The sequence below is a fragment of the Saimiri boliviensis genome, chromosome 8 (genome assembly GCF_048565385.1).
Source record: "Saimiri boliviensis isolate mSaiBol1 chromosome 8, mSaiBol1.pri, whole genome shotgun sequence".
NCBI classification, from domain to species: domain Eukaryota; kingdom Metazoa; phylum Chordata; class Mammalia; order Primates; family Cebidae; genus Saimiri; species Saimiri boliviensis.
Window position 1 is genome coordinate 97,815,727 of NC_133456.1, and position 1,138,008 is coordinate 98,953,734.

The 1,138,008-nt window shown below is 40.4% G+C and overlaps 3 protein-coding genes and 3 pseudogenes across 16 annotated transcripts; 2 read left to right on the plus strand and 4 right to left on the minus strand.

Moving 5' to 3' along the window:
• Nucleotides 1–4,521: 4,521 nt before the first annotated feature.
• KIAA1217 (KIAA1217 ortholog) lies at nt 4,522–825,211 on the minus strand. Of its 14 annotated transcripts, none has more exons than XM_074404916.1 (23): nt 504,211–504,607; nt 333,972–334,255; nt 183,728–183,808; nt 169,407–169,605; nt 119,662–119,860; nt 114,512–114,605; nt 78,615–79,447; nt 58,512–58,616; nt 57,924–57,973; nt 51,671–51,837; nt 40,068–40,243; nt 35,270–35,400; nt 33,775–33,922; nt 28,588–29,029; nt 24,782–24,965; nt 20,087–20,250; nt 18,839–19,006; nt 14,914–15,033; nt 9,825–9,860; nt 9,597–9,674; nt 7,886–9,484; nt 7,266–7,388; nt 4,522–6,537 (listed from the first exon to the last, which is right to left on the minus strand). In XM_074404916.1, the coding sequence occupies exons 1-23, from the start codon at nt 504,419–504,421 to the stop codon at nt 6,040–6,042; spliced, it is 6,090 nt and encodes a 2,029-aa protein (XP_074261017.1). In that variant the 5' UTR covers nt 504,422–504,607; the 3' UTR covers nt 4,522–6,039. The 14 variants fall into 14 exon arrangements, with proteins under 14 accessions (XP_074261017.1, XP_074261019.1, XP_074261018.1 ...); XM_074404918.1 differs by lacking the exon at nt 504,211–504,607 and adding an exon at nt 344,748–345,191; XM_074404917.1 differs by lacking the exon at nt 183,728–183,808 and having other exon boundaries at nt 504,211–504,605.
• LOC141585439 (nucleoporin NUP35 pseudogene) lies at nt 397,639–403,926 on the minus strand (annotated as a pseudogene).
• Nucleotides 825,212–841,219: 16,008 nt separating the features above from the next.
• Nucleotides 841,220–842,177, plus strand: LOC101030433 (RNA-binding motif protein, X-linked 2 pseudogene; annotated as a pseudogene).
• Nucleotides 842,178–1,040,875: 198,698 nt separating this feature from the next.
• Nucleotides 1,040,876–1,051,389, minus strand: OTUD1 (OTU deubiquitinase 1). The gene has a single exon (XM_074404925.1). It carries the CDS (start codon nt 1,050,905–1,050,907, stop codon nt 1,049,465–1,049,467), a length of 1,443 nt encoding a protein of 480 aa, XP_074261026.1. The 5' UTR covers nt 1,050,908–1,051,389; the 3' UTR covers nt 1,040,876–1,049,464.
• A 29,403-nt stretch (nt 1,051,390–1,080,792) lies between these two features.
• Nucleotides 1,080,793–1,082,334, minus strand: LOC101029899 (RNA guanine-N7 methyltransferase-activating subunit-like protein). The gene has a single exon (XM_039478829.2). It carries the CDS (start codon nt 1,082,113–1,082,115, stop codon nt 1,081,759–1,081,761), a length of 357 nt encoding a protein of 118 aa, XP_039334763.1. The 5' UTR covers nt 1,082,116–1,082,334; the 3' UTR covers nt 1,080,793–1,081,758.
• Nucleotides 1,082,335–1,083,749: 1,415 nt separating this feature from the next.
• LOC120367678 (small nucleolar RNA U13) lies at nt 1,083,750–1,083,819 on the plus strand (annotated as a pseudogene).
• Nucleotides 1,083,820–1,138,008: the final 54,189 nt, after the last annotated feature.

A 1,138,008-nucleotide genomic window follows, 5' to 3' on the forward strand; every position in this document is an offset into this window, starting at 1 on the left:
CCTGCTGAGAAGCCCAACTTTGAGAAAACCCTTTTAGGAGGCTCTTGGGGGCGGCTTACTCCGGTTTCCAGCTGCTCAAGCTCCCCAAGGCACCAGTGGGAGGGGCATGGTGAGGCCTCGAGGGGTGTGGCCAGAGGGGGTGTGTGGCTTAGCTGAGACAGCAGGAAGAGGCATTGTCTGGAGGGGCGTGGCAAGGCCGGGAGGAGGCGGCGGGGCCTGATATGGGTAGGACCCGGGCTGGTCTTGGCCTGTCTTTGGTTGGCCTTACTAGCAGGTGAAGCCATTTTTCTGCAGTCCCAGCCCAGGGCTCTAGAGTTGTAGTTAACCACCTGGTGCTTAGGGGAAGAGGAGTCACGATCCCAGGTTCCGATCCAGATTCACCTTCTTTCCAACGGTAATACTAGATGAGAACGTTAGCCCTTTGAGTGGAGGGTGCCTCTACCTATGCGTCTTTTAAAAGTGAGGCAACCAAAATTTGTAATCTAATAATTCTATAAATGGATAATTTTCTGCATTGTGCTTGTTTGATCCAAGAATGAACCCTCCACCCCCACCCCCACTGCCCTAATGCCACCTTCTTCAAAGGGGCAACCTGAGCAGCCCCCGAGGCTAGCAGAGTGGCAGAGCGCCCAGAGGTGCATCCTGCACTTGTTCTTAGCATTCTACAGTGAAGCGGGGTGGGAAAAATGACAGGAACTTTTTCAGTCTTTGCGAGGATTAAAAGGCAATAGATGCAAAACACCTTAGCATTGTATGTAGCCTATAATAGGCCACAGATGTCAGTTATTGCTGATGTGTTCACAGACAAAGATTAAGGACCACCCCATAAGTTGGGCAATTAAAACAGTAAGCATTTTGTGCAAATCGAAGGCACGCAGTGTGAGCTCTCCTGCCTTCTGGGCAGGGAGTGGTGAGCCTAATTTAACCTTTCCGGTTCCATCAGGGTGAACATTTGCTTCTAAGGTGGGCACCTGACTTGGAGCTAGATGGGAATGCACCCTGGGAGGGTCTGGAATTCTCTTCTCAGAGGTGCTTTTGGGGTCCCTTTATTCATTTGGGCATTACCTCCTTAGGAGCATAGATCAAGGAATGAGTGGTTGCCTGGTGCCAGGGGTATGTTTCCCTGGACAGTGTCACCTGGCTATTTTTGCAGAATTACCTTTTGAATTTTCAGGTGAAGCAGTTATCATTCTGCTACTTCCTCCAAAAAATTTCGAAATGCCTTAGTTATTGAGCCTTGGCGTGGGAGGATGTTAGCTGGAGTTACAAGGTCGGGGATTCGGGAAGAGGCCACGGTTACCTTTGAATCTGGCCTGGGTCGGGGAGGGAAGTGGCCAGGCCTGCTCTCAGCCCTCAGCACCCAGTGGATGTGTCCTCCTTACCCGTGGGTCTTGCTCCTGGCACTCAAGCCCAGGAATGAGCATCAGCTGGGGAATCTGGGTTGGGGTGACCTGGAAGCACATTCTCCCAAGACTGCAAATGTAACTTCACAAAAGGAACCACAATTCTGAGCCAAGATTCCCAGAGCCTGGGCTTTTCCCCATCTGTGTAAATGTCTATTTTACTTCAGAAAAAAATCTAGCCACAAGTATCATTAAAAGAAAACCAGCTTCTTTAAAAATGCTGTAACACTGTTAGAAGTTCTGTATTACACCCGTCAGCCCCAGGGGCCACCACCTCTGTGAAGCCCCAGCCAAGCCGGCTGCTCTGCACCTTTGTAGCCGACTGCCTGGATGGCTCGCTGTCCCATGCCTGCATCAACTGTGACTTGATCTCCCTGCAGTCATGCTTTCCACAACGAGACTGGTGCAGAACAGTGTCCCATTGGTCACTGCAGCAGTAATCATCATCATCCTCATTAACTTTTTGTTTTTGAGATGGAGTCTCACTTGTCGCCCAGGCTGGAGTGCAGCAGCACAATCTCAGCTCACTGCAACCTCCATCTCCCAGGTTCAAGCAATCCTCCTGTCTCAGCTTCCTGGGTTAGCTGGGATTACAGGTGTGCACCACCATGTTTGTCTACTTTTTTAAATATTATTAGTAGAGACGAGTTCCACCATGTTGGCCAGGCTGGTCTCCGACTCCTGACCTCAGGTGATCCACCCGCCTTGGCCTCCCAAAGTGCTGGGATTACAGGCATGAGCAACCACGCTCGGCCCTCGTTAACTTTTGAGTGCTCCATATGTTAGGCTGTCTTCAGAATTCTGTAAACATCGTATTTAATCCGTCCAATGATCTTTTTAGCAGGTTCTGTTATTATTCTCTGTGAACAGGTGGAGAAGCCAAAACATGCCCAAGGTGGCACCACCAGAAAGCAGCCCTAATGCCATGGCCACATGCCCTCCCCATCCCACCCTATGTGCAGAAGATGCTCAGTGAGGGCTGGATGCATGGACTCATAGATTACTGAATGAACCTAAGAGGCTGTATGGTTTTTTTCTAAGAATCTTTTGAGATGAAGAGATGAACTGAATGGTGAACTTAAAAGATAGGTGGGTGTAATGGTGCATGCTTATCATCCCAGAAACTCCAGAGGCCGAGGCAAGAGGATAGCTTTAGCCCCGGAGTTTGAGGCTGCAGTGAGGTGTGGTTGTACCACTGCACCCCAGCCTGGGGGACAGAGCAAGACCTTTTGTCTTCAAAGTGGGGAGGTGGGGAAGAGAGAGAGAGGCTATCTTGAGAGTGTTTGTTAAATGTAGTTAAACAAAATCTTAAAACCCAAGCGCTCAGCTCATCCTACCTAACATCATCCGCTGTAGATATTAAAAGAACCAAGGTGCTTTTGGGATTTTTGTTTCAGTTTCTAATTTGGTCTTGAGGTTTCCCTGTCGACAGTGGCCATGAGCTGAGATAGCCCCTCTTTAGGGAAGCGCTGAAGGGGTGGGGTGTAGTTGGCTTGTATGTGTTGCTCGGGTAAGGCACAGCGAGGAGATGAAACCAAAATGCATGAAACAGAAGAAATGTCTTACTTACAGATTCCGGAGAAGGTGGCGGGGGCGCGGAGGGGGGGCTGTAGGAGCCATGGAAGGTCTGGAGGTAGCAGAGCTCAACCAGCAGGTGGGGAGCTAGTGAGAGCCAGCGTGCTTCTCGGGCTATGCTTTTATCAGCGTCTAGGGGCGTCACCCCTTAGGCTTTCCCATGGGGGTTGTGGATTGGTTAGTTTCAAGAAAACTCGTGAGCAGGGGAAACTATTAACACGATTCTGGTGTTAGTCATCAAGTTTTACCGCGAGCCCGCAGCTGTGGGACATGGGTTTTCGGTCGGTGAGATGAGGAAGGAGCCTGGGCTGTTTTTTTCAAACAACCACACAGGGAGGGGAGGTTTTAATGAGGCCAGAGAGAACGGGGTACCGCAGGGTTTCAAACAACTTAGGTCAGGCCTAAACATGGGGACGGAGGCAGCACTATATTGCACTAATTTAGATAGGCACCTTCTGGGTCTGTGCTGTGATAGGAGGTCTTTGCACACCTGACTTTGGTTTCTCCAATCCTGCTAGTTTCTCCTCCAGTTTCCTGAAGAGCACTCAGCGCTGTGCCAGATCTTAGGGCAGTGGATGGATCTGTGTGGAGTTTTCTCTTACCTGGTGAAATGTTCCATCCTTCAGGACATTGGCTGAAATTACCATCACCTCTGGGACCTTGCCAGAGCTCTGGGAAGTCGCAAGCTGCACTGAAAAAGTGAGCCCACTATCTGCTCTTTTGCTGCTTATAAAGAATGTTCAGCTTGTCAATAAACAGAAGCAAGTAAATTGGCACGAAGTAGCTAGCTATGAGTTATATTTATAGATAAACAAATATAATGTCATGAAGATGATTATAGGACATGATTGAAATGTTGGACCCTCAATATGTTTCTAAGTGCTATCTGAAACACGTGACTGCCATTAACATAATGAGCAGAGATATGAATATTTCTGGTGAAGGCATCCTGAAATAACTAAGCCTGAAACTCAGGAACACTGAACCATTGAGTTCCAAGAATATTTGCTTTTTACATCAAATCACCAAATGAAACATTTTGGAGGTGAAAAATGCTAGTAGTTTCCTAAGCTTGTTCCTGTGGTTAATTCATAATCCTGGTGTTATTTTCACTAAGTTTCCTTTTTTTTTTTTTTTTTTTGAGACAGGGTCTTGGTCTGTCACCCAGGCTGGAGTGCAGTGGTGTGATCATAGCTCACTGCAGCCTCTACCTCCCAGGCCCAAGCCATCCTCCCGCCTCAGCCTCCTGAGTAACTGGGACTACAGGGACACACCACCATGCCTACCTAATTTTAATTTTTTTTTTTTTTTTGGTAGAGATGGGGTCTCACTATATCGCCCTGGCTGGTCTGGAACTCCTGGCCTCAAAAGTGATCCTCCTGCCTCAGCTCTCCAAAGTGCTAAGATTATACACATGAGACACTGTGCCTTGCTTCTTCCCATTTTAAAAAATGAAAATATATGGTGTAATGTTAGCATATTTCCCTCTAGGCCAACAATATATTTTTAGGTTAAGGACGCAAAAAAAAAAAAAAAAAAAAAAGCCAAGTGATAAAGACATTTTATTTCCACTTTAATTCTACTGGATGTTTTTTAAAAAAGAGACAGAAAATATTAAGAGCCCCTCCAGGAACTGAGGGTGGAAACTCTGTATCCAGGTTTGCTTTCATTAATCCATACCTTGATAAGCCACAGAGAAGAGAGAGAGAGAGCCAACAGGTCACATCCAAGGCACCACACTTGCAATTAGTTTATTAGGAACTCATCATTAGTCACCCCAGAGCTTGCAGAAAAGTAGTGTCCTCTGAGTGGATGTGCTTACATCCCTCAAAGCGCAAAAACATTTAAGTCGATAACAGTAACATTTTGTTCTCTGACTAGGAAGTAGTTATAGCGACAAGGTACAAAAAATAAGCATGCAGCCCTTTATTTAGTTTTGCAAAGTCTCTGCTTATAGTTCTGTATATTACATGACTGTGTTATACAAATACATTTATTTACAAAAACACTCTAGCTGTGCAAACTTGTTGCTTTTTAAAAATGTATGGATACGTCCATTTCTGCCCGTCCCAATATATACTTTTAAAGCATGCATAAAAATTAACTTTGGTGTGGGAAAACTACTCTATGTGCTGTCACATACAGTATTTTAATGTCTATTTATATATTTACAAAAGTTTTTCGGTTTACAGAACCGTACAGAAGTGTACATTTTAAAATCCACAATGCAATAGTGTGGCTTACCAGGACTCAGAAAACAAAAGAAGGGGTTAGATACTGCAAAGAAAACTACTAGAGAATCTCAACATGTTAACAAAGAAAGAAAAAAGAAAGAAAGGAAGGAAGAAAGAAAGAAAAGAAGCAAGCAAAGAAAACGAGCTTGCTTGGGCTAGCAAATCATTATACAAACTTTTCATGGCAGTGCGATAGGTTTGATAAATTGCCTTCTACACGCGCCTGTCTGTACGGGTTGTGTAGAAGTTCATTGGTTTTATAGTCTAGCACGCTACTTTCAAATGTACAATGCTACAGTATCAAAATGTTTTGGCAAAAAAGATCTTGAAAGGAACCATGAAGTTTTGACAAAAATAGAAATCTGTAATAAAGCTAAATAACACTAAAATAAAAGGAAATATTATAGTATCTGTTTTACAATTTGTATAGTCACACTTGTGTAGTTCTCTGTTCACTTCTAGTCTCCGTAATGAAAAATAGTTTTATACAAAACATACTAAAATTCTGGAATCATACATGTTTTATATGCTTAAGACAATGCTTCTGTCTCACACGCACCTTTCTCTTCCACCACGACCTCTTTTTGTAACACATGCTTACCGCATTTTATAGGTATTGAGTATAGACAGTAAACACTATAGCGACTAGGTAAGAACAAAACAAACGAGCTTTGCTGAAATCTATTTATCCAGTATTTAGCACATACTTAGCAGTAAGCCTCAAACGATACAGCAATATGTTACATTCTCTTGTGAAAACAGTTGTTGACGACTGTTATTTTATTTTTTTAATGTAACTCCGCCTTGTGCCTAATAGGATTTGACCTTTAAGAGGTTTCTTTTGCTGTGGATGGGGTGGCTTTGCTTGCACTTCCGTTCTGTGCCTTGTAGCTGGTGAGGCTGGGAGCATGGATGGTCCTGGTGCCCTTGGCACCTTGAGTCAGTGAGACGGAGGAGGCGGGGGAAGGAGGGGAGGAGGAGAATGACAAAGGAGGGGGTGCTCGGCCATTCTGACTCTGCAGTGAGAATGAAAGATGGTGACCTTTACCTGTGTGAGTGAGGCTCTGAAACTTCAAAGAGCCATTAGAGACAGAAGGGATGAGGGAGGCTGAGTGAGCAGGTGGTCCTGTTTGGGGGCTGAGAGGGTTAGAAGCAATCGATGGTTTAGTAGCAGGCGGATTAGGGAGGTTAGAGCTGTCACCACTAGAAGAGGGCAGAGAACTGCTTTTCCCAGAGCTGGGAGAAAGGGCTGGAATCTTAGAAGCAGGTAAGGAGGGGGAAGTAGGCTTAAAGTCCCCACCAGATTTCTTAGCACTTCCATTAGCCTGCAAATAAAGATGGCGGGAGACATTTTGTCAGAAAGGTGGTCACATGATCAACGCACAGGGCCTGGCAACACAGCCCTTCTGAGAACAATTCAATCAAAGAAAACCAACCAAACACAGTTCAAGGCCTGAGCTAAGTCTCGTTGTGCTATACTGGACCTGGTAGAAACCCCCCACGTACATAGCAAAGGATGGACAGGAAAGGAGGAAAGGAAGAACGCATTTGTGAGAGGAGTCCCATCATTCCAGTGCTACCATGTCCCATGTGCCAGGTGGGCCATGCGTCTGGATAATTACTGGGGCGGGGGGCGGGCCTTGTGACGGAGCGTTAATGTGCTTCTAACGCAATACAGTCAACACAGACGTTAGTAGTGGTGACGTTAAGGGCAGTTCAACCACAGGTTGGTTTGTCTCTGCTTCCCGAGGTGTTCTGATGAAACACTACATTCACCAAAGAAAAGCCACCTGGTCTGGCACCGTGTGTTAACAGTTACAATTTTGGAGTTTGGAGTCACAAAGTAAAAGATGTTTTATTGCAAAGCATGCAAAAGCGTGGTGAAAAAGTTTAACAAAGGCTTTTTTAGACTTTCTTCATGCCCCCAGATCCAGGATGTCTACGTAAACCGTTATCTTACAAAGAAAGCACAATATTTGGTATAAACTAAGTCAGTGACTTGCTTCTTAACTGAAACAGCGTCCATCCAAAATTGGGTTTAAGGTAAAACTACCTGACGATATTGGCGGGGATCCTGCAGTTTGGACTGCTTGCCGGGTTTGTCCAGGGTTCCAGGTCTGCTCTTGGCACTCATGGGGACGGGCATCCTGCTCGTCTGCGGGGCCCCGCTGGAGCCCTGTGGGAAGGACCAGCAAGAGGGGGAAGAGAAGGAGAAGTGTGTGAGTAGGTCATCCGTGAGGCTGCCCCACTATGTGCAGAGAAGCTCAAGGTGAGAAGCCACAGCCCTACATGCAGGACAGATCTAGGAGACACCAACTGGGGTTAATCAGAAGAATCAAACAGAATCAACTGCTCACTACTGATCAAATGGATTTTAATGTGAGTATCAGAGCAATCATTTCAACAGCACATGGCTGACCCAGCAGCCTCGTGTTTACCCAACACCAGTCAGCAACAGAGGCAAAAACAGAATCGATTAGCTGTTAGACACCTAGTTGTTGTTGTTTTGAAGGTGAGGGAGAAAGTATGAAAGAAGGGTTTCATGGTGAACAGACAAAAAAAAAAGCCACCTGAAAGAAAGCAATTAAGTCACAAGACACCTTTTGCTAATGGTGATTATGGCAGATTTAAGAAAGCAGCTGGGTCTTTTCATTTTCCAGCAGACCAAGATACCTTACGTGAAGCTGAAGGTATCGACGTAGGGGGCTCTAGGGCAGTGGGGACTTCATCTGGAACTAGCAAGGGTCGGGGAGAGGCCTCTTGGGCTATGTGGGATGAACTTGCAACAGAATCTCTGTTGGAAGAACATGAGGTGTCAACGAGGGCTTTGGGGCTCATTTCGCTTATTGTATTTTCGAGCTGTTTAATGGTCTGCTCCAGGCTGTCCAGCGTTCTGTAGGTATTTTTTCTAATTTCATCAGTTCTTGAAATCTGAGATGTGCTCTCAATGCTGGGCTGCTCTGGCCTCCTCACCATGTTTTCAGGGGCGTCCTCAGGTTGAGAACGAGTGATTTCGAAGCGCTTGGCTTCTTTGTGCTGTTTCAGGGTACCGTCCTCTTCCTCTTCTTCATAGACCACCACTTGCAAAGTCTTCTTCCCTGTTTTTGTTCCCGTGCGAATGGCTTGAGTGAGAGCGGCGAGTTGCTTCTTAGGGAATTTGAATTTAAACTTTTTCTTGGAGCTTTCAAACTGGTCGTCAGTCACGTCGTCACCCTTGCATTCTGAATTTGGAGAATCCGCATAGCTGAACTTGTGCAGCTCAGTTCTGCTCATATCCCGTCCTCCTGGGATTCTGGTCTCTGTCGCCAGGGAGCATGGCTGTGACTTCGTGTCCACCTGCTGTCCTGTTCTAAGATCGCCTAGGCCAACCTTCTTAGGAGACATCTGGGAACTCTTATCATTCTGGACTACAGGATCTCCATTTTCCTCCTCTTCCTCCTCCTCTATCTTTTCCTCCATCATCATTCTCTCTAATTCCTCATCACATTCCTCAAAGATAGTTGAAAGTCTCTTATATGCAGACCGGATGTCCATGGGCTCGTCAAAAATGATGATTACTGGTTTCTTGTCCAGGCACACCACTGGTTCCTCACTGTCAGTCCCTTCGTGTGGGGGCGTCATCTCTTTTCTGGCATCGATATTAACCGTCTGTACGTCTTCTCCCTTTTGGCTGACAATATCATGCACCTCCCCACTGGACAGAACCTGAACCGTGGTTTTGGTGATCATGAAGGCGATGTTGTCGGTGGCTGCATTTTCTGCAGTGGGAGAACTTGGACTTGGTTCTCCGTCCTCGTGAGGGCTCAGGTTAGCATGCCTTGGCCCCTTGAGTCTTAGAACAGCTTGGCCAAAATCTGTCACGACAACTTCTTGATCTTCTGTTTTAAAATCACGCCCACCCAATTCTGTTAATCTAGTGGGAAAGGAAGTGTGACAGGCATCTGTGGATTGCTTTTCCACCTCCTTTGTCTTTCCATAATTCGGCTTCTGGTTCTCGGTGTCAGGTATAGAGTACTGCAGTCCTGAGACTTTAGACCCTTTGTTTATTTCATCTTCTAATGAACTAATGCCAGGGAAACTGAAATTGACCTTAGGCACGCTTTTCTGGGAACAGTTTCCACTGTCTCTGAGTAAACTTGTATTGGATATGGAATTTTCCTTCATTATGATCTCAGTTTTATATTCTGATGTTCTTGATGCATCAGAAATACTATTCTCCATTCCTCTTTCCCAGTTAGGAGGGTCACTAGGTCTTAGAGCCCCTGTGGTAACCTGAGAGGGAGAATGGAGGAGGGAAACCACACACATTAATCAGTAATGGATCTGCAGAGGCAGGTAATTAATGTGCATGGTATCGGTTGGAACACAGATCTGCTGAACTCACCTTTCGGAATTCCATTTGGGGGCCATTTTCATATTCAACATCAGATTTCCGTACATCTTCATGGAAAAATTCCAAATTCTGGTAGAATAGTGTAGGACATGTTACTCCACAAAACCACATCCCCCCCAAAAGTTGGACTATAACTAAATCGTTCCTTTAATTACATTTCCAAGACATGCGGGCCACGCATATTTGTTACACACCAATCCAAAACCTAGAGCTGTTTACCTTGGACTGCTTTGTTCTCCAGCTGCCAAAAATGCCCTGTGTTTGCACAAGATGAAAATCTCAATTAGCAAAATATTTCAAGCATTTAAAATTTTGTGGGGGAGCAGCGAAGAGAATAAAGGGACAGAGTCACTACTGACATGTCCTCTTTTCAACCTCAGATTGTCAGCTTAGCAGAATCTAAAACCTGAAGGATTATGAAAAGCGCAATGTAGGGGCTGGCAGAAAGTTTCGATTCTAAGCCAGATCTGCCACTAAACTGTGTTACTTTAGATAAGTCACTGTACTTCTCCGGCCTCAGTGCTTTTGCCTGTAAACTTAGGAACCAGCCCAGGAGAAGTTTAGTTTCTCTTACAGCTAGTCCTCTCTCTGCTTCCGTCATGAAGATTGTCCTATAAAGACATCTCCTTTGGTTGGGTTTGGCATTTTGGGATGAAAAACATCATTTTCCCCTGAACAAATGACATACTGAAATATCCTCGTAGTTTGCACTGCAGGTGTCAAAGTATCAAAATCACTTTCACACTCCTCATGGCCAAGATGACCAAGTCCAAATTCATATTGATCATGCTGTTACAACATAACCTAAATTCATATTGATCATGCTGTTACAATATAACCTAAACATTCACAAAGCAGTTATTTGGGGTTAAATTGGTGACGGTGACATCAAGACTCAGCTTTCATTCTCTGTATTTTCCACTGTAGAGTGAAGAGACATTTCTCAGGGTCTCACCAAGATTCAGAACTGAAAGACCCAGTGGTGAGGACCCAGGTATTCAAAGTGCTTCATTTGGAAGCCTGGCCTTTCCCAGGGTGTATCAGTAGCTTCGACCCTGACATAACACTAACACTAGTGATACCTTGTCCGTTCCAAGGCACTGCTGCCCTTTCTTCTTGCTGAAGTGGTTGTTTATATAGCAGGATGGAGCACAATTCCCATTAAGGTTGTTTGGTTAAAGCAATGTCAACACAAAGCAGGAATACCTGGACCCAGCCAAAGTCAACCCAGAGCAACCCTATGACCTTGGTTAAGAATGGAAAGACTGTTCATACACACCCAAGGAATGACACACAAACAACGCAGTCAGTATTAATCACTCAGAAATATTGTGCAAAATACAAGGTATAGGAGCCACCAGATACCGCCTGTTTTACTTCTGCTTGCTCCCCAGGAAGGCCCCAGACAAGTGCAATGATTCAGCTGCTACAGTGGAACCACATGACTTCTTTTGTGGGATTTTAAATTTAAAATATGATACAATGACTATGTCAAGTGAAAGGTCTTAAAGAAGAAAAATAAATGAGCTTCCTGTAATCCCAGCTACTGGGGAGGCTGAGGTAGGAGGATTGCTTGAGTCCAGGAGTTCGAGACCTGCCTGGGCAACACAGCAAAGACTCTATCACATACACATAAAAATAAAAAATAAAAATAGGCTGTGTGCAGTGGCTCATGCCTGTAATTCCAGCACTTTGGGAGGCCAAGGTGGGTGGATCACTTGAGGTCAGAAATTCGGGACCAGCCTGGTCAACATGGTGAAACCCCATCTGTACTGAAAATACAAAAGTTAGCTGGGCATGGTGGTGGGCACCTCTAATCCCAGCTATGTGGGAGGCTGAGGCAGGAGAATCGCTTTAACATGGGAGGCAGAAGTTGCAGTGAGCTGAGATGGTGCCACTGCCCTTCAGCCTCCAGGGCGACAGAACAAGAGCAAGACTCTATCTAAAAATATATATGAGTAAAAAGAAAAAAAATTAAAAATAAGGTTTCAGCCTAAGGTTGCAACTCCAAATATGGAGTCAGCATATAATGCTAGGACCCGAATGAGAACTTGCCCACTAAATCATGGATGGAATTGGCTTGTGATCTAAAGACACATGCATGGCTGATGTTCTGGGGGTCCATTTACTAGGGTTTAGGGCTGGTGTCTGTTCTGGTTGGTCATGGCCCGTGCCATTCCCATCATTAAATATTTTAAGCCAAGTGTGGTGGCTGATGCCTGTAATCCCAGCACTTTGGGAGGCCAAGGCAGGAGTATCACGAGGTCAGGAGTTTGAGACCAGCCTGACCAACATGGTGAAATCCCATCTCTACCAGCCACTCAGGAGGCTGATGCAGGAGAATCACCTGAACTCGGGAGGCAGAGGTTGCAGTGAGTTGAGATCGTACCACTGCACTCCAGCCTGAGTGACAGAGCGAGACTCGGTCTCAAAAAAAATTGTTTTTCAAAAGTTCCCTCTGTAATATATGTATTTTAAAACTGAGTAGTAGCACAAATGCTCCAATAGAAAGTCACTAGGATAAAAATGTGAAGTTTGGGTTTCACACGACCTATACTTTTTATCACTGGGCTAGAAAAAACTGAACGTATTAAAGCAAGTGCATGACCTTGGTCATAATTGTCATGTAAACTCTCAATGATTTCTTAGTCTTAGATGGTCAAGACTCTGTGCGAAAGGTAATCACATCTCTTTAACATGTATGTACAGGCCCTGAGGTTTGGATTACAAGGACAATCGGAAAAGCACTCAGTAGGCATATGAACAATACACCAAAACGAGAGACAGGGTTACAGGAAAACGGCATACAAGTGAAGAACTAGGCTGGAGTTTCAGTGATGACAGGAGAAAAATGCTTCAGAAAACATCTGATTTATGGAAAGGTAAACACATAGCCTTGGAAGAGGTTAATAACGACCAAAAATTGGGGATAAGAGAAGTCTGGTACTCGTGGTCATTCTGAAGCAGCAGGTTCATCTACTGAGATTAATTATGCAGAATAAGCACCTGTGACTAAACCCAGTGTTGGGCACTCAATAAAGACCTGCTTATTAGCCAGTGGAGCCTCGATTGAGATAAATGAAACCAATGGGATATGAATATCTAATTATGGGGCAAGAAATCTCACGCTACTTTTTAGCCAATTAGAAATGTGCGATGGCTCATGCTTGTAATCTCAGCAGTTTGCGAGGCCGAGGCCGGCAATCGCCTGAGGTCAGGAGTTTAAGACCAGCCTGGCTAACAAGGTGAAACCCCATTTCTACTAAAAATACACAAAAAAATTAGCCAGATGTGGTGGCACACGCCTGTAGTCCCAGCTACTCAGGAGGCTAAGGCATGAGAACCGCCTGATCTTGGGAGGTGGAGGTTGCAGTGAACTGAGATCATACCACTGCACTCCAGCCTGGGTGACAGAGACTCAGTCTCAATTAAAAAAATAAAGAAAAATTCTACAATGAGACAGTAACGGTCTCCAGAGGGATCTTTGAGAAATTCCAAGTTCTCAGTAAGTGTTCTAGACAGAAATGGTCACATTAGCCCAAGTATAACATGCTACACTGGGTCTTCCATGAGTTGGTTTCAATAAGCCCAATAAAAGAAATTCAACAACTGAAAAATAGAATATATTTCCAACATGGTTTCATGGGTTCAGTTCAAAGTAGTAGGTTTTCTTTCTTTCATTTTTAAAATAGAGACAGTTCTCACTATATTGTCCAGGCTGGTCTTCAACTCCTGGCCTCAAGTGATCTTCCCATCTTGGCCTCTCGAAGTGCTAGGATTACAGGTGTGAGCCACCACGCCTAGCCAGGTTTTCTTCATGAGAAAGATTTATCAACAATAACCCCCCTTGGTATAGAGTGAGATTCTCTTCTCCCTATTAATAGTGTCATATGTCAGTTTATGTGGCAGAGAGTTTATACAAGGATGCCACGGTGGCTATGAGCCAGGGTTGGCCTCTTTGGCAAGACCTCTCGGCTGTGAGCCGTGAGCTCTGAGCCCAAAACTGTGGCCCTTGAATGGTTGTGTTAGAATAGCCTTTCACTTTTGTGATGCTACATCTACCTCCTTGAGCTGTCATATGTGGACCGAGGTACCCATCTGGAGTAGCTATTCTGGGCTATCTTGCATATGATTTGTTAAACTTTATTTAAGAGAAGCTAGAATCTTTGAATTCTGAAAGATAAGTCCCTGGAGAAAAATGTTAGGACTTAAATTGGTCATTGCAAGCTTTTTATCCTGAAATTGAGATGGAGGCTTAATTCAAATAAGATGTCTCTATATCTAAAAATCATAAATGCTCTAGATGCAACTTCAAGTTTCACTTCAAACATTCAGGCTAGGGCCACTTCCCAGAGTACTTACACAACATCAGCAGACTTTTTTTCAGAGCCTGGACATCTGTTTTGAAGCCACACATATATTTTAACACTAAAACTATACTGAACTTACTATTTTGGAAGGTACACTTTAAAAATGGATAATACTTAGCAAAATTTCTGTTTGGCATCCTTGGACATTTGTGCAAATACGCATTTGTATGTTTCCATGAGGTTACACCTGTGCATGGTGGCAGACACTTTCTACGATGCATTTGCTTCCCCAAATCAAAGGTTTTCACCAATATATATATTTTTTGACACAGAGTTTCTCTTTCATTGCCCAGGCTGGAGTGCAGTAGTGTGATCTCGGCTCGCTGCAACCTCCGCCTCGTGGGTTCAAGTGATTCTCCTGCCTCAGCCTCCCAAGTAATGGACCACCACACGAGGATAGGCTAATTTTTTGTACTTAAAGTAGAGAGGGGGGTTTCACCATGTTGGCCAGGCTGGTCTTGAACTCCTGACCTCAGGTTATCCACCTGCCTGGACCTCCCAAAATGCTGGGATTACAGGGGTAAGCCACCACATTCGGCCGGTTTTTGCCTATTTTTAACATAGATAGTTGTTTTCCTTTTTTGCCCAAAGCAAGTTACGAATTAGAAAAACTCCTAAATACTTGGTTGCTGTTTCCATATATTTCTGTCTAGAGTTGTCCTAGACAGTACTGAAAGGTATATACTTCTTAATTTGGAAAGACAGTGTCTAAATTCTGTATATGCTATTGTATGCTGTGGGCTGGCACACAGTGTTTGCTCTGAAAACCTGAGCAAGATAACTCTGATTGTAACCTATGCCTGTGTCTCCAGTAGGTAAAGATAGAGAGAGAAAAAAGACAAGAGGGGACAAAGATCGAGTACAAGAGCCGTGTTAGTGTCAGAGCAAGGAAGGAAGGAGTGACCAACAGTGTGGCAAAAGTGCAGTTGCCACGTTACCTTCTTCTCCTTGGGTGGCACTGTGGAGCCCGACCTAGCGTCTTTAACATGACTGTCAGCCCGGGATGGCTCAGCATGACTGTTTGAATTTACATCCATAAAGGAACACTTCTGGAATGCCTAAGGAATTAAAATACTGAGGTTAACAGTGATCCAAGTGTGCTAAGAGAATGGAAGAAAACAGGCAGGGAACAACCAGAGGCATGGGACTCTAGCCCGGGTCCTGCACGCAGGTTTAGGCCAGGGAGGCTGCACCCTGAAATCCTGCTCTCCATGGGCTCTCATGTCAGCAAAGCTGGCTTGGAGGCTGAGCCCAGGGCAAAGACTGCCTTCCTTCCCTCCTTTCTTTCTTTCTTTTTTTATTTTTAAACAGAGTCTCACTCTGTCACCAGACTGGAGAGCAGTGGTGCAATCTTGGCTCACTGCAACCTCTGCCTCCTGGGTTCAAGTGATTCTCCTGCCTCAGCCTCCCAAGTAGCTGGGACTACAGGCACCCGCCACCATGCCTGGCTAATTTTTTGTATTTTCAGTAGAGTCGGGGTTTCACCATGTTAGCAGGATGCTCTAGATCTCCTGACCTTATGATTCGCCCGCCTTGGCCTCCCAAAGCGCTGGGATTATAGGCGTTAGCCACTGCACGCGGCCGGCTGCCTTCCTTTCTTAGGGAATGCCAAGGTGAAACAGACACCACTACCTTTTCTGCCTATCTGCGGTGAACCTAAGTAGTAATTAGTAGGGCTTCCTGCTATGACCTTTTAAAAATGCTCAGTATGTAAATAAAACAAAAATCTCTTTCTTTTTTCTTCCTCATTTTAAAAATGATCTTTATTGACATTATAGGAAAAAAGCTCACAAGACTTTTTGAACCTTTGAGTCTTAAAATAAAAGTACTCCTTACCAATCCACTCTCTGAAACAGTAACAGGTACTACTGTGCCCCGAGGTGTTCTGAGGCTCATCTAGAATAAAGTGATGCTTTTAAGCAACAATGTCATTCCCAGTGGCCTAGGAGCTGCCTGAACCCTAGAGATTTGACTCTGAAAACTAATTATAAGAGCCAACAGTTGGCTCTTGTGAACGTAAGTCAGGGAGGCCAGTTGTCAGACAAAGGGAGAAAATATAGACACAGCCTGTGTCTTTGGGGCTAAAAAGGAAGCAGGCATGCCGGCAATGCCCAGATGACATAATCATGAGAGAAGGAGAGGCGGGCAACTCAGGGACCCGAGCCTATGGACGTGAGTGGTTCTCAACCAGGCTGTAGATCACCCAGGTTAAAAAAAATACTGCTGTTCAGACCCCACTCAGAGAATACACACATCAGAATCTCTGAGATGTAGGAATTTTTTTTTTTCCTAACTCCCAAAGTAAATCTAATGTGCAGGTAGGATTAAAAACCGCTTGCTTGCTTGCTTGCTTGCTTATTTATTTATTTATTTATTTATTTGAGGCAGAGTCTTGCCCTGTCACCCAGGCAGGAGTGCGGTGGTGAGATCTCAGCTCACTGCAAGCTCTGCTTCCTGGGTTCAAGAAATTCTCCTGCCTCAGCCTCCTGGGTATCTGAGATGACAGGCGCCTACCACCACACCTGGCTGACTTTTAGTTTTTTGTATTTTTAGTAGAGACGGGGTTTCACCATGCTGGCCAGGCTGGTCTCAAACTGCTGACCTCAAGTGATCCTCCCGCCTAGGCCTCCCAAAGTGCTGAGATTGCAGGTGTGAGCCACTGCACCTGGGCAAAGACCACATATTTAAATGAATCATCCTAAATAATTGCCTAGTGTTTTCTTTATGTCAAATGTCATTTGGAGAGATCTCTGTAGGCAGAAAGAATGATGCACGTGCTCCTTCAGTAAACATTCCAGCACTGGGCCTAAAATCTGAAGGTGGCTGATGAGGGGCTTTCTCTGGCCTTTCTTTCCATGGCGGCTTGCTCCCATGTCTCTGCTGCACCTGGCCTCCTTGCTGTTCCTTAGTCACTCCAGTCCTGGCTTGGCCTGGATGTGTTTGGTTTATCCACTTACTTAGAGCGCTGCTTACAAATGCCAATTGCCATTTTCTCTAGGATATTAGGCCTTCTGTTTCAGAGCCTGTGTTTTCTTCTGATGCCTGGCGATGTGGAACACAGGAAGTGGTTCTACAACTGTCCTTAGAAGAGCCACAGCTGCTCCTTGGCCTGCTTTGAGAAGGTGCAGAAACAGGGGAATCACTTGTGGCCACTGGCCACTGACCGACTTGCTGATGTAGCAGGCTGGGTTTTTTTTTTTTTTTTTTTTTTTTTTTTTTTTTTTTTTTTGAGAGTTCTGCTCTTGTTGCCCAGGCTGGAGTGTAGCAGCACGATCTCAGCTCACTGCAACCTCTGCCTCTTGGGTTCAAGCGATTCTCCTCTCTCAGCTTCCTGAGTAGCTGGGATTATAGGCACCCACCATCATATCTGGCTAATTTTTGTATTTTTAGTAGAGATGAGGTTTCACCATGTTGGCCAGGCTGATCTCAAACTCCTGACCTCAGGTGATCTACCCGCCTCAGCCTCTCATAGTGCTGGGATTACAGGCATGGGCCACTGTGCCAGGTTACCACTATTATTATCTAATCGCCAAGAATATGGCAAGAAGCTAGATATGCCAATGTTTGTAAAGTGGTCAAAGAGAGCATCAGGTATTTAGGCTTCAATGGAGAAAAGTGTCCCTCAGTGGTGAGCTGTAAGTGGCTGCAACACATTTAGTATTTGTCTTAGAGAGGTGTAAACATTTCTCCACAAGCCTAAAAGATACCAGTTTTATAAATCTGTGGTTCCTATGAAGAAGATTATCCAAGCCTTCTAAAAACCTGCAAGTAGCCTGATTGGCTGTGGGGATGTCCCAGGCTAGTCTGAGTTTGAGTGAGGCGCGAAAGGGCTCACACATGTCGCTAATCAACCAGCAGTTCTGTTTTCCCTGCAAAATCCAGGCAGCTTAATTCTGGCAGTTATTACCATGGAAACCAGAGTAGAACAAGTACAGTAAAAATAACGTGGATTGGAAGTTCTCCCTATTCCAAAGAAAAAAGGAAAATTTACAGATTGGCACAAAGCCGTTGGTACGTTGGTAAAAAGGTAACATGTTTTCCAGCCACAAGGTGCTGGTGTTCTATTTGATCTACAGAAAAAAATCCTATAAGATGCATGAGTCAAATAAAACAGTCTCCACAAAGTTTGTTCTAGGAATTGTGTCCATGTCTCTGATGAGACAAGGTCTCAGGACACAGCCCTGGGGTAGAGTCACATTCATCATGGGAATATGGGATCAGTTTTGGGCACGGCCTTGGTACCCCATTCTTCATCCTATGACTGGAATATGTCATAGTTAAAAACATAAATATCTAAAACCAATACAGTATCATTTCTCAAATAGACCAAGGAAAATGGAAAGCAAATTAATTCAGCTTTTCAGAACATCTGAAAAGATGACATTGATCTTGAACAGGACCTGGTATGGATCACAGGAGGCCAGTCATTGGCCTTGAGTCCATGATCCAAGGTCAGTGGTTCTAAGTGGTAAAGCTAAGGAACGAAACCCACCCAAAATATGCTTCAGTCTGTCCTTATCCACACCGGACAATGGCTGGTATTTCTAATCCCTATCTTACTTGCTTTTGAAATGAAGCAGACTCTCTTAAGATGAAAAGAAAGGAAAGTCAATCCTACCAGCCAGGGTTAGGAAAGCGTGAGTTGTTTTGTGAAATGGTCATTCCTTGCACATCTTACAGGCATCCTGAGAGCCTTGTTCAGCGCCATCTTGGGAAAGCAGAGGCCAAGGCCAGAAGACACAGCTTCTGTGGTCCCAGTCCATGCACTTCCCTGGCCCTGTCACTAACAAATCTGAGAGTGCCGTGGCTGGAGAGACCCAGGCAGAAGGCAGGGAGCCAGCGTCAACCACCTCATCCACATACCTGGAGTTCTGCCATTATTTTGTCTCCTTCTTCTTCTTCCTCCTCCTCATCCTTTGAGGAGGAGGTAGTGACAGGGGGTGGGGATGAGGTCCAGGCTGACGCGGGTTCCTCTGCTGGACATTTTGTGGCTCTGGTCTGTGGGCTCGGTCCCGCATCTTCACTGCTTGCCTATGGGAGATTGAAACCGCATATATTGGCTTAATATCACCTAAGTGCTAGCAAAAAAGCGACAGATCGCATGGTCCCTCACTGCCTCCAACACTGGCTTCCTAGATCTTAGCTGAAAAAATAGCTGAAAGGCTCTTTTATTCCTTTTCTTTTAGTTTGGGTTTTTATTTGCATAAGTTGTCATTTTGGTGAATGAATTAAATAATTATTGTGACTCCTCAACATCCGTTGTCTTTGATACGGTTTGGCTGTGACCCCACCCAAATCTCATCTTGAATTGTAGCTCCCATAATTCCCACATGTCATTGCAGGAAGCAGGTGGAAGGTAATTGAATCATAGGGGCAGGCCCTTCCCATGCTGTTCTAGTGGTAGTGAATAAGTCTCAGGAAATCTGATGGTTTTATAAAGTGGAGTTCCCTGGCACACACGCTCTCTTGCCCACTGCCATGTAAGAAATCCCTCTGGTCTTCCTTCATCTTCCGCCATGATTGTGAGGCCACCCCAGCCGTGTGGAACTAAGTGTGAGTCAGTTAAACCTCTTTTCTTTATAAACTACCTGGTCTCAGGCATATCTTTATTAGTACCATGAGAACAGACTAATAGCGTCCTCATGAAGGGCCCGCCCATACTCCATCACCTTGGAAATCGCGTTTTGCATTTCACATAAAACCTAACACTTGGCTCGTTAAGTGGAATCGAAAGCTCACTGAGCGTCTTTCTGTAGAGACTCCCGCAGCGGTGTCGGCTCGCTGCAGTTACCTTTGGAAGACAATCTTTCCTTTGCTTCTCCCTTCTACCCCCATTTCCAATCTTAGGATACCCACATGGGAAATAGCTTGTGATTTCCATTTCACTTTGTTGCAGGTAAAAGTCAAATTAGGATAAAATTCCTCCATGGTCTGGGTCTAGTCCAATCACTCTGGCTGCCATTTTCCCACCTGTGGTCCTTCCTGGGGATCTGGTATGGCCGAGTTGCTACTTTTCTGCCTCACTACTTTTTATGTTCTAACAGAGAGAACCTTGTCTAAGGGTATCATCGGAACCCAGAGGCCAGTTGACCAGGGCTTGGCCTATCAGACCTTAGCGGTGATGTTCTCCTTTCTGCCGGTGTAGACCACATCGCCTGACCTCGTGGTGGTGAGCCCCGATCCTGGCAGGTAACTTCGCCGAGGAGGTGGGGGAGGAGGAGGGGGCGACTTTCCCCCCAGCTTTTCCAAGTCCCGTTCTGAATTTGGAGAATCTTCTGGAAAACAGCGCACCATCGCAAGAATAATCTTTTTTCAGGAAAACATCTAGAAAGTCTGGTATATTGCTACAAACCTAATGCAATCTGATTTAAAAATTTTCTCTTCTCTCCATAGAGCAAGGATTAAGTGTATAAATGTATAAACCCCAAAGACTGACCAGATTTAAATCCCAGAAAGACCCTACACAAGTTACTAAATCTCTCTCAATCTCAGTTTCTCATCTCTTAAATATGCATTACATATCTTTTCCTGTAGGGTGTCAAGAGGATTGAATGACTTAGATGGTGAGCTTGGCTTCGTGTAAATGCTATGTAAAGTATTACCTATTATTAATATTATTAAATAACATTCTTGTTATGCAAAAAAGTTGAGTATTACTTGGAGAGATTAAAAAAAAATTGGAGCCCGAAGGCAAATCCATAGCCCCCTGCTGGGCCTCCAAAGCCTTCATCCCTCAGTCTGAAAAAATAGTATCAGAAAGAGGGGTTTCTGCTGAAGGTCAATATTAGAGTAGAATCTGGCCTAGGGAGAGCCAGAGAAAAAACGAGATGCAGATGAGAACAAAGAACAAAGTTGGAGAGGAAGTGGATTTGATTTTTTTAATTAAAATTTTAAAAATTTTTAATTTTTTAGGTAGGGTCTCACTGTCAGCCACTCTGGAGTACACTGGTGTGATCACAGCTCACTGAAGCCTCAACCTCCTGGGCTCAGGTGATCCTCCCCCCTTAGCCTCCTTAGTACCTGGCACTACAGGTATACACCACAAAACCTAGCTAATTTTGTTGTTGTTGTTGTTGTTGTTGTTTTGTAGAGATGAAGTTTTGCCATGTTGCACAGGCTAGTCTTGAACTCCTGGGATCAAGCAATCTGTCTGCTTCGGCCTCCCAAAGTGTTGGGATTATAGGTGTGGGCCACTGTACCCGGCCTTTTTTTGTTTTGTTTTGAGACAGGGTATTGCTCTTTCATTCAGGCTAAAGTGCAGTGGCGCCATCACAGCTCACCTCAGCCTCAAACCCTGGGCACAAGCGATCTTCCTGCCTCAGCTCGGAGTAGCTGAAACTGAAGGCGTGCACCACCATGCCCTGGTGATTCGTTAACTTTTATTTATTTATTTATTTATTTTAATTTATTTATTATTTTTTTTTTGGAGGGCTGATAGGCTGTGCCTAAACAGCAAATTTTATTTTTCAAAGGCCAGGAATAAATACACTTTCTTGGCTCTGGTTTACGTCATAGTAAGAGGAATGATTCGTTAACTTTTAAAAGATGGGGTCTCACAAATGAGCCTGGGCTGCTCTCGAAGTTCTGGCCTCAAGTGATTCCTCCTGTGTTGGCCTCCCAAAGCCCTGGGATTACAGGTGTGAGCCACCAGGCCCAGCCTTTGTCAATTTTTGATGGTTATCCATCTTCCTCCATTATCCAAGCACTCAGAAAATTCACACAAGAGGAAATAAAAATGGTATTTAAAACTCTATGCTTAGAAGTTTGCCTCATTAATAAACAAAAATACATTAAAAATGATAATTCTATGACCAATTAAAATGACAGAAACTAATGTTTACAAGTCACGGATGCTACCCATACACATTTCTGGTAGCCTATCCATCACTGGACTCTTTCTGAGACCAAGTCAGAGATGCGTTAAAAAACAAAGAAACAGGCCGGGCATGGCTCATGCCTGTAATCCCAGCACTTTGGGAGGCTGAAGCGGATGGATCACCTGAGGTCAGGAGTTCGAGACCAACCTGAACAACATGGAGAAACTCTGTTTCTACTAAAAATGCAAAATTAGCTGAGCATGGTGGCGCATGCCTATAATCCCAGCTACTCAGGAGGCTGAGGCAAGAGAGTCACTTGAACCTAGGAGGCAGAGGTTTCAGTGAGCTGAGATCGCACCATTGCACTGCAGCTTGGGCAACAAGAGCAAAACTCCATCTCAAAAAAAAAAAAAAAAAAAAAAGGAAAAAGAAAAGGAAGAAAAAACAAGAACATTTTCACTAAGTAAAAATATCTTGGGGAGGCCGGGCGCGGTGGCTCAAGCCTGTAATCCCAGCACTTTGGGAGGCCGAGGCAGGTGGATCACGAGGTCAAGAGATCGAGACCATCCTGGTCAACACGGTGAAACCCCGTCTCTACTAAAAATACTAAAAAGTAGCTGGGCATGGTGGCGCGTGCCTGTAATCCCAGCTACTCAGGAGGCTGAGGCAGGAGAATTGCCTGAACCCAGGAGGCGGAGGTTGCGGTGAGCCGAGATCGCGCCATTGCACTCCAGCCTGGGTAACAAGAGCGAGAACTCTGTCTCAAAAAAAAAAAAAAAAAAAAATCTTGGGGAGTAATTTTAAAAATAATTTATGCAAATTTTAAAAATCGGATAGGATCAAGAGCCAAATGAGGTAAGTGAACAGAATATAATATGTTTTTGTTGTTCAATCATGAGAATTTTGTTGTTCAACATATGAGACCCATCTAAAACATCAAAGGACTCTATAACAAAATTAATAACGGGGCACAGAGAGAGCAGAATTAGGCAACATATAAATGTGATGAGCTAGTGGGGAGTGGTGACTCACGCCTGTAATCCCAGCACTTTGAGAGGCCAAGGCGGGTGGATCACCTGAGGTCAGGAGTTCGAGACCAGCTGGCCAATATGGTGAAACCCTGTCTCTGCTAAAAATACAAAAATTAGCTAGGCAAGGTGGTGGCACCTGTTAATGCTAGCTACTTGGGAGGCTGAGGCAGGAGAATTCCTTGAACTCAGGAGGCGGAGGTTGCAGTGAGCTGAGATCATGCCATTGAACTCCAGCCTGGGTGACAGCGCAAGATTCAGTCTCAAAATAAATAAATAAATAAAAAATGTGATGAGCTAGGGCATTTTCTCCATCAGAGAAAAGTCTCCATGGGGACTGTGGGAGAAAAGTCACCTTTGTGTGAGAAGAGCCGTCCCAGTCCCAGCCAGGGCCCTAGACAGACCTGACACAGCTGGCAGGTGGGGAAAGGCGTAAGAAAAGCTCTTAGTACAGACTGAGGGGGAGGGCTGCAGTGAGTGGAGCGTTAGGCGATGAAATGGACGAGAACCAGGGAGGAGACAAGTGGAGTTGGTCCTCTGCATCTGTGGGTTCCACATCTGTAGATTCAAACAACTGCAGATGGAAAATATTAAAAAAAAATTCCCTCCACATTCCAAAAAGTAAAACTTGAATTTGCCTTGAGCCAAGTATGATGTTGAATCCACACAAATGAAGTAATGTGTAGGTACTGTATTAGGTATCATAAGTAATGCAGAGATAATTTAAAGTAGATGGAGGCAGACAGCAGAGTCACACAGCGGAAGCACGCTGGTCCGATAAAGTATATGGGAGCATGTGAGTGGGTTACATGCAAATACTGTGCCACTTCATACCAGGAACTGGAACATCCTCAGATATTGGTATCCAAGGGGAGAACTGGAACCAGTCTCCCACAGATATCAAGGAATCAAGGAATGACTTTACAGTGGTTATAAATGGAATCTACTTTCATCTTTCTTGACATGCAAGCCAAGATGGGGATTCCTTTTCAAATTAATTTCAGTTGCCAGATAAGGCACTGTGGAATGTGACGCTGCTGAGACTTTAGGCTGCAAGTAAAATAACGCCCTGGGCCGTAATTTTAAGATCAGAATAAGATGCATGGCTTGTAACACATGGGATATTTAATAGGTTGAGATTCTTAGAGGTTATATTATGATTGACATATTGACATTTAACTTCCATACTTGAATTGGTTAAATACATATTCTAATAATTTCGATTAAAAATGCAATTTTGCCTTATGATCTAGTATCCCCTGGGAGCTATAAAAGCTACCATTTTCTTTCTGCAAGCATACAAAAAGCTCTTGTCTTAAATGCAGGCCAAATATTTTCCCGGCGTACGCTGTGAAATATCACAAATGCATAGAAAATGCAAATGCTAGGAATTTAAATTTTCCTTTATTGGCCATTATTCTAGAATCCTATCACAGAACTCTGCTTCTCTACTGTGGCTAGGGTAAAGATGCACCAGTGGAATCAGGTGTGGCTCAAGCCTGTAATCCTAGCTACTCTGGAAGCTGAGGCAGGAGGATCTCTTGAGGCGGGAAGTTTGAGAACAGTCAGGGCAACATAGTGAGAGACCTGTCTCCAAAAAAATTTTAAAACAATTAGACATGTGCAGTGGTGTGCACATCTATAGCCCGAGCTACTTCTTGGGAGGCTGAGGTGGGAGGGTTGCTTGAGCCCAGTAGCTGGAGGTTATAGTGAGCTATGATCATACCACTACACTCCAGCCTGGGTGGCACAGCAAGACCCTGTTTCAAAAAAAAGAGAGAGAGATAATAGTAAAGATCTAAAGAGCACCAGAGGATTTGCTCTTCCAAGTTTTACATTTTGCATGATTTATAAGAACCGAGACACTGGTTCCGTTGATGAGCACATGCTATGGTGGACGGCGCCATGTTTGTCCTAGGCCATGTACCTCCATATGTACCTGCTGTGGGACTGGACCTTACCTGAAAGTTCCAGCTTGTCCACTGGGGCATCTCCTCTTGGCAGTGGGCCCGTGGCTGGCGGCATCTCCAGATTTGGTATTGACTTCATGATATTGGCCTGAGCTTCTTCTAGGAGCTTCTCAAACTCTTTCCCATTATAGTGGTCCAGATTTTGCCTTTTTTCCTCCCATTTCTTTTCTGCTTTCTGGAGGAAGATAGCAGGCAAAGAAAATTACATGGACGCAGAGAGGGGAACAACACACACTGGGGCCTCTCAGAGGGTGGATGGTGGGAGGAGGGAGAGGATCAAGGAAAGTAACTAATGGGTACTGGGCTTAATATCTGGGTGATAAAATAATCCTCACAACAACCCCACATGACACAAGTTTACTTACATAGCGAGCCTGTACTTGTGCCCTTGAACTTAAAAGTTTTTTAAAAAAGAGGGAAAAGCTAATGAATAGTTCAGAGATTTCATGTTGGGGTGAGGAAGGGACATGGAATAATTCAAGTATTGGTGCAATGATGTTGTAGTTTCTGTGCTACAGGACATTTTTCACATCAGACAAATTTTGCCAAGTCCAGGCCACCCAACCTTCTGCTGTCCACTACACCATCTATACTTAGGCGGGCTGCCACTTAAGGCCACGCGCGATTCACTCGCAGAGAAGCAAGCTTGGATACTCAAATTCATTCATTAAATTATTACTAAGCACTGATTATATACTTCTTACCAACATTAAACAAAAAGGGATACGGAAGATGCCTTTGAAAGTATTTTTTCTACCTCCAAGATTTCTTTCTTTTGGAGGAAGGGTCTCAACCTGCCATCCAAGCTGCAGGGCAGTGGCATCATCATAACTCACTGCAGCCTCTAACACCTGGGCTCTAGCAATCCTCCTGCCTCAGCCTCCTGAGTAACTAGAACTACATGTGTGAGCCACCAAACCTGGCTAATTTTTTTTTTTTTTTTTAAAGTAGCAATGGGGTCTGTTATGGTTGCCCAGGCTGGTCTTGAACAATTTGTCTCATGTAATCCTTCTGCCTGAGTCTCACTCAATTAAAAAAGAAAATTTAGGCTGGACAAGGTGGCTCATGCATGTAATCGAAAGTGCAGGGATTATGGGCATGAACCACCGTGCCCAGCCTAAACTATTTTTTTTTTTAAATTGAGTTTTCATTGTAGAAGAGATGCTCAAGCAAGCAAACAAAACCCACAACAGTAAGAACAAAAATCCTGTGTCTTAGTACCACGTCTATCAAAGAATTGCTATATGCCCTTCTGGGTCACACTGTCTTACTTATGACGGAGGAGGTATTTTTTAAATGACCTATAAGCTCCTTGAAGTTCCACAACAGAGAGATACACATAAAATGCATTTTACAACATCTGTACACTTTTTAAAAGAACATTTTTCCTGTGCTTTTTGAGCTAGCACATTAATAATTCCAAGAGGGTAGAGTGGAAATTTACACCAAGATGAGTGGAACCCTGTAACGTAAGAATTGGCAAAGATCACTGAATCAACATTTGGTAACTTTGAGGTCCAGTGAGATGAAGATTTAATTTGCCCAAGTTTCGTTATGTATAAATAACAGCCACCACCTCCACCATCCTAACCCTCCTTTATTTTTATTTCCTAAAATAAAAATAAATTTATTTTTTATTTATTACCATTGATTACCACCTGGTATATGCTTTTTTCTGTCTCTTCTTGCAAGTAGGTAAGTTTCTTAGGGCAGAGACTTTGCCTCTTCTGTTTACCACCTTTCCCCTGAGCCTATGAGGGCCTGGTACATAGGGGGCTTAGTAATCTCTGTTGAATGAATAAAGCTCATCCCATTCGTCTGTGGCAGAACTCGCAGAAAAACCCAAGCCTCTATACCTGTGGATCAGGGCATTTCAGATAACTCACGTCTCCTCTCAAAGCGTAAAATACACACATCACAATGATAACCACGCCCACTAGATTCTCAACAGAGATTTAAGTAAGAGTGCCATCATACTGACATCCTTTCAATACTGAGATGTCTAAAGTGGCAAGACCTCTTAAGTGACAGACCTGCCAGTTCTCAGGAGGAAACATCTTTTCCTCCCCTGCCCTACCAGACACTGGGAATAGAATCACACTCCATCAATCACATTTCCATACCCGTGTGATAAGCATTTTTTAAATAGCTAACTCTGATGAGGGGCATAGCCAGGAACGCTAGGACAGAGAGAAACCACCTGGGCCAGGCGCGGTGGCTCACGCCTGTAATCCTAGCACTTTGGGAGGCCGAGGTGGGTGGATCGCCTGAGATCAGGAGTTCAAGACCAGCCTGGCCATCATTGTGAAACCCCATCTTAAAAAAAAAAAAAAAAAGAAAAACCACCTGGTGTTCAGAGCCCCTGAGGCTGTGACCATGGCCATGGCAGTTTTGCCAGGTGGTCTCTATATACCCAACCTGAGCTCTCCACTGATGACTTTCAGTAGAGGCAGGAGGGTTAGGAGAAGGTTGCTGGGGATAAAGCAAATGAGTGGAGGAAAAGTTACGAGGCAAGAAGAAAGAGAGAAGTAGAAAAGCAAAATGTGTCATCTGAGCACTGGTACCAGCCCTTGATAAAAAGAATATTTAAAAACATAGTATGTCATTTGATCTTTTTTTATTATTATTATTTTTTTAAAGACAGGGTCGCACTCTGTCTCCCAGGCTAGAGTGCAGTGGTGAGATCTTAGCTCACTGAAGGCTTGACCTTCCCAGGCTCGGGTGATCCACTTACCTCAACCCCCCCGAGTAGCTGAGGCTACAGGTATGCGCCACCACGCCCAGCTAATTTTTGTATATTTTTTGGGATAGCTGGGATTTTTCCATGTGGCCCAGGCTAGTCTTGAACTCCTGCTCAAGTGATCCATCTGCCTCGGCCTCCCAAAGTGCCGGGATTACAGGTGTGAGCCACCAAACATGGCCTCATGTCATTTGATCTTAAGACCTAGTTTTCTCTGTTCCTTCTGACTGCTCTACTGTTCATTCTTAGATGACTATAATAACTGCTCAACTAGCTCTCTTAATCCTGGGCCCCCCATCTCAATCAATTCTGTGTGTTGTTTCTAGATTAATTTCCATAAGATGCCATTTGGATCTTGGATTAAAACATCATGGATTAAAGCTGCAGCATTTCTCTGATATCTACCAAATAAAGTCCAAATCGTGGACTGGTTTCCAAGCTCTCAGGTCAGTTTCCAGCCCATTTCTCCAGGCTTAGGTCCTCTTTCTTGTTCCACTTAAACAGGCTTTCCAGACTTTGAGCCAGCATTTTTTGTATCCTAAGATGCCCTCACCACCTTCCCCTGCTCATCAGGTTCCACTTAGGGTCTTGATGAGTGGCAAACCCTCCCCGGGCTGCCTTCACCACAGTGGAGTGCTCGAAGCCGGCTTGTGCTGGCCCCGGAGAGCTGATGGTCACATTTCTTCCCAACTTCAGTAGTAGCGGTGTCATGTCATAACTTGAAATCAGCCATGGTTGTGATATTTACACCATGGAAATTGGCAAATGCCACGAATAGAGCCACCCCCACCACAACCACTAATCTACCAGAGAGCTGGTTGTTAAACATTTACCAGCACACTCCTCCCTTACTTCCCTACAGGCTGAGTGTCTCACCTTTCTCTGAAACCAGATGACCTATCTCTTAACTTGGCCACTGAATCCCACTTCCACTTCCAAAAATCTGTCTCTGATCCATACACGATTATGTCATCATCTGGCCTATAAACGCTTTGAGGGAAAGGCCCCTGTCTCAGACTCCTTTATGGGGTTATGAGAAATGGAAATAGGACCGTACCTCGATAGACACTGCCCTGTTCTTGGCACTCGCGCTGTGGATTTCTTCAATGAACAAGCTCTGCATGGCAGACCCATTCATGGGTGTCTGTGGGGACTGCGGAGCCTGTGACGTCTGCAGAGTGGAGGTTGCTTCTGCGGGGACAGCTGGGGGGCTGGCCGCGTGAGGCAAGTTCTGGGCAGGGTTCAGCAGGGCCACGGAGTGCTGGGAGGGCTGGATGACCACCGGGGAGCTCTGTGCGTGGTGAACTGTCGTGCCGGACAAGGGCACCACTTCCGACTTTGCATCACCAAGGGCTGCTGAGCTGTGGAGGGGCTGGCCAGAGGTGTGGGCTGGCTCCTCCTGGCTCTTCAGGACTTCTGCGGCTGTGGCCTTTTCCATAGCCATGTACTGTGCGGCTTGGGCTGCGTCCGTGCCTTTCAGGAGCACGTCAGTGACATGTCTAGGAGAAACCATGCACAGCAGCATTAACCCTCATGCCACTTTATCACTGTGTTACGCTTGCAGGCTATGCTATCCCAAAGACAGGTGAGAGCCACACATCCCAGTGCCCGGAGTAGCAGCCTAGGGACATCGATGAAAATATCCCTTTCCGAGGGTACTGTTGTGCTGAGACCCTTGCAACTCCATCAGTGTTTGGGGGGTGGGTAGAAGAAGACGAACATGAGTCTGCCAGCACCCTCTCTAACTCCTCCACCCGATTCTGGCCTATGCAGCCCTTAAATATGCTTAGTTCTAAGCCAAACGTTTCCTTAATCCCTCCTCCCGTCACTGCCAAGCATCTTGGGCGGGCAGCCCGCATTCTAATTCCTTCTGTTTGCTCTTCTGTATCTCAACCTGTTGCTAACTGGCTTCCCCACCTGGATTCAACCAAGTCTTGCTGCTAAGTCAACAGTGACTCCACATCTAACAGTTGTGTTTACTCCTCAACATCCTCTGGTTTTGGGAGACATGTGAAGCCATATGTTCTTCCCCACCCATGATGTAGTGGAAAAGATAGGGTGTTCGGTGTCAGATCTGTGTTTGATGATCAGTTTTTTCATGTTTTATATACTGTTGAGAACATCACCTCTTTAAACCTCAGATATTTTGCATAGCATGCAATGATGAAGATGGGGATGATGATGATGATGATGATGATGATGATGATGATGATGATAATGACTTCCTCAGGGCCTGTTGTTTTAGGGTTAACATTAACATTGTACAGTTTGGTGTGAGAATGGCAAACATGGTACTTGACCTCTAATTTTTAGTTACTCCCTCATCTCCTTTTTATTATATTGATTTTTTTTATTTGAAAAAAGACACTGCATTCTATAACTCTTCTGCTACTCACTTCTTTTTTTTTTTTTTTTTGCTGTTTATTTTTCTACCCCAACTCCTTAGATTCTTAAAGATCCCCAAGGATTTGTTCTCTCCTTTCCCCATCATTCTACATTAACCATCTCTTCCATTTTCCTTTCTTTTAAGAGACTGGGCCTCGCTCTATTGTCCAGGCTAGAGTACAGTGGCTGTCATAGCCCACTGTAGCCTCAAACTCTTAGGCTCAAGAAATCTGCCTGCCTTGGCATCCCAAGTAGCTGGGACTACAGGTGCACACCACCCTTCCTGGCTAATTTTTAAAATAATTTGCTATCGAGATGGGGTCTTGCTCTGTCAGTCAGGCTGGAGTACAGTGGTGTGATCATAGCTCACTGCAGCCTTGAACTCCTGGGCTCAAGTGATCCTCCCATCTCAGCCTCCTGAGTAGCTGGGATTGCAAGCATGTGCCACTGTACCCAGTGATCCTTCCCATTTTCAATACTCATCTCCATTAAGGTGACTTCCAGTTCTAAATAAATCTTTCCTTCCTCCCTCCACATATGCAGAGAGCCTCTCTGACTCTGTCTCATAAACTCTTGTCCACTATTCTAAGTTCCGAGTGGGCATCTGTGTTTGGGTGCCCTTCCAACACCTCACATGAAACATGTAACACATACTTCCATATCTTTCCAAGCTCCTAAGTCTGCTCCGATCTGACTGTGGCTGTGACCTGCTTTACGTTTCCTGCCTAGACATGAGGATATACGCATGTCCCTGAGGCATGTATAATGATGACCTTCTTCCGTGTGTCTTCCACAGTGACAAGTACAGCACATTACGAAAAAAAGATACTAAGACAAAATTAATTATATTAAGGCTTGTGATGGGTAGCCTAATGGTGCTAAACTTCTTTTTTTTTTATGTTTTATTTATTATTTATTTTTTGAGATGGAGTCTCAATCTGTTGCCCAGGCTGGAGTACAGTGAGGCAATCTCAGCTCAGTACAACCTCTGCCTCCCGGGTTCAAGTGTTTCTCCTGCCTCAGCTCCCAAGTAGCTGGGATTACAGGCACCCACCACTGTGCTCGGCTAATTTTTGTATTTTTAGTAGAGATGGGGTTTCACCATGTTGGCCATGCTGGTCTCAAACTCCTGATCTCAGGTGATTTGCCTACCTTGGCCTCCTAAAGTGCTGGGATTACAGGCATAAGCCACCATGCCTGGTCTATTTTTTATTTTTAAAGTTGCTTTACTAGCTTTATGTATCACTCTCACCACTATTTATGGAACAAAAAGTCATGTAACATTTTCAAAACACACAATCTAATCTTCTTTTAGCGCTTGCACTCACTGCAGACAAGACATATGCTGGTCTTCATCACTCTATGCTGGCTGTAAAAATATTAATACCTTTTCATTGTTTTTCAGGGAAGAGAAAGAAGAATGGGGCAGTTACACCTGCCTGTTCACTACTATTCTTGCTTACCACAAATAGATTGTGTGTTTTTAGGTAAGAACTCAATGAAGAATTCTTTTTATCCTACTGGAAGAAGGCATCCATTTTGGCAACTTAAAATGTGTGAACCCATGAGAAAATGTAATACCAGTACAATTTCTTCCTGAACACAGCTAGATATGGACTCTGCATGAGGAGGCATTTAAAAAAAGTCAGAATTCCTCTGGCATCCTGGAACTTATGGAAGTGACTATATAGCTGCTTTGGAATGTTATCATCTTAAAAGGGGCTGTTTCTTGACGGTATTCACTACTAGAAAAATCTAGCTTGCTCCTTATGGTTAATAATTTGTCTTGAAGTTAAGTGCACACGAGAGATTTCTTTTATACATCTGATCCAATAATTACAGTTAGCAATTAAAATCTCACGAGCAAGTATTTTGTAGGTGACTTCGGTTTGTGACCTGCTCTCAAATCTGGTCCAAGATCTGAAGGATAAACTCCTTGCAATTTCCTAGTTCCTTTAAAGAACTGAAGACTCAGGGCTGCCACTGTTGGGAAGTGGTTTATTTTTGGTCATTGTCTAGTGTCTGTTTCCCAAGCAAGACAGCAAGTTACAGAAGGCAGGGGACCCGTCTGTCTGGTTTATTACGGTACTCCGAATACACAGCACCAGGGCTGGCACAGAGAGGATGTCTAAATATTACCAACTGCCTGGCTTTGGGACAAGCACCAATAAAAACTCTGGAGTCAAACTGTCAGTTCATATCCCAGCTCCACCTCTGACATGTAATGAATATCCTAAAACCTCAGATTCTACCTATAAAATATGAAAAACAGGTCTGCCCTATAGGGCTTTCTGTGAAGTCTGAAGGAGCAAATAAATGCAGAGTGTTTAGTTCAGTGCCAGACACACAGCAAAAGTTCACAGGGGAAGTTATTGTTACCATCATGTTTAGTAGAAAGACATCTAACTGTAACCCAAATACAGAGCTTATAATAGTATGAGATGCTATTTACAAAGGGACTTTCTTTCTTTCTTTATTTTTTTTTTTTTGAGACAAAGTCTCACTCTGTCTCCCAGGCTGGAGTGCAGTGGTACAACCCCAGCTCACTGCAGCCTCCACCTCCTGGGTTCAAGTGATTCTCCTGCCTCAGCTTCCCAAGTAGCTGGGATTACAGGTGCGCCACTGCCTGTAATTCCTATGGGAATTCACTATGTTGGCCAGGCTGGTTCTTGAACTCCTGACCTCAAGTGATCCACCTGCATCGGCCTCCCACAGTGCTGGGATTACAGGCATGAGCCACTACGCCAGGCCCATGAAGGTGCTTTTGACAACACAAATTTTGCATGCATCTGTGTTTTCAGTTGAGTGTGGAGTTCTGGAATTTTCTTTTCAATGAAAGTCCTGGATTTCTTTTGTTTTTTCCTCTACTGTGACCTCTTTGATGAGCAGGTTTATCCTTAGTAAGGGAGCCTAGCCCAGGCCACTCATAAGCTTTGTTTCTCTTTTCTAGGTGGGACCAACCATCTCACAGAAACTCCTTCAGGAGTTCATTTAAGAAAGACTGTTTATTTCTATTCAATTTCTTTGAACTGAAGCCATCTATGCCCCTGAAGTGAAGGAGGCTAATAAACTATTTCTATCCATTTTTTAACTTCAAAATGTTATTTCAAAAAATCCACCTTCAAATGATTTTTTTGTTGTTGTTTTTTGAGATGACGTCTTGCTCTGTTACCCAGGCTGGAGTGCAGTGGCATGATCTTGGCTCACCGCAACCTCACCGCCTTCCAGGTTCAAGCAATTTTCCTGGCTTAGCCTCCTGAGTAGCTGGGATTACAGGTGCATGCCACTGCACCTGGCTACATTTTTTGTATTTTTAGTAGAGATGGGGTTTCACCATGTTGGTCAGGCTGGTCTTGAACTCGACCTCAGGTAATCTGCCCGCCTCGGCCTGCCAAAGTGCTAGGATTACGCCACTGTGCCCAGTTGACTTTTTTTTAAAAAAAAGAATGGAGTCTTTCTCTTTTGCCCAGGCTGGAGTGTAGTGGCTCAATTATAGCTCACTGCAGCCTCATACTCCTGGGCTCAAGGAATCTTCCTGCCTCTACCTCCTGAGTGGCCACCATTCCTAGCCTTTCAGATGATTTTAAAGCAATGCTTACTGTGTCTATTAATTTTAAACCCTAGGATGAGCTCCACCTAGCCAGCCTGTGTTGAAGAATCAGAACGTCAAGCCATATTGCAATAAAAGTTCCAGGGTGAGGAGGACTTGTGGCTTATCCTCAGGACACTGGAGACAGTGTCACAGCAAGGAGGACAGGTCCCGGGAGTGTGGTGGAAGCCTGAAGCCCAAACCCTCCACTCTGGCTTTCCCAGCGCACCCCTCTGCAGGCCACCCCCAGCACAATAAGGGCCCAGTCACCTCCGCAGCATGGTCAGGACGTCTGTCATGCTGCGCACACGCTTCAGGAGACTGTCCAGCTTGTGAGGCTCCTCCTTCAGAAACCGCACGGCCTCCACTTCTATGCGCAGGATGGCTCGCATCTTGTTTTGCAAGGTTGGAAATTCTCCTGCAGGCCCAAACCAGCAGGTGAATTGGAGGAGAAAAAGCCGGAACCACCACCCTCTTCCCACACTCCGATGCTGGACAGAGATGCCAAGTTCACAAGCCACAGGGCGGCTCACATGTCTCCAGGTGGCAGTGGCTTAAGAGCACAGAAGAACACTGGACAAAGTCACCTTGGTTAAGGGCAAAGGCTCCTCTAGGCCTGTTTCCTGTCAATGTATTTGGAATAAAGCCAATTGACCCTTAGGGTTATTATTACTTTTTCATTTGACAGATTGATGAGGTCTTACTCTGTCATTCAGGCTGGAGTGCGGTGGCGTGATCAGAGCTCTCTGGAGCCTCAAACACCTGGGCTCAAGCGATCCTCCTGCCCCAGCCTCTGGGATAGCTGGGACGATTTAGGTGCTGCACTCCACCATGCCCAGCTAATTAATTTTTTTTTTTTTTTGAGATGGAGTCTTGCTCTGTTACCGAGGCTGGAGTGCAGTGGCACAATCCTAGCTTACTGTAACCTCTGTCTCCTGGGTTTAAGAAATTCTCCTGCCTCAGCCTTCTGAATAGCTGGGACTGCAGGTGTGCACTACCATGCCCTGCTAATTTTTGTGGCATTAAAGGCATAAGCCACTGCACCTGGCAAAAAAAATCTTTTTTTCTTTTTTTAGGGATGGGGTCTTGTTATGTTGCCTGGGCTGGTCTTGAACTCCTGGTCTCAGGCAATTCTCCTGGCTTGGCCTCCCAAAGTGCTGGGACTGCAGGTGTGAGCCACCATGCCTGGCTATAGGTTTTTTGTTTTACTTTTTGGTTCTTTTTTTTTTTGGAGACACAGTCTCACTCTGTCACCTAGGTAGGCTGCCAGGCCAGAGTGCAGTGGTGCAATAATGGCTCACCCCAGCTTTGCTCTCCCAGGCTCAAGAGATCCTACCACTTCAGTCTCCTGAGTAGCTGGGACCACAGGCATACACCACTATGCCCAGCTAACTTTTCTATTTTTCTTTTGTAGAGTTGGGGGTCTCTCTACATTGCCTAGGCTGGTCTTGAACTCCTGGGCTCAAGTGATCCTCCCTCCTCGTGTTTCTGATGAGTTCGGTGCACTGTAAGAGCCTCGCAAATAGAAACTGTTACTAGAATCATTCAGTGTGAAATCTTATAACACACAATATCTTATCAGCTCCAAGAAGATGGAGATGTTTGCCTACTTTGTGCTGTGGGATATCCCAAGTGCCCAGAACAATACCTGGCATGTGAAGGTGTTTAGTAAATACTTACATGAATGAATCCTTCTCTATGTGACACACTTTTAAACACCCCAGGAAAGGCAGTTCAGGCTCCTCGCCCCCAGCAGAAAGCTTACCTTTCAGGGTAGCTACAGCCTCTCCCACTTGACGCAGGAGGAAAGCCCCATCTTCCACGTCTTTCAGAGTAACTGCTCGGCTGGCTGATGTGGAGTCCTTCTTCAAGTCTTCAACAAAGTCTTCCAACTCACTGCAGGGAGCAAGGACACCAGCATGTAAAGGTGAACATGAGGCCTCACAGAGGAAGTGCAGGGGCCAAGTGCTCATCTCAGCCTCTGATTCTGTACAGTGCCCCAGCCCCTCCCCTGCCTTTCACGTGGGTCGGGGGAGCAGGTGCTCATCTTGGTGCAGTAGCTTGGAACATTTTGCAGTGGTGTGCGGTAGGTACAAGGAGGATTTTCCAGGGAATCTTCCACGTTGGCCCAAGGGATGATTGTGCGTGGCTAACAGAGGACTCAGTCTATATTTAGTGGATGGATACGTGGGGTGGGGGAAAGAGAGAGGGAGGGAGGGAGGGGGAGAGAGAGAGAGAGAGAGAGAGAGAGAGAAAGAGAGAGAGAGATGCCGACCTGCGGTGCAGCAAAATGAACAGCCCACACTGGTTAATATCAGGCTTCTCGACTTTGGCATTTGACATTCTGGGGCTGTGTAGTTCTTTGTCGGGGTGTGGGAACCTGTGCATGGTAAGATCTTTAGCAGCACCCTTGGCTTTCATCAACTAGATGCCAGTAGCAACCTTACCTACCCCAACTTGTGACAAAGCAGAATGTCTCCAGAGCCAGACACTGTCCAATGTCCCTGGGGAAAGGGGATCAAAACTGCCCTGAATGAGAACCTCTGGTTTACACTGACTATCCCATCAACAAGGATGAACTTTCTTCTCCAAGCTTCCAAGAAAAGAATGACTGCAGAAAATAAAAATGATGACAGATGTGGTGTCTGTGGATAGAGGGGGATGCTAGCTCTGAGAGAGGAGCTCGAGGCCTCACCCTTGAGAAAACAACCATCTCCTTGGGCTCATTATTAACCCCATCGTAAACACCTATAAATCTACAAAGAGAAAATCTCTCAAAGAAACAAGGAAAAAGAACTTTCGGGAATACACACCACTAGGGGGCAGTAACTGAACAGCGATTCCACCTCCTGGAGCCTGGAGTGCGCAGCCAGCAGCGGCAAGAGAAAAAGAAACGCATGGTGTCATCTGCAAACAGATGGCCCTCAAAGTCCCCTTCCACTTAGGTGGGCAAGTGGATGGAGCTCTGGATCATATGGCAGCTGCGGGAGGGGTTCAGGCAGGATGCCACATGTGTTCAACAGGATCCCAGGGAAGATGACAGATTCCTCCCCTGCAAGAAGTGGGATGGAGTTTTTGGTGCTGTCTTTCATTCTGTTATGAAAAATCAACCAAAATTGCTTGTGTCCATTTCAGATGAAATGATGCTACTTTAGGACCAGAGGGGGAAAAGCCTCATCTGCCCACTGTTCACACCTGTGAACTATGGAAAGGGGTCCAGTGTTCCGTGAGCACACCCATCGGAAAGTTCCTACAGCTTATGCATTCTTGACATGAAGAGATTGTGCCCACGGAAGGGCTCTAAATATGGTAACTTCACGTGGAAAAGTTTTTTTCCATTGCATAACCAAACAGAATGACTTCCCTGACTGGACATAGTGTCCAGTCCTGCAAAGCTTTGCTGGAAGAGCTAAGACCCAAATATTATCCTGGTTCCATTAACAACCAACATGTCTGTCAGTGTGTAATTAATACTTTGAGAAGCTGCCATCTGACTCAAAGTCAGTCTACCTAGAATTCTGTTGTAATCTCTTCTATACGATATGCATCTTGGATTTCATAACCCTGCACACAGAGACTCTTAAATGTCACAGCTTTATGGAATATACAGAAACGTATATTGATATGACTGTATACAACCATGCCACCTCTATGCAAATGTTTATGATACCTACCTTAGACAAAATATTACAAATAAAATTTGTTAATTCAAACATGTAAAAGAGACATGGGGCTAAAATGAATGCCAGAAATACATTTTTAACATGGTAATCAATAAGACTTTTGAAATATCAACTACACTCCACAGAATGTCAAATAGTCACAGATAACAGTTTATAGTATCCTATTTGTTTAAATTGCTTTTCATCCTAAACACAGTTGGTTGGAATATATTTCCCCTGACTATTAGTAGAAGACCAATTATTATTTTCATGTAGAAATTATCTAGACCCAATTTCTTTTCACAGTTTTATTTTTTGTAGACAGTCTCCCTCTGTCACCTAGGCTGGAGTGCAGTGGCCTGATCTTAGCTCACTGCAACCTCCATCTCCCGGGATCAAGTGATTCTCTTGCCTCAGCTTCCTGAGTAGTTGGGATTATAGGCGCCCACCACCATGCCTGGCCAATTTTTGTATTTTCAGTAGAGATGAGGTTCTGCCATGTTGGCCAGGCTGGTCTCGAACTTCTGACCTCAAGTGATCCACCCACCTCAGCCTCCCACAATGTTGAGATTACAGGCATGAACCACTGTGCCTATAATCTCGGCCCATCTCTTCATAGCTTTAGATCCAAATTTCATCTCTCTGTCTTCTGAGTGGCTCACCAGTAATTCAACCTAACATGCTCCACAAGAAGACTTATATTCTAGTGCCTGGAAGAAGAAGAAGGAGAAGGAGGAGGAGGAAAAGAAGAAGGAGGAGGGAGAGAGGAAGGAGAGAGAGATGTCGCTGTTCTGATATTCCAGAGTTGAAATTTCTGGCTTTCTAAAAATAAGCTCTTTTTAAATATCAATACACAACAGATGTGAATTTTGGGGTACCTGCGATAATTTAGTACATATAATTTGTACAGATCAAATCAGCGTACTTGGGATATCGGTCACCTTAAATATTTGTCTTTTCTTCATGCTGGAAACATTCTAGTTCTTCTCTTCTAGCTATTTCCAGCTGTCTTTTATAATCTGCTCTCTTGCCATTCAGATCTATCTATCCCATCAGTTTACCTACTTTATATCTTATAGAAGGAAAATTTACACTACTATGATTAAAAGGGTAATGCACATAGATATGTTTAACCTTTTTTAAGGAAGGGTTTTGCTCTGTGACCCAGGCTGAGGTGCAGTGTTGCAATCATGCAGCCTTCACCTGTCAGGCTGAAGCCATCCCCCTACCTCAGCCTCCCAAGTAGCTGGGACCACAGGTGTGTGCCACCATGCCTGGCTAGGGTTTATTTTTATTTTTAATTTTTATTTTGTAGACATGAGGTCTCCCTATGTTTCTATGTTGCCCAGGCTGGTCTTGAATTCCTGGGTTCAAGCAATCTTCCCACCGCAGCCTCTCGAAGTACTGGGGTTATAGGCATGAGCCACTGTACCTAGCCAAAAGGATATATATATTTCAAAAGGTGTTTTAAAGAAGATTACTGGCACACATCACCATGGCCAGCTAAGCTTTTTGTATTTTTAAAAGAGACAGGGTTTTGCCATGTTGGCCAGGCTAGTCTCAAACTCCTGACCTCAGGTGATCCGCCCACCTCGGCCTTCCAAAGTGCTGGGATTACAGGTGTGAGCCACTGGTGCCCGGCCAGGATATGTATTTTAAAGAAGTTTTAAGGAAGAATCTGGAGACCTAGTTTTAGATAATTGGGCTGTCACGAAAATACTTCAGACAAATAACAGCCTTACCCACTCATGGTGGGTGATTAGCTCTGTCTATACACGAGTAAACTAAGTCAAATTTTGGAAGCTATTTTGAGATGTGGATGAACAGCGGCCTAATTTAATTTATTCGGAAAAGAATAACTCAAATTGATGTTTTTTCCCTCTAGACTGCTGAGAGGGACACTCTAATTTTAATCAAACACACTGAGTTGGCATCCAGGACGATACGAGCCACAGCTCCAACAGGAGAGAGGTGATAGAACACATCATGGAAGCCTCTGCTCATTATGGCCATGAGAAGAGTTCACAAACCACTCCCTTATAATCCCAATCTGAGAGATTTAAGTTTTCCAAGAAACAAGAGAATTATCAACACTGGAGAAAGCCCTCAAAATTGCTATTCATTATACTAAAAGGTGAGAGAGTTCTATGATAAATCTTCATTGCATCACAAAACATACAATTACCATAAAAGATGTGGCTGCCTGGTGATGGGGGAGTAATACAACTCTGCTCATTTCAATAGTGGGACTTGATAGATGCTTTCAATAAGAACCTTAAATAACAGTCATAAGAGCCAAGGAAGCATCTTTCATTCTGGGTCAGATACACTTTACATTTAAATTCTTCTTTTGCGATTTTAACTACAGTTGATTAATAGGAAGATAATTTTAGTGCTGTAATATTTTGGCCATTACTTTTAATTTATTGAGATAAAATATAGGCTTCCCATTTTTCACTGGGTGTTGCCATTTGCTCCTTTTAATTTTGTGTGTTGCTGAGCCCTGGAGGAGAGTATAAAGCTGCAACTCCCTCTCCTTCTATTTTTTTAAGAGACAGGCTCTCACTTTGTTACCTAGACTGGTCTCAAACTCCTGGACTCACGCAATCCTCCCGCCTCAGCCTCCCGAGTAACTGGGACTACAGGTGTAAATGACCATGACCAGCAATGCTGCAACGTTTAAAGAAACTCAGTCACCTGAGGACCCCTGAACTTCCTGGGCCTCCATGGACAAGTGCTGAAGTGTCCACGTGTACCAGCATCAACAGAACTCTGACTTTATACACAGTAGGTGCTTAATAATGAGAGGGCAAGACCACCAACAGGGACCACCTCCTTCTCAGCAAGGATAGTTTTCCTTTGCAGGTGAAACACCTCAATATGCAAGTGGCTGGCACTCACCGCAATTTCTTGACGATCTTCTCTTCCTCGTGAAGATATTTCTGTCTCTCTTGCTCCACGAGAACGCGCTGTCGCTGCACGGGATCCTCCAGTCTCTTCATCGTTTCCATGACTTTGCCACTGATTTCCAGCTCAGCCTTCTTCATCATCGCCCTCAGCAGCTCCTGGTTCTGCAGCTGTGAACAGAAAAAAATCAACATCAGTGGGCTCTGCCTGCCTGACACAGAGGTGGCTGAATGCCTTGAAGTCTTCAGAGCGCTTTGGGTAGACAGTCCTGCAGCCGAATCTTTACTTATTTCAATGAGAAAGGAAAGGGAGCAAAGATTGTACATAATATTGCTTCTTCAGCAACATCTGAGTTTTAGCAGCCAACTGACAGCCAGACTTTGCCTGCAAGACAAAGGATCCTTTTTCTACTCTGGTCAATGCATCATGGACAACGGGTATAAGCTCTCATTGACATATCTTTACAGGGAGCAGCACAGGGCACCTGCTTTGGACCCCAGACGACTTTGGGTCAAATCCCGTACTCTCTCCCTGGCCCACTGTGAGACTTTGGGCCCATTATATAGACTCCCTTGGTCTTCGTTTTCTTATTTCTAAGGATGGGGAATCTACTTTCCTTGGCCATTCTTGAGGGTTACATGAAATATCACTTAGTATAGAATGGGAACTCAACACGTGGTGATTTGGCTATGAAATACATCAGTATCAGTTCATAGAGGGTCCATGTCCTTCTCATTCATATGGTTTCATGTACCAAGTACCACGAAATCACAGACCCTTAAAACACAGGACTTTGATGTTGGCAATGATAATGATTCTATGAGCCCAGGCCTCTTGGCAATTCATGAATTTCTCTAGATTGGCGGTAGGCTACCTGTATAGAGAAGCTTGCAATTTCCGTACCGTTTCCAGAACATTCTTGTTTCTCATCCCAGAGAATATAGGACGTGGGAGCTTTATTCAGTCTTCACAGGAGTCTAGTCGAATACTTGAGTCCCTGGAGCTGGACAGTTTTCTAACAGCAAATCCATCAAGTGAATTCACTCAATCAGCCTTCATAACACTAATTATATTATAACTAGTGTATTATCCCTAAAGTTCCCTTGAAATACCATTTAACAAATGTCAGTGGTTTCCTTTGTTTTCTGGCTTCATGGACTGGTTTACAACAAACATAAATCATCTCATGGGAGTGATGATGTCTTTGTCAACTGTCCATTATCCATGTAAATTGAGGGGAAATGCAATCTGACCATGTCACTACCTGCTTAAAACCACATCATGCCTTCTGTTTTCCCTGAATGAAGATAAAACATTTCAACACAGGCCACAAGCAGAACCACCATTAAGTCCTAACATGAGCACTGCATGGTGATGGACTGGCCTGCGGGGAGAGACTGCCTGGGTTCCATTTCCAGTTTCACCACTTAATAAATGTGTGACCATGGGCATGTCTATATAAAAACCTCTGTGTCTCTCCAAAAAAGGGGTAGTAATATCTCACAGCTCGTAGGTTGGTCATGGAGACTCAGTGAGACAATAACATCAAGTGTCTGGCACCAATCTAGACCTCAGTATATACCAGCCATTGCGATCAGGCAGCATGAACTAGCGGGTGGAGCCCGCGATTTTGTCTGGAAGGAAACCACATAGAAATGTGCCACCTTTGGTTACTTCCTCTGCAGGACTTAGTATCATGCTCTCACGCCACTTTGCTAATGTCTTTTTATTGTAGTCTTAAAAACCGCAGTCACTATTTCGCTACAAGGTACCATTTTTTTTTTTTTTTTTTTTTTTTTTTGAGAAGGAGTTTCGCTCTTGTTGCCCAGGCTGGAGTGCAATGGCGTGATCTTGGCTCACCGCAAGCTCCGCCTCTTGGGTTCAAGCAATTCTCCCACCTCAGCCTCACATTTACAGGCATGTGCTACCATGCCTGGCTAATTTTGTATTTTTAGTGGAGACGGGGTTTCTCCATGTTGGTCAGGCTGGTCTGGAACTCCCGATCTCAGGTGATCTGCCTGCCTCTGCCTTCCAAAATGCTGGGATTACAGGCATGAACCACCGCGCCCGGCCAAAAAGCACCATGTTTTGAGACAGTGCGCAGGGAACAACATCCTCCCAAGTTCTCTCTGGTGACAGCCTATCCTCCACGCCCTGGGCAACCTGATCCCTTCCCTTGTGGCTAATTTCCCTTCCTGCATGTACCTGGCACTCTGCTCCAGCCATACAACACCATTTCAGTTCTTCTTAGGAACCAGGGGACCAGGGACCAAGCTCTCTCTCGTTTTTTTTGAGACAGAGTCTCATTCTGTCACTCAGGCTGGAGTGCAGTGGCGCGATCGCTGCTCACTGCAACCTCCGCCAGACTCCTTTTTGGCAGGTCTTTGTACCTGCTATTCCCACCTCCCAGAATGCTCTTCCCTCCACCTGGTTAATTTCTGCATTCTACAGAGTCTCTGGGACAGTATGTCTGGCATTAGCAGAAAACTCAAAATACAGCTATTGAATGAACGAACTGAATGAATCAGTAACATAGAACAGGCAACAGTGAAGAATTTAAAATTCTTCTCTAAATGGTTGAAATCTGCTGTGACCCATAGGCTCAGATACACGTTAGGGTCAGCTCTCCCCGTGCCTTGTCTTGCTCTTACTGCAGGGATATGTCAAGGGCTACAGGTCAGTACTGTTCACATAGGTCAATTAACCACATGCAGCAGCAGTACATGCTATCAAGATGGTACGCTCAACTTCAGTCCTTGTGTCCAGTCCCACAGAGCTCCTGCCTTTAAAGGGGAGGGGAAATGAGTGATGACAGGTATGTGAAGGAAAATGAGTAGATAATTAAATGGGTCTAAGAGTTACCAATGTCTGGGTCCCAACTGAGAGATTCTCATTTCACTGGTGTGAGGTACTGTCTGGTTGCTAGAAGTTTTTTAAACTCCTCAAATGATTCTGATTGGCCACCAAGGATGATTTCATGGACTAAGAAAAGGACTTTTGGATAGACAGATGATGTCACTATGCCATGGGCTACAGGGCACCTAACCCTCCCGCCCAAATCCTAAAACAAGCTTACATAAAGCTGGGATCTGATTAGATAGTGGAGATTAACAATGGATATCATGCTAGAAATCATTGCTGGAATATTTAAAATGCATAAAATTGAAAGGTGGGAAAAGTGATGCTCTGAGAAGTCAAAGGACATGCTCAGGGTCTGCTTCGCAATTTAAGGGCACAGTTAGGATTCGAACCAGGTCTTCTGAATTCAACTCATCAATTGTCACACCACCCCAGGTTGTTCTTCTATCAACGCTGGGAGCATGCCATTTTGTTCACAGCTATAAGCACAGTTTCTGGCACATGGTAGGTACCCAACATATACAGTTGACACTGAACAACACAGGTTAGAACTGCATGCATGGGCCCACTTCTATGTAGATTTCCTCCCTCTTCTGCCACCACTGAGACAGCAAGACCAACCTCTTCTCTTTCTCAATCTATTCAGTGAGAAGATGATGAGGATGAAGAAAGACCTTTATGATGATCCACTTCCACTTAATGAATAGTAAATATATTTTCCCTTCTTTATGATTTTTTAATAACATGTTCTTCAATTTACTTTACTGTTGCAATACAGTGTATATCTGACATAGCACACATGTGAAAAAAATAAATACAGTATAAAATATATACAACATACAAAATATTGTTAATCAACTGTTTATATTATTGGTAAGGCTTCCACTCAACAGTAGGCTATTAGTAGCTAAGTTTTGGGGAACCAAAAGTTACGAATTTTTGACTGTATGAGGGATCAGCTGTATTTGCTGACTGCAATGTTGTTCAAGGGGCATTGTATTTGCTCTACGAATAAATTGAAATATAACATTTCTTAGAAGGAAAAGAACATATTGGAAGAATACAACGGGGCATAATATTTAAGTGCAACTAGACTTATTCCGCTAGAAGAGAGGGAGAGGGAAAGGCTCTGTTTCAATTCTACGCTTTCTTAGCCTCCTCTCTAGAAAGAGGGGCTTTACAGGATCCTGCTGAGGGTACTTCCCTCTTCCACTAAAGAGGGAAGCAGTCAGAGCTCACCGGCTGGCACGTGAGCAGTGAGGAGTGAGTCATGAATGAGCGAGGTTCTCCGTCCACTTTCCCAGCTCCTCCACCCTCCCTGCCTGCTGTTCCTGCCACTGTCTCCAGGCTGCAGGACAGTTCCTGCTTATCTGAGCACAGTGTAAAAAAAAGTGCTAAAGATAGGATGTGGATCAACATCTTTCTCGAAATGCTTGGAGCAAATTAGTTATTGGAAGCTCAAATTATTAAGTTGTTTTTTGCTTAAGAGGCGATATCTGCATTTGATAGTTAAAATCAGCTGTCTTGAGGCACAGTTTACAAACAATAAAACATATTCACCTTAAATGCAGAGCTCAATGAGTTTTCACAAATGTATGCACTGACGTAACCACTGTCAAAAAAACAGTTAAATATTTTATCACCCTAAAAAATTCCTTTGAGACCTTTTGCAATCAATCCCTACCCCTCAGCCCAAAGAAACCACCTGTCTGCTGTCATTATAGATGAGCTGTGTTCGAGAACGTTATAAAAATGGAGTTAAACAATATGTGCTCCTTTGTGTCCAGCTTCTTTTGTTCAGAATACTGTTTTCTGATATCCAGCCCTGTTGCTAAGTTTTCCAGTGATTCATCCTTTTTATTGCCAAGTGGTATTTCATTGTACAAATGGATATGCCAAAATTTTCCTATTTGTGTACATTGACTTGATTCTTGTGATCTTGCTCAAGTCACTTATTTCTAGTAGCATGTTTTGCAGATTCCATTTAATGTTACACATATACAATCATGTCATTTGTGAGTAAAGCCAACTAGATATTTTACTTTTCCATTTGCATGTCTCTGTTTCTGAGCTTGCTGGGATCTTCAGTAGTGTTAAACAGACAAGAGAGTAGGTTTCTTGGCCTTGTTCCTGCTTGTATAGGGAGTGTGTTTAGTGTTTCACCATTAACTATGTTTTCTGTAGGTCATTCACAAACGCCGTTTATCGGGTAAGGAAGATTCCTTCTACTTCTAGAGTGCTGTTTTTATCACTGATGTTTAATTTTGTCACGTTTTTTTCTGCATTTACTGAAATGATATGATTTCTTTTCTGTTCACAAGGTCAAATACATTGATTTTTTTCGTATTAAAACAATCTTGCATTCCTGGAATAAAACCCCAGGAAAACGTATTATCCTTTTAATATATTGCTGGATTCAGTTACTAATGTTTTGTTAAGGATTTGTTACATGTATTTTCATGAGGGATATTGGTTTGTGGTTTTCTTTTCTTATAATATCTTTGTCTGGTTTTGCTCTTAGGCTAATGCTGGCTTCATAAAATAAGTTAGGAAATACTCTCTGTTTTCTAAAAGAGTTTCTTCCTTTCGATACTTTAAAAATGTCATTTCGTTGTCTTCTGAATTGCCTTTTATTTCTGATGAGAAGTTGGAATTAATTCTTTATTATTATTCCCTGTATGTAGGGGTTTCTCTCCAACCCCAGCTGCTTTGAAAATTTTTCCAGTTATCCCCAGTTTTCAGCAATTTGATTACCATGTGCTTTGGCATAGTTTCCATTGTGCTTCCCATTCTAGGGGTTCATTGAGCTTTTTTGGTCTGTGAATTTACAGCTCTCATCAATTTAGAAAAACTTCTGTCATTATCTTTTTGAATATATTTCTCTTTCTACTTGATCTTTTATTAACACTGTCTCACTGGTCACTACATTTTATTCATTTGCTTTAGTTTCTTGTACTTCAATTTGGACAGTTTCATGGCTTTTTTCAGGTTGACTGACATTTTGTTTGGGCAGTGATTAATCTTCTGTTAAGCACATTCAGATACTTCTTTACAGCTCTTGAAAGCTCCACTTGGATATTTTTTATATCTTCCATTTCTTGCCTCATTATGTTTACGTTTTCCTTTTAATCCTTGACAATAATTATAATAGCTGTTTTGAAGTCCTTGCTACTGATTTCATTATCGCTGCCATTTCCGGTTGGTTTCTCTTGAGAAATTTTTCTTAAGGTTATAGATCACAGTTTTCAGCATCATCACGTCTAGTAATTTTTGAGCGGATGTTGGGCATGGAGCTTTGAATTTTGTTGTTTTCCTTTGCAGATTTTGGCTTTTCCCTGGCAGATAGTCCAGTTACTCATGGATCAACTTCGTCCTTTAAAGGCTTATTTATAAGCTCTTAGGTTGAATCTAGAGTAGTCTCTACTCTGGGGCTAATTTAGTCCTAAGACTGAGGCATAGTCTTTTTCCCATCTCTACTAAATGCCCAGGTACTCAACAAGGTCTCTTTACTTTTCCTTTTCAAAACCTGCACATCTCCCAGGCCTGTGTGAACTTCAGAAACTTTCTGACTTACAGCCCCCCTCACTTGCTTTTGCCTGGCTTAGTGGTTGCTTTCGTACTGTACATGCTTGGCTTAAGATTCAATAACAGACCCATTTGGTGATGTAGTTCTTTCTCTGCAGAGCTTTCTTGCATTTGGTACTCCGGTCCACCAATTCCAGCTGCGTCAGCTCTCTAAACTTTGGTCTTATCTCCTCAACTCACTGTCGGTGCCATGCTTGGGTTTTTCCTTCCCGTACCAAGATCTGAAAAGTGCCTCTAGGCAGAAAACTGGATCAATTGTAGATTTGTTTCCATTCTTCTAAGGATCATGGTCTTGTGTTATCTAATTTCTGAAGATACTTGTTTCATACATTTGCTTATTTTTCAGTTTTCTAGTTGTCAACAGTAGGAGAGCAAGTAGAGTTGTAGTTATTCCTCATAGCTGGAAACATAATTTATCGAAAATGCCTTGACATTTTTAAAAGCACTCTTAGACAGAAATAATGCTGTTTGTCATTAAAATTTTAATTGGACCAAATAAGTTATCCAAATCACTTCATGGAGAAGCTAGAAAATATCCTAAACCTGATTCTACCCACATGAAAACAGACCTATGTCTCACATACTCAATTTTGATTTCTTAGGTAAAATCTAAGACTATCAGTCTTGTCAACAATGACTAACGTAATTGGACCGATTTTGCTGTGTAGCAGTGACATGGAGCAGTGGTTATAGCACAAATCAGGAAGTTTCAGGAGGAAAGCCAGACCTCAGAATGACTCCTGATCCTACCTGGATGCATTCCTTAAGGCTTCAGGGAAAAAGACAAGGGATGCCTGGTCACAGCTATATAACCCATGTTATTGGGGTCCTGTCTCCCCACATTAGACAGCCTCTTGTTGTCTGAAGATCTGACTGGAGCTTGGTACATTGTAAGCAGCCTAAATGTCAAGCCCTGTACTAGTTCTGTTTATTATTTCTGCTTGGCAGGGGAAACGGGTCTGTTGCACATGGGAGACTCCAACGTGCTTTTCTCAGGGACACGCATTCCCATGACCATTGCTATGTATGTCAGAAGATAAATGAGACTCTGGAACATTTCCACGAGGCACTATCTTATAAAAAGACACATTAAGGAAACTGTGTTGAATTTTATCATTTTAAATACAAGGGCTCTAGGCACTGCTATGTTTATTTTTTTATGTTGATATTTTACCTCCTCCTTCTCCTGGGAAGAGACTGTAAATCCTCAGGAGTCTTAAAATTTTAACACTAAGTTCAGAACAATCCAATTTTTTTATTTATCAGGAAGAAGAATAAAGAGATTGGGTCCTAGGAAAAAATTGTGGGGATTAAAGAAGTAGGAGGTCTCCATCCTCTCTTTAGGCCAAATCTTATCCGGCCTCCACAGAACCCGTACCATCTCTTCCAGAAGCTTTTCTCTCTTCTCTGCCACCCAAAGGCACGGGCAGAAGTGCAGCCACTTCTGTAGACACAGAATGACTTTGGTAAAATCCAAGTACTGTGGCATTTTGAGAAAAAGATGTTCATTATTTAGAAAAAGTGGGCTTCCCCCATCCCCCCTAAAAAAAATCACGCCAGGAAAGGTAACAGGCAAACATAATCATCATTGGAGGAAAACATCTGTTAGGTACAAAACCTTGACAAAACTCTTTCCCATTGTTGCTAGCTAATAACAGACCCAACTGTGATTTGAGAATAGGAATATCACAGTATAAAGGTTCCATATAGCTCTTGTACAAATTGTAGCTAGCAGAGAACATATCAGATTAGCCACTGGGAATGAGGTGTATTGTTTGAAGTCGGGGCTTTATGTCATTTGCAATGCTTGGCTATCTCAACATTTCCAGGAGGTGTCTTCATGGACTAAGCATTCATATTACCCAAGAGCAGTCATTTTTGCCCTGGAATGTTCTAGAGTCACCAGTGTCTAGCCTCCAGTCCATGCCGGTGAAGTCAGATCCTGGTAGTGAGCCTGGGCCTGGGTATTTTTGTTAAGGGTTTCAGGTTATTCTAATGCGTAGCCAGGATTGAGAGCCACTCTTGGACTGATAACTCTTGTGAAATTGGAGAGCAGAAGATAACTCGAACAGGCTTTTAGTGGTTTCCTTGATCTTCTGCTTAGATTCCCTTTGTCCCATTGAAATCTACCCATCCCACTGTGTCTGCAACAAATTTCTATTCCTGAGAATAATCCATCAATTTTGAAAATGAAATGCTCAAATAGGATATGCTCTACAGTCTAGGATTTTCCAATGATTTAATTATCTAATTACTGGAGCTGGCTGCCAAGCACAAATGGTTTTATTCAGTTTCACTATTTTATAACACAGTTCAAAGAACATTTGAATTTCTAATTCAATTTTTGTTCTTTTGAGACTAGTCTGGTGTTTCGCATATCTCTAATGATAGCTCCATTATTGGACTTATAACCGCTCTGGGGTTGCAGTTCATTTTTGGTATATAATAATGCATATGTTGAAGGAGAATTGATGCCGAGATAGCTTAATTATTCTAAACTGTTTTTGTCTTAAATAGACTCCCCTGACTGAGAAGATAGAAATATGAGGGGGAGGAAAGCTGAATGGGATCTTTACAAAGACAGAGGCAGAAACAATAAGAGCCAGGTTAGGAAACACCGTGCTGTATTTTTCCCTGCGAATCTGCACTTTAGAACTACACAGCCTCCTAGGCTCAAAAGCACATTTGCTCGCTGTTCCTTATTCCCAGAAAGCCAGAAAAGCTGAGTAGTTCTGGAACAATAAAGAAACTTGTGTGGTTAACACAGCATTCCTAGACCTTGACCGAAGACCTTCTTTGTTTCAGAAAACCACTCTTTTTCACAAAGCTGCATAGTTTCAAGGGTTGCAAGGACAGACACGTTGTGGGAGATCCTTCCCAGCCGGCTAGAGGACTAAACTACGCCAGCCACTGACGGGGTAACGCTACAGCTCTAAACATCATGGCCTTGGCATGAGAGTCACCTCTAATGCCTGTGAAATTCCCAGGGGAAGTGGCATTTATGCTAAAGCAATTCCATCCCCGTCCCCAAGCCAACAAATGCTCACTTTTGAGAGCAGTTAGCTACTTCCATACAAATGATATGTATGTTTTTCTTACAGGGGTGCAATGAGGAGTTGACAATTTCCAAATGGCCAGCAGATGGTGCCAAAAGGCAGGAGCAGTGGGAGGAGGGGGCTTAACCTCCAGGAGTCCCCAGCTAAGAAGGAACATGGGAGCGACAGGCCCCCTCTGAACTGCATCTGTGTCCTTTGGCCTGGAGTGTACTCAATAATTGGTTTTTAATAACTTTCCAACATTTTAAAATAGCAGAATTCATATAAAACCTGTATCTGCAAATTCACTTGAAATGCTGACACCTCTAGAAACAATAGAGACTAATTCTATCAAGTTAAGAGCCAGTTGGAACTGAGTGGCAACTATCCTTTAAAGGGGCCAATTTACTATGGTCTCTCCTCCGCTTCGCTTGCTGTTACTGCCTGGACACTGAAGACATGTGACTCTGTCACCCCCTGCCACAACCCAGCCCAACCTGTACCCTTCACTTCATTGCATTGTGTCTTTAAAATTGCAAAGCCAGGAAAAGCGAATGCAAAGGACGGGTCCATCACGGATGATGCAATTCGAGAGGAGATTCAAATGAATTTGCATTGGATGTCCAACGTGTCTGGGATGTTGCCTAAGAGACAGAGTAGCCCTTGGAGATCTGAGCACTCGCTATTCTAGCAACACTCAAAATCCATGCTGGGGCCTCGGGTCTCTCAAACCAGCTGCCTTTCTGTGTGTTCTCTGGTAGGCAGAGGGCAAGGGGAAATTGTTTTCTTAGCCTTCATTAGGTGGTTAAACAACAGGGGGCTGGTGTTATCGCCCTGCTGAGGAACTTTGACTGGAAGCCTTTTTCCTATTAGAGGAAAGGGCTCAGGAGGTTGCATCCCGTGGCTGCTCCAAGATTCTGGATATATTTTTCTTCCTCTTTTCTCTTCTCTCTGCTCCTCTTCCTTTTTCTTCTTCTTCTTCTTCTTTTTTTTTTTTTTTTTTTTTGACATAGTCTCAGTCTATTTCCCAGGCTGGAGTGCAGCAGTGCTATCTCGGCTCACTGCAACCTCCGCCTCCTATGTTCAAGTGATTCTGGTGTCTCAGCCTTCTCAGTAGCTGGGACTACAGGTGCACACTACCATGCCTGGCTAATTTTTGTATTTTTAGTACAAATGGGGTTTCACCATGTTGACCAGGCTGGTCTCAAAGTCCTGACCTCAAATGATCCACCTGCCTCGGCCTCCCAAAGTGCTGAGATTACAGGCGTGAGCCACAGCACCTGGCCCTATCTTCTAGCAATATTTGGATTATGAGCTTCTAGAAGTCAGGGAGGACGCCTGCATAGAGCCCCGGCCAGTGCCATATCCTCCATGCCCAACCTACCATCCAGGGCAGGGAGGTGGGAAGAGGTGCACAGAGCAAATGAGTGGTCTCACGCAGGGATGCCCACCTCTACCTCCTTATTATCCAGGACCAGGAGACAGCTTACATTGCTTTGGCAGATGTATGGGATTTATCGACCAAGATTCGTGACCTGAAGGGTCATTTACACTGATTCCCATAGAGTTCATATATTCCTTAACAATGGAACAGAGCAAGGAAAGGATGGCCACAGTATCCGAATGAAATGCAGATGTTTCTCTTAACAAATCACCACGGTGGCTTTTTTTTCCTTATGAATTCATCTTCTATTCTAAACTCATAGTTCTAAATACATCACAGATCCTTGCAAAAAAAAAAAAGAAAAGAAAAGAAAAGGCTTGGCTGACTATCCACCTTTGTGGCTGTTCAGTGTGGAGGAGGCTGGAGCCCACAAGCTGTCAGAAGGCAGCCTTCGCTGGCTGTCGGTGCGCTCCCCGGGGCCCCTCTCCTTTCGGCTCTTCTCCAAAAGGAGATGCCCAAGAGTCTCTTCCTGCGTAATAGCACGCCCAGCTTCAAGAAGTGGTTACGGATTGACTGTAGTTGCAGCAGAAGGCTCTAGACCTGGACTGTGTGTGTGAGAGGAAGCTATGCTCTTACAGTTCTACATTTTCTAGGTCTTCGTGGAGCCCCTAGGAAAAGGAAGGTAGGAAGAGCCCAGGGCAACCGAGACAGAGGCCGCCATGCATGAGGAATACCTGGAGCTGCCGCATCTGCTGGAGCTGGAGCCTGAGTTCCGCCACGCTCCGCCTCATCTCAAGCAGGCTCATGTGGATGGCCGAGGTGCCCACAGGTGGAGGCTGGCTGGGAGGCACCGTGGACTCCAGAGCACTGAGCGTCTTCCCACCAGACACATGGGGAGTTCCTATGAGAAGAGTGCAGCACAGAACTCAGAGGCCGCAAAGGAAAGTCTAAGCTATACGTCCCATCCCAATACAGATAGCTGGTGACTCTAAAAAGGCCCATTTCTCTCATTACAAAAAGTATGCATATATATATATATATATATATATATATATATATATATATAACCAATCATGTAGTGTTACAGTCTGCAGTGTACAAAAATCACATTCCAGAAGTTTAGGAAGAAAGTGCCATAGGAAGGCAGGCCGCAGAGCTGCCTATGCTCCTATCTATCTATCGATGGATTGATCTATCAATTGATCAATCTCGTTTATGGTTTTTTAAAATCTTTTTTATTTTCTTAACCTCTGGAAGAAGAGCTTGTTTAAACACACAGCTGTGCACAGAGAAAAGCTGAGAAGTGTATAAAACGAAAGTGTTAAAAGTATCTCCTCCTGTGGTATCCCAATATAAGGGTTTATTTTAAACTATTTTTTATTTATTTACTTATTTATTTATTTTTTTTGAGAATAAGGTTTCACTGTATTACCCAGGCAGGTCTCGAACTCCTGGGCTCAAGATATCCACCTGCCTCTGCCTCCCTAAGAGCTAGGATTATAGGCGTGAGCCACTGCACTCGGCCACTTTTTTGGATTTTTAAAATCTGCATATTGAATATCTGCAATATTATAATAGAAGAAAATAATTTTAAAATTCTGAGACCTAATATAGAGTGCTTTGTGACTATTTCCTGCGTGGCAAACGTAACCTAAGGACATGCAACTTATTTCTGGGCAGAGATTCGGCCAATCACAAAGGGGAAACTAGCAAGAACTGGGTACTGTCCCGAATTCCTTCAGATTTCCAAAATCCAAAGAAGGAGGGCGTCCGCACACAACTCCTTTGGTAAGAAAAAAAAGGTTCTAGACAGGAGAATGCGATTCTAGGGAGCAGGTTCCCAGAGGAAAGCCTGGATGTATGTTACTAATAAACTCTCCCACCCCAGTTCCCTTTCCTGTAAATAGTCAAGTGGAAGCTTTGTCACAGGCCAAGCTGGCCTTGCAGGACAGAGCACTGCTGGCCACTTGCAGACCCTGGAGTGGTTAGAGCGCAGTGCTTGCCTGTTTTTCTATCCTGCCTCAGCCATTTCAGGAACTTTTCCCTTGCCAGCACACACAACTCAGCCAGGTCTCAGTGGAGCTCAGAGGGGTGTGCTCATGAGCCGGGGAGTTCCCTGCAACTGTCCTCGTTCTTGCGTGGCCTTGGCAACACTGATGCTGCTGGTGCCGCGCGCTCTTCGTCCTTGAGTGACCATCCGAACAGGGCCAGCCTCTAGCCCCTCTCATGGTCCCATTGGGGAGGCAGCAGAGCAGCAGGCCAGAGGCATTTTAAAGGGCTGACAATGGAGCTCCAGGAGACTGACTGCAAGCTTTCTGTTTTCTTTCCTTCCTTCCTTCCCTTTCACTCCATCCCTTCTTCCCTTCCCTCCCCTCCCTTTCTTTCGATGGAGTCTCATTCTTTCTCTCCTAGGCTGGAGTGCAGTGGTACTATCTTGGCCACAGATTCTCCTGTCTCAGCCTCCCTAGTAGCTGGGACTACAGGTGTGCACCACCACACCCAGCTAATTTTGTATTTGTAGTAGAGACGGGGTTTCACCACGTTGGCCAGGCTGGTCTCGAACTCCTGACCTCAGGTGATCCTCCCACCTTGGCCTCCCAAAGTGCTGGGATTATAGGCGTGAGCCACAGTCCCTGGCCATGTTATGTTTCTAAGCATAAATGGTCACTGATATCATCACCAGTCATGGCTCTGACCAACTTTTGGCAGTTCCTCCACCCCTCAAATCAAAATCATTCTCAAAAGAGCAAGGTTTGCCATCTCTGCCATTGTTCAAAAGGATTTTCTCCAACTGTGAAAGTACCAAGCGAAACATGCAAAACAAGTCTGGTAACATTTCCAGTGACAGCTGCATGTTAGAATTAACAGTGCCTTCCAATGTCAGTGACTCTCACCACACTCCGTGGGAAGTTTCCTTACAGAATCAGTCAAATTACTTTATCATCACTCCCTATACAGAGAGGCATAGGCACATGTGGGTGTGTGTGCAAACACGTGTGCATGCACACGCACAACATGCCACATCGTTTCTGATAACAAGGTATTTCTCCAACAAAGATGACAATGTGCTACCTTCTGTTTGCTCCTAAGAACTATTCTGCTGATTCCTCCGCCAAAGGAAGTCACGCATTCTTACTTTACCTCCTTCTCCTGAGAGCACCAATGTCCCTCCTTCCCCTCAGTCTTTTATTCCATGGAGGGAAGGCTGAAGACTGGGTACCAGTTGTTTTTGAATTCTGATAACTGGTTTGAGAAAATATCTTTCACAACCCAATTTTAATTTTTTTTTTTTTTTTTTTTGAGACACAGTTTCACTCTGTCATTCAGGCTTGAGTGCAGTGGTGCAATCCTCTGAGCCTCAATCTCCCTGGGTTCTGGTGATCCTCCTAGCTCAGCCTCCCAAAGCTGGGACTATGGGCACGTGCCACCATGCCTGGCTAATTTTTTTGTAGAGACAGGGTTTTGCCATGTTTCCCAGGCTAGCCTTGAACTCGTGGCCTCAAGCGATCCTCCTGCCTCGGCCTCCCAAAGTTCTGGGATTACAGGCATAGGCCACCATGTCCAGCCGACAACCAAATTGGCTTATGGAATCTACACTCATTTAAACAATATCTTCACATGCACATCCTCTTAATCCACTATATTTAGTTCAGGTGATAGCTCCATCATTCCCTGAAATGACTCTTTATGTTCATTTCAGCGATCTTCTAGTTGTCAGCCGTGTGGACTCTCTCCTGGGCTGACATGACTTTTCTTCAATGTGAAACTGAGCTTTGTCAGCCACTTCTTTTCTTTTCAGTCACTTTGAAACTTTCCATCATCTTCTTCCTTCTCTGCTGCTCCGTCTTGGTCACTCCTTTCTAACTCCTTCCTCTGCTAACCTTTTAAGCCCTGCTGTGTTGTGTCCCTGGGTCTGCTTCTCTTCTTGGTGGACATGGGGAGGTCACTTCTGCTACCACCACCTGCCAAAATCTCCCACATCCTCTTCTTCAGCACACAATTATCTTCAGATCCACATGCCAGTGCCTTCACCTCACTACTGAACTTCTCCGTCAGCAAGTCAAATTCATTACTTCTGCTTGTCTTCCCCAAAAAACCTTTCTGTCTCTATGGGCCTAATTTTATTTTATATATATATATATATATATATATATATATATATATATATATATATATTATTTCAACAGCTTTTGAGGTACAAGTAGTTTTTGGTTACATGGATGAATTGTAGAGTGGTGAAGTCTGAGATCTTACTGCACCCATCACCCGAGTAGTGTACCTTGTACCCCATTTGTAGTTTTCTATCCCTCACCCCCTCCTGCCCTGCCTGCTTCTGAGTCTCCAATGTGCATTATAATATGGGCCTAATTTTAGCCAATGACATCAGCATCTACTCAAGTATCAGCCAGTCAGGCTGTCTTTGTTTTGTTTTGTTTTGTTTTTTTGAGACAAAGTCTTGCTCTGTCACTCAGGCTGGAGTGCAGTAATCTCGGCTCACTGCAGCCTTGAATTCTCACGCTCAAGCAATCCTCCCACCTCAGCCTTCCAAGTACGTGGACCTACAAACATGGATCACCACGCCCATTTTTTGTAGAGACGGGGTCTTGCAATGTTGTCAGGGCTGGTCTCAAACTCCTGGCCTCAAGCAACCCTCCCACCTCAGCCTTCCAAAGTCCTGGGATTATAAGCATGAGCCACCATGCCTGGCCTGGCTGTCACTCTTACTAGCTGCGTAGCTTTGGATAACTAATCTAACCTCCCTGAGTTTCTGTTTCCTTTCAAGTAAAATATAGGTAAAATGTGGGTAATGACATCTTCCTTACAGGGTTTTTTGTGTTAAATGATCTAATGCACAGTATAAAACCCATGGCATGCCTTTGAGATGGGAGGTTTCTTCTGTTCTCTTTCCACAGTAAACTACACATTCCTAAAGTAACCAGAAAGTCTGGGTTTTCCTTTACCCTCGGCCAAATGAGTTCCTTGACTTCTATATAATTCCGTTTACTTGTCTACAGAACAGGGATAATACTTGTCTTGTAGCTTACTTCCTAGGATTCTGGAAGAATTATTATATTTTGTGCACTCTACAAGGCTGCCATGGCAACGAAGCCCCTGTGGACAGTATCTCGTCCTGATACGTTAGAGTAAGAAAGTCCAAGCCTAGAAGAGACGTGGGGACTGAGTCCACGGGCATGTTGCCAGCAGCGCTGCAAATCAGCCCAGCCATTCAGAAGACGAAACCAGCAGCATGTCACTGATGCCACTGAACTGTCCCTTTGAACTCACTGATTCCACTTTGGGAAACGTATCTGAGGAAATGACACTGGCTCCTTTCTCCACATTTCAAAAGAAATTGACAAGATTTTTTAGAACAAAGAAACGAAACAACCTATATGTCTTTAAAGGGACTGGGGCATCTTAACATACAAGAAGCAGTTAAAATGACGGGATTGTGGACTATGATGATGCGTGTCACGTGTATTGGCCTGTGTTCAGTTTACTCCTCTGGGACGTGAGGATAAAAATTGTACCTTTCCCTGGATGCTGGCGGTAAGGGGTTCATGAGTGAATGTGTGAAAAGTACACAGGAAGCAGTCACTACAATTTATTGTTATTCTCTAAAAAGCAAGAAGAAAAAAAAGGGAAAAAAGAGCACATACATATTGATTAGAGCAGTGCGCTCCCCTATGAATCATTTCTAGAAGGGATTCCAGAAGGATGGGAGGTTTTAGTATTTAGTAGTTTCCTTTTTTCTCCCTAAGTTTACAACACATTTTTAAAAAATGAATGAATTAAGTATCTCCAAAACAAACTGGCAATCGCGCTGAAGACAAGTTTAGCAATTTCCGTGAAATAATTCTCTGGCTTCGGCCAAGGTCACTGATTGACTTCTAAGCAAAACAACAAACCCTGTCAGAATCAGGAATGCTGGCAGGGCGGCCCTGTTGGCCGTGTAGCTAAACTGTGCTCAGCCAGAGGAGAACCACGACCAACAGCGCCCTAAACTGAAGTCCCCAATTCCGTCTACTCCACCATGCTGCACAAAACCAGTACACGTGGTTTCCCTAAATTTGGGGTTTCACCCAACTTGCCATATGCTTTCTGTGTAATTTAGTATCTGAATGTGTTCCTGCTAAGGATTTCTATTTCTAACCCGATGGGAGGGAAGACCTCATCTTCTTGCAGAGGCCTGGCTTGAGTCAGCAGGATGAAACTTTCATTGCAAAGACCTGGATACTAGTGAATGCCACTACTAATGGAACTGAGTTCTCTTTTTGGGGAATGCTGGCATTTAAAAAGCAGGCCTGGTCATCCGTCACGAGGTGAACAAGATAAAATAAAAAGCAGGCCGTCGACCAAGCAGTTCTTCTCCCACCTGGACACGGGTCATTCCTTATTGCTACTGTCCCTTCTCACCCAACCCCATGTTGCAGCTGGGCTGATGTCCTTCCCCAGTGTACAACCTTCCGAGGGCTGCACTTTGCACTTAGAACAATTTTAAATTCCCTTGACTGGCCACTCCTTTCCCCTGAGTCCTCTTCACACTTCAGGGCTTAGTTTGTGTCACTTCCTCCAGGGAATGTCCTCAGTATACGCTAGTCCTATTGGTGAAATATTTATCCTGCAATTTTAAACACTCAACACGCATAAATCTACTTGTCCCATTTCCCTCTTCCCCATTGAATTTTAAGTTCTAGGTAGGCCACTGTGTGTCTGCAAGATGCCCATTGTATGGCCATGTCAATGAGCAAATGAGTAAGTGAGTGAATGAATGAAAACTGAAGGGAGAGACAGTGCCCCCTGAAGTAATGAATAAATCTGGAATTTCGGCATTAGCAGGAAAGGTGTAGGCATGCCAGGAATTATCCAGGAATCCTCTGACATCATACCAAGCAAGTGACTTCGGGAAATGTTAAACATTTCTGAGACCAGCCAGGGCTCATCCCAGGCAGCCCACAGGCCTCCTACAGCTCCCAAAACACTTACCTGCACTATCTGTGTGGTTCCTGTTGGCTGTGGTTTTCATCATTTTCTCACTGAATAAAAGAAAAAGAGAGTCAGCTATACAGTTTCCAAAATGCCTTTTTTTTAAAAAAGCCCATTCGGTTCACTATTTGAAGCATTGGCAGTGATGGGATTAAGCAATGAAGGTCTTTTAGCATCAGCATCACAATTGGCCAGGATGGAAAAGGCTTCCCAGGTGTGCACCTGACACTGAGGGTGGAATGCAGCCAGGCTCACTCGTGACTTTTAGATGATGGCGACGTGGACACGCAAGGCTGGTGGTTGCAGGCACTGCATGGTGAGTGGTCCATGAAGCCACATGCACTGGGAAGCCCCTTTACCTTCTTGGGCCAAAGTGTTACCTTCGACCAAGAATTACCAGAAGGAGGAAAAACAAAACAAAACAAAACAAAACAAAACAAAAATAATAATGCCCATGATTCATAGAGATGTGAACATTTTCAGCCTTGAAATGATTACAAGGAAACAGATTTGAATGAATGAATTATCTTAATGATTAAAAGAGAAACAGATTGAATTATTTTTCTCATTGGCTTTCTTCTTTTTTACCTAGATGCATCTTTGCTATAACTTGTAATGGGCCCTTTAAAAAGCGCAGACTGAACAAGGCCAGTTAAACTGGCAATCTGTTTCTCCATGGCTTGCATCCTCTCTCTGTAAGACAAGAGAATTGTTTGTTAAAGCTCTATTGACTTTCAGACCGGTTTGTCCAGGTGAATGAACCACCTGAGGGTTATAAAAGGTGCCATCTAGAAGGCCACGGAAGTTCACCCAACCTGGCTCAGGAACACGAAGAAGCTGCACGTCCCCAGCTGAGCTCCAGACTCGTGATCACTGTTCTGTATCAAGCCAGTGACTTCCCTAAAAAGACACGGCATGGACCAACAGGGGCCTCTGGGAACCATGAAAACCCCATCTCCCTCGGCAGCACTCCTGTTTGCGCATCCTACGCTTCTGAGTCTTTCTGTCCCACTTTCTTTATTTCACCTTGCACAACAGAGCTGTTCCCTAGCACTGGTGGTGTCTCAGGCCAGGTCTTGCCTAGCTGCACACAATTTCTATGCCATATACCGCAGCTGGAAGGCCGCTGAGTGGTTTTGGTGTAAATGGTGGAGATGTTTGCTGTGTGGATAGTAACACTTGTGTCACAGCTGAAGGGCAACACAAACATCTCTCTTCTTTAGACCATGGAGAAATACGACTGAAACCTGGCTGGGTGTGGGGGTTCACCCTGCGATCTCAGCATTTTGGGAAGCCGAGGTGGGTGGATCACCTGAGGTCAGGAGTTTGAGGTCAGCATGGCCAACATGGTAAAACTCTCTCTACTACCAAGATCATGCCACTGAACGGTAGACTGGGTAACAGAGTGAGACTCTGTCTAAAAAAAAAAAACAAAACCAACCAACAAACAAAAAAAGAAACACATGTATTTGAAGGTAGATGATGTTGGATATAGGACTTTGGCCTGGAGGCTTTCACAGAATCACACGGGAAAATGAATATCCCTAACAGCTTGGTCGTCTGAAGATGTGAATGGAAGATTTCCCAATGATTTCCTACATACAGATACCGTTCCTCTCTCTTCAGGGTTCTCTGATGCTTCTTTACAGTTTAACTGGCATTCGAAAAAGGCTCACATTTCTAGACCTCAGACAATAGACGTTTCACTGAACTATTGCCATTGTTTTCAACACATTGTTAAAAACAACAATACAATTAAGTGAAGGGAGGAGTCCTATGTCACCTGAGTGAATTCAGTCATGCGTACTTGTAGTTTAAATCAGGAAAAGGAGAGAGGGAAGAATTTAAATGGCACGGGCATCACCTGTGCTGATATCCCTCATGAGTGAGCATCCTTGCAGGAGCCTGAGATAAGAGAGGGGACCTCACTCCTCACTGTGGGTCTCAGTCTCACAGGCCTCTGGGCATGTGAGCGATGGGGATTCCTGTGCTGCAAACAGAATATTCTTACACTATTAAATGCAAGCTGGCAAATTTATCTGATACTTATTTAAAAAAAAAATAATGGTGGTCTGCCTGGCTGGGCATGGTGGCTCATGCCTGTAATCTTAGCACTTTGGGAGGCCGAGGTAGGTGGATTACCCGAGGTCAGGAGTTCAAGATCAGCCTGGCCATCATGATGAAACCCCATCTCTACTAAAAATACAAAAATTAGCTGTGTACAGTGGCACATGCCTGTAATCCCAGCTACTTGGGAGGCTGAGGGAGGAGAATCACCAGAACCTAGGAGGCGGAGGCTGCAGTGAGCCAAGATTGTGCCACCAAACTCTAGCCTGGGTGACAACATGAGACTTGGTCTCAAAAAAAAAAAAAAAAAAAAGGGAATGACAGCCTGTTCTTTCACTGTAAAAAGCCAACTGATTTAGTTGGGCTCTTTTTGAGAGATGGTGCATCTGTATCCTGAACTTTATGACAATCAAGATGACATTCAAGGGTAATTTTGTCCAACTCGGGCATTGCAGCCTTGAGTTGCAGCCTTGAGTTTTGCCTTTGGAATATAACTCTCAGCGCTGTATGTAACACTGATCTTAATTTTGTAATTGCAAGCTTCTGATGTCAGGACTCCATGCATTTTCTTTAGTTTAAAACTGATGGTCTGTCATGATACCGAGTTTCTTGTAAGTAAGTCATGCAGTCTGGATAGTTAAAAGTTGCAAATCCACCAAAGAGGAAAAAAAAAAAAAAACCAAAACAATTTAAGTATTTATAGTATGATCTCTCTGCTGTAATAGAGTGGATAGAAGAGATCTCAAATTGTGAGAAAGAAATGGAAGAGATCTCAAATCTCAAATGTAAACGTATCTCCACGGAGTGATTTGCAAGTGTTTCCAGGTACACCAGTTGATGCTAAACCTCTCAGCCATACAGCATTTCAGTCACACCTTGGTGTCCTTTTGCCATAAAACAGTCCACATATCAAAGAAAAAAACTGTAAGAAATTCAAATAAGGAAAGCAGGTTAGTAAATATCCATTGGAAATCTCAGCCTGATTGGCCCAAGTCACAATGGTATGGCAGAAAAAATGGGGGTGGTGATTGCTCACTCTTCCTGCCACATGGGAGACACAGACTTGCAAATTCATATCTTGAGATATGAATGATTTCCTCAGGAGAATGCTCAGTCCCAAGTGAAAGTTGCCCAGTGCACTCATCCATCCCACAGGGACTCTATCCACAGTGGTGCTGGAATAAAATGAATGGCCCTAAGAACAGAGTTGCATTCAGAGCTACCTTGAGATGCACTAGTTTACCACTCTTCTTCAATCCCAGGCAAATGCCAAGGATATTTCTTTAAGAATAAAAAAGGTAACATGGCATTTTTAGAGTCTAGACAGCTTTGGTAAGGAAGTGGCTTAAAGGGTTCTGTACAGCTGGAGTGTGGGATAGGAAGGCATGATGACAACCTTAGTACATGCAGAAGACAGTAATATTAAGAGATGCAAGAAATAGGTAGGCCTTTTTTTTTTTTTTTTTTTTTTTTTTTAGATGGAGTCTCACTCTCTTGCCCAAGCTGGAGCGCAGTGGCACAATCCCAGCTCACTGCAACTTCCACCTACTGGGCTCAAGCTATTCTGTCTGAGCCTCCTAAGTGGCTGGGACTATAGGCACGCGCCACCATGCCCAGCTAATTTTTGTATTTTTAGTAGAGATGAGATTTCACCATGTTGTCCAGGATGGTCTTGATCTCTTGACCTCGTGATCCACCTGCCTCAGCCTCCCAAAGTGCTGGGATTACAGGTATGAGCCACCACGCCCCGCTGGTAGGTCTAATTTATGTAGAGACTAAATGGGACTCTGATAAGAGAGAAACGGCAGAGGGGAGCCCTGGGCTTCCATTGCTGGCCACAAGAACAATGCTGGTTAGAGCTAGGTCAGCCTTCTTTTGCCTCCCAGGCTGGTCAACAGATTCCATTATGTTGTCCAACAAAGGAGAGCAACAGCATTAAAAATCAAAACAAGTTTGGGTGCATGACTCACATTCATAATTGGAGCAATTTGGGAGGCCAAGGTAGTAGATCACTTGGGTCAGGAGTTCAAGACCAGCCTGGCCAACATGGTGAAACCCCATCCCTGCTAAAAATACAAAAATTAGCTGGGTGTGGTAGCAGGCACCCGTAATCCCAGCTACTCAGGAGGCTGAGGCAGGAGAATCACTTGAACCGGGAAGGCAGAAGTTGCAGTGAGCGGAGGTTGCCCCACTGCACTCCAGCATGGGCAACAGTAAAACTTTGTCTCAAAAAAAAAAAAAAAAAAAGGAAACAGAGCACCTGAATCATTCTGGATAAAGAAAAGAACATTGGTCCTCCACTGATTCATCCTCAAGGTTAGAACTGTAGAATGTTACAACACAGACCACGTCATCTGCACGTGGGAGTCCATGGGGCTGCAGACACGCCTTTGGCATATTCCTTGGCTCAGTGAGTATTCAGCTTCTACCCTGGGTTCCCACCAGATAACACTTTTAGGATGTAGAGAGAGACAACCCCCGAACCACATCCTATTCTTCTTTAGGGCTGATATTGACAGAGTTGCAGAACTGCCTGGGGTAAGAGTTTGGATGCTTTTAGAACAAAAGGGCTATATTCACTCCAGCTACCCACATGCTTGGTTCTCCAGTTTTTATCTGTGAGGAAGGGAGCGAAAGCTCCCTTAGTGGCCTCTTTCAGGGGATGTCACCTGCAAGACCACCTGGAAAAAGACAATGCATCGGAGATACTGAGTCAGGTGGCTTCTCATCTGATATCCCCCCTGGAGAGTTCAGATGCTTGACAGTAGAGGAGGGCAGTTCTCTCCACGGTGGGAGCAGGCAGTACACAGAGCACTGAATACATGTGTATGCTCTATTGTCTTGGCCAAAGCTACTTTACAAAAATGCAATTCTTTTGACACATGGTAATGAGAAAACATTTTCCCTCCTATTTAATCGTCAAAGTGTGTCGGGTTTCAGGATTCATTTTTGGGACATTATCTGATTTATAAATTTATAAATGAGATTGTCTTTCTATTTTATGGTTGGTAATCTGGAAACAGTTTTATGGTTTAACTAAATTACAGCAACTGGAAACTTATGTAGCCTTCTCCCATGATGAAATGTTAGGAAGTGTGTTTTAATGTTGAAAGGGAGGAACACAAAGTGCCATGAAAGAAGGGAAATGAACACAACCCTGTCATTTTACTGCAGTGGCAATTTTGCATGATGATCATCAGAATATTAAAGACCCTCAGTATCATTCTTGCCAATATCACTTGGTTTAAAGTATGACAGGACTGATACAATTACTGTTGAAAAGATGGCTTAAAAATAATTTCATAAACCATTTTATATCATTCCACAAACCATGGTTATGTGATTAGTGTATATGGTTAACTAGTCATTTAATGTCTTAAGTCAGCCTGGCTGAATGAGTCTTCTTGTGATCCAAACATAACATTAATAAAAAAACGCCAGTCAAATTCAGGGAAGTGCTGTTTCCAGTGTTAAAAGTCCAACTACTCTAAACAACTGTACTGCAAGCTCCACGTCTGTCTGTGAAGCTGAAGTAAAAGTCATACTGTGTTGGTCTGTTCTGCCTTTGGAACACAGGGAAGGCAATAAAATTCTGTGTTTAGGGGATGATTTTTAGCCAATGACTCCATTTATAGAACTTTTTTTTTTTTTAGACAGGGTCTCATTCTGTTTCCAGGCTGGAGTACAGTGGCACGATCATAGCTCACGACAGCCTCAACTCACCAAGCTCAAGAGATTATTTTGCCTCAGCCCCCTCAAGTAGCTGGGATCACAGACATGCACCACCAAACCTGGCTAGTTCTTTTATATTTTTAGTAGAGATGGGGTTTTGCCATGTTGTCCAGGCTGGTCTTAATCTCCTGGACTCAAGCGATCAGCCTTCCTCGGTCTCCCAAAGTACTGGAATTACAGGTGTAAGTCACCATGCCTGATCCATTTATATAACTTTTTGATTCAAGTTTCACCTTCAATTTTTTTTTTCTTTTTTTGACTAGGGACTCTGTACTGACTGAGGCTTCACTAAGCCTGAATTAAATCCTTATTGTCTACCTAAGTAAATGAACGGCTATTAAGAAACAAGTCAATAGCATAACATGCATGAGGCTGGCAATTTCCCTATTAAGAATCCCAAAGAATTTGTTCTTAAATATCCAGAAGACATATAAGAGGAGGTGGCTGAAACCGGCTAGCTGAGCTGATGTGATCAGCCCCTAGTCTGAAGCATTAACCTTCCTAACCAGTTAGGGGACGGTTTTTAGCCAGTGACTCCATTTATAGAACTTCTTTTCTTTTTAGACAGGGTCTCACTCTGCTCCCAGGCTGGAGTACAGTGAGCATGATCATAGCTCACTGTGGCCTCAACCCACTATAGTCAGCAACAATGACAGTATTCTGGCCTTCTGAGAGTCCCTCCTAGGTGGTTCCTCCATTTGCTTCTAATTCTAAATTTTCCATTTTTTTTTCTTTGTATTCCTGCTCATTCCCTCTCATCTCTCTCTCCCCACAAAGTGTAGCATGGTCAGTGAGTCAATTGACAAACATTTTTGAGCCTTTAATATGTGCTAGGTAACATGCAAGCCCCCGTGGGCTCAGCAGAGACACAGCATCACCTTTCCCAGCCAGTGCCTTTTTTCCCACAATGTCAATTTCTTTTTTTTCTGGGAGAAATCTATCTGAACTAAACTCCTTAGTCTTGGCAGTGCTGAAGGCATTTTCCAGAATGCAATAGTGAACAGGTTTAAAGCGAGGCTATGCCCTTGTTTGTTCATGCCCTGACTCTTTGGTATGAGGAAAAAAAAACCCAAAGTAATTAAAGATTCTATTTGCAGATGAGTTCAACAAAACAATGGAATTCAAATTGTCTGAATTTGTGGTAAAGCTTCAAATGTGACTCTTAGCAATGAACTTTCTATTTCTGCCTGATGTTAACCTATTGGTGGAAAAGCTGTGTAACTAAAGACATTGTCCTCCAAACTCCCAATACATTTAATTTCTCATTGAGGCCTTTAGATCTATTGGAGAGACATTGGTGTAGCTGGTGGTCAGCGATGCCATTTCTTCTCCTTGGGTCTTATGCTCATGGCATAAGCAAGAAGACTGGGTATGTTCTGTCTCCCCTAAAACGCACTTCAATCTTGTGTTCTAATGTCTCAGCATCTCCTCTGCTTTGGAATTACTATTTTTTTTTTTGAGACAGGGTCTCACTCTGTCACCCAGGCTGGAGTGCAGTGGCGCAACCTCGGCTCACTGCAATCTCTGCTTCTTGGGTTCAAGCGATTCTCCTGCCTCAGCCTCTTGAGTAGCTAGGACTACAGGCACCTGCCACCACCCCTGGTTAATATTTTGCATTTTTAGTAGAGATGGGGTCTCACGTCTTAGCCAGGATGGTCTTGATCTCCTGACCTTGTGATCCATCTGCCTCAGCTTCCCAAACTGCTGGGATTACAGGCATGAGCCATGGCACCCGGCTGGAATTCTTGACTATCTCATCCCTAAATTCCCTACCATTATCCAGGAAATCCCCTCCCCTCCCTGGATGACTCCAGCATGGAACTGTATTCCCATCTACCACACCCCAGTTGCCATCCTTCATAGCTTCAACATCTATACTTACAAACCCTACAGAAATTTGGCACTACAGAGCCTCAAAATCTTCACAGCCAGCCTCTGACCTTGAATTCTAACTCCAAATGGTGTAATCATGAAACTCCAAGACTCCCTCTAAGTATAGCAATGTTTCATTGTCTTCAGTTCTCTGATTCGTACAAACCATTTCTTTATCTGCAGTCTGACCTTACTCTCTCCACCTTTGATGCTGTCTGGAGAGTCTCTGGTCATTTCTCCGGCTTCTTACCCAGGTTGGACCCCAAATATTTTCAACATTATCCCGACTGGACCCCATTGCATCTGGGCTCTTTATCAGCCTTGCTATTCCCATGCTACATGGACATTGCTTTCTGAATGACAGACGAGGGCAATAAAGGAGAAGAAAAGGCTCCCTGTGCCCCTTTGATTTCTTCCTATGTCCTCTCCTGGTGATCTTCAAGGAGACAGAGTTGGGAGAGATTTTCTTATTAGGCATTTTTCCCAAGTCAGGAAAGAGACTGAAACCCAACAAGAGGGGCTCATCTAAATGTTCTGTATTTAACTTACGATGCATGAAGACAGACAATTTAAGAATACCTGTAAAAATACCGGCAAAAATTCCTCCATTTACAAGGATCTGGAGGAAAAAGCTATTTCTCATCTTTCTTCATAAATTCACTGAAGTGTTAAGAGAATGAAAATTGACAATGAGATGTGAAGAGGGAATGCTGTGGAGATGGTGATATTCTCTCTAATAAATAGTTCTTCACATACTCCTAGGGATGTTGTTTATTTTCTTCAAGGCCTCAGGAGACGATTGATTATCATGGCAATTTCAGTTCACTTCCACCATCACTTTGTGTGTGAGCACCATTATGGGCACTGAGGGTCAGTGATGCCAATGCCTTTCTTCCTGATCCCAGGCTTCTGATGATTTGGCTTGGGTGGGCACGGTGGCTACAGCCCAGCCAGGATTCTGTGCGGTTCCCCTGTGCTCAATGCTATCAATAAGGTGCCCTGGATGATGGAGACAGAGCAATAGGCTGGGGAAGAACAAGTCCTCACTATGTCAGAGTGGCAGAGGGTTGACCTGGCCAGGGCTTCAGGGGTAGAAAATAGCATCATTTATCCTCCACACAAGGACACTTCAGAAAATGGACAGGGGAGTCACTGGTCATTGCAAGTATTGTATAAGGACAACAGGGAGACCCTGGAGCTGTCCTGGTCCAGCTCAGAATGGCATTCTCCCTACTCATGCATCATCTTAGGAACTCTTGCTTTGACTCTGAGTGTGGTGGGAGCCACGGGGAGGTCTGAGCTGAGGTTGGACATGAAAGGTCTCATGCTTTAATAGGGTCCTTCTGGCCCCTCTACTGAGAACAGACTGAAGATGAGCAGGGACTGAGTGGGGAGACTTCTTGGGAGGCCAGTGCAGCAAGTCAGGTAAGAGATGGAGGTGGCTTGCCTCAGCAGGTAGCTGTTTCTTGGCTGGAGCCAAGAAACCTCCGAATACAGATCTAACTGTTCTCTGGGTCTGGGTGTCCAAATGCAGAGTTGGGGAGATAGGAATCAAGATGACACCCAGGCTTTTGACCTGAGCAAATAAAGCTGTCATTACCTGATAGGAAGAAGATAGGACTTTATTTTGGGCATGCTGCATTCAAGTTCATTAACAGACATCCATGGGAGATACAAATCTCTACTCAGAAGTCACTTAACATCTCTCTCTGAGTCTCTCTGCTTCCTTAACCATCAAACTGGGCAAACAACTGGCTTCCCTGTCCCAAAGACTATCATCCTACAGAGACACTGAAATGAGGGGAATGAGAAAAATGTGCAGGGAAGCACATTATAACCTGTAAACCACTGTGGATGTGTAAGCCTTCATGATATCCCTTTAAATTCATTCATTCAACAAATATTTCTTGGGTCAGCACAGTTCAAGATGCTGGGGATATAGTGGTAAAAGCACAGGGCCTGCCCTCAGGGAACTTACATTTGGGGCATGGGAGACTGCAGGGGAGTATTGCAACTTCAAGTGTCATGGCCGGGAAAGGCATCCCTGAGTTGGCAAAACCTTGAGGTTGGAGAGGAGCCAGTCAGGTAGACATTTGGTGGAAGAATGCACGAGGCAGAAGAAAGCAAAGGCGAATTCTCCAAGGTCAGAAAGTCCCAGACAAGGTCAATGACAGGAAGTGAGGGAACATGGAGTTGAGTTCTCGGCAGGCCACGGAAAAGGCTGAACAAACTCTTACTCTTCAGAGGAAACAGTCTCAGAATGCTCCTATCCCTTGTTTAGCAGGGGTACCCATTCTCTCACACTCACTACCCACAGAAATCCAGCCTCACTTAGAATTCTGGAATTATATAAGTTTCTGGTTGGAAGGGATTTATGTAAATCCCATAGTTCTTTCCATTCTGAGTCTGTGATCTTGACTGAAACAATAAAAAAAAAAAAAAAAATGGCTGGCAGATCCAACTAGGAGGGCCAGCCTCAGTCCTGCCCAAGCCTGGTGTTCTCCACATGCACAATTGGTTTCTGAGGTTCCAGCCGCGCTCTGCCCAGCACAGCAAACGCGCCTGGGGAAAGCTCCAGGCAGCCTTTCATCTATTTCACAATTCACTCTCTGTGTAGGCCATTCTGGTTGGAACCAGGAAACAGTCCCATGTCAGGAATAAGGACAGAACCACCCTCAGATCCGAAGGGCAGGCACAACTACATGGCTTCACGGTTTTATGTCAATGAGACATTTATTCATAGAAAACTTGCCAGTACACAAAGTGATCTAATACTGATTTTCATTAAATTGCATAGAACTTAGCCCTTTGCCAGGCACAGTGGCTCACACTTGTAATCTCCAACTTTTGGGAGGCCGAGGTGGGAGGCTTGCTTAAACTCAGGAGATTGAGGCTACAGTGAGCTATGATTGCACCCCTGCACTCCAGCCTTGGTGACAGAGCAAGACCCTGTCTCTAAAGTAATAATACATTAAAAAATAAAAATAGGCCGGGAGCAGTGGCTCACACCTGTAATCCTAGCACTTTGGGAGGCCGAGGAGGGAGGATCACTTGAGGACGGGAGTTTGAAACCAGCCTGGCCAACATGGTGAAACCCTGTCTCTACTGAAAAAAAAAAAAAAAAATTAGCTGAGCATGGTGGTGGCCACTGGTAGTCCCAGCTACTTGGGAGGCTAAGGCCCGAGAATTGCCTGAACCAGGGATGTGGGGGTTACAGTGAGCTGATTATTACGCCACTACACTCTAGCCTGGGCAACTGAGTGAGACTCTATCTCAAATATATTATATATATATATATAATTGCATGAAACTGCTGAGTAGATTATCATCCCCTTACAAAAGACACTGAGGCTTAGCCAGGCGGGGCCTTTCCTAGGGAAACAGAGCAAATTAGCCTGCAGGCCTCTCGGATCCAGGGCTCTCTGTGGCACTGAGCTGCCTCCCTTAGTGACTCACATCTGGGGTGAGGCACTTCACTTCCTGCTGGGTCTCTGCTGGGTGACTAGAACGGCCACTCCCTAGGACAAGCCTCCACCCTGCTCTATGAAATCACCTGGTTTGCATTTTCTTTCTCTTCCCTGAGGGTAATCTGGAACAATTATGTTCTGGACGTGACATCTCATTTTTTTGCACAGGTATAAACGGGTAGGAATAGCAGTTGGTTCATGTTACGGGCTACCTGAACATGGCTGGCTAATTTACCTTCAAATGAGATGGTGTCAGAAGCTGTGGAGAGATGGTCTCCTGAATGGATCTCACGGTGACTGTGGAAATAACACCCCCCCCCCCTCACAATCCTGCCTGCTTAGGGCTGTAAATCTTAGGGTGTACACAAAGGAAATAAAATAATGACTCTTAGGGAAAAGAAGGAAAACATTTGCTATATTTGGTCTCTCTAGTGGATTTCTTTTTTGTTTTGTCTTCTTAGTTATTTGTATTTACAAAGACAAAATGTGAGGGGAGTCCTAGGGAGACCTGAGCTGAGGCTGGACATGAAAGGTCTCACGTTTTAACAGGGTCACTCTGGCCTCCCCACTGAGAACAGGCCAAAGGTGGGCAGGGACTGAGTGGGGAGACCTCCTGGGAGACCACTGTGGCAAATCAGGTGACACATGGAGGTGGCTTGGCCCACTGGTGGCTGTGAGGTCGAGAGCAATGGCTGGAGCCACCATCATGGCAGCATGATAGCAAAATGTCATGTACCTAGACTAGCTCCAGTCCTTGGACCCTCAGGAAGTCTCCTTGCTGTTACCCCTTCTGTAAAGCCAGGTATTAGGACACAGTATTCTCTAAGATCTTTTTAGCTTTGAGGATGGACAAGGAACAAGTTGGCCCTACATGAGTATAATGGGCAACACAGACTTTTCTTTTTCTTTTTTTTTTTAGAGACAAACTCTCGCTCTGTTACCCAGGCTAGAGTAGTCATGCAATCATAGCTCACTGCAGCCTCCAACTCCTGGGCTCAAGTAATCCTTCCACCTCAGCCTCCCTAGCTCCTGGGACTACAGGCAGACTACCATACCTGGATAATTAAAAAAAATTTTTTTTTTTTAGAGATGGGATCTCACTATGTTGCCCAGGCTGGTCTCGAACGCCTGGGCTCAAGTGACCCTCCCATCTCAGCCTCCTAACGTGCTGGAATTACAGGCATGAGCTACTGTACTCGTTTCAATACAGCCTCTTTAAGATCTGGGACTTTTGAAAGTTCTAATTCATGCTTAGACCCATCTATATTTTTTGAATCACTTCGTTCATGAAAAATGAAGTCCAGACTTCAAATAAGGACAAGTATAATCTTCATGGGTTTCCGCTAGACAGAAGGACAACTAAATCCCAGGAGAGGCTACACTGTGTGGCCTGTGCGTCAACAGAGTCTAGGATTATGAGCTCCTGGGCTATTTTGACGACTCCATCTTTAGGTTGGGTGGAAACCCCATGACTCTATATTAAGTAGATTTTGTCATCTTTTAATGAGGCTGACTCTGAACCTAAGCGATTCCACTTCTCTTTGAAGTTCTAGTTGGCAAAGGAAGGAGTTATCCGAATCTCACAGTATTTAGGTTTTTCTGGCTTAGTTTCTGGTTTCAGACTTAAGGCTTCTGATTGGCAGCACACCGTGAATATTCAAAGGAGATACAGAAGCACATTTTAATTTGATCTAATTAGTGACAGATGATGGCTTTTCCTTTTGAGAGACTGGTTTGTTTAAAGTAGCACACAGACCTTGTGGCTGCCATTCCGCTGGTATTTTTGATAGACTATCCCTGGTGTAAGCATAGAGCTAGCTTCATAAATTTGTTAGTTGGTCAAGTATGTTTATTAAACAACTGTTGCCTGAACTCAGCAGTCTAAGGAATAATGAGCAAATATCACTTAACCACGAAATTCGATTCCTGCAAATGAAATAACAATTCAATTGATCAGCACTTGATTTCTGACACCAGCAAAACATCGTATCAAGATGTCATTTCTATAGGTGCCATGATGGTAAAAGTATAGCAGATGTTGGATAAAGACTAGTTGGCCTTTCCCAAATGACATCTTTTCAATTGATTATATACATGCCCTCAATTCTAGACCATCTCAATGTTCTTGTGAAGGCTCTCAGACCCACACAACTATGGGAAAATGTTCCCTTTTCTGAATTCATAGCAATTACAGTCTGTATCGCTTCTTTGGAATTAATTATGTACAAGCAGACCCCAAATTATGGCAGGCTTGTCACTGAAAAGTTTACTTGTACTTTCATTGTTTAGAACTTGGAATAAATGGTGGTTGGATTTCCAGCTGGCCCATGGAGGCCTCTTTCACCTACAATGTATTATTAGTCCTATCGTCGTTTCTCATTGTTTGCAAGGAAAACGTGTCCTGACTTCCAAGCTGGACTTTGGGAAGCTGGGAAGAGCTCTTTCTCTGGAGCTCAAGCCTCTGAGGGAGGTATGTGACTTGGCATGTCCCCGTCCCCGCGCCCACCCCTCCAACTCACAAGGAGATGTTGTCACTCTCAGGAAGACAAGAAGAGCATCCCTGGGCATTACCAAAGCCAAAAGAATGATCAAGAGTGAAATCCTATGGTTGTGTTTGTGTCTCAAAAACAGGTATTCAGCAGGCATCTGTAACTCAGAAGCTTCCTGTACTTAACTGTGACAAAGCTGATATGTTTATATTAAGCTTTTAATATTTTATGGCTGTCTTCATGGTTGATGTTCCTGGTGCATGGGAACCACATCTAAGTTTCTCTATGTGCAGCAAATCATCCCGTCCACAGCTAAGCATGTAAGAGCGGCTCAATAAACATTTATTGATCCATAATTACAGCTACATGAAAAAGCAATTCAGACAAGAGCTGAATCAGTCAGGCACTGTTAGGCATCAAGACGGACAACCTAATGATTTGAAGCATACCTGGTTTAGGTGCCTTTATCTCCAGTCTTATAGCTCAGAGGCAGTTTTAAAAGGATGCCCTGAACCCAGCTTGTCTTTTTGCCCCTGAACCTAAGCAGATATGCAACCCTAACTCCTTTCCTGAAATGAACTTAAAAGCAGCTTTGATACTCTAAACATTCTGATTTGGATCTGTAAGCCCAGCTAATTCTACTCTGTGTTCACATTTAGTTGAATTTTCTCACCCTCACTCCCTTTATGTGTTTTCTGATATTATATTCAAAAATGTCTCTCCCTGCTTCTTCCTCATCCTAGCCAACTCTGTATTTACATGCCTGTTTAGCAGCACTTAGAGGGCTTTGCTTCAACTAGAAACTCTCGACCACTTGATATATCCCTGGTATAACACACTGACCTGTAACAAGTCATTGCATCCCATGAGGTAGACACTATTATGATCTCTATGTCACAGAGGAGCAAATGGAGGCAGTGCAAGATTCAATAGTTTGTCAAAGGTCCCAGTTGCTACCAAGTGTTAGAACCGGGATTTGAACCCAGGTAGTCTGGCTTGGAAGTCCACTACAAGTTACTGCCTTTGAACAATTGGTTGGTGAGCAGACTGACTGACCCGAAGGTAGTCACAGCAAGTTCTATCAATAATGAGTTGCTTTACCAAGAGGAAGAGGGCGGACTGGAGGTAATAACTGTCCTGATCCTTGCCTTACTAATGCTACAATTTACATTGCTTGAACATGGGGTATTCTTTCATTTCTCTATTTTATTAAAAGTAGAAAAAGTTCAAATTTCTTTTAGAGCAACGTTTCTAATCTGGGACATTTTGCCTCCCTGGGCAGGCCATTTCAATATTTAGAGATGTCTTTGCTGACTCTGGCTAGGGCAGGACTGGTGGTGGGTATTTGCTACTGGCATCTGGTGGGTAGAGGCTAGAGATGCTGCTAAACATCTGCTCTGGTTTGGATATGGTTTGTTTGTCCCCACTAAAACTCATGTTGAAATGTGATACCCCATGTGGCAATGTTGGGACGTGGGGTCTAGTGGAAGGTGTTTGGGTTATGGGGGCAGATTCCTCAAGAAGGGCCTCACGCTGTTCTCCAGTGAGTGATTTCTCACTCTCGCTCTTGAGAGACTGGATTCATTCTCGCAGTAATGAGTTCGTTCCCCCGAGAATGGGTTGTTATGAAACCAGACCCCCCTCAGGTTTCTCCCTCTTTGCATGGGCCCACTTTTTCCTTGACGTTCTCTGCCATGCTGTGATGCAGCACAAAAGCCCTTGCCAGAAGCTAGGGCCATGCCCTAGAACTTCTCAGTCTCTAGAACCATGAGCTAAATAAGCCTCTTCTCTTTACAAAGTAACCAGTCTGAGGTATTTTTTCTAGCAACACAGGATGGTCTAAGACAATATCCTACAATGCACAGAACAGCCCCTACAGCAAATTATCAGGCCCAAAATGTTAACAGTGCAGAGGTTAAGAAACCCTGCTTTACCGAGATGCTAAGTCTAACTACTTAGGATATCTCTGATGTGGCTCACTTTTTCCTACACCAGCAAGAAAGGAAAACAATTAATCCTTTTCCCATCATTCAAACTGACTGTCCTCTAGGAGGATAAAACGTGATTTAGAAAATCTTCAAAGATCTTCCAGTCACAGTGAACATTTTTCAATGACATAAATCTGAATTTAGACTTTCATTCGATCAACTGTTTAACTAAGGATTCATCTCATCCCTAAATGTTACCAACATGGTAACACTGAATCCTAATTAAGATGAGAAAGTGATGTGAAATGATTCAAAGCAGACACAAGCTGCCAGTTGCCATGCGGGCTTCCTCCAGTACACAGAAATTTCTGCCCTCTAAGTCTACTAAGCCTCAAACATCACAACAAAACTCAAGTTGCTTGTTTTTTCTGTATATATAGGTGCCCAGCTGGAGCAAAATTTTTCTTCCTAGTGTAACTCTATACTAATTTGTTGCATTTAGCTGCTCTACCTATAGAATAGTGTAAAAATACAATCTAATTTCAAGTTTACTGTGGCCTGAAAAGTCAATTTGGAGGAACCTGCTATACATTTTGAAGGCAAGTTAGTCACTTTGCAATGAGCACTCATGAATTCTGAGTGTTATTTCACCCAAGATATTTTACATTACGATATACGATCCAAACTACAAATAGAAAATAGCAAAACATAAATATCCGAGAATTTTACAATTCTTAAGGGCTGTTTTATGTGCCATGAATAGAAATAATGATGCTGTTTAATGAAGTAATTTTACAACCTAGAGAAGATAGAGCCTCAGACACTAAGCCATTTGTCACACATGAGCTCCTTGGGCAGTCTCTCCTAGTCACTAGGAATATTCTCTACTAGCAGTCCTAGCTGAATGGAAGTTACTTGGGTAAAGTCACTTTATTACTCAAGATTGCTTTCTTTTCTAGAAGCTCAGACACTAGTATGGTTGTTCTGAAAGTCAAAGCAGCTAGTCAAAGCATCTGTCACTGTACCCCAAAGTCCCTGGTATTCCTAGGTGGAGACCTCTACCATCATGTGAATGCTATACCATAGACATTGTGTTCTCCAGATAGTCTAGATGCAATTTATTATTACTAGATGCTCATTGAAGCATCTTTAAAAAGAAAGAGATGCCAAATGCATAGCACAAGGTACGTGACTATATATAAGACTCGACTCAATTACTTAGTCTTGAGCGAGCTACTTTCAAGTCAACAGAGTTGTTACAAAATCATATTCCTTCAAAAAAGCTACCATTGGATGTCTTCTAAGTATGAATGTGGAAGGAAGAATTTTTCCCTCTGATTTCTGACGTCCCGCAGTTATTTGGGCTATTACACTGAAGTGCTCTTCAGAACAACATAGGAACCCAGCGGTGCCAACAGAAAGCACAGCCACTGATATCTCAGCTTCCCTCCTGTGTTTCTGCAGCTTCACATCTTCAATGTAAAATGTCATTTGAGAGTCTCATATAAAAAACACTCTCAGATTTATTTGCTTTTTAATATTATGGAATTGCAACAGAAATTGGATTGGTTCTTTACAGGACCCTGTGCTCATGAAGTTAAGCATTAAAGCTTAACTTGAAAACTCTTTAACAATACTTACACAGATTAAGTATTTCTAAATAACATCATGGTATTGATGAGACAATGGACTATAATTTTGTGCTTCAGTAATTGTTTCTGATGTTCCTGTTTTTAACATTTTTCTTTGACATAGTACTCAGATGCATTAAAAAGAAAAATCTGTCAAGAATATTGTCCTCTTTCTTCCCTATTTCTGCATAATTGTGCTAATATACTAGCTAGGGCAGTTATATTTAAAATGGCATGTATATATTTAGCAGTATAATTATGCAAATTCTACTGTGTTTATGATTGTAAATATCCTTTAGGAGCAGTTACTTAGCATCCAGTCTTGAAACAATTTTTGAAGAATTCTGGTTAAAATGTTCAGAATTCACTCCTGAATTAACCACTCTGCTGTATGAAAGTGTGGCTCATAATTCTTATTTGCAAGGCAGAACAGTGCACAGTGGTAAACAGTATGGAATATTTAGGATTCGTTAATAGACCTAGACATTTTATGCCACTTACTGGCTTTGTGGTCTCAGGTAACTTACTTAACCTCTCTGAGCCTCCATCTGTAAAATGGAGATGATGACAGTACTTGCCTCACTGGGTTGTCATAATGATCACATCTTATAATATATAGAGATCACTTCACATGGTGCTTGGCTCATAAAAGGCTCTCAGTGAATGATAGGTGCCATTCACCTCCTTGGTATACACTCCCCAGGAATACTACACGTCAGCCTAATTACCAAGATATCTAAAAGAGTTCAGGGCCAGCTTCTGAGCTGTCTTTGGAGAAGGAAGTATGGCATGAGCTCCACCCTTGTCACTTTGTCCCATGTAAGAAACAATGGGGGAAGCATATGGGAGTGCTAAGGGCGAAAGTTCCAGACTCAAGTTCTTTTGACTGGAGAATTATTCTTTACCTTTGACATGCACCTGGGTGGAGTTAGTGGGGAGTGTTTATGTCTTTCCACAATACTGATTCTAAATGTAGACAGAGTGAGTGTGCGTACGTGTCTGCATGGGGGTATGTGTAGGTGTGTCTGTCTCGTGTGTGGCATGTGTGTCTCTGTGTGTGTCTCTTTGTGTGTCTAAGAGAGTCTAAGCAGCCCACATACACCCAAGCACTCCAATTCCACCCTCTGGAGATAAGCTGATTAACAGGTGAGGAGTCACCTTGGCAAGTTGTATGAAATAAAATTCTTCCTCTGCTATTTCACATTATGGGGAATGAAAAATGTGAACATGTAAAATTACATTCATAATTATAATCATATGTCAGAATACAGTGGTGATAATGACAGTGTATTTTAGGTGAACATTCATCTATTTAGTCAGTTTTTCTTATATTTATTAATCTGGAGATACAATAATTTGTATTTTCTAAAAAGGTTTTCTAATATGTAAAACTGAAATCCAAATAATTTTCTGAAATTTTATAAAATACAAGTCTCTGAGGTTGGCAGATATTTTTTTAAAAAAAGGAGTGGAGTCCCTAAAAGAATAGCTATAGTACCAAAAGCTAAAATCCTTCAAGACTTTGAGCCCATACAGAGAAGATGCCACAGGTCAGCAGAGGGTTTCTTTGTTTTACTCTCTCCATAACTAAATCTCTTGATAAGTGAGGCTCAAGGATGTACATTAAGTTGTGTATGTGTGGTAATTACATGGGTGACACTGAGCTAGGTTTTGGGAAGAAGGCGGACACCATCATTGGCCAAAAATTTTGCTAATTTCAGCACTACTCCCCAAATAATATTAAATTTAAACTATTCTGTTTTCATGCAAATTCAGGTTTTTATCATCCAAGAATTAGGGTGGAAACAGTTCGCTATAAGCATGGCAAAATCAAACTCCTGATCCTCTTCTAAGACTGGTCAGTGTGGGAGGCAGGGGGATGATGGGGAGGCTGGATTCTGGCTCTCAACATTATATGCAGGAGATGGGTTATTTTTGTTGTTTCCTGAACTAAATTCTTATTCCCCTAAGTCCCATCCCCTCGGTGACACACCATTTCCCAACCAGCACCTCACAGCCCACCACAGGGGACAGGTGTGCTATCCTTTTATCCTTTCTGTGAGGTACACAGCACAGGCTTCCAAGCCTTATGACACATCGTGGTAGATTCCCCTCCAGTTGTCACATTGGTGTGTTCCAATGAACCACTATGAGTGTTTATCCTATACAACTTAGCTGTCTGTGGTGATGGGAAGAGTCCCTTTCTTTGATGCTTAGAATTTCACTTCATGAGGACTTTGGAAGGAGAGAATGAATACAAATTTCCAATCCCTGTTTTTTCTCAGTCCTGCATCATCAGACCAGTCATTGTTGTTGTTATTGTAGCTATATAAGAGAGTTAGAACTTGTTGTTTCATTAATGATCCCAAACTTTCATGTTCATTCTCTTTCCACCTCCTGAAATCTTTCTGCTATGATAGTCCCTGTAACTGAACAAATAAGAAGGGATAGCTCTTTCATAATAAAACTGTGCTAAAGAGGAGTTCAGGGCCTTCTGACTTGCGTGTGAAAACAGTAAGGTAGACAGGTCACATTCCATTCACAACTTTGGCCTTCTTTTTACATGGTATGTAACAGTAAACAATATTAATATATTTTTAGTGAGAAGCAGTGGTTCTAATAAGGTATTGAATAACTGAATATCTGGACAGCTTATTTTTCATACCCCTTGATTCATAGATAGCAACATGCTTAACCTCTTTTGGACTCAATTTCTTTGGTCAGATTTTTATGATTATTATGTTGATTTCTTTCAACCAATTCAGGCTAGAGAAATTCTCTTTATCAAAATTAGCTTTTCTATTACTATATGAACTTTGGTTTTTCAAGATAGAGTAGGAAGCTTCTGAATTGGTAAATTATAAAACATATCTATTTAAAAAGAAATAATTCAAATCCCCAGAGTCTTTCACTAGAAAAATTTTGCTGATTTCAGCACCACTTCTACATGCATATTAAATCTAAGCCATTCTATTTTCATGCAAATTCAGATGTTATCATCCTAGAAAACAGACACATTCTTTCCACTTCCCACAACCAGATGAGAAAACAAAATTGTATTCCACAAGGAAAAACACAATCTGCCATTTCCAACAGTGAAAACTGAAACCACTCACTGTTTATTTTTAGCAGTAGCAGATCAATTATTATGACCTCTTGATCTTTTCATCTGGCTTCTGCTAATGACAATTTTCTTCCAAATTATTCAGATTTATATAAATGACAATGCTGTTAGATCCATGCTCCAGAGGCACAAGGGACTGATTACTATTGTTGGTGCACCTGTCTTCTTGAACATGGCTTAATGGCTGTAACACCCCGCCAATTCAGAAACTCTACAGACAACGGTGACTTTGACACCACTCTGTGACTCCTGCAGCAGTCACAGGGCATGCTGCAGAAATGGGTGCTCAGACATTTATTCTGTTGGATTGACCCCTGTAGAGCAGACCACAGTGACACATGGGCCCAGGTACCACCCTCAGTCACCCTCATTGCACCTTACCTGGTCTCTCTGTCTTTGGGTATTGTTGCTGTGCTGTAAGCAAAAACTTGCTTCTCTACTAGAGGAGGGCCGAGGTCCACAAGGCTGGATAATCCTGGAGCGCTCCGTGGCTTTTCTATATACACCAAGGTGCCTGGTTCCTTTTTAAAGGCCTGGCGGCTCGGGGAGACCCGGTCTGGCTGCATGGTGTGAGAGGGCCCGTGGGCGTTATAGTGAGCATGCATGTCGATCATCCTCAGGTCACTGACTCTGTGAGGAGAAGCAGGGGGTGTTTTGGAGCCCAGTGTAGGCAAATGGCTATCTGGATATTTCCTTGATTTCTGTCTGTACAGTGATTGCTCCATATGCATTTCCGCTTGCATTGAGGGGTTACAATAAGCACTTGCTGACCGGATGGCGGTGCGGTGATATGCAATGATGTGGTCAGGAACATCCAGTGGGTGTCCACCATGGGACGAGGCTATGCTCATCCGTCCCTCGTGATAAAGGTAAGGATCAGCATAGAAACCCTCATTTCTGTACATTGCAATGTTTTTGCCACTCATGTCTTCATCCGGCTTGACATCTCTTCTTTCTAAAATGGCGCTTGGGCTTGGAGAGATGGGTCTGGAGACTGGCAGGCTGGAGATTCTGTCCCTGGGGATGGTGGCATTGCCAGGAACAACTATGGAGCGGGTGCCCCCATAAGGAATTCTAGATGGGGAGGGGGGCATGGAATGGGGCACTGGAGTAGACGGTGGGGAATTTGGAATTGCATGGGGCGGATGAGCAGTAGATCCAGGACGAGAGGCCCCAGGGCCATCTCCTCTTGCATAAACAAATTCTCTCTGCATCTGAAAAGAAAACAAGGGATTAGAAAGTTTACTTTGATATTCATGGTTTAAGAGAAGTCTCAGTGTGTAACCGTGTGACTTCCCTGCAAAATGTCTACACCCTCATTCTGGAACCTGTGAATGTTTCCTTACATGGCAAAAGAGACTTTGCAGATGGGGTAAAGTTAAGGATGGTGAGATGGGAGATCTTTATCCTGGTGGACTCAAGGCAATCACAAGAGTCTTTATACGTGGAGGAGGGAGGCAGGGGAATTAGCTCGAGGGGAGAACCATAATGACAGAAGTAGAGTTAGAAGAGTTTGGAAGGTGCTATGAGGAGGGACCATGAGCCAAGGAATGCAGGCAGCTGCTAGAAGCTGGAAAAAGTGAGGCAATGGATCCCTCTCTGGAGCCTCCAGAGGGAGAGTGACCCTGCGGACACATTGATACTGATGTGCAAAATCTACTTGGGACTTCTGATCTCCATAAAGGTAAGATGATACACCTATGGTGTTTAAAAAGCATATGGTGTTTTAAGCCACCAAATGTACAGTACCATGTTACAGCAAGCACAAAGAATAAATACACATGATGAAGAGTGCAATTTTGTGGGGTTTCAGGAAAAAATAGTGTGGTGATTTAAATTTTAACGTCACAGCCTGTTAGAGACGCTGCTTAATAAATTCAGGTCTAGTGTTTCAATAGTGCTAACACTGTGTTTTCTAAAACTTGTCCTAAGCCCATTTTCCCACTGTTAGCCCTGAAAAATAGTAACCATGTTACCCATCTTTCCAAGTGGATACAGTCTAGGGAGATGAGCAGGGGAAAGGAGACCCATGCAGGAAACACTAGAAGGGAAGTTTTCGTTCATTCACCAACTCCTCCTTTGAGCCTATGAGAAATCAGCACGGAGAGACTGGAAAGAAATAATTAAGCAAAGAGGAGTGCAATGACAATGGAACCTTGAAGAACATGGCTTTAAACTGTGTGGGTTGACTTATACATAGATCTCCTTCCTCCTCTGCCACTTCTGAGAGAGAAAGGCCACAACTCCTTCTCTTCTCCCTCCTTACCTATTCAACATGAAGTTGACAAGGTTGAAGACCCTTATGATGATCCACTTCTACTTAATAAATAGGAAACAGAATTTTTCTTTCTTATGGTTTACTTAAGAACATTTGGTATTTTCCAGCTAACTTTATTGTATGACTACAGTAGATGTTATATATAACATACAAACTATGTGTTAATCAACTATTCATATCATCTGTAAGTGTTATGGTCCACAGTAGGCTGTGAGAAGTTTGTGGGGAGGTAAAAGTTCTGCACAGATGATGATGATGATGATGATGATGATGATGATGATGATGATGATTTTTGAGATGGAGTCTCGCTCTGTCTCCCAGGCTTGGAGTGCAGTGGCTTGATCTTGGCTCGCTGCAATCTCTGCCTCCTGGGTTCAAGTGATTCTCCTACTTCAGTCTCTCGAGTAGCTGGGATTAAAGACATGTGCCACCATGCCCAGCTAATTTTTGTATTTTTAGTAGAGATGGGGTTTCATCATGTTGGCCAGGCTAGTCTCGAACTCCTGCGTTCAGGTAATCTGAAGATCTTATCCTCCCACCCTGCAGGGATTACAGGTGTGAGGCGCTGCGCTGACCCCTACACAGATTTTTTTTTTTTACTGCGTGTGTGTGTGTGGTGGTGGGGAGGGGGCGGGGCTGGGGGTTAGCATCCCTAACTCCCAATTTGTTCAACAGTCAATGGTAATTCACAACTACCATACTGTGTTTAGCAAGGGAGTAGAATAAAAAATACAAGCTAATTCAAGATATGCTGATCTGATGCATTTTTGCTTTGGTCAAGGTGTAAGAGGGAAATAAATGCTCACTGAGATTCTCCAAATAACTGAGGGAAGGACCACAGGCCCCACCCATTCTTCGAGTTCCATTGGTGAGGTCACAGGAGCCCACAATCCCTATCCTGTCTTCCAGGAGATGTGACAAACAAGAAGAGTATAAATGGTTGGAGGGTGGGTGAGGTAGGGACCTGAGGAAGGAGGTGGGGGCTCGAATGGCAAGAACCAAGATGAGCAGCCAAGAGACGCTATGATGTGGGTGATGCAGAAGAGAGTAGGGATAGTAGAGGCGCCAGGAGAAGGCTGAAAGTGAAACAGAGCCTAACACACAGGATACAAACTCACTGCTTCTTGATCATAAAAATTCACTGCATGTAGTCAACAGTATTTACCGAGCACTTGCTGAGTGCCTGGCATTATTCTAGGGTACACTTCTAAACAAGCTCCCAAGTTCCATGGAAAACCCCAAGCGTCATGAAGAGGGCACCTGCTTTCTTATACCTAGATATCATAAATGAGAATGCAGGAACAACCAGCAGACTCCCACGGCTTCCTTATCTTGTATCTGGACTGATTCAGCAGTGTAGAACCCCTGCCCTGTGAGTTTTACATAGACAGGTGGATTTCATAATTAATGTAAGCAATGAGGAGTGCAAATAAGGTGCAAACACGTAGCAACCAAGTGGAGCCCTTTTTGAATATATGACCTGGACACAGCTGCATTGGCCTCTTGGCTCCTATGGGGGCTGATGATTTCTGGGGCCCCTGTTGTATGCAGGCTTCTCCCTCATAATTCTGATTTTATCTCCATTCTTTCCCCACAAACAGAGCTCTCACCATGATAGGCGAATCTGTTCTCCCTTCTCTAAACCTAACTTGGGATATCCTGATGCTGTCCTCATGCCAGGGTCTCTCTCCCCATGTCCTAGTTGTTGTGGATCCATACCTAGGTTCGAGGTCAGGCTCCAGGTACCTCTGCTCTGCATGGCCCTTGCCCTGACGCTCCAGCCCATGATGTCCTCCCTGCTCACTGGACACCCTCATGACTCAGGTACTCAGTGCCTTAGACCAGAAGGGCCAGTCCCAAGGTCACTCTGTGATAATACACTTGACTGATGCTCATTCCAGGGAGGCAGGGGCAACCATGTGACACAGGTTTTCCAGGAGAGCAACAAGGATCATCTGTAAACACCTCTTCCACTCTGCCTTCACAATGCAGGGCCCAATAAAAAAGTGTGGCTCAGCAGGAAGCAGCACAGGCCTTCACAGGTCATAAAATACAGGAGGGACTGGCTCAGAGAGCAGCGGATATCTGAGCAAATTCCCCACATAATCAGATCACACAGTGCAGTAATCAACCAAAACAAACATCGAGATAAATTCATCACACTGACTCAAACATGCCACTGTGTATAAAGCATTATACAGTGTCCATGGCTAATCACATACAACAAATGGTAGGTACTGCTGTCATTACTGTTATTAACTCCAGAAAAATATTTAAAATATTTAGAACTGTCTGGGCACAGTGGCTCAGGCCTGTAATCCCAGCACTTTGGGAGGGCAACGCAGGCAGATCACTTGAGGTCAGGAGTTCTAAACCAGCCTGGCAAATATGGCAAAACCCCATCTCTACTAAAAATACAAAAATTAGCTGGACGTGGTGATGTGCACCTGTAATCCCAGCTACTCAGGAGGCTGAGGCAGGAGAATTGTTTGAACTCGGAAGGTAGAGATTGCAGTGAGCCAAGATCATACTACTGCACTCCAGCCTGGGTGACAAAGTGAGACTCCATCTCAATCAGTTAATCAATCTAGTATCTAGAACCCTCTTGGTGTGAACAATAGTCCTAACTAGGTCAGTCACTACTCCCTGTTCTCGTTTCCTTCCTTAGCCACCTTCAGAATACATCTTGATTTGGGGATCTGTGACCCCAATTAACCAGCAGAAACTTTCCTCTTTTTGGCAAGAGTGTAAAAAGGGACATTAAGATTCTAGGGGCTGGGTATAGTGGCCCACGCCTATAATCCTAACACTTTTGGAGGCTGAGGTGGGCAGATCATTTGAGGCCAGGAGTTCAAGGCCAGCCTGGGCAACTTGGCAAAACCCCATCCCTATAAAACATACAAAAATTAGCCAGGTGTGGTGCATGCACCTGTGGTCCCAGCTACCCAGGAGGCTGACACACAAGAATCACTTGAGCCTGGGAGGCGGAGCTTGCAGTGAGCCAAGATTGCACCACTATACTCCAACCCAGGTGACACAGCAAGACTCTTTGTCTAATATAAAACAAAACAAAACAAAATAAAATATTCTAGGGAGTACAGAACTGTCTAGAAAAATAAAGAATATAAGTAAAAAGAAAATGTAAAATTTATTTAAATTCATAGTGTTGAGCACACTTCTTTGAAAACAGCAAAGGTATTTACATAGGTATTTTAAACATGCTTGGTGACATGCAAAAAAATGGTTAGGAGATAGATAACCTTTAAAATGAAACATTTAGAAATCTAGTTAGAAAAAAAATCTCATTAGATTTTCTAGTGGTATGTGTAGATGAGATTAGAAAGAAATATAACAATTAACTTAAAATTATTCTGATACATTGTATTGGGCATTCACGTGGGAAATGCCAGTGATGGTCATAATATTTGACAGCTAAATCCAGTATGGCATGGACACCAACCAACCAGAATGCTACCTCAGCTAGTGAGGATGGATGCCTGCCATGAACTCAGCATCCTGGATCTGGAGCGAATCCTGTGTATCTTCTCTGCCCTGTCCACTTCAAAACAATCTTGCCGTCATCCAAAAGAGTCACCGAAAGAATCACTGTCAACCTGAGTTATCCACAGTGGCGCTGCATACAAGTATGCAGTTATGACAGAATTGGTAATCTGAGGTTGAATGTCTCTATCAATACAGGTGACTTACACATCGGAAGCCTTGGCAGAATTCTTATGTTGGTTTGCCAAGCTATGACTGACTTTCCAAGACTGAGTTTTAAAAAGAACCAGGATCTTTTGTAAAGTATCTCTTCATATCCTTTGCCCATTTTTGAATGGGCTTGTTTGTTTTTTTCTTGTAGATCTGCTTTAGTTCTTTGTAAATTCTGGATATCAGCCCCTTGTCAGATGGGTAGGCTGCAAAAATTTTTTCCCATTCTGTTGGTTGCCGATTCACTCTACTGACTGTTTCTTTTGCCGTGCAGAAGACATACAGGAGGCCAACAAACATATGAAAAAATGCTCATCATCACTGGTCATCAGAGAAATGCAAATCAAAACCACATTGAGATACCATCTCACACCAGTTAGAATGGCGATCATTAAAAAATCGGGAAACAACAGATGCTGGAGAGGATGTGGAGAAATAGGAACACTTTTACACTGTTGGTGGGAATGTAAATTAATTCAACCATTGTGGAAGACAGTGTGGCGATTCCTCAAGGACCTAAAAATAGAAATCCCATTTGACCCAGCAATCCCATTACTGGGTATATATCCAAAGGATTATAAATCATTCTACTACAAGGACACGTGCACACGAATGTTCATTGCAGCACTGTTTACAATAGCAAAGACCTGGAACCAACCCAAATGCCCAACGATGATAGACTGGATAGGGAAAATGTACATATACACCATGGAATATTACGCAGCCATCAAAAACGATGAGTTCACGTCCTTTGTAGGGACATGGATGAACCTGGAAACCATCATTCTCAACAAACTGACACAAGAGCAGAAAATCAAACACCGTATATTCTCACTCATAGGCGGGTGTTGAACAATGAGAACACATGGACACAGGGAGGGGAGCACTACACACTGGGGTCCGTTGGGGGGAAATGGGGGAGGGGCGGGGGGGTTGGGGGGTGGGAAGAGATAGCATGGGGAGAAATGACAGATACAGGTGAGGGGACGGAAGGCAGCAAACCACACTGCCATGTGTGTACCTATGCAACAATCTTGCATGTTCATCACATGTACCCCAAAACCTAAAATGCAATAAAAAAAAAAAGTTAAAAAAAAAAAAAAAGAACCAGGATCACGTACTTCATCGTTGGCTCTAAATAGAACCCAAGAAGAAAAATGACACGATGATCCCAATACACAGTGAGAAAATTTGTTTTAAAACCACAAATAGAATGAACGCTTAAGATCAGACAATTTGAGAATTCTACAATAGAAGACAGGGACCAACCAAAGGCAACTCGCTCTTAGGATGTGGTGGAAGGTAAGAGGACATCACCAGAAGGATGTTTTCAAGTCTTCAGCGTGATCTCCCAAGGTCACACTTGCAATAAAAAGTAGAATTTAGAGACTCCAGAATCTGATAGTCTGAAGCAGCATGATGGTTAAGATTGCGCAATCCACCCAGCCTTTGATGCGGGCGTTCTTTCTAAGGAGAGATCTTTCTAGAACCTGTCACCCACACAGATTTATTTTGTTTTGGTTTTTAACTGTTATTTGGCTAATGAGAAAAGATATGGCATTAAATAGTTACCGGGTTTCTCCTGCACGGGTACTCAAAGTCAGACCTTGTAGGAGAAAATTATACTAAACTTACAAAGGAAATAAATAAGCAACATACACAGAAACGAGTTGCCATTCACATTGATATATCCCAATCCCTTTTTCTACCACCAATCTCTCTCATTCTAATAATCTTATCATCTCTTTTCTCTTAAAATAACTAGCTATGTTGTATCATTGATGCTTTTTTCCCCAGAGAATTTCAACACTAATGTGGTAATATAAGCTGTAAACAATTTCATTTTGTAGCAAGAAAGAGATGACTGACACACAAAAATAAACGTTCTTCTAACACCTTATCTGAATACAACTCAGATACCTATTTGCCCGCACCTAAGCCCACACACAGAGTATGTTCATTCACTGCACTGGATATAACGGCAATGTAAGAACAAGACTGTTCTACTTCATTCATCTACTTGGTTAGGCATTGTCTTTTCTTCTTTCTGTTACTGCCCAAATCTCTATTGTCTCTGGGTGATTTGAGTCCTTCCAGTCTTAGAAACAGGGTAGTTTCTCCAAGAGCCTCATCATGATAGCCCAGGCTGAGAGGCTGGTGTCCCTGTCCACACACTGCACATGGATCAAAATGCTATTCACCCCGTACTTCTGAAACATCAGAAAATACCTGGGGCCGTTTCAAATTAAGATCTGAAGTCTGAATTAGAAATCCTTACATGGAGCTATATTTTATTTCCCAAAAGTACCGTAAGTCAAATCGAATATCACTCATTCAGAAGTTTCTTGAAAGTAAGATAAGGAAAAAAAATCTTAAAATTATTTCCAGAAAAAAAAAACCCTCCCACAAAAAATATTTGTTTAAAATCATCTTGGGAAACTGCCTCATGTAATTATGTCTCTCTGTGGAGCATATATATATATATTGCTTGCGGAAAAGCAGTATTATGTACAGTTTATTGTATCTGAAACCCCACCCTTCCAAGTCTAGAATTTGTAAACATACCACTCAATCTGACCGCACAATGAAGTAAGCAGAGAAAACTGAAAAGGAATTTTATGAGACTCTTTCATCCTCAAAGAATTAAAGCCACTTACTTTTTCTTAAGGAAATCACCTGTATAACTAACGCCGTGAATAAGCACATTCGCTCAGATCCCGATTACGTGATTCCTTTGTTTGCTGGCTTCATCTAAATCCTTCGTTCCACACTTGAATATTTTAGACAACTTCCTCTTCAGAGACAAAATCATCACAAAAGACACCGAGATCCTAAAATGTTTCTCAGCTCGATTGTTCACAACCAACAAAGACCATTTAGCATTACTCAGTTTTCGGAGAGAAGCTGACAGTCGCATGGATAAAAAGTAACCCTCCCTGTGATAAGTCAATTTCTCCTCCCCTTGGAAATTAGTCACTGAATAACCTCAGCCCACATCCAACCACAGGCTACTGCACGGGTGACTCAGTCCTTCAACAATTGCTTACAGGGAAGACACCAATGAAGAAACTCTAAGCGGCCTAGGCAAATGGGTTAACAGCAAAGGAAATATTACAAAATATATTTCACCTAAGGCAAGCAGGATCATTAAGAAGGGCAAACAGCCAGCCACCGAGAAATGAAACTATCAGAAAACCCAACACGCTCACTAATCCAGAGGAACCAGCTTTCAGATTGGTTTTCTGTTGATTTAAAGGTGCTACTACAAAAACCGAGACCAGCACCCAACATCCATTCTGTTGCCAGACTTCTGAAGTCTGGGGATTGGCAGCTGAAGGAAACATGAGCCTCTTCCCCTAGTTTATAATACCGGAGGGAAAACATGTGGGCGATAGGAGGCTGTCTACTCATTAACCAGCTCAGTTTTACCAAGCTGAACTTTGGGTAGCAGCCATTAATCAGTCCTACGTAGCGCCGGGCAAGCAACTGCAATCACTCTGGAAAATACATGTGAAATGAGAAGAAAAGATACAGAGGGTAAACCACAGCTGTGCAGAGGGGAATCCGGAAAGGAAACCAGAGCGCTTCTGCCCCACCCTAAACAAGATGAAGGACAAGAAGGGTAGGGGATCCCCAGAGACCTCCTTGTACAACTGCTGTCAGCACAGCTGGTCTCTTCCAGGGAAACAGGTACAAGAAGGTGCGTGTCCACAACACGAAGCGACTTGTGCAGCTCTCAGCGGAGGACAGGCATTCGTGCATTGCTAGCAAAAGGTGAGGGAGAAAGAAGCATCTCCTTCACTCGCAGGCAGGCTCTGATCACCATCATGCTTACTGAGCCCTTGGGGACTGAGTGGAACCAAAAGCAATCCAAGCGGGAATACAGTGACAAGGAACTCCACACGCTGGGCTGGAAGCCCCACTGGCTTCACGCCATACCCGACTACCACGCTCTGGGCAGCCTGTGCATTTTTAAAACATTTTCAGGCTTTTAGAGGTTGTTCTTGCTGACCAAAAGAATTCCATGACGTCTTTCAAGTTCAAATCCAGTCCTCTGCAGGCTTTCTAAAAAAACCCTTTACTGCCATCAAATCACTTTGTGGTTATTAAAGAAGGGGGCAAATGGAGCACGTGACACTGCCACCCTCCTAAGATGTCTTACTAGAAACAATATTTAGATGAAGTGGTTGTAACAGATGCCACCTAAGAGGTCGGAAAACAGTAGAAGGAACGTGGAAGCTCTTGTTTTGATTTTTAACCTGATCAGCAAGGGTTTGTTATTTCTCACCAGAGTATGGGAGGCACACACTATTAGCTTCTGATGAATCTGGTATACATTAGGCAGGTTTTGTGACTTTGGCCAAACACATACTTTCCAGGAAGGGGGATGGAGGGGTGGTCTCCCTTGTCTGATTAGGCTACGCTGCTGCCCCATCACATCCCCCAAAGACCCTGTTAGCATGTGGTGTGCTAACAGACATGGTTCTTAAAATTCTTCTTTACCTGCTTATTATGTGCCAGGTTGCTTGTTCCAGTGACTGTATGTGAAAGGTCTGGAGCCAGGCTGTCCCCCAGGAAACAGCAGTGAACTTTCTCTGTCTCTCTGCTGCTTGGCTAGGCAAAGCATGCCATGTTCAATGTGTTATCCCATATCCGCTATGGGCCAGGTGCTGTGGCTCATGCCTGTAATCCTAGCACTTTGGGAGGTGGAAGCAGGAAGATCCCCTGGGCCCAGGAATTTGAGACAATCTTGGGCAACATAGGGAGGCCCTGTCTGTAAAAAAAAAAAAATTAAAACTTAGCTGGGCATGGTGGTGCATGCCTGTGTTCCCGGCTACCTAGGAGGCTGAGTTGGGTGGATCACTTGAGCCCGGAAGGCTGAGAGGCTTTAATGAGCCAAGATCACACTGCCACACTCCAGCCTGGGTGACAGAGTGAGATTCTGTCTCAAAAAAAAAAAAAAAAGAAAAGAAAAAGCAACAAAACAAAAAAACCCCACAAGACACCATACCTGTTACACTAGAGAGAGGTAGCTTCTGTTGACCCTGTTACAGTGAGAGTCGGTGGGTTCAATTTGAGAAGAGATCTGGTTTACCTCTCCCTTCCTCTCCTTCCTGCCAGGTTCACAGCAATTTCCTTTCACTTTCAAAATGCTCCAGGGCACTGTCTGTGCATGCACGGATGGATTTGTCATTACCAGAACAGTAATTCACTGTCAGGAGTTTGAAAGCCAGCCCAATCCTGCGGTGAATCAGGATGAGTTAAATGCTCTCTAGCAAGCACAGAGCTCACCCAAGAGAGAGGAGGAGTTCAATCTCCAAAGGCTCCAGAGTACCCGGTAATGAACCAGACAAGCAAATTTCCTAAACAATATCCTGGTGCCATATAGGACCCAGTGGCTTCATCTCAGTGGAAGGCACACTCTCCAGAGAAGGGCTCCTTCAGGGTAACTCACCACAAGAGTTTGGTTTCGTATGAGTGTGTGCAACCACTAACATCCCCACACTCTGATCTGATTACTTCACCAGATCCCTCTCCGCCTGCTCTACCTTGGGACATTACAGCCATCCCTACATTTCCCAGCAGCGTATAAAGTGTCTCTTCATTTTTCCCTCTTCCTTTCATTAACTAGGCCTATAAGCAAAGTGGAAGCAGCCAGGCGCAGTGGTTCACACCTGTATTCCCAGCACTTTGGGAGGCTGAGGTGGGCGGATCACGAGGTCAAGAGATCGAGACCATCCTGGCCAACATGATGAAACTCTTTCTCTACTGAAAATTTAAAAATTAGCTGGGCTTGGTGGTGTACTCCTGTAGTCTCACCTACTTGGGAGGCTGAGGCAAGAGAATCTCTTGAACCCGAGAGGTGGAGGTTGCAGTGAGCCGAGATTGCACCACTGTCCTCCAGCCTGGCGACAGAGTGAGACTCAGTCTAAAAAAAATAAATAAAATTGGAAGCAATGTATTCTTTCTGAGTCAGTGTTAAGAATGGACATGCTAGGAAATATTCAGCATTACCTCAACAGGAAATAATTTTTATGCTCTGATAAGGCCAATAGTATTGTGACATATATTCTTATTTTCCCTTTCATATTCATTTCTTCATTGGCTTTTAAAAAATTACATTTGGTCAAAGAAAATCTAAACTGTGCCTATAGATATGAAGATGATATTAGGAAGGGAAAGGATTATTACATTGAAAAAATTTCAAATTCATCTTGTTTGGATTGGTAAAATTGGAAAGATTGTCACTTGTAAGATTTTAGTTAGCCTGTTGTTTCATTTGATTGTAAACAGAATGTCTCCCAGACATAAGGCAGACAGACTGCTGCCAAAATTATTTAATTCCCAGGAAAGAGATGGTCCAGTCAGTGGTGAGCTTATGGCTATATTTAAGATGAGAGCTATTTCTATAAATCTTTTGACACAGGAACTCTACTGAGCCCTCCAGTGGCCAGACCTGGCTGACCAGTCCTGGCCCCAACAGTGATTAAAGATCTCAATCTAGAACACAATAAAGAAGTAATGTTAAATAAATCATTTCGCTTCCAAGCCACAATCAATAACTGTGCAGAACTGTAGGATGGATAAAAGAAAAATGTCCTTCTCACTGACACTCAATCTTCTGCTGGGCTACTCCTGTGTTCTCAAGGCCAAGGACAACCTCCTTTTGTACCTAAAATAGTTACAGTTTATAAAATGATATCATCTTTATACCACTTGCAACAGATGGTACAAATAACTCCTTCTCTCGACTTATCTCCATCTCTGCACGTCCACCCATTTCCTGGACGGACCTTGTTCTTTTATGCACAACTCCCTTTCTGTGTTTTCTAGATTTGATGCCAGTAAGTTATCTGTGCCACTCAACTACAATGCTTTAGTGCCTTTATTTTTCTCTTTATGACAGTTCTTGAAACTCCTATTTAACTTGTCAACCCCATGTTGCCATATAGGATATATTGCTTTATTTGCTTGTAACATTTCATATTCTAACAAGGGATTTTAAATCCTTGTGCTCACCTTACACAAATACTCCAATAATCACACAGCAGTTTGCAGTTTACAAAGGGCTCTCAATTGTGACATTTCACGGGCTCCAGAACTCAGTGAAAGATATAGTACAGGTGTTCCTATCCCCTTGTGAATGGCTGGCAAACACAAGTACAGGGAGTTAAGAACCTCACCCAGCTTCCCATAGCTGCTAAACAATGAGGCAGCAAGAACCCCAGCTCCCTTGCTTGTTTGAGTGTGACCTGCTGTGCACTCCAGGACACTGCGAGCTACTGTGTAAGGAACAATGGTCTTCATGGCTTCCCACGCAGGATCACTGAGGGATTCCTTATTCAATTTCTGGCCTTGGTGTGAAACACGAACAAGTCTGTCTGAGAAGTACCTCACTCACTTCATTCACAGGTCCAGATTTTCACAGCAAAGGAGAAGAATCACTGGGCCTCTCACTGGGCGATCTAGATCTAATGATCTAGAGCTTCTCTTGAGCCTCTAATTGTAAGAGCCTCTCTTATAATTAGGTTTTATCTATTTGCTTCAAAATGAGTAAGTTATATAATTAGTTATATGTTAGTTATATTTAACCAATAGACATATCAGTAAATATGCTTATGTATATTATACTTATATATACCTATCTGTATATCACTCAGCACTATATAGATACCACCATATCATATCAATTACATATATGTATGCACAGACACATGCACAAAGTCATCATCAGTCACAGGCACCAGATTACTTATAAAATAAAATATCTGAGTCTCATCTGATTTAAATCTCTTATCATTATAACTCTAAGTCCATTATGGGGTGACATTTCCAGGACCATGCCCCTCAGAGATGCATGCACTGCCCACAGAGGCACAGAGTCTCTGTCACTGCGCTCTATGCCTTTCATTGGAGAAACTGACCAAATTGATTATATTGTGAACAAAAACAGCTAGGTAGAGCATTATATAACTTTAGGACGATTGCGACAATGTGAGAATTAAAACGTATATATATTTTAGTTTGATGATATGACATACCTAAATTTACACAATGAGGTGATGTTGATCTATGCAGAATTTTAGGCTTTATGGCCAGGTGCCGTGGCTCATGCCTGTAATGCCAGCATGTTGGGAGGCCGAGGTGGGCAAATCACCTGAGGCCAGGAGTTCAAGACCAGCCTGGCCAATATGGTGAAACCCCATTTCTACTAAAAATACAAATATTAGCTGGGCATGTTGGCATGCACCTGTAATCCCAGCTACTCAGGAGGCTAAGGCAGGAGAATTGCTTGAATCCAGGAGGCAGAGGCTGCAGTGAGCCAAGATCACAACACTGCACTCTAGCCTGGGCAACAGAGCAAGACCCCATCTCAAAAAAAAAAAAAAAAAGAATTTTATGCTATACAACTGCAGTTTAAATGATAGATACAAAAACAGCTAGGTAGAGCATTATATGACTTTGGGATGATTATAACAATGTGTGAATTAAAATGTATGTATATTTTGTTTGATGATATGATATACCTAAACATAAACAATGAGTCGATGTTGATCTATGTAGAATTGCATGCTATACAACTGCAGTTTAAAGGAGAGATGGTTTTCAGAGCCCATGAGAGAAAATGGTGGTAAACACATTGGGGAATGGCAGATGCCAACCATATGGTCAATGTCTACTCACAATGGAGCTACTCAAATACCAGGATGTCTGTTTTTATAATAACTCCTTTCCTATGGCCTCACCTGGTCTCAGCTTCTTACTACCAATTGCTCCCTAGTAGGTTTAACCCCTTCAGGCCTGCCTCAGGTCTCCCTTCACCACCCCGCCTTCTTTGATCACAGCTTTTCCGAAACCAATTCTGTGCACCTGGGTCACTGTCTTAGCTCTTCTACAGGAAGCACATTCCATGGCTCGCACTCTGCTGTTTTCACATTGATCTCAGTAGGATATGAGTTATATTACTAAGCAAAAGAAAAAACATACAGCACAAGATGAGCTATGTCTGTGGAGCCAATTTTAAAGGGAATGTTATGGATGACTTCTGATGAAAGGTGTTTTAGTTGTGCCATTATTTTGATCCTCAGCTGAACAACATCAGCCCACGTGTCAAGAGAAGAAAGGATCATGTGAGGGAATAGTCTCAGAGGATAACACCAAAAGACAATAATTCACAAATCTGCCAGGTTCAATTTTGCTTCCACATAAACATGAAAAAAACAATGATGGCGACCCAGATCAAAACAGCCCTCGTGCCAATTCTTTCTGGGTTCAGAGGAGCTGCCTGCTCCACTGTGAATGGTAACTTTCAAAAATAAAATACGTTCCATGGGTATCCTAGGTATCCTGAGTGTACGAGCTGGGGAAATTCTCACGTGTAAGATGAGTTGATGCCATTTGTTACATAATTTTATGGGCTTATGAATGAAAAATTTATACTTTACCAGTTTTCATTAGTTACGAAAAAAAAATTGAAGAGGTTCCAGGTTTATAAATTAAATGAGTATACCTTTAAAAAACCCATCTGCTCCAGCCTGGGTAACAAGAGCGAAACTCCGTCTCAAAACAAACAAACAAACAAACAAACAAAAAAACCCATCTGCTTTCCTTAAGTTTAGTTGGAGACTGTGGCCAAGAACACGATAGCACCTGCTAGTTTTGGGGCCAGGCCAGTGGCTCTAAAAGCCCCCAGGTGTGTTTCTCCACAGTCTGAGCAGCAGGGTGATGGGGGAAGAACACTAAATAGGGAATCCTGGAACTTGCATTCTGGTCCAGGCATTAACATTGTTTTCTTTCTTTCTTTCTTTTTCCTTTGAAAGAAACAAGGTCTTAATCTGTTGCTCAATTTGTAGTGCAGTGGTGTGATCACAGCTCACTGCAGCCTTGAACTCCTAGGTTCAAGTGATCCTCCCATCTCAGCCTCTTGAATAGGTAGGATTACAGGTGCACATTACCATGCCCAGCTAATTAAAAAAATATTTTTTTGTAGAGATAAGATCTCACTACATTTCCCAGGCTGGCCTCAAACTCCTAGCCTCAAGCAACCTTCCTGCCTAGGCCTCTTAGAATGCTAGGATTATAGGCATTAACCGTCACACCTGGCCAACATCTCTTTCTTTATGTGTAAATAAGAAGTCTCATGTAGACTTTCTCTAAGGCCCATTCCAATGATGAGATTCTGTGGATCCATATATTTACTGAGTAGCTACCTAGAGACAAACCCCAGGGTTAAGGCCGATGAAGGAAAAGGAATCTGTAAGACACGATTTCTACCTTTGAAGAACTTACATTCTAGTAGAAAAAATAAGGCATGTACCTGAACATTAAAATATGACAAAGCAAGAATAACTTTGCCAAGTGTCAGATGAGTACAACAGACAAATACTTTGGTAGTTCCTGGAAGAATGAGAGTCTTATGATGGGGGTGGCTGAGGAACACTTTTCTGAAGAGATGAGAATGGGTTCATGAATGATGAGTAGAATTTCAGCAAGTAAGAAAGAGGTCTCTTTCTTAGGTATTCCAGGCAGGAACTAAGGCATGGTCAAGGACAAGGGGTATGAAAGTCTGGGGGTCCTGGAGGAATGGCTAGACTACTGACCCAACCAGTGAGTTACTCTCAGATCGTGGTTCTCCAACTTTTAGACGGTGGGCATCAGAATCACCTGGAGAGTTTGTTAAATCATATTACTGGGTCTCACACCCACTGTGTCTGATTCAGAAGGTCTGGGGTGGTGCTGAGGAATCTGTATTTCTAACAAGTCCCCAGGTGATGCTGACCTGCTGGTCCAGGATGTACTACTCTTTGATCTCTATTCTATTGTGAGCTTGGTTAAGTCCTTTGGGTAGCAATCATAATTATCTAGAATTTCTCTATTATAAATATTGTCAACTAAATCTGCCAGGAGTTGAAAATCGGGAAATCGGGAAGGAAATGATTATTTTGGGAGACCTCCTATTTACTAATGCTTTCCAAAACTACCTCATTTAATTCTCATCTCATTCCCATCAGATACGTTATAATTCCCATTTCACAGATGAACAAACTGGGGCTTAGACACTTCAATAACAGGGCCAGGATCTATGAAGTGCTAGAATAATCTTGCATTTTAGTGTTAAGAAATGAGCGTGGAGTTCTGACCTTTGAATCCTCTTCAAAGGGGGGTGGTGGTTCACGAACCTCTGAAAATGAGTATTATTTTTGTCCAAAATCAGATCCCTCTCTATTGAGTGTTGCAAAAGTCACAAGAGAAGGGTAAAATAGACCAAGCCATGTTCATGTTATCTACAAATGTGGGGAGCGAAAAAACCTTCCTCCAAATAATGACTCTGGGGTACCCACGAGCCCCCACAAGACAGCTCAATTTCAAGGAAATACCTTTGTGTTTTCAGTTCAAATAGCAAGTCAGCCAGCCAGCCAGCCAGGGAACATGGCTTGGAAATCTGAGATGGTCAGCAAAACCACTGCTTCTCCTTATTTGGATAAATAACAGCCTCAGTGACAACCAGTTTGGGAACTGTGCATGCCCTGAGGCCGGGCTTGGCAGCCATCTCGGCCCACGCCCTGCCATGCCTTTAGCTGCACCAACAGCTGAAGGAGTTTAGCCAAATATTGACCAATCTCTTGTTCCCCACCAGGTTCTGATACTGACATGCACCTCCTCTTCAGAGTCACAATCTGCTTCCCTGTGTCCCAACAACAAACTGCCAGGTGGGCCTTTGAGCACCCCTACGTTTAAGCCAAGCCTTGTACTCCTGACACTGAGTAGCTCATGAGAGAGAGTGGACAGCAAGTCATTAAGTCATGCTCCATATAACGAAGTGCCCACATAGGGTAAGGGGTACACGCTGTCCAGCTGCTCTTCTTACCCATTGCCTCCAGGAATAAAAGACTTCTCTGCCACACAAAATGTAAGGCAAGTGAGGAAAATGCTTTGTAATCTATGGAGCACTTTTCAAAGTTCATGATTAGGGCTGAGCACAGAGTGGCTCACACCTGTAGACCTAGCACTTTGGGAAGCCAAGGAGGCGGGAGGATGGCTTGAAGCCAGGAGTTTGAGACCAGCCTGAGCAATAGAGCAAAGCCCTGTCTCTGCAAAAATAAAAATTGAAAAATTAGCCAGGCATGGTGGCGCATGCTGGTACCCTGGGTATTCAAAAGGCTGAGGTGGGAGGATGGCTTGAGGCCAGGAGTTCAAGGCTGCAGTGAGCTATGATTACACCACTGTGCTCCAGCCTGGAGAACAGAGTAAGATTCTGTGTCAAAAACAAAACAAAAGTTCCTGATTAGCACCAACAGCTTTCAACTCACTTCAAAGAGAAACAAGCTCCAAGTTGAACCAAAGGTAGCTTATCTTCCCCCAATGTCCATCCCAACCTTCCCCAGCTCTCTCTCTCTCTCTTTTTTTTATCTTTACTTTTCTGAATAGCAACGTTAGTGCAACATTTCTCCGAGAGAGGACAGTAAGATAAGTGACAATAAATGGAACGGATTTCTTAAAATTAGGGCAGCAAGACACTGGTACCATTTTAATGACTTCTCTTCCAATGCACTGAAGTACACAAATTAGTTTCCAATTTTTTTTTTTTTTTTTTTTTTTTTGGTGGCTCAAGCCTATAATCTCAGCACTTCTGGAGGCCCAGGCTGGTGGATCACTTGAGGAATTTGAGACCAGCCTGGTCAACATGGCGAAACCTCATGTCTACAAAAATACAAAAATTAGCTGGGTTTGGTAGGGGGCCGCCTGTAATCCCAGCTCCTCAGGAGACTGAGGCAGGAGAATCACTTGAACCTGGGAGGCAGAGGTTGGAGTGAGCTGAGGTGGCACCATTGCACTCCAGCCTGGGTGACAGAGCAAGACTCTGTCTCAGAAAAAAGGGTTTAATCCTCCTCATCAATCAGTACTCATCCACACCCACACCATCATCTCGAGGAATGCAGTGGGGTGTGGTGGAGCGAGCACCGGACTATGACTCCAAAGGCCTGGTTTCTCCCCACTGGAAGTCTCTTCTTGGCTCTGGTCTCATAACCATGACTGAAGTCTTGACACTGAAGTTCTCTGAGCCTTTGATTCGGCTACCTAGTTGGTTCAGGACAACCTTCTTGCACTTTCTCTTCTAGTGCTGTGACTACCTAATGAGTTCCATCACTGTTGTATCACTATGCACGCATGATTACTAATATCATCAGCAAACATTCAGGGGCTCACTCAGTGAGCTGTGAGGCAGAAGAAAACGAATAAAACAAAAAAATACTCATTTGAATATATTCACAGGAGGATGAAAAGAATGACGCATTCTTTTCTGAGGTACAAGAACTGGCAAAATAATGAAGACTCTGGATGTAGCCAATGTAAGAAAATTCTACTGTATTATATTCCAAAGATACCATCTTTGAGAATAATGGTCCAGGCTGGACATGATGGCTTATGCCTGTAGTCCCAGCACTTTGGGAGGCCAAGGCTGGTGGATTGCTTGAGCTCAGTAGTTCTTGACCAACCTGAGCAACATGGTAAAACCCCACCTCTACAAAAAATACAAAATTTAGCCTGGTGGGATGGCATATACCCTTAGTCCCAGCAACTTGGGAAACTAAGGTGGGAGGATCACTTGTGCCCAGGAGGCAGAGGTTGCAGTGAGCCAAGACTGCACCACTGTACTCCAGCCTGGGTGACAGACAGAGGGAGACTCGTCACAAAAAAAAAAAAAAAAAAAAAAAAAAAAAAGTACTTTTCCTCATTCCCATTTCCAAATTAATTGATCATTCTGAACCCAAATCAGGTTACATAAAAGACTCCTGATTCATTTAATAGTGGTACAACAACAAATAGACTCACATTTCAATTATTTATGATCATTGTGAGATGGGTGATTACCCGCATCTCAGCACTGGATCATTCCCATCTTACCACCTGGGGAACATTTCTTTTGTGAATGAAAAGAGAATCTGTGTCATTACTTGTCTATGGCCAGGATGCAAGTTTTGGTTGGTGAAGAAGAAGCTGAACTAATCAGCTCAAGATGCGTGTTTAGAGGCTCTCAGGATTTCGACTACATTATCTTTTCTAGTCCCCACATTTATATTAAAAATAGGGATCTGGGTGCTTTAGCATGGTTCTTGATAGAAAAAACATTTATCTTGTAATAATGCTTAAAATTAATTTTTGGCACAGCAAAAATTGGGAATTTAATGCAAATGTAGAGATGTTTTGTTATTGCACGTATCTGCCGAGACAGCTTTGCACATATACTCACTGTATCTATATTTAAAATTATATTTGGGTAGTTTTTATATTAAGATACTCCATGTATATGAGTATGTATCTGTCGATAAAAATTCTGTGCCAAAATTAAAAATATCAAAATTCCACATCTGACTCATTTTTATGTTCTAGTCTCAAAGTGATACTGAATAGAAACTTATTAGCATTTTAGTAAATTTCTTCAGATCATTGTTACGAATAATAAAAACACAGAAACATTTTAAAACAACATATTTCAGTCTTAAAATGGTCAGATTAACATAATTATAGCTGGAGGTTGCCAACAGTGCCACATTTCTCATTTTCATGAAAATGCAGAGGTTCTCTCAGATTGCAAGCTAATAGGCTCCTTGGTCTAAATATATACAGTAAAATCCGCAGCAAATTTCTGAAGCATTAAGGTCTGAACCCTGCAGATATCTGGTGAGTAAATTGTGTTGCAGTGGAGCAGATTTTTTTTTTTTTGCAGTTACACAGCTGCTAGAAAATATATTTTTAGATTTGCTTTTAAAGGCAAGGAAAAATGGTATATACTTTGCAGATATCCATCCATGATGTACCCATCATGATCCCCCAGTCCCTACTGCAAGCAGTCAGCTATCTACAGAACGCTCTATTCTGGTCCTCCTTCCTTGCAAGTGAGTGCAAGGACTGGCACTAGATGCTCATTCTAGATGAAGCTATCAGACCCTGACCACCAATCCTATGCATCAGAGGTGCTACATTTCATGAACATCACGCATCGAAGTTTAAGCACCCTATAGATCAGGCCCCTGCAATTTCTGAATTGCCCTCTTGTTGGCATTGGTATGATTGCTTATTGTTGTGTTTTTCTTTGATGACTCTTCCCACTCTATCAAGGGTATATGAAAAGAAACTGGTTCAAAGAGTGAAATCAGAACAAGGCAAAGCATGACCTTTGATGTCACAAGAAAAGAAAAAAAGGAAAGAAATCAATTACATGTGTTGATCAACCAACCGAGTCAAACACGCTTTCTGTGTTTCAGGAATATGGAGTGAGTTAGGGTCACCTGCACAATGGAAAGAGGTCCTTGAGCTTAAATGACAAGCTGGGTAGTCACACCTTTTATCTGGAGAGACTTTAAATAAGTAAATCTGCTAAAAAAATAATTTAATGAGTAGCTCTTCTTTTGTGCCAAATAGTAAGATGCTGATGGTCTTGAGAACTCTTAGAGAAGAATTAGATTTCATCTGGACATCAAAATGGTTCATTTTTTGCCAATTGCATGCTTTTAAATGAAGTTTTACCCTGTCCCTTCCTTGAAACCTCAATTTGTGCTTCACGTTAAAGCCTTGGTTTTTAAACTTCAAGCATTAACAAGATACCATCATTACTTTAGCTATATGTTTATACTTTCTGTACTAGTAATTATTTAATAATTACCTTTAAGTCAATTTTAAATTGACTTTTTTCCTCTTAGTTGTGACTAAGAATTATAATTGTGACTTAAGGAGTTAATGAATATTAACTCTGAAGTTCTTTGTGCTACCTGTCTTTCCAACATTCATTCAAAACAACATCATATAATTATTACCATTTACAAACTGTTTTTCTAGGTGCCAACTAAAATCACTGGTTCCAAGTAATGAACAACTTCGAAAGTAATGTGAGGAGTCATACATTAACATTTCACACAGCATAACTACAGGAGCTATTTGCCACAGCAAAGAGGCTGTTTTTTAAAATAATGCCATAATACTGTACAACCTTCTTGAGCCAATATTGCTTTATTCCAAGTATCTCATAATTTGAAGCAGCTGCTATTTTGCAGTTGACAAGATGGCCTATTCTCCTTCCATAAAAAATACTGGGTAATCTAAATCTGGTTAGTTTAAAATCCATTTATTTTTAGCCCAGCCTCATGTATTTCCAATTAATCAGCTCTGGCCTTACTACAGGATTTCTGATTCTCTTTCAGTAAGATAATCCGGAAGAGAGAGAGAGAGTTGTCCTGCTTTCTAGAAGATAAGTGAAAGCTGGCTAGACTCAGCTACCACAAAAGATGGCTAAGAGAAGTCACATAGACAGTGTTTTCCTAAATCAGTCAAGACGACAGACCTCATAAGATCCAGATCAGGTGATAACAAAAGCAGAAGACAGGCTAAATGGCACTGCATATAGACAAGGGTCTGGTCTTGGGGATGGTGACTTGAAATCCAGCCCTATTTTTGTCACTGCTTTATTTTGTGATCTTGACCCCATCACTCCAACCACCCCGGGCCTCCTGAGTCTCAAGTTTCAGGGAAATGGGTTACAAAAGATGATGCCTACGACCCTCTTTCTATTTCTAAAACCTTATGACTTCAAATAAGTCAGGTGTCTTTCTTTTCTTTCATTTTTGTTCTGATATAGCAGGTGTATATATTTATGGGTTACATGAGATATTTTGATACCAGCATGCACTGTGTAACAATCACATCAGGATAAATGGGGTGTCCATCACCTCATGCATTTATCCTTTATGTTGCAAAGATTCCAATTACACTTTTAGTTATTTTAAAATGACAAATTATTTTTCACTATAGTTACTCTGTTGTGCTAGCAAATATCAAGCCTCATCCATTCTTTCTAAATGATTTTTCTGTACCCATTAACTATCTTTAAAAAAATTATTATTAATTTCAGGGCTGTTTCTGAGGGAGCACCAGTGAGGCAGGCCAGGGTTGTTTTCTCAGTTAAAAATCTGCAGTAGCCAGCTCTAGTTCCTTAAAAGTGGACAGAGTATCTATGAGTCCTGCAAATCACATGCAAGCAGAGATCACCTACCCCACAAGAAAAAGTAGGACAGAGAGAAAATGTGCTAACAGTAGCCAAAATGTATCTTGAAAACACTTAAAAAAAAAAAAAAAGATTAGCATGTTCTTCTGCCTACCCCAAATTTATATAAAAGTAACACATGCTCATTGGAGAAATTTTGGAAAAAGCACCAAGAGAAGAATGATCCCCTGGAAGCCTTCTGTGGGGTAGGATCTCGGACCTAGGGAGCTTAGACTGATGCGGTAGAGAACAGCCTAGTATGGTTTGGGATGCCTTGCTGGGGAGCCACAAAGAACACAGAAAAGCAAAACCCCAGCAAGTGAACATGTAGGTACAAGGGGTGCAACTTGAAAATGCACATATACCCCCAGTCAAAGGCCATTTCTGCCAACATCTATTCTTTTTTTTTTTTTTTTTTTTTTTTTTTGTTTTGTTTTGTTTTTTTTTTTTTTGAGACGGAGTTTCGCTCTTGTTACCCAGGCTGGAGTGCAATGGCGCGATCTCGGCTCACCGCAACCTCCGCCTCCTGGGTTCAGGCAATTCTCCTGCCTCAGCCTCCTGAGTAGCTGGAATTACAGGCACGAGCCACCATGCCCAGCTAATTTTTTTGTATTTTTAGTAGAGACGGGGTTTCACCATGTTGACCAGGATGGTCTCGATCTCTCGACCTCGTGATCCACCCGCCTCGGCCTCCCAAAGTGCTGGGATTACAGGCTTGAGCCACCGCGCCCGGCCTTAACATCTATTCTTATAAGAGCGAAGAAAAGGGATGCGGCTTGGATATCAAAGGGCAGAAGGATGTGGCAAAAACCACTCAAGTGCGCTCCACGCAGCAGCGGCTCAGGACTCTTCGGGAGCTCACCCTAGTACCTGCTGGGGAGAAGGACGGTTCTGCTCCAATCAACTTTGAGTTGTGTTGGTTGTGTCGCCAATCCTGGATTTTATGCTGAACTGGAGCTGGAAGCCTTGATCCTGAAGCCTGTGTAGCGAGCAGCTGCATCCCCTGTTGATGCTGTTAGCAGTAATTACTTTGCATCACAAATCACCAGGATATTTTTGCTGCTGTGTTGATGTCTCAATCTTCAGGAGGAGGTGGGAAGAGCAATGTTGAAGGTGAAGTTCAGGCTCTCAGGCAGCTGAGCCAGCTGCCCTAACTTTAGAACCCTCCACCTTCAGCCTTAACATTCTTCCCATTCCCCTTCCTGAGAGCTCTGCCACAGCTTGAAGGGGCAGTGGGCAGGCAGTTAGCCAGTCTCCATTCAAAGATACTTTCTGGCTTCCAAATCAAGCTCACAAACAAGCTCCCTGCTCTGTCCTATGGAAACATTTTTTTTAACGACCACACAGCCTATGTAGCAAAGAAGAAAGCAGGAAAGGTCTGTGTAGTAAAGAGGAAAGAGTCGTTTATCCAAAGTGCTTTTCTCTATCTCTACACTATCTTTTCACTGTTTTCATTTCACTCTGAGTAAGTTGTAACCAGGTCCCTGGATAAACAACCGGTGTGATACTAGGTTTTGGATGCCACAGATCTAAAACAAAAGAAGATTCCAGAAAAGTACAAAATAGTTTATCTTGAAGCCACATAAACATGACTTATTTATTATTATTTTCTAGATAAGTCATCTATATTTGATTACAGACCTGAAGCTCTCAGCTACTAGGGAGGCTGTGCTGTCCAGGACTTAAAAAGGAAGACGGGCAGCCTGGATTTAAATCCCAGCTCTGCTACTTACTAGTGTGTGATCTTCTTCTCTGAGCCTTGGTTTTCCAATCTTAAAATGGGTATAATAGTACCTATTCCATAGGGTTATTATGACGATGAAATAAAGTAATAGATATTATGTAAACCACATTGGATAACTTCTTATGTATATTAACTCATCTATAAACTGGGATAAAGATATCCACAGGAATATGAATAAGCAAATTCATGAACACATGTATTTTTGAAAGGAAACAGACTGACTTAAAAGAACATTGCCCTTATTAACTTCCTTTAAAAGGAATCAATGCAAAACAGTGTGACTGAACTATTGCAAGAGTTGACAGAATAGTTATCTCAAGTAAACATGATTTCTGTCAAAGACTTTTTCGGGCCATCATTAAACCTGATATAACAGGCTTGTTATATTAAGCTTGCTAGTTAGAAACTGTAGAAGTTCTTAATGTGATTCATACAGATTAAATTGCTATTTCTTTAAAATTTTTTCAAGACCAGGATAAAGGCTATTTTTATTTTAAAATTTAAAGTGATTTTCAAATGATAAAACCACTGAATAATTTTTCCCTGGAATGTTAAAGGACACATATGATTTTCCCTCCTCATCTGTACTATGCCTTCAAATTATCGACTTTGCCTCGGAAACTGAATGCAAGTCAACATCCTCGTGAAAACACTGAAAACTGTCACAGAGCACATAAATCAGCAAGACCAGTAAAAGCAAACTATGTTGGCACTTTAAATCCTTTTCCAAATTATAAGGTTAACCAGAAACTAGACCACAAGATTTATAGATTGAAGACAGCTCAGTTTAATTTAAGTGGATTTTACGAAAATAGAATGATGTCAATGACAAAGAGAGGTTTTCTTCTAAGCAATGTGCAAGAAGTTAAAATAAAACCTAAAATTGCATTTCTTTATTGCAGTGAACTTGAATACAGAAGACAAGTTAATGAAAGATAAATGTGCCAGAGCATGACAAAAAAATTCTAAAGAAAATGTCTTATAAAGGCACAGTCCTTACCTTACATTTTCGGTGAGCTTTTCTCTTCTAGAAGAAACTTTCTAGACTTGCAGAGACCTCGGAACCACCCCTCTCTCCAATGCTTTCAGCCTTGCCTGTCTTCATGGTGACTAAATGCAAGGCTTGGGTTTTTTACAGAAGGAAGCTTTTAGTCAAAATATGTGGTTTAAAGGAGCAGTATCCACTCTTGTTAAAACTATTTCACGGACATTCAGAGGTTTTGTTTCTACTCTATGAAAGTTAATTCTGAGTAGGAAGGCATTTTTCCTGTCCCGGAAATCAGCATAACTAAAACCAATGCTGAGCTAACGAGAAATGTTTCTTCCATGTGTTCTGTCTGGCAGAAACTGCAAGCCATATCAAGGAAACACGTGATGTTTATAAATACAATATGGCTCATGTTGTCATAACCTCTCAATGACAAAAAATAAAAAAAATAGTACAAGGAAAAGCAAGCAGCCACGCAGCAGGAAAGATGAGATTTGTATCACTTGGAAGCTGCATATCAGATGTGCATATATTACCTTTTCTTGCTTCTTAAAAAATAAGACTTTATAACTGGAAGCAGAGAGGGAACAAGAAAATATCTACCATGTTCTGGATAGCCACTGCATTCAAATGTGTTTGCCTGGCTAATCATTTCTATAAGAGTCCTTCCTTATCAATCATAACAGACATCTTTTTGCCTTCCAGAAAAAACACAATATAAAAAATAGATCATTAGGTATATCACTCATAAATGAGTTTCACAGTGTTAACTCCATGAATTATAGAACACAGGCAAGGATATCACCCAACCTGAACTAATGTGAAAAGTTTTAGATGTCTATATCATTATTGATGATTGAGTTAATTGATTATTGTCTGTATCGTTACTGCTTTTTGCCAACGTATCTCTTGCATGAGAACGGAGACCAGATGAAGGCTCTGACTCACAATGGCTGAGTGAGTGACTCAGTAAACAGTTACAGTAATGAAGTTAACTGTTCTAAATTCATCACCCTCACATTATAAGTTTGGAGATATTTGAAATACTGACTATCAACTCAATCTAAAAGCAAGGGGCCAGGCACAGTGGCTCATGCCTATAATCTCAACACTTTGGAAGTTCATGGAGAAAGGATCACCAGAGCCTAGGAATTCAAAGCCAGCCTGGGCAACATAGGGAGACCCTATCTCTACAAGGAATTTAGAAAATAAGCCAAGTATGGTGGTGTGTGCCTGTAGTTCCAGCTAATCGGGAGCTGAGGCAGAAGGCTCACCTGAGCCAGGGAGGTCGAGGCTGCAGTGAGCTATGATTATGCCACTGCACTCCAGTCTGGGTGACAGAGCAAGACCCTGTCTTCAAAATAAGATAAAAATAAAGTAAAATAAAATAAAAGCAAGATTTGTTCTAGTGAATTATAAACACAGCAAAACCAGATCTATCTTATTTAGATTTGTTATCTAGAGATTTAGCTTACTTTCTCCCACAGGTGGATTTAACTCCTGAAAAGTCCACTCCCGCCAACACACACACAAAAGGTTAGGTAAGTGTGTGTTTCTGATGAATGCTTATTTTAATCAGACAAAGCAGATTTGTTTCTTTATTGTCATTCTTAAACTTCAGGGTTATTAACTTCTATTAAATTATATTGATGGACTGAGGAAAGGCAGGCATTCTTTTTTTTGTTTTGAGACAGAGTCTCACTCTGTCACCAGGCTGGAGTGCAGTGGCATGATCTCGGCTCACTGCAACCTCCTCCTCCCAAGTTCAAGTGATTCTCCTACCTCAGCCTCCCAAGTAGTTGGGACTACAGGCGTGCGCTACCACACCCAGTTATTTTTCGCATTTTAAGTAAAGACAGAGTTTTACCATATTGGTCAGGATGGTCTTGATCTCTTGACCTCATGATCCACCTGCCTCAGCCTCTGAGAATGCTGGGATTACAGGCATGAGCAAGGCAAACATTTTCGTTTCTCATTTGGGTCAGTGGCCAATACTGGGATAAATCAGGGAATGTGCTATAAACCTCAAACATGTACATTTACAAATCATTGTATTGATCTTAGTAGATAAGGCACTAACTGAAAGTTTGTGATAGAAAAGGGTTGAAGTAAGTATCATTTTCTACCTAGGCATTTAATGAGAATCTACTCAGGGCAGGGCATTGTCCGTGAGCGCCACAGGGAGCATAAAGATGAATGAAATGGATACCCTGTCCCGGAGAAGCTTAGCGCTGAAAAAGACACTTAAGATGTGTGCATCTATAACTTAATGCAGGCGGGAAAAGGGGAGTGCACAAAGAGAGCCGGGCAGGGTGGTGACGTTCTATGGAAGTTTCGAGAAGGGGCAGTGAGTGGGGAGGTTTAGAAAGAGAAGAGTGAGAGAGGCTTGATGAAAAGAGTAGTTTCTGGGTTAGGTCTTCAGAAATGTGTGGCCCCTGGACATGTGGAGATGACTCACGGACACGTTGATGAAGACAGTGGTGGGAAAGCATGGGAGTGACCACAGGCGTGATTACAAAGGCCAACTCTAGAGTTGGCCTGCCTGGCTCTAAATTCAGCTCCACTTCTCTTTAGCTGGGTGGCTTTGAGCAAGTTCACTGACCTCTCTAAGCCTCAGCTTCCAGCTCTGAAACAGGAGGACAGTAAGAATCCCTCTCACCTTGCATAGCTGTGAAAATCAAATAAAGTAAATACAAGCAAACTGCTCAGTATGGTGAAAGTACCTCAGAAGTGTTCCTACTGTAACCACTGTCATTGCATGAGAGAAAGGGATATTACTTCTGGGTCAAGAACTCCAAACAGATAAAGGAAGTCACCTAAGAGTGTTTTCTGAAACTTCCATTTTTGTGGGATCCTTTTGTTTCAGTGGGATGACTTGATACTTCCTGAATCCCAAAACTTCTTCTCAACTAGAACACTGCCTGGTAAAAAAAAAAGTGCTCTGAGTTCGGTGGCCACTGCAGACACAGGTACTAAACAGGCAATTCACTCCTTTTTCTTTTCTTCTTCTTCTTTTTTTTTTTTAATGGGTATCTTTTCAGTGTGCTCAGAAGAGGAGAGAATGAAGCAAAATTAAATATAAAAAGATACCATGAAATAGATGCGTAATGAAATTAAATGCAAAATGAAACAAATGTTAATAAAGGATATTTTACGTGTTCTAAAGTCTTAGTAGGAACATCATTTCAAAACTTGAAAAACTTAAATGGAAATATCAAGGAAGGGAGGCTGCAAGCTGTGTATAAAGAAGCAGAAAGAAGTAAGTTCAAATCCAGTGTCTGACACTGATCAGATGTGTGGCTTGGGAAAGACCTTTTTGGCTTCAGTTTTAGCACCTGTGAAAATGAAGCCAACATATCCCCTTTGCAGAGTTACTGACTAATTTAAATAATATGTAAAGTACTTAACACATTGCCTACTCTGCAGACACAAAAAGGTTTGCTATCTTCTATCTAGAACAACCATGGTAGAGAATGAATACTATTTATATCCCGATAGATTGCACAAAGAAATTAATAGAGTTCCCATACATTTTTACGGTTTTGCAGCAAAAAGAAGTCAAAGTGGAATGTGTAACAAAAGGAAGATGAAAGTAGGAAAATTAAAAAGAGAGTCCAGGAATGAAGCCAACACACAAAACACACGCCACAAATGCCTGCACTCTTGCTGTGGGTGGGCCACAAATTTAATTCTAAGCTTTAGAGTAGCAACACAAAGAGGGAAAATGATCACTTACAAGATTCAAAGTGTCCATATGATAAAAATAAACCAGGAGAAGCAGAACTATTTCTGCTGAGGAGAACAGAGAGATATTTTTACAGTGGGTCCTCATTAATGATAGAAAATGAATAACATAGCATTTGTGGAACCATCAGTAGGGGACTCAGTAAATTCTGTTTAACAATTGTTTACTCTGCACTCACCAAGAGTTAAGATGCCATGACTGGCTTTTGGAGGGATGTGAAGATGACCCAGCACATAATATGACTTTTGCCTCTGAATAATGTACAGTCTTTTGTATGAGATGGACACACAGCTAAATGACTATAACACAAAACGAATATGCCACATGCCCTTAAAAGGGAAAGATGAATTCTGACACAGCATTAGTGAAAGGTTTCCTGGAGTAGGTAGTCTTTTATTTGGAATCTAAAAGCAAGTTTTTATTATTTTGTAAAAGATTTTATTATGGGCCAAGCATGGTGGCTCCTATGTGTAACCCCAGCACTTTAGGGGGCCAAGGTGGGCAGATCACCTGAGGTCAGGAGTTTGAGACCAGCCTGGCCAACATGGCAAAACCCCATCTCTACTAAAAAATGCCAAAATCAGCCAGGAGTGGTGGTGCGCTCCTGTAATCCCAGCTACTTGGGAGGCTGAAGAGGGAGAATTGCTTGAACCCGGGAGGCAAAGGTTACAGTGAGCTGAGATCGCACCACTGCACTCCAACCTGGGCAACAGAGTGAGACTCTGTCTCAAAAAAAAAAAAAAAAGGAAAGTAAAGAAACATTTTATTATGGAAATTTTGAAACAAAAAAAAGTAGAGAAGACAATAAAACGTACCTCCATCATGCAGCTGACTTTTTTCTACGTTTTACCTATTTTGGTTCTTGGTTTGCTGCAGTATTTTAAAGCAAGACCCATTTGCTATATCATTTAACCTGTAAATACTTTAGTATGTTCCATCTTTTAAAACATAACCACCAACCTATCATTATGCCAGCTATCCCTTAATATCTTCTGATTCATAACATGTGTTCAAATTTCCCAAATTGTTTTAAAGATGTCTTTTACAGTTGCTTTGTTCTAATCAAAATTGGAACATGGTGTGCAGGCCACATTTTGTTATTATAGTACAGTAGGCCCCGAGAAACCTAACCACGCTCCCTCCCACATTTTCTCAGGCCAGCAATTTGCTGAAGAAATTAGACAATTGTCCTGGAATATGTTAGATGGGTAGAATTTTTGAAAGGCAGATATGGGGCCGGGTGTTGTGGCTCACGCCTGTAATCCCAGCACTTTGGGAGGCTGAGGCAGGAGGATCACAAGGTCAGGAGATCAAGACCATCTTAGTTAAAACAGTGAAACCCTGTAGTCCCAGCTACTCAGGAGGCTGAGGCAGGAGAATTGCTTGAACCTGGGAGGCGGAGGTTGCAGTGAGCCAAATTTGCGCCACTGCACTACAGCCTGGGTGACAGAGCAAGACTCTGTCTCAAAAAAAAAAAAAAAAGGCAGATATGTAGAGAAGGAGAGTGAAATTGAGACGCTTGGAAAAAGGGAACAGGAGAATGAGCTGTGGGAAGTAAAAACTGTTAGGTGGCTCAGTAGAGAAATAATGAAGGCTTTAATTTCAGTAGCCATGCTGTCTTGGCTTAAATCTCAGCTCTGCTACTCTCTGGCTGTGTGGCCTTGGAAAAACTCTTAACATAAGGAGCTATTGCATCATCTGTAAATAGGGGGGCTTATAGCAAGACCTGCCTTAAAATATTATCTTGAGGATTAAATAATTAAAATTACTGGCTGGGTGTGGTGGCCCATGCCTTTAACCCCAGCATTTTGGGAGGCTCAGACAGGTGGATCACTTGAGGTCAGGAGTTCAAGACAAGCCTGGCCAACATGGTGAAACTTCATTTCTACTAAAAATACAAAAATTAGCCAGGTGTAGTGCGCATGCCTGTAATCCCAGCTACTCAGGAAGCTGAGGTGAGAGAATGGCTTGAATCCAGGAGACAGAGGTTGCAATGAGCTGAGGTTGTGCCACTGCACTCCAGGCTGGGTGATAGAGACTCCCTCCCCTGGCCCCCCAAAATCCCACAAAAGTGCTTAATAAGTGCTCAAATAAGTTAGCTATTGTAAGAATAGTGGTACAGGCAGTGGCAGGAAGGTCACCTGTAAGAGGCCTTGCAGAGTGGAGTGGATAAGTTCTGGTGACCAGCTGGACGCATGGAAAAACAAGGGTCAGGCAGGAGAAGAATCACTGATAACTCAACGTTACATTCCTCCTCCCGCATTCTCCAAAATATGCATGGCACACACACAGGCCCACGTGCTTGTGCACACACACACACACACATGCCGTCATAGCCCCTCCATTCTTCAAAAGGTAATCAAGAAAGATAAATAAAGCAGAAGAAAGATTAGGAATTCTTTTTTCAACAGAATGCATTGGAAACTGTGGAAATAATCTTCATGTGAAGACACTTAGAAGCTGAACATTGGAGTCTTGAATTCTAGAGATGGCAGAGCTCAGGATATGGTTTCAGTGGTCACATTGATGTAATAGTCAAACAAGTGTTAAGAATCTCAAGTGCAAAGGTTCAGATAAAAAAGAGCATATTTAACAAAACAAAACAAATAAAACCAAAACTAGAGAAGCCTGCTTGAACACAGGCAAGAGGAAGAAGAATCAGGGAACGAAGGAGGCTGAGGTGTCTGTGAACGCAGACAAGGAATTGAGACACAGCAGCGCCGTGGAGACCACTGATTTCTAAGGAGACTGTGCATTGGTGTCAAACACAAAGCTCAGTAGAAGAGGTCTGGGAGGCAGCGACTACTTTGGGTTTTAGGGAATAATTTAAGAGGCAGGGCCAATCTGGCAATTGTCCATATACAAGTAAAAATCAAAGATAGGCAAGAGAAATCAAAGGAGGCAGAGAAGAGGGAGAGTGTTAAATGATGTGAGCTGAGAATCTTGGAAAGCTGTCTTGCAGCACAGAAGAAGGTGGAGAAGCCCCCACACTGTGAAAAAGCCACCAGTTTTGGTGAATAGCAAGTCACCCTGAAAGCAGGACAATTGTCCAATTCCTTCCATGAACTGCTGGTATGGAAAAAAGTGTACTTTTTGAGAGTCATGAAATGGAATGGTTCCATCTTCGAGTTGTACATTTGTGAATTTAAAACGCTGTGAGTACATATATAAATTTTGCAAAAGGGCCTGTTCCATATGGTAAGCTCAGTCCCTTGGGAACTGAATTATCAAAGCTCCTATGTGATGTAAGGAAACAAAAGCCATGTAGTGAAAATAGATCAGGGTGGTGGGTAGAGAAACAGGAGCCAGGTGTGCTGAGTTCCACCCAAGAACCACGAGTCTCCTTAGACAGATCAGCCTCAAAAATGCTCAGCTAGATGCTAGATGAAAATCTAGATACATATTTTCCCCACCACGCGTTCATTCCACGCACACCCTGAGGCCTAGTCTAGCACGCTTTCTAAGTAGCACATTTCCAATCATAAAACCGCTCTGGGAAGACTGATTGTTTTAGATGGAGAGTTTTACCTTGTCTTTTCTTTCAAAGGCAAGCTATTACATTCATTGCTTAAGGAAAGTCTCAGACGCCCCTGAGAAGTTCCTGTGTGACTGCTGCTGTCCCTCTGTTCGTTCCAGCTGATGTTTTTCATGACATGCATGTTGACTGGTCATAAGCAGGCAGCTGGGAGGTCTGTCCCAGGCTGTCTCCAGAGGCTGGTGAGTGAGGTCTGATGACATCAGGGGCAGGACTGCAGTGACTGACTCATGTGAGTGAGTAGTTAGCGTCGAATTCCTTCATGGCCACGCTCCCATTGCAAACATATGGGAGGATGGAGCTTCCTAACTCCACCCTGCAGCGTGGTTTAGTCTACAACAATTGATCCTTGCTCTGTTCTCTATTTCTGCTCTCCACCATCGGCAGCAGGTTGTGCAGCTGGGCTCCAGAGGCAGGGCTCAGCAAAGCGTCCTGCTCTTTCATGGCAATGCAACCACATTCATCAAGGAAGGAAAAAGAATTCCAACCTGCAGAGCCAAAAGGTGAGGGCAGCTGAATTCCATGCCTTTTAGCGTCTGCAATCTGTGAACAAGAACCACTCCGCCAACTGCAGGCATGATCACACCTTGCTGGGTTTGAAATCGCTTTCCACTTCTCATTTCTAAGTAATCGGGATCGCAATATGAAAGCTTTTCTGTTGGTTAAAAGGTAAACATTTATTGTCCTCTCATTTGGGGACAACGGTTGAGTTTCTGACACACACAAAACGAGTGTTTAAAGTAGGTTCTGGGTAACCCAGAAAAAAGGATCAGCAGGGTTTCATCTTCAAGTAAAAACAGAAGCAGTCTGCAGAAACCCATAGCACATGTTCTGCTTTCTGATCAGCTTTGCTCATGTGGTCAATATTTGATTCTCTCAGTCCTCACTGCTGGTCCTTACGTAGGAACCAGAGCTGCTGGAGGGTTAAAACAGGGGCCCTTCCAGCCACAAACAAGATTCTCAGAGGCGATTGTGGGGAACCTGTGTGGAAATGGCTCTATGTGACAGGAACAGAACTCTCAGCACCATGGAACTCCAGTGTGAAGACTAGACATAGCAAAAACAGATATTCAAGGAGCAAAGACATTGATGAATGTCTCCGCAAAAGAGAATAAGAAAGTAATAAAAGGCAAATGGTGCTGTAATATTTAGTCCATGCTTCACGATTGGCATGACTCATTCTGTCTCCATGTGGCTCTGGTTTACATATAAAGTGTAACTGGCGAAAGAAACCTCAAAATCCTAGAATTTCTGAAGTAGTGACACAGCTTTCAATTCAAGTCACACATCATTTCTGACATAAAAACAACAGCAGTTGAGTACGTGAGCAGCCTTTCCCTCCAGAAGTGCAGGCTCTGATCCCACAATGTCATCACTCATATTCCAGTCCAGAATGACACAGACCTTCTCCCAGCACTTCCAGCTAGATCTCCTGGCCTCTTTTATGGTTCTAAATTTACCCCATATAGAAAGCAGAATGATGGTCCCCTAAAGATATCTGCATCCTAGCCCCCCAAACCTACATCAAGTTACATGGAAAAGGGAGAGTAAAGGTTGCTGAGCAGCTGAACCTGAAAGATTTTTCTGGAGTATCGGGTAGGCTCAAAGTCCTTAAAATGTCTTTAAAAGTTGGCTAGGTGTGGTGGCTCACGGCTACAATCCCAGCAGTTTGGGAGGCCGAGGCAGGCAGATGAGATCAAGAGATTGAAACCATCTTGGCCAACATGGTAAAACCCCGTCTTTACTAAAAATTCGAAAGTTAGCTAGGTGTGATGGTGCGCATGTCTAGTCCCAGATACTTGGGAGACAGAGGCAGGAGAATCCTCGAACCCAGGAAGCGGAGGTTGCAGTGAGTAGAGATTGTGCCACTGCACTCCAGCCTGGTGACAGAGCGAGACTGTCTCAAAACAAACAAACTGAAAAACAGTGGATGCAGGAGGGTTAGAGATATGACCACGGAAGCAGGGGCAGAGGGAAGCTATCTTGCTGGGTTTGAGGATGGAGGAAGAGGACAGCAAACCAAGAAATGTCGGTGGCCTCTAGAAGCTGAGGGGAAAAAAAAAAATTCTCTCTAGGGCCTCCAGAAAAGAATGTACACTTGCTGGCAACCCCTTATGTCAGATCAGCGAGACTTATGTCAGTCCACAGACTCTAGAACTGTAAGAGAGGAAACCTGTGTTCTTTTAAGCCACTGAATTTGTCATAATTTATTACAACAGCAACAGGAAACTAATATATGCTATCAGGAGCAGGGACAGCCTCACTCAGAAGCAAAACTGCAACTCCAGGACAGAACAGTGTCTGGGTTTCTTTAGCAATAAAAGGTAATCATTTATTTTTTCCTAGTTAAACTTAAGCATCCAGCCAAGTGCAAATCTGTAGAAAAAAAATGGCACAGTGTCTTCTAAGAGAGAGAGAGAAAGAGAGAGAGAAAGAGAGATAGTTGTGTGTATGTGTGTAGGGGGTGTACAGCTGAGAAGCTAATCTTCTTTTTACCTCCCATTTTTGTTACAGAGGAATGTAACATTATTTTTAGAAACTCAATCCCTTTCTAGTGGACCAGCATTAATGTGATCTTAAATCTGCTTTTTCAGTTTCTCCTTTTCCTTCAAAACATCCCTGCATGCTTTGAATGTTCAGATAATCTCCTGAGACAATCTAAATCTAGAGAATTTTAGTTCCCAAATCATGCAGATTTTTGTATTATGCCCTCTACATGGTTCAGAGAAGATCTGATAATATTTAAGACAGCACAACAACAAAATTCTTCCAGGGTAGCCCCTGAATTAGAAGGTGAGAAATTGAACTAGAATGTTAGGACTTGGAAGAGCTTATGTAAGAAAAAGAATAGATTTTCCATGCAATTGTGCACCTCGTTTGCCTGACCGTATGTTAGGTTTGGTTTATTGGAAGAAAAAAATGCAAGAGATCTGAGCCGGTTAATGTATTATGGACCAGGAACCCTTTTACAGGAAGATTTTCAGAATTTTAAAGTGAGGACATAACTCCATGCTTAAAGATCAATTAGGATGTGTCAAGCCTTATTTTAATCCCTTTTGCCCTAAATAACCAGGGAATCTTCTCTACCAAGAACAAATAACGATCCCCTAGGTGAGATGAGTGTGGAGCACCCCCCCAACACTTGGTTGTAGAGTATGATTACATTAGGAGTACAAGCAAGAGGAAGAAGGCATTGACTCACTGAATAAAATTCCAAACAGGTCAGAAACACTTACCCTCATGTCTCCGTTCATCGTTTTTGGTGTGTGATTAAACGCATGTGCGGGATCCTTGTTGTACACTTTGAGGAGTGATCTGTCTTGAATGTTCCTGGAATCAAAAACATCAATAACTATGGCAGATGAAAGAAGCCTGACTTTGGCCATTTCCTGAGGCTGCCCTTAAAGATCAGGTAAATAACATGGACAGACAATCCAAAGGCGATCGACCATGCTCCAGTCAAAAGTTATGGGACCATAAAATAGGCAATTATAAATAAGGAAAAGAAGAAGAAAAATGACTTCAGCTTTTCTCTCCTTTCCTCCTTCCTGAGGAAAGTGTTATTCCTCTAGTACAGCTCCCCACCCATAAATATCGGGGAGCATGAACTTTCTTTCAAGATTCCGAACATGAAAAGCTAACACTTAAACAAAAAATAAAGTTCCAATATTTACAATACATTCAAAGAGATTTGGTTAATATTTAAATATTTAATTGTTTACTTTTCCCAAACACCTGGTTTGCTTCTTATCTAATGAATACACATGAAAGCATTTTTTTTTTTTTTTTTTTTTTTGCCTTCAAACGCTTTCGGTAAGGGAAAGAAAAGGTATCTTCAGTCCAGAAAAAAAAGAAAAAGCAGTACCACAAAGATCTAAACTAATATCTTTACCATGCCTTTTTTCCTTCCACAGTGGATTAGAAAGCAGTTTTTCTATATACAAATTGAATTGCTGGATGTGAAGAAACAGCAGCAGATAATTTCTTTTTTCTCTGACCCCGGCTCTTAAAGCCAAAAGATACCATAGCAAAAGACAGGGTCAGAGCCTACCGTAAAATTATTGAAGACCACATGAATGTCTACGGAGTCCTTCTCTCTCCATGTTCAGCTTTCATCACCAGAAGGGCCACCCAAGGCCCTGTTGGCTCTGTCTACACTGCGATTCCTTCCAATGCCAGCTCGGCTAGCTCAGAGAAATGTGTGCAGGAGGATGAATTCCTCTCCTCCAGGTGCAGCCTCATTTAGTGGGCTGACCCAATCACTGGAATTACTGGCTCGTGTTTTTGTTTTAACTGAAGTGGAGGATTCTTGAACTACTCTTGTTTCTCTCCTTTAAATACCCGCCAGTAATTGCTTTGAAGCAATGACTAGCCCAAGCTTGCACAGTTGCTCCAGTAGCTTGTTAGAAGTCAGCTTCAGGGGGAGCCAGCAGCCCCTGTCATTAAAGGGGGCTGGGTTAACATGAAGGGGAGACTCACAGAGGTAAGGATGTGGGGATTTGCTAAAGCAGCTCACCATTGGGCGAGAGGAAGAAGTCACAGGTGAGGATTTGAAAAAAGAGAAAACCTCATGGGAGCCAGGGAAAAGGCTAACTGTGATTCTGGAGGTATTTAAAATGCGTGAAGCTGGTTTATCATGACTTTAGAAACATACGCATTCGAGATGAATCAACAGTAAAGGCCTGGATTGGATTTACTGTGGCAACATTTACAACGCAATATTCTGACCTGAACTCTCTGTAGCATTTCCTTAAGGAAAATATGAGGAACCTAACGCAATGATGAAACAGGCAACTTTAGCAAACATGCTCGCATTTCAGAAACACTGAAGGATGTGCAATGAAATTTGTCTCTGAATTTAGAAGATTAAAGTCATTGTCGTCAGTTGAAATCTACATGATACTTTTTTTTTTTGTCTTATATAATGCTGGTGGTGAAAATTTCTTCTGCCATTCAAATAAAATATAATTGAGGCATTTGATGCATAAAATCAAAGAAATAGAATAATTCTTTGGAAATGACATGCATGTCCTCACATAGCATAAACATTATTGTCATCACCAAATAAAAACATTGACTTCATTTGAACATTTTTAAGTTCATTTTTTATAATTAAATCAAAGTAACTGAAAAGTGAAATTACAGACAAATTATGAATCAGTGATTTTTCCACTTAAATATGATAAATGAGAGTTTTTAAAAACCATTAGGCTATCAGGCTGGGTGCAGTGGTTCACGCTTGTAACCCCAGCACTCTGGGAGGACAAGGCGGGCAGATTACTTGAGGTTAGGAGTTCAAGACCAGCCTGGCCAACACAGTGAAACCCCACCTCTGCTAAAAATATAAAAATTAGCCAGGCATGGTGGTGCACACCTGTATTCCTACTCAGAAGGCTGAGGCATAAGAATTGTTTGAACCCAGGTGGTATGACTGCAGTGAGCTGAGATCACGCCACTGTCCTCCAACCTGGGTGACAGAGGGAGATTTTGTCTCAAAGAAAAACAAAAAAAAGATCAGGCTAACAGTACTACAACTTGTGGATCAACAAGATCACAATTTTCACAAATATCAACATATTGACTGAGAATTATTAGTGTTTAAAGTGATCATCTCTTCTCTCAAGTGCTGGTTTCATTTTTTCTATCAACTGGATTTCCATTAAGGATGATCACGACCTTTTCTTCCTAGTCTTCCCTTTCATTTCTCTTATTTTGTGACTACTTCTCGACTTTCCCCAATAATGCAAAAAAGAAGTCAAAGTAGCCATACTTTGAAGCTTGGGAAAGGCCCTAGAAAACGGTGACTCATTGTAATATAAAAATCCTTGCATAGGCTGCAAGACAGCAAGGCCCAATTATTCATAATAACCTCGTCAGCCTTGAGCTCCATAATCAACTGTGGCTTCCCTAAGTTGCATGTTTACTTGCTATTACTGTGTCCTTCAATTCCTCTAATTGCAAATGCAGAAATATAAGATGGTTGTTGTAACTGGCAGCTCCGTGTAAAAACACTACATGGGATTATATTACTACAAACATAGTCTTTAACTATAATGTGATTATTTCATGTTTCAAGTTTACACTTTGTGAATGTAAAAAATTTCTTTTGCTGACAGCTTGATTAATAATTTAGTTCAAAAACAAACATGAATTTTCAGATACCTATGAATATTTAAACGCATCTTTAAAAAGCTGTAAGGTTGTGCAACAGATGTAGCATCTACACCTTGGGGCATGTGTCAAGCTTTGAAAGCTCTAAATTACTCATACACCTGGGCATATGCCTAAATATGTCATTTGTGATCACTGGTAGATAAAGATCGATTTACATTTATTATGCACTAGAGGCATATTTTTAAAAAGTGGTACCCATTAATTCCATGATGAAGAAACAGGGAAACTTGCCATCCCCCCAGGGTGAGGATCCAGAAACCCCAAGTCCTGCCCCCAGTGATTTGGTGAGGAAATATTCGAAGGGATCCAGAAGTTCTTGACCAAGAAATGTGAACAGCCACGTTTGGCAAAGCCATGTTTGGGGCAGAGCTTGGTACTTAGGTGGTTGTGTGCTCTTGAATAAGTCCCTCAGCTTTTATGCATCTGAGTTTCTGGTTCTATAAAATGAAATGGCTGGATTAGTCACCAAGTAATCTGTGGAGTTCTAAAATGATTAGAGGCCATACTAGCAACTGCTTGCTTGTGTTGATCTAAGTCCTGTTTTCTAGGTTGTTTGGTTGGGACAGATCAAATGAGTTCTTTCTGCTGTATACATGACACCAAAATGACAATAAAGATGCTTTTGAGTGGGGTGTGTTGTGTCATGCTGTAATCCCAACCATTTCAGAATCAGAGACTATAGGATTGCTTGAACTCAGGAGTTCTAGACCAGCCTGGGCAACGTAGGGGGCTTGTGTCTCTACAAAAGATTAAAAAATTAGCCAGATGTGGTGGCATATGCTGGTAGTCCCAGCTACTCAGAAGGCAAAGTTGGGAGGATCATTTGAGCCCAGAAGGTTGAAGCTGCACTGAGCCATGATCATGCCACTAAGGTCCAGCCTGAGTGACAGAGCAAAACCCTGTCTTCAAAAAAAAGAGAGATGAGGCCAGGCATGGTGGCTCATGCCTGTAATCCCAGCACTTTGGGAGGCCAAGGTGGGTGGATCACCTGAGGTCAGGAGTTTGAGACCAGCCTGACTGACATGGGGAAACTCCTTCTCTACTAAAAATACAGAAAAAAAAAATAGCTGGGTATAGTGGTAGGTGCCTGTAATCCCAGCTACTTGGGAGGCTGAGGCAGGAGAATTGCTTGAACCTGGGAGGTGGAGGTTGCAGTGAGCTGAGATTGCAACATTGCACTCCAGCCTGGGTGACCAAAAAAAAAAAAAAATAGAGAAAGAGAGCTGCTTTTGCTCCTAACCTATGCCCAATACCATTAATAGCAGGAGTCTATTTAGCTTAATTTTGGAGGATATTCAACTGTGACCCCCGGAGAAAGCCCACTTGGAAAGTAATATCTTCGGGTAAAGGATAACTATTTAAGAAATGAATGGAAAATGAGGATGCTTCTCAGTCTTTTTTCTTGTGGAAAATAATACACAATCCACTGTTTTTATTCTAACTTGTTATGTGTAAATAATGACCCAGTGGGATCACTACCTAAAACAGGTGTCCCCAAACTACGGCCCATGGGCCGCATGCGGCCCCCTGAGGCCATTTATCCGGCCCCCCGCTGCACTTCAGGAAGGCGCACCTCTTTCATTGGTGGTCAGTGAGAGGAGCACAGTATGTGGCAGCCCTCCAACGGTCTGAGGGACAGTTAACTGGCCCCCTGTGTAAAAAGTTTGGGGACGCCTGACCTAAAATATCCAGAGCATCTGTCTATGGAGGAAAGAACACTTGAGAGGGAATTGGGAAAGCTCTAATAGAAGTATTTCCTTCAACTCTTATGACCTTGATCAGGTCTCTCCATCACCTTTTTGGGCCTTAGTTTCCCTAACTCTTAGATAAAATGGTGGACAGAATCATTTCTAATGTTCTTTTCAGATGTAGCATTCAAAAATCTGTGGGGGAGGAGTTTGTCCTCATGTTTATGTAACGAGATCCCATTACTATACCTTGTAAATGAATTGTAGAAAACCAAATAGTGAAATCATCTGACTGGGTGAAATAAGCCTACCAATCAGGATAATGAATCTGCTTTCCTCACTACAATATAGAGAAATTAGAATTTTGTACAAACTCTGTGAAAGTGATATAATGGGGAAAAAAAAAACCCACTCTAAATGCAATATAGTGGGTAAAAAAGCCAAACAAACCCAAAAACAAAGAAACAAACAAACAAAAAATCTCTAATGCAACATGGCAGGCAAAAAATGATGTCACAACTTACCTTACATCATTTAATTCATAATAGACATTTCTGCTTTCATCTTTGATGTAAATGGCGACACTGGGCGACTCCAGCATTTTCATGGTGAGCTGCTGTGGAAAGGCACTTACAAAGAGAGCACGGATTGTGTCTGCACTTGTGATTTCATTCGGCATCCTGAGCTGCTTGGTTTCATCTCCATACTGGAGATAGAGAACCCCTGCACACAAAGGAAACAGTTGCTAGTCATAGGTCAGGACTTATGGGACACACAGCACAAGCTGAGCCACTTCTTCCCTGCTGCACTTAGGAATGTTCAGGACAAGTTTGGCAAGCATGAAACAAGAGATCTTGGTTTGGAATTTCTAAGGAATGTACTATCTGGTTATTGCGTAAGTACCCAATTTCATTCTTTGAAGTCTAAGCAGGTGTTAAACAGCCTAATTTTCAATTATTTTAAATTCAAGGGCTGGGTGCAATGGCTCATGCCTGTAATCCTAGTGCTTTGGGAGGCCATGGTAAGAGGATCACTTGAGACCAAGGGTTCAAGACTGGCTTGGGCAATATAACGAGATCCCACCTCTTTGAAAACTTTTCTTAAAAAAATTAGTTGGGTGTGGTGGCACATGCCTGTAGTCCCAGCTACTCAGGAGGTTGAGGTGGGAAGAACACTTGAGCCTAGGAGTTAGAGGCTGCAATGAGCTATGATTGCACCACTGCACACCTGCCTGAGTAACAGAGTGAGACCATGACTCAAACAAACAAACGAAGAAAAATTCAAGAAGCTAATCTCTGGTAGCCTAAAGCAAAAGACAATACTTTGCCAGGTGTGGTCACTCATGCCTGTAATCCCAGCACTTTGGGAGACTGAGGCAGGCAGATCATATAAGATAAAAAATTAGCCAGGTGTGGTGGTGGGTGCCTGTAATCCCAGCTTCTTGGGAGGCTGAGGCAAGAGAATTGCTTGAACCTGGAAGGCAGAGGTTGCAGTGAGCCAAGATTATGCCACTGCACTCCAGCCTGTCTCAAAAAAAAAAAAAAGACAATACTTAATTCCCTGGAAAGGTATATTTAGAAATCTGACCTCACAGAGTAATTTTTTTTTCATTAACTAGGAATACAATCATTATAGTCCTGGGTAAGCTATACAGCTTAAATCTTTCTAGTCCATTCAGAAACAGTTTCAGTGGAAATGCGACAAGATTTCTGTGGTTCTAATACATATTTATTGAATGTTTATATCATGCTAAACAATCTATAAGAAAAGAATCCGGCACCTCGGGGAGGGGTGTGTGTGTCAGGGGGTGGCTTATACCAGAGTCTGGGATTCATCCCGTCATTTCTTTCAATAAATAATTATCAGATTAAAAAAAAAAAAGAATCTGGCACCTCAATGTTTCAGAAATAAAACGGAAGAAGAACAGGATCCCAGAGTTCCCAGGGGGTATGCGGCCCCCAGAGCACCCTACCTCCTAGCCCTCATTCTCCTGTGGAGAGCAGTGCCGTCCCACATTGATTCTGGGCTTGGCTGTGTGACTTGCTTTGACTAATGGGATATTAGTAAGTGTGATGCAAAAGGAAAGCTTGATATGTTTTTATATCCTGGAGTTTGTCCTCTTGGTGAGGTTGGTCATGGGATGTTCCCTTTTAGAGCTCAGCTTCTGAGGAGTCCAACCTCGCCACACGGGAAGGTCACCTGCTGAGGAACCAACCCATCTAAGGGCCCATTCTACAGCTGGAACCACTGAGGTTATGTGGATGAGCCATCTTGGGAGTGGACTCCCCAGCCCCAGGTGAGCTACCCCAACTGATGAACAGAAATGAGATGCTCCCTCCAAGCAGTGTCTAAATTGCAGAATCATAAGCAAACAAATGACTGCCACGTGAAGTCACTACACTTAGGGTGATTAGTTACTCAGAAACGGATAACTGAAACAGGGTATCTGCAATCCTGACACTGGATTTCAGTCTTGCTTTTTGTGAGACTCTGCTGGTATGAACTATTACCGCTGGAGTAAGCTTTGGCAAGAGAAACCCAAACGAGACAAGAGCGACTTCCGGTTCAACATGGCAGCTCACGTAAAACATGTGTCTCCGCTTCCTCCAGAAATGCCATGACAGTGACAAGAAGGGAGAACAAAGCATAGGTCAAAGAAGTGAGGGAATGAGGGAGGAAGCAGACAACAGCAAGCCGATACCTAAACCTTCAAGAGAATAACTCAACGTACGACACGCAGGGCCAGGGCAGCTCAGGAGATGGGGCTCCTGACCCTTCTGAAGGTGGAAATGCAGAGTGACTTGGACGCATGGTGCCTGATGGAACTTGATTTTAAAATGGTGTAGCACAGGGCTCCCTAGCCTTCAGGCCACAGACCAGTACCTGTCCTTGCCTTGTTGGGAACCAGGCCACCCAACAGGAGGCGAGTGATGGGTGAGCGAGGGAGTCTTCATCTGTATTTACAGCTGCTCCCCACTGCCTGAGCGCCGCCTCCAGTCAGATCAGCGGCAGCCTGAAGACTCTCACAGGGATGTGACCCCTACTGTGAACTGTGCATGTGCGGGATCCAGGTTGCGTGCTCTTCCTGAGAATCCCACGCCTGGCGATCTGTCAGTGTCACGCATCACCTGCAGAGGGAACTGACTGGCTGCAGGAAAACAAGCTCAGGGATCCCACCGCTTCTACATTATGGTGAGTTGTATAATTATGTCATTATATATTACAAAGCAGTCATAGTAGAAATAAAGTACATGCTGAATCTAATGTGTTTGAATCATCATAAAACCATCTCCCTGCAACCCTGTACATGAAAAAATTGTCTTCCACAAAACCGGTCCCTGGTGTCAAAAAGGCTGGGGACCAGTGAGGTAGCAAATGTCCATCTCTTTTCCCAACCCCACTCAGCCAAGTAGCCACACATCACATCCACAGAAGATAGAGGAGCCCACACCAGACACACTGGATTCCGGCTGATCAGGTGTAGAGGAGGGGCCTGATGTGCCCTCCAAGCGAATGCTGGAAAAGGGGCTAGCACCTTAGTCAGGATACTGGAGGGACCCCTCTAGGAATGCTGACCGACCCATGAGAAGAGACAGACTTTTGTGTGTATGTGAAAGACAGGGTCTTGCTCTGTCGCCTAGGCTGGAGTGCAGTGACATGATCAGGGCTCACTGCAGCCTCAACCTCATGGATTCAAGTGATCCTCTCGCCCCAGACCCCCGAGTAGCTGGGGCCATAGGAGTGCACTACCATACCCAGCTAACTTTTTTGTATTTTGTTTTAGAGATGGGGTTTTGTCATGTTGCCTAGTCTGGTCTTGAATTCCTAGCTCAAGCAATCTAACCACCTTGGACTTCCAAAGTGCTGGGATGACAGGCATGAGCCACAGCACCTGCCCTGACAGAGTTTTGAAGGTCATATTCAGCTTCTGTTTGGTCACGCCATAGTGAAGCAGCCGGACCCATGTATAAAACTTCCCGATATTACAACTCATGCATTAGCAGACTCCCAAGATTTTGCATACATTTTTATAAAATCTTCTAACACAAATGAAAACACTCAAAGAAACAGGAAGAAGAAACTCAGAAGAGACCAAACAGCCCAGTAAAAGGGGGAGTGTTTGGAGGATAAGACTTGACACTGGGAACCATGAAAGCAGAATTTAAAAATTCAGTGAAGAAGAAAAAGTTGATGCAATCTCAGAAAGTGGAGCCAAACAAACAAACAAACCACAAAAACAAACAAACAAAAAGGACTGAGAGATGGGAAAAGAGAGAAGAGCAATTTGAAAAATATAATGATGTCAGAGCAACAAGATCTCCAGTAATGAAGATTTGGGTAAAACAGATCAGAAAAAAACAGAGTTTTCCAAAACAAAATTATAAGAATGTTCTTTTTTCCCTGTAAACTGAAGGACATGAGATTGCAGACTATAAAACTTCATGAAATGCTCAACACACAGATTTGTCACTGAGACATTCCAGAAGACAGGAGGAAAACAGAAAATCCTAAAAGCTCTCAGAGCAGGTAAAACATCACATAGGAAGGATCAGTTACCAGAAAGCCATTAGCTTTCTCAGCAGCAACTTCAGAAACCAAGAGATAATGGAGCAGTGCCTTTGAAAACCTAGAGATAAATTTTTTTGATCTAGGTCTAAACCTATCCAAACCATCAGTCAGGTCTCTATTAAAGTTCGTTTCTCAGTGAAGTATTCCATGGCCCCCTTGGCTAGAATTTTAGTATTCATTCACCCTACTATTTCATACTCTCATTTTTGCTTTATGTCTGTTTCTTAGCATTTTCTACTATATGTTATAATTCATATTTTAATTCATGATATTGCTTATGCTTATGATCAGTTTCTTTTGCTAACATGTAAGTTTCATGAGCTCAAAGATTTTATTTTTATTTTTATTTTTAAAGAGATGGGGTCTTGCTCCGTCACCCAGGCTGGAGTGCAGTGGTGTGATCATAGCTCACTGCAGTCTCAAACTCCTGGCCTTAAGCAATCTTCCTAAGTAGCTGGGGCTAAGGGATTTTTTTTTTTTTAAGTTTTTTGTTGTTTGCAACTGTATCCTTAGTACCTATTAGACTACAAGTTATAAAGTAGTTTCTCAATAAATATTTGTTGAATGAATGAATGACTTATTAGTCATTGAAAAGGAATGTCTCATTTGTGGGTCTTTTGCTAGATGTTGTAACCAGCCTACTAACCTTGCCCCTGGTGTGTGTCCACAGTAGAAATACATTCTGAAGTGGCTGTTTCCTTGACTAGAGCAGTCCTTTCATGTCAGGCCTAAGAGCTCCATGTTCCCTCTCCACCTGTGTTGACCCTCAGCTTTTTCAGGGAACTAGTTTTCCAGAATCTCCATGCTGTTACACATTTCTCAGAATGCAGAGAATACCTTTTCAGCCTGTCTGATCACAGATCATGCAATGTTTTGGCCCCAAGTGGGAGGTGTGGTGATCGTCCCATGTGATTGCTATGCTATATCAAAAGCCAAAACCACTCTTGAGGTCCATGACCCAGCCATGCCTGGGCAAGGTCACTGCAGAAAGGCCACTAATGGCCTCCCTACAGTTAAATGTCACAGCTTGGCTCCCCCAGATGGTCTGGTTTTCATCCCCACATCTGCATCCTGTACATACGTGTGCTTGAAATAGAATCTGCAGGCTCTGGAGTAGGAAAAAAGTGGGTTTAAACTATAGTTACCTCAGGGTCTGGCTGGTGCAGCTGCCAGCTGGGTGCACGAGTCCAGTCACAGAACGTGACAAGCCAGAGAGGATGGGAAAGATAGCTCTGCCAACAGGATGGTCTTTTCACGCTTGACTTTTACACAGTTTACTTTCTCAGTCCAGGAAAGGTATTTAGAAATGCTTAGACTCAGAAGGAATTCTCTTAATATCCAATGGCGTTTTATTGGCATGGTGATGAAGAAAACCCACATGGTTTCTAGAGATTCCGCGTGCTTTGGCACAGCTTCCCTCACTCCAAGTTAGTGCTGGCTGCTTCGGATTTCCAGAGGTTGTCCCAGGGACTCTGCATCCCAAACTCCCTTTTGCAGAAGGGATGAGTGAGGACGAGAAAAATGCATTTATAGATACCTGCTGTATATCAGAAACAGTGTGTATGTATTTCATCTCATCAGCATAGTATCTCTTGTCAGATGGATACTATGACCCCATTTCACAGATAAGGAAATAAAAGCTCAGAAGGTCCAAGCAAGCTGCCTAAAAGTTACAACTCATCACTAAACTGTATATCCACTTCTGCCAAATTCATAGACGCCATGCTCTCTCTCTTGAAGCATCGCTCCCGAAATCCTGCATTTAGCTCTGTCCATCTCCTACAAACATCCTCTCAGGGCGACCTGAGCTGTTGTCACACTTTTAGACTGACCATCTGCTTGAAGATGTTGATGCATGCTGGGTGCCACTCAGAAAAAAGATTCCTGTCTTTACCTTAACTGAAGGGAATGCCATCACGGGGTTAGAATCCATCCACATGCTGGGTGGGGGTGTGGGGAGGGAGGGGGAGGCGCTGAGCTCTGAAAGCTGCGCCAGAGAGTGTCAACATGAACCTTGCAATGCTCAGTATCCTCCTGAGAAACCTGAACACTGAAGCGTTCTTTCACCTCCATAGCTTTGCAAAGGCAACGTGGATTTTAACCAAGATCTCTTACTCACATTTTACAAAAAGCAGGGTGCCGTTGGCAGGTCACACTTGTGCCCACACATCTTCATTATCTTTTTTGTCTCAGAATCAGTTCCAGAATGTGGGACATCTTCTAAAATATCTTTATCTTAACATGGTATCCAAGGATATTCACCATGTGACCTCAACTCCTCTTCTTGCCTTATTTTTCCAAAGCGTCCCACTTTGCTAGGGCACCAGAGGGAGCCTGGACTTCTTACGGTGCACATTCATCCCACGTGCCATGCCACGGGCTTCTCACCACCTCTTTGCTTCACATGCACATCAAGTCCTCTGAACAATCTTCCTCCATTGCTACTCCATCATTTCTTCATTAAGAATGAAAGAATTAATTTACCTCGCCTATGTGCTCATATTGTGTTTAGTTGACATTCCAAGTATGGCTTTTTTTTTTGAGATGGAGTCTTGCTCTGTTACCCAGGCTGTAGTGCAATGGCATGATCTCGGCTTACTGCAACCTCATGCCTCCTGGGTTCAAGCAGTTCTCCTGCCTCAGACCCCTGAGTAGCTGGGACTGAAAGTATGTGCCACCATGCCCAGCTGATTTTTGTATTTTTTTTAGTAAAGATGGGGTTTTGCTATGTTCGAGACTGGTCTTGAACCCCTGACCTCAGGTGATCCACCTGCCTCAGCCTCCAAAAGTGCTGGGATTACAGGTGTGAGTCACCATGCCAGGCTGCAAGCATGGCTTTTAATCCTCCACTATGGTTCATTGTATACAGTTTTCCTCATCAGATGGTAAGATACAGTACAGAGTCAGGTACCTAGTAGACACTCAGATACCTTTGGTTGAAACACATTAAATTATCCCTGTATTCTGGCCAACTTAATATGATGTATGCTTGCCTTCTGGAATAGCAGTATCATTTTCTCTGAAGGGCATCTTCTGCAGGCAGGAGATGGTGACAATTCCAAATAAACTAAATGCCTCAGTTTCTCCAAATCCATGTTAGGATTATGCAGATCACCATCTGCAAGACCAATGGCAAATGGCTAATGCCTTAAGTATGTAAATGACTCTTACAGCATTTTGTGATAGGAAATAAGTTTTCACCTTAAGAAAAACATTAAAATTAAAATAACAAGGTAAATTTTTACACTCATGACATTGGCAAAGGTTGATACAATAAATGGTGCTGCCAAGGGATGGGAAAATGGGTACTCCCGCGTATCACTGTTGGGAAAGCAAGCTGATACCGTTTCTCTGAAAGGCGATTTGTCCATGTGTCAAAAGCCCCCAAGATGCACACATGGTTTGAGGTAGTAATTCAACTTTCACGCATTTAGGCACAATGACATCCTTACCAAGATGCTCCATGATGTATCCTTTGTGGAAATAACATAGGTCAAGGGAGAATGTCCAAAAATAGGGGATTAATTTAATAAGTAGCTCATTTAATAAATCTATTCACTGGAACACTCAACAGTTACTAAAAGGAATGATAAGAGAATATGGCAATGAGAAAACAGCTATATTTTATTAAGTGACAAAGCATTTTATAAAACAGAAAGGAAGTAGGTTTATGGAAATCAATTAATCACCTTGAGGACAGTGATGGACTCCATGTTTTGTGAGGCCTGAAGCTTACACAATTTTGAGGAGCTTCTTTAAGAATAAGAACACAACATTTGAAACATAAACTTAGGCATGAAAGTAGATATTTATACTTAGAGGGGCCTGGATCTTGGTTTCATGAGGTTCATGGTGAGCCTACCTACCTACCTGATGACTATACACCAGAATGTTTAGAGTGGTAAGTTCATTCAGATTTCCTTAAGATTTTCCATATCTCCTTTCTAAAATAAGGATGTTTTGATTTGATAATCTTCAAAGGCAACTTCCACACTAAAATCTAAAACTTCCGTCTACAAAATAGCTAAACAGACTGGCCAGTTAGGAATCCTACTCAGTTAACTGGGTAATTTTTGAAGCCAGAGGAGATAAGCCAAGGGCTGCTCAAATAAAACTTTCAGTGTAGTTGGCAGAATGTACATTGGCATCTGAAATGGGGAAGACATTGATATTTAAGGTAGGCAAAAGATTCCAGTACAGTTAACATAATAGTGTATCCTTAAGAGACTGTATTCGAGACTCTTATGATTTAAAACTCAAAAGAGGTCAGGCGTGGTGGCTCACCCCTGTAATACCAACATTGCAGGAGGCTGAGGGAGGCAGATCATAAGGTCAGGAGATGGAGACCATCCTGGCCAACATGGTGAAACCCTGTCTCTACTAAAAATATAGAAATTAGCTGGGTGTCGTGGTACATGCCTGTAATCCCAGCTACTTGGGAGGCTGAGGCACAAGAATTGCTTGAACCCAGGAGGCGGACGTTGCAGTGAGCTGAGATCGTGCCACTACACTCCAACCTGATGACAGAGTGATACTCTTTCTCAAAAAATAAAAACAAAAACACAAAGAACCCACCACCACCAGCACCAACAACAAAACAAAAACAGAAAGAATATAATGTACTTAAAGGTACCCTAGAGGCACATGTAGAAATGACTTCATTCATTCATTCACTAGACAAGTTCCCATCTTATGCCAGGTCTATGCCAGGAACTGGCGGGTACAAAAGCAATCAAAAGAGTCTCAATCTCTTTCTTCTTGGAGGTGTTTTCTGGTTTCCCTCTGTGTTCTAACCCCTGCAGTGCTTCCATAAATGGCACTATTCTTCAGAAGTTAGCAAAGCATGCCTGACACCAGCTGACATTTTGTCTCAAACACAGCAGCGGTTTGAACAAGGGTGTGTGTGTTCCTCAAATGGCTCTAGGATACCTTCTGATATCAGTAACTTCTCAAATCCCAGATAGAACACTCCCGCTGCTAAGTCCCTTCCTATAGGATAGCTTTTCAAATAGGTGACAAAGCAGAATGATGACAGCTGCCTCGTGAGGAACAAAAAGATAATAGAGAATTCATTCTCTGCAGAAAGCCTGGATTAAAAAAAAATTTTTTTTGGAATAACTTTACTCTTAGATTTCACTGTTTTTATCTTGAATTGGGTAAACACCAAATTTTTGCTGCATTCAAGAAGGATCTATCAGTCATTTTCTTATTTCACTTAGTGACCTGATACTTGAAGAAAATGTTAAGACTTTGCCAGTCTCTAAATGAATCTTTATGAAGGACTGAGAAATTCCAGGTAATAGTAATGTTAAGCTAAATCCTAATTTTGAATGTGCTTTAGGCCAAGTGCAGTGGCTCATGCCTGTAATCCCAGCATTTTTGGAGACCAAGGTGGGTGGATCACTTGAGGTTAGAAATTTGAGACTAGCCTGGGCAACATGGTGAAACCCTGTCTCTACTAAAAATACAAAAATTATCTGGGCATAGTGGTGTGTGCTGGTAATCCCAGATACTTAGGAAGCTGAGGCAGGAGAATCACTTGAACCTGGGAGGCAGCAGCTGCAGTGAGCTGAGATCATGCCACTGCGCTTCAACCTGGGTGACAAACTAAGACTCTAACTTAAAAAAAAGTGCTTTAAAGACTCGTAAATGTGGGCAACCTACATTAGCACCCTGAAAGAACATGTTAAAAGGCAGATCAATGGGGAGTAATATGTGATAGAGCCTTGTCCCCCTAACCACCTGACAGATGGCAGTCACTGGGCAGAATTCTGGTAGGAGGCACTCATTCTCAACAGAAAGCCTTGGGGCTTACCCCTTTAACTTTGTTTTGTTTTAGACAAATTGGTGCAATTGGAATTCAAGTGAAATGATATCATTGAAATAAGCATCCCAAGGCATTTATCTTGAAAATGGCTAGAAGAATTTGATGGATGACTTCTGGAATTCAGACTGTATGAAAGATGCTGATTTCCAGTGCTATGACCCTGATCATCCCAAATAGGTCTTCTTGTCCCTTTGCATGAATATTTAGAAACTTGTCCACGAAGAAGCTATAATGCAAAGTTACAACAGAACTTGTAGCCACATCAGTTGAGTCCTCATTTTCATCTCAAAGGTCACTCAACAATTAAAGGAGAAAATATTATAAGAAAATGCTGTGAAGATGATTCTAATTATGACTATGCTACAACTGTAACTGAATTCTCTCTTACACTTAAAGGGAGCTGTGGTTTAGATCAAATATTGTAATATCAATTCATGTTATAAGGCTAGTATGAACCTGGATATTAGACAAATAGAATTACATGTTTTTGCTGTGTCCCCACCCAAATCTCATCTTGAATTGTAGCTCCCCTAATTCCCATGTGTTATGGGAGGGACCTGGTGGGAGGTAATGAATCATGGGGAGTCTTTACTACGCTGTTCTCGTGATAGTGAAAAAGTCTCATGAGATGGTTTTATAAAAGAGAGTTCCCCTACACAAGCTCTCTCTTTGCCTGCCACCATGTAAGACGTAACTTTGCTCCTCATTTGCCATCCACCATAATTGTGAGGCCTCCCCAGCCATGTGGAACTGTGAGTCCATTAAGCCTCTTTTCTTTCTAAATTATCCCATCTAGGATATGTCTTTATTAACAGCATGAGAACAGACAAATATATAGAATAAGAAGGGATTTTACATTCAAGTGCAAAGCCCTAAATAATTAGTAAAGCAAATATAGCAATATATGAACAAATACATCATGATCCAAAATAATTTATCTCAGGAATGTAAGGATGGTTTAACATTAGACAGTCTAGCCCTAATATCTTCTGCAATAAAAATAAATAAAAGAACTATACCCTTATCTTAACAGAGTCAGCTAAGTGTTGAGAAAAATCCAACACATATTCATAATTTTTTTAAAAACCAGTAATTTAAGAATTAAAAAGAATGTTCCTAACTGCTCAGCAAAAACCTCAAACAAGTAGCATGCTTAATGATGAAATGTTAGAAGCATTGTTTTAAAATTTGGAATTTCTGCTGTTACTGTATCTGAAGAACTTGCTAGCACAGTTAACATAAGAAAAAGAAATAAAAGCATATGTATTAAAAAGAGATAACTGAAATGGTACTTGTTTACAGATGATACAATAATGTAAGAAAACCTGTAAATACACTATTAGAACTATTCAGTATCAATAGGATCAATACCTAGGATCGACAGCAACCTGAAATAATGGAAAAAATAGAGAATACAGTTTAATAAAAATATACCACTATGTCCAGGTGCAGTGCCTCACATCTATAATCCCAGTACTCTGGGAGGCCGAAGTGGGTGGATCACCTGAGGTCAGGAGTTTGAGAGCAGCCTAATCAACATGGTGAAACTCCATCTCTCCCCTAAAAATACAAAAAGTAGCCAGGTGTGGTGGCACATGCCTATAGTCCCAGCTACTTGAGAGGCTGAGGCAGGAAAACTGCTTGAACCCAGAAAGCGTGAAGTTGCAGTGAGCTGAGATCACACCATTGCACTCCAGTCTGGGTAACAGAGCAAGACGGTCTTAAAAAAAAAACCAAACCAAACAAAAACAAAAACAACAAAAGAACCCCACAATAATGAGAGGGAGTACTAGCTCTGACAGATGTCAGCACTATTAATACAGTGTGGCTTGGCACAGGGATAGGACAAATAGGACTACACAGCGAAACAGAGAGCCTAGACAAAGATGCAGGCTTTGTGAGAGCCTGATACATGACGGAAGTGGTCACACAAACCCAGGGAAATGACTATTCAATAAATAATGTCAGGAAAATTGGTTTTCCATATGGAAAAAGTAAAAAATACATCCCTTTCTTACACCATAAGTAAAATCAATTCCTGATGGACCAAAGACATACATGTGAGACGCTCAACTCTGAAATTTCACATAAACAAAAAGCTGAAAACGCCACATGGTAGTGTCTCCCAGCGTATTGGTACAGGGAAGGATTTTAAAAAGAAACAAAAATCATAAACTATACTGGAAAATATTGCCTGATTAGACTCTAATGAGATGGGTATTTTGACTACAAAAGGTATTGTAAACAAAGTAATGAAGACAAACCATAGTCAGAGAGAAGATGTTTACAACTCACACGCTCTACCAAGGTTAGCATTCGGAATAATTAAGGAACCCTTATAAAGCAATAAGAAAGTGGACAATAACGAATATCCAAAAATGGATATAAATAGGCAATTCAATGAGAAGGAAACTCCAGTGGCCAATACATTAGTAATTATGGACATAAAAATGAAAAAAACTGACATAGTATTTTATCCCCATCATAAAGGCAAAAGTCAGAAAATCTAATAGCCCCAAGTACTGGTGAGGACGTGAGAAAATAGAGCCTGTTATTCATTGCTGGTGAGGGTGTAAATTTGCATAATCACTACAAAACACCTGATAAAGTTGAAGAGGTGTCTCCCATACCTAGCTATGTCTTTTAAGCTGACCATCACGGAGAAGCCCACTATGTGGGCACTTATTCCACGGTGCTCATTGTAGCACCATTTGTCATCTGCGTGTTCTCAGTGGTTTATTTGTACAATGGAACAGTAAACAGCAGTAACAAATTATGAACTAGAACTATCTATATCAACATTGATAAATCTCAAAAAACATGCTGAGCGAACACAGAAACTTACAAAAGGATATGTGCAGTATGATCCTATTTATGTAAAGCTTTATAACACACAAAACAATAATACACATTGTGAGTTACAGCAGAAGCCCAAAATTTGAATGGCCGTTACCCCTGCAACTCCAGCACATGGTTAGTTCTGGGAAGGGATGGGGAAAGAAAGTACATGGGGTTTTACCATATTTTACTTTAAAAGTGTAAAAGCACTCAAGCAATTATAAAAACATGTTTTTCTTTTTAAAATGTGACAAAGGTGACTCCTCAAGGATCTAGAAATAGAAATTCCATTTCAGCCAGCAATCCCATTACTGGGTATACAGGGTATATACCCAAAGGATTATAAATCCTTCTGTTATAAAGACACATGCACACATATGTTCACTGCAGCACTGTTTACAATAGCAAAGACCTGGAACCAACCCAAATGCCCATCCATGATAGACTGGACAAGGAAAATGTGGCACATATACACCGTGGAATACTATGCAGCTATAAAAAACGATGAGTTCATGTCCTTTGTAGGGACATGGATGAATCTGGAAACCATCATTCTCAGCAAACTGACACAAGAGCAGAAAATCAAACACTGCATGTTCTCACGCATAGGCGGGTGTTAAACAATGAGAACACATGGACACAGGGAGGGGAGCATCACACACTGGGGTCTGTTGAGGGGGTAGAAGAGGGACAGCAGGGGGTGGGGAGGTTAAGGAGGGATAACATGGAAAGAAATGCCAGATGCAGGTGACGGGGGTAAGGAGGCAGCAAACCACCTTGCCATGTATGTACCTATGCAACAATCCTGCATGATCTGCACATGTACCCCAGAACCTACAATACAAAAAAATAAAAAAATAAAAAGAACAGTAATACAACAAAAGAAAAAACAAACAAAAAAATCTGACAAAAACCTATGTAGCACTTGCTGTGTGCCAACCACTGATCCAAACTCCTCCACATATTAATTCATTTAACCTTTTCTATGAGGTCATTACTATTATCCCCATTTCACAGATGAGGAACACTGAGGCAAAGAGATGTAAGTTGTGGGACTTACCTAGCTAATCATCTTCACCACTATGTCATTCTGCCTCTCAGACATTCAACAGACACTAACATCTGCTTATTGTATTATGTTTTCTGCATTTTTTCCATTCAAAAAAATAAAGAAAAATCACTATGAAAGTGACAAAAGAGACCTGTCTTAATAGTTCCTCTTCCACAGAGCTCTCAGATCTGACTCAGGAGGCCAAATCTGGATGTAGTTATGGGACTTTGGAAGTTTCCCTTAGCTTATGATGAGTGGTTGTAGAAATTTTATTGCAAAGCAAAGAACAAAGGCCATAAAGAACAGGATAGAGATTTTCTTTCTTTCTTTTTTTTTTTTTTTTGAGATGTATCTCACTCTGTTGCCACCCAGGCTGGCGTGCGGTGGTGTGATCTTGGCTCACTGCAACCTCCACCTCCTAGGTTCAAGCAATTATCCCACCTCAGCCTCCCAAGTAGCTGGGATTACAGGCATGCACCACCACACCCAGCAAATTTTTGTATTTTCAGTAGAGATGGGGTTTCAGCATGTTGGCCAGGCTGGTCTCAAACTCTTGACCTTAGGTGATCCACCTGCCTCAGCCTCCCAAAGTGCTGGGATTACAGGGGTGAGCCACCATGTCCAGCAGAGATTTTCTTAAAGATAAGAACAAAAATGTAAAAGTTCAATAATTGTGGCCCCAGGGGGGAAAAATGGCCTTTTAGGGATATTAAACAGTTTTCAATGCATGTTTTCAAACTATCATCAAAAAGACTCCAAATGTAATTTCTTTAAAAAAAAAAAAAAAGAAAGAAAGAAAAAAAGGTTATAAACACTGCCCCCTAGGAGACTTATATTCCCTGCATTTTCTTCAATCACAGTGATTAGCAGATTTAGGCACAGAGACTATGGACTTTAGTGAGAAACTGCCTGAGTGAATCTAAAATTTTTCTTGTGTGCTAAAGTATTAGTATTTTACATAATGATAACCAGTAGTTATTACAGAGGAGTGAATATATCTTTAGAAAAGTTTTCAGCATGAAATGCTAATTTTTATATAATTTGCAAGTTGATTACGAAAGCATCAATGTGAAGTAAATAAATTTTATTGTTCAACATTTATTTTCTACTATTAGGAAAAACATATTCTGCTTGAAAAGGTACCACCTGTTTGGTCCTCAAGTAGGAGGAGAAAGATACTGGAGATGTATCAGCTTGATTAGCTTTTCCACTCTGGTAAACCAAAGTCAGGATCCCGGGAATTTCCAGGGGAAACTACTTTTTAAGTGAAAAGAACAGTGTTGGCTGGGCGAGGTGGCTCACACCAGTATTCCCAGAACTTTGGGAGGCTGAGTAGGGAGAAGGATCCTTTGAAGCAAGAAGTTTAAGACAGGCCTGAATAATATGGTGAGATCGTCTCTACTAAAAGTAAAAAAAAAAAAATCAGCCTGGTGTGGTGGCAGACACCTGTAGTCCCAGCTACTAGGGAGGCTGCAGTGAGCTATGATTGTACCACTGCACTACAGCCTGGGTGACAGCAACTCTGTGTATCAGAAAAGAAAAAAGAAAAGAAAGGAAAGGAAAAGAAAAAAACAAACAAAAAAACATGGGGCTCCTTTAGACTTTTACTCCGTTTATGTTAATTACAAAAGAAAAAATCAAGCCATTCTTTGACAACAAATGTAAACAAGTGTTAGCAGACCTGTGCCTGTGGGATTCCATTTCATAGGATGAACACCCTATTTTTCAAGCTCATTTTTAAAATAGTAAATGTGGGATGCTTAGATTCCATAAAGTCTTATCCTTGGGTACCACTTCTTCCCACCTCTTCCCTTTTCTCACTCCCATTCGTAGACTTCACACCACCGTCTCCTGCCTCTGCACTGTGTCTCAATGCCCAGCCCTCCGCGGGGGTTCCCTGTCCCAGCAATTCTAGTCTGCATCAGTCTACGTTCTCAGGGTAATATTTTAGGGGAACAATTCCCATCAGTCTGTGAATGACTGGTCTTTGTGTGTGCCTGAGCCTCCTTGCAAAGTGGAAGAGAGCTGGAGGGAAGATGGAGAGGAGGGAAGGTGGCTTGCTGTAGGCTTGGAAGGTTGGGGGGACCCTTCCTGATCCAGCCCACAACTGTGAGTCCTCAGAGTTAAGGGTGCATTCATTCATGTGGCCTTCAAGTATGAGTGCCTCAATCAGAAGGCAACACTGGTGACGGGCAGCTATGGAGAGAGATTCGGAAACACTCAAATTTCACTCCTTGCTTTTTCGTTCCCCCAATCTATTGAAGGAGTCAACAGAGTTGGAAATATGGCCAGCCAGGGAGGGTGAGGCAGACTCTTAGCAGCTGTTCCTCTTCTGGGCAGATTTTTCTCAGCTTCTTAGATATCTGAGGGGGAGGCTCAGATGTTTTTTCCCCAGAGGATGGGGAGAAAGACTGTGTGGGCAGTTTGAGGAAATTCATATCACGCTGGCCTTCATTTTAGAGATCTTAAAAAAAAAAAGACTTGCTGTATCTCTTACATGACCTGAAAACATAAAGGAACCTAATTCATCCATTGCCAGCTCTTTTAGGAATGATCAGCTTCCCTAAATCCTTGTGATTTGATTTGATGGAAGTACAGGGATTAGGGGTGTTAAGTCCAGAACGAATAAGAGTCGAACTGTGGACTGGAGGGGGAGTCTGGGAAGGAAGTCCCTGTGCCCCTATCCTTGCCCGACATTGGCGTATGCACCCCTTATACTGAGGGGTGACCAAATAACTCTGTTTGCAGGACACGTGGAGGGAACCTGCCTGTGCAGTTTAGGAAAATCACTCCCGTGGGCCTGAGCCTCCTTGCAAGGTAGAAGGGAGATGGAGAGAGATTGAGGAGGAGAGAAGGCAGCTTGCTGCAGGCTGGGATAGGGGGACCCTTCCTGATCACATGATCCAGCCCACAACTGTGAGGGCTCAGAGAAGTCTAAAATCAAATCTGGTGTCCTCAGTCATCATGAAGGTATATTTGTCAATGTATGAGGATAGAACACATTTTATCTTAACAGTTTGTTAGCTTAATTTACACCTTTAACAATATTTAGACATGGGGTATACAAGCCTCTAGATTGTTGCCCCAGGCAGGCTTGTGTGCAATGCAGAAAGACAAGGGGTGTTTCCCAAGCGTCAGCATCAAAGCCAGGAACAGAACCTTCTCTGACTGTTGGCACTCACGTTGTTGCGCTGTCCACTCTATCCACAGGTTATGTTATTTTTATTTCTTAAGTCATGCTATGGAGGTGGATACCTGAATACCCTCTACTTCTGCAGGGATTTGACAGCTTTATTTTTGTTTTTTTGTTAGTAACAAAAACTGAGTCACGCTGAGTTGCTTATACATTGGTGAACAACGTTTGTTACCATTTAAGCTCTAAGGTTTTCCTGTTACTGTCCTGTGCTAATTATGTCGTTATTTGTTCACTCTCTGGTTCACTACTGAAAGTTTTCATTAGGCTTTCCTAGGGCTGTTAGAAAAGTTCCTTCCCCTATGACAGGGACAGCTGCCCTGGGGACACTCTCAGGCAAATCCAGCCTGACTGTAGCCTGAAGCTAGCAGCGAGCTGGATCATCCCTTCCCTCTGAGGCTGGTCCCTGGCTCTCCGCCCACTCCCCTCCCTGGTCTCCCTGCTGTTCCCAGCACAGCTCCTCCCATGTCCTCAGGCCCACGCCAGAGGGTGCGGATCTGCTGGCAGCCTTGTCTGTGTCTTCTGCCTTTATACGCCCTGCCCCTGTGGGAGAACTGGAATGTCCTTCTCTCGGCCCTGGCCAGAGCAACAAAGGGGCTCCTGAGGGAGCTACTGCTTCTGAGGGTCCAGAGAGATGGCAGTGAAAACAGCTCAGTTCTCTAAGGCCAGGGACGGACTCTCAGATCACAGTCTTGTGTGCGAGTGTGCAAGAGCGTGTGAGTGTCAAAGACAGAAGCGGGTTGAGACGATCTGCTGGCCTTGTGTTTGGATCTGGGTCATTTGGTGGCATGTGTTCCGATAGGGAAGAGGGTTTTTACAAAGTATTTGCAAGGCTCATCTAATGTTGGAAGGTGTATCTTTTTATGCTTTTTTTTTTTTTTTTGGCCCCAAGAGCAAGTGGGAGAGAAGAGTCACTGCTGGTGGAAGTGCAGGTGCATAGAGGGTAATAAGAGATCAGGTGGCCAGGCATGGGGCCTCACACAAGCACTTTGGGAGACCGAGGTAGGCAGATCACCTGAGGTCAGGAGTTCGAGACCAGCCCGGCCAACATGGTAAAACCCCATCTCTACTAAAACTACAAAAATTAGCTGGGGTGTGGTGGTGGGTGCCTATAATCCCAACTACTCAGGAGGCTGAGGTAGGAGAATCACTTGGACCCGGGAGGTGGCGGTTTTATTAGCCAAGATTGCACAACTGCACTCCAGCCTGGGCAACAACAGCGAGACTCTGACTGAGAAAACAGAGATTAGGCTACCACGTTGTCCCAAACTGCCTGGCCTCCAACCATGCAGGGACTTTAAGAGGGGCCGTTTCTGGGAGCACTTGTTCCCATGACTTAAATCTCCAAGGCTGGCCTTCACAAACCTAACTTTCCATCTGACCCTTTAAAAACCCCAGAAGACTTTTTGGTTGTGCCTTTACCTTTTGTTCTCCTCTGATACGTTCCAAAGAGGCATTTAAGAGACATCACACCTGCCTACTTCCTCCTCGCCGTTTTCGTTTGAAGTTCTGGCGCTGGCCTTTTACGAGTCGCTTCTGTTCTCAACCACATGATCACACAATAAAGAACAAATGTCTGAGGGTGGCAAAAGCATGCAGGGTCCGTTTGAACAGCTCTGAGAGTGGTGGGTGGGGCAAGACCGCAAAGACAAGGTACCTGTCCTTGGACGGATCCATGTCCCCGATCTTTCCATCACTGCCTGTAAAATAGAAGTCCTCCTTCCAGATTCACCACCAATCAGCTTTCTCTCTTCATTAGTACAGAGGTAGAAGTCCCCCAAATGCCTCATTACCAAAACAACAATTGTTGGCATTCCAACTTAACTTAAAGCACTGGGAAAAAAGCAATCAACCCTGTAGGTACCCCCGCTCCCAATCTGTTTTGTTACCTAAGGAACTTATCAAGTAAAGTCATCTGGACTGGGCTACCCACAATCATAACATGCATTGAACAAGCTGAGCACCTACCCCAGGTGGAAGAAATCTGCTTCCCTTAGAGGCATCTGTGCTTTCTGTCAGCTTCACCTTCTATAATAGCAATTCAGCTCAAATATAAACATTATGCTTATATAACAAGCATAACAAAAGGAAGAATAATAATCTGTGTCCCTTTTCCACAGGACAAGACAATTCAACCCACGCGGCATGCTTATGCAAGGAAGAACTAAAGCAAAGCAGACTGAACTATTATCTTCATCCTTAAATAAGTCCTTTAGGAATAGAGAGCTGTTGATGAAACTTAGGACTGTTTTAGATTTACAGAGCAACAGTATTGCCTTAAACTTAACACTTAAACAAAATGGGTATGGTGAAAGATGGATTTCCTTTACTCCAGAAATCTTTATTTAGTATCACGATGTACCACAGTCCTCTAAAACAGGGGATACAATGGGAAGCTCAACAATCATAGCTTCTATTGATGTAGATAGAAAATAAACTCATAAACAAGAAAGGGTAGAGTGTGCCAGGTAAAGGACAAAACAGGGCGTGGGGAATAGAGAGCAGCGGGGTGGAAGTGGGCGGATTGCTATTTTATTCATAGTAGTTGCACATCCTGCTGATGCGAAGCTACTTGGAAGAAGTGTGGAAGCAAGACTTGTAGATATCTGGGGGAAGGAGACAAAGGGAAAAGCAAGTTTTCTTGAGATGAAAGCATGCTGGATGTGTTCCAGAAACAGCAGAGAGCTACTGCGTTTGGAGGGAAATGAGTGAGATGAGAACCGGAATGAGATGAGGTTAGAAAGGTGGCAAGTGGTCAGATGGCGGAGACCCTTGTTCTCTTGATTGAGCTGGAAGTCAATAGAGGATTTTGAGCAGAGGCATGACAAGATGAGATCAATGGCTAGGACTGCTCTGTTAAGAATTAACTACGGGGCTGGGCACGGTGGCTCACACCTGTAATCCCAGCACTTCGGGAGGCCAAGGCAGGTGGATCACCTGAGGTCAGGAGTTTGAGAGCAGCCTGATCAATATGGTGAAACCTCATCTCTACTAAAAATACAACAATTAGCCAGGCCCATATCCCCAGCTACTTGGGAGGCTGAGACAGGAGAATTACTTGAACCTGGGATGCAGAGGGTACAGTGAGCTAAGATCATGCCACTGCACTCTAGTCTGGGTGACAGAACGAGACTCTATCTCAAAAAGAATTTACTACGAGGGACAAGGACTAAAATCAAGAGACTACAGGAAGTTAAGGCAATAATTCAGGAAAGTGATTGTGGTGGGTTGGACCTGAGTGCAGGGTCAGATAGAGATGGTGAGAAGTGGCTGTATTTGTACGAAAGAAGAGTGAATGAGACTTCCGATCAGATTAGATATGAAATGAGATCAAAAGATGAGTAAAGATACAAAGGGTGTTGTTGTGAGTAACTGGCACAACAGGGTTAAAATTCACTGAGATGGGGAAGACTCTGGGAGGGGACAGTTTTATTGGAGGAAATAAGAAGTTCATTTTTGGACTTGTTGACGTGGAGAAGTCATCAAGGGCAGGGGTCATCATCCTATAGCTGACATTTGGTACCATGGGGCTAGATCCATGCACACTGATGGCATGAATTGGAGAAGCAATGAGGTCTAGGGCAGAAGCCAATGTCTATAGGTGAGAAAATGAGATGCAACCAGCAAAAGAGACCCAGGAGGACCAGCCAGTGAGGTCATAAGAAAGCTGAGAGGAAGAGGTGTCCAGGAAGCCAAGAGAGGCTGTGTCTTAAGGATGGGAAGTGGTCTAGCATGTGACATGTTGGCAGTCAAGAGAAACAAGCACTGGTTAACCTATGGAGTCATCTGTGACCTGGACCCGAGTTCTGTGGCGTGCTGGGATTGAAAGCATCAGTGGATGGGTCCAAGAGAAATGATAGGTCAAGAACTGGAAACAGTGCAGTTAGATAATCCCTTTCTAGTCATCTTGTCAACATAGGCCAGTAGCTGGAGGGGGATTGAGTAAAATATGTGGCATTAAAGCTGAAATATCAGGTCATTCAGTCTCGAAATAGTCCCAAATGATCGCTGAAGATTGACAAGCAAGTCAGAGGAGACATGGCTCAAATGCCACCAGTAATAATAGAAATATTTTTAGAAGATTCAGATTTCTTTTCTTTTTTGAACCAAACATTTTTGTAGTACTCTTACAATCTTAATGGAAAATTATAACAAATATAAAAATTGCACAGGATCTTTCTTTTAGAATTCTGCAAACACAAGCAACTTTTGGTTTCAGCGATGAGTCTGGCAGCACATCTAGGGCTGTTCCTCTGCAGACGTTACTAACCCACTCTCAGCAATGATTGCTCTAGTTTTATAAGGCATGTTTTGTGTACAAGTTGGATATTACCTCTGTGACCTCTGCGGTATGCTTGGTTGGAATAAAAAGCATCAATTTCCATTAGCGATTTCCTACTGATCGTATCCTATTCTTGAAAATCCAAAGAAAAACCTAAAGTTTTCAATGTTTACAACAAGACCCAAGGAAACATACTTGTGTTATGAGAGGCATAACACAAATGAAAAAAAGAAAAATGTCATGTTGGAGTTTTAATTTTCCATTGTTTTCTTTCTCTCTGCCAGAAGAGGCGTGCCTCAGATTTCTTAGTGATACTTACAAATGTAATAGTAAAAGGTGTCTCAATTTAAGAAAATGTATATATCTATGTGTATATGTATGTCTATGTACACATACACATGCATACACAAACACACACTTTCTCATAATAAACCAGAGAGTAATATTAATATATGAAAGAATTCACCAAGTATATCCTGTAAATAGCAATTAGTATGAAAATGCATTTAAAATTGCAATTGTAAATTAATCAACCAAAAATCTTGGGAATGTAAGTCCAATAGAAGGGTCAAACCAATAAATGTAAAGCTGAAGTATAGAGATTCATTAATCATTTTTTTTAAAACCTCAAATCTCAAGTATTGCAAAATTAGTATACCTTCCCTGCAATTGCAAAACAGTCGTATATCTGTTCTATTCTGTCTGCTTGAGAGCTAGCCTGACTTCTCTCTGAATCCTTGTGTGTCAATGAGTATTAAGCAGAGACTCTGTCACACACAGCAGTAAACTTAAAAAAAAATTGTCCATCTGGATGGTAAAATACTGATCAAGTGAAGAGCAATTGCACTGTCAGGATCAAATTTATTAATTAAAATGAGTCCCCGTTTAAACGCTATAGTTGGAATTTCAGCCCTAATCTGACATGCACAGTACATTCTGATATCTTTGCTGACTGCAGTTCCATGGATGTTGTTTTTAATAGGTGGTACCTGTCTTACATGGTGAATTGAGGGGAAAAAAAGAATATAACACTGAGTCCTGTGTGTGCCAGGAGGCATTTAGTACGCCTTATTCACAAGCGGGAGAAAGAAGACATGCACCAAGGACTGTGAGAAACAGATTATTTTAGGTACTTTGGGGGAAAAAATGAGTTACCATTTGCCCATAAAGAATGGAGAGGATAGAAATGTAGCTTTTATGCTGAAAAACAAAATGCAAGGGTGATCCAGTTTCTAATTCCTGTGCCCCAGCTGCTGTTCCTGATGACCTCGGTCAAATCACTTAATTCTCTCAATTTGTTCATATAAAAGTGCTATTAACCTGCACTTCCCCAAATACTATCCAATCAATGCTGGCTACTTGATTTTCACTAAATTTGAGGCATAGAGTCTTATAAAACTGGTAGAGGACACCTCCAAACTGTAAAATCAAAGTTCTCCTTTCAGCACAGAGCGATACATAAGTGAATGTTATTGTAAATGGGTATCATTACTGGGAAAACCCCGAGCCTCATTACCCACCTGGTGAGCAACACAGGAAGCAGGACACACCAGGAACCCACAGACATGGGGTGTAGTCAAGATTTGCAGAAGAATGTGTGTGACCTTGGGCAAAGTATCTCTTTTTTTTCAGAACACTTTTATTGAGCAAAATAATGTACATCAAATTGCAAAAATGCCCGTCAATCAAGGCGTGAATAAAGAAATTGTGGTATAGGCTGGGCATGGTGGCTCATGCTTGTAATCCCAGCACTTTGGGAGGTGGAGGCGGGCGGATCACCTCAGGTCAGGAGTTTGAGACCAGCCTGGCCAACATGGTGAAACCCTATCTCTACAAAATGCAAAATTAGCTGGACATTGTGGCAGGCGCCTGTAATCCCATCTACTCGGGAGAGTGAGGCAGGAGAATCGCTTGAACCTGGGAGGCAGAGTTTATGATGAGCCAAGATCACACCACTGCACTCTAGCCTGGGTGACAGAATGGGACCCTGTCTCAAAAAAAATTTTTTTTCTTTTTTACTCTATTTATTATTTAATTAATTTTTATTTATTATAATTATTTTTAACTTATTATTTATTGTATATCTGATGGACTATGAGTCAGTCATAAAAAAAAAAACAAATTAATGGCATTTGCTGCAAGCTGGGTTGCATTAGATACTATTATTTTAAGTGAAAACCACATATTGTATTCTCTCACTCGTTAGTGGGAGCTGAGCTATGAGGAACACAAAGGCATACAATGGACTTTGGAGACTCAGGGGAAAGGGTGGGAGGAGGCAAAGGAACAAAAGACTATAAATTGGGTTCAGTGTAAACTGCTCAGGTAATGGGGGCACCAAAATCTCACAAGTCACTACTAAAGAACATACTCATGTAACCAAATACCACTTGTTCTCCCAAAACCTATGAGAATAAAAATTTTTTGAAGACTGCATAATCTAACATATACAATTTGATAAGTTTTGATATATGGATATACTTACAACGTGATCACCAAAACAAACATAATGAACATCTGTATCACCCTAAAATGTTCCTGTGGGCCATTTGTAATCCCACCATCCAGCCCCCGAGCAACTACTGATATGCTTTCTGTCATTATAAATTAATTTGCATTTCCTAGAATTTTGAAGAAATGAAATCCTAAGTGTGAAATCATAAGTATCTACTCTTTTGGTCGGGCTTCTTTCATTCTGCATCATTATCTTGAGATACATCCACACAGTTGCTTATCTCAAGAGTACATTAAATGATGCAATGTAAACTCAATCAAATAAAATAGTAATACTTAACATAAGTATGAAAGTAAAGTGGTGTCAGGGTGCTTGGTTCTAGAAAAAGTAGAAGCCCCTTTGGAATCTGAGCCAATCTTTATAGGCGTAGGAGCAAGAAAAAAACCTCCCCCTGTGATTCTTACTTCCAAGGATTACATAAGATTGTGTATGTAAAAGTGCTTTGAAACTCCAATATAAATGACCCTATGATCCACTCCAGTTCATTAACTAATGCAACACATATTTATTGAGCATCTGCTATGTGCAGGCAACATACTAGGGGCTTACAGAACAGCAGTGAACAAAACAAGGTAACTTCTCTCATGGACCTCCAATGCTGGTTAGCCAGAGACAGGCCATATGTTAATTTAAAAATGAGTATATACTACGTCAGGTGGCGATATAGACTTCTATAGGGAAAAAAGGCAGGTTAGGGATAAAGCTAACAGGGAAGGAAAGGATATTTCAGAGATCATGGCCAGAGAGCCCTTCTTCAGATAAGATGGAGTTTGAATAAAGATTGAACTAAGGAGAAGCCACTCTCCCACAGACGTCTAGGAGAAGAAAATATCAGGCAAAAAAGAACGGAAAACATAGAGGCCTTGAGGTTGTTTGCAATCAACTAGGCTCTTAAAGGAGCTGCCAAAGTATCAGGAATTGGAGCAGAGAGGTGAAGGGAGGGTAGGGGGCGGTAGATGAGCTTGTACCTCTTATTCTGAATGAAATAATGGGCCATGCAGGATATTGAATGGAAGAAAGCTGTGATGTGATTTAGGAGTTAGTTGGGACAACTACTTTGGTTGCCCTGTGGAGACTGCTGGTACTTGATTTTCACTGAATCAAGAGGTGAACCAGTTAGGTGGCTGCTGTACAAGTACTAGCAAGAGGTGGTGGTAGATTCGGAGTAGAGGGTGTAAGAAGTGGTCAGGTTCTACACACATTCGGAGGTGGGCTGATAGCTCATGATTTATTTTCCCACACTGGTTTTATGAAATGCTTAACAACCACAATACCCCCAATTTATGAAGTGTGTACTGAACAATTAACTGATTTACTCCTCACAATTCTCTGAAGTAGGCTCTATTTTTACATCCATCTACTGATGAGGAAATTGAGGCATAGAGTAGTTGGCTGATTTGACCAGCATCATACAATGGCAGGTGACGGGCTGGGACATGATCCCAGGCAGTCTGGCTTGAGTTTATACTGTTAACCACAGGCTATATGACCTCTCAAAATTAACATACAAATAATATTTCGCTCAAGGCAAACCTAGGCCAATAAAAAAATGAGAAATATGTTTTAATGGCCATTCATTTAAAACTTAAGGTCTTAAACAAATTCAGAAAGCTTTTTTTTTTTTTTTTTTTTTTTTTTGGTTAAGAACATGATAAACCATTATACCAGTGAAGCCACTTTTCATGGGTCCACCTGGATAAGGTGGGGCTACTGGGCCATTCTTTATGACTATAGTCATGAAGTAATGGTCATAGTAATGGTGACTGCTGCTAAGAACTGCCATCAAGGTAACTCTTTGGAAAACACTTACTCTAAAATAGAATTGGATCTGAACACTTTAGAGTATTATGGCCATATCAGCCTTCCTTCAAGGTCACTCTGGAAAACACTGACTCTAAAATAGAATTGGACATGAACGCTTAAGAGTATTATGGCCATGTCTGCCTTCCTTTTGATGAGTTCCTCTTGATACTTTCCTTTTGGTTTCGCTTTGGTAAAAGAATAGCAATTGGCTGGGTGTGGTCTAATGCCCTATAATTCTAAGATTTTAGGAGGCTGAGGTGGTGGGGGGATCACTTGAATCCAGGAGTTTGAAACCAGCCTAGGCAACAAAGGGAGAACCCGTCTCCACAAAAAATAGAAATAAAAAAATTAGCTGGCCTTGGTGGTGTGTCTGCGGTCCCAGCTTCTTGGGAGGCTGAGGCAGGAGGATTGCTCAAGTCCAGGAGTTTGAAGCTTCAGTGAGCTATGACTCTACTATTGTACTCTATCTAGCCTGGGCAACAGAGTGAGACCTCATCTCTCTCTCTCTCTCTCTCTCTCTCTCTCTCTCTCTCTCACACACACACACACACACACACACACACACACACAAAACAATAGCTATCTTCACTTTATCAAGGGCACAAAATAAATAGTCTCATGTTTTATGATCACTGATGATAAAATATTACCAGGAGACATATTGCTGTTCAGAACGTTTCTATTCAGCCAATCTTCCTCTCAAACTTCTTAGGAAACGTGTCAGGATTTTACCAATGAGAAAATTGAGGTCTAGAAAGGATAAGCGATTTGCCAAGGGTCTCTGGCTTATTCCATGACAGAGCTGCGATGGTAGTTCTGGGATCAGAATGTTCCTGATGTTTTTATAGAAGGCTGTGAGCTCACCCAGTGACAGGTGCTTTTGTTGTTTCATGAGATGAAACTTTTATGAAAGCGCTGGGCAAAATAATTCTGAAGTCTCGACACAAAGGAGTGGCAATTGTACATGTTTTTAGAGTTTGAGGCAACATTTTGCTTAATGCTCTTTTTGGGTTTACTTCAATACTCCCTGCCAATGCTGAAATCTGTACACATTAAGGAAAATAGGATTGTTCAATAAAACACCTGATTATAATTCTAACTTCAGAAGGCAACACATTTCAAATCTTTTTTTCTGTTATATTCTCTATAGTCACCTTAAGTACAACAGATGAGGCATAAAATCTTTTATGAGTTAGTAAATAGAAGCTTTTTCTGCACAATGTTTCAGGTAAGATAAAAGTACTCCCTCTTTTCAATTGTATAAGCTGGAGAGCTTTAGCTAAAATAAGGAGAAAAAGACTGATAGACCAGAGGGGAATGTTCAGGTTTCTCTTATTCAAACCTGTCAACACACAGGTGTGACAAAGCCCTAGCATCTTTTTCTAGGACCCATTAGCAATGTGTGTGTCCATCCTGCATGGTTTGTGTGTGTGTGTGTGTGTGTGTGTGTGTGTGTGAATGTACCTTTGCATATTTAGAATTCAACATCATTTTAGCATCAGGAGAAACAGAAACAAGATTTACATATGGGATATCAACAGAGTTGTGGATTTCTTTGATCTTCAAAATATAACTTTTTATTTTCTCACCCATGCAGAACAATATCAAAAATCTCATTTCTATGCTCACAGATTAAGAAAACACCAAATCTGAATGCAAATTAATGCTCATATTCTTCCAGGTAGCACAACTCGTTGAATGATGGGCTCCCGGGACACGTGGCTTCACAGTGACTTTTTGGAGCTGATGTGAAAGGAAAGGGCAGATGGAAACACTTTCTATTTTGCAATCAGTTTTGCCCATAGTTCAGTCAATGAAATCAAAAGGGAAGATATGAAAGCTTTCTGTTGTGTCATAGTTTGGAGATGATTTTATATTTCATTCTATATGAGGTAAAACTACTTCACCTTCGAAACACTGCAGCATTCTTTTCAGAAAATGCATTTATTTCTGTATTCATTATGCCCAGGAGGGTCAGTGAGGTTAAAAGAACATCTGCTTGGGAGTTAGAGAGCCCTGGGTTCAAATGCTGACTTTATCACTTACTGCTCTAACCTGTACATTATTCATACCCTGTTTGACCTTTGCTTTTCATCAATAGAGAAGAAAGCTACTTCCTTTCAGAATTATAACAGAGACTGTGATGTTAGCAGGTTTCCAGGCGCAGGGGAGATGCTCAGTAAATGATGCCTCATATTGAAATAGCATCAGTAGGTTTAGATGCCATTCTACCTTTCAATCACAGAAATATTTCAAGTGTATGGGTATCAGTCTCCTAGAAAACAGGAGGAGGACTTTTAGGATACTTTCATTTTGACCACCCTATCTGGTCTTTTATTGTTTCTGCTTGGTATTTTTATTTTGTCTTACTTTTAACCTCTTTACATGATTTATGCTTATTTAGGTTTTCAAAAAACATGTTTACTAATTTATTTTCTCATCATTACTTCTCACATTTCGCTTTTTCCTTCTAGGTTTATTGTCCTTCTTAGTGAAGTATACGTATTTTTAACTTTTTAGTTTGAAAAAAATTACAATAAGAAAGTTGCAAAGAAGTGTATAGGGAGGTCACAGACACTCCTTGTCCTCCCTCCCCCGATGATGTAACTATAGGGCAATAACAAAACCGGGTCACTGGGATTGCGGCAACCCACAGAGCTTACTCAGGTTGATACACGTACACGTGTATTTGTATGTATGTGTGAATGTTAGTGAGTTAATTTTATGTTGCTCTACACAATTTTATCACATGTATAACTGTATGTTACCACCACAAGTAAGATAATTGTACCATCATAACTAGGCCCCCAAGTGCCACCCTCTGTATTCAAACTCCTCTCTCCCGCCTATATCCCCAGTTCCTGGCATCCACTAATCTGTTCCCCGTCTCTATAATTCTATCTCAACAGTGTTTTGTATCAATGGAATGGTATAGTATGTAACCTTTAGAGACTGGCTTTTGTTTCCTCACACTGAACATAAATCCTTTGAGGTACATCGAAGTCATTGTGTACGGACAGTTGGTCCCTTGTTGAGAAGTAGTATTCCATGGTATGGATGTATTGTAATTTATTTACCCAACAAAGGACAGACATTTGGGTAGTTTCTAACTTTTGACTCTTAAAAACAAAGCTGCTAGGCATATTCATGTACAAGTTTCTGGGTAAATATAGTTTTCATTTGTCTGAGATAAATGCAAAGACTTCAGGTGCTGGGTCCTATGGCAAGTCCATTTTTAGTCTTAAAAGGAACTGTAGGGTTGGGCGCAGGGGACCATGCCTGTAATCTCAGTACTTTGGGAGGCCGAGGAGGGAGAATCCTTGCTTGAGCCAGGGTTCGAGACCAGCCTGGGCAAAAGGGTAAAACCCTGTCTCTACAATAAATACAAAAAATTAGCTGGGCGTGGTGGCATGTGCCTTTAGTCTCAGCTAGTCAGGAAGCTGAGGTGGGAGGATCACATGAGCCTGGGAGATCAAGGCTGCAGTGGAGCTGTGATTATGTCACTGCACTCCAACCAGGGCAATAGGGTGAGTGAGATCCTGTCTCAAAAAATAAAAAAAGTAATAAAAGGAACTGTAAAATTACTTTTTAGAGTGACTGTGTCATTTTACATTCCCACCAGCAATGTATAAGTGATCCAGTTTCTCTGAATCTCTGCCTACGTTGGGTGTTATCTCTATTTTTTAATTTTAACTATACTGATATGTGTGTAGTGTAGTAATACCTCATTGTGGTTTTAATTATTTTTCTTTTTTAAATTTTTTTCTTTGACATAAAGTTTCACTCTTGCTGCCCAGGCTGGAGTGCAATGGCACTATCTTGGTTCACCACAACCTCTGCCTCCCAAGATCAAGTCATTCTCCTGCCTGAGCCTCCAAGTAGCTGGGATTACAGGCATGTGCCACCACACCTAGATAATTTTATATTTTTAGTAGAGATGGGGTTTCTCCATGTTGGTCAGGCTGGTCTCAAACTCCCGACCTCAAGTGATCCATCAGCCTCAGCTTCCCAAAGTGCTGGGATTACAGGTGTGAGCCACCACCCCTGCCTTAATCTCATTTTTCTAAAGGCTAATGATGTTGATCATCTTTTCATGTGCTTATTTACCATCTGTAGACCCTCTTTAGTGAAATGTCCTTCTGTAATTTGTCCAATTTCTAATTGGATTGTTTGATATTTTTACTATTGAGTTTTAATGGTTCTTTATATATTCTAGATACTGGTCCTTCATCAGATGTGGTTTGCAAATATTTCTTCTCAGTCTGTGGCTTGTCTTTTCATTCTCTTAAGAAAGCCATTTTAAAATGAGATCCAGGCTTGGTGCAGTGGCTAACACCTGTAATGCCAGCCCTTTTGGAGGCCAAGGCAGGCAGATCACCTGAGGTCAGGAGTTTGAGACCAGCCTGGCCAAATGGTGAAACCCCATCTCTACTAAAAATACAAAAATTAGTCAGGCGTGGTGGCAAATGTCTGTAATCCCAGCTACTTGGGAGGCTGAGACAGGAGAATTGCTTGAACCTGGGAGGCGGAGGTTGCAGTGAACTGAGATTGTGCCACTGCACTCTAGCTTGGGCAACAGAGTGAAACCCTGTCTCAAAATAATAATTATAAAATAAAATAAGATCAGATTACCAACTTTTCCTTTTATAGGTCATGTTTCTTCTGCCATGTCTAAGAAATCTTCTCAATGCCCCAGTTCCTGAATAATACCTTCTGAGTTTTTTTATCTAAAAGTTTTATAGTTTTCCATTTTACATTTAAGTTCATGATCTATTTTGAGTTTTTTTTTTTTTAATTAAGTGTGAGACTCAGGTTGAAGTTTTTTTGGGGGGCTACGCATATCCCATTGCTTCAGTACCATATGCTAAAAAGGCTATCTTTCCTCCACTGAATTGCTTTTGAAGTTCTGTAATAGATCATGTGGGTGTATTAGGGTAGGTCTATTTCTGGGTTATTTTTTCTATTTCATTGACCTATATGTCTGCCTACACTACACAGTCCTGATTACAGGACTTCTTGTAGCTCTACAAGAAGCCTAAAAATCAGGTGGACTAATTCTTCCCACTTCACTTTTCTTTGTCAAAATAGTTTTAGCTATTCAAGCTCATTTGCCTTTTTATATACATTTTAGAATAAGCTTCTTTATGTTTACAAATAAACTTGCTGTGGTTTTTACAGAAATATTTTTAAACCTATAGACTTTTTGGGGGAGAACTGACATCTTTATTTGGCTGAATCTTCCTATCTATGAACATAGTATGTCTCTTCAGTTATTAGGTCTTTGACTTCTTTCATCAGCATATTATAATTTTCAACATACAGATCATATACATGTTTTATTCATACCTAAGTATTTCATTTTCTCTGGAGCAACTGTAAATGGTACTGTTTTTTATTTTGACTTCCATTTGCTCATTGTTAGTATATAGAAATGCAATAGATTTTGTATGTTGGTTTCGAGTCCTGTGACCCTGCTGAACTCACTTATTACTTCTAGGAGAGTTTTGTTTTGGTACATTCATTGGGATTTCCTATGTAGATAATGCCATCTACAAACAGAGACCATTTTATTTCTTATTTTCCAAACTACATGCCTTTTATTTCTTTTTCCTGCCGACTGCAGTGGCTAGCATGTCCAGAATTACGTTGAGTGGTAAGGTTAGCCGCTGTTTGTTCCTAGTCTGAGAGGGAAAGTATGATGTTAGCTGCAGGTTTCTGGTAGATGCTCTTTATGAAGTGAGAAAGTTTACCTCTATTCCTAGTTGGCTGAGAGTTTTGTGTTTTTTAATCATGAATTGTTGTTAGATTTTATTGACTGTTTTTTAACTGTCAGTTGACATAATCATATGAATTTCCTTCTTCAGCCCGCTGATATGCTGGATTACTTTATAAATTCTCAAACACTGAGCCAGCCGTGCATACCTGGAATACATCACACTTGGTTGTAATGTATTATTGCTTTCACACATTGATGAATCTGATTTGCTTATAGTGTATTAAGGATTTTTGTGTGAAATACATATAGTACTAGTACATTCACTGAGTTCTTGAATGGTAAGTGCTCCTAATCTTATTTATCTGAAAATGGCCTCTTTTTGCCCTCAAATAAATAATTTTGCTGGATTAAAAAAAAAAAAAACATTGGTTGGTGGTAACTTTTTCGCTTTGGATTTTGAAGATAGTACTCTTGCTTTTTGACTTCTTGGCTTATAAAAACATGCTGTTGTTTTCTTTTCTTTGTAAGTAACCTGTCATTTCTCTCCAGCTGCTTTTAAAATTTTTCTTTTGATCTTTGATGTTTTGTAGTTTCTCCAGAGTGGGCCTCTGTGTGTGTGTGTGTGTGTGTGTGTGTTTGTGTGTGTGTGAGTGTGTGTATATGTGTTTCTTGCTTGGAATTTTGTGTTATTTTTAAATCTTGAGCCTCAGGTTTGTCTTCAATTCTAGAAGAAATTTCATCTATTCTCTCATCCTTTATTGTCTTTCCCCAGTTCTTTTTCTAGACTTGGCTTCCAGAATTCCTCTTGGACACAGTGGCCGTGGTTGCTTTATCATGTCTCTAAATTGCCCTTTCATGTTTTCTCTCCTCAGATTGTGAGATTTCCTCATATTTATATTCTAGTTGAGTATTCTCTCTTCAGCTAAATACTCTGGACCAGGGAGTTCAATGATCCTGATTATTTTTATGTTAATGTATAGGCTTGTATTGTTCACAAATATTTTAGGTCCATAGTTGGATTGCACTTCCTTATCCCCTTTGGAGGTAAGCATGCCTCTGTGACTTCTTTTAACCAAAGCATCACTTTTTTGCAGGAACTTTAAGAGCCAAGATTTGTATGCTCCCTTTGTCCTGCTTCTGTGACATGTTGAGATGGGGCCCATCAGCATGGGACCCTGGGTGGCTATGACAGGCAGGAGCTCTTGCCAAGCTGCACTGTGCAAGCAACTTAAGCAAGAAATAAACAATGGTTTTGATAAGTGCCACTGAGATGTGGGAATTGTTATGGCAGCTTTACATAGCCTATCCTGACTGATACACTGTTGGAAGTCCCCAAAATGCAGGTAGTATGAGTATAGGCTTCAGACCTGCACACAGTTCCCGTCTAGGGTTTTTCTTTCTCCCAGTTAATTTTTTTTCAATTTTTTTTCTGCCCCAAATCTTGTGTCAGAGGCAAACTTCTTTGCTGCTTTCCTTAGAGTTCTGTCTACTCATTTTAAAAAAAATAAATGATCAGCTATTTGAACTTTTAGGCTGTTTATGCAGGGGTGATTAGTCCATCTTTTTGTTCATTTTCCTGTTGCTATGAAAGTAGCAAAGTCCTAGCTCAAAGGTTTGTTACCCACCTCTGAAATATCCATGTTCATAGTTATTTCCACTTTGATATTCTTCTTTACTTCTGGAATCTGAGATTTCCTTTCCTTTCTTTCAAACTTGTCACATTTTATTGTTTTTTTCTTTTTTTTTTTGTTATTATTATATTTCATCCTGGGTCTCTGTGTTTGTGGTAACAAAGCGTACAGTTAGCATCTAAGATCCCTCATGCTGCTACATTGCTAGAAACCTTCTCATAATCATTCTTCCCTATTAACATAATTTCTGTATTTTTTGGACTCTTTCTGAAGCATTATCCACATTCAACCTCATATTAACTCTCTCCATGCTGGAATATCTCAGTCACATCCTTAGATCTGATGGACCCAGGAATTGAAAGACAGAATTGAAAAGGACAGTGCAACACAGAGTGGCCATTAGAATTTAGAGATGGTGCCTAAGATAACCTAAAATGTAAATCAATGACATGTTACCAATGAGAATAAAGACTACCAGAATTCAGCCGACCAATCTAATATGCTAATTATTATAAAATAACTTATAAACTTAGCAAATGAAACATGATGTGAAAGGACAATGATAGAGCATTTTTCTGAATTGGGAAAGAGGTTTGAGTCAACATCATCCGTAAAAAGAGTAAGTTAAAATGACTACATCACAAATGAGAAATGTCTTGATTTTAAGCATTATGGTGTAAATATTTCTAAATGAAATTCGTAATGTCCTGTCTTAGAATGTAATAGACATTAAAAAAAAAAAATCCTCAGGTCATCACTATGACCATCGGCTAATTTACATAGTACTAACTCTATACCAGGCAGTGTATCAAAGACATGACCTGTATGATTTCACTTGCTATGTACAACTACAGTTGACCCTTGAACGATACGGTTTGAGCTGTGTGGATTCACCTGTACTGTTACAGTAGGCAGCTAGCCAGGCATGAGCAGGGCAGGAGAGGGCTCCCTCCAATCCCACCGGAAATGTCGGGCAACCATCAGGTGATGGTCAGGTGGTTGCTAACGGTCTCTCCAAAATAATAATTGGTCGCAGCCAGTGCCAGGGAAAGGCAGTTTCCCTATTAATGAAAACACTTAAAATTGGTAATGCAGCTCAGGAATTGGGCCAGAAGACCTGGGCAAGCACATTTAGAGAGCAAACGGTGGAACACGACTTTTTGGGGGCCTGCCACTGGAAAAGGGAAGAATGCCTCAGGTGAGCGTGCTTACAACTCCGGTAAACACACTGCGCATGCTCAACGCTTAGGTGTTAGCAGATCACCGTGCATGTGAGTCGCCCACCCAGAGGAAAGAATCATGGAAGAAGGGACACAAGACCCCAGAAGTATGCCAACATATAAAACCCCAAATCCAGAGGTCAAATGCCGCACTTGACCTCCAAGGTTCCTGCTTGGGCCTCTTCCAAGTATACTTTCCTTTCTTTCCTGCGCTAAAGCTTTTTTGGCAAACTTCCACTCCTGCTCTGAAACTTGCCTTAGTTTCTTGTTCTGCCTTAGGCCCCTCAGTCAAATTGTTTCTTCTGAGGAGGCAAGAATTAAGACTGCTGCAGAAGCATACAAATTTGCTACCCGTAAGTCAGATATTCTCCATTCTTAATAATATGTGGATTTTCTTTTGCTTCTGCTACCCGTGAGACGGCAAGGCCAACCCCTCCTCCTCTTCTTCAGCTTTATTCAGTGTGAAGATGATGGGGATGAAGACCTTTATCATGACTCACTTCCACTAAATAAATAGTAAATAAAGTTTCTCTTATGATTGTCTTAGTATCATTTTCCTTTCTGTAGCTTACTTTATAGTAAGAATACAGTGTAGAACACATAGAACATATGAAATACGTGTTCCTTGACTACTTCTGTTACTGGCAAGCCTTCTGCTCAATAGTAGGCTATTAGTAGTTAAGTTTTTGGGGGGTCAGAAGCTATATGTTAACTTCCAGCTGCATAGGGGTTCAGGGCCCCTAATCCCTGTGTTGTTCAAGGGTCAACTGTACTCTGTGAGGCAGGTATTTAGAGAAGGGGCTTCGAGATTGATTAACTTGCCCAATGTCACAAACAAGGTAAATAATGAACCCAGATGAGGTGACCCTGGTTACTGGCTGCTTCTGGGTATACTCAGTGCCTCAGCTATCGCTGCAGGTATGAATGGCATGAGATAGGGTGGAATAACCATTGTAGAGAGAAATGCAACCCTGCGGCTCCAGCTCCACTGCAGAAAAGTTCAAGGGATCACTACATGGTTATTAGCAGAAGCGTATTATTATAGTTCCTGCCCTCACAAGAGATCTTCTCCCTTTTCAAACTGTCCATTTCTAGTCATCCCTCCAAACTCAAATCAATTGCTACTTTTTATTAAAAATTCTCCAAGTTATCCAAATAGGAATTTCTTTCTCTTTTTTACTTTTTCATACGTTGTAGTGGTTAAGTGTGTAGGTTCTACAGACAGGTTGCTTGGGTTCCAATCTTGACTTTGCTGGTTGGTGTATTAGATACCGCTTAGCATAGAGTGAGTGCTTATCAAACGTTAGCTACTATGGTGATGTTTGCATCATACCCTGAGTTAAGAGTATTTTACATCTTTGCCTTCTCCATTAGAACACAAGCTCCTGAAACCAACCATACTCTGTTTCAAAGCATCTACAGAAATCAGACTCTTTTCCCTACTCACTCTGCGAACACTCCCATATTCCTGGATTATTGCAAGACTCCTAACTGGTCTCCCAGCTCCTGTCCACACTGCCTTTAGTCTGTTCCAAACCAGTAGCCAGAATAGTCTAAATCTGAAGAGGCACCACTGATCCTAACTGTGCAATATAGTATGCATTCTCTTTCCAATGTGGCCAGTAGAGCCAGAGTCTTTGTTTTGGAAAAGCCACACAATATTTGGCCCATTACCTTTCTGACCAATCACAGTAGCCTTTTTGCTGTTCCTTGAATGCTCCAGGCATGTTCTTTCTCAGAGTTTTTGCACTGACTTTTCCTCTGCCTGGAACTCTTTTCCCCCAGATACCTGCATGGCTTACATCTTCACATGCTCCAGGTCATGGTTCGAAGGCTCCCTTCTCAGTGAGCCTCCCCCTGTCCAGCCTTCATAAAAATTACCACTCTCCCATCTTCATGTCTTTAGCACTCCCCATATCCCTTCTCCTGCTTTATTTTTCTCCATAGCACTTATACAATCAACTATATATTTTATTTCTTTATTGGCTGCCTCCTCCAACAGAACAAAAGCTCCAGAAGATCAGAGGTTTGTGGTTCTTTTAGGAACTTAAGAGCGCCTGGTAGGTACTTGGAGAACATTTCTTAAAAGAATGATTTTCTTTCTTCTCAGCTAATAAAGCACCATATACGTTGCTGGCATTAGTATGTATTTTTAATTGAACTTTTGCTCTTAAGTCGGCTCCTATTGGCTGGGTGTGGTAGCGACTCATGCCTGTAATTCTAGAAGTTTTGGAGGCTGAGGTAGACGACCACTTGAGGCCAGGAGTTTGAGACCAGCCTGGGCTACATAGTGAAATTTTAAAAAAATTTCTCCAAATTTTTTTTTAAAAAAATAGCCAAGTGTGATTGATAGTGCATACCTGTGCACCAGCTACTTGAGAGGCTGAAGTGGGAGGATCGCTTGAGCCCAGGAGTTTGAGGCTGCAGAACTATGACTGCACCACTGCACTCCAGCCTGGGTGACAGGGCAAGACCCTGTCTCTTAAAACAAGGCTCCTACACGATGGGGTTCCTTTTATTAAGGCAAATGAAAGCGCAAGAACATGCCTAGCCCCAGAATCAAGAAAGGCCAGTTACTGAATCAAAGCATAGAGCATTTTGCCCCAGGGGAACTTTCTTTTCCAAGGACGTCATCAGGTGCACTGGCCTTAAGCATTGGTCCTCTGCCTTATTCACATCATGAACAATATCAACATCTGGTTGCTAAACTGACCACAGCTGGAGCCAGAGTGTCCCTGGCGCAGGACAAGGGCAGGACATTGGTGTGGGAAATCCTTGAATGAAGTTGCCTGGTATATATGTGCAGAGTGGCATGAAGTCATAAGAAACGATCACTATCCAAGATCCGAGCACCAGGGCAGAGGTCAGGTGTTGAGTCTCTGCACATTTCTAAGGGTGTCCAGCTGGGGGATGAGGTGGCAGATGAAGTGATTCAGAGATGAAGTAGGCATCAAAAGTAGGAATGGCAAAGAAGAGAGGGAGAGAGAGACCTGGATCAGGAGGAAGGCTCCAAAGCGCCTGTGAGGTGCAGGCTAGTCGCCTGTGCTGGGATTCAATCCTCTAGTTTTACAACATGATCCAGGCAATGCCTCGGCATTTCCTGCCTGCAGGGGTTTCTATCTTTTCCTGCCAAAGTAAAATGGTAACTTCCTCTTCCCCACTGGGGACTGATTCACATACCCTTATGTGGTGACGGTGGTCATTGAAATAACAGTCTCATGCTTTCCGAGGGCATGTCTCACCCTCGATCAGTGGTCCCTTGACCTGCAGCATCTCTGTCACCTGGAACTTGTGAGAGAAGCAAATTCTGAGGTCCCACCCTAGATCTACTGAATCAGAAACGCAGGAGGCAGGGCTGGAAACCTGCCCTTAAACAAGTCTGCTTCTCAAGTTTGAGCATCACCGTTCTATTAAAGAAGTGTGGGAAACTAGAATGCAGCAGGTGAGGAGACAGACTGGTTGCAGGGGTGCTATTAATATTTTCCCCAGCAGAGGGCTCTCTGATGGGCAGAAATCTAGATGTGGGTATGGGAAACCGGGGTTTCCGGGGTGAATCCAGGCAGAGAGCAGCAAAGACATAGGTTCTGGGGAGAGACTGCTGGAACAGCCAGGAGTCCGGGGTGGCTGGGTGTAACCAGAGCTTCATCTGGAAGTCTTTGATTTATGGATATTTTAAAGTCAGTCCTTACATAGTTACCATGTGTCTTTAGTTATACTGAAAATTCCTTAAACACAAGAACCAGATTTTATATATTTTAAAAATAACTCATCATGGCACCTTTAGCAGTGCCAGAAACAGAATCAATTCCTAATACAAACATGAATGGAAGAAAAAGAAAACGGAGAGCGGGCAAAACTTGGGGCAGAAAGAGAGGGAAAACAAATAATTTATTTTCATCATGTTTCACTTTCTGTTACAAGGGGATGCTTAGCCAGAGATGTCTGAAAGCCAATTAACACCTTAGCAAATTCTGCAAATGAAAAGTTGGTGGGAATATCATTTTTAATGACATTAATCAACTTTTGAGAAGCCAAACTCAGCAGGCTGAAAATAGAAGCTTTGGTTGATAGGATGCAGTGAAATCAGTTAGATGTCAAACAACTTCCATTCGCTCAATTTGAGGATAGGGCCTGAGACTTGCCAAAAGTGGCCATGCAAACGGAGTCTATAGGCAAATATGCAAAAAGGTTTTAAACTTTCCCCTTGCGATGCTAAGTAACCCAGTTGATGTGCTGAAATAGGGAATGGAAAGCTTGAAAAACGTAATTTTAATGTCTTGAAGAAAGACACACAATATGTTTGTGACAACTTGCATAAGTCTGACATTCCCCGCAGAGGGGACAGGAAGTGAGAAGAGGATGACAGGAGGCCCTGCACTCATTTGTTCAGGCTGCCATAATTAAGTTCCATGGGGCTGTGCTAGGGGCGTAAACAGCAGAGCCTGATTTTGATCTAGGTGTCAGCTGTGAGGGTTCGCTCTGAAGCCTCTCTCCCTGGCTCTTTTTCTCACGTCTTCACATGGTCTTCTCTCTGTATATGTCTGTATCCAAATCTGTTCTTGTATGAACACCAGTCATATCATATTAAGACCTACCCTTATGACCTCATTTTAACATAACCAGCTTTCTAAAGATCCCACCTCCAAATAGTCACATGCGGAAGTATGAGGAGTTAGGACTTCAACACATGAATCTGGGAGAGGGTAGGTACAATTACTCCCATAACAGCCCCTGAAAGAGTGGCTCAAACTCACAAGACACCAAGCGCCCAGGGGCTCTCGCCTGCTGTCGTGCTTGAAAGGAGCTTTCCTGGTTGGAAAGTCCGGCTCCTCCCTGCTCCAGACAGAACCTCATCTCCAGACAGGGGCCTGCTCAGTCTCAAATCCATACCACAGAGCTAACTTGCAAAATCTGGATGGCAACAGACCAGGACCTTTCACCAACTGCTTTGCCTAAGAAGACATAATCTACCCTCCAGCCATGCAGAACGTGTGCCTTCCCGTGTTCTTCTACTGAGCTGGAAATATGAGAAACTGCCCCAAATCTCGGTTTCTGGACATCAGCAGGCAGCCTTCTGGAGGCCACTCCTAGGCTGAGAACACCAAGAATGAAGTTCTACTTGGGTGTGTGCCATAAAACTGGCTTGCACCTTAATTTTATTTCTAACCTTTCATAGACTGTTCTTTAAAAGTTGATGCTAAAAATGTGGGGGAACTCGTATTGAGTTAAAAAAAAAACCCTAAAGGATCATATTGGAAAATTAGCTTTTAAAAAACAAATTAACTCAGCCAGAAACTTTTAATTAAAAAAAAATATGTGTAATAAATTTTGCATTTACCTAAACAACATGGCGTGGTGAACAGATTTTAGACAGAGTTCTCAGGGCAAACGAAAACAAAAGAGCCTGAGAAACAAAATCTTTTCCCTCATACATAGTTCAGGCAACATTTCCTAATGTCTCATCTCTTGTTTCAACCAAAGCATTGCAGAACATCTAAAAGTACAGCATCTGAATCCGTGAACTCCCAATCTGATCCTCAGGGAAAGGATAGAGTAGTAGCTGGTATTATTGGAACATATTAAAAACTGTGGAATTTTGTCACTGTGGGAGAAATGACGTTTCCAGCTTTTGCCATTCAAGTTTTCAACATGACCTGCCCTCAAGTATTCCTCTTCAGCTGAAGTTACCCACTCTGCTAACACAACTGATAGCCAAGGACCAACCACCTGAGGGCTAATTATCAAGACTATATCAACTTTTGCAAATTAGATCCCTGGAAATCTATAGATTCCAAGTTATGGCCTTCTTACTGCAGGACTTACTAGTCTGTTGTTGGATTTTGAAGTTTTATGGTAAAGATACAGCCATATGAAAAACCATTCAGAAAACAACTGTGAAATAGAACTGCTTACTAGATAATCAGATGCCAAGAACAGTAAGATATAAGAGTTGTTGGGAGGCCGAGGCGGGTGGATCACAAGGTCAAGAGATCGAGACCATCCTGGTCAACATGGTGAAACCCCGTCTCTACTAAAAATACAAAAAATTAGCTGGGCATGGTGGCGCGTGCCTGTAATCCCAGCTACTCAGGAGGCTGAGGCAGGAGAATTGCCTGAACCCAGGAGGCGGAGGTTGCGGTGAGCAGAGATCGCACCATTGCACTCCAGCCTGGGTAACGAGCGAAACTCCATCTCAAAAAAAAAAAAAAAAAAAAAAAAGAAAAAGAGTTGTTGGATAATGCCTTAAACCTTTTTTTTCCTAATGAGCTGGTATAAGCCTTGTTTTAAATAATGCAATCCACTTAACTCCTTGTATTTCTTCTTTTGCCTTATTTTCTAATATTAACTGGAATTACAGCAATTACCTTTATCTTAATTTTTCTGGAACACATATTGTACCCAACTGCTACTTGTTTTAATCCTTATTTTAATAGTTCTTTAATATTTTTACTGGTTTTGATAAAGCCAGATCAAATCCAGTTTGGATTTAGAAAGCTATAAATAATAGACAAAACTTGTCTATTTTCTTCTTTGTTGTCTTTGAAACTTGATGGAGGGTTCTTTTTTGAATCAGAATATTTTTTTACATCAGGAAAGAAAGGTTAGCTAGGTGTCTGGGTTAGGATGGGGTATCAGAGTTAGAGCAGAGAGAGAATGGAAGAATTGATTCTAACTTCTAAGACTGATTTTCTGAAATGGTTTTGGAAATGTCATCTTTGCAGTTACCTAGCCCTATAGCTCCATCTCCAGCATTGAAAAGTCTTAGGTTAACTTTATAAAAAGGTAATCTATACTTCAGGTTGAGCAACAGCCTGGCTGCAAAGGAAGAAACAGACACAGGAGAACGTAGGTCGTGCGCAATGGTTTACGCCTGTAATCCCAGCTGGGAGGTCAAGGTGGCTAGATCACCCACGGTCAGGAGTTCGAGATCAGCCTGGTGAACGTGGTGAAACCTCATCTCTATTAAAAATACAAAAATTAGCCGGGTGGTGGTGAGCGCCTGTAATCCCAGCTACTTGGGAGGCTGAGGCACAAGAATCACTTGAATCCCTGAGGCGGAGGTTGCAGTGAGCCGAGACGGCACCACTGCAGTCCACCTTGAGTGACAAGAGTGAAACTCTGTCTCAAAACAAACAACAACAAAAAAACAGTAAGAACCTAAATCTTCTCTAAGACCCCTCTCACTGCTGAGATTATCTCCTCATAGTACGTGATCACTGAAAGACCCTGTAAAATAATGGTGCTTCACTGAGTGTTCATACCCTTGGCATTCAGTGTATCTTCTCGTCACCCAGTCCATGCTTTCCCGACCCATGCCCCATCTGCAAGATAATCCCAGAAGATTTTTATTTTTATTTTTATTTTGGTAAAGGACATAGAATCTCTCAGGTCCATATTAACTAAATTACTCCAAAGTTTGAGAAATCTAGAGTTTTAACCCAGGAATTTTAATCGTAAGACATTCCTAAAGATATCTGACTGTTTTTTACAGTAAGCACAAATGGCATCACGAATCCACATGATCTTTTACAAGAACATTCTTTCTTATGGGTGAATTGGGAGCCGAGTGAGTAACTTGGACAAATGCTGCTTTTTTTCAGCGAACCTCATAGATGAAAATCCCAGTCATTAAAGGACAAATTAGGGAAGGGCTTGTATCGCAAACGCATGTTTCACTACACTGAAGACATTTTTGACATATTCCTTATGATGGTTTATTCTCAGCCCCAAATCCATGTTTTATTTAAAGACTGATTCAGTTTTGAAAAAATTACTTCTCGGGACATTCATTACTTTAAGTGTGAGAAAACTAAGAGACAATGTTTTGGCAAATTAAGGTACATAAAGACTCCTGCTGAGTGTAAAGGACATTTCCTCACCACCCTCCCTCCCTCCCTCCCTCCCTCCCTCCCTCCCTCCCTCCCTCCCTTCTTTCCCTCCCTCCCTCCCTTTTTTCCTTCCCTCCTTCCTTCCCTCCCCTTCTTTCCTCCCTTCCTTCCCCCTTCCTTTCTCTTCCCTTCCCTTTCCTCCCTTCCCCTTCTCCCTCCCTCACTCCTTCCTGCCTTTCCTCTCTCCCTCCCTTTTTTCCCTCCCTCCTTCCTTCCTTCCCTCTCCCTTCTTTCCTCTCTTCCTTCTCCCTTCCCTTCTTTTTCCTTCCCTTCCCTTTCCTCCCTTGCCCTTCTCCCTCCCTCGCTCCTTCCTTCCTTTCTTCTCTCTCCCTCTTTTTCCTTTGAAATTTCCCCATGGCCTTCCCTCCCTCCCTTCCTTCCTTCTTTCCCTTCCTCCTTCCCTCCCTCCTTTCTCTTTTTTCCATACTACTGGCCTATTTAATCTTTATTATGTGTATGGGCTTTATTTTATTGTATTTTTTAGCAGTTTAGTATCAACTCATTTTTGAAATAAAATCTTACATGAAATTGCAATATTTATAATACGGAACCTCAATGTTCTCTAGAACATAGTTTGAAAACCACACTTCCAGCTCACTGCCAAGCCTCTAGAAGTCATCAACCTATACCCGCCAGCTCTTGTCCTATTTCCTGAAACATACGGAACAGGCAGCATGACAGTATCTACAAAGGTAGTAAGTTGGGCCCCTGTGCAGTCAGAGGTCAGTTGCAGAGAACTGAACTGGTTCAGCCAGTTTAGAAAATGGATTTACTAAATGTCTTGCAGAATCACTGGGCTGACTCTTCACAGTACAACTGGGTGACTACAGCCCTGCCTTGATAAAGAGGAAGCTTCTTTAAACTCTGCTCAGATGTGATTCCAAAGCCATGCTGCCTCAACTGGAAGCTGCAAGCGCTGCTGCAGAGCTGGGCCTCGCTGCACTTCAGTGCTAGGGAGACGGATGCCTGCCCCAGCAGGCTCAACCTGATTGAGCCCTAAGACCTTAGCAAACGCTGCTGAAAACCAGCAACAACAACAAACCCAAGCCTCCACAACTGCCTTACTTCTCACCTTCCAGAACCCAGCACGTGAGATATTCCAGAAAGATGCTACTCTCCAGCCTCAGCATTAGCAGAAGCTGCCCTAGGAAGAGGCTGGTATAGGTGATTCCAGCCAGATGCCCTATCCACCCACTCCCAGCGATTAACGCCAGGGCGCTGGTTCTGATGCTAGACAAAATGCTCTGGCATATTCCATGCTAGCAGCCTAAGGACCTGACCACGAACCTATTGACCTGCTATGAAACTCTCTTCCGCAAAGGTTTGTTTTTATAGTATGACCTTTCGATCACTACAAGGTCTTCAAAAAACACATTTCATAAATGTTTTACTTACTCTACAGAGCAATATTTATTTTCATTTGTTTAAAATTTATTTATCTTTTGGGCCAGGTGCAGTGGCCCAGGCTTGTAATCCCAGAATTTTAGGAGGCCAGTGTGAGAGGATCACTGGAGGCCAGGAATTTGAGACCAGCCTGGACAACACAGTGAGACCCCATTTCTAAAATAAATTAAAAATAGAAAGATTATCTGGGCATGTTGGCATGGACCTGTAGTCCCAGCTACTCAGGAGGACAAGGTAGGAGGATCGCTTGAGTCAGGGAATTCAAGGCTACAGTAAGCTATGTTTGTGCCACTGTACTCCAGCCTGGTCAACAGAGCAAGACCCTGTCTCTAAATAAACAAACAAACAAATTAAATCGATTTATTTTTGAATATTGAAGAAATAACTGTTCACATTCAGACAATCTCACATTAGTCTTACAGGTGTTGCCCCCTCTTTGTTTTCATCTTTAGAAATAGACAATTCCTCAATTCCTTTGCCCTGACCTCCTACTCAACCTGGCATGTACACAGGATGGAAGATTCTGGCAATTATCGACCATCTTTTCCTTAAATCCCCATAGGGAATGAATGATAAGCATCCAAGTTAATCAAGTTGAAATAAAAGAACAGCCACACTGATACTCAATAATTCACCCCCCTGGGGAACTTCTCCCCCTAACCAGTCTAAACTCCTCCTATGGCATGTAAGGTCATTTTCACTTTTTAAGTCTGAGTGTTTAAGAGGCTGTTTGTTATGGAAATGGGAACACCGCTGGCTGCTGGGCTGGACAGTGAGGTCTCTTTTCTAAAGCTATGCATTCAGAATATGGTCAACAAAGGAATCTATCTGCATCAAGAAGTTGCTGTTGTTCTTCCTGTTTTCACATGAGTTTTATTTTCAAATTCCTGAGGGCTCGAAGCAGAGTGGGAATGTCTTGTGGCTACCCTTTCCCCGAAGGCCGAAGGCCGACTACACAGCGGCCAGACACCAGCCCCCGCCCACGGTCACATGCCAGATCATTTCTAAGACAGCACCATGATTAAAAGGAAACCACTCCATCATCAAGACTCCAGACCCAACATCAGCAGGACAATTTTTCATGGAAATTATTTCTACAACCAAATTCTACTGGAAGGTGGTTTTCACTTTATTTTTTAGGCTTCCTTTCTCCTGGTCTTCTCCATTTTCACTGAAGAAAGAATAAAGGAGAAGTGGCATCAACTCCACTGAAGAGAATTGGAGGGGGTTCTGGACGAGAGGAAAGCCTGGGGAAATCTTTACTCTGGGGAAGTAAAGATTTAGACACATAGGTTGTTGGAATCAGGTGATAGGATAAGTCAGAGCTGCTGAATCCATCAAATTTCTTTCTTTACCATTCTGCTTTATAAATCTCTAGGCTCTCAGCCTCAGAAAGGATTTGTGTGTTGCTGTCATTGGCTCTGCCTGAAGTCAAAATGCTTCTCCCGAATGAGAAATAGACACCTTGCATCCAGCACAGCACCCAAGGGAGACCATCACACAGACACCAGTGATGTGTAAGATGGTCCAAAACACAGCTACTGTCCCCCATTCTCTCTCTGGCATGTTTGCTAACTGCATCTGTGAAATGCACCATGCTCAGCCTTCCTGCATTTCTCCCAGTTTCCAAATAGACTGAAGCAACAGAAACGAGGAATTATTCGAGTGGAGAAAATAAGAGGCAGGCAGATTTATCTCCAGGCACAGGCAGCCTGAAGTGAGGGAAGGCTTCCTCTCACCTCAGGAGCCGGAGTGGTGTGAGGATTCCATCACGTCCTGGCTCCACCCTCAAGGTGCCCAGGCATCCCCTTTCTGTCTTGCCTGAGCTGGGGAAGGACTCCAGTGACAAATGGTGGCACCATGTAGAGTGCAGGCAGGGGGAGTTGGGCTTTCCTCAGTCTCCATACTCCAGGCTCTGTGGCAGGGGGCCGGCAGTAACAGTACCTGATGCTCCTGGGGTGACATGAGGGGCTGGCACTGGCGTGAGGTCAGCAAGGCACATACTTTCAGTGCAAAATTTGAGGGTTTCCCAAGAGCTCAGTGAACATGATAAAGTTTTTGTGCAATATTTTTAAAAAATCAAAATGAATACAATAACCCATGACAAAACAAAACAGAGACTTCCCATGTAATCCAGCAGTCACGTTCCTCAGTATCTTCCCAGAGGAACTGCAACGTATGTTCACACAGACACCTGCATGTGAATGGTTATAGAGCATTATTTATAATTGCCAAGACCTGGAAGCAACTACAATATCCTTCAGAAGGTGAATAGACAAACTGTAGTAAATCCGGACTATAGAATATTATTCAGGCTGGGCATGGTAGCTCACACCCGTAATTCCAGCACTTTGGGAGGCTGAGGTGGGCAGACTGCTTGAGCCCAGGTGTTTGAGACTAACCTGGGCAATAAGATCAAACCCTGTAGGTACAAAAAATTAGCCAGGCATGGTGGTGCAGGTCTGTAGTCCCAGCTATTCAGGAAGCTGAGGTGGGAGAATCACCTATGCTTGAAATTGAGGCTGTAGTGAGTCGTGACTGCACCACTGCACTCCAGCCTGGGTGACAGAATGAGACCCTGTCTCCAAACATAATACAACGCAATGCAATAAAACAACAACGAAACCCTCAGATTATTTAGATGTGAAAAAGAAACGAGCTATCCAACCATAAAAAGATACGGAGAAAATGTTAAATGCATATTATTAAGTGAAATAAGTCAATCTGAAAAGGCTACATGCTATGGGATTCCAACTATAAGACATTCTGTAAAAGGCAAAACTATGGAGACAGTGAAAAGATGAGTGGCTGGCGAGAGGTTAGCCAGGAGGAAGAGATGAATAGGCCGAGCACAGATTTTTAGGGCCAGTGAAACCATTCTGTATAATACCATAATGGTGGCTGCATGTCCTGACCTTTGTCCAAATCCATAGAATGTACAACACCAAGGGTGAACCCCAGTGTAAACTATGGACTCTGGGTGATATCAGTGTGTCGGTCTCATTTCATTGATCGTAACACATGTACCACTCTAGTGGGGGATGCTGGTCACAGGGGAGGCTGAGCATACATGGAAGTCAAGGTGTGTGTGGACCGTCTGTACTTTCTGCTCAACCTTGTTACAAATCTAAAAACTTGCACTTAAAAAATAAAATGATTTTTAAAAAAACCCATGATTAACAAACCATCAACATTTTAAATAAAGGCAAGATCAACAGGGCTTCATGGGAGAACTTAAAACTCTGTGGATTGAGATATGGTGACAATGTACAGATCCCAGAAGACACCCAGGGCTTCCAGATGGCATCAACAGCAAGTTTTCAGGGCGTCACAGCTCAGAGTATCCAGTCTGCATCTCTGAGTTGCAGCTGTGCTTCTGGGCCACCCAGGTGCTGGGAGACACCCCTGCACATGGCCGGGGCTCTCTGGGGAACACTGTTTATCCCAGGAGCCTGTGCATCTGTGTGTTAAATAAGGCCAGGCAGGCGGGAGTTTCCCAAAGACTAACGCGGAGCAAAGCCCCTGGGAGGGAGACTGTATTTGCACTTGCTGTGACTCATATTTTCCTCTTTATTTCCCATCCAGGCTCAACTGGATTACGCCATCAGGGCCAGGTGCGGCTGGAGGGACATTCCCCAATCGGCCACAAAGAGGCGGTCAAGGGCAACATCAGCCCAGCTGGCCCAGTGCCAGCCTCATTTTCTGGAACCAGAGCTTCCCTTCGCTTTGGCAAGAAACTTCTCATTTCTCTCCTCTCCTCTTACCGTGCTCCTTTGTTTCTATCCAGGAGTAGTGAAAAATCGCAGGCCCCAAAGCCCCTCACAGGGAGGGCAGAATAAACAGGTCAGATGCATTTCTCAGCCTGCTGTGACAGCACACGGGCACTCTACAGCAAAGGATGCCGAGTAAAACGGGGCGATTTGCAGAAGACGGCCACCCCCGTGTGAAAACACCGCCACCCTCAGCCATTCTTTGGGCAAGCCGGCCCCAGTTCCCGCAGCCTCTCTGCCCCGAGGCTTGGTTCCTGAACCCAGCAAGTCTCAGCCTGCACTGACAACCATTCTTGGCTGCAAAGGAAATTCCTGCCTTTAAGACAAAAGATCCATTATCCAACAGAATCAAAGTTTCCCAGGTATGGGGAAAGGTGGATAGGCATCTATTCTTATCTTCCTTTTGGATTGCAGGGCAGAGGTTATCTTTACAGAGACCGGAGCTTCACTCATTTCCTCCAAAGCACAAAGGAGAAATTCCACTCCTTGTCTGGCTCCTGACTCAGTGTAAGCAGAGTTAAGAAAACACAAGTTTCAGGCCAGACATGCTGGCTCATGCCTATAATCCCAGCATTTTGTGAGGTCAAGGTGGGAGGATTACTTGAGTCCAGGAGTTCCAGACCAGCCTGGGCAACATAGTGAGACCCATCTCTACAAAAAATAAAAAATTAGCTAGGCATTGGGGTGCATGCCTGTAATCCCATCTACTCGGAAGGCTGAGTTGGGAGGATCGCTTGGACCTGGGAAGTCCAGGCTGTAGTAAGTTCTGATCACGCCACTGCACTTCAGCCTGGGTGACAGAGCAAAACTCTTATCTCAAAAAGAAAAGAAACCACAAATTTCTTGAATCCAGATAGAAAGCCCCAGCCTGGTGATGGTGTGGAAGGCTGTGTCATCTTAACGCTGACTTGGCCCACAACGCTCCTTGATGTGTCCCTTCCCTGCGTGTCCTTGTGCCTTCATTTGTAAGATGATGTTCATGGGAAGTGGAGCCCTGGACTTCCCACTGCTGCCATTTAATTAACTGTGTGAGCTCAAACAAGCAAACACACGCATCAACAAAAAGCACATTGTCTGTGGTCTCCTCTCATTTATAAAATGAGGATTCTAGATTACCAACCTAAGGTCAAGTACACAAAATTTAATGTTAGCTATTAATATTGATAATTCAAATAATAACACAGTTGTGGTTTTTGTTGAGGACAGCCAGGACAGTGTCTAAATCTAGTCTGCTTGGGTCATCATCTGCAGCGAAGGAAATAAAATCAGGGTCCCTTCTCCCGCAGCTATCTTCTTTCTTCTTCCAACAAGCCATTCGCTCAGTTTTACATGGCAGAGTTCAGCTGTCTCTCGCACGTGCCAGATTCTGAAGGCTTTTGCATGTCGACCCTTTTCCTGTCCCCTCTTAGCCCCAAGCCCATCTGTCTACAGACACAAGCACCCAAATCAGAACCTGAACTTGGCAGTGAAGCACAAGCAATATCTGCCCAGTTGACACAGAGGTCTAAATCCTCATGACTTGTCCATTTCATTAAACGGCCAAAAAAAAAAAAAAAAAGAAATTAAAAAAGTAAAGCAAGATAGAAAGTGAAATTTCAGTACAAAAGAAGGGGAGTGATACGTTGAAAAAGCATAAAAAGAATCCTTCTGCCTTTCAGAAAAGCTGTGCAACCCACACACCAAGCCCCTCTGTCCTTTCACGCAGTAGTGGGAACAGCCTCGGGTTTGTGGTTCTTATGAACAGTTATAGAGGTGTTGGCCACATTGTCCCTTTTTGTCCTGGGGCCACTTAATCTCCTCCACTAGACTGCCAGACAGGTGGAGCGGGGCTGGTGGAAACCCACATCACTGGGTAGAAATGCCAACTGCCCCGGCTTCTGGGATCGGAGAGGAGGTTTGCAAGGTGAGAAGAGGATCATTCTGCAGCCAGTTCTTTGCGATTTCCTATAGAGCAGTGGCCCCCGACGTTTTTTGACACCAGGGACCAGTTTTTCCACAGATGGCAGGTAGGGGGAGGGCTTCAGGATGAAACTGTTCCATCTCGAATTATCAGGCATTAATTAGATTCTCATAAGGGGCATGCAACCTAGATCTGTCGCACATGCAGTTCACGATAGAGTTCAGCTCCTCTGAGAAGCTGATGCCACAGCTGATCTGACAGGAGGCAGAGCTTGGGTGGTAATGCTCGCTCACCCTCCACTCACCTCCTCCTGTACAGTCCAGTTCCTAACAGGCCACCAATTGGTACGGGTTCATGGCCTGGGGACTGGGGACTCCTGCTGTATAGCAGGAGGAATATAGGTAAAATACTATCAGCCTCTTGAATTGCTAATCCCAACCACTTCTGAACGTGCCCAGCCTCAAAGCCAGCTTGCACCTGACCCGATTACCCAGCAGGCAAATCCTCAATGCTTGATATTGAACCAATGAAGTTTCCCAGAACTAGGGTATTTGCCAATCAAGAGCAAATTCATGTTGAGATCAAGGGTGTAGGCTCAGACGTATAACAAGACACACATTCAGTAAGAAAGGGGCATCAGAAACTGCTTTCTAAAGCTTACCCAGAGAGCGTTCTTTTGTCTGGTTGGTTGACCTCACCACGGGAAGGCTGGCACGAGTCCGGCTGCCCCTGGAAAAAGGAGTCGGAGCATCCCCCTCAGACATGGCTTCCAAAGAATCAGCAGACGTCTCTGATAAATGCTCGACGGGGTCACCCAGACTGGGTGGTTGAGGACTGTGAGACAGTTTGGGGCTCCTTGTCTGCAAAAGACATTTTAAAGAAAGCGGGAAAATAGACTATTATTAATTGTGTTAAAATATGTCCAATGTCCTCTATTAATCTGAAAAAATAACATGGCTGGGGGAAAAGACCCTGTGGGTCAAAGCATCGGTTGTGAAAATTATCCCACAAAAATAGTACATATTGCCCTTAAGTTTTCCTATTTAATTAATTAATTAAGACAGAGTCTTACTCTGTCCTGCAGGCTGGAGTGCAGTGTTGTGATTTGACTCATTGCAACCTCTGCCTCCCAGAGGTGATTCTCCTCTCAAGTGATTCTCCTGCCTCAGCCTCCCAAGTAGCTGGGATTATAGTTGCGTGCCACCACACCCAGCTAACTTTTATTTTTTTAGTAGAGATGGGGTTTCACCACCTTGGCCAGGCTGGTCTTAAATTCCTAACCTCAGGTGATCTGCCTGCCTCTGCCTCCCAAAGTGCTGGGATTACAGGCCTGAGCCACTCGGCCTGGCTACAAAGGAGGTATTTATATCACTATTGAATTTTTATTTGAGGCAGAAATCCCATAAGTAAGATTATGTCTAACTTTTGTTTTGACTTACCTTGCCAATCAGCAGAAAGCATCTATAATAACTTAAATCTATACAAAACATATAATTGAATTTCTCTCTTAGCTATGTATACTGTAATGGCAGAGATTGAATGTGTAAAATGCCCAAAATCTATTAGTCAATAATATTCCTTGAACAGGTTGAACACTGTGGGAGATTCAGAAAAGCAGAAAATATGTTGGCTGATGTCACAGTTTCTAGACTAGTTGGTGAAATTAATGAAGTCCAAGAAATTACAAAATGTTGTAAAGAAAAAGAATACAAACAAAAGATACATATTAAACAAAATGTATTGATTACGTCTGTGTGAATAAATTATGAAATTTAAAAGATAGTTTATAATTAAGTGTAAACTACAAACGGTGGGTCATCCATTTATCTTTCGCCAAACACCTATTGAGCACCTACTGTCTTCCAGGCACTACACTAGGCACAGAGAATAGAACGATGTACAAAACGGACGCAACTCCTGCCTTCATGGTGCTTACAATCTAGAAGGGGAATGGACATGAAAGACAAATTAGAGGTGCAATAAGAGTATGCAACCTAGATCAGAGGTGAAGAGGGTATATACGTGTGGAGAGTCAAAAGTACATAAACTTTGATCTCAAGGAAAAGAAAAGCTGGGGGTTTGGGGGTGGGGTAACCCAGCGGGTAGGTATGAAGAGAAAGAAAGACATTCCAGGTGCAGGGAACAGCCTGAGCGAAGTCCTCTGGGTGGAACAAAGTGTATGCACTGGAAGCCTGTTCAGGCAGAGACCAGAGCGCACGCAGTCTTGGAGTCATAGTGGGAATTCTCAGTTTGATTCTAAGGTAATGAGACACAGGGACAGGGGAGGGAAATGGAGGCAGGATCCGATACATGGTTTAGAAGATCACTCAGGCTGTGTGGAGACTGAAGATCATACGTGTGGAAGGGCAGAGAACAAGAGCAGTAGAACCAGGAGATCAGGCCGAATGAATGCATTATCTCAACCTTCGCATCCTCCACCCTGACTTGCATGTCACAATTCCCGGCACCTTCTGGGAGGCAAACAGACCTGAATCGATCAGGCAGATGAGTAATCAATTACTCTGATGTCTCACCTGCCAAAAGGCTGGCATGGGATACAGGCATTCCCTATATCCCAAGAGCTGAGTTTTTTTTTGGTTTGTTTGCATTGCTTAATTTCCTTTAAATCTTCCTAAGGCTGCAGATGCATTCTGAAGTTAAGCACCAGGCACTCATCTCTCAAGGTAAGGCCAGCTTCCTGGGGGTATGACCTGTGCAGTCATGCAGTGTACCATGCTTGAAAGGGGTTGTGCTTGGTTTCATGCTCTGCTGTGGCTGTCCTGAATTCTTAATTATTATTATTTTTGAGATGAAGTCTGCCTCTGTCACCCATGCTGGAGTGCAGTGATGTGCTCTTGGCTCACTGCAACCTCTGCCTCCCGAGTTCAAGCAATTCTGCCTCAGCCTCCTGAGTAGCTGGGATTACAAGCACCTGCCAACACTCCCAGCTAATTTTTATATTTTTAGTAGAGATGCGGTTTCACCATGTTGACCAGGCTGGTCTCAAACTCCTGACTTCAAGTGATCCACCTGCCTTGGCCTCCCAAAGTCCTAGGATTACAAAGTGTGAGCCACTGCACCCGGCCTTCTTAATGATTTTGGAACAAGGTACCCTGACAATTCTGCAGCCAGTCTTGCCTCCAGGTTTGGGCTATAGATTTCTTTCAGGGATGCCCGAAGTATGCCTGATACTCTAGCAGTACCTTTTGAGGATGGGAAGAGCAGCTTCTCACTAAAAGTAAAAGAAGATCCCTCTGAAAAGCACCACTGCATTACCCAGACAATCACACCTTCCTATATGCATCTCAGGACATTCCCACAGAGGAAAACAGAGATTAGGTCAGTACCTTCCATCCCATGTTTCTTAAGGGATGTGTCTTCAAGGAGATTACTGGGTGTTCCACAGAAAACTCAGCTCACATCACATGCCAATATCATGACCAGAACAGCCAAATTGTCTCCTTTGCTTAGTTTTTCCGTGCAAGTCTCCAAAGTGGTGTATTCCCAGATTTATTTTTTACAAAGTCTGCTTCTGTTATGGGGATCTGGCTTTGATATACATTACAAGTATTTGACCAGAAAAATTATACCTAAATCACTGCCCCGTTCACCAAAATTTAGACAAATTCATGTGGTCCTCAGTGAAGGAGCTTCCTCCTTACTGTGCTCAACAGAGTATCAAGGTATGATGTCCTCCTCCCTGACTCTCTCTCTTTTCTTTTTCTTTCTTTCCTTTCCTTTCTCTTTCTTTTCTTCTTTTTCTTTCTTTTTCTTTCTCTCTCTCTTTCTTTCTTTCTTTTCTTTCTTTCTTTCGAAGATATATTCAGTTTAGCAAGTCTGGCCAAGAAATAATATTGCTTTAAGCAACACAGCTACATTTACAACCTCTGCTGTTTGGTCATCTTTGTAGCTCACGGCAGGAACAATACATTTGATGAGTTGTCGTTTTCCATTGCAGAAGACAATAATCCTTGAAGAAAATCAAAATCAAATCTCTATTTCTTGTTCAGAGTCATCGTGGTGGTAGATAAATAGAAAAATCAGAGATGTAGGGCTATATGTCCCCCCCCTTCCTCTACATAGCTATTTAGTTCCGAATGTAAACTTTTTTTTTGTTATTCACGTTCTCACTGCAAACGACTGCTGCATATTAGCAATCTCCTCACATGCAGTAGTCTCCCCTCTGATGCCAGTTTGCTGCTGAGACATCATTTAGTTCAAAGAAAAGACTATGGAAATTGTTGACACTTGTGCCAAATATCCTGTGATCTGATATATTGAAAAAAAAATACAAAGTCAAAATAGCATTTTGGAACAGGATCTCTGTACTCAGCACAGTGCTAGGCACCAGGAGTAAAAGTGCACCGGGGATAAAAGTTGTTGAGCTCATCAAGCATATATGGTCTATATGGGGGGCAAAAGATAAGATATATGCAGCAGATGAACAGGAAGAAGGAAGAGGCGCATCACCCTCAGTGCAGAAGGGGTTTGGGACAGTAACTGCCGAGTTTAAAGGGGCATTGGGGGAGGAGGAAGAGTGTAGGTGAGGGAGGTGCAAGGGCTGCTCTGAACTGAGCAATAAAGTGTAGGGCCACCCACTCCCAGCCTGGTCTTTCCTGATTGGATTAAGCAGTAGTCACCTAATCTTAGCTGGATCAATCAAATTCTTGCCCCTGGAAATGTCTTTCCTGATTGGATCAAGAAATAGCCACCTGATCTTAGCTGGTCCAATTAAATTCTCTCCCCTGTAAATTTAGATCTGGGACAGGGGATCTATTAGTCAATGTCTCTGGAGGACTTGAAACAACTTAATTTTCAACTTGAAGCTGTGGCTAAAATGGGCAGGGAAAGTGAAACAGAGAAAAAAATGCAGAGAAAAAAAAATAAAGTGGATCTATATTAAAAAAAAAAACAGAGATGTGGGTTGGGTACAGTGGCTCACCTCAGGTGATCTCCCTGCCTTGGCCTCCCAAAGTACAGTGGCTCACACCTGTAATACCAGCACTTTGGGAGGCAGAGGCAGGCAGATAACCTGAGGTTGGGAGTTCCAGAGCAGCCTGACCAGTGTGAAGAAACCCCATCGCTACTAAAAATACAAAATTAGCCAGGCGTGGTGGCCTGTAATCCCAGCTACTCGGGAGGCTGAAGCAGGAGAATCACTTGAACCCAAGAGATGGGGGTTGCGGTGAGCCAAGATCGTGTCATTGCACTTCCAACCTGGGCAACAAGAGGGAAACTCAGCCTCAAAAAAAAAAATAAAAAAAAAAAAAGGAAAGAAAGAAGTAAAAAAAATGTGTGACCCCCATGATATTTAATGGGAAAGCACAAAGGATGAAATAGCAGCCATCTGGGTCTCCTGGGCTTCCCACTTTCTGTTTCCAGTACACTGTGGGCCCCTTCCAATGAATTTCTTCGATTAATTCAACTTTATTCTTGCATTAGTTTTGGATAACTCTGTGCCTTGCAAGCAAACCATCACTGACCAACACCAATTCTAAGGGTTCCTCCTGGTTAAGCTGCTATGATGCTCTCATATTCATGTTAGTAAGAACCATGGAGAAAGCTAAACTCTCTGGAGCTTATTTCCATGATAATAGTTCCCATTATCTTATTGATTAAAATTTCTAAAAAAAAAAATTCCCCCAGATTTATGAGGGGTAACAATACACGGATGTCGATTTTATTTTGCAAAGTAAGAGGCATTAAATAAATCTTACTCTCTGTGGTGTGATTTTTTTTACCATAAGAAAGATACTTTAATACCAAAAAAAAAGGAAGCGGTATACTCATAGAATTTCAGGTTCGATCTAATGAAAAAGTATTTACGTTGGAGCTATTGTTCTCATTTTGCCTCCGGTGAAAACTTTTCTCAGTCATGCACAGCCTACAGCTTGGTGTTTAAAGCTGCTACCCTAAGATGCTGAGTGGAGAGCTACCCCTAACTGAGGAGGAAGCAGGAGATGGTGGGAATGCTCTCTGAGCCACTTGAGCAGGACTCAACGGCCTGGATTTTCCTCCTTACTCCATGGAGATCCATGACACCAATCTCCATCTGTTTCCATCACAACCTTGTAAAGATTTCCCCAAATCATTAGGCAACCCCAAACCTGAAAACCCAAATGGTAAGCCCTTTTGGGTCATTCAGGAAGGGGGTGGTCTGTATAATCAAGCTACCTGAATTCCACTGGTCCTTTCTATTCTTCTCTTCTTCAAAGGGGACTCTTTATCACCAAGCCACATGCTGGTGTAACCAGCTCAATGAAGCTTTCTCCTCTTCTGCATCTGTGATTGACTCTAGAAATATTCTCTTCCTAATGAAAGGATAAGGGGAGAAATAAAGGACCCAACAAAGCAGATAACTTTCTGCTCTCAACCAGGTAACTGTCATGTGGTAATCTTATTTAGCCTTCTCTGTAACCTCATACTACTGTCTACCACTGAGAAAAGAGACTAAGTAACTTGCCCTGAAATTCTACCAAATGAATAGGGCTGAGATTACATGTGGCGCATTCCAGAGTTGACACCAGTGGTAAGATTGTTTAGTTGGTCATTCATTCATTCAGTCAGACTTAGACAGGGTCTCTGTTGCCCAGGTTGGAGTGCAGTGGTGAGATCATGGCTCACTGCAGCCTCGATCTCCTAGGCTCAAGCAATCCTTCCACCTCAGCCTCCTGAGTAGCTGGGACTACAAGTGTTTGCCATCATGCCCAGCTAATTTTTAAAATTTTTTGTCGACAAGGTCTCACTATGTTGCCCAGGCTGGTCTCAAACTCCTAAGCTTAAGTGATCCTTTCACCTTAGCCTCACAAAGTGGTAGGATTATAGGTTTGAGCCACTGCACCCCACCTAAAATATTTATTTAACCAGGAGTCTGGGAATGCTAGTTCTAGTTCAGTTTCTTCCAAAAACCGGTCAACGTATAACCTCCTTGAATCACAGCTCTCTCATCTGTGAAGCCAGAGGTTGAGCTAGTTGGTGTCTCAGATCCCTTTTGGGACCAAAACTTTTTAACTCTAAGTACAGATCACACAAGAAGAAAAGACCATGTCACCCAGAAAAAAAAGTTTACTGAGATTTCCTTCAAATTATTTATCCTATAGCATCTGCTCCATAGAAATACATAGCTAGGTAGTGTTAAGATCTGGTTTTCCGCATTTATGTCAAGTGTATGCAGCATAGTTGAACAGCATTAATTTTTAAAGAATTGCCATGATTTCATTTTAGCATCCTGAACAAATATTTGCAGAAATGTTCACCAAGTGCACTGTTTTGTGAGGGGGATCAGATTTATTCGTAGCCTTTTGCAATGCTATTGCATTTGGAGATAACACCAAAGAGAAAAGGCAGTTAGAACTAGAGGCATTGATGATGTATTTTTCATTCCCATTTTCAGGCCCCTTAAACCCTAAATTGAAATTCGAGGTTCAGAAAATGAACCTGCAGATGTAGCTTTACATAATATGTTAATTGCCAGGAACACTGGGGTGTCTGGTTAGCCAAGGTATTCACTTGGCTTCAGATTACATTCTATTATGAAAAGAAAAAAATCAACATTGCCTTGAAGAAGTTTTCCTTCATCCTAATTAATGCCCAATTTGCCACAGGGAATCTGAAAATACAATGAAGTTTTCCACATGCAAATGTACTTGGAATGACTCATTCCTAGCACTCATTAAATGACGTGGTTAATTTAATCATGACATTCAGACACTTTAGCCCCATTTCTTTCACTCGTGAAACCTTCAACTCAAACCTTGTCAAAATTCTGATTTCAGTTGAAGAGAACATTCTAATTGCTAGGTACTCTTATTAAAAATTCAAGGAACAAAACATTAAGTTAACAAATAAATCATCCATGGGCTTTAGGTGTTCTCTACCATTCCTGTTCCACAGTATTCCAAAGGAAAATTAACAAACTGTCACTATGGAAGCTCTACGCTTGTAAATTTCCTGACATAGACCTTTCTACAAGCCACAGCGCAGTCACCCTTTCCCCATTCTAGTTTCCAGTCGTTACTGTCCAGGCTGAGTTGGGGACTAAGGGTGGGAAGGAAGACAGGGAGCTCCATCAGGTACACCTGGCTTCCCTCTTACCTCCCATCCTTACATAAACCCATCCCTGGTGGCAGCCTCAGCTGAGGTCCTCTTCCTTCAAGTGGCCACCTGCCGTTCTTTGGGGAGTCCTGTGACCAACAACCAGGTGTATATTTAGAACAGTGAGCCCTGGGATCAGGTGCAGTGGCTCACAACTGTAATCCCAGTGCTTTGGGAGGCCCAGGTAGGTGGATTGCCTGAGCCTAGGAGTTCAAGACCAGCATGGGCAACATAGTGAGACTCTGTCTTTACAAAAAATAAAATAAAATAAAAAAATAGCCAGGTGTGGTGGTGCACACCTCTAGTTCCAGCTACTGGGGAGGCTGAGGCAGGAGGATGGCTTGAGCACAGGAGGCTGAGGCTGTAGTGAGCTATGATGACACCAGCGGACATCAGTCTGAAAGAAAGAATAAGACTTCTGTCTCTAAAAAATAATAGAAGAATATAAAATTTAAAAAAATAATAGCAAGCCTTGGCTATGCATGGCTTCTTGACAACTTCCCACAGCTTCTGTGGCTTATGGACAGAAAAGCAAAATCTGAGTCAGTATCTCCCCAGTACCGTTCTTGCAATGATGATCACTCTGGGGAATAGACGGAGACACCCATGATTCTAAAATATGACAGGTGGATGTGAGAACTACAACACAAGCAGAGAAGAGAACTGTAGTTAGTTTTATTATGATCTTGTAATTTTGGGGTGGACCTGGCATTAAAGACTCAGAGAAATGGTGGCAGAGGAGAATAAATCAGCTGCTTTTGCTTTTTAACAGAAACCCTGGGTGCAGGCAGTAGAGGGTCCTGCTGTTAATGTACAGCACAATATATACACATACAAAATCAAGTATTTAGTGGACACCTGGATACTGCCTATGAGCAGTCTGTGGATTCGTGCCAGGCTTACTAGTAACCGGGAACTTCTGGCCTTACAATAAGATAGATCGATATGCACTAACCCCGTTTTAATGCCAACTTCCGGCTGTGCATATCTGAGATTCTCATGTCTCTCCTACTTTAAGTTGAACTCTGAAAATTAGTATTTCTCTTCCCCGACTTGGACAAAGGGGAAGCATTTCTCTAGGATTTATTCTGATGAATTATCCCTGATACACTCAGTTTATATCCTGTTTCTTCAAGGCTAATATTTCAACACTTTTCTCCCTTTTCCATCCAAAGCATACCCAGACATCATTCATGATTTTCACCTGTGAAAACAGAATGGCATTTGTTCTGGATGGAAATCAGATGATTCAGCAGTTGGGCAAAGTACAACTGTACCTTTTGTTTCCACATTTTCCTTCTCTGTGTGTATTATTTCATTATCAGATTGGAAAGATGAAAGGGCAGTGATGCCCAGTACCCACTGCCCATGGGCAGCTCATCTAGAGCCAGCCACAGTCATCCCTGCACTGAAGCATCCACTGCATGGAGCAAAGTGAGCCAGGCAGGACCCCTCTGCCAACCCACTGTCACCCTGCAAACAAATAAATGACAAGGACACCTCTGTGCAGAAAAGGATGCTTCCTTATTGTTTAAAGAAGCACCACACTATGCAAGTACTCTCCATAGTGTATTATGTGTGTCAGACTCATCTCCTAAGGTATCGTTAATTTACCTTGTCCATGTGGTTGTCAGAAACAGACAAAAAAATGTATGAAACTTCTGCTCCTAGCCATCACCTCCTGGGAAACTGTCAAGCCTTTGAGTTCTAAGGTCTTCCCACAGAGAAGGGTTGTTAATGGTATCTCCACACTACAGAGGCCACTCTGAAGACTCTCTCCCTAAATTGGTGTTAAAAGGTAAAGGTATTTGGAAAAGGAATCTGGACTTGCCTCCAGAAGGGGAAGGGAGCGAGTTTCCAACCGGGCGGGAAGAGGGGAGTGGACGACTTCCCAGAACCAAGAAGAGGGTGGCAGTTTTGTTGTCAGGGGTGGTGCTGGTGCTCTTGAAATTGGGAAGACCTGTATTCGATTTGCAAGAAGTAACCCACAACTGGGAGGACGGATGTGTGACATGCTTAGAGTGGCTGAAACCAGCTGCTCACACTTAGGATACTTGGCAAAGGTCCCCATAAACCTGGCTGCAAGCAGGCTGCATGGAAGGCAATTCACTATGAGTCCTAGGAGACTCAGAGGCCTTGGCCTGGTTTCACTGGACTGGACAAGCTCCCCATGATTTCCTTATGACTCCAAGTGAGGGAATGATGCTTCCTCTTAATAAGATAGAATGAATTTATCAATAATTGCTGGACAGATTAGTTTGATTTGGGAAAATTAAGAGAAGTGGTAGTTTAGTTCTTGTACTGGAGTGTCAGGAAGCAAATCCATACATACCACATCTTTAATAGAATAAATAAATCAAGAAACAATTTGGAAAGCTGGTTAACAAATTACAATGTATGTGTACTCTAGACTGCTTCTACATTCATAATAAAGGTGTTTTAAAGGAATTTTGGGGTATAATTTGGTAAATGAACACAATGTAGCCAAATATCAGCACTAGTTTTCTTTTGATGGTGGCATTACGAGTAGCATACTTTCTTTTCTTAATAATTTCACCTTTTGTTTTAGACTTAGATTTAGATTTATTTTAGTGTGCAAGTTTGTTACATGGGTATCATGCAAAATGCTGAGGTTTAGGGGACAATTGATCCTGTCCCTGAGGTAGCAAGTATGACATTGATTCCACAGTCCCATCGATCGTTCTTCTCTTGTGTATTCTGTATGACTGGATTCTAGGTTTGAGAATTTGTCCTTAGAGATGGCCCCCAAAATGAGAACACAAATGCACAGGGAAAACGTGGGAAGGGAAATAGATTTTCATTTTCATGCCATGCAATATTTGGCAAGAATCCAGAATCGCAAGAACTTCCAAATCTACAAAAAGATACAGTTAAGAAAGAAGCACCAAAGCCATTAAGTCAGTTTCAGACATGCAGATTGCACTCCACCTTTTAAAGAGACAGACTTCGAAATCTGTAGTTCTGATACCATTCCAGTAATTTAATCTAAAGGCTCTTACAATTTGATTCCAGGTAAATTTGTAATTTTAGCAATTTTCTATGATCCTCCAGATATTTTCTACCTTTCATCCTCTTCATAGTTTGTAGATGATACAGTATGCTTTTTTTTCCCTTGAAAGGTTTGGTTCTGCCTAGAAAAGCCACTAAATCTGTTGCCTTGCAGAGGAGACAGTAATTCTTATCAGATCAGAGGCAGGGTGGCCTTCTCAACTCCAGGATTAGACATCAACCTGCCATGTGCCTGCCTCCTGGCTTACCTGTAACATGATATGGGCTCTATTAAAATACCACCTCGAATTGGCTGCTCTGACTCCTCCCCAAAGCCGGAATGAGATAACAGCTATTTAAAGAAAATAAAGCCTAGCTCTGCCATAGTCTCCATTTAGCATCCTTCTACCCAGTTAGAAAATTAGATCATCAAAAGTTCCAAGTCTGACCTTCACCCCTTTCAAGAAATACATTCATGCATATTTTTATTTAGTGATATGTTCCTCTTTTCATTTTGCCAATATAAAATTAAAAACCTTGGCTAGGTGTAGTGGCTTACATCTGTACTCCCACTTTGAGAGACTGAGGAAGGAAGATAAATGAGGCCAGGAGTTTGAGACCAGCCTAGACAGCGTAGTGAGATCCCATCTCTATAAAAAAGACATGAAAATTGGCCAGGAGTAGCGGCGTACACCTGTAGTGGGAGGATCACTTTAATCTGGCAGTTTGAAGCTGCAGTGAGCTGTGATCACGGCACTGTACTCCAGCCTGAGTAACACAGGGAGATCCTGTCTCTAAAGAAAACAAAAGCCAGATGAAGAATACTGCTGTTTAATTGTTAGTCCTGCCTACTATGCTGATCAACATATCTCTTATAAAGGCATGAATGACGTTTCCTTTAGAATTTAAAACAAAGAAAATAATTTTGCTTCCTGAAGGATTAGTATTACCTTGTCATATAACGAGAATTATGTGATGTATATACATCAGGAAGCTTGAAACTAAGTTTAATATCCAAGCTAATCATAGTACCTACATCTGAAAATTTGCTTCCTCTTCTTACAGGATTTTGCCTTTTGATTTTCAGTATATCTACCTTAGTGTAGATGTCTTTTTTATTGCAAGTTGCCTTGAATAAAGCAGTTAACTTATTCTTTCTCTCCTTTCTCTCTGAAACAAGAAAAGTAATGCCTTATAAATAAGCAAAAAGTTGGACAGGCTTTGGCTCCGAAAGTCCTCATTGGTTGAGTTCTGAGCAAGGCTGCAGATGCTTTTGTAATTCAGAGAGTCAGGAATTCACTTTAAAAGGCTATAGGATAAAAGGTGTCTGTGTGGGGATTGCTGTTATTATACTGATAAAAAGAAAATAACCTGCCTGTAGCCTTTGAAATTTCGAGTAAAATACAACCAGCACAACATGGTGCTAGGTACATACCTTAGAAGGCCTCCTTCACAAAAGCCATTCTTAAGCTCATCTCTGCAACCTAGGCTTCAGTGCTTTATGGAGAGGATGTGGGATCCCAAGCCACAGGATGGTGCCCCTAAAGCTTAACTGCATTGCTGCCAAACCAAAGCGGCTTTCCTTGATAGCAAAGGCCCTCACCCTCAGTGAGGGTTTGGGCTGTGCCACGGGAGATCTTATGATGTCCTCACCACCCCACACTGGAGAGGGCCACAGGGAGCTAGACCAGAGGAACTCTTGTGGGTTCCTGGGGTCACCAAGGCTGAGCTTATGTACACAGGTCCTTAGATCCTCCCCATACATCCTGGGAACAGAGTTCCCTGTTAATTTCAAACATATTCCCCATCCCCACAGCCCAAAACAACCGCCACCACCACCTGCCCAATTTCACTGGAATGATTTTGAAATGAAATAAACAAACACCTTGTGAAAGTTCTAACTAGCTTTCCGTGCCATAGATTCTGATCTTCCAGTCCTGCCATAGGAAAGAATATCAGTGTTTGAAGAGCCAGACAGAAGACAAAATTGATCATAAAAGGACTTGCTGTTTTTATCACGTTATTTTATGAAAAGCAGACTCCCATCCTGCCATGAATTCAGATGCAATGCCGTATGAAACCTTTCTGAACCTCAGTTCTCTCTTTCATAAAATAATCAGAATACCTATTTGACAAAGTAAGGAGTGATTGGAAAAACGTTACATGGGGCAGCAATTGGTAAATCATAAAAGATGCCAAGCATTTAGCTATCCTTAGGCAGTAAGCTGGTATTACCCTAAGCAGAGTGATTCTAGATGGCTCAGCTCCCAACTGTACTCAGGAAGTCCCACAGCCTGTGGGATCCTTTGTGAGAGGAGAAGGGTACAAACAACCCTCTAAGGGACCCACCATGCCTTTCTTGGGCTTGTGAGATACGTAAATAGTTACATCCAATTTCAAAACAGAACTTGACATCTGCACAGGATCTGAGAGTTACTCATTTACTAAAGGGGAAGAAAAACATCTTCAATTTTCAACCTTAATCTTCATCCTATTCCATCTCCGCAAAACAGCATTATAATTTAACTTGCTTATAAATGCCCAAAAAAAGCACTTCAAGAAAATGCCCAGATATTCAATTATTTGCTGATATGAAAAAAAAAGAAAGAAAAGGAGTCAGTCCTGAAGATTTATTTGTTTAAAGCAGTATTAAAAAAGAAGAGCGGGAGGGAATCCCAAACTCTGTACTACTTATGATGGGAAAATCACACTGGGGTATGTTAAATCTATATCCTGAAAGTAGGAAGAATGGTTAATGGCAGGGTGTGAAGTCATAGGGAACAGCTCACTATGCCCTTCTTCTCCCTTTCTGCATTTTTATTTAGCACAGAATACATGTGCAAGGAAATCACAAAGATGCCTCTACTTTGCATGAATTATAGGAATGTGAAAATGACTCATATTTTTATAAAAAAAAAAATTAAGGATAAATGCCCATTAGAATTGGGATGATATGGGATATGACAGTTCTCTTTAGTGTCTAAACTTGAACTTTTATGTTTATTTGCTTGGGTAGCAACTTTCTAGATTCAGCTTGCTACACTAAAAAGAGATCACTGAGACTGATTAAGAAGGGGAAGGTAAAGAGATAAGCATGATCACTGATGACAGACCAAAGGGAAGGAGATCACCTTTGTACAAAAGCCAGATGGGTAAACATTTCCTAAGCATAGCCATTAATTAGCTGTGTGACCTTGGGCAAGTTACTTAACTTCTCTGGGCCTCAATCACCTCATCTGTAAAATGAGGATCATAGTATACCTACCCCACAGGGTTGCTGTGAGAAGTTAATGCCTGTAAGGCACTTAGAACAGTGCCTGGTGCATATAAGTTCCATAGAAACGTGTTTATGTGCATTGCGATCATTATTAAAATGTCTATAAGTAAAATGATCTGGACCCAACGTGGAATACATTGGAACTGGGCAAAGCAGGGTGACAGCGTTTTGGGATTGTCTGAATGATGCAGGCTTCTGTTTTATTGCCATGAGCATTCTGCCTGAGCAAGCTGGCAAGGATGGGACCTCTGCACAGAGACGCTCGCTTTTCAAACAAGTATTCAAAGATCCCCAGCTTGCTGTTGCATTACTGCTGATTCCACAATCCAATCTGTGGAGAGCAAATTAAATATTTCAAAGCAAGCATGCAATTAGTGTTCAGTTTAATACTGACTCTCATACTTTTTAGAAATGCACATATTTCAGAATGCTGCAAGCAGTTGGCTCCGAGAGTTTTGAATCAGGGATTGGGGTAAAGAGCAAAAAGGGCAGGCATCTGGTTTAGTCACTGACACTGATTAGAAGGCCACTCGCAGGTGAGAAAAAAAGGTGCAGGATGAGGGTGCAACTCAATGCAGAAAAAGAACAGGTAGAGTACTAACTCGCTGAGACGATTCAATTTTCATCAAGTACCTTTGAATGTCAAGTTCTGCCTGAAGAGAGATCAGCATGCCCTTCAAAGCCTGTGGACCAGGAGAAAACAAGAAAAAAATAGAGAAGAAAAGGAGTGAAAACGTGGAAGAGAAAAAGAATAGGTTGACCAAATGGACCACCTATTTATTCATGACGAAAATGTAGCACAAAGAAAGAAAAATGATTACAGTTGTATTTGACATCCTTTTATTTTATAAAGACGTGTTGAAGGCTTAACTAGCAATGGGTTTGCCCCCAAAATATCTGCCATAGGTACTTCTGAATTCACCTTGTATAATTGGAGAATGTGTTATGTTGACGCCCTGTCCCTAAGGTTGTCCCAGAGCTGCAGAGGACTTACTAGAGCCTGTCCAACCCAAATGAAATACCTTTCTTAGCCAGAATGCAGTCTAGTGGCGATGACCCAGGCTGCCATCTTGATTGTCACTGGCCCCCGGATCACTGGCCACTGGGTTGTGCTACAAGAGCAGGTCCGTGTGTGCAGTGCTGTCTGCCCAGGCTTTGCCATGCAGGATGACACACCCAAGGTGAATACATACAGGAACAGAAGATCGGCACTGTTTAATTCAGGGCAAGAATTCTAATATTCAAACCTGGTGGATTGTGGAGTGTACCGTCAGTTTACAACGCTTGCTTACTATGCCAGTATTTAAATATTTTAATTCTCATTGATTCCACTGACTTTTTTTTTGTTTTTGTTTTTGTTTTTGGAGACATCTCACTCTGTCCCCCAAGCTGGAGTGCAGTGGCACAATCTTGGCTCACTGCACGCTCTGCTTCCTAAGTTAAAGTGATTCTTCTGCCTCAGCCTCCCGAGTAGGTGGGATTACAGGTGTCTACCACCACACCTGGCTAATTTTTGTATATTTAGTAGAGATGGGGTTTCACCATGTTGGCCAGGCTGATCTCCAACTCCTGACCTCAAGTGATTTGCCTGCTTCTGCCTCCCAAAGTGTTGGAATTACAGCTGTGAGCCACTGCACCTGACTTATTTATGAGCAACTTAACTTAAAACAAAACAAAACAAACAAACCAACAAAAAACCATGTCAGTGAAATATTTCTTATGCCTCAAAAAATGAAAATTTCTATAATCCTCATGCAAAGAGAGTGACTTCCTGTTGTACCCAAAATCAGCCAATGGGGTGTCATAGCTGCATATCTTACTGCATATGCATAGAGATATATCCATATGGACTATTAACATATAGGAGCCTCTAAATACCACCATAATTAAATTATATAATATCCATGATCCATATCACCATTATGTATAGATTACATATATGTGTGTACATTATTTAGAACTCAGTCTCACCCATATCAGACATAAACATCACTAGAAGAAAAAGAACATTTGAACACCGATGGCTATACTCAAAAGCCAAAAAGCCAAATGACAGGTTTCCAGACAAAAACTCAAGATGCACATAGGGGTTAAAAGTAAAGGTAAAAGAACTTGAAGAGGTCTTTAAGAGAAAAAGGGAGTGACACCATTAGAAAAACGATTAGCTGAAGTGACCTCATAAAAAGCCTTTTGTAGGTGAATACAGTCTCACTGTAAAGGTGAGGGTAGCTTAGGGCCCTCTGATTCTCTGCTCTGAAGTTTATAGCCTTCATCAACTGTGAAAGAAATACCCTGAAGTAGACCATAAATAATAAAGTCCTGCAGGTGCATGGTAAATAAAAGTGTGAGATAAAAACAGGATGATAGATTTGAAGAGCTGCTTGCACAGAAAAAAGGTAAAAAGAAAGCACAGAAAATCACAGAGCATTTCCATTATAAGATAATGGGTAACACGGGCTGGGGACAGAGGACCAGGACAGCCACAGCCCTGTGGAGAAATGAAAGGGGGTCCTGGAAGAGACCAGAGACCCAGTGAGGCTTCCAGGAAGAATAAAAAGACCTCAGTCACCCTCTGCTAGGTGACCCTCATTAGAGGAACTTAGAACAAAGAAAACCAAATACCTGGAGAAAGGGGGCAAGGAAAGTCACTACAGCCATTGCTTTAGGCAAATGTCCGAAAGTCAAGAATGTAGGGGAGGCCAGGTGAGGTGGCTCACTCCTGTAAGCCCAGCACTTTGGGAGGTTGAGACAGGAGGATTGCTTGAGGCCAGCAGTTCGAGACCAGCCTGGGCAACATAGGGAGACCCTCACTACCACAAAAAAGTGAAAGAAGAAAACTAGCTAGGCATGGTGGCAAGCCCTTGTAGTCCCAGCTACTCAGGAGGCTGAGGTGGGAGGATCACTTGAGCTCAGGAGGTCAAGACTGTGGTGAGTAGAGTGAGTTATGATCATACCACTGAACTCCAGCCTGGGCAACAGAGAGAAATCCTGTCTTGAAAAAAAAGCAAGAAAGAAAGTAGGGGCAAGAGAAACACACAATTGCTCAAACCCTCCAAACTTTGGAGCAAATCCCAACTCTACTTGTTGTATTTTTTTTTCCTGCCTTTGCTAACTGAGGTCACAGAAACCTAGAAGCTGGAAGACTTTCCCAATCTCAGAGCAGGAAAGGCCCCGGCTGGTGGAGAGCAGGAAGACCCTCTCAGAAGATGCAATGGAAGAAGCACACGGACTTGAGGCAGCAGAATCCTATGATCACAGATACGTTTCCTCAGGATTACAAAATGGAGCTCACTGAGCACCGTTTTTCACTTCTTAGTAGGTTCCATCTGTGTGGAAAAGGTTTTGAGCCCTGCAAGTTTTGAGCCCAACAATAAGAGAAATAAAAATGAAAGCTGGTTTTTATTAGGCCTCTCACATATACCTGCTAAACCAAGTGTACAGAATTTAGAAGCTTGATTTATGGCTTTGACTATACAATAGAAAATTGTTCTTAAAAAATAAGAGTGGGTGGCCAGGCATGGTGGCTCACACCTGTAATCCCAGCACTTTGGGGAGGCCGAGGCAGGTGAATTGCCTGGGCTCAGGAGCTCAAGACCAGCCTGGCCAACAAGGTGAAACTCTGTCTCTACTAAAAATACAAAAATTAGCTGGACACAGTGGTGGGCACCTGTAATTCCAGCTACTCGGGAGGCTGAAGAAGCAGACTTGCTTGAATCCAGGAGGTGGAGGTTGCAGGGAGCTGAGACCGTACCACTGCACTCCAGCCTAGGCAACAAGAGCAAAACTGTCAAAAAAAAGAGTGAGTGAGACCTGAGATGACTGTTTTCATTTTTTAATGATAATCGGTAGTTTATCACATATAAAGAGGTTAGATCAAGATTAAAAGAATCGGCCAGGTGCAGTGGTCCATTCCTGTCATCCTAGCAGATTGCTTGAGGTGGCCAGATTGCTTGAAGTCAGGAGAGCAAGACCAGCTTGGGCAACACAGTGAGATCCCATCTCTACAAAAAATACAAAAATTAGCTGGGCATAGTGGCACGTGTCTGAAGTCTTAGCAACCTGGGAGGCTAAGGTGGGAGGATTGCTTGAGCCCGGGATGTGACGGTTGCAGTGAACTGAGATTGTGCCACTGCACTCCAGCCTGGGCAACAGAGTGAGACTCTACTTCCAAGAAAAAAACAAATTATTAAAGGAATGTTACTGAGGAAACGGGAAGACTCAACTAGCTCAAGGAATGGCAAAAATAATAATACTGTAAAAATTAAGCAGAAGAGCATTTATTGTCTCAAAAACTCCTAATAAATTCATTGGCTGTCATAAGAAAATGGCAAAAATAAACTTCAGACATTGCTGTTATACTGAATGGCACTTGAGATCTCTTTGAAAGGTTGAAAGTGGCAGGAAGGGAAAGGGGTTCAGAGTTTCTTTCCTCATGCTGATGAGTCTCAGGAGAGTTGCTCAAGAATAATAAATATTAGGTAAACAGCCAAGGTACAGATGTAGCAGAGAGAGCCAAAAATGAGCAATACACGTACAGTACTTACAACGGTCTGAATGGCAAGTGATATTTCTTTTCTTCTTCTTCTTTTTTTTTTTTTGCTATATCTATTTCAGTTTTCTATAATAAATATAATTCTATAACAAGGCAGAAAGAAAAGTATCAGTAAAGGTGGGAAAAAGTGAAATGCTGATCTCTAGGGAGCAATAAAGGTAGACGGCAGGGCACTCTGGAGGCTGTTATTTAAGCCCTCACCCAAAGTTCCACTTTTATTCACAAATTAAAGATTTTCTTTTTTCTTTTTTTGTTTTTAATTTGAGATAGAGTTTCACTCTGTTGCCCAGGCTAGAGTGCAGTGGCATGATCTCAGCTCATTGTAACCTTTGCCTGGCTAATTTTTATATTTTTAGTAGAGACAGGGTTTTGCCATGTTGGCCAGGCTGGTGTCGAACTCCTGGCCTCAAGTGATCTGCCCACCTTGGCATCTCAAAGTGCTGGGATTATAGGCATAAGCCACCATGCCCAGCCCAGAAATTAAAGACTTTCTGATGTCACTCTACATAGAGTCAACTTTTGACTCTCTGGAAGCAATTTAACCAGTTAGGAGACTAACCGTGGTAAATGAAAATATATTCATAAAAAATGTAAGATCTCATGAAAAGATCTCTGTATTACAAGCTGTCTAGAGTTTGTAATTACACAGCAACCACTGAGTCATCCAATACATCTTCCAACATGAACATCTAATCACCAAAGCCTTAGCTTAGGTTGTTATTCATGTTTCTAAATCTATGGATGCATATTTCCTTTTCTTCTTCTTTTCTTTTACTGTTAATATCCTTATTCTCTATTTTACCAGTGGAGAATGTTCAGTATTAATTTCCACTTAGTTCAAGAGTCAAGCAATGAAAAGTGCTATTTTTATCAAATTTCTGAAAGCCTGCTGTCTCCCTGCTTTGGAAGTCCTATAACAGCTATTTAATTTCCTTAAGCCCCACTTTCCTAGTCAGTAGATCATAATAGGTTGCTAGGAGGATGAAGTGACTTACAGGGATGTAAGACACTGTACAGAATTCCTAACAGACTAAGGATGCAAACGTTAGGAACCTGAAGATTAGAAAACAAATTGCATTCTCAAAAAGATGCTCTATTTAAATAAAGGAACGACAATACAATTTTGCATATCCTTTTGATTCAGCTGTTCTATTTCTAATAATGTACCCTAAGGAAATAATCTACAATAATTCATAAGGAGGCCCTGCATGGTACAGTATTTGCATGTACACAGTGGAACTAACAAAACTAAGAAACCACATGCAATGAAGTAGCTATCTTGTAACAGGAGGGAAAGAAGTTCATACTTATAATTAAATGGATAAAACTGTATTAGAAAAAAATGGGCCGGGCGCTGTGGCTCATACCTGTAATCTCAGCAATTTGGGAGGTCAAGGTGGGAGGATCGCTTCAGCCCAAGAGTTCAAGACTAGCCTGGGCAACATGGTGCAACCTCATCTTCACAAATAATACAAAAATTAGCTGGGCATGGTGGTGTCTGCTGATAGTACCAACTACTTTGGAGGCTGAGGTGGGAGGATTACCTGAGTCTGCAGAGGTTGAGGCTCAGTGACCTATCATTAAGCCACTACACTCTAGCCCTGTGACAGTGTGAGACCCTGTCTAAAAAATAAAATAAGATAAATAAGAACAAAAATGGCATGTGCTTGTGGCATGTGGTTTCTTTTCTTTGAGTCTATATATCTAGAAAAATGTAGAAGGATATACACCAAAATATTAACACAGGTATTCTATGTGGGTCATGAGATTGTAAATAATTCTTCTACTCTTAATCTGTTTCTAACATTTCTAGAGTATCCATGATTAATTTTGCAATAAAAATCTCTTAAACTCACCTAAGATTTAGCATTAAATTATTTGTGCTTGCTTTTCTGATTTGTTTCTACCCGCAAAAAAACCGCTTAGCATTGAATATGATATAAATAACTACTGATGAATTTGAAACAACAGGAGAAAAACTGATTTGATTTGCGAATTTTTAAAATGCGAAGAACAATAAAATCATATCTACATGCGTGTTCCTCATCTGGCCATCATTTTGTTTCCTCACGTTGATTACATATCAGTTGCACCACAAGGGGGTGCCCTGAACCTAGCAAGTACCATACAGTCTACAGCGTAATCAAAGGAGGCAGCTGAAATCCCAAATTCAGGAGGAAACAAGACACAGGTCAACCGATTGCTTTTGGTGAATCTTCCTCCTCTCCAAATGCCTCCCAGAGCCCCTGGCTCAAACTCACTTGGGCTGAATATAACCAGTCTGTGAAAAAACTGTAACAGGCTGACTGCTTGCATAGTTAAAGCCCATGATAGAAGGAAAAGAATTGATTGCTGCAAGTCTAGTAGATTTCATAAAGTTACCACTGAAGGATAAAAGGTTAGTAGCCCCTATGACAAAAAACTAAAGAATACAACAAGACCTTTGGTTGGGTCTTAGGGAAATATCCCAAGTTAAGGAAATAGTCTTAAAAGTTAATTCTGTCCTGGCCGAGCACAGTGGTTCACACCTGTAATCCCAGTACTTTGGAAGGCCAATGTGGGGCCAGGAGTTCAAGACCAGCCTGGCCAACATGGTGAAACCCCATCTCTACCAAAAATATAAAAAATTAGCCGGGTGTCATGGCATGTGCCTGTAATCCCAGCTCCTTGGGAAGCTGAGGCACAAGAATCATTTGAACTTGGGAGACAGAGGTTGCAGTGAACCCAGATGGTGCCACTGCATGCTAGCCTGGGCGACAGTAACACTTCATCTAAAAAAAAAAAGTAATTGTATCCTAAAGATACACAGTCTATCAGTAACCAGGGGAGCAAGATAATTTCTCATTATTTGGGGTTAAAAAATAGTTACTCAATTTAGAAATCTAATTGTAATATAATTCCTTTTCTAACTGTTTAAGATATTTAAAGACAGAATAAAATTATGTAGCCTTGTGAGACTTTGTAAGTCACGCTAAGACTTATAGTTGATATAACAATAATAAAATATAAGGTCTCCGAGACTTTAAAGGGTAAATTAAAAAGCAGCAACATTTAACAAAAAAGAATTCAGGGAAGATATCTCAAGAGCTTCTAATTCTAAGAATTTCTAATTTCCTAAGAAATCCTAGGATCGTAAGTAATCCTATAGTGAATATAGGATACTGGTTGAGATTATAACTTCCAGAAAGAAAGAACTGGGCTTAAGCCTTATTTTCATCACTTTCTATCTGTGAGACTTTGGGCATATTACCTTAAGCATGTTTCATGTAGTTTTCTCATTCATGACATAGTAATAACAATGTTTACATTACACTTTGTTGTATGAAATAACTTGAGGAAAATGCTAAAGCCAACATCTGACACACAGTAAAACAGATTTATGAGCATTTTGAAATAATTAATATTCTCTTGTAAATGAAAGATAAACCAGGCTTCACGCCTGTAATCCCAGCAATCTTGGAGGCTGAGGCAGGCAGATCACTTAAGGTCAGGAGTTGGAGACCAGCCTGGCCAATATGATGAGACCTTGTCTTTACTAAAAACACACAAAAAATGTGTTGGGCATTGTAGTGCACACCGATAGTCCCAGTTATTCAGTAGGCTGGGGTACGAGAATCACCTGAACTCAGGAGGTGGAGGGTGCAGTGAGCCAAGAGCACACCACTGCACTCTGGCCTAGGAGACAGAGAGATGCTATCTCAAAAAAAAAAAAAAAAAAAGAAAGAAAGAAAGAAAGAAAGAAAGAAAGAAAGAAAGAAAGAAAGACAAAGTATTAGAATGAACAAACACATTGGCTATTTACCGAATGACTATGAACTTGTTCACAGATCTCAGGTACTATGTGGCCAATGGATATGTCTAAACTCCTGTGTGCTCCTGTTCTCATGGGTCAAAGTAAGGAGACTGATTTATAAAAAACAAAACAAGTATACTTTGTGTGTATATGTGTATATATACATGTATATATACACACTCCACATGTATGTGTGCGTATATATATATGCACACATACACAATGGAGTATAATATACATATATGTATATATTCTATATATACATACAATGGAGCATGTGTGTGTATATGTGTATGTATGTGTGTGTGTATATATGTATGTATATATATATATATATATATATATATATATATATATCTACGCACACACACACATGCATACAATGGACTGCTGGCTTTCAAAGTAGTGAGTTTGAAGGGTGACAAGATTATTTGTATGACCTTGCCATTGCATATAAAAAACAACAACAACAAAAAATACAAGTTGCACAGCAAATCTGTCATATACAAGGTGAATATTCAGCCAGTTTTCACCAGGACCAGCCACTGTGTACAGCCACTGTCCTGATTGGACAAGCCACGCCACAGCACAGTCATTCATCTTCAATTCTGTGTCTCAGGATCCACCCTTCCTACTTTGATATGAGACTAAAATGATGCAATAGATTCATGAGAACTTTGAAATAGTTAATATTCTCATACAAATGCAACACTGTAAGATGAACACACATATTGGTTAACTATAGGAGGACTGGTATCTCATTCACAGACCTCAGAGTTCTTTCCCAAGCCTCTGCATTCCTAGATAACAAAGAGTGAAATGGAAGTATCCCTGCCCAGTGTTCTACAAAGCACCTGTTAAGAGTTAACTCAGCTCATCTCTGCAAGGGTGACAGATATTCTCAGAACTGCGCCAACCAAGTGCAGCCCACGGACATTAGGATGACCAGTTCCTCGAGAACTCTGCTTATTTTTGCCTCCATAACGTTTAAAACCCCTTCACACCCTAGATGCTTTACTCATTTGCTCACTTCTCATCTGTCTCCATCCCCTTGCACACACACATTGAAATGTAATGATGACAAAGGCATGAATATCTTCATCCACATCCATGCTGAGAATCACAAAGGCATGAATAACCTCGTATCCACATCCATCACTTACAGAATGAACGAATGAAAGGCTTGAAGAAGGCATTGGTTCTAGGGAGTCTTGGCTTTGTGCAGCTTGCGTGATTTGGGGGCTTACCCCCTGACAGTAGAAGTTTAGGTGCATGGTCCAGGCAGAGGTGCCTATAGCCTCCAGCAAGGCTGTACACTCCACAGGCCCGGATCAGGCCCAGTGCTCACAGGAGCCTCAGCAACCAACCTGCTGGGACTCATTTCCAGACACTAATCACACTCCTGCCAAGAGCATTCCAATCTCTCACCCCGACCCCCTGTGCGTTATTGCTTCTTGGCTGCTCTCACACCTTGAAAGGAGGAATATACTCATCCTATATGGAATTTCTGTTTGGCAGAGTTTCCTTTCACAATTTTCACTAAAACGCCCCTTCCTTGGAACACGAAACTAAAGTTAAACAAAAATACTCAGAACCCCCCAAGAAAAAAAAAACAGCTCCCAAACCTCTGGTTTCTATTTCCCTCTCATTATTACAAAGGCTTTGTATTGTAAGACATTCCATCCTGGCTTCAATAGCTGCCTGCGGGTGTGCTGCTGCGGGGGAATTAAGCTTTGTGCTAGGATGGCAGGTGCCAGTGAAGCCTTGCCCAGGCCCTAGCCTAAAGGGGCCTTGCTTTAGGAGTGGTCTTCTCGAGCTTGGGCCTGGCCAAAGGTAAGAATTTTAATAGGGAGAAGAGATGGGATAAGATGTAGGATGATTTAGTGAAGCTAGTCCACAGCGCACTTCTGATCCCCCTTTTCTTCCAGAGAAAACAGGCCCAGAGTGTAGAAACTTGCAGATTCTGACCAGCCTGCCTCTGAAGCAGGGTGATTCGTACCACTCCAGGCACAGGTGGTAACTGAGGGATGCTTCCGAGTGTCTTGTCTTCCTCTACCTACAGTGGGCAGGGGCTGGCCTTCACACAATGTCTACCCTGAAAGTTTCCATAATGGCTGGCAGTGGTACCTATGGGGCATCTTATCTTGCTACACTATGAAGGAGAGGTAAGGCTCAATGATCTGGAGAGCACTGGGCTGAGAGTCTGAGACCAAGTTCTAGCCCAGGCCCTGCCTCAAATTCAGTGTAACTTAGGTATTTATCTCAATTTCCTTATGCATTAAAATGAAGACATGGATTAAACCTTTACGGCAAGTCTTAGCTTTAAGTTGCTTTACACACAGATGGCCTCTGTTTCAGTCCGTATTGTATTGCCCTAACAGAATACCACAGCCTGGGTAACATAAAGAAAAGAAATTCATTCCTCATGGCTCTAGATGCTGGAAGTCCAATATCAAGCTGTCAGCATCTGGCGAGGGCCTTCTTGCTGTGCCATCCCATGGTTGATGGTGGAATGGCAAGGCAGCATGTGTGTGAGTGAGAGAGGAGGGGCCTAAACTAATTCTTTTCTTAGGAACCCACTTCCAAGAAACAGAATTAATTCACTCCTGTGGGTTGTGCCTCACAGTCTAGTCATCTCTTGAAGTCCCATCTCTCAACACTCTTGCATTGGGGATTAAGTTTCCAACTCATGAACTTTGGGGGTCACATTCAAACCACAGCAACCTCCTAACATTCTTGGCCACACTAGAGGTCTCCCCAACAAGGTTATTATCAAGGAAGACCTAGACTAATGGGCAAGAGCTCTAAGTGCTTTTTGCAAAGCTCTAAATGCCCATGGGAAGGACCTACAGTCAGAAGGACCTGAGTTCAAGATGTAGGTTCAGCACTCATTACACTTTGACTTTGAATAAATTACTTACCCCCAGCATCAGGCTTTTTACTGGGGCGATTAAACCATGAACGCTCACTTTCTGCATCTGCAGAATGGCAATAATCATCCCACCTACTTCACCATGGTCACCAGGAAGCACAAATGAAGTAAACTGGTTGAAAGCACTGTTAACTATAAAGCTCTAAAATAATAAAACGATGCTGTTATTATTAAAGATAAGAAACTTAAGTTGTGCACAAAAGAAAGAGACCCTAAAATGTTTTGCTGCCAAAGAATGAGGACTTGCTATGCCTATCTCAGGCTGATCAGCTGTGGGGACAGAAGACCTACAACACTTGGCTTGAGTTCACAAGTGCCATGGACTGAATGTTAGTACCCCCAACCCCAAATTTACACGGTAAAGCCATAATCTCCAATGTGATGGTGTTTGGAAGTGGGGCCTTTGGGGTGTGATTTGATCACTAGAGTGGAGCCCTTGTGATGGGATTAGTGTCCTTTTTTGTGTGTGCATGAGAGACAGTCTCGCTCTGTAGCCCAGGCTGGAGTACAGTGGCACAATCTTGGCTCACTGCAACCTCCGTCTCCTGGGTCCCAGTTCAAGCAATTCTCTTGCCTCAGCCTCCCAAGTAGCTGGGATTACAGGTGCATGACACCATGCCCAGCTAATTTTTTTATTTTTTATTTTGAGTAAAAATGGGGTTTCACCATGTTGGCCAGGCTGGTCTTGAACTCCTGACCTCATGATTCACCTGCCGTGGCTTCCCAAAGTGTTGGGATTACAGCCGTGAGCCACCGCACCCAGGCTAATGTCCTTTTTAACAGTCATGAGACAGATGTCTTCTCTCTGCCATGTGAGGATACAGTAAGAAGACAGTGGTCTACAAACTAGGAAGAGGGTTGTCACCAGAATCTGATCATCCTGGAACCCTGCTCTTGGATATCTAGGCTCCAGAACTATGAGAAATAAATTTCTGTCATTTAAGCCCCCAAGTCTATTGTATTTGTTGCAGCAGCTGAAACTAACATAATAAACCACCGAAGACAATGTGGCAGATGTTAGCATCTGTATCCCCAGCTGGGGACCTGGCTGTGAGACTTGCTATCCTGAGGTGCTGAGGCCCACCTGATTACAGAGCTGCCACTTCCTCCGACCATAAGCTCCAGGAACTGAGCTCAGCCAACCTGCCTGCCCTCACCAGTCTATGTCACCTGAGACAGCTCAATGCTGAACTCTGGCCTCATCTTCAAGCTTCTGACCTATTAACCTCTGGAGACAGCCCAAAATAAGTTAGGGGCTAAAAATTATTCTGTTTAAACTGATGAGCTTTATTGAGAGAAAAATGCTTTCTTGTACAAATGATATGGACAGGAGGCAGGGAAATACTGGGTAGAAGAGAGCGGTTCCCTGGCAAAAGCCTCACCCTTAAGTCTGGAAACCCATGGCCCTAAATGGGAACAAGCATTTCTGTGTCTGTGCCCAAATGTTGTCTTTTTTGGTCTGCCACGCCTCCCTATCCTGTACCCATATAAACCCCAAACCTCAGGCTCCACAAGCAGAAGAGTGGTGCAGCAGAGGAGAGAAGAGAAGGAACATCTGAACATTGAGAGGAGTTTGGCTAGGAATGGTCAGAAAGGAGACTGGTTCCAGGATGGCTGAACTCCAGGGGAAGATCATCTTCCCACTCCATCCCCTTTCCAGCTCCCCATCCGTCCTTCTGAGAGTCACCTTGATCTGCCAATAAAATCCCCCACATTTACCATCCTTCAATTTGTCTGTGTGACCTGATTCTTCCTGGATGCAGGACAAGGATCCAGATACCAAGAGGGCACTGAGCTGGTTAGCACTTAAGCTGTCTGTGGATGGCAGAGCTAACAGAGCATGGTAACACAGTCACTGCAGCTTTGGGAGTTGCAGGCACCCAACCCTAGATGCTACCGTGGGGCCAGAGTCCAAAAGCACTCACCTGCATTCCTACACCTGACCATCTGCGTGCTTCCCTTCCTGCAAAAGGTTTGAGCGCTTGGCAGCCAGACAGACAAGCCACACCCCTGTCTCATGTCCTGTGAGGGAGGTCAGGGAACTCTGCCATTTCACAAACACTTTTCTTGACAGTTCCGTTTCAGGGCTAGTAGCTATCAAATAAGGGAGTGCTACCTACCATTTCTTAAATTTGAAGATGAGTTGATGTTGCTTAAACAGACCAGGAGTATGGGCCATCATCAATCGGCAGCTCATATGTTCAATCATTATCATAATAAACACAACCAAACTGAAGACAAATTATTACTTTTAACATTGCATTTGAGAAAGACAATCTGTTGAGAAACAATCAGAAAACCCAGCCACAGCTCTGCAGCATGATTTTGAAGTCACTGGAGCAGAGTTCATACACTCTGCCAGCTGGAGGAACAGTACTGATTGCCATTTTTCATATCCAGTCACATTTTTTTGTTCATAAAATAAGACTGTGATCTTTGGAAATCAGAAGATTGACTTCTAGGAGTTCTTAAAGAAGTGTAATGCTCATCCCTCTAATTACAATGAATTAAAAATAGAATGTATGCTCATAACAATTCAACTCTAAACAGACTTTGCTGATTGCCTGGAAAAATCAAGAGCAAAAGTTGAAAACTTAGTCTCTGAGTACACAAACAGCCTCTGGCCCTACCCTGAAAAACTGAGCCGCATTGAGAGAGGGAGAGAAAATAGCCCCTCAGCAAAATTAAAAATCTTACAGCTCCTTTTTATCATCATAAATATGGAACTTTTGGATCTGGTGTACAATTGTAGTTCATGAATGATCAGCAGGGCACTGAGTGGAGTCATTAAAAGGCTTTCAAAAAACATTTAAGAAGATTACCAAGTGCTCCGCCAGGAGAAGGGCAAAAAAAAAAAAAAAAAAAAAAGTTATTGTGGAGCTTCCTGGAACCCCCCCTCCTTTTGGATCATCAAAGAAATAAGATGAAAATATGCAATGGAATAAATCTAATGAGAAATATGTTTGAAAGACAAAGAAAAACAGAGATTGTAACAAACAAAATACAGTGCTGTGGTAAAGGTGGTTTTTGCAATAATGAGGTCCAAATGGATATTAGGGCGACACTGTTATTTCACAGCCATTTTCATCTGGGACACCTGCCTAAGTGGCTCTATCTCCTGTCCTTTGCAAAAGAGAAAATCGCACCACCTATATGAATGCCCCTGGCTTGTCTGAGCATATCCAGGACAGAACATCTCTATCTCAGCTTTCACCTAGAAGTCCCAGGAGGCTGCTGTGGGTCTGGAGCGGATGTAGAGGGATGTGGGGTCATTCTAGGGTTCTTGGGAGGCCTCAGCACTCCTTTTTCTCTCTAGTACTGCCTTGGGAAGCCCCTGAGGAATCGACCTAACACCCTCCCCAACAACTACCTGCAAACCCCTATGAAGCCAGATTCCCTCTGTTGCCTTGCGCTTTAAGGCATGGAGGTTTAGGATAAAGTTGAGAAGGTCACTCATATTTTCAGATTATTTTCTTCATGGTAGTTCAACTCTTAGGGACATCTGGCAAGGAATCCCTTTCTTTCTGACACCACTTTCCCCAGCTCCTCTCATAATTTACCAAGTATTATGATGTATCACGATGCCCTCCCACTTCCTTCACAAAGCTAATAAATCCCACTTGCATATCATCAAGAAGCAGTGCCTTTGCCTCTGGGAACAGTAACTCATTCTTTCAAGGCAAGATTGCTGAGCAAGAATAACCTTGGCTGAGTTGTTCTAAAATCCAGAGCAGAGAGCGGAGTCTAAACAGATGGAACATTTGATTGGTTGACATAAAAAAAGATTATTCTTTTTAAGGGAAGGTTGGTGCTTTGGCCACCATAATCTATAATAGGCAGATCAGCAAGCCCATTTATGAGAAGGGCAAAGCAAGGTTTTTAAGCTTCCACCTAAAGTATACATAAAGACCTTGCAATTAGTTGCACATTAATGCAAATATATTATGTGATTCACGACTATTCCATATGAAACACCTGAAAGAAGATTGGCTTCCAATGAACCCTTTAAAAGATTAGCTCAGAGAGCCAACCCACCTCCCCATTCACAATGCAGTTCTTGAGTCAGCTGAAAAGACTAACACGGAAAACTTAGTCTGATGCTTAGCGTTATTGTGAGTTCATTTGCTAACCTCTTTTCCACCCTAGCAGAGCCTGCAACGTGGCAGAGGGGAAAGGCAAGCTTCACTTGGGAGTGAAGAGTGCCACACTGATGGCCAAACTCACTGTTGAAAGATGAGGAAAAACAGCCCGGCCAGAAAAGTGATCCTGTGTGAGGTGTCTCTGGTGGGTCCCCTGTTGTGTTACTAGACACTGGCATATGTGGAGCCCTGCCCTGCCCATCAACCATAGGACAGACCTGTGAACAGGCAGGGCAGTGGCTTCTGGATAGACTATGGAGGGTGAAGAGTGACATTAGGGGAACCAGGACCCATCTCATTCCAGAAACCTGCTGGCGAAACCCTGCAAATCCACAGTTGCTTGGTAAGCTACGCAGGGACTGTGGACTTCATTATTAAAAGTTCAAACATGGCTCAGAGAAACCCAATAGCTGCTCCATCAGATAGGTCAATTTACTCCTACTAAGTCTGGAACCCTTTCTGAGGAGAAATTTTGCTAAGACACAGGAAATGGGGCCCATAAATGAAAAAACGGGTACAAAAGGAAATTATTTCTTGATTCAGTGTTTTTCATGAGTTCTGCCTCAACCCAAGGTGAATAAAGGTCCTGTATTCTCCTTGGCTCTCCAGCTCTCCTTCTTCTACAAGACACTGACCCCTCCACTGCACAGTGGGTAGCAGGATTCAGCAAGTCACACAGCTAAATCCGCCCACACTGGGGAATGACTAAAGGAGGAGATGCATGAACAATGACTTTGGATGTGCCATAAAGTGCATGGTCATGACCACTCCCAGGATCTCTAGAAAAGAAAAAAGCCCAGGGCAGGGAAGAAGATACAGACTCTTAGAGGGGAAGAGAGAAAGCCAGATAGAAATTTTGGAAAAGTTAGACTCCAAAAATTGATTTACAAGATGCATAATCACTGGCCAGGCATGGTGACTCATGCCTGTAATCCCAAAACTTTGGGAGGCCGAGGTGGGCAGATCACTTGAGGTCAGGAGTTTGAGACCAACCTGGCCAACATGCAGAAACTCCATCTCTACTAAAAATAAAAAAATTAGCTGGGCGCATGGTCGTACACCTGTAACTCTAGCTACTTGGGAGGCTGAGGCATGAGAATTGCTTGAACACAGGAGGCGGAGGTTGCAGTGAGCTGAGATTGCACCACTGCACTCCAGCCTGGGTGACAGAATGAGACTCTGTCTCAGAAAAAAAAAAAGAAAAGAAAAAAAAGATGCATAATGACTTTTTCAAAAAACCACAGTTGAAATACATGACCCATTAGGTATGATCCACCATGAACATGACCCTTGCAATCAAGATCTTATCAGTTAGCTGTTTTTTCTCACCCACCACTTCCTCACACTGTATATTTCTTGTCAGATCACTCCCATGAATGGAAGCGGGAAGTTTAGGATCAATCTGTTTCATGAAGTTTCTCTTGAGACTTACTTGTAGACTCCAGATGATAGACATATCCTATTTCAAAGTCAATTACTAATGGGTAAAAAGAGTTTACTTTATTCCTTTAGATATGTTAAAAATTAAATAACAGAAGCAGAATCTTCTTAATTCTTCTCCAAAGGGAGAGTTTTTCTTAATTACTGATGTTCTGTGGCTTGGGTAGTCTGAACGGATCATGAAAACACATCAAAAGCAAGTCATCAACACAAGGACCTTTCAAAATGCACACAGGCAAAGAGGTTATCTACGATGCTGTCTTAGAACTAGAACCCAATAAAAATTATCTTAACATGCAATCAAAGTCATGTCAAGTAACTTTTCTTTGAGTAGTTCATGATCTAAACCAGACTGCCTCCCTTCCTCCTAATTTTGTAAAAGCTACCCCATGTCTGCTCCTGGAATTACACGAATCACAAGAATGTTCTCCTTCAATGTTGATGCTGTAATTGTTTGGGAGCCAGGTCACTGTTTTAAAACCAGGAAGCATCTGCAGCATATAAAAATATAACATTGCTTTCAGCTTCTGAGGCTTCTATGCCTAGAGTTGAAAGGTAATGATTTCCCTCGAAAAAATTTTATTCTCCTTCTTTAAAAAAAATGATTTGGGGGACAGGGGGCAAAACAAAAGCAATTTCTACCACCTTACCCAGGGTGAAGGGTAACCATGCATCATGGCTGCTTTTAATGGTCTCATTTTCTTCTACCTGTCTTTCCCTCTTGGACCAGGATTCTATTCCTGCCCCAACTCCACCTCCAACCAACATCATTCCTCCAAAGGCCTACTCTTCGGCTCACTGGGTTAAAGGCATTCTAAGTACACAAGCTTTTCATTACTGCTTCTATTTCTTTTCTGCTGACCATGATTATACGAACTTGCCAACAATCTCTACTCCAGAGAGATATTCCTTTCTTTTTAAGAAGAAAAATCGTTTCTATACTTTGTTTCTCCACAAAGCTCTCATAATCTAATGCATCCAGAAAGTGACTCATTTTCCTTAATGGCTTTCAGTTTTTGGCACGCACTTTCTAATGTTTACAATCCCACCAGCACCCCGCAGCCTCCAGTTATAGGAGGCTCCACCAGACTGGCCAGGCAAAGGAAGGTGTTTTGTGAAGGGCACAGGCTTGGAAACAGGCTGTTCTAGATGTACTGTCTGCCAAATAACTTAGCCTGAGTGAACCTCAGTCCTCTTGCCTGTAAGATGGGAAAACCACCCTGTAGCGTATACAGAGCTGTGGTCAGGAATAAATGAAATAACTTCAGTGTCTGTTGTATAGTTGGTGCCCAACAAATACCTTCACTTTGCTCATTCTCACTCAAAAATCTTGCCAGAGGACACACAGATGTTAGGGGATCAAAGCCAGAGGGATTGTCTCTATATTACACGTTGGTTCATTCTGGTAGTCATTTTTTTGTTTTCTTTCAAATGACTGAGTTGCATGTTCTTCACAAACAAAATCAGTAAGTTAACACGCATCCATTAACATTCAACTCAATGTAACCTTCTACAAAAAAATGCGAGATCTTAGATCTCTCTCTCTCTCTCTCTCTTTTTTTTTTTTTTTTTTTTTTTTGAGACACAGCCTTATTCTGTTGCCCCGGCTGGGGGTCAGTGGCAGAACATGATCATGGCTTACTGCAGCCTTGAATTCCTGGGCTTAAGTGATCCCATTTCAGCCTCCCAAATAACTGAAACTATAGACAAATTTTTTAAACGTTTTGTAGAAAAATGGGAATCTCACTATGTTGCCCAGGCTGATCTTAAACTCCTGGTCTCAAATGATCTTCCTACCTTGGCCTCCCAAAACTCTGGGATTATAGTTAGGATCCACTGTGCCTAGCCCCCAGTTCTTTTTGAATGCTTGAGTCTACCCTGGGGAGTAGTAACTTGCTCACAACGCTACCCAATCTTTGCTGGGGCCCTAAATGTCTCTGAAAGAAAATCCCCAGAGATTCACCTACTTGGGGGATGGGTGTGAAAATTTAGCCTGCTTATTTTTGAGCTCCATTATCTGTAAGATTCTACGGAACATGCAATGGTGGGCTTGCCTGATATGTGTACATTTCTTCTTTTTCCCCAAGATTTTATTAACTTTACATTTTTAAACAAATTTAAAATCTTCCCTTTATCGTTAAATTTTACAAAAATCACAAAATAATTTTTAGAATTAAATTTAGAATTCTATTTTCTAATGGATTACATATTAGTATTTATTTTCATTTATAATTTATCTGCGATGAATTTTTCACCATTTAATATATAGTTGTAAAATTAGTAGAGTCTATAATGTGAGTATTGGAATGAACTAGAATAACATCTATTTTGAAAGTAAATTTACTGGTAACCCTTGTAGGATAAGAAATTTATTTTTATTTATTTATTTATTTATTTATTTATTTTTGTGGGAGGGTCTCACTCTGTTACCCAGGCTAGAGTACAGTGGTGGGATCTTGGCTCACAGCAACCTCTGTCTCCCAGGTTCAAGTGATTCTCCTGTCTCAGCCTCCCGAGTAACTGGGGTTACAGCTTCGTGCCACCATGCCTAGCTAATTTTGTATTTTCAGTAATGGGATTTCACCCACTTGGCCAGGCTGGTCTTGAACTCCTGCTCTCAAGTGATCTACCCAGTTCAGCCTCCCAAAGTGCTGGGATTACAGGTGTGAGCCACTGTGCCTGGCCAGATAAGAATAATTGTATCTTAAGTTCATATGATTAGTACTCATCTTTCACTTATATAGCAATTTTCTTAAGTCAAGGAATATATGCAAATAACATGCATCTGAATATGCATACAAATGACCTGAATTCCATTAATTCACCTTAAAACTCAAAGGATGGTAACCATGCGTGGTGATGGATGGACTTATTAATTTGACTGTGGTAACCATTTCACACTGTATTTGTATATAAAATTGTCATGTCCTACACCTTAAATACGTGAAGTTTTTGTCAATTATACTCAACAAAGATTGGGGGGAGAAAAACCTCAAAGCATTTCTTCACGAAACTGACATGGAATTTGTTGTATCTTTTAACATATGCTTGCATTGCTTTTGTGGTTTTAATTAGTACTCCCTCTTTTATCCTAGTATATTTTTTCATTCTCTCTCCCTGTCATGGGAGACAGTCATACTCTCATGCCAACAGAGTAATCCCCAGCTATGAAAACAAAATATTAAAAAAATAAAAATTGTGATGTAAGCCTTCTGGCTTTTTCCATGGGCATAATCCCAACAATTAATCTCCCACTCACCTAGAGCCAAGCGTCGTCAAAGCTGGCACGTATGTATACACAAATAATCAAGCTTCCATTTTTTCTTTTTCTCTGAGAAACGTGAGGAAAGTGTGGGGGCAGGAAAGTACTCCAGCACAAGAGGATGTTAAAGAAATCTCAATGGCTCCCTCCAGTCCCACTTTCCAGACCTCTGAGTGTTTATCTAGTGGAGGGTTTGAGAGAGTTTGGTGAGAAAGATCATGCACGGCATCCTTCAGAACATAAACTCACCCCTCAAGCTTTGAGGCCTGAAAACATCCATTAAAAAACACACTTTTCATGGTGCTGGGCAGAGGGCTATCATTTCAAGAAAGCAAACATCCCTCACCAAGTGGTTGTGACCTTTATCTTTTGGCTTTTTTTCATGACCCCTGCACCTGTCTAAACTTGAGGTGAGGAAGCTATGAGGTATCAAGACTAGCGAGTGATTAATCACTGTCATTTATTTCAATGTCATTTGTGTGGACTGCTCTTCTATGCCTTAACAATGGCTAAGCCAACATTTGCTTGTTAACATTAGTAACAATTTAACTAGGAAGTATCTCAGATTCTAAAATGGCTTTATTGAGACATCATCAGATGGACAAAAGTAGTATTTGCATTATCTTGATTAAAACCAATAAAACCTGGCCCGGTTGTGGTGGCTCATGCCTGTAGTCCCAACACTTTAGGAGGCTGAGGTGGGAGGATCATTTGAGGCCAGGAGTTCAAGACCAGCCTAGCCAACATGGCAAAAACCCCTCTCTAATAAAATGTAAAAATTGCCGGGCGCGGTGGCTCAAGCCTGTAATCCCAGCACTTTGGGAGGCCGAGGCGGGTGGATCACGAGGTCGAGAGATCGAGACCATCCTGGTCAACATGGTGAAACCCCGTCTCTACTAAAAGTGCAAAAAATTAGCTGGGCATGGTGGCGTGTGCCTGTAATCCCAGCTACTCAGGAGGCTGAGGCAGGAGAATTGCCTGAGCCCAGGAGGCGGAGGTTGCGGTGAGCCGAGATCGTGCCATTGCACTCCAGCCTGGGTAACAAGAGCGAAACTCCGTCTCAAAAAAAAAAAAAAAAAAAAAAAAAAATTAGCTGGGTGTGGTGGTGCATGCCTGTGGACACAGATACTTCGGAGGCTATGGCATGAGAATTGCTTGAACACAGGAGGCAGAGGTTTCAGTGAGCTGAGATTGTGCCACTGCACTTCAGCCTGGATGACAGAGCAAGACTCTGTCTCAAAAAAAAAAAAAAAAAAGCCAATAGTAAAGTGGCCGTGGTGGTCATCCCATAATCCCAGCACTTTGGGAGGCCGAGGCAGGCAAATCACCTGAGGTTGGTGAACCTGGGAGCCAGAAGATGCCATGAGCCGAGATCGTGCCATTGCACTCCAGCCTGGGCAACAAGTGAAACTGTCTCCACAAAAAAAAAAAAAAAAAAAAAAAAAAAGCTAATGAAACCCAAATGTCCATTGACAGATGAATAAATAAAATGTATAGACAGACAATGAAATATTATTCAGCCTTAAAAAGGAAGAAAATTCTGAAACATGCTACAACATACATGAACCTTGAGGATGCTGTGCTAAATGAAGTAATCCAGCCACGGAAAAATCCAAACACTTTTAGTAGGTATATGATTTTAACTATATGAGTTGTCTAGAACAGTCAAACTCACAGAGACAGAAAGTAGAATGCTGGTTGCTAGGGGCTGGGGGCCCTGGGGACTGTGGGGCTGGGAAGATGGAAAGCTGTTGGTGAATGGATACTGAGTTTCAGTTTTACAAGATGAAAACGTTCTGAAGATTGGCTGCATATCAATGCGAATATACTTAATGCCATTGAACTATATGCTTTAAAATGGTTAAGATGGTAATCTTATAGTATGTGTATTTTACTACAATTTAAAAAATTGTAAAATTGCTGATAGTCAAATAAAGAAAATGAGAGGGGAAAAAAATCAACCACCCCCACCCACCGCCCCCCGCCCCGCAAAAAAAACACCACCAACTACCAGCCTAGGTTTCTCTACAAAATATCTAAGTATATAAGAAAAGCTCAAATGGCAAATTATTCTTAGCCTCCCATTTGTGTTGCAGAGGCCATTCCTTGTCATTTTAGTCACAGTTAAGTCTTATCGTAACAACTCTCTCCAAAGGGTACTGGATCTGCACTCAATCAAGTCTCACTGAAGATCTTAGGTTCATTCATTTATCCTAATGGTCCTTTTAGTGTTTCCATAATGTTTTGATTCCTTGAGATCTTAAACCATGCTCTTACCTCAAATGTTGGGCTATGTATGGATACCCTTTGGATAGGTTCACAGAAGTAGGCTACAATCTCTTTCTGTTACCCTTTTTATTTGAAAAGACTCCTACGCGTAGATAAATATCGCCATATTCCTATGAAGTGGGCAGCTCTGTGCTTCATGCGGAGGGGAACTCAGGCCAAGCACTACAGCTGTCCCTAAGTGCCATCTGCCATGGCTTCTACCAGCCCCTCTTTGTGTGTGAGGAGGAAAATGAAGTTCATTTTCAATGCTGACTGTCGGTGAAGAAATCACTATGCTTGGTGTCTTGAATGAGTTGGATTGAAGAAAGCTTTTTCATATTTGAAGCCAAGACAACAGAATATATATCCCTTTTGTCACAGACCTATATTGCTTCTCTGACTGGGTTGTGGAACTAATGAGTGCCTATGCCTGTCTGTTCAAATGAACAGAAACAACCAAATTGCCCATTCAGCTGATGATGGATTAACCACCTGGATGGTGATATTGGATTCTCTGAGATAGTCTGCAGAGTTAATTCTGAGATAAGAACAGTTCTTAATTGTATCAACTAACTGAATCCACAGTCTGTTTTAACTCAACATCCAAGACACATTCCTACCATTAAACATATGGAAGACAGATAGAAAGCAAGCTCATTTATTTTCTCTCCGTATAAATAGGAAGGTCTCTCTCTTGAACGATAACATGTACAAATAAGGAGATTTTTGAGCAGGGGCCATTCTCTGACTATGTTTAAGTACAGATCTGTTTAAAATTAAAACTTACATTCCTGTTATTAAAAGCTCATCCTCTTTTAGAAAATACCCAATCAGTTCAGGGGGGAAAAAATCCTTCACCGTGCACATTATTAACTCATGGAAAGCTTTAGGTTTCCACATTCCCCAATAATAAGGTCAGAACTGACTCTTGGAATCTACCCCAAAACCTCAACTTCCTGGTCTGCAAGATTTACCTCGGAGAATGAATAGGTCTCAACTGTTGCCAAAGCAAAGACATTTATATGAAATCAGTTAGATCAGGGCAACTCGTAACTCTATTTGATGTGCCACATTCTAAAAAACAAAGCGCATGAAATACTAACAGTTTTCTGTCTGATTGTCTACAAATGTGTGTGTGAGTAGGTACAGTAGATTGTGGAATGCTGTCCCAGAAGTGAGATTTCCAGATAAGACATTTAAAAATAACCTTCTAGATACTATTTTTTAACATTATCTTATTTATTTTAAATTTTGTTTATATTCAATCTTCTTAAGCTTATTGTAATGGCAACATTAATTCTTTTTGGATGGTACAATGTCATCTCGAACATTAATTCTGGTGTTAATGGAGTAAATGGAAACAAAGAGGCTCCTTCATTCAGTAGCCTCAAAACAGTGAACTGAGCAGCCAATTTTGCAAATCTTTCCCCTGTATGACTTATAACTAAAAATATAGTCACTCAAACACAGTAGAATTGGAGAAGGAAAAACAGCTCAATGGAATGAAACACAGAGTTCAGAAACAGACCCAAACACATGCAGACATTTGGATCTCACAGAATGGCATTTCAAATCGACAAGGGAAAGTTTAATTATTCAGTTTGTGGTAGTGGTACTGTTGTTTAGCCACTTGGAAAAAGAAAGCAAGCTAGATCTCTATCCAACTCTTTGACTCAAAATGAACTTTAGAAGGATCAAATATTACAGCCTAAGGAAGCTAAACTCTGACAGCACTCCTATAAAACACAAAGAATGTTTAATAGGAAACATTAGGACAGGGAGGGGTCCTTCTAAAAATACAATTCCAAAGGCAGAAATAGGAAAGGAAGGATTTCTGAATTTGATTGTATGAAAAATTTAAATTTCTAGGGGAAAAATACATGCAAACAAACTTTAAAAACTGGAGAAATGCTTGCATCAAGTGTGCTAGAAAGTTAATTCCTTAATTTATGAAGTGGTCTTGCAAATCAATACCCTAAAAAACCTCATCATCCAATTAAAAATGGGTAAAACCTCAAACTGGAACTTTTTACACACACACAAAATTGACTAATATAGGAAAATATACTGTAACATCAATGGTTATAAAAATATAAATCAAAACAATGAGCTTTTTTTTTTTTACTAATTGGGTTAGTAAAACATTAAAAAAGGTTAATATACAGGATAGTAACTATCATCTAGCATTCTTATATGCTACAGAGTATTATATACATATCCAAACGTGTCTAACTTTTCTGGTAAGATTTGTAAACATTATCAGCAATCAATTGCATTTTTAGAAATTTACCATGTGGAAAAAAATGCCCAGATATAGGAACAGACCATCCAGTGGACTTTGCCTTCCTAAGAAATTGGATAAAGATGGAAATGGAAGAGTTGCAGATAGAGAAAGATGGAAACTAGGAAAAATTATCATTTAAATTAGCATAGAGGACTGATTTAATAAATTATCATTCATATGATGGTAAACAATGTAATTAAAAACTGAGTCAGCTGGATGCGCTGGCTGATGCCTGTAATCCTAGCACTTTGGGAGGCCAAGGCCAGTGGATCACCTGAGGTCAGGAGTTCGAGACCAGCCTGGCCAACATGGTGAAATTCCATGTCTACTAAAAATACAAAATTAGCCAGGTGTGGTGGCATGCACCCATAATTGCAGCTACTGGGGAGGCTGAGGCAGGAGAATGACTCGAACCTGGGAAGTGGAGGTTGCAGTGAGCTGAAATAGTGCCACTGCTGGGCGACAGAGTGAGACTCCCATCTTAAAAAAAAAAAACAAAACTAAAACTAAAACAAAGAAACAAAAAACTGAGTTGTATCTGCAGGAGCTAATGGATCTCACAGAGTGGCATTTCAAATCGACAAGGGAAAAGGTTAATTATTCAGTTTATGGTAGTGGTACTGCTGAGCTAATGTGGAGTATCTTGAAGATGCATCACTAAGTGGAAATGCAATGTACAGAGTAACTGCACATTATTATAACTTACAGAAAAGTTCACATAAGCCATGCATCTATCTACTGGGATATGCGTGTGCCATTTTAGGAAAGGATCTAGCAAAAAGTAAGTAACAATGGTGAATTTTACAAAGCAAGATTGAGAATTGAAGGTAGAAGCTTTTAACTTTGCGATCGTGTACACAGCTTAATGTATGACTTGAAGACTTTCCCACGTACATAGATTACATTTAATTTTGAATTTTTAATTAAAAAATTAGTCCTGTTTCTGTCAGCTGCCATTTTCTCTGTTGTCAGAGTCTTCTACTCAGTTGGACAAATATGTAAGGTATGTCTCTTAGATTTAAAAGCTTAGGCTTAAATGGCAATGCTTTGTTTCTCAACTATCTTGTTCCCACATCTGAATTGATGCTTGTGGCTGCTGCTTTCTGACCACAGCCCTGTGTGTATTTATACACAGAGCTCCCCAGCTACTAGGATGTCTACAGTGTACTGTGCTTCTAAAACAAGCTGACTGGATGCAGAGGCCACAATGCTATGCCTTCAAGCATAAATTCATGCTAGCAAGAACAGTCTGGGAGAATTCCTTGAGGTTTAATTGTTTGTCCAAGATCCATACATCAGCTCTCTTTTCAAACAACCTCGATTATTATAAAGGATGATACTTTAGGAACACATGATGATATTCCAAGTCTATGCGATTATCTTTTTTTCAGAGTTCCAGAATTTGGAATCCGAAAGGAATCTTCGAAACCACCCAGTTCAACTCCTATATTTAAGAGATTGGAACTAATAAAAGTTCAATGGCTTGTCTAAGGCTATCAGTTAGCAATTGGCAAAGCCAGTGGGAAATTCTAGATCTCCTTAATACCAGTTTCATGCTCTGTGCTCTAAAAGCTATACTGAAGAAATTTAAATTACAACCTTGGTTCATTAAAATAAGTAGTAAAGGAGTCTTTGGCTATGATGCAGAGTATAAAAAGAAATATACTTTATTTCCCTGAATCAACTTCATAAAATTTTCCAAGCAATGTTGGACTCAGATAGAGGAGATACTATACTTAGCTACAAGTGGAAGTGATGAAATGAACACCAAATCTCCACTGAAAATAAAAGCAAAAGGAGAATTCAACTCCAGACAGAGATGCACAAAGCATCCAATTTAAATAAAAACAATTTATGAGGTCTTTTCTTTTCTTTCTTTCTTTCTTTTTTAAAGACCAGAAGAGAAGGAATCATCTTGGCTTGATAGTCTTCTAACTGACCTCCTGATTTCCACTCCAATATAGGGTTTAATACAGACTTTGCCTATATGTGGAAGACATGAAAAGGGGAACTCTATTTTATACCACTGTGGAATGCTTCTAGAAAGAGAGAATATTACAAGAGTTCACTCGCAAGCTGGACATTGAGTTCAGTGTCAGCCCAAGGAGAATGCATTTCTTGGTTTTCCTTTTATACTGTGGTGGTTATTTTGACAGGAGAAGTAAAGGATAAGAAGCAGATCTAATCCATATGGACCTGGCAGCCTACCGAGCACAGCACGGTGTCTATAGGGAAGGAAAGCAAAGCAATCAGAGAGAAAGAATTCGCATTTCTCAGGATTACATGACAGAGAACTATCTGCACATAACATGTGTCAGACACATTTACAAGCATGCACGTGCTCACACACATTTAAAGAATATTCCCACCCACTAGAAAGCTGGATCAAGTGCTGAGGCATTTCTGCTTACTTGAAAATAATTTCCAAGTGAACTTTATGATGCCTTATGAGGTTGGTAACTCAGAAGAAAAGAGCGTTCTAGTAAATGCAGGGCAGTCAACTACGCGCAGTAAGTGTTTAGATGATTCTTTTTGTGGCAGTTTAAAGCAGAAGAAAACTCTCAGAGTAAATTTCACAATGAATTGCTCTGCTTGGGCCTGGGGAGCCTTGTCTGGCTTTAGTCCTGTGATGAATGCTGCAGAGGAGGGAGGGTAGAGATGCTGGTGGAGGGAACTGTAGGAAAATTAATCGGCTGAATTAGTCTGTTTTCACCCTGCTGATAAAGACATATCCAAGACTGGGTAATTTATAAAGAAAAAGAGGTTTAACAGACTCAGTTCCACATGGCTGGGGAGGCCTCACCATCATGATGGAGGGTGAAAGCCAGGTTCTACATGGCAGTGGGGAAGAGAGAATGAGAGCCAAGTGAAAGGGTTAACCCCTTGTCAATCATCAGATCTTATGAGACTTATTCACTACCACGAGGACTGTATGAGAGAAACTGCCCTCACGATTCAATTATCTCACACTGGGTTCTTCCCACAACACATGGGAATTGTGGGAGCCACAATTCAAGATGAGATTTGGGTGGGGACACAGCCAAACCGTATCACACTGACGGAAGGCAGAAATTGCGGCAGTATCAGATTCACACCCCTCCAAAGGAAAAGGGCCAAATCAGAGAGCTTTCAGTCCAGCCGTTCTCCTACCCAATCCCAGATGGCCAGGAGATCAAGCCAGTGGATGGTTAGACGCCCTTTTCCTTCCCAATAACCAGGTGGAAGGTTAGATGCCCTTTTCCTTCCCAATAACCAGGTGGATGGTTAGACACCCTTTTCCTTCCCAATAACCAGGTGGATGGTTAGATGCCCCTTTCCTTCCCCATGGAACCACACAGCCTGCAGCACATCTTCCTTCCTGACATCACAACACTCTAATCTTTGGAATTCGTTGTATTTGCTAACCCACTATCAATAATGAACTTGTTATTCTGACCAGCAAGGAAGAAGGGGAGAGAAGACAGAGTCAAAGGAAAGGGGAGGATCTGTTTTGGGAGATAGACTAACATTGGCTTTGGGGAGATACTAAAGTTCTTCATTGTAACACATGTCTCCCCATGATCATGGTCCCTAAGTGCAATTAAATGGTGGAAAATACTAAAAATCTCAGAGAGGCCTGGGTGCAACACTGGCCCAGAGCTTTCTTAATGTGCTATCCTCATTGACTTAACCAACCTCTGCAGCCCTTAATTTCCTCTCTTGTAAAACAGTGATAATGATCCCTAATCACGAGCTGTGAAATTAAATGTGGAAACATGTCCAGCACCTGCCCTAGTTCCTGGCTCACAGGAGATATTCAACAAACACCAAGTTCTGACTATCACCTCACCTGTGGGGTTACTGGTTTGTGAACCTAGTAATCCAATAGGTCCATGTAATATTGAGGCTGAGTTTCAAACATGCTACTTTGATACTAAGAAAATAAATTCTTTACAAGAGGTGACATGGGATTTCCTTCCACTCAGAAGTATAATTTTATTTATATTAAGTAATAAATAATGAACCATTAATAAAGAGCTAATGAATGGCCCAAAACTGGGTGACGATGCCTAAAAGGGAAATACATGTATATAGTCAATCACTGAATTGTAATGATTACAACCCAATAGAAACATATTTTCTATGCTACTAAAGAGATATCCAAAAAGCGATGTGTTAAAAAAAAAAAAGAGGTTAATTAGAGACAAGGAAGATAGTGTGAAGGGGGAGATCATTTGTGGGGGAGCTGCTATGTACACCAGATACCTATCAGGTTCTTACATGTACTATTTTATTCAATCCACATATTAACACCGAGAACTTTAGTTTTACAGATCAGGAAACCAAGCTTCAAAAACTTGCTTTAAAAAGCTGGTTCATGCATAAACCAGGATTTCATTGTAAGTCACTTTGACTAGAAATTTTCCTTCTCCATGTAAATGGAATTTATTTCTGAAATGAATCTTAGTTTATATTTTTCTACATAACCTTCTATAAGATAGTTTTAACATGATTCTGTTAAGGTGAAATTATTCTTTCTTAAGAGTTATCCATATGAGAATCAATTCTGCCTAGATTTCCTGGCCACAAGAGAAGAACTAAAGGAGATAAACTTAAAATGTCTCAAATTTACAGTATTTTAAATGGAACATGTATTGCTTCTAGAATGAGGCAAACGCAAGTAAGTTTATAGTATGTGGAAAGAAAACCTATTTCAAACAAGTTTTAGGTCAGACACAGAAATTTCTTGAGCATCAAGGTCAAAATTGTAAAATATGCTCAACTTCTTAAAAAGTTGACAGCTGTCTCTCTTCGAAGGATTAAATTCAGTCCAGGTTCAATGCATGAATACTTTTATCGGGTGCTTTCTGACATGTGCCCATGCTATAGGACTTAGAGAGTACCTGTAAGTCCCTCAGAAGCAAGGGGCAGCCAATGTCATTTTTTTTTCAGGCCACTTGCATATCCACCTCCAGGATTGGGGGTTTAGAGTTAAGAGGGTCGCTTAAAATTCTGATCCCCAAAATGAGATGTTAGGAAGCTGCACTTCAGACACCAGATAACGCACATGCATAGATATAGGTATGGGTTCAACCTTAAGACTCAAAAAAGGATAACTGTCTCAGGCCTCTTTAGGATGACCTGAATAACCTAGAATAAACCTCTGCATTGGCAGAACCTAGAAATCCATCCACACCAGTACATAAACTACTCAGAACTTCTGGTGACAAAAAGATTCAAGGGGAATTGAGTGAGGGCGGTGGGACGCTGAGACTCACGCTGCATTGTTATTTGTTGGTTGCTTTCTAGCTTACAGATTCAAGTTAAATTTAGAAAACATTTTGAGAGATTACAATGCCCCATGTACTGCTGAAACTGGCAAAACGACTATGAAAAAGGCAAATATAAAAACGTTTAAGTCTGCAGATTAAGAAAATGCTATCTGTCACGTTCTCATGAAGGGCGATGTGCATGGGCAGACCAACATGATGAGTCGTAGCTCACAGAAGATAGAATGTAGGCACCGCGTCAATTTCCCAGACCCCTTTCAGAGCTTTAATAAGACACGACTTCATACTCATATGGAGGGGGTGTGATATGTATGTAATCGTAGTTTTGATCTGCATTTCCCTAACGGCTAGTGATGCTGACCATCTTTTCATGTGCTTAATGGATATTTGTACATCTTTGGAGAAATGTCTATTCAAGCCCTAGATTTATTTTTAAATTGGGTTTTAAAACTCGTTCTAGTTAATTACAGGAGTTTTAAAAATATCTTCTGAATACAAACCCCTTATCAGGTATATGATTTACAAACATTTAATCTCACATTGTGAGTTGCCTTTTCACACCATTGATAGTGTCCTTTGATGCATAAAAGTTTTAAATCTTGATGAGGTCCAATTCATCTATTTTTTCTTTTGTCACCTGTGTTTCTTTGTAATATCTATAAAATCACTGGCAAATTCAATGTGATGAGACTCTTCCCCTGCATTTTCTTCCAAGCATTTTATAGTTTTAGCTCTTATATTTAGATGTTTGATCCATTTTGAATTATTTTTTGTATACGGCATAAGGTAAGCATCCAGCTTCATTTGTTTTGGAATGCGGATATCCAGTTTTCCCAGTATCATTTGTTAAAAAGATTTTTCTTTCCCAGTGGAATGATCTTGGCACTGTTGTTGAAAATCATTTGAGTTTTAATTTTTTAAAAACCATATTCTAAGCAGACAACTCTGTTAAGCTTATATTAGAGTCTGCACTCCTTCTTGAAAAACAAATCTCCCCAGGCCATTATATCATTTATATTAAAGAATAGATAGCTCAGGAAATATCTGTGGTCCTTCTACCATGGGTTCTGGGATAATAAACACAGACACGATGCTTAACAGGATGGAATCACAGTGTTCAGGTTCATGTTGTGAAGGGCAAGACACACGCAGACATCCACACTTCACAGCTAACATACTGAGTGCAAGATGAGGAGTTTGCACACCTTCTAAGGAAAACATCAACACTCTACAGTGCTTGTGTGGTAGAAAAGGTATTTCTCTAGTGTGACTGTTAAGCAGTTAGCAAAAGGCAAAATTAAAAAGTAGGAAAAACTGAATTTGTGTCATCTGCCATACATGTCCTTTGTGCTCTTTTTCTTGCTAGAGAAATCTCCTTTATGATGGATGCCCCCATAAATGCACCCATTTATTTATTTATTTATTTATTTATTTATTTTTGAGACGGAGTTTCAAGTTTCACTCTTTTCACCCAGGCTGGAGTGCAATGGCCCGGCCTCAGATCATGCAACCTCCGCCTCCTGGGTTCAAGAGATACTGCTGCCTCACCCTGCCAAGTAGCTGGGATTACAGGCACCTGCCACCATGCCTGGTTAGTTTTTCACATTTTTAATAGAGACGGGGTTTCACCATGATGGCTAGGCTGGTCTCAAACTCCTGACTTCAAGTGCTTTGCCTGCCTTGGCCTCCCAAAGGGCTGGGATTACAGGCGTGAGCCACTGCACCCAGCCTAAGCCACTGCACACCCAGCCCAAGCCACTGTGCTCAGCCAAAATGCACCCATTTAGAGTGCACAGTTTGCGGTGGCTCATGTCTATAATCCCAACACCTTAGATGGGAGGACTGCTTGAGTCCAGAGTTTGAGATCAGCCTGGGCAACATTAGGAGACTTCTTATCTCTACAAACAATTTTAAAAGTAGCTGGGTGTGCTGGCACATACCTGTAGTCCCAGCTACTTGGGAGGCTGAAGCTGGAGGATTTCCGGAGCCCAGGAGTCAGAGGTTGCAGTGAGCTATAATTTTGCCACTGTACTCCAGCCTGGGTAACAGAGCAGGACCCTGTCTTTAAAACATAAAGTACACAATCTATTGATTTTTAGCATATTCACAGGCTTGTACCATCATGGCAGATCATTTTAGAATATTTTTATCATTCCATAATAAAACTCCATATCCATTAGCCAAAGGTGGTGGTGCCCACCTGTAATCCCAGCTGCTAGGGAGGCTGAGGCAGGAGAACTGCTTGAACCCACGAGGCAGAAGTTGCACTGAGGTGAGATCACACCACTGCTCTCCCAGCCTGGGCAACAGAGTGAGACTACATCCCCAAAAGCCAACCAACCAACCAACCAACCAACCAACCAACCAACCAACCAAAGTTACATACCCATCAGCAGTTATTTCCCATCTCCTCCTAACCTCTCCAGCTGTAGGCAACTGCCAGTATAGTTTCTGTATCTTTATGGATTTGCTTACTTGGGACATTTCATATAAACGGAATCATATAACAGGTGGTCCTCTGGCTGGCTTCTTTCCCATAGCATAATATTTTTTAGGATTACTGATGTTGTAGCATGCATTAGTTTCCTTGTTTGGATAGATCACATTGTGTGTATCAGTTTGTCAATTGACGGACATTTGGGTTGTTTCCACTTTTTGGCAATTATAAAGGGTGATGTTCTAAACATTCATGCATGAGTTTTTGTGTGGATTCCACTTGCATTTAAAAAGAGGATGCTTGCAGAGGAAGTTCTTTGATTCAAATGACACATATTTCCAGCAGTACAACTTCAACAATATGAAAAAGATTGGGAAATACATCTTAGTGATATTCCAGCCTCCACAAATCATTCTATAAATGTCAGCCTTCTAAGCCTGCAACCTTCTGTGCCATAATTCTTTCAACATCCATCATTCATTCTATGGATATTATGACTATGTGCCAAGCTCTGTTGGAAGTAGAGTTAACGATGGTGAGTGAGCAGGGTAGACATGGTCCAGTCACAGAGCTGAGAGGCAGCGAGAAGACTGTTAGGCGAGCAAATACAGAAAGAATTTACAAACACTACTGTAAAGGACTTACATGTAAGGATTTCTAGGTCCTTATGATAAGGACTTAGATGGTAGTTAGAAGACAGCTGAAGGCATAGTTGTGGTAGGAAGAAGAAAATGCCAGTTAAAATTTCTTCTTTCCTTCCTTCTTTTCTTTTCTTCCTCCCTCCGTCTTTCCTTCCTTCATCTTTTTTTCTTAAGACACAGGGTCTCACTATGTTGCCCAAGTTAGATCTGAACCCCTGGGCTTAAGCGATCCTCCTGCCTTGTCCTTCCAAGGAGCTGGGATTATAGGCATGCTCCACCATGCCCAACTCCCTGGGAAAACTTTCTTGCAAAAGACTAAGTCCTTCAAAAACAAATGCAAATCTTGATGCATAGTTGAAAGAGACAAAGGGGGTCATCTTCATTTTCTACTTTGAGTTCAAACTCAAATATTCTATAAATGCCTAACATGTATTTATTCTTCAACCACAATTGCTCATAGATTTAAAGATCTCTTAGGAGGAGACACACACCCTCCCCCACTAACTTATCTCCATATTTAGTAATAGTCATACTATCTTCTTTTAAATCTATTCCAAATTGATGCAAGGCAAATCCTTCATTCAGTTAAGACTTTATCCTCTTAGTTTATCAGCAAACGAAATATAGAACAGCTGACATCCATGTGCTTTCAGAGAGTCTTTGCATACTTAACACTAATAACTTATCTCTCAACATTTTTCCACACTGAATTCGACTTTTGTTTGGCCTGGAAGCCTTATTTTCCCCACCTTTTAACCATCTTTAAGGCTTTTTCAATGTCTCTAATCATTCTTTTACTTGCATTGCTCAGATCAGATCCCTGCTCCACTAAGCCTAAGACCCTGGACTTGAAACAACGTGCTTTGTTAATTCATCTTGTAGGTTGGCCTATTGATTTTTAGCTTTGTACTTATAAGATATTCTCTTAATTCTACTTAAAGGGTAGTTGGTCAAGAAAGAACCAATTTACAGGGCTCAGAAAGAGACTCATTTGATACTGTGTTTAGCTCACTGCTAACCAAACATTGGCATCATGTGATGTACCCAGGTAACAAACCTGCACATGTACCCGCTGAATCTCACATACAAATTGAAATTATGAAAAAGATACACTTTTGGGAATAAATGCCACTCCCAGATAAACTCAGCATGTAGGCCTTCTAGGCATGCATTCATCATCATATTCCTTACCCATAAAACAGTAAGTATCCTGTAATGACTCACGCCTGTAATCCCAACACTTTGGGAGGCTGAGGTGGGCAGATCACTTGAGATCAGGAGTTCGAGACCAGCCTGGCCAACCAGGTGAGACCTCGTCTATACTAAAAATTCAAAAATTAGCCGGGTGTGGTGGTACTTGTAATCCCAGCTACTAGGGAGGAGGCTGAGGCAGGAGAATTGCTTGAACCTGGGAGGTGGAGGTTGCAGTGAGCCAAGATTGTGGCACTGCACTCTAGCCTGGGTGACAGAGTAAGACTCCCTCTCAAAAAAAAAAAAAAAAAAAAAAAAAAAACCACACACACACACAAAAACCCAGTATGTCCTCTCTGCCCTGCCCTTCTGCCTTTCACATTACCTTCTACTACATTATTTCTGACTGTGCCTCTAAATATAATCATAATCATTTTGACCTCTAATCCTAAATTCTTCCTTCCCTCCGACCCCTGCCACCAATCTGGCCATTTTCTGAGTTTCCTGCCATCTTGCAGATTATGGAACATGTTGAATGAGCACTGGGTATATTACTGGTCACTATAGAACATTTCTTAACATGACCCTCTTTACCCAGTCTACTATAATCATTTAATTCCTAATTAAACACACTTTACATGTGTTCTAATGAGGTAGGCCCTCCAAGAGCTGAATAGTAAAAAAGTATTTCTTTGTGGTCCCGCAGATGTGACTTATGGATACGCATTAGCAACCTTCCTAAAATCAATCTAGGTCACATCTTTCACTTTTCCTCCATCCACTCTGTCACCAAGAGAAAATGCATTAGTCTGACAGGAGTTGCTCTTTTTAAAACCACATTGCTAATACCTGCTACCTTCTGGCTTGTAACGCATTTCCAAATTGATGTGATGATACCTCCTACCCCCACCCATCCCAAATTTTCTTCCAGGTCATAAAAGCTTTCAGATTTGTCATTTCAAGGCTATTCTTCAGCCCCTGTTACATACAAATGACATCTCGCTCTTTTTCTAGTTCTATATTCTCTCTACGCTGGTGTTCCATGAGGCAATTATTCTAAAGAAATATTTCAGTACCCCTGATAGACAGGGCATGGAAGTCTACAGACTGCCTTGGCCTCCTAAAGTGCTGGGATTTACAGGCGTGAGCCACTGCACCCAGCCGTTTCTACTTATTCTTAAGCAGTCACACTTCTGAATCCATAGGTAAATTATGCATTAGAGAAGTTAAGCAAGTTGTAAGTCAAGAACAGAGATTTTCTTGCTCTAATTTTCCCTTATTTCCTATATTGTAGGCAACCCCAGAAGACAGTGGTGGCTTTGTGTATTTTCCTAGCCTCTTTCCATTATGATTTCTTTGCTAATGGCCACTTCTCCAAACCTGCTCAAGTTTCCAGTGGCAGTCTACTAAGAACCAATGATACTTATTCTTTATTTAGTGCCTAAATTAGGAGGCAGGGAGGCAGAGTGCGAAGCATATTACATGATCATATTTCAATGTGAGTAAACCTGATAAGATGGGTATTTTTATTCCAAACACATAGGAACATCTAGTTTCAGAGTAGTTAAATAACTTCTGATTTACTAAATGCAGGGCTATTCACACTCAACTTCCCATTGACATGCTCCATCAGAGGGTACACTGTGTGTCACTGTCCATTAGGTCTGTAAAGTATGGATCACGCAATGAGTGACGCCCTTATATTTGAAGACAATTTATTTTTCTCCTTTGGCTCTGAAGAAAGGGGAATTTATACATGGTTTTACTAGAAAATACTTTGTATTACTTATGTGTGAGCAAATAATTATTATTTTCCACTGAGCAGCAAGTATATTGCATATATTTATACTATTATAATATAGTATACATATTTATACTTCTATTTAAAAATATATTTATAAACATATTTGTACTATTTATATACTATGTATATAAATAGCATGTTTATACTATTTATATACCATGTATACTATTTATATACTATGTATGTATACTACTTATATACTATCTATAAATATATACTATTATATACTATGTATATAGTATATACTATGTACTATTTATATAATATGTATATAAATGGTATATATTTATACTATATGTAATATAGTGTAAATGTAATATGGTATAAATCATAACAATGCTACTAGTGAACCCTATAAAGTTATATCATCGGTTATGAAAACTGGGAAGACACATGCAGAAGGACATGGATTCCATATCTTGTGTTGCAAATTCACTTCGCAAAACTGGGATCCCAGCATAATGGTAATATGCCCGGGTTCAGCTCAGTGCATAGAATCAAGCTAAGACAAGCTATGGACACAAAAGTAAGTGTATCTCAAAAAGTAAGAGATAAAATTTATATTAATTATGTGGTTTGTGAGGATATTTTGTGGTTATAAAAAAGAAAGGAGGAAAAGTACCCAGTCTTGAAAACTTGAAAATACATCAACAATATATCAATTATTTATTCCTAGTAAATAAAAAATAAATACTTCATCACCTCTGTTAATAAAGTTGTTTTTAGGTCATCATCTATGTTAACAAAGTTGTTTGTAGGTTGGGGGCTAGGAGAAGGATAGCAGGGAGTGGGGAACAGGGGAGTGACAGCATTAGGAGAAATACCTAATGTAGATGATGGCGTGAGAGATGCAGTAAACCACCATGGCACATGTATACCTATGTGACAAACCTGCACGTTCTGCACATGTACCCCAGAACTTAAATTTAAAAAAAAACTTGGACACACACAGAAAAATTAAAAAAAAAAATTCTGCAAACCTCCAGAAAAAAAAAAAAAAAAAGGTATTTTTAAACTGATTTTCCCAGTCTTAAAACTTGAGATGGTTACATTTGTCTTATCTGAGTTCTCTCCTCAGGAAACCAACCATTAGGCCTCCAGATAGCACCAAGAAACTGAAACTTACCAGATCACTGCATCTGAACAGGATGTCAGATCCATCACCCATCATGATACCTCACTGATTCCCTGCTTCCTGTTGACCAACTCCTCTTCCTTACTTCTCCCTGATTTCTGTTTTCCCATGCATAGTTACATTTCTTCCCTGCTACATAAACCCCTAATTTTAGTCAGACAGGGAGATGGATTTGAGACTTATCTCCCATCACCTTGGCTACAGCACCTGGATAGCCTTCTTCCCTGGCAATACTTGCTTTCTCAGTGATTAGCTTTCTGTGCAGTGAGCAGCAGGAGCTAGGCCAAATCCCTGATATTTCATAACAGTTTCACTGATGAGTAGTTTAGTCTGGGTCCCAATCAGGAAGTTACAAGGTCAGACCCAGAGATGACATGAACATTTAGCCTCTGGAATAGGGTGCAGCAGAACTGCATGTAGGAGGTGAAGAACGTCAGAACCAGAATCCTGGGCACAAAGAAAATGGGTTAATGATTACTTCTATTTCTCTAGAACTAGAGTTTGAATCCTGGCTCTGTCGTTTCTTAGCTGTGATCACAGGCAGGCTACTTAAATCCTCTGTGCCTCCATTTTCTTGTCAGTAAAATGGAAATAAAGATAAAACTAGTGGCTCATACCTCTAATCTCAGCACTTTGGGAGGCCAAGGTGAGAGGATCCCTTGGGTCCAGAGGTTTGAGACCAGCTGGGGTAACATGGGGAGACCCCATATCTACAAAAATACAAAAATTAGCCAGGCATGGTGTTGTGTAGCTGTAGTCTCACCCACTTGGGAGGCTTAGGTGGGAGAATCACTTCAGCCCAGGAGTTTGAGGCTGTAGTGAGCTATGATTGTTCCACTGCAGTCTAGCCTGGGCAACAGAACTAGGGCCTGTCTCAAAAACAAACAAAAAACCACATATCTTGGAGGGTACTAAAGAGACATTAATACATGTTGGGCACATAGGACTCAATGAGAAATTACGTAAATTTACACTTCCAGGGGACTTTACATCAACTAATAAAACAGTAAAAACATACTAAAGTCAAATAGGTAGCCATGTTTTAGGAGACATTCTTAAACATTTTACTTAGATAATATAATTGGTCTGAGTATCACAGTGATGGTAGCTCACTGAACCTATATTTCAGAAACATCTGTCTTTGGCACCTCACCTTGTTTCTGAAGGCAGTACTTATGAAATGGCTTTCCAAAACACTGACAATACCCAAACTATCTCTCAACAAAGGCTAAGGCTAAGTGATACCAATTTAGAAGACTGCAGCCAGCTGGAATCCATTCTTTTTTTTTTTTTTTTTTTTTTGAGACTGAGTTTGTCTCTTGTTACCCAGGCTGGAGTACAATGGCGCGGTCTCGGCTCACTGCAACCTCCGCCTCCTGGGTTCAGGCGATTCTCCTGCCTCAGCCTCCTAAGTAGCTGGGATTACAGGCATGCACAACCATGCCCAGCTAATTTTTTGTATTTTTTTTAGCAGAGACGGGGTTTCACCATATTGACTGGGATGGTCTTGATCTCTTGACCTCGCGATCCACCTGCCTCGGCCTCCCAAAGTGCTGGGATTACAGGCATGAGCCACCGCACCTGGTGAATCCATTCTAATATAAATCTAATGAGCTTGCACTTTACATCTTGTCTTTCGAAAACAAACTCAAATGTTTTATGCTGTCTTTTGGAAACACTAAGAAGCAATAACTAAACAAAAGGAAAACCAAAAGGTATGCATAAAACACTCCCAACATAGACAAAAATTTACCACCTTTCTGTGCTCAAATTATTAAGCATCATTTACAAATCATAAGTAATTTCATATCCTTTTTTCCCTAATTATCATTACAATGCCACTCTATTTCCAGCTGTAGCTTTCCTATATGTAAGAGTTTTGAGGGCCAGTATTAATTTATATAATTGTGAAAATATCCAAAAGCAATTGAGGTTTCCATTGTTCACTGGAAAAACAAGAATACCACACACTTTTGTGGATAGTCCAGTTGAGAAAGTGAAAAAAAAAAAAAGAATAGAAAATTCATTTTATTTCTCAGATAATACATGACTGTCAAAATGAAAGGCATGGCATTTAATAGCAGCACTATTCGCATCTATTTGTTTTGGATAACCATGCCTTTCACACCTTTAGAGTCACGAAATGTTAAAGCACGCTGGAAAAAAATGAATTATATAACTACAACAGCTATTTTATAAAAGTGCTTTTGTCATTTATTCGCCAACTAGGCCACCACAAATATTTGTTTCATGAGCTAAAACAAATATTCTTCCATTAACGTTTTTTTAAAAAATAGCAAGATTTTTTTTTTCATTCTTCCAGGGTGGGGGGGTCAAGGAAGCAAATGGAATTTTTATGATTTAAGTGGTTTTTTCTTTTCTATAAGGTGTTAATTTCAACATCCTGGGTGAAATGAGCGACCCTAGGAGAAATGATTAAAATGGTAGCCTATGCGAACTTTACAATTTATCTAACAGTGTCAATAGAGGTACTTTCTCTAAAAAATGCCAAAGACAGATGTTTCAGAAAGTAATAATGCAAGAGCTTGATTAAAAACACAGCAAAGTAAAAACTGGATATGAAGTAAAGTTCCTTTACTTTCCCAAATATTCAAGGCCTTTATAGTGGTGCTTTCTTCCTGGAGGATGCTGAAATGGAAACATCACTGTAACCCAGCCTTAGCAGGGCAGGTCTCGTTAACTGGCATACCTAAAACATGCTGGGGCTCACTTCAGTGTTATTCACAGTACTATAAATAATTTAACTCTCTAAATTACTTAATTTTCCTTACAAAGTCGTCGAAGTATTCATTTAGAGAGAGGAGCTTCCCGCTGAGTTATGAAATTGAACTTAGGAGAGAAAATGGGAAATGACGTCTTCATTTTCTTCCCCTTACCGTCCCTCTGAGATGTATGGACATTTCATACATGTCCATACAGATTACCTACCATTCTGTTTTTCCACACTCTGCATTAAGAGCATAATTTTCTCCAATCTCATTGCCAGACGAGACAAATCAGTGAATTATAGGATCAACTGGCCACTTGTAATTAGTCTTGTCTGAGAGGTTTAAGACCATCTATCCAGATGGCGGTGCAAAAGGCAGCTGAAAAGGGGCTGGTGGAAGAGCTGGTTTAACTATCTTGAGACCTTGCTTGCAAGCTCTGTGCTCTCTCTGGACCCCTCAGTGCAGAGTCATATGATAATTCTACTTTTATTTTTTTCTGAGGAACTGCCTTACTGTTTTCCATGGCAGCTATCCCCTTTCTCTGCAGCTTTTAAGATGTTCTTAGTTGAATAATGAGAATGAGAAAATGGAGAATTTTCCATCTTCCTGCCATGAAATCAATTAATGGCAACTGCTATTGAGTTGAAGGGCTGGGACGGAGATGACCTTCTCACTCTCGTTCTTAAATGCGCACTCAGGGGCCATACACATCCTTTTTTCTCACTGCATCTTGCTTCCACAATTCTCCTTAAAAATTCTGAATTTCAGCCGGGCATAGTGGCTTAAGCCTGTAATCCCAGCAGTTTGGGAGGCTGAGGCAGGTGGATCATGAGGTCAGGAGATCAAGACCAACCTGGCCAACATGGTGAAATGCCATCTCTACGAAAAATACAGAAAAATTATATAGGCATAGTGGGGCATGCCTGTAGTCCCAGGTACTCAGGAGGCAGAGGCAGGATAATTGCTTGAATCCAGGAAGTGAAGATTGCAGTGAGCCAAGTTGGTGCCATTGAACTCCAGACTGGGCAACAGTGCGAGACTGTCACAAAAAAAAAAAAAAGAAAAAAAAAAAAGAATTTCTCCATAATGCCAGGAACTGACGCCTGCAGAGCACTGAGCTGGCACAGCCTGCTTGAGTTTCCCTCCTTGAAATCAAAGAGCTGAGTTCCAAACCCAAAGGAGAGAAGAACATCCCCAATATAAACCACCACCGTCAAAGAACTTTCAAATCACTGTCCCACACTTCTATAACTAGGAAACGTTGAAGGAATGAAGACGCAGAAACCCAAGCTTCCAGGTAAATACAGCCCGTGTTTCTTGGTGGCTATGGATTGTTCTTTGAGAAGTGGAAGTGAGAGTTTCTAGGATTATTGCAAGTAGAGAAGGTGGCAACTGACCAGCACTTTGAGAGTCACCTGCTTACAGCTTTTTCAACTCCTTTTTCTACTCAAGCTCTTCACTGCCAGTCTCTAAGAGGTCAAGTTCATGGGCAACCCAAGAAGGCCAGGCTTGTCTAAACAGTCACTGAATAGGAGCAAGTTTGAGCATTGTTAGGGAAACATGATAATCTCAGGCTCCTATCCAAGACATTAGCACAACAGCAGTACAAGTTTGCAAGACTTAACATGACCAGCCCGCAGACAAGTTATTAACATCACCTTTTTTTAAACAAAACAAAACAGGGTCTAAGAGATAATACAAAGATTGCTGAAAGAACAAGACTACAAAATAACTAATAAACCATAGTCTAGGGAGAAAAATCCAAGTCCTTACTAACACTCTCACCCTGGGTCAATTTATCCATACTTTCTTTGTTGCTGTGTTTTGTTTGTTTGTTTGTTTGTCTGAGAGGAGACTTGCTCTATTGCCAAGGCTGGAGTGCAGTGACATCATCTTCTCTCACTGCAACCTCAGAATTCTGGGTTCAAGCAATTCTCCTGCCTTAGCCTCCCCAGTAGCTAGGATTATAGGCACGAGCCACCACATCTGGCTAATTTGTATATTATTAGCACAGATGGGGTTTCACCTTGTTGGCCCGGCTGGTCTGGAACTCCTGACCTAAACAGATCTGCCCACCTTGGCCTCCCAAAGGGCTGGGATTATAGGTGTGAGCCACAGCACCCAGCCTGTTGCTGTTTTTGTTTTTGTTTTTGTTTTTTTTTTTTTGACAGGGTCTCACTCTGTTGTCCAGGCTGGAGTACAGTGGTGTGATCATGGCTCAATGCAGTCTCGACCTCCTGGGCTCAAGCAATCCTCCTGTCTCAGCCTTCCTGGTAGCACTACAGGCACATGCTACCCTGTTTAACTAATTCAAACTTTTTTTTTTTTTTTTTTTGTAGAGACCAGGTTTTGGTATCTTGCCCAGGCTGTCTCAAACTTGTAGCCTCAAGCAATCCTCCCACCTTGGCCATCCAAAGTGTTGGGATTACAGGTGTATTTACAGTGGTTCCTTAGCCTAAGATCTTATGCTTAACTTTATAACATTTTATTATTATAATTATTATTCTTCCTTTGATTTTTAGAAACATCCCATTATTAATTAACTAGGGTACATTAACTCTCAGGTACTAAGAAGAAATATGAAGAAAACACCGTAAGTTAGTCAAACGCACACACGCAAAGGAAAACACGGCCACTGTAATTCCATCTGAATCTGGGGCAATCTTACTGGTATACAAATTTTTCTTCCAGTGAAAAACATTCAGCCAATACCTTTTCTTCTTCCTACCCAGCTGGTTTTTACAATGACATTACAAGGCAGATAGAATGCTAGTAACCAGAAGCCAGAGGGTTGATTAGACTGTTTGCAAACTGCATTTCACAAATAAAGAACTATTACTGAGAAGTAAAGATCACTCAAAATGAATTGTATTCAATAAAGAACATGAGTAGGAAAACCAGGCCTTGCTACTGATTCCTAGAAAAATCTCTGGAAAAGGAGAATGGATCCCTGTCAGGGATGCCTCATGGCATGGGAGGACTTACTGAAACAAACTCTAGTTTGCCTGATTTGCTTAGCCACTGACACATGCAAAAATCTCCCGTGCATACACATAAATTAAACAGATGCATAGGTCATCAGTGTTTAACAACATACTCCTGGGCCAGGAGAAGTCCAGGCCCTTGAAGAAACAAAAGGGCTGAAGTCAGGTATGCAAATAAAAAGAAAGAAGACTGGGAGGTTGAAGTGAGAGAATCACTTCAGGCCAGGAGTTCCAGCCCATCCTGGGCAACACAGCAAGACCCATCTCTACAAAAACTGTTTTTTTAATTAGCTGGACATGGTGGTTCATGCCTATAGTGGGTTGTGTCCACCCTTTGCCTATTTTTTTTTTTTTTTTGAAATGAAGTCTTGCTCTCTATTGCCTAGGCTGGAGTGCAGTGGTATGGTCTTGGCTCACAGAGGCACTGAGGGATATTTTGGATGTGTACCACCATGCCTCAGCCTCCTGAGTAGCTGGGATTACAGAAATGCACCACCACGCCCAGCTAATTTTTGTATTTTTAGTAGAGATGTGGTTTCGCCATGTTGGCCAAACTGGTCTCAAACTCCTGACCTCAAGTGATCCACCCACCTCAGCCTCCCATGGGGCTGGGATTACAGTGTGAGCCGCTGCATCCAGCCTATCCCTTGGCTATGGTGAATACCGCTGCTATGAACATGGATGCACAAATACCTCAATTCTTTTGGGTACAGACTGACAAGTGGGCGTGCAGGGTCATATGATAATTCTATTTTTATTTTTTTTTCTGAAGAACCGCCCCACTGTTTTCCATGGCAGCTGTCCTCTTTCTCTGCAGCTTTTAAGATGTTCTTAGGTGACTAATGAGAATGAGAAAATGGAGAATTTTCCATCATCCTGCCATGAAATCAATGAATGGCAACCACTACTGTAAGCTGTTCTGTTTTTACACAGTAAAAATGGTAGTGTAAATGTAAAACGTAAACGGATGGGTGCTGTGGTGCTATGAGCACTACCCCAAGGCAATATTTATAGTTTGAAATGGGGCCTCCTGAAGATAATACTCTAACCAAAAAGGAATAGAGAGTGCACACCAGGATTAGGAGAAATTTAAATGAACTTTATGTTTTTGAGTCACACTTAAAAAACAGCATTCCCAGCCCAACATCTAAATTCTTAATTGTTCACAACAGACTGCAGAGAAAGTCAGCACCGAGCACACAAATCATATTTGTGATTAGCCATTCCATGCCTGATTTGTGGCTTTTGGGTGGATGGGTACCAATTTATTTTTCCTCTACAGATCTCCATGCATGAAGTGTAATTAGATCTTTGTTTGCATTTTCTGTGGTATAGGATTAAAAACATAACCTTGGAGACTTGGAATAGCATGCTTTCCTTGTCCTTTACTTTTACTTCAAAATAAAAATTTAATAGACGCCAAATAGCATTTCATGTCATACATATAATTCCACTGATTCCATCCACAAGGTTCGTTTTTAGTATCACTGCTTTTACGTGCTGAAACAACCAGTTATGAGATGACAGTAACTGCAAAAAAAATTCGGGAGTTTTATATGCTTTATTAAGCCACCTTTGGGTTTTTGTCACAGTATTGTATTATTAATATGGGTTTTAGTTATTTCACAGAGACATTTTACCCAAAATGTGCGGTTAACAAAGGTGAATACACGAACTTTCTTGCAGGTAAATTAATTCCAATAAACGTTAAAAGATTTAAAGTGCTTTGGCAAAGATGTATGGATTTAATGTTGGCTTGTTAAAACTACAGCTCTGAATTCAAGCAGGGCCGCATACCACCAGGGAAAGCTTCTTTTAAGGGCTAGTTGTTGGGGTCTTGCATAAATGCATTGCTAACACGCACCCCTGGAATGATCTTTAAGGCTTCAGCCAGCTGTGCAATTCTTATATTATCCACCAGGGTGCGCTCTAGCCCCCAGGCCTCTTCGACCTCTTGCTGCGCTTGAATGTGGCCTTGGCCTCTCCTAACTCCCCCAACCATGCAAGCTCTATAGATTCTTTTTCTTCCTTCTCGCCTATGCCAAATTCATTTCTTAGGTGTAATCATATTTTCCTTGCTGGTCACAGACAGTACATGAATTTCTTCCTGTGTCTCTAGTCTCCCTTTAGAGTAGACTCTCCTTTCCAAAGCCCCCAACCCCACTTTTTTTTTTTTTGAGACCGGGTCTCGCCCTCTTACCCAGGCTGGAGTGCAGTGGCATGATTTGAGCTTACTGCAACCTCTGCTTCCTGGGTTCAAGGGATTCTCATTCCTCAGTTTCCCGAGTAGCTGGGATTGGACATGAACCACCACGCCCAGCTAATTTTTGTATTTTTAGTACAGAAGGGGTTTCACCATGTTGGCCAGGCTGGTCTTGAACTCCTGACCTCAGGTGATCCATCTGCCTTGGCCTTCCAAAGTGTTGGGACTACAGGCATGAGCTACTGCGCCTGGCCCCAAAGCTCTTCTACAGCTTCCCCTCCTAGATGTTCTCTGGGAAGCTCTTCTCTGCTGTCTCTACCTCCTGTGCTGTCCCCTGAGCTCGTCTACTCCCATGACTACTGCTGCTCCTCTACCTGTGGTTCCCAAACTGTGCACCCAGGTGTCCTGGGTGGGACGCCATAGCAAACTCACAGAGGCACTGAGGGATATTTTAACTTTTTTGGGGGAAACACAGCAATACTTGTTAAACATGGTGCAAACTACTTGCTTCAGGTAGTTCACAGTTTCAACATTAGATCATCTGCATTCTTCTTGATGATGTCATCTTTGCAAAGTGAGGTATTCAGAGGCAGCTGAGAATAAAATGCGAGTACTGCAGAAAAATCAAAGTGGAACAGGAAATGGTGTCCAATCAGGTTCCAAAGTCTGGGGAGTTGTGCTGTGCCCAACAGGTGCACACATCCCACTGGTAAGTGTAGAAGGCAGAGTTCTCCAGAGAGGAGAGGAAGAGGTGTGTGTATACATCAGAGAAAAAAAACAGAGAGAGTGATTGATTTTAAGGAATTGGTTCATGTGATTGTGGGGGCTGGCAAATCCACAATCTGCTGTGAAGGTCAGTAAGATGGAGACCCCAAGGCAGAGTTGATGCTGCAACTCAAGTTCAAGGACGGTCTAGACGCAGAATTCCCTCACCCTCGTGGAAACCTCAGTCTGTTTTCTCTTGCGGCCTTTAACTAATTGAATGAGGCCTGTCACAGTATGGAAGACAATCTGCTTTACTCAAAGTCAGTCAGTCAGTCTATCTATCTAACTATCCATCCACCCATCCATCCATCCATCCATCCATCATCTGTCTATCCATGTATCTACTTTATATTTATCATCCATTTATCCATCTATCCATATAACTATCTCTCTCTCCATCTATTATCTATCTATTTATCTATTAACTATCATCTATATATCTATCCATTCATCTATTGTCAATCAATCAATCAATCAATCATCTATGAACCTACCTACCTATCTAATCTATCTCTCGATCTAATTATTTAGAGACAAGTTTTACTATGTTGCCCAGGCTGGTCTCAAACTCCTGGCCTCAAGTGATCCTCTTGCCTTTACCTCCCAAAGTGCTGGGATTGCAGACATGGGCCAACCACACCCAACTAAAGTTTACCGACTTAAATGTTAATTTCATCCAACAAACAAACCTTTAGAACAATATCCAATCTGACCAACTATCTAGGCACCATGCCCTACACAAGTTGATGCATAAAACCAGTCATCACCTAAAAATGAATAAATATATCTTTTCTTTTGAATTGATGTGATTCTATTTTCCATCGACCTCTAAATTGTTAGATCATAAATACTTACTAAGTTCTTTGGACTTTACTACTTAATATATTGAGCTGTTAGATGTTTCTTTTGGTCTACAGGAATGCCTTGGACAGAGAAAGCCTAAGAACCTTTAACACGTACACTGATGGCTGCAGCCCAGATTGTAGTCTGGAGTTTCAGACATGCATATTCTACTTACATGCCAATATACATGTATATTCTAAAGACGAGAATTCCCAGTTTCTCTGCCTCAGAGGTTCCAAACTAAATTTCTTAGATCTTCCACTAAACTTATTATCAACCTGATTTCTAGCAATGTATTGTCCTCACCACCCCATATCATCATTGCCAACCCCATCATGACACTTCCTTGAAGGTCTGGGTAATGGCTTTCACCTATGTCATATCTGGCTATAAAAATAAAATTAAGCTAGGTGTGGTGGTGCACACCTGCAGTCCCAGCTACTCAGGAGGCTGAGATGGAGGGATTGCTTGAGCCCAGGAATTTGATACCAGCCTGGGCAACATAGCAAGACCTTTAACTTCTATCACATCTTCCTATCTAGAGAAAGCAGCTGTGATGGGGGGAGGGTATCCAGCCTGGTAAAAAATGAGGATTTGTGGCCAGGCATGGTGGCTCATTCCTGTAATCTCAGCACTTTGGGAGACTGAGGTGGATGGATCACCTGAGGTCAGAAGTTTGAGATCAGCCTGATTAAAATGGTGAAACCCTGTCTCTACTAAAAATACAAAAATCAGCTGGGTGTGGTGGCAGGCACCTGTAATCCCAGCTACTAAGAAGGCTCAGACAGGAGAATTGTTTGAACCTGGGAGGCAGAAATTGTAGTGACCTGAGATCATGCTACTGTACTCCAGCAACAGGGCAAGACTGCATCTCAAAAAAAAAAAAAAAAAAAAAAAAGGATTTGTAAAGGATATTCCCTTTGATTTAGAAGAAGCACCCATTAACATGGCCTCTGGGGGGTGGGGAGTTGGGGAGAGATAGCATGGGGAAGAAATGCCAGATATAGGTGAAGGAGAGGAAGGCAGCACATCACACTGCCATGTGTGTACCTATGCAACAATCTTGCATGTTCTTCACATGTACCCCAAAACCTAAAATGCAATTAAAAAAATCTAAAAAAAAACACCAAAAAACAAAAAACAAACAAACAAAAAACTCTTGGCCTCTAATGAGACATTTCATAGACAGAGATTTTATTAAAATGGGCTTTGAGATGTCTACACCCTCTGCAATAATAAACTTGTACCAGCCTTTGTCCCAGGGACGAGCCCAGCCTCACCCACACAGCTGAGTCTGTGGGTGGCCTAAAACACAAATGTAATGTGTGACCTTATAGAGCAAAAGCCAAAGGCAGAAACATTAGGGAAAAATGTTCCATCATATCTGTTTTCCCCTGAGAGCATATACACAAGATCTGAGGCTGAGGTAGGTGGATCACCTGAGGTCAGGAGTTTGAGACCAGCCTGACCAACATGGTGAAACCCTGTCTCTACTAAAAAGAAAAAATTTAGCCCGATATGGTGGTAGGTGCTTGTAATCACAGTTACTCGGGAGGCTGAGGCAGGAGAATCACTTGAACCCAGAAGGCGGAGGTTGCATTGAGCTAAGATTGTGCCACTGCACTCTAACTTGGGCAACAAGAGTGAAACTCCATCTCAAAAAAAAAAAAAGTCTAAAAATAAATGATGGCTCAGAGAACACTGATAAAATATTTGGTTAATACTAAAAACTAGGAAGTATTACAACTTCAATGTATTCATCTAAGGGAAAAACAAATTCATGCTAGGATTTAGAATAAAGACACAAAAACAAATGAACACAAAATTGGACAAGGAATCTGGTATAGAAACACATTCAGCAAAAGAATAGCACAGTCCAGTGTATTTCTAGATTTCTGTGAAAGTGCTTTTTCTTGGTTTCTTGTCTTCACCCAATGTACACATTTTTGGACATGAAACTGGGTGAAAAATCTATAGGCTGATATACATTGCAGTATTTTTTGGTATATGAATTTCCCCACCTGGCCAACGTTTATAATAATTTATAATTCCGGCCTTTTCTAGACTACGCAATCTCACCAGCGCCCCCAGACACTTAGTGTAAACATAACCTGATTTTTTTCCAACACTTTTACTAGAAATAAAAAGACCACACACGGAGCATCTCTCAGTATCCTCACAACCATCTGAGCAGGCAGTTTCCTTTAAATTCGTTCCATTCAAAGCCTTCAGAAAATTAGCCTTTCCCCATAGACGACCACAAAACACTGGAGCCGGAAGAGATGTGCAGCTTCTAATCTCTGGCTCCGGAATATATTATTATTTTAAATTTTAGCTGCAAAGCCTCCCTCCTGATAGATACAAACGGTGACACCTTGGATGAAGGACAGGGGAGAGAAACAGGTGGGGTATCCTGTAGTCTCAGCCCCCATTCAGCTAGAACACAGAGTCACCAAAGTGTCTGTATCTGTGGACGAGGACAATAAAACACATTCTACAACCATTTTCCTGTTCCTAGTAGGGGTGTGTCAGGAACTGATCGAGTCCACTCAGCGTGGACATGGATTACTGGGGAACAAGTCTACTCTATGAAGCAGAATAAATCCAGGGGCATTCAGAATGCCAACAATGTAATATTTTGAAATGGTGAGGTTTATGGCCAAATCCATTGCCCCCAAGAGGTTGACAAGTCATCCTAGTTTGTCCAGGACTTTCCCAGTTTTAAAACTGAAAGTCTCATATCAAAGGAACTCCTTCGATGCCTGCAAACTGGGACAGGACAGTTAGATAACACCATCCCTCTGCCCTTAAACACACATATAATACTATAAAATAGTTCTTCCTGCCAATGATCTCACTTTGAAGGGACTCAATCACAGTAATTTAACAACTGGCGAACAGCTCGGAATACAGAATACCTGTTGGAGTACACAAGTTACCTGACACAGGTGACAGGAACCTGGTGTTTCACATATCATCAGGATACATATTGAACACATTAAAGACCAGTGGCCTGTGCTCTAGACTGGTCTCCAGAATGCATCTCTTGGGTAGAAATGGATGCCTAAAGTGTTTGAAGTAGCATTTTTAGCCTAGCAGGGAATGACCCTTTATAACCAATTATATCGGCTGTCTTTGAAAAGCTCCTTGGATTCCCCCACTATTAGATAAAAAGATAAACTTTCATCCAGTCACTGATAAAATGATCCAAAGTTAAAGTCATCACAGAAAACCAAAATGTAGGAAGTTTAAACTGATACTTACTCCGCTGTTCATGTTTTAAAAATATTTAATTCCTGTTCTGGCAACAAATAGGGTATGATGGATATTGCATGTGTTGTTTTTCTCTTGTTTTGTTTTGAAACAAGGTCTTGCTTTCTCACCCAGACTGGCATGCAGTGGCGCGACCACAGCTCATGGCAGCCTGGACTTCAATCCTTCTGCCTCAAGACATCCTCCTGCCTCAGCCTCCCAAAGTCATGGCCTAGATACTGCATTTGAAAGCACCCTAAAGCTCAGAATGTGGCAGCAGGAGCTCTGGTTGATGGGCTATGTCAACAAGTAACCTCCTAAAGGAGGCTTCGTGGCCACAGGACCGAGTCTTTGCACTGCGAAAACACAAAATTTCTGTTTGTGCCATCAGTCAGAGCCCTGCTTCCTTCCTTGCAAACAGTGCCAATGATCGGTAGGCAGGGAAAAAGTGTACAGTGTCCTTAGAGAGGTTCTCCTTCTGAAGGAGGAGATCTGGCAAAGGCAGGGCAAAATTCTTACATACAGTGCTGTTCTGTGAAATCTGGGATCCTTTTTACCTCTGAAAAAATTCACTCTAGGCACCCAGCTCCAGCTTCCTTTTCTTTTGGATATAGCAGAATTGACTTTCTGCAGTTATTTTGAACATCAGAAGCTGAGACAACTGAATGTGTTTCTGTGCCATCCTGTATCCACTTCTCTTTTTATTACTTCCTATTTATTACTCCACATCTTTTCCATGCTCTGTCCTCTGCTTCAACCTTCCAGGGATGGTCCTGGGTATCAGTGAGTCCCACGGAAGACTGTCTGCACCAAGACGAGACAGAAAGCCACCCGAAAGACATGAGTAGGTTCTTGGGTGAACAATGGGTTTATCTTGTGGATCACAGACACCATTAGATTTCACAGCTGAACCTCCATCAATAACCATGGAAATCAGTTAAAGCTGTAGGGGAACTTATAGAAACATAGGGCAAATCACAGCCTCCCCCCACCAAGCCCTGGCCTGTTTTCTGGAGACATAACATGCGTGAGCACACGCACACACGTGTGCACACACAGACACCATGCATACATACGTGCATGAATACCCTCCCTCATTTACGAAACTGCTGAAGTGCTGCCTTGGATACATTACACAGCTTAGCTGAGCTGAGGCGTTGCTTTTCTGATAAATGACCCTTCCCTGCCCCTATCTAAGTCTTTTGCGTGCTGTCAAGATGCTTACATTTTAGGCAGAAATCTTACTATGGACTAACAGGGCTGGTCCTTCAAAGACATGTAATTGGTTCTACTTATTTTATAATATGTAAACACAGATATAGTAGGCATTGGATAGGAGTTAACAAGGCAATAGGATTTATTTTTTAATGAAGGTACAGAATAACAGGTGTTTTTGAAACTCTCTTGTTAAGGATTAAGTCATCTTTCAAGGGTAAGTAAGGTTGACTTCATCATTCAAGAAGAATGTTCATCAAAACCATGCAGTCCTACAAACCAAGAGTCAGCTCTAAGATCTAATCACGGCCTGTAATTTTTTGGTGTTGGATGGAAAAAACATTCATTTAAAGGATCACCTCTCTCAAGGTGGTTTCACCAGCTAACTTTCTGCAATCTATCAACAGTCAAAATAAACACATTTCTGCAGGTGGTATCCCAAAAAAGCAAAACAGTCATTATCTAAAACCACCCTCCTCTGCAGGAGGGCATCCTTCGTGAAAATACACAAGAATTTCCTACAAACTTTATACAGAAAAGCTCCATCTGGTGCTAACCCCGGGCAGCTTTACTAACACAGCCCATTAATATTTCCGTAGTCACATCCCTTTGCTCTTAATTAGACTGTTGATGGGTCCTGTGCTCTGCTAATGGGCCCTTCTGAACACAGCCAAGCTGCTCACTTGAAATAAGAACATTTAATCACCAGGCTGCTCTCCTCAAGCCTACAGTAAGAGCACTTTGTCATGTGTTCACGTCAGGGCTTGTGAACAAATACAAATACAACTTCACTCTTATCTCTGTTGGCAATGAGGGTTCCTGTCACTGTCCTCAAAGAGACAGAGATGAAGGTACCCACCCAGGCTCCCTACAAATCAATAACTGAACTGCAGTATACATCCCGCTCCACACGGCTCATTTGCATTCACCAGTTAACTGGAAGAGATTGCAGGGAGAAGAGAGAACGATGCGGTCAAATTTCCCCTCATGTCTTATTAAATAAAGTATCTCTCATGAACTTCCATACCTGAGATGCTTAATGGTAGTATATTCTTACACATCTATTATTTATTTATTGTTGAGACAGAGAATTGCTCATTGAGTCCTATGTGCTTGTCATGTATGAATGCCTCTCCAATAACTCTTCAGATATGTAGGGTTTTGTTTGTTTGAGACAAGGACTTGCTCTGTCACCTAGGCTGGAGTGCAGTGGTACAATCAAGGCTCCCTCCAGCCTAGACCCCCTCAGGCTCAAGTGATCCTCCCACCTCAGCCTCCCAAGTAGCTGGGACCACACCCAGCTAATTTTTAAATTTTTCTGTAGAGATGGGGTTCCACTATATTGCCCAGGCTGGTCTTGAAATTCTGGACTCAAGCAATCCTCTCTCTCATCCTCCCAGAATGTTGGGATTGCAGGCATGAGCCGCCATGCCCAGCCTTTGTTTTTTGTGGTTTTTTTTGAGACACAGTCTTCTCTGCTGCCCCGGCTGGAGCGAAGTGGTACAATCCCCGCAGACTGCAACCTTCGCCTTCCGAGTTCAAGCAATTCTCCTGCCTCAGCCTCCTGAGCAGCTGGGATTACAGACATGCACCACCATGCCTAGCTAATTTTTATATATATTTTTTTTAGTAGAGAAGGGGTTTTACCATCTTGGCAAAGCTCGTCTCAAACTCCTGACCTCAGGTGATTCTCCTGCCGTGGTGCTGGGATTACAGGCATGAGCCACTGGGTCCAGCCCTAGTCTTCTTTTTTTTTTCTTAAGTCTATGACATAAACTTCCACTTTAACCTTCCTACGGTGGAAAAACACATGCAGGCTTCCGGCCATGTCTGTGCATATCTGTTTTTCCTGAATGACTTTGGGCTGGCCCCCCTTGGCTGGGTTCTTCTCCTTCCTGCCCTTGTGCTGAAAGGCTCCGGGACAGAGCAGGCATCTCAGGCGTGAGTGCTACCTCCTCTGGAGAAGGAAGCCCAGATCCTGCAAATAAACTGTGATGACATCATCTGCTTCTCCTCGGGTCACCTTATGTATCCAGAGAATCTAACGCCGGCACAGGGAGGAAAATAAATTTCCACCACAAGGAAAGTCCCCCTTGTAGGGCAGAGAGCAACTCATCCATGAGCCATAGGGTTTGTGAATCTTGCGAAAAAGCCAGCTGCACTGCTGCGCTCTCAGTCCTGCGAACAAAGCCCAGGTGCCACCTGCCAAGTCTTTCTCTTTTCAAGCCTACAAGAAGCCCCTTCCTGTTCTAACGGCACTTCTTTTTCACCCCTAGAGGATACAAAGGAGACTTTTTTTTCCCTGAAACTTCCCCCGACACATGACGAAAAGTTCCCATAGGGCCCTGACCCTCGTGGGATACAAGAGGTGCCAGCTCAAGTGTAGAGGCCACTGCAGTGCTGCCCCGCATGGGACCCGTTCTCAGGGTTGGAATGTAATTACCTCCAAAAATAAGTAGAAAAGTTGCATAGAACTGCAACTATCGGCTAAGAAAAAGCAATGTGATCACATCATTGATTCGCTCAGAAAGAGGCTCAGTCATGACTCCTTGATCTTCTTCCTCCCTGATTACCATATCCCTAGCAAATATTCGAGAGCACACAACGGGTAGCCACGCATCGCTGATTCCTTCAACCAACTCTTACTGCTTGACTCCTGTGACCAGTCAAGATGCGCAGCTCAGAGACAAGCCCAGCGAGGACCCATTCACCGCCCTCAAGATACTTAGACCCCAGCAGAGTCGCTGGCAAAAGAAAGGTCCTTTGCTTAACCCTCCAAATATCAACCAGTCTCAACTGTTCTCCCAGGTGTCACAGGGACACAGGCTGGGACCTCACACGTGGCCGATCCTGAGGTTGCATCCCATATGCAGAACACAAAGCCTCCTAGGGCCTGGGGTCCACTGTTAGGAGTTCCGGCATTAGAAAAAACAGCAGCTTTTGACTTCAAGGAGACCCCTGGAGGACATTTAAATTAACAGTAACTGACATGTAAAATATTTGGCAAGTTTTTTTTATGAGACAGGGTCTCACTGTGTTGCCCAGGCTGAAGGGCAATGGTGCAATCTTGCATCACTGCAGTCTCAGTCTCTTCAGGCTCAGGTGATCCTCCAACCTCAGCCTCCCAAGTAGCTAGGACTACAGCTGTATACCACCACACCTGGCTAATTGTTGCATTTTTTTGTAGAGATGGGTTTTCACCAAGTTGCGTAGGCTGGTCTCTTAACTCCTGGGCTCAAGCGATTCTCCTGCCTCAGCTTCCTAAAGTGCAGGGATTAACAGGCATGAGCTATCATGCTCAGCCTATATTCAATTATATGTGCCCTGCCTTAGAAAAGGGACTCAGTTTTGTGGGCACACCTGGAACAAGGTCCCTGAACTCCGTGGAAATCCACTGGGTTCTGTTGATCTTGCTTAAAAATACAGAGGCTAGAGATGGGGGAGTGAGGCCTAATTTGTGATTTCAAACTTTATATAACTTTTGTTTCCTGAAAACTGAGAAAGTTTTACTAAAACTTGGCAAGAAAATGAAAACTCTGGGATTCTACCCTAGGTGGCTGTCCCATTTTTAACTCATCTTTGTTCATAGGGCGTTAGTCACGTAGTGTCACGGTCATTCATCTTCCCCTAGCAGGGTGGTTTTAGGCATGTTACTCCACCAGCTTGGGTTTCCTTCTCTGCAAACTGCAGATAACAGCACTCACCTCATCGGGTTGTTGTGAAGATGAAATGAATTACACACATAAAGAGTTTACAGCGCTACCTGGTGCCTGGTAAAAGCAAAATGAATGTTGGTGGCTGTTCCTGTTTCAGGGAGCTGTTGGACAGCCATTTGTTTGGTAGATTAATAAAACACATTTCCAGGATATTAAAAACACTTCTCCTGTTTAGTATCCAATTTAGAAGGACTAGGGGGAAGTCAAGAAAAAAGCAGAGAAATAACATTGCCAAAACTTAAGAGGTGATAGCACCAACACATGCGAAACTACTTAGAACGTGAGCTCTTTGCCATACTTTTCCTTTGGGAAAGTGTTTAAAAAAGAAAGACCAGTTATTCACATTTTACAGGTGCAAATAACAATTGTTGCACTGCTCGTAAAGTTTAAGGACAATAGATTATATCCTAAGAAGCCCCTCTTTGTGGGTAGCAGAGTGATACAGAGAAGTTCCATGCATCAGGGTAGAAATTAACCAGAGAAGAGCCACCCTGTGCTGAGCGCACACAAGATAGTTTACCTGCATTATCCGCTTTCATTCTCTCCTTTTAGGAGATAGCCATTATCCTCATCTTGTAGATGAAGCAGGAAACCAGAGGTTACTTAATTTGACTAAGGATCACATACTATGTAGTAAATCTTGATTCACACTCAGGTCAGCTGGACTCAAGACTACAATGATTTTCTAAATTTATACCAATGTTGAAGAAACTGTGTTCAGTGGATGCTGGGATGTAAAGGGGTATAATGCAGAGGGTTCCACAGTCAATATGATAGGGGAACGCTGAGTAAAAATAAAGGTTAACTGGGTTTTCTTCATTGCTGGTCTTTTCAGAAACTTCAGCATATAAACGTAAACTGTGATCCCACAGTAGATATAGTGTGCAACATTCATCAGAACATGAAAGTTCGTGTGTGTGTGTGTGTGTGTGTGTGAGAGAGAGAGAGAGAGAGAGAGAGAGAGAGAGAGAGCCTATTTATCACAGTCTACTGGTCTAAAGAAAACAGTTTGGAAAACCGCATCCTCATATCATATCACACCCCCCATCACACTGATAGCATACTCTTTACCCTCGAACTGGATTTCATTGTTTTTCTTCACTCACTCACACTTTCCCTGTTTTGTTTAGGTTTTTTTTTTTTAATACTTTGTTGCCCAGGCTGCAGTGTAGTGGTGTGATCTCAGCTCACCACGACCTCCGCCTCCTGGGTTCAAGCGATCCTTTGGCCTCAGCCACTTGAGTAGCTGGGATTACAGGCATAAGCCACCATGCCTAGCTAGTTTTTGTATTTTTAGTAGAGACAGTGTTTCACCATGTTGGCCAGGCTGATCTCAAGTTCCTGATCTCAATTGATCTACCCTCTGACTCCCAAAGTGCTGGGATTATAGGCATGAGCCATGGTGTCTAGCCACTACTGCCATTCATTCATTCATTCATTTATTCCAACAAATAGGTTACGCCAGACATTGTGTCAAGTGTAAGGGACACAGTAAATGAAGGGGTCATGGACATCAGCTGACACTTATCAGATGCAACCAAGAACTTATTTCAGAGCCGTGCTTTTTAGCGAGAATAACAAGGGAGATTAAAGAAGATTTTGTGGACGTTTATGATGAATATGCACAGGCTTTTCTGGCTGAATTCAACGGCCTTTGTTCCTTTCAAGAGAACAAAAGACAAAGCTCAGGGCCCATATTTGAATTAAACCCTAAGAAATCTGATGACCTTGTCTTGTTCTCCATTCAGGGGACCTTGCCTTGTTCTAAAGGGCAGGGGGGATTGCCTGCAATTTTGAACCTGGCCTTCGTCCAGTTGTCCAGACCACCCTATGACTGTTTAACTGCCGTCCATTATATTACCTCCAGTTCCTTTGATTCCTTTCCAATCCAAATTCCCCCTTCCTAGGGTAACTGTTGACGCTCCAGCCAGCATATTATCTAACAGCATATGGAATTTGGAATGGTATATCCTTACGAGGGCTGCACACATTCCTTTTCCAGGTTCCACTCTTAAACACATGTGCTATCAGTTAGCACAGGAGACTGAAAAGGGACGAAGCTAAGGAAATGATGGGAAGAGCTGAAAGCAAGGCTCCTTCCATGGCTTAGCAATGAAGTGGGTACCAGGGTACCTACTCAAGAATTTTTACGTGTAAGAACAAATAAGATAAAATTGGTTTACTGTACTCAATTATCGTAGGCTATATTTTATAATATTAAACATAATCAGTCCATTCAATGTGGCTCCAGAAATCAAAAGCTTTCTATGGCTCAAGCAGAGACCCCATGACTCACGCAGTGACCTAGCATTCCTCTGTTTCTATCACGAGGCACTCAGCAGTTATTTTAGCAGCTATGCGGGAGTTTTGCCTCCACATGAACAGCATGCCTGCTCTAGCAAACTGGGTGGAGATGTACACCATTCCTTTTCCTTTATTATTGTTATTATTTTTGAGACAAGGTCTCACTCTGTCACCAAGACTGGAGCACGGTGGCACAATCACAGCTTACTGCAACCTCGACTTCTTATGCTCAAGCAATCCTTCAGCCTCAGCCTCCCAAGTAGCTGGGACTACAGGCATGTGCCACTATGCCTGGCTCTTTTTTTTTTTTTTTTTTGGTAGAAATGGGGTCTTATTATGTTGCCCAGGCTGGTTTCAAACACCTGGATTCAAATGATCCTCCCACCTTGGCCTCTGGGCCAAGTGCTGGGATTATAAGCATAAGCCACCATGCCTAGCCAATCATTATGTCTTGATGGGAAGAAGGAGGTGAAGGGACAAGCCGCATGCACATAAAGGCTCTTCCCACAGCACCAAAGCACTTAGCCAGGTCTGCCGGTGGGAAGCTTGACACAGGAAACAACCCCAGTGACAGCCACATCTTTCAATGATTAATGCTCTATCAGTATCAGTCCTTTTCTGCCCATGAATATAAGCTTTATAACACAAGAGCTCTTAAGAGAGTGCTCAACTCAGAGCTAAGAGAGAAGGAGAAGTCACATTCGCAAGTCAGTCAAGATATCGAAACAGAGACTTGCCAAGAACTTTCAAAAATCTAAAAGCTGATTCAGTATTTTGGAAGAAATACATTTATTTTCAGAAGGCAGGGCCTGAAGGAACCTTCTGTGATAGAGATATAAAGCAAAAAGTAAACTAAGACCTTTAGGAGAAATACTGGCATGAAAGTTGTTGCGCACTAATTAGATAGCTACAGTCTAAAAACTGGGAGAACAATAGAAATCAGAGTATAAGCAACTTTGCTAAGTCGTGCCTGGCAGATAGCTTTCAATTTCTTGCCGATGAATGAGTAACAGTTAAGAAGATTGCAAACTGCAAGTGATCAAGAGGTGAGGACTCTCCAAACACATGACAAGAGGAAGAGCAGACAGATACTGAGACAGTGACATCAGCGAGAACAGAAACATCACATTCCAAATGGTGGAAGACACAATGTCCCTTTGAAGGATACCAACAGAGAACAGGCAGTGAAAGGAGACAAGGAGACACTTGGCTTCAGGGCTACTGACTAAAGCTGAGTTATTTTTGTCACTTGGAAGATGCTGCTGCTGTTGAAAGTATTAAGTCTCATGCACATACGTGATGTGCATCCACCCTTCCCTAACACTTCCTATGGTTTCAGAGAATAACTCCTGCTCGAGACAGATAGCTGCCTGCAAGTCACTCAGACTTACCAAGCGGCCAGGGAGTCAGCTTTAAAAGCCTTGCTCAAGCACCTGGAGCTGTAAAGAGAATTCCCAAGTGCAGGACTTCCCACTGTTCTGTGGTATTGCTCAGGAACTCTTATTGCTGGTAAGAGTAGCCTGTTGGGCTTCTTATAGTGGTGTCTAGGTTTGGTGCAAAACAATGAACTACTTAAATTCCTAAAGATTCTCCAAGTGTCCAGTGCCACAGAGTGTTGTATAATATTAGAAACAGAACACGTCCAGAACCATGTACAAAGATGTGAATTGTTGGTGATATGGGAAAGCCAGATCCTGCAGTTATCTTCTATGATGACTGATTTCCAAGTTGGTTGCTGTGGGTATTAACAGTAGAAAGGACATTTTGTTAAAATGTTCTCCTTGACACCGTTTGTTAATGCCTGAAGAGTGATCAAATAGCATGTATATTTTTTGATAAAACAAAATATATATATTTTTTTCTTGGACATTTACCAGTGGTAAGAAAATGTTAATAAGAGACTAAATCAACCAGAATTTGAATAGAACTCTCTCTTCTTTTTTAACTCTGACATCAATGGTAAGACCATTGGTACCACAGAGACTCAATCCCAGCACGGTTTCCTTCTTTGGCCATTTTCTCTCCTTGCTCTATTTCCTCTTGTGGGTGATCTCTTTCTCTTTATTAATGAGATGTTGAAGACTTCTAAACATGTTCTTCCAGGCCAAGGTCTCTGCTGAGCCCCAGAACTGTATTTCCAGCTGCTTAATGGATGACCCCCCAAGCTCCACAAAGATGACATGCCCACACAGAACTATGGTCCCATTTAACTTCCACTTAACCCCACCTGCTCCTCATGCTAGAAGGACATCACCATTCATCCAAGTAGATGTTGTAATGTAATACTACGTGTAAGATATAACAGTTACAGAAACCTAACATAGCTAACTAACTCCATCTTGCTTCTAACGGCTCAAGCTGACTGCCTTTCCTCATTCCCATACATAAGCCAAGCTAACCATGGGAGGAATGTAGTTTACAGTTTAAAGCAAGGATGATAATAGTCTCTTCCCCAAACTAACCAGTGAGGAAATAAAAAGGGTATAGACACAAGGAACAATGTCATATTCAAGATTTAAAGGAGCACTGTGCCCTGACCAAGGATAGAGAAGTTATGTAAACCTCTTGGACTCCTGCTAGTGCTCAGATGTCCGTGGTCACCTGTCACCTCAACCCTCTCCTTGTTCCCCCTTCCCAAACATAAAAAGAGATTCACGTCTTTTAAGATGGTTCTTTAGGACATCACTTCACCATCTTCTTGGTTTGCTGGCTTTACAAATAAAGTCATTTTCCTTAACCCAACTCCTTGTCTCTTGCCTTATTGGCTGTTGTGCAGTGGGCAGTACGAGCTTTCAGCTTGGCTACAGTATCTCCCCAATTTTGTGCTCTTCTCTCCATCACCAATTTTTCTGCTTTCATATTTAATTTTATGTTATAAACACGTCACACTAAATGCGTTCCAGTTGAGGCTCAAAGAACTTTATAATAGCTTCATCATCTTTTGGCCTGCATCATCAAGGACCTTCTAGCCAGGCTCCCTCACCTCCCATCTGTTCTGCACGTGGCAGTCAAAGTAGCTTTGTCAAAAAATGTAATCTTGGGACTGGACACGGTGGCTCATGCCTGTAATCCCAGCACTTTGGGAGGCCGAGGCGGGTGGATCATCTGAGGTCGGGAGTTCTAGACCAGCCTGACCAACATGGAGAAACCCTGTCTCTACTAAAAATACAAAAAAAATTAACTGGGCATGGTGGCAGGAGCCTGTAATCCCAGCTACTCAGGAGGCTGAGGCAGGAGAATTACTTGAACCCAAGAGATGGAGGTTGCAATGAGCCGAGATCGCACCATTGCACTCCAGTCTAGGCAACAAGAGTGACACTCTGTCTCAAAAAAAAAAAAAAAAAAAAAAAATTGCAATCTCATCACAGTACACCTGGACTCTAAAGTCTGGATACTCCCCATGTTTCCTACTCCTTAGCATAACCCGTAAGGACATTCATTTTTGGCCAGTCATCTGCCCTTTGTGACTCAGCTCTCTTTCCAGGTCCTGTGCAGCCACCCTAAATTATGTATCTGCCCTTGGAGAGGCGATAAAGCTTTGCACTTACTTTTCTTTCTGCCTAGGAAGTCTTTCTCCACCTTTTAGCCATCATCAACCAGGAATAAAAAAGTTGTTTTTACAGAAGCCTTCCCCAAGCCTCCAAGAAGAACTGTCTGGAGGGCCTCAAAGGCAAATAATAAAACCCCAGATCAGGTGTGGTGGTTCGTGCCTGAAATCCCAGTACTTAAAGGTGGAAAGACAACTTGAGGCCTGGAGTTCAAGACCAGCCTCGGCAATATAACAAGACCCTGTACCTACAAAAAAAATTTTTATAAAATTAATTGGATGGGGTGGTACATGCTGTTAGTCTTAGTTACTTGGGAGCCTGAGACAGGAAGATTGCTTGAGCCCAGGAGCTATGAATGCCCCATGCAGTCCAAACTAGGTAATAATGAGATACTGTCTCTATTTAAAATTTTTTTAAGTAAAAAAAAGTTTAAAAAATTTAAATAAAGACCCAAGTGGATCTAAAACAAAATGCCAAAACATATTATGCAGTTGGTTCAACAGAATGAAGGACAGTTGCAAGACTTTCTTAACTACTATGGTCAGGCAAAAAAAAAAAAAAAAAAAGACAACCTAATATGGAATTAGAAATGATGAAGCAATGACAAACTGAAACACTTTTCCATGCCCAAACAAAAAATGTGGAGGAATCACACAGCTGTAGTCTTAGCAGCTGTTGAGTCAACCAACTCGGGTAAGTAGGCGTGGAAATCAGAGAATGCTGATTTATGCTAATTTACTTATATTTGGTCTGAATACTCGCTATTTTTCACTTCTAAAACTCCTGTCAGCATCATTTCTGGTTCTACCCATTTTCAGAAAGTTTCATAAAGCATTTCTTTCCAATGGTCTTTTCTCTGCTTTTTCAGATTGTGATGAAAAAGAATATGAAGATGCAACTGAAACTGTAGGCCACGTTCAGAAAACCCCACATGTGCAAATTTGAATCCCATTAAGTGAAACCCAAGTGTTAGATGTTCTAACACAAAGACGGCCAACACACGACCTTGAATTCAAGGACTCAGGGATTTGGAAGGCAGACTCACAGCCAGCAGCCTTCGATGTCCGACAGGAACTTCAAATGTAGCCTGTCCAAACCCAACTTGAGTTTGTTCCTCAAGCTTAATCCCACCTCAGAACCCCTCCCCGATCTCAGCAAATGACATCAGGAATCCTCCAGTTGCTGAGGACGCAAACCGTGTTTCTAATCATCCTTGCTCCCTGCTTTTCTTCACAGTCCTTCCCAATCAGACTGGTAGCAAATCCCACCAACTCTATAAACTGGGATCTGATTACTTCTCACCTCTCACGGCCACTACCCTAGTCATGGCCCGTTTTCACTAGGTTATGCAGGAGCCTCCTCACGGGTCTGCCCACTTCCCGGCTTGCCCCATCCCCCTGCAGACTGTTTTAACCAAGTATGTAAGTCTTTAAAACCCTCCAATAGAGGCCAGGTGCAATGGCTCATGCTTGTAATCCTAGCACTTTGGGAGGTCAAGGCAGGAGGATTGCTTGAGGCCAGGAGATGGAGACCAGCCTGAGCAACACAGTGAGATCCTGTCTAAAAAAACTTAAAAATTAACTGGGCTTGGTGGTGTGCACCTGTAGTCCCGGTTACTATGAAGGCTGAGATGGGAGGGTCTCTGGAGCCCAGGAGCTTGAGGCTGCAGTGAGCTGTGGTTGAGCCACTGCACTCCAGCCTGGGTGACAGAGCAAGACCCCATTTCCAGAAAAATAAAAAGCCAATAATTTACCCTCTTACTCCAAGTAAAAATTCAAGTCTTCACCACAGCCTATAAGACCCTATATAACCTTGACCTTGACTATGTCCCATCCCCAGTTCACCCCCACACGGTCCCTCAGTCCCAACTAGCCATCCTACCTCCCCACCACAGGCCTTGGTCTTAACTGTCTCACTTGCCTTATTTCCTCGGCCTTCTGGGCTCTACCACCAGACAGACATCCACGTGGCCAACTCCTCCCTCACTGCTCCCTGGTGTCCGCTCAAATTGTCCTTTCATCTGGAAGGCCTTCTCTTTATGGCATCCCATGTCAATTTCCCTTACACTGTCTTATTTTTTTATAATGCTTATACCCCATGTCATGTCATTATTTATTTGTCTTGTCACCTGCCTCTTTTCCCTGAAATGCTGACACTAAGAAGGCAGGTACTTTCTTTGTTTCCTGTTCTTCCAGACCTCTACAGCAGTGCTTAATGTGCCCTTACGAAATATAAATAAAAGAGGAGCACAACATGGACATAGAAACGTAAGGTCAAATTAAAGGTAATTCACTCATAAAAGAGCAACACATTAGGGAGTGTATAGAGATGCACCTGACAGCAGTAACTTAACCTAGGCATGCCCTGAGAATGGCTCCATGGGCAAGAAGAATGTTCGCTCAGAGTTCTGAGCTAAGGAATCCAGTAGTGGCCGACCCAGGAATTCACTCCCTATCCATGAAGGACATCCCAACTCTTGGCCTGTCTCTTGAAACGCAGGTCATACAGGGGATCAAGGCCTTTTGTTTTGGGTTAAATGGAGTTTTCTAGGTGTAGGGTGCTAAGTGAAAATGCTATATATGCTGCATGCTTTTTACAAACGGCAGTGGTTTTCCTGTGCAACCTACTACATCATCTCTGTATGTAAGCTCTCCTGATAAACCCTATGTCTCGTTTGCTGTCTCTGGGTCTTTTCTTTGGTCTTTTCTCACAGACCCAGTGCCATCCCTACTGGAGTCAGTAGGGGTCCAGCACTATAGGTAGTGACTCTTCATGCTACAAAATAATCATTTGTCTTCCTTAAAAGTGTCTATTAAACAATAAGTTTTTCCCTCATAGGAGTCTGTTCTAAAAAGTCAATTCTCCTGCAACTGTAAGAACAGTGAGTGCAGTAAGTGATACATCTCTGCTTATTCATCCAACAGACATGACACAGTGACCTGGGGACACAGCAAGGACCGGCTCAGCCTCGCCTGCCCTCAAGGAGCCTACTGTATTACGTTCAGGAAGATAAAGGATGACTCTGAAACGTTGAATATGGATATTGTATGATTCCACCTATACAGGACTCTGGAAAAGGCAATTGCCAGGGATTGTGGGGAAGGGAGGGAAGAACAGGTAAAGCACAGAAGATTTTCAGGGTGAATCACTCTGTATGATACAGTAATGGCAGAGACATGCCAATATGCAGTCTTACAGATCCATAGAATAGCCAACACCAAGAGTGAAGCCTAATGTCAACTATTGACTTTGGGTGAAAATGACGTGCTAATGTGGGATTTTTTTATTGTAACAGTGATCTGAAAGGCCAAAATAGATGCCCCTTTATCAACTAAGATGTACCTTAAAGTTACAGAACCAAATTACCTGCAGGGTGAGGTAATTCATGGCCTAGCTGGCACGATACATTTCTAAATTCCTCTGGCTAAACCTCCTAACAATAAGACCTATCAACTCTGATTTTCAACCCATACTACCATAACTCTAATTGGACAGAGGACTGGCCTTACAAATACTCTTTTCTCCTGAGTAACTGTGGACAGTAACTCAGTTTCAGCAGCTTACAGAGGCTGCACACAAACCATCTTTGTCTCCCACAGTTCACCTTTAAACATAAATAGCCAAATTCCACCTAATTTAAATGCTAAAACCTTGTCCCAAAGTGCACATGGGATGTTTGTTACATATACATTCATCCATTAAATATGTGCATGACTCCCTTCATAAATGTGTGTAGCTCTTCTCCCAAACCTGCTGAGTGTGTTGCTACTGACCCTGTAAGGCATAAAACTCAACCTGTCCTTCCCCTCTTTGAAGAGAGAACACCTGTGGCCCACACTGGAGATTTTCTCTTCCTGGCTTGCAAACAGATATCACCAACAAAGCATCCTTTCTAGTATTTAGCCATCCTGGTGGTCTTTTGGATGACATAACAAATGCACCACTATGGTCAGGGATGTTAACAGTGGGGGAGGCTTGCATGTTGAGCAGAAGGAGTAAATGGGAATTATCCGTACCTTCCACTTAATTTTGCAATGAGCCTAAATCTACTTTGTTTTGTTTCTGAGATGGAGTTGTGCTCTGTCACCCAAGCTGGAGCGCAGTGGTGTGATCTTGGCTCACTGCAAATCTGTCTTCCAGGTTCAAACAATTCTCCTCCCTCAGCCTCCCGGGTAGCTGGGACTACGGCGCACACCATCATGCCTAGCTAATTTTTGTATTTTTATTAGAGATGGGGTTTCACCATGATCATCAGGCTGGTCTTGAACTCCTGACCTCAGGTAATCCACCTGCCTCAGCATCCCAAAGTGCTGGGACTGCAGGCGTGAGCCACTGCACCTGGCCAACCTGTTCTAAAAAGTAAAGTCTACTTTTAAGAAAAGATTAATTGTGGAACTTCTGTTGCCTTTTTAAATAAAACTAAAAATAAAAATAAATATTTTTGTAAAGTCCTTCTTGGAATTCAGAAAAGGGAAAACCACTCTCAGCTGGAGTGATCTGGGGACAAAGGTACAGGGTCAGCAGGTGGAGACAGTTGTGTTTGGGGAATGGTGAAGAGAGAAGACCTGTTTGGGAATGGAAGTTAGAAGGTGTGTGGGGCACTGAGCACGATGCTGCACGTGGCACTGTGGTGACACGGAGAAGGTTGCAAGTAAATTTTGATTTTCCAGATATTCAAAACTTTCGGCTTGAAGTCACTGCTTTATAGTCAACTTATATTTGAAAAGAGATGTGAAAGGTTATCATCCTTAATAGCAAATGCTTTGGATAATGTTCCAAGCACTTTAAGGTCTTTTTTTGGTGCTCTCAACACCTCAGTATTTAGTGCATGACGAAGTGTCACGGATATAGAAATAATGACCTGGGTCTAACCTGAACATGCCAAGACCAAAGAGAAATGTCGGAGCACAGGACACTTATCCACCTCAGCTGCACTGAATTTTACTATCTGAGATTGCCAGGCTGAAAAGTAGCATTAGAAATGCAGATGCAGGAGGAGGACCAAGATAGCTGAAAGGGAGCTTCCCTGGAGTGTAGCTCCCACTGAGTGAGACACAGAACAAGAGCGATATCCATGTCTCCAAGCGAAGTACTGGGTTTGTTCCAAAGGGACTGACAGAACAGTGAGATTAACCCAAAAACAGGCAGCGAAAGCAGCCCAAAGGGGGCAAGCTGAGGCAAGGCAGGGCACTGCCCCACCTGGAAAGTGCATCTGGCAAGGAGGATGGGGGGAGTCACCTCCTTGGTACTCTGAATCAGATACAGCGCTTCACTCTGGGACTTTGGCAGCACACAGCCCAGGAAAACGCCGCCTGGCTGAGAACTGCCCCAAGTTGCAGACCTGGGAAATAGCCCAGGCCAGCAGCCCCAGCCAGACCGGTGCCTTGTCAGAGCAGACCAGGGCAGAGACTTGGTCTTATACCAAGAAAGCTTTGGAGAAGGAACTGCCCATCCCACAGAAGGGAGAGTTGAAAGCGGGGAGGGGGATATGTCCAGACAGGCCCCAAGCCCAGAAGATCAAGCAACCGGAATCCCTCTCCTGGGAGATTTTCACAGTTAACACATCAGACGGAGCTCCATACAGGAGCAGTGGGCGTGACAGAGGGAAAGAAGCCTGCCATTGGGAAAGTGGGTTTAATCCCACCGGCATATGTGGAAACCAGGTGAAGAATAAACAGCAGTGTGGCCCAGACAGAGGCAGCCCAGCAGTGCCTACACAGGCAGACAACGGACTATCTCAAGTGGCACACTGACACCTGAGTTAAAAATAAAAGCCTCATACAGGAGAAATATCCCCAACTTTAACAGAAAGGACGTCACCAGAGATGTCACCCAAAATCACCAACTTCAAAGATCAAAGGTAGATAAAGGCAAGAAGATGGGAAGAAACCAGTGCAAAACGGACAAAAACATCAAAGTCCAGAATGCCTCTCCTCCCCAGAAAGATCACGACTCACCAGCAACGGAACTAAACAGGTCAAAAAATGATTTTGAGAAGCTGATAGAAGCAGGGTTCAGAAGATGGGTAATAACAAACTTCTGTGAGCTAAAAGAACATGTTCTAACCCAATGAAAGAAACTAAGAACCTTGAAAAAAGATGAGATGAAATGCTAACTAGAATAACCAGCCTAGAGAAGAACACAAACGACTTGATGGAGCTGAAAAACAGCATGAGAACTTTGTGAAGCATACACAAGTTTCAATAGTTGAATGGGTCAAGCAGAAGAAAGGATGTCAGAGATTGAAGACCAACTCAACGAAATAAAAAGAAAAGGCAAGAAAAGAGAAAAGAGTGAAAAGAACAAAGCTGCCAAGAAATATGGGATTATGTGAAAAGAGCTAATCTATGCTTGATTGGTGTACCTGAATGCGATGGGGAAAATGAATCTAAGCTGGAAACTTCAGGATATTATCCAGGAGAACTTTGCCAACCTAGCAAAGCAGGCCAACATTCAAATACCGGAAATACAGAGAACCCCACACAGATACTCCTCAAGAAGAGCAACCCCAAGGCACATAATTGTCAGATTCACCAGGGTTGAAATGAAGGAAAAAATGCTAAGGGCAGCCAGAGACAAAGTTCGAGTCACACAAAGGGAAGCACATCAGATTCACAGTGAATCTCTTGGCAGAAACCCTACAAGCCAGAAGAGAGTGGGGGCCAATATTCAACATCCTTAAAGAAAAGAACTTTCAACCCAGAATCTCATATCCAGCCAAACTAAGCTTCCTAAGTGAAGGAGTAATAAAATCCTTCATGGACAAGCAATTACTGAGAGATTTTCTTGCCACCAGACTTGACTTACAAGAGCTCCTGAAGGAAGCACTAAACACATTAAAAAAATCCAGTACCAGCCACTGCCAAAACGACCCAAATGGTAAAGACCAACAATGCAGTAAGGAAACTGCACTGACCATCGGGCAAAACAAACAACCAGTAACAAAAGGGCAGGATCAAATCCACACATAACAATATTAAAGATAAATGTAAATGGCCTGAATGCCCCAATCAAAACACATACTGGCAAACTGGGTGAAAAGTCAAGACCCATTGGTGTGCTATATTCAAGAGACCCATCTCACATGCAAAGACACACACAGACTCAAAATGAAGGGATGGAAGAAGATCTACCAAGCAAATGGAGAGCAAAAATAAAAAGCAAGGGTTGCAATTCTAGTCTCTGATAAAATAGACTTTAAACCAACAAAGATCAAAAGAGACAAAGAAGTGCATTACATAATGATGAAAGGATCAATACAGCAAGAAGAGCTAACTATCCTAAATACATATCCACCCAATACAGGAGCACCCAGATATATAAAGCAAGTTCTTAATGACCTACAAAGAGACTTAGACTCCTGCACAATAACAGTGGGAGACTTTAACACTCCACTGTCAATATTAGACAGATCAATGAGACAGAAAATCAACAAGAATATCCAGAACTTGAATGCAGAACTGGAACAAGTGGACCTAATAGACTCTACAGAACTCTCCACCTCAAAGCCACAGAATATATATTCTTCTCAGCAGCACATTGCACTTACTCTAAAATTGACCACATAATTGGAAGAAAATCACTCCTCAGCAAATGCAAAAGAATGGAAATCATAACAGTCTCTCAGACCACAGTGCAATCAAATCAGATCTCAGGATTAAGAAACTAACTGAAAACCGCAAAACCTCATGGAAACTGAACAACTGGCTCCTGAATGTCGACTGGATAAACAATGAAATGAAGGCAGAAATAAAGATGTTCTTCAAAGCCAATGAGAACAAGGACACAACATACCAGAATCTCTGGGACACATTCAAAGCAATGTCTAGAGGGAAATTTATAGCAATAAATGCCCACATGAGAAGCAAGGAAAGATCTAAAATAGACACCCTATCATCAAAATTGAAAGAGCTAGAGAAGCAAGATCAAAAAAACTCAAAAGTTAGCAGAAGACAAGAAATAAGTAAGATTAGAGCGGAAATGAAGGAGATAGAGACACAAAAACCTCTTCAAAAAAATCAATAAATCCAGGAGCTGGTTTTTTGAAAAGATCAACAAAATAGACAGACTGCTAGCCAGATTAATAAAAAAGAAAAGAGAGAAGATTCAAATAGATGCAATAAAAAACGTTAAAGGGGATATCATCACCAATTCCACAGAAATACAAACCACCATCAGAGATTACTACAAACAACTCTATGAACATAAACTAGTAGACCTGGAAGAAACAGATAAATTCCTGGACACTTTCACCCTCCCAAGACTAAACCAGGAAGAAGTTGAAACCTTGAATAGACCAATAACAAGGGATGAAGTTGAGGCTGCAATTAATAGCCTACCAATCAAAAAAAGTCCAGGTCCAGATAGGTTCATAGCTGAATTCTACCAGACATACAAAGAGGAACTGGTACTATTCCTCCTGACACTATTCCAAACAGTACAAAAAGAGGAAAGCCTCCCCAACTCATTTTGTGAGACCAACATCATTCTGATATCAAAACCCGGTAGATATTCAACAAAAAAAGAAAACTTCAGGCCAATATCCATGATGAACATAGATGCAAAGATATTCAATAAAATACTGGCAAAACAGATTGCAACAGCACCTCAAAAAGCTTATCCATCACGATCAAGTAGGCTTCATCCCAGGGATGCAAGGCTGGTTCAACATATGCGAGTCTATAAACGTAATCCACCACATAAATAGAACCAAAGACAAAAACCACGATTATTTCAATAGATGCAGAGAAGGCCTTTGACAAAATTCAACAACCCTTTATGCTAAAAACTCTCAATAAACCAGGTATCAATGGAACTTCTCACAAATAATAAAAGCTATTTACGACAAACCCACTGCCAATATCATACTGAATGGGTCCAAACTGGAAGCATTCTCTTTGAAATCTGGCACTAGACAAGGATGCCCTCTCTCACTACTCTTATTCAATATAATATTGGAAGTTTTAGCCAGAGCAATCAGGCAAGAAAAAGAAATAAAGGGTATTCGATTAGAAAAGGAAGAAGTCAAATTTGTCTCTATTTGTAGACGATATGATTGTATATTTAGAAGACCCCATTGTCTCAGCCCAAAGTCTCCTGAAACTGATAAGCAACTTCAGCAAAGTCTCAGGATACAAAATCAATGTGCAGAAATCGCAAGCCTTCCTATACACCAATAACAGACAAACAGAGAGCCAAATGAAGAACGAACTCCCATTCACAATTGCTATAGGAGAATAAAATACCTAGGAATACAACTAACAAGGGATGTAAAGGACCTCCTCAAGGAGAACTGCAAACCACCGCTCAAGAAAATAAGAGAGGACACAATCGGATGGAAAAAAATTCCATGCTCATGGTTAGGAAGAATCAATATCATGAAAGTGGCCATAGTGCCCAAAGTAACTTATAGATTTAATGCTATCCCCACCCAACTACTAATGCCCTTCTTCACAGAACTAGAAAAAACCACTTTAAACTTCATATGGAACCAAAAAAGAGCCTCCATAGCCAAGACAATCCTAAGCAAAAATAACAAAGCTGGCAGCAACACATTGTCAGATTTCAAGTGATACTACAGGGCAATGGTAATCAAAACAGCATGGTACTGGTATCAAAACAGAGACATAGACCAATGGAACAGAACAGAGGCCTCCAGAGCAACACCACACATCTACAACCATCAAATCGTTGACAAACATGACAAAAATAAGCAATGGGGAAAGGATTCCCTGTTTAATAAATGCTGTTGGGAAAATTGCTTACAGTGTGCAGAAAGCAGAAACTGGAACCCTTCCTGACACCTTACACTAAAATTAACTCCAGATGGATTAAGGACTTAAATATAATACCTAACACTATAAAAACCCTAGAAGAAAACCTAGGCAAAACCATCCAGGACATAGGCATAGGCAAGACCTTCATGACTAAAACACCAAAAGTAATGGCAATAAAGGCCAAAATAGACAAATTGGATCTAATTAAACTTCAGAGCTTCTGTGCAGCAAAAGAAACAATCGTTAGAGTGAACCAGCAACCAACAGAATGGGAAAAAATTTTTGCAATCTACCCATCTGACAAATGGCTAATATCCAGAATCTACGAAGAACTAAAACAGATTTACAAGAAACAAACAAACCCATCCAAAAGTGGGTGAAGGATATGAATAGACACTTTTCAAAAGAAGACACTTTATGAGGCCAACAAACATATGAAAAAATGCTCATCATCACTGGTCATTAGCGAAATGAAAATCAAAATCACATTGAGATACCAACTCATGCCAGTTGGAATGGTGATCATTAAAAAATCTGGAGACAACAGATGCTGGAGAGGATGTGGAGAAATAGGAACATTTTTACACTTTTGGTGGGAGTATAAATTCTCATTTTCCCAGCAGTGGAAGACAGTGTGGCAATTCCTCAAGGATCTAGAAATAGCAATTACATTTGACCCAGCAATCCCATTACTGGGTATATACCCAAAGGACTACAAATCATTGTATTATAAAGACACATGCACACACATGTTCACTGCAGCACTGTTAACAATAGCAAAGACCTGGAACCAACCCAAATGCCCATCCATGATAGACTGGACAAAGAAAACGTGGCACACAGACACCATGGAATACTATGCAGCCATAAATAAATGATGAGTTCGTGTCCTTTGTAGGGACATGGATGACCTGGAAACCACCATTCTCAGCAAACTGACACAAGAACAGAAAATCAAACACCACATGTTCTCACTCATAGGCAGGTGTTGAACAATGATAATATGTGGACACCGAGAGGGGAGTATCACACACCAGGGTCCATTGGGGGAGGCTAGGGGAGGGGAGAGAGAAGTTTGCGTGTGAGGGAGGTACCATATGAGTTAAATTGCATGAGTTCACAGGGCAGGTTGAACCCACAGAGGAAGCACCAGGGCTGTAGGTGTCACTCCAGCACCCACAGGCTTGATAAAATTGTAGTTCACTCACAAGGGTAAAAGTGACTATTGAAAAGGAAAAAGCTAGGCTGCGTGCAGTGGCTCATGCCTATAATCCTGGTACTTTGGGAGGCCGAGGTGAGATCGCTTGAACTCAGGAGTTTGAGACCAGCCTGAGCAACACAGGGAGATTGTGGCTCTACAAAAAAATTTAAAAATTAGCCAGGTGTGGTGGCACATGCCTATAGTCTCATATGCTTGGGAGGCTGAGATGAGAGGATTGTTTGAGCCAGGGAGGTCAAGCCTGCAGTGAACTGCAATCATAGCCTGGGCAACAGAGCAAGACCCTGTTTCCAGAAAAAAAGGAAAAAAACTCACATGTCAAAGGCACTTATGTTGCCATAAGAAAGCCACAGGAGTGTGTGATATTTGGTGTAATTTGATGGACGGGTTCTGTATGGACAAAGCAAGAGGTGAGGGAATTTTAGAGAGAGAATGATTCAAGTCAGGTCAAGCCTACAGTTGGGCGTTAGGCTCAAAATAATCTAAAGAACCTGGATTTTAGAGCCTGGCCCCAAAATCCAGCCATGAGCAATCGTAGAAACTCGGTCAACTTCTCTAAAAGCCAGTAACATGGCTTCATCATTTTCCATTTTGAAGAGTCAGACGGCATTAGCGTTATTATGTATATTATTTACAATTTATAACATTTTTGCAACTCTGTGCTAGGTGTTTTAAGGTCATTATCTCCAATATTCATTCTGACCCTGCTGGGACCCCTAGAAGCCAGAATTCAGGACAGTTACCAAGGCCATACAGTAGAAAGTTGCAGAGAAGAGTAGAAACTCAGTGATATTTGGTGTAATTTGATGGACAGGTTCTGTATGGACAAAGCAAGGGTGAATTAATACCAAACTCAGTGCATTAATTCCTGAGCCCAAGCTCTGTCCATTCTGACAAGTTGCCCAATACATGAATTCCCTCCCTGATCTTCTCCCGGCTTCTTTTCCTGTGGGATATGCTCTTACTGTTTCTTTTCTTTCTTCTTTTGAGATGGAGTCTTCCTCCGTTGCCCAGGCTGGAGTGCAGCCATGCGATCTTGGCTCACTGCAGACTCTGCCTTCTGGATTCAAGTGATTCTCTTGCCTCAGGTCCCTCAGTAGCTGGGACTACAGGCATGCACCACCATGCCTGGCTGACTTTTAGATATCTAGTAGAGACGGAGTTTTGCCGTGTTGGCCAGGCTGGTCTCAGACTCCCAACCTCAGGTGATCCACCCACCATGGCCTCCAAAAGTGCTGGGATTACAGATGTGAGCCCCCGTGCCTCGTGGGCTCTTCCTATTTCTAACACTCTGATTAAGTCTGAGCCTTTAATGTTTATTATCCTCTGTCTTAAGACAAGAACTAATGAGGCTGTCCATGCCAGCAATTCTTGAACCCATCAGACCCAAGGCCTCTTTTTACATCCTGAGATATAATTAATTAAAAACTTGCCTAGTCACACACATTTTTAAAAAATCAATACAATGTCCTATTATATGAAGGAGAAAAATGGAAAAATTTCTAAACAAATAAGGTATGTATCAATATACAAATGCTCAGGTATAATGACAGCAGACAATACCTCTAAGTAGAATCAGTGTGAATTCGTTATATATGCAGACTGATATAAGCGGAGACATTACAGTATAGTAAGGTTCTAAACAAAACAAAGAACAATTTCCTCTCAACTGAAAAGGTAAATTGCATTCCTGAAAAAGTTAGCATATATTTAAGGTGCTTTATGTTTATATATAAAATATTTTCAGAGTCTAGTAATATAAACACTTTTTCACCCCCAAAATGTCAGGCTGATGTTCTAAAGTCATGACCTCAATAACAATTCTTCACAGCATGAGACTATCCTATGCCTTGCAAAGTATCTAGCAACCCTGGCCTTTGTCCTATTTCATGTACATTTCACTCTTTTCCCCTACTAGCTTCTCTCCCTTAAGATTCTCGATAGGAGTGCCTACTCAGACATCTGCTTCTTTTAACAGGCAGCATTTAAAGACTCCAGTTTCTTTTTCCCTTTCCCTTTCCCTTTCCTGTTCCCTTTCTTTCTTTCTTTCTTTCTTTTTCTTTTTTTTTTTTTTTTTTTTTGACACAGTCCTGCTCTGTTACCCAGGCTGTAATGCAGTGGCACAATCTCAGCTCACTGTAACCTCCACCTCCAAGAATCAAGCAATTCTCCTGCCTCAGCCTCCTGAGTAGCTGGAATTACAGGCACGCACCACTACGCCTAGCTAATATTTGTATTTTTAGTAGAGACAGAGTTTTACCATCTTGCCCTGGCTGATCTCGAACTCCTGACCTCAAGTGATCCACCTGCCTTGGCCTCCCAAAGTGCTGGGATTATAGGCATGAGACACCAGGCCCAGCCTAAAGATTTCAGTTTTCATTATGATCACTGAGATGGGGACTGAGCAACTGTACTTTCCCTGTCTGTCCATCAAAGGGCATCTGTTTGATGTGTGTTGATGCTATGTCCATTAGGCAAATGAATGATAGTTACTTATGTCACACTGAGGAGAAAACAGATCACTGAGTATGCATTCAGTCAACACAAACGTAGTCAGTGCATCTGTTTCCTTAACAGAACATGGCCCTGCTGCACTGTACACTTCCACCAACTGCTCCAGTTATTGTAACAAACAAAAGTAGCGCCATAAATTTTCACAACATGCAGTAGTGGGTGGTCCATTTGCCTGGTTTCAGCTGTAGACAGACAGTCTTCCTTACTTTAAATGTTTCTGCCCACTCTTGTTTTATTCCTAGACAGCTAACAACACTTTAATATCAAATTCTTTAGCATTTTGAAAATCCCAGTGTATCGTCTCATGTCCTTCTATGATTGGTATCAAGTGAGTGAGAGTTGGAACAGTCAGCATTTGACATCCTCCTAACCTGTAGCTGCCACTTACTTGGTCCTAAAGATCACAGCTGATAAGATTATAAAACTATACACACTTAGAGTGCTTATTTTTAGATGGTAGCAATTTCTTTTTTTGCAAATAATCTGTATTTAGACCCAATTAGCAAGATTTCTCTCTCTCTCCTTCTTCAAGAAGGCCAAACACCACCCAGTGAGGGTATACAAAAAATGAAAGAAACCAAAACTACCATAGGTGACCTGAAGTAACAAATCTAAGATTTTAAAACAAGAAAAGGGTCTCCATGTTTTTAAGACTCAAAATGGTCATAGGAAAATGAAATATGTTGGGTTACATTTTCTATGTTTGAGTAATTACAAGACAGCCTCCCTCTAAGTCATTGAGAAGAATCTCAGCTTTTAATGTAATTTATTCATTAGTTGCTCAATAGGTATCTAGGGAGTCTCTGCTTTATACAAGGTTCTGTGCATTGTGCAATGCCAGAACTCCCAACTGAGGTGCACTGGAATCACCTGGAGGCCCCCTTGTTAAAATGTGCATACTGGATGGGCATAGTGATTCAGTCCTGTAATCCCAGCTCTTTGGGAGGCCTAGGTGGGAGGACTGCTTGAGACCAGAAGTTTGAGACCAGCCTGGACAACACAGAGAGACCTCTCTACAAAAAACTTAGAAATTAACTAGGCATGATGGTGGGTGCCTGTAAGGCCAACTACTCAAGAGGCTGAGGGGAGAGGATCGTTTGAGCCTAGGACGTCAAGGCTGTAATAAGCAACGATTATGCCACTGCACGCCTGGGCAACAGAGCGAGCCCCTGTCTCCCAAAAGAAAAAAGAAAAAAACCCTGAATTCTGATCCCACAGATCTGAGATGGAGGGTGACAGCCTGCTTTGTGAGCAAGCTCCCAGGTGATGCTGGCCAGCAGAGGACATTTTGAGTACTACAGCACACTAAGGCATAAAATAATTAAACATGGACCCTCCCTTCAAAGAACTTAAAATTTGTCTAAGGCGTTACATTTTTCCCAAATCAGACAGAAGAGCTATGTGCTATAAGAGTGATATGACGGATCAAAGAATTAATTACTCTGAGCTCGGGAGTGGTTGCATGTCTGGGATGAAGAAGGTGGCATTTAGGTTGATTTCTTAGTGAAGGAAAGATTGGTAGCAATAGGGAGGTGCAGAAGGAACGGGATGCCTGGCAGAGGGACCAGTGTCAGCAAAGATCCATTACCCTCAGGTGAAGAGGGAGAAGTTCCACCGGGAGGGAATGCTTATTGGAAGCGTGAATAAAATGTTGAAACAGGAAGCTGAGAAACTGGTCTCAGAAGAGCTGGGAAGCACCCAGACACAAGTCAAGAAGCCTAGAAGTGAGCTCTATGACAACTGTCCTCAGAGCAGTGGGAGAAATAAATGAAAAGGCGGAGGGAAAGAAATAGAGGCTGAAAGACCAGTGAAGAGGCTCCTGAAATAGTCTAGAAGAAATAAATCCTAAAATAGACACAGTCATAAATCTTTGATAAGAAACGGAAATGCTCAACTATTTATATCTGAGTTTCCTATATTGGATCTTACTTGAATAATGACCCATCTTTTCTTCATTGGACAAGCAGTTACAAGCATTTCTTTAAGGGTTAGAGAAAAATGGAGATATTAATTAAAAGTTATAAGATGATGTTCTTGGAATGCTTACTCCTGGATTATGTTAGAAATAACTAAGAGATTCTGTAATTATTTTAAGAGACTTAAGATGTAAGTTCTCTATTAACAAATAGTGTCCCACCTAACACAAAATACTCAGTCATTTTTCAGTCTCAGAAGATGAGGTCTTAGCTTCACTGACCATATGTCCTCTTACTTCAATGCTCAGTGCTATGTTGGTTTTACGTCAGCCCAGAAGATATACATTTCCAGTATTTCCGGAGAAAAGTATCTGGTTTTGAAATGTAGTGAGAGGGGCTGCCTCCAAAATAGTAGTTTACAGACTGGGAGAAGGCAAGGTGTTCCACAGTAGAAAATACTGTAATTTTAAATTCTCCAATTTCCAGATTTGCAGGCAGAGTATGTGTGATGTGATACCCTGGCAATGTGAACAGTGTCCAAATTGCACTTGTCTTTCAGGTCTTAAGACTTTCAGACTGCTGACTCCTTTCCTGTCCCCGTAGGAGACATCAGAAGTCCCTGAAGTATACGGAAGACTAAACAGAGATCTTAAAGTTTCCATGTTCCTTTCTAATCCTAATTAAATAAAAACTCTTCTAAGGAATAAGCCTGCTCTGAAGTGGTCGGTCGAAGTGTACAGTGCAGCAGAACCATGTTCTGTTAAGCAAACAGATCCACTGACTACATTTGTGTGTACTAAATGCATACACGGTGGTCTGTTTCCTCCCCAGTGTGAATGCAGGTAACTGCCATTAACTTGCCTAACGGAGGTGGCATCCACACAAATCAAACACATGCCCCTTGATGGACAGACAGGGAGGGTGCCAGTTGTTCAATCCCTGTCTTGATTATCATAAAGAAACTGGAGTCTTTAAACCGTTGCCTGTTAAAAGAAGTAGATGTCTGAGTAGGCGATCACATCAAGAATTTAAACTGTGGGAAGCTAGTAGGGGAAAAGAGTGAAATGCACATGAAATGGGACAAAAGTGCCTGAACCAAGCAGGCAAAAGTGGAGCCCCAAGGTGGCCAGTCTACTCCATGTGGAAAGGAACTATTTCAAAGACATCGGTGGAAGCTCTTCATGCCAGGGCACCAGCAAGCTGGCAAAACAGATCTTGCAAGGGTTTCTGCACTCCAGGTGTGAGCTTCCATTAACGGGCACTCAGAGCTGAGAAACCTCATGTCAGCTGTGGCAGGTGAACAGCCAGAAGAGAGAAGCTATTACTTTAAGACACTGTGGATAATGCAGTCTGTCTTAAGAACAGGCAACAAGGGGCTTCAGATGCTAAAGCACAGACACAAGACATCCTGGAACTCCAAGTCCAAAGGGGCATGCTCAGGGCAGAGACCAACAATGAAAGCTTTTAAGCTGAGTCACTCTCAGCCTGATGGCTGCCAAGCCCAATAGCCATCCCTGGTTACAAGCTAGAGGAAAAGCCCCTGAGCATATCTGTTGTTCTGGGTGTAGAAAGAAAAATGCTAAATGCCAGGTGCTTTCCTCTAGAGTGGAAGGGACAGGGGCGGGGCAGTGCCTGCAGAGGCAGCAAGGTCAAGAGAGTTCATTTGGTTATTGCCACTAAAATCCACTCCCTGGCCAGGCACAGTAGCTCACACCTGTAATCCCAGCACTTTGGGAGGCCGAGGCTGGCGGATCACTTGAGGTCAGGAGTTCAAGAACAGCCTGGCCAACATGGTGAAATCCTGTCTCTACTAAAAAAAAAATTAGCCGGGCGTAGTGGTGTGTGCCTATAATCCCAGCTACTCGGGAGGGTGAGGCAAGAGAACTGCTTGAACTTGGGAGGCTGAGGTTGCAGTGAGCCAAGATCATCCAGTGTGCTCCAGCCTGTGTGACAGAGGAAAACTCTGTCTCAAAACCAAAACCAAAACAAAAAAAATCTTCCTGAGTATGCATTTTGGGTGCATTTTGAAGCACAGCTTGCAGCAAGTAGAAGTTGCGCTTCCGGTTCACAGAGTGCTGCAACTAAAGTAGCAGACGTCTGTAAATTTCTAGATATACTCAGCTCATATTGCTGACCACCTTTCTTTTTTTTTTTTTCCTAATCCAAGCATGTGCTCAGTATTCCCTCTCCACTCACCATGAAGAACTTCAAAAAGCAGCTACACTTTGCAGTGCCTCCCACTCAGACTGCAATATCCTGTGTTCACCTTCACTCACTGGGAACTTTTTTATTTTTATTTTTGAGACGAAGTCTCGCTCTGTCACCCAGGCTGGAGTGCAACAGTGCAATCCTGGCCCATTGCAACCTCTGCCTCCCAGGTTCAAGCGATTCCCCTACCTTAGCCTCCAGAGTAGCTGGGATTACAGGGGCATGCCACTATGCCCGGCTAATTTATTTTTTCATTTTTTATTTTTAGTAGAGATGGGGTTCCACCATGTTGGTCAGGAAGGATGGTCTCAACCTCCTGACCTCGCAATTTGCCCACCTTGGCCTCCCAAAGTGCTAGGATTACAGGCGTAAGCCACTGTGGCCAGCCCACTGGGAACTCTTGAAACAGCCCACTTCAACCATGACTCAGCAGTTTTTCCTTATCACGAAAACAACAGAGCAATGGGTTTCTCCATTTTAGAGCTAATACGTTAGCTCTCAGTGTAATTCCATAGTAGATATGAAGTGCAACAAAAAAGTGTGGGGCAAATTCGGCCACATTTTTCAGAGGGTAACAGGAGATGCTTAACTCATGATGAAACGTAAGAACCCTCATGGCCTCCCCACCCTTCTCTTTAACCTGTTCATGGTTATGCAGAATAAACCCCTAATACTTCTGATGAGTGAGGCAAATGGCCTTCCTGTGGAGGCAGAATCATGAGTTTTTAAGGAAGTTTGTATGAGCAGCCTGAGTTTCCAGGGAAGAAGAATGGGTATATGCACTAGAAAAATACAGTGGTTAATTCTGGGCTCCAAGTTTATTGGTCCAAATTGGTCTGTTTCAGTTCCTGGGTCGATCGTTTGGAGTTTTCCATCAGTTAAACAATGTCCACAGTAAACTGCCATGACCACTTAACCTGACTCCAAACTACAACCACTTAATCCTTTGGGGTCCCTTTTTATTCATAATAATCCAGAAAAATTTTGTATTGTCTGTTTTATTTCCTCAATCCTATCTCCTTTAATTCTCCAATGAGTCTTTCCTGATTAGAAAAGCCAAAAAACTCATCCAAGTATGTCTGTTGAAGACCTGGACAAAGTATTTCAAGTATTATTGAATTTTTAAGTCACTAAACAAAAATCCTCCAATGTTGTTTCATTTTATTTCAGGGTATAGATTTTCTATGCAACTGCAAGGATAGGGGCCACCTATTTATTATGCTTTATTTACAGACCCATGTATATATGGGAGAATTTAACATATACAAAATGAACCCAAACTTTTTAGTGTTAGACTTTCAGGATTCCCTGTATTTAAATAATACCTGTTGATATAAAAAATCTACCAGAGAAATGCAATCCTTAGTAGGATTTTTTTTCCTCCAACTTGGAGTAGCAAAACAAGATGAAATGGGTGAATGCTGTTTGTCAACCCTATGGTAGTATGGAGAAATGGTGCAGTGTGACCAAAAGCATACTTCTGATAAAAGCCCTCTATCCAACAGGACACAAGCTAAAAGTTTCTGTCCCCATAGACCACCTTACAGGTGTTCTCACACTCCAAAGAGGAGTGGGAGAGGTCAAAGTGAAATGACTGAATGAAGTTTTTTTTTGAGATGGAGTTTCACTCTTGTTGCCCAGGCTGGAGTGCAACGGCACGATCTCGGCTCACTACAACCTCCACCTCCCCAGTTCAAGTGATTCTCCCGCCTCAGCTTCCCGAGTAGCTGGGATTATAGGCACCCACTACTACACTTGGCTAATTTTTTGTATTTTTAGTAGAGACACGGTTTTGCCATGTTGGCCAGGCTGGTCTTGAACTCCTGATCTCAGGTGATCCACCTGACTCAGCCTCCCAAAGTTCTGGGATTACAGGCATGAACCACTGCACCCGGCTAATTGAGTGAAATTTTCTGAGATAATAGTTGATCATATCCCAGAGGGGACTGGACTCTAGGACGGCCCATGTGTATGTGGGAAGAAAAGGTATTTCGGGTCTTCTTGTCCACAAGACAACCTCAGGGATCTCTTTCTATCCCAACAACCTCTGCCTATTTCAACACCATTGTGGTCAACAAGGAGGAAGCATTCTAAAACTTGCTTACACCGAACAATTCAAAAATAGATGATGGATGGAAAACAACCTTTGAAAAGAGGGCACAATTCCCACTGGATTTATTTTAATCTCCCCCACCCCCAACAATAAAGGGTCTTAAAAGAGATGTCATGGCTAGGTGCAGTGGCTCATGTCTGTAATCCCAGCCCTTTGGGAGGCCGAGGTGGGTGGATCACCTGAGGTCAGGAGTTTGAGCAACCCAGCCAACATGGTGAAACTCTGTCTCTACTAAAAATACAAAAATTAGCTGGGCGTGGTGGTAGGTGTCTGGAATCTCACCTACTCAGGAGGCTGAGGCAGGAGAATCGCCTGAACCTGGGGTTGGACGTTGCAGTGAGATCACACCACTGCACTACAGCCTGGGCAACAGAGTGAGACTCCGTAAGAGAGATATCTGTTTATATTATGCTTTGTTGAAACTCTCTTCCTGTTACATTATTGTGATAAGGTGAAAGTGAGCAAAAAAGAAAGAACTTTTTTTTGAACTTTCACAACCTCATTTGAGAGAGAAATGACGGGTAATGTTCACAGGTACAATTTTCAGTGTACTTTGGGGTACTTGTGGCCTTTTCCAAATCCCTAAAATCCATTGACAGAAATTGTGTTAAAATCAGATTTTAAGAGTTCCTCTTAATATTTGTGATGTAAGTAAGAAGCTTTTTCTGAGGGAGCACATTTCCCATTAATCCTCACTCTTAAGCAGATAATGAGCCTACTGCTCATTGATGATTTGGGAGTTCTACTCCCGCTCTCTCTTTCCTCCAATTTCTGCCTCCACCCTGGGGGTTTCAAGGCCCTTAGGACAAGGCTTGGCACCTCTGCCTCCAGGTTCCTTGGCCTCCTTGTCTCCCAGGACTGTCGCCTGCCTTCTGTACATGAACTGCCATCCCTTGGAGCTGGTATCACTCAGAACCATTGCTGTACATCTGAAATCTTCAACTCTATTCTCTTTGCTTTTGCTCAAAACCTGTTGGTTCCAACAATCCCCGAATATTTGACCATCCATATGTTCTTTCAGCCTACTTCTAAAGAGACTTGGCGCCATAATCTAGCACTTGCCCATATTTTTTCAAAGACTTCGGCTCCTCTGACTACTTACCCTCCCTCCTACTACCCCCGCAAGGCCCAATCTCAATTGCAGGGGGTCCCAGCCTCCTTTCCTGTTCCCACACTGGGCTGCTGGTCATTGCTGAGACTACCTACCAGAGGTCCCTATCATTGGCAGGCCCTCGTGACAATCCTTCTCAACATTCCCTCTCCTTCCCACACGGAAACTCCCTCAGGCCTGTCCCTTCTCTTCCAGTCTCCTTCCTCATCAACTTCTCCCATTTTCAGTGAATGATCTTTGTTGGAAAAACCGAAGGCAAGCAGTAAACCTTCTCCAACTTCCCCCTTCTCCTCCACCCCCACTGAAGACAATTCAGCCCCAACTCCTGTCTTCCATCATTGGCGGTGGAAAAAATATTTCCATCCATCCCTCCTCCTCCACCTTCTCCTCCTCTTTCCCCTGTTAAAAGCAAATCTACCCACCAACTTTTTCCATGCCTTCAGGGCCCTCCTCTCAGGCCCCGTTAGGGCCCACACATCTTACGACTTTCACTGGTTAACTCCTTCCTTTCACAGTCCAGCATGCAGAAGAAGCATCTGCATTCCACTTCCCCTTCCTCACCTCTCAATCAGTCACCACCCCAGTGCCCAGGCCCTCCACTGAACCAGCTCTTTCCAAGGGTTCAGAGTCTCCTGGTTGCTGAATACAACAGCAATGCAATATCTTCATCTTAATAGCTTTGTGTTTTTATTTATTTACATTAAATGGAAACATGTTTATAAACTAGGCACAGGTTGAGGCAGGTGAGAGCCAGGAGAGAAAAAAGGGTAAAAAGTATAGAAAAAGTACATGGGCATGCCCAGGCACAGGTAGGGAAGTAATATATGGCAGCTGTATAAATTACAGGGCATCGAGAAGCAGCTTTTCATAAGATGGAACTCAAACCCTTCTCATTGGACTTGCCTGAAGTACAAATTTGGTCATGTCGCCTCCATAATTGCCTTATTAGTTGCTTTCCAGTGTCTACATGATTAAGTCCAAACTTCTTAACCAGGTACTGCATTGATTCGGCCCCAGCTGTCTCATGTCTAAGCATGGCGCCTACACATGCTGTGCTCATTAAACTCTGCACAGGATACACCATGATCTGTTTGCTTCCAAGGGACTCTTCTGTGTCTGGCAAACTCTCATTCTTCAAGCCTCAGCCCTCCCTGATCTAAATTGCCTCTTACCCATTTGTTCCCTCCAGTGTTCCCATGCCCCGTCTCTCGGGTCCCCTGCATGCTCTGTCCCTTGAATGAGCTTTCACATCCTATATCACAATTCCGTGCCATCTCTCCCACTAAGGCTTGAGGACAAGTTAATGGAACTGACCACACTTGCAGTTCTATTGCCCGGCATGTGGGTGATCTCCAATAAGTATTTGCTGAAGGAATGGTAAACAAGAGCAGGATTTGGATAAAATGTTCTATAATACAGCTAGCCTTGTATAAACTGCACTAAAGAGCAGAAGAGAAAGCTTCCTGGAGATCTAGCCCTGGAAGCTGAATTTACCAAAATCATATAACTCAGTTTACCAAGCTGTAAAATAGGAAAATACTTGGTGAGATACTCTGACATTTCCAAATGAAAATGATACACAGGAAGAAAAGCAATAATAATATACATAATCCAACTTCCATCACAATAACTTTCAAATAAACAAGTCATCTTGGCAAATGACTAACTAGAAAAAAGCATCATGGAGTAGGCTTCTAAGTAGAGTGTCTACCATGTCATTAAAAACAATCCTGTAGTACTTTACTGATGAAAATAATTTCCAAGGCTGGCTATATTTCAACTGGCAGGATTATATTCTGCCAGCTCAGTTCTTCTGCAGGCTTTTAGTTGACCTGAGATGCCCTTTCAAACTTACGTGTCTCCCTCGTGGCTACTAAAGGCCAGAGTGAACAATTTGAAAAGAAAAACAAAAAACCCTCATGTTATTAAGAGAGATATGTCTCACACATTTGAATTCTAAGCAGTTTGGAGAATTGAATGGTTTTATTTCATCGGTTCTCAGCTAGTACAATTTGAAGCAGTTCATAGGTCCCAAAAAAGAGGTAATGAATTTGATAGACAGCAGAGGTCAGTTGTCTCATTCAGTTAAATTATGAGCAAAACAAATATTCTTTACAAACGTTAAGCCACTGCTACTAACAGGCTAAAAAAAATCCTATTAATTAATTTCTTTGATTTCAACAAAATTCATTTTCATACTCATAGCAGGAAGTGATAGAATTGAGACTATAAGTATGAAAGAACATAGTATTTTTCATAATGAGCTTGGGGGAAAAACATAAAAGACAAACAAGCTTCTCTCTGAGAAAAATGCCTTTAATTGCATCTCCAGTAGTTTGTGATTATTTCCTGTAATTAAAAACTTGGTTTGCCGGCCTAAGTTTTTTCAAAGATGAATGTGGCTGTTTTTGACTCACACAGGCTCTCACTGACCTAGGCATCCTGATTCAAAACAGGTGAGATGGCTGGGCACCGTGGCTCAAGGCTAGAACCCTAGCACTTTGGGAGGCTAAGGTGGGTGGATCACTTGAGGTCAGGAGTTCAAAACCAGCCTGAGCAATATGGTGAAATCCCGTGTCTACTAGAAATACAAAAAGTTAGCCAGGCATGTGGCATGTGCCTGTAATCCAAGTTACTTGGGAGACTGAGGCAGGAGAACTGCTTGAACCAGGGAGGTGGAGGTTGCAATGATCTAAGATCATACCGCTGCATTGCAGCCTGGGCAACAGAGCTAGACTTTCTCAAAACGAAACAAAAAACAAGGGAGGACAGCTTCTGAGAGATAAAGGCAAGATGCTATGGAGTCCAATTCCATAAGCATGAACTGAGGAATTCTGTATTATTTGGTTAAATCAAACATAATTAGAATCCCCCATCTCATGACTGAAAGTGAAATAAATAGGCTGACCAGGCAGCCTTTCCAATTAGCACCAGTAGAAAAGGCAAGAGGGCATGAGGGTTTTGGTTTGTCAGTTGTTTGACTTCCTGTAGGGGACGGAATGCTTTGGTGAGAAACTACAGAATAGAATCTTAGCACCAAGAGTTTGGAGTAAAACAAAGCTACCCAAAATTGGGATTTTTACCATTCTTTCAGAAAATGCATAAATATCTCTGGAAGACTTCTGAAATCTTTTACAGCCAGAATCAGCAAAGGGTGAAGTGACTATTAAGGGGATAACGTCCTTGAAACTTTCTGCTTCATTTCCCATCAAATTAAATCTGTAATAATACCTCCCATTGAATTTTCCTTCCTAAGTTGGAATTTCTCAAAGTAAAGTCCTGGTCTTGCACATTAAGGAGTGATTCTTTATATATATATATGTATGTGTATATATATATACATATATATATATATATATATATGTATATATATATATGTATATATATATTTATATATGTATATATATTTTTATATATATATATTTGTAGAAACTAAACAAATAAATATCTTAACCTGTATTAATGAAGAAGGGTAAGTTTTATTCTGAATTAATTTTTAAAATCTATGAAGTTAAGAAGTTGATGATTACATTTAAGATCCCTTAAAATACATGGAATATTTTGGTTGTGAAAAATAAAGTTATACAAATAACTCTTAAAATTCAATTTTTAAAAAACCAATTTAAAAAATGGGCAAAAGATCTGAACAACCGCCTCACCAAGGAACACAAACAGATGTATATAAGCATATGAAAACATAGGCAATTCTACACCTAGAAAAACCTACCCTCTGCCAAAAAGCTCCTAGACCTGATAAACAACTTCAGTAAGTTTCAGAACATGAAATCAACATACAAAAATCTGTAGCATTTCTATATACCATAACATTCAAGCTGAGAGCCAAATGAAGAATGCAGTTTCATTTACAATAGCCACATACACACAAAATAATAAAAAGGCCAGAAATATTAAGACATATGACCAAGGAGGTGAAAGATCTCTGTAAGGAGAACTATAAAACACTGCTCAAAGAAATTATAGACAACACAAGCACACAGAAAAACATTTCATGCTCATGGATTGGAAGAATCAATATTATTAAAATGTCCACACTATCCAAAGCAATCTGCAGATTTAATGCTATTCCTATCAAATTGTCAATATCATTTTTCATAGAATTAGAAAAAACTATTGTAAAATTCATACAGAACTACAAAAGAGCCCACATAGCCAAAGTAATCTTAAACAAAAAGAACAAACATATTACCTGACTTCAAACTGTACTACAAGGCTACGGTAACCAAAACAGCATGGCGCTGGTACGAAAATAGACACATAGACCAATGCAACAGAATAAGAAATAAACCCAGAAATAAAGCCACACACCACACAGCTACAACCAACTGATCTTCAACAAAGTCAACAAAAATAAGCCATAGGGAAAGGACTCCCTTTTGGGGAAACAGGCTAGCCATATGCAGAGAAATGAAACTGGACCTACAGAGGTCCTATCACCATATACAAAAATTACCTCAAGATGGATTAAAGACTTAAACATAAGCCCTCACACTACAAAAATCCTGGAAGAAAACCTAGGAAATGCCCCTTTGGACATTGGCCTAGGCAAAGAATTTATGACGAAGTCTTCAAAAGCAATTACAGCAATGACAAAAATTGACAAGTAGGACCTAATTAAAGTGAAGAGCTTCTGCACAGCAAAAGAAACTATCAACAGGCTAAAGAGACAACCTACGGAATGAGAGAAAATATTTGCAAACTATGCATCTGACAAGGACTGGTATCCAGCATCTGAAAGCAACTTAATTCAACAGGAATAAAACCACCCCATTAAAAAAGTAGGCAAAGGATGTCAACAGACACTTCTCAAAAGAAGACCTACAGATGGTCAACAAGCATATGAAAAAAAGCTAATCATCACTGATCATTAAGTGCAAATCGAAACCACAATGAGAAACCATCTCACGCCAGTCAGAATGGTTATTACTAAAAAGCCAAAAAGTAACATGTTGGCGAAGTGGTGGAAACAAGGGAACCTCATACACTGTTGGTAGGATTGCAAATTAGTTCAGTCCCTGTGGAAAGCCGTTTGGAGATTTCACAAAGAACGAAAAACGGAATTACCATTTGACCCAGCAATCTCATTATTGGGTATATAACCGAAAGTAAATAAATCTTTCTACCAAAACACATCTGCACTTGTAAGTTTACTGCAACACTATCCACAAAGACATAGAATTCAGCAAAGACACGGAAGCAACATAGGAGCCCATCAGTGGTGGACTGGCTAGAGAAGATGGGTTACATGTACACCATGGAATACTATGCAATCATTTTCTAAAAAGCAAAATTGTGTCCTTTACAGCAACATGGATGCAACTGGAGGCCATTATCCTAAGTGAATTAACACAGAAATAAAACCAAGTATCATATGTTATCACTTATAAGTAGGGGCTAATAAACACATGGACATAACTATGGGAACAACAGACCCTGAGGACTCCAAAAGGGGGAAGAGTGGGAGGGAGGGGAACAAGGACTGAAAAACTTCCCGTTGAGGGCTGTGTTCACTATCGGGGTGACAGGTTTTACAGAAGCTCAAACCTCAACATCCACAGTAGACCCTTGTAACAAATGTACATGTACCCCATGAAACTCGAATTAAAATTTTTTTTTTTTTAAAAAAGACAAGATGCTCAGCCAGGCACAGTGGCTCGTACCTGTAATCCCAGCACTTTGGGAGGCCAAGGAGGCAGCTCTCCAGGTCAAGAGATCGAGACCAACCTGGCCAACATGCTGAAACCTTGTCCCTACCAAAAATACAAAATTTAGCTGAGTGTGGTGGCACTTGCCTGTAATCCCAGCTACTCAGGAGGCTGAGGCAGGATAATATCTACATTGTACACCCTGGTGATCAAAGTTGATATTTATAGCAATAAATCATGTTGATTATTAGTATTCTTTTTTGAAAAACAAAAATTTTTGTAGAGGTGAGGTCTCACTATGTTGCCCAGGCTGGTCTTGAACCCTTGGCCTCAAGAGATCCTTCTGCCTCAGCCTCCCAAATTACTGGGATCATAGGCATGAGCCACCGTGCTTGGCCAGGTTACTGGTACTCTTGATGTGATATCATGACATAATGAGAATGGCTTTTTATTTCTGTGATCTTCCTCCTGAAAACATATTAACCCTAGTCTACTCATGATAAAAACACCAGACAAGTCTCAATTGAGGGAGAGTCTATAAGACAACCTCACCAGTACTCTTCCAAATTGTCAAGGTCATTAAAAACAAGGAGACTCTGAGAAACTGTCATAGCCAAGAAGAGCCTAAGGAACCGATCTCACCAAGCAATCTAACTGTATCACAAATGCCTGAGACAATCTCACTGAGGGTGAGTGTATGTGGAAGGGTGGTGGGGAGAAGATGCTGACCTAATTAATGTTGGAAACAAATGATGTCTGTAAGACAAAAGATACAAGAAACCATCCAAAACACCACACTCTAGTTGATAAAGTTCTTTCTCACAGGGCACGGGTTAACAATTCTGAGGCTATTGTTCATATATACTGAAATGGAATGATTACTTACTTTGCAGATAGGTAAAAACCATGGCAATAAAAATAAATATAAACTTTAGATAAGAACAACATGTCAATATTGGTTCATTAATCCTAACAAACGTATCAGACTGGTGTAAGACGTTAATGCTAGGGCAAACTGCAGACACTGTATGTGCGAGCTCTGTGCTATCTTTATGATTTTTCTGTATATCTCAAATTGTTCTAAAATAAAAACTTTATTTTAAATACACATCAAAGTATAGAAAATTACATTATTTTCTACCATATATTGCCTATCAGCAGTCTAACAAAACACACTGATTTGAAATTAACTATTATTCACATACTCATCTATGGAATAATGAACTTCACACGTGCTGTTATTGTGCTATTTGAATATAAACCCCAACTTTCTCTAGAGTATCTGATACCTTTGTTTTCTTAAGTAGAGAAATGTCAATCTTAAGTTGAAGAAGTTTAATTAGGTTTATTCTTTTATGGGAACATTTTATTTACCTGTGGGGGAAAAGGTCATTTTCAACCTAGAATCTAGGCGTATTCAAATTAGTGGTGAAATTCAGCAGCTTTTCATCCCACATTATGGCACCCTTTCACCTTCCTTCACTTATATAATTCACCTGTCTGTGCTCCAGATTATTTCCGAACTCTTAGAAAAGCAAAAATGTTTGTTACAGATTTGCAAACAGGTTTCTAGCCTTTTGTCCTTAAAATATGGACCCCTATTCGTTGCCAACTCTGGTGAGTCAAGGTCTTCATCCCATTTAGAATTCATTAGCATGAATGACATGACACTGCAGATATTTGACTGTTTTTGATACATATAATCGCCAATATCCTATGGTTCCACCTAAAAGACAACATTTCTTTTCTAGAGAGGTATCAATGATTAATCTAGGGATAAAGGAGGAACATCAGCCTCTACCAAACCGATCTTCATGGGCCTAAGTACACCATCCCATTAAAAAGGAGAAAGGGCCTGCATGTTCATTTTATTTCAGAGAGTTATTTCTTCAGCAAGATGAGCCTTCACTGAGTCCTGCGCACCATGAATTTTCAAATGTTTTTAAGAAAAATCAAACATTAAACTTAGAGAACCCCTTTAGAACATCTTAGTTGCAACTATCAGATCAACTTGTGCCCTCTTAATGACTCTATTTTTTCTGTCTACTTGCAATGTTATTTTGACTTTTTTTTAAAACCATAATAACATATCTAGGATGTATATTTCTCCTGTCACTGCAATAAGAAGCAAAAAGCTTTAGCTCAAGTTAATTGGTAAATCTGTTTTTCTGTTTTGAATGTAATACCTTTTGGTTATATAAGTTTCCATATAAATCCCAGATCCCTAATGAGAAACTCTAATTTCATTATACTTTTTAATTGAAATAAAATAAGTATTTAATAGCCATTTATATTTCATATGCACAATTCATAACCCTTTGGTTTATAATATCATTCTCATAGACTCTTCTGCAAAAAACCCTTCAATACCTTTCACAAACACTTCATTTTCTAGGGAAAATTTTCCACAATCTTATTAATTAGTAATACCTCCCAGTTACATGATAGTATCTTTACTTGAGCAATACTGTAGATTTTATAATGATATATTAAAGACAGTTATGACTGAGTCAGATACCATCAATGCTAACAGACTTTGAAGTCAAGGATGCTACTGGACTCTTGGATTATACAAAGAAAACAATAGGCTCTGCAAATCTTTAAAAAAAAAAAAAAAAAAAGAAAAAGAAAAAGTAAAACAGATACAAGCAACCCAAAGAAGAAAGCAAAAGAATGGAGAATACCTGCCCGGTTTCATCCTCAATCATCCCCATTAATCTGAGTAATCTGTGGCGATACATGCCTGTAATCCAAGCACTTTGGGAGGTCAAGGCGGATGGATCACCTGAGGTCAGGAGTTCGAGACCATCCTGGACAACTCCGTCTCTACTGAAAATACAAAAATTAGCCAGGCGTGGTGGTCCGTGACGGTAATCCCAGCTACTCGGGAGGCTGAGGCATGAGAATTCCTTGAGCCTGGGAGATGGAGGTTGCAGTGAGCTGAGACAGAGCCACTGCACTCCAGCCTGGGCAATGGAGTGAGACTCCATTCCAAAACAAACAAACAGCAACAAAAAGAGTAATCTGAGTACATCAACAGCAAATTCAAATTACTCAGTCTTCACAACTAGCAACTTTAACTCATTTCTTATTTAAAACAAGGAAGTGGGTGGCCATTGGAAGGAGGTAAATTTCTCTCTAGCATGACACTGTAGAGCATGCTAGTGGTAACACCCAATTCGTTCTACAAGGGGTATCTGGCTGTTGGAATTAGCAGACCCCAAAACCATTGTGCTTTTGTTCAATGCTGGTTTTCTAGAACATACCTCATGGCTTGAGCTAGCATCAGTGATTTACATTAGCCGACCGCCATCTATGTGTGATGCAGCTAAGAGCAATTTTGACTCCTGATGTGCCAGACCATGTATTTGAGAGAGAAAACAAAAACAAAAACAAAAACACTTTATTTACCTGCGGTGGTAAATTCTTGAAGGTAGGGATTAAGCAGTGTAGTTTTTCTGTTGATCGTGGTATACTTTGTAAATTATATGCTTGGTTAATGCTTCTTGATGGAGATGGTGTCAGTTATGACATGCTAAATATCCAATTGGGACTTCCTATAACTGGATGAGATAAATAATAGATTCCAGTTGCCCATCTCATATTTAAATTGACATCTCTGATATAAGTGAGATAGAAGAATTACAATTATTCCCAAAGGTGTTATGACAAGGCAGTATTACATTTACTGCTTGAAGACAGCCTCTCAGTTTGCAGTTTGCTGAACAGTTGCAAAGGGATCAGACAGTTGAAGTGGGATGAATTTTCAGTTTTTAGAGGATACGAAAGAAATTAAAAAGTTCTATTACTTGATGACTTGAAAACAAGCTCATGAAATGTTGACAAATTTAGGAGGTCAGAGTGTTTCAAAACATCCTATTTTTGTCTAAAAATATCCATGCATCGATAAAACACTGAACATTATAAACAAAAGTGGTAACAGGGATTGCTTCTTGGGAATGAGACTCTGAAGGGCTATTTGTCCTACTTTTCCAACATTTAAAATCCAGAATAAATAAAACGTTAAAAACTTGCATTGATGCCACTTCGCAAAACCCAATGATATGTACCCTAACAATAATGAATCTTGGGATTTAGAACAATTACCTTTGAAATTTCAGTATTCTGCCCAAGCAGACATAACACAGGAATTGCTTCCATTTATGGTGTAAAATGACAAAGTCAGCATAGATTTCTTGGAGAAGGCCAAGCAGCTGCTGAAACAACTTACATTTCCATGCAAGGAAGGCTGAAGATGTCTATAACTCAAGAAAGAGTTTGCATGTTCCTCTTAGTGATCAGAAACTCAAATGCAAATGAGGTCTTGGACCTGCTTATTAATCTCTAATTACATAACTGAAACACTCACTATTACTTTGCAAGATTTTAAATCCCTTTATGCTATGATGCCATTAACTTGTAACTTGAGGCACAGTTGGGGACTTTGGCTGAGAGTACTGGCAGGCCCTTGTAGCCTGAGTCACCTTGCTAAGAACTTAAAATGTGTGCAGGACACAGCACTCATTGTGTATTCTTAGCTTTCCGTAAGATCTAGATCATTAACGCTGTGCCAATTTCCTCTGCAGACACTAGTTTAAATAAAGTGTCTCAAATAGAAATGCAATTTAGAGATAATAAGATGGGAGTAAGTTTTACAAAGAAAGAATATAGGTTTCCCAATGTGCATTTTAGATCATTTTGTGTGGCTTTTCTTGATCCATGGACAGTGGCATAGACTTTTAAAAATTTGGTTCAACTAGACACCAGTGAATGCTAAGAAGTCCTCTTTCTTAATGCACACAGAGAATCTGTCCCCCCCTGCTACCGTACAGGAAGTCCTAACAAGACAAACAGTTGAACACAAATACCAAGTATACCAAATGTTAATTTTGATTGCTACATGCTTTCTGCTTACTTATAGAACTTCAGAGGTTTAAATGACAATGTCTTTCATGTTATTCAAGCTAACAGTTCCAAGTTTGTCCATCCAACTTGCAGCCCACAGGCCACATGTGGCCCAGGACAGTTTGAATGCAGTCCAACACAAATTTGTAAACTTTCTTAAAACATTTTAAAATTTTCGGCCAGGCGTGGTGACTCATGCCTGCAATCCCAGCACTTTGGGAGGCCAAGGTGGGCCTGAGGCCAGGAGTTCCAGACCAGCCTGGCCAATATGGTGAAATCCCATCTCTACTAAAAAAAATACCAAAACTAGCCAGGCACTGTGGCATGTGCCTATAATCTCAGCTACTTGAGAGGCTGAGGCAGCAGAATTGCTTGAACCCAGAGGTGAAGTTTGCAGTGAGCTGAGATCACAGCACTCCCAGCCTGGGCAACAGAGCGAGGCTCATCTCAAACAAAAAAAAAAAAATTACAAGACTTTTTTGCGATTTTTTTTTTTAGTTCGTCAGCTATCCTGAGTGTTATGCATTTTATATGGGGCCCAAGACAATTATTCTTCTTCCAATGTGGCTCAAGGAAGCCAAAAGATGGGACACCCCTGAGTTACACACTTAAAAACAACTGCATATTACCTGCAGAATAAAACTCTATTTTATTTTACTTGCAAAATAAGAGGTGCAAGTGATGTATGTCTAGAAAGGCTTAAACTGGACATCCTGAGAGATACATTTCATAATCCTCTAAAGAATATCATTTAATTGTAAGCGTCTTGATCTATGTAAATAACTTCTCTCATGAATGCCTCACTTTCTTAGAATACTCTGTCTCTCTAAATTCCTTCTCGCCACTTCCCTAAACTTGTTAAAATGTGCTGTGTAAAAATACTTTTGTTCTTGCTATTACCCAGCGGAAAAATGTAGGCAATTATCTGGCCTTCCTGTTTACTCTACTTGCTGATGGATATAACTAATCAAACCTGGTAAAATGCAAAGAGATCTCTAAGAACAAACTTGGCATTCTGGTCCTGCACCACTGTGGACGAGGTTGCCCTATGCCCCCATCTTCTTGTCTGCCCATTCCTCTTGGTCATCTCATCTACTCTTTGGTTTCAAATAAGCTACATGCATGTGAGTCTCAAGTCACTCCCTCTAGCTTCCTTCTCTCTCCTAGACCTTAACCTATGTTGTTCAACTGCCTCATGACAGTCAAGTGTCCTATATAACCCCAAGCACAGCAGCCAACACCAAACTCTTCATTTCCACCTCTCAAACTGCTCACTCATCTTGTGAAAGACATTGTCATCTACCCTGATGTCTTTGCTAGCAACTGAAGAATCACCTCCCCTTTCTCCTTCTTCCTCCTCTTCCATTCACCAAGTCCCGTTGGTTCCAGGACTGGGAATCCTGAACACACCTTGAGCCCATCTTCTTCTCTCCATCCTCCTTGTCCCTCTCTTTATCCTAACCAGGCTCTCTTAATCGCTCACAGATTAATCTTCTACCAATTGTCCCTGCCGGCTCTCTTACCACTGTCTCCCCAACCTCATATTCCCATCCCATCTCCACCCTGCAGACAGCAGCCTTTCTAAAAGCAAGTCTGGTTATGTTGCTCTGCATCACCACCCCTTCCTGTTTCCCTTAACATAAACTCTAGGCTCTGATGTGGCCACCTGATTCTGCTCACCTTCTCTCCACTCCCTTCCAACCACACCCTGAAGTCTGACACATCCTGTTACACCTGTGCTCAGGTACCATTACTTTGCTGATGTCCACTAAAGATCCCTATGCTGCTTTCTCCCCCGAGGCCTTTGCATATGTTCCTCTGTGTGCCTGGAAACCCAGTCCTTGCCTACTTCCTTGTCTATCTAACTCATCTTTCAAGGATCTATGTAGATATTTCTTCCTCATGGAAAAGTTTTCTGAACCTACAAGTGTGGGTTAAGAGGTACTTCTATGTATTCTCTTGTCACCAGCTTCTTCTTTTATCACAGAACTCATCACAGGCTATTTTATTGAACCACCTATTTATTTGCAGTCCCCACCAGACAGCATACATCAGGTTGCCTGTCTCTTTCATTCCTTCTGTCTTCCCAGTGACTAACATCATGCCCATAACAGCAGAGTTGGCATCCAAACATTCTCTGACTAGATGAATGAGACTCAATACAAGGGACCTGCCACCTACCTAGTGCCCACATTGTGCATGCCACTGGCCAGATGCTTTGAATAGATTATCCCTTATCCACACAACTCTGCAAGTTCTGTATTATTTTTGGACACTTCACAGATGAAGGTCAGTAGGACTACATAGCCTTCTCTAAGTCACACAGCTCATGAGTGAATTCAAAACCGGGTCTGTGTAACTTCAAAATTCCTGCTTATCTCACTCCAAACATTGCCTCTCCCTGGTCTGCACACAATGGTCCGAGTTCTAGATTTCCGGCCTCACAGAGTAACTCGCATCCATCTTCCACCTGACAGTCTTTCAGAAATGAAGACTTTCCAGAAGCCGGTGGTCAGCCTGACCCTTTACATCCCCACTGTGGCTGGAACGTTCTTCTCCATGGCCTGCTCCAAAGTGGGTCATACAGGTCCTGCCACTCCTCACTACTTTTCACACACAACCTAAGAGGTGGCGTCACCATGCTCCACAGCATCTCACCCATGACCGCGTCCTCAAGCTGCACAGACTGTGCATCCATCCTTAAAGGACAAAAGGCATAACGACCTGCTGTCCAAAAGCATCACAAAGAGAAGCCAGCAAGCACTGCTTTCTATCACAGGGGAGAAGCCCCCTGGCTGATGGCTGGCAGTACTGACACTGTCTTTTGGCTGTCAGAGGGTGAGTCAGGGATAGGACTCAGGAACACCTACTGTATTAGTCCATTCTCACACTGCCATAAGGACATACCTGAGACTGGGTAATTTATAAAGGAAAGGCGTGTAATTGACTTGCAGTTCCGCAGGGCTGGGGAGGCCTCAGGAAACTTACAATCATGGCTGAAGGGAAAGCAAACATGTCCTCCTTCATGTTGCGGCAGCAAGGAGAAGAATGAGTGCCCAGTGAAAGGGAAAGCCCCTTATAAAACCATCAGCTCTCATGAGAACTCACTCACTATTATGAAAACAGCATGGGGAAAACCGCCCCGATGATTCAATTACCTCCCACCAGGTCCCTCCCATGACACATGGGGATTATGGGAACTACAAGATGAGACTTGGGTGGGGACACAGCCAAACCATATCACCTGCATAGCAGGTGGCCTTCTGTCTCCCCATTCCTGGGCTATCCCAGGGCAGCATGTCCCCCACTCCACTCACAAGGCTTCCTTCTAGGAAGCCTCTAAGGAGACCTGCTACCCACCTACTTGCTCCACTTTGAGTGGGAACCACACCAGGATCAACCACAGAAACATCTGAAAAGTTGGAAGTAAATTCAGCAATCTAGTAAAAGCAGTCCTCTGCAAATGGGGAATCCAGGTTTGGCACTGCCATGACCCTACATTTAAAAAGCTGCCACCTTCCAATCAGGCCAGAGTTAAAGCATAATTTCAACAAAGCAAGAATTTCCAAGATACAAAATTAGGGATATGATTCTAAGAGGATAAAATATTTTAAAATTAGTTTAAAAGCTTTTGAAAAATTTGAGGTCAGGCATAGCAGCTCATATCTATAATCATAGAGGTTTGGAAGGCCGAGGTGGGAGGATCATTTGAGGTCAGGAACTTGAGAAGAGCTTGGGCAACATAGGGAGATCCCTTCTCTACAATTTTTTTTTTTTTTAATTAGCTGGACTTGGTGGCATGTGCCAGCAGTTACAGCTACTTGGGAGGCTGAGGTGGGAGGATCACTTGAACCTAGGACTTAAAGGTTACAGAGGCTATGATTATGCCACTGCACTCCAGCCTGGATGACAGAGCAAAAAATTCTCTCTTAAAAAAATTTTTTTTAAATTAAAACCCAGATTTCCTCAGGATTCTTATTAGCAGCTATCTAAAGAATAGCAAGAGATGCTCTCAAACCAGGCAGAACAAGATGGAATTATAAGTCATTTCATATTTTGCATTTCTGAAAAGACTTTCATTTTTCAAAGGACATCAAAGCTGAAATGCCTTATAAATCTCTTTGTGTTTCTACATTCTGTTCTATGGCATCAGTAAGATGGATGATCAGCAAATGGCATCAAACTCCATTTGTACCCTTATTAGAATAATAACATGTAAAATGATATGAAATCAGCACTGATTCCAGGGACCTTGTGGCCCAATTCAATTACTATTTCGCTAAATAATGACAAAAAAGATTTGAAGCTGATGAATTTATGAATTAAGTTCAACTTCTCTTCTACATTCTGAGGACTGAGGAGAAAGAGAAATGGTCAGTGAGAACTGGGGAGGAGTTTGCTTCCCTTTGCTATTCCTTGTAACATCGCTACATGTCCACTGGAGGGAGGGTTACGGAAAGACAGTTTAGAAAGGAATATCAAAGAAGCCCAGAAGGGAGAAGGGATGGCCAGGGCCCTTGCTATAGTTTTCTCCTGCAGATGAGACACTGCTTTGGAACATTTTATCATTAACCAAACTGCACTGTTGCTAAAGTCAATACAGCCAAGTATTAGGTTGGAGCTAAAGCAGCTGCAGTGTGCGCCATTACTTTTAAACGGCAAGCATCGCAATTACTTTTGCACCAACCTAATAGCATCAGTCTTGCCGCATCTTAAGCAAAGGCTTAATGAGTAAAAAGTATACTTGAAACTACTAAATTATTATACAGTCATCTTCATTACTAGTAGATGCTGTATTTGTAAATATGCCCGTTGCCTAAAATCTGTTTGTGACCCTGAAATTAATACTCCCAGACGTTTACAGTCATCATGGACATGGCAGAACAGTGGACAATTGGAGTTGCCCAAGAAGCAGGTTCCCAGGTGGAGTCTAAGTAAACAACACTCTGTCTTCTATAGTGTAAAGAAGTGCCCTTTCCACAGTCTTTATAGTGCCCTAAGTTTTGCATTTTCACGTCTTTGTGCATGTGTGCACCTGCGTGCATGTGTGTGAGAGTGTGTGTGAATGATTTCACTATTTAAAATGGCCCCAGCCAGGTGCAGTGGCTCATGCCTATAATCCCAGGATTTGGGGAGTCGAAGGCAAGATAATTTTGGGGGGCCAGGAGTTCAAGACCAGCATGGGATATACTACTCATGTTCATTGGAGAATGAAGACCTCAAAAACGTAGTGAGATCCTGAGTCTACAAAAAAAATAAATAAAATTTAAAAATTAGCTGGGCATGGTGGTGTGTGCCTGTGGTCCCAGATACTTGGGAGGCTGAGACGGGAAGATCACTTGAGCCCAGGTGTGTGAGGCTGCAGTGAGCTGTGACTGTGTCGCTGCACTCCAGCCTGGGCAAGAGAGTGAGACCCTGCATCTAAGTTTTTTTTCTTTAAATAAAAAATTAAAATATATTTTAAAAAGAAATAAAATAGCCCTTAGGTATGGTGCGGAAGTACTGTCTGGCATTCCTAAGCTCAATGATGTGCCTTACAAAAAAAAAAAAAAAAGCATTAGATAAGCTTAATTCAATGCTAGGGAATCAATAATATATATTTTAAAAGGTGTCTTCAAACAAAAATACACATAAAACAAAGATTTGTGTTGACTGGTTGATAAAAATGCAATCAAAGGCTCACAGGAAGCTAACCCTGTACTTCACCTAAAAAATTCAGTATTCACTAATAAGTTCAGGACTCACTAAGGCAGTATTTAGGACAACTTTATAGAACATAAATACTCTGAATAACAAGAACTGATTGTATTTTCAAACTGCAGTAAAAATGCCATAAGGACATAAAAAAGGACTTGTAGTAAAAACAACAAAGTATACTTAGTTGTAGCAGGTTCATCTTTTTTACTTTTTTACAGATGTGAGAACTTGACAATTTCTGACCACTGGACTTAGAATGGAGAACACAGCCAGCTAGTACTCCCATCAGGGAGTTAAGACCTCAAATTTAGTCTTACCTATTACTCTGCAAGTGAAGACTTGTACATGCCTCCAATGCAAAGCTCATCTTTACCTAAAGCAATATGAAATGGTAGCCACTGCTTTAACTCAGGGATAATGCAGCGATTCTGTCTAAGGCACATTGCCAATGCTCTCCAAGGCCTGTTTTAAATGTTTTTTTTAACAGAAAGCTAAATTTCAACAGCCAAATTGTTAGAATAAAAAGGAACAGAGCCTTTTAAATATAGAAAAGCAAAAGTTATTTAACACGGGGTGTACACCTTTATAATGTTTTACTCTCATTTCATTTGGGAACTACTTTGTTAAATCAATTTTCAAGTTTTAAAAGTAAGCAATGATTTTATTTATTTATTTATTTATTTATAGACAGAGTCTCACTCTGTTGCCCAGGCTGGAGTACAGTGGTGCAACCTCAGTTCACTGCAAACTCCACCTCCTGGGTTCAAGCAATTCTCATGCCGCAGCTTCCTGAGTAGTTAGGATTACAGGCACGTGCCACCACACCTGGTTAATTTTTGTATTTTTAGAAGAGACATGATTTCAGCACGTTGGCCCCGCTCGTCTTGAACTCCTGACATCAAGTGATCTGCCCACCTCGGTCTCCCAAAGTACCGGGATTACAGGTGTGAGCCATCATACCCGGCCAGCAATGGTATTACCTTCTTACTAATGACTCTCAGAAAGCATTCATTATTCTCTATAATTATCCAATAATTTTGGACCCCTTTGAAAATAAGCATCAGTCACTTTTCAGTTCATAACATATGTGCTGTTTGTCATTACTCTGGTAATATGTGAAATGTAAATCATTGCCTTATTATTTACTGGATAGGGGTGTTTTTTGGTTTGAAGTATGTGTCTAATTCATTGATACTATATCAGAAAATTCCCTGCACCAAACATCTGCTCCGGTTGGACTAAGATCCTACATTTTTAAATTTGGGACTATTGCTCTCAACTTGAGAGAGGCAAGATGGCCCAATCCTCCAATCTGTGCAACAATAACTTGGACTTTTTTTTTTTTTTTTTTTGAGATGGAGTCTTGCTCTGTTGCCCAGGCTGGAGTGCAGTGGCACAATCTTGGCTCACTGCAACCTCTGTGATTCTCCAGCCTCAGCCTCCCAAATATCTGGAATACAGGCACGTGCCACCACACCGGCTGATTTTTGCATTTTTAGAAGAAATGGAGTTTTACCATGTTGGCCAGAATGGTCTTGAACTCCTGACCTCAGGTGATCCATCCACCTCAGCCTCCCAAAGTTCTGGGATTACAGGCGCGAGCCACTGTGCCTGCCAATAACTTGGATTTCTAATTAAAGATGTAATGTGGGCCAGTTGTGCACAGAGGGAAGCAAAGGGCTTCTTACGTGACACCTTCACTGGACTGGGACAGATTCTGCCATGTCATTTACGTTGAGTATTCCAAAAGGAAGAACATAAAAATAATAATGCAATGAAAGCAGCAAGGGTATATTTAACCTCAAAGAAGGTCATTAATACTCAGTGTGAACTCTCTGAGAATATGTCTAGAGAAAAGGGAATAAAGGAAAGAGGAGTACTTAATCTATGTTTATTGTTCAAACATGCTTCTCTGTTCACACTTCGCAAATGTTAATGAGAGTCTGATCTCTTGATAGTAACTACAGGGAAATTTATCAGCCTCTAAATATAATTCTTCCCTTTTTTCTCTCCTGAGTCTCCAATAAGTTGGGCAAAATGAAGAGGCATCTCATTCATTCAGAAAATGCCATCTTTTTTCTCTCTCATATATGTAGTGTTGCTGAAATAACTCATAGAGAATTAACTAGTCTTCAATTTTCTTCTTCTTAAAGGCTTCTGTCCATAAGTAGTCAACGGACCAACTGTCCAAGGGGCAGAAGGGCATAGATTTTACGCAATGGGAGTCCCCTGACATTCTGCTAGCTGTCTAAGACTTCTTTCTCAGAGTGCAGGGACCAGAGAAAGAACTGGGGTGGATGCTATTCCACCTTTGCTCTTTTCATTAAGACTTTTCAAAGAAGACTTTATTCTAACATGCATTTAGAAGAAAAAGAAATGAAGAATTCTTCCTTCAGGCGAATAACTCTTAAGGGGAAAACACCCTTCAATAAGATTTATTTCACAGGGATCATTGAGGAGGGCGTGAAAACTGAACTCTGTTGAAATTCCAAGACACTTGTTAATGCCACCTTGAAAGAACTAAGTAAAGAATTTTGAAGACAGTTATTAAATAAATCCATGACTATTTGAACAGCTATCTCAATTTGGCTGGAATGTGGCTAGAATGTGATTTATGTTCATTCAGTTTGAGTAGAATGTGGCTTTGACAATGAGTCAACCTTAGTATTTTATTCCCAACAATGACGGAGTGGCTTGGTGACTGTAAAGCTCCCTAGAGTAGCTTTTGGAACTCGTACTCTCTTTTCAATAACAGATTGCTCAGTTGAGAAATTTTAGAATTGAATGAAAACTCAGGCATTATTTAGTTATTTTTGCAACTTGAATACTTTTTCCAAATAAGATGATCAAGGCCAAAAAAATTCAGTGGAAAAAAAAGTCACACATCAAGTTAGAAAGTTGAGCGAGGCTAGACCCAAGCCCTCCTGGCACTGGTCTGGAGTTCTTATTACTAACCTGGATCTGCAGTGAGTGTCACTGACATCCCCAACTGAGTAGTGACTTCCCTAGTAATCCCCCTTATCTAATTTTACTGCCTACACACATTGCCATTTGCTACAGGAATGGAAACCTAATCATGTAGAGAGAGGGAAAAGGAAGCATGAGGAACCTCTTAATATCATTGCTAGGCTTCAAGTAGAGAGATGGCAGGTTCTCTCCCGAGTCCACCCTTTCCACTCAACTTCCCACTCTCATGAGTGTCCCCATGGGCTTTGGTCTCTCTGTGTCTCTTGTAACCAACCTAAAATGGAGATGCGTAAACACAGCAATGAGGGCTATCTTATCTTGCATAAGGCTAGGTCATACTTTTGAATAAAACAATTTTTATTTGAAGAGGCTGGGGTCAAGAAACAAAGAGTTAGAATGGGTGTGTACAAAGTGAAAGTTTGTGAGAAGGCCTGTGTTTGTACAATTTCATTATTCTTACTATTTTTTTAGACAGGGTCTTACTCTGTCACCCAGGCTGGAGTGCAGTGGCACAATCTCAGCTCACTGCAGCCTCAACCTCCCAAGGCTCAGGTGATCCTTCCACCTCAGCCTCCCCAGTACCTGAGACTACAAGTGCATGCCACCACACCTGGCTAATTGTTATATTTTTCGTAGAGATGGGGTTTTCCCATATTTCTCAGGCTGGTCTTGAACTCCTGGGCTCAAGCAGTCCACCTGCCTCGGCCTCCTAAAGTGCTAGAATTATAGGTGTGAGCCACCATGCCCAGCCTATTCCCACTCTTTATTCCTTTAGTAAAGAATACATATTAACTAATGAATTGGTTATAGTCTGAACTGAAATTAGTACTTATGATCTGGAATCTCAATCAAGATTTAGATAGCATGTTGGTTATATTGTGAGGTTTTTTCAGTATCTATAACCATGAAATTTCATGCCTAGGGAGGTGATTACTAAGCTCAATATTACTGAGTTTCTTACTCAAAAACTGTGTTGATATTTTTTCTTTCATAATGACATATTTTATGTCAATCAACATAGAAAATAAGCCCCAAATTGAATGACATTTAGAAAAATAACTTTGATGCCAAATTGGAAAAGAAAGCTTCAGAAGCACTTTGAAAATGGAGCCAAACTACCAATTAAAGGAAAAATTATAGACAAATTAAGAATATCCTTTTTCCAATGACACTGAACCTCAGTCATTTTCTCCATAATGATTTGAAAACCCTGTAATTCTCATAGAATTCTGGCAGTCTCACCCATTTCCCCTCAGCAGAATAAATAGTGAAATATATAGTATGTTTTGTAGTTTAAAAAATATTGCTTTACGATGGAGGTGGGAGGGGGCACATGCCAGGGTTACTCCCAAGTATCATCAAAAGAAAGAAATCGGCTGGGTGCAGTGGCTCATACCTATAATCCTAGTTCTTTGGGAGGCCAAGGGGGATGGATCACTTAAGGTGAGGTGTTCAAGACCAGGCTGGGCATCATGGTGAAACCCCTTCTACTAAAAAAATACTCAAATCAGCTGGGTATAGTGGCAGGTGCTTGTAATCCCAGTTACTCAGGAGGCGGAGGAAGGTGAATCTCTTTAATCTGAGAGGCAGAGGTTGCATTGAGCTGATATCATCCCACTGCACTCCAGCCTGGGTAACAGGGAGGAAGAAAAAAAGAGAAAGAAAGAGAGAGAGGGAGGGAGGAAAAGGAAGGAAGAAAGGAAGGAAGGAAAGAAGGAAGCAATAAAAAGAATCTAAGCTACTCTTCCCAATACAATAGCTTAATCCATTACCTTTATTTTTCAAGCTTGCTAAGTTTCAACAGATGGAAGTAAGAAAGACGGATGTATTCATGTGATTTAGTGACAGTGGATCTTATGCATATAAATCGCTTTGATGATGATGGAATGATGGGTTGTAAATATTTTATCTAACAGACCGTGAGAGCAGCTTTATGGAAACCCAGTAAGTGGGGGAACATTCGCCACCTATGACCAAGCTCATGTGAGGGTCCCAGAACTCGAAGAGACAGTGCTGAGGGACCAGACTGACTCTTCACATCAACCACAATCTTGAGTTTGAGTCTAGAATAATTGTGCAGAATGCGAAAGGTTTACTAAGATAGATGATTAAAAACAACTATTCTCCTTTGAAAAATCAAAGAATGTATTAAGGATTTTTAATTTCTAACACCTTCCTTCTACAGTTGGGGAAATAGACCAGCCTTGGGTGGACTGAGAGCCAGAACTCAGCAATCTGAGCTCTAACACTTACCGCCTGCTCTGTGGCAGGGGGCGACCCTTCCATACCTGTGTTGATCTGGGTGTAGGGCTGCTGCAGACGATGGTAGTGGGAAGAGACTGGAGGCCTTCTTGTGGTCTTTTTCACTCACAGAATTGGAACTTTAATACTGTATATAGTATGGGGCCCTGATCTTTAGAGGGGTTGCCACTAGATGCCAATTTGATTTCTTGACACCCTGCCACTCCTAAAAATGGCCTCGATAAATATCTGCATTGTTTGAACATTTCCTAGAACTTCTTGAGGTAACCAAACCTGTTTGATGATGAAGGGTTGCAAGAACAAAAACCAGTGACTCACTGTCTCAGAACCACATGTTTTGAGGAGAAAAACCAACCCCACTCATTTTGCCTTCAGTGTGATAAGCCCAGAGGGAGCGGGTGCTCGGATTCAAATTTTAGCCTTTATGTTTCTGCCAAAGTGTAATTGGCTCTATGTTTTTAGATGAATATTTAAAGCGAAAGCAATCATCTTTTTGTTTTTTAAGTCAGTGAATCACTCTGTTGCCCAGGCTGGAGGACAGTGGCATGGTCACAGCTCACTGCAGCCTCAAACTCCTGGGCTCAAGCCATTCTTCTACCTCAGCCTCCTCGGTAGCTGGGACTACAAGTGTGGGCCAACAGGCCGCCTCACATTTTTCACTTTTTTGTAGAGAAGAGGTCTTGCTCTGTTGCCAGGGTGGTCTCAAACTCCAGGCCACCAGTGATCCTCTCACCTTGGTCTCCCAAAGTGTTGAGATTACAGGCGTGAGCCACCACACCGGGACACAATTCTTTTAAAAATAGACAAATCTTGGCAGGAGCTTAGCAAGTCAATTAATTGGCAGGGAGAAAATATCATAGAGTTTTACACCATTCACCCCCAATTTAAAAGGATTTCAAATATAACAGGTAATTGACATATTGCTCATGAAAACTACTAGTTTGCCTAGTTTTCGTGAAAGGTCAAAATAAGCAACTTGACCTTTGTAGCCAAATGAACTAGAGAATAATGGCTTGCTCCAACTCCTTTCCCATTCACCGACAGCTTTCTGTGTACATTTTTTAAATAGCGCCTGCCCATGTGCTGTTAGTTTATGCGTACAGATGATGAACTAACTGTTGGAGACGGGAGCTTCAGGGCAGGGAAACAGAGTTAAAGGGCCAGTTATCACTGCCAATGTACAAGGTAATCAGAAGGCACACCATCTCTTTAATTAAATGTAAAATAACGCGAAACGAAAATTTATTTATGAAAATTCAACCCACACCCAAATTTCAACATTCCATTTGTTGAGCACTCTTAGGCAAGCCATGCAGCAGTGTGAGTAGAATGTGAAGTCATCTCTAGGCCAACTCACAGCAACTACCATGCCTAGGTGAAAAGAACAGGCTTGTTTTGCCTGGTGCTTTCTCTTTCTGAAGCATAATCATAATCACTCGTATTAAGCATTAACTGCAAAATACAAAATTAACTGGACTCTCTAAAAAAGTCTATTTTGCTTTATCAGCAGTCTGTCATTTTTAGGATCGACTCAAATATCCCTTCTTGGGGCCATGCACGGTGGCTCTTGCCTGTAATCCCAGCTCTTTGGGAGGCTGAGAAGGGAAAATCACTGGAGGCCAGGAGCTCAGGACCAGCTTGGGCAACATATCAAGATCCTACCTCTATAGATGTAGATGTAGATGTAGATGTAGATATAGATACAGATACAGATAGATAACTCTGTTTGTACCTTTTTCTAGGTTCCCTTACCCTGGGGAAACTCTTTCCTCTTCTCAGTTTCTATAAGACCTTACCCATATTCCCAATAGAATATTTATTCCATTTGTTTTATCTATGCTAGTCTCTGCCAACAGACTCCTTGAGAGACCACAAGTGGTCTTTATTAATCTTCATGTTCCCAGCAGCTATGTGAATTCCTGGCTCTTAGGAATAGATGCCTAATAAAATTAATTATACTGATGGAGAAGAGGAAAGTCACAAATTTGTGAATAATTCAACCTTATTATTATAAAAACAGACAAACTTCTACTCCAAACTCCTCACTTCCAATTATGCCTGGCAACATGATCACCATACCATCCTGGCAGGTGTTTGTGGATGCCTGCCTTCTAGCTGTAGGGGAAGACATGGGTGGTTGGCACCGTGGTTGAATGCAATGGTATCAGAGAAGGAGAAATGAAGTATTTGGACAACTGATAAAAAATGATCAGTCTTTAGTCTGGGCGCAGTGGCTCATACCTGTAATCCAAGCACTTTGGGAGCCCAGGGCAAGCGGATCACCTGAGGTCAGGAGTTCAAGACCAGCCTGGTCAACATGGTGAAACCCTGTCTCTACTAAAAATATAAAATTAGCCAGTCATGGTGGTGGATGTCTGTAGTCCCAGTTACTTGGGAGGCTGAGGCAGGAGAATGCTTAAACTCAGGAAGCGAAGGTTGCAGAGAACCGAGATCATGCCACTGCAATCCAGCCTGGGCAACAGACCAGGTCTCCGTCTCCAAAAACAAACAAACAGAAAAGATCAGCCTTTGCAGATATACAAACTTGGGGTTGATTACACAGTGGCCATCAGTGTTCCGTATAAAACAAAGCATGTTTCTGCCCTTTTCTCTTTGGAATTTTATTTATTTCCCCTTCCTTTCCACTAAAGGGAAATCTAGAGTGTAGTTCTTTCATTTCTCCCTGAATTTACTTACTCAGGCTTCGCCAACTCCTCATTCCATCTCTCCCCTTTGTCAGGCCCCCTTGCTAAACATCCCTTATCTTTTCTTACAACTCTTGCAACTATTTCTTTTAATGTTTGATTCCCTCCAAGCTTAAATATACATGAAGATGAAACCTTGCCCGTCTCGCTGACCCTTGCACATCTACCATCTAGCATAATGACTACATCAAAACAGATATTCTGTTTTTTCATTGGCGGAGGGTGGGGGAGGGGAGAAGAAGAAGAGAGAAACTGTCCACATGAAGATGGGAGAGACAAAGACATTAAGAGAGGAAAAAGACAGCTGTGGCCGGCTGCTTAGTGCCCCTTCACCCTTGACTCTTCCAACTCTAAATTGTACCAAGAATTTGTTCAGATATTGTCTGGGGATACAGAAAAAGCTAAGAAAGCAAGCCGAGAGGAAGGAGGAATATTTCTGTACGGGGCAGTACATTTTGTTGTGGGATTAAGGCACATGAATAAAGATGAGGATGAAAGTCACAGTGGTGTCGGTTATAAATGATGTTAAAATATTCTCCAAAGGACTACATGCCTGCATGGTGGCATTATGAAGATGATTGTTATTTGACCCAAATGAAATGTTTGTGGATCTGAAGCCACGTGATAGACCCATTTAAGCATCATCTATGGTCGAAAGTATGAAGCTCTCAAGTCCAGATAAACATGAAGGCCATGGTTAAAGTCTTTAAAATACCCAAGCTGGGCAGAGTGCCTCATGCCTGTCAGCTCAGCACTCATCACTTTGGGTGGCCAAGGTGGGCGATTGCTTGAGCTCAGGAGTTTGAGACCAGCCTGGGTAACATGGTAAAACCTGGTCTTCTTAAAACACCACCACCACCTCCAAAAACGACAGCAACAATTTAGCCAGGTGTGGTGGGTGGGGGCACCCACTTGTAGTCCCACTACTCAGGAGGTTGAGGAGGGAGGATCATCTGAGACTGGGAAGTCAAGGCTGCAGTGAGCTGCGATTGTGCCAGTGCACTCTAGCCAGGGCAGCAGAGTGAGATCCTGTCTTAAAAAAGAAAAAGAAAGCAAAGCAAAGCAAGGAAGAAAGAAAGGAAAAGAAGCAAAGGAAAGAGAGGAAAGGAAAGGAGAGGAAGGAAAGGGAGAGAGAGAGAAAGAAAAAAGAAAGAAAGAAAAGAAACCACCACAAAAGTTCAAGAAAGAAAGAAGAAAGAAAGAAGAAAGAAAGAAAGAAAGAAAGAAACCACCACAAAAGTTCAAGAAAGAAAGAAGAAAGAAAGAAAGAAAGAAAGAAAGAAACCACCACAAAAGTTCAAGAAAGAAAGAAGAAAGAAAGAAGAAAGAAAGAAAGAAAGAAACCACCACAAAAGTTCAAGAAAGAAAGAAGAAAGAAAGAAAGAAAGAAAGAAAGAAAGAAAGAAAGAAAGAAAGAAAGAAAGAAAGAAAGAAAGAGACCACCACAAAAGTAAGTTCAAGTTAAATTAATTTAAGAAAAACAGTGGTGGTAATAAATGCCCTGTCAGACCATTCTGATTCTTTACAAATCCCTTTCATTGCTTTTTCAGCACCAGTTCTTATCCCAGCTATCTTCTAAAACAAATCTTTGAAGGAAAAGAAGGCAACATGTTGTCACTCAGAGTTCAATGGTTTCCTGGAATGTTCTGGGCAGCTCTGTGTGTGTGTGTGTGTGTGTTTTCTTTACTTTTTCCTCTTCTTCTTTTTTTTTTTTTAAACCCTAAAGCTGGTCTTACTAGTCTGACACATTATCACAGACTTCCCCTTTCATCTGCTTACACAACCGTGTCGACCTGACAAAATCTGAGCCCGTCTGCTTTGGTTTCATCTTGTCCATCCCCTTCCCAAATTATCATTTTGGTATGTGTTCCCTGGCAGCTCCTTCTTAAATGCATCTTTTTGTCTGTCCCTCAGCATGTTTCAAACATATAGCAAAAACATGAAAAGACTGAACTTCCAGCACTCTCAACACTGTTTTGACCTTCATTTAATAATATTTCTACCAACTTGCTTGCCCCAGAACACAGAAAGAAAAATCCCACTGTACTCATTGCATGGACTGAGAGTGTGTGATTGGGCTGGGCGTGTCGCTCACACCTGTAATCCCAGCACTTTGGGAGGCCGAGGTAGGCGGATCACCTGAGGTCAGGAATTTGATACCAGCCTGGCCAACATGGTGAAACTCCTTCTCTACTAAAAATACAAAAATTAGCTTGTTGTAGTGGCATGCACCTGTAATCCTAGCTACTCGGGAGGCTGAGGTAAGAAAATCACTTGAACCCGGGAGGCAGGGGTTGCAGTGAGCCAAGATTGCACCACTGCTCTCCAGCCTTGGTGACAGAGTGAGATTCTGTCTCAAAAAAACAAAACCATGTATGATCGATAGAGTATCTATAATTATCCTGTGAAACTTAGATACCCCTCTGAAATCTTTTCAATCTACAAAAACAATTATATTCATAATAAAAATGTTAGAGGCATCTCATAATGTGAAATAGAGACACAACTCCACTCAACTGGGTAAAGTTAGTCAGAAACAATGCTGGTCTTAGAAGGAAACAGACCCTCACACCTAAAAAACAAAATGCTTAGTGGTTAATCTCCCAGAATGCATATGGGAGACAAGCAGCTAATAAATCTTTGGCTGGAAAACAGGGCGATGAGAAGTTAAAATGTCCTTTGGAGAGTCAAAATGAGACAGAGATGGCAGACACTCAAGAACCCAGTGTTCCTTCTGTGAAACACTAAAGACACCATTCATGCCATTCTGTCCTGGGGATGAAACCCAGGCAGATGATAACACAAGAATGTGGTGTTGCAAGTGTTTCCTGCAAGATCTAAGCACAAGGGAATGACCCAAGCCTTTATTTCCAAGCCTTCCCTCAGCCCCCATGAAACAGCACAGAATTCTGCACATTTTCAATTCTAAGCCACCTCCATACAGATGCTTCCCTCAGCTACCAACAAAGACTAGCAGTAATCATTATTAAGGAAGGGAGTATAGCTGGAAAGTGCATGCATAGTTGCTAATCTTCTGTGTGTATTTAAATACACAGAGAAGGGAGAGGATGAACGCCTGCAGGCAATGCACACTCTCAGATATCAGCCCAAGTCTGGAACAGAAAAGCAGAAAACTGGAATGAACAACCTCAGAGACAGCATAAAGTGGTGTATGAGACACACGGAAGTCTTCCTCTGAGGGGCGTTTTTATAAGTGAGTGGACTTTGGCCCTGTTTTTGATACTAAAATGACTTATAATACTTTTTTTTTTTTAAGACAGGGCTCACTCTGTCACCCAAACTGGAGTGCAGTGCTGTGATTGGGCTCACTGCAGCCTTCACCTCCCAGGTTCACATGATCCTCCCACCTCAGCCTCCCAAGTACTTGGCATTCCAGGTGTGAGCCACCACCATGCCCAGCTAGTATTTTTTGTATTTTTAGTAGAGAAGAGGTTTTGTCATGTGGACCAGGTTGACTTACAATATTTTTATAAGGCATTTTATCTTTAAAGAAACCTCAGATAGGAACTTCTAACTTACGTAGCCCCTTAAATTGGGACTCCCACAAATATCGACTCTTAAAGACAATGTCTTAAAGACCGACAATCATCAAGCCTCTAAAACACCAATAGCCTCTCTACTTAATTGGTAACACGTGCCAATGTTTGATTGTTTAGACTCCTAGGACTTGATCGGCCACTATTTCACCTTGAAGTCCTTGTGTGGTCTATGGACACATGGATGACACCTGAACACAACCCTTCACAGACTTCCAGGCCTCAGATAAATCCCCTTTAGCTTTCTCTTCCATAACAACCCAATTCTTTTCTATTCCTTTTATCATTTTTGTTGGCTTTTCCTTTCTGATTCCTTGGGGTAACTAAGCTGTGATATGGATCTGATACATTACAATGATTCCTGCAGGTCTAACTTTCTTTTCATACACACATAGGCATTGAGAAGGGTTTTCTGTGAAATTGAGTCCTTGTATGTATAATACTGGATTCTGAAAGGTCAAACCATTCTGTCTACTGTGTCTTGGCTCAGTTGCTGTGAAGAACTCAGGTATCTAAATTTAGATTTTTCTCATGGCTTAGCTCAGGCAAATGTCCTTCCCGTGCGAAATGGATGGTGGCAGGACCTCCAACTCTTTGCAGTCATCAGCGACCCTGGACCTGTCCTCAGAGTCCTGGTTTTAGCAGCCCACTCCCCAGTCACCCACCCTCTTTCTTCCCTGCCCCAGAGGATCCCCCAGATCCCTCATGGAGGGTTCCAGTGTCAAAACCATCGAAGCCTGGGAGAGAAGCAATCACCAAGTCTCAAATACAGAATTAGAACTCAGAACCCATTTCCAATCTAAACATTGGAAAAATTAGAGTACAAGAGGTCATCTCAGTACCAGATTAAATGCACTTTTTTTTTTGGGTGGGGGGGACAGAGTCTTGCTCTATCACCCAGGCTGGAGTGCAGTGGTGCAATCTTGGCTCACTGCAACATCCACCTCCCAGGTTCGAGCAATTCTACTGCCCCAGCTTCCAGAGTAGCTGGGATTACAGGAGCCCACCACGATGCCTGACTACTTTTTGTACTTTTAGTAGAGATGGGGTTTTACCATGTTGGCCAGGCTGCTCTCAAACTCCTGACCCCAAATAATCCAGCTGCCTCAGCCTCCCACAGTACTGGGATTATAGGCATGAGCCACTGCACCTGGCCTGAATGCACTTCTATAAGACAATTTGGAAGGTAGGGGTGTAATTCCACACAACCAGCTTAGCTTAGAAGACAAACTTTTACAGCAACAAACCATCATTTGGAGAAGGACATATGTCTAATGGCAAAGAGGTATTAATATATGAGGTACCTGTGACATTGAGAATCATCACCTAGAACTGACATTGAATATTTACTTCACATAGCTCTGTACCTGGGTCTCTCTTGTAAACTGGCATTTTGCTCCCCTCTTCCAATACTATGAACCCATTATTATGTAACCTTTCCTCATGACGGTCCTATAAACTAGATAAAGAACAAACATCTCTACATACAGACAGAACAGGGGAAATAAGATTAAAAATATAACTTTCTAGTATTTAACAAATTGTGTCAAGTCTAGACGAAAGGTATGCAGTCTAGATGAAGCTGTTAGTGGGCTATTTTGTATCTCAAAATTGTCTTTCTCCTTTTTTATTTTTTTAAAAAGAGATGGTCTCACTCTGTTGTGCAGGCTGGAGTGCAGTGGTGCAATTACAGCTTACGGCAGCCTTGAACTCCTGGGCTCAAGTGATCCTCCCGCCTCAGCCTCCCAAGTAGCTGGGATGTGCCAGCACACCTGGCTTTTAATTTTTATTTGTTTTTATTTGTTGTAGAGATGAGGTCTCACTATGTTGCCCAGGCTGGTCTCAAACTCCTGGACTCAATTGATCCTCCTGTCTCGGTCTCCCAAAGTGTCAGGATCACAGGCATGAGCCACCATGCCTGGCCTCAAAATTCTTATTAAATAGCCTGTGCTTTTCATAGTAACTACTGTACAATTCAAATGTTGATTATGGCATGTTTGATCATAACTGACACATGCTTTGCGTCCCTCCTAGCCCAGAAGCTTCCTAAACCACTTTTACAGAGCCTTTTTAAGGAACACACATTAAAACATGCTTCCTGAAGCAGAGCTGCTCGCTCCGGGGTCCCCTTCCTCATCCTCCAGAGCTCTGACTCTCAACTTGGTTTTTTGAGCTAGCACAACACACAGAAAATCCAAGCTCACGACTCTACAATAAGAGTGCTTCGATTTAAATAATCTTTCCTTCCTCATTTAGGCCCTCACAGTGAAAAAACTTATACCTTTATGTTTTCTTTACAGAGCAGGAAAAACAGGCACAAGGAAAGCCCCTCCATTTCCTACTAGGGACAGGTCTGCAGGACTGAATTTTAAGCCATGGGGAAATTGCAAAGGGAAACACCTGAGCTCTTTTGAGCAATTGAGCCAAAACACAGCAGAGGGAATGGTTTGGTCTTGCAGAATTCAGTTTCACAGGAGAAAGAAGAATCTCAACTCTGGCAGCGGGGAGGAAGAAAGTACAGGGTTTTTGGCTTTGCTTTCACATCCATCCCTTTATGAGGTAGAGAACAGCTGGGAGGAGTGGAGTGATCCCTACAGGACACAGGCTCCCAGAGAAAAGGTACAGGGGAATCATGGAGTTCAGTTCCAGGCTCCCGGAGTTTCCAGAAGAGACAGCTGAACGGGACTAGCTTTCCGTGTCAATTTTTTTTTTTTTTTTTTTTTTTTTTTTTTTTTTTTTTTTTTTTAGACACAGGGTTTTGGTCTGTTGCCCTGGCTAGAGTCCAATGTTGCAATCATAGCTGATTGCAGCCACAACCTCCAGGGCTTAAGCAATCCTCCCACCTTAGCCTCCGGAGTAGTGGAAACCACAGGCATACACCACCACAGCCAGTTAATTTTGTTGTTGTTTTTGTAAAGACAGGGTCTCACTATGTTGCTCAGGCTGGTCTTGCACTCCTGGTCCCAAGCAACCCTCCCATCTTGGCCTCCCAAAGCGCTGAAATTTCAGGTGTGAACCACCACATCTGGCCAGCAAGGAGTATTCTGACAAAGCACATATTCGGGTAATTCCAAGTAATCTCTGGCAAATGTGGTTTCAGTTAGGAAATACCGCAAGAAACCGCCCACGCCTATTTTGTAAAAATCTGGTTTGGAAATAATGAAATTTTCAAAGACAGCTAGCTAAAGAAAAATTCAGAATGTATTTATTAATGTTTTGTAATTGATTGGATCAATGCAGTATGTAGGGTATGATTCTGTCTCTAGTTTCAGGTATATATGTAGACTAGAGTGAAATAAAATGTAATGATTACCAAAAAAAAAAATCACACTACTGTAACATGATTTTACATAAAGACTATACATATTGTAACAATATAAATAATGATTTACTCGGGGTGGGGGGGAATCTGTACCCTCCTTTCCTATTTGAGTAAACACGCTCACAAATAGACACAAAGGCAGACCTCTCCCTCTAGTTTTTCTAACATACCAGAGCCCCCTGCAAACAGAAAGGCCCTCGATGCTGATTTTGGCTGGAATCTCATCACAGTTGAACAGGGCAGAAGCAGCTTAACCTCTCTCCATGTGCCTCTCTGGAACCAGACAGTGGCTCATCTTCCAAGAGCTGTCCCTGAGTCCTGGGCTTTGAAGGACAAATAGCTTGCTGGAAAAAGTGACCACGTTCGTGATGACACCAGGTCAACAGGCAGCTGTGGGCTAAGATGTAAGCCCCTGAGTGACAGGGACTGCTTCGGTGTGCTGTCTGCATGCACATGGGTTTGCTCTAGTATAAAGGCTTAGGCTGGTAGTAAGGCTTAGGTGCAATAGATTCTACTTTTCATTTATGAGCCCTGATTCTCAGGGTGTACCTGTTACAAATTTGCTTTCTCACGTTCACCTCTCACTTCCTCCAACTACTAGCCTCAGATTTTCAAAGCCAGTGAGGATTTCAAGTACCCTGTCCCATTCGTGGGTGTGTGCGTATTTGGGGTTCAGAGAACATAGTCATCAAGTGTAATACTCTCTTACCTACAATCACTTTCCCTTCGCCATCCAGAATCTGGCATATAACGCTTGCAATATCGTCCTCATCAGAGTGGGGTTTTTTGAGGGGACAGGGTCTCATTCTGTCACCCAGGCTGGAGTACAGTGAGTGGTATAATCATGGTTCACTGCAACCTCGACCTCTTGGGCTCAAGTGATTCTCCCACCTCAGCCTCCCAAGTAGCTGGGATTACAGGTATGCGCCACCACGCCTGACTAAAGAGTTTTTAAAAGAGCAATGTACAAGCACTACACATATGTACCTGGGAGAAACCCGTCTCTGCTTCTATGTGCCTCCTTTGTGGCTCAATGAAGGAAGAGAAAGGAGTTAGGAGGCAGAACCTAAGTCAGGTTTGGGTTTATCAGAAAATAAAACACTGGGGCCTAGGGGAAGCTTCAGGATGGGTGCCCAAGTTGCTGGGACCGCTATGTTATTGTACCTTCTCACTGTCCCTCTGCACTTTCTCAAGCTGGGTCATGCACTCCAGGCAGGAATCTGTTCTCAGGAAGCCTCAATCCCAGTTACGGATCTTTGGCTAAGTACTTGCACACACCTGGGTCAGTCACCTGAGCTTCCCGGTCTCAGTGTCCTCATCTGCCATCTAGGGAAGGCTGGATACATCTTTCAGCTTCTGTTCTTTGATTCCCTGAGGTTGACTTTGATCTGAGTTTGTTCCAATTCTGAAATCAAGACTCAAAAGACTGCACTGGGTGGTAATGCAACTAGAAAAAGGTCTTGGGATAAGGTGAGGGAATCAGGAACCCATTTTGATCAAGGATCTAAGAGGAGGAAAGAAAGACAATGAGAAAGGGAAAGGGCCCCACATCTGACCTGGGCTCCCCGTAGATGTCTAGTGAGCATGTGTGGACCTCAGGGGAACTCAGAGTGCGGTTCCGACCCTCCCTCCACCCCCGTGCCACTCCATGCTTTCTCAAGAATAACCTTAGCTTTCTTGCCAGCCACTTCTCTAGTAAATACCTTTCTTTCCATTCCCTCAATACAATGAAGTTTTTTTAAAGACATTAGAAAACCAGGTAGAAACTGAAGAGCACCTCTGAACAGAATATGCTTCAGCAATATGAAGGGCAGAACTAAAGTCTCCATGTAGAAGTCATTACACTGACTTTTCCCGTTAGGCCAGCAATACCATGGCCATGGGTTTGCTTACCTCACTCTATTCATGCTACCTTTGAAAACTATTGTTTTACTATCTTGTTCCATATATTTATGTGTCCCCAAACCCCTTTGCTCCGCTCAGTCCAAAATACCTTCATGGTCTTTCCAATCCCCTGGGCAATCTTCTCTCCTCCATATAAACGGCTAGCATCTGTTTTCACTGACCTATGACCTTATGATGCGTCTCACTCTGGTGTTATTCTCCATTGACCAAATGTTCCATATCTTGGCCTGCGTTTCTTTGGCTGCTGGCTCAGTATCACCTCAACACAAAGACGTCTGAATGAAACACGCTGGGTCACAAAATCAACCTCCAAGACTGAGCTAGCAGTGGTATGGTCGAAACCAAAACAAGGCAAAGCAGACAGACAGACTCACACACACACACACACACACACACACACACACACACACACACAAAGCAAATCCCGCTACCGCAAATAGTTTCACTAAAATGTAAAATCAGAGTTGGTTCTTTTCCTTCAGGAAACTCACGTTTCCCCTCCGTTCTATTTCTACTTCAAATGTGGGGGCTGTGCTCTTCTTTCCTAAGGTTTCTTTTCAGGACATCTTAATTCAGGCAGTGGGAAGCCAGAGACATGGAAGGAGACATCAGCTACAAAGCCTTGTCACCTGCACTCATTCCAGGGCTAGGGATTTTCATTCTCGAGGGTTTTATTTTCTGCGGGTTTCAGTGAAGTCTCTTCTCTGCTTCCATAGTCCCAAAACGTTTTCCTCACGGGAGAGACAGCTGGTTAACTTCTCAAGCACTAGGAAGAGCTGAGGTCTCTACTGTCTACACTCCAAGGACTGCCACTGTGGGCTCCAAGCCAGATCAACAATGCCTGTGTGCAGAGTTGTAGTCAGGCAGGAACAAGACGGGACACGCCAGACCTCGTCTGCACTTTGCAAAGGGATACACACCAGCCCCTCAGGTAACTGCACATGCTTTAAGAAACTCCTAAGCAATGTACCGAGACAGAATCGGAAGGAGAAGTGAGGAGAAAAGCAGCTTTTTCTTTCTTTCTTTTTTTTTCTTTTTTTTTTGTCATCTGAGCTTGAGTGATTCGGCAGCACGTGGCTTTCTAACCTTTGTGGCATTTCCAAGTCTGATCCCACACCCTCATTATTTCAGAGTCCGGCGAGGTAAGATGAACTGATTACACCATACCTAGAAACCTTCTGTGGAATCAAAGAAAAATGCTTCCTGCCTTTGTACAGAAAATTAAGAGATTTTTCAAAGTGAAGAAAAGCATTTTAATTATCATTAAACAAGGTTTAACTGCTGCAGGCGATCATTCTCTGCTTAAGAAGCATAATTTCACTTAAAAGAAACCAGGTTGGCCCCCGGCCCTCTCTGGCTTATACTCAGCAAGAAACGGCTGGGAACAGCTCACTCTTGGGTGAGCTGTCCATGTAGTTAGAAACATACCACACAGAAGTTTAGGGACCCCAGGGAGGGCAGGGAACCCCCAGGATCAGGCCACTCCTGTACCTCGCTCCTGTCTGCTGCTCGGAAGGGCCCCCCACAGCAGAAACACGTGATGCCTCCTTTCTTCCTCCGTCCTTCTACAGGAGGGCAGACGTGGGTCTTCATGTCCAGATGTAACATGGAACGTCTGCCAGACTGTTAATGTTCTGAGAGCAGTTGAGCGCTGAGCCCACGGGTGGCGGGACCCGCCCACTCCATGACCAGCTCGCACCTTCTCCCAGCAAGCAGGCCTGAGGTACCTCTGACAGACAGCCACTCAGGATTTGAAGTGTGATTCACAGCTAGAAAATACCGGTTTTTCATTACTATGCAAATGCAACCTGGGTGGGGTTTAGGTGAATCCGGATGTGGACACCAAAAATGAGCGAAAGAATGGGTCTCTTTTCCATAGATCTCACTGCGCCAAATGGGTTCCACCCACATGGCAGTCATGAAAGAAAATTAAAGGCCAGGTGCGGTGGCTCATGCCTGTAATCCCAGCACTTTGGGAGGCCAAGGTGGGAGGATCACTTGAGGTCACGAGTTCGAGACCAGCCTGGCCAACACAGTAAAACCCCAGCTCTACTAAAAAACACAAAAATTAGCTGGGTGTGGTGGTGGGCTCCTGTAATTCCAGCTATTTGGGAAGCTGAGGAAGGAGAATCACTGGAATGTGGGAGGCAGAGGTTGCTGTGAGCCTGGAATGTGGGAGGCAGAGGTTGCTGTGAGCCAAGAATGTGCCATTGCAAGCCAGCCTGAGTGACAGAGTGAGACTCTGTCTAAAAAAAAAAAAAAAAAAAATGAGAGTTGAATAGAGTAGGATGGAGGCATTGATAGTTACCCAGTATCCACTGGGCAGTTAATGTTCACATACAGCCTAAGATTAGAGACAGGGCTTTACTTAATTTAGATCAAAATATATTTATCATGTCATTCCCCCCATGTGGCAAAGCACAAATTGCCAATGATCTCAACACCACTGTTTGGTCAAACTGCTTCATCCAGAAAGGCAGTGCAGTCATGTGAATATGCTTCATTTGTGGCCATATCAACCTTAAAAGTATACCAGGTTGCAGTTTCTAGAACAACAGCATAAAGAAAGGCGAGGCTGTAACATCCAAGTGCTTAGGACCCACCCTGAGGACATCCCCCCCATTTCCTGATGGTATGGCCTACAGCTCCCTCCCTGCCTGGCTGTTCTCAACACAGGGCCTCCGAAGAATGTGTCCTGCTGGGCAAGAGTCACTGCAAGTCAGAAACTTGTATTCTATGCTGACTCTGGCACTCACAAGCTATGAGACCAACCCACATCCCAGCACCTCTCTGAGGCTGTTTTCTCACCTGTAAAGTGAGAACATGGCATTCCCATCATTTTCACAAATGACCCCAAGTTGAACAATGCCCAGTGTTAAGGGCATCAGTGAGACTCACAACATCTCCACGTCTTTGTTCAGCTAATTTTTTGCTGGATGCATTCTGAGTGACTGACCTGAGCCAGGAGAGGGGAGAAGCTTATAGGTCAGCATCTTGCGGTATAATCAACGATTTCTTTTTTTTCAATTGAGAGCAGATGAAAAAGCAAAGATTATGTAAATGGTCATGTAATTGAGGTAACCCAAACTCAGGATGACACATGCATCCTGTTTCACATGATTGCAGAGACATATATCCTTTTCTTATGGTCAAGAGGAAACATTTTATTTCATTTCTATTTTTGAGACGGAGTCTTGCTCTGTCCCCCAGGCTGGAGTGCAGTGGTGTGATCACGGCTTACAGAGCTTCAACCTCCTGGGCTCAGGTTATCCTCTCATATCAACCTCGTGAGCAGCTGGGACTACAGGTGAGTGCCACCATGCCCGGATAATTTTTTTTGAGACAGAGTCGCACTCTGTTGCCCAAGCTGGAGTGCAGTGGTGCAATCTCAGCTGACTTCAACCTCCACCTCCAGAGTAGCTGGGATTAAGGCACGTGCCCACACACCAGGCTAAGGAGGAAATGTTTTAGTAACCAAGTGGACACTTAATATGCTGAAATCTAGTAAACAAACAATCAAGCAAGAACGGAAATACCAGCATTTGGCTTTTGAGTTAATGACAAGAACACTAGGCATAGGACCCTGGGTGAGCAAATCACAGGTCTTCAAGCTTCTAGAAGTGGCTTGGATTGGGGGTCTCTGCGGTGAGCTACATGGAGTCCTGGGATTCCATAGTGCTCCTCTGAGACAGCCACAGAGATAGGAGGACAGCTTAGTTAGGAGTCCCCATTAACCCACTGAAAGGGGGCTTCCATGAAAAATAGTGCTTGCACAAAAGCTAAATCTCTTCTATCACTCTTCTGCTTAAAATCCTCAGCACTATATTAAGATTAAAATCCTGATTGCAGTTTACTAAGCCTCTGGTCACCTCTCCCACAGCACCTGGGTCCTTCAGCAGACAAGCCTCTTCCTTCCTCTGGGTCTCAGCATTTGCTGTGTGCACCTCCTCCCAAAAAATTCTTGCCCACTCTTTGCCTGGCTGTTTGCAAGAATGGCTCTTTCTCATGTAATACTATTTCTTTTTTTAAAAAAATTATTTGTAGAGATGGGGGTCTCACTGTGTTACCCAGGCTGGTCTTGAACTCCTGGACTCAAGCAATTTTCCTGCTTCAGCCTCCCAACGTGCTGGGATTACAAGCATGAGCCACCAAACCTGGCCATCCCCTTAACTTCCTTCATGGCCAGTATCTCCACCTAAAATTATCAGTATATCTGTTTTCTCCTCTCCCTTACCCCCATTACATTCTGAGCTCTATGCAGGCAGTGAGTTTTGCCTCTCACTGTCATTCCAGAGACTAGGGCAAGACCTGTTCAAACTAGACTCAATCTGCCGAGTGAATGAATGAATGGATGCTGGTTGTTTCTTATTTCCAAATCTGTTGATCACATGTAGCTGTCCCATCTTTGTGCTAATCAGAATTATCTTTTTTTGTTTTTTTTTGGACACAGCATCTTGCTGTTGCCCAGCTTGTGGTGCAATGGCCCAATCTGAGCTCTTTGCAGGCTCAGCCTCCCGGGCTCAAGCAATCCTTTGACCTCAGCCTCTAGAGTAGCTAGGACCACAGGTGTGTGCCAGCATGCCTGGCTAATTTTTTAAAAAATTTTCTGTAGAGACAGGCTATCATAACGTTGCCCAGGTTGGTCTTGCACTCCTGGGCTCAAGCGATCCTCCCTCATGGGCCTCCCAAAGTGCTGGAATTCCATGTGTGAGCCACTTCACCAGCTCAAAATGATCTGATTCTTACACTTAATCAAATAGCACACTTTCATCTACTTAATCATCAAAACTACCATCTGAGGCCTTTTTGTGGGTTGGTGAATAGCCACTGGCTATGAACCTGTTTGCCTTTAACTAAGTAATCTTGAACCAGACAATTCCTCCAGCTTCAGATTCCTTCTCCATAAAACTAGGATGATTCTTAGAGCAGCTCCCACCATGAACAACCTAGGAAAGTTTAAGGCATTCACTAGATAGAAACTGATCCTTTCTCACAAAATGTTTTGTGAGATATCTCCATTATTGTTGCCACCATGTCCTGAATATCTACTACATGCCAGGTGCTGGGTTAAGTATTTCTTACACACTGTCTCTGATCTGTAAAACACCAGGAATTCTTAGGCCTGCCACCCTCCCCTTTTTTTATAGATGTTTGTAGATATAGAAACTTACTTGGACCAAGTGACTTACCCAAGACCACACAAACAGTAAGTGGTAGAACCAGTTCTCAAACCTAAGTCTGTCCAACAACAAAATTCCTCCTACCTCCCCACAGTGCCCCTAGGAAAGGGACTACAGAAAGATTAGATTAGGGTCCCTGTTTACAACAGGAGTTAGGCAGGTAAGGGAGGCAGGTCTGGGATGGAGAGTGGGAGCCCCATCTTAACAGAGCAGCTGTTACTTAGCTCTAGTGGAAGTTGTAACAAAGGAATCAGAACTCTGTGTTTCCTGATCATCTGATTTCAAAAATCAGGATGTAACACATTTTTTACATGAAAATTCCATTGTCCAGGCCTTTCTGGAAAACCTGGCCAAAGGCCAGGCACTCTGATTGGGTTTTTGTTTGTGTGTGTGAGACAGGTTTCTTTCTATCTCCTAGGCTAGAGTGCAGTGGCACAGTCACAGCTTACCACAGCCTTGACCTCCCAAGCTCAGGCGATCCTTCCATCTTAGCCTCCCGCAGAGCTGGGACTATAGGCATGTGCCACCACATCAGGCTATTTTATTTTATTTTACTGAGACAGAGTCTCACTCTGTTGCCCAGGCAGGAGTGTAGTGGTGCGATCTTGGCTCACTGCAGCCTCCACCTCCTGGGTTCAAGTGATTCTCGTGCCTCAGTTCCTCAAGTAGCTCGGATTACAAGGGTGCACCACCATATCCAGATAATTTTTGTATTTTTACTAGAGACGAGTTTCATTATGTTGCCCAGGCTGGTCTTGAACCCCCAACCTCAGGTGATTCACCCACCTCAGCCTTTCAAAATGCTGCAATTACAGGTGTGAGCCATAGCACCTGGCCTACTTTTTTTTTTTTTTGGGGGGGGGAGGGGAGAGACAGGGTTTGTCTATGTTGCTCAGGCTGGTCTCAGATTCCTGTTCTTAAGCAATCGGCCCTCCTAGCCTCTTTAAGTGCTGAGATTACAGGTATGAGCCACTGCACCCGACCTATCTATTCTTTTTCTGGCCTGTATCAATCATTGACCAATGAAAGTTGCCAAATGTGGCCGGGCGCAGTGGCCGGCACTTTCAGAGGCCGAGGCAGGCAGATCATGAGGTCAGGAGTTCAAGACCAGACTGACTCTACTAAAAATACCAAAAACAAACAGAAAAACAACCGGGTGTGTTGGCTGGCACCTGTAGTCCCACCTACTTGGGAGGCTGAGGCAGGAGAATCGCTTGAACCCAGGAGGTGGAGGTTGCAGTGAGCCAAGATTGCCCCACTGCACTCCAGCCTGGGTGACAGAGCGAGACTCCATAAAAAAAAGAAAAAAAGAAAGAAAGAAAGAAAGAAAAAAGAAAGAAAGAAAGTTGCCCAATGTGTCCCTGTCCCTTCAACTCCAGTAGGCACTTTTGCAAACAGACGTAAAATTGTTGCCAATGCACGTTGTGTGTGTTTGGGGGTCACTGTGCAAAATGCGTGGGCAGCACCCTTTTATGAACCAAGTTCTATGAACCACACCAAGTATTCTTTCTCTGGGCTGAATTCCAAGGGTCTGTTCACAGAGCACAGGTTTGTGAAGGAAGGGATTTGATCTGTGTATGCAGCTTTCTTCTTATAATGCCAGGAAGAAGGTTGCTTAACAAATGCTTTTGACATTCCTGACAAGTAATCTCCAGGCTTGACTTTAGGGGTGAGCTAAACCTCTCCCTCCTCACGCCTTTGAGAGAGTATTGCTAACAAGCAGCAAAACTAACGTTTCTGTAGTACTTGGAAATCCAACCGGTAAAATGAGCCACCGTTTTCACAGCGCACACCTTAGGGATCGCGGAAACATGCCGTAGGCTTGCTTGAGTCAGAATAGCTGGGTTCAAATCTCCACTCGTGTTGCCTGAAGAATCAACTGTCTAGACTGGTCTCAGCCTTGGCTTTTTTTTTTTTTTTTTTTTTTGGAAGAACTATATTTGAAATAAGTTTTGTAAAAGTTTCTGACATACAGTAACTAATAACACTTGTGGGGATTCTAAGGCTTCTTTGCAGTGATTTGAGTACATACAGGAAATATTTTTATTGTATTGTCTTGGCATGCACAAAGACATTTGAGATTTGGATGTATATGTTGTAAAAAGCCAGTAGTCTTTTATATTTGCAGGAAGAAAATGTTGTATTTACCCTGTAATGCAGGAAACTTGGCCCATTTTTCTAATGATATAGAAAAAGCTCAATTAGGCTTCAACAGGACCTAGCACCACCCCAAGGCTACAGTAATTATATTCTCTTTAATAAAAATTGCATAAATTATAACTTTCTCTTGATTTGCCCAGTACAGCCTCAATTCTACCCTCTTTCCTCTAAGTAGAGTTGTTTCTTATTATTTTTCAGGTTAACCAACTAATGTCAGACATATGTTTCTTCACCAAACACCGCATTATAAGACATTTATTTTACATTTGTTTCCTTTTGCAAATATTCAGCTAGTTGCAGAACTGAGCTATTTTATGAAGTAAAGAAAATACATCCAGGGAAAACATAAGGTTTCAAGAATAGCTTTTGAGAAGGCAAAAGGAAGAAAAGCCTAATTACAGTGAAGATAGGTACTGATTTGTGCTAAAAGAATGTATACATCAGACCCACTCCATTTGTGGTTTTAATACATTCTGTGCATCTGAATTAAACAGGAGTTAGAGTTTGAAATAATGTCTAAAGCTTTCTTCAGTGACTTGGGAGTATAAAAAGCGGTGTTTCATTTTTTTTCAAAAAACATCCCTCCGGCAGTATGCCTTCTATTCTTGCCTTGCCATATATATGTATATAAAAGCTCTCATAGTCTTTTCAAATCTAAATAGTCTGTACATTAAAACACTTTTTTTCATATAGGAAACTGAATCATAGCTATACAGTTACAAACAATATGAAAACCTAAACACCTTTTATCCAAAGTGAACCATCAGCAAATTAGAAAGAGGTAAGGTTTAGGTATAAAGGACATTTTTGTATAATGTGAATGTTTTACACAATGAGTCAAAAGATGCCCTGACCTACAATGAATTTACTTCTTTTGTTGATAGTTCCAGGCAACTTAAAAATATTTAAACCAAACACCTGATGCTTACGACCCAAAACAGCATTTGTTTAGAAAGGTGAGGTCCTGACTGGGCACGGTGGCTCATGCCTGTAATCCCAGCATGTTGGGAGGCTGAAGTGGATGGATCACAAGGTCAGGAGTTCCAGACCAGCCTGGCCAAGATGATGAAACCCAATCTCTACTAAAAACACAAAAATTAGCCAGGTGTGGTGGCGGGTACCTGTAATCCCAGCTATTCAGGAGCCCGAGGCAGAGAATTGCTTGAACCCAAGAGGCAGAGGTTGCAGTGAGCCGAGATCATGCCAGTGCACTCCAGCCTAGGCAAGAGAGACTCTGCCTCAAAAAAAAAAAAAAAAAAAAAAAAAAAAGGTGAGGTCCTATCTGGGATTCCTCTTGCCTAGGGAAGATGCCGCTGGAAATGAGACTATTAACGCCCCCCAGAAGTGACTGATCTTTTAAAGGAGAAGGAAGAAAAAAACTGCTTTCTTCTTCAAGGGTAAACCACATCAATGCACAAATGCGTTCCTGCGTGGGTGAGTGAGGTGAAGGGTCCACCTCAGCCTATGCAGAAACTGCTGGCCTCTCTTGAAAGGAGCACAGGCCACATTCCAGGGCAACCAGATCTGTTTTAAACTAATTTTCAAATGTTAAAGTATTATATGCATATAATGAAAATATAAATGGTAGTGAGGTACAGACGTTAAGAATAAAAGCCTCTGTCCTCACTGGCCTTCTAGTCTCTCCCTCTGATTTACTGGACATCATTCTAGAAATTTTTAACGTCTAGACAAGTACACAGAAAATACACATGACTTTTTATACAAATAGGATTCACCCTTTTAAAAACAAATGGTGGGCTGAGGGCAGTGGCTCACACCTGTAATCCCAACACGCGGGGAGGCCGAGGTGAGAGGATTGCTTGAAACCAGGAGTCTGAGACCAGCAACGCAGTGAGACCCCACCTCTATAAAGAAGTTTAAAAAATTAAAATGAAAATAAAATAATACCTGGGCAATGAAGTAATCTGTACAACAAACTCCCATGACACAAGTTTACCTATGTAACAAACCCTGCACATATATCCTTGAACTTAAAATAAAAGTTAAAAAAAGTTTCACAATGAAAGGAGCATTTGAAAAAGAAAAAGAAAAGAAAGTAAGGACCAGAGAGGCTACGAGACTAAGCCAAAAGCCATTTAACTGTTGGTTAAACAAGCATGATCATGCATTTAATGAATAATACATGGTGTGTGTGTGTGTGTGTGTGTGTGTGTGTGTGTGTGTGTGTGTTTGAGATAGAGTCTCTGTCACCTAGCCTGGAGTGCAGTGGTGTGATTTCTGTTCACTGCAGCCTCCGCCTTCTGGATTCAAGCGATTCTCCTGCCTCAGCCTCCTAAGTAGCTGGAATTACAGATGTACACCACCATGTACAGTTAATTTTTGTATTTTTAGTAGAGACGAGGTTTCACCATGTTGGCCAGGCTGGTCTCGAACTCCTGGCCTCAAGTGATCCACCCACCTCAGCTTCCAAGGCGGGATTACAGACATGTAATCTGGGCTTACAGATGTGAGGCACCAAGTCCAACATTAGTTTTAAATAGTTATATGTTTATGGTTAACAGTTTGAAAAAGCAAGAACCAAAATAATCACTAGTAATTGTTAAAAAGTAATATAAATGGGATCACAGCAACTGTACTGCTCTGCAGCTTGTTTAGCAAATACAACTTGGTCACGTGTCCCTACCCACATGCCAAGTACATTTCACACACTGGTGTCGCTGTCGTATTATCTGAATGTACCATAATATCCCCTGCAACGTTCATATTGACAGAATCGACTGAGTCTTTTGAGAAAAAAAATGGGCAATACCTTCCAAAACGAGCCACCCAATTTGAGGTCTAGAAATTAGTCCTTCAGATGCTTTGCCACATGCACAGATACAAAGATGGTGACTGCAGGACTGTTCACAAGAGGGAGAGAAAAGAAGCAATCTAAACAGCAATTAAATGGGGTCACGTTCATCTATGATGGGGCCACATTATAACGGCCCTGAGGAGGGAATAGTTTTAAATCAGAGTCTGTGTTCTTCTGACCATCATAAACACACACACACTCCACAAGGGAGAAACGGAAAACTGGCCTTTGTGAGGCGCTTAGCTGGAGCTGCTTTCTTCAGTAGTCTTAAAACTTATTATGAAAAAGGATACAAATAATAATACAGTTAAAGATGAAGGGAGCCCATGCAACCCTTCTTTGTGCAAAATTCAAAGATACAATAAAAAACAAAATGGCCCCTCCAAAACACAGGCCAAAGGATGGCTGCAGCACATTGATCGGCCTTACCACCAATGACTGCTATGAAAATGAGATCTGGGCCGGGCGCGGTGGCTCAAGCTTGTAATCCCAGCACTTTGGGAGGCCGAGGCGGGTGGATCACGAGGTCGAGAGATCGAGACCATCCTGGTCAACATAGTGAAACCCCGTCTCTACTAAAAATACAAAAATTGGCTGGGCATGGTGGCACGTGCCTGTAATCCCAGCTACTCAGGAGGCTGAGGCAGGAGAATTGCCTGAACCCAGGAGGCGGAGGTTGCGGTGAGCCGAGATCGCGCCATTGCACTCCAGCCTGGGTAACAAGAGCGAAACTCCGTCTCAAAAAAAAAAGAAAATGAGATCTGGCCAGGCGCAGTGGCTGACACCTTTAGTCTAACCTTTTGGGGAGGCTAAAGTGGGAGAAGCGCCAGAGCCCAGGAGCTTGAGACTACCCTGGGCAACAAAGTGAGACCCTGACTCTATTTAAAGTTCAAAAAATAAAAAATTTGCTGATGTGGTGATACACACCTGTAGTCCCAGTTACTTGGGAGGCTCAGGCAGGAGGACTGCTTGAGGTTGAGGCTGCAGTGGGCCATGATTGCACCACTGCACTCCAGCCTAAGTGATAAAAAGAGAACCTATCTCAAAAAAGAAAGAGAGAGAGAGAAAGGAAAGAAGAGGGAAGGGAAAGAGGGAGGGAGGGAGGGAAGGAAGGAAAGAAAGATGGATGGAAGGAAGGAAGGAGGAAGGGAGGGAGAATCGCTTGAACTCGGGAGGCAGAGGTTGTAGTGAGCCAAGATTGCCGCACTGCACTCCAGCCTGGGTGACAGAGTGAGACTCCATCTCAAAGCAAAAACAAAAACGAAAACAAAAGAGAATAAAAGAAAAGAGGGGAGCCCAGTTAATGGCCAAGGATGAAAATACCCTTTCTATTCTAGCTGCTGATCCCTTCTGTGGCCAGACATCTGAAGAGAAAAAGCAAAGCAAGGTTATCCGGGATTACACCATTTTTCAGGATGACTTTCTCTGAAATCAAGAGATTTTAGAGACTACACCTTTAAAACTGGATTGCTTCTAATCAAGCCAAATTAATACATAGTGAAGAAAAGGGCCTCCACTGTAAAGAGCTTCTAGAAATCCCTCCCACCCAGGAAAACCATCCGCTCTCTGTCTCCCCAGGAGCCAGCTAAGAACTTCTAGTTACATTTTCTGAACTGGGAGATTCCAGTGGCTTTCTTTCTGAAGAAATCATTATTGTGAAAATGCCAAAAATGTCATTAAGAGAGAATAATATAATACTTAAAGATAACTAATTCCTTTACTAAGAGGTGTTGGAAATTGAGATGTTTCATTTTGTTTGGAATAGGAACAGAACTTCATATGCTTTTCAGCGGAAAGCCTGTGCTAGGGGCAAATAATGAAGGCAGGATCCGAATCCAGGCAGTGGACTTCTTCAGGCACTGCCCACAGCCTCCGTGACTTAACAAGCCTTTGCTAAAACCCACTAGGTGCAAAGCTCTGCTCAATGCAATCAATACTTATTGATAAAAGATAATCTCTGAACACTATAACAATTACATGTAATAAAAAGCCTCATTGGCCTTCTAAAACAGGATCTATCTATATATGTACATCTACACACACACATATAAATTCATTCATATATATTCATATATATGAATATTCTACACATTCATAGGGGTGTGTGTGTATATATACATATATATGTATATATTCCTGTATATATGTGATATATGTGAATAGTCTACTCAGCCATAAAAAAAAAAATGTATCTTTTGTAGCAACATAGTTGGAGCTGGAGTCCATTATCCTAAGTGAAGCAGCTCAGAAAAAAAAAAAAAAAACCCAAATACTCCATATTCTCGTTTATTAAGTGGGAGTTAAACAAGTGGTATATATGAACATAAAGATGGAAATAACAGACTCTTGGGAACTCCAAAAGAAGGGAGGGTGGGAAGAGGGTGAGGGTTGAAAAATTACCTATGAGGTACGATGTTCACTATTTGAATAATGGGTAACTAGAAGCCCAATCCCCAGCAGTCGGCGGTATACCCTGTAACAAACATGCATGTGTACCCTCTAAATCTAAAGTTAAATAAAATACAATTTAGGAAAAACTTCATCAGTGACTCAAAACCTATTTGGAATTTTGGTACCATGTCTGAGTTCACAACTCTTTTCTAGCCTAAAATTGCAGCTCTGTGATTCATATTTGGAACTAAAACTTTGAATGAAATAAATATTTGCTTCCAAATGCAACAATAAAAAAATTGTCAAGTGGGACCTAATTAAACTGAAGAGCTTCTGCGCACCAGAAGAAACCATCAACAGGGCAAACAACCTACAGAATGGGAGGAAACATTCACAGAGAATGCATCCAACAAAGGTCTCATATCCAGAATCGGAAAGGACTTTAAATCAACAAGCAAAAAACCACCCCATTAAAAAGTGGACAGAAGGCATAAACAGACACTTCTGAAGACATACGAGAAGCCAGCAAACATGAAAAGAATGCTCAACATCAGTAATCATCAGAGATATGCAAATCAAAACCACAATGAGATACCATCTCACACCGGTCAGAATGGCTATTATTAAAAAGTCAACAAATAACATGCTGGGGAGGCTGTGGAGAAAAGGTTGTGCTTATACATTGCTGGAGGGAGTAAAATTAGTTCAGCCACTGTGGAAAGCAGTGTGGCAATTTCTCGAAGAACTTAAAACAGAACTACCATGTGACTCAGTGATGCGGTTATTGGGTATATACCCAAAGGAATAAGATACTCGCAGTTATATGTTCATCACCGTGCTATCCACAAAGACATGGAATCAACCTAGGTGCCCATCAGTGGTGGCCTGGATAAAGAAAGGGAGGCACATATACACCACGGAATTCTATAAAGTCATGAAAAAGAATGAAATCATTTCTTTTGCAGCAACATGGATGGTGCTGAAGACCATGTTCTCACTTATAAGTGTGGCATTTGACTTTCTATATCTGCATTAATTTGCCTACGAAATTAGGGGCTAAACGTAAAGCACACATGGATGGAAACATGGGAACAATATACACTGGGGACTACTACAGTGGGGACGGAGGGGGTGCGTGGGTTGAAAAACTACCTATTGGGTACTTTGCTCATTATCTGGGTCCAGTATACCCATGCAACAATCCTGTACGTGTACCTCCTATATCTGAAAACAAAAGCAGAAATTTAAAATAAATAACTAAATATTTGCTTTTCTCCTTATAGATCTACCCTTGGGATATGATAACCCAGCCTTTTCCCAGTGTCCCCAGAAAGTGCTTGGAATGAGAGTCTTCAATGCAGCCTAATTCATGGGACCACTGACATCATCTGTCACAGAATGAGTTCAGCCTCAGCAGCTCAGATGCCAAAACCCCTCCAGAATCCCCCTGGATGAGCCTACTCAATACTCCACTAAGAGCCTTCTCCCAGGAGGGTGGACGCTGAATAGTCTGACATGGAAAAATGGGAAAAGTTGTTAGGAAAACCCTGGAACGAAAAGAGTATTTTCCCTGGCTAGAAACACTGTGGCTAAAAATAGCACAATGAAAAACGTATTTGTCTTTTACATACAATGGATGTAGAAGATAATTATGGGCTGTGTTTCGGTCTGGGACAGAGGCAAGGGAGGAGGTGCCAATGTCTAGAATACAGAAGGGATAAAGGACAGTGTCTTCAACTCCTAGGTTCCTTCTGTGCCCTGTAGCGACCACAGCCCCTTGGTGACTTGGGTTCTCACTCAGAAAATACTCGTAATATCAAACTCTGACTCTACTTGTATGGCCAAGAAAAATTTCAGGCAGGTAAAATATAAAATTTTGAGTCTGTGCAGTACTTGAGCTCCTATCAGTAGGTACCAGTAAAAAGGAAATTAATATCACTTCTAGAGCCTGTCTAGAAAAAAGTGGCAAAAGCATAATTAATGTAAAAATATAAATATCTGACTCCTTTGACATACTTAACATTTTGTATTTTAATTAATTTACAGAATAATTGCTACTGCTGGGAGTTATTTCAATAACACATTCATTTTTCTTTTTATGTCTCCTAAAGTGAGAAAAAGTGCAGGCAGTATAGGACAGTTGATTATGTTATATGTTCCAGTATCTCTCTGAGCCACAGTTTCTTCATCTGTAAAGTGGAAATAAAGATTGCTAGCCGAGGCCAGGCACAGCGGCTCCCGCCTGTAATCCCAGCACTTTGGGAGGCCAAGGTGGGTGGATCACTGGAGCCCAGGAGTTTGACACCAGCCTGGGCATCATGGTGAAACCCCATCTCTACCAAAAGTACAAAAAATTAGCCAGGCATGGTGGCATGTGCCAGCAGTCGGGAGGCTGAGGTAGGAGGATTGCTTGAGCTGGGGAGGCGGAGGTTGCAATGAGCTAAGATCATGCCACCGCACTTCAGCTTAGGTGACAGAGACCCCGTCTCAAAAAAAAAAAAAAAAAAGACTGCCATTCTTGACTTCTAGTCATTACTTGTAATGATAAGATAAAGTAAAGAATATAAAAACACTTTTTTTTTTTTTAAGACAGTATCGTTCCTGTCATCCAAACTGGAGTTCCAGATGGAGTCTCCCTCTTGTTGCCCAGGCTGGAGTGCAATGGCGTGATCTTGGTTCACTGCAACCTCCGCCTCCTGGGTTCAAGAGATTCTCCTGCCTCAGCCTCCTGAGTAGCTGGGATTACCAGCATGCTCCACCATGCCTGGCTAATTTTATACTTTTAGTATAGATGGGGTTTCTCCATGTTGGTCAGACTGGTGATGGAACTCCCAGCCTCAGGTGATCCACCTGCCTTGGCCTCCCAAAGTGCTTGGATTACAGGCATGAGCCACCTGTCCATAAAAACACTTCATAAACATCCAATGCCATTTCAATGGCAAGTAAAAACAATCCCTAACATTTAGAACATGAATGCTTAGAACTGTGCTACTATGTTTTGTAATTTAATCGGCACAACACAGCTGCTGGCATCCCATTTTATGGACATGATGACTGAGGCCTAAGGACATGAATTTACTTTCCCCAGGTATTTATACAGCCACTAATAGGTGAAGCCAGAACTCAAACGCTCAGGCCTTCTGATGTTGGAGACACAGTTCTTTGTCACTCACTGTTTTGCAATAACTATGGTAACAATTTAATATGAATGTGAGCTCTGGCATTAATCCACATTATCTAACTGCAAAATTTCAGGAGGTCTCGTTCTCACACACGAGGCAGTTTTTAAAACATTTGGAAAGCCTATCCACTTGCTCCTAAGGAGTTTTACTTTCAAAAGTCCAAATTCCCATTTCACAGGTATCTTTCAGTGATTCTGAAGTCTGTGTTCTAACCTCACGCACTGCCAGGCACTATGTGGAAGAAACAATAAGCTTTCTTTGTGTTCTTTTTAAGCTTGGTAGACCTAACTACTCACAGGGCAACTGATACCTCTGAACAAAGCCCTTTCAGCTAATCCGCAGATCCATGGCCACATCCAATGATTGCTATCACCTCCAAATGGCTGGCAAGGCTGTTTACTTATCCTCGCTAGCAGCTGAAGCAAACAAACAAACAAACAAAAAACCTCGTACTCTCAGGTGACCAGGATTTTCTTTTAAACCATGCTTTAAAAACTACCTTTATCACCCACACCCCACCTTCCCCCAAGAAGTCTTTATCTGTCTTCTTGGAATTTAGAAGTCAAGCTTCCCTAAAACCTAAAAACTGTAATGTCTGTAACAGGATTTTTTTTTTTTTTCTCGTCTCGGAAGAATGCCTCAGTGAGAAAAACATACAGATACATACTTTTTAAAAAGTGTAATGTCTATAAACCTGATTCAACGATGATTTCTGCAATATTCCATGGATTTTATTTTTGGCATTTTCACAATGTGAAAATACAAAAGTCCCAATTTCAGATCTGTCTTAAGAGTAAAACACACACACACACAACATCTGGGAATAAATAACAAATACATAGAGCACCTCAATTTTCAGATTGCCCATCTAACCCTTATCTGCAGAATTTTTATAGCCGTATTCACAGGGCACAATCAGCAGAATGCACAATGCATCACTTGTTTTCAGCTCTATTCAAAAATCTCAGTTCATTCAATTAAAAAAAAAAAAAAAAACCCCTAAAAACAGCCCTTAAGCACGAACATTGCTATGGGAAAGCTGGGCTTATTGATTCAGTTCTTCCTGCCAAGAGAACAATGCCGAGAAACAGAGCGAAATGTTTCCAAGTAATTTTTGGCAAAAACTTGGAAGAAGAAAACCCTGCATATTTACCTGTACCCAGAGCTCCACAGGTGAGGCGGCAGTTAAAGCAGAAAATCTAATTCTTCTGGAAGTTTTTGTCTCCAAGAGACTCCAGGGTCTCCCTTCTGAGCTGTCAGGTAAAACCCCCTTCCATGTCTGTGCTGTTTTCTTTTGCAGTTTTTCCCAGTGAAACTCTCGTCATTTGCATAAAACCTACTCGTAGCCTATAGGACTTTTTGAGTAGCTACTTGTTAAATCGGCTGTCTTGACATGCTCTTTCAAGCATGACATCATAAATCTCCATGGAAACCCTAACCCCACCTGCCGACATGCCAACATTACCTGTCAGGCCGAGACTTAAACAATCGTCTGAAATTGTTCATTAATGAAACCTTTCTAGGGGCTTTGGATCTCTGCACAGTGTAATTTGTGCTGTTGGCAGAAACTTAGCCGGGAACGATGGCTTCATTTTCAAAGCCTGAGCTGTTTTGCAGAAAACAATGATCAAAATTACAGGCATTCGTTAATCTGCCCCTCCCTGTCTAACAATGCACTTAATTGGTGGAAGAAAAACCTACAGCAGCCATGTGTATCTCTCTCTGCAGGATAAAGTTACCTTGAAAACTCAGGTCTTGAAAAACCTTCAACTGATACTTCTAAGGCTTTTCCACTCTGCACTCCACCAGCCCCCTTCCTACTTTTTACCAGCAAAACTTGCAAAACAGGTTCCCTGCCAGAGCATGTATGTGTGTATGTGCATTTCTCCTTGGCTTCTATGGCTGCAGAGGTGGTAGGAAAAGGTGTGGGGAAGTTTTTAACTCTTTCCTAATACGTCCACTTATTTTGCATGTCTATCCTAGTGTATGTAAATTACCAGAATTACACTGAAATCTAGTCTCGGCTTTGGGAAATGGCGTAGGCTCTAAGATACTCAATATCTGAGTCCAGCCCTCTTTCTTCTCACCTCTAAATTCACTGCAGACACATTTCTCACTCCCCAAGTCTAAGACTGCTGACCGCCAGGCACCAGAAAATTTGAATAGGACTCAGTTCAAACCCATAGGAGTTTATCATAATGTTATCAAGTCGTTGTCATATGCTACAGTACAAAGTTCTTCACTGGGACTGGGCAGGGAGCTCAATGCACTCAGAATAAGCTGAGGATCACTTTAAAGCAGCCTCGAGTGAGTTTTGGAAACAGCAGTAGCTGAATGAGCAGTCTTCTCCCACTGCAAACTGCAACAAGTTCAGTGCATCTGTCTTCAAAGGTCAGAGGGCAAACATTAACCTCTATACCTTGCTGGGTGCACCCAGGTATTTACAAAACGAGCAATCATAGGTTAAAAAAAAAAACCACAAGAACCTCAGAATGACTCTTTGCATAACAGGGAATTGTAAATGCTTTGGATTCTCTCCTCCAATGATTCTGCAAGCTTTGCATTGCCATAGTTCAGTCAACAGATGGGACATTACCTTTGAAGGGAACCAAGAACTACCCTGGTTTAATTTTGCAGCCAGAGTTGGAGCACTCCTCGGAGGCAAGACTACTGTCAGAGATTCAATTAATGCCTCTATGAGATAAAAATGCATTCAGATGAAGCCCGTGCTTGGGCTTTACCCAGTGGGACACAAACACAACGTGAAACAAACAAAATCCAGATATAACCAGATCTAGGCTTGATTCACTCAAATCTGAAGATGGGACGGAGGCACTGTTCAATTACAGTTATTCCTCAAATTTCCATTAGAGAGAAGAGCAGTGCAAGTTGATTCAGCAGTCAGAGTGGTTGTAAATTATGCCAGGTCTTCCCTTTGGGTTATTTAGGAAATTACAGTATCTCAGCTTTTGCTTATTGAATTCAGGCTTAGAAAAGAGAGAAGAGTCAGATTGTAAAGGCAAATGGAGATAGTCACAGAAATATTTCAGATGAAAGCAACTCCATGAACAGTGTCATCAGTGGGCAGGCAGAGGTAAACACAAGAGAAGAACTGATAACCAGCAATGACATTATGATGATGATGCAGAGGTCTTGAACACCTTAGAGCTGGGAAACTGTCTGGCAACACGGATCTCAGCAATAAGGACAACACATGAGGGCTGAGCAGAAATGCCAAGGCTTGATTAGAAGTGACCAGTCCAGTGATGATTTTTCCTACCATCCCCAAATGAGAAAAATATCTTGCTAAGCCTTAATGACATTGTGATTTGCCCGATGTCAACTTTAGGATCACATTAATCAAGTCAGAGCCCAATAAATGAATGTAGATGAGTTATTTTTATTTCTAAATTTAGCAACATCATAGGTACCTATGATTGACTTGGAGAGCAAATAAGATTCTCTGTCTTGAATTCATGTCAACAAATCTGTTTTATAACAGAGGTATAAAAAGGGCCAGGAGCAGTAACTCATGCCTGTAATTCTAGCACTTTGGGAGGCTGAGATGGGAGAATCATTTGAGCCCAGGAGTTCGAGACCAGCCTGGGTAAAATAGCAGTACCCCATCTCTACAAACAATGCAAAAATTAGCCTGGCATGCTGCTGTGTGCCTCTAGTCCCAGCTACTCAGATGGCTGAGGTGGGAGGAATGCCTGAGACCAGAAGTTTGAGGCTACAGTGAGCCATGTTTGCACTACTGCATTTATGGCTTGAATTTTTGTTTCTTAAGAAACATGAGCCAGGTGCGGTGGTTCACACCTGTAATCCCGGCACTTTGCCACGCCAAGGCGGATGGATCACCTGAGGTCAGGAGTTCAAAAACAGACTGACCAACATGGTGAAACTCCCATCTCTACTAAATACCAAAAAAATTAGCTGGGCGTGGTGGCACGTGCCTGTAATCTCAGCTACTTGGGAGGCTGAGGAAGGAGAATTGCTTGAACCTGGGAGGCAGAGGTTCCAGTGAGCCAAGATTGCACCACTGCACTCCAGCCTGCTCAAGAGCAAAACTCTGTCTCAAAAACAAAAACAAAAACAAAAAACAAACAAAACAAAAAAAAAAAAAAGGAAGAAAAGAAACATGAATTCCAAGTTGTCAGGTAAAAGAGGAATACTTGCTCTGAAGAGAAATATCAAATTTTTTTTTTTACCATTCAAATAACCAACCGTTATCTCATTGAAGCCTCACAGCAATAGTATGATGTAAGAACACTCATTATTCCCATTTTACAAATGGAGATATTGAGCCTTAGAGAGGTTAGGTAATTCCAGTAAGTTTACCAGGCTACTAAGTGTTGGAGTAGAGATTTGAACTCAGGCTGACCCAAGATTTAAACCCAAAACACCTGTGCTTAACTACCAGGCACTGATACTCCTGGTTTAATAAAATTGCTTATGATTGGGATACTAAGATCCTAAGTAAATGAAGCCAAGCTGAAAGGATTTATTTAGTAGTTGAGTCTGAAAGTGCATACTGGATTGTAAAGGGTCAATGCAGACCTTCTGCAGATCCTCCGGGATACCAGGTTAACAGATGGTACTGGGGTCTCGGGTAGTTCAGACAGAAACATCAGACTACCGGCCGCCTTGGAGAAGGAGTAAGTATTTAGCTGCAGGCTGTTTTTAGTCCCAGTAGAACTGCACAGAACAGAGTTAATGCATTGCAACTCAGGGCTTAGCCCTCAAAACCCCAGGGCAAACAGATCTTTAGGATGTAGATAAAGCTAATGAAATCGCGACTCTTAAGAAGTATCTGCAATCTGAACTTCTGGTCTAAAGAAAAACTGTCAAACATAAAAAAGATCGAAAAACCCAGATACACATTTTTTTAAGTCAAGACCACACTGTAAGTTCCACCGGAAGATAAGAATGCTTGGATCCTTTAATGAAACAATGGCCCCCAACTGTGGTAATTCTCTAATGCTAAACCCTTGATCTTTGGCTCTGTGTTTGATCACAGTTGTTACCTGTTTTTAGAAATTATCCATTCACATTTTGGCAACTGTTGCTATGATGCAGAGGGGGGTGGTTAATTTCATGTTTCAACTTGTCCAGGTTATGGTGCCCAGTTGTTGGGTCAAACACAAGTCTAGATGTTGCCGTAAAGGTATTTTTAAGATGTGATTAGCATTTAAATCAGTAGACTTTGAGTAAGGCAGACTGCCTACCATAATGTGAGTAGACCTCATTTAACCAGTTGAAGACCGTAAGGGCAAAGACTGAGGTCCTCCAAAGAAAAAGGAATCTGCTACTGGTTCTGATATTCTGAAGAACTGCGATTAATACAGCTGATACCTCCAACACGTACTGTCCAGTCTTGTTTTCTGGCATAGAGTCCAGTCCTATTCTATCTCCAACTGTTTAACAGTCATTTTCACTTGGAGTTAATCACTGTCATTTCAGATACAGCTGTCAAGTCCTAAACTAAAGCAATTGTTTAGTATTTACATAGCATGAGACATATTTAAGAGAGAAGAATAGACATACAGTACTTGCTGTCAAATTAAGATGGAGGAATAAAGTCCATCAGTTGTTATACTAAATGTTAATGGATGGACTTTCCCATTAAAAAGAGATTAATGAATTTGGCTAAAAAAGAAAAACCAAATTATTAATATGTCATTTCTTTTTCTTTCTTTCTTTCCTCTTTTTTTTTTTTTTTTGAAACAGAGTCTTGCTCTGTCACTCAGGCTGGAGTACAGTGGCATAATCTCGACTCACTGCAACCTCTGCCTCCTGGGTTCAAGCAATTCTCCTGCCTCAGCCTCTGAGTAGCTGTAATTACTGGCATGTGCCACCAGCTAATTTTTGTATTTTTAATAGAGACAGGGTTTCACCATGTTGGCTAGGCTGATCTGGAACTCCTGACCTCAGGTGATCCACCTGCCTCAATCTATCAGATTGCTGGGATTGCAGGTGTGTGGCACTGTGCCCAGCCAATATGTGTGTAGTTTCTAATAAACATCCTCATTACAGGTTGAGTATCTGTTATCCAAAATGCTTGGAATAACAGATTTCAGGTTTCACATTTGTTTGAATTTTAGAATATTTGCATTATATACTTAGCAGTTGAGCATCCCTAATCCAAAAATCCAAAATCCAAGATGCTTCCATGAGCACCACCTTTGAGTGTCATGTTGGTGCTCAAAAAGTTTCAGATTTGGAAACATTTCATTTTGGATTTTCAGTTTAGGGATACTCAACCTCTATTAATACAGAAATGTTTAAAATAAATGATAAGATATACCTGACAGATGCAAACAAATGTAAATCCAGAGTGATAATATTAAAAAAAAGAAAGTTAACAGACACCAGACAGAATGAAGAGGTCATCTGATAATGCTAAAGACATAATTTCTAAGGAAGGTAGGATCATCGTACCTAAGAACCTGTGAAGAAGAAATTCTTAGGAATGCAGGGAGATCAAGATAAAAATACAATTAAATGCGAGACTTCATTATACTTTGCTTAGCAGTGAACAACCTTAAAAATAAAGACTGAGAAGAAATGAATAATACAATCAACAAACCCAACATATATATGTGTATATGTATATGCATATGCATAGAATACAGAATAAATAATTGTCCAGGAATATCTATGCAATGCTTATAAACACTGATTGTGTATTGTATTCTAAGAAAAACGTTTTAAACTAGTTTTTAAGCTAAATTTAAAATAAGAATTTTACAAACTGCATTCTCTGACCACATCTAACAAAATTCTAAATGAATAACGATAACCTCAGCTACTTGGAAATCAAATATTCCTGGGTAACCCCACACTCAGATCACACCCAAAAGTTGGTACTCTTTCCACTAAAGAGACATCTCCTTGACAGTGCATGCTATGATTTGGATACTTGTCCCCTCCAAATCTCATGTTGAAATTTATGCCCAAAGTTGGAGGGGCCTAACGGGAGGTGTTTGAGTTATGGTGGCTTCTCATGAATGTCATGAATGTCATGAATGGCATGAATGCTCTCCCTGGGGGGTGAGGGAGTTCCCACTTTATTAGTTGCCATGAGAGTTGGCTGTTAAAAGAGCATGGCACCTCCTCAACACTCCTGCATCCTCACATACAATGTGATCTCTGCAAACACAGGTTCCCCTTTTGGTCGTGAGTGGAAGCATCCTGAGGCCCTCACCAGATGCAGATGCCCAATGTTGAACTTTCCATCCCTCAGAATCATAAGCCAAATAAACCTTTCTTCTTTATAAATCACCCAGCCTCGGGTATTTTTAACAGCAACATAAGTGGACTAACGGAGGGCAGATGTTGTGTTTGGTATTTTTGATTGTTACTTATTTTATTGAGATAGGGTCTTGCTCTGTCACCCAGGCTGGAGTTGGTGGGACGATCATGATTCACTGCAGCCTTGACTCCCCAGGCTCAAATGATCCTTCCATCCATCTCAGTCTCCTAAGTATTTAGGACTATAGGTGTATACACTATGCCTGGCTAATTTAAATACATGAGTTTTTTTGTAAAGACAAGGTTTTGCCATGTTGCCCAGGCTGGTCTCGAACTCCTGAGCTCAAGCAATCCACCTGTCTCAGCCTCCTAAAGTGCTGGGATTACAGGGATGAGCCACAATGCCTGGCCTTGTACTTTTTATAGAATGCTCAATGTCAATCTCAAAATGTAGATCCATAATAAATAAGCATTTGAATGAATTAATCCAACATACCTGCCGGAAGAATGAATAAATGGCAAAGACTCAAGTTTGATAAGAAAAGATAGGAAGGACAATTTGAAAATTTGCAATACGAGTTCTCCATCTATGCACTGGACTTTATCACACTGATCTGTTTTAGATCCCTCAACACTGAAAATTTCCATCTAATGTGGCAGCAATTTCCTCTAGCTTTTGTTGAGTATCCCTTTCCAGGTGTCTCCTGACACTGCCTAGCTAGACTTCGGTTCTTGCCTTTCCATACTTCCCCACCTACCCCCGGGCACTCCTTAGCAGGTTTTCTAGTAGAATCGTATTTTGATTTCTTGTAGAGCTTTTCTTAATATAGCACTGTTCTCAAGATATGTTCTCTTGCTCTTCCACATCACTAATTAAAATGAAAGCTAATGCTGAGGTTGGTGGTACCCAATTAAACATGGATCAAAAGTGATGTGTTATGAATGATCCCTATTTAGGATGCTCTTTTTCTGCATCCTGGGTGATTAATGTCAACTGTAAATCAATTTTGCAAGTAAAACTATAACCCCTGAATTTAGTTTTTTCAATTATTCAGTCTCTGCTGCAAGATGTCCTACTATGTAATGGTCCAAATCTTCTGAGATGTACTTCAATGACCTTTGAGTCACAATTCAAAATATCAGTCCTTGGCTGGGTACAGTGGCTCATGCCTGTAATCCTAGCACTTTGGGGGACCAGGGCAGGTGAATTCACTTGAAGTCAGGAGTTCGAGACCAACCTGGCCAACATGGTGAATGAAACCCCATCTCTACTAAAAATATAAAAATTAGCCAGGCATGGCGGCATGTGCCTGTAGTCCCCGCTACTCGGGAAGCTGAGGCAGAGGAATCACTTAAACCCTGGAGGCGGAGGATGCAGTGAGCCAAAATTGCACTCCAGCCTGGGTGACAAAGTGAGACGCCATCTCAAAAATAAATAAATAAATAAAAAGTAAAATATAAATCAGTCCTCCAGGAATCACATTCAGGCTAGCGCCTTCATCTCATCCCTTGAGGAACATCATCTGTCTTAGATATTAGGTTCTTCTTTCTGTTCATTTTTTTAAAACTTTGGTTTTTCATTACACCCAAATTTAAATGATGATTATCTCTGGTCACTGACCACATCCTGATTTTCCTTAGACATATCTAAGATTATCTGGAATTTCTCTGAGGAGAAGAGTTTTTTTGTTGTTTGTTTGTTTGTTTGTTTGTTTTTTGAGAAGTCTCACTCTGTCACCTAAACTGGAGTGCAGTGGTGTGATCTTGGCTCACTACGACCTCCACCTACTTGGTTCAAGCAATTCTCCTGCTTCAGCCTTCCCAGTAGCTGAAACTATAGGCACACACCACCATGCCCTGCTAATTTTTCTATTTTTAGTAGAGAAGGGGTTTCACCACGTTGACCAGGCTGGTCTTGAACTCCTGACCTTGTGATCTGTCCACCTCAGCCTCCCAAAGTGCTCGGATTATAGGCCACCATGCCTGGCCAAGAGATGTTTTTATACTGATTCAGCCTTGTCATATTCTTTGCTCAAGGGCCTCTAGTATTCCATTAAACACACACTCATACATGCAATAATATAAATTCTCCAGATATGACTTGTGATTCTCTCATGAACACCATACTTCTTTCACGTGCAGTGGTTGCTCTGAAAATGTTTAACATCTTCTCAACTTTCACTTGCTGCATACTTACCACTATATATGCAACTGCTTCTTTATTTTTCTTTCTTTCTTTCTTTATGAGATTGAGTCTTGCTCTGTTACCCAGGCTGGAGTGCAGAGGCGCAATCACTGCTCAGCTCACTGCAGCCTTGACCTCCCGGGCTTGGATGATCCTCCCAACTCAGCCTCCTGAGTAGCTGGGACTATAGGCATGTGTACCACTGCTTCTTTAGTGCCAAAATCCGTTTCTTCTTCAAATTGTTAAAGGCAGATTCAACCAGGACGCTGGCACTTCTTCCATTCTAGGATGAGCACTAAATCTCATTCACACCTACTGACACTAGGCAGACTGGTCTCCAGCCCAGTCCTTCTTCTCCTTAGCATTTCAGAACATCTTTCTGTTCCATCCCCCATCAGAGAGGTGGTCTCACCTAGAAGTTAAGAGCAAGGCCCCCACAGAAAGATAATTGGATTTAAATACCGGTGCTGCCACTTACTGGCTGGGTCCTCTCGGACAAGTCCGAACTGCTTTATGCCTCCGTTTTCCATTCTGTTAACTACAGTTAATAGTAGTGCCTACCCCACACCTGTAATCCCAGCACTTTGGGAGGACAAAGTGGGTGGATCATTTGAGGCCAGGAGTTCAAGACCAGCCCGGGCAACATGGTGAAACCTCATCTCTACTAAAAATAAAAAAGTTATCCAAGCGTGGTTCAGGCACCTGTAATCCCAGCTACTTGAGAGGCTGAGGCAAGAGAATTGCTTGAATCCAGGAGGCGGAGACCACAGTGAGCCAAGATCACGCCACTGGACTCCAGCCTGGATGGCAGAGCAAAACTCTGCCTCCAAAAAAACAAAAAACAAAACAAATAACAGTGCCTACTCCACAGAGCTGCAGAGGGGGATGGACTGTACTGCAGGTTCGGCATCCCTAATCTGAAAATTCAAAATCTGAGCAGCTCCAAATCTGAGACTTTGAGTACCACCGTGACACTCAAAGGTCATGTTCATTGGAGCATTTCGGATTTCAGATTTTCAAATTAGAGATACTCAACCAGTAAGTACGTAATGCAGATATTTCAAAATCCACCCCCAAAATTTGAAATCTGAAATATGTCTGGTCCTGGGCATTTCAGATAAAGAATACTCAACCTGTAATATGAGTAAAGAGAAACAACAGCTGATGGCAATAATATGTTCTCCTTATGGTCCTTTCCAGTTTTTCACCATTATTAACAGTTGTTGAAAAAATGGTGCTAAAAAAATACTGCGCGTGTTACCGGCTTTCTTTGTGTTCTTGATAGTTTGGGTAAGGGTGTTTCTTCCCTCTTCCTATTGTGGCTTATTTATTTATTTGTTTTTATGTACATATGTTTTTGGGGAATAGGTGGTATTTGGTTACATGAGTAAGTTCTTTAGCAGTGATTTGTGAGACTTTGGTGCTATTATTATCTGCTCTGCATACAGTATATTAGATTTCTTAATTGTTAAAAAAGAATTATGTCCTTTTTCCCTAAAAGTTTAGGTAAGAAACTGCTCTGAGGCCAGGTGCTGTGGTTCATGCCTGTAATCCCAATACTTTGGGAGGCTGAGGCAGGCGGATCACGAGATCAGGTGTTTGAGACCAGCCTGGCCAACATGGTGAAACCTCGTCTCTACTACAAAAATTAGCTAGGCGTGGTGGTGTGTGACTGTAATGCTAGCTACTCGGGGGGCCAAGGCAGGAGAATCGCTTGAACCCGGGAGGTGGAAGTTGCAGTGAGCCAAGATAGCGCCATTACACTCCAGCCTAGGTGACGGTGTGAGACTCCATCTCAAAAAAATAATAATAATAATTAAAAAATAAAAAATAAATAAACTTCTCTGTAAACACATATTCAGTCATCAGTTCACACAACTAACTAGCTGCTGCTAGTAAATATGGCTATCCTCCCAACATCTCACCATTGGATTAGAATAAGTTAATAGCTCTGAAGAGGAAGTTCTTAGCTACGTCTTGTTCCTTTACTACAGTTTCTAAACTTTTTACTTACCTGTTTATTTATTTACAAAATATGCCTTGTTTTTCAAAACCTACACTTTCTATAGCATTAGTCTTTTATCCAGACCTTCACCATGGCTGAAGGCTGCCATTTACTGAACAGTGTATAATATTCATGTACCTTTAGTTTCAATTAGCCTAACTTGTCACCCTTCGCTGGCAGGTACCTTCGTAAACATAGATGCACGTATGTAAATTTTGAATAGACAGATATAGATCAGAGCCAAGACAAATATGACAGATGAATATCTAATGAATTTGGAGTTCTTCACACATAACAGAGGGTAATACGTTTATTCCCCAAGGCACAAACGGATTCCCTGAGATCTACAGCCTGCAGCTGTAGGTGGAGTTCTGCTATGATACAATTAAATTCATCAAAAATGCGCCACAAAGACATAGATGCCATTACTTATAGAACTATCTGTTATTATGCTTATATTCTGTATAAACGCCAGACGTCATTGTATAGATAAAGTGCTAGTTATAACAAAATTGATAATCAATTACATTAGGAGAGCTGATGAAAGAAACTGAGGCAGGAGGATTTTAGTCTTAAGCTAGATTCCACAGCCAAAACCTGAATACAACAAACATCTCAGTAGGTACTAGAACCAAAAAGCTACTATGAAGTGCAGTGGCACATGCCACTTCCATGCCAATATATTTAAGAGTGTGCATACAGCCCATCAGTTCTGTCTCTTTGTCATGGTGACCTGGAATCCATGTGTTGAGACGTCATGATCTCAAAAGGGAAGTAGCCAGAATTCCTAAGTCATTGTGAGAATAAGCTTTGCCTGTGTGAGACATAAAATGTTTCTGTGTCATACCAGAAAATACCACAAATATTAATAAACCACAGGGTAGATTTGTGAAGTAGCATAATCTATTAGGTTAGTGCAAAAGTAATGGCAAAATATAGTTACTTTTGCACTAATTTCATAGACTATCCTGATTGTCATCTTGAAGACATACTTCTGTTTGCAGCTTTCTTGTGATAACTTGTATTTGATTTGTTGCTGTTGTGGTTTTGAGAAGGGGTCTCATTTTGCTGCCCAGGATGAAGTGCGGTGGTGCCATCATGGCTCACTGCAGCCTCTACCTCCCGGGCTCAACTGATCCCCTCACCTTAGCCCCCCAACAGGCACATGTCATCATGCCTGTCTAACTTTTTGTATTTTTGGTAGAGTAGGGGCTTTGTCATGTTGCCCAGGCTGGTCTCAAACTCCTATACTCAAGTGATCCTTCCACCTGAGCCTCCGTAGGTGTTGGGATTACAGGTGTGAGCCACCTTGCCTGGTCTCCAGAGCAGTTTCTATACAAACACATTCAAAGGAGAGGATGGTTGAGGAGGGGACCCTAAGAAGGCCTGAGGAACACTCAGACAGCAACAAAGCTGGTCTGATGGGAGAAGCCAGAAAAAATGACCTCCTGGCCTCACTCACCCTATTTCATCATATTGCTGTTCATTTTCTTATCTCCTTCTTTTTGCTTTCTGTAATGTTCATGTTAAAGAATAATCCCAGGGCCGGGCACAGTGGCTCAAGCCTGTAATCCCAGCACTTTGGGAGGCCGAGGCGGGTGGATCACGAGGTCGAGAGATCGAGACCATCCTGGTCAACATGGTGAAACCCCGTCTCTACTAAAGATACAAAAAATTAGCTGGGCATGGTGGTGCGTGCCTGTAATCCCAGCTACTCAGGAGGCTGAGGCAGGAGAATTGCCTGAGCCCAGGAGGCGGAGGTTGCGGTGAGCCGAGATCGCGCCATTGCACTCCAGCCTGGGTAACAAGAGCGAAACTCCGTCTCAAAAAAAAAAAAAAAAAAAAAAGAATAATCCCAGTCGGGTGCAGAGACTCACACCTATAATCCCAGCACTTTGGGAGGCTGAGGCAGGCAGATCATTGAGGTCAGGAGTTCGAGACCAGCCTGGCCAACATGGTATAACCCTGTCTCTACTAAAAGTACAAAAAATTAGCTGAGCATGGTGGTAGGCCTCTGTAATCCCATATGCTTGGGAGGCTGAGGTAGGAGAATTCCTGGAACCCGGGAGGGAGAGGTTGCAGTGAGCCAAGATCGTGCCATTACACTCCAGCCTGGGCGACAGAGCGAGACTCTGTCTAAAAAAAAGAGAGAGAGACAGAAAAAAGAATAATATCATCTTTACATCTCTCTTACTCTTTGTTGGACATGTCAGATTTTTAGGTTAAAATGCATTACTAGTCTCTCTTACAGTCTGACCACATCAGATAAAAGAATCCACATAGACTAACTGACACTGCAAAGTAGATTCTATATACTAAGTAAGTTAAGTAGAAGTTGTGTGAGTAACCGGGAATAAAAATTGAAAAATTAATTTCAGAATAGTTTCTGAGACTAGGAGTAGAAAGTTAGTTTCTGCAGGTGAGAAGCCGTCAGACAGCTATTTATTACTGAATACATAAAAAAATGGCATTTCCAAATTGTGAAGTTACACTGTGATCACAACCGTGAGGGATTGCTGGACTACACATCTTTCTGAACTCAGAGCTATTGTAAAGAAGCAACTTTCTTTCTATATAAAATACACAGAGGAATCTATTATCTATGATTATTTAATATGCCCTGGAATGGAGTAAGATTTGCCTTTTTAAAGAAATGGCCATGGAAGTCATGTCTATGGTTCTATTGCTTGACCCAATGTGAAATACACAATGCCAAAAAACTTTGGAAAAATTCGAGGGGGGAGAAAACCTTGAAAAAAATCAAGATCCATAGGTCCACAATGAATGAAAAGACCATAAAGTGGAAATTCTTTTTTTGTTCTTTTTTCTGTAGATTTCCTCTGAGGACAGGAAATTCTGGCCCTGGTTCAAATGTTGGCTTCTGGACTTGGGGAAAATTACTTAGCCATTGTTAACTTCTTAGTTAAGAAATCTCTTCTGACTGCTCAAACAACAATTAATCATTTAATTCTGTGGCTCTCTACCCCTGCATCTGTATCACCTATCACATTCTATTAGAAATAGTGCTCTATTAGAAATATCGTGTTTGGTATCAGAAATTCTAATACTAAATACTATATTTAGCATTTGAAATAGTGGCTCATTCCTTCATACAACAAATATTTTTGATCTAGCCTAATATAGGTTGTGTATTCCCTTAAATGCTGAGTTTACAGAGGCAAAAGAGGAAACGGTGGTAAGAAAAGGTCCCTACCTCCAGAAGCTTATTATAGGTGAGAATAAGAAATGTAAAAAAAAAAAAAAAAAAAAAAAATTTAATGCAACCAGATTAGATGCTACAATGTAAATACTACAATACCGGAAGATGTTATGACCATCTCAGAAGGTGTGAGATCTGGGCTGGATCTCACAAGACTACTCTTTATATGTGAATGCCTATTTCTTTTACTGAAATGAAGACAGGGTTAAGTCTAATATTTTGTATTCTTCATAATACCTTTATTCTGGTAAGTGCCAAATAAATATAAATGGGATGAATAAATGAAAGAAATATAAATACTAACCTCTGAATGAAAGAAAAATACCAGTTTCAGAAATATAATAAAGTTATTCTTTAATCAATGGAAAAGATTAACCTCTTCAGGTATTCAAATATTTGTCGATAAAAAAGTTAAAGGAGGCCAGGTGTGGTGGCTCATACCTATCATCCCAGCACTTTGGGAGGCTGAGGTGAGAGGATCACTTGAGGCCTAAAGTTGGAGACCACCCTTGGCATCACAGCAAGACCCTTTCCCTTACAAATAATTTTAAAAATTGGCAGAAGTCATGGTGTTTGCCTATAGTTGCTACTCAGGAGGTTGAGGTGCAAGGATCATTTGAGCCCAGCAGTTCAAGGTTGCAATGAGCTGTGATCATGCCACTACATTCTTAGCTGGGTGAGAGAGCAAGATCTTGTCTCAAAAAAATAAAAGTCAAACGATTTTAAATACTAATTTTAAAATAAGAGCCTCTAAGACTCTTCTTTGGGACACTATAAACCAAAATATTATCACGCTAACATCTGCCAGTGAAACAGTAAATGGTTCCATCAATGTATTTTTCAATGTTCCATGATGTAGAGACTATTGTCCTTTAACAAAGGAGGAAACTGAGACAGAAAGATTGAGCCATTACGGTTGGGTGTAGTGGCTCACACCTGTAATCCCAACACTTTGGGAGGCTGAGGCGGGCAAATCACTTGAGTTTGAGACCAGCCTGGCCAATATGGCGAAACTCCGTCTCTACTAAAAATACAAAAATTAGCTGGGCATGGTGGTGCACACCTGTAATCCCTGCTACTCGGGAGGCTTGAGGGACAAGCCTTGAGCTTGAATCCAGGAGGCAGAGGTTGCAGTGAGCCAAGACTGCACCACTGCACTCCAGTCTGGGTGACTGACAGTGAGATTCTGTCTCAAAAAGAGAGAAAGATTAAGTTATTAGCCCAAATCATACAATTATGCAGTTAGCATATTGTGAAGGCTGTATCCTGATCCTGGTTCCCGTCTGCCTCCACAACCAAGCCCTTAGCCACCAGGCAATGGGGCTGTACAGCCTGATTGCCCTGCACAACTAAAAAGACCTAGGTTATGCTGAGAAGAGTCCTTAACAATAACAGCTACTATTATATAGATCAGCACAGATCAGCACTATGTTGCACTAATGGCCACCTGCATTGTTTTGAAGACTGTAAAGGGGTGTTAACGTGACCTCTTAGCCTTTCAATAAAAATGTCTAAAGAAAACTAAATGCCTAAAGAAAACTCTTGACCAACATTTTTTTTTTTTTTTTTTTTTTGAGACGGAGTTTTGCTCTTGTTACCCAGGCTGGAGTGCAATGGCGCGATCTCGGCTCACCGCAACCTCCGCCTCCTGGGTTCAGGCAATTCTCCTGCCTCAGCCTCCTGAGTAGTTGGGATTACAGGCACACACCACCACGCCCAGCTAATTTTTTGTATTTTTAGTAGAGACGGGGTTTCACCATGTTGACCAGGATGGTCTCGATCTCTTGACCTCGTGATCCACCCACCTTAGCCTCCCAAAGTGCTGGGATTACAGGCTTGAGCCACCGCGCCCGGCGACCAACATATTTTTTAAAGACAAATAGAAGTTTTGCAACCGTGAATCTTCTAGTATTTGAAATTAGATTTTGAAACATATGGCATGCTTTCATTCTTCTTATGTTTCATAGCAAGCAATTAGAACCTAGATTTTCAGCCATGTATGGTGGTGTACTCCTGTAGTCCCAGCTCTCTGGGGGCGGGGGTTAGACGGGAGGATTGCTTGAGCCTGGGAGGTCAGGGCTGCAGTAAGCCATGATCATGCCACTGCTCTAGCCTGGGAAACAGAGCAAGACCCTGTCTTAAAAAAAAAAAAAAAAAAAAAAGAATGTAGATTTTAAGAGATTTCATGTTAGATGCCAGATACATCATTTTCTTTCTTTTTTTTTTTTTTTTTTGAGACGGAGTTTCGCTCTTGTTACCCAGGCTGGAGTGCAATGGCGCGATCTCGGCTCACCTCAACCTCCGTCTCCTGGGTTCAGGCAATTCTCCTGCCTCAGCCTCCTGAGTAGCTGGGATTACAGGCACGTGCCACCATGCCCAGCTAATTTTTTGTATTTTTAGTAGAGACAGGGTTTCACCATGTTGACCAGGATGGTCTCGATCTCTCGACCTCGTGATCCACCCGCCTCGGCCTCCCAAAGTGCTGGGATTACAAGCTTGAGCCACCGCGCCGGGCCTCAGATACATCATTTTCAACATCTTATTCTCTATCTTGCTCATTGGCTCTTTTCTTATCAAGGATACTTCTCTGAGAGGAAGCCAGAAAACCAGCCACCAGAAGAGCATCTGGTATTAAGAACCTCAGTATCTGGAAAACAGCATCAGATGTGTGTTATCTGACTTCCTTCTTACAGCTGGCTGTGTAATCTTCCTGCAAAGGAAGCCTGGGATAGTCCGCGCTCAGAAGGTCTGGGAGGAACAAATGGCACTGCAGAGAGGAGGACAGGAAAGAGGAAATGGGTGGTAGGAGAAAAAGAGTGGAAAAGACGGGAGGCAAGATCATGTCTGTAGCAATTCTGTAGGCCATGTCTATACCGATCTCCAGCGTTTACGACGCTGGCTGGGGTTTGCTTGCACAAGCGCGGTGACAGCGTTAGGGGCGTTTGAACCAGAGCAACTCCATCTTAAATAGGAGCTAGGTAAAATGAGGCTGAGACCTACTGGGCTGCATTCCCAGATGGTTAAGACATTCTAAGTCACAGGGTGAGATAGGAGGTCAGCACAAGATACAGATCATAAAGACCTTGCTGATATAACAGGTCACAGTAAAGACGCCGGCCAAAACCTACCAAAACCAACGTGACCATAAGAGTGACCTCAGGCCATCCTCACTGCTACACTCCCACCAGTGCCCAGACAGTCTACAAACGCCATGCAACATCAGGAAATTATCCTCTGTGGTCTAAAAACTGGAGGCAGGAATATTCCATCCCTTGTTTAGCATATCATCAAGAAATAATCATAAAATTGGGCAACCCGCTGCCCTTGGGGCTGCTCTATGGAGTAACCATTCTTTTATTTCTTTACTTTCATAATAAACTTGTTTTTGCTGAGCACGGTGGCTCACACCTGTAATCCCAGCACTTTGGGAGGCCGAGGCAGTTGGATTACCTGAGGTCGGGAGTTTGAGACCAGCCTGGCCAACATGGAGAAACCCTGTCTCTACTAAAAATACAAAAAATTAGCCAGGCGTAGTGGCACCTGCCTGTAATCCCAGCTACTAGGGAGGCTGAGGCAGGAGAATCGCTTGAACCTGGGAGGCAGAGGTTGTGATGAGCCAAGATAGCGCCACTGTACTCCAGCCTGGGCACCAAAAGTGAAACTTTGCCTTTAAAAAAAAAAAAAAACCTGCTTTCACTTTATGGACTCGCCCTGAATTCTTTCTTGTGGGAGATTTAAGAACCCTCTCTTGGGGTTTGGATCAGGATCCCTTTCCTGTTAACAGCAGAATGAAAATGTGTACATAGATTCATGCATTAAAATGTCTCCCCTTTTGGAGGGTCGGCTTGGAATATGAAAGAAGCAGAAAGACAAGTGTGACTTGTTCATTCCGTATTACCCAGAGAAGGGAAAGCTGGCCAGCCAGGGCAGAATTAGCAGTATATAACAGCAGATCAGAGCTTGGGGGCACCAAAATGCATTCATTACTCCTTTCAACCTTCATTACAGTTAGGATCCCCTTGTAATTGTTTTAACCAAAGCCACCATTATTATAGCAATAGCAATAATTATGACACCACAAAATAAGAAGAGTAACAATAATCACCGACATATTTTTGACAGGCCAATTTCTATATTTCTCAGCAAAATTAATCCTTTTTTTTTTTTTTTTTTTTTTTAGAGACAGGGTCTCATTCTTGGATTTCAGTGATCTCCTACCTCAGCCTCCTGAGTAGCTGGGACTACAGGTGTATGCCACCACACCCAGCTAATTTTTTAAAATTTTTTTGTAGAGATGGGGTCTCACTGTTACCCAGGCTAGTCTCAAGCTCCTGGCTTCAAGCGATCCTCTTGCCTCAGCCTCCCAAAGTGCTGGGATTACAGGCATGAGCCACTGTGCCCAGCTCCTTTTTAAAATTATCAAAGAATTAATCATTAGCCCATTTTACAGCAACCAGGATTCTTGTTCTTTTCTCCTCTTCTGGGTTTATTGACTGTTGGAATTGTGAACAAAAAGCAAACATGAAGTCCATAAAGCACGTTTTATATTTTAAGCCACTCAGATAATGATTCCCTAAAAGAGAAGGTTGGATGTAGGAAAGAATATGAGATTGAGAATAAACTATAGATTTCAATTATTCAGGCCGATGCCAATGTCCATTTCCATGCGTAATCAAAAGCTGAGTGAGTTAGACATAATTTTTACACCTAACTGGGAAGATAGGAGACTTCAAACACTGCGCTTGTCTCCTTTGTGTGGAAATCAGTATCAGCCTGTCTCCCTTCCCGCCCCCACCCATCACACAGATGGCTAAATGCTTTCTGCTTCCTTCCCTACATTCTCCATACTCAAAGGTCAACCTGATAACACGCCACTGAGGTCGGTAGAGGAGGCCTCATATCTCCTGTGACCCCAAGCCTGCTCTATCTGCTAAAAAGTAATTGCACACAGCCAAGACACAAAAACATCCCTAGCTACAGTTGGGTGACGTCTATGTGGCTGTCAAAATAACCAGAGGAAACAAGTAAGCGAAGACAGAAAGCTAGCACAAAGCAAGGCGTGTAGAAGGAGCACATCTGTGATTACAAAGAAAAAAAATGCCAGGCACAGTGGTTCATGCCTATGATTACAATAGTTTGGGAGGCAGAGGTAGGAGGATTACTTGAGGCCAGGAATTCAAGATCAGCCTGGTCCATAAAGCGAGACCCCATCTCTACCAAAAATAAAAAAAATTTGCCAGGCATGGTGGTGCATGTCTGTAGTCCCAGCTACTCAAGAGGCTGAGTTGAGAGGATCTGGAGTGCAGGAATTCTACGCTGCAGTGAGCTATGATCCCGCTACTGCACTCTGGCCTGGGAAATAAAGGAAGAACCCATCTGAAAAAAAAAAAAGAACAGAAACAAAATCCTAATATCAACTTTTTAAAGAAAAGGAGTTACCACAAGTCATCTATGTCTCCAAGACCTATTTTACCCTGAAAATAAATGTATGTATTTGTATATGCATTCATTCACTCACAGTGCTAAGCACTCTGTGCTTTCAGGGTACACAGTAGCTGGTGCCATGCTTTCCTCAGTAAAGTAATACCCTTTCATTGCCTGTACTTCAGATGTGTTTGTGGTTGAACATGGGAATACTCTTTTGGGGAACTGCATACTCTCTAGGCCCTTCCTCTCTGGCCTGGCCTCCTGTTTTCTTGCTGTATTGGCAAAGAAGACTGAGCTTGCAGGCAGAAGTTTTCTACACCCAGCGCCCTCCACCCAAGTCCCCAAAGAGATCCAGAACAACTAAATAGTATGCATGGTCCATTAAACTATCCTTTGCCTTTTAAACTGAAAGTCAATTTGCTTTCCTTGATGTTCATTAAAGAATGAGCTACACAAAGAGAAATGAGATCATATTTGTACCTGGTCTCTCAGCCTCTCTTGGTGACCCATGATTGCGGAGGCGTGATGGGGGTATTTCTGCTTCAGATGTTCTAGGAACGCTTCTCTCTTCCGATCCATCTCAGATGTTTGCATTCCCAGTATTTCCTTGGAACTTCGGGCCCCCCCTAGGGTATGTCTCCTTGGGATATTGCGGGAAGACTTGAAAACTGATCCACGACTGTTTCCATTAGAAAGGCGTTCCTTGGTCCTGCGGCATTCTGCATCTTCTAGCGATGTTACATGCAGATTGCCTTTGCCTTGTTCTGAAAGACAAAAAAATTCAGTTCACAATTAATGGTTTCACACTAGAAATCTCATTTGCAGAATACTATGAGGGTTTGCGGCAGTTGTTAATGTATGAATGTTAACTTTGCAAATCTTTTTTCTTTTTCTACTTTGCAGCAGGAAGGGGAGAAAATCCACAATTAAAGAAATATGAAAAATCATACTTTGGAAATAAAAATGTTCGCTGGGCATTGTGGCTCCTGCCTGTAATCCCAGCACTTTGGGAGACTAAGGCAGGAGGATCCCTTGAGCCCAGGAGTTCTAGACCAGCCTGGGTAACATGGTGGATCCCTATCTCTACAAAAAATTAAAATTAGCCAGGTGTAGTGGTGCATGCCTGTGGTCCCAGCTTCTCAGGAGGCTGAAGAAAGATGACTGTTTAAGCCTAGGAGGTCGAGGCTGTAGTGAGTGATGATAGTACCACTGCATTCCAGCCTGAGTAGGTGACAATTGTGAGACCCTGTCTCAAAACATAATAACAAGAAAACCCGGGCCGGGCGCGGTGGCTCAAGCCTGTAATCCCAGCACTTTGGGAGGCCGAGGCGGGTGGATCACGAGGTCGAGAGATCGAGACCATCCTGGTCAACATGGTGAAACCCCGTCTCTACTAAAAATACAAAAATTTAGCTGGGCATGGTGGTGCGTGCCTGTAATCCCAGCTACTCAGGAGGCTGAGGCAGGAGAACTGCCTGAACCCAGGAGGTGGAGGTTGTGGTGAGCCGAGATCGTGCCATTGCACTCCAGCCTGGGTAACAAGAGCGAAACTCCGTCTCAAAAAAAAAAAAAAAAGAAAACCCACAAGAACACTTGCTTAGGCTACTTGCACGCAGGCAATTGGGTTACTCCTTACCCTTGTCTGTAATTATAGAAAGAGTTAACTCCAGTGACTCTGATTATTTCTGTATTTTTAATAACAGTTTCATTCTGGTAACAGGATTGTTATGTAAGCTCAATAGGGTTTCTGAAACATTTGCTTCATCACCAAGAACAAAAATAGCTATCACCCTGTACATAAGTAATCATTGACACATGTGAACCATTTGGAAATTCTGTTTTCTTATATTGGCATAAATCAAGCAAGCGTAAGAATATCATCAGAAGTAACAATCGAGGGCATATAAAGTAAAGGCGTAGATGAATTTCACTTAAGTGGACTTTACCTAAAACTCACAGTGAAAAGGAAGAGCAATGGTACATCCTAACAGCCTGGACCTTAGACATCCCGCCTTCTGAGCTGGCTTTTAAGGGACAAGTTGGTTTCTGCTCAGAACAGATCAACTAAGTCATGCAATGTCAATCCTGAGAGTGAGTAGCATGTATAGGGAACTTCCATTCATCCTCAACGGTTGGGAGATGGGGTAACAGGTTTGAATATTCCAGCTAGCTGAGAAAAGAGAGTTACTTTTTAAAACAACAAACAGATTAGGGAGAAAAAGTAAAACATTCAGAAGCGCTTCAGGAGTTAGGCTCTCTTCATGAAGTCAAGCTCTTCACGGAGAACAGTTCTTATCATACAGTATTGCTGATAGAAGCAGAATAATGTTTCCCTGTCATTAAATTCCCTGGAAAAAGTACTAGGCTGGATCTCAGGAATTTTGGCTTTTCTCCGACATTTAGAACAAACAATGTGACCTCTCTCAGTCTCATTTTCTTCATGAATAAAATGAAGATGACTGAACTCACATTAGGTAGGCAAAGAGCCATCTACCTCTAAATCTTTTTAAACTATTCTAATTGTTTTTTAAACAAATTTCCAATAACAGTGCATTTGTCAATTGTTTATCTTTACAAATTAAGTGCAGAAAAATAGAGATTCAATATTTGAGAGTTCTGCTCATTTGAATCCTAGATAAACAGAGAACCAAACCTTCACGCTAGTTTTGCAAAGCAACAGGTGTTGAGAGTTTAGGCATAAACCAGTTTCCTGAAAGCAATGCCAACACTCTTTCCCTTGTCTTTGCCTAGACAAATCTGGGTAGAGAACTGTAGTTATAGATGCCACTTGGTTGGGCAGAGAAAATATTTTAATCTCAGGCTGGTTTTCCTGTTCCAGTCTTCTAACGCTCGATGTGTGTTCTGGGAGTAATTCTTCTTGTTTACCCTTCAATTCTCATTACATTGCTAATTATAGCATCTCCATCAGACACTGATGGGGAATGGGAGGAAAAGCAAAGCCAAATTAGTCAATTTTTCTACTTTTCATTAGTTTCAGCAGTAAGTTTAAAAGGAGAAGAAGATGGAGCTGTTGGTTTCAAAGATACTGGGGGCGAAACTGTCACTTCATTTATTTAGGCTACCTTTCTAACATTCAGACTCACATCATGGCTACCTTTTAAATGATCTCTTCCTTGATAATATAGAAACAACAGGATCTGCTGAGCAAAGCTAGATGCAGAAAATGCTATCTCAAGTTGATAAGTACCTGTGCAATCTGAAGAGGTTTAGCTTTATCTTTTGAGTGTGTTTCATATCAGCCAAAATTGTTATATACTTGATATAACACTCATGCCTTTTTTTTTTTTTTTTTTTTTTTTTTTGAGACAGGGTCTTGCTTTGTCACCCAGGCTGGAGTACAGTAGCATGACCATGGCTCACTGCAGCCTTGACCTCTTAGGCCCAAGCAATCCTCTTGCCTCAGCCTCCTGACTAGTTGGAACCACAGATGAGTGCCACCATGCCTGGCTAATTTATTTTATCTTTATTTATTTTATTTTTTACCTTTTCTTTTTTGACACAGAGTCTCACTCCATCACTCAGGTTGGAGTGCAGTGGCGTAATCTCAGCTCACTACAACCTCCACCTCCCGAGTTCAAGTGATTCTTGTGCCTCAGCCTCCCTAGTAGCTGGAATTACAGGCAAGTGCCACCACGCCTGGCTAATTTTTGTATTTTTAGGGGAGATGGAGTTTTACCATGTTGGCCAGGCTGGTCTCGAACTCCTGGCCTCAAATGATTCACCTGCCTCAGCCTCCCAAAGTGCCGGGATTACAAGCATGAGCCATCACACCCGGGAACACTATTGACTTTTAAGTGGAGTTTGAAGATTAGTTTTGACATTATCAAGGAACCATATTTTAAGTTATCCAAGACAGGTAGATTAATTAACAGGATTGAACCTCTGAAAAGATGGTTTCTTATGCAGGCGTAGCACACATCCATCCACATACACATATACAGCAATAGTGACAAATGTCCATGCATGTTCAACCCCAGCAACAGGGAAGAAAGTCGTATTCTGCCTTACTACGCCACATAGGCTCATAGGATCTATTGTTTCATCCAAAGATCATCGGAAGAGGTCTAGACAGCCAGGACGCTAAACCCTCAGAGATGTTACTTTCTTTTTTGAAATGAGATGGGAAGGGACCTGGAAGGGGAGAGTTTTGGGGGTCAGAGCCAATCTTCTGTCCACATTAATCTTTGAGCAGCCCTGATTTACTGGACTAAACTCAACAAAGCCCCATTTTTTTCCCAGCACTTTTCGCTGGGAAGGTCACATCAACCTCATACTACGTGTCCGTTTTTTCTCTTTCTTGCGGATTTTTCTAAAATGTCTCCAGTTGCTTAACAAGGATTGATGTGATTTGGCGGAAAGGTACAAACAGCATCAACCGTTAGCGAGGCTGGAAGGCTCAGTGGAGCCACTTGGCAAACATTGGATTGCCTTCGGAGCTCTTACCTTCCTCTCGTCTTCATTTCCTGCCTCGTGCCTTCCACCCAATGCCCAATGCTCTAGCATCCTGCCTGCCTCCCCTCCTACCTCGAGGCACGTGCTCCACTGTCACCAGCACTCAGAGCCACCCAATGCCACTTTCCACACAAAGCCACTTTACCCCATCCGTCATCTGAGCCTTTTCCTCCTCAAGGCTCAGCTCTCAGAAGCTGTCAGGTCCCACACCTGAGGGAAAAGCAACAACTCTACCATTCCAGCAATTTAGGGAGAAAGTGGTCTTTTCAGTGGAGAAAAACTAAAAAGGATTACAAACAAGAGAGGGAGCAGGCGGAGGACATTTAGTCACAATTCCACAGCCGTGTTGTCAGAGAGCTGAGCCTGGCCAACTCCTCATTATCCACATGAATAGAGAAAAGCTCAAGTGTGGATTATCCAAGCCATCAAAACAGAAATACAATTCGATTTCTTGTTTGGAATGCGCTTTGGTGTTAACATTTAAATTTGGGTGTGTCTAGCTGTTCGCTATTCTGGGAATCCTTGTCAAACAAAATAATGAAGCTGTAGCGTGAAGGCAAGGCTTGGGCTTGCTGAAAAGCAGCCCTGTTTCCCCTTCCTGCCCCTCCCAGCCTCTGCAGAGCCCAGGGCAACTCCTCCTGGGAGCTCATTTCAAGCAGGGCAAAGAGCAACATAAGAGCTTAAAGCCAAGAAAACTCCTGGAACATTCCCTGGAGAAGTGAAGACAAGGCAGGCAGAAGTGCTCCAGGGACACTCTTCAGGGATCCATGGAGCCCCCAGGCTAGGATTTGGCATTCTGGAATGAGAACGTGGGAAGTAGGGGCCGGAGCAGACACCAAACACGCAGAGGCTCATGGACGACAGGAGAAAGCCACACTGCATGTTCCGCAGGCAGGCAACGGCAGGTGCTGCCACAGCCAGCTTCTTCGCCTCAACTCCAGTTACTCCGGCTGGGTCAGCTGACCTGCAGCCAGGGACTTGCGACCTTGCATCACCCAGCCATTCCACACCTGCTCCAGAGCCAGCAGCAATGCTGACAGCTTCCCTGAGATTGTATTCCTGGGTCAAGATTAGGCAGGCCGCAGACTCCTTCGGGAAGGTGTCCCTCTCTTCTTTCTAGCGGCTTCTGGTTTGTTGTCTCCCTCTGGATTGTGCTGGGAAGCTCTCTTGTCACAGGGAACATCATGGGAAGTGGCTGTTTGGTCTGGTTATATCCTGGCAGAGACAGCCCTATGTGTTCAGCCAGAACCCTCTCCTGCTACACACAGGAAGCCTGCGTTTTCCATCCAGTTCCATCTCACTGGGGCCTTGTACTCATTCCAGGTAATTCTGCACTGTGGGCAGAAGTCACATGGGCCGCCTTCGGTGGTGGCCCCTGGACACCCTGAATAACCTTCCATGTTCTCTCTTTACTCTTTGTCCAGTTGAATACAAAGGATCCAGCAGAGCTGTCAAAGGCCCTGGGGGATGGTATAGTGACAGGGCAGGGGGAGCTCCAGCAGCCACCCCGGAAATCCACCTGGCCACGGAAATCACTCTGGTGTGTATGAGTGAGCAATTAACCTTGATCATGCAAAGCCACCAAGATTAGAGGGTGGTTACAATAATTGGCCTATCAGATTAATACACATAATCGGTTAGTGGGCCGCAGGCTCCTACAGCATCCCTCAGTTTTCCAGCTCCCTTGTTTTTTTTTCTTTTCTTTTTTAGAAACAGGGTCTTGCTCTGTCACCTAGGCTGGAATGCAGTAATGTGATCATGGCGGACTGCAGCCTTGAACTCCTGGGCTCAAGTGATCCTCCTGCCTCAGAACCTGGAGTGGCTGGGACTACAAGTTCACGCCACCATGCACGGCTACTTAAAAATAATTTTTTTTTTTTAGAGATGGGGTCTTACTATGTTGCCCAGGCTGGTCTAGAACTCCTGACCTCAAGTGATCCACCTGCCTCAGCATCCCAAAGTGATGGGGGTTAGCTATCTTGGGACTTTTATCAAGATAATCACCATATACACAAATCAGCACAGAAATTACAGCTGAAAACATGTCATTCTATTCCTCCATAGTACCTTAAAATTTCTTCAGTGATGAAGAGGGTATCTGGCATAGATCTTAGATAAAATAGAGACAGGACCTTCTTTTCCCAGAAAAGCATTCTGTGTCAAGCGTTGATTGATTGATTCATTCATTCATACAAATATTTATTGACTGCCTGCTTCTATACCAAAAGGAGTTAGGAAATAGAGTGGTGAAATAGATCAAGACAGACTTAATTCCCTCATAAAGGAGTCCACATTTGAAATAGAGGGGCTGACCACAAACAAATAATACATATTCTAAATGTCACGTAGTGATAAGTGCTTTGAGGAATGAAATGGGATCAGTGTACAGAGACCAAGGGGGCTGCTTTGGAGGAGGCTTCCGAATATCTGTGATTCCCCAGGCTTGTACTAGATGGGAGGCTGCCAGAGGGTGAGGAAGGCAAGCAGGTGGGCGGATAACACTTCACTTGCATAGAGGTTTCAAGACCTTGGCAACCAGAGCAAAAGCACACGTCAGGACTGCTGTGGACAGAGTCATCCAAGGATTTCCTACCCTCCAGGGTCACACCGAAGAGCCCATGGCCTTCAAAGGGAATATGATACAGTTAGATTCCGGTTCCACCAATAATTATTGAGGCCTACTCTGCAAAGCACGCCGTGCGCTACACTTTCCCATTGTTATTTACCTAGTAGCCGGGCTATTCAGCCATGGAAGCTTCATTGATTAGAACTATTCTTAGGTGGATCACATGCCCCACCTTTGCCAAAACAGCTCTGCATTACAAATGGCGTCCCAGTAAAATTATTTGCAGTGTTCCCTTTCACTCTCAAAAGGATCTCATTTGGACAATAAGTTACATGATCACCCCAGGGAGCCTTATCTATAGTAGGATAATAAACTCAAAGTCCCAGAGTGGTATAATTAGCCTTCCATTCAACGAATGTTTATTGAGTGCCTTCTACGGTGCCTGGTGCTCTGCTAGGGGCTGGAAATGCAAACTGTGAATAAATAAGACATAGTCCTTGCTGTGGAATATCACATTGTAATCAGGTAAAGCAGATACACAGGCAGACACAAGAGAGACTGCAATGATAGAAATGGACGTTATGGGTGATGTTAGCGTCAGAGATGCTGCTCTCCCTTGCGGCACTGGTGCTCACCGGGAGAATTAAAAATGAAGCCATGCTTCTCTCCAGCATCATATTCACCCAGGACTGAACAGGATTTAAAAAATCTAACTTGGATTTGTATTCCACATTTGCCATTTTTCCAGCCCTTCCTTCCCATCTCCCTGATCTGTAGATGCTGGAGTGCCCCCGGGTGGTGGTGGTGGGGGGGCATCCTTTGGACTTTTTCTTCTGCACAGATTCAATCCTAGGGGATCTATCAATTATCAGTCTTCCTTCAGCTCTAGTCATCAATATCCAAATTGCAATCAACATCTCCACTTGGATGCCTGGTAAATTTCTCAATCTTAACCTAGCAAAAGATTGTCTGCTCCTCAGACCCCCAAACTATAAACACCCTCTCATCTATTCTTCGTAAATGCTCCTCTACTTAGGCAAATGGCAACTCCATTCTCCCAGCTTCTCACACCAAAATTTTGGAAGTCATCTCTGACTCCTCTTTTTCTCTTACACCCCACATTGAATCCTTTAGCAATTGCTTTTGTCTTGTCTCTTTTCTCTGTCTTTTCTTCCTCGCTCCCTCCCTCCCTTCCTTCCTTCTTTCTTTCTTCCCTCCCTCCCTCTCTCCTTTCCTCTTTCTCTCTTTCTTCTTTTCTCTCTTTCTTTCAGAACGTTATACTGTTACCCAAGCTGGAGTGCAGTGGTGCCATCATGGTTAACTGCAGTTTCAACTTCCTGGCTCAAGTGATCCTCCTGCCTCAGCCCCCCAAGCAGCTGGGACTTCAGGCATGTGCCACTATGCCTGGCTAATTTTTTAAATTTTTTTCTAGAGATGGGGGTCTCACTATGCTGCTCAGGCTACAGCAAATGCTTTTGGTGTTACCTTCAATATGCATTTAGATTCTGCTTCCTTATTGCCACCTGCTAATCACCACCTGGTCCAAGCTGGCCCTGGTTCTTCCCTCCTTGATAGCAGAAGCCTCCTAAAGGTCTCCCTGCCCTTCTCCCAACCCCACTTGGGTTGTGCTCAATACAGCACCCAGTATTACGCCTTTAAAAAGACAAATTCCTATTTGTCTTTTTACAGGCTGCAGTGAGCTATGATTACATCACTGTACTCACAGTCTGGGTGACAAGTGAAAACCTATCTCTAAAAAAAAAAAAAAAAGACCAGTCCCACCTGCCAGGAGATTCCCACCTCCTTCAAAACAAAAGCTGTAGTCCTTAGATGGTTTCATCCGCCCTAGGTGATCTGGCCTGGGATTACTTTTCAACCTGTTTTCCTCTCATTCTTCTCCCATGTTCTCGATGTTCTTTGAATACATTATATATTATTGCTATTACCTATATCGTCTTTGCTCAAATATCACCTCAGTGAAGCTCTTTCTAATCATCCTATTTACAGTTTCACCCCCACCCCCCATTTCCTATTCCTTTTCCTGATTTATTTTTCCCCACAACCTTATTTCCTCAAATAGGGTTGCCAGATAAAGTACAGGATTGCCCAGTTAAATTTGCATTTCACATAAATAATAGAGAAGTATTTTTAGCATAAGTATATCCCAAATATGGCATGAAATATACTTATACTGAAAAAAAATTCACTGTTTACTGGAAATTCAAATTTAGCTGGGCATCCTGTATTTTCATTTGCTAAATCCAGCAACCCTGCCATCTAACATGCTATAGATTTTATTTATTTGTTCTTTGTCTGTCTCTACCATCCCCCAAGCCCCTGAAACTTGGTCCTTAGACTGTAAGTTCAATGAAGGCAAGTATTTTTAGTCTGCTTTGTTCACTGCTGGATGTCCAGCAGCTAAAGCAGCAATGTCTACATAACAGATTCTCAACATTCGCTGAGTGAATGTGAATGAATGAGCAAACAAGCACATTGTCTCAGACTGACCATCCTAGCCTCTGAAGCCTCTGAATTGCTGTGATTGTTGGAAAGTCTTTTCTTTCGTTTCCTCCTTCCCTCCTTCCCTCCTTCCCTCCTTCCCTCCTTCCCTCCTTCCTTCCTTCCTTCCTTCTGATAGAGTCCCCCTCTGTCACCCAGGCTGCAGTGCAATGGCACGATCTTGGCTCACTGCAACCTCCACCTCCCAGGTTCAAGCAATTCTCCTGCCTCAACCTCTGGAGTAGCTGGGACTACAGGAACGTGCCACTATGCCAGGCTAATTTTATGTACTTTTAGTAGAGATGGGGTTTCACCATGTTAGCCAGGATGGTCTGGATCTCCTGACCTCGTGATATGCCCACCTCCGCCTCCCAAAGTGCTGGGATTACAGCTGTGAGCCACCATACCCGGCTAGAAAGTCATTTCTTAAATGGATCCCTTTCTAACGGCCCCTCTAGAACCTGGGTCATTTCTTATGGGACAGGCCCAGGGGTTGAATTCCTGCAGTAGGATCCTGTAGTTGCAAATGTGGGGGCTTGCGGGGGTTGGGGTGGGGATGAGGTCGCCTGATCTCCCACTGGATGCCAGTGACCCTGGCAGCCTCAAGGAGAGTGCGGTGCTTTGGAAGCAGGAACGCAGACACCTCAAGAGATGACCGTTCCGACTCAGGAATTCTCCAGCCATTACCAAACTTCAAGTTTTCCGCATTTCACTGGGGGATTTCTATCTCTTGTCATTGTCTGTTCTCCTGTCTGGCTCAGTTTTGCATTTTCAGCGTGGATGAGTCATGTGTTACTTCCCTTTCACATTTTCATAAAACACACACCTTTTCCCCTGTGCATAATCCCCACTCCCACGCGCGGCCCTGCACCCCCACACGTCTTTTGGTTGTGTGCTGGCCCCTGCATGAACCTGAGGAAGGGCGGGGCGGGCGGTCCAGGGCTGTGCGTTTATGAACATGCTGCCTATAGGATCCCACAGGCTCGGCTCCTGGCATCACAGGCGTCAGATACCAGAGAGCAGGGACCTCCTCTGGCCACCCAATTACTCTTTGAAATTTCTTTGGAACAACATAAGCTTCTGGAAATTCCCTACGGAAAAGACAAGTCTATTATAAACATAATTAAAAGGAAACCGCCTGGAGAAAATTGACCAGAATTGTCCGACAACTCCCAAGTTTTGAATTAAAACATAAAAGAAGATCTAGAGTTCTGTCTATCACCCAGCTGCTCAAGCCCTCCCCAGCTGCTCGGATCTGTAAAATAAAACATGCCTGGTTTCTGCGATTTAACTCTAAAACTTTGCAGCCAACATGCATCTGCCACATGGAATCCCCCAACCAATGAATGGAAGCTGCCGTCCTAGAGACAGTTTCACAAAAACAGCTCGTTTCTCCCTGGCTGGAGCCCGGGGGAAATGATTAAAAGCTGCTTAGTGATTTATTTGTCATTGCTTAGAGATACAGCGCATACGGATGGCTCACTGTGCTACAAATGTGACATCACCCCACCACCTCTCTTGCTGTTTAAGAAAATCATGCCAGAGATAAAGTCAAGCCTAAGAAATCACAGTTCTCTATTCTCGACTCGCCACCCCGAGAAATCGCCTTTTTTTTTTTTTTCCTTTGCCGGGTCCCAGGGCTGCAGTTTATAAAAAGCAGCAAGCTGCAAGGGGCACGCGTCCCCGTAACTCCATCTTTGAATGGGTCTGTTACTTACTCTGTATCTGTCTGCTGTCTGCTGAGTAAGGAAGGCAGGGCTCACATTTCTGGCTTTCATTTTCTTCCATTGTCTCTGCCTGCCGCACAAGCTCCTCGCTCTCTGGAAACTTCAGAGCGCAGTTCTAAAAGCTCCCAGAAAGCGCCTGGGAGGGGGGCCGGGGCTGGGGAGGAGGGGACGGTGCAAAACCCCACCCCAAACTATTTTCCACTCCGGTGCAAAGTCTCCCTCGCCCGAGAAAACTGCATTCCAGCGCCGGGCCTCCTGGATCTCCCCCTGGCCCTGGCCCTTGGTCCCTAGGTCTGTCGGTCTGTCCGTCCGCAGGCGCACTCCCTGGGGACTGGGGGCAGGGCTCTGCCGGGCAGGGCCCCGCGTTGCGATGCGGGGGGGAGAGGCCCCAACAGGTGATGGCCTCTCCTACCCGCGACTCAGCCTGCCTGGTTCCACCGCTGCAAATCACCCAGGCTCTGCAGCCGAGGAAGGAAAACATTTCACACATGATTAAGACCGGGAGCCTTTGCTGGGAGCCACTGCCCTGGTCTCTTTAATCTCCGAGGGAGAATGAACCTCCCAAATGGGGTGATCCACATATTAAGAAACAGCAACCTGTTGAACCTCCCAAATTTTGGTGAACTCCCTTCAAAACAAACATCCCAAACAATTTGAAAGCGAATATATGCTGAGTGTGGTAAGCAAGTACTTTCTGGCACTAACATTTTAGGGTCCGATTAACTTCTATGAAGAGGTAGAGTGTCATTTCCACACAGTCAATTTCAATCACTTAATCTAGACTTATAAAAAAACAGTTTCTACTTACTTGCCTCACTTTCTCAGACTCCTCCCTCCCCCAAAACACACACACACACACACACACACACACACACACAGACACACACACACACACACTCTCTCTCTCTCTCTCTCTCTCTCTCTTTTTGTCACCCCTGGATTACAAATCTCAAAGGTAAACTAGTAAAGTCAACCTTCTGAAGCTTTCCCGGTGAACGACTTCAAAACAGTGAAGAAAGACAGTGAAAATTTATTTCCTCGGATAGGCGGAGTTACAGCCAACATACTTCTCCTTTTGAACCACCTACAAATATTTATTTTGTTCTTTACCCAGTCCTTGAAAAACTAGCAGATTTCCCAGAGAGTGAAAATAGTAGGCATGATGTCCGCAAAACAAAACAAAACAAAACAAAACAAAAACCAAGATGGGAAAATAATCTAGGCAGCATTAGCTCGGCGATGTCAGATACCTCAGAGGAACACTGCAGCTCAGAGGAAGAGTGCCATATTGTAACCTGTAGTAGCCCCATCACTGCAGGGGTGAAAGAAGGATAATGGGTAGTCTGGTGACCATACCCTGCCCCAGTTTACAGGGCATTCCAGCAAGGTTTGAGATTGATTTAGATCAAGAATGTGTGCAGAACAATGGCCGGCCTATGTTCCAGATTATGACCTGGCGTGACCTGTGTGTTTTGGCAGTGGGGTGACGTATTTTGGCTATTTAAGACATAAGGAGGTAGAAGCACCTAGCAGACAAAGGATGTGGACCAAAAGGAAAGGAGACAGACCAGGAAGTGAGTTATGCTCTCGTCAGAGGGGAAGAAGAGAGCCTCCTCAATTCCCAACTGGATTTTTCTTGAAATCCAAGATGCAGTGAATCTCCTTGGCAGCCTGAATAGAGCCAGTGAGGTTTGCAAGGCAGAAAACTGAAGGTCTCTAGGACTTTGCAGCAGAATTACCTGGCAATCTTGCTTTAAGAAGGAACCAATCTTACACAGTTTCTGTCCCGATGACCCCTGGGCAAAGGCCAGATGAATCTAGTTTTAACCTTACTATTTCTTTAGGTGCAAAATGTTCATGAAGGAGAGCCCCGCTGTGTTCAGCGTTTCAGCTCCCAATCATCCTCATTCTTGTCTACTGTTGTGTGTTTGCCTTTAAAGTACTAAGGCCAGGAAGAGTGGAGAGGAGGGCAGGAGAAAGATGAGAGAGAGAAAGAGAAAGAGAGAAAGAGAGAAAGGGGGGGGGGAGAGAGAGAGAGAGAGAGAGAGAGAGATTGAGAGAGAGAAAAAACACTGTAGCAGCAGAGGCAGCAGCCCAAATCAGTTGTCCCTCAGCCTTGAGTTCTGACCCCAACCCACTTGCTTTGGTGTGCAGAGAGCCCACCCTTAGCAGCCCCTATGTGTCATCTGATGTAGGGCACAGAGGCAAAAACCCCAGGATGAAGGAGGCAGCACAGGGCTGCCATGGGAGTTGGCAGCCCCAAACAGCACGCTGCCCCCTGGCTCTCCCTGCTCGCTCAACCCAGGCAGGAAAGATCCATTGGCAGATACTGATTATGATTTCCTGGGGGCTGTTTGGAAAGTGTCAGAGCAGTCTTTCAGGCCTCTGTTGACCCCTAGATGGACAAAAATAGGGGAATGTCTCCCACCAGGTCTAAACGACCATTTTCCAGGCAGCCCAAGGAAACCCCTTGGTCATCTGCTGACCTTGCGCTCCGGCTGCCAAGACCCTCCCCGATATGGGCCAAGCCAGCTGCTGTCTCTGCTGATATTCCAGGAAGCAAAAGTCTCTGTGACATGCACAAGAGAAAAAGGCATTAGGGGAAAGAGAATTAACAAAAATGATTAAGGACCATGAAATCCAGACATGTATTTACAGTAAAATATGTTCTTTTGAATGATCAAACTTTCTGACTATTCTCCAGGGAAAGACTTCTATTTGATTATGTACTGGCCTTTCCTTCCTCCTTAACAAGAGGACTGAAAACAATTTGAGAAGGCACTATTTGCTCTTGCACCGACTACTCCATATCTTTCTCCAAAGCACAGAGCCTCTCCTAACAAGTTAGCACTGATTGTCAGTTTCTCTGGAAAACAGTAGCTGTATTCTGCAGTCTGATAAACTTGCTAATTCTAATCTTCATGAAAATATTCTTATTGTCACTGCTGTTACTGTGGAGATGTTATTCTTTCTGGAAGAAACACTATTTGAACTAGAAGTAGATGTATTTCTTTCTGGCTTAATTTAATTTCTGGGCTTAAAAATTGCTATTACAATGTGATCTGCCTACTGCTAAACTTTGAAATTTGCTGTGAAAGGCATAAGGGAAGTAGGAAGAACTTGAAATCTGATTTTCCTCCAGTCATACAGAGAACTAGAATAATAATACCAGGAGGCTAAGTTTTCAACTCAATTTCTGCTAACAGGGAAAGATGCAAGATCATTTCTTGGTTAGTGTTTCCACATGTTGCAATTCATGACTCGAAATGAGCTACCACATCAAACAAGTGTCATTTAAAAGGAAAGACAAGTGATGAGATGAAAGAGTGCTATATGTAAAGACAAATGGTGATCTGCAGTCATAGCTAACTTGTTACACAACTGGACCATTATTGATGTTGATAACGCAACATAAATGGCATCCACCATGAAGAGAATTAATCACAAACATTGTAAACAATTGCATATGATTTCTCAGCAGGCCAATTTAATTACAGGGTTGTGGAAAGCATGTCAACTTCCTTTATGTAAGTTTTTCTCTCCTTTTTTTTTTTTTTTTTTTTTTGAGACCAAGTTTTGCTCTTGTCACCCAGGCTGGAGCTCAATGGTGCAATCTTGGCTCACTGCACTCTCCGCCTCCGGGGTTCTCCTGCTTCAGCCTCCCGAGTAGCTGGGATTACAGGCACCCACCACCATGCCTGGCTCATTTTTTTTTTTTTTTTTGTATTTTTAATAGAGTCGGAATTTCATCACATTGGCCAGGCTGATCTCAAACTCCTGACCTGAAGTGATCTGCCTGCCTCGGCCACCCAAAGTGCCAGGATTATAGGTGTGAGCTACCGTGCCCGGCCTATGTAAGTTTTTCAAGGGCAAAATCATCACAAGAACCAAGAGTAAGTGGAATTACCCTGATACATATTTAATTTTTTTTCATTTTAAATGCTATTAAGAATGAGATAGTTGCAAATGACTTGACATCAGGACACAAAAGAAATAATTAATGCTTGCTGAAGTCCTTAAAATGTACTTTTCAAAGGCATTCATAACTGTGAGAGCCAAACAAAACAAAATAAAGTAAAAAACAAAGAACTCAACAAAAGTGTTTCAACCAGGGGCCTCATGTTTGATGTGTTTCACATTAACTGTTTCTAAAAGACAGGCTGCTATGCTGTGGTGCCCTGTAAGCCAGAAATAAAGGATTTTTAACAACTGGGATGACATTTGCTTAAGTGGATGATCTGGCGTATGTGAAATGCAGGATCTCCAATCCTAGTTTTGACAGCAACGTGTCAGGTGGTTAGGGTGACTTTATACTTAAGGATAAAACAGACATTTGTGAGAGGGAAAGGAGACTCTATTAATAATTACAACTGGACAATAAGAAACCACGACTGTCCCTGGCAAACCAGCACAGATGGCCACCTATGTGTGATCCCAAGATAAGCCCTCTGGGCGTCTTAGGTTTCCAAATGTGAACGGAATATAATAATGCTGTTTGAGTTTCCCAAAAAAGACCCCATAAAAGAATCTTAACAATAATTAATCTTAAACAATAATTAAAGATGTGAGCCTGACAAGAACTGTATTACAAGCCTCATTCACAATTTCACAAATTTCACATTAGAAACATTTCTACATGACTCTTTTTTTTTTTGAGACGGAGTTTCGCTCTTGTTACCCAGGCTGGAGTGCAGTGGCGCGGTCTCGGCTCACTGCAACCTCCGCCTCCTGGGTTCAGGCAATTCTCCTGCCTCAGCCTCCTGAGTAGCTGGGATTACAGACACGCGCCACCATGCCCAGCTAATTTTCTGTATTTTTAGTAGAGATGGGGTTTCACCATGTTGACCAGGATGGTCTCGATCTCTGACCTCGTGATCCACCCACCTCGGCCTCCCAAAGTGCTGGGATTACAAGAGTGAGCCACCACGCCTGGCTTCTACGTGACTCTTAGATCAAAACAGAATTTCCCCTTCTGTGTTAAGAGCAACCATTTCACCAGGTAACCATTCACATCTCCAGCATGCTCTCCAGAGGGTAACCAATCTTCCCTTCTTTAAAGTCCTTAACATTCCTGTGGCTCCAAGGAGATCCTGTTAGACAATAAGTGAGGTGTCCAGGGCCCCTCCCCACCCCCGCCACTCAAGTCTCCCTATCAGATGTCTTAGAACTCTCCTCCTGCTCCTCCACACAAATTCCTCATGTGGTCATATAATGTGAAACTGCACATAGATCCAGTGTGCTAATACTTTAAGCATATTTGTTTTCTTTTTAAGAGAATCCATTGATGTTGGTTTTTATCAGGGTTTCTTTTATCTATTTTCAGTTGGAAAATCGATGCTGGGCAGGCAGCAAAGACCCCGTCCGCACACCACTGTGGCCAGAGCTACCATCTGTATATCATCTTGAAAGCCCCACTTAGCTCTGCCCTCTGGTCACTGCAGACAAAGTCTGGATTCCAGGTGGCAATTTGTAAGTGAAAATTGTAACGTGTATCTGCTCACCCCTTTTATCCCAGAGGGGGCTAAACCGTGGCACATTTCACAGAGTTCCTGAAGCTCCAGGGTGGAATCCGTGAGAATATGAGAGCTTGCAGATACAAACACCTGGTTTGCTACCTCGCTTTACCCACAGCGCCCCATGATCAACCCTTTCAATAGAGTATTTGTTGGAAAGAGACTCTCCGGGCTTATTTTCTGCCCTTGAACTTCTCCCCCTGCCCTTGTTTCAAAACTGCAGTGACCTGTGGTGGTGGGGAAGGGGAGCCAATCAAATCCCCAAAACTGGAACCATGTAGTATGCTTCTCCCTGCCACTCCCACCAACATCCCCCCGCCTTGCTGATGAGCAAACTGACTCCTGGAGTGTTTGAATGTCCAGGTCTCATCTCTCCCATCTCTCTCGTCTCCAGGGTTCAGCCTTTGCTCTGTTATTCTTGATGAATACCTTAGGATCTTGTATCCTCTTTTTTCACTACTAAAGTTCAAGACAATTGTCCTAGGTGACCCTCAATCATTATTATTATTATTTTGCTAGATAAAAATGAAGAATGAAATGAGAATTGGAAAGAAGAGATGTGTGTGTGTGTGTGTGTGTGTGTGTGTGTGTGTGTGTGTAATTTTTTTTTTTTTTTTTTTTGAGACAGAGTTTTGCTCTTGTTACCCAGGCTGGAGTGCAATGGTCTTGGCTCACCGCAACCTCCGCCTCCTGGGTTCAGGCAATTCTCCGGCCCCAGCCTCCTGAGTAGCTGGGATTACAGGCACGTGCCACCACGCCCAGCTAATTTTTTGTAGTTTTAGTAGAGGTGGGGTTTCACCATGTTGACCAGGATGGTCTCAATCTCTTGACCTCGTGATCCACCCGCCTTGGCCTCCCAAATATATATAATTTTTATTTATTATTTACTTTGAGACAAGGTCTCACTCTACCACCCAGGCTGGATTGTAGTGGTATGATCATGGCTCACTGCTTCAACCGCTTGGACTCAATCAATCCTCTAGCCTCAGCCTCCCAAGTAACTGGGACTACAGGCACACTCTACCATACCTGTTTAATTTTATATTTTTTGTAGATACCAGATCTCACTATGTTGCCCAGGCTGGTCTTGAACTCCTGGGCTCAAACAATCCTCCTATACTGGTTTCTCAAAGTGCTGAGATTACTATCCTGAGCCACTGCACCCTGCCTGGTATGCTTATTTTCTAAAATTCCTCTTCTTTCAACTAGAAAATTGGGTGTGATATTATTTGTGGGGCATTGCTGTAAGAGCCCTAAGGCATCATGCAGTTCCGCCATAGATATTTATCAAAGTCTCCCTGGAGCTGAGTGCCTGCTCTAGTCACTGAGACCTCAAGTTTGTATGCTAAGACTGTGATGCCAGGGACCTCCCTGGAGGGCAGGGCTTCCCGGAGGAGGAGGCCAAAGCTGGAAACTACCCTCAGAGCTGGTACAGAGGAGGTGTGGAGCCGCTAGATAGGGGAACACACCTGTGAGGGGAGCTTGGGTGCAAGGGTCCACCGGGAGCACAGCCTTTGGGCAAGGGTGCCCATGAAGGCTTCAGGGCAGTGGTGCAGCCCGGGGTGGAGGCAGGGTGGAGGCTCAGAGAGCAGCACCCTGGAGGCTAACCTGATGCAGGAGAAGGAGAAGTCTGTGACTGGTGCCTTGGAGTCCTGGCGGGTATTGTCCGCGCCCAGGGAGTTTCCTGACCCTCTCTCCCCGGAGCTTTGCTCTCCTCTGCCCCCACCTTTGGAATTCAGAGCTCCTCACCTTCCCTCCCAGGGCCAGTGAAACAAGTGAATTGCCTTGATCGCTTTGATCACCTCTACTAGCTTCTCTGCCAAATAAACACTGAAATTGACTTGGTTTCAACAATGCCAACCAGTTTTCTTTTTTTTTTTGCTCCCCTTTTTCATCAGTTCTCAGCCTCTGGTTGAGTGATGGCCACAGGCTTTAAGAAAAACAGACACAGATGCCACAGAATGAAAGGCACAGTGCAAATGCATTCTTCTTTCCACGTCACCTGGGGAAGCTGAGGGTCCTGCAGTCACACCTGGAGCTGAGGGGGGTTACCCAGCACTCGGGGCTGTGCTGCCTGTGGGCAGACTGCGCTCCCTCTGGGGTCTCAGAACATCAGAAAAAGTTGGGAATGGGGTGGTGGCTGAAAGGATCAAAGGATTGGGGGTGGCCAGGAGGTTGGGGGCGCTCAGGAGAGGTGTCTGGAGACTCAGGGGGCTCCAAGTAGCCCCCTCCCCACCCCCTCGCCCTGAGCAACACATCCAACTTCTTCAACTGCCTCACCCTTGAGTCTATAGAATTCTTGAAAGCCGGTCATGTGCTTTAGCAGTTAAGTATTTTTACAGTGATTTTATTTTTCTTTCCCCACCCCAGTCCACAGAATTTAAGGCGGGGTGGAAGCGGAGGCGGGGTAGGGTGGGGTGGGGACTTCTGCTCCTTGCAGATGGGAAAAGCAGTTTTAATACAGAAGGACTGATTTCTGGAGCCAAGTGGTAGAGGCGAGGCGGCACTGGAATGCGGGAGGTGAGAGGAAGCCCTCCAGGATTTACAAAGCATTGATGGCTCAGCTTCTCTGCCCTAAGGCCAAGTGGATTTGGTATATGTCCCCAGGGCTGCTAGAGCTTAACATTCTTCATTTCCCAGATGACCTTGTTTTGCTTTGTAAACACCCCCTTTGCAAACTTTACAATCTCTGAACTGAACAATATGGAGTGGGATAAAATATTTAATGACGGGTTGGGCCAGGGGTTCTATAACTGTATTAGGAAACTAATTTGTGTAATGCTTGAGTTCATGAAAGTAAAAAGGGTGCAATGATTTTTTTCTGAGATGGAGTTTTGCTCTGTCACCCAGAATGGAGTGCAGTCAGGGGATCTTGGCTCACTTCAACTTCCATCTCCTGGGTTCAAGCAATCCCCCTGCCTCAGCCTCCTGAGTAGCTGGGACTACAGGCACGTGCCACCATATTTGACTGATTTTTGTATTTTGGTAGAGATGGGGTTTCGCCATGTTGGCCAGGCTGGTCTTGAACTCCTAACCTCAGGTGATCCACTCTCCTTGGCCTCCCAAAGTGCTGGGATTACAGGTGTGAGCCATGGCACCGAGCTGGTACAATGACTTTTAAAATCATTTTTGCCTGCTCCCACTGCCACCTCTCATCGCACACACCTTCATGTGACATGCTCAGCACCAGGACAGAGCGTGGGCCACAGGACCTAATGATATTCTCAGGCCTGCTCTGCTCACAGGCCCCTTCTGTGAAAGGCAGCTGGGAATGCTTCCTTTTGTCACCCGCAAGCCTGCCTGGTATAGTCAGGAGGCTCAGCTGGAAGAGCTCAGAGGTTCCCTGGGCTCGACAATGGACTAAGAGATCCAGTCAGATTTCCCCTCTTCTCCTTTACAGAATTTAAATATGAAATGTATACAAAGGGATACAGGTGGCGTGACCAACCATCCCAGTTTGCCCAGGACTTTGGGTGTTGCCCAGTTGTGGAAATTTTGGTGCTAAAACTGGAAAAGTCCCAGGAAAACTGAGTTGAGTCGATCACCCCAGATGCAGGCAGTAGGTCAGGCCAAAGCTGAGATGCACAGACAGCAAGCATAGCCAGGTGGTGCAGTGGCACAGTGGCTCAGTGGCACGTGCCTGTAGTCTTAGCTACTCAGAGGCTGAGGAGGAGGATCACCTTAGCCCAAAAATTTGAGACCAGCCCAGGCAACATAGCGAGACCTCATCTTTATAAAAAAAAATTCTGAAAATTAGCCGGAAGCCCAGGAGTTTGAGAGTGCAGTGAGCTATGACAGCTCCACTGCGCTCTAGCCTAGGAAACAGAGTGAGGCCTCATCTCTTCAAAAAAACAATAATAATTTTAAAATAATTTTAAAAAGTCACAGCAAGCAAACCCCATGAGGCAGCACAAACCAAAGAGAGAGAAAAAAGGAGAAAGAGAGAGATCAGAAGAGCAGGCTGTGTAGCGGCAGGAGGTAGAAAAGGCAGCAGGAATGGGGACGCTAAAGGCTGGGCAGGGCTGTGTGGCGGGAAGGACAGACTCCCGTGGATTTCCTAGAGTTGCTGTCAGCCTGATGCCGCTACTGCTACATCCGAAAGGTTATCCTAAAAATATATATATAAATATAACCGGCCAAGCGCGGTGGCTCACACCTGCAATTCCAGCACTTCTGGAGGTTAAGGCAGGCGGATCACGGAGTCAGGGAATAGAGACCATTCTGGCCAGCATGCTGAAACCTCATCTCTACTAAAATACAAAAAATTGGCCAGGTGTGGTGGCACTCGCCTGTAGTCCCAGCTACTCAGGAGGCTAAGGCAGGAATCACTTGAACCCAGGCGGTGGACGTTGCAATAAGCCAAGATTGCACCACACTCCAGAATGGCGACAGAGCAAGACTCTGTCTCATATAAAATGTGTGTGTGTGTGTATAAAAATTATTCTAAGTGTTGCTTTGGAGGCTTGGGAAAGCCATTTCCTATTTTTCCTTTCTTCTAAATATAAATAATAAAGCAAGGTGATTAGGTTATTAGTAGGTCTATTTCTTGTCACCTGGGCCGGTCATAATCTATGAAAATCAGGACATTCAAGTGGACAGTTTACAGAATCACTTATGGAGTAAAATAAATAATAAACATAGTTTGGTTCACTTTAAAAACAGACACATACATACATAGCCTTGTCTTATCTTTTCAAAGGTTTCAATTCCATAGTTAAAAATTGCCATTGGTCGCACATGAAACAGTGAACCACAGGCTGAATTTGGGAAAGAATGAAACCTGAAGAAAAGGAAACAGTAAAAATTACGTCGTTTCCCCAACTTCAACAATTTCTCTTCAGCCGTAGCTTGAATGTCTGTCCCCACTACAATTCATGTTTGAAACTTAATCCCTAATGTGTGGCAGTGTGGAAAGGGGGGGGTTCTTCAATAGGTGACTGGGCCAAATTGTTACCATTTATATTAGTATTAACTTTATACTGGCTTGCTTAAAATATTAAGCTTTTTCCCCATCTATATTAGTGTTAACTGGGTTTGATAAAACAGTTATATATTTTCTTACATCCTGTATAGTAAATATATAACTGTTAGAAATGTAAAATGTTTTATTTCATTCTTTTCTGTTTTGAGAAAGGATCTTGCTCTGTCACTCAGGCTGCGGTGCGGTGGTGCAACTGTAGCTCATTGCAGCTCCAGACTCCTGGGCGACTACAGGTGCAGGTGCACATCACCATGGCTGGCTCATCTACAGTTTTTTTTTTTTTTTTTTTTTTTTGTAGAAACAGGGTCTCACTACATTGCCCAAGCTAGTCTTGAATTCCTGGTCTCGACTGATCTTTCCACCTCAGCCTCCTACAGTGCTAGGATGGCAGGCATGAGCCAGCATACCTGGCTTGTTCATGTAATACTGAAGATTGCTTCCTAAGACCTAGTGGTTTAGAGAATACTGCTTTAGGACAAAGATGATCAATTCATGCATCTCCTCATTCACTCACACCTTCATTTGTTCAAAAAGTTACCAAGCCCTAATTTGCCAGTGGCGGAGGCCAAAGATGCTGAAATTAATGAGAGAAGCCAGAGATTTGTGAACATTTATTGCACTTTCTTTGCTAACATGTGAGCCTCTCTCATAAGATTCATGAGGTCGCCAAGGAGGAAGGCTAGCTTTATTGCCTCTGAATCCCCAGTTCCTATCCAGCCCTAGGCACAAATGGATGCTAAGTAAATGCTTTTTTTTTTTTTTTCTTTTGAGATGGAGTTTTGCTCTGTCACCCAGGCTGGAGTACAGTGGCATAATCTCTGCTCACTGCAACCTCTGCCTCCCGGGTTCAAGCGATTCTCCAGCCTCAGCCTCCTGCATAGCTGGGATTACAGGCATGCACCACCGCACCTGGCTAATTTTTGTATTTTTAGTACAGACGGGGTTTCGCCATGTTGGCCAGGGTGGTCTCAAACTCCTGACCTCAGGTGATCCACACACCTTGGCCTCCCAAAGTTCTGGGATTACTGGAGCGACCCACTGCGCCCAGAGTGTATCCCGAACATTTCCATTCTATGTCGAGGTCAGAATTCAATTAATGAAACCCTGAACACCCAAAGAGAATTAGCTGAAGAATCCTCTGCCGTTGAGAAGTGGGGAAGAGAAGGGCAGGAAGCCTCAGGAATCTGATAGAAATATTACCCACTGATAGTGGGACTCTTTCAAACAATGCAGATTCATAACATGTTTTGAATAATGGGATTTTGTCATGTAGGGGTTACCTGGTTTACCAAGGGGAACACTCATAAACAACACAGCACAAAGGTAGATGCATAAGTTTGGATATTCACTCAACAGGCTCACAGACCAATTCAGAGCACCTGCAGGACCCCAGCAGGGATGAGATAGGAAAGATGATGGAATGATGGTGGACGTGGCCAGACAAGTATCCATCTCATGCACTCAGTGCACCAGGACAGGCGCCAGGTCTGCGCATTTCATGCACAGAAAGCTTGAACTGTGTCCGGTAAGCACCATGGAGTTATGAACAAGATAAAAGTAGACTAGTGACATGATCAGATTTGCGTTTCAGATAAATCTGCATGGAGAACGGATTTGAGAGAAGCAGGAAAAGAGATTACAATAAAGTTTCTGTTATAGTAATTCAGGAAAAGAGATATGAGATTTGAAACTGTGGTAATTATAAAGATAAAGAGAAAGCAAAGATTTGAGAAATACTCAGGAAGTGAAACTGGCCAGAGATAGAAATTAACTGAATGTAGGGTAGTAGAAATTGGGAGATGGCCTTCAGACTGTGGACAAAATCAGGTTACGTTTCAACATTAGGCCTCAGTAATTTTCACCTACTGAGTTTGGTTGGTACCACCACAAATAGGCCCAACCCAACTATTTCCAAAACAAGTTCACTGCTTTAATACGTTTCTGTTAGTAGATTCTTTCAATGTCAGCAAGTCAGCATTGCACGTTCTAGAAAAAATTCAACATTCTGCCAACACCGTCTTTTTTTTATAAGTCAGAAATGGCTCCAGGCATATCACATGACATTAATTTTGTACTATATGCAATTCTGATTGATTACTGGGTGCCGAATTATACATAGTTGTCAAAAAGTCCAATGACCATTGATCAAAAAAGATGCTGAAACCCTGTGCATATAAGTTATAAGGGAAAAAGGTGGCAGGGATATTAGTTTAACGAAAAGGGCATTGGATATACAGGTCCCCTCACAGTTCTAAAATTTCTGCCTGTGCCCAGCACAAAGGTAGATGCATAAGTTTGGATATTCACTCAACAGGCTCACAGACCAATTCAGAGCACCTGCAGGAACGTGTTCAGTTTGCTTTGGGTACAATTTCTAGAACTCTGTGCAAACTCTTCGGTTTAACTCCAAATCATAGTGAAGGATGTCAGGTGTTATGCTTAGCAGCTGGCACAGTGCCTGGCATATAGTAGGCACTCCAGAAATATTTGTTGGGTAAATGAGTGTAAATGAAGGCAACCAGCTCTGGGTAGATTCACTCTCCAGGGCCTGAAGCCAGATTTTCCCCTATTAGCCCAGGAGCCCCATAAAATAGCTGCAGGCTACAGAGGAGCAGCAAAGCATCTGCACCTCAGCCCTGTCTCTATGCACCACTCAGGCTAGCTTTGGGGCTTAGACACGCCTGGACCTTCACCTTTCTATATATTTTGTTATGACTTCACTTACTACAAGAGTTAGTGCAATGGAGAAGTCCAAGGAGATGTAACCAGTCTCCAGTAGAAACGCAAGCCCCTCTTTAGCCATTTGGCCACTAGAGGGCGAGAGAGTCAAGAGGCTGCATCTGAACGTCAGCCTTGCCCTCATCAAGGTGGAAACTTTTTCCTGAATTTCCAATGAAAGCATCCTCGGATTTCTTCTCGCTAATCATCCCGGATACTTGGTTCAGCAAGAATCATGAATCATGGTAAGATTTTACCCCCAAGCGATTGGAAACATCCACCTTTGGTAATACTTTTTTTTTCCCTAATAAAAGTTTAAAAATGAAACCAGGAATCAGGAAAATTTCCCAAGATTAATGACCGCTTTGAGCTTCCTCCTGTGCAATTGGCTGGAAGCTGCGAGGCTCCAGTGTGCTCCTTCAGCAGCCGGACAATGTGACCAGAGGCACTGCGCGGTGGGGGGGATTGCCAGGGAAAGTACAGGATGCCTAATTAATTCAAATCTCAGGTAACAATGAAGTCTTTAAGTATTCTCTAACTTTCGAGGGCAATGTGTATGTGTGTGTGTGTGTGTGTGTGTGTGTGTGTGTGTGTGTGGTGTGTGTGTTCTGAGACGGGGTCTCATTGTGTCACCCTAGCTGGAATGCAGTGGTAGAATCATACCTTGCTGCAGCTTTGAACTCCTGGGCTCAAGCCATCCTCCGGTCTCAGCCTCCCAGTAGCTGGAACTACAGTGCACACCACCATGGCTGGCTAATTATTAAAATAAAAAAAATCTGTAGATATGGAATCTTGCTGTGCTGCCCAGAATAGTCTCAAACTCCTGGCCTCAAGCGATACTCCTGCCTCAGCCTCCCAACATGCTGGGATTACAGGAGTGAGCCACTCTGCCTGGGTCAATACATACCTTTATTTTTCTTTTTTGAGAGGAGTCTTGCTCGGTCACCCAGGCTGCTGTGCAGTGACCCCATCTCGGCTCACTCCACCTCCCGGGTTAAAACAATTCTCCTGCTTCAGCCTCCTAAGTAGCTGGGATGACAGGCATACACCACCTAATTTTTGTATATTTAGTAGTGGAGGTGTTTTGCTATGTTGGCCAGGCTGGTGTCGAATGCCTGACCTCAGGTGGTCTGCCCGCCTCAGCCTCCCACAGTGCTGGGATTACAGGCGTGAGCCACCGCACCCAGTCAATACAATACATATTTTTTAAATGATATAATCAGCAAAACCCTAGTTCTTTGTAAAAACCAACAAAAACCAAAGCGAAACCTTTCCTAAGTTCCCATCCTTAGCACATGTCATCTTCGTGGTTTTCCCCTGGGCCACTTCCTTTCCTGCCTGATTAAGAACAATTCTCATTCAGTGACTCACTGTCGTCAGATTTTTTCCATTTTCTGACTTTCCTGGAGCACTTTCACGCATCATCTTAGTGGCTCTGTTGCCCTTTGAGTCCAACCTCCCTCTGTTCTTTTCTGGAGGTAGAAGTCCTAAAACAGAAACGTTTATCCGCAATGCCAATAGTTAATGCCCAAAGAACCTTTGAGACAGGGCAGTTGAATGGCTGCCTCGTCCACAAAAGCCATGTTTCCTGGGTTCCTTGTCTTGGGCAACCTGCAGAGTCAGTGCCATCATTGAAGGATGATTTGGGCTTCATTTCGCCGGATCAAGGCTAAATATTCCTGAGCCATCTGCCTAATGGTTTGCTCAGGCAGGGTCTGGAGCAGGTGTCCCCAAACTACAGCCCGCGGGCTGCATGCGGCCCCCTGAGGCCATTTATCCGGCCCCCCGCCGCACTTCAGGAAGGGGCATCTCTTTCATGGGTGGTCAGTGAGATGAGTACAGTATGTGGCGGCCCTCCAACGGTCTGAGGGACAGTGAACTGGCCCCGTGTGTAAAAAGTTTGGGGACGCCTGGTCTGGAGTAAGAAGACATGACATCTTGAAGCTGGAAATACAGGGAGCTTAATAAAGGGCACTGCAGTATTACCATGGGAATGGACAGGGCTTTGAACATACTTCCAGGGATGCTGCATGCCAGGGACTCTTGCATCTCCTAGGCCTGAAGGAGCAAGAGGAGAAAGCATCTTCCCCAGTCTAGAGAGAGAGTCAAGGGGAAGGCTGCCTGGAGGAGTCTGCCTTCCCTGGAGGAACACAGCCCACCCTGGTAGGGAGGGGACCAGGCCAGGAGGAAGACAGCCTCATTCTCCTCTTGGTCTCCAGCACACAGAAGGATCATGGAGGGATAAGACTGGGGACTTGCTATCCACATACAGAGGAAGAGCAGTCATACAGAATAGAAATAAAGACAGGCAAAATAAATAAATAAATAAATAAATAAATAAATAAAGACAGGCGGGACACGGTGGCTCATGCCTGTAATCCCAGCACTCTGGGAGGCCAAGGATAGAGGATCATCTGAGGTCAGGAGCTTGAGACCAGCCTGGGTAACATACTGAGACTCTCTTCCTTACAACAACAACAACAAGAACAAATTAGCTGGGTGTGATGGTGCATGCCTATAGTCCCAGCTACTGGGGAGGCTGAGGCAGGAGGATTGCTTGAGCCTGGCTGAGATGGGAAGATCATGGCTATAATGATCTGTGATTATGTCATTGCACTTCAGTCTGGGTGACACATCAAGACTGTGTAACCACGGAAAAAAAAAAAACAAAAAAAAAACCCAAACAAGGAAATCAGGCTGTCTGTGCTAAGGACAAAGTAAGCTGTAGACACACTTGGTTTGGGAGTTCAGCAGAATTAAAATAAAGACCAGAGATCACGTGTTGTGGCAAGTGTCTGTAGTCCGAGCGACTTGGGAGGCTAAGACAGGAGGATCGCTTGAGGCCAGGAGTTTGAGGCCAGTCTGGGCAACATACTAAGGGAAGGAAGGAGAGAAGGAAGGAAGGGAGAAAAGGAAGAAGGGAGAAAGGGAGGGAGAGAAAGAAGAAGGGAGGGAATCGAAATGAAGGCCAAGATTGGTGGGAAAGGTTTCACAGACAGTTTGGCAAATTATTTTTAGGCTCCTTAGAGATGATTTTTTTTTCTTTTAAGATAGTCTCACTCTGTCGCCTAGGCTGGAGTGCAGAGGTGCAATCTTGGCTCACTGCAACCTCCACCTCCTTAGTTCAAGCGATTCTCGTGCCTCAGCCTCCTGAGTAGCTTGGATTACAGGTGTGCGCCACCATACCCGGCTAATTTTTGTATTTTTAGTAAAGATGGGGTTTCATCATATTGGCCAGGCTGGTCTCAAACTCCTGACCACAGGTGATCTACCCACCTGGGCCTTCCAAAGTGCTGGGATTACAAGTGTGAGCCACCACGCCTGGCCTATTTTAAATTATTTCCACCTGAAGAAACCAAAGTACACGTACATACACGTTACTGCCTGTGTGTGTGTGTGTGTGTGTGTGTGTGTGTGTGTGTGTTGGGGGGCGGGTGTGGGTGTAGAAGAAAAAGCTGAAGATGAAGATCATAACAACAAAAAAAAATCTTTGAGTACTGTGATCTACTCTAACACGTCAAATGTTTAGAATTGAAGACTTTCCTCATCTACTGTTGGCACAGATGGAGTTATCTGGATTCGCACAGTGCTGCATGGGACAGCTCATTTATTTCCTCAAGAAGAAACAATTTAGACCATCGTTCATGTTCAGGTTAGATAGCAACAATTTAGAGTTCTCCCCTGCAGATAAAGGAAGACAAGTATTATCTGACCTGACTGTGGGGAAGACGAGGAAACATCTAACACTGTGTTTATAACTGAGCAGGACAGATGGCCAGAGATAGGACAGCAAAGACCCCATTGTCTACAGGGGCTACATTTGGATCAGGGAGGAACGCTTTGCCAAGTAGCTATTGAAATTGAATATATAATATCTGGTATAATATCTTATATCAGACTGTCGTTTTATAGCAGATTTTCTCTCCAGATAAGTCAGGAGGACTCCTATAAGACGAGAGTTATAAGATTTGTTTGAGACAGGTGAAAAGTTACTTAAGGGAATTTTAAGAAGCCAGAGCTTTTAGCCACTAATAATGTAAGCTTAGGTTAGGTGTGGTGGCTCATGCCTGTAATCCCAGCACTTTAGAAGGGGGACACCGAGGTGGGAAGATCGCTTAAGCCCAGGAGTTTAAGGCCAGCCTGGACAACATAGCAAGACCCCGTCTCTCCAAAAAAAAATTTAAAATTAACTGGGTATGGTGGCACATGCCTGTAGTCCCAGTTACTCAGGAGGCTGAGACAGGAAGACTGCTTGAGCCCAGGAGTTTAAGACTAGCCTGGGCAACACAGCAAGACTTCGTTTCTACAAAAAAAATTTAGAAATTAACTGGCCATGGTGGCACATGCCTGTAGTCCCAGTTACTCAGAAGCTGAGGCAAGAAGATCGCTTGAGCCCAGGAGTTCAAGGCAGCAGTGAGCTATGATTGCACCACTGCATTCCAGCCTGGGTGACAGAGCAAGATCCTGTCTCAAAATACGAAATAAAAACACACAAAATAACATAAACTTCCCAAGGTCTTGCTGTAAATATCACCCCAGCCATTGCAAATGTCACTGCTGGTCACATATGCAGAGTGAATTAACTGGGTCCTGTGTGTTTCTCCAGCCTTTGAGGAACCTCAAGAGTCCTGGTCTGGGCATGACCTCTAACTGAAGTTGGAGGGCCATCTCCTGGCCCCATGCCATTTGTCCCAAATGTGCTTCTCTTAGAAGCCTGGACCATGAACAAGTGGGATGTGAAGCACTTAACCGGGTGGTGATGGCATTGGAAGGGTCACAATGATTGCTTTTATGGGGTCCAGAGAAAACCACCCCCAAACATGATACCTTGGCATTGAGAAAACAGCAGAAGCAGGAAGGTCTCTTTCACCTTCCCCTTCCATTTCCCTTCCCCACTGAAGCAGGTGGCAAGACCCTCATGTGAGAGGTGTCCTCCCTATACGTGGAAGAATGGAGCATCCTTGTCTCTGAAGACACAGGGACAGAGAGAAAAATCTGAACCAACAGGCCTCACTGAGTCCTCAAGTTCATTACCATTAGAACACTTCCTTTCATCTTCTAATCATACTTATGCATGGCTGTCCTGCTCTTCCTAAGATTTATGCATAAACATACACACATTCACTTTTCTTTGGGTCTTCCTTTCTGAAGGCTCTTGTGTCAATCCAAACTTACATTAACTAAATTTGTGGCTGGGAGCAGCAGCTCATGCCTGTAATCCTAACACTTTGGGAGGCCAAGGAGGGTGGATCACTTGAGATCAGGAGTTGCAGACCAACACGGCAAAAAACCCCGTCTCTACTAAAAATATAAAAATTAGCTGGCATGGTGGTGGGTGCCTATAATCCCAGCTACTAGAGAGGCTGAGGCATGAGAATTGCTTGAACCTGGGAGGTGGAGTTTGCAGTGAGTTGAGATTACACTACTGCACTCCAGCCTGGGAAACAAAGCAAGACTCTACATCAAAAAAAAAAAAAAAAAAAAAAAAAAAAAAAGTAAATTTTTGTGCTTTTCTCTTGCTAATAAGTCCTTTGTTACACATGTCTCAACCATGAAGCTAGTAATGAATCTTTTCCCCATTACAGTTTCAGTGCCTCCCTGCTTGATCCTCTTCTGGCTTGCTTTTGCAAAAATTTTTATTTTTTAAATTTTAAATGTTTAACTTTGGGGGGTACAGAATAGGTATATATATTTCTGCGGTACATGAGATGTTTTGATACAGGCATGCCATGCGAAATAATCACATCATGGAGAAGGGGGCATTCGTCTGCTCAAGCATTTCTCTTCTGTATTACAAACAGTCCCGTTACACAAATGTACAATCAAGTCATTGTTGACTTTCATCACCCTATTGTACTATCAAATAGTATGTCTGATTTCTGCAGGAATTTCAAAACCTTATATCAACCTCCTGAATGGGGAACCTTCCTACCGTGCCTGTTAAATGTTTCTTATTCCTGACTAGCTTAATAGTCAGGAATGCGGGTCTTTAAATTACATTAAATAGAGTAAAACTACATTATGAAAAAATTAGACTTTGTGGTACAAGGTGCCTGATTTATATTTTTGAGACAGAACCCAAGAGGCAGAGGTTGCAGTGAGCTGAGATTGTGCCATTGCACTCCAGCCTGGGCAACAGAGTGAGACTCTTGTCTCCAAAAAAAAAAAAAAAAAAAGGAAATTTCCATACTTTTTTTTTTTTTGATCTCAAACTAAGCATATTTTATTAATTTTTTTAAACAAATCATACTAACGATAGACTGGATAGGGAAAATATGGTACATATACATCATGGACTATTATGCAGCCATCAAAAACGATGAGTTTGCGTCCTTTGTAGGGACATGGGTGAACCTGGAAACCATCATTCTCAGCAAACTAACACAAAAGCAGAAAATCAAACACCGTATATTCTCACTTATAGGCGGGTGTTGAACAATGAGAACACATGGACACAGGGAGGGGGAGGGGAGCACTACACGCTGGGGTCCGTTAGCGGGAAATGGGGGAGGGACGGGGAGGTGGGGAGGTGGGAAGAGGTAGCATGGGGAGAAATGACAGATACAGGTGAGGGGAAGGAAGGCAGCAAACCACACTGCCATGTGTGTACCTATGCAACAATCTTGCATGTTCTTCACATGTACCCCCAAACCTAAAATGCAACTTAAAAAAAAAAAAGATGCATACTTTTCTCTTGCTAATAAGTCCTTGGTTACACATGCCTCAACCATGAAGCTGGCAATGAAATCTTTTCCCCCCGCTACAGCGGGGAAAAGAACAGAACATTTCTCACTGTATCACCCAGGATGGAGTGCAGTGCCGCAATCTCAGTTCCCGGCAGCCTTCACCTTCTGGGCTCAAGCCATCCTCCTACCTTAGCCTCCCAAGTAGCCGGTACCATAGGTGCATGCCACCTTGCCCAGCTCATTTCTGTATTTTGTATAGAGATGGGGTTGCACCATGGTGCCCAGGCTGGTCTTGGAACTCCTGGGCTTAAACGATCTGCCAACCTCGGCCTCCCAAAGCGCTGAGATTACAAGCGTGAGTCACTGTGCCCAGCCTCTGATCATTTTTTAAGCATGACAAACCCATGTCCTGGTTATCCCTTTATCCTCATGGAATCATCTGCTCTTCGGAGCATGTAACTGATATGGATTACACATTTTCTTCTTATAGATTCTATCCATATGGTAGCTAATTGCAGAGTTCTGGCTGGCATTTCCTGGAGTAGATGCCAAAGGATGGAAAGGTGTTAAGAAAATAACTGGTCAGCAGACTGCTTCCCTTAAACAGGATATCCTCCGTGGCTTGTTCTAATTCTGGAATTCCTAGATAGCACTGGGTTCTCCCAGGACATATGGGGGAATCTGTGGGTGGGAGAAATTTTTGGACTCCTTGTGTTTGTCAACTGGGGCAATCCTGGAAAGCTCTAACTTCTGAAGCCCGCGGGAGTTAAGGCTGCTGACCATTCGACCATGAGGCAATCTCTGAGTCAGGGAAGGCTCCGGTTCAGTCCCTAATACACGGTAAGCTGCTTGGGGAAGTTGAGGCTTTTGAAGTAAGGATGAGAAATGGTTACTGCTTAGGACCTGTATGTAAAATCTCCTCCTGCGTGCTGTTTTACTATTTCCGGGCATTGGGGTGCAAAACATGTTCCCCCAAACTATGGTACCTTGCAGGTCACTAGCTTTGACTTTCCCTAGTCTTTCTGTTTAAGATCCAGCCATAAAGGAATTCTCCAACTGACCTCTCCTGAAAATAGCCCATAAGATCCCTAAGTGTCAAGCATCTTGCCTTATACCCAGAGGAGAGGAACGCCACAAAGAGAGGTCAAGAAGAATCGGAACAAACAGGCCTTGCTAAGTTCCCCCCAGTTTCGTACCATTAGATCATGCCCTTTGTGTCCAATCATACTTTTTTTTTTTTTTAACTAGAGACAGAGTCTCACTCTGTCACCCAGGCTGGAGCGCAGTGGTATGATCATAGATCATGGCAGCCCTGAACCCCTGGGCTCAATCAATCTCCCTGTAACAGCTTCCTTAGTATCTCAGACTATAGTCACGCACCACTATATCCAGCGAATTTTAAAACTTTATTTTGCAGAGATGGGATCTCACTAGGCTGTCCAGGCTGGCCTCAAACTCCTGGCCTCAAGCAATCCTTTCACTTTGGCCTCCCAAAGTGTTCGCATTACAGGAGTGAGCCACTGCATCCAGTCTCCAATCATACTTATACAAGACTGTACCTGGCTGTGATCCTCTACCCCTGAGAATTCCCAGGGACATGACAGAGAGTATGAAAAACTCATTAGTATTATGGCTTCATTTTTTGAGGCTTCACTTTTACTTGCGGTTTGGAGGTGGGATAAAGGAGTTAATTAATTCAAGACATAAGTCACTTAAAACACTACAAATAAACATATTTAAAACAAACACAGATATTATGGTGTTGGATGAAATTATTGCCTTCTTTTCTTTTCTTTTTTTCAAGACAGAGTCTCTCTCTGTTGCCCAGGCTGAACTGCAGTGGTAAAATCCCAGCTCACTGCAACCTCCACCTACCGGGCTTCAGCGATTCTCCTGCTTCAGCCTCCTACTCAGCTGGGATTACAGGCTGCCACCATGCCCAGCTAATTTTTGTATTTTTTGTAGAGATGGGGTTTTGTCATGTTGGCCAGGCTGGTCTTGAACTCCTGACCTCAAGTGATCTGCCCACCTTGGCCTCCCAAAGTGCTGGTATTATAGGCATCACCCATCGTGCCCAGCCCATTGCTCTATTTTCTAAGATAAAATACTGGAGTTCAAAGAAATGGCATGCGGAGTCCCACCCACTCAGGACTGCAAGCTGCATCTCCAAGGGCACCGCTTCTCTTTTCTCTGCTGACAGTTATGATGTTTTATAGCCAAGTGGAAACGAATTAAAAGTACAGAACATATTAATGAGTAAAGAGGGAAAGAGAAGCATAGAGCAGTGACTTTTTTTGGAAGCCGGACTCTCTGGACTGAGAAACGAAATAAATGACTTGGGAGACAGTGAAGAGGGAGAAATTCTGAGCAGATTAATTGCCATTAGCTCAGTCAGCCACAAAGGTCATGTGAGCAAATACAAAAGAGAAAAGGATGAGAAAAAGGGAGGCAGCAGACCCAGGATGTCGTGACAAGTGACATGACAGGAAGCTCGTGTTAGGAAAAATGGAGTCAAAGACGGGGTCTATAACCAGGGTCTATAATCGGGATTTTCTGCGATTGTTTATGAACAGATCCGAGGGACAATGGTCAGGATGGCAGACCAGGGCTGCGTGGAGGGTCTCAAAGGCAGATCAATAAAACCACCGTAAAAATGGGGCACGATTGGAGGAGGATTCAAGCAGAAGAGATGATGCTAAAAAGCATAGCCTGAGTCACAGAGTGTACATACGAGGAAACTGAATAAAATAAACTGTGGGGGAAGGGAGTGAAAAACATTATTATTATTACTGAGATGAAGTCTCACTCCATCACTCAGGTTGGAGTGCAGTGGCATCATCTCAGCTCCCTACAGCCTCTGCTTCCAGGGTTCAAGAGATTCTCATGCCTCAGCCTCTGGGGCAGTTGGGGATTACAGGCACCTGCAACCATGCCCAGCTAATTTTCGTATTTTTAGGAGAAATGGGGTTTCACCATGTTGGCCAGGCTGGTCTTGAACTCCTGACCTAAGGAGATCCGCCTGCCTCAGCCTCCCAAAGTGCTGGGATTATAGGCATGAACCACTGTATCCGGCCAGATTAAACATGTATAGATGGGAGACATAACAAAGGTCCACCTGCTAAGTAATAGGTGTCACTGAAGAAAACCAAGTAATTGGAAGAGGAAAAGGTATAATTATATCCGAAGATAATTCAAGAAGCTTTACTGCAGTGAAAGACATGTATTTAATTACACTGAAATACAGGCTAAGAAAAAAAATGGGTACCGGTCAAATTGTAAGTGAGAAAAAGTCAATTCTGGAAGGCAGTGGATAATAGACACAAAGTCTTTAGAGCTGTAAAGTATGACTCAAGAATTTTATGCTTAGCACTGTCATCCAAGTATAAAGCCAGAGGATTTTCAAATTTAAATGCTCAGGAAAATAGTTCCCACGAGCCCTTTCGAGGAAATATGGAAGAGCAAACCCTAGTCATTCAACAGAAAATTGAAAAAGGGCAAAAGGGCTGCTGTGAGGACTGAACCCACTTAGTACTAAAACTAAACATAAGGCAACCATAGGAATGTTGATTTCAGAAGTTAAGTTTTAAGAGCAATGACCATTTAAAAATAATACTGCTAACATGAGTTGGGAATGGAAGGGAAGGGAAAACAGAAATTAGAGTAAATATGTTGATTTTCCTCATTTTTCAAATGGAGAGTCTTTTTTTTTTTTTTTTTTTTTTTTAATAGTCTTGCTCTGTCTCCAGGCTGAAATGCAGTAGTGGTGGGATCTCCACTCACTGCAACCTCTGCCTCCCAGGTTCAAGTGATTCTCCTGTCTCAGCCTCAGCATAGCTGAGATTGCAGGTGCCTGCCACCATATTTGGTGAATTTTGGCATTTTTAGTAGAGATGGGTTTTCATCATGTTGGCCAGGCTGGTCTCACCAATGATTCATCTCCCACGGCCTCCCAAAGTGCTGGGATTATAGGCATAAACCACCATACCTGGCCAAGAGTAGATTCTTTAAAGCTGGTGAATCAGGTAATAGGAGAATGATTTAGTAGGCTTTAATTTTAAAAATCATGAGTACAGATTAATTCAAATAAGTTAAAGGTAATAAAATAACAGACAGTTACAACAAAGGAAGAGTTTGAGGACTTGCAAGGAGATGCTGAAGCAAACGCCTTAAAAGAGATTCTCATTAAGCCCTGAGCACCCGAACTGCAGAACTGAGTGGTGTCCTTGGATGTACTTGTAACTTACCCCAACTGGAATTCCTTATCCTGCAGGTTACCTGTGGGTTTTACTACGTAGGTAGTGGAAGTGCAAAGACTTCCACAAGAGCGACAGTTGGGTAACTGGTGATTCTGAGAGTTCTCCCTTTAGAAAAGAATTTCCCCTTCTAGCTGAGAGATAAGAGGAGAACAGAGACTAATAAGAGGAGTCTCTTCTTAAGGGTGTCCTGTTTCATTTCAGATAGAACTTTTGTTGATTAAAATTAATTCAGCCGGACTGGGCACGGTGGCTCAAGCCTGTAATCCCAGCACTTTGGGAGGCCGAGGCGGGTATATCACGAAGTCAAGAGATCGAGACCAACCTGGTCAACATGGTGAAACCCCGTCTCTACTAAAAATACAAAACATTAGCTGGGCATGGTGGCGCGTGCCTGTAATCCCAGCTACTCAGGAGGCTGAGGCAGGAGAATTGCCTGAACCCAGGAGGCGGAGGTTGCGGTGAGCCGAAATCACGCCATTGCACTCCAGCCTGGGTAACAAGAGCGAAACCCCGTCTCAAAAAAAAAAAAAACAAAAAAAACAAAAAAACGAATTCAGCCTATGCCTCTCTCTTTTTGCTTATGAAACATATAGTTTATAAATGTCTACATTAGATACTATATGTAATGATAAATATATATATATACACACATATATATCTTTTTCTGAGATAATGTAGTTTTCTGTCCCTGTACCAACCAAGAGTAGAATTCTCCAGCATGCCTGTGACTTCCAAGTATAAAAACCTTGTCTGGTTTGAACGACCACCTATGGGGCCAGATCCAAAAGGAAAACTAGAAAAAGGGACAATCCTGTGCTCCTGGTTTGGAATTGAACACTGCCAGTCTTGCAGCCAGCTTTCCTGCTTCTCCTAGCCCTGCTCTGTTGACCAGTGGTCTCCCCATGGGCTGGAATCCTGCTGCTGGACAGCAGTCAGTGCATTGAAAGTTTCCAGAGGCAAAAATGGGGCTCAGGCTTCATGGGAAATCCTCCATAACATATACTTGAGGACTGTGTGCTGTGCAGATGCTTAGTCTGTGTGGGTGAGAGTCTGAAGGTGCTCCACAAATGATAGCTTATTTGCATTAGAAAAAAGTTTTGGGCTTTCATAAACATCTCTTTATGAAAAGGATTTGCTGGGTATATTTTAAAAAAAGATACCATCTAAAATGAACATCTGTTACAACAGCTGTTCTTAAAAGCAGATTAAGGTACAACTGCCACATAAAAAGTGAAAAAGGGGAAATATCTTCCCATTTTACTCTGATGAAATTTAAAACCCCTCCTGTTTATTACCCAACGATTCCACTGGGATTCAGCCCATTTCAAGTCCCACAAATGAAAAACCACTTCTGTTAGAAACCATACCTACATATTCCACCCACCCTGGAAAGCCTGAGCTTTAAAAAAAAACACACGTAAGTCTGCACTCACTGGCTCTGTTGAAAGCTAAAGTGTTTGTCATTAAAAGTAAACACAAGAATAACCAAGAGGCAGCTATCCTACTATAGATGGTGCTGTCCAAAGTGTGAGTGTCACTCAGAAAGGGGTGATTGTCCTTTGGGAGCGCCCAGGGGAGATATGCTTTTGTAACGATGGTGAAGAATGCAGACTCTGTGTTCTATAAGAAATATATTTGAGGGAATTGGGGATATTTAGTTTGCAGAAGAGAAGACTTGAAGAGACATGTCAGTTGTCTTAATATATTCGAAAGGCTGTCATGAAGTATATGGAATAGATTCCTTCTGCGTTGCTATGAGGTACAGAACCACTCCACAAGGTAGACTAATTTTGATTCACTTTTAGGAAAGATTCAGTCTAATCAGATTTAGTGGGGAAAAAAATGGTTGATTCCTAAAATAGAGAGGGAGTTCCCCGCTGCTAAGAATAACCACGCAGAGGCTAGTTGAGGATTGCTCAGGAATGGTGTGAAAGAATTTCTCATGCTGGAATGCATGAGGACAAGCAAAGGATCCACTTTTACGTTCTGTTATTCATGTTTAGTTATAAAGTCTTTTGTGTAATTTTCAAAATGCAGTGAATAATGATTTGGGGGAATTATTTTTAGGACACAGAGTAATTTAGCCCTACTGTCTTTTTTTTCATTATTCTCTTTTCTGAAGGTGAATGAGAAGCTGATGACTAACAGAAAGAAGGGAAGGACAATCAGAGGAAAGGGGGTAGAAGGAGAATCTGTAGCTTCCCATTATTTCCTCTTTCTTGGAAATTTGGCTATATTTGAATAGTTCTATGAAAAGTGTCTTAATCCATTTTGTGTTGCTATGAAAGAATACCTGAAACTGTGTAATTTATAGAGAAAAGAGGTTCATTTAGCTCATCATTCTGCAGGCTGGGAAGTTCAAGGGTATGACCCTGACTTCTGGCGAGGATTTTTGTGCTGCATCATACACGGTAGAGAAGGTCAAAGGTGAAGCAGACGTGTGTAAAGAGAGAACCTGAGGGATGTCCCAGCTTTATAGCAACCCACTCTTGTGGGCACTAATTCAGTCCTTTCAGAACAAGAATTCATTCAGTACCACAGGAATGGCACTAAGCCTTTCATGAGGGTTCCCACATCTATGACTTAAACACTTCTCACTATGTCCCATCTCGTAACACAACCATATTGGGGATCAAATTTTAACATCCATTTTGGTGGGGACAAATAAATCATGTCCAAACCATAGCCCCTTGCATAACTAGAGTGTATTTTCATCAAAGACAAACTCATTCTTGCAAATCATCTACTAAAATCCCTCTCCAAACATGTTTACCAGCAATGCTACAATTTTAGTACAAAATTATATAGTTCTGCCTTTACTTATTCTATTCTCTTCATGGAAGTTCTCTCATATCCTCAAGTATGTCTGAACTTACCCATAACTGATTAATACACTACATTAAGAAAAATATAAGTCGTGTTTATATATTAACTTTAAAGAACATATATTCTTACTCTTAGCTCACTCCCAACAAAAGGACCAAACATAAATACAATCCATGCAAAGAGCCTCATTGACAAATCACTTTATAACAAAACAAAATGAAAACAAACAAACAAAGCCATCATAATATTCTTGGAGAACACAGTCAGTTTTCCCTTCCTTCCTTCCTTCCTTTTTTTTTTTTTTTTTTTGAGACGGAGTCTTGCTCTGTTGCCCAGGCTGGAGTACAGAGGTGCGATCTGGGCTTGCTGCAGCCTTTGCCCTGGGTTCAAGTGATACTCCTGCCTCAGCCTCCCAAGAAGCTGGAATTACAGGTGAATGCCACCATGCTGGGCTAATTTTTGTATTTTTAGGAGAGGTGGGGTTTCTATTGGCCAGGCTGGTCTCAACCTCCTGGCCTCAAGTGATCTGCCAGCCTCGACCTCCCAAAGTTCTGGAATTACAGGTGTGAGCCACTGCACCCAGCCAACACAGTCATTGTTGAAGATGGATTAAAAAATATAGAACTATGAATTCAATGCATCACTAAGCATCGAATAAGAAAAAAGATACAAGGATCCTTTGATGGAAAAGCACATTTGTGGTCCTTTTACTGGATCCCACTGGTGCTCATCTAAATTCTGCAATTCTCCCAAAGCCCACTTAAAATTCCCCCTTCCATGGGAAATATGAAAAGGTACATGCATGCTCCATCTGAATGCTCTGTAACTACTCCAAAACCTGAGTACCCAGAACTGAACTTCTGTCCTTAAAACCTGATCTTCAGTGTTATGTGGTTTCACAAAATGTTATTAAAACAAAAATCAAAGACATCCTTGACACTTCACTTTCTATCTCTGAAAAAGGAATTATAAAAAGAATTATAAAAGAAAAATTTCATCTAATCTATCTCCTAAGTACCATTTGAATCCATCCTATTACCACCAACCTGGACAAAACTAACATCTCCTTTCTTCTGGAAAATTACATTGTATCCCTTAATTATTTTTGCAGGTACATTCTTGTTCCCTTCTAGAACTGAAATAATCTGAATGACAAAACTGATCAAGCTATTCTCCTTTAACTGCTTCCTACTACCCTTAGGAAGTTCCAAACTCCTTATCATGGCCTCAAAGCCTGGCATCATCTAGTCATGCATTACCTCCCTAGCTCTTCTGCCTATCACTTTTCTCCCTTGACCTGGAGACTCAAGTCAGGTTGATGTTGTCTCCTGTCTCTCCAAAGAAGAAGGCATGCTCTTTCCAACCTCAGAAACTTTTTATAGGTGATTCCTTTTGCCCTTCATCCTCCCCTCTCTCACTTCATCTAGCCAGGTCCTACTTTTCTCTAGGTCTCAACTCCATATCCTCTAGGAAGTGTCCCAGTACCTGTACCTGCCAGATTAGATTGCTCTCTGAGATATTTCCACAGCTCTTTACATCTCTCTTTTGTAATCCACATTATATCTTAAGTCTATTTTCCAAACTAAATGAGAAATTCCAAGATAGCAGGGGTCATGTCTGCCTGACTCACTACTGTATCCCAGGTACCTAGTACCTAACGTGTGTTCACATAGTTGTTGCATGAATAAATGAATAACATTTGCTGTCTATATCATGGATTCATAAACTTTACTATGTATAGGAATCATTTGGGAAGCCAATTTAGCCGATTCATGATCAGTATCCAGACTCTACCTTTTCAACAACAATAGGGGATGAATTTTGACTCAGACTGTTCTTGACTCACACTTTGGAAAGCAATACTCCAGGATACACAGAGCAAGGGAGAGAAGCACAACTGAGGTTAAAGAGACAAAAGGGAGCAAAATGTGGTAAGTTAAACAACAATAGAAGACTTACATAACTGTTAAAACAACACAACTACAAAAAATCTGGAGGACTAAATAACAGATTGTCAAATTAATTCCTCAGACAATGATACATATCTTCAAAATATTTGGAAGGAAAAGCCACTTGATATAGCTGGAGGTCTGGGGAGTCACTGAAATAGGAAAATAAGTTTAAACTTGAGTTGAAGGATGGGTAAGGTTGGGAAGTAGAAGAGGAAAGGAAATGCTATTACAGAGAGATGAGTATGAGTATATGAGTTCAGAGGAGGGAAAGTGTAGAGCAAGAAATACAGCATTTTGCCAATATGGTAAAAGCCAGTCTCTACTAAAAATACAAAAATTAGCCAGGTATGGTGGTATGCACCTGTAATCCCAGCTATTCAGGAGGCTGAGGCAGGAGAATGGCTTGAACTTAGGAGCAGGAGTTTGCAGTAAGCCAAGATTGCTCCACCGCATTCCAGCCTGGGTGACAGAGTGAGACCCCGTCTCTGAAAAACAATCAATCAAAAAGATTCAGAAGTTAAAATGTTGGGGATATAGCTGAAAAGATAGGGAAGGACCTGACTGTAGCGGTCCTCAAAGTTAATGAAGGTAAGCAGAATAAACCACCTTAAAAGAGGCCACTTTGGCATAAGCATTATTCTGAGTTGAAGGCAATTGAGAAACAGAAGATACAGAAGGAACTCTGTTACCTCTATTTCTGCCTAAAAGCAAGGGATAAATTTCAGATCAGGAAGAGAAGATAACTCTTACCACTGAAGATTGTAATAACTTAAGTCTGCATAATAAAACAAATTAAATAATCCATATCTTCCATTAGTTTCCTCCATATACTTACTTTCCTACAATTTGTTGCACTTAGAAGCTGTGTTAGTCTGTTCTTGCACTACCATAAAAAATCCCTGGCCGGGCGCGGTGGCTCAAGCCTGTAATCCCAGCACTTTGGGAGGCCGAGGCAGGCAGATCACGAGGTTGAGAGATCGAGACCATCCTGGTCAACATGGTGAAACCCCGTCTCTACTAAAAATACAAAAAATTAGCTGGGCATGGTGGTGCGTGCCTGTAATCCCAGCTACTCATGAGGCTGAGGCAGGAGAATTGCCTGAACCCAGGAGGTGGAGGTTGCGGTGAGCCGAGCTCGTGCCATTGCACTCCAGCCTGGGCAACAAGAGCGAAACTCAGTCTCAAAAAAAAAAAAAAAAAAAAAAAAAAAAAAAAAAAAAATCCCTGGGCCAGTCATGATGGCTTATGCCTGTAATCCCAGAACTTTGGGAGGCCAAGGTGGGTGGATCACCTGAAGTCAGGAGTTCAAGACCAGCCTGGCCAACATGGTAAAACCCTATCTCTACTGAAAATACAAAAAATTAGCCAGATGTGGTGGCATACGCCTGTAGTCCCAGCTACCTGGGAGGCTAAGGCCTAGGAATCACTTGAACCTGGGAGGCGGAGGTTGCAGTGAGCCAAGAACACTCCACTGCACTCTGGCCTGGGCAACAGAGTGAGACCCCATCTCAACAAAACAAAACAAAACAAAACAAAACAAACAGACAAAAAAAAAAAAAGAGAGAAATTAATTCCTGAGACTGGCAGTTTAAATAGAAACGAGGTTTCATTGTTTCATGGTTTTGCAGGCTATACAGGAAGCATGGCTGGGGAGGCCTCAGGAAACTTACAATCATAGCAGAAGGCAGAGGGGAAGCAGGCACATCTTCACATAGCCAGGGCAGGAGGAAGATGGGGGGAGGTGCCACACACTTTTAAGTAACCAGATCTCATAAGAAGTCTATCATGAGACAGCACTGTGAGGGGACAGTGCTAAATCATTAAAAACCACCCCCATGATCCAATCACCTCCCAGCAGACTCTGCCTCCAATATTAGGGATTAAAACTGAACATGAGATTTTGTTGGAGACACAGATCCAAACCATATCAGAAGCCCAAACGCCTTTTATTTTGTCTTGTCGCTTATCCACAATTTATTGCCCTTTGTTAAAATGGTACATAAACATCAATGCCTAAGTACTTTATGAAGGTTTTTACTTTTTTTTATGTGAGGCCCTCTGCATACATGGGAGATAAACACTTTCTCATGTTAATTGTCTTCTATCAGTTTAATTCACAGACCCCAGCCACTGAATCTAAAAGGGTAAAGAAGAAGTGATTTTTTTCCTCCCCTATATTAAGCGAATGAATGATAGGAAGAAATGCCCAAAAGCGACATCTGACTTATGATTTAAATAAATAACTGAACTTTGGGATACTTAAAAGAAAATACTCTGTTTTTCCTAGTATGTCCCATTTCCTGAAACATTAAAAAAAATTCTCCATAACATAGTCTTCCTGTATGTTGTAAAAGTATCGAACAAAAAGACTCAGGCTAAAGAGAAAGGTGAAATGCATATCATATCACAGAGCCACTTAGTTCTAAGATCATGGGTTCTGAGAAACTTCAAAGGAAATGAAACAACTGAAATGTAATTTTAACTTTGAACTCAGTTAACATAAGAGTCCCTTTTCCCCCTTTACTTATTTTATGTCTGCTTTGATGCACAATGAAAAGGAATCTACTGGCTAAAATTAAAATGGTACAATCTAATACACGGTGGCTGGCTGTTATCAAAGGTGGTGGAGAACAGGTGCAAGAAGTTACAAAGGAAAATTCCAGAATTTCACCCTGAGCAAACCCCACCACACTACCTCAGAAGACCTGACTTTATGTCCTGGTTTCACCATGTTTAAGCCAGATGGATGTATCCCAACTCAACTGTAGATTCTTCATCATGAAACGGGGATAGGATTCCTTGCCATCTTTACAAGGTTGTGAGAATTTGATGTGAAAGCATTTATAAACTGTAAGTCACTTTATACAAATAAAGCACTATTAAATTCCATCAACAGATAAAACAATAAACAGCTCTAAAAAAGATTTTTTTTGTTTTCTTTTTCCTAAATCCCTATGCAAGTGAGATTCAAGTAAACATTCATTGTTGTACATGATGTCAGAGATAATGGTAAAACAATGCTAAATGACATACTCTCATATGCACACTTATCTTTTTGTCTGGCCTTACTTCATTTGCACTCCTCAGAATAAACATCTTCAACTCTAGCTGTACATCGGTGTTACTCTCTAAAGGCTAAATACTACAGGAATTTATATCTGGTATTTAGGAAAAGCACCAGACCTGGTGCTATCTGTACACACATTAGATAAAGGATCCAGCAAACAGATGCTCCTTCTTGCAATCAGCCAAGAACTTCTAATATTCTGACAACTTGTTAATCAACCAACATATGGTATCACTTTAGTAAACACAACACTCGGATTTTGCTTTTTACAGGGCATTTTCTGAGAGATGTAATGGTCCTGACTCATCAGCACTATTCACTGGAAATCAAGTGAAGCTAGCCTCCCCCACCACCTTCAATTTGTCTAATTACTTGGGGAAAAATAAATATAGGCATTGATTGGAATTTTGTGTACTTTTTTCTGAGTTGAGATTTTTAAACTGCCATCTTGGTAGGCATTTTTAAAATTAGTAGAATATCTTTATTATACACATTTACACACATCACAGGTCAAAAAGTGTCTGTAGTTTTACCATTTGATCCAGCAATCCCACTACTGGGCATCTACCCAGAGGAAAACAAATTATTATATGAAAAAGATGCCTGCATGTGCATGTTCATAGCAACACAGTTCGCAATTGCAAAACTATAGAACCAGCCCAAATGTCCACTGATCAATGAGTAGATAAAGAAATTTACAAGCACACACACACACACACACCATGGAATACTATTCTGCCACAAAAAGGAATGAAATAATAGCATTCACAGCTACCTGGCTGGAATTGGAGACCATTATTCTAAGTGAAGTAACTCAGGAATGGAAAATCAAACCTAAGCTAAGCTATAAGGGTGCAAAGGCATAAGAATGAAACAATAGACTTTGGGGACTCAAGGAAAGTGGGAGAAGGATAAGACTACACATTGGGCTGGGGGTGTGGCTCACACCTGTAATCCTAGCACTTTGGGAGGCTGAGATAGGCAGATCACCTGAGGTCAGGGGTTTGAGACCAGGCTGGCCAACATGGTGAGACTGTCTCTACTAAAAATACACACAGAAAAAAAATTCAGCCAGGTGTGGTGGTGCACACCTGTAATCCCAGCTACTCGGAAGGCTGAGGCAGGAGAATCACTTGAGTCAAGATCACACCACTGCACTCCAGCCTAGGCAACAGAATGAGACTCTAACTCAATTAAAAAAAGAAAAGACTACATATTGGGCACACTGTACACTGTTCCAATAATGAGTACACCAAAATCTCACAAATCACCTCTGAAGAACTTGATTCATACCACCTGCTCCCCCAAAACCTATTGAAATAAATAAAATTTAAAAAACAGTCTGTAGTTCTTCAATTACAGGTATCGATTGACTTATGACCTATGCAACTTACAACAATTTGACTTTATGACCACAATCGCTAGACACGACTGCTTCGCATCTGGCAGCGCAAACGTTGCCCAGCTGGGTGTACCACAGTGCGGACCAGCTTCCAGCGGCACTACCATCTCCGCATGCACCATTTCAACTGTTATCCCAGACTCAGTACAGCAATTTGTGTTTTGTACATGTTTATATATTTTGATATGTTTTGCAATTGGGAAAATGTTTCCAATGGTATTTTTTACACCTGTATTTTGCATTTTTGTATGCACCTGTATTTTGTAATTTTGTATGTTTTGCAAATATTAAACCAGTTGTACTGGTAATGCAGCGTTTTACTTAAACCTGACGAATGTAAAAATAAGAAACAAAATGGTGTAGAGATGATACAAATGGCATAAAATGAACAAAGAAAATTATGATATACAACAATAATGAAAGAAAATTATGATAAAATATGACTTAAAGATTTTTATAACATCATTTCACAGTACTGTACATATAGCCTACTCAACTTGTGACCAAATCGTGTTACAACCGGTCTGTCGTAACCAATCGTGTTCGTAAGTCGAGCACTACCTGCAGTTTCCTAAGGGCTGCCATAACAAAGTAATGCAAATGGAGTGGCTTAACACAAGAGACATTTATTTTCGTATAGATCTGGAGGCTAGAAGTTTGAAAGGAAGTTGTTTGGGAGGGTCATGCTCCCTTCGAAGCCTCTAGGTGGGGATCCTTCCTCGTCACTTTCAGTTTTTGGTAGCCCAAGCCTTCTAGGTTAACAGCAGTACAACTCCAATCTCTACCTCATTTCCACATGGCCGTCTTTCCTCCGTGTTTGTCCGTGTCTAAGTTTTCCTCTTATCATAAGAACACCAGTCACATTAGAGTGGGGCCCACCATACTCTAATATGACTTCATCTTAACCTGATTATACCTACTTCCAAAGAGGGTCACATTCACAGGTAGCAGAGTTTAGGACTTCAATATACCCATCTGAGGGACTCAATACAACCTATAAACATTCTAGACAGCACACATTTGATCCTATGGGATAATCTTATAAGACGTCAATGAACCTTTTCTCCAATGCTATTATTTATTTTCTTTTTCTTTTTTGTTACTTTTAGAGATGGGGTCTTGCTGTGTTGTCCAGGCTAGTCTCAAACTCCTGGGCTCAAGCAATCCTCCCAACTTGACCTCCCAAAATGCTGGGATTACAGGCATGAGCCACTGTGCCTGGCCTCTCCAATACTATTACTACAGGTAATTGTCTTTCTGGGCCCAGCTGGTCACTGCAAACATAAAAACCCTTCTTTATACATCTTCCTTCCTTCTCTGAAATCTTTTCTCGGCTGAGCACGGCGGCTCATGCTTGCAATCCCCAGCACTTTGGGAGGCTGAGGCATGCAGATCTCCTGAGCTTAGAAGTTTGAGACCAGACTTGACAACATGGCAGGACTCCATCTCTACAAAAATTAGCTAAGTGTAGTGGTGCGAATCTCTGGCCCCAGCTACTGAGGAGGCTGACGTAGAAGGACCACCTGAGTCCAGGAAGTTGAGGCTTCAGTGAGCCACAATCATGCCACTTCACTACAGGCTGGTTGACTAAGGGAGGCTTTGTCTCAAAAAAGGAAATATTTTTTCACCATCTCCCATTTTGTTCTTTTATTTTCTGAATATTCTCTTCTCCTAGGTCCCCTTTTGATTTCACACTTTGGCTCCTGATTCTTTCTTCTATATTATGCCTTAAATATGTCTCAACTTTTACCCTCTGGCTCCACCTGACTAGGCAGCAGCTCGGCTTGCCAGCTAGTCCCCAGACAGGGGATTCTCAGCTCCACTGCCAATGCACCAAGTTGTGCCAGCTCCTCTAAGGGGTGTAAAATCCAGCTACTTCCTAGGAAGGGTGAGTCGGCCAGGCAGTTATCAGCTGATGGACAGGGAGAGAAGAGGGCAAGGCACAGGTCAGGTGGCTCCCCCACAATCTGACACCTTGGGGGGTTAATCTCATGGTGGCTTGACTAACAGCATCCTCATAATCATTCAAACTCTTCTCCTAAATTTTAGCAATGATGTTCACACCTGACATTTCCAAAAAAATCCTATATTTCCTGTGCTTTTATAGCTGCAAAAGTGTCTTTTACAACATGTGAAAAGTTATGTCTACTGGTGAGGAAAATGTTTCCCTCAAAATGTTATGCCTAAATTAAAGACAAAGACTATGAAATAAACGAAGAGTTGGTGTGAATTCACAATTCTGACGTACAGTCTGAGCCTGTTGGGAAAATGTCACTAAGATGACCCCATGAGTCCCTTTACATGGTAGGTGTGCAGTCTCTCTCCCTTGGGCTTTCATCCTTGTGCCCCACTCCACTGAAACCCCTTTGGTCAAGGTAGGACTATTCTCCTCTTGACAAATCCTGTAATAGTCAACTCTTAGTCCTGATTCGACATGACCTTTCTCAGCAGTGTGGACCACTGAACACTTTATTCCTCCCGAAGCACTTTCTGCACTTGGTTTCTGGGGCACTGACTCCTCCCGGTTCTCCTTCTTATCATTCAGTGTCCTTTGCTCAATCCTCCACCTCTCCTTTGAGCTCCAGACTGGCCCACCTGTCTCTGTGACATTTCCACTTCAGTCTCCAACAGGCTTCTCAAATTTAACATGCCCAGAATCAAACTCCTAACTGACCCCTTCCACCTCCTCCCCTTTCAACTCTGCTCTTCTTCCACTGTGCCCTACCTTGGTACCATGGCACTCCCATTCACAAGATTGCCTAGGCCCTAAATAACATTTTTTTCCCCTTATACTCCCATATCCAGTTTAGACAGTAAGACCTTTTGACTCTACCTTAAAAATATACCCCAAATCTCTCTCCTCTCCATCTCTACTGCTCCCACTTTGTTAGAGTCACCATCTCCTCACATCTAAACTTAGAATAGTCTGCTAGCCCATCTCCCTGTGAAGTTTATAGAGACTTTTTTTCTAGAGATTATGACAAATCATTAGTATCCTCACTCTAATTTACTCATTCATGTATGTACGTGTGTATGTGTGTGTTTGAGTGGGTATACACTTGTCTTTTCTACAGGAATCCCCTGAGACTGTATGCCCTCTCACCTTTAAAAATTAAATTTAGTTAATTTAACTGTGTACAGGTTCTACGACTGGAGACTTGGATTTAACCTTGGGTTCAGAGAATGGGTTTTTTAATCCTAGAAATATAAACAAGGGAAAGATGAAAATCTGCCAAAATGATGCCTGAATTCAGATAGTTGACTGAGATATCCAGGGGTCTGACTATGTAAATTGAATATTTTAGCAGAGCTAGCTGGGACTGGGAACAAGATATTCTAATGGAAATTGTTTCTTTGGGGACCACGAGGCAAGACCACCCACCTCTCCTGTTATGAGGATGCTGCTCCTATAAGAAGAAAATAGAATTCTCACTTTTCAATCTCCTGGAAGAATCCTCTTCTGTGATAGGAAATGTGGTTTTAAGGCACAGCTTTAGACTTGTTCGTGTTTGTGTGTGTGTGTGTGTGTGTGTGTGTGTGTGTGTGTGTGTTCACAGCATGCACATATTTGCACATAGTTTGAATGAGAGGGATGGCCTCCTCTCCCCTAGGGTCTAGTGTGGTTGGTATAGATGTGGAGATGTGCAGAGATACCTGGGACACACCTTTTGGTGAAGGACAAGATGCCCAGGTGACAAGGCAGCAAGCCAAGAGCTAGATAGACATAGAAGGGCCTGCATTTGTGGCCTCTGAGACATTTTGAGCAGGGGTAGTAATGATAACTCATACTCCATGTCCTATTATTGTTCCATACAACTTCCAGAAAACCTTGTCTCCATGCACAGTGAAGCCCTGGTCTTATCCCTGCTGAGACCTGAGCCCCTTCTCCAGAAGTCCAGAGGCAGTAGTCTTGACAGTGTCATTACAGAGATCAACTGGAATTAGAGATGGTGCATTTCCATGATGGAGGAGAACATGGCAGGTGCCACAAGGCACATGTTCCTGACGGTACAAGACAGCCCCATGGGATATTCAGAAATGCCTGAAGGGCACATGGAAATTGAAAAACTTATGGCAAAGAGATGCAGCTTGAACTTTGCAATTTAGACATTTAAAAGTCAACTGACTTTTTTTTTGAAGTCGCAGGCTTGGGAGGAAAAAGATTTGGGTTACTTAAACTAATACTAATACTCTTATTAAAAAGATAGTTGATAATTGTTAAGCATTTCCTATGGTCTTATTTTAAGCCTTTGAAATTCTAGAATTATCTGGGAACAATTCCAGTTTTAGAATCAGTTTCTACTTCATCTATCAAATATTTTAATGCATAAACTTGAACAGTCTTTTAGGTAGAGGATTGAACCAGATGATCTCTTTAGAAGTGGAAGTCTTAGATTCTGTAACTACTACGATATCACCTAAGTAGTCTTGGTAACTTTAGAGCAGAGGTCCCCAATCTTTTTCGCACCAGGGACCAGTTTTGTGGGAGAGAATTTTTTTATGACAAGGGTCAGGAGGTGGTTTTTTGGATGTTTCAAGTGCATTACATTTATTGTACATTTTATTTCTATTATTATTACATTGAAATATATAATGAAAGATTATACAACTCACCATCATGTAGAATCAGTAGGAGCCCTGAGCTTGTTTTACTGAAACTAGATGGTCCCATTTGGGGGTGAAGAGAGAAAGTGACAGATCATCAGCCATTAGATTTTCATAAGAGGCACGCAACCTAGATCCCTCGCATGCACAGTTAACAATAGGCCTCATGCTCCTATGAGAATCTAATGCCACCACTGATCCGACAGGAGGCGGAGGTCAGGAGGTAATTAGAGTGATGGGGAGCAGCTGTCAATACAGATGAAGCTTCACTCACTGGCCTGCCATCCACCCCTGCTGTGCAGCCTGATTCCTAACAGGCCATGACTAGTACCAGTCCATGGCCAGGGGGTTGGGGACCCCTGCTTTAGAGTATTCTGCTTCTGGGAATTGTCTTGCTAATAACTTCATGGAAACATAATTCTGGGTACGAAACAAGGGAACAATTCACAGTTCACTTAAGAATGAGCCAGAGGGGCAAGAGCAGATCTGAAGTGTCAAATCAAAGGGAGAAAACAGACGTGAAAAGTAGATCCCAAACACCTGTTAAAATAAAATATATCGAGTGCCTGAGTCTGACCTTGTGCACAGGGAGGGAACTGTGAACAATGCTGGTGTCTTTGGTCAACTGCATCCTTCAGACCTTTAATAGGTTATTTCAAGGTTGGTACTAATGATAGCCAATATCTGTATAGTCTTACTATGTGCTAAGCATGTGTAACCACTGGACAAATGTTAACTCATTTAATCTCACAGTGGATCAGTAAAATAGGCGCTATTGTCTCAATTCTGCAGTTAGAAAAGGGAGGCATAGAGAGGCTAAGCAACTTTTCCAAGGTAACTTAGCTAGGACGCACTGGGGTCAGGACCTGAACCCAGAGAATTTGGCTCTGGTTTTTGTGCTCTTAGGCACTACACAAACTGGTTTTCAAAACTGTTACTGAGATGTTTTCTCCCTTCAGAAACCCAGAGCAGCCTATCTTGTCTCTGTGAATTTGGACATGAAAGAATATCCTTTCGGCATAGTGGTCACAGGAAAATGGTTCCTCCAGGAGTGACAAATTATTTGACAGCATTTCCTGTAAATCTCTTCTCCTTTCCCACCACTATGGGGCAAGACAGAACAAGCCCATAGCTCCCATTTAAATGGTTACTGTCTCAACAGAAACCAAGAATTTCAAGTCTATTCTCTTCTTTTCTGTACTACCCTGTGTGAATTATACTCTCTGTATAATAGCCAACAGTTTCATCACATATCAGCTGTATGATCTCTGTCAAGCCATTTACCAGGTCTAAGCCTCAGTTTCCTCTTTGTTTAAATGGTGATAATAATAGTTCCAGCCTCAGAGGATGTTATGGGGATGACATTGACACAATGCATGTAAACTCCTCTCTACAGTTGCTAGCTTCCAGAAAGGTTTCAATAACTTCTAGCTTTTGGCTACGATTTTGATTATGGTGGTCAATCATCATTATTGGAGGAAAAACAATATTAAATTTAAAAAAACATTTGTTGTAATTTGGAAATTGAACATTTTCCACTTTTTAAATTTTAGGTGTTTCCAATGGTTTTTATTAGAATCATTTACTTTAAAAATTTCATGAAGACTTTGTAAGTATCTGGACTAGCAGAGTCCCTTCTAGGCATGCTGTATTCCCTATTTATGAGAGCTTTTCAATAAAAATGTTTCCTGTTGCTTTTCTTACCAGAGCCATATATGTTGCTATTATATATTCACTGTAAACTAATGATGAAAATGATAATGATCATGATGACAATGTCGGCACAAACCCATTTGCTTTGAGCACTCGCATTCCAAGAGTACCTAATTTGGCTGAAGGTAATTCTGATTACATCTCCGAGTCAATGAAGTACTTGATGTTTTCTTTGCTCTTGGCAGATCGATCTGACCAATCTAAGCTTTTAGCTGTCCCCAGTGGGTTGGTACAGCTCAGTTTACTGATGCCATTCAGAGAAAAGAGAGTGTTTAGGAAACAACATTGGAACTTGCTTTTTCACTCAGCGTTACTGGGCAGAACAATTCCCTGAACAGAACAGGCCCACCTGGGCATGTGTTCAATGGGATGTCACAGCCAGAGCATCCATAGGATGTGGGTCCCCTTCACCCATAAGGCAGTTCCAGGGAGGATATCTCACAGCTACACACAGTACGATTTTGTGGGTTTCTAACTTTCAATGCGTGAATAATTTTCTTCGAGTTTATAGGGCACTTATTTAGATTTGGAAACCTCTAGTCATGTCAAAATGGAAATGAATGGCAGCAACTTAAATCTTTTGCTCTATAAGGAGAGGTAGTGGAGATATAAAGAGAGTCAGAAGTAGTGAGGGGCTTTTGACCATCCTGTCCATTCACTACTGCCTCTGTCCTCTCCATATCACTGACTTTGGATTGACTTACTGTGCACCCATCCTCAGCCTTGGTACAGGGAAAGTTGTCAAAGAGCCTCCCCTGGGAATGTCTCTAGACACTGCATTCCTGCAAAACCCACTGACTCAGTATTTCACAGCCAGGAAAATAATGAAGTTCCCAAAGGAGGCAAATTTCACACAATGAGTCTGGAAACAGATTGGAGAGTGTCTCTGTTTCCTTTAAAACACCAAACAACAGAGATACTTGAAAAAGACTCATTCATCAAACACAAAGGCCAGCTTCCCCTGGGAGTCCCACCTTCTTCTCCTTTCAGGAACGAGTCTATTTATTTCCCTGTTCTGAAGTCCCAACTTGCCACCCGGCAAAGAGCAACCAATGCTACAAAATATTGAATGTAGAATAAAGTCTTTTCAACACTGCTGTATTTAGGAGAGAAACAAACCAACATTGGAAAATGTTACTCTTAATTTAATTTAGGTTAGGTTTTTGTATAAAGCACGGATGTATGTAGATAATCACAACCAATAGTCTCTTTACTAGCATAAAATCTACATTTTCCATGGTTAGCAGAAAGCTGCACGTGTATAACACATTCAACTATTGTTATAAGATATAGCCTGTTTATGAAAAAATGTCCCTTCAAGCTTTTTGAATACTAATAAATTATCTTCCAAAATAGTAATTTAGAGAGCTTAGGTGTTTTATGTTTTTGTTGTTGTTGTTGTTTACTGTTTTATGAGTGTGGAATATTTTATATCCCATAAATTGCTCTGGGTCAGAGGCACTTTATATGGGTTGCCATGGAAACCAGATGATGACCCAGACTGGAAGAGGAGCTCATGTTTGTCTAAGGGAAGATCCCTTTTCCCTGGAAGGGTCCTGGCAACCTAGGATACCTGAGGGCTGTGCAGACCCTAGCACAGCAAACCCAGGGCAAGTTAAATACTTCAGAAAATTTGATGGACTTCCTGATTGAATACAACCATGTTTTCCAGATCTACACTTCATTCATTCATTCATCATGGATTTTTAATTTATTGCGTAACTATTAGGTATTCCGTTATGTCAGGGAACAAAACGAATTCCCCATCCTCACTGAGTTAGGCTTCTGCTGGTGCAGACAATGTTAAACAATGAGTGGTCGATTCAGTGAGGGAAGATACAGCAGAATATATGCTAGAGACTGATGGCAGTGTTATTCAGGGGGCTGCAGGGGAGGGTGACTGGGGGTTAGAAAGCTGCGAAGACTAGAGTGGAGGGAATGAGAGCTGAGTGATGGAGCATGAGTCAGGAAGAATAGGCACGGGCCAAACCACTGAGGCCTCATAAACTTTAATGCCAAATGTGATGAGAAGCAATGTACATTTACTGATATCCTTAAAGTTCTGTGCTTTCACACTCTGGGCACTTTAAAGATAGTAGATAAATAATAAATGAAGATCAACATTGGGTACAGTGCAAAAATTTGACACATAGAAGACTTTTGAAAATGTTGCTGTATCTCATGTTTCTGAAGGGTTAACTATGCTCATTATATCAACTGGGCTTCCTGCCTGATTCTCCAGGCCCCACTGGCTGGCAGCTGGAGTCCTGTGAATTATGCACTTGAATGACCCCGTGCTCTGCCAGAACCTAGATGGTGTTCTTGGCAAACACACCTGAGAGTGGACTTAAACACACCTTCAGAGCCACTGCTTGATGATCCAGATGAAAAACGGCCTCTTTAGATCATGGAGTTTCCTTTGCTTAATAAGAGAAAAATAATTTCTCTAGGCAGTAAGAGGCGAGGTGCTCTGTTATGCAGGACAGCCTTTGAGGCTAATGTGTGTGAACACTGATAATGTCAGACAGTGGCCGGAGAGAATCAAGGCTGGCTTCAGTGAGCAGAGGAAACAGGGACAGCCTGTCTTCTGCTTTTGGGGAGTGTCGGGAAATCCTTTGATATATTGGCCAGTCTGCTCTTTCTTTCTACCTCACTTTATCATACAGAAAAGGACCCAATTTTTAAATAATCAGCCATTCATCTGGTCACATTTCTTTTAAGAAAAATGTAGGTGTCCCAAGTAGGGAGAGAATGGTCCACAACCCCACTGTTTAACAAAAGGCCTCCATAGCACAGAGGAAATGTCCTGCCATATTTCAGCTTCTGCTTAAGAGTTTTCTTTGGAAAGAGGCCATGCTGTAGTCAGACAAACTCAGGACTGAATCCCAATTCATCTATCTTCTAGTTGTGCATGCTTGGGCAAGTTATTACTTTCATGCAGCCTAAGTTTTCTTGACTGAAAAAAAAATTCCCTCCTTATAAGTAAGCTTTAGGATTAAAAATTATATACCTATACCTCTAATGACCTGACATCTAGTAGGCACTTAACTGACGGTCATAATTTTTATCATTGTGATTAATAATTCAAAACTTAAAATTTTTAGGTCCTTGTGTCACATACCCTTAGCAATCTTCAGGATTCAAGTTCAATAATGTCTGTAGAGTGAAGAATCTGCCAGAATTAGAATCCTTGTGCTCCATACATTAACAGAGGTCATGGTTCATATGTTGGAACCTTAACCCCCAATGTCAGTAGTGTTGGGTGATGGAGCCTAGTGGGAGATGTTTTCAGGAGGGCTCTCCTCTCCTGGATTGCTTAATGTTTTCTCAGATTGGGTTTGTTATAAAAGTGACTTTGACCCCCATCTTGAGCTTTCTTGGGCTCACTTGCTCCTTCCATCATTGGATGATACAATACAAAGGTCCTCACCAGATGCCAACCCCTTGATCTTGAACTTCCCATCCTCCAGAATCATGAGCCAATAAATTTCTCCGTGGAATACTGTTACAGGAGCACAAAAACAGGCTAAGACATGCATACATTGTTCTAAATGATCACTAGAAAACACTGGGTTTGTGTGAGGGAGATGGCAGTGTCAGTGAGGACAGAGTTTTGTTGATAACTATAAACAGAATAATGGAAGGCTGGTGAGATCTTCACAGTTGTCCAAGTTGGGCAAAGATAAAAAAAAAAAAATACTCAGCTCTCAGAAGTGAGAGGGCCTGGGTCTGTCCCTCTACAAGATAATTGCCCCTTGACTGACACAGAGAGACAGGAGGCCTTTTCATCTTGGGCTCAATTTTGCACACATTGTAGAGAACCACAGGAAAAATGATGACATCCTGAGTTTGGGCTTTTACCAACAAATGATTTCATCAATGCCGTAACACTACTGAATCCTACAATATCCTGAAAGGACAAATATAGGGCATCGCTTTGTTTCATATTTTTGTAACACGTAAAGTAACACATACACACACACACACACACACACACACACATATGTGCACACACACCAAATCTAATATTTCTAAGTGTTATTTTGTTATTCAGTGCCTTTTATCAGGAAGATGAAAGGAATTTGTAAAAGCAAAGACATCCGAAAACAAAGAATAGAGAAGTCTAGCAGAAAGGAATCTTACCAGTTGACTGTCATTCAATATCTTTTTTAAAAAAGTAAATGTGTTTTCTGTTTTTTAATCATTTAAGAAATGCATTTTCCTTTTAAAAAGATTATGTGAAACCCAAAGCGATATGATTAACTTTTAACTTATTCACTATCATCCCTTTCCAAAATAGCTTTCTTCTCCGGCTTTCAGAACCTGAAATGTGTTTCTTTTAATCCAAATTATTCTTTTATTAAAAAAATTAATGTACTTTTTGTCAATACCTAATATCTGTACATAGTTTTGTAGTACATGTGACAATCTGATACATTCATATAATCAAATCAGGGTAACTGGGATGTCTATCACTTGAAATATTTATGTTTTCTACATGCTAGGAACATCTCAATTATTCCCTTCTACGTTTTTTTTTTTTTTTTTAAACTGAGTCAGGCTGGAATTGCAGTGGTGTGATCTCAGCTCACTGCAACCTCTGCTTCCCAGGCTCAAGTGATTCTTGTACCTCAGCTTTCCAAGTAGCTGGGATTACAGGTGTGCACCATCACACCTCGCTAATTTCTGTGTTTTTATTTTTTATTTATTTTATTTTTTTAATTGCATTTTAGGTTTTGGGGCACATGTGAAGAACATGTAAGATTGTTGCGTAGGTACACACATGGCAGTGTGATTTAGTAGAGATAGGGTTTCACCTTGTTGGCCAGGCTTGTCTCGGACTCCTGACCTCAGTTGATCTGCCTGCTTTGGCTTCCCAAAGTGCTGGGATTACAGGAGTGAGCCACAGTGCCTGGCCCCTAATTTGAAATATACAATTGATTAATGTTGACTATAGTCACTCTGCTGATCTATTGAACACCAGATCTTATTTTTTTTAATCTAAGTGTATATTTGTATCCATTAACAACCAAAGTTATTCTTAACGTAAATTTCAATACATTTCTTTTTAAACTAGTTTTCCTCAGCCACAGGAAATGGCTTCCTAGGTTGTGCACCCACTCAGAAATAATCTCACAGGTGATTTCTTTACCAAGGTGATTCCTTTATCAAGGAAGGAGGAAATGAGGGTGGTGGTTTTCTTTTTAAACTAACCACTCAGTTTTGTTAAAAAGTATCCTTGAAATTTTACAAATGATTTGTCCAAATGTCTAAAAAGGCCTTTGAAGCTGCAGAAAAATGACTTTCAAAAAATACGTTTTTAATCCTTTCCTCTCTGACTCATAAAATCAGAGTCGGGAGGAGGACGGCGCGTGGAAGAAGAAAGGCAACTGAGCCTGCAGGACCAACGGTGTGTCTTAAGTCTTGCATTTTATACACTGTCTTGCCACCTCGACCTCTGACAAAAGCCAGCAATAGTTCACCCAAAGATAAAACAAATGCCTGAAGAACTCTCTTGCTAAGAGTTCAGCAAACTGCCTTTTTTCCTGCTGTAACTAGGAGACTGGATAGTTTGAACTCAGTGTTGAAAACATGAGGTGGTTTCATTTATTTAATTTTTTCAGCTATGGCCTTCAACCATGCTCTGTTAAATACCATTTTCCTGTTCCTTAATGATACCTGAACAAGATCCTATAAACTTCTGATCACTTGCAGTTACAAAAAGTCTAGGCCAGTTTAAAACTCAAATTTCATATCCAACTTAAATCTTATCTCTTTCTTTTCTCTGGTGCAGGCTGGGCGATGACTCAAGTGATACCTTATGGGTACAGAAAATGTTCTGCTTCTGGGTACCTCCACCTCCACCTCCATCCAAAATCTTGCTCCTTGGTGGGTTTGGGTCAGTGAGGAGGGATTAGGTGAATTCTTTCTGGGGGTTTAGGTTTTCTGATTTTTGTATCTTGTACTAACACTGATACATTCTTAGCATTTCTTGTGTGACAGGCATCCAAATGTGGATCTTGGGTGCCAGGCCAGGGTGTGCACAGTTCCTGGAGGTGAGAGGTCAGGCTCCTCTTCAACTTCTCCCATTCCCAGCAGTACTCTTCCACCCTTATACATACCAGTGGATCCTCTGAGAAACTTGGGAGCCTTATTGGCTGGTGGAGAACTCTCAAGACAGCACCAGCCTGTCTGTGGTCTATGTGGGAATCACTGCCATCCTTGCCGTTCTCTGCAGTGTAAGTACAGCAGCCACTTCTCTCTGCTTTCCTCTGCCATTTTTCTTTTCTTCCCTTTTTCCCAGGTGAACAAAGCCCAGGAAGTGAACTGTTGGTTTGCTCCTTAAGTAGACATCCACCCAGCCAAAGAGGTACCAGTCTTCCACTCTTGCCAGCTCTCACTCTTATCTTCAATGCAACATTCTCTTGGCTTCGAGAACGGGAAGGCACCCTTCCCGCCCCCAGGGGAGAGTATTCCCTGTCCCAATGAGTATGGCATCCATTGAGTGGTCCCAAATAGTCCAGAAATATTATTCTCTCTTCTTTTCCTCCTGGGGCACAAGTGGGTCTGACAGCACGGCCTTTCCCCCTAGAAACCCTGAGGGAGGTGTCTGCTCCCAATTGTTGGGGTCATCTTAATTATGTGGGATACATAAACCTCTGTGTTCCCACATTTCACCCCTACTTGCCCATTCCAAGGAACAGAAAGCAGGTCCATTTAATATTCTTTTCTACTGCTGTCCAAATGTCTCCTGAAACTCACATCCATCCAACCACAAGCTTTTTCAGACTGACCAACACATTCATTCATTGAACAAATATTTATTGAGTGCCCATTCTACACCAAGAACTATTCCAGGCACTAGAGATGTGGCAGTAACCAGGATAGATGGGGTTACCTCTTTCAGACAGCTTACACTCTATCGGAGGTGAACTCTTGAAACAGGTGCGTCAGTAAGATGATTTTAGATTGGGCTACCAAGATGGCAAAATACGGTGTGGTAGAGGATGCTTGTAGGAGAGAGGAAGTCACTTAAGATTGGTGGCTGGAGAAGGCTTATCTGAAAGTGTGATCCTTGAACTGAACCTAAGTGATTCCCAGGCAGGGCAAGTACAAAGGCCCTGGGATGGGTGCCTGTTCATCTTGTTCAAGGAATTGAAAGATAAGCAACTGGGTGGTTTTCCTATTCTCATCTTAGAAGTTCAGTCTCCCAAGATGTTGCCCCTGTCCTTAACTTGCTCTAGGCCTGTACAGGAGATGAAGAGTTCTACTGCGCATTCCAATGCCAGTCCACTCTACATATGGTAGCCATTGCAGCTGTCCCTTTAGACTTAGAGATTTATTTTTTATTTAATTAAACTAAGTAATTAATTTTAGAGGCAAAGTCTCACTATGTTGCCCCAGCTGTACTTGAACTTCTGGACAACATAGTGATTCTTCGACCTCAGGCTCCCAAGCAGCTGAGTCTACAGGTATATGTCACTGTGCTTTAATTAGACTTAGAAATTTTAGACAGGAGGGAGCCCTTTTCACCATCTATTTGGGTCATGTGCCTGGGAGGGTCTTTATTAGAAGGCTATTGTAGTTCTCTTAGAAGGCTATTGTAGTTCTCGCCAAATTGCCGCCATGTAAACATCGGCCACCAGGCAATAGAAGAATGAAGCTGGAAGGCTTTCCATGCCTGATACCTTCCTGATGCAGTTTACAGATGAATTCACTTGTATATATAAAATATGTGTACTACACTTTAAAGCACTACACAAGTAACAGTATGTTATTGTAAGGCTTACTTACAAAAGTATGGATAATGAATGGAAAAGAAATAAACTTCAAGAAATTTCTAGGTTGCCCTTTCTCCAGTTGGTTTATTACTTTAAAATAAGGGAAACTCATTGGAAAATTGTCTGTTTTGTAAAATAAAATCACCTTCATAACTTTCATACCTGAAATGGCATATTCCTTAATGGTAATTAAGAAATATGAATGAAGAGATGGAATTTGAGAGTTGAGAGACTTCTTGAGACCATTAATGACAATATTCTCTCTTACAGATGAGACAACAGATGTGCAAAAAGGTTAAGCAGCATTCCAAAGGCACAGAACATTTGTAATTGTCAGAACTGAACTGGAATCCAAATCTCTTTACTAGCAGTCTACTAGACTTGCCACTACATTGCAGTACCTCTAAAAAGTGTTACTTGATACACATTATGTCAAAGGCCAGTGCCAACTGTGTTCTCAGCACAGTTAGATGAGAGGTATGGTAGGCATCCTCCAAGAGGGTCCCTAGTGATCCCTGCTTCCTGACATTCCCCTTCTATGCTGTTCCAGAGTTGGTCTGTATGACCAATAGAATATAACAGAAGTGATTGTTTTTATGTCATTTCCAATATGGGTTGTAAAAGACTGTGGCTGCCATATTGGTGTTTTTCTCTTGGATCATGTCCTCAGGGGAAAGCCAGCTGCTTTGTCATGAGATTGCTCAGGCAGCCTTTGGAAAGGCCCACATGAAAAGGAAGTGAGACACTCAAGCAACAGCCAGCAAGAAACTGAGTCTTGCCCACAATCACATAAAAGAGCTTGGAAGCAGATCTTTTAGCCTCACACACCTATAGCCCTAGCCAAGAGCTTGACTGCAATTTCACAAGAGATCCTGAGCTTGAACCACCAGCGAGGCTGCTCCCAGATTCCTAACATCCAGAAACTGTGCGATAATAAAAATTTACGATTCATGTTGCTATTCGGGAGGGCAACTGTTTGTGCAGAACAGATAACTAATATAGGCATTGCGCTTTAATTCCTTGAAATCATGCTAGGTACCATGTGATGGGCTGCATTACCTGGTGACAATGCTATCTTCTCACTCCTTGCACACGGGAGAGACAGGCACCTGCTTGCTCTGGGACCTGCCTGAGCTCAGGCTCTGTCACAGGGATGAAGAAGTTGGAGAATGTTTCTGCCAAATGCTAACAATGCCTCCCCAAGGACAATTCATGGAGGGTGTTAGCCTGTGCTCAATTTCCCTTGGCAAAACTGCAACAAAGGCATGGCAGCAGTTTGATGTTCACAGAGAAGGGTGAATACAAAGCAGGGCTTTAGGCAGACATCCTTTAAAAACTTCCTGCTGCTGTCTTACGGGTTTGGAGGACTGGAAATTTCCAGAGGCTGCTCTTTCCCTGCCCTGTTACAAGTTTATTCTGGAGTCTGTAGAAAGAATTCTTGAAAGAGACAACAGATAAAATTCAGAGGGAAGGGTCATGACTTTAGATGGGGAAAAATTACATTCTTATCTTCACTTTTTTATTTTTTCGAGATGGAGTCTCGCACTGTTGTCCAGGCTGGAGTACAGTGGCACTATCTTGGATCACTGCAACCTCAACCTCCTGAATTTGAGCGATTCTCCTGCCTCAGCCTCCCAAGTAGCCAGGATTGCAGGCAACCACCACCATGCCCAGCTAATTTTTGTATCTTTTTTTTTTTTTTTTTTTTTTTTGAGACAGAGTTTCGCTCTTGTTACCCAGGCTGGAATGCAATGGTGCGATCTCGGCTCACCGCAACCTCCGCCTCCTGGGTTCAGGCAATTCTCCTGCCTCAGCCTCCTGAGTAGCTGGGATTACAGGCACGTGCCACCATGCCCAGCTAATTTTTTGTATTTTTAGTAGAGACGGGGTTTCACCATGTTGACCAGGATGGTCTCAATCTCTCGACCTCGTGATCCACCCGCCTCGGCCTCCCAAAGTGCTGGGATTACAGGCTTGAGCCACCGCGCCCGGCCTAATTTTTGTATCTTTATTAGAGATAAGGTTTCACCATGTTGACCAGGTTGGTCTCGAACTCCTGACCTCAGGTGATCCTCCTGCCTTAGCCTCACAAAGACCTGGGATTACAGATGTGAGCCACCGTGCCTGGCCTCTAACTTTTAACTGAAATTTAGCTTTTCCTTCTTTTATGAATTTAGCCAGTAGGCCATAGTAATATTATCAGAGCCTTTCACTTTGTCACTGAAAGAATCTCAGATATTTCATAGCATATTACAGTTGTTTCAGATGACTTGAAATATTGAATGTACTCATCAGTACTTCAAAATTGTGGTAGCTATTACACCTGCTATATTTAATGTGTTAATAAAGAGAAGTGTGCATGTGTGTGTGTAGACAGAATATGTAGATATATATATATCTTGCTAATATTATTGTTAGTATTTTAGGAACTGTATTTCAATATAATATATTTTCTTCCTAAGAGAAACAAAGAAAGAATTCTTCAACATACCTTTGAACTCAAATTAGATATTTTCTTAACCAGTTCCAGTGCTGTGGACACTTTAAAATACTTGCAGTTTAGGGAGTGGGATTTATTTGTGCTTCCATACTTTAGGTCTAAAAAGCATCATTGAGTACCTCAGATATACCTCCTTTGTTTTTCTGCTAGAATGCATCTATTTCCTTCTTCATTGTTACGTTTGAGTGCATCAAATTTATAAAGCTTTTCTAAAGTGATTCTATCTACCATGTATCATTTGTTAACCATCTACTTTGAGCCATTATGCTTCATTCAGGAGAGGAGCTGGGCTTGGTTCTACATTGCTCTTGTCTCTATGGGTGTGTTTCCTAGCTCCCAACATTGATTCTTAAAAAGAAGGGAAATTCAAGGCTTTAACAGTGGGGGCTTAATCAATGTCACCAAATAACACCACTTTCTGAGAGGCAGGGGTGGTAAGGGAGGGGTTGAATAATGGTAATAATGTCAACTCAACCTGGACTTGAACTTCTTTACTGTGACTTTGAGTATTGTATTCTATCTTCTCAACTTTCCTGTGTGGAAAGTAAAACAAAACAAAACAAAAATCCATGATCCATTGTCATAGAGCTGGAGACACAGGACAGAAAACTCTTGTGTGTGTTAATAGTGTATTTCAGGAGGTAGAGCCCAGTGTTCACAAAGTCAGAGGTGAAGATTGGACCATATCACTCAGAAGGCATGACTAACGATGAGATTGCAGGGGATACTGAAAGGCTCTCTAGATGTTCTGTCTCTCCTTCCCACAACGCCTGAAACCCACCATTACCACGAATGCCTGTGCCTTAGAGTTACTGTCTTTTGAAATGTGCATGGTCTTAGAAGCATAAACTTGCTCTCTGTTCTTAACATTTTATGGTGAAGGAGTTTATCAGGACATGTTTCCTCAAGGCTGTGAGAGCGTAAGAGTTCAATGGAACAGAAGGAGGTAAGACCAAGCTAAATTTAAACCACGAGACTTCTCCTGAATATAGCTATTTCTTTAGGGAGGTAGGGCCGCTCACTCACTCCTTACAAGGACTTGATGTCTGAAGTGAGGTTATTTGCTTTTTGGAAGTTTTACAGGTAGAAAACTAAAAGTTAAGCATTCCCAGAAAATACAAATAGAAAAGCTGAATTTTCAAATAAGAATTTATAGACTTGTAGGAGCCTAGTCATTAATGCTATTAAATTCAAACGCTTTGGGGAATACCACTTTGGTATTTCAATTTTAGCCATAGCAAAGTCAGGAAGTGCAAAAGTTGAACTTCTCAGGGCAAGAGTAATTCATCCCTGTTACACATTTTTGACAGAATCCTTACAAGTCCTAGAAATTTGTATCTCTAATAGACTCAATTTATTTAGCTGCTTTTGCAAAAGAGCACGGCAGAGTTAGCTCCTTCTGGGTGATATGGTCACATTTTCAGCCTCATTATAGGACTCTTGGCATTTAGTTTGAAAGGCTGAGAGGAAAATCCATTTGTAGAACTTCTTTAGAGAGATAGGAGCCAAAACAGAACAGGGAAACTATTGTTTTACTGTTCTCTATGGAAACGCAGCATTCAAGTTTGAAGTAACAAGGTTGTTTTCCAATTGAATATTGAAATTAAGAAAAGAATACCATTTATATAGCATCCCAAACTTGAAATACTTACGGATAAATTTCACAAAAGATGTGTACTATGTGTATATCAACAGTATCAAAGATGGCTTAAAAAAGTTAAAGAATAAATGAAGAGATATATGCCATATTTTTAAGTATCAAAGATATATGCCATATTTTAAGTATCAAAGATGGCTTAAAAAAGTTAAAGAATAAACAAATGAAGAGATATATGCCATATTTTTAAGTTGAAAAAAATATTGCTAAGATATCATTTTTGCCTACATTGGTGTATGCCTATAAACATTCCAGAAGGCTTTTTTATTTAGTAGAAATTGACAAGACATTATTAAGTGCTTGTTAAATGATATTAAAATGCTTTTTAGATGGGGAGAACCTAGAATAGCCAAAACTATTGAAAACATTTTGAAAAAGAAGAGCAAAGTTAGAAAACAAACACTAACTGATGTCATGCCTTATACATTTATAGTAATCCAGACAGTATGAAATTAATAGAGAAAAAATGGACAAATAGATCAATGGGACAAACTGGAAAACCCAGAAACATACCTACATTAATATTATGTGGACAACCAATTTTTGACAAATGTACAAATGCAATTCCATGGGGAAAAATAAGCTTTTCAACAAGTGGTTCTGGAACAACTAAATATCAAAGAAGGAAACAAACTTCATTGGCTATCCTGCACCAGATAAAAATTCTAACACTATATACATCATAGGCCTAAATGTAAGACCTAAAACTACAAAACTATTAGAACAAATTCCAGGTGTATTTCCATGCACTTGTTTTTCTTGAGTGAATCCTAAGAGTGGAATTGCTGGATCATATGTGTTTCAGTTTTTAAGAAACTACCAAACCGTTGTGCAATGTATCCTGTTTTATATATATTTTTAAATAATTGACAATCGTGATTATCAAGAAACTTTAGTAGTATAGTAGGTTTTTGTTTTGCTTTGTTGTTTGTTTGTTTGTTTGTTTCTTGAGACAGACACTCACTCTTCTTGCCCAGGCTAGAGTGCAGTGGCAAGATCTCCACTCACTGCAGCGTCTGCCTCCTGGATTCGAGCGATTCTGCTGCCTCAGCAGCTGGGATTACAGGTGGCTGCCACTACACTTGGCCAATTTTTGTATTTTAGTAGAGATGGGGTTTCACCATGTTGGTCAGGCTGGTCTCAAACTCCTGACCTCAGGTGATCTGCCCACCTTGGCCTCCCAAAGTGCTGGGATTACAGGTGTGAGACACCGCACTTGGCTCTAGTAGGTTTTTTAAAAGAATGTTGGTTTTAGAATACACTAAGAGGTTACTCTGTGACAGGACACATACAAATAAGGATAATGAAAATATTAAATACTGTCTCAGTTAAAACACCATAATTGAAATTGCTAATTATAATATTTGTGTCTTGGTAGACATAACTATAGTTCCCCTTCATGAAATTCACCCCCACCTTCTCATGAAGACTATGAAGTTTCACCACAATTTCAGTTATTTAATTTACAATAATCAACACTGAGTTTTCTGTGCTGAAGCATGCAGTTACAGAAAGCACAAAATCCTATTTACAGGGATTTATAGTTTTCTTTAAAATGTATCTCAAGCATCTTTTAAAGTGCAGCTACAAAAAGGCTGTATCCTTAATGAAAAAGTTTTCTTTGTGAAAAAAGTATGAGGTAGCTATCCAATACTGCAGGAAAGATTACATAACTAACTGAAGGAACCAGTAGCACTCTGCTAACTCTGCTTTAGTGTAGAAACCTCCTCACTGGTCCTCTACTACCAGCCAAACATATACTCCATTGCTTTGGATACAAGACTTTTATCTTTTTTTGGCATTTGTCAGAAATAACCTGATAATCACTAGTAGAAGCTCTGCATGCTGTAGCAAGAGGTCTCATGGTAGAAATTCTAGGAGTACTTCCAGGTTGTGCTGGTGTACCTAGAGTTCTGATTGTTGGTGTAAAGGCTAAAGATGGAGATGGTAAAGCACATCTGTCACTGCTTTCCATAACACTTTTGTCAACACATGGTTTTATACCAGTCATGATGGATTCTCCAAAAATTCTCCCATCTTTGCTTAAGGCTTTCCAAGCCTGCAGTTTAGATTGATAATGGATATGCACCCAATTTCCTGTGTTGGAAACATGTTAGACATCACATCTTTTAAGATATTCCTGTACTGTGCAAACTGTAATAATATGTAGGAAGCAGATACTCGAGGAAACCCAAACACATTCACCAAAGTGTCAACGAGGTGTCTTCTGAAGTCAAAGAATCTCCCTGAGTATAAAAAGGATCCAACTGGGCAGGAGACAATGCTGTCTTTTGTGGCTGACTGATATTTACTGGACTAAACATACTTTGCCATGTTCTAGGACTAGATATAACTCCAGCAAGAAGACTCTGCATTACTGAAATGTTTGTCTGTCTTCTTGAAGTTAAAGGTGTTGATCCAAGTCCTGGGCTAGAAATGTCATCATAAATACTTCTAACTGGTGGAGTGCCACTTTTACCTCTATGAGCTGGTACAACTGGTTGTGGTGCTAACCCACCTGCCAGTAAAGGTGAACTTATTTCCATTACTCCTATTGAAGGGCCACTAATTGATCATGGTTGTGGAGTCACTGGAGCTGGCAAATCTTCTATTAAAAATCCAGGTAAGAACTGGGCACTAACTCCTGACTTTGGAGATGTGGGTGAGCCTAGCACCATTGGTTCAGACCCTAACGTGGGTGCCTGGGGTTCCACGGCAAAGGCTGCCATTGTGTCAGTGACTCCTACTCAGCAACGGCATAGGAGAGTACCAGTTGCTCTTCTTCCTCACCAACACTTGGTATAGTTATGATCTCATTAATTTGCATTTCCTTAATAAACAATTTTGCTGAACATTTTTTGTATGCTAATTTGTCATCCTTGTATTTTTGTTCAGATATATCTGTACAAATCCCTGGTGTACTAGAAGAAAGCAGGAGGGAAAATCTTTGTGACCTTTGGGTCACATTTCCTAGACATAATACCCAAACCGAAATCCATAAAAGAACAAATTGATTTCATCAAAATGTAAAACGTTTGCTCTCCAAAAGACACTGTTAAGAGAAAAAGAAGACAAGCCAGAGACTGGGGAAAAATCTTTGTAAAACACACATCTGATAAAGGACTTGTATCCAGAATGTAAAATGAACTTTAAAATTTCAACAGTAAGAAAACAACCCAATAAAGAAGTATACAAAGGATTTGTATGGATACATCTGAGAGAAGATAAAAGAATGGCAAATTAACACACAAAAATGTTCAACATAATTCTTCATTAAGGGCATGCAAATTAATGAGACTGTAGCTCTTAGAATGGCTAAAATTAAAAAGACTAATCATAGCAAAAGTTGGTGAGGAAGTGGAACAACTGGCACTTTCATATACTATTGCTAAGAATATGAAATGGACAAGCACTTTGGACAATAGTTTGATAGTTTCTTAAAACCTTAGATATATAGTTACCATATGATGCCACTCCTAGCTTTTACTCAAGAAAAATGAGTGTTTAAAAGTATACTTGATATGTGCTTTAATCCGGTATGGTAAGACATGCAGACACAGAAACCACTGTTGTAAAGGAAGTTGTTTTACTCACAGTTCGCTAGAAGTGGGAGGCATTGCACACAAATAGGCCACATAAGTAAGCACTAGGTCAGTCCTGAGTAAAGAGAGCCAGGGAAAACATGGGCCTTTACCTGGTTTCTGCAGGAAGGAATGTGTGAGGCAGGATAAGGAGGCTAAATAAGTTTAGGACTGCTGGTTTGAAGAGTTTCAGCTGGCTCCAGGGTGTAGAGATTGCCCCTAGTTGTCAGGTACTCAACCCTGGGGTGATTAGGACAGATGGATAGTGGTCCAGAGTGTAAGAGGAAGTGGGAGATTCTGGGCTCTGGAGATTAGCTAGTTTACATAGAAAAGTGATGCTGGCAGGTGAGTCTTGTTACCTTTAGGAACTGACTGACCCTGGGAGAGGTAATGTCTCTAAGATCAGCAAGGTTTCAAATGTCGAAATATCAGAAACACATGGTTAATACAGAATCCTATCTCCACATAAAAACTTCATGAGAATGTTCATATTGGCTTTATCTGCAATAGCCCCAAACTAGAAACAACCCAAATATATGTCAACAGTTAAATGGATAAACAGATCACGGCATAGCCAAACAACAGGCTACTACTCAACAAGAAAAAGAAATGACTTACTGATACATGCAAAAGTGTAGATGAATCTGAAAACAATTATACCGGTTGAAAGTGGGAGACAAAACCAGAGTATGTACGATACTGTTTATTCTAGAAAAGCAAGCTTATTTCTAGTGACAGAACAGAGATCAGTGATGGCTTGATGATGAGGTATGATGGAGAAATACATTAAAAATGGGTGATGGATATGTCATTATTTTGATTGTGGTAATAGTTTCATGGTATATACATATGTCATCTTGTCAAATAGGACAATTCAAATGTGTACAGTTACTAAAGGTATAAATGTGTGCATTTATACCTCAAATAAGCTATTTCGAACAATTGCTTTTCAAGGGAATATTTTACATCCCAGTCTCTGAAGTTATCTAATCAGAATAGAGAAAACTCTTAGCTCAACTTCAGGTCACGGAGTGGCCCAAATGATCCCCAGAGATAGTTGCAAACTTGCAAACCCAACTTTTTTTTTTTTTTTTTTTTTTTTTTTTTTTTTTTTCCTGAGACAGAATCTTGGTGTGTTGCCCAGACTAGAAGTAGTGCAATCTCGGTCACTGCAACTTCTGCCTCCCAGGTTTAAGCAATTCCATCTGCCTCGGCCTCCCGAATAGCTGGGATTACAGGCACCCAACACAAAGCCTGGCTAATTTTTGTATTTTTTAGTAGAGATGGGGTTTCACCACGTTGGCCAAGCTGGTCTTGAACTCCTGACCTCAGGTGGTCCACTTACCTTGGCCTCCCAAAGTTCTGGGATTATAGGCATGAGTCACTGTGCCCAGCCCCTAACATCTTTTGAGAAGCAAATTGGACTCAAAATTAGTAATCTTGGGTCTTGGTTCCAGCTCTGCCATTGATTTGCTGTGTCAATTTAGGCAAATCATTCAATTCCTCCAGACCTCGGTTTTCTTGTGTATAATATGAATATGTGGAACTTAGATGTCTGAAAGTACTTGTCATTTCTGAACTGTGGATCCAGCACCTGTAACTAGGCATCTGTGGATCTACCCAAGGTGCCAAGCTCAGAGTTTCAGATAACCCCAATCCTATCTCCAATTACTGACAGCCACTTGTCAAGGGCAAAAAGGAAGACTAGGGAAGGAGGAAGGAGCAGGTTAACGGGAGTTGTTTGGGAGTGCACTAAGCGTTTTAAAAAAATTATTGTATGGAGTTTTGTTCTTGTTGCCCAGGCTGTGCAATGGTGCAATCTCAGCTCACCACAACCTCTGCCTCCCAGGTTCAAGTGATTCTCCTGCCTCAGACTCCTGAGTAGGTGGGATTACAGGCATGAGCCATCATGCTCAGCTAATTTTGTATTTTTAGTAGAGATGGGGTCTCTCCATGTTAGTCAGGCTGGTCTCAAACTCCTGATCTCAGGTGATCCGCCTGCTTCAGCCTCACAAAGTGCTGGGATTACAGGCATGAGCCACCGTACCTAGCCACCATCTCAGTCATTTTTAAGTGTACAAAGTACTTTCACATTGATCTGCAACTATGGCCATCACCCATCTCCAGAACTCTTTTTATCTTGCAACACTGGAACTCTGTATGCATTAAACACTAACTCCCCATTTCCTTTTCCCCAGACCCCTAGCTACCACCCCTCTACTTGCTTTGTTTTATTTTTGAGACGGAATCTCACACTGTTGCCCAGGCTGGACTGCAGTGGCGGAATCTCAGCTCACTGCAACATCTGCCTCCCAGGTTAAAGCAATTCTACTGCCTCAGCCTCCTGAGTAGTTGGGACTACAGTCACACAGAACCACACCCAGCTAATTTTTGTATTTTTAGTAGAGACGGGATTTCACTATGTTGGCCTGGATGGTCTTGAACTCCTGACCTCAGGTGATCCCCTTCCCTCGGCCTCCCAAAGTGCTGTGATTAGAGGCGTGAGTCACTGCGCCCGGCCTCACCCCTCTGCTTTCTATCTCTATAAATTTGACTACTCCAAGTACTTCATGTAAGCAACACCACACAATGTACTAAGTGCTTTTATATTATCTTATTTGATCCTTCCAATAAGTCAGGAAGTAGGAATTATCCTCTTCATTTTTCTTTTCTTTTAGACAGAGTCTCACCCTGTCAGCCAGGCTGGAGTGTAGTAGCATGATCATAGCTCACTGCAGCCTCAAAATCCTACGCTCAAGCAATCGTCATACCTCACAGGTGCTCTTTTGTATTTTTTGTAGAGACAAAGTCTTACTATGTTGCCAGGTTGGTCTTGAGCTCCTGAGTTCAAGTGACCCTCCTGCCTCAGCCTTCCAAAGTGCTGAGATTACACACATAAGTCTGGGGGGAATCATCTTTTTAAATAACGCCAAAAAGAGGAACAACTAAGGCTTTGTGGGAAGCTGTGTATCATACAACTAAGAAGTAACTGGTCCAGCAGTGACGCATAGGTCAGCTGCTTCCAAAGCCCTGAAACTTCCATTACTGTAATTCATTAACAATGCATTTAATGAGAAGGTAGTGATCTAGTCAATAGATAACAGAGTTTGCGAACAATATACAGGTCAGTGGAATTCATTCCGCTCTCAGCCTTGACTGGATTATAACACACTACTTAAAACCTTAGTGGCTCACTCTCCTGCTCTCTATAAATTATGTGTATGTGTACATTATTAAGAATGAAGTTACACAAGGTACCTTCTCAAAACCAAGGTGAAATAAAAATGAGTTAGATCAAATGTGTAAAGCTCCAAGTGTCTTCTCAAAGACATATGGTACCATGTAACCACAGAACATGTTTTTATTACATCCAATGTTTAGAGTTAAATGTCTCTCGAAAACACAGAGTAAGATTCCAGACAGACATAACCACAAGTGGTGTTCTTACCCTCAGAAGTATAAACTAACCCTTCCCGGCTGCTGTCTCAGCTGTTGGTGAATCCTAGGGTGTAGGAATTTGCGACCCTTAATGTTATATGAAGTGATGTTTGCTTCCAAGACCAGCTGTAGCCAATCAACCCAGGGGCAAAACAGACAGCCCCATAGTCACACTTCACGCTAAAAAGGATAGAAGTCCTGGGATGGGCAAACCAACCTAAGGCACGAATTTGACAGCAGGCTCTAAAGTTGGAGAACAGGGATTTGCACCCAGTGGGCACCAGTCTGAATAGGTTCTTGTAGATATTCTAGGAATTTGTTGCATACGTGGCTGTTATTACGTTTATTCTTAATTTCGGAATGAGTGGATGTTGTTGATTTTCTAGTCATTTGAGACTTAACGTATTCCTTATTAAAGCAAGCATTCCATAATATCTAGGAGCAGACTGTTTTTAGTAAGAAAAAAAATTCAACCTTAGACTTTTTCCTTTACAGTGAAATATTTAGTGTTGCATTTAAAATAAATAAGCACAATCTTTCTTTACAAAGAATTTTATGAAAATAGAAAGTACAAGATAGTAAAGTTTATTTAAGTGTTAGACAATGGATAGAAAAGATGTAATATGTTCTGCCTTATTTAGTCCAAAGAGAGAATTACTGGATATAAAGGGGGATTTAGAAATCTCACAGAAGTAACATTATCTCTGCTTTGCCAAGACCATCATCACTTAAAGCCACCGCCTCTTTCTGTGTACTTCATGCATAAAGACAGAAAAATGCTATTTCACAAAATAAGAATATTTTGTAATTCATTAACTTTCAGTTTGGACACATAAATATTTTACAAGCTGATTCGCATGGAAAGGTTTTTAAAAGGCTAAGTACTTAGCCAGTAAATGAGAAGGAAAGGAAATGGAGATGAAACAGGCGCTCATTCTGTATCTGTGGATATTTACTACAATAAGAACATTTTATTTTTATAGCACATCGCTACCATTTGCAATCTGAGCATTTACAGCAAATGTAGACTAGTCAAACCAGAGTTTAAAATACATAAAACCACATCAGGAAAAAATCATACGCTCGTTGCATGAATACTAAATGCTGAGCAAGAGAAAAAGAGAGGTTATTGCCCATATATAAGAACCAACGTATTCCTAAGATAGCAGAGGCTAAAAAGAAGGAGAGTCATGGAGAGATGGTGGAAGGGAGGAGGGGAAGAAGAAAGGAAGGGAGACGGGGGGAAGGGAAGAAGGAAACTAGAATGTTAGGTCTGACCTATGGTCACAAAACTTAACTACTCTGGTTAACAGCAAGGAACTTACCTTTGGTTATTCAAACATGAAACTTAAATGATTGGGAAGAGTATGGATAGAGCATAGACAGGATTTGGAATTAGATGAGATTTATATCATAGATTTACCACTAACCAGCTGTGTGATCTTGGGTAAATCACTCATCCCGTCTGGCCCTCAGTTCTCTAACCTGCATAATGAGGGGATTGGTTAAATCCTCCTAAGTCTTTGTAGCTGTAAAAGGCTGTGATTCTCTAATAAAGTAACACAAAGAGCCACTGGTGCATCTAGCAAGGGACCTTCCACGTTAACACTCAGCAAAATTCAGGGAGAGATTTCAGCAGGGAAGAAGGCGGACAGACAGCATTCTCTCTCCAGAGACCTCAAGTCCTTCTGAATTCTCATGAATCAACTCGGAAGCACACACACCTAACCTCCATTAATTCCTACAGTACTGTGTACCTCCCTCCATGCTGGGGCTGGAACATCTTTCTTTCAGTGCCTGTCATAGAACCTTGAACCATGCCCAATGCATGTTGGATGCTCAATGAATAAACTCCAGAAAAACCTCTCTTCTGGTCAGAGTCTATGTTTGCCCAGCTTAAGTGCACACGGGTTAGTTTCTTAGTCTCATAGTGCCTCAGTCTCCTTATCCTTAATTGTGGCAGTTGCTAACTCTAAATTTTTAAAATAAAGATTCAGTGAGATAAAATACGTGAAATTCAGTCCAAGCAGCCCAAACTACGAAATGAAGTACGCTTTAATAAGCGCTTCCCCAACCCTCTACAACCAAAGAGTAAATGAACAGTAGGAGAAGCGCACATTCCTGTACTTAATTGGCAGCAATTGGCTCAGATGCGACTCCCGCCTCTGACTCTACTATCCCTCCCTGCTCAGCTCCTGGCACACCTGGCCTTGGTTCCTCCAGCTTTGTCTCCCAGGACAGGAGTCAGATTTCAGCTTCTCTAGCTCCCTAGATCTCACTCTCAGGTGTAGCTTACCCCTGGCCACCTTGGATAACATGCCCTTCCATTTCAGGTGTGAACTGGAATTTTCAAAGATGACAGCCAGGAGCATGTTGCCTCAGTACCCCCTGAGGAAGGATAACTAACCCTCTTCAGTTCCGGTGATCAAGGCTGTCATAAGAAAATGATGCTCTTTAATGAACTTCAGCTCTATCAGATTATTCAGCTGCTGAGAATAAAGGCAAACAGAGCTAGAGATGGCGGGAGGAGGGGAGATTCCTAATGAAGACTTCTGGGATCCAGGATGCAGCCATACCTGACCCTGAGGTGTCCCTGGCGATTTTACTGCATATCCAATTGATTATCTTTAACCTCCAACCCAAGCTAATTTGTTTTTGTTTCTGGCCTGATGACTGAGATCTCTAATACTTAAACTCTAACAGGACAATTGAAAGAATAGAAGAAGGGAAGGAGGGAATGATAGGCTTGGCAATCAGCACGCCTCCAGAACGGCTTCAAAACAAACCCTTCTGCTCCTGCAGAACTTCTCTGGTCTGGCTTACACAGTGAGACAGAATCAGGCCAGTGTCTGGAGGTATGAAGGTAAGATAATCACTCTCTTAAACAGATTTTCAATGATGGCTCTCTTTTCTAATATGAACACGTTGGTTGACAAGGTCTTACTACCTTCTAACAAGCTGTGTGCAGTGGCTCATTCCTGTAATCCCAACACTTTGAGAGGCCAAGGTGGGCAGATCATGAGGTCAGGAGTTAGAGACCAGGCCAACATGATGAAACACCATCTCCACTAAAAATACAAAATTAGTCAGGCGTGGTGGTGGGCACCTGTAATCCCAGCTATTTGGGAGGCTGAGGCAGGAGAATCACTTGAACCCAGGAGGCAGAGGTTGCAGTGAGCCAAGATCACAGCATTGCACTCCAGCCTGGGCAATAAAAGTTAAGCTCTGTCTCAAAAAAGAAAAGGAAAGAAAAGAAAAATACAGAATATCTTTTAGTTCTGTTTTAAGCTTTATGGTTTTTCCTTTCACATCTGGTACAATATTATATCATTTTATTGTCTTCTGGTTCTTATTGCTTGTTTTTTTTTTTTTTTTTAATTTGATATGTAACAGTTGTACATATTTTGGGGGTATTGTGATATTTTGATATATATACAATGTGTGATGACTAAATTAGGGTAACTAGGATATGCATCAGCTCAAATATTTACCTTTTTTTGTGTTGGGAACATCACAAATATTTCTTCTAGCTATTTTGAAATATAAATTATTTACTATAATTTGTCTTCTGTTCTATTGAGTACTAGACCATACCCCTTCTAGCCAACTGTATTTGTGTACCCCTTAACTACTCTTCATCCTTCTCCCATTTTTAGTTTTATTTAAAATAAAAATTTGTCTACAGTTTTTCTTACCTCTAGAAAATTCAGATGCACACACATAACATCCAGTGCCTATTTATAAACAAGCTGCTTCTAATTTCTGACATGGAAAAAAATAGGGCCGGGCATGGTGGCTCATGCCTGTAATCCCAACACTTTGGGAGGCTGAGGCAGGTGAGATCCCCTGACTCCCTTGAGGTCAGGAGTTCAAGACCAGCCTTGTCAACATGAGTGAACCCTATCTCTACTAAAAGTACAAAAAAATTAGCTGGGCATGGTGGCAAACACCTGTAATTCTAGCTACTAGGGAGGCTGAGGCAGGAGAATCACTAAATCTAGGAGGCAGAGGTTGCAGTGAGAAGAGATTGTAACACTGCACTCCAGCCTGGGTGACAGAATAAGACTCTGCCTTAAAAAAAAAATACTGTTCTTGAGGAGGAATAAAATTGTTGTTAATATTATACTCTTTAATAAACTGTCAGTTCTATCATTCATATCGTATTTCTGTAAAATTCAGAAAACTTTATGTTTCCATAGTGAATGAAATGGCAGGCAGTAAGCAGAGGTCAGGCCAACCCCAAGATTCTCACCTCAACACAGAACAAGGTAATCTGTTGTCAACAAAAAGTAAAAACTCAAAGAATTTTCCGTATCATTTAAAGATATGTAACATGGATTAAGATCTGAGGGTCAGGAATGAATATTTTATAGAAATAGAAACATACATTCAGGTTGAAAAATAATATACATCTATCTTTCCCCAAAACAATTAAAGATGTGTGTCAGTCCATTTTGCATTGCTATCAAAGAGTACCTGAGTCTGGGTAATTTGTAAAAAACAGAGGGCTTATTTGGGTCGCAGTTCTGCAAGCTATACAAGCATGGTGGGGTGCAGCTTCTGGTGGGGCCTCAGGGAGCTTACGATCATGGCAGAAGGCACAGGGGAAGCTGGCATATCACATGACAAGGCAGGGAGCAAGAGGAGAGTGAGGAGGCAGTGCCAGGCTCCCCAAACAACCACATCTCACAGGAACTTACAGCAAGAACCCAACTCACTCATTACCATGGGGATAGTGCCAAACCATTCATGGGGGATCTGCCCCCGTGACCCAAACACCTCTCACCAGGCCCCACCTCCAACATTGGGGATTACATTTCAACATGAAATTTGGAGGGGACCAACATTCAAGCCATATCAACAAATAAATGGAAAAAACCACTAAGCTCGACTTTAGCATTTTGTTCCTTTTTAGCCTTACAAAACTGTATCTTTCTATTTACACGTAAAAAAACATTAGAAGTAGCAATTCTTCTACATAATACTACATAAGTGTTCTATAAAACTCAGTTCAATTTGTGCAAGAAAAATTTTAAACCCATTCATAGTAATGAATGCTGTAGTTAAGAATGCAAAATAGTTTCAGTAATTTAAAACCAAGAAAGAAAAAAAAAGTCTCTTTTAGGGATAAATATCCATATATGGCTTTCATTCAAAGGCAACTTCTTTTTAGAAAACAGGAGAAAAAAAAAGCCTTTTGCCTCTGTTGGATTTACATGCTCAAAAATGACCATACTCAAAACAATTTCTAACCTTATATTTTAAAAAGCAGTGGTTTGGTAATGCATGCACTAAGTGTAATAATAGCTTTCATTTTGAATCTTCCTTTTTTTATTTTTATTTTTTGAGATAGAGTCTCACTCTGTTGCCCAGGCTGGAGTGCAATGGTGCGATCTCGGCTCACTGCAACCTCTGCATCCCAGGTTGAAGCATTTCTCCTGCCTCAGCCTCCCAAGTAGCTGGGACTACAGGTGTGCACTACCATACCCAGCTAATTTTTTGTATTTTTAGTAGAGACAAGGTTTCACCGTGTTAGCCAGGATGGTCTCTATCTCCTGACCTTGTGATCTACCCACTTCAGTCTCCCAAAGTGCTGAGATTATAGGCGTGAGCCACCAGGAATCCTCTCAAGTACATAATTGAAAATGTGAATATAGGTATAGAGTAGAAAGTTCATTTTTCTTTTTTCTTTTTCCTTTTTTTTTTGTTTTGAGACAGAGTCTCACTTTGTTGCCCAGGCTAGAGTGCAGTGGTGCAATCTTGGCTCACTGCAACCTCTGCCTCCCAGATTCAAGCGATTCTCCTGCCTCAGCCTCCCAAGTAGCTGGTATTACAGATGCCTACCAACAGGCCCTGTATTTTGTATTTTTAGTAGAGACTGAGTTTGATCACGTTGGCCAGGCTGGTCTCAAACTCCTGACCTCAGATGATCCACATGCCCTGGCCCTGCAAAATGCTGGGATTATAGGCATGAGCCACCATGCCTGGCCAAAAGTTCATTTTTCAAATGACTATATAATTTTATTCAGCATGCATTTCTGACATTGTGGCTATTTTACCACCATTTAGAAACAGCACATCTGTTGGACAATCTACTCTCTAAAACTCAGATGTATTAACTGGCCTCTTCAAAGAATTCTCAGAGTGGTGCTTTCAAGGTTAGGAGAGGCTCTACAAGCATTGACAATATAGATCACTTTAAAGAGTTTTCCTTTTTCTGCGAAACAAAATGTGTTTAGGGAAATAAAGACAATCTACTCTTCACTCTCCCTCATCCCCACTGAACTGCAAAAATAAAAATATTACATTTTCAAACTGTCAAAAGAAAATAAGGACTTCTTAGATGTCTGCAAAGAAAACATGGTAGAAAAGAGCAATGTGTTCTGTTTCTATCAACCAGCAGAAGCGGTTACCCAAACCATCTCAGAATCAGAGAGAAAGGGTAACTAAAACTGCAAATCCTGGGGCCTCACCAAATCATTCGAATTTTGAATTGGAATCAGAATCTCTGAGAACTTTTTTTTTTTTAAACGTGTTCCCTAAATGATTCTTAGGAACACTGAAATGTGCAAGTCACAGAGCATGATGTTGAAGATAGCAGCAATGCTCAAATCTCTCCGGAAGCACTAAATACTTTCCAAGACACTTTCTCTTTGACTTTCTCTTTCTCTCCTGTTCTATGACTGCTTTCTCTCTCCGTTTTTGGGAGGTGGGGCATTTTTGGGAGAGGGGCATTTGGGAGGTGGAAAAGTGGATTGTCCTCGCCTATCTCCTTCCATCAGCACAGGAGACGAAGGTTGAGCCTATTGTACTCTCTTCGGACAATTTTTTTTTCGAGACAGCGTCTCTCTCTGTTGCCTGGGCTGGTGTGTAGTGGTGTGATCACTCCTCGCCGCAGTCCTGACCTTCTGGGCTCAAGTAGTCAAAGTCCTCCCACCTCTGTGTCCTGAGTAGCTGAGACCACAAGTACGTTCTACCATACCTAGCTAACGTTTGTATTTTTTGTAGAGCTGGGGTTTCATCATGCTGCCCAGGCTGGCTTGTTGGACATTTCCATCAGGGTCTTAATAAATGCTTGATGATAATTAGATTGTGTCCAATTAAAGACTCAGTTTCTCTACAGATCAAGTTGACAGCTCTGGTGTGCCTGAATTCTCTTCTAGGTAACAAAGAGTAAAAAGAACTTTATCAAGGGAATAGTTCTGTATATACTTCATATAACTTAAAAACTTAGAATTGGCAACTTCTGAAGTTTCTTCAGGTGACCAAATGCTTTGAGGGAAGCTAAAATATACAAAGAAAAGCATGCAGAGAGATTATTATGTAACCCTTTTGTATGTTTCCTGAGCAAATATGATAAATTTAGTATGAAACGGTTGATCCTTACTGCGAGTAGGCTCTTTCTTCCCTTTTATCAGGTACATGTGAAATTTCTTACAAAGCCAAAAATGAATTTATTTGGCTGGTTACTCAATGTGATGGTTAATATTGAGTGTCAACTTGATTGGATTGAAGGATGCAAAGTATCGTTCTTGGGTTTGTCTGAGAGGGTGTTGCCAAAGGAGATTAACATTTGAGTCAGAGGACTTGGGAGAGGCAGACCCAGCTCAGTCTGGGTGGACACCATCTAATCAGCCGGCAGCGTGGCTAGAATAAAGCAGGCAGAAGAAGGACTTGACTGTGGAGTCTTCCAGTCTTCATCTTCTTCTCTCGTGCTGGATGCTTCCTGCCCTCAAACTTCAGACTCCAAGTTCTTCAGCTTTTGGACTCTTGGACTTAACATCAGTGGTTTGCCAGGGGCTCTCGGGCCTTCAGCCACAGACTGAAGGCTGCACTGTCGGCCTCCCTACTTTGGGGGTTTTGAGACTGGGACTGGCTCTCCTGCTCCTCAGCTTGCAGACGGCCTATTGTGGGACTTCACCCTGTGATCGTGTGAGTCAATACTCCTTCATGAACTCCCCTTCATATATACTTCTATCCTGTCAGTTCTGTCCCTCTAGAGAACCTTGATACACTCAGTAAACACTTATTTTCTGGCTTTGCCTTTCTTGAAGTTTGGTTTATATGATTCTTTGATAACAATTAACTGCCAGACTAGCTCGTGTACGAGGTCCATACACACAGGTGCACACAATGCTTAGTTATAATTTAAGCTTCTGGCTAATCTCCAATAATCAACACCTGGATGTGTTTGTGAGCAAAGCCTCAAGGTCAGAGTGAAACAGACAATAAGGAACATAACAAGTTGTCCTTGACCAGATTGCTTAAAATTGTTATCCTGATTTTTGAGCAATTCAAGACCTGTTTGTGTGACCGTGGGAAATGGGTCAGAGGCATAATAAGTATAAACCACAGAGGAGTCTTAGAATAAAAGCCAGCCCCTTTCAAGGAAGACTTTGTTTGCAATCTTCTCTCTGTGCAACTCTAAAACAGGACCTGTAAGAATTTCAATCTCATACTAAATCAAATTCCAAACTGTTCTTTGATCTACAGTGAAAACCCAAATAAGATGATAATCATTAACTCAAATAAATGCACTGTTTACAAAACCAGTGTGACCATTTGGCAGTTGTAAATAACCCTTTGTCTAGGATTGGAAAACTGGGCAGAGAAGCAGGATATATAAATTATCACAAATGTGAGGGGAAGGAGAAAGGTGGGGCTAACAAGAGAAAAGCAGAGATACTGAGTAACTTGGAGAACAATAAAAGGCAGGCTAGGGGGAACGTAAGGACAAAGCCGGCATAAAACACCTAAGAATAGCAGGACCACAGGAAATTGTCCTAAAGATATTAGATCTGTCATTGTACTCCAGATCCTGCCATTTCAAGTTTAGATCTATAAAAAGGCATGTTTTAAAAATGCATCATCTCCTTCCTATCTGTTCAGCAAAGGTACTGATTGCGCATCCTGCTTCAAGCCGGTGGTCCTTAAGGCAAGATACTCTATTTTCTTACTTTAAAAAATCAGTCCCATGTTAGATTGCTTTCCTTCTGGGAATTTGCGGGAATCACAAAATTAAGTCAATAATAGTTACCCCTCCTGCCTTTGCAATCAACCATGAAAGCATGAGGGCAAAGCAGATGTGTGTGCCTTATAAACACGTTTTTAAAACATGCATCCCCTTCTTCTCTTAGCAGAGTTCACTCTACATTAATTTTTGCTCAGTATCTGCTCTTCTATTTCCCTCTGCCCTTTGCTCTGTAAGATATCTTAATATTCTTTCGCTTAGTTTCTAAATGTTAATCAGCGAAAAGCTTCTGAATTGCTAATGTGTCTTAGATAATTTCAAATGAGAAACTTTGAAAAGGTGGCACCTCATTGAATATTGAAAAATGCTTTTAAGATTGGAATGCATGTATGAATAAACACGAAATCCTTCTTGTAATAAAACTTTTTGATCAACTTAATTATATTTATCCTATTTATTACTGGGGTTCTTTTTCCTCTCACTTTTCTATCTAAATTATATAGATTTAAGTCTAGTCTAGTACTGCAGATAATAAACATGCACATTAATTTTTACAGAGATGAGTTACAGACTTGACCCTAAATCTGCTGAGAAGTCCATGATTCACTGAGTGTCTGCCATGCCCACAGCTCCCTTCTGATCAAACTGATGGTTTCTCTAGGTCAGATGCCTGGCACCATATGATCCTGCTGTCCTGGTCAGAACTGTTTGTTTTTTTTTGTTTTGTTTTTTTTTTTTTGTTTTTTTTGTTTTTACCAGGAATGAGCTCCCAATCAAAATGTTTGCTGCTAGCATAGAGGGAGGCCAGATATGTTAATAAGGCTGCCCTGTCTCAGTGGTGACCAGTAAAACGAATCACGCCCTCGTTCTTAGTGTGACCGAATATGGAATACACTGGGAAAATTAGCTGTTTAGTAAGTTACAGCAGCACAAATAAGTAGAAGTAGAAACAGAATGTTGCTTAGCCCCAAAATGGTGGGACACAGGTTTAGAAGAAATGGATACTAGGCCAGGCATGGCGGCTCATTCCTGTAATCCCGGCACTTTGGGAGGCTGCTGAGGTCAGAGAATCACCTGAGGTCAAGAGTTCAAGACCAGCCCAGCCAACATGGTGAAACCCCGTCTCTACTAGAAACACAAAAATTAGCTGGGGGTGGTGGCACATGCATGAAATTCCAGCTACTCAGGAGGCTGAGGCAGGAGAATCACTTGATCCTGAAAGGTGGAAGTTGCAGTGAGCCCAGATCATGCCACTGCACTTCAGCCTGGGCAACAGAGCGAGACTCTGTCTCAAAAAAGAAGAAATGGATACTGCTTGCTGAGGGCATAACAACTTGAGTGGATCACTGCAGCTGTGGTGTCCAGAGGATCTCTGGAAGTACAGCTGTATCCTGAGTGGCTTTCCTGTTCCACGATATTTCTATGCAGAAACGGAGCTATGTCCTTCCATTTTTCTCTATTTAAACTTTCTTCAACTAAGGTAAACTTCACATCTCTCTGCTCCTGGTAACCTTAAAGAATCTACCTGAGAGAACCAGTAAATTGCTCACTGCTATTTGTCCTCTCTGCCCTTCTGTTTTTAAGGGCATAACAAAACAATTTCAGCATGGTATGGATTAATGTTTTTTCCCCCTGCTGTGGATTATTGCAGTCTTGGTCTCTGACACTGGTAATAAATTCCTTTCCTCTTCCTGATATATCTTCCTGTCTTTTAGTATCAAGAATAGTACTCAGATTTTGTCTTTCAGTCACTTTTTGTATTAAACCTACAGGGACAACAGTGATGTTTCTCTTGGTCACATGACACCAAGGGAGGACAGGCGGGTTTATCTTTCTCAAATTCTCAACAGTGTTCAAGGTTGACAGCAACTCTCTTTCCTCTTATTTGTCTTTCTAAAAATAGTTCTTAGCATCTTCTATCTTTATCCTTTTTTAAATTAAAAGTTCATTTTTTTTATCAATTCAAGGGGTGTAAGTACAGTTTTGTTACATGGATGTATTGCATAGTGGTGAAGTCTGAAATGTTAGTGCACTCATCACTCGAATAGTGTGCATTGGACCAAATAGGTCCATCTTCCTTCTTTCTCCAGCTATTCTGCATCCAACTGGTTTCTCTTCTCGTCTTTCTGGACACAGGGAAACCATCCTATCTACATCGTGACACTGCCTTGGCACTATCTTACCTGTAGTAAGATCATGCTTAAGAACGGTGAATCATATAATTTAACAAAAAGTAGAGCCACCAATGGTTAGACCAGGAACACATCATGTAGGCCCCTCAATTTATAAACTTAAATTGATACTTGATCCACTGATGGAAAACTTTTAGGCATATTTGGATCAACCTGAGTATGCAAATCCACTTTTTTCAATTGTAGGTTTTATGAAATCCAAATACACATCAGGTATTTTTGATGAAAATCTAATGCCTGAGTTGAACTGTGCTGTTAAGTATAAAACGCACACTGGAATTTGAAAACCTAATTGAAAGAAAATAATAAAAAATCTCATTAACATTTAAAAATATTGATTATATGCTAAACTAATATTTTGGATATATTGCTGTCTTTCTCTATTTGGGCTGCTATAATGAAATTCCATAGACTGGGTAGCTTATAAACAACAAACATTTACAATGTGGTAATATACTGAGGCTGAAAAATAAAATTTAAAACACAAAACAAACCAAAAGCACTAAAATAAACCCAATAGAAATATATGTCTCACAGTTCTGGAGGTTGGGAAGTCCAGGATCAAGGTGCTAGTAGGTGTTCACATATGACCTGGTTGGTTTCAGGCTGCCAGTTCTGACCAGCCTTATCTATGGGTTGTGATTCCAATGTGAATTTAATTGTTTATGATTTCAAAGCCTTTGCAGTGCTGTTTATGTCTGCCCTGCATGTGTACTTTCTGTGTCCAGTGTGGCCCTTCTCCAGTGGCCATTTCCATAGTTCAGTTCTCAAGGACTGACACATGCTGCTCAGGGTCAGAACTATGTACATGCAATTTGGGGATGGGCCCAGGACTTCATACACAACTTTAAGTGATTGCCTTCCTAAGCTCCTCCTTTTCTGCAATACTTCTGCAGCATGGTCCTTTTTCATTCCCCGAGGCTTTCAAAGAATCTGAGACTTTATTTATTCTGCTGCTGTGGCGTGCTTCTTGTGATTACCACTGGGTCCAAATTGTAGAAAAACAGAGAAAGAGAAAGAAAATGAAACCATCAGGTACTTGCCCCAGATTCTCGGAAGCACAGTTCCTTTGACAGAAGGATTGGAGAGAAAAGTTCTCTTTCTTCAAAGAACAGACAAAAGGAAAGAAGAGAGAAACAGGGGTTTTCTAGTTTTTCTCTGAGCACCAAGAGATGCCTTTTTGCTCTTTGAGCCAAAAATAAGGGGATTCTCCTTAGGGTGTCTCTGTTGGCACCAATGCCCTTTTGAGCTTAGTCTGGGAGACACTGGAGGAAACAAAGTAAACTCACTGTCATTTCGATGGTAGTTTGAATTCTATTCTTCTACCCCAGAAGACTTTTCAGTCTTCAAAAAGTTGTTTCAAACATTCTGTCCAGGTTTTTCAGTTGCATTCAATGGGAGAGACATGGTGACTTTAGTCTTATCCAAAACATGACGTGTACCATTATCATTATTTAATATTATTTTAGACATTGTGGACAATGTAATAAGACATGACACAGAAATAAGATATAATGATTGGAAAGGAGACAGTAAGATCACTATTTGCAAATTATAATAAGAGTGAACGTTCAGCAACTACTAAAGTTGTGTGAAGTAAGACCTTTAGATAATTTAGATACAGCAGCCCCTCTTATGTGCAATTTTGCTTTCCAACATTTTAAGTAACCTCAGTTCAAAAATATTAAATGGGAAATTCCAGAAATAAACAATTCCTAAGTTTTAAAGTGCATGCCATTCTGAGCGGTGTGATGAAATCTCATGCAGTCCTGCTTTATTCACCCAGAACAAGAATCATCCCTTTGTCCAGAGGATCTACACTGTCTAAGCTACCCACCCACAGTCATTTAGGAGCCATCTGGGTTATCATATTGACTGTCATGGTATGGGTATCATAGTCCTTGGGTTCAAGTAATCCTTACTTTACTTCATACCCGCCCCAAAGGACAAGAAAGGTGATGCTGACAATTTGGATATGCCAACTTCATACCCGCCCCAAAGGACAAGAAAGGTGATGCTGACAATTTGGATATGCCAAAAAGAAGCCATAAAGTGATTATTTTAGGTGAGAAGGTGAAAGTTCTCAATGTGATAAGGAAAAAAAAAATGTATGCTGAGGTTGCCAAGATCTATGGGAAGAATAAATTTATTCACAAAATTGTGAACAGTATATTGTTATATTTGCTTGATTAATGACCAGTTATTATTATTAATTACTAACTGTGCCAAATTTAAAAATTAAACTTTATCATAACCATAAAAACATAATATAGGAAAAAACAGTATATATAGGGCTTGTTACTGTCTGTGGTTTCAGGCATTCACTGGGGGTCTTAGAATGTATTCCCCATGGATAAGTGGGGACTACTGTGTCCATTGACTCAGATGATCTTCACAGTAAACCTATAAGATGAAAATTATTATGATCATCTCCATTTTGCAGATAGGAAAAAATTATGGCTAAAATAAATTATGCACGTTGTTCAAGATCACATAGTCAATTCATGGAAGATCCAGTATATTAGACTAGTGCCCTTACTCAAAGATGACCAATTGAAAAAATTATTGAAAAGAGTAAGAATGAAGCAGGCAAACCCTAACAAATCTTGAGATATAATAGAAAGATATAATAATTAGAGTATTTTGGCACTGATACAGAAAGATGTGTAGATGATTGAGACAACACAGATAATTTTAAAACAGAATCTATATATGAGAAATCAATATATACTCAAAAAAAATACCACATACCAATATGGAAAAAAGTAAATAGTTTTGGAATAATTATTTAGCTAGTTATAAAAGAGTATGTATAGTTACATGGTATAGCATATACCTAAACTAAATTCCAAATATATATATTAAAAAATGGGAACATTAAAAAAACTAGACAAGTAGAAGTATTATTGTATCTCTAAAAGATTTCCTAAGCTTAAAAGTGATAACAGCAATCAATATATTTTGTTGTTTAAAAAAATACAAATAATTATACAGAAAACTAAAATAAAATGAAAAAGCCAGAACTTTCTGGAAAAAATGTTCACACAAATATGACAAAGGTTTACTGTTATTAATACAGTGATCACATCAATTTTAAGAAAACATTCAGACCCTAAAGGACATAAATATATTTCTTTCCTTATTAAAAATGAGATATAAAAAAATCTCACATTTTAAAGAGCACATTGAAGCTACATCATGATGACACATATTAGCTTTAACAAGTGGTAAAATCTCATGACACTAAAGCCATTTGATATAAACCTGTAAAATGGTTAAGAAACAAAACAAAAAAGTTTTAGACACTGCATTCAGGATGTGTGTAAAGATTCTTAAAAATGTAATTACAATTTTTATCAGTAACATTTCTGAGATTGTATCTGAAAACATTAATTCCGGATATGGGGAAGTGGCTCATTGGAATATGGGGAAGTGGCTCATTGGAGTGTTTTTTTTTTCCTTTGGTTAATAAATGAAAGAAAACTAAATTTAAAACCACAGGAAATTAGCTAAGTCAATTATGGAATATCTGTTTTATGGAAAACTGTATCATCAATACAATTTGTCTATAAATAGCTTACAATAGCATAAAAACATTTAATCTAACGAAAAAAGTCTAATCATATACATAATAATTACAAGTACATGAAAAAAATATACAGGCAGCCCAGTGGCTCGCACCTATAATCACAGCATTTTGAGAGGCTGAAACAGTAGATGATTTGAAGACAACCAGTCATTTCACTGTGTTCTGGTGTATCACTCTCTCTCTCTCTTTTTTTTTTTTTTTTTTAAAGCAGTCTTTATATTTTATAGTCCCATTATCACAGTAAGAATAGTGTGACTTATAAAAGATAAGCATCAAATAAATAAATGTTCACTTAATGAAAATTTATCCTCTCAAAAATCCCTAGTTTTACAAATTTTATAATCTTGACCAGAACTTTAAAAATTCCACCCTCCTCCCCTGCCTCTTTAGAAATCAAGATTTCTGAACATTTGTCCATTTCTTGATGACTCAGAAGTATCTTTGCAAGCATCAATTACTCATTATGTTTGAAGATTCCAGAAACTATAGCACAAATATGCATAGACCTCCAGAGCATACAGAGATGTGTATATTCTTATTCCCTATGTGGAATGGATCCATATTGCTATTTTGGAAATAATCCCTTTGCTTTCTTTTATCTCCTCCTTAGAGTGGGCCCTTCACTCCGGCTTATTCCTATTCACATGCCTGAAACTCATACTCTAATACCCCTCTTCATATGCAAAATATTCACTTCTCTGGGAAGAATAATTAGAATGTCAAATATGTTGAAATTGTCTCCAAACTATCTAAAACAAATAGCTATTGAAGAAGAAGCTGGAGAGAAGTCCTGTTTCCCGTTTTCAGCATGAAAGTTGTAAACATGCCTACACGGAATGCCCAGAGACCGTTTTTACTTACTGTTTATGTCTGTCTAAATTTTGGATACACGAGATTTCAAACTGCAGCCTCTAAGGACGTGAGGTGTTACTTAGAACCTATTTGATACATGGAGAAACCACAGCTCAGAAAACTTCACAGCAGAGCTGGGACTACAGTCCCTGTCTCCTGCTTCTTGCCAGTCCTTTCTGCCCTCAGGCCTAGATCGTGCTGTTTCCTCTATCTTGAATGTCCTGCCCTTTGCTCACCTTGCCATCTCCTCTCCTCGCTGCATGGAAGGATATGTGAGGTGTCAGCTCTCTCCTCTCCTCTAGCTCTGTCCTCCTTAAAAGCCTGTGATCAAACTGGAATAACATTCAAGCCCTTTTGGCTGGCATGTCTCCTCCCCATTATCCATTTTATTTCTGCGTCCCTGAGCACTTTAGACAGAGAGGACTTGGAACCTGCAAACCCAGCCCCGCCCAGTCCCCACGCCAATCCCACCCGAGGCAAGCAGAGGCAGAACTGGCAGAGGGTGAGTGATTCTTGCTGAAAGCTTGATATTTACAAGAGCTAAAATTCACTGGCTTAAAGTCTTCCCCCAACTTCCACTCGTTTTGTTCATGAAACAGAACATCTGCCTCATCTTCCTGATTTTTCCTCCAGATCCCTCGCTGAGCCGGGGACCATCACTTGCATGGTAGCCTGCTGCTGAGAATCTCCATCCTCCTCCTCTTGGAGGAAAGAGAAGGGAATGTGTGGATTGTTTTATTGTCTGTTATTATTACCACTTTACAGATGAAGAAACAGGGGTTTGGAGAAGTTAAATTACTTATTGGCGGTCACAGAATGTAGGAGCTGCTTGTCAGAAAAGGAACTTTTCCTATCTATAGAAATTTGACTACCAAACTTACTCCAAGCTTAAGGTACTATCTTCAAGCACAACTTACTGAATTCGTCATCCCACTACCTACACTTCCTTGTTTTCAAACCTATCACATTTGCCCGCTTGGATATCAACTTGGTCTAGATAAAAATTCATGCCTCAGCTGAGCATGGTGGCTCACGCCTGTAATCCCAGCATTTTGGGAGGCTGAAGCCAGAGGATTGCTTGAAGTTAGGAGTTTGAGATCAGCTTGGGCAACACAGTGAGACCCTATCTCTACAAAATGTTTTAAAAAGTTAGCTAGGTGTGGTGGCTTGTGCCAATAGTCCCAGCTACTTGGGAGGCTGAGGGAGGAGGACTGCTTGAGCCCAGGGGTTTGAGGCTACAGTGAGCTCTGACCATGCTACTGCACTCCAGCTTGGACAACAGAGTGACATTTTGACTCTAAAAAATAAATTAATGCCCAATACTTCCATGGACACTATGGATACAGTAAAGTAGACATCTGACTACCTGCTGTGAAGGTCAGCCCAAGTACAGGGTTCTCCTTTTGCCCTCATTACCTAGCACCAGATACCTTGCCTTTTGTGCGGACAGCCTGCTGAGGTTTCAAGCATATCTTATGCTTTTGCCCAAGCTGGAAGCCAGCACTTTCTACCTTAATTTTAATTATTGTCCTATGCTTGGCTTCAGCCAAATGGAACTAATTGCTCTTCTACCTGCATCTGCTATGTTTTTCTGTTTCCTTGCCTTTTTATGTTTGCTCTGCTAAAATGCCCTTAGCAATGCACCAACAGCCACTTCTCCTCCCCTAGCCCATCCCAAATCTCCGCACATGTAACTCCCTTTATCTTTAAGGTCTTGTGCATATACCTTCATCTCCATGAAGCCCTTCCTTAAACATATTTCTCTTCCAGCTAGAAGCAAGTGATGTCTATTTCACCTCCCAGAGTACTTTATTTGTACTTCTCCTGGGGCACTTCCCCAGAATTCAAAGGCGAACATCATATTGTACAAATCAGCTGTGTCAGCAAGAGTCATAAAAGAATGTTGTTTTTGCCTGTCATTGTTCTTCTAAGCCTGATCCAAGGGGTTGGTTAGTTCCTTCTCCTGCCCCTGATGAAAAACACTATTTTCTGATCACGCCTAGTTAAGAAAAAGTTCTATTTTCACAGGAGATTACAAAATGCTGTCTGAATTCAGAAATTAGGATGTCCAGCCCAATATTCATTAGCATGTGAATCATCACTCAAAGCTAACACATCATTTTACAGACACGGCTGCCCACAGGCAAACTGATGTCTTCAATATAATGAAAATGTTTGGCTGTCTCAGATCCATTCTCCTTCAGTCACTAACTGCTGTTCTGATCAACTTCCATCCCCAGAGCTGAAGTAAGAAAGAGAGATAAGTCTATCATCGTTGGGCATTTGGGTTGGTTCCAGGTCTTTGCTATTGTAAACAGTGCTGCAATGAACATTCATGTGCACATGTTCTTATAGTAGAACGATTTATACTCCTTTGGATATATACCCAGTAATGAGATTGCTGGGTCAAATGGAATTTCTATTTCTAGGTCCTTGAGTAATTGCCACACTGTCTCCACAATGGTTGAACTAATTTACACTCCCACCAACAGTGTAAAAGTGTTCCTATTTCTCCACATCCTCTCCAGCATCTGTTGTCTACGGATTTTTTAATGATCGCCATTCTGACTGGCATGAGATGGTATCTCAATGTAGTTTTGATTTGCATTTCTCTGAGATAGACTGGACAGGGAAAATGTGGTACATATACACCATGGAATACTATGCAGCCATCAAAAACGATGAGTTCACGTCCTTTGTAGGGACATGGATGAACCTGGAAACCATCACTCTCAGCAAACTGACACAAGAGCAGAAAATCAAACACCGCATGTTCTCACTCACAGACGGGTATTGAACAATGAGAACACATGGACACAGGGAGGGGAGCACTACACACTGGGGTCCGTTGAGGGGAAATAAGGGAGGGACAGCAGGGGGTGGGGAGTTGGGGAGAGATAGCATGGGGAGAAATGCCAGATATAGGTGAGGGGGAGGAAGGCAGCAAACCACACTGCCACGAGTGTATCTGTGCAACAATCTTGCATGTTCTTCACATGTACCCCAAAACCTAAAATGCAATAAAAAATAAAATAAAATAAAATAAATAAAAAGAAAGTGACATAAGAGAAACAGTCACAACTTTTTTTTTTTTTTTTTTTTTTTTTTGAGACAGAGTCTTGCTGTCTTCCAGGCTGGAGTGCAGTAGTGCAGTCTTGGCTCACTGCAACCTCTGCCTCCCAGGCTCAAGCAGTTCTCCTGCCTCACCCTTCCCAATACCTGGGATTACAGGTGCACTCAACCATGCTTGGCTAATTTTTGTATTTGTAATAGAGACGGGGTTTCACGTTGTCCAGGCTGGTCTTGAACTCTCGACCTCAAGTGATCTGCCGACCTCGGCCTCCCAAAATGCTAGGATTACAGCATGAGCCACTGTGCCTGGCCAAGATCTTTTTTGACTAATAAAGTCATGACAGCTTAACCAATATTTAACATTGATCCTTTCTCTAAGATTACTTTTATGGGGTCTTCAGAGATTCTCCTACTCCTTTATTTCTTGTTAACTCAAGACAAGCAATCTGAATTCAGCTGGTTGTTTCTTTCTCAGCTCCTAGAGATCTAGGCTCCACTTTAAGTTTTTCTCTCCTAAGGTTCCATTTTTTTTTTCTCTCAGTGGCCGTATTAGATGCATCCTCATTCTTCTAAGAAATAAGCTCCTGCTGGCTGATTTCAACCCAGCAACAACTTTCCTTTGCTCTTGCCATCTGAATAACTAGCCAGTTAGGGTGTAACTTCCTCCAGATTTCTCAGGTTTGAGTCATGAATCCACATCTACCCTCTTCCAGCTCCAGGAGGTATGTGTCAAGTTCTCAAAACGGTACTGTTGAAGTCAGTCTTCCTAGCATTTAGGTAAGGTGGCAGACATCCCCCCAGCCTCATCCGGTGTCTTTTTAAAAACAGAAATTCTCCTCATGAAATCCTCTGTTAACCTTCACTCTTGGGGGCCACATATCCTCTTTATGTATGCTGAGAAATGTTTCACTATAGAACCCATTCTTGATATTCTGTTGGAAACTGGCACCTTGATCTTGTACCTCACTTTGGAATTTCATATCTATCAGAACTGGGAGCCTCAGTAGGAACTCCAATTTAACAATTAGTGCACAGCTAGAAAACAGTTTACAGAGAACCTGCTCCTTTAGAAGACTGGGTACTGCCTGAGGACAGAGACATTGCTCAATTCATCTTATATTCCTCGTAGCCTCTAAAATTGAGCATGTTCCCTCATAGGCAATACGTAGCTATGGCTCTCTGAAACAGACACACTTGGTCTTTTGTTTTTTTATAGAAACTAACATTCAGGACCAACCACAGGGCTATTTTTACATACCTTATTAACTCCAACTCAAAATTATTAGGATGCGACAGACTGCTCTGTATTCATCAAATCCTGTTTTCTTTTCGTCTTTCAGCCATCTGGGTTACATTTTCCAGCCTCCCTTTCAGTTAGGTGGGATTGTCTGAGTTCCAGCCAAGGGGATGAAGGCAGAAGTGAAGTACATCACTGTCAGGTCTGGACCCAGAAGACCTCCTGGGCAGTCCTCTGTGATTTTCTACCATTGGTGGACTGCAGGCAGAGAAGGTGGGGCCCTAGAAATAGCAAAGCTGCACGTTCTAATTAGCTTGGGACCCTGAAAAAGTACACGAAGCAGAGCCTCACACTGTATTCATCTGCCCATCATTGAACTATGCTGTGAGTAATAACCATACTTTTATGTGAGAAGCCACTGAAATGGGCAGCTTGTTTACCATGGTTATGCCCACTAACACAGAAGGCTAGATTCTAACAATATGCTTCTAAAGTCAAGCTAAGGAAATTCTTTGAGGAACTTTTTATTAACTCCCTGCAGAACATGCTCAAAGTGTATTTCCTCAGCTTCCAGGTACACGATCTATTTCTTTCTAAGACAGTTCCCATGCCCCCACTTAAAATGCATTTCATTATTATTTTTAGGATAAATGATTTCGTTTTTAGTTCAAAGAAACATAAAACAATTATTTCCTTCTTTTCATCATGTTCTCAGGCCTGTAGGCAAAGAATTCATTTTTAATTAGAAAATTGTTACGGGGTATAAAGGTGTACAGCAGGCATAATTATAGAATGCTAACTTACAGATTTGATCTCTTTTCCAAAGGGTTGCAGTTTAGGATGTGGAAGGCTGTATTTTTGGAGTAGGAGAAAGACAAGTTCATTCAACCATGCATATTAAATTATAAGACTTGGAATCACTATTTTTGTGAAAATGTGTTCTCCATACTGTGTTCGTTCTGACATTCTTTTCAGATTTTCACCATAACAGTTCCATTTGGCCTTTAAATAAGACAGGATGGGTAAATGTTGTTGGTGAAAGATCTGAAGCTCCAAGGTTGAATTTGAACATCTTTGCTTCAGTGTTTCCAGGTTAAAAATACCGCAAAAGAAGCACCATGTAATTGAAGAACAGCAGAGTTATTATGGATGAATGTAAGAGTTTAAAATGGTCTTCAAATCCACCTTGGATCTCAGTATGTTAACGCTATTTTTTAATAAAGTATAAGGAAAGTGGTTCCATATCTTCAACAACAATGTTTCAATATTCAATAACACTGAGCTGTAATAATTATTTAACTAAAGCATTCATGTAGTAATCTAAAGATATGTATTTTTATTCTTCTGTGAGGAAGAACTGTAATTACTATCTCACCAAACTTGGCAATCTTTACATTTTTATCTTTTCAGTATATCAAGGAAAGATAGAGGCTTGTGGTCATAGATTAAAAGGCATCAGTTTAAAGTCATGTCTACCAACTGGCCTTTGCAATCTAGAGGTAACCGTAAGATAGCCAGAGATTTTATACAGAAGTTGATGAAAAAGTTAATGATGGTGATGAATTATATGGTACTGAACACATATTCCAATCACTGTGAATTTAATATTTGTGGAGAACTTACTATATGGTAGTCACAAGGTGCAAGAAAAGGTAATTGCAATTGGCATTATTCTGATTTTTATGAGCAGATGAATGATACATCTATTTGGGATAGTTCCTGGGTATTTATTTCTTGACATTTTTCAATTCTTAAAGAAGAATGCAGGAACTCCATAGTACTCTATCAATTCCATATTCCAGGCACACATTTGCTAGAAGTTCATTTTACACTTGGAGTTGGATACTACCATCATCATTAACTGCTCTGATGTGGATTATGCAAAGTAAGGATTTATTGATGCACACAAGATGCTACAGGACACGAAACTTCATAACTGCCTTAAAATAGCCTATAATCTAATTCCAGGAAAATAATAAAACATGGCTATCCCAAAGCACACCAGTTACGCATGTGTTTATGTAGGAAGTCAGTGATGCTCAAGGTATAGAATATATTTGAAGTAGTAGCATTTCAAATAACCCAATAGCTCAAAAGTTTGATGTTGCAGTGAGCTATGACTGCACCACTGCACACCAGCCTGGGAGACAGAGTGAGAGCCTGTCTCTAAATTAATAATAATAATAATAATAATAATAATAATAATAATTAACCCAATAGCCTAATCTAGGAAGTTTTCATTGAAAGGTTGAGTTATAACTTGTACACTGAAGGGGGAAGGGATGTGAATAAAAATGTTTTTCTGTGAGAGATGGCAGAAACAAATGGTCAGCAAGTTTCTGAAGAATCTGGAGATACTAAGGATGGAGGGCCTTAACAGGAAAGGTGGAAGGGAGCACAGGAAGTCAAAGGTAATATGGGACAGGATGTTGGCAGAGACACATGGAGCCTGTGATCATGAATCTGGCCCTTGATCATGAGATACACATGAAACCTAAGATCATAATTTTTTTTTTTTTTTGATGGAGTCTTACTCTGTTGCCAGGCTGGAGTGCAGTGGCTCGATCTTGGCTCACCGCAACCTCCAACTCCCTGGTTCAAATGATTCTCCTACCTCAGCCTCCCGAGTAGCTGGGACTACAGGCATGCACCACCATGCCCAGCTAATTTTTGTATCTTTAGTAGAGACAGGGTTTTACCATATTGGCCGGAATGGTCTCAATCTCTTGACCTTATGATCTTCCTGCCTCAGCCTCCCGAAGTGCTGGGATTACAGGCATGAGCCACTGTGCTTGGCAAGATCACAAATCTTAATCAAAACAATAATAAGCCAATGGAATGGCATAAAAAGAGTAAAGAAAAACTGAAAAACTGAGAACTGGATGGTCCATCTGGGCAGGAGAAAAGGGAATTCAAATCAAGTTTCTAGGGATGGGTAAGAGGAAATTATAAAGTAACTGAAATAGATTAGTTGAAATGATCAGATACAGAGATATAGAACAAGAGATAACAGTCATATGGTAGGGAGGTGTCATAAGTAGTAGAGTCACATGATAGGCTGTTTAAAATCAAGAACAACCATGAGAGTGGCAAGAGTCCTATCGATTATGAAGTATAACAGTTCTAGAGTTAAACATGAATGATTATATCCTTTAAAGACATTTGAATTATTTATTGAATATGTTTTCCTACTCACTTATGCCACTTAGAAATATGAAGTCTACAATACACCAGTGACCAAATGAGACCCACAAGTGCCCTTTCAAACATTAATGCTAAAATCTCAGGGAGTAAGCGTAACTCCTACCCCTGATTTCAACAATTTACTAATTCTAATGATGTTATTTATTTGACACCCTTGAGCAGATATAATAAATAACAGGTAATGACTATAAGTATTTCATCCTGGCTCTCCTCTAATCCACATAATGACTCTATCACACTTGCAGAAAGGCACATAATTGAAAGTATGAATTAAAAGACAAAGATAACAAAAACCTTCGGGCAGAACTATCTGCATCAGCATTTTCTGTACATAGTAGGAGATAGTACCCTTCTCCCTAGCTTGATATGGCCCACCTCCAGCATTTACTTCATCCCATGTGACTTCAGGGGAGCAGGGACTGCTACAAAGAGGGAAAATATTCAAAGGGGGAAATAAACAAAGAGGGAAAACAGTTCTTTGTTAGAGAAATGCACTCCGACTAAACTTTAGCTGAAGTAGGGTTAATTCCGATTCTCTTGAAAAGAGGTAAGCAGCCTTTAACAGGGCCACTAAAGGCCTTGGCTATGAGATCTTAGGTAATAACACTAAAAGTGCAATGTACTTTAGCTAAGAATTATTAATGCCAGTTTATGAAGGTAGAAAATGAAACTATTCATTCTTATTTATCTCAGGTCTTTGGTTCTGCCTGCTCTCGGTTCAAGCTTGATAAACTCTGAACTTGGAGCTCATCTTAATGGGTGGTAGAAGACTGTGCTCCATTTCTCCTGGGACTTCATGCTCATTAGTCACAGACACCAATTAAAAGCTTTGTTAGAGAACCAGAGGAATGTGCCGCAGCACATGTAGAGGCCCGGAAGCCCCTTTCACTTCTAACATGGATGAATGAGTCCCCATGGCATGCGAAGCTGCACATCAATAGGTCGTGTGCATCAGCAGACAGGATCAACAAAGGCAGCGCAAAAATGTTGAAGTCAGCACTTTCTGGAGCCAGCCCTATTCAATCCAACTGATAAGGATTTAAACATTTTCATTAGCTTTGCTGATCCCAGTCATTTAAAATGACAAACACGTTATCATTATTTTTAAAGCAAGTTACATAATCTAGGGTGCAACCCAGGCTGGATAATTTTCTAGAAATGGTTATTGACCCTTGCATCCTCCTCCTGCAACCATGAGGGGTCAAGTCGAGGTCAATGTTCAGGCAAACCCCTTAGGATCCAGACTAACAACTGTTTTGGAAGAGATTATTGCCATTGTAAACCACAGAGGGCCTGAGATGATAATTCTTAATTAAGAAAATAAAAAGATTCAGTGTCTCAGCTCTCGTCATGCAGCTAAGATAGATTCCACTTCAATCCAAACAGACAGTAAAATTCAGCAAGTAATGGATTTTTAAAAATAATTTGTTTTAGATACTTAATCTAAAATAATTTGGCGAGGCTTTAGAAATAACTTTGGGTATCAAATGTGAAAAGAATATTTGCAATATGTTTGTGTTTTTTTTGGATGCGTGTGAATTCTTTGTTTTTATTTTAACTGTGTCGTACTGCTGACTTATTACTAACTTGTTGCTTCTAAAGAGAATTTTAGAGCAAAATATTTCAAAATTACAGGATGCCCAAGGGAAGTAATTAAAGCTTCCAATAGTGGGTATTGTGAAATATGTCATGTTTAGATAATATTTGATAACTTACATTCTTTTTAACTATTTTATTTGCTAATGTACTCTTTGACATGTCATAAAATTATGTGGACAATGAGCTGTGAGAAATATCAATAGCAGAGAAAAAGTTCAATAGAGTCCCCTTCATATTTGTAAAGCTGCTGGGGTCCTATGGTGAGTGGTAGAAAGAAAGAACTGGAGCGGACTGTGGAAAGCTTGGAATACTCTGATACTCAGAATTTGATTATAAAGCTGTACACAGGCTATAAAAAAGATTTGTTAGGAACATGTCTCAAGTCAGTAGAAAAATCATAGGTTTCCATGGATAGAAAGGGCTTTGGTATTTTTATTATAACCTTTAAAAAGTCTCTTCTAGTCTCTCAATAAGGAAAAGCAAAAGACGTTTGCATAATTTCAGAAAACATTCTGTGTTTCTCTGCAATATACTCCCTGAAATTTTTTTCCAGGTAGGATATAAACCCTCCCTAACCCATCCCATCTTTTCTTAACACACCAGGCTATGGCTGTATTTATTGCAGAAGTTCAAAGGAACACAACTCCCCAAAGATTTTATAGTAAGACACTCAGGGTTACATTAGTTTAATAATTTTCAAGCTGGTTTTTGGACGGTCTACATTTGGACAGAAGCTAGCAGGAAACTTCTGCATGGAGAATATGATTAGTTTTAGGTCAAAAGGTCAAAATAGAACTTCTTGTTCTGCCTTTTTTTTTTTTTCTTAAAAAACCTGAGAACTTTCCTACACTTAGAAATAACTGACAAAAAGACATTTTTTTTTCAAGTGCTTTATTGGGCTTGCAAAAAGAGAGAGAAAGAGCAAAAAAGTGCCTTTTCAAGTGCTTTATTGGGCTTGCAGAAAGAGAGACTAAGGCGTAAGGTACAGAGATTTAAGAGTAGTGTGGTAAGATACAAACTGATGTTGATCTTCATTAAGGGGACTTAATGGGTCTCAGTGACCTAGAAGCTTGGGTTTAGATTCTTATGTAGTGGACATAAGGGGATAGTGAAAGTGTCCAAATAAATGGGCATAATAATGATGCCTGTCTGTTTCTATCTAAAGGCCAAATCAAGGAAAGAGATAGTATCACTCAGAATTTATAACCAGGGCTATGTGGGTGGTTCAGGAATAAATGAAATAAGAAATTAGCCTAAGGATTCACTTAGGACATGAATCAAAAACAAATGCAAAATGTCTCTGAAGGGCTAGCTATATCCACTCTGGGTACATATTTGTACACAGTATTCACTGAAGATGAGCTCATAATCCCAAATTACAAATTACATGAAGAAACACTCTACCATGAGAAGAACTGCATCACCAGAAACAATACATATGGGACTCTGGATCCTAAGGACTTTGGATAAATAAAGAAAAGAACAGATTATTTAACATGTTTTAAGTGACTAAGATTAAAGAGCATATATACTATATGAAAAGAAAAATATGGTATTAAAATAATATAACATCTAGAAATAAAAACTATAGCAACTGAATGAAAAACTCAATGAACAGGTGAACCAGCTGTTCAGACAAAGTTGAAAACATAATCAATGGTCTGAAAGACAGGTATAAGGAAACAATTTAGAATGCAATTGCATAAGAGGATAATTATAAAGTTAAGAAATAAAGAGGATGAAATAAAGAAAAAATTCAACATGTTTAATATAAATTTCTGAAGGAGAACAGAATTGTGAATTGACAATGTTTAATGATACATGCCTGTACATTCCCTAGAATTCATTAAATATATGATTACTCTGGGATAAGGAGAAATAAAGATTACCACAATGATCTACATTGTAGCAGAAACTGCAGAACACAGAGACAAAAGAGATCTTAAAAGCAGACAGAGAAAAAAGTTAGCCACCAAGAGATAACAAGTAGACAAGAGTAGACTCCTCAGAAACAAAAATAAATGATAGTATATCAGCGAAATATCTCCAAAAGGATGAGGGAAAATAACTACCAATCTGGAAGAATATGTCCAACTAAATTAATGTCTGACTATGGAGGATATTTGTCATTCATATTCTTGAAAACCAAAAACTGTTTTTTTGGAAAAAATAAACCTAATGGACTAAATTCTCATAAGACTGATTTAAAGAGAGAGAACGGGAAATCAGAAATGACTATTTGTATTAGTATGAAAAAAATGACATGATCACAGAGAAGGTTGAGATTTTTAAAAGAAAACATCAAAAACAACTTTGCATCAATACATTTGAAGATCTAGCCAAAATTATCAATTCATTATTAATGTAGCTTACAATTACTCGAGAAGCAATACAAAGTCTGAATTAACCAATAATAAGAGGAAGTGAATCAAGTCAAAGTCTATTCATACATACACACAAATTCAAATGGCATAGGATTCTTTTAGACAAATCTTTACCAACTTTCTTTCTTTTTTTTTTTTTTTTTTGTTTTTGAGACAGAGTCTTGCTCTGTCACCCAGGCTGGAATGCAGTGGCACAATCTCAGCTCTCTGCAACCTCCACCTCCTGGGTTCAAGTGGTTCTCCTGCCTCAGCCTCCCAAGTAGCTGGGATTACAAATACGTGCCACCACTGCTGGATAATTTTTGTATTTTTAGTAGAATGGGGTTTCACCATATTGGCCAGGCTTGTCTCGAACTCCTGACTTCATGATCTGCCTACTGTGGCCTCCCAAAGTATTGGGATTACAGGCATGAGCCACTGCACACAGCCAACAAATCTTTACCAACTTTCTAAGGAGAAGTAAATCTAATGTTGTTAAAACTGTCCCATAGAATAGAATAAACCAGATAATCTTTCCCAACTCATGTTATAAGGTAGGTTAAAGTTAACATAAAACGTGTAAGAAAAATCATAGGTCAGTCTCATTTATGTACATAAAAATTCTAAGAAAATATTGCAAAGTAAATTTAGAATGGATATTTAAAAAACTGTGATCAAGTAGTTTTTTCCCAGAATAGAAGAATGATTTAATTTTAGAAAATTTATTAATATAATTTACCAGTTAATGCATTAAAAGATAAAAAACAAATTCATCTCAATAAATACAGAAAATATTTGATAACATTAGAAACACTTCTTTTGATAAGAACTTTGAGCAAACAAGGAATAGGGGGAAGCTATTTAAGATAGCATATGCTAAAATCCCAAGAGAATACCATACTTAATGGCTCAAGTCAGAGGTGTTTCATATTAAATCTGGGACAAGACAGGATGCCTGTTACCAACATTTCTATTGAACACTGGATAAGACGTCCTACTCATAATATCAAGAAGAGAAAAATAAATAATAAAAATATATAAATATTACTAAAGGATGAACATAAATGACATTATTTGCATGTAATGATTAAAATAAAAAATAATTTACAAACTTGTAAAACAAGTAAGCTGTCCAACATAGTTGGAAACATGATAAACTAATAAATGGTACTGGGGCAATTGCTTATTCATACCAAAAGAGATAAAAATCAGGACAATACATGCCATCATACAGAATTATAAATCCTAGATAAAGATCTCATTTAGAGAAAGTAAAACTTTTAAAAGTATAGAAAAATAACTATTATATCATGTGGAGAAATGTTTCTTAAGATTCTCCAAAGTACAAAGTATTTTTTATCCACAATATAAAATATTGATAGATTTAATTATAATAAAACTTTTAACTTCTGTATAATAAAATATAGCATAAATAAAGTGGGGGAAAAGTCATTGACTGGGGGGCAGACATTTGCAAATCATATATTTCCCCCTTCAAAATTACTTCCCAGAATACTAATATATAATGTAGTTCTCAATGGAAGGCTCAATAACATTATACAAATATAGTCAGCTTCACCAGTAATCAGAAAGTCCTTCATCCAAGAGATTAGCAGGAAAGAATGTCTGATAATTCCAAGTACTGGAAAAGATATGGGGAAATAAATGAGAAACCAGTGGATCTTAACCCTAATTGTGTGTTAGATTCACCTGAAGAGCTTTACACAAACGCCATTTTCGAGTCTCCAGAGATTCTGATTTAATTGGTCTGAGGTAAGGTAATTTTAAAAGGCTCCTTGGGTGATTGTCATCTGCAACTACAATTCAGAACTACTGCTCAATAATCAAGTAAACCAGTACAGTCTGTAGATCAATGTAATAATATCTAGTAAAGCAAAGATATGTTCTCCTATGATCAACTTCTAGAAAATTTCCCTCAAGAAATCCTAGCACATGAGTAAAAGATATGTACAAGGAACACTGCAGCATGGTTGTAATGGCAAAACTGCAGGGACAACCCACATTTCCGTCAGTAGAAAAATGGATAAATCAACCTTGGATTATTTATACAACATGATACTATCCTGCGATTACAATAAGTGGACCTGTGTCTCAATTTAAATACATGCCCAAAATAGTGTTGAATGTAAACAAAGTTACATAAGAATTTAGAAACAGTAGTATAACCACAAATAGATACAACCACATACAGACATGAATATGCCTGTTATAACACACAGCGTGCACCCACATACACACACACACACACACACATAGACACGCATGCACACACAGTAAAAATGCCAAGATACCAAAATGCATGTGGGAAAGTTATATGGCAATTTTAGGACAATAATTATCTTGAAAGGAGGGGGAAGAGAAAAGAATAGTACTTTCACTGTATTTATAATAAGCTTCCTTTTATTTTACAAGTTATCTGAACTCATATATGCAAATAAATTTTTGGTGGTGAGTTTGCAGAGGACTATTATTTTTTGTATGTTTGAGATAATTTACATTAAAATATTTAAAAATCAAAAGAGCAATGCAATTGCTTCATTATTTTTTAATTATTATAAAAATATTTTTAAAATATAAAAATGGAAAAGTAAACATAAAGAGCATTAGATCTGGAGGCTAGAAGCCAGAATTCTCATTCTAGCACTGCAGCTAATTAGCAATGTTTTGTACATAATTTTGTTACATTGGCTTCAGTTTTCTTGTCTGTAAAGAGGAGTCAGATAGGATGATCCCAAATCCATTCTAGTTTCAATGTGTGTGAATCTAACATTGTGAGAGGATAGTATTTCTGAATTTGGTTTTTCTCTCTTGTTGGACACCACCTTCAAAGCATATAACCACCTGGTACCAGTACATTTGTTCTCCAATGTAATCATGGACTATTCCTGATATAGTTAGTATTAGAACACATCATCACAGCACTATTCATAGTAGCAAGGACATGGAATCAACCTAGGTGCCCATTAATGGTGGATTGAATAAAGAAAATGTGGTACATATAATATGCAGCCATAAAAAAGAATGAAAGCATGTCCTCTGTAGCAACATGCATGCAGCTGGAGGCCATTATCCTAAGCAAATTAATGCTGAAACAGAAAACCAAATGTCACATGTTCTCACTTGCAAGTGGGAGCTAAATCTTGTGTACACATGGACGTAAAGACAGGAACAAGGGACACTAAGGACTCCATAAGAATGGGGGGAAGGGCTGAAGAACTTCCTGTTGGCCATTATGGTCACACCTCAGTGACAGGATCAACAGAAGTACAAACCTCAGCACCACATAATATACCCATGTAACAAATCTGCACATTTACCCTATGAATCTAAAATAAAAATTGAAATTAAAATATAATTTTAAAAATTGAACACAAAGCAACAAGATAATCACATTATATAGTTATATGTATGTCTGTGTCTAACACACCCATCCCCATACCTCTTAGTGATGCCCCAAGAGAGATTCACTAAATAATCATTGAGTATGTAAGAAATGTGGCAAATTAGCCTAAAAATGTTCCCAATAACCAAGGTTAGAAACAATATAAAAACAAAGAAATGTGTTACTAACCCCAACTGACTTCCCTTCCCCTATTTACAAACTTATTTCTTTATTCACTTGTTGATTATTTAAGATGCCTTTCATGCTGAAAAGTCATCTACAAATCAGCTAATCTCCATTTGTTGTATATGATAAAATTTTCATCACAGTAGATGTTATAGTAAATTGACTTAAAACATGTTTTATGACAGCAAAAAATCTAACATTTCCCTCCTCCTTTCTGGCAATTTGAAAGACTTCCTTCTATCTTCTAAGTGTCTTATTTGCTCTCAGTGAAAATCTAGTTCAACACAAACAACTAAAACACATTTGTTCACTAAGGTGCTATTTTCTCCCAAGAATATCAATGCTTTAACCTAAAAAGGCTTAATTATCCCCATAACCCTGCAGAAACTGAAGCCCAGAAAAGCATGGCATGGGTGACGTTCTACATTACACAGAGGTTAACACAGAGGAGAGACCACTGAAATCAGTTTCCAACACATGTAGCAAAAACTCACTGCTGAAGTCCCAATGTCTATTTCCACTCCACCCCCACCCCAGGCTTCTACCTATGCTAGGCTACCTGCTTTCTCCTAGAAATGCTATCCATGAATGAAGGTAATACAGAAGGGTAGTCTGGCCAACTCACAGCCTTGGGAGCTAGACAGCTGAATGAAAGAAACAACAGAAAGAAAAAGAATACAGGATACCAGTGGATAGAATCATTCTTGGATCTTTTTCGTCCCTTATCCATTAGAATATGTGAATGAGCTCCCTCTATTACCTGCATTACACAGGTAAAGTAAGGAGGATCTAATGTGATAAGTGTCACAGAATATTTAGCATCACACCTAGCAAAGGATGGCAGTCAATACTTGTTAGATGTCATCATCATTTTCCTCATCATCACCTCCTTGTACCCCACGACATGGAAATTCAGATATGACCAGAATACAGGTTTATAAAAAAGCCACTCAGTGCAAACCATTCTCTTTACACATGGCAGCTGCCTTAGGGTTGCAGAGATGACCTGATGCCTTTTGAAATTCAATGATAAAATTTCCATTGGGGGAAAAGAAGTCATAAAGCACATTCTCACTTAGCAGGTGGAAAACAGGCCAGTTAAAGAAGGCAAAGTCTACTGAGCATTTTCTTAACTGGTCAAGGAGGAATGTGCCAGGTAGGACATTCCTACCTGAAAACAGAGTTTTCATGGCTCCCTTTTTAAGTGTGGAGTGCCAAGATCACCATAGCTGATGGGTAGCTAGCCAGCACCCATAAAAGGGGCTGTAAGCACAACATTATGCCCCATAGCAAGAAGCATGAATCCTTAATCATAGCTACACCAGAAAGCAAGTAATCCCTTTGAAAGCAACAACTGTTCTGTATGGCAGAAACCAGGCTCTCATTTTATTTCACTTTTCAGCGTTCTCAGATTCCCCTCCCCGTCTCCCAGGGGTGGGTTTGTGGCCATCTAAGATTATAGCCTTGCCACAGATGCTCTCAAAAGTGGGACACCGATTCCCGTTGTTCACAGTGGGACTATACCCTTGGACTACATCTAGTTACTACACAACATGTAGGGGAAATTTAAAGGACATCTATAGATCTGAAATAATACACTCTCCTAAGTGAAAATAACAGATGGCCTGGTAGATAATGATCTTTAACTGAAGGGCTAAACAGTAACAAGGCCGGTTCCAGGAGCACTTGGCGACGGCAACTGATGATGAATTGGAATCATGTTTCTTGGAGGATGAGGCAGACAGCATCTAAAGCAGGCGTCCCCAAACTTTTTACACAGGGGGCCAGTTCACTGTCCCTCAGACCGTTGGAGGGCCGCCACATACTGTGCTCCTCTCACTGACCACCAATGAAAGAGGTGCCCTTTCCTGAAGCTCGGCGGGGGGGCTGGATAAATGGTCTCAGGGAGCCGCATGCGGCCCACGGGCCGTAGTTTGGGGACGGGGACGCCTGATCTAAAGAATTGTGGAAGCTGGAGGAAGACTGCAACACTCTACTTCATTTTACTCACCCTACTTCCACTCCATGGAAGTGGGTTTCACCCGCTGTCTTTCTCCTACGGACCTGCTGGTCTGTAGAGAGTCTTGGCACAGGTGACGGCTTGGTGACATAGGAGACGACCTGGGATGTGTAGGAAGCACAGGTCACTTTTATGTTCATTCTTGCCCAGATGCTGGCCGGACAGCACACTGAAGCAGCCATCTCTTCCCTAAAGCGACTGCTGGGAGAGGTAGCATGACCTCTCCAATAGCAAACTATACGGATTTACAGCTACTACATAAGGACGACAGAGTGGAGGGATGGGTGGTAGATGTTAGGAGCTCCACAGGGAGCAGGACATTCTGGCCCCTTCTAGAAAACCTCTCTGGTTACTTGTATACCCTTTACCCGTATGCACCTAAATCACTCCCACAGCTCTGGATTCCTGGAGTTCTGAGGAGGCTTTGGCACACACACAGCTGTAGTTCAGCTTAATATTGCGACCAAAGATATTAGCAGTTTGATGTATTTTTATGTTTCAATGCCCTTTTGCTACAGAGTTGTTTTTTTTTTTTTTAAACACATTTGCAATGTGAGTTTATGGCAGTTTCAAAAGGGGTTCACAAGAGTTATCTATTTAGCCAAGTTTACTCTCTAGATTTACAGATCCTTCAGCAAATCTACCTGGATGTTCCAGAGAAGTCAACAGAAGTTGAAATCAAATGGTTTGCTTACTAGGGCAACAATGCTCTTCCAAAGAGACTTTTCCTTGTTCATTTTCCAATTTAAAGTATAGTTTATATTACTGGAGGAAACGAGGCAAAAGATATTCACGTGAAATGTTAATGAAATCAAATGATTCTCAACATAAAAACATAAACATTACTGTAAATACTGCCTGCTACCTGCTAGTGCTGAACAATGCTCAGAGCAGAAAACTCAGTATCTCATCTTGTAAGTAATCCATGGGTTGGCAAATCAGTTTACTCATATTTATAGTCCAACTGATAACTTCACTGAGATTATAATATGCAAAAAAAGCTGATTAGGGGATTAGGAAGGAAGAAAAGAGAAAAAAACAAAGACAAAGTACTTACTTGCAGTGATATTTTAAAAGCAATCCTGAATTTCAAATTAGGCTTTTTTGCTCAAAAAGAAAGACTGATACAGCTCTAATCCCTGGGTCCTCAGGGTATGCTCCGTTACTCAACAGGACAAATCTCTGAGAAATCTTCCTTTTATATTTATTTCTTCAAATGTCCACGCTTTACAAGAAGTAGTAAAAAGCAAAGCTGCCCTTACAACAAAAAAGAAAAAAAGCAAATCCAGGACGTAAGTAACAAAAGAAAAATAAATCCTGTCCAAAGCTAACTCTAATTCAGAGTGTAACTGTCTCTGCTATCTCCGTTTGAAGGCGTTCTCTGTATTCCTGGTGACATTTCTCATCACTCAGCCCAGTGCTGTTTTACAGCAATGTGAGGATGTTTGAAGAGAAATGAACTCATTCTCTGAAGTCCCTTGTAGTAAAGGAAAACAGATGGAGGGTTTCCTGCTGAGGACTCCCTACCGAGCACAAATTCGAGGGGGTGTAGAATTGACTTGTTAAGGCGCTCAGTTTTCTAGGCTCAGCAGAATCCGCTCAGCAATGAGCCCACATGCGCTGCCTCTGTGCTACAGAGAACTGTCATCCTGCGATCACAGCAGCAAGAGGAGGTGGCAGCTCCACAACATTTTAGGGCCCTGTTTGTCATCATCCTACTTCAACCACATCTTACCTCCAGGACCAGAGAAACGGACGTCAGGACGTTTTGCTAGATTCAGTCTTGTTTCCTACGGATTTCTTTCTTTCTTCTTTTTTTTTTTTTTTTTAACTTTTATTTAAGGCTCAGGGGTACATGTGCAGGTTTGTTATAGAGGTAAATTCCCGTCAGAGTTTGGTACACAGATTATTTTGTCACCTGGATTCTAAGCACAGTACCTGACAGTTATTTTTCTTTCTCTCCTTTCACCCACCCTCCTCCCCTTTCCTGGCTTTTCACATTCATTTCCCAGGTTTCTTATCTGATACAAGAAGTTTCCAGTTCTATGCATTTTGTGAGTGCATTCCGAAAGATTAATTTAAACTGTTTTCAGCATTTTCTTTCTCCTACCACTCCTTTTCCATATGAAAGTACACTTTTGAGGGCAGCACATTTCCAAATGCATTATGAAGACATTGCTTTGCGCAGGAATATTAAATTACACATATGAAGAAAGAAGGACTCTGTATAAGCTGCTCACAGCGGCAGATTGAGACCCTTTAGTTTAAAAACAAAACTAGAAATAGTGAGTAGCCCAAAACTCACTTTTTTATTTTTATTTTTGAGACATGATCTCACTCTGTTGCCCAGTGGCATAATCTCAGCTCACTGCAGCCTCAACCTCCTGGGCTCAAGTGATCTTCCCACCTCAGCCTCCTGAGTAGCTGGGACTACAGGCACACACCACCACATCCAGCTAATTTTTGTGGTTTTTGTAGAGATGGGGCATCACCTCCTGGGCTCAAGTGATCCTCCCATGTTGGCCCTCCAAAGTGGTGGGATTACAGGCATGAGCTACTGTGCTCAGCCCCAAAATTCACCTTTAAAAGCACAATTTGGGCTGGGCATGGCGGCTCATGCCTATAATCACAGCACTTTGGGAGGCCAAGGTGAGTGGACCACCTGAGGTTGGGAGTTCAAAACCAGCCTGACCAACATGGAGAAACCCTGTCTCTACTAAAAATACAAAATTAGCTGGGCATGGTGGCACATGCCTGTAATCCCAGCTACTTGGGAGGTTGAGGCAGGAGAATCTCTTGAACCTGGGAGGTGGAGGTTGCAGTGAGCCAAGATCACACCGCTGCACTCTAGCCTGGGCAACAAGAGCAAAACTCCATCTCAAAAAATAAAAATAAAAAAGCATGATTTGGAGTTATTTCCATCTGTATCACCAAGAATAAGGATACTCGTGCTCATCAGAGGAGGTTTTGTCCTGTAATCTAACAAAGCAGTAACCATGTATTAATTTCAGTTATCCTCACAGTTCACTTTAACTCCATCACTATCTTTCATATTACAAATGTGTGTTAAACATTCTTCTAGAAAAAGTACCACACACTCTTTCTCTCCATGTGTGTTGGTGCAAGAATTAAATTTTGTGGAGTAAAAGTTTCCATAAGCCCAGGTGAGTGACAGAGTGAGAAATTAAGAGAGGTAGAGTTATTCGGAAAAAGATGCATAAAGTGTGTGTGCGGAGCTGCGGCCAGTCTATATGGGTGGTAAGGATGAAAAAGATTTTTATAAACTTCGTAAAAAAGTTTAAAAGTCATCTAGATGGATGTTCTACATCAAGAATCCACAAACTATGGCCCATGGGCCAAATTAGGCCCATTGCTTATATCTGTAAGTAAAATTTTATTGGAACAGGCAAAGGGGCAGATAGCAAATATTTTAGGCTTTTCAGACCATGCAGTCTCTGTTGCCATATCATCTCTAGCTGCTTTCCTGACACAGCAGCAGAGCTGCACACTTATGAGAGACTGCATGAGCTGTACAGCCCAAAATATTTGCTATCTGTCCATTTACAGAGAAAGTTTTCAGACTTCTTCTCTGTATGATAGAGAGTCACTAGATAACTCCTGAATTTTTTGGCCTTTTTTTCTGAGCTGTGCAGTCACAGGTGTATCACTCTAATTGTACTCATAGATAACTCTGATCACTCAATGTCCTCCCACTACTCCTGGGGCAAGTGTGATAAGAGAGCTTCTTGCGGGCCTGGGATGGGGGTAGAACTCCCAAGATCCCAGGGGGCAAGATGGATCAGACGATGCAGGAGTGTTGTAGGATAACACAGTCAGAGAAGGAATCCAGACGCTGTCAAGGAGGGAAGTCAGAGAAGCAGGGCTGAGAGTGAGGACTGGGAAGCACAGTGGAGCCATAAGGGGAGGGTGAAATAACAGAGATTGGTCACAAGTTAGTAAATGGAGTATGACATGGGCTGAAGCAGGCTGGTAGGACTAAGACCCTGAGCAAAAATCAGAATAAGGCCACCTTCTTTCTAGTGTCCCAGTAGAAAGATGACTGTATCCTGATTTGTTTCCTGAACGGTTCCAGTTTTGAAACTGAAGGCCCTGCCTCCAGGGACTGCCCCAATTTCAAGGAATTGAGATGCTCAGCCATCTTACCTGGTGGCACCATGCAAGAAGCATGGAAGTCAAGCTTTCCTCAGAGAGTACTTAGCACCTTCCATCCTTAGAGAACGTAAATGAGAAGCAGGAAGCTCTTCTTGGAGCTACAAGGGGTACTGGGGGCCACTGTAGAAAGATGGGGGTCTCTTCTCTCAGTAAGTGATCTTACTGTGAGAACTCACAATATGGGAACAGGAAGTGAACGGCCTCACAATAACCCATAAACAAGTGTGAGATCCTGTGTATTACTGGACAGGTTTTTGTCTGGCCTTCTTACCCCAACACCAGCCTGCATTTTTTTCCTGAATAGCTGACCTGTGTTATTTGGTGACTTCCAGTTGCCTTGAACTCTCTGCTTTAATTTTCCCAAACTCCATGGCCATCCCAAATGATGCTTTATTTTTTGGTTCAATTTCTTTTATCTAAATAATGAATGCAGATCCAACTTTCCATGAATGTAGCTAATTTTTTAAATGCACCTCTCTGCCGGTAACTCAGCTCATCAACAAATATTTCTTGAGCTCCTGCTGTATGTAGGTGCTGTGCTGGGATTTGGGTAAAGCACTGAGCCAGGTAGGCAAGGCCTCTAACCTCATGGGTAGGAAAGAGAAACACACAAACTTATACACAGGCTAAATTCAGATTGTGATAAGTGTTTGGGAAAAAATAAGCAAAGTGCTATGATGTAGAAAAACTGGGCTGAGGTGGGGATTCTCTCTTAAGTAGGATGATCAGAGAGAACCTTCCTGAAAAGGTGGCATTTTAGCCGCATGCTGGGAGCTGAGAAGGAACCAGCTGTGCAGTGAGCTAGGAAAGCTCAAAATCAGACAGAGGTAGGCAGGAATCTGGTATGTTCTGAAAAGGACACTGGTGTGGCATAGTGAGCAAGTGGGGAAGCGTCAGAGATAGGCAAACACCAGATGGTGTGAGGTTCTTGTCAAGATTGATGAGGAGGTCTGGATTTTTTCCAAGGGCAAGGCAAAACGATGGAAATAATCTAAGCAGGGAAATGTGTATGAACTGACTTGTGTTTTTCAAAGGATTTCTCCAGACCTGCTGTTGAGAATGGACTGGTGGGAAGAAAGAGTAGGAATGAGTGAGAAGGTTCACTTGTTAATTTCTCGTGTCTGTTCACTTGAGGGAAATTAGAGGGCAAGAACCTCATTTTCCTGGGTCAGCACTGTATCCCCATCTTCCAGCACACATCTGGTGTAGAGAAATATGCACATGATTCTGTCAGCTGTCTGTTGAGTGCTGTGTACAGAAAGTACTCAGCTGGCTGCAGCAGGGTGGGTCCGTAAGTGAGAAGAGAACCAATTGCTCTGCAAAAAGTTATCACTTGGTTAGACACAGTAGATAGACTCGGTCAGCAATTTTTTGCAGCTCCTTCTGGAGTGCTTCCTTCATGGTAGAGCCTGGACAGCTAAAAAGGACATTCTTCAGACCCCCTTCCAGCAAGGCCCTGCCTTCCAGTCTTCCGGAATCTCACAAACATAAACTTTGTGCTGATTCAAGTGAGGAAGAGTGATAGTACAGAATGCATCCATGTTGATCCCTTTCGCAGGTGCAGATTATCAGGGCACCATGGCTTTGAAGCCAACAGGTGGGGCCAGCTTCATGGGCAGTGACCAGAGCAGTCACACAGGACTCCATGATTAGAAGGGACCCATGCTTGGTTTAATGCTCTGTTGCTGCTGACCTGGGTCTTAATAGTTTTTTATTAATGCATGGGGTCTGCATTTTCATTTTGCACTGGCCACATGAATACGTAGCTGGTCCTGCTGACAGTTCTGGTATCAACTTCTTTATTTTGGAGAGAGTGAAGTGATGTGTTCCCAAAAGCCAGGAGGCATGGCAGTAGCTTCCAGTTCCCTGGATAATGCATCAGGTGGTGAGATACAAGAGTCAACAGCTCGGATGGCTTCCTGGTCCTCGTCTTCCTGGTCACGACAGAGGGCACAGTCCCCCAGCAGTGAGCTCTGCTCAGTGATGTCATTTTAGGAAGCCACTTTTGGAATCACAGCCTAGATCCTGATTTTCTAGCCTTTCCAGCGATTTTGTGAGCAAAATTCCTTTTCTGTTTAAAATAGAGTGGATGCTGTCATCTTCTACAACAGTCATCCCTAATTAAAGACACTCTTGCAGGGACAAACTGGCTTCCTTAGAAAGCTTTTCTACTGCTTTGTCATCAGATTTGGTGGTGTTGAGGTGGTAGAATTTAGCAGCACTTTTGAGACTCCATGTTCTGGACATGCTTCTTACTAAGTAAAGAGCCTGAGCTGATGCTTACCAGGGATGGACTCGGGCATGTTAGTTATAACCTTAAACTGTAAAGATCCTTTTTTTAAAAAACAGGTAAACTGACTGTAATCTTATCCTTTAACATTGACAAATACAGATTTGCATTCATTCTTATTATTGGTTAGCAGATATTAAGTATTGATTGTCTTCTATATACCAGATATTGTGCTAGAGTTTGGAGACACAATAGTAAACATAAAAGACAAAAACAGGGATGATCCAAGATGACCAAATAGGAACAGCTCCAGAGTGCAGTTCCCAGCAAGAACACAGAGGGTGAGTGATTACCACATTTCCAAACAATTTTTTACTGCCCACAGACCAGGAGATTCCCGGGCGGAAAAGCACCACGAGTCTCCAGCACGGCTGTTTCAGCTGGTGCAGCAGGTCTCTGCACAAAAGCTCACACAAATCTGGGCAGCCATTTCTAAGGGCACCTGGAATGCCTGGGAGACACAGTCGCCCATTCAACTGAGAAAAAGGGGGCTGAAACAGGGAGCCAAGTGATCTGGCTCAGCAGATCCCACCCCCACAAAGACCAGTAATCTGAAATGCTCTGGACTGAAAGTTTCACAGCAAGCACAGCTGGATCCATGATGGTCCAGCTCTGTGGAGGGAAGGGTGTCCACCACTACTGAGGCAATCCACTATTACCGAGGCAGTCTGCCATTACAGAGACAGTCTGCCATTACTGAGGCAGATTGCCATTACTGAGGCAGTTCTAACTATACCTCTATAAATGAAACTGCAAGGAAATTCACACAGCAGCTGGGCAGAGCCCATGGTAGCTCAGCAACACCTCTGCTGGCAGACTGCAATGAGGCTACCTCTTCACTAGGCAGGGCATCTCTGAAAAAAGGCAGCAGCATGACAGAAACTTATAAATAAAACTCCACCTTCCCAGGACAGAGCACCAGAGAGAAAAAGGCAGTTATGAGTTCTGCTGCTGCAGACTTAAACGTACCTACCTGCCCAGCAGCTTTTAACAGAACAACCAAGCTCACAGCTCAGCACTTGAACTCCTATAAGGGACAGACTGGCTACTTAAGCAGCTCCCTGACCCCTGTATATCCAAAGAGACACCTCATAAAGGAGAGCTCAGGCTGACATCTGGCGGGTATCCTTCTAGGACAAATATAACAAAAGAAGAAACTGGCAGCAGCCCTTACTGTTGTGCAGCCACCACAGGTGATCCCAGGCAAGCAGGGTCTGGAGTGGACTTCCAGCAGTCCTACAGCAGAGGGGCCTGACTGTTAGAAGGAAAATTAAGAAACAGAAAGAAATAACTTCGTCATCAATAAAAAGGACATCCACTCAGAGACCCGATCTGAAAGTCACCAACTACAAAGACCACAGGTAGATAAATCCACAAATATAGGAAGAAATCAGCGCAAAAAGGATGAAAACACCCAAAACCAGATGCCTCTCCTCCTCCAAAGGATCACAACTCCTCACCAGCAAGAAAACAAGGCTAGATTGAATGAGTCTGATGAATTGACAGAAACAGGCTTCAGAAAGTGGGTATAACAAACTTCTCTGAGTTAAAAGAACATAGTCTAATCCAATACAAATAAATTAAGAACGTTGAAAAATGGCTTGATGAAATGCTAATGAGAATAAACAGCTTAGAAAGAATATAAATGAAGTGCTGGAGCTGAAACTCGAGAACTTCACAAAGCATACACAAGTTTCAATAGCCAAATTGACCAAGCAGAAGAAAGGATATCAGAGACAGAAGATCAACTCAATGAAATAAAATGAGAAGGCAAGATTAGAGAAAAAAGTGAAAATAAATGAACAGAGCCTCCAAGAAATATGGGATTATGTGAAAAGACCTAATCTACATTTGACAGGTGTACCTGAATGTGACGGAGAGAATGAATCCAAGCTGGAAAACACTCTTCAGGATATTATTCAGGAGAACTTCCCCAACCTAGCGAGGCAGGCCAATATTCAAGTCCAGGAAATGCAGAGAAAACCACAAAGATATTCGTCAAGAAGAGCAACCCCAAGGCACATAATCGCCAGATTTACCAGGTTGAAATGAAGGAAAAAATGCTAAGGTGCAGCCAGAAAGAAAGGTTGAGTCACCCACAAAAGGAAGCCCATCAGACTCACAGCAGATCTCTCGGCAGAAACCCTACAAGCTAGAAGTGAGTGGGGGCCAAAATTCAACATCCTTAAAGAAAAGAACTTTCAACTCTGAATTTCATATCCAGCCAAACTAAGCTTCATAAGCAAAGAAGAAATAAAATCCTTTACAAAAGAGCAATTGCTTAGAGATTTTGTCACCACCAGGCCTGCCTTACAAGAGCTGCTGAAAGAAGCACTAAACATAGAAAGGAACAACCAGTACCAGCCACTCCAAAATGTACCAAATGATAAACAGCATAGACACAATGCAGAAACTGTGTCAACAAATGGGCAAAACAACCAGCTAGCATCAAAATGGCAGGATCAAATTCACACATAACAATATTAACCTCAAATGTAAATGGGCTAAATCCCCCAATCAAAAGACACAGACTGGCAAACTGGATAAAAAGTCAAGACCCATCAGTGTGCTGTATCCAGGAAACCCATCTCACGTGGAAGGACATGCATAGCCTCAAAATAAAGGGATGAAGGAAGATTTACCAAGCAAATGGAGAGCAAAAACAAGCAAGAGCTGCAAACCTAGTCTCTGATAAAATAGACTTTAAACCAACAAAGATCAAAAGAGACAAAAAGGGCATTATGTAATGGTTAAATGATCAATGCAACAAGAAGAGCTAATGATCCTAAATATATATGCACCCAATATAGGAGCACCCAGACACATAAAGCAAGTACTTAATGACCTACAAAGAGATTTAGACTCCCACACAATAATAGTGGGAGACTTTAATATTCCACTGTCAATGACAGACAGATCAAGGAGACAGAAAATTAACAAGGATAACCAGGACTTGAACTCAGATCTGGACCAAGCAAACCTAATAGACATTTACAGAACTCTCCACCCCAAATCCATACAATATGCATTCTTCTCTGCACCACATCACACCTACTGTAAAATTGACCACATAATTGGAAGCAAACCATTCCTCAGCAAATGCAAACGAATGGAAATCATAACAAACAGTCTCTCAGACCACAATGCAATCAAATCAGAACTCAGGATTAAGAAACTAACTCAGAACTGCACAGCTTCATGGAAACTGAACAACTGCCTCTTCAATGTTGACTGGATAAACAATGAAATGATGGCAGAAATAAAGATGTTCTTCAACACCAACGAGAATGAAGACACAATATACCCAAATCGCTGGGACATTTAAAGCAGTGTTTAGAAAAAAATTTATAGCAATAATTGACCACATGAGAAGCAAGGAAAGATCTAAAATTGGCACCCTATCATCAAAATTGAAAGAGCTAGAGGAGCATGATAAAAAAAACTCAAAACCTAGCAGAAGAAAAGAAATAACTAAGATCAGAGCAGCACTGAAGGAGATAGAGACACAAAAAAACCTTCAAAAAATTAATTAATCCAGGAGCTGATCTTTCGAAAAGATCAACAAAATAGACCACTAGCCAGATTAATAAAAATGAAAAGAGAGAAGAATCAAATAGATGCAATAAAAAATGATAAAGGGGATATCACCATAGATTCCACAGAAATACAAACTACCATCAGAGATTACTACAAACAACTCTATGCACATAAACCAGTAAACCTGGAAGAAATGGATAAATTTCTGGACACTTGCAGCCTCCCAAGACTAAATCAAGAAGAAGCTGAAACCCTGAATAGACCAAAAACAAGGGCTGAAGTTGAGACAGCAATTAATAGACTACGAACCAAAAAAAGCCCAGGTTCAGATGGGTTCACAGCTGAATTCTACCAGACATAAAAAGAGGAGCTGGTACCATTCCTTCTGAAACTATTCCAAACAATCCAAAAAGAAGGAATCCTTTCCAAATCATTTTGTGAGACCAACATCATCCTGATACCAAAATCCGGCAGAGACTCAACAAGAAAAGAAAACTTCAGGCCAATATCCATGATGAACATAGATGCAAAAATGTTAAATAAAATATCAGCAAACCGATTGCAATAGCACATCAAAAAGCTTATCCACCATGATCAAGTAGGCTTTATCCCAGGGATGCAAGGTTGGTTCAAAACACACAAGTCTATAAACATAATTCACCACATAATCAGAACCAAAGACAAAAACCACATGATTATCTCAATTGATGCAGAGGTCTTTGACAAAATTCAACAGCTCTTTATGCTAAAAACCCTCAATAAAGTAGGTATTGATGGAACATGTCTCAAAATAATAAAAGCTATTTACGACAAACCTACAGCCAATATCATACAGAATGGGCAAAAACTAGAAGCATACCCTTTGAAACCTGGCACTAGACAAGGATGCCCTCTTTCACCACTCCTATTCAATATACTATTGGAAGTTCTAGCCAGAGCAATCAGGCAAGAAAAAAATAAAGGGCATTCAATTAGGAAAGGAGGAAGTCAAACTGTCTCTGTTTGCAGATGACATGATTGTATATTTAGAAGACCCCATCATCTCAGCCCAAAATCTCCTGAAACTGATAAGTAACTTCAGCAAATTCTCAGGATACAAAATCAACGTGGAGAAATCACGAGCATTCCTATACACCAGTAACAGACTTAAAGAGAGCCAAATCAAGAACAAACTGCCATTCACAATTGCTACAAAGAGAATAAAATACCTAGGAATACAACTACCAAAGGATGTAAAGGACCTCTTCAAAGAGAACTATAAACCACTGCTCAAAGAAGTAAGAGAGGACACAAATAGATGGGAAAACATTCCATCCTCATGGTTAGGAAGAATCAGTATCATGAAAATGGCCATACTGTCCAAAGTAATTTATAGATTCAATGTTATCCCCATCAAGCTACCTATGACCCTCTTCACAGAACTGGAAAAAAACCACCTTAAACTTCTTATGGAACCAAAGAGAGCCCACATAGCCAAGTCAATTCTAAGCAAAAAGAACAAAGCTGAAGGCATTACGCTACCTGACTTCATGCTACAAGGCTACAGTAATCAAAATAGCATGGTACTGGTATCAAAACAGACATACAGACCAATGGAACAGAACACAGGCCTTGGAGGCAACACCACACATCTACAACCATCTGATCTTTGACAAACCTGACAAAAACAAGCAATGGGGAAAAGAGTCACTGTTCAATAAATGCTATGGGAAAACTGGCTAGCCATGTGCAGAAAGCAGAAACTGGATCCCTTCCTGACACCTTACACTAAAATTAACTCCAGTTGGATTAAAGACTTAAACATAAGACCTAACACTATAAAAATCCTAGAAGAAAACCTAGGCAAAACCATTCAGGACATAGGCATAGGCAAGGACTTCATAACCAAAACACCAAAAGCAATGGCAACAAAAGCCAAAATAGACAAATGGGATCTAATTAAACTCCAGAGCTTCTGTACAGCAAAACAAACAGTCATTAGAGTGAACTGGCAACCAACAGAATGGGAAAAATTTTTTGCAATCTACCCATCTGACAAAGGGCTAATATCCAGAATCTACAAAGAACTAAAACACATTTACAAGAAAAAACAAACCCAGTCAAAAGTGGGTGAAGGATATGAATAGACACTTTTCAAATGAAGACATATATGATGCCAATAAACATATGAAAAAAGTGCTTACCATCACATTAGATGAAATGCATATTAAAACCACATTGAGATACCATCTCATGCCAGTTAGAATGGTGATCATTAAAAAATCTGGAGACAACAGATGCTGGAGAGGTTGTGGAGAAATAGGAACACTTTTACACTGTTGGTGGGAGTGTAAATTAGTTCATCCATTGTGGAAGACAGTGTGGCAATTCCTCAAGGACGTAGAAATAGAAATTCAATTTGACCCAGCAATCCAATTACTGGGTATATATCCAAAAGATTATAAATCATTCTATTATAAAGAAACATGCACATGTATGTTCATCAAGGCACTGTTTACAATAGCAAAGACCTGGAACCAACCCAAATGCCCATCGATGATAGACTGGACAAGGGAAATGTGGCACATATACACCATGGAATACTATGCAGTCATAAAAAACGATGAGTTCGTGTCCTCTGTAGGGACATGGACGAATCTGGAAACCATCATTCTCAGCAAACTGACACAAGAACAGAAAATAGAACACCACGTGTTCTCCCTCATAGGCAGGTGTCAATCAATGAGAGCACATGGACACAGGGAGGGGAGCACTACACACTGGGGTCTGTGTGGGGGGGTGGGTTAGGGGAGGGACAGCAGTGGGTAGGGAGTTGGGGAGGGATAACATGGGGAGAAATGCCAGATACAGGTGACAGGGATGGAGGCAGCAGACTACATTGCCATGTATGTACCTATGCAACAATCCTGCATGTTCTGCATATGTATCCCAGAACCTAAAGTACAAGAAAATAAATAAAAAAACAATAGGTAAACTGTTATTTCCCACTGGTGGATCTAGATGTCTGCAGTCTCAGTTGAATGTCTGTGCAACAGGTAGAATGTGTCAAGCTGTGTGTCCAGGTCTAGAAGATATCCCTGGCTACTGTAACAGGTTGTCACAAACTGGGTGCCTTAAAACAGTAGGAATTTGCTCTCTCGCAGTTCTGGAGGTCACAAGTCTGGAATCAGGGTGTGGCATGGTAGATTCCTCCTGGAGGCTGGAGAGAGAATCTGTTCTGTGCTCCTCTCTTGCTTCTGGGGGTTACCAGCAGGCCTTGGCTTTTCTCACCCCAATCCCTGCCTCCTCTGTTTTCACATAGCATTATCGTGTCTCTGTGTGACTCCTCTTCTTATAAGAACACCAGTTATTGAAGTTAAGGCCAACCCTAATTTAATATGATATTATTTTAACTTAATTATATCTGTAAGGCTCAATTTCCAAATAAGGTCGCATTATGAACTCCTGGATGGACATAAATTTTTCAGGACGCTATTCAATCCACTACACCAGGCTATACATTTGAACCTATGGGACAAAACAAAGCCATCCTGTTCATACAGAAATAAAACATCTTGGCCTCATGACTGTCTGTCCCAGGTTGTTGAACCAACTCACTACAGATGTGTGACATTAGAAAGACTGAGAGGTAACCTTAATTTTGTGGAAGAAAATAAAGCTAGTTGCAGTTTCTTTCATCTTTAAACATGCCCTACTATTCATGATACCCCTACATATGTAGTGATGTTTTACTTTATTCCAATGCTTTTGTTTGCAGAAAATCTTAAAGTTACAGGAAAATGTCTGTAATTAACTCAAATTAAAGCATCTTGATAGGGCATCGTGTCTCACACACGTTATCTCAGTACTTTGGGAGTCCAAGGCAGGAGGATCGGGTGAGCCCAGGAGTTAGAAACCAGCCTGGCCAACATAGTGAGATCTCATCACTATAAAGAATTTTAAAAAGTAGCTGAGTACGTGCCTGTGGTGCCAGCTACAGGAGAGGCTGAATAAGGAGGATCTCTGAAGTCCAGGAGGTTGAGGCTGCAGCTACAGTGAACTGTGTTCATACCACTGCACTCCAACCTGACAGACAAGATCCTGTCTCAAAACACACACACACAAAATCTAAAAAACTAAGCCACCTACAAATCCCCCATCTAAATTTTTGCTGCAGAAATACACCCCTCTGATTTTTTTCTGCCTGCAGACATGTCAATAGGACCATCCCCAAAGGACAAGCATTTATGCAGAGGAGAAAAAGGTCAGTCAAGTTGTTCAAATGAAGGTGGCTTCACTTCTCCACAGTGAGAAATTTTTCTATTTCACAAATCAAAAACCAATTTAAGCTATTTTAGTTTTTTTTCTAGTTCAATGAGATCTAATTCCTTAAAGCTGAATAAGCAAGAATTTTTCCCCCAAAATGAATACCTAGAATGCCACTACAAAATACAGCCTTAGGATGGATATATCTTCTTTTATGGGCACAGAAGATAAGATTGCATTATTCAACTTGACAAAAAGCCATTCTATCAGAATTCTTTTGTCATGTTTCAGTGTACATATCTTGCCATGGGAGAATTACCTTTATTAGGCAGCACTGAAGCTATTTATTTCCTTTTTATTCCATTAATTAAACTATAACACAATCAGTTGGGTTACCCATAGCCAATCGTTGGAAGATTAATACAGGATATTATTCTTTTGCTTATATTTGGCTTCTGCATGGTAATGAGACAGCAATAAAGTTTATGTTCCCATAACGTGTAAGAATTGTATTTTGTATCAAATCGCTAACATCAGATATAACTGTGGTATAAACAAACCACACAACACAATCATTCTTGGCATACATTAATGTATCACTGAAAATATTAATACAATGCCCACTGTAGCTAAAATATGAGTATTTAAGTTATAAGAATGCATAAAGAAAACAATTACTAAAAATGTCATGTCTGAAAAATAACTTAAAAATAGATTTTGGTGGTTGGCTATCAAATTATCTCAGTTTTAATACACACTTTGAAGAAACTAAAATTTGCTTTGCTCTAACCTGACTGTTTTTTCTTCACATAACTTAAAATCCAAATTTACAATGCAGAAACATTATTGGCATAGTGAGCACTTAAAACTTATGCTGTTTTGCCATTGGGGAATATTTCACATTTATTAATGAGTTATTTCTCGGAGGGCTGTTCAACAAAGCTTTCTAATCCATTTGCTTTAGGTAGAGAAATTAAGACAAATAAATTTTGAGTTTTATTTTTTTTAAGGCCCACAGAAGGAATCAGAGCCGGGAAGACAGGAAAGAAATTATTGGGCAGGATTTTGCATAAATGTGCCTTAATCTAAATATATTTTTCTTCTGTAGTCACATAACTGTAACATTTCATTTCACCATTCGAGGGATGCCAAATATGTTATTTATTTTTATTGTTTAATCATAACAATCACTAATAGTGTACACAGGCTCCTTTGAAAAATGAATCTGCATTTTGTCAACTATTTTTGGCTTCCCACAAGCACTGAATAAAGTGACAGAATGCACTAATATGCACTAATTTTAATAATACTTCTCTCATAGGGATAAGAGAGAACGCTTAAGATCTGTGCTGATACTTTTGCTGTAATTTATACACATATACAATTAGTCGGTCCTCAGATGAAGACAGAGATGAACTAATTTACCAGCATGAAAAGTGAATTAGGAACCAAAATTTTCTTACACAAACTCAAGTAACTGTGATGGTTTCAAGGTCTAATTCTCATCTATAGTTATAACAGAGCCACTTTGCACTTGATGGGTTTGTAAACAATTATTAATAAAAAACAACGTCAGCTAGGTGTAATGGTTTGCCTTTATTGGGCAGGATTTTGCATAAATGTGCCTTAATCTAAATATATTTTTCTTCTGTAGCCACATAACTGTGACATTTCATTTCACCATTCAAGGGATGCCAAATACGTTATATATTTTTATTGTTGAATCATAACAATCACTAATAGTGTACACAGGCTTTAGGTAGTCCCAGGTACTCAGGAACCTGAGGCAGGAGAAACCCTTGTACCCAAGAGGTAAAAGCTGCAGTTAGCAGGGATCGTGCCACTGCACTTCTGCTTGGGCAACAGAGAGAGAGAGAGAGAGAGAGAGAAAGAGAGAGAGAGAGAGAGAGAGAGAGGACTCAAACAACAACAAACAAACCATGATATCAACAACAATCTAATAGAATTTTTATTTCTGTTTTGATGGATTCCAAATGCATCTCAAATCAAATCCTTTATGATTGTCTTGGATCATGTTGACAGCTACTGGGTTCTTCCTATATTTTTTATATCCCCCAAATACTGACTTCTTATTTCTGGTTATTTTTCTATTTATTCCTGGACTTAATTTTTGTTTGACCATTCTTCCTTTTACTTTCAAGCATTTTTCCCTCTTTTTCAACACTTTTCAATTTCACTTGAATGTCCATCTGGATTTCTGCTGATTTCAGATCCCCATGAACTTACTTCTTACCTCACCCTCCAGTTTCCATCTGTTCATTTTTCTCTTGGTTTTCTCCAGTGCAGTTAATACATACAGAGAATTACTAACAGAAGGTAGGAGCCATACAAAGATCATAAAGCTGTGGCTCAATGTAAACATTGCTCAGTAATCTATCTCGCAAACATGTTAATCAAAAAAGGAGACCAGAGTTCAACTGAAAAGTTAATAACTCAATTAACTATAATAAAACAAGATAGTTATCCCAATTGAAAAAAAAGGCAACTGGGAACACAGACAAAAGAGTTAGTGTCTTTCCATCTGCGACATTAAATAATGTAAGCACCCGTAATGGCACTGTTTGTTTTGTTGTTACTCATAGTGCTGATCCATTTCTCTGATCATTAGTGAAAGGAGTGACAAATAAAGTGAAATTCAAACATATCTGGTTTTGGCCAGGCACAGTAGCTCACACCTGTAATCCCAACACTTTAGGTGACCGAGGCAGTGGATCACTTGAGATCAGGAGTTTGAGACCAGCCTGGCCAACACGGGGAAATCCTATCTCTACTAAAAATACAAAATTAGCTGGGTGTGGTGGAGCATGCCTGTAATTCCAGCTACTTGGCAGGTTGAGGCAGGAAAACTGCTTGAACTCGGGAGGTGGAGGTTGCAGTGAGCTGATATCATGCCACTGCACTCCAGCCTTGGCAACAGGGTGAGACATCGTCTCAAAAAAAAAAAAAAAAAAAAAAAAAAAAAACCCAAAAAACAAAAAACCCAGTTTTGAGAGCATGTTGATTCCTCCTGTCTCCCCCATCATTTATTAATGATTATGTTGACTAGATTTCCATCTACCTTCCAATCGAGGGGACATATTTAGATCTTGGCATGTTCGAATCAACTTATCAAGTATTATTTGGTGACATAATAATAATAGCTACTTCTTGAAACTTCAGATATATTACATCAATTGCATTCTCTTCATCTATTCATTTTATTATTCTATGAAAAAGCCATTGAATTAGTAAAAGATGACTCCTGATCTTCATTCTTCTAATCTTTAGTTGACTTAAAGGTTTCTTTTCTCCTGCTATTCATTTAACTATTTCACAAAGGACTCAAGCCACACTTTCTGGACAGTAAATTCCCACATGTGTTTTCTGAATATGTTTTAAAACTGCAAGTACCACATTGAACAATTTTCCCTCCAGCTGTTATTTACTATCCAGCCTCCTTATGTCTTTTCAATCTTAAGAAACCCTCAGTCATTGAATTCGAGTTAATAACATGATCATCAGGCATTCTTATCTGTTTTTGCTACCAAAATATTTTTGGCTATGAAGTAATCCTAGCGTTTCTGCCTCTGCCTCAGGAGAGGTTAGCATTTTTCTGAAAATGTGTGATTTTCTTCTGTTATAACCAATTCCTGTGGTTACACAGTTGCTCGCACCTAGTAGATAAAATAAAATAGCCTTCCTTAGAATAAGAGGTCAAATCTAACAAGCCTTCTGGAACTTTCTTGGCTACTTCTTCCCTCATCCCTGCTTTGACCTCTGCTGCCTGTTGTGTGCTTGTAGACCCTCTTCCAGATGAACCCCTAGACCTACCTTTACCCAGGCAACCCCTTCCCACCACCAACTATGTCACAGAGTAATATGATCAACCATTAATATTTCATTTATTTTTTTTCTGCTTCACTTTCTAGTTCTATAACTATGAAAGTGACTTAAAGGTGATAACCCAAACACTACTTTGTTAGTACTGTTCTTCCCCTTTGCAGCACTAAGCAACACTTTCATCCCTTGTGTGAGTACAAAGGTCTGTTAAAAGATTCTTACAGTGTTGTTAAAAATTTTTAGAAGATATGACGTAGCCAGACATTCACTTCTAAGATGGATAATTGAAGACTTGATGATGTTCTCAAACCAAGACATACGTGTGACCAACAAGCATATGAAGAAAATGCTCAAAATCACTAATCATTAGAGAAATGCAAATCAAAATCACAATGAGATACCATCTCACACCAGTCAGAATGGCTATGATTAAAAAGTCAAAAAGTAACAGCTGCTAGTAAGGTTGCCAAGAAAAGGGAAGTCTTAAACGCTGCAGATGGGGATGTAAATTAATTTAGCTACTGTAGAAAGCAGTTTTCAGATTTCTTAAAGAATTCAAAACAGATCTACCATTTGAGCTGGCAGCCCCATTACTGGGTATATACTCAAAGGAGTATAAATCATTCTACCATATACATGCACACCTATGTTCATCACAGCACTATTCACAACAGCAAAGACATGGAATCAATCTAAATGCTCATCAGGACTGGATGAAGAAATGTAGTACGTATACCCCATGGAATACTATGCAGCCATAAAAAATGAGATAATGGGCCGGGCGCGGTGGCTCAAGCCTGTAATCCCAGCACTTTGGGAGGCCGAGGTGGGTGGATCACAAGGTCAAGAGATTGAGACCATCCTGGTCAACATGGTGAAACCCCGTCTCTACTAAAAATACAAAAAGTTAGCTGGGCGTGGTGGTGCATGCCTGTAATCCCAGCTACTCAGGAGGCTGAGGCAGGAGAATTGCCTGAACCCAGGAGGCGGAGGTTGCGGTGAGCCGAGTTCGTGCCATTGCACTCCAGGCTGGGTAACAAGAGCGAAACTCCGTCTCAAAAAAAAAAAAAAAAAAAAAAAAGAGATAATGTTGTTTGCAGCAACATGGATTCAACTAGAGGTAATTATCCTAAGTGAATTAATGCAGGCACAGAAAACCAAATACCACATGTTCTCACTTACAAGTGGGAGCCAAACACTGAGTGTACATGGACAAAAACAAGGGAATAACAGACATCAGCACCTACTTGAGGGTGGAGGCTGGGAGGAAGGTGAGGACTGAAAAACTACTTATGGGATACCATGCTCATTACCTGGATGACAAAATAGTCTGCACACCAAACCCCCATGATATGCAATTTAGCCGTGTTACAAACCTGCATATGTACCCTGAACCTAAAAATTGGAAAGAAAAAACAAAACCAACCAATCAAACAACAACATCAGCAAAAGAATTGGTGATGAAATAGCTGGTGGGGATTTTCCAAAGGACAGGCATTTAGTCCTGTCCTTTATATTTAGGCAGCAAAATTATGTAAATAGATGAGACAGCTGAGATTCATTCTGCTGAACATCTAGTATAGAATACATGACAATAGTAAGGTGGGATAAGCTGGGATACTCAATGACCTCCTGATTCCTGGTGTATCATTTAGCTGCAGGTAACTGAGATTCTAACTCCCATCTTTGACGCATAAACACACAAGGGTTTTATACTGTCAAGTAAATAAAGTCAACTCAGGCAGTTAGAGCTTGAACAGGAAATTCATACAATTAGGGACCAAGTCACCAATAAGCTTTATAATCTAGTAACCTAGAGCTGGCTTCCAGCCTCCACGTTGCCTTATGGTTCAAAATGGCTACTGGAGCACCATCCGTTTACTCTACATTCGAGGCAGGAGGAAGGAGAACAGGAAGAAGATGTTCTTACTCCCTCCTCTGAAAGATATTTTTCCTGAAGTCCTGTAGAAATGATCACTTACGTCTCATTGGTTAGTCTATAGATAGTCACATGGTGGCACCTAATTGCCAGAGAGGTTGAGAAATGCAATCCTTATCTAGATGCCATTGTCCCAGCCAAGCATCAGGGTCCTGTTACCAAGGAGGCAATGATAGACAACTAACTACCTCTTCCACCCTTGTATACTGGAAGTGGTTACACAGAGCATGCCACATACACTGCCACCATCTGATATGTGGTGGGGTATTGTCAAAACAGCTACTCAAATTGCCATTCCATCACAAGAATACCTGTGCTTAGGACATAAATTCCTATTCCATCACGAGATTTCCTGTCCCCAATTTCCTAGTAACTTCTACTTTACACAAAACAGCTACACAAATTCCCATTCCATCACCAGATTCCCTCTCTCCAACTTCCTAATAACTTCTACTCTTCTTTTAGACCTCACTGCCTTACCACTCCCTGGGAAGGCATTCCCTGCCTTGATCAAGGCGCTCTTTCCACGTTGCATAGCCCAAGTGCCTTTTCTCCCCCAGGGCTCCAGCCAGGGGGAAGTTTCCACATGCTTGCATGACTTGTGTGGATTGATGGTTGCCATGGCTTCCATTCTAGGCTGAAAGCCCCATGAAGGCAGGAACCTGGTCTTTTCATTTGTTTCTTCACCATTGCATCCTAGAAGACTACCTGGAACATACTAGGTATTTAATAAAAATTTGCTGAGAAATGAATGCAACTATTCTACTCAGAAGCAATGCAACCTCGCAGAGGACCCGCTAAGCTCTAAGGGAGACAGCAGAACTGCAGCCCCTGCAGACCATGGAGATCAGTGGGCCTGGAATAAGAAGAATCTCAGTTCTAGATGAGAACAGATACCACCCGTTTCCTGGGCAGGAGAAATTAGAAGCTTATTTATGCCTGGCCCAGCTCACTGCTGTTAGGGGTATTTCACCCTAGCCTATGAGATGGGCTGAAGGAGAGACATGGAATAGCTGCTACCTTTGATACATGAATTATCTCCCAGTGCAACCTGGGCTCTACCTGCCCTTTCTCTCTTGCACCCACGTGTCTGGCTGAACCTCATGGTTGAGTCTTTGTATTTTTGCTGTCTACCAGACTTCCAGACTTGTGATCTTTGCAACTTGATGCTTTGTGCTGTTCAAGTGTTCCCTGAATCAATTTTTCCAGGATGCTTGAGTTTTCTCCTTACTTTTATGCCTCTGTGAGCCACTAGTATTTCAATCTGGACCCAAACCTAGGACGTCATAGGTGTATTCTTGAGTTGGCATGCATCTCTACGTTTATGTAACTATAAAATATGTATCACCATCATCTTGCAGTACGATGTTTCATCATTTTCAACATTTTCTTTGGTATCTTCACCAAATTCCAAGTAGAAAATTATTCAGAATCTAAACAGAGAGGAATGTGTTTGAAGGAAACCACCTTGATTATTCCATGTAAAACCAGATGAACAGCAACCTTCATAAAATGTTGCTTTGCCAACTTTTAAAAAACATCCTTCATCATTTTTTCTGAGTACAGATAATATTTTTAAATCATACTTTATTTTTTAGTTTTAGGTTCATAGCAAAAATGAGCAGAAGATCCAGAAAGTCACCATCTACTTTCTGTCCCTACATTTGCACAGACTCCTCTACTTTCAGTATCTGGATCATGGTGAGTATATTTCTTACAATCAACAAGCTGACATTGGCACATCATTTTTACCCAAAGTCCATAGGGTGCTCTCTTGGCATTGTACATACTATAAGTTTTGACAAATGTATGATTACCTGTACCCCCAATTATGGTATCATGCAAAGTATTTTCACTGCCCTGAAAATCCTCTGTGCTCCACCTATTCATCCCTCCTACCTCCCAGCACCTGACAACCACTGATCTTTTTCAACTATCTCCCCAGTTGCCTTTTCAAGAATGTCGTATAGAGATATATATGATATATTTGAATCAAATTGGCTTCTTTCTCTTAGTAATATGCATTTAAGATTCTTTCATATCTTGAAAAAGATTTCAAGGCTTGATAGCTCATGTGTTTTTAGTGCTGAGTGATGGTTCACTGTCTGGATATACCATGGTTTATTTCTCTATTCACTTACTGGAGGTCATCGTTGTTGCTTCCAAGTTTTGACAATCATGAATAAAACTTCTATAAACAACTGTGTACAGGTTTTTATGTGGACAGAAGTTTTCAACTTCTTTGGGTAAATACCAAGAAGCATGATTGTTGAATCACATGGTAAGAGTCTGCTTAGTTTTGTAAGAAACTGCCAACTGGCTTTCAAAGCTGATATACCATTTTGCATTCCCACCAGCAATGAATGAATCCCCACAATGTGTGGGGATTATGGGAACTACAAGTCAAGACAAGATTTGGGTGGGGAAACAGTCGAATGTATCACCCATTGTATTGCCTTTCTTCCTTTCTCAAAGATCAGTTGAATATGTTTGTGTTGGTCTATTTTGGGGGGGCAGAGAATTTATTCCTTTGGCAGACCTATTTATCTATTAAATCACTAATACCACATTATCCTGATTACTGTTGCTTTAAAATAAGTCTTGAAGTTGGGGAATGTCAGTCCTTTGTCTTTGTTCTTCTCCTTCAATATGGTGTTGGCTATTCCATATCCTTGTCAGCATTTGGTGCTGTCAGTGTTCTGGGTTTTGGCCATTCTAATGGGTGTGTAGTGGTATCTCATCATTTTAATTTGCAATTATGTAATGAAATGTAAAGCATCTTTTCAAATGCTTATTTGCTATCTGTATATATTCTTCGGGGACATATCTGTCAAGTTATCTGGCCCATTTTTAAGTTGGGTTGTTTTATTGTTGTTGAGTTTTAAGAGTTCTTTGCATATTTTATGTAATAGTCCTTTTTCAGATGTGTCTTTTACAAATGTTTTCTCCCAGTTTTTGGCTTGTCTTCTCATTCTCTTGACATTGTCTTTCAGAGAGCAGAAATTTTTGATGTAGGCTGGCTTATAAATTCTTTCTTTCATGGATTGTGGCTTTTTTTGTTGTATCTAATAAGTCATTACCATACCCAAGATCATCTAAATTTTATTCTGTGTCATCTTTTGGAAGTTTTATTGTTTTGCATTTATATTTAGGTCTACAATCATCCATTTTGAGTTAGTTTTTATGAAGGGTGTGAGTGTGTGTCTAGATTCTTTTTCTTTTCTTTCTTTCTTTTTTTTTTTTTTTTTTTTTTGTATGTGTTGTCTTGTTCCAGTACCCTATTTTTGAAAAGACTTTCTTTCTCATTTTATTAGTGTGTTCTCACGTTGCTAATAAAGACATACTCAAGACTGGGTAATTTATAAAGGAAAGAGGATTAACTGATTCACAGTTTCACATGGCTGGGGAGACCTCACAATAATGGCAGAAGGTGAATGAGGAGCAATGTTACTTCTCACATAGCAGCAGGCAAGAGAGCTTGTGCAGGGGAACTTCTATTTATGAAACCATCAGATCTCAGACTTAATCACTGCCCCGAGTACAGTATAGAAAAAACCCACCCCCATAATACAATTACCATGTGTTGTGGGGCTCTCCCACAACACATGGGAATTATCGGAACTACAATTCAAGATGAGATTTGGGTGGGGACACAGCCAAACATATCATCTATTGTATTGCTTTTGCTCCTTCCTCAAAGATGAATTGAATGTTTGTGTTGGTCTATTTTTGGAGGGCATGGAATTTATTCTTTTGGCTCAACTATTTATTCATTCACCAATACTATATTCTCTTGATTACTATTGCTTTAAAGAAAGTCTTGAAGTTGAGGAATGTCAGTCCTCTGACTTTGTTCTTCTTCAATATGATGTTGGCTATTCTGGGTCATTTGCCTCTTCATATAAATGTTAGAATCAGTTTGTTGATATTCATGAAATAACTTGCAGGGATTTTTATTAGGATTTCATTGAATCTATAGATCAAGTTGGGAAGAACTAACATTGTAACAATATTCAATCTTTCTATCCATGAACATATAACATATAAATATAGTTCTTTGATTTCTTTCATCAGAATCTCGAGTTTTCTTCATGTAGATCTTGTATATATTTTGTTAGTTTTATACTTAAATACTTAAATATTTTAATTTTTTGTGCTAATGAAAATGGTGTGGTGTTTTTAATGTAAATTCTCAATTGTTTGTTGCTGGTATATAGGAAAGCAACTGACTTTTGTATATTAACATTTTATCCTACAACCTTGCTATAATTGCTTCTTCATTCCAGGCCTTTTTTTTTTTTTTTTTTTTTTTTTTTGGTTGTTTCAGATTTTCTACATAGATAATCATGTAATCTGTGACCAAAAACAGTTTTGTCAGGTCTCCATATGTAAGCCTGGAGCCTAAAAGTCTGAAGTCCTGCTTGCCGGGCTAATGTCTCCCACCTCCCACCTACGTTCACCATTGTCCCTGATCCCCTGGTGGCCTACCTTCCCCGGACAAGCCCCTCAGCCAACCCTGCCATCTTAATGTTCTTATGATAATGTAAATACCTCTAACACAACCCTGCCATTGTAACTGAACTTCTGGTCATGTATACTCCCTTTCCCCTAGCCCCTACCACTGAAACTCAACTTACTCTGCAACAACCCCTCCCTGCAAAAAAATACCCAAACCTGTAAAAGCAACTCCTATCCCACTGCCCTTTGCTAATGCCCTTTTCAACCTTAGCCCACCTGCACCCACGTGAATAAACAGCCATGTTATTCACACAAAGCTTGTTTGGAAGGTTTCTTCATTCAAAGTGCAGCATTTTTCAACAAGTTTTATTTTTTCCTTCCCAATTTTTACACCTTGAAATATTTTTTAAAATTGAGATATAATTCACATAACATAAAGCTGAGCCTTTAAAAAATGTACAATTTAGTGGTTTTTAGTGTAGTCACAGAATTGTGCAATTATCACCACTATGTAATTCTGGACTATTTTCATAACCTCCCAAAGAAATGCCATATTAATTAATTATTATTAATTCCCCACTCACTGGATATGTCACCTTTTACACCAAAAATCCAACAACCAAGATAAATAAACTGCTGTTATAAAATTTAAAAATGTGAAAAGCAAAAACAGAACCAAAACACATGAAAAACATAAGATGACTAATTTCCAAGTGAAAATACTAGGCTAAACATAATGAAATTATTCTTTTACAGGCAAAATGACCTAATGATTTCAATTTCATACAGCCCAATCTAACATTTGCATCAGTACATTTAAATCACTTAATTTCTTCAGAATACCTTGATGAGAAGAGCTTTCAATCTGATTATTTCCTCCCAAGTACAGCAATAATAATGTGCAAACAAAATATGAATAAATGAAAATTGCAAACATTAAAAAATCACATTCAAATCCTTGATGTAAGCATCTACCAGGGCTGTCATATCTTCCCAGGAAAGAATGTCCTTACTGCTTCCTAAGCGTGCCCAGAAAGGGAATTCAAATACTTAAAAATAAATTTTACCACTTTTTTACATTATTTAAATGTCTTAGATAATTTTATGAATAATTTAGAATCATCAAACTCCACTAATAACCATTAGAGAAAAACATGGAACTTGTGCCAATATCATGTACCCACTGTTCACAATCCTCTCAGATGTCCCATCAGCTGGGTTTCTGCAATAATATATGCTGTTAACACAGGGGTGGTTTTTTTTTTTTTTTTTAAATCAAGTGGTGACTATATTTTGACCTTGACCGTTGTGATTTGACTGCAAAAATTGCAGTTTGTTTTTTTTAGTTCTTTTTAGCAATAGTAATACGAATTTTTTTTTTTTTTTTTTTTTTTTTTTTTTTTTTTTTAAGAAAAAGAAGCACCATAAAAAGCAACTTAAAGGCTGTTTGTTAGCAGAGCCACAAAGTAGCCACAACATTTCTGATGCAAAACATTTATTTCAGGTTCCTTGGACATATTTTTCCTATTTATTTTTAGGGCATATTTTTAGGACAAATTATTTCTATTCATTTTTTAAATACAATTTTTCTATTTATTTTACTTCTATTGATTTTTATTTCTATTTATTTTCCAATATAAAAATAGTAGTATATAGCAGAATTTTTATTTTCCTCGCTCATTGTCTGAGGAAAATGTAAAACAGACAAAAAAATCCCATTTCTCTAAAGCTGACATGAAAAGGAAGAAACTAGAGAAGCAAAATACCTGAGATAATTAAGATCTAAATAATAAGACCTGCAGTCGTACTAGAAATATATTCTATAGTATGAGAATTGATTTCCTTGCAAAATAGTTTGAAAGGGAAAAGTTAATAATATTTCTTGCCTGAAGGCAACTCTCTAAACTGGGCCAGGACACAAACTAAATGACAGCCTTGCTAAAAGCAATATTCACTTTATGTATGAAGTGCTTGTCTTACATAAGATGCAGAGTGAGAAAGCACTCCATTTACAAGGAACCTTGCAGATCAGCAGATAGACTGGAGAAGGGGCATGTTATGATAGGGTGATGGTTAGTTATGTTGATTTTACTGTCACTCTTTAGTGATAATTTTCATGCCCAAAGTAACGAATGTATTTAAATGTATATTACAAGTGCATTATTGTAGTCTCCTGGGCTTTGCACCAAGTCACAGAGCATCCTCTTTGGGAACTGTGACACCCAATGGGTCACTGTCTGCAGGGAAGCCTGTTATTCTTAATAAAACAGATGTGCAACGGCTGGGCTCAGACTTTACTGACCAAGTAGAGCAACATCTTCAAGCTTGTTACCAACCTAACTGACTAACATAATAGCAGCCTCAGACCCTTGTTTCTAGGGGAGTGATGAGAAAAAAAATAGAAACAAAAAACCCTGAAAGATTTGTTTTGCTATAGTGAAGACCGAAGAGGGAAGGGAGGAAGAGGGTAAATAAAGGAAAGGGCTGTCCTAGGAATGCAACTTATCAGGTAGAATATTATTGCCAGGCAGATAAAAGATGAGGAAATCACATCAAGTCTCCCTTTCAAGGCAGGTAAAATGAGGCAGCATTTCAGGTGGGAATCATCTCCACAGTGGCAGAACTAGTATACTACCCACCCCTGCAGCGTATATGAAAAGGGCCTTCCCATCTTCCTCCTGGGAGTGGGGAAGTAGATTTGCCGGAACAAGGGTGGGATTCCTGACAAGATTAGAGAGGGAGCCTGAAGGCTTTTCTTGCTGCTGTTTTTTCTACAGTGGTTGAGTAAGCCGACTGAAGTAGGTGCAGTCTGATCTTAAACTGGAACCCTTCTAAGATGGACATGGGCAAATTTAAGTCCTCCAATAGGCATTCTTTCTCTGTGTCTCTGTCTCTGCCTCTGTCTCTCTCTCTTTCTCTCTCTCTCTCTCTCTCTCTCTCACACACACACACACACACACACACACACACTCAGAGAGGAAGGTCACAGGCTACTCTCTTTGAGACAATCAAATAGTCTGGGGTCTGAGCACACTGAGAGCCTATGAAATTTACCTTAAATCCATTCCCCATCTTCCCCCAGAGCTCAGAAATTCTAGTCCCAGAGCTACCAGAAAGTGGCTTGCATGAATCCTGCCCCACAGAGTGTACTGAGGCCACAGCTTCTGGCCTCTGGTCTCCAGATACAGCTGGATAGACCCGTCTCCACTCACAGAACAGAGCAATCCATTCAGAGCCTCAGCAGGCTTTTAGTCTCCCGGAAGTCCTGGTTTCTTCTCTATTTGGGGTTTTTGCAAGCTTGAGTTCCGTATTCAGACACTGCTTTCTCTGTACTTTGTATTCTAAAGCCCCTCTTTGTTTTTCCTCTAAGTTTAGGTTGGGCAAAACAGTTGCATCCCCTCCACAGTTAGGTGTGAATCTCAGCTCACACCTAACTGTGTACCCAGCAGGTGTCTGGAATTTCTCCTGGAGTCCCACACTTCCTAGGGCCCTCTCAGCTTCTCTGTTTTCATAAGATCCCCCGTGCTCCTCCTTTGCCTCAGAAAACCAAAGTTTACCAGGTCCATAACTCACATGCTCATAAGCACTGCTTTATGTGGATTAACTGGCCTATTTCTGGGTCACCTCTGCCAAAGATCAGTGGCAGCTCCAGGGCATGCAAGCAGAAGAGGAGGCGTGTTGCTCCAGAATACCAAGATCTGCGGTCTGTAGTTCCAGGAAGTTTCCCTAGAGGAATGCAGGTACCTCCCCAATGGTGCTATGGCTGTTCCTGCCTAAGAAAAGTGGCCTGGCCTTGGCACAGTTCCGCCTGAAGAAAAGGAGACCACCTGCTGAGAAAATTATCTGCATAAATAACAATTTCACTTGAGCTTTCCTTGCAGACGGTCCTGATTTGGAAGAGGTATGCAGACAGTCTTTGAAATATGACTTCTGTTTTTTAGGCCACTTGGAATTCTTCACAAGTCTCCTCATCACTGTGACAATTTATTGCCCTGAAATCATTAGCTGCCTCTGAAACTCAGTTCTTTTTTGCTTAATTTATTATTTAAAAAATGACCAGACTCTTCTTTTCTTTTCTTTACCCCCTCCTCTCTCGCTTTCTTTCCAGAGATGGGGTCTCATCCTGTTGCCCAGGCTGGAATGCAGTGGTGTGACTACAGTCTCGACCTCCTAGGCTCAAGCGATCCTCCCTCCTCAGCCTCCTGAGTAGCTGGGACTACAGGCATGCACCACCACACTTGGCTAAGGGTTTTTGTGTTTTTAGAGACATGGTCTCACTATGCTGTTTAGATTAGCCTTAAACCCCCAGCCTCAAGGGATCCTCCTGCCTCAGCCTGCTGAGTAACTGGGATTACAGGCATAAACCACTGAGTCCGGCCAGGATGCTAATCTCTAAATCTATTTGTTCCTTTATCCCTTTGAAAGATAACTAGTCATCAGATCCTGCAATTTTTCCTCCTGCTATTGTCACCATTCTAATCTAGGTTATATTACTCCGTGACTGGCCTATTACATTATAATAGCGTTCTTGGTTTCCCCAATCTTTCTTGCATATGATTGCCATGTTAATGCCTTTAACACAATCCCCACTGTCTTTCCATGCACAAATGCCTTCAACGGCCCACTGCTGCCTGTATACAATGTAGCATACTGTGGGTTACTCAGCTGATTACCTTAATTTTTATTTCTGTCCAATGGATATTTATTGAGCACCTGCAGGTATTTATTGAGTACATACATCATCCTTGGCTCTAGAAAGCAAAGAATAAGCCCAACCCATTCCCTTCTTGCCTTTTAGAGAAGAGGGGTTGATAGGAAGAAGAAGTGCTCAGAAAGAGAAACTATGAAAGCATGTCATGAGAGAAGCAAATCTCCAGTCTCTGGAGTCATGGGAGGCAGAAGTGACATTTTAGCTGAGGCCTGAGGGTGAATGACGATGAATTACTGAAGGGCAGGTGAGGGACACAGCACTTGCAAAGGGCCTGTGGTGCAAAAGAGTTTGCTGCACGTATGGAGGGAGACAGAGGGAGGTGGGGAAGCACACAGGGGCTAAAGGTGGAGAAGTCAGCAGAGGCCAGACCCTGCAGAGCCTGGTAAGGTGTGCTCAGGAATTTGACTTTATTACAAAAGCAATGGGAAACCATAGCAGGTCTGAAGCAGAGGAATGCAACCATTTATTGTGTTTCATAAAGTTCATCCTAGCTGCAGCATGAAGGAGGTTTGCACAAGAGGCTACTGGGTGACCAAATAGAAGGAGGAGTGCTGATAAGAGGTGGTGGCACCCTGGACCAGGGTAGCACCACTGAAGTCAGCAGAAAAGGATACGTGGATTCAAGAGAGAATGAGAGTGATCCGTCGTGGGGGATCAGCACTGGAGGGAAGTGACCAAGAGGGAGATTAAGGATAATGTCTAAGTTTTTAGCACAAACAATGAAGGACCGTGATCATCTTTAAGGAGTCAGGAACTCAGAGAAGCAGGCATGGATGTGGACATTGATGCTGAGTTCAGATTAGTTTAGTTTCATTTTGTTTTCAAGACAGAATCTTACTCTGTCACCCAGGCTGGAGTACAGTGGTGCAATCACAGCTCACTGCAGCCTTAAACTCCTGGTCTCCAGCAAGCTTCCTGTCTCCACCTCTCAAGTAGCTAGAACTACAGGTGCACACCACCATGCCCATGCCTAGCTAATTAACTTTTTTTTTTTTTTTTTTTTTTTTTTTTTTTTTTTTTTTGTAGAGACAGGGTCTCATTATGTTGCCCAGATGGGTCTCAAACTCTTGACCTTGAGCAGTCCTACCACCTTGGTCTCCCAAAGTGCTGGACTAATTATTGGCATGAACTACCATGCCAGGTACAAGTTTAGTTTCAGACATTCTAATCAAGACTGGATACCTCTAAGGTATAATAGTAACATAGGTCAGTCTGGAGTTCAGAAGAGGGGCCAATGTGAGAGGGAAATTTGAGAGTCATGGCACATATGGCAGTTGAGATCATAGGAGTAATAGAGTTTGTCTAGGGAGAACTTGTAGAAAGAGAAGAGTGGTCTGGGCCTGAGACTCAAGGAACAGCATCGTGGAAAGGTTGAGTAGAGAAGAAAGAACTTGAGTCTGAGAAAATAAAGCCAGTGTAGGGGGAGGAAGGCTGGAGAGGGTGGTTTCTGGAAATTCAATTCACAGTATTGAATGTAGTAAGCTATGGACTATCAAGTCCTTATGAAGGTATAGAGGTCATTAAAACCATTAAAAAAATTCTTAGTTCAGGGCCAAGTGCAGTGGCTCACACATGTAATCCCAGCACTTTGGGAGGCTGAGGTGAGGGGATGGCAGCAGAACAGGAGTCTGAGACCAGCCTGGGTAACACAGTGAGACCCTGACTCTATAAAAAAAAAAAAACCAAAAAACTGGGCATGGTGACACATGCCTGTAGTCCCAGCTACTTGGGAGGCTGAGGTGGGAGGATGACTTGTGTAAGGCCAGTTGCCTCACCGGGAGGTCGGACACACCCACCCCTGCACTCAGCACCTGACTCTACACCTGGCACCTAGCTCTGCTGCATGGCTCCCTTGGAAGGCTCTGGCTAATGCAATCCTGGCCAGCTCTTGCACTGGGAAACTCGCCCAATAACCCAGCAACCAATAGCGGCCTGCCCCGTCTCAATCCTGCTCCCCTGAACCCAATCAGAGCACCCAGCTGTTGCTCATTCCTCCCAACCATAAAAACCCCAAAGCCCCAGGAAGTCAGCAGGACTTCTCTGGCCCCTTTCCCCAGACGATAGAACCTCACCCAGGAGCTGAATAAATTGGCATTTAATTTTCTTATACTGACCTCAGTTTCCTAATTTTAAACCGGCAATAACCCTTACAACTTGAGCCTGGGAAGTTGAGGCTGCAGTGAGCCGATAGCATGCTACTGCATTCCAGCCTGGGCATCAGAGGGAGACCTTGTCTAAAAAAAAGTCTTAGCTCATATTTCATTTCATTTTGGGGTGCCTCTACATCCTGATTAATTTTAACACACACACACACACACACTCTCTCTCTCTCACACACACACACTCTCTCTTTCTCTCTCTCTCTCTCTCTCTCACACACACACACACACACACACACATACACATATACAGGTAATATACATACACAGTAAAATTCACGTTGTCCTATATAGTTCTATGGATTCTGACATATACAAAGAGTTGGATATCTACCATAACAGTCATGATACAAAACAGTTCCATCACCCCCCCAGTTTACCATGCTATCCCATAGTAGTTCAGTCTACTGTCCCCACTTCTGAAAACCAATGATTTGTTTTCCATTCTAGGGGTTTTTTTTCCCCCATAATGTCATAAATGAAATCATATGGTATATAATAGTCTTTTAAGCCAGGTTTCTGTCACTTAGCAAAATACATTTAAGAATCATTCAAGCTGCCGGGCGCGGTGGCTCAAGCCTGTAATCCCAGCACTTTGGGAGGCCGAGGCGGGTGGATCACGAGGTCGAGAGATCGAGACCATCCTGGTCAACATGGTGAAACCCCATCTCTACTAAAAATACAAAAAAACTAGCTGGGCGTGGTGGCGCATGCCTGTAATCCCAGCTACTCAGGAGGCTGAGGCAGGAGAATTGCCTGAGCCCAGGAGGCGGAGGTTGCGGTGAGCCGAGATCGCGCCATTGCACTCCAGCCTGGGTAACAAGGGCAAAACTCCGTCTCAAAAAAAAAAAAAAAGAATCATTCAAGTTATCGCATGAGTCAACAGTTCATTGCTTTCTATCCTTGAGTAGTATTTCATGGTGTAAACAGACTGTAATTGTGCGCTCATTTATAGATTGAGGGACAGGTTAGTTGTTTTCAGTTTTTGTTGATTACAAATAGAGCTACTAGAAACATTTGCATGCAGGTTTTGTCTGAACATGAGGCTATTTCTCTCGGCAGTGGGATTGCTCGGTTATAAGGCATGGCTATGTTTAGCTTTATAATCCTTAGTATCTTGATAAAGACAGTAGTTTGGTGAGGCAGTAGGGTCAAAACAGGAATGGAGAGGGTTAAGAAGAAAGAGGGAAGTGAGGAGGTATATACAGTGAGTGAAAGAAATGCTTTAATTTCAGCTGATAGGGAGAATTTCAGCTGACACAGGGAAGCAGGGATGTGGTTGGAGGTGGCATGAGGTTTCGGGAGGGAAGGGCTGTCAGGGATAAAAGATACTTGAGCGTGTTTAATGATGAAGGGAAGGAGGAAGCAGACAGAGAGGTTGGAGATAAGGGAAAGAGAAGCACACGGGGAGGAAGGACATAGTGAGGTTTCTGGTAGGGTGGGAGGAACTGGCTTTTGATAAAAAGGTAGCTCTTCCATGTTAATGAGAGGGCATAAATGCAGTGAGCCTTTCCAAGCCCTAGTCTGACCTTCACATGATCTCTTAGCGGTTGGCAGAAGACAAGTTCAGCCCTTTCAAACTACGTGCCTGCAAACACTCTTGGCCCCAGCCAGACTGTCTCATGATGACACCATGTTCATACTGTTATTTAAGAGCCAGTGGATGTTTGGGGTTTTGAGGGTGTCAGTAGAGTCCCTTTGTCTGCCCGGCAGTGGTGAAGCATTTGCTAAGGAAAAGAAGCAAAGCTCCAAGGTCAGTAGATTGTTACTGTTTATCCTCAGAGTTATGTTTCATCCTAGTTTCTGCAAAAACCCTCTTATGATATTCACAATTGGATCCCAATATCACAGTTAGCACCCAGATCACCAGGACCTGGGTAGGTACAGGAAGTGGGGACAAGTGCCATGGTCACGAAAGTTCCCTCACTGTGTACAGTTTGGCAATTTGTTAACTTTCTTGATAACATAAACACATTTCCTTGCTAGAGATCTTGACATTGACCCCTGATAATTAGAAGCAGTGGGGACTTTTCCTCTGACTCATTAATGAGTAAAACAGGCTAGAATTTTTCTCCCTATATTCCATCTCTTAAAAAGAAAATGGCATCCACCATAATGCCAGAATAAGCAAAACAGCAGTTGTATTAGCCAAAATGATGAGGATGCCAGTCAGTGGGTACATTTTAAGACCTTCAAAGAAATAACTGAAATGACTTCAGCTGATCACTCAGATTCCGTAAAACCTCTTTTTGTTACGTAGGAGAGCAATTTGTGAGGCAGGACTGATAATAACACAGTTGCTGGATATCAGATTTAACACTTTAAAAACTTATAGGAAACAATAAATGTTTTGTGGAATAGTTCTATATAGAAGTACTTATTGTGGTATTCTCATCTTAATAGATCTCAAAATGCTACAGGTTTTAAGTCAGAAAACATACTTTCTTATCTTTGGAAAAGGCTTTGAGACCCTCATAAGTGTAATATACTTAGGGAAGAATTTTGCAGACAGTGAGTCGGGCTGTGAATCCACACATAGTCTACATAGGTGACTGGTGTTTCAATGACATTGGCTATTGTCTTCCTTTTCTCAGGCACAATGTTATTTATTGGAAGGCTGCCATATTATAAATAAGATTGCTGTCCTTTTGAGAAATTCATTCTAGACTATTTAGCACCATTGATACCAGAGTTAAGGTTGTGAAGTTGTTGCTTGATTTTGACTCACTTGCAGACTTTTACAGAGAAGTTGGTCTAGGCTGGGGAATGGGGATCCACTGTGGATTAAAGATCATTTCTCTTCTTCAAAATGCTCACAGTCCCTCCCCACAAATGCTCTTTGAGAAAAACTGGAAAGCAGAGACTATAATCCACTGTAATTTGTGTCCTTGGGAGCACAGAAAGGAAAGATTAGCTCTGATTGGAAAGTCTAGAGAAGGAGTGTTTAAGAAAGCTTTGGCTGGGTTTGATGGCTCATGCTTATAATCCCAGCACTTTGGGAGCCTGAGGTGGGAGGACTGCTTGAGACTCGGAGTTTGAGACCAGCCTGGGTAATATAGCAAGACCCTATCTCATTAAAAAAAAAAAAAAATTCAGCAGGATATGGGGATGCTTGTCTGTAGTCCAAGCTAGTGGGGAGGCTGAGGCAGAAGGATTGTGTGAATCCAGGAGTTCAAGGCTGCAGTGAGCCATGATCATGCCACTGCACTCCAGCCTGGGCAACAGAGTGAGACCCTGTCTCAAAAGAAAAAAACAAATAGAAAGAAAGCTTCTGTGACTACTAAATTCCAGCAAATGAGCAGGATCTCCTGGATTTAGAAGGCAGAGGAGAGCAAGACAATTAGAATGGTCAAGATGTGTTAAAACACAGAGCCTGGGAGGACACCGGTTTGAGAATGTTCCTTGAGCCTGGGCAGAGAAGAGCCCTGTGTCTCCAGGCATCTCTGACTTCCCAAAGTCATTAGATTCTTCTGAATGGAAAAAAAAAATCATTCTCTACCTAACCCTTAGAGTTTACTGTATGTAATAGAGTTGTAAGACCACTGTGAGATGTGGAATGGGAATGGCCCAGCAAGCCTAGAGAAAGGACAACTTCATTTGGGCTACCTTATCTGCAACGGTTGGTCCATTAACTTGGTTTGGGAAGCTGGTAGATGCCCTGCTCTATTTACTTTTCATCATGGAAAGCCCTGGGAGGCCAAAACAGCTCTGATCTGGCATAAAGAGAAAATCCATGACACACTCTTTCTAAATCCATGACACACTCCTTCTAACACCGCTGCAGGCAGGAAGCATACACAGTCCCCAACTCTTTGACTGGAATGTGTTAATGTGAAAAGCGTGCTGAAGTCTGTCACCGTGAGCAAGAAGACTGCCATGATGGAAGAAGCCCCACGTCACATTGCAGTCATATGCTTTGCTTCATGGCCTGGACTGTACACATGGCCTTCGCAAATGGCACAGAATAGATGTTCAGCATCCAGGGATTATGTCTTCGCACATAGAATAAAGTGAGGCTGACGATGAGGGTTGAGTCTGTGGCCTTTTACCATTCATTTATTTATCAGTTCACTGGAGCATTTATTATGTTGGCCAAGCACTATGTGAGCAGAGAAAAAACCTGGGACAAAAGATAGGAAAACCACAATAATAAACCCTAATGTATTTGGGCCTCTCCAGTTAAGAATTTTTAAACATAAAATTTATCATTAAAATCATTTCTTAGTAAACCAATGACACCATAAATATAGTTGCAGAAGAAAGCTTTAATTATGTCAAGCAGTTTTTATGAACTTTCACCTCAGAAGCACCTTCAGAAGAACGCAAAGACAATACCTTAAAAACAGACCATTCTTAAAGATGTGTCAAAGTAGTTTCTGGGAAAAAAAAATTGCCATTAGGCCAGGATTTAACTTGATCCTAGTCAATGTAAATCTTTCCAAGTAATAAAACTACTGTCTTAAAATTTTTTCTGAGTCCAACTAAATCACACTATTTTTTTTCTTCCATTCTGAGTCATAGTTGGGTTAGAGATTTTCCTACTAAGCAGGTTTCATTTAAGGATTAGTAGACTTGTTGAATTTGGATACCATAAATATCACACATGCGTCTTCTGCCCAGAGCCTTACTGGACAATGGGAGAATCAGGATGACCTAAGGCCATGCCATCTGCAGAACTGTTACAACCTCCCTGTACCAGCTGGAAATCTGTGTTACTTAATCAATGAGTATCACAGTTCCCCCAGAACAAATGGAAGAAACAGGCAGGCAATGGTGGAACTGCTGGGTCAAGGTTACCCATGAGTCCCTCACAGGAAACCAGGAGCAAAGATCAGACTGTGTCTACTTTTTTTTTTTTTTTTTTTTTTGAGATGGAGTCTTGCTCTGTTGCCTAGGCTGGAGTGCAGTGGCGCCATCTCAGCTCACTGCAACCTCCACCTCCCGAGTTCAAGTGATTCTCCTGCCTCAGCCTCCCCAGTAGCTGGATTACAGGCATGAGCCACCACACCTGGTTAATTTTGTATTTTTAGTAGAGATGGGGTTTCTGCATGTTGATCAGGCTCGTCTCGAACTCCCAACCTCAGGTGATCTGCCCGCCTCAGTCTCCCAAAGTGCTGGGATTTCAGGCATGAGCCACTGTGCCTGGCCCAGACTATGTCTATTTTAATGCTTATAATGATTTCCCTCCCACTGCTGGTGATAAGAAACTTCTCTTTTTGTTGCTAATTTTGATGTTTTCAAGCTTGAGATGGCATTTCTCCATCATTCTCTCCTCTTTCCTTCATTAACATTTGGCAAATCTATTACATTTAAAAAAGCATACTCTCCAAGTTATGACATTTATGGAACATTAGCCAGAAAATATGAAACTAAAGCTTTCTTCCAAGTTCACTTAGACTGCACCCTTGATAAGATTCAGAATTCTTACAATAATAACAACAACAAAATCAACCTGGAAGAATTCCTTATTTAAAGTCTTATACACATGGAAACCTTCAGAGGGGATGTAGGAAATAATTAGGCCAACAATCATTCACATGTCTTTGTTGACATTAAAATATTCTGGCTAATGTCAATCTGATAATGAATGAGTGCCTGTACTCTCAAAACATGAGGGAGGCTGCTCCAGTTTGAAATATTGTCAAAAGCAAAAGGAATGCTTCATTTGCTCAACTGCCGGAGGCAGAGCTGACCCTAGATAAAAGTCTCCCTTTGTTGAGGTTCCTTTTCAAAGTCACTTCCACCCTATTTTTAATAATCTCCTTTAAAAAACCTTCCTCTATTTACAATCAAAACCAGGCACCATGTCACATAGAATCTCACCTGCTCATGTGTGGTGCTCCAATTTCTAAATAGGAGACTGAGGGGCATCAACCAGGGGTTTGTGTGGGGGTGATGGTGGATGTATAGTGGGGCAGGGAGGAACAGTCAGGAGATTTGTCTTAAAGTGACTAACAGACACATTTTTTGTTTTTTGAAACAGGGTTTTCCTCTGTTGCCCAGACTGGAGTGCAGTGGCATAATCTTGGCTCGCTGCAGCCTCAACCTCCTGAGCTTGAGTGATCTTCCCACCTCAGCCTCCCAAGTAGCTTAGACAACAGGCACATGCAATCACGCCCAGCTAATTTTTGTATTGTTCGTAGAGATGCGATTTTGCCATGTTGTGTAGGCTGGTTTCAAACTCCTGGGCTCAAGTGATCTGCCTGCCTTGGACTCCCAATGTGCTGGGACTATAAGTGTGAGCTACCATGCCTCCCAGCCAGCAAACACTTTTTTTTTTTAAACTGAAATTGTAGGTATGTATCTGTGGAATAGGGTGAAGAGGCTGATGGAGATTCATGGTCAAGGATGCTAAAGACTTTCCAGGCTCCTCCTAGTCACCATGATTAACAGAGAGGCAGGGCAGACACAGTGCCTACAGTGGGGCCCATTGTTGGTGGCCGTGGCTAGACGTCTTATCCTATCAATAGGACTTTTGACTTGCACTGAAGACCAGAAGGCAAGACAAACCATCTTGACTGGGTTTCACGTCTCCCGAACAATTCTCAATTTATTCCTTTTGCCAGGTTGTCCCTAACGAATTGAGTGGAATGATTCAGAGGACTGTCAAGTTGGCCTATTATTTCAGTGACCCTTTCTTCCCCCCTCAAATGTTAGCAGTTCATGAAATTCCAAAGTCTGAGAACCACTGAACTGGTTCTTGCTTAAAAGTAAACTCTGCCATTTACATCTTTGCAATACTCTCTGTCAGAGGAGATAGTAGTAAAAATAGTCCTACCTATTTTGGTGAGAGGCTTGTCGGCAGTGAATCTGAGTCAGATGCAGCAAAGGAAGGCAGAGGGGCTTTGCTTGCACGTCTCTCTCAATTGCTTTTTGCTCCTTACCTAGTCTGACACCTTGGATCACTTCCTCCCTTTGGAAATGTTCCCTCGGTTCATTGCCATAGCACCACAGCAGCCTGATTTTCCTCCTTTTATCTGCATGGCTTTTTGGGGCTTCCTATGTAGGGTCTATTTCCCTTGCCAGTATCTTTTAAAAAATGCTATTCTTTAGGTTTCTGTACTCAGTCTTCTTCTCTTTTTCATTAAATACTCTCGCTGCAAATCTCATTCATTTTCATGGCTCTCATTACTATCTATATACCCACTACTTACTTCACTTAAATGAGATAATACATAAAAAGCACTTCCTGTCAGGCACATAGGAAGGGCACATTATTTAATTCAACAAGTATTTCTTGCGTGCTTATAAGTACCAGGCACCATTCTGGATGCCAGGATATGGATGTAAACAAAATTCATAAAAATTCCTGCCCACATAGAGCTTACATTCTAATAGGTGGAACATCGTGAACAATATAAGTGAAAGTAAGTAACATATACAGTAGATTAGATAATGCAACTTGTACTCTGTCGAAATATAACAAAGAGAAGGTAGAGAGGAAGAGCTTGGGTAGAAAGCATTTTTCATTTATAATTGGGTGGCCAAGGAGAGTCTTACTGCAAAGATGATGTTTTGAGCAAAGACCTTGAAGGATACGGGGAGTGAAATGTGCAGGTATCTGGAGAAACAGTGTTACAGACTGGAGAAGGAGCAAGTGCAAAGACCTCAACAGCTCTCTATAACATTATCTTAGCTCTTAGGTTTCTCTCCTGAAGTCTAGCTCCTCATTAGACATCTTCAGATGTTCCAGGATGCCTGAAATGCAACAGGCCATCAAATGAACTGATCACTTACCTGCTTCACCTGCTATTCCCTGACGGTCCCTGGCTTGGTCAATTGCATCATCATGCATGCAATTATTACACAAGGCAGAAATCCAGGAGGCACCCTCAATTCCTCCTTCTCCCTCTCCCCTCTAACTAGTTAATTGCAAGTTCTTAATGTAATAATTTTAGATTTTCATTTTACTTTCAATTTCACTCAATCCTTTCACCTATTAGGTCACCATAATCTAATTAACATTCAATGGAATATTCAGAGATGTGTGTCAAAGTACTCCAAAATGTAAAGTGCTATTTCTCTATTGCAAAGAAGTACCAGATAAGAATGTGGAGATTAATTGTTTGCCAGGATATATGTATGTGTATATATGAAGACCCACAGGTTACCCTAAACCTTAAGCCACAAGGCTAGCCAGCAATTATTGAGTACTTCCTCTTATTTTATTTAATTGCATTTTTTTGTGAAACCAATACTTTTACCAAGAGATGAAATAAATTGCTGGAGGTTATGCAAATAGTGAACAGTAGGGTCTGGATTTGAACTCAGTGACACCCATGCACCAGCAATGTCCTCTGGGCCATGGTGCCCACATTGACCAATAACCCACTATTAGAAAGAGGCACCATGATAGTCATCTGTGACACCAAAGACAGCAGCAGCAGAGTGTCCCCGAGAAGGCCCTTGGTTACTCCTTGTTTCCCATCCTTCTCTAAAAAAACTTGATTTCAGTACCTCACCTGTGTCTCAAATTCATATAAGATGAAAAATTACAAAAAGGCAGCAAAGATGCCAAATAGCAAACACTTTAAAAATGTTGATTCCCAAAGGATATGAACAACCACTTCTCAAAAAAAGACATGTGTGTGGCAACAAACATATGAAAACATGCTCAATGTCAGTGATGAATGCGAATCAAAACAACGAGATACCATCTCACACCAGTCTAAATGGCCATTATTAAAAAGTCAAGAAACAACAGATGCTGGCGAGGTTGCAGAGAAATAGGAGTGCTTTTGCACTGTGGGTGGGAATACAAATTAGTTCAACTATTGTGGAAGACAGTGTGGTGATTGCCCAAAGATTTAGAAATGGAAATATCATTTGACCCAGCAATCCCATTACTGGGTATATACCCAGAGAAATATAAATCATCTTATTATAAAGATACATGCACACATATGTTCACTGCAGTACTATTCACAATAGCAAAGATGTAGAATCAACCCAAATACCCATCGATGATAGACTGGATAAAGAAAATGTGGTCCATATGCATTATGGAATACTATGCAGCCATAAAAAGGAAGAAGAGCATGTCCTTTGCAGGGATATGGATGAAGCTGGAAGCCATTATTCTCTGCAAACTAACCCAGGAAGAGAAAAATCACACACTACATGTTCTTACTTATTAGTAGAAGCTGAATATGAGAACACATGAACACAGGGAGAGGAACATTACATACTGGGGCCTGTTGGGGTGGGAGGTGGAGGAAGAGCATTAGTGAAAATAGCTAGTGGGTGCTGGGCTTAATACCTAGGTGATGAGTTGATGGGTATGGCAAACCACCATGGCACGTGCTTACCTATGTAACAAACCTGCACATCGTGCACATGTACCCTGGAATACTAAAAACAAATAAAAAATGAAAAAAGGAAGAAAAACAAATGATGTCCAAAAAGAATGAGAATGTAGGCCCAGCTGGCATCCTGGGGCAGAGGCACAATGAATTCCTCTGGAGTGAAGTTACCTGCAGCCATCAGTCATTACTAACCAGAGGCTGAATGACCAGAGGGGACAAAGCACTATTGCCTTCAGCAGCAGAAAGCTGCTTTTTGTCTTCCTTTACAATCTCCAGCAACGTGAATGCCACATCGAGTCCCATCTGAACTGGCTAGCAGATCTGCCAATATCATGCTTCTAGCAGACCTGATCCTGTGAGGTCAAAGCAGCACTTCTGAGGCCAGGTGGGCAAGGTTGCAGCTTCCACAAGAAGTGACACTAGAATTAACTAGCTTCCAACTCATTGTAAAAACCTGCCTTTGTTTTCACGCTCTGTCCTTTTAGACCAAACTTGTCCAACCTCGGTCCGTAGGCTATATGTGGCCCAGGATGGCTTTGAATGCAGCCCAACGCAAATTCATAAATTTTCTTCAAACATTATGAGATATCTTTTGCTGTTTTTCTGTCCCCCGCTTCAACGAGCTATCATTAGTGTTGGTGTATTTTATGTCTGGCCCAAGACAATTCTTTTCCCGTGTCGCCCAGGGAAGCCAAAAGATTAAACATTTCTGTTTTAGACTGTGGAGACCGTTTTAGGGGCCCAGGTTAAAAGCAAGGCAGGAAGCTGAAAGCAGCCAATGTAACAGGAAGAGGAAGAAATGAGTAGGAAGAGGCTCCATTAGGAGATGAATGGCTGGCGTGAGTCAGGCTCTCTTGGGATCCCAGCAGGCACTATCCCAGGGTCAGGTCAAATGTCCATGCCCACCTGTCTCATCCAGCATTCATCCATATCCCCCGCAGAAAAAACAGAAACTCTGCCTTGGTAGCCCAATGCAGCTGCCCCATCGGGTGTCCTGATGAGACATTCCTGCAGGCTTGACATTAGCATAGCTGTTTAAGACATCTCTATTCACAAAATCAGTCTTGGCTTCCTGGCGTAGTTTCCTCAGGCTTTATAAACAGCAAGTTAACAATCAGAAGAAATGATTTGCAGCACCAAATATCCTATTGGAGGTTTATTTGTTTGTACCCTTGTCTCTCTGTAAATTGAAATCATGGTGTAAAAATCACAGGACTGTCAAACATGCCGGAGAAAAGATTTTCAGCTCATCTACAACACAGTCCTTCCACCACACTCAAATAAATCGGCTTCATTTTCAGCTACAATGTAAAACCTCAGAAATAGGTAGAAAGCTTCACAACAGGTTTGCATGAGATGCTAACTCACATCATTCATTCCCCTAAACATTGTCATATTGCTTCAAAAATGTAATAAACTCGGTAATTCTGGCCCTACTTGTTTAACAATAATTTTGATAAGTGTTAAGATTAAGTTAATCATTGTGTTTTCAATGTGAAAAAAACAATTGCTCAACTATTAATATCGTACGAGTATAAGTAGAATGCTTGAAAGAACAAGCTGTTTCTTAAAGACACTTTACATACCCAAATGCATATATTAAGTTGATGTGCTGTTTAGAAATAATTTTTATTTACACAATAAGTCAAATATACTTATTAGTGTAATTTAAATCAATATGCAAAGTTGGAAGAAATTAAAATGTTGCTTCTTTTAGAGTCTTAAAATGGAGACAGGCTTTTCTTCCTATTATGGTTAATTAGTGAGGCTTTATTGTAATAATAAATCACAGGGGAAGTTTCTAGTTTCATGGGTGGTTGATGCTGATTCTCATCAGGATTGGTGACTGCTTGAGAAAAGATTGGCTGTTTCCGGAAGGATCCATTAATGACTTAAGAAAACAGATGTGACACTGAACAATGCTAGTTATGCCAAGGACAGAGTGTCCCTTTTTCTTGTTCTATCCTCTTAAATAAAACCAAGGACAAACACTGACCCGGGAATGCTGTGTAAACAACCAAGCAGCTTACAGTCGGTATTGTCAGGCTTTGAAAGGTCCTGCTCAGCCAGCAGCCATCTCTGATAGAAGGGACGTGATTTCATCCCCCACCATGCTAAGATGTCACCATATCCAACACAACTATGAGAAACCTTAAACAGAAACGAGAAAGGAAAGGAAGGTCTTGGAAATCAGGGTGTTTTAATGAGGGATTCTTTGGTTGTAAGAACTCACTAATGCTGGTTTAAACAGCATGAGGATTGAAGGATGCGGGCGTATTGCCCATAGGACACAGGTAGGAAGAACAGAAGGGCCACAGAAGGCCTGGATTCAGTCTTTCATTTGTCTCTGTTTCTCTCATCTGTTTCTCTGTGTCTCTTTATTTCTCCCTGTAAGCCATCTTTCTCTGATTATGCACTGGGCCAGTCTTGGATGTGCCAGGATATTGTGGTTTAAGGGCCAACAACAACTCCCAGTGTCTCTCAGATCTAATTCTAAATTTTCAGAAGAAACTGTTACACCAGTATTTTAATTCAGTCGTGCACGGCCTTGGGGATGCAAATTTTGCTTCAGTGCCGTGTCTGTGAGTGACAGGGATACAGACGTGTGCTTTGCCATCCTCTCAAAAATTATCACAACCATCATCAGGGGTGGCCCTCCCTTTTGCAAATGAGCCATTTTCTGAGAACAGAAAACATTGCATTATGGAATGTATAATGTCTTATGCAAGATCCACCATAGAACTTTCACAGGAAGCATGTTTCAGAATTTCAAAGAAACGGGACTATCAGATACCTTACTCATATTTAAATTGGACAATCATATTTCCTTTTTATGGCAATACAATACCATTCACAGGTGGATGGCATTATCCCATTTATTTTCTAAGGGAAATGGAGACTTTCATTCTGCTTATAGAGAGACAGTGTACCAGGAGAGTTTACTGGCATGGACAGAAAGTACCTAACTCTAACTCTGGCACTCAGAATTGGCTCATGGCCCTCCATGGGGGCATAGGTGACCACTGTTCTTTCATTTCCCTGATACTGAGCCTCTACTGTAAACCTCAGTTACACATCAAAGAATATCTCCACCGCTCTCTATTTTATCGTTTGTTTTGTTTATTCATGCATCTTTCATAGTTGTCTTTTCCCATAACTCCTGCACATTGTGGATACTTGATGAAGCTTTTTGTGAATCAATCTAGTCATGGAGGGGTGAAGTGCGTTAACGCAGGCCTCCCACGCGCTCCACGTGCAAGAACCTGAAATGCCGCAGCACCGATCACTATCTCACGGAACAAGAATGCTGCCAAAAGAAATTCAGAAATCAGTGAGCTGTGGCGCCCCTTCATTGTATAAGAGAAGTTCAGAGAGAGATGAATGGTCACACAGCTGCTTGGAGGAATGCCCACACATCAGCATTCCTGGTGAACACACAATGGGATAATAATTTTCACTCAAGAGAAAAGAGTGCCGTATAAAGCTAGTGGATTTGGCCTTTGCTGGGAAGAAATCCTGGAAAGCTGCCTGTCTACACTGGGGATATAAAGTGAAAACAACTCCCCTCTCAGTTGCATGTCCCTCCTCCAGGCGCCTGACCCCTCAGGGTCCCAGGGCACTGCTCCACAGGGGATTTATGCTCTGTAATCCTGGCCAGTCTTCCAAACGCCAAGGCCCAGTTCAAATCCTTGGGTGAAATCCCTCCCTGAATAATGATTCTTCTCTTAACTTCTATAGTACTTTACACCTGACTCTCCTTTAAATAGTGTTTTTGTTACTAGTTTTAAAATAGTAGTTTTACAGATGACTTACAGAATGGGAGAAAAATTTTGCAATCTACCCATCTGACAGAGGTCTAATATCCAGCATCTATAAGAAACTTAAATAAATTTACAAGAAAAAACAACTCCATTAAAAAGCGGACAAAGGACATGAACAGACATTTCTCAAAAGAAGACATACATGCAGCAAACAAAGATATGAAAAAAGCTCATCATCACTGCTCATTAGAGAAATGCAAATCAAAACCACAGTGAGATACCATCTCACACCAATTAGAATGGCTATTACTAAAAAGTCGAGAAACAAGAGATGCTGGCGAGGTTGTGGAGAAAAAGGAACACTTTTACTACTGTTGGTGGGAGTATAAATTAGTTCAAACATTTTGGAAGATGATATGACAATTCCTCAAAACCCTAAGAGGCAGAAATATTATTTAATCAAGCAATCCCATTACTAATTACATATCCAGAGGAATATAAATAATTCTGTCACAAAGATACATGCATGTTTATGTTCATTGCCACACTATTCACAACAGCAAAGACATAAAATCAACCCAAATGCCCATCAGTGATAGACTGGATAAAGAAAATATGGTATGTATACACCATAGAATACTATGTAGCCATAAAAAGGAATGATATCATGTCCTTTGCAAGGACACAGATGGAGCCCCAGAAACTACTAACCTCAGCAAACTAACACAGGAACAAAAAATAAAATACCACAAGTTCTCACTTATAAGTGGTAGCTGAATGATGAGAACCCATGGTAGGTAACGACACATACTGGGGCCTGTTAGAGGGTGGGGAGTGGGCGGAGGGAGAGCATCAGGAAGAATAGCTAATGTGTGTGGGACTTAATACCTGGGTGATGTGATGATCTGTGCAGCTAATCACCATGGCATACTTTTTCCTAGGAAACAAACCTGCATATCCTGAACATGCACCCCTGAACTTAAAATAAAAGTTGGAAACAGGCCTGACACAGTGGCTCACGCCTGTAATCTCAGCACTTTGGGAGGGTGAGGCAAGTGGATTACCTGAGGTCAGGAGTTCAAGACCAGCCTGACTAACATGGTGAAACCCCATTTTTACTGAAAATACAAAAAACAGCCAGGAGTGGTAGGTAGTACGTGCCTGTAATCCCAGCTACTTGTGAGTCTGAGGCAGGAGAAGCCCTTGCACCCAGGAGGTGGAGTTGCAGAGAGCCAAGATCATGCCATTGTACTCCAGCCTAGGTAATAGAGTGAGACTCCATCTCAAAAAAAAAAAAAAAAAAAAAGTTGAGAATAAAAAAATTAGTAGTTTTAGCTTCTTAGATCTGAAAGTATAACAGCCTCTTTTTCTTTTAAAAATCTCTGAACTCATAAGAATATATGCCTCTGTACTCTTTTTCTAGAATTCTTTTAGCATAAAAAAGAGAACAGTCTTTTATTTTTATTGGATTGGTTAGGACAGAGTAAAGCATGAACTTTGGAGACAGGGAATCTTGACTGTGGGTTGCAACTCTGGCAGTTTTGAGACCTTGAGGTAAGGCCTTACCTTTTCCAAGCTGTGGTTTCCTCATCATAAATGGGTTGTTGTGCAATTGAAAGAGAATCTGTGAGCATGAAAGTGAATGCGATTCCTAGAATCAAAGAGAGACAGGAGCAGGGCAACTTCCTGCTCCTTATGAGAGCAGAAGAGAGGGTTCATTTACCACCATCCCGATGTTCTCAGACTCTACATGCCAGAAACAAAAGGATTAGACAGCTGTACTCCAGGGAAAGGCAGAGACCACAAACGCCGAGGATAGACATCTTTTCTTCATGGCCACAATGCAAAGATGTCTGTTTATGTCCCAAAAAAACACACTGCCAGGTTATGGGGCCCTGTGCCTCTCTCTACTCTGTTTGATACCAGTGAGTTTTCCAAGCAGTAGACACTGAGCATCCGGTATTAAACATGGCAAAAAGGCTCTGTATCAATTTTTAGATCAGCCAGCAGGAAAACAACCCCATGGCCTGGTGTGACTTATGGGTTGGCCGTCCTAGTTTGTGAGTGACTGAAAGCAGCCCAGTATCTGTCTTGAGTCTCAACGAAACCAATATACAGATGAGGTCCCACTGCCTGTTCATCAGGCCTTCAGAGTCTCTACTTCCCACAAGTGATTCCTCTTGCAAAATGGCTCCAGATGCCTAGAATAACAGAAGAATTTTGAGGCTTCTGCTACAGGTTAGATTATCTTCAGTAACGATTTCTCAGAATTTGAAAAAAAAATTAAACTTCGTTGATAAGCACACTAATAAAAATAGATCAAGGCTGGGCGCTGTGCCTTACACCTGTAATCCTAGCACTTTGGGGGTGCCAAGGTGGGTGGATTGCTTGAGGTCATGAGTTCCCCATTCTATCTTCAATGCTCACTTTATTTTTCTTCTATTTTCTAACGAGGGGCAATAATGCCTCTTCGGGGTCATTGCTGCAGTCACAGTTCATGTTTTTTTGTCATCTGGTAACTGATGACATTTAGTTAAGCATTCAACACAGTGCAAATATACTCTTCATCTGGGTGAATCCATACGGGGCTGGACGTAACCTTTTACTCACTGCTTGGCATCACAGACCACTGAAGCAGAAATGTGACTTCCCAAATCACATACTTCAAAATGACAAATCATTAAACATAGTGTCTACTTAATAAAATATTAAGTTGTAAAGAAAGATTAAAAAAACATTATCCCTATTCTCTTCTTTCTTTTGATTTCAATAAGCAATTAAGGCTGATATCTGGAAACATGTTGAGATTACTTTAGAACAAATGGAAAGAGGAAAGCTAACATTAGAATGTCCAAAGTGAAGTGCATTAATTTCAGCTGGATAAAGTTGTAAATGTATAAATGAGACACTAAGTACAAAGGTACTTTTCAAACCATATTTTTTCCAATGAAGTTTTCATAAACAAACAAAACTTGCAATAATTTGTTCACTTCAAAAGTACTCATAGAGGAGAGGATTACATAATTATCTGTACAGTTTTTAGAATTTCCAGCTGTTTAGATGGATAATTCAAAAAGAAGCAAGCTTCATATTATCTTCAGTAATTGGGAATTATCTATTAAGGGAAGTTCTCATTCCCTTGATAATATCACAATGTCCCCTTTAATTGGTCTCATTAGGTATGCCAACAGATAGAGTAATTTGTTTAGTAGATACACTATCCACTTTTGTAAATATTCAAAAACTGATAATTGTGGAAATATCCTTAAAAATATTAACAAGGTTGCAATGTCACCCAACCAAGCTGAATACTCATTGTATCCTACAGAGACAAGCTTTCCGTGATCTATAAACATGTTCTGAATATAAAACAATGATCACCTAGAATTCTATTTTCTACTGTCAATTTGCATATTATTCTCTAGTTTTCCCCTTTTTTACAACCTTTCCTTTGACTGATAATGTGCAAGTGAAAGTGAATTGAAAGCACTTTTAGCAAAAACTGAACAAATTAACATTAACATTTCTTCTTTCACCTCCTCACAATGGGAAAATATAACTATGAGATTTGACCTTGATATTTTTAACTTTTGGATTTTTTCAAGAAACAAGATATGGTTATAAAACACACTTCCCTCAAATGTATTTGGCTTAATTATAATAGAGTTTGAAACTGATTATATATTAATGAATTATCCAAAGATATGTCCACAGAGAACACATGTTATTAAAATTGATGAACTATTGTATACCAACCTACTAACTACTGTTTGATCATAAACCTCCAAACAGATATAAAATTAAATCATTAGTTTTTACTGTTTTATGTCTTAGTGTAGGGTTTTATTGTTTTACTCATTTTTTTAATCAATGTATTTTTTGGGAATTGATGAAATTCTTGGCTTTGGATATTAATATCTTTTTAAAATATCAATTCTGATATAGTCTCAGTCATTATCTTTTATATATGCCTCTTTCTTGGTTTCTGTATGGTCTCCTTCTGGACATCCACTTAGACCTCTGTCGGACCTCTCACCTATTGCTTATTTCCTTTCATCCCTCTTTTTTACTTCTCAGTTTGTCTCTAAATGCTACATTGTAAGAAATCTAACTGGGAGGCCGTGGTAGAAGAATTGCTTGAGGCCAGGAGTTTGAGACAAGTTTGGCCAACATAGTGAGACACTATCTCTACAAACAAACTTAAAAGTTAGCCATTTGTGGTAGCATGCACCCATAGTCCTAGCTACTCAGGAAGTTGAAACAGGAGAATTTCTTGAGCCCAGGAGTTCAAAGCTACAGTGAGCTATGATTGCACCACTGCATTCCAGCCTGAGAAACAGACTGAGACCCTGTCTTGCAAAAAGATGAGAGAGAGAGAGAGAGAGAGAGAGAGAGAAAGGAGAGAGAGAAAGAGAAAATAACTTTTTTTTGGAGCGATATAAGCAAGATGACAGTATAAGCAGCTCTGGACTTTTCTTAGCCTCATGGATACATTGATTCAACAGCAATAAATGAATTAATTCCCTTTGTAAAAAATCCAGGAACTAGTTTATAGGCTCCTGCACCTTTTGGAAGTGTACACTAGCCAAATTGGAGGCACCCCTCTTATTATAACCCCTACCCCAGAATGGCACTATCTGAGAGGTAACTCCTAGCTCAAAGCTTCCTCAGGAGGAGGGGAAGATTTGAACCACACATCCAATGTTTCAACTTTTCTGGGTGTTGCTCAAGGGAATGGCTTCTATTTAACTTGTCCAGACACCTGGGGCTACAGAGCACAAAGGTAGCAGTTTGAACCAGTAAGCAGGCAATCACTACAGCTCCCCGGCCTGGTTCAGCATAGACTAAGTGGATAAAACGAAAATGAAAAGCTTCTCCCTGGAGAGAAGAGTTGAATCATATATGGAACATCACGATCTCTACAGTGCTACCTAAAGGACTGGCTTTTGTCTCAAATGTATTGCAGTATTGTTGGCATCCAGCAAATGCTCAGCCTTTGGGGACTCCTGAGAAAAGAGGCAGTGGTTTGAGTTAGCCCATGGGCACTTGCCATAGCTCCTCCCCCTGGCTCAATGCAGAGCAGGTGGGCAAAAAACTGTAGCTTCTAGTTTTTCCCTGTGGCGGGAAAGAGCTGGATTTTGTTTCAAATGTTCTGACTTTTCTGAGGGTTGCCTAAGGAACTGGCTGCTGTCTCACCTGTCTCAGAATGCTGATGGGATCCAGACATATTCTACATGCCTGGGGGCTACTGAGAACAAAGGAGATGGTTGAAACTAGTATGAACTTTCCACAGCCCCTTCTCCTAGCCCAGCACAGAATCTGCAGAAAAAATTCCAGCTCCCACCTCTTTGAGGAAGGAAGGAGTTGGAGTGCATAGTCAACTTCCGACCTCTCTGGGTGCCATCTGAGCGACTGGCTTCTACGTCACCTGTCTTGAGGCACTAATGAGATCTGGTATACTCTGGACACCTGTGGGCCACTAAGAACAAAGATGGCAATTTGGAGTATCACAAAGGTTTGAGAGGCCAACAGAAGCTTTAGCTGGGTTGATGTCATGCTAGGGTCTTCTCCTCTAACAGTCTTGTCCATGAAGACTGGGTGAAGTGGTAGTTTTTTCCACTTTATAGATACCAACACAGAGTCAAGGAAAATGAAGATACAGAAACATGATAGATTTCAGAAACCAATTCTAATGAAACAGAGATTTATTAATTACCTGACAGAGAATTCAAAATAACTGTCAACAGAATGCTGAGTGAGCTCAGTAGAACAGTGCATAAACAAAGTGAGAATTTCAATAATGATATAAAACATTAAAGAAAAAAAAAACTGAACAGAAATCTTGGAGTTGAAAAGCACAATAACTGAACTAAAAAATTCATTAGGTTAGTATTTGACAGCAGAGAAGAGTAAGCGGAAAAATCAGTAAACTCAAAGGCAAGTCATCTCAAATTATCCAGTCAAGTACACTATGTACATTATGGAGGTTCCAGATAAAGATGAAGGAGAAAGGACCAGAAGACTTATTCAAATGAATAATGGTTGAAAGCTTCTCAAATGTGAGGAAGTAAATGGCATCCAGATCCAGGAAATCCAAAGGACTCCCAATAAGATAAACCCAAACAAATATACACAAAGGCACATTATAATCAAATGGTCAAAAGTCAAAGAAAAAGAATTTTGAAAGCAGCAAGATAAAAGAAACTTGTCACATACAAGGGAGCTTTGAGAAGATTTTCAATGCATTTTCAGCAAAATACTTGCAATTCAGAAGGAAGTGCGATGATATATTCAAAGTGCTGAAAAAATGCAGCCAACTAAGATTAATTTGGCCAAACTGTTCTTCAAAAATGTAGAAGAAATAAAGACTTTTTAGGACATACAAAAGCTGAGGGAGTTTATCACCACTTACCTGCCTTACAAGAAATACTAGAGTTCTCCAAACCCCACAAAGGACACTAAACAGCAACACACTATCATAAGAAAGTATAAAAATCACTGGTAAAGGTAAATATATAGTCAAATACAGAATACTGTATTACTGTAACATTGGTGGTTAAATCATTTTATTTGAAATATTAAAGTTAAAATACAAAAAGTATAAAAATTACTATAACTAAAAATATGTTAATGAATATACAATATAAATAGATATAAATTGTGATATCAATAACACAAGTTGTGAGGGGAGAAGAAGTAGAGCTCTAATGTATGATTGAAGTAAGGTTGCTATCAGCTTAAAACAGACTGTTAGAATTTTAAATATTTTATGTAAACCTCATGGTAACCACAAAGAAAGACCTATGGAAATTGCACACAAGAAAAATATGAACCAAAACACATCAATTTTGAAAAAATCAACAAAACACAAGAAAGACAGTAACAGAGGAAAAGAGGGACAAAGAAACCATAAGAAAAACAGAAAATGATTGCCGAAATGGCAATAGTAACAGAACAACCAGACAGAAAATCTACAAAGATACAGCAACATTATACAGCAAGCGGACCAAACACTATGCAGAACAATAGCAGTGGAATATGCATGCTTCTCTAGTACAAATAAAATATTCTCCAAGAGAGATCACGTTAGATCACAAAACTAAGGTCAATATATTTGTTTTTTTTAAAACAAATATAAATATAAGGTCAATATATATATATTTTTTAAAACACGGTTTCACTCTGCCACCAAGGCTGTGACAAGGCTGTGACATCCTTGTGAAACCAAAGATGGGGCATGCCATCATAGTTCACTATAAACTTAAACTCCTGGGTTCAAATAATCCTCCTGCCTCAGCCTCCCAAGTAGCTAGGACTACAGGCTTGCATCACCATGCCCACCTTATTAATTATTATTATTATTATTTTTGTAGAAACAAGGTCTTGTTATGTTGCCCAGGCTAGTATTGAACTACTGGCCTCAAGTAATCCTTCCATCTTGGCCACCCAAGGCAGTAGGAATCCAGGTATGATCCACTGTGTTTTGTCAAGTCTTAATAAATTTAGGAAGACTGAAACCATGTCAAGTGTCTTTTCCAAACATAATGAAATGAAACTAGAAATCAACAGCAGAAGAACAAATTTTAAATTCACAAATATGTAGAAATTAAACTACACATTTTGAACAACCAGTGAGTCAAAGAAAAAACCAGAAGGGAAATCGGAAAATATCTTGCAAACAACAAAAATGAAAATGCAGGCCGGGCGTGGTGGCTCAAGCCTGTAATCCCAGCACTTTGGGAGGCCGATCCACCACTTTTGGGTGGATCACGAGGTTGAGAGATCGAGACCATCCTGGTCAACATGGTGAAACCCCGTCTCTACTAAAAATACAAAAAATTAGCTGGGCATGGTGGCGCATGCCTGCAATCCCAGCTACTCAGGAGGCTGAGGCAGGAGAATTGCCTGAACCCAGGAGGCGGAGGTTGCGGTGAGCCGAGATCGCACCATTGCACTCCAGCCTGGGTAACAAGAGCGAAACTCTGTCTCAAAAAAAAAAAAAAAAAAAGAAAATGCAATACACCAAAACAAGGGAATGCAGCAAAGGCAGTGCTAAGAGAGAAGTTTGTAGAGATAAATGCCTACATTAGGAAAGAAGAAACTAAATCTAAAGTTAGCAGAAGGAAGAAAATAAAGATTAGAGCAGAAATAAATAGAATAGAAAACAGCAAAACAATAGAAAAAATTAATAAAATTGTTAGCTTTTCAAAACAAACAAACAAACAAACAAAAACTAACACACCTTTATCTAGACTAGGAGAAAAAGAAGACTCAAATGAAGACAATCAGAAATAAAAAGAAGAGACATTACTTACACCTAATGCCATGTCACAGGATAAAGGGATCATAAGAGACCACTATGAACAGATTATAAGAGACTACTGTATGAGGAAAAAATTGGATAACCTAGATGAAATGGATACATTCCTAGTAACATACAACTTACCAAGACTAGTCATGAAGAAATACAAAACTGGAATAGACATAACTAGTAAAGGAACTGAATTAGCAATCAAAAGCCTCCTAACAAAAACTCAGGACCAGATGGCTTCACTGGTGAATTCAACCAAACATTTAAAAAACAATTAATTCCAACCCCCTCAAACACTTGCAAAAAACTGAAGAAGTGGGAACATTTCCAAACTCATTTTATGAGACCAGCATTATATTCATACCAAAGCCAGATAAGAACACTACAAGAAAAAAAAAAATTGCAGGCCCATATTACTGATTAACATAGATAAACAACCCCCAACAAAATACTAGCAAACTGAATTCAGCACCACACTAAAGGATCACATACCATGACCAAGTAAAATTTATCCCTAGGGTGCAAGGATGATGGAGCATATAAAAATAGAGTAATGTAATACACCACATTAACAGAATGAAAGCTGAAAAGCACATGCTCATCTCAATATACGCAGAAAATGTAATTTTAAAATTCAAACCTTCATGATGAAAACTCTCAGCAAACTAGAAACAGAGGGAAATTACCTTAACATAATAAAGACTATATTTGACAAGTTCATGGCTAACATCATACTCAATTGTGAAAATCAGCAAACTTTTCTTCTAAGATCAGGAAACAGACAAGAATAATCCACTTTTACTACTTCTATTCAATAAAGATCTAGCTAGAGCAATTAGGCAAGAAAAAAAGGCATCTAGATTAAAAAAAAAAAAACGCAAAATTATCCTCATCTGCAGATGACCTGACCTTATTTTCATCTGCAAATGACATGAACTATATTTTTAGAAAAAAAGAACAAAGCTGGAGGCATCACACTTCCTGATTTCAAAATATATTATAAATCTACAGCAATTAAAACAGAATGGTGTTGGCATAAAGACAGACATATAGACCAGTGGTACAGAACTGAGAGCCCAGGAATGAACCCATGCATACACAATCAGCTGATCTTCAACAAAGGCGTTACCAAGATACACAATGGGGAAGGGACCATCTATCTCTTCAATGAATGGTGTTAGCAAAATTAGATAGCCATATGCAAAAGAATGAAATTGGACCTTTAACTTACACTGTACGATAATATCAACTCAAATGAATTAAGAATTTAAACATAAGACCTGAAACCATAAATTTCCTAAAAGAAAACAGTGGGAAATCTTCATGACATTGGCCTCAGCAATGATTTCATGGAAATGACAACAAAAGCACAAGTAATAAAAATGAAAATAGACAAGTGAGACTGCGTCAAAATAAAAGGCTCTGAACAGCAAAGGAGGCTATGAACAGAGTGAAAGGTAACCTGTGCAATGGGAGAAAATATTTGTGAACCCTGTACAGCTGCTAAGGGGTTAATTTCCAAAACCTGCAAGGAACTCCTACAGTTTAACAGAAAACAAAACAACAACAACTAAAAAACCTAATATTCTGATTTAAAATGGGCTAAGAATTGGAATGGACATGACTTTGAAGAAGACATACAAATGTCCAATAGGTATATTAAAATATTAAAAGATGACCACCATCACCAATCATCAGGGACATTCCAATCAAAACCAGAATGAGATATCACCTGTAATGTGCCATGACACGGATGGCACATTATGGAGGACATTACGCTAAGTGAAATAAGGCAGTCACAGAAAGAAGAATACCATATGATTTCACTTACATGAGATTTCTAAAATAGTCAAACTCGTAAAAACAGAGAGTAAAATTGTGGCTGCTTGGGATTGAGGAGAGAGAGAAATGGTGAGTTACTACACAATGAGTGTAACATTTCAGTTACGCAAGATGAATGGTTTAGAGGTCTGCTGTACATGTTCTGTCTATAGTTAATAAATTGTATTATACACTTCACAATCTGTTAAGAGGCTAGATCACATGTTACACTGCCATAATACATTTTATTTATTTTTATTTTTATGACACAGAATCTTGCTCTGTCACCCAGGCTGGAGTACAGTGGCAAGGTAACAGCTCACTGCAGCCTCCACCTCTTGGACTCAAGCAAGCAATCCTCTCACCTTAGTTTCCCGAGTAGCTGAGACTATAGGTGTCTGCCATGATGCTTAGCTAACTTTCAATATTTTTGTAGAGATGGGGTCTTTCTATGTTGCCCTAGCTGGTATTCTGTTGGGATGACAGGTGTGAGCCACCATGCCCAGCCAAAATTGTTCTTTAAAGTATACCTTCTATTTTATAAGTTTTCTCTTCATTCTGTTTACTCTGACATTTTAAAAATCGAATTCTACCTTTAATTATTATATTTTTCATTTCTAAAAGATGTATTTTTAAAATATCACAGTTCAATATTTCTAGAATCTGTTCTTTCAAAATATAACACATGTATTTTTTATTCTATATCTGATAGTTCTAATATTGGGAGTTGATGTAGATCAGATTCAGTGGGGTTCTTTTCCCTTGGTCATTTGTTTCCTTATGTATTCAGTGAAATATTTATTGGGAACTCATGTTTTTGGACCTTCACCTGTAGGAATTCTTATATGCCTGAATATAAAGTGCCTTTTTTTTTCCAACAGAACTTTCATTTCCTCCCTCCAGGTGGCTGTGTACATGGTCAAACTGGAACCAATAAATAACATTTTTGGATTTTGGCTCCCCCCACCCCCAACCATCCTATGATAATATAATGCTAGACCTTAGGTTAGACATTCTTAATATAGTTCTTTCTTTTTTTCTTCTCCACCTAGAGCAGAGGGTGAGTCAAGACATTTTTTTTCCAAGGTCTCCCTCTGAAAGGCAGGTACATGTTTTCTCAATCTGATGGTGTCACTACTGGTTTTGTTTGTTTCTTTGTTTTATTGAGATGAGACCTCACTCTGTCACCCAGGCTGAAGTGCAGTGGCATGATCTTGGCTCACTGCAACCTCCATCTCCCAGGTTCAAGAGATCCTCCCATCTCAGACTCCCAAGTAGCTGGGACTACAAGTACATGCCACCATACTCAACTAATTGTGTTACCACTATTCTTTGGACTGAGGATTTTCTTATTGTCAGGGAATGTGTCTTTTAAATTTCTCTAGGCAACAGAGGATTGAGAGAGACCACTAAAGCAAATGGTGGCTCCCACTTTCACTTAGTCCTTTGCATTGAAGATTTTTTTGTTGTTCTTGCCTCAGAGGAATTTCTTTACTTTCTGCCAGAGCAACCAGGCATGACAAAAGACATTTGGGTATTTTTTTTTTTAATGCAGTGTTTTTAGCTTTAGCCTTCTGCAAGGACATTCTCTGAACATCTATTTCATATAGCTCCTGTTATTATTTGTTGATGATTCTTCTATTTATAGCTATTCAAAATATTTTGTGAAATAACTTTAATAAGTAGGGCACAAATAGAATAGATTTTAGATTTTCCCCGTGTGTTGCATTTAAATATTCAGGATGCTTCTTCACAAATCTCTAAGAATGTAAATAGAAGTTTTATCAGAAAAAAAATGACTTTACATTGTGCCAGAAATTGAAGTGGCAAATAAGCCCTCACCTTCTTAGAAAGAAGTTCATCGTCAAAACCAGAAAATTCCACTCTCAAGGAGAGAGGAAGGACAGACACACAAATACTAACAAACCATATAAAATAATTATGTGATGCGAATCTGAAATTACAAGTAAGAATGGAAGGACATTGAATGCCTCTAAATGGCTCCCCATAGCTGAATCTTTCTTCTTAAGGTGGAGTAGGGGTCCCCTCAGCAATCTGTGAGAGATATTTGTGAATACTTGAAGCTATAAATTAAACATGGTAGGAAACATTTTGTTTCTGATGGTAATTCAGTTAAACATAGTCTAATATTAAATTAAACAAGATATTATAGGCTAGATTATAAGACTTCCATCATTTTAAATATAAAACATTTCTAAGAAAATTATTTCTTTTTATTTTTTTGAGACAGGGTCTCACTCTGTTGCCCAGGCTGAAGTACAATGGCACAATCTCAGCTCACTGCAGCCTCGACTTCCTGGAATCAAGCGATCCTCCCACCTTGGCTTCCTGAGTAGCTGAGAGTACAAGTGCATGCCACCATGCCTGGCACTTTTTTTTTCTTTTTTATAGAGACAGGGTTCTGTCATGTTCCCCAGGATGGTCTCGAACTCCTGAGCTTAAGCAATCTGCTTTTGGCTTCCCAAAATGCTAGGATTACAGGCATGAGCCACCATGCCCAGCCTCTAAAAATATTAATCTTTGGAGTATAGTCATATGCTGTATAACAAAATTTTAGTTAAGAATATTTCACATATACAATGGAAGTCCTATTAGATTATAATACTGTATTTTTCCTGTACCTTGTCTATATTTAGATGCACAGATAAGTACACAGGTAAGTACAGTCTATGATGTTTGCATGACGATAAAATTGCCTAATGACGTTTTTCATAACATATGCTCGTCATTAAGCAATGTATGACTGTACTTCTTCGCAACTACAGAATGGCCATGCATGTATTTGCTTTTGTTGGGAGGAAATGCTTAGAATACCCTGGCCTGGAGTTTTAAAAGAAAGATCTCAAGTTAGTGCACACGAGCCTTAATACTCTGGTCTTAGGTTTGCTCCTACTTTGAACCTTGAATCTTGGAATACCCCAGGGTCCTGGGCTATTTTCTCTCCTCAGAGATGGGACACATTTTCTTTTCTATCCTCCTCCATCTCCTAAGTGTTCATCCAATCCCATGGCTTTAAATAACACATACTGGTGATACATTGACTTATATCTGTAGCTTCTGTCCTGTCCTGATCTCTAGACCCATATGTTCAACTTCCTTTCTGGTATCACCTCCTGAATGCTTATTCCTGTACCACATCAACATCATAAAGAAAGCTTTTGATTTTCTCAGTTCCTGAAACCTGCTCCTTCCCTGCTTCTCATTACTCTCCATCACTTTGCCTTAATTTTTGTTGTAGAGCCCACAGTTAAGCCCCGTGGAACCACAGCCTTCATCTTTCATGGCCTTCATCTTGGTTAGATCCTAGAATAATGCCTGACACTCAGGCTAATAAAGATTCACTGAAGGAAGAAAAAAAATGAACACACTTTTTTTTTCTCTTGAAATTATTTCAATCTCTTCTTCTCTCCAGGTTTCCCTCACCAGCCACATGAGTCTCCTTTGCCATTTCCTAAATGCAACCAACACAGTCTATTATAATGCTTCCTTTTTCATTCTACCTGGTGAACTCATTACCTGGGAGAAATGGCCTGTTCTTCTGTGTATTCATGCCATTTTGTATATAAATCTATTCAGAAAATTCCATTTGGATATCCAGATAACCTGGTTATTTCTATCATTGTATAATACTTTCCAGGGCAAGATCAATGTTTTACTTGTTTTTAACATTCCAGTATTTAGCACAATGGGAGGCACATAGTAGATGGTTCAATAGGTTTGTTTCTTTCAGCAGTCAAATGCTCTACCCCTGAGCTATACCCCCAGGCCCCAGGTTTGTTTGTTTGTTTGTTTGTTTCTTCCTTCCTTCCTTTCTTTCCTTTCTTCTTTCTTTCTTTCCTTCCTCCCTCCCTCCCTCCCTCCCTTCCTTTCCTTCCTTCCTTCTTTCTTTTCTTTTCTTTTCTTTCTTTTCTTTTCTTTTCTTTTCTTTTCTTTTTTTGGAGTGGGTAAAGGCATGCCAAAAAAACAAACAAACAACAACAACAAAAAAAAAACCCCACCAAAAAACGTATTGTAATATTTGAACCTAATTGCCAGGTTCAAATATTAAAATATTGGCTCAAGGAAAGTCTAACTCATGTACATCCTACATATATTGAAAACGGAACTACTTAAGTTTATTGATTCCAAACTAATGAGTATGTTTAAAATGTAATATACTAGCATAATACTATATATATATATTCACAATGTGTATGATAAGCTGTCGGATACAAGAATAATATTCTATAGTCTGAATAATTGTGTTTAAACCATGAACTTCTGTTAAAATGTGATATACCAAGAAATACAAAATATAACAAAAGATATCTGTGTTCCTGACAGATATATTTAACCAATGTTTATGATATATAAGAAGGGATTCTTTGCTTAGCTATGATTTCCTCTAGGTTATTTTAGTAATGGAATTGTATATTTTGGACACTTAGAGAACAAAATTACCCTGAACTCAATTGAATTTTTTCCTGTTACAAAATAAAGGGAGGCAGAGTTTGTGGTGTGCCTTAAAACTCTTAAGGATTATTAACTCAAGAAACCATAATACTTAACTTGCTATAGCATCGTCATAAAGAAGAAGGCTCTTCTGTCTAGATTTTCAAATTCTCAAATGCCTCTCCTACCCATATGTAGCCATGAGCTAGGAAGGTTGGTATTATGTGACTAAAACTCTCATTTGTGATTCTATATAATCTCTTAAATTCTTTACAAAGAAATGTTTCACTGAGACATTAAAGATCGGAAGGTACTTAATAGTACAGATTTTAGGAAAATAGTTACAAAAATAGAGCTTGTTACTTTAGTTTCCACTCTAGTTAAAGCAGAAACAAAATCATTTTATAATTTTTTAATGTTATTGAGATAAATGTTTCTTTATCAGATCCATTAGAGATAAGCCACGAAAAACAAACCTATGTCTTATAAACATAATAAGAGATACTGCTTACATGTTCTCAGGATTAAAGGAGCCCTGATTATAATTTAGTTAAAGAGATAAAAATCCCATAAAGAATCAGCACAACCACTGCCTGCTCAATGCTCACTCTTCTTGAACTTGGAGTACGCAAGTAGCAACAGAAAACGGGAGTGCAGGTAACAGACTACAAGAGACACAACATATCAGAGGTTAATAAGAAGCCATGCCAATTGGCTTAGGTAAAGCGTTCATGACCAAAAATCCAAAAGCCAGTGCAACAAAAACAAAGATAAATAAATGGGACCTAATTAAACTAAAAAGCTTCTGCACAGCAAAGGAAATAATCAGCAAAGCAACAGACAACACACAGAGTAGGAGAGAAAATTTTTGCAGACTATGTATTTGAAAAAGGACTAATATCCAGAATCTACAAGGAACTCAAACAAATCAGCAAGAACAAAACAAATAATCCCATCAAAAAGTGAGCAAAGAATATGAATAGACAATTCTCAAAAGAAGATGTACAAATAGGCAACAATCATATGAAAAATGCTCAGTATCACTAATTATCAGCAGAATGCAAATCAAAATCACAATGAGATACCACCTTACTCCTGCAAGAATGGCCATAATTTAAAAATAAATAAATAACAGATGTTGTCATGGATATGGTTAAAAGGGAACACTTTGACACTCCTTGTGGGAATATAAACTAGTGTAACCATTATGGAAAACATAGAGATTCCTTAAATAAGGAAACATGTTCATAGTGGAATCTCTATGGTAAACATAGAAATTCCTCAAGTAACTAAAAGAAGAACTACTGTTTGCTCTAGCAGTCCTATTACTGGGTATCTACCCAGAGGAAAAGAAGTCATTATATGAAAAAGACACTTGTACATGCACGTTTATAGCAGCACAATTCACAACTGCAAAAATACAGAACCAGCCTAAATGCCCATCAACCAACGAGTAGATAAAGAAAACAAGAAATATATTTACCCTGGATTACTACTCAGCCATAAAAACGAATGAAATAATGTCATTCGCAGCAACCTGGATAGAGTTGGAGATCGTTTTTTAAGTGAAATAACTCAGGAATGGAAAATCAAATGTCATATGTTCTCCCTTATAAGCAGGAGATAAGCTATGAGAATGCAAAGGCATAAGAATGATATAATGGACTTTGGGGACTTGGGGGGAAGGGTATGAGTGGGGTGAGGGAGAAAAGACCACACATTGGGTACAGTGTACATTCCTCAGGTGATGGGTATACCAGAATCTCAGAAATCACCACTAAAGAACTTTTCCATGCAACCAAAATTAGTGAAATGAAGAAGAAGAAGAAGAAGAAGAAGAAGAAGAAGAAGAAGAAGAAGAAGAAGAAGAAGAAGAAGAAGAAGAAGAAGAAGAAGAGGAGGAAGAGGAAGAGGAAGAGGAAGAGGAAGAGGAAGAGGAAGAGGAAGAGGAAGAGGAAGAGGAAGAGGAAGAGGAAGAGGAAGAAGAGGAAGAGGAAGAGGAAGAAGAGGAAGAGGAAGAAGAAGAAGAGGAAGAAGAAGAAGAAGAAGAAGAAGAAGAAGAGTAGTAGGGGGAGGAGGAGGAGGAGGAGGAGGAGGAGGAGGAGGAAGAAGAAGAAGAAGAAGGAGAAGAAGAAGAAGAAGAAGAAGAAGAAGAAGAAGAAGAAGAAGAAGAAGAAGAAGAAGAAGAAGAAGAAGAAGAAGGAAAGAAAGAAAGAAAGAAAGAATAGAAAACATTGGTTCAAACCAGTGTACCTCTAGTCTTCATCAAAACAAGTAACTCTGGCTTTTTCCTTATATATTTTAAAAGAGATAATTTAGGTGATCTTCAGGTTTCTATGCCACTGTAAAATTCTGAGACTGTTAATTCTCTTGTCCACGTGAGTCATGCTTCTCTAATGCAATGCATTTACTTTTTGATCACACTTGTGAGTTATTGATCTCTCTACTCTAAGTGGGCTATGCCAGGTTAACTAAAACAGATTAGCTCAGAGAAAACCACAGATTAACTTTAAGAGGTGACTTAATACTCCTTTTCTGACATGTTGAATTTTAACAGAAGAAAATAAAGCATGGTAAAAAGAATTACTTATATTTCTCACTTTTCATTCATTACTAGGTAGGATAATTTTATTTATTCTTTTTTTTTTTTTTTGAGACAGAGTCTCACTCTGTCACCCAGGCTGGGGTGCAGTGGTGCAATCTTAGCTCACTGCAACCTCTGCCTCCAAGGCTCCAACAATTTTTCTGCCACAGCTTCCCAGGTAGCTAGGATTACAGGTGCTCGCCACTACGCCTGGCTTATTTTTGTAGAGACGGGGTTCACCATGTTGCCCAGGCTGATCTCAAACTCCTGACCTCATGTGATCCACCCACCTTGGCCTCCCAAAGTGCTGGAATTACAGGCATAAGATACCTCACCCAGCCTGGGAGAAAAGTTTTAAAAATAGTAGTCAAGAGTAATTTTCCATATTCACACAGTCATAGCTCATACTATATTTAACTAGAGAAAAATTGCCATTGAATCCTCTTAAGCAAATTAAGTATGTGTAGTTTTCATTTGTACACTTTCTGTTCAAAGTATGCTATGCAAATTGTAGCAAAAGGATGGGGAGAAACGTAACGGCCCATATAGATGTGTAATGCATGGATATGGACTAACTGATCTCAGTAATGAGCCAAAACTATGAATTTAATAACTGTGAGCATAAGTTGCCACTGCTCTATTGAATAAATACTGTACCCATGACCTCTGATCTTCTCAACAAAGGAGTGGAATTGGTCTTAAAGGCAGTCAGATAAAGAAAGGCACATGGACACAGGGAGGGGAACATCATACACCAGGGCCTGCTAGGGGGTGGGGGGTATAGGAGAGGGGTACTAGAGGGTGGGGGATTGGGGAGGGATAACTTTAGGAGAAATACCTAATGTAGATGATGGGGGAATGGATGCAGCAAACCACCATGGCATGTGTATACCTATGTAACAAACCTGCACAATCTGCCCATGTAACCCAGAACTTAAAGCATAATTAAAAAAAAAAAAAGAAAGGTACATAATCAATATAAATACATTGCTGCTTCTGGAAAGTACTAGAAAAAGTATATAAGTCTTATCAATGGATGATACCCACTAAATTCTGTTATCAGCTTGCTCCTTTTTATTAGGAAAAAGCCATACACTGAGTGCACCTTTGAGAGACATTGCCTATCCACAGCCATGACTGTCTTCAGGCTACTTCACTGTGCATGGGTCTAAAATCACTGCAGTCATCAGCAGGGTCCAGAAAAAATTTGAATGCCACTAGCAAGGGGACAAACTTTTTGTTCTCCAGTTATTAACATTTTTGACTTGCAGAGGTGGACAATATTGAGCTCCAGGCATCTAAAGGTGATCTCAATCAACACATACTACAGGAAAGAAGATGCATGCAAGGTTACTCCTTAAACATCAAGAATAAGGCAACATAGGCAATCAATCAGGGGCTGATAATGGAGTTTTTCTGGTGTGGGTACATGCATGGTATTTGCAATGCAGTAAGATTTTATCCTCTACCAGAATTTGTAGGTATGTAGATAGAGACCCCTTTGTGCTTAACTTAGAGTATTCATGCAGCACATGAGCTCTTGAGAACACTGGACACACATTAAGTCATTAATCCTCACCACTACTTCTCTCCATAAACCACATATTATTATTCTTTAATGCTTGACGAAATTCAGTCCGGAAGGATAATTGCCTTGCTCAAGGCCACAGAGGGAGCCTGTGTCAGAAGAGAATTAGACTTGAGTGATTTTTGGCCTGCAGGCTTGTACTCGGACCACCAGGTCATGTGAGATGGAAGAACCTTTCTTCAACTGTATGCAGTGTGTGTGTGTGTGTGTGTGTGTGTGTGTGTGTGTGTGTGTGTGTATGCATGTGTGTGTGTACACACTCATGTCTGCAAAGATAAGTATACATATTGGAACAGCAAGGCCCTATAGCCAATGTATCGTTTAATTAATTTCAATATTAGAATAGCATTTACAGTTTTGCGTTACATTTAACTCTGAAATTTGTTCTCATCCTTTTCCATTTCTTTGTTTTGTTTAAGATACAGTAATTCTGGGCAACAAATAAAAATGCTGAAAACAGAAGAGCTTATTCTGAATTACGGTGTGTCACCAGATTTTTTAGGAAATAGATAACCAATCACAAAGTGTTAACTCATTTTATTAACTTCTTTGATGAGTGAATTGCTTTTCTGTGTAGAAAGGTGCTCTAGAATCATGGTGAAATGTGCAAGTACAGTGCTCAAAACCACTGGAATTAGAATTCTGGCTCTACTTCTTATTGTCTGCATGATCTTGGGAAAGTAACACAAACTCTCTGATACAGTTTGGCTCTACGTCCCCATCCAAATCTTCTGTCAGATTGTAATCCCCATGTGTCAGGGAAGGGGCCTGGTGGGAGGTGATTGAATTATGGAGGCAGATTTCCCCCTTGCTGTTCTTGTGTGAGTGAGTGAGTGAGTTCTCATGAGATTGATGGTTTAAAAGTGTGGCAGCTCCTTCTTCGCTCTCTCTTTTTCTCCTGCTTCACTGTGGTAAGATGTGTTTGCCTTCGCCTTCCACCATGATCGTAAGTTTCTTGAGGCCTCCCCAGCCATGCAGAACTATGAGTCAATTAAATCTCTTTTCTTTATAAATCACCCAGTCTCAGGTAATTCTTTATAGCAGTGTGAGAATGGACTAATACACCCTCTGTCTGTTTCCTCATCAGCAAAATAGGAATAGTAATAGTAATGTCAGAGGACTTTTGTGAGGACTATATGAGTCAACGTATTTGTAAGGGCTTAGAAGTGTTCTGGCCACACAGGAAGGATCCAAAAGAGGTTAAGTATCATCATCATCATTATCATCATCATCATCATCATCATCATCATTACAAATATATAAGAGATGGAAGCTATTTTTTCAAACCAAGCCGGCAGTCAGTATTTATGTCCTCTTTTAAAAAATATTTTTCTTTACAACAGTTAAAAGGTAAAAACTAAATAAGTAAGTAAGTAAGTAAAATCAAGACAAAACAATTTAGGGACGGAGAACCAGAAAGCCCAGAAAGAAATGCTATATTCTCAGATATTGGCTCATATCCTCATCCTGAGTAAAACTGTTGACATATATCTTCATATACAGTTCAACATTCACTTTTCATTTGGTGGGTTTGTATCATAAAGGAAGTTTTCTCTAGGTAAACATGAGTTTCAAGGCTGTTGTAATAAGAATGATTGATTGCCAGGTTCTTCTGTTCCAGGGTCAATTCAGATCACTGGTTCAGAATGAAAGCATACCAGTATCACACTGATGTGGTTACCCTCATCATGAAACATAGGTATATGGTACCATCAGATTAGACCAGGCAATGATAAACACATTAGGTAAATGAAGCACATAGACATATTGCTTATATACAGAAAATAACGCTGTGTGCTTTGGTCCCCGAAGAATCAGAATTTAAAAGCTTCTTGGAAATTAAAAATATGATGATGATCAAAGATAGGCAGAAGAGTTGGAATATAAGATTTTAAAAATCTCCTAGAAAAACTCAACAGATAAAAGCTTAAAAATATAAGGGAAAGATGAATATCAGAAAAATTGATGCAGTAGATTCTAGAGCCAACTTGTAGGAGGTCAACAAAGAGAGAACTAGAGTAAATACAGAGAAAGAAATTGTCAAAGAATTGATAAGAAAGAATACCCAGAATGGAAGGCCATTATCCCTCAAATTAAAAGAGCCCATCAAGCCAAAATGAATAAATAAAACTCCTAAACTTTTAAATACTTTAGTGAAATTTTAGAACATCAAGGATAAAGAAGGAGACTCTTAAAGCTTCAAGAGAAAGAGAAAATATTGCCTACAAAGGAAACTGTTAATCTTTGAACAACACAGGACTTCTCGTCAACACTTCTAGATTCCAAGAGACAATGGAGAAAGGCCTTTAACATTATGAGGAAAAAAATTACTTTTGCTCTAAAAGTCTATGCCTGTCCAAACTGTCAATGAAATGTAAAAATATAATAAAGATACTTTTGAACATGCAAACATTTAAAAAGTTTACCTGTCATTTAGCTTTCCTTAAGCTTCTTGAGAATGTGCTTTAGCAAAATAATAAAGGAACGTAAGAGATACCTGTTCTGGTGTTCTAGAAAGAGCAGGGCAGAAGGACTGAGGGATGCAGAGAAAAGCCTCTGGAAAAAAAGGGGGGGTTCTACAAATATGATCATGATCATACAGTTCTTTGGGGAATAGAGACGCCGAGGACAGAAGTCTAAAGACTTTAAAACTGTAAGGGAAAATGATTTAGCATACTTTTCAGCCTGTCAATAAAAAGATTTATGAGGTCAAATTAGTTACATACTTTACTGATTTTCAGCTTTAAGAATTATCCTATGCATAGATGGTGAAAACTTGATTATGATAACCAAACAACTATTATCAGTATTTTAATACCCAAATAAAACTACGGAAGAGAAAATTTAAGAAGTGGAGAGGGGAGTATGGAAAAGAGGTAAAAGGAAGAGTCACTACACTAATCTAAGAAATATACTAAATGGTAGACACACTTAAAAAAAGTTATAGGTGTACCAGGGTGGCCTCATTTAACAAATTACACAAGGAAGAAATAAAGTCTGACATATGATAAGCTGCATCAAGATTAAGCTAAACCTTGTGGACCAAATGTAATGAACATTCTAATGAACTAACGCTAAAATCTCAGTGAGGACCACAAAAAACACCACATCAATTCAACGTAAATCTCAGATGGTGTGGCTACTATTGGATTTCTTGATCTCATGACAACCATGTTCCATGAAAGCCTAACGCAACACAGTTATCTTAGAGAGAGACTGATAGTCTGATTTGGCAACTATTAAATGTTTCTACTGGTACTATATGATACAATGTATCGGATTAAAAAATACTGATTAAAGAATAAAAACAAGTGATTATGACATCTTTCAAAACTAAGCCAGTTCTGCTGTCAATATCAAAATGTCTTGTGGTAGAATGGTTTCTTTTCCTCTCAGAGAAATAAGAAGAAAATATCATCTCATTATTTTAAATTTTACCCTCAGTTTATTTATTTTTAAATAAAAATATGCCTTATTTATATTGATTTTGGACTTTGATACTCATTCTTGGTTTTAAATGACTTTTAACTAATCCCAACCCAAATCTGTTATCAAAGAAAACTATTTTCACCTACTAAGTCTATTCAAAAATGTTCTCATAGGTTGCCATGAAAAGGTCAGCATTTTGAATAAATCTTTGGAATAAGCATTGAGCCTCAGATTGTTTGTTTATAAAAGGATATACTCTGTATAAATGTTTGGACACTCTTTAGGTTGAGGTAGTTGGCATTCCTTTTTCTAAGAATGTTTCAGATTTTTACACATATTCTAACATGAAAGAAAGTTTTCCTTTTATACAGCCCAAATTCATTCTATTCAGCCACTCTGTCAATACTTCCATGGTCTTTTAGTGCTGACTGCATGTACCTTTTATGAGGCATTTTGGTCTCAGTTTTTTGTACAAGCATGTCCTTGATCACAGTGGACAAAACAATAATAAAACTAAGGAAAAATTAAAATTTTCTAGACAGATAATTACATCTTTAGTACAGGGCACAAAGATGTATCATTGCCTATTTGTTTGTCATAGTTTTTAATAGAGAAGAGGTTAGGTTTAAAATTATAAAATAGACTTTTTATAAAATAAAAACTTTCAGTTATAAGAATGAGAATACTAAAACAATTTTTAATCTTACTATAAAATCACAGGGCCAAATATTACATTTGTAGTACAGAACTCAAACTCTATTAAAATAAGTATTATAAATGCTGCTTAGTGATTTAATATGTAGTTCTTGGTATAATGGGGGAAATTACTATTATATTTTTAGCTATGATTTCATTGCCCTCTGTGATTATATATGCTAAAATAACAGACAGCTTTAGTTACCACATTTCTCAATTCCTGGGCAAATATCCACCAACACTCTTGCTAGGCGAAACTCACCTGAGAAGGCTAATTTAAATGCTCCAGGTAACAATGCTAGCAGAAATTTTTATCATGCTTTTCAAGGAACCATACATTAGACTAGCATTTCGGATACAATTGATTTTTAAAAGAGATTGTAAACAAGCAACAATTTCATTGCTGGTTAATAATGAGGTTTTAGGACATTTTTCTTCTTCTTTTTCTGTTTCTAGTCATATAAAGGGTAAGAAACTTTGAATATGATTGGATTATGAAAGACTACAAAACACGATCAAGAATAAAATCTGTTATTCTGGAAGACAAGTGAAAACAATCCATGTCTCTTATCTCATTCCTTAATTAATGATAGAAAGTTCTATCACCTGCATCTTCCTCATTACTGGTTATTTTTAGCAACACCCTCCAGGATTTTAGAAAATTTCACATTCAATCAAATGGATAAGTTTTGAAGCCATGAAAGTCTCATTCATTGAAGTTACCGGGCAGTATTGTTAAGCAGGAAGTTTCTGAGCAAACTCTCACAAAAGCAGTGGATTTCAAACATTACCTTTGTGTGTAGCAGCCTTCCGCTGGGCAGGAGTTGCCGCTGTTTGCACCTGCTGCTGTTTGACCAAATTTCCTTCACTCCCAGTTCTCAAAATCTTCTCACCTAAGCTGATTTTTTTCTGTTTGCTGTTCAAATCATCCCGCTTAGCTGATGGCAGCTTAGAAGCTGCGTTAGACAAGAAAGGTCTAGCCAAGCGAGAGGGTTTGGACATTTTAAATGACAGAAAAAACAGCAAGAAAAAGAAAAACACCCACAAACTCCAGAATGTTACCTGCTGGGACAGCAGATTCTAAAAAATCCTTTGGGCTTCACTTTTCAGCGGACACAGTTACAGTATGAAGTGCAGCTGGACGGAAAGTGCTGGGCTCCCACTTGGATCTCTTTTAAACACAAGGCGTCAGGCAGCCCCGTAGCCCATTTACAGGACCTGTGGAATGTAAATCTGTGTATCTAAGATGCCGGTGACAGCTTTGCAGTGGTAAATGCTCCAATTCAGAGCAGACAGCAGATGCTGCATTAGGCAATATGAAACACACACACACACACACACACACACACACACACACGATATTCCCTTGCATACAGAGACTACACATCAGACAGCCTAGAAATGGAAAAAGAATGTAAATATTACCCCACCCACTCAGGTACAATACATAAAAATGAGCCAGATGTGTGGTTTGTATTATTAAGCGCATACCACGTTCAGTTTCCAGGGATTAGTTCAAGCAAATATTTCCTTGCTTTAGCACATTCCTATAGTATATTCCAAGAGGTGACCATGTAACGAATGCCCACCTTACATGATTACTTCTCCTGTTGTTTACAGAACAGGCACAGCACCCTGACAAAGTAAGAAAACAGCAGGATGTAATTTCCATACCTCTTCGGGCTGCCACAGGGTACGGACTAATGGATAAAGAGAGCAATTGTGTGTCTGCGTGGTGTGTTGTGGGAAGTGTATATATGTGTATATGTGCCTATGTGTGTGTGTCAGAGAGAGAGAGAGTTGGGGGAAGAGATATAAATTATTTTAAAGAGTTTGGAGTTTATTCTAACAGACAAATACTTGTGCTTAGTGTGCTTTACAAAAACTAACAGTCATGATGTAAAAATCAAGTGTGTTCAAGGGGTCACATTTTTCAAGGCTGAAAACATTCCTTCCACCAATTGAACACAAAGCCCATACCAGAAGCATACAACCTCTCCCCCACTAAGGATAACCATTTTCCCTCTAGTTTCCCATGTCAGTGATTTTTATGACTTGAGGTTAAGCTGTTTCCAACCTCAATTATGCTGTGTTCCCTTGGGGAGAGTCTACACAAACTCTCTATGAACTATAAAAAGGTTCTTGGAAGATGTGGTCATATAACTCCACTCCAAGTGTAAATACCGTGCTATTCCTCATTTACAGTTGATAAATGTGAAGCTACTTAGCACTTTATCAGACACAGTTATGTGCTGGAAAGAGTATAAATTTTGTAATCAATAGGAACAGGAGTTACCTCTAAATTCTAAACGTGGGCCCAGCCCAGGGCAAGTTACCTTCTCTGGCTTTTCATTATTAAAATTGGGATAGTAATTTTTGCCACATAGAGTTACTACATAGATCAAGTGAAATGACAAATCTGCACCTTGTCGGGCACATGGTAGCACTCAATAAATACTTTCCTTAGCCCGTTTTTCCAAAAATTCAGTTTTAATGATTCCTAATAGGTCTAGCATAGCCTTATAAAAAATGTCAGTTACAAGATCAACTCTTCACTCAGACCACAGAGTCCATAGTAGAATCACACTCATAACCTCAGCCCTATAAACTGGGAGAAAAAAATGTGAGAGTAAACCCTTAATATTATGAGAAGCGTCCTGCAAATGTAATGAACCACCACATTTGCAAATACTGCTGTATAATAAAATCCACCCCACTAAATTTAGTAAAGCATAACTATGAAATTTATGTGAGCCTTTTACTCTAAATAATTCTTTCCAAATAAGAAAGTCCATGCTTTCATTTCTCCAAAGTATCTTTATGTCTGCTCGAGAACTATTGCTTTCTCACGCTTCTTCAGGTTTCTTCATTTCCCTCATCATATTAGCAGTCGTCTTTCTTTTCAGGAAAAGATTTCACAAAGAAACTAACTTTGGCTACTTTATAGGCTGCCAATTGAGGAGCATTACAGCTGTGCAAGGATGCAGGAGGCAGGTACCAGTCAGGACTCCCCACTCACTAGCCAAGTGGCCACTCCAGAGACCAGGCTCACATTTTAGATTCATGCCTCAGAATAATGACTGACAGCAACATAGCTCGGACCGTGATGGATACAAATCACATGAATCCGAGGGCTGTGGCACCTGGCAAAGGACTTTAGTCTGGAAAGCTGGCTGGAAGGATAAGTGCCAGGAAAGAAGTGTGACTGCATCTTGACACCATTTAAAACAGGTGGTTTACCCATGCAGTGTGGATAGAAGCATTTCAGAGGAAAAGAATGATGTTTCATTACAGCACACTTTCCTTTTCTGGGAGAGCCAGTATAATTAGACTAATTTTACAAAGAGAGGGGGAAAAATCAAAGTGATTATGCTATAGGCCACTTGTAGAGGTGGAATTGTATTAGGTTCTCCAAAAAAACAGAGCCAGTGGGAGTTGTGTATATATATGATACCATGATGAGATACATATGGATATGTCCATATATACATATGTGTACATATTCATTTGCATGCAGATACAAATGTCCTTTGACTTACAATGGGGGTAGGTCCTGATAAACCCATTGAAAGTTGAAAATAGGGTAAGTCAAAAATGCACTGAGTATACCTAGCATGCCAAACATTATAGCTTAGCTGATCCTGCTTTAACCCTGCCCAGAATACTTAAAGTAGCCTGCAGTTGGGCAAACCGTCTTCCTACACAAAACAGTGTAGAGTATCTGTCGTTCACCCTCACGATTGTGTGGATGACCGGGGGTGTGGCTCGCTGCTGCTGCCCAGCATATAGGGAGTAGTGTATTGTGTATCACTAGCCTGGGAATAGATCACAATTCAAAATTCAAAGGATGGTTTCTACTGAATGCATATTCTTTTCCCACCATTGTAAAGTCAAAAAATCCTAAGTTGAACTATCATAAGTTGGGGACTGTGTGTATATCAACAGAATAAATACAAATATATGACATAGATGTCTGCACTGCTGGGGTGGGGGTAGAGTGGAGGGTGGCCAGGGCAGCTTTCTTTAGGCCATGGTGGTTTTTCCAAACCTGAAAGACAACGGAATCAGACGGGGAGCCTCTTAAAAAAATCAACATTTCTGGACTCCATCTCAGGCCCAATGAATTAGAATTCCTGGAAAAAGCCCAAGAGAGGGTCCCAGAAATTCATAAAAGCAATTCTTGGCTAGGTGCGGTGGCTCGTGCCTGTCATCCCAGCACTTTGGGAGGCCGAAGTGGGTGGATCACTTGAGGTTCGAAGTTCGAGACCATTCTAGTCAACATGTTGAAACCTTATTTCTACTAAAAATACAAAACTTAGCTGGGGCATGGTGGCACATGCCTATAATCCCAGGAGGCTGAGGCAGGAGGATCACCTGAGACCAGCAGGCAGAGGTTGTGCTACTGCACTCCAGCCTGGGTGACAGAGTGAGATCCTGACTTTAAAAAAAAAAAAAAAAAAAAGCAATTCTCAGGTGACTGTCATGCTCAGTGGGCTTTGGAAACAGCTGCTTGTCTGAGCCACTGGAAGCATCTCCCTTCCCTGTGCCCGTACTAGCAGCTGCTGGACCCGACTTTCCTAGGCTGCCCTCCCAGGTGCTGCTGCATCTTAGGGGACAGGTCACTTGCAGGTCTGCTCGCTTATATTTGCTTCTTCCATTTGGTAGGGACTACCTGCCATCATCAGGTCATGTCCCTTTATGGGGGCACTGGGGAACCTGCCTGAGAGCACCAAGCTTATTTCACTTGTCACCTAATCAGAATTTCAGTGACCATGCTTGGTTTGAGCTGGAATACTTGGGGTAAATGTATCCCCTGACACTCAAGAAACAGACTTCACATGTCTGCACCCAAACTCACACATCTGTTTAAATAAGGCTGGTTCATCCACAAGGTCAATATTTTAAAGTCCATTGAAGAGCACCACGTGGTTTATTATTCTTTTTCTCCATTCACTAGAAGTTTCCTGGAATGCTTTGTCATTTTAGTGTATATCAAACCCTCAGGCCATCATAAAGGCTGAACACAGGAGCCGAGATCAACAATGCATGGCATATTTTTATTTTAAACCAAGAAAAGAAGAGAAAGTTGATACAGAAACATTTGCCTGGTCATGCAGTTTCAAGCCTGCACAACAGAAAACCATTATAAAAATAAAAGGCAGAAATAAAGAAGACAGGTTTTATTTTTTTTCTACCCTTACCTCATTCCTAACAAAGGACGTGAGTTGGCTTGCAAAATGCATACACTACTAAGATAAGATCTGTGTGACATTAAAATAAGAAATGAATAATCATGGAGTCTGGAGGAATAGAAATTTGGCTGTGAGCTTCCTAGCACCAAAGCAAAAAAAGGAAAGAGAAGAGTTTGTAGAGTCTATGTTATTTTTATCATGAGTTTGATTCCAAAACTAAGAAAGTAGCCATTAGATCACAAAGATTTTGTTTGAATTCTGAGTAAAAGATCTCAGAGTAAAAGACCAGTTTCTAGAGAACAAACCTTGTCTTCCTCTGGGAATAATACACACCTATAAAGCTTATCCCAGGAATGCTGCTTTAATCCGGAATAGACAATCTCTCTCCTATGATCAGTAAGCATCTTGCCCAACTACTCCAGAGTGTTAGGCTTCCAGACATAATTTACCAGTGATCAGGTTTGCTCTGAGGTTTACTTTGAATTTGTGGGTTTTATTCCTTTTTCTTTTCTTTTCAGGCCAGAGTGCAGTGGCACGATCTCAGCTCATCTGCCTCCTGGGTTCAAGGGGTTCTCATGCCTCATCCTCCTGAGTAGCTGAGACTATGGGCACCTGCCACCATGTCTGGCTTCTTCTTTTTTTTTTTTTTTTTGTATTTTAGTAGAGACAGGATTTCATCATGTTGGCCAGGCTAGTCTTGAACTCCTGACCTCAGATGATCCTCCTGCCTCAGCGTCCCAAAGTGCTGGGATTATAGGCTGAGCCACCACCCCCAGCCTGGGTTTCATTCCTATGTGTGACCCCTTCTGGGCTAGTATCTCTCCACAATGACCTAATCCTAGCAAGCTTCAGCACACTGAACCTTGACATTTGCCTTTTCCTTAAGACTTTGTAACAAGCCCCCTGCATGTGTCGGTGACAGCCTCTGCTTTCCAGGGCCCTATGGATCTTCTCCCTGAGCCTCATGATTTCACTGTCAGCACCTATGGAATTGGCCTGATCATCCTTTGGCCTGTTCAGAAAGGATGGGACTGGAAGTTTTCTTTCTACTCTAAAATTCCAAGTGCTTTCCAACCCTGTTGATTTGGTTTGGATGTGTGTCCAAGTCTCAACCTCCAGTGTTGATGGTGGGCCTACTGGAGATGTTTGGGTGATGGGGGTGAATCCTTCATGAATGGCTTGTTGCTATCCTCGTGGTAAGGACTGCATTCTCACACTATTAGTTTACTTTATTAGTCCACGTGAAATCTGTTTGTCTGAAAGAGTTGGGGACCTCCCCTCTCTCTTGCTCCCTTTCTTGGCATGTCACTTGCTGGTTTCCACTCACCTTCTGCCATGATTTCAAGCTTCTGGAGGCCTCACCAGGAGCAGATGCCAGCACTACGCTTCATGTACAGCCCATAGAACCATGAGCCAAATAAATGTCTTTTCTTTATAAATCTTTTTTTTTTTATTGCATTTTAGGTTTTGGGGTACATGCGATGAACATGCAAGATTGTTGCATAGGTACACACTTGGCAGTGTGGTTTGCTGCCTTCCGTCCCCTCACCTGTATCTTTCATTTCTCCCCATGCTATCTCTTCCCACCTCCCCACCCCCCCGCCCCTCCCCCATTTCCCCCCAACGGACCCCAGTGTGTAGTGCTCCCCTCCCTGTGTCCATGTGTTCTCATTGTTCAACACCCACCTATGAGTGAGAATATACGGTGTTTGATTTTCTGCTCTTGTGTCAGTTTGCTGAGAATGATGGTTTCCAGGTTCATCCATGTCCCTACAAAGGACGTGAACTCATCGTTTTTGATGGCTGTGTAATATTCCATGGTGTATATGTACCACATTTTCCCTATCCAGTCTATCATCGTTGGGCATTTGGGTTGGTTCCAGGTCTTTGCTATTGTAAACAGTGCTGCAATGAACATTCGTGTGCACGTGTCCTTGTAGTAGAATGATTTATAATCCTTTGGATATATACCCAGTAATGGGATTGCTGGGTCAAATGGGATTTCTATCTTTAGGTCCTTGAGGAATCGCCACACTGTCTTCCACAATGGTTGAATAATTACCCAGTCTTGAATATTTCTTCATAGCCATGCAAATGGATGAATACACCTGTCTATTCCAAATCCAGCTACCATCACTTTTCAGCATGAGAACATCTTCTTGAACCATCTTGAGTGATACCACTATTAAATGATTCATTGTACATTTGGGCCTCCCTGACCCCGCCCCCCCACCACCACCCCACCACACACACACATATATCTCTAGTTTTGTGACTGAATGCTTCCAGACCTGTCTGGAAATCCTTTCTGTTGAAATCAGTCCTCACCAAAGAGAGAGAACTTTACAGTATTTCAAATATGGAGCTTGAGTAAGTGAACCAGCTCTTCTGATGAACCAAAGCTTCCAGATTCTGCTTTCGTAACTGCCTGAGCTGCCTGACTTAGGGATGTTCTTTGGCTGCCCCAGTGAAGGAGGTGGCTCTTGGGGCTCTCCTCCCTGGGTCTGGGTCAAGGCCACAGCCTGTAGTAACCCTGCTCTTGGCTGGCCTTCACCTGGGCTCTAATGAGAAGCTCTACCTACTAATGTATACTTGTTTTCTGGCAGGATTTGACACCAGTGGCTGCCCATGCATGACTGTTCCTTCCATCCATAGCAGGGGGCTGGCTCTGAGGATCTCCTGTGCATTCCTGGTTCAGCAATGCCTAGCTTCGAGCTGCCTCACATCTCTCTGAGTCTATTCTGTTTTCCAAATCCCAAAGGCATAGCTGACTTTGCTTTTTTGACAGCACATGAAATCTCCGTATTTACTAGTTCTTTCTTATAGCTAACCTAAATTCCTGCTATCAGCTTTAAACAAACTTTTTTTTTGCAGTTTTGAACATGGAAACAGAGATAATCTGTAAGGGAATACCTTCCCTCATTTCTTCATAATTCTTGAGAAGAACCTCACGTTACAAGAGCTCTGTGCAATGTCTATCTGGGGTTTGCACCACAAGCTGGTGATACTAATCAGCCCTGACCATCTTTCCAGGAAATAATACTCCACCTCAGAAGCTGGGATGGTTAGTGTCTTCCTAGTGTATCAGCACATTGGTGTTACAAATATGGAGTGTTTTTTTCCAAAGTTCTATCTGCTTTCCAATCTGCAAGATGTGAGCAAATATTTTGGTGACAATTTATATCCAACTGAGGCTGTAAAGGCATCAGGTACCCCAAGACAAAAAATTCCCTCCCAGGGAGAAAATGCTGCAGGCTATGGTATGGCCCTGGCTCTCCTTGAGACAGTAGTGATCATCAAGAACAACTGCTAACACTTGTTGTGCACTTACTATATGCCCAGCACTGTCCTAAGTCATTCATCCTTCATGGTGACCCTACGAGGTAGACACCATTATTATCTCCATTACACAGATGAGCAAAATGAAACTCTCAGAGGTCCAGAAACTCACCCAAGATCTCACAGATACTAAGTACAGGAGCAGGAATTAAACTCAGTCAGTCTGGCCCTAGAATTTGCCCTCTTCTCAACAAAGCATAAAGTCTGGCCGCCATCCACATGTACAGAGGGTGTGAACATAGAATAGCTGTTTAGTTACAGCAGTGACCTGGGAAGAGTGCCTCTGTCATCTTGGATGCTGTGTGCCAGACCTCAAAATGCACTGCACTTTGGTGACTGCAAGAGTCCCCAGAGAGGATGTGTGCATGAGCGTTGTATCATGGGAATCCAGCAGCTCTGATCTGGGAGAACGACATCCTGTGTTGAAGAGCAGATGGAAAGGCAGCAGCCTGGAGGATGTGAGCAGAACAGCTTCCTGTGTGCAACCAGCAAGTCTCCAAAAAGGTTAGCAAGGAAACATGCTCCAGGATGTCTGCGACTTCTCCTGAGGTGCAACGTGCCTGAGCAAGGTGTCTGCTGGGCTTCTTGAACTTTCTCCTTTGCCCTGCCTGCTGATCTTGCTTTCTGACCAGATGTCAAGACAAACAACTTGGTAAGCTTTGTCCAACTCTGACTCCAACTCCTCCTCCCCTCCCCTCTCTCCCTCCCCTCCCCTCCCCTTCCTCCTCTTCTTCCTCTTCCTCCTCCTTCTTTGACAGGGCCTCACTCTATTACCCAGGCTGGAGTGCAGTAGTGTGATTGCAGCTCACCACAGCCTCCACCTCCTATGCTCAGGTGATCCTCCTGCCTTAGCCTCTTGAGTAGCTGGGACCACAGGCATGTGCCACCATGCCTGGCTAATTTGTGCGTGCGTGTGTGTGTGTGTGTGTGTGTGTGTGTGTGTGTGTGTGTGTGTTGTAGAGTTGGGGTTTCACTGTGTTGCCCAAGCTAGTCTCGAACTCCTGAGCTCATCCCTTAGTCTCCTAAAACGCTGGGATTACAGGCATGAGCACCTGGCCAGCTTTGTCTGACTTCTAAGCTCACCCTGCCAGAAGACCCCCACTTGTTATGTAACCAAGGAGAAATCACTTCATCTCCTAGGGCCAAATCACTTTGAAAAAAGTATTGTGGCAACTACCCTGTTTATATCACAAGGTTCTTCCAACAATCAAGTGGGATAATGAATACAAAACACTTTGACAACTGTAAGAAAGCATATGAATTAAAGGTAATAATTTTATTGGTTATAAAATACCCATGTCCTGCTTCATCCTGGCTTAATCCCAGTTTTTCTACTTTTTCCTGCCTTAAGATTGGCTTGATATCCTAGCAGAATGTTTTATAGCAAACTTTTTCTGTAATGGGCCAAAAAGTAAATATTTTCAGTTTTTTGAACTGTAGGGCCTCTGTTCAACTATTCAACTTCACCAGCGGAGTGTGAAAACTGTCATAGAAAAAATGCCAATGAATGGGCAAGGCTGTGTTCCAATAAAGTTTTATTTGTAAAAACAGGTGGCTGGACAAATTGACTAGTATTTCATTGACACCTGTTCAATAGCAGCCAATTAAAACCATTTATGAATGCTAATATTCTGATTCCTGTCTCCTTGACCAATACCAGTTATATGGATTTTTTTTTTTTTTTTTGCCTCCCTTTGTGTGTGGATGGGTGAACTCTGCTATGGCTCCAAACCTAGATGTGAACAATTTCTTAAATTTATTTCACTCTACTATTTGGACATTATATTACATTGACAGACTTGGGGTAAGTGTCATGGTCTCCAAGAACAGCCAATATTGATTCTAACTTAATTATAAAACATAGTGGAAACAAGCACAGGGTCCACCTCTTTGGCTACTTGGAGTATATCCTGCTTTGCCATTTTACACTGATAGTTACTTTATAAAGGTGGCCATATGTAGGCAGGAAGGCTGTGAGTGCTTGGATAACTGAATTTGTGGTCTGCATTTATTCTGTAAAATGTTCATGATTCCTAAATTCAAGACAAAGGCTTGTAAGTTCAGATTCCTCAATTTTCTAGTCAAGTGCTAAAGAAAGATTTCTTGATTTACCAACTCTAATTTCTAAGAACCCTTTAAAAAGCATTTTTTATGACTTCAGTCAAAGTTGCTTTATACCATGATGTCACCCATCTGTGCTTCTATATTGTAAAAGAATCTTAAAATTATTTAGGACATGCTTCATTATGTTATAAAATTGTCAGTGCCAAGAGGAACTTTTTTGGGTTTTTATTGCAAAACACTCCCTTACATAGAAGGCTGAGCGACTTATCTGAACCAACGGGGGATTTAGAAGCAGTTTGAAAAGTTGTACGAAAATGTGTTAGACAGCCAGGTTGTGATGGAGGCTGGAGTTTTGTAGTCACAGTTTTTCCATGTGCCATTTTAAGAATTATCTTGGCTCTCAGTGTAAGTTAAAATTTTATATTTGAGAGTAGAATCCTGAAGTAAAAATAAGCTATTTCTTAATAGGGTGGTCTCCAGTGATATTATTGAAAGTGTAATTTCAAGCATTAAAGCACAGCAACCTAAAAACACTGGGTAACTTAGAAGTTATTCTTATGACTTATTAGTAATAATAGTAATATGCTTTCAGATGTATCCATGAGGTTTGAAATACTTGTGAGTCTAATGGGCATGACCTCTTACTTTAAAATCCAAGTGAGGCAGTGATGGAGTCCCCTCCCTCTCTTCAAAGGATCCCAGTGAGACTTACATAGTTCTGAGACAGAAAACATACAGATGAAACTCATGAAGAGGCCGAGCACAGTGGCTCATGCCGGCAATACCAGCACTTTGGGAGGGGGATCACTTGGGCCTAGGAGTTGGAGAACAGCCTGGCAACATAGTGAGATCCCACTCCTACAAAAAAATACAAAACATATTCCCAAGTAGTAGTCCCAGCTACTTGGGAGGCTGAGGTGGGAGGAATGCTTGAACTCAGGAGGCCGAGGTTGCAGTGAGCCGCGAATGCACCACTGCACTCCAGTCTAGATGACAAAGCGAGATTCCATCTCAAAAACAAACAAAGTAACAAAACAAAACTATGAAGACTTAAAGGAGTTGAGTAACACTGCAATGATTATTTGGCAATCAAATGAGCTTATTAATTCTTTGACTGTAACTTGTAAAAGTGATGAGGTTTCATTTGTATAATTTCAAGTTTTCTTCCGCAACTTCTTAGTTATAATAAAGCATCCAACATATTGGATTTTTCAGGTTACTAAAAGCCAAATATTAAAAAAAAGAGGTTATTTCATGAATTGTAGGCACTTGTGGAAATGTGGGATGACATGTAGTTCAACACACATCTGCTATTTTTCTGAGCTACCTATAGAAATCCTTTGTCGTTTCCAAGGCTCTGATTTAACAGCAGTGGGAGGTATGAGAAATCATGAGCAAAACCGAATAAACCTAAGAATGTGCTTAGCTTCCAGGACAATGCTACATGTTAATTAACGTTTGATGAAGGATGGGGACAAAGTAAGTCCATTAAACATTTTGAAAATCATGTGATCATCAACAAAGGAAACACAAATGTTTTCAAATGTGTTTAAAGATTCCATTTCCATTTTCCCTCTTTACTCAAACCACATAAATTTTACACATAAGTAATAAAGAAATCAGACACACGCACACAAACAGTGAAATTAAGAAATGGCTTTTTGAAGGTGAGATTGCACAGCTTTAAAAATTATTTAAGGCCAAGAAACGTATAAAAAGATGCTTGGCAGTGGGCATAATGGCTCATGCCTGTAATTCCAGCACTTTGGGAGGCCAAGGTGGGCAGATCATTTGACTCCCAGAGTTTGAGATAAGCCTGGGCAACATGGTAAAACCCTGTCTCTGTGAAACATATAAAAATAGCTGGATGGGGTGGCATGTGCTGTGTTTCCAGCTACTTGCGAGGCTAAGGTGGAATGATCATTTTAGCCTGGGAGATCAAGGCTGCAGTGAGCAGTAATTGTGCCACAGCACTCCAGCCTGGGAGACACAGCAAGACCCTGTCTCTAAATAAATAAATAAATGCTCAACATCACTAATCGTTAGAGAACTGCAACTCAAAAGCACAATGAGGATCCACATTCGTGAGAATGGATATCATTAAAAAAAAAAGACAATAGAAAATAAGTGTTGGTTAGGATGTGAAAAAGTTGGAATCCTTGTGCACTGTTAGAGGGAATATTAAATGGGATACTGGCTGTGGAAAATGGAATGGTAGTCCCTCAAAGAATTAAACTTAGAATTACCATAAGATCCAGCAGTTCTGTTTGCTAGGATATACCCAAAAGAAAAGAAAGCAAAGATTCAAACAGATATTTGTACGGCCATGCTTGTAGTGGTATTATTAACAAGATCTAAAAGGTAGAAACAATCTTAATGTCCATGAATATATGAATAAACAAAGATAGATGGATAAATAAAATGTGGCACATACACAACAGAATATTCTTCAGCCTTAAAAAGGAAGGAAAGTCTGACGTGTGCTACAGTGTAGATGAAGCTTGAGGACATTATACTACGTGAAGAAAGCCAGTCACCAAGGGACAAATACTGTATGATCCTATTTATGTGAGGTTCCTATAGTTACCAAATTCATACAGACATAAATTAGAATGGTGGCTGTCAGGTACAAGGGACGGGAGAAATGGGGAGTTTGTGTTTCATGGGTACAGAGTTTCAGTTAAGGAAGATGAAAAAGTGTCAGAGACAGACGGTGAGTATGGTTGCACAACTGTATTAGTCCATTTTCAAACAGCTACAAAGAACTGCCCTAATCTGGGTAATTTATAAAGGAAAGAGGTTTAATTGACTCACAATTGCACATGGATGAGGAGGCCTCAGGAACTTATAATCATGGTGGAAGGCAAAGGGGAAGCCAGGCACTTCTCACGTGGTGGCAGGAGAGACAGAGCGAAGCGGGAAATGCCACTTTTAAACCATTAAATCTCGTGAGAACTCCCTCATTATCATGAAAACATCATGCAGGAAATCACCCCCATGATTGAATCACCTCCTGTCAGGTCCCTCCCTTGACACGTGGGGATTAAAATTTGAGATGAGATTTGGGCGAGGACACAGAGTGAAACCATATTAACAACAATGTGAACAGACATGACACCACAGAACTGCACACTTAAAAATGCTCAAAATGATAAATTTTATGTTATGCCTATTTTGTCACAATGATAAATTATTTGAATTCATATTTTCATGTAGTTGGTGTTTGAACTTCTTACGAAATGAGGGCTAGACAATGGTCCACTATCTCTCTCTCTAGCTTTCTGCAGGCTGGGCAATGACTAGATGCAAGCTGTGCTTTCACAAGGTAGGTTTAAGAAGATGGCCAGAGTTACTCTGTACTCAGAAGAGGGAAGCGATTTTCTCTCTGATGCCTAACCATGGCTGCCCAGCAGATCCACCATGTTCCCTTGAATTGTCACACAGCCACACTGCAACGCGCAGAGATGATATAACATGGCTGTGTAAGGAACTTAAAACCTCTCTCTCTCTCCACGTTAACGAAGACAAATGCAAATGACCACTCTGTGCATCATGGACAAGGCTAGAGATCAAATGGTCTCATAAAGACTCTGAGAATATCTTTTCAAAACTTGTCTTCTGGTTCCTTGGTTCTCTGACCCTGGCTTTATATTTTTCTTGGAGATCACTTCTTTCTTGAGAAGGTGTAGTAAATCCTTCTGAAAATTGGGGGGCAAATTTCCTCCAGTTGGCTTCAGAATCACTGCTAGCAAATCCTCTGCCTTTCCAAAATATGCTCAGAATTATATTACAGAGGGTCCTGAACTACAGTGTTCCATATTTTCTAAATGAGTAAATAAAGATCCACTGAGCACCCTGCACTTGTTTTTATGAGCAAAAAGCAGCTCACATCAGTCCCCGAATACTCCTTAGAGTAGATGAAAGGAAGAATTTATGGCGTGATGTGTGAGAATAGTCTATACCTCTCATATCTCTGTAGGCTCATGTTCACAAAACAAGGCAATGTAGATATTTATGTAGAAAAATAAAGCAGTATCTATTTTAAAGAGAGGTTTGATGTTCCTCTTCCTTTTAGACAGTTGTAATTTACAAAATCGAATGAGGCCGTTAAGGTCTGTTTCTGAGATAATATGTATCCTTAATCGAAAGTAAGATTATTCAGAAAACATTTTCTCCCTAAAAAAAAAAAAAAACATAGACAAAACATTTATCCACTTACGGGCAGCTAGGAAAACTGTGAAATATAAGTTTATTTTTCATTATATTCTAATGTTATTGCACAGCCCTTGGCTCCCTATATTTCTTCCCACTTCCTGGACATGTCTTTTATGTCCTCAGGAGACCCCTAATTCTAACCCATTGAAAGCCTGATTTCTGGAAATAATTGCCAGGGGATATTTATAACTCAGAAAGTTTTTCAGGTTAAAGCAAGAAGTTCATTTCACAATGTTACATTTAAAAATATTCAACGTAACACTTTTTTATGGAAGCAGGAAACTATTAGTATAGCACAAATAATATTCATTTAGATTTTTCTGTACTCTTCAGATGATTTTTAAATAAAAAATTTTAAATACAGCAAACATAGAAAGGATACGTGCTAAAATGTAAAGATAAGAACAATGCAGAGAATACACTTGTACCCATTGCCAAGCTTTAGCAATAATACATTTCCCTTTGAAGTCTTTGAAATCTTCTAAGTACCTCCAGTTGGTCACATGCTCCTCAGATCCTGATGGGACAGCTTTCTGGGATTTAATTTTAATGGGTCTCTTATTTTCTTTCATAGTTTTATAGATATTTATATATCACAAATCAATATATTGTTTAGTTTTGCTTTTGAAAAAGTCTACATAAATGTCCTCAAGTAAGTTGTATTTTTTCTTCTGTGACTTTTTTAGGCTCGGCATTATGTTTTTTGAGATTTACGTATGTATGTATCTGATATGCTGTAATTCATTCATTTTCACTTTTTATGGTGGTGCATGGCATGAATGTATTACAAGGAATGACTATATTACATTCTAGAGCTAATGAACATTTGTTTTTAGTGTTCATATTTTTCCTCATGGATAATCAATTGATCAGTCATCCCATCCCATAACCTACCCTTTTCCATAGATCTGAAATCTCAGCTTTGTGATTCCATTTTTGTGGGAGTCTTTTCTTGGTTCCCTAATGTTTTGTTTGTCTACTTTTCTATCTCTATGCTTTTCTGTCTTAATGATTTAGAGCTCGATAATAATAAAATAGCAACTATATATTTACATTTATGATATGCCAGTCACTGTCCCAAGAACTTTTCACATATTAATTTATTTATTCCTCATCATTACCTTACAAAGTGGGCACTATTATTATATAGATGAAGGAATTGAGCTCAAAGAAATGGATTGTAGGTACCTAAGTAAGATTTGAATTGTAGACAATCTACTCATCCAGGTTGTGCTATTACACACTGTTCATATCTGGCTTATTATAAATCATGATTTCAGATTGGGCAATAGGTCTTATTTAGGAGTATCCTGGGTATTCTTAGTCATTTCCTCTTATATACAAATGTTATAAGCATCTTGTTATGTTCCATGCAAAACAAAAACTACTAAAAATTTCATCGATACTTCATTAAGTCTGTAAATAAATTTACACTATTGAGTTTCCCCATCCATTAACATAGTATTTTTCTTCCATTTGTTTAGGTATTCAATAATGTGTTTTTATCACATTTTATAATATTCTACACATTGTATATCTTTTGTTTAATATAGTCCTAGATATATTGTTTCAGCAACCGCAGATGCCATTATTTTAAAGTTGCATTTTCTGTTTGTTGGTATATGAGGAAACATAATATGATTTTAAATAGTTTTAACTTGTTTCTAGCAATGATGGAATAAAAGGAACCAGAATTACCCCTCCTCTTTAAACAGCCAGGAAAACAGACAAAGTATATGAAACAATGGTATTCAGACAATGCACAATATGTAGCACAGGACAGTGACTGCTAAGAGAATAAAAACAAATGTGGTAAGCCCAGTGAATGTCTCAGGCTACTGTCTGAAGAGTTTCCAGGTCATAGTGCAGGGAAGGGACATCCAAACAGAGCTCATCAGTTTCTCTGAACTGAGGAAACAGAGTTCCCAGTTCAGAGAGGCAAAGACATAATTTTCAGTCAGAGAAGGTGCTGCACAGAGATATGAAGATATATGGAATATTTTCTTTGATAACAACCAAATGAAATTAAAAATCAGTAACAGAAAGATATTTTTTAAAGCCCCAAATATTTGGAAGTTAACCAACCAACATCTAAATAATCTAGAGATTAAAAATGAAAAAAGAAAAGTTATAAAACATTTTAAACTGAATGAAAATTAGAATGACATAAAAATCTGAGTGATGTTACTAAGGCATGCTTAAAGGTAAGGTTATAGCATTATATGATATTATATCACTTATACCATAAGTGATTATGCTAGAAAATAAGAAAAGTCTCAAGTAATAATCTAAACATCCACCTTGAAAAACATCAATCTAAAATAAGGAGAAGGAGAAAAGTAAAAAAGAGCAAAAAAATCCATGAAATAGATAACAGAAAGCTATGGAAAAACAAACCAATGCAACCAAAATCTAGTTCTAAGAAAGAACTAATAGACTCAAGCCATCATAAGACTCAAGCCAGTCTAACTGAGAAATAAAAGGAGAACACACAGATCACCAATAACAGGAACGAAAGAGAGGATCTAATCATTTTAATAAACTATCATGAATAGCTTTATACCAATAAATTTGACAACATAGATGAAGTTTAGAAATTGTTTTAAGGATAGAAACTACCAGAGCTCAATCAAGAAGATATAGGTAGTAGTCCTATATCTATAAAAAACTGAATTGGTGATTAAAAAATCTAACCAAGATGAAAACTCCAGGCTGAGATGGCTTTATTGGTAAATTTTACTAAACATTTAAGAATAATATAACACAAATTTATTTATACTCTTTCAGAAAACAGAAGCAGGTGAATGTTTTCTAACAGTCTGAGGCCAGAATTATTATGATACCAAGACCAGAAAATAATATAAGAAAATAAAACTACAGATTAAAAGTTATCATAAACATACATGTAAAAGTCTCTAAAAAATATTAGCAACTGGAAATTAGCAATATATAAAAAGGATAATACATGATGACCAAGTAGGATATATCCCAGAAATGTAAAGTTCCTCTAACATTTGAAAAATATTGAGAAAAAAGACAATGTATTTGCCCATACTATTTCTATTCAGCATTTTACTGATGGCTTTTGCTGGTACAATAAAACAAGAAAAGGAAATAAAATGCATTCCAATTAGGAAGAGAAAGATAAAACTATTGTTATTTATAGAGAACATGATTGTCTATATAGAAAATCCAAAATAATCTACCATAAAGCTGAGTAAGGATGAGTAAGTAAGTTTAGTAAGATCACAGAAGATGAGGCAAATATATAAGACTAATTGCATTTCTATATTTTAGCAAAGAATAGTTGGGAATTAAAATTCAAAATTGTCATTTAGAATAGTACCAAAAAAGTGAACTACTTACACATAAGTTTAATAAGATACGTGCAAGAGTTGTACACTAGAAACTCTAAAACTTTGCTGAGGGAAATTAAGAAAGACACACATAAAAGGCAAGGTATACCATGTTCATGAATTGGAAAACTACCTATTGTTTTGCTTTTAATTGTTCCCCAATTCATCTGTAGATTCATTATAATCCCAATTAAGATTTTAGCTAGATTTTATGTGGAAAATAGCAAACTGATTCTAAAATTTATACAAAAATGTAAAAACCTCAAATAGCCAAAATATTTTGAAAAGAAAGAACAAAAGTGGAAGATTCAACTCTTCATAATTTCAAATCTTATACAGCTACAGTTGGCAAGAATGTATGTTTAGAACAAGATATATAGATCAATGGGCCACAATAGAAATTCCAGATATAGAACCACACATATGTGTTCAATTGATTTTTGAAGAAGATACCAAGAAATTGTATGAGGAAAATGATAATCTTTAAAATAAATCACACTAGAATATTTGCATCTTCATAGGTAAAACATGAGCTTCAATGCTTATCTCAGACCAAACACAAGCATCTACTCCAAATAGATTATAGACCTAAGTGTAAGACCTAAAAAGATTGAAGCTTTTAGAAGAAAACATAGGAGAATATTTTGTGACTTTAGGTTACACTGAAATTTCTTAGAACATAAAAAAGTGTGAACTATAAAATAATAAATTATTATATTACACAATTAAAAACATTAGGTCTTCAAAAGTTAAATGTAAGGAAATGTATAAGAAATAGACTGAGACATAATTTCCAAAATATATTTCTGATAACAGACTTGCATCTACATATGTAAAGAGTTGTTTTTTTTTTTTTTTTTGAGACGGAGTTTCACTCTTGTTACCCAGTCTGGAGTGCAATGGCGCGATCTCGGCTCACCGCAATCTCCGCCTCCTGGGTTCAGGCAATTCTCCTGCCTCAGCCTCCTGAGTAGCTGGGATTACAGGCACGCGCCACCATGCCCAGCTAATTTTTTGTATTTTTTAGTAGAGACGGGGTTTCACCATGTTGATCAGGATGGTCTCGATCTTTTGACCTCGTGATCCACCCGCCTCGGCCTCCCAAAGTGCTGGGATTACAAGCTTGAGCCACCATGCCCGGCCGGAGTTTTTAAAAATCAATGTGGTAAGACAAACTGACTAGAGATGGGTAAAATATTTGAAAAGTCAATTCACCAAAGAAGATTTACAGATTACAAATACAAACATGAAAACATGCTCAATATTATTAGTTATGAAGGATATGCAAATGAAAACATTATTAGAATGGCTGAAATTAAAAATACCAAATTATGGTAAGAGTGTGGAGCAAATGAAATTCTCATACATTGCTGGTAGCAATGCAAAATGATACAACCACCATTTAAACAGGTTAGAAGTTTCTTATAAAATTTTGTATGTATTTATTTATGACCCATCAATTCTACTTCTAGGTTTTTACTCAAGAAAAATTAAAATTTATGTCCACATGCAGAATTACTCAAATACTCATCATTGGTATATTTATAAAGCCTCAAACCCTTCTGTTATCAAAGTGTGAGAATTACAGTTTCATCACGTTTGACTATACTTGGTATTAAAAGTTAACTTTGAGCTTGATCTTACATGAAAGAATTTTATGAAATTGCCAATTCTAATAATATATGAATTCATCTGAATTTTTCAGACAGATAAATAGTAAATAATGGCAGTTTTGTTTCTTTCTAATTTTTACGCTTCTTATTTTTGTCTTACTGTGATGGCTAGGCTCACTAGGAGAATGTTGAAAAGAAATGATGTTAGCAGTTGGGTCTTGCTCTTGACTATAAAGACAATTCCCTTAATATTTCACCATTGGCTCTAATATTTGCTGTAGGTTTTCTATAGATATCCTTTTTTTTTCAGATTAAGTATATATACTTGAGTTCCTGACTATTAAAAGCTTTGACCATGAGTAATTGCTGACTTTTAACATATAGCTTTGTTTTATATTTGAATCTTTTGGGATAGTTGTAATTTCCTATATGTCTTTCCATGGCTTGAGAGCTTTGATTTTTATCACTGAATAATATACCCTTTCAGGAAGGCACTGCAGTTAATTCGTTCACGTACTGAAGGACAGCTTGGCTTCTTCCAAATTTTGACAATCATGAAAAAAAAAAACAAAACCCTGCTATAAACATTTATGTGTGGGTGTTTGTGTAGACACAAGTTTTCAACTAATTTGGATAAACACCCAGGAATGGAATTAATGGATTTTATGGTAAGTCAATGTTTAACTTGGTAAGGAATTGCCAAACTGTCTTCAAAAGTGACTGGACTATTTTATGTCCTCTTCAGCAATGAATGAGAGTTCCTCTTACTACTCCACATCCTTATTAGCATTTGTTTTGTCAGATTTTTAAAAATTTATTATTTTAGGTATTCTAACTGGTGGGTAATAGTATGTTGTTTCAATATGTAATTTTGTAATGACATATAATATTGTGAATTATTTCACATGCATATTTCCCATCTGTATATCTTCTTCGGTTAGACGTCTGTTCAGATCTTTTGTTTTTAAATTGAGTTGTATGTTTTTTTAAACTGTTGAGTTTTAAGTGTGCTTTGTATATTTTGCATGTGTTTTGCAAATATTTCTTCCAGTGTGTGGTTCATTCTATTGACAGTGTCTTTCATAGAGCAGAAGTTTTAATATTAATAAAGTCCAATTTGTCAGTTTTTTTTCTTTCATAGTTCTTGCTTTTGTGTTGCATATTTGATAATTTTAATATCTTAAGATTAAATCTTAAGTGATTAAAATATTTTCTCCTATGTTAACTTTTAGAAATGTTATAGTTTTGGATTTTACATTTAGGTGTAGGATCTTTTCTGAGTTAATTTTTGTGAAAGGTGTCAGGACTGTGTCTAGATTCTTTTTTTTTTTTTTTTTTTTTTTTTTTTTATTGATGTTCAGCTATTGAAAAGGTTAATCTTTCCCCATTGAATTGTCTTGTTCCTTTGTCAAAGATCATTTGACTATATTTGTGTGGGTAAATTTCTGGACTGTTCATTCTGTTCCACTGTCTGCCTATTTTTTAATAAATATGTCACTGTCTTGATTAGTATAGCTTAATAGTAAGTCCTGAAGTTGGATAGTATCAGTTCTCTAGCTTTATTCTTCTCCTTCTGTATTGTGTTGACTTTTTGGGTTTTTGCCTTTCACATAAACTTTACATCAGTTTGTTAATATCCGCAAAATAATTTTCAGGGATTTTGATTGGGATTACATTGAATTTGTAGATCAAATTTGAAATAACTGATATTCTGACAACATGGAGTCTTCCTGTCCAATAACATGTACCTCTCTTCATTTATTTGTATCTTCTTTGATTTCTTTTCAAGTTTAGAGTTTTTCATATAAAGATCATATGTGTATTTAGTTAGAGTTATACCTAAGGTGTTGATTTTTTTTGGTGCTAATGTAAATGTTGTGTTTTTACTTACAAGTTTCAATTGTTGATTGCTGGTATACAGAAAAACATATGGCTTTTGTATATTAACCTCGTATTCTGTAATCTTGCTATATTTGCTTATTAGTTTTAATATTTTTGTTATTATTGGTTCTTTGGGATTTTCTATGTACATAGTTGATTCTTTTAAAAATCATTTCAACTTCTCTGTTGAGATTTTCTATCTCTTGTGCAATTACTAGTCATATGTTCTTTTAATTCTTTATACATTTTTCCCTTGAATTCTTTAAACATAGTTTCAGTAGTTGTGTTGTTATCTTTACTAAATTTAACATCCTGGCTGACTCTGTAAGTTAACTTCATTGACTACTATTTTTCCTGAGTATAGGTTGCAGGGTAGACTTTCCTGTTTCTCTGCATAATTTGTACCATTTTGTTGAAAACTAACATGATAGATCATAAAATATAGCATTCCTACTTTTTCCCCCCAAGGGTTTTTTTTTTTTCTTTTTCAAGAAACTTGCTAGGAATTCATCTATGGAGTCTGTCTCCTCTGCTTTATGTAGCTACTTATTGTTTGTTCAGTCCTTGTATTCTTGTATTTTTCAGCCTGGCTTCTTAGTGATCATTCTTGTTTCTTCTCAGTGGTCAACCAATGATTGGGCAGAGATTATACTCAAACACCTCAAGTGGTAAGACTTCTACTTTCTGTGTGTGTGTTTAGGTGTATTGGGGAATGTGTTCAAACTTTGAGCATTTTCACCTCTGCTTTGACTTAGACTGTTCTCAGGTCTATGTCTGGTCTTCCTGGAGGGCATCCATGTTTACCAACCAGCTGTGGCGGTGTGAAGCATGTCCAGCCCTTTCTTCCAGGATCTCCTTGTTAAGTTTCTTGCTTGACTTCTGCTCACCCAGATGAGACCACAACCTCAAGCTTAAGAGCAGCAGATTTTACTCACTTATTTCTTACCAAATCTGCTACTTCTACTGACAATGCTACTTAGTATGGTTTTTACCTTTCATTCCAAATCAAATCAGTCCCTTCTGACAGTTAAGCTGCTGATTTTCATAGCCAGCCTTCCTCTTGAAAAAGTACAGCATAAACCATGTTTCTGCTGATGGCTAGGTGATGGGGGTAACCCCAGGAAGGAAAGTCACAGACTCTAGTATTCTTACCCAAAGGTCTAGAAGTTTCTCATAAGTAAATGCTTCATAATTATTGTTTGCCTTTGGTTGATTTCCAGGACCCTGATATGGTTATTTTTCACAATTTTTACTGGTGTTTACATGATTCGGGGGGAAAGAATTTACTGACTTTCATGGCTACTTTAAAATCTTCTCTTTTACGTTCTTGTTATGCAGTTTTGCAGTAACATATCTTGATGTGGATTGATTTTTATTTTGTCTTGCTTCGAATTTTTGGGTCCTTGAATCTGAGAATTATTTTGTTTTCTTATTCCTGGAAAATTCTTAGCCATTATTGTACCTTTTCTTTTTTTCTTTTGAGAGTTAATTGCTTTACTTTTTAGGTCATCTTGATTAAGGTATAATCCATTCTCTTTTCAAATTTTATTATGCTCTGATTTTCTATGATTTCCTAGTCTAGGAGTTAACAAACTGTCATCCAAGGGCCAAATTTAGTGTGCTGCCATTGTAGAAATAAAGTCTTATTAGAATGTAGCCAGGCTCATTTATTTAAATTATTACCCATGGCTGCTTTTGCACTGCAATGGCGGAGTTGAGTATTTCCAAGGCTCTATGGCCCCTAAGCCTAAAACATTTACCATCTGATCTTTCACAGAAGTCTACCCTCCTCCCCTCCCCTAAACCTTCAATCTGAAATGTGTTCTATCTTCCCCACTATATTTTCCTTATTCTCAAACACTTCTTTCACAATTACCCCCACTTTGTCTTTTTAAATGGCATTTTGAATCATTAAAAACTTTCAGTTCATAAATCCTTTCTTCAGCTAAGTCTAATCCAATGATTAATGCAGTTTCTACTTTCCATTATTATTTCACCGTTTAATGTTATGTAACTCTGTGATACTTGCTGTATGTTTTTACCTCCTTGAACATACTAGAGATCAAACTTACATATTCTGGATCTGCTAACTCCTATGTCTGAAATTCTCTACTCTGTGGTTTCTCCTCTTTTGCTAATTGTTCTCACTTTTTTGTGTTTAGTGACTTTTTGTTTGGGAGCACATTTTCCTTAGAAACTTGATTTTTGGCTGGGTGCTGTGGCTCACGTCTATAATCCCAGCACTCCGGGAGGCCAAGGCAGGTGGATCGCCTGAGGTCAACAGTTCGAGATCAGCGTGACCAACATGGAAAAACCCCATCGCTACTAAAAATACAAAATTAGCTGGGCATGGCGGCGCATGCCTATAATCCCAGCTATTCTGTAGGCTGAGACGGGACAATCGCTTGAATACGGGAGGTAGAAGTTGTGTGAGCTGAGATCGCGCCATTGCACTTCAGCCTGGCCAACAAGAGCAAAACTCCATCTCAAAAAGGAAAAAAAAAAAAAAAAAAAAAAGCAACTTTATTTATTTATTTATTTATTTTTAATATGAAGCTTGGGTTTAAGCTGCATTCTTCCAGAAAGAATTTACATTTCTCCTGTAAAGCAGAAAGAACCTGGGATACTAACAACTTGAGGCCACTTTAAACTCAGATCTTACCGTTTTGGGGGACTACAAAGGTAACGTGGTAGGCTTGTGGTTGGACATTTTGAAGGAATACATTTTCTTTTTCCTGTTATTCCTAGAGTGAACAGTGAGGCAAGCACTTATCTCCATGAACTCTGTATGAGATGTGCATTTGTCCTTACATGAATCTTTCTTGCTTTTTAATGTGTGTTGTTCCATCTTGGTCTTTAGGCTTTTTTTCCCCTGGTGAGACCACTGGAACCTAGGTCTGGGTCACAAGCCAAAGATAAACTCCCCAGGGTAAGTGGCTGTGCTTCTGTGGAACAGTGCTTTCATATGATTTCTGCCCTTCACAGAAGTTCTACTTTGACAACAGTGCAGTTATACATATAAAATTAAATTTTTAAATTTTATCCAGCTTTTTAGATATGTTGTATTAGGAGGTGTTTCTCTTAAGGTTTAGTATACTGTATTGTTTAAATGGTAAATTCTAGTCTGAATTTAAGCTAATATGTTACTTTTCAGGTTTATGTGCATTTATCATTGATTCCTAATTGTGAATAAAAAGATTATATTTTAATTAAGGTTGACATCTGTGTGGAACTAGAGGAAATACATTGGGGAAAGATTTCTTTTTATAGTTCCCTTACACTGAAGTGGAAGGCTCTCTACTTCATGCATGAAAAATACAATTTCTGTCTGGGCACGGAGGCTCATGCCTGCAATCCCAGCACTTTGGGAGGCCGAGGCAGGAGGAATGCTTGAGGTCAGGAGTTCCAGACCAGCCTGGGCAACATAGCAAGACCCTGTCTCTACAAAAAATTTAACAGTCAGCCAGGTGTGGTGGCACACACTTGTAGTCCCAGCTACTTGAGAGGCTAAGGTGGGAGGATCACTTGAGCCCCAGAGTTCAAGGCCATAGTGATCTATGACTGTGCCACTGCACTCCAGCCTGGGTGATGGAGTGAGACCTCATCTCAAAACAAAAATCTAAAAAACTAAAACAAAACAAAACAAACAAACAAACAAACAAAAACTAACCAACCAAGCAAAATATTCGTGATCTCATTCAGTAAACATTTATTGTGATCTACTATGGGTCAGCTTATAATGCTACCTGCAAAAGAAGATTCAAGCAAATGAAGTCATAGTTTTATATTGTATTAATCATAATATTTAGCATCTCCTGAGAGCTAACTGCATGTTTTGTTATAATGCTTGCCAGTTTTAGTGCTTTATATATTTTATCATGTTCAGTCATTAAAGTAAATGTATGAGATAGGTACTTTAGTTACTGTGCTTATTTTTACATAAGGAAGCTGAGGTAGAAAGAGGTTAAATAACTAGGTAAGGTAAATAGCAAGTAAGTAATGAACCTAAGATCCAAACCCTTGCGGTCTGACTCTAGAGCACACGTCCTTTATTACTAGTTACAATATTATGCTATACGACAATATACCACTCTATACAATATTACTAAACATAAGAAGATTAGCTTGGATTCTTTAAACATAATTTTAATAGTTGTGTTGACATCTTTGCTAAGTCTAACATCCTGGCTGACTCTGTAAGTTAGTTTCATTGAACATCATTTTTTTCTGAATATAGGCTGCAGGGTAATTTTCCAGTTAATTCATATACTTTGTACCGAAGGTGTTTGAGTATAATCTCTGCCCATTCGTTGGTTGACCACTGGGCTGAGAAGACACAGGGAGGACCCCTAGGAAGCCAGGCTGAAAATATAAATGCAAGAATACAAGAACTGAGCAAAGAAATAAGTAGCTACACAAAGCAGAGGAGAACTGCATCCTTTAAACAGGAAGATAACAGGCACAACATACGGAAAGAAAGAATACAAAGACATGTTTGATAAATGTTGCTATAACAGCCTAGAGGAGAACATAACCAGAAGGCCTGGTTAGATCACCAGGGAAACTTCAGAGAAGACCTTGGAACGTCAGCTGCGCTTAACACCTACCTCAACTATGCCTGCTGAGATACACATAAATTAAGATGTCAAATGGAATCTTATTTTCCTCTACCAGTAAATTGTTTAGCTCATTAAATGGCATACCAAGAAATAAACTGGACATACTGGGAAGTTTAAACCTTTATTTTTATTTTTTTGAAGAATCAAGAAAGCATATCTTGTTTTTTGCCCCCATGCAAAGAGGAAAAGAACACTTCCTAGAACACTTTGAAGTTACTTTATGGCCTTAGGACTAGATTCTGGTCTAAAAAACGGGAGCGCACCTTGTGTTTCTATTTCTTTTCTCTTCTTTCTTTCTTTCTTTTTTTTTTTTTTTAGGTCAGAGTTTCATTCTGCAGCCCAAGCTGGAGTACACTGGCATGATCTCGGCTCACTGTAACCTCTGCCTCCTGGGTTCAAACAATTCTCCTGGCTCAGCCTCCTGAGTAGCTGGGACTACAGGCACCTGTCACCATGCCTGGCTAAGTTTGTATTTATAGTAGAGACAGGGTTTTACCATGTTGGCCAGGCTGGTCTCGAACTCCTGACCTCAGGTAATCCACCTGCCTTAGCCTCCCAAATTGCTAGGATTATGGGCATGAGCCACAGTGTCTGGCCTTACGTTGTATTTCTAGACCCGGCCATAAACCTCCCTAATAATCATATAAAATCTTTCTCTTCTAGACTGTGGAGGCTGAAACATGGAAGAAACGATTTAAGAGAAACCCCAAGAAGAGCCACCTCTTTCCTATGGAAGGATCACATCAGCAATAAACCTTTATTGTTTTAAGCTACTGATATTTTGAGGTTCCTTGTTAAAAAATTAGTTTTCATTATCAGTGAATAAAACAGATACACATGTAGACTAAGCAATCTCATTGTACAGCCCTTTATAGGAAGCGATTTGGAGGAACCAGGAAAGCATTATTGTAGTCCTCAATATTTCATTTCTTTTTACCATTTACTTTGTTGGTTCTATCAGTTTCCAAGAGTGGCATGATTGTATCAGTGACAGCCAACAGAAAATGATACTTTGTTTAGGTCAATTTTGATAACTACATGCTACTTTAGGGCCAACATTTATTGTACCAAGAATATTACTATAATATTTTTGATCAAAGATATTGTATTAATTTTTCTATGTGCTTTATTCTGTTTAATTCTCCAAACAATATGAAAGGGTATGACTATTACCCTTTAACAGCAATTCAATGTGGTTTTAATGCTGCTTAGAAAAGCTCTCAGTTCTCAAAATGATTTTCAAACTCCTAGAAAAATATAGTACATTTTTCATGTGTGAAGATATAACTTGGCCAAATTTCAAAAACACTAATTTTTTCCAAAGTTTTAAGAATCTTTCCTAAGATACTAAAAAAATTGTTTTCCATCAGACTTGAAATTTCTAGCTGAAGCTCATGAGTTAGATGCTGTATTGATCTAATATATCATTAAGTGGCAAAATGGTACAATTTATCATGTCCACATGGCATTATGGGAAATTCTCTCTACTGCTCTGGGTCCTTATATGCACTTTCTCATTTTTTCACATAACAGACTAATGATAGAGGAGCTCTCATTTCAGTCTTTTGTTTCCAACAAGCAAATGCATGTAAACAAGCAATTATTTTTGAAGTAGTGTAATTTCTCCTACACTGTTTAAAGCAGTGATTTGTTTATTTCAAATTGTAAACTCTCTTTTCTGCCTATAAAACAAATTACCTTATGCATGAATATGAGAACACATAGTTTCTCCATGGTAGCTAGCAAAAACATCTTTCCTGCCACAGCATATTAAATAGATTAGTAAAGTCCATTAACTTTAAGTGCATGTAAGTACTCTTTATTTAAGAAACACATTGCTACAGATACTATTTATCCAAAATCAAAATGGCCTTTTCTGGGTAGCTAGGAGACGAAAAGTCATAACCTTATATGAAACAGGAAAAACAAATAAACAGACTCAATTTACATTAAAATGATGTCATTAAGCTCTGCAGAATGTGTTGGTATCTCACCTACTGCCTGTTAAGAAAGTATAACAAATGGCATTGTATACATGTTAATTTTGCTGTTCCATACTTTGGTGGAAGGAGTAATGTTGAATATTCTCAGAGAGTGACATATCCCATAGTTAAGAGCATCGTCTAAGGTGCTGACTCTCAGCATCGCTGTGAGCACACACATCTTTCCCTCTACTTTTGGTTTTCTCTCCTCAGCTTCTTCCATACCCTTACTTTCCTCCTCATATGGCGGCACTTCCTGTAGCCCATGGCCAAGTTTCCCTTCTCTCACCACACTCCGGAACTGGCTTCCCATTCTTTGACTCAGGTGTAAGATTTATTTGGATTCTTATCCAGTCTATGTAACTCCTAGATTACCTGAAACCTAGTCCCGAACAGAGCAGGACATTTCAGAGTCACATTAAAGATAAGTGGAGTCTGTGCCCACACACAACAGAGCCACTCAAGTAACAAGATGGCATAGAGCTTTCAATCAAATGCAGTCGATTCTGTTATTCACACTAATTATGATCTATAACATTGACGTGGACACTGAGTTAGCAAATACTGAATCATGGCTCCTAGAGGAAATATAGGACTTGGTTCCTATAAGCCTTTGTTTTTTGTACACTGATTAATGCATAACCTTGTTTTATGTGTGTTTCTGCTTAGAGGCACCTTATCAATATATAATTAATATATACTGATGTATATTGAAATAACATACATATTCAATATATATATTTTGATTTATTAACATTGAATCATGGCCAAAGCACTATAACTCATGCCCAAACAAAGCTTATCTAACAAGTATATTTTTTTCTCTGTAAGGCACATCTCAGCCTTCTTGTGCTTAGATACTCTGGACAATACTTCAGTACATTGCTTGTGGGGTCATCTTTAAACAGTGAAATCACCACTGAACATGCAAAAGGCATAAAAAATGCAAAAAATATGGCACTAAATAGATCGTGAAAGGGACCCTTGTTTACAATGTACTTTCAATGAGCCAAGTTTACTGTCACTCTGTGCTTGTCAGCAAAAGCACCATGAGTACTGATTTGAAGATTAAAAATACATTTTAGTGAGCATTAGAATTTGCAGATACAGAATCCACATGTAATGAGGGTCAACTGTATTTAAATCATAAAATCATTATGAATTAGACTGTTATTTATGATTCCCCCAAAATAGTTCTATTTTTAAAAAGGTGTATTTTCTGCCAACAGAGGCATGAAATCAGTAATAGCTTAATCCAACCAAAGTTTAAATTTTTGTTAAAGCTGCATTTAAACAAACAAACAAACAAAAAAATCTTGGCTTCTCTTGTCTCTACAGGGTACTTCTAAGTTACAGTTCACTATCATAGGCATTATATTTCAGCTTCCTCTGAAAGTTCTGCCTTCATAAAAGTCCCCAGACTCCAGGATTCCAACAACTAACACAAACTTCAGTATTGTGTTTAGGGGAAATCCCTATTCAAAGGCACAAGGGAGAACTGACCCACTAGCCTTGAAGGAAGAGACTACTATTTTATAATCAGACACCCTGCTTTTCTGTGACTGGGGAATGCCTTTCCTAATGTCTTTCTTTATCCTGCTTAGAAGTTCTATGCAAAATGACACTCACTGAGCTTCTGCTTCTTGGCTCAGTTTTAGCAGGATCAAGGAAGGCCCAGGCTGTGGCTAGTGAGGATGGGCTTAGAGGTCTTGGAGAATTGCAAGAATGACCTGGGCTTCAAATTGTGAGGTGGGACATGAAGCCAAGATCCTAGGTTTACCTGGCTTGGTATTTTAGGATTTATATTGTGACCTGTTTCAATGGGAGTTTAAAATCACCATTTTGGAGGCCTTTGTGATGCTGAATCCTGAAATATTCTCAGAAAGTCAACATAATCTTTTTCATAAAGGCTCACAGCAGAGCTGCAACCAGCACCACCTGTCTACAGATATACCTTAGGTCTGCTTTAGATCGTAAAATGGAAATAAGCTTTCAAAGTGTTTTTCAAGTTGCCTTTGGGTTCTGTTAAATGTAGAAAGGTTTCTTTCTTTCCTTTTTTTTTTTTTTCTTGGTCAAATGAAATGTCACTGTCATTTCCTTCTGAATGTGAAATCATGCCATTGGATATTTGGAGAAGGAAAACCCACATGAAACATCTACCCAGATGTTATGGGAGAAATGCCGGTTTAGAAAAGCCTTTGTTCTATGGTGGAAGCTGCCACGGTTGTTCCATCACATCAATTTTTACTTATACCATTTAATAAATAAAAACACGCTGTCAACCCACGAGAACAACCCTATACCAATTACTGAAGAACAGAACTGCTTCAGTGAGAGGTGAAGAAGGGCAAAGCATCGTGTAATGCGTTTTAAATTTCTTAAGTCAAGGTGTTCAGTTGAGAGTTCCATTTCCCCTGTAATTGATTTCTTTTGTTTCAAGAGAAACTCACAACTTGTTTGAATCTGGTTTTTGTGATGTTAACATGGAGGCAGGAGTACTTGCCAGTAATCTGCCTCTTTAGGGTGTTGGGAGGCTGTTTCTCTGCTTTGTTAAGGACAATTTTATTTATTTAATTTTAAGGCAAGATCTCTTTCTGTCACCCAGGCTGGAATGCAGTGGCACGATCATAGCTCACGGTAGCCTTGGACTTCTGGGCTCAAGTTATCCTTCTACCTCAACCTCCTGAGTAGCTGGGACTCCAGGCATGTATCACAACACCTAGTGAATTTTCAAAAAATTTTTTTATAAAGATGGGGTCTTGCTATGTTGTTCAGGCAGGCCTCAAACTCCTGGACTGAAGTGATCCTCCTGCCTCAGCCTCCTATAGGCATGAGCCGCTGTGCCAGGCTGAAGACAATTTCTTAGATGGAAATACCTATCTGATGTTCTGGAGATCCCATAGGTAATGCTGCACATGAAATACTACACTCACGGGCTCTGGTATTCTTCTCTACCTGGCTCACTAGCTGTGTGACCTTAGCCAAGTGCCTTAGTCTGCTAAAGGTCATGTCTCAACTGCAGACTGAAATCATACTAGATTGTTGCAAGGTCTTAGGGAGAGATTGGACTTATGGATGCTGGGTATACTGTCTTCCAAAAGTAGTTGCTGTAGATGTATTATTTCTGCATCCTAATCTCATCTTTTGGTCATTCTGCCCTTCCTTTGCTTTCCTTCCATGACTAGCTGGTGCCCCCATCCCAGAAAGTGGGTATTTGGGGTGACAGATGCCTCGCATTCTGTCCAGGGCTAGAAAAGCCTTCAGGCCCTGGAGAGGAAAAGAAGTTAGCAGAATGCAAGTGTCTTTATTCTAACTCCACTGGTTTTAAAGTTTCCTTTTTTTTTTTTTTTTTTTTTTTTTTTTACTTCCAGCAAATGTGTTTTCTTCCTCTCATGGAACCGAGAACATATGTGGTCCCTGGCAGATGATTTTTGCAACTCTTAAAGTCAGGATTGGAGAAGGCTGACTCACAATTTCTTACACTGCACGTGTGAAACCTTTCAAGAAAACTTGAAGGGGGGAAAGATCTACAGTATTTTGGATGATGTTTTCAATTGCTATGAAATTGGTAAAAAAAAAAAAAAAAAAAAAAAGAATTGATCAGTTATTTGCTTCTGTTTCTGACTTTTAAAAACCTTTTTATTTTAAAACAGCAGGAAGAGATGGGTTGAAAAAAAGGTAGTATCACTGAGAACAAAGAGAAGGTGACATTTGTAGAGCATTGTAGTTTTCTGGTCATCTTAGTCATTTGATCTTGTGGCATCTCTGTGATGCAGGCTTTGTCTATGACAAGAACACAGTGCTGAGGCATACAGAGCCACTGAGACTACTGACTGTAATCATTGCCTTTTTTTTTTTTTTTTTGCATTTTACCCTGTCATTTTTTTTAAAGGTTCATACAGTTCAGGTTTTATTAAACTTAAAGTCACCTAAAGAATGAGAAACTAGAACATAATTCCTGTTAAATAATACATTTGAGAAAATGTTTCTTTAGCTATCACTGTAACTGATCAAGCATGCAGCATTCTTTTATAAGATATCCAGTCCCTAACTTCCAAAATGCCAGATCAAAGGTCTTAGCTATGCAATATGTTTTATGAGTATCAGTGATTAAGTCTGCCTGCCTATGGCCAACCACAAGGACAGAGACCCCATACAGATACACAGTCAGCTCAGACAAAGTAAGTCTTAATCACAGAGTAAGTCTTTGAGAGCAAAACTCCCAAGCTCAGAAAACAAAAGAGTTCTAACACCTCTTGCAAGAGAGACTAGAAAAAGTGTCAGGAGCCAGAAATATTAACTACAGGCTAAGTGGTAGTCATTTCCACTTCCTTCCAGAGCTCGGTTCAAATCCTGGCCTTACCACTTAGTGACTTTGTGATCTTGAGCTAAGCACTTCAACTTGGCAGGGTCCTGTTTCCCTGTGTATAAGTGGAGATACCAACACATCATCCCCGTGCACGGCTGTGAGATGAAAAGATATCACACACACTGCACAGCATGTGGCATGCAGCAGACATCGAATAAATAGTAACTATTGTTGGTAGCATTGTGATTATCCGCAATCCTGGGTTTGCAATATCGTCATCGCTAAAATTTGAAACACATTTGTTCTTCATATTCTAGCAAACTAATTTCAAGTCTGGTTTTCAGATACATTATCTAGTTTGGGCTTAAAAAAAAAAAAATCCCTGTAGATGTTCTGCTCTGCTTATCAAAGGTTCTCTTAATGCTCATCCAAGGGTAAGTAAATTACACAGGATTCTGTTCTGCCTGCTACTGTTCTCGAACTGCATTCCATGTGGTAGTGGGTCAACTCCTTTATTTCCTATTTCCTCCTACCACATTCTCTACCAAAAAAGGTGCCAGTTAAGTTTTAGCCCTCCTTTAAAAGTGAATTTCCATCTTCATTTTATTCTTTAAAATGACTTAAAGTGGTTGCAAGTTCTTTTAGTGCCCTCCAATTCCAATTCAGGCAACAAAAAAGTCACAGGAGAGAATGATTAGTGCTTTTGCCAGGGTCTCCTCCCACGGATGACTTTGTAATGAACTATGCATCCATAAAAGGTTGACTCTTTGATCTCTTGCTGCTTGTACAACGCTAAAGCACAAGGCATTCCAGGGCAAACCACACAAAGAGAGAGGAACACAGGTTATTTATGGTAGTCCACTGACCCTAAGTTTAGCCTAGCTCTTTAAAGATTCAAATACACACATCATATTGACTGCCAGCTCTGCTCCCTCATGTTACAGCAGCGTCTAATGGGACGGTAGCGTAGGAATGTCTGATCCCTGGCTTCTCCCTGGGGTGAGAAAGGTAGCTGGTTTGGCAGAGACAGTCACAGCAGTATTTATAGAGACAGCAGAAAATAGAATCCATATGCTTACAAAGGAAAGTCAGAGTAAATCACCGGGAGCTAAGGCGACTCCTGAACTCTCTTTCTAAGGCCTGTTTGGCTTCTGGTACAGACTAAACAGGACCTACCTACCAGATTTCTAGCTGCACAGAATCCAGCACCCACACGCCCTCCTTCATCTGATGGTGTTCCACTAACAGTGTCACTTTACAGAAGGAGGGGAAACAGCCTCTTTGGTTGCTTGAATTCAGAAGCTATTTTGCAAGCTTTCTACCATCACTCACGGAACTTTTGCCATCACTCAGTGAACTTCCTGTGTCACAGCTGGAGCAAACATCCTGACATTCAGGAAGCTAAGTTCAATGCTTCCTGACAATGGTTCTCTGACCATGGCTAAGGCCCTCCATCCCTCTGTGATGGGGCTGAGAGCTGATTTATACAGCTCACTAAACCAAAAACCAAGTTGAATTAAGATGGTATTGAGACAAGATCGATGATCTATCTATCTATCTATCTATCTATCTATCTATCTATCTATCTATCTATCTGTCTGTCTGTCTGTCTGTCTGTCTGTCTGTCTGTCTATCTATCTATCTATCTATCTATCTATCTATCTATCTATCTATCTAATTCCCTACCTTCCTTTGGATCCAATATCAAAATTTTACATCTTGCAGTCAGAATGTTGAGGTCTGTATGAATACTTTTGTAATGGGAGAAAATGCAAAATGTTAATAGCTTTTGTTAGCATAAAATATTGAACTAGTGGATTTATGAGCAGGATTTAGGCTGAATGAATATGATAAAGTTGGGGATTGAGTCCTCTTACCATTCCAGACACTTAAGGCTGTTTAGGCTGATTTGGGCAAAGCAAAGGGAGTTCAATGAAACTGGAAAATTAATTTTACTCATTTTATGGGATCCTGACTTTGATCAGAATGATATAATTGGGCAGGCCCAAAAGGGACTCTTATTTCCGATTCATTCTATTCCCTACACAGAAGCAGACAAAGTCATCAGGTATCTACACAGTTCCCTATATCCTTTGCCAAAAAGTTCATGTTCTCTGAGCATTTTCATATTCTTTAGTCGTTATCATGGCTTTGAGCCAGAGTCTGAACACAAAGACAGGAATATAAATGGATCTAATGCATGGTCTGAAAAATAACACATAAGCTGCTAACCCTGTCTGCAAGACCAAAGGAAAAATGGCTAAAAAATAAAGGAGCTGCATATCAGAATGAATACCTGTGGGAAGATTGCAGGGTTCAATTTGGACATTTTGTCCCACTGGGCTCAGAGACAGAATGAACAGAAGCCAAGTTTTATAGATAGGACTTTACCTAATAATTCATTTACTGCCAACATGATGATGCTCATTTTATGATTTAATAAAAAGATAAACCTTACCTAAAAAGAAAGTAAGGAGGAGGAGGAGGACTCCACAGAGAAGTAATGCAGTCTTTCAGCGGTGAGTCCCAGGGGCTCTGGCTGTGGTTCCACTCTGTCTCCAGGACACAGTGCAATCGGTCATAAATTTAGGACCCCAGAATCTCCATCTGTAAAATTCAAGTCATATGGAATTGTTCTCACTGTAACTGCTAACAGAGTAATTAAAAACGCATGTAGATTAAAAAAAATGCAGGAAAAACAAAAAATGATATACAGCCTGGCTCAGGATGCTTTGTAATTACACACAGGGCTTTACAGTTATCCACAGTTTGAGTTCAAGTTAACTTCAGTTTTCCAGTATTTTCCCCAAAGCATATAATCGGACACTATGAAGGAAAGTAAACATATTTGACTAAGTCAACCATGAAAATAAGAGTTGGCTTAGGTAGTCAGAGGCGGAAGGAAATGAAGAGAGGCCAGTTGAGAATGAGAGAGGCTGAATGAAAAGCTGGAGCATTGCAAATTCGCCTCTCGGACCCCTTTGTTAGGGAGTGACATGCAGCTGCCATGGCTGTGTCGCTCCGAGAGCCTGATACACAGAGATGCCTGGTTCTCTCAGCCACGCCAAACAAGACACGGGCAGGGTCACGGGAGTAAGGACAGGTAGGAGAGGCTGGGCCACTGGTGAACATGAATTGCCCAACATAAAGATTTCTGTCTAAATAGAATTTCTGAAGCCTGAAGATTTCAAAACAGTGGATGAGGCTGAGAAGCACCTCTTCTGTGGAGCAAGGTTTTGGGATTTGGGGACCCAGGAAAATGGACTAGACACTGTAACCCTCCCCTGCACTTGGTAGATTTCTATGCTTTGAGAAACTGAGGTGATTTAGTTGATGCTAGAAAACTGGGTGCTCACAGAATAAGGCAACTGGTTACAAGAGTATTTTTCCCAATAGAAATTTGTTTCTATAAACTCCTCTTAGGATCCTGAGAAACATATTTTAAGAAGGAAAATGATGGATTAAAGTATGGAAAAAGGTCATCGAACACACTTATGTCACAAACACTTTATTGAGTTTTGACCATCATTTAGTAGCCAGGCTATTAAAATGTGAACTATGACCCCATTAAAACATATTGTAAACATACTGTTGGGGTTTTGCCCTGAAATGCCCATGCTATTAAACTTTTTAAATATTGGCTATGTCCATACAATTTAAATTATTTGTTGTGCTGAGTTCAATTAGTTAAGAACTAATTAACTTAAAGTTTCTTTTTCAAGCTCTTTTGGGCATTAAAGTGATCCACTGGAATGGTATAACCCAGGAGAGATGAGCAGCCTAGATGTCAGGTGAGGTCTGGGTTTCTAGGAAAGCTGTTTGATCTCTGGGCTGTTTCTTTACCAACAATACAAAGCTGTAAGTTCTTGATGAGTAGAGAATAGTGTCCCAGCTCTGCTAATCTATATTAGAGGTTCTAGTGTTGATTCTGTGACCACTTTATCATAAAACTCTGTACAAATTCTTACCTACTCTGAGTTCTTCTTCTGTTTAATACTTAGGACAATATTTTCTTCACTCACCACACTAAGTTCCACTGGCCACTGATTGACATCAAAACTGTGAAGTATTGAAAACTGAAAATCACTATAATGTGCCAACTACCTGGCACTTTAACAAGGCACCAAACTAAGTCTATTGCTGTCACTTCTAATAACAACAAATCTCTAGAAAGGTAGAAGTGATCTCACACATTACTATGAAGGAAAGCGACTTTCTAGATCTAAAATAATATTCCTGGTGAGTAGTGGACTCAGGATTTGAACCCAGGTCAGTCTGACTTCAAAGTCTGGGATCCTTTCACTTACATAAACCAGTGACCAGGTCAAGGAGTGATTATTTTACCCAATAACATAAACATAGCTGTTTGATTGCTTCAAATTATTATTGAAATAATGGTAATAATAATCAATTGCCTGAATGTCTCTGGAGTGAAGTTCTCTAGAGTCAAATCTGGTGAATTTGAATTAACTAGGGAGGTAACTGAAAAATATATATGAATAATAAAGACAGTAACTAGCTTACACTGAGTGCCAAGCATTATTCCCTACACATTATCTCATGCCATCCTCAGGACAGCCCTACCATCTGGGCACTGTTAGCCTGATCTTGAAGATGAACAAGTTGATGCTCTTAAAGGTTAGATACATTGTCCAAAATCACATTGTAAGTGACAGAGTCTGATTCCCAAATCCCAGTCAGCCTAACTCCATAGCCCATTCTCTCCATGGCTACTCTCTTTCTGTGCATGTAATAGTTTTCAGTTCTATGTGAATAAGTTTACTATTTGGGACAAAAAGTTCTAAGCTGATCCCACTACCCCTCTCTGTTCATTGAGTCCCGTTGTGCAATCTTCCCACTTTCGTCCTCCAGGACACCAAACAAGGCTTCTGGTCACTCCTGATTCCATAGCTCACAGCCCTTCCTTCCCACTGGATTGGCCCAGTTCTATCCCTGTTCCAAACATTTGTATTCATCTTTTAGGCTCTTCTCCCAAATCTTTGCCTCAATGACTATAGTTTTGCTCTCTTCTTTCCCCTTTCTGAACATGAGAGAGAAGAAGAAAAGAGTACTCTAAGAAAGTTATATATAAGAAGACAGACAATTTGTGCATGCACAGTGTGGGTACTGCAACAGGACATGAAAATACATCTTGAATTATTTGCTGGTCACTGGATCTTGTTGAAAAGAAATTAGCAATAATAATCCATTGCTTGGATCTCTCTGTAGTAAGCAAAATTCTCTAAAATCTAATCTGGAGAATTCAGACTTATTGGGGGACGTGATTGAAAGTGTATTAGAATATAGTTCCAAATATAGTTTTGATATTCTTACAAAAATAGAGTAATTCCAGTTTTACTACGAAAAATGGCCAAGTAGAAGTTCTTAATGAATTTTGTTATAATGAATGAATCGGAACACTTGTGATCAGTCTGCGGTTGTTAAACAAAAAGATTAGTATATCAAGACACTAATATACACTAATATTATATAATAATATGATAAAGCCAATTTCAGGTTATTGGCTTAACTTGAAATTCTTGTCTTTGAACAAAATTAAAAGGCCTTGGCCGGGTGCAGTGGCTCATGCCTGTAATCTCAGCACTTTGGGAGGCCGAGGCGGGTGCATCATGAGATGAGGAGTTCGAGACCAGCTTGGCCAACATAGTGAAACTCTGTCTCTACTAAAATACAAGAATTAGCCAGGCATGGTGGGGCATGCCTGTAATGCCAGCTACTCAGGAGGCTGAGGCAGGAGAATTGGTTGAAGTCAGGAGGTGGAGTTGCAGTGAGCTGAGATTGCACCACTGCACTCCAGCCTGGGCAACAGATTGAGACTCCATCTCAAAAGAAAAAATAAATATATAAATAATAAAATAATTAAAAGGCCTCTGAAATATTTTGGATATTGCTACCCAGTTTGCAAGATGTTGGATGAGAAAGTTTATTTAGTAAATATAAATTTCGTATCAGTTGAACTCCAAATTCTTTAAAAATTAAAATACTTTGGATATAACAGGAATAGGAATAGGACAGCGAGTCTGAATGAACAAAATTTTCCTGTTTAACTACTGCAAATTACTCCAGTAACAGAATTATTGAAAACATTCTGATTCAAAATGACACGTTAAATCATCAGCGTTATCCTGTGACAGCACAGTATTTGTGAGAAAAGCAATTGTGAAACTCGCCTCTTTTTGCAACGGACTTTCTCTCACTGGTCCCCTGGCAAATGGTCAGATTCTCTCATTTGAGAAATTCAACCTGGTGCCATACAATAGGTAGAAATGCCAGAAAGTAAGGTGCAATTTCAGCAAATGTGAAATGGTTGACGATATTCAGAGTTCAAGAAAGACTATTTGAAGGACATGATTAGACAATTCTCAAAAGAAGATATACAAATGGCCAAAAAACGCTTTAAAAAATGCTCAACATCACTAATTATCAGGGAAATGCAAACTAAAACCACAATGAAATACCACCTTACTCCTGCAAGAATGGCTATAATTAAGAAATAAAAAAATAACAGAAGTTGGTGTGGATGTGGTAAAAGGGAACATTTTTACAGTGCTGGTGGCAATGAAAACTAGTACAACCACTATGGAAAACGGGGTGCAGATTCCCTAAAGTACTAAAAGTAGATCTACCATTCAATCCAGCAATCCTACTACTAGGTATCTACCCGAAAGGAAAAAGGACACTTGCGCATGCATGTTTACAGCAGCACAATTCACAATTGCAAAGATGTGGAACCAACCGAAGTGCCCATCTACTAGTGAGTGGATTAAGAAAATGTGGTCTATATACACCATGGAATACTATTCAGCCATAAACAAGAACAAAATAATGGCATTTGCAGCAACTTGGATGGAGTTGAAGACCATTATTCCAAGTGAAGTAACTCAGGAATGAAAAACCAAATAGCATATGCTCTCACTTATAACTTGGAAGCTAAGCTAGGAGGATGCAAAGGCATAAGAATGATATAATGAACTTTGGGAACTCAGGTGAAAGGGTGAGGGGGCTGAGTGATAAAAGGCTACAGAATGGGTACAGTGTTCACTGCTTGAGTGACAGGTGCACCAAAATCTCAGAAATCACTACTAACAAACTTATCCATGTAACCAAAAACTACCTGTACCCCCCAAAACTATTGAGATAAAATTAAAAAAATACTATTTGAAGGACATAAAAGAGAGGGGTTTGGGTTAATTTTGTCCTTATTAAATAACGCATTTAATTGCTGGTTATTGCTGGTTTAATATGAAGAACGGTAACATCTGAGGTTGGATGGAGCAGAGGTCCCCATCAGAACTCTGGGTGGGCCCACTGGAAGTCAGAGGAGGGTTGGAATAGCAGGAGCAATTCCTGCAAAGAAGGAAAGAGGCAAGGTCTCTGGATTGTTCTAAAAATGCCTCCGCGGTGAGAGGTGGTGTCAATCTGAGTAGTGTGTGTGACCTCAGACTTGGAGCGGACCCAGGCGCAGACCTGGACAACCCAGGCCTGAGCCCTCTGGAGAGGAGACTAAGAATGAATTAGAAAGAGCCACGAGTGACTGTGGTCCTGAATAGAAAGTGCTAGTTATGAGCAGTAAGGAGGGATAGGCGGTAAGAGCACTGAGGGCAATCACCACACATCTGCCCATCTCGCCTCCTTCTGAGGTTCTTCACCTTCCTGAGGATAACACCCACAGCCCCAAGAGACCCATGAGATGGTTCACCACAGTCTGCATCAGCTTCTTGCCTCTTGTTTTCTCTTTCCAGCCTCATCTCCTATCACATCCCCCATAGGGACCCAATGCCCAAGTCACAGCTGAACTACGGGCGGCTGCTTACTCAACTGTGTTCTCTTGTAACTCCAGGCTGTTGTTTGTGACTTCCTCTGTCTGGAATGTCCAGTATCTGCCTGAAAATCACCTACACAGCCTGCAAGACACCAGAGCAGCACCCTTGCTTCTGTGAAAGCCATAGCAAACTCCTCCTTGCTAAAGTACGGCACGAAGTAGTGGCTGGGAGTGTGCACTCCGGAGGAGATGGCCAGGGCTTGAGTTTAGACATTCTCCTCGCTCAGGCAAACTTCTGTTTCCTACAGTCAAGGACTTTCCCTGGTGCAGACACAGCCTCCATCCTATTCTTTCGAATCTTCCTATTCAAATCACCGCTTTCTGTGTCAGTTACCCTCTCAAAGGTCCTGTTTCCTCATCTGTAAAAATGGGAATTATAATGATGGTGATAAAAATACACACATGCCTTTTAGTTATCTTAATAAAATAAATATCTGTGAACCATATAGTAAACTCCCTGGTATATAATAAGGGTTCAATAAATGTTAAGAATCTTTGAATATATCTCCTATAACATATCTTATGTCCCTAAAATACTTGTTTATTTTTTACCTTCTTCACTAGAATCTGAACTCTTCTGGGAGGACCTGTGCCTTACTCATTTTACGTTTCTCACATCAGAAATAATATTTGTCACATAGTTTGATCATTCATTCAATAAGGACTCATTGAATGGCTTCTCTTTGACAGACATTATGCATACAAAGCATGGCAGATGTATGAATGAATGGGGTCAGGAAAATAGTATATAAGTAACTCCAATTATTACACAAAGTCAGTGGTTACATTTTGTAAGATGAGCCATATTAGTTAAATTATAAATAGAGCAACAGTTCAATAAAAATATACTCACATCGGCAATAAAAGCAGCTGTGTGTGTGTGTGTGTGTGTGTGTGTGTGTGTGTGTGTGTATACTTTACAGTCTGGTCCCATTCTACAATATCTTTATTTTTAAGGTTTTAATCCAACAAAATCAAACCTCAATGTACTAAAGAACTCCAAGAGATTATCTGCTCTTTATCTAAAACTCCAGGCAGCAGAGGCTACACATTTCCCCCCGCCCCGATAACTGATTTCCAGAATTCTGTTTCTATTTCCTGTCTCTCACTTGCTCTCAGTGCCCATCTGAACACATGGGAGGCCCATGGAGGGTGAGCAGTGCTCCACCTCGGGTGAATCCCCAATTTGTAGACAAGGCACGGGGTCTGACAGCCGGAGGAAGTTGTGTACTTGGATAAATCTGACAGTGTTTTCTCATACTTGCCAATCTTTCCACCATGTTTGATACAGTTAAAAGACCTGTTGGATTTCCATGACTATTGAAATCATCACTTGAGCCCCAGGATATCACATGGCACAGAAATGACACCAGACCTACGAGATGCACGTCGTGTTCCTCAATGCCCGACGTTAATTGTATTAGTCCGTTCTCACGCTGCTGCAAGGACATATGCGAGACTGGGTAATTTATAAAGGAAAGAGGTTTAACTGAATCACAGTTCCGCAGGTCTGGAGAAGCCTTAGGAAACACAATTATGGCAGAAGGGGAAGCAAACCCGTCGTCCGTCTTCATGTGGAAGCAGCAAGGAGAAGTGCCGAGCAAAATGAGGAAAATCTCCTTATAAATCATCAGATCTCATGAGAACTCACTCACTGTTACCAGAACAGCATGAGGGTGATTCCCCTGATGATTCAATTACCTCCCACTGTTCCCTCCTACAACATGTGGGGATTTATGGAGACTACAATTCAAGATGAGATTTGGGAGGGGACACAGCAAAACCATATCACTAATTATATAAAGGTATACTTTACTGAGTTGGATTTTAAAAGTATACAATGCTAGAAATTATGATCATATATGAAGCATGCTTCCAACCCTTTTATGAGCTTTACAGTAATCTTTTTTTACTTGTTTGTTAGATAGGGTCTTACTCTATCACCCAGGCTGGACTGCAGTGGTGCAATCATAGTTCACTGCAAGCTCGAATTCCTGGGCTCAAGCTATCCTCTCGCCTTAGCCTCCTAAAGTGCTGGAATCACATGGGAGGGATCACTATAGTAATCTTAACAAATCAATAGCAGCACATAAACTTTTTATTAAAGTGTTCTGATACATTTCCCCCTCGATAATGAATATTGGGGGGAGAGTCTACCTTTCAAAACTCCTTTGCATTATTGGGAAATTCTCTGCCATGTCAGCAAACCTACCCCCTCATCCCTTAATCTAAGTGCAAAGGGTAAGACCCTTCTCAGATACTTCCCTCCCGCTTCTCCATCCCTGCACCATCCCTGGCTGCCAGTGTCCAGGCAGGTGATGTGGGCTCTACTCTAAACCCTGAAAGAAGGACTCAAGAAGATGAGACGGTAGAAGTAGCAGCAGTGTGCAAGTGACTTGTGGCAGGAGATGGCAGTGGTGGTGCCCTGGCCACCTTGCTCCTGCTCCTTGTTAGTGACCATCTGGTGCTGCCAGGGTCCAGTGCTACCTGCAGCTACTCACAGGGTCAGTGAGTTCCTCGTCTCCTATCCCAGGTCCCGATTCTTACAAGGAGGCACCCTCCCTGGGCCAGACACACAGGTTTCACCCTGTTCTTCTGAATCTTTCTAATTCAAATAAACCAATAAACAAAGCAACCACTACAAATATACGTACAACCATGCAACCCACTTTATTTGCATTCTCCTGTTAAAAGCCAATGCAGTTATTTTCTTATAAATTGTTTAACAGTGTTCAGAAGAAAAGCAGAAAAAAACTATATATGGCTATTTTCAGTGATCGTTATTTTCAGAAATAATAATAGAAAGCTATCCCAATGACAGAAATCTAGTCTGCATATTTGAATACATATCTAAATATACTGTCTGTTGTGCTGTAATTTTTACAATGCCTTCTTTCTCTCTTGAAATATTTCTAAATAAAGAACCATAGTCAAACATTAAATCTGGGATGCATGCTCACTTAGAATTGTTTTTAAATCAGTAACCATGCTCAATTAGAATCATGCCTCTGCTTTTGCTCACAGAATCAGTATTTTCAGTGCAGTGCAAAGGCCCTCTGCTTATAAGGATTCTCTGCTGAGCCATACAATCAGCAAGACCTTTTGTAAGTGCACAGTTCCCCCAGCTAATTCTCCGTGTTGTTCAGAATGAAGTTCAGAACAGAGTGTCATGGAAATTGAACTGGCCTTTTTAACTGTATCAAACATGGTGGAAAGATTGGTGAACATGAGAAAACACCAGAAGATTTATCCAAGTACACAGCTTCCTCTGGCTGTTGCCCCCTGTGCCTTGTCTGCAAATTGGGGAATTACCCCAGGTGGGGAACTGCTTGCCCCCCATTGGTCTCCCATGTATTCAAATTAGCATTGAGAGCAAAGGAGAGGCAGGAAAGAGAAACCCGGGTCCTGTAAACTGATTCTCTGGGGGGAAATGCATGGCCACTGGTGCCTGAAGATCTGGCTGGATGCAGACCAATCTCTCGGGGTTCTTTTCTGCATTGAGGTTTTATTTTATTGAGTTAAAATCTTAACAATAAAGATAGGTTTTTGTTTGTTTGTTTGTTTGTTTGTTTGTTTTTGAGACGGAGTTTCGCTCTTGTTACCCAGGCTGGAGTGCAATGGCACGATCTCGGCTCACCGCAACCTCCGCCTCCTGGGTTCAGGCAATTCTCCTGCCTCAGCCTCCTAAGTAGCTGGGATTACAGGCACGCACCACCACGCCCAGCTAATTTTTTGTATTTTTAGTAGAGACGGGGTTTCACCATGTTGACCAGGATGGTCTCGATCTCTTGACCTCGTGATCCACCTGCCTTGGCCTCCCAAAATGCTGGGATTACAGGCTTGATGGGGGCAGACTGCAAAGTACATAAAAGTCAGGAAGGAGATCACAAAGAAATAAAGGCACCAGGCAAAGGATATTTGTTTGAAGACTTTGCTAAGGTTAAGTCTTTTTTTTCTTCTTCTTTTTAAAAATATAAATGAATTTACTCATGTTTGAAAGCAATGGAAAAAGAGCCAAAAGGAGGGTAAAATTGAAAATAGTTGAGAGGACATTCCTGGGGAGTTGTCATAAATGGGATCCAGAGAACAGGCAGATAGATTGGTTTTAGGAAAAAAAAAAAAAAAAAAAAAAAAGGAAAGAAAAGAAAGAAGGAAAGAAAAAGAAAGAAAGAAATAAAGAACGGAAGGAAGGAAGAAAAAAAGAAAACAAAAAAGAAAGAAAGATAAAAGAAAAGAAAAGAAAGAAATCAGGCAAGCCCCCTTCTCCACATCTCCTGGCTTCAGGGAGCCATGAATAAAAGCGGTCAATGTCCCCTAGAGAAATCGCTCCAGGTATGGGCATGGCTGTGCCCTCCTTCCATCCTGCGCCATTCCCTACGCCTCCCATAGAATTGAATTGGCACTGGGAGGGAGAAACAAGGAAGGAAAGGAAACGAAGACCCAGAAATAGGTTCTCTGAAAGAATATACAGGGCTGCTGAGGCCTGAAGTCTTTAATTCCCTCCATGGATAGAAGGCCACCAAAATGCTGTCAGACAGTCAAAGGCGCAGGTCTGTCACATCTCTCTACCTAGAATTAGACGTAAAGTATATGTTCGAATTCCAAAGAATAAAATGACTTGTCATGGTAGAGAGGGTTTCACATAGAAAATATTATCCTGAAGCTTTCCAGCTTGAGCTTCTTCCTATAGCTACCTACCACAAATTATTTTTGCAATAAAAATAAGCTCCCAGAACAAACTAATTACATGGGAGAACAACTTACCTTCCACTGCAGTTTCCACAATATTTATTTTTCCCATCAAATATGAGTTAGCCAAAGTAATTAGGAAAAATGATTAGCAAAGCTCTTTACTGAATACAGACTCAAGCAATTTAAAAAAGTAAAGCATTTCTTTTCAACGTGGCTTTAAATTCTATTTTCTTTTAAGCAGTAATCAATTTTCCCTTCAAGGATACCTTTTTGGGGGACATGTGGTAATCTGAGAGAACGTAACCCTTCTCCTGAAAAGAATACTAAGTTCTTTCATTCTTCTTTCACGGTAGAGCTTTCTGCAAGTTGGTAGGGATCTTGAAATGTGGCTGCTACTTCCTTAAAGAACAGTAAAAGCACAAACTGTTGAAATCCCAGTACAGATCATTCATAGGAGAGACTTGGGAATCACCTTTGAGAAAGGTTAGACCATGAAGCTGTGGTGTTTTTCAATTCTCAAGTCACCCCGAGCTTCTAAGAAGTAACAGTGAGTTTGGAAGGTGTTGTATCTCCTCTTTATGCCTTTACCTTTTAAAATACCGGAGCTGCTCAGGAATACATAAGAATAAAAAACATGTGACTGAAATCACATTTTCCCCTGTGAGGTAGTTAAGTTTTGTTGGAAATTCCACAATATAAGCATAAACTAGCATTTCTCTTCATTCTTTTGAACTGTGGGAATTCAGGCTTACAGAAAAATCTACGAAAAACAACAATAAAGATCAAAGTTAAAGTTCATTTTTACAAAAGCCTGCTTTTTAATATATTAAAGTTTTATAATTTTATACATAAATTCAGATATGAATGGATTAATATTAGTTCCTATTATTTCATGGTTGTTTTATGACTTAAGATCTTCATGGAAAATGCAGTTTTCAAGGGCTTCAATATGGCAATTAGCATTTTCTTTTTTCTTTTCTTTTCTTTTTTTTCTTTTTGAGACGGAGTTTTGCGCGTTACCCAGGCTGGAGTGCAATGGCGTGATCTCAGCTCACCGAAACCTCCGCCTCCTGGGTTCGGGCAATTCTCCTGCTTCAGCCTCCTGAGTAGCTGGGATTACAGGCACGTACCACCATGCCCAGCTAATTTTTTTTTTTTTTTGTATTTTTAGTAGAGACGGGGTTTCACCATGTTGACTAGGATGGTCTCGATCTCTTGACTTCGTGATCCAGGCTGCCTTGGCCTCCCAAAGTGCTGGGATTACAGGCGTGAGCCACCATGCCTGGCCCGCAATTAGCATTTTCAAGTGAACCAGTGGACTTTTTCTCTTACCATTCCTTCAGCAAACATTTACCATACGTCTACAGTGTGCCAGGCACTGTGTCAGGTGTTGGGTACACAGTAAAAAAAGAAAATAGCTGCCTGGTTTCTGCTTTTGTGCTTGTGGTCTAGAGAAGAGAAACCCACCTCCAGGAATTACCGACCCAGTGATCTCCTTTCTGCATGGAGAAATTGTCTCCTTCCTATATCATAAATCCATTTTGCTCTTATGGTCCCCAAATGCTACACCTTCCCCATCAATCCGAGGCAAGAAGAGGTGAAAGCACAATGACAAAAACTTGATTTTAATGGTTCCTGCTTCCTGAACAGCATAAAGGCAAGATCCTTTCTGAATATCTTTGAAATGACTGCATTTGCTTTGTTTAAGGGCAAGAAGGGCTGAATAGTGCTCTTGGTGCTTCTAGGCATATTCAGAGGCCAGAAGTGGGCAAAAAAGGGAGGCAGGGGAGTTGCTTCTCATGAAACAAGACACATGCCTCTTTGCTATGGGCTAGCACAGGCATTTCAATCCTCGTTTGAATTTGCAAAACACGTTTTCATCATCTGTGACATTCATCACGGCACCCCGGCGAGATGGACCATTTCATGACTTCCATTTTACTCAGGAGAAATAAGAAACAAGAGGTGAAGTGACTTTCCCAAAGTCAATCATAGACTGGGGACCAGGATTCAGAGTTCGCAAATCCCTGTCCTGTGCTGAGCGTGTTCAACCATACGTTTAACCTTGCCAAAAAATAAGGGTTCTATTTTTGCTGTTTAACTAATTAGAATCAAGACACATCAGGCAGGCAGGCAGCACCTGGTTCATAACACAGTGGCGTTACTTTATTGCTGTTTCAAGCTAAAAACGTAATGTGCTTCCAAACTTCTCAACGCTTTCATGAGACAGTCCCTGGATTGCCACTTCAACCTGTCTCTATTCTCACGTATCTTATATTTGCAAAATTGCCCTGAGAAAACATTACTTGGGAAATGATGAAAAACCCAGTAGAAAAGAAAAAAAAATACTCTCTTAATAATGAGGAAGCCGTTTACCCTAATTTTGTTATATATAGACACCACATATGCACACACGCACACATGCACGCAGCAGGCCATAATGGGCTGTAATGAAATTGATAAAGTAGAAAATTTGCTTGAGGGATTTTTACCCCAAATCCTGCAATTATGAATATGTCAAGTTTCCTGAGCAGTGGTTTTTTCAGGAAGGATTCTATCACGTTTCTTTTTCCCATTTACCAATTTGATCAGTTTTTTCCCCTAAAATCTAAGAGCAGCATTCTAAGTACTCCAGAGCATAGAGGACTTGCTCTTCTGTTATTCTGTAGGATTTTCCAGGGACCATGATCTCTCCAATGACCAGAGCCACCCCTGCACCCCTAGTCCCCAGGGCAATGCTTGGCACATCACAAGCACTAAACAAAAATGAATCTGAATGTGAATCTGTTCTCTGGTATTACCATTCTCCTCTTGCGTTCTCTTAAATTTTAATAATATGGATTGGAGGCAACACTTTAAAAGACATGGAAAAGCAAGTTTTTTGTTTTTGTTTTTGTTTTTTAATTTTACAGCTCAGGGCAAGGGTATTACATAATTGTAAATAATGCATTCCTATTTCAGATCTTGAAACCAACCATTTCAGACAAGAAAATAATGATAAGCTCCCAGTAAAACCAAATCCTGTATTGGTTATGAAGAGAAAATCCTACCTACGTTTAACAATACTTCCAGATTTACTAGAATTTTCTACAGTTTTAAAGTCTGAAATGTTGCCTTAGGGTTTTAATGAAGCTCCGGTTTGAGGACAGAAAAGGTTGTGTGGTTTGGATTTGACTTTGGTCAATACTGAAATGGTTTGTGGGCACAGCTTCGTACTGCCCCCTGGTGGGGTGATGCTGAACTATGCTCAGAAGCCTTCCATCAACCTTATGGTCAATCCCAGACACGATCTTGGCTTTCACAGCAACACCTTCAAGAAAGGCTACTGAGTTTAAAGTTAAAATCCTCTTGATTTTCTGTCCCATTTCTCCAAAGCTTGGCCTGGTTATAGAAAGAAAGGGCAACTGCTTAAAGGGGGACATTAGGACTCCATCCGGAGAACCCAACAACCACGATAGTCCCATGGATAAGGTGGTGCTGGGCTATGGGACTGTCCTGGGACCCAAAATCAGCACAAAGGAGGTTTCCTCTACACCAGATGTCCCTGGTCCTCAGCTACCGAACACCCATCCCTCAAACTCCCAAATATCCACACCCCAACCCAAGTGTAATATGGCAACTAAAAGATCAGTGAGGCCATGTTCAGCTTCAATAGTTATCAACTTGCGACTCAGAAACCAAGAAAGGCTTGTCCATGTGAGGGTTTTTCTAAACCTGGTCAAGAACACAGCACAGATGACCAGGTTAGACCAAAGAGAGTTTATCACTCACATTCTCCTCTTTCCCTCTAGGGATCCCCAGGTCTGCTCATGAGCTAGAGTAGTTGGTAAGCCTGGGCACTTGCTACTATCGCCTATATCAGGAGAAGCAGAAAGACCTGCAACCTCAGGACAGTTTCTCTGTTCTGAAAGTTTAGGGTCCTGAGCTGAGATTTAGGCACATGCAGAAGACTCAACCCAATTTAGCATCTCTTTCAAAAGGTGGACTACAGGCTGGGTGCAGTTGCTTATGCCTGTAATCCCAGCACTTTGGGAGGCAGAGGTGGCTGGATTACTTAAGGTCAGGAGTTCAAGACCAGCCTGGCCAACATGGTGAAACCCCATCTCCACTAAAAACACAAACATATTTTGGATGAAAACACAAAAATTAGCTGGATATGGTGGCATGCACATGTAATCCCAGCTACTTGGGAGGCTGAGGTAGGAAAATCGTTTAAACCTGGAAGGCGAAAGTTGCAGTGAGCTGAGATCATGCCACTGCACTCCAGTGGCGGTGACAGAGTGAGACTCTGCCTCAGAAAAAAAGAAAGAAAGAAAAGAAAAAACGGTGGACTATGGAGAGCCAAACTCTTGAACTCTGGGAAATCTGAAAGATCAGAATAGCCTCCTGGATACCGGAGCTTCCCTGGAGCTTCTGAAGGTATTGACTGCTTCTGGTTAGGATCAGGGGCTGAGCAGTAGCCTAAAACAAGAGAGGCGAGAAGACCATGAAAGCCCCAAGCCTTGCTATTTAGTCAATTTACACCAGTGGGGATCAAAGGGAAGCTAACAGGCTGGGCACAATGATTCATGCCTGTAGTCCCAGCACTTTGGGAGGCCGAGTCAGGGTGATTGCTTGAGGTCAGGAGTTCAAGACCAGCCTGGCCAACATGGTGAAATCCTGTTTCTACTAATAATATAAAAATTAGCCGGGCATGGTGGCAGGCTCCTGTCATCTCAGCCACCTGGGAAGCTGAGGCAGGAGAATTGCTTGAATCCAGGAGATGGAGGTTGCAGTGAACTGAGATCACACCACTGCATTCCAGCCTGGGCCACAGACTAAGACTCCATCTCCAAAAAATAAAAAAATAAAAGGAAGCTATCAGAATGCCTTCGTTCATGGGCAGAAGTGACTGCAAGGGCTCTTAAATGACATATAAGTGACAAAGAATGAAGTAAAGCTGGCACTCTGTCACTTATTCCACCATCCTGCAGTGTTAACTTGATCTGGCTGGTTAAGAGAGTTTGGCTTTTCTTACTCCTGCCACCCTCACACTCCATTTTTGTCCCTTCTAGAGTTGCAAGCTCAGTGGAGGAAGATAAATAGTGTGACTCTGGCACAACCCAGCAACTCTCCTGATGCACTTATCAGAGACAACAGGGATGCCAGCTTGACAGTGACAGGGGCCCTGTGTCAGCTCAGGTCTTCTCTCTCATATCCTGATCTCAAAGGTTCCTCCTAGACCATTGGCTGGGATACGTTCCTTCTTATCCCACCATGACAGCTTCCTCCCCAAAAAATGATGGCCCTGTTTTGGCCTTTCCTGGTTGCCAAATAAACATATCTCATATAGAACACTTCTTATCCCGGCACGTTTTCAACCTCAAATCAGGACATGAGCATATTCAAAATGATTCCTTTCCCCTGCTTTGCCTTTGTCAGCCCCCGTCCCTCTCCTGCTACTCTTGGGTCTCATTCTTGACTTTGAAAAGACGGCAGTGGGGTAGGCAGGGATTGCATCTCCTTCCAGATCCATCACATGAAACACTGATATCTTTGCTGGCAGTTCAAGCCTCACCGTTTGTATTTCTTGGCTGCTCTCTGAGCTGCATTAGCTTTTTACCTTCTTCACTTAGTAAGCTTTTGCTTTTTGAATGGACTTCTGAATACATATTTGCCAAAGTAATTTCCACGATGAATTAGCAATAAAAAGAAGACTTGTAAATCTAAATGGGTAGCAAAACCCAAAGTACTCTAGTTGTTTCAGTTTTGTAGTCTGGGGAGTAATTTTTAAATATATATTTTATTGCATTTTAGGTTTTGGGGTACATGCGAAGAACATGCAACATTGTTGCATAAGTACACACATGGCAGTATGGTTTGCTGCGTTCCTCCCCATCACCTATATCTGGCATTTCTCCCCATGTTATCCCTCCCCAACTCCCCAACCCCGACTGTTCCTCCCCTGATTCCCCACTACAGACCCTAGTCTGTGATGCTCCCCTCCCTGTGTCCATGTGTTCTCATTGTTCAGCACCCGCCTATGAGTGAGAACATGCGGTGTTTGATTTTCTGCTTGTGTCAGTTTGCTGAGAATGACGGTTTCCAGGTTCATCTATGTCCCTACAAAGGACATGAACTCATCGTTTTTTATGGCTGCATAGTATTCCATGGTGTATATGTGCCACATTTTCCCTGTCCAGTATTATTTTATGTTGTTGCAGAGTCAGAAAAGTAATTTCCATAAAAATGGGTTTTGGGGGGTCATCAGGCAATCATGTCATAATATTAACAGATAGCAAGACAACTTATATTCTCTACTTTCCACCATGAGAAGCTCACCTACTCACAGGCTTATTATAATGAGCAGGCTTGCTATATTTAATGGGATAAAGTACTCAGCCAATTTCTCTTAAAAAATATCCAACCAGCTACTTCCTATCATGAATCGCCCAGTCCCCATCAGATTATTCTCCTCTCTGATGCTGAGATACAAGGTGTTTACTACCAACTTAAAGTGTGTGTGCATGTTATCACCTTCCCCAGCATACATTCCCGTCTGCTTCATGTAACTATATCATATGTCATGGTTGTGACATACTGATATATCGTATACGTGAAATGTGGATAGATATGTTCTAGATATAGGAATATCTAGAGGTAGAACCTATGTAGATATCTGAATGTATGAACATGTATCTAGAACCTACCCCATTTTATAGTCCAGTTCAAATCCAGGGTGGTGCATAGAGATGACTCCCTTTTGTAAACCACAGCACTGAATATATTACATGCAGGTACAGGATCCATGACCTCACTGCTTCATCCATCTCTGTATTTTCTAATTAGAGAACAAGCTCCTTCAGGATCTTGGCTTGTACTTTTGTATTCCCACTAACCACTTAGCTCAGGGCTATGCAAATGTGAGTGCTTAGCCAGCAGACAATGGACTATATGAAAAAAGAACAGAGAAGCCAATGTAAACAGGATGGCAGGAAAACAGTGTCTCAGCACAAAACTGAACGATGATGTGTACAGGGCTAAAAGGTGGTCAAGGGGCTGTATGGGAGCAGGGTCTGAGCTGCATTTTGCTATAGACCCAGAGACTGGGTTTGCAAAAGACAGGTCTTAGCAGAGATTAGGAAAGTACCCAATTAGTCTGATGACCCAATCACCATGGATGCAGAACTTGACAATCCTGGCTCTAAATGTCATTTAAGCAGAAGGGCACTGTTTCTCACTTGGCTTTGCATGTGTAGCCAAAGTCACTTGTAACCTTTTATTTTCCAAGGGCAGGTGCCAAGTTGTATTGTCACTTTATCTCACTCGCCTGCAATTCCCTCACTCATAAAATGAGGGGTTTGGGATACTGGATTGTTCTCTAAGGTTCTTTCTACCTCTAGAACTCTATACTCTTACAACCCACTTTCTTCCTCCATAGTCCTTTCCTCCTTTTCTGGCTGTCAATCCCTGAGACACTCAGTCAATGTAGTTTTTAATTAGGACCCTTTGTAAAGATGTCATAGAGCAGCAATTTAAAGCACAGTTCCTTAAGTTTCTATTTGCTCATGACTCTGTGCTCTTCCTATAATGTAACATTTTTTGCAAAGCTAGTGTCACTTTAAACAGATATGCCTACTTTGAAAAAATATCAGAAAAAAACAAAGTACATGCTTTCCTAAAATACATCTTAGGAAATCTCTTTTTCTCTCCCAGCATCCAAAGATATGACTAATCATTAGAAGAGCGAAGGAGCATCCACCGACACTGAATTAGGAGAAAGGTATGGATTCCTTTGATTATGAATAAAAATCCACCTCATTTAAAAAAAGATTATTAACATTAATGATTTAATAGTGAAGGATAGTATTTTTCTGGAAAGAGATAAAAAATGATTTTTAAGACCTTCATGAAAAGAAGTAGAAAAGGGAAAGATTTAAGCAGAACTGACAAATAGAAAGATGAAAATCCAATCCTTTAACTTGTGTGCAGCTTTTTCCAGCACTTGCTTGGTAGGGATATATGTTGCATGATGTACCTTTGAGGTTAGAAGAGAATACATTTAATCAAACAGTTCTCTTCCTCTCTCTGCCTTGTTTACAACCAATGAATTAACCCCAATAAAGGTACTTTTGCAACACACCCAACTCCTTAGCATCCGTAAACTTCATCAAATATGACATCATAAAAAGGGGGACATAGAACCAACTCTCTCCCACAGCTTGTCCCCATGTCCTCCAAGTGGGATGTGTGAGGAAATCACTGCTTTTACGTGCTAGTCCTGACCAAGGCACCTGTCATTCATTTCTTGATTTAATCCTTGCTAAAGTCTTAACAGGTAAGAATGGTCACCCATTTGTTTTGACTAGGAAAGAGGCTCAAAAATGTGAAGCAATGTGCGGTTACTTGTATGTGCAGCAGAATTAGCCTTCCTTGACACTTAATTCTGTTTTCTCAGGGCTGTAGGACAAAGAGGATGTAAATTACTTGTTAAGTAACTTACAGTTATTTGAAGGTAGTTCTGACATCAAATTTCTTTCTATGATATCACATAGTCTTCTTAAATAAAAATCCCTAATTAAAAGTAATGGGGGTACAGGAACTGCTATCCCAAAATACGGCACCTTGGAATATTGAGTATTTTAATCCAAAGAAAATTAAGAAAACCACAGAAGCAGAATGATCTCTCTGATCTTCTGTCTTAAAGACTCTTAGCCAGGTGCGGTAACTCATGCCTATAATCTCAGCCCTTTGGGAAGCCGAGACAGGCAGATCATGAGGTCAGGAGATCAAGACCATTCTGGCCAACATTTTGAAACTCCATCTCTACTAAAAATACCAAAATTAGCTGGGCCTGGTGGCATGTGCCTGTAATTCCAGCTATTTGGGAGGCTGAGGCCCTAGAATCCCTTGAACCAGGGAGTGAGAGACTGCAGTGAGCTGAGATTACACTGCTGCACTCCAGCCTGGTGACAGTGTAAGATTCCATTTAAAAAAAAAAAACTCTCATGTGACAGGTGACCTGCCCCCTATTCAGAGGGAAGGAATGTTACAGAAAGGCTAGAAGAATCTGAACGCACAGGCCTTGCTAAGTTCCCCAGTTTATCACGATGAGATCATACCCTTCTGTCCAATCACACCCCTTTCCAACCACTGGAAGTGATGTCCAGTCACCTCCATGACTATCCACTTCTTTATTGAAGCTAGCATAAAAAATACATAGTTTTATACATGTTGGGGTATCCATTTCTCTATGAAGTATCCTGCGTCACATAAAACTTACATTAAATATATTTGTGTGCTTTTTCTTTGTTCGTGTCTTCTATTATAGAAGCCTCCTCCACGTACCTAGGATGAATGAGGAAAAGACATTTCTCCTCCTCCACAGTGCTGACTGTTGCTTATTTCTGCAAAGCTGAGGGACAATATGTTTTGTTGTTGTAATCTGAAGTTTCTGTTCCAACTGTTAAAGTTGTGCTTCATATAACTTAGATTACACTGATTTTTCCAGAAGAGTCAATGAAATAGAAAAATGTTCAGAAATTAAAATAAAAATTAATGAAAATTGAGCTTTTAATTAATCACATCAGCAAATCCGTGTTTTATATCAAGGTATTACGTAATGAGATTCTAAATCATGTTGCCAAGAATTTCTGTGTAAAACATTTCCATATGGCAAGAGTCTGTAAAATTTTATAACACATTCACAAATCATTGTGACAAGGAACACTGGTGTTAATTTCTTAAAAGTCAATGTCATTTTCCCAATATCATTTTCTAATTTTATTTTATTGTGCCTTGAAACCTGAAAAACCATATGCTTTCTTAGAAAATCAAAAACAGATACATAACTATGAATGTAAGTAAACAGGCTGAGACTGTATAATTCTCACATACTTAGGATGTATTTTAATACATTTTAAAACCTAAAATGGAGTCTATATTTTGACACTCATTTTATTTCTCTTGTGGTACTTCACATGGTTTGTACGCATTTTGCGTATTTATTTGTTTGGTCTTTGCTCCAACTACAAAGGAAGATGGTTCAAAAATACATAAATTCTCCAGTTATTCCAAGCAGAAAGATACACAAATCCTATAATTCAATGATTAAAGAAGTGTTGAAAGGGTGGGAGGAGAACAAATGTAAATTTGATACTAGATTTAAGAGGGTCAGGAAATTTCAGACATCCCAGGAAACTATTAGTTATAATTATAGTTTTGTGAATCTTTGAAACCAGTCATTATATGGATGCCTTAAAGTGCTAAAAAAAATTTCCACATCTGCTAAAGCCCAGACACCTGACCATAGAGCAACAATCCGGCTTCTGCCTGTCTTCCAAATTTTGTAAGAATGCTTCTCATTGGCAGAAACTAATCTGGAGCCCTCCTGGCAGAGGATTCTAGAAAATGGAGTTCTCAGGCTTCTAGCCCCCGCGACAGATGGCAAGGGAGTGGGTACTGCTGGACAGCCTACAGATAATTTGTTTAAGGTTCTGAATAGGAAGGATCCATGCTGCTTTTTTAAAAAATAAAGAAAACAATTTAAAATATTCACAGTTTAAATTTCCATCATGGTAAATATTGACAGAGAGAACCCACATAAACAAAAGCTCTTTCTGGCATCCTCAAAACATTTTAAGAATATAAAGTATCCTATGACTTAAAAGTTTGCAAACTACCTTTAAAATATTTTCAGAATATCCATGAGATGTTTTGTGAACAGTTAAAGGTGTTTATTTATTAATTAATTCACTTATAAAAACAATAAGATGAGAGGATTTGGGAAGATGTTGGTCAAAGGACACAAATTTGCAGCTAGATAGGAATATGTTTAAGGGATCTATTGCATAATGTGACTGCAGTTAATAACAATATACCGAATTCTTAAAAATTGTTAAGAGAGTAGATTTTAAGGATTCTTCACACACATATATACACACACAAAAGCACACACAAATGTGAAATAATGCATACATTAATTTGATGTAGCTATTTCGTGAGGTATACTTTTTTCAAAACAAGTTGTACATGATAAATATGTATAGGTTTTGTCAATTAAAATTAAAAAATAAGTAAAATCATTACACATGAACATAAACACCATATTTTTAAATAAAAAATGGTGGCCTTTTTAAAAAAAAAAAACAGTAACAAGAAGGGTGGCTTTTATTATTATTATTTTTTACATTTTTGGAAATCTTTTTAACATCTGGCATAACAGGTGATGGCTTCACACTGTGCTCATGAAAAAATGAGCAATGCAAATGACTTTTAAGTATTATTGTGGAAATAGTTTGGTCTGTGAAGGCCCCCTGAAAATTTCTCAGGGACACTCCAGGTGCCTAGACCACACTTTGCTAACTGCTATATTTATACATACCTTTAGCTGTATTATTTGTTATGAGTATACTGCTGAGTTCCCCCAGTTTATCATTATTAGATCACACCCCTCTGTCCAGTCATACTTGTCCATTACTATCCACTTCTTTAGCAAAGCTAGCATAAAAAATACACAGTTTTTTTTGCCTCATATCTGATGCATGACAGATTCACAGAAGATATTTGTTGAATGAATTAAGGAGTAAAAGGAAATTACATTCTTGTATAGTACACCGCACAATGCGTATAGACAACAGTCTGTAGATATTTTCAAAGGAAGCCTTTCTGTCACATTCATTCTCAGTCCTCATAATTTTGCTTTAGAAAGACAGGGATGAGCACATGAGGCCACATTTGTGAAGTGACATAGAGTTGGCTGTCTGTATCCACAGGTTCCACATCTGTGGACTCAACCAACTGTGGATCAAAAAATATTCAGAAAAAGAAACAACAAAAATAGCAGTATAGTCATAAAAAATAATACATCACAACCAATACAGTGTAATAACCATTTACATAGCATTCATATTGCATTAGATACTATAAGAGATGATTTAAAGTATACAGGAGGACATGCATAAGTTGTATGCAAATACTACATAATTTTATATCAGACACTTGAGCATCTGTAGATTATGGTATTTGCTGGGGGGGTCCTGGAACCAATCCCTCACCAAAACTGAGGGACGACTGTAATCTGATTCAGGCCAGCCTAAGACAAAATTGCAAATTGGATGATGTTTGTGTTCAATGTCTCTAATCCATGGTCTCAGAGTCAGAGAATCCTTACTAGAAGGGATCTGAAAAGTCACTGTTCCTGTAATGTCTCTGAGGCACAGTTTTATGAATCCCTGCTTTTCAAACTGGACAACATGTATCCCTGAGGGACTCTTGGAAGAGTGAGGAATATTCAGTGCCATGGAATGACCCTGGGATTTCAACTTTATTCGAAGGCATTGGGGATAACACTACATTAAACAAGTATATCATCAGTACAAAGATACATTCTGAAATGCATTATAAATTGTGTTATTTGTCTCAATTCTTCCCCTCTTTCTGCCACTGGGACTTGCAAGGCAGTAGAATAGTCAAAGCATAATTTCTGCATCCATTGATTTGGAGTTTAGCCATGTGATGTCCTTTGGACAATAGAAGGGGGCAGAAGTGACAGTGGCCACCTTCTCTCCTAAGGCTTTATGACTTTATCAGAAGAAAGGAAGTCACTGGACCAAATAGAATAAGGAAACATGCAGCAGACTTGAACCCAACCTCAACCTGGAGCCAAGGAAACCCAAATAACCAAGAAAACCACATACTTGTTTTAGCCATTGAGATTTTGACTTTGCTTGTTATACGTGGAACATTGACTCACATAGAAATCAGTACCTAGCAGTGGAGTGCCTCTGTAGTGCTTCCACTATGCAGCACTGATGATGAGATCAGCTGACAGGAAGTGAGGAAACCATTATAGGAGAATGGAAAAAATAGGGACCTATGTTATGTAATTGGCAAGCCATTTGGTAAGTCTGTCCTCTGTGGTAACTCAGAACATGGAAAAATATTCATAATAACTTGTGGTGTCAGGTGAGAAGTTTTTGAGGCAAAAGGTTGACAGAATGAGGTAGTTCACTTGGCAAAGTATTACAAGAGTCAGATGAACTCCTAAAAGACCAGTGTGCAAATAGAAGAGAGTCCAGAAATTCTACAGCATGTAAAGTTGACAAATCAAAGTGTTTCTTATTAAATCAAAGATGCCATAAAGATACTGCATCAGGAAAAGATCTACTACAGGGTACTATCATTAATAGACAACCTCAGGACAAACTTGAAATCAAGACTTTGGTATTGATACCCTTTTTAAGACGGCTAAAAGAATTAAACTGGCTCTAAAAGAAGGTTTTAGCTGGATAAGTGCCTCTATGCAGATTGAACGTATGGTCTCCCAGAAGTCTGTTCAGCTCAAAGGACTTCTTTTAGTCTATAAAGAGCCATGTCCCAAAAGAATGCTGGTTGTGGCTTTGGCACGTGGAACTGACTGGAATCAAATACATGAAAAACATTCAAAGCTTTTGTTTTTTTTTTAATTATACTTTAAGTTCTAGGATACATGTGCTGAATGTACAGGTTTGTTAGATATACATGCACCATGGTGGTTTCCTGTACCCATCAACCCATCATCTAGGTTTTAAGTCCCACGTGCATTAGGTATTTGTCCTAATGCTCTTCCTCCCCTTGCCTCTCACCCCCTGATGGCCCCAGTGTGTGATGTTTCCCTCCCTGTGTCCATGTGTTCTCATTGTTCAACTCCCACTTATGAGTGAGAATATGTGATGTTTGGTTTTCTGTTCCAGGGTTAATTTGCTGAGAATGATGGTTTCCAGCTTCATCTATGTCCCTACAAAGGACATTAACTCATTCTTTTTTATGGCTGCACAGTATTCCATGGTGTATATGTGCCACATTTTCCTCATACAGTCTATCATTAATGGGTATTTGGATTGGTTCCAAGTCTTTGCTATTGTAAACAGTGCTGCAATAAATATACATGTGCATGTGTCTTTATACCATTTGACCCAGCAATCCTATTACTGGGTATATACCCAAAGGATTATAAATCAAAGCTTTTGAGATAACTATATTGGCAAACATACTGCCACCTTTAACTGAAAACTGTTGACTGCAAGTCAACAGTATACAGGCAGGAATAGAGATAGCTTCTCAGTCAGCAGAAAGGGCATATTCACCACTACCCTCTTAAGTTGCAGCCAGGAAAGAGGATGGAAAATGAAGCTTCACCTGCAGAGTGGAGTGAAGAGCCATGGAAAACAGTGTAGTGTGAAGTGCTTTCTGAGGATCAGAACTAGGTATAATCAAGGAACATTCCCTTACCTATGCCCTGGCAACCTTTGCCCAGTGGATTTTGGAATGGCAGTGGACTAGTGACCGCCATGCACCTCCTAGTCTTAACCTTTCCAAATGGGAGTGTTTTGGGTTTCTAAAAAATTTAATCTCTTCCTCTTCTACTATTATTATTAGGTACACAGTGGTGGGTTCGTGGGCACTAGGCATGAACAGGTAACTTTTTTAGTTTAAAAGCCTCATATCATGAAGAGCAACATCTGGACCTGATGTCATTCATGAGATTCAGGATTTGGACCTTGTTTTGGGGATAAAATGAAACTTTTTGGAATCTTAGCATGGAGGTGAATGTATTCTACATGTGTGTCACTAGGTAAATGATTGCAGTCAAGAGAAAAGGCCACAGTCGACTGGTGATCTCGTTTGGATTTGTGTCCTTGCCCAAATCTCATGTTAAACTATAATTCCCAGTGTTGGAGGAGTGGCCTGCGGGGGAGATAACTGGATCATGGGGGTGCAGTTCTCATGAATGTCTTAGCACCATCCTCTCTCCCCTTGGTACTGTATAATGAGTGAATTCTCATGAGATCTGGTTGTCTCAAAGTGCGTACCACCTTCCCTCTCTCTCTTCTTCCTGTTCCGGCCATATAAGACGTGCCTGCTTCTCCTTCACCTACCACCATGGTTGTAAGTTTCTTGAGGCTTCCCCAGAAGCAGAAGCCACTATATTTCCTGTATAGCCTGCAGAATCATGAGCCAATTAAACCTCTTTTCTTTATAAACCACCAAGTTTAAAGTCTCAGGTGTTTCCTTACAGCAGCACAAGAATGAACTCATACAATTAGATTACATGTCTCAGTTTTTACTTCTTCTCCTATAAGACTTTGCAGTATAGTAAAGCAAGCTGAATGTGCATCCCATCCCACTGAATTTGGGCTTAGCTCTAGGAGGTACTTCAACCAACAGAAGGAGGATAGAGATGACAGCTGCCTTAAGAGGACTGCCTGTTTCTGCTTTTTTTTTTTTTTTTTTTCTTTTCTTTTCTCTGATCTGCCATGCATAGAATATGCCCATGGTCACTGCTTGTCTTAGGACAATGAGAAGACCTTTGCAAGTAGACCTGAACCTAACCCAGCCTAGATTAAGGCCAGGTAATTCCAGCCAAGTCCACACAGCCATGGTCAACCCGCAGACCTGTGAGTGAGAAAAATAAACAGAATATCGTAAGCCCTGAGATCTTTGAGGTTGTTTGCTACAAAGAAAAAACAAGCTGGGTGCAGTGGCTCACACCTTTAATCCCAGCACTTTGGGAGGTCAAGGTAGGTGAATCATCTGAGGTCAGGAGTTTGAAACCAGCCTAGCCAACATGGTGAAACACTGTCTCTACTAAAAATACAAAAATTAGCCAGGTGTGGTGTCTGACATCTGTAATCCCAGCTACTTGGGAGGCTGAGGCAGGAGAATCCCTTGAACTTGGGAGGCAGAGTTTCCAGTGAGCTGAGATTGAGATTGCTTCATTGCACTCCAGTCCCCAGACTGGGAAATAAAAGCAAAACCTTGTCTCGAAAATAATAAATAAATAAATAAATAAATAGAAAAAGAGCAATACAGACTGAGATACAAAGTTTCCACTATTTTTAAAGAAAAGAGACAAGACTTTAAGGAAATGTCACATCGGTTTTGGGTCTCTTAAGAATATACATTCTGACTTTAGAGGCCGCCAGTCATGTCCACTGTTGTCCATGGAATCATTTGAAAAACAATGTTTAGTGAAGAGCCAGATGAGAGTTAGGCAAACTGGGTACTAATGCTGGTTCCACCACTGATCATTAACTGTATGACTTTGAGGCCACTGTGAAGATTCCTTGATACCTAGTTTCTTTCTTCATCAATTGTAACTTGTTCTCTTACCTCACAGGAGTCACAAGATTATTGAAATTACAGGAAATGAAATAATGGATTTGAAAACAATTTGAAAATAATACTGTGCTATGTCACTAGAGGCATTATTATTATTACAGGGTCACTATGAGATTTCCTGCAGCTTCTGCTTGAATTGTTGCAGGCACATGGCTCACCACTACTACAGCAGCCAGTTCCATTCTCACCTTTTGAGAGGCTCCTTTTCCTCTCTACCTTTCAACTCTGCAGTGCTAGGCAATGTTTAGCATACCATCATTTTCTCTCGTTTGGTCCCATTAAAATTTTATCTGTTCCAGTCTCCTAAGACCTGGGTGAATTCAGCTGTTCTAATTTTCCTGAGACAGAAGCAGCTGAAAATGTTACTGTTATATTTGCATTTTAACTGAGACTTTCATGAGCAAACCTAAGAAATGACTAATGGCGAAAAGTCGTGGCCCAAGCACAGCTCTATTCTGTGTTAGGAGGCCCATAAAAGTCTTGTCAGAGTACAGATTGTCCACAAACAGGGCTGGTCTTGATGTGTGTAAAGAAAGTTATATATTTCCAGGGGGGAAATAGAGCCTATTCAGGCTGAATAACAAGCTCCTTTGTTCTGACCATAAAAAATTAATGTTGTAATCCTTGCAGAAAGTAAAGGAAATGCATTTTAAGCCTATTAACTTATTATGTGCTCTGAAAATGACCCTCACCTGCTTATAATTATGACAAAGGCTTACAGAGTCAAAATTAACCTTTGAATTAAAGGTCACCAGTAGCTTCTTTATGTTAAAAATACAGAAACTTCCCAATCTGCCTACATTGAACAAAGACTGTGAAATAATGTTTTAGTTGACTAAATCTAGCGGATGTTTTCTAAAGAGGTAAACTATGATTATAACTCTGAGATGAGTTTTGTTGAAACTTTAAAGCAGCTATTTTGGGAAAATATCTTCTAAAATGAAGATGTATCTAAAATACTATAATTTCAAATGAATACGTAAATGAATCAAAATTTCCTTACAATTTCAGAAAGTACCAAAATAAATTCTATATAGATATTATTGATAAATATCTTCAACACTTTCAAATCATTGCTACCTGAGTAAGCAGAAATGTTCTGTCTTTGTAAAGGCTCGACTAACACCCAAATAAAGTTTATCTCTACTTTGATGTAAATACGGTTTTATTTTTAAACTTTAAGCAGTGGTCAACAACCGACCACACAACTAAAGTTACCTGATGGACATATTGCCTAATGTTGAGAAGTCAAATGAACTCCATAGATTTCAGAGTTAAAATAGCAAAGATAAGTACACTCACTGATGTCTCCGTCTAAAGTCATTAACCATAAGCACAAAAGAACTGGAGGAGACAACTACAGTTGAGAAGTTTTACTGATATTAGATGTGGGAAAGGGAATGCGAGATGATACCAGATTGAGCTGAGCAGAACTGTGGCCCAAGCCATAGCATGCCATCAAGGAGCAGCTGATTTGCTGGTAGAATCAATGACCACAGATCTCTCAGAAACACCAGGTACCAGGAACATGAGGGGTTTAGAAGGCAAATGAGGCCAAAGCGGGGGTTGGTGGAAAGAGTAGTTGGTTTCTCTGATGCCTTACAACAAAGCTGTCTTTCTCCTTCTCTCATCTACTCAGCTCAACACATCCTTTCCACACAACACCCAAGGAACACTCTCTGGGTGATCTGAGGTCTCAAGGCACCAGGCACGGTGACTGTCAGATAGAGCCGGGCTGAAGCAGGGGCTGAGTGTAACCCTACGTGGCAAAGGCTGGACTACTCAGACACCTTCTTTAGTCCTGCTACCAGAATGTTGGCAGCAAGTTAAGTTGGATGTTTTTGATCTGGGAAAACTTGAGACCTCAGGAAAACAGTCTCCAGATAATGACATCTGCCATTTGTTTGATCAGTCACCCTATCTCCTGATATTGAAACCTGTCAGCACACTCAGCTTCCCCCACCATGAGCTCAGTTAAGCATGTATGAGATTGCCCCATTCTCAGGACAGACAGGCAAGGTCATTAGACATGGAGAAAAGTCTCCTGCCTGAAAGGGACAGACCAAAATGAAGACCTGAAAGAAAGGATCATATAGGAAAATGAGACAACATGAAGGACCAAGGAAAATTTGAAACAGATAGATACATGCCTATCATCAGAGAGGAAGGGAAAACAATATATGGTATTTGTGAAATGAACAGAGGATGCTGTAAAAGAGAAACAATCAGTGATAGATATTTTCTGAAAAAATAAAATAAAAACAGCCTATCATCAAGCTGGATGATAAAGTTTAAAAAATATTCCAGAAAGCAGAGCAAAAGATATGAGAAATAAGAAACAAAAATGAGAAAAAAAAAAAGAAAAGGAAAAGAAAATCAGTTGATATCAGCAAAGGAAGGTCCCAGTTTGAGAGCTTTGCATCTACAAATAGGTGAATTCATGGATTCGGAAGGGAGAGAGGGAAGGGAGTACTCTTGCAATCCGGCTTCCACAGCACAGTATCAATCGGCAGAAGGCAGGAGAAGCCTGTGAGAGAGGCAGGACAGAGAGAGACAAGCACACCTCATGCACACGTCACCGGTCAAAGAACAGGCAAGGGGGCTTCAAGTCCCTCTTGGAAAAACAACAGCAGCAAAATTTGTTTTGTGTGATTTTCTGTATCTATGTTTTATTATACAATAAACAATCTTTAAAAGTATCTTAAGTCAGAAAAAAAAAGAATGACAAAAACAAAACTTTATTACAACATATATTTCCTTTAAGAAAGGCATGAAGAAGAAGAAATTAAGGGGACACGAAAAGTGATGTTGTTCGTGCTTGGAGAATCCAACGGTTCTCCATCTTAAAATATAAATTCCCCTAGAGCAGGAAGGAGCATAGCAGGATTTGAGCATCAGATCTGCTACCAACTGGGACTGACTATGTCAACTTGGGCAGGTCAAGTCACCTCTTTGGGATGCTGTGTTTGCACCTGCAACGGGACTTCTATAGTTCCACTTAAATCGCAAGTCTTTAGGTCTAAGGAATGTTAGGAGAAATACATTTTAATTCCTCTTCTTCTATTTTTAGTGGTTAAAAGTGATTTTATATAATAGCAATTGAATCAAGACCTACTGTCATTCATTTGAGACTTGTCTTTGAGGAGAAGACACAGCTGAGTCTCAGTTGCATTGTTCTTTACCTGATGATCTAGGTGTCTGGGAACATGAGGCTCATCCACCACTCATGTGCCCAGCTTACTTTGCTTCCCAGATGACATGCAAGTAGAAATAATTCAAAGAAAGTACATTAGGACTACTCTCCCTTCCATAACTGACAGAGCTACCAGAGAGAACCTGGCAGGTAGAATATGTTGGTTAGCTCAGTGGCCTCATAGGAGAACTTAAAAGCCTTAGGTAAGGAAGAATTTAAATGACTCATTGATGTACAAGAAAAATTAAACTTCTATTTGTAGTTATTTTGTCTTTAGTTTGCACTTTCTATGTATGTTTTAAAATTCATGTCACATATCAGTACATATTTATAGTGTAGTTCATGCACATTACATATATAATGTTTGTATAAAGGATATTTTATATATAAAGTTTAAATATTATTGGCAATATTTGGAGTCCATTAATTCTACAACCAGTCCATTAACTTTCTGTAATGTTGTGCTTTCAAAGCAAACGCAGAAACTAACAGGAAAGGGCCATGGTCATATGAAAGCCTGGCATGAATTCAACATAAAACATTCACTGCACTTGAGGAATTCCACTCTAATTTAGCCTAATTTATCAGAAAAACTTCAAGCCAGTATCAGAAAAGACACCCACACATTTTCCCTGTTTCCTAGTCACAAAAATAATTAGGTCTCTGATCAGAAGAAAAAACAATCACCAATAAACCTGGGAACTTTTACGAGGTTATTCCTTCCTTGAGGAGGTCAGGTTGAAGGTTCAAGGGGTGAGTGGAAGCTTTAGCTCTTTCAGGATAAAGACAGAACTTGGGAGAGTTTGCAGAATCTTGAAAAAGTCTCTGAATATTAAGCTTGGGTCTCATTGAGGAAGTTTCCATTCCTCATCCGAAATTACCATAATGATGATCATTGCCATTTTATGAGCAGAACGTGTCACCCAACTCCCTTATCAGTGCTGGAACAAACAGTCATGTTTTTTAAAAAAATGTTTTATAAATGGAGAGTGGAAGAGAAACTCAGTGGGAGTACTGTGATAATGGAATTCTCTACAATTACTAGGAGCCGCAAATTTTCCTGGAGGATAAGAAATAGGGGATGTTATTTTTAAGGAGTAGCTTGTGTACATCTAATGACCCCAGACGAGGTCCCAAAGGTAGTAACTGCTCCTGAAACTCTTTCAAATTAGAGGGCTGCTGAGTGAGCAATCTGAGCTGCTCCTCCTGGCCTATTTGGTCTCTTCCAAATTACCTGGCATCTGCATTAATTTAAAAGGGAAACATTATTGGGAGCAGCTATTAATATAGAAAATAACATTAACTTTAAATTGTGGCCTCAGAGAACTGGGCAATGAAATCTTTTACAGGTGCTCATTAATTTTTCATTTTATATAACACTGGTGAGGGCTTTAAAACATAAAAATAGAGCAGATTTTCTTTTCCAACTGTTTTGCATTTTTGAAAGCCTGGATAGCCTAGTAAGTATCCATACGTCCCAATCCATGTTTTTTCTTGTTACTTTCCCCTTTCTTATTCGTAGCTCTCAGACATGAAAGTGTAACAGAAAGAACATCAGATGAATTCAGCAAAGAATTCACTCTCATCTAACCCTGTCACTTATTAGCTGTATAGCCTCAGGCAAGTCACCTAACCTCTCTGAAGTTTAGTTTCTTCATCTATAACATGAAGGTAATGATATTTGCCCCCCCCTTCCGCTCTAAGCAGGAAAATGAAAGTGTTTTATAAACTTCAGAATTATAAATTTATCACATTCTAAGAAACTAAGCATGAAAGATGGCAATTAATTAAGGAAGTCTGACAAAGTTTGAAATGACTTCAAGATGTGCTTTTCTTCTTACAATCAAATCAAAATACTTTTCAAATTTGGGGTCACAAATCATCCTTATGGGACCAAGAAGGATCTAATTCTAGAGACAGAATTTTTTCAAGGATACTCATCGTTCCATTTAGATGTAAAACATACATGAAAAAGATCTCCGTCAGCAGAAAGGCTCACAGACTAAAAGTCATCATCATCTTTAACTTTTCGTGATTATTCTGCTGAGAAAGAAAGCAGTGTCGTATGGGGTTTTATTAGCTCTTCTACTGCAAATGACTCTGCTCCTCTGCTCCTTTAGAGCAAGTCAAATGCACACGCAGGGTCCTTGTTTAAGCCAGGTATATTTCATCTTAAAGCATCAGAGTTTTCCCTTGACCTGGTCAATGTGAGATAGCACTGTCTTTAGCAGGACTTTATAGGAAATCTGCACCTTTCCTCCCACCTGCCTATCAGCAGGCATTTGAGAATCCAGAATGTCTTTGAAGACCAAAGCCTTTAGACTTTTTCTGTCCAAATTTCCTCCATATCTTCGTTTTGTTAATTTGTCATAATAATTATTTTTCCTCTAGTCTCTGCTGTACCTAGGAAAGTGCAGAGACTATGGAAGGTACATATTAAACCTGTACTTGTTGAGTATTGAGTAATATTATCTTGTGTACAAAATATGTGAGTCTGAGTCAAGAGGGAGAATTTTGGCATAGGTGTGTATGTGTCATCTGCCTATAAATAGAAGTTGTGCCTGTGGGTACACATTATCATATTTTAATATGCTTAAGTTGCTATGAACAAGTTAACATTTGCAGTTTATTTGAGACTAGACCATTTATAACCTTGTAGAGGAAGAATGTGTCCAGATAAGCTTCTGCTCAGTAAATTCCCATGGCTTAGGAATGGGAAGAGGGGCAGTCTGGATGATGAAGAGACCTTTTCTGGTCCTAGTTTTGCAACAAGCTACATGGGTGACTGGATAAATTGCTTTATCTCCTTAAGAAGCAACTTGATTCTTGATCAGAAAGTGAGAGGACAAAATCCATTGATCTGTGGGATACTATTTAGTTCTGACATTAAGCAATTCTTTATCAAAAAGTGAGAGGATAAAATCTGTTGCTCTGTGAGTCCTATTTAGTTTTGACATTGAGCTGGGAGTCTCTGAACTCATTCTGGATCTGTGGATGATGGGTCAAAAGACAGGCAAAGAGTGCTAACAAGAGCACTCCCTACACAGACTAGTGAGCTCCTAGCCCTGACAAGTCATCAAGAAAAACACTGCAATGAATCAAAAAGAGAATTGGGCATGGAACTGTAACAAGAACTGTGGAACGGCCTCTATTTCTAGATAAATAATTCATGTCACATGGGCTGCATTGTAACATTTTCAAGTAGAAAGAAAGAAAAATAATCGTCATCCCTTATTCCAGGAATACAAATATAATATGGAGGAGGTGTGTCATTCAGTGGTAGTAGGGACCTGTGAAGCTCCAAGTATAATCAGTGGTATCTCAAAGTTAACACAAAATGCATGACCTTCACATTCTCTCCCACCAACAGCATGTGACATGGGAAGTCACTTCTACCCTGGTAAGTGGTTTGAAAGTGATCTGAGCTCCTCTTTTTGAGATCCTTTGACTCATTCATACAAGAAAGTTAAGGAAGAGGGGCAGTCTGGACTCATGAAGAGAGATTTTTCTAGCCCTAGTTTTGCAACAAGCTGCTTGGGTGACTGGATACATTGCTTTATCTCCTTAAGATGCAACTTAATTCTTCATCAAAATGTGAGAAGATAAAATCCATTGATCTGTGGGATCCTGTTCAGTTCTGACATTGAGCAATTCTTCATCAAAAAGTGTACTCAAGGAAGTTAAGGAAGCATTGGTCCATGCATTTTAATCAGAACCAAGGAAGTGTTTCATTATTTACCTGTTATTTTCAAAGAAAATTTGGTGTTTCTAATTTGGTTTCAGGATTAGGAAGTAAAATTTGGAAGAAGCTCCTGCTGGGACAGCAGGTTGAAATCTTAATTTCAGATACTAGCTTTTTTTTACAACGTGTCCTGCCTGCCCGCCAGCCAAGCATTTCCCTGAAACAAGATCTCACTTCCAGTCAGAAAGGAGTGTGGGGAGCCAGACAAGAGAGCCACGGAGCAGTAAAATCAGCTGGCAGAGAAAGTTTCAGGGGCCAACTTCTCTTGATTAAAATAGTATCTGCCTCTGGGGCCAGTGACTTCCACAGTGTTTCTAAATTGAAAATGCACATTTTCCATGTAAAAAGTAGGGACACTGGCATGCCACCTCCTTAGCTTTTTTTCCTTCTGTGTATCAGCTGTGTAAATCACTGACCCAGGAAAGGCACGCTGTCTGCAATGTGCATTGAGTAATTAAACTAAAACTCTGAAATCAACTGCTAAAGAGAAAGAAATAGCACAGCTACACCCAGGGCTCATGAAGAAGAGCCATACATATTCTACGTTTGCATTATGGCGAAAGAGCAGATGCCCATCTATGGGAGGGAAGGATACTCATGACACTCATGAGGCTTGGGAGCATCTTTCAAATTTTAAAGTGGGGAGAAAGGTAACTTATACTGAGTTCCTACTTCATGGCAGGCATCGTGCTCGTCATTTCACAGGGTAGTAGCAGCAGTAGCAGTGGTCGTAATGATGACAATAAACAACAAACGGGGCACACATTTTTCAGCATAAAATATGAGCTGAGCAGGGTAAACTTTTTTATTATTTGTAGAGACAAGGTCTCACTATATTGCCCAGGCTAGTCTCAGATTCCTGGGCACAAGTGATCCTCCCATCTCGGCCTCCCAAAACGCTGGGATTACAGATGTGAGCCACTGTGGTGGGCCCAGCCTTAATTTTATGTGCATGATATCTTACTTCATCCTTATAAACCCTTTTAAATTAGTAAGTGCCTTTGTAGAAGAAAACAATTGATGTTCAGAGAGGCTAGCTATTTGCCCAATATCACACAGTTGATAAAAGAAGGAACCAAGACTAAACCCTATAAAGTCCAGGCCCCTGGTCTCTTGAGGTTATGTATTTTATAGTCATTAGCATCTCATTCTAAAAACCAACTGAAATGTGAAGAAGGCTGTCATTTCTCCAATGTTAGTTACAATCTTAGGAGTTGTTGGGTACAGACTTCAAACCCACTTTCTCACAATACATGCTTTCACTCCTCTACCCAATAGCAAAACCGCTTTCAGGCAGCATGCTTAGTCATGAGGTGCCTTAAAGCTAAGAGCTAGTCTTCTACATCTGTGTTTTTCAGTCTGGGGTAGACGTATAATCAACACAAATGTGTCTTTCTTTTGGTCAACGAATAAACCCAAATTGTATTTCAAAGCAGTCACATCCTTTTTCACTTTCAATGTCTTAGACATTGTTCATGTATTTGGGGGCTGTTTGGTTAACATCTGATTCTAGGATTGTTCCAGAGAACTGAACATGCAAGACTGATGGGAATGCTGCTTCATTTCCTTCTAGAGGTAAAATTAGAGGGTTTTCTTTTTTTCAAGTCATATTTTTCTTTTCTTGACCAGAAGTGGTCCTACAGGAAAAAAAACTGCTGACAGACATATGAGATCTGACGTGAGAGAAGCAAACAGGCATTCAACATGAGCCACAGTTTCTCATTACGTCTGATTGCCAGTGATAAGGAATAACCTTTGCAGAACTGAACAGGGTGCTTGTTTGAAGCATATTCAATGACATAAATTTGCAAACTGCTCTTCCTTTATGTGGGCAAATAATGTCTTTTCTCTGCACAAATACATGTATTTGTTCCCTAATATATGATGCTGTTTTATAGAATTTCTGTACAATCCTCTGGGAAGTTGGGAACCATTTCAGGAATGGACGGTAATCCATCTTTGGGTTTTAGATTCAGGTGGACCTGACTCTGAATCCCAGCTCTGCCACTTAACAAATAGCATGACTTTGGGGATATTACTTAATTTTTCTAGTCTGTTTCCCCATCTGTGAAACAGGTTGTTGTTAAAAATTAAACATGATAATAGATGCGAGGCAGAATAAGTTCACAATAAATGTTAGCTACAATGATTACAATCAGGCTGAAATTCTTTAATAATTTTCTTTTCCCTCTTTAGAGCTATATTTTCCCTCCTGCACTTAATTCTCTGTATCTAAATAACAAGGATGCAGGAAAAAAAAACTTTAAATTCATCAGTATTAGCTTATAAAGTGGTATCACAGTTTTAAAGGGAAAGTTAAAAAATCAGACAGCCTTTCAAATGGAACCTTTTCTTTTTTTAAATTTTACTTTAAGTTCCAGGTTTGCTACATAAGTATTAGTAGTATTAGTGTGCCACGGTGGTTTCCTGCACCTATTGATCTGTCCTGTGAGTTCCCTCCCCTCACTCCCATCCCCCAACAGGCCCTGGTGTGTGTTGTTCCACTCCCCACGTCCATGTGTTCTCATTGTTCAACTCTCACTTATGAGTGAGTTTGGTTTTCTGTTCCTGTGTTAGTTTGCTGAGGATGATGGCTTCCAGGTTCATCCATGTCCCTGCAAAGAACATGATCTCATCCCTTCTCATGGCTCCAAGGTACTCTCTGGTGTGTATGTACTACATTTTCTTTATCCAGTCTATCATTGATAGGTATTTGGGTTGGTTCCACGTCTTTGCTATTGTGAATAGTGCTGCGATAAATATATGTATGCATGTGTCTTTGGATTCGTTCGAATGAAACCTTTTCAATTCAAGCCAAATCTTTTTTTTTTCAGATTATTGAGGTATAATAAAATATATACACATACACACACACATATATATATATACATATATATTTATATATATGTATAGTAAGTGAGAACATGCAGAGTTTGAGTTTCTGTTTGTCTATTACTTTGCTGAGGGTGATAGCTTTCAGCTTCATCCATCTTCCTGGAAAGGACATTATCTCATTTCTTTTTATGACTGCTTAGTATTCAGTGGTGTGTATGTACCACATTTTCTTTAACCAATTATTGCTTTAGAGAGACAGCTACGGACTGCCTGACCACCACCTGATGTGGGCGTGGGCAGGGGTGGGACCTCCTCTGCTCTGTTCATGTCTGCCTCATTACCCAGTTCCACTTCTTGGTATGTATGTAAAAGAGATAAAAGATACGCCCACATGAAAACTTGTACACAAATATTCATAACATCATTATTCATTATAGTCAAATAGGAGAAGTAATTCAAGTGTTCATCAACCAATAAATAGATAAGTAAAATACAGTATATCTTTACCAATGAGATAGTATTTGGCAACAAAAAGGAATTAAATATTGATATGTGCTACATGAGGGATGAAACCTGAAAACGTGATGCTAAAATAAAAAGTCAATTATAAAAGACCACCCATTGTATAGATCTCTTTTTATGAAATATCCAAAAGGGGAAAATATAAAGAGACAAAAAGTAGAATAGTCATCATCTAGGGCTAAGGGTTGGCTGGTAATGGGACGTAACTGCTAATGGATGCAAGATTTCTTATGAGAAGGATGGAAATTAATTCTGATGTTGGTTTCACAACTCTGTGGACAGACTAAATACCTCTGCATTGTACACTTTAAATGGTTGAACAGTATGCTATGTGAATTATGCCTCAATAAAGCTGTCAAAACCAGTCTACATGAGCCAGGAAATAAAAAGAAATGAGCTATAACTCTTGCAGAGCCTTCCCTATCAAGCATATACCCATCAACTTCATTCACTGTTAAACAGTTTCTTGCTGTTCTTTTCTATAAATGCATCATCATGTATTGAACTATGTTCCTCAACATGCACACTTAGAATGTTTTAAGCCTTGCATTGAGGCAATATACTTATATATGCACATACATATGAATTTGTAAACACACACACAGATATATATACACACACATACTTTGGTATTCTTTTGGGATTATCACTTTGTGAGTACATACATAGGACAGGTTATTGGCAAGGGAGTTAACAGAGTCAAATTCAGGTTGATAGGCGCAGCAAACCACCATGACACATGTACACCTATGTAACAAACTTCCACATTCTGCACAGGTATCCCAGAACTTAAAGTAAAATTTAAAAAGGCATGTCACACACACACACACAATTTAACATATTATTCTGTGAGTTGCTTGAGAAACTGTAAAACTTACCTAACTAATGTCTAAGTGCTTAAGCAATTAGAGGACCAAATTATATATTATGAAATAAAATGTAACCATTCATCTCTAAACAATATCAGTAAGCAGGTTAAATGTGTCTTTTGTAATTCAGAATTTTTCTGTTAATGAAAAAAGTTCAAAATTAAATAAATGCATTGATTTTCGTATGCCTTTCAAAAAAATAGTGTCAAATTGTCCCCCAAATCTGTTCTAATTTTCACTTCTACCAGCACTGTAGGATGCCTATTTCCCCATGTCTTTGGCAATACTACCTAGAATTCTAATATGTGACATTGAATGTCCTTCTGCTTTAAATATGATTTCCTCATGAAGTCAAGTATCATTGCATTTATGTACTGGCCATTTGTATTTCTTTTTCTGTGGACTTCTGGTACTTCTATTGATTTTTCTATTAAAAATAAACCTAAAGAAATTCACACTTTTCCTGAAGATACATACATGTATTGCAAATATGTCTCCTTCCATTGTTTTTTTTTTTATAATATAACTTGCCATGTAATTTTCTAAAACCTTGTACTGTCTTTTTATTCATTTCTGCTGTCTTCCTATTTTCTTTTGTTTGTTTATAACTGTTTTTCTACTTTTAGAACTCTTAGTTCCCTTGTTTTCCTTCATTTAATTTAGATGGGTGAAGCATTAAAGATCATATATTTAGTCATATGTTATATTTTTATGATTATTAGTTTCTACCTATTCTGCCATTTGTTTTCATTTTTTTCTTTAAGGAGTTAAAAGAGGGGGTCTTCTATATTTCCAAGTGGTTTTTCTTTTAAAACCTAGTAATTCTTTACTAATATTGATTCCATGAAATCAAATTTTGTGAGAGCACCAGATTAGCCACTTTTCCAATATGTATTTAAAATAAAAGAGTCACCTGTCACACCAAATACTCCACATTTTTTGAAGCAGGACATATTCTACATACTACAGAAAATAAAAACAAAACTGCCTGTGATGGTTTAGTAATATTCATTTAAATACCTGCCCAAAAAGAATTAATTACATAATCACACAGTCACTTCGTAAGTTTCTTCGTAAGTAATAATGTAGTTACTTTCTTCAGGATAAATGGTTACAGAGGCCTTCACCAGTCTAAATCATAAAACTATAATCTCCAGTCTTCATCTCCTTTGGAAAACTAAAGAAGGTCTATGGAAGAACGGAGCTTAGGAAAACAAGCATTTACTGTATGCCAGTGGGAATGAGAGCATCGCTTTTGTTCTCTTGCTTCAAACATCTGCCTCATAGCAGGAATGAGGCCTACAAACGGCAGGTCAGGGCAGCAGAAGGGCACCTGCTGTCAGCTGATGGCAATCAGGTAGTTTGATGGCTACTGCTTGATAGAGCACTTGTCGGTCTTACTGGCAGCAGCCCACCCTGGTGAGTTGGTGTGTAGATACTGCCGTTCCTTTTCCCATGTGCTATTCTATGAAACTTTCTCCAAACACTGCTCTCTTACAGACTTCAAAATCCCATGACCCCGCACACCCATCTTTTAGATTTATCTCAATTCCACGAACAATGCTTACAGCCTTTGTTCAGTCTCTTCAGATCCTCCCCAAGGGTAGTGTCCATGGAAGCTTGCTGTCTATCAGTCAGCGTGGATCTCAGGAGAAAATGGGAATGTGGAGGTCTTATTCGAAAATTAAGAATCTCCAGATAGAGACAACATTAAACCAGGCACAAGGCCCTTCAAGCACAGGGCTTGGTGAGACTGCACAGCCCACTCATAAAGCCAGGTCGGCCACCAGGGATGTGCCCAGCAGCTCCACTGACAACCAGTGTCCTAGTAGCAACGTTGGCAATATGGGCTAAGACATACCCTAGTGTCATGGTTAGAAAGAATCACGGCTGTCAAGGTCAAGCCATCAAACCAGTGTCAGTTATAGGGACACAGTTTTACCCACTCTTGCTGAAAGTGAGTGGGCATCTTTTAAAGATATTAGGGTAACAGGATGGCAAACTCTGCAGTGACCATGGTGGGTACAGAGTAGGTGTTTCTTTCCCCAGTATCCTTAGCCTCAAATACTAGAAACTGGGCCCTATATAACTCCAGGTCACCATGGAAGGCAGCATTCCCACTCCTTCTGTGTTGAAGATGTGTGGCTGTGGGTTATTTTAAAAATCTGTTTACTGCTATGCCTTTGCCCTTTTTCTTCACTTCCTGCATCCTTGCAGACCTCAAGAAAAGCACCTTGAGATGGCAATATTTTGTTTCTGATGTAATTGCTTTCAAAAGTAGCAGGCTTCCAGTTGCTTAAAACACCCTGATGTGATCTCTAGCTCCTTCCACACACAGCTGTAGAGTGATGCCCAGGTCCAGGCTCTAAGGTGGAAACCAGCTGGAAACAGGGAAAGGCATCCAAAGTACAAGATTCTCTATCTACAACGACTAAACTACCTTCTACTCTGCTGCTGTTGACTGCCCTAGGAACAGGAGGCCTCACAGGGCATTTGCCAATGAGACCTCACTCAGTTATGAGACATAACGGTTGGTTATGAGCCCTTAGGATCTGCAGGTCACGCTTTCCCAGAGGACACATGCAGAGGCCCTCCGGATGCAGTACGATGTTCGTCCAAGCTGCCAGGCACAGCTTTAAGCTCTTTTTGAAAGGACATTCTAAAATTATACATGTGTGTGTGTTTGTGTATTTTTATTTTTGCTAATTCAGGCTGTACTTGTTCTCCAGTTGGTCCTAATCACAGAAATGCATTTTGTAACATTTAAAATGCTGCAAAACCACAGTGATAGATTGTGTGACTATATTTTCCCCTTTAAGTGCAGCTGGGGGGAAGGGGCAAAGCCATTTTTGTTTGTTTTCCTCTAACAGAAGTCATCCCACTATAATCAACCTCAAGATAAAGTTCATATTCTTTCTGTCTCTTAGAATTCAACTATTTTGGTTGGTAGTGTGGCTGAGTGGTCTAAGGCGCTGGATTAAGAATTCAACTGTTATGTAGTGTTCTACCATAAAAACCCTACAAGAAAGCTTAGGCAATACCATTCAGGACATAGGCATGGGCAAAGACTTTATGACTAAAACACCAAAAGCAATGGCAACAGTAGCTGAAATTTACAAATGGGATCTAATTAAACTAAAGAGCTTCTGCACAGCAAAAGAAACTATCATCAGAGTGAACAGACAACTACAAAATGGGGAAAAATTTTTTGCAATCTATCCATCTGACAAAAGGCTAATATCCAGAATCTACAAATAACTTAAAGAAATTTATAAGAAAAAAACAACCCCATCAAAAAGTGGGCAAAAGATATAAACAGACACTTCTCAAAAGAAAACATTTATGCAGACAACAAACATATGAAAAAAAGCTCATCATCACTGGTCATTAGAGAAATGCAAGTCAAAACCCCAATAAGATACCATATCATGCCAGTTAGAATGGTGATCACTCAAAAGTCAGGAGACAACAGATGCTGGAGAGGATGTGGATAAATAGGAATGCTTTTATACTGTTGGTGGGATTTTAATTTGCTTAACCATTGTGGAAGACAGGGTTGCAATTCTTGAAGGATCTAGAACCAGAAATACCATTTGACCCAGCAATTCCATTACTGGGTATATACCCAAAGAATTATAAATCATTCTACTATAAAGATACACACATGTATGTTTATTGCAGCACTATTCACAATAGCAAAGACTTGGAACCAACCCAAATGCCCATCAATGATAGACTGGATAAAGAAAATGTGGCACATGTACAGCATGGAATACTATGCAGCTGTAAAAACAGATGAGTTCATGTCCTTTGCAGGGACATAGTTAAGGCTGGAAACCATCGTTCTCAGCAAACTAACACAGGAACAGAAAACCAAACACCATGCGTTCTCACTCATAAGTGGGAGCTGAACAATGAAAACACAAGGACACAGGGAGGGGAACAGCTCACACTGGGGCTCATCAGGGGGTAGAATCTAGGGGAGGGTAGTATTGGGAGAAATACCTAATGTAGATGATGGGTTGATGGGTGCAGCAAACCACCATGGCACGTGTATACCTACATAGCAAACCTACAATTATTTTTGTAGGTTGAAAATAGGTCAAATATTGTATGTTTCACTATGGTTCAGCCTAATACTTGAATTAAGAAGATCACGACCTGGTTCCTGAAAATCCTTTCTTTTTTCCTTTAGGGATTTTATATTCTAGTAACATTCTACTTGTAAAATATCCAGTACACATAAGGCAAGATCTGGCCTGGTGTCTACCTCCCTGAATGCTGTGCCTGATAACAGGGAACTAGCTGAAGTGAAGTTGGTCCTGTTCCATTCTAAAAATTATAAAATTTTAGCTTCAAGTCAGTTACCTTTTTCCATACAGAAGTAGAAACAGACACAGACAGCAAGTAGTAGAATCTGGACTAGAAGTTTCAATCCAATTAACTCCCCAACCAGTCCTGTGTGGGCAAAATATGTTTTTAAAGCACAGATGGAATCAGAATATTTTATATGCACTCCTTGGGTGGGGTAGAGGACAGGTTATTCAATTTGTCACTAGTTTTCTAAGTATAATCAGATTTGAGACACAGTACATAGTACCTTTCATTCGAAGTTTCTTGAAGTTCATCAGAGCTATAGTGATGAGAATTCCCTTTTTTTGTTGTTTACATACATACAAAATATGTTATTATGGAAAATTTCCAATAAAGGAGGGCAATAATAACAAGATAGACAAATTGGTGATGATAAAAGTAACAAGAGGGTACCATGTTTGAGTGAATATCTGTTCTAGTGATTAAGCACTCAGAACATTCAATGAAGTAGGTACTTTGCATACCCCCATTTTATAGATGTGGAAACTGAGGCTGTGTGAGGTTATGCCCTTGATCAGACTGGATAAAGGTCAGACTGAGCAAGGGTCAAAGCAATATTCTAATCCAGGCTCTTTAACATTCTCCACTCCTCTACATGAAAATAATGCCTCATAATTCCATTGGTCAGAATCAGCCTGCACGGCCAGATGGCCAGGGCAACACATTTGTAATGGGTTAAATTGAGTGCCCCCAAAATTCTTATGTTGCAGGCCTATCCTCCAGTGTCTCAGAATATGACTGTATTTGGAGAAAGGGTCTTTACAGAGGTCATGAAGGTAAAACGGGATCACTAGTATGAACTATAGTCTAATAGAACCGGTATCTTTCTAAGAAGGGGAAATCTGGACCCAGAAAAAGATACACAGAGGGAAGACAAAGTGAAGAGACAGAGAGAGAAGACGAGCATCTGCAAACTAAGGAGAAAGGCCTGGAACAGATCCCTCAAGGCCTTAGAAGGATTCAACCTAACCCACACCTGATTTTCTACTCCAGCCTCTAGAACTGGGAGATGATAACTTTCTGTTTAAGCCACTCAATCTGCCGTGTTATGGCAACATTATGAAACTCATACACCACCTTAGCTCAGCCGCTGCCAGAAAGAACAGTTTTCCTAGGCTTAATTGGATCTGTTTAATTTGATTTATTACATTAAAAATAAAGCTTAAGGATTATTTTAACGACAGTTAATAACAACACACGGGAAAATGTGTCTTTATCAGCCTACCTATGGCACACATGGAGAGCATCCAGAGACCCCTCTGAATACAGGACTTGCAAAATAATTTTTCTACAATTAAAGAGGCTGTCATTAAATTCATGGCTCTCCAATCATTTTTTTAGAAATGATTTTAGGTTTCTGCTTCAACCTGCTCCCCACGCTTGGCACTGTTGGCCAATGGCTTTAAAGAATGTTTCTTGGTGCCATTTCAAATATTATTTTTGGATAATAAGGTCCTCAAAAGGGCACATGAAATATAATAAATGCACTCATTTACATCTGGATACAACTGCAAGAAAGCAACATAAAAAGTAAAAGACAGGATGATTGTTAGGTTACAGCTGGAGGAAAGGCAAGAAGATAAACAAACTGGAAATGTATTAACATGATATTTTATGGAAATTACATTTTTATGGGGCCCTACAGAAGTCCTTCATGACCTATGAAAATTCCTACCTTTAAAGTGTTTTATGGAATTCCACAGAATGGCTTCCAATACAAATTCTAAAATTCTCTGGGGGCTTTATAAAAATCTTATAATTTATAATCCATAAAAATACAATTTGAACATTCTCAGTACAGTGTAATTTCATATTTTAGTGACTTTGAGATCTGAAGGCTAGCAAGATATCTCTTTTAAGTATTTATGTTTTAAATTATCTGCCCTTAGATATAGTTGCTCAAATCCACAGCTGTCAGCTCCTATTTTGTTATTGCAAAATAAACAATGTAAGAATGATTACATGCAATATGATTTAAACTATTAAGAAGCTAGCTATATTTATGTGTTTCTGTTTTTCTTTAATGGATTATTTGGAACTTATTTAGGGCATGAAGACCTAATGAACCCGTTAGAGTGTGTCCAACTGGGTGGAATTTTTGTATTGCTTTGTTTAAATTTGTTAAGTAAAATATTGATTTCATTTATTTATTGATCCCTGGCTATGTAGGGCATTATTTAATTATAAAGCAAGGTAGGATCAGAAGAAGCAGAAATATTGCATTCAGCTATTTTCTTTTCTACACAAATATTCTTCTATTTCTGGAATAAAATAAGTAATATCCAACTTTGTTGAGAAAAAAAAAAAAACATAGCTGGGCATGGTGGCTCATGCCTATAATCCCAGCACTTCGGGAGGCCAAGGTGGGTGGATCACCTGAGGTTGTGAGTTTGAACCAGCCTGACCAACATGGTGAAACCTCATCTCTACTAAAGATACAAAATTAGCTGGGCACAGTGGTGCATGTCTGTAACCCCAGCTACTTGGTAGGCTGAGGCAGGAGAATCTCTTGAACCTAGGAGGCAGAGATTGCAGTGAGCTGACATCAAGCCATTGCATTCTAGCCTGGACAACATGAGCAAAACTGCATTTCACAAAAAGAAAAGAAAACAAAGTAAGAAAATGTAATCTTTCAGTTAACCAAAGCCAATATCCATAGGAGGAGAAAGAAAAAAGGCTTTCTGCTTTCTTCAAATTGCAAGCAAGGCATGAGAAAGAAGGTATTTTAGATTGTAGGTGTGAATGAATACTAGAAAAAGAAATGTGAATGTGAGTAAGTTTGATAGGGTTCAGGGCATTGTACCCCCAAATATGGCACCTTGGCATTTGAGAAAATGGCAGATGCAGGAAGGTGTTTCTGACATGCCTCCTACCCTTCTCTGCTGCAGCAAGCTACCAAAGAATTCTATGACCTTTCTTTCAAGCAGGTCAAACTACCTTCATTCCAGAGCTATTCTCTGCATATCCAGAGGAAAGAAATATCCTTATTCTCGAAGACACGGAGATGCCAAGAAGAATGTGAAGAAACAGAGCTTTCTAAGCTTCCCCCAAGATTATGACCAATAGATACTCACTGCTTTGTCCAGTCACACTTCCCTACGGACTGTGTCCACTCTTCAGCAAATTTAGCACAAAAATACACAAGTTTCCGCATTTCTTCAGGTCTCCATTTCTGAAGTCTCCTATGTCATGTAAAACTTATATTAAATAAATAAATGTGTGTGCTTTTCTCCTGTTTATCTGTCATTTACAAATTTATGTATTTATTTATTTTTTAAGAGACAGGGTCTCACTCTGTTATCCAGGCTGAAGTGCAGCCACACTCATTGCAACCTTGATCTCCTGGGCTCAAGCGATCCTCCTGCCTCAGCCTCCAGAGTAGCTGAGACTAAAGGCATGCACCCCTGTGCCTGGCTCATTTTTAAACTGAGATAGTTCCTTGCTGTGTTGCCAAGGCTGGTATCAAACTCCTAGACTTGAACAATCCTCCTGCCTCAGTTTCCCAAAGTGCTGGGATAACAGGCATGAGCTGCTGTGGCCAGCCTATCTATCTTTTATTATAGAGGCCTCAGCCATGAACCAAGCAATGGGTAAGAAAAGAAATCTTTTCCTCCCCTACGCTGTGTTGATCTAGAGTCCCCAGATATGTGGAACTATTCACCACATAGGTCATAGCATATAGAGCAGGTATCTACTGTGCATTACCAGACCTTTTCCTTCTTTCCATAATGAAATCCCTCTTTACCTAGAAATCCAGCCCAGCAGACAATGTCAGGCCCATGTTGAGAGAGAGGCTGGCACAGAGCACATCTTCCCGGCTCCAGCAGTGGATGAGACACTCTACTAGGTCACTGAGAGCCTTCCTCGAGTTCCCTGCTAGCCCCTGAAAGAAGTGTAGTAACAAGCTGTGCATGAAACAGCTCAGGAAAAGCCTGCCTGCAAGAATAAAACTGATGCCCAAAGTACAGCAGAGATGAAAGATGGCAAGAAATAAAAAGAGCTTCCAACAGCAAATCAGCTTTCCCATGGCATGAGAGCCTGTAAATTCCCCATTTTGCCTAAACTCACCTGGGTTAAGTTTTTCATCTTGTAACAGAAACAATCAACCAAACAATCTCTCACTCTCTCTTTCTCTCATTTCCCAGAAAATTTAGAAAACATTGCCTTAAAAGCATGAATTGTTCACAGGGGAACAGTCACGTTGTTCTCAACAAACTCATATTAAACGTGCATTCAATTTCAGCACACAAAGAATCCTTACTGTTTACACTGCCTCTTAAATTTGTTCCCTGATTTCATTGCACTGACTATGAGCCTAGTCCAGGCTTTTCACTATTTTTCACCTGTATCATTTTTACCCACCAATAAAGCACTGCTAAAATTCGTGTACTCCCTCGCAAAGACATTGAAGCCTGCCACTTATCTATTTGCTTGCCCCGATTTTTTGGTGTGGCATTCAAAATCATCTTTCAACCCACTCTTCCTCCCAGCCACCTGCCATAGCCTGCTACAGCCTGCTACAGCACCCTATGTGTGAGCTGGATTTGACCTCTCACCATTCTTCAAAAGTGCCATGTGCTTGCCTGCTTTAGTCAAGCACTTATCTTGGAATAGGCAGGACCTTCCCTCTCTTTTTCATCTCTTAATTCTCCTCGTCCTTAAAAGTCCACTTTAATTCTGTGGAGATTTCAACAGTCCCACTACAGGGAATTAACGGCTCTCTTCTCTAGACTCCCAAAGTGTTTCTTTTTCTGCTTCTTTATGTGAGGTTAGCTGCAAATATTCTCTTTTTCTCAGGAAATGGAATGTTATTTCATTGATTTGTTGAACAGGAAATATCTAGCATCTCTTATATGTGGGGCGCTGAGGACACAGCAGTCAGCCACCTTCTCCTGAAGATTTGTTGGTTTTTTTTGTGTGTGTGTGTGTAGGGGGCACTGCAAATTAATTATGCAACTAAGAATGTAACTAAACCGTGATGATAGAGACATAGACAAGAAAAGCAAAGGGTGTTCAAAGGCATATGGCTGGATGGGGAGTAGGGAGAAGAAAGGAAAAGTAGGTTGAGATTGTTTGTTTGTTTCTGAGATGGAATCTTGGTCTGTTACCCAGACTGGAGTGCAGTGGCTCAATCTTGGCTCACTGCAACCTCCACCTCCCAGGTTCAAACGATTCTCCTGCCTCAGCCTCACAAGTACCTGAGAGTAGAGGCACAGACCACCACCCCCAGCTAATTTTTGTATTTTTGGTAGAGACTGGGTTTCACCCTGTTGGTCAGGCTAGTCTCAAACTCCTGACCTCAGGTGATCTGCCAGCCTTGGCCTTCCAAAGTGCTGGGATTACAAGCGTGAGCCACCATGTCCAGCCTTATTTTTTATTTTTTATTCTTTTTGAGAAAACAACATTTAAGGTAAGAACCTAAAAGATGGTCAGAAATTAGCTAGGTGAAGTCAGGGTGAAAAGTTGTGCAGGTAGAAGACACAGATACATAAAGACTATGAGGCAGGAAAGGATAGGGCTTATTGGAGGAAATGACTGACAGCAAGTGACATGGGCGAGCAGGGCACCTAGAAGGGGCATGCAGGGACACTGGCCAGGCACACGAGAGCCAGCACACACGGGACTCTGGAAAGTATGAGGTGTATCTGGTTGTCCTGCTTAGAGCAGTTGGGACCATTGAAGAGTTCTCGATGGGGCAGCAGCAGAATGAAATTTCCATTTGGAAGGACAGACTGATGTTCAAAGGGAGGGGAATGGCAGAGGCAGCCTGGTGAGAAGCCAGTAGGGTAATGCAGGCCCAAGCCATGGGTGGCAACTAGAAGGAAATGAAGGGGAATGATAGAGTTTAGATGTGTGTGCCCTCCAGCTCTCATGGTGAAACGTAGTCCCCCATGTTGGAGGTGGAGCCTAGGGGGAGGTATTTGGGGATGGCATTGGATCCTCCATGAATATCTTGGTGTTATCCTTATGGTAATGAGTAAGTTATCTGAGTTCATGGGAGAGCTGGTTGTTTAAAAAGCCTGGCCCATCCCCAGAACTCTCTTGCTCCCACTCTTGCCACGAGATGGACTGGTTCCCATTTGCCTTCTGCCATGGCTGGAATCTTCCTGAGGTCCTTGCCAGATGCAGATGCTGGCACCATGCTTCTCATACAGCCTGTATTTGTGGCCAAATACATCTTTTTTCTCTACAAATTACCCAACCTCAGGACCCCTTCAGAGAAATGCAAAAAACAGACCAATACAGGGAACGTCTTGGCAGTAGAATCAACAGGATTTGGTAGCTGATTAGAAGGGGGTTAGAAGGCAGTATCAAGCTGACTGCTGCAGACATTTTTTTTTAATGCAGTGAGTTAATTAGCCCACTGCCTTGAACACGGTATGTCTTCAATTATGTTTGCTGAATGAAACTAATGTTCCTATAAGTCAACAAGGACAGCCAGCAATTCCTATGAAATATAATAATGATATAAGAAGTATGTGTGTATGTGTGTGTGCACATGTGTGTGCTGTTTACTTTCCAGGTCTTAAATTTGGGGTGAGAGGTAAGAACACAAAGCTATCCTAAAAGACTGCTTTCTCTCTTAACCCTGATTTTTACTTTTTAAATTCAGTATCATAAAGGAAGATTAAAAGAAGGCCATTAGAGAGTGTTCCTAAGTTGCAGCTCCCTTATGGACTAACCTAAGAAAAAGACTCTGAGAGTTATTTGTCTTCACTGAGCCTGTGCTTTTGCCTAGAGGTTTCAAAAATATTCCCATAGTAACTTACAATGACTGCTCTTTGTTGTCAACGTAGTTAATCATTTCTCTGTTCAGCTAGAAAGGGGTTCACTCTTTCATAGTTTCTTCCCAATTCATTATATACCATATCAAATCTAAAGACTGCAGGCCTCTGATTGTTTCTGTCCATTTCACTGTGCATCTGAAAGTAGAACTTGCCTTCATCTTTCAGATTGCTGTGATAAAATGAACTGAAAGGGAACGAGGAATACAGATTCTTAACAACTTGGCTCAACAACAGAAATAATGGCTGATGAATTTAAAAGGATTATAGTTAAGCTCCCTTTTAGCAAAAAAGTCAAATATATGATAAAATCTCCAAGCAATTATACTACCCAGGTAACTTGCTGTTTGATGGTCTCTCAAATGCCTTAATCCCCTCCCACATCATCACCCACAGGCTTCCCATTGGGCAGACGACCTAGCAGCTACAGACTAATGGAAACAGCACAGTCCCATCCTGTATTTGATTTCTTTAAGGTTGGAGAAACTACAAATGTCTGCTCCATAGAAGAATAGAACCCAAGGCAACATAAAGGTGAGATGGAAGCTTTTCGATGGATAAAAGGAGCAAAGGGTCATTCATAGCTGGACCAGTGCTCCATGCTTCCCAAGTTAGATTGCTTCTTCTTGAAGGGAAGCTACTCCCTTAGAAATACCACCCCAGTATTGTAGAGGAGTAAAGTGATAAGGACATGTATTTGCTGAAGCCCTACTGTGGGCATGCATTGCACTTTATGTGTTCTCTTATTTGTTCTGCATAGTATTATTCTTGTAAATGGAAGGCAGCTATCAGCTAAGGACTTGAACTCTGGAGTCAGTCACTTGGGTCTGAATTCACGCTTTGCTGATTACCCGCTCTGTGACCTTTTGTGTCCTGTAAAAGAGGAATAATAATGTCCCCTACTTCAATCTGGTGGTTGTATTGATTAAGTGGATTAACGTATATAAGGCACAACAAAAAAAAACTGGACACAGTAAACCCTAGATAACTTGTTATTATTGCCATTATTATTATCTTCATTTTACAAATGGATAAACTGTACTAAGTAACTTAATATAGATACCATGTTAATAAGTGGCAAAGTCAAGGTTCAAACTCAGCAATTTTTTGTTTCAAAGTATATATTCTATTATTTTTTCTCCCCCTTAAAACATGATTCAAATCCAAGCCATTGCATTTACTAGCCTTGAGACCGTGGGCCAGTTGTTAACTCAGCCCTTCTGAGACTCAGTTTTCTTATCTGTATAATGAGGAATTAAAGTGACCCTGTAAGTTTGCTCCGAGGATTAAAACATGTCAAGTTCCCAGAATAGAGCAGGTAATCTACACGTTAGTTTCAATTTTCTTTTTTTTCTTTCTTGTTTCCTCCTTCTCTCCTTCCCTCCCTCCTTCCTTCTTTCCTGACTGCCTTCATGCCTTCCTTCCTTCCCTTCCTTCCTTTCATTCCTTTCTTTTTTTTTGAAACAGGATCTTTTTCTCGTGTCCAGGCTGAAGTGCAGTGGCATGATCACGGCTCACTGCAGCATCAGCATCCTAGGCTCAAATGATCCTCCCCCCTCAGCCTCCCGAATAGCTGGGAAGACAGATGTGTACTACCACACCTGATTATTTTTTTATTTCTTTGTAGAGATGGGATCTTGCTATGTTGTCAAGGCTGGTCTTGAACCCCTGGGCTCAAGAGATCCACCCACCTTGGCCTCCCAAAGTGCTGAGATTACAGGCATGAGCCACTGTCCCTGGCTCCCTTCCCCTTTCATTGAGGCTCTAGCATCAGTGGTCAGGGCTCATAATTTTTCTGCCTGCTGCTTTAATCTTTCCATCTATTGATTTACTAGAAAAAGGAAGCTCAGATGTTTTAAAAATAAACAAAGCAGCCACCTGGAAATGGCCCACCATGATCTTGCTCAATGAACATGGAAAATAACAAACCCTTCAAGAGTTGACATCTTACCACACGAATGCATGTTCATTTGGCCTTTGGATCAAATAGATTTAAACTAAGGGAGTGCTGTCTCATGGCAAGAGAATTTCACTAAGAAACTCTAGGAATTTCACTGAGAAACTGTAGGAATTCCATTTTCATAATTATTGGAAAAAAGGTAAAACCTCCTGGAAATAAGGCTGGTTCTGGTGCTGACAAACCTTCAGTAATTCAGAGGTCAGCTGTGGAGTTTCTTTATTAACACTTGATGTAACTGGCTATGGGTCAATTAATCCATTAATCAATAACAACAATATTATCTAACATTTATTATGCACTTATTTTGTGCCAGATATGCTAAGTGTTGGATGTAAATTATTTCATTTGATCTGCACAATAGCCACATAAAGCAGAAATTATTATTTATATTTTATGCAGGAAGAAATCTAATTTGCCAAAACTCATTTGGCTAATTGAGTTGGGTATAGAAAGATGCCTAGTGTTTCCCCTTAATGGTTCTTTCCTTCCTGGCAACATGGGAAGACTACACTATCCATATCTTGGTAGTTGGGTGAAGTCATGTACTTTTCTAGACAATGAAACATAGATGGAAATAATAGGTGATATCTCTAGGCATTCAACAGCTAATATATCATTTTATATGAACTCCCCCCTTTTTCTTGATATGTTAAGAGCCATATATTGAGACAATGTCTTAAGCTGAAAGGGCCCTGGATTCCTGAGCCACTGAATGGAAGAGAATCATTATTGACTTGCATCAGTTTTTACAAAGAACAAATTACAGTATGTGAAACCACTGATATTACAAGATTAATTTTTTTCATCAAGCATAAGCTAATACAATCCCAACTAAAACACTGTTAGAACATTGGGCTGACTGCAAAGCCCAAACTCTTAACCATTATGTGATACCTTCTGGATAATTTACTTCTTTTTTTTTTTTTAACAAAATCCTCAGTTCTAAAGTTAGTCCTTTAAAAAATATGTAAGATGGCACTGAGTAGAATTCTAGAAGTTCTCAACTGTCTTCTCTCAGGAAGTAGACAAGAAGTGACATTATTAGAACTCCTCATACAAAATTCCTGAATTTGGTGGTGTTCTTCTTCACTTTTGTGAATGAACACAGTCCCAGTGGTACAGAGGTGTTACTGACATTCAGCAGCATGTTTCTATACCATCTGAGCCAAGACCTCATGCTTGAATTGATCACTTGTTATAATAAGAGAACTGAAATGAAAATATCCACTTGTATCTCAATCCGTGGGTAGTGATAGCAATACTGATAGCTTACATCTACAGAATGTAGTTTACATGTGTATTGACATATATCTCATTTATTCCTCATATCAATACTGAAATAGGCAAGTCCACTGTTACTATTCCCATTTGACAGATTAGGATGCTGAGGCTCAAGAAGGTGAAAGAATTCTAGATTGTAGAACTAAAGCTGAGACTCGGATTTTCCCAATCTTGTTCCTAAATGGAGAAAATGGCCAGAAAGAGTATTGAAAGGACTTGTTAATAATGCTATGATAGAAAAACCCTGGAGTGTTCATTCAGGTACTTAGAATTGCCTGTTTGAAGCATTCAGAGGTAATTTCTCTTGGCAGTGTACCTTATGACAGCCTCCCATGGTTTCAAAAACAGATTGCAATCTGGCTTCCTTTTACAGATTCCTACCTTTCTGAGACACCCGCTGAGCATACAAAGGTGAAGGGAAGACAGCAAAATCCAGAGCACAGGAAGTAATGGTTATTGCAGAAATATAAAATAAAAAAGCAAAAACACTTTCAACTCAGAACATGTGTGGTTCTGTGGGCCAGGACAAATGAAGTCTCCAAAGAAGGCAAAGATATCATGTAGAATAAACGCTGCAATCCCAGATGGTATTATCGCAAAACACCCCAATCTTCCAGTAGAGTTAGTCTTTGGTTATTGCAGAATTTGGCAGAGCAAATTGTTAAGTAACGATTCTCAATGATAATCCCCATATGCAAGCCATTCCCCAGGGGAAACATCAGCCTTTTGGGAAGGCGTCTGAATTCTTCTAATCCTTTAAGCTACACTGATTAAACGTACATCTTAGTTCACACAATGGATCTCTGGAGTCCTAAGAAAGTGAACACAACTTACATGTTTGCTTTGGTCCCAGCCTATATCACACGGAAAAAAAAATGAAAAGTTAGCTTTATGGTTCTCAGAGGAATATTTTAAATTGTAAGAGATAAGGTGAATGATACTAGGTAGGAATCAGAACAGTCACCATTTTTCATTTGGAATGCTATTGCCACATAAACATGCAGGGGGGATTTGACATACAAGGAGACCCTCGTCTATGGGTCTTACAGAAAGCAGACTAAAAACATCATAGCATTTGGGTGCAGACAGAACTGAGTTTCTTTCTTTTTCTTTTTCTTTTTCTTTCTTTCTTTCTTTTTCTCTCTTCTTCCTTCCTTCCCTCCCTTTCTCTCTCTTCCTTCCTTTTTCCTTTCTTCCTTCTTTCCTTCCTTCCTTCCTCCTTCCCCCATCCCCTCCCCTTACACACACACACACAAACAGGGTCTTGCTTTGTCATCCAGGCTGGAGTACAGCAGTACAATCACGGCTCATTGCAGCCTCCACCTCCCAGGCTCAAGTAATTCTCCCACCTCAGCCTCTCACATAGCTAGAACTACAGTTGTGCACTACCATGCTGGAATAATTTTTGTATTTTTTTTTATAAAGAAAGCATTTTGCCATGTTTCCCAGGCTGGTCTCAAACTCCTGGGCTCAAGCCATCTGCCCACCTCAGCCTCCTAAAGTTTTGGGATAATGGGGGTCAGCCCCTGAGCTGGAACCTTGACTCCACATGGCCTTGGCCCGATCATTTTACTTTTCTGAGCTTTAATTTTCTCAAAATTAAGATGAGGACATTACTAGCAACCTTGGAGTTCCTAGGAGGAGCTGTGCTTCCTCTTACCCTTCAGCCTTGTTCTTATTTTCTTTCGTCTGAAAACTTCCTCCTGCTTGTCTAGCTGCCCCCCTATTGCTTATGTCTCAGCTTAGATGTTCTTGCTTCATCTAAGAAAGCCACTCTGCCTCCCCAGGATGGGATTAGGTCCACAGGATCACACCAGCACTTTTAGAATTCCTGTTCTCACAGTACTGCCTTTCATACTGAATGATAATGTCCTATTGTTTGCTCATCTCTTATGCTAGACCATAATTCTATTAAGAGAAGGACAGTGTTTCTCATCATGGACACCCCGGCACCAGTGCAGTGACTGGCACCCCACAATAAATGTTTATGAAATGATTAATTCTTTGTTTCATTCATTCACTCAAAGTATTTATGCCTATGGTATGCTAGCCCTCGTTCTAGAGTAGACCCTGAAAATACAACAGTAAAGAAAACAGAAACAACCTGAGCCCAGAGAAGCAGACAATAAATGAGTAAGTAAATACAAAGTTTTACAGATGGCGATAAACTGTCTCTAATGTTATCCCAAATCCATCCCCACTCCCATGCCTTTCCATAGTCCTGGGTCCAAGGTCAGTCCCATCCGAGATTCTAACACCATCTCGTTTTAACCTACACATCTCCAACCTGAAATTCATCTATCCATGAATGCACACATGCATGAACAATAGAATTATTTTGTGTATTATTTGAGATAATGCCAGGAAAGCCCTAGAAGAGGCCTGGCCCAATTACTTGCTCAATAGTGGTTGTTTTTCTCCCCCCCATATCCCTGTCTGTGGTTGAGTCTTATGATTTTTAAAATCTCAGTGGATTAGAAATGATGAGATTACATTCCAAGGAAAAAAATAAAAAATAAATGATGCAGTTGAAAGCTAATACCATGAAAACACATAGAAAATGTGTTGAAATATGCCAAGATTTAGCCTTTGAACTTTTTTTTGGTAAGCTGCTATCTTTTTATATATTAACTCACAGAATTCTACAGCACTTCAATGTAACGATTACCAAAGAAATGCTAGTAATTTTATAGGGAAGAAATCCCCAAACTTTATAGGCAGAGGCTGGATCATTGCTATGATTATAACTACATCACCATAACTATCACGGTGGGTCAACATGGTGGTGTAGGGTCATTCAGGTTGTGGAATTGGAGGGGTCTTGGTTCACATTTCTGCTCTTTCACTTACTCTCCCTGAATGATTGCAATTTCCCAATGCTTCTCATTTGATTTATTACTCTACACATGAGAAGATAAAATCACCTACCTCACAGGAGTTTTATAAGAATACAATGAGTTAATAAATGTAAAGACCTTAGAAAAATTCCTGACATAAAGTACTCAGTGTTAGCTGCCATTATTGTGATTCAAGATTTTAATGCCAATTCACTACATTTACTTTATAATACATCTGACTATAGTTCAGCAAACTAGATAATTTAATTATAAAGTTCTAATTTTCTCATCTCAATATCTCTCAGTTACTTTCTATGTACAAAACTGAGTCCCTTTCAACTTTTTAAAAGAAAACATTTCATTCTCAGTACTTGCATTATCATGATCATAAATGACTTTTAGTATAGCTGCTTTTAAACACACCAGTCTTCTCTTTAATATCACAAAAATTTAAAGTAAAAAAAAAAAAGAAAAACTATTCCTGTCTATTTTTTTAGCAAATAAAATTTATGGCTGCAATTTCTTCTGTGTATCTGGATTTAATGCATTTGTAATGTTATTCTGTACAAATATAAGTAATCATTGTCAGGGAAACGAATTCTCACCATGTATATGTCACACAATCGTGTGTATTTTTACAAATTAAATAACATAACTTTGAGAAGTAACAAACAACTAAAACTGTAAATATATATATATCAACTAAAGAATAATCAAGCTTACAAAATCTCACTGGAGTTTCCCAGAAAAACAACTGTCTTCTTTCACAGCTTCTTTGCTTTTGTACATGAAGGTATCTTGTTTTGCTAGAATTCCCCAGGTATTTTCTTTCAGGGTTTCACACAGTTTGTGAAATTGACAAATACCTTAATTTTCAAAAGATTTATTTAAGAAGACTTCATGAGAGTATCATATGAATCAGTCCAAGTATCCCTAAAAGGTGAAAGATCAATAAGGAATCTTATCTGATTCTTTCAGTTATCTCTCTCACTTTCCTTTTTTTTTTCTTTTCAGAGTACCTTGCATTATTTATTTAGGTACCTTTCATATCTGTGCTACCAAATTGTGAGTTTTTTGAGGGCTCATAGTTTAGTAGATTACTTTGTGTATATTAGCATTCAAAAAAAGTTACAGAAGTGAGTACATTTTATAGATAGGTAAGTCATGGAGCCCTATTAGGGGTAGTGACTAAGCTGGAATTAAACCTGCTGGAATAACCAGGTTTTAAATGTTGCTTTTTTCATTTATTTATTCACTTATTTATCTAATCTTTTATTCATTTATTGATCTAATGCACTGAATGTCTACCATGCGCCATATACCATTATAGACATGTGAGATACATTAGTAAACAACAAAAACAAAGCAAAAAGCAAAACCAAACAAAATTAAAAACCTTGCCTTCATGGAGCTTACCTTCTAGTGGAGGGAAAATGACAATAATGAATACACAGCAGAAAAGCCTTTTGATACAGAAACTCAAATTTTTCCCCTCAAAATCACAGTTTAACTAAAAAACATATCTGTCATCTATTTAAAGTTTCAAAGAAAAACCTCACTAAATCTAGCATCATTCCAAGTTATGTAATTAACAAAGTGGCAGTTACTGGCAGTATCTGAAAAGTGGACAAGGCATTGAACATGACCTTCAACTTAACCTATATTTGAAAACCTGTTGAACAGATGCTCAAAGTAATCTTCTTTATATTGTTTTATTTAACAAACTATTAGTCAGGCACTGCTCCAATTGCTTTTAATACACATTATTACAACAACCCTATGTGGTAGGTACTACAATATCCCGTCCGTAGCTGAAGAGACTGAAGCACAGAGAAGTTCAGTATTTTGCCTATAGTCAGACAGCTGGCAAGAGCTGGGATTTGAACCAGAATCTATGCCTTTATCTACTAACAGACTAACTTCTCAGGTTTCCACTGTGCCAGAAATAAACACTCAGTCCAAACAACCACAAGAAAGCAAATTGGCAATATCTAATATAATTTTGCATATAAAAAGTATGTAAGAACTCAGATAACATGTCAGATTAGGTGGAAGACATGTGTCTGAGCACAGGTTGCAATTAAGTAAATGACCAACATTGGAAGCACCTGAGTTTATCAGTTAAGAAAAAAGATCTTCTTCTTGGTCAGGGATGGCAGATGAGGGAGCAAGTAGTTTCCCTTTCTTTAGATGTTTATTTTTAATTTTTCTCCTAATTGTCACCATTTACGATGTCCTATATGTACTTATCTTGTTTATGGACTATATCCCTGCACTAGAATATAAGCTTTAGGCAAGCAAAATTTTTGTCCATTTGGTTTCCGTCTGTGTCTCAATGGAAGCAGTGCCTGACACATAGTAAGGCAATCAGTCAATATTGATTGAAATAATGTAATTTTAATTTCATAATTTTAACACTACTGCAGTTTGCTCCCATGATGTTGCCATCTACTAATATCTCTTGTTGAAATAAGAAAAGAGGAGAGGAAGGATTATGAAATGCAAAGAAGATACTTCTGCTGCTTTGAGTAATTATGCAAAAAGCTTTGATATAAGATGAAATGTATAGGACTGGCTAAAAGAAAAACCTGGGGTATTTATCTATGGATTGCACATAATGTGATTACTCCAACTGCAAGTCATAGAAATGGAAAAGTAGCTAATGAGATCAATACTTAGTGCTGAAACTCATAATCCTGGTTTTGGCCAGCTAAAACAAAGGTTCTTTGGAAGATTTTCAGCTACATCTTTTCTTCCAGTCATGAATACATTTTATTAGAGATGAATGAATTCATTCTCATATTACAAACATTCAATCCTTGCATAGGGTATTAGTCTGTTCTCATGCTGCTAATAAAGACATGGCTGAGACTGGGTAATTTATAAAGGAAAAAGGTTTAACTGACTCACAGTTCAGTGTGGCTGGGGAGGCCTCAGAAAGCTTACAATCATGGCAGAAGGGGAAGCAAACACGTTTTTCACGTGGCAGCAGCAAGGAGACATGCCAACCAAAAGGGGGGAAAACCCCTTATAAAACCCTCAGATCTCATGAGAATTCACTCTCGTAAGAGTGGCAGCATAGGGGCAACCACACCTATGATTCAAATACTTTCCACTGGGTCCCTCCGATGACATGTGGGGATTATAGGAACTACAATTCAAGATGAGATTTGGGTGGGGACATAGCCAAACCATGTCATGTAATATTTGAATTCTTCCTGAAAAAAAAAAAAGTCTCTCTAAAGTTCTTCCTAACCCCATTTCTTCAAACTTTAATATTAACAAAATGTTTTACCTATCAGAAAGATGTGTTGTTATGGGCTCTTGAAGGGTCTTGATGTTGGCTGTTACATGATGATAATGTTGTCCTGCAGGTAAGCATAACAGTAATAATGATGATGATATTTTTTAAATGATGAAAACAACACTTAGCAGTGATCATTTCTACACAGTGCCTTACTGTTTTTTAATTTATCTGGAAGGTAAAGACATGAATTACATTTGCTCGAAAATTTCCTGTTGTGAGTAAGGGAATTTAAACTCTACAATGGCTGTGTATGGGCAAAATATGAAATAAAAATGAATACATATATAATTAACCACACATATCTGAGCCTCTGAAATAAATCACGAAGCCCTAATGAGACGCAGTCAGGTTGTTTTCTACATGTTTATTTTTCTTTTTTCCTGTATGCCAAATAGCTCCTTTATTTTAAACAGAAGAGACACCAGAGGCACACAGCCTGCATGAGTTTTCTTTAGGCAAAAGCCTGTAGAGAAGTATAGGAAACTGCCCAGTATAACGGTAAGCCATGTTTCATAAACTGGGTATGGCAAAAATGCATTCTTTGTGGTTTATAACTATTAGGTTTTTGAAAACGTAATTGTGATTTTTGCCATTAATAGTTATGGATTTTTCAATTACTTTTTCACCAACCTAATACTATTGACATGAAACTTTAGTAACCACTAGAGTAAGTTCTGCAGTCAAATAGTCTCAGGATGTAAAATTCGGGTTTTAAAGTTACCTAGGAGTTGAAAACAGATAGAAGAATATATAAAGCCCTTACACAGCTGTGATTAGCCTTTGTATCTCAGAATAGACTTTTTACTTCTTTCTTGTTATAATAGCCCTATCACACCTCTGTCATATTTTTGTATGGAATTCTGCTCTAAAATAATAACTACTACTACAATTAGAAATGAAGTACAGGAGAAGCATTTCTGATTTCCAGCAAATGCACCACTTATTTTATGTTAAGCAACATTTGATTTAAAAAATCTTCCCTGCATAACAAAAGAATTTTAATAGCCCCTTGGAGTTCCTTGAGATGAGTTTTTTGAAGTAAAATTTACATTGCACAGATCTTAAATGTAAAATGCGTTGAGTTTTGATAAATGTATATGCTCATGTAACTGCCGCTACAATTGAAACAGAACAGTTCCATCACACCTGAAAATTCCCTTATGTTCCTGTGCAATCAATTCCCACCTCCTTACATAAGCAGCCATTGCTCTAGTTTTCTCTCTTCTTGAACTTCCTATTAATGGAATACTACAGTATTTAGTATATGTTCTCCTTCTTTTGCTTAATGAGTTTAGATGCATCCACGTGGTTGTAGGTATTGTTATTTGCCCTTTTTATTGCTGTGTTGTGTTCCATTTTACCAACATACCACAATTTGTTTATCCACTCTCCCGCTGGTGAAAATTTCATTATTTCCATTTTGATATTATGAATAAAGCTACTATGAGCATTCTCGTAGAGGTGTTCTCTCTCTCTCTCTCTCTCTCTCTCTCTCTGTGTGTGTGTGTGTGTGTGTGTGTGTATCTGTGTGTAGTGTGTGTATTGTTGTCAAATACTTAGAATTGGATTTATTGGGTGATAAAGGAGATATATATTTAATTATTTTTTTAAGATGGAATCTTGCTCTGTTGCACAGGCTGGAGTACAATGGTGCGATCTTGGCTCATGGTAACCTCCACCTTCCAGGTTCTAGGGATTCTCCTGCCTTAACCTCCAGAGCAGCTGGGATTACAGGCATGCATCATCACATCTAGCTACTTTTTATATTATTAGTAGAGACAAGGTTGTCACCAAGTTGGCCAGGCTGGTCTTGAACTCCTGATCTCAGGTGATCCACCTACCATGGCATCCCAAAGCACTGGGATTACAGGCATAAGCCACCACACCTGGCTTGTTTAACTTTGTAGGAAACTGCCAAATTCTTTTTCCACATGTACCTGTACCACCAATGCATGATGGTTCCAGTTTCTTAATATTCTCGCCCATAGTTGGTGTTATTAATCTTTTTAAGTTAAACCATTCTAGTTAGTGTGAAATGACATGTTGTGACTTATTTAGCATTTCCTCCATATCCAATGATGTTGACCACTTTTGTATGTTTATCTTTATTTGTATATCTTTAAAGTATGTGCTTAAGTATTTTTTCAACTGTTCAATTGGATGGTTTTTTCTATTTGCTTTACTTGCTTTTTGCTCCTTTACCTTCTGACATCTTTCAGATTTTTGTTATTACATTACATGTACTTGTTGGCTTATTAGCTGTATTTTTAAGTAGCGGTTTAGGGCTTATAGTATTTAACTTAGTATAACCTAACATCCATGTCTTTCCTAATACATGTATGCTTTCCTTTACTTTCTTGATTATATGGGATATAGTTATAACAGCTGTTTTAATATCCTAATGCACTATCTTCTGTGTTATTTTTGGATGGTTTTAAATGTATTGTTTTCATTACAGGTCATATTTCCCTGCTTTCTTCCATACCTGTTAATTTTTATTGAATGTCATATATTGTGAAGTTTACCTTGCTGAATACTGAATATACTTATGCGTATTCAGTCATCTCTTGTTATCTGAGGAAGATTGGTTCCAGAACTCTCCCATGGATACCAAAATCTGAGGATGCTCAAGTTCTGTATATAAAATAGTGTAGTATTTGCATGTAACCTATGCACATTCTTACTTTTTACTCTAAATCATCTTTAGATTATTTATAAAACCTCATACCATATAAATACCATGTAAATAGCTGTTATGTTACATTGTACATAAATAGTTGTATGCTGAAGTAATACAAAATTTTAAAATTTGTATCTCTTTTGTATTGTTGTACTTATATTTTTATTTTAAATTTTTGAACCGTAGTTGGTTGAAACCACGGATGCAGAACCCACAGCTACAGAGGTCTGACTGCATATACATACTTATGTATGTATGAGCTTTGTTCTGGGACATATTTAGTTACTTAGAAACAGTTTGATTATATCAAGGCTTGCATTTAAGATTAGTTAACTGGATTAGAGCAGACTTTATTCTAGAGCTGGTTGTTTTTCCTGGCTCAATACTCGTCGAAGCACTCTATCTGATTCCCTATATATTATGACCTGTTCCTATTTTGCCTGGTGGGAATACTGACTATTCCAAGTCTTGCATGAGCTCTGAGGAAAGTTCTGCTTGATCTTTTGAGTAGTTCATTCTCCAACCTTAAGAAGTTTCCCAACATATAGGTGCTGATTACACTTAGATGGGAGGGGCATTCGCTGGATCTCCAGTGCTCTCTTCCCATGTACCACTTTCTTTACTAACACCATACCCTGTGAACTCTGGACACTTGGCCTACACTAAACTCTTGACTTCATCTTCTTAGCTCAGTGATTTCTCTTCATTTTGACTAGGTGTCCTCTCCTTGTATTAAAGTCTGGAAACCACTTCAGAAAATAAACTATGACAATCACAGGATTCATCTCATTTGTTTCTCCTCTCTCAGGCATCCCTGTCCTACACTGCTTCCTGCCTGATGTCTGAAAATCATTATTTCTTATATTTTCACCAGGTTATTAGTTGTTTCCATTGAGAAGGTAAGCTTGGGCCCTGTGACTCCAATTTGGGCTGAAGCAGAAGTTCCCATTTACTTATAATGATGCCAAATTAAACATGGTGCTATGGGAAAAAAATAAGTAGACTAATGGGCTGTTCTATGGAGCCTCCTCTCAGCCACCTATTATGATCTGGCTTCTTTTCCTTTTTTCTTTTTCTTTTCTTTTCTTTTCCTTTTTTTTTTCTTTTTTTGAAAGCAATATATACAGCATGGGATAGTGGGGCTGGGGAAGGTGCAGATTCTGGTGAAAAGAATTGGGGCAGTCCTGCCTGTTGTATATGGTGACAGAGGACAGAATCTGGAAGGAAGACAAGTAAAATCTGGGCCAACCACAGGGAATTTGGGGGCTTGGTTCTAGGAATGAGTCTCAGGTAAACCAGAAGGCTGTGTGGTCAGTGTGCCACCAAGCAGCCAGGTATGCGAACATTTGTTTGTTTCTCCATTCTACTCTCCAACCCAGTGGGTTTTGAACACAATTTCTTAGTCATACTAGTTATGCTCCTCCCTCACTTCTAAACAGCTCCATCCCTATAATTACATCATATGTAACCTAGGTCACATAAGACCACTGGAAAGAAAGAGTCAGGCCAGGTATGGTGGCTCATGCCTGTAATCCCAGCACGTTGGGATGCTGAGGCATGCAGGTTACTTGAGGTCAGGAGATTGAGACTAGCCTGGCTAACAAAGCAAAATGTTGTCTCTATTAAAAATACAAAAATTAATCAGGCATGATGGCAGGTGCCTGTGGTCCTAGCTACTCAAGTGACTGAGGAAGGAGAATTGCTTGAATGCAGGAGTTGAGGGTTGCAGGGAGCCAAGATGACTACTGCACTGCAGTCTGGATGAGAAAGAGACTTCAACTGTATTTGTATTATTATGGCCCTAAACAACATGAGTGTTTTTTGTGTGTATTAGTTTCTTGGGGCTACCATAACACATTATCACAAACTGTGTTGCTTAAAACAACAAATTTATTATCTCACAGTTCTGGAGGCCTGAAGTCTGAAATTTAGGTGTCAGCAGGATCATGCTCCCTCTCAAAGCTCCAGGGAAGAATCCTCTCTTGCTTCTTCCCAGCAGCTGGTGGTTGCTCATAATTCCTGGTGTTCCTTGGCCTTGAGGGTGTCACTCCAATCTCGGCCTCTAGCATCACACAGCCTTCTTCTGTGTGTGTATTCTCCGTGTCTTTGTGTCTGAATCTCCCTTTGCTTCTTTTCATAAAGACACTGGTGACTGAACTGAGAGCCCATCCTAATCCAATAAGACTTTATCACAACATGCTTACATTTGCAAGACCCTAAATGAGGTCACATTCACAAGTACTGGGACTGGAACCTAGATATATCTTTTAGGGGGACACAATATAACCCACTACAGGAAGTATGTCAAATACCTTTCTTTAATCCTCAATTCTACACTCCATCTTTCTCTATAATTCTCTCAGTCCCTGGAGGCTGACGTTTATGAGTGACATCATGGGCCCCCATGACCTCTGGCTTCCAGTTGTACTTAGTGAATGAGGACCCCAGGAGCCGATTGGAATAACTAAGACTGAAGCCAGATAATTTACTGACCGGCTTCCCTCCTGAGGGGTGACTCCCAACATTGCTGTGTGCCTTAACAGAAGGTCCTCAGGTTGCCTGCTGTACTTTTACTGTTTCCTGGTTCCAGAAAGTTCTTATTCTTGCCCTTTGGGGATATAGCATGTGTCTGATTAGGTCCTGCAACCTACCTTGCAGTCTCTTTTGTAATCAGAAACTTTATTAATACACCATCCAGAATTATCATAATGTGCATGTGGCATCTTTTTTCCATTGGGACCCTGACATTTATCCACCATTAGGTGGCCTTGAAAAGTGATTTTAAAAAGTGTTTTAAACTCATCTCACAGCACCAACTGTAAAAGAAAAAATAATTATTTTAATAAAAACTTTTAGAGATAAAACTACACACTGCTGCTTAAATGTATACAGGTACAAATAATATATAATTAATTATACAGGAACTTTATTATAAATATTAATTATACAATCTCCTGCCTACCTTTTATTTGTTTTAAAAAACAAATACCCTAACCCTCATATACTGGCTCTAAAATCTTACTTCCCTTGCGATTACGTGTATTTCTAAGTGGTTTTTTTGGTTGGTGTTTGTTTCTCTTTCTTACCTGACTCCTAGTTTATTGCTAATATACTTTGGTTTGAGAGATCCAATCATCTAGTTCACAGAATTTTAGGTTACACTGCATGTTGAATTAAGAATTTCAGGTGAAATCAGAGCTGATAAATGTTGTGTGAGTACAGGGAAAAAAAATATTTCTTTAAGAAAGATGTTTTGCAGCAGCTTTTCTAAATGCTTAGATGTGTTTTTTTCCCAGTGATCTGAGGTTGGCAGAAATCTGATATTTGGATAAACATGTCCATTTTTATTGACTTGAAGTCAGTTTAATAATTACAAATTGTCTTTAAGTGCTTCCTTATTCCTATTTGCCTTTCTCAGCTTTAGGACTAGCCAAGAATTCCACACATGGGAGGTGCCATCACTTTCCTATGCTTTTCGCTCATTTCTTTGTAGAACATAGACCATACTTAACTTAATTAGAAATGCAACCAATGTAGTGGAGGTAAATATGAATAGCTCATAGATTTTTGGAGTCATCAATCCCACCCTCTGGTCAGTATCCATGACAGATTTTATCCATGGAGGCTAGATAAATTTATTTGCATTTTTTAAATATTTTATGCTAGATAACTTAAAACAATATACCTTAAAGACCACTTAATATATTTTTTAATTTCTTCTAAAAAATAAAAGACACAGGATACATGTGCAGAACGTGCAGGTTTGTTACACAGGTATATGTGTGCTGTGGGGTTTGCTGCACCTATTGACCCATCCTCTAAGTTCTCTCCCCTCACCCACCAACTGGCCCTAGTATGTGTGGTTCCCTTCTCTGTGTCCATGTGTTAAGGTTCAACTCCTACATAGGAGTGAGTACATGTGGTGTTTGGTTTTTTGTTTCTGTGTGAGTTTGCTGAGGATGATGGCTTCCAGCTTCATACTTGTCCATGGCAAGGACATGATCTCATTCCTTTCAATGGCTGCATGGCATTACACGGTGTATATATGTACCACATTTTCTTTATCCAGTCTATCATTGATGGACATTTGGGTTGGTTCCATGTCTTTGCTATTGTAAATAGTGCTGTAGTAAACATAGGCAGCATGTGTCTTTATAGCAGATTGATTTATAATTCTCTCAGTACATACCCAAGAATGAGATTGTAGGGTCAAATAGTATTTCTGGTTCTAGATCCTTGAGGAATTGCCATACTATCTTCCACAATGGTTGAACTAATATATATTCCCACCAACAGTGTAAAAGTGTTCCTATTTCTCTGAAGCCTCACCAGCATCTATTGTTTTCTGACTTTTTAATAATCACCATTCTGACTGGTATGAGATGGTATCTCATTGTGGTTTTGATTTGCATTTCTCTGACAATCAGTGATGTTGAGCTTTTTTTCATATGCTTATTGGCCATGTAAATGTCTTCTTTTGAGAAGTGTCTGTTCACATCCTTTGCCCACTTTTTGATGGGATTGTTTTTTTCTTTTAAATATGTTTAAGTTCCTTGTAAATTCAGAATATTAGACTTTTGTCAGATGGGTAGACTGCAAACATTTCCTCCCATTCTGTAGGTAGCCTGTTTACTCTGATGATAGTTTCTTCTGCTGTGCAGAAGCTCTTTAGGTTAATTAGATCTTATTTGTCAACTTTGGCTTTTGTTGCAATTAATAAAAAATCATGGAATTTTAGAACTGAAAAAAAAAAAAAATCATAGTGACCATGAAAATGAAGTTCAATGATTTTACAATAGAAGAAATAAAGGCTTGGAGAGGCAGGAGCCCTGCTCTAAGAACAGTGGCTGGTTACCCAGCCAGGAGCACATACTTGTTCTCTGGAGTGCTAGTCCAAAGCAGGGCAGTCATCTTAGAAACTAATTCACTTTTCCAGTAGAGATGACATTGTCCTCTGAAGCTTTTCAAAAATATTATTTATTCTGAAACTTTATTCATTTATCTCTTTAACTCTTCCTGTAGAATGTGATTAGACAGCTTGCAGGGAAGATGCAAAGCTGGGATACATGTGAACAGGTCCTCACTCCACAAAGTCTAGCAGATAATATGCTGATTTTATTATAAGAGAAGTAAAACTGCCAAAATAGTAGCCATCAGAAGCAGCGTTGCAATACTAAGACAAAGTCTCTGAAGCTCTTATGCTATTACAAACTGCCCGTAGTTCTAGCTAATTAGCTAATTGTTGATAGCAGGTTCTTATGGTATTTAATTTACCTGTCATAGCAAAAACCTAAAAACAAGGATAGTCCTTTAGAATGGCTCCAATTTGATCTTCCTATTTATCAATTATTCTAAACAACTTTATTCTTATTTATTTTTGCTTCATTATTATCCTGAGTATGAATTTAAGGACAGGACACTTTAAAGAAGCTCACATAGTTGTGCAACCAGGTCTTTTATATATGCCAACCAGAAAGTAATGACTAATATAATCTATTTGGCTACTTTGAAAAGAGATAACACCTCAGGACTTCAGAACGCATGTTTTTTAATGTAAAAACAAATATTAAATGTCAACAGTATGGGGTAAGAAGATGCTAAAATATTACTACTTAAAAATCATAAAGAAAATTATCCATGAGAATAGGATTTAACAGCCGCTGGGAGAGTTTATATGTTAAATTTTTGCAAGTTATTCAACACTCCCACATACACATTTCTTCAAAGTTGTGTATTAGGCCCCCGAAGTTGATGATACATTATATTGCTCAAGTGGCTATGAGCAGTGAATGTTTTCACAAATCTCTAAAGTTGCACTTTTTTTTTAAACACAGGAAGAATCTGGCTCAATTTGTATATTTTGCTGGGCACATATGGGACCATCAAGAAATAGTTGATGAATCAATGAAAATTGTATCAAATAAGCAAGAATTAAGCTATTTTCATCAATTACATTTTTGGACCCCACAGGCGACAGTCCTGGCTTTTCTCACAAGCTGTAATGAATATCACACACTTTCCCACCAGACACCTTCTTTGTCTTTCTCTACTTCATCTGTGTCTCAGGAGGTCAACTTCAGGACTGCACCAAGGACTCACTTGCCCCTCAGCTTCTGGTTACTTTCAGCCAAGAGGAGGCACCAGCAGAGATGGAGGCTGGAGGAGGGAGAAGCCCAGGTGTGCATTCTGCTCCCTCCCTGAAGGGCTGCTGTGGTTGTTTTATTTACCAACGGCCACAGCCCTTGCTAGCTGGGTCCTCTCTGGAATCTGGTAACTGGCCCCTTTTTTGTCCCTTTAGACAGAGGGGTAGTGACAGCTCTTGCATCCTCCAGCCCTGGAGGACTGCTTTATCCTTTACTGCCCAATCCTTTGCAAACAGTCCCTTTAGTAAATGCTCCTTAATTTCTCAGCTTGAATGAACCATCTGTTTCCTGCTGGGACTCTTACTGATACACAAAAGCTCTAAGAAACTGCATAACTGCCATATATTAAAGTAAAATACAAGAAGATGATGCTAACCCCATCCATGAGAAAGGAAAGTGGGGCTCGTTTATTATAAGTGAGCTGACACTTTCAGGTCAATCTGATGAGGTTTCCTACAGCTGAACAGGGATGATCCATCCATCTATCATGATCATGTGAAGGTTTTGTGTCAGGCACTGGAGGGTGCAGGAATATTATTAGACATAACTCCTGCTTCAAGGAGTTTCCAGTCTAGTTGGTGGATAAAGCTCACACTATGACCAGTGCAAGACATAGTATAGGTAAATGCTAGATGGGATGGCTTTGACACAGTGGCTCTTCTTTCTCCAGATCGATTTAGGTACAAGGGTGAAGGGCAAGGGCATAGGTGAGTGGAGGACATACCAAAGTGCCCAGTTTCTGATTCAAATTTTGGCTTTGCTGTTTTCTGATTATGCAACCAAGGACAAGGCACTCTTTCCCTCTGGGGCTCAGTTTGTTCATCTATGAAATGGACATGCTAATGCTGATACCTACCACCCAGTATTGTTGTAGGAATTACACAAAAACATCCATATAATGAATTTAACATAACGTTTGACCCTCTAGGAAGAACTCAATAAATGCTAGTTATTATTATAAGATGTGGTAGAAGCAGGCAGGGTGAGTTAACTTGCTGCCGAGAAGAAACAACCATAGAAAACTATAGAAAAGCATTTAATAGAATATTCTGTGCTACAATTGATATGATAATGATAATGATAATGATACTTCCACCAGAATTAAGATGTGCATGTATTCTTTATTTGCAAAAAAGACAATGAACTAGAGCTTCTGTATAATTGAGTGGATTTTCAGGAGACCTAGGAGAGGCATACATGTGAGGAAGGACAGGCTCAATATCAAAGGCCATCTAAGGTGAAACATACAACAATGTCACGTGACTGTTGAAGTCAAGAAATCCAGGCCTCACCCTCAGGAGTCCACGTTCACACTGAGTTAACTGATGTGAATCAGACAGAGCTGGAGTGCAATGAAGGAAAAGGCAGAATGTCCACAAATGTCTAACTCCTTCTGGACAAATCACAGATACACTGGAAAAAAAATCTATTTCACTGAATCTGATTTCTATGTAAATTGTAAATAACTCAATTCTCGTATTGTCCTTTCCAAGAAAGATGTAGAAATTGTTATTTCTAAAAGGCCCTGCCAATTATCTTGCTAGTATATTTGTGTGCATCTTGATTGTAAGATGCAAACCAGTTTTAGAAACATTCAAATCTGAAAAAATGTCTGCTGTGAAGTTATAAGCAAGTATTGCAGGATGTAGAACACATGTGGACATAGCTCTTGTGGAAGAACTACCACCTCTCATGAGGACTTCTGACCATTTTTTAGCTTGTGTACTTAGATAATAACTACATAAGGTGACAGAAACAGATGTTATAGAAGTTTGATATTTTTCTGTATATATATTTAAAGATGCTGGAGTTGATTTTTAAATCCCTTATTTCAGGAACATAAATAAATTAATAAGAAAAAAAACCAAATAACTCCATTTAAAAGTGTGCAAAGGATATAAACAAACACTTCTGAAAAGAAGACATACTAGCAACAAAGAAACATATAAAAAAAAATGCTCAACATCAGTCATCATCAAAACAATGCAAATTAAAACCACAATGAGATATCATCTCACACCAGTCAGAATGGCTGTCAGTAAAAAGTCAAAAAATAACAGATGCTGGCAAAGTTGTAGAAAAAGGGGAATGCTTATACACTATTGGTGGGAATATAAACTAGTTCAGCCCCTGTGGAAATCACTTCACCATATTTTAATTTTCAATGAAGAACTGAAGAAAACAAAGTGTGGAGACGTATTGCCTGTGTTCGGGTTCTTTACTACTTATGTGAGCCCTTGGCTTGTAAGTGTCTCAGTTTCCTCATCTGTAAAATGCAGGTAATAATGGTATCTACCTCATAAGGTTGTTGGGAGCATGACACATAGTAAGTTCTATGTGATGAGTATGATTCCTAGCTCATTGACTGTTTCCATCTTCCAAGACTTTAAGTTGCAGGAGAACAAGGACCTCATCATGCCCTGTTCAATACTCCATCCCCAAGCCCTAGAGTAATGTCTTGCATACAGTAGGTGGTCAATAACTACTTATTAAATACATGACCATATACATTTATATGAACAAATAAATGAACAACTCATGATTGCTAATTGCATAATAAACAATTCATCATGCAACTGGCAAAGAGAAAGGTCTATCATGACACTGAAAACTAAAATCCACTGCAACTTCTGGGGAAGCTGCTTTCTCAGGTAACTGTTTGAAAAGCAGTATTTTCCACTAGAATATGTGATTTGCTTCCAAAGAAAGAGCTGAAACAATGTTTCCTCCACCAGTCAATCTGGAACATGGCCCTACCAAGTCTAAAATGCTCTCAGGGGACCCTGTGCTGCTCGAAGGAGCTGCCAGATGTGGCTTGCTTGTGAAATACACAAACACAACATCTCAAAGAGGGACTGAAATGCTTGATGATTACCCAAAAACCAGCCAAACCCACAGAGGTAGACAGCTTAGTCATTGTTTCTTTTAAGCTATGCTTTTTAACAGATAGCAAGATACCCTGCCAGCAGCCCGTGTTACTGGTTTGCTAGGTGGACGAGTTACTGCATCTGGCCTAAAGTTGAACAGAACAAGTCCTTCAGTGATTGAATTAAGCAAGCTTATAATTAACCATTTTTTCCATTTAAATAGCTATTTCATATGTGTATTTCCTCCCAGCTCTTATGTTCAACGTGACATTTGGTTTACTGCACACTAGTTTCAGAAGAAGCCTCAAAAAATTTTACTGTCTCCGGAGGCCTGAACAGCACATCTGTTTATATGTGAATCTGCTGCAGAACCCTCAACACGGAAACCAGGTGACATTCAGGGAACTCAAAGCAAGAAAACATTCAGAAGCATTTATTCTGGGAAAGGACAGAGGGTTTATAAATCCCAAACTGAAAATATATAACCAAAAACCTAGTGCATCACCATTTTATTTTCCTTAAGATTCTACTTTCATGAACTCACATAATCACTTTCAATCACACATGAACATCTCACAGCATGGCATCCTTCTTCTACAGTAAAATGAAAGTTAATTTTGATCCTTCAAAATCTACCTCTAATTTACTGTTAGTTTTATGTGGCACTAATTCTCATAATTATTTCATGTTACGCTTCAAATATAATAATGATCAGTAGTATTGTAAGAGGAAAACCTTTATGTAAAGAAAACATTTGGCCACACACACACACACACACACATACCCTATGCCTTGCTAGGGTAAGCCAGATGAGAGAAAATGGAACTACTGCTGGAAGAGAAATAACTTAGCACTAAAAATTTTCAGGCAGTTAAAATAAGTAGGATAGGCCAGGCACTTTGGGATCCCAGTACAGCAATTTATAAATATGATCCCAGCACTGTTGAAAGGCTGGGTGGGAGGACTGCATGGGATCAGAAGTTCAATACCAGCCTGGACAAGATGGCAAAACCCTGTCTCTACAAAAACAAACAGAAATTAGCCGGGCATGGTGGTACGTGCCTATGGTCCCAGTTACTTGGGAAGCTGAGGTGGGAGTTTTGCTTGAGCCTGGGAAGTTGAGGCTGCAGTGAGTCAAGATCATGCAACTGCACTCCAGCCTGGGCAACAAAGTGAAACCCTGTCTCAAAAAACAATAAATAAATAAACAGATAAATAGGATAGACTGCTGTCTCAAATGACTTTCTCTCAACACAAAGGAAGAGAGATGAAGATTGAAGGAAAGAAAAGAGGGAAGAAGAAAGGAGGGAGGAAGGGAGGCAGGCAGGTAACGATTTTCTAGGCACTTTAATAGACGGTATTCTCTATCTTTCTTAGCATGGCCATTATTTTCATATGAGATGTGTGTTAATCCTGTTTCAAAGACAAGAAACTCAAATATTAGACTTTTCTTGACTTCTGATGCCTCCTTTCATATGCGGAGAAATTAAGTGGCTACACTCCTGTTCCTGTATATTTCTTTGTTTTTTGTTTGGTTTTGTCTTTGTTTTTTGTTTTGTTTTCTTTGTTTTTCTCAGCCCCTCCAACCATCCCACCCCTGTGGGAGAACTGACTCAATCTAACTGAGAAGCAGGGAGGAAATACTGAGCCTGTGTCATGCCCCTTCTTCCTTCTTTTTCCTGAGGACCACTGCTCCTGAGCTGATCTTGACAGCTGCTTCACCAGGTGCAGTCTCTGCCCCAGTATGGGGCGTTCTGCCTGGATCTAGGACCACAGCGATGTGGTGTGCGTAAGTATGCACATTCTGAAATCCAGCATGTAAAAGTTTATTGACCCTCACATATAAGCCAGATTCTCTTTGACTCAGAATATAGGTGCTATTTTGACACCCATTTGCTTTTCTACTTTGTCTCAATTCTCAGCTGAACAAACTCCTGCAGAAAAGAGGAGTATCATTTTATTGGGCCTCTTTGGATCCCAGACCTTAAGCCTGTACAAATTGATTTACTTGCCTAAGGCCACAGAGTTGAAAAAAGACAGGGACCAGAAATGAATCTAGTCTGTCTACACTCGCTCAGGGTATGTTCCACTCCATGATTACAAAAGATCAACATCTCGTTCTCACTCTGAGGTGGCAAGTTCTGAAGGACGATTAAGGGCTTCGGGGAAACTGATGCCTCTGCCTTTGAAATATGGAACACAGTACAAAAGTGAACTTAGTTAAGCTGCAATTCACTCAGGCAAGCCTTTAAAAAGCTTGGAAATGTATTAAATGAGATGGATCTCCAGGGGGAGAAACCATTTCTTTGCCTTTTTCAGCTTTTAGTAGTCACCTGTTATTTTGTGGCTTGCAACCCCTTCCTCCTCCTTCCCACACATCTCTCCTTCTCTGCTTGTGTCACTCCATCACCCTATCCTGTGTGTAGTCAAATCTCCTCCTGCCTCCTCCTACAAGGATACCTGTGATCACATTTGGGACTGACACAGATAACCCAGGACCATCTCCCCATCCCCAAACTCTTCATTTAAACACAGCTGTAAAGTTCCCTTTGCCATATAAGGATGTAGACGTCTTTGGGGTGCCATTATCCAGCCTACCACAGTGTGACTTTCTCATCATTCAGAGTACAGTGTTATTATTTTAAAAAGTCTTTCTTGGGACACTTGCACACTCAAGTTTACAGCAGCACAATTCACAACTGCAAAAATATGGAGCCAGTCTAAATGCCCATCAACCAACGAGTGGATAAAGAAAATGTGGCATATATACTCCATGGAATACTACCCAGCCATAACAAGGAATAAAACAATGGCATTCACAGCAACCTAGATGGAAATGGAGACTGTTATTCCAGGTGGAGTAACTCAGGAATGGATAACCAAACATTGTACATTCTCACTCATAAATGGGAGATAAGCTATAAGGACGCAAAGACCTAAGAATAATACAACGGACTCTGGGGACTTGGAGAGAAGGTTGGGAGTGGGCTGCTGGATAAAAGACTACACATTGGGTACAGTGTCCACTCCTTGAGCAACAGGTGCATCAAAATCTCAGACATCACCTCTAAAGAACTTATCCATGGAACAAAACACCACCTGCTCCCCCAAAACTATTAAAATAAAACAAAAAGACTTTCTTGGTTTACCTTACAGTCTGCATCAGAACTAGGTTTTGCTTTGTTTTTAAGTATTATGTCACCCTTTCCTTTGTTTGTAGCCTAGTTCTGACTAGGTTTTCCTTTACCTTATTTCAGGCTGGCATATTCCTCAGCAATATTTTCCCTCATTAAAAGCATCCCCCTCAAAATCTTCAAGATCTGCCGAATTCTGATGTTTTCTACTTTTGAGTCAAGGACATTAAAAAGGAAACTGTTTTTCTATACCCACTATACTTCTGACACCAAATGTGTAGATTTTCCCCACCAAGGGATTATCCCATTCTCTGTAGGCACCAACTGGCTATCTTACAATTTAGTTTCATCCAAACACTAACTATGTGAGTTATCACACACACCCCAGGTTAAGGGCTTAGTCCCCCACGACTTTTCCCACTTCAGACACCAATTCCAAGGAGAGGGTCCCCAGGTCACTCAGACTTAGGTCTGACTTGATTACCAAATGAGGACAATCCCCTCCTCGGGTTAGATAATTTACTATAACAGCTCTCAGAATTCAGGGAAACACTTTACTTACATCTACTGGTTTATTATGAAAGATAGTATAAAAGATACAAATGAACACTCAGATGAGGAGGTATGGAGGTGAAGGTATGACAGCTGGTGCAGAGATTTTTGCCCTCTCTGGGGATGCCACCTTTCGGGTACTTCCATTTGTTCACCAACCTGGAAGCTCTCTGAACCTCTTCATTTAGGGTTTTATACAGAGGATGCACTGTGCAGGCATGATTGATTAAATTATTGCCATTGATGACTGTACTCCATCTCCTGTCCCTCTGGGTGGGGGGCTGAAAGCTCCAACACTCTCATCACATGGTTGGTTCCTCTGGCAATCCCAATTCCCATCCTGAAGCTATCTAGGAACCCTCAGCCACCAATCATCCATTAGCATACAAAGAGACACATTTATCACCACTAGGATTCCAAGGGTTTTAGAAGCTCTTATGTCAGGAACAAGAGATGAAGACCAAATATACATTTCTTATTATGTCACAGGTCCACATAGTCACAACCTGGCAAACAGCACTGTTTCGCTAATAATGTTAGGAGTAGTTAACTGTGAACCAAGTTCATGGGGCTTCTGTTCTGAAAAGGCAATGGGCATTTACCTACAACCAAACAGCCAGGAGGGTGCACCTGCTCATCCCTGAACACCTCCCAGAAGAAACTCACTGGCCCACACAGAGAATAATGTGCTTAGCCCCCATTTCAAAACATCACACATTTCGAACAGAGTTTATTTGAACCTTCTACTGATTGGATTCTCATTTCCCTGGCAAAACTTAAGAAATATTTGGCAAAGCTTAAGAAATATGGCCTTGCCCTTGCCATAAAATATCAGTACAAGAGCAGACAGGCGATACTACACCAACCATGAGAGAAGGAAGCAACAACAATGTGCTTGAATCTTAAGCTAAATTATTCAAGCAGACGAAGTCAGGAAACACAAGTGCTCTCTCTGATGGAATCTGCTCACTGGATCAGAAAATAGGACTTCAAGGAGCTCACAGTTGTCTGTTTTGAGCTCCAGCTGCAGCAATGTACTGTTCTGTTTCTCTGACCCAATCCCTAAGAGAAATCATTCATGCACTTCACCAGAGACAAATTTGCCAGTTGTTGAAATGGTCCTATGCACAGAAAGTGATGCTTTGATTTTAAAACAGACAAAAGTTTAATATAAGCTGTGTATTAGTCCATTTTCAAACTGCTATGAAGAAATACCTGAGACTGGGTAATTTATCAAGAAAAAGAGGTTTAATGGACTCACAGTTCCACATGGCTGGGGAAGCTTCACAATCATGGCAGAAGGCAAAGGAGGAACAAAGGCATGTCTTACATGGTGGCAGGCAAGAGAGCATGTGCAATGGAACTGCTCTTTGTAAAATCATGAGACTTACTCACTATCACAAGAACAGCATGTGAAAAACCCTCCCCCATGATTCAATTACCTCTCATTGAGTCTCTTGCATTATACATGAGGATTATGAGAACTACAGTTCAAGATGAGATTTGGGTGGGGACACAGCCAAACCACATCAGCTGAAACCAGGTTCCCATCAGAGGATAACTCTAAGGTTGGTATTAAATCATTCTAAGACAAGTCTAATGTAATCTGATGATTCATCCCAAGTCATTAAACTGAAAGACCTCAAAGAGACCAGTGAATTCTGTGTCCACCCAAAAAGCTCAGGTTGCCTTAAAAACAAAATTTTATCAGTCCAGAAATAGAATATACTTTAGTCAGTCTAGCAAGTCAAATACCTTTGCAAAAGAAATGATGGACCGGCTAAAAGTGGATGACCAGAGACTAAAACAAAAGTGCCCAATGTCTGCCTCTGAAGCTGGATCTCCATGGTCCCAAATGAAACCCTACAAAGGGCATCATCCCTCTCGCTTCACCTGAGTCCTCCTTAAGGTGTTCTGGGCAGAAAAATAGCTGAGAGTCACTGTTGCAGAAACAGCGTCAAAGCTGAGGACCTTCAGTCCTTGAGTAGTTGGGTGTGGAGCACAGGGTCAATGACTTCAGAGTCCACATGACAAAACCTCTTTAAGTTACCCATTCTGGAATCTTCTCTTGGAGGACTAACTCTTGGGTTGGTGCTTCTTGGAAGCCCTCTCTTTATGGGTCGTGCCCTGCAAAAATTGTGTCTGAGATATCAACAAGCTCAAGTGAGTGCTCTGTCCTGGTGAAAGCCAGGAATGTAGGAACTAGGTGGCCAATGAGAAAGGTGGCATGGGGCAAAATTTTGCAGTCTTTCTAGTTAAAGAGGCTCCTCTAGATTCAGGTCAGTTCTCTTCCACTAGCACCGAATGAACAGGGTTTAGAACCAAAGCCTTGGGTTAATGAAAATTGTCATCTGCTCTCAGAGCATAAGACAGTGCTTGCACACTTGGCAAGTGTGGATGAATATTTTTTGAATGAATGAATAAATCAATGAATGAATGAATGAATCAGTAAATGAATCTGAATAGCCACTGATTATTAGGGCTTTAGAGGGGAATAGTTAGAGATTTATTTGGGGGGATGATTGCAGGCAAGAGAAATAAATAACCTAAAGAAAAATAATGACCCTAGCTCCAAATATACACAGCTAACATTTGGCATTTGTCACCTTTTTTATTAGAGACTCTCAGATTTCTCTACAATGAGATAAGCCTTCACCCAGGCAGACCCAAACCGATGGCAATAGACACTGAATGTGGGGCCAGACCTTGGGAGATGGGGGGGTCATTTGGTCATTTCCATTTCTTTCAACTTTCACAGACCAACCAACAGTGAGTCATCTGTATCTGCAACCAATGCCTGTCCATGTGACCCCAATACAGCCTGTGTTCTCTTTCTTTATTCATCAGAGTCCTGGCTTCCCCATGTGGACCTGGCTTCTTGTATGTGGAGACTTCTAATTAGGCTTAGAGGCTCAGCTCTAATGCTGTAGCAGCCCTCCAGGAGCAAAGACAACGGGCTTGGCAGCTGCTCTCAGCAAAGTTGCTCTCTGGGTATTTGCTGGGGAGGAAAAGGGGTTGCTGTCATTGTCACTGAGTTATATATAAATATGTATATGGGTACATGCTGGACTTCGCTGTGTTTGTCTTAGCAGGAGCTAATAGCAGCCTGATGCTTGCAGCAGGTGTATGACAACATAAGCATCCACAGTAGCCTTCCTGCTGAAGCTGTCATGGGAATGGTGACAGTCCCAAGGGGTCTCAGTTGTGACCCAGCACTGGAACAGACCTCACGCAAAGGTTATCAAGGCTAAAAACAGCTTCCCAAGAGGACAGGTCAAGCAACAGTTCTGCTTCATTCTCAGAACAAGATCCATTTGCAACTAGTGGTTTCGACATTTATTTTTTCATATGGAGATGAGCCAATTTCTCATTAGCCTCTTGTTTTATTTTGTTTCGTTATGAGTCAATTTCTCATTAGCCTCTTGTTTTGTTTATTTTGTTTTGTTTTGTTTTTCTGTAAGAACTGTGGGATAAGGGCAGGGCACTGTGGCTCATGCCTGCTATCCCAGCATTTTGGGAGGCCAAGACAGGAAGATCACTTGATTGAGGCCAGGAGTTTGAGACCAACCTGGGCAATGAAGCAAGAGCCTATGTCTTAAAAAAAAAAAATTCCTAGCTACTCTGGAGGCTGACATGGGAGGATCACTTGAGCCCAGAACTTTGAGGTTGCAGTGAGCCATGATTGCACCACTGCACTTCAGCCTGGGTGACACAGAAAGATTCTTTCTCTTAAAAAAAAATATGGGATAAAAAATGTCTTGCCTTTCAATTGTAAACATGAATTCTATTTAAATGAATCTAAGCTAAAACTGGTCTTGTTCATTCCATTCATCTGTCTATAAGAACATATACAATATATCTCACAAACCTGAAAGCAGAGTACTCAAGTGATCAAATCTCTCTAAAGGGAACACAGAGAGTCACAGGCCTTTCACAGTTTTAGGCACTGAGATGGGTTCCTCTTCTTCCCTTGCTGGTCATACTTAGCACATAGGATGTGCTGTGGGGCAAGAAACAGACATCATTTGTCAGTGACAGCTGTCTGGACAGCTGGGGAGAGCCCTGTGTTACCTTCTTGGAACTCTCTGGCTGGCTCTTCTGCGTTGACCTTTCATATTGCCTGAGGCACCTTAGCTCTGGGAAATAACATCTCCAAACTAAAACTCTAGTCACTTTTCACTCACACAGTCAGAGTTTTTGCTCCAGATCTCCAATCTGTGATTGCATCTCACCGCCTCTTTCTCTATGGCTGCTGCTCCCACATCAGTCCAGAATCTCTACTTCCTTCTTCCATTGCCCTCTTTTCACAAGACTCCAGGCTTACTTCCAAGTATTCACAGAACAAGCAATCTCAGAATTTCAGAGTGAGAAATAGAACCCTGAGCATCCCCTTGTCTCAGATTCCTACTGCCCTAGTCTAGAAGCTCTCTGGCCTGAAATGAGAGTGTTTCCTTTTGAGTGAGAAACCGTGGTTTTGGAAATCGCAATTCAGAAAGACTTCCATTCTGAATATGAATTCAATGAAGGTCTGTGTGCAATGCTGTCTTCATCTAAGTTTTCCTCTACCATTTCTTGTTTAATTGGTCAAGATAGCCACCATGTGTCATTAACACACTAAAACAAAGTAGAAGTATAATTTTAAAAATGCTAAAACATTAAAATGTTGGAGTCCAACTGATATGCATATGTTATATTCTATAAGAAGAAAAAAAAAGGAAGGGAAGGGGAGCGGAGGGAGAAGGGAGGGAGGGAGGGAAGGAGGCCAGGGTGGGAGGATCACTTGACACCAGGAGTTTGATACCAGCCTGTACAACACAGCAAGACCCCCCATCTCTACAAATTTTTTTTAAAAATTAGCCAGGTGTAGTGATGTGCTCCTGTTATCCTAGCTACTCAGGAGACTGAGGGAGGGAGAGAAGAAGGAAGGAGGGAAGAAGGGAAGAAGGGAAGAAGGGAAGAAGGGAAGAAGGGAAGAAGGAAGGAAGGAAGGAAGGAAGGAAGGAGGGAGGGAGGGAGGGAGGGAGGGAGGGAGGGAGAGAGGGAGGGAGGGAAGGAGGGAGGGAGGGAAGGAGGGAGGGAGGAAAGGGAGGGAGGGAAGAAGGAAGAAAGGGAGGGAGGGAGAGAGGGAGGGAGGGAAGGAAGGAAGGAGGGAGGGAAGGAGGAAAGCAAGAAAGAAGACAAAGAAAACTAAGCCAAACATTTTTAATCAAATTTATCTGGGTATCTGCATATGTAGCTACATGAGTAAGAAACCCTCCAGTCACAACTTCCAGTAACCTTTATAAGAAAATACTTTCATATTTAGCATTTGAAAGGAACTATGTATTTATTCTAATCTAGCACCACCAAAGCATTAAATAAACAAGCAAGTGACCACAATTCAGTGAGATCCACATTACTTCTAGTTGACTAAGATATAACATGGTGTGAATGAACCAGGAAAGAAGAGATACCTTGCCCAAAGTGGGACGTAGGAGGAATCGAATGAGCCTGGCTATGAAGGTTGAGGAAGATTTGTTCAGAGCCAGAGAGAGAGACAAAGCATGAACAATAGGGGGTGCAGATCCAAATGTGGCCTTAAGTTACCTTCTCAAAGCCACAGTTGAAATGAGGTTAGAGAATTTTATAGATGCATCTGTGTCTGTTACTATAAATCTAGACAACTCAAAGTTCAGCTCGCCCATGTTGGACATCAGTCAATCCAGAAGGCTGCTTTCAGTTTAATTTTTTCCTTAGAATAGAACAAGGAGACAATCTGACAGTATTAACCTGGACTGTGGCAATATGCAACTGGAGGCTGAATATTTTAAAGTGACAGATAAAATACTGATAACTGGAAGCCAAGGAAGTGCCTAAAAGCCCATCCTTGGCACTCAGAGAATCTTCTGCCTTGCCCTGGGCATTCTTTACCTGCCATTATACCACGGCTTTTAAAAGAATTTCCACCTCCTAAATCTTCTGCTTCTCTCTTCCCCCACATTAACCAATGATAGGACCTTCTCCTTGACAGAGACAGCAGATGCTATTAGCTGGCCTTGAACTTTCCACAGGCAGTTCTACAGAGGTACTTCTCTGTGTCCAAACCTTTCTCCTAGGTCTCGTCATTGGCTCTGCCTTCCTGTCCATTTTGCTCCTTTCTCTGCCCTAGGTTGCTATTCCATCTCTAGAAGCACCTTCCCAATAGCTAATTTTAAGAAAACCCTTTGTTTTGGAATAGCTACAGAGGTCCAGAAAAGTTGCAAGAATAGTACAGATAATTTCTATGTACTCTCATCCATGTTGCCCTAGCATGCACTTGTACCTTGGTACATCACCTTGATGCATCTGCCCAAATTAAGGAACCAATGTTCGTAGAATACTGTGAACTAATCACCAGATTTTATTTGGATTTCATCAGTTTTCCCCTCATTTCCTTTTTCTATTCCTAATAGCATTTTACCATATCCAAACCTCTACAATATTAAAACAATAGCAATAACAAGAAGCCTGTATGGAACATCCACGACTTCCCTTCCCCCATCCCTCATTGATAAACTCTTGTCTTTACTTCTACATCTCAGCTCATGGCAACCACTACAACTGCCTTTGCTAAAGATCCAATTATTTCTAAATTCAAGGACCTCTTCTTTTCTCTTAGCTCAATGAGCTCTCTGTAGCATTGACCACTCGCCCTGTTTCTGAGCAATTTCATGTTTGTAACTTTCAACCTCCCTTTGATCTGTTTCTCTGATGTCCTTGCCCCTTTCTTCCTTTTCTTTCCATTCTTCCATCTTCTCTTCTTTCTTTTTTAATTTCTTGTGGGGTTCTCTTTCTTCTGTCACAAGTTGGATCTATAATTTCTTTTATTCTCACTCTAGGCATTTTTGCAGAGATCTTATTTCAATTAATAAATAGATCAAGGGACTCTGAAACCTACACATACCCACCCAAAATCTCCCCTGAGCATCCCAGCATCTACAAATGCCCACAGTCCTGCTCCATGGGCAGCTGGAAGTGAATGTTGTACATTAAGACAGGCAGCTTGCCCAGCAGTGATTTCCTTCTTTGGGGGATGAATTAAACTGAAAAGGAGAATTGCCCTGGACCTAAGCACAGAGGCTTACACTGGTATTTACACTGTTCCCAAACCTAGGCTGGGGTGACAGAGGGTGGGAAGATCACTACTCTGCAGCATGCTTTTATGTGCATAGAGCCATGGGGGCTTCATTAGAGCTGATGTTAAAATTTAGAACCAGCCCAGCATGGTGACTCACACCTGTAATCCCAGTGCTTTGGGAGGCCAAAGTGGGAGGATCACTTGAGACCAGGAGTTTGAGACCAGCCTGAGCAACACAGCAAGACCCCTCTCTAGAAAAACTTTTAAAAACAATTAGCCAGGTGTAGTGATGTGTACCTGTAATCCCAGCTACTCAGGAGGCTGAGGTAGGAGGATTGCTTGAGCCCAGGAACTGGAGGCTACAGTGAGCTATGATTGTGCCACTACACTCCAGCCTGGGAAACAGAATGAGATCCTATCTTTAAAAAATATTCTAAATCAATGTCAAGAAAAAAGTGGAAGTATGCATGGTGGTGACTGACCTCAGATGTGGCCAGTCACACCCCCGTGCAGCCGTCTCTGTAAGCTGCACTCTGCCTCTAATAGTGAGTTTCTTCCACCTGGAAGAGTCTTCCTCTGCCTGGAAGAATGAACAAGTCCCATTCATCCTTCAAATCTCAGCTTCTCTGTCCTATCTTGGACAGTCTTACTTGGCCCCCAGGCTAGGATGGGTTTTCTCTCCTCTCTCTTAGCACAGCAAGGTAAGGCTGGGTCCCCTTCTCCCAAGGGCAGCACATGCCTCTGTGTTTCTGCAACATCCCTAGCACCTAGGAGCCAGCTGGCTCCAGGAAGAATCCAGATACATGCTGGCTATGTGGATAAAGGGCTGAATGAATAAGGTCAGTCAACCACACCTTGCCTATGTGAAGACAACAGACAGAAGGAGCAGGAAGCAGTTCCCTGCTCTCCCCCAACCCCCTAAGAGAATCCCCCATGGGACTGTCCACCTCGTCAATGTGTAAAGACAGAATGAGAAAAGGGAGAGAACAAGTCATATTTTTATTAGCCTATTTGGAGAATCCGACTGATGTTTTTTCTCTCTTAGAGTACATGCCAATCAAGAGGGCCAGTGCTATTTTAGAACCAGGCCTTTCCCTGGCAGCCTGCCCGGTGCCCCAGGAACCCAGGATATTCTGTAGCCTTTGGGCACCCTCACTTACCCCTCCATTTTAGCCCCAGTCCTCTAATTCAGTCAATCTTATGACACTCTTCTCGCTCTCCCTCGCTTTCATCCCCAAATAACCCACAGACCCCCATGCACGTTAATAAGGTAAGTTGTGGGGCACAGGGATAAGCCAAAAAAAGGGAGAACCTCTTTTTCCTTTATTTATTTATTTATTTATTTATTTATTTATTTATTTATTTTTAGGAACAGAAAAGCACTTAATAAAAAAACAAAAACAGAAACCAAAAAACAGCACAGCAAACTATGATAGCCTTCTTTGTCAACATAAACTCATGTACTTCATAGGCTGTCTGTTCTCTGGAATTGATTCAGAATGACAACTTCTTTATCATTGACCCAGAGAATCCCCAGAACTGTCTGTGCCCTGCAGTCTGGGAAGCTAATGCAGTCCCTGGGGGAATTCTGCTCAGTCAAAGGAAGGTCTCCATTAAGACTTTGGCTAGCTGTCACATATCATTCTAAACTCACAGGCTGTCTTAGTAAAGGACAGTTACTGGCAGGGTAACCTCTGTTCCTAAGGATAAATGAAGGAAAATAACATGGTTTTTCGCCTGCTAGAAAAGCTGTATTGGGTGCTACAAAGACAACTCAGAAGAGAAACTGACATTCTGAGAAAAACATTGGTGACAGACTAGCTGAAGCAAGCCCAGACTGTGGCACTGCATTTACAAAGGACAGTGAAGTAAAGCTAAGATGGTCAGCATCGTGGCCCCCTCCTGTGGCCAATGCCTAAATGCTTGCTCACAGTTTCCTCCCACTCTTATTCTGGTTCTCAAATTCTTTTCATTGGAATGTATGTTTGATTCTTTCAATCTCATTGAAAGGCAAATGATTGTTTTATTTCACACTGTACTAAAATTGTACCTGTGAAACACAGACACAGAAACACAACACCATGGAATACTATGCAGCCATCAAAAAGAATGAAATAATATCTTTTGCAATAGCATGGATGGAGCTTGAGGCCATTATTTTAAGTGAACTAACTCAGAAAATCAAATACTATATGTTCTTACTTGTAAAGGGACGCTGAACAATGGGTACACATGGACAAAAGTAATAACAGACACTGGGGACTCCAAAAGGGGAAAAGTAGGAGAGGGCTGACGATTGAAAAAGTACCTCTTGGATACCATGTTCACTATTCATGTGATGGGTACACTAAAAGCCCAGACTTTACCACTACGCAAGATAGTCACATAACAAACAAGCACGTTTAAATGGAACCAATTTTTTTTAATGTTTAAAGAAAGAATAAACAAATGGAGTCCAAGATAAAAACATTCACCTTTGAGCTTCCCAATTGTTCTTTTGCTCTTTCCAGACTTTTAATGGACTGTATTAAATACTCATTTAAATCTGAGTAGACAGCAGCTGTAGAAGGCTCAGAATCAGAGGCTTAATCCACTGAAAACCTTTACCTCTATGTCAATTTAGGCCAATGTTTTATTTCCCTCAAGGAAAATTACACTTAAAGTTCTCCTCAAAACTGGGGAGGCAGGAGACTATTTTTGTTACTGGATGACAGCATGCAGGAGCCAGTAAATGGAAGACAAAGAAGAGAAGGGGTGCATGTCAATGAACTATACCTCCTAGTAAGCAAGGTAGCTGTCTCCTATGCTGATGCCAGAGGCCTGTAGTGGAGGATATGCTTTCTACTCATCCTGCTATCGTTCATCATTGCCTGAAATAATCAACGCTACCACACTCAACTCATACCATCAAGGAGCCATGGGGTTCTTGACAAGGAACTCTCATTTCACCTGTCCACTGATTACAAAGCACTGCTCATACAGAAGGAAGAGTTGAAGGCATCACATGTCCTCAGCCATTTTAATGGAACAATAATAAATGTCATGTCTAGACATTCACCCTTGAATAAAGACAAGGCCAGCTGCATCAAATCCTTTGCTCAACCATTGGGTGATGCCAGTCTGGTTTTCCCACATGCATAATAAATACATTTTCCTTCTTCAAACTTTATTTATGTATTTTTAATTTGGGGATTGGGTAAGAAAAGAGAATGGTTTGGCAGATAAATAAAATGCTATCAACATACATGTGCACATGTGTGCGCATGCACACACACACACACACAGATCCTTCATATAGTATCTATTCTCATATGTGATGGTAACGTGAGAAGGGTGAATTGCTTGCATTTCAAAGATAGAAGGCTTAAAGCTGTCAAGGATGAAAGTATTTCTTATTCGAAGCCAATACTGGGTATGGGCGGAGAACCGAGGTTGTTTTTGGTGGCATCCTATTATCTCAAAAGGACAAAGGGCCTGGAGCAGACAGAAAATAAGGCCAGTCCTAGTGCCTTGTAGACAGTGACATGGCTTTGGAAATAAATAATAAATACCTCTGAATTTGGGGCCCAGTGATTTGAATACTAGCTTTGCACTTAGCAGAGACATGGTCTGGGACCAGTTACTTTTTCTAACTTTAATATTTTAGCCTTTAAAGTTGGGATAGTGATACCTAAATCCTAGAATATGTATACAGATGAAATGAAATAATACATGGAAGAACTTGTCTTGACATCTGGCACACTGTAGACATTAAGTGTGAGTTAGGGATGGGGGATATCCAGTCATTTATATCCCTGCAATTCCAGGTTATGGCTGTCACTGACTCTACTCCTGATTGGGTGCAGATCAGCAGATCCTTGGAGGGGAGTGGCCTTGAAGCCCAGGAGCCTTGAAGCCCACTATTTTCAAACCCATCAGGTGGATCCATCAGGTTTGAGCCTTTTGCTGCTAAGTCTGGACCCCAGGGTTTGATTTCCCTCTCTGCCAACTTGTTTATGTGATTTCAGGGCCAGGCATCACCACCAAAAATCAGCCCTCAGGCCTGCAGCTGTTTACAACAGTGGTATGGATGAACCAGCTTACATCTAATGTCCTATTAAAAGAAAACAGCCCCAGGTTGTCTCAATCTTCCTTGATATTTGTCACACCTTGGGTTTCCTTACCCAGAATTTAATTTTCTGGCTCAGAGTATTTGATTTCTTTTCACTTAACTGGGAGTCCTGTTCTTAGGGCAAGTCTCTCCTGGGTTAGGGAAAATCACTTGCCTTTGCCTGGAAAACCGGGGCAGCTGCAGCCAGGGATGCGCTGGACCCCGCTGCACAGTCTAGTCAGGGCCATGCAGAGGTTTTCTGGCAGTCCTCCTGTTCTTCTCTTCTGTTGAGAAACTCCTGCTCTTCCCTGCTTCTTCAGAAGGCCGTTTTACTTGAGATTTTGAAATAGCTACCTACTTCTTCCCTTAGCTTTCTTTTCTTTTCTTTTTGAGACAGAGTTTCGCTCTTGTTACCCAGGCTGGAGTGCAATGGCGTGATCTCAGCTCACCGCAACCTCTGCCTCCTGAGTTCAGGCAATTCTCCTGCCTCAGCCTCCTGAGTAGCTGGGATTACAGGCACGCGCCACCCTGCCCAGTTAATTTTTGGTATTTTTAGTAGAGACGGGGTTTCACCATGTTGATCAGGATGGTCTCGATCTCTTGACCTCCTGATCCACCCTCCTCGGCCTCCCAAAGTGCTGGGATTACAGGCGTGAGCCACCACGCCCGGCCCCCTTAGCTTTCTTTTCTACATAATTTCCATTTTCTTTTTTAAAAATAATTTCTACTTTTGTTTTAGATGCAGGAGGTAAGCATTTAGGTTTATTACATGAGTATACTGCATGATGCTGAGGCTTGGAATATGAGTGATCTCATCACCCAGATAGTGAACATACTATCCAACAGTTTTCCTTTCTCATTTTATTCATTTGTATTAGTTTTTAAATTGTTTTATTTCTATAGGTTCTTGGGAGCAGGTAGTGTTTGATTACATGAGTAAGTTATTTAGTGGTAACTTGTGAGATTTTGGTGCATCCATCACCTGAGCAGTATACACTACACCCAATTTGTAGGCTTTTATCACTCATCTTCCTCCCACCATTTCCCCCTAAGTCTCCAAAGTCCGTGTCATTCTTATGCCTTTGCTTCCTCATAGCTTAACTCCCACTTATGAGAACATGTGATGTTTTGTTTTCCATTCCTGAGTTACTTTACTTGGAATAATAGTCTCCAATCTCATCCATATATATATTATAAATATATATATAATATATATATATATAACATATATGATATATGGATGATATATAACATATATATGGAGATTGGATATATATGATATATATGTCATGTATATATCAAACAAAAGTTGATATATATATCTAAACAAAAGTTGAAATTATAAAAAAAGAAAATGGAAGTCATATAGAAAAAATACTAAGGGAAAAAGTAGACAAGCTATTTCAAAATCTCAAGTAAAACAGCCTTCTGAAGAAGCAGGAATTCATTATCTGATTACCCAATATATATTATATATCATATATGCCCAAATGCTCATCAACCAATGAGTGGATAAAGTAATATATATATGATCGTTATATATGTATCAAGTAATTTTCATATATATATGATAGTTTATGGAAATTGGAAGACACACAGCAAAGATACTTGCACATGCATATTTACGGCAGCACAATTTCCAATCGCAAAAATGTAGAATCAACCCAAATGCCCAACAATCAATGAGTGGATAAAGTAACTATTTTTTAAATATATATATAATATATATATATATATGATATATCATATATATCACATGTATATTATATATAGATATATGTATATATCTATATTTATATATGTATCATACTTTATCTGCTCATTGATGAATGGATAAACTATTATATATATATATAAAATCATATATATCACATATATATTATATATAGATATAGATATATGTATATTATCTACATATATATGTGTATCATACTTTATCCACTAATTTATTGATGGGCATTTGGGTTGGTTCCACATTTTTGCAATTGCAAATTGTGCTGCTATAAACATGCATGTGTAAGTATCTTTTTTGTATAATGACTTCTTTTCCTCAAGGTAGATACCCAGTAGTGGGACTGCTGGATCAAATGGTAGTTCTACTTTTAGTTCTTTAAGGAATCTCTACACTGTTTTCCATAGTGGTTGTACCAGCAGTATAGAAGTGTTCACTGCATTCATGCCAACATCTACCATTTTTGGAATTTTGATTACGGCTATTCTTGCAGGTGTAAGGTTGGTATTGCATTGTCAGTATGGAGACGTTGAAAATGATGACAGGGAAGGGACTAGGCATCACTCAGGGGAGATGTTCTGCTGGCCTGTGAGTTCAGTTGAGACCGCAGGGCTGGGTTGTAGAACTATTAGAAAAGAAACCATGACTCAAAGGCAGTCACCCAGAGAGAGTTCCAAGAGAAAGCAGACAGTCAAGGGTTATACCTGGGCTTGCAAACACCTAAGGGGTGAGCCAAGGAAGAGGAGTCAGTGAAGCAGCAGAGAAAGAGCAGTCCGAGAGGTGGGAAGAACATGAGGAGAAAGCGATGCCAACAACAGTTGGGAGTTGAGAGCACCAGTTCCGAAGGGAAAAGTATTAGCCTGGAAATTGGAGGACACATAGCTAAGAGGATGAAATCCAAATCACAGAAAAGATTTGAAAAAAAACAGTACATCCATAGACTCTTCCATCCAAATTCCTTAGCATCAGATACCACTATGTGATCCAGTCCTAACCACCTTCCCTTCACACTGCTTGTGTTATTGCCACTGCCTTAGCTCTAGCCACACGGGCTCTTGTAATTAAACTTGCCTCCCTGCCATCTGCCTTCGCCTTAGCTCTTTTCTCTGCCTGGAATTCTCTTCTCACCAGGTCTTCTTATGGTTATTTGTTCACATTGCAAATGCAAACTCTTCAGAGATTCATTAGGGCTTCATTACCAGGCCCCCATCTCAAGCAAAGAAGAATTTTTCTCTTTTTCACACTTTGATGCTTGAATGTTAACTTTACTCTTGAATGTTAACTCCACAAGAAGAGAGTTATTCCTTGTTCATTGCTTTTTCTGCACAGGGGAAGACTAGAAGAGGACCAGGCACATAGCCCTTCTGAGGGTTAATTTTATGTAAACTAGACTGGATTAAGGGATGCCCAGGTAGCTGGTAAAACATTTCTAAATGTGTCTATGATGGCATTTCAGAAGATATTGATGTTTGAGTTAGTAGGCTGAGCAAAGATCACCCTCACCTTTGTGGGCACTGTCCCATCCATGGAGGGCCCAAATAGAACAAAAAAGCTGACAAAGGGCATATCACTCTCTCTGTGTGTCACCTAGGACATCCATCTTCTCCTGCCCTTGGATATCAGCACTCCAGGAACTTGGGTTGTCAGACCCAGACCAGGACCATTGGCTCTCCTGGTTATCAGACCTTCTAACTCAGACCGAATTATACCACTGGTTTTCCTGGTTCTCCAGTGTGCAGATGGCAGATCACAGGACTTCTCCACCTTCATAATTTTATGAACCACATCCCATACGAAATCTCTCTCTTGCTGTTTCTCTCCCTGTCTTCCCCTCTTCTATCACACACACACACACATACACACACACACACACACACACACAAACACACATATAAATCATAAATCATATGGGTTCTGTTTCTCTGTAGGATCCTGACTAATACAGCCCTCAAAAAGCATACGCCGAAGAAAGAAGGAAAGAGGTAAAGATTAAAGAAAAGAACGAGTAATGATGCAGTCTATTTGTTGAATAACTCAAGCAAAGCAGCAGTCCAATAAAGGTCTTTGGGCCATTTGCTCTAATACACATGGGAGAATGGTGTGCAGTTTTCAGGTCAATTATTCATATATAGAGAAATCCATAAATAACTGTATGCTGCCTCAGACAGCTTCATATATACTGGTGCCCTCAATCCCTCAGTCTATAAATATTTCAGTCATTGAGAAAGGTAGTTTTGCTTCTTATAAATATTTTCTCTATAATAAAATTTATCCCCATTAGATTGCATGCATTCTCAAAAAAGGTATGTATAAAATGTAAGGAAACACAGTCATGGTGGCACTGATCTGTATGATAATTAATTTCAAAGAAATTTAGCCAGGATAGGCGGGGTTTCACATCAGCCTGACAGCAAGACTTTTCTTCTCTATTATGTGCAAATACCTATAAGAGTTCCAGCAATAATAACCGCAATTTTGCTTTTCTTGCCCTACAAACTGCTCTCACACACCCAGGCTCATTATCCCACACCAATCATAAAACCAAATGCATGTTGGAGATTTAGTCTTAGACAGATTCAACTTTCCTAAGTAGTTTATGCAGAACTATTTTCCTAGATGCAATTCTACAAAAAATTGCAAATTGGGGAGTTTGTGAAATATTTTTTGGTAATGAAGTCTACTTTGCACAAAAAGAAATAAAAACTAACCATAATTTTGGCTTTACCCCAAAGAAAAAACTAAAATCACACATAATAATAAAAAACCTTAACCATCTACAAAATAAAATTTCTCTACTTCTCATGTGCTGTTTAAGTACATTCCATTTCACATTTTGTTATTCTAAGAAATTAGTGAGTAATAAAGAGATCAGAAACATGAGATTATGAGAAAAGTCTTGAGTATGTGTTTGGGGTGCGTGTGTGTGTGTGTGTGTGTGTGTGTGTGTGTGTGTGTGTGTGCTTCCAATGTTCATGTCCCTCCCAAAGTTTATGTTGAAACCTAATCCCCAATGCATCAATATTAAGTGATGCAACTCTTAATCACCTTTAAGAGGTCACTAGCCCATAAGGGTCTGCCCTCATGGATATGATTAGTTCTTTATTAAGAGGCTGGAGAGAATTAGCTGGGCCATTTTGCCCTTCCATCCCCCATCATGTAAAAAACCAGCAACAAGACAGTCATCTTGGAAGCAGAGACGGGGGCCCTCAATAGTCACTCAGCCTACCAGCACCTTGACCTTAAACTTCCAAGCCTCCACAACTGTGAGAAAATACATTTCTGTTCTTTATAAATTACCTTGCTTCAGGCTATTTCTCAGATATTTTCTCATAACAGCATAAATGACTAAGACAGTGCCTGTGTGCACACACTTCCCTACCAAAGCCATCTCAGTCTTGGACTTTTTGGGGAATGGTTCACATCTGTTGTTCAATGATTCAAAGCTGTTGGGGGATGATAATGATACTACCATTTAGTCGATGAAACAGTCCTTAATTCCTCTCTTTTTCCATTAAAGAATGGGCTCTTTCCAGCTGTGGGTGCAAACTATAATCCATCTCCCTAACTTTTATTTGTTCTCAGAAGTCTATGGCATAGCATCCTGTGAGGCCCCTTTCAGAGGGAATGCAGTGCAGCTGAAGGAGTTTCCCTGAGGATCACATAGCCCCGGGTCCTCCCTCCGCACCTCCTTAAGCTCTATGACATTGGGAAAATGACTGGACCTTATTGAAGACCTGCTGTCATTATCTATAAAGTGTAAACCATACGTTAAGCATCTGGAAAAAAGGCCAGCTGATGACTGAACTCCTTCATCTCCAGGCTCCTTGGCTGTGGGTGTGGGGCAGGACATGCCACTGGGCACACAAAGAGCTGGTTCCTACATGTGGAGACTTGCAGAGACAAGCTCCCAAGACTCACTGCTCATATCCTCTGAGCCCATTCAAGAGTTAGTACATGTAGTCCAGGGTCCTGGGAAGATTTCCCATACTGCACCTAAGAACTCTCTCTGTAGGAAAAAAAAAAAAAAAAGAAAAAAGTAACATCCCCTTTCCTGACTTTAGCTTCAGATGGCAGGCTACATACTGACACATTAGGTATAACAGCACACATGGCAATATGATAAGTGATTATTCTGCCAAAACAAAAAGAAAAATCCTAATTCGATGGGAACTTTCCTCCTGAAAACAAATATACTCTCAGCAATAGACTCCATCATGATGGTAGACAGAAAAAAAACATGGAAGATTTAGAATTAGAGGACTAGGGTCCAACTGGTGCATTTCTTACCAACTGGGTGACTACAGGAAATTTATTTCTGAGTCTCTTTTCATCTATAAAATAAGAATAAAAACTTTTGACCCTCAGAGAGCTCTTTGAAAGACTAAATTGTCAATAAGATAACATAGATGTGGTGACATTACTGCTGCTCACCAATATTTTATTTTCTCACTTCCTTCTGGGCCACAAGATTGGACCTGTGCCCTCCATGAAGTCAGATGTAGCCACATGACTTGCTTGGGCCAATGAAATTTGAGCAGAAGAAGCTTGTGTCACTTCCAACCAGAAGTATTCAAGAACCAATGCATGGTTTTCCTGCTCTCTTTCCCTTGCTGCCTTGATTATAATAGCTCACCATGATGTGGAAGTGTCTAAAGCCAAAGTGGACCCAACTGATGTTCTAAAATCTGCAGCTGGCCTTGCATGAGTATGGCATAAACCTTTGTTGGGTTAAACCAAAAATATTTTGGAAGTTGTTGTAAGTCCAGTAAAACGTAGCCTATCCTGAAAAATATGTGTTGGCAAAGCTTTGTCAAACATAACATGTTCTGTAAATGTTCATTATTGCTATGCAGGTATCTGTTAAGATTATGTTACATACATGTAGCAGAAGACTACAGCTAAAACAGCTCAGTCTCGTCATTTCATTGCTATCATCAATGTGTACAGAGCATGCACTGTGTTTCTGGTATTATTTCAGGCAATGCATATGCAATACTTCCTTTTTGATGTGAAAACATCTTAAATACCAATTGCCTTTACATCCGGCATGCCCTTTGAAAATATAATAATGGCTCATCATCAAACTGCAGACTCATACAAAAGAAGTCATTCGATTTGAAGAACTCCTTTAGGTTACTGTTTGTCAGGGATAGAGAAGAGCTACACAAAAATATTTCAGAATATCCAGAAACATTCTACTTCAAGGGTTACATGGTAATGAATAAGTATATGCTAACACAGAAATTCTAAACTTTAAGCAAATTAGTTTGCCAGCTCTTGATAATCTGAAGCTATATGGCTGACATCATACAAAATCATTCTTTTTCATTTAATATAAGGGAATCCATCCTAGTTTCCAAGTTCCAGGGCTACAAAGTGATGAAATGCAGGAAATACTACCCCAAAATATGCTGTCGTGGAAGTTGAGAAAGCTAAAGAAGCAAGAAAATCACTCTCTGGCTTTCTCCAGCCTTGCTGTGTGAGAGAGGGCCATAAAAGAATTTTCTGACCTAGTTCCCCTAAAAGTAGGTCACAAGATCCTCCTGTTATAGGTGCCCTGTCCTGTACCTGGAAGAAAGGAATGAGGATACAGATACACTTGGGGAACTCTGAAGAAACATGCCTTACCAAGCTCCCCATTTATGACCATTCCATCTTACCCTTTTTGTCATTCCATGACTGTCCACTCTTCATCAAATCTAGACATAAAAATATAGTGTCTCCTATTTCTTTGTGTCTTTATTTCTGAAGGCTCCTGTGTCATGTAAGACTTTGGTTAGATAAATGTGTTGTGTTTTTCTGTTGTTAATTTGTCTTTGTTATAGGGGTTTCAGCCATAAACCTTGAGATAAGTAAGAAAAACATCACTCTTTCTCCCTTACAAAAGACTTTTTAGACTTTTAAAAATATTTATTATAGAATCACCAATATTTGATCGAAACTACTAAGTTCACTGTGGGTAAGTTTTAAAGAAATACCAAACACGGAATTGATTTTATAAATTAATATAAATCATAAATACCTAAAGGGATGAGGAGGTATTTCCTTCTCTTCATTCCCATTTCTGTTATTTGTGTGAGCTAATGACAATACACACTCTTTGCAAGGAACTGGGGGGCCTAATTTTCCTACACACATAGATTATTTTAAAACTATGTGAAGGAGATACAAAGTATTGACTGAAATTGGCTCCCATTTCCAATGCTGCACTCTGCTTTAGTATCCTGCCTATCACTAAGAATCCCCTTTCCCGCCCCTCAAGGCTTTCTCTTTCTGGTATGACTTGAGTCTTTACCTCAGCTGTTCTGCTAACATTCTTCTTCCAATATCCTCCATCTATGGGCCACGTGGACCCTAAGATGAACTGCACTCATAGATCCTTTTTGTCAAATCAGTGGGGCTGTTCAGCCACCATATTGACTCCAGCTCTGTTGCACGTTTCTTTTCTCCTGGCTTAACTTGATTTCACATCAACATCCCATCACATGTCATTCCCATAAAAATTAAATGGTATGAACACTTGTGCAATATTATTGGACTGACTAGGATGAGCTCTTTTAACGCACAGCTTTGCCTGCCATCTGATGCTGTCACTAAAGTACTGCTATGAATTGGTTCTGGAGCTCAGTGTGACACCTACTCCCTCCTTATACTTATGCATAAATTAATCACACGCAAATAATGCATCCCAAGCAAGAAGCTTCACCTGAGCCCTCCAGAGGGTGAGATCCTTTGAATGGTGTTTCCAGGAGTGGGGATGGGTTCATGGCCCATCCAATTAGACTTCTTGCTCCATGTCCATGAGATTAGAGGCTTGCATTGCTACTTAGCTGAGGATTAGTTTGTTGTTCCCCTCAATGTGCTCATGTGTTCTTAACACTTAGCTCCCACTTACAAGTGAGAATGTGTAGTATTTGATTTTCTGTTCCTGACTTAGTTTACTAAGGACAATAGCCTCCAGCTCCATCCATTTTCCTGCAAAGAACATAATCTCATTCTTTTTTATGGCTGCATAGTATTCCATGGTAAAAATACGATGCTTTCAATGGCCATATGTCAGAGCGCTGTTGACCAGCACCCAGAGAACTGAGACAAGAACTGCTAGACCCATTAGCAGGGGAACCAAATATTGCATGTTCCTCCAAGCTCATTGCAGAAGCTCTGTATTATTTGCCTGAAGCTTTACTTTCATGCTCAAATTTGTAATCTGGATTTATATCCAAGTATGCTAGGTTTTAAATATTTCTTTTCTTTTCTTTCTTACTTTTCTTTCTTTCTTTCTTTTTTGAGATAGAGTTTTCACCTAGGCTGAAGTGCCCTGATATGATTTCGGCTCACTCCAATCTCTGCCTCCTGGGTTCAAGCAACTCTCCTGGCTCAGCCTCCTAGTAACTGGGACTACAGGCATACTCTACCACACCCAACTAATTTTCTTTCCTATTTTTAGGGAGGTGAGGTTTCACCATGTTGGCCCGCTGGTCTTGAACTCCTGACCTCAAGTGATCCACCCACCTCAGCCTCCCAAAGGGCTGGAATTATAGGAATGAGCCACCATGCCTGGGCAAATATTTCAGTTCTTAGCTGATTAATGATATGGTACTATTAGAAAAACAAGATTCCATAATACATTCAGTCCTAAGTCACAAATTAAATTTTGGAGTTGGATGTCTGATTTCCAACATAAGTTAGTTTTGCCAAATTTTACACACTGTCTTATGGTTGTGTTCTTGGTCACAGGCATTTTTTCCTATTATATCAGTAGATTTTATTTTCTGAGGAACAATATCTAAGATTTGCCAAACTTGAAGCCAGTTAAGATACAAGACTATTACCATAGAATGTTTAAAAGTTCTCTATATCAAGAAACAACATAAAAATGGTTAAGACATAGGTGCTAACATTAAGCTTTCTTGGTCAAATCTTGGCTTCCTTCTTTACTAACAAAGAAGTCTTGAGCAAGTTATCTAACCTCTGTTAACCTAAATTTTCTCAGGTAAATAATAATTATAATTACTTTGAGGTTTGTAGCAAATATTCACTTATGGAAAGTAATCCATGTAAAGTTTCTATGTCTGACATAAAGTTAATGCTTATTATTAGGTCAAAATCAAGTGAACAAATGTTTAGTAAATAAAAATAATTATTAACAGTCATAATAGTTTTGATAATTTGACCACCTACTATATGCACTTCTACAAACATTATTTTACTTAATCCCTACTGAAGCTTTAGGATATGTGTTATTATTAATTCATTTTGCAGGTGAGTAATGGATGGTTAAGAAGCTTTATAGCTTACCCTAGTCCGTGACAACTGGACATGATACAGGTGGAATTTAAATCAAGTCTTTCTTTAACTGAAGTCTATGTCTCACCCTCCACTAAACTGCCTTTCTTTCTCCTATATACAAAGTCCTTTGACGGTGCCTTAGAGGTAACCCAGGAGCTGCCTTCAAGGAGCTTCCACTTCCAAGGGCAATAGACCACAATTTTACAAGACATACTAATATAAGTTTTATAATATGAGTGCATATTGTATATGAAAACTATGAATAATATACTTTTTGTGAAAGTTCTTTTATAAATATCCAATGATCATCTTTATCAACATTGGATGTTCTGTGATATTGGAACAATTTTTATTTTTTAAGACTGTCTCATATATCATATCTCTGTTTCTGGGCTGACAAACACCAGAAAATCTCTTACAAATATCCAAAATATTCCCTGAAAGCAGCAACGTCTACACTGGGAGCCACTGCAGATGTGGATTGTAAAATCAACTTAGCTGGTGGTAATCAGAAAGAAAAGAAGGGACCATGGTGGCTAATGCCTGCAATTCCAGTACTTTGGGAGGCTGAGGTAGAAAGATCACCTGAGGTCAAAAGTTCAAGACAAGCCTGTCCAACATGGCAAAACCCTGTCTCTACCAAAAATACAAAAAGTAGCTGGGCATGGTGGTGGGTACCTGTAATCCTAGCTACTCAGGAGGCTGAGGCAGGAGAATCACTTGAACCCATTAGGGGAGGTTGCAGTGAGCCAAGATCATGCCACTGCACTCCATTCTGGGCGACAGAACAAGACTCCACTGTCTCAAAAAAAAAAAAAAAAATCAAAAGAAAAAAGGAAAAAAAAGAAAGGAAGGAAGGAAGGGAGGAAGGAAGAGAGCAGAAGAGAAAAAGAGAGATAGGAATGGAGGGAAGGAGGAAAGAAAAGAAAGAAGTAAAACAAAGAAAGAAGACTGGAATAAATCAAAGTAAAAATATTAAACTGTATTTTACCTACTAAGTATAAGAATTGTTTTAAGAGACTTCATCGTGTGTAGCATTTGTTTTACATACTCAAACACACACATACACATTTACATATGTTTCTCAGTCAAAAACATTAGACTGTGGTCCTCTGAGCTTTCCAGAGGTCTGGCTATAGACCACATTGTCCCTTTCATTCACAGATTCTGTGGAGCACCAGGAGATAAGTTGTTCAGCAGCGGATTTAAGGGCAATGCTCATTTCATATATTTAAACTGCTCCAATGGGGAAAAGAGCTGACAGAGTTACGGTCAATTAAAAAGTTACAGTTCCCGAGTTAAGGTCTGGATATAGAATACTTTCTCTCTCTCTCTCCCTCGCCTTATATTTCTTCTCTTCTATTTCGGAAATAGATTTGAAGATTCAAGTCAGACACACAAAAAGATGCTCCAACTTCATTAGCAATCAAAAAAATGCAAATTAAAACCACAATGAGATACTATTTCACACCCACCAGATTGGCAGACATTGAAAATTCTGACAATATCAACTACTGACTATAATGTGAGACAACAAGAGCTCTCGTGCAGGAATATAGATCAGTATAAACACTTTGGACATCAATTTGGCATCATCCTGTTAAGTTGGCATGTGCCCCATCATCCAGCAGTTTTCTAGGTCTATGCTTTAGAAAAACTCTTGCACAGGTGCAAACAGTATGAATAAGATGGCATGAACAACACTGCTCCATGGGCATTGATTATAGAGGAAACAAATCAGTCAGCCAACCCTGGAAACAGCTTGAGGTCCAGAAAAAACAGAATGAATAAATAAGTTATGAAATCGTTGTATAATAGAATAAAAGCAGTGGAAAGTAATCAACCATAGCTATATGCATCAACTTGGTTTAGCCCATGGGCATAATGTTGACTTTATAATATCAACAGTTTAGCCTGTAAAAGGAAGGAAATTCTAACATGCTGTAACAGATGAATCTTGAGGACATTATGCTAAATGAAATACTGTATGATTCCACTGAAATGTATATATAGTAGTCAAATTCATAGAGAAAGTAGAATGATGGCTGTCAGGGATTTGGGTGGAGGGGAAAATCTGTACTTGTTTTAAGTTTTAGTTGTGTAAGGTAAAAAAGTTGTGGCGATTGGTTGCACAACAATGTGAATATATTTAACAATATGGAACTGTACACTTAAAAATGGTTAAGATGGTAATTTTTATGTGCATTTTGATGCAATAAAACACCTAAAAAATTTTTTTAAAAGTTTTAGAAGAATACACAAATTATAATGAGATTTTTAAAAGGTCTCAAACATCTTCAAACATACCATGTAATTTTTAGAGATATAATTGTTTATGGTAAAGTTATAAATAAAATGTAAGGTGATTTTGTGAAATAAGAAATGGTACATGAGGTCTTCAAGGTTGATAGTTGTGCTCTAATCTTTCAATTGAGTGTTAGTACAGTTTGATGGTTGTAGATGTATAATATAAATACAAATACATAAATAATTATATGTATGTGTATACATATATATATGTGTGTATATATATATACATATACACATATACATATATATGTGTGTGTGTGTGTGTGTATGTATATATATATATATATATATATATATATATATATATATATGTAATCTTATAAACATGGAAACTTTTCCCAAAGCCAAAATTTGTGGTCTGAATGTCAGAACTGAGATCAGTATAATGGAGTATACAGAACTGAGTTTCAGGTTAGAAAGTCATTCTGTTCACAATGAAGTACCTGATCTCCCGGTTAGAATCAGAATTTATGTGCAGCTTGTTCAATAAAATATGAGTAGCCACTGTTTTCTTAGACTCCCTTAGCAACAGCTAAGCACCAGCATCAGGGAAACCAGCCATATCACAGATGCTCTGGCACTTCCTCTCCTAACAGTCACTATTAGCCTAAACCAAAATAGAATTCTACTTGTAAGAAAAGGGAAATTGAGGATTCATGAGAAACTTTTTTTTTTAATTAAAAATGGTTTACTATCAAATGGAATGTAATGCCACATCAGATTTTAAGAAAATTTTTATAATATACTGTAGACATTTCAATCCTTTTTTACATTTAAGAAGATTTATATTTTATATAAATCATTTTTTTAAATATTTTGGTTCTATATGGAACAAGAAAAAAATGGTTTCCCTGATATCATTTGGTATTCAATGAAGGTTGAAGAGAAGGTAAGGGCTCCTAGCCACCAGTTGGGTTTTATAATCCTCAGCTCCATGTAGCTCCCAGGGGCCTATAGAAGAGCACATTAAATACAGAAAGGATTGTGATTCACCACATGTTCCCTGGCTCCATAGCAGGTCAAATCCATGGATGTTGGCAGCTCCCAGTCTCAGCCCTGGCCACCATCAGAGAAATTCATCAGCTGAAGCCCAAAGTCCATTGCTTCTCTGATACCAGTGAGCACCAACAAAGCCAGGGAATAGTTCAGACGAAAGCCAAGAGCAGAGAGACAGGGCAAAGGGCATGCAAAGGGAAAAGTCAAACCAAGATGTGGCATTGAGACAATTCCAATGATGCCAGACCACTTGGGCTGCTGGTGCAATTGGAGCTACAGATAGATTCTATTTTGATATATAAAATTAGAATGAAGGAAGTTGATGAAGACCCCAAGATCACACGCCCAACTTGGTGAGCTGACAAGGGCATTTACAATCTGTGGTATCTGTGAATATACAGCAGTATTGCAATTGTATTTCTACCAAAGAAGTGCTTAAAACATATCTTGATAAACAAATTTAACCACATGAATGCTTGGGGACCTTCATATACTTGCCTTCCAAAAATTTATCACTTGTTTCCAAAAAGTGTTTTAACAAAATGCAGGATTGTCTCTTTATAGTATTGGATTTACCAAAAGTGTTTCCATTAAAATAGAGAAGCCAGCCAAGCATCTAAAAGCAGCAAAATTCTTAAGTGTCCTCTTAGAGTTTCTAACCTCCAGAATTGAGAACACCACCCACCCTTAATTAAAGGTTCATTGTAAGAAGTCTATTTTCACTTGCCTCAACTTTGTAAAAAAAGAAGCCAGCTCTTAGCAAACCTCAAAAATTTAAAAATATAACTGATAATGGAAAACATCTCAACTTTAAAGACATTTGTGCAGAGAAAGCAAGTGTCATCCAAGTTTGGCTAAACAAGACTTCTTAAGAGGTTAACCCAATCTACGGGATGCCTCCTTCAAAATAACTGGCTGCAGCCACAAACATAAGGTGTATCTTTCTTTTTTTTAAATGGTTATGCAGTCCATATATCATCACACATTACCCAACTCTATGGTAGGCCAAAGATAATAAGAGGTCAAAATCAAATCAGGTATGACCTGCCAAAGAGTGAAATAGCACTGTACTGCAGTGGTCACCAGAAAGATCTCTATCAATTGCCTGAGGCTAAGACATTATAATCAGGTGATGACTTCATAGGGGGGAAAAGAGGGTAGAAGAAGGAAAAGACTACAAATAAAGCAATAACTTTTGACAGTGTGTGGAGGGCAAATGCCAATGAAGTATGACAAATTCATGCAGAAGTGCTTTATACTTGCTGAAACAAAACCTAAAGATGCATTCGCTATAAATTTGTGTGGATCATGACTAAAAACAATAACAAAAATAGCAAAAGATAAATTAGAAAATGGACAAAAATAGTCCTATAACTAGAGTAAGAAAATATGGAGCTGTTTGCCTTTGATTATTCTGCTTCCACTTTTCAAAGAGACTTCAATGACATGCTATGTTTTCTGCACTGTAAGTCAGCCAGGAAGAATGGGGACCCTGTTTGCTTTACAAGGTTGTGGTTTGTTGATGATGGTATTACTTATTTTAAGTTATGGGTTTATTTTTTTTTTCCAGTTCTACCAAAATTCTTAACTGAAACATCTTTCCTTTTGTTTATAGTGTAGAACAAATGAACCTCTCAAATTTGTGAATTTTGAATAAAATTTAAAAATAAGCTATCATTATTAAAAGACATTTAACACAATAAATGAGCAACACTGTGCAAATTGTCCATGAGATTTCTCTTCCCTGGAGCAAATGATAGCTGATACTTAATGCATGCCATTAATAACTTTTAATTCAAAAGTTGATTTCTGTGACTTAAGAGGCCAAGGTTCGCCAGCAGAGTACCAGTCCTGAGGCAAGCAGACATTGAGCATATTACAAAAGGTGACTCACTGGCTATACCAGATGTACCACAAATCTCAACAAGGCTTCTGAAGAATGTCAACAGGGACGAGAAATAGCCTTCCAGTTTACCGTACTGATAAATTTCCCTATGTTTAAAGAAACCAGATGAAAGGAAAATCTCATGAAAGGTATTTGTTTGAAATGTTACCTATATTCTCAAAATGAATCTCTTTACATATTATTGTCTGACATGTAATGTTTCAAAGAGAATTTTCAAATTGAACAGATATTAAAACATTTCATAATGATTTTCCCTTCTTTAAATTTTGATTAATAGTTTGTTGAAATGTAAGACATTTACCTCCCAAAGATTCAATAGGAAAAAGATAAAAGTACCTATTATTAAATATAAAATATATAGTATCTGTTATTTTAATTTTTATCACCAGGGCTGAATTCATAAATATATATGTACATATTAGTCATAAATTTGAGATAAAAACTGACATGTACTTAGATAAAACTTGAAAACACTTCCTACTAATAACCTTCAGAGATTTATAAGTCAACAAAATATGAGTAGTTGATGATGTACCCAGTGGATGTATAAACACCACAAAATATTTATCTTCACTAACTACAGAAGCATATATTTTACATCGACTACTTCTGTGGTTTTTCATTTTTTAAACCAAACAGAAATTCAGAGAGAAACAAATTTTTAAAGTAAGAAGTACAAAAATAAATAATTATGAAACCAGAACACTAAAAAAGTAACGTATCAGAGAAAATTAACACCAGGGGTTTAGGGAGAAAAAAAATCAATTATTTTTAAGCAGTGGACAACAAAAAGTACAACAATGTAATTGAGAGTCAAAAGACTCATGAGGTGAGGCCCATGATCACCTTAGAATTCTGCCTGGGGACAATTTCCCAATTGTAGCACAAGCAAAACACAGCAGTTCTGCTGATCTGAGGAGGCAAAGATCAGGGTATGAGGTTGCTGCAGCTTTTGAAACCTAAATGGCCGTGTGCTGAAGGCAAGAGAGCTGCCAGAGTGTGGGGAAAATTGATTCAAAGGTTTAAACATGTGTGGTCCACAAGTTCACTGCTCAGGGTTGATCTGTGCATGTGCAGTAATAAACAAGGCCAGCCAAAGGGCTGCTGCTGCTACTGTACTGAGAGCTAGGCAGAGATACTGAGATCAAATGGTGCTGGGAGACTTTGGATTTCTGGCTCAATCAGACTGGAAAGGACTCAGTACTGCCCCATTATATAATATTGACACTGCTGAGACACCAGAAAGGCTACGCCTTAAGAGGAAGAACCATAACTTAAAGGGAGGCTTCTACTATGACTGTCATGACAAGTTCAAATAGCACAATTCATCAAGATCCACAGGAGAGACAGAGTTTGGAGATTTTTCAATTTGAAGAGCTTAGGCTTCCAACAATTCTGATCTAACAAATTGTAAAAACCTTAATACAGGTTCAATGTGATGCTTAAGGAATAAAACTTCCTGTAAAATTAATATCCTTTAAAGAAGGTAAACAAAATACAGTTTATATAACATATCATCTACAATTTTCAATATATAATCAGAATTTACTGTGTGTATGAAGAAACATAACAGTCAAGAGAAAAAACAGTCAGTAGAAACAGACTGTCAAACCACATGTATGCTAGAATTACCAAAGACTTCACAGCAATTTTTATAAATATATTCAAGAACGTAAGGAAAAGATGGTCATAATAAGTCAACAGTGGAGTAATATCAGAAGATAAATGGAAATTGTATGTATATAAATGAAAGTTCTGGAAGTGAATAGTTCAATGAGCAAATTAAAAAATTACTATATGAAAGGTTCACAACCTATTGATGGAAGAAAAAAACAGGCTAATGAACTTGAAGAGATAGTTGTAGAATTTACACAATTAGAAGAACAAAGTACAAAAAGACTGAAATAAAACATGAACTGAGTTTCAGGGACCTGGGGAACAATATCAAATAGTCTAATATATGTGTAATTAGAATAACAGAGGGAGAAGAGAATGAGGAAGGGCAGAAAAAATATTTAAAGAAATAATAGGTTGAATGCAGTGGCTCATGCCTGTAATCCCAGTACTTTGGGAGGCTGAGGAGGTGGATCACTTGAGGTCAGGATCACTTGAGGTCAGCCTGGTCAACATGGCAAAACCCTGTCTCTACCAAAAGAATACAAAAGTTAGCTGGGCATAGTGGCAGGTGCCTGTAATCCCAACTACTTTGGAGGCTGATGCATGAGAATAGCTTGAACATGGGAGGTGGAGGTTGTAGTGAGCAGAGACTGGGCCACTACACTCCAGCCTGGGTGACAGAGTGAGACCCTGTCTCAAAAAAGCAAAAAAAGAAGAGAAAGAAAGAAAGAAAAAGAGAAAGAGAGAAATAAAGAAAAGAAAAGAAAAGAAAGAAAGAAAGAAAAAGAAAAAAAGAGAAAGAAAGAGAAAGAAAATAGCCAAATATTTTTCAAATTTGATTTTAAAACACTGACAAACAGATCTAAAGAGCTCGGCATATTCCCAGAAAGAGAAACACAAAGAAAACCGCACTTAAGTAGATTGTAGCAAAAATCAAAGAGAAAGACAAGATCTTGCAAATAACCAGCAAAAAAGACATATAGGAGAATAATCATACAAATTATGGTAGACTTCTCAAAAGAAAAAAGAGAGGCAAGAAAACAATAAATAGTGCGGGCAAAAAACCCCTTATGAACCAGAGTTCTACATACACTAAAAATAAACTTCAAAAACAAGTGTAAAATACACACATTTTAAGATAAGTAAAAGCTATGAGAATGTGTTTACAACAGACCTAAGAAATTACTTTAGGCTGAAGGGAAATAATATTAAACAAAACTGAGAGCTTGTATAAAATGATGGTAACTCATTTCTGTCCTGGAGGAATGCGTAACAATACAAATGAAAAATAGGTAAGTGTCAAAGATTATTTATTTTTTCATGGTATAATTTCTTTCAAAGAAAGCTGCCTATCTAAAGTAAAAAAAAATAAATTGTAAGGTAAAATCAATAATTTATATAGAAGTGAAATAAATGAAACAACAGTTCAAAGTACTGGGAGGGATAGTTACATGGAATTGTACTGTTGTAAGGCAATTAAATTTGTGAAGTGAAAAGACTGATATGACAAATTTGTGAAGTGAAAGAGTGAACAGAAATAAGAAAATAATAAAGATCAATAAAAACAGGGAACTACCAAATTCAGTTTCTTCTTTAAAAAGATTGTTAAAAAATAATAAACTTCTGGTAAGATTATGAAAACAGAAAGAAAATATAGTAAGATTAATTATGAAAACAGAAAATATAAGTCTGAGTAGAAAGAGGGAAGTGGGAGGAATTGTGAAGTGGTACAATAATGAAACTAGGAAAACATGGATAAATTGAAGATCAATATTGTGTGTTCTTGAGCAACCACTAAAAATAATAAAGCAAATAATTTTAAAAACCAAGAAAAGAAATAAAATAGAAAATTAAAAGTTTTCAATTAACTTTAAAAAAGACAGTAGGTCAGGTGTAGTGGCTCATATCTGTAATCCCAGCACTTTGGGAGTCCAAGGCAGGATGATCACTTGAGTCCAGGAGTTCAGGATTAGCCTTGGACATAGTGAGACCTCATTTCTACAAAACAAAATTTTTTTAAATGAGCTGGGCATGGTAGTTAACACCTGTGGTACAAGCTACTTGGGAGGATGAGGTAGAAGGATTGCTTCAGCCTGGGAGGTCAAGGCTGCAGTGAGCTGAGATTACACCACTGAATTCTAGCCTAGGCAACAGGGTGAGACCCTGTCTCTCAACAAAGAAAATAAGAAGACAGTAAAGAAACATTAAAAGAATAAATGAAAAAAATAGCCAGATGTATCTTAAACATAACATCAATTGGTACATTAAACATAAACAGACTGAACAATTCAATTAAAAGGCATAGATTATCTGACTGCATTTAAAAAGTAAGATCCAGTTATGTAATGCACTTTATAAACTAGAAAGATACATTTTAATTTAATCTGCAAATGTACTGAAAGTAAAAGTGTTGGAAAGATTTCTGTGGGAATAGTCAAGATAAGAAAGTTGATGAGGCTATTATAATACCAAAATGGTCTTCAAGGCAAATGGTATTAGTCGAGTTAAAGGAGGACATTGCATAATGGTAAAAAGGAAATTTATCAGAAAGACATAGCAATTCTAGATGCATATGCACTAACAACAGAACTCCAGAATACATAAGCTAAAACTGACAAAATCAGAGAAAAAAACAGATATCAAATTTGGGGTGTTTTATTATTGCTCTTTTAGTAGTTAGTAGATAATCAGATGATCAAGGAGGCAAAAAATCAGTTAGGGTGCAGAAGATCTGAAAAACACTATTCACCCATTTAAACTAATTGACATTTACAGATTACTGTATTTAATAACCTCATAATACATATTTGTTTCAATGGCACATCAAGAGCTCATCAATATAGACTATATGTCAAAGTGTATAGTACATTCAAAAAATTTCAAAAGCTTGAAAACTGACAGAATATGTGAACTTATCACAGTAAAGTTAAATTAGAAATTGGTAACAGTAAGACATCTTTAAAAATCCCAAATGTTTCAAAATTAACCAACACACTTAAATAATTCATGGATTCAAAAAGGAGTCAAAGACGAATGAGAAAACCTTTCAAAATAAATAATTTTACCTATCAAAATATGCAAAAGGCAGATCAAGCAGTGCTTAGAAGAAAATTTATAACTTTAAATGACAAAATTAAGAAAGAGAAGATTAAAAAATCTGTTATCAAGTGTCTAATTTAAGAATTTAGAAAAGGAAGATTGAATTAATCCCAAAGTGAACAGAAATAAGAAAATGCCAAAGAGATCAATGAAAATAGAGAACAAATCAGAAGTTTAGTTTTAAAAAGTTTGTTAAAAATAATAAACTCCCTATAAGAATAACTATAGAAATAGAAAAGATTTGAATCTATAATCAAAAACCTTCCCATTAAGAAAACTAGTTTTCCAGATGATCTCATTTTTATTTATAATATCTCATTTGATATTTATAATATCAAATATTTTTGAAAAAATCAATCTTACATAAACTCTTTTAGGAATTAGAGGATTAAAAAATGCTTCTACACTTATTTTCTGAGGCCACCATTTACCTAAAAGCTGCTAAAGATATGACATTGTTTTCTGTTTACAGAGGACAAGATTATCTATGAAGAAAATCCTAAGAAATATACTAAAATTAATAAAAATGAATAATAGAATTTAGCAATGTTGAATAATGCAACAAAATCAATGCACAAAAATTAACTGCATTTCTGAACACAACATAGGGAGAAAATCCTTTTGACTCTATGGTACATTAATGATTCCTAGGAGAAAAAACAATACAAAACAAAACACTAGCCATAAAAGAAAGCTTGATAAAATAGACTTCAATAAAATTAAACGTATTTTCTTGCTCTTCAAATACTCCTTCAGGAAAATACAAATGCAAACCATTTGTCTTTTTTGAATTGAATCATTTAAAGATACAAATACTTCTCTAACAAGCTGGGATAAAGTATTTGCAAAACACATCACTGACAAAGAACTCACATCCAGAATGCATAAAGAACTCTTACAAATCTGTAACATAAAGACAATCTGATAAATGGGGAAAAGATGAGAACAGACATTAGACACAATAAAGTATGTAAATGGATAATAACAAGGGTGCTTGGCAACATTAGTGATCAGGAAATGCAAGTTAAAAATCACAATGAGGTGCCCATAAGCATTAAAATGCCCATAATAAAAATCAATGACAATGCCAACCATTGATGAAGAGCAAGTGAAACTCTCATACATTTCAGGTAGGAATATAAAACGGTCCCATCGCTTTAGAAAACAATTTGGCAAGTTTTTGGTAAAGCCACACATGCTATGAGCCAAAAGTATTCACCTAAAAGTAATGAAAACATTGTAACATTAATTACAATGGCTTCAACCTGCAAACTACCCAGGTGTTCAGAAAACTGTGCTATATTCTTAAAACTGAATACTACCGAGCAATGAAAAGGAACAAATGATTGATACTTGTCACATAGGGATAGCTCTCATAACATAAGGCAGAGCAAAAGAAGACAGACGCACCAAATATGTCTTGAATGATTCCAATTGCATAATGTTCTAAAATAGGGAAAATTAATCAATAGTGCTAAATGTCAGATCAGTTGGTTGCTAGGGGTGGGAAGAGGTAGCAACTGGCAAGAGAGAGTTTGCAAAAGAGAACTTTCTGGATGAAGGAAATGTTCTATGCTTTGATTTGGGTGTTGGTCACATGAGCCTACACATTTGGCAAAACTCATTAAGGTGTACATTTTAAATGGGTACATTTACTTTATGGAAGTTATACATCAATAAATTTCATTAAAAATTTTCCAAGAACAGACTAATTTACAATTAGCAGAATTACCTGCAACAATCGGTTTTACACAAAAGGTACTTAAAACCATTTATTTTACTTTAAAAAATACTAAGCAGTCCCCTCAGTCTCATCTGTCCCTTTGCACATTTACCTGGGTTTTCTATAACTAAATCCTAAGAAAAAGGCTAACAGGATGTTAAATATGAAACAACATACAAAATATTGTCCCTAAGTTTCAAAATCCAGATAGTTGATTTCAGATGCATTATTATGTTTATATCTATTTAAGAGTCGTCTATCTCATTCACTTCTCCCTAGAAAGAGACAAAAACAGACTGATGTTGATTAAATGGAGGCAGGGAAAAAGCAATTCCAGCCGATGTCTATCCTGATTTCAGTCTTGATATCCTTTTTGATGGTTACTGAATGAGGTCAAATTGGTGTTATGCTCATCTTCTTAAATCTAGTCCCAAGGTTTAATGTCAGACAAGTGTGAGCCTGGTAAAATGAGTCACAGAGGTAGTTTAGTAAGCTGTTCTTTGCACACAGTGTGGGCATCCTATGTTAAGACAGGTGGAAATGTTTGCAAAGCTATACAAAAACAATTGCAAACTTGACTGTATTCTGTTTTGCAAATGTAAAATTCTGCTAAAAATATGACAGAGATTGTGTATTGTTCTCTATTAACAGAGAACAATCTTGCCAATCAAAGAAATCCTAAGTAAAAATTTATGAGACTTACACAAAATCACAAAGGTAACTATTTCATAAGAGATATATAATAAGCATGGGCCAGTAGCTGGATAATTTTTATTTTAGGTTCTTCAAAAGGAAACAAAGTCTCAGTTTTGGTGAAACTTTCCAGTTGTTTTAAAATTTCAGGTTCTCTGCGGGTGGAGGTTGCAGTGAGCCAAGATCATGCCACTGCACTCCAGCCTGGGCAACAGAGTGAGACCCTGTCAAATAAATAAATAAACAAATTTCAGGTTCTTTCAAAGGGTAATCATATCTGGATTGTCATGAAAGCCCAACAAGTTAGATTTTTATTTAAAAGAAACCAAGAGTGCATGGTATAAAAGAGATAACTAAAAATGAGCATTTTATAGCTTGATTACAGTCAGTATAAAAAAATCTCAAGGCTAGTTTGTGTTCACAAATATAATTTGGTTTTCTTATGTTACTGTGAATATTGACCCCTCAGGACAGAGATGTGAAAAGCCTTACATTCACATTAGATAGGTTCTAACTTAGCTTAATGGTCACCTATAGCTTGCTTTCATTTTCTTTCTCTTTCTTTCTTTTCTTTATCTCTTTTTCCCCCTTCCCCCTTCCTTCCTTCTTCCCTCCCTCCCTTGCTTTACAACTCTTTGCTGTAAGAACATTAATAATGGAAACATTTCAAAGGCTGTGATTTACAGATTAAAAACCAACAACCCACTGTTCCCCAGCATTGACACAATCTATTTTTTGCATCCATACCTTGTCTTAAACTTAAATCAATTATATAATGCTTTAAGTTAAATAAAAAGACTCTGGCACACTTTATCGGCTATAATAATCAATATTGTTAGCTACTAATATCCTTTATTTCTTATAATTTGAGAAATTAAGGTTCAGAGGAAATAAAAGATGTTCCAAAGGTAAGAAAGCCAGAAGATGGCAATGCCAACTCTAAAACCTAGAATTCCTGACTCTTACTCTGTTTCCCTATTAAGTAGAGCCAGAAATATTTTAATGGTAAAGATTAAATTAAGAGGGGCCTCAACTCCCTTCAAAATTTTATTATTTGAAGGACTTACAGAATAAGGTATGGGAAAATGTATTCTCTACTGGTTATAGCAGTTGGAGAATTTGACTCCAAAATTCAAAGTGACTAATATTTTATCTGTAAATTCCTTAAAAAGTTAAAAAAAATCAATAAGGTCCATAGTTCCTAGTTCCTTAATAACTACAAATTTGTTATCAAATGACATTTACAGGGAAAATAAATACTTTTAAAATATAAAATAGTCATAATCACCCAGTCTAATAGAGGCTATGTTAATAACAGGAGATGTGTCTTTTAAGAGAATGCACACATGCAAAATCAACCTCACCCTGAAGCTGGTGCTTCTGTTCAACTGTCATTGATTTAAGTCAGTTGTTAGGTTTTCAGGGATTGAATGCTCAGCCTCAGAGATCATGCACAACTTCTCTCTCTACTGCACCCTAGCGAGCACATTAAAAATGAAATACATTGACCAAAGCCCAGTAGGTTCCTCTGTCTGATACCCTAATCTGAAAGAGCATTCTGGCCTCTGACTGACATGGTTATTTCTGCAACTTTTCCTAAGCATGCTTAACACAGGGCTTTTGTCTTTCAGAAAGTGCTTTGACTAAAAAGCAACTGACTAGTAGGGTCAGCCATACGTGGACACTAGAGACAATCCTTCTGAGTGAACATGAGACACCAGACATTCAAAGGAAAGTGTTTCAGAACAATATTGTTTTCTGAACCAAATATGTAGACACCCACGTTAACATCCACAGAATTAGCAATCAGAGGAACACTTGGCCGTTGGAGATGAGAAAATGTCACTACAATGTCAGCTTTTTCCCTAAAATTATCTGTGAAGGACAGGAGCCAACATCAGAATAATGATTTGTCTACTAACCCTACACCCACCCTTGTCACTGAAGTCATCATTCACACAGTCCCACCCAGACCTGAATAGGAGATACGTGTAAGTACATTTCAAAGAGCCAGCATTACTTCATGACTATGAAGTGGTGATGGGAAATAACTCTTTCTTGTGGGTACCTTTGGCACCACACATAACCCACTAAACATGGTTACAACAATTATTCCTGTTTCAATGATTTGAAAGACAGCTCAATTTGGAATTGATTGTATTCATGGGTTAGCTAGGCACACAGCTTCAAACAAAAATGCAGCACAAAGAAATTTGTAAATATAAGCAGGGGTGAGAAGTCCATTTCCATCATTTCCCCATTGCTCTGTGATCAGTTGGACTCAGTCACTAGTTGACTGCCATGTGTCCCTGGCTCAACTGTGTGTGGCTCTGTTCTGATCAGTTCCACGAATATTCATCAAGCACCTCCTAAATCCTGAGCACAGGGCTACATGCTGAAGACACAAAGATGAATCAGAGACTTTTCCTGGATTTATGGAGGTCATCCATAGACCTATGGGGATCAAGTCTATAAAGAGAGAAGAGCTTTTGTCTTTCTAATTTGCTCCCTATGTGGCTTCCTTCTGAGACTCTCCCAGATGAAGTACTTTATCTTCAGATCTACTCGCCATCAGTGTCCCCATTTAGAGATTCCAACTTCAGGGCTTTAATGGGGAGATGTTGGTCAAAGAGTACAAAGTTTCAGTCCTGTAGGATAAATAAGTTCTAGCGATCTAATGTACAGCATGAGGACTATACTCAATACTGTGTTGCAGGTGTCCCCAAACTTTTTACACAGGGGGCCAGCTCACTGTCCCTCAGACCATTGGAGGGCCGCCACATACTGTGCTCCTCTCACTGATCACCAATGAAAGAGGTGCCCATTCCTGAAGTGCAGTGGGAGGCCGGATAAATGGCCTCAGGGGTTCGCATGTGGCCTGCAGGCCGTAGTTTGGGGATGCCTGCTGTATTGTATACTTTAAATCTGCCAAGAGAGTAGATCTTAAGTGTTCTCACCACACATACACAGTAACTATATGAGGAGATAAGTGTGTTAATTAGATTTAGTGTGATAATCATTTCACTGTGTATATATCAAAACATCACATTGTTCACCTTCTACAAATTTTATTTACAAATTAAAATTTTAATAGTATACTGTGAACTACAAAACTCAAAGAACATGCTGTTTATTCTGTTTCTTTGGCTTCAGGAAACAGAAATATTTCCCTCCCAAAATAGCAATTTAAACCATCAGGGGAGAAGAGTGTGGCAAGACAAGAGATATGGGAGAAGAGGAAAGGTGGCAGAGATGACCCACCCCATACAATTGTGTTTTAAGTTAAACTTTCAGTGGGTTGAGGATGGGGTGCTGGAATTAATGAGTAACTACTCATTGGCAACTGGGAGTTAGCAGATGCCAGACGCTCTTCTGTTTCCAAGAACAGGAAACTTGTAAGCAAGTTGCTGGGGACAAACCTGAAGCTTGCAGTGAAGGGCAAATCTGCAGGAATAATTCCTCTAATTCTACCACGTGTCAGTGCTCATGGTAGGATAATTAGAGAGGCAAAAGGAAAAGCAAGAGATTATGTATTACAGCGGCTGAATTTCATTCTTCCCTGGATAATGGTCTGATCAAGAGAGAGGCCTCCCTACCTTGGAAAATAATTTCACTCCTGAGACTATTGACTTGATAGTGAATTACAGGCTAAATTAGCTTAAGAGATGAAGATGACATAAAATAAGGCTGCAGCTTGCTCTGAGAAGGTACATGTCAGCAATCACTAGACTGACAACATACTTCCCTGGCCTGTTGATGGCATTTTCAAGGTTATATTTCTCTGGACATCCACAGAACATACTTTCAGGCTTTAGAGTAATCAAGAATGGGTAAAAAAAAGTTGTTACCCGCATCATTTGACATCAGGGAAATGCAACAAAACAAAACAAAACAAAAAATGGGATATCACCATATTTCTATTAGAATGGCCCAAATCCAAGTCACCAGCAACTCCAAATGCTGGCGGGGAAGTGGAGCAATAGGAACTGTCATTCACTGCTGGGGGGAATGCAAAATGGATCAGCCACTTTGGAAGAAAGTTGCATGGTTTCTTACATACAATTGTACAGGAAGATACCCTTCCCATGCAATCCAGCAATCACATTCCTTGGCATTTACCCAAAGGAGTTGAAAACTTAATGGCCACACAAAAAACCTACACAGATGTTTATAACAGCTTTATTTATAATTGCCAAAACTTGAAAACAAGCAAGATGTCTTTGAATAGGGGAATGAATCAACTGTGGTACATCCAGACAATAGGATATTGGCCGATACTCAAAATAAATAAGGTATTACGTCATGAAAATACACAGAGGAAACTTAAATGTGCATTACTAAGTGAAAGAAGCCAATCTGAGACATACAATTTGATTCCAACTATATGACATTCTGGAAAAAGCAGAACTATGGGAGAAAGTAAAAAGATCAGTTGTTGTCAAGAGTTAGTGGGGAGACATGAAGGATTAGGTGGAGCACGATTTTTAGGGCAGTAAGCCTGTTCTGTATGATGCTGTAAGAGTGGCTGCACGTCGCTATATATTTATTCCAATCAACAGAAGGTACAACAACCAAGGGCAACGCCTGAGATATACTCTGGGTGAGAATGATGTGTCAATGTAGGTTCATTGACTTTTTGACTTTAACAAAGGCATCGCTTTGGTGGATAATGTGATAATGGGAGAGGTTATGCATGTTTCAAGACAAGGGTATACGGGAAGGCTCTGCGCCTTCTACCCAATTGTCCCATGAACCTAAAACTTCTCTTAAAAAATAAAGTCTATTTTTTAAAAATGTGTACTGACATTTTCTTTTGTCCACAGCAACCAACTCTGAGGTGTGAAGATTTTTTTGAATTTCTTTTTAAGCAAGAGGCAAAAAATAGCTCACTTGCATCCCACCTTTTATTCTACATATTTAAATGCTGAAAGCTAGAATCTGAGAGATTATGTAGTCTCAAGCCTTTCCTTTATGTTATTTTCCTAAGGTAAAGAGTGAGTTAGGACATTTTGTGTGGCTCTAGAACACAATTCTTAAGTTTCAGGCCAGTATATTATCATAACTTCACTTGATTCAAAGATGTAATTTCAGTAAAGCATAGTATTATTTGATTGACTCTTGAAATTACCATAAAAGTTTAAAGAATCTATCTACCCCATCTTTAATCCTTTGTTTTTAATAAACGGTGCATGAAGTTAAAATAGCTATCACTGAAATGCAAAACATTCTAGGTAAAAGAGAGACATAACTTATCTCTGTAGTGAAATCCATCTCAAAGACATAAACTCTCTCACCACAATGAATAGTTGTTCTGTCTCCTCATCTGTTCCCAAGTTTTTATGATCTATTTTCTAATTAATCTATTAATTATAGCATTAGCTACATTTTCCATTTTTTAACTTATTTTTATGAGGAATCACGTAAATATTTTTACATGTCAATCTCTATGACACCTTGCCAAGAGCAGGGTTTACAAACACACTTGAACCCTAAGTAAGGCAGGAGACATTCATGTACTTAATATTTAGCATGAGAAATATTGCTGAGAGTAACTCCCAGAAGATGGACCATTTGCTGCCTTGAATGATGAACACAGATTAAAGTTCAGGTTTTCTTTCTTTTTAAGTATTGTGGTGATTTGTTTCCTAATTGCCATTCAATCCATCAGTCGATAGATACAAATACATTAGTACAGTGGATGCAAATGATCCCCAGATGCTATTTCAAACAAAATAAAACAAACATAATTCAACTATCAGGGAGTATAAAACCATGCTTCCCAATCACCATTCTGCAGACATATCAGCCTCTCTGTCTAGCTCCCCTTCAAATCCTTCCTTTCTCTTGTTGATGGGATCTGCTTTAGAAAGCGTCTATGCAGTCCCTTTTAGGTGGTGATATGTCTTGTTTTCATGCAACTATTGACTAACATTGATCATCTAAACTGCCACACTTTGACACCGAGAGCATCTTCACACAGTGACAATGTCTGCTGTACATAGACTCAGATTTGTGACTTGCCACCCTCATCAGTGCAGTGAAGTATATATGAGAATGTGAATGTGAGAGTGTATTTGGTATAAATTATCTTATAGAAATAAAACCTTAAAATTGAGGTAGGTTTGTATGTGTTTTTATGGTTTTTGAATGTATTCAAAACTTTAACTTTGACAATGCCAAAAGTTCTAACTCCTGTAAGACAAGAAACACTCTGTTTTGCAGAATTGGAAACCATATTTTTACCATAATGAAAGAGGTTAACAGCACAAGTTCATGATGTCCTCACACCTGTGACATGATATTGGTAGGTAGGTGGGCTTGGGCATCAGACATCAGAATGTAAGCCAGGACCAGACAAGATGGAGTCGATGGGAAGTGACCTGGCCTTAAGGGTGTATGGGGGAATCAGGACAGCTGCATGTGGGTGCATCATGCCAGGTTCTGATGCTACAGGAAGTTGCCACTCCTCATCCAATCAGAAAGGTAGGCATGGAGCAACACATCCAAGCTGCCCTCTTCATTCAGTGAGTCAGACCATTTGATTAGGTTATAAAGTAGATAATTCCCCACTCACGTATAGCAATACTGAAGTGTAAGGGACAAAATCTCATCAAAGTCAAGCATTTTATCGCTCTGGCATTAGTCTTACATAATGCAATTTTATCAGTTAGGTTTTTGAAGTGTTTCTTGATTGTAGTGAATCCCTTTTCAGCTATTTGGCAAAATTAAAGTGATTGACGAAACAGGAGGAGACATATATTTTGCTGCTTGTCATCAATTCCCCAAATCACTGAGGCTGCAAAGAAGCATAAATATTTTTAAAGTGCTCAGGATAGTTTAATTCTGTCATTGGTAATTTATTAATTTACAAGAGACAGATGACTGAGATGTATTCTAGCAATCACTAATTGTTTTTAGATTATTCACTAATATATTCATTTCATAATTGTAAGTGAAAGAATGCATATTAATGTTCAAAGCTATGGCTTTTTTTTACATAATTTAACTAATTTCAATGGTTAAAAACTTAATTAAGTAGATTCAAAGTAAAATCGGCTTCAGTAACAAATGTGTTTACCTTTCATCAAAACAGACAGTTGTTTCACAGCATAGTGAACTGCTAGAATCGTGGCTCCAGCAAATTTTTTGACCTAATCCGGACCTCCAATGCTCCACTCCTCTGGTATCCTCACCCACCCCCCGCCCACCCCCATCTAGTATACATCACAGGGTTCATCATTAGAATCACACCATTGCATATAGCTGAACTCTGTGGCTAGCCCTTTCTACACTGCATTCACCTGTGGAGAATTCCACCCTGGTTAAATCTGACTCTCCAGGTTCTCTGTACCAGGCATCAGCCGAATGCAGCTGAAAAGCACACACATAGAGTCGCTGTCTCAAACTAAACCTGTGACCCTTGAACTGTCCATCAATTCTACGTTTCCCCATCCATTTACTCATTCATTTTTGTTGTTGTTGTTGTTTTCTTCTTTTAATTTTTGTGGGTACATGGTAAGAGTATGTATTTATGGATTACAAGAGATATTTTGATACAAGCATGCCATGCATAATAATCACATCAGGGTAAATAGAGTGCCATCTTTTAAGCATGTATCCTTTTCATTTCAAACAATCCAGTAATACTCTTTTAGTTATTTTTCAATAAACAATTAAATTATCTTTTACTATAGTCACCCTGTTTTGCTAGCAAATACTAGGTCTTACTCATTCTTTCTAAATATATTTTGTACCCATTAACCATCCCCATTTCCTTTCCTCTCCCAGCCACCCTTCCCAACCTGTGGTTACCATCTTTCTACTCCATATCCATGAGTTCAACTGTTTTAATTTTTAGCTCCACAGATAAGTGAGAACAGGCGATGTTTGTCTTTCTGTGCCTGGCTCATTGACTTAACATAAAGAACTCCGCTTCCATCCATGTTGCTGCAAATGACAACATCTCATTTTTTTTTTATGGCTGAATTATACACCATTGTGTATATATGTACCACTTTTTCTTTATCAATTAGCCTGTTGATAGACACATAGGTTGCTTCCAAATCTTGGCTATTGTGAATAGTGCTGCAATAAACTCATTCACTTTCCCTGATATGTATTTCATACTATGCTCACTTCTCAGGCTCTAATCTGTCCTTCCTATGCCTTCTCTTATCTAACGCCCTTGCTTCCTATTTCCCTGAGAAAACAAGCAGTCAGAAGAGAATGTCCTCCAGCACCCACCACCAGAAGCATTCACCTATCTGGAAATGGCCCATGTATTCAAACCTTCCTTTCTGTTATGTAGAGAAACTGGCCATGCTGTCACCCACATTAAAGCATTCATCACGCACACATCCCTTTCTTCCTCACCCAAGGGGATTGCTCCATCCGTTCTTCCTTCCTTCTCCTATGTTATCATTTTCCTCTATTATTGGATCATTTCCAAGAGCATACAAATATGCTACCCTTTATCCCATCTTAAAAAAAAATAAAATTTTCTTTCCCCCACCTCCTACTTCAGCTAATTCCCTGATTCTTTACTCTCATTTATACAGAAACTCATTGAAAGAATGGTCTTAGAAGGACAAGTTCCAGTCTCTCTTTTCCCATTCTCTCTTGAATCCACTCCAGCCAAAACATCACCCTGTTGGACTACTGATTCAGCTTTTGAAAAGCCACCAAAGACCCAACTTGCTAAATCCAATGGTCAGTTCTTAGTTTTCATTTTTTTGATGTGCCTGCAACATTTGATTTATTTGATCACCCCTTCTTCCTTAATATGCTAGACTTGGTTTTCAGAATCCCTTCCTCTGCTTATTCTCCTTCTGTCTCAAAGTAGCTCATTCTCTTCTCTGGTTCTTCCTCATATCCTTGACCTTAAAATGCTTCTTAAACTCTTGTCTTAAGAGTATGTCTCATCTCTAGCAACACTCAGTCTCTAAGTCAGAAGTACTTAACCTACATTGCAGGTTAAGACAAAGAGAAGAAACATTTGGGAGGTTTTTAAAAATGCCAAAGCCTGAGATCCATCACAGACCAATTGCAGAAGAATTTCTAAGGGTGAAGGTGGGTCTCAGTTGAGAATAATTACCTTAAATTATCTCATCCAGCCTTGGAGCTTTGAATGCCGTCTAAGAGCTGATAACCTCAAATGTATGTCTCATCACAGATCTTGCCCAGACTTGCATATCCAACTGCCCGCTTGATTTCTACAGGTGGATGTCTAATAAATACTTCAAACTTCAGATATACCAATTCTACATGTTCTAAACTTGTTTTTACAGTCTTCTCCATGCCAGTAAATGACAACTCCATCCTACAGTCCTTCAAGCAAAAAACTTTGGAGTCAACCCGATCATTTTTCTCTCCTACCCCAAATCCAATCTGGAAGAAAATCCTGTCATTTCTACCTCCTCCAAAACAGTTTGAGAACCTGTCACTGCTCAACACCTCTGCTAAGACCATCCTACTCCAAACCCCACCACTTTTCCCTAGACAGATGCACCTCCTGCTCCTTACTTCTTCATCATCCATATATTATTTACTCAGTGAGGCTTTCTCTGACTGTGCTATTTAAAATAGCACCCTCTCCTCATCAATGCATGCCTTATCCTCATGACTGGCTTTATTTTATTCCAATGCATTTATCACAATCTGACACACCATATCTTTCAGTTATTTGCGTATTAATTCTGCTTCTCTCTTAAAATACAAGCTCAAGAGGGCTTCCCATCTGAAATAGAACCTCGAGCATAAGCCGAGTAGATGCTCAGTAAATATTTACTGAACGAATGATTGAATCTTCTATATCCTAGCAAACAAATCCCTCTAGCAACAAAATCATTTAAATAAGTGTAGAGACAAATAATATGATCATTTTAAGCAAAATGGGAGAGCTGACCCAAACTGCTATCAGAATGCCACTTTTTTATACTGTCCGCTGGCATGACAGAACAAATTTTTTTAAAAATCCATTTTGGTGCATAAGTATGCCTCTCCAAGGAAAGTGCTCTGTGTGAGAAGCATGTTATTTCAATATAAATCATGTCTGGATTTTATCTTGCCATGATCTGACTCAATGTCTCGCACTGTTCAGAGCCAAACTGTCTCATAAGTCGGTCTTTTTGTTTTAGAGCCTCCCTGCCAAGAAAAAAAATCAGAGGGCATTTGTGCCTCTTTGCTGTGACAATACACATCTGTGTTACCTGGTAACTTCTCTGCACTGGCTGTTGGTTCAGCTGAACTGTGTGTCCCAGGCAATCCTGTTTCTGTGGCTCCTCTGTGGGAGCTTGACAAGACAGAGTGGAAAACCAGTGCCTGCATGCGGTGCAAATCAACATTTTCGCTGCGTCCATGAAACCCTCTGTCACGAACATTGGCATTACAATATGAATTTTTACTACCTGTGCTTATTGGGTACATGACAAAACAGATGCTAGCCAACTAAGAAGATATATTTTAAAAGCCTATTTTATATTCAATTGTCAATTGATAGCTAATGTTAAAGCTTTTGAGAGTGAACGTTTATTCAGAAGCTATCAAAGAGAATTGGCTTCCTGATTTTTAAAGACACACTTTGTGCATATCTGACAGGCAAAGTTATATGGCCCACAGAAACCTATAAATATTATCCTAGGGAAACTGGAGTTACTTAAGGCAAAAATACATTAACCAAGGCAGAAACACTGTTAACACAAACACGCCAATTATGAAGTTGTCTCACTCACTTGCTACAGGTATTTGATGTTTCTTGCCATGGAAAGAGTTTTGCTCATGGGTGGTGGTCAGCATTAAACCAAGGGCCCAGGGACACAGTCCTAGAAATGTTAAAAATAGTAAATAGACTCTCACATATTAGGACATATAAAAAAAGAATTTTCTCCTGCAGATGTGAAACCCTGTATAAAATAAAATGGACAATCAAACAGGATGTTGTAATATGGTTGGGATAAGGTCCCCTTATGTTGTTATAAGGTCCTCTGGACTAATGCCTGTGAGAAGACAGTCAATGAGCTCTCAGCCTGACAGGCGAATACATCTCATTAACATCTTAGAAACTTCAGTATCACTTAAAAAGAACAATTGGACTGGCAATCGATTCATTAGCCAAATAAAATACAGCTAGTGACACATGAGTTTGAAACCATAGCACCTATGTGCTTAAAGGGACCCTAGAGATGATCCTGTCACACTAATATCACAGTTACAGGTTTAAAAATATTTTAAAGGTTAAAAAGAAGTTGGCAGCATCAAACCACTTAATGGCAGAATGAGTCTAACTTCCAGTTTGAGAGACACGTAAGTCAATGTCCTCTCTGCTGCACTATGACGCCCCTCACCCTAAACCTAACTCTTCATAACTCACCCTTTTCTTGCTGTCATCAAATACAGTTGTAGAATTTCACGACAGTCTCAGCCCTAAGCATATATGGCTTTAAACCTAACCATTTCTTTTCTATTGGAAGAAATGTAAAACTTTCATCGTCAAGAAAAAAAAAGCACTAAATTATAGATTCCAATTCAACTGCTATAAGATGGCTTTTCAAAGAAGAAGAATTTATGAGAAAGAAAGGCAAGTAACGTGAGACACTGGGATAGAATTATAACAGATGTGTGTAAGCCCCATGTTTGTGGAAGAGTGCCATCTCAGCAAAACTGACCCTGAAGCATAATTGTAAAGCATGCTTTACATCCACTACTGTACCATGTAAAACTGGAGGTGCATTTTCGTGGGGAAAACTTTTTAGAACAAGTTGAAACAGTGGTTAAAATAGAGACCAACCACTCTTTTCTTGGGTATCCTGGAATCCAACCAGCCAAGCTTGTCAAGAGTTATATTCCATGCCTATAAAATTATATTTTCCCAATGCAGTAGCTTCTCTGTTCTTAGCTACCTGTCTTCTATCAGACTCCTAGTCCCTTGCTCCTCTGCTTCTATAAAGAGGGATCTTAGAACAGTTTTCTCTTTCTTTCTGATATAGTTTAGATATTTGTCCCCTCCAAATCTCATGTTAAAATGTGATCTCCAATGTTGAAACTAGAGCTTGGTGGGAGGTGTTTGGGTCACAGAAGCTCATCCCTGCTAAATGGCTTGGTGCCTCCCTTGCAGTAATGAGTGAGTTTTTGCTTTGAGTTCACACGAGATCTGCTTCTTTGAAAACAGTGCAGCACATCTTCCATCTTTCTCTTGCTCCTACTCTTGCCATGTGATGTACCAGCTTCTCCTTTGTATTCCACCATGATTGGAAGTTTCCTGTGACCTCACGAGAAACTGAGCAGATACTGGCACCATGCTTGCACAGCCTGACAAACTGTGAGCACAATAAGCTTCTTTTCCTTATAAATTACTCAGCCTCGGGTATTCCTTTATAGCAACACAGAACAGACAAACACACTTTCTGTCTGATTTTTTGCAATAGTGACTGGTAGAGTTGCCAAAGATAAAATCAAAATGCTTTAGTGAAGACTGGTAATTCTTAATTCTGGCTGCACATTAGAATCAACTGGAGAGCTTTCAAAAAAAATGTGGACTCCACTCCTAGATTAACTGGTCTGGAGTAGGGTCCCAGCATCAGGTGGTTTAAAAGAGATCTCCAAATGATTTTACATACACACACACACACGTGTGTATATATATGTGTATATATATATATATATATATATACATATACACACACATACATACACATACACATATATATACACATACATATATATACACACACATATATACACTATATACACACATATACACACGTGTATATGTATATATGTGTATATACACGTGTGTATATATGTGTATAATATGCATGTGTATATATATGTGTATATATACGTGTATATATGTGCATATGTATATAATTTATATATAAAATATGTATATATATTTTACATATACACATATATGTATACATATAATTACGTATATATAAAAGATCTCCAAATTATATATGTATTAATCTAGAACAATGCTATAATAATATATATATGGGCAAAGATTATGGAATCATGAAGGGTATGAATTGAATTATAAAATAATAGCATTTTATAGGTAGAAGGTACATTAGAGAGTTTAGGGGCTATAATTTGCTATAGTAGTGAGAAACTGATGCCTAGTAATGTTAAGTCAATAAGGTCTCAGAGCTAGCTAGTGGCAGAGCCAGCATTCTGGTCACTTGACCTTGTGAACAAACTAAATAGTAAAGAGTTATCCCATGACATCTGAAAGAGAGAAAGAGACTTTAGAATAGAAATAAAAGAAAGTGACAGCTTTGATCAGAAAATATAAAACATATGGTATTCAAGAGGTGAACACCACACTACCATTCAAAAAGGGATTATTAGACAAATCCGTGATGACTCACAGCAGATTACTAGGAGCTGTGGGCTGGAAGTGTGATAGCTAACCATGAGGGGTGAATGTCAGGATAAGAACAAAACGTGACTTGGTTAATATCAAACAGAATACGGGTTTGGGTGAACTACAGAAATGATACCATAAAATATTTCATATATTCTTTCTATGTAAGCAAGGGATACATTAGATACATTTGCCTCCCATGTAAGCAAAGGATACATTAGATTCTTACCATGTGCTTGGCATAGGCTAAATGCTCAGTTCATGACACATGCTGCTTCATTTCACTGATGCCACAATGCAGAATCCATCTGAATTGGGCTTTGCAGGTCCATAAATCCGAATGCCTTACTGTCATGCTACATGTGTACTGATGTTTTTCTGACTTACAATGGAAAAACATTGAAACGTTGTACTCTCCACTTAGCTAAAGTGAAGAGTACCTTTTTCAATTCTGAGCATTGAGAGATAACGAGCGAGCGAGCGAGAGAGAGAGAGCGAGAGCGAGAGCGAGAGCGAGAGAGAGAGAGAGAGAGAGAGAGAGAGAGGAAACAGAGAGACAGACAGACAGACAATTTGTATGGCCAGAAAAACAACAGCAGTGTGCCTCTCCTTGTTTTCCCTTCAACTGAACTTACAGAGGATGAAATCAGTAACAGAAGAGCTAATGATGTCTTGTCTTGGCCCTGGCAAACTCAAACATTGCTTAGATCCATTCACCTAACTACAGCTCATTTATCCATCTTAAAATTAGGAGTAAAATATCTGATTTATGAGTGAGGCAGGATGCAGCATGTTCAACGGCATATAGTAATGTTTCATCTAGCATCTTCATGAAAGAAGTAGTATACATAAATTCATTTTTAAGATAAATCACATCCTTTAAGTCATCTTTCAGAAAAATATCATTTTAATTGAATTATTGGTAAAGAATATTAATCATAATACCCTTTTAAAGGGATATACCAAACATAATTTGATTTTGTTTTTGAGAAGATGGAATTAAGAGAATGAATAACAATGTTCTTATGAGTTGCAAAGCTCTGGAAAAATATTAAGGTATGGAAAGTCCCTAGGTTTAATGATCCCAAATTATAGTATTTATATTGTGTTAATTTGATCCCTGTTTCTGGTATCAGAAAATCCTGCTTCTAACTTGGTTTGTATTTTTTACATAACTTCTGGCCAGTGAGAGATTCTATATTTCTAATTGAATAAAAAGCATGGGCTTTTTATCTTTCATTTCAGGTTGTTTGATTGCTTATTCTGGGTTTGTTTCATTCAGAAAATACTGAAAACCTGACCTCTAAATGGTTGAGCTGCCAGTGTCACATGCTTCTCAGGGTGAATACTGAATGTCAATTAATGAAAAACTCTGGGAAGAAAAATTGAAAATATATCTCCACTTCTATTCTAAAAATTAAGTGTAAATAAATGAATAAAAACTGTCCATTGAGTTACTGTCATTAGAAATTAAACTCTCACTTTAATTAGTTTTCTATTCCAAAATGTTATATTTTCATAAATTTTGCATTGCAAACCCTGGAAGTAAGGTCGGTGAGCTCATAAAAGTGCTTAGACTACCGATCAAGGCAAAGCAGCTTTGCAAATAAAGAAGCAAGGAAAAAAACACAATTAATTAACTTGCTAATTTTTTTCTTTAATGTGAACACCAGCTAGTGGAGATATATTCGTGGTGGTAAATGAAGCTCTCTGCAGTCTTGGCAAGGTTTGTGTGACACAATCTTGCAGCAGGCAGAGGCAGGGGGTCCCCAAGATGCGAACACAGCATGGTTAGCCCCCTCAGTTTTTTTTTTTCTTTCTAGAAGCTGTGAGTGAACTTGTTCTCCTAAAAGTTGAGAATGAGACTCAACAGTAATGCTTAAACTTCTTTCACATTCTATCTCTCCTAAGTCTTTTAAAGTCTATTTGTCCCACTCAGGTTCATGCTATGAGAGCTTTCTTCCTTTCATCTATTCCCATGACACCTTTACCTTTGCCAAGGTAATGACATTTACTTTTTCATACCTGTCTTACCTTTCCCAGACCCCCTAGTCTCACTCTGCTAACAATTTCTGCCCACAAATAGGTGCAGTATCTCTTCTGAATCAAATCTAGGGAGCTGAGTGGTTTTCTTTCCCCAAATGGAAAAATGCATCATATAAAGATTCAGAAACATAGAGGTCACCTGACCTTCTCAGGATAACTGAATAAACATGGAGAAGAATGGGCTTCTGCTGGCAGAAAGGAATTTGCAAGTGCTTGGAGACATGATTCAGGACTCGGTTATTAATCCCTGGTCCTGGCATGTAGTTGACACCCAATGCATGCTGTTTTTAATGGCAAATTTGAAATGACACATTGGTGATGCTGTTATTATTATTCTTGATGCTATGAGCAAATGGTTTTTGATTGCTACTGAGTTTTCATAGCAGTTCTTGAATCTGCAACAACCTGAGGTTAGGGTTAGAGGCTTGCAGAGACATCAGTACTGAAGGAGTGGTAATCAGTGTTTCGTTCAAATCCCCATATTTAGAAAGTCAAGGTGGATTGTAATCTGGCCCCTGAATATCTGACAGGGGCAGATATTCAACATCTAGAGCTTGGCAAAACTACAATGATAGTAATCTAGTGACTAGAAAAGGATGTCATACTATAGATGAAAACTCCAACCAGTCAAGACAAATGATCTTTCCAGGAAAAAAATGCTGGGATTGTTTCACATTCATGCCTATGAGTTTCCTCTAAGATACAGAAAACAATACACACACACGCGCGCGCGCACACACACACACACACACTGCTCTAGGTTCAAATTCCAGCTCCTCTCCCTATCAATATTTGCAGCCATATGACCTTAGTCACATATTTAATTTCACATATCCTTGGCTTCCTCAAATATACCACGGGGATAAGAACTACTTCAGAGGACAGTTATGTAAACATAGCTGGCACAAACTCAGTCGACTTAGGGTGCTGATGACATGGCAGAGAATCCTGGTTAAGAGCTTTTTTTTTGTAGCCAGACTGACTAAGGGTGAATTTCAGCCTATTGCTGCCAGTTGAGCAAGTTCCTTAATTTATATGTGCTTCAGGATTCCCATTTATGAAATGCAGACTTTAATATTACCTACCTTGCTGAGTTGTTATGAGAATTAGGTGATTTAATGTATGTACAACTTACCTTCCTGCCTAGCACAAAATAAACAATAAATAAGGTAAGTGAGCCCTGGTCAGAGATGGGTTAAGTCCTCATGACCCTGGCTGATATCACCATTCCTTATGGTTGCCTTATCAATTTCCTGGTGCTTCTTGAAATGCGTGTGTTTGCTGTAAGTAGAGAGTGGGGACTGATTATGTCTTGTTGAGATGGCCTTTATTGAGATGCCTAGAGGCTAAGAAGATCTAGAATATAAAAATCCAGAATTTAAAACTCAAACCTCAGGAAATCAGTGTTTACGGCTAAGCAGTGAGCAGGAAAATCAGAGATGTTTCTGCCTCCAGATACATTTTCACCTCTGGATATAGTCAGCCTCTATTCCCTTGGTGGCTTCACTTTGGAGGTGTGAAAATCCACACGTGTTCCTGCCTAGAGAGTAAGTAACCAGAAAGAATGCTAGGGACAATCCAGCCTGGGTAGATTTTACCTACTTTTTAACAGGTAGATAGCTACCCTGTTACTTCAAAATATAAGCTACTTATACAAAAAGCTACATTTCATGTTCACATATTATGCTACAAATGTATGTACCCTGAACTGAAAACACATTTATGAAAATTTGGGCTGAGCATTGCCTAGACAAAATCTGTGTTTTTATAAAATTATGTATTACAGTTTACGTATGCTGGCTATATTTAAGGGAGAATTCCTTCCTCAGGGTACACTCAGATGTCAACAAGATATTAACTAAATATTGTCTACAAATATTTGTATGGAAGTAAGACAAATAACCAGGAACTTACTGGGAACAGTGCCCATGAAAACATTTGACAGGCTCACAAATAATGAAATTGATCATGTGGAATTCTTGGCGGCAGTATTACTTGTCTTCCCAGTGTGGCAACCATAACTCATACTCTTTCTTCTCTCCCCCTCAAGAGACCACTTCAGAAGGTGAGTTGGTGAGAGTGACATCATGGTGCTAAACTTATCTGTGTTACAACTAGAAGTTGTTTGCAAACTTCAGGACTTTATTTCTAGTAGCAATAAATTATCTACCTCAGGACCAATTCAGACATGCCCATGTATAAATAATGTGGTTTAGAAGTCCCATCTGGTCTGATCCTTTCCACTTGTAGTCAATAAAAGAGATGCTCAGACAGCATAAATAAATTATTTGAGGTCACACAGCTAGCAATCAGCAGCACTGCCACCCACTTGAAACCAAGTCTGTTGACTTGAATCCAGTGTTCCTTTTACACAACACATTTCTTTTTGTAGAGACCTAATATGTTATTCAAGTGAAGAACAATTTAGTAGTGCTGGATGTGACTCACTTTTCCTCCAAGACATATACCATCTTCCCACTGGGAAGAGTCATCTATTTTCCATACAGCTGCTAGACCATTTTTAAACAGGTAGACAGCTATGCTGTTAATTCAAAATATATGCTATTTATGCAAAAAAATCTATATTTCATGATCACAAATTATCCTTCAAACGTACGTACCCTGGACTGAAAACACATTTATAAAAAAAATTGGGCTTAGCAGTGCTTAGACAAAATTTGTGTTTTTATAAAATTATTTATTATAGCAGAGAATCTTTAATTCCAATGACAAGACTGCCTGGAGCAATGTTTAATATTCATTCACTTTTATTCAGGCAGAAAACTGACATCAGAACAGGTCTATTTTTATAAAAGACATTCTAGTTTTTCCAAAGGCAAGTTACTTTTTCACGTATTTAAAAATGTGCATGAAAGTAAAACCCCAACTTGTGATATCAAGTGATAACTTTTTATTAGCTACTATGTCCAATAAAGGGATTTTGCAAATGTTGTGATAATACAGCAGGCCTGAGAATCAGGCCCTGCCATGTATCCTAGAGGTGGGTCACAAGAGAAATGAAGAAACTTCCTCCTGAGTGAACTGACAGCCATTTATTTGCTCAATATGTAGGCTGCAGATGTTGGAAAATGTCAGCCTTCAGAAGGAACAAGGAAATAACCACTGCATCTTGACCCAGGCTGACTGCCAGGAGAGTCATGATTTGGTAACAGATGGATTAAAAAAACCATCCCCACACAAAAAGCTGTACAGACAAGGACAGATTCTGGCAAATCTCTTTGCCTGTCTTTCTTAGAGCCCCAGGCACAATTCGAGCAGTGAATTGAGTGTCATTTTGCCCTTGGGTCAGGGCAATCTTTGCCCAGGCTCTGTGCAGACTATTTGCTAGTCTGTCTTTGAATCCTTTATGCCAGGCCTGGCTTAACTGAGCAGCCGTATATCTGGGCTGCTTTCCCAGCAGCAAAGAAAAGCATGTGGTTAGGAGCTGTGTTACGGATTGAGAAGGGGTAAAAAGCAACATGAAAACAAACAAGGCCGAACTATCAGGAAATGAAGAACCACATGGAAGTGTGTCCTGAGATCACACCAAGGACAAGAGCTCTATAATGTCAAGCTCACTTGTGTTGTCTCTGCCATGGGAAGAAGGCTTCTGGGTCTACAGAATGCAAAGGTCTGAAAACAGTGCTGCCAAACTAGAAGAGTAGCTGATGAACAGGGGGGCAAGGGAGAGAGGCATCAGAGGAGCTCTGATGATACCTTCCCTCCCAAGCAGGGGCAGGGCTCATGGTGGGATGAGTCCTTCCCAGCAGGGAAAGTTAAGCCTGGGAAAAGGATGTAGCCACCCTCCAGAAATCAGCAAGATTAAGGACCTGCTCTTGACCATCTTGGCTCCCATAAAAGAGGGTTTTCCTTGCTCTTTCATACAGTAAAGTGTGCTGTACTAACAGGAAACATCACGGCTTAGGAAAAAGAGAAAACTTGCTAAAATATACCATTTTATTTTACTAAATTTTCACCCACTTTTATTAGAGTGTTTTTGAATTAGTACAGTAGAATCATCTAGACCTAGTGGGGGAGTTCGTCCTCAGGCTTCATCAACCTGAAGCAACTATGATGACAGCAGTTCAACAAATAAGCAACTTTCATTGAGATGAGAAGGTTTAACATCCTGAGCACAGCAATATTTCTCCCTGACATCATATAATGTGGCTACAAGTAGAATCTTAGAGGGTTGTGTTTTTGCTTTGTTACAGTAGAGGTTATTTTATGTGTGAAATAATTTGATGTTTGCATGGAAGAATGAGTCTCCAGGAATATAAAATTATGAGAAAAATGAATAGAGCCTATGTGTGTTTGAAGCTGAGGTGGCTGTTGATTTGCCTTGCAAGCTATAAAACTTTATTATAAAGTTTCTTTAATCAGATCAGCACAAGAGCAAACAAATCAATAGAGAATCCAGACAAAGATTTGAGTATCTATGGAAAACCGACATGTGACAAAAATGGTATTTTAATTTATAGGAGAAAGGATGGCTTATTTAGTCCTTTCTCCCTTTGCTAAAATTTAATTAAAATGTAATAAAATTTAATAAATTTTGCTGTCACCATTGACTAGCTATTTCAAGGGAAGGAAATTGAACTTCATCCTATATAGAATACAAAAATAAATTCCAGATAAATTAAAATTTTAATATTAAAAATTTTAAAACAAAACTAGAGTTCTTAAGTAAAAGAACTTAATCTCTAAAGCTATAAAGATAAAAGGCAGTTTGGATTATAAAAGGAAGTTTAGGAAAAACATTTAGAATGTTAAACGGTTCCACAAATAATGTCAAAAGACAAATGATAGACTGGAAAAAACATTTGCAAACCACATGAAAGATCGAGAGTTAAATTCTAGAATACATAAATTGGTAAGAGAAAAAATAGAAATAAATGGAAAAAATGGGAAAGGAATGCGATTTAATTCTCAAAATACAATTCACAGAAGAGAGGCTAAATGATAAATAAATTAAAACATGCTCAACTTCCCATGAATAGTCTGGGAAATAGATATTAAAGGTACAATGAGATGCCATATTTCATCCATTTGATCAGCATTAATTACAAAGAATTCTAATAGCCTGTGCTGACCAGGACAAAGGAAAAATTTATCTCACATGTTGCTGATGGGAAAGTGCATATTGTAGCTCTTGATATGAAGGGATGTCAATGCTATCTTGCTGATGAGAAAAAGCAAGTTATAAATCAATACACTATGGTGGTTAATTTTATGGGTCAACTCTGCCAGCCTGTGGTTTCCAGATATTTGTTCAAATGTCAGTCTTAATGTTGCTGTGAAAGTATTTTTAGAATTGATTTTCATTTAAATAAGTAGATTTTTTAATAAAGCAGATTTCCCTTTATAATGTGGGTGGGCTTCATCCAATCAGTCCAAGTTCTTAAGTTCTTAAGGGAAAAAGGCTGAGATTCCCCAGAAACAGAAGGAATTCTACCTCCAAACTGCTGTCAGATTCATGACTGCAGCTCTTCCCTTGGCCTCCAGCCTGCCAGCCTACTCTGCACATTTTGGACTTGACAGCCCCCATAGTCATGCCAGTCAATTTCTTAAAATAAATCATGTTCTCTCTCTAAATATCTATGTACAGTCTATTGCTTCTGTTTTTCCAGAGAACCCTGACTAATACATGCATATATTTCCAGTGCTACAGACAAACAAAAGCCCTATGCATGTGTATTTATATTTGTATAGGTCTGTACGAATATGGAAAAAAATTCAGGAAGAATTTGTCCCAAGCTAAATATACTGTGTGTGTGTGTGTGTGTGTGTGCGTGCGTGCGCATATGCATGTGCACTAAGGAAGAGGATAATGAAAAAAATCTAGAGTAAATTAGAAATATTAGAAAGTACAATAAAATTACAAGTATACAAAAATTACACAAAAACAAAGACATAAATACACCAAATTTTAAAGGGATCAATAGAGAAAAGATGCTGAAGTTTCTTTCATACCAGGCTAAAGAATATTAACTTATCTTGTGCAAAATGGACAGTTACCAAAGATATAAGATACACAAGAACAACGTTAAGAGATTTTTTCAAGATAAGCTTATTTCAGGGAACAATAATAGCATAGTGTTTAGAAGCCTGGGCTTTGACGTCAGGTGTATCTGGGCTCAAGTTCCAGCTCTACTACTTATTTGATTGTGACCTTGTATCTAAGTTTCAGTTAGTTGCCTTCTCCGTAAAGTAGGAATAATAATAATGCCTACTTTATAAGGTGGTTATGAGTACTCAATAATCGTGTATAGTAAGCTCTTAATATACTATATGCAGGCACAAGGTAAAACATTGCATTTATTCCTACTGTCATTTTATTGTTATTAAAGACAAGAGGCAGTGAGATTGCTAAAGGACTACTGAGAGTCAAAGAAAAATGTGCAAAGCAGTTAAGTAGCTGGCATAGTTCAGTATGACCAGAACGTAGCTCAAGGAAAGCAGTGTGTGTATGTGCACGTGTACTTAGAGGGAAGAGGTCATGGCAGTAGAAATGATAAAGGGGAGAATCTCAGAGGTAAAATCTGCAAGATTACTTCAGTATCAAGGGTGGCTCTGAAGTTTCTGGTTTAGATAGTGTCTAAGTCCATTTGTGATGCTCTAACAGAATAGCACAAACTAGGTAACTTATTACAAACAGAAATTTATTTATCTCCATTCTGGAGGCTGGCAAGTCTAAATCAAGGTGTCAGCATCTGGTGTCTGGTAAGGGCCTTCTTGCTGCTTCCTCACGAGGAAGAAGACATGGAAAGGCAAGAGAAGATGAACTGTATCCTCACATAGCAGAAGAGCAAAAGAGCAAAAGATCAAGCCAGCCTGAATGCTGTGAGAGGCCTCTTTTGAAAGGGCCTTAATCTCGTTAAATATGGAAAAGCCCACATAGCCTAATCAGCTCTTAAAAGTTTCACCTCTTAATATTGTTACAACGGAAACACTGAATTTTGGAGGAGACGCATTCAAACCAGCAGATAGTGATGTCACTAATGGAGGAGGAGGAATTCTGGGAGAGGAATTAAGATTGGGAGTTTGGTTTGGGATGTAACAATTGTTAATATGCACTGAATGCTTATCTCCTACTACTCTCATAACAACCCTATGAAATTGTTGCAACTACCTCCCCATTTCACAGATGAGGAAACTGAAGAACAGTGACATGAATCAATATGTCCAGAACCGGAGCGCTAACAGGGTCAAAATGACTGGAACGATGTTATGAATAGATGAAGAAAATTTCAGAATGAAAGCTAATGTCAAAGGTATTAAGAATCACCACAAATCTGGAAATGTAACACTGAAAAGAGATGTTGAATCTACTAATTTGGAGATAAACTCATCCTTGTTAAGGTGTGACTTCAATGGCTTTAAGAGCAAAGAATACAGGAGAAGAAATGGTAAATAATAATTTCTTCAAGGAATGCAGCCTTGAAGGAAAGAAGAAAAACAAGCAGTTAGAATATCTTGCCTCTGCTTGAACCTCTACAAAACTTTCTTACTTCTCTCAGAACAAAATAAAATCCTTACCTTGACCTAAAAGGTCCTAGGTGATCTGGCCCTCACCTACCATTTTTATTTCATTGCCCACCACTCTCTCCACTGGGAATTTTGTTCTCCAGTAATTTAACATTGGGTGTTTACAATCTGAACTTCTTGTCTATTAATTTCTATTACTGGTTTCAATCTGTTTGGATAAAGTATGAGTAATTACAAAATTTCCCCGTATCTTACAATATAATATGAAAATATAACTCCCGAGAGACCTGTGGCTCCAAAGAGAGAGATAAACACTATCATTTGTCAACAACAAAATGTGTTTGGTCAGCATTAGTTATGGATATTTGTGAATCATCTCAAATACTCAAGTGTCTCAGTATGAACAACTTTCATTGATCTCTCTCTCTCTCTCGCTGTCTCACTCGCTCTCTCTCCCCCTAATTTTTGACCTCCAATTTTTTATTTTAAAAATTAACTTAGAAATTAACAAAAAACATATTTATAATCTATGCACTGAAAGTACACTGAAACAGAGGTTCATATTTATTCATAGTTTTCTTTAATTCCTGGGCCAAACACAGCTTGTTATGGGTTAAAAGTTAGGCAAAGATAAATTAGGTGTAAAATGCCAACCGACTCTTTGGGAACCACTGAACTTATTAGGCTGCTCTGAATTCACCTAAATGCATCTCAGTACCCAGATTCATATGTGTAGTCTAACATGTTAATCCTATTCATAATGAATGCAGAGGTTTCATCTTCACAACACTGACCAGTTAAGAACCAAAGCCTATGACTGGTCCCAGATTTCTACTTGTTTTAGGTATCTATTGCTGTCATAACAAATTGTCACAAATTTAGCAGCTTTTAAAAACACAATTTGTCATCTCATAGTTCTGTAGGTCAGAAGTCTTGGTGGCTCAACTGGTTTCTCTGCTCTGAGGCTCACAAGAAGGAAATCCATGAATCAGCTGGCCTGGAGGCTCTGGGGGAAGAATCTGTTTCCAGTTTCATTCCTGCTGTTGAAAGAATTTAGCTTCTTGTAGTTGCAGGTCTGAGGTCCCAATTCCTTGCTGATGGCCAGTGGGGAGCTTCTCTCAGACTCTTAAAGCCACCTGCATCCTCATCCTGTTGGCCCCTCCATCATGGAGCCAAAAATGTTGAGTCAAGTATGTCTGAAACTTTGAATTTCTCTGACTTCCTTTTCTGCCACATCTCTCTAACCCAAGTTGGAGAAAGTTCACCACTTTCAAAAGTTCATAGGATTAGATTGGGCCCACAAAGATAATTCAGGATAGTCCCTCCATTTTAAGGCACATGACCCTAATTACATGTGTAAAATCCTCTCTACCATGTAATGTCACATATTCACTGCTCCCAGGAGTCAGGGCATGGACATCTTTGGAGTTCATTCTGCCTGTTTCACTGTCTATAGCTCAGAAAACCACTACCATAAAGCCACAGTGTTTGTGCATTCTATCATTCAATCTAAGTTAACTTGAAATTTTATGAAGTCTGCCTTTCTTGATGCAGATCTCCTGCCTGTGTTACTAGACAGGACACAAGCTACCAGGAACTCTCAAGAGTCAGGATCTGGCCAGGTACAGTGGCTCAAACCTGTAATTCCAGCACTTTGGGAGGCTAGGGTGGGCAGACTGCTTGAACCCAGGAGTTTGAGACCAGCCTGGGCAACATGGTGAAATGCCATTTCTACAAAAATTAGCCAATCATGGTGGTGTGTGCTTGTAGTTTCAATTACTGAGGAGGCTGAGGCGGGAGGATCACTGGAGCCTGGGAAGTGGAGGCTGCAGTGAACTATGATCCTCCACAGCACTCCAGCCTGTGTGACAGAGTGGGACTCCATCTCAAAAATGATCAAGCTCGGTGGGGGGAAGGGCATCCACCATTGCAAAGGCAGGTCTAATCTCACCTGTGTAAACAAAAGCCAGAGGAAGCCTACACAGCAGCCAGGCTAAGTCCAAGGCAGTCCAGCAGCACCTCTGCAGGCAGAAAAGAGACAGGCTGCCTCCTCAAGTGGCTCCCTGACCCCTGAATAACCAAAAAAAGTCCTCAGAGAGGAGAGCTCTGGCTGACACCTGGCAGGTATCCTTCTGGGACAAAGCTACCAGAGGAAAGATCAAGCAGCAATTGTCCCTCCTCCACAGTCCTCCCAGGTGATTCCCATGCAAACAAGGTCTGGAGTGGACCTCCAGCAGTTCTATAGCAGAGGGGTTGACTGTTAGAAAGAAAACCAAAAAGAAAGAAAGAAAAGAAAGAAAAGAAAAGAAAAGAAAAGAAAAGAAAAGAAAGAAAGAAAGAAAGAAAGAAAGAGCTTCAACATCAACAGAAAAACATCCACTCAGAGACCTCATCCAAAATCACCAACTTCAAAGATCAAAGGTATATAAATTGACGAAGATGGGAAGAAACAAATGCAAAAAGGATGAAATCAAGAACAGAATGCCTCTCCTACTCCAAGGGATCACAGCTCTTCACCAGCAAGGGAACAAAACAGGATGGAGAATGAGTTTGACAAATTGACAGAAGGAGGCTTCAGAAGGTGGGTAATTACAAAATTCTCTAAGCTAAAGAAACATGTTCTAACCCAATGCAAAGAAACTAAAAACCTTGAAAAGGTTACACAAAATGCTAACTAGAATAACCAGCTTACAGAAAAACATAAATGACTTGATGGAGCTGAAAAATCACAGCATGAGAACTTCACAAAGCATACACAAATCTCAATAAACAAATCAATCAAGCAGAAGAAAGGATACCAGAGACTGAAGATCAACTCAATGAAATAAAATGAGAAGGCAAGATTGGAGAAAAAAGAGTGAAAAGAAATGGACAAGGCCTTCTCCAGGAAATATAGAATTATATGAAAAGACAAAATTTATGCTTGATTGGTATACCTGAATGTGATGGGAAGAATGAATCTAAGCTAGAAAACACTCTTCAGGATATTACCCAAGAGAACTTCCCCAATCTAGCATGGCAGGCCAACATTCAAATCCAGGAAATACAGAGACCACCACAAAGACACTCCTGAACAAGAGCAACACCAAGGCACATAATCGCCAGATTCACCAGGTTGAAATGAAGGGGAAAATGCTGAGAGAAGCCAGAGAGAAAGGTTGGGTCATGCACAAAGGGAAGCCCATCAGACTCACAGTGGATCTCTTGGCATAAACCCTACAAGCCAGAAGAGAGTGAGGGCCAATATTCAACATCCTTAAAGAAAAGAACATTCAACCCAGAATTTCATATCCAGCCAAACTAAGCTTCAAAAGTGAAGGAGAAATAAAATCCTTTACAGACAAGCAAATGCTGAGAGATTTCATTGCCACCAGACCTGCACTAAAGCACTAAACATAGAAAGGAACAACCAGTACCAGCCACGCAAAAATGTACCAAATCGTAAAGAACAATAATGCAATGAAGAAACTGCATCTACTAATGGGCAAAACAACCATCCAGTAACAAAATGGCAGGATCAAATTTACACATAACAATATTAAAGTTAAATGTAAATGGCCTAGGTGCCCCAATCAAAAGACACAGACTGGCAAACTGGATAAAAAGTCAATACCCATTGGTGTGCTGTATTCAGGAGACTCATCTCACATGCAAAGACATACAGACTCAAAGGGATGGAAGAAGATTTACCAAGCAAATGGAGAGAAAAAAAAAAGCAAGGATTGCAATCCTAGATTCTGATAAAACAGACTTTAAACCAAGGAAGATCAAAAGAGACAAAGAAGGGCATTACATTATGGTAAAAGGATCAAGGTAACAACAAGAGCTAACTATCCTAAATATATACACACCCAATACAGGAGCACCCAGATACATAAAGCAATTTCTTAATGACCTACAAAGAGACTTAGACTCCCGCACAATAATAGTGGGTGACTTTAACACTCCACTGTCAATATTAGACAGATCAATGAGATAGAAAATCAACAAGGATATCAAGGACTTGAATGCAGATCTGAACCAAGCGGACCTAATAGACATCTACAGAACTCTCCATCCCAAATCCACAGAATATCCATTCTTCTTAGCACCATGTCGCACTTACTCTAAAAGTGACCACATAATTGGAAGTAAATCATTCCTCAGTAAATGCAAAAGAATGGAAATCATAACAAACAGTCTCTCAGACAACAGTGCAATCAAATTAGAACTCAGGATTAAGAAACGCACTCAAAACCACACAACTCCATGGAAACTGAACAACCTGCTCCTGAATGATGACTGGATAAACAATGAAATGAAGACAGAAATAAAGATGTTATTCAAAACCGATGAGAACAAAGATACAACACACCAGAATCTATGGGACACATTTAAAGCAGTGTCTAGAGGGAAATTTACAGCAATAAATGCCCACATGAGAAGTGAGAAAAGATCTAAAACTGACACTTATCCTCAAAATTGAAAGAGCTAGAGGAGCAAGATCAAAACAAAAAAACTCAAAAGCTAGCAGAAGACAAGAAATAGCTAAGATCAGACCAGAATTGAAGGAGATAGATACGCAAAAAACCCTTTAAGAAATCAATAAATCCAGGAGCTGTTTTTTTGAAAAGACAAACAAAATAGACAGACTGCTACCCAGACTAATAAAAAAGAAAAGAGAGAAGAATCAAATAGGTGCAATAAAAAACAATGAAGGGGATATCACCACCGATTCCACAGAAATACAGACTACCATCAGAGATTACTACAAACAACTTTATGCACATAAACCAGTAAACCTGGAAGAAATTGATAAATTCCCGGACACTTGCACCCTCCCAAGACTAAACCAGGAAGAAGTTGAAATTCTGAATAGACCAATAACAAGGGTAGAAGTTGAGGCAGCAATTAATAGCCTACCAACAAAAAAAAAGTCCAGATCTAGATGGGTTCACAACTGAATTATACCAGACGAACAAAGAGGAGCTAGTACCATTCCTTCCGAAACTATTCCAAACAAAACAAAAAGAGGGAATCCTCCCTAATTCATTTTATGAGACCAACATCATCCTGATACCAAAACCTGGAAGAGACACAAGTGAAAAAGAAAACTACAGGCCAATATCCATGATGAACACAGATGGAAAAATCTTCAGTAAAATACTGGCAAACCAATTCCAACAGCACATCAAAAAGCTTATCCATCACGATCAAGTAGGCTTCATCCCAGGGATGCATGGCTGGTTCAACATATACAAATTGATAAATGTAATCCATCACATAAACGGAACCAAAGACAAAAACCACATGATTATCTCAACAGATGCAGATAAGGCCTTTGACGAAATTCAACAGCCCTTTATGCTAAAAACCCTCAATAAACTAGGTATTTTTTGAACATATCTCGAAATAATAAAAGCTAGTTACAACAAACCCACAGCCAATATCATATTGAATGGGCAAAAACTGGAAGCATTCCCTTTGAAAACTGGCACAAGACAAGGATGCCTTCTCTCACCACTCCTATTCAATATAGTATTAAAAGTTACAGCCATAGCAATCAGGCAAGAAAAAGAAATAAAAAAGTATTTAGTTAGGAAAAGAGGAAGTCAAACTGTCTCTATTTGCAGATGACAGTTTGTATATTAAGAAGACCCCATCATCTCAGCCCAAAATCTCTTTAAGCTGATAAGCAACTTCAGCAAAGTCTCAGGATACAAAAATCAATGTGCAGAAATCACAAGCACTCCTATACAAAAATAACAGACTTAAAGAGAGCCAAATCATGAGCAAACTCCCAATCACAATTGCTACAAAGAAAATAAAATACCTAGGAATACAACTAACAAAGGATATAAAGGACCTCTTCAAGAAGAACTGCAAAACGCTGCTCAATGAAATAAGAGAGGACACAAACAGATGGAAAAACATTTCATGCTCATGGTTAGGAAGAATCAATATTGTGAAAATGGCCATACTGCCCAAAGTAATTTATAGATTCAATGCTATCCCCATCAAGCTACCCTTGCCCTTCTTCACAGAACTGGGGAAAAAAAACACCTTAAACTTCATATGGAACCAAAAGAGAGCCTGCATAGCCAAGACAATCCTAAGCAAAAAGAACAAAGTTGGAGACATCACACTACCTGACTTGAAACTATACTACAAGGCTACAGTAATCAAAACAGCATAGTAGTGGTACCAAAACAGAGACACAAACCAGTGGAACAGACCAGAGGCCTTGGAAGCAATGCCACACATCTACAACCATCTGATCTTTGACAAACCTGAAAAAAAACAAGCAACGGGGAAAAGATTCACTATTCAATAAATGGTGTTGGGAAAACTGGCTAGCCATGTGCAGAAGGTAGAAACTGGACCCCTTCTGGACACTTTACACTAAAATTAACTTCAAATGGATTAAACATTTAAACATAAGACCTAACATCATAAAAACCCTAGAAGAAAACCTAGGCAAAACCATTCAGGACAGGCATAGGCAAGGACTTCATGACTAAAACACCAAAAGTAGTGGCAACAAAAGCCAAAATTGACAAATGGTATCTAATTAAACTTAAGAGTTTCTGTACAGTAAAAGAAACAATCATTAGAGTGAACTGGCAACCAACAGGAGGGGAAAATTTTTTTTCAATCTACCCATCTGACAAAGGGTTAATATCCAGAATCCATAAAGAACTAAAGCAAATTTACTAGAAACAAACAAACAAACCCATTCAAAAGTGGGCAAAGGATATGAAAAGATACTTTTCAAAAGAAGACATTTATGAGGCCAACAAACATACGAAAAAATTCTCATCATCATTGGTCATTAGAGAAATGCAAATCAAAACCACACTTAGATACCACCTCACACCGGTTAGAATGGTGATCATTAAAAAATCTGGAGACAACAGATGCTGGAGAGAATGTGGAGAAATAGGAACAGTTTTACACTGTTGGTGGGAGTGTAAATTAGTTCAACCATTGTGGAAGACAGTGTGGTGATTCCTCAAGGATCTAGAAAGTCAAATTCCATTTGACCCAGCAATTTTACTACTGGGTAAATATCCAAAGGATTCTAAATCATTCTAGTATGAAGACACATGCAAATGTATCTTCATTGCTGCACTGTTTACAATAGCAAAGACTTGGAACCAACCCAAATGCCCATCAATGATAGACTGGAAAAAGAAAATGTGACACATATACACCATGGAATACTACGCAGCCATTAAAAATGATGAGTTCGTGTCCTTTGTAGGGACATGGATGAATCTGGAAACCATCATTCTCAGCAAACTGACACAAGAACAGAAAATCAAACACCGCATGTTTTCACTCATAGGCAGGTGTCGAACAATGAGATCACATGGACGCAGTGAGGGGAACTTCACACACTGAGGTCTTTTGAGGGGTGGGGGCTTAGGGGAGAGACTGCAGGGGAGTGGGGAGGTTAGGAAAGGATAACACTAGGAGAAATGCCTGATGTAGGTGACAGGGTGATGGAGATAGCAAACTACCATGGCACGTGTATACCTGTGCAACAATCCTGTAAGATCTGTACATGTACCCCAGAACTAAAGTACAATTTAAAAAAAAAAGAAGGAAGGAGAGAGACAGAGAAAAGATGAGAAAGGAAAAGAATAAAAAGAAAGAGTCAGAATCCCTGTATAACAAAAGGATGAAGAGCCCTTTCCCAGAAAAAAAAAATACACAAGAACATTTTGTAAAAATTTAATGTTTCTTTACTTTTATTTTGCCCATAGCAGGGTAAAAGTAAACCTTAATAATAGTTAACATTGTTTTTATGATTAGCCCTACAACCATTCCTTTATTAATGTGGCAGTAATGTATTTAGTTTTTTTAAATTATATATATGTTTATACATAAAGGAAGAAAGAAATGACTTAGGATAACAATTCCTAACTCCAAAACTCTGTTTTTTAATCCATTTATTTTTAAAATACGGTCTGACATGCAAACATTCCATTACAATGTATAATATTGTCATTAAACGATACACCTTTCACGGGTGGCAAGGGAATCTTGCTAGTTTTGATGGGAGTTACATAATGGGAATCATACTACAGAGAAGACCAAAGTGAAACGGAATAGTTTCCAAGTAGGTTAGAAGCAAGGAGTAATGATGTTAAATTATCACCTAGGAAACCAGAGGTATAAATTTGTAAAGATTTTGCCATTAAGGTCAGTTAGAGTTTAGTGTCAAGATAAAAAAAATGTACATTTACCTCAGCTGCAGCAAGGAAGAGAAAGTCACAAAGAATAGCAAAAGAAGGCAAGGAAAGCCTTGCCCAGAGCTGTGAGGCCAAATCCTGTAGATGTCCCCTGATCTGAGAGGAAGCCATGCAAGGCAGCATGTAGGAGGGGCAGGGCTGCTTGGGTACATCAATATTCCTGCTCACCCTCAGCCCCCCATACAAAGACAAGTCACTATGTCAGCATTGGGGCTGCAAATGCCATTACTCAAATGAGCATATGACAAGGAGTGCCTATGCCTTTGAAAATCTATACTGTATTTGAATACCAAAAAGCAAGTCTTAAAGGTGACTCTGAGTAATTGTTTTTGTATTGTCTGCCAAGAAAAAAAAAAAAGAATCACAGCAAAGTCATTTTAGACACTTGAGTCTAAACAGTGATACTTTTATGGAGCTAATAAACTCATCTCTTAAAATGCTGTAAGTTTGTACTTAGAAATTTTGCTGAAAGCATATGACCTTTTCTAAAGTACACATTGATTTGCTTTTTGTATAGAAACCTTTGCAACATGCCATAGCCAAAAGCAACAAAGTTCATATTTAAGTATGAAATACTGAAGAGCAACTGTTTACATGCAGACAAATCTCATATCTCCCTACATCCATAGTAGACAGCGTAATCCTTTGGGTGCCCCTAAAGCAAGGAATGTTTCCAGACATGTGATTAGTAGTAGGTTGTGCCATTATTTTGCAAAATATGACATTAAATATATTTTTACTTCACCCTAGATTAGTAAATAAATCAACCAATCAACAATGACAGTTCCATCCAAGTTACCATTATTACATATAGAGAGTTTAGTGTCTAATGTTGGAAGTTGTAGGTCGCAGCAATTCTCAATAAAAGTCAATGTCAAAGGGCAAAGAGATCCTAGAAGCACTTAACATTAAGGCTGGAAAGGATGTTAGAGATTCTGTAGTCCAGAGGTTCCCAATCCACAGGCTTTAAATCCTTAACAAAGAAACCACCAATCTACAAATGCAACGATTTTCATGTTATACATACACATATGTATACACACATATATATGCACACATATATACAAACACATATATATATATATGGGTTCACACACACATTACATTTAAAATGCTATGTTGAAATCGTTTGTTTCTCCTTTCTAAGATGGTAGTCAGGGTCTTTGTGCTCCACTGCCTTAGAATAAGTTTAAATTTCTTCCTGGATTTTATTTTCTGAAACTCTGAACCCCTTGGAGAGAGTAAGTTATGGGGGAGGAATGAGAAGTGGTAGCTTTAAATCTAAGCAAGGAAGATTTTGAGATTGTACAACAGACTGGAAGAGCAACAGAATCATAAGATGGAGAGTTTTCTAGTGTGTCTCTTAAGTCTCGGCAGGTGACACCTACGACCAGTTCTTTCACACTTGAAAGGTACCATGCCCAGAGAACCAGCAGACGAGGACACTGTAAAAGGACCAAGTGGTTAGGGACAGTGAGTATTTCAGTGGTAATCAGTGAGGGTTGAAGACCGGAGGACTGATAGCGAACTCCAATAATGACTGAAATTAGACTTATTATTATACTAACAGAATCATTTTTTATGATATTCAGTCAGATTTAAGGGTTTTTTTTTAAAAAAAAAAAACAAGAATTCAAGCAATGATACTGATATCTGCTACAGACATGTACATACAACTACTCTAAAGGTATGTGTGTGCACCTATGTGTGTGTTTGTGTGTACATAGATATGCTGTTGTGGTGAATCAAAGAAAATATAATTGAAAGAAGTTCTAAGCTCGTAGTTCTTCAGGTATCATCAATTTTTCAATCAATGAACACTAAAATTACAATCGTCATCGTTCTGAGTTTCTTCTACTGATACTGAAATGATGACATAGCAAAGCACAATCCCATGCTAAATTGAAAATCACTGCTCTTCCCTATCCAGCTCGTTTTTCAGGAGAAGAAACTGAGACCTGGCGGGATTGACTCAGACCCCAGAGAAGAGCCAAGGAAAGAAGCCGGTCTGGCCTTGGCTCGCATTCCTTGAGTGGTCACAGTTGTCCCTTCCTAGTCCTCTTTCCTGTTGTATTCTGGAGAAATTACCCTGTAGCACAGCCTTGTTCTTCCTCCCCTTCCATATCTGATCCTCTTGGCGCATCTCCCATCTGCTGTCTCTTTCTTGAGGTCTCTGGCCCACCTCTCGTTTTTTTTTTAACCAGATTGAAATATTTAAATGTTTTTGACATAAAACAATAAAATGGTATTTTCACCGTTTTTGACTTTTAAATCACAAGGAATTTTAACCATATGTAGTTTCTTCTATACATACATACATATACATGAACACAGATACATACATAAATCTAAGTTGCTATCTTCTAATATATTATAGCTGATTCTTTGTAAAATTCTCAAGAAAAGATTCCCCACTCCTCTAAAGGTAGAGAGATGTCACTCCATTCATAGTAGAAATTCTTAGAGGCAATGTGTTTTCCTAACTAGCTGTGCATCAGAAACATGTGAACCATTTATTATAAAATACAAACCCCTGGGCCCCAGCCCTAGACCTTCTGATTTAATACCTTTAAGGTTAACCTGTCTTTCTCCAGATGATTGTGATATAGAGACAGGCTTGAGGACCTCATTTGTAAGGCACAAGGACATGAACACATTTACAGAGGTGTTTTAATTACAGCTAGAGATCATCATTATTAATGACAGAGCTCTGCTTTCAGAAAACGCTTTTCTTAATTGAACCATTTTATTCCCACTCTTTCCTATCTATGGTCTCCTATTTAGTCCTATCCTTTTTTCCTCTAATAAACAAAGTGAACTTATCAGCACTATTTGACAAGATGCTCAGAAGAGGCAACAAAGAAGTCCCTCATCACCTGAGGAATAAGATATACTGACCTCTGAACTCCATTGTAAGTCAGTATTGTATGGGGAGTGATATGGTTTGGATTTACATCTTTATCTAAATTTCATATAAAATTGTAATCCCCAATATTGGAGGAGGGGCCGGATGGGAGGTGACTGGATCATGGGGGTGGATTTCCCCCTTGCTGTTTTCATGAGAATGAGTGATTTCTCAAGAGATCTGGTTGTTTAAAAGTGTGTAGCATGTTCCGCGTCACTCTCTTCTTTGTTTTCTGTCAAATTAAGATGTACCTGCTTCCCCTTCACCTTCTGCCACGATTGTTAGTTTCCTGAAGCCTCCCCAGCCATGTTTCCTGTAAAGCCTGCAGAAGTGTGAGTCAATTAAACCTCTTTTATTCATATATTACTCAGTCTCAGGTAGTTCTTCATAGCAATGTGAGAATGCACTAATTCAGGTAGTTTCTCTTTCTGAGATTTGTTAACTTATTAATCGAAAGCCCTACAAAATCTTGTATAAATTTTATTCAATGAACATTTGTTGAAATGCTACTAGGTTTGATATTCTCTAGCTGGTACTGGGTCCACAAAGGTGTGTCAATCTTTGTCTCTTCATGAAGATCACAGTTGAGTAATGCAGAGGAAAACTGTCCTCTGTTTGCATTTCTGCATCTGGTTTTTCCCTACAGTGGAAGTTGTCAGGTGGCATTCTTTGAAATTCTCATTAAAATAGTGTTGAGAGGAAATAAAATAATTGAGGCCATGATTACTTTTCTCTGTGCTATTCTGGGAGACTAAAAAATGAAAGTGAGGAGCAGGTAGCACTTCAAACAAAATTACCTTAGCCTCTAATGGCCAGCCCAGCTCTTAGCTAGGGTTAATTTTATCTAGAGGATGTTAAACATGGAGTGAACCATTCTGTTTCCTTCATAGGTTGCTGAATGATCCTGTATGCTAGAACAGTAAGGTACCTGTGGGTTGTTCTTTTTAATTAAAAGCTCTTTAATGGGATGGACTCTCAGGCCTTTGTTGTAAAGGCTAGAATTTGGTCTACCTCATTTTCCAAAGTCCAATTTGTAAATTGTGTTTAAAAATAGTCTCCTGGTTTGAACACACAGTAAAAAGGTCCATGGCAGTCTCTGAAGGATGGATTTATAGGCTATTCAGGTTAGAAAGTAAGCAAGATTGCAATGTGTCTGTCATATGCATGAATGTTTATAAGTACCTGGAAATTGACAGAAAACTCTTAGGAGGACAGAGGAAGGCCAGTCAAAGACTGTCACCCTGGGAGAACATGGGCCATCATAGCCGAGATTAAGTTAGAACAGAAAGTCTTCTGATCAATTCTAGGGAATGAGAGGGAAAGTAGACCGAGAGCTGAAAAGTTCAGGAAACCCACTGAGAGTAACTATTAAGCAGACAGCGAGATGTGAAGCTCAGCTGCGTTTCGGAGGATATTATCCTGATACGAACTTTGAGAATATTCCTGAGGAGGATTGATGGAGGAACACTCTTATCACTGAAGTGCCACTCCATGTGATTTTAGAGCCACTGCCTCACATCCCCTTTATTTCAACACAGATCTAGGGTCCTTGCCCCAAGGAGAGGATGAGCAAAGACCTCTCCTTGGGGCAGAGGATAAGCAAAGAACTTCTCACAAGAACTAGCAGCTACTGAGGCTCTGCTACATCCAAACATGGATGGATGATGATTGCATATGTAAATAAAAACTGGTTCCCAGAAAATACAGTCCAAGCTTCTAGCACATTTCCAACATTAGTCCCTGTTTTTAGATTGGAGATTGATATATTTTAAGGCTTCCACTGATAAAATGTTATAAATAATAGCAAAATCGACTTCATTTATTCAGTTGTTCTACCAATATTTATGGCAAGCTATGAAGAATTGTATCACCAACAACATTTGGTTCCATGCTGTCTTATTTCCCCATTTTTTCATCTAACATATACTTTTTGAGCACTTTCTTTGTGCTAGGACTGTGCCAGGCTCTGGGGATATAGAAAATAGACACAATTTCTGCACTACTAGAACTAATAATTTAATGAAAGAGGAACACATTAAGTTAATAACTCAAAGCAATGTGTAATTACAAACCATGACATATATTTTATTAGAAAGATGAGGTAAATAGTGCTGCAGCCACAATCTCAATATTTTATTTCTTGTAACAACAAAGGTGCATTTATTGTTCACAGAAAGTCCACTATGAAGCCATGTGACTCTCCCGGGCAGGCAGTAACTGTCCTCCAAGTGACAATTCAATAGATATATGAGAGGTAAAATCAAGAGAAGTTGGAGATGTTTAGAAATGTGGGATGAGAGACAGGGAAGTGTTGAGAATGACCCCTGATGCGTTTACCCACATGGATAATGGTGTCATTCACAAAAATATAAAATTCCAGAAGAGACGTGTGATTTGGGCCGACAGTGTGTGTTTTATGTGTGTTGCAGGAGATTTCTGGGTTCAGTTTTAGAGATACTGATTTCGAGATTCCTTTAAAGATTTTGACATTCAAACAGAGATGCTGGGTGGGCATTTGGGGTTGAGAAGTGATATCTAACTGGAAACACCAAAGTTGGAAGTGATGAGAGAATAATAGGAAACTGAAGGCAGAGGCATAGATGAAACTGCCTGCAAAGAGGGTACAAAGTGATGAAAAGGGAACATAGAATCAAGCCTTGAGGGACTCCAACATTGATGAGCATATCCTGCAGAGGATATTGACAAAGAAGGAACAAAAGAGATACTGAAAACCAGAAGAATGTGGTATCTTGAAATCCAGAAGCTAAATTCTTACAAAGATAAGTGGTGAACATAATCAAATGCTGCCAAAGTGTTAAGTAAAGTGAAAACTGGACTTATATTTTGAATATGACAACACAGGTCATGAGTAACTCAGCAACGAATATTTGAGTGATGGAGGGGAGAGAATTTGTGTCTTCAGTAGGCTGAAGGACAGTAAGAGTTAAGACGATTTAAAGATGGTGCATTAAAATAGACTTTTCTTTTATTCATTTCTCAAACCCCACAAAAATGAAAAAAAGGGATTTTTCAATAAAGGAATAAACTCACAAAAAGATAAAAGAGAAGATAGAAACCACTGGCAAATACAGAAAGCTGGATTCTAATCTGGTGGGAAAAACAAAGTGGCAACACAGTGACATCTCAGAATATACCGGAAGGCTCAAGAAACTGTGACACTTGGTTCCTTTATAATTGGAAGGAACACTGGGTTCCTTTGTAAGTATAAAAATATTGGTTAAAAATATTTAAAAAGCAGTTAACTCTTCATTTATCCATTTTCATACCTTGTAGCTATACAGCTGCCCTTCCCCATGCCAACATAAAATGGACTATTAATTCTCTACAAAGGTTAAAACAGGATCTCTAGCCTGGTAGACCCCAGACACCACTAAAAATAAGGTACCATGTTGAATAATGGAGAATTGAATCAAAAGTCATTTATGGAATGTTAAGACCCTCATGCCCTCTTCCTTGATGTCTATTGTATTTTAACCAAGTTTGTAGGGTTAGAAAGTGACTGGTTGAATTTTCTTTTGGAAATCTGACCAGTCCAAGAAAAAAGAACCAGAGAAACTTACGTAGGTTTTCACCACTGTCATCCTACCTACACAGAAGAACATAGTCAACAAAGATCTTTTCCCAGTATCCTCCTTTGCTATGATCCCTTGCTGGGCATCACCATTGGCCAAGTCCAACTGAAATTAGCCTTTCCAGGGAGAGAGCAGAATGAGGAAGGACAGAGTGGATCTGAATGAACAAAGGAATGGGTCCTCCTCAAAGGCTAGCATCTTAAAGAGGGCCAAGCAGTAGATGTGTACTTGTGGCAATTTGCTGAAAACACTTAGGAGAACAGACTCAGACAGGAAGGCATAGAGGAATAGGGATTGATTTTTAAGTCATCTCTGTTGAGACTATTTTAGGATAAAAATCATTTATTAGCCCTGGGAGTTGGAAAAAGGTGTAAGATATTAGAAATAAATAACTGTCTTGTTTGTAGAACCTGTTTTGAGGGTAGGAATATTTCGAGTTGATCTACTAAATTACTTAAGATATTACTGTTTTGCTTTATTTGCTTGCTACAATTTTTAATAAAAGAATATCTTAATGTCCATAGTACGATTCTACCACACATAATAAAAAGTTTACACAGTAAGATAGACTAAGTCAAAACCATTCAAATTTCAAACCATGTCTCTTTGACCAGTAAAGTTGAAACATTCACACTGATAATACTTGAGAGTTGATCCCATTTCACGACTAACTCTGAGTGGTCTCATGTCAATTGTAAATGTACTGGAAGTCTTTCATAACTTCTGCCCAGTGACCTTTGCTTTTAGAAATACGCTCAAAACCAAGATAAATTTTTAGTTGTTTCTTTGTCAGAGCAAACATTTCTTGATATATTCCAAGTGCCTATGACTTAATTCCTTCCATATCAGTGTTCAAACTTAGAATTGTTGTGACAGGTGCATACTTGCCTGCAATAGATCTGAAGATTCTGATCATTGTATTTTTCCGAAGTCCATTTTGGAAACTCTTCTGCTTGGATAATAGATGATTTTTATCCTAAAATAGTCTCAACAGAGATGACGTAATGTTTAATTCCTCCCTGAGTCCAAAACTCACTTATATCATCATGTTAAGTCTCTTTAAGATTTCATCCAGCACCATATAATTAAAAGTTGGTTACATAGTGTGGTACTTAAGAACACGAGTTTTGAAGTGGTTCAGTTCAGGGTTTAAATCTCATCCCTATTTACTGATAAATTGAGTGGTGGAAGGCAAATTATTTCTTAGCCTCTTAAGTTTGTGATGAAGGTTTAATCAGAGAATATGTGTGTAGCAGAATGATTATCTTGTCTACTCAGCACTCACTCCATATCACCACCACCTGTTTTGAGGGCTGCCTTTTTTTCTTATTTATCTGTAAAATGACTGTGGTTAGTGCCAAGGTGAAAATCCAACCCACACTCAGCCAATTATTGTTGTTTCTGGGAATCTGAAGTGCCATCTAGTGATCTCCTTAAAATGAGAATATTTGAACTCAGAAGTTTGGGCAGAATCATTTTTTCCCCTATCTTGTAGATTGGAAAACAGAAAACTGGTCTGCAGTAAGAGGAAATAAAGGCAGATATACAGAGACAAAGAAAGAAAGTCCTAGGCCGGGCATGGTGGCTGACATCTGTAATCCTAGCACTTTGGGAGGCCAAGGCAGGAGGATCATCTGTGGTCAGGAGTTAGAGACCAGCCCCGCCAATATGGCAAAACTCTGTCTCTACTAAAATTACAAAAATTATCCAGGTGTGGTGGTACATGACTGTGATCCCAGCTACTTGAGGCTGAGGCAGGAGAATAGCTTGAACCTGGAAGGGGAGGTTGCAGTGAGCCGAGATGGTGCCACTGTACTCCAGATTGGATGACAGAGCTCGAGCCAATCTCAAAAAAAAAAAAAAAAAAAAAAAGAAAGAAAGAAAGAAAGAAAGGAAGAAAAGAAAAGAAAGAAAGTCCTCCCAATGGTGTGGGAGTTCCCTTAGGATAGGGTATCTAAGTCACCCTTTGAATTGTATCCTTGTATTCTGTGAGATACCTCAATACTATAATAATAAATTACCCATTAAGTTTTCATCAATGTAAGCCTTTTTTTTTTTTTTTTTTGCAAGTAAGAATTACACTACTTATTGGGACAAAACAAACAGAAGCTATTGTTTTTGAATCAGCTATTGAGTTTTCTTTTACAAATTCCCAGAAGAAAATGAAAAAAAAAAATAGAATAGGAATAGAATATTACATCTGTCTTTACCATGAACAGCATACATGAAAAGGTAAGTATCAGTTCAATCATTCCCATATATAATGTCTTTTGCATAAATGTCTTTTGGGTGCTTTATAGCATGCATTAACTATTTTTATGCATTAAATAAATAGTATTTATGTGTATCAAGGACTATGTACTACTTCCCTGCCACCCAGCAATGACACTCAGGCCTTGTTTTTTCTTGAACAGGACAAGTTCATTCCTATCTCAGGGCCTTTACAGTTGTTTTTTTTTTTTTTTCTTTCTGGAATGGTCTTCCCTCCAGCTTTTACATCACAGGTTTCTGTCACCATTCAGGTTTACATACAACCTTATGGAAACATCACTTTTTCATAGAAATCACCAAACAGTCCTAAATTTATCACAAAGCACTAATAGTAATAAAAGTCACATATGTAGTGCTTATCATATGCTGATTACTGCTTTAAAATTCTATACCTATCTACTTATTTAATCTTCTTATCAACTTTGTGAAGTATATACCATTGCCAATACTACACTGTACCTGAGGAAATGAAAATACAGGCAGGTTAAGCAAAATTGCCCACGGACCTGTAGCTAGAAGTTGTCAGCCTGAAATTTGAATCCACATAGTCTGGCTTCAGAATTCACGCTCTTGACAACTATGCTATAGCTTTTCTTGACATATAATTTCGGGAAAATGCAAGTACCAATACAGTAATATGAAGAAATTCAATCATTATCAATTCTGTTAACTCTGCCTTCTTAGAAATTCAAGTATTTTATATTGTCTTAACGATTATCACTGTTTCCATGAGTTTCTTTATAGAGTGAAGATGACTTGTAAAGACTTAGGAATTAGGGAGAATGTACTGTAACTTACCATAAACACACCTATATCAACTAAAACATATTTAAAATATGGTAAGTCGATGAAAGCTTTCATTCAGAGAAATTCAATCACTTTTTCCTACATATTTTAAGCTCATGTAAAAGGATCACTAATTCCTCTTTAAATCACATTCTATAACTTTAAGAAAAAGATATACTTCCATATTAAGATGAAGAATGGTTAGTGGTGTTATATTCACCCTTTTTTACCTTCTCATTGAAATACTCACAGTAATACTAAAAGAAAGATATAATTGGCCAGGCGGTGGCTCATGCCTGTAATCCCAACACTTACGGAGGCTGAGGTGGATCATCTGAGGTCAGGAGTTCAAGACCAGCCTGGCCAACATGGTGAAACCCTGTCTCTACTAAAAGCACAAAAATTAGCTGGGCATGGTTGCAGGCCTCTCTAATCCCAGGTATTTGGGAGGCTGAGGCAGGAGAATCACTTGAACCTGGAGGTAGAGGTTGCAGCAAGCTGAGATTGCACCATTGCACTCCAGCCTGGGTGACAAAAGCAAAACTCAAAAGAAAGAAGAAAAAGAGAAAGAGAGAGAGAGAAGAAAAAAGAAGAAGGAAAAAAAGATATAATTATAGGAGCACTGGAAATAACGAATACTGGTTCATAGCACACCAGATATACCAACCAAGCATGGACAGAACTTAAGGAGACGACATTAGGCAATTTCCACCACTGCCCAGGGAGCAGAGAAAGTTTAAGAACTTCCTCTGGTCAAAACAAGAAAATCTATCAACCCAATACAGAAGCTGTGTTCTGCAGCAGCTGGGGCCCCTTTACCAGCTATTTCCACCAATTAGAAATATGCCCTCCTTTTTTGTACTCATTTGGACATATACATTTTCAATAAAACTATCTGATTGGGGTGGGGGATTTGTGATGGAGCATCATTTCTGGGCTACAAAGACAGAATTGTGGTGGTACATCAATCCTGGGATACAAAATCTATTGAAAGATGAGAAGGAGAAGAAAGAGTTGTGGAAGCCATCAGAGATGGAGAGGTGATAGTTTTTCTTGTACTACTTTTGGAAAGGGATGATCTATAGGACGCTTCTGAGGAGCTAAAATAAATTCCTCTTCACACAGAGAGATGATGGGAGAACAGAAGATCCTTCCTCACTGCAGCATAGCCATGCTATATATAAATGACCACCAGACTCAGGAAATAGAAAAGAATTTGTATAAAATAACCCAGGCTGCTGCCTGAGAGAGAAATTTTAACAGTGACCAAGTGAAGAGTTAGAGACACTCAGGAGATTTTGCTTGCCCTGCATACCAGCAAAAGCAGATCTGAAGAGTGACCTTCTCACTAAAGAAGAGAAACAGGAAAAAAATCAATCCAGTAGAAAATATTCTGCCACCCAGACAAAGAGAAATGTCATGTTCAAGATGAAGAAGAACTACATGCCTCAAAAAAGGTCTACCACAAGATTCACAAGAAGATTGTCAGCAATATCAGTTTTGTCATCTCAAAATTTAATCAGGCCATGAAACAAGAAAAGAAAGATAGCAAGAAATTAATCAGAAGCTGTCTGAGACAAAGGAAGAGAAGAGAATGGAACCAGATAAAATAAGAGAAGATAACTAGGCATGTATTGGATAATTTAAAATCTGCATATAAAATTCTAAAAGAAAAAAACTGAAAATATGGAAAAATCAATAGAATGTGTAGAAAAGAATTAGATGCTTTCCCAGAATACAGAGGAAAAGAATGGAACATAGAATAAAGAACATAACAAATATAAAAGGGGAAAAAATCCTATATTTATGTATAATTCATAGCCTGGCAGATGCAAGAATAGCAGATAATAGATTTCTGAAACAAAAATCAAACTCATAATAAGATACAATACTTGTGAACTTAAGAAAGTCTTAAGTCAACAATATATCTGATAATCACGTATGGGGGAAAAAAAGGAAAGATCTCTTACGAAGTCCATTAAAAAGAATCTTAACCGGCTGGGTGCACTGGTTCACATCTGTAATCCTGGCACTTTGGGAGGCTGAGGCAGGTGGATCATTTGAGGTCAGGAGTTCGAAACCTGCCTGGACAATGTGATGAAACTCTATCTCTACTAAAAATACAAAAATTACTGGGAGTGGTGGTGGGCACCCATAATCCCAGCTACTTGGGAGGCTGAGGCAGGAGAATTGCTTGAGCCTGAAAGGCAGAGGTTGCAGTGAGCAGAGATCGTGCAATTGCACTCCAGCCTGGGCAACAGAGCAAAACTCTTTCTCAAAAAAATAAAATATATTTTTAAAGAATAAAATAAAAATCTTAATAACTGAAATGGAATGAAATAAAAAACAGGAAAACAAGTTGTCAATAAATGTATAAATCTGTTATCTAACTAGCCATGAAAGAAAATATCTTCAAAGGTGTCATTTTTCATCTTTTATATTGATTTAAAATTTTAAACTCATTTTTCTCTATTTTGGGATGTTTTCAAAAAAAAATGCACACTGTATTCTCATATATCAGTAATGGGAAATCATTACACATCTACTTAAAGGCAACCTGATGTCATTTTTCCAAAGTCTTAAGCCTTTTCATCCTGTAACTGCACTTCTAAGGAATTTAGCTTAAGTAAACAGAGAAGCACACAAAGATGTATAATAATATTAATCACAGTTTTAATAGTAAAAAGAGAAACAATCTCCACATGCCCAAAAATCATTCAACAAATTATAACGCGTCCCAGCTGCAGACATGGAAAAGAGGCATTTGGATTCATCCAGGTCTTAGGTTTGTTGATAAGATACACCAGAAAGACAACAGGATGAGAGGACTGCAGGCAGAGTTTTTTGAAGGAGTGGGTCATGGAGGCTAAGCTAGGTGGTAGAAATTCACGAAAATAGTTGCCTTATATACAGGGAGAACATCTAGAAGATAACAGCCTGTATGATGAAGTCGTTGAGGAACCAATATATAAAACCAGAAAAACCAGTACATCCTTCCCTCCCTCCGTCTCTCCTTCCCTCTTCCTTTTTTCTTTCATTTCTTCTTTCCTTCCTTCTTTCCTATCTTCCTTTCTTCTCTCCCTCCATCCTTCCTCTTTCTTTCCTTCCTTCCCTCCCTCCCTCTCTCCTTTCTTCCTTCCATGAAACAGGGTTTCACTCTGTCACCCAAGCTGGGGTACAGTGACACAATCACAGCTCATTGACCTCCCAGGCTCAACCAATTCTCCCACCTCACTCTCCTGAGTAGCTGAGATCACAGGTGTGTGCTACCATACCTGGCTAATTTTTTTTAATTTTTGTGTGTGTGTCCGTGGAAATGGCAGTCTTGTTACATTGCCCAGGCTGGTCTTGAACTCCTGCAAGCAATCCTCCCACCTCAGTTTCCCAAAGTGCTGTGATTACAAGCATGAGCCACTGAGCCTGGCCTAAAATGTGCATTATTCTAATGATGGATACACAAAAACCAAGAATTCACTGCTGTGCAATATATCCATTTAACTAAATTGCACTTGTACCTTTTGCATTTATACAAATAAAAAAATCAGTTCTGGAGGCTAGAAGTCCAAGATGAAGGTATTGGCAGAGGAGATTTCTTCCGAGGCCTCCCTCTTTGGTTCATGCATGGCTGTCTGCTCCCTGTATCTTCATATGATCCTCCCACTGTGTGTATGTTTTTATTTCCTCTTATTATAAGAATACCAGTCATATTGGAATAGGGCTCCAGGAGACATATGAAGACATAAAATCCAATAAACTATGTTTATAAACTGTTTATATAACACCTGTAACAATAAACTATGAAATAAAACTGATGGCAATAAAACAAGAAAAGTAGGTTTTTAAAAGATCTGTTTTGATATATTAGAAATAAAAATATATATATTTAAAAATAAAAAGGCATAGACTGATAGGTTCTATCACTTACCTAATAGAAATTCCAGAGTCTAGGGAAAGGCTACTAAAGCAACATTCAAAGAGTAGTAGGTAAGAATTTCCAAGAATTATAGAAATATATTGAATGAAAATAGACCCTCATGACTCCATTTTAACGTTAATAAATAACCTCTTTAAACACCCTATATCTAACTACAGTCACATTCTTTAGGAACTAAGGGTTAGGACTTCAACATATAAATTTTGGAGGGACAAAATCCATTCCATAACAGGAGATGCTAGGAGGAGTTTAATAAACAACAAAAACTAGGAAGAACAGAGGGTGAATAGCAAATGAAATACTCATAAAGGAAGGATAAATGACTTCTCATGGCTGTGTGGTATGATGAAACATCAATTTCACTTCCAAGCTGGCTATATGTGAAATGGGATTTAAAAAATCATATTCTTAATGGTGAACAAGGTGAGGCTAGAAGATAAAAGGAACATTTACTAAAGACGTTAAAGGTGTAGCAGAAAGAAATTTCAGTCAAAATGCTATAGTAAATTTATACTTTTTCATACTCCCACTGCTCTAAACATATACCAATGTGATCAAACAGAAAAACAACACAACCAGGCTTTTAAAGAAATAAATATCACCCGTTGGATGAGGAAAAGAGCAGAAACATCAATGTCTCAGGTAATGGCCCTGCTGGCTGCTAATGCAGATGCTAGCAGGTGCTGGAGGGGTTACCTCCTGGGAATAAAAATTCCCCAAGGATTGAGGAGGGTTCCCCCTTCTCAGAGAAGCTAAAAAAAAAATCACTCCATTTTTGGAAAGTTTACCAATGAGCTTCACTTTATTTTTCAGCCTTCATATTCTTTTTTCTACTATGAGAATCTGGTCTGGTTTCTCTTTTTTTTCTTTTTCTAAAGAATGAGAATTTTTAAAAATACATATTTCATTGCGGTTTAGGTTTTGGGGTACATGTGAAGAACATGCAAGATTGTTGCATAGGTACATACATTGCAGTGTGATTTGCTGCCTTCCTCCCCATCACCTATATCTGGCATTTCTCCCCATGTTATCCCTCCCCAACAAACCACCCCCTGCTGTCCCTCCCCTGTTCCCCACCACAGACCCCAGTGTGTGATGCTCCTCTCCCTGTGTCCATGTGTTCTCATGGTTCAACACTTGCCTGTGAGTGAGAACATGCAGTGTTTGATTTTCTGTTCTTGTGTCACTTTGCTGAGAATGATGATTTCCAGGTTCATCCATGACCCTACAAAGGACACAAACTCATCGTTTTTTATGGCTGCATAGTATTACATGGTATATATGTGCCACATTTTCCCTTTCAGGCTACCATTGATGGGCATTTGGGTTGGTTCCAAGACTTTGCTATTGTAAACAGTGCTGCAATGAACATTCGTGTGCATGTGTCCATAATAAAACGCTTTATAATCCTTTGGATACATACCGAACACAAACAAATGGAGAAACATTCCATGCTCATGGATAGGAAGAATCAATATCATGAAAACGGCCATACTGCCCAAAGTAATTTATAGATTCAATGCTATCCGCATCAAGCTACCAATGACCTTCTTCACAGAACTGGAAAAAACCACCTTAAACTTCGTATGGAACCAAAAGAGAGCCCGCACAGCCATATCAATTCTAAGCAAAAAGAACAAAGCTGGAGGCATCACACCACCTGATTTCAAACTATACTACAAGGCTACAGTAATCAAAACAGCATGGTACTGGTACCAAAATAGAGATATAGACCAAGAGAACAGAACAGAGGCCTCAGAGGCAACGCCACACATCTACAACCATCTGATCTTTGACAAACTTGACAAAAACAAGCAATGGGGAAAGGATTCCCTGTTTAATAAATGGTGTTGGGAAAATTGGCTATCCACGTGCAGAAAGCAGAAACTGGACCCCTTCTTGACACTTTACGCTAAAATTAACTCCAGGTGGATTAAAGACTTAAACATAAGACCTAACACCATAAAAACTCCAGAAGAAAACCTAGGCAAAACCATTCAGGACATAGGCATAGGCAAGGACTTCATGACTAAAACACCAAAAGCAATGGCAACAAAAGCCAAAGTAGACAAATGGAATCTAATTAAACTCCAAAGCTTCTGCACAGCAAAAGAAACAATCATTAGAGTGAATCAGCAGCCAACAGAATGCAAAAAAATTTTTGCAATCTACCCGTCTGACAAAGGCCTAATATCCAGAATCTACAAAGAATTAAAACAGATTTACAAGAGAAAAACAAACATGGTCCTTCAAAAGTGGGCAAAGGATATGAACAGACACTTTACAAAAGACATATATGAGGCCAAGAAACATATGAAAAAAATGCTCATCATCATTGGTCATTAGAGAAATGCAAATCAAAACTACATTGAGATACCATCTCATGCCAGTTAGAATGGCAATCATTAAAAAATCTGGAGACAACAGATGCTGGAGAGGATGTGGAGAAATAGGAACAGTTTTACACTGTTGGTGGGAGTGTAAATTAGTTCAACCATTGTGGAAGACAGTGTGGTGATTCTTCAAGGACCTGGAAATAGAAATTCCATTTGACACAGCAATCCCATTACTGGTCTGGTTTATTAACTTCTCCTCTTCAAAGTCTATCTTCACTTGGCTTCCTGAATGACACTCCTTCCTAGTTCTCCTCTAGTTCACTGACTTCTCCTTCTCCATCTCTCTTAGATCCTCTTCATATCTCTCACCTCTAGTCTAGGCATAACTCAGAACCTGGTCCTCAGAACTGCTATTTTCTTGTCTTAGTATGTTCTCTCCCTTCATGACATCATTCAGTCTTATGACCCAATTACCCCATGTTTCAACTTCCCAGCTAGACATATTTCCCAAATGCCAGAGCATATGCTCAACTTCCTACTTCACATCTCCATTTGGATATTTAGTAGTCTTTTCAAATGACTGTTTACAAAATAATGATTTGAATATTTATTCAAATTTATTTTATGACTATATCTGAATGCTGAATTCTTGCTCTCTGCTCCCACCTGCCACCCCTCCATGGCACAATTCTTCTCCTGCAGTCTTCACTGTCTTAGTAAATGACAACGAATCCTTCAGAACACAATTATTGGAGTTGGCATTGATTCTTCTATCATATCCCACATGCAATCGATTTAGTTTTATCTTCAAATTCCTTCTCATCACCTCCATTGCTTCTACCTTACCTGACACCTTCTTCATTCCAGCCAGACTGCCCCCTTGCCTTTCCAATGAAGACCTCTCTCATAACTTTTATGAGATAACACTGGCCTCAAACTACTCCTCCTCATTTCTTTTATTTTTCTCCATATACTTAACCATCTTCTTACATATGATATGTTTATTTTTTATTGTCTCTCTTCCACTAGAATGTCAGTTCATGAAGGAAAGGACTTGTTTTATTTACAGCTAAATCTCCAAGACTTACAATAATGCCTAGAACATACTAATAACTCAATAAATATTATAAAATTAATGAATAACCCTGATGTTGGGTGCTGCATCATTATTTGAAGTAGTTGTCTGATAAGAAAGTAAGCATGCATACATGGAGGGAAAGCTTTGTGTCTAGGAATTAAGCCAAAGTGGAACTGCGGTATTCCCAACTTACCACAGATCACAAAGCTCAAAACATGATGACAAGATTTGGCTCTACCCTAGGAGCCCAGGGGTGAGCAGATAGAAAAGACAAAACAAAATAAAAAAGCAAGATTTCCCCACTCAGAATGAGCCTATGAATCTAAATTTCAAAACACAAATATAAGACTAATCCTAACAAAGATAACCAAAAACATCAACAACAGGAACATAAATTCTCTAGACTTGGAATTTAATTTCTTTTATGAAACAGTCAAAATAAACTTTAAAGGGAGATAAATGAAGACATAAAATCCATATAAACTATGTTTATAAACCACCCATAACAATAAACTATGAAACAAAACTGATGGCAATAAAACAAGAAAAGCAGATTTTTTAAAGATCTGTTTTGACATATTAGAAATTATATATATATATATATATATATATATATATATATATATATATATATATATTTAAATAAAAAGGCACAGACTGAGAAGTTATATCACTTATCTAATAGAAATTCTAGAATCTATGGAAAGGTTGCTAAGGCAACATTTGAAAAGTTGTAGGTAAGAATTTCCAAGAATTATGGAAAGATATGGAATGAAAATAGACCCCAAGTACCAAAAAACTCAAGTAAAAATAAATGCAAAACTAAAGACGGAAGTATTGAAATTGTAAACAAGAAAACGAAGAAAAAAGAGAGACTATTTAGATGTGAAGTGTGACGTTAGACAATTTTTTCATCTGCAACTACAGCAATCAGAAAATAGTAGAGTAATATATCTAAATGCTAAGGAAAGATAACTGTTTACTTAGAATTTTTTTTTTTTTTTAGATGGACTCTCACTCTGTCATCCAGACTGGAATGCAGTGGTACGATCTCAGCTCACTGCAATCTCTGCCTCCTGGGTTCAAGCAATTCTCCTGCCTCAGCCTCCTGAGTAGCTGGGATTACAAACATGTGCCATCTCATCCAGCTAATTTTTGTATTTTTGGTAGAGACAGGTTTTACCATGTTGGCCAGGCTGGTCCCGAACTCCTGACTTCAGGTGATCCACTCACCTTGGCCTACCAAAGTGCTGGGATGACAGGCGTGAGCCCCTGAGCCAAGCCTACTTAGAATTTTATACCTATTTAAATTATCATTAAAGAGTAAAATCAAAATACAAAGTCAGAATTTAAAACAAAGCCAATAACTATTTTGGTGGCAGTTTTTTCACTCTGTGGCTTGCCACTCACAGAGTCTTCTGGATCCAGACAGTGGTGGTTTGCTCTGAAACTGGAACTTTTCTCACAACAGCAGTAGATGATACTGGTGCCTATTCTGTGATACGATCCAGTAAGTAAAAGCTCAGTCTAGAAACAACTCTTCTTCCTTCCCAATGATTTGATCAGCCATTTAAAACCTTGTACCACACCCCCTTCTACTTAAACCAGCTATGTTGATTTTTCTTCTGCAGTGAACTCTGATCAATATAATTGATAATTTTTCTGATGAAATTCAGATGTCAGGATGGATGTTGGAAATACTTCAGTCTCTTGAAAAGATTCATTGTAGTCTTTCCGGGTACCAATTTCCAGATTCATACCATTCCTAAATTCTAGAATATAAAGTTCAAACAACAAAGCTTAAGAAACCGTTGCTTTAGGTCCAAAGAATTACGAAATTATTCTGACACATGCCATAAATAAAATTACAAGGTTTCCAGATGCAGAAGAATTTGTTATCTAAGAATATATATTTTAAATTCTAAAATATTTTTAGCTAAAATTATTTTAATACTTTTCCTTTTTTCTTAGTTACAGCAGGGATTCATCCAAGAAATATTTCTACTAATTTTTAATAATGTCATCTTCTACCACTATAAATGTCATTTCTACTACTAGAACTTTAAAAATAATTTAATATTTTACCAATGATTGATTTCTTGTAACTTTCTGATGTGTCCCAAGGCTCTTCATAAATATCCCTATCCAGCCACTTACTTGGGAGCTCAGTTTAACAGAGATTATAAAAGTAATCTGAGGCTGTTTCTCATATCTCTCTGCCCCTGGTTATTTTATTTTATTTTATTTTATTTTATTTATTTTATTTGGAATTTAGTTGCTTGCTTTTTAGTGCGAAGACAAATAGTAATTAGTAATATTTTTCAACTTTTGAAAACATCATATTCCAATTAATACAGCCTCAATGTACTTTCTACCCTCAGTATATCAGCCTCCTTGGGCGACTATAACAAAACCCTGCAGACCAGATTGCTTATAAAGAATAGCTATTCGCTTCTCACAGTGTTGGAGGCCAGGACGTCCAAGGTCAAGGTGCCAGAAAATTAGATATCTGGTGAGGACCAACTTTTGGCTCATAGTGAGCACCTTCTCACAATGGAAAGACCAAGAGCTCCCTTGAGTCTCTTCTGTAAGGGCCCTAATCTCATTCACAAGAAGTCCACCCTTGTGACCTAATCACTTCTCAAAGGCTCCACCTCTCAATAACAGCATCTTGGGAGTTGGGATTTCTTTGTTTTTCTTTTCTTTTTTTTTTTTTTTTTTTTTTTGAGACAGAGTCTAGCTCTGTTGCCAGACAGGAGTGCAGTGGTGCAATCTTGGCTCACTGCACCTTCCACCTCCCAGGTTAACCTCAGTCTCCCAAGTAGCAGGGATTCTCCTGCCTCAGTCTCCTGAGTAGCTGGGATTACAGGCATGTGCTGCCACACCCAGCTAACTTTTGTATTTTCAGTAGAGAAGGGGTTTCACCATGTTGGCCAGGATGGTCTCGAACTCCTGAGCTTGTGATACACCTGCCTCGGCCCCCTAAAGTGCTGTGATTACAGGCGTGAGCCACTGAACCCCACCTAGGGAGTTGGGAATTCATTAGAAGAATTTTAGAACATGAACATTCAGAGCATAACACTCACTTTGGAAGATGCAATCTTTTTTAAAAAAATCTCCAATTATTTAAATTTCTGTAATAGTACGTTCAAAATGAACACTCTTTATCCTTTAAAAATATTTTTCAGAATGTTCTTAACTCTAAATTTTAAAAATAGTGGCTACAAATAGGATTTTTACCATTTCTGTGGTGGCTTACTCTTTAATGACTGTATTCATTTAAGCATCCATTATTTTGACTACTGTGATAGCATAATGAAAGCAACATATGTAGACTTCAGAGCTGGAAAGCTTCCAAAAATAATGTGATCTATTAGTTTTTGTTGTTCTAAAATATACACTAAATAAATGAATTAAGAATAGCATTTGGCCGGGCGCGGTAGCTCAAGCCTGTAATCCCAGCACTTTGGGAGGCCGAGGCGGGTGGATCACGAGGTCGAGAGATCAAGACCATCCTGACCAACATGGTGAAACCCCGTCTCTACTAGAAATACAAAAAAAAAAAAAAAAAACCTAGCTGGGCATGGTGGCACGTGCCTGTAATCCCAGCTACTCAGGAGGCTGAGGCAGGAGAATTGCCTGAGCCCAGGAGGCGGAGGTTGCAGATCGCGCCATTGCACTCCAGCCTGGGTAACAAGAGCGAAACTCCGTCTCAAAAAAAAAAAAAAAAAAAAGAATAGCATTAAGAACATCTTCCAGTTTCTCATACCCTTTAGTAAAGGTATTAGTTTTGTTGTTCTAAAATATACACTAAATAAATGAATTATGAATAGCATTAAGAACATCTTCCAGTTTCTCATACCCTTTAGTAAAGGTATTAGTTTTGTTGTTCTAAAATATACACTAAATAAATGAATTATGAATAGCATTAAGAACATCTTACAGTTTCTCATACCCTTTAGTAAAGGTAATTTTTATGTAAGACTCTCTTTAATATGTATTAAGCTGAGTCATATATAAAGTGGCTTCCAAAAGAATACTCTTAGACAAATCACTTTCAACAGCCCTTCAACAGGTTGATATGATTAGAAAACGATCTTTTAAACTTTCCTTGCAATGAAATCTGCCATAGTATTGTTAAACATTGTACATTCAATGGAATGTTTTAATCCACTTAAAGATTAACTCTCCATTTTAGCACAGAGATAGCTTCAGTTGGAAGGGCTAGAATGAAGAAGTGACTTTCTGTAGGAAACTCATTCCTCACTCCAGTTCTCCATACTGTGGGTCTAATGTGTCTGCATAGCTTCTTCACTCTACCTCCTCCTAAATATCCTCCTATCTGCTGAAGCCCTCTATTCAGGGGGAAATTGGGCTCCTGAGGATAGAGTACTCCCAAATATTGTCCTTTTTGTGGGGAGTAGAGTTGGGGGATTTAAGTTCAGCCTGCCTACCTGATTTCTACACACACACATCTTAATATTGATGGGGCTCAGAAAATGACACCCCAAAATCAAAGTTTTAGAAGCAAACATTTTTTTCTTTTTCTTTTTCTTTTTTTTTTTTTAATGAAACGGTCTCACTCACTCTGTTGTCCAGGCTGGAGTACAGTGGCATGATCTTGACTCACTGCAACATCCACCTCCTGGGCTCAAGTGATTCTGCTGCCACAGCCTACTGAGCAGCTGGGATTACAGGTGTGCACCATCATGCCTGGCTAATTTTTTTATATTTTCAGTAGAGATGGGGTATCACAATTTTGTCCAAGCTGGTCTCAACTCCTGATCTCAAGTAATCTGCCCACTTTAGCCTCCTGAAGTGCTGAGATTACAGGTGTGAACCAACTTGCCTGAGCAGAAGCAAAGATTTCTTTCTAACCTTCTCATCTCTGGCCCTTCATTCTCCCACAAGGCTAACCATAGAAATTGGAATCCCTCTTCTCCAAGGCATGTCATAGAAACCAGAACCCCCTTTTCCAAAGCCAGCCATAAAATCTAAAAGTACTATTCCAAATTTCTCTCCCCCAACCTTCCTGTGTAAAAACTGGCCACAAAGAAATTATCTGACCAATCTTGCTTGATTATATGTCATAACAACCTCATTCCAAGGAGAGGGTCTCTACCCTATGCCCAAGAAGAAGGAAAGGTACACAGACAGCGCAGGAAGAATCTAGACAACAGGCCTTACTGGGCATCCCACTGAGTCCATTAGCATTAGATCAGACGATTTTTGTCCAAATGTATTTCTACATAGTTGTGCATACTTTGTTGAACCTAAACATAAAAATGGAGAGTTTCTCCCTTTATCTTTGGGTCTTCATTTTGAAAGCTTCCATGTCATATAAAACTATAATCAAATACATTTATATGCCTTTTTTCCTATTAATCTTCCTTTTGTCAGTCAATTTTCAGCAAACTTTCAGAAGGTGAAGGAAAAGCCTTCTCTTGGTTCCTAAAATACCAGGAACTAGTCTTTACCTCCTGCCTGTGTGCATAGAACTACTTGAATAAATGAATCTCCTTCAGTGTGAGAGAGAAGAATTTTATTGGAAAACCATGAAGAGAGATCTAAATAAGGTCAGAGGGCATCCATGCCAGTTGCTTATGTTTAAAAAAAAAAAACTCTAATCTTTTATTTCTAAATAGAAAAAAAAATCTCTATATATTTAAGAGAGAAAAGAGAAAATTAAGAATAATAACAATAGGCATTGAAGGAAAGATAATTCAAGAAACAGAAGGAATTTTTTAAAAGTTCTAATGAGTATCTTCTATGTGATTATCACATCAATAAAACAAGAGCAGACTATAATAAAATATTCGTTAGAAATAAGATGAGGTCTTAGTCAAAAAGCAATTTTCTTTTCTTTCATATAAATAATTTTGAGAGGTGAAAAACCAATGACATTTACAATATATAGTAAAAACATACAGACAAAAAAAGTAAAAAAACAAATCATGGAGATTAATTATAAGGGTCAATATTATTCAAAAAATTAAAAGAGTTCAAAAAAAGATAGAACATAAAAAATGGAGGGGAAGTGAGAAATAATCAAAATTATAATGGAAAAAAATCCATGCACTAAATAAATGTTACAGCCTTCCAATGAGTACCTAATAGACTGTAAAAATTGCCCTGTGCACTTAGACACATCCTCATGACATTTCAGAAGAAAGTCTTAAAGCTTTTAGAGAGAAAACCAAGTGACCTAAAGAGACAAAAATCTGTTAGCACTTGACTTCTCATGAACAAACTGAATGTTAGAAAATAATGAAGCAATGTCTTCAGAGTTCCAGGAAACGTTATTTTGAAACCAGAACTTTGTCTCCAGCCATACTCAAAGTGAAATGTAAAAGCAATAAATTAAGCCATGTTCAAACAAGGATTGGAAAACATAAAATGGGAAATGAAACTAAGAAAGTGATTAAAAGAATTGCGGGCTCAGGTCAATAGGTAATAAACAGAAAACATTAGCATGACTATGAAATACACCTAGAAAGTAACCTATGGGTCCAAAGAAAATGTCTTCAAATGTGACAGACTAGACCCTAGAAATTAGTAAATACATGCAGTTGTTCTTACGTGAATTTAAAACGCTGCTGTATTGAGGGTATAATTGACATAAAATGTTGATCATGTAAAAGCCATGCTCTGCTGACTGAGGCTGGGGTTGTTCAGTAACAGTGGTAAGGAGATGAAGGTTGAGGCAGTTAGTTAACTGTCCTCAATGAATAATTGCTAAATTAGTTGAGAACTCACTGTGAGCCAGGCCTTTGCTTAGGTACTTTAAGTAGATTCTCCTATTTAATCATTGTAACAGCCTTATAAAATAGGCATTGTAACTATCCTCATTTTACAGATATAGTGGAGTCTAGATATAAAGCCTAAGGTTGATGTATTAAGAAAAATCGATTTAAATATTGATAAGGTTTGGCTCTGTCCCCACCTAAATCTCATCTTGAATTCCCACATGCTTGGTAGGGACCCAGTGAGAGGTAATTGAATCATGTGGCAGGTCTTTCCCTGCTGTCCTCCTGATAGTGAATAACTCTCACAAGATCAGATGGTTAAAAAAAAAAAAAAAAAAAGAGTTCCTGCACAAGCTCTCTTCTCTTGTCTGCCACCATGTGAGATGTGCCTTTGGCCTTCTGCCATGATTGTGAGGCCTCCCAGTCACGGGAACTCTAAGTTCATTAAACCTCTTTCTTTTGTAAATTGCCAAGTCTTTACCAGCAGCATGAAAGCTCACTAATACAAGTATATGGCTAGAGTTGTGATATTGTGATAAAATAATATAAAAATAAAAGAAATATATATATATATATATATATATATTTTTTTTTTTTGAGACTGAGTTTCGCTCTTGTTGCCCAGGCTAGAGTGCAATGGCGCGATCTCGGCTCACTGCAACCTCCGCCTCCTGGGTTCAGGCAATTCTCCTGCCTCAGCCTCCTGAGTAGCTGGGATTACAGGCACACGCCACCATGCCCAGCTAATTTTTTTGTATTTTTAGTAGAGACGGGGTTTCACCATGTTGACCAGGATGGTCTCGATCTCTTGACCTCGTGATCCACCCGCCTCAGCCTCCCAAAGTGCTGGGATTACAGGCTTGAGCCACCTCACCCGGCAGAAATATATATTTGATCTCAGCCCCTGGTCCCTGGGATACAACTCCTAAAGGTCTTGTAATCTGTGGAATAATGAGTCTTCTTTTGCATAATAACGAAGTGACTCACAGCTGGGAGCACCAAGGTAGCTTCAGGATGGGGAGGTGGTTGCCAGAGGAAACAACCATGTTATTAGAGGGTTGAAACTTTCAGCCCTACTCCTAGGCTTCAGGGGAGAAGACAGGGCTGAATGATCAACAATGACCAATGATGCCATCAAACATGCTTACGTAATGAAGTCTTCATAAAACCCAGAAAGGACAGGGCTCAGAGAGCTTCCCAACAGGTGAAAACATGGAAGTTCTGGGAGGGTGGTGTGCCCAGAGAGGGCATGAGATCTCTGTACCCTTCCCCCATACCTTGCCCTATGCACCTCTTCATCTAATCTGTATCTTTTGTGATCTTTATAATAAACCAGTAATTGTGTTTCCCTGAGTTCTGTGAGCCATCCCAGAAATTAATCAAACCTAAAGAAGTGTCATGGTTACCTGCTTTATTGCTTGTTAGGCAGAGGACAGTCTTGTGAGACTAGGCTCTCACCCTGTGAGATCTGACACTATCTCCAGGTAGATAGCACCAGAGATGAATGGAATTATAGGATGCCCATTTGGCTCTACTAGAGAATTGTCCACTGGGAAAAGTCTCCACACATCTGGTCACAGAAGTGTTTTGTGTTGAGTGGTGCATGAGGGTAGAAAAAACACTTTGCTTTTTCCTATCTCTCAACAGAGTTGTAAAATCAATCATTAGTAAGAACAAAATCTGCTTTAGAAGTCAAAGAAATAGTACAAGTATGCTAAATTCCATATCTTTCAAGGAATTAATATATAATTAATATGGGGTTCATATTCACAAAGTCATTGTCCAGATCAATTTCCCCTATGTTTTCTTCCAGTGATTTTAGCATTTCAGGTCTTAAACTCTTTAATTCATTTTGAGTTGATTTTTGTGTATAGCACAAGAAAAGAGTCTAATTTCTGCTCCTTGGCAAGGGTGGGATGGGGAACCTGGTAATTAATTATTCAGGAGTCAGTAGGGAAGACAAGTTCCTGAAGTGAGGGTCAACTCAGCTCAGGGCTCTGCAAGATGGTGCTGCCTGCCCACCCATTCCTTTTGTTTACTGCAAATGCTGTGTCATATTCAATTACCTGTGAGCACTTGAAGAGACTTCTAGCCTTAGCATGAAATTTGCAGTTTCTCATCTGTTTTGTACTTTCTCTGGTCATTAAGCGTGTGTGTGTGTGTGTGTGTGTGTGTGTGTGTGCGTGCACATATATCTCTATCACCTCTGTTGTCTTTTATTTATCTTCTATTATTCATCATTCTATTAATTATCTACCTACCTACCTACCTACCTATCTACCTACTATTTCTCATTCTCTATCAATCATCTATCATCTTTCTCCCTATCATCACTGCCTCCCTTTCTCTCTCTTTCATGCCACACATACCTGCAAGGGAGGAAACTGTATGTTGTTCATCAACGATTGGAATTAGGAGCTGAGAAAGGCAGTTCAAATAGAGAGAAGGCTCTTAAATAGACAGAGAATGGCCAAACACATGAATTCTGCTATCAAATTCTTCTCAGAGAGCCCTGGACATGGTCATCTTTTATCAAGGCTGTGTCATTTTGATTACATGCCATTTTAAGCAGCCATGTAATTATTATGCAGGAGAACCGACTCAAGATGGACTTCACTGTCAACGAAGGACTCTGTTTATGCTCCAGCACAAAATAGGTGAAACATTCTATCCCCAAACAAATTTGGCTGCAGAGAACTCTTCTTTTGAAGGGAGCAAACAGAACTGCTTTTCTGAGAAGATCTATAAACTAATAATTTACCTTACCAAAAAAAGGGCTATTTTACGGAAGATTGCAACTATTGAATCATTCTGTCATTAAATCAATTACTGCATCTAATTAGCTTCCAGTAACACTTGGAGTAGAGAAAATGTTGTTGGCAAAACAGTACAAATTTGGCAGCCCCGACATTTAAACATTAGCAGCCATTCAGAAACAAACAGAGGCAACTTAGTACAACAGAGAATTCTTTGATCTAATTACTTCCGCTAGTAAACCCTACCATTTTTCTTCCCACTGATTTATTTAGTTTCACAGCATGAGCTCAATTAATTTCTATTTACTAAGAGGTCACGTATATTCATATCTTCACTATAAATATTTTGAAATGCCTAACAACTATGCAAGTCATTGTTAACCCGTTGCTATCCAAAATTACCACATGTACAAAGAAGATTACATACATAATACTGGGTACACAGAAGGCAATCGGTAGAGGATTAAGTAATGTGATCTAATTGGATCATATTAAATGACTGTGATGATTGATAACAGTTTGGAAAAAGAGAATATGTTTAGACTACACAATGAATAAACATAAAACACTTGGATTAAATGGCAAACCACGCAAAAAATGGTAAATGTGCAAATAATTAAATCTTTTTAATAAAAAGGATCAAATATATCATACATAAATTTTACTGAAATTCCAGTTCACTGTGAAGGGATTTTGTTTCTGCAGTTTTCTCCTTTTGTGTATTTGAATTATAAGTTTTTACCAAAGCAGTGTCAGTATTTTTCCTGTGGAAACAATACTTGCAAAAAGGACTAATAGAGCTGAGAGTTAACCCTTCCTCTATGTTTTGTGGGCCATCAATTGGTTAGGTGTGTAGTCTGTGATTGGAGTCTCTAGTAATTATCCAGGTAACAGGAGAATTAGATGATAAAGGAATAGATGCGATAATTGCTTTCATAACTCAACAGAATTCATCCTAATCCTCCACACTTTGTTTTGTAGAATCAGAATTTTCCTATAGCCACTGAATCTGAAAATGCTCCTTGCAGCAAAGTAATGTGATATTCGACCTTAGCTGTGATTCCTGCCAAAATGAATAGCTTTATATTGCTTTACTTCTTTATCTGGCATTCTTAAGCAGAAGTAGTCAGGAAAAAGGATTTTGCATTTATTAATGTGTGTTATAGGACAGAAGAAAAAGGATAGTATCTTTTTTCCTGTTTAATCTGGGGCATTTTATTTACTTCCAATTTGCCATACCTTAGTTACTCAACAAAACCCCTACAGAAACTGTGAGATAGATATGTAAAGTATTTAACAAAAAGGCAGAAAAAATCCACCAGTTTAAGAAAAAAACCTCATTCCAAGAGTGGCCTGGCATCGTTGCTATGCACTCAATTTCTAATAACTACATGCACCTAGATTCAAATCCCAACTCTGTCACTCCCCGCTGCCCCCAACAATCGGTAGAAAGAGATGTAACAATATAGCATATCTTAGAGGATTGGTGAGAAAAGCAAATATGTACTAATGAGAAGTAAATGTAAAGCTCAGAGCACTGGAGGCCAACTGCTTTTAAGCAACTCAGACATAACTGTTGTTACTCAAAGTATTTCGCTTTTAGAACACAGCTTACTCTTTCCCTTAGACAAAAAGTTCTAAGTGGTAAGAATTCCATGTTAGGCTACCAAAGCCAATTTTACTCATAATGATGATAGCCTAGCATACATGCTGTTATAAAAACAAACTATCAATTTAATAGGATCACCAGCCATGACCTCCTAGAGTGTCTTAACTCCCATGTCCACCTTCTCAAAGCAGACTGTGACTCCTTCTAGAGCCTTCAGAAGTTTAGAGAGCAGGGAGTCCGTACTCTACCTGCCATTGCTTTATCAGAGAATGTCTTCCTGGCTACCCAAACTAGAACTCTGTGCCTTTCTCCTGGAGACACTGACACAGTTAGGTATGGTTTTATAACACCAGGAATCAAGAAGGCTTCTGTGTTTTGGGAAGACTTTCAGAGTTTGGCATAGCTCCAAACTAAACAAGGGCTCTGAGACAGACTTGGGAACACCCTGTTCCTTGAGCAGTTTATCATCATCCTTGTGCACACGGCTTAAAACATAGCAGAAAATCAATAAATGTCAATTAGCTTAAAATTATAAAAGGCTCTTCACAATCTGGCTCCAATCTCCACAACATGCTGTACTCATTGTCTCTGTGACTTCACCAGTCATCTTCCTTTGGCCTGAAATACATTCCTTCCCATTCTCTCCCTGGGCAGTCACCCTGTAAGACCACGTAGAGGCCACCTCCCCCCAGGGGAAGTCACCCTTTCTGATGCGACACCCACAGCCCCCTTCACCTGGCTTTGTCCTGTCATCATGGCTTTGCATGCACCGTTACTCTGCAATTTCAGGCTTTCGTGACACAGCAATCATCTGGGCGGCTTGTGAGCAGAGATTACTGAACTTCACCCTCAAAAACTTAGTCAATAGGTGAAGGAGGAATTCAAGAATCTGCTCTAATGTTAACAAGCTCCCCAGATGATTCTGCTGGAGGAGAAGCTGCAGTGTGAGAAACACAAGGCATCCAGGCAAAGACACATCGTACTGACTCCTCTGTTCCCACTACTCACTACAGTGCCCGAGGCATAGTAGATGCTCAATAAATGTTTGCTGTTAAAAAGAAGGAAGCACTAAAAGTGGGTATTCGCCTATCCACGAAAAAATGTTTACTGAGTATATACTAATTATGTAAGTTCCTTATCAAAATGAAAGAGACATCAAAATCCAATAAGTAATATGAGGACAGGTGTGAGAAATCAATGGAAACAAAGGTACCTAAGATTTTAGTATCAGCCTGCCACAGAGCCAGTGAGAATGAGTTTGTCAATGAGAATTCCTTAGGCCAGTGGTTCTCAACTTTGTCTTCACATTGAATGACTGGAATCAGCTTTAAAAACACTGATGCCTTCACTCCCCATTCTGAGTTTCTGAATTTGTTTGGGATGAAGCATGTGTGGCGGGATGTTTAAAAGCCCTACAGGTGATTCCGATGTGAACTCAGGGTTGAGAATCACTGTAGGCTCACCCTGCACCTGTTCTATAACAGTTACTTAATTCGGCCTCACTTTCCTGAATTTGTGTAATAATCTCCCTTTTCACCTCTCACCAGATTCTAAGGATCTGAAAGTCAGAGACTAAGTCATATTCACCTTTTATTTGTCTATAGTGCCCATGACAAGAGTCTATATAAAAGGGCAGTTAAATTTTTATGGAATGAATGAGTGAAGATATCACTATAGGACACCTGACTCTCAACAACCATAAGTGAGTCGGACCAGAGAAACAGTTCATGAAGCTGTGACCCACAGCATGAAACAGAACACTTTATATTGAGAGTTTATAGAATGGTCACCGAGAATACGATAGCCCTTGGAGCATATGAGTAGTCTAAGAAGAGCTTTAAAGTTACAACAGACTGAACACAGAAGAAAAGCAACTACACACCACAGGACACTCCTTATGTTCCCAGCATGGAAAAACAGCGTGGCCATCCACTGCTTGAACTCTATCCACAGCTTGAATCTGGAGGTCAGCACCATGGACAAGAACATCTCAGAGGAGGAATCATAAACCAGGCACCAAAGGAAATGCAGGGAGATGCTGACAGTGATTTCAAATCACCAGTCAAGGCTGTTTTCTTTTATTGAACTCCTGGCTGGGCTCAAGCGATTCTACCCTCTCAGCTCCCTGAGTGGCTATGACTGCAGGCACATGCTATTACACCCAACTTACTTCTAAGAATGAAGATCAAGTTCTTTGTGGTAAGACCTTTGAACTACAATAAAGGTTCATTTGCTATTGAAATGTCAAATCTAATGTAAATAATAAAATGCTATTGTTTTCTAAACATGTTAAAAATTTCTAATCTTTTTTAAAAGATTTTTTTATTATTGCTTTAGAAAACAATCATATGAACTACTTAAACTTTTTTTTTTTAGTATACCCAGAGGGTGTAACTGAAAAAAAAATTCCAATATAACTAGGGTAATATAAAAGAATGTTAAATCTAGATGGAACTCAACTCACTCTTTCATCACAAAATTAGGGCTCAGGTTACAGTTAGATGCAGAGGCTGAGGTTAATATACTAGCATACTAGCCACCCCAGGAGGCAAGGAGATGGTAACTAATAATTTTTCATCTCTGTCTGTTTAGCAGAATCTGGGCTGAGGATTTCTCAGCAATCTCATTTAATCTGCATCACACTCCTCCCCACCCCATTTTGCCCATAAAAACACTGAGTGTCATAAAGAACGAGTGACTTGTTAGAGGTCATCCAGTTCCTAAGCAACAAAGTCAGCATTGGATCTCAGTCTGCATTTTTACCACCCTGCTATTTTAATCTGTGGCAAGTTGAATATTTCTTCCATCTACCATTTCCTAATAACTTAGCAATCCAGAATAACACTTAGATTATTCAGGACTAAACTGTAGTTTACGTAAATTGATTTGATTTAAATCCAAATGGAAACCATCTCATCATCAAATAACCAGTTCTGCTAAGCATAATTATGGGAAGGCAAGAGCCTTATATGTGTTTTAATAACCAAAATCAATCTGAAATAGAGCCTCATTAAAGCCAGTTAGCTTTTCTATTGGTGAGATATTTATCACTATTATTTACATGTGTATTCATCAATACAGATTAATTAGCATGCAAACATGAATGTAACTTCTAAGAATTTAAACCATTTAAAGAGGATGAAAAGATAAGGAAAAGCTGACATTTTAATGTAAAAAAAAACAAAAATGCAAGAAAGTATGTTGAGTTAACATCTAAGAGATAATATTCATTTTTCTCCCACCAAAAAGCATAGGATTACACTTTATGTGTTATGCAATGATATATTATGAGTTGAGAAAGAAAATTAGATTAAAAGAAAAGATGCAGACATTTTGTAATACCACTAATACATTTGCAGACTGTGAATGTCAGAGACAAATAGAAACAAAAGATGCATGCAGGAATTGGAAACTTGATTCAAGGACCTGAGTCAGTCACTGATAAATTTCATGCATTTTGCTGAATTCTGAGACCAACCCATGTGGGGCACATGTTCCTGATAGACATCTTAAACACTGCAAAAAAGTGGTAAACAGATAAAGTACCTTATAAATGGAGCCCTATTAAGGGAAGATCACCATATAATACATTGTCCAAATCAGGACATTTATGAGAGTGAAAAGGATGCCATTAGTAAATATGCCAGGACAATGAGCGTAATCTGGAGTTGTCTCAGGAAAATTAGAGATATGTCACTCTAATAGATGATAAATGCCCTACACACCACCGGACCTTCAGTTAACCTTCAGTTTAAAGCCCTCTACACATCATTTCTCACGTGCCTTCCTGCACCTGTTTTCTCCTTTACATATCTGTTTTTTTAGGCTTAACACATTGTCCCTCCTCTTTTTACTTCTTTATAGATTTTTTGAGACAGGGTTCTTACTCCTGTTTACTCCTGTCACTCAGTCTGGAGTACAGTGGCACAATCTCAGCTCAGTGCAAACTCTACCACCCCCAGATCAAGCGATTCTCCCACCTCAGCCTCCCAAGTAGCTGAGACCACAAGTGTGCACCAACATGCTGGGCTTTTCTGTATTTTTCATAGAGATGGGGTTTCATTATGTTGCCCAGGCTGATGTTGAACCCTGGGCTCAAGCCATCCACCTCCCTTGGCCTCCCAAAGTGCTGGGATTGCAGGTGTGAGCCACCACACCCGGCCTGTCCCTCCTCTTTCAACAACACTCTGCCTTTCTTTTCAGTTCCTTCCCTTCCTTTTCCCATCACACTTCTTCCTCCTTATTCTCTTTCTATGGCTCTTTCCTTCTCCATCTGTGCAGCTTTCTCCTTTCCTTCTACCCCTTTTTAAAACAAAATTCTTTCTTCTAGATTTCATATTTTCTCCATTCTATCAAGCCCATCCCAATTTGCCGTTACCTGGAACTAAGTTTTCATATTTTAGTCACTTTTATTGAATACTTTTATATCCTTTGTTTTATAACTTAAAAGTAGGCGGGTTTAATGTTTTATATTTATTTTTCTACAAAAAGGCATTTTGGAGGCCGAACTCCCTGCCAAACACATCCACGCCCTAATCCCTGGAATCTATGAATATAGTTTATTACACGGCAAGAGGGACTTGCAGATGTCTTTAAGGTTACAGATTTTGAGAAAGTTATCTTGGAGTACCTAAGTGAGCCCATTCCACTTACATGAGCCCTTAAAGGTGGAGACCTTTCTCGACCATCTCTTCTAGGGGCAGAACAGATGCAGCAAAAGAGGAAGTCAGAGATTCTAAGTGTAAGAAGGACTAAAACTTTTGCTGGCTCTGAGATGGAGGAAATCACATGATGGAGCAGGCCATGTACAAGGATCAGAAGAAGCCTCTGGGAGCCAAAGGTAGTCCCCAGCTACCCTGAGAGTGGTCAAGAAAGCAGGACTGCAGTCCTGCAACCATAAGGAACCAAAATCTCACAACAACCTGAATATGCTTAAAAGGGTATCTTCCCCAGAGCCTCCAGAGTAGAATACAGCCCTGCCAACACCTTCACTTTGACCTTGTGAGACTCTAAGCAGAGGACTCAAGTGAAATATGCTTAAAATATTTATGTATTATCTCACAGGCAATTTGTTACTGTAGCAATAGAAAATGAATGCAAGTATAAATTCCATTAAATTCTGCTTAATTTGGGGTCTCATAGGTTAATAACTCCTAATAAAAAAAGTGCTTCCCTCATCTTTAATTTAGGCTAAGTATAGACATATGGTATATGTACTAATTGATTTTTCAATCATTGTTATGTTTTTAGATCAAAGAATAAACTTAGTAATCTAGAGGGGCTGATTCTTAAGATACATATCATTATGGTAAATACTTGGTTCACTTTCATTCTCACAAAACTCTGTGGGAAAAAAGCATTCATTTGGCTTTTACTAAATACCTCTCCATCTTTGTGGGAGACTTCAGCAAAACATCTTGTTTCTTTAAGCAATCAAGGGACATATTGTTCTCTACCACACTACCAGAATGGAAGTACAATTACCCCAACCTGATAAATAGTGCAAGAGGTTGGTAAGTCTGTGATTCAGAAACAAACTGTTGATTCTGCCTATTGACTTAGCAGTCAAATTAACCATAAGAAAAGTCTCATTCTTTCTAACACAAAACATCAGCAACAATAATAAAAACAAATATAAATTTTACAACTTTTCCGAGAGTCCAAAAATTCCTGTTTGTCTGCTCCCTGTTGGCACAAATTCCCACACACTCTGATATGCATGTGTTCAAGATAATCTATTAAAAAACAAGTTTATGTCTTGTTTCTGCTACTATAATAGATCTCAAAAAAAAATAAGGCAAAACTATCTGTCCTTTTCCTAGGTAGCACAGTCCCTTGAGTTCTGAGTTTAGGGCTTCCAGAAGTTTTAGGTTCATGAGTTGAAAACAGAAATTGCCAGAAACCTGAAAGACAGCCCTATGCAGGCTTTGGGGTCTGTTACAAGCTAAAGAGATGAGTTAAGGTGAGTCTTTCCTGACAGGAAAGGGATGGAGATTATGGTTTTGAGTTTAGACAGTGAAAATGGGGGGAATGAATAAGAAGACAAGTGGTAAACGTATAAAGCTGTGGTGTCTGTGCCCACTTTTACTTATTGTCTAGGAGATATGATGGGATGGTCTGAGAAGCTGGAGCCTCAATACAAGAAGCGGGGCCCTTTAGAGACCTGGAAGATGATGGTCATATTCTATGCAGTGGAAGAAGTACCTCCTTTGGTGGCATAGGCCTCAAAGGTTTGGACAACATGCATCTCAGCAGTGACCCTGAAGAGTTGGACGCCCTCTCCTCATTTTTCTGAACTGCAGAATGCCATGAAACTCAAGCCACCCTCTGATAAGCAGACCTCCCATTATGACTGATGTTGGGTGTCAGAGGTAAAACCTAACAGGCAAAAACTGAGATTTTTATTACATAGAGAAATGTAAAGCAATGCAATGTTTTTGTATGTGTTGTGGAGCAAAGTCATGCCAACTATATGTGTATGTGTGGATGGGTAGATGGAGGAGCATGGCTGAAAGGAATCCTGGAAACTGGCTATTAAAAGGAGGGCCAAGTGGGAAGGCCCCTGCTTCCTTCTGCTTCTCAAGCTTTTCTTCATCATTTGTGTTCAACCCTTGGAAGATGGCCGAGGAAGAAGACTTACTCCCATGCCTCTCTTAGAAAACACAAGCCAGTGCTCTCTCTGATTTGTAGTTTGCATGCATTCTTTGAGTTGGCCAGTCCAGTCTGCTATAGACTGTGTCATCTGAACGTGGGGCTTCATTCTTGTGCTGTATTCCTGTGAGTGACCATGTCCAAATCAGGGCTTAGGAACCATCGTGACTCTATTGGGCAGGTTTGCGCTGCAAAAGAAGTTGACTGGAACTGACAATTAAAACACGACTTTTTCCATTTCTAATAACTGATAATTTCAGTGATGATACACACAGGTAAACACATTGCTTGCAATAAACAGGCTCCCTATTCACTTTATTTCCACTAAATACACACACACACACACACACACACACACACACACACACACACCCCTGCAAGAAAATTAAGCCCATGAAGATATTTTATTAGTGGAAAGTCACAGCTGACTTAACTTTCACTAGTTGGGCAATGTTAAGTTCCTTCTGCAACTTTATCTCACCCACACCACATAAGCACACAGTGAAGCATGAAACCTAAATATGCAAATGAAATATCTCTTGTACAAAGGGGACACATTCTTACAGTGATGATTTTGCCACTCTTTGCTCTGTGTCTTTAAAATTACTTCCAGCAGCATCACATTCTTACCCATCTCCCTTCTACATGAGTACCATCCATACTCCAAACAGACACTGGGCAGAAAGGGAGTATTTCATGCTAATAAGAAAGTCAAGGTAGCAAAGGAACAGCAGGAAGCTCTGAGAGCCCACTCTCTTTAGCCCCACCCTGTACCATCTGCCCTGTACTGCCGACCATCCCCAGCTTGATGCCTTTGCAAATAACATTCGCACACTTTAAGGCAATCTCCTCACTTTCTCTCACAACCCACATTCATTACCTCCCTAAAACTCACCTCCTCCAAAAAACGCAACTGATTTAATTGTCCCATTAACTGTTTTAATATGTGGGTATTCAATGAACAATAGAATATTTTGCCCTCAAGGATATACAGCTTTAAAAGTGAGATGGAGCACAGTTAATGTTAATTAGACAAAGGCTGAATGACCGTTGTCATAGCAAGTGGATTCATCTTAGGCGGGTAATCATAGAGTAGAACTGTATTGCATGACATTAAACAAAATTGTTGGAATTTTAAGAGAGTTCTGTAAACCACGGAACTAGTAGACCCAGTTTAATACATGAATCTCTGTGAGATAAGGGATATGAAATAGAAGAGAAAGTGTTGAACTAGGAGTCAGGAAACAGGATTTACCCAAAATTTTATGCCTAGACGTTTGCATAGTTTTCTATACAATTAAAATGTAGACTCTTGAATAATGAGCTTTGTGGTCCTCCCCTCAACACACATGTACTCCACATAATAAAAAAGTTGGATAATTGTGTACATATACCAGGTACTCTGTAAGTATTTGTGAACATATATTTACATGTATGACTAGGGCTCAGAATCAGTTTTAGTGGTTTTAAAAAGAAATAGACACTATCATAAATTTATAGATCTTTGGAGCTTAGAGAATTGTTTAGTCGAGAAGTTTTATTTTACAGGTGGAAAAACTGATATCAGGATGGCTTATTCAAGAGCATAGCACCTGAGCATGCTGCAGGTGGCACTGAATTCCAGCTCTGCTATTTCTCCCAAGGCTCCATATGGCATATAAAGGGAAATCTCATTCAAAAATTCAGTATTATGACATAAAAAGTTTCAAACCACCAAGACAAATTGCCATGTACAATGGCATAATAAAGGTATTAGGTGAGACATTTTTGTGTGTGTCTATGGGCAAAACTTTTTGCTCGATGATTTTCTTACAGGGGCTAAGTGTTTGCATACTATTTTAAGATCTATAATTTTTAGGATTGCATTCAGCTGACTGTATCTGGCGATCCCCAAGTTAATGAGAATTACATATATTTTTCTGTCACCTAAAGAAGTCCAGCAACAGTGGGGCTGAGGCTGGTGTGGAGCTCACTGGTATCAGCAGTCCACGTCATTTCTCACTGCTCCACATCTTTCCCTTAATCAATTTAAAGATTGCTTTAATATCATGCAAATAATCCACACTTTAAAATGGAAGACTATAATTTCTATGAATAAAGTAATACGAACCAGCATAATGACAATCATTTTAAACACATTATGTATATAAGGAAGATTTTATTAAGATGTGATCATTATGAGCTCACATCTTGGTTTGGTTGAGACTAACAGCCGCCAAATAATCCCAGAGTTTGCAGAAAATTCCTCACACTGCAAGGAAATAGTCATCAGGTCGTGACATTTGTCAAAGAGAGTTTACAGAGCTGCGATTTCTTCAAGAGTGTGGCCAGCCCTTTCCCCTGACCCTTTCCACTTCCTTAAGCCTTGCCAAAGGACAAATTATTGCCAAGGCAACCAAGGCTCTTCATGCTCCCCTGCTGATTCTGGTCACCTGTGCTGTGATCAAACAAGCAGTAAGGAGCAAGAAGCGTTTTTCCTTCTGTCACTGAATGCTTGGAGCCCTGGTTTCTATGTCCAAATCACAGAGGCAAAGATTGCTGACTCTTCCTTTATATTCCTTTCTCATGCCGGGGCTACTATCAACAGGGAATCTGGAAAATATGAGTTACTCCAAAATTTAGGTTTTAAATAAATGCAAAATATTTTTCACTTTGGATCTGATTAGCCCCTTTCAGCCCTTCCCAGTTAGTTGTTCATATGTCCTATCTGTGGATATATGTATGTGTCTGCGTATATATATATATATGTAGCCAGGCTCCCATTCTGGTTTTATATGTATATAAGGTATATAAAGTAAATACATATATATATGTATATATATGCATGTATATATTTTAGATATATAAAGTTTTGACCATAGACACAAAAAAACCATATCTTACCTAATACTGTTATGATGCCATTGTACATGGCAATTTGTCTTGATGGTTTGAAACTTTATGTGTGTATGTGTGTGTGTGTGTGTGTGTGTCTACACACACACACACACACATATGCATATATGTGGTTCACTTGAACACTTGAACTCCTGGGCTCAAGTGATCCTTCTGTCTCAGTCTTCCAAGCAGCTGGGATTAGTGGAGCATGCCTCTACACCCAGCTAATTTTTAAATTTTTGTAGAGACAGAGTCTAGCTATGTTGTCCAGACTGTTCTTGAACCCCTGACCTCAAGCAATCCTCCTGCCTCAACCTGCAAAAGTGCTGGGATTACAAGCATGAGCCACCACATCTGGCCCTATGTTTCATATACAAAACCTGCATCACTATCATCCAAAAACTCTCTGTCTTACCATCTCAAAATTAGAGTAGTACTATTTCAACATTATAACCAAAGTCATTGAAATGTTTTTTTCTCTTAACAACTTGTTCCCTTCTTTCCATTATTCCCACCTCCAATGTCCTATCTGTTGATATTGAAGAGATCTTAGATAACCTTCTGTCTTCACAGTCAATTATAAAAGTGACTGTGATCTTTTGGATTTCTGACAGCTCCTTTTATCCTCCAGTTTACTTTTTATTCCTCAAGTTATCTAGAGTCTCGGATCTCTCTTACCTGATTTGGAAAAAGTGAGTACTTTAGAAAAGACAGGTCCTCAAGTATATCCCAACTCAAACATTCCACGATTTTATGATAGGAATACCAAATAACAATGTCACACAATGCAAGTGAAGAATTTAAACTTCTCTTGCAATGTTTCAATAAGAACTACAGCCATTTAAAAATAATTTGACAATTCTTCTGGATGAATTCCTCTGAAGAAGCAATCATTTGTATACAACATCCTGTCTTATCATACTTTCACAGCTGCCAAAGAGAGGCAATTCACTATGCTATTTTGAGGGAGTTGGCAAAATTAAAAGTGATATAGTCTCCAGGTAAGTACCAATTAAAATTATTTCAAATCATTTAAAATGACTATTATATAATACTCTTAGAGTATGGCTTTTGGAAGAACTAGCACTTTTTCTTTTTACAAGGGGAAAGGAATCATCTTACTTTCCCACTGTGCAGGATTATCTGATGTCAAGTGCTTCTGCAATACATATTCTGCACTGCTCATTGTTATTTCAAGTTCTTGGCAGCCCGGATAGCAGTATACGCTGCAGCCTGAGAACAGCACAGTCATCCTTTTTTCTGCTTCTCTCTTTGCTTTGCTTTTTTCCCAGAATCTTTATGCGCCCTGCTCTATTGCATAAAGAATAGTGCCCATTGGGCAATTTACACCATTCTCCTTCTGACTATGCCTCTCAATTAGTGATAAACAATGCAGAAATGTCAATCTCCAACCACTTGTCCAATTGCCCTTCCAATTATAATGATAAAATACAATGTATTCTAGAGCTCCCTTACGTGATTTAGATTTCCCTCACCATCATTCTTCACTCTTCAGTTCTTCCACATAGAGTTGGACAAAGGAGAAGTGTGTTTTAGATACAGTATTATCAAAAAGTGAACTCCTGCCCTCTAGTGATTCACCCTCCTCAGCCTCCTAAAGTGCTGGGATTACAGGCATGAACCACCATGCCCTACCAGGAGTTAAGAGTCCAGACTGGCCAACATGGTGAAACCCCATCTCTACTAAAAATACAAAAATTAGCCAGGTATGGCAGGTGCCTGTAATTTCAGCTACTTGGGAGGCTGAGGCAGGAGAATCGCTTGAACTCCCGGAGCTGGAGGTTGCAGCGAGCCAAGATTGTGCCACTGCACTCCAGCATGGGCAATAGAGGCAACTTCGTCACAAACAAACAACAAAGTGAGCACGGGAAACTGCTTCTCCTAAAGATCGAAGTAACATTTGAAACAAGAAAAAATTGTAAACTAGTACTTTTCTGTGTGTATTCAAAATGTCACTCAATACTTTGCACAGGGGACCTTTACAGCTCAAGGCAATGCAAATGCTGGTTCCCAGGAAATAACTTTCTTCTAGTTTTGCTTAAGGGACATAGCTTCACTTTAAATATGGCACCCCACAGGAAAGAAAGGGCATTCCTAAAAGGCTTCATTAACTTTTATTAATTTCAGTGTAACTTAACTTCCAGGGAAGACAGTACCTCCCTGTAAGCAGTTCTCTGAAGAAAAGGACTATTTGGTAAACTACAGTAAGCTTGGAGAATTTAAACTTTGCCCTGTTTATGCAGCAAAAACATTTTCTAAACACTTAAATGATTGATTCCACTAAAGACTTACAAATGAAATTTCTTATTTCAGATTTTTTAAATTACCTTGGGACAATAACATTTAAAATGCACTCAAACTCACTATACATAAAATATGTGAATTTACATTTTCCTTGCATTGTAGAGATAAATAATGTAGCCATCTAAGAATATTTTAAATTATTAACATTTCCCATCCACTGGTTTTATGTAGAGTAACAGGACTTTGGTTTTAAATGATGTAATCTTAACTTTATTCATATTTTCATATTTAAAGTAAGAGCTTGGGACCACAAAATCTCTAATGGTCTGTCTAGCTATAAGATGTTATGAAACGATAAAAAAAAAAAAAAAACTTTGCCTCAAGTTTAGTCCTTCATTTTTGATGCTGTTATCACAAGATAATAATAATAGTAATAACGTTATAGATTCATAAAACTTTTCTTGAGGCACTTTCAAATCCATAATCTCATCTACTCATTGGAAAGATTTAGTTAGAGAAAAACTTCATATTTTCACTTGCATGTTTTCCCTGACAAGTGCTAAGCCTGAGGAATTTATCAGAGTCATAAAATCCTGATCTGGAAAGGTCACTTAATTGATACCTTTTTGCAGCCTTCAACAAAACTGAAGATCAGAAAAACACTGGATCTTTTACACTTCATCTTGTGCTTCTTGATTAAATCAGACCCTAAGTGATTTTTTTTGTTGTTATCTACTAAATAATTTAAAATAACAGAACTAAAGAACAATGCATATCCCTGCAAGAATACAAAAATGTCAGGCTATATATAATGGTTTATTTCAGAGTAAAATCTTACTGAAGAAATCTAAGTGGATAAGAGCATAGGAAAATTTCAAACATAAGAAGACTTAATTTGAAACAGAGGATTGTGAGTGGCTCATCCTATGAAAAACTGGAACGTTTCTTCCATGTTAATTTTTTTAAAGTTTTCGTATAACTTACTCATTTAATAGTTATATTGAGTACCTTTTGGGTCATCCCCAGTGCTTGCTGTTCAGTTAGGGATACAGAGTGATTAATTATGGAAAATAGCTCACATATATTGAGAAGGTTGCATGCTCTTAGCTGTGCTAAGTGCTTGATGTACAATTAAGGCAGACCCGAGATCACTCAGCCAGAAAATAGGAGCACCTGTATTCCAACATTGATCTGCCCATCGAGAATCCGTGCTATTAAGTGTCTCACATTGTAGGAGTAAGCTGGAGCCCCTGCCCTCAAGGAGATCACCCAGATATGGGAGCAGGATGATCCACTCATTCCTTCCATACTCCAATGCTTGCCTTTAACTTGTTGATTTCTGTCAACTATTCCTATTGGCCTCCCGCTCCCTGCCCTTCCAAATAAAACACCAGCTCAGCAGCCATCTCTCTCAGAGATGATTCTTTTTGAAGCTCTTTTTAAAAAGTGCCAACCATCTGGTAATTGTTTTATGTCTTTTTAAGTGAATTTTGAAGTCACAAAAAAAGTCATGGAAATACTACTGTGAAAGCTTTGTCGGAATTTATGGCTTTCTGGGAGAACTGCATCATCCTGAATTGACAGCTGAGGTCTCAGCATTAAGTAAATGCTGGGGGCTGGGCATCAAGGAGAAATGTTCACACAGTTACTACTTGATTAACAAAAATACAGTGCTAAGAAGGACGTAATAAAACAGGCACTTACTAGGAGAGTGTGAATTGACACAACTTTCTAGAAAACTATCTGCATGCAGTCAAAAAGATGTTTAAGCTCTTGGACCCAGTTATTCCATTTCTTAACTAGAACCTATTCGAGGCATAGACTTAGGTATTTGGACCAACATGTATTTAAACATGTGTTCATTAGCCCTTAATAATATTAAAATATTGAAATATTGAAAATACTTTATAAATTTCACAATATTGAAAATACTTTATAAATGTTCAGGAATATAAAAATAATTAAATATATTACAGCATATAAATTACATAGTGGAATTTATAGCTGTTTTATAAATATTTTCCAAATATTTTGATTAATATGGGAAAAAATTTACTATAAAATTTTAAGCAAGTAAAACAGGATCAAATCATTATATACATAAAGATCTTATTTAAAGATAAATAATTACAGAAAGAAAGAAAGGGACAGAGCAGGAAAAGGTTTATATGCATAAAAAGGACTATAATGAAACAAAACAAAAATAGCAAAAAGTATTTATAATCAAGAGAGTATGATCTTGGATTAAACAATAAGTACCAGCAGCAAAAGAAAAATAGGGTGAATATTATCAAAATTTTGTGCTTCAAAGGACACCATCAAGAAAGTGAAAAGAAAACAAACAGAATGAGAGATTTTTGCAAATCATGTATCTTACAAGAGAACTGTATATAGAATACACAAAAAATTATTACAACAATATAAAGACAAATAACCCAATTTTTTAAAGTGGGCAAAAGAGCTGATAGTTCTCCAAAGAAGACACACAAATGGTCAATAGGCTCAAGATATTCAACATGACGGCCATCAGGGAAAAGCAAACCTGCACAAGGAGATAGCACTTCACGTTCACTGGAATGCTATTATCAAAAAGTCAGATAATAACAGGTACTAGAGAAGATTTAGAGACACTGAAACCCTCTATGCTGCTGGTGAAAATGTAACATGGTGTAGCCTCTCTGGAAAACAGTCAGGCAGTCCTCAATGGTTAAACATAGAGTTACCATAGACCCTGCAATTCCTTTCCTACGTTTACACTCAAGAGAAAAATATATGTCCACACAAAAAGTTGCACATGAATGTTCATAACAGTATTATTCACAGCCAAAAAGTGGAAACAATCCATGAAGAAACTTTGAAACCAGTATGCTAAGTGAAGGCAGCCAACCACACACACACACACACACACACACACACACACACACACACACAACCACATATTGATACTATCTGTAAAAAAAAAATCTAGAATAGACAAATCTACAGTGAAAGAAAATAAATGAATGGTTAACTAGTGCTGGAGTGGAAAATTAATGGGAGGCAGTATTGGGCACAGCCAGTGGGCACAGGGTTTCTCTTTGGGGTGATGAAAATGGTCTGCGTTCAATAGCAGTGATGGTTGCAGAACTCTGGGAATTCACCAAAAAACCACTGAATTGTGTACTTTAAATGAGTGACTTGTATGTAATGTGAATTCTATAGTATTTCAATAGAGCTAGCTTTTTACATAAATAAAAGAACACCAAGGAAATAAGAATAATTAGTTTCACTATTTCATTTATTAACCCTATTCCAAGTTCCTACTGTGGCCTGTGGCAAACACAATGAAAGATACTAAATTAAGTAAATCCTTTGTTTTTAAGGAGTTTACATGAATTAACACTAAGTCATGTTGGTGACACTAACTCATGCCAGAAGTAATCTAATTATAGATTATGCAGAAAGAAACAACCAGCACCAGCCACTGCAAAAACATACCAAATTGTAAAGACCATCAACAGTATGAAGAAACTGCATCAACTAACAGGTAAAACAACGAGCAAGCATCAAAATGGCAGGATCGACTTCAACATAACAATATTATCTCATAGCTTTAGAAAAAGCATCAAAAATGTATTATCATTTCTTACTCCATTCTTTTTTTAAAAATCATAAGTGACTTAATCGCTTAAGTGTCTACTAAATCAGATCTGTGTTTCCAATTGTCTTATGGAAACATCTACCTGGGTTTCCCGTAATATCTCACACTTAAGTGGGTTTTTTGCTGTTTTTGTTTTGAGACAAGGTCCTGATTTGTTACCCAGGCTGGAGTGAAGTGGTGCAAACACAGCTCACCACAGCCTTAACCTGCTGGGCTCAAGCAATTCCCACCTCAGCCCCCTCAGCTGGGACTGTAGGTGTGTACTACCATGTCAAGTTCAAGTTTTAAATAACATTTTCATCCTCCATTCCTCCCCATTATTGCCATACCAAAGACACACCTCTTCTGGTTTTCACATCTCAGAAAGCGTATTGCACAGCATCCTCTCAGAAAGCAGGTTTAGAAACCTCAGAATCCCCTGAGTCTGCTCACTTCCCTGTGTCCCAATCCAGGCCATCACCAGGTTCTTATAATTCCACCACTTGAGGGTGTCTAGCATTCATGTTCCCATCTCACACTGCCATCGCCCTGGTTCATGCCTTCACCATCTCTTGCTTGGGATAGTACAGCCATTTTCCAAGTTGTATCTCTAATTCCAGTTTCGCCTTTCCCTTTCTCATCCTCACATTGCAGTAAGGGTTAGCTGTCCTTTCTGTTTTAAACTGCATTTTAAAAAAAATTTAAAATGCACTTGAATACAGAAAATCCTGTAACTATGAATAAGTATATCTTAATATAATGTAACTTTTACTGTAGTTTTGTACAGAAATGAAGCATTTTGGCCTAAACTGAGTTCCCCCTTTTTCCTTCTCCAGTCCCACTCCCTTCTTTCTTGCTTCAAAAATTGGGATGTATAGTTCTAGTCCATATACTACATATATATCATATACCCATATACACTATAGCATAGAGTTTTCACAACTCTGACTTCACAGTTCAAACATGTCCTTGAGAAAGAAGGAAATTAAATACAGAAAAGAATGATGCATAAAGAATGTTATAAAAACAAACGCAAGTAAAAGCATGAATACACTAGGAATGAACATATCTTAATATAACGTAACTTTTACTGTAATTTTATTTTCTATTTAGAAATGGATAATTTTGGCCAAAACTGAGTTCCCCCTTTATATATATACTATATATCCATATACCATATACTATATATATCTATATACTCTATATAGTCCATATACTGTGTATATACTATATATGTATATGTATGTATAGATATCTACATACATATATGTATATACATATATACATGCATATATTTTATATATATATATATACACACACACACACACACACACACACACACACACACACACTATATAGCCATTCATATATATACAGATAGATAGGGTAGGTAGCCAGAAAGAGAGTAGGTAGGTAGGTAGGTAGGTAGGTAGATGAAAGGATGCATAAATGCTTGAGTTATGCTGGAGATATGTTGATAAACTTATCACAGGTTGAAAATGTCGTAAGTCAGCAATGCAATTTACACACCTAATCTACGGAGCATCATAACTTAGCCTAGCCTAACTTAAAAGTACTCAGAACATTTACACTGGCCATTTGGGAAAATCATCTAACATAAAGCTGATTTTATAATAAAGTGTTGAATATCTCATGTAATTTATTGAATACTGCACTGAAAGTGAGAAACAGAACAGTTGTATCAGTCCTTGAACTACGGGTTCTACTGAATGTATATTGCTTTCACACCACTGTCAAGTTGAAAAATCTTAAGTGAAACCATTGTTAAGTTGGAGACCATCTGTATATGTAGATATATGCGTGCGGATATACAGTACATTATTATCAGAGGTACTCCTTGGTATCAGATTTTTTTTTTTTTTTTTTTTGAGGTGGAGTTTCGCTCTTGTTACCCAGGCTGGAGTGCAATGGCGTGATCTCAGCTCACCGCAACCTCCGCCTCCTGGGTTCAGGCAATTCTCCTGCCTCAGCCTCCTGAGTAGCTGGGATCACAGGCACATGCCACCATGCCCAGCTAATTTTTTGTATTTTTAGTAGAGACGGGGTTTCACCTTGTTGACCAGGATGGTCTCGATCTCTTGACTTCGTGATCCACCTGCCTTGGCCTCCCAGAGTGCTGGGATTACAGGCTTGAGCCACTGTCGATTTTTTTATACTATTGTAAATGGTGTTTAAAATTTATTTTTAATTGGTTGCCATTACATATTACATAAATATGGTTAGTTTTTATATATTGAACTTCATTGTAGTGACCTTGATAACTTCTTACTGATTTATAAATTATCTATGAAAGGTTTTTACTTTTTACAAGGTATATTTAAAGCATTTAGTTACTGTGATTACTTACCTGTTTAATTACTGTCATCTTACTTTTTGTTTTGAATTTACTTTTCTTACCTCACTCCTGTTGAATTACTGATTTTCCTTATTCCTTTTCATTTGATCTGCTATATTTTATTTTTCTGCCAAATTATGCATTCCAGTTACTTTCTGATAATACCTACCCTTAAAGTTTCACATGGCATCTTTATTTTAGTGAGTCTAGATTTAATTATTATCTTTAATGTTTTACCAAGTAACCCAAGGACTCAATTCTCCCCCTCCCAACCCAAGTCCTTTGTTATCACTGTTTTGTGTCTTTTTTCTTATATATCCATCGTTAGATGCTTTAATATTGTTTTCACTTGCATTTTTTTTATAACTTTCTTATTTCATCATTCTTTTCTGTATTTATTTTTCTTCTTTCTCAAGGACACTTTTAAACTGTGAAGTCAGAGTTGTTTAACTTACAGTTTGTCATTGTTTATTCTTTTATTTTATCCTGGCTATAGTATTCCATACTGACAATTATTTTCCTCTGTACCTTGAAGACATTTCACTGTCTTATGTCACGTCCTATTGCAGATGCCAAGTGTATTATCTAACAGCCCTTCCTTGTTAGGTATTTGCCTTCCTCTCCAGAAGGTTATAAAATTTTCTTTAGGCTGTTTCACAGTTGTAGGTCTTAGGTAAGTTTATATTTTTATTTTGTTATGTACTTATTATATTCAGGAGCCAATGTGGGACCACTTGAGTTTTGCAGTACTCTCACCATTTGCACTTTGAATATTGCTTCTTTCTCATCTTTTATTTTCTCTTCTGACAGTTTTATTAGACCTATGTTGAGTTTTCTTAATGTAGCCTCCATTTTTTCTTAGCTTCTCTTAAATTTTCCATCTCTACCTTTTTGTACTCAATTCTCCATCACTTCCTCAGACTAATATTCCAGTTCACCCCTTTTTATTGTTTGATCTACTGCTCAACCCATTCACTTTTTATTTAAATGACTGCAGTTCTAATTTTAGAAAACCTCGTTTTCAAATGCTCTTACACAGTTTTATAAGAGCACTTGAAAAATGCTCGTATAAAAATATTTTATACAAGACTCCTATGATTATCTTCTTTCCTTTGGCCCTTTGAACACCCTAAATGTCCTTGAATTGATGTTTCTGATTATTCTATAATTTATTGTTCTTGGAACCTACATTCTACCATTTGTTGGGCCTAATCCTCTGTGTTATTTCATTACTCACAGGCCTTACACTTTTTTTAGTGTGACTTCACCTTCAGCGGGGATTATTTCCTATTCAAGTTATCTTAGGAAGAGTACCAATGTGATGATTGTAGATGTGTCTGCCACAGGCCTCCTCATTTCTCCTGTTCCAAGACATTTTTTATGTTAATTTCTCAATACTGGGTTCCCTATCATATAGATAGTGTAAACCCAGACCTCACATCTGCAGTGGCAATAGCCTGGAGTTCTTATTTCTCTTCGGTGATCTTTTTCTGATGGCACCAGAGATATGGCAAGTTTGTCATCAATCCTCTGAGCCAGCGTGCAGTTGCTGTCCCCTTTTAAACTGATGAGACAGCCATTTCTAACTCCTGGCTTGGTGCATATAGCTCAGATCTGAGTACAGCTTGAACTGCCTTCCCATGGGCTTAGAACTCCAATTGCTAGCAGTTGGAGCCTACATGTTTATTGCTTTTTCACATGGTCCATTTAAATGTCAGTTCCTGCTCACTGCCCTGCCTCTGAGTTCCCTCCTCATTCCTGACAGCTGAGGGTTTCCATTTCTTGATTCTGAACCTGGAGTAGTTATTTACATTTTTATATTTTTTGCCATGGCTCTGTGCTGAAGTAAAAGCCTGGGAAGTTGTTTTATATCAGCTCACTCAGTCATATTCATTCTATCCTTCTAAACAAAAATAAGGTCATACTGCCTTTAATGGGTTCCCATTTACTTGAAGAATAAAGACCATCTCTCCATCTGGCTATTTTATAAACTTCATATTCAGGTAGAATTCTGCCTCCTCAACTTGACCTGTAGCCACACCTTTAATCCCCCAACCTCACACTATAACCGTAACGGCCCAAGCCTTGTTCCTGAACATTCTATGTAACATCACAACTCCACATCTTTGTTTCAAGAAACTTAGGGATAGCTTCCAGGTCCTATTTCTGTTTATAATAATGATTTTCTGTGACTTTCATCTAAGATCTGTGAGTTCTCCATTTCACAAAGTGCAAAATGAAGGCAGCACAGTCAACTACATAATCCAGGTCACTAATCCACTAAACAAAAGCCATATAGGAGAGTAAAGACGTCCATTCAAAAAGCCAGAAAGGCCCTGTGCAGACAGGAGCAGCTGACCCAGCTGAAACGAATCATTGAGTTTCACACCAATGCCAGAGTCCTGCATAGACAGTATCCTGAAGTTCATTAAATCCTCAGAGCTTAGCTCCCTGCTTTACAGCAACATTTACTCTGCCCTCTTTAGCAAGAGCAGCCTGCTGAAGAGATAGCTGTTATAGTTTGTGTGCTTCATTAGAGCAAGGAAATATAGTTCAGTTTGCCCAAACAAATCCTAGCTGCTAATGGGCCAAGATATTGTGAATGCAGAGTTAGAATTGCTGGGACAACAGAGAGCTGAAGGGAGTGGGGAGTGAGAAGCACCTTAGAAACCAAAAAAACTGCATTTGTAAGCTTCATTTTATACCACGTAGCAAGTGAATCAATAACTTGAAAATGTACAGTGAAGGCAAAAAGGAGTTGATTGCAATCTTCAAAGAATCGGCAAAAGGAAAAAGTAGGAGTGCAAATTAAACTCATTCAAAAGCGTCAGGACAGTTGGTTCAAACCTAAGAAGAATCAACTAAGCTAGCAAAAAATCATTATTCCCAGAAGAGATGAAAGAGGAAAGTAATAGAATATGAAATGTCAACACAAAAAAAGAAACCACCCAGATGTTTTGAGAATTTTTTTTCACAGCATAATTCATGAGAATGCAAAATGGTATCCTTAGCAACACGTATAAATGTAAAAACGAAAGACTATCACCAAGGTAAAGGCAGGTGTAGGATTAGGACGAGATCTGAAGACATGAAAAATGACTTCCTGAATCTCTAGTTTTATGCTATTATCCAAAAGCAAAGCCAATTTAATATTTTAAAAAAAGCATTCACATTTTATCATTCATTTCTTATTTATTTTTCAGTTTGGATTTGTTAATCCATCACTTTTAATTTGTACTTAAATATGGATCCTTTTAACCTATGATATTATCATGCAGTAATGAAATAAACTCAGTAATGACAGAACATTCTTCTCAATGAATCTTTCTCTTTCCACATGCACAGAGGTGCAAGTGCATGTGTACAGATACACATCCCTCAATCTTTGGAGTGAATATCTAAGGACTCCCCAAGCTGGGAGTATTATCCGATGAGATGACATCTTTTTTTCTGAATTGACAGAAATTGTATAGTTTGATGAGATCTAATTTATATATATTTTTCTTTTATAGTTAGAGCTTTCTATATCCTAAGAACTTTTTTAAAAATTTTTAAGTTCAGAGTACACATTCAGGTTTGGTACATAAGTAGACTTGTGTCATGGGGATTTGTTGCACAAATTATTCTATCACCCAGGTATTGAGCCCGGTATCCATTTGTTATTTTCCTGATCCTCTCCCTCCTCCCAGTCTCCACCCTCCGATAGGCCCTAGTCCATTGTTTACCTCTGCATGTCCATGTTCCCTCATCATTTAGCTTCCACATGTGGTATTTGTTTTTCTGCTCCCTTGTTAGTTTGCTAAGGAAAATGGCCTCCAGCTCCATCCATGACCCTGATTCATTTAAAAAATGAAAGAGTTGACCTAAGTGTAAGTCCAACATATATTTACATGTCCCAAAATTTCTGGTTGTTAGGTGTTATGTTATCTTAATGCAAAACATCTGAGTGGCTCCTAGACCATACTCATACAAAGAGGAGAAATTTAAAACCTTTGAAAGCTGTCACTCAGCTTCCTATCACACTCACCGCTACACAAAGCGAGCTAAGTGACAAGGGGCAGCTTTTGGTAGCACATCAGCAGCATGTAATTACAACCTTCCCTGAGGTATCCTGGCAGTTGGTTTAAGTCATATTTCAATAGTTTCACACTATCTGTCCTCCTAATAAAGGTGAAGAACTAACATTGAAGAAAAAAGAAGTGCTGGGCTGAAAACGTGATCCAGATGGAGGCCTAACAGAACAACAACAACAAAAATCCATGTCTACGGCTATGGCTGTTTTGTCCATAGGCCTATATTTTGTCTGTACTTACATCTATATGATAATGTATACAAAATAATATTTTAGGTCTATTTTTTCACATTTATATCATACATCTATGAAGCTATATAAAATTATTCTGATTTCATATAAATACATATATATTTATATGAATCTGCATCAATGTCTTTGTCATTACGTGTGTGTGTGTGTATGTGTGTGCATGTAAACAAAAACCCGCCAGGTAAAATCAAAGCATTCTCATGGCAGTTTCATCAAGCTGCAATCTGAGATGTGTTTCTTCCACACATCAATGAGATGCAACAAAAAAAGAGCTAGGTATTAAAGGGTTACTTAATAGATATCCTACATACAATGAGAAAATAATCTTTCACTGATTTAAAATTGAGAAAAAGTAAATCATAAACAAATACAGATGTCATAGGTCTGGTCCCCCAAGGAAACAGATTCTGAGATCAAAATGCATCTGCATGGTGTTCACTGGGGAGTGCCTTGGGAGCAGGACTCTTATGGGGCAGGAGGGCAGCAGGATAGGGCAAAGGGAGAAACTGACTCCAATTTAGCTTCACAAGAAACTTCAGCTGACCTCATAAGAAGTGATGGGGCTGAGACGGCCTTTTGGAGAGGTCCCTAATTGAGGCATGGGGGCTGGGCCCTGGCACCCTGCCTTGAGCAGTGATAGGACATGTGCTGCTCCTGGTGTGGGGCATAACTTCTTCTAGGAGGGCAATGCTCAGGGATGGACTCAGCCATGAGCCATCAGGAGAGGACATTCTCAGCAGCTGGGGAAATATGGTTCTCAGGACTAAAAGGGGCATGAGCTGGGCACCAGGGTATCACTATAAGAGATTCATGAATCCATCTTATTTTTTGAGAAGGCTACTACTTATTACCCCAAATTATAAATCCACTCTTCTATGAGATATCCCTTCTTAACTTTGCGATTTTTCCTTTTAACATTCTGACTTCTTAGGGCAGTGAGTCAATTGTAATCCAGCTTTTCCACATGAAATAGTGCCCTTGATCACCATGTAGAGAAATCTAATGGAAATAGAATGTCTGCACACTTTGTGGGCTCCAGTTCCTATAACACAGGAATAATAATAATAGCACCTACTTTATGGGGTGTGCAGAATAAATTAAATTATCCATGCAAAGGTCTTCGAACAGTGCCTGTCACACAGTTAGCTTTTATCAGCATTATTATTTTTGGAAAACTCTGTGAGCTTAATATGCCTTCATGGTTACCATGCTTATTGAGAATCTGCTCCACAAACCATTTCAAGGGGCAGAGTCAGGAGCCAGCCCAGTGTCCCAACACTTTAGGTTCCAGTGATGTCTCACCTCTTTTTAAATGACAGCCCAATGAATTCATACTACCTTTGGTTAACTTTTATGTCACAGATTTAAAAAATAAAGTCTATTCTTTGTACTTGATTAGTAGATATGGCTTCAAAAGATAATTGACATTTGAAGGGCAGAAAGGATAGCTTTAGGTCAACTATTCTAAAATCAAAACTCTGATAGGTGTCAGATGTCCTCCAACCTTTAATCATTCATATGCATTGATTCTATGCCACAGATTAAGTCAGACACCCGAGTGTACAATTTGCAGACAGTTCAATAAATTAGATTGCCAGGAAACAGCCCCATGTAAAGGTAGATAAACTATGGCTGCTTTATTGGAATGTTCATGTGGCCATGTGGACTACTGGAACAATATTCCTAACTAAATGATTATGTAGGTAAAGATTCCTTGGTCCTTCAGTCACTCTTTCATCATGTGCTGGAACACCCACTGCAGGTGTTCCCTGGCCAACTTCTCAGCATTGCAGTAAGTGACCACTCACTTAATGATTGTCCTCAGCTTTCATGAAAGGGCCTCAGTCTTTCCCATATCTTACCCGATTGTACATGCTCATGGATCTGCCCTTCATCTGAAACCTACATCTACACCCCAGGTTCTGTCATCAGCTAGGACCCTCTACTCTCCACTCCAAAGTCTCTCAGGTTCTGATAAGAAAACTATTTCCAAGAAGGTCCTGAATGACATTAGATCATTCAGTCTTTACAGTTGTGGGCTCTTGATCTATTTAGAAGAACTTTAGGGAATATATGAAAACTATAAAGAAGATATCTAGATTTTTGTATTTATGTCCATATGTATATTCTTCTGAGAGACAGCTTAATGGTTTTAATCAGGTTGTCAAAAAGCTTTGTCCTGACCTGTTCTGTGCAATGGATAACACCTGGCTGAACCAATGCCTGAGTTTATATCTAGTACTATCGCTCTTACCTGTGTAACCTTGGGCAAGTTACTTACTTTGAGAATTCTCGAGTTCCTAATCTGTAATAGGGGGATGATAATAGTATTTACACCTGGAGTTTCTGTGCAGCGTAAACAAGACAATCTCAGATATCTGGGTATATTCAGTTCTCAGTTTATATTTGTCATTATTCTTCTTATTAAATAATTCTCTATTCCAAAAATGTTCAGAAACGCTGCTGTGTATATTCTCAAACTCTTCCATGGAGTCAGACTAGCAGACCATCAGGGAGTTTTGATTTGGACCATGTTTGTTTGTTTGTTTGTTTGTTTGTTTAATTACACCATATTATTATGCCACTGACCTTCATCAAGGGAAGATACAAGAGCCCAACTGGTATCTACTTTTGTATCTATAGAAAAGGGGGCTGAAGCCTCTGCCCATCATCATACAGTGTCCTTTCATGAGGGCCCCTGGAAGAAATACCTCTGCAAGGACACGGAGCAGCTACTCAGGCACAGGGCTCATTAGTAGTATTATCTTACAGAGCCCAGGCAATTGGAGACCAATGGTGTGACCACTGAGAAGCTCGGCACCATCTCAGGTCCAGCTCCAGCGAACGCACAAGACTATAGTGTATGCATTTCAGTGTTAAACCCACCTCTAGTTTCCTAATTTTGTCATCCATGTTTGCTCCCTGGCTTTTGTTCCCTCCGTTGTTTATTTAATCCTATTGTCATTTACATGATTTTATGAACCACCTCAAATCCATTAAGGAAAAAAGTCATCATACACACAAACAGAGAAACAAATTCATACAGTGTGGATTGGTGTCTTACTTCCTATTATGCTATTTGCAGTTTTATGGCATATCTCACTCCTGTTTAAGTGAATTTTGAACTTCCATTGTCATGAAAATACGAGAGGCAAGGGGTGCGAGATTGATGGGCTCTGAGCAGATGAAAAAGCAATCAAGAGCTTTCTAAGATACCTGGTGGTGACAGTTTCCAAAACAAACAAAATTGTTCCCAGAAAAATATTATACCAGCAAGGAAAAATAAATCACTTTAAAATTAATCTTGTTTACATCCTAGAAAGGCATTTCTTGAAGGGCTAACATATTCTCAATTCTTAGTTCGATAGAACCCTACCCTCTTTGCTGCCTTTCTGAACATAAGCATTTTTTATATTTTAAACCTAACATTCCAAAGAGAGTGGTCCTTAGGGTTTTCCATTTCAGAAGAGAATGGTAGCTGCTGGGTTTCCCTTAATAGAACAGAACAGAATTTCTATTTCATACAGAAGCCCAGTGGGCTTGTATACAAGAGTGAGTCTTGATAGCTCCAATACAAATTATAGAGGAAGTTTCTTGGATTCCCTCAAAACATCAGAAATTAATTAGTAGGTCTAATGCCTTAGAAGAATATGTGAAGAGTAGCTGTATTTTCTTACATCCAAATCCTGTGTTGGTAAAAGCATTTTCCTGTCTTCATACTTTCTGCCGAGTGACAGCCTGCTCCGCAATGTCCAAAAAATCAGAGGAAAATGGAAACAAATAGGCTGAATAACTGTAACATGCATAGCAATTACAATAGAAACAACTCACATCTGTGTTGTACTTCACAGTTTGTGAAGTGCTTTCATAAACATTATCTTACATGATCCTAACAAAAACTCTGATTTCAAAGTCTATACTCCTTTACTGGTTTATAAGGCTGTTAGGAGTCTAAGTTTCCCCTTAAAAATGTATATGTTGAAATCCTAAACCCCAGAACCTCATGATCTTCTTTGGAGAGACGGCATTTACAGAAGTTATTAGGGTTGGGCCTCAATACAATATGACTGATGCCTTTGTTTAAAAAAAAAAAAAAACAAACAAAACTTGGGGACAGCCACACACAGGAGAAGATGAAAGCAGACCAGGGTGATGCTTCTACAAGCCAAGGAACACCAAAAATTCACCAGTAACCACCAGAAGCTGAGAAAGAGACATCACACAGATTCTCTCACAGTCCTCAGAGGGAATTGACCTTGCCAGCATCTCAATCTAGAATTTCTAACCTCCAGAAATGTGAGACAATAGATTTTTGTGTTGTTTAAGCCACTCTGTTTGTGGTACTTTGTCATGCAGCCCAAGAAAACGAATACAAAGGCTCTTTGCAATCTGCTCTTTTCTCCCTGGCACAGTCTCTCAACCTTCCTTCCGATGGACTCAAGCCAAACTGAACATGCTAAACAGGAGACTGTCGGCAAAGAATCTGCTGGATGTTTTTAGGATTTAAGCACTAGAAGTGCAGCGCCTTGCCCGTCAGAAATCATTGCACATTTCAGAATATTTTGGGGGACATAATCTTTCTTTTCTCATTTCATGAGACATATAACAAAGTGGATGGAGCCCTGCACTCACTCCACCATTAACTTGCCTGATTGATTCATAGAGAAAGAACTACTACACTCAAGAGGTCGTCTACATCTTTATCTCCAACAATTTGGGATACATCTTCCTTAAAAATTACCCTCAAGTCACATAAATAACTCAGAGGGTCAATTGCCCAACCCCAAGCCAATGCCACTGGTGATGGAGGAGGACACAGAATGTAACTCCTGTAAAAACTCCTTTCTGCTTCAATGAGGACAGATTTGCTGGGATCATTTTTACAAAAATAATGCACCTTGAAGATTTTAAATGGACAGAAATTCTGTGGTATTTCTTCCCAAGGGTAAGCTCTGTGTCTTCCTCTTGAGCTTAGATGGATGCTATGACCATCTCACCGATAGAATGCAAAATGCTGATTCATAGGCCAGGCCTTGAGAGGCAACTTCCTCTTCCTGCCTAATATTTTTCCTCTACAACCTGATGGACTGTCTTGCACAGCTCACTCTAGAGACTATTGTTTGGATAGAAGAGGCAAAATAAGGAATAAAGAATTTCTTTTATGAGCACCCCATTGAACTTGTGACTTAAAAAAAAATAGATTAATAACCTCTTGGAATGCTATAGGTGGCAGTGACCCTAAAGATCTTCCAGTCTGTTGTTCCTCCAAGTTTAAATCTCCTTCTAGGATTCCGAGAACTGGTGGATATAGAAGTTCAGATGTTCTTCTGCATCAATGATGACGTATACCTTAACTTGATATAATGGAATAATATGGTTTGCCTCTGTGTCCCCACCCAAATCTCATGTTGAATTGTGATTCCTAATGTTGGGGGAGGGACCTGGCGGGAGGTGATTGGATCACAGGGGCAGATTTCCACCTTGTTGTTTTCATGACAGTGAGTTCTGATAATAGCTGGTGGTTTAAATCAGTGTGGCACTTCCCCTTTTGCTCTCTCTCCTGCTGCCCTGTGAAGACGTGCTTGCTTCCTCTGCACCTTCCGCCATGCTTGTAAGTTTCCTGAGGCCTCCCCAGCCATAATTCCTCTGCAGCCTGCAGAACTGTGAGTCAGTCAAACCTCTTTGCTTCATAAATTACCCAGTCTCAGGTAGTTCTTTATAGCAGTGTGAGAAATGGACTAATATACAGAACCAGGAGCTTTGGAGGCAGGTGTACTTTGAAATAAAACATAATGACTGTGTGGCCTTGAGCAAGTTGTTTAATTTCTCAGAAATTCAGTCACCTTCTTTCTGAAATAGAGAGTTAAACTGTCTTATCTTCAGGGCAGTTGTGAGGAGCAAACTGCTGCTGACGCCAGTGTCACAAGTTAGACGAGTGTTCAACAAGTACACCCTCTCACCACTCAGGCCTGAACGCATCCTCATGTCCACTCAGAACCTTCATCAGGAAAGGCTATATAGATGGAATATTTCAGACCCACATGACACTATGGACAATCTCTGTATTAAAATATACATTTTACAGCTTTGAGAGGGCAAAGCAGGAAGATCACTTGAGGCCAGGAGTTGGAGACTAGCCTGAGCAACATAGTAAGAAACTGTCTTTACAAAAAAATCAAGAAACAATTAGCTGGATGTGGCAGCACTGCCTTTCGTCACGTCTAGTTGGGTGGCTGAGGTGGGAGGATCACTTGAGCCCAGGAGATTGAGGCTGCAGTGAGCTATGATTACACCACTGTACTCCAGCCTGGGTGGCAAAGTGAGACCATGTCTCTAAATATTTATGTATGCATGTATACATACATCTATCTTAAAAAGCACCAAAATCTTGTACCTAAAGTGCTCTGTTCCTTCAATGAAGGGATCCTGTGTAAAGCCCTAGTGGGTAGAGCTGCTTTGCACTCCTATGAAAATTTGAAGGTCCAGACCCTGGACCTGCTCTACCCTCCAGGATACCAAAGGACATAAGAGACAAACAAAGCAGCCAGGCACAGTGGCTCATGCCTGTAATCCCAGCAGTTTGGGAGGCCGAGATGGGCGGATCACCTGAGGTTAGGAGTTCAAGATCATCCTGGCCAACATGGTAAAACTCTGTCTCTACTAAAAAATACAAAAGTTAACCAGGGGTGGTGGTGCATATCTGTAATTCCAGCTACTCAGGAGGCTGAGGCAGGAGAATTGCTGGGACCCAGGAGGCAGAGGTTGCAGTGAGCCTAGATCACACCACTGAACTCCAGCCTGGGTGACAGAGCAAGACTTTGTCTCAATTTAAATAAAAATTTTTTAAGAAGGGTAGCCTCTCTTATGTTATTATCTCCACTTTACAAACGGGGAAACTGAGGTTTAGAGAGGTGAAGTGACCAAGACAAGGTCATATAGAGGGTCAGGGGCAGGATTCTCAGATCCCAGGCATCCTGGCTTTTCCTTGGGAACCAGAACTAAAATCTTTGCATGGCATGTAAGAAGATAGAGATCATTTTATATTCCAGATTTCCTTAGGAAACTACACAGATTGAGATGGAGCAGGGACTCATCTTAGGGCCTGCCAGGGCCCCCAAGCATGGAAATAAAGAAAAAATTTTGAGTTCCTTCAAGGGAAATTTCAGGCACTTCGCTAGCCTTGAGAAGTAAACGAACAATCTGATAAAGCAAACAAGGTATTAACAGTAGTCTCCCAAGCAAGTCAGAGTCACAAGGTATTTTGGTTCTCTACAGAAACTAAAAGACAGCGTGTTAACATTATCTTCTTGAGTTGTTTTATAGAAATCCGGACCCCTAGATGATGGAAAATGCCAACCGCTCTCATGTAGACCTCAGAAAAGGGGGAACCGTGGGCTGAACTCCAACCGCCACTCTGTTCTACATTTCTTCCTGATGGGCCTGAAGAGATTCATGCCTATAGGCCAAACCTGAACATTTCTTTCTGCTTACCCCAAGTTTTTAGCAAACAATCTCTGAACCTACCTATGAGCTGTAAGTCCCTGCTTCAAGCTATCCAGCCTTTTGGACCAAACCAATTTATAACCTCTATGTAATGATTTCTAATGTTGCCTGTAACTTCTACTTTCCTGAAACATACACCTGCCTTTTAAAGTCCTTGCTTGTAAGCCATTGAGAAATTAAAGTCTTAAGCTTTAGCAGCCCATTTTCTTTGCTTGGTGCCCTGAAATCATGCCTCGCTTTCTCTTGCGGCAAATGTCTGTGTGCCTTTTTCTGGGCACTGAGCAATCTGGTAACAAGGTAAGCACCAGGGGTGGAAGCCGGGACCTCTGGGAGAACTAGTGAGTTGTAAAGAAGGGAATTTGTTTCCTAAGTAAGGGAGGCAGGGAGACCAAGAGAGAATGAAGTAGAGATAAGCAGACTTCAAAGGGAAGTCCTTTTTTGAGTGATCTCTCTCCATAGCCCCCGAATTGTCAATAAAGGTTACTAAAATCAGAAAATGTTATTAATGTGGCTGTTCTTACAGGCACTTGTTGAGAAAGAGGTGGTATTCTGTGGCTAGGCTGAAGCAGGCTGAAGCTGTCACACCTACTCAGGAGTACTGAGGCTGAGGATCCCATGAGAAAGAAAGCTCCAGGCCTTCCCAGCTCTCCTACAGAGGACTTTGGGACATCACAAGCTGGAAACTGAGTCAGGCCCAAGGTAATCAGCTACTCAAAGAGTAAGCAGCTCACCTGACATCTCTGTTACAAGTGGTAAAATCAAGTGATAGCCAAGTGCCTTTTAACAATCAGATAAAAGACGTATCTTTATATATTTATCATCAAAGGAAACATGCATATACATGTTAAGATTATGAGACACTTTTAGATATCTCACGCTTTCAGGTTAAGGTGATCAATTACACATTTATTTAATTGACTTCATATAGGTTAGGTTCATTCTACCTTGAGCAAAGTACATTCCACATTTATTTCAGGAAATATAAAAGTTTGTTCTGAAATCTGACAGAATAAAAGCCAAAACCTGTATTATCTATGAAATGATTCACAGTTGTTAACAAATATCAAATACTCCCTAAAATAGATAACTGCAATTTTGTCAGCTAAATGAAAACATTAACAACAGCTTTCTCTGCTTTTGTAAGCAAAAGCCTGAGGGAAAAATGTGTTATTCTTTAGTGAAAACTTGAGCTTTGCCAACTCCCCTATGATTGGAAATAGAGACTAGAACAAGATGGGTCAGTTTCCTTACAAATCAACTTATCTCACAAGCCAAGTTATTATATAAAAGATTTTCACCACCCCCTCCCCCACCAATGTCCATTTCATAAGCTTTAGGATATTCCCCAAAACATGTAAACACTTCATGATTAGCGGTATCAGTGAAATAAGCAAGAGGTAAGCATTTCAGAACTGGACATGAGCTAGCATCCACCTGAAAAGCAGCTCACCAACAGGTGGGAAGACACGATACATTTCTTTCTGCACTATGGTCTAGAAAGAAATGGCTTAAAGGCAAGTTGGAAAGCGAAGTTTAAGAAGGTCTCAAAATTCTATGGTCTAACGTTGTTAAAGGGTATTTTTTAAATTGAAGACTATTTAGAAGTGCAATAGTTTCCTCTTAACAAGCATCTGGGTACTTTTAAAAGCAATGATTTTACATTAATGGTCAAAATGCCTTTGATGAATGACTATTAAAATTAATTTCACCTCATTTGAACTGCGGGGAGGAAAGGTTCAAAATGAAATTATCTCCTTGGCTTTTAAGGGCCCTTACTGGCAGAGCCTAAATTACCTCCATCAGCTTTGAGCCTACAGCTAGGGGTGTGCTTTGTGCGTTCCTGTGTGTGGCCTGTGTGGTAGGTCAGGAGGCGGCTGCAGCAACAGTTCTGACAGCAGGGGAGCAAGAACCCAGGTCTAGACAGCAGGCGCGCTTCCACGTGGACATTTTTTATGCAAAAATGTGCATGGTTAGCAAGTATCCATGTGTTTCAGGCAGCGGATTGACAGCCAAGACATTGCTTTTCTTGCCAAGAGTGTGCTCAATAGAACTATGTTTAATTGTCCTACATTTTCATTGAATGGCTAGACTTTTCCTGGAAGTAACGCAAACTGTCCAGGAAGCCAACAGGACCACAACTGGAAGATAAAGAGGGAAAAGTAAAGACAGGCATGAACAGGAATGTGCCTTCTTGGCTCACACAGACATTTAACCTTTAGCCAGGAAGCCATCACTGACATGGAATTAACATGCCCAAGGCAAAAGCACAGAACGCACTGGGCACGTGCTATCTGGGCATGGTATAGGGATCTCCTCTTGTGGGCTGCCGTGCCATGGGTAGAAATGGGTTCTCTGGGTCCTTCCCACTCACTGTGAGGTCCTCTTTGTGATCACAGTGAGACAACGGAGCAGTTAGAAATCTCATCCTGACAGAAGAACATGCACAGGAATGGGAATGAAATGCACACATTCCTAATCGATACAAGAAGACTATGCACAAATTTTCACTCGTTTCTTCTGTGACATGATCTGGAGCATAAAAGACTTGCCTACTTATTGTCACCCCTTCTCCTACATGGGAAGTGATGTTTCCTGGACAATTGCACAACCCACTGGTGTGACAAACTGTAAGGCACTGTAAAAAATGGCTAAAGAAAACGCATTGGCGCCATTCAAACATAACACTGACTCGGAGAAGAAAAGCAAACAAATCTCAGAGAAATGCCATTCTATGGAATGAAGCAGTTGTAAGGCCATAGAAGCTTAGAGTTTTTACCCACATTCTTACTTTAAAACAAAAAGAGTAAGAAGAGGGTAATATTTTAATAGTAACAACATTCAAGTAAGATCCATTCAAAAAGACTAATATACGGAAAGCTTACTATAAGAGAACTAAATTAACCATATTTACTCATGGTTCAAAACAACATATTCCTTACTTCGCAAAAGGATTCACTGTAGTTCTTCTTGTAATTCTCCTTAAATAGCAGGCTTCTGTAGACATCCACAGCATAGCATGGCTCTTAAAGCATGATTTACACGTGAATATTCTAGAATAAGTATGGCAGAAAGTGAAAAGGTTTGCCCTTTTCCTGACCCCACTGGCTGGGTTAAATGTTTATTTTATCCTCCAGTGTCCTGGCTCACAAAGATATCATAAAATGATTACCCTAATGAGAGACTTCTACTTAATTCATTTCTAGGATACTTAACAGCTTTTACAGATGAAAGTCATGACTATTTCCATAAATATCAATATTTTCCCAAGAAAAAATATGGTATGGATGTAGCTCAAATTGCAAATCAAAGGAAACTCTTGCAATGGGTTTCCTAAGCATAAAATTGGAAATATAAATTATTCCGGGTTAGTCTTCATTGACGGTGTCTAGATAACAAAGAAAAAAATCAGTTCTTATGTGGTGAAAATATAAAACAGTAATCCTGATGTTGGCTGTGATATTCCTAACTCCCAATAAAATTCTCACCATTGGGATCTAGATGCACCTAGCAGTAGCCTTGTAAATGCAACTACTAACAAGATATTTTTCAATATGTTACTTCCTGGAAGGCAATTGACAGAAATTACTATGGTATATATCACATGAACACAAATGCACAATAAAATTACTTTTTAATTTTTCTTTCATTTTCTTTTATACAAAAGTGGTACTTAAACTATAAAACAATGTTCACAAAATAATTGAATAAATTAGAGAACTGACTGGATATTTGATGATGTTAATGAATTTAATTTTTAAGATGTGATATTAGTACTGTGGTTTTATTAACATCAAAGGATCCTTATCCTCTAGTGATATATTTCTAAGTATTTAGGAACAAAATAACATAATATCTGGCTTTTTAATTTTTTCTTAAAATAACTCATTGTGATGAGGCAAGGGGGAGGTGAGTGGAAATTTAGATGAAATACAACTGGCCATACATTGTTAATTGTTGAGGTTGGATGAGGTGTACACACAGGCTTATTATATTCTTCTCTCTAGTTTTGTACAGGTTTGAAATTTTTCATTATACAAACTTTTTTAAACCAATATTCAAAGAGCCAACAATTATGACCAGAAATTATATTATTATTAAGAATGTCTATAGCAATAAATCAAATTAACAGAATTCTTGAAAGACAGCTCTTTATAGATACCAAAATAGTCTTTTTTTACCTTTCATTTTACTTGGTAATACAATTGGGATAACCACTTATTCTTTAAAAGGGAACTATTTGCCCAGAAGTGGTGGCTCATGCCTGATCCCAGCACTTTGAGAGGTCAAGGCAGGAGGATCACTTGAGGCTAGAAGTTTGAGACCACCCTGGGCAATATGGAAAAACCCTGAATCTACAAAAATACATAAAAATTAGCTAGGCGTGGTGGCACATGCCTGTAGTTCCAGGTACTGGGAGTTGCTGAGGCAGGAGAATGGCTTGAGCCCAGGAGGTCAATGCTGCATTGAGCCAAGATCATGCTACTGAACTCCAGCCTGGGTGACAGAGGAAGATCCTGTATCAGAATTTTTTTTTTAAAGGGAGCTACTTTCACCAAATGAAATTTCTACATGGTATTTACTACAAATATCACCTATGACCATATGCTAACAGCTTAGTAAGTGGTGGAGAAATAGTACTTACGACAGCTTCCATACTTGCAGCCAAAGTTGGCCATTTCTCAGTAAAGGAACTCAGGGTCAGTGCAGTTATGAGTGTATAAAATATCAAGTACAATCTGAAAAGCTGAAAAAAGCTCTACATTACCAATCACATTATATTTGATAGCACTTAACTGCGTTGCTAGAATGGGCTATGTACCTCGCCAAGGCTTCACTCACTTCACCTCACTTAATCCTCATTAATACCCTGTGACATGGATTCCATTATCATCCCATTGTGCGGAAGAAAATTCCAAGTCTCAAGAAATTTATGTCAATTTACCAGGCATCTTTCAGGTGGTATAAGGCTAAACTAGGATAAGAGCCTGAGAATATTTGATTTTAGAGCCTACATTCATGGCAGTTTCTGCGTGATCTATCTAGAGAAAAAGGAAATGCTTACAAATGGCAGATTTTTGTTCTCAGATAATCAGTGTACTGTACAATATCCGGTTACTCACACAGCAGTCTTTTTCAGAAATCAAAATGCAAGAGATGAATCACCAAAGATTAAAAATAAATGTCCCCAACATTGTTAACAATCACCAGCCTCTAATACTGATGCCTTAACTAGATCTACTGCAGTAAAACTACAAAAAAAAAAAAAAAAGGAAGTTATTCCTCTTTTCACTTATAAGTTTATTTCACAATCAGAGAAAGGGAAATAGAAAAGACAAAGTTTTCTCATTTGGTCTCAAGTTTTATTAAGAATTATAGAGATGCAAAAGGAGCTTTGCCTTTTATCCGCAAATGCCAGTTCATTAACCCTCTCTCGCTGTAAAGAAATATATCAACAATTGTCTCTTTTGACCTGAACTCATCTCTTTAAGGTCACCGAGTTCTACGGTCATCTGAAGCCTCAAGTAAAAGAACCTGGATAATAGTAATAACATGTCACTGGGTTTCATCTAAAATGTGCCGTTGAGCATTTCAACCATGAAAGAGCATAACATGGGTGCTTTTTGTTATGTCCTTGTTGGCGTCTCCCCGTCTCTGTCCTACCCCTACAGATAGAGCTGGCTGACAAGTGCTGCCCACAGTAATTAGCCACAGTAATGAGTATTGTCAGGAAGCTGCTGTCTCCAAAATGTGCATATGTAATCACTCTCTACAATGCATATCAAAATCCCATCAGAAAGCAAATCATTTGCCATCTGACCTTCCATTAATTAATGAAAGCCCCACATGGGGGCAGAGGAAGGTGGAAACAGAGGATAATGTCACAGTGGATACTTCACAGCAGAACAAGACGATCCCCACCAAGCCTTTGCTGGAAACCTTACGTCTAAACTTTGGGCATTTGGAGAATGGCACTGGACAGGAATTTAAAACCCTGAGCTCCAGCTCTACCTTTAGCCCCAAGAGGTGGAGTGATCTTGGGCAACACATTTCCTCCACTGAGAACTCCTTGGTGAACAAAGGCCTATGAATTCCATGATGGTTTTCCCAGCACAGAAATTGCATGTTTCTCCCATTGGGCTATCAACAAATTGCAATGAAGAGAATCTTAATTTTTCTCAAATAACCAATTAGGGTTTTTTTTTCTTTCCTTTCCAGAAATAGTATCTTGTCCTGTTGCTCCGGCCAGAGTGCAGTGATGCAGTCATAGCTCACTGCAGCCTCAAACTTCCCAGCCCAAGCAATTCTCCCAACTCGGCCATCAAAGTAGCTGGAACTACAGGTGTGTGCCACTGTGCCTGGGTAATTTTTTCATTTTCTCTTTGTAGTGATAGGGTTTGTTGTCCAGGCTGGTCTGGAACTCCAGGCCTCAAGTGATTCTCCCACCCAAATCTCTCAAAACCCTAGTATTACAGGTGTGAGAGACACCACGCCTAGCCCCAAAATCAATTAACAGAGGACTTACCAATGAAGAAAACACTAAACACAAGATAATAACCTTTTCCTAAATTTCTGTCCTAAAACTATATACTCCAAAAGGAATTACGGTGGGTTAACATTTTTACAATTGTTTTACCAATTGGATTAGAAAAGAAATATCAGAAACAAAGGCTGTTTTTTAAACAATATGCATATAGCACATTGAATTAGAAATTTGGGCAGTGTGGCAGATTTTTGTTTTGTTTGTTTTGTCTTGTCACAACTCCCAGTAATGCTCCTTTTCATCCCATAGCCTCTCAGTAGGCTGTAAAGTTTATCCAGAACATTACCTCCAGCCCCTCCTTTCAATTTAGCATCTACTCTACCTTAATTATCTGTTTTCTATGATCCCTTCTTGACCCTAGAGGCTGGATTTGGCAAGGTCCTGAAGGACCCTGTGTTGACCGATATCTATACCTGTAGAATTGCAACAGCCTGCTTCCCGCTCCTGGATCACAGATGACATTGTCAGGGATGCTTCGGTACTGACAGAACCTTCTGTCTAAACTTTGGGCATTTGGAGAATGGCACTGGACAGGAATTTAAAACCCTGAGCTCTAGCTCTAACTTTAGCCCAAAGAGGCTGAGTGACCTTGGGCAACACACTTCCTCCACTAAGAACTCCTTGGTGAACAAAGGCCCATGAGTCCTGTCAGGAAGCTGCTCTGTTCCAGCATCCCCATTACCTAGCTTCATATCAGCCATAGCAGGTAACCAGTATTTACTGAAAGCCTAATGACATAAATCTCTTAGAATCTCATATATTCTAATTCTATTTTCTAATGAGAAGAGTTTTGGATTTATCACACACCGTATTTAAACCACCCCAGAGGATCAATGTGATCAGTGAACATTTGGAAATACGAGTTAATTCAGAAAGAGGAAGAAGTTTATTTATTCCACAATATTTTTAAAAAGTATTAAACTTGCATTTTTACTATCTTTTGTGGAATTCCTTATAATGCAAAAAAATGACTCAAAGATGGACTTTAAATTTCAAAATGTTGCTGGGAAGAAAAATAGGTTATTAAACTTTAACATTTAAAAAAATGTCCATAAAACAGAAAACATGATTTCCATTTCTCATTGTCATACTCAGCCTCCTCTACAGAAGACCTGTGAGCAGGACACAAAGATAGCTGTAACAATCGTTAAAGGTTAAGCTCTGATAACTGGAAAACACTTTCACTAGAGGAGTTCAGACTTCTGAGCAGCACAAGCAAAGTGTAATTCTCCATGGTCAGGTATGGTGTCATTCCTGTGTGCTATCTGGGTTCCCTGAGCCTGCTGAGTTTAGTTCCTCTTTTAGTCTTTGCTTTACTCTGGCTAAAGAATTTTCAACCCTTCATTAGGAAGCAAGGCTATGAAAACTCTGCCACAGCCTATGCTTAATGATTACAGGAGCTCACTTCCTAGTCTCCATATTTGCAGCATGTAACAAAGTTGGATTTAGGATAGTTACATGTCACTGTTGTTAACTAATGTTTTCTGGCTACTTCTGAATAGATTTTAAAGTTTTGGGAGAGGTAGAAATGGTATTTGTGGTTACCACCATAGCCAGAAAAGTCAAGACAATAAAATAATACATGTCTAAACTGTCAGGATTTGTGGTCAGAGAGGCATGACTGTGAGCCATCAAAACTGAATAATTTGGCCAAACTGATTTAATCACAAGTCTCATTCACTCTCCTTTCCTCATGCTACCTGGAATGCTCTCCTCCGCATCTTCCCATCACCCCTAACTCTGCCCCTTATCTGTATTATCCAAATCCTCCCTGTCCTCAAGGCCTAAGTTAAGCATTATTTATCCCTTCCTAGACTCTTTCAGATAGATGGAAATTTCTTCTCCTCTGAAGTCCCATAAGAACGTCCCCTGTAACTCTGTTTGCTCAATTATTTGTTAATTCAACACTTTTACGGAAGACAAACTGCCCCAGACATTTCTCACTACTTGCTTTGTAACTTTATGTAGATACTTGTTTTAGTTTCCTTTACCAGAAAGAAAGCTTTTTGAGGGCAACTTTTATGTCTGATTTATTTTCGTATTCTACAAAACATTTTTGGTGTGAATACTGTTAGCTGTCTGCCCACATTGGTTTCCTCCTTTTTCTTCATTTCCACCAGAATTCCAATGTTGTTTGTGTATCCCAGTCACCCATGTATGTCTCAGTAAGTTCCCCGTATGGGTTCATGTTCTTTTTTCTTTCTTCTTAGCTCTTTTCACTTCCTTTACTCCAGCCCTTTTTCCTTCCTTACATCCTTTATTTATTTAACAAATTACAATATATATATTTCTGAGTGCTAAGAATATAAAAAATCATCTTATTATTGATGGATCCTTGCTTATAATTTTTTCTTTTTTGAGAAAGTCTCACTCTGTCACCCAGGCTGGATTGCAGTGGCATGGTCTCAGCTCACTGCAACCTCTGCCTCCTGGGTTCAAGCTCCTAAAATCCATCAAAGCCCAACCTTTCTATGAGGAAGTTATTGTAGGTATGTATGTGTACATGTATATATGTGCATATATACATGGTTTTAAACACAAAGTAATAAAAAAATAAAATAGATGAACACTTCAAGACAGTCCTTCTCCACAAAGTTCCCAAAGTCTAATGGGGCACTCAAGCATGTTCCTAATTACAAAACTCATTGTCAAGTGCCATAGCAGAGAGGTGTGGATGCTGAGGCACAGGGGTAAGGGATATCTGATTCTGCAGGTGAGGGAACAGGACAGCTTCACAGAGCAGGTTAATCTGGAGTTGACTCCTAAAGGATGAGTTAGTCAAATAAATAAATGAAGGAGGAATTCTTCAAGCAAAGGGTCTGGAGTGCTATGACACATCTGGGAACTTCTGGGTGTAACTGGAGGATAGGGCTGCTTACCATGTGATTATGCTGGAAAGTGACAGAAGAGGAGCTTGGAGAGGTGGCATTCAAGTCACAAAGGGCCTTTCATATCACAGTAGCCAGTTGTTACTTTATCTTAAAGATAATAACGATTTTAAGAAGGAAAATAATTAGATTGTCAAGTTAGAAATATCACTCTGGTAGCAATTGGAAAAGCAGCCTGAAAGGAAGTAAGCTCAGAGGTAGCAAAATTGTTCAAAAGGGGATTTTATGTTTGGAGGTTTAAAAAAAATAGTTCAGGCAAGAAAAAATGGAGGCAGTGGGATTCACATAAGGGAACAGATTTATGAGTTAAGAAACTGGGTTTTCAAAGTGTAGTCACAGACAAAACTACCAAAAAATAACTACAGCTACATTCATTTATAAAGGAATATACAAGATTTAAAAATGAAAATTGTGACACTGTAGAATTAAAATGTGAGGGTGGAATAAAAGATCAGAGTTTTTACATGTGATCAAAATTAAGACATTATCAACTTGAAATAGACACTTGTAACTATAAGACTAGTGATGTAATCTCATAGTAAACACAAAGGTAGCTACAAAGCAAAACATATACTAAATGCAAAAAAGATAGAAAGAAATCAATTTTATTATAGAAAATCATCCAATCACAAAAGAGGATAGGAAGTAAAAAAACAAAAGATCTACAAAACATACACACACACACACAGAAAACAATTAGCAAAATGGCAGCGGTAAGTCTTTACCTCAGTCATTACCTTGAGTAGAAAAGGATTAGATTCTCTAGTCAAAAGACAGAGTGACGGAGTAGATAAATAAAGACGCTCCAACTAAATGCTGCCTATAAAAGACCGACTTTAGCTTTAAGGACACACAGGTTCAAAGTGAAGGTATTACAAATAATTCCAAACAAAAAATACTCCATTCAAAGAGAATACTGGTGGCTATATTTATAATAGACAAAAAAGACTTTAGGTCAAAAAGTTGCCTTAAGCAACAAAGAAGGTCACTATTAAATGATAAAGGAGTCAATTCATCAAGACAGGATTTAACAACTATAAACATACATGAATCCAACCCCAGCCTACCTAAATATATCAAGAAACTATTACCAGATCTGAAGAGAGAAATAGCAATACAATAATAATAGGGGACTTCAATACCCCATTAGAGTATAAAAACCACAGGAAAAAAACCCTGAGAATTGGTTTTTTTGAAAAAAAATAATTTGACAAACTCTTAATCAGTCTAAGAAAAGAGAGAAGAATTAAATAAATAAAATCACAAATGAATGTGGAGTGGTGAAGCTGCCATCCTAACTCCAGACAAAGGAGAAACAAAAGGAGGAGCTTGCATTTTTGTAGAAGGAAGAGAAATAATGACTTTTTGTCCTAAGAATTTAAAAACCAGGCAAATGAATGGATGCGTTAAAAATAAGAAGCATCCTAAGGAACTATTATAAACAACTACCTGTCAAGAAAATGGATAACTTAGAAGAAACAGATTAAATTCTTAGGAACACACAATCTACCATGATTGAATCAGGAAGAAACAAAAAGCCAGAACAAATCAATAACAGAAAGAGATTAAAGTAATTAAAAACCTCCCAACAGCAACAAAACCATGACAAAGAGCTTCATGGCTGAATTCTACAAAACACCCAAAGAAAAATGAATGCCAATCTATCTAATTCACTTCAAAAAACAAAAGAAGGAATACTTCCAAACTTAATTTATGAGGCCAGCATTGGTCTGATAACAAAACTAGATAAAAACACCTAAAGAGAAAACTATAAGTCAATATCTCTTATAAATATCAATGCAAAAATCCTCAATAAAATACCAGCAAATTCAATTCAACTACATATTGAAAGTATTATATACATCATGATTCAGCAGCATTCATCCCTATGATGCAAGGTTGGTTTAACATAGACAAATAAATCAATATAATATATGACCTCAACAGGAGGAGAAATGAAACATAATCATCTAAATCAAGCTTGTCCAACCCGGCCAACATGGTAAAATGCATCTCTAGTAAAAATACAAAAATTAGACAGGTGTGGTAACTCATGCATGTAGTCCCATCTACTTGGGAGACTGAGGCAGGAGAATCACTTGAGCCTGAGAGGCAGAGGTAGCAGTGAACTGAGATTACACCACTGCACTCCAGCCTGGGTGACAGAATGAGACTCTGTCTCAAAATACATAAATATATTATTAAATTAAATAAACTTAATAAAGTTGCAGCATGCAAAATCAACATAAAAAATTAGTTGTAATTTTACACCAATAACAACCTATCTGAAAAAGACATACGGAAAACCATCCTACTTATAATAGCATCAAAAAGAATAAAATGAGGCATAAATTTAACCAATTTACCTCCACCTGCTCTGCTACACGGCTGGGCTATATGGCATGGCCTATTGCACCTGGACTACAAACCTGCACTACCTGTTACTGTACTAAATATGTTAGACAATTGTAACACAATGGTGAGTATTTGTATATCTAAACATATCTAAACATAGAAAAGGTACAGCAAAAATACAGTATTATAATCTCACAGGAACACTGTCTCTTATGCAGTTCATCATTGACTGAAATGTCATTGTGTCTGTGTGTGTTACTATTTATTTGAAACAGTTACTATTCACATCAATGTGCATTAAGTGAATATCTGGAGTGAAAGGAAAAGCCACTGAAAATATTAGAAAGCAAGTATGTATAAGAGGATGTATTACAATATTAATATTCAATACACAGTAGAATTTTTAAAGGACAGGGTAAACGTAAAATAACAGTGTTGACAATTACTCAGTACCAAGAGTTCATCGTAGAACTTGTGGTCAATTTAAGGTCCTGTTAAGTATCTATTAGTCACCTGGCCTTGACAGAAAACATTCACACTGAGTGAGCTTTATGTGATAACGTCTGAATAAGCAATCTGGAGGCTATTTTTAATGGCCAGCTTAAAGAGGTTTCTGTCCAGCTGGAGTGGTGAAGCTGCCATCCTAAGTAACTCCAGACAAAGAGAGGAGATGGAAAAAGAAAAGGAGAAGCTTGCATTTTTGTAGAAGGAAGAGAAATAATGGTTTTTTGTCCTAAGAATTTAAAAACCAGGCAACTTGATTTTCTGACCTGCCTCTGTAAGCTCTAGGAGTCCTGGGTAGTGTTTGCCCATTCTAGCTATCTTTGAGTCCACTATTATAGTTATAATACATTAGCTCTGACCAAGCGGAAAGACAAGAATTATCGAAACTCATCATATCTTCCTGGTCCAAAACCAGAAAGCAGCCATACAGCAGGAAAGTTATCTTATAAAAACATTGAATGAAAATGTCTTCTACAAGCAGACATGAATATTAATGGCAGCACTGTTCAGAATATTAAAAAGCTGAGATCCAAGCTTATCAACTGGAAAATGAATAAGTAAGTAGTTGTAGAGTCATATAATGAAATATCATTCAACAGTTAAATGAATGAGTTTGAGCCTCACAGGTAGGGGAGACTGAATCTACAGACTGTGGTCAGACCATATACAAAAACAGTACCTTGACCCATGACCTGCAGCAACCTGCCCAGGAAACCAATCCCTTTATTGCCAAAGAGCAAAGAAGCCAGCCTACTTTATGTCAGACTTGCAGGAAACCACATTGCTATCTCTAGTGACAAGCCAGGAAGCTAAACAATGACCTCTATAGCAATTGGCCCCAAATAGCCAGGGCTTGATTACTAACCTACAGCTTCCCTAATTTTTGTCCCTGCTTCCAACTCATCACCAGAGAAAACCAAAGCCTAACCAATCACATAATATGCTCCACTTCTAGTTACTCTGCCTCCAGATTCCCCACACCAACTACCTCCAATCAGGGGTTACCTAATGTCTTCCCTGTTATCCACCATAAAGCTGTAACGTTTGACTTGACAATAGCAATGCAATATCTGAAGCAAATACAGCAAAAATGCTAAATTTTGACAAAGCTGGATCATGGGCATATGCATATGGCTGTTATATTTCTCTATATTTTTCTATGTGTTAAAATCTTTAATGATACTTTAAAATGATATGGTAACTATTCAAATTATGAAATAAAAATGGTTTTTATCCAGCAACTGCTGTGTCTACCTGCCACAAAAATCCCTGTAGTGGGCCGGCACAGTGGCTCACGCATGTAATCCCAGCACTTTGGCAGGCTGAGGCAGACGGATAACAAGTTCAGGAGTTTGAGACCAGCCTGACCAACATGGTGAAACTCCATCTCTTCTAAAAATACAAAAATTAACCAGGCATGGTGGTACACACCTGTAATCCCAGCTACTCAGGAGGCTGAGGCAGGAGACTCACTTGAACCCGGGAGGTGGAGGTTGCAGTGAGCCTAGATGGTGCCACTGTACTCCAGCCTGGGCAACGGAGTGAGACTCCATCTCAAAAAAAAAAAAAAAAAAAAAAAATCTGTTAAGACTGGCAGTCAGTGAATTTTTAAAGTGGTCAACAGAAAGCATTTTCTTTGACTTGACTTCCTTTCGAACCCCACAAAGATGGCAAGAAATTGAGTCTTTTTATTCTTTCTTGGCTTTATTCTTTACTTGTAGTGACTATGTGAGTATACACACACATGAGCCTACATATGACCCCCTGTGACCTTACCACCACTCCTCCTGAACTTTCATGCATCTTTATTTTTTTAACACATTGCTTTTTTCTAAATATAATATGAAAATAAATAATTCAAACTCTAAGCTGTTGGATCTTTAAAATATATTGAGCCATAAGGGAATGTGAGTATGGGACGCAAGTCACATAAGCAGGCAACTGTAATCTAAGCAGCTGCAACGTTAATTTGTTACTTTGATTGTGGATTAGCCTTTTTCCTTTCTTATACTGTCTAGTAAAACACTGTGAATGACTAAAGGGTTCCAGGGAAGACCCCTTCCCTCTTAACTGCTGATGTTTATTACAGATTAACCTCCCTCTTTCGTCTAACACACAAAGACCAGGACTATTACACTGTCTAAGACGGAATGTTACATATACTCTTTTAAATGGAAAGGAAAAGAAAACAAACTATAACTAATTAAATTGTTATAATACATAAATCAGCCTTGTATAGAAAACCTAGCAATCCTACTAAGTTTCTTTGTTTTCTGTCCTATATAAGCAAGACCTTAACTTTTAACTTCAGAGCACTGACCTCATTTCTCTGGAGTTTGTGTTTCCCAGGTGGCTATTCCCAGCTTTTCACGGAAATAAACTCTTAAAATTGAATTCTGATCCTTTTGATTACCTCAGGTTGACAATAAGAATGATATGTTCATGGGATAAATTTTGGAAAACACAGGCTATGCTTAAAGAAAGAAAAAGTACCCACAGTCAGCCAGGACCTGTGGCTCATGCCTGTAGTCCCATTACTTTGGGAGGCTGAGGCAAGTCACTTGAGGCCAGGAGTTCGAGACCAGCCTGGTCAACATGGCAAAAGCCCATCTCTATTAAAACACACAAAAATTAACCGGGTGTGGTGGTGCACTCCTGTAATCCCAGCTACTCAGGAGGCTGAGGCACAAGAATTATTTGAATCCAGGAGGTAGAGGTTGCAGTGAGCCAAGATCACACCACTGCACTCCAGCCTGGGTGACAGAGTGAGACTCTGTCTAAAAAACAAACAAAACAAAAAAATCAGTACCCACAGCCAATAAAACTTAGTACACATTGTACTAATTCCAATGCATTTTTCTAGTAATTTTATCTATACATTTAAAAATAATAGATTTCATTAATTTTATATTTCATTAATATTCATATTATTATTTTATTGAGATTCTAGCCTTAGGCAACATCTATAGCCAAATATACTCCTTATGGTATATACAACTGTCACCTGAAAGCATAGCTTGACATAGGAGCATATTATGAATAAATGTATGAGATAAATGTGTGAATAAAGCAATAATGAATTAGGCATAGGAATGTCATTATCTTTATATCATAGATGAAAAATTGTAATCATATATATATTTTTTTTCAATAGTTCTCCAAAGTTCATTTATTTATCATTGACTATATTACTTTAAAAGGAATTAAATTATAAACTACACTGTTACTAGTGTCCTTTGGGGAAGAATCTTGAGCGATCAGATTCATTCTTTGGTTTACTGTCAGAGGCCATTATAACAAGGAAACATAGTTTGGATTCAAGTTCAGAGGAAACCAGGTGATCATCTTCTATAGTCTCTCTTAAGAATCTGGGCAGTCATCCAATGTAATTCCTCTACTTAATATTTGATTCTTTTTCTGAACATGACCTGCCCTACAATTTTAAAAGAAATTATTAGAGTTCTTTATGTGACTCTGTGAAAGTCATTTTAATTCAATGTAACTTTCATAACATTATCTGATATGTCTATGGGGTAATTATGTTTTATGGTTATAGAAGTTATAGAAGTTAACACAGCTACACATAAAATGGCTTAAATTAAGAATGTATAAAATAGAAGAAAAGGCACTGACCACTGGGAAAAAAGTCTAAGATGGAAATGTCTTGCAGTACAAATCAGTTACATCAAGGAAGAAAATCTGTATTTGTCCCATTTTAATGCAATACTCTGAACAACGAATTTAATTACCCAGAAGACTCATGTTATATGAAATACTAGTATAACCTAAAATGCATAGTCCATCATAACAGAAGATTCATTTCTTGAGTTAACTTGATTAGTCATTTTAGCCAAAGGGATAATTAATGTTGGCCATTAATTTTCTTTAAGATTTTAATCAACTCTCACATTCTACAACAGATGTGTGTGGTTTGGGAATGGAGGAATGACAAAGGTCCAGGCACAGTGCTGACCTCTTTTCTCGGTGCCTGCTGCACACTGGCACCTGGGTGCCTTACGAGACTCCTCCCACTTACAGTTCCTGAAACAGAATGCACTGTCTCTCCCTCAAAACCCTCCTGCCTTCTAATATCAATCAATAGTGTTGCCTTCCTTAGTTTCCCAAACAACAATAAAATATGCCCTTCTCAATTCCTCCTCTAAGTCCTGTTGTTCTGATTTCCAATCTTCCAACCTATTAATCAATCAAGAAAGCCCATTGATGCTACTCATAAATGTCCCTCAAATCTGAACCTCCTCTTCTCCCTTCCACTCTCACTATCTCCCCACAGCGTTAGGCCAGTTCCTGGTCATCTGTGAGCGAAGGGCAGCAGCTTTTAATTGACTCACTGCCTGAGACTGTGTTTATAAAAATGCATCTGATCATGTGCATCTTATCCTTAGGCATGTCTGTAAACTCCCCATTGCTGCTTGGCATGATGCACCAAGACCTTCATCATCGACTTCACCTTCTCCATGAAGCTCACCCTTTACATTCATGGGGTGTACGCAAGAATAGAAACGAAGGCCCAAATAGCCTATCTATGATGATTAAAAGGTATAAAGCAAGCTTATACTTTGTTAAAAAATGTTCAAGCTTTCTATCTTAACAAATGTAACTGCTTAAAGAACTTAGAGATCAGGGGTGACTTTAGAATTCTTGGACCCCTCAGAGTCCCACATGGGAAATAGAAGCCGAATAAGAGCAGGCTCTGGGCCCCAGCATGCACCCTTTTCTTCCACACCTGGTTTTCCTCCATGAACAATCTTGCGGACAGCCTGGGGACATCCCCGGCTGATTTTAGAGCTGAACAGCACCTCCCTGCAAACAGCCACCCCTTGGCCCCACTTTGGGCTTGGAGATGTTCACATCTACCATGCATTTCCATCCTCAAGAGAACTGCCAGTAGAGGAAGTCTGCACAGACCTGGGCAGTGGGTCATCCCTGCAGGGCACTGTAGGGCTCCAGGCACCTGGATCATAATGGACTCTAGGTTGTCAGGTCTCTTTGGCTCCACAGGCCTCTTGCCACAGTGACACCCTCTAAAGTGCAAGACCCAGGAGAGGGATACCTGTCTCTCAAGGTTATGGGCAGGACTGCCTCCAGCACAACTCACACACCAGCAACATATAACACTTGACGGTTTCTGGAACATGCTAGTCCTTTTACCGCTTCTAGTCTGGACAAACTGTATATGAAGTATCTTCATTGGGAACGTGAGACACATTTTTGTTGTCTGCTTTGTTAATTTTTTTAAATTGTACTTTAGGTTCTGGGGTACATGTGCAGATCATGCAGGACTGTTGCACAGGTGTATACAAGGCAAGGTGGTTTGCTGCCTCCATTCCCCCATCACCTGTATCTGGTATCTGCTATTCCTCTACACGTTATCCCTCCCTACCCTCCCCACCCTCTGCTGTCCCTTCCCTAGCCCCCCCAACAGACCCCAGTGTATGATGCTCCCCTCCCTGTGTCCACCTGTTCTCACTGTTCAACATGTTCTTATTGTTCTCTATGAGCGAGAACATGTGGTGTTTGATTTTCTGTTCTTGTGTCAGTTTGCTGAGAATGACAGTTTCCAGATTCATCCATATCCCTATAAAGGACACAAACTCATCATGTTCTATGGCTGCATAGTATTCCATGGCATATACATGCCACACTTTCTTTAACCAGTCTATCGTTAATGGACATTTCGGCTGGTTCCAAGTCTTTGCTATTGTAAACAGTGCCGCAATGAACATACAGGTGTCTTTATAATAGAACAATTTATAATCCTTTGTTCATTTCATTTTTTAACACTCATCTTCCTTCCCTAGTGGACTTGAGTTGTTTTTTCCTTTCCTTTGAATCTCCTGAGCCTACAACAATGCTTGGTACACAATACTCTTGATAACAGTTTGATGAATGAAGATAATCATTAATGAATCAGTCAATCATATCCCTCTCTACAGCCCATCCCTGTTTTGCTCTTTCTCAGTGTCCATTCTCATTATTGAATTTCTAAATCCATCAGGGGTTCCAAAAAAATAAAATAAAACCCCACTCCATAAACGAGAATGCAACAGGCTCTTTAGAGGAGAGTATGGAAGGAAGAAAAACCAGAAACACTAAATTAGGGCATTGACTCAAAAGTATGAGGAAATCACAAGGTGTGTCTCCTTGTTTGTGTATACTACACTTGAGCTTAGCCAAAAGGCTGAGATATGATCCTTTGTATATAATGAAAGTTTGAGGCAGCTGCTTGTATGTCACAGTATGTCACAACACATGCCTTTTTTTTTTTTTTTTTTTTTTTTTTTTGAGACAGAATCTTATCTTGCTCTGTCAGCCAGGCTGGAGTGCAGTGCAGCAGGATCACAACTCACTGCAACCCTTGTCTCCCAGGCTCCAGTGATTCTTCTGTCTCAGCCTCCTGAGTAGCTGGGATTACAGGCATGGGCCATCATACCTGGTTAATTTTTGTATTTTTAGTAGAGACAGGGTTTCACCACATTGGCTAGGTTGGTCTTGAACCCCTGACTTCAGGTAATCCACCTGCCTTGGCCTCCGAAAGTGCTGGGATTATAGGCATGAGCCACCACGCTTGGCTCACACGCTTCTTAATTATCCCATAGGATTAATTCTAGAGTGGGGCAGAGTGAAAAGATTGCTGGCATTTTCCTTTTAATTATCTCAGCAATATCCCTAATAGTTTGCAGAGTGTTCATTCCTAAATGAACAGCATGACATCACATAATACAGAGATGTGTGGCCTTCCACCCACAGTATCACATCTCTGAATTTATAAACTAGGAGTTTGCGATCACAGTACCTTCCTAACAAACTCAAAGGTCAACACAATCCAAGTGCTGAGAACAATGCCTGGTGCTCCTAATAGTAGCTGATCTTTTTTTGCTGTTGTTTTTTCTTTCTTTCTTTCTTTTCCTCCTTCTCCATTTCTTTATTATTATTCTTATTATTTCCTTTCCGTTTCAATGGCATTGATTTTCAGGTACATTTTTAATATTGGCCACCACTTCATGATTTAAAGTAGAATAACCATGAATGTTAAGATGATAGCATATCAGGTCATTAAAACTACCACCAGCAGATCTAATGCACATAAACCATTTTTATAATTCATGTTGTACTGACCAAGGTAAATGATTCTGCTGTCTGCTGAGGCAGAGGCTCCAAGTGTCATGAGCATAAATACCTTACTATTTGCTTTGCCAGCCAGCTTTGAAATCACACAATTTAGATTATTTTTAAGTTTGGTATATTTTACTTTTCTTAAATTTCACACATCAAATGAGATTCTGCTAATATTTACTAACATTTAAATCACACTTTAAAAATTCACATAATTTAAAATGCATAAAATATGATGGGCTTGTGTATTTTTAGATTCTTTCTTAAATGTTCAACACTTGAGCTACACTGCCAAGCTTTACATTATAAAAGTTAAAAAGACAAATTGCAAAGAAAGGGAGAGAGTGTAGAAGAAGACAGAAGATAGTTGCAGCAGAGGTGGGCTAGCTGTTGACCACAGCAGTATTCTTGACCCATGGGGACACTGCTGGACTCTGGTCTCAGCTTCTTTGCATATGACCAATTTCTGGCTGAGTCAATTTCTGTGATATGTGCCATATCCAAGCCTGACCCTTAAACTCACACAATCCCTCATGTTCTTTCCCCTTCTGAGGTAATGGTGAAAGTCCAGCATCCAAAATGGCAAACCCATAAGATGAAAGAAACCTGAATCTCCAAATCATTGCCTGGAGGGGTACTGCCCACTAATAAGAGGAGCATAGTATGTACCTGACTAATTACCTTCTATCACGCCTTAACATTTAAAAGTTTATCTGATGTATAGTGGCCAGGGTTATACCTAATATAAACATTACAAAATAGCATCAAGACATACCACTATGCTTGATACACAAATGAATGGCTTGGATCGAAATAATGTTTTCCGGGAGGAAAACAATGTTTTGAGTAGCAAAAACATATATTTTCCCAAGTCTGCGTTACTGATGCTAATATTAAAATTTTACTGGCTTTTCCTAAATCTAAACCTATGGCTTTTGGTTCAAAGGCATGCCATATGAGAAAATGGTTTAAAAACACACTACACAAGGAAGAAAAACAACTAGGTTTTAACATTCACTGCAAAGGCTCTACAAATTGGGTAATTTGTATTAGAAGAGAGCTTTATTCAACATGAACTATGAAGAAGGCAAAGCCATGTCTTTGGAAACCATCCCTGAAGTAGATCTAAGAATGGCATATGCACCATGTCATAATCATTCTTGGTGGCATCATTGCAATAATATTTCAGCTCTTAGAATGTGCACTTCTTTACAGTTTCCAAGCTCTTGGACTTCTATCAAGTTGATGAAAAGAGAAAAGGGCTGATCACAGAAACAAGGAGTGTTGTTGTGTTGGTAACATGCTAATTTATGTTGTCACATTAAGGGAGTGCCTCGAACTTGGACAGCAGTACCATGGATGTATGGCACCAATACTGGAAGCCATAAATATGATCCTTAATTCCATCAGACTCCCCCGTTGAGTTCCACAACATTGGAAAAAGAGATTGGAGAGCCACTGGAGATCAAAGGTCAATCCATACACAGAAGCCACTCCTGTGTTCCATTACTTTGGAGGAAATTAGAAAGATCTGTACATCACAGAGATGCTAGAAAACCTATGTTGACTCAGTGAAGAATGAGAGAAACACAACTATCACTCTCTCAGAAAACTCACTGGACACTAACTTTTTAGACTGATGCTAAAGTATAATCACTCTTCCAGGGTCTTCATACTCAGGTGCTAATGTAGCAATATTGTGATATTGCTTTTGAAACAGTGTGTCACCGACTCTTGTCTTTTTCCCTTCCCACCACAATTGAACTCACTGAACTTTACCTAACAGTGAGTAATTGATAGAAATTGAGCTTATCCTGAAAGGATAGTTTAAACAATCATAGACAACATGTAATGGAACTAAATGAACACTAAAGCCTAAACAACAGAGACGGCAAGCATCACGATTTAACCAGTGTGAAACCACTTGAGGAATGGGGCTTGCACATTTTAGGACAGTATCTGGTGTAGAAGACATAGTAACAACCAAGTTGGGGAAGGTTTGGACCAGTGAGAAAGATGGCCACATGTTGCCCAAACATCATTAACAAAACTGGAAGCCACACATTAGTTTCCTCATGCATGATGTTAGAATGTTCTCCCAGCCTCCAAAGGGTTTCTAGTCTTCTTTATGTACTTAGCCCATTGCACATGGAGAAGGATAGAGAGGAAGTGAAACACTGCTTGATTATCAGTTAATTAGGTCTGATTACTCACTTTGGTCTCTGAAGATGTAAATGCCTATAATTAATTCTGAGTTAAAAGGGAACTGAGTCTCCATGGCATACAGATTGCCTATGTCAAAGCCAAATGTGCTTTTGGGTTCTGAATAGAGCCTCTTGGCCTCTCAGGTCATTAAGGCAAAATCTGTGAGAAAGCTGGAATGAAAGAATGATGTAGTAGCCATCAATCCTACTCCTTTGATAAAACACATTTTCTGTCTCACCTATTTGGTCTCCATTGCCCTAAGTCCTCACTAGACTTGAAATTCTGTAAGAAGGGGAGTGTGTAGTTCCACTGAACATGCCACTGCAAAGTTATAACTGAGACAGTGAAAGAGATCTGACCTAACCAACTCCATCTTGCTTCTAACCTCTAAGGTGTCCTTGTTCGTTCCTAGGCATAGGCTCAACTTTCTCTGGGGAGGAGCTTAGTTTGTAGTTTATAATTTAGAACAAAGATTGTAACAGCCTTTTCCCAAAACAAACCCACCTCTTGCCTGGGGACTAGGCTGCCTTTATAGGACTAACAAATTAGCCAAAAGATTAGAAATTATGGTTTAGGAGTCATGCAACTGGAGGCTACAAGATTCTGACCCTGTCCCATCTCCCCACCCCCCAAATTGCTCCTGAGGGTAACATCAGTATTGTAAAGCCTAAGACCAGTGCATGAGATATTTTGCAGACCCTGGATGTGATGGATCAGCGGACATCACTCATACTGATAAACTGGCTCATCTGATCCTATGGCCCCCACCCAGGAACCGCCTCATTACAAGACTGCTTCAACTCTCTGATTTCATCTCCCACCTGACCAACCAGCACTCCTGACTCACTGGCTGTCCCCTACCCATCAAACTGTCCTTAAAACTCTAATCCCAGAATGCTCAGAGAGACTGACCTAAATAACAATAAAACCTAGTTTCTTATACAGCCAGCTCTAAGTGGATTACTCTTTCTCTATTGCAATTCCATCTTGACAAACTGCCTTTGTCTAGGCAGCAGACAAGGTGAACCCATGGGCAGTTACACCACTGTTCAGTGCAGGACTCCGAGTCCTTAGCAGTATGGACAGTAGACCATAGAAGTCAGTGCTCATTACACAATCTGGCCTGGTTCTGGGAGGTTGCTCCCTGTAAACATGGGCAGCTCCAGAAGACCCAGACAAACCAACAGCATCCTTGGCTCCAAGCACTCCCATGAGGCAAGTTCAGCCTGAGTGCCTATGGGCAAGTCAATAATCCTTGAACCCATCTCAAGGCTGTGCTAAACAGTAAAGAGGCAAGTCCAGGTCTTTTCTCAACCCCTCATCTCTTGTGATACTGATCACAGTGAAGCCCAACTAACTGACACAAGAACAGAAAACCAAATGCTGCATGTTCTCACTCATAAGTGGGTGTTGAACAATGAGAACACATGGACACGGGGAGGGGAACATCACACACTGGGGTCTGTTGAGGGTTGAGGGGCTAGAGGAGAGATAGCAGGGGGTGGGGAGATTGGGGAGGGATAACATTAGGAGAAATACCTAATGCAGGTGATGGGGGATGGAGGCAGCAAACCACCATGGCATGTGTATATCTATATAACAATCCTGCAAGATCTGCACCTGTACCCCAGATCTTAGAGTAAAATTTAAAAATAAAATAAAAATAAAAAAATAAAACCATTGAACCCATTTTTTCCCCTGTCTTTAAAATGGCAACTTTACTTTCCTCATTGAAGAGTTCACAAATCTACCTTTGTTCCTGAATGGTAAAATTAAGGGTTAGGTATATTTTAGTAGACAAGAATAGACCAAGAAATTTCACTGATAGATTTAACATTTACTGAGCATTTAATATGTACCTGGCACTATGCCAAGGGCCAGGAACACAATAATGAACAAAGCCAGGCGGGATCTTCCAATATTCCAACCAACATTCTGATGGTTCTCAAATCATTTTTTCTCTCCACAGCAAGAATCCTTGCTCAAGTTTCCTCCCAGTTGTTCCAGAGCTTCCAAAGTCACTGTGTCCAGCATTGGGGGTGAATATACAATGGTCATCATTCCTGTCCCACCTCTGACCATAGAAGAGATCATGTTCCTGCCCCACTGTTCTACCTCTTCACTGTTACTTCCCCAAGGGAAAAGTTGAAAATCTTATTGGCCAGCTCTTGCAGCATTCATGGGGCTACATTTTAAGAATAGGTAGGATTACTCTTCATTGGAGACAGAATGGGACTCCACCCACTTTCTGAGAGGTAACTTCTCCCAGGTCTTGCTCTTGCAGCATTCATGGGGCTACATTTTAAGAATAGGTGGGATTACTCTTCATTGGAGACAGAATGGGACTCCACCCACTTTCTGAGAGGTAACTTCTCCCAGGTCTTGCTCTTCCAGATACACTTGGGCAAGGCCTGTCCTGAGGGCAGCCAGCCAGCCCACTCCTTCTGGTCTCCTGAAGTAGAAGACCCAGCATGTGCTGCCCATATTCAGTCATTTCAAATTGATGGAGAAAGGAGAAGGCCCTGCTTGGGTTCACAGGCTTACATCCTGTGCTCTGGGCTTGCATTGGGGCACAGGATGCTCATTTGATTATTCCTAAAGCAGGGTTTTATGTCTTATTGGAGTTTTTCTTTCTGCATACATATCTGTATATGAAATTACTGAGGGGAGAAAGGCACTAAAATCCTGCCCCCATGCAAATGCTTCACCAGTGAATGGCACCTCCCAGCAGCCCAACTTGAGGATTCACAGGCTCTTCCTTCTCCCATATCTACAGTCAATTACTCCACCCTTCAAATTCTTTCCTAATAGAATTTAAATATGTCCTTCTATTTTTTATTTCATTTTTTAAAAAATGAGATGCAGTCTCACTATGTTGCCCAAGCTAGTCCCAAACTCCTAGGTTCAAGCAATCCTCCCACCTCAGCCTCCCATAGTGCTGGGATTACAGGCATGAGCCACTGTGCCTGACCTACTAAATATGCTCTTCTTATGTCTTTCTCCATAGTTGGGACTCCAGGATTTCTCATCTGGAATACTACAAGCAAGAGCCTCAGCGCCATTCCTCAGACCAGCCACCTCCAATTCTTTCTCCACACTGGTGTCTACATGCAAAGCTTATTTCATTCTCTTTTGAGATATCCTTCTGTTAACCCAGAGCTTTCAGAGTAAAGCCCAACTTAGTCCTCATGGGTCATGCCTCCTCCCACCATCAGCTATAATTCTCATGATTCGCTTCATGAATACAAAGTCCTCGGCCATTGCACTCACAGCCTTCTTTGTCCATCTCTTTTTGAACATTATTTCTCACCACTCTCTTCTACCACTCATTCTAATAATGTACTCTTTCTCTGTGTCCCCATAGCACTATGAATGTTCCTGCATACCTCAGCTAATCTAAAAGGTCCTTCAGAGGTAGGACTCTGTGCCTATCTCTGAATCCCTTTTACTCAGCACAGGACAGGTGGTAGATGAATGTTTGTTAAAATAAATGACTCAACAGAAGTAACAGTAAGAATGATGACATGTTCCAGTCAGGAATGGTGACTCACTACTGTCATCTTGGCAGTTTGGGAGGCCAAGGCAGGCAGATCACTTGAGGTCAGGAGTTTGAGATGACCAGCCTGGCCAACGAGGTGAAACCCTGTCTCCACTAAAAGTACAAAAGCCAGCTGGGCATGATGGCACTCGCCTGTAATCCCTGCTACTTGGAAGGCTGAGGCACAAGAATCACTTGAATCCAGGAGGCAGAAATTGCAGTGAGCTGAGATCATGCCACTGCACTCCAGGCTGGGCAAAAGTGAGACTCTGTCTCAAAAAGAAAAAAAAAAAAAGAAAAGAAAGAATGACACGTTCCTGTTCCCAGAAAATCAACTAACTTGAGCACACAGAGATAACAGCTCTGGCATCAAATGACATTTGTAAACTATTTGTTGAATGAATATCCAGTTAACATTAGGTCTGAAAAATAAATTATTTTTACTTCCTATTAGGTGGTGCCTAGAGTGAAATAATATAACGACAAATTTGGGGACATTATATTAACTGTATGTTTTGACATCGAGAGCATTGCCATAAATAAAAGCTATTCTTTAAATATTATAAAAACAAACATCAATTTTTGCTGTATCTACCATGCCACTAGTGATAGCTGTAGGGCACAAAACCACACTTGATTTAGCAGCCATAAAAATCTCCTGGGGAAGTACTGAGTTTTCTTTTAGAACACATGACTTTCAATTTGTCATCTGACACAAACCTCCTAGAGGAGAAGAATATTGAAATCACTGCTAATTAAGAGGTTCAGCTACTCTCTACCTTCTTATTAATATTAGTCACAGTTTTGTCTGTAAATCATCTTCAAGTTCTGCCTTACTGTGATAATTCAAAAAATTTGAAATTACTGAGTAACCCCGATAAGACTGGAAATTTGAAAGTAGCAAACCGTCTCTTGCCTGATTGACCTGGCCAGAACTTCCAATACTACATTGAATAGGAGTGGTGAGAGAGGACATCTTTGTCTTGTTCTAGTTTTCAAAGGGAATGCTTCCAGCTTTTGCCCATTCAGTATGATATTGGTTTATCATAAATAGCTCTTATTATTTTGAGATCTATTCCATCTATACCTAGTTATTGAGAGTTTTTAACATAAGGGGATGCTGAATTTTATCAAAGGCCTTTTGTGCATCTGTTGAGATAATCATGTCATTTTTGTCTTTGGTTCTGTTTACGTAATGGATTACATTCATTCATTTGCGTATGTTGAACTAGCCTTGCATCCCAGGGATGGAGCCAACTTGATCGTGGTGGATATGTTTTTTTGACATGCTGGATTGAGTTTGCCAACATTTTATTGAGGATTTCATATCGATAGTTATCTGGGATATTGACCTGAAGTTATCTTTTTGTGTGTGTGTGTCTTCCCAGTTCTTGTATCGGGATAACATTGGCTTCATAAAATAAGTTAGAAAGGAATCCCTCCTTTTCAGTTATTTGGAATAATTTCAGAAGGAATCATATCAGCTCCCCTTTGTCTTTCTGGTAGAATTCAGCTGTCAATCCATCTGGTCCTGGGCTTTTATTGTTGTTGTTGGTAGGTTATTAATTACTGCCTCAATTTCACAACTTGTTACTGGTCTATTCAAGGATTTGACGTCTTCCTAGTTTAGTCTTGGGAGGGTGTATGTGTCCAGGAATTTATCCGTTTCTTCTAGAATTTCTAGTTTATTTGCATAGAGGTGGTTACAGTATTCTCTGATGGTAGTTTGTATTTCAGTGGGGTTAGTGGTGATATCCCGTTTATCATTTTTTATTGTGTGTATTTGATTCTTCTCTCTCTTCTTTATCAGTCTAGCTAGCAGCATATCTATTTTGTTGTTGTTGTTTTCCAAAAAACCAGCTAATCAACAAAAGTATTCAGGACTTAAACTCAGCTCTGGATCAAGTGGACCTAGTAGACATCTGCAGAACTCTCTACCCTAAATCAACAGAATATACATTCTCCTCAGTGCCACAAGACAATTATTCTAAAATCGACCACATAATTGGAAGTATAACACATCTCAGCAAATGCAAAATAACTGAAATCATAACAAACAGTCTCTCTAAGATCACAGTGCAATCAAACTAGAACTTAGGATTAAGAAACTTACTCAAAACCATACAATTACATGGAAATCAAACAACCTGCTCCTGAATGACCCCTGGGTAAATAATGAAATTAAGGCAGCAATCAAGACGTTTTTTGAAACCAAGGAGAAAAAAAAGACAATGTACCAGAATCTCTGGGACACAGCTAACACAGTGTTAAGAGAGAAATTTATAGCACTAAATGCCCACATCAGAAAGCTAGAAAGATCTCAAATCAACACCCTAGCATTACAATTAAAAGAGCCAGAGAGGCAAGAGCAAACTAAACCAAAAGCTAGCAGAAGACAAGAAACAACAGATCGGGGTTTTGTTTGTTTGTTTGTGAGATGGAGGTCACACTAGGTTGCCTAGGTTGGGCTTGAACTACTGCGCTCAAGTGCTCTTCCCACCTCAGCCTCCTGAGTAACTGAGACACAGGCATGCACTATCATGCCTGGATAATTTTTTAGTTTTATTTTAATTTTTTTTGTAGAGATGGGATCTCACTGTGTTGCTCAGGCTAGTCTCAAACTCCTGACCTCAAGTGATCCTCCTACCTCAATCTCTCTATAGCAGAAACTACAGGCCTGCACCACCATGCCCAGCTATTTCCCAGTTAACATTTCTAAAACATCACCATTAAAGATTTAATGACTGATTTGGGACTAGATCACCCTGGAAAGTGGATATTTGTTAAACCATCTGAACTTTTCTTTTTTTCACTGAGTGGTAAACCATCTAAACATAAGTGTATGCTGATACTTGTTATTTTCTTATCTTTTAAAATTTTCTGCAGAGACAGGGCCTCACTATGTTGCTCAGGCTGGTCTCAAACTCCTGGGCTCAAGCAGTCTCCCTCCCTGGGCCTCCCAGAGTGCTGGGGTTATAGGCATGAGCTACCACAACCAACTTATTCTTACCATTAACCTTTTTGATTCATTTTTAAAATCACTTCCCTATATTGCTTTCCAATTTTTATCTTACTGCTATTCTTCTTACTATTGGCAAAATAACACTTTGAACACTGAAACAGATGTGCTACTGTGACTGCTAGAATTCAACTTCTGCACACTGTCCATTCCAACCCCTCCTGCTTTGCTTATTCCTGAAACTTTCTATCTCAGTGCACACTGATGCAACCTTAGGCTGTCACAAACTTAATTAACTTAACTATCAGTCCCACTAAGATGGTGCAAAAGCGTGAGGGAAAAGCCTGATTCAGTAAGCACTGAGGTGAAAACAGGAACTTCCATTTGCTGCATGCATGCACTGCAGTAGTCATCCCAGCCAGCACTCTCATCCACATACCCTTCATGCCAAGTGTGAAAGGGAGCCCAACCCACCAGGAGCAAACAGAGCTCTCTGCAAGTACTTGCTAGCAAGTATAATGCACCTTTCAGCTCTTCACACTTTTGGTTTGATTTGTGTATGCTCACCAACCTGCATGTACCAACTCTGTGTGAGTGTCTAGGCACTGAGTTAATACTTACCTAAACCCAAGAAAAGACGATAATCTCAAAATAAAGTAAAATTAACTAGTTCTCTACCTATGGTGTATGCACAACATTAGATATAAAGAAAAAAAATGAACTAATTGGGGATATAGTGTCAAGTCCAAGGAAATTATTCTTTCTCTGTTTACTGCAAGTAACACTGGAAAATAATGCATTCTTCATACACATGATGTAGGTGTGGCTATACAAGCAAACTGAAACTTCTAAAACATGCATAGGCACAACTTTTGGAGGGCAATTCCACAGATGGGGACTGGAGGCTCACAGAAGTTAAGCACCTTGTTCAAAGTCTGGTAGCCAGAAAACAGAAGTGTTGTGAATCAGTCCAAAGTCTGTCAGACATCATTCCCATCTCACTACACCATTATCTAATCGTAGAGAGTGTTACCATTGTTCCTGTTATTGCCTTCTACAGAATAAAGCTACTTACTCTGAAGTCAGGCATTCAGAGAAACCATAACATTCAAAATTAAATACTAATGTACCTCAACCTAATAAAAACCATCTATAAAAAAACCTGCAGCAGTCATCATACTTAAGAGTGAAAGGCAGAAACTGGACCCTTTCCTGATACCTTACACTAAAATTAACTCCAGATGGATTAAAGACTTAAATATAAGACCTAACACCATAAAAAACCCAGAAGAAAACCTAGGCAAAACCATTCAAGACATAGGCATAGGCAAGGACTTCATGACTAAAACACCAAAAGCATTGGCAACAAAAGCCAAAATAGACAAGTAGGATCTAATTAAACTCCAGAGCTTCTGTAGAGCAAAAGAAACAATCATTGGAGTGAAACTGACAACCAAGAGAATGGGAAAAAATTTTTGCAGTCAACCCATCTGACAAAGGGCTAATATCCAGAATCTACAAAGAACTAAAACAGATTTACAAGAAACAAACAAACCAAGCCATTCAACAGTGGGCAAAGGATACGAACAGACGCTTTTCAAAAGAAGACACATATGATGCCAACAAACATACGAAAAAATGCTCATCATCACTGGTCATTAGAGAAATGCAAATCAAAACCACACTGAGATACCATCTCATGTCAGTTAGAATGACGATCATTGAAAAATCTGGAGACAACAGATGTTGGAGAGGATGTGGAGAAATAGGAACACTTTTACACTGTTGGTGGGAGTGTAAATTAGTTCAATCACTGTGGAAGACAGTGTGGTGATTCCTCAAGGACCTAGAAACAGAAATACCATTTGACCCAACAATCCCATTACTGGGTATATATCCAAAGGATTATAAATCATTATATTATGAAGACACATGCACATATATGTTCATTACAGCACTGTTTACTATAGCAAAGACCTGGAATCAACCCAAATGCCCATCCACGATAAACTGGACAAGGAAAATGTGGCACATATACACCATGGAATACTATGCAGCCATAAGAAATGATGAGTTTGTGTCCTTTGTAGGGACATGAATGAACCTAGAAACCATCATTCTCAGCAAACTGACACAAGAACAGAAAATCAAACACTGCATGTTCTCACTCATAGGCAGGTGTCGAACAGTGAGAACACATCAACACAGGGAGGGGAGCATCACACACTGGGGTCTGCTGGGGGGAACTAGGGGAGGGACAGTGGTGGGTAGGGAGGTTGGGGAGGGATAACATGGGGAGAAATGCCAGATTTAGGTGACAGAGGGATGGAGACAGCAAACCACATTGCCATGTGTGTACCTGTGCAACAATCCTGCATGTTCTGCACATGTACCCCAGAACCTACAGTGCAATAAAATACACACACACACACACACACACACACACACACACACACACACACACACATTTAAAAAAATGGTAAAAGACTGAAAACTTTTCATCTAAGATCAGGAACAAGGCAAAGATGCCCACTTCTCCATTTCTATTCAACACAGTACTGGAAGTGCTCACCAGAGCAGATGGTCAAGAAAAAGAAATCAAAGGTACAAAGTTATCCATATTGGAAATAAAAAGTAAAATTATCTCTATTCATATATGATATGCTTTTATATATAAAAATCCTAATTATTTTACAAAAAAATCTTAGAACTAAGAAATGAATTCGACCAAGTAATAGCATACAAAGTCACAAAAACCACTTGCATTTTTATATACTAAAAATTAACACTCTCTGAAGGAAATAAGAAAATAACTACTACCATAGCATGAAAAAGAATAAAATATTTAGGAATTAATATAACCAAGGAGGTTAAAGACATACAATAGAAACTATAAAACATTTCTGAAACAAACTAAAGAAGATATAAATAAGTGGAAAGATTTCCCATGTTCATGGATTGAAAAACCTATTAAGATGTCAGTATTACCCAAAGCAATCTACAGATTTAATGCAATCCTGATTAAACTTCCAATGACTTTTGTTTTTAAAAATAGAAAAACACATCCCAGGTGAATCATCCATCTGAGGTCAGAAGTTTGAGATCAGCCTGGCCAACATGGTTAAATCTAATCTGTACTAACAATACAAAAATTATCCAGGTGTGGTAACACACACCTATTATCCCAAATACTTGGGAGGCTGAGGCAGAAGAATCACTTGAACCCAGGAAGCATATGTTGCAGTGAGCTGAGATCATGCCATTGCATTCCAGCCTGGGTGACAAGAGCAAAACTCTGTCTCAGATAATAGAGAGAGAGAGAGAGAGAGAGAGAGAGAGAGAGAGAGAGAGAGAGAGAGAGAGAAGAAAAAGAAAATCAAGAAAAGAGAAAAGGAAATTCTGCCCCAAAATTCATGTGGAATCTCAAGGAACCCCATTTAGCTGAAACAATTCTAAAAAATACCAAAACTAGAAGACTCACACTTGCTGATTTCACAACTGGCTACAAAGCTACGGTAAATTGAAACAGTGTGGTACTGGCAAAGACATACAGACCAATGGAATACAACAGAGTCCAGAAATGAACCCTTGCATGTATGGTCAAATGATTTTCAATAAGGGTGCCAAGACTATTCTGTGGGGAAGAGATAATTTTTTGAAACAAATGGTGTTGGGAAATTTTGATATTCACACGCAAAAGAATGAAAATGGACCCTTATCTAACACTACATACAAAAATTAACTTAAAATGAATCAAAGACCTAAATGTAATACCTATAACTATAAAACTCTTAAAAGAAAACATGAGGAAAAAGCTTCACACCATTTGGTTGGCAATAATTTTTTGTATATAATAACACCAAAGGGACAGGCCACAGAAAAATAGACAAATTGGAGTCCATAAAAATTTTAAAACTGTGTGCATCAAAAGGCACTATCAATGGAGTAAAAAGACAACCTACAGAATGAGGGAAAATATTTGTAAATCATATGTCTATTTACAGGATTAACATCCAGACTATATAGAGGAATCCTGAAACACAACCAAAAAAAGCCAACAATCTAATTCAAAAATGGGCAAAGGACCTGAATAGGCATTTTTCCAGATAAGAAATGGCTAATAAGCACATGAAAACATGCTTAGGCCAGGCATGGTGGCTCATGCCTGTAATCCCAGCACTTTGGGAGGCCAAGGCAGGTGGATCAACTGAGGTCAGGAGTTCAAGACCAGACCAGCCAATATAGTGAAACCCTATCCCTACTAAAAAATAGAAAAATTATCCAGCCATAGTGACATGTGACTTTAATCCCAGCTAATCAGGAGGCTATGGCAGGAGAATCACTTGAACCAGGGAGGTGGAGGTTGCAGTGAACTGAGATAACACTACTGCAACTCCAGCCTGGGTGACAAAGTGAGACACTGTCTCATAAAAATAAATATAATACAAATTTTTTAAAGGCTTAACATTGCTAATTATTAGAGAAACGTAAGTCAAAACTACAATGAGACATCACCTCACACACCCATAAGGATGGCTACTATAATTTTTTAAATTAAGAACAAAATATAAAAAATAACAATTGTTAGTGGGGATGTAGAAAAATTAGAATCTTTGTGCAATGCTGGTGGGAGTGAAAATTGTACAGCAACTTTGGAAAACACTATGGTGGTTCCTTAAGAAATTAAAAATAGTATTACTGTGTGATCCAGCAATTTTCCTTCTAAATATATACCCAGAACAATTGAAAGTATTATCTCAAACAGATATTTGTACACACATGTTCATAGAAATATTAACCACACTAAGTAAAGTGTGGAAGCAACTCACGCATTCATCAGCAGAGGAACAAATAAGCAAAATGTGGCTTATACATACCATGGAACATTATTCAGCACTAAAAAGAAAGAAAATTCTAACATGCGCTACAACATGAATGGACCTTGGAAACATTATGCTAAATAAAACAAGTCAGGCACAGAAAGACAAATGCTGCATGATTCCACTTATATGAGGTACTTACAGTAATAGAAATCATAGAGACACGGGGTATTGTTTAACGGGTATAATATTTTGACTTTGCAAGACGAAAAATGTATGTGGGATGAATGGTGGTGATGGTTGCAAAACTTAATGCCACTAATTGAACACTTAAAAATGGTTACTACACTAAATTATGTTATGTTATACATATTTTACCACAATAAGAAATTGGAAAAAAATAGGTTAAAAATTAAACGTTATTAACTTTAGCTATTTTTGAAAGGATTATTATATATTTTAAAATTATTAAATCCTAGGGGTTCAAACATAACATCTTAATATTTAATAAAAATATCATTCCTTTATGCTTACATTCGAAGTAAAAAAGCATCATTTCAAAATAAACAGTCAAACATTACACCTATGTTTGGAGAAATGAAGAAAGTACAATTATGCATGAATTTGAAAATTACAACACAGTTCTTAATTCTGAGTTAATAAAAATAAAAATGAGTGTCATGTGGTTATTTTCATTGTTTTTGAAAAGACTGTTTTATTTGGGCATGAAACTCATCTTTAGTAGCCCCAAAGTTGTTTTTTTAAATATTAATTATAACGATTCCTATTTATTTTTAGCTTTTCCTTTTGTTTTTATAAACCTTATCCTTTTTTAAAACAGGCCTTAGGCTGGGTATGAGGGCTCACACCTGTAATCCCAGCACTTTGGAAGGCTGAAATGGGAGGATTACTGGAGCTCAGGAGTTTGATCAGCCTGGGCAACATAGTAAGATCTCAGCTCTACTGAAAAAAAAAAGTCAAAATTAGCCAAGTGTGGTGGTGCACATCTGTGGTCCAGCTACTTGGGAGGCTGAAGCAAGACAATCCTTTGATCCCGGAAGTTTGAAGCTGCAGTGAGCTGTGATCATGCCACTGCATTCCAGCCTGGATGACAGAGTGAAACCCCCGTCTCCAAAAAATTTTTAAATCAAAAAATAAAAATAAAATAGGGGTTAGAATCAAAGGCATTGGTTATAATGTGATATTGCATATAAACATATGTAAACCATTAGAAAGTAACGTACCAGTGCAATAAAGTACTGGTTCACAGCCTTGAACACGAGGCATAGATGCTTACTTGAGGTTAACGGGATTCTTTCTTGTACTTACTAGCTCTCACCAGTCCATCAGGCTCTCGGTGATACACAGCGCAGTCAAACTTCTTATTTTGACTATTGACATTTCTATTTTTTCCTTCTACTCCCGCAATAACCTATTAAATCTTCTCCCTCTAGGTTTCTGTTCTGTTTCTCCTCTTTTCATTCCTCATTTGTTTTTGCTTTGCATTCACAGAGTTATAAGTATTTTGCTCCTTACTCGAGGCCACAGGGGAGAAAAGATCATTTACATTCATCTCTACATTGCACATTCTATATACTCTTAATTGTATTACGGAAGTATTGAATTTTAGCAGTATTAGAGAATTTTATGATCACTGAAGGTGACAGAGGTTAACAGACTTGGACAAGATTATTATGTCTGTGTGGAGACTGAGTTGGGACTAAACCAGGTCTCTTAATTCCCTGGATATGACCAAAGATCTATGGTGAGGACTGTCATATATATTAGAAATGTTTTTCCTCTTTCTACAGATTCATGTTCCTAGGATTCCTTTAGGATTTCAATTTCTCTTAGTACGCTCCAAAGATCTAAGTCATCTTCTCTTCCAAACTTTTTGCTCCATTTGCTCTCCAGCTCAGGAAAGAATCTGGGCCACAGCTGGAGGCAGTTGGGCCTAGAAGCGTCCACTGGGGGTGTCACAACTGTAGATCCCTGGATTGTGTCAGTCCTGACAACTACACAGTCTGTGATTTGTCTGTGTATTTGTATAATGAAGATGAAATTCAGTTTGTATTTAATTATTGTTTTGATAATCTGAATTCCTTTTCCTTTGATTTTATTCTTCCTCTTAATGCAGCAATTAAACACCACTGATTGAGGCTCACAAATAGAAAAAATTAGCGAGGCTCATTTAAAAAAAAAAAAAGTTGTAGGAAATGGTACAATGACCTTATCAGCTTCTTCTTTCAGGCGATGCCCAGAGATTAAGGAAACAGGTGAAGGGCAGAAAAGGAGCATTTAGAAATCTATCCAGCTGAGTGTCAGGATTCAAGGGCCCCAAAGACAAGCTGGGCAGCAGAAGCAGGAGGTGCACACTGCATCCTCGAGACATGGGGACATTAAAGTTAAAGGGGATAGAGAGAGTGGGAGAAGCTCTGAAGGCAGCAGCCTAGGCATCCGCTGCCCTAGACCTGAATGGAGCACTGCTAAAGGCTGTCAGGATCAGAAGATCCAACAATATTCACCAAAGATCACGAGAAGAAAGAAAGGATTTTCTGCCACTTAGACTATGTGGGAAAATGCCAGGGAGGCTCCTGGGCAGAGCCTGTAAAACTCTGAGTTCTAGTAAAGCTTCAGTCTAAAGACACTCCTTATGTGGGTCACATGGTGCCAGGAGGGGCACTGAACAGTCACCCTGATTTCTTTCAGGACAGAGATGAGCCATGGATGAGATCCTTTAGTCTTTGAAGTTCAGGGAAATGTCTTCTTCCTTTCCTCTTTTTTTTTTTTGACATGATTGTCTCTGATGCACCCAAGCGTAGCCTTCCCTGTGTTATTCATACATTTGCTTAACAATGTATGAATGTTTAACAAACATTGAGTGTCTCTTAAATGCCAGGCACTGTACCACATTCTGAGGATTCTGAGACAAAAGCACTAGTTGCTACCCAGGTGCTCACAGCTGGGCAGGGCAGATACCCAGAAAAGTCAATCATTAAATAGCTTACAGAGGGAATCAGGGAAGGGTTACCTCCAGCCCGAACAGGGAGGAGGGGACATTTGGCATGTAGTTAAGCGTGAATCCATAAATGAGAACATTTTTGAGCTGGGTCTTGAAAGAAAGTAGGAATTTTTCAGGAGGACTAGGAGGGCTAGAATAATCAAGATCTGAAAGCAAAGTTGAAAGTGAGAGTCAAAGTTTTAAGATCTGTGATATTCTTTAAGTTCTAAAAAGAGATGTTTAAAAATCATAGGAGATGTGTGGTTCTTCAAAAGTTCTGTGATAAACTGTGGAGATTAGTTTGGATTTTAGACAAAATGTTATTTTTAATTATTAAAACAGATTAACTTGCTTATTCTCAAAATACCCCCATTTTGTTCTCCAGCACTCATCTAGAAGTCTGAATAATTCTTCCTTCAAGTGGCAAGATTCCTGTTCCCAAATGTTTTGAGAACATATATTAGAAAGTTGAGTCAACCCAATTGCGTGCAGCCTGTAAAACTTCAAATTAAATTCCTAGCTTGCATCCTAAATCTTATAAAACTACTACAGTTACAGCGTCAACTAAGAAACAGGTAGCTATTTGACTTTAGATTGACTGTGTTCACAAGCAAATGCATAGATGAAGCAATCAAACAGATACAGCATCGTACAGTGCCAGGCTCTCAGATTATTTCCATCAACAAGTAGAAGCTTAATGGTCATGCTTCTTGAGATACAAATGGTCTCCTAATCCTTGTACTGAGGATGTCATCTTTTCTTTCTACAAAGCTTTAAGCAATGCTGGTGAATATTCTGCATATAACAAGTGCCACTGGTCTTAGCTAGTTTTCCATTTGTGTTTGACAGCTCCATTACTGGCACCACTAATTTGTCAAATCTGAAACCTTTTTGCAGCTAAGCACAGAATGCTTTCTATACAACGACTTGAGCTCCCATAAAAAAGTAAGAAGCATGAAACTGAAGAACCAATGTGCAGAGTATCTCTCGTTAATTTCAAAGACCTATGATCTCAAATCCACCAAATGCTATTTGTGAACTTGAGGTACGTACTTAACTTCTTTGTGCCTCAGCTTCCTTGTGGGTAAACTGGGATAATTTTTCACAAGGTTCTTGCAGGGCTTAAATGTGATAAATCGTAGTATGTGTAGCTTAGCACAGCACTGCCCTATGAAAGGTGCTAGGTAATACCTATTAACTTTGGTTTCTGATAGAATTTGTTTTAAACCAACAATCTAAAGTCACTGAATAAAACATAATGCTTAGGATTTAATAAAAATATCATTCCTTGATGCTTACATTCATTAGTAACATGTCATAACTAATGCTTTTGATACAAGGGTAAAATGCATCATTTCAAAATAAACAGAGTCAAACATGATACCTGAGGGAAATGGAAAAAGTGCAATATTGCATGAACTGGAAAATTGTAACAGCTTTAAATTCTGAGTTAATGAAAATAAAAATGAATATCATATGTGGTTATTTTAATTGGAGTCTATATGAACGTGTTTAAAATAGTCCAATTTTCAGAAACAATTCCTCAGCATCCAATTAACATTTGGATCAAAGTACATTCCCCCACCACACACAATTTGAAACAATAAAAATCAACCTACTTTTGAAGCTCACAAATAATTTGTTCCATGACTTCCACTCTTAAAAAGAGACTTGCTTAAGCCCATATCTAAGAGTAAGTAAAAAGTAAATGTCTTAGGAACCAAAACAAAGAGAGACAAAGTTAATAGTATCTTAATTCATTAAATTGCTCCTTTCACATAATGCAATACTTCCAACTCACTAATTAGTGAAATTCCAAGATTCTGGGAACGGATAAAAATGTTCACAATGAAAATCAGTTTCTTTATGAAAACTATTTGAGTTATCACGCACCACAGAGTAATTGAAGAACTGTAGAAACTGGCATGCAATTGGCTGTACCAAGAGTTCACAAATACCCAGCAATGACCCCATCTTCCCTCTAACCTGAGGGTGAATTTCCCATGATGTGAGATAAGAAATCTGCCACTGAAAGCAAAACAAATAATCACACAGTACACCTAATTTTTGCCTATGAAAATAATTTTCCAGAGAGTTGACTTTTAAAGCCAGTAAACAATAAAAGATGCCTGCTAGTTTTCTCTCATCTCACTGTTTTTAAAACCTAAGCCTAAACAGCTTCTCTCCCAGGTTACACTGCTTGTAATTAGTCATAAATATCTTCAAGACAGATAATCTCACAAGAAACCCCTGGAGATGGCTTAAAATACAGTAAAGGAAACCAAGAAGAAAAAGTTTTTTATTCACATATGTCTTCAACCAGATTTGCTAAATGAAGGAAATTAATTTGATTTTCAAGACCCCTAGCCACAATCACAAATTAGTTTGGTCAATCACAGTAAAATGAGATGAAATTTCTTTTTTTTTTTTTTATTCCTTAAAGTAAGTTCAAGGGGACTAGGGAAGATCTGGAGAAATGACATATTAAACAAAAAGATGCTTTAGCTTCTGTAAGGACCTCATGACACATAATTCAGGGAAGTGAAAACTAGAAGGCACATTTTTTTGCATGCTTTTAAAAATGCTTCAGTACCTATGATCCTCACTGATTTAAATTATTAAGATACATGATTGAATAAACTTCCTAGACAACAAATTTGCCCTGGTGGGACACCTCGCATGATATTGTAGAAAATTCTCGCCAGGCACAGTGGCCCATGCTTGTAATCCCAACACTTTGGAGGCCAAGGCAGCTGGATGATTTGAGCTCAGGAGTTTGAGACCAACCTGGGAAACATGGCGAAATCCGATCTCTACTAAAAACACAAAAATTAGCCCAACAAGGTGGCACACACCTGTAATCCCTGCTACTCAGGAGGCTGAGGCATGAGAATTGCTTCAACCCAGGAGGCAGAGGTTACAGTGAGCCGAGATCGCCACTGCGTTCCATCCTGGGTGACAGAGTGAGGCTCTGTCTCAAAAAAAAAAAAAAAAAAAAAAGGAGGAGAGGAGCGGGGAGGGGAAAGGAGGGGAGGAGAGAAAAAATTATCTCATGACCAGCACATCATGAGTAGGAAATTCAAGATGCAAGCCTGGTGATGAACTACTAAAATTTATATTTTTCCTAGCTAGAAAGTACTTGATCATATTAATGATAACATAAAACAGGACTAACATTTCATTCTGCCAAGATGCTGCGATTAGAAGCCTCCTGCATTTGTGCCACCACTACACAGTCACAGCCCCTCATTCAAGCTCTTCAATTAATCATTTATTTCTCGGACAAGTGTACATTGTGCCAGGGTCCTGGGCACTGGGGAGTTAACAGAGAATATGATTTGGGTGCCTACCATCAAGTGGCATTCATTCTGTGTAGTGATGGAGACAGAGGTGTAAAAGGGAAAATATAACATGCATTAATAATACAATGAAAGGAAGGACTATTGATGTTAGAACACAAAGGAGAGTCACCAAGCCCTCCATAGGGGACATCACAAAAGCCAAACTGTGAAGAGTGTGTGAAGGGAGGTAAGAAAAAGACTGTTTCTAGGCAGTTGAAACAGACACATCAGAAAGAATGGCATATTCTTGAATTCTTAAGACTACGGGGCTATTAGGATTCAGTAGAGAGAGGTTTCAACAGAAGAGTTGAAGCAGAAGAGGTAAGCTTGGGTTACATTTTGAAGGGTTGCATATTCCATGCCAAAATGTTTAGACATTTATTAAGGGCAATGCAGAAAAATGAAAGGGTATTAAGCAGGAGAATGACATGATCAGATTTTCATTTTAGAAAGCTGAAAGTTTGAATATTGAACTGGATGGAATTAAGAGCAGGTATCTGGAAAGTAGTTTAAGAAAGGATTGCAATGGCCTAGGCAGTAGATTGTGATGGCCAGAAGCTGTGGGAGTAGAGATGGAGAAAATGAAACAGAATCAAGATATATGAGGAAGGTCCAAAAAAGAAAAGAAAGGAAAGGAATGGAAAGGAGAAGAGAAGAAGGAAAAGGAAAAGGAAAGAAATAAAACACAGGAGACAAAGCAAATTTGTGGAGATGGTTGATAAATGTGATTAGTTTACAACAGGTTGAGTCTGAAGTCAATATTACCTTATGTACAATCAGCACACAGCAGTGAGATAATAAGAGATAACTTGTCTGGACCTCATGAGCTAGGATGAGGTGTCTCTAAATTTGGAAAACATCTGGATGCAAACTATTACTCGAGCCCAAGAAGCAACAGAAAGCACAGATAGAAAGTGTAAAATTCAGAGAAAAAAGATCAAAAGACTAAACATTAAGAGACACCAACATTTTAGAAATAGGTAAAGATGGCAGAGAATATAGGGAGATAGAGAAAGAGACGTGGGGGAATCTAAAAGAGTAAGTGTGAAGGAAGCCAAGGACAGGTATTTCAAGAAGGCAGCAGCGGTTAAAATCAGTACATGCTGCCAGGTTGTCACTTGAAATATAGGCAGAAGTCTACAGCCATACCACCCTGAATGCACCTGAGCTCACCTGATCTCAGAAGCTAAGCAGGGTCAGGCCTGGTTAGTACTTGGATGGGAGACTGCCTGGTTAGTAATTGGATGGAATATCGGGTGCCATAGGCTTTTTTAAAAAATAATAAATAAATTAAAAAAATAAAATTTTTAAAAAAGAAATATAAGCAGAAAAGCACAGTCGATTTAACAGAAAGGAGATGGATGGCAACATGGCTTGGGGAACTTGGTAGTATAAATGCTTGATTGATTGGATTGAATCGGGAAGTGCCTTCGTGGTAAGGAACTGGGAGTCAGTAGTGTGAAGAACATTTTTATGAACACAAATTCTTTACTTCTGGAAATATACACCAATAACAACAATAATGTTAGATGTGGTATAACAGCAGGTTATACAAGCTCTAGGATGCAGCCAGGGGTGGATGGTGGCAGATATTGAGGAAGTCAAGAGATCAAAAGCTAGAGTGTTGGGTTGATCATTTCTTGAGACACTGAAGTTACCGTAGACTTGGGGTAAAGGAGAGACAGGAGCCAGAGAGCAAAATCCTTACTATATGAAGAACAGAAGTAGGAAGACGGTGCTGACAGTGATGGAGCAGTGGGTTTTAGAACCAGGCAGCACGAACCTCACAGGAGCATGGATAAGAGGAAGAAGAGATGCTACTTGTAAAAGGCAGAGGCAAAACAGAAGGGTCTCAACCCCATCGCCTGACTCAGAATGCAGATTGTAGGCAAATAAACAAATCCATACTTCCTTCCCTCCCTCCCTCCCTCTGTCCCTTCTTCCCTCCCTCCTTCCTTCCCTCCTTCCCGAACAATTTCTTGAGTGCCTACTAGTGCTAGGACTGTGCTAGATGCTAAGAAGATTCTTGGTAAACAGATCACATGGGCTTCCTGCTATCATAGAACCTACAATCAGAAGGCTGCTGGAAAAGTAAAATTATTGAATTCTTTAGCTGGAGGAAGGTGTCAGTTAAGACCCAGGGATAAAAAGCTACTGAAGAGGAGGATGAAGAAAAGACTTTTGTTCTCTTTGGTGTTTATAAAGGGCATAAAATATCAGGGAATTCTGAACCATGAAAGGAAGGTAAGTATGGGTTAGTCTTCTCTTCATCAGCTTGTAGACAAAATCAGATGCATATTATTTTATTCATTGCCCAGTGCACTTGCACCCACTGCTGATGAACTTCTTGTCAGTCCTGTCTCCCATCCATCTACAAGGCTGTGACTTATCATTCACTCTGCCCATGGGCTCCATGAGTACTTCCACACTTGTTGGTCTTGTTTTCCAAGGCTACAAATTATCAGTGGGCCCAGCACGGTTACAAATAGACTTCATAAGCTTTGCTGGTAAAGAAAATACATCATTTCCCTTTCCCTTTCAATGTGCTGTAATATACATACAGCTAAAACTCCTCAGACGGTTCATTAGTTTTCTCACTTAGGTGAGAGTTTCTCAGCAGGACATATGGAACCACCATATATTGAAGTCTATTGCCAATTTTTCCATGATAATCAGTAATGTGAAAAAGTTACAACCAATTTCCAAAGATGCCCAATTTATGCTAGGAAGTACAGAAACACAAGCCAGATAAACTGAGCAGCTCGAAGCAATCTTATTACGTTAGCACAAACATTCTGTCCAGAATAACCAGTATCATATAATGTGCTTCCAAATAATGGAACTCAAACTTTTATCCTATTATTAGTTTATTTAGAAAATGTTTATTGAGCACCTACTATGTGCCAAGTAATATTGTAAGCACTGGGAATACATCAAAACACAGAGAAAATAATTTTATAAGTCCTCATGTTTTGTTGGCAAGAAAAGACAATAAAGAGACATTGAGTTATAAAGGGGCATCCCCTCCTGCCTCAGTCTTTGAAGGCTGTGATGGTTAACATTTTATATGTCAATTTGACTGGCCCATAGTCCCCAGATAGTCAAACATTATTCTGGAAGTTTCTGTGAAGGTATTTTTTGGATGATCCTAATATTTAAATCAGTGGACTTTGAATAAAGAAGATTGCCCTCCATAATGTAGCTCGGCCTTTGCCAATCAGTGAAAGGCCTTAATAGACCCAAGTCTGACCTTCCTCAAGCAAGAATTCTGCCAGCAGACAGTTGGCCTTCAACTTGAACTACAACATTGGTTCTTCCCTTTATCTCCAGTTCACAGGTCCAAAATCACAGGAATCAGGACTTTTCAGCCTCCATAATCATGTGAGCCAATTATTTAAAATAAATCTCCTGACATACAAGTACATCCTATTCATTCTGTTTCTCTGCAAAACCCTGACTAACACAGGGTAAATGCTTTTAATAACTGAGGCTGGTGGAAAATTACCCAATCCCAGCATATTCTTCCATAATCATTTCCATCATGCCTTTTCCAGGTACTTCCCAGGGCTGCCTTTGGAGGGACTGGTTATGCCTACTTCTCCCAAAACACCCTTTATGATACACTTGGGATGCAAACCTGCCTGGCTTAAGAGTGATCAGTGAAACGTGCCCTTTGGAAGCCCCAACTTTGTCACCTTCCACTGACAACCTCCTCAATTTCCCTTCCCCTAGTGTGCTCTGAGGAATCAGGTAGTGCAGCTGGCTCTAGAGGTAATCTACACATCTTCCTAGAAGAAAAACTTGACCTTTAAACCTGCGTAACACCAATTTGGATCCTCTTCTGCAGTCACACAAATATTAAAAGTAGCAGGAAAGTACCCAGGAGGAAATGGCATTCGGTTCTGTCCCAGGGTCAACAGGCTACCTCCTAGCTCACATGCTTGCTAACTGAAGGCTATAGACACCCCTAAGGTTGTCTCCTATCTTTAAAGCCCTAATTCCAAGGTTGCCATCTTCCTGTCGGATCTGGCCTTGATCCAGGTACCTCTAGCATTTATACATGGTTTCATCTTTGCATATGCTTCCCCTCTGCATGGGACGCATTCTTCCACTTTTTCTACTAAAAAACTCTCTATCCTTCCAGCCTTGCCAAGTGTTAGCATTTTTTCTGAAGTCTTTCCTGACCTCCATCAGGAAAACTTAAAGACTCCCTCTCCTGTGTTCTCAGAGACATTTCTCTCTTTTTTTTTTCTGAAAATTAAAACAATACACAAAAACATGGTTCTATCAACCAAGTATTCAAACATCAGCCCAATAAAAGTTGTTCTGGAAAACTAGTACAACTATGAGATAGTGCAAATTTTACTAGTTACATTTTCTTATCCTTTCTATAACCAGTCTTTATAAATGCAATTTGTAAATAAAAGTTTATAAAATCTTGCACAGTCAGTGAGGTGGCTGCTGGTCATTTCTCCCAACATAGCAGGGTGTGAGCTCCATAATTATAATTGTTGTATTCTAACTACCCTAATTTCCCTTATTCTTCAGATCCTTCATCCCTTAGAGCAAATATAACTGTACGATTCAAGCAGCTATCAATTCATTCCAGTGGAATGTCTTAATAAAAATGTCCCCTCTTGCTGGGAATTTTTAGAAGTAACACATGTGTAATCCATTTAAATGCCAGAGAATTTTTTCTTCCTCAGGTTGATTTTAGTACATATCACATGCTCAGCTTAGAGGTGATTTGCAAAAGAAATAAGAAAACCAGGCTAATCATAGAAATAGGTGTTGGATGGAATTGCTAATCAGACTGTGGTAAGAACTACCATAAACACGGATTTTTTTTTTAATTCATCTATCACCTGGGGCCCATCAGGAGGCAAGTTTCAATTCTGTATGAAGTTCAACTTTCTGGTTTCCTATATAGGCCACATTCAAACATACCATAAAGATGATGCAAAAAGCATCTTGCAGAAATTCCCAACAATCTGTGTTTTTCTTCCCTACCTCACACTGCTCCAGTGGTGCTAGTTTTGGCTTTGATTCCAAGCAATCCAACCCATCACTTTCAACTCTTCTGCAAAGGCAGGAACAGGTTTGAAGAGCTTCTGCACATTCTGCACAGCAGAGGGACTGCCCTTGTACACATGATCAAGAATCAGATCCCCACCCTGGGTCCCCATACTCCCAAACCTTCTTCTTATATGATGATCATGGCCAACCCCAGGGGAAGTTCTCGGTCCACACTGTACCTTGCTGTTCATCAATGCTTGATAGACTCAACCCCTGATATTGTTTGGATATTTGTGTCTACACAAATCTAATGCTGAATTGTAATTCCTAATATTGGAGTTTGGGCTTGGTGGAAGGTGTTTGTATCATGGGGGTGGATTCCTCATGAATGGCTTGGGCCATCCCCTTGGAGACAAGTGAGTTCTTATTCTGAGTTCACATGGGATCTTGTTTAAAAAGTGTGTGACCAAAAAACCCTTCAAAAAAAAATCAGTAAACCCAGGAGCTGGTTTTTAGAAAAGATCAACAAAGTAGACAGACCGCTAGCCAGATTAATAAAACAGAAAAGAGAGAAGAATCAAATAGATGCAATAAAAAATTATAAAGGGGATGTTGCCATCGATTCCACAGAAATACAAACTACCATCAGAGATTACTACAAACAACTCTATGCACATAAACCACTAAAACCGAAAGAAATGGATAAATTCCTGGACACTTGCACCCTCCCAATACTAAACCAGGAAGAAGCTGAAACCCTGAATAGAGCAATAACAAGGGCTGAAGTTGAGACAGCAATTGATAGCCTACCAACCAAAAAAAGCCCGGGTCCAGATAGGTTCACAGCTGAATTCTAACATACATACAAAGAGGAGCTGATACCACTCCTTCTGAAACTACTCCAAATAATCCAAAAAGAGGGAATCCTTTCCAAATCATTTTATGAGACTAACATCATCCTGATACCAAAACCCAGCAGAGACTCAACCGGAAAAGAAAACTTCAGGCCAATATCCATAATGAATATAGATGCAAAAATCTTCAGTAAAATACTGGCAAACCAACTGCAACAGCACATAGAAAAGCTTATCCATCACTATCAAGTAGGCTTCATCCCAGGGATGCAAGGCTGGTTCAACATACACAAGTCTATAAATGTAATCCATCACATAAACAGAACCAAAGACAAAAACCACATGATTATTTCAATAGATACAGAGAAGGCCTTTGACAAAATTCAACAGCCCTTTATGCTAAAAACCCTCAATAAACTAGGTATCAATGGAACCTATCTCAAAATAATAAAAGCTATTTACGACAAACCCACAGCCAATATCATACTGAATGGGCAAAAACTAGAAGCATTCCCTTTGAAATCAGGCACTAGACAAGGATGCCCTCTCTCACCACTCCTATTTAACATAATATTGGAAGTTCTAGCCAAAGCAATCAAGCAAGAAAAAGAAATAACGGGTATTCAATTAGGAAAGGAGGAAGTCAAATTGTCTCTATTTGCAGATGACATGACTGTGTATTTAGAAGATGCCATCATCTCAGCCAAAATCTCCTAAAACTGATAAGCAACTTCAGCAAAGTCCCAGGATACAAAATTAATGTGCAGAAATCACAAGCATTCCTATACACCAATAACAGACAAACAGAGAGCAAAATCAAGAGTGAACTCCCATTCACAATTGCTACAAAAAGAATAAAAAACCTAGGAATACAACCAACAAAGGATGTAAAGGACCTCTTCAAGGAGAACTACAAACCACTGCTCAAGGAAATAAGAGAGGACACAAACAGATGGAAAAACTTTCCATGCTCATGGTTAGGAAGAATCAATATCATGAAAATGGCCATACTGCCCAAAGTAATTTATAGACTCAGTGCTATCCCCATTAAGCTGCTTATGACCCTCTTCACAGAACTGGAAAAAAACACATTAAACTTCATATGAAACCAAAAGAGAGCCTGCATAGCCAAGACAATCCTAAGCAAAAAGAACAAAGCCGAAGGTATAACACTGCCTGACTTCAAACTATACTACAAGGCTACAGTAATCAAAACAGCATGGTACTGGTACCAAAACAGAGATATAGAGCAATGGAACAGAACAGAGGCCTCGGAGGCAATGCCACACAACTACAACCATCTGATCTTTGACAAAACTGACAAAAACAAGCAATGGGGGAATGGATTCCCTGTTTAATAAATGATGTTGAGAAAACTGGCTAGCCATGTGCAGAAAGCAGAAACTGGACCCCTTCCTGACACCTTACACTAAAATTAACTCCAGATGGATTAAAGACTTAAACATAAGACCTAACACCATAAAAACCCTAGAAGAAAACCTAGGCAAAACCATTCAGGACATAGGCATAAACAAGGACTTCATGACTGAAACATCAAAAGCATTGGCAACAAAAGCCAAAATAGATAAATGGGATCTAATTAAACTCCAGAGCTTTTGTACAGCAAAAGAAACAATCATTAGAGTGAACTAGCAACCAACAAAATGGGGAAAAAAATTTGCAATCTACCCATCTGACAAAGGGCTAATATCCAGAATCTATAAAGAACTAAAACAGATTTACAAGAAACAAACAAACAAACCCATTCAAAAGTGGGCAAAGGATATGAACAGACACTTTTCAAAAGAAGACATATATGATGCCAACAAACATATGAAAAAAATGCTCATCACTGGTCATTAGAGAAATGCAAATCAAAATCACATTGAGATACCATCTCATGCCAGCTAGGATGGTGATCATCAAAAATCTAGAGACAACAGATGCTGGAGAGGATGTGGAGAAATAGGATCACTTTTACACTGTTGGTGGGAGTATAAATTAGTTCAACCACTGGGGAAGAAAGTGTGGTGATTTTTCAAGGATCTAGAAAAAGGAATTCCATTTGACTCAGCATCCCATTACTGGGTATATATCGAAAAGACACATGCACATGTATATTCATTGCTGCACTGTTTACAATAGCAAAGACCTGAAACCAACCCAAATGCCCATTTATTCAGACTGGACAAGGAAATTGTGGCACATATACACCATGGAATACTATGCAGCCATAAAAATGATGAGTTTGTGTCCTTTGCAGGGATATGGATGAATCTGGAAACCGTCATTCTCAGCAAACTGACACAAGAACAGAAAATCAAACACTGCATGTTCTCACTCATAGGTGGGTGTTGAACAATGAAAACACATGGACACAGGGAGGGGAGCATCACACACTAGGGTGTGTTGTGGGGGAACAGGGGAGGGACAGTGGTGGGTAGGGAGGTTGGGGAAGGATAACATGTGGAGAAATGCCAGATACAGGTGATGGGGAGGAAGGCAGCAAACCACATTGCCATGTATGTACCTATGCAACAATTCTGCAAATTCTGCACATGTACCCCAGAACCTAAAGTGCCATATATATATATATATATATATATATATGTAAAATTCATATAACATAAAAATGTATGTGGCCCCCCCCCCTTCACTCTGTTTCTCACTTCTGCTTTCACCATGTGATATGCCTGCTTCCACCTTGCCTTCTGCCATGATGGAAGCTCCCTGAGCCTTCCCCAGAAGCTGAGCAGCTACCAGTACCATGCTTTCTACACAGCCTGTAGAAAAGTGAGCCAATTGAACCTTCTTTCTTTATAATTATCCAGTCCCATGTAATTCTTTATAGCAATGCAAGAGTGGCCTAACACAGCCCCCTTCTCCTGAAAACAGTCATGTCTACGGTCTCCAAGATGCCACACTCCTCTAGTGTTCTGCTCAGTGGCAGCCCCCTCCAGACATCTACCCCTCACACTTCTCCCTGTCAGTAGATGGCACAGGACTTATCAACTCATACAAAAACCTTACAAGCAATTTTTGATGTTTATCATGTCCTGAAACCCCACAGCAACTCCACCAACAACTCCCATCAGCTTCATCTCCAGCTCCATGATGACTTCCTGGAACCATCGCTCAGTCCACGTCCCATTGCCTCTTACCCGTGCCACCACTGCATTAGCCCCACTTGGCTTGTCTGCCCCTAAGGTCAGTTCTCTAGAGCAGTTAGTGGTGGTTTTAAAGAATAAATCAAATTACATCACCCACCTGCTCAGAATCACCTAAAGACTCCTGATTTCCTCTGCATGGACTCCATGTCCCCAGATGGCCTCATGTCCAAAACTTACTGCATTCTTGTGCCATTTCAAGGTCACTTCTTAGCATTGCTCTTCCTGTCCACGGTAGAGCTGTATCCCCTGTGCCTACATCCCTATCCCCTATTCTGCTTTGTCACCTAGTTTATATACGGATTCATTTGATGTTTGTCTCTCCTACTAAATTTAAGCAGAGGGAGGCGTGAACTTTTGCCAACTCATATACCACTGACCCCCACCCTGGGAGTGGCTGTCAGCTCAGGCCACCTAGAGCTGGCTCTGCATGTATGGCTACGTGTTTACAGACCACCATGTCCTGAAGTAACCTCCTGATGGCATCTCTGAGAGGCTGAAAGGGGGGTTGGTGAAATAAGCACCTGAATGTGCTTTCTTTGTTCAATGAACCACTTGCAGTCTCTTTATTTCCCTTGCCTTGGCCTGAAGGATAGAACAGGCATGAAATTAGTCATAACCACTCCAAATGCAAATGGCGAATTCCAAAATGCACAGGCAGAAAAGAAGGAATAGAGAGAAGAAAGGGAGGAAGACAGGCAGGGAAGGAGGAGGAAGCCATCTTTAAGTGACTTGAGGCATGGCTAAAACCAGGATCTTTAAAGAATGTTGTCAGAGTGTGTATCTCTCTCACCCCTCACCTCACTTTGTCCTCTTTATGAAGACTGTGTTATCTCTTCCTATAGATACACTTCCTTCATGCAGCAAGGGAATAACTTTTGCCAATACGGAATTACATTAATGAGTTAATGCGTTAAAAAGAGGCAGCCTTAAACTCATTTTCTCTTAGCAGCCTTAAATTCATTCAGGAAGACACAGATTGTGCCTATGTGTACCACTTGACCAATTACTGGACAGCTAAACCACAGAAAGGGTAGGAAATCCATACCTAAAAGTGTAAACTAACATCTGATGGATGTCTGCTTTATCCCAAGCAAAAAAATAAGATGATGTTTTTGTTTTTGTTTTTAGATCTCAACCTGCATACAATCTTTAGGTCTAAAAGAAAACTTTTGGATGGCAACAAGGATGAGATGGGGACCTATAAGACAGACCTGGATGGAACTTTTAGTTTCAAAAATCGAAACAAGCCTAGGTATAATGGCTCATGCCTGTAAACCCAGCACTTTGGGAGGCCGAGATGGGAAGATTGTTTGAGCCCAGGGGTTTGAGACCACCTTGCAAAATAGCAAGACCCCATCTTCACAGAAATTTAAAAAATAGGTGGATGTGTTGGTGCACACCTGTAGTCCCAGCCACTTGTGAGGCTGAGGCTGGAGGATCGCTTAAGCTCAGGAGGCTGAGACTGCAGTGAGCTGTGATTGCATCACTGCACTCCAGCCTAGGCAACACAACGCCCTGTCTCAAAAAACAAAATAATCTAACATGTGCTCACATGCACATAACCTAAACCAAGAAGCCCTAAAACCAATCTCATAAGACTACTGTGGAAAATAAGTAAAAATGAACAAATCAAACTCAAAAGTGAATTATAAGAATGAAAATGTCAACATACCTATTTCTCTATCAGCACTTCCTCCTTTGCAGTCATCTAGAATTATGATTTTAAATGCCATTTATCCACTGATGAATCTCACGTCATTTCTCCAGCCTGATTTCTCCCTGAGCTTCAGATCAGTGTATCTAATTTCCTATGTCAGCTCCACTTACATGCTCAAGAGGCATCTCAAATTTAAGATGTATAAAAAGGAACCCCCCCCGCCGCCCCCACCACCGTCTTCACCAAATCTCATCTCCCTTCAGTCTACTTCAACTTGGAAGGTAGCAACTCAATTTTAGTTTCCAGGCAGATATCCTTGAACTTATCCATAACTCTTCTTTCTTTCACCTGGCATCTAATGCTTCAGCCAATCACATTGGCTCTGCTTCAGAATCTATCTAGAGCTGAACTCTCACCACTTCTCCACTGCTCCCACCTGGTGTAATCACCAGCATGGCTCACTGGAATCACAAGCTGAGATACACAAGATCTCACAGGAGCCTCCTACAGGTCTCCCTGCCTCTACTCTGGCCTCTACAGTCAATTCCTAATCCAGCAACCAGAGTGATCTCGTAACAACAAATGTAAGATCATGCCACACCTCTGCTCCTACCTCCTCCCTCCTACCGCATTCCCATCTCATGTAGAAAAAAGTGAAAGCCAGAAAGCCCTACTGGACCTTTTCCCTGGACCTCATCCCTTGTCCCTCTCTGATGTCACTTCTTACCCTCCCTCACTTGTTCTGCTCAGGCTGCACTGACACCCTCATTATTCCATATACACAACTGACACTCACCCACTAGAGGTTTTTTTTTTGCAACACAGTTTCTTCCACCTGAAATGCTCTGTTTCCTGTATCTTTATCGTAAAAAATAACTGTAAATTTAAGGGTACAAGTGCAATTTTGTTACGTGCTTATATTGCACGGTGGTCAAATCTTGACTTTTAGTGTATCCATTACCCAAATAATGTGCATTGTACCCATTAAGTCATTTCTCTTCACCCGCCTCTTTCAAGTCTCCAAAGTCTGTCATTCCATACTCTATGTCCACGTGTACACACAGTTTAGTTCCTGCTTCTAAATGAGAACATGGGCCATTTGACTTTATGTTTCTGAATTGTTTCACTTAAGATAGACCTCTAGTTCCATCCATGTTGCCGCAAAAGACATAATTTAATTCCTTTTTATGGTGGAATAGTATTTCATTATGCGTATATATCATATTTTATTTATCCAATCATTCTTTACCTTCTTAGTCTAAAAGCAACCCATGCATCCCATCCAGCAGTTGTTCTCTCCTTTCCCTACTTTATTTTTCTCTAGGGAACACCCCTCTATCTGATGTACAAATGTTTTATTTATTTGTATGTGTATTCCCTATTCCTCCCTGTATAATATAACTTCCATGGGAGTAGGGACTTTTTTGCCTGCTTTGTTCACTACTATATCCTCAGGGCCTGAAACAGTGCACACAGCAGGTGCTTGATAAATATGTGCTGAATTAATTAATCAATTACCTATCCATAAATTCTTTCTGTCCAAGAAAATTTTAAAAAATGGTTTAAAGGAAAATCATCTTCCTCCTCACTCCTCACCATTTTCCCTCTTGCATTTAAAGAAATAGAAAAAAAAAAACATTTCTAAACATGTCTACTTTTTGAACCCAATATGAAAAAATAATGTGTTAAACAAGAACTGGTTGAAAAAGATATAAGAAAATGAAATAGGTAGCAACAAATAAAATTAGCAGGCACGCAGAGAATCAATTCATAACTGTACAGAATAAACTTGAGAAGCACTTTCAGAGTAAAGGCCAAATAAATGACATTGTGAAAAATACACGTAAGGCAATGACATACTTAAATGCCAAACCTTAGAGAGAAAAGTGCCCAATGCAAGAACAAATGGGTCAACGAGACGCAATAATCAGAGATAGGAGAGGACAAAACATTCCAGACCTTCAAAAGCAAACTTGATGTTAGAAACTGATAGTTTAACATCTTCCAGAAAAACTTAACAAGCAGAAATAAATATTAAAATATAACCTCATACAAATTTTAAACATAAAGAATTTTTTCATTGAGTACTAAAATTAACCAAAGTGGGGGGAAAATCAACCACACTTTTTGTTTCTGTGTCTCCTCCACAGTAATAAGTGCTAAAAGCAAGGCAGTCTATTATGCATAGAGGGAGAAGTTTACGATTGAAGGATTTTATAAATATGTATGCGCTATTCATATGTTAGAATGACCTACGTTTAACAATCACTCCTGCAAATGAATATTATAAAAAATATCAGCTACAAGATGAAAAACTCTTATAAATTTGCCATGTGGTAAGTTTTTTTGCAAAAACTGACTAACAATACCTTCTAGACCACCAAGAGATTAACAAAATGGAGACATTTTAGTAGAAAATAACTGTCAATGGACACTGACAGTTATTTTCTACTAAAGTGAACTATTTAGAAGTAAAGAAATTCATTAATCACTATGAGAAAAATAATGTATTCTCACAAATGTAAATAACTTTAATTATTACAATACAGTAATAGAATGAAAAATAGAAAGCAAACTTTCATCTTTTTAAATACATGTACTATCTTTTATTCTGTTTTTGAATGAAAATAATTGTTTGTGTACAATATCCATATTAAACTGATAGAAAAGTGGTAATTTTGGGGGACAACGAGGAGAGGAGGAAGGAGAGAAAATTTAGAAAAGCAAAAACCTAACCTTTATTAGAATGTTAACATAAGTCTGGTAGCACTTAAAACACACTATCTGCCTTCTATACATAAAATCCAGTAATAAATATATCAAATGATATGTAAGATATGCATTAAAATTATAAGAGCCTTTTGAAGGACATTAAAGATTCAAATAAAGGGAAAGAAATGCCATGTTCATGGGTCAGAACACTCAATTTTGCAAAGATTTTAATTTTTTCAAATTGATCTTTGAATTAAATAGAATTCACTCAAAATCTCACAAGTGTTTATAATGGAACTTGGCAGGCTGATTCTGAAATATATATGAAAGAACAAAGGCCAAGAATAGCTGAGAAACTGCTGAAGAAAAATAAGTTAGGGGCAGTTGCTCCACCAGTTCTTAAAACCTAATATAGGCGAGGTACAATGGCCCTTGCCTATAATATCAGCACTTTGGGAGGCTGAGGCAGAAGGATTACTTGAGGTGAGGAGTTCAAAACCAGCCTGAACAACACAGCTAGACCCCCTGAACAACACAGCAAGACCCCCATCTCTACAATTTTTTTTTTAATTAGCCAGGCATGGTGGTGCGTGCATGAGGCCCCAGCTGCTTGGGAAGCTGAGGTGGGAGAATCACTTGTGCCCAGGAGTTTGAGGCAGCAGTGAACTATGTTCATTCACATCACTGCACCCCAGCCTGGGTGAGACAGAGTGAGACCCCATCTCTAAAATCTCTAAAAAACAACAACTTATCATAAAGGTGTAGTGATTAATTAACATAGTGTCACACTGGTTTAGGATAGACAACTGAGACAGAATACAGATGACACACGGAGCCTCTCATACAGGAAAACTAGACGTTTGGCAAAGGTGGCATTGGAGATGACAAGAAAAGGGAGGGACTATTCAACAGGTGGTGCTGAGACTATTCAACAGCTGGTAGTTCATACAGGAAAAATAAAATTAAATCCACATGTCATACGACACTCACCATACTACATATACCACACCAAAGGATCAAAGATTTGAATATGAAGGTCAAAACCTGAAAATTTAAACATACAGGAGAACATCACTATAGTCTCAGGTAGGGAAGAACTTCTTAAATAGCATGTACAAAGAGGTAAAGAAATAAATGATTAATACATTTGACTACCTTAAAATTAAGAATGTTCGTAAAAATATATCATGGTGAAACTCTCATACACTGCTAGCAAGCGTGTGAAGTAGTGCAACCACTTTGGAAAATGGTTGGGCAATTTCTTATTATAAAATGTGAATATGTGCCTATCATATACATAGCCAATCCATGTCTAGGTATTTAATCAAGAGAGAATGAAATATATGTTCATGAGAAAACTTCTGGGAGTCATGGGTAAGTTCATGATCTTGAGTATGTTGATGGTTATTTCAGATGTCTATATTTCAAAATATAATTACACATTTTAAATATGGGCAAATTATTGTATGTCAGTTATAACTCAATAAAGGTGTTTAAATTAGTTACCACAAAGAAAGTGAACAAACAAGCCAAAAACTCGAAGTTATCTGCAACATATATAACCATCAAAGAACTAGTAATCATAATATACAAATATCTCATTGAACTCAATAAGAATAAAACAAATAACCTAATTAAAAATGGGCAAAAGACACAAACAGGCATTTCACAGACAAGAGACAAAAAAATGACAAACAAATATACAAGATGATGCTGTACTCTTATTAGTAATTAGATAAAAATGTAATTTTGGCCAGGTGCAATGGCTCATGCCTATAATCCTAGCACTTTGGGAGGCTGAGGTGGGTGGATCATGGGGTCACGAGATGGAGAACATCCTGGCCAACATAGTGAAACCCCGTCTCTACTAAAAATACAAAACTTAGCTGGGTGTGGTGGTTCATGCCTGTAATTCCAACTATTCGAGAGGCTGAGGCATGAGAATCGCTTGAACCCAGCAGGCGGAGGCTGCAGTGAGCCAAGATGGCACCACTGCACTTCAGCCTGGTGACAGAGCAAGACTCCATCTCAAAGAAAAAGAAAAAAAAAAAAAAAGAAATAAAAAGAAAGAAAAAATGTAATGTTAAAATTAAAATATACCATTTTACTTCCATATATTTATAAAAATTTAAGTCTAACAATATAAAGCATAGGCAAGGATGCAGATCAAAAGAAATTCTTACACACTGCTGGAGAAAATTCAAATGGTATACCACTTCAAAAATCAATTTAGCTTTATACATTTAAATTGAAGCTCTGTATACCCTATAATTACCCCAGTAATTCCATTCCCAGGAACATATTTTAGAGAAATCCTTGCATGTGTACATTTGTAGACACAGACACCTAAAGCAATATTCATAACAGCATTACTTAAAATAGTAACAATTTTTTTAAAAATCAAAAAATTTACCAACAGGAAATGAATGAATAAATTGAGATACATTCTTTAGAGGGGGAAAAACACATGTTTGGGCCTACTGAAGGAAAGGGTAGAGGTTGGAAAGAGGGAGGGGATCAGGAAAAGAACTACTGGGTACTAGACTTAGTACCTGGGTGATGAAATAACCTGTTCAGCAAATCCCCATGACACAAGTTCATCTATATAACAAGCCTGCACGTATACCTCCGAGCTTCAAAAATAGCTAAAGAAATGCACCATGTTCTCTCAACAGAAAATTTATCATGATAAAAATGAATAAACCATGTCTAAATGCAACAATGTAGATTACTCACAGAAACAATGTTGCAGAAGTTGCCAGGTGCAGAGACCACATACAGTAAAACACTATTTTTTTAAAAATCCAAAAAATAATAAAATCAAACAAAATAATTTTTAGAAATTAAATGTATGATTAAAAAGTTTAAAACTTGGCCAGGCACAGCGGCTCATGCCTATAATCCCAGGCATAATCACCTGAGGTCAGGAGTTGAAGACCAGCCTGGCCAACATTGCAAAACCCCATCTCTACTAAAAATACAAAAAAATTAGCTGGGCATGTTGGCGTGCACCTGTAATCCCAGTATATTAGGAGGCTGAGGCAGGAAATTTGCTTGAACTGGGAAGCAGAAGTTGCAGTGAGCCAAGATCGTGCCACTGCACTCCAGCCTGGGCCAGAGTGAGACTCTGTCTTTAAAAAAAAAAAAAAAAAAAAAAAAAAAAAAAAAAAAAAAAAAAAAGTAGAGACTAAAACTAAATTCAAAGGCAATGACAACTTCTAAAGTTAGAATAGTGCTTTCCAATAAAGGGAAGACAAGGGGAGGACAGGGAGGAAAACACAAGTGCAGAGATTGGTCAAGGTAAGAGGCTATTAGGTGGTGATGTTCTCATTAAATTGGGTTTCTGCTAAGCTGGAAGGTTCCAATGAAGTTGGCATTACAATAATAAAGAATTATTTTTATAATTTGCATGTCTATTTGAATATGTTTTATTAAATGTTACATGATAAAAACACATGACAGAAAATGTGTTTATTATAATAAGGAGTAGTCAGGAATATACAGATGTACTAAAAAGTATTTAAAGTACAGTAAACTGCCAAGTAACAAAGAACAATTTATAAAAGACAAAATGCAACTAGAAAATACGCAAGGACAAAGATTCAGTCCTTCTCACAACCAAAATGATAAATGAAGCAGTAAGTTACTGCAAATTAACACATTTTTAAAAATTTAGTGTCAGGAATTATATAGTTAAGTACAGACACTTAAAATCCTGAAAGTGTCATATACTAGAATTCAGGTGGCCCTCTGTATCTGGTAGGTTCTATATCCACGGTTTCTGCACCCGCAGATTCAACCACAGATAGAAAATATTCAGAAAAAAAACAATAAAACAATAAAAACAATACAAGTGTTAAAACCAACACAGTATAACAACTATTTACATAGCATTTACATTGTTTTAGATATTATAAGTAATCTAGAGAGGATTTAAAATAAACAAGAGAATATATCTAGGTTATATGCAAATACTATGCCATTTTATACAAAAGACTCTAGCATCCACAAATTTTGGTATCTTCAGAGCCCTATAAACAATTCCCTGCAGATACCAAAGATGATTGTACCATTGGAAAGTGATTTGTCAAAGAATTTCTAAAGTATTAAATTTTAAAAATATTCTTACATTTTGGCTGGGCATGGTGGCTCATACCTGTAATCCCAGCATTTTGGGAGGTCAAGGAGGGAGGATCACTTGAGGTCAGGAGTTCAAGACTGGCCTGGCCAACATGGTGAAACTCTGTCTCTACTAAAATACAAAAATTAGCCCAGTGTGGTGGCTGGCATCTGTAGTCCCAGCTACTCAGGAAGCTGAGGCATGAGAATCACTTAAGCCTGGGAGGTGAATGGTGCAGTAAGGCAAGATTGCGCCACTGCACTCCAGCCTGGGCAACACAGTGAGACTCTGTTTCAAACAAAAACAAAAACATACATTACATGTTTATTCAGAATGGTGAGAAGTGATATAAATGTTCAAACAATATAAAATACGTTAAGTAAATCATCATGTCTCTCTCCAAATATATTGTAAAGGCATTAAAGCTGATCATTTTGAAGATTATATAAGAAAAAAAGAGCGATGTTAAAGTGCTCGTTTCCAATAGGGCATGTAAAAAGTTTGCATCTCATTTGTGAGACAGAGCAAAAGTAATGTTTAGATAAAAATTTATGGGACTGAATGCACATATTAGGAAAAAAAGAAAGATTAAAACCCAAACAACTATCCACCTTAGGAAACTAGAAAAAGAGCAGATTAAATCAAAGTAGAGGAAAAAAACAAAAATTAGGAGAGTAATCAATGAAATTGAAAACAGGAGATCAATAGATAAAATCAAGGAAACCAAAAGCTGGTTCTTTGTAAAGATCAATAAAACTGGTAAGCCTGTAGCCAGACAAACAGAGGGAGAGAGAAAGAACGCAAATCACTAATACCACACATCCTCCTGTATACTATAAATCATCACTAGATTACTTATAATACCTGATATAAATGCTAGGTAAAGAGTTGTTATACTGTATTGATTTTTACATTTCTATTTTTTACTGTTGTATTGGTTTTTATTTTTATAAAAAGGCTTGTTCAATAAAATGGCCAAAATCTAGAACTCTGACAACAACAAATGCTAGCAAGCATTGGAGTAACAGGAACTCTCATTGTTGGTGGGAATGCAGTCATTTTGGAAGACACTTTGGCAATTTCTTACAAAACAAAACATATGCTAACTATATGATCCAGCAATCATGCCCCTTAGTATTTATCAAAAGGAAATAAAAGCTCATGTTCACACAAAAACCTGCACCCAGATGTTTATAGCAGTTTTATTCATAATTGCCAAGTTTTGGAAACAACCGCATGTCCTTCAGTAGGCAGATGAATAAATTAACTGTGGTATATCCAGACAATGGAATATTATTCACCACTAAAAAGAAATGAGCTATGAAGCTATGAAAAGATATGGAGGAACCTTACCTGCATATGAGTAGATAAAATAAGCCAATCTGAAGAGGCTATGTACTGCTGGATTCAAACTATACAACATTCTGAACCAAAAGGCAAAACTATGGAAACAGTAAAAAGGTCACTTGGGTTGGGAGTGGGGGAAGGGATGAACAGATGGAGCATGGGGAATTTTTAGGGTAGCAAAGCTGTTCTGTTTGGTACCGCAAATAGCAGATTCAAGACTTACTGAAATGTTACAGTAATAAAGGCAGTATGGTATTGGCCAAACAGCAGGCAAATAGATTAATAAAACAGACTAGCATCACCTGATATTTGACAAATAAGAAAAAGAAATAAAGGAAATATAATGAAGAAAAGAGCATTTTCAACAAATGGTACTAACTGGACATCTACATGCAAAAAAAAAAAAAAATGATAATTGGGGAGGCTGAGCTTGTCTTAGGGCCGGGAGGATATGACAAATCTCTGTATAATTCCACTCAGTTTAGCTGTGTACTGACCACCACTCTTAAAATGTCTATTTTTTGAAAAGCAATGTTAATAAATGTTTAATGAAAAAAATAAAACAATTTATGTACATCATAACAATTATTATTATTTGAGATGGAGTCTCCCTCTGTCACCCAGGCTGTAGTTCAGTGGTGTGATCTCAGCTCGCTGCAACCTCTGCCTCCCAGGTTCAAGTGATTCTCCTGTCTCAGCTTCCTAAGTAGCTGGAATTATAGATGTGTGCCACCACTTCCAGATAATTTTTATATTTTTAGTAGAGATAGGGTTTCACCATGTCTGTCAGGCTGGTCTCGAACTCCTGACCCCTCAGGTGATCCACCCACCTCAGAGTCCTAAAGTGCTGGGATTACAGGCATGGGCTACCACACCTGGTATAACAATTATACTTTTAAAAAGAGACCTATACAAACAGCATGGAATTAAATACCTTCCCGTTATCACAGCAGTTTTGAAATACTGGTAAGCTTACAATCAATTCCTTACTTTTCTATATATGCCAAGATTTTCACATGTGAATTATATTTCCTTTGTAATTTAATACAGTAAGAAAATGCAAAACTAATGCTCAAATACTAGGCTTACTTTTTACAAACAATTTGGTTTTACTCTCCCCCAAATCCTAGAAAGTTTATACAGATTTGTACTAAAGAAAAGCAAGCATTAAGAAAACCATAAAAAGATGAACTTAAAACCCCGTAAGAACTTAGAAAGATTGAAAGTTAAATTTAATTGGAATGCCAGGAAAAATTGGGAGAAACATTTCCTTAAAATTATATAGAAGGATAATGGGAAGAAAAAAAATTACAAACACCACAAAACACTATTTTCTTTCCATACAGAAAAGTTCCTTTTTTTGAGTGAGGAAAGAAAAGAACACAAAATCATAAAGCATAGTTTTCAAATTAAGAAATTACATCAACTTGCACTTGATTTTTAAGGTATAGACAACATTTTAAACAAGAGGACACAAAGGTAGAAGTTGGTATACTTATCTATTAGCAGACAGCTGCTTATAATTTTGGTCTAGAATTGGAACACTACTATTCTTGGAAAAACCAATTGTGCTCAATTTGTAACAGATGTAACCAAGTGTTTATTACAGTAAAATGCTAGTTTCCAGAAGTCAAAAGTTCAATGAATAAACAAGCCATGCATGTAAGCAAAATGATATGTGTTGTTCTGAGCCAAAGAATTCACTCTAATCAGTAGTGGACATTAATTATTCCATTAAGTACAGTGTTCTGTATTTTACTCTACTTGGAAGGAAGGGGGCAAGTAGCTCATTTTCTGTGTTGTATTTAATTATGTCATATTATCATAAATCTGATACACGAATGCAATCACAATGTTACCCTTAGGAAAATAACTAAAATTTCACATGAATCAGCATTCACCCACATAGCAGTCTGTAAAGGGTGGGGGTGCGGGAGGTATAATTTAAGATCTAGGTCATGGTTTCTGTGTAGGCCTTAAACAATAACATCAAATCATGCCAGTCTTCCTGCCGAAACTTCCTTCTATGTGCATTCTAACTGGTGGCCCTGTCTCTGTAGTTCCCACTTAAACTTTTCTCACAGACAACTCTCGGAGCAAACTTCCAGAAAGACTCTGAATCAGTCACACTATTTTATTAAAATCTTCAGTTTTTGACACAAGAGCAGAAAATCAAACACCGCATGTTCTCACTCATAGGCGGGTGTTGAACAACGAGAACACATGGACACGGGGAGGGGAGCACTACACACTGGGGTCTGTTGGGGGGAAATGGGGGAGGGACGGGGGGTGGGGAGGTGGGGAGAGATAGCATGGGGAGAAATGCTAGATACAGGTGAAGGGGAGGAAGGCAGCAAACCACACTGCCATGTGTGTAACTATGCTACAATCTTGCATGTTCTTCACATGTGCCCCAAAACCTAAAATGCAATAAAAAAAATCTTCAGTTTTTAGATCCTGCTCCACAGAATGGGCTGAGCCAACTGTACCAGGGTGCTGAAGGCAGGATGGCAAGATTTCAAATGTGTTGGAAGGAAAGAAAACTGCTAAAAACAGAGAAGTGATATAGTTGAAGACAAGCAAGGAAAGAGAACCCATGACATAGGCAGGCCAGAGGGGAGGCACCTTGTAAGAAAGACTGTCATCAAGTTTGGGGTGTAGGGAGGCTCCCTCTGTGTAGAACTGAGGTAGAACCAATGGCTTCAAGCAACTGTCAGACTTGGACCAGGAGGGCTTAAGAGGAAGTCAGAGTTATGGACCAGAGATACAAGTCCTCCTGCAAGTGGGACAATATGAAAGCAAAGTCATCAGATACACATGGCTTGCCTTCCTGCTATACCAGTTAACTCAATGACAAGTAATTAAAGCATAACTCATATTAAAATAATTGCACACCTGTTATGGATGGAAATTTTAAAATGTACATGAAGTTTTACGTTGAAACAGAAGGGCTCAAAGAGATTTTGATAGACTTTGTGGAATCATTTAGGGCTAGCCACCCAAGTTATAGGATTAAGCCTTCATTCTCTTGCCTTTAGGGATATTTAGGGGTAAATTCTGAGAGAATTTGCTAAATCATCCAGTCTGGCAATCAAAATATTGGCCATCTTTGAAAGCTATCCTCCACTATGGATAATTTAACACCATTATTAAAAAAAATACCTTGGACAATATCTTTTTAAAAAGATAAAAGATAGGCAATGAATGATTTAAAAGTTAAGCATAAGAAATATAGAATATTGTTAATTAGATAGAATTTAAAATTCACAGAAGGAAAAAATAAAATTAGTAACACAATGAAAAATATATACAGAAATAGCATGGAAAGTTAAACATTTAGATGATAGAATTTTTTACCATTTTGAAAAGAAAAAGCACATACGAATTATCAAATCTTGTTAAAATATATATATTGCGGGGCTATAGTTTAGATCTGTGTCCCTGCCCAAATCTCATGCCTAATTGTAAGCCTCAGTGTTGGAGGTGGGCCTGGTGGAGGTGATTAGATCATGGGGGTAGATTTCTTACGAATGGTTCAGCACCATCCCCTTGATGTCATTCTCATGATAGTGAATGAGTTCTCAGGAGATCTGGTCGTTTTAAAGTGTGTCGCATCTCTCTGCTTGCTTTCTCTTGCCCTGCTCTTTCCACATAAGATACCTGCTTGCCTTTTGTCTTCTGCCATGACTGGAAGTCTCATGGGGCCTCCCCAAAAGCAGAAGCTGCCATACTTCCTGTACAGCTTACAGAGCCATGAGCCAATAAACCTCTTTTCTTTATAAATTACCAGTCTCAGGTACTTTTTGTAGCAATGTGAGAATGCCCTAACACACAATTTATTTCTTTCACATATGAATTTCAACATTTAAAAAAAAAATCAGCAAACAGCAAACCTAGTATGTATAATCACAAGGTTTTCTCAGCAAGGCCCTGTTTAAAAATGGTAAAACTTCTCTTTCTGCTCATTTTGTGATAGCTTTGAAAAACACAAAAGAATTATATACTTTATGTAACATGAAACATTTGCAATTAGAAATGACTCATGAACCGGTCTTAACTATCAGGAAACTAAAGATGAAGCAGTAAATATGTAAAAATGAATCTGAACAGCAAAAATTGGTGACTCAAGATGCATGCACTAAGACTCACTTGCATTTTTCTTAGAAGAGACCACCATGCCATCATTGTTAGTCTATTTTTAAATTTTTATAAAAATCTCTAAGGTGATTTTTTTTTTCATTTTCCCAGGGCACAGCAGCTAAGCAACAGATAATTAAGTAATCAGAGAAGGAATGGAAATATTGCTGGGAACAAGTGCACTAATGGAAACCGGAAGGAGTAACTCACAGTGACAAGAAGAGTTAGAGAAGCTCTAACAAGCCAGATACAATCATCCCAAAAGCACAGGAGAGTAGGGCCAGTCAGTGCAGAAAGAGATTAAAAGCATCAATACCCATGAGGAAGGGGCATGCTATAGGAGAGTCAGGCAGGCTAAACTGGTCAGGGTGATGGGCTCCTCAATATCCACGTGGTCCCAAATTCTAATTATAGTTCATCACTTTCTGCTGGCCAGTGACTGGTCAAAGAATGGATGCGACGAAGCCTGGCCAATGAGCTGTGTGATGAAACCTATTGAAGGGTTGTCTGTTGACCCTCAGGAAAGACTTCAGTTATAATTTGCTGGCAATCTGAGAGTAAGGCCAACACTCAGGATATGGCAGAATCAAGGGAGGGACAGAGGAACAGCTAGACCCAGGGTTCAAGACCTGAAGCCTAAACCTCAGGAACTGGAACATAAGAATTATATCATCTCCTTGCTGAAGCCAGTCTGAAGTGGGATTTCTGTAATGTGCAGTTCAAAGCTTCTTACTGTACAAAGCCCACATCCTGACTTAGCATTGTATGATCCGGAGCAAGGTACTTAAATTCTTTGAGCCTCAGTTTCCTCACTGGTAAGAGTTTTCTCACTGATAATTGTGGGAATTTAATAAAATAACAGAGATAAAACATATCCCATCTTTTCCGTTACTCAAAGGATGGCACAGCTTAAAAACCAGGAGATAACACAGACTATATTTAAGAAGCTAAATATCTCTGGAAAATATCTGTATCCAACATCATTTGAATTTACAAATAATAAAAGATAAAGGTAAGATTTTTTTTTTCTTTAACACGACACTGAGTGTTTATCCTAATTGAAGAGCTCATGATAGATTTATTGGAAAACTACTAAAACCATTCCTTTCACATGTATTTTTAAAGTTTTTAATTTTCAAAATTATGGCAAAGACACATAAAACTTACTATCTTAATCATTTTTAACTGTACAGTTCAATGGCTTCAAGTACATTTATATTGTTGTGTTCCCATCACCCCCACCCATTCACAGAACTCTTTTCATCTTGCAAGACTGAATTCCAAAACTAAAACTCATTATACACATTAAACACATTAAACAATAACTCCCCATTTCTCCTTCCCCTAACCTCGGCAAACCACCATTCTGCTTTCATTTTGATTTTAACTACTCTAAGTACCTCATATAGTTGGATTTATACAGTATTTGTCTTTTTGTGCCTGGCTTACTTAACTTTGCATAAGTTTGTCAAGGTTCATTCATGTTGTAGTATACGTCAGAATTTTCTTCCTTTTTAGGGCTGAATGATACTTCACTGTATGTCTATGTCACATTTCGTTTGTCCATGCATTTATCAGTGGGATACTTGGACTGCAATAGAGAAATATTTTTAAAAGCAAGAAAAATAGAAAATACTATTAGGAACAAGAAAATGATAAATTGTAGGAAACTGTGTATCTGATTTATCGGAAAAGTGAAATCTCAAACATTGTACTAGAAGCACTCACTTTCTGTGCTTTAGGTATTTGGGTTGATATCCTTTAAACTCTGAACAAGTGTGCTATGTTATTTCATTGTCTTAGAAGACAAACAGTATTATTCCTAAATGAGAGAAATTTTCTTAGAAAAACTTTCCGGAAAATTTTAACAACTTATTTATATTCAAGGTAACCATATTCACAGACTACCTTTAATTCCCTTTATTAGTTTATAGATTGGTTTATGTTACCAAGAACATGGGTTATTTGTTTACTTAACACTTTGATAAGCACTGAAAAGAAATACCACCAGCAGTGAAAGCAACTGTTGAAGTTTATGGTATTTTTTTAAAAAGGAAAAAATGTTAGTATTTATGACAGTAACCCTGACTTCAACAAATTATCATGTTTTACCTATTATTTTACCCATACACTGTGTGATGCATGGCATCCATCAGAGTCAGTCAGGTCAAAGTTGACAGCTTCAATACACTAAATTAAAATAATACTGGGAGCAGGAAGACCTAAACCACTTTCCAAAATATGCCCAGCGGTTGCTCTTCTTGGGCAGACAAGTCAAGATGGGATGGAGTGGCTTCTCACTGTGAGTAGCAATTTGAAATTCCTAGAATCACTTTGGAAGTTACATCTGATTTTTCAAGGGCTTACAGTCATCTGGCTAATTTCCCAGATGTTTTATAAAGTTCTCACATGTCGTATACGAAAAATGATTTTTTAATGGGCTTTAAGAAACAGGATTGAAGACTACAAAAGCCTCTACAAAATTGGGTAGGTAGAAGCTATTATGAATGCCATGAATCCAAGATCCTTAAGGTTTTTAATAAGTTACAAAGGTGTCACTGGAATTCATGCCTTTTCATTTTAATTTTCTAAGCAAAACTAAGACTCAGATTTTTCATCCTTTAGGGAACAAAAGCCACTTCCTTATGGGTGACCTGTGAACATCAGTGGAATAATTCTAGGCTTAAAGTAGTTAATATACTTACATTGAATTTTTATCGATAAAATTTAGAAGGATTTTTTTCCTATTCCACGGCAGAGTATTCTTACAGTAGTTCCATGATATAGGGATTCTAATATCTTTTTTTTTGTTTAATTATAAATTAAAAGCAGAGAAAGGTGAAGTGTTTGGTGCACGTAATAAACAAAATGGAGAGGAAGTAACCAATTGTTGGATTCCTGTGACTTCTACTTTCATCTTAGGGAAGTCCTTTTTATAAGGCTGTACCTCCCAGCCCTGTCATATCACACCTCTTTTGCCACCCTTTCCCAAACCTACATTCATTTTATCAATCTATTCAGCTTAGCCCCAAATGTCCAGCATAATACTAATGTCCACAAACAGATTTCTTTTAAAAGCACTCAGTACTCTCTTTAACCAGTGTTCTAGTCAACATTTCTCCAGGATTTAGATATCTCATTGTTATTTACTCAACACTTTAGTAAAAGTTTTAAATAAAATTTATTTTATCAAGGGACTCACACAGTTTTACAATTTAGAAGTTACTGCAAAGTTTAAAACCAAAATACCATGACACTGCCCTACCCCTTTCTCTCCAACTTCCCAGTCTTCAGTCCTGGAGGCAAATACTTATTTCTAAAACAATTTATTGAGATGGAAACCACATAACATAAAAATGACCATTTTTAAGTATACAATTCAGTGGCATTTAGTACATTCACAACTTTGTGCAACTGCCATCTCTATGTAGTTGCAAAGTATTTCCATCACACTAAATTAAAATCCCCTATTTAGCAGTTATTCCCCCACGTCTCCCCAGGCCCTAGTAACCACAAATCTTCCTTGGATCTGTAAGATTAAACTACTCTAAACATTTCATATAAATGCAATCATATTCTAGATAGCTTTTTATGTCGGCTTCTTTTTCTTTTTCTTTCTTTCTTTTTTTTTTTTTTTTTGAGAAGGGGGTCTCACTTTGTCACCCAGGCTGGAGTCCAGTGGCACAATCCTGTCTCACTGCAGTCTTGACCTCCTGGGCTCAAGTGATCCTCCCATCTCAGTGTCCTGAGTAGCGAGGACTATAGGTGTGTGCCGCCACACCTAGTTAATTTTTGTATTTTTTTTTGTAGAGACTGTATCTCACTATATTGCCCAGTCTGGTCCTGAGTGCCTGGGCTCAAGTGATTCGTCCTCCTTGGCCTCTCAAAGTGTTGGGATTTCAGTCATGAGCCACAGCATCTGGCCTCAGCTTCTTCCAATTACCATGTTTTAGGGCTTCGTCATATTGCAGCATGTAACAGTGCTTCACCTATTTTTATGGCTCAACAATACTCCATTGTTTGCATATACCACATTTGTTTAGTCATTCATCCATTGATGGACATTTGGACTGTTTCCACCTTTTAGTCATTGTGAATAGAGCTGCTGTGGAAAGTAATATATATATATATATATATATATATATATATATATATACATAAATGTATATATATATTTATATATATTTTTATGTATATATATGTCTGAATATCTGTTTTCAATTATTTGGGTTATATACATAGAAGTGAAATTGCAGAGTCATCTGGTAATACTATGTTTAAGGATGCTTTCTGAGGAATCGTCAATCACAGACAGGTTTATTGTGCACATTTTATCTAACTTAAGGATATTGCTTGAAAGGAAGTTGTCTTTAATTATGTTTGCATTTTTCAGTTTCTTTCTTTTCTCTTTCTCTCTCTCTCTCTCTCTCTCTCTCTCTCTCTCTCTCTCTCTCTCTCTCTCTCCCCCCCCCAAGTTGTATGGCCTGAAATACACTTCCGTAGATGTTCCAAAACCATGTATTAAATAGTTATTTCATCTAAATGAACCTTGAGATTGCTAAAAGAAAATACTGTAAAGAACATGGGCCTTTTTAACAAAGAAAAATCCTATTGTTTATCTTTTTTTGCTAAACAGATCTCTGTAAAAGTTTTTTTGTTTTTGTTTGTTTTTGTTTTTGTTTTTCCTTGCTTTCCATCTTTGCAAATTTATTCCATATCACAATGGTCTTAATTTTTATCCACCCACATCCTCTTCTCCCCTGATAAAGGATTTATCAGCAACTAAAATATAATGCAATTTTAAAACTATTTTAAGCATGTGAGGAATAACAAAGCAAACAAAAGGATTTAAAATTGAAAAAAAAAACTTGGAACATACCTTTCATTGTACAATATTTCCCACTGACACAAAATTTGCTTAATAAACAAATGGTTCTTTGGAATATTTCTCCTATAGACTACATGTAAATATTTCCAAAAAGAAAAAAGGAGAAATAAAACTGTTCTTATAAGTACTGAGATTTTTTAATAGATGAAGAACCATTTCAGAGGCAGTCACTTATTTTAACTACTGTGGCCCCACTTTCTATTGATGACATACAAAGTAAAACGAGAAGAAATCTACCTATTAGGTTGGTCCAAAAGTAACCGCAGTTTTTACCATAGGTTTTGTAACTGGCAAAAACTGAAATTACTTTTGCACCAACTTAGTAGATTCCACACCTAACGAATCATAAGCTAAGTAAGCTAAAATGGAAGGAGGATTTAGGTGAACCAATAGGAAAGGCTGCTCATTTTGACACTAAAATATGATTCAAGAAAATTAGGAAATTGATATGAAAATGTATTTTAGAAAGATACATCTATTTTAAAGGGATGTATGTATAATCTTTTGTGATCACTGCTATGAGGATCCAAGTCTCACTGTTAGATGAACTAAAATCGTCCTGAACAAGTGGTTTGTTTTCTGATTTTAGTAAAATTGAATGATGTCATTGATGCTGTTTTCATCTTCATTTTGGCTCAGAGTTCAAGCTTTAGGCTCACATTGCCGAGGGTACAGGATTTCTAGCATACATTTTGTATTCTAATTTCATCTTAGGTATATTGTTTTTCTTATTTCTATTTCTACTGTCATTGAAAGTATCTTTGTTGCCTGGACTTAAATTCTATTAGGAATAAGAACATTCATAAATCAATCTCCTGAATTATCGCACGTGCTACTGGACTTTTGATTTCAGAACTCCCAATCTTAGGGAATGTATTTTTAGCAATGTATAATTATTCAATGTTGGGATGACCTTAGGGTGACCTATATTATTATTCTGGAGAATATGGGCAAAACTCACCATGTGAGCAAAACTCCTACCTCACAGTGTGATTGCGATGCATACCTTAGACAATCTAGGTAGAGTTTAGCATGCTGCCTGCACTATAGTACGTGCTCAATAATTAGCTTTTATTAACAATTGTATTTTAATAAGTCCCCCTATGAGCTTAATTTAGAGCAAAAAAATTATAAAAATGGAATTCAACCTATTTCATTTAAAAATACATGAGAACAGGGGACAACAAAGTATTTCCTAATACCAAGAAGCATTTTAAGTTCATGGAAACCTAGAGGTGACAAAAAGGTGAAGAAGTAAGGATAGTAAAGCAGGTTACTCTTTCAAAAAGACAGGCTGGGAAGAGAAGGAGCAAAGTAAGGCAGGGGTTTCATCTTGAAGGAGAATGTCGTTTTTGTGTGGTTAGTTGCTTGTTTAACATGGATTTCTGTGCATTTTCTTAAAATAAGTGAAATATAAATATAGACTATGACAGGCATAGGAGAGTGACAAGTACAAATAAGCCTTGTATATAGAAGTTTAAAACATGAGAAAAATGACAAATTAGGATCCAAAAGAACAATAGATGATGGCAAAGAAAAAACACCATGTAGAAAATTGGGGTCTACTTAATAAAGCAATAATTCAAAATCTACTTGTCTAGAAAGAAGTCTTTAATCAGTAAAGCCACATAAATGTTTCTTTGTTATGTGCATACAAATATATTATAATATACGCAATAGAGGTTAATCTAAAAAGCTGCTCCTAGTAAGGTGGCCCAGTCATTCCATTGATTTATATCATAAAATCATGGCCAGTCTTCTGTGTGTTCAATCCAGGCTGGAGATGAAGAAGGGAGGGAGCCTCCAGAGGGAGAAGTTGGTTGTAAATATGATACTTGGAAAGATCCAATCACTTTAATTTTATTCAAGGAAAGACAAAGCAGGTTCACACTGTAAATGGAGGTATTTATGACTGTATACAGGAAATTTATGTCTTAATTAATACTCAGTGATCTAAAACTTTTACATATTACATTTATTTAGCCTAAAGGATTCCTAGCACACACATACACACACACATACAAACTATGCTGATGAGCTTACATATTTAGAAGTAGCACAAGATGCAGACATAAGAAACCAATGCAAAGGGAATTCAATGATCCAAATTAAGGCCTGTACTGTAAATCAGAGCTTGGTTTTAGATAGATTTAAATAAAGCTTTTGTTATTTCATAAAAAGAAACTTTCCAGATGCCCTAAGCATAGTTTTGTTTCATTTTGTGTGTACAACGTCTATTATGTTCATATATTTTAATGACATATCCTCATCTAATGGAAGTATGTACATAAATCTCTTGCTTACGGCATTAGTCGGAATGCTTCTGCAAAAGCTTATTTAAGGAATAAAAAGAATAATATTGCGTTTCAAGATTGAAACATGCTATTTGTATCATTTATGCCTCAATTTCTGCTTTCTCATCACTGTTAAGGCAAAAATATAACCATTAACTTGCAAATTGGTGCAATGCATTTCCCTTTAAAAGAAAACCATTTCTTTTTTAAAGATCATGGCTTTTAAAGGTCATTTTAGTGAATCGAGTAATGACATTTATCTTTTAAATAAAATGTTATAAAAGTTAAAGTGTCACGTAAGCTTTGCTTTTCTTTCACGAGCAAGTTTAATTTTTAAAATATGGATAATGTGATTACTTCCTTTAGAATCAGTTCCACCTAATATTTAAGAATATAATATTTGTAGATGAGAAAACAAATCTATCATTTTAACACCGGAATTCTCAAATTTACATGTTAGTCATCACTTCATGCTCATTTTAAATCTCTCTAGTATATATTTGAAACTTTACATGGTGAATCATAAAAGAAATATAAAACCTTACAGCTACAGAAAAGATACTCTAAAAATGATACAGCTTTTACCATGAGGTCTCGTCATACTCAATAGTAAAAAGCCAAAATCAGTTTTATTTACATCACATATTCTAATGGAATCTCAAGCTCCTCAGAAACTAAATTATTTACAATCTAATATATTTACAATCTAATATGTGTGACAAGAGTCACAGTCCTTTCATCAATGTTTTCACTTCTTTGCTTCCTTCATTGGCTTAACAAGTGTTGGACTAAAAACCAAATAGATAAAAATGAAAAGATTTTGTCTCTTCCATCCCCCTAGAGGGAAAGGTAATCATGCCAGTAACAGTTGCAATGAAATAAAATAGCCAAGTCAACACACAGAGCTGTGGCAGCCCAGGAGAAGCTCAGCATGGGGTATGAGGAGGCTAAAGTAATTCCATCTTGGATGCTAATCCACCATTTTGACTTCAGATTAACCCCAATCCCAGGAGTGCCTTTGAGATTTCTATTTTATTTACTGTTCCTTTTGTAAACCAGGAGAATCTCAACGCTATCATCATAAACACATACTTATCATAAATCCTGACCTTAGGCAAATTATAGGCTATGTTGCACATAGCATTCTTGTCTTCCCATGAAGAGTCAACTTTAATTGTCCTGCACATTCCCTCTAGAACTAAAGTACATTTACTTTTTTTCTATGGTATATAAGTTCTGGGTCCAGGGGTACTGGTGCGAAAATCTACCCATCTTAAAGCTGCCCAAGACCATGCTTCTGCCCATGAGTTCACTAATAAACCAGCCTCTACTTACAAACTGGATTTGTTTGCCCTACTCTTTGGTTTTTCAGCTCTTTTCACAAAACAGAAGAATGACCTCAAGACTTCTTGGAACACTCACAAAGATATCACAAAGGGAGAACAGGAAAAAAACTTTGTAGTCATTTTTAGTCCAGAGGTCAAGTGAGTAGGGAACAGAAGAAAGAATATTTCAGGCCAGGAGACCAGCAGGTAAAAAGGCAGGAGTCTTGAGGCAGCATAGCATATTCAGGGAAGTCCAAGTTGTGATTGATTGATTGATTGAGGAAGGACTCTACCAAAGTCATAATGTCACCCTGCCTGCAGGATTAGACAGAAGCTCTCCTCTGCAGAAATTTGCCCAAGTTCTCATCCTTGTCTGGCTTCTTCTCCCTGCCATACTACTTTTCCCCACTCCCCATGAGTCTCTCCTGGGAGTAATTTCTTCATAAATCACATGTGCGTAAAACCTCCTCTTAAGGTTTGATTTTTGTAGAATCTGCCCTAAGACAATGGTTAGTAAGCAAGTTATTGCAATAGTTGCAGCTAAAACATCATGAATGCTTCAGCAATGTAATAACAAAGAGGATAGCAGAGAAGGGGAAATATGTATTTAGGAGGTTGGTTTGAGCAATTGATAACTGACTGGATATGGAGAAAAGATATAAGTCTAGGTCATGTTCAGATATTGGACTTAGACAACTAGCTGGCATCAATCCCTGAGCCAGGAAATATAGAAGGCAGAGAAGTTCTGGTGCAGTGAAAAAAGACTGATAATTTCAGATTTGCACATGTTAAGGATGAGGTGCCCATGAAACAGCTGGGTGGGGTACCTAAAATAAAAGTGTATATGCATGTTTGAATTCAGAAGAAAGTTCTGAGCTAAAGAGATTTGACATAGGTTTGAAATCAAGGTTATAAATGAAACTACTAGAAGGAGAAATAGGTGATCACGAAGCATTAATTTTGCTGGGGTATAGAGTAATCTAAATTGACTCTTTTAGAATGTCTTCAACTCCAGAATTATATCACGTATTTTGGGAGAAATTAAAGTCAAATTTATTAGAGATACAAAAAGTTTTAATGGGTGGTCTTATGTAAAGACAGCAAATAATGATAATACACCATTCAAATCAACATAGGCTCCTAAGACACAAAGAAATAAAACTAAACCTTAGAGATTTACTATATTACAGCATAACTTCTATATTAACCAGAAACATAACGCATAAAGTGGTCAACACAATTGCAATTATTATTCTAAAGAAGCTGGTAAACACCAGAAGGACCACGAGAATGTTTTCTAACATGCGTTTTTAGAGAAGAACAGTATTTGGACCCACCTTTTGGTCCACGATAGTCTGCCTAGCCCTAGGTAGAAAGTGAACTAATTTATTGGAAGTATAAAAACAAAATCTCTGATGATAAAATAAAACTGAAGTGTTTAGTGACTAGGAGCTGAAAGCAATAGCTCTTGATATTGGCCTTATGGTCTTAGAAATAAAGAAATAACTCAGTATGATAGCAGCAAAAAGTCAAGTGAAAACAGTATTACTAGGTCAAAATCTACTCTGCATGGGTCTGAAAAAGTCATCCTGGCTACTGAGCACGTACAATAGATTCAAACAGTTCTACTCAGTGATTCCCTAGTAATTTGCAATCTGTGCTCCTATTTTCTAATACCTCGATTAATGCACAACATACTCTTCTCCCGCTCTTTTCCAAACTCTTAGTTCATGATTTGAAATGTTGATCTGGCATTCTACACCTTCACCCTCTGAGCCTGCAATCTGCTTTACACATTAACAACTCCACTCCCTTGGCTGCTTTGGGTATACCAGAAGCAATTCTGTACTCATAAGAGGCAATTAAAACTGAAAAGAGGTAATACGAAATTATTCTAAAAATACTTGATTGAGAGCAATAAGAAACATGGCATAGTAAATTTATTCCTGCATTATTTAATTAACTGGTATTTATAGCTATTAGTAATTAGATAACAGTGACATGTACAACTTTATCCTATATTAAAAAGTAGAACTCATAACATGGTAACACTTGATCTTTCCCATAAACAAAGAGGTTCAAAGTCCCTATGAAAATAAAACTCAGCCACTCCTGACATTTGCAATGAATATCAATTTGACTTAAATTATTTGTCAAAAGCTTCAAAGAAAAGTGCCCTTGAAATAAAGTACGTTCAAAATAGATACCTGGTAAGTTACAGTTAAATTACAGCACAATCATCTAAAATGTGTCCACAAATACTGAATTTCACATCGGTCTCCTATCCTGTCTGTACTGAGTTGACTGCACTGCTCTCCAATAACTTAGAGTTTGCTAAGATGTTCATTGACTTGGTTTATAATGGTATCAAGTCAATGAACATTTTTGGCTTGCTGCTATCATACTGAGCTTATTTCTTCATCTCTAAAACCATCTCCCAGTCTTGGCAAAAAGTTATTGGTGAGGGGAACACAGGTGAAGGGATCACAGGGGTAGGGATGTAAGAGAGATGCTTATGTTCCACCTTCCACTCAAACTAAAGAGAAGCAAACTTCTACTATAATTTTCTGTCACCTCTCTGCCAGGTATTGTTGATACCCGATACAGTTCAGCCCTTGACTTTCAGAGAGGTAATGCCTGAAAACTACATTTCTTCCTTGCCTGCAGGTTCACTGAAAGAGTCCACCACTGAGAATATCCCACATGAGATTTGGAAGGTGAAAGTCATTCTCTGGCAATGTCAGCAGACAAGCAGCAGAAGTTGAGTTTGAACTCTAGACTTTAGCATCCTCCTGTGACTCACTTAGGGAACGTGTTTCTCTGCGATTCCCACACTTCAGATTTCCTGAAAGTGATAATACCAGGCTTGTTCTTATCCCCCAAGGGTTGTGTGAGTCTGTAATTCCTGGAGTTAAACTTCTCCCTACTGAAACACCTTAATTCGCTTGTTTCTCTCACTCATCTTCCCCAGGAGAGGAAGGTGGTTGATTGACCTGTTGAAGCTTGATTTTGACAGGACCATCCTTTCCTAGTGAACAGGGTTACTTTGTCCTTCACTTTCTGCGATGACACCAAGAAGGTTCTCCTTTCTGTTCCCTTGTAGTAAGCACATCTATGCACATCCCCAAACCTTCTATAGTAATTTCCTATTGCTGCTGTAAGAAATCACACACTTAGTGGCTCAAAACAACACAAATTTACTATGTTAGAGTTCTATAGGTTAGAAATCTCAATGCACTAATACCGCACTGTCTGCCAAGAGACTCTAGTTTCTTGCCTGTTCCATCTCCGGGAGGCCTCTCAAATTCCTTGGCCTGTGAATCACTTTGACCTGTGCTTCCATCATCACATCTTCTGTGACCCTCTTGGCTCCCTCTTGTAAGGATCCTTGTGATTATATTGGCCCACCTGGATAATCAAGGTGATGACTGATCATCCCCATCTCAAGATCCTTAATATACTCCCATCTGCAAAGTCTATTTTGCTTTGGGAGGTAAAATAGTCACAGCTTTTAGGATGTGGACATCGGGGGTTGAGGGGACATCATTCCACCTACTATGTCTTCTTTCTGCAACCAGCCTGCCAGCCTCATCCATATTCAAGCAAATGGTATCAGAGTTGGCCTAGAAGATCTGGTGGCTCTCTCCCTCTATAAGCACACCTGAGCTTGTGGTGCTCACATCTAGCTAAAGAGTAGGAGTCAACGGTCTCACTTTTGATGAAGCCTAAAGCAAATATTTTAATGTTGATTTTACAAGGATGTGCACAGAAGATTCCACAAAGCAAAATCACCCTTTATATTTTCTATCCAGCTAGCAATCTTGTTTCATTGGTTTGTTTTATTGATCAGACCCTAGAGAATAAGAGCGATAGATGGAGACCCAGTTCCCTATACTCACTGTGTCCACTCCAAAGGTATTTGATGAACTACCTGGAAATTCTTTTGTAATGACATTTGTTTCTAATGTATCACTTCAACAATCCAGATTTTGGTTAAACAAATTTTCAAAATCAAGGCACAGCTATATAAATCTATATTTGAGTAAAAGTTCACCACAACTTGAACTGTCTGCAAAATATAATGAATTTTCCAAAAATACTCTCAACACTCAATACCAAATAGAACACTCACTATTTTTCAACTTTGTCTCAGAATAGAACAAAATGCCTTGTGAACTGCTTATCAATGAGGCTCCTCTGTTTCTCACATGGGATGAACAAGGATGCACTATATTCTTCCACTTTTTACAGTTTCTTGAGCCAATACAATCTTCATTATCTACAAAGTCATCTTCAAGACATTAATAACTGAAGATTTAAATCAATATCAGACGTAGAAGTGTCCTTGGTGACACTAGAACAACTGGGTGAAAGAGTATAATACCTGCCAGAGTGGGCGCTTCCTCATCTGTTTATCTGAGAACAGTATTATTTGATTAGAGTACACCAAAGGAATAATGGAAAATTTAAAATAATGTGATGGTAAAGCCAGAAATTACACTGGCCTGAATTGTAATGCAGCTCAGGGACTCCTTGGCCTAGAAGAGCAACCTGCACAAGGTAAGAAGGCCCATCCCCCACCTGCCACTCTACTTTCTCAGTTAATCTCTCAGCCATCTATTCATTCATTCATGTTCTTCAGTCATTCATTCATTCACTTTGCATCTGTTATCCATCTAACACTAGAATACGAAAACAAATAACACACAGTTTCTACCTTCAATTTGCTCACTCTCAACCAGAGAAGAAAATCAAATAATTAACTCTTCACATAATAGGGTAGTAAGACATAACAGATTTGTGCTGAGCACAAGAGAAACAGTCAGTAATGCTGCCCAAAGAGCTCCCAGCTAGTAATAGCACAGCACAATGGCTGAGCTTGCAGAGTGTGGACCCTGACTGCCTGTGACCTTGACCTTCATCTCTCTAAGCTTTGTACCTCTAAGTTAAACAGAAAAATGAGAACACTGTAGGTACAATGAGGACCACATAGGCATAGTAAAAAGGCATAGATGAGCATAATTAATCCCATAGAATTGTTTATTAAATAAATGCCTTTAGAGTTTCATCGTACAGGTTAATATCTGAGGAAGGCTGTGGAAAATAGGTAACCATTTTTCCATTAGGAAATAAGGAGGGGCATTCCAAATAAAAGAAAGTTTCTATTTCTTTACTTTTTTTTTTTTTTTTTTGGAGACAGGATATTGCTCTGTCACCCAGGCTCCCAGGCTAAAGTACAGTGGCATGCTCTCTGTACACTGCAGTCTCAACATCCTGGGCTCAATGAAGCTTCCCATCTTAGCATCTGGAGTAGCTGGGACCACTGATGTGCACCAGTACACCACCTGGCTAATTTTTTTAAAATGTATTTCGTAAAAACAGGGTCTTGCTATGTTGCTCAGGCTAGTCTTGAACTTCTGGACTCAAGCGATCCACCCACGTTGGCTTCCCAAAGTGCTAAGATTACAGGTGTGAGCCACTGCACCCAGCTGGAAGATTTTATTTCTTGGAGAATTTTCCCCCAATACTACTATAGCTGAATACCTGAGAGGAGAGAGCCAAAGTGTCACGTGGCCGCAGGCTTGTGAGGCAACATCTGGTCAAAACATCTGAAGGGTAAGCCACCAACACCTTAACAGAAAACTTTACACTTTTCTAGAGCTTCAGAAAGAGCCAATACATCTGCTTCTAGAATAACCCAACTGCCTAGAGGAGGATCCACACTGCCCTTTTCCTCTAGTCTAGGAATAGCCACCTTCCTCTTGGAATTATTGCAAGTCCTGGCAATGTGAACTTTAAAACAAAGCTCTACTCTGTCTGCTTCTCATCACTTTGCCTTCAACTCTCCACCTCTGCTCTTCACCCATTTAATCCATTCTCCATGAACTAGTAAGAGTTATCTTCTTAATCCATAAATCTTTTTTGCATTCATCCCCCTTTTAAAACTCCTCGTGCCATCCTCAGAATAAATCTGCACTCCTCTTGGAGGGGTTAGGGCCCAGCCTAGCTCTTCCACTGCATTCCTCACCATCTTCTCACGGTGCTCCAACGAGAGTGACTTTCTGGAGGGACTGCCTCAAGGCCTGTGTGTATCAGGCCTCTTCTACTTGGCATCTTCCCCTTGCTCTTCCTGTCCTTTAAAGCTCAGCTTGGGGAAGAGGGAGGGCCAGAGGAAAGAGCACTCAAAAGGAAGCCAGGACACTGAGGCTTCCTCGTTGGATCTGCCACCTCGGGCTCTGTGAGCCAGGATGTCATCCAGTGCTTCTGAGCCTCGGGGCATCCACTAGTAAAATTAGGGGATTGAACCAGACAGATGTATGCTCTTGCTTCTTCTGGCTCCCCTCCTTCTGCTGCTGTTCAATAAACTTATGATAGGATTAGTCTATAAGCCCACCCAAATCTCATCTTGAATTGTAGCTCCCATAATTCCCACATGTTGTGGGAGGGGCCTGGTAGGAGATAACTGAATTGTGGGGGTGGTTTCCCCATACCATTCTCATGGTGGTGAATAAGGTAAGTCTTATGGGATCTGATGGTTTTATAAGGGGAAACCCCTTTCACTTGGCTCTCATTCTCTCCTGTCGGATGCCATGCAAGAAGTTCCTTTCATCTTCCACCATGATTCTGAGGCCTCCCCAGCCACGTCAAACTGTGAGTCCACTAAACTTCTTTTTCTTTATAAGTTGCCCAGTCTCAGGTATGTCTTTATCAGCAGCATGAAAATGGACTAATATGCCCTGCTTTTCTCCCTTTCTTCCCTCTATGACCAGCTTTTTAAAAGCATTTTTTTAATCCTTCATTCAATTCCATTTCTCTCTTGCCTCCACTTTGAGTCTCAAAAATATAAAAAACTGGAATGGAAAGAGCAGAAATAGTGAATGACAGTTCCTTCTTTAAGAAAAACCTGAAACCAAAATAAGACAGATGAATCCAAAGGCATTTTATTTTTTGCCTTTAAATATATATTTATTTTAGAGATTTAGGAGGTACAAGTGAAGTGTTCTTACAAGGATATATAGTGCAGTGGTAAATTCTGGACTTTTAGTAGACCCATCTCCCAAGTAGTGAACATTGTACCTAATGGGCAATTTTTCAACCCTCACTCCCTCCCACTCTGTCACCTTTTGGAGTCTCCAGTGTCCATTATTCCACCCTGTATGTGCCCATTATTCCACCCTGTATGTGCCCATCATTTAGCTCTCACTTAGAAGTGTAGTATTTGACTTTCTGTTTCTGGGTGATTTCATTTACGCAATGGCCCCCAGTACTTCAGAAAAACACATTTTAAAAGTGAAAACACACTGCTCTGAGGATAATGAGATGGGCCTATCATCAGACTTCCAGGCCGCAGGTGGCCTGTTTCTATCTACTTTCTCCTTCCCACAATTTCCCTTCCTCCTGCTCTATGTGCTTCCCCAGCACTGGTCTTCCATTCCTTCTTCCTAAAGCAGGGCTTTGGGGGATGTTATTCCCACTACCAGAACACCAGAGCAAACCCCATATTATGTGCTCTTACAGTACCAGGAATCTTTCCTTCATCATGCAAATTATAGCTGTAATTTTATAGTTTGTAATTATCATATTGTGTCTTCCTACCCCTTTAACCTACATGTTGTCATAGGACAGGAGTCAGGTCTCTTTAAACTTATTGGCAATAAGTTTACTTCTTACTAGCAAGTGATCAATAAATATTCTGAATGAGTATGTGTATAAAAAGAACAGAATAGAACACATTCTTCACATGGGTTATACCCAAAAACAGGTCCTCAGCCTGATGTCCATGTGGCAGCCAAGAATCCTTGGTCATCTATAATATCTATTTAGGGTTTTCCTCCCCTCTTCCATACTGCTGACTGGAACTCACTATCAGCATTAGACTCTCTTCTCTTCCCTTCACCTTACATGTCCCAAAAGTGCCTGGAACAGCAGTGTTAAGCATGAAAAATAGAAGGAGAGAAGTCACTTTTTTCCTGACACCCAAATCAGACAAAAATATCACCAGAAAATTACAGGCCATTATTTTTATGAATATAAACAAAAATTCTCAAAAAGTCCAGCAACATATAAAAAGCATTGTACAGCATAGCCAAGTGGAATTTACCCCAAGAATGCAAGGTTGGTTTAGTATCCAAATTAATATATATAATATTAATAGAATAAATGATAAAAATCAAATGATCATCTTAATGGACACAGAAAAAGCATTTCAAAAAATCCAATATCATTTCATAATAAAAAACACTCAACAAAGTAGGAAGAGAAAGAGAACTTCCTCAACCTGACAAAGTGTATCTGTGAAAAACCTACAGCTAACATTATACTTAATGGTGAAAGACTGGGTGCTTTTACCTCTAAGCTATGGAACAAGACAAGGATGTCCACCTATGCTACTTCTGTTTAACACTGTATTACAGGATCTAGCCAGAACAATTAGACAAAAAAGAGAGGGAGAAAAACACATCTAGATTAGAAAGAAAAAATAAAACTTTCTATTCAAAGATGACATGATCATGTACAGAGAAAATCCTTTATAAATCTACCAAAAAGCTGTTAAGTCAGATATAGATGAAGGGGAAGAAGGCAGCAAATCACACTGCCATGTGTGTACCTATGCAACAACCCTGCATGTTCTTCACATGTACCCCAAAACATAAAATGCAATAAAAAAATAAATAATAAATAAATAAATAAATAAATAAAACAAAACAAAACAAAAACAATAAAATTGTTCAATCACTCAGCAAGGTTGCAGAGCATAAGACCAATATACAAAAGTCAATTGTGTTTTCAAATACTAGCAGTGAATAATTCAAAAATCAAATTAAGCAAACAATTCCATTTACAATAGCATCTAAAATAAAACACTTAAAAATTAATTTAAAAAATAAATGCAAAATGTATACTATTAAAACTATGCAACATTGAAAAAAATTTATAAAGACCTTAATAAATGGAAATTCATCCTGTGCTAATGTATCAAAAGAATTGATATTGATAAGATGATATTACTTCCCAAATTGATCTATAGATTCAACACCATTCCTACCGAAACCCCAGCTGGCTTTTTTTTTTTATATATAAATTGATAAGCAGACCCTAAAATGTATGTGGAAACTTAAGTACTGAGACAGCCAAAACAATTTTTAAAAATAAGAACATAGCTGAATAACTCACAATTTCCAATTTAAAAATTCATTTCAAAGCTACAGTATCCAAGACAAGGTAGTACTGCCATAAAAGTGAACATGCGACTCAATGAAATAACATTATGACTCTATAAATAAACCTTCACATTTATGGTCAATTGATTTCAACAAAAGTGTCAAGACAATTTGACTGTTTTTCACAAATGTTACTGGGTCAACTGAATATCCACATGCATAAAAATAAAGTTGGACTCCTTCTTCACACCATATACAAATATCTTTACTTAAATTGTAGACAAATTAAGAAAGAGCTAAAATTATAAAACTCCTAGAAGAAAACACAGGAATAAATCTTAATAAATCTGCATTTGTTGCACGAGTGACAAAAGAAAAAATATAATTGTACTTCATCAAAATATTTCAACTTCTGTGCTGCAAAATAAGCCATCAGGAAAGTGAAAAGAAAACCTACAGGAAGAGAGAAAAAATATTCGCAGGGGACTTGTATCTAAAATAAAGAACACTTACAACTCAATAATAAAAAGACAAATAATCCAATTTAAAAGTGGGCAATGAAATTGAATAGACATTTCTCCAAAGAAGATCTGTAAACGTCCAATAAGCACATGAAAAGATGCCCAACATCATTATTCATTAGGAAAATGCAAATCAAAACCACAAGATGCCACTTCAAATCCATAAAGATGACTATACTCAAAAAAACAGATAAGTATTGGCAAGGACGTGAAGAAAACAAAACCCTCACATTGCTGGCAAGAATGTCAAATAATGCAGCTGCTCTGGAAACCAGTATGACGGTTCCTTAAAATGCTAAACATAGTTATCATATCACCCTGTAAAGCCACTACTAGGTGTTTACCCAGCAGAAATAAAGACACATACGCATACAATGATAGGTATTTTAGTCTTCATAGCAGCATTGCTCATCATAGCCAAAAATTGGAAGCAGCCTAGATGCCTATCAACTGACAAATGGATAATAAAATGTGATATATCCATACAATGAACTATTATTTGGCAATAGAAAGAAAGGAATTATCGGTACATGCTACAACACAGATGAACATTTAAAACATTATGTGGAGTGAAAGAAGCCAATCACAAAAGGACAAATACTGTTATGATTCCATCTATATGAGTGTCCCAAGTCAGCAAATCCATAGACACAGAAAGTAGATGAGCAGTTTTCTGCGGCTGACAGTCTGGAAGGTAAGAAGGGAACCACAATGAATGGATAGGGGGGTTTATTTTAGGGGAGATAAAATGTTCTAAAATTAGATAGTGGTGATAGTCACAAGACCTTATGAATATGGTTTACAAAATGGAACTATACTTTTTAAATGGATGAATTTTATACTATGTGAATTATATCTCAACAAACCTGTCTTTTAGAAAGAGAAAGAAGGAAGGAAAGCAAAAAGACACCCTGAGGTCACATTTCTCCTTATGCACCATTGAGCTCACCAGCTCACCACGCTCAGTGTCCTCACATCTCCTCATCTCCACTCTCCAAAGACCCAATTCTCCCAATAAAGACCCCAGCCTGGGAGTTTTCTACAGGGAAATCCTCACAGGAATCTCACTCAGTCTGGACTTTTTCTCTGAAATATATATATGCATATATGTGTATGTTTGTGTGTGTGCATAATACGTAGTACAAACACATACATCTATGTATATACATACATAGCTATACATATCCATATATAATATTGCATATATCACACCAGTCCTCTGAAGTTAGTATTTCCAAAGACCCACCCTGATCTTCTATTCCAACGATCAACAAATGAAGATCCACAAACCCAACCTAACTCTCAACCTGCTTTTTGTTTTGGTATTGCTCTTTGGCAATACCAAAACAAAAATGCAGTTTTTACATTTTCAAAGGGCTTCTTTTTAACATTAAAAAAGCGTATGTGGCAAAAACCAGTGTGGACTGCAAAGTCTAAAGCATGTTTGTTCTCTGGGACTTTATAGAACAAGTTTACTGATCCCCTAATCTATACCTTTTGTTTTGGCTACATTTACCAAGAAGAAGAGAGCAGAAGGATGAGCTAGAACAAGAGGCAAACATACCCTTTCTTTTACATCATTGTTAGCAGTGAAAACAGTGCAGTATGGGAACCAGGTTGTACATATTCATGAGAGCCAATTGTTAAATTTTTAAGAGTTTTGCAACCCAGTTGATGTCATGTTGTAATTGGCCACAGCAGAAATATTTACAAAACAGAAATTGGCAAACAGTACAAATCAGGGCTTTTTTCCCCCTGCAGAGAGCCAGCAAATCTCTAAATAAAAACCTTCAGAAAATCTTGTCATCTTTGTACTTTTCAGAAATCAGAAAGCACGGAAGAAACTTAGAGTCAGATTTTTAGTCCACAGGGAATTTGCAGGTGGGATGCCGTGGCATAAAGCTAGGGGTGGATCAGGAAATACATAAGACAACATCCTGGTCTTGCAAAGAAAAGAAACCAAAGACTCACACAGTGACTGTCTGATCCTCCCACCACCACTCCCACACTGCACCTTCTTTGCTGGGACATCTGCTCTATGCATATGGGTGACCGGCAGGAGGGTCTCCACTCCGGATCTCTGAAGACTGCTGGGAAGGAGAAGTGCCCAGCCCACTTGCCAGGACTATAGCAGATGAAAACAAGTTCTTGGCATTAGCCAGGGCATGAGGGAAGATTTTATAATCACCACTAGAGGGAAGGCTGGTCACACTTTGCATCAAGGAGCCCAAGGGACCAGAATGCAGAGGGAGAAGAAAGACAACCAGAGAAGGAATGATCACTGTTTTGCCTCTTCTGCAAAGGTGTATTAGATGCCAGTGTCTAACAGGTGACATTGAGAAAACTGAGATGAGAATTCACAGTGAGTTTCCAACAAGCAAAGCATCCTCGTCTTGTGCAGAATGGGTCTCTGCGGAGCCCTCAGGTAGGAGAGAAGGAGAGGACCTCAGAAACCACGAATGACATTGATGGATATAGAAATGCTGAGATGTGTCTTACAGGAGTTTTAAGTTTCAATATGTACGTATGTAACATTGGTTATATATCTTATTTATTTACATTTTATTAACTTGATAGTGTTTATAATTTTTAAAAGGTGGCAAATAGTGGATTCAATCTTGTCTATTCAATAGAGTGATTATATAGAGTATATTTTAATATGTATCATACACATACAAAATACAATATTTGTGTGTGTGTGTGTGTGTGTGTGTGTGTGTTCTCTTGTTCTGTTAAATAAACTACCAAGCAGTCAAGGGAGAGACTACTTACAAAAATGCCAATCTGAATCTTCATGGTGTGATATGATGGCAATTTACTAATTACAAATTAAGACTCATTTTCCCATATGAAAAGGCAAACTATAGTATTATTTTTGAATGCTCAGCCATGAATTAAACAGGTTTTCCCCAAGGCAGCTGGAAACCTACATTCCACATATAATGTTGTTTCTATAGAAAGTATTTCCTAGCAACCTACTTATAAAGAACGTTAGAGCAAAAGGTGTTTATGAACTAGGCAAAAGAAAAAATATGTACCCCAGTTGTTTAGAAACTCACTCCCTCTTCTGTTTCCTTGTTTCATTGTATGATTATATCTGGAGTCCGTATTTCTCCACCCACCCAAGCTCTCTGTTCTTGTCTCTTCTCTTCTCTCTCTCTCTCCCCTAAAGAGTTGTTCTGTCTGCATCTCTTTTACAGTTACAAGAAAATGAATTTCTCATAGATATGCTGCACTTCAAGGTTGTTGGCCCCATTTCTGCTGCTGTGGTAACTTTTCCTGGCTCCAGAAAAGCCAGTCTAAACTAATGGAAATTGGACAAGGTCACGGAGCATGCTAAGAAAAGACCTGGTAACCTACAAGTACTAAACCCAAGGCTCTCTTTCTATTTCTAGCGTGAAAAATGGGCACAATGTGATATTTTTTTCTGGTAAAGCAAAACTATTGTAAACACTTGGGACTGAAAGCACTATTTGTGGAGTCAACTTCTAAAATTTGACTGTTTGAGCTAGTAGGAATTACGATCTGTATAGTTTAGTATGCTAATTTATACAGAAATGTAATAAGGTACTAAACTTTAATACATACACACAATATCTGCTCACGATGTCCTGGTAAAGCTGTAAAAATATCCTATCAACCCAGCCAACAGGGTATTTAAACAGCTACAGGCTATTATTAAGCAATTAAGGAGTGTTTATTTAGGCTATTTATATAGGCTATTCCTAGCCCTAGGGAGGGCTTTACAGGAGTCATTTTGTTTTTTATTTTTTCATGTAATGCTTCATTGGTTAATTGATATGACCTCACAACTCCTCCAGCTAAACTTTGTTGGTTCAAGAGACCATCAGTGAGAACCGTCATGTTAAGACCAGCAAGAGGCAAACCCAACAGTGAGAGACAGGAAAGTTGTGAAAGCCATCAACACAGGTGGCTAACCCATCTGAAGAGGACTTGCGTGGATATCAGGATAGAATGCGGCTCTCTCACCCTGAGGATGAAATGTACAAGTGCAACCTTCCAGCATCCCCAAGACAGAAAGTGTTTCACTGAGAGGATTACTCCATATCTTGGAAAGATAACCGTATTTATTTCCTACTTATCTCCAGCAGCAGATGTAAACAGCCATTGGGACTTCTTCAAAGCCATTTCCAAAAATAGTACTAAGGATTCTAGAAGCGTTCTGCCTCTGACCACAATTCTGGCCAAAAGAGGGACTGAAATGCCAGGAGAGGTGAGACGACACCATAATAATAATGTCTTATATTAAATAAGCATGTACCCAATGCCAGGCACTATGCTAAACACTCAGTGTGTGTGGTGTCATGTAATCATAACAAGACCCTATGATATAGATACTATTTTATTCCCATTATTTATTCAACAAATATTTACAGACTACCTTTTATGTGGCAAGCATTGTCCTCACCACTAGGAATTCAGAAATGAGCAAAGAAAAAAATAATCTTCCTTTATGAAGCTTACCTTCTGGTAAGGGAGAGAAACAAAAGACGTGAATCAAATATATGGAATTTCTTATAACCACAAGAGCTAAAAAAGAAATTAATGCTCTGGCTCAACTTTAGGACTTCCTTTTTGAGAAAAAGAGAAAAAAAGAGAGAAATTAATGCAAAAAAGGATAGAAAGTTAGAGGGGTATACTTTAAAACAGGGTAGCCAAGAAAGACCTTATTGAAAAGATGAACCTGAGAAAACATTTGAAGGAAGTGGAGGAGTCAAGCAGGTATCTGGAGAAGTTCAAAGTTACTTAGATGGCAGCAAGTGTGGTGTGTGATGGGAACAGGAAGATGGCAGTGTGGGGGAAGCATGTGATTAAAGAGGAAATCTGGAGAGAAATCACAAGGTCAGAGCAGGTAAGTAGTGTAGAATGTTATAGTTAATTATAAGAGCTTTTTTTTTAACTATGAGAGAAATGAGAAGATATTATAAAACTTAAGCAGAGGAGTCACGTTGTCTGCCTTATGTGTTAGTAGCACTGCTCTGTCTGTGTACGGAATCTAGACTTTGGGGGAGGTACAAGGATGGAAGCAGAGAGAGGTGAGGAAGTCACTAGAATAATTGAGGGAAATTATGGCAGCCTGGTCTCGGCTGCTAGCAAGGGACATGGTAATAACTGGTCAGATTTGGATTATATAATGAAGGCCTAGCTGCAGGATTTATTAATAAGTTGAATGCTTTCTGTGAGAGGATGACTCTGGGGTTTTTGGCCCAAGCAATCACAAAAAATGGGGCTGCCACTTACTGAGAGAAGGAATAAGTAAGAGAAGTGGGAATCAGTCATATTAGGGTCACATCTATCCAGAAAGTAAAGTTAGCAAAGGAAACAGTAGTTCAGAGTTAGACTCTTTAGAAGGATGTGACTCTCATGATTAAGATTCCAGTTCTATCTAAGTGATGTATACTTCACTCATTCTTTTATTCATTCATTCATTTTCATTCATTCCTTTATTCAACAAATTTTTATCAAGTGTCCACTGTGTGCCAGTGTGCTAGGTCTTAGATGTGTAGTGATCAAGAAATACTTGGTTCCTTCCCTTCTAAAATGTATGATCTGGGAGAAAAGCAATTAACAAATGCTTATGCAAATACATCTATATCTGTATATAGATATTAAGCTATAAAACAGAATAAAAAATTATTAGTCGAGAAAGGGACAGCTGGGCACAGTGGCTCATGACTGCAATCCCAGCATTTTGGGAGGCCAAGGTAGGAGGATCACTTGAGCCCAAGAGTTCGAGGCTGCAGTGAGCTATGATTGCACCACTGTACTCCAGCCTGGGTGACAAAGGCAGACCCAGTCTCTAAAATAAAAGAAAAAGAAAAAAAAAAAAAAAAAGAAAAGGGGAGTATTGAAAAACTTCAATAACTTGCCCATAGGTGCATAGCTGGGGAGATACAGGGTTGGAACTTAGCACAGGTGCCTCCTTCCAGTGCCCGCCTGCTCACTCTATGGAGCGATCAGATGCCAGCACCATCCGATGGAGAAGAGAGCACAAGCGGTCAAAAGAAACACCAATGACACCCAGGAAGTCCTGACCACGGCTGTGGCATGACCACTACAGAACCTTTTTTGGGCCCAAGTTCCCTCATCTCTAGGATGGACCAGATGGTCTCTGCAGCCCCTTCTGGCTCTGAAACCATGATTCTCTGATGTACCTTGGTGTCCACATGTAGGAAAGAAGATGTGGAGAACACCCAGTCTAAGCTTCACTGACTTCACAGCTCTGCCTAGGACCAGACCCCTGTCTGAGGCTGAGAGCCACAGGACCCCAACCAAGTCCTTTGCTGCTCTGTCCTCAGAAGGACCTGATCAGGCAGCAGGAGCAGTGAAAGTAGGGGGTGGGCATGGGAGACCCCTCTCAGAGATGGGGGCAAGGGGAGGGTGTGAGCCGGAGAGAATGAGAGAGAAGACAAATTCAAGGATAGTAGATTCGGCCAGGCGCAGTGGCTCACGCCTGTAATCTCAGCACTTTTGGAGTCTGTGGCAGGAGCCATGTCTATAAAAAGTAGCCAGGCATGGTGGTGTACACCTGCAGCCCTAGCTACTTGGGAGGCTAAGGTCAAAGGATTGCTTGAGCCCAGGAGGAGGAGGCTGTAGTAAGTGGAGATCACACCACTGTACTCCAGCCTGGATGACAGAGCAAGACCCTGTCTCAAAAAGAGACAAAAAAGAAAAAAAAAAAAGAAAAAAAAGATAACAGATCCATTAGACAGCCGCTGGGTTAAGGTATCCTGAGTGTGGGATTTTCTCTCAAGCCTACAATGGGCAACATAAGGAACTCACACATTGGAATGTGACCCTGGGAAATGTAGGCCCTTCACTATTTTGGCTCTAGTTTTCTCATCTGCAAAACAAGGCTAGATATTTTCTAAACTTGGTAATCTATGACCCCACACTCCTACAACCTCAGCATTTCTGTCCCTTAACTAAATTTCCAAAATAAACTTCTGCCTCCTAGAATGAACTTCTTGCCAAATTTGCAAGACTCATTCAAATAGTCATTTGATCTAACCATGCAATTCTGGAAATAATCCAAATCAAATATCTACAACAGAAGAAACATCTCAATGTTTGTTTAAAGAATTCCAAAGTTTAGCTACCATTTTTAGTATTTCTTTACATTTACTTGTAAAAAAATAAATTTTAAGCCACCGTAAATATCCACAATCAGAATACTCTTCCTAGAGCTCTGATGTCTTAAAAATATCTGCTAGATACATTTCTTGTCAGTGTTGGTATACTAAGGACATTAACTGCAGAATACAAAGCCCAAAACGAAGCAACGTTCTTCATCAACATATTTTGATTTTCAATCCCTAATTAAAAAGTACAATAATCCCATTTCGTAGAGAAAATAAGGCACACAAAAATTCCACAAACAGCCCCAAATCACATAGCCCAGAGACGTTTCCAAAAACTAAAACCAGTATAATTGCCTCTAAACTCTTCACTCAAATTACTGTTATAATTGTCATTGATAAACACTGAAAAAGCAGTGCAAAGTAAGTAGTTTTGTCATATACCCTTTCGTTTGTTTGTTTTTGGTTTTGTTTGAGACAGGATCTGATTTTGTCACCCAGTCTGGAGTGCAGTGGCACAGTCTCAGCTCACTGCAGCCTCAACCTCCTGAGCTCAAGCAATCCTCCCATTTCAGCCTGCCAAGTAGCTGGGAGCACAGGTATGCACCATCTCACCAGCTGATTTTTTTTTTCCTAGTAGAGATGAGTTTCCCCACATTACCTAGGCTGGTCTTAAACTCCAGAGCTCAAGCGATCCACCCACCTCGGCATCCCATAGTGCTAGAATTACAGGAGTGAGCTACTGTACCCGGACTTGTTGTACACTTAAAAAAAAGAAAAAAAAGGCTTAGTTTTCTGAAATAATAAAACTAAATTTGGCAGTGGAGGGGAGGGCTGGAATCCTTGTTACCCACTTTGGAATTTGTTACCTTCTACCTTAGTGCAATAGTGACTTAGGCTTACTTGATAAAACCAATGAAAGTCTTGCATATATGTGTTTAATCTTCACTAGTAAAATCAATAAATACATATTTTAATCAAGTTTAAATTAAGTGTTTAAAGTACAAGGTACAAATTCATACATTTGTAGCAAAATGTTATTAGATACGTGAAGGAATTCTTATGGTGATCCTAAAGTATTTCTCACCCATCGGCCTCACTACTTAAGACACATTCCAGTCATCATTATCAACAGCGCATTAGCAGGGCATTAGGATCTCTGCACGGCATGTTAACAGAGACTCTGCTCTAAAAATGGCATTTACAATCTAAGTGTTCAGAGATGCACATATTTCATAGAGAATTGAGATGGGTGTTGATAATTTCCATTGCATGGACATGGAAAACCAACACCTGTTTAAGAATATACACTTTCGAATGTTCATGAACCTTATTTCCTCTTCTCTCTTGCCTTCTCCAATTCCCTTTATTTCATTCTCTTCTTTACATGCTCCCCCAGCACGATAGCTTTCATTAGGATACTTTATGCATAATTCATCCATTTATTCATTTACTAGTACTTGCTGATGACCTACTATGTGCAGGTGCAGTGGTGACCTCTGGCAATCAAAGACAAATAACAGAATCCTGCCTTCAAGGAGGATACCATGTAGCAAATATCGGGCCACACACTTAACGCGCTGAGAGTGTGATTCATTGTGGTTAAAACCAGGTAGCACCTGCCCTTCCCTGTAAAGCAAGCATTTTCTCCACCTTCTTTCCAAACCACTTCTAGCACAGACTGTAAGCTCCCAGAGTACTGAGACCACACATGAATCGTCTTTGTTGCAGGTGCATTTAACACAATGCCTGGCACATACATAGTTGGGCCCCATAAAGTGTTTTGAGGGGACAGAGTGAAATCAGGTGACCAGGATGCATTACAAATGACTTTTGTCTTCAACTCAATGCTGTCAGTTTTTAATTAACTAACTCCCTCTCTCTCCAAAGTGTGGCCTTGGTATCCGAAGCTAAGTGAGATTTCCATTTTCTAAGCACAGAAAGTCCTACTCTCGGAGAAGATGCCTTCGCCACTTTCCTAGGATCATTTCATCCAAGTTAATATCAAATTCCTGAGAGATCTCCCCAGGTGAGAACAGGGTGGGTGAGCTGGCCCGCGTCGTCCTCGCCTGCCCTCTGCAGGGCTCTGACCCTAAAACGAGCGCAGCAGATTCCACTAACTTTTTTCTCTTATTACAAGTAGGGCCAGTTAAAGAAGAAAACCTCCTTGGGAGAATCCCAATTAGGAAAGAGAGAGCCCAAAAGAGCTGAACATGAGACCCCCAATTGAGCAGAATGTCGGGGGTCTCGAGGGTCTCTTTTGAACACACTGCGTCTCACCCGCCCTCGAAGCAACTCAGGACAGTCCGGGGACTCGGAGGACCAGCGGCGGCGCGGGGAGAGCGGCGGGCGGGGAGCGCAGCCAACTGGGAGGCCGGCCGCTGCGGGAGTTCACCCTGCTACCGGGTGCTGTCGCCCTCCGCGAAGCCTCCCGATGACAAGAATTAATGACCAGGTTCCAAAGGCGCCCGACATCAACTGTGGCCACCCGAAGTGCCACATTCGCCTCCTTCCTCGACCTCTACTGCCTCCGTAGAGGCTAGAGCGTCTCAAGACCCAAACCTCCCACTCCGAACCCCCAGTTCCAAACTCCCCGGGGTCCCCACCCTCTGTCCTATCTCGGGACGGGTTCTCTCTCTTCTTTCCCCGTCTTCCAGACCTCAGGAAGAGCGATGCCCTCTTCGCACCCCCGAGTTAGAAATCAGGCAACATCCTAGTCGCGCCCATATAAGCCCCTGGCTGGCCACTCCAGGGGGGCACCCCAAGGTCACCAAGATAGGTGTGACTGCCTCCACCTTCACTCTCCCCACATCCCTCCCTTTTTGAGATCCCCAGGGTCCGGTTCCTCTCCAGTCCCTCCTTTCAGTTGGGAGTCTCCCCATTTTGGCACCCCCACCACTGCACTGGGACACCTCCCGGCCTGGCCCTCCTGGGGGGTCCTTGCCCTCTCCGGAAACGCTCACTTGCTCTCCCGCGCAAGCCTCCCTCATAAGTCTCCCCTGGTTCCTTAGCCAAGGAGGGGAGAAGATGTGCCTCCCACTCGCGCTGGGGGAGCGGCGGGGCAACCAACGCAAACTTCTGCTGCACTTACTTCGGGCCGAGGCTGCCGCCCCCTCGCCTCTCCTCGCTCTTCCACCGGCAGCTGCTCCGCGACGACCTGGAGCCACCGCGCTCGCATGCCCCACACCAGCGCAGCTGCGAAATGCGCAAGAGGGGGAAGGGGTCTCTCCTGTGCGAGCGTGTCCCGGGCCTCGGTCCCGCCGCCGCTCCCGGTTGCCAGACGAGCGGTGGCCGCTTCCAGCAGCCCCGGGATGCTGCGCACGGCGCTGCGCGCCCTGCTCCTCCGCCGGGTCGTTTCTGTCCGACTTGCAGTTTCAGGGCATGCCAGGACTGCAGCACCCTCTCCGTCCTCCCCCGGAAACGACTTTCAATTCACCTGGAGGCTCTCGAGGCTCCCCCTCGGGCGGGCAGCGTGACCGCGGGTGCAGAGGAGGGGGAGGAGCGCGGCCGCGGCGGCCCGAGTGCGCCTCCCGCTTGCTGGGCGAGGAGCGCGCAGCCCTCTTCAGCCGCTCTCCTCTGGACTGCAGTCCTGACGTCACCCCCACCACCCCCCACCCCGCGGAGGAGCTGCGCGGAGGGTGGGGTGCAGGGAGGGAGAACGCGCGAGTGTGAGCGGGAGTGTAAGCGCGTGCGTGTGCAGGCGCGCGTGTGACCCGCAGGGCTGGGGACGGATGGGAACCGCAGCTGGATCCTATGAGGAGCCAGAGATTGAGCTCCCTGCAAACGCGCGCCGAGGGGCTGCCGTGAACAGCCGGGGGCGCTCGCTTCCAGGTCGGGGAGGGGATAGTAGGGAAACAGAGTTCGGAGGCGACCACAGAAAAGGGAAGAAGGCGGTATGGGCAGTGGGAGAGTGGGAGATGGGCACTCTCTTTCCCCAAAGTTGGAGGCTGTACAGGATGCCTTTTAAAAGCTGCGCTAGAGGTTTAGGGGGAAGAGTGGGGTCGACGGTGTGCGAGAGTTGGTTTCCACGCTCCTGTAGGAAGGAGTTCGGCTTGGGGAAGAAGAGCTCAGACTCCTCTCAACCTCCATCCCCGTGGCAGGCTCCCCGCAAGGCACCCAGCTTTGGTACGCCAAGGGCGCCTCTCGTCACTCGGAGCAAACCTCCAGCCCGGGGCCCCTGTACTAAGTTGCTGCAAAGAGATCAAAGGAGCCAGGCTTTCCCACCTGACTTCCCTCCCTGCATGAACCTCCCCGACAAGTGGAGTTAAAGCACCCGGAGCAAGCGAAAGCGCTCAAGGCCGAGGCTGGATTCCAGATGCAAGAGGCCCCGCCCTTGGGTCCTGGATCTGAGGTCAGTCATAGGGGTGACAACTCCAAGTAGAGTTCCTTGAGCTCCTCAGTGAGGCTATATTTTGAGTTTTGCCAATCCCCGGGGGACCTTACACTAGAAAGCGATTCACGTTGTCATCCAACTTTACTGGTTCTCTGAAATTGTCTTGGGGGCCAAAAATAGAAGGAACTTTCTGCGAAAGCGCCAAAGGAAGGTTCTTTGGGTGGTGCTGGGATGGCTAGAGGTTGTTCCCGGAGAGTTTGTCCCTTAGCAGAGACCCAGCCATCCTTGAGGCTGAATGCCTGGTTCCGGGCGCCTTCTGCGCATCCCTTCCCGCGGCCCAGTGCACAACCCAAAGCTGCCCGCCTGCCGCCTCCTGGCTAGAGCAGAATGTGCAATGCGCCCCGGCCCGCGCCAGATCCGCTGTCAGCACTGAGGCGTCAGGCACGCTCTGCAGTGATCTCCAGTGCAGCGAGCAATTCTGCCCCCGTCAAGTGGCAACGGTTTTTAACTGCAAGCTTCTTGCTTCCTGAATCCAGACACTGTTTACTCGCCAAGATGACTTTTTATTCATTAAAATATTTTTAATGTAAAGAGTAGAGAGTGGGAAGTGCGAAAGGGGTAAAATTATTCCCAATCCACAAACACTTTTTTATAACTTTTTAAAAGTTATTGAAGTAGGGTCAGACCTGGATGAAGCAGCAGAAAGTTGCATTACACTCTTGATTCTCAAATGGAAGCTTAACAAAATAGAAGCAAGTCTGAGATCCTAGCCTACTCTTTTAGGTTTAATAATCTAAAACATTCTCACATTTGAAAATTCCAATTCTAGCTAATTAGACAAAATTATGGATATCCTTAACTATGCATTAGATTTCACGAACAAATAGTATAATTAAAATAAGTAAAGTACTGCCCAGCATGCTCCTAATTAGATCAAAGGAGTATTAGAGAAGGGTGTAGATTCATCGCCCAGAGGGCTTCTTGCAGCCTATTTTTTTAACGTGCAAATGTGGAAGCACCCTGACATCATGAAAGAATTACATAACTAGTTCCTAGCTCTGCGTCTTTCAAAAAGCAGCAATTTTTCAGTAGAAATCACTGTTGCTGAAAATGCTAATTCAGATTAATCGTGAGGGAATAGGCAAGTCGTTGACAAATTTAAGGCATGATTTGAAAACAAAATTGTCCAGGGGCAGCTACGCTGGTACACATGAACCATCTTTGTTGGGTCACAGTTTTCCTTCCAAGGGTTCAATGCAGCAAATAAGTAATGCTGTATTAGCAGGTATCAGCCTGGCTGCCAGGCCACGGTAAGTAATGCTTATTTGATGTGGCAAACCTAAGCACTTCTTCCCTATTTCCCACTGCATTCTGTCCAGCTACAACTCTACAACTATATTGACATTCCAATGTGATTGGCTGATGGCATGACTGCCTTCCTTCTCAACTTATAAGCTCCTCCAAGGGCAGAAATTTTTCCTTAGGACCCAGTGCAGTGCCTGGTGTAAACAGCAGGCACTTAATAAATATATGTTGACTGAACTGTTTATTTAAAAAGTATAAAATAACTACTTGTTTTTCTTGAGATGGAGTCTCACTCTGTCACCAGGCTGGAGTGCAGTGGCGCAATCCCGGCTCACTGCAACCTCCAATTCCCTGGTTTAAGAGATTCTCCTGCCTCAGCCTCTGGAGTACCTGGGATTACATGCAAGTACCATCACACCCAGCTAATTTTTGTATTTTTTAGTAGAAAAAGAGTTGACCACGATGGTCTTAATCTCCTGACCTCGTGATCCACCCGCCTTGGCTTCGCAAAGTGCTGGGAATGCAGGCATAAGCCACCGCACCCCGCCAAAACAACTACATTTCAGTATTTGTTTTAAGCTGAACCCTATAGCATATATGTGAAACAAATATGTGTATACATGCGTGTGTGTATATATATGAAATGGAAAAGATGGAAAGAAGAGAAGAGAAAAAAGAGAGGAAAGAAAAGGAGTGGAGAAAGCAAACTCTGAAAACAATAACTACCAAGGGCTCAACAGTGACTCGATCTGAGTGAGGATTTTAACTGTTCACAGAAACATCATTTGCTGCCCTTAGCCTGTGAGATTTCTTTCATGTTGGTCTATTAACATATGCATCTTTTTAAAAGTTTAGGGTTTGGACCTCAGAAGCACTGGCCAAAGTGCATTACAAATATTTCCCATTGCTTAGGAAGCAGCACATCATCTAAGTTGGGTAGATGCATGTGTTGCTGATGAGTTCAGAAACACTGTTAGCTCAATGTGCCCTGGACTTTGCCCTAATCAGTGCAAAGAGAGTCAAGTCCAGCCACTGCAATTATAGCCCAACAGGCCGAAGGCCAATGTCCGCGACTACGCTCCCAAACATAAGCCGCCTGTGGCCAGGTACTTCAATTATCAAGCGCAATAAAGGGAAAAGGTGGAAAATAAGACACACACACACACACACACACACACACACACACATCAATTCTTAGCTATAGAGCCAGAATATCATGTTTACAAGAAAGAAACAGCTCCACTGGGAGACAAAGAGAAGGGTGGTGGAGTGGGAAGAGAATTGCTTTAATATTGCAGTGGCTTTTCATCACATACTCCATAGCCGTTAAACTTCTAAGCCAAACTCTCACACAAATACATGCTGGCAAAACTATGGCAAATTATAATTCCATCCTTCTAGAAGCTATCTCCACAGCAAAACAAGCTCCCCTCTACCTAGCCTGGAGGCAGCTTCTCTTTTTCTATAACACAAAAGCAAATTTTAAAAAGACAATAATAAGAATAAAAATTAATTATTTCTCATAGGACTTATCTTCCTGTATGCCCCTAAAAACCAGTTCACACCTATCTTGTACATATTTATAGCATACCTGTATATGTGTATATGCACATGTAGATAGACAGATACATATATATACACCACTTATATTGCCAAAATTATTTTAATAAATTTATTCAATGTATTATGTAAGTATATTTCTAGAATGACATTTAAAGGAAGCTAAAATAGTTCATCATAAAGAAAACATTATCAAAATGTTTTAAACTCTTATTTCAGAGCATAGTAAATTTGGAATAAAACACTGGTATTTGCCTGCAACTTCTCTCAGGACTTGGGTTAGCTCTTAATATTTTATGCTTCATGATATATTAATAACTTTGTATTTGAATTGCCTGTGTAGTGCCCTCTAATCTGATAGAGTTAACCCCAATGACAGAAATTTGAGTGGCCAATTTATTTTTAAGGAGTCCTAAACTGATAAGCAGGCTTAAACTGATAAACTCAATAAATTCAAATTTCAAAAATATCATAACCAAGACAAGTAGGTGACATTATACATTTATATATTGTACTCCCAAGGTAGTGCCAAGTTAAATTTCATACTAAAATGTTAATGAAGAAGCATTTAGATAACCAACTCTTTTGTGGATAATGACAGATTAGCGATAATTTTGTGATGAAAGTTGGACTTGGCTGCTATATTTAAAAATAATGACATTTTACTTACACATATGTTTATATGTGGTAATTGTACTTCATCATAGATTTCTGAATGAAATTTACAATAGACCACTCCCTGAATCTATTGTGATTTATGGAACACTCTTCCTAGGTGGACTACAGTGACATCAAAGAACATCTTTAAGATATTGTCAAACCTAATGGACAATAGTAAAAGGACAATTCATTGTTTCCAGTTCAAGTTTTAAGAAGGGTTTCCTTAAAGGGTAGATCATCACGTGTTATTTATTTATTTATTTATTTATTTACTTTTGAGATGGAATTTCGCTCTTGTTACCCAGGCTGGAGTGCAATGGCGCGATCTCGGCTCACCGCAACCTCCGCCTTCTGGGTTCAAGCAATTCTCCTGCCTCAGCCTCCTGAGTAGCTGGGATTACAGGCATGCGCCACCATACCCAGCTAATTTTTTTTGTATTTTTAGTAGAGACGGGGTTTCACCATGTTGACCGGGATGGTCTCGATCTCTTGACCTTGTGATCTACCCGCCTCGGCCTCCCAAAGTGCTGGGATTACAGGCTTGAGCCACCGCGCCCGGCCACCATCACGTGTTTTTATAAGGGGTACTTCTATACGTAGATTTGCTTATCTGTGAAAACACTGCCGCTAGTTGCAAAGTTTTCATTTTTCCCACCATTGGGTCAAGAAAATTTCTAACCAAGAGAATGGATTTTAAAAGGCTGTATCTATCAGACTCAGTAAGAGCCCACAATCCAGTACTCTTCCCCTTTTCCCTCCTTTTTTGTGAACTCCCTATCGGTTGTGCTCTGGGACCATGGAATGTAACCTAGACCTGAGCAAGCAGGGATAACTGAATTTATGGTAACCAACTGGAATTCCTCTAAAAGTTTCAGGAAGTATTTTTAGATGGGTTTAGTTACAGTACTTTAATTCTCCTTGACTTTTATGGAGCAACTTCAACTAAGCCTAAAAGAACATTTGCTTTTATCCTTCAGTCCTTCATAAACACTTATTTAACTCAATTTTATGCCTAGTCTCTTTCCACTTTTGCAGAGTAGCTTTTTTTTTTTTTTTTTTCATTTAGACTGTCTAATTCAGGCAATTAGAATTCAGGCACCTCTGGGCACCTACGTGTTTATAAAGCATTATGTACACTTACTGCACTCTATAAATAATAATAACAGTAATCACCCTCTACAAAAAATTAGAATGTTAGCATATTCAACCAGTCTAGTATGCTGATTTGCTTTAGTGCTTTGTAATTATCTCATGAAACCTATGGTAAAATGGGCACTACATTATACAATCTTCCCAAAATATGTTACTATATATTCTGGCAAAGAGATGATGCACCTGCAGTTTCTTCCCACCCACCTCTGAGATACAGAAATGGCAGGATGATACTTAAGTTGTATTCATTTTGCAAACTATTCAAAGTAATCTTTTCAGCCTTTTCCATCTAAAGCCAGCCAGCATTAAGTATGGTTAAGATATCTTTGTCCAGGAGGAGTAACTTGAACAGGAAGATGAGAATGTATAATTTGCCGCCACATAAAGGACAGCCTGCAAATTATAGACTACAACATTTAGATCACCAACCACTTTATGGATGAACACAGGTTTATCATATAAAATGTAGGGCATAGGGGCACTTACGTAAGCTTTACCTAGCGGGAACTACCAATGGCCACTCTTGTAAGCTGGCTGAGTTTTCATTGTCTGATTAAACAGCAATCAGAAAAGAGCCTTGACTTTGTTGGAAATGGTGAACTGCCTCTCACTTTGAAACAGAGAAAAGAGCAAAGCCATTCCTGAAAACACAGAAAAAAGAAAGGAAAGAAAACCTCCTGGTTTGTGCTAAGCAGTGCTACTGATCTCTTCCTGCAACAAAAGTGCCAGGTTGAAGTAATTAAGTTAGTACTGCAGCTGAAATCATTGAGCAGACAGGTTACATACCCAAAATACCCATGCCGTCTGAGAATATATAGTGTGGAAAGGGTGATACTACATAACATTGAAAATCTCACACCATTTCGCTCCCTCAAAAGAGGGAGCTCCCTGGCTTCCCTGCGTTTTGCCTGGGGTTTTGCTTCTGATACAGTCATGTTATTTTAATGTGCCAGAACAGAAACCTTGGCCAGAGACTTAGGTAGTCAAAAAAATTCCAGGGTCTTAAGCTGTATTTTTATCCTTCCGAATTAATTGAATATAGCACCAAATAGTAAAAATGCCTCTGACAGTGCTGCAGAAGTACCTAAGGCAGAGTTCTCAGAAAGAACTGCCACAGAGCTGAAATGTTGGCGGAGGCGCTGCGTCTGCACTCGGCAATCCTGACCCTCCTGCTTCTCTCTGGCAGAACAAAAATCCATCGATTTGTACAGCACATGGAATTTACCTTGGAGGAAGTTATTATTTGAAACATTATCCAAACCACCAACATAATCATTAGGTATGTATGTCTTCACTTGCAGTTGCTTTAAAAAAAAAAAAAAAGAGGTGTTTTGACTTAATCCTCAGATTGCGTGTAAAAGACCATGGCAAATGAGAAATGCAAGGCGAAATGCCCTCCAGGAAGGTCCCATTACAATGATGAAAGGAGAAGTGTACAGAACTGCAACTGTTCTCCAGCAACTATTTCTGAACTTTTAAGCGATTTATCTTCTTAAAGAACCATCGGAAGACATGTACTGTTCATGGCTGGGCAGGAAAAAAACATATTTCAAAGGAGAACTAGTTACACATGTGGTATGGGTGGGTTAAGGTGAGACAGGGTATCTTCTAGCTTGAGTTTAAACTTGCATCCCAGGGGTCTATTGATAAAGGTGATGTATCCGTCAAAATCAGTGCAACAAACACAAATTACTCTGGGTATCTTGCGAAAGCAGTAATATGCTGTCAGGGATTGGGTGCTCACAAAATCATTGCGGGATCTAGAGGAAAATATTCTGACCTGAGTCTCCAGAAAAGATATGCAAAAAATACAGAGCTGAACTCCTAGGCCAGCCACAGCTTTCGAGGCTGCCTCTGGAGCTCTGAGTTCCAAATCATGCTACGCCTTTGCTGAGCTGCTGCCAGTGCTCCTGGACCTCCAGAAAGCAGGAGATTGCCAGTGCAGAGCAACCGTAATTCATGCAGGCTTCCTTGCCAGCACGATCAGCCGGAGCTGGCAGGAAGATGAGTCTCGCCTCACTTCTGCCATCCAATTCATGTGTCTGGCTGGTGAGCCCTGCCTGGAACCTAGAACCTTAGATAAAGAAGCCTTGGGAAATAGAGTTTGAGCTTTTCCAACTTCTCCTGTTTGGGGAATGGAATGGAGATCAAGGGAGTCAATGAACAGCAGCAACCACCAGTGGCCGAGAAAGTTTTACGCAGGCATTCACCCCATTTCCAGAAAGGAGGAGTTCAGTGATGCTGGGCTGTAGTGGGGAAGGAGTCATTTTGAGAACAATAAATGTCTATCACTCAGATGATCCTCTTACCCCAGTTGCTTTGTGTCAGGGTCCCAAAATACTATTCCAGTAAAATGGAGAGTCACTGCATAAAATCCCTAGTCACTAAGCAAACAAAGCAACTGTGCTGTGAGTCTCAGTAATGGTGTGTAGATTCATGGGGGAGACAATCTTCCTCCCAAGAAAACTCAGCAGACAGAGCAGACTAAAAGCACCGCTGAAAAGAGGCAGCACTAGCAATATCCCTGTTGTCCACAGGGTGGATCCGATACAGTAGACCAGCTAAGCAGAGGAACACCGTTCCTGGGAGACGGCACCAATGCCAGCAGCGACTCCAGTTAGGAGGGAACTCTTCCCAGTTTTCAGTCCCCAGGACTGGACAGGGAACCAGAGAAGAGGCAGCCACAAGCTGCACAAGGCAGTTGAGAGAACGTTACATGAGGGAACCTCTGCAGGTTCACAAGTAATTGGGATATAGTTGATGACGGGGTGCTAAACAGCCAAGTGTCATCGTGGCCAGTTAGGACAACAAGCCAAACTGAGGGTGACAATCCAGGCTTTGCTCACTTACTGCAGCAGTGCAGGTAAGAGGCAAAAGGTGCCCCCACAGAAGGGCTCCGGGCAAGCATCGGGAGGGTCTGCGCAGACTAAGGGAGATCATCACACTAAGAAGTCCTGAACAAAAGCCTCCTGCCTTTTTATGAAAGCATGGGTGGGAAGAAAGGAGGTCAGGAAGGGATAGGAGTGGAGAAAAGTGCCCAAGTCACCCCCTCCTCCTTCCAACAGGAGGTCTCTTTCAAATTCAGAGAAAAGAGCAAAGCCATTCCTGAAAACACAGTTAAAAAAAAAATACCTCTAGGTGTGTGCTAAGCTGCACTACTGATCTCTTCTTGCAAGACAGCTAAGTAGAGGAGCACTTCAGTGAAGGAGAAAGCAAATGAGCATGGTGGACCCTAGGGCCATGAGTCTTTGACTGCAACTCCCTTCAGAAAACTACAACACACTCACTGTGCTCCAGGTCTGGGAAGGGGAGGGCAGCTTCCCCCCAGAGGCCTGCCAGGCAAAGCTTTTGTGAATGTCTACAGACAGACCCGAAAGATCATGCAGATGATTTTGGCCTGGAGCTGGACTCCTCAAGGGGTGGCAAAGAGTGCTGCTATGATTTGAATGTTTGTGTCCCTCCAAAATTCATGTCGAAACTTAATCTCCTAAGCAATAGTGTTAAAAAGCAGGGCGTTCAGGAGGTGAGTAGGTCATGGAGGCGCTCACCTAATGCCCATTACGAAAGAGCTTGAAGGAGCCTCTTTGACACTTTTTGCTCTCTTTCATGTGAGGACACAGCAACAAGGCACGATCTTTGAAGTCAAGAACAAGCCTTCACCAGATGCTGAACCTGCTGGTGCCTTGATCTCCTCGATCTTGGACTTCCTAGCCTCCAGAACCCTTATAAACTATCCAGACTATGGTATTTTGTTATAGCAGCAGAAAGAGACTAAGATAAATGCTCTTCAGGTGAAGGATTAAAGCCCTGTAATGGAGTGTGAGTACAGAATTATATAAATACTATACTGTGTACTGATTGTCCCCAACTTATTATGGTTCAACTTTAGATTTTTTTTGACTTTACAGTGATGGAAAAGTGATACACATTCAGTAGAAACTATACTTTGAGTACTCATACAACCATCTGTTTTTCACTTTCAGTATTCAATTACATGAGATAGTCAACATTTTATCATAAAACAAGCTTTGTGTTAGATGATTGCACACAACTGCAGGCTAATGTAAGTTTTCTGAACATGCTTAAGGTAGGCTGGGCTTAGCTATGGTTTTTGTTAAGTTGGGTGTATAAAATGCATTTTCCACTTATGAGATTTTCAACTTATGATGGATTTTGTAACCAATTGTAACTGCATCGTAAGTCAGGGGGCATCTGTACATATGTGTATATGTATGTTTGTGTGTGTGTCTGTATGTGTATTCCTATTAAATCCCTGTTCTTGTGGTGGCCTAGAGAAACAGATTGTATATTTTTAAGCTGTACCCACATAAAGCTATATTAGAAAGTATTCTTTTAGAAATTCAAGACACCTATGAAGAAATGTGCTTTTTCTTCAAAGCCTGCTTGTTTATTTGCTCCATACAACTACCAATAATGCCTTAAATTATAACAGCAACGTTAACAACGCTTTTGATGGCTGAAATTTTTTCCTGGGACTTCTGAAACCTTTAAAAAGGAAAAAAAAAATAGCCCAGAAAACCAGGTAAAGGAAAATCCCTCAGAACCAAGCACTAGCTCTTCTTGGAAGACTTCCAGCGAGGTGGTTCATGTTTGTGCATGTGATAATCACAGGTAATCTGTCTCTCTATTTTCTTTATGACTCCCTGGAAACCAGTGCAGAGTGGGAAAAGAGAAATAGAGTATTTCTCCTTAGGCTTTTAATAAAGTCATCCCTTGGGTTATTTCTCTGTATTTTGGTTAGGTTATTCTCCCTTGGGTTATTTTTCTGTATTTTGTCTTCCTGACAATGACCTACACACACGTTTTTGGAAATCTTTTTCCAGTGAATCTGAGGGATATGGAAATGGGCATAGGCATACTTTCTGGATTAAAACACAGGCTTTTCTTATCTTGAGGACTAACAAAAGGATTCCTATGTTGGTCAGACTGATCCTGAACTCTCGACCTTGTGATCTGCCCTCCTGGGGCTCTCAGAGTGCTGGGATTACAGGCATGAGTCACCATGCCTGGCCAGCTTTTGTCTTTTGATTTTGTATCCTGCAAGTTTCCTAAACTCACTTACTAGTTCTAGTAATTTTTTTATACTTCCCTCAGATTTTCCCTATAGGTAATCAGGTTACCTGTGAATAAAAATCATCTTTACTTCTTCCTTTCGACCTTAATGCATTTTTTATCCTTGTCTGGTTTCACCGGCTAGAAACTCTGAGTGATGATGAATAGACATGAAGAGAATAGGCATTCTTGACTTATTTTTTTTTAATCTTAGGGGGAAGGCATTTAGTCCTTCACCATTAAGTGTAAAGTCAGCCACAGACTTTTCCTGTATGCCATTTATCAAGTTGAGAAAAAAATTAATCAGGAATGGATATTGAATTTGGTCAAATGCTTTTTGGGAGTGTATTGAGAATTAACTGATTTTTTTAGTTAGTTCATAGATAGATTGTGTTGATAAATTTCTAAATGGTAAACCAACCCTGCCTAGGAAAATTGTGAATTGGCCATAACATATTTCTAAAATATACATTGTTGAATTTGACTTACTAAAGTTTGGTTAAGAATTTTGCATTTATGTTCATGAAGGATATTGCTCAGTTTTCTATTTTTGTAATATATTTGTTGGGTTTGGGCATAAGAGTAATGCTGTCTACACAGAATGAGCTGGAGAAGAATGCCACATGCTTCAGCTTCTGGAAGAGGTTGTGCAGAATTGGTATTATTTCTTCCTTAAATGTTTGGTAAAAATTACCAGTGAAGTCAAGAAGGTTTGGAGTTTTTACTATGTATTCAATTAGTTTGATAAATATAGGACTATTCAGACTATCTATTTCTTCTTAGAGAGCTTTAGTGGTTTGTGTCTTCCAAGGAATTTATTCATTTTCTTAAAGTTGCCAACTTTATTGGCATAAAGCTCTTTATAATATGGCTTTATTATCCATTTAATATCTGTAGAATCTGTAGTTATGTTACCTCTTTTTTTTGATATTGGTAATTTGTGTCTTTTTTATTCCTGATAAATATGGATATATGTTTATCAAATGCATCAATCTTTTCAAAGAATTAACTGTTAATCTATTATTTCATTTCCCACTCCAATATTTGTCCTATTTACTGCTTATTTAAAGTTTACTTTACTCTTCTTTCTACTTAAGGTGGAAGTTGAGGTCTGTGATTTAAGACCTTTCTTGTTTATCTAATAATATAGATATTTAGTGCTGTAGATAGTCCTCTCGTTACTGCTTCAATGGTATCCCACAATTTTTTATGTGTTCTCATTCCAGTTTAGTACAACGTATCTTCTCATTTCTTTTTGATCTCATAAACAGCCCATGAGTTAAACATTGTTGTATAGTTTCCAGATACTCAGCAATTTTTGACAAAACTTCCTGTTATTAATTTCTAAGTTAATTCTATTGTGGTCAGAGAACTTGAGATTTTATAAAACATGATCTCTTTTGATGAATGTTTCATGAACATTTGAGAGAAATATATTCTGTTGCTCTTGAATGCAGTATCATATAAATGTTATAAATGTTAATGAGGTAAGTTACTTTATGGTATTGTTCAAATTTTATATATCCTTACTGATAATCTACTTGTTCTGTCAGTTATATTCAACTCTATCACTACACCTGTGGATTTCTCAATTTCTTCTGGCAGTTATATTAGTTTTCGCTTCATGTATTTTGAAGCCCTTTTATAAGTACACAGAAATTAAGTTTTTATGTCCTGATAATTTGAGGTCATTATCATTATAGAATACTCTTAGATTTTCAGCTTATTATACTTTTCTGTGAAGTATTCTTTGTCTGATATTAGCATATCCACTCCAGTTTCTTTTTCTTTTTTCTTTTTTGAGATGGAGTCTCACTCTGTCACCCAGGCTGGAGTGCAAGAGCATGATCTCGGCTCACTGCAACCTCTGCTTCCTGGGTTCAAGCATTCTCCTGCCTTAGCCTGCTGAGTAGCTGGGACTACAGGTGTGTGCCACCATGCTCAGCTAATTGTTTGTATGTGTAGTACAGACAGGGTTTCACAATGTTGGCCAGGATTATCTTGATCTCCTGACCTCATGACGTGCCCACCCCAGCCTCCCAAAGTGCTGGGATTACAAGCATGAGCCACTGCTCCTGGCCTCCAGTTTTCTTTATAATAGTATTAACATGGTACATAGCTTTTTATCCTTTTACTTGTAACTTGTTTGTATCTATATATTTAAAATGTGTTTCTTAATGTGGTACACAGACACCACGGAATACTTTGCATCAATATGGATGCAACTAGAGGCTACTATCCTAAACAAATTAATCCACAGGAACAAAAAACCAAATACTGTATGTTCTCACTTATAAATGGGAGGTAAATATTGGGTACTCATGGACATAAAGATAGCAAAAATAGATACCAGGGACTAATAGAGAAGAGAGGGAGGGACGGAAGCATGGGATGAAAACCTAATTGTTGGATACTATGCTCACTATATGGGTGATGGGATCATTCCTATCCTAAACACCAGCATCATGCAATACACCTGCGCTTGTACCTCCTGAATCTACAATGAAAGTTGAAATTATAAAAAGTAAATGAAACATATTTATTGTAGGCAGCTTATAGATTAGTCTTGCATTTCCAGCCAATCTGAAAGCTGTCTTTTAATGAGGACATTAAAACTTTTAATGATATGTGATGAATTATATGGTTAGATTTAAATAAGCCATATTGCTCTTTGTTTCATCTGTCCTTTTTCTCCTTTTCCTGTATTCTTTCAATTAATTGAATATTTTGTAGCTCCATTTTATCTTCTCTATTGGCTTATTAGATATGATTTTTTGTTACTTTAGCAATTGCTTGGGGATATTTAATATTCATGTTTAACTTACTGTACTGTACATTTTTGACTTATCTATGGTATATCTGTTTAACCTTAACTTTAAGTGATGTTAACCATGACACATATTGTAAGAGAACCTTAGCACAGTATACTTCCATTTCTGCCTTCCTGTCTTTTCTGCTATCATGGGCATATATTTTATTTCTACATATTTTAAACTCCACAATACATTATTTTTTCTGTAAATAGTCAATTATCCTTTACAGAGATTTAAACAGGAAAGAACAAGAAAAAGTACATTTATTCTTACACACATTACTATTTCCAGTAATTTTTTTTTTTTTTTTTTTTGAGACAAACTCTGTCACCTAGAGGTAGTGCAGTGGTGAGCTCTTGGCTCACTGCAACCTCTGCCTCCTGGGCTCAGGAGTTTCTCTCATTTCAGCCTCTCAAGTAGCTGCTGGGACTACAGGTGTGTACCACCATGCCTGGTTAATTGTTTTTTATTTGTAATTTTTGTAATTTTTTAAAGAGGGATGAGGTCTCACTGTATTGCCCAGGCTGATCTTAAACTTCTGGGCTCAAGTAATCCTCCTGTCTTGGCCTCCCAAAATGCTTGGATCATGGGTGTGATTCACTGTGTCTAGCCGTCAGTACTTTTTATTCTTTATGTGCATTTCATCTGTATTTTTATTATGTCTGAAGGTCTCCTTCAGCATTTCTCATAGTGCGTCTCTAGTGGTGATTAATTCTTGCAGCTTTTGTATGTCTAAAAATGTATTTATTTCAAGTTTCTATTTAAAAGTTGTTTTCATTGAGTATAGAATTCTTGAATTTAGTTTTTCTTGATAGCATTTTTTGAGTATTTGAGAAATGTTCTACTGTCTTCTAACTTGCATTGTTTTTTCTTGAAAAATACGATGTTATTCTTATCTTTATTACTGTATACTTAACATGTCTTTTATTCTCTGGCTTCTTTTGAGATAGCCTCTTTATTACAGTTCAGAGAATTTGACTATGATGTGCTTTGGTGTAGCTGTCTTCATGTCTTTTATATTTGGAGTTTATTGATCATCTTGGATCTATTAGGTTTTAGTCTCTATAAACTTTGATACAAATTCAGCCATCACTTCTTGAAATATTTTTGTCTTATCCTTTCTTATCTCTTCTGTAGATTTCATTAAAAATTATTCCACGTCTCAGTGATTCCCTTCTTTTTCTACAGTTCTGTCTTTTTCTGTTTTTCATTGCGTAGTTTAGTTTACTAGTTATATCTTCTGCAATGTCTAATCTGCCAATAATTCTATTTAGTGAATTTTTTAAAATCTCCAAGTATAGCTATTATCTCTAGAAATATCATTTAGATTTCTTGTTTATGTCATATATCTACTTAACTTGCTTGATCTTTCCTCTAGCTTTTGGAATATCTGGCATACAGTTACAATAAGTGCCTTTATACCTTTGTCTTCTAACATCTGTGTAAGTTTGGGGTTTGTTTTGATTGACTGAGCTTTTGAATATAAGTCATATTTTTCTGCTTCTTTGCAAACCTGTTAATTTTTTATTGGATGCCAGACATTAAGAATTTTATCTTGTTGGGTACTGGATACTGTCATATTTCTCTAAGTCTTCTTGTGCTTTGTTCTCAGATGCAATTAGTTGTTGTGGAACCACTTGATTTTTTTGGATCTCGCTTTCCTGATTTGTTAAGCAGATCAAGAGTAATCCCAAGTTTAAGCCTAATTATTTTCTTTTTCTCAGGCAAGATCCTTTGAGTGTTCAACCCAATGCCTTCAGAATTTAGCAGTTTTCCATTTCAGCTGGTGGCCACAGGCACTTTTTCAGACTCTGTGAATACCAGCTACTGTTTATGCTAATCTTTCTATGAGGCTCTTTCTCCTGACACAGGGAGTTTTCTCACATGCAATGTGTTGATTAGCACTCTTCAGAATATTTGAAAAGTACTGCCTGGAGATTTCTGGCATTCTCTCTCATGCAGAATTCTCCCCTGTTCTTCAAATTTTAGCAGACTTTGCATCCCCAGATTCTTAGCTGCATCACTTCACTTGAAGACTTCTGGGCCCTCTCTGGGTTTTTCTTCCATGACTAAAACCAGAAAATGCATCGTAAGCAATTAACTGAGGCTAGCATAACAGTCACCTCATTTGTTTCCCATTTCTCAAGGGATATTATTCTTTTTTGGCTTAAACCAATGTTTTTAAAATCATTGTTTAATATATTATTTCAAATATTTTAGTTGTTTCTGTCAGGAAAATGCAACGCCTGTTATTCCATCCTGATAAGAAGCAGCAGTCTCAAGTTGAAGTCTATGAGATAGTACATGCTAACTTAAGACACCTTTGAAAAGTTCTCTTGACTCATTCTAGAAATATCTAAGAGATGTCTCGCATGTGTCCTCCACCATTATCTGTACTTCTCCACCAGGGACTTAGTCTCACATGTGGCAATCCTAATCAAAATCTCAAATGAATTTTGGTAGATATCAACAAAGTGATTCAATGATTTACACAGAAAGTCAAAGAGAAGAGCCATAAGAACTTTGAACAAACAGAACAAAGTTGGACAAACAAATCCTAACAATGACAATCCTGGTGAGGCTGACAAGCAACTGGAACTCTCATTTACTGCTGGTGAAATGCAAAATGATACAGCCACCTTAAAAACCTGTTTATCTCACCCAGGCGCTGATACCTGAAAACTGAGTGTGAGCCCATGAAGATGAACCCTTTAACTAAGGTGAAGATGATCAATGAGCTGAATGAACAAGAGTTCCAGCTTGGGGTGGCCGATAAGGTGTCCTGGCACTTTGAGTACAAGGACAGTGCCTGGATCTTCCTGGGAGGGATCCCTTGTGAACTAACTGAAGGGGACATCATGTGTGTGTTCTCACAATATGGGGAGATTGTTAACATTAATCTCGTGTGGGACAAGAAGACTGGGAAATCCAAATGATTCTGTTTCCTCTGCTATGAAGACCAAAGAAGCACAATTCTGGCCTTTGACAATTTTACTGGGATCAAGATCAAAGGAAGAACTATCCTAGTAGATCATGTGTCTAACTATAGGGCTCCTAAGGACTCAGAAGAAATGGATGATGTGACCAGAGAACTCCAGGAGAAGGGCAGTGCGGTTCGTACCCCCTCACCAAGTTGGTCTGAGAGCTCTGAAGATGAAAAACCAACAAAAAAGCACACACACAAGAAAAGACAGAAACAAAAGAAAGCAAAAGAGAAAACTGATTGGGAGGTACAGGCAGAGCAAGCATCCTCTTCATCTCGCAAAAGCAAGACAGTAAAGGAAGAGAATGACCCTGGACCTAAAAAGCACAGCAGCAGGAACTTGGAGAGAGCTCAGAAGTCAGAGCCCAGGGAGGGGAGGAAGCTCCCCAGGACTGCCTACTCTGGTGCAGCAGAGGACCTAGAGAGGGAGCTGAAGAAGGGGAAACCCAGGCAAGAGCACAAGTCCTCAAGTAGGAGGGAGGCAAGAGAAGAAAAGAGCAGGGATAGGGACAGAGGACGGAGTTCAGACACACATTCTAGCCAGCACAATGGGCGAAGGGCGTGGTCATAGAAGTAGAAGTAGGAACCAAGATAAATCCCATAGGCATAAAAGGTCCCAGTGCTGCCGGGAGCAGGAGTCTTCCAATCCCAGTGTCCGTGGGCGTCACTGAAGACTGTTCAGCTGCTCAGTAGATTTGGGAATAATTATGTTTTTTAAATGTAGTCAAATTCAGTTGAGTTGTTCCTATTTTTGCATCTAAAATTTCTGGGGCTGCATTCTTTGAATCCCTAAGTCATTGAGAGGGCTGCAGTTTCAACAGCTAGATATCCTGGATATTCTTCATATCATCTATTGTTCCTTTACTACCGTGTGTATCCTGAATTTTGGTTCATAAATATGGCTCTTGAACCCATAGACCCCAGTTAGAAATGGAATTTTCAAGAAAGAGAAAATATCAGATGATTCTAGAATTGTAGTCTTTGTGTTAGATGTTTAGAACCCAGCATTGTGGGACCTTTCCAGTTACTAGGTTTGGACAACTTGATATGAATGAATGGGATAGGATTTTTAAGATCAGCCAGTCCCATGCCCAAACCCTACTGTTTAAAATAATTTTTAATATCTTCTCTTTTTCATTAAAACTTTTTTGTTTGATATGCCTCTTTTCACATTTTCCCTTGCAATGTATTTATTATTAATTTGTATTGAAGTGAAATTCACATAATATAAAGTTAACCATTTTAAAAGGAACAATTCAGTGGTATATGGTACTGAACATCCACAGGGTTATGTATCCATCACCTTTGTCTACTTCCAAACCATTTTTTATCCCAAAATGAAACCCTGTACCAATTAAACAAGAACTCCCCATTTCCTCTCTCCTCCCTGTCCCTAGCAATCACCAGTTGACTTCCTGTTTATGGGTTTGCCTATTCTGAACATTTCATATAAATGGAATTATACAACTGTGGGGGAAAAAAAGGAAACCAGTTTGTCTGTTTCTTACAAATTTAAATAATTATACATTTACCATATGACCTAGCAATTTCATTCTTGGGGACAGGATTAAAATGAAAACTTACTTTTATACAGATATCAGTATGCCAACATTTATGGTAGTTGTATTCATAATCACCAAAAACTGGAACCAAGCCATATGTTCTTCAACAGGGGAACAGATGAGCAACCAGTGATACCTTCAGGTAATGGACTACTATTCAATGACAGCAAAAAAAGAATGAACTGTTGGTATATAAAATAGAATGGATGCATCTCAAATGCATTATGCCAAGTGAAAGCAACTAGATACAAAAAAGTAAATTATTTCATTTGTGTGATGTTCTGGAAGAGCAAAACCTTAGGGACAATAAAAATAGTAGTAGTTGACAGTGATTAGGGCTTGGAGGAGAAGTTGAAAACATGAGGGAATTTGGAGGGATGATGACACTATTTTATTTCTTGACTGTAGTGATGGTTTGTGACCCTACGTTCGCCAAAATTATAAACCAAAAAAGTGACCCTACTGTAAGTAAATCAAAAAATAGAATTTGAAAATCTATATACTGAATATTGAAACACCCACCACTTTTCCATGACTCAGCTCCAAGAATGCAGGCAACTAGGCATATTCCCCAAGGCTAGAGACTGGAAAATTCTTCTCTTGAGATATAAAAAGACTGAGTGGAGGATGAGGGCAAGATTTGCATATACTGACATTTAAGAAAATTCTCCTGAAACAGCTGGGCCTTTGCTATGCAACTCACATGAATTCCTGGTAGATATATCCTGACTGTACACACATATTTCAAATAGTGTCTTAGTACAAACTGTCATCCTATAAGTCATAGGCATTTGAGGAAAGTTTTTAACTTGAAAAACAAAAGCCAATACAAACATAAAAAGGAATAAAATCAGTAAAAATGAGATGATGCACGAAGTTCAAAAAATTTAAAAACGTTTATGTTATTGAAGAGCTAGGAGAATATATTGACAATAAAAAAGACACAATTAAGAAATCCTGTTATTTAGAGTAAAAGAAATAAAAAATATCATAAGGGTTGGAAAAGAAATTGCAGAATATGTCCCAGAAAGTAGAACTGAAGAAAAACAGATAGAAAACAGGAAAGAAAAATTTTGGAAAGTTATATGATTAATTTGAAATCCTGCATTCAAATAATAAGTCAAACAGAAAAAGAGAAGAAGAAAACAGAGGAGAAGAGATTTAGCCAATAAAAAATACAAAATACTTTCTTTAGCTAAAATAATGAATCCAGCAAAATAAGGAAGGACCCAACTGAAATGTGTCAGTATGATTTTTTTAAACACCAAAAATAAATAAATTAAAAAATAAGATCCAAAAAGTTTCCAGAGAGAAAAGTCTGGTTGCATTTAAACAACAAAGAATCAGAATGACATTATACTTGTGTCTAAGACATTGAAAGCCAAAAGACAGTGGAGCTGTGCCTTCATGTATTCATGGATATGTATTCACATCCAGCTAACCTGTCTAAAATATAAAGGTAATTAAAGATTACATTTTTAGACGTTCAAAGTCTCAAAAGTATTACTTGACAATCCCCATGCACTGTTTCTCTGGAAGCTGCTGAATGATGTGATGTAAAAAATAAGAGTCAAGAAAAACACCAACAGCAAATCTAAGATGTAGGGCATCTCATACAAGAGTGAAACTAAAGGGAGTCTCAGTACGCCATCTTTGCAATAGGCCAGATCCAACCATCCAGATTGTAAGAGAAGGATAGGAAAATAAAATAAATGTCTCCAGGGGAAACAAATTGGAAATAATAGATTGCCTGCCGTGTTTTATCATGTGGAAAATCGTACCAAATATAATCACAGATTTTATAGTTCTTTGACAAGTTTGAGAAAAATTTTTGATGGCGAACATTGTTTAATACTTATCAATAAAAATTAAGCAAATGAACACCAAGGAAAACATATTGTTTCCTTATTTTAAAAAATACAACCATAAAATAAGATTTCACTCAGAAGCAAATAATAACTTCATAGCCATAAAAATGTAATACTGGGCCAGCCACAGTGACTCACACCTGTATTCCCAGCACTTGGGAGGCCAAGGAGATGAATCACCTGAGGTCAGGAGTTTGAGACCAGCCTGACCAATATGGAGAAACCTTATCTCTACTAAAAATACAAAAAAAAAAAAAATTAGCTAGGTGTGGTAGTGCATGCCTGTAATCTAAGCTACTTAGGATGCTGAGGCAGGAGATTCACTTTAACCTGAGAGAGGTTGTGGTGAGCTCAGATTGTGCCATTGCACTCCAGTCTGGGCAACAAGAGCAAAAGTCTCTCTCAAAAAACAAACAAAAAAAAATATAACACTGGTGATTGATTTTATTAAAATACATTATGTACGTATATAGAAAGGATGAAGGAAGGAGGGCATGGAGGGATGGGATAGTCTCATAAGAGTTGCAGATACTCCTCTTTCATACCAGGTTCTCAGCAATGCCTAAAATGGGAAAAAAATCAAATCAAAGTGAAAGTGTATTTAAAATTGTGTAGATGATTATCAGAAGAAGTAACTAAAAGAAATGAAGAGGTTGCTTCTGAGATGTCCAACTGAGAGATTAGGGAGTGCTATTCTTTCTTATATGTTCTAATTAAAACAAAAAACTGAATGCATGCTTTACTTTGATAAAATTATAATTTAAAAAATTTAATTGCAATCGCCTATTGTGAGACAGTCAGAGTGGAAGACTGTAGAATAATACTTTTGGAGAAACGGGAAGCTGTTTTCTGTTTTTCACATTTGCCTAGACATAGAGCTAGCAGCCCTGCTAGTTTCTAGGGAAGAAAAGCAGCACAGTATGATTCTTAAGTTTCAGACTTTTTCTTATAATGTCCTTTTCTTTAAAAGAAGCAATGGTATAAGAACTCCTATGTTTTAAAGTTTTCATTTTAACTCTATTTTCTTTTTTATGGTCTTTTCAAATAGAATTATTTTTCTGCCAACATCAATAGTCAGCTGGCACTTTAATGCCAGTGAAGTTCTCTGCCCTAGACAGCTGATGACCATCCCATATAATAAGATTGCACCTGACATTATGAAATTGACATAACTAAATGTCAACATAGACAGGAAAATGTGGAATCAGATTTTAGTAGCATCAGCCTTTAGACTGCCCAAGAAAAAATTCTACTCTCTGAAAAGGTCCCAGAATGACATCTCAGAGGCTGAAGTCCTATGCCAAGGTTTGTGAGACTTCAGTGGTGAAATGCTTGGTCTTGGTCATGTGGTAAGTTTTATAGACTCCAGAGGGACTTCTCAAAGAACTCCAGGGCTGGTTTAAAATACCTCACACCCCTGAGGGTGTGATTAATAAAATATAAACATGCCTCTGAAGGTCTCCAAGTACCTTGGAGACAAATTAATTCTGACTTGTGTGGCATTTGTTGGCTCAGACATCTATGAATTTCTATCTTATTAGGTACTTTAAGAACACAGAAAATAGGGATATTTTAGGGTAGTTTATCACAGGTGAGTCAGGTAAAAAAATTACACTAAATTTTACTTGTAAAATGTATATAGGTAAATTTAAAAGAAAAAACATAATTAATCTGTAATTTCAAAATTCACTGTGATTTGTTATTTAGATAGCCTCTTATTTTGTCCAAGTTTATTTTCCTCTAAAATTCAGTCTTCTGAATTAATTTTTTTTCATTTTATTTTTCCCCAAAGCTATTTGGAAGACATATATTTTATTTCTAGTCTTCAAGTAGTTGTCCTTAAAATTTTAATACATTTAAATGTAAAAAAATACAAAAATCTAACATTAATCAGTATCTTTATGTGCCTCCTGAATAATATAAGGACTTAAGATGCTTAAACACAATCACTCATCTCAAAGATTACACACCCTTGTTATCTAGATTTTTACTTTTATACTGTTTCTGTTATTTTCTTTTTCTTTTTTTAAATTATACTTTAAGTTCCAGGATATATGTGCACAGTGTACAGATTTATTACATAGTTATACACATGCCATGGTGGTTTGCTGCACCCATCAACCTGTCATCTACATTAGCTATTTCTCCTAATGCTATCCCTCCCTTAGCTCCCCACCCACTGACAGGCCCCAGCGTGTGATGCTCCCCTCCCTGTGTCCATGTGTTCTCATTGTACAACTCCCACTTATGAGTGAGAACATGCAGTGTTTGGTTATCTGCTCCTATGTTAGTTTGCTGAGAATGATGGTTTCCAGCTTCATCTATGTCCCCGCAAAGGACATGAACTCATCCTTTTTTATTGCTGCATTGTATTCCATGGTGTACATGTGCCACATTTTCTTTATCCATTCTATCATTGATGGGCATTTGGGTTGGTTCCAAGTCTTTGCTATTGTGAACAGAGCTGCAATAAACATACATGTGCATATGTCTTTATATAGAATGATTTATAATTTTGGGGCTATATACCCAGTAATAGGATTGCTGGATCTAATGGTATAAAGACATTTTAGGCCAATATCCCTGATGAACATCAATGTGAAAATCCGCAATAAAATACTCACAAACTGAATCCAGCAACACATCAAGAACCTTATCTACCACAATCAAGTTGGCTTCACCTCTGGGATGCAAGGATGGTTCAACATATGCAAATCAATAAATGTAATCCATCACATAAACAGAACCCAATTACAAAAACCACATAATTATCTCAATAGATACAGAAAAGGATTTTGATAAAATTCAATATCGCTTCATGCTAAAAGCTCTCAATGAATTGTTACTGATGGACTGTATCTCAAAATAATAAGCTATTTATGACAAACCCACAGCTAATATCATACTGAATAGGGAAAAGCTAGAAGCATTCCCTTTGAAAACTGGCACAAGACAAACATGCCCTCTCTCACCACTACTATTCAACATAGTACTGAAAGTTTTGGCCAGGGCAATTAGGGAAGAGAAAGAAGGGGTGTTCAAATAGGAAGGAAGTCAAATTGTCTGTTTGCAGATGACGTGATTATGTATTTAGAAAACCCCATCATCTCAGCCCAGAGTCTCCTTAAGCTGATAAGCAACTTCAGCAGTCTAAGGTTACAAAATCAATGTGCAGAAATTACAAGCATTCCTGTACACCAATAATAGAGAGCCAAATCAGAGAGCCAAATCATGAGTGAACTCCCACTCACAATTGCTACAAAGAGAATAAAGGACCTAAGAATACAACTTACAAGGGACCTCAATTTCAGAACTTGTTATTGATCTATTCAGGGATTTGACTTCTTCCTGGCTTAGTCTTGGGAGGGTGTATGTGTCTGGGAATTTGTCCATTTCTTCTAAATTTTCTAGTTTATTTGTGTAGAGGTGTTTATTCTCTTATGGTAGTTTGTATTTCTGTGAGATTAGTGGTAATATCCCTTTTATCATTTTATCATTTTATCAGTGTCTATTTGATTCTTCTCTCTTTTCTTCTTTATTAGTCTGGCTAGCAGTTAGATCTATTTTGTTAATCTTTTCAAAAAATAAGCCCTTGAATTGATTGATTTTTTTGAAGGGTTTTTCATGTCTCTGTCTCCTTCAGGTCTGCTCTGATCTTAGCTATTTCTTGTCTTCTGCTAGCATTTGAATTTGTTTGCTTTTGCTTCTCTAGTTCTTTTAATTGTGATGTTAGGGTGTTGATTTTAGATCTTTCCTGCTTTCTCCTGTGGGCATTTAGTGCTATAAATTTCCCTCTAAACACGGCTTTAGCTGTGTCCCAGAGATTCTGGTACATTGTTTCTTTGTTTTCATTGGTTTCAAAAAACTTATTTCTGCCTTCATTTTGTTATTTACTCAGTAGTCATTCAGGAGCAGGTCGTTTGGTTTCCATGTAGTTTGGCAGTTTTGAATGAGTTTCTTAATTCTGAGTTCTAATTTGATTACACTGTGGTATGAGAAACTGTTATGATCCATTCTTTTGCCTTTGCTAAGGAGTGTTTTACTTCCAATTATGTGGTCAATTTTAGAATAAGTGCAATGTGGTGCTGAGAAGAATGTATATTCTGTTGATTTGGGGTGGAGAGTTCTGTAGATGTCTACCAGGTTTGCTTGGTTCGGAGCTGAGTTCAAGTCCTGGATATCCTTGTTAATTTTCTGTCTTGTTGATCTGTCTAATATTGACAGTGGGGTGTTAAAAGTCTCTCACTGTTATTGTGTGGGAGTCTAAGTCTCTTTGTAGCTCTCTAAGAACTTGATTTATGAATCTGGGTGCTCTTGTACTGAGTGAATATATATTTAGGATAGTTAGCTTTTCTTGTTGCATTGATATTTTTACCACTATGTAATGCCCTTCTTTGTCTTTTTTGATCTTGGTTTGTTTAAAGTCTGTTTCATCAGAGACTAAGACGGCAAACCCTACTTTTTTTTTTTTCCTTTTCAGTTGCTTGGCAAATATTCCCCCATCCCTTTATTTCGAGCCTATGTGAGTCTCTGCACATGAGATGGGTCTCCTGAATGCAGGACACTGATGCATCTTGACTCTTTATCCAATTTGTCAGTCTGTGCCTTTTAATTGGGGCATTTAGCTCATTTACATTTAAGGTTAGTATTGTTATGTGTGAATTTGATCCTGTCGTTTTGATGCTAGCCAGTTATTTTGCCCATCAGTTGATGCAGTTTCATCACAGTGTCGATGATCTTCCCAATTTGGTATGTTTTTGCAGTGGCTGGTACCAGATTTTCCTTTCCATATTTAGTGCTTCCTTCAGGAGTTCTTGTAAAGCAGACCTGGTGGGGACAAAATCTTTCAGCATTTGCTTGTCTGTAAAGGATTTTATTTCTCCTTCACTTATGAAGCTTAGTTTGGTTGGATATGAAATTCTGGGTTGAAAATTTCTTTAAGAATGGCTTGTAGGGTTTCTTCAGAGAGATCTGCTGTTAGTCTGAAGGGTTCCCCTCTGTGGATAACCTGACCTTTCTCTCTGGCAGCCCTTAACTTTTTTTTCTTCATTTCAACCTTGATGAATCTGATGATTATATGTCTTGGGATTGCTCTTTTCAAGAAGTATCTTTGTGGTGTTGCCTATTTCCAAATTTGAATGTTGGCCTATCTTGCTAGGTTGAGGAATTTCTCCTGGATAATATCCTGAGGAGTGTTTTCTAACTTGGTTTCACTATCCTTGTCACTTTCAGATACACCAATCAAATGTAGGTTTGGTCTTTTCACATAGTCCCATATTTCTTGGAGGCTTTGTTCATTCCTTTTCATTCTTTTTTCTCTAATTTTGTCTTCACACTTTATTTCATTAAGTTGATCTTCACTCTCTAATACCCTTTCCTCCACTTGATCAATTCAGCTATTGGTACTTGTGTATGCTTCACAAAGTTCTTGTGCTGTGTGTTTTAGCTCCATCAGGTCATTTGTGTTCTTCTCTTAAACTGGTTATTCTAGTTAGCAATTCATCTAACCTTTTTTCAAGGTTCTTATCTTCCTTGCATTGGGTTAGAACATGCTCCTATAGCTTGGAGGAGTTTGTTATTATCCACTTTCTGAAGCCTACTTCTGTCAATTTGTCAAATTCATTCTCTGTCCATTTTTCTCTATTACCTTGCTGGTGAGGAGTTATAATCCTTTGGAGAAGAAGCATTCTGGTTTTTGGAATTGTCAGTTTTTTGAACTGGGTTTTCCTCATCTTCACAGATTTATCTACCTTTGGTCTATGATGTTGGTGACCTTCAAATGGGGTTTCTGTGTGGACATGATTTTTGTTGATGTTGATGGTATTCCATTCTGTTTGTTAGTTTTCCTTCTAACAGTCAGGCTCCTCTGGGGCAGACCTGCTGAAGTTTGCTGGAGGTCCTCTCCAGACCCTATTTGCCTGGGTGTCACCAGCGGAGGCTGCAGAGCAGCAAAAATTGCTGCCTGTTTCTTCCTCTGGAAGCTTCATCCCAGAGGGGCACCCACCAGATGCCAGCTGGGGCTGTCTTGTATGAGTTGTCTATCGACCCTTGCTGGGAGGTATCTCTCAGTCAGGAGGCACAGGGTTCAGGGACCCATTTGAGAAGGCAGTCTGTTCCTATCAAAGCTCAAGCACTGTGCTGGAGATCTGCTGCTTTCTTCAGAGCTGGCTGGCAGGAACATTTAAGTCAGCTGAAGCTGTGCCCATAGCTGCCCCTTCCCCTAGGTGCTCTGTCCCAGGGAGATTGGAGTTTTACCTATAAGCCCCTGACTGGGACTGCTGTCTTCCTTTCAGAGATTCCCTGCCCGGAGAGGAGAAATCTAGACTGGCAGTCTGGCTACAGCTGCTTTGGTGGGCTCTACCCAGTTCAAACTTCCTGGCCGCTTTGTGAGGGGAAATCCACCTAATCAAGCCTCAGTAATGGTGTTCTCCCCTCCCTCTACCAAGGTCAAACATCCCAGGATGACTTCAGCCTGCTGTGCTGGCAGCGTGAACTTCAAGCCAGTGGATGTTAGCTTGCCAGGTTCTATGGGGGTGGGATCCACTGAGCTAAAACACTTGGCTCGCTGACTTCAACTCCCTTTCCAGGGAAGTGAATGGTTCTGTCTTGCTGGTGTTCCAGGCACCACTGAGGTATGAAAAAAACTCTTGCAGCTATCTTGGTGTCTGCCCAAACAGCTGCCTAGTTGTGTGCTTGAAACCCAGGGCCCTGGTGTTGTATGCACCCGAGGGAATCTCCTGGTCTGTGGGTTGTGAAGACATAGGAAACGTGTAGTATCTGGGTCAAAATACACCATTCCTCACAGCTCAGTGTCTCACAGTTTTCTTTGGCTAGGGGAGGGAGTTCCCTGACCCCTTGAGCTCCCCAGGTGAGGAGACGCCCCACCCTGCTTTGGTTCACCTTCTATGGGCTGCACTCACTGTCTAACCAGTCCCAGTGAGAAGAGCTGGGTACCTCAGTTGGAAATGCAGAAATCACCCACCTTCTGTGTTGATCTCACTGGGAGCTGCAGATGGGACCTGTTCCTATTCTGCCATCTTGCCAACCTGGCATTTCTTTTATTTTCATATGTTACTTATTTATGTGGTTAAACCTGCCACCCAACCAAACATAAGAATTGCTATCACCAATAATGCTATCTATGAACACCTTTCTTATTCCATCACATATTATTTAGTCTCATACTCAAGGTGACAACTACCTTGTTTTTTGTTTTCTTTTGTTGTGTTGTATTTTGGGACAGACTCATTCTGTCACCCAGGCTGGAGTGCAGTGGCTCGACACAGCTCACAGCAACCTCTGCCAACCGGGTTCAAACAAGTCTCCTCCCTCAGCCTCACAAGTAGCCGGAATTTCAAGTGGGCACCACCATGCCAGCTAATTTCTGTATTTTTAGTAGAGATGGGGGTCTCACCATGTTAGCTAGGCTGGTCTCAAAATCCTGGCCTCAAGTGATCCACCTGTTTTGGCCTTCCAAAGTGCTGGAATTAAAGCTGTGTGCCAAAAAACCAGTATAATTTTTGTTTTATATTTCTGTCTATACTTTGAAGATTTTAATTTTCTACCATCTTTAGGCTCCATCACTGCTGTTGAAACTCAGCTTTCGATGTAATCATCATTTCTTCTTGGGTAAATTGCCTCCCCACCCCATCCCTGACCCCCGCCACTGCCGTCTTTGGCTGTTCTTAACTACTTCTTTTTATTTTCTGTGTTCTATAGTTTCACTGAGATCATTCTAATTGTGGATTTCTTTTTGTTTACCTTAATAGACATTTTTTGGCCTTTTGAATTGGAGAGATGTGTTTTTCAACAATCAAGGAAAATTCTCAGGCATTTTAACCTCTTTCTTTTATATTTTGACCTGTTTCTCTAATCTGGAGTCATCATAATTCTCTCTTCAGCTGTGTTAGTTAGCTGTTTAGCCTTATCATTAAGTTTTCCATTTAAATCATTACTTCTTTTATTTCTAAAAGTTGAAGTTGATATTTGTCAAATGTGCCTTACTCACTTAAAAAATAACTTCTGGTTTTTAAAACATATCAAACCTAGTTGTTTTATTTATTGCCTTCTATATTTCTTCATGGGTCCAGTTCTGTGTTCGTTATTCCTAACTCTGATTCATACTGGTTTATCTTTGTATGCTCAGGTTTTCTTTTTTAAAAGGGCTTCCAGTTGTAGGAACTCTCTTTTATGGGAGTAGGAGGGCTGGGTGGAGGGTGCGTTGCTCTAGGAAGTGTCTATCTTTACTTCTGAGGTCATATAAGGCAATGTCTAACCAGGGCCTCATTTTTCTTGGGATTGCATACATGACACAAATGGTGCACAAAGCCTAAACCCCTTGTCATGGCTGGTGACCTGGAAATATTGGGGGAGACTCTTTTTCACTCCCACCCAAAATGGAAGTTAAGACAGTTTTCTCTGCTGGGTCTTCTGGACTTATTTTCTTCTTACTCATCCTTTTTCTTATATATTAGCATGTCCGAACTCTCTTTTATGAAAAGCTCTAAGAATGAAGCTCAAAAAATTATTCTCAGATACTGCAGCAATTTCAGCAATCCCATACACACCTCAGACTGGTTTTCTGACTTTGTCCTTCACAGAGCGGTCCCAGGAATTTTCTTGACTCTTCAATTATACAATTTTTTAAAAACATATTTCTGGGCTGGGTGTGGTGGCTCACCCCTGTAATCCCAGCACTTTGGGAAGCTGAGGCAGCAGATCATGAGGTCAGAATTTCAAGACCAGCCTGACCAACATGGTGAAACCCCATCTCTACTAAAAATACAAAAAATTAGCTGGGCATGCTGGCAGGCACCTGTAATCCCAGCTACTTGGGAAGCAAAGGTAGGAGAATCGTCTGAACCCAGGAGTTGGAGGTTGCAATGAACCAAGATCACACCACTGCACTCCAGCCTGGGCAACAGAGTAAGACTCCAACTCAAAAAGAAAAAGAAAAAGCATATTTCTGGACATGGTGACACATCCTGTAATCCCAGCACTTTGGGAGGCTGAGGCAGGCAGATCACTTGAGGTGAGGACTTTGAGACCAGCCTTGCCAACATTGTGAAAACTCGTCTCTACTAAAAATACAAAAATTATCTGAGCATGGTGGCAGGCACCTATAATCCCAGCTACTCAAGAGGCTGAGGCAGAAGAATAGCTTGAACCTGGGAGGCAGAGGTTACAGTGAGCCAAGATCATGACACTGTACTGCAACCTGGGCGACAGAGTGAGACTCCATCAAAAAGAAAGAAAGAAAAGAAAAGAAAAAGCGTATTTCTCCTGGTAGTTTTAGATGACTTGTTGTTGTAGGATTTTGACATATCTAATCCTACATATTACTCTATATATTTTTGACACAAAATTAGAGAGTTTTACACATATGCCCCTGTATTAGAGTGGACACCATAAACTGGTCATAGTCTTCTAGCTTGCATATAATTAGCATTCATGTTAGTTTTTTAAGTGACTTAGGTTTAAGCTTACCATCCTAAGTCTGGCCTCTTGCAGAGCTGAACCAGCACTCTCCACCACCATTCTCAGGGGAGAGGCTCTGGCCTAGCTCGGATGATGTCAGGTGTCCATCCTCAGTCCAATCAGCCAGGTCCTGGGAGCATCCTGCAGTGTGGGTGTCACAGTCTGGCTTCTGCAGATGCTGAGATTGTGTTTGGGTGCAGGGTGTTTATAAGAAATCAACACCTGCAGAAGAGAGGGAAAGGAAATAGGACTGGGTGAAGGGTGAAGTTGAACTGCCATGCAGGCCAGACAAAGACTCAGCAATCCCTCAGAGTTGTCCCCATGTGGGTCTCTGCCCTGAATGATCTGCCACTAGATGCAGGCTGCCATGCGAAGGGCATGCCCTGAGGGAAGGGATTTGCTACAGCTGAGGCAGCCCCTGAAGGAGCTAAGAGCACTCCCAGCAGCTGGGGCAACAAGTCCCCCTAAGTAAGACTCAGATGCTCTTTCCTGGGCCCTCCATGTGCACCTCTTAGCACTGACCTCAGAGTGTTGTTAAGAAGAAAAAAAATGGGTGATACGGTCCATGAAAAGGACTCACTGAATGCTGCCTTCTGCTGACATCCTTTCTCTCATGGCTGCCATTGATGTTAATTTCACATGATCTCACCAGAAGACAGATGTTTGTGAGTATTTTTTTTTTTTTGAGATAGGCTGGAGTGCAGTTGCACAATGTCAGCTCACTGCAACCTCCACTTTTCAGATTCAAGCAAGTCTCATGCCTCAGCCTCCCAAGTAGCTAGGACTACAGGCACCTGCCACCACAGCTGGCTAATTTTTGTAGTTTTCATAAAGATAGGGTTTCATCATGGTAGTCAGGCTGGTTCTTGAACTCCAGACTCCAAGTGATCTGCCCATTTTGGTCTCCCAAAGTGCTGGGATTACAGGTGTGAGCCACCATATCCAGCCAGGAAGACAGATGTTGGGTGCAGAGAAGCCATATGGTGTGGCTCATCCAGGCCCTGAGGGAGGGCCTGACAATAAAGCCAGGTCCTGAACCCCACTGGCATGGGCCATCCTCTGCTCAATCACTTCAGCATCTAGGGGAGGGTACCATGTATATATCTGTATTTGGAGGGTGGTTCTGGTCTACACATTTTGTAGCTATATGCTGCCCATTTGAAAGTCTGTTTCATTATTCCTCAGCCATTGCAATGAAGCAATTTTCTGCTTTTGCAGCATCAGTAATAATTATTTTGGCAAGCCTAGAGTTCTGATGTCCAACTTAGCAGATGAAAAGTCTGTCTTAGCTCTCATAGAGAGACCAATTTGATTTCTGTATTTGTTCTCTTTAGACCTCCAACAGATTGAATGGTTCCCACCCACACTGGAGGCAGATCTTTCCAACCTAGCCCACTCAGACTCATGCACTAATCTATGGAAAAGTCCTCACAGAGACAACCAAAATAATACCTGCTAGGTATTCCTTAACCCAGTCAAGTTGACACCTAAATTAAGTCCACAAGTTTACCCCTTTTCAACTTGGCACCCATATGCGTCTCCTTAAACCACAATTTCCAAGTAAAGACAAAAACAAGTTAATGGTTCTGCCTGATATAATGCAACTATCCTTCATACAGTTGAAAACACACTAATCCCTTCTCCAGAATATCACTTCCATGATTTCAATAATAGGAATTTTAATCTTTCAAGACTGTGATTTTAGACATTAAAGATTTCAGATGTTAGGAATTTTTAAACTTTATGGATTTGATCTTCAGGGATTTTGCTCTTTTGAGATTTCAACATTCAGGATTATGGCATTTGGGATTGTGCCTTTTGGAATTATATGTTTTAGGATTATGATCAGCACTGGTCTATGCAAGAGACAAGGCCAGGCTGGGCTGTGCATGGGACAAGATGCTGGCAGTTCTGAGACTGGTCCAGGCTAAACAGAAGGATGGGGACTACTACAAATGGGGCATATCTGAGGTCCAGTCCTGGGTAAAGATTCTTGGCAACCTCCCTGGACAAGGTGCAATGATAGTTGTTAACTCCCCAGAGTCAGAAGGTCAGGAAGGGAGACCAGGTCTGAAGCAAGCTCCAAAAGAAGCTTAAGTCAGTTGAACACTTGAAGCAATTGATGCTTTAGCAGGTTACCCTGGTCAGTCCTGCCCCTGGGGCTCATCCTTTGAAATCTTAAAGGAACTAGGCCTATTAAAGTAGGATCGAAGAGCACTGCATCCATTTCATCTGGAAGCCTTTAGTGACTGGGTCACATGCCAATTTCAACACAAGAAGACCAGAGTGAAAGATGCACTAAATCCATTATAAGCTGTGTCAATATCCTCTGATATGTCTCACCAGGTTTCTTTTTTCTCTAGGGCCAAACTTTCTAGGATTATACCAAAGACACCCATGACTAAGCATTGATAGATCATCAATGTCAACTTGTAAGCCTCGGATGGAGACTTGATGGAGAATGTCACTGACCAATGTCACGCAGCATGTGTTGTGAGAGTGGAAGAAAATTCCAATTGTAATTCACTCAGTGAGTAGGTACTGAGTTCTAGGCACCATGCTAGACTCTTGTTACAAATTTAAATAAGATTCAGTCCCTGCGTGGGGGAAGCCAAAGTGAGGAGGTGAGACTGGGTTGTCACAGAACAGAAAGCAAAAGGAATTGAAGGGCATGATGACAATGGGAAGTGAAGGGATTGAGTGCTGCCTCCCATCTCCCGTGCCTTCCCACATTCCACCTCTTCCTGTCACACAGAAACACAGAGCATCAGAAAGAGTCCCTCGTGCCTTTCTTGAAACTGCTTAGGTAGAAAGTAAGTTGGATACACAACAAGAATAAACTCAGTGGTTTTCTATACAACAGAAGTCCTGTCACAGTCCAATTGGCCCAGGTAGACAAGACTAGGAAGGGGAGAGCCATGAAGCTAGGATCCTGCTGGGGCAGCACAAAAGTGGAGTTCCTGGTGCTCACCATATTCAGAGTAGGAAATAGGATGCCTGAGCGGGAAATGGCAGTGGGATGAAGTTGGCCATGAACCTATTGTCAAGGAGTCTGGACCAAACTTGGAGGGTAATAGACAGCTGTTAGGGATTAACCACTTTCAAATGTCATTGAGAAGGAGTGCAGTGTACTAATTCAAGATGAAAGATTGAAGAGATGAAAGATTGAAGAGATGAAGACTAAACACACCATCCCCATGAATTCTTCCACAGCTCAACCCAAAGTGGCTGACTCTGGCCCCAGAACTACAGCTACTGAAAGATCCTCCCAATCCAGTGATTCTCCCTGCCACTGTCTGGCCAACGTGGCCATCTCAAACTCCTGAGGGGGGTTCTTCATTGGATTTCTTGAAGGATCCCCTCTGAGGTAACCTGAGCACTCCCCCCTCTCCAAGTTCCATCTACTTTAAAGAAGTCTGCCCCTGCTGGGTACCCTCTGTTTCCTGGTGCCCAAGCCTGGAAACTGAAGATTCTCTTTCCCTAGCTTGTTCCTTCCACATTGGTCTCAAAATAAACTCAGAACAAATTTACTCTGGAAGGATTTACTAGTGTCTCTATAGGGAAGAGGGGATTTAAAAAATAGTAAAATGGAGTAGGTATGAGCTCAGGGAATCCCACGGTGTCCTCATAGTCAAGACACCTGAGCTGTAGTTCCTAACTACCGTTCCTAATACCTGGTAACTTCAGAAAAAGCTCCCAAGTTTCCAAGAATTGGTATTTCAAGTATCCCTTTTCCTCTAATTCCAGAAGCAGTGAGGAATCATCTTCTATTCCCACAGTCCTAGTCTCAGAAACCGCTAATCTAGCTCTGGCCCTGCCTACTTAGCCCATTTTCTGCTCTCGTGGGGTTTCTGCCCTCTCATTTCCCTCTCGCATTTTTATTTTTCTTCTCTTTCATTTCCCACAACCCCAGCTAAAGTTCTTCCCAACAAAAAGTAGTTTCTGTGACACAGGCAGTTTCCAACACACCCTGTAGGTGACTCCAGTATGCCACCAGTAATAAGAGGCTTACTTGATCTTTTGACCAAGAAGTCTTCACCTCAGGAAATTTCAAATAAGTATCAAGCTTTTCTTGCTTTTTTTGCTTTGCTCCGTTCTAAGATCATGGAACAAATCTGAATTCTGAGACCGGCCTCTTACAAAAGCAAACTGTCATGGAAGGGCAAAAGACCCTAAAAAACCTGCAAGGGTCTTTAGAAAGAAGAATGAAGATATGACGACTTAAAATGATGATATTATTATTTCTGCTTTGAAATAGCATACTTTGAGTCAGCATACTACCGATAAGCTCTTAAAAGCATGTTTATTGCCTAGCAGGGTAATGCTCTTATAATGTTCCAATGTGCAGGACCACACTGCACTCAAAGGAATAGGATTAGCTGTGGCTAAACAGGCTGACAATTCTTTATCATTTGCAGAGGAAGGAATTTCCTTTGAGTTACCATTCTGGAAATAGAGCCAACTTACTCTTAATGGCTTCTTCAGTTTAAATGAGATGATGTGTTTCTGAGCAGTTGAGTAAAACAAGGAACCAGTGTCAGACCAAAGCACCTTAAAGTAGAGGGAAGTCTAAATTATTCAATAAGGGTTTGATCTTTCATTTCTTGGATTTGGATAACCCCACTGGAACCTCACTGGGACATTCTATGTCCTAGATTAGAAATTTTTAAATATACTTAAAAGACATTGTTACTGAAATATCCACCTAATAAATTATTCTCACTTGTAAGTATAGTGGGCATATATCTTAGATTTTACTGGGACAGTCCCAATTTAAGTTTAGTTTATTCTTTCCTATAAAGGCAACACGTTCAATGTTTAACCAAATTTGATTCCATATTTTTCAATTTAGAGTTTAGAAAACATCTATGGCTGGACCACCTGTTTTGATTTTAAGTATAAAATAAGGGCGCCATGAGCTCTCACAAGATGTTGTCATGATATTTCACTGCATTTATAATACTCAAGAATCTCAGCTAATTTAGCTTAGGTTCACAAAGATCTTTGGAATGTAAAAGCATTTGTAAGGCAATGTAATTTATCCTTCTCTTCCAGGTAGACAGTCACACCTGAATCGTCCAGACTAATGAAAATTCATCCTGCTTCTAAAGACATTCAGAAAATTAGATCAACAAGCCTCTTTCACTGCACCTTTCCTTTCTGAATACACAGTCATCATGTTCTATTAATAGATGAGAAAGAAAGTCAAGTTCTAGATCTGGTTGTCCCATATTTGTAGTAAAGATGGTGTGCCCCGCAGTTAGCTGGAGTTAGGGTATTAGATCTGAAATCTGTTTACTTTTTTCTAAACCATTCTGAAAATCCATTAACCATTAACAAATTTGTCACACCATAAAAGACCTTGCTATGTCCCTTTGCTATAATTTCTCTTTCTGGTCTCTTCCTCTATAGCCTCAAGGACGCCTCATGCTGCTGCATCACCCAAGGGCTCTCTGGAACTGTCCATACCCAGTAAATAAGCTCCCTGGTAACATTCACTTAGTCACTGAACACTTGCTCCATCACCTTTGTTAACTGAAATCCACCTCTAGTCTGAAGGACACTGCTTTCCCACAGCCCTTGCCATGGGAGACTGCATATCTCCCACAGTCCCATAGGAGACTGCACACTGAGACCCCACCACTGTTCTGGGGTCAAGACGTAGAGGTGGCATTATTTTTCTGCTTTTGTGTAAAAATGCCCACCTTTTAATGCTCATGCCATTATTCAGCTCAAATTTTTTGCTCTCCGACCTAACTTGCTCTTCTAGGTCTTTCATAACCTTGAGTTATTATCTGAAGTAATTCCTCACCAGCTTTCTCAATTTTTTTGTACCCAGGACTTTTGCTGTGAATGTTCAGGGAACTCCAACCCTGGACCTGTAACAATACATTTTCTCTAGTCTCATCCCCAGATACATGAGCTTCCAGAACTGCAGCTTGGCACCAATTCAAAGCTACTATCTTCAATTCCAGCTGTGCCCTCTGTCTCACCATGAGGAAAGCCTTTGACTTATTACAGGCCAGCCCCCAGTTATTTCAGAACAACTGTATTTTCTCCACATCTTTCCACCATTCTCCTCTTTCATTCCCTCCACTTCAGTAGACCCACTGATCTCTTGAGAAAATTGAGTCTATCTGATACAGCTTTTCTCAAATTTTCTCCTTCCCTTTATAAATTACAGCTTTTCTTGCACCCATCCTTGCCTTGTGTCCTCTAATCCCAGGCAGTGAACTACAGTCCACAGTCCTTCTCTCCACCTGTGCTCCTGACCTTAACCTTCTGTCAATTTCAGGGCCCTGAGCCCTCAGCCATCTTCAATTACTCTTTGTTCCCCAGAGGACAAAGTCTATACTTCCTATCATGACTTATTCCAATGTCATTTCTTTTCACTGTTATCTACTACTCTTCTATGCTCTAGAACTGCATGGACTAATTTGGTATCCACTAGCTGTGTGTAGCTTTTTAATTCAAATTTATAAAAATTAAACAAAAATTCAGTTAGTTGTACTAGCCACTTTGAATTTTTTAAATTTATTTTAATTATTATGGGTACATAATAGGTGTACATATTTGTGGGGTACGTGTGACTTTTTGATACAGGCATATAATGTCCAATAGTAACATCAGAGTAATTAGGGTATCCATCACTTCTAGCAAATATTTCTTTGTGTAAGGAACATTCTAATTTCCCTCTATTTTTATGTAAAAAATAAATTATTGATTGTAGTTCCCTGTTGTGATACCAAACACTAGACCTTATTTTTTCTAACTATATTTTTACACTAATTAACCATCCCACTTTGCCTCTCTCTGTCTGCTACCCTTTCCAGCCTCTGGTAATCATCATTCTACTCTCTATCTCCATAAATTCAATCATTTTAATTTTTAGTTTGCACATGAGTGAGAACATATGATAGTTATCTTTCTGTGCCTGGCTTATTTTACTTAATATTATGACCTCTAGGTCTATCTGTAGTAGTCTGTTCTCACGAGGCTATAAAGAACTGTCTGAGACTGGGTAATTTACAAAGGAAAGAAGTTTAATTGACTCATAGTTCTGCATGGCTTGGGAAGCCTCAGGAAAGTTATAATCATGGTGGAAGTGGAAGCAGGCGCATCTTACATGGTGGCAGGTGAGAGAGAGCGTGTGTGAGACTGCAGGAAAAACTACCACTTATAAAACCATCAGATCTTGTGAGAACTTATTTACTATCACGAGAACAGCATGAAGGGAACTGCCCCTGTAATCTAATCACTTCCCACCAAGTCTGTCCCTAAACACCAGCGGATTACAATTCAAGATGAGATTTGGGTGGGGACACAAAGCCAAACCACACCATCATCCATGTTGTTACAAATGACAAGATCTTTTTTGTGGCTGAATAATATTCCATTGCATATATGTATCACATTTTCTTTATCCATTTAACCAATTTTTTCTTTTTTTGTGTGAGACAGGGTCTTATATGCTATACCCAGGCTGGAGTGCAGTGGCATGAACATGGATCACTGCAGCCTTGACCTTCTGAGCTCAAGCTGCCCTCCCACCTCAGTCTCCAGAGTAACTGGGACTACAAGTGCACAACACCACAATTGGCTAAATTTTTAATTTTTTATGAAGATGGGGTCTTGTCATGTTGTCCAGGCTAGTCTCAAACTCATGGGTTCAAGCCATGCTCCTGCCTTGGCTTCGCAAAGTGCTGGGATATAGTATGAGCCACTTCACTCAGCCAATTTAGCCACTCTTAAAGTGCCCTATGGCCACAGGTGGCAAGTGTCTAGTGTATTAAATGCACAGACATAAAACATTTCCATCATTGAGGAAAGTTCTTATGGACAGCAGCACTGCTTCCTTACTGAAAATCTTGCTCCTCCCTAAAAAAGGGCCAAAATTTCTTGTGTCTTTAGATCATTGGACAACTAGATGTAATGCCTGTCCCTAGATCATAGCATTCAGTCTGGCCTCATATGTGTGTCATTATGTAGGAATCCACTTCCTGAAGCAATCCACAGCAACCCCATACAGGCAAAACCAGGAATGACACAGGCAATTAGAAAGAAGGCTTGGGTCAGTCTAATAGACACAGAACTCCTTCCACTGGGTTGCTAACTGAGAGCCAACTGAATCATACACTTGGTAGTGAACAAAAGAAATTATAAATACTATGTTTTTATGACCTGTTGCAGGACTGAGGACTATCATAATAGCTGTACATATTTTTCTCCTTGCTTTGTACAAATATAGTTATACGTATTAACCAATTTTATATTTTCTCTTCTCCTCTCTTTATTCTGTTTTTGTGAGGTGGTGGTTAACTGTAATTTAATTTTGGGTTATAGGATAGTAAGATAGGTTTATTATTGAACTAGGGAAAAGAATAATCATCATCAGGGATGGATACGGCTTTTGATGGGATTAGGTTCTTTTCTTTGGGAAGAGGGGGAGTGTATTTTATTTGTATGAGGCAGAGTTGCATAATTTGATAGGAATACATTGTTGCCATTGTGGGTGTCTGGAAGACTTCCTATGCATAAAGCTTGCTTATGAATACGGAGTAGTGAAAAGTTTAGACTATGAGAGATAACTGGTTTGACTATCTCAACTCCTAGTTCATTCCATTTTTCTATGTGAAGATACTAGAAAGCTAAAAACTATATTTCGCAGACTCTTGCTGTTAGGATTCAGGATGTAAACTTAGTTCTGCCAACTAGATGCATTTTGCATGAGCTTTTTTAAAGGCAGAAGGGAGGAATGCACCATCTCTCTGCAATTGTATGGACCCACAAGAAAGCTCTACTGGGGGAGAAGGTTTGTAGTGGGCAAACTTATAATCCACTGTCTAGTCACCAGTTCCATGGCTATCGATGGTGGCCCCAGCTCTCGTAGCAGTGGCAGCAGTAACCGCCTAATCTTGAAGTCACATCAACAACGGTTAAAACTGAAGTCAAAGTTCCAACAGAATAAAACCTGTCTTCCACACCTCTAGCATGTATAATTATTTTATTGACAACTTATGTCTATATTGAATCCTTTTATGTTTAGAAAACCCAGAGTACTTTTTATTTCCTAGATTAAAGCCCAGCTGACACATAACTCTAGAGAAACATTTGTACATGTACTCAATGGAACACTGTAATAACTCCAAAACAACAATTTTTTTTAACCTGTCTAGCAATAGGGGAATGGCTGAGTACATTATGATATGTTCGTACTATGGGATGCCACAGTTCAAGCAAATAAAGTAAATCTGTGCATACTGACATGAAAAAGAAAAAACTCCAAGGCATATTGATCAGTTTTTAAGAAAGGATGTACATAATAATTTAAGCCATGATAAACTGTTTATTATAAATATTGCATTTACCAATAAAATTGGGTATATATGTTATGCATCATCATATATTTGCAAAGATACATACCAAATTTATAACAGTAATACCTACTTTGGAAGGCACAGGCATTGCAGGTGGTAATAAAATAAGACTTTAGGTATATGTAGAAGGATTGTTGAATCCTTCTACATATTTACTGGTTATTATACTATGCAAATCTGCTACACCTAATTTTTTGCAATTAGAATATATTCCTGTGTTACTTGATGATTAAAAAGAAATACTTATTTTAGTAAGAATTTATTATGGTTTTGAAGAGTAAAACAATTATATACATTTTTAAATGAAAGTGTATAATATGTTTTAAAAAATAACCTAGAACTACTTAAGTAAAATCTAGAAGAGACTGGAGAAAGAGGGATGTAAAACTTACTAACTTTCTAGCTTCTTTGGGAAGGAGAGGAAGACAGCATGAGGTGAGTAAGTAGATACTATTTTGTTCTTTAGAATGGCAGAGAAATATAAGTTCAAATATTTCGTTAATTTAAAGATAACCAGATAAAGAATGGAAATTGGACATGTAACTTTCAAATCACTAGAAGAAAAGTTTCAAAGAAAACTTTGATAAGACAGCAAGGGAGCAAAAGAAGCTGGAATATTGCATTTCATCTACTTTTAAGAGAAATAAAAGAAACTAGAATACATAGTAAAGAGATAATTTTCCAGGAAAATGTAGACTCAAGGGCATAACAGTAGCATAGTAACCAAGAAAAAAGCCAAAAATGTTAAAAATCATAAGGAAAAGAAAAAAAGGCAATAGACCCTCCTGGTTTAGGAGCAATGTCTCTCTATTCATTGAAGGTTTAATTAAAGCCAATGTTATCTGTGCAATTATAGTAGACAGAAAAATTGGAATGCTCTCCAGTTAATTTTATATGGTTTCTAGCACCTTAAAATTAAAAATGAACAAGAACATCATAATAGATGTGAACAAATAAAGACCAATAGTTTATAAATATAGTTGTAAAATCCTACTAAAACAATATCACATTAAACCTAATGCTATATAAATACCAAAGAGGAATTACTTCCAAGAATTCATGAATGAGTAAACTTTAAGGAATCTATGTATTTACTCAACTGTTTAAGAAAAGTCGTATAAATGTCTTATAATTGCCACAATGACATTTGATAAAATTCAATATCCAACTCATAGGGAAAAAATTTCTTAGCAAACTAAAAAAATAAAAGGATATTTTCATACTATGATAAAGATTATCTATCAAAAATAAATAGTAAATATCAGAGCTAACAGGAAAACATGACTGACATTCCCACTAGAGCTGGGATTAAGACAAGAATATCAGCTTTTAAAACTAATTACCATGATCTGATCATTATACATTATGTATTAAAACATGATTATGTACCACATAAATATGTACAATTATTATATATCAATTAAAAATTAGATTTTAAAAAACTATACATTATTCTGAAATTATTAGAAATAAGAAAAGAAATAAGGCACAAACTTGCAAAATAAAGAGATAAAACTGAAATTATTTGCAGATATATGATTTAGTGTGAAGAAAAATACAAGAGCAAGAACTAAAAATATAATAGAACTAATGAAAGGTCAGAGTAGGCTGAGTGCCAAAGCTACAAAACAAACCTATAAATGTCAACAGCTTTTTCATGTGACAGCAACAACACACAAAAAGCCTCAAATGGAAAAAAAAAGACCCATTTGCAATAATAAAAATATTATAAAATACCTAAGAGTGAAATGTACAAAACTTGCATGGAAGAAACAACACTGAAGAGTATCTTTTAAAATCTTGACTAAATAGAAATATATTAGATATTACTGGAAGGGAAAATTTAGTCTTGAAAATATTAAATTTTCTCTCAAATTAGTCTATAAGTTAACTTTAAGCACTTAATTGCTTCCCACTTTAAAAATTATTTTGAAGCAAACACTTATAGAAAAGTTGATGTATAATCAAAGACCAGTTTTTCTGTGAATTATTTGAGGGTCAATTGCTTCCTGTTTCCCCATCATCTAAAAATTTCATGTATATCTCTTGAGAGAAGGATGGGCTACACACTGGCAATACAACTATGATCAGGAAATTCACGTGGATCTATTACTACCATCTAATCCTCAAACCACACATTCACGTCTCACCAATTGTCTCAATAATATTTTATAGCTGCTGTGTGTGGTGGCTCGCACTTGTAACCCCAAAACTTTGGGAGGCTAAGGCACGCAGATCACTGGAGCCCAGGAGTTCGAGACCAGCCCAGGGCAATGTGAGGACACCCTGTCTCTACAAAAAATACAAAAATTAGCCAGGTGTGGTGGCACATGCCTGTAGTCCCAGCTACTTGGGAGGCTAAGGCAGGAGGATCATTTGAGCCTGGGAGATAGAGGTTGCAGTGAGCTGAGATTGCACCACTGCACTCCAGCCTGGGCAACAGAATGAGACCCTGACTCAAAAAAACAAAATTACAGCAAAAATATTCAGCTCAGAATGCATGGCATTTCCTTATAATATCTCCTTAGTCTCCTTCAGTCTTTAACAGTTCCTTAGTTTTCCCATGACTTCATGATCTTGATCCTTTTGAAGACTATTGTCCATTTGTTTTGTGCAGTGTCCCTTTAACACTGTGCTTGTCTGATGCTTCCTTAGGACCAAATTTAAGTAATGCATCTTTGGCAGGAATATAATAGACCTGATACCATGTTCTTCTGATTTTGTCCACTGGGGCATCCCTGCCTTATGGAAAATCTTCAGGCCCTACTCAAGCTTCAACAAGCAATACCAAGCAATAGCTCTGCAATGGTTCCCTCCTCCCCCTGTTTGGGATCTGACACTCCACCGCAGACTTCTCCTCCATATAAACATGTCCTTAGCCTACTCTATCTCTCATGTGCCCCGGCAGGAGTCCATAAATGGAATGCAATCTCAACCATAACTCCAAACAAAATCTTTTTAAACTGCAAAAAAGAAAAACGCTAAAAATTCTACTTGAAGAACAACTTGAGATCTACCAAAATATGTTTGAAAAAAAAAGACTAACAAGACTTTATCATATATTGCACGATATTTTAAAACCACAGATATTAAAACAGTTTGCATCTGACTCAGGAATTGACAAATCCATGAAATAAAAAACAGCATAAAGAAGCAAATTGAAGAAGATCATGGCATTTACAGTCAGCATAGAAATACTAAGTTAGCTAAACATTACTTAACTAACTTATTTAATTAATTGGGAGAAAAGCATTAATGAGTATTCTGTATTATAATTCACACAAAAGTTTTAAAAAACTAAAAACATAAAGTAATATTGATTCATAATATTAAAATTCTGGGCTGGGAAATACCTTGCTGGATATAGAAAAAGGAAAACAAAAAGATCAAAAAATTAGAATATCCATAAATATTCTGTAATAAAACAGAGATAGTTCCAGTTCCCCACATTCCTTCATATGTATAATGAAGGCTCTGGAAAGATGATTTTGAAAATCATTTCAAGCTCTAAAATGATATTCTCCATGTTTAATGCATAGGATTTTATTTAAATTGTATCCATATCTGTGTCATATCTTTCATATAATGTAAGTTTTAAAACTGCAATTACTTTTCACCAACCTAATGTTTGAAAACAAGATTTCTATTTCATTTATTTCATGTGCCTTTTACACAGTTAATGGGTTGAACTGTGTCCTCCAAAAAGCTTTGTTGAAGTCCTAAGTCCAGTACTGAAGTGTACGGGTTTTTATTTTTTATTTTTTAGATTTTGGAATATTTGCATATACATAATAATATATTTCAGGAATGAAACCCAAGTCTTAACAAAAAAATCATTTATGTTTCATGTACACCTTATACACATAGGCTGTAGGTAATTCCATGCAATATTTTAAAAAATTTTATTCATGAAACAAAATTTGTGTTCATCGAATCATTAGAAAGCAAAGAAATGCCAGATATAGGTGAGGGGGAGGAAGGCAGCAAATCACACTGCCACGTGTGTACCTATGCAACAATCTTGCATATTTTTCACATGTACCTCAAAACCTAAAAAGCGATAAAAAAAAAAAAAGCAAAACTGTTACAATTTCAGTCACCCAAGGTGGACAATCTGTCATTGTCATCACCAACATCCTGACTGTTAATTTGTATGCCACAGATAAGCATCATTTTCTTACCCTTATTCACACATAACAGTGAAAAACATGACACAATACAGTAAACAAATAATGTGTTCAAGGTAGCTAAGCAGCACAGTAGCATCATCAGAATACCTGCATCATCTGTTTGACAACGGCAACAGACTTTTAGTCTCCACCTATAATGCTGTGTTGTAATTAAAATGTGACAGTACAGTGTATTTTTTCTTAAGAAAAACAAAAACATCACAAGAAATTGCGGAACCAGGAAGTGGGTCATCTAGGAATGAGGAGGCATTCTACTTAGTGGCTTTTAAACACATTTCCTCCAGAGTCATCTGCCTCCTTGGCAAGGGTTTTGGTCTTAGAAATTGCTCTTTGATTTTATAAACTGGTGTGATTTCTTGTCCTGTTACGAAAACATGCTGCTCTAGTCCTTTAATAAGCCCATTATACATTTCCACCCTGTCATCTATAGGCACTTTTCCTACAGTGTTAACATCATCTTCATCATCACTATTGTCACTGTCACCCTGAATCAAAACCATTTTGGCTATTTCACCATTGTTCAATAAATAAACACCTGGAGCCTCATTATGGATGTTAAAAACTTCTTCAATATCCACTTCTCCCAGCTTACTAACAGACTCTGAAGGTATATGTTTTGCACCTGTAAGGGACTATATTGTCATTTTTCCTCACCTAGCATAAATCATCATCTTGCTCATCATCATCACTTAACACAGTTGCAGGACAGAGCTTGTTCCAGGTGTGCACAACTGTGTCTTTAGTCATTGCGTTCCAAGTATGGGCAACAGCATAAATGGCATCTTTCATGCTAAGCTTCTTTTGAAAGCTTCCTACCATCCACGCCTCTGTTCACTACTGCTAGCATGCTTCTCAAAAAGGTGTTTTAACATTTACACCTCGTTGATCTAAGAACACCCTGGTCACATGGCTGAATTAACAAAGTCAAATTTGGGGAAAAGTACATGGCATAAACATTACTTTTGATGAGAATTTCAGCTGAAGGATGAGCAGAACAGTTGTCAAGAAATAAGAAAATCTTGCAGTCACCATCTGGTCTAGCTTCCCTGTGGTGAGCATGCATCACTAGCACACTCTGATTGGTGAAACCAATCAGAAAAGATGTCCCTGGTGACCCTTGCCTTTTGTTAGTATAATAATATACTGGTAAGAAAGTCACTAATTCACTGCTTGAAAGGAGCAAGGACGCAAGCAGTTTTCTATTACAGCAAATTTACACTTACGTGTGCTTGCTGCATTAGCACATTCTAGCACAGTTATTCCGTCCTTGGCATCCTTACTTCTGTAAGGACTGTTTCACTGCCTGTAGTCAGTGTGTTTCGAGTAGTAACACAAAAACAGTGATGTTTCATCAGCATTATAGACTTGTTCAGGCATCAGATTTTCATCAATGATGACTTTGGCAAATTCATCAATGAATTTCTCTGCTGCTTTATGACAACCAGATGCTCTATCACCACAAATCTTTAACAATTTAATGCTGTGTCTTCTCTTCAATTTCTGCTACCAGCCTGTTGAATATTTATAGTTTCCTTCAATTTTTGGTTGATGATAGATCTTTGCTTATTTTATGATCAGCATACCATTAAGTGGTGTGCATTCACTGCAATGCTGATGGATCCTCCTTTTCAATACACAATCAAAATCTTCACATTTAGTTTTATGCAGTATCTTTTTTATTAATGTCCATTCATCACTCATCACAGAACTGCAATAGTTTATCTTTCTGTTTCCTCAGGTCATTTATGGTCATGTTTTTTCCCTTGGGAGCACTGAATAAAATATGTGTCATGTGCCTGCATTTTAACTGTACGTTGTTACATGAAGTCGCGTATGCAATGTAATTTTCCACTTGTGGTGTCACGTCAGCACTCAAAAAGTTTTAAATTTTGGAGCATTTCGGATTCTGCATTTTCAGATTAGGGACATTCAACCTGTACTGTGAATATGACCTTTTTTGGAACTAGAGTCTTTGCAGATGTAATCAAGAGAAGAGTTTATACTAAATCAGGGTGGACTGGACATCAATGGCTGCTGTCGTTCTAAGGAGAGAACGATCTGAACACACAAAGACACAGGGAGAAGGCTATGTGAAGATGGAGGCAGACACTGGAGTGATGAAGCCACAAGTCAAGGATTGCTGGGAGTCATCAGCAGCTGAGAAGAGGGGCAAGGAGGGATTCTTCCCTGGCCCCTTCAGGGGGAGAATGGTTCTGATGACACCTTAATTTCAGACTTTTAGCCTCCAAAACTATAAGACTATACATTTTGGTTGTTTTAAGCCATAGAGTTTTTGGTACTTTGTTATGGCAGGTGTGAGAAACTATTACTATCACCTAGGTAGTGTTATTTCATTTCTACAGGTAGTCTGACAGAGAACCATGACTTAGAACACATATGTTTACTCATTAATATTTTGAGTGATGAAACTCAACCATTGCCTATTCCCAAGTACATTCTCTGCAATTCTCAAACATGAAAAGTATTGGTTCCCTTCCTTTTTATTAGAAATAAGACTCACCAGCCTTGTAGCACCACTATTTTCCAACTGTTTGTCTCATCCTTTAGAAAGCATCTCACTCAGCACCTGCAATCAGTACTCCATCTCAAACTCAATAAAAGCCGATCCCAGCCGAATGCCAGCATCTCCTGTTTTCTCCAGGTTCAATTCCTCTCCTAGAAATGTGACCCTGAAGTAATTTTCTCACTTTACCAGGTGAAATGCTACCTGTGAGATATGTTATAACCTCCAAGGTTTGCTGTGTCTGCACATACTCATTTGAATTATAATCTGCTTTAAAGAAACCTGTAATATTTTTAGATGCAATCATTAAAGTCAAGAAAGAATTGATATTTGTGTTCAGGAGATTATATATTCATACACTTTTTGTAAGTCTGACATCATGTCATTAGATCTATCTTTTCTCTATTTCTTCTTCTATGTGTTATTGTTTTAAATGCAGTTCTATTTTATTATTTCTTTTTATTCCCTATTATACTTGCCAGTGATTCTTCTAAAAATACATCACATTTTAATACAATTTTCCACAACAGAAAGAATATCGCTTTACCCCACAATGGATTCACTCCCAGACAAATGGATTACTGTTAATTTTATGTCATCCCTAGTGAACTAAAACTCTTACTATTAAATTTTATTGATTATATATTATGGTAAAGTAGCTACTAACAAAGGTATTTTAAATGAGTGTTTATATGCAGAGATTTATTATAATTACCTAAGCCTAGAAAAAGGAACAAGAAGAGTTTCACTCACAAATTGCAAAATGACAGTCCAAGAGCTGAAGAGGACTTACTAATGTGCTCCGTTAGGCATGCAGAATGGTTTTATTTATTTATTTATTTATTTATTTGAGATAGAGTCTTTCTCTTTTGCCCAGGCCAGTGTGCAGTGGTATGATCTCACCTCACTGCAACCTTCATCCTTTGTGTTCTAGTGATTCTCCTGCCTCAGCCTCCTGCGTAGCTGGGACTACAGGTGTATGCCACCATGCCTCAGTAATTTCTGTATTTTTAGTAGAGATGGGGTTTCACCATGTTGGCCAGGCTGGTCTTGAACATCTGACCTCAAGTGATCCACCCACCTTGGCCTTCCGAAGTGCTGGGATTACAGGCATAAGCCACAGTACCCAGCCACAGAATGCTTTTAAAAGAGAATATGAAATAGTTTCAAAACATTTAAAAGTTAGGAGATTTTACCAAAATAAATTCTTATTTCTGTCTTTTGGGAAAACTTCAGAAAAGACTATTCTGGGCCCACATTCCTGCATGGTAGCAGTTGGCTAGAGCTGGGTAAGAGCAGCACCCTTTGGAATGAGGCATGTGCTCTCCCATTCACCACAGTCCCACCACTCGCTACTGTCTGGCCCAGGACACCTCATCTACTTATGTTACCTGTCTGATTTCTACAGGCACTGGAGTTGGAGACCATTAGTATAGTGGACTACAACATCGTTTCATTTTACTTCCCTCTCTGTAAAGTATCTTTTTATATTTTTGCCTAGTCCATTACAATACTCTTAAAATATCAAGGAGGGAAGAAGAAGAGACAATGAAATTGAGAGACAAGGAGAGAGTTCAGATTGCAGACTATTCTTAGAAACCATCTTAATGCATTGTGTGGCAGTACCCGAGAGGAAGAGATTAATGGAACTAGAATTCTCCAGCCTCCTCCCAACAGAGAGTTCAAGTAATTTGCCTCAGGTAACACAGCTAGCTGCATAGCCCTGCTTGTGATTAAATGTATGATCTTCTATCTTCTGCAGTGTGATGGACTAGGGAGACTAAACCACTTTCCTACTGAAAACAACCAAAATTGTTCAGTAAGAGAATTACTATAATAGTCATAGCAGCTAATGAGTTTGTAGCAGTTATTCTGGGCTAGGTACACAGCTCTTACAATCTATGGGATGTACACAGTTAAAGAAATCTAGTCATAGAGCATTCAAGTAATACATCATGGCTGAATTATGGGTTTGGGTTTACAATTAGACTTAGAAGACCCAAATATCCTTTAATCAAATACTCCATATACTTAGAGTTATAGAAGGATACCAGATACATCAGGTGAAGCATCATTGTCTCACTGACTGAACCAGCCTGAGGCCAAATACACAATTCTCCCACCCGCTTACCCACATGCTAAGCCTCAGAGACAACAGGCAAGGTGTGTGGGTCACCTTGACACACAGAAGCCACAGCCTCCATATGTAACCAATCTTTTAAACCCCTCTAGTTATGAGGACACACGTGCTGTGTGCCAGCTAACACCTCCCATGATGCAAGTATTGACTGTCACACAACAAAAGGTAGACACTACCTTCCCTGCTTATCTGAGTTCCACTGGTTTCTGCAGGCCTGCATCAACCCAAGCCTGATATAACTCTTTACTCACAGGTAACTTGTCTAAATGCCAAGGTGCCAAACCCTGGTCATTGCTGCTTCCATTCTGAAGGCCATACAAGGTCAAGGAGTAAGAGACTGAACCTGGAACCTGCCTAAGGTAACAAGAGAGACTAATATGAGCCCTTATGGGAAGCCAAGACCCTAGAGAGATACACAGGCAGGGCAAAGGCAAAGTGCAAATGAACTTGCCCTGCAGAAGGGAACAGAAAAGACACCTGGTTGTATCAATCTTGGTCCTGGATGAAAGGAGAAAAGAATTTCTTCCTGTAATTCCTAACTGCAAGCCCACCAATAAAGGTTGGTAGCTCTCATTCATACTACTGGACAGCAAAAGTGTGTCAGGATGGCTGTGACTCAAGATAGTGTCCTAAGGTCATTATACTGTGCAGGAGAAAGGTAAAGATAATGACTAATTTCATTCATGCATGCATTCATTCATTTTCATTCATTCATTCATTCATTTATTGAGAAAGGGTCTCACTCTGTCGCCTAGGCTGGAGTGCAGGGGCACAATCTTGGCTCACCATAACTTCTGTCTCCCAAGGTTCAAGCCATTCTCCTGCCTCAGCCTCCCAAGTAGCTGGGATTACAAACATGTGCCACCAAGCCTGGCTAATTTTTGTATTTATACTAGAGATGGGGTTTCACCATGTTAGACAGAGTGGTCTCAAACTCCTGACCTCAGGTAATCTGTCTGCCTCAGCCTTCCAAACTGCTGGAATTGTAGGCATAAGCCACTGCATCCAGCTGATAATGACTAATTTTAGACTTTATTAAATATAGTATATTTCTAGAATATCCATAAGTAGACCATTTAATTTTCACAGTAGTATTCCAAAGGAAGGCAAGAGAAAAAAGGAAAAAACAAGAGTTTTACAAATAGAAAATATAAAACAAGACGGCAGGTATAAGCCCAAATGTATCAAAAGTTGTAATAAAAAATGGACTGTGCTCTACACTTAGACACAAAGATTAATGGGCTAGATTAACAAAAATCCAGTGACATATGTGTAAGAATACTAAAAAAGAACCACTAAAATGTTTAAAAGGGAAATTGTATACCAGGCAAATAACCAAAGAAAAACTGGTATTCATTCCTTTCTTTCTCCCTTCCTCTCTTCTTTCTATTACGTTTTTGTCTTTATGGAAGTTGCCCCACTGAGAGTGGAGGGGGAGAAAATCAAATACAGTAAAATTCTGACAATTTGGGGATCTGGGTGAAGAAGATATTAGAGCATTTGTATTCCTCATAAAGCTTTTCTGCAAGCTTGAAATTATTCTACTCTAAAACAGAGGCGAGAGTGGATATAATTACTACAGTCATATAAAAAAGAAGTGTTTAACATAGAAAACATTACTAGAGTTGTACAAAGTCCCTTACTAAATATGAGGAAGAAATGATTAAATTCAACATAACAGAACCTCAAAATGAAGAGAAAATTGATAGAACTATAAGTTGACAGATCCACCCCTTGTAGTGACACATTTTAAATCTCTCTCTGTCATTTATGGATCTGGAAAAAAAAATCCAGAAAGAATAAAATATTAAAGCAATACAATTAACAAGATTGATCTAATGAATGTAACGTATTGCCTGCACTAACTAGATAATACATATTAATTTCAAGCACAGAAAAAAACCATAAATTAAAAAGCACCAGTCACGTATTGGGACATAAATTTTCAACACATTTCAGGGAATACATATGACACAGACCACATTCTCTGACTAAAATGCAATTAAATTAGAATTAAAAGCAAAAAGATAGGAAAACTAGAAATTAGAAAAATCCCAATTCAACACAATTTACCACACAAATAAGCATCATACAATGGATAAATATTTAGAACTGAATGATAGTAGGTGAGTGCAGTGGCTCATGGCTGTAATACCAATACTTTGGGAGGCTAAGGTGGGAGATCACTTAAGGTCAAGAGTTCAAGACCACCTTGGCCAACATGGCAAAACCTGGTTTCTACTAAAAATGCAAAAAATTAGCCAGGTATGATGACATGCATCTGTAGTCCCAGATACTCAGGAGGTTGACGCAGGAGGAGCACTTAAACTCAGGAAGTAGAGGTTGCAGTGAGCCAAGATCACACCACTGCACTCTAGCCTGGGTGAAAGAGGGAGACTCTGTCTCAAGTAAAGAAAAGAATAAAAAAACTGAATGATAGTGATCTAATGATCCTCATCATTTAGTTGACGAAACCGTTGGAACAAACCCAACCAACCATTACTCCTTTTATTTTATTTCCATAGTTTTTGAGGTACAGGTGGTTTTTGGTTACATGGATAAGTTATTTAGTGGCAATTTCTGAGATTTTGGTGCACCCATCACTTCAGCAGTGTACACTGTACCCAATATCAAGCCACCATTACTTTTACTTATTAAATTTCCACTTGTCAATTTTTCAAATTTTCTTCTGCTTTCAGTTTCTTCTGTTATTGATTTCTGATTTCATTTCCTCGAAGTCAGAGAATGTACTTTGTATGATTTTATGCCTTTTAAGTCCCCTGAGTATGTTTTATATCCTGACATATCGTTTATCCTGGAAAATATTCCCTCTGCATTTGAAATGAATGTATATTTTGATGATTTGGGTTGGAGTATTCTATAGATGTCTGCCATATCTACTTGGCTCAAGTCTTCTATTTCCTTCTTAATCTACTGCCAAGTTGTTCTGCCCATTATTAAAAGTGGGGTCTCCAACTATTATATTTATATTGTCTATTTCTCCCTTCGATGCACCTAGTTTTTGTTTAATGTTTTTTGTGCTCTGTTGTTAGATACATATATGTTTTCAATTCTTGTACTTTCCTGATGAATTGACTCCTTTATTATTATAAACTCTCGCTCTTCGTCTCTAGCAACAATCTGTCTATGTTAGAGCTGCTCTAGCTCTCTTTTGGTTACTGTTTGCATAGCATAGCTTTTTTCTTCCTTTTATCTGTAAACTATTTGTTTCTTTCAATATAAATCATTTTTCTTTGAAGACTGCATATCCTTGGATTATATGTTTTAAATCTATTCTGCCAATCTCTACCTTTTGATTGAAGTGTTTCATTTATAGTTAGGGTAATTGTTGATAAAGTATAATTTACGTCTGCTCTCTTGCCTTTTTAGTCTACATTTTTAAATATATTTCTTTCCTTTTTTTGTATCTTCATTACTGTCTTTTGTTTTAAATTTACGTTTCTAGTATGACGTTTTAATTCCCTGTTGTTTATTTTACTGTATATTTTCAGTTATTTTCTTAGGGTTACTCTGGGGATTACAATTAACATATTAACTTAAAAAATAATCTAGTTCTTAGAAAAAAGGAAATTCTGACACACTATTGGTGGGAATATAAATTAGTACAGCCATTAGGGTACACAAGACAGAAAATCCTTAAAAAATTAAACATAGAACTCATTATTGTGATTTAGCAATGTTTGTATGGTGTATGTATATTTCAAAAGGAAATAAAATCAGAATGTTGGAGAGACATCAGCACTCCCATGTTTACTGCAGTAAACTCCCATGTTTATCCACAATGGCCAAGATAACAAAACCAGCCTGAATGTTCAACAGCAGATTAATAAATTTTTAAAATGTGGTATATATACACAAATGTAATACTATTCAACCATAAAAAAGAGTGAAATCCTGTCATTTGCGACAACATGGATGAAGCAGAGGACATTATGTTAAGTGAAATAAGCTAGGCACAGAAAGACGAATACCACCTGATCTCATTCATATGTGGAATTTAAGAAAAGTTGATCCCATAGAAGTTGAGAGTATAGTAGTGATTACCAGAGGATATAGATGGGAAGGGGCAGGGAAGGATGCAGAGATGTTGGTCAACAGGTGCAAAATTAGTTAGATATGAGGAATAAGTCCTGATGCTTTACTGCACAGTAGGACTATAGTAAATAATGTATTGGGCCGGGTGCGGTGGCTCAAGCCTGTAATCCCAGCACTTTGGGAGGCCGAGGCGGGTGGATCATGAGGTCGAGAGATCTAGACCATCCTGGTCAACATGGTGAAACCCCGTCTCTACTAAAAATACCAAAAATTAGCTTGGCATGGTGGCACGTGCCTGTAATCCCAGCTACTCAGGAGGCTGAGGCAGGAGAATTGCCTGAACCCAGGAGGCGGAGGTTGTGGTGAGCCGAGATCGCGCCATTGCACTCCAGCCTGGGTAACAAGAGCGAAACTCCGTCTCAAAAAAAAAAAAAAATGTATTATATATTTCAAAATTGCTTGAAAAGAGGATTTTGAATGTTCATATCACAAAGAAATGATCAATGTTTAAGGTGATGGGTATGCTTATTACCCTGATTCAATTATTACAGAATATATGCATGTATCAAAACATCATATAGTATCCATAAGTATGTACAATTATTATGTCTGTCAAAACATAAAAACTTTTAAAAATCTACTTCTGATTAACACCAACTTAATTTTCAAAATATAAGAAAACTTTTGTTCTGTATATGTCTATTTCCTCCCCTTCTTTTGTGCTACTATTGTCAAACAAATTACATTTTTCTACACCATAAGTTCTTGAATATCTTCATAATTATTGCTTTATATAGTTGTCTTTTTAAATCATCTTAAGTCTAGAGCAGAGGTACAAACAAAAGTACATTGATATTCTTTGGGTTCAGTGGCTCACACCTTTAATTCCAGCACTTTTGGGAGGCTGAGGCAAGCAGATCACTTGAAGCCAGGAGTTCGAGACCAGCCTGGCCAATGTGGCAAAACCTTGTTTCTACTAAAAATACAAAAAAAAAAAAAAAAAAAAATCTGGGCATGGTGTTGCTTGCATGTAGTTTTAGCTACCCAGGGGGCTGAGGCATGAGAATTGCTTGAACCCAGTAGGTGGAGGTTGCAGTCTACTGAGTCCATGCCACTGTACTCCAGTGTGGGTGACAGAGCAAGACTATGTCTCAAAAAACAAAAAAAGTACATCGATAAGTACATTGATATTGCCTTTTATATTTACATATTTAGTTACCTTTATTGGTATTATTCATATGAATTTGAGTTTGTCTAGTGTTTTTTTAAATTTCATCCTGAGGTTGTATTTTTAGAGGGCAGGTATAGCAGGGATGAATTCTCTCATTTGTATCTAAAACATCTCAATTTCTGCTTACTTTTTGAAGGATGGTGTTTCTTGACATAAATTTCTTGGTTGACAAATTTTTTACTTTTAGCACTTGAATGTCATTCTACTGCCATCTGGTTTCCATGATTTATGATAAAAAGTCAACTATTAATGTTATTGGGGATCATACGTGCCGAGTCAAGTTTCTCTTGCTTTTATCTGTCTTTGACTTTCAACTCTGAAGTGCCTAGGTTTTGACCTCAGAGTTTGCCCAGCTTGGAATTTGTTAAGCCTCTTGTACATATAGATGAATGTTTTTCATTAAATATGGAAGTTTCCTGCCATTATTTTGTAAAATATTCTTTCTCCTTTCTTGCTCTTTCTCCTCTCCTGAAACACTGATTGTGAATTATGCATATGTTAGTATTCTAGTGATTCCAGTTGAATTCTGAAACTTTTTTATTTTTTAATTTTGTGTTCCTCAGACTAGAAAATTTCAAGTGACTTCTTTTTAAGTTCACTGTTTTCTTTTACCAGCTCAAATTTTCTGCTGAAATACTTGAATGTCTTCTTACATTTCAACTCGACAATTTCTATTTTATAATTTTTATCTTTTTAGTACACTTTATCTTCACCAAAAGGCTGAGAAGGCAATTACCTTTTTATTGATATGATCTAATTGGTGACATATCATTCTCATTTTTTCCTTGAATTCTTTTTTTTTTTTTTTTTTTTTTTTTGAGACAGAGTTTCACTCTTGTTACCCAGGCTGGAGTGCAATGGCGCGATCTCGGTTCACCGCAACCTCCGCCTCCTGGGTTCAGGCAATTCTCCTGCCTCAGCCTCCTGAGTAGCTGGGATTACAGGCATGTGCCACCATGCCCAGCTAATTTTTGTATTTTTAGTAGAGACGGGGTTTCATCATATTGACCAGGATGGTCTTGATCTCTTGACCTCGTGATCCACCCGCCTCGGCCTCCCAAAGTGCTGGGATTACAGGCTTTAGCCACCGCGCCCAGCCTTTCCTTGAATTCTTTAAACATTATTTTATTAACTCTTTGAACATGTTTATAATAACTGATTTAAAGTCTTTGTATAGTATATCTAACATCTGGGCATCCTCAGTGACAGTTTCTATTGATTATTTTTTCTTTCCCTCTATATAAACCATACTTTTCTGTTTTCATTTTGTAATTTTTGCTGAAAATTAGACATTTCAAATGATAACATGTAGCAATCCTGGAAATCAAATCACCCCTCATTCTGTATGAGTTTGTCATTGTTGCAGATTATTGCTGCTGATCTTCCTGTTTGTTTAGCAACTTTCTGGACAAATTCTGTAAACTCTGTATTCTTTCTTGTGTGCAGCCCTGAAGTCTCTGCTGAGTATGCTAATGATTGAACAGAGATTCCTTAAATTCCTTGAACCAGCCTTTACCAAGGAACTCTGGGTATGTGCTACGACACACATTTTATGCTGCATCAATATAAAAATGTGCCTTAGACTTCACTTTCTATTTGCACAGAGCTTCAAAGTAAACCAGAAGGGAGAGATGAAAGTCTTCCTGGATCTTTCCTGAGTCTGTACATAGCCCTTCACTGGCATATAGTCTTCTAGGTTCCCAGGAATAGGCAAGAGCTTTTCAAGGTGCCACATAGGTAACTTATTCCCATGTTTTGGTTTTTTTTCCTTCACGTCTTTTGATCAGCCTCCTGTGTGTCCCAACTTCTATCCCCACCTTGTTTGACATCCCCTTGTTGTGATGTCAAACAATCTTGACACTGGTTTTTGATAAACACCCTGAGGATAAGCAAAAGCGAGATCTGAGTTAGGTCAAATCAAGACAGATCCTCAAAGTGGAGCTTTTCTCGGGAACAGCCACGTAGGTCAAATAGTAACAATTTTCTGGGGCTGGAGCTTTTGGAGCAGCTCCAAACCTGTTCTCTCCTTCTCCCTAGTAGCTGCGAGGCTGCTGGTTTTTACAGTTACCATGGTTACAAGACTGCTCACTGTTTTTACTGATATTACACTGTTTTTCTTAAATAGATATGCCCTCAGGTTGTTGTAAAGCTTTGGTTAACTTTCAGAGTTTTGAAATAGTTTATTTTTCTCCACTTTCATTAATGTTCTTACTGCTTTTACGTAGAAATGGATTTTTCTGGAGGTTCTTACTCTGCCATCCCAGATGTGCTTCTGCCACTTATTTTTAATTGGCTTTCCACATTATTGATTTACAGGAGTTTCTATTTAACATTTTGATTGATTCTGGATACAAATCACTGGTTACATATATGCTTTGTGAGTATCTTCTACCAGTTTGTGTTTTGCTTTTCACTCTTTGAGAATCTAATCTCGTATTTCAGTGCTCAGTTGAATAATTTTGTCATGAAGAGAAGGATTAAACACTTGGGTTCACCTACCAGGTAGTCAAGAGTATCTATTGACTGCAGTAGAAAGGGCTGTGAAGTGGGAATTCATGATCATTATCATGAATTTTGCTTATACTGTCATGCAGTGTAAGTAAAATTCCTTATATTATGTTATTCTAGCTGTATGTTTTGTGACTTGATTTTCAATTATTGTTTTAAAAGCTATGCTGTTTTAAAAGCTATGCTGTATTCAATAGTAATAGAGATACTATGTTTTGCTGGAGATACAGATAATTTCGAATTGTTTATGCTAAGAAATTCTAGAATATCTTTGCATATTTGTTTCTAGATTTATTGTAAATATTTCTGAAGATTTGAATCTGAGAAATGAAATGCATGACCCAAATGACATAAACTTTCTATTATTTCTATAGAGTGGCCAATTGCCTTCCAAAAAGGCTACATCAAGCTATACTTTCACCTGGAGTTTAAAGAAATCTGTTTTCCTGCATCTTCACCAAAAAATTGAGATAAACATTCTAATTTTGAGAGTTGAATGGCAAAAGTCTATTTTAAAGGTTCTAGTCTGTATTTCTTTGAACACTTGTGAGATTGGTAAGCTTTTCATTTGTCCATTTTTATCTTATTTTCTGTGAATTATTTATATACGTCAGCTATTTTACCTTGCTGATTTGTCTTTGCTTGTTAAAGATATTGTAAGCTAGACACAGTGGCTCATGCCTGTAATACCAGTACTTTGGGAGGTTGAGATGGGAGAATCACTTGAGGCAAGGAGTTCAAGGTTACAGAGAGCTATGACTGTGCCACTGTATCCCAGCCTCAGCAACAGAATGAGATTCTGTCTCTAAATAATTTTAAATATTTTTCTCAATCTTATTGTTCATATTTTAATTCTTTTATATTAATTTTAAAAGTGATTTAATTATATACTTCTAGAATTTTTGTCTTCTTTAAAAAGGCCTATTTCAACTTGAAGTTATAAAAATGCTTTCCTATATTTCCTTCTAATAATTTTATAATTTTGCTTTGTAATGTTGTTTTCTCATTTCTATAGAGTGACAAATTACCCTTTCAAGGGTTTTAGTCATTTCTTAAATCCCTCTCTTATAAACATATAAGAGCTTTATAGTGACTCTAGTGCTCTATAAGAGCATCTCTGTTTTTTCAAATGTGTGGGAAATTGGTAATCATTTACTAAGTTGTCCACTCTTTATCTCAGATTTGAAAGCCTGCTTGAGACAAAACTAACTCCCTGAGGTTGCAAGAGTCTGCCTCGGGCCTCCTTGGGTCTTACTGATCACTATGTCTATTTCTGAGCTGCTGCCTTGCTGTTTTATTTACTATAACTTTATGGTATGTTTTCCTACCTGGCCAAGAAGCCCCAACCCTTGTTGTGTTCTTTTTCATAAATGTCTTTGTTACTATTGTGCATGTGCCTCTTTCATGTGATCTTTAGAATAAACTTCAGGATTCTAACAAAAATTCTGATGAGATTTTGATTAGGGTTGTATTTAATTTATCAGTGACTTTAAGACTGACTAACTTTTAACTAAATTAGATTTAGTGTTCTAATAATGTTAGATATTCCCATCCAAGACACACAGACACACACGCGCGTGCACACACACACACACACACTTTATGTTCTGTAGGTATTTTTAGTTTTATTAATACAGTTACAACATTTCTTCCTTTTTTTTTTTTTCTTTTTTCTTTTTTTTTGATGGAGTCCCTCTCTGTCACCCAGGCTGGAGTATAGTGGCATGATCTCGGCTCACTGCAACCTCTGCTTCCCAGATTCAAGCAATTCTCATGCCTCAGCCTCCTGAGTATCTGAGATTACAGGCACCCACAACCATGCCCAGCTAATTTTTGTATTTTTAGTAGAAGCAGGGTTTCACCATGTTGGCCAGGCTGGTCTCAAACTCCTAACCTCACATGATCTGCTTGCCTTAGCCTCCCAAACTGCTGTGATTATAGGCATGAGCCATCATGCCCAGCCTAGTTCTAACATTTCTTATTAGGTATTTTAGGGATGAGTTGCTAACTGCAAAAGGCATTATTTTATTCATTACATTCTCTAACTGGGAATCATAGATGCCATCAATATTGTATGTCCTTGTTTCCAACTACATTCATTAATTTTCTTTTAAGTCACAATAGTTTTCCAGATTTATTACCTGATTATTTTTCTTGATTTATTTGAACCTCCGTAAAACATTACATGCAAACAGTGATAGTGGTAATCTTTGTCTTTTTACCAATTACAGTGGAGATAGCTCTTAACTGTTTCATCCTCAGGTTTATTGTGGGATTTAAGGGAGTTCTCTTCTACTTTTAGTTTATAAACAATGTTTTAAATGATTGTCCCAACTGAAGATTGAATTGGCCTTTTTTCATTTGTTAATGTACTAAATTTGATTAATAGGAATTGTAATGTTGAACCACCTTTTTATTCATGAAATGAAACCTATTTTTTATCACGCATTTTTAATATACCACTGGATTTGATTTATTAATATTTAATTTGTGTACTTGCATTTATATTCTCAAATTGGATTATAATTTTTCTTTGAATGTCATTCTTGTCCTCAGGGATATGCTAGCTATATAGAATAAACAAAGAAGCCTCTACTTTTCCGATATCCTTTAACAGTTTATAATAATAATTATCTGCTCTTATAAGTCTTACAGAAATCATTCGTAAATGGTCCTGTTTTCTTTGGGAGAAGGTGTTGATAGTTACCTGCTTTCCATCATCTACAACAGTTAATAATTTAAACAAATTCTATAACTCTTTCTAAGTTATGTGTTAAGACTATCATTCCTTTCATCTGGATTTTTTAACTTTGAGTGCCTCCAAGGAGAAAGATAGATCAAAAAAGAAACAAACCTAAATGTTTCAAACAAATAAACTGAAGAGTATTTCTTGGGATTAAAGGTAACATTGTTTCTTCCTCCATTATAGAAATAATCTCAATTCAGATGAATACTTAGAGGAGCTATGATTCAAACTAATTTCTCTATTTCTTAACTCTGTTTCTCAACAGCAGTACCAGCCAGTTTCAAATGTGTCTTCTTTAATACTAAAATGTCTTTAAATTGCCATACGCCCATTTATACTGATTATACAGTTCCTTAAATTTTAGATTAAAAAAAAATCATCCGACAATAGAAAAACAATAAAACAAAAAAAAAGGTGCTTGAACTTAGGTACATGTCTTGAGTTTCCTTATAAAATGATGATCACTGCTTTGGAGAGGTGGACATATCAACGATATCATGAGATCCAAAAACATGCAGTTAATGTAACATATTCTAGAGCTGCTACAGTACCTGTGTTGACTGTGGTTGTTTTCACAGCAGCCCTTGAAATGTCCATCCACTTTCTCCCTGTTGCATGGATGAACACCAACTAAACCAATCAAGCTAATCTTGTCTACTTTGCTGCTGAAATTGGTTCCGGTCACCCGAACTTAAACAAATCATCCCACTGCATCTTTCTGTAACCTTTATGAGGTTGCACTGCTGGAATTCTGCTCTGGTTTTGAATTACTATATTTTTGTCCCTGTACCTCCAGAGTTCCAGATAACTTTTTTTTTTTTTTAAGACAGAGTCTCACTCTATCACCCAGGCTGGAGTGCAGTGGCGTGATCTCAGCTCACTACAACCTCTACCTCCCCAGCTCAAGTGATCATTGTGCCTCAGCCTCCTGAGTAGCTGGGATAATAGGTGTCCACCATCACGCCCAGCTAATTTTGTGCATTTTTAACAAAGACAGGGTTTTGCCATGTTGCCCAAGCTGGTCTTGAACTCCTGAGCTCAGTCAAACCACCTGCCTCAGCCTCCCAAAGTACTAGGATTACAGGTGTCAGCCACCATGCCCAGCACAAACAACTTTTTAGTAGCTCCATCAGTGGACTATAGCATGGAGTTTTACCAGTGATCTCTTCTACTTCTTTGGGAAAGGACAAAGACACTAATCTCCTGTTTTATTAGTTTTCACACCACTATAAAGAACTGCCTGAGACTGGGTAATTTATTTAAAAAAAGAAAAAAAGGCTTAATTGACTCACAGTTCTGCATGGCTAGGGAGGTCTCAGGAAACTGACAATCATCGTTGAAGGAGAAGCAAACATTTCCTTTTTCACAAGGCAGCAGGAGAGAAAGAACATGCAGGGGAAATGTCAGAGGCTTATAAAACCATCAGATCTTGTTAGAATTCACTATTACAAGAACAGCATAAGGGAAACCATCCCATAATTCAGTCACTTCCCTCCCTAAATACATGGGGATTACAAGGATTACAATTCAAGATGAGACTTGGGTGGGGAAACAGATCCAAGCCATATCACCTGTGCTCAGGCACAGGCTTTAGAAGCAACAGCTCAAGTTAAAGAATAGGAGCATCTGGTTTCTGGCATTGTCTAGATAAGATAGAAACTTTAATTTGTGCTTTTAGAGATGGGATTCAGGGATTCTAAATGATGCTTAAATTATATCCAAGATAAAGTGCATTTTCCTGGAAGAGGGTCTATTGCTTTTGTTAGATTCTCCAAGAGACAAGGAATTAATAGGCTTAAGAACTTTGGTATTATAGCCCATCATCCTTGAATTCAGGGAAAACTGCATAGACAGTAATGAAAGGCTCACAAGAATCAGGAGAGCAGAGGCAGGTTTGTACTGCTGGTAAGTGATGTGTTGTAAATCAGTCTCAGCAGGTCTGGCAATGGTCCTCAGCCTTGGCTATGCTTCAGAACTTCCTGGAGAATTTACAAAAACTCTGTGCTGAGAAAAATGCCTAGATGAGTTGAATGAGACCCACATTGGTATCCGGGTTGGTGGTGGTTTTGCTTGTGTGTGTGTGTGTGTGTGTGTGTGTGTGTCTTAAGGACTGTCATCAAGAGAACCTTAACCAGATTCACCCAGAGAGCTTGTTTCCCACCTTCAGTTCTGCAGTTCCAGAATAGATCAGCTCATTACTCCTCAAGACATTCTCTTCCCTCCAAGTAGATAGGGTCAGACAATTTATATCTCTAAAAAAATTACTTTGGGGAATAATCACTTCGGGTGGAATTAAAATTCAGTGTTTGCTCACAGACACCAATGTTGTACCTGCTCTGGATTTGTGGGATAACATTAGGCGCATGCTTGAGAATAATCTTGAATGATGTTTACTAAGCACTGGGAAGTTTCCTGCTGAATAAACATCCTCATCATCATGTTGAGGCTTAACTAATATTTCGAATACCCAGAACTTTTTCCTATTCCCCAAGAGTTTCTTTTTCTTTTGTCTTGTTAATTTTTTCTTGTTTATTTTTCTAATTTTATCCCAGATTTTTTGCCACTTCATTTCATTCCCTTACTTCTCATAATAACTCCTTCTATTACAACTATCTCTACAAATTACTCATATAAGCAAATTATTTCAGGAAGAATTCATTTAGAAAAGCATTTATTTTTAAGATTGCATTCTCTTTGCAGCCTATAAAAAATTAGTATAATTAAGAGTAGGCGTTATTTGATTTTGATTAGTGATCTAAAAAGAAATCTGAAGTAATGCAAAATATCCGAAATCAGGACACAGTCTGAAATGCAAGTCATGTTAGCAATATACTATGGTAAAATAATTAAAAGAGGTTTATTATCTAGCCATTTTTAGCCTTTATCTTATTTAAAAACCTATTTTTCAAAGCATTAAATAATGCTTCTTGCAGACTCTCCTTTAGTTTCAAACTTAAATAGGCCTTAACTCCTCTTGTAGATAGCAAAAGCTTGAAATTAACCGTTCCCATTTCCACACTGATTCCAACTTTCCTTCTTGCTGCCCAGTATATATCTTAAGTTCCTGATCTTTCTTCCAAACTCTGCCAACTAGATTCTGCATTTGTTTTATTTTTATTTTTAATTATCCTTTTCCCAGGGTATAAGTATTCTTTATTTATTTATTTATTTATTTTTTCGTTGTGTTCTGTTTTATTGCCAGGGGATTGTTTTTTCCTCCTTTTTTTATTGCATTTTAGGTTTTGGGGTACATGTGATGAACATGCACAATTGTTGCATAGGTACACACATGGCAGTGTGGTTTGCTGCCTTCCGTCCCCTCACCTGTATCTGTCATTTCTCCCCATGCTATCTCTTCCCACCTCCCCACCCCCCACCCCTCCCCCAATTCCCCCCAACGGACCCCAGTGTGTAGTGCTCCCCTCCCTGTGTCCATGTGTTCTCATTGGTCAACACCCACCTATGAGTGAGAATATACGGTGTTTGATTTTCTGCTCTTGTGTCAGTTTGCTGAGAATGATGGTTTCCTGACACCTTACACCAAAATTAACTCCAGATGGATTAAAGACTGAAACATCAGACCTAATACCATAAAAACCTTAGAAGCATTCTTTATTTTTTTAAAGGAAGAAATACCAAACAAGACAAGCTTTATGGTGGAAAGTATATCGAACACTGGAATTTAGTACAGGAATTTGTCTGCCAGTTACTGATGGCCAGTTTAAGAACTCAATGACAGTCAGATGGCTTACGTGACAGGTCTAGAAAGCCTAAGCACCCTCATTTCCAGACTGAGTCTTTAGTCTTGAGGCTCTGGATGCTTGGGGAACTACAGCAACCCTCTCTCAGAGCTGTCCTGGCCACCATGGAAACAGATCAGCAGAAAATCACTGACTTAGGAGCACAGAGCCCTGGTGCAACTCCCCTTTCTGCCACTTAATGTTTTGTGATCTCCATACAGGTCACAATTTCTGTGAAGCTCAGTTTCTCATCTGCAAAATGTGATTCCTCATATCTAATCCTAAGGATGTTATAAAAGATTAAATTCATGCACATACGATCTATGGCTAGTGAGTGGCATTCAATAAACAGAAGTAATCACATTCCCAGAGTCTATGTCACAGAATTTTCTTTCAGCAAATAAAAACTGACTCAAATACCTTTGAGAACACTTTTTTATGTAATTATATTTCCTAATATTTTATAAATCAATAACTGATATTTATTGAATATCTCCATGATACCAGGGCTGCCTGGGTCCTTAATCCAAGCTCTTCCAAGTATTCACAGTGTGACATGAGCAAATCACTTAATTCTTTGTGCCTTTTCCACATCTGTAAACTGGGTGTAATAATAGTACTTACATTGCAGGGACTGAGGATAGAGTAGTGAACAAGACAGACCCAGACTTGCTGGTGGTGAGTTTCATAGGTAATAAAACCAAGAGGCATACTTCCTTTCTCTTCAATTGTTTCAGAAATAATCACAATAAGCCCCAGGAGACCAAAATATCACAAAGTGAATTACTCCTTTTAGACAATAAAAGGCCAGATGTACTCAATGCTAACTATAGTAATCATTTATATATTAATTAAATCAATCTTCACAATAATCCTATAATGTAGGGACATTGAAGAAATGAGATCTCACTATCTTGCCCAATTTGGTCTCAAACTCCAGGCCTCAAGTGATCCTTCTGCCTCAGCCTCTCAAAATGCTGGAATTACAGGTATGAACCTCTGTGCCTGGGCTATGGATCCTATTATTACTGTTGTTTTACAGATAAGGAAAACAAGGCATGAGGAGTTAAGTGATTTGCTCTCAACATACTGTGAATACATGCAGAGTTTGGACTACGGACCCAGGCATGTGGCTGCAGAGCCCTCCCTCTTAGCCTTTGTTCTGCATGACAGGTGGAGTGATGCCAGGAGGCAGCCTCGTCTTCTTGACCTTCAGATCACGTAGGATGTGAAGGCACGCTTTGCCCCAGACACAGTTAGGACAAATGTCCATGTGTTCTTGGAGAAAGAGGACTGAGGCAAATATTTGCTGCCAGTTAAGATCTAAAACTCTCCAACAAGGTGGGAAAGGTAGGCAGAGGATTCCCCTTCTTCTCCTTGTGAAAGGTTTCATGTGTAAAAAGGACTCACTCTGAGATGTACCAGTTTGTTCCAAAAGCTTATATTACCTTCCTTGGGAGATGGGTTTTATCAACAAAGAGTAGGCTAAATGAATGTTTTTTTACTGGGGATATTACAAAAAGGGTTGGGCATGGTACTCACACCTCTAGTCCTAGCACTTTGGGAGGCCAAGGCAGGAGGATCACTTGGCCCTAGGAATTTAAGACCAGTCTGGGCAACATAGGAAGAACCCATCTCTACAAAAAAAAAAAAAAAAAAAATATGAAAGAATTAGCCAGGCATGGTGGTGCACATCTGTAGTCTCAACTGCTCAGGAGGCTGAGGCAGGAGGATCGCCTGAGTCCAGGAGGTCAAGGCTGTAGTGAACTGCAATCACATCACTGAACTCCGGCCTAAGTGACAGAGAGAAACCCTGTCTTCAAATAGATATATATTTCATATACATATGAAAGTAGCAGGGGCTCTTCACTGTGAATTTAATAAATGAATTTTTTCTCTGCAGTTGAGGGATTGGGTGTTTGGACTGAAAGATCAAACAAGAAAGAATACATGATCTCTATCCAAGGAACCTAGCAATAAACCCAAGAAGAACGGCTGTGAAGAGAGGACCACCACCCACACTTTGGGCCACACAAGGCCCCTGTCTTGACTGTCACACCCATGGCCACCTACATACAGATGGCATCCATTCTATAATGTAATACTGCTGCCCTGGCCATTGATAGCCGATCCCCAACAACACAAAGCTTTCAAGGCTGATCAGCAGTTCTCCTGGGGGCCTGGCAGAAAGCTTTGCCAGGAAGAAAGCTCCACATGAAACAGCAATTGATAAGCCCAGTGGGATTTCCTTCCTTAGAGAGTTTGTACATGGCACATACATAGGAAATTTGAGTAGGCAATGCAAAGTGAAAACGGAGACACACAGAGAAACCAGAACATAAAGAGGAGTTAGCTCTTAACTACAAGTGCAGATAAAAAGACAGACTGTGGCTGAGATGCCCTAACCAAGGAGCACCCAAGCCATGATCTCCAAGGTGGGGTTCACAAAATGATCCCTTGTGAGATTAGAAGAAAATATCATAACTCCTATTTACATTGACTTTTTTATCTCATTGCTTTTATATTATTTGTGTACATTTAATATGTGTGTGTATGTATATGAAGGAGCATGCTCAAAATTTTTCGCTGTTGGAATATAGGATCAAAACCCATTTGGAGGCATCTGCAGAAATGCATAGAAAGCAGTAGGCCCTCGTTTGTGCAAAGCCAGCCACTGCAATGGCGTTGCATCCTGAAAATGTTCCTGGCCATCTCAGGGCACAGGGCTGGAGCTGCTGAGATAGTGCTGTGCCCTCTTCCCTCCCTACATGTACTTAATGTCAAAGCCGCACTAACATGGTGTCCAAGTATGTTTCTGGAAATAGCCCAACCAGTGCAGTTGGAGGGTGACCAATTCTTTTTTTTTTTTTTTTTTTGGTTACAGGGTCTTACTCTGTCATCCAGGCTGTGGTGCAGTGGCACCATCTCAGCTCAATGCAACCTCTACCTTGTGGGTTTGAGCGATTCTCCTGCCTCAGACTCCCGAGTAGCTGGTAGTACAAGTATGTGCCATCATGCCCAGCTAATTTTTATATTTGTATTAGAGATGGGGTTTTGCCACGTTAGCCAGGCTGGTCTTGAAACCCTGACCTCAGGTGATCAACCTGCCTCAGCCTCCCAAAGTGCTAGGATTACCAGCGTGAGCCACTACGCCTGGCCGCGGTGACCAATTCTGATCTATCCTGTCACAAGGGCAACAGCAAAGCATTTGAGAGGCTAAGGAAAGGGGAGATAGGAGACAGAAACCTCAAAGGAAAACCCAAATGGCCACAGGAAGACTGTGTGTGCTGTACTTGAACCTTATCAGGGAAAGAAGGAGTGTGGAATTGAGGCTAGCATTCCATGGACCTGCATTAAAAACCTCATCATTTCTGTGCTTCACTGTCTTTGAGTATTCGCCTCTGAAGTGGTTGATTTTTTAAATGTGAACTTCTAGGGAGTGATGCAGTTGAGCTCCCTGGGGACTATTTATCTTAAACATTTAGGAAACAAAGAAATCTCAATGAGACATCTCTAAAACTAATCAAACTTTCATAGATTTTCATTAAATTTCCTAGCTATTATATAAGTCTAGTAACTGGATTTTTTTTTCAACAGAGTAATACTGTAATAAAGAAATGACAAGAAATCCTCTAAGAAACAAAAACAGAGGAAATTTCCAAGCCAAAATATTCAAAGAATTTTAATGATTTTATTCAACATCGCTGGGCAAAAGTAAAATAATTGCAAATATGAACAAATGAACGGTATTTTACTTCTATTATCCTCTAGAGTCCATGATTATTACCGCTGCTGGTAGAATTCATTGGCATGGGAGAACAGATCAATGAATGATTAGCCATCCTTTCCATATGAGTTTCCATGTGAAAACTTAGCTATGTTTCCTCATAACTTATTTTTCTTGCAAAAGAAAAAAATATTCTTGTAAATAACTTTAGCAGTATTCTTTGGCCTATGGAGAACATCTGTCTATAGATTCCACTTGTCTCAACTATAAAAAATACCTTGAGATTATATTGCTATTATTATTATAGGATTCAGGATATCTTTGCTCCAAAACTCTCATCCAGACTGAGAAAATTTGGTCAGGTTGCTGCCAAATACCTCTCAGCTGTTTACATGTCCAATCCCATTCAACAAGGCTGTGTTTGTTCTAGGCATAATTCTCGGCCTTTGCAACAAACACAAAACAAAATTAATCATGGTCTCTGGGCTGAAGGAGCTTGCACTCCAGCAGGGAAGATACAACATTCACGTAAATAACTGTAACACAAGATCAAATGCACCATAGGCTGCAAACACAGCATAAATAAAATGCGGATGTTGGAAAAGACATGCTCACTTCCAGTGGGGGCATCTGGAGATTTACAGGTAGTAAAGGATAGGTCTGATTTAGGTGGCCAAAAAGGGTGGAGAGGGGAAGCGGGACGAAGAGGGGAACAGAAAAAAGTGGGGATGTAGGAGGAGACTTAAAAGAATCACACCTTTCTAGACTGGGAATGGAAAAACGTGGAGTCCAGTTAGGGAAAAGTGAGTGATAGGCTATAGATCACTCTAAGAGAATCAGAGACAAGTAAAGGAGTGAGTAACATAGAGAGATGAGCTGGTTGGTTAAAAGGCTCTGATTAAAACAGAGTTCATTAGTTTATATTTTCATTAAATTTCCTAGCTATTATATAAGTCTAGTAACTGGATTTTTTTTTTCAACAGAGTAAAACTGCAATAAAGAAATGACAAGAAATCCTCTAAGAAACAAAAATAGAGGCAATTTCCTGTTTTCTTCTTCCAGCTTTGTTTGACCCCACGCCACTGTAGTGCACTCATAAGATGCTGGTTTTGTCTGTTTACCTGACTCTCTTCTTGGTCCTAGAGCAGGTCCCTGAGGGTAGGGCTGGTGTCATTTTCCTCTTTGTAGTCACAAAACCTGACACAGAACTTGGTACAGGAACGCCTGTAGAATGAATGAATGCCATGATTTTGGTACCAACCTCTGTATAATAGTTGTCTGTTTGTGGTCAAGATTTTGCCACTGGTGATGATGTCTAAGTGGTTAACTAAGGAGTATAAACAGGACAGCAGCTCAGCAACTGGGTCAGAGTCTACCTCAGCTCCTTCCTCAGTCTGACCACTCTGTGCAGGTGCTTACCTGACCAACATTCATTACCCTCCCCTGTAAAATAATCATAGTAGTAGAGTCACCATTTGGTAGGCACAGGGGATTGGTTTCAGTAACCCCCAAGACTCCACAATCTGTAGATGCTCAAGTCCCTGATATAAAATGGTTTGTTTTTGCATATAACCCTTGCACATCCTCCTGTATAATTTAAATCATGTCTAGATTGCTTATAATACCTAATCCAATATAAGTGCTATGTAAATAGTTGTGAAATTGTATTGCTTAGTGAATAATGATAAGGGGCGAAAAGTCTGTACTTGTTCAATACAGATGCAACCATCCTTTTTTTCTTCTATCCAATATTTTTGATCAGCAGCTGGTTGAACCCACTAATGCAGAACCCAAGGAGGGCTGACAGTCCTCAGCTGTGAGGGTTGCTGTGAGAATTAAATGAGCTAATGTACGCTAGACCCTTAGCACATTACCTGGGATGTAGTAAGTGCTTCTTGTTGTATAAGTTCTATTATTATTTAACATTAAATACAGGTTGTCAATGACACCTGGGAGGCTGCTGAAGATCTCAGCATGACACTGACTTCATGTTCAAAGCACAGGGCTGGGTAATAATTCTCTTCTTTATTTTGGGATCTAAAATCATACTAACAGGATTCTCTTTCTGGTGGGTATATTTTTAATTTTTTTTGTTTGGGCATAACAGACATACAGGAGAATGCAAAAACACTCAGATATGCAGTGCAATGTATGATTACATAACAAATATGCTTAAAATATTGTTATCTCCCCTGAAACTCCCATTATCTCTCTAGTGGAAATTCTCTCTCTCTCTCTCTCTCTCTCTCTCTCTCTCTCTGCCTGTCTCTCTCTCTCTCTCTCTCTCTCTCTCTCTCTCTCTGCCTGTCTCTCTCTCTCTCTCTCTCTCTCTCTCTCTCTCTCTCTGTCTCTCTCTCTCCCTCCCTCTCTCCCTCCCTCCTTCCAGGAAACTGCCACCCTGATTCTTACAGCAGTCCTATTCTAGTTGTCTTACATTTTCTTTATAGTTTTATCACCTCTAAGGTATGATTTCTTCTGGTTTTGGGTTTTATATCCATGAAAAATATACTGTACACATTATTTTGTGCCTTGCTTTTTTTTTTAAATCCATATTGTATTTGTAAAATTATTCCAAAAAAAGACTCTGGTTTATTCTTTTTTATTGTAAGAATTTCAATGTTCTAATATGTGCTAACGTATGTACAGTTTATTCATTTACTTAATGTTGATGGCCACTTTAGTTGAAGAATATTTGGCTCACTTCCCATTTAAGAATCACATCAAAATTCTGCTTGAAACATTCTTATAGATATCTTCTGGTCCAAGAATGCTTCCTTTCTCTAAGGATATAACCAATAGAGAGATTCTTATATCATAAGATATGAGTAGCTCCAACTTTATTGGATAATGCAAACTGTTTTCCAAACTGAATATACTAATTTCTATGCCTACCAGCAGTATATGAGAGAGCTCATTACTCCATGTCCCAGCTAACATATGTTATGAACATTTTTTTTTTTGCCAATCAGGGATCTCAATATAATTTTGCTTATTTCCTGATTATTAATGATGTTGAGCATCTTTGCATATTCTTATTGGTTGTTTGGATTTTCTTTTTGTGAAGTGCTTGTTCAAGGGTTTGCTCATTTTTCAGTTGGGTTATCTTTTTCTAATTGGTCTACGGATACAAGATCTTCATTAATCATATGTTGCAAATATCTCTTTCTGTGGCTTGTATTTTCACAGTCTTTCTGGTGTCTTTTTATGAGTTTACTTAAGTTCAATGCAGTTACAATCCTTTGTTTTTATATATTTTGAAACTCTGCCCAATTTCATAAAGATAGCTACAATCATGAACATAACATTTTTTTTTTATTTCACATTTAGGTTTAAAACCCACTTGCAGGAAGAGGTTGAGTTTTATCCTTTTCTTGGTTCACTCAAGCCAGTTCTGAGGCTATTTTGGGGACAACTCATTAATAATTGAGTACAAGGACATATGAAAACATGCTTCTCATAGATAAGATTTTATGAACAAAAATTATTGGATACAGTTTCTTGTCATCATTCTGGTTTTTAAATATATATCCATGTATATGTATATAATATTTATATTATATTTAGATATATTGTTTATATAGAGAGTGTGTGTGTGTGCATGTGTGTGTGTGTGTAAGAATCCAACTGACCAAGAACTCTAAGAAGCAGCGTAACAGTACAGTTGACCCAAGATTCTTCATGTCTGACACTAGATTTCAAAATGATGCTGTTTAAGTGTGTCAATCTGCCTAGCTCTTGAATTCCTCAGAAAATGCATGCTGCATTATAGTTGATTTTCAAGAGAGATATCTGTGCAAGGTGAGCAGCCATTAAACGCAGCTTTGGAATAATTGGCCTTCCTCCATTGTTCAGTTCATAATAGCTGCAATAGCTCATACTGCTAAAATAGATCCAATTATGTAGAACAATATTAAAGAAACAGCAAGCACTTCCTCAGCTAGCATACCTTGCCTAAAAAGTAAGCAAGGAAATTTTTTCTTTTCATCTATGACTATGCACAAATTAAAGTTCCAATAAAATACATAAACCCAGAAATAAAAATACACCAAAAAGCCCTCACTTAGCACAGGTTTACATAATACTAAAAACTACAAAATTTAAAATACAATGGGAGAATGTAAGGCTATAAAAAGTAGGTTTGATTGGTCTTATTAATCCTAGAACTTTGGCACAATATTTATCACCATATAAATTTATATTTCAGAAAAAAGTATAGTACATATTTATACATATATATATAAATACAAATGCATAAATTTTTTAATAAAAACCGATGAAAAAACTAAATTAGTACATTTGATGTGTATTTCATCCCCTGTCAAATACATACTATCTGAGATAAAGACTGATTAAAATGCAGTAAATGTTAGCATTAACACACTTTGTAAATTAATTATTTCAAAGGAAGGCAAGCAAGTTTCTTTTTCCCATTTGCTCAATTTTAGAATTGAGGACTTCAAGGACTTCAAACCCTTTGAGGACTTCTAAGGGTTTTGACCACTGGTGGTGATTGGGAAACACATGGGTGATAAAGTGATTCCATTCTATCTATCCTCTATTCCCTACAGAATTTAGAAAGAAAGGTCAGGTCTGCACATAGATGTGACTAGAGTCTTGAACCCAAAAGACTAAAGTAAGAGTCCTCACATCTCATGAAGTCTGAAACTAAAACTTCCTGGGGACTTTTTTTTTTTTTTTCAGAGAAGAAGCTAATAACTGTCCCCTTACAGGAATGTATAAAGGATGAATTAAGCTAATGTGGGCAAAAGTGATCATTTCTCTTCCCTTTATAGACCTTTCAAAGTTTTGTCAAATGGGGGAAGCCAGCTACTTTCACAAAGCCAGCAACCACTTGGCAGGTTTAAGTTGAAAATTAACATACCAGTATATATTCTACAAAGCCCGTTAACAGTGGTTGTCAAATAGAGGATTCCTTGAGTTAATTACATGCAACATCTTCCACAAGTATGCACAGATGGCAATTTGTAGTCAATTGGAATCTCAGATCAAACTATTTTAGCATCAAAATGTGACTTATTATGAATTAACCTTCTCAGTTGGGGTTTTCTTCCTTGTAGAAATATTTGCTTATGAGTTATCTGATCATTCATATGCTCTAAAAATCAAAGAGTATTTTTTTGCAACTACCAATACAAAATGGGCTAGCTTGTGCCATAAAAGGTATTGTTTTAGTCATGAAGTTCATAATATGGGAAAAATTATAAATTATGTTGTCAAGTCATATTTTTCATGTCATTCATTACTCTTTGTTTTATGTAATAACAGAAACAAAATGAAACTAATAGTTTTGGAGGGCAGTTCTCACGGGAGTTCGGAATTCTGGTTTGTATCACTTCTCAGTGTATCAGTTTTTGTTTATTGGAAAATGGAAAACCACCAGACTACTTTGAGAGGATGTCATTAAGAAAGAGTGGGAGAGGGGAACATCATACACCAGGGCTTTCAGCGGGGGACTAAAGGAGGGATTGCATTAGGAGAAATACTTAATGTAGATGACAGGTTGATGGGTACAGCAAACCACCATGGCACACGTATACCTATGTAACAAACCTGCACATTCTGCACATGTACCCCAGAACTTAAGTGTAATTTTGTATAAAAAGTAAAATTTTTTAAAAAAGAGAAAGTTGAAATAGGAGGAGAGAAGTGGAATAAACAAAGGCATTAACGTCAAGCCGACTTGGGTTTGAATTCCAGCTCTCCACTCACCAGTTCAAAGACGGTGTTGAATTTAAACCATGCAGACCTTAATTTCTTCATCTGTAAGAAGGAGGTTTATATCTGCATCATAGGACTATTATGAAGATTAGGTAAAACAATCTGTGTCTTAGCACAGTTCCTCACATATAGGAGGTGATTAACAATGTGAATCTCTTTTTTCCTCTTCTAAACCCTCTCCCTTTCCACATAAATAAATACAGACACTGTGCCTAGATTATTTTAACTCTTTGCCAGGTACTGTCCTAAATATTTTACAAATAGTAACTTATTTCTCATAATAACCTGTGAAAAGTGCTGTTTTAATCTCTCCTTATAGATGAAGAAACTGAGGCATGAAGAGTTAGCAGCTTGCCCAATGGACACAGCAGGTAAATGGTGGGTTGGGTTCAAGCTCTGGGCAGCTGCTTTGCACGTTAAGTCTTATGTCTGCTTTCATAGCAACAAAAGAAAAAGCTCAGGCTGACTGCAGTGGCTCACACCTGTAATCTCTACACTTTGAGAAGCCACAGCAGAAGGATTGTTTGAGGCCAGGGGTTCAAGCCTGCAGTGAGCTAGCCTGGCAACTGAGCAATATCCTGTCTCTAGAAAAAAAATTATTTTAATTATCTGGGCATGGTAACTTATACCTATAGTCTCAGCTTCTAGCGAGGCCGATGTAAGAAGATCACTTGAGCCTAGGAGCTCAAGGCTGCAGTGAGCTACGATTGTATCACTGCACTCTAGCCTGGGCAACAAAATGAGATTCTGTCTCTATTTTAACAAGTTTAATAGCACTCTTTGTTGTCAGAATTTCATTACCAATGGTGAAATATAAAAGATACCAAAGGGATGTTCATAAACAAAAATATTACTTAAAATAATATTAAATATGCCAGAAAATCATGTACCTTAGGAAATAAATGGCGCCATGGGAGAAGATGAAGTATGCAGATGAGAGGAGGGGACATCGTGGCGACAGAAGGGTGAGTCTGTGTCAGGGCAGCAGAGAAAAAATGCCAAGGCCAAGGTGAGACATCATTTACCAGACTCTTCACCATCAAAACTCTGCTTCCCAACCTTCCAGGCAAGCATAGTATGGTTACAGCCATGCTTGCCCAGCTTGTAGAAAGCAGCACCATTGCTACCGGCTGCCAACCATTCCTGCTTCTCCTGAGTCATGAAGATGTCTTCAAGAGCTATGTTTCCAGAGGTTCTTTAATTGACTTACACTGTATTGGGAAACAAAACTGGAGAGTTTTGCAGTGCACGCTTTGCTGAGTGGCCTGATCTCCCTCCAGGACGAGGGGCTTTCCCCCAGTTGCTGTATAATTTGCCTGCCAGAAGGCACTTGGCTGTCAGTCACCTTCAGGAACTGCGCCAGCTGAAGAGCCACCATGCACATGGTCATGCCCCTTCCCCAGGGCAGACCAACCCAATGGCTGGACCACACAGATGCCTAAAGACACAGCCCCCTGGCTAACTGGGACAATGCTGAAGGACTATCCCAGCATCAGAGCTTCCCACGGGGTCGACTCAGCCCTTTGCCGAGACTGCGTCTCAGCCCGGCTTCTCCACTGCCCAACCTGCTGCTTTTCCTTCCATAGGTGTCAATCCCAAGTTCATTAATAAGCATCCTACAAATTAATTTCCATCTCAGAGTCAGCTCTCCAGGAAACTCAATTTGCAACCAATTCCCATTATACGTTTGTGTGTGTGTGTGTGTGTGTGTGTGTGTGTGTGTGTGTGTGTGTATTGATTTGCCTAGTAATTCCAAGTCCCAAGAATTTTCACTTCAGCAGATTTCTAGTCTTTCCCTGCTACACAGGCTGAGTGTCAGGGTGGCAACTGATTAACTTGGCCATGCAGAAATGACAGCAGAAGCAGGCTTAGACTCAGGTCACACTTTGTAGCCCTCACTGATAATATTATTTAATGGGGCTCTCATAAGACTTCTCCCTCGAAAGCACAAACATGGCTCCATAGTCAAGACTCTCTCTGGGCTGGAAATTTCCCTGAAAGCTAAAAACTTAAAATATTTTCACTGGAAAGAAAACTAGTATTATTCCTGAAGTATTATAAGAAAAGACTTAGAAAGAAATTAATCTTTTCTTTCAAATACAGTGGCTTTATTTGTTTGCTTACTTGCTAGATTTGTTTGGTTTTGTTTTAGATGGCAAAGTGCAGCATACTTTACAAGGATATCTTTAAAAGATGGCTGATCAAATTTCAGGCCTGCACAGTTCTGTGAGTTCAGTGATGAAACAGTGTGCTATTTTAAGAAGTGATTAAAAGCAGCTTTTTTTTTTTTAGACCCGAAGTTTAATCGAGATTTTCTCTTTCTTTTGTCAATTGTTCTCTGACAAGCAAATTCATTTCCAAGTACACTAGGCTGAATGAGATTCCAAGAGGCCCATGAATATCCTCTTCCAGACTCCATCTCAACAAAGGGGACAGTATACTCTTCCAGATCAAAGGGCCTTCTTCAGAGGTTACACGTCACAAGCCTGCTGGTAACACTGGAAGCTTGGGCAGGGTCTTCTAAGGAAGCTGGCGAGAGGCCATACCCCAGAATTTAAGCATAAGAAATCCTAATCTGCTTCCCACCTCTAAAGAGGTGAAAGACACACGATTTCCTTTTAGATGCAAATTGTTGATCTGTAGACAACAGAGCCTTGCTAAACTCTGTCTTGTCACCTTTCCCATTTGGAAACTTATAATATAAACAGAAGCACTTATGAAAACTGACCAGGGTGCCTTTTTTTGAGCAGGCTTGGCTGACATGAAAAGGCCCTGGATTAATTGGAATAGCTCTTAAGAATGACATAACAGGGTGTGGAAAAGCTATAAGGACATGAAATGCTCCACGGACACGAAATGCTGTTCTTTTAAAACAAACATAATGTAATAGGTTGCAACATAAACAAATTGCTTTCTTGTTCAATAGGTCTAAAGAGATCAGCTCACACAAACTAACCTTAAGACTGATTCTAGGATGCTGTAATGTACCATTTTCCCATTTAAAAAAAAAAAAAAAAAAGTATATACTGGCCTGGGTGCGGTGGCTCATGCCTGTAATCCCAGCACTTTGGGAGGCTGAGGTGGATGGATCACATAAGGTCAGGAGTTTCAGACCAGCCTGGCCAACATGGTGAAACCCTGTCTCTACTAAAAATAAAATAATAAAATAAAATAAATAGCTAGGCATGGTGGCAGGCACCTACAATCTCAGCTACTCAGGAGGCTGACACAGGAGAATTGCTTGAACCTGGGAGGCAGAGGTTGCAGTAAGCCGAGATCGGGCCACTGCATTCCAGCCTGAGCTGTAGAATGAGACTTTGTCTCAAAAAAAAAAAAAAAAAAAAAAAAAAAAAAAAAAAAAAAAAAGTGTATACTGTAGATTTACTCTGGAAAAAAAACAAAAACAAAAAACAAAAAACTTTGATGTGCCACATTTTGTGAAAAAAAAAAAAAAATAAGAGGACAATTATTCCATTTTTGCCAGGCTCCTGCATTTGGTGAGGGAAGGGATGGAGGCCAGAAGACTTTTTCTCTGGCTGCTGAGCGTGCCATCGAGAAGGAGGAATGGGGGAGCTGGCACACATTACATGTGCCAGGCTGTTGGGAGGTAGCCTAGGGCTAACCACGTGCACATCCATACAAACTTGCCTAAACATAGCAGAGAGACTCCACAATTTCATTTCACAGGCTTGACCCCGCAATAACCCTGACTACAGGGATTAGAATTCTCAGGACCGCTTTGGTAGAAGACGCCACATCAGAAAAGCTTCGGCTTGTCTCTTTCTTTCCATTTTAACTGTCCAGCATTTCCCAAAGGGTAGTCTGTTAAAAGTACTACTCAACAGAATTTTCCATGGTCAAGTACATTTGAAAAACAGTGGGTTTAAGGAAAGCACAGACCTCTTGTGGCAGAGGGCTTCAGATCCTGTAACACAAACATGTGCTGCCACTCTTCCAGTGAGAACAGACACAGTCTCCCAGAGTCATTTCACCATTTAACTTCTGTTTTGAGGCTAACCACTTGTGGGGTTTATGTCCCAAGGAATACATTTTGGGGTAATCTTATCATTTGGGGAAATATTATGTTAAAAATCTTGGCCAGGTACAGTGGTTCATGCTTGCACTCCCAGCATTTTGGGAGGCTGAAGCAGGTGGATCATTTGTGTCTAGCAGTTCAAGACCAGCCTGGGCAACATGACAAAACCCCGTCTCTTTAAAAAAAAAAAAAAAAAAAGAAAGAAAGAAAGAAAGAAAGAAAGAAAAAAGAAACATGACAAAACCCATCTCTTAAAAAAAAAAAAAGAAAAGAAAAAAGAAAAAAAAGAAAGAAAATTTATAATTGCTTTTTAAATTGCTCATTTTGTACCCATATTTTGAAATTCTTGGCTTATACATTCATATATGTATTATTTTATTTTGATAGCATTGTGGGAGATATTAAAGAATTCAATTCATTTACTGTGAATGCTGACCCTTAACCCACCTTTTTGAAAAATATAATTTAGGGGTTTCTGGAAATTTCAATACAAGGTTTCAAATAGATAATAGGCAGTATTCACCCAGTGTTAAGACCTTGACTCAGCACCCCTTTAGACAGCAAATGAGTTAATTCTTAGGAACATGCCATCACAATGATGGAAAGGAAAGCCCATATCGCTTGCTCGCTTGAAGCCAGAGCATACTGTATTTGATGAAGCCTCCTGTGATCTTCAGCCTCTGACCATGCCTATCAATCCCAGCAGCCAACTTTGATGCCCTGCTGAAGGAAGAGCTAAGCTGCTTTTACTTGAAAGGGATCAGAAACAATTAAAAAATTGCATGAGGTACTACCGACACGGGAGGAAGGCATGCACGAAGAAGTGAAATACCAGGAACATGCATTAATCACCCTACAGAGCTGACAAGACTCTCCCTGAATCCACAAGATCAAACAGAAATATAATCTTAAACAAGAAAACAGCCAGAGTCTAGAAATTACTTGGCTAATCTCCGTGCTGGAGTTACAGGTGCAAGCCACACCTGGCACAAATGGAATTTTAATTCAAGAATCACCGAGAAAATTTTTTTCCAAGGAGGACTCAAGTTTTTTGCTGCCAAATTGTGCTGTCCTCATAAGGGCTAAAAATTGTTCTTAGGGTTTCCTAAAAGACTGAAGATATGGTATAGAGATGAGTATAACAGTATAATAGTATAACAGAGGATATTTGTGATAGCTTATCCCTGAATTGCAAATTGTATAATGAAAATTGCTTAAGCAGGCATCAGTGTGAAAAGCTCAGCCTAAGATATCAGGTAAAGGATCTTAGACTGGGCGCAATAGCTCATGCCTGTAATCCCGACACTTTGGGAGACCAACACAGGAGGACTGCTTGAAGCATGGAGTTCGAGACCAGCTTATATAACAAACAAAGCACCCCCACCCTATCTCTACAAAAGATTTTTTAAAATTAGCTAGACATGGTGGCATGCACCTGTAGTCTCATTTACTCAAGAGGCTGAGATGAAAGAATCAGAGGAGCCCAGGAGTGCAAGGTTGCAGTGGGCTGTGATCACCACTGCACTCCAGCCTGGGCGATAGAGCAAGACCCTGTCTCTTAAAGGATCTTGGCTCTGGACACCCAAAGAGAGATGGCAGAGAGAGAAATTCTGAGCAGTGTGTACAGATCATGTTGTCTTTGTTTCTGTAATCTCCCATCTTCACGAATTAGGCATTACAATCAGACCCTTGCCTAGAGCACATTTAACTGCAAGAGGAGAACTCTGCTTAGTTCCTGCTGCCATAAACTCACTAAATTCCAGTTTTTGTCCTCAGGGCCTCTCTTTTTAGACAGAAGCATAAGGGTTGTGTTGGATTTGAGTGAGGATCACTTTCCTGCAGTGGAACGTTTAATCCCTAGCTCTTTGCGTATTTCACCATCTACTTGTTGAACAACACATTTCTGTGACTATAAAATAGTCTGTCCCCTTGGGACACCAGTTGTTTCCAGATGGGAAGATTTGACCTTCATTTCAGCAGGGAACTGGAAGAAAGGTCATTTTCTTGTGGTCTGTTTGACAATGTGACATCTTGTTTTGCATTGGCCTTCAGCTCCAAACCATCCCACCCTCCTTAAAATCATTCACTCTTGAAGATACTGCCTTAGACCTTTTTCTTTACTTTGTCATATCGGTCGTGGATAATGATGTTGGAATGTTGTCAAATTCCTTCTAGGAATAATATATTGGTTTTTGACAATTGCAAAGGTTTCGGTCCTAACCCAAAGATCCTGTACAATGAAGCAGCGGCTCTCTGCAAAGCTCATCGCCCCTGCAGAAAGACCATGCCTCTCTGGAAAGCAGCTACCCTGGTTTAATCAGGAATAAGCCTGATGATAGAAGAATAGAACTGAAGTTGACACATTCTCATTAGAGTGGCTGAAACAAAAGCACATATGGATCTTTCCGAATCATTGAACACACACTGCTTGATAAATTATATTCTCATTTTCAGAGGCTGAGTCTCAGAATACTTTAGCAGTAATAGCTGTCCAAGCTCTGTGTGACTACTTTTCACCACCCATAAATGGATTCGATGAGCCCCTGGGAAGGGATCAGGAAAAGTTAACTTTAAGCTACTGACAAGTTTGTCTTTGACCAGGTTTAGCTAAGTGAATCCCAGCCCTGTATCTCAAGACACCTGGGAACTTTTTCAGAGCTACGTAGTTCTCCGTCAATGAATAGGAATTCAACTGTCATGGTAAGAGTTGGAAACTGGCATTAATCTCTTTCTAGAAATGTTGCATCTTTGACTCCATTCTCTGTGAGCTGTTGGAGATGACATCATTCTCCCTTGGCGTTTGAATTGGGCAAGGAAAGTGTCCTGAGAGACATCAGGGTCAGGGGGCAGGTCAGATTCAGAAAGGCCACCTCCACCAATGAACACCTCTGTGCTGTGTGACAGAAGCTCAGGGTCATTTCTAGTTCTTTCCAAATCTCAGAAAGAGTCTGGGTCCATCACTCAGAGTCTTAGCTGCTCCAAGAGAAGCCCATTCTGAAGGACTGAAGCAGAAAAAGCAGATGCTAAAAGCACATTGAGAAACTCCCTAAATTGACCAGCAAGACCAGAGAGAATCAGGCCTAGAAATATGTGTGAGCTCCTCAGTTGCTACCACTACCTCTCTCCCCAGCTCTGCACACAAGCCTGGCCACTGGAACCACTGCCCTTGGACACCGCCAGGCACCTTGGAAACTGAGGCTGCCCTACTGCTCAGCGTCACTCACTTCTAAATCTAAGGTCCAGGAACAACACGTGACTGGCCAAGCAAAGTCGTGTTCTCACCCTTTGCTGATGGAGATGGGGGTGGGGACAAGTATCTGGCCTTTTTCTATTTGTTCCTTTTGGAAGTGAAGCAGGTGAGTTCAGATGCTCAACAAAATCAGCGCCTCCTCCCCACCCCCCACTACTACCACCACCACCACCACCACCAAAAAATAAAAGGGACGAAAGAAGGAAGGGAGGAGGAATCTGGTCAAATGTTCATCACAGAACCTCTCAACAATTCTGGCAAAACAGAGCATAGACCATTTTCCATGTAAAAGAAGACACTGCCCTCTCTATTCTCTGCAACCCTCTCAAATTCTCCTTTGCCCTTACTAGGCAAAAACATAGTTTTTAAAAACCTGCTGATAATTCTGCCACAGAGCTAAGCCTACTCCTCTAACTCCCCAGGAAATAACTGCCCTGAAACCTTAGCCAGGTTTCTCTGCCATAATGAACTTTTATGTGGCCTTTTTCTGAACTAAAGGTCATTTTAAAATTAAAAACAAACAAACAAAAAAAAAACCTGAACCGTTCAAAAGAAGAAAAAAAAATGTCAAGCTATTTGTGAATCTTGAAGAGCAATAATAAAGCAACCTCATTTTTTGGTCCGCATAAAAACATGCTCTCATTTTTCTGAACAGACCTTAAATTTTTGTTTCAGACATATTTTGAAAGTTACTACCTGGGTAATCTTGTACAGATTGTATAATCTCTCAGAGCCTTGGGGCAGTGAAGTCTGTTACTGTGATTGGCACCCAATAAGCCCTCACAGAATGGTAGTTACTACCATTATTTCTTCACAACGTCCTCTCACAGAGAGGTAGAAAGGGGTTAGTGAAAAATGCATGGGCTTAGTTGAAAAATAAATATTGTCCAGTTGAATTTCTGCCTAAAGAATATTTCTATTACTTTTTCTGAATGGTTTCCTGTCTCCACCTTAAATATCTCCCTATGCAAAGGAGGTTCAAGGTGTTTATGAGAATATACACTATTTACTATTTATTTGTCACATAAATAACGGGAATTTGAAAATTCAAGTCAATGAATTAGGAGTTATTAATTCCTATTATACTTTATATTAATTCCTATTGTACTTTAATAATTATCAGTTTAATAGCATTCATTACTGCAAGGTTCTAGATGGTTCTATGTTACTAGGCCACTCACAAATCACTGCAGTTCCCCACCATAGCCTACTTGGATCTGCAGGACCTTACATATGAAAGCCCACCAGAACCTATCAAATAGATAATGCCACATTGCGATCATGCAGTTCTGCAGCAGAGAGCAAATTAAAGTGCATCGCCAACCTCATTGAAAAGTCTATTTCTAAAGCACTGATGAATCTACATTTGGTAAAAAAGTGGAGTGAAGGAAAGTGCCTATCAACTTAAAAAAGAGGATTGTGTAAGCACATTGGGAAAAACAGAATGCAAAGAACATTCTATTAAAAAAATGGGATTTTGAAACATGAAATTGATGTCAAACTAGGGATAAGAAGTGATATAGAAAGCAGGGATGTATTTGAAGTGGGTATGAGTCAAGAAGCTTCAAGTCTGTTAGTGATTGTCAATACATCTGTTGTCAGTAACCATATAATCAGGTGTTTATTTGGAGAAGATTGATAGCACACTTTATATTGCAGGTATTAAACTGGTACCATCTGAGCACCCCGCCCAATCTTAGCATTACTAGATAGCAAGGGCAACCAGTTACTATAAGCCTAGGATAGGATGTACCACCTGTGAAGTCATCTTGTCTTAAAAGTTCAACCTAAACCTAATCAATTTTCTATACCAAAATTTCAGTTACAGGAAATATGGAAGAGAGAATAACAAGTTAGTTGAAACCATGAGGAACCAACTGGCCAGGTTCAGAATGTGACACTTTCTATGGAAACAACCCAGTTTCTCTTATAAACTAATGGCATAAATAAGAAGGGAGAATGGTGTACAGTTATAAAAATAAAAAGACCTAACATATTAATTAAATACAGTATGTGGACCTGGTGTAAAAACTGATTAAAAAAAAAAAAACCACCAAGTATAACAAGAGGTTTTTGAGATAATATGGGAAATTCTAATGTAGTCAGGGTTTAAATGAAACTAAATAAATTATTGTTGATTTTATTACCTATGACAATGGCATGGTGAATTATGTTTCTTTAAGAAATAATGGAAAATAGAGCTTATTTGTGAGAAATGCATACTAAAGTGTTAGGCGTAAAATAACAGCCTAAGATTTGCTTTAAAATACAGTAGCAAGAAAAAAGGGTAGAAAGAACAAAGCATGATTAGCAAAATGTTAATCATTGCCAAAGTCAGATAAATATAGGTTATTGTACTAGGCTCTCTATTTTTGACTATTTGAAAATTTCCATTTTCAAACCTTTATAATTCCCTCATGACAAATGTACTCATTACATTCTGAAGACTTTACTAGAAAATGCAGTGGCCCCAGCAAAAATAGACTGGTTTTGCTACCAACATGCTATGATAAATTGGCAGCAATGATTTAATCAGATGCTATGTGGAAAGATGTATCCTTGAAAAGCAGATATTTCCAATACTATTTGTCCCAGTATTATCCCTGAACACCAGTGAAACATCAGACTCGGCTCTAGCACTCAGTTTAACATGTTAAATGCTTAAAAGCATTTGAAATGCTAAGAAGGAAAAGTAATTTCTGTCAAAAGATAGGAATACCTGCATTAGCCAGGCAGAGCGCATGCAAAGGAAATGATCTGGACACATTTCCGAAAGACTTCTTCCTGGTAAGGACACAGAATGGTCAAGTCCAGGATACTGGGGGACTATGTCTTCAACAAGGAGCATTACCTCATGGGGCAAACCAGCCCCAGTATGATGCCAGCAGAAAAGGATGTCCCATTTCACATAGCTAAGTGGAGGCTACTTCGGACAAAGATAAAACGATGTGTTTACATTTCCAAAAAGTCAATGAACACAGTAATAAGATGTATGTATGCCTTAAGTGATCTCAGCGGCTGCTTTATGTACATAGTGGTGTCATTGTTGGCGATGACCTATATAAATGCTCCCAAGGTCATTTTTAGTATCCTTAGGGTTACTACTGATTAATCAATTCAACAATGTAAACCCCCTTCTTTGAGGTTAAATTTTGCTTTTAATTGCATACATTTAGGGAGTACAGTGTAGATTTTGTTACATGGGTGTACTCTGCAGTGGTGCAGTCTAGGCTGTTAGTGTAACTGTCACCCAAAGAGTGTATATTGTACCCAATAGGTGATTTCTCGTCCCTCATCCTGTCCGTGTCTTCCCACCCTTCTGAGTCTCTAATGTCTATTTTTCCAATCTCTATGTCCATGTGTACTATTTACCACCCACTTATAGGTGAGAACATGCAGAATTTGACTTCCTGTTTCTGAGTTATTTCACTGAAGATAATGCCCTACTAAAGGGCTCTGTTTTAGGGATAGCTATAACAATTCCCATATCATTGTAAGCCAATATTAGGACCTTCTATAACTGGAAGTCCAGAGTTGGCAGACTTTAAATTTTAGCACAGAGAAAGCAGATGCCACCATCCACAGCTCAAGCCACATTAGAAAATTCAAGTTGTCAAAGAGTGTTTTGATATCACTTAGAAGGTCTAACCTTATATCTTGTACCTATTGGGGTCACAATAATTATTTTTAGAAAGAAGAAATTTTTAATTTTTCATTAGGAATTTTGTTTGTTCTTAATGGCACATCCCAGCCTTATTCCTACTTCCCCTGGCAGATACCAATTACCCTAAATTTTGCCTCAGTCAGCCAAACAATCCTATAAAACGCATTGGGGGCATAATCATCTCTTTGATTGCCAAGAATATCCTGAGTATTAGACTCAAGTACTATCTATCTTAATTTCAGAGAGATTTGGAAACAATGAAAGATTAAGTACATATTCGTGTAAGGAATTTACAATGCCTCCCCCCAAAATCTGAAAAGCATCACACTTTGTCAAATTGTAACAGTATTGGCCTTGGATTTAAATTGTTACCTTGCAATGAAACATTTCAAAGCCACATCTTCATAAACTGTTGTGGACGTTTACTGGTGACATCTGTCACTTGGAAATTTTCCCTTAATAAAATTTATTGTAAACAAGTTACAAAGGTTATTGCTTCAGGACATCTGGCATATAAAAATGGCCCCTTTGGAAAGAACTGGATGTTAAAGTGTTTTTGCTATACCTCTGCTTTATACAAGTTTTGCTAGAGTGAAGGAAGTTTTCCCTCTACTTAAACAAAGTCTGCTATATCCACCTCATATGTCACAAATGATTCATGGGAGAACAAATTATGCCTCTGAAAAGCAGCTGAATATTTATTCTGACACAGCTTTCACAGGACAACCAACAACCTCATTTGAAGTAAATTCCTTAGTCTGTTCCAATAAGAATAATTGTATTGGAGCTGTGCTCCCCGCTCTAAAGAGGGCAAACCCATTTACTGCTACAGAAAAGTCTCTTAGATGGATCTAACCTCTTTGCTTTGTGGGTTCCGATGCTGCTGAGTAAGCCAATGATATTTCAAGTTGCTGCCAGTTTGGACACAGTTGGGCAGAACTCTGTAGAGTGCTTTTTTCTGCAACAACTCAATCATGACTGTATAAACAGCATCAGTATCAGAGACGTGGAGTAGTAACTCAGCCTGACAGCACTGAACTAATGAACATCCATCACTGGATTGTTCACACATCTTTCACAATTGAATATCTGACTTTAAAAGAAACTGTCATACAGTCATTAGCATTTCAGTAGCATTCATCTGCAGCAATCTGTAGTGTTTATCTGTAGTTTAAATGCAAAAAGAAAAGAAAAATTAATCTTTCATGCAAGGCTGCTTCTGGAACAAAATTAATAATGGCTGCACTGTGCAGAATGATTCTCTCCGGTTGTGTAGGCTAACTCGGACTAATTTATTTTTTTGCGGTAGTGGCTTAAAAAATTACAGAAGAAACACACAGCAAAAACACCGTGAACATGATACCACTATACAGCCTATTTACCAATCTGTTTCAGAGAGTGCCCACCAAGATTATTCTTGGCTCAATGATGTGTTTGCTTTCCCTCATAAATCTAACAGTTTTTTCGGATTCATCCATTTTCATTTTTGGTGAATTCTCATTGGTTCCCACTGAGGCCTGGCAACCTCCAAACTGATCATATGCCAGTTTAATTGACTCCAGGGATATTTAACAAATTGTTCACTGTTTCACTGTGCACTGAAGGATAGCTTTAACTATTCTTTTTTCCCGTCACAACCATTGGGGCCATTATGACAGCCCTGTACATGTTTTATGTTGTGACATAATTTTCTCTGCTGGGAAAATAACAAGGCTTCACCACCTCTATCTCCCCTACCATTGAAACTATGATGAGTTCAAAGATTGACTCAAGCTAATACATGAAAAATAATGATTGCTAGCCTGTCAATTTGTAGAGCAATTTGTAACTCAATTCCTTATAATGCTGGACACCTACAAAGATGTATTGCAGTGAAATCATTGTGTGATAATTCATTCCATCCTACCAAGATGAGCTTTTAATCAGCTAAGAAAATGTAATCGACCTATTCATCAGGTGTGTTTAATGAATGAGTTTTAAATAACACAGGATCATAGAAAACATCTTTGAAATCTTTGAATACACGCTTTGTTTCTTTAAAAACAAATCCTTTGGAGAAAAAAATGCACTTCATCATATTGTTTATAGACTACAAAGATTTGACTTCCTGGTAATAATTTATAAAGCAATGAAATGAAAATATGCAAATTTTCAAGAAGCATTCAACATAAGAGGCTTTTCTTGTTTAGAAAAGTTGTCTCTTTAATCCCTTCAACTCACCGAGTTAACACTGAGCATCAAAAGCTACTCGGTGTTATGGAGCAAAATTGTGAGTTATGGCTCTGAATTTGGGCAAACACACAAGCTGGCGGGACAGATGGGGGAGCCACATGCAACCATCAGCAGAGCCCTCTCCTTAAATGAGAATATGCCATAGTCAGAGATAGGAAGATATTTCTTCTGCTGACCTATGGGCAATAAAGAGTACTATGACCATGACATTGTGAAAGACTCCAAACGCCAAATGGTGGAAGGTGCATAGAGTTGTTACAAATTTCATAATCGAATCTGCCTTCCTCAAATGAGAGTTTAGAATTATAAACCTACTTGGCCATCCAGTTGGCATGAAAGCACATTGCTGTAACCATCGATTCGTTTCTGGACTTCTTTTTTTCTTTGGCAGCAATTGTGTTTTAGCTACTTTTCAGCTGCAGACCACAGTTCTACCATTCACTGTGTTCATTCTGCTGGAGACCTGGCTGGACCCAGCATCCCATGCTTGCTGGAACACATCAATTTCGGAGCCAGCTGCTCTAATGTTTGCCAACATTAGGATCCATGGAATAGCCCCTAGAGTATCTGCAGTTGCTCTACCCACATTAGTACCTGTAAAAATAAGTTACTGAGCACCAACTATATGCCTAGCACTATTTTAGAAACTTATGACGCATTAAGGAACAAATAAACAAGGATCCTGAAGGTGTCTGACTTCGAGTCAAAATCCTATATGTCCTCTTTCAAGACAGACCTTAGCCAATCACAAAGACTTCACCTGATAGGTCTCATAAGGACTGAGTGGGGAGGAGTGGCCCTTCCTTCCCTAGAGTTGGTGCACAGCCAAAGCACTGCACCCTCTGAAGGAAGCTGTACTCGTGTGCATGCCCCTGGCTGGACATGCTCTTACAGATTTTCCTAGCCTAGGTGACTCCAGCTGGAGGCCTGCTTACCTATCAGTAAGAATGTGGGAGGGCTCGGCTGAGACACTGTTCAGACACCTCTGCTAGGACCTCCTTATGGGCATGGAGCAAGAGGAGGGGATTAAAACTAAAAACACTTTTCTCCACTGTGACTCAGTTCTCAGTACTTTTTCCCACTTCTAACCCTTCCCTGCCTCCTCCACTACCTCACTCCATAAAAGAGCAGGAGCCTTTTGTGCAGCAAGTGTCCCTTCAGCAATAAGACCATTTTCTTGTGTGAACCATTCCTGGAAAAAAAAAAAAAAAGTGGAACAATGGGAAACCAACACCTTCTATCTCTTATCGGTCTCCTGCTTGTACTGTTGCAATAAGTAAATGCCTTATTGTGTGGATAACCCCCCATATAGGTACCGAGGAAGGAGAGCTAAGTAGAATCCTGGCACAATTAAGGCCTGAAGATTATCTGTTTATAGTGTCACTACTCAGTTATTTCCCTTTATATAATCCTCTATATATAATCATATATTAGTTCATAGTAAGAGTGCCTAAAGAATATCTTACCACTCAGTTATTTCCATATATATATATATATATATATATATATATATATATCTTAGTTCATAGTTGGAGGAATGTCTAGAGCAGACACAGTACAGAGCATGATTTAAGGGAAAAATAGTTATACCAGGACAAGAGTCCATGGCCCAGGCGGCAGCGTTCAGTATTGTAAAGATACCCACTGTATGGCAGGCTTGGGGCAAGAGCCACTCCTCCTGATGAAGGAGTTGTAGGACCTTGCTCCAGTTCTTGCAGAAGGCTGCCCTCAGACCAGCAATCCCTCGAGCATCCGAGGGCTCAAAACCCTTCTGGGTAATCCCACCTTGGTGACTGTAAACTTTATCAGCTCTTGCTGCTGTGCTCACCCCAAAAGCTTTCTCCTATAGAACTCATTGGTAACTGCCAGCAGGTGGCAGTAGACCCTGACAGCTCTGTCACTGCTGGGTCTTAAGCATCCTCCGATAAATCTTCTTAGAAGCAGCATTCCCATAGATAGAGGTGTTGCACACTGCACCCTCTTCACTGCATATGGCCCACCTCCATACCTCAGTGACCTAATGGGGGTGGACCCCTTACTGCACACGGCCCACTTCCTTGCCTCAATGACCTACTGGGAATGAACCCCTGGCTGTGCACTGTCTACCTCCCAGCCTAGGTGACCTAATGGGGTGGACCCCTTGTTTTATTGCTCACAACCTATCACTATCCTTAAAGATGACTTCACTCACTACCCTGCCCCCTAACCTATACACAATAAAGACAGACGCTTCTGGACATTTGAGGCCTTGCCTGTCTCTGCTTATAGTTGGTATGGCCACCCAGAGCCCAGCTGCTTCCTTGTACCTCTGTGTCCTGTCTCTTTATTTCTCAGGTCCTGTGCCTCAGCACAGCATAAGGGACACCTCACAACACTGTGGGGCCCTTAGTCCTACATTATTGTTTGGTCCATTGTCCAAATTAATCACCTTGACATCTAGCAGTTTTCAAATAGGTACCTGCCCTTGAGAAGCTTACATTCTAGATTACTCTCTGACTTATGTTAAGCATTAAAGATTGTTCAAAAGTAAACATAAAAAACGTAGCATGTTGATTTATTATTAGTAATTAGACACACAACTTAAGTTTTAATTTCAGAACCAGTAGTCAGGGAGGTTACAAAACACAAAATGCCCAAGGTTACAGGATCAGGTAAGCATTTTCTGAAAAGTCTTAGTAGTCATGAGACATTATTACAGGGCATACATCTGGGAGTGATGGGTTCTCTTGCAAAGAGAGGCAGCTGGTTATGTGATTAGTGTTGGTTTGACTCAGTTTGTTGGTTTTACCTGCCCACATTTTTTCTTTCTGAAACTGCCCTTCTTCAACAGTGGGTACCAGACTTAGGTAAATTCAAGGTTAAGGGCACAGTCTTCCAGACTGCTGCATCTACCCAAAACTCTTGACACTAACTGCAAGGAAAATATCAAGCTTCAAAGTCTAAGAAAACAGTCCTCAAAAGCCTGGCCTCAAGGCAGGCACCAATTGTGAGTTTTGGGGTCCCCCACCACCTTCACTTCAGACCAACTGGCAAACTCAGGGGTTTCTATGATCACCCTTAGGCTTGATAATCTGCTAGAACAACTCAAAGAACTCAGGCAGACACTATACTTATGATTACAGTTTCATTGTAGCAAAAGAAAACAAATTAGAAGCAGAGGCACATAGGATGAGTTCTTGGAGGATTTTAAATATAAAGTTTTCATCATCACCAAGGATTTCTTATTGAAATGTAATAAAATTATCAAAATGTAATAAAACACTTTCCCATTATCAAAATGTAATAAAGCACTTTCAGTACTGCCAACCAGGAAAACTCACCCAAACTTTAGTGTCCAGAGTGATTATTGTGGTTTTCTTACATAATCATGACTTAATCATCGACCACATAGTTGAACTCAATTTCCAGTGCCCCCTTTTTGTCTCTCTGAAGGTCAGGCTGATATTCCATGGGCCAAAGGCTCAATTTTGTAATCACACAGTCATCCTGGAATGGCCATCCCACCACCTTGAGTCACCTCATTAGCATAAACCATCAGGTTTAGGTCTGAGGGTCCACCATGAATAGCAAAGGCACTCCCATCACTCTGGAGGTTCTTAAGCTTTAGGGGTTTCCTCCCACAAGCTAGGACAAAGGTCTGCAATCTCTCAGGATCAAGTTAATATTTTATTATTCAACAGGGTTTCCAATCACCACCTGACTTAAGTTGGTCAATTGGAACTTAACATTAAATGATTGCTTCAAGGTTGAGTACATCACAAGCTAGACCATGAGATGTCCCCCAGGCTCTGCCACCAGAGCTATCAGGTAAACTTTTCTTTTTACATTTGTGCTGTGACTTTGAGCAAATGGTATGTGTGTGTTTGAGACAGAGAGAGAGAGACCTTACATCTCTTGAGTCTCTGAGCCATGTGAACAGGAAGTCTTCTTCTAGACCAGGCGTCCCCAAACTTTTTATACGGGGGGCCAGTTCACTGTCCCTCAGACCACTGGAGAGCCACCACATACTGTGCTCCTCTCACTGACCACCAATGAAAGAGGTGCCCCTTCCTGAAGTGCAGTGGGGGACCGGATAAATGGCCTCAGGGGGCCGCACGCAGCCCGCAGGCTGTAGTTTACTTGAAATCAAAAGAGCCTTGTCAAGTAACTGCAGGACTCTTGTGAGTACAGAAATGGAGCTGAAGGATAGATACAAACAACCTGCAACAGCACGATGTGGCCCACGACCTTTCTTGCCTTCTAAAAGTTTTCTAAAGTACCGCACAGCTTGTTTCCACTGTAAGTTAATGAAGGAATTAAAACGATGTGTACTCCACAAGAAAGTCATGACGTTGACTCATTGATAACTTGGTACTTTAAAAATAACATAAAGTAAACCAGGAAAAAATATTACGGTTTAAATCCCTACACACCCCCACAACCATTCACTCAAAGCAAAAGGAGTAATCCCATCAGTAAGCTTTATTCATAGGAACTTGAATAAGCTGAATGGAAGGTTCTTGTCATTAAAAACCAGCTTTAGAATTGAAGTTCTAACCCTTCAAGTGGGAGCACTCCTTGTTAAAAACATGTGTGATATATTTAATATCACATCCATGTATATAAAAATACTTTAGTGTTAAAGTACTAACATTTGCAAATGATTTAATGTTTAAATAAGTGTTATCATTTCACATTATCTATATTATAACTTGCTCTGGCTCACATGCATTCTGACAAAATTTCTTGAGAGAGAAGTCCATGGTAGCACAGGCAGAGAGTTGGGGGGGGTTCAGCAAAAGCCACAGCAGAATTCACTAATGCCTCAGCCCACAGGGTGTTTTACTTATATAAACATCACCTGTCACAGGTAGTTACTCAGAATAGAAATCACATGGAACTGTTCGGGTAGAGGAAATAAATCTGCAGAGACCTTGGTAGAATATCCTCTTTCCATAAATGCCATGATAGCAGAAACTATCTCTCCTATTTGTTTTTTACTGTGTTTCTGCAAAGATGTGTCAGAAACATGTGCATGCAGTCTGGAAGAAGAGATATTTTTGAAAAAATTGTTTTCAATAATCTGATGATTCCCATGCTTTTACTTTTGAGACAAGCATTGTTATTACCACTAACCATATTTAAAGTTGGTCTGTGACTAAATCTGGGCTGCTTTGTTTATTAAGGAATACAATCAAGTTTATGTATTTGTTACTTGACAATTCATTCTCACAGAAGCAACATAGTATATGCATAAAAGCTGCCTTCTCTTCGCATGAACACTATCATAACAGTTCTAAGGTCAACATCTAAAAATTTTAAGTTTTAGGTGGCAGGTGTCTGACATAAGTTTCTTTACTCAACAAAAATAAGCCTTTTGAAGTCTTCTGGCCTAGTTTTAAAGCATTTTCCTCTCCTACCTGAAGGTCCTATTATGCCTCGAAATATTCCAACAGAGAGCTGTATTCTATTAGCCTCCTCAGGTCCCCTCCAGTATCGTTGCCTCTCAGCACACTGCCATGACTAAGTGAGAACCGAACACTTGTTCTGGACGTGCTGGGCTCCCCCAATGGGCAGTCACCCACAGTTTCTGACGTCTCCTACCATTTGAGACTTGTACGGAGCAGATAAAGCAACCCAGAAATATGGGGAGTTTAAATTCCCACCCAGTCCTGTGCTTTCAAAAATTGATCCAAAAAAGAGGCTTGGAGGAAAAAAAGAGAATTTGGATTCTAAAAGCAATGCCCCGGGCTGAGTCACTGAGAGACACTTACCTGATCTGGAAGGGAGAAGGAAGGCAGTGACCATTTTGAGATTTAGAAGGTAGAAGTAAGACAGTGGCCATTTTGTAACTGACTCCTGTTGCTGAAGGGGTAAGTTGCCGCATTAGCCAGAAGCGGCTGGTGGGCCTGCAATCGATCTACCTTCCCAGTTTGCCTTCAGCTTGTCTGACTCCTGGGCCAGGTGTACGTGCGTAGCTCTGTGAGGAAGAACTCCACTTTGCACTGGACCACCCTCTTCATAAGAGTGACAGGCAACAAAAATAGCTGCAGCTTCAGCCCACCCTCAAGGGCTCACAGTCTGCTCATGATCTTCCCTTTCAGATCGCCTGCCCGGTGGACTTGAAGCTCTGGCATTAGCTATGGAGACAGCTTTTTGAAGACAATTTTATCAACTCCCACAACTGCATAAGCCAATTCCCTGTGACAAATCTCTGGGTAGAATCTTTCTATGGGTTTTGCTTCTCTGGTTAAACCGTAACTGTTACACCTGAGCTAACCTTTGCTAATAGGAAACAAAAGAAGGCAGAGGGGAGACATGAATCCCTCCTCTTTCCCCTTGCCCAAAGACTGCTCCAATGCATAGTGCCTCACTGCAGCCCAGACAGGGTAGTGCCGAGTGGGCATACCTGTGAGTGGCCTGGGCGGCTTCTTTCTCACCATGAAGAGGTAGGAGCATGACCATGCATCTTGCACTGATTTTCATCTTTCCTTTCTTCCATTCATTTCTTCTCATCCTTGCTTCTCTAGGTCTAAACATACAATATAAAGCATGAACCTTTCTTTAGTTCTCCCTCAGAATATTTTCTGTGCTAAGAAAATTGGAACAGCGTGTGACAGGTGCACGGAAATCTTAGACTTCACCATTATACAACTCATCCATGTAACCAAAAACCACTTGTACCCCAAAAGCTATTGAAATACAAAATATATATAATTGGAATAGGAATGTGGTTCTACAAAGCAGACCTGCAGGACAGAATTCAGGGGTCACATTGCTCATTCATCTGAACCACCTCCTTTTACCTTTTAGCCTGCTCTTTTTCCAATTGAGATTTAATGCTGGTCTCTTTTCAGATTCTCCGTATTTTTCACAAGAGAACTCATCTATTTTTGTGGCTTTAAAGAGTATTCTTCTGCTGATGATTCCTAAGTCTTATCTCTAGCCCAGTCATTTCTCCTGGGCTGCAGATTTATGTATCCAACTGTCTTCAGAAGCAAACGCTTCAAGCACAACACATCGTGGCCTGTATTCATCTCCACCCCACACCCTTCCTTGTATTCCCCATCTCAGCAGAACCTAGAGTCGTTCTTGATTCCCCATCACCTTCACCTTTCACATTCATTTAGACATCAAGTCCTAGCTGTTCTTCCTCATAAATATATCTCAAAACACCATTTTTCTCCATCCTAACTGCTACTACCTTGATTAATCCTATTAATCCACCATCTATTCTTGCCCAAAATCATGTCATTGCCCCTTAATTTGCTTTATTTTTTCTAATCTTTCTGCTCTCAAATCCTTTCTCAGTGCTACAGCCAGAGTTTCTGAACTGTAAACCTAAACATTATGAGGTTTAAAACCAATCAGCATCTCCATTGCTTTTAGGATAGAAGCCAGTCTCCTTAACAGGTCTAATCAGATCCTGACCTGGTCCTGCTTAGCTCACAGCCATTATCATCTTCACCTTCGATTATAGCCCTAATAAAACTCAGTGCCTTAAAGGTACCTTGCACTCTCTCCTCTGGGTCTTCACACAGGAAGTTCCCTTTACCAGAAAACCTTTTCTACCTTTCCCAGCTCCATCCTTCAGGTCTCACATTTGGCATCACTTTCTCCCAGAAGCCCTCTGGAGCCTCCTAGAGCAGAGGCAAGGTGATCCATTGCTCCTTGCTCTTTTTACTTTGTTACACTTATCACGCATTACTGTAATAGCTTGTTTAATTGTCGTTTCCCCCTCTAGACCGTACAACTTGTTTGTCTCGCTTACTGCTGTATGCCTAATACAGAATACATGGTCTGGAATACAGGAGACATTCCATACATATTTGATGAATAAATGACCATTATTTTAAAGAGACAGAATGGTTCCCAGGCAGGGATAATTTCTCCAAAATATTATTAAAGGTATAGACACGTCTAAATATAGAATGCATCAATCATTAAGTTTGGAAACATAAGACAAGGTGAGTTGAGGTAAATGCTACAGTGCTTATCCAAGCATGCTCAGAAATGAAGGAATATTCACTAATGGACTCTAAACACTATGGTCCCATCAGTAAGAACATCCCATTTATGAAATAGACATATCCAGCTCTTTCAGCCAGATGTCATTAACTTCCCATTTTCTAGTTCATAGCCATGTAGTAATTTTGCAATTATTATTTGGTTTCCCATGTAAGTCTATTTACAGGGAGAATCATATGCAAATTTGGAGTACATCAGGTCTCTGTGATGGTAATTTCTCATAGGGAATTAACAAACTGCCTGCGGATTATGGTGCACACTCACTATGAACCAACAATAAGTGGATCTCTGGACACTTCAACACTCTGACTTTGCTTCTTAGGTTCAGTGGCCACAGGCTGTGGAAGCAAGCCCTGGATGCCCACAACAAAGGGCAGAAGGAGTGTGACCTTGGCAGGCACCATGCCCCATAATTACCAAGACCTGTCAATTCTTTTTAGCCCTCGGTGGCTTTCTAGCTATTTCAAGATTCTTTGCCAAAGAACCGTAACTCACATGCAGGATGCTTTTATAACATCAGTCTCTGGTAGATGGAGAGAGTTATCTTAGAATTTAGTCTCCAACTGGAGTGGTATCTAAGGTATACTGACCAAAATAACAGAAATAAAAGGTTTCTAAAAGCATTCAAAAAAAGTGGCCAAGTCAATCAAAGTCACCAGAAATATAGGCTCTTGGATCTGATGCTACAGAGTAAAGCTTTAGGTATATTTTTAAGATCACAGTAATTTCAAGCCAGCAGTAGTGTGTTAAAAATATCACAGCAATGGAGAACCTGGAACTGTGGTTCACGCCTCTAATCCCAGGCTTTAGGAGGCCAAGGAAGAAGGATCACTTGAGGCCAGGAGTTTGAGACCAGCCTGGGCAACATGGCAAGACCTCATCTCTATAAGAAGAAGGAAGAAATAAAATTTTTTAAAATTATGGCAATGGGAGTTTATACTTAAAGAGAATAGATGGCTTTCCTTTGTTGATAGAACATAAAAGCAGCAGGAAACTCCAAGGGCCTCTTATTCATTCACTATGTATGGTGAACGATAGTTTGACAAGCAGAAAAATAGTTTAAAAGGTTTCTATATATTTAAGGAAAAGCCTGATGATGGTTTATAATTTCAATTTTTGTAAAATAAATGAAATTACCAACATCAATTTAGTAAAGTACTAATGCAAGTAACACAAGTAAAAATTGTACAATTGATGTAGGCATCTTGTAGAAATATATGTATTATACCTCACGTACACTCCAGCAGCATATAAAATTGGTAGCAATTAATGCTTCTGTTTCATACAGGAAAGTACAACTCCTCGTTTAGATCTTTGTCCTTTACAACCAAAAAGGACGCAAGATAATTGGAAACAGTCTTGGAACTGCACTATTTATGAATTTTTCTGAGAGTGGGTGTTAGTCTGTGGCCTTGTTTCTGTTCTCATATCAGAGAAGAGAGTCCAGTTTAAATTAATGCAAAGTACAAGCATGTTTAGCATTAGCTTATACCTTTCATTTCCCCAGTGACTCAAGCAAAACATGACTTTTCTTTAATTAAAATATGCATAGGGAATGCTAATGAAAATTTTGGTAAGGCTATAATGCTTTTTGAAAACAAAGGTAATCACACATTGAAGAAGAAAAAAGAGAAGGAGAAGGAAAGAAAGAAGAAGAGAAGACCTAATCAAAAAGAGAAGTTAAAATGACTTTCATCAATTTCTTGTCATTTAGCATACTGACAACTTAGTAGCTTACCTTTTTATGAAGAGAAGACAGTGGAAGTAAAGATGTTTTACGTGTTAACAAAAACATAAGTGAAGACTGTGTTACAGGAATTCACCTGTAAGAAAGCAAGCAAAATGTGTCAGCATTTAATTAACATGTGAGTTGTGAGGCGGAAGCTCACTTTGTTAATGTAAGTGAGGTGAACAAGACTGCAAATCTCATTTATTTTCTTTTGTAATGCATTATCTTTTGTAATCTTTTTTTTAACCTTCCGTCTTAGCCTGTTTGGGTTGCTATAACAAAATGCCTGCAACTGGGTAATTAATCAATAATAGAAATGTGTTTCTTACAGTTCTGGAGACTAGAAAGTCCAAGATCAAGGCACTAGCAAGTTTGGTGTCTGGTGAGGGCCTGATCTCTGCTCCCAAGATGGTGCCTTGAATGCTGCATCCTCTAGAAGAAACACTGTGTCCTCACATGGCAGAAGGGACAGAAGAGCAAAGTTTGCAGCTGTTTCCTCCAATGTAGCTAGTTTCCTCCAGACCTTTTAAAAGGTTGTTAGTACTATTCCTCAGCGTTCTGCCCTCATAACTTAATTACCTCCTAATGGACCCACCTCTTAATAGTATCACAATGGTGATTGAATTTCAACGTGTGAATTTTGGAGGGGGTACAGTCAAACCATAGCATCTTCTAATTCTCAATCTTCGTTTAATTCCTTAGGCAAGCCTTGAGGCCACTGGTCTTTTCTTTAGTATGCTAGACACCGTCAGGTAACTATTCTCTACTGAACACATCTGGACCCCCTGCCAACTCTGCCTGCCTGAATATAGAATGAGTGGCACCCATGAAAAACTTGGGGGATGTTAGAGATGGAAGAAAATGTATTATCCAACTGTAATTTTCTAAATACAGAAAAAACAGGAGCCTAGAGAGAACAGGCAGGTTGCCCATTGTTACGTAGCTGCTTAGTGGCCAAGCTGTGGTGGAAACTCAGGGTTCCTAACTCCCAGGTCCAATGCTTCCGCCAGCATGTAGGCTTCCTCTATCCCTCACAGAGTATCATGGGAATGACACTGGACCAGTATCTTGATACCTGGACTTGAGATCAGCATTTGCCACTCATCAGATGTGTGACTTGAGGCAAATACAGAGGCCTTGGTGAGCCAGTTTTCCAATCTTTGAAACAAGTGGTTGAACTCTCTAGAGAGAAGTGAACTCTCTGGATTCACTTCTGCTTCTACTTTAATCTGAAATGATGGTTATCCTTCAGCTAAGGAAAGTCACCTATTTCCATTTTTAAAGTTATCGCCATTTAAAAGTATGTATTTTATTTTCAGATAAAAAGACAAGGTCTTACTCTGTTGCCTGGGCTGGTTTTGGAAGTGTTGGCAGAGTTGGTTTCTTCTGAGGCCACTCTCTTCAGCTTCTAGATAGCTGTCTTCTCCCTGGGTCTTCCTGTGGTTTTTCTTCTGTAACTATGTCCAAATTTTCTCTTCTTATAAAGACATCAATTGTATTGGATTAGGGCCCATCCATAAGACCTTATTTTAAATTAATTATCTCCTTAAAGACTCTGTTTCTAAATACAGTCACATTCTGAGGTCCTGTGAGTAAGGACGTCAGCATATGAATTCTTAGGGAGGATAATCCATCCGTAACAGAAACCATGTTGTAATATTTCTTCCTTGATAGTTTCTTTTTTGAGAAACTATGTATTTCTTCCGGTTGGGAATAAGTGCTTATCTTCTAATGACACAGGGAAGAATCAGCATTCAGACAAAAGGTTTTGCAGCAAGGCCTTTACTTTCTGCAGAAAGGGCACTGCTCACCAGCAGTCTTGCCATGAGAGTGCACTGAACAAAGGAAGAGGCATATTTATGTCTAACACATCTGGCCCTATTGCTGTGTCCTGATTCCATTGTCTGGAACTGGACCTCACATTCTAGGCTATACCCGACTGGCTAACAATTTAAAACTTTCCTAAACAGGTAAGGCACAAGAGAACAAAGGAAAAGAGGAAGTGGCTTAAGGAATGCCAACAGGCAAAAATACTTCCAAATAAGAAAAGAGGAACAAGCTATGACCCAAGGCTTGCCTGGGCTTATCCAGGAGTGTCAGGGCAGATATCTAGGCTAAAATGTAAGAACTAAGAACACAAAATACATTAATGTTTTTATCTTAGCTAGCAGACTTAACATAGACCTTTGAGCAGATTAACTTAGAGAAGAGACTACTATCTATTCTTAATAGAATAAAAGAATTTGAAGAGGAACCTTTATTTCACTTTTTACACTTCCTTTTCCCTCCAATGGAATATTTTTAGCCCCTTGAGAGCCCCTTTATGAAGACTAAGAACATGGACCTCTCTTTGAAAGCCATAGCATTGGCAGCTGTGATTTCAGTTTAGGTGAAGGTGACCTTATATGGGCAGTTGTAAATAATCTCTGAAAAACAGTGGCATTCCAGGATGTCCCTGGCACTTCAAGTCTGTTCCAGACTTGGGGACCCCTATGTAGTCCAGGGACCCTATCTTGACCCAGAATTACGTACTCTGGGAGGACTCCCTGAGGTAGGGGATGGTGTCCTAGTGTCTGATGAGATTCAGATGCATCCTTTGATAATAAAATCTGCCTTTGGTTGGTGTGGCAGGGAACATGAGTCATTGATGAACAGGAATACTGAAAACAGTCATGTAACTCTGTAAACAAAAGCTATACAGACCCAATTTTAGTTTCATTAAAAGGCAGATAGGCTGGGTGCAGTGGCTCACATGTATAATCTAACTTTGGAAGGCCAAGCTGGAGGATCCCTGGAGGCCAAGAGTTGGAGGCTACAGTGAGCTCTAATTGCACCACTACAATTTAGCCTGGGTAATGGAGGGAGATTCTGTCTCTTAAAAACAAAACATGCCCACACTCTGTAGCATTTTGTTATGACCACCCTTGCAAACTAATATAATAGTTTCCTTTTTGTTTTAGAAATGATCTTCTTTTTATAAAAGTAACACGGCTGGGCACAGTGGCTCTCACCTGTAATCCCAGCACTTTGGGATGCCGAGGTAGGTGGATCATGAGGTCAAGAGATCGAGAACATCCTGGTCAACATAGTGAAACCCTGTCTCTACTAAAAATACAAAAACTTAGCTGGGTGTGGTGGCATGTGCCTGTAAACCCAGCTACTCAGGAGGCTGAGACAGGAGAATTGCTTAAACCTGGGAGGCAGTGGTTTCAGTGAGCCAAGATTGTGCCACTGTACTCCAGTCTGGTGACAGAGCAAGACTCTGCCTCAAAAAAAAAAGTAACACATCTTCCAGATCTTCCAATGGATGGACTAGAAGCTGAATGGGTGCAGTGCCCTTCCATATTGATGACACTTTGCATAGTACCTAATAGGCAACAGATGTCAAAAAATGTATTTGACTGACTACAGGAAAAATTTAAACTACAAATGAGTATTAATAAAAAATACAAATAACAGGTAATCCTATTTTACTGACCAATGATAGCCACTATTTTCACATAGTATCGTTTTTCTCAGCCATTAAATAGTCTTTTTAAAATATGCTTTGTAACACCTAAATGAAATTTTAGTAGAAAGACAAACCATAATTTGTATCCATTCCATTACTATTAGATCTTTAAATTGTTTCAATTTTTTGTCAATATAAAAAATATCATAAAAGATATCTTTGTAAACATATCATCATGTCCTGTTTCCTCAGAATAAATTTTTAGAAGTAGAATTATTAAGTCAAATGTATGTACAATATTAAAGCCTTAATATATCTGTCAAATTTTTATTCTGGAAGGTTTTACCAATTTATACTTCTCCATCAGTGTGTTTAGAGTCTACTTTCCAATAATAATAATCATCACAATACTAATATTAACAGAGCATTTGCTATATGCCAGATGATACATTAAGCACTTTATAAGCATTATTTCACTTCATCACATCAAAAAGACTGTGAGGTGGTTACTAATATTATCTGCATTTTACAGCTAAGGACGATAGTCTTAGAGAAATGAAATGGCATGCCCAAAGAGGAGAAGCTAAGAAGCAAAACCAGTCTTTCTGACTCTAGTAACTTCCTGATATTTTCACTGATCCTGGATGTTATTGTTTCTTACATATTTGCTGATTTGATAGGCAGAAATGGATAGATTGCTCTAATTTGTATTTCCTGGTTTATCGATTAGTTTGAACTCATTTTCCTATGTTTATTGGCCATTTTGATAGAATGCTTTCTTGGAATTGTCTTTCTCTATCTGCTAGGTATTTAAGAACTCCCTTGTGTGTGACTTGCTTCTTTCCTCTTGCTACTTTCAGCATCCTCTTTTTCTCTTTGATCTTTGACATTGTAACTGCAGTATGTCTTGGAGTAGTCTGATTTGGATTAAATCTGATGGGCAACTTTTGACCTTACTATACCTGAATATTTATGCCTTTCTCCAGGTTTGAAAAGTTTGCTGCTGTTATTTTTTTTAATAAACTTTCTATCCTTTATCTTTCTCTACTCCATCTTGAATACCAATGTCTCATAGATTTGCTCTTTTAATGTTAACCCATAAATCTCATAAGCTTTCTTCATTTTTTACCCTTTTTTCTTTTTTCTCTTCTGACTGTATATTTTCAAAAAGGCTGTCTTTGAGTTCACAGATTCTTTCTTCTACTTGATCAATTCTGTTATTGATGATCTCTATTACATTTTTCATTTTGTTTATTGTGTCTTTTAGCTCTAGAATTTGTTTGGTTGTTTTAAAAATTGTTATTCTTTCAGTCTTTCTGTTAAATTTCTTGTTCTGGTCACTCAGTTTTCTCATTTCATGGAATTCTTGTATTTTCTTGAAGTTCATTGAATGTCTTTAAAATAGCTATTTTGAATATCTTTTAATGTAATTTATATATCTTCATCTCTTTGGGGTTAGTTACTGGCACTTTATTTTGTCTATTTGATAATGCCATGTTTCACTAATTGTTCTTGATGTTATGGTCATACAGCAATGTCTATGCATTGAAGAAGTAGGTACTTATTCCAGTTTTCATGGTCTGGCTTTATCTTGGACTGTTCTTCAGCAGTAAGCCTGTCTAGAAATTCTAAGCAGGTCATTTATTGTGGTCCCTAAGCTTGTGACTGCAACAGCCATTGCAGTGCTGGGGACATTGTAAGCCTAGGATTGCTGAAGCCAGTCTGACATCCCTTGACTACTGAGGCTGGTGCAGCATCAAGCTGAATTCTAAGCCCACAGTGACAGAGGCCTGTCTGTCTGTTATTCAGTAACCACAGCCACTGTAGTCGATCAATGGTGATGTAGGCCAAACTCAAGTCCATTTCACAGGAATATGAATTCCTGTGCAGTGCCTGGATGGGTGTAGAGGTTCAGTCTTCAGCTACTAGCCTGGAGTAAGGAGCTGAGAGATTCTGCCTGGCACTGGGTTTTACTTTGGCAGCCTCAGTATTGTGGGCCAAGGAAAAGTCCTATGTTTACTTCCTTCTCTTTCTGTCAAACAAATGATATCTCTCTCCACACTGTGCTGCCTAGAGTTGGGGGAGAAGTGATATGGGTACTGTAAAACTATCCTTCCTACCCTCTTCAATGTGTCTTTTTTTATTACTATAACCAGATACTGTGATTTTCACCTAGTTTCCTTAGCTCTTGTGAAGGTTTTTGTTGCATGTGAATAGTTGATTCAAGATGATGTTTCTGTGGATGGTTGATCACTACAAAGTCATTTCTACCCTCTTGCCCCACTCCTCATCTGTCTCTGTCCTTTATCCTTTCTGCTATTGAAGTGAAACAGCACAAGAACTAAATATAAAAGCTTTCATCTATTCATGATGCTTGTGAAGACTCCCAGAAACCAAGGTTTGACACAGGTCTCACTAAGATTTGGAACCAACACTGCCAATTACTCATTCCAACCAAACATTCAGTATAGCCTCATCATGTCTTAAGCAATACACACTTGTAGATAACCCACCCAGCTGCTAATTTTGTGAAGCATTCTTTTCCTTCAGTAGCATTGTAAACCATTTCAGTTGGGTAAGTCTCTTAATATTTTATTAAGTCCAATTTTTTTGCTGTTAACAAATCTTGACATTTTACCCTGAAGCTGTAGAAAGAAAGAAAAAGAGAAAAATGGAGCAGTAAACACTTGCTTTGTCTAACTTTTATCCTTATGTAATCAGTAAAGTTAGAAGTATTATGGTACCAAAGCTCTAAGAACAGAGTTCTGAGTAAGTATGCACAATTTTTCTGGTGGTGGGGACAGGGAGAAAGCAGAAAAAAGAGGGCCTGTTTTTGTGCTGTAAACCAGCTTTTATTCATGCAGAAACATTTACCTTGGAGATAGGCTTAATGTGTGGGATGGATAATTATATGTTGAAGAGTTTAATTTACGTTAAGAGAAGCCACAAATTCGTGCCAGACACATGAAACATTGACACAGCTCTGTGCTGTTGGGTTCACAATGCCCCATGGTATCAGGCTGATTCAAGGTTAAATTGATTAAGTAAAGATCACAATGACAAAGAGATACAATTAAACAAAGGCTTGAGTCTGGAGAGTAATTAAAAGACTCCCCCTTATTCAGTAGTTTAAGCTCCAAATTTAGAATCAGAACATAGGAGCCCAAGCCCAGAGGCTCATGTCTGTAATCTCAGCATTTTGAGACATTGAGATGGGAGGACCACTTGAAGCCAGGAGTTAGAAACCAACCTGGGTAACATTGTGAGACTTCATCGCTACAAAAAAAAAAAAAAAAAAATTAAAATTACCAATGTGAGGTGGTGCACACCTGTAATCTCAACTATTTTGGAGGCTGAGGTGGAAGGGTCACTTGAGCCCAGGAGTAAGAGGCTGCAGTGTGCTGGAGTCACATCACTGCACTCCAGCCTGGGTGACAGAGCAAGACACTGTCTCAAAAACAAACAAAAGGATATGGGGAAAACTCTATAGCTCACCTGAAAACTGCTTTATGTTTTTGTTTGTTTGTTTTTGTGCTTGTTTTGCTAATTTAAGAGAGGGAACATTTCTCTCCTTGAGATCCTGTTGTTTGACACCGAGTTCAGAGGATGTGCACATTAGGACATGTTGATCCTTGACTAATTAAGAGCTGTGTCCGGATTTTTGACCTCCAGCCCTATTCAGCTTATCAGCAGTTATAGTCAGCAGTGACTGTGGGAAAACTGAGCCAAAGGGAGTTAAACTGTTTAGACAGCAGCATTAGTGCTGATGGTGAATTCCCCAGTGGCAGCATCCTTGCCTGCTTATAAGCTTCATTTACAAGAAGCAGGCTGCCCATAAAGCACATGCATGGAAGTTACTCTATTGTGTCAGGCTGGGAACTTTAGTTTAGATCACTCTGTAACTACTAAGAAATCATACAAAAATTTAAGTTGAAGCTGCTTTAATCAAATTCCAAAGGAAGGATCATTAATATGCTGTTGTAAGTAAAAGAATATGTAGTTAGTCTCTTTGAAAGGCTTTATAACAAGAAAAAGTATGCCAATTAGGATGACCTTAAAGCAGCTCATATTCATCGTTAATGCCTCCAAAAGAGAACTTGCAGAAATACATTGCTGACAGAATGCATACCTTCAAAAGTACAGAAATTCTCATCCTGTTTGCCTGACTTGCAGGGCAGGAGAGGAATCTCTACCTGCCACATGCCATCAGGGTCTGGGTGCCCCCGTGCTTCTGGTGTTCTTAACAAAAGCTCAGGAAGCCACATGGCTGCCCAGAAACTCAAATATGGAGCAGCAAAATCCCTGTTCAGCCTGGCTCTGGGTTTGACCTGAATAAATCCAGAGAACCACTTCATTTTCCCTAAAGGGATAAAGGGATAGCTGCTCAGACACTAGCTGAGTGCTATAGTCCACAAATACAATGTTTCATTGAAGATCATGAACACGGGTAGAAAAAGTTATCCATACCTCTTTTTCTAGACACCAGATATGGCATAATTAGAATTCTAAAATGAGATCAATCTATGAACACATTCAAAAGACCAACCAATTCAAATCCTTCTCCAAATAAAAGGTTATTATGTCATAGATTAGTATTAATTTTATCCAGCAAATAATTTGTCAGGAAACGTTATTTTCAAAAGCACAATTGATTTTTGTTATCAGCTGTCTTTCACTTGAAAAAAAAAACTTCATATTTTAAAACAAATTCAAACAAAACGTGTTTTCCTTCCAAAGACAGAACAACTATAGGTTTGGATAAATTGTTCTATAATTGCTTGGAAATTACAAATATATCTGAGTTTAACTAGGGTAATCTTTATATAAAATTATATCAAGTATGAATACTGTGACTAAATTCTAATTACTGAGAAAAGATAATTACATACAAAACAAATAGAGCTAATCAAAATCATTAGCAGAACTTGCTATCAATCCTTCAAATCCGATTTGGCCATCCAGAAGTCTAGGAGTGTGCAATAGAGGGGAGATGGGTATTAATTAAAAAGATGCCTCTGAGAATGCCAGAGATTAACAAAGGGGTGACAATTACCATGAACAATATTTGCAAAGAGGGAAATTAGGGATAATGGTATCAGTTGCTAACATGCTAGTTTCCAAAATATCCTGAGCAAAGCCAGACATTTCCCGAAGGTTCTTAAAGATGCTTTTAGCAAATTTTATCTATTTATAGCTTCTGATTGCCACAACACCAACCAAGTGGCTGAGACAGGAGAATATGATCGAAAACAGTGTTGCACTGTTTTCTTTCCTCAGAGGAAATGGGTTTTAGTCTTCAAAATCAGCTCCTCAGCTATTCTTTCTTATTGACCCTTCCCTAGTCAACTTGAGATACCCCTCCACCCAGAGGGAGAAACCTATGCTCAAGGTGCATTGATTTGCATTTTCAACACTTCAACATAAGCCACTTTTTCGTTGTTTGTTTTAAAAGGAAATGCTCTGAAGAGAGCACATGAAATACAAATAATATTCAAAAGGCGTAAGCACTGAGAAGCAAGGCACAGAGTAGGTCAATTGTGATAAACCACAGGAAGAGTGGAAAAAATGGAAATAAAGATGAAACAAAATAATAGATGCACATACAAAAATTCATTTTAGGTAAAGGAAAAGCATCTGGGCAGTTGCCAGCCCCCAGACAGATAGAGATTTACTGTAAATAAAGAACCAGTCAGCAAGGAAAGCTACAAAGTTCATCAAGAAAACTTGATTGTATCTATTTCCCAGACATAAGGGAAATTCTTTAAAAAATGAATATAACTCACTGGAGTAATGTCAGAATAGGGCTAGTAGAGAGTCAAAAATTTCATGTTGTCCCAGTGGTTAAAAGACCAGCATAATTGCAGTATCAGTGAAAACCACATGGAAAGCCAGAATTTTTATCCCTTCCAAGTTGTAAGCTGAGCTACCTACTTGGGAGTAGGTAGGTAAACAGGGATTGTGAGCTGCTGCCTCCACCAGGCAGTAGCAAGGCAATGCTCCCTTCCCCGTGCCAGAATGGTGTCAGAATCTGCCAGCAAAACAGAATAATTAAGATCCAGTCTCCTAGTACACTATGAAAATGTCCAGATTTCAATCAAAAACCACTCATCACACCAAAAAGCAAAAATATCTCAAACCAAATGCAAAAAGGCAATCAATAGATACAAACATCAAGTGACAGAGTTGTTGGGATAATATAAAAAGTATTTTAAAACAAGCATGATAAAAATGTGTCAAAGAACAATTATACACACACTTGAAACAAATAAAAAGCAGAAAGCTTTAACAAGAAATATAGAAAGTCTCAGCAAAGAACTAGAATATATAAAGAAGAACCAAATGGAAAATTTAGAAGTGAGAAACACAATAATTGAAATTTTAAAAACCTAGAAGATGTACTCAACAGCAAAATGAAGAAAACAGAGGGAAGAATTAGTGTACTGAAAGACACAATTACAAAACTTTCTTAGTCTAAACAACAAAGGGGAAAAAAAAAGACTCAGGGCCCTGTAGGGTCATAAGAAAATACCTATATTCATGTCGTCAGAATCCAAGAAAAAAAATGAAAAGAAGATAGGGCTCAAGAGTGCTTAACCAAAAAATGGCTGAAAACTTCCTAAATCTGGAAGAATATGTAAACCTGCAAATTTCAGAAGTTGAGTCAGTCAATCTTAAATAGGACAAATTCAAAGAAATCCATGCCAAAACGTATCATAATTAAATTCTAAAAACTAAAGACAGAAAAATGTTAAAAACACCCAAGAAAAATGACACTTTACCTTTATGAAAAAAAAAAAATTCAAATGACAGTAGATTTCTCATGAAACACCATGGAAGCCTGATGGAGGCAACACATTTTTCAAGTGTTGAAAGAAAAGAATTGGCAACCCAGAATCTTATGTCCAGTGAAAATATGCCTTGGGAATAAAGAGGAAATCAAGACAATCTTACACTAACAAAAATAAAGAGAATTTGTCATCAATAAACCTATCCTGAAAGGATGGATAATGAAAATTCCCTAAACAGAAAAGAAATGATAAAAGAAGAAAAATTTTATATCAATAAGCAAGAACAAAAGTATAGTTGATCCTCATTATTTACAGATTCTGTGTTTGTGAATCTTCCTATTCACTGAATTTTCTTTGTAACCATCAAATTAATATGGCACTTTCATAGTCATTCACAAACATGTGCAGAGTGGTAGAAAATTTGAGTCTTCCAGTATGTTTCAAGTTGAGCTTGAACATAGCTGTCACTTTTTGATTCAGCTCATATAAACAAGTACCTTTTTCATAGTCTATCTAATGCTATGTTATTTGCATTTTGTTACATTTTGTTGGTGAATGCACTGTTTAAAATGATCCCCAATGTAGTGCTGAAATGCTGTCTAGTGTTTCTAAGTGCAAGAAAGCTATGATGTGCCTTATGGAGAAACTATATATACTGGATAAGCTTTATTCAGGCATGACTTACATGCTGTTGGCCATGAATTCAATGTTAATCGAATTTAAAGATATCTTTAAATAGAAACATTTATGAAACAAGGTTACATATTGACCAGTTGATAATAATATTACCTGAGGCACCCAGGAATCTAAGCTTGTATTTCCCCTTGGAGCACTGGTTTAGTATTTGCTAATTCAGAGAGACTTTGTAGAATATAACTACTACAATAATGACAATGAATTGCATATAAAAATGGGGGATGAGGGAATGTAAAGAAGGTAAGATTTCTATACTTCACTTGAACCAGTAAATAATAATACCAGTACACAATGATAAATTATGTATATATAATGTAATACCCAGAGCAACCACTGAACAAGATTTACAAATAGATACACTCAAAAACACCATATAGAAAGATCCAAATAGAATTCTTAAAAATTGTTTGAATAACCCACAGGAAAAAGAAAACAGAGAAATGAAAAACAGAGACAACAAACAGTAAACAGCAAACATCAGTCTTAATCCCTAACACAGCAATAATTATATTAAATGTAAATGATGTAAATATGCCAGTTAAAGAACAGAGATTGGCAGAGTAAATTAACATCACCCAATTGTTTGCTGTCTATAAGAAACTTACTTCAAGTATAACAATATAGGCAGGTTACCAGAAACAGAGGGGAATGTTATATAGTGATAAAAGGGTCAATTCACCAAGAGGACACAGCAATCCTAAATGTGTATGCACCAAACAACAGTGTAGCAAAATGTGTGAAGCAAAAATTAACAGAACTAAAAACATAAATAAACAAATTCACATTATATTTGGAGATTTCAATACCCTACTCTCAACAACTAATAGAACAACTAGACAAAAATATCAGTAAGGATATGAAAAAATTCAACAACATCATCAACTAACATGATCTAAAGAACATTTATAGAATATTCAAACAGCAGCAGAATGCTTTTTCAAGTTCCTATGAAAGATATATCAAGATAGACAAAATATTGGACCACAAAGCAAACCTCAAAACATCTAAAAGAATTGAACTTTTACAGAGTGTTTTCTCTGATCACAATTAAATCTAACAAGAAATCAATAACATAAAGACAATAGGAAAATTGCCAACAATTGGAAACTAAACAACACACTTCTAAATAATCCATGGGTCAAAGAGGGAGGCTTAAAGGGAAATTTAAAAATATATTGCACTTAATAAAAATGTTTAATGTATTAAATTCACAGGACATAGCTAAAGCAATGATGAAGAAGAAATTTGCAGTAGTAAATATTTACATAAGACCAAGAAGAAAAGTCTCAAATCAATAATCCAAACTCCTACCTCAAGAACCCAGACAAAAAAGAGCAAAATAAATCCAAAGCAAGCAGAGGAAGGAAATATGATGATAGCATAAATCAGTGAATTTAAAACAGAACAACAAAAGAGAAAATTGATGAAACAAAGAGCTGGTCTTTTGAGAAGATTGATAAAATTGACAAAATCTAGCAAGACTGAGAAAGGAAAAAGAGAGAAGACACAAATTACCAATTTTTATAGAAATGGAACATGGGATATCACTATAGACCTATATATAACAAAATGGATACTATGAATTTTACACACATAAATTTAACAGCTCAGAAGAAATGATCTACTTCCTTGAATAAAATACAGTTCAACCAATAAGATATAGATAAATTTGAATAGCCCTATACATAACATTGATGAGATTTTATTCATAATTTTAAGCCATACATAACACTGATGAGATTTCATTCATAATTTAAGCCTCCAAAAAAGAAATCTCCAGGCCCAGAAGTCTTCACTGGAGAAATTCTGCCAAGCTTTTAAAGAAGGAGTAACACCAATTCTATGCAATCTCTTCTGGAAAATAGAAGAGGCATTAAAAATTCCCAATTTATTTATGAAGCTGGTATTACCCTAATACCATTCCAAAGACAGTACAAGCAATTAAAACTACAGAAAAATATTCTTCATGAATACGGATACAATAATCCATAACAAAATATTAGCAAAGAGAATTAAGCAATATAAAAAGAATTAGACACCATGACCAACTGGGGTTTAGTCAAGAAATGCAAGGCTGTTTAAACATTTAAAATCAATCTATATATTCTTTGGGTTTTTTGGGGGGATTGTTTGTTGTTTGTTTGTTTTGAGATGGAGCCTCCCTCTGTCACTCAGGCTAGAGTCCAGTGGTGCAATGTTGGTTCACTACAACTTCTGCCTCCTGGGTTCAAGCAATTCTCCTGCCTCAGCCCTTCAAGTAGCTGAGATTACAGATGCCTGGCACCACGCCTGGCTAATTTTTATATCTGTAGTAGAGATGGGGTTTCATCCTGTTGGCCGGGCTGGTCTCAAGCTCCTGACCTCAAATGATCCTCCTGCCCCAGCCTCCCAAAGTGCTGGGATTACAGGCATGAGCCACTGCATCTAACCATTCTTATATTCTACCATAATAACAGACTGAAGAAAAAAACCATGTGGTTATATGAACTGATGAAGAAAAAGCATTGACTAAATTGCGTACCCCCGTATGGTAAAAGCTCTCAGAAAACTAGGAATAGGAGAGAACCTATAAAGTGCATCTAAAAAACCTTGGCGCTAACACACTTAATGGTAAAAGACTGAATACCTTCCTGAGATTGGAAAGAGGTAAAGATGTTCACTCTCACAAATCTTATTCAACAGAGTGCTAGAAGTTTTAGTAAGTGCAATCAACAAGACAAGGGGGAAAAAATAAAGACACATATGGATCAGAATGGAAGAAATAAAACTGTCCCTATTTGCACATGACATTATTTCTACACAGAAAAGTCAAAGGAATCTACAAAAAAATACTGCTAGAACTAATAAATTATTTCGGCAAGGTCACAGGATATAAGACAAACATATAAAAATCTATTGCATTTTCATATACTGGCAATAAACACATAGATACAGGCACAGTGGTTCATGCTGGTAATCACAGAACTTTAGGAGCCCCAGGCAGGCAGATCATTTGATGCCAGGAGTTCAAGATCAGCCCTGGCCAATACGGTGAAACCCTATCTCTACTAAAAATACAAAAATTAGGTGGGAGTGGTGGCACATGCCTGTAGTTCCAGCTGTTTAGGAATCTGAGGTACGAGAATCACTTGAGCCCGGAAGGCAAAGGTTGCATTGAGCTGAGATCACACCACTGCACTCCAGCCCTTGCAAAAAGTGACAAGGAGAACAAAATAAAAATACAAATACAACATTCACAATTGCTCAAAAATTAATTACTTGGGTGAAAATGTAACAAAATGTGTATGGGACTCACAGTATAAAAACTATATGACACTATCTGATTAAAAAAATCAAAGATCTTAACAAAGAGAAAGTTAATTCTGAATTCATGGATTAGAAGACTCAGCATGGTAAAGATGTCAGTTTTTCCCCAAATTGATATACTTGTTTAATACAATTCCTATCCCAGTGATTTTTTTTTTTGCAAAAACAGACAAAACTATGACAAAATTTATATGGAAAATCAAACAGACTAGAATAGTTCAAACAATTTTTTAAAAGACTAATAAAAGATTTTAAAACATATTATAGAGCTACAGTAGTTAAAACCATGTGGTATTGGTAAAGGAAAAGACACATAATCAATGGAAAAGAATAGAGAACCCAAATATACCCACACAAATATGCCCAACTAATTTTTGACAGTGGTGCAAGCACAGTTCAATAGAGAAAAATTTAGCCTTTTCAAGAAATGGTGCTACGGCAATTGGACATCTATAGGTAAAAATAATAAACCTCAATCTGTCTCACACTATACAAAATTAATTAAATTAACGTGCAAAAATTAACTAAAAATGTATCAAATCTTAAATGTAAAATGTAAAACTATACAACATTTAGATAAAACAGAAGAAATTCTTAGGGTTCTAGAAAAGGAGTTCTTAGACTTGACATCTAAAGCATGATCCACAATGTAAAAATGGATACATTTGACCACATAAAAATTTAAAACTTTTGTCTGTGAAAGACCCTACTAACAAGATGAACAAATGAGCTAAAGAAAGGGACATATCTGCAACCACATATTTGTAAGCCACATATTTGACAAAGCAACTAGTATCTAGACCATATACAGAACTCTCAAAACTCAACAGTAAAAAGCAACAATTCAATTAGAACATAAGCAAAGGATATGAAGACACATTTTACCAAAGAAGAGATGAAGATGACAAATATACATTTGAAAAAATATTCAACATCATTAGCCATTAGAGAAATGCTAACCATATAATGACATAATTCTTTACACATGTCAGAACGGCTAAAATAAGAAATAATGATAACACCAAATGCTGCCAAGAAAGTTGAGAAACTGGATAACTCCTACCTTGCTAGTGGGAATGTAAAATGGCACAGCCATTCTGGAAAAGTTTGGCAGTTTCTTAAAAAACTAGACATTTAACTACAATAGCAATCACATTGCTGGGTACTGTATTTATCCCAGAGAAATGAAGACTATATTCACATCAAAACCTATACACAAATGTTTATAATAGCTTTATTTGTAATAGTCAAAAACTAGAAATGGGTGAAATGGTTAAACAAGCTATTGTACCATCCATATTGTAGTAATATAAAAAATGAACTTATTTGTGATGGGGTCTCACTCTGCCACTCAGGCTGCAGTGCAGTGGTGCAATCATAGCTCGCCACAGCCTCCAACTCCTAGCCTCAAGCAATCCTCCTGGCCTCAAGCAACCATCCTGCCTCAGCCTCTCTACTAGCTGGGACTATAGGGCATGCCACCACTCCTGGCTAGAAATGCAGTATTAATACATAGAACAACCTGGATGAATCTCTAGAAAATTATGAGTGAAAAAAAGACAATCTCAAAAGGTGATAGACTGAATGATTCCATTATAGAACATTCTTGAAATGAAAAAATTATAGGAAACAAAAAATGGATTAGTTGTTGCCAGTTGTTAAGAAGGGGGTTGGCAGGAAAGAAATGAGTAATATGAGACATCCTAGTGATAATGGAATGTTCTGTATCTTGAGGGTATCGGTGTCAATATCCTATTATGATATTGTGTTATAGTTTTACAAGATGTTATCATTGAGTGAAACTGGATAAAGAGTCCATGGGGTCCCTCTATTATTTCTTACAACTACATATGAATCTGTAGTCACTTTGAAATCAAAATTTTAATCATAAAAAAAATCCTGAACCTATTATTCGCTCGTAGGGGAAAGAAAAAAAAAAAAAGGCAGAACGAATCAATGCAGTTCATTTCAATGAAAGAAACATTAAGATGAATTTTACTATAATGTAAAATATTTTCAATATTCCTGACCAGATTTTAAAAATTGTTCAGGACAATGGAATTTTAGTCATCAAAGCGCTTTCAGGAATACCCTAGAGCATCTGTCTTACCTACTATCTATTTCCAGACTTGGCATATAGTTGGTGTATTCAATTGTATTTGTTCGCCTTTATTAGTAAATTGATTGTTTTTTGTACTGTAAATTGAACTTAGAGAGCACTTCAAAAGCACAGTGAACTTTGACTATTTCCACTTATGTGATTTTGAAGTGAAATAGTGGATGTATTCCTGGTCGCTGTGAGCATCGGTTGGATGCCAAGAGTTTAGTGAGAAGGAAGAAAAAAAGCAGCCATATACTTCACCTGAGAGGTGAGACTGTTCAGATGTATTGGAGGTAATGGCCATGAAGATCAAAAAGAGAGAAAAGAAGATCCAAAGCTGGGCAGAAAATAGAAGAGACTTCACAGAAGGGAAGTTATATGAAGCAACAAATGGAAATAGAATTATAAAGTTCAGTCCTAGGGAAAAAAAAAAAGGTAAAGATTTTCTTCAATGACTCTTCATTCAACAGGCATTTATTGGCTACCTGCTAGATGTAAGGAAGGCATTTATTGAATATACCCACTAGATGCAAGGAAGATACTCAGAGAATTTCAGAGATATGAAACGGGAACTCCTTTCCTGTGAGAGTTTTATAGTCTAGCAGGAATGACAGAAATATAAAAACAGAGGCCTGTAATCATGGCACTCTAAGAAGCCAAGGTAGGAGGAGTGCGTTAGCCCAGGAGTTCAAAACCAGCCTGGGCAACAATGTGAGATCCTGTCTCTACAAAAAAAAAATTAAAAATAAGCTGGGAATGGTGGTGAGCACCTATAGTCCTAGATACTCGGGAGGCTGACATGGGAGGATCACTTGAGTCCAAGAGGTCAAGGCTGCAGTGAGCTATGATCATGTCACTGTGCTCCAGCCTGGGCAACAGAGCAAGACATGGTCTCAAAATCAAACAGAAACAGAAAACAAAGACACCAAATGCCACAGCACGATGTAATTGATGCCAACACCAATGGGAACATAAGCAGAATGTCCTGGCAGCTCAGGTAATAACTGCCTCTCATCAATAGCAGCCCAGCCCCTGTAGATTATCTGCTTCTTCCCAAAGATCACACTCCGGAACCAGACTAGTTCTTCCTCAACACCATTTAAACTTGGAATTCTTTTCTCTGCTAGGGTTAATCAAATAAACCTGTGTCAATTAAGGTATTAATCTCAGATTCTGGCTTATTCTATGATTCTTTCAGCTAACTTATGCATAGAAAGAGGTAGATGAAAGCTTCAATCACCTCAATAGCTACATCAGAGGAGGGAAGAGAAAGAGCAGAGTGTTTGAGAGTTGCAGAGGGAGTGGGAACTCTAGATGGCCCTAAAATTGCACCACGGAGAGGGCTGCACCCAAAGCGACCTGTCAGATTGTGATTCCAGCGAGGAGGACCTTACCTCTGAGAGGAAGTTACCAAAGTTCTTGGTAAAGTCCAATTGGCTAGGAGAGACCTTGAATTTAAAGTTGTTATTGCACAAATATTATTAAATCAACTCTAGCTACAAACCAGAACATTTTCATTTGTCAATAGCTTGATCTGTTTATATAATGTGACTCATTAATCTTTTTCCCTGAACTAATCTTAGGTTGCAAAATAATTCCATCTCCTGGATTTCAGTCCAATCTTCAAGCTATAACTAGCTTTCTAAAGATTTCCTTTACTGTAATGAACTCTTTCTTTACTGACGTCACCTGCTACATAAGCAGCAAGATCAATATGAAATAATGACTTGGATTTATAGCATATCTTAAAATAACACATAGGGCAAGGACAATTGTTGAACAATAAGGTATGCCAGCCATGTTCACATCCATTATTTAATTTAATTTCTATGATACCTGATGATATGTGCATTATATCCCCACTTAAGAGTTAAATAAAGAGAAATTCAGAGAAGTTAAGTGACTTGCTAGAGGTCACACAGCTAGCAAGTGGTGAAACCAGGGTTTAAATTCAGGTCTGTCTGACATCAGAACTTACATGTATTCCTTTACATTCCATTCCACATGCAATTTAAAGACAGAAGAACTAAATAAGAATCTGTCATTTTCACTAAAGATAAAACTGGAATAAATGACTCAAGTTTCAAAAGTTGGAAAGCTTTCTCTAAATAATAATGCCTATGAGACACACGATACATAACCACAGGATGTCTCTGGGAAATTAGAATAGATTAGAAAGCTGTAAGGAAGTTTTCATCATGAGATCTGCCTAAAAGCAGAGATTGGATTAAAGCAACATGCTTCTAAAGTTCAAGTCTGATACCTACCTTTCTACCTCTGTCTACTATTCCAAGACTCTGTAAAGTCATCAAGCTGGCACTCTCTAAAATGAACTTCTACATGTTCCCAATGGTGCTAATTAATCTAAACCTAAGGAATTTCAGTGAACAGTAGCAGCAGCAGATCCTGAAAACTTGGACAGGTTGAAGTCACCAAATTTCCTCATCTTTTTGCAGTGAAAAGAGAAATACAAACAAAAATTACTGTCAGTACTCACTACTGGGGCAAGGAGATTGACCATCCAGGCCTTCTGACAACTCTCAACCACTCTCAGTTTTTAAAAAAGATGTCAATAAATGAGAAATAGCCTGGTCTTTGTCCATGTCCCGATTTTCTGCATGCACCATTCATTGCTGCTCTCATGCTCATTCCATTAGTTTAGGCATCAAATCATAAATGTAACTGAGATGGTATTTTGCTGTAGGTTCAGTAACATACTATCACAACTCCTTAGTTTTAAACAATATATCATTCTCACCAATAAGGGAGGATAATAAGGCTTAATAGCAAAAGCCATATGCCTGAAACCACAATTTGTCCCTTTCCTTACCACATACGAGCAGATGGCCCAGGCCTACTAGGATGATTCAAACTTAATACATGATTCTGAGTCATTTCCTTAGCCATTTCCTCAGATGAGCAGAGGGGAGATCTAGCTTGAACCTAAACTGTAGTCAGCTTAATATTCAGGCATTCTGGTGGTCTCTAGAAGTCCTCAATGGGACACTAGAAGTCTATTTATGCATGGAACCAAGACGGAAGAGACTGGAAATCAGGTACACAAGCTCAGTTCAAGGTCAAGGCCCCAAGCACATTGGCCAACTGGAGTGTAAGAAGGACATTGAGCATAACACTAAGCCCATCCAGCCACTCAATCCCACGCAGACAAGAGTGTGTTTAGAGCCCAAGGCAGCACTGCTCTGGCCAGATAAGAGTATTACACGATGTTTGGGTACAAGGGGATTCTCCCGACTTTGGTAGAGAATATAACATCTTCTGCAGCATCAGTGACACAGCAGGTAGAGAGTCCATGTGGCTTGACTAAAGGGTATCCTGACTGTGCTGGGCACCTTCATAGTGTCGTAGTGGGCATCAAATAATAGAGTAGCAGGTCACTGTGAGAGAGGCTTAGCAGGAGAGGGAGAGATATCAAGCTCTGCAAGGACCCCAAGAGGACTCTGCTTGAAAATCCACCAAGATTCTCCTGAAGGTTTCCTGAGATATTTGAGAAGGACATCAAAGAGAGATATCAGGGATCCTACAAGAGTTTGGGTGTGCAGAGGAGAGACATATCACTGACTACTGTTACCATCACTTTGATTTAAGCATTTAGGTGGCCTAGGAAATCTAGGTTACAACCTGCTGTCCTGACAGTTGAGATAATGGAAGGATACAACTGCAGCCAAACCTTGGAGAAAGGCCAGGCATGGGGCTGACACCTATAATACTGGTACTTTGGAAGGTTGAGAGGCAGGAGAATTGCTTGAGTCCAAGAATTCAAGATCAGCCTGGGCGACATAATGAGACTCTCTCTCTACAAAAAGTTTAAAAAGTACCCAGCTTTTGTGGCAAGTGCCTGTAGTTCCAACTACTTGGAAGGCCGAGGTAGGAGGATTACCTGAGCCCAGGAGGTCAAGGCTGCAGTGAGCCATGATTTTGCTCCAGCCTGGGTGATAGAGTGAGACCCCATACCCCACCACTCCCTGGCCCCCAGAAAAGAAAAGCCATGGAGAAAGAGGAAGCTGTGTGATCAGCTATGAGTTCAAGAATAACTATTGACTTCAACTTGAGACAGTACAATTAAACTGTTTATTGTGCTTTTCCCTAGTTGATTAAAATAGCATTTTGCAACTGTAAGTTAGAAGCTCTGCTGGTTTCAAATCCAATTGTTTCACATATTTTTGGCCGATATGCCAAATTCTTTTTCAAAACACTTTATGGACCATCTACCTTTTTATTGCCATTCCAAAAAAGTCACCAATATTAATGGTGCAATATTTGGTGTGTACACCTCCATCTTCATTTCTCATAAACATCTTAGGTAGAATGGATCTTATTTTTTCAATCAAATTCTATACTTCCCTCTACAGTTTCTACTTTAGTAAATGACATTCCTATACATTGATAACAATTAAAATGTTAATTCCAGATGGAATATCTATCTTCCTTTGAATTAAAATACAGCTATAAATTCAATGAAAATACAGGAAAACTCAATGTTATAAAGGTAACATAATATTTCTTCAAATATTAATTTCTAGGCAAGGCATGGTGGCTCATGCCTGTAATCCCAGCACTTTGGGAGGCCGAGGCAGGTGGATCATCTGAGGTCAGAGTTCGAGACCAGCTTGGCCAACATGGTGAAACCCCATTTCTACTAAAAATACAAAAATTGGCCAGGCATGGTGGAATATGTCTGCAATCTCAGCTACTAGGGAGGCTGAGGCAGAGGAATTGCTTGAACTCAGGAGGGAGAGCTTGCAGTGAGCCGAGATCATGCCACTGAACTCTAGCCTGGGTGACAGAGTGAGACTCCATCTCAAAAAACAAACAAACAAACAAACAAATAAACAAAAAAAAAAAAAAACGTTACAATCAAAATTTAACCAGTATCTTGATGAAACTTGACAAGCCAATTTAAAAATTAAAATGGAAGAGGAAATGTGAATAAATCAAGATAATCTTAGGAAAAAAATGAGGGAAGACTTGCCCTACTAGATAGTGAAACTATACTGAAGAGGTCCAGGCATGGTGACTCATGACTGTAATCCCAGCACTTTGCAAGGCTGAGGCAGGAGGATTGCTTCAGCCCAGGAGTTCGGGGCTGCAGTGAGTTATGATCAGGCCACTGCATACCAGCCTGAGCAACAGAGTGAGACCCTATCTCTAAAAAAAGTTAGAATCCTTAAATCAGTGGGGTAGAGGCTCAAAAATAAAGAAGTAAAGCCCAGAAATAGATCCATACATATGGATGATGGAGACATTTCGGGTTGGTAAAAAGGGGTGGACTGAATCTTCAGTAGATAGTATTGGTGCAGCTGGCTATCCTTTTTTAAAAGATAAATTTACATGTAACCATGTACCCAATTGACAGAAATCAATGAATTCCAGATGGATTAAAGATCTAAGTCTGAAATACAAAGCTATACAACATAGATGAAACTCAAAAACATTAAGTGAAAAAAGCCAGTTACAAAAGACCACATGACTCCATTTATATGGTATATAGGGGACAAGCAAAAATAAGAAACAAAAATTAGATTGGTGGTTGCATGGTAGGTTGGAGAAGGTCACAGTGTTGAGGTAAAATGTCAAGTTTCTGCAAATGGGTAGGAGGGTTCTTTGAGGATCAATGAAAATGTTCTAAAATTGATCGTGGTGATGGCTGCACAATTCTAAGAACATACTAAAAATCACTGAATGGTACACTTCAAATCAATGAATTGTGTGACATATGACTTACATTTCAATAAAGCTATTAAAGGATATATCAGGCTAAAAAATCCAAAAATATAAAAGAATGTATTTACTACCTTATACTAAAAAATGCATTCACAGACCCAAAAAATATGTTAATAAATATTATTTCATGAAACTTTGAAAACTATACAAGAAGGGACCTTATCCAAAAGTTAAAAATCAAACAACAAACTAGAAAAAATATTAGCAACATATACCAAAGAAAAATAATTGTATATGAAAACACATTCACACGTGTACAAACATATGTATAAAATAAACTATAAGTCAATAAGAAATGAACAACCTAATAGAAAATTGGCAATAGCTATGAATGGGACATTAAGGTTTAAAAATTATTCGATCTCATTATTAATTTAAAATATGGCTGGGAACGGTGGCTCACGTCTGTAATCCCCATACCTTGGGAGGCTGAGGCAGGAGGATTGCTTGAGTTCAGGAGCTCGAGACCAGCCTGGGCAACATGACAAGACCCCATCTCTACAAAAAAATTAAAAATTATCTAGGCATGGTGGTGCACATCTCTGGTCCCAGCTACTTGGGAAGCTGGGGAGAAGGATTGCTTGAACACGGGAGGTAAAGTTGCAGTGAGTTGTGTTTGCACCACTGCACTCCATCCTGGGAGACAAAGTGAGACCCTGTCTCAAATAATAATAATAATAATTTAAAATACAACTTAAAACAACATTTCTTTTACCCATCAAATTAGCAAAAATTATTTTAGACTGATATTATCAGTATTAGCAAAAATGAGCATTCTCCTGCATTGTTGTTGAAATGTGAATTATGTATAATACTTGTTGGAAGACAATTGTGCAGTTATCCATTAAAGCTTCATTTGTGCATACCGTTTGCTCCAGAAATTTCACTCTAGTTATTTGTTCCTGAGACACATTCATACATGCACATAGGAGCATGTAAAGAATTTTAACTGGGACCGGGAGGAATGTCTCATGCCTATAATCCCAGCACTCTGGGAGGCCGAGGCGGGCAGATCACCGTGTCAAGAGATTGAGACCATCCTGACCAACAGAGTGAAGTCCCATTGCTACTAAAAATACAAAAATTAGCTACGCATGGTGGCACACACCTGTAGTCCCAGCTACTTAGGAGGCTGAGGCAGGACAATCGCTTGAACCCAAGGAGGCGGAGGTTGCAGTGAGCCGAGATCATGACACTAAGTCATGCACCCCAGAGCGAGATTCTGTTTAAAAAAAAAAAAAAGAAAGAATTTTATCTGGAGCATTACTTATGAAAGTGAACATTATAAAATATTTTTAATGCCCTAATTTAGAATGTGGTTAAATCATGGAATATCTATGCATAGGAGCTTCAAAGGATGGGGTAGATCTATGTTTACTGACATAGGACTGCTTGTTTTTGAAGAGACTGGTGGTATCAGTAATTTTTCTATGTCTGTGAGTTTTTTTTTACCAGCAAATTTTATATGACTTGTATTATTAAAAATAAATGAAAACAAGAATATACAAAATGCTAGTAAGGAATATTTTTGAGAAAATTATCAAAACCACACTTTGCATTGGTGTCAAGCACAGATGAGCAACCATTTTAAAAAAAGGACCAATTTAGTTAAAATAACAGTGTTTAAGGAGCCTGTGATCTCGCTTCTTTAGAATTTACCTTGTAGGGGAAAAACAAAACACACACACATGTATACACACACATACACACACAGAAAGTGTGGCCATAAGAATATCTATTCCAGAATGTTTTAATTTTAAAAACAGATACAAAATAAGGGCTCACATGTGACAGGTGAGTATATAAATTGTTACAGGTATATTGAATAAAATTATCTATGACCATCCAAAAGATGAAGACGACTTACATTTTTGACGTGGAAAATGTCTCACAACATGTAGTCTAGTGACTAAATCAGGTAGGAGAACAGCATGTGTATTAGCCAAGGTTCCCTGGAGGGACAGGACTAATAAGACAGATGTATATATGAAGGGGAATTTGTTAAGAAGTATCGACTCACATGATCACAAGGCGAAGCCCCACAATAGGCTATCTGCAAGCTGAGGAGCAAGGAAGCTTCAAAACTAGGGGAGCCAATGGTGCAGCCTTCACTCTGTGGCCTAAGGTCTGAGAGCCCCTGGCAAACCACTGGTGTAAGTCCAAGAGTCCAAGAGCTGAAGAACTTAGAGTTCAATGTTCCAAGGCAGGAAACATTCAGCGTGGGAGAAGGATGAATGCTGGAAGACTCAGCAAGTCAAGTTCTTCCAACTTCTGCCTGCTTTATTCTGGCCACGCTGGCAGCTGATTAGATGGTGCCCATCCAGATTCAGGGTGGTTCTGCCTTTCCCAGTCCACCTACTCAAATGTTAATCTCCTTTGGCAACACTCTCTCAGACACACCCAGGAACGATACTTTGAATCCTTCCATCCAACCCAATTAACACTCAATATTTACTATCACAGCATGTATACTTTGATCCTATTTACTTTAAAAAATGATTTCCATATTTTTGTGAGCTTACATACATAGAAAGGTATCACAAGGGATATTTAATAAAATGTTGATACGGTCATTAATAGAATAAAAATTATTTAAATTCTCATTAAAAATTTAATTTGTATTAAGATATTATATAATATATAATTATTTCATTTGATTCTCATTCTGTAACTTGAGAACTATCATTGTCTTCAAATTTTTAGATAAGAAATTAAAGATTAAAAATGTACAAAGACTGAACAGCTAGTAAAAGATTAAACTCTGTCTCATTCCGAAGCCTCTGGTTTTAACTACCACTTATTCTAATTCTCTATCATTTTCTTATAAACAGTTAATATAAATACCTCATTGGTTCATGGTTATTATGTGGCTTCTAAGCCTAATGGTTGCCGAATACAAGGGAGTTACCAAGAACAAACCATACATAGGGGAAGATCGTGAAGACCTTTGCCTTTCTAAAGCGTGAGACCTCTTTAGAAAGGAGCCAACTGAAAACAGAGCCCTTGGCCTTTTCTTATTCCTGGCAGACTCTGTTTCCACCAAGGCCTGGGGAAAGTCTAAAAGTCTGCTTTGAAAAGCAATTCGGACAGGGCTGCATACATAACACACAAATACACACACACACACACACACACACACACACACACACACACACACAGAGGCATCTTTTATGGCCTTTTTGTGACCTCCCTCTTTCCACCCTTTAAAAAAAATTCACAAAATTCACAATTACTATTTTTTTCCTTTATTTTTTTTTCTGTGTGTGTAGAGGGGATATAGGTCAATGATTATGACCAAAAACTGGGAAAACTGAAGATTTACCCTCTTAGCAAATTTCAGGTATACCATACAGTGTTATTAACTATGTATACGTATAGAAAGGCTTCAAGTTGTACATCTTAATTGTCAATTAAACGTCAATAAAGATGGGGAGGAGGGAAGAATCTTTGAACCTATTTAAGAATTGCTTAAAACATGTTTTAAGTGTGGCATATGTCTTCAACAGATATTATGAAGAATGTATTTGAGGGTCTACTTAAAACTTTTAGTTGTAATTTAACATCATTCAAATACCTATAATGATGTATTTTGGGGGTCTACTTATAACAATTCAAACTGTAATTTAAGACAATCTTAATAAACATATTGCCCGTCTACCCTTGTACTATTGGACGAGTACCTGGAAGCTGACTGGAGTTTCTGTCACTAGATTGTATCCTATGGATAGAGGATGATAGGACTTTAATAAAATGTCTCGTTTAAAAGATCAATGGGCCCGGGGTTGTTGCTCATACTGTAATCCCAGCACTTTGGGAGGCTGAGGCAGACAGATCACCTGAGGGCAGAAGGCTGAGATCAGCCTGGCCAACATGCTGAAACCCCGTCTCTGCTAAAAATACAAAAAAAAAAAAAAAAAAAAAAAGATAAAAGATAGTCAGGTATGTTTGCAGGTGCCTGTAATCTCAGCTACTTGGGAGGCTGAGGCAGGAAAATCACTTGAACTTGGGAGGTAGAGGTTTCAGTGAGCTGAAATCAAGCCACTGCACTCCATTGTGGACAGCTTTGGGAGGCCAAGGCAGGCAGTTCACGGGGTCAAGAGATGGAGACCATCCGGGCCAACACAGTGAAACCCCATCTCTACGAAAACACAAAAATTAGCTGGATGTGGTGGTACACGCCTGTAGTCCCAGCTACTTGGGAGGCTGAGGCAGGAGAATTGCTTGAACCCGGGAGGTAGAGGTTGCAGGGAGCCAAGATCGTGTCACTGCACTCCAACCTGGCACCTGGTGACAGAGCAAGACTCTGTCTCAAAACAAAAAACACTAGAAATCAAATGCAGTTATTTCTCATTACCTAGTTTGCTTTTCTGCAATAATATTTTAGGAGTAACAAAAACCCCCACAAGAAAATACCTTGCCGTGAGTAATTGTTGAGACAATGAACACTCCCCAGTCCACATCATAGGGCATGGTGGGCACCTGCATACTCCTGCAGAGTGAGCATGTTTCAGAGCCTTCCAAAGCCCCAGGTTCTGAAATTACACTCCAGCAGTGATGAGAAGCCTCCAGCCTAATGATTTGTTTTAATGCTCATGACCACATTGTCAATTAATGTTATTATCTGCCTTGGAGAGATGGGAAAAGCGAGGCTTGGGAAATCAAGGTAGCCCAATTTCTAATATCAGAAACCTTCTCATTTAACTGATGGTGGAACAGGTACCTACCTTAGCTTTGATACAACTCACGTACTGATGGATGTGCCACTAGCAGGGTCTGGCAGTTGTTGGAGGATAATGGTTGATTGGATTTGCCTTGCAGGTAGATAATGGTCTCTTTAAGCTTGGAGGGAAAGCAGATGGTGGGAGAATGGATGGGGATAGTGTGAGTGGAGTCTGTCATTTTCCAAATGCCTGCTGCCAAGAAAATAAAGGTGGCTGATGAAAATCATGTGTTTCAAAGTAAGGAGACTGGGAAATACTTCTTTTGTTTTGCAATAGGGAAAAAAAATCTCTTTTTCAGAAAGAATATAATACCAAGAGACACTATGTAAAAAGCCACATTGTATAGTTAAGTAGCATAGAAGGTCAGTAAAAGACAAAAGAAACAAGATTTGCAAATGTTTTACTCAGCAACAAAAGTTATTCAAAGCCTGGCCTGGTGGCTTACATTTGTAGTCCCGGCACTTTGGAAGGCTGAGGTGGGAGGATCACTTGATCCCAGTAGTCTGGCATCAGCCTGGGAAACAGAGAGAGAGGCTGTAGCTTCAAAAGTTAAAAAGAAAAAAAAAAAAAAAAAAAGCCTAGCCTGATGTGGTAGCGCATGCCTGTGGTCCCAGCTACTGGGAAAGCTGGAGTAGGAAGACTGCTTGAGTCTGGAAGGTCAAAGCTACTGTGAGCCATGAGTGTGCCACTACATTCCAGCCTTGGCAACAGAGGAAGATCTGTCTCAAAAAAAAAAAATAAAGAAGTTATTCAAAGCTGCAGCATTATAATACGATATTGCAGTGCATGCTGCTACGTAGATCCTGAAATTTTAACAAAAAGAAAAGAATCATGAAGTCTACCAAAATAGTAACAGAGGAAAAGAAAAATACTTCATGATATTGACACTCAGAGCTCTGCAAACAAACGACCCAAGTGAGCATGATCCCATAATGAAGCTCAAAGTTGACAAGTACAACCATCTTCACAGTACCCTAATCAGTTTTTCAGTCCCCTAATCTTGATCATGAGTAGACATGCAAGAGCTACCAAAAGCGTGAGGAAAGCTACATGAAAGATAAAGGTGAGAACAAACAGAAAAAAAGCAACTAGGAGGAAACTGAAACAATGCAAGGATAAGAATACTTTGAAAACAAAAACTGTAACTCGTATATTCAGAGGCACAAGAAAAGATAATGCATTAATGAAGCAAGAACAGAATCCACCAAAAAGGAGCATAAAAAGTGTTCTTTTTTTTAATCTAACATAAAGATTAGAAAAACAAAACAAGAGACAGGGCGCGGTGGCTCAAGCCTGTAATCCCAGCACTTTGGGAGGCCGAGGCAGGTGGATCACGAGGTCAAGAGATCGAGACCATCCTGGTCAACATGGTGAAACCCTGTCTCTACTAAAAATACAAAAAAATTAGCTGGGCATGGTAGCATGTGCCTGTAATCCCAGCTATTCAGGAGGCTGAGGCAAGAGAATTGCCTGAACCCAGGAGGCGGAGGTTGCAGTGCGCCGAGATCGCGCCATTGCACTCCAGCCTGGGTAACAAGAGCGAAATGCCATCTCAAAAAAAAAAGAAAAGAAAGAAAAAAGAAAAACAAAACAAAACAAAAAAGCAGGAGAAAATCTAAAGAAGAACAACCAGAGAAATCAGAAAATTAGAACACAAGTCCAAGAAGTCCAACATCAAAATTATAGAATTGTCAGAAAAAAACAAAAACAAAAACAAAAAAAACAGGAGATAAGATTATCGGCAACATTTCTTAGAACTAAAAGATATCAGCTCCTACTTTGAAAGGTCCATTGAGTACTCAGCACAGTGGAAGAAAACAGACTCACCCAAGGGTACTTCAGTTCAGAATACTGCCAAATATAATTTTTAAGACGTTTCTGCAAGTTAGAAAGAGTGAGGGAGAAGAAGCCACATGGAAAGCAGCAGGATTCAGAATGGCTTTGTACTTCTCAACACCAGTCCTGGAATCCAGAAGACCATGGAGCAATGCCTTTCCAATTGTGAAGAAAAATTACTTCCAACGTAGAATTCAACTCCCAGCCATAAATTGCAGGGTAGGTAGAATTAAAACACTTTTAGAAATGGAAGGTCTCAAAAGATGTGCTTTTCATGCACACTTTCTCAGGAAGCTATTGAAAATGTCCTGTATTGGTCCATTTTTCATGCTGCTAATAAAGACATACCCGAAACTGGGAAGAAAAAGAGGTTTAATTGGACTTATGGTTCCACATGGCTGGGGAAGGCTAAGAATCATGGCAGGAGTTGAAAGGCACTTCTTACGTGGCAGTCACAAGAGAAAAATTAGGAAGAAGAAAAAGCGGAAACCCCTGATAAACCCATCAGATCTCGTGAGACGTGTTCATTGTCACAAGACTAGCACAGGCCCCGGTGATTCAATTACCTCCCCTGGGTCTCTGGGAGATACAAAGTTGAAATTTAATTCGGGACACTGCCAAAGCAAATCATTCTGCCCCTGATTTCTCTAAATCTCATGTCCTCACATTTCAAAACCTATCATGCCTTCCCAAAAGTTCCCCAAAGTCTTAACTCATTTCAGTCAAAAGTCCACAGTCCAAAGTCTCATCTGAGACAAGGCAAGTCCCTTCTGCCTATAAGCCTGTAAAATCGGAAGCAAGCTAATTACTTCTTAGATACAATGGGATACAGGTAGTGGGTAAATAGAACCATTTCAAATGGAAGAAGCTGGCCAAAACAAAGGGGTAATGGGGTCCATGCACATCTAAAATCCAGCGTGGCAGTCAAATTTTAAAGCTCCAAAATGATATCCTTTGAATCAAGGTCTCACATCCAGGTCATGCTGATTCAAAAGGTGGGTTCCCATGGTCTTGGACAGCTCTGCAGCTATGGCTTTCCAGGGTACAGCCTCCCTCCTGGCTGCTTTCACGAGCTGACATTGAGTGTCTGTGGCTCCTCCAGGCACAGGGTGCGAGCTCTCAGTGGATCTACCATTCCGGGGTCTGGAGGACAGTGACCCTCTTCTCAAAGCTCCACTAGGGGATACCTCATAGGGCCTCTTTGTGGGGGCTCTGACCCCACATTTCCCTTCTGCACTGCCCTAGCAGAAGTTCTCCATGGGGGCCCCAGCCCTGCAGCCAACTTTTGCCTGGGCATCTAGGCATTTCCATGTATCTTCTGAAATCTAGGCAGAAGACTTCAATTCTTAACTTCTGTGCACCTGCAGGCTCAACATCATGTGGAAGCTGCCAAGGCTTGGAGCTTCCACCCTCTGAAGCCACAGCCTGAGCTGTACATTGCCCCTTTCAGCCATGGCTGGAGCAGCTGGAACACAGGACACCAAGTCCCTAAGCAGCATACATCAAGAGGACCCTGGGCCCAGCCCATGAAACAGCTTTTTCTTCCTGGGCCTTTGGGTCTGTGATGGGAGGGACTGACATGAGGGTCTCTGACAGGGCCTGGAGACATTTTCCCATGGTCTTGAAGATTAACATTATTCTCTCTGCAGTTTATACAAATGTCTGCAGCCATCTTGAATTTCTCTCCAGAAAATGTATTTTTTCTTTTCTATTCCATAGTCAGGTTGCAAATTTTCCAAACTTTTATGCTCTGCTTCCCTTATAAAACTGAATGCTTTTAAAAGAACTCAATTCATCTCTTAAATGCTTTGCTACCTAGAAGTTTTTTTCTGCCAGATACCCTAAATTATCTCTCTCAAGTGCAAAGTTCCACAAATCTCTAGAACAGGGACAAAATGCCACCAGTCTCTTTGCTAAAACATAACATGAGTCACCTTTACTCCAATTCCCAATGAGTTCCTCATCTCCATCTGAGACTACCTCAGCCTGGGCCTTATTGTCCATATCACTATCAGCATTTTGTGCAAAGTCATTCAACAAGTCTCTAGAAAGTTCCAAACTTTCCCAAATTTCTCTGTCTTCTTCTGAGCCTTCCAAACTGTTCCAACCTTTGCCTGTTACGCAGTCACTTCCACATTTTGGGGTATCTTTTCAGCAACGCCCCACTCTATGGTTCCAATTTAATGTATTAGTTCATTTTCAGGCTGCTGAGAAAGACATACCCAAGACTGGGGAGAAAAAGAGATTTTTTTTTTTTTTTTTTTTGAGACGGAGTTTCGCTCTTGTTGCCCAGGCTGGAGTGCAATGGCGCGATCTCGGCTCACCGCAACCTCCGCCTCCTGGGTTCAGGCAATTCTCCTGCCTCAGCCTCCTGAGTAGCTGGGATTACAAGCACATGCCACTATGCCTAGCTAATTTTTTGTATTTTTTTAGTAGAGACAGGGTTTCACCATGTTGACCAGGATGGCCTCGATCTCTTGACCTCGTGATTCACCCGCCTCGGCCTCCCAAAGTGCTGGGATTACAGGCTTGAGCCACCGCGCCCGGCTGAGAAAAAGAGATTTAATTGGACTTGCAATTCCTCATGGCTGGTGAGTCTTCAGAATCATGGCAGGAGGCAAAAGGTACTTCTTACATGGCAGTGGCAAGAGAAAAATGAGGAAGAAGCAAAAGCAGAAACCCTGGATAAACCCATCAGATTTTGTGAGACTTTTTCACCATCACAAGAACAGCATGGAAAACACCGACCTCCATGATTCAATTACCTCCCCCTGGGTCTCCCCCAGAACATATGGGAATTCTGGGAGATACAAATCAAGTTAAGGTTTGGGCAGAGACACAGCCAAACCATATCATGCCCTCACCAGAGTGAGGGAGTAAACTAAGAATATGTAGGCTACAAGAAAGAGGAGATTCACACCAGGAGAGAAAAAAAAAAAAAAGAGAATTTTCAAGATGATGGTGAAGGGAGTTCCCTAGCGATAATAGAACACCCACCAAGCAGAGAGAATGAATGAAATAGTCTGATTTGGGTGACTGGCATGAAGGAGATATCATTCTGATTCCCTCTGCTACTATAACAACATTTAACCTAGATGAAATTCCTGGAGCATATTCTCTAATTTTAACAAAAAAGAGTTAGAAAAAGGGTTTAAAAGAAAAGTTTCAGGAAGTTCACCAAGGCCTGGAACAAAAGTAATTCAAAGATATCCAGCCAGCCGAGAGGGAAGAAGAAAAGTCTCTAGAGGCAGTTTCTTAAAAATTGCAAAGGGAAAATGATAGATATCCTACTATGAATAGCTTTGTGTAATATTTCACTAAAAACAGCCATTAGAAAAGATGGAAATACTTAAAAATAGCTACAAAGAAAACTAAGCAAATAAAAAAAGGCATTATTAACTTTAAGAAAAACATAAAGGAAAGAAAAATGACCGTAGTATACTACAGTACTCAGTTATAAAAAATATTACAATGACAACAATACTGATTTAACCAAAATTATAATTGGACTATATTGGGAAAATGAGAAAAAGGAAGCAAAATGATAGCAGTCTAGAAAGCCAGTTCTGTTTTCTACAATAAGAATCTGATAGACAATGTCTAGAATGGACAAACCAAAAGACAGCAATATATACGTAGTGTTTAGAACTTTTGAGATGTTAAATGCCAAAAGGAAGTTAAAGAGTTGGAAGTGGTTGCCCTTTGGAGAAGAGACCAGTGAGAAGGAAGAAGGGGCGAGTCAGGAGACTGATGAATTTTGTAACAGATATTTTATTATCATTTTGACTTTTTTAAACTACATGCATATACGGTTTTTCATTTAAAATGTAATTTTAAAAATTAAAGAAAAATAAGATAGCCAGGTGCAGTGGCTCATGCCTATAATCCCAGCACTTTGAGAGGGTGAGGCAGGTGGATCAATTAAGCCCAGGAGTTCGAGACCAGCCAGGGCAAGATGGTGAAACCCTGTCTCTACAAAAAAATTACCAAAAAGTTAGCCAGGCACGGTGGTGCATGCCTGTGATCTCAACAACTTGGGAGGCTGGGGTGAGACGATTGCCTGAGCCGGGGATCACACCACTGTAGCCCAGCCCAGGGGACAGAGTAAGACCCTGTTTCAAATAATGACAATAATAATAATAAGCTGGAACTCCAATATATACCTCCATTATAAACAGGTAGGCTCTCAGGTGATTAACTTGAACATTAAAAAGAGGTATGGTATTATTTGAACCCCTGGCTGGGAATTCAGGTTACAGGATACAGATTACAATGGAATAGCCCCCTGTCTTCACCTTAATGCTTTCTCTTTAACTCCTGTAATGCTTCCACCCTTTTGAATTGTCTGAATAGTCAGTGATCTAATCTGCAAGTTCCAGACTTTCATCTACAGGTATAACAAGATCTGTTACTTGCTCACATTATTTCTCTGAATCACAATAGTACAGGTGGCAATTACCCTCTCCCTGGAAATAAGGAGCTACTATTCATTATGTATGTGTCCTTCACTGCCTTAAATAATCAAAGGCTCTCTCAATGGTGTAGTACTTTACAGTTTTCATTGTGCTTTTTCATGATTTTATTTGATCCTGCAAGAAAAGGCCAGGCAGGAGCACAGAGAGTTGAAGTGACTTCCTTAAGGTCACTCAGCCCCATAACAGCAAGCCACAGGTAGGGGCATCCTTAAGGTCACTCAGCCCCGTAACAGCAAGCCACAAATAGGGGCATCACTGGTGACTCTCTCTCCACCTACCAGGCTGTGCAGCAGGCTGGTTTTCAAATTTCCTAAAGTCCCCATTTGTTTAATAGCTCCAGTTGCTGGCAGCTGAACAACCAGATGGTGGGAAAAAAGAAAAAGGATGTGTGTAAATTTATTTCTCGAAACTCTGGCCACAGTGCCCAGAGCCAGCCTTAGAACAAGTTGCCCTCTACCCAGATCAAACCCAGAAACTGTCATGCAAACATCCCCAGTTGGAGGTCTTAGGACTTTTCCACCTTCATGAGTCTCTTTTAAAATTGGAAATACCCCTGAGAAATGGCGTACCTTAACACTTATCGATTGATGCCTTAGGCAGGTTTGGTTGACAGCCAGCTTAAAATAAGCTTGAGATATTGGAAGACACTTAAAACCGGCACTGATTTATCCTAATCCAAAATTTTTCCCAGAGTTAACCCTGGCCATAGTAGCCAGGGTTTGTTTTTTGTTGTTTTTTTTTCTAAAGTTTCCTTTGGCAAAAATGCCATAGGATACCGACTTTCATTTTGTCTACCTGTGGATATCTAGTGATGGGGAAAGTGACAACCACCAAAATGCTACAAATCCACCACTAGGTCCAGGTCACTAGGAAATATTCTAGTTAGACTAGCATTATAATCTTAACGGTTTAGTATGCATCCATTTAAAAACAGTTGGACATTTCATCTTGTTCATCAGAAACATGATTTTTCCCCTATTTTTAGCAAAAATTACAAGCCGGGCACATGCAGCCTTTGCCAAGCAGAATATGATTTCTCAAGGCTCTTCAGTATGTGGGAGCCTGAGAAAAGGCTCAGAGAAAGGCAGAGTCACAAACAAGCTGTGATGATCACTCCGAGGTAGCCAACCAATGTGTCCAACTCAACTATGGATCCCCAACTCATTTTTAGTACTCTACTTTTGTTTATTTTTAATGACTAGTGCACATAAATTTAAATTCATGACCGTTATGCCCCATTAGTGCTAGCTCTATGTATAATGAGTAGCAAAGTCTATGCAGCTTTAAATATAGAGGAAAGAATAATTGTATGATATCTCAATCAAGGTTGTTGCTCTCCTTCACATATTTTAAAGTCATAACACACAGAGGTTACAAAACCGCTGTTATGGAAAACCTTGCATTCAGAACTGTTGAAACCCGTTTGCAGCTGAGTGTTTACTAAATCAAGCACTAAAAACTAGATTTACACTGGTTGTTCGAAGCTGAAAGCCAGCTGCAGTTGCCATTAGAGCAATTCAATTTCTTTTTTATAAAGCACAAGTAAGGCTCAATTTACTAAAGTTTTATTTCCTTTTTATGCATCCCATATGCTAGGAGAGAAAATTAAGTTTATGGGATTAAAAATGAGTTTTATGCTAACTGTTTACAAAGTTTCAGCTGCCTGCATTTGCAAGCCCTCAAACCCACCAACTTCAGCTTCTGGCTTTTTTTTTTTCTTTTCCTTGCAACGAAAGGAGGTCTTTGTGCTTGCAAAAGGAAATCACCCAGCCCCCTTCTCTGCTTCCCTCTAGCTCTAGCTTCTTGCTTCACATCGTGCAATTTTATGACAGTTGAGGCAGACAGATAAGTCCCTTCACAATGCCAAAATCTTCAGAGAAGCTTCTTGTATGGGTAATGGCTTTTTTAAAGGATTCTTTTTTACCCTCCATCCCCTGTGTCTGGATTTAACTAGTCTGGTGATGTTTTTCACTTCTATGATCAACTCTTAAAAGGCAATATAGCTTTCACTTGATAGGAAGAGACATCTAGATAGCAAGCAAACTGTTGTTGACTTTCAAGAATAGTAGATTTTGTCACCTAATTACAAACCATAGTAGATTTTTTAAAAGATGAAAGTTGGATTTGCTTGCTCCAAAATTAATGAGCACAATTATTTTTAAGTGTATGTATGTAATTCAGAAGACCTCAAGATATCCATTTTTAGTCAATTTCACCATGTAAACTCTTCCTCCCTCTGAAATACTTTGGCCGTTCTTAGGATTAAAATTCCTCCAGTTCAGACTAAGCTGTTGGAGAACGTGTCATTTCATGTTATGTTAAGTGCATTCTGTAAAAAAGGCAGGGTAGAAAAATACAAAAAGATGAGAAAATCTTCTAGATATTAGGCCAGATAAATCATCTAAAAGACTAACGTAATGCATACACTTACTGTCTCTAACTCCTCCTGCCTCTACCTGACTACTATAAGGTTGAGTTTTAAAACTTCCCCGTAGAAGTAAGGGACATTCTAGAACCTTAAAGTATGTGATTGGAAAAAGGAAAAAGAGAAAACATATCAATATGTCAACAATGCAGATGATAGCTGGCAAGGGCCATGTGAAAACACATTGTTTTGTCAGTTAGAGGAACTAAGGTATGTCCAAGCATGTCACAGAGAGTTTCTCAAAGGTTTTCCAGTTGAACAGAGCTCACAGTCAACTCCAACACTGAGATTCCTGAACAAAGAGGAAAAATGAAGACCATGTCCCCAGCATTGCCATAGAGGGGAGAGAGTTGACATGAACGAACTTAAGCCAGAGATACTAACTAAGGGTCGGGAGGCCTGATTTCTCTGGAGGTATGAAGCTCTGTTATACTTCAGATAATCTCATCCCAACAGGCAATTCTTGGCAAACAGGATGGTTTGCACCATGAACACTGAAAAGTATGCAGATCCCATGGAAATGAACAATCCCCAGAAAGAAAGTTGAAAGGTGCTTAGTGAGCACTGATCAACATCAAAGACCTGTTGCAGTAAGGCCTGCAGCCTACGGCAGCAAAGACCAAGCACTGCAGAGATTATCTTGGGGCACTTGATCTGATATGCTTCCAGCAGCAAAGAGGAACACCTGGGACCCTGACAGGAGAGGGAGATGCCTAAGGCTGAGATTCCCCTGGTTTTATAGTAATAAGTTTAGAGCATAGATCACTCTTTGCTGAGATGTTATCACCCACACTGCATAAATTATACCCCTTCAAACTGTTATAGCTTAGAAAATGAGTCATACCAATGAACCATGGACTACACCACTGATTCAGCATCCTCACCCTTCAGCTAGAGGAGGCAAGATGCACACTCATAAAACAAACATAAACATAATTAAGTCCCAATTGGTAAGGTGCTACCCACAATTCAACAAAAACAAAGGAAGACAGAGGAACCCATGTGTATAGAAGCAGTCAGAGAAGGTCTGCGCAAGAGACGGGCCTTGAAGCATATATAATATGTAGATGGAAGACAAAAAGTATTTCAGGTGTCCAGAGGGCTATGAGTAATGTCATTTGAAGCAGGCAGGAAAATGAGCTGTGTGTAGAGGGGAAAATGGTAAGGAGGCCAATTAGAGCAAAGGGCTAGGAGAGCTGCCGAAGATAACATTGGAATGAGAGATTGGACTCAGGATTTGGGGATCACCAACAACAAACTCTGGAGCAGTTACAAGCCATTCAAGGTTGTGAGAAGAAAAATGATGTAAGAAATGCACCATCTTAGAGACTGATCTGTCAATGGGTGGTGGGATAGAGTGGAAGGGAATGAAGTAAAGTTATTGAAGAGACAGCAAGGATTCAGGTATGAGGTTATGAAGCACAAGCAATATATTGGAAGCCTCTGGGAGAGAGACGTTGGGCATTTGCTGTCTGCACTCACTTCCTCACCCTACACCATGTTCCTGCAGTGTTCAGTAGCAGCTGTGTTCCTCTGGAAACTGGTGGGTAGACCCAGCTCCATTGATCAGCTTTCTCTGGACTGGCAACCCAGAGCATCGCCCATCCTTTTTGTCCTTTCAAGACTAGGAGTGGTAACAGCATCCCAATAATTTAATATCTCAGAGCCTCCTCATCTCTTCCTGGTTTTCTGAAACATGGCTCTGTGTCTTTTTGGAATGAGACATCTGTGCCTTTGCAGACCCAGACTGATAAAAACACCAAGAACATTTTAAAAAAAAAGTAGAGAAGTTACTGATTGGACTGGAAGGAAAAAAAAGAATGTTGATGAGTATAGTTTCGAGCACAGGAAATTAGAAAACAGGTCATGGAAATATAGTGTCTTGGTTAGTAGTAGACTCTATTAATACAAGGACATTGCCTGAGATGAATTTGTATCCTCCAGTTAGTAGCCATGTGACATGATTCGGGGACTGTTGCTTTAACACTTCTAGGCTGAGTTCCTTCAACTATGAAACAAGAATAATAATTGTTTTAAGATTTAAATGAGTTAATCCATATAAAGTACCAGGTTCAGTACACATGCTTTATGTTTTTCTATGATTATTAAAATAATAATTAGATATTGTATTAATTTCAACTATCTCATCTTTTAAGTAAATTATTTCCCAATAGACCCTTCATCTTTTTCAAAAAATTATTTCCATGTGGAAAATACTGATTATAAACTCAGGCTTGTGTACTTTTAGCTTAATAGTGACTGTAAAATATTTAAGTGGAAATTTCCAGAAAACATTTGAAAATAAATATTGGCATTCAGGTAAGAGGAAATTACTAAGTTATAGATAGAGCTAAAGTAGCCTGTATGAAAGGAAGATATGAAACTTTGAAAACGACCTTCGCAAAGGGGAAAATGCATCAAAAGAAGAGCAGATTTCTAAGAAATAAGCACTGGAGAAACACACAGTGAGTGGGTAGGAGGAAGATGAGAAGTGAGAAAAAGAAAAAAAGAGGCAAAAGTGCTGGACTTTGTGGTATTACAGAAAATAAAGGAGCAAGAAACAATAGAAATGACACACGCTTTGGAACTTCACAGAGAGGTTATTTGGACCTTCAAGAGAAGACACTTGGAGAAATGGAGGGAGTAGAGGGGAGAAACAGGTATTTTTTTAAAACTAGAGAAAGCAGGTACAGTTGAGACTAGGTCACTCTACGGTTTTTCCCAAGATGGAGTAGACATGGGCAAGAGAAAGGAATTAAAAGAGAAAAACTGAAGATTCTAGAGAAAGAAACAAGTAAGATAGCAAGATGCCTCTGGGAAAACATAAGAGGCTAGGACTAGAAATCAAATTAGAATTTATCTGGAAATTAGAAATCAAAATTCCATGTATTTGCAGTTTTCCTACCCTCATTGTTTCTTTTCATTTATAACAAAGCTAGCTATTAAGATTTTTAATTATTATGGTCCAGCTGTGAATTTGAGCTAATTTAAAAACAAAAACAAAACATGGCAACCTATACTTGTTCACTTCACAATAACATTATAGTTAAAAACATGGTCTCTAGGTAAGACTGGATGAGGTTATAATCTTAACTTTGTCACTAGCTATGTGCTCTTGGGAAAATTATCTTTTCTTAATACCTAAATTTCCACATCTCTCAAATGGCTATATTAATAGTACAGACCTCAATGGGCCACTAAGAAATAAATTGCTTAGAACAGGGTCTCACTTATAGTACGAATTCAAAAACTTTAGTTATGATTACTCACACATATCTACCTTGTATAATAACTATATCTTCATCCTTTCTCCTCAAGGAAATACTTTGATTTATTTCAACTCAAAGAGAACATTATTATAGGAAAATTCCTTAAAAAACATGCCCCTTGATAATGTAAATTCGGATATAATGCAATTGGACACTGGAACGCTCTTTTTCTGTGCTTGACCCCATTTTTCAAATGAGGCAGAGCAAGCAAGTTCTGATTTTCTGGAGAGGAAACACATGAGATACGGAAGAGGGCAAGATAGGGTGGAAAGACTGCAGGCAACCTTGTTTTAGGAAGTTGGAAAATAAAGGAAGTATGTTCACATCCCCTGTCATCTCTCAGCCCAATCTCCTGACCTTAGGCTGAAAAAAATGGACACCAAGTTGCCAAGGGATTTCTAAAATCCCCACTGCCCTGAAAATCCATCCAAACACAAGAACCAGCATCATCTTCATTGACATTTAACCAGTTACTACACACAATGGCCACCAAAGAGTACCAACTCGTATCTGAAAGTATTAGTGTAGTTAGACCCAGAACTCCTGGTTAACCAGCCATGAAGGCTCACCTCATTATTTCATTTATCTTTAAATAATATGGACACCATATTTACTCTATTAAAATTGTTAGACTCTCATCTATCAAGTTACATTAGGATTTTCCTATACTTCAGTTGTCTTCAAAAAATTGTTCTTGGTAAATAGCCTCTTAAACTTATTATTTCTGTCTCCCCCAGCTGAATCCTAATTTTCTTGAGAGCAGGGTTCATCTTTATCAAGTTGTTTTTTAAAAAATCTCCCACAATGTCCAGCATAATACAGTAAGAAAATACATAGCATGGCAATACAAGAAGGGGGTTCAAGAATACAGTAGTAGCTTTATCTACTACTACATAATCTCCATCAGCCCCTCCCCACTCAAACAAATTATGTACTTAATCCTCCTTTTTATAGGAATTCTGGAGCAACTTCTGATTTGGTGCTAAATAAAAATTGCCAAAAATTTTCTATTTAACCAGTATGATAGATCCTCTATTTTATGTCCCTTGAATGTATCTCTAGCTCCCCTCTATAGAGCACAAAGGTTAAGGTATCTTCGGTGGATAATTCAGATGGGTAAGGGTCCCAGAAGGAAAAGGGCAGAGATCTTGAGGACTAATATAGTTGAATGCTGGTGGGACACGGTGGCTCACGCTGTAATTCCAACACTGCGGGAGGCCAAGGTGGTAAGATCATTAAGCCCAGAAGTTTGAGACCAGTCTGGGCAACATAGTGAGATCCTGTCTCTATTTAAAGAAAAAAAAAATACAAAAAAAAAAAAAAGAATTAAATACTATCTTGTTAGCTATCTGCTAAGTGTTATTGAGTAATATTCTAAATAGATAAAATTGAAAACAGCTACCTGGCCAACTCCTTTGAGCTGGGAGCATAAAAATCCAAATCACATCCACTCTTCTGTTTGAGTACTCTTCTGTTTGAGGATGCTACACGACTCCTCTTTCTTTCTTTTGGAAAGGTATTTCCCAGTCTTTTTTGGACAATCAAAGGCTTTTAAAGTTCAGACAGCAGCCAATGTTTGTTACAGCTGCTTAACCGCCAACAATGGAGCAGAACCTCTAGCCAGGTATTACTCCATCAGAATGCAATGACTGCCTTCTACCCACCCTAGCTTATGCACCTTAGGTTACCATATTTCATTTCTCTCACCCACCAATCTCTTCTGCTAGAAGTGGGTGGATAATGACAGGAGATTCCTCCTTTGCTGTATCTTTTACCAATACTAATATAATTCCTCTGCCATCTTCATTTTTCTTACTTGTTTCAGAAAAGATTCTGCCCAGAATGTAAACACCAAACAGGATAATTAGTAAAGAGTTCATGGTTTTAATCACCTTCAAACTTACTTGTTGAATAAAATACTCTATTTGGTTATTCATTGAACATCCAGGTGCTGGTTTTAGCTTCAAGGAGTTTACAACATACTTGGGGAAACTTAGAAGTAACTAGATGATAGCACGGCAATGCTATAGTAGATGTGTTCACAGAGAAAAAAAAATGTTAAGGCTTTCGGAAAAAGGGAGCATCTGAGCTGAATTGTGAAGCCATGCGAGCAGAAGCCGTGGGGAGGATGTTCACAGAGGGAGCAGCCAGCACACCAAGGCAGGAAGGAGCACAGCACATCTGAGAAGCAGCTAGCCTGGCTGGAATGCGGAGTCGAAGGGAGGGACTAGCTAACCACCGTGTTGGCAAGGATGAAAATGGTCATGCAAAAGAACTCACAGCTCCTTGGCAAAGGATCTCATGCAAGATTTTCTTTTTCTTTTTTTCTTTCTTTTTCGACACAGAGTGTCACTCTGTCACCCAGGCTGGAACGTAGTGGTGTAATCAATTGTACCTCACTGCTCACTGCAGCCTCAACTTCAAGTGTGAGTGATCTTCCACCTCAGCCCAACAAGTAGCTAGGACTACAGACTTGCACTACCACACCTGGCTAATGTTTTTGTTTCCTTTTTTTTTTTTTTTTTCAATAGAGACAAGGGTCTCACTATGTGGCCCAGACTGGTCTCAAACTTCTGGTCTCAAGTAATCACCCTGACTCTGCCTCTGCCTCTGCCTCTGCCTCTGCCTCCCAAAGTTCTGATATTACAGGAATGAGCCATGACACCCAGCCTCATGAAAGATTTTTAAACTGACCTTACAAGATCTTCAATTTAGAAAGTTAACTCCAGAAAAGAGAATGATATTGAGAAGTGAATAACTCAAGGCTGGGAAAAGAAATTAAGAGGCTATTGTAATAAGACATAAAAAAAATGACAATAAGAATCTTGACTAAGGATATAGTACTGGGGATAGAAAGAGGTGCTTTTGAGAAATAATAGAAATAGTGTTGAAGTACCATAATGACTGAAAAGATGTAGGGCTCAAAAACTGAAGATGTCACTGATAATTCATAAGTGTCCGGCTTAAGCAATGAGATAGATAGTGATACTACTCCCTGACACAGGGACTATGAAGAACTCAGGAAGAGTTTAGTTGTTAGATGCATTACTTTGAGGTTTCCCTGGGACTACTGAGAAAAAATGTCCAGTACATAATTATATACACAGGTCTTGAGTTCAAGAAAAAATGTAGGGCCTGCCACCCTGGCTCATGCCTATAATACCAGTACCTTGGCCAAGGCAAGAGAATCTTTTATTATTATTATTATTGTTTTAAGTTTTTCTGGGTGTATTGTAGGTATATATATTTACGGGGTATGTGAAATATTTGATACAGGCATGCAATGTGAAATAAGCACACCATGAAAAATAACTCTATCCCCTCAAGCATTTGTCCTTTGGGTCACAATCCAATTACATTCTTCATTTTTAAATATACAATTAAGTTATTATTGAGGAGGATCATTTGAGCCCAGGATTTTGAGACCAGCCTGGATAACATAGGGAGACCCTGTATCTACAAAAAAGAAACAAAACTAGCTGGGCATGGTGGCACCTACCTGTGGTCCCAGCTACTTGGGGAGCTGAGGTGGGAGGATCACTTGGGCCTCAGAGGTGGAGGCTGAAGTGCACGACACTGAACTCTAGCCTGACTGATAAAGAGTCTGTCACAAAAAAGAAAAAAAGGAAGAGTTTAGTACTAGAGATGTAAATTTGGGAGCTGTTAGCACCTTGGTAGAAGCTAAAGCCATGCTTGTTAATAAGTTTGTTCAACGAGCCTGGGCTAATGAGATGGAGATGGGAAACCAAGACCACCTGAACAGGAACCAGGCCCTAGCATTAGCTAATGTCTACGACTGTGCATTAAAAATGCACCCAGAAAAAAGGAAAGCCCTGCTCCCTCATATTCTCTAAGCGAGTTTACTTACTCTTCTGCAGTCTCTGTGTGTTTTTGAAGTTCATTTTGGAATTTCGTGTGCTTAGTCTTCCTTTTTCAAATTTTGAAACTTCAAATTTAAAAATTCAAAATTTGAAAAATGGAAGACTCAGTTTTTCAAATTTTGAATTATCCTAATGAGCTATGAGTGAGATGGGGACAGGAAGGGGACAGGCAGGTCACTGATACCAAACACGGCTGGGGACTGAAGGTTTTGGAAAAGCCTCATTTGCTCAATGGAGTGATTTTACTGAAAAAGGGCCTTGGGCATAACAGATGCAATACTGATACAGCCTCAGCCCCAACCCACAAGCTATTATTAGGCATCTTGGTACTTCCTACTTCCAAAAGTTAGTCATCACAATATATTAGTAAAATATTTTAAAATTAAGAAATGAAGGAAACATGTATGGTCTGGAATGAGCATTTTAAGGTAAATGAAAAGTTCATCTCCTGCAATTCTTCAGACACCCATGTCATCACACCTTCTCTCAGTGTCTCACGAATATTAAACGCAGTCACTTACCCTGTTTTGATTCATATCAGGTCTTGGTGGGGACTGCTGATCATTATCTTCCTGATTCTCAGGACTCTGTAAACTGCTCTTTTCTCTCACCTTCCAGAATGTTCTGTTCACTGCACAAGTTACTTGACTATGCAGGCAGTATCTGTTCTGTACTAATCAGGACTCTCTGGGATAAAGTGACAGAAACTCAACTCCAACTAGCTGAAGTAAAAGGGGAAATGTGTTGGTTCCACAAAGCATGGCTCAGACATGTTCCCTCCTCTGTGTCTCTGCCTATTTCTGCTCTCGGCTGTCATCTCATTTTCTGGATGGATTTTCTCCGTAAAGCAGGAAGCAGCACCACAATTCGCATCTCCTAAGTTTGACACCAGAGAGTATCTCAGATTTCTCACCAGAACTAAGTTCAAAACAACTCATGGAATTCTCTGATTGGCCCAGCCTAGGAAACACCTCTACCCCTCAATTCACACATTCTATCCAGAAAAAATGGTATTTCTTAAAAAAAAAAAAATAAAAAAAAAGGTGGGGGGAGTGCAAAATAACAGACACCATTCTGTTGTAGCAGAATTCTCCCTCCATTATCTTGTTCCCCCACCGACCTTCCTAGGTATCTTATATATTAGGGAAGCTCTTCCTCTTTTAGACTCTACTGCCTTTTTACCCTGCTCAATTACTCCTTAAAGGTTTTGTCTGCTCTGAGCTGACACTCTTCAATCCTCTAGATCAGCTTTAGATGCCATTGCTTCCAGGAACCACACGTGAAGATTTGTCTTCAGCTTATCCAGTGAAACCACAAAAGAAATGGAGAAGGTCAGAGTTCCAACAAGCAGGATCATCAAGAAGAGAGGATATTTTCTCTGCTGGGTTAATAAGATAGTTTTGCAATCCTACCAAGCAGAGAGGCTGGTGAATTCAAAGAAGACAAATCTATCTATCTTTGTGCTAATTCTGATTATAGAAGAAAAAAAAAAACTATTTAGAGACATATGGCAATTTAAGAAAGCAGGAAACCAAAGAACCTGGCATTCGTGGAACAACAAATAAAAAACTCCTTAAAAGTTAACAAGGCAAAGATGAATGTGGATTCTAACACGTGAAGTTAGCAGTATTTCATGATTTGGCTCTGCTGGAAGTTATTATACCAGAACAGAGCCAAAATGGAAACTTGCTTTGATCTACAGTTCCCAGTTAAAGAAATCTAAAATTAGACACAGTGTAATCTGGTTACAGCATATTTCTAATGGACCACTGAGCAGATTAGTGATTCAGTTTTGTTCTTTAAATATAAGAAGACAGACTAATGACTGGCTAGAAAACAGATTTAGAGCATATGACTACACCCGAGACCACTTACCTAAGGTTATATTTGAATACAATTAAGTTGGAAAATGCATTATTCATTTTAGCCCACTAAATATTTACTCTTCTACCAATAAAGAAATATTAATTCAATAGCTAAATGTATAATATATAATGGTTATGATTCGCTTTACTTAGTTCAATCCTTTTAAATTGGAAACTGTTAAACTTTAACATTGTTTTTCAGAATAAGAAATCATATCTCACATCTATTACCACTAGGTGGCTCAAATGGCTAAAACACCAGTTCACTATAGGAGCAGATCAAAACCTTAAATATTTAAAAATTTATCTCTTTCTACGGTTCCATATACTTTAATTTTCTGCAAACTTTTATATTATTCATAGATTAACACTATAATACCACACATGGTAAACAGTTAAGTAGATCATCAATACATATGCCATTTTTATGAATGAGAGAGGATTAATGGATGCAATTAATGAGTTATGTTACATCTTATCATAAACATGCAATGATAAATTAAAATTTTATCAGCTGACTGACTACAAAGTATTCAATGGTGTCTAAAGAACCAGTCTTGGGTTATATTTCATTTTAATGTATTCAGGCACTTCTGGAGATTACCAGCTTTATTTTCTGGCAGTTGTGGTTATTTATGTCTCTTTTCTATGGCAATCTCACCATGTGGTTATGTAGTAAGTGTCTTGCAGCCAGAACTCCATCTCTCTGTGGTCCAGGGACTTTGAAAATCAAAGTAATCTTCCTTAGAGTAAGGTTTGAAATGCAGGACTCTCCAGATACTGTGTCCATCACATTACCTGGCTGGAGGCTCTATACAAATAAAACAAAGCAGAAAATGACTGTTTTCTTCCCAATTTAAACAAGCATCTTATAATTCTGTCTGACTATTCAAGATAGAACACCAACGAGTGGAAAGAAGGAGACATCCTTTCAAGCTGGAAAGGAAAGTATTAAGCCTGCAGATTCTGTCAAAAAGGGAAAACACAATGGTGACCTTGTGAGGCTTGTATGTTTTCTAACCAAGGAGAATCAATATGCATTCCCCTTATTCTGAAGGTATTTCTGTTGCTGCTGTTCTCTGTACTTCCTTAGTTATGTACCGACACAAGCTCTGCCCTTCTTAAAGTTGGCAACCAACGAAATAAAAGTATTAAAGAAAATTTCTTTCAAAGTGATAATTTTTTTTAAGAGACATGATCTCACTTTGTCACCCAGGCTGGAGTGCAGTGGTGCCATCACAGCTCACTGCAGCCTGGAACTCCTAGGCTGAAGCCATCCTCCTGCTTCAGCCTCCCAAAGCTCTGGGATTACAGATGTAAGCCACCATATCTGGCCCTCAAGGTAAAGATTTTATCTGTGGTTATTTGTCTTTGTAAACCCAAACAACTAAATTTTTCAGTATGTAAGTTATTTAATTGCCTAAATCCTGGGGGAGAAGAAAAATATACAGAAAAAGCTTCAGGGAGGATTTTTCCAACTCCTATAACAGACAAGTAGCATTCTCCCCCTAATTTTTATCCTCTGTAGAGGTATTTAAAAAATATTTTCCTTGGCCATTTGTTATTTGTTATTTGGAAGTACGTTTAGGAATCTTGAGTCTGGCTTAAAAGAAAATTATTGATTCTCCCTCAGGGAGATATAATTCAGTTTCAGCTGCAGTAGCAGCAGGTCCTAATGTTTTTATATTCATATTCAAGCATCTGACATTTGGGTTTTATTTGAATATTGAGCTGTAAATATAACATGAACCAGTTATCACATAGCTCTTGAATACTGAGATCTAATTAGTTCTTTCCAAGCCTAATAACTATACTCTATCAAAGTTCTAGTTAGCTTTTGAGAAAGAAATAATATCTTTCCTTACTGTGGCCATGAATAGTTTCCACTGAATTAGAAAAAAAAAACTCAAATGATAAAAGAGAATTAATAGCTCACATGACAATGCTAGAAGTAAGGTTAGTTTCAGGAATGGTTCAGTTCAATTGCTCAACAGTGTCATCAGAGACCAGGTTTACTTCGACATCTGTCTGCCCTTGGCAATGTCATCTTCAGTACCAGGAATCCTGTTTTGGCTGTCCACAACTGCCTGGTCTCTGCCTCCATTCATATTTAAGGACAGAGAAAGAAGCTGGTTTCCCAGGTTTTCTAAAATAGAGGACACTTCTTTCCCAGAAATTTCTCAGCAAACATGACCTGCAAGCTCACTACCCACCCTGGATGCAATAACTCTGATCAAGAATGGTTGTCCATCATTGGTATAGGCTCCACCTGGGTACATGCCCCATCTCAGTAGCTGGAAACAGAATCAGCTGCCCCGAGCAAATGGGCTGTATAAAGGAGGTTTGGATACCCCTGTAAGAAGGAGAATTGCTCCTATAGGAGGGAACGGGAGAAGGTATCAGTTAGGGGTTGGGGGTGGCTACTAATACATACATACACATGACTATGGATGGGAAACACTAAAATCAAACTGCCTGACTTTGAACCCAAGTTCTACCACTTATTATTTATAAGATCAGGAGCAAGGTACTTGACCTCTCTCATCAAGTAACAAGTGGGCCAATGATTTGCTTAATTGCTTGTATCATAGGGTTTGTTTTTTTTCCTCTAAAATCCGAGATATTTAGTCAAGCATTTATTACACTCTTTCTTTGTGTGAGGCATGTGAAAAGAATTGGGGAGAACACAAAAGTGAACAAAATGATGTTCTACTTTGAAAGAGCAAGCAATTCAGGAGAGGAAATTAGAGCCCAGAGACAGTGGTAAAAGACAGATGGGATAAGTTACATAAAAAGATGTTTCCTAAAATGACATTTTTCCTAATTAAACATTCTTTAATAGCAAGCACATTATGTAGTATTTTTTACATCAAAATGAAGTTGACAGAAACTTCTGGATAGTCATTCATTAATGATAAATGACAATAATTATTTTTTTCTAAGATGGAGTCTTATCCTGTCACCCATCGCTGGTGGCGCGATCTCAGCTTATTGCAACCTCCACCTCCTGGGTTCAAGCAACTCTCCTGGCTTAGCCTCCCGAGTAGCTGAGATTACAGGCATATGCCACCACATCCAGCTAATTTTCGTATTTTTGGTAGAGATGGGGTTTCACCACATTGGCCAGGCTGGTCTTGAACTCCTGACCTTGTGATCCACCTGCCTCGACCTCCCAAAGTGCTGGGATTACAGTCATGAGCCACTGTGCCAAAATGACATTAATAATTAATAATCAGAACAACAAAACCACCAAAAAATAAATAACACAGGAATGGTAACCAATTAAATTTCAACTATAAAGTGTGTAAAATATAATGTCCTCCTACATATCTATTAGAATGGCCAAATTCCAGGTGTAGATCAATAGGAAACTATATTCATTACTGGTGACGTGCAAAACAGTACGGCCACTTGGGAGGCAGTTTGGCAGTTTCTAAACATACTCTTACCATGCAATCTCACTCTTTGAAATTTACCCAAAGGAGTTGAAAACATGTCTCCACAAAACGTACACATGGATTTTTGTTTGTTTTTGAGACAGGGTTTTACTCCATCACTCCATTACCCAGGCTGGAGTGCAGTGGTGCCACTACGGCTCACTGCAGCCTTCACCTCCCCAGTTCAGGTGATTCTCCCACTCAGCCTCCTGAGTTGCTGGAACTAGAGGCACGCACCACCACACCCAGCCAATTAAAAAAATTTTACTTGTAGAGACAGGATTTTGCCAAGTGGCCTAGACTGTTATAAAACCTCTGTACTCAAGTGATCCCCTTGCTTTAGCTTCCCAAAGTGTTGGGATTACAGGTGTGAGCCACTGCACCTGGCCCACATGGATGTTTATAGCAGCTTTATTCATAATTGCTAAAAAAAAAAAAAAACTTGGAAGCAACCAAGAGATCCTTCAGTAGGTAAATGAATAAATGAACTGTGATACATTTAGACACTGGGATATTATTCAGTGCTAAAAAGAAATGAGCTATCAAGCCATGAAAATACATGAAGAAATTTTAAATGCACAGTACTAAGTGAAAGAAGCCAATCTGAAAAGCCTAAATAAAAAATGTTTAGTTTTATAAGAGTATGTTTAGTTGAATATACATACTGCATGATTCCAACTATATGACATTCTGGAAAAGGCAAAACTGTGGATACAGTGAAAAAAATAAAATAGTGAATGCCAGAGGTTGGGGTCAGGGGATGATTAAGTGGAACACAGAAAATTTTTAGGGCAGTGAAATTACTCTGTATGATAGTACAATGGTGGATATAGTACAATGGCGGATATACATCATTATGCATTTGTCTAAGTCCATAGAATGTACAACAAGAGTGAACCCTATTGTAAACTATGGACTTTAAACGATAATGACATGTCACTGTAGGTTCATCAAGTAACAAATATGGCGCTCCGGTGGGAGGTGTTGATAGTAGGTAGCCATGCACATGGCGGGTGGAAGAATATATGGGATATCTCCATTTCCTCCATTCAACTGTGCTGTGAACCTCAAATAACTGTTTTTAAAAAAATTCTAAAATGCGGTATGTGAGAGAGAGAGAGCGAGCGAAAGCGAGAGAGCGAGAGAGAGAGATACTATCAACTCTCTAATATTTGAAATAACACAGAGAAGCAGAGGTGAGTGCTATCCAAAAATCATTGCAGTTTTCCTTGGAAGTCTTTTGTGCCTACAGTGTAGAGTACAAAAACTTGGTATTCTATGACCTGTTACCAGATCACAAAATGAACCTCACTGTGAAAACCTAGGAAGTTGTCACTTCCCAGCCCACACCCTGTGTTAGCTCTTTCCTGGGTAGAAGTAGAAGGCTTTCCCTTGTTCGAAATAGAGTTCATTCTCTTGGAGTAAAAGTAGTTAAAAGTTTGCTTTTCCAAGACTTTCAGTGAGTAAACTGTATGTCAACGAAGTATAATAACTCAATAACTACCACCCTTAGAGGGCACTATGGTGCCTTCTGTGCCACCCAAGACTTCTAATGAGTAAACAGTATGTCAACAAAGTATAATAATTCGATAACTGCCACCCTTAGAGGGCGCTATGGTGCCTTCTGTGCCACCCAAATCAACTTCTCCCTCATCACAGCACGGTGGAACCACATAGCTTGCTGGGCCAGCTTTCTTTCCAAGTCTCAGTCCCCAGAATTTTGAACACCCTGCTTTTTACATGATTTTCCTTATTGTTAAAATAACACAATCACAGCAAGATAACAATTCTATAAAACCAAAAGAACCTAACCAAACTGATGCTAGATAGAAGGTATTCATTGTCCTTGCTTAAAAAAAAAAAAAAAAAAAAAAAAAATGACCATCACTGTATGTATTTATAGCTACTGGTAACACCTTCATATTCCTTTCAAATGCAATGGTGGATTCCAAACACCCTACCCCAAAGTATGGCACCTTGACATACTGAATATTTCAAGCTGAAGGAATTTGAGAGAACAGTAGAAACAGAAAGTTCTCTCTGACCTTCAGTTGTACTCCCCTGAAGCAGGGTGTAAGAATCTCTTGTGAAAGGTACCCACCCTAGGCCCAGAAAAAAGGAATAACCTCATCTCTGAAGACACAGGGACGTAGAAGAATTTGAACAAATAGATTTACTAGGTTCCCCCAAGTTTATTACCATTAGATCATACCCTTTTTCCCACTCATATCTCTTTACGATTGTCCATTCTTGATCAAACCAGCTATAAAAAAACACTCAAGATTGGCTGGGTCCAGTGGTGCACACCTATCTATAATCTCAGCTCTTTGGGAGGCCAAGGCAGGAGGATCACTTGAGGCCAGGATTCCAAGACTAGCCTGGGCAATACTGCAAGGCCCCATTGCAAATAATTTTTTTTTTTTTTTTTGAGATGAAGTTTCACTCTTGTTACCCAGGTTGGAGTGCAATGGCACGATCTCAGCTCACTGCAACCTCCGCCTCCTGGGTTCAAGCAATTATCCTGCCTCAGCCTCCCAAGTAGCTGGGACTACAGGTGCGCGTCACCATGCCCAGCTAATTTTTGTATTTTTAGTAGAGACGGGGTTTCACCTTGTTGACCAGGATGGTCTCGATCTCTTGGCCTTGTGATCCACCTACCTCGGCTTCCCAAAGTGCTGGGATTATAGGCATGAGCCACCACGCCTGGCCCCGCAAATAAAATTTTTTAAATATTTTTTAAAAACATTTCAGTTTAACTGTGTCTTTGGATATTGATTTCCCTATGAAGGTTACTGTGTCACATAAAACTTATATTAAATACATTTGTATGCTTTTCTTTTGTTAATCTGACTTTCATTACAGGGGCCTCAGCCATGAACGTAGGATGGGTAAGAAAAAGATAGTTTTCCCCTCCTATAGCATAAATAAAATTCCCAGGTTGGGAGGGAGAAGCAATGCTGTTGAGCACCTAAAGTCTTTAGAATGGAATTGTAGCAATGGAGCTAAGAGACTTTTCTGTCAGGCTGTGTGATCCTGGGGGACAGAGCCCCGTCTTTTCTTATTCATGTCTGATATGGTATGGGTCTGTGTCCACACACCCAAATCTCATGTCAAATTGTCATTCCCAGTGCTGGAGGTGGGGCCCGGTGGGAGGTGACTGGATCATGGGGGAGATCTTTCATAAATAGTTTAGCACCATCCCATTGGTGCTGTTCTTTTGCGAGTGTTTTCATGAGATCTGGTTGTTTAAAGTGTGTAACACCTCGCCCCCCACTCCCTGCTTCTGCTCCTACCACATGAGAGGTCTTGCTCCCCCTTTACCTTCTGTCATGATTGAAAGTTTCTGAGGTTCCCCCCAGGTGCCGAGCAGATGCCAGCATTATGCTTCCTGTGTAGCCTGCAAAACTGTGAGCAAATTAAACTTCTTTTCTTTATCAATTACCCAGTCTCAGTTATTTCCTTATAGCAATGCGAGAAAGACCTACTACCATGTCCTTGCTTCAGTGTGTGCTGCAGGTTATTACCCACATAAATCTATGCTGAGTCGATTTGACGTTTTCCAAAATGTTTGTAAACTAACTCATATTTGATGTAAATAAGAAAACAATGACATGAAAACTAAAAACTCTAAGACAGAGGTGGGGACTGAGAAAGATGATAACTAAAATGTTATCTCAAGAGGAAAAGGAAGTGGCTGGTCAGGGCTTCCTTAGAGTGAGAAGAACAACTTGTACTAGAACCCATTTTCATCCCTAAAAGAAGAATCCACAGTACTGCAGGCATGACAGAGCTGGAAAAGGCTGTTCAGATCCTCTTGAGTCAACCCTCTTATTTGACAGTTGAAAATAGAATTTCGTAGCTGGAAGTAGCATGCCTATGTTCTCTTAGCCAATGAGAGACGAAAACAAGGCAATGAATTCTTTTATCCTCACCTCACTGTGGGTCTCAATTGCTCCATGTGGTGGTGGCCACTTCATGGGTCCCAGCATCAGAATAGACTTGGCTTGGCAGCAGAGAAGGGTTTCTTGAAAAACCAAGCCCCACCTCAGAGTTCATGTCAAAACCACTGGATTACTTCTAGAGTGAAGGTTGCTGGGTCTCTGAGCAACATCAGTGAGAAATAAGGAGCTGGTTGTGGTTACTGCCATTTGCATTTTGCCCAGACACATGGATATGGGAGACTTCCATCCCAGTCCAGAGCCCCTGCCAAGGACAGGCCATACACGTACCCAGTTCCTCAAAATGCTTTCAATAGGTCTTTCAATGACTCATGGCCCCAGTTTCCAAAAAATCTAGATAACTAGAAACACTTTGGTGATGTCATGCAAGTCAAATCAGGAGTTAGCACAAGGAGAGATGTTTCATGCAAATTTAAATTCCCAGAATCCCAGAGTAAGGTAGGCATGGCCATCAGCAGAAATCAGCAATCCTATCACACTGCCTAGACAGGTGGCTTTCTCATGTGCTCCTTCAAATGTGCATGTCAAACACCTACAAACACGTAAGTTGTACAGTAACGTCAACCCACAAGATGGTTATGTTTAATGGACGCTAAAGCAAATAAATGCCTACTGTTTCCATTCATGTATTCAATCACCTATTCAACCCTGCATTAATTAGATCTTTATCAGCTGGGCACAGTGGCTCATGCCTGTAATCCCAGTGCTTTGGGAGGCCGAGGCAGGAGGATCACTTGAGGTCAGGAGTTTGAGGTGAGCCTGGGCACCACAGACTTCAACTCTACAGAAAATATTTAAAAATTAACTGGGCATGGTGGTGTGCACCCGTAGCCCTAGCTACTCAGGAAGCTGAAGCAGGAGGATTGCTTGAGCTGTGGAGTGCGAGGCTGCAGTGAGCTATGCTTGCACCACTGCACTCCAGTCTGGGTGACATAGCAAGACCGTGGCTCTTCAAAAGAAAAAAGATATTTATTTTAAGTGACTCACATTACAAGCACTGGGCTTGAAGATGGGTGCAAAAATGAATAAGAAACAATTCTTCCCTAATGGAGTTCCAATTCCTGACAGGGTAATAGAGAAGAGAAACAAATTACTAGAATGCAATGAGGAAAGTGCTCTAGTGGAGCAGCATGGCTGCAGGATCAAGGGAGAACAGAGGAGGGAGGGAATCCTCTGATGTGTGTGGGTGTTCATTCAATTAGAGTTCTCATGCCAAAGACTCACTAGTGGCTCATTTCATAAACTTACAGCCACACAATTTTCTTTCTTCAATGGCAAAAACCTCCAACAACATTAACTCCAAATTTCCCCAGTTGGTACTTAGTACACTTGTAGAATAAAATCTTGCCTTCCCCTCCCTCATCATTCTCCCCTTTAACCTATCAAGGCCCTTAGTTTATCTTGTTAGCTATAAGAAAATGCCCTTGCAAATTAGCAAGATTGCACATTACAGTCTGAACTGAATAGATTTGAAATACTTAAAGTTCAACTCTTCTATAATTAACAAGAGGAGCTTTTAAAAATTGCAATCTGGCGGGGCACAGTGGCTCACACCTGTGATCCCAGCACTTTGGGAGGCTGAGGCAAGTGGATCACGAGGTCAAGAGTTCGAGACCAGCCTGGCCAAGATGGTGAAACCCTGCCTCTACTTAAAAAATATATATATAGCGAGGTTTGGTGGCAATGCACCTTTAGTCCCAGCTACTCGGGAGGCTGAGGCAGAAGGATCACCTGAACCCAGGAGGTGGAGGCTGCAGTAAGACAAGATAACACCACTGCACTCCAGACTGGGCAACAGAGTGAGACTCCATCTCAAAAAAAAAAAAAAATGTAATCTATATATTTTTTCAAGTTAGGGAATTTTAGACAAAAGGGGGAACTTACAGGTACCTTGGACCAACTTCTCTGTTTTTAGACAAAGAAACTGAAACCTATACTAACTGAATGCAATAACCAAGCTCATAAAAATAGTACTAGAAGATAATTACCACCCAAATTATTGTAATCACTGACAGAAATCACAGTCACTACCTCTTAGTCACTGAAGATTTTAGATCCAATTCACTGTCTCACTTCAATACTATTCCTGCCATAATTCTTGGGATTTTGATACTAAAGGTATCAAAACATAGGTGATATGAACATAGGTGGTATGTTCAATGCATTAGCTTGCCAGTGTTCTACTTTTCACCAACAAGGATCTTGTACTCCATCTCCCCACAGCCACCTACCTCCATGGTCATACCCTGGTCCCTGTCATTACCAACATCCCGTTCAAATCCCCAGTTTCCAGCATCCCACTCTCCTACCACCAGCTCACACCCTCTTCCACCTTAACTCCAACAGTGTTTGACCCTACTGGCTTCTCATTTTTAATTTCCATTCCCCCTGCTAACATTCTGATCTCTTGGCATAATCAGCTCAAAGTAATGCTTACGGGTAACATCATAAGCAGACACCCTTAATTTCAACTTCACTCTCCTTTAGCCAGAACTACCTGACAAAAATCCAGCCTTGGGTTCAGGTGCAGTGGCTCAGATTTAAAATTCCAGCAATTGAGAGGCTGAGATGGGAGGATCGCTTGAGACCAAGAGCTCAAAATCAGCCTGGGCAATATAGCAAGACCCTGTCTCTACAAAAACAAATACAAAACTTAGCTGGATATGGCAGTGCACAACTGTGGTCCCAGTTACTCAAAAGGCTGAGGCAGGAGGTTTGCTTGACCCCAGGAATTTGAGGCTTCAGTGAGCTATAATTCCACCACTGACTCCAGCCTGGACAAGAGCAAGACTGTCTCTAAATAAATAAATGAATAACTCCAGCCTGAGTCAAATCTGCTTTCTGTACTCACTCGTTTCCTGCACCTGTGTATCTAAATATGGTTACAGAAGAGCGCAATGATGCTAACAGTTGCCTCTTTAAAATCATGACCACGGCTGGGCATGGTGGCTCACAACTGTAATCCTAGCATTTTGGGAAGCCGAGGCAGGCAGATCACAAGGTCAAGAGATCAAGACCATCCTGGCCAACATGGTGAAACCCCATGTCTACTAAAAATACAAAAATTAGCTGGGCATGGTGGTGTGTGCCTGTAGTCCCAGATATTTGGGTGGCTGAGGCAGGAGAAGCACTTGAACCCGGGAGGCAGAGGTTGCAGGGAGCTGAGATCATGCCACTGCAGTCCACCCTGATGACAGAGCAAGTCTCCATCTCAAAAAAGAAAAGATTTATGACCACAAACAAGAAGCTGACCCTAAGTAGTGTCACCTGCCACTCTTTGAGAACATTCACCAAGTCCATTCTCCTAAAGAACTATTTCACATCTTCTTTCTTCTCAAACCTCCCAAGTCCTTTCCTCTCTTTAAGATTTGCTACTTGCTTCTTATTTCAATGAGAAATAAGAAAATCCCTATCAATAAATTTACTAACCTTTTGTACCTAAAGCCATATACCTTGCTTTCCTTTTTATGACAATAAACCTTGTCCTTGTGCATTAGAACCCACTTCTTCTTGCCTATTCAACAATGTCAGTTCTGTAATATAACCTCTTTCTCCTGCATCAACTTTCTCTCTCCACTGAGCCATTTCCATGAGCATTTACACATCTTAAAATATTTCTATTGCCCCACACTCCCTCCCGGTAAGGCCCCATTTCTCTGCTCTTGTCAAAGTCACCTATGACCTCCCCACTGCCCAATCCAATGAACGATTTTCATTTCTCCTTTTATATATCAGCAGGATTTCAGCATCCTTTTTTCTTGTCCTTTGCTTGACTGTCCTTTGCTTCTTGAAATATTTATTCTCTTAGTTTCTGGACAACACACTCTTGCTCTTCTTCATCTCTGACTACTCTGCCTCAGCATCTCTGATGGATGCTGTTCTTCTTGCCAATTTTTTAATATAATTCCTAGGGTTTGGTTCTCAGACCTCTTCTCTACCTACCAGTCCTTTGATAATCTTGGTCTATTGGCTTTTGGGGAGACTAGACTATGCCACCCCAAAATATGCCTCTCAAAGGACTGTTCAGCTGAAGACAATTAAAGAGAAGCAGTTGCAGGAAAGTGCTCTGCCCTCCTTCAATTTGCCAAAAAGCAAGACATAGATTTATAAATACTAAAGATACCCAGTCCCCACATCCCCTTCTACCAGAGAGAACAAAGGCTGACCAGTGGAAACAACTGTAGATCTCTCTGGGCCTGGAGATGGCACAAGCAACATCTACATTAACAAGTTTTACTCACTAGCATTTATCTGATGGTCATTTGTCTTCCGATAGAGAGTTAAAGTCCTTTTCCTTTGTCTCTTGCCACATCCCTAAAAATGCACTGTTCTTTGTTCAAGATTCTATATGAAGCTCAAATTCAAAGCCATCTTTTTGAGAATTACTTATTCCTAGGGTATCTCCTGTGAAAATATGAAATAAACATGTTAATAAATTTCTGTTTGTATTTCTCTTGTTAATCCATCTCTTGTTACGAGGATCCATTCCAACTGAGAATTTATGAGCTGCTGGGAGTGTTCGTGCTGACAGCTTTTAGCTGAGTCTCTCTGCAGGAATTGCCTGTAACTAAAAAGAGCCACCTTGCCCAGTGTCTTAGCTCAACCCAGTGACTGGTCAATATGAAAACATCAATGCCTGGCCCCTTGGCAACCACTTTGACAGATGACCAAGCTTCAGAGCTTCTCCTAGTATTGCAGGATCTGTGAAGGCCTCTATTGCATCTGCATTCCATTCCCTCCACTACTGGTGATACTGAGAGTACATCCCTGTAAACCACCTACACTCAAATCTTCTCAAAAAACTTAATCTGCAACATGGGGATGAGGGGAGGGTGAGGTCAATCTTGAAAATAAATAGGGAGAGAGGGTGACCGTGAGTGGCAGGATGGAGAAGAGCAAGGGCAAGGGTCTTGCCAAGAATCACATGCTCTGAGGTTCCCTTTTCACCCCAGAACACATAGAATTCTGAGGTTGTACTCATTGTAGAACTAATACTGTTAATATGCTTCAAGAAAAGAGAGGGAAAAAATTAGTCTTTCTGCCCCAAGATCTTGTAGAAGTTTTCATTTTTATAGTGAATCCTTAACAAAAGCTGAACAGGCACTGTAATTACAGTTGACCCTTGAATAACTTGGGTTTGAACTGAGTGGGTCCACTTATAAGTGAATTTTCTTCCTCCTCTGCCACCCCTAAGACAGCAAGACAAACACCTCCCTTTCCTTCCTCCTCCCAGCCTACTTAACATGAAGACAAGGAGGATGAAGGCTATTATAATGATCTACTTCCACTTAATCAACAGTAAATATATTCTCTTTCTTATGATTTTCTGAATAACATTATCTTTCATCTAGCTTACTTTATTATAAAAATATAGTATATAATACACGTAACATACAAAATATGTGTTAATTGGTTGTTGATGTTATTGCCAAGGCTTCCAGACAACAGTAAGCAAGTAGTAATTAAGTTTTGGAGGAGTCAAAGGTTATAATGAAGACCTCAAACTATAAGAACCCTAGAATAAAGTCTTGGTAAAACCATTCTGGACATGGACCTTGGGAAATAATCAATAACAAAGCCCCCAAAACCAATTGCAACAAAAACAATCATTGACAAGTGGGACCTAATTAAACTAAAGAGCTTCTACACAGCAAAAGAAACTATCAACAGAGTAAACAGACAATTCACAGAATGGGAAAATATTCATAAACTATGTATCTGAAAAAAGTCTAATATCTGGAATATAAGGAACTTAAGCAATTCAGCAAGTAAAAAATAACTCCATTTTTTAAAAATGGGCAGAAGACATGAACAGATACTTCTCAAAAGAAGGCATACAAATGGCCAATAAACATGAAAAAATGTGTATGATCACTAATCATCAGAACCATGCAAATTAAAACCACAGTGAGATACCAACTCATACCAGAATAGCTATTATTAAAAAATCCAAATACAACAGATGTTTGATGAGGCTGTGGAGAAAAGAGAATGCTTATAGACTATTGGTGGGAATGAACGTTATTAGTTCAGCAACTCAACAATGTCAGTTGGAAAGCAGTTGAGAGATTTCTCAAAGAACTTAAAACTACCATTTGACGCAGTAATTCCCTTACTGGGTATACATCCAGAAGAAAATAAACCATTCTACCAAAAAGATACACACTTGCTTATTCATCACAGCACTATTCACAATAGCAAAAAAACTGAATAAACCCAGGTGTCCATCAACAGTGGACTGGATAAAGAAAGTACAGTATATATACACCATAGATTTCTATGCAGCTATAAAAAAAGAATGAAATTATGTCCATTGCAGCAACACAGATGCAGCTGGAGGCTATTATCCTAAACAAATTAACACAGGGACAGAAAACCAAATACCACATGTTCTCACTTACAAGTGAGAGCTAAGCATCGGGTACTCATGGACATAAGGACAGCAACAGTAGACACTGGAGCTCAGTGGACAGGGGAAGGAAGGAAGATGGCAAGGAATGAAAATCTGTGGGTTGGTTGGGCATGGTGGCTCATACTCGTAATCCCAGCACTTTGGGAGACCAAGGCAGGCAGATTGCTTGTGCTCAGGAGTTCAAAACCAGCCTAGGTAACACAGCGAAACCCTGTCTCTACAAAAAAATACAAAAATTACTCAGGTGTGGTGGCATATACCTGTAGTCCCAGCTGTCCAGGAGCTGAGACAGGAGACTTATTTGAACCTGCAGTTGAGGCTGCAGTGAGCCAAGATCATGCCACTGCACTCCAGCCTGGGCAACAGAGTGAGAGCCTGTCTCACAAAAAAAAAAAAAAAAAAAAAGGAAAAGAAAAGAAAAAAAATAAATGAAAAAACATAAATAAATAGAAAAAGAAAGGAAGGAAGGAAGGGAGGGAGGGAGGGAGGAAAAGGGAAGAAGGGAGAGAAAAACTGTTGGGTACTATTCTCAGGTCCTGGGCAACAAGATCATTCATACTCCAAACCTCAGCATCATACAATATACCCAGGTAACAAATTTGCACTTCTACCTCTGTATTGAAAATAAAAAATGGAAAAAGAAAAAAAAAGGAGATATATGGATTTTTCACTGTGCAGGTAGCCAGCATCCCAAACCCCAATTTGTTCAAAGATCAACTGTATATTATTGTCAAAGTCTTCTCCAGATTTTCCTAGCAAGGACCTCACTCCCAGATGTTACAAGAAAAACCTGGGACTATACCATTCCCCTCCCCAAAACTGGGAAGGAACAGAGATATTTAAAAAATGACTCCAACAAGTCCAGTTTGGCGAATAGATGAGTTTATTAGGACTTACATACAGAGCACTCCTAGATGACAGCAGGATAGCTCTAGAGATGTGCACCACCTCACGTCACTCAACTGCTTTTTTTTTTTTTTTTTTTTTTTTTTTTGAGAGAGAGAGAGAAAGAGAGAGTCTTGTTCCATCTCCAGGCTGGAGTGCAGTGGCGCGATCTCGGCTCACTGCAGCCTCTGCCTCCCCACTTCAGGCAATTCTCCTGCCTCAGCCTCCTGAGTAGCCACACCCAGCTAATTTTTGTATTTTTTTAATAGAGATGGGGTTTCACCATGTTGGCCAGGAAGGTCTTGATCTCTTAACCTCATGATCTGCCCGCCTCAGTCTCCCCAAGTGCTGGGATTATAGGCATGAGCCACCACACCCAGCCTCAACTGCTTTTAAGATAATTTTCTGGCTGTTTGCTCATTGTGTTTCGGTGATGTGACTGATTTTCTTGGTAGGTTCTCAGATACCCTCAGTTTGGGTCTCAGCTACACCTGCTTCTCAGCAGGGCAGCATGGCCTTAGCTCACCATTTGGCCTTCAAGGTTCAAGAAGCCAATATAAGTCCTTAAGTAACCTGGTGGGGAACCTAGCATGCTAAACCAGAAGTCCCTGCAGGAGAAATACACTTTCTTCCCCAGGTTTGGCCTTGTGACTTTCTTGCCCAATGAAACATGAGTGAAAGTGACATGTGCCACTTAAGAAAAGTTTTAAGGGCTATTGTGGTTCCACTTTCTCTCTTTTAAACACTTTACTAAATTGGTAATATTCCAGATAGGGGCTGCTCCTTTAGCCTGCATTCTGGAGTGACATATTGAAACTGACTCTCAAAGATGATGTCACGTGAATGAGAAATAACCCTTTGTTCTAAGCCACTGAGGTTTTGCAATTATTTGCTGCTTCCATATACTTTAGCCTCAGCATACTAATACAGTCACCTAGAGCAGAGGTCAGCAAATTCTGGAGAGGGTCAGAAAGTAAACATTTAAGGATTTGCAGACCATACAGGTCTGTCACAACTACTCAACTCTGCCACTGAAGTGCAAAAGCACTGGGAGACAATATGTAGAGGAGTGGGCATGGCTATGTTTCAATAAAACTTTATTTGCAAAAACAAGCAGCAGACTAGTTTTGAACCACAGGCCATAGTTAGTCAGTCCCTGATGCGGATACTGGCTGCTTGCTAAAAATTCTACAGGCAATTCACTAAATCCATATTTTCGCTAATTTTACCCACCCAGTATTATTTCTCTAAGTTTTGTATTAAAGATGACAGAGAATGAACTGCATTATATAAGTTTGTAGAGTCTATTTATTTAAGTAAGGCTTAAATGGATAAAAAAGCACAGGATGGCAGATTTAATATTTCTTGATGGAAAGAAGAAAAAAACTAGAAATGATATCTCCAGTTGCACACTCTTCAAAAGCAATTGAGAAGACATGGAGGAAGAGAATCTGGGAGAAAAGACAAAAGGCTCAATTAGGGGCAAAAAGAAGAGAAATGGAAATGTGAAGAGAAATAATCCATCTGTGAGAGAAAACGGAATGAAGCTGGAATTCCTGTATCTGGCTGTTACCAGCACCAAGTCCAGATAGCATGCTCGTTCCTCTACTGCCACCCTCAGTTCTCTCAGGATCCTGGCTCTACTGTTGGCAATTTGCACTGAGGGTTTAAATGGCCCAGGTTGCAACTCCAAGGAGTACTTTCGCCATTTTTTATTTTACCTACATCTTGATGAAATCCATAGAGGTTCAAGAATGATAGGATTTGAATAAATGATTTTGAATGGCAGAGGCAGAGGACAAATCAAAGATTAAGAATAAACTGGGGCCAAGGTTAGTGTTGGGAGTGAGGAGACACAGAGCAGGAGTGGGGATTCTGGGAACAAAGAGTTTGGAGACCATCTATTTGTGTCAGCTATGAAGTTGAGTTTGCATGCAGCTGTACAGTTTCACAAAAGTGGTAAAGTCAATCAACAGACATTAATTATGACTGGGATCTGGAAGTGTACAATGCAAGCAAAATTACAGAACAAAACAGCTCTGGGAGACCTGGGCCTGGCTGTGGACTCCTGCATTTTATCACACTTTGTCTTGGAATCAGGGGTAATAAGATCACAGAAATATAATTTTTTTCACCTATTAGTGAAATCCACTCTATCACTGTGTTATGGTTATATGTTCAAGAGTCCATCTATATTGAAAGCAATTTGAAGCAAAAATAAGTCTTTTTCATCCTTCTAAACTCAGTACTCCTTAAAGTAGCTTCCTAAGAGTGAACACTCAGTGAATTCAGGTTACATTGTTTCTTTTCAATGGTAAAAATAAAAACTTTCAGAATGTGGGAAAATGTCAATTCACTGGAGTGAAAAATCAAGAACCCTGGAAACTCTCAGAGCTTGCCAACTATTTTCCATGCCTCCACTCTAAAGCTATCCTTTATCTCCATTCACTGTCTGGATTCCTGTACTCATCAATAGAGTTCAAAGCAAATGGTCAAGGCTTTGCTCTAATCACTGCAGTTATGAGGTGCATTGAATTTGACAGGAACCTCGGGCTGAGATTTAGACTGCAGCCACTATAAGTCTTTTCCAGTTGATGTGTTACCTGAGAGGAAACAGACTGAATAGGCAATATCCACTGTCACCATCTTGTGACATCTTTTCTGGGCAAATCAGCCCTGGTCCAGCAGTGGAAGATAGAGCATGCTCTCTCTAGATGTCAATTATGCTATACAACATCTAAGCCATTCAGAAGATGAAATCCTTTTGCTTCTGAAAATAAGTCTGTACATATTAGTAGGGACTAAGTTGTCAAGGTAATAGAAAAAAAAGAAAAACTAAGATAATCAAGTGGAACAGTTTGGTTCAAGAAACAGCTACACCAGGCCAGGCATGGTGGCTCATGGCTGTAATCCCAGCACTTTGGGAGGCTGAGGTGGGAGGATCACTTGAGCCCAGGAGTTTGAAACCATCCTGGGCAAAATAGGGAGACCCCATCAGTACAAAGAATTAAAAAATTAGCCAGGCAGAGTGATAATGTGCCTGTAATCACAACTACTTGGGAGGCTGAGAAGGAAGGATTGCTTGAGCCAGGGAGGTTGAGGCTGCAATGAGCCATGACAGTGCCACTGCACTCCAGCCTGAGTGACAGAGTGAGGACCACCTTTCTGACCCTCTGTCTTCACACTCCCAAGGTTGGCCACATGATCCCTCTCTGTCCACAATGACCTCATCATATTGTATTAAACAGATTTATTGACCCCTCTGACTCCTGCGCCATCCTGTGAATTCCTTCAGGACAGGAACCATTTCTCAGTTGCCTCTGTCACTTCAACTGAAGCGCCTACTAGATTCTCATCAAGTGTTTGTAAATGAATTAGTCATCCATTGATTATTTGTGAGTCAGATAAATCACAAATTCAGTTCTAAGAAAGATGGCACCATCTCGGCCCTGCTAGTCAACTCAACCATGGGAAAAAGCAAAACAGCCCCACAGGCTTTTCCATTGTCGTGGGCTGTGGGGGTCCTCTGCACATCTCAGGCATTGAGGAAAGAAAGTCAGAAAGACCACAACAATGCAGCCATGGACACTGATTGTCCTTCTATCTTCATACTCCTGGGGTGGCCCTTGGGATTCCTGAGCCACCTCACAATAGTTTGGGACCATAGGAAGAGACATGTGGAGATTGCTGCTATGCTAGCTTGCTTCAAGGTCACAGTGAGCTGGAAACAGACATCCAGAAATTATTTTCTGTTGAGTCAAAGAATAGTTATTGTATGATCCATATACCTAGAGATCCTTTGGCCATATAAAGGCACAGAAACATTCTGGTATAGCCATATGATGTGAATAATTTGGTCAATTCTGATTATTTTTTCTCAATACAATACTTGCTTCAAACCCCAATTGTGGTGACCTTTCAGAAGGGTCTCAGCATATGGGCATTACTCACAGCACATGAGTCCCCTCTTATACACAGGGGATATGTCCCAAGACTCCCTGTGGATGCCTCAAACCCTGGATAGAACAGAATCCTATATATACTATGTTTTTAAAATACATACATCCCTCTGATAGTTTAACTTATAAACTAGGCACAGTAAGGGATTAGCAACATAGCCAGTACACTATTCATGCTTCGGGGTCATTATTAAGTAAAATAAGGGTGACAAACACAAGCAATGTGCCAACAAGACAGTTGACATGATAACCGAGAAAGCTACTAAGTGACCAAAGGGATCCACTGGACTGAGAGATGAGTCACACCCTGAGCAGGATAAAGTGGGATGACATAAGATTTCATCATGCTACTCAGAACAGTGTGGCATTTAAAAATTATGAGGCTGGGTACAGTGGCTCATGCCTATAATCCCAGCACCTTGGGAGGCCAAGGTGAGCAGACCATAAGGTCAAGAGATCAAAACTATCCTGGCCAACATGGTGAAACCCCGTCTCTATTAAAAATACTAAAAATTAGCTGGGCATGGTGGCGTGTGCCTGTAATCCCAGCTACTCAGGAGGCTGAGGCAGGAGAATTGCCTGAACCCAGGAGGCGGAGGTTGCGGTGAGCCGAGATCGCGCCATTGCACTCCAGCCTGGGCAACAAGAGCGAAACTCCTTCTCAAAAAAAAAAAAAAAAAAAAAAAAATTAGCTGGGTATGGTGGCATGTGTCTGCAATCTCAGCTGCTCAGGAGGCTGAGGCAGAAGAATCGCTTGAATCCAGAAGTGAAGGTTTCAGTGAGCCAAGAATGAGCCACTGCACTCCAGCCTGGCAACAGAGCAAGGCTCCGTAAAAAAAAAAAAAAAAAAAAAAAAAAAAAGATGAATTGCTTAGTTCTGAAGATTTTCCATTTAATATTTTCAGACTGTAGTTGACCAAGGTGACTGAAACCACAGAAAGCAAAAACATAAACATGTCAGGACTACTGTATTCTTGCTTTCTCTCTCTACCGAATCAACAGATGTGAACTGGCGTCCATGTGCATTCTCTTACTTAAGAGTTAACCAGGTTTTCAGATTTCTAGAACATTGGTACAAATAACAGGACATTATTTCAAAGGGAACAAAATGAACATACACACGTGTAAGTATAGATACAGCCACTGAGTATTCACTTGAGTCATAATTATTTAAAAAAAAAGATAAAATCAGATTCAGGTTGTAAACCCTTGGTACTCCATTAAGCTACATGTCCACTTAGAAAGAACAAGAGGCATTGCTTTCAATGGGTTAACTACTTTCAATGAGTAGAATGTTCATGATAACATTATCAAAATTCCAGCACCATTTACACTCTTTGTTTTAAGGACATATTTTTCACAGGGAAGACACACACAGCATTGATTATCATTTTTCTAATTCAATCATCAGTTTGTTTATATTTTGGCTGAGAGAGAAATAGGTCAGTAGTTAATATGCTGAAATCTGAAGTGTATCACATGTTGTTGTGCAAACAGTAAACATAACTACCTGTTGAAAGAGTAAAAACATTTTCAGTCGAGAGGAAGTTGCTTTCCTCAAATTACAGTTTAATGCAGTCAAAAGCACAATCTCCATTTTAAAGTGAACATATTATATGTTTATAAAGTAAACATTTGTATTCCACTCTGTGATTGTTTGGTTCTATTGCTGTTTAAGACAGTCCTTTCTAAGCCAAGACTCTTATCGGATAGCCACGCTTGCAGAGTCAAGTAAATGGACTTCTCTTTCTGCCAATGAAGAAGTTACTTAATGTTCTACAGGAAAAACCTGAAATTGTTGCTGCTATAAAACAAAATGTAGTAAAGGCCAGGTGCAGTGGCTCACGCCTGTAATCCCAGCACTTGGGAGGCCGAGACAGGCGGACCACAAAGTCAGGAGTTTGAGACCAGCCTGGCCAACATAGTGAAACCCTGTCTCTACTAAAAATAAAACAAAGTGTAGTAAGGTAACAGGTCTACAGTGGCCAAAAATGATGAAGGAACTTCAACCACAAAGGCTGATAATGATGAAGAAACTTCAACCAGAAAGAATGAGCTGATAATGCTAGACAGCTCTGCAGGGTTTTATTCGTCTTTGCAAACAAAAGTCTACAATCTTAGAGACCACATGAGTAACAATTAAGGCCTGGAGTCTTTCTGAGAAAAAGGAGAAGCAGCAGAGGCTCCTGAATCAAGAAAGGTGCCCTAATAGTTTTCCTCTCTGCAAAGGGTATACTGAACACTGCTATCCAAAAGAGGGAAAGACACCAGGCACGATGACTCACGCCTGTAATCCCAGAACTTTGGGAGGCTGAGGTGGGTGGATCGCTTGAGGCCAGGAGTTTGAGACTAGCTTGGGCAACATGACTAAACCTGTCTCTAGCAAAAATACAAAAATTAGCCAGTCTCATAATCCAGTCCCAGAAATAAATAAACAAATGAATAAAGAAAAGAGTTATAAGCTACTATATTCAATTGTCTGGCGATGTCTAAGCCAAAAACCTAATAACAACAAAAAGTGTTGCCAAGCTGGTAATATTCTTGGTAGAAGGAAATTAAAATCTGTTCTGGAGATTGTACAAAATTCCCACCCAAAAACTCACTGAAGTTCACCTTTCAAAATCTACAAATAAATAAGGAAACTGTAATGAAATTGATCTACACAACACATGATGGGAAGAACTCAGGTAACAGAATTATCAGAGATTTTTTTTAAAGTATGTTTAAATTAAAATAAAAGAAAAATTGAATACCTGTAAAACTAATGACACTATAAAAAAAGGATAAAACTATTTGATTAAAGACGAATAAAGACTAAAAAGACTAAAGAGATTTGAAGAGGAAAAAGTAGAATTTATGTAAGTGAAAAATGTAGTCATTGAAACTAACACGCAATGGAATTGTTAAAGAGAATATTAGACACAGCTGAAGAAATAATTAATAAGAGGTAACTTAAACCTAAGGAAATTGCACAGAAGGCAAGATAAAGAATCAAAGTAAAAAACAACATGAAAAAGAAGCTAAGAAAAGTGGAGAAGCGAAGGAGAAGGTCTAAAGTAGTTCTAATATGAGTTTTAGAAAGAAAGGAGAAAAAAACAGGAAAAAAATTCAGAGACAGTATCTTAAGTTTTCTCAGAAATGGTAATAACTGAATTCTCTCAGTTTCAAGAAGAAAAGCCCAAACAGGATTAGCAAACATTTTCCCATTCCCAGCTAGGAAAGTTGCATTCAATAAGTTGTGCTATAATAATTGGTTGTTCTTTTGGAAAAATAAAATAAAACAAGATCCCTATCCCACACAGTTTTCAAAATTCAGCTGCAGGTAGGTTAAAAGCCAAATGAAGAAAACAAAACATTTAGAAAAATATTTAAAAATAGCTTTATAATCTCACGGTATGAAAAACTTTATAAAACAGAAAAATGTTCAAATAATTAATGATATTTTGTTAATTAAAAAACAGCTTTTTTGTTTTTAAGACAGGTTGGAGCACAGCAGCACTCCCAGGGTCAAGGGATCTTCCCACCATAGCCTCTCCAGTAACCAGGGATACAAGTGGTTACCGCCATGCCTGGTTAATTTTTTTGTATTTTTTGTAAAAATGAGGTCTTGCTATGTTGCCCAGGCTCGTCTTGAACTATTGAGCTCAAGCAATTCACCCACCTTGGCCTTCCAGAGTTCTGGGATTACAAGCGTGAGCCACCATGGCCAGCCTAAAAGATAGCATTTAAAAATCAAAAGATAAGCCACAGATTGAGAGAAAAAAGATCATGATCAAATATTATAAGGAACTTCTATAAATCCTTAATAACATAAGCAACCTAAGAAATAAGTAAAAAAGATAAAATTCTCAGAACACAAAACCTAAATGGCCAATAAGTATATAAAAAGATGTTCAACCCCAGTTACAAGGGAAATTAATAATAAAACAATAAGATATTCTAGTTACACTCAGCAAATTGGAAAAAATTAAAAATTCTGATGATAAATTTTAGTGAGAGAGGCAGCAAGGGAACACTGCTAGCGAAGCCTATAAATTGGTATTAATACAATCACTTTAGAGAACAATTTGGCCACATCTAATGAAGATGGGTGTACCCTATAACCCAGCAATCCTATTGCTACATATATATTCCTAAAGAATGTATTGTCTAAGAAGATATGGATAATTGTAAAATAATATTTAATATGATATTTTTAAAAATAAAAAAATTTGAAATAATCAATCAATATAAGAATGGCTTAAAGATACTCTGATTTACTCACCCAATGAAAAACAACCATTGGTAAAAGTGAATAGAGCTAGATCTGTCAACATGGATAAATCTAAAAAACATACTATTAAACAACAATAAAAATGTTTTTGAATGCTTTAAGAAGGGAAGGTATATTATGATACAATTTATATAAAAATTAAAGCTGGAGAGAGGCTTGGCACAGTCGCACACGCCTATAATCCCAGACTTTGAGAAACCGAAGAGGGCAAATCACTTGAGATCCAGAGTCTGACACTAGCCTGGCCAACGTGGTGAAATTTTGCCTTTACTAAATATACAAAAATTAGCCAGGCATGGTGGAGCATGCTTGTAATCCCAGCTACTCAAAGGCTGAGGCAGGAGAATCACTTGAACTCAGGAGGCAGAGGTTGCAGTGAGCCAAGATCATGCCATTGCACTTCAGCCTGGGCGAAAGAGCAAGACTCTGTCTCAAAAACAAAACAAAAAAAGGAATGGCTGAAAATTTTTTTGATTTATTCACCTAATAAATAACAACCATCAGTGAAAGTGAATAAAATAGAACCAGATCTGCCAACATGGGTATCTAAAAAACATATTGCTAAACAGCAATAAAAGTGTTTTGAACTTTTCAAAAGTAGGGATATGTATAGTATGATACAATTTATATAAAAATTAAAACATGCCAAAGATAGCATAATTTTTAAGGCCATATATTTATGTATATGTGTATATATATATATATACATATTATATATATATACATTATATGTATATATACACAGAGAGAGTAAAAGTATAAAAACTGGAGAGGGAAGGAGGGTGGGAAGTAGGTTTCACAAGGGACTTCAATTATGGTTGTAATAATCTTATATCAGATGATCAGTGCAGTAGGTATTCGTAATACTATCACCTATACTTTTCAATGTATCTATAATATGTCATAATGTTGAAAACTCAAAAATATGCAAATATCTTTAAATACCTACATTCTTGTTTGTTTTAATGAGATACATGCCATGGTGAACCATGAGCACATCCCAATACCATGAAACTTTAAAACAGTTTCTAAATTGTGCTGAAGAATAGGCTGGTATGTATGTCTGGGCCTGGTGAAGATCTTAGGAACACAGAAGATATATCTGTAACTTCCTGGGTTATTGGTATATGAACCATTTCTAACTTTAAATCATTTGATATTGAAGAAATATATGTTATTAAAAAATGAGATCACATCTTTTGCAAGCACATGGATGGAGCTGGAAGCCATTATCCTTAGCAAACTAATGCAGGAGCAGAAAACCAACAACATCTTTTCACTTATAAGTGGGAGCTAAATATGAGAACTCATGCACACAAAGAGAGTAACAACAGACACTGAACCCTGTGTGAGGATGGAGGATGGGAGGAGAGAAGGGATCAGAAAAAGTAAGTGTTGGGTACCAGGCCTAATACCTGGTCAACAAAATAGTCTGCACAGCAAATCTCTATGACATGAGTTTACCTATATAACAAACCTGCACATGTACCCTTGTCAGATACAGTGATGCAGTGAGTTCCTCTTCAAAGGTTTAACTTTGAACTTCCTTTTACTTTGTTCTCAAGATAAACTTCCTTGTCCCTTCTCCTAAGCTATCTGCTCTGCTGTGAAGTGTCCCTCCCTGAGCCAAAACAGGTTTTCTGTGACAAATCTATCTGCTTTTGTCATGCCTTGACATGCCCAAATATGTCTTGTACCACTAGGTTTCTCTTCAAACTCAACTTCCTGGCCATAGTTGTAAGATTGTAAATCTACCCAACCCCCACATTACTCATCCTCTTCTCCACTTCAGCCTTCAAAGCTTTCATTTTACTACCTTATTTAGAAAAGTTTAAGTTTTAGCCAATCAGGATCAGCATAGAGTATGCAGCCCAAATCCAGCCAATAGCGGAAGGACACAGAAACAAGAACTGCATTAGGAATAAAAACCCCTTCTCTCCTTTGTTTGGTATGCTCTCACAGCAGCCAGAGGTGCAAACAGCACCCTTCTGCTGAAGCACATTTGTCTTGCTGAGAAATCCTTTGAGTGCTCATTTTCTTTGTGACTCAGAGCCCTAGTTTCTAACACCCTGAGACTAAAATAAAATGCATTATTTATGTTAAGAAAATATCTGGGTTTATGCATTTAGATTGCTTAAATCTTCCCAGTCCCCACCCTGCAATGGTAAAATAGAGATTGAACATTTTAAATGAATTTACTCAAGAACCTATGCAGCCTTCTCCTACAGACAAGGGGAACACATTTCCACTTAAAATATTAGTAATGTACACTATGCAATGTATTTATATATGTAAATATTTTCTCTTTCCATCTTAAAAAGCATTTCAAATAGCTGAATCTATATAGTGAATATAATGAATTAAGTTTCTTGGGGTAAGACAAAGAATTTAGAAAATCATCACCCACAAGAACTTTACAAAATAACTTACAAAACCTTTCATCCAAAGATGACAGGTGCATGTTTTCCAAATACAGAATATCAAGATATTTAAACAGCTCACTGCTAGAAATATATGGGTAGCAAATCACATCAGCATCTGAATCATACCCATGAACTCATTTATATTTGTCCTAGCATTCTCCAGTCACTAACAGAGTCAGCATTAATCTTTCTTGATGGTCATTTTGTCATTCCTAAAATACATTTAAAAAACCACAATTGTGCAATTTCACAGCAACCTCATAGTCCCATATTAGTAATTTTCTTTGCATGCCCTCTCTCCATAGTTTTTAAGCAATTCACTTATAAACTTCATGAAGAAATGTCACCAAATGCCTAGCAAATGGTTATCAGGATCATGTCTGGAAATGACCCTATTCAAAGTATAATGGGACACTTATTAAATCAGCTATTGTTAATAACAGAAGTTTTAGATTCTACTTATTTTGAACAGTCACACTGTGGTCAGACCGATCCTGCATAGACTAGAATTAAAACCTTTTATTTCCATGAAGTCTTAGGAGCTCAGGAAGTTTTCTGATGAACTCGCTTGAAGTTTGGGAGTCTTCAGAAAGCAAATAACAGCAAAGCCTGTTTCAAGTCAAGTGGAACAGTAGGGGTCATACCAGAGGGAACAGAGCCCAGGAAGAAGTCAGCTGTCATGGTGGCTTCAGGGTCACTAGATACAATCTATTTGAGATCATTATTGAGTAGAAGAGCTTTCCAGTTTTGCTTTTGTAACAAGTATGTAAGAAGTAAGTCAATCAACTTCTTAGTGACTCGGGTCACATCAATCAAGTATGACCAGTGCTTGAAGGTGCTCTAGAGGCTTAGCCAGCACTCTCATTTCACAAAGGACAGAATGTCATTCCAGGGAGGACATGTGACCTGCCCAATTAAAGTAAAATCATAAAGCAATCAGCAAGGTTGCTGATAGCAGTAACAGGCTCTTCTGGGCTTCTCACTTCCCACCCCGACCCTGGCCCAGACATGATGTGGTGTGACCATGAGAAGCGTCTCACCTGCAGGCTGCAACAGCCAAATGACAGATGCCCAAACTGGAAACAGTGACCATGGAAACGTTTCTAAATATACACCTGGAGGAGGCATTGCAATTCTCTGATTAGAGAGGTTGGTTAAGAAAAGTATCTGTCTACACAGGCTTAGAGAGTTAAATAACATTGGTTTTTTTTTCCCCATTAGGAGATATGAAATGAGAGCCTGGAAAAGAAGTAGCATTCCTTGACCAGGCATGGTGATTCATGCCTGTAATCCCAGCACTTTGGGAGGCCAAGGCAGGTGGATCATTTGAGGGCAGGAGTTCAAAACCAGCTTGGCCCACATGGTGAAACCCCGAGTCTACTAAAAATACAAAAATTAGCCAGGTGTACTGGTACACGTCTGTAATCCCAGCTACTTAGGAGGTTGAGGCAGGAGAAGCATTTAAACTCAGGAGACGGAGACTGCAGTGAACTGAGATCATGCAATTGCATTCCAGCCTGGGCAACAACGCAAGAGTCCGTCTCACCAAAAAAAAAAAAAAAAAAAAAAAAAAAGTAGCATCCTTTTTAATGTTAGATGGACCCTGCATCATGAGTGGAAGAAAGCAGCATCCTTCAAAGACTGGGGCTTGGGCTCAGAGATGACAGTGGGCTGAAGGCAAATATGGATTGACCCTGCGTTCCTCTGACCACACACTGGGAGACAGGAAGTCCATGGGAAGTGCCCTCCTACGCAGACAGGATCGATCTCAGTCATGGCGCACCCCTCCTGGGCGGCTTCCTTTACCCCGCTGCCATCAAATCTGACTCTGAACTGCCAAATTCACCCAGTTTCTATCCCCTCCACTTTTCTGCCACTCTTCGCTGACAGCTTCTTGGAAGATGGCTTATTCTCTCTTCTCTCTTAGGGAATAAATGTATCACTTCAATTGGCAGACTACTCTATGGTACAATTGCTCTAAGGGCTTTACATGTATTAATATTTATGTTACTCTTCATGACAGCTCTAGGCTGGGCATGATTATGCCAGTAATCCCAGCACTTTGGGAGGCCAAGGTAGAAGGATTGCTTGAGCCCAGGAGTTTGAGACCAGCCTGGACAACACAAGGAGACCCTGTCTCTACTTCATATTACAAATAATGGCTTTTAAAGATTCTATTAGGTGAATACTATTATCCCCATTTTACAGATGAGGAAACTGAGACCAGAAAGATTATGTTACCAAATATATATTTTAGTAGTAGGTTCAAGTGGTCCAGGGGATCATTCACCTTTTTAATATGTAACCCAAAGCAATGGTCTAATATTTTGGATTTCTTTCCATTGAGTTAGAGGGAAAAGGATGGTGTCACCACTGGCTTGTAAATGGACCAAAGGGGAAAAACATTAGAAGCTGTTGATAGTCCTGTAATCTTGTACAGATAGCTGTTAAAATTTGCCTATGTGCAGGGTTGACTTTAGGGGAAGTCTGGGTGTTTGTCTACTCTTGAGTTCTCATGTTGGTAAAGAATAAAAAGAACACAGCTTAGCTGGGTGCAGTCTCACCCACCTGTAATCCAAGCACTTTGGGAGGCTGCAGCAGGAGGATCACCTCAGCTCAGGAGTTTAAGGCCAGCCTGGGCAATACAGTGAGACCCGTATCACTACAAAATATTTTTTTAAAAGTAGCTGAGTGTTGGAACAACTTGCTCAAGAAAAAAAGAATAAAAAAAAAATAGCTGAGTGTGATGGTGCACACCAGCAGTCCCAAGTACCTAAGAGGCTGAGGTGGGAGGATTGCCAGAGGCCAGGAGGTCAAAGCTGCAGTGTGCTATGATTACATCACTGTACTCCAGCCTGGATGTCACAGCGAGACTCTCTCTCTCTATCTCTCTCTCTCTCTCTCTCTCTCTCTCTCTCTCTCTAATATAGATATGTAAATATATATATTTTTTCAGTTAAATAAAAGCATAGATTCACATACACTCTTATACTAATCCTCAGGGAGAATTTCTAGCAGTTTTGAAAATGTAGCTAGAATATTCTTCAGACAAAAGAAAAATCCATAAATCATTTCTAAAATCTATTTTAATTGTGAGAACTCATGTGATAGAAACAATTTCATTTCCCTTAGATACTCATTAGCATCTTGGTAATGTGTAAATTACTTTATAATCTGCCTGGTTCTGAAAAGAATTTGAGCTATATCAGGTTCAGGTTTAATATATTACTTACTCTCTTAGCTTTACCTGTTAAATATTTGGGAGTTCAGTAATGAATCAACTAAGAATCTTATTAGTCATACTGAAGAAAAAAAAATCTATAGTCATTTATAAGTTAATTCCATAGTAATTCCAAAATAAAAAGATAAAATAAAGAGTTTATAGCAGGAATGGAATAATATTTTACACAATATTATGTGAATGGATTAACCCATATGAATCAATCACTTAATATTTCATTTATTTTGGATCACTAGCAAAACACTTCAAGAACTTAAATATAATAGAGTTGATTTTCTCCATGTTAAGCATTTTAAGAACCTGAGCTCATCGGCTCTAAAGCTTAAACTAAAACTGAAAGTTTGTTAAGTAATGCTTTTACCGGCACCTTCTCCATCACAGATCACATGCACACAAACAAGAGAGAGGTAAGTAGCCCAATCCAGCTTGATAAATGAGAGAAAAACCAGTTCTTATGTAAGAGGCAATGCACACCTCACCCAGTTACATAATTAAACCTATTTGGCAGGAGAAGTCTGACAAGACCGGAATACCCTGCTTGTTTGTAAGCGCTCCAACAGATGTAGGTATGGGAAAAAAATCTATCAAGAGACATCAGTTCGATGTAGTCCAAAACCTTGAAGCAACATTTTAATGAACTGTGTGTTAATAAACAACCCACCAATTTACATGGGTGCCTGTGTAAGAGAAGATCTTAATCCTCAAGGTATCATTCTACTGCTTTTTTCTTTTTAACATCTCTCTCTTTCTCTCTTTGAGACAGAGTGAGACTGTCCTTCAGGATGGAGTGCGGTGGTGTGATCATAGCTCACTGCAGCCTTGACCTCCCAGGCTCAGGTGATCCTTCCACCTCAGCCTGCAAGTAGCTGGAACCACAGGCATGTACCATACCACCAGGCTAATTTGGGGGGAATTTTAGTAGAGCCAAGGTCTCACTATATTGCCCAGGGTGATCTCAAACTCCTGAGCTCAGTGGGATCCTCTCACCTCGGCCTCCCAAAGTGCTGGGGTTACAGGTATGAGCCATGCCCAGCCAAAGTCAACCTTTTCAAAAGTTAGTCTTCACTTACTATATCTCCTTCTTCGCCCTCTGCAGTTGGGGAACTTGCATTGATAACCAAAATGCTAAAGCTTTTCATTTCAGATGGCAAACCTAAGTGTCCCTTTCCAAGTTTTCATCCCACTTGATATCTTTGCAGTATGTTACACTCTGCCTAACTTCCCTTCTCAAACCCTCATCCACAGATTCAATAGAAAGTTTAGAAACAAACCAGCTGGGGTTTAATTTAAGGCCCAGACAATTACAATTTGGGAGTGTCCTTGAGTAAGATACTTAACCTTCTGAATCTCAGTCTCTTTCATCAACTATAAAAATGAGAATACTATTCCCTGCCCTCAGGAGACTAGTGTGGATTAAGTGAAATGAGTCAATGAAGGCATCTGTCATTAGGTAGTCAACAAGTTGTTCGTTTCCTTTCTCTCTGCAGTCCTGTTCTTGTTCCTGAGTGTTGGTCCCTAGTTTCTATTTGCCTTCACTGTAGCTCCACCTGAACTTCCAATTCCATTTGTACAAAGCTCAACTAACACACTCTTCCACTCCTGCCTGTACTCTCCCATAGCCGAAGTAGGGCTTATAGCTTTGGCCCTCTCCCCATCACCTGAGCCAGCATTCCATGTGTTATGAAATTAAATGGGGATATATGACCTAAGCACTTAGGATCAGAATATCTGTGAGGGATCCTCTGTCTGTGTCTATTAGTCACAGAAACTTTCCAACATTCAGGCAAGCCTATCCAGAGCATCCTCCTGAATGTTTAAACTAATGGTTCTCGACTGGTACGGTGGCTCAAACCTGTAATCCTAGCACTTTGGGAGGCTGAGGAGAGCAGATCACTTGAGGTCAGGAGTTTGAGACCAGCCTTGGCAACATGGTGAAACCCCATTTCTACTAAAAATACAAAAATTAGCCAGGTATAGTGGAAAGCATCTGTAATCCCAACTATTTGGGAGGCTGAGGTATGAGAATCGCCTGAACCCAGCTAAGGCAGAGGTTGCAGTGAGCTGAGATGGCACCACTGCACTGCAGCCTGGGTGATAGAGTAAGACTCTGTCTCCAAAAAACAAAAATTCTAAAGTGGGGTCCCCTGCCAGAAGCATCAGCATAACCTAAGAACTTTTTACAAAGGCATATTATCAGCCCCTCCCAAGAACTACTGAGTCAGAAACTCAGGGTGAGACCCAGCATCTTCCAGGCATTTTGGATGCATGCTAAAATGGAAGATCCACTGGCAAAAACAACCCATTATCTTGGATCTTAGGAGAAGACAGATATTTAAATACTAGTGTACATGAACAGGAGTAATTTCAATCAGTACAAAACAATTTATGAAACAGAAATTATCTTAATGTACATTATTATTTCGCTATAAGTTCTTACAAATCTTGATACTATGAAAACTAAAATATTCCCATTTCATATCCATGAATGCAAAATATTAGGAAAAGACCGAAAAGTCTTTTTGTCTTAGTGCTATGAAAAGACTTTTCTTAAGAAACAAAGGTAACATACATAACAGATTCCTACTTATACGACATTTTTTAAAAACTAACTTTAAGAATGGGAAGGCTGAACTTGTTTTACATTCATTTGAAATATCTTCTTTTGGTCTAACCAGCATGTGATACAAATAATCAGTGTCATTTCAAAATCCAGGATATGCAGAGAAAAAAAACTTAGCAACTTAAATATACTACATTAATTACTATCTTCAACTATATTAAGTTAAAATAATTGGTACACAGAATGTCTCTTGAGACTCAAGAGATCTCAGATCTAATTTCCACTAGTAAAACAAGGAAACATTAACAAGATAGCTTTTGTTTGTTTTGAAGAAGAGTCTTGCTCTGCCACTCAGACTAGAGTGCAGTGATGTGATCTCGGTTCACTGCAACCTCTGCCACCTGGGTTCAAGCAACTCTGGGGCCTCAGCCTGACAAGTAGCTGTAATTACAGGTGGACACCACTATGCCCAGCTAATTTTTTTATTTTTAGTAGAGCCAGGGTTTTGCCATGTTGGCGAGGCTGGTCTCAAACTCTTGCACTCCAGTGATCCACCCACCTCTGCCTCCCAAAGTGCTGAGATTACAGGCGTGAGCCACTGCACCTGGCTAAGAAGATAGATTTAAATTGCAGAACTGCAAATTCCTCCACAAGATAATAGGTCATATAACAAGAGCCAAAGCAACATCATCACTGAAGGCAACATGGGAATGTTGTGTGAGGCACCACCAACCACAGAAACACCCACAGCTCTGCAAAACCTATGAATGATCATCAACAATGAAGAGCTTCAGAGCAATGAAATAAAACAGATATTCATAGCCACCTATTGTTTAGGAAGGCTTGTTTTTTTTTCAAAGGAATATTATCTGCGTAAAAAACAAATACCTTAAGAAGACTTTACCTTTTAAAGGTCATTTGGATAAGTTATTGCTGCACGCAGAATTTTAAGATGCAAGTAAATTAAGTACCATAGATGCTGAAAAGGTTACAATTGTCTGCTACATTGACACTAATTTTTATTACTACAGAATGTCAATTACTACTGAATTTAAGTTACTGACAAGACACCTAATACATTTCAACTATGATTACTCATTGGGTATCTTGGCTGTGTTCTAATGAACTAGTGGCATTTCTTAGTCATTTAATTTGGTCTCAAGTATCAACCAGACTTCTTCCCTTACTTCCTTGGTTCAGCAGGAAGCAGATTGTCACTTCCACTGAGTCTCGCCATGGTTTTGAGAATACTGAGAAGGAAGCGCTACACACAGAGTAACTCAGAATTTCTACCGCACATGCCCGGGTATATCCTTGGTCCCTAACAAGGCTGGTTTGCAAGGTCGACTCTGGTGACCCACACCTGTAATCTCAGTAGTTTGGGAGGCTGTGGTGGGAGGGTTACTTGAGCCTAGGAGTTTAAGACCAGCCTGGGCAACGTAGTGAGAACTTGCCTCTACAAAAAACAAAAAATGAAAAAATTATCCAGGTGTGGTGGTGCATGCCTGAGGTTCTAGCTACTTGGGAGGCAGAGGCAGGAGGATGACTTGAGCTCAGGAGTTTGGGCCTCTAATAAGATATGATTGCACCACTGCACTCCAGCCTGGGAGACAAAGGGAGACCCCCCATCTCTGAAAAAAAAAAAAAAAAAAAAAAGGATGCGAGGAGAGCTGGTTTGCACCCAGCCTCCTTCATGTAGCCCTTAGCTGTTCCTTCCCTGGAAATGTTCCTTGAATCCCTTTCTCAGAGTTTATTAAAAAGTACTTCTGGTGTGAGAGAATAGCCTTCAGCTTCATCAAGGCCTGTTTTCCAACTTTCATGCTCCAAGGATTAAATGCTCCCTAGGATGACTGACGGCAGATACATCTATTTCCTTTAGGAGAAACCCTTTTAGCCCCAACCAAGGTAGGTGATTTGGCCTGACCGTCTCTGAAATATAATCAACCAAAAATCAGTCAGCAACCAATGATTTAACTTGAATTCATTAGCACAAATGCCATCAATTGCCCAGTGGAGTTCAGACTTCACATCCTAGTTTAATTTATTTTAAATCTCATCATAAGAAGGATTCAAAATTTACCAGAGTTCTTCACCTTACACAGCATAATATTATGCATATGTTTAAAATAATCTGAAAAATATGTACCAAATTTTTAGTATGGTGGATTATAGGTAGTTTTTATTTTTATTTACCTGTAACTTTTTTCATCTTTTTACAATGAATAGCCATTTTCAGCTAGCCAAATTTTTAAAAGTTACTTGAGCCCAGGAATGTGAGGCTGCAGTGAACTACAATTGCTACTGCACTCCAGCCTGGTGGCAGAGTGAGACCCTGCCAACAAAAGAGAAAAGAAAATAATATAAGAAAGAAAAGAATTATTCTCTAGGCCTTTTGTTATTTTTTGACAGTCTTGCTCTGTCACACAGGCTAGAATGAAGTGGCACAGTCTCAGCTCACTGCAACCTCTGCCTCCCGGGTTCAAGCTATTCTCATTCCTAAGCCTCCCTAGTAGCTGGGACTACCTGTATACACCACCACACATGGCTAATTTTTGTATTTTTAGTAGAGAAAGGGTTTTGTCATGTTAGCCAGACTGGTCTCCAACTCCTGACCTCAAGTGATCCCCCTGCCTCCACCTCCCAAAGTGCTGGGATTACAGGCATGAGTCGCTCCACCCAGCCTCTCTAGGCTTTTTATAGGCTAAGCTGAAGGGGGTTGATGCTACAAGCAATAAAGTCAAGTTAATAGCAGAGAAAGATTGGAGACCTAAAGTAAGACCATAAGGATAAAAAGATATTTAACAGGCAAAATTAACAGGAAGAGATGACATATTTGGATATAAAAGTGGTAACTGGCAGGTCATAGTGACTCATGACTATAAACCCAGCACTCTGGGAAGTCGACGCAGGTGGATCGCTTGAGCCCAGGAGTTCAAGACCAGCCTGGGCAACAGCAGCTCTACTAAAAATGCAAAAATTATCTGGGTGCAGTGGTACATACCTGTAGTCCCAGCTACTCAGAAAACCGAGGTGGGAGGATTGCTTGGGCCCAGGAAGTCGAGGCTGCGCTGAGTTGAGATGAAACCACTGTACTCCAGCCTGAGCCACACAGCAAGATCTGGAAGGAAGGAAGGGAGGGAGAGAGGGAGGAAAAAGAGAGACGGAGAAAGGAGGGAGGGGAAAAGGAAAAGGAAGGAGAGGAGAGGAGAAAAGAGGAAAAAGGAAAGGGATAGTTAATGTTCAAAGATAACCCCCAGGTTCCCAGCTTAAGAATATATATGGATGGTGCTACCTTCAACTAAGGTAGCAGAGGCAGGAAGAGTGTGGTGCTAGGGAAAATGATGAGTTCAGTTCCAGACACATGGAGTCTCGGGGTGCTGAACGATAGTCAAGCAGAGAACACTAGTCAGAAGCCGGATTTGGAGCTCAGGAGAAATGTCCGAACAATGATTCTGATTAGGAAATCATGCCTAAAGTTATAGCAGAAGTCGTGGTTGTGAATGAGGCTGCTGGAGAGAATAAAGAGAGAAAGAGAACAGGACACTTGCAGAAAGGAATTCCAAGGATCACCAACATTTAAGGCAGGAGCAGACAACAAAGAGCTCAAGACAAGTTTTTCCAAGAAGGAAAGAACAACGCTTAGAGCATGGACTCACAGAGACCAAGGGAATGATGGAGGCTGCTCTTAGCCCCTTCTCCCTATGGCTCAGTGCTACTCCAGGAGCTTCACCCGTATCACCTGTATCCATTCAGCAACCCTACAGGAAGGGAATTGCTATCTCCTCTTGTAGAGGAGGAAACTGACATTTGCAGAGCACAAGAAAATTTCCCAGGATCACACAGATATTAAGGAATAAAGAAGGGATCCAAATCCAGCCTTGCTGACTCCAAAGTCTGTGCTCTTTTCTTTCATCATCATGCAGCTTTGTTAGAATGTATTCGAAATTGCTGTATCTGTTAACAGGTCTACATCCAGGTGAAATCTATACTCTTGGATTCCTCGACACAGTTCTTCAAACAACAGAACTTACGGATGGTGGGGTCTTTTTAGCACAGCCATGCTATTGTTAAAATAGTGAAACATAGTACAGCTTTCTGAATATTTTACTTCCATCCCTCCCCAATTACCCTGGCCCCCCTTCCCAGGAGCCCCCTCCTCATGATCCAGCAATCTTCTCTAGCACTAAGACCAATGTCTTGTTCTGCTTGGTTGGCACCCATGCCCTTCAGGTTGTTAAATATATTGTATATTACCACCACAAATAACTGAGTGAGCCAGTTACGCATTTTACATCATCGTAATATATACAGTGAGCACTCATAGGAAACGCTTGTTATCTCCTTAATACTTGATCAAATCATATATTTTGAAGATACAGCTTTTCTTTCTTACTTAAAAAGACTAATGGAAAAATTAAATTAAAAACAGTCATTTTGGAGATCAGTATTCATTACTTAAACAGCCAAAAGAAGATGAAGGCTTTTGATGGGTCAAGTAATTCAAGGACATTCCATTTGAACTAAATGGTGATAAATGTTTGCAAATGGATTAAGAGAGCACCAACCAGAAATCACACAATTATGCAGCTTTAAAAAGGTAAGATTTTTAGACATAGTCATCATAGATATTTTATAGATGGTGAAAAAATCAGTAAAATATGCTGAAAATAAATATAGATCATAGTTTCTTAAGCAGTCACTTAATTTCTCTGTGGTTGGCAGATTGTGATGCAAGAAAAAATTCGGAAACCATCTCTTCTCTCAAGAGGCAGTAAATTTCAATATAAAAAGATTATGTTGAAAAGGATTTTCAAGTCTGTGTTTGGGTTTTTAAGAAAATAAAGCATTCTAAAAATAAATATTATTTCTGTTAAAAGTCCAACAGCTGAATCAAAGATATCTAATTATTTTGTCTCTTTCAAACAAATACATACCAATTTTCTTCCTTATTTTTCAATAAGATTGATATGGATTATCCCAGATTTACACTAAGAATTACACAAGGAAGACTAGGTACAATGGCTCACTCTGTGATTCCAGCATTTTGGGAGGCTGAGGCAGGAGACTTACTTGAGGTCAGAAGTTCCAGACCAGCCTGTGCAACATAGCAAGATCCCATTCCAACAAAAAACGTTTTAATTTAGCCAGGCATGATGGCACATGCCTGTAGTCCTAGCTACTAAGGAGGTTGGTATGTGTATTAATTCATTTTCATGCTACTGTTAGACATACCCGAAACTGGGAACAAAAATTGGTTTAATTGGACTTATGGTTTCACATGGCTTGGGAGGCCTCAGAATCATGGTGGGAGGTGAAAGGCACTTCTTACACCGTAGTTGCAAGAGAAAATAAGGAAGAGACTAAAGCAGAAAACCCTGACAAACCCATCAGATCTCCTGAGACTTATTCACTGTCATGAGACTAGCACGGGAAAAACCAGCCCCCATGATTCAATTACCTAACCCTGGGTCGCTCCTATAAAAGGTGGGAATTTGCAGAGAAAAAATTTAAGTTGAGACAGGTGTGGACACGGCCAAACCATATCAATAAGGGAGGATCTCTTGAGCCTGGGAAGTCAAGGGTACAGTGAACCATGATCACACCACTGTACTCCAGCCTGGGTGACAAACAGAGAGGCCCTGTCACTATTTAAAAAAAAAAAAAATTATTTGGGAAGGACTTAATTGATTTCACTTTAGGCCACAGTAAGTGACTAAATGATTGATTGCGGATCCTCATTTCCTGGCTTGATCAGTCCTTTCCTATAATCACATGTCATCTAAGCAACTTATTTTGTTCTTTAAAGTGAGATTATTAGCCCAAGAACCATTAACAAATGTAAATGTGTCTGTGGCCAATGAAGGTCAGCAAGAAATCAATCACATAAAAATATCAAAGAGGCTGAGCATGGTGGCTCATGCCTGTAATCCCAACAATCTGGGAGGCTGAGGCGGGCAGATCACCTGAGGTCAGAAGTTCAAGATCAGCCTGGCCAACAACATAGTGAAACCCCATCTCTACAAAAATACAAAAATTAGCCCAGCATGATGGCAGGTGCCTGTAATCCCAGCAAGTCAGGAGGCTGAGGTGGGAGAATCACTCGAAACCTGGAGGTGAAGGTTGCAGTGAGCCGAGATCGTGCCATTACACTCCAGCCTGGCTGACAGAGCAAGACTCCATCTCAAAAAAAAAAAAAAGAAAAAAAAGAAAAAGAAAACTTGACCTAATATGTTGTTTTTGTTTTTCTGGACTTTTTTAATGATGCAGCTGATAATCCTAGATCTAAAAGACAGTTCTCAATGAAAATAGAGGCCAGGCACAGTGGCTCACTCCTGTTATTATTCCAGCACTTTTGGAGGCCAAGGAGAAAGATCACTTGAAGCTAGGAATTTGAGACCATCCTGGGCAACATAGCAAGATCCTGTCTCTGCAAAACAATTTTTTTTAATTAGCCAGGTGTGATGGTGAGTGCCTATAGTCCCAGCTACTCAGGAGGCTGAGGCAGGAGGATGACTTGAGCCCAGGAGTTCAAGGCTGCAGTAAGACATGATCACTGCACTGCACTTCACCCTGGAAGACAGAGCAAGACGCCATCTCAAAAATAAAAATAAATAAAAAGTGAAAATACAATAGCAAACTCAAAACAAATGAGTTTGGAGGTGAAAGAATAAGTGATGGCAGACAGTATTTAAGTCAAACATGCCTGTGAAAACAAAAGGATGCGGTAGGGGCCAGGGATATACAATTTACTGCCACAAATTTCTAACGGAAAATTTAAAGAGAGGAAAAGACTCAGCAGTCTATACAAAGCTATCCCTAGATTTGACAGATTAATTATGCATGCTTTTCTTTGTGTCTTAAGCTTTAAAGTACAAAAGAAAAATGCTGTTGAGAGCCAACTTCCATTATAAAATCAAGATGCATTCTTAAGAGAAGATAGCACTAAAAGACTTTTTGGAAATCGAGGCATACAAAGAATGGCTGGATCTGCATTAGCAGAGGACAATGAGTGCTACACTCCTAGAATTCTATGACTTTTTTCTGACTCCAAGATCTTTCCACGGTTGTGTTCTCATTGGCTGACTCAGACCACAAGATGTATTATTTCTTTTCTGTTTTTTTTTTTTTTTTTTTTTTTTTTTTTTTTTTTTTTTTTAAGAAAGAGGGACTCCCTCTCTTACCCAGGCTGGAGTGCCACGGTGTGATCACAGCCCACTTCAGCCTCAAACTCCTGGGCTCAAGAGATCCTCTCACCTCAGCCTCCAGAGTAGCTGGGACTACAGATAAATGCCACCACACTCAGCTAATTTAAAAAATATTTTTTAGAGATAAGGTCTTGCTCAGTCTGGTCTCAAGAAATCAGAGATTTGTGATTTGTGCTCGCATTTATTTATTTAATGCTTTTTATTTTATTTTTTATTTAGCTTTCTAAGGTCATGACCCCTCCAAGACACTCACATCACTCAGGATCTATTGATGTTTCACTGATAAGCAGATCCTTTGCAGAAATCGCACATCTGCCTTTGTGTTTGTCTCCAATGTATTTTCCTCATTCAACATACACATGACAATACATATCCAGCCACTCAGTGTCTTTCCTTACAAGGTAGAAGCCTTAAAGTATGCCTTTGACCTTTCCATTCACTATTCCATGACCCTGCACTGGATGTTTCTTTGCTTCCTGGACCCGGGTATTTTCAGCGCCATTCCACAGCTATGCCCCTCACCTGGGGTGCCCAACTCACCAGCTACGAAAATCCTCCCTAACCCTCAGGCCTATTTAATTGCCACCTCCTGTCAACTTCGTCACTGATAACTGGGGTTAATATTTGTCTTTTAAGGTGCATATTGAAGCACCAAAATAACATATTTATGAGCTCAAAACATTTAACAGAGAATTTGTTCACAAATGGTAGATACTTGAATTCTCTTCTAAATTTATCTATACATGACATTGGCATGTATCGCATTATTTATATTAGAAATATTTATGTACATATTTTATCCCTACCATTAAAGTTTATTTATTATTTTTAAATGTTTTTTGTGGGGACAGGTTCTTACTATGTTGCCCCAGCAAATCTCAAACTCCTGGCCTCAAGTGATCCTCCCACCTTGGCCTCCCAAATTAAGATTTTAAGTTTCTTGAGAACAGAATTTGCTTAATGCATCTTGGTTTCCACTTAAAGCACAGCAAATTTAAGCACAAAAGTAAATGTATAAATACAGCATTCATGAAATAAGTCACAGAATCAATTCTATCTGCAGCACTATAGAAGTGAATTAGGTCTGGCCCGGTGGCTCACACCTGTAATCCCAACAATTTGGGAGGCCAAAGCAGGCGAATCACTTGAGGTCAGGAGTTCAAGACCAGCCTGGCCAGTATGGTGAAAGCCAGTCTTTACTAAAAGTACAAAAATTAGCCAGGCATGGTGATGGGTGTCTGTAGTCCCAGCTACTTGAGAGACTGAGACAGGAGAACCACTTGAATCAAGGGGCAGAGATTGCAGTGAGCTGAGATCATACCACCACACTCCAGCCTCAGAGACAGAGTGGGACTCTGTTTCAAAAAAATAAGTGGATCAGTGACAGGGCTCAGTGGCTCACAGATGTAATCCCAGCACTTTAAGAGGCCAAGATGACAGGATCACAAAGTTCAGGAGTTTGAGACCAGCCTGGGTAACATAATAAGACCTTGCTTCTATTAAAAAGAAAAAAAATAGTTGGGGGTGGTGGCAGGTGCCTGCAGTTCCAGCAGCGACTCAGAAAGCTCAGGTGGGAGGACCACTTGAGGCTACAAGTGAGCCATGTTAATGCCAATGCCCTCCAGCTTTGGCAACAGAGTAAGATCCTGACTCAAAGAACAAAATCATTTTAATGAAATAATGTGAAGTCTAGGGCTTGCTTTATAATAGTTATGGGGCAGAAGACAGAGGATACAGAGATTCATCTACATATGCAAGACAGGACATGTGTACATGAGGGTACACAAGATAATTATTTTTTTCAGTATAGTTCTTTAACTCTTGAAATTTTCTATAACAAAAAACCTTTATTCCCTATTTTATTTATTAACTCTTTAATTTTACTTAAAATAAATTTAGCATAGTGGATAAGAGTGCAAGTTCTTGAATTACAGAATTTGGATTCCACTCCTGCGTTTTCATCTACAAAACAGAGATGGTAGTCCTAATTCCTATTGCATGAAGCTGTTGAAGGATTGAATAAGAAAATCCTCATAAAGCATGCAGCAAACACAAGGCCTGGAATCTATTAAGTACTTGATTTTGTGTGGTTCCATTATTACTATGGAGCCACACAAAAATAAACCAATGCACTTAATGATAGGAATAATTTCCATCAACCTGAAGTGAATAAATGCTTCTAACTAAAATAAAATGACACCAAGTTAAAACCTAAGTAAGGCCTGGTGTGGTGTCTCATGCCTGTAATCCCAGCACTTTGCAGGGCCAAGGCAGGAGGATCGCTTGAGGTCAGAAGTAAAGGCTAGCTATGATTGCACCACTACACTCTAGCCTGAATAACAAAGTAAGAACCTATCTAATAATAAATAAATTAAATAATTTTTAAAACATAAACAAAAGTATTTAAGAGGTATATGTTAACTAACAAAAAAGATTAGCTCACAAGCTTTCATTAAACTGACATGTTTAGTTTCAATTGTCTCAAGTTTTATAAAATCACTATTCAAAGCTCTACCACTACCTAGTATTTCAGAATCATTCTCCTTACTACTTGTGGTCAAATTGTTGCTATTAATGATGTTATAATTTATTAACAGTATCTAAAGCAGGGCTTCCCTTACAGGAATAATGACGTAGTCTTTTTTTGAAAAAAGAAAAAAAATCTAAGCACTATAGAGAAATCTCAATTTAAAATAAAGTAAAAATGGGCCAGGCAAGGTGTCCTGTAACTACTCCCAATGATTTGGGAGCCTAAGGCAGGAGGATGGCTGGAGTCCCGGAGTTTGAGATCAGCCTGGGCAACATAGTGAGACTCCATCTCTACAAAATAAGTTAAAGATAAGACAGGTGTGGTGATGTGTACTTGTAGTTTCAGCTATTCAAGGAGGCTGAGGAAGGAGGATCGTTGGAGCCTAGGAGGTTGAGGCTGCAGTGAGCTACGATTACACCACTGCCTTCTGCCTGGGCAACAGAGCAAGACTATGTCTCAAAAAAAAAAAAAAAGTAAAAATGAGCTCAATTTCTCTGCCTACACAAAAAGCTTCTTCAAATGTAAAAACTCTGTCACTTAAAGTATTTCTTTCATATAACCAGACATTGTAAGTAATTTTTACCGTATTTGACAAGCCAAAGACTTCAGCCAGCACATTATCATACATTTACTCAAACAAAGTAGATATCTTTCTCTTTCAATTAAGGGCATTTCAATATGCTCAAATGCAAAGCCTTTGAAATCAATATAATTCCACTAAATTAAAAACAAGAAAAAGCTGGGCAAGCCTCAGCCATATTCTAGTACAGATGCTCTTCAATTTCTGATGGGGTTCCATCCCAATGAACCCATCATAAATGAAAAATGTTGTAAGTCAGAAACGCATTAAATACACCTAACCTCTTGAACATCATAGCTTAGCCTAGCCTACCTTAAATGTGCTCAGAATACTTATATTAACCTACAGTTGGACAAAATCGTCTAACACAATGCCTATTTTATAATAAAGTATTGAGCATCTCATGTAATTTACTGAATACCAAACTGTGAAAAATAGAGCAGTTGTATAGGTCCTCACCATTAATGTAGACAACTGAAAGTACACTGGACCTGAAGAATGTTTGAAGCATTGAACTGAAATTAATTGCTGAATGAAGGGAATGTCACAGCCACAGAGTTGTCAATTTCTTGGTCTTCCAATGAGGCTCCAGAGAGAATAGCTGGTATAGGTTGAGTATCCCTTATCTGAAAGGCTTGGGACCAGAAGTATTTCAGATTTTTTTTTTTTTTTTGGATTTTCAGAATATTTGCATATGCATAATGAGAGATCTTGGAGATGGGACCCAAGTCCAGATACAAAATTTATTTGTTTTATTTGCACATAATACACATAAACTGAAGGTAATTATATACCATATTTTTATGATTTTGTGAAATTATTAAAGGAAGTCAAGTGTGGGATTTTCCACGGTGGCATCATGTCAGTACTCAAAGGTTTTCATTTTGGACTTTCGGGTTAGGAATGCTCAACCTGTAGAAGATACTGGGACATCAACACTTGATGGTTTAGCAGTCATAATGTTCAGGAAGATATTGAATTTTGACTGTAGAGTTTGTTTCCTCTTTTCATTACATATTTCTCTAGAGCAAGCAAGAGTATACTGCATCTGCCTGTGAAACTCTTGCAAATCTCTCATAATTGGCATCCATTTCTCTTTTTTTGTTTTTGTTTTACAATTTCAACTTCTATTATAGATTAAAGGGTACTGGCCAGGCACAGTGGCTCATGCCTGTAATCTCAACACTTTGGGAGGCCAAGGTGGGGCGATCACTTGAGGCCAGGAGTTGGAGATCAGCCTGGCCAACATGGTGAAACCCCATCTCTATTAAAAATACAAAAAATTAGCTAGGCATGTGGTGCGCACCTGTAGTCCCAGATACTCAGGAGCTGAGGCAGGAGAGTCACTTGAACCGGGGAGGTAGAGATTGCAGTGAGCCAAGATCATGCCAATGCCCTCCCGCCTGGGTGACAGAGTGAGACCCTGTCTCAAAAAAAAAAATAAAAATTCAAGGGTACATGTGCAGGTTTGTTACATGGATACATTGCATGATGCTGAGGCTTGGGATTCCAACAATTCTGTCACCAAGGCAGTGAGGATAGTACCTAACAGGGAGTTTTTCAGCCTCCGCTCCCCTCTCTCCCTCCCCTGTCTGGCAGTCCCCAGTGTCTCTTGTTCCCATCTTTACATTCATGTGTATTCAATGTTTAGCTCCCACTTATGAATGAGAACATCTGGTAGGTTTTCTATTATTGAGTTAGTTCACTCAGGATAATGGCCTCCAGCTCCATCCATGTTACTGCAAAGGACATGATTTCATTCTTTTTAAGGCTGCACGCTGTTCTATGGTGTATAGGTACCATGTTTTCTTTATCCAAACCGCTATTGATGAGTACCAAGGTTGATTCCATGTCTTTGCTATTGTGAAGAGCACAGCAATGAACACAAGACTGCATATGTCTTTTCGATACACCCATTTATCTTCCTTTTTGTTTCATTTATTTTATTTTATTTATTTATTTATTATACTTTAAGTTCTGGGGCACATGTGTAGAATGTGCAGGTTTGTTACATAGATATACACGTGCCATGGTGGTTTGCTGCATTTATACCCCGTCATCTACATTAGGTATTTCTCCTAATGTTGGCCCTCTCCAATCCTCCACCCCCGATATCCCTCCCCTAGTCCCCACCATCCCCCCAACAGGCCCCAGCATGTGATGTTCCTCTCCCTGTGTCTATGTGTTCTTGTTTTTCAACACCCACTTATGAGTGAGAACATGCGGTGTTTTCTTATAACATGTGTACACCACTGCTAATCATAGCAAACACCTCTGCAGCTTCATTGCTGTGTACTTTCTTGATGCCTTGGGTAAAACTTCTTCCTCTGCCTCAAGTTCTTTTCTACTTCTCACTCCAGTTTGGTGAGCTCCTCATTGATACCTTCTTCAGCCTCAAGGCCTGCAAGCTCAACCCTCCCTTCAACGTCCAATTCTAGCTGTTTCCCAAGCACTAATACACTGTTACTATTCCATCAAGAGCAGAGTCTTTGTTAAAGCCTTCAAATGTGTTCACGTATGTCTTCCAAGCTTTCTTCCAAGTTCAATTTATCCATTGCTGCAGCCATGTTCTAGATAGCACTTGGAATGTTAGACTCTTTCCAAAACTCTCTAGGAACATTTGACAAGATTCAGTCACTTCAACAGCCTGTGCAAACATCTGGTGTAAACAGTATGCTTTGAACCCAGTTCTTGTGCTCTGGTCCATTGGTTGAATTAGTACAGTTTTGTTTGGTGGCAAATACGTAACATTTACATCAGGATGTTATGTTACCCATATGTTGTGCAGGCCCCAGAGCATTAGCTAGTATCAGAAGAATCTGAATGCAATGTTGTTTTGCCTACAATATTCTCTTGCCTGTGGACTAAAACCAGTTCAAAAACCAGTCCTCACACAATGTTGTCATCCAGGCTTTCTTGTTACAGAAATAATAAATGGGAAACGTATATTCACTCACATTCTTGAATGCTCTAGGGTTCTTTAAATGGTAGATTAGGAAAGCTTTATTTGAATCTTGCAAGATTTCTACCTAAAAGCGGTGTGAGATCATTTTTGAATGCCTTGAATCCTAGCATTGTCTTGAACTCTTAATGAAAGTATGTATGCTCAGCACACACTTCCAAAACAAGCTCATTTCACTGACGTTAAATATTTGTTCTGGTAAATATTTATCACTTGCAATTATCCTATGAGGCTTGCCATGGTTTGAATGTTTGTTCCCTCTAAAACTCTTGTCAAAACTTAACGCTCAATGCAGCAATGCTGAAAGGTGGGGCCTTTGTAGTAGTCCATTTTCATGCTGTTGATAAAGACATACCTGAGACTGGGCAATTTATGAAAGAAAGAGATTTAATGGATTTACAATTCCACATGGCTGGGGAGGCCTCCCAATCATGGTGGAAGGTGGAAGGCATGTCTCACATGACGGCAGACGGAGAAGAGCGCGTATGCAGGGAAACTCCCCTTTTTAAAGACATCGGATCTCATGAGGCTTATTTGCTATCATGAGAACAGCATGGGACAGACCTGCCCCCATGATTTAATCACCTCCTACTGGGTCTCTCCCACATGTGAGAATTCAAGATGAGATTTGGATGGGGACACAGCCAAACCACATCCACCTTTAAGAGGTGATTGGGTCATGAGAGCTCTGCCCTTGGAAGTGGATTAATTCATTCACAGGTTAAAGGATTAATGGGCTGTCATGGGAGTGGGACTGGTGGCTTTATAGGAAAAGGAAGAGAAATCTAAGCATGTTCAGCCTCCTTGCTACAGGATGCCTTGCACTACCTTGGAACTCTACAGAGAGTCACCACCAGCAAGAAGGCCCTTACAACATGCAGCCCATCAGATTTAGACTGTGCAGACTCCAGACTGTAAGAATAAATTTCATTTCTTAGAAATTTCCAAGTTTCATGTATTCATTTATAAGCAACAGAAAATGGACTAAGACACAGTTCTTCCTTTAAAAATTTGACATCTTCAGTCAGCACTTGCTGCCTCACTGATGACCTTCACATTATTATAAAAATTATGATGTCTTCTGAAGCATTGGAACTATCCATGACTTGCTGTAAACATTTTCAATCACTCATTCCCTTCTTATCCTTTAAGATGATTGAGATTGGCCAAGTGTGATGGTTCACACCTGTAATCCCAGCACTTCAGGAGGCCACGGCAGGTGGATCACAAGGTCAAGAGTTGGAGAGCAGCCTGGCCAACATAATGAAACCCTGTCTCTACTAAAAATACAAAAAAATAGCTGGGCATGGTGATGCGCACCTATAATCTCAGCTACTCTGGAGGCTGAAGCAGGAGAATGCTTGAACCCAGAAGGCAGAGGTTGTGGTAAGCGTAGATGAAGCCACTGCACTCCACCCTGGGCAACAGAGCAAAGCTCTGACCAAAAAAGATCTCAGATCACCTGAGGTTGGGAGTTTGAGACCAGCCTGACCAACATGGAGAAACCCCATCTCTATTAAAAAAAAAAGATGATTGAGATGGTTGATTGCAACAGTCCTAATTTACATGCAATGGACATTACTAGCTTGCTAACACTGTGCTTCATGATGGGCAATTACCTTGAGGTTTTTTGTTTTTGTTTTCGTTTTGGGGAGTTTTTAGAGACAGGCTCTTGCTGAGTCTCCCAGGCTGGTCTCGAACTCCAGGCTTCAAGTGATCCTTCTATTTCAGCTTCCGTAGTAGCTGGGATTACAAGCATGAGCCACCGTGTCCCACCTTATCTTCAGTTTTTTTTTTCCAAGGATAATTGCCTTCCTCTTTTCACCTGAAGCAGGAGACAAGGTGGGTATTTTGTAGACATAAGGAGATGTAAAAACACGAAACACAATATCTAAAAAAGGCCACATAGTACACTGTAGAGTATCAGTTGTTTACTGCCCTCATTACTTGGCTGATTGGAAGCTACAGTTCAATGCTGCTGTCCAGTATTGAAAGAGAATATCACATTACTTATTGCTAGTATCACTAACCTAGGGAAAGATTCCTTTAAAAGAAAATTTTGAGACCCAGTCTCACTCTGTCGCTCAGGCTGAAGTGTAGTGGTACAATCATAGTTCACTGCAGCCTCAACCACCTGGGCTTCAAGCGAGCCTCCCACCTTAGCTTCCTGAGTAGCTAGGACCACAGATGAGCATCACCACACCTGACTAATTTTTTAATTTTTTATGGAAATGGGGTCTCACTATATTTGCCCAGGCTGGTCTTGAACTCCTGAGCTCAAGCATTCCTGCAGCCTCAGCCTCTCAAAGTACTGGGATTAAAAGCATGAGAAACTGCACTTGGCCCAAAATTTCCAAAAGGAAGGTTTCTACCAAATGCATATTGCTTTTGCACCATCCTAAAGTCAGAAAGTTGTAAGCTGAACACTGAAAGTCGGGACCATCTGTACTGCTCTGTGTCCTTGGTATTTATCCGTTTTATTTAAAATTCTGAAAAATGAAAGTGGAAAATGGCATATAAATTTCACATAAGAATTAAGAACTACTTTTAATATAATCTGCAGAGCAAGCCTTAGCTTCTGGAATGTTGCAAAAGAATTTCTAAAAATGATTTTAGAAGTCAGAGAAGCATTTTTTAAAAATGACAAAATATACAAACAAGAAAAGTCTGTGCTCGGTCAGGCACAGTGGTTCATGCTTGTAATCCCAGCACTTTGGGGGGATCATTTGAAGTCAGGAGTTTGAGATCAACCTAGCCAACATCGTGAAACCCTGTCTCTACTAAAAATACAAAAAAAAAAAAAAAAAAATAGCTGTGCCTGTAGTCCCAGGTAATCAGGAGGCTGAGGCAAGAGAATCACTTGAACCCTGGAGACGGAGGTTGCAGTGAGCCTACACCATGTCACTGCACTCCAGCCTGGGCAACAGAGGGGAACTCTGTCAAAAAAAAAAAAAAAAAAGACTGCTGCCCCTTTTAAAGGAATAAGGAGCCCAGCCAAGGACTTCCCTAAGAATCACGGACTCCCCTCAAAATCCCTGCCCTGGAAAGCCAATTTTTGATTCCAGAATAAAACACCGTTGTCCTGGGAGACCTTTCATCTAATTTTCCCATATAAGCCTAGGGACCCTGAGATTCACCAGTCAGTTATTTTGTCCCTCTCTCTTAGAGGGAAAAAATGAGATTGACAGACCATGACCACTATTAAGCAACTTCCCACAAGGCTCTGAATGTCCTTTCCCAGAAGACAAATATTGCAACAAGGGGAGAATGTGTTTTTTGCCTGTAGGAATCTTCTCTTAATTTAAAACGTGTGCATGCACCCTCTCCAGTTAGGAACGTTATCAGAGAAAATCGGCCCAGTGAGCATGCCTCCAGGGAGGATGAAGTGATATGGCTAGTGTCTTCTCACCTATACTTTTTATTCCAGGGGTGATAGTAGAGGGCAGGACACCCCCACCTTATAAAGGAGATACTCAAGGCCACCGAGTTCAGCGGTGTGCTGCAGGCCAATTCCTTTGTATATACCTCTGACGAAGTAAACACGAGTCCAGAGCTATTCAGAGATTTTATAAAGAACTATCTCATTTGTAGATGCCTGAAAACCAATGAGAGTAATATCTAGATATTGCTTAATATGTTTTGGGTAGAAAACAAAGGGGAATGTGGCAAAACTCTAACTTTTTTTGTTTTGACCTTGGTGTTCTGACAGCTCTTCTCTTTGTTAACCCTAGAGAATCAAAAGGTGCTGCCTAAGAGAAATCTTTTATCCCTGATTTTTTTCAAGGCCCTAAAGCAATTACCTTTTAAGGTCAGATTTATTTGAAAAAAAAAAAAAAAAAATGCGCGTAACGAATTCCCAACCGTGTAGCATGCATTTATCTTAATCCTACATTCTGTATTCCTTGGATTATTTTAATCTGTTTTAATGCAAGTGAAATGAAGATGGAAGCCAAAACACCATGACTTGCCAAATACTGTGGAGTTGGATGATACACAAATTAATTTTGCAAATGTAACTCAAGGGAATTTAACTGTAAGTTTTTGGCATGAAAGTAAAACCAGAAAGAGATGGACAAAAATGCAGAGGGGTGAGGAAGGGAAAGAGGAGAGGGAGAGGGAAGAGAAGAAGAGGAAACTATTTAAATCGTGCAGGTGATCCCTGCCAATGACTGCAAGAGCATGTGCCCCAGAGGTCAAGCTGCACCTAGGGAATGAGAACTTGACCAATCTGAGACAACACCCTTGGTCTCCAGAAGATCCAGTAATTCACAAGTAACTTGCTGAACAAATTTCAAAAAGCATTTTCACCATGGCAATTTTCATTAAGTGCTGTCATGCATACATAACCCCAAAACATTTGACTGTTTAAATTAAACCTGATGACAGTATCTAAGGCTACTTCCTAAGTTACAACACTAAATGCAAAACATTGTTTCCTTATTTTAAAAATTATTAGGAGCCTTTTTGTCACAAGATGATAGATAATCAATAAATTTTAAATACCCATGAACATGTTTACCATGTTTAAAAGGCAATTTGTCTAGGCCAAGCTCATGCCTATAACCCCAGCACTTTGGGAGCACAAGGTGGGAGGATTGCTTGAAAGCCAGGAGTTGGAGACCAGCCTGGGCCACGAAGTGAGACCCCTCCCATCTGTACAAAAAATGAAAAATAAATTTAAAACATGGTGGTACACACCTGTAGTCCCAGTTATTCAGGAGGCTGAGGCAGGAGGATCCCTTGAGCCCAGGAGGTCAAGGCTGCAGTGAGCTGTGATTGTACGACTACACTCCAGCCTGGGCGATAGAATGAGACCCTGTGTCAAAAAAAATTTTTTAAATAAAAAATAAAAGAAAACTTTTCCTCAAATTGCCATTGAACAGATATAAATTTCAAAATGTGAAACATTCAAGGAACAAACCCCTCTGTTCCTTGAAGTTCCCTCATAGGGAATAAAACATATTCAGAGATTTTAATAAGTTACTCAATTTTTCCTGCATTATTATGGGAGTGGAGGGAGATGAAAACTTGGTTATAAAATCTATTTTCTCTCTATCTTAATTAATGTGTTCTCTTTTAATTGAAGCCAACAGTGATCTTTTAAGGAATCAGCAGTGCACCTAATATTCCTAGCATATTTGACAATCAGAGTGCATCATTTTTAACACCTCATTCATCTATACTCTGAAAAGCAATAGTCATGAAATAATTCACAATAATAATAATTTCATTTGTTCTTTAATTTCAAAGCAATTTATTAAAATTAAAGTATAAATTTCAATTTAAAATATACTATTCAAATCCAATAAAATATTTCATGTATGAAATAAAATCTGCATTTACCAAATAAAAATATTATATGCCTTTTTTTTTTCACTCTTTTGGATTTTAAACACAAATAGAAACGTCAATGGGCCACTTAGAATGACAGATTGAAATAATTCAGGGGGTTCAGGAGCCATGGCTCATGCCTGTAATCCCAGCACATTGGGAAGCCGAGACAGATCATCTGAGGTCAGGAGTTCAAGACCAGCCTGGCCAAACCCATCTCCATAAAAAATTAGCTGGGAGTGGTGGTGCCTGTCATCCCAGCTACTCTGGAGGCTGAAGCAGGATAATTGCTTGAACCAGGGAAGTGGAGGTCGTAGTGAGCTGATATGACACCACTGCATTACAGCCTGGGTGACAAGAGTGAAACTTTGTCTCTAAATAAATAAATAATATTTTATTCTTTTTATTTATTTTTCTTTCTTTCTATGACTGTTAAAGGCCAATAAATAAATAAATAAATAAAGTGATTCAGGCTGTCTCTTATCTGTGCAATCCCACGCTGTCATTATTAATTCCAAGACTACTGTGAAACGCAAGAATGTGCAGTGCCACAGCGCTTGGAAAAGGCCTCCAAAAATGCTGCACCTTCATGAGCATCTTCTGTGAATGAATACCCATAGAAGAGTCCACTGTATGACTGACGGTATACGGTACCTGCAAGTATACCAGGTTAATTTCCAGCTAGGATGCAATGTTTATTAAAGGATAAGTAATTAGGTTGAACACAGTGCCTCATGTCTGTAATCCCAACATGTCACTTGAGGCAAGGAGTTCCAGTCCAGCCTGGACAACATATCAAAACCCTATCTCTACCAAAAAAAAAAAAAAAAAAAAATTGAATTAGCCAGACCTGTAGTCCCAGCTACTCGGGCTGACATGGGAGGATCACTTAAACCCAGGAGTTTAAGGCTGTAGTCCAGCCTGGACCACAGAGCAAGACCTTGTCTCTAAAAATAAATAAGTAAAAATGAAAATAAAGAATAAGAAATTAAAATGTGCTCATTTGAAGCTTATTCAACAGTAAACCCAGTTATCACAACAACTGTTAAGAACTGGGGTTTTGGGGGAGGCGTATTTCATCAAGATTATTTAGGATTGCTAGCATATGATTTTTAAAAGAAACACACAAATTTGTTGTGAGTTTGATTATTGCTTTTAAATTCACTGTATCAGTGTATCTTCTTACTGCTTATGTCTAGGGCCAACCATCCCCACCACCATCTCCTCCCTGTTGTGATGGCACTTTGAGAATTGTTCTACATCTACAAACATAACTTCTTTCATGACATGATGTGTATATTTTATGTCATGTCAGAAGCTGTATGTGAAGCTGTATATGAGGTATTAATGCTTGCTTTTTTTTTTGGAAACATAGTCTCACTTTGTTGCCCAGACTGGAGTGCAGTGATGTGATTATAATTTACTGCAGCCTCTAACTCCTGGGACCAAGGGATATCCTCCTGCCTCAGCCTCCAGAGTAACTGGAACTATAGGTATGCACTACCACATCTGGCTAAAATTTCATTTTTTTTTTTCAGAGCTAGGGTCTCACTATGCTTCTCAGCCTGGTCTCAAACTCCTGCCTTAAGCAATCCTCCCAACTCAGCCTCCCAAAATGCTGGGATTACAGGCATGAGCCATAGCACCCAGCCAGCTTATTTCTTGATACAAATAACTCCCAAGAAATGTTTTGGGGCCAAGCATGGTGGCTCTCACCTGTAATCCTAACACTTTGGGAAATTGAGGGGGGAGGATCACTTGAACCCAGGAGTTTGAGACCAGCCTTAGCAACATTGTAAGACCCTATCTCTACAAGAATATTAAAAATTAAAAAAATTTGTTGGAGCTGGGCATGGTGGCTCAGGCCTGTAATCCCAGCACTTTGGGAGGCCAAGGCAGGAGGATCACCTGAGGTCAGGAGTTTGAGACCAGCCTAACATGGTGAAAACCCACCTCTACTAAAAATACAAAAATTAGCCGGGTGTGGTGGTGGGCACCTGTAACCCTAGCTAGTTGGGAGGCTGAGGCAAAAGAATCACTTGAACCCTGGAGGTGGAGGATGCGGTAACCCAAGACTGCTGGGTCGGGGGTCTTTTATGGACTCAGAATGGAAAGTGCATGCTGATTGGTTTGTGCATATGCAAGAAAGGTTAAAGCAAAGACACCATGAAAAGATGGACACGACAGTATAGAAAACCAGCTAGGAAAGGGTAGGTATGTGTAAAATAGGTGAAGGGTAGGGTCAATCAGAGGAAAGCACATCAAACAGGAAGAAAAGTTGTCAATCCCGGTTTAACTTATAGCTTGGCTTTTGGGCTTCAAACTGTCTTCGGCTTGGAAGTGGGGTTTTGCCGGGACCCACTCCTCTCTGCTTAGGCATTTGGCTGCCTCCTGCCACTCTCAATTATCCCTCTGTTTTTCTCCAGGGACCAATCCTGTTCTGAATGGACACCTTCTTTCCCAAGGTATCTTGATACAACCCAGGTGTCTTCCTCATGGTACAGTCTAAGGGTTCCCAAAGCAGGATGCTTAACATAATATCCTGAAAAATTTAAACTATAAAGATGCTCAGGCCCCACCCCGAATCTACTAATTAAAGATCTCAGCAGGACAAGACTGGGAATCTGAATTTGAAGATACCTACCTGTCTCCTTTTCCATCCAAAATTTTGATATTTGGACCAAAAACCAAAGTTTGGAAATAGTGTATAAAAAGGCAGTGGAGGCTGGGTGTGGTGGCTCACACCTGTAATCCCAGCACTTTGGGAGGCCAAGGCAGATGCATCATGAGGTCAGGAGTTCAAGATCAGCTTGGGCAACATGTCGAAACCGTTTCTCTACTAGCAATACAAAAATTAACTGGGCTTGGTGGCGCACTCCTGTAATTCTATCTACTCGGGAAGCTGAGGCAGGAGAATTGCTTGAACCCCGAAGGAAGAGGTTGCAATGAGCCAAGATCGCACCACTGTGCTCCAGCCTGGGTGACAGAACAAGACTCTTTCTTGAAAACAAAACAAAGTAAGACGCCAGTGGCTCTCTTTAAGGGGCCTTTTAAAGAAATGGGATAAAGCCCCTTTGCAACTCTCCCAGCTTCAGAAGTATCTTGAACTTTTGTTAATATGTAGATGATTCACTATTTTCCAGACCCCTATCAGCAGGACACCCAGATGTCTGAAATACCAAAAATCTGAGAACCATTGCTTTCAGGTGGTATTTTCTAAACTAGAGAAATGTGAAGAATTCTGGGATACTTGCCGAACATAAACATTTCATCTCCCCCACACTTTTTTAGGCCAACCCAAATAGAATCTTCAGAGAGAGGTCTGGAAACCTTCAAATTTAACAAGCCCTCCTAGGTGATTTTTATCGCTAGGCAGATTATGAAGCACTGCTTGAAACCAATAATTGTTCACATTTACTGAACACACCCCGTGTGCAGGGCAGTGTTTTAAGTGCTTTTGTGTACGTTTATTCATTTACTCTTAACAACCCCACCCACTACTGTCTCAGCTTCATCTCACAGAGAACTGCTTTTTCCTCACCAATCCTTAAAGGATAAATTTTGCCATATGATGCTTAGGGCCATCTCCTTTTACATATCCACAGTCCCTTAAATTATTACAGATTCTGAGAGCCTTTTTTGCCTTGAGATTAAGCACTGACTTAGAGTTCTCTGCATTTTATAAAGCACACCACAAACTTTTTTGCACACATGCGGAGCTACATACACACTGTTTCTTCTAAGAAATCAAAGGGGGCTGGGTATGGTGGCTCATGTCTGTCATCCCAACAGGTTGGGAGGCTAAGAAGGGAGGATTGCTTGAGCTCAAGAGTTTGAGACAAGCCTGAGCAATATAGAAAGACCTCGTCTCCAAATAAATAAATAAAATTTAGCCAGGCATGGTGGCATATGCCTGTAGTCCCAGCTACTCAGGAGGCTGAGGTGGGAGGATTGCCTGAGCCAGGAGGTTGAGGCTGCAGTGAGCCATGATCATGCCACTGTATTCAAGCCTGTGCAGCAGAATGAGATACTGTCTTAAAGAAAAAAAAGAAAGAAAGAAATCAAAGAGTCATTCTGCTTTTTGTCTGGTGCACTTGGCAGTATAAAATTCTACCTTGATTTTGAAGATGTGGAGACAGAAGTTGGCAGCCAAACCTGCTACTGAACGCAGAGACCTTTTGAATTACCTTGGCTGAGAGTCAGAGTCCAGCAGAAATTGAACCAGGAAAAGGAAAACAGAAAGATCATACGGTTTGGCTGGCTCTGATCCTGGCTGGGGAAGAGGATTTCAGTTCACAAGAGAAAGGTAATGAATATTTCCAGTTTCCTATCACACTTGCTTATCCACGTTTTAATCAGCCTTCCGAGACTAATGGTTTCCAGTTTACTAAAAGCCCATACTCATCTTTCCCTTTCTAATGCCTTTTATGCTTGCCTGGACTTTACAATTTGCACATTTAATACTCTTCTCATCTCTGGCTATTCAATAGCACAAAAGCTAACACTTCCAAACTTTGTTTCATTCATTTTCACTCAAGGGACACTCAGAACAAATGGGCATGCTAGCTATTTTCTTATCAGCAGTCATCCTAAATCCTTCAACATAGGGAAGCTCTTCCTTGCTCTGTAATTCAAAATCACTCTATTGAAACTTAAAACACACATTAAGTATCTATAATAGTTCAGATTTTTCTGCTGGATACTAACACCCTGGGGGAAAAAAGGTACCAGTATGTCCAGTTGTTATTTTTCTCAAGATTCAGTAAGGTTAGCAATTTGCCTAAAGTTATTCATTTGGTTGGGGAAAAAAAAATGTGAAGCTATGTCTGACTTCAAAGTCTATGCTCTTTCCATCATATTGTAATGCTCAATGTTCAAGCTCTTTCACCTCAATTAATAAAAAACATGTATACAGGAGATAGGTAGTGCTTCCTTGTACTGGCTATGCTAAGCCCTTGCTAGAAATGACATAAAAACACATGAGGGCTTCTCCCCCTGGCCAAACCACCCTCCTTAAATCCTCTCTTGATGATCCCAAATCAAAAACCTTCTCAACCAAATTGACTTTACAGAATTTTTTTCTTTTACATAAATATATAAGAGAGGATTTGGATCTACTGAATTCTTGTATCAGAATCATAAATCATTTGGTGGTGTCTCTGGAATATAGGACTGCTGCTTAGGCGATCTCAGTTTTATTTGTTCTGGAGATTTCATACCCTGTGCAACCTCTTTGCATGGAGCATCTCTGTGCAGTAGATAACTGACTCCAGGGAAGGAGGAGCTGTATTCTTACCATCAATTGGATCACTCAACCCAGGGAAAGCTTTTCCTTGTGCTCTACAACGAAAATTACTTGCTTGGAACTTAATAAAGTTATGTCAGGGTACCTTTGCTTAATAATTAATGGGCCTATGTGGGAAGTAAAAAAAGTTCCTCTTTAAAGTTTCCTTTCTTGTTAAAGAATAAATCGTAAATGTGCTAATAACTCTTAGCCCTATCCTATGTAGCTCAGACATGCCATGCGTACAGGCACATAGTACATTCTATGTCCTTGCACTTTAACCAAGATATCTGTGCTGGACGTGCTCACAAGCATGTTCTAGCTCTCCATTGCTTTTACCTGTTTAGAAAAGTTGTAAGTTGTTAGCCAATCTGGTTTTAGTTTAGTTTGTAAAGTCTGGCTCCAGCCAACAGAGATCAAGCACAGCAGTAAGGACAACCCAAATGCGTAAGGGATAAATATGTCTGTTTTTCTTTGTTCATTGTACTCTCTGGCAAGATGGCTAGCAAGAGTACCCTTCCTGCAGTCCAGGAAGTAAAAACTGTGTTGCTGAAAGATCCTTTGTCTCAATGCTGATTTTTCTTTGTGGCAACGAGCATGTTTCCAACAGTCTATATATTCTCTTGTCTGTCTTGCATATCCAACAGTATTCCTCTGCTCAGTAATTTCACTCTAAAATGGATGAAATGGCACTGATTTGCAGACCATTTCCAAAACGTCGGGTAAAAATTTTTTAAAAGATGGCTAGGTGCGATGGCTCACGCCTATAATCCCAGCACTTTGGGAGGCTGAGGCAGGTGGATCACAAGGTCAGAAGTTTGAGATCAGCCTGGCCAATATGGTGAAACCCCATCTCTACTAAAAATACAGAAAATTAGCTGGGCATGGTGGCATGTGCCTGTAATCCCAGCTGCTCAGGAAGCTGAGGCAGGAGAATTGCTTGAACCCGGGAGGCGGAGGTTGTAGTGAGCTTAGATTGTGCCACTGCACTCCAGCTTGGGCAACAGAGCAAGACTCCATCTCAAAATATATACATATATATTTAAAATATATATGCAGTTAGGTGGAAGAAATAAGTTCTAGTGTTCAGTAGCAAAGTAGGTGACTATATTTAAGAACAATCTATTATATATTTCAAAACGGCTAGAAGAGAGGACTTGAAATGTTCCCAACACATAGAAATGATAAATACTAAAGGCATTTATCATTGATGAACACCCCAAATACCCTGACTTAATCATTACACATTCTATGCATGTAACAAAATATCACATGCACCCATAAATACGTACGAATGTTACGTGTCAGTTTTTAAAAGGAGTATACGAATTTATGTTCTCTACCTTAGCAATCATTATAAGATCGTCTTTCATCTAAGAAAAAATGTGTAGGTATCAGATGGAGTTCAGGTTCTCTGTTCACTCAACTGCTAATTTCTCAACCTACACAACCTGAACCTGCTGACTTTTCTCCGTTGCCACCACCTTTACCTTGATTCTTGCCCTGACTTTTGCAATAAGCTGTTAAATCTTGCCTTACTGCAGCATGTTCTCAGCACAGCATGGTGATATTTCTAGAGAGCAAATCAAATGTTTTATTTGTTTATTCTACTGTTTAAGATACTTCACCAAGTTTGTGACAAGAATGTCCAAATTTCTTGTCATGACCTAGAGGATTCTACAGGGCCTGACCCCGGCCCACATCTTCAACTTCACCTAATACCTCGCTGCATAAATATTTGTTGAATGCATGGATACCTCTGTTCTCATGCTAATAAAGACATACCCGAGACTGGGTAATTCATGAAGGAAGGAGGTTTCATGGACTCACATTTCCACATGGCTGGGGAGGCCTCACAATCATGGCAGAAGGTGAATGAAGAGCAAGGACATGTTTTATATGGCTGCATGCAAGAGGGCATAAGCAGGGGAACTGCCCTTTATTAAACCACCAGATCTCACGAGACTTACTCACTATCATGAGAACAGCATGGGGAAAAACTTTTCCCTATGATTCAATTACCTCCCACCAGATCCCTCCCTTGACACATGGGGTTTATGGGAGCTGCAATTCAAGATGAGATTTGTGGGGGACACAGCCAAACCATATCAATGAATAAGTGAATAATGCCTTCTTTAATTTTTAGGATACACACTGGCTTCACAAAAACCGTATTGCTAAAATGTAACAAACGTGTCATTGTGTATTCACCTGGATGACAAGTAATTGGTAATTGATACAGGTAAATCATGTGTCTTATGGATCCCTATATCTGCTGTATTCAAAACCAGAAAGTTCAGCTTCATGCTACCCACCCCCACAGGCTTTTTATAAAAGACTCTGACTTTTTCTTTGTTGGTTGACTGACAACTAATAAGGCAAAATCCTACAGTTGTATCTATAATAATTAGCCAACTAGTATATGCTAAATGAAGGTATTGTATTTGTACTAAGGATCATCAGTTGGCTGATTCCTGCTAGTTAAACTCAATTAAGTAATAGTAGCTGTTCTGATAATAACAGATTTGATGGTTAGTTAATAATTATTTAAATTAGAGATTATTTTAAATTCATACAAAAGGTATTTTTAAAAGAATCTCCTTTTGGTCAGAGTGCAAATGGGTAGATTTTTAAAAATCTGCTTTTAGGCCAAGTGCAGTGGCTTATGTCTATAATCCCAGCACTTTGGGAGGAGGCGGGAGGATCCCTTGAGCCTAGGAATCAAGACCAGCCTGGGCAACACAGCAAGACCTCATCTTTACAAAAAAATAAAAATAAAAAATTAGCTGGGCATGGTGGTATGAACGGTAGTCTCAGCTACTCAAGAGACTGAGGTGGGAGGATTGCTTGAGACCAGGAGCTCAAGCTTACAGTGATTTATGATTGCACCACTGCACTTCAGCATGGGCAACAGAGTAAGACTTTGTCTCAATCAATCAATCAATAGATAAAATCTGCTTTTGGGATTTAAGTAACCAACCATTGCTTATTATTTTGCTAGGCTTACTACCTCTTTGATCTACTAACAATGCCTAATGAAGTCAATAGTCAGCAATTAATCAGGCATGATCTATGAATAGTTGACAAACACTAAGCAGTTAATGGATTTCAGGTAAATGACAGGCAGGCTTATTAATATGCTGATTCTATTCTGGGAACCCTCATTAGAAGATACTGCTTCATCTTCACAATGTCAAACTTGCTTCCAATAGATAAATTATCATGATACAAAAATAGACTGCAGATAAAGCCTTCAATTCTACTTGGGCAAATCCAAGAATAATGTGAGAGTGTTACTTAAACGTACATTTAGAAAAGTCAAAGATTTTAAGGAAAAATATATAGTTTGAAAACATACACTATTTTTCTAGATTTTTTTTAACCTAACACTTACTTAACAAATACTTATTTACACTGATCAGACATGTGAAAGAGTATTCTAGATTCTAGAAGCAGACTCTTCAAATCATGCTAAAGGCTCACACTGAGCACTCAATCAAACCATGGCATAGTCTGATGATCCAGTAAGAGGTGTCATTCATCATCTCCTTTATTCTCATTTTGTTTTTAAGGCTAGCCCAAATCTAACTGTATCTCAATCAATCTGAAATGCCAACTTCACATGTATTACCAGTCAGCTAGATTATCTCTCAAAGACAAATAGAAAAAAAAAATGGTCTTGTTTATATATATATATTTGAGACAGGGTCTCACTCTGTTGCCCAGGCTGGAGTACAGTGATGTAATCATAGTTCACTGCAACCTTGAACTCCTGCACTCAAGCAACCCTCCCACTTCAGCCTCCCAAGTAGCTGGGACTACAGGAAGGTGCCACCACATCCGGCTATTTATTTTTATTTTTTGTGGAAACCAGGTCTCACTATCTTGGCCAGACTACTGTCCAAGTAGTCTGGACACTTGTCCCAAACTACTGGCCTCAAATAATCTCCCCACCTTGGCCTCCCAAAGTGCTGGGATTACAGGCATGGGCCACCAGGTTCAACCTCAGAGATTTTTAATGTAAACTGAAAGTAAATCCAAATGCTTACATATTTTAACATCATTAGAAAGGATCAATTAATTCCCTACCTTCAAAATATAATATTCTTATCAATATAATCTGAATGGTTCAAGTGCACAGAATCAGCAAACACATACAGAAAGAGGCAAATTTATATTAATGTGTTATATCAACTGAGAGTCAGAGAGCTTCACATGCTCTGATCAGCTCAGGAAATGCATCAATAAAAGGAAATATTATTCATTCTGATGACTCTGAGATAGCAAAAAGCAAAAAGAAAACAAAAATAAAAGCTTAAATATTAGATTCAGCTTATTGACACCTTTGGAACTGGCTTATTTTCATGCTGAAAATCTTCTGATTTGAAAATAAATCTTGGGTAGGCATGATGGCTCATACCTGTAATCCTGGCACTTTGGAAGGCGAGGCAACCAGCCTGGTCAACGTGGAGAAATTCTGTCTCTACTAAAATACAAAAATTAGCCAGGTATGCGGGCACATGCCTGTAATCCTAGCTACTCAGGAGGCTGAGGCATGAGAACTGCTTGAGCCCAGGAGACGAAGATTGTAGTGAGCTGATACTGTGCCACCACACTCCAGCCTGGGGGACAGTGTGAGACTGTCAAAAAAAAAATACCCACAAAGAAAAAGAAAATAAATCTTAACATTATGTCAGGAGATTAAAAAAAAAAAAAGTTACTGAGTAAGGGAAGGTCTTCACTGAAAAAACAAAATCTAAAGCTTAAACTGGCTCTAAAAAAAAAAAAAAAAAAGGCAAACAAATAAAAGAATAGCATATATTATGTAGGCCACAAGAAACTTGGGCATAAATTAAGTAGTTCATAAAAACTGAGGCAAAGACTTCAAAAATAGTTCTTTCTTTTACAGGGATAAAATGCTATATATATATATTTTTTTTTTAAATTTCAAAGAGCCGAACAGTTTAGGCATAAAGGAGTTATGTGTAAAACTGTGTATAAGTTAACTTTCATAGTGTCGTAATTTCTTTCTCCAAAATCCGTTCTCTATTATGTTTAAATTTTGATATGCTGAACTGAAAGGAAACTTGATGAAGTATATAGAGTAGATTAAGAGAACCTTTTCTTTCCTCCCAAATTCAATTTAGTGAATTTAAACTATTGCTACTGAAAGGAATTGTGCGCTTGTTCAAAATTTTTACTCGTCAATTTTTTTTTTTTTAATTTTTAGAGACAGGATCTTGCTTTATTGCCCAGACTACAGTGCGTTGGTGTGATCATAGTTCACTACAGCCTCAAATTCCTGGGCCCAAGCGACCCTCGTGCCTCAGCCTCTCAAGTAGCTAGGATTACAGGCACATGCCACCACACCTGGCTAATTGTTTACTTTTTATTTTTTGTATATAGAGTCTTGTGTTGCCCAGCCTGGTTTCAAACTCCTAACCTCAAGCGATCCTCCTACCTCAGCCTCCAAAATGCTGAGGTTACAGGTGTGAGCCACGGCACCCAGCTTCAAGCCAACATTTTTAACATAATTTTTTACAAAGCTTACAGTTTAAAATCTACTTATCACAAATTACTATATGAAATTTTGTTACTAACAACTATTTCTAATTAAAAGAAAATAACCCCCAGGTTATAAACGAGGGCTTTATGCATTTTTGCTATTCATAATTTTTTTACTATTACTCACCAACATAATTTAAATTTTTCTTATACTTTAGGAAAAAAATTGGCACAGCACGGTGGCTCAAGCCTGTAATCCCAGCACTTTGGAAGGCCAAGGTGGGAGAATCACCTGAGGTCAGGAGTTCAAGATCAGTCTGACCAACATGGCAAAGCCCTGCCTATATTAAAAATATAAAATCAATCAGTCGTGGTGGCACACCTTTAATCTCAGCTACTCGGGAGGCTGAGGCAGGAGAATCACTTGAACCCAGGAGGTGGAGACCACAGTGAGCTGAGATTGAGCCACTGTACTCCAGCCTGGACAACAGAGCAAGACTTACTCAAAAAAAAAAAAAAAAAAAAAAAAAGAATTCCAGGCACAGTCGTGGCTCACGCCTGTAATCCCAACACTTGGAATCCAAGGCAAGCAGATCACCTGAGGTTTGGAGCTCAAGACCAGCGTGACTAACATGGAGAAACCCTGTCTCTACTAAAAATACAAAATTAGCCAGGTGAGGTGGCGCATGCCTGTAATCACAGCTACTCGGGAGGAATGAGGCAGGAGACTCCCTTGAATCTGGGAGGCAGAGGTTGCAGTGAGCTGAGATCTTGCCAATACATTCCACATTCCAGCATGGGCAAGAAGAGTGAAACTCCATCTCAAAAAAAAAAAAAAAAAAAAATTAAGTATATTTTGTTTGACTAAAGTCCATATGTATACAATAGATTTTCCTTTATTTCTAGATTTTGAGGTATCAAAAGTACCCAGACCGCTAGCTAGAGAGATTCTTTGGAGTCTAGTCATTACTCCCAGTCTAGGGAATTGCCTGGGGATGTAGCTCATTCCTGACTATTAAGGTACATCTTGCATTATTTAGAATTTATTTAATGGCAAAAATCCCAACCAAAGAAGTTTATTCCTGCAATTTAGGGCATCAAAAAACACTAAATGAATATGAACTTTTAAAGAATCTTAATGCCTTATGTTCATTTTTATTCTAATCTCAAGCTGGAAAATTCAAATTTCTTAAAAAAGAATATTTACAGGTTGTCAGTGGTATGCTGGAAAATGTTTAAAAGCAGCTCTGTGTAAGAGCAGGAAGGGAAGAAAGAGAGAGCAGAGGCTCTGATTTGTAGCACGGCCAAATACCATGGTGTAAATATTCCCACTGTGGCTGGTTTCAAGCTACCAATGTAATAGTAAATGCAGTAGTGAAAAGAAATGCTCAATAGGCCATCATTATAGAGTATAACCACCACACAGATGCAATAGACATAAATCAACACAAGAACATTAGTAAAATAGTAAAATGAAGTAAATAAGTAGGAAGTGATGACTATAGTATTTATTGCTTCTGTTTTTACCAGTTTAATTTATATTATGTAATTTTTAATAACTGTGTTTAGCAAACACGTCACTAAATTCCTGAAAATTCAGCAAGTAGCACTCATGAGCCAGTAAGAGCAGACTAGAGCAGACTCCAGAACATTGTTGCTACGTTAGTAGTTTCTTTCCTTTGATGTGGTTTATTTTTTATTTTTTAAAATTTTTCCCAAAACTTAGGATACTTTTTTGTTTTCTTTTCTTTCTTTCTTTCTTCTTTTTTTTTTTTTTTTTTTTTTTGAGACAGTCTGACTCCATCACCCAGGCAGGAGTGCAGTGGCATGTTCTCAGCTCACTATAACCTCCACTTCCCGGGTTCAAGACACTCTCGTGCCTCAGCCTCTGAAGCAGCTGGGATTACAGGCCCATGCCACCATATTTGGCTAATTTTCTGTATTTTTGATAGAGATGGGGTCTCACTATGTTACTTAGGCTGGTCTCGAACTCCTGCCCTCCAGTGATCCATCCACCTCGGTCTCCCAAAGAGCTGAGCCACCATGCTAGCCTCCTTTTTGTTTTCTTTCTTATCAATACCATTAAGAAATTTTGTCATGTGAACAACTTTTGCATACCATGGATTTTTTTTAAGTTTTTAATATTGATTTTATAATAGTCTGCATTATTGACCAAATGCTATTTGGGAACATTTATGAGTTTTTGTTTTTTATTTATTTTTAGATTACACTGTTTTCTTTAAACATATTAATTTCTAGATTTACTGCTGTGTGATTTGAGAATCTAGCCTACAAAATTTTTACTTACTCTTTGTCAATATTTTATTATGATATGCTTTTGTTAGTAATACGAATAACAAAAGTTGCAGCTTACAGAGTCTATCTGAGAAACATTCTATCCTGTTTAATGCTCTAAAGAATCTGATATGATCCTGTCTTAGCTCAGAATATGTAGGAACAAAACCTGAAGCTAAGCCTCTTTGCAATCCTTTGTAGGAGGCAGATACAATCTCAGGGCAGCAAAAGTAGGGAAAGGAAGGAAAGCTTCCAAGACAGTTGCTGGTTCACACAGGCCTCCTCCAGGGAGAGCATGCAGAATCACTGAACCTCAGAAACAGCGCTCCCCACTTATCCATGGGAGATGCATTCCAAGACCTCAATGAATGTCTGAAACCTCAAATACTGCCAAACCCTACATTCGCTGCTTTTTCCTATACATCCCTATGTGTTTAATTTATACATTTGGCACAGTAAGACAGCAGTTCCCAAACTTTTTGGCACCAGTTTTGTGGAAGACAATTTTTCCATGGACCACAGGGGGAGACGGGGGGATGGTTTCAGGATGATTCAAATGCATTGCATTTTTTGTGTAATTTATTTCTATTATTATTACACTGTAATATATAATGAAGTAATTATCCAACTCACCATAACATAGAATCAGTGGGAGCCCCGAGCTTGGTTTCCTGCAGCTAGACGGTCCCATCTGGGGGTGATGGGAGACAGTGATGGATCAACAGGCATTAGATCCTCATAAGGAGGGCACAACCTACATCCCTCACATGCGCAGTTCACGACAGGGTTTGTGCTCCTGTGAGAACCTAATGCTGCTGCTGACCTGACAGGAGGCTGAGCTCAGGTGGGAATGCAAGTGATGGGGCATGGCTGTAAATACAGTTAAGGCTTCACTCACTCACCTGCCACTCACCTCCTGCTATGTGACCCAGTTCCTAACAGGCCAAGGACCAGTACTGGTTCATGGCCTGGGGACTGGGGAACCCTTCAGTAAGAGATTAATGGCAATAACTATTAATAAAATAGAACAGTTATAAATAATATACTGTAATAAAAGTTATGTGAATGTGGCCACTCTCAACATATCTTATTGTAATGTACTCACCCAGTTTTGAACTGTGGTTGATCTGATCATTGGGTAACTGAAACCAATGAAGGTAGAACCACAGATAAAGGGGGACTACTGTGGCCCATTAGAAGGAAAAAAGGAGAGAAAGGGTTGCTTGTTGGATATTTCTGTTCTATCTTCTAATCCCAAAATTCACCCCAGTAGGTATTAACACCCTATGGCAGACTGTTTGCAGAAATGGTCATGATAATTTCTGCCATCCCTGAGCCCAGGCTGGTCTCAAACTCCTGACCTCAGATGATCTGCCCACCTCGGCCTCCCTAAGGGCTGGGATCATAGGTATGCCACCATGTGCAGCCCAGAATCCATCTTTTTGGTGAGTAAGAGAGGGATGGTTGCAGTCGGGGAGCTTCTTCATCATGGTTGCCAGGTGTGGTGTCTGTGCCAGATGTGGTAGTGGAGATGTTTTCCCCAGTGTAGTCCCTGCAGTGGTCTTTGGGTGTAGATCCTGGCAATGTGGTATACAAGCCTGCATTCTCTGGCTCACCAGAAAAGTTCATGAACAACCTAAGAAATCTGGGATCAATAAATATCTTACCTGCTTTAACTGCATGGATTCTGCTGTTTATAATTAAGAGTACTAAGGGAGATAGCTGGGTATAGAATCAAGGATTAGAAATAATTTTTCCTGAATATTTTGCAAAGCATTGTTCCATGATCTTCTGGCTATAATGTTTCTGTTGAGAAGTCTGATGCCACTTTTTTCTTAAGGTTCTGGATATGATGTATTTTTCCTTTGTGAAGGCTTGAGACTTCTTTCTATCACTAGTACTCTAAAATTTCTAGTTGAAAGCATGAGTCTTTTTGCATTCCTTGGGCTACCACATGCAGCTGTGTAGGTTGTACACTGCATCACTTTAGAGAGCACTACTCCCATCTTAGTCCATAGATAGAACTTGGATAGCTGTGAAAGATGGCCTCGTGGACACTCTGCGGGGCCTTACAATCTGAAGATGATGGTCATTGAGTTCTTGGAATTCTTTTGCCCAATCCTTCTCTCAACCAACGTCTTTTTTTTTTTTTTTTTTTTTTTTTCTGAGACACAGTTTCATCCAAGCTGGAGTGCAACCAAGAGGTTACAGTGAGCCAAGCTGGCACAATCTTGGCTCACTGCAACCTCTGCCTCCTGGGTTCAAGAGATTCTCCTGCCTCAGCCTCCAGAATAGCTGGGATTATGGGTGCTCACCACACACCTGGTTAATTTTTGTATTTTTATTAGAGACAGGGTTTTGCCATGTTAGCCATGCTGGTCTCAAACTCCTGGCCTCAAGTGATCTGCTAGCCTCAGCCTCCCAAAGTGCTGGGATTACAGGCATGAGCCACTGGGCCTCAACCAGTATCTTTGTTCTACCTCTGAAACTCTTTAGTCACAAATTGGACTTCCTAGATTAATCTCCTCATTTTCTTATTTTGTCTCTATTTTCCATTCCTTGTTCCTTATTCCCCTTTCTGAGAGATTTCCTCCACTTTATCTTCCAACCTTCTACTGAATATTTAACTTCAGCTATGCTATTTTTAATTTACAGAATTCATTTTTAAAAATAGAATTTTGTTCTCCAGGATTCAAGATCTTCTCTTGTTTCTCTGAAGCTATCAATTAGAGGTTTGTTTACTTTTTTCTTTGTTTGGACTTTCTTCCATTCACTGTATTCTTTCTGCCTCCTTTTTCTTTCCTGTCCACTAGCTGTTTCTTTTATATTTCTTTTTGTCTCTCTTTTGTTTTAGAGATGATATAAATGCCTCACGATTCATGACACTGATATTTCAGAGAGAGGCACTGAAAAGCTCATTGGAATCTGTGTGCGGGAGGTGGGGGGTTCTCCCACCTCTGGTGGCTTCACTCTACTTGATCTGGTGTGGCTGTTCTGCTGAGGATCCCAACTGAGAGCCTCTGTGTTTTCTCTTGGTCTTACCTATTTCCCCAGAAAGAAATCTGCCGAGGACAAGGAAGTCACCCGGCAACAGCATTCTCAGACTTAAGGAAGGAGAAGCGTTGGGGCACGTGGCCTTCCCTTTCAGCATGTAGTTGTTTCACTCAATGCCCACTCTGAGTGCAGCAGCACATCCTTAGCTCCACACCCACAGTCCTAAAGGTCATAGTCCGTCTGGTTCTGCTGGGACAGGGAGGCTATTGCCATCCAGCTGTGTAGCCTAGGCAAAGGCATCCAAGGGCTTAGCTATGTCTCCAAATTCCATTAACCCCCAAGTGTACTGTCACCATCACGATGAACCAAGAGCTCCTAGTTCTTTGCCTCTCTGGGATTCTGCAGAATGAGGCTGCTTCTGGTTATTCCCTGAGTCTGGTGAGGTTTTCAGCCCTCTGGTCTGCTATTAATAAAATCGTGTACCACTTCTTCTAGTTTCCACATTTTATTTTATTATTGTCATCTCTTTCCTTTTTTTTTTTTTTTTTTTTTTTTTGTCTTTGTGGGATTATGATATTTTTTCCACCATTTTTTGGAAAGTAGTTTGGGAAGGTGAGGTAGAAAAAATTTGCTGAAAATACCAGTTTTTAAAACCAAATATTCCTTCTATACTTCAAAAAACGTACAGGAGGCCCACGGTGTCCTAGTCACTTAACCTCTCCTCTTCCTCATTTATGTGTCACAACAATGTAGCACCTACCTCATGGGATTACCCTGACAGTTAAATGAGGAGAAGTTGGTGAAGCAATGAGTTTATTATAATTGTGAAAACAATGGAAAATGAAGAGGTTCACAACATGTTGGCCCAAAATATGCCACTTTGGTAGATTGATTATTTTGAGTTAAAAGAAACTGAGAACAAGCAATGCAGGAAAAGCTCTTTACCTCCCACTCGACTACACAAAAAAGTATAAATTTCCAGTTTAATAAAGGATATTTACAATTATAAAACATCTATAGCAGGAGGAAAGCTGTGCTGAGACAACTTTTATCACCTGAGAGACTTACCTGCATACAAGACAACCTTTGTTCACCAAACATTTTCTCCCTTCACCTTCCCACAATTTGTCTCCACTACCCTCATGCCCTAAACCTTTCTTTCTTTCTGTGGATCAGGATGATTTACGTGTCTCAATCATCTGGCCACTCCCTTGAGTCTACTTCCACACATATGTGTGTAATTAAAATTGTTTTTCTACTATTAACTGTTTTATGTCAACTTGATTTATTGACCAAAGAACCTATAATGGTAGAAGAAAGCATTTTTCCTTCCCTGCAGGACCAAACATTACATGGCAAAGCAGCATGGCAAAGCCACAGGAAATAAACGTTCTCTGGGATTAATAAATAACAATAGTTCTCAAAATGTAGTACTGGGACTCGCAGCATGAACATCACCTGGAAGCTTGGTGGAAATGCAGATTCTTGGTCAGGTGCAGTAGCTCACACCTGCAATCCCAGCACTTTGGGCTGAGGCAGATCACCTGAGATCAGGAGTTTGAGACTAGCCTTGCCAACAGGGTGAAACCCTGCCTCTACTACAAATACAAAAATTAGCTGGGCATGGTAGCACTTGCTTGTAGTCCCAGCTATACAGGAGGCTGAAGAAGGAAAATTGCTTGAACCCAGGAGGCGGAGGCTGTAGTGAGCCGAAATAGCATCACTGCACTCCAGCCTGGACAACAGAGTGAGACTCCATCTCAAAAAAAAAAAAAAAAAAAACTAGAAATGCAGATTCTTGGACCAACCTCAGACCTACCACATAAGAAACTCTAGAGGTGGAATCCTGCAATCTGTCCTGTAACAAGCAGTTCAGGTAATTCCGACACCTGCTAAAGTATGGGAACTGCTGATACAGAGACAAAGAAATGAACTTTCATTCCAGGTTGAGGTGTAGGGACCACCCTCAATCACTGAGTGTGTTTTGCATGGTAGGAAGAATAAGAGCAACATTTAAATAAAAGCAGAGACATGTAGAGAGGTAACCCAGAGAAGAGACAGACTTGGAACACGGAAGACCTATGTCTTAGCCTATTTTACTTTGCTATAAAGGAATACCCGTAGCTGGGTAATGTATAAAGAAAAGAGGTTTGTCTCTTGGCTCTGCAGGCTGTATAGAAAGTACGACACCAGCACCTGCTTCTGTCAAGGACCCCGGGAAGCTTCCACTCACACTCACGGCAGAAGGCGAGGAGGTGGCAGGGGTGTCACATGCTAGAGAGGAAGCAGTAGAGAGGAGGGAGGTGCCAGGCTCTTTTCAACAGTCAGATCTCTTAGATGTACATATTTTCAGTGTACAAAACAATAAAAAAATTCAAAAGACAAAAGAAAAAACAATCGGATCTCATGGGGACTAACAGAGTGATAACTCATTTGCACAAGACTGACACCAAGCCATTCATGAGGGATCTGCCCCTGCCCCCCTGCCAGCTGCCTAGACAGAGCTGATTCATCAAGACAGGGGAATTGCAATCGAGAAAGAGTAATTCACGCAAAGCCAGCTGTGCGGGAGACCGGAGGTTATTATCACTCAAATCAGACTCCCTGAGCATTTGGGGAGCAGAGTGTTTAAGGATAAGTTGGTAGGTAGGGGGAAGTCAGTGAGCCAGGAGTGCTGACTGGTCAGAGATAAAATCACAGGGAGTGGGAGCTGTCTTCTTGTGTTAGTTCCTGGGTGGGGGCCACAAGATCAGATGAGCCAGTTTTTCAATCTGGGTGGTGCCAGCTGATCCAACAAGTGCAGGGTCTGCAAAATATCTCAAGCACTGATCCTAGGAGCAGTTTAGGGAGGGTCAGAATCTCATAGCCTCCCGCTGTATGACTCCCAAATCAGTTTCTAATTTTGTGACTAATGTTAGTCTTACAAAGGCAATCTAGGCCGGGCGAGGTGGCTCACACCTGTAATCCAAGCACTTTGGAGGCCAAGGTGGGCGGATCACTTGAGGTAGAGAGTTCAAGACAAAGGCAATCTAGTCCCCAGAGAAGAAGGAGGTCTACCTTGGGAAAGGGCTATTACTGTCTTGGTTTAAACTATAAACTAAGTTTGTAACAAAGTTAGTGCAGCCTACACCAAGGAATGAACAAGGACAGCTTGGAAGTTAGGGAAGCAAGATGGAGTCAGTTAAGTTAGAGCTCCTTCATTGTCTCAGTCATAATTTTGCAAAGGCAGTTTCACCAGTAGGCCTTACTTGCAACATTTTGGGATGAAATTTCAACAAACGATTTGGAGGGAACAGATAAACTACATCAACCTGATTCTAAGCCCTGAGGTTTTGGTTCCTGTAGTTTTCTCCTTAACTCTATAAGCTATGACAGGATCCCACACAGCAACTTGGATTAACAGATTCTTACTGTTACTTTGTTTGTTTTTCTAAACAAACAAAGTTTGTGGCATTTGCACCCTAAAGAATCCTGAATAATTCTCCACTCTTCATCTTTAAGAAGCAGAATGAGGCGAGGGGGGCTGACCACCCAAGGTCAGAAGTTCAAGACTAGCCTGGCCAACATGGTGAAACCCTGTTTCTACCCCAAAAAAAAAAAAAAAAAAAAGCAGAATGAAGCTGACCTTCCCCATAAGATTGTCTTCAGTAGCATTGGAGAGGTGGCCAAGGGCAGCTCTTAGGACCTGGCAATTGGCTCTTCCCTTGGAAGGTTCTACAGTGCTCAGAATTCAGTGTTTTCTCTGCTGATGAATACATGTGTAAATATGCACCAATTTACGCTTACAAGAATCAAATTGAGTAAATTTACTTCATCTTGGTGTTTCTCATCCAATGAGGACATCCATGTTCATGAAACCACTGCACAGGGTTGGCAAGAATTCCACTCCGGGTTCTGGACAAAACTATAGTTATAATTAAGCATTCATCAGACTGCACTCTGGCTCACTTCCTTGTTGCTGAATGTCAGGTAGCACTAGATCCTGACCATCTGCATCCTTGTGTTCCTATAGCTAGGCTCTCTGACATTAGGGTCCTAAGACTGTAAGAACTGATTTGTATCCCTATTGTTCCTATAGACAGGATCTCTGACATTGGAATCATAAGGCTTTTGTTTAAGGATTGCTTAAGATGTTTTTCAGATCCATGAATTCCAGCAACCAGTCTGAAGACGTACACAGAGGAATGGGATCAGCATGAGAATACAACTTCCTCATCTACCTGTCCCATGACACCCTGTGTTCTTCAACCAATCAACGATCTCCACACTTTGGCCCACTCCAAAACCCTTGCAAATTCTAACCCCAAATTCCTTGGGGAGATGTATTTGAGGTTTCTCCCCATCTCTTGGTTCACTGACCCTACAATTAAACCTGTTTCTCTGTTGCAACCCAGTATCTTGATGTTTTGACTTGCCGAATGCATCTGGCAACAAACCTATTACGGTCACGTTCACACTATTCATAATATTTATAATTTTATGAATTTTCATCATACTTCTTATCCTTCATCTCATCTCTCCTAATCTTTCTGTATTTCACAGAAAATTTGCTCACTCACTAAGTGAGAGTCCCAAGATCTTCCTTAGTTCAAGGTTTCCTAAACCTAGTTGATCATCAGAACCACCCGGGGAGACTTTCAAAAATTTAATGCCCATTTTCCATTCCAGGGCTATCTCTTGAGGCCATTTTCTTTGCGAGCACACACAGACACCCATACCCTGGTGAAACTAATGGCCTTTATCTATGAGGCTTTCCATTGCCCTGAAAATCATAATGTTTTCTTAATACCAAGAATATCATCGTGTGCTTCCTTCTGGCAGTGAAATGTGAAAAATGAGTCTTTATTGTCCTAAGAGTACTGCAGGAAGCTAGAATATGCCATCCCAAATCCTTTTTGACATAAAGATAATTTTGAGTTGATTATTTTGAAAAACAGCAAATGCAGAGAAGCTCTGAAGACAAGGCATAAATTTCTTTTTGTAAGGGGAATTTACATCTATAAAAGGAATCTCCATTTGTAAGGGCGCCTCTCTCTCTGTACCAGGAAGAGAAAGATAACTCTTGTCAAGGAAAAATGCACTGCCTTGGATCTACATAAAAAAATCTTAGTCTTGTTTACCATACCTTTCCTGGTCACCTTCCCAAAACTTGCCTCCCGTGCTTAGAGGCTCCAAATCGCTTTTCCTTTGTTGGTATTATTAAAAGAAAAACTTCAGACAAATTAAATTTAAGAGAGTTTGATTGAGTAAAGAATGATTCTCCAATTGGGCAGCTCTGAGAACCAGAATAGGTTCAGAGCAACTCCGATTGCTGTCGCATGGTCAGATAATATTCATGGAGAGAAAAAGGAAAGTGACATATAGAAAATGGAAGTGAGGTACAAAAACAGTCATGTTAGTTACAACTTATTTTTCTTATTTGAGCATGATTTGAACAGTTGGCCATCAGCGCTTGGCCAAAACTGTGATTGGCACAAGAATAGCTCACAGTCTGTTTACACGTCCAACTAGGTCACAGTTCCCTATTTTTGGAGAACTTTAGTCCAAAGCTAAAGAACAAAAGGATTCAGCTTTAACATAATTTACACATATATCAGCCTAAATTCTATACACTCCTTTGAGGTACTCATTTCTGGGTATTCTCCTGGGTTACATGTGCAAATACACGTCGTTACCAGTGGCAAATCCAACAGGTCTACAGCAAACTCAGTCTTTGCCTCCTTGGAGGAAAGAATTCAGCCAAAGGGCAGAAGTAGTTTCAAGGCAGAGGGAGAAACTGAGGCAAGTTTTAGAGCAGGGGTGAGAGGTTATTATATAGTTTCAGAGCAGGAACAAAAGGAAATAAAGTTCAACTTGGAAGAGGGCCAAGCCAATGACTTGAATGATCCAAGTGCCCCATCCTACCCTTGACTTGAGATTTTATATACTGGCATGGTTCCAGCGTTTTCATTTCTCCTCCCCAGATTTTTCCCTTAGGGTAGGCTGTCTGCATATGCAGCAGCCTGCCAACACTTGGGAAGAGCTACATGCACAGTATTTTTACCGAAGTTGTGCCCATGCTCATTTGAGGGGTTTTTATCTCACCAGTTACCAGTTGAGCCTTCCTAGAGGAAGGTCGTATACCAGCGGAACTCTGCCATTTTGCCTCTTAGTGTGCATGCATGAGCCCACTAGCTCAGCTTCTGAGATCTTATCAGGAAGCTGCTGATCATCAGTTTCAGGTGTGTTCTATCTACTGGGAGATCGTCTTTCCCTGGCACTGGCTGTGACCAACTACTATTTTAGAGAGACAGTTTAACAATGGCCTGACCATCACCTATGGTCACCTGACACTCCTAGGGCATAAGAGTGGGTCACTCTCCTGTCCTGTCATGTCTGCCTAACTACCTACTCTAACAATGTTAACACATTTCACTTGGTTTTCCTCTTATTAATCTGTCTTTGGCTACAAAGACCCAGCCAGGAATCTAGAAGGACGAAAGGAAGAAAGGTTTTTCCTCTCCTCTAGTGACAAAACTAAAGCTGAGTTTTGTCAACCTAAATGGAAGAGGCTGTGGCACAAGATATAATTTAATGAGTTTACTTGAGTCAAAATGAGGACAGCGGCCTGGAAAACTCAAAACCAAGTAACCCTGGATATCAGCTCATTGGGCCTTTGTTAGAAGCAAGATTTTAAAAGCAAAAAAGGGGAACAGGCCAGGTGCTGTGGCTCATGCCTATAACCCCAGAACATTGGGGTGGCTGAGGCTGGAGGATCATTTGAGGCCAGAAGTTTGATACCAGCCTAGACAACATAGCAAGAACCTATTTCTACAAAAAATAGCAAGCATAATTGTAATAATAAAATCACCCAGGCATGGTAGTGCATGCCTGTAGTCCCATATACTTAAGTGGCTGAGGCAGAAGGATCGTTCAAGCCCAGGAGTTCAAGGTTGCAGTGAGCTATGATCATGCCACTGCACTTCAGCCTGAATGACAGAGTAAGATCCTGCATCTCAAAACAAAAGAAGAAAAAACAAAGTATCCATTTTAAACATGGTTTTTGTCTTTTTAATAATTTCAACTTTTATTTTAGATTCAGGTGGAAGGTGAACAATTTTGTTACATGGGTACATTACATGATGCTACAGTTTGGGGTATGAACAATCCCTCACCCAGGTAATGAACATAGCACCCAGTATTTAGTCAATCCATGTCCCTCCTTCTCCCTCCCCACCAGTGGTCCCCATGTCTACTGTCACCGTCTTTATGTCCACAAGTACCCAACATTTAGCTCCCATGTGTAAGTGAGAACATGCAGTGTTTGGTTTTCTGTTTTTCCGCTAAACATGGTTTTGATATTTTTAGGCCAGTTGAAACTATCAATAGGTATCGACTAAAGGAAAATATAAATAAATGTTCCAAATGGAAACTTGTCAATACTCTTTATGTCCACAAGTACCCAACATTTAGCTCCCATGTGTAAGTGAGAACATGCAGTGTTTGGTTTTCTGTTTTTCCGCTAAACATGGTTTTGATATTTTTAGGCCAGTTGAAACTATCAATAGGTATCGACTAAAGGAAAATATAAATAAATGTTCCAAATGGAAACTTGTCAATACTCACTGTTTTCAAAGGTACTTATAATTTTCATATTTTGAAATAAAATTTTGATATTAAATATATCATTGCAAAAGTATTAAGATAAAATATTTGCGTGAATAAAGAAAAGCAAAACCTATTAATACATAATAATAAAGTACTATGCCAGCATTAAAAGAAAAACCTTAGACAAATTAAATTAACAGAGTTTAACTGAGCAAAGAATGATTCATAAAGGGGGCAGGCCCCAGAATCAGAACAGGTTCATTAAGACTCTGTTGTTAGAACCAACTAGTCAAACAACATTAATGGACAAAGAAAAGGAAATGAGGTACAGAAACAGCTCCATTGGTTACAACTCAGTGCAGCCTTATTTGAACCTGGTTTAAACAGTTAGCCATCTGTGATCGGCTGATGCTTGGCTTCTGTGATTGGCTGAATCTCAGCTATTTGTTACAAAAGTATACTTATAAAAGAGGCTTTCAATTTGTTTACATACTGAGTTTGATTGCAGTTAGTTACATAGAACTGGTATTGAGGCCTTTAAATCCAAAATTTAGTTTGATTTAACACCAGCCCAACAGTCAATATTAAATGTAATCTTAAATTAGAATAACCATAAAACAGAAATTGAGGATTAACCTGAAGGCAAAGCTATAAACCAGATTAAATGCCTATAACTTAGTCTTGTAATTCTAAAGATAATAATTATAGAAGCAGCTGACATTTACTGAATGCTAACTCTATGTTTGCCATAATTATATAATTCTAATGTTATCTCTAATACAATCTTTACAATCACCCTCTGAAATGGAGTTTCAATAACGATTTCCATTATTCCAATGATGAAGCTGGGTTAAAGATGTTAACTAACTTACCTAAGTTAGATAAGCTTGTACTTACCTAACTTACATATACTTGTACAATGTATACTTAGTACAAGTATGGACCAGGCACAGGGGCTCACACCTGTAATCCCAGCACTTTGGGAGGCCAAGGTGGGCAGATCACATGAGGTCAGGAGTTTGAGACCAGCCTGGGCAACATTGTGAAAACCTGTCTCTACTAAAAATACAAAAAAAAAAAAAATTAGCTGGGCCTGGGGGCCAGAGCCTGTAGTCCCAGCTACTCAGGAGACTGACGCAGGAGAATCACTTGAGCCTGGGATGGAGTGGGGGATTGCAGTGAACTGAGATCGTGCCAAGGCACAATCCAGCCTTGGCAACAGAGCAAGACCTTGTCACAAACAAAACAAGTATGCTTGTACTAAGTGCTTCAGCCACAATTTGAACCCCAACCAGCTTGACTCCAAAGACCTCTCATAAGCCAAATAATTTGGGAGTAAGATATGATCATTATAGCCTCCGATTACTGAGCATCTATTACTATGTAGCTTGAGAATTACATAGTTCTTAGCATAGCACCTAGTATCTTTCAGGCAGTCAATATTTGTTGAATGAAAATTTACTTCCTAATTCCAAAAAGTATTTCCTTATATTTTTCTTAACTATTCAGCATATTGGTGTGGCTGGCCTAGGGTACCTTCCCATCTAGATAAAATGAAAGACGCAGTGACCAAGGTATTCTTCTTTAGCTCTTGGTTCTAGGCTTCATGCAGACCATTTACTGCCCATGTCTTCTGCCAATGCATTGCTGCAGTAGTATTCTGTTTGGGTAAGTTACAACTTTCTTCACATTAATTACCCTGATTAACTCCTACAAAGGATGTGCTTATGGTATAGCTCCTCTGACTCCGCCAGGAAGTCCCCTTCTCCTCAACAAGAATGTTAGTGGCCCTTTCTTGGGGTCGGCTATCTTTAACCTTCCCTGCTCTGACTCATTTATGATTATTCTTAGTGTCTTCAATTTCAGAGAATTGGCCTCATCCTTAAATCCTAACTATAACCCTTATATGGAGCCTCTCGCCCACTTTAACGGTCTGTTGGGGTTTTTTCTCCTTTCCTTTTTCAAGAATTGGGGTGAGCCTTAGTCATTTACTTTTAAAGACTTAGTAAATTAGTAAAGTGGATGAATTAGTAAATATTAGAGAAGAATACCTAATTTTAAGCAGAGTAGATGACATACAACTATTCTAAAAGAAAAGCAAGCAGGGCAGTGGAAAAGAAGGAAATTTAAAAATAGAGAAAGAGGAAGAAGATCAGCAAGAGCCTAAAGAAGCGAAATCTGTGAAACCTAAAAAGGAAAATTGTTTATGTATTGTTCTTTCCAACGAAAACCAGTGTTTGTGTTGAAGGCCAGATTTTCAAGATATTTCTGATATACTAAAGAACAATTAAGAATAGAAAGGAATGGCTGGGCGTGGTGGCTCCTGCCTATAATCCCAGCACTTTCAGAGGCTGAGGCGGGTGGATCATGAGGCCAGGAGATCGCAACCATCCTGGCTAAAATGGTGAAACCCTGTCTCTACTAAATACAAAAAAAATTAGCCAGGCGTGGTGGCATGTACCTGTAGTCCCAGCTACTCAGGAGGCAAAGGTAGAAAGATCACTTGGGCTAGGAAGTTGAGGCAGTTGAGCCATGATTTTGCCACTGCACTCTGGCCTGGGTGACATGTCGAGATCCTGTTTCCAAAAATATATACATATATTTTAAACGCATGTGTGTGTGTGTGTGTGTGTGTGTGTGTGTGTGTGTGTATGTAAGCTCTAAACCATTTCTTTTTTATTTTAGTAATGTATTTTTTTTTTCATTTTCACTTTGCAGGAGTAAGACCTAAACCATTTCTAATAAATGATGTTGAAGAAGACTGATTTTTATGCCAGACTCCATTTATCCTTCTTCTTGGGAACTGTCTGGGTGGTATTTCCCAGTTGGATGTGCTACATGTGACATGTTCTGGAGAGAGCAGAAGTGACAGACGCCACCTCAGCATGTGCACTCTGCTCCTTCTCATCAGCTACAATCCAGACATGACTGCAGACTGTCATTGTGCAGACGGTAACAATCCTGGGGAGCAGAGCTGCCCTTCCAACTGGACTGCTCCCCTTGGAACAGTTAAATGAGGAAGAAAGAAACTTTTTATTACGGCAGCTTGGCCTAACACAACTGTACTGTCTATTCTTGCAAGGTCACACTGCCTTCTAAATCAGAAGAGCCATTGCTGTGAATTACATTCTGAGCAGTACTAGCTTCTGCCAACAGTCACTATCAAGAAAGTGAACAGGAGCCAGATGCGTGGCTCACACCTGGAATCCCAACTTCGGGAGGCCGAGTTGGGCAGATCACCCGAGGTCAGGTGCTCAAGACCAGCCTGGCCAATATGATGAAAACTTATCTCTACTAAATACACACACACACACACACACACACACACACACACACACACAAATTAGCCAGGTGTGTTAGCAGACGCTTATAATCCCAGCTACTTGGGAGGATGAGGCAAAAGAATCACTTGAACCCAGGTAGTGGAGGTTTCAGTGAGCCGAAATTGCACCACTGCACTCCAGTCTGGGCAACAGAGCAAGACTATGTCCCTAAAAGAGAGGAGGGGAGGGGAGGGGAGGGGAGGGGAGAGGAGGGGAGGGGAAGGAAAATGAACGGGTAATAAAAAATCAGAGAATGAATTTGTTTTGACAAGTTTAACATACATCTTAAATTTCACTCTTCTTTGGCCTAGAATTCTGTGTAAGCAGTTACTGAAGTTTCAACATCTACTGCTCATGAAGATATGAGCATTATTTACACTTAGTAAACAGCAAAAGTGTTAACTATTTACTCCCTTTAGGTCTAAGCAGTGCTTTTCAGCAAGATGGCAAAGGTAGCAAAGCGACACCTAGGTAAGAATTTCCTGACTGCAGTTGTCCACTTAACTGTGGCATTTCCTTGTTCTTTCATTCCTATTACATCACCAGTGTAGCTCCTATTTCACTGTGAGAAACAAAAAGCATGAATGTTTCCTGTTTGTCATCAGAACTGAAAGCTTTATTTGAGTTTATTTTACAAACTGGCTGCACAAGTGTTACATGACACAATGATATAAATTCCCTTCACAAGTACCTATTTTGCACACCAGCTTTTTGTAACTTGATAAGCTAAGAAATACAACCACATTGTCATGCCCTAAAATTATTCAAACAGTAACTTCTAATCTAAGTGGAACATTTGTTTACACTCAATTATTACTTCAAGCATGTATCATTAAGGCTAAATCTCTATACACTGAGATTCTACTTGGCATCCTCACTTGCTAAAATAATTCCAGTTTCAAGTATAAAATGTCCTGTGTGTGTAAGTTTTCCCCCCTACTTTAACAGCTTTAAAATATAAAATTCATAGACTCCACTGGAATTAATTTATCCTTTGCTTTTTTTCAAATTGTCAAAATCTACTTGTCAGCATATTAAAGCAGGGTATTTACTGAATCTAGTAAACACTAATCAATGTGGGAAAAAATATTTTACTCTAATGAAAAAGGAAGTACAAGCTGGGTGTGGTGGTTCACACCTGTAATCTCAGCACTCTGGGAGGCCAAGGTGGGTGAATCACGAGGTCAAGAGATTGAGACCATTCTGGCCAACATGGTGAAATCCCCTCTCTAATAAAAATACAAAAATTAGTGAAGCATGGTGGCACATGCCTGTAGTCTCAGCTACTCAGGAGGCTGAGGCAGGAGAACCACTTGAACCCAGGGGCAGAGGATGCAGTGAGCCGAGATCGCACCACTGCACTTCAGCCTGGCAACAGAGTGAGACTACATCTCAAAAAAAAAAAAAAAGAAAAGAAAAGAAAAATGAAGTTCAGGAGGAAGACGGAAGACTAATTTTCTTACTTATATAGATATAATATACACACATTAAAGAAGTTTTAGGAAGAGAAAATTCAAAGAGAACTCTCATATCTATACTGGACCCATCTGTGTACACTTTGATTTGGGGTCTGCATGAGGACTTAATATTTGAATTACCTCGTAATTACCACAGCTTAGTGGACTAGAAAACTAATACAACTATTTATAAACAAGCTAAGTATGGAGGCTGACACCTGTAATTCCAGTGACTTGACAGGCTGAGGAGGGAGGATTGCTTGAGACCAGGAGTTTAAGGCCAGCCTGGGCAACACAGTGAGACCTGTCTCTGTATTTAAATATATATATATGTCAGGCATGGTGGCTCCATGCCTGTAATTACAGCACTTTGGGAAGTCAAGGTAGCTGGACTGCTTGAGGCCAGGAGTTCAAGACCAGCCTGGATAACGTAGTGAGACCCTGTCAAAAAAAAAAAAAAAAAAGCCAGATGTGGTGGCACACACCTGTGGTCCCAGCTACTCCAGTGTCTGAAGGAGGAGGACTGCTTGATCCCAGGAGGTTGAGGCTGCAATGAACTGTGTGTGACTGCACCACTGCACTCTATCCTGGGTGATAGAGCATGACTCTATCGCAAAAAATGATATAATTAAAAATTTATAAACAGGCTGGGAACAGTGGCTCATGCCTAATCCCAGCAACTCAGGAGGCCCAGATGAGAAGATGGCTTGACCCCAGGAGTTCAAGACCAGCTTGAGCAACATAATGCCAGCTACTCAGAAGGCTGAAGCAGGAAGATTGCTTGAGCCCAGGAGGTCAAGGCTGAGGTGAGCTACGATCATGCCACCGCACTCCAACCTGGATGACAGGGCAAGACCCTATTCCAAAAAAAAAAAAAAAAAAAGTATAAACAGAAGGAAGACAATGACAGGGACACACTATGAAGGATTATATTTGGTAGAGGTGAAACAAAGTACTAATGAGGCAATGACAAATCAGCTCCAATTTTGAGAATTAGTACACCCAACCTATTTGTTTTCTGAATATGTCACTGCATACAATCAGAGATCCCTTAATCAGACAAATCCAGGATACGAATAAACAATGAAAAAAGAAGACAAAGAAAGCAGCAAAAAGCACTCTGGTTGACCAAAAACTAAAGCTTAAACATGAAACCACAGCAGAGCACCACAGTTCTGAATTAGAAACTCATTTCTAGTAATGACAGGTTGTGTTATTTAAAAAATAGAAACCCATTTCTTATTAAGAGTCAATTCTGACAAGCACACTGATTGGTGTCTCTAACTGAACGTAGCAAATCATAGCGGGAACTGAGGTTGGAAAGTGACAATGGTAAGAGCATTTAGGATGTGAGGAAGTAGACAGGAAAGCATAAATCACAAAGATAAAATTCCCAGCACTAGCTGCGTGTGGTGGCTCAGGCCAGTAAACCAAGTACTTCGGGAGGCTGAGCGGGGAGGATCACTTGGGCTCAGGAGTTTGTGACCCCTCTCTATCAAAAATAATAATTTAAGAAATTAGCCAGGGAGAGGATTGGGACAGTGGCATGTACCTGTGGTTCTGGCTCCTTGGGATGTTGAGATGGAAGGTTTGCTTGAGCCCGGGAATTCAAGTCTGCAGTGAGCCATGATCATGCCACTGCACTCCAGCCAGGACAACAGAGTGAGACCCCACCTCAAAACAAATTTATTTAAAAAGTCCCAGCACTCTGAGATACCTTTAAGTACAAATGAACTGTCACATTTCTGAAAGCACTAAAGGATTAAACTATATTCAGTTTCTTTGTTTTTTTGTTTTTTTCTGAGACAGAGTCTTGCTCTGTTGCCCAGGCTGGAGTGCAGTGGTGCGATCTCAGCTCACTGCAATTTCTGCCTTCCAGGTTCAAGTGATTCTCTGGCTTCAGCCTCCCAAGTAGCTGGGATTACAGGCGCATGCCACCACGCTGAGCTAATTTTTGTATTTTTTAGTAAAGATGGGTTTCACTCACCATATTGGCCAGGCTGGTGATCTCTTGATTTTGTAATCCACCCACCTTGGCCTCCCAAAGTGCTGGGATTAGACATAAGCCACTGCGTCCAGCCTCAAATTCAGTTATTTTATAAATTACTTCTTTTTTTTTTTTTTTGAGATGGAGTTTCACTCTTGTTGCCCAGGCTGGAGTGCCATGGCTCAATCTCAGCTCACTGCAACCTCCGTGTCCCAGGTTCAAGCGATTCTTTTGTCTCAGCCTCTCAAGTAGCTGGGATTACAGGCACCTGCCAGTGTGCCTTGCTCATTTTTTGTATTTTTAATTAGGGACGGAGTTGCATCATGTTGGCCAGGCTGGTCTCAAATTCCTGACCTCAGGTGATCCACCCACCTCAGCCTCCCAGAGTTCTGTGATTACAGGCATGAGCCACTGCACCCAGCCCATAAATTACTTCTTACAAGATTTCATCAAATAGTTATTTTGCTTTTTGTTTCATATTTCACACAAAAGGACTGTTCAATTATTTAGAAAATTCAATTGTGAGAAACAAGGCTAGATAAAGTTTTACTGTAAGTTAACTGATGACAATGAACTCTCTCCCTGACCTTTACTCATAGAATCAGTGTCACTGACCTAATTTACAGTAGGAAGAAACACATTTTTTTCCAACAGCTGTTCTGACTGATTTACACTACTTCCCTCAGTCCCACTGACCAGTGACATAAGCATGTAGCCAGTATTATCGAACACAACAATCCTACCTCATGCTTGAAATCTTCTCAACATTTCCTTCTCAACCAGGCTACAGAGAAAACAGTCAAACTAGGAATTGCTAGACTAGATGTGGGATGGCAGTAACCCCCAAAGCAAAACAGACCGTCATTTTGGAGAAGACAACGCCTTCAAGATCATTGCAGATTAGTGGAAGTTCTATTTTTAAATAATTTCAGTTGACTTGGTTTCTCAAGATGTTTGGAAGATGTCACAAATATAAAATCAATGAATTCTCATTTTAGGTTTCAAAAACCATTTTGTCAGTAATAGTATTCAATACTGCAATTTATATATATATATATTTTAGTTTGAAACACACAGGATTACTTTGTCATTAATCATCCCTAGTATCTTTAGAGTCAAACTATTTCCATTTAATTTCACATCCTCCAACTAAATATTTTTTAAAACTCACATTTCCCTTCAACTAATTCCTTCATTCAACAATTTGGGCCATGGTGATTCACACCTGTAATCTCAGCACTTTGGGAGGCTGAGGCAGATGGATCACTTAAGGTCAGGAGTTCGACACCAGCCTGGCCAAGATGGCGAAACTCCATCTCTACTAAAAATACAAAAAACTAGCTGGGTGTGGTGGCAGGGGTCTGTAGTCTCAGCTACATGGGAGGCTGAGGCAGGAGAATTCCTTGAACCTGGGAGACGGAGGTTGCAGTAAACTGAGATCATACCATTGCACTCCAGAATGGGCAACAGAGCAAGATTCTGTCTCAAAAAAAAGAAAAGGAAAAAAAAATTTACTAATCACACGCTGTGCTAGGTACTCAGATTGGAACCCAGGGATTCAATAGGAAATGTGCCTATTATAGAGCTTAGCACATTTAGGGAATCAAACTGAATTAAACGTCATCCAGTTTCTTGGTGCCTCTTTGAGATAGTTGTAGACACTCTAGGGATGTAAAAAAAAAAGAGGTCTGAATTTAGGATATAACTGTCTATTTAATGTGAGCATGCTACATACTTGAATTTATCTAGTACATTTACCTACATATCAAATTATCAAATGTCCAAAGGTTTACAATCTGTTTTTCTTCCCTACTTCCTTTCTTCCACATGAGTACTGAACATCATGGTAAAGTGCTAATGATTCTCAAAATGCAAAACTTGGAAAAAAATTCTAAAAGTTTAACTTTCTTTTAGGAAGAGAAAAAGCAAGTAAGATAAACTTGAACAGAGTAATAAAATTATCTCCAGATTTTTTTTTTCAAGGCTGAGTGTGGTGATTCACACCTGTAATCCCAACACTTTGGGAGGCTGAGGTGGGAGGATCACCTGAGGCCAGGAGTTCAAGACCAGCCTGGGCAACATAGGGAAACCACCATCTCTATGAAAAATAAAAAATTAGCTGAGCATGGTAGTACACACCTATAGTCCCAGCTACTCAGTACCCAAGGATAACTTGAGTGCAGAGGCAGAAGCTGCAGCGAGCCATGATTATGCCATTGCACTCTAGCCTGGGGGACATGACAACAGTCTCAAAAAAATAAACAAAATTTAAAAATTCAATTAAATTTAAAAACAAGACTGGGCATGGTGATGTATGCCTGTAATCACAGTATTCTGGGAGGCTTAGGCAAGAGGATCACTTAAGCTCAGGAATTTGAGACCTGCCTAGGCAACATAGTGAGACCTCATCTGTACTAAAAATAAAAAACATTAGCTAGAGTGATGGTGCATGCCTATTGTAGTCCCAGCTACTCAGGAGACTGCAGTGGGATAATCCCTTGAGCCCTGAGGTTGAGGCTGCAGTGAGCCATGACCGTGCCACTGCACTCCAGCCTGGGTGACAGAGGCAGACCCTATTTCAAGGAAAAAGAGAAAGAAATGAGGACTTGGAATCCTAATTTGAAAATGAAATAGAACACACAGGAACCCATCTAAAACAGTAATAGACTTACAGAATGCTTTTAAGAAATTTTTGTGTATTCTGCTCATTCTTCTATAAATTTTAATCACCTCCAAATTTAATACAGCTCCACATCAAGTGGAGAAAAGGAGTAGCCAAGTAATTCAAATAACAGAATTCCTTTCTTCCCAAATTACTTAGTGATACCATGAAGCAAAACTTACCTACACAAAAATCCAGAGATATGGGATTAGCAAACATTTAAACCTTTGACAAATTCGTTCCTTGATATTCAATGGCATCCTTCCAAACATGTGGTTAACCATTGAACTCAGGTTCAGTTGTGTCTATGACTGTGATGTCTAAATGACCAACTGAAAAGCAAAATATCCACAATAGCTGCTTTTCTTCTGCAGTGAACACCCCAACATTATGCACACGGGTGCGCCAACTTAGTCCACATGTGCTACTGCAACAAAATACCTGCACTTTATAAAGAACAGAAATTTCTCACAGTCTGGAGGCTGGGAAGTCCAAGACCAAAGCGGTGGCAGATTCCACATCAGGTAAAGGTCCCTTCCTCACAGATGACACTATCTAGGTGTCCTCCTGTGGCAGAACAGCAAAAGAGCAAAATGGGCCTAAGCTAGTTTCTTCCAGCCCTTTTTATAAAAGGCACTAGTTCATTCACAAAGGTAGAGTGCTCATGACTTGAATCACTTCCCCAAAAGCCCAACCTCTTCCAATCACTTCCACAAGACCCCAAATTCAACACACTAATTTGAGGTGGCAGAACACACATACTCAAACTTTAGCATGCACTTTTCAACATCTTAAAACAGATTCCCGTGGTCTCAAGAGGCCAGACTAGACAAAAATAAGAACATCTCTTTGGTTATTCTTTAATCTGTTAAAATCTATACTGAGAGTCAAATACAAAAATATGACATTGAATTAGACATGCTGCTGGCTGACACAAAACTTGCACTTCCTTTTTCATTAGCCAATAGGTACAGCTAGAATTGTAAACAGGAATTATAATCGGAACTAATGAGAGCAATTTCTTGGATTACTCTACCTTGAATTATATTTTATTCAGACTTATCCTTTGAAATTATTCATGATTTTTTTTTTTTTTTTTTGAGACGGAGTTTCGCTCTTGTTACCCAGGCTGGAGTGCAATGGCGCGATCTCGGCTCACCGCAACCTCCGCCTCCTGGGTTCAGGCAATTCTCCTGCCTCAGCCTCCCGAGTAGCTGGGATTACAGGCACATGCCACCATGCCCAGCTAGTTTTTTGTATTTTTAGTAGAGACGGGGTTTCACCATGTTGACCAGGATGGTCTCGATCTCTCGACCTCGTGATCCACCCACCTCGGCCTCCCAAAGTGCTGGGATTACAGGCTTGAGCCAAAATTATTCATGATTAGCCTGTCCTCTTCATGTGAGAATTTAGGAAACCTCTCTATTGCTGTGGCGTCTTTATGGGAAAAAAACTGTATATGCCTATGTGTAAGAAAGTTTCCTTCAAGCATCACAATTTAAAAAACACTATCCATAAAGGCACTGTAAAAGTATAATTTTGCATTTTATTCATTCATTTCATCAGCTGGGAATTGCTCTATTGTACAAATACAGTTTTGTACAAAAAAATCACAAAATGTTACAAAATAAAAAAGTACAAACTGCATTACTTAATAAATATGACTAAAAGTAGTTAAAGTGGCAATGAGATAGATTTTAAGTGGGAAACATTGTTTGACCCAGCAAACCACACAAGCTCTGTTTACAGACATTTCTACATTAATACAAGGCAATCCTATTTTGCCTTTTGAGAGAATGTAAAAGAAATACTAAGACAGTGTTCTCCTGCTATAACTGCCAAGGTTGGCTCCAGACATTTATGACATTAGTTTATAAATCTCTTAGCTGGATCCAAGAAGTTACATAAAGCAGGAGGCTTGTCACAAAATTTTATACCAAGTTAGATTCTCTTATAACAAAATGACAAATGTAAATAAAAACAGAGAGCACCAGACAATCTACACATTAACCAGAGTACAGAATAATCACTCTGTCATCAGCAAATATCAGACTTTCATTCAAGTAAGACCTGGTACTAACCCTTAAAAGAAAAAAAAAAAACCTTCCCACAACCTTCTGTTAAGTATTTCTCTTTAAAAGATTCACCATTTCTAGAAAAATAATTATTTCCAACAGAACAGATCTGTTTCATCAAAATGGAATGGGCCAAACATTTGGTAACAAGAATGCATCAATATCCATTTGAAATAATTATCTAAGGATTGTGAAAATCAAATTTCAACAACGTAAGAACTACCAAATCACAAACTCTGTTCAAAATAATACATTTCATATAAAGCACTTCTCTGGATTTATGCCTGAAAGCTGTCAAAATGGAACACGTCATAGATGAAGGTACACCAGTTTTTAAAAATGTTGTGCAAAAATACATTTTTATAGAAAATAGACTACCAGGAATGAACAAATTTACACTGTGAGAAAACAGCTTGCAAATTAAGTAGTGCTCACTTTATACAGCAAATTATAAATAGCAGTAAAATCACCCAAAGCTATCATAAAACATCATTTAGGTGCCCAGCAACCTTCAGCTCTGAGAAAACATTCAAAAAGATGATTAAGGCATTACACCTACAGTAAAATCTACTAGGAAGTTTGAAAGTGCTATTACCCTGATTAGAGTTCACGTGATTCTCCAAACACAAGTTATGTATGCAATTTTCCCAGGGTGTTAAGGTTTTGAGACATTTCAAGAGCATGCATTTTGTTCAATATACATTTTAGACAAGGATATGGCCATAGATTTGGCAAGTTCTTCATCGCGCTTCCTCTGCACTTGAGTTTGTTTGCACCAGTTGTCGTACTCTGGGTTAGGATAGGAGTGATCAAAGACAGCATCATAGTGTCCGTTACTGAGCCAACTGAGCCAAATACTGGGCCTCAGGGAATCCTCTGGGCCTAAATAATGAATCATGGTAGACACCGTGGGGCTCTCCAGCCTCCCTCCAGTAGTTAAGTGGATATTCACATTCAGCATCTGCCCCATGGCCAGCAACTCGGGGTACCCAGCCCATGCCCCGTCTTGGGCAGCAGCGATGATAAACTCCCCCACATCACCCTCAATCAGGGGGCTGAAGTGGTCGAGATGGTCGGCGATGTAGTGCACAGTCTGCTCCCTCAGCTCCCGGTGCAGGCTCTGGTCCCCGTACACCGTCTTGCTGACAGCTCGGTAGAGGCAGTTGCCGTCGGGAATGATGTGGAATCGATACTTATTCCTCTGCCGCAGGTATTTGTCCTGCTTCTCCACCTCGGCCAGGTACAGGGCCAGCTTCTCGTCTCTGGGATCCGACCTGGGGGCAACCACCGGCTCCACCGCGCCGCTCGGGGCAGCCTCGCCGCTCCGGGTGGGAGACACCTCGGCCTCCGGCTCGGGCCTCCGAGCCGCGTTCCCGCTGGGCGCGTCGCAGCGGTCGCCGCCCCTCTCCCACGCCCGGGGGCCCCTCTCCGCCAGGTGCTCCTCGCCCCACGGACCAGGGCCGGGGTCGGGGCTCCGCGGGGTCGGCGCGAGGCCTCGGTGCTTGGCAGCGGCCAGGGCCTGGCAGTGCTCGCTCAGTCGGAAGTTCCGATCGGGCCCCTCCCGGGCCGCCTCCAAGCCCGGCTCGGGGCAGTCCGGCCGCAGCAGCTCCTCCAGGAGCCAGGCGGAGGAGCCGCGTCGCGGCGGGACGGGGGCTGCGGGCGCCGGGGCCAGGAGGAGGCAGCGGCCGCGCGGGGCGGCGGCGGAGGCAGCGGCGCCGGGAGCGGGCTCGGGCCCGTGCAGCAGGAGCCTGTCGGCGCCCAGGGCCCGCACGGTGATCTGCGCGGTGGACGTGTAGTGCGGCGGCAGCGGCGGCTTGCAGGACGCGCCGGGCGGGCCGGCGGCGGCGGCGGGGGGCGCGGCGGCCCCGGACACCACCTCGAAGCAGGAGGAGAAGGCGGGCATTTTGGCGGCGGGGACGGCGGCGGCTTCCCGGGGTTCTGCGGCCGCGGCGGGCTGGCACTCACCGGTCTCGGGCTCGGCGCCGGCGCTTCCTGGGGGCTGCAGCGAGACCTTGAAGGGGGCGGCGGCGGCGGCTGCGGGCGGCGCGGGGGCGGCGGCCGTGGGACCCGGGGCCCCGGCGGGGTAGTGGGTGCAGACGCTGCTGTAGAGCTGCATGTCCCTGCCCGCCGCTCGGCCCCTTATAGGCGCGGCGAGCCCCCGAGCGGGGGACACACCCTCCTGGCCCGGGGGAGGGGGCCGGCGGAGCGCGGTGACCCAACGGCCCCAGAATAGAGATGAGCGCCGGGCCGCCGGCCGCCGCGCGTCAGCAGCCGCGAATAGCGCCCGGGTCCCGGCCAAATTCCTGCTGCGCCACAGCGCGGGGGGGCGGGGACGGGACGCGCGCTCGGCCCCTGCCGGTGCGCTCGGCGGGCAGACGCGGGGCGCCTCGCCCGCTGCAGCTGCTGCGGCGGCCGCAGGGGACTCGGAGGAAGCCACCCACCCCGCTGGAGCGCGTCCCGCCGACGAGGAGGAGCGCGGGGCGCGCGGAGGCCCGGGAGGCGGGGCCGCGGTTGTTTACCTCAGGCCTCGCGGCCGCGTCACGTGTCCCCGCTGGAATGCGCGACTCGTCCGGGCCCCCGATTCAGCACCGCCGACTCGCCCCACCCACTCCGGCCCGCGCCCCGCCCCCTGTCCGGCTCCGCTGTGCCCCGCCGACGTCACGGGCGTAGTCCCCGGCGCGCGCGCGCGCGCGGGCGGGGCGGAGCCGGGGGCGCTGAAGCTCCGGGGCCTGCGCAGTTTTGAGGTTCCTGGCTGGGCCTCCCGCCCACGTGACTCCCACGGACTGTTTTCCCCACCTGGGGGCGGGCTTCTGCGCTGCGCCGCCCTCTGTGGTGGCTGCACTGGATGCTGCGGGATGGGCGCTGCCTGGGGCGAGCTAGCCTGCTTGGAAAGCTTGCGTGGCGGGAAAGCTTCCGGGCTCGGTGTGGAGGACGGAATGCTGCCTTAAAGTCTGTTTGGCCTCTCCATGGTCTTGGTCTACCACACCTGCGTGCGTTCACCACTGCCTCTTTTCTTTTTTCTTTGATTTTTTAGAGATGACGGTCCCACCTGCAGCCCAGGCTGGAGTGCAGTGGCTCAATCATAGCCCACTGCACCCTTGACCTCCCGTGGCTCAAGCGATCTTCCAGCCTCAGCCTCTAGAGTAGCTGGAAACCACAGGCGTGCACCACCTCACCCAACTAACCTTTTTTTTTTTTTTTTAAGGTGAGAGTCTCACTTCTCTCTTCAGTTGCCCAGTCTAGTATCGAACTCCTGGCCTTAAGCTGTTTCCCGCCTCAACCTCCCAAAGTGTTAGGATTGATTACAGGCCCAAGCCACCACTCCTGGCACCACCACGTCTTTTCCTTTTTTTTTCTTTTTGAGGCAAGGCCTTCCTTGCTCGGCCGTCTAGGCTGAATGCATTGATGCCATCATGCCTCGATCTCCAGGGTCCAAGCGATCCCCCTTCCTCAGCCTTGCCTTGGGTAGGGATTACAGGTGCCCAGCTAGTTTTACCACTGCGTCTTCTTTTCTATGCACTTCCTTGGACTCACCTGTTAAGGGTGAGTCTTCTGGTGGATCCTCCTGCACTGCTAAGACAAAACTAACTTTTCTGCACCTCTGACCTATGCCACCTGATAAATACCTGACTTGGGCGAAAGCAAGGAAGCCTTTTATAAACAGCCGTTCTTAAGAGTACCAAATGCTGTATCACTTAGGGCCTTTTGAAAATAGGTACGATTGCTAGCCAGAGATCAAAAGCAGTGGAAAAAGTCGTAACCTGCATTCTAGGGCAAGATAAACTATAGAAAATGCTTCTACCGAGTCTTTTTGTAATAACCGCCTTTGTAAGGGAAAGTCAGAGGTGGTGGGAGACTTTTGCTATATTCTGAATTTTGATCAAATGCTAAATTAACAGATCCGAAACATTCAAATTGAACCTAGAGATTGTCCTAACATTTTAGAGACAGGGAAACTGGACCTGCAGGTGATAGAAGCTGTACTACTGCCCTCACCTTTCCAGTGGAATGTGAATTCCATGAATTGGGAGACTTGGTCTTGCTCTTGTATTTCCATCCTCTAACACAGTGCCTGGCACATAATTAGACGGAATTCATATTTACTAAGTGAATGAGTAGATGGAAAGCCAGTTCCAAAGATTTCTCAGACAGTGGTAAAGCCAAGATTTCTATCCAGGTCCCTTGACGCTAGCCAGGCCTTTTAATTATCTTTGGGCAGTATGACTGGCAGGATTCCGGCTCAGGTCACTCCAGCTGTTTAGGTAAATTAACTCAGAAGGAGGTAAATGACTGTCTTAACTTTTGAAATTCTGGTAACTATCCCATTTGGGAGCTTGAAGCTCTCGTGGCTAATTAGAAAAAGGAAATTACTATACTTGGATTTCATCACTGATTTGTTGGGCATCTATTGTTCTGTGCATGAAGCACTTCACACTGAACTCTTTCAGTAGCTCCTGTTCTGAAACAGAAGACAAGACTGTTAACAAGGCCATCCTCAAATAGTATTTACCATACCCACTGTGTGCCTAGCAGGGCTAGCATAACTGGAGCCTGAAGAGAGATAGGAAAATACTAAAATTTAAATCCTAAAGCAAGAACAGGTTTCAACAGGTTGGGGTAAATGCAGGAAAAAAACAAAAACAACAAACACAAGGTCCACAGAAGACACATTACCTGTGATGTACAAAGTTAGCAACAGACAAAAACAAAGAGGTGAAGATTCAAAACAAACATAGGAGGGCATTTTAAAAAATCTTTTTAGTCTGTCTGGGGCAGTGGACTATGCAAGACTGCATATTGGCGGTAGGAATCGTGTTCACTCTACCTCAACGTGGAAAGGCTTCCTGGCAGAGGTGATACTTTAGGAAACCTCCTAAAGCAGAAATGATGTCAACTTTGGAACAAGATGTTGTTTTCTGCCCTTGGAAGCTAAGAGAAGACAAAGCCTTGCAGGTGATAGCAAAGACATTAAGGAGGCAAATCTGATTGCTCATGAGTTCACATAATTATCTGTAATGTAATTATGTAATTAAAATTAATATGCATGAAAAATTATTACATGATCAGGACGATTGAAGAGTATGTTTTAAGGAGGTGAGCTGTTTACATGTTTTCCCTTGCTCAACTATAAGCTCCTCAGAAGGATCCCAAAACCTAGCATAGAATTACTAGTAAAGTTTTTGCTATGCACTCTATATTAAAACATGGGAAGACTATAAGTGAGATTTAAAAAAAAAAAAAAAACTGCAAAGAGGCTGAATCCTATGTCTTTAGATAAACATTAAATACATCCAATTAAGCTGGGAAAAATTTTCCAGGCTAGGAGCCATGGCTCATGTATATAATCCCAGCACTTTGGGAGGCTGAGGCAGCAAGATCACTTGAGCCCAGAAGTTTAAGACCAGCCTAGGCAACATAGCAAGACCCTGTCTCTACCAAAAAAAAAAAAAAAAAAAAGCCTGACATGGTGGTACATGCCTGTAGTCTCAGCTACTTGGGAGGCTGAAGTGGAAGATTTGCTTGAGCGCAAGATTTTGATGTTGCAGAGAGCCATGATCACACCATTGTACTCCAGCGTGGGCGACAGAACAAGGCCCTGTATCAAGGGGAAAAGAAGACAGACAGATGGTAGCAAGAGTTGGAGAAAATGCGAAGAAGTTAAATTCCTCATATGTTGCCTGTGGGATTGTAAAATGATGCAGACACCGTCTAAACAACTTAACAGTTCCTCAACGTGTTACACATGGAGTTACTGTATGATCCAGTAATTCCACTCTTAGATATATGACCAAGAAAAATAAGAACATGTCTCCATACAAAAACCTGTATGTCAGCTGGGGGAAGTGGCTCACACCTGTAATCCCAGCACTTTGGGAGGCCGAGGTGGGTGGATCACGAGGTTAGGAGTTCAAGACCAGCTTGGCCAAGATGGTGATACCCCATCTCTACTAAAAATACCAAAATTAGCTGGGCATGATTGCAGGCACCTGTAATTCTAGCTACTCGGGAGGCTGAGGCAGAGAACTGCTTTAGCCTGGGAGGCAGAGGTTGCAGTGAGCTAAGATCATGCCACTGTACTCCAGCCTGGGTGACAGAGCAAGACTCTGTCTCAAAAAACAAAAAAACTTGTATATCAATGTTTATAGTAGTTTTATTCATAATATCCAAAGAGTAAAAGCTACCCACATATACATCAAATGATGACTGGATATATCAAGTGTGATATAGTCAGACAATGGAATATTATTCAGCCATGAACAAAATGAATACAAATGCTACAACATGGATGAATTTTCAAAACATACTAAGTGAAGAAAACCAGATGCAAAAGGCCGCATACTGTATAATTCTATTTATATGAAATGTTTAGAATACACAAATCCATAGAGAAAATAGTGGTTGCAGGGGCTGAGGTGAGGAGGGAATGTGGAGTGACTGCCAATGGGTATGGGTTTCTTTTGGAGTGAAGAAAATGGTTTGAAAATAGCTTATGGCTGGGCTAGGGACACATGCTTATAATCCTAGCACTTTGGAAGGCCAAAGTGGGTAGATCACTTGAGCCCAGGAGTTCAAGACCAGCATGGGCAAAATGGCAAAACCCCATCGCTACAAAAAAATACAGAAGTTAGCCAGGCATGGTAGCAAACACCTGTAGTCTCAGATGCCTGGGAGGCTGAGGTGAGAGGATCCATTCAAGACTGCAGTGAGCTGTGATTGTGTCACTGCACTCCAGCCTGGGTGACAGAGGAGACCCCACCTCAACAAAAAAAAGAGAGGAAAAAAAAAAAATAGGTTATGGCAGGGCAAGGTGGTTCATGCTTATAATCCCAGCACTTTGGGAGGCTGAGGCTTGAGCCCAGGAGTTTGAGACCAGCCTGTGCAACATTCAATACTCCATCTCTACCAAAGGAAAAAAAAGAAAGAAAGAAAGAAAAAATTAGCTGAACATGGTAGTGTGCACTTGTAGTCCCAGCTGTTCAAGAGACTGAGGCTGGACGACCACTTGAGCCCAGGACTTTGAGGTTTTGAGATTGCAGTGAACTACCATCCTGCCACTGCCTTCTAGCCCATGTGACAGAGCAAGACCCTGTCTCTTAAAAAAAAAAGTTATGGTGATAGTTGTACAACTCTGTGGATATACTAAAAAGCACAGAATTACACATTTTAAGGAAGAATGAATTCTATGGTATGTAAATCATATCTAAATAAAAGCTATTTCTAAAAACCCTACCATGAGCCAGGTACTATGCTCATGGCTTGAGATAAAAATATGTATTTTAACTATAAATGTCTCAGCAGCAACAATACTTTCTTTGGGATATTATTGCATAAATCATGGGCAACATTTTATATATCTCAATTTTTTTCTGACAAATTCACGGTACTCTAGTTTAAATGTAATTGATTAAATGATAATAAATGAGCTGAATCTTACTGAAGCCAAATCATTCACGCCCAAATGAAATGGATATTTAAGGCGCTAGACTAGTAGAAATGCTATTTGAATTTATAATTTTGGTTTTTTGTGTAATCTTCATGATATAAAAAATGCTTTTACATTTTGTAAAGCATCAATTGAACACTCCATAAACCATGTGGAAATTGTACACAGATATGTCGTATTTTTAGTTTGGTTGGTTCTATATATGGTTCTATGAGATTCTGAAAAGTGCCCAGAACATAGCAGCCTCTCAATAAATATTTTCTGAATGTTGTCAAATAAAAATGGAATCTCGGCAATAAAGGCAAGCATCTTGGAAAGTGATGTAAGGAGTTGATATATATTCATTCTTTGTATTCTATTGAACTAACAATTTCAAAGTGAAAAAATAAATAAAGAGCATCATGTCATGCAGACACCTCAATATTCTTTCTTCAGCTCATCTACCAAGGCTAACATGTCACTAGCTGGAAGTGAAATTATCAGGAAGAAGTGAAAACTACTCTTAATTACTTAAACCTATGGCTCTTCTGAAATTGTATTTATGTATAACTTACATAACTTGAACATTAAAGAAAAGAATCGGCCAGGCGCGGTGGCTCAAGCCTGTAATCCCAGCACTTTGGGAGGCCGAGGCGGGTGGATCACGAGGTCAAGAGATCGAGACCATCCTGGTCAACATGGTGAAACCCCGTCTCTACTAAAAATACAAACAAATTAGCTGGGCATGGTGGCACATGCCTGTAATCCCAGCTACTCAGGAGGCTGAGGCAGGAGAATTGCCTGAACCCAGGAGGCGGAGGTTGCAGTGAGCCGAGATCGTGCCATTGCACTCCAGCCTGGGTAACAAGGGCGAAACTCTGTCTCAAAAAAAAAAAAAAAAAAAAAAAAATCACTGAAAATTCTATTCTGTAAAGACCTCTTAACTCCAGAAACTTTAAATCAATATATGGTAACTAGATCAAATAATCAGTAGGTATTTGGGTTTTATTTCATATATATACATGTATATATATACACACAGACACTCATATCTATATACACATATATGTATACACATATATATCTATATACACATATATGCATGCATATATATATATATATATATATACACACACACACACACAAATATATGTATACTTGTATAATGTGTGTATATATACAGATGGGATTTTGCATGTTGCCCAGGCTGGTCTTGAATTCCAGGCTCAAGAAATCCTCCCCACTCTGCCTCCCAAAGTGCTGGAATTATAGGCGTGAGCCACTGTGCCCATTCCTCTTTCCATTCCCTTAAGTCTTGGCAAAATACTTTTATAATAGCCGGGCATTTTACAATTATATATACAATTGTATAATTGTGTATACACACATATATACTTTTTCTTTTTTCTTTTTTTTAAGACAGAGTTTTGCTCTTGTCACCCAGGCTGGAGAGCAATGGCATGATCTTGGCTCACTGCAACCTCCACCTCCTGGGTTCAACCAATTCTCCAGTTTCAGCCTCCCAAGTAGCTGGGATTATAGGCACCCACCACCATGCCTGCCTAATTTTTATATTTTTAGTAGATATGGGCTTTCACCATGTTGGCCAGGATGGTCTCAAACTTCTAACCTCAGGTGAACAGCCTACCTCGGCCTCCCAAAGTGCTGAGATTACAGGCTTGAGTCACTGTGCCCGGCCTATAATTTTGTATTTTATTATTATTATTATTATTATTATTATTATTTTAAAATAGATATGGAGTCTCGCTCTGTCACCCAGGCTGGAGTGCAGTGGCACAATCTTGGTTCACTGTAACCTCCACGTTCCGGGCTCCAGTGATCCTCCCAACTCAGCCTCCTAAGTAGCTGGGACTACAGGCATGCATGACTATGCTGGGCTAAGGTGTTTGGTTTTTGTAGGAGGAAAAAAAAATAGGACAAAGTATGGAGAAAATACTGTGGCATATGAGTAATCATTGACTCTTGAGTGTAGGCTTAGAAAAGGTACAGATCTGTGGGAAACACTCCCGTGTGAGACCCCTAAAAGGCGTGAGTCTCACTATACGGTGAGTTTGATCCCAAACACAGTTTCCTACTGGAGGCAGTCGAGCTATCCGGAAATATAGGAACTGAAAGATGAATGATCAGTTTCTAATATCAACCACAATATTGTTTGGGCCTAAAACTATGCGTTGCTGCTAGACCCAGTGACCCCCTACCGGCAACCAGTTTCTGCTTTTAACCTTTTTATGACTTTAAGAATAATCCTTAAACCTTACTTACCAGACTGCCTTGTACCCTAAATAATGGTTTAACTGTCGACATTTGCAAAGCAAATACCACCATAAGGGATGGCTTTGATTTCTGACTCAGAGATTCCTGAATGGGGAAATTGAGTTAAGTTGAGTCAGGAGTAGACAAAGGAGAATCTGATTAAAAGATATTCTGATGAGCAAAACCAGAAAACCTTTTCACATCTCAGTTCTAAAACAAGATCAAACCAGAGATACCTGCAGCCAGGAGGAATAATGTCTGGATGTAAACAAGCTTTGTGATCACAGGAAATTGTTTACAACCACTGATTGCATACCTGACTTCTCTATTGTATAGGCCATGTAAGGTATACATTTGCATTTCCTCTTGCAACCATTGTGTATTTGACTTCTCTATTGTATAGGCCATGTGAGGCATACATTTACATTCCTCTTACTATGATGTAAACCAGAGCCAAGAAAGTGTATTTATTCCTGGCCTTTGAAAAATAAAATTTGCTGTTTAGGCACAGCCTCTCAGCCCTCCAGACGCCTCGCTTTCTCTCTCTCTGTCTTTATTATTTTCCCAGGCGCACTCCCTCGTCCAGGTATTGGGACCCTCTTGCAGGTCGAGAGACCCCCGGGCAGACGTGCCTACCCCTCCCGGATGGTCCACGACACAGATCCTTTTGATAAACAGCCCAAAGGGTCATCTAGTGATTAGCAATAGGGTTCGAATCTCTACTCACACATTAGCTTTTCTCGGCTTGTGGATCCAATTGACTTTTGAGAGATGTCAAGACTGCTACTCAACAGGGACGTTTAAGTGATATAACGTAAATAGAATGATCATTTTCCATACACAGTCTTGAATCACTCCAGTGTATGATGGGAGGGAGGAGCCCCAAAACCTCAAGTGTTCTCTGAATTCAGTTAATTTCTGTTAAAGGAGAACAGTAGTTAGCCTAGAACTATTTTGTTCTGTGCTCTGTTGCCTGCTTCTCGTTGCCTCAACCAATACGATGATCGGGTCTGCTAACAGTAACTAGGCCTGCACAGAGATAAACAGCAATATAATTATATGTCCCTTGTTCGCAAAGAGTTAAACATTAAGTAGGAAAAACAAGACATCTGCATGCACAGACCTTGAATAACGGCAGTAAATGCAGAAATCTGTTACCAAGGATGTTTCTAACATAACTTGGCTGTTTGTGTGGCAACATTTTAAAAATCCACAATCTTTGTAATGTTTACCCAGTAGCTAAATGTCTGTAAGTAAGAGAACGTGATAACCATATGACTTATCCCTCCTAGAGACCATAAGGGAGTTTCTGTGGGGAGTAGGGAATAGCCACGCCCCACCCTCCTTCTATATGGGTAGAAGGCCAGACTGAGAAATGCACCCTTCCTGACTAAGAGCTCAACTGTAAAAATGCCCAGCTATTATAAAACCATTTTGCCAAGACTTAAGGAAATGGAAAAAAGAGAACCGGGCACAGTGGCTCACGCTTGTAACTCAAGCACTTTGGGAGGCCAACCAAGGGGAGAGGACTGCTTGAGACCAGAAATTCAAGACCAGCCTGGGTAACATGGCAAAATCCCATCTATACAAAAAGTACAAAAATTATCTGGGCATGCTGATGAATGCCTGTAGTCCCAGCTACTCATAGGCTGAGGACTGTTTGAGTGCAAGAGGTTGAGGCTGCAGTGAACTGTGATTATGCCACTGCACTCCAGCCTGGGTGACCAAAAAATAAGAAAGGAAAGAGAAAGAAGAAACAAGAGAATAGACGTTAAGTTACTTTAATCTTGCTTTTTATTTAATAAAAGAAGTGCGTTTAAAAAATTAAAGCAATGCACACATGTAAAAATAGAAGTGAAATTCCTTACATCCCATCCCATTTCCCCTCATCTCCTACTCCAGTGGTAACTACAGTTAACATTTATTATATATATTTTCAGAGTTTTTAATATGCATAGATTGTATATGTCACATACCTATGAGCAAAAATTTGGCATTACAGAATTATATCGTACATATTTTCTCTGCACTATGCTTTTTTCACTACTTAATTAATGTTAAGTCTTTTAGGCTGACTAATGGTGCCATGGACGCCATGGTAATCTCTGTGACCTGCACGGCCACTCCAGATGCGTTCCTGGAAGACCATGAAAAGAGGAAGAAATGACGGACCCCTTCGAGGCCTCCTTTGAGACATTCTCTATTGTTCCTTATTCCCGCCCTAATTGACAAGGCCATTGGACTTTGTAACCAACCTTGGTCAACCTCGTGACTCCACACCCTGCAACCCCCTCGCAGCTTGCAAAAAACCCACCCTAAACTGTAACTTTCCACTGCCCACCCTAAACCTAAAAAACCAACTCCTAAGGCCGGGCATGGTGGCTCACGCCTGTAATCCCAGCACTTTGGAAGGCTGAGGCGGGTGGATTACCTGAGGCCAGGAGATCAAGACCATCCTGGCCAACATGGTGAAAACTGCCTCCAGAAAAAAAAAAAAAAAAAAATTCCTATCCCACTGCCCTTCACTAACGCCATTTTTGACCTCAGCCCGCCTACACCCAGATGAATAAACAGCTATGTTGCTCACACAACAGCTGATTGAGGGTCTCTTCATTCAGAGTGAGCGTTTTAACATTTGATGCCGGAAATCCGGGATGGGGGAATTCCTAGGGGAGACAAAACCCCCATCCCTCTTTTTGTGCTCCCTCCCTGAAGAGACTACCTATGACCTAGGTTCATCGGGCCAGCCTGGGTATCCACTCACCATCCTCAGATCAGGTAAGCGGTGTGCTTCGGCTCCCTTCTTTAGCCCTTCTCACTACCTGTCAACTTTCTTCTCCTATCAGTTTCATATTCCTCTCCCTTTCAGTGGAGACTAGAAAGACAGGACTTTCCTTGAGTTTCATGACGGAAAAAATCCTGTGTAGGTCACAGAACAGGGAAGACAGTCTTCTCTCGGTGACTGATCATTGTGGAGATGTCTGCTCTGGTCACTCACTCGCACTCATAGGTGACAGATCAATGCGGGGGACACCCCTTTGACTGATTCACCCCAGGCAGAGACCCAGGTTTAGTCTGGGATGCCTGCTAAGCCGCTTGGTTGTGCATTCACCTTCCTTGTCTCCGCCGCTCTTCTTAAACTGGGCAATCTCCCGCCCTCCATTCCTCCCTCCTCACCCTTAGCCTGCGTTCTGAAAAATCTCACACCCCTTCAGCTACCACCTGACCTAAAAACCTAAGCATCTTATTTTCTTTTGCAACACCACTAGGCTACAATATCAATTGGCCAATGGCTCTACATGGCTAGAAAATGGTACCTTCGATTTTCCTATCTTGCAGGACAGAAAGTTCTAACTTTTGTCCTAAAATGGGCAAATGGTCTGAAATTCCCTACATCCGGGCGTCCCCAAACTTTTTACACCGGGGGCCAGTTCACTGTCCCTCAGACCGTCGGAGGGCCGCCACATACTGTGCTCCTCTCACTGACCACCAGTGACCACCCATGAAAGAGGTGCCCCTTCCTGGAGTGCGGCCGCGGGCCCTGGTTTGGGGCCGCCTGCTCTAATCCCTTCCTAATCTCTTCTCCTTCTCTCCCTTCTGTCCGCCCCCTCCTGCCTTTGCCAGTCACCTAGAACCCTCCTTGTCCGTTGACCCTCCACACCTGTCCGAATCAGGCCCCAGCCCACCCCAGCGTTCCTCCTTTCTCTGCCCACAGCCCACTTCCCTATGCCCTTTCTGTCACCTCCCCACCTCACACCCAGGGTGGCTTACAATGTAGTCCCATCCTTACCTCCCGCACCCCTGCCTGACAATTCCGAGCCAAAAGCATCGTTAGGGTCCAGGAGCCTTTCTCGTGATCTGACCTTTCCCGAATCAGCCAGCGGTCAGGCTCCTTTCCATCAGATCCTCCGACACTGAACCCCGTCCTGTATCACCCGCAGTGACTTAAACGCCAGCCTTACTTCTCTTCTCACCTCTACATTTTATCACCCCGTCAGCCGCTATCATTAACAGTGCTACAGAAATTAAAACCTGACCCTCCAACCCCACAACAGGAACTAACCAACCTCACCTTCAGGTCCTTTAATAACTGAGAAGAAGCTGCCCAGCGGCTGGGTATTCCACAACTGCAGAAGCTCGCTTCCGCTGTTAGACAGACCCCCGCCACTCCAGCTCACAGACGCTTCAGACTGTGGGCTGGGTGCCGAGTGCAGAGTTATGTGGAGTACAGAGCCTGGTGCCCAGTGCAGAGCGGATGTCCAAGGGCGGGCTAGGTGCCGAGTGCAGAGTTTAGTGTGGAGTGCAGATCCTGGTGCCGAGTGCAGAGCCTGGTGCCGAGTGCAGAGCGGATGTCCAAGGGCGGGCTAGGTGCCGAGTGCAGAGTTTAGTGTGGAGTGCAGATCCTGGTGCCGAGTGCAGAGCCTGGTGCCGAGTGCAGAGCGGATGTCCAAGGGCGGGCTAGGTGCCGAGTGCAGAGTTTAGTGTGGAGTGCAGATCCTGGTGCGGAGTGCAGAGCCTGGTGCCGAGTGCAGAGCGGATGTCCAAGGGCGGGCTAGGTGCCGAGTGCAGAGTTTAGGGTGGAGTGCAGAGGTGGGCGTGGTGAAGCTAGATGCTGAGTGTGCAGATTCTGGTGACGTAATTTTCAGGCGTGCAGAGGGATGCGCGTGTCTGAGCTCCCGGCCAGGCAACCGGGCTTATACCTACACCTCCCTCAATAGCTCCCCATATGTCCCCCTACCTTAACCCTAGGGTGGGGACACCACCTCCCCATCCATTGCTCTAAGTCATTTACCCCTCATCATCCCCTTAAAACCTTACCCCACCCGGCACCAGTACCCGATTCCACAACAGGCTTTAAAAGCCCTAAAAAGCCTGTTACCACCTATCAATTGCAATATGGCCTTTTCATTTACCTTCCTGCTTCTTCAGCATCTATACTCAAAGGGGTATTGTGTATCCCCTTCCAAAGCCCAAATTTCTTCTCCTATCCTTGCTGCCCAAAAAACCAGGCAAATTCTACAGAGTGCCGAACAGCTCTCCACCAGCTTCAGATTCGGTAAGCAGTCTCCCCCTCTTTCTATCTCTTCCTTTGGAGAAGGGAAGACAAGTCTCTCCCCCCCTCTCTTTTCCTTCAAATCCCAAGGAAATAGTCTCTGCCTCTTTCTCTCTCTTTTCCTTTATATCTTTTTTTTTTTTTTTTTTTTTTTTTTTTTAATTTTTCCCCGGAGTCGGAGTTTCCTTCTAACATTACCCAGGCTGGAGTGCAATGGCGCGATCTCGGCTCACCGCAACCTCCACCTCCTGGGTTCAGGCAATTCTCCTGCCTCAGCCTCCTGAGTAGCTGGGATTACAGGCACGTGCCACCATGCCCAGCTAATTTTTTTGTGTTTTTAGTAGAGACGGGGTTTCACCATGTTGACCAGGATGGTCTCGATCTCTTGACCTCGTGATCCACCCGCCTCGGCCTCCCAAAGTGCTGGGATTACAGGCGTGAGCCACCGCGCCCGGCAAAATCTTTCTTTTTCTAGCAGAGATGATGAGACACTCTACCTGTGTGGAGGTGCAGGAGACAAGTCTCTCCCTCTCGCTCAAAAACTGTGACACTGAACACGGACTCAGGAAGACAAGACTCTTCCCTTGGTGTCTGGCCAGTTGTGGGGACACCTGCTTTGATCACTCACCCACGGTACAGCCCAGGAATCAGGGACGCCTACTGAAAACGCTGATCACTGCTCACTCCTTCTCCTCCCCTCTACTCATTTTCTTAAAACTTATCTCCTTTGCTAGGGGCAATATTCCACCCTCTATTCCTCAGTCTTTGCCTCCAGCCTGTGTCCTAAAAAGCCTAAAACCTCTTCAACTGTTACCCTCACTGAAACCTAAATGTCTCTGTAACAACAGCCTGGCCTCAATCCAAATGGCCGGAAAACGGCACTTTTCAGTTTTTCTTCTGTAAAGCAGGCTGGTGTCGTGTGTGATGCCATCAATGAATTAAACCTGGCTGAACTGGCTGGACACTGCCTGGAAGTCGCGGCTTCTTCCAACCCCTAGTCCTCTCATACCATCTTTCTCCTGCTCTTATTTGGACCCTATGTTCTCTGATTAATCTCTCAATTCCTACAAAATCGTATACAAGCAATAACTAATCAGTCAGTATGAAAAAAGCTCCTTCTAGCAACCTCAAATATCACCCCTTGCCCCGAAATCTCCCAGCAGTCTAAATTCTTTCCCATTTTTAGATTTTTACGCCACCCCCAATCCCGCTCGAAGAAGCCCTTAGAAACATCGCCCCATCACCCCTCTTTGCCACCCTTCCTGATATTCCACTGCCCTCCATGCTTCATTTCTTTTTCCTTTTCATTACTGATATGAAAAGACAGGAATGGAAGGTCTTTTAGGCTGACTAATGGTGCCACGGACGCCATGGTAACCTCTGTGACCTGCGTGGACACTCCAGATGTGTTCCTGGAAAATCTAAAGGAGAAACTATGTTGCTTCCAGTGTTTTAATACAAGAAATCCCCATTGTGCTAAATGCGAAAATGGTTAGATTTGAGTTCTGCTTATACACTGTTTTGAGGTTCTGATTCACATTCTCTCTCTCTCTCTCCCTGTCTCTTTCTGAAACAGGGTCTCACTCAGTTGCTTAGGCTGGAGTGCAGTGGTACAATCATGGCTCACTGCAGCCTCAACTTCGTGGGCTCTCAAGTGACTCTCCCACCTCAGCCTCCTGAGTAGCTGGAACTATAGGTGCGCAGCTAATTTTTAAATTTTGTGTTGAGATGAAGTCTCACTATGTTGCCTAGGCTGGTCTTGAACTCCTGGGCTCAAGTGATTTTCCTGCATTGGCTTTCCAAAGTAATGAGATTAGAGTCATGAGCCAGTGTGCCCGACTATGATTCATTTTCTGTGCAACACAATCTATTTGTGGGATGTAAAATTTACTGATTGTTTTCAAATACAATGTTCTCTGAGTATATTTTTCTTGTAACCTTATACCTATAATTACCATCTTGCCATCTTAATATAACTCTTCCTAGTCATACTAAAACCAGAAACAGGTACCACTGATACTCAGCTAATAGCTACTGGTATAGTTATACAGACTGGAAATGGAATATTCAAATACTTCGATATTCCTTGGTGAACAGCCAGCATCCCATGGCTTCCAGCGTCCCCAGATGTCCTTGCCTGTATGGTCTCTCTCTTAGCATCCCTGAATCCACACAGTACCCAGAAACCAGCAGAGAGCTTCCAGTTCCATGACCTGAATGCTTTCTGATTTTAATAAATGTTAAAAATATTTAATATAATTTCTGGGAGCATATCTAGCCTGTGGCTTGCAAAGAAGCATCATGAGAATTTCTGTAGTTGATCATTTCAATAATACCTTTGAGGAAGCTATCAGTAAAAGATGCTATCCTTCTGAGTATTTTTTTCTTTTTTTTTTTTTTTTTTTTTTTGAGACGGAGTTTCGCCCTTGTTACCCAGGCTGGAGTGCAATGGCGCGATCTCGGCTCACCGTAACCTCCGCCTCCTGGGCTCAGGCAATTCTCCTGCCTCAGCCTCCTGAGTAGCTGGGATTACAGGCATGAGCCACCATGCCCAGCTAATTTTTTGCACTTTTTTAGTAGAGACGGGGTTTCACCATGTTGACCAGGATGGTCTCGATCTCTCGACCTCGTGATCCACCCGCCTCGGCCTCCCAAAGTGCTGGGATTACAGGCTTGAGCCACCGCGCCCGGCGTATTTTTTTCTCTTTTTTTTTTTTTTTTGAGTTGAAGTTTCGCTCCTGTTGCCCAGGCTGGAGTGCCATCTTGGCTCACTGGTGCCATCTTGGCTCACTGGTGCCATCTCGGCTCACTGGTGCCATCTCGGCTCACTGGTGCCATCTTGGCTCACTGCAATCTCTGTCCCCTAGGTTCAAGCAATTCTCCTGCCTCAGCTTCCCAAGTAGCTGGGATTACACCCATGCACCACGGATCCCGGCTAAATTTTGTATTTTTAGTAGAAAGGGGCTTTCTCCACGTTGGTCAGGCTGCAGGCTGATCTCCAACTCTGGACGTCACCTTGGCTTCCCAAAGTGCTGGGATTACAGGCCTGAGCCACCTTGCCTGGCCATATTTTCAAAACCTTTATGTATACCCTCATGACTTAAGGTAAACATTTGTCTTTTGTAATATTCTTTTCTTTTTTTTTTTTTTTTTTTTTTTTTTGACAGAGTCTCACTCTGTTGCCCAGGTTGGAATGCAGTGGCATGATCTCAGCTCACTGCAACTTCTGTCTTCTAGGCTCAAGCATTTCTCGTGCCTCAGCCTCCTAAGTTGCTATAACTACAAGCATGCACCACCACTGCCGACTAATTTTTGTGTTTTTGGTAGAGATGGGGTTTCACCACGTTGGCCAGGTTGGTCTCGAACTCTTGATCTCAAGTCTTGAACTCCTGACCTCAAGTGATCTGCCCACCTTGGCCTCCCAAAATACTGGGATTACAGGTGTGAGCCACTGTGCCCAGCCCATTTGTATATTCTTCCAAGGACTTTCCATCAAATTCACACTAACCTCAGTACACACACACACACACACACACACACACACAGAGACACACACACAAAATTATTAAGCTAACATAGTTATTTCCCTGCACTATGAGAAAATAAATTATACATAAATCCAACCTACTTACTATAATTTAACCATTTTTTCCCCAAATAGTTCTATGTTCCCAGAGTGAAAAGTGCCCTGTTTGTTTACATTGTCAAATCATCATCTCTTTAGCCAAGGTTCACACTTCATATAAGTCACACTTGCGCTAGTAATTATGGAGCAAAGCCCTATTTAAGCAATGAAAATGTTTCTCTTTTCTGCTTTTTATTTTAATTTATAAAGCTTTCGCTGTCAGCCACAGTAATTTTACTTGAAAAGTATCTTAGAAAGTGTATGATGTAAAACATTTAGCAAACTATTTGGCATATTCTTTACACAGGGAATGTCAGCAATCATTGTTATCATCATCGTTATGATCTCTTAAGTGCAAATCTCATACTATTATCCTTCTGCTTAAGATCCTATGTGACTCTATCACCCAGACTGGAGTGCAGTGATGCGATCATAGCTCACTGCAGCCTTGAACTCCTGAGCTCAGGAGTTGGTCCACCTCAGCCTCCCGAGTAGCTGGGACTATGGGCAGCATGAGAAACTACTGTGCCTGGCACCATTGCTTTTCTTTCTTTCTTTCTTTCTTTTTTTTTTTTTTTTTTTTTTTTTGAGATGGAGTCTCCCTCTGTAGCCCAGGCTGGAGTGCAGTGGCACGATCCCGTCTCACTGCAACCTCTGCTTCCTGTGTCCCAGTTCAAGCAATTCTCCTACCTCAGCCTCCCAAGTAGCTGGGATTGGAGGCATGAGCCACCATGCCCAGCTAATTTTTGTATTTTTTTTTTAGTAGAGATGGAGTTTCACCATGTTGGCCAGTCTGGTCTTGAACTCCTGGCCTCATGATCTGCCTGCGTTGGCCTCCCAAAGTGCTAGGATTACAGGCGTGAGCCACGGCACCCGGCCTACCCTTGCTTTTCTTAATGCAGTTTGCAGTGGCCTTGGTGACCAGGTCCTAACTTCCTGTTCAGCCCTCTTCTCTCAGCACTCAACCGTCTTTCTCCCCTTTATTTTCCACTCATGGGAAACAACATATGCCCCTAAATAGCCCTGTCTCTTCAGTCTCTAGGCTTTTGTACATACTGTTTCCTTTGCTTGAACGTTTTTCATGTGGGTAATGCCTATTCATCCATAAGTTCTCAATTTCAATGATGCTGTTTGCAAGTCTGCCTCCCATCTGTATTTACAGCAGCCTGCGCTTAACAGCCAATGCAGGTACAAAGTGTTACGAATGCAGCATGCAGCTACTTGCCCATTTCCCAGATTACAGACGGTTCAGGTAAAGGAATGATGGTTATCTTTTCCCATTAGTACAGTGATGGTTGAATAAATCAGCATTTAAGGACTAACTTACGCTTTCTCATAAAAACAATACATCCTTTCAGTTTGAAAAAGCTCACATACATCCAGTAAGACTCAAACCAAAACAGAAATATGCAATTACTATGTATAAATATATGAATGCCTCTTACATTTTTGTTTTCATTTCAGGGCCTACACAATGGGGAAAAGAATATTTATTCAATTGTGTTGAATTTTGAGGGCTGAAACAAAGACATGATTATAAATACGTGAAAGGCAAATAAATCTTGGGACACCAAAATCACTGAGCTAAAGGGAAAAGTCAAGCTGGGATCTGCTTAGGACCAATGTGCCTCACATTTTGTTTAAAGTCATCCCTCTGCTCACTGAGATAGATGTATATCTGATAGCTTCCTTTGGAAAGGCTAATTAGAAACTCAAGATAATGAAAACATTTTTCTCTTATTTACCTATGACCTGGAAGCTTTCCCACTTCCACTTGTCCTGCCTTTACTTTGGGTTGTCCCATCTTTCTGGATGTAACCAGTGTCCATCTTACATGTACTGATTGATGTCTCACGTCTCCTAAAATAATATGAAACCAAGCTATGCCCTGACCACCTTGGGTACATATGGGCCGGACCTCTTGAGGCTGTGTCATGGGCGTGTGTCCTTAACCTTGGCAAAGTAAACCTTTTTTTTTTTTTTTTTTTTTTTTTGAGACAGAGTCTCATTCTGTTACCCAGTCTGGAGTGGTTGGTGGTTGTCTGGAGCTGGGGAATAGAAAAGTTGATGGAAATGGAGTGATCGCTAATGAGTACAGGTTTCTTTTGGGGATGATGAAAATGTTTTAAAATTGGTTATGGTGATGGTTGATAGCTCTGTGAATATATTAAATACCTTTAATGAGTGAATTGTATTGTATGTAAATTATGTCTCAATAAAGATTAAAACACAAGACAATAACCAGTGCTGGCCAGTACTTAAAGAAATTAGATCTCTCATACATTACAGGTGGGAATGTGAAGGGGAACAGCCGCTTTGGAAAACAATTTGGTAGATCCTCAAAAGGATAAATATTAGAGTTACTGTATGATATAACAATGTCTTTTTTAAAAAACTTTTTTTTCCTTTTTTGAGACGGAGTCTCGTTCTGTCTTCCAGGCTGGAGTGCAGTGGCACAATCTTGGCTCACTGCAACCTCTGCCTCCTGGGTTCAAGTGATTCTCCTGCCTCAGCCTCCTAAGTAGTTGGGATTACAGGAAGGCACTCACCACAACTGGCTCATTTTTGTATTTTTAGTAGAGATGGGGTTTTACCATGTTGTCAAGGCTGGTCTCGAACTCCTGACGTCAGGTGATCTGCCCATCTTGGCCTCCCAAAGTGCTGGGATTACAGATGTGAGCCACTGTGCCCGGCCTGACATAAGAATTTTACTCCTAGTTTTAGACACAAAAGAAGTGAAAACATGTATACACAAAAAAATCAGGCATAAATGTTCAAAGCAGCATTATTCATAAAAACCAGAAATTGAAAACAACTCAAATATCCATCAGCTGATGAATGGATAAAATATGACATAGGGCACAGTGGAAAATTAGTAATAGAAAAAGTAGTGATGTAGGTTACAACATAGATGAACCTCAAAAACACTGATCTAAGTGAAAGAAGTCAGTCAAAAGTGACCACATATGTAAGATCTTATTTGTATGAAATACTCAGAGTAGTCAAATCTAGAAGAGACAGGAAATAGATTTAGCAGTTGCATCGGGCTGGAGGAAGAATGGGGAAATGAGAAGTGATTGCTACTAAGTAAAAGTTTTCTTTTTAGGACGATAGAAATGTCCTAAACGTAGTTATGGTGGTAACTGCACAAAACTGTAAATATATTTTACAACATTGAATATACACACCTTAAACTGGTGGGCTTCGTGGCATGTGAGTGATATCCTTTTTTTTTTTTTTTTTTTTTTTTTTTTGAGATGGAGTTTCGCTAATTATCAGGGTAATTGGAACGCCCAACATCTCAAACATTTATTATTTCTTTTTGAGATGGAGTTTCGCTCTTGTTCCCCAGGCTGGAGTGTGATGTCATGATCTCGGCTCACCGCAATCTCCACGTCCCAGGTTCAAGCGATTCTCCTGCTTCAGCCTCCTGAGTAGCTGGGATTGCAGGCACCCGCCACCATGCACAGGTGATTTTTTATATTTCTAGTACAGATGGGGTTTCACCATGTTGGCCAGGCTGATCTTGAACTCCTGACACTGTATATTTCTTAAATAAAATGTTTGCTCCTTGTAACTGAGTGAATTAAGTTGAAACTTCCTATTTTTCTCATAAAAACCAAGTAACTAAATTTGCATGTTTTTTCATCCCCCTTCTAGGTGTCAGAGGTTATTGCTCTAAAATGTATCATTTAACTGAAGCAATCTCCAGACAGATGTGGGAGTAGTCTTCCACGTGGAGTCAAAGGATTCTTATCATTCCCTAAGACTTCCTCACCTACACTGTACTGAATTTGCTACACCACAAACCTAATGCTGTCACTCTAAATCTGCCTAGTGTGAGGATTTACCACTCATTAAAATAGTTTCTAGTTAAAGGTTTTTGAATTGCTAACTCCAATTTTCTTTCAAATCTGAAAGTGAGCTCTCCTTCCCATTCTAGGCACTCAGGCTCCTCCAGATCTAAGCTTAGAAAACAAAAGAACACAGGGTTAAGGGAAACATGATCTCAAAATAGTTGGTGGAAAATAGCAACTTCTCCTTTTCTGTGGGGCCTCCTTTTGACTGCGATTTTCCTTTTCCTTTTTGTTTTTTCCAGAGATTTTTCTCTATCCCTGGCCCTTGAAGTGAGGTCAGAGACTCAAAAATAACGCACTGTATCATTTACTTGGGCATTTAGTCAGAAGGGGATTAACTTTGGCAGGAGTTTGGGTGGTGACAAATGACTCAGAGATAAAAGATGAGTCAAGAAGCGTTGCTGAAACTGTGGTCGCTTAGCATCAACCTTAGGGATATGGGACTTTGCAACCTGGCAACTATAACCTTATACTGATTAGTCTAATGGATTCCTTCTGAGTATGATAGCAAAGACAAAGGCCAAATGTTCTTAGTATATCAATAAATTCTATTGGTCATTAATTGATACTTGAAGAAAATGCTCGTCTCAGGAAGCAAGGTTTTAACCACACAGCAGTTTTCACATTACTGAAAAGCCCACTCGGGAGAAAGGGACTCCAGTGGATCTCTGTTTACTCAATAATAAAAGCAAGATCAAATGACCTTTATTTAAAAACAAACAAGTTAAAAAAAAAATGGCAGGCAGAGAAGGGAGTCAACTTTTTCTCAAGCCACTACTTGGGAAATTACCTGATTACCGTTAGCTCCAGAATTTTTTTTATTTTTTGAGATGGAATCTTGCTCTGTTGCCCAGGCTGGAGTGCAGTGGCAAAATCTTGGCTCACTGCATCCTCTCCCTTCCGGGTTCCAGCAATTCTCCTGCCTCAATCTCCTGAGTAGCTGGGATTACAGGCATGTGCCACCACACCCAGCTAATTTTTGTAGTTTTAGTAGAGACAGGGTCTCCCTGTGTTGACCAGGTTGGTCTCAAACTCCTGACCTCAAGTGATCCACTCTCCTCAGCCTCCGAAAGGGCTGGGATTACAAGTGTGAGGCACAGTGCCTGGCCCAGAAATTTTATTATTATTATTGAGATGGAGTCTCACTGTCTAGCCCAGGTTGGAATGCAATAGCACAATCTTGGCTTACTGCAACCTCTGCCTCCCGGGTTCAAGCAATTCTGTCTCAACCACCTGAGTAGCTGGGATTATAGGTGTGTACCACTATACCTGGCTAATTTTTTTTTTTTTTTTAATTTTTAGTAGAGATGGGTTTTTACCATGTTGGCCAGGCTGTTCTCGAACTCCTGACCTCAGGTGGTCCACACACCTTGGCCTCTCAAAGGGCTGGGATTACAGGTGTGAGCCACCATGCCCAGCCAGAAATGTTATTTTTAAGACAACTGTTAAGATTAAAAAAGCACGTAATAATGACTAATATTTATTGAGCCCTTGGTATGTACCAGCCACTGTTCTAAGAATCTTACATGTACTCACTTAGTTCAACCTCACAATCACTTTATGATACAGGTACTATTATTATTACCACTTTACAGATGAAGAAACTGAAGCATAGAATATACAGTAAGTGACGGGGCAGACTTGAACCTAAGACAATTCTATTCCAGAGGACATACTCTTTTTGGGGTGGTGAAGGGGGGAGGGTTCTCACTATGTTTCCCAGGCTGGATTGCAGGAAAACTCACTGCAGCCTTGGCCTCCCAGGCTCAAGCGATTCTCTCACCTGAACCTCCTGATTAGCCAGGACCACAGGCACAAGCCACCATGCCTGGCTATTTTTTAAAATTATTTGTGGAGACAAGGTCTTGCTATGTTGCCAAGGCTGGTCTCAAACTTCTGGGCTCAAGTGATCCTCCTGCCTCAACCTCCCAAAGTGCTGGGTTTACAGGCATAAGCCACCATGCCCCACCAAGGACATACTCTTAATTGTTGTATAATACGAACTGCACTTTTAAGTCTAAAGACTTTTCTGGGATGAAAGTAAATTCCATTTAGTCTCATGAATACATCTTGAGATCTATTCTCAAGATCTATTGTGAAGATGAGTCTAATTCATGTTGATTCTGAAGATCTTTTAGAGCTTTTCTTGAGTGAAATTTCTAGGACCCATCTGAAAACATTGTCAGCTAAAAGGAGAGTATATTATCCCATAAATATTGTATTTATCTAGTTGAGAGAGATCAATCATTAATTGTTTGAATACCTAAGTGAACTGTAGTAAGCATATTTGTGAAGAACAGAAAGTGGGGTCTTGGGCTGGGTGTGGTGGCTCACACCTGTAATCCCAGAACTTTGAGAGGCTGAGGCAGGATGATTGTTTGAGCCCAGGAGTTCAAGATGAGCCTGGGCAACATCGTAAGACCTTGTCTCAAAAAAAAGAAATTAAATGTAAAAAGTAGGCTCTTAATACAAAAAGTTCTTAGTATGCTAGAGTTTCAACAACCCAAATTTTTCAATCTAACACATAATTAACATCATACATAAGCATAAAGTTACTTAAATTTTAGTGCACAATAATAGCAGTGAACTGTGCTGAAGTGTCTTTATATTACTCACATTTAAATTTATGTCACTGATAATGAAGTTTTGCCTACAAAGCCATCTTAAGAAAAACCTCTGTAAGAACTTTAGCATCTGGGATCTAGTTTGACGCTTAGAATCACTTCACTCCCAGCATATAGGCAATACCACTGAGTTCAGAGACGTTTCGTAACTTTAAAATAGTTTTTACATTTCTCCTCATTTTATAATTGATAACTAAGAGTTTTGCATATATAATCCGTGTGTGTGTGTGTGTGTGTGTGTGTGTGTGTGTGTGTGTGTGTGGTTTAGGGATAAGGTCTTGTTCTGTCACTCAGGTTGGTGTGTGATCATGACTCATTGCAGCCTCTACCTCCCAGACTTAAGCAGTCCTCCCATCTCAGCATCCTGATTAACTGGACCTACAGGTGTGCACCACCATGCCCTGCTAATTTTTGAATTTTTGTAGAGATGAGGTCTGAGTTGCCCAGGCTGGTCTTGTACTCCTGGGCTCAAGCAGTTCTTCTGCCCTGGCCTCCTAAAGTGCTGGGATTACAGGCATGAGCCACTGTGCCCAGCTTTAATAAATTTCTAAACCCACAAGCAGGGCATAATAAAAGTAAAAATGGAAACTGACTTGCTGACACATTGATGTCCGTGTTGCTGAAGGCTGTGGCATAAGCAGCAGTTCCCACCAGAAGTCCTGTATGATAGAAATGGAGAATTAGAGCTATTTTTAGTATTTTTAAAAGATGAATGGAATCCTAGTTTCATAAGGTTACACAAACCAGTTAACCACCAATTCCTTTGCTTAGAATATGTTAGCAGTGTGGTTACCACACCAGTAATTCACTATGAGCTCTCCAGAAAAGGACTGATTCATTCATCTCTCTTGGGACGATGCTCAGTGTGTACTGAGTATGGGATAGGGAGTAAACAGTTATTTGTCGAGGTGACTGCATGCCAACGGACGCTCTCATTGGCTGCCGATGACATCATAGAGACTGCTGGGATTTATTAGATCAACTACATGGTTAGAGTGCTATGACATGCTAGAGTTTTAACAACCCAACTTTTATCAATTTAACACACAATTAACGTCATACATAAGTACAGAGAGACTGTTAAATTTTAGTGGGCAATTATAGTTGTGAATGCTGCTAAAGTGCCCGATATTACTTACATCCTTGCTTGTTGGTATCAACTAACATTTTTGATTATTAACATGACATTAGTACAATGACACTGATATGTGCAATTAAAAAATTTTTAATCTATTTATTTATTCATTTATTTATTTTGAAACCAGCTTATGAGACTGGCTGATTCTTTTTTTTTTTTCTCCTATTTTTTTTTTTTTTTTTTTTTTTTGGTAGAGATGGGATTTCGCCATGTTACCAAGGCTGGTTTCTATCTCCTGGGCTCAAGCAATCCATCTGCTTCAGCTTCCTAAAGTTCTAGGATTACAGGTGTGAGGCACTGTGCCCAGTCCGAGATGTGAAATTTTTAAACTTTTGATAAAGGATAAAAGACTACAAATTGGGTGATGGGTGCACCAAAATTTCAGAAATCACCACTAAAGAACTTAATCATGTCACTGAACACCACCTGTTCCTCAAAAACCTAGGCTTAAGCAATCCTCCCACTTCAGCCTCCCAAGTAGCTGGGACCACAGGCATGCACCACCATGCCCAGCTGCAGTCACTCATTTAACCAGAGAGGAGAGAAAATCTGGTATTTTGTGGGTCGTAAAATGGCCTTGCTTTTGTAAGTGCTTATGAACAAATTTATGAAGTAGGCTTGCTGTGTCTCATTCTGTCAAGGTCTCAGGATAACCTTGTCAGAGTTTGATATCTGTGAGATCGTCTATGTCTAAGAGGAGGGAAATAGGGTGTAGCTGTTGCCTCCAGGCCAGCTTATGGAAGCCAGAGGCTCCTCTTTGTATAAAGTTCCTCCCTTACAACTGATGCACATTTTTTTTTTTTTTTCTTTTTGGAGACAGGACCTCTTTCTGTTGCCCAGGCTGGAGTGCAGAGGTGCTATCACAGTTCACAGCAGCCTTAACCTCCGAAATTGAAAGGATCCTATCATCTGGGTCCCCCAAGTAGCTGGGACAGTGATGAGAGCACCACCACACCCAGCTAATTTTTGTATTTTTGGTAGAGGCGGGATCTCGCTGTGTTGTCCATGCTGGTCTTGAACTCCTGGGCTCAAGATCCTCCTGCCTCCGCCTCTCAAACTGCTAGGATTACAGGCACGAGCCACTGCTCCCAGTCCTATTTTATGTTATTTTTTTCCTGTGATTCATTTCTGTGTCAATTGTGGCCAGGCATGGTGGATGCTTGAGCCCAGGAGTTCAAGACAAAAAAACGTAATAACTAACCCAGGGTAGTGGCATGTACCTCTGGTCCCAGCTGCTCAAGAGGCTAAGGTGGGAGGGTTGCTTGAGCCTGGGAGATGGAGGCTGCAGTGAGCTGTGATTGCACCACTGCATTCTAGTGTGGGCAACAGAGCAAGACCCAGGCTCGATAAATAAAGAAATACAAAAAGACAAAAGCAAAGAAAACAAAACAAATACAAATAAAATAAATGAAATAAAGTCCTTTCCTCTCAGCCAAGCTGTGCCAATCTCTTCGGTACCCAAACAAGAAAATACTTGCTTGTTTAATGACTGAGCATTTGCTCTATATAAGTAGTCAATAAGTAGTTTTGACGATCATCTATTTATTGTTAACAGTAACACAGACCCCAGATGCTCCCAGTCTGTAAATAGAGGCAAATGCCAGTCCTGTCAATATAGATGATGACAGTTATGATATTGGCAGCAGCTGGGAATGATGGTTTTGAAAACAGTAAAAAAATCATGAAGTATGTTCTATTTTGTTTATCCCCTCACCCTACCTGAATTCACTGCTTGCAACTTTCTATTGTAATTAGAAACAGCTATATTAAGAATAAGTTTGTGTGCTGTAGATGCTGTCTTGAATACCATGGCAACTGCGTGCTCTTAGTGAAACATTTTGTCTAGATTATACATTTAGAAATTTTAAAAATAATATTTAGAAACAATGGGCATATTTCGGTAACAGCTTTAGGCACGGAATTCTTGCTCAGAGACACATAAAATTAAGCTTAAGTACAAGAAGGGTGGGAGGTCAGGAACTGATGATGCTGAGGAGGAAAAGCTTAGTTTCCAGTCATGGAAAGCTTGCAAACATCCTTTTTTTTTTTTTTTTGAGATGGAGTCTCGCTTTGTCTCCAGGCTGCTGGACAGTGGCATGATCTCAGCTCACGGCAACCTCTGCCTCCTGGGTTCAAGCAATTCTCCTGCCTCAGCCTCCCGAGTAGCTGGGACTACAGGTGCATGCTACCATGCCCAGCTAATTTTTCGTGCTTTTAGTAGAGACGGGGTTTCATCATGTCACCCATGATGATCTTGATTTCTTGACCTTGTGATTCACCCACCTCAGCCTCCCAAAGTGTTGGCATTACAGGCGTGAGCCACCTCGCCCCGCCATTGTCTTATTTTATGATGACTTTTTGGTCAAGTGCAGTGGTTCATGCTTGTAATCTCAAAATTTTGAGAGGTCGAGGTGGGAAGATTGCTTGAGCTCAGGAGTTCAAAACAGTCTGGGCAACATAGTGAGACTCTGTCTCTATTCAAAAGTAAGTTAGACTAGTATGGTAGTGCAAGCCTGTAGTCTCAGCTACTCAGAAGGCTGAGGTAGGAGGATCCTTTGAGCTTTGGAGGCCAAGGCTGCAGTAAGCCAAGATTGCACTGCCGCACTGCAGCCTGGGTAATGGAGAAAAACTCTGTCTCAAAAATTTTATATATATATATAGGAATGGGGTCTTGTTATGTTGCCCAGGCTGGTCTCAAACTCCTGAACTCAAGCGATCCTCCCACGTCGGCTTCCCAAGCAGCTGGGAGTATGGTTGTGCACTACTGCACCCAGTTCACAATCATCCTTTTGTTGGCAGGTACACTTCTAATGTACACAAGTATAGAGAAGAAGGGAAAAGCAATGGGAGTCAGAAAGTCCTGTTCAGGCTTCCTGGCTCTGCTACTAAGTGTGTGACCAAGAGTTTTGTGCCTTAGTTTTCCTATCTGAATGATCAAGAAGTTGGTCTAGATATCTCCAAGGTCCATGCAGCTTTATGCTTATGAGATGAGGCTTTCTCTTCCTGAACCTACGCATTTGAGAGCCTTTTCCTTGTACTTGTTTATATACAGAGCAGTCTGGATAAGAGTTCAAGCTTGGAATTATAACAAACTTTAGTTTAGACCCTGACTCTTCCCACTTATTCACTATGTGTCCCTGGGAAAGTTCTTTATTTGTGAGATGGTTCTTATAACAGTAACCACTCATAGGGTTGTTGGGAGGATTTACATGAGTTTAATGTTAGTATCTAGCTCATATGTTACACGGATTATATGAGACAGTACACACAAAATCTGTTTAGTACTGTGCTTGGCCCATCAAAAGCAATCAATAAATGTCAACAAATACAAATAACAACCTTAAAGAACATTTTTCCCTTTTGAATGCCTTTAATGTAACACACAGCCAGCCAACCCTATGGAATTAAAAACAGACAATTTTTTAAAATTCCCTTATGGTAAAATAATCTTTAATTTTTGTTTTCTTTTGTAGACACAGGATCTCACTCTGCTATCCAGGCTGATCTCCAACTCCTGGCCTCAAGCCATCCTCTTGAATCAGCCTCCCAAAGTGTTGGGATTACAGGCATGAGCCACTGGGCCTGACCAAGGAATCTTGGGATACAAAGTGTCCCAAGTAAGATAGTAATGCAGATGCACATTTCTTGAAAAATCATGACACCCAATGTAACATCTCCCCCCCGCCCCCCCGCCACCCCGGCACTGATTCATGCCGCTAACCCTTGCCACACTGAGATTTTTCAAGCCTGGATTTTGTATTAAGAGGGCTTTCTGCATAACCATCTAGAAAATACTGTGCCCAGGTCTAATCCTTTGGAGAGAATTGTGTCTGGTCAGTGACAGTTTACCTGCCTGCCTCTCCAGCTTTTCACTCCATATCTTAATCTTATTATCTAGTTTATCTAAAAGGAGCTGACTCTTAGTATTGCTTTCCTGTCCTAAGTGGCTTACACACACAGATGCAGTTATATTTGCATGTTTTGGCCTCAGTTGCATACTGCCTATTCAGCAGCTATAATAGAAGTAACTACTAAACCATATTAACATCACAGTTTCTTAATGATCCCTGTGAATTTAGTTTAAGAAGATGATTTGGTCGGGCGCAGTGCCTCGCACCTATAATTCTGAGCTTTAGGAGACCTAGTTGGGAGGATTACTTGAGGCCAAGAATTCAAGACCAATCTTGGCAACAAAATGAGACCCCCCCCATCACAAAACATTTAAAAATGACAGTTAAAAATTAAAATTAAAAAAAAAAAACACATTAGCTTGGTAATTCCAGCTACTCAGGATGCTGAGGTGGGAGGATCACTTGAGGCCAGGAACAGCTGGCTGCAATGAACTATGATTTCACCACTGCACTCCAACCTGGGCAACTTGTGAGTGAGACTCTATCTCAATTAAAAAAAAAAAAAAAGACAATTAGAAATGTGCTATGTACATATTTATTCAGCCACAGACTTATAAGTAATCATTAAAAATTCAAACATTTCGGCCGGGCATGGTGGCTCAAGCCTGTAATCCCAGCACTTTGGGAGGCCGAGGCGGGTGGATCACGAGGTCAAGAGATCGAGACCATCCTGGTCAACATGGTGAAACCCCGTCTCTACTAAAAATACAAAAAAAAAATTAGCTGGGCATGGCGGCACGTGCCTGTAATCCCAGCTACTCAGGAGGCTGAGGCAGGAGAATTGCCTGAACCCAGGAGACAGAGGTTGCGGTGAGCCGAGATCGCGCCATTGCACTCCAGCCTGGGTAACAAGAGCGAAACTCCGTCTCAAAAAAAAAAAAAAAAAAAAAATTCAAACATTTTAAACCAGGCATGGTGGTACATGCCTATAGTCCCAGCTACTTGGGTAGGCTGAGGCAGAAGCATGCTTGAGCCCAGAAGCTCAAGGGTAAAGCCTGTGAATAACCATGACGTTCCAGCCTGGGCAACATAGCAAGATCCTGCCTCTTAAGACATAAGTATCCTGGCCAGGCGTGGTGGCTCCCGCCTGTAATCCCAACACTTTGGGAGGCCGAGGTGGGCGGATCATCTGAGGTCAGGAGCTCAAGATCAGTCTGAGCAATATGGTGAAACTCCATCTCTACTAAAAATAAAAAATTAGCCAGGTGTGGTGGCACGTGCCTGTAGTCCCAGGTACTCGGGAGGCTGAGGCAAGAGAATTGCTTGAACCTGGGAAGTGGAGGTTGCTGTGAGCTGAGATCACCCCACTGCACTCCAGCCTGGTGACAGAGTGAGACTTTGTTTCAAAAAAAAAAAGAAAGAAAGAAGTATCTTAAGTGATAGTCTTCATAACCTTATTCAGAGATAATATCCTTATTAATGTCTTCTAAATTTTCTCTAAACATGTTCTATACGTGCTTCTTCACTGAAATGAAAGAATAATTAAAATAATTCAAATAATTTGTTATTGGTTTCTTTTATAATTTTATTTTATTATTTTCTATTTTTTTTAAAGACTAGGTCTTTTTCTGTCACCCAGGCTGGAGCGCAGTGGTACCATCACAGCTCACTGGAGGCTCAACCTCCAGGGCTCAAGTGATCCTCCCACCTCAGCCCTTTATATTTTTCTAGAGACGAGGTTTCACTCTGATGTCCAGTCTGGCCTGGAATTCCTGAACTCAAGTGATCCCCCTTTTTTGGCCTTCTGAAGTGCTGGGATATAGGCTTTGTAATTATAAATTAAATGTGCAATAGTCAAAAATTGTGTGATTCATTTTTGGTAACTATATTTCCAACTGGCATATGGACATTTTCAGAGTCCTCCAAAGCTGGGACTGCAGTTGTCTTGGTCACCAGTATGTCCCCAGAACCCAGCTCTCTACCTACTACACAGCAGGTACTCACTAAGTATCTGCCAGCTGAATGTTGAGTGCATGAATGACTAAATAACAAAAATGCAGCAGACTTCTCAGCGTATTTCTGGGATAATTCTTACTATTATTATTTTCAGTGACTTAGCCCCCAAAGATATGGAATAATTCTTTTTTTAATAAAAAAAAATTTTTATTTGAATGAAACCATTGTAATTACCATGAAAGTGATTTGAAATAGAAAGATCTCTGTGAAAGGAAGTTTATAGCATCACTATTTATAGAAGAGAAAGCAGCAGAGGTATGCATCTGGAAGTGAATATAACATTGTAAAATCAGCCCACATTAAATACGAAAAAAGCAAAACAATCAAAATGCAGCATTATTTATAGGATTAAAAAGGAGTTTGAACAGTACAGAGTTAAATGTTTGTATGTGTGAATTTTGAGCTGCTATGTTAGCGAAAAGCCTTAGCATTTGTACAGCATGATGTGTACCCTAATCCCAACCACCACCAGATTAGGACACAAACTGATAATGATTCCCTCCTTATTTTACAGTTTTATTAGTGATTTCTCTCTAAAAAGAGACCCAAATAAATGTGGAGCTCGCTCATTATCTACAGAGTGAGGAATCACAAAATACCATAGTCACATAACAAAAGCAATTGTTTTACCTTTCAACAGCTGATGTTACGTACAATCTATCACAAGAAGCATATCTGTGCATTCATGAGCTGATTATATTAACCTCTAGAATTTCAGACAGGAGGAGCACATCTAAGCGTATGGAGACTCTCTTACCTTACAAAGTAAAAGCAGGCATTTTCTATTTTAAGACTTTTATTTCTGTGTAAAACGAAGAACTCCTAGAGGTCAAATAAGAAAAATATACCAAACTCTAAGCACTATTGCATCATCAAACAAAGAAGACTGAGGTAGAAGTCAAGCAACATAATCCACAATTTCAGGTATTCTCAGCAACCATCGCGTGTCGCAAGTAAGATCTATTTTTTTTTTAAGTCTCAGCTTCCAAAAAAATCAATAATCCATACTCTAAAATCATATGTAAAAATATGACCAACAGAAGACACCCAAACTTTTGTCACGGTAACAGAGTAAATGCTTTTACTAAAAGCTGCCGACATTTCTATCAGTAGTAACCGTAAGGAGGCCGCTGGTTGTAACCATAATGTCCATATTGGTGGGGATAGTAAGGTTCTTGTCTGTGTTGCGGGTAATTGTTACCCCAGGATCGTCCATGCCACCGATTGGATCGATTGTCACTTGGGCACCCACATCTGCTGTCCCTGCCTCTGAACTGCCTGTTATCTTGCAACCAGTTGCCTCTGTTTCTTTGGTTCCCACCAGCTCTGCTATTCCATTCCTCAACAATTGGAGGGGACTCAGGACGGTGTTCCAGGTATTCCTGATACTCCTTGTCAACTTTTGTGAATCTACTAGCAAGCATCTCTTTAAAGTTTGGAACCGCTTGGGCAGTGTCAGTCATTCTGAAATTCCCAGAGATTTGAGGCAGCTGTATTGCTTAATGTTTAGGTTGCTTAAATCTCCCAAGGGCTGTGCCTATCCAGTTCGGGACGAACCCCGCCGGCGAGACACTGAGAGGCAGCCGGAGAGGTGGCCTCTGGCTCACCATGCCGTGGAACTCCAGACCACTCCAGCTCTCCAAGGCAATGGAGCCACTTCCGCTAGAATCCGACAATCACCTGACTTCCGCTTCCCGCAGGCTAATGTCTATATGGAATTATTCTAAAGTTGCTTGATCAATTTCATGAACATTTTACATTTTTATAGACAGTTCGAAATTGATCTGAGTTTATACTAATTTGTACTCTATCAACAGTGAATTAGAGAGCCTATTTTCCCACACTTTCCAAAAAAGTGGAATTTTACAACAAAATACATATGACTAAAGAGAGGAGTATTTTAAAACTTGATTTATTACATCTCTGTTATTGTGAGGTGATGAGAAATGTTATCTTTATATGCAGGTGGGAAGTTGGGAGAGAGAAAATAGAGTCCTCTTTAAATGAGAGATTTAGGTCTGCTGGGTTTGACTTGGCAAAATTTTCAAAAATCATTTGACTTTGGATGTAGCTCCAATATGGACTGTCGTATGTAGATGGTATACTGTTGCAACTGCTCAATTTTGTCCTCAGAAAACTAACATTACATAGCAAATGTTTAAAAGTCTTTGTGGAACTATAACAGAATACAGAAAGGGGCGTATATTATAAATCTTTTGTCCAATGAATTTTCACAAATTTAATATATTTGTGGAGCTAGCACCCAGATCAAGAAACTGAATATTCTTAGTACCCCAGAAGTCCACTGAATAGGTTCTCATTTATACAGGTATACAGGTATTTGTCTCACTTATGTCAGCAAATTGATTGTATGTATAGCAGTAATAATATGAAGATACATTTTCTCTTAATATATTTAAGTCACAATTGCATATAGTTACATATATACTGCATAGGGATTCATACTGAAGTTTTTCTGTGGAATTCTTATTATTATTATACAACATGTTTTAAAGACAGGTCAATAGAAATAAATAGAAGATCCCTCATGTCACGCATAGCTAAAATTAAAATCACTGGTTACCCTGCACATTCTTAGAGGTTTCCAGATAGCGCTGAACACCAACCATGCCAGTCATAGAAACAGCTGAAGACTCTGTGTAACATGCAGTGACGAGGGTGATTCAGGCCCATGACTATTATTAGAGCAAGCAAGTGCTAGATGTGTAAACAGAGTACTAGATAATGCCTTTGGAAGAGGGGAAGAAAGTCAATCTGAGTATCTGGCACTGAATCTCTCCCAACTGTACCAGTCCCAATTCAAATGTCACGTCAGTCCCTATTCCCGCTGCTCTTGGCCTTGGACTCTGCATGTCTGCTGCCAGGGCACAGTCGAGCTCCACGTGGCTGTGTCTCTGAGTGACCTGGACTCACCTCCCTTCATCAAGTAATCCTCCAGGAAGAAAGGGAGAGATGTGTGTGATGGGTCAAACAGTCCAGAGACTCCAGTAAGCACATTTCTCCAATCTTTTGTCGCATTTTACTGTGACTTCAAGAGAAATTGTTGACTTGTTAGGCTTTTTTAAAAGTGCCAGAGATCCTTTGGTAGTTCATAAGCGTGATGACTGGGTGTTCACGCTCATGTGTGAGATGTGTCACCCTGCCAGGTGTGGTGGCTCACATTGTAATCCCTGCAGTTTGGGAGGCCAAGGCAGGAGGATGGCTTGAGCCTAGGAGTTTGAGTCGAGCCTGGGCAACAAAGTGAGACCTTGTCTCTACAAAGAATCCAAAAATTAGCCAGACATAATGGCATGCACCTGTGGTCCAAGCTATATAGAAGACAGGTGTGGGAGGATCCCTTGACCCAGGAGGTGGAGGCTGCAGTGAGCCCTGATCTCTCCACTGTACTCCAGCCTGGGCAATAGAGCTAGACTGTCCAAAAAGAAAGGAAGGAAGGCAGGAAGGAAGGGAGGGAGGGAGGGAGGGAGGGAAACCTGCCACCCTTGAATCTGGTTACCACATCAGCACATTACCTGACACGAAATTAAAGAGAAAAAAAGTACCAGAAACAACACAATAGTTGTATGATTTTTTTGTGGTGATAATTACATTTTACGTCTGAAGGTCCAAGTCCGAAAGGTGAGCACCAGCCATGTAAATGGAATCAAAGCAGAAGCTAACTCTCTCCAGTGAAAATAAAAATCAGTTGCACCATGAGACAAACTGGTATAATATGAAATCCATTTGGGCTTTGTTCCAAGTTCCTGACATGGAGCTCCTAAATCCCTTGTAATTGCCCAAGTGATAATGGTGATAGGAGCATCTTCTGTCATAACTGGTTCTTGTACAAGTTGTTGAACACCTCAGAATTTTGTGAGTGATAAAAAAAATTCACCACTGTTGGGATTTTCTTTTGAGAGAGGGTCTTGCTCTGCCACTCAGGCTGGATGCAGTGGCACAAACGGCTCAGTGCAGCTTTAAACTCCCAGGCTTAAGTGATCCTCCCACCTCAAGCTCCTGAGTAGCTGGGACCACAAGCGCACATCACTATGACCGCTTAATTTTTTTTTTTTTATAAGAGACAAGTTCTCACCATGTTGCCCAGGCTGGTCTTGAACTCCTGGGCTCAAGTGATCCTCTCACCTCAGCCTCCCATAATACTGGGATTGTAGGCATGAGTCACTGGGACTGGCCCCAAAAGCACTTTTGATCACACCTGAGTTTATGCTAATAAGGTGACTTATGGCAGGGTCCCTAGCTAGCTTCAGGATAGGGCCAGCCAGTCATTAGAAAGAACATGTGATTGGAGGACTAAAATGTCAGAACATTCAGTCCCTCCCACCAACCTACAGGAAAGGGGTCATTGAGGGCACTGGAGATTAAACTCCATGAAAACTTCCGGGACAATGGAAGCTCTGCTCTCCCTCCTCCAAAACTCACCCTCCGCCTCTCTTCATCTGTGTATGCTTGCTAATATCCTTTATAACAAGCTGGTAAATATAAGTGTTTCTCTGAGTTCTGGGAGCTGTCCTATCAAATTAGTTGTACCCAAGTGGGGAGCTCTAGTTTGTGGTTAGTGAGTTAGAATGGGTGGCCCGGACTTGAGATTGGCATCTGAAGAAGAGGGGAGTCTTTGGGGACTGAGACCTCACTTGTGCGATCTGATGCTGCCTCCAGGTAGATAGTGTCAGAATTGAATTGAATTACAGGACACCCAGTTGGTTGGTGTGTAGGAAAAAACCTTACATACATCTGGTGTTCTGTATTCTGCATTTCATTGAGCATGTGAGTAGAAAGGAAGAAAGTGTTTTTCCCTTAATGCAGAAAAAATGTTTTAAAACAATTCTAAATGTACCAAATAATTAGAGATTTCACTTTTTTTTTTTTTTTTTAAGACAGAGTTTTGTTCTATCTCCCAAGCTGAAGTGCAGTGTCACGATAACAGCTTACTGCAACCTGAACTCTCAGGCTCTCACGATCCTCCCACCTCAGCCTGCCCTGAGGAGCTGGGACCACAGGCAGGTGCCACCGCACTGGGCTAATAAAATTTCACTTTCATTTGGCAGACTTCGCTAACATTCAGAATCCCAGTAAATTAGAGAAATTGTTTAAAATAGAATAAAATTCAATGTAAGTTTGAGGCACAACACTTGGAGAAAATAATCAACTTGCAAGATGGCATTTTTGTGTATTTTTCTAACTTTATCCTTATAATGGTACAGTGATTTAGTTGCTATTACTGCCATCTTATAACTGAGGACGCTGATATAAGTGACTACCCCTCATGACCCACCTGGAAGGGGATGAAGGGAGGAGAGCACCCTGGTCTCTTTGACTCCAAAGTTTGTTCGCCCAGAGAGTATGTTCTACAAAATGACTATAGATTCCTTCAGCTCAACGATTCTACAATCTTTAGCCTAAAACATGAATGATAATGTGGAAATAGGTCAAAGACAGAAGTGAATTTAAATGCTACTCTCACGGAGACCTGCTGTGTACCAGGCATGGTACTAAGTGTGCCTCACGGATGTTCTCTTTTTCTTTCTTTCTTTTTTTTATTTTTTTTTGCAGATGGGGTCTTGCTATGCTGCAGGTTGCCCAGGCTGGTCTTGAACTCCTGGTCTTAAGGGGATCCTTCCACCTCAATTCCCAAAACTTTGGGATTATAGGTGTGAGCTGCCACGCCCAGCCAAGGATGTGTTCACTTAATCCTGTTACAACCAGTTTTCTGATGAGTCTTAGAGAGGTGAAGAAGCTTGCCCAAGATCAAGCAGGTAAGAGGTGTGGAGGTGGGGTTTGGCAGCAAGTCACTGCAGACTAGACTGTAGTGCTTCCTCAAGGGGATTTTTAAACAGATGAAACACATCAGAGAAGTAACACTCCAGCTTCTGTCTTTGAAGGATAATCCTTAGGCATCTCAGAGGCATATGGTTCCGTTTGGTCAGGTGCATGGGTGCCCCTGTTATTTGTGGGCTCAGGATACAATATGGGTAGAGACCCACATACCATATGACTAATGTATAAATACAAACCAAGCTAACATGCTGCTAAATAGATTATGTTCAATCTTTCTATATCTCTAGGATGTGTGGAAGGCCAGGCTTCAGGTTCTAACTCTCCATCTCCTTAGCATGACAAGCCAGAGGGTGATGGCATGAGGCAGTCCTCTTCTTCTGCAGTGAAGGATGATGTGCTGCACCTCCCTCCCACCTCCCATGGGAGCTCTGGGCTATGTATCACCCTCCAGGATCTTGGGTGTGTGCCTGGCTGCAGCATCTGCTCTTAAGAAGAGCACCCCCAGAAAAGAGCCAGAGCAAGGCCTGTAAATCAACCTGAGGCCATTTGGGCAGTAAAGTCACGGGGTGCTGTGTATTTTGAAGCTTGATCTAGATAGTGGCCATGTGACTGTTGGGTGGGCAGGGCACCTAGGCTGCACCTCCCTACCCAGAGGCTACAGTGGACGAAGCTCAGAGCAAGGCACTGCTATGTTCAGGGCTGCTCCCGCTAGGCCTACAGGCCCGAAGTACTGCTTGTAGCACAGAGCCAAATTCAAAGAAGCATCTTTGGCCAGTTGCACAGTGGCTCATGCCTATAATCCCAGCACTTTGGGAGGTCAAGGCAAGTGCATCACCTGAGGTCAGGGGTTCGAGACCAGCCTGGTCTACATGATGAAACCCTGTCTCTATAAAAATATAACAAAAATTAGCCGGGTGTGGTGGCAGGCACCTGTAATCCCAGCTACTCAGGAGGCTGAGGCACAAGAATTGCTTGAACACAGGAGGCAGAGGTTGCAGTGAGCTGAGATCGCGCCATTGCATTCCAGCCTGGCTATTCAACACCCTCCAGGGTCTTAGATGCATGCCTGGCTGCATCATCTCCTCTTAAGAAGAGGGCCCCTAGGAAGGAGCCAGAGCAAGGCCTGTAAATCAACCTGAGTCCCTGAGTCCACTTGGGCAGAGAAGTCAGGGGTGCTTCATGACAGTCCTGGGCAACAGAGTGAAACTCTGTCTTTAAAAAAAAAAAAAAAACAGAAAAAGAGAGGCATCCTTGAAACAACCAATGTTTGTTAGTTTGTGTTTTTGCTTATTTGTTATGTTGTTTGTTTGTTTTTGAGACAGGGTCTTGCTCTGTTAGCCAGGCTGGAGTACAGTGATGCCGTCACAGCTCCCTGCAACCTGGACCTCCTGGGGTCTAGCAATATTCCTGTTTCAGCCTCCAGAGTAACTGAGGCCACAGGTATGCACCACCATACCCAGCTAATTTTATTTTGTTTTATTGTAGAGAAGAAGTCTCCCTGTGCTTCTCAGGCTGGTCTCAAATGCTTGACCTCAAGTGATCTTCCCACCTCAGCCTCCCAAAGTTCTGGGATTATAGATGTGAGCCCCCATGCCAGGCCACCAATATTAGTTTTTTAAACAATTTCCCATCTTTTAACCTTACCTAGGTTCTAAAACATTCAAAGTTATCCATTGCTGGCTAGGTGTGGTGACTCATGCCTGTAATTCAAGTACTTTGTTTTTTTTTTTTTTTTTTTTGAGACGGAGTTTCGCTTTTGTTACCCAGGCTGGAGTGCAATGGCGCGATCTCGGCTCACCGCAACCTCTGCCTCCTGGGTTCAGGCAATTCTCCTGCCTCAGCCTCCTGAGTAGCTGGGATTACAGGCACGCACCACCATGCCCAGCTATTTTTTTTGTATTTTTAGTAGAGACGGGGTTTCACCATGTTGACCAAGATGGTCTCGATCTCTTGACCTTGTGATCCACCCGCCTCGGCCTCCCAAAGTGCTGGGATTACAGGCTTGAGCCACCGCGCCCGGACAATTCAAGTACTTTGAGAGGCTGAAGTGGAAGGATCACTTGAGGCCAAGAGTTCCAGTCCAGCCTGGGCAACATAGTGAGACCCCCATCTCTACACAAAAAGTTTAAAAATTAACTGGGTGTGGTGGCTTGCATCTGTAGTCCCAGCTACTCAAGATACTAAGGCAGGAGAGTTGCTTAAGCTTAGGAGTTCAAGACAGCAGTCAGCTTGATCACGCCACTGTACTCAACCTGGGCAACAGAATGAGAATCTATCTTTAAAAATAAATAAAACAAAATAAAAATTTTAAAAGTTATCCAGTAAATATATCCCATAAATAATTCTTAAGTTATCTTTTCACAATTTTCTACCGTCTCATTGGCTCCATAAGCCCTCTGACCTCACATATTCCCTAACCAAGGAAGACAGTCTTACCCCATAATACACAGGTCAATTTCTCTGGCCTCCCTACTTCCTTTCCTCCTTCTTTCCCTTTCTTTCCCCCCCCACCACTTCCCTTTTTTCCTCCCAGCTTTTAATTATGTAAACCGACTTAGCTTTCCTTAAGAAAAATTCCCTGTTCCTCTTCCAGGCTAGGTTTCATGTATTCTTAGCTTTTGCATCACAGGTATTTTTAACCGAGGAAAAGGGGAGCATTTAGGGATGAGGGTGGGCAGGCGGTGTTAAGAGAAAGTGATGGGCAACGAGTAGATCCTGGGTTGGGAGACTGGGTGCAGAGAGATCCTGGGTTGGGAGACTGGGTGCAGAGAGAGTTGATATGGTAAGAAATCCCAGCTTCCTTGGCTGGAATCTAAAACAAAAAAATTGAAAATGAGGGTCAGGTAGTCACCAAATAAACTGAACATATTTTACCTTTTATTTGTTCTTTTTTTTTTTTTTTCTTTTAGACAGGATCTCAATTTCACTCAGGCTGGAGTACAGTAACACAAACCTGGCTCCCTGAAGCCTCAACCTCCTAGACTTAAGAAATCCTCCTGCCTCAGCCTACCAAATAGCTGAAATTACAGGTGTGTGTCACCATGCCCAGCCAATTTTGGTGGATGTTTTTGGTAGACACATGGTCTCACTATATTGCCCAGGCTGGTCTGGAACTCCTGCGTTCAACCCATCCACCCATCTCAGCTTCCCAAAATGCTGAGATTACAGATGTGAGCTACCACAATAGGCCACATTTTGCCTTTTCTTTTGGGAATGTGTACACTAAAAGACTGATTTATGACATTAAAATTCATGGAAATCACTTAAAATACATATGATGACTTTCAGGAAATTTTTTCTTAATGTCCAATTTGATTTCTTGATTACTGTGTGTTTTTCTATCTTTGTTTTACTTTAAAAATAACAGCAATAGAGCTGGGCATGGTGGCTTGAGCCTGTAGTCCCAGCTAGTTGGAGGCTGAGACAGGAGGATTCTTTGAGCCCAGGAGATGGAGGCTGCAGTGAGCAACGATCACACCACTGCACTCCAGCCCAGGCGACAGAGTGAGGCCCTGTCTATAAAATAAAAATAAAATAACAGCAATAAAATATCGTTTATAAAAGCCAGATACACTCCTAACACATCAGGATAAACAGTTCTGGCAACCCAACATACGTATTACTAGCTATGCAACACTGGGAAAACAGTGTTAACAGAAACTGCAGTCCACGTCGCTGAGTTCAAACGCATTATCAGTGGTGGTTTTTCCTTTGAATCTAGAATATTTTTCTCAATGTAAGAAATACCTGCCAGAGGCCAGGCGTGGTGGCTCACGCCTATAATCCCAGCACTTTGGGAAGCTGAGGCGGGTGGATCATGAGGCCAGGAGTTCAAGACCAGCCTGGTCAATATGGTGAAACCCTGTCTCTACTAAAAATACAAACAAACAAAAAAAATTAGCTGGGTATGGTGGCATGCACCCATAGTCCCAGATACCTGGGAGGCTAAGGAAGAAGAATCACTTGAACCCAGAAGGCAGATACTGTGGTAGGCTGAGATTGTGCCACTGCACTCCAAGCTGGGCAACAGAGAGAGACTGTCTCAAAAAAAAAAAAAGAGAGAGAGAAATGCAAAAATTATTATTCTGTTACAGCAACAGAAACAAATAAAATAAATTAAAAATAAATAAAACTTAAAAAAAGAAATACCTGCCAAATTTTATATTGTACTTAGCTTATATGAATGCTAACATTTTATTTTATTTTTTATTTTTAGAGAAAGGGTCTCACTGTTGCCCAGGCTGCAGTACAGTGGCATGATCATAGCTCACTGCAGGCTCCAACTCCCAGGCTCAAGCAAGCCTCCTACCTCAGCCTCCTAGGTAGCTGGGACCACAGCATGCACCACCATGCCCAACTAATTTTTTTTTAATAGAGATAAGGGTCTCCCTATGTTTTCCAGGCTGGCTTCTAACTCCCGGGCTCAAGTAGTCCTCCTGCCTTAGCCTCCCAAAGTGTTGGGATTACAGGCCTGAGCCACCACTGCTGGCAGCCTGTAAACATTTTAAACAAGAACTAGCACATTCCTTAAGGTACATGCTTTCAAAGGTTGATACATTCATAAGTGAGCTTGCTTTCCTACTGAGTTGTATTTTTCTTCCTTCAATTCCATTTTGAATTGTAAACCAAAAATAAAATTCTAAGGGCCCCTGACCATCTGAATGGATCCTCCTCTCAGCCAAGGGCATTCCAAAGTGAATCGGAAAAAAACTAGTTCAGGCCACGATGGGAAGCAGGAGCCAGGCATGCCTCCTTATACCCTCCTCCATTTTGGAATTACTGATAGAACAGATTCTTGAAATCTGACAAGAACATTTACAATCTATTCTCTCTGAAGCCTGGAGGCTTCATCTGCATGATGAAACCTTGGTCTCAACAACCCCTTATAGCTCATACACTCCTTTCTATTGACAATAACTCTTTCAACCAATTGACAATCAGAAAACTTTTCAGTTTACATATGACCTGGAAGTCCCCTCCCAACTTGAAGCTGTCCGCCTTTCTGGACCTAACCAAAGTACATCTTATATGTATTGACTGATGTCTTATGTCCCCCTAAAACGTGTAAAACTAAGCTGTATTTGACCAACTTGGACAGATACTACCTAAGTCTGTGTCATAGGCATGTCTTTAACCTTGGTAAAATACAATTTCTAAATTGATTAAGATATGTCTCTGATACTTTTGGGTTCACAGAATGATATTAAGAAAATAACAAATCAGTAGGAGTATATGTTTTATCAATAAAATTTTAAGCACATTAATCCATAAAATAAGATGTATCTTTGTTTACAGTGCTTGTTTTTTCTTTTAAAGTTTTTAATCTGTTTTTTGAAGGGAACCACATGTGTCTGTTGCAGGTTTCTTATGAAGCATTGCTGGCAAGGGGGCATGTGGCTCTTGTAAAACAAAACGAAAGGCAAAATTTTCCAACAATTTTAAGTATCAAATACTTTGGAGTAGCTTTATCAGGATAGGATTGCTGTTGTGGGTTGCTTGGTTAATTCTAGAGTAGGCAGTAATGTAAATTTGCATCAGCTATTTTGAACCTGTAATTTTGCAATAACTAGACTTTAAGACATGAAAGTATATTGGTTCAAATGTGAATCATCATTACACTTCTTTCTAAGATCTGTTCTATAGTTTAAGTAGCTTTTCTGCTAGAAGTGACACTCAGCAGGTAGGTGGGCTTTGAGACCTTTTGTTCCACTAAAACAGACCATAGCCAAAAACGTTTTGTTGCTTTTTATTTTTATTTTTATTTTTATTTTTTTTGAGGCATAGTCTTTTTCTGTCACTTAGGCTGGAGTGCAACAGTCCAATCATTGCTCACTGCAACCTCGACCACCTGGAATTAAGTGATCTTCCTGCCTGGACCACCCAAACTGTTTGGGATTACAGGAGTGAGTCATGATGTCCAGGCTCAGAAAGTTTTAAAATATGACCATATGCTATTTAAGATTACTCTTTGGAACCTTCGTTGTTGTTTAGAAAATCTGATAATTTTTTAAAACTATCAACAAACGAGCTTAGAGCTCAGAATGTAAGAACTATGTAGTAATTGTCTCCTAAATTTGGTACTAATCATATCCTTTCACATACTATATTTAATTCTGGGCTTTGCTTCGAAAAGAAGACGAAGCACTTGGAGAGAGTTTAAAGCAAAGCCATAAAAATGATTGAAGGTTTGGAAAACAAGCTCCATGAGCTTCAGCTTAAAGAGGCTTTGCTAATTCTGCCAGTGGCACAGAACATGAGCCCAAATTGGAGGAAAGCTTTCAAATGAAGGACAGCTGTCTTTGCTACTATATAGAAAGAATTTAAGTTAAATATTAAATATCCTAACAATGGGATGATTTACCCAAAGACCATCAAAAAGCACTGTGCAAAGGACCATTAGAAATAGGGTAGATTCTTGGCTAGGCATGGTGGCTCACACCTGTCATTTCAGCACTCTGGGAGGCCAAGGTAGGAGGACCAACTGAATCCAGGAGTTTAAGATCACCCTGGATAACATAGCAAGACTCTGTCGCTATTAAAAAAGAAAGATTTTCAAATGGTAGTGTTACAGTAGATAGGCACACATGAGCAGGGTGGGAGAGGGCTCTCCCACACCCCAGCAGGAATGTTAGGCAACATCAGTTGATGATCAGGTAGTTGTTAAGCTGTCTCTCTAAAGTAATAATTGGTCGCAGCTGGCACCAGGGACAGGCCGTCTCCCAAAAGACAGAAACACCTGAAACTGGTGATCCGTAGCTTCCTAATAAGATCTCAGGAGTTAGGCGAGTGGGCTCCAGCATGCCCACTAAGGGGCAAAATGGCGGAGTTTAACTGACATCTGACCTTATTCTAGGAGCACTTCCCTGGTAAGGAAAGAACGCCTCAAGTGAGCCTGTGTACAACTCCAGTAAACGTACTGTGCATGCGGCCCCTCCCAAGTGCTGGCAGGCCACTGTGCATGTGGGCAGCCCACACTAAGGGAAGAATCGGGAGAAAAGAGATCCTAGAAGAATGCTGACGTAGAAAGCCCCATGTCAAAACTCACGTCACACCCTTGAATCTCTCAAGTCACCTGCTTGGCCCTCTTCCAGGTAAGTGTACTTTACTTTCTTTCATTCCTGCTCTAAAAACTTCTCATGAACGTTCACTCCTACTCTAAAACCTGCCTCTGTCTCTCTCTCTTTCTGCCTTATGCCCCTTAGTCAAATTCCTTCTTGTGAAGAAGCAGGAGCTGAGGTTCCTACAGACCTGTCCAGATTCACTGCTGCTAACAGTAGGTAGGAGACAGCTTGGGCCTATCTGATGCCAAGTAGAATGTAATCAGTGGCCTCTAAAATTTATTTTGGTTTCAGGATTCTAAGATCATTTTCATTTGTATAAGGGAATGGCAAATGCTATGCTACAAATGGTGAGATCCCAATCTCAAAGTGGTGTTCAAGATCTCAGTCTAACCCTGATGACACAGACAACTATTAAACCTATTGGTAATTTAGTAAATGTAACTGGATAGTGATAAAGACAATATTGACAAAAAGTCCAGTTCTTTTTGGTGCTTAGACCAATTAATTAATGATTAGAAAATATAATCTTCCCAGCCAGGCATAGTGGCTCATGCCTGTAATCCCAGCGTTTTGGGAGGCTAAGGCAGACAGATTACGTGAGGTCAGGAGTTCAAGACCAGCCTGGCCAACATGGTGAAATCTCAACTCTACTAAAAAATAAAAAATAAGCTGGGTGTGGTGGCAGGCACCTGTAATCCCAGCTACTCTGAAGGCTGAGGCAAAAGAATCCCTTGAACTTGGAGGTAGAGATTGCAATGAGAGATCATGCCATTGCACTCCAGCCTGGGTGACAAGAGTGAGACTCCACCTCAAAATATATATATGTATATATATATTCATTCTCCTCAATAGTATCTTGGCTTCATTGATAGCTCTATGACATTTGAGATAAATCACAGGAAATCATGCTTACTATAGGTTTAATTGCTGCTGTGGCCTGAATGTGTGTGAATGATATGGTTATGCTTTCTGTCCTGACCCAAATCTCATCTCAAATTGTAATGCCCGTTTGTTGAGGGAGGGACCTGTAATTCTCACATGTCAAGGGATGGAGGTGACTGGATGATGCAGTTTCCCCCACGCTGTTCCTGTGAGTGCTCAGAAGATCTGATGGCTTTATAAGTGCCTGGCGTTTCCTCATGGTACTTCTCTCTCCTGTCGCCATGTGAAGAAGGTCCTTGTTTCCCGCTCACCTTCTGCCGTGATTGTAAGTTTCCTGAGGCTCCCAGTCATGTGAAACTGTGAGACAATTAAATCTCTTTCCTTTATAAATTACCCATTCCCAGGTAGTCTCTTTATAGCAGTGTGAAAACGGATTAATATAGTGTCCCTCCGGCTCCAAATTTAAATGTTGAAATCCTAACCCCCTAGGTGATGGTATTAGGAGGTGAGGCCCTTAGGAGATGATTGGGCCATGAGAGTAGAGCCTTTGTGGATGGGATTAGTGACTGTGGTATAATATTAAATGTATTTGGCCTTTGTCTCTGGTTCCTGTCAAAGAGCTCTAAAACTTAGAATTTCCTGGGTGTCGGCCGGGCGCGGTGGCTCAAGCTTGTAATCCCAGCACTTTGGGAGGCCGAGGCGGGTGGATCACGAGGTCAAGAGATCGAGACCATCCTGGTCAACATAGTGAAACCCCGTCTCTACTAAAAATACAAAAAACTAGCTGGGCATGGTGGCGTGTGCCTGTAATCCCAGCTACTCAGGAGGCTGAGGCAGGAGAATTGCCTGAACCCAGGAGGTGGAGGTTGCGGTGAGCCGAGATCGCGCCATTGCACTCCACCCTGGATAACAAGAGCGAAACTCCGTCTCAAAAAAAAAAAAAAAAAAAGAATTTCCTGGGTGTCTCTTGTTATTTATAATGAGCCCCTTTGATAACACCTGAGTTTATGCTAACAAGATTACTTAGGGTGGGGTCCCTAGATAGTTTTATCTTGGGGCTACTCACCAGAAAGAACACATGATTAGAGGAATAGAGGATCAGAAATTCAGCCCCACCCACCAACCTGCTGGAAATGGGGGCCACTGGAGATTAAACTTTATTTTAAAAACTTTTTTTTTGTTTTGTTTTTGAGACAGGGTCTTACTCTGTTGCCCAAGCTGGAGTGCAGTGGTGCAGTCAGTGCTCACTGCAGCCTCGAACTCCTGGCCTCAAGTGATCTTCTTGTCTCAGCCTTCTGAGTAGCTGGGACTATGGGCATGCACTACTATGCCTGGCTAATTTTTACATTTTTTGTAGAGATAGTGTTTCCTTAACAGGCTGTTCTTGAACTCCTGGGCTCAAGAAATCCTACTGCTTATGCCTCCCAAAGCACTGGAATTACAGGTGTGAGCCACTGCACCTGGCCAAAAGACTCTTGAACAATGGTATTTGATGAGTTCCAGGTTGCTGAACACTTGGAGGTGCTGAGAGTGAGGGTGCTTAGAAAAGGTATGGAAGTTCTGTACCCCTCCCCATACCTTGCCCTCTGCACTTCTTCACCTGACTGTTCATGGTATCCTTTAAAATAAGCTGGTGAACATAAGTAAAGTGTTCTTTCTGAATTTTGTGAGCCGTTTAGCAAATTAATGAAAACTGAAGAGGGGGTGATACAACCCTCTGACATAACCTGTCAATCAACAGTCCTGGAGGCCTGGACTTGAGATTGGCTTCTGAAATGGGGGCAGGTTTGTGGGACTGAGCCATTAACCTGCAGGATCTGATACTCTTTGAAACAGCGTCAAAATCAAATTGAATTACAGGACACCCAGTTGGTGTCCACTGGAGAATCACTTGATCTATGAGGAAATAACTCACACGTAACTGGTCACAAAAGTATGCCATATAGAATATGAAAGTAGAGAGAAATTTTTCTATTTTTGTTCATTTATTCATTTTGAGATGAAGTTTTGCTCTGTCACCTAGGCAGAAGTGCAATGGCACATTCACTGCAATCTCCATCTCCCGGGTTCAAGTGATTCTCCTGCCTGTGCCTCTCCAGTAGCTGGGATTACAGGCATGCACCACCAAGCCTGGATAATTTTTGTATTTTAGTAAAGCTGGGATTTCACCATGTTGACCATGCTGTTACCGAATTCCTGACTTCAGGTGATCCACCTGCCTCTGCCTCCCAAAGTGCTGGAGTTATAGGTGTGAGCCACAATGCCCAGTCTTTTGTTCCTTTATAGTGGCTTTATAAAAGTGTGATTTGAAAGAGCTCCCTTGCCCTCTTCACCATGTGAGGACACAGTGAGAAGGTGCTTTCTGTAAAGCCAGAAGTTGGCCCTCACCAGACAGCAAGTCTCTTGAGTTCTCAGTCCTCAGAACTGTGAGAAATAAATCTCTGTTGTTCGTAAGCTGCCCAGTTAATAGGTATTTTGTTATAGCAGCCCAAAAGGACTAAGACAATTATGAGGACGAATAACTCAAAAACACTGTTACGGCAATTTTAGTAATTAAGAAAAATTGCTTAATATCAGAATGTCATAAACTTACATGTTTCTTTATCTGCAGAGTCCTTTCCTTGATATTTTGACCATGTGTACTCTTGGTGGCTTTGTAGGCTCACCATGATATGGGTGATAAGCTATACAAACAGGCACACAAGTGTTCACTGTGTGAGCAAGAGTGAGGAACTATGTATACTCAGCATTTTCTGTATTTGCTTGGTATTAGAATTATTGGGGGGGAGGCTGATTTTATTTTTTCTTAGAGACAGGGTCTCACTCTGCAGCTCAGGCTGGAGTGCAGTAGTGTGATCATAGCTTACAGCCTCGACTGACTGGCTCAGGTGATCCTCCCACCTCAGCTTCCTGAGTAGCTGGGACAACAGGCACGCACCACCATGCCCGGCTAATTTGATTTATTTTTTGTAGAGACAGGGTCTCACTGTGTTGCCCAGGCTCGTCTCAAACTCCTGGAGTCAAGCGATCCTCCCATCTCAGTCTCCTAAAGTACTGGGATTATGGGTGTGAGCCACTATGCCTGGTGGTTTGTTTGTTTGTTTTTTGTTTTCTTCCTTAGAGACAGGCTTTTGCTCTGTCATCACCCAGGATGTAGTCCAGTAGCCCAATCATAGCTCACTGCAAACTTGACCTCCTGGATCAAGGGATTCTCCTGCCTCAGCCTCCTAAGTAGCTGGGACTACAGTCAGTATTAGAAAGGTAGATTTAAAATGAAAGTCTGCAAAATGCATCTCCTGTCCTCAAAAGAACAAAATTACTAAAAAGAAACATACATGTATTTGCTAGTAGGATCATACTGTTTATTATATAGAATGCTTTTTTAAACCAAAGCTTTCTATATACTAGCATTTGGGGAAATCCATAATATCAAGCAAAGAAAATTTGAAATTTCGTTTTAAACATTACTTTGAAAGTAATGTAAGTATTTTGCCAAACTTGATTAACCTACACCACATAATGACAAAAGTAGAAAAATCAAGAATGTGGGACATTGTTTAAGACTCTTGGGAATAATGTCATTATCACAGAAATATTTTTAAGGCAAAAAAATTGTTGTAGATTAAGAATTAAAGAGAAATATCAGATGCAATAAATAAATCTTGTTTGGAATCCAGATTCAGAAAAATAAAACCAAGCTCTAAGACATAAATAATTTGAAAATTTTGAACAGACAGTATATTAAGTAATATACAACTAATGTTAATTTTCTTAAGTGTGATATGATTGGTTATATAAAATATATCCTTATTCTTAGACAATCTCTCTCCCTCTCTTCCTCTCCATATGTGTGTGTATGTATAAATAGCCAGCTGAGGCTCGGTGCGCTGGTGCCTGCCTATAATCTCGGCTGCTTGGGAGGCTGGGGCAGAAAAATCACTTGAGCCCAGGAGTTCAAGGGTGTAGTGCACCCTGATTGCACCTGTGAATAGTCACTACGCTTGTGCCTGAACAATATAGCAAGAACCCATCTCTTCTTTGTTAGGCCACCATACCCAGCCTGTGATTTTCTAAATAACTTGAATAATGCATAAAGGTCATCGAAACAAACTGCCCACTGAGCTGATGCTAATTGATTAATAGAGACAGGGTTCCACCATGTTGCCCAGGCTGGTCTTGAACTCCCGAGCACAAGCAATCTGCCCACCTCAGCTCCCAAAGTGCTGAGATTACAGATGTGAACCACTGTGCCTGGCCTAGCATTAGACTTGTAATTGGTCAATCACAATCCTTCCCATTTCATTTGTGATTTGCTAGATTGCTTGTAACTTGTATAATTTATATTTGGATTAGTGAATCCTTCTGGAATGTTACAAACTTGTTTTGCTATGCTGATTAAATTCCTTGTTGCATGTTTTGCAAAAAGAATCCAGCTAGATTACAAAAGACTACACACCCAGTAAATGCTTCAGAAACACAAATTGGACAGAGCATTTTATTCTCAGGCGCTGCCTGAGTCACCAGATGACTTGTTGGGTCTTGAGAGTCTGCTTGAATTAGAAGAGGCTTGAGTTGTCAGAAAAATTGTTTGTGGCAGGTTATTTCACATGTTTTACAGATTTTTATCTTGTAATATGAATATTGCAAGGTATCTTGGGAAGCATTTGCTATTGAAACAATATTCAAATTATTTTGCTTTGTCACATAGGGATTGAACAATTTGGAAGAGTTGGGACTGCTAAAATACTTCAGGGAGCATGTGATGCATTCTTGCAATAAGAGGCAAAATATCATACGATGGCATGAGAGTGCCCTTGTCTCTTTTGTGGAAGGCAAGTTCAAAGGTTTTCTGAATAATCACCAAGGATACCTAGAAATTATGATGTGGTTTCTTGTTAGGGGCAAAAGCAAGAAGCTTTGTGCCATGGATACATTTGTAGTTAATTATTTGTTTCAAAACATAATATAAATCAGATCGTGGTACAACATTTTCACAGAATATATTCAGAAAGGCCCACTCTTATACATGTAGGGCTTTGGTGCCCCATATTGTTGAAAGGTTGCAGGGAATTGACTTATTAACTGAACATCACTTCACCCCATGGGTCATTTGACTTTAGTGGATTAGGAACCACTTGAGAATTAATCACAGTAAACATACTCTCCCGAGTGGAATTTTCACTCCCCTTGTCTCTACTTTCACAGTTGCCTTCTGTTATTATGGCCCTGTGTGGGTTTTATTAAAAGTTGTATATGTGTCAGCCTCCCCTTCAGGCTCATACAAAGTCAGGGGCAATGTTCTATTCAATATCTTCTTTATCAGAGGCTTTTGTATGTTACCTTGTACAGACAGTCCTTGACTTACCATGGTTCAGTTGAAACTTTTTCAACTTTACAATGCTGTGAAAGTGATACACGTGAGTAGAAGTTGTACTTCACGGACCCATACAATGGTTTGCTTTTTCACTTTCAGTATAGTATTCAAAAAATTACATGATAGATTCGAAAATAGGCTTTGTGTTAGATGATTTTCCCAACCATAGGCTAATATAAATGTTCTGCACATGTTTAGGGTAGACTAGGCTAAGTTATGGTGTTTGGTGAGTGTATCAAATGCATCTTCAATTTATGGCATTTTCTATATATGATGGGTTTATCAGGATGTAACCCCATCATACATGGAAGAGCATCTGTACATACAAATGCCTCAATAAATGTTTATTAGATTAATTGATTAGGGATAGAAAGATATGAAGGAATAAAGAATGATCACATGTCAGGCAAAATACATTGCCTGGGCAACTGACACAAAGATGGGATAAGATAAATGCATTCTGGTACCACTTAGAGCAGACTTAATAGTCACATTATTTAGGAGCAGGTGAAAATGGCCCTTTGGTGCCCTTTTACCCCTCCCTCTCCTGTTCTCTTCATCTTTGAGCTTTGTACTCATGGAAACAATTGACTATTGAGTTTCTGCGGCTGCTGGAAATGTTTACAAATGACTGAACCTATAATCCAAGTGAACCCAGAGACCTATGGAAGAAATATTTTTTACTTTTCTTTTTTTTTTTTTTTTTTTTGAGACAGGGTCTCACTCTATCATGCAGGATGGAGTATAGTGGCACAATCATGGCTCACTGCACCCTCTACCTCCTGGACTCAAGTGATCCTCCAGCTTCAGCCTCCTGAGTAGCTAGGACTTACAGGCAAGCACCACCAGACCTGGCTAATTATTATTTTTTAATTTTCTGTACAGTGGGGTCTCCCTGCATTGCCCAGGCTGGTCTCAAACTCCAGAGCTCAATCAGTCCTCTCACCTCATCCTCCTAAAGTGCAGGGATTATAGGCATGAGCCGCTATGATAGACCTACCCATGTTTAGAAAAAAATTAGTTGTTTTTTTTAACTTAATAATAGCTTTTCTAAGAGAACAGCAACCTGCTAAAGACATTGCCAGAAAGTCAGACCCCTTCCCTCCACCTCCCCAGTCCCAGGTCCTTAGGGGTCTTGCTAGTGTCCGCCCTGGCCCCTCATCTTGTTTCTGTGTGGAGTTAAGGGATGCTTCCTGAAAGAAGATGTAAATAACCAGCGAGATTCTTCCTTCTCTTTTCACCTGTTCCTCCTTACCCCAGACGATCCACTAACACCTTCTAGAGCAACAGAACATGTCTTAAAATTTTTACAATTTTTTAAATAACACCTGACAATTTGACTAACTTCATGGAGTTACAGGCCAAAATTTCATGCGTAAAAACAACACATCAAGTTCCCAGAGCACTTGCAGATTACTATTAGAAAAGTGTTTTCTTTACCTTATTACTAGAACCATTCAGTCCCCATAAATAGGATTCCACTAAAAAAAAAAAAAAAAAAAAAAAAAAAAAAAAAAAATCACCAGCAGACAGGGGAAGTAGGGTGCACCTGTAATCCCAGCTACTAGAGAGGCTGAGGCAGGAGAATTGCTTGAGGCCAGGAGTTCTAGGCTGTCCTATGATATGATCATGGCACTGCACTCCAGGCTGGGAGACATAGGGAGACGTGTCTTTAAACAAACAAGCAAAAATTCGTAATTTCCAAGTAGGTAGTGTAATGTGAGCTGCCTAGGCCCTTAACATCATTTCTGGACTGAGGGACTCATTCCATAGCTGTTGGGAATGCTGGTCCTGACAATTTCCACCTGAGGGAGTGAGAGCCCAACTGCAAAGGTCACATTTTCTTTCCGCTAGTCTAGGGCATCCTGAATTCAATGACTGGGGGTATAAAGGACTAGAGACCCCCACCTCCAATTTTGGACTCTAAGGGGCAGACCCAGACATGTTTGCGGTACTTGCTCAGCTCTCTTTCACTGGTACCTGCCAACTCTTCTAACCACAGAGTGTGATCCTGAAGCCATGTTTGTATCACATGACTTCGCCCCAGCCAAGTCACATGGTGCAACTGGGCCAATCAGATGCTTTCTCCTGGGAATCTGAAAAAAGGCTTGAGAAAGTTCATCTCTCTCTGCCTAATAAATGTGACCAGTGTGAGGGGCCCCAGCCTGGCAAGCGCACTTGAAAAGGAGCAAAACATGATCTCAGGAAGACAAAAATGAAGGTATTATGAAAGAAGCCAAGATGACTGAATGACCAGCTACATAATTTGTTATGTCTATTACAAAATGAAAGCCAGAGCCTCTTGTTCAAAAAGCAGGACCAAAGTACTTTTAAAGAACTAAAATATAAAGCTCCTTTCTTTCATCCATGGTCTTTCTCCTAATTTGTCCTGATGTTTTATTTGCTATTTGATGCCATTACAGGTTAAAAAAGAAAAACTGAAATTTTATTTTTTTGGTAGAAATGGAGTCTTTCTATATCACCCAGGATGGTCCCCAACTCCTGCACTCAAGCGATCCTTCTGCCTCAGCCTTGGGAAGCGCTGGGATTACAGGCCTGAGCCACCATGCGTGGCCTAAAAAAAAATTAAATTTAGCCGGGCACAGTGGTGCTCGCCTGTTATCACAGCACTTTGGGAGGCCGAGGCCGGGTAGATCACCTCAGGTCAGGAGTTTTTGACTAGCCTAACGTGATGAAACCAGTCACTTCTAAATACAAAAAAAAAAAAAAAAAAAAAAAAAAAAATTATAATTAGTATACATTTTACCATTTGTCTTATAATCTTGCTTCTTTCCTCCAGGGGGATGCTTGATTTTATGGAGCCATTAGGCATTAAAAAAACCTTTTTGTTCATTTTATAATGTTATCGTTTCTTTGTTTTTAGCTCAAAAACAAATCCTAAAGTCTGTAATTACCAAGTTACTGCTTTTATAAGTTCTCATTTAATACTTGTGTATGTTTTCCAAAAGTTATACAGTGAGCAATCATTATACTTATAATTAGATTTTTTAAAAATAAAAATGTCGGCTGGGCGTGGTGGCTCAAGCCTGTAATCCCAGCACTTTGGGAGGCCGAGGCGGGTGGATCACGAGGTCAAGAGATCGAGACCATTCTGGTCAATATGATGAAACCCCGTCTCTACTAAAAATATAAAAAAATAGCTGGGCATGATGGCATGTGCCTATAATCCCAGCTACTGAGGAGGCTGAGGCAGAAGAATTGCCTGAACCCAGGAGGCGGAGGTTGCGGTTAGCCGAGATCGTGCCATTGCACTCCAGCCTGGGTAACAAGAGCAAAACTCCGTCTCAAAAAAAACCAAAACCAAAAATAAAATAAAATAAAAATAAAAAAATAAAAATGTCTACTCTGCCTATGGGGTAGCCCTGCTCTGCCTATGGAGCAGCAGCCCTTTTGTAAAAAAAAAAATAATAAAAATAATTTTTTTTTTTTTATAAATGAGTAACAGAAAGGCCGTCCACTCGACCCTTATTTCTTGGTCAACTGTAACTGTACTACCTATTTTTCTTTTTGTTAAAATTGAGATAAATTCACATACCATAATGTAATCCCTGTTTTCAATGAAAATATTACAACATAGCTGAAATTATACAATTCACTTTTATAACTCCTACATGCACATACATTTTGTTCTTATCAGAACAATGTAAACACTGAATAAAACCAACTCAACCATTTTCATTTCACTTCTTAATATGTGCATATTCTACCAATACTCTGTCTTCAGTTTACTGATTAGTAAGGAAAGACTAAAAGGAAAAGAAACTATGGGTTGCTCTATTTTTGCCTTTCCTTTAATGTCATCATTGCTGGTGAGGGGTCAGCTAATATAGGGAAATAATACAGGAAAGGCTATGGTGGAATCCATTGGTTATCCATATTTCTTAGAATGCTATAGGGGAGCTACAATTTCTGTTTCCCTATTACCCAGCTATCCCTAAGAATTAAACTGACATAAGACATATTAGCAAGAGAAAAATATACATATTTAATGTGGTAACATTTTCATGGGAGCCCCCACAAGAAAAATGAAGACTCAAAGAAGCAGTTAGGGACAAAACTTATATAGTGGGTTGGACCTAGAGGAATAATTTGTGAAATGTGGCAAGACAAAGGGGTTTGGGCTAGGGCAGTTAACTGTTGGAAAGTGGCTAGGACAACGAGGCATCGTTTAACAAGGTGTATTTGGATATATTTCTCTGGACCTCAACTCCCTGCTTCTGGTGATACCTTCTTCTTGGTATAGGGAAGACATCTTTTACATGGGAATTTCAATTACTGCTTTCAGGAAGAAAATGGTCATCCTGCCTCTCTTGCATCTGCTATTTTTAAAGGGCCTTCAACTCAAAATAATCAATATATGAAAGTGGCATATTTCAGGATAGCATGGTCTGAACCCTGTCAATGCCATGGCCATTGTCTTCCAGGCATCCCCAAACTTTTACACAGGGGGCCAGTTCACTGTCCCTCAGACCGTTGGAGGGCCACCACATACTGTGCTCCTCTCACTGACCACCAATGAAAGAGGTGCCCCTTCCTGAAGTGCGGCGGGGGGCCAGATAAATGGCCTCAGGGGGCTGCGTGCGGCCTGCGGGCCGTAGTTTGGGGACACCTGGAACTATACTGGAAGCAAGTTCTAGTTCTAGCAAAGTGTGGTCCATCAAGGTTGTCAGCACCTCTGCTTGCTCAGTCCTAGACATAACATGCGTCGAGTCTTGCTCAACCCCCATCCATGGTGGCTTTGTCAAAATTCTGTGCTTATGGGGCAGCACAAACACAACACGTGAACTAGGGAGAACTTGCATGTTTGCATGGGCTGGGTGTGGTGGCTCACCCTTGTAATTCCAGCACTTTGGGAGGCCAAGACAGGCAGATCTTCTGAGGTCAGGAGACTGAGACCAGCTTGGCCAACATGGCGGAACCCTGACTCTACTAGGGATGCAGAAATTGACCAGAAATGGTTGTGTGTGCCTGTGATCCTGGCAGCTAAGGAGGCTGAGGCAGGAGAATTGCTTGAGGCAGGAGAATTGCTTGAGCCTGGGAGGTGGAGGTTGCAGTGGGCTGAGATTGCACCACTGTCCTCCAGCCTGGGCAACAGAGCGAGATTCCATCTCAAAAAAACTTGTTTGCATTAGTGCTAACAAGCATGGTGGAGGCCATAGTGGACATGCATAGTGCATCTCCTCTGCTTCACAAACATGTTCCATGGGCCCAGCAGAGTTCACTTAGAAAATACAAAGTCAAAGGTATAATTATGAAGGCCATGGAACATTAAAACAAGCATGGTGCCCTAGTAAGCCTGGAGCCGTGTGCGCCTGGCAAGTCGCGCTTCCATGATGCCACCAGTGTGCAAGATAGGAAAGGAGATGTGATGATTTCCATGACCATTTCTTTTCATTAGTAACATGGGACATCCCGGTAGTGTTACAAGTCCAGGAGTGAGCTGGTTTTGTAGCTTTCACACAAGAGTCTTAACAAATTTAGTAACATTCACTCAGTGGCTTTTGTTTTTCCAAATTGAAGGATCTGAATCATGTTAGTCTGCGTTTAACTGGAAAGCCCTTCTGATAACTTGCATGCTTTGTCATGACCCTTCCTGTAACTTCTCCAGCTTCACTTTTTTTTCCCACCAAGGGCTGCAAATGTGGGAGCACACCATAGTAGGCCAGGTGCAGAGACAAACTAGCTGTCCTCTGTGCTATTCCATTTACCTGATTTTTGCACAGAAACTGCACACTTTTTCATCATTTTTCAAGAGTTAAAACACCAGGAGCTCAGTTGCTGATGCCAGACTGCCTGGGTTTGAATCTCATTTCCACCGTTTGCTTACACATCTACATGCTTCAATTTCCTCATCTGTAAAATGGGAATACCATTAGGTTGGTGCAAAAGTAATTGCAAAAACCGCAATTACTTTTGCATCAACCTAATAAAAGTCCTTACACATAAGGTTGTGAGAATTAAGAGAGTGACTATATGGAGCATTTAGAATCTTGTCTGACAATACTAAGTGCTATTCATGTATTTGCCATTTTTATTCCTCCCCCAAATATAAAGTTCTTTATTCTTTTTATAGTAAACAGTAAGGACATGCTAAGTATAAAATTTTTAATTGAAAACTTGACAAGAAAAAAATCACTCATAATTCAAGAATTGACCATTGATACCTTGTATTTTTTTTTTTTTTTTTAAAGTAGGGATAGGATCTCCCTATGCATCCCAGGCCGGTCACAAACTCCTGGGCTCAAGTGCTTCCTTCTCTTTGGCATCCCAAAGTGTTGAGATTACAAGCCTGAGCCACCATGCTCAGCCCATGGCTAACGTTTGATGTATCTCTTTCCAATGCACGCGTGTTTTTTTTTTTTCTTTTTCCAAAACTGGGATTAAATATACATGTTACATGGTAGCCTCATTTAGTTTCACTAATGAAACTAAATATGTACAAATATTTTTTCACTGTTACAAAATCATTTTAATGCCTGTATATTATGTCATGGCATAGGTATACAACAATTTATTAAGGAAATTTGATTTTGAAAACATTTGGGGGCTGGACCCGGTGGCTAATGCCTGTAATCCCAGGACTTTGGGAGGCCGAGGCGGGTGGATCACTTGATGTCAGGAGTTTGACAGCAGCTGAACAACATGGTAAAATCCCATCCCTACTAAAAATACAAAAAAAAAAAAAAAAAAAAAAAAAAAAACTAATAACCAGACATAGTGATGCATGCCTATAGTCTCAGCTTTTTGGGAAGCTGAGGCAGGAGAATTGCTTGAACCTGGCAGAGGTTGCAGTGAGCTGAAATCACGCCATTGTACTCAAGCCTGGGTAACAATAGCAAAACTTCATCTCAAAAGAAAAAGAAAACATTTGAGTTTCTAGTTTTTCAATGTAAGCCATATGATATAAACATTCAGTTTGGTGTATATTTCTATAGAATATATTTCTCATCTCTATATACAGGTCTCCATGGTAATGTTTAATCCTTCATTTTCCTTTTTTTTTTTTTTTTTTTGAGATGAAGTCTCACTCTGTAACCAAGGCTGGAGTACAGTGGCACAGTTTCAGCTCACTGCAACCCCTGCCTCCTGGCTTCAAGTGATTCTCCTGCCTCAGCCTCCCGAGCAGCTGGGATTACAGGCACATGCTGCCACACCCAGCTAATTTTTATATTTTGAGTAGAGACAGGGTTTTACCATGTTTGCCAGGTTGCTCTCAAAGTCCTGAACTAGGTAATCCACCTGCCTCAGCCTCCCAAAGTGCTGGGATTGCAGGTATGAGCCACCATGCCCAAACTAATCTTACTCTCAGGTTTTATTTGATAGCTTGAAGTTCATCAGTTTATAGAATTATGTTGTATCATTTTTCCTTAATTGCATTATTTAACATTTGTCCTTAATTAAAGCTCCTTTGCCACTTTTCTGCCCACAAATGTGTCCTTGAAATTTTTTGCCTTCATCAATTAGTTAATTCTCTACTTAGTGAGCTTACTGTATCCACAAACTTCAGAGGTCCTGGTATACGTACTCTTCCAAATCAATTATAACACTGTCAAAGTTGTTTAGCTCAAGAACTGAAGCCTTAGATGATTTTCCATGGCGTCTCGTTAACTGCTTTCCAAAACAAACTATTCTGTGGTGAAATCCTTCAATAGTAAGTCATTAGAGCTGAGGGGGTCTTTGTAGATCTCATTAAAAGAATCCCAGATGCCCTGGAGATTCAAACAATAGATCATTCTCTCTACCCTTGTCTATACTTATTTACTGTCTCAAAAACTGTCTTAATAAGACTTGATTTCCTCTTTATCTTCCTTCTAAAGGCCACATGCCGAGGAGAGTCATTTCTATGTATGCTGCATGTATGACACTGACTCTGTGTGTGTGTGTGTGTGTGTGTGTGTGTAAGTGTGTGGTGTATGTGGGTGTGTAGTATGTTTGTGGGGGAAGGACGTGTGTTCATGTAACAAGTTGGACAAAGCATTGGTATTTCTTATATAGTTGCAAATTGCTATTTTATGCCATGAGCTTGTCATATGAGCCAGCCTCAAACTAAAAGGTCAAATAAACAAGTTCCTCTTCAGTTGCTTTATTCTGGGAAACCCAGCTCCATCCCTTGGTTCTGAGAGGAACTGAAAAAGCAAATTCTCACAAAGCTGTGAGTGATTCAGTGTTATCCCTGCCGGAGGTGTGGCATTAAAGAGGGTGTATCAGAAAGTATGACATCATACTAACTGCTAATACTCGGAATTTTGACCATCAGCCAGAATAAGTCATATTACAAGTTTCACGTCAGTCTTTTACTCAATAAGCATTTAGTGATTATGAAACTGTTTTTGCAAAGTGAGGGCAATGTGTAGGGAAGCACTCTCCCCAAACTGTTTTTCTTCTACTTTCACACCACAATAATCGTCAACACAGGAGAAGGCGTCTGTGACCAAGTGTAGGAGGGGCATTCCCCACACACCAAGCAGTGGACACGAGCTGGGTATCCTCCAGTTCAGTTGTGACATTATCTACCCGGAGATAGCATCAGATCCCATAGGTGGGCTCAGTTCCCAAGACTGCCCTTCCACGCACACCAGTCACAAGTCCAGGCCTCAGGAACATCTGACAAACCAGCTTCAAGTTGGGGTTTCCACAACCTCCTCTTTGGATTTAATTAATTGGAGGGAGCAGCTCACAGAACTCAGAGAAACACTTACCTACGTTGACTGGTTTATTGTAATGGATATTGCAAAGGATGCAGTGTAAAGGAAGATAAGGGAGAAGGGGCGCAGAGCTTCCATGCCCTCCCTGGGTGACGGTCTCCAGAAACCTCCACTGTTCAGCTATCAAGATGCTCAATGATCCCTGTCCCCTTGGGTTTTTATGGAAGCTTCATGACATCAGCATTCCTTCCCCCAGGGTATAGTGTGGGATGCTCTTGTGAGAAGATCTTAAGACAAATTATTAGAAAGGCAGGTGAGGGGGTGGATGGTGGTTGTTGGCAGGGGTGGACATGACACATTAGAGTGAAAGGAGGGCAGGAGGTGAGAGACCTGCCTCTGAGGCCTAACACAGCCAACACTATAACAAAAGGCTGGAACACAGACTACAGAGTTATAAGCCAGGAGCCATGGATGAAATCCAGTAGATATCATCATGTCACAGACAGTAAGAAATCTGACATAGTTGACTCCATCTCACTTTTGACTTCCAGGCTGTCCTTGGCCATTCCTGTGTAGGCCAAACTAATATTGGGAGGAATGTAGTTTATGTTTAATGTTAAAGAAAAGACGATAATAGCCCTTTCCAAAACTAAGCCATCTTTGTAAAACTAATGAAAGACCACAGTGTTAGGATTATGAGAGGGGCCTGAATTCCAATAAGATAAGCATGATTTCTTTTATTTTTATTTTATTTTTTTTGGGACAGAGCCTCACTGTCGCACAGACTGGAGTTCAGTGGTCTCATCTGAGCTCACTGCAATCTCTGTCTCCCTGGTTCAAGTGATTCTTCTGCCTCAGCCTCCCGAGTAGCTAGGACTACAGATACAAGCCACCATGTCAGTTTAATTTTTATATTTTTAGTAGAGACAGGGATTCACCATGTTGGCCAGGCTGGTCTTGAACTCCTAACCTCAGGTGATCTCCCCACCTTGGCCTTCCAAAGTGCTGGAATTACAGGCATGAGCCACCAAAACTAGCCTCCAGATAGGTATAGTTTCTATAATCCCTTACTGCTCAGGGGTCATGTAGCTAGAGGTCACAAAATTGGTGACTTTTCCAATTGCTCTGATTGTTAATGTCACTGTTGTAGAAACTAGGATTGGTTTTTTGAGCTATCTTTCACACTGACTCCACCTGGAGTTGTGACTCCTGGCCTGAGCCAGAGGTGGACTCAGGTGAACCAAACAGCAGCACCCATCCCTTTGCCCCTTCCCACCAAATTGTCCATAAAAACCCTAACCTGCAAGCATTTGGGGAGACTCATTGGGCGATAAGTTTAGTTCTTCATAGGCTGGACTCACATCAATTAAACTCTTTCTCTACTGCAGTGCAATGGGCTCAGTGGATTGATTTGGTCTGTGCAGCAGGCAGGAAGAAACTGTCAGGCAATCACAAATACCCTACATGGCTAAGCACTGTACTAGCTCTTAGGGATACCTAGAAGACCTTGCTTTCAAGGAGTGTGTGATTCAGCAACAGAAAGAGACATAATCATAATACATTATAATGGGTCTGTTGTCCAATGTGCAAAGCGATTGGTTGCACATTGGACAACAGGACACCAGGTTGATTGGAGACACCAGGTTGCATCAGAGAAAGAGGCTTCATTGTAGGGCTGCCAAATGAGGAGAGAAGAGGAAACCTCAAATCTATCTCCCCAAGGAGTTTGGGGGTCGGGTTTTTAAGGAGTTTGGAGTGGGCTGAAGTGTGGAGATGGCTGATGGGTTCTAGAGTACAGGGTGAAGTCATGGGACGGGGACATGAAAACGCTGTATTCTCATGCTTATTTGGTTCCTCTGGGGGGTCTTTAAACTGGTTGGTGTCAGCTCTTCTCTTGGAATTCAGGATATGCTTAAGCAATTATTTATTTATTTGTTGAGATAGTTAGAGTCTCCCAGGCTGAAGTGCAGGGGCACACTCTGCTCACTGTAGCCTCGACCTCCCAGGCTCAAGTGATCCTCCCACCTCAGCCTCCTGAGTAGCTGAGACCGCCAGGCATGCATCACCATGCCTGGATCAGCTTAAGCAATACTTAAACAAAGGCCTTGTGATTCCAACATAAGAGATCCTATCTAACATCAGAAATTCTATCTATAGGAACATGGAGAGACAGATGGTCAGTATTTAGTGTTATGTGACCAGGAAGGAAGTGGGTCAAAGTGCAGCCTGATTAATGCTTAATTATAGTTATATTTCTGTCCAAAATTCTTGTTAACCTGTGAGGATGGATTCGAGAGTAGGCATAAAGGCTTGCCGAAGCCATGAGATATCAGGAGAAGAGAAGCAGCTGAGAATTATGGCTCATGCCTGTAATCCCAGCACTTTGTGAGGCCGAAGTGGATTAATCACTTGAGGTCGGGAATTTGAGACCAGCCTGGCCAATACGATGAAATCCCATCTCTACTAAAAATACAAAAATTAGCCGGGCGTGGTGTGGCGGCGTGCACCTGTAGTCCCAGCTAGGAGTCCCAGGAGGCCGAGGTGGGAGAATCACTTGAACCCAGGAGGCAGAGGCTACAGTGAGCCAAGATTGTACCACTGCACTCCAGCCTGGGGGACAGAGTGAGACTCCATCTCCAAAAAAAAAGTAGGAGACGAGGAGCACGAGAATAGAAATTGTGATTGTTTGCCCACCGTCCTCAGCACCTCTCCTCTTTGGGCAGCAGTCATAGGGTGACAGAGTTGATCTCAGGGCTAAGTCTGGGCCCTGAGCAATCTTAAGTCAGTCAGTGATATGGTTTGGATCTGTGTCCACATCCTAATCTCATGTCCACATCCTAATCTCAATTAAATCTATTTTCTTTGTAAATTACCCGGTTCCAGGTGTTTCTCCACAGCAGTACAAGAACAGGCTAATACCCTTAAGGACCCACAAGCTGAACTCACTGGAAACAGGACATCCCCAGGCCACTGGTCTTGGTTCATGTGTCTCTGTTCAGGCCATTGACAAGTGAGGACAGGTTTTTGAAGAACTTCTGAGAACCAAATGTTCATGCTCCTTTTTTTTTTGTTGTTTATTTGTTTAAATTGAAATACGATTGATAAAATTCAGTGGTTTTAGCATATTCACAAAATTGTACAATTATCACCACTAATTTCAGAGTATTTTCACCTCTCTCAAAAGAAACCTCATACCCGTGTTCCCTCCTGTAGCCCCTGGCAACCATAAATGAATGTTTTCTTTTGCTCTCAATGAATCTGCCTACTTTGAATGTTTTATGTAAATGAAATCATATAATTTTTTTCTATCTGGCTTTTTGCTTAGTATTATGTGTCCAAGGCTAATTCATCTTGTAGAATATTTCAATATTTCATTCCTTTTCACAGTAAAATAATATCCCATTATATGCATATATTGTATTTTGTTTGCCCATTCATTAGTTGATGGATACTGGGGTTGTTTTCACTTTTTGGCTGCTATGCTGCTATGAACATTTGTGTCAGAGTTTTTGTGTGTACATGTGTTTTCAGTTATCCTGGGTAGATACCTGAGTGTGAAATTGCTGGGATATTTGATAAATATATATTTAACTCTTTGAAGGCTAAGCACTGTGGCTCATGCCTGTAATCCCAGCACTTTGGGAGGCCGAGACTGGCAGATCACTTGAGGCCAGGAGTTCAAGACCACCCTGGCCAACATAGCAAAATCCTGTCTCTACTAAAAGTACAAAAATCAGCCAGGCATGGTGGTGCATGCTTGTTATCCTAGCTATTTGAGTGGCTAAGGCGTGAGAATCACCGGGATGCAGGAGGTGAAGTCTGTGGCCTAAGTCTCTGTCTTAAAAAAATTTTTTTTTGAGAAACTGCCAGTCTGTTTTTTCAAAGGGACTGCACCATTTATATTCCCGCCAGCAACATACCAGGGTTCTAATTTCTCCACATCCTCGTCAACACTTGTCATTGCTTGTCTTTTTTGAGTATAGCTTTTCTAGTATGTGTGAAGTGGTGTCTCATGGTTTTAATTTGCATTTCCCTAATGAGGCTGAGCATCTCTTTATGTGTTATTGGCCATTTGTATATCTTCTTTGGAGAAATGCCTATTGCAATTCTGTTTCATTTTTTTAATTTAAAAAAATTTAAATTATTAGATTTTATTTACTTATTTATTTATTTTGAGACAATGTCTTGCTCTGTCACCCATGCTGGAGTATGGTGGCTCGAACCCAGCTCACTGCAGCCTTCACTTTCCTAGGTTTAGCCTCCTGAGTAGCTGGGACTACAGATATGTGCCACCACGCCTGCCTAAATTTTTTGTAGAGATAGGGTCTCGCTGTGTCCCTCAGGCTGATCTTGAACTCCTGGCCTCAAATAATTCTCCCATCTCAGCCTCCCAAAGTGCTGGGATTACGGGCATGAGCCACTGCACCTGGTCTTTTTTATCTTTAAATTGAGCTATTTGTCTTTTATTTATTTATTTATTTATTTATTTTTGAGACGGAGTTTCGCTCTTGTTACCCAGGCTGGAGTGCAATGGCGCGATCTCGGCTCACCGCAACCTTCGCCTCCTGGGTTCAGGCAATTCTCCTGCCTCAGCCTCCTGAGTAGCTGGGATTACAGGCACGTGCCACCATGCCCAGCTAATTTTTTGTATTTTTTTTTTAGTAGAGACGGGGTTTCACCATGTTGACCAGGATGGTCTCGATCTCTTGACCTCGTGATCCACCCGCCTCGGCCTCCCGAAGTGCTGGGATTACAGGCTTGAGCCACTGCGCCCGGCTATTTGTCTTTTATTGTTGAGTTTTTTAAGTGTTCTTTATATATTCTGGATACCAGACATTGATTAAATATATGATTCTTAAATATTTCCCCAAATTCTGTGACTTGCCTGTTCATATTCTTGTTGAGGGTCAGAACACGGTACCCCAAATTATGGCTCTTTGGCATGCTGACTACTTTGAACTGAAGGAGACTGGGAGAATTTGTCCCAGAAGCAAGATCTCTCTGACCTTCTCCCACCCTCTTTGCTCCTTCGCCCCTTTCTCTCCCAAGGTGAGTCACAGAAACCAGAATTTCTCTCCCCCAAAGCAAGCGTAAAACCTAGGAAGGTCACTCACTGACCTCCTATCTCCTCCTGTCCCCCCAGCACCCTGAAGATCCTCATGTGACCTGTGTTCTGCACACAGTGGAAAGGGGGGGAGTGTCTTATATTAATAGAAACACAGAAAGGAATGTGAACAAGCAGGTCTCGCTAAGTTCCCACCACTACAAGTTTATTACCATTACATCACACCTCTTTCATGTTTCTCTGCAACTGTTAACTTCGTCCACTGGACTTACCACGAAAGTCCAATCTCCCCTGGGTCTTCAGTGTTCACTTCTGAAGGCTCCCCATCACGTAAATCTTGGTTAAACAAATTTGTGATGCTTTTCTCTTGTTATGTCTCTTGTTACGAGGGTGTCTGCCATGCCCCTTGTGATGGATGAGGAAAGGCTATTGGTTTTTCCCCTGCACCCTTGAGAGAACTTTTGGAGGGGAACCCCTCTCTCCCTCCGGACACTGTTATAACTGAGGCCTGGAATGGCTGCAGACATCTTGCTCTTGGCCTTGAGGCTGAGTCCAGAGAGTTGGAGGCACGTGGGGTTAAAACCACTAAACTGAGCCAATCCTCCAGAGAACATTTTGTCTTATCTCTAGACTCCTAGGCTCACGATCCAATACATTTATGCATTGTTTAATTTTGGTGTTCAGTTACCTGCTGCTCAGAGTGTCCTAAATGTTCCAGTCGCCAAACTCAGCCAGAGAGAGAGGAAGTCTTGACCATTTCCTTCTCCTCAAATCAAACCATGGAGTTCGAGAATTAACCTTCAGCAATACTAAAAGCAACATCTTGGACTTTATCCAAACATTAAAAGAGTTGTGAATAGTATTGGAAGCAGAGAGATAAAAACAACCTTTCAGAAGTAGTGGCTTACAGAAACTACTGTTGCTTTGCTAATTAAATGTTAGTTTAATAGACTTTTATCTCTGCATTCATTTTTCTGAGATATAATCTGTATTTTAATAGTCTTTGAGCAGATCAACAGGGGAAAGACTGAATAGATAATTTACCTCCCCAGTCAGGAAAGCATTCTGATTAAATGGGTTCTGGAAATCTCTGCTTCCTCTCTTTTGGCACAGAGGAAGTGTTCAGCTGTTTGGTCTTCAAAAACCTCAAGGTGTATCAGTTAACCAGCTGTTCTGCATGTGGTTTTGCTAGTTTGTGTATGGTTACTGAATGACTTACCAAAGGAAAAAGAAAGAATGAAAGAGAAAGCACAAAAAGGCAAGGCATGGACAGACATGATCATAGCAAAGAAATCTACAGCCTCCGTGGGTGAATTTCATTCTTATTTAGGAAGTCTAGTGATGGTAGACTCAACACTCAACTCCTACTTGATGTATTCTTTTTATCTTAAAAAAGAACTCCTTTGCTTTAGGAATCAAAACACCTAACCAAAACTTTGTTCTGTGGCTCTCAGCCCATTTTCTCACAAAGATCTAGTAACAGGGATTAGATAGTGTGTCCCCAAAACCTTCCTCTTAGACAACATTGAGCCATATGATCTAAATGTCTAACCTACCACCTGGGCAATAGAAAATCTGGGGGAAATGCTTGAATCCTTAAGGGAAAGTGCCACTCAGCGAGTCTGACCGAGATACTTTTCTTGAAAAGTCACTGAGTCACAGAACTTATATTCAATTTTTGGGGGGCTGATATTGGATTTTTCTGGTTAGCGCTATGCCCAGCATTTTGCTAAGTAACACTGCACATTGGAGAGATGAGGACCTTCCTGAGGGCCACGTAACGGGGGGGGGGGGCACCTCAACAAACCAGCCGAAAGCAGAGCAGGGACATGGCAGCAGTGTTGGGCAGGAGGGCTGCTTCAGGGCTCACTTAGCTCAATTCCTGAGTTTCTAAGAACCATCACCATGTTTTACAGAATGTCCTACCAGAATTTCTCGTTTTTCTCTAGGCCTAAGCTTAGAAAAGGCTTAAGGAAATTCTTGCTGTTGCATTTTATCACCTTATGTCCTTTTAATTGAGTCATTAATTAAGGAGAAAACATTTCGTACATCATCTATATATCTTCGGTGTGACTTTGTTCTGCTGTTGGAAATCCTTTTCTAGAATGGCTTCCTCTGACCTCACTTGCTGAGACAGCAGCTGCTCGCTGCATTCTTCATTTCCCTCTCTTGCTTTATTCTTCTCCGTGGCACTTACCACCACCTGATATATATGCATCTGTTCATTGTTTATGGGCACACACACACACGAATATATGCTGTAAGAGTGAAGAAAATTGTTTCATCTGCATTGTATTCCAAATGCCCAGAAAAGTGCCTTGCAAATAGTAGGTAGACAATACAGTTTTTACACAATTAAAAATTTAATGAATCTGCATGTTTATTCACTGATTCATCTATTTAAAATATCATGCATACAGGTTAAGAGCATGAGTTCTAGGCACAGCCGGCTTGATGAAACTGCAGTTCTTCCACTTCCAAGCTGTGTGAACTTGGACAATCATATAACCTCTCTGCGTCTAGGTTTTCTCATTAATGTAACAGGAAAATAATGATACAGATCTCCTAAGTTTGTTTTGAGTATTAGATGGTATATTATATTAATACATAAAGCACTGAAACAATACCTGCAACATAGCACATAAGCACAAGGCCTGTGAAATCCCATGTGCTCAATAACTTAATAGTCATGATTCATTCATTCAACAAAAATGCATTGAATGTTGACTATAGGCAGGTGCTGGGAGTACAGGGTCAACAAAACCAAAAATAGACCTTTCTTCTATGGGGCTGTGGATGAGAAAGTTGTCAAAGTGTTAAGGACTCTTGCGTTCCCCCCAAATTCATATGTTGATGTTCTAACCTCCAACGTGGCTGTATGTGGAGATAGGACCTCTAGGGAGGTCATTAAGATTCAAGGAGGTTGGCCAGGCATGGTGGCTCACACCTGAAATCCCAGCACTTTGGGAGGCCAAAGCAGGTGGATCATTTGAGGTCAGGAGTTCAAGACCAGCCTGACCAACATGGTGAAACCCAGTCTCTATTAAAAATACAAAAATCAGCCAGACGTGCACACATGTAATCCCCGATACTCCGGAGGCTGAGAGAAGAGAATTCATTTGAACCAGGGAGGTGGAGGTTGTAGTGAACTGAAGTCACACCACTGCACTCCAGCCTGGACAACAGAGTGAGATTCTGTCTCAAAAAAAAAAAAAAAAAAAAAAAAAAATATTAAGGGAGATCTCAGGGTGGTGTCCTAATCTAATAGGGCTGATGGCCTTACGAGAAGAGGAAGAAGCCAAGTGCAGTGGCTCACACCTGGTAATCCAGCACTTTGAAAGGCCAAGGCGGGAGGATCTCAGACTCCTGAGGGCAATTCAGTGAGACCCTTGTCTCTACAAAAAAAAAAAAAAAAAAAAATTTAGAAAGCATTAGCTGGGTGTGGTGGCACATTCTTATAGTTCCAGCTACTCAGGAGGCTGAGGTGAAAGGACTGCTTGAGCCTGGGAGTTCCAGCCAGCAGTGAGCCATGATGGTGCCATTGCACTCCAGCCTGGGTTAAAGAGCAAGACTCTGTCTCAAAAAAAGAAAAAAAAAAAAAAAGAAGAAGAAAAAGAGTAAGAGACGCCAGAGATTAATACAGAGATGAATACTTCTCTCTCTCCCTTTTTCTCCCTCCTTCCCTCTCTCTTTTTCCCTCTACTTCTATCCCCTCCACCTGTACGCTGAAAGGCCGTGTAAGGACACAGCAAAAAGGCAGCCATCTGCAAACCAGGAAGAGGCCTCACCAGATAGCAACACCAGTGGCACCTTGATCTTGATCTTTCCAGAACTGTGAGAAAATTAACTTCTGTTGGTGTTCAAGCTGTCCTCCCACACCAGTCTGTAATATTTTGTTACAGCAGCCCAAACAGACTAATAGATCAAGTAACCACACAAATGCATGTCAAATTAAAACTGCCTTAACTGTTAAGAAGAGGCGATAGGGCCAGAGTATATTTATAGGGGGCATTCTATCTGGTCAGAGATAAGAGAACGATTTTTCTCAGTAAAATTAACAAAGTAAATGGGGTGGGGTGAAGATGGGGTGGGGAATGGCTCCAGAGAGTAGCATTGGCTTTGGGGTGAGAGAGAGCACAGTATTTCGGAGAAACCAAATGGCCTCTGTGTGATCCGTGTGCTAAGAGTGAAGAGAAAGGTGGTACAGGTGAGGCTGGAGAAGAGGGTGAGGCCTAACTTCCCAGGGTGATGCAGGATTTTCGTTGCTAACTTGGGCCACGTGCACAGCAGATTGGAAGTGGAAATGGTGGGGATGGGAGACAGGGATCAAAATAACCTCTAGACGTCCACTTGCATAGCTAGTAGGTCACAGGGCCACTCATGATAGGGAAGCCAGGAGAGAACCAGATTTCAAAGAATTTCATGAATTCGCACGTGTCAAGCTTGTTGTGCTTTTGAGTCATTTAGAAAGAGACATTTGTAGGCGGCTCTGTCTACAAGTCTAGACTTAGACAGAGGCCTGAGTCATATGTCATTGTGCTGACAAGGTGAAAGAGGTGATTCAGGGCAGTTCTCAGACTGAGTTTCAAGACTGCTTTATACTCTTAAAATCTGTCAAGGCCCCTGGAGAGCTTCTGTTTATGTGGGTTATATCTGTCCATATTTACTATGTTAGAAATTTAAACAGAAAAAAATTAATGTTAATTTATAATAAACCTGTTATATCTTAAATAACAATTTTAATGGAAAATAACTGTAATTTTCCAAACCAAAAAACCAAAATATTTGTGGCTGGGCACGGTGGCTGGTGCCTGTGATCTCAGTATAAATCCCAGCTCTTTGGGAGGCCGAGGTGGGAGGATCACTTGAGGCCAGGAGTTTGAGACCAGCCTGGACAACATAGGGAGACATCATCTCCACAAAAAAAAATGACTGGACACAGTGGCTCACACCTGCAATCCCAGCACTTTGGGAGGCCGAGGTGGGAGGATCATGAGGTCAGGAGTTCAAGTCCAGCCTGGTCAACATGGCGAAACCCCATTTCTACTAAAAATACAAAAATTAGCTGGACATGGTGGCGAGTGCCTTTAATCCCAGCTACTTGGGAAACTGAGGCAGGAGAATTGCTTGAACCCGGGAACTTCCGTCCTGTTAAGACCATGATTATTTGGGTATCTATTATGCACAACCAAACTTAATTCTAACAGTGAAAGAGTAGTTTTATGGGAAGGAAGTTGAAAGAGCTCTGGTTCAAGAGCTGATTTTTATGCACCTCCACATTCAAGCTCTCTTCCTTTATGGGTAGGAAGTTGAAGAGGCCATGTGTGGTGGCTCCATGATTGTAATTCTAGCACTTTGGGAGTCTGAGGCAGGAGGACCACTTGAACCCAGGAGTTCAACACTGGGGCAACAAAGCAAGACCCTATCTCTTCAAAAATAAAAAGTAATTAAAATAAATAAGTAATGAAAGAAAATGATGGATTCATTTTCTTTGTGAGGTAGGAAGTGAGATCATAGGACGAGAGTGAAAGATTGCAGAGTGATATCAAAGAGGCACGTAGAAGAGGGTTTGAAATTGCTGTGGCTGGGCATGGTGGCTCACACCTATAATCTCAGCATTTTGGGAGGCCAAGGCAGGAGGATTGTTTAAGCCCAGGAGTTTGAAACCAGCCTGAGTAACAGTGAGATCCCATCTGTACAAGAAGTTTTGGAATGAACCAGATTAGTAAGAGGGCAGAGTCTGTAGAGAGGAATGCAAAAAGAAAAGGAGGTGTGTCAGGGGCCCCCAAGACTGTCTCTAGGATTGATGACTTTCTAGAAGGATTCACAAGACTCAGAAGATAGTCATATCACAGCTTTGATCCATTCCAGCAAATTTCTGAGCTTTATGAATGCTCTGAGGTGCAAACATTTTGCTTCTTGGGTTTTTGCTGCTGCTTTGGGATTTAGCTTTCTCATGCCCCCTAAGTCAGTTACTGCTCATCCTGCTTTACAGCTTCCATTATTTGATTGCTATTTCTTTCCTTTAAAAATATTTTTTTTCTAGAGATGGAGTCTCACTATGTTGCCCAGGATGGTCTTAAAATTCCAGGCTCAAACAGTCCTCCTGCCTCTGCCTCCCGAGGAGTTGGGATGACAGGCATGGACCACTGTGCCCAATTTGACTGTTATTGACTCTTCCCCATTCTCTTAGTTCCTGTGTGTTGGCGTCTTTTTCAAATATCCCTACCACCACACCATACCCCCGTCACTTCAGTGGGGATGTAGGATGCAGCAGATGTAATTATGTACGTTTATCCTCACATCTTTTATTTATTTATTTATTTATTTATTTTGAGACAGAGTCTCGCACTGTTGCCCAGTCTGGAGTGCAGTGGTGTGATCTTGGTTCACTGCAACCTCCGCCTCCCAGTTCCCAGGTTCAAGCAATTTTCCTGCCTGAGCCTCCTGAGTAGCTGGGACTACAGGTGTGTGCCACCATGCCCGGCTAATTTTTGTAACTTTAGTAGAGACAAGGTTTCACCCTGTTGGCCAGACTGGTCTCAAACTCTTGACCTCAAGTGATCCGCCCACCTTGGCCTCCCAAAGTGCTAGGATTACAGGCATGAGCCACTGCACCCGGCCTATCTTCCCACCTTTAACTGAAGGCCTTGACCTCTCATGACCATTCCTGTTCTTCCCTAGTTCCCACTCTCACCATCTCCCACCTGGATGATTGTCACAGTATTTCAAGCCACCCTGGTCCAAACTTGCCACACATAGCTCATTCTGTAAATTGTAGTGAAATCACTTTCCAATTGAATGATCACGGGAAAGCCTGGGCCCTTTCTCCTCCCCTTGGAGAATGGGAGAGAATGAGGAAAAACCCATCAATGACAACGTCCCTAGAGAGAACATGACTGTGAGGTGAAGAAGCAACGTTGTCTCACATTCAGGTTCCAGTTCTTTTGTGTTATCTTCTGCTCAGGAAGCCCCCTCTTTTTCCCCAAAGAATCAGCAGCATAAGAATGACTTTGTGGCCTTGAGTTCCTGGTGATTTCACATTGAAGAAGAGAATGATTGATGCTTAGGGAGAAGCTGTGCTGGGAACAGACTTCAGCCATAGGCAAGTGGGGAAATGGACAAGGTAGGAGAATAAAGTCCCCTCTCCCTGCATCCATAGTGAGAATTAAAAGAAAAAAAAAAATAGGAATGTAATGGCCAGGCATGGTGGCTCATGCCTGTAATCTTAGCATTTGGGAGGCCAAAGTGGTAGCATCCCTTTTGCCCAAGAGTTCAAGACCAGCCTGGACAGCATAGTGAATGAGACCTTATCTCTACAAAAAAAAGAAAAAGATGAAAAATTTTAACCAGGCATGGTGATGAGTGAGTTACTTAGAAGGCTGAGACAGGAGGATTGCAGGAGTCCAGGAGATGGAGGTTGCAGTGAGCTACGATCGCACCACTATACTCCAGCTTAGGTGACAGAGTAAGATCTTCTTTCAAAAGAAAAAAGATCATAGGGAAAATATTGAAATAGATAATTAAGCCAGTTAATTTGGACATAAAAGGCGGAGATATAAATCTAGAGGATTTTTGAACATCTAGTCTATTAATAACAACATTAAGAGAAAATTTTATTTATTTATTTATTTATTTATTTATTATTTATTGAAGACAGACTCTCACTCTGTCGCCCAGGCTGGAGTAGAGTGGTGCAATCTCAGGTCACTGCAACCTCTGCTCCCAGGCTTGTGCCTCAGCCACCCGAGTAGTTGGGTGTGCATCACCATGCCCAGCTAATTTTTTGTATTTTTAGTAAAGACAGGGTATCTCCGTGTTGGCTAGGCTGGTCTCAAACTCCTGGCCTCAAGTGATTCGCCCACCTCTGCCTCCCAAAGTGCTGGGATTACAGGCATCAGGCACCATGCCCAGTCAAGAGAAAATTTAAAGGAAAGAATATGTTCATTCATAATCCCACCTCCCTAATATAATTATTTTTCTTTTTTTGTTGTTTTTATGTTCTGTTTTCACTCTTTCATTCTTTGGTTATTATAACTGCAGGCATTTTTATGTGGTCTTTACTCATAGGACGTAAGTAATTTTGTGTGTTGCTTTTATGAAGCGGTACATGGTCTTCGTAATCATTCATATGAATCATCATCCCCTTTGTATAAAGGGGAGAAATTGAGTCTTAGAACCTTGCTGATTGTGCTCATAACAAATTAAAGGTTAATGTCCCTTTGTCAGAGAGGCAAGCCCTTGGGGTGGAGTATTCGGTGCTTGTGCTCCATCCCCTCAAATAACCCAGCACGCCACACACGTGATTATGTAAGTACATTTTGCTTATGGGAGTTATGGGATCAGAGAGGAGAGAAGGTGTCACAAGCCAAACCCATGATCTTGGACACATTAGTCTCAGTAACTTATTAACTGAGCCAAGCAGTCTGAAAAGAAATAAAAACAAAAGAAAACAAACTAAAATACAAACTGTATCAAGCTTTAGACTCTAAAGACTTATTAAAAGGGATCAGCAATATAGTAGTAAATGAGACAGTGTTGACGCCAAGATAGGGAGGGGTACAATTAAAATTCATTAAGACACAACAAGAAACTCTAGTCTAGGCTTGTTGCAGGTAAAAGGGACTTTGCCAATGAATTATTCAAGAAGAAATGAGCTGAATGAGGGAATCCTCTCTTGGGCTGGCAATGGTTCAGACTTAGTTTGAACTTTCTCCCCAGGTCATAGCATAGCAAAAGTAACTAAGAAGCGTATTCCTTTGTTATTCAAGTACTTTGTGTGTGGTTCAAACCACTTTGGCATTAGTCCTCTTATTATAGGCCGAATCATTGATAGTGATTTAGGAAAAAGATATTAAGAAAGTAATCTTTTATTTAAAAATTAATAACAAGTTTGAGTAAATTTGTGGAACCCATGTGAATTCTTCTTTCTATTGTTTTCAGCAAGATTTTAAAGCCATGTTAATAAACCCAGCAGTTTTGAGCACCTTTTTTAGGGGCCAAATGCAGTGCCCGTTTTAATTATATAAAAATACATAAGACTTTTTCCTCAAAATGATCATAATCTAGTGGTTTAATGATCCATTCCCATATTTTCTTGTGACTTAAAAAAAATTCTCAGCATGGATACAGGGGAAGAGGTTTTATTCTCCTGTCTGTTCTCAGCACAGCTTAGATCTACCCATACACAACTTAGAGCAGGGCACCTGGCACACTGAGACACTTTCCCAAGAACACAAGGACACCTCCAGCCTTTTTTCCCATGGTGCGACCCCCTTTCCTTTTCACTTATCCAGATTATATGCAGTCTTTTTTTTTTTTTTCTGAGATGAGGTCTGCTGCCCAGGCTGGAGTGCAGTGATACCATCATAGCTCACTGCAGCCTTGAACTCCTGGGCTCACGCAATCCTCCTGCCTCAGCCTCCCAAGTAGCTGGGACTACAAGTATGTGCCATCATGCTGGTTATTTTCTGTATTTTGGAGAGTCAGGGTCTCTCCATGTTGCTCAGGCTGGTGGTGGTAAAATCTTGACACACCAAAGAGATCCATGTGCTTTGGACCTCCCAAAGTGCTGGACTTAGGGGCATGAGCTAAGGTGCCCGGCATATTCACTCTTTATGTACTGGCTCTGCGTCAGCTCTTCCATGAAACACGCACTGGAGAGTCCTCCTTAGGGAACTCTTCGGTTTCTTAGAATTTAACTTTCTTCATATTTTCTACATTATTTGGAGTTTTCAAGCTACAAATCAGCACTTTATTATAGACTGTTTCATATGAAACTGTGTCACTTTACAAGCATTAGTTTTGTCTTCTCAATTAATATGCCAGAAAGGAAAGCAATGCCTTACCTCTGTCTTCCCTCCTGTACCTAACGCAAGGATAAACACTTACCATGTGATTGGTAACTGCCATTCTGGTTTTGCTACCTTTGTTTCTAAAATCCTAATTGTTAAGTTCTCCCATTGATATCTGATGGCCAATTTATTTCATAATGGAAATTTATTTTATCACATCTGGATCCCTGATTTCTTAATTAAATTTAAATGAGCCTTACATTTCTAGCCTAGATGTGATCTTTCAAATCTAATACTGCCATTACATAATCACTAATACATTCTATTAGGAACATGTGATTTTTACATTATACTTACATTAGTCTAATAAATATTAAGTACCTATACTATGTATCCAGGCATGTTTTGCTGTGAAATAAAAGGGTATACTTGCTGATAAGTAAGGAAGTAACAGTTAGAAACTACTTCCAGTATATTCTTTATTTTTATTAACACTTGTTCTTTAAAGTACTTGTTGGCTGGGTGCAGTGGCTCATGCCCATAATCCCAGCACACGGAAGGCCGCAGCAGGTGGATTGCTTGAATCCAGCAGTTCAGGACCAACCTGGACAACCTAGTGAAACCCAGTCTCAACACAAATTTTAAAAATTAGCCAGGCATGGTGGTTCACCCTGTAGTCTCAGCTACTCAGGAGGTCGAAGCGGCAGGATTGCTTGAGCCCAGGAGTTTGAGGCTGTAGTGAGCTGTGATCCTGCCACTGCACTCCAGCTTGGGTGACAGAGTGACACCCTGTTTAAAAAAAAAAAAATGAAAAAAATTGTATAAGCACTTGTTGCTGCAGTTTTGCAGTGAATTCTGAGAAGAGATTTTTCCTGTTGGCCTCTCTCTGGATTTGACTTCTATCTTGCTTTTGTCCTTGGGACCTCTTCAGCTCTGTCTAGACTTCCAGTATTTCATTCATCAGGACTCATTTGTGGGATCCTGAGCAAATTACTCCATTCAGTTGAACTTCCTCTGGGTTTAATTTTCATGGATGAAAAAGGGATAATAGTATTATTGCACAAGGTTGAGTTAAAAATGCGTATAAGAGAAATGTTTTCTGAATCTTAAGGACCTGTAGAGATATCATCATCATCATCATCATCATGATTACCATTTATTATCACATCACTATCTTGAAACTTGCAAAGTTGTTTAAGAAGCATGGCCTGATAGAACACTGGTAGATGTTACTACTAGTGGTCACCTATGTTGGCTTCTTTCTGAGCACTTGGAGAGATAGACCTTCCAGCTCCCTTTGCTGTGCTGGAACCATGGGATTCTGGTCAAGCCATCTCATTGCCAGTAACTGACTCTTTTTTTCTTCCCTTGGTAAAGTGGCTCAGGAGATCTGTGTTTTATGTTTTGGATGCTGCTGCTACAAGAGAATGAGGCTTCCATCCTCTGGGTGTCTGAGTTGTTGCGTGGAGTGAAACTCCCTGCCAACTCTGTGGGACTTGTAGTGTGAGTGAGAAACTAATTTTTGTTGTGTTGAGTCACTGCAATTTGGGATTATTATTGCAGCATAACATAGCCTATCATAACTAATATACCATGATGGACCTCAGGGTAAAGAAATTCTAGATCTAGGTATGGCCTAACTACCTATGTATCCTTGAGCAAGAGGAATAAAGGAATAAAGTATACTGTCTTTTTATTTTTTTCTTTTACTTAAAAAAAAAATGTGTAGAGACAGTCTCTATTGCCCACGCTGGTCTTGAACTTCTGACTTCAAACCATCCTCCTGCCTTGGCCTCCCAAAGTGTTGGGATGACAGGCATGAGCCCCCATACCGAGCCCTTTAAAAAGAAGTAGAGATGGGGTCTTACTATGTTGTCCTGGCTGGTCTGAATTCCTGGGTTCAAGTGATCCTCCTGCCTTGGCTCTCCCAAGTGTTGGGATTTTAAAAGCTGGCAAGTCCAAAATCTGTAGGATGGCCTGTGGGTTAGAGACCCAGGGAAGATCCAATAGTGTAATTTGGGTCTGAAGGCCTTCGGGCTGAAGACTCAGAAAAGAGGCAGTGTTGCAGTTCAAATCTGAAGGCAGCGTGTTGCAGAATCACTGCTTGTTTAGGGAAGGACAGTCTTTTGTTCTAGCAGAGCCTTCAGCTGACTGGATGAGGCCCACCAACACTATAGAGGGCCGTCTGCTCTAAAGTCCACAGATTTGAAAGTTAATCTCATCCAAAAAACACCCTCCCATAAACATCCAGCATAATGTTTGGCCACATATCTGGGGACTATGGCTCAGCTTAGTTGATGCATAAAATTAACCATCACAATCACATATACGTTTTCTTTATTGAGCCAGTCTCTTTAATTGGTGGCTTAAACCAAGACCCAGAATTTCCTGATGAGAAATTATTGCTCACAGGGCTCCCTCTCTCCTCACTGATACATTAATAATGGATGCTTCCTTCTTCGTAAAGGATGGGGCAATGGAGCATTAAGTTCACCCAGCCTGAAACATCAACTTTTACCCATGGAGTGAATGATTTTCTGAAACCATCAAGCATTTCCAGCTTGGATTAATCTCTCCTTCCGCTTTCTGAAAAGCAGTCAACAGGATTTTCCCACCTGTTTTTCTAGTGCCAACTCCTTAGGAAGTGCTCCTTTAAATAACTTATTTAGAGTTACTCATTGATTTGATAAATATTGACTGAACACCTACTATATTGAGGGTACCGAGTAGCCCCAGCAACATAAGGATGAATAAAACAAACCCAGTTCTGTTCTAATCATCAAAATCAGTTATATTAAGGAAGCATTTATTATTTCTTATGGCTTTCCAGAAAAGTCACCAAAGTTGGCCACATGCAACTCTTAGATTTTTTTGGATATTGTATCTTCTGAAGAAGTTTGATGAAAGTAAAGGTAGGGTATTTCTCCACAACCTTGATCTCAGGTTATAATGAAGGCAAGTCTCAGATATTGATTCACAAAAACTTTATTAGCAAGGAGGATCCAAACAATTTATGCAAGCTGTTCTGTCAGCTCCATGTCATCCTACCTTTCTGTTCGCTACCACCTAATGGAAATGGTTCACTTGAGGCAGATGTGATAACATTTCAACAGCAAGATCCTAGGCCTTTTAGTAGGTATCAGACAACTGGAAACCAAAGGTTGGACAGAGGATTGGTAGGGAATCAAGCTCTATGTCCCACCCCTCAGGGTTTAAGTTACAGGCCTAGTTAGAGTCTTACATCCTGTTCTTATAAGAGTGGGCTGCTCTCTGGACTACTTTAGCTCACCCGAATTTCTTGAACATCTTTTTTTAAAATCTATTAATTTTTTCAAAGAAGGGTCTAGCTTTGTCACCCAGGCTGGGGTTCAGTGGCTTAATCACAGCTCACTGCAGCCTCAACCTCCTGGGTTCAAAGGGTCCTCTCATTAGCCCCCTCAGTGCCTGGGACTGCAGGCACACACCACCACACCTGGTAGTTTTTATGTTTTTTTGTGGAGCCTGAAAGGGTTTTGCCATATTTTCCAGGCTGGTTTCGAACTCTTGAGCTCAAGTCATCTGCCTGCTGTGGCCTCCCAAGATGCTAAAATTACAGGCATAAATTTCAGGCATACCTAGCCTCTTGAACGTCATTAAATTCACAAATGCAAGCCCAATTCTAACATTTATTATGCCGGTCAATAGGCCACTACATTCACCAATAAAACCCCATTTCTGACATTCAGTAAATGAATTAGCACAGGGCAGCTTGTTCATCAAGATAACAGTGCACAGTAGAGCTTGGCGTAGTCCTTTTATAATGTGGGATTCCTGATTTGAGCAACAGTGAAGGGGCCATCTCTGAACCATACATTCCTGATTGGCACCTTGGTTATGGCATAATCTATGTAACAGACATGTAATACCTCATAGTGTAGACCGAAGGATGACCAAGTAATTTAACAGACATCGTAACGATAACAAACTTGGGTTTCATACTACCATATTCTATGTCTAACATTCCTCCCTAGTTCTCAAAATTGCTAAATTTAAATTCTTGGTACTACATTTCTGAGATAGAGTTTGAAGCTGCAGGATGATAAAGGTTCTTAAAATCGCACATGCAGAAGTGTTCATGAGAGAGCCATGCTGACTGCCTGGTAAAATGTGACTTGGTGGTAACTGTGGGCATGCCTTGACTCTGAGTCTAGTTGCAATGTAGACAGCTCTAAATACTGTATTTTATCAGTTTATTTAAGTGAGACTATAGGGGAATATTCACACTAGCCAAAATCACATTTGCTGTCTACATCAAGACTTTCTTGGCATCTGTGTACCCAAGAACATGATTAGTTATTTGCATGTTGCCCTGTGACACTAGAAAAAGAATAGAGGGAACCAGATGGTCCTATAGGTCACTTTATCCAAATTATTGTGGAAAAGCCTGATGAATGTCCTGCTTTTCAAGACAGTAGACCTTCTAGGGTCTAAATAAATAGGGCCCCAGAAAGGATCTCTGTCTGATAAATTCTAATTAACTACCTTATTTCTCTGATTCTAAGATTCACAGTTTTCACATTTCTTTTTTTCTTTTTTTCTTTTTTTTTTCTTTTTTTTTTTTTTTTGAGACAGAGTCTCTGTCACCCAGGCTGGAGTGCAGTGGTGAAATCTAGACTCATTGACTCATTGCAACCTTTGCCTCCTGGGATTTTCCTGACTCAGCATCCCAAGTAGCTAGGACAACAGGTGCATGTCACCACACCTGGCTAATTTTTGTATTTTTAGTAGAGATGGGGTTTTGCCGTGTTGAACAGGGTCGTCTCAAGCTCCTGGCCTCAGGTGATCTGCCCACCTGGGCCTCCCAGAGTTCTGGGATTACAAGTGTGAGCCGCTGAGCCCGGACAGTGTTTCACATTTGTAACATGAAATTTTGGTATATCACTTTGGTATATTTTTGAAATTGGAGTGTATGATACAACCCATGGTGTGTCAAGTTATAATCATAGTTGGCAGTGTTTTTTGCTAAGTGGCACAGAAAATAAAGACACATCCTAAAGGATGCAATCTTAGATGGCATGAAATATGCTGACTCCCTTTGTATTATTCTCCAGACTTTGACTTGTCGTGAACTGCCTCAGCCTAAATTCCAACATGTGAGTTACAGTTTTCCTAGATTTTGTTTTGGGCACTCTGGTCATTTGAACAGACTGGAGATCTTCCAAAGTTCCCTCGGTAGTAAGTTTACAATTCTTTCTGAGGTGGGCTCACTTCTGCAGATAGCTAAGCCCTGCCATTTGCTTGTTTGTTTGTTTATTTATTTATTTGGGATGGGCTATTGCGCTGTTACCCAGGCTAGAATACAGTGGTACAAACACAAATCACTCTAGCCTTGACTTCCCAGGCTCAAGTGATACCCCTGCCACAGCCTCTTGGGTAGCTGGGACTCTGGGTGCTTCGCTAATTAAAACAATTTTTTTTCTTTTCTTTCTTTCTTTCTTTTTTTTTTTTTTTTTGCAGGGATGGGGTCTCCCTACAATGCCCAGGCTAGTCTTGAATTCTGGGCTCAAGCAATCCACTCACCTTGATCTCTGGAAGTGCTGGGATTGCAGACCCAACCCAGCCCTGCCATTTTCTTCACATTCACTACTATTTCTTTCTCTCTTTTTGATTTTTTGTAGAGACAGAGTCTCACTGTTGCGCAAGCTGGCCTAGAACTTCTGCGCTCAAGTGATCTGCCCACCTTGGCCTTCCAAAGGGTTGCGCTTATAGGCATGAGCCCCACTCAGGGCTACTCTCTTTTAAACAGTGATGAGATCATCTAAACTAGCTCCACATAGAGGAAATCTTTTACTCCAGTGCTCACAGACATTTGGCAGCAAGGATCCAAATTCCATATCCACAGTTGCGCGTGCCCAAACCCCCTCCCGGGCTTGTCATCTTGGTTTTCAGCTTTAGTCGGGTGACAAATGCTTATTGATGGACTTTCACAGAGTGGATATGCTCCCTCACAGCAGCAAAATTTAAGACATTAAAATGATCTAATCTCAGAAGTTTTTCCTTAAAGGATTTAGTAGCATAATATTGTCCTTGCTAAGAGCTTTACTATGTCCTTTCCCAAGACTTTATTTAAGAACGTTGGTTATGGATGAAGCATGACATAAAACAAGTTTACATAACAGAGCTTCCACCACATAATCATATATTATAGCTGGTGATAAAAGAAAAATAAGCACTTCACATGTGATGACTCTCTAGAAAGAATTTAAATTACAAACGTAAACTGAAACCTCTTGGCTCTTATTAGACTATAGAACTGATACTATCCAACTGGAATATATAAATTACTATGTTTCGAGTCAGCACTTGACTCTTAATCAAATCCTCATGCTACTTAATCTGAGATATTATCACTTTTAATAACTGGTAGGCGATATTTTTATATAAATATATATTCTATTTATACTTGTGGTATGTCAGAGAGGCACTTTAAATTTTAAAATTGTGCCTGAAGTCCTATTAACAAGTAAAAACAATTTTAGATTATAAAATGTCAAATTTTTTAAACATTGAAAAAAAAAAAAAAATATATATATATATATATATATATATAGAGAGAGAGAGAGAGAGAGAGAGAGAGAAACAGACAGAGTCTCACTCTGTCCCCCAGGCTGGAGTGCAGTGGTGCAATCTCAACTCACTGTAACCTCTTCCTCCTGGGTTTAAGTGATTCTCATGCCTCAGCCTCCCAAGTAGCCTCCCAAATAGCTGCGTGCACTACTACACACAGCTAATTTTTGTATTTTCAATAGAAACATGGTTTCACCATGTTGGCCAGGCTGGTCTTTAACTCCTGACCTCAAGTGATCTGCCTGCCCCAGCCTCCCAAAGTGCTGGGGTTACAGGCATGAGCCACCTCTTCCAGCCAAAACGTTGAAATCTTTAAACAATGTTTTCCCTAGTCGTGATTTAGGAAGAAGGAAAAGTCCTTCAAAAGCGTAGCTGGTATTTCTCTTGCAGTTGCCTCATGCACGTGCTGTGTGTTTTTCTGCTTTATAGATTACTCCCAACTTTTCTTTGAGAAACATTCATTATCCAGTTTTTACTTGTGAGAAAACAGAGGCTCTGAAATGTTAAGTTACTTGTCCAACATTTTAAACTAAGTTTCAAAGCCTATATATATTTAATGTTTACTGCAGAGTTCATGAGCTTTTCACTAAAAACCATCAATGAATGTAGCATGTGATGAAAGAGACCTGGATTTAATATGACAAATGCTTTGACCGTGCCAGCTCCAGTTACTATAGGTGAGAATGTGATCTGAAATAAATAATTTTATAAGCCAGGACACCTGTGAGATAAAATATAGGTAACTGACAAGAAGAGAAGTATTATGTAGTTAAGTTTCAAAAACAATCATCATCATAGCTTGGTCTCTTAGACACTGAAATCTGAAACTCCTTGATTTACTACAGGAAGGTTTCAAACAAAGATGTTTTGTTCAATGCATGTTTTTGTGGGATGGTGTAACTATGCAGGCCATATCAGTCAACAAACACTGTACAGAGCTGACCAATGACTCATGAAATCTTCTGTGCGATCGCTCTCCTCAGTTTCAAACTATTCATTTATAACTGCACTAGCAAAATAGCCAACAGCTTGTCATATTCTTTACACTGTCTTGGCCCAGCTCTAAACAGATAGGATTTTAAATTTTAACTTGGAATTTTAATCTTTATTTTAAAACATGTATATGCATTGTGGTAAAATATCACTTAGGAAAAAAAATTATTGTAGATATGTAAATTTCTTCCTTTTAAAATGCCTTTTGATTATATAATTAAAATTCCCCAAATAAACCAGGAGTTAGATTTTCAAGTTAAAAACCTCCATAGAGTAAAAGTAACTCTTTTTTTCTTCTCTCTTCACCTCCCTCCCAAAAAACAAGTCTTCACAGAAGATGATTTTGGCATTGGTTATCTTTGTCTTTAAACATTAAGAGTAGTAATCATACTAAGAAAACAGTTTTCTTTTCCTATTTTGAGCTTCTAATATCCAACTAACTTCTTTTTCGCTTATTGTTTTAAGAGAGAGAATAGGCCGGGCACGGTGGCTCACACCTGTAATCCTAGCACTTTGGGAGGCCAAGGTGGGCAGATTGCCTGAGCTCAGGAGTTGGAGACCAGCCTGGGCAACACAGTAAAGCTCCGTCTACACTAAAAATAGATTTTAAAAATTAGCCAGGCTGGCAGTGGGTGCCTTTAGTTCCAACTACTCCAGAGGCTGAGGCAGGAGAATTACTTGAACCTGGAAGGCAGAGGTTGCAATGAGCCGAGATCCCAAGATGGCGCCACTGGGCGACAGAGCGAGACTATCTCCAAAAAAAAAGAAAGAGAAGAAAAAATTTATTTTTCTATAAATAATATATTGAAATGCAGATGTAGTATAGACAGTTCTAAACCAATGACATTTTTAAAAGAAATTTAGCCAGTGTTTACAGAAAAACAATGGCAATGACACAGTGATATTAGAAAAGGTGTCCCCTGTCGGTTGACAATGGGTTATACGTAATTTAAAACAAAAGATGACAACCGTTTCACTCTGAAGTTCTCTTACTACTGTAAAAACTCAGTAAAATTGGATTCCACACTAGACGGTAGAGTTTAAGACCTAATGGCTTATATTCTGACCTCATTCAATAGGAATCTGTTTAATCTCTGCCAGGAAATTCTTTGTCCAGGAGCGCCTATGTTCGTGGCAGGTGGGGCAGTTTATTAGCCCCCCTGCTCTCCTCTTACGACGGCCTTGCTCCGGGATCACTGGGCTCACTCTGTCACGAGCATAGTTATTAGATGGGTTCACTGTTTTTCCTCCTCCCTGCGGGGACCTGTGGCACAGGCTGGGAGGCCGTGAAAGCCAAGGCCACCGGGCTGCGGGTCTGAGGCGCGCATGGAAGTGGGAAACTTCGGGATCCAAGCTCGGCAAATGCGCAGGTCCACGAGGGAGGCTGAGCTCAGGGCCTGGGGAGAGGAGGAAGCCAGCAGGGTCCGGGACGTGGCGGGAGGCCGAAGGGTTATTTGCAGGGGTGCAGGCTTCCTTTGGGACATCACAGCGGCCTCCGGGCTGTGGGCGCCTCGTGGGGAAGCCTTGAGGCAGACAGGACAGTGGGAGCGAGGCGAGGTGGCTCCGGAGCGCGCCCCTCCCCCTCGCCACTCCCCAACCCCTCCTCCTGCTCGTGCTCCCTCCCCATCTCTTCCTCCATCCCCCACTCCTTCCCCCTCTTCCTTCCCTCCACACCTCCCCACTTTCCTGTCCCTCTCCCCTTCGCCTCCCTCTCTCTCTCCCCGCATCCCCCACCCTGCCCTCTTCCCAACCTCCTCCCTATCCCCTCCTCCCCGTCTCCTTCTTCCCTTCCCCTCCATCCTCCTCCCCACCCTCCTCCACCCACCCTCGTTGCTCGGGCCCGGCCCACGGATTCCCCTGTTTCGCTGGTTCCCTGGGAGTCTCCATAGCAACCGACGGTGGGTTCTTGGACTCCGACTCAGCCCAGGGCGTGGCTCTGCGGGGGGCAGCGATGGCAAGCTGGGGCGACACACCTGAGACCCAGGAGTTCCAGAAGATCATCCAGGGCCTCGAGGCCTCTATTGAACAATTCCAGTTCAACCCCAGGTGACCCAGAGGAGAGGCAGCCCCCGCCGGTCCGCCCCGAGCCCTCGCACCCCAGCCCTAGCTCCTTGCGTTTCCCGGCCCCTGGCTCCAGCCTCTGGGCTTCAGTTTTTTTTTGTTTGTTTTTTGAGGGAACCACTGTCCGAAAAGAGCTGCAGTTTTCACTTCTTCAGTGTATAGCTGGACACTAAGAGCACGGACTCTGGAGCCAGACTGCCTGGGTTCCAAATCTTGGCCAACCTCTCACAAGGGGCTGTGAGTTAGGCTACTGACCTCTCTGTGCCTCACTTTCCTCAACAGGAAATCATTTAGTGCCTGTTTCATAGATCCTAGTGAATATTAAATGAGCTAATCTAGGGCACAGTACCCATCTTAGTCCCCTTGGGCTGCTGTAACAAAACAGCATAGGCTGGGTGGCTTATGAGCAACAGGTATTTGTTTCTCCCGGTTCTGGAGGCTGGGAGGCCCCCTGCAGATTCCGAGTCTGATGAGGGTCCCTTCTGCACATACAGTACCTCCTAGCTGTGTCATCACATGGCGGAAGGGGCAAGGGAGTTTTCCACTATCCCCCACACCTGCTCCCACCCTGCTTTTAGAAGGGCACTCATCCCACTTACAGGGCTCCACTTTCGCGACCTAATCACCTCCAGAGTCCACAACTACTAATACCGTCATCTTGGGGGTTAGGATTTCAACCTGAATTTTCAGGAGACACAAACGCACAGACCACGGCAGAATCATGGAAGTGTCTGCTGAAGTCGTTATTTGCTGTTCCTTGGTCCTTGTTTATAGCCCTTCCCTTTCATAATCCTTTGCCCCCTGTGTTCTAGTTTTGTTGTTTATTTGGATAATGTAGCGCTGATGTTTCTGGGAAAATCAAATTTCTTTCTAAAAACCTTTTCAAATCAACAGGTAGTCAGCACTAGCTTAGTTGCTATGGGAGAACTTGTTTAAGGCAGGGGTGTCATGGTGCCAGATGGGCTGGCATAGGGGCAAGCCCCTCACACAGATGCAGCTCCAGGGTGAGAAGAAAGGACCACAGGTGTCCTAGCCTAGCAGTGGGACTGACCCAGTGAGGCAGTGCTCTTGGGCTCGGCTTCCCCAGTTTCACTGTATTCAATGGGTACGTTTGTTAAAATGGGTCAGTCTAGTGGTGATTGTGAATAGCACCTATTAGAGGCAGCACGTGGTAAACACCAGAGGCACACAGTGTCTACCCTGGTCTAGTGTTTGCTGATAGGAATGGTATCCTGCCCTGGACTCCTTAGCATTCCATGGTGGGGTAGCTCCCCAAAAATATGCACCTGCTGGGCTCAAGGGCAGACTGATCGTGCCAGGTGCTCATTGACTGAACAAAAGAACCACTGATCCTATTCGTTCCTCTTCACCCAGAGTGCTAGGGTGACTGAGCCGGTGACTGAGTGTGAATGAGAGAGGCCCAGGTGTTGACCGAAATCCTGGGATCTGAGGCCTGAACATGCCAGGATAATGCACGGAGGAGCAGTGGTCTACAAAGCAGATGAAAGCCCCGCCTCTGTGGAGTTTGCATCCTAGTCAGGAACCAATGATGAACTAGATAAACAAGTCAACTATATAATTAGTTAGATAGTGGTTAGTGATAAGGAAGAAATCTAGCATAGGGAGAGAGAAGAGGGGTATGGTGTGTGTGGGGAGGACCAGGTAGGGAGGGAGTTGTGATTTAATTTAATTTTTTAATTTTTATTTTTAGAGTCAGGGTCTCACACTGTCACCCAGGCTAGAGTGTAGTGGAACAATCATTGCTCAGTGCAGCTTTGAACTCCTGGAGTCAAGCAGTTCCTCCACCTCAGCCTTCTGAGTAGCTGAAACAACAGGCACATGCCAGCATGACTGGCTGTTTTTGTTTTTTGTTTTTGTTTGTTTGTTTGTTTGTTTGTTTTAATACCTGTTCTTCCTGTGTTACCCAGGCTGGTCTCAAACTCCTGGGCTCAAGCAGTCCTCCAGCCTCGGCCTCCCAAAGTGCTGGGTTTACAAGAATGAGCCACCACAACAGGCCTGGACTGCAGATTTTAGATACGGTGTCAGGAAAGCCTTCACTGAGAAAATGACATTGGGGTGAAGACTTGAAGGCTTGACGTGGGAGCTCTAAGGATCTATCAGGGTACCAGGTATTCTAGGCAGAGAGAACACTGGGTAGAAAGATGGTACCTGGATGTCCTAGGAGCAGCAAGGAGGCCAGCATGGCTGGAGCAGAGAGAGGGAGAGTAGTGGAGATGAAGTCAGAGGGAAGGGGGTCGGTTCCTGGAGTGAGGGGCTTTAGACCACCATAAGGACTTCAGCTTTTTCTTTGAAATGGGAAGTCATGAAGGGATTGGTATAGAGGAGTGACAGGATTTGATTTATCCTTCAACGGGATAACTCTGCTGCTTTGATCATAGACTAAAATGAGGACAAGGGCAGAAGCGAGGAAACAGGAGACTATTAGGATATTCCTCATGGAAGATGACTGTGGAGCAGCAGTGGTTGGGGGTGCAGAGAGACCTTGATGAACAGGTAAAATGGAATTGCCATTAACGCAGATGGGGAAGATAATGAGATGAACAGGTCTGAAGGGAATGTCATAAGCTTACTTTTGGTCATGCTATGTCAGCAGTGACTGTTAGGCATCCATTTAGGCTGTTAAGTAGGTAGTTGATTATATGAGTCTGAAGTTGAGAGGTTCAGCTTGGCTATATCAGTTTGCAAATAATTAGCACAAAGATGGTGTCTTAAGCTGAGAGTCTTGATGACATCAGGCAGGAAGTGAGTGTAGTTAGAGAAGTTTATGAGCCATGAAGCATATCAAAGTTTTGTGTTCGTTGAAGAGGAATAAAAGGAAGCAATATTCTTACTTGGCACTGAGAAGTATGCCACAGTGAAAATTTAGCGCACCTAATGCTATCTTCATTGACTGATTTATTATAAGCATTGGTAGGATGGACAATTCTAGGATTCAGTGAGAAGAGTCATTGCATTTTATTAACACATTTTCGTAGGTCTGTTTTCCAAAATAAATCAGGACGTTAATTTTGTATCTAATTTATTTTAAAAAGCATAATTATATTCCCAAAACTCTGTTTTATGCATAACAACCAACTTATTATTCAGAAATAGAATTGCTGAGACTATAAATGAAGACCGTGTAGGAACCACTTAGCTAATTTGTTGTGATGTGGATTTCCATTCTAAGCATCGGGGTTGTTAGCTAAAATTAGAGACATTTGGAATGTGAAGGGACACCAAATCATACATCTTCCTCTTTCACTTAGATTCTGAATGAGCTGGATCTTTTTGAATCAGTCACATAAAAAGTTAGAACTGGTGAAACTGTAGAGTCATGGGCTTATCCTCATCAGGAATTTAGAAGAAGAATCTGCCACTTCCGGCTTATGATTTTAGATGAGTTATTTACTTTCATTGAACCTCAGTTTCCACATCTTCAAAAAAAAAATAGCATCTCTCTTCTAAGATCATTGGAAGGATTGTGGGATGGGAGAATTCAGGTTTAATATATGTATCTTGAGTTCATGGAACAAGTTAGGCACTCAATAGCTGTGTACTAATAATATTCTTAGACACTCTGGAGGAGGTATCTATAAAATTATTGGATCTGATTTTATTTACTGATTTATTTTTGTTTATATATTTATTTTGAAACGGAGTCTCACTGTCACCCAGGCTGAAGTGCAATGGTGCTATCTCAGCTCACTGCAACCTCCATCTCCTCAGTTGGAGCAATTCTCCTAATGAGTAGCTGGAATTACAGGTGCAGGCCACATGCCCAGTTAATTTTTTGTTTGTTTGTTTGTTGTTTTTTTTTTGTATTTTTAGTAGAAACAGGATTTCATTGTGTTAGCCAGGATGGTCCTGATCTTCTGACCTCCTGATCTGCCCACGTCAGCCTCCCAAAGTGCTGGGATTACAGACATGAGCCATTGTGCCTGGCCTTATTTTATTATTTATTATTTTTTTAAGACAGAGTCTCCCCCTCTTTTGCTTAGACTGGAGTGCAGTGGCACATTCACAGCTCACTGCAACCTCTAACTCCTAGGCTCAAGGGGTCCTCACTTCAGCCTCTTAACTAGCTGGGGTCACAGGTGTGTGTTACTATGCCCAGCTAATAATATGTATTTTGTATTTTTGTAGAGACAGGGTTTCACCATACTGCCCAGGCTGGTCTCAAACTCCTACGCTCAAGCAGTCTGCCTGCCCCAGCTTCCCAAAGTGCTGGTGTTAGCCACCGTACCCAGCCTGGACCTGATTTTAAAATATCATATAGTAGTATTGTAATGTTATGGCACCAGAAGGAATAACTTATCATTTCAATTTCTAAATCATATCTTGAAAAAAATGTGTATTGATAAAAACTATTCACACTCCATAAGCCTACCACCCACCATAAGTCTTTTGCTTAAAATGAGAAGGAGCAAAAGAACATACGTGTTCATGCTTAATGAAAAACGTGGCTGAATAGTAAAAAGGAGCTGCTTAGCACTGAATAGGGTAAAGGATTGCATTTCTATCCTGGAAAGATGAATACTGAGGCCTGTTAAATGTGCAGCAGTGTGGACTATACAGAAACAGTTAGTTCCTGTGTCTATTTATATTTACGATATTGATGTGGCACTCAGCGTGCAGACAGAAGGCAGAAACTTCAACAGTAATTTGAACAGGGACTATTTTCTGTTCTTTATTAAATATTAAGAAGGAGTTTTAACTAGAAAGAGGCAGTAAGATGGTGAAAGAAGACTCTAAGCAACACAGTGATAGCAAACGCGAAAATCAGCTATGACCTCCAGATCTGAGGAAGAGGAACCAGGGCAGAAACAAAGGAGTTAGAAGACCCACCCTCAAAGGTTGTGATTCCGAGACCTCTTCGGAGACGGCGTGTTCACAATTTATTCTCTGTAGGTTTATTGCCGAGTTAAAAACAAGGAAACTGAGGCCAGCACAAGAAAATTAGATGCTAATTTATTCAGCTCCCGGGCGAGGTTCTGTGGACCCGGAGAGAGGGGCCAGGGAAGCCGCACCTGCGTCCTCGCAGGAGTGGGGGGTTTT

Bases quoted from the DNA above. Each gene is read 5' to 3' on its own strand.
- KIAA1217 (XM_074404916.1), bottom strand. From the start codon at position 504,421: ATGTCCAAACCCTCTCGCTTGGCTAGACCTTTCTTGTCTAACGCAGCT. The intron at 24,966-28,587 runs GTACGGTCCTAT...ATCTTCCTCCAG, and splicing joins ACAGGGCAGTGTCTATCGAG to AAAGCAGAAAAGAAATGGGA. The intron at 9,675-9,824 runs GTAAACAGCTCT...CTATTCTACCAG, and splicing joins GGAGAACAAAGCAGTCCAAG to AATTTGGAATTTTTCCATGA.
- OTUD1 (XM_074404925.1), bottom strand. From the start codon at position 1,050,907: ATGCAGCTCTACAGCAGCGTCTGCACCCACTACCCCGCCGGGGCCCCG.
- LOC101029899 (XM_039478829.2), bottom strand. From the start codon at position 1,082,115: ATGACTGACACTGCCCAAGCGGTTCCAAACTTTAAAGAGATGCTTGCT.